The 1,153,433-nt window shown below is 36.8% G+C and overlaps 3 protein-coding genes, 3 non-coding genes and 6 pseudogenes across 7 annotated transcripts; 4 read left to right on the top strand and 8 right to left on the bottom strand.

Annotated features, from left to right (window-relative positions):
- Positions 1-15,043: 15,043 nt before the first annotated feature.
- LOC142440559 (large ribosomal subunit protein uL15-like) lies at positions 15,044-15,508 on the top strand (annotated as a pseudogene).
- A 44,272-nt stretch (positions 15,509-59,780) lies between these two features.
- Positions 59,781-59,944, bottom strand: LOC142441555 (U1 spliceosomal RNA). The gene has a single exon (XR_012782926.1). It is a non-coding gene; the product is annotated as a U1 spliceosomal RNA (small nuclear RNA).
- A 2,582-nt stretch (positions 59,945-62,526) lies between these two features.
- Positions 62,527-63,132, bottom strand: LOC142440558 (large ribosomal subunit protein uL6 pseudogene; annotated as a pseudogene).
- A 19,540-nt stretch (positions 63,133-82,672) lies between these two features.
- Positions 82,673-82,852, top strand: LOC142441769 (U1 spliceosomal RNA; annotated as a pseudogene).
- Positions 82,853-113,675: 30,823 nt separating this feature from the next.
- Positions 113,676-114,604, bottom strand: LOC142441401 (deoxyribonuclease TATDN1-like; annotated as a pseudogene).
- Positions 114,605-193,479: 78,875 nt separating this feature from the next.
- LOC142441400 (large ribosomal subunit protein uL11-like) lies at positions 193,480-194,010 on the bottom strand. Its single transcript, XM_075543407.1, has one exon. The coding sequence runs from the start codon at positions 193,975-193,977 to the stop codon at positions 193,480-193,482; it is 498 nt and encodes a 165-aa protein (XP_075399522.1). The 5' UTR covers positions 193,978-194,010.
- A 91,754-nt stretch (positions 194,011-285,764) lies between these two features.
- Positions 285,765-880,821, top strand: NCAM2 (neural cell adhesion molecule 2). 2 transcript variants are annotated; one of them, XM_075542416.1, is made up of 18 exons: positions 285,765-286,017; positions 605,334-605,408; positions 608,022-608,228; positions 610,280-610,423; positions 625,260-625,397; positions 667,820-667,937; positions 674,051-674,211; positions 675,859-676,004; positions 713,054-713,204; positions 741,615-741,802; positions 745,928-746,024; positions 755,315-755,488; positions 810,525-810,644; positions 812,215-812,336; positions 826,887-827,067; positions 856,251-856,455; positions 878,518-878,637; positions 879,827-880,821. In XM_075542416.1, the coding sequence occupies exons 1-18, from the start codon at positions 285,963-285,965 to the stop codon at positions 879,933-879,935; spliced, it is 2,511 nt and encodes an 836-aa protein (XP_075398531.1). In that variant the 5' UTR covers positions 285,765-285,962; the 3' UTR covers positions 879,936-880,821. The 2 variants fall into 2 exon arrangements, with proteins under 2 accessions (XP_075398531.1, XP_075398532.1); XM_075542417.1 differs by lacking the exons at positions 856,251-856,455; positions 878,518-878,637; positions 879,827-880,821 and adding an exon at positions 832,990-837,644.
- LOC142439803 (chromosome transmission fidelity protein 8 homolog pseudogene) lies at positions 593,087-593,672 on the top strand (annotated as a pseudogene).
- Positions 880,822-978,995: 98,174 nt separating the features above from the next.
- LOC142441399 (ATP synthase F(0) complex subunit C3, mitochondrial pseudogene) lies at positions 978,996-979,330 on the bottom strand (annotated as a pseudogene).
- A 41,729-nt stretch (positions 979,331-1,021,059) lies between these two features.
- LOC142442126 (U1 spliceosomal RNA) lies at positions 1,021,060-1,021,223 on the bottom strand. The gene has a single exon (XR_012783370.1). It is a non-coding gene; the product is annotated as a U1 spliceosomal RNA (small nuclear RNA).
- Positions 1,021,224-1,022,393: 1,170 nt separating this feature from the next.
- On the bottom strand, positions 1,022,394-1,022,513 carry LOC142441569 (small nucleolar RNA SNORA61). Its single transcript, XR_012782938.1, has one exon. It is a non-coding gene; the product is annotated as a small nucleolar RNA SNORA61 (small nucleolar RNA).
- Positions 1,022,514-1,058,703: 36,190 nt separating this feature from the next.
- Positions 1,058,704-1,058,998, bottom strand: LOC142441398 (small EDRK-rich factor 2-like). Its single transcript, XM_075543406.1, has one exon. It carries the CDS (start codon positions 1,058,996-1,058,998, stop codon positions 1,058,819-1,058,821), a length of 180 nt encoding a protein of 59 aa, XP_075399521.1. The 3' UTR covers positions 1,058,704-1,058,818.
- Positions 1,058,999-1,153,433: the final 94,435 nt, after the last annotated feature.

Below are 1,153,433 nucleotides of genomic sequence, written 5' to 3'. Positions count from 1 at the left end.
CTCATCCTGATGATTGATGTTTGCGCCTTCCTTTCCTTGGTTAGGTTTACCAGAGGTCTAATTCTGTTGACTGACAATTCTGTTGATCCTTTCAAAGAGCCATCTTTTTGCTCCATTAACCACTTGCATTGTTCTTTTTTTTAGGTATTCTGTTAGTCTCAGAAATATTCTTTTTATTCAACTTCATCTTCTTACTGATGTATAGCTAGACCTTCAAGAATCATATATCTAAAATGGAAAGAATACGTAGATCATGATCCTGAACAGAATAATTTATTGTTTTTTTGATGCATGTTGTGAGGTCCCCAAAAGAAAACCTTAACTGGAAAAACTTGAAATCAACCTATCATGAATATCTCCATCATATGACAGAAATTTAGACACTATTCATGTCAAAATATTCAGACAGTAATTGCTTCAGCCGTCATCTCCACAATTCTTTACTTCTTTCCTTCTCCTGACTTATTGGCAAACCTCCAAACTTCTCACAGTGACAAAATGTATCCTAATTTTCTACTTTCCTTAGCTCCTTTTTAATTCTCATCAAAAACAAACTTTCACTAATAAACTCTGTTGAGGTGGAGTTGATTACAGTGTATGGCCAACCCATAGTTTAAAGGCAAGCAGGGCGCCATAAGGGTTGAATGCCTTCTTAACTGAAATAAATGCCAAGGCAATTCCTCCAAGGTGCCTTTGAGTTGACTTAAACCTTCAAAGGTTTCGGTAGTAGACTAATGTGTTAAACATTTTCACCACCCATGGACTCCTATGGTTGTTGTGGTTGGTATCAGGTGTCATGCTCTCATCCAAACGCATGGCAGCACAACACACAACAAAGCAAATCACTCAGTTCTGCACTACCTTCACAATTGTTCCTGTGCTTTAGGCCATTGTTTCAACCACTGTGTCAATCCATGTCCTTGAGGCCTGCTTCTTTTTAACTGCCCCTCTACTTTACCAAACATGACCTCCTTCTCAGGACCTGGTCTCTCCTGAAAGTATGTATAAATATGTACAATGTACAATATATGAAGAAAGTGTCCAAAGTTTTGTTATCCATGACTCGAAGTAACCATCTGGCTTTACTTCTTCCAGGATAGACTTATTTTACCTCTTGGCAGTCCAAGGTATTTTCAGTATTCTTCACCACAATTCAAATACATTGATTCATCTCTCATCCTTATTCAATGTCCAAAATTGATATTCATATGAGGCAATTGTAAATACTATAGTTTGAATCAGGAACAGCTTATTTTCAATGACACATCTTTGCTTTCAGCACTCTAAATAGGCCTGGTGTAGCGGATTCACCCGATGGAATGCATCATGAGATCACTGAATGCTGCTTACATGAGCATTGGTTCTAGATCCAGACAAGGCAAAATCATTGACAATTCCAATATTTTCTTGATTTATCATGATGGTTAACTCAACATGCAGATTGAATAAATATGGTCAGAGGATACAACTCTGACACACACCTTTACTGATTTTAAACCCTGCTGTATTCCATTGTTCTATATGCGCCATTGTTTCTTAATCCATGTCCAAGTTCTGTGTGATCACAATGAAGCATTTTGGAATTTCCATTCTTCTCAAGTTTAATCATAGTTTGTTATGATCCACACAGTTAAATGCCTTGACATAGTGAATAAAGTATAAGTAAACATCTTTCTGGTGTTCTCTGCTCTCAGCAAATATTAATCTGATATCTTCAGAGATAGCCTCTGTTCCTCATTCTCTATCGTTGTGTCCTTATTCTGTGTTGCTTCCCTCATCTCCTGTATTACTCCAAGCCGCCTTCTGAAGATTTCTTTTTGTGGCAGATCCACATCTGATATCTCTATAAGTGTCCTTAATTCTGCTGTTGTGTTTTGCCTTTCCTGTTTTCTTATTGTAGGTGTCATGGCTTGTTGTTGTTTGCATGTCATTTGGGAAGAAGTGGAGTGTGTTTCTGAGAGACAAAGGAGCCCTGAGCTCTTTCTCTCGTGACTGGTAAGAGGGTTTTCCAGGGTTACCTGTAGCCTGCTGTGGTAGTGAGCTGGACTGCTATGTGAGCAGTGTCCCGTGGTAACTCAGTGATGACAGCGGTGGGGGGTTCTCAGAGAGTGGGGTGAGGCTGGTAACTGTTAGGTATGCCCCTGTGTCAAGTTGGGACAGACCTGCAGCTTGGCTAATGGTCTGGTCTGGGCAGTAAGGCCACAATTTCTAGCCTTTCTATTTTAAAGGCACCAAATAGAAGACAATGGTTGGAATGACCTTGCTGCTACAGGAGCATGTGCAGAGCAAGATGTGGGAACAGCCTCACTGCCTCTAGTGCAGGTGCCACAGGAAAGCCTCCATAGGGTGGGAGTCCTGGACACCAGTGGGACAGCTGCTGCTGCCAAGGGCAGGGCATGCCTTTGGGCTTGGGACAAACCACAGGAGTAGTTCAGCCCCTGATGCTGTAGGAGTGGGAAGGGTTGTCAGGCAAGTTTTTGGAGAGCTGCCACAGCCACAGGCGATTAAACTTAGTGCAGGTGGATTACAGACAGTGTTTTGCCACAGCTGCTGGGCTGCAGGTGAGTGGTAGGAGGGACCCGAGCCTGGCAGCTGCAGCTGGACGAGACACCACTTGGGGAGACGGGAGCCTCAGGAGAAGGGACCACATCACAGTGGAGAGTATCATGGGTGGACTGTCACCCTGTGGGGGTTCAGCTGCGGTTGTGGGGCATTCAATATAGCTGCTGGCTAGCTCCAGCTGTGGCGATAAGGCTATTGGTGGCCAGAGTGGGGTCTGAAGTCATGTGGCCAGTGTGGACCAGGGTGTTCCAGGGACCAAGTTGCTGAGCCCCGGGGTTACTGAGAGATGCTAGGTGTGGGGGAAGGTTGCCATCCCAAATTAGGATGTACTTTGGGTTGTCGCGGGAGTCTTTTCACTTACCCAAATTAGTACTTTCATCCTCATGGACACCAGTTACGCTGATCATTAAGGAGCTCCAAATGTGGGCTGCTTGCCTCAGTGCCATCTTGCTGGAAATTTAAATATGTCTTATGAACGTCTTATATGAATTCATCATTAATATGCCCCGCTAGGAATAGTCTTGCGAAGGTCATTCAGCAACAGTTGTAACAGTGTACTGGCAGGGGACGGCTGGAAAGTCAGGCCAATTCCGAAAAGGACATGGAATGAGGGCTATCATTACTGATGTCCGATGGTTCTCGGCTCCATGCGAAGGATATCTGAAAGAGACTTCCTTGTGCTTTATTGAACGGGCTAAGACATTCGACTGTGTGGACCATAACTGACTATGCATAGCCCTGAGAAAAATGGCAAGTCCAGAGCACATAATTGTGCTCATGTGGAACGTGTACATGGATTAAGAGGAAATTGTGTAATAGAAAAGGGAGGTAATGCAGTTTAAAATCAGGGAAGCTGTGTGTCAGAGTTGTATCTTCTCAACATACTTAATCTATTTGTATTCTCAGGATATGATCACAGAAGCTGGATTACATGAAAAAGAAGGTGACATCAGGACTGGAGGAAGGCTTACTAGTAATTGAGATATTCAGATGGTAAAACCTTGCTTGCTGAAATTGAGGAGGACTTGAGGCCTTTGCTGCTGCAGATGAAGGATTATGGCCTTCAGTATAGATTACAATTCAATGTAAAGAAAAGAAAATCCACACAATTGGACTAATAGGTAACATCATGATAAATAGAGAAAAGATGGAAGTTGTCAAGATTCTTTCTTGTTTGATCTGCATTCAATGCTCATAAAAGGAGAAATCCAGAGATCAAGGGATACATATCATTTGGTAAATTTGCTGCACAAGATGTATTAAAGTGTTGAAAAATAAGGACATAACTTGGAAGACTAACCTGTGCCTAACCCAAGCTAGGTTAATTTCAATCACCTCATATGCATGTGAAAGATGAATATGGAATAAGGAAGACCAAAGAAGAATTGATGAATTGATGTATTTGAATTATAGTGCTGGAAAAGATTTTTGAAAGTACTATAGACTGCCAAAATATTTTTTAAAATACAAATCTGTCTTGGAATAAGTACAGTCAGAATGCTCCTTAAAAAGAAGGATGATGAGCCTTAGTTCCACATATGTTGGACACATTATCAGGAGGGACCAGTCCCTCGAAAGAGACATCATGCTTAGAAAGTAGAGGGGCAGTAAAAAAGAGGGAGATGCGGTAACAGCAACATAAATTCAAACATAACAATTATGGGGATGACGCAGGACCGGGAGATGTTTTGTTCTATTGTACAAAAGGTAGCTATGATTCGGGACTAATTATCTGCCACCCAACACAACTTTAGCACAACATATGACTGTATGCCTTAATGTAGTCTTCAATTTCTGAGAGAAATTTAGGACAAATTGCCTTAAGCAAAGAAAATTCTGCTGCCATTGATATAGTCTGCCTGATCAACTAAGGCCAATATGAGAATTAACATGACAATGATGATGGCTGGTTTGGGAAAATGCTAATTTACTATCACCATGACTCTCAAACTTTATTAATTCTTGATATGAAAAGACTAATAAGAAGAAACAGAATAAAAGTGGCTGGAATGACCATATTCATACATAAATGATATCAATTATGCATATCATTTACATTAAATTATCATAGAACATCAAAGCTGATGAAATTTGAACTGTTACAATATAGTCTGGTGTCACTAGAACTATAGTGAATTGACCTCTTCAGCGAAGATATGTTACTAAACAGAATCAGTGCTTCCCTTCATTATATTCTTGACAATTAAAAAGTCATAAACAAAAAATCCCCAAACCCTGGCATTTACTTGATTCCTTTGGCCGAGAATCTATAGTGAAGTGAAGTTTCTTGATGTAGCTCTTCTATTCATAGGATTTGTAACTCCCACTCAGTGACTGGGTAAACCGAAACTCACCGCAATTGAATGGATGCCAACTCTGCCCCTGTGCGTTTCAGAGACTCTACCCATGGGAGTGAGAAGCTCTAATAGAGATCATTGGTCCTTTCCCCCATTTCGCTGGGTATAAAATGAGCTGTTTTAGAAGCAGGAAAAGAGAGTACCCCAACCAGCTAGAATGAAGCAGCGGCTTCCCTTCAAGAACGGCACACGTGGAGATCCCTGCGAGCAAAGGGGTGAGCGGCCCTGTCTCCGTGAGAAGGAGAGAGGAACAGCACTGAGGAGGGGAAGGAAAGCGACCTGGTTTCCGGCCAGTGGGAGGAGTAAAGCGGGGTCCTTTGGGGCAGCATGCTGGCTTGCAGAATGGGCTGTCTTTGGGCAGGTACGGCGTTAAAATAGCATTGTAACACTTGTCCAAGTGGGGCAGAGGACAAGGCACCACAATTGAAAGACCTCGAGAGATACATGCCTGACAGTATGGATGGGAAGAAGCCCTGTGAACAAAAGAGCTGTATCCTTAAAAGATGGTGACTTGTTAACTTCCAGATAAACTTAATAACCTGGATTATTGTCTGGCCATTTCAGTGAATTATAGACTTCAGCAAAGAAGCAGATTGTGGTGGGAGACACAGTGTCTGACTAGGGTAATGAGGGTTTGAGGATCGAGGCGTGACTGCACTCTGCCGCATAGGAGTCACCTTCAGGTAGGTCTGGAGTTAGAGTTTCCTCTTCCCTCTGTAGCTTCAGGACTTTCTAAAGGAGCCCTAGACCCTCTCCTCAGCAACTCTAGCGAATAGAGAAGAACTTCGCCATGGAGTTTCCAAGGTGGGCAATCTTTATCCACCCCCACAGTTTCGTTGGCATATGATTCACATATTATACAATGAATAGTTTAATCACATCAAAAAGAGTTGTATCATCAGCACTATAATCAGTTTTAGAACATGTTCTTCATTCGTGTCCTCATCGTTATTAGCAGCCCACTTCCTTCTTCGAGGAACCATCAATCTAGTTCCTGTCTATAGATTTACGTGGCCTGGATTTCATAGTTAGAAAACATTTCAGACACAACCAACAACAATAACGAAGCCAAACAGATGAAAACCTCAATCAAAAAGAAAGTAGTAAATATTTAAAAATTGGAGATATTTAAATGGATCATAAGGAAGATCAAATGATGGGGTGCTAAATTTTAACCTAACTGCATCTGCAACGATGCACTTCCCAATGCATTCTGCATGATAGCCAGGCTACTCACATCCCTGATTCGTGGTCTGCGGGGATTCACCAGGAGCTCAATCCACGTGCTGCTCTCCTTCACGTTTTTCATCTTTACAGAAGCAAAGGGGCACAACCTTCTCCAGTGCGCAAAGCAGGAGATAGATTTTAACCACCAAAATGTTACTCAGTGACCAAGCACTTTGACAAATATCCCACCAGCTTCCATTAACCAAAAGGTGTCTGTATCCTATTTTTAAAAGATAAATTAAACACTTGACAAAGTGTTTCTATTCCAACTCATTCTATGTGAACTTGACCTGCCAGTTTCCCAATCCAATGCTATCTTCTACAATGGTCATAAAATAGGCTTCCTTTTAAGATTTGTTTATTTTTTTCAGCTGCAGAAAATATTGTATTCTGGTGTTAATTCTGATTAGAAATGCATTTACTTTGTAAATATCTTGGACATGGGCAGAAGAGAATGAATCTTCAATGCTCTCATGGCTTTGTGATGTGTTTATTTGTGTACTGTAATCGAAGTGACATCTATAACCTCAGAGAAAATTAGAATATTAAATCATAACTTACTTTCAAGTAGACTAAAATATTGTATTAGCTACAATATGCCTCAGGATTCATAAATTTATTATTAGAGAATGACCCAATTTATTGCTCTTATATTGAGTGACAACAGGCATTTTAAACCCATGGTATGTTAATGCAACTTTCTTAAAAAAATCCTCATTAGATGATTTGTTCTAACAGAAAGAAAACAAAATCTCCCACAGAAAATAAGCAAAGAATAAGGGTAAAATACTAACAAATAAATCCCAAGGAAATTTAACGCTAACATAATCCAATAAGTAAAATATCTAATATTTGACTGGACAGTCTGACTCCAGTGTCCTAACTCTAAACCCTTATTCTCAGAAGACATGAAGGACAGCATAGCTGATTTTTAAAAACCTTACTTACCAGTAGGATAGAAATATCATCCATAGTTTTGGTGTATCAAAGATGTAGTTAAAGGTGACAGTTTAGCAAACTGACAACAGTAGGAGCAAAAATAATACTAGTTGTAATATTAATTTTTATTAATAGATGATATTCTTTGCACTGTTACTATGTGCTAAGCTCTGTTCTAAACATTTTACCAAAGATATTTTTAACATTTTGTCAATTCTCCCTAAAATCTGTGTGAGGTATACAAATGCTAAAATTGGGAAAATGGATGCACTTTGCCAAAAAATTAAATACATTAAAAAATACATATTCTACTTGGTATGTATATTTCAAGTTTTAATATAATATTGTCTTAATCTAAGAGAAATTAATATCTTAATCATTTTTTCCTTTATAAATTATTTAAAGATAAATATATTGGTGTCTATCTGAACACATGCACTGTGAAAGAATTTTTATAAAATATTATTCTTAATGAAATAAACAAGATTTAAAAGAGTGACTGAATTCTATTGAAACAAGCTATTGTTAAGAGTTTAAGGAACTCTTTCCTAACAATTTTACACACAAGAACACAAAAATATACAAACAAATGGTTTCACACATTTAAGATTTAATTTTTTCTACGCCTCCTACAAAATTATTTTTAATCTGTATCACTTAATATCATGGCGTATAATAAATATATCTGGTAAAGTTATATTAAATAACAGAAAAACAAGTTGGTTAGAACGAGAATATCCCCAGTCACCATATGGCAACCACAAAAACCAGCTATGAAGTTAATTCCGACTCATAACAACCTCATAGTCACCCGATAGTTTTTGTATTTGTGACACCAGTATTTACCCTTATAACCTGCACTGCCAACCAATTGAATCTGACACATAGAGACTCTATAAGACAAAACAGAACTGTTTCTGAAGCTGTAAATCTTTACAGGAGTAGGCAGGCTTGTCTCTCTCCCTTTGAGTGGCTGTTGGGTTTGAACCAGCAACCTTGAAGTTAACAGCCTATCACATTATTTTATATATATAAAAATATATATATACTTACCTCAGCAGAAGATTCATGTTATACTTGTCTTTTTGTGTAGGTTTACTTCACATAGCATAATTTCCCCAGTTCTTCCCATGCGGTGATATGCTTCATGAATTCATCACTGCTTTTTAGCGATGCACAGTACTCCATTGTATGTATGTACCAAGGTTTTTCAATCCATTCATCTGTTGGTAATTTGGGTTGTTTCTAACTCCTTGTGATTATGAACTGTACAATAATCAACACTGGAGCACAGATGTCTAGCCATGGTTTTTTTCTTGCCTCTTCTGGGTATATGCCCAGTAGGGTTATTGCTGGGTCTTATGGTAACTCAATTTCCATCTCTTTGAGAAACTGTCAAATCGATTTCCATAATGGCTTTACATACCTACAGGTCCACCATCAGTGGATGAGAGTTCCTATCTCACCACAGCCCCTCCAACACTTGATGCTTTCTGATTTTTTGAATTGGGCTAACTTTGAGGGAGTTAGGTGGTATCTCATAGTTTGTTTTGATTTGCATTTCTTTTATGGCTAATTACCAGGAACATATTCTCATATGTTTATTGGCCATTCGGATTTCAGATTCTGTGAAACTTCTATTCAGGTACTTTTCCCACCTCCTCAGTGGGTACTTAGTTTTTCTCTTATTGTAAGATTACAACAGACCCATAACAATGGAAGAAATAATTATTCTATTGACCAGTATTTTGTTAAGGATTTTTGCATCAATGTTCATTAGGGATATTGGTCTATAGGTCTCGATTCTTGTGGCATCTTTGCCTACTTTAGGTATTAAAGTTATACTAGCTTCATAGAAAGAGTTTGGGAGTTTTCTGTCTTTTTCTATGTTCTGGGAGATTTTGTGTAGGATTGGTGTCAGTTCTTCCCTAAATGCATGATAGAATTCGCCTGTGAAGCCATCTGGTCTTGGGGAATTTTTATTGGCAATCCCTCAACTACATTGTCTATTTCTTCCATTGTTATGGGTCTGTTGAGGTTGTTGACATCCATTTGGGATAGTCGAGGGAGGGATTGTGTTTCCAAATATTTGTCCATATCTTCCAAATTGTTGAATTCGTTAGAATATAGACCTTCATAGTACTGTGTAATTATCCTTTTCATCCCTCATCCTTGCAAATGTCATTTGTTCCTTCCTTTCTTTTGTTAGGTTTGCCAAAGGTCTATCAATTGGGTTAATTCCTTTAAATAACCAACTTTTAGCGGCATTAATTTTTCCCATACTTTTCTTTTTTCCCTCTCCTGTATCTCGGCTCTGATTTTTATTATATCTATCCTCTTGCTATTAGTGAGGTTATTCTGTTGACTCTGCTCTAATTGGTGTAAGCTTTGTGTCAGGATATCATCCACGAGTCTCTTTTCTTTTTTAATGTGTGCATTTATTGCTATCAGATCTCCTCTGATAAATGCCTTTGCTGTATCCCACAGGTTTTGGTACATCGTATTTTTGTTCTCATTGGTTTCTATGAACTTCCTGATTTTATCTCTGATCTGGGTCAATACCCACTCCTTTTGCAATAGCAAATTGTATATCCTCCAATTGTTTGCCCTTGTTTTCTTCACCGTCCTTCTGTTAATTTCAAACTTTATGGCACAATGATCAGAAAGAGATGTCTGTATAACCTCTATGTGCTTGAATTTACTCAAGTTCGACTTGTGTCTCAGCATGTGGTTTATTTTTGAATATATGCCATGTGGACTTGAAAAGAATGTGAATTTTTTTCCATGTGGGTGGAAAGCTCTAAAAGTATCTATCAAGTTAAGTCGTCAAATTGTGATATTTAGATCTGTAGCCTCCTTGTTGATTTTCTTTCCCAATGATTTGTCTTTTTCAGAGAGTGGTGTATTAAAGTCACTAACTATAATTGTTGAGCCTATGATCTCTTTTTTCATCTTTTGGAGTGTTTCATTTGCAATTATCGCAGGCTTCTCATTAGGTGCATATATGTTTATTATGCTCACTGGTTCTTGGCCTATTGTGCCCTTGAACATTATATAGTGCCCTGCCTTGTCTCTTGTTATGCCCTGTATCTTGAGGTCAATTTGGTCAGATATTAAGATCGCTACCCCTGCTTGTTTTGCATTACCATTTGTTTGGTATATTTCTCTCTAGCCTTTAATTCTCAACCTGTTTTTGTTTGTAAGCTTCAGATGAGTCTCTTGGAGGCAGCAGATGGATGGGTTATGTTTCCTGAGCCAGTCTGTTAGCCTCTGCCGTTTAATGCCTGAGGTGAGGCCATCGATATTCAGTTTTATTATATCCATTTGGGGACTCTGTGATGTCATCTTGTACCTTTTGTTTTGGATATTTGCCTGTCTACCTATCTTATCCGCTTGTTTTGTGTGTGCTTTATATTTGCCTTCCACCCACTATTGACCTGATGCTGTCCTGGGAGCTGTTTCCTCTTGTCCTCCTATGGGTGGAGTTGTTCTATGTGATGGTCTCTTATTTGCCCTCAGTGAGTATTGATTTGCCCATACTGAAACGGCAAGGCTCTCTTGTAGGGCTGGGTTTCTTTTTATGTATTTTTTTTTTAACAATTTATTGGGGCTGATACAATTCTTTTCACAGTTCATACATATACATACATCAATTGTATAAAGCACATCTGTACAGTCTTTGCCCTAATCATTTTTTTTCTCTTTTCTTCTTTTACATTTTATTAGGGACTCCAACAACTCTTACCACAATCCATACATATACATACATCAATTGTATAAAGCACATCCATACATTCCCTGCCCCAATCATTCTCAAGGCATTTGCTCTCCACTTAAGCCCCTTGCATCGGGTCCTCTTTTTTTCCCCCCCTCCCTCCCCTTTCCCCCCTCCCTCATATGCCCTTGGTAATTTATACCTCGTTATTTTGTCATATCTTGCCCTATTCGGAGTCTCCCTTCCCCCCTTCTCTGCTGTCCCTCTCCCAGGGAAGAGGTCACATGTGGCTCCTTGTAATCAGTTCCCCCTTTCCAACCCACTCACCCTCCACTCTCCCAGCATCGTCCCTCACGCCCTTGGTCCTGAAGGTATCATCCACCCTGGATTCCCTGTACCTCCAACCCTCATATGTACCAGTGTACAGCCTCTGTCCTATCCAGCCCTGCAAGGAAGAATTCGGATCATGGTAGTTGGGGGGAGGAAGCATCCAGGATCTGGGGGAAAGCTGTGTTCTTCATCGATACTACCTCACACCCTAATTAACCCATCTCCTCTCCTAAACCCCTCTATTCTTTGAGGTTGTCCCTGTCTGGGAAGACTCTTACTTCACCATGTATGTTAATAGATAATTTGGCAGGGTAAAATATTTTTGGGTTTGCATTGTTTTCCTTCAATTATTGGAATATGTTATTCCATTCCCTCCTCTCTTCATCAGTTTCGCTGATAGGTCTGAACATGCTTTTACTGGATTACCTTTATAAGTGACTGTCTACTTTTCCCTACATGCTTTTATGATCTCTTTTCCTCATAGTTGGATAATTTGACAATAATGTGTCTTGGTGACTTCTTGGGATTCAGTCAGGCTGATGTTCTTTCAGCCTCTTGAATGGTTGCCTGGTTTTCATTTATAAAGCTGGCGAAGGTTTCCTCTTAGAATTCCCTTGCTATTTTCGCTGTTGACTTCTATGTTGTGTCTTGTTCTGGTAGTCCAGTTATTCTAATATTGTTCCTTTTCATACCATCAGATATGGCTCTCAGGTTTTCTTCAGTTTCTTTGATTGTCTTATTTGACTGCTTTTCCTGTTTGCTGAGGTCTGCTTGATTATCCTCTGGGTCACTTGTGTGATTCTCTGCCTCCTCAAGTCTATTGGCAAGATCAGTCAATTTGTCATTGGATTTTGTTATTTCATCCCTTAAACCTGGTATTTCCCTTTGGTGCATTGCCCTTATCTCCTCTATCATTTCATCATTTTTTCTGCATTGCTTCCCTGATAACCTTTATGACTCCAAGCAGCATTTTGAAAATTTCTTTTTGTGGCAGGTCAATATCTGCTTCTTCTATGCCCATCAATAATTTCATGACTTCTTACCACATTGTCTTCTGTTTCTCCTGCTTTTTCATTGAAGCTTTTAGAACTGGTTGCTGTTTACATGTTGTTTTAGAGGAGCCTTGAGCGATATTCCTGAGTCGAAGAACCCTGAAATCTTTCTTGGGGGGTTCATATGAGTACTTCTATGAACTACCTGCCGGTAGCTGTACTGAGGTGTCAGGCTATCACTATATCTTCTTGTAGTTTCACTCTTATCCTAGTCATCCAGTATTCCATTACTTGGAATGTGTTTTTGGATATTCCTTTCATATGACACTGGTCAGGTTGTTTGGACCCACGAGGGCATCGCTTCCCTAGCACATCTCTGAGTAGGCTTAACAGTTCTTGGAGCACCTCACCTGGCCTGTGGTGTTTTTCTCTGGAACTGTAGTGCTGAAGAGGTCTTGCTGGGAATACCCTCCTTGGTGTAGAGCTCTGTAGTTGGCATGGGGATGTCCACAGACAGAGAGATCGCCTTGAAGGTTGGGTAGATGTTCCCGCAGTAGCATGGAGCCCCATAAGTGGTGGTCAGGTGTTTCCCCCGGTCACTTGTAAGGCCTCAGGATTTAGACTGGGGGTACCCCCCACTTTTTGTAGGGGAGAGAACCTCCTGCTGCTGACCAGTGTGAATTTTCCAGAGGCTTGCAAAGCCAATAAATTCCAGAGGCTTGCAAAGCCAATAAGTTGGGCCTTCAGAGTTTCCCTTGGCAGAGGGGCATGGCCTGGAGGCTGCTAGTGGCTTGTGACAGGAAAGAGAGTGAAAGGAGAGCAAAAAGAGAGAAAGAGGAAGACACAGACTGGAGCAGTAATGCCAAGTAAACTGACACCCACTCACACACACACACACACACACACACACAACTAAAATGTACAGAGTAAAAAAAGTGAAAACAGTAAAGAAAAAGAAAAGAAAACAGCTAAAAGGGAGAAATAAATTTTCTGAGGCTGTGGTAGGAAATTGAGAAGAGCTATAAGAAGGGAGGAGAAAAGTAGAAAATGTGAAAGAAGAACACAAAGAAAGGAAAATGAGAGAAGAGGAAAGGAAGGAGAGGGAATTTTAAAAATAGAAAAAGCGGAACCCATGCTGTGGTGTGTGTGGCGCTGACTTGTCGTGTGTGCAGCACTGTCTTAGGGGTCAGGCTGCCCACTGGGAGGACAGGGTTGCCCTAGGCAGAGTGTACGAGTCTGGGAACCAGCAGTGGCATGTGAAAGGAATGAGAGGGAGCAGAGAGAATCATATTAACAGAGAGAGAAGCAAAGAGAACAAAGACAGAAAGAGGAAAGAAAAAAGAGTATAAAGAGAAAGAAGGGGGGGAACCCCCAACTGTGTTCACTAATGTTGGCTGTGACGGTAAAGAGGGAGGAGAGAGAGAAGGAAGAAATAAAGAATGAAGAGATAGCTGATTCCTGGTTGCTTTAATGTGGGGCCAGAGGGGTTTAGACCCTGCCCCACAATGGCCGGTTGGTGTGACCTTTTAATGCCTGGACCTGGTGGTGCTGGGCAGATTTGCCCTAGTTGACAAGATCACCTTAGAAATCTGACAGTGGTTTCCTCAGCAGTGCAGCATGGTGTAGATCTTTGTCTCAGCTGCCTTGTGTGGTATAGCACTCCCAAAGATAGCAGGCTGGAGTTTCTCCTGCTATTTGGGTTGATTTGCCCTAAGCAGAGGGTAGTGACCTGGAAGCCAGTAGTGGCATGTGATAGGAGAGAGTGGGAGAGAAGAGGAGCAAGAGGGAAAAAGAAAAGAAAAAGAGGGAAAAAGAAGAAAGTGAGAAAAAAGCAACACGAACCTCAGCTCAATGAGACTGACTAAGGTGGGAAAGATAGAAGGCATATGAATAGATAGAGAGGGGATAGAGAAGTAGGTAAGGAGATAACTGAGACTTGATCACCTTTCCATGAGGCTGGAGGAATTCCAACTCTTCCTCAAGGTACTGGGGTGGTGTACCCGTTTGATGTATGGTTTCGCAGATGCTGTGTGGGATTACTTCAAAGGCAAGATCACACCCGTGGCCAGGCGTCAATTGAGTGCTCGAGTTCGCTGGTGTACCTACCTTCTACAATTTTTTTCCTTGCTAAAATCTTGGCAGACTAGCCGTTCTCAATATGATCTTTGCTCTTTCTTTCTGATGTTGGGAGAGAACCTAGACATTTATATTTTGAACTGTATCTTCCCAACTACTTAGAAAAGAAATGTATACCTTAAAAGAGAGTTATAACAACTTCACTTTTGTACTGTCTGTTCCATTGTTTTCTTGGATGCTGCTGATAGTCTCAAAGTGCAGACTTTGAAGCATTAAATTAGACCAGATTTCTCAGATGTGAAACTCTCTAACAAAAACAGGCTGAAGGGACACAGTGAAGTATCTTCAGCTAAAACTGTTAAATAATAATAGTTTTGCTTTTACTGAAATAGCTCTGCAAACATTGTTAGAAAATTACCTTCTAGATACCTAACAGTTTTCCTTTTATGTATGTATGTATGTATGTATGTATTTAAATTATAGAATTAATTGAGCAATTACTGTCTCTACTACCAGGTCATAATCATATAATAACTTTACATGCAAGCCTTATAATAACTGTGGGTAATCCACTGCTAAGGGAATCAATATTGACTCAAGCGACCCTGTAATATAGGGTAGAACAGACCCTGTGGATTTCTGAAACTGACTCTTCATGGGAGTAGAAAGTCTCATCTTTCTCCTGTGGAGTTGCTGGTAGTTTGGAACTGTCGGCCTTGAGGTGACCAGCCCAGCAGGTGACCACTATGCCACCTGGGCTCCCAATCATTGTATATATGTATAAAAGTATCCAGTAAGCATGTGCTGTAAGACTTAAGAATAGCTCTTTCCTCTCGGCTGCCGACATGCCCTCCAGACTGAGGAAGACCTGGAAACTTAGGGGCCACATGAGTCACGGCCATGGCCGCATCTTTAAGCACCAGAAACACCCAGGAGGCCGGGGTAATGCTAGTGGCATGCTTCATCACAGGATCAACTTTGACAAATACCATCCAGGTTACTCTGGAAAAGTCGGTGTGCGCCATTACCACTTGAAGAGAAACCAGAGCTTCTGCCCAGCTGTGAACCTCGATAAATTGTGGACCTTGGTCAGGGGCAGAGCAGGGTAAACGCTGCCAAAAATAAGCCTGGAGCTGCTCCCATCCTGGATGTGGTGCAGCGGGGCTGCTACAAAGTTCTGGGGAAGGTGAACTTCAAAGCAGCCTGCCATCGTGCAGGCCAAATCCTTCAGCAGAAGAGCTGAGGAGAAGATGAAGGGGCTTGGTGGTGGTGGTGGGGGGGCTGGGGGGGGCTGTGTCCTGGTGACATGAAGCTACATGGAGGTTTAATTAAAAGTCAAAAAGGGCAACAACAAAAAAAAAGACAAGGAGAGACATCTTGTTTTAAAGTGTATGCAAGTTTGTGCTGATATTAATAAAAAGATTAAGCCTAAAAGGTTAATACACAAGCTTATTTTAAATATTATGGTTATCTCCACATATTCCTTCCAAGGACATCACTTTTATTTTATATTAAAACAGAGCAAGTAGTGAAAGCTGTATTATAAAATGTGTTACCTCATGCCAGGTTCTTGATACCATACCCTCTTGCCACCTTTATAAAGTGAGAGAAGTGTTAATAGCAGCAGTCTAAGAAATGCTGATGCCAATTAAACTTCATTCTCAAATACGTTTCACGGTTCTTCCTGGTGACAAGTCTTTTCATATTTTATGTGCTTTGAGTACTGCCACACTGACCAAAATGGTAACACTTCATTTATATTTTGGAAAAATTCACAATTAAAGGACAAAATAAACAGTACCCAGAAATTTATGGGGGGAAAGGAGAAAGAACAACCACCACAAAAACACATTAAGAATTCAATAGGATAGATCTAATGTAGAGTTTCAATTTAGAAGCATTATTCACTTAAGAAATAATGTATTAAAGTGGTTCTTTACTTATTTTTTCTATCTGGAAAACATGAAAATAATTAAAAAAATAAGAAAATGCATTCCTATTTCACAAACAGATTTGAGGATCAGATTATTTATAAATTGACCTATTCTCTCTAGTCTCTGATTAAATATTCTTTATAAACTTAGCCAGTTCATGTTTAATACATGAGAATATCATAAAAATAACTTCAATATTTTTATTTATTAAATAGAATGCTTTTTAAGTTAGGGGGAAAATTTCTGTGGAGCCTATTCTGACACCTTTTGTAAGATGATCATGTACTGCATAGTATTTTCACTGGCTAAAATTTTAGAAGTAAATTTTCATGCCTTTCTTCCAAGGAATCGCTGAATGGACTCACACTTTAACCTTTTAATTAGTTGCCTAGAGTTTCACAAGTTTTCAACATGGACTCTTAATATTAGAAACTCGTGTTTTTTCAGAGTCAGTCACGTAGAGCACTCTGTATGAAATGTGTCTTGCATTTAAAAATCCAATATATTATTTATGTAAATGCCAAATTTTCAGGTACAAATGGCATGATAACAAATGTATCTAACGTTCTTTGCCATTCTCAGAACAATGAAAGAGTAGAGATATATCTTACTTAATGGGTATGTGTTGGGTGCTTCCTGCTGGGCTTCACACTTAGGATGAAGTGTAATTTATTTAAAGTTCTGCTATTGTTGCCTTTAAATGCTCAATGATTTTTGAATAAAGCATCTCACATTTACATTTTTGTCTGTGCCTTACAAATATAAATAGTTGATTCTGAGTATATGACTTTGAAAATGTAAAAAAAAAATTGAAATCTAAGCAGCTGAGAACCAAGAAAATTTATACTGCAAATCCCAAAGGGTTGAGGAGATACAGTGAAATGGTACCTCTATAAGTAGAGAAAAAGCAACTAGTGACTAGGGGATTCATGAAAATGATGAAGATTCATAGACACCTGTGACAGGATCAGTCACTCTCTTTCTATCATTCAATGTCGCAGCACTTCAGGAGAATTTCCTCTGTAGTCTTATGTGCTATAGTTTTATTTTGAGAGAATCGCTAAGGAGAAACTCAATGCAAAATCACTGCCATCAGGTCAACTCTGATCTACAGTGATTCCATCAGACAGTAGAGCTGCTGCATAGGGCTTCAGAGAGTTTACGGACATTTATAGAGAGAACCAGATTTGTTTCTCAGAGAAGATGGTGCATATGAACTGCTAGGCTTTTAGTTAACAACCCTTTGCTTAACTCACTGCACCAGCAGGGCTCTTGAACACTAAAGACAGTAGATGGCAATTGTATAGAAATTCAATAATGAGTCTGCTGGTTATCATTTCATTGTCAACTGAAAATGTACACTTATTTTTTAATCATTTTATTGAGAGTGCTTACGAGTAACATATTGTACAATTGCTACCACAGTCAGTGTCAAAACAATTTCTTTCTACTTTAACTCCTTACTATCGGCTCCCATTTATCTCCTCCCTCCCCTCCCTCAACCCCAAGAAACCTTATCCTTTTTAAAAATTTTATTTTTGTTGGTGCAACTTATACCATCCAATCTATCCATTTAGGTGCAATTCTGTTGTTTGCTCCTCTTGGTTGAGGTTATGCAGTCGTCAGTGCTATCAGGTTCCCTTCCCACCCCCTCTTTCCCTTTCCATCAGGGAAGACTTACTCCGCTTTCTGATTCTGAAGAGTTCATTACCTTGACATCCATGTATTGAATGGTTTTAATTATTCAAATAAACACATGCAGGTCTAACATGATTAATAAGGTAAGACAAAACCATATTAATAAGGAGGGGAAATATTAAAGAACCAGAGAATAGTTACGTGCTTCATTGGTGCTATATGTATGGTCCCTTCTGTGTGGCCCTTCTGATTACCTTGTAGGTGGGTTTGGGTCTACTTCACCCACCCCATCCCTACCTTCACATTGATTTGGTTGTTTGTTTTTCAACTTCTGAAACCTTTTCCCATTGACACCTCATGATCACATAGGCTACTATGTTTCTTCCATATGGGCTTTGTTGATTTTCTGCTAGATGGCCACTTGTTTGACCACAAGCCTTTAAGGCCCCAGACACTAATTTTTAAAATAGCTTTCTTTACCCACCATTAGCTTTCTTCACCCACATTTGCTTACGCACCCACTTGGTCTTCAGCAATCATGTCAGAGAGGTGCATATCATGCAATGCCACATTATTAGAACAAACCATTCTTGTACTGAGTCAAGACTTAAGTAGAGGATCAAAGTCCATCTGCTTCCTTATTGCATTTGCATTTACATACATATATAAAGAAATAAACCTATATTTAAATAAGTATGTGTTTATATATTTGCATATATATGTATAAATGTATGCCTATATTCATTTCTTACTTATTTTTTCATTTTCTTTTTCATTCCTCCTGCCCCACTATCATGTTTATCCATTGTTCACATCTCAGTAATTCCGCTCAGATACAATTCTATTGATCAGACACGACCAGAAAAGCTACATGTTGTTGCCTTCCATTTTAGAACCCTAACTATTCCCCTGTCCCTGTCATCATTGTCTCACCACTCTTCTCCATCCCTCCAGCGCCCCCCAGGAATGGTTGGTCTCGTAGTTGTCTCTGTAGGATTGCACATGTACCCTTAGTCAACTGTTATCTGAACACTTATCTTGCATCAGACACAAAGTTAGATGTTATCAATAAAGCACACTAGAGGGACAAATAAGAAAAAGGAACATTTTTGAGTTTTCTCTATTTGCTTCATTTTAATGTTTCCACACAACTGCCAGGAGCTCACAAGTTGATGTTCATCCCCAAATAACTTTCAATTACACCAACATAGGAGGATTTCTAGTAAATTTACCTCAGTGACCCCAGAGATTGACTTCCCTGCATCACTTCCCTGCACCCAGAGGGGTGTGTTGGCTAGCTTCTAAAAGTCTAAGATCTCTGCACACCTCCAGTCCAGCTTGTGATCAGCCCTCTGCCACCTGAACACTGTAGAAGTTACGTTGCTTGCTAGGATTGGTTATTGTCCAATATTTATGAGGCTCTAGCCACCTGTACACCAGAGAATTGTTTCTTCCAAATAAATGAAATTCCAGACAAACAGAGAAACTAAAAGAGAAAATATAATGTAAAAATATCAAAACAGAATAAAATACTCCCATAATAGAGAACTTTGTTTTAGATATTCAATTATAACCCCAAACATAAAATTCAGAACACTATATTCAAATATTTCTATAAACTTGGAGGGGAAGGAAAAAGTATCACATGTAAAAATTAATTGTCCTAATTATTTTAGAATCCTCAGTGGTGACACTGGAAGCAAAGAAGCAATGTCTTCATTTTTTTATTGCTAGAAGCAAAGGGGCAATGTCTTGATTTTTTTTATTGCTTTACATTTAGAATATTATTTACAATTAAACTCCTAGTAAAGTGTCAGGGAAGAATAAAAACATTTTATTTTTTATTCTGAAACATTTTCACCCTCATGTTTCCATTTTTTGAAGGTATGACAAATATTCCCATTCCACTATAACAAAGCAGAAAACAAGGACAAGGATGTTATGGGAGGCAGAAACAGGAGATTCAACAAAGGTGAGCAGCAACAGAAGCTGTCATATCAAGTAGTTAGAGGTGCTCAAAGAGGACAAATGTACAACTGACACAGACCACAACCAGTTCAGAAAAAGCAAGGAGATGCAAAGACTCCAAAGAGAAAGGTGAAACTGATGGACTACTTGATGGATCTGAATGTTTTAGTAGAAGAGTTGGACCGTTGGTGAAGATTTTACAGTTGAGTTTGTGAAAGAGAGAGTGTATGCAATGAAGCAAACTGTCATCGCTTTCTCTACCACCAACAAAAATACACTTGTAGAAGGCAGGACCCTGCTCCCAGGGTTTGTGTTCTTCTTCAGACCTCTATGCAACAAGGTCGAGAGCCTGACTGGCATCCAGGAAACACATGTGAGGTGTTGACAAAACCTTGGTTGGGTCCAGGTGCTCCTTAGTCCTCAAGGTAAGATCCTTGCTTCACCACACTTGAAACAGGTGTTGTGTAACAAGTCCTTTGATCTTGACTGCCCATCCCATGAAAACTGATTGTGGATGCAAGGCAGACAAACTCATCGACAACTTCAATCTTTTCTCTATTGCTTATGATGTTATCTATTGTTCCTGTTATGAAGATTTTGTTTTTATGTATAGTGAGAGGATACACCCCAGACACACACCTTACTACCAGGCAGTAGCCCCCTTTTCTGTTTTCACTGCTTATTGATCCGTGTACAAGCTCTGCATGAGCACAATGAAGGTTTCTGGCATTCTTCTTCTTGGGTCTAATCAGAAATTGTTATGATTCACGGAGACAAATTCTTTGCATTGTCAATAAAACACAAGTAAACCTTGTCCTGGTATTCTCCACTCCCACCCTAGATTCATATAACATCAGCAATGATGTCCCTTGTTCCATGTCCTCTTCTGAGCCCATTCCAAAACTCTAGTAACTCCCTGTCAATGTATTGTGGTAACCTTTGTTGGATAATCTTCAGCAAAATTTTACTTTCATGTGATATCAATGATATTGTTCTATAATTTGAGCATTAGGTGGGTCCCTTTTCTTTGGAATAGGTATATATCTATGGATCTCTCATTGATGAGTGAGTGCTTCCAGTGCTTCATCAGCTTGTTGCAACATTACAATTGGCATTCCATCAATTTCTGGAGCCTTGTTTTAGGATAATGCTTTCAGGGGAACTTGAAACTATGTGTATGCATAAATGCCATGAATATTACTTCTTAATGGAATCTTAATGTTATTATTAAAGGGTTAAATTTGAAGAGGGTTATTTTATTCAGCTCAACATTTTGCTTTCTTGTTCATAAATTATGTGGCAGTGGTTTGGAACAATGTACCATTGATTATGTTGGCATACTCATTTGAGATAGCAAATAAAATAATGAGAGACATGCATGTGTGGTATACATTTTTCTCTGTATTTATTGCTATTGTATTTCTTTATAATTTAAATAAAGTGTCCCAATCACTTAGTAAGAACAAGAGGCTCTATAAAATGTTACCAATATAGATTAAAAAATATTCCTCATTTTTCTCTAGAAACATATTCGTCTTTACTAGCTTTTCACTCTTTGGAATTAAAACTTTTATTATCAGTAAATTTACTTTGTTGATAAAATGCATGGTTTCTTCAGGGCATTCTTTTCAATTAAGAATTGCATTTCCTTACTTCTCTTGCTTGATTCAAATATTGAGGAAATTTCAAAAATTGCAAACATTAAAATTCCTTAAGAGGTGGACTTAATTTGTTTTCAAGGCCACTACATAAATCAGCAAGTAATAACTTTATGGAATACCAGTGACCATAGTGGTAATACCAGCATGCGCTGTGTGAAATCTCCTGAATCCAGTGACCTAGAATTTAATTTAAATTTGTTGATATCTCTAAGGCTATACGTGTTTACTATATTAAGTTGTTTTGCCGAAGATTTGTTGTTTACAGTTGTCTAGTTGATTATGATTCATCGTCTGGAGATATATATATATATATATATATATATATATATATATATATATATATATATATATATATATATATATATATAAATTTACCTAATCTCAAAGTTTATTTATTTTTTAAATGATTTTATTGGAGGCTCGTACAACTCTTATCATAATCCATACATACTCAGGATATTTTTTTCTGCCATGTTATCATACAGTGCTGTCTCTGATCCTCGGAATTTTAACTTAGCTTCTGCCCTGCTCAAGCAAATACCCATAGCACAAGCTACTACACTGTAAACTTCAACCTGAATGTACTCAATCCCAGCTCCATGAATCAGCAAATCTTGCTCCCCAGCATGCCCAACATAATCCCACTCTACAAACCAACCCCTTGTCCCGATTCACTCCCTCAACCCCACTCTACAAACCAACCTCCCGCCCCACTCACTCCCTCAGCTTTAATTGCTGTATGCGCTGATTAGTTAGCTACTCTATATCATGCTCTGGCTCCGGGTTCTGCTGTTGCTACTTCTCTGCCTATCTTCTGGTATCAAAGCTATCTCCTAGATAAAGTAGGTTAAATGTGTAGTGATCTTGGGGTCCAAAAAATGCCTCTCTTATTAGTTGCCTACTCTACAGGGCCCTTCTTCTTTGGAGATGGCTCATTTTACACCCAGTAGGATGGTAATCACAATGAACCCTGTTAAAGTCACTCACAGCTGAATCACGTCATCCAATAGTATCTTCTCTCACCTTCTTAACAGATCCACCAGAAACAGAAGGCTGTTTGGAAAGAGTATTTCGGACTGCGGATAGAAGAGACACATCGAATACTTCACTGCATTGTGGTGAGTTTTGTGGGATCAGCAGCCCTAATGCACTGGGCACAGTGTGGGGAAAAGAGGAGGCTTTCTGCTCCCATAAAGATGCACCCTTACGAACCCCAGAGGTGCAGTTATGTTGTGTCCTATAAGGACATTATGAGACAGAATGGACGTGATGGCAGTAAGTCGTTTTGCTTTAGGCGTCCTTAGTGCTGCATGTCAGGATGGGGCTGCTAACCTAAAGGTTGAGAGTGTAAACTCATCAGTGACTCTGAGGGAGAAAGATGAGTTTGTCTGTTTCCATAAAGATGGCAGTGGTCGGATTTAATGATTTAAATATATGTAATTTATTTAAACATGAAAATTTGAAACAATATCATGTTGTTATGCGAGGCGGTACCCCCACCCCCACCCCCAACCCCCCCAAATGGAAACAAGCTCCACTGGGTGGAGCTTTTATAGTGCACATGCTTCTCTCTAGGAGAGGATCGAGCAGCTCGCTCTGAGGTAGTGCACCCAGTGGTGTCATCTGGGAAGGTTTTCTCTGATTACTGTGATTTTTTTGTAAAAGAAGTTTCACTAGGAGCTTTTTTTTTTTTTTGTGATGGCCAATTTAAGAGAACAGCATGTGGCTGTGAAATTTTGTTTTCTGCTCAGAAAAAAAAGCCCCAGACTCTATTGTGATGTTGGACACAGTTTACAAGGGCAGTGCTACGGAAAATACTCAAGTGTACGAGTGGTTTTCTTGTTTCAAAAAGGGTGAAAAGTCAATTGATGACAATCTATTCTGGACTTATGTCACCATCTCTGATGGATGAAAATATTGGCTTGTAGTATATTTAGTTAGTGTAGTCCATTTAGGGTTAGTTCCACCAGGTCAGACTGTTAATCAAATTTTCTATTTAGAGTTTCTGAAAAGATAGCATAACAGTGTGCAACAAAAAGGTTTATTGCAAACAGGTTTATTGGAAACAGGTACTGGTTCTGCCACTAGGACCATGCACCTGCTCATGCTGTCATCTCTGTGCACCAGTTTTTGTCAAAAAAGAGCATACCTCTCTCGCCACTTGCACCTTACTCACCTGACTTTGCTCTGTGTGACTTCTTCTTGCTTCTGTGAATGCAGAGGGACATGAAAGGACAGTGATTTTACCATGGGGAAGAGGTGAAGAGAATAAACAAGGGAGGTGCTGTCGGGCATCTAAACAGATGAGTTTGAAAACTGTTTCCAAGAGTGGAATTGCAGATTTGACAAATGTACTAAATGTGATGGAAAGTATTTTGAAGATGATAAGATTGCTTTTAAACAATTAAAAACATAGCTTTTGAGAAAAATTCTAGTTGCTTTTGGATACCCCTGGCCTAAATGCTACACTTCTATAAGAATATTTTAACAGATTTATTAGCATATAATTTCCATACCATACAATTCAAAAATTCAATCATATTAAGAAATTTTACTATAATCACCATATTCAATTTTAGAACATTTTATTCATTCTTGTACTCATTGTTATTAACTCCTTACTTTTCCCCTACCATCCTTGCCATCTCTAAAGAAACTAATTCAATAACCCTCCTTATAGATTTACCCTCCTAGTTTCATATACAAGAAAACATAAGCAAAACAAAAAAAACCCTAAAAGTAACCTAATAAGAATAACAAACTAAAACAGAGAAGAACTTCAATCGAAAAGAAACAGAAAATATTGAAACTGATACAAATTTAAAATGAGTCAAAGAGGAAATCAAATGATAAGGTGTGTAATTATGACTTAACTCCATCTGGAATCATCTACTTTCCATTGCCCTCTGCATGCTCACAAGGCTCTTCCCCCCACCCCCAACACCTGGTCGATGGGTCGATGGTCAGAGAGTCTTCCTTGGGACTTCATCCAGGTGGAGATCCTGCAAATGAATTTTGGGCTGTTCTTCACAGCCTTCTGCAAACCAGGTGTTCATAATTTCAGCTCTGATCATTTTCCCACCTCCGAATTTGGAGTTTGCTATTTAAAATCCTTGGATCACATGGGCTGGTGTGGTTATAAAGGAATAGTTTACAGTCTATTGTCCTTTGCATTTCTTTCAGAAACAACGAAACCACATGAAATCCTGATCTAAATCTACATTTTTGATTGGTAAGCATTCATTATTTGAAATTTACATTTGAATATCTACTAAAATAAAAGGTATGAACTTTGTAATGTATGTATTTTGCTTGTTTGCTAGTTTGTTTCTTTTCCCTGTTGAGGAGCACTGGGGACAATTTTATTGCTTTCACTTTAACAAGTCACACTTAACCTAGCAAATAAATCAAAATAAGGATATTTATAGAAAAATTAGAAGGGTGGAATTGCCAGTTGTTCTCTTTAAGGTTCATCCTGTACTCAAGTGGAATTTTGTCTGTTCTGTGGAAATTTTTTTTCTATCCCAACATTGTATGCTTTGAAATCCATAGTGCAGTAAGTCCACTTGGTTATGGGAATTTTTCTATATTTTCTTATCTATCCAAAGAATGAGATTATTTAGCATCTACAATGTCAGTATAGTCAGTATAATGTAAACATTTTAATATCATTAATATATTTTTGTTGGGTACCATTGAGTGTGTTCCAATTCATAGCACAGCAAAAAGAAACACTACCCAGCCCTGAGCTATTGTCACAATTGTTATGTTTGAGCCCACTGTTAAGTCCACTGTGTCACACTTGTTAGGAGTCTACCAGCTTGGGGCTGACTTTCTACTTTCCCAAGCATGATGTCCTTTTCCAGGGACAGGATGCTCCTACTAGCTTGCACAAAATGCATGCCATCCTTCCTTCAAGGGAGCATATTAGCTGGACTTCTTTCAAGACAGATTTGTTTGCTCTTTTGACGATCTATGGTACTTTCAGTATTTTTCACCAACACCATATTCAAATGCATCACTTTTTCTGTGTATCCCTTATTCAGTATTCAGATTCCACAGGCTGGCAAGGCGATTGGAAATAGCAGAGTTTGGGTCAGGCATATATAACTTAATCTTCAGAGTAGCATCCTTGCTCTTCAACAAGAGCAGTTAATTTGCCTAATGCACTATATCCTTTGATTTCTTGCCTGTTGCTCCCATGCACATTGATTGTGAATTCAAATAAGATGAAATTCCTGGCAAGTAAGTTGAATCTTTTCTCCATGTAGAGTGATGGTGTCCATAGGGCTGGTTATCAAGGTTTTTGTTTTCCTTACATGGAATTGGATATTGAAGGCTGCAGTCTGATTTCCATCAGTAAGTGCCTCACGTTTTCCTTGTATTCAGTAATAAGCCTTGTGACCACTGCACATTCCAGGTTGATTGCCAGCTTTTTACAAAACCGGATGCGGTGCTTCTTGTATGGTTTCCTCAGCATATAGATTGAAAAAGTGTGGGGGAAGGATACAATAATAATGCACACATTTCCTGATTTAAAACCACGCATCAGCCCCATATTCTACAGGACTGAATTTCTCTTTGTCCACACACTTTTTGGATATTATAGGTTGTACAGGTTCTGCATAAGCACATTAAAATGTTATGGAATCTGACTTGAATTTCTGGCATTTCCCTATCAGTGTCCTGATAAAACCATTGTTGAGTAATCTTCAGCAAAATTTTACTTACGTAAAATATTAATGATATTGTTCCATATATTCATCATTCTGTTTGGGATTGGGAGTAAATATGGATCTTCTCCAGTCAGTTAGCCAAGTAGCCTCTTCCAATTTTTGTGGCACAGAAGAATGGAGTGTGTGTTTCTAATGCTTCATCACTTGATGAAACATTGCAATTGGTATTCTGTCAATTTCTGGATCCTTGTTTTTGGTTAATACTTTCAATGCACCTGTACTTCTTATTTTATTATCATAGATTCTTAATCAAAACCTCTTTAAAAAGTTGAATGTCAACTAGGTTTCTTTGATATAATTACCCTGTGTAATTTTACATCAATTTTAATCCTTTATCACTTGCTTTTCTAGTTAGTGCATAAATTTGTATGATAGTTTTGTTAACTGTACTTCCTGCAGTGAGATAGATATTATCCTATGACAGGTGGTATTGTACTTAAAGGTAGATCTTGAAATGTTCTTTTAACTATGAACGTAGTGCCATCTCTCTTGTATTTGTCATTCTAGCATAGCAAACCATACCCAATATAGAGAATACTAGTCCATTTCAGCGAATGCCTATGTCTTCAATCTTTATGCATTCTGTTTCATTTTTCATGTCTTGAAATCTGGATTCATAGTTCTTACATTTCAAATTCCTGTTATTATTAAATGCTTGTCCCTGTCCTCTTTCCTGAGTCATGCTCCATCACCCAGAAAGCTTTACTCCATCCACATCTGCTTTGAGGAGGTAGTTCCTCAGTTCATTTAAAAAATATTCTGTCTTGAGGGGCTCATATTTTGGCTCTCTGTCTGACAGTGTTCCAACGCTTGTCATTAGGGTTTCAGTTGCTAATCCCACAGAAATGGACAATGTGTTCTTTATTAATAGTCTGGAAACTCTTTTGAAGCAGGTTACATGAGTGAACTCACTGACATCTGAAATATCTTTGAGACAACTTTCAGCATCACTGCAACATGCAGACCGTCACAGTATGAGAAATGGACAATTGATGGAAAATGATGGCGCTGTGAGTGCTAAATGAAGGAAAGAATAACATATATACAGGAGTGTTCAAAGTCTGCCAGAAAAGGATGCATATCTGCTTCCAGGCAGTGTACATGTGCTCATATTCTCACTTTCACAGAAATCTGACCATATGTTCAAAAATATTTCCATAGGGCAGGGAAGTGAAGGTCAGTGTTCTAGTTTGCAGAATTTAAAGAACAACCACTATATTCTTGGCTTTAATGAAGTAAAGGACACTGAACTGTAAACTGGGACTTGGGAAACCAAATGCCAGAAACAACAGCAAGGTCCAGAGTAAACACTGATGCTTCTGTTCTTAATCAATCTGCTTTTCCTCACTAAAACTGGACTCATTATACAAAACTATCATTTTTTTCAGCAATTATACTTATCAGTCAATTTTTCAGGTGATATACACTACATATTTTAATATCCTTGAGTCTAAAGTCAGAATAAAGTACAGCAAATACTTACCAGTTTGCCTGACTTCTCTAAAGATTAGCTCCTTGATCTGTAAAATGATTTGAGAACAAATATCCTAGATTTATTAGCACAACGGAAAGGAATAGCATGAAATATCTGTGTGATGCTTTGAACAGATGTTCATTGAATTTGGAAATCATGATTATAAAAGACGATTCTTGAAGCAGGGTCGTGCTTGACATCGTGGTGCTTCTCACTCTGAGGGCCTGCTATTGTTCAGAGCATATGTGTGCTCCTAGTAATTTTCATCGCGGTGATCTTTCAGATTTATGGACCTTTCTTTCAACATACCTCTAAACACGCAAATCACAGACCTGTGAACTAGGAGAGCAGCCCTGAATGGTCATCACACCCACAGACTATATATACTGAAGTCACGTTTTTACAAATGGCCTAAAGTCCCTTCTGACTTATGGTGACCCATTTGTTACAGTGTAAAACTGATCGATAGGGCTTTCTTGCCTGTAATCTTTAAATATTGCAGGTTGACTGACAGGCCTGCAATTCGGACTGCTAACACTTAGTAAATTGTCAAGTGACGTATGATGTCACTCGGGATCCTCAGGATACACTGCTTCCAATGGGTGAACCGCAGGCATATCGTTAAAGAAGCAGATATTTAGAATTTTATCAGAAAGGAAAAATTAAGCCTAATGGACATTACTCTAAAGAAGTTGCAAATGAAATAAATAAAATGTTTCTAGAAATTGGAGTGTTTGAACAATTAAAGCAGTCTTAAACGTACCTGATTCCTTTTTCATTCGTTTTATGTAAGCAGTGTACGAATAGATTTTTACCTGTGATTTTGAAGAAGTAGTTCCTGCATTACACGGGGGACTCTATCACAGTCCCTCAAGCTCTGTTGAATTCCAGGCTTAGTTTGATTTTGAAGTCTGCTATAAATTATGGAAATTGTAAAAAATACCTATTTGTCCTATGGCATATATAGCCAATATGATACATTCAGGGAAACCAACAATTCTGGAATGTTACAATATGCATTGTAAACATGACATTGCTAATATATTACAATGTGATATATGTTTTGAGGCTTTGTATGTTCATAATATATTCTTAGATAAAAATTGAACTTTTACCTATGTCAAATTAATACTGTGAAACATATACAATAATTCAAAATTCTCAGACAATATTCATGAGCTTTATCCTGTATGAATTTTATATAAGTGTAAATTTTTCCTAATTTCAATTTTTATCACCAAACTTTCAACCCTACTATCTATATGAAGCATATTATAAAACATTTGTATTAAATTTGTCATTTCAAAAGCTTTTTAGATTAAAATGATTATTAAAAATTTAATAAACAATATTATTTTGCTTATTAAGAAAACATTGAGATAGTGTTTTATTGAATGAGTGACAATGTTTTTGAGATTTTGCTAAATAGAAAATCACGTTATTTTGATCCAAGTTCTTTATAGCTAAATATAAAGCAAGTGTCATCACTGATAAAAGAAAGTGAAAGGTAAAAACACATGAAAACTGAGATGAACCTTTTTGTTTGTATTGAGAAAAGAGCTTTATGGAACTTGAAAGTTTTTCTGAGGGAGCGGTAAGAACTTAATCATTATGAAAGTATATAAAAACAAAGTTTTCCACTTTTAAAGAAATATACAGCTAATTTTTAATTATTAGGACCTTGGATAGTGAAAATACAAAGCTAAAACATAGACTATTGCTTATTATTCATGGAATAAAACTTTTTATTTACTAGTTCTTACTATCATGACTGCTAATATGCTTACATACTCCGAAGATAGATATCATGACTTTGTAAGTTCAACATTCCATGGTCTATTTTTGTAAGGTGAATGAAGAATGTGAATTTTCCCAACATTTTGTGTTTAAGTTTTGTTTTGTTTGTTTGTTTGGGGGATTTAGTTGTTAGTTTTCCAAATCCCAAAAAGACCACTCCAATTTTTAGTATATATAGAAACTCTCTTTTGTAAATTTTTATCTCTATTCTTTTTCAACACTGCAGATCTTTTTGTTTTCTAAATTTCCTTCAGATTTTTTTCCTTCTTCATTTTCTTTTACATTTTCTCTACTCTTTCAGCCTTCTTATTGATCCCTAGTGGTTCTCAAAGGTAAATCATCAGACATCTAAACCTTCTTGGCAGCAGAGACAGCGTTTTTGAAATTTACAAGAGCAGCACTTTAAATTCTAGACGCTTCTCTCCTTTCTGAGCAACAGTAAATCTGGTTGACGTCACTTTTAAAAGTGTTCGTGTTATGTGACTTGGAAGACTGCATTCATTAGATCCTTTTGATGAGAATGGTGTTTTTAAAATCCATTTGCACAACGGATGACTTGCAAGCAGCAGAGAAATTAAGTATTATACTTTAGAAGAAAGAACATGTAAACATATTGGACTAAAACTGAAAAAAATGATGATGTATTTAAATATTAGGTTGAATAAAGAATATAGAGTTTAAATCTGGGAAAAATAATTCAAATTCTCTAAACTTTCATATTTAATATTTCTGTCTATGAAAGTCTTGAGACTTTGTAATCCTGAGACTGTAACTATTTATTGGAGTAGAAATCCCAGTTTTTCTCCCAGTGAGTGGCTCATGGTTTCAAAATGCTGATCTTGAGATTAGCAGCCCAACACATAACCACTCTGAATATTACTACTAATAAAATTTATTCTGCCTCACAACCACCAGCCCCCCTCCAAACCCCAAACAAAACAAGATGATGATGGCAAGTGTGATTGATCTTAACTCAAATGTATTATCCATCAAGGACAACTTGCACTGACCTGTTAATGGTGTTATTCGTGTCACTGATGATCCTAAACATATTAATATGAGTATGGACTCTGAAGCATGAGATGCCTTCCTGGAAAATTATATGTGCTATTTAATTTCCAAAGGTCAAAGATCTAAAGTTCCACTTGAGTCGCCTTTTCCTAAAGTCACTTTGTTGCTGTTTGTGGAAGTCAAATGGATCACAACTCAAGTTGGTCCAACACAAATGCAGAGGAGAAATCTCCAAAGGAGTCCATTTTCAGACATTTAAAAAGTGCTTTGGTGTTTTGGATGGATTTGCAAACATTTTGATTAGTAGTTTTACACTTTACTAAACCAATACTTAATCCAAATCATCCAAAAACTTTCTGAGAGGACTTCAAAAATTCATGGAAAATTCCATTATCTTTTAATTCCATTTGTCTAGTAAAACTTAAATCCTCATGATATAAAGATACAACTGTAAATTAAATGTATTCAAACAAAACATATTATACTTAAAAAGAAGGCAATGAAATGAGGGATTAAAACTGTTGGAAAAAGAGAATAATTAATAGCAAGAGTCCCCAGAGCAGATATTAGGATCAAGAGCCTTGCCTGCTAAATTACATTTTCAAAGGAGAAGTTATGAAAGACAGAATGGGTGAGAACAAAGGAGAGGAACTTCCAAAATGCTCATATTGATGTGAGCAACGGTGGCCAGTTAGTTAGAGCAGTGTTTTTACGTCTGTGAAACTGTCATGACAGTGAATTGAGTAATACTTCATAAAAGAAGAAAGCATTCCCATAAACATTTCATGTTTATCTTGAAAAATTCAAAATCCTTCTGATGGACATTGTTAAAATTAAGCCAATTAGTAGGAGCAGAAAATGCACATCACATTTCCATCTTCTGTTTGATTTTAAATTGAAAGATTTTTTAAAAAGTATATCTATTGGCAGAAGAGTCAGTTTTGTTTTCATGATTATACAAGAAAATGAAATAAAGTCTTCACCTTATTTGATAATTACCAGCAGTAGACATGCCATAGCTATTAAAATCAGAGAGGTTATGTAACAAATTTGAGATTCTTAAGTTCTTCTCTGTTCTACAGAAAATTTAAACGTACACTGTTTAATAATTTTTCAATTGGAAAATGAAGTATGTCTTAAAAGAACATAAAAGTAACAATGATTTTATTGAGCAAATTTGAATATATTTACCCTCCAGATGCCAAACCCGTTTATTCATTAGATCTGAACGCTGGTGTATAGTGTTACAAAAAGAGGAAGGATAAAATTGAACCGACTTAAAGTCTTTTGTGACATACAAGCTAGTTTCAAACAAACAAAAGAAAAATGAAATTATTGATCTACTCTATCAGCTGTGAGGTGTAGTACAGTAATATTCAGAAGAGAGAAGTGTTTTTCATCCTGAGTGCTTACTTATAGACAAAATGGTTTCATGCGGTTTTCACAACTGTTGAGTGGCTTTAAGAAGAGTTTTCTCATTATTCTGTATTTGTTTTTTTATTGTTACTTTGGTAACGATTTACAGAGAAAATTAGTTTTCCATTCATTATTCCAAACACATTTTATTTTGTCATATAAATTTGAAATCCCAAAATTGAACCACACTTTTTCTCCTTCCTCTCTGTTTTCCATCTTGAACTTTTATCCTATCCCTTCTAGTTTTCTGAGTTTTATCCATTGACAAATGTGTCTTTTTGATTCTTATGCTTGATTGCTCTAAGGAGACCTCCTTGATGTCATTGTCTGAATTGTAGGTCTGTCCAGTTTAGCTGAACTTTGAGCCAGAGGGGTGGTTCAGTCCCAGGCCTGAAGGCTGTCCTACAGTGATAGTTTCAATGTACCCTCACTGGGATTCTAATAGAGAGATCATTCTGCTGCGAGGAAGACCAGCTCACACTGCCAGAGGCACAATGAATTGTCCTAGAGGAAATGAACTAGTCAGAGGTGACAAGCTATGAGATGAGCGCCATTGGATCAGTTGTTAAAAGGAGGATATGGTAATCACATCCTAAACATAGCAATTGCAGTCTCTGAGTGACCAGGTGGTGCAAACAGCGGTGGTCAAACAGAGCAGACCTTCATCACCCGCCATGCACAGGAATGTCCGCTGTTGACTTGTTTGCGGCTGTGGACTGTAGTGACTGTGGTACTGAAATGATAGCTCAATGCTACTTCTCAGTCTCCTTGCGCTAAATCTAGTAATCTGTTGTGCTTTTTTTCTTTCGCCTTTCAACACTCACATTTGTGCTATTTCTGTGAGTAGTACTAAAAAACAGACACCGTGTGAGGTTACATATTCGTAGGTAATTTTGACATCAATATTAAGAAATAAGAACTATCAAAGTTCTCATTTTATAGATGAGACTACAGAGATGTATAAATAGATCAAGTAACCTACAATTATATAGCTAGAAAATGGTGGTTCCTGTACTTACAGACTCAGAATTCATACTGTTAAGCACACTGCCAGGCTGCCTCTACAGCGACAAAAGAAATGAAACCTCGGCTGATCCTATCTGACCCTTTATCCTGGACAGCGTGTCTCTGCAATCTTTCTGGGCGAGTCTGAAATGGACTATCTGAGAGTAGAGGCTTCATTACTGTATATGTCAGTGGTTGCCAGCAGCCTTGGTAACATAAATATCTCCCTGGATCCAATATTCTGTTTATACATATGCTGTGGAATGCATTCTGACTCATGGAAACACCGGCATTACAAAACTGAACTGCCTCAGATTTTTGTTGGCTGTAATCTTTTCAGGAATGTATTCACAGGCCTGTCTTCTACGTTGGAATGAGCCCTAGTGGTGTAATGGTTACTCTTTGGGCTGCATTCAGGAAAGTCTGCCCCATCAGCCTCTCTGACGGAAAGACAGGGCTTTCTACTCTCATAAAATTACCATGTCTGAAACTCACAGGGCTAATTCTTGCCTCTCCTATAGGCTCGCTATGAATTGGTTTGACCAGATGGCAATGACTGAGTCTTCTATGTTGCTGCTGGACTAATTAGAAGAAACAACCTTTAAGCCTATATTTGAGCATAAATCACCATTGCCAATCAGGGACTATAAATTATAATAATGATTTAAAAAGCCCGATATCACATAGACTCTTATGTGTCTCAATGACAAAAGAGATCAATATTTGTATCAAACTTTACATGCTCTCTGGAATTTATTTTATTGAGACTTTATTATGCATAAATTTTGTTGAAATTTTTATGAATATTTAAACTTTTTATCATAACAAACCTAACAGGAAACTATTATATTTGCTTTGTTTTAATTTTTAAACAGACCGCAGATTCTTTTGTCATCTAAGAGTTGAAGGTGACATACCATAAAGGTGGTAAAGCAAACTTTTGTAGTGTCCTTTTCCTTGTGAAAAGATAGGAAGGGAAGACATTATGGTTTTATATTCTCACATGTGTTACTTTATACTGATAACATGTAAAACCCCAGTGATGTCATTTTTAAAACAGATTTAAAAGTCTATTTTAAATAAATTATTCTTAGTTTATTATTTAAATGTGTTACTGAATAAATTGAATAAAATATTTAATAAGATACCGTTAAATAAATCATTAGACAAATATAATGTTGTTGAATGATAGTGTGTCAAGTACTATTCAAAGGAGCCCTTGTGAGTTAAAATGTTTGACTGCTAACTACAAGTTCAGCAGTTCAGATCTACCAGCTGCTCAGAAAGACAAAACTGTCTTTTCCCTTAAAGTTTTACAGTCCTGGAAACTCTATGGAGTAGTTCTAGTCAGCCCCATACGATTGATATGATTCAAAATCATCTTTAGGCTTTGGGCGAGCGGGTAATTACTATTCAAAACACTGAGAATACAACAAAACAGCCTTAGAAGCCCTTGCTTTCGGAAAGCTCATTTTATGGTGAAAGAGGAAAAGGTTTCCCCAGAACAGAATATGGAATTGACTCCGGTGGTAGTCACGTGGTTTTGTGTCCACTAGACACTCCTGGCTAGTGGTGATGTCAAACTGTCAATCAAGTCCCAGCCTGATGACTACTTGATGGTGTAAGAATGTGGGACACAGGACACTGCTCTCACTCCGCCACTTCACCTTCTTACTTGCTGGGACTCTGCCAGTGAGCTTGCGAACGGTGGGATCCCTGTCATGTTTCACCCATTTTGTGTGCACATGACTCTGCAGTGTAGGCCTGTGATCTTCCTGCATCATTGCATGCGGCTTCATGAGTCTGAAGAGGGACTTAGGGACTAGTATCAGACTTACGGACTTCACTTGGACTGGGCTGGAATGCTTTCTTTATACATACTTACCGCTTGTTATAAATATCTTTCTTATCCATATATATGAAATTTGCTGGATTTGTTTCTCTATTCAACTCAGCATACCACAACTGCACACCTGGAACATATGTAGAAAGCTTGTACTTCATGCAAGCTGGGCATTAGGCTTATTGATTCCATTTCCTCAAAGTTACAGTGATGTGGGCTATTTAAATAAAGTCCAGGTTACCAATATATTATGGATGAGGATCAGTAATTATAGTAGTTACCTAATCAGTTGTCAATTTGAGACTTATGAGTGAAAGGGAGGCATTTACTTGTCAATCAAGTTGCAGATTGATGACCTCAATTGGAGGTGCTAAGGAGATAAACAGCTTACAGGAGTCTGGGTACTCACTGACTCTCTGGGAGATATTGAAGCTGACAAGATCCATAGAAACAGGCTGATGGCAGCCAGAACCTTGGAGCTGGAGAAGCCATGTGGACAAACCTGCCAGCACTGGGATACTTACACCACCACTGGATCCACACGCTTTCCCACCCACTGGCCTGTGATCTTTCTGCATTCGGCATCATTGCAGGTGTTTCGTGAGTCCAAAGTAGACTTTTCAGATTGGTATCAGACATAATGGGTTAATATCATACTTATGGACTTGATAAGGAGTGTACTGGGATATTTTCTTAATGTAGAATTACTCTTTATATAAAGCTCTTTCTTATACACATATGAGTTTCTCTCTGCATCTGTTTCTCTAGTCTACCCGGGCTAACACGGAAATTACTAAGGGTTTAGTAATAGACACACAGCCATCAGGAATTATGACTGAAATTTAATGTCATTTGGCTCCTAAACTGAAGATCATTATTACCTTGCTGTACTATAGTCAGTCATAATGAGGACTACATTAGAAATTAAATTGACTTCCTCATTACATTGATTTACTCAATATGGCAAAGAATTCTGCTGGTGCAGTAGAGGTGCTCAGCTGCCACCCAAAACACTGGTAGTTCAACCCCACCAGTTGTAACCACAGGAGAGAGATGAAGCCATATCTGCAGCTGCATCAATGACAACAACCATCTCCCCATGGTACAATTCTATCCCGTCCTATTGGATGGCTGTGAATTAGGGTTCACTTAACACAAGGGAGTCAATTGTCCCCAGTATTATTTCAAACACCCAAAGGTTGTGTTTAAAGATACTTAGTGTATACAATTAGTAAGATATTGTTGGTAGATGGTGTCTCATTGTGTGTCCCACTTAAGTATTACTCATTTCCCCTCAGTTAGGTTTAGTCATCTAGTTTGTTCTTAAATAAATATATGAATAATGTAGAACAATAATTATAAAGTTATATATATATCATCTACAAAGTTTGGGGCCTTATTCTAAACATCATTTTTATATCAATTCTGATAGTAACTCTGAAAGGGAGTGATAGTGGGTCAATTTTTATATGGAACTCTTAAGTATTAATCTCTGCCCCCAAAAGATATGTTCAAGTCTTATGGCTTGATACTGGTGAGTAGAACCTCCCTTAGAAATGGCCTTACAGATTAATTATTCATTATGAGATTAATTAACATGTGACCACAATGGAATAGGACAGGTTCAAATCAAATATGACCGGTATCCTAATAAAATGAGAAGATTCAAACAAACAGAAAAGCCCACTATGTCACGATACAGGTATAGATTGTAAGGGAGATGGATGTTACACTATTAGGTGCTATCAAGTTGATTCTGCCTTGTAGTGATCTTATGTTCAACAGAGCTGAAAACACAGCTTAGCTCGGTGACACTCCCGCAATTGTTACGTTTGAGCCCTTCGTTGCAGCCACCGTGTCAATTCCTGTAACTCAGGGTTTTCCTCATTTTTTGTTACCCTTCCACTTGACCAACATTAATGTTCTTTTACAGGAACATGTCCATGACTCAACTGTTTTCAAAAGTCCATTTTTGGAACAAGGTAACTTTCTTTTTTATAAAATCTCTGTTTAAAACATTGAACATGAAAATATATCCCGTCTAAGTTGTTACAGTTGTTCTTGGGTACTTCTAAATAGAATCCCATTTATAGTTTCCCCGATTGCAACAGATGAAATTCTGTCCAGCGCTGAGTCATCTCCACCATTATTGTTACGCTTGAACGCAATCTTGAGGCCACTGCATCAATCCATTTCATGAGGTTGCTCCTCATTTTTACTGGCTTTCTATTATACCAAGCACAATGTCCTTCTGAAGAGCTGATTCTTTCTGATAACATGTCCAAAGCCGATAGGATTACGTGTCACTACCTTAAGTTCTAAGAATATTTGGTTACACTTCTCCCAGGATGGATTTGTGTCTGCTCCTGGCAATCGTGTTATATTTGGTATTCTTCCGGCAGTCCCATATTTTAAAGATTCCAGCTACTTTTATTCGTTCTTATTCATTGTCCAACCATCATATGCATACAGGAAATTGAAAATACCACACAGGCATTGGATTAGAAGACAAGATCATTTTCCAAAAGAGTTGTTAATGCAATATGTTTTTTTTTATTTCTTGGCCATTGCTTCACTGAGCATTAGCTGTTTATCCAAGTAAAATGAAATCTTTGATAACTTCAATATACTGTCTGTGTATCACGATGATCTCAATTGGTTTAGTTGTGAGTATTTTTTATTTTGTTGTGGTGTAGTCAATGCAGAAGACTGTAAAAATACTTTTTAATGATAAATAATTTTTATTATAAATAAATCATTTTAATGGGACTCTTACAACTCTTATAACAAGCCATACATCAATTGTATCAAGTACATTTGTACATATTGCCATCATCATTTTCTTTTCTTTATTAAAAATCATTTTATTAGGGCCTCATACACCTCCTAGCACAATCCATATATACATCAATTGTGTAAAGCACATTTGTACATTTGTTGCCCTCATCATTCTCAAAACATTTGCTCTCCACCCAAGACCCTGGTATCAGGTCTTCCTTTTTCCCTTCCCTCCCCACTACCTCCTCCCTCAGGAACCCCTGATAATTTATAAATACTTAAAAATACGTTTAACGTCTCTCTCTCTCTTATTCTAGGATCAGTGTTGTGCTTTATAGAGGACAGCTTCTCAGATTGCGCAAGCAGTGTCTTTGTTGTTAGATGCCATCATGTAGGTTGCAGACTATAGCGATCCCGTTCACAGCAGAATGAACCCTGAATGCTCCTACACCATTCTCACAATTGTTCCTACATTTGAGTTCATTGTTGCAGCCACCGTGTCAGTCGTTCTGGTTGAGGGCCTTCCTCCTTTTCACTATCCCTTTACCAGGCAGGATGTCCTTCACAGAGAGACCTTTCTTTACAACCTGCCCAAACCATGTGGGGCAAAATCTTGCCAACCTTGCCTTTATAGAGCACTCTGGCCTTACTTTGTCTATCACAGATGGGTTTGTCCTTTCAACAGTCCTCGGTACTTTCAACGTTCTTTGTCAGCACCGCAATTCAAATAACTCTCTTCCTCTACAATCTTCCTTATTCAATGTACAACTTTCCAATGCTTACAATAGGAGGACTTTCTTGTCTTGGATCAAGTACCTTTTAGTCCACATAGTAACATCCTTCTTAGATTATTTGCTCAACGTACAACTGAATAAGTATGATGACAGGATACACCCTGGTGCATATTCTTTCCTGATTTTAAATCACACAGTCCTCTGTTCAGTTAAAATAACTATGTTTTCATTCATGTGCAGATTTATTCTGCAGGAACAATGAATTGTTCTGGCATTCCTATTCTCCCAAGTGCTGTCCATAGTTTGTTATGATGCACACAGACATATGTCTTTGCATGGTCAGTAAAACACAAGTAAACCCGTGCAATAAAGAGGGGAAAAAAGGAAAGAGTCTTTCCCTAGAGCCTTCCCGAAAAAAAAAAAACATGCCTCTTTTGGTTCCAGACTGTGAGAATATAAGTATGTTGTTTTAGGCACCTGCTTAATAGCAGTTGTGTGGAAGTGGTTTTGGAATTGTTTGCTGGTTACAGGACAGAAAGAAAGTTTGAGCGCATGCTAGAAAAGTCAAACTTGTGTTAAAGAGACTAGTAGTTGAGACGTGAATTTTTGCTCCTAATATATGCTGGAATTCTAACCCTAACACCTATGAATACAAATCATAGTACCTGTAAATAAAACTCTGTTTGGCAATAGGTGTTTCTTTGTTATATTAACTATAAAAAAACCCAGACACTTTCTGTTCTTTCATTTAAAAAAAAATTTGGCAGCAGCTGCAATTTATCCTGTACAAAATGTTGCCACAGGCAAAAGCTATTAACAATCTCTGTAACTGCACATGGTACACCTGTTTGTGAGGAAGACCATTAAAAAGCAATTTGCTACATGTGGTTTGAATTACAAAACAAATAATATTTACAAATATGGGCAATTAAATTGAAAGCTGCTCACCTCAGATATAGCATTCTTCCATATGACATTAAATTTATAAACATTGCGATGCCTAACTTGCATTTAAAGTTTAACCACATTTTTAAGGTGAATGAGAAATTCCTAGAAATGCAATTGGGAACCAACATTTACCAGAAAGCAGGAAACAGAAAGGGGAAGAGAGACATGGAGAAACGACTCCTTATGAAACAAACAAACACTGCCGCCACCGAGGCAACTCTGATTCTTGCTGTTATTGGTAAGTACCGTCGAGTTGGTTCCAACCCGATGAACCAGAGGAAACGCTACCCGATCCTGCACCAGCCTCAACATTGTTGTTATTTGACCCTCTACGGGGTTTTCCAGTTTGCCCTAGCTTTCTCTTGTGGTGGCTTTCTACTATAGTCCTGTTGTTTGCAGTACAACGATTATCCAATAAGTTCACCTTTATTATTGATATTTCACAGTATGAATCTCAGTGAATTCCATATCATATCACTATAAATATGTACAGAAGTTGTTAGACGATATTTCAAATAGCAGCTTGTAAAGAGGAAACAATAAAACTTCAATAAAAGTTATAAGAAACTCTTAAATTGATCATTTTACTAGCATTCTTTGAAACTGAAAAATTCTCTTCAGATTCAAAAAAATGTCTTACTATACTTGTCATGATTTTGTAATATATGAAATAAACATAATATTTATTTGGGAGGCCAATAATTTTTATTGAAAAACTTAATTTCTTTCTTTTCACTCCTACTCCCTAACAAATTATTTATGTTAATGTGATTTTGTTTATTAATTTATGTAAATTTATTCTCTTTTGAAAGCTACTCACTTCAAGTATAGTCCTCTGACATATGATATTAAACCTATAAGCAGTGTAAAACCTAACTTTTATTTAAAGTACAATAAAATTTTATGGTGAAAGGGCAATGGCTGTTTTCATACTTACAAGCTAATTTGGAGATGGACACTCGATATATTGAAGAGTCATAATAAGTATGTGATTATGGAAATGGCCATGATCTTGTTCACTCACTACTTTCCAGTATATCACGCAACTTGTAACTCACAATTTGCCCTTATCTTTGTTCAGACTTGTTTTTCTTTTTTATATGCAAGCAATTCAAGACAACTTCAAATTTATCCACTTACAAATATCTTATATCTTCCACTTCCTCCCATACCCAACCTGGTGCAGTGCCTCTTACTTTAGATTTTCTAACACCCAATATGTATCCGCACCATGACAGTTACTCTACTTTGTTATAGATACTTGCTTATTTTCTGCATTAAAATTCCCCTAAGGCTAAAAACTCCCTGAAGACTGTTATTGTAGGTTTAGGTCCTATCATGTCAATTGCGACTCTATGTAAAACAGGGAAAACACTTCCAAGTCCTGCGTCATCCTCACATTTTTTTTTTATGTTTGAGCCCATACTTGCAGTCTGTCAGTCCACCTCTTGAGCATTTTCCTATTTTTTTCTTAGTGAGATATCAAAGTTTATTGGTGGTTAATAGGGTCAATATGCAAAGTGGGGGGTGGAGGGTAGGGGTGATGGAAAAACTACAAGGATCATGGAATGTTAGCTTGCAAACAGATTTTTATAATTGCTGTCAATAAGGCTTAAACCTGTAAATACTGAACAGGCAAAAGTTGTGAGATAGATACAAGGGGGCTTCAAAAAGTTTGTGGGAAACTTCCATTATTTTTAGATTTGTTTAGAGTCATCACTGGGGCTTTTTCTTGTGTCTGGTTTCTTTGTTGGTCTGCTTTTGCACCTGCATGACCAGGTCCAGGGCCTTCTTGAAAGCTTGCAGGTAATTGGGAAGCATGTCTACAGCGGGTTCTGCTTTGTTCTCAATTTTCTCCAGGTTATAGTTTGGCTGCTTGGCCATCTTAGGAGAGCTTAAGTCAGGTTGGCCCTTGCTGTGAGCGCCAGACTTTATAGGAGTCTCAGGGAGGAGGCACTGCTGTGCGCGCTGACTACACAGTGCTCAGGCTGCTGGTGCTCCTCTGGCACCACGCCCCAGGCACAGCAAGTAGGAACCATGGTATGACCCTCATTTCCAGCTAGGACACCGCTACTTCCCGCATTTTCCTATATTTCACTGATTTCTAAGCCAATCATGGTGTCCTTTTAACTGATCAGTCTCTCCTGATAACATGTCCAACGCTCATGAAAGAGTCTCACCATCCCTGCTTCTCAGAAAGAACCTGAACATTTTGCTCCACCCAAGTTACAAGGTCAATTCTATAGTTAGAAGGCAGTTCCTCCCCACTTTAATTTTGAGTGCTTTCAAACCTGAGCACCTAATCTTCTGGCAATATATCTGACAATGTCCTGCTGCTATTCATAAAGTTTTCAGTTGCTAATCCCTCAGTCCTTGAATCTTGTCTTCCAAGGGTGACCCACCTGCTTTTTAAAATACCAATGGCATAGTTTTCAGTATCAGAGCAACACACCAATCACTAAACTACAGTGAGGCAAACTGACAGACAAAGGGTGGCCTTGAAGATTAGAATTATTTATTTTAAAATCATAGCAACCAATCATAATAGTTGATTTTTTAATGTTGGAAATTTTAGAGTTAATGATTATTTATTGTATTACCATAATTGTTGTTGCATGGCCATGCAACAAAAAATAACATACAGGGAGACAATGCATGGCCCTGGTAGCATAGTCGAAATGCATTGCTCAGTTAACCACAAGGTCAGCAGTTTGAAACTACAAACCACTAACTATTTTACAAGTCAGATGAATGAACCTTTCTATTCCTGTAAAGAGCTACTCAGAAACCCACAGTGGCAGTTCTATCTACCCTGTCCCATAGGTCACTGTGAGTCAGAATTGACTAGGTGGCTATGAGTTTTGAGGTATCCACACATGCATAAACCCATCCACATAATTAAATGCATACTGATATATACACCTCCTATGTACATGCTTTTGTGTAAGCATATATATATATATAATTTACACATATAATAAACTCTCTTCTAATTCAGACTTTGTCATGCTTATTAATTCTTTTTGCTCATGTTAAATCAGAATCCCTAGAAAATTCTTGATTTTTGAATGGACTTCATATAATAAAAGATAGCAGATTATTTTTATAGTATTGAGTGGGATAAAAGAAACATTATGCACATAAAAATTGAATATTCACCTAAACGAGATTTTTGAATTAATATTTTTGTGCTAATGAACAAATTCATGCAGTAGAATGAAATATATTAGAAATTACCATTCACTGTAAAATTAATGAAACAGAAAAATTGTCTTATCACCATCTAATGTTTTTCTATCTCATCACAGATATTGGGATTCAAGTTTCTATTAAGTGAAGCTTGATCAAGTTTCAACATGCATGCAGCACTGTTATCTTCAGTTACCAAAGAGGATTTTATTGCCTATACTATTATCAGAAATTCCATTTGTACGTGATAATGGAGATAATGAATACGGGGATCAATACAGTACCTATGGAGAGTGTCAACTTTTTCATTATAAGAAGTTCTTTTTAAATTTCATGAAACTTAAATGATTTTCATAACATTATAATTTGATTTTTGGCCTCTAACATCTGGTAATAAGGAGGTCTGGTGGTGCTGATGGGTAAAATATCCACAAGGAGGGCGGTTCAAATCCACCAGTTATTTGCTGAGTGAAAAAATAAAGTGATAAGGTTGTCTACTGCAGTAATGATCTGTAGCCGCAGAAATCCTCTTTGGTGTCACTATACGTCAGAGTTGACTTCAAACCAGTGAACTTGTTTTTATAGTTAATCTTTTTTAAAAAGGTTAAGTGCTTCATAGCTAACACAAAGATTGGTTGTTTTAAATCTGTAGGTGACCTGAGAGAAAAATGTATGACAGTCTTTCTCACAGAGGTATAGAGAAGCTTGGGAATCCTACGGAGGTAGTTCTTCAGGGTCCCAGAGTACCTCTGAGTTGGAATCCATTAGATTTCATGGGTCTAATTTGGAAATAGGTTATTGATTGGAGCAGTTTATGTTCAACTATACAACTAAAGGTTGGTGGTTCAAATCCACCAGTGGCATTGCAAAAGAAGGGATGTGGAATCTTATTCTATAAAGATTACAGGCAAGAATGCCTATGGAACAGCTCTACCCTAAAACACCTGGGTCTGATTTCTTGATCTCTGCTTATATAAACATTGCTGTAGATCCAAGCAAGATGAAATGCTACACAACTTCTATCTTAGTTGGTTTTTATAGTTGGCTATCATTCACATAGTCATATGCTTTTAAAAATAAAACACAAGTAAACATTTTTTGAGTAAAATATATTCTTGATATGTGCTCAAAATTCAGGAGAGGTATATGCACGGACACATTTTTTGCCCTTGTGAACTTGTTTTACTTTTCTTTAACTTGCACTTCCGAATGAACAATTGATGTTCTATTTCACAGTCTGTCCCTGACCTCATTTTGGTTGCTGATATTGATCTTCATCATGGTCTCTTCCCACAGGTGTAGTTAATTTGATTTCTGCGTATTCCATCTGGAGAACTCCATGTGTATAGGCACTCTCTTTGTTGTTGGAAAGACATTTGCCATGAACAATTTGATGGTCTTTCAAAATGTTATCCTGTGATCCTCCAGCTTCGTTTCTGTCACCACACCATATTTTGAACTACTGTTCCTACCTCTTTGGTTTCACTTTTTCATTTCAACTACCAATAATTATCAATCATCTTGATTCCATGTTTGATCATTTTTAGAGTAAAGATGTTGGTAGAAGTCTTCAGTTTCTTCATCACTAGCTTTTGTGTTTGGTGCATACATTTGAATAATAGTTGTATTGATCAGATTTCTTTGTATTCAGATGGATATTATCCTGTGGCAGACAGCATTAATTTCAAAATAGATCTTGCAATTTCTTTTTGACAATGAATGTGACACCATTCCTCTTGAATCTGTCATTCTCAGCATAGTAAACCATATGATTTTTTTAAATTCACAATGGCAAGTGCCAGTGCATTTCTGCTCAGTGATGTCTGGGATGTTGATTTTTACACATCAGTATTTCCATTTCATTGTTGCTGGCTTCTAATTTTCCCAGATTTGTACCTCATGCTTTCCAATTTCCAACTGTTAAAAGAAGTCCACAGCTGTTTCCTCTCCTTTTGACTTATGGCCCATCAGCAAATGGAGATCCCCAAATCTGTCCTCCATCCACGTCACCATGGTTGACTCTACTTTGAGAAAACAGTTCTTCTGTCATATTTTGAGAGCCTTTTAATCAGAAGGACTTATCTTTTGGCACTAAATCTGACAAAGTTCCTCTGCCATTCATGAGAGCATTCATGTCTGACAATGGTCTCTTGCTCTCCATGAAACTTTGAGTGGCTAATTCCTCATAAGTGCAAAGCCTATTTCTTCTTAGTCTGTTCTCAGTCTGGAAGGTCTGCTAAAGCCAGCTCACTTTGGATGACCTTGTTGACATTTTAAATATCAGTGACATAGCTTCCATCACAGCATTACAGCAACATATAAGCTATTGTAGTATGGTAAACTGGAAGACAATTGGTAGACAATTGCTATGAAAGTATTCACAATAAAAATGTACCAATTCAGGAGTATCAGCAAGTAAAATTTAGTGATAATGATTACATTTCTCAAGTTATTCAACCACTCTTGCCTTCACTTTTTGAACTGTTATTTCCTCATTCAAATGAACTCATAGGCTCCCCACCCCAAACTTTCTACATCGGATGTTTTGACTAGTAAAGTACCCATTTCTCAGATGAATGAAAATTGTGACTTTATATCACGTCCTTGTGTGTGTGTGCAAGTGTGTTTCCCCACCGTTAATTTTTAGAATTAATAATTTGTGGGGGAAAAGGATTCTTAATATAGTCTTACATTAGGCTTATAATACAGTCAAAGCATGAAGACTGTAGCATGATATATTTACTATGTGCAAACATGCACTGAAATCTTAATATTTGCTAAGCTCATAAGTCAGGTATAGAGCAAGGCCACACAAGATGAATCTAGTGCCGCAATGCTGGCTTGATGTATACGCGTCCACATAGTTAATCAGAGATTTCAATGCCTTCCAACTTGCTAATTGGCTACCACATTCTACAACACTGTGGATGAGTCTAGCCATATTTTTATTCTACCCCATATCAAAAAAAGAGAGAAAATAAAGGATCTCACAAACTGTTTTTAAGTCAAAACCTGAAAGAACATACTGTTTCTTTTTAAACCTAACTCCCTGATCTGAACTCATCGATGAGACTGTTCATGACTACTACAAAGTTGTGACGTGCAATCTGTCCCTTGGTGGTTGTGTGACTGTGTGCTCACTTTAAATTTCTTTATTAAAAGAAAAAGTAGGGAATCGATGTCAAGGCATATCTATATTTATACAGTTGTTATTATGTGACATTAAGTCTGTATCTATGTACCTATACTTATATCGATATGTATATGAGGCTTCAAAAAGTTTGTGAAAAATATTATTATCTTATTTCCATTATTATGGGCTCTCATATATACACTAATGCAAATACATCTACACATGTAAGGATATGTGTCTACCACTTGACTTTCTGACAAAGGTTTTAGGTTCTTTTTTAAACCAGGGTGTATTCAAAATTACTTGAAAGAAAATTGAATTAAATACCATTAAATATAATGCAAAAGACTCTAATCTGATTTGCTATACTGAATAATATATTTTTATCTGTTTATTTTTGTGTGACTTAAAATGTGGAGACCAGTCACATCTACTCATCCATATAATTTTCCAAATTAAATTATTCATGCTTCTTAAATGATGTTATACATTTATTTGATATTATTATACTTGCTCTTAAACTTAGTTTATTAGCATTATCATTGCTTAATTGATAAAATGATATAATGGATATGCTGCATATAAGATAGATAGATGATAAAAAATATACTTATCTGTGAAGCTGAAGTGACATTGAATAAGGAGGACTGAAGAGGAATCCAATTTGAACTGTGGTGGTAAAAAAGAACAGTGACAGTACCACAGATTGCCAAAAGCACAAACAAATCTGTCTTGGAAGAAGTACAATCAGACTGCTCCTTACCGGCAAGTACAGCAAGACTTTGTCTCAGTCCTTTGAACATATTGTCAATCCCTGGAGACGAATATCATGTTTGGTAGAGGGGAACGGCATTGGATGAGATGGATTTACCCAGTGGCTGCACTGATGATCTCAAACATAAGGACAATTTGAACAATGACAAATGATGGGGCAGTTCAGAGCTTTCTTTCAGTGCCTTGTCCACAGAGACACTGTGAGTAGGGATCATCTCAAATGCAGCTAATAATGACTGCATTACCTGGAACGCCTGCGAGCTCGAAAAGAGGTTTATACCTGTGGGCTGTTCTGAAAACTAAGCTCTAGGACCTATAAAAGGCAGAGGAGAATAGGGACCAAAATTGTGCTACTGGAACCAAATCAATCAAAACCCCTTTATAAAGACAGTGGTTTTAAGACAGAGAAGGAGTTCTTCAATTAGTAATGAAAGCATATAATTTATTTTTCACACTTCTCCAAAGCAAATCCATATTACTCCAAAGCAAATCCAAAGCAAATCCATAAAGTGAAAGAAAGAAAACCCTTTGCAAACCAGCCTAAAGCATGATACTTTCATATATCTGGAAGTCCCAGTATTGGTGGTAGGATGATTTTTGGATTTGATTACTAACTGATTTCAGCATTTTCAACCTATTCCCCTAAAATTCTCACCACGCTCCTAATTTATTCTCAGTTGGTGGATAAATAATAAAGTTGGTTGCAATCTCCACATGGCAGAAGACATTATCCAAAAGAAGGATAATAAGTAATGACTTTTCTAAAGTTTCCAACAAATATGCTTACAAATTGGGTTACATGCTCTTTCCATCGGTACTCATGGTAAATGGAGACCACACATAATAGTAAATTGAAAAAGCCTCTTACTACAATTAAACAGGGACTATTTATACCCTTGAACTTGCCAAAATTTGGTGAATATAATACATTAATATTTTACCTAAAATGTATCTCACCAAGTTCTAAAACTTTAAGATCAGGTTTTGGTATTTTGGTGGAGTATATGACCAACATGAGGAGAGAAGATATAAATGAAACCAATGTTCTTTACACTGGAAACAAAAATGGAGATCTCTAAAAATCACCCATATCTTACAAGTTATTTTTAATGGTTCTATTTTCTCTTCTGCTAAGTGTATGAATTATATACTTAGTATAAAAGTCTTTAGTTCACATGCAACCCTGAGTGCTTTCAATTGTGAGTTTATGGAGCACATGGGCTTTTCAGTCTATATGTGCCTCTTTTTTCCATTCCATCTGCCTCTGCATATAGGCTTTCTTGGTCCTCTAATTATGGAGCTAAGTTCGATGCTCTTTGGAAGAAGAGACTAAACATCCAACTGCCATCGTCACCAGTCTTCTAAAATGCCATATGCTGTGTGTGTATTCTTGGGCATCTGTGAACCACTTCAGACTTCTCTTCTGCCCCACTTATGGATTTACTGATGTACAGTCGCTTGGATGGTCTCAACATAAATTCCATCTGGTTTATATAAAAAAAGAGGTAGAAACTTTTAAATATAAGATGAAAGAATATTGAGGCACGTTTAAAGAGGAAAGTTTGATCAGAATTGAAGTGAACTTCTTGGGCCACATTTGAGAGAAACATACATTTTAAAACAAATCTCAGCTTGTAAACTTTTAAATGCTTGTTAAAATGTACCAATTTCTACTCACTTTTCCCCTGCTCATCAAAAAATTTCTGTGATGATGTATAGTTGATTAAATAAGCAGAAAACACAATGTTATTTTTCCTTAGGGCTACCTTTGATTTGTTTTCCTTCTGGTTTATTATGAAAGTGTGTTTATCAAGATAGTAACTACCTAATCTGGGCATTGATCTTAAATTTAATATACAAATTCTGCAGGCTGTACGAGAGGATGAAAATATTCACACAATTTTGCCCAACTTTTGAATGAGTTGCTCATATTTTTGTTGTTGTTTAAGAGTTATATATAACCACAAAATCATCAACCCAGACACTGTCTTTGTAATTCCACTCATCCCAATTTCCCTTTTCATTGTAAGATATTTTATTTAGAGCTCAATTTTTAAAAAGGGTTATATAGCTCAAGGACATATTTCCTCCCATTGTGTAGGCTGTTCCTTCATGTTCTTGATAATGACTTTGATTCACAAAACTTTTGATCTTGATCAAGTGCAGTTTTTGTTGCTTTAGGTTTTAAAGTTGTATCTAGATGTCTGAAAACACTGGTAACAAATTGGTCATGCCTTGGGCTGTGATCCTCAAGATCCAAAGTTTGAATCCACCAATACTCACTGGAAAAAGGCCGGGCTTTCTGCTCTCCTAGACCATTACAGTCTCCAAAACTCAAAGGAGCTGTCTTCTCTGTGCTGTAAGATTTCTATGAATCATATTGACTGGATGGAAATGAGTTAATATTTAAAAGTTTGTGTCTAAAGTAAAATCTGGGCATCGTGTTCCTGTTTCCTTCTAAAAGTTCTATGAATTGGTTTTTGCATATAGGTCATAGATCCATTGTGAATTCTTTTGTGCCTGTGGTGTAAAGTATGGGTCTTGAGTCATTCTTTTCATGAGGAAATACCGTTGACATCCTAGCATTATTTTTAAGAGACTTTCCCCATCCTACATTTCTGTAACAAATCATATTTGTATCAGTCCTTTGAGTATCAAAATATATCATGATTCTATCTTGAAAAAGCCAGGGTACAATCTACAGCACAATTAAACTAATAAATATGACATAGACGTTGCTAAAGCCATCCATGTATAACTATTTATAGACATTATTATAGAGGGCTAGTTAACAGTATCTAAGAAATACATCAATGATGTCTTACTGGTGTACTGCTGCTATAACAGAAATGCAAGTACTGGCTTTAACAAACAGATTCAGTTTGCTACTGTTTGGGAGGATGAAAGTCTGAGTTCAGTGGCCCTTTAGGGAAAGCCTCTGGGATGTTCCTTTCTCTTCATCTTCTTTTCTAAGCTTCCTTGGTGACCAGGGTGGTGCTATCCAGCAAGTGTTGGACTGGGAACTGCAAGGTTAGTGGTTCAAAGGTACCATCCATTCCTATCACAGGAAAACAATGATTCTGTGCTCCCATACAGCCTTGCAGTCCCTATAGAGGGTTGATATGCGTGGGGAAAGACTTACTGGTAAAGCATCTGTGACCATGGGGAGTGTGTCATCTCCTCTATTTGTACTTCATGGCTTAATCACCTCTTTATTATATAAGAAGAGATTGATTTAAGATATACCACACCCATATATTACAATATTAACGAAATAAAACCCATTCCAAAATGAGACTATAATCAAAATTATTACCCAATAAGTAAGGTAGTATGGGTTTACTTGTATTTATGTTCTAATCTTAATAATTTAATATTTTTTCAACACATCAGAGATCTGTTTATAGTTATGACTGGTGAGTGTTCTCTTCCAATCCGACAGCAACTTCCTGTAGAGTCAAACTTTGTTTTGAAATTTACAATCCCTGAAAGGAGTAGAGTTCTCAGTAAGCAAAATACGCAATTTCTCAATTTACCTTACTTAATAAAAAGTGGTGAGTGGTTTAACATGTTTTTCATCATAGTATTGTGAAAGTCACGTGAAATTCTTCATTACAGAGTATTAAGTGTGTACAAGTCTCTATTTAACTTGCTTAGTGATAATCTTCTGCTATAACTTTAAAAACCTCCTTCTGTTACATTAATTCTGACTCATAGTGACCTTACAAAAGTCAAGCACAGTTTCCAAGACTGTCCATTTTCTGCATGCAGGCTGCTGCACCCTTCTCCTGAGAAGTAGCTGGCTGGTTTGAATAACCAAAATTTTGTATAGCAACTACTGCACCAACAAGGCTATTCTAACACAGGCATACATTTTAAAAATCCCACTGCCACTTACCTACATACGTGAGGAAAAGCTGAGTTTTCAGTACATTTTTATGTAGTTTTTGTGGTAAAATTAGGTGCTCTGGCTGATATTTGGGTCAGCTTATACTCTAGTGTATACATAATTGAAATTGAATATCTCTCACAACAATAACCCGGTAGAGAGTATAACAGCTCCGTAGAGTTTTAAAAATGAGACTCTGAACCATCATGAGAGTAGACACTCTCGTCTTTCTCCCATTAACGGATATTGAGTTTGAAGTGCCAACCTGTGGTTCATAGCCAAACACTGAACCCAGTGTGCCACCAGGCACCCCGTGCCACAGATGTAGGGGTTAGGACTTCAGTTCAAATTTTAGGGACCCAATGGATAACATTCCACACTTCAAACTCCAAAAGTCATGTTCCTCTTACATTCAAAACATATAGATACCATTACATCACCCTAAAAGTTTTGTGTCAACTACACATTCAAAATGCAATCTTCTGAGTTATTTAAGGAAAACACCGACGCGATTTCAGGTATATTCAACCTGAGGCAAAGCTCTTCATCTGGTACCTGAGAAATCTAGAATGCAAACTGTCTATTTCCAAAGTTTATTGACGTACAGGCGCATAATAGACGAGTGGTTCTCAACCTTCCTAATGCCACAACCCTTTAATACAGTTCCTCATGCTGTGGTGACCCCAACAATAAAATTATTTTTATTGCTACCTCATAACTGTAATTTTATTACTGGTATGAATCAGGTGACCCCTGTGAAAGGGTCATTCACCCCCCAAAGGGGTCGTGACCTGCACGTTGAGAACCACTGTGATAGACATATTTTATTGTATAAGGGAGAAGTTAGATAGACAGATGTATAATGGACATCAAGCAACTCTAACATCCAACAGAGCAAATTTCATCAGCTCTTATGGCCAATAAAAAATCTGTTCTTTAGAATTCTGGATTCTGGGTCACCACATTTGCTAGATTTGAGGTGAGACTCCTTGACCCTGTGCTTCAGCCCAGCCTTGGAGATTCTGATTTAGTTTTGGGTGGTCCCATACTCTTGGTCCACGTGAGCAGCAAGCTTACCCCCTCGACACTGGTAGGTTCTGTTCTCATGTGCCTTTCTTGGGAATGACATCTACAAGCCCCCATCTTTGAATGGTAATCCTACTACAAGCCCCCATCTTTGAATGCACTCTTGTTTCACTTTAGTGGCAGCCCCATGCTCCAGAACCAATGTGGTAAAAAGATCTGATTCTTTGAGAGATAAGCAATCAGGGCTTCAACCTTTGAGAGCTAGAAGATCATGGCTCCAGCCTTTGAAACTAGGGCCTCCTAGTCTGTGCCTGTTTTTTGTAATCACTTTGCTGATCTCTGAAATACCCCTAATGTTTTGCTTAATTTAAGAATACAGCAAATATTAGGAATCAAGTCATTCTGTTTTCTCATTTCTTGTCTATAACATTACAGGAACCAACCAGCATTAAGTGTAAAATTTTACAGCCAGGGAACCTGAAGGGGAAATTCTGCTCTGGCCCATAGGGCGTCTCTGTCAGAATGAACTCAAATGACAGTGGGTGAGGGTGGGTCTCTTTTCCTTCCAGTCTAAGCTGACAGGATATCTGTTTTCATGTGTGAAGAAATACACCATTCACAGGTTTAATCACTTTAACAAAACATTACCAAATCCTTAGTGTAGATTTTAAAAACACACACTTTGGTTTCTACAAAATAATTGTCTAAATTTTTAAGTTCTGGTTTCTTTAGGCATAGTTCAATTTTAAGTGCATCTCCTCCTCCCCAACATTCTTCTTTAAATGGTAGAACAAGCCATACTCCTTATTTAAGATCTTGCTTATAAATCTCCTCAACAAAATACTTAAAAGCATCATTTGCAAGTTATAATTTGCAATAAGCACTTGAGAAAAATTGGACAATCTCTTTGTTACTGCGTAAACATCATCATCTGCTCTTCAGTGTCCAACCACGTTTCCCAATTCCTTTCAATGTTTCATAATGAATACATATTTCTAGAAATTTTCTGTACATGACATTATAAAATATTGTGAGAACTTTCCATTCTTCCTGACCCCTTGTCAGCCTGGCCTTAGTTTAGTATCCATAATTCTAGAGTCTCTTCAAAGAGCCAGGTAGAGACAATAGGAACAAAGGGGTATTGTCTCCCCAACTGCTGCATACAGCCACAACAAGGGACTTCAGGGACACAGGCACCCATTAGACACCTATGGAAAAATCCAAACGGAGCATGCGCGGACCTGCCACAACCTAGGCATATGACTTCACACAGGGGTGCCTAAATTCAGCAAATAAGAGAAACCAATTCTCTCAACAACGCCTCCACGGCCAGTGGAGATAACACCATCCACAGGCGGGCCTCAGCCTTTCTTCTCTTTCCCGTGTGCCCTGAAAGTGGACGGTGGAACTGTCTCCCGCAAGCACAGCATAAGCTCCTGTGGGCCCTTTCGCCCACTTCTCTCTTGGCCTTTGGGGATTTCCTGGATCTGCACGAGTGGCTTCATGCTCCTGTATTCTTTCCACATGCTATTTTGTGTTCAGGCGGAACTCCTGCACAGTTCCCATGCAGCCTTGTACACTTGCTGGAAGCAGTGAGTATTCTTTGGAACCTGTCATACCTGAAACTTTCCTTTCCCTCAAAATGCCAATAACTTGGATTACACAATTGCTTCCACTGCATGAATTTTTTCGGTGGCACGAAGCAAAGACAGAGGTATCCCATTCCAAAAACCTCACAAAAGCTAACTAAGGCCTTATTATGAAGTACCTCGAAATTCCTCAGGCCCACTCCATATCCATTACGGTACTGAATAATTTCAGGGTCATTTGTTGTGGCTACATGCTCATACTGACTCCAAGTGAGAGCAGAACTTCCTTACAGAGGGTATTGCAAACTAGAATCTTACAGGAATACTTCAATAAGTCCTCCCCTCCCCCAGTGGAAATGCTGAGTGGATCCAAATCACAAACCCAGTGCTGTGATAACATAAACACTACAACAAGATGGCTTTAATAAATATAAGTCAGGTTTCCACAGGTTAAGTGACTAGAAGATAGAATTCAGGATACCAGTTCTTAAAGAAGGCTCTCGCTCTCTTCTCTCTGGTGGAAGATTTGTGTCTCTTTTCAGCTTCTCTCCCTAGATCCATTGGTGTTCTTGTGGCATCTACCTTTCCCTACCATGCTTGTTTAACCTGAATTTTTGTATCTCATAAGGCATTGGCATCAAGCACACCCACCCTCAACCTGCCACCCCAACACACCAAAGAAGACTCATTCTAAATGAGATTATAATCACAGGTATAGAGATTAGGATTCACAAAACACATTTTTGAATGACACTAATCAATCCATAACAAATGACTAAATAATCACTATTTTAAAAACACTTTTATTGAAATAATTTACATACCATACACTCAATGGTATTAATAGATTTAAAAGAACGGTGCATTATCATCATAATCAATTTTAGAAGACATCATCATTCCTGTACGTATCATAATTAACTCCCGATTACCCCCAAACACCCTGCCTCATAAGCCTAAAAAAAACGATTTATTTATAGTCTCTATAGATTTACCTATCCTTGATTTAATACAAAGAAACTCATACCCACTCTCTCACTCACTCTCTTACTCTTGCACTCTCTCACTCACTCTCTTACTCTCTCACTCACTCTCTCACTCACTCACTCACTCACTCACTCACTCACTCTCTCACATACTCACTATCCCACTCTCATTCACTCACTCTCTCACCTACTCTCTCGCTCTCCCTCTCTCACTCATTCATTCACTCACTCACTCATTCTCACTCTCTCACTAACTCAAGAAAGAAAAAAAAAGAAACTCATACCCTCCAAAATTCCAACAATGACACTAAAATGAAACAGAAAAATCTTAATCCAAGTGAAAGCAAAGTGTAATAGAATTAGAACAATTTTAAAATGGTCAAAAAGAACACTTGACAATATGTTAAATTTTAACCTACCTATATCTTCAGTGATCCACTTTCTAATCCATTCTGTTGGAGAGCAAGATTATTTCCATTTCTAGTCATGGTGAATTCAAAGGACTTCTAATGCACATGACTTTCACTGTCTTCCAGAGCCTTGTGCAAATGGATCCTCAGAATTTAAGCTTTACAATTGCCTCCTCTGATCTTAGATTTTATTATTTGTAATCTGTGGATGATATGGACGGATGTGCTCCTTCCATGTGGATTTACCTGACACCTCACTTAAATTACTGCTTGTTTTAATACAAGACTTGCCTTAATAAAGGCGTCAGAGTTAAAAATAGTATGGGGTAAATGTATTGAGATAGCTCATAAGCTTCAAAGCCAAAATCATAAGGAAAATACACAACCGATTGGGTTGTGTGTCTAAAAATATCATTCATTGGGTAAACATAATACATTCTTTAATGAAAAAATACAATGCTCTTTTTAGAAGAGAAGGGTTAGAAAGGGAAAGTAAATTAAATAGGAAATTTCCTTTTCAATGTCTCAAAGTAAGTCAACACTGAGTACAGGGACGGCGTCAGACAAAATAGAGTGTGCAACTTTAAATTGAATTATCAAAAGTGTAGACATTTATAAAAACATGCTACTTGCAGTTTGTAAGCCTTTATTACCTTTATTACCAGTAAATGAGAGAATAAACTACAGCAGCATTCAAATAACAGCAGGAGAATTAAAGATATGTCATATGCCCTATGATAAAGATTTTTCTGCCATGATCAACCATAAATGTTTTTGAAAACCAAAATTTGTGGCACTATAAATACTATAAATACTGTTATGCAACGGGCTATGAAGCACAAAGTCATTGAAAACTAGCAGCCCCTCCCAAGGGTGGAGATAGGCCTTCCCCTCTCATGATGACTTACAGTCTCAGAAACCCTCAAAGGCAATCTACTGTCTCCTATAGAGACGCAGTATGAGTAGAGATTAACTGGTAGTAGTATCTTTATGTCTAGGAAATAATGATAGCAACATATGTACAAATGCGCTTGATACAATTGATGTACAGAGTGTTACAAGAGCTGTAAGAGTCCTCAAAAATGTTTCAAAAACAAGCACATGTTCTATATATGTATATATTTATCTATATGAGAGTATGTTTACATATAGGATCTAAATAGAGAAATATAGCTAGTTTATATCAAAGTTGTTTGTGAACCTAATAAAATGTATTGGTTTATTCAATCATCATGTACAGGTCTTTTCTAAGTGAGCTACATTCTAATGTTTTGGATTTTACAAGATTCCAGGGTGGCACAAATCACTACTACCTTAAAGGCCATCTTGAATCCAACTAGCCACTCTAGAGACCAGGTTGATCTGCTTTTACAAATATTATAGTCAATAAAACTCTACTCTGTAATACCTGTTCTGTTTGCACTGCTACTTCTTAATCCATGTTCAGGTTCGCCATAAACTTAATGAAGTGTTCTGTAATTCCAATTTTTCTCGAGGTTATCCATAGTTTGGTATGATACAAAATCCAAGTTCTTTGAATAGTCAATCAGATGCAAGTCAACATCTTTCTGGTATTCTCTGCTTTCATCCAAGATCCATCTTTCTGGTATCCTCTGCTTTCATCCACATCATCAGCAATGATAGCCATTGTTCCATGTCCTCTTCTGCATCCAGCCTGAATATCTTGCAATTCCCAGTCAATTTAAGCTGCAGCCATGGGATAATCTTCAGCAAACTTTAACTTGCATATGATAGTGAAGATATTATTCTATAATTTGAGTATTCTATTAGTTCACCTTTCTTTGTTAATGAACACAAATATGGTTATAAGACACATACTTGTTTGGCCATGTGTCTGTCTTACAAGTTTCCTAGCATAAATGAACGAGTGCTTCCAGTGCTTGCTTTATAAGCTTAATCAAATATTTCTATTGGTATTCCATCCATTGCTGGAGCCTTGTTTTTGACTGATGCTTTCAGTGTAGCTTTCATTTCTGCCTTCAGTGCCATTGGTTCTAGCTCATAGGGCACCTCCTGGAATGATGGAATATCAGCTAGTTCTTGTTGCTACGTGGACTCTGTGCACCCTAACTTCTTTTAATGCTTCCTGCATCATTAAATATTTTGCTCCTAAAATATTTCAATATTACAAGTCAAGGCTTGATTTTTTTGAGTTATTTCAGTTTAATATATGCTGAGTATATTCTTTCTTTTGGGTTTTCTAACTCTAGATCTTGGCACATTTCATTATAATATTTGTCTTCCCAAGCTATTTGAAATTTTCTGTTCAGGTCCTTGACTTTATCTTTTCCTCCATTTGTCTTAGCTAATTTATTATTCAGAGCACATTTCAGAGTCTCTTCTGACATCCACTTTGATGTTTTATTTCTTTTCTGTCATTTTAATAACCTTTTGCTTTCATCATAAACGATGCTCTGGATGCCATCCCACTGGTCATTGAATCTTCTGTCTTTAGTGTTCAGTGGTTTAAATCTACTCTTGAGTAGCTCTCAAAAGTCCGATGAGGTGTCCTCAAGGTCAAACTTTCTCTCATAGATTTAATTTTCTTCAACTTCAGCTTGAACTTCCATATGAGCAATTGATATTCCATTTCTCAGTCAGATCCAGGTCTTGTTTGGGCTGCAGATTTTGAATGTCTCCATTGTCTCTTCCTATAGATGTAGTCATCAATTTGATATCTGTGTATTACATTCGCAAAAGTTCTGCGTGTCATCACCAATTTCTGTAGAAAATATGGTATTTGCTATGAAGAGGTCCTTGGAACGCCACAATTCTATCATGTGATCTCCAGCTTTGTTTTTGTTTTGTTATCCAGGCCGCATTTTCCAGCTAGTATTTTTTCTTCTTAGTTTCCATTTTCTGCATCCCAATCATTGCTAATTACCAAAGCACTTTGTTTGCATGTTTGATCAATCAGAATGAAGAATTGATAAAATTCTTCATTTCTTCATTCCAGGATTTAGTGGTTGATGCATAAATTTGAATTATGTTTGAATTGATTTGATTTCCTTGAATCATATAGCTACAATTCCATCACAGACAGTATTCTATTTCAACATAGATCTTAAAATGTCCTGTTTGATGATGAATGCAATGCTATTCCTCTTACTTGTGCCCTCTGCAATATAGAAATTGTACAATTTTCTGGTTCAATATGGCCAATATCTACCCATTTGTGCCCACTAATACCTGGAATATTATCTATCATATGCATTCCTTTCATTTTTCATGACTTTCATTTTTCCTAGATTTTTACTTTGTACACAAGTTCTGATTATTGTTAGAATTTTGCAGTTCTTTCTTCTCAAGTTGAGTTGTGCTGCATCATCAAATGAACGTCCTGAAGGCTTTGCTTCCAAAGCCTTTACTCTGTTCACATCATTATAGTCAACTTTCCTTTGAGAGGCACATCCAGTGGGCCTTCAGTGTCTGATAATATTCCCATGCTGTGCATAAGGTTGTCAGTGACTCTTTCTTCTGAATTTGGCAGGCTATTCCTTTTTTGTAGCCTGCTCATAGTCTCAAAGCTCAGCTGAAACCTGTTCACTTGAGTCTTCTTGCTGACATTCGAAATACCAATAATATAGCCTCTAGCATCATAGCAATGTACACTAAAACACTACATCATTCCCTGCAGTAAAACAAACATTGGATAAGGAAGACAAACTAAGAATTGCTGCATTTGAGTTATGGTGCTTGGAAAGAATATAAGTATGCCAGGGCTGCCAAAAAAAAAATCCATCTTCGAAGAAGTGCAGGCAGAATGCTCCCTAGATGCCCGGTTTGTGAGACTGCTCATGTTGTTTGGACATGCTGTATGGAGGAACCAGTCCCTGGAGAGCATCCTTATTGGTAGAGGGCAGTGATTGTAAAAGAGGAAGGCCCTGCACAAAATGGATTGATAACCATGACTACAACGATGGCCTCAAACACATGAAACATTGTGTGGATGCGGCAGGACTGGGCAGTGATTCATTCTGTTGTAAATAGAGCTGCAATGAGTTGTGAGGTAGTTAGTTTATTTTGCCAACCTGGCCAATAAACACAGGTGGGTTAATTGAAGGGCTGAGGGATAAATGGCTCAGTAAGCCTCACCTTTGTAGTTCTCAGGTCTCTTGCTTTCTCATGGTCAGACCAGGGTCCCTGCTTCAGCTGGCAAGGCTCACTTCCTGCAAGACATCCCTGATGAGAAGCCACATGGACTGACCCTGATGCAGCCCTGGGTGCTGGAACAGCCGTGTGGAGGCCCCTGCCAGCGCTGAGATGCTTACATGCTCACTGATTCATCTTTCCTCCTGTTGTTGGCATCATTGATTATTGAGATCTGCTTATCAAAGTTCACATTGTTGATCACTTGTTCGAATTTGACCACCATTCTTTGAACTTAATGAACAATGGCATTTTTGGCATTGGCAATGATGAAAACATTTTGTAACTGTCTCTCAGACGATACACATCGTACTGTGTGCTAGTGCTAGTTAAACAAGCGATGCCAACAAATCAGCTATTCAAATCATTTAGGTAAGTAATTTATTTATTTCATAAATACATAAATGTTCTTGAATTTCACAGACGGTACTTGGATTATTTATATTTCATAGTAGTGGCAAAAAGTCTAGCGCCAGCCTTGAAAGTGACACTTAACGACTTACGGCAAATTCAGAGAACACATAATACAAGTTAGTATTATTATTTAGAAAGAAATATAGGATTAAAATTAAAATAATTTTAAACTGCTGTTATGTTATAACAATCAAATTAATTTAATTTATAAACTGACAATAAAATATGTTCAGGTAATTTTATACCTACTTTCTGTGTTTTTAAGCAATATGTATATAATAATTTATAATATAATTTTAAATTATTTTTTTAGATTTTTAAAATAATGAGTAAGAAAAGAGGAAGAAAATTCATTAATGATCTAAGAAGTGAATTTCCTTTTAATAAAAAATTCAAAAGCGATTACATGGTAAAATGTGAGAAATTTAATGGTGAATTTTCTATTTCGCATGGTGGGAAGAATGATATTTCAAAGCACTTGGAGACACAGAAACATAAAAGATATTTAAATACTGCTGCATCTTCCTCCAAAATTCAAAAAATTTTTCAGAAAGCAACTTATGGAGATGAAGAAAAGAAATTAGCATTAGCAGAAGGGCTTACATCTTTTCATGCTATTAATCACAATCATTCCTTCAGATCTATGGACTGTACATCACAGGTTGTCAGAAAGTTAATCAACAAAAAATTGGGCTGTGCTAGAACAAAATCAGAGGCAATTGTGTGTAATGTTTTCTCCATATGCATTTTCAATATTAAACAAAATTCTAGAAAAATTAATTGTATATCCATATATTTTGACGAATTCTAATAATAAGGATATAAAGTTATTTCCAACCATTATTAGATACTTTGATTCAGAAACTGGAATAAAAATTAGAATTTTAGATTTTGTTTCTGTGCCTGGCGAAACTTCTGAGTTAATTTTCAGTTCCGTTATTAATATTTTGGATAAAAACAACTTAAAATATAAACTGATTATGTATTTTGTAGACAACATGAACGCAAATTTTGGAGGAAAAGTGAGAAGAGGTACAAATAATATTTTTTTTTTATTTTTAGGGGAGAGCATGAACGCAGTCCCCCACTACCACAAATTCTGCAGTCGAGTTTCCCACATTTGGGGAAATCGCAGGGGTCAGCACATCTAGAGTGCAATGGATAAGCCTCGCCCTGGGAAAACCACCTTCGTGATCATGGTATCTCCCCTGCCAGATAAGTGTACATAATACTTTTTATAAATTAAACAAAAACCTTAATCAAAACATTATTGGTGTTGGTTGTGCAGCGCACATAATACATAACGCCACTCAAACAAATGCTGATTTGTTGCCTGTAGATGTGGAAATATTGTTATTAAAAGATATTCTTATTTCTATATATACATTCTGTGCATTGAAATGCTTTAAAATTTTTGTTAAACTGCGTAAGTGGAATATCAGAAAATACTTGGATAAAGTAAAACGTGCTGGTTAGCTCTTTTGCCAGCTGTCAAAAGAATTTTAAAAATATATGATCCTTTGAAATCCTACTTTCTATCACAGGATAAATGTCCTAGAATTTTAGAAGAGTTTTTTGAAAAAGAATCTTCAAAAATTTGGCTAGAGTTTGTACACAATCAAGCAGCACTTTTCCAAAATGCTATAAAACTTAGTGAAGGTGACAAAATTTTAGTAATTCAAGTAGCAAATTAAGTTAATAATTTAAATTTTCAGTGTCAAGAGCGTTTAGAAAATAATTTTCTTCCCTTAACTATCCGTAATAGTATAAGCCAGCTAGAAGAAAAAGGTGCAATAAATCGTGCAGATATCATGAATCACGTTAAAAAGTTCTACAGTAACTACATAGATTATTTAGAAGAGTGGACGGTACATTACAATGATATTGAACATTTTCATTGGGTTGCATTAAAACAAGGACTTCATTGGAATGATGTGCTAAAATCATTTGATCAAATTACTCAAAATTTCCCATATAGTAATATTTCTGAAAATGATCTTTTTAATGAGATATCATTAAGTGGAGAGCAAATGCTTTGAAAATGATTAGGGTAAAGAATGTATGGATGTACTTTATACAATTAATGTATGTATATGTATGGAATGTGATAAGAGTTGTATGAGCCCCTAATAAATTGTTAAAAAAAAGTTTTGAGAATGATGAGGGCAATGAATGCACAGATGTGTTTTACACAAATGATGTATGTATGGATTTTGATAGGAGTTGTATGAGCCTCCAATAAAATGATTTATATATATATATATTGATAAGGAAAAGGTTAAATCTTGGGTATCAGCAAAAATCACAATAGAGAACAAATGGTTCAAAATATTTTATCATTTTGAAACAAACCATGTTCCATACAATAATGCACTAAAAATTGTGGAATACCCACTGTCCTTTGCAGGAACTAATGTTGCGACTGAACGCATTTTTCTACGTTAAATAAAGTGTGGACATCAGAAAAATCACAATTAAATGTTGAGACTTTGAAAGCCATTTTATGTGTGAAATAAAAAACAAATTTTTGTGAATATTTTCAAGACCTTTTAAACAACAGCAGCAATGTACTAAAAAATTCACTCAAATGAGAAATATGCCAAAGAATAAAATACTATACATAATTTTTAAAGTATTATATTTGTAAATTGTACTTATGTTGAAATTAAAAATATATATTGCAATACTATTTTTGAGTTCTATGAAAATTTTCATTGCTTCATATAGACCAAGTTTTTCATCAAGAAATCCCCCTCCCCCAGTCAATGGTGTCCTGCTTTACCAATGTTAAAATCTGGTCACCTTACACATGGACCTACCCTGATGCAGCCCTGGGTGCTGGAGCAGCCTTGTTGAGACCACTGTCAGTGCTGAGATGCTTACACACTCATGATTCAGCTTTCCTCCTGCAGTCGGCATCATAGTGTGTGTTTTGTGAGATGGAGGAGGATTTTTGGATTGGTATCAGACATAGAGGTTAATGTTGGACTTGTGGGCTTGGGCAACACTGGGTTGGGATGTTTTCTTGATGTGCACTTACCCTTTATATAAAACTCTCTCTTATACATGAGTTTCTGTGGATTTGTTTTTCTAAGGTAGCCAGACTAACACAAGTTGGCACTTGGATGGTTTGCAAAAACTCTATCACTTGTGTTGCCACCATGTGTAGAAACTACTTTATGGGGCCTTGCTTTATTTATTGTGTTTTGTATTTTGTTTCTGTTTCTGGTCTTTTTCCTTGACTTTTTTTTTTTTAACCGTGACATCACTTCCCTGACATCTTTAGGTAATTCAGAAAAAGTTCACCTTATGCTTTATAGTCATACTGTTCTCAAATTCTCCCTTATTATATACTTGTTTTTCACCCTCCTCCACCTTTCTGAAAGCTGTTGTAAGTCTCAATATTAACTTTAATCTTTAAGGGTTTCTCAATAATTTAGGGATGCAGAAAACATGTTTTTCATCTGCAAAGGCTGACTGCTTAGCCAACCTTTTAGCTAATTCTCCCCACAGTTATGCTTCTGTGTATCTGACTCACATATTTATTTAACCTTAAATTTAATATTCATATTTCTACTTTAAAGTCCTTTTCCTAAATTTATGGATTAATTAAAAAAATAAAACAAGAAATGCATGAAACTTAATTTATAACCATTAAAGATAAAATTGATGTGGGTAGAATAAAGGAAAGGAAAAGCAGCATGCTAAACACATTTTCTGGATAAGTTTATGCCAATCTTTTTTTTCATTACATAAACTTTATTGGATTCAATCAAAGCATCACAGACAAGTCTAAAGGAATCATCTAGACTGTTGCTGTACACCTCTTAGAGCTCTCATCAGCCTGCTGAACTGTTCCTTTTTCAGAAACATAGATACCATCCAAAAACTTTCGGATATCCTTGTTTTTAACTGTCGTGGCTTGCTGAATTAAAGCAGCTGAATTTGATACAAGCTCAATGTCGTTTCCTTCAAGAATTAACTCATCTTTCTGGGCTTGAGAAACAGAACAGGAAACACCTGTCCTCATGCGAACCCTCCGGATGTATTTTTCACCCAAGAAGTTACGGATTTCAACAAGAGACCCATTCTCCTGAATAACCACGTTGATGGGAAAGTGGGCATACACAGACCTCATCTTGTATCGGAAGCCCAGTGTCACGCCCTTGATCATGTTCTGTACATGACTACAGATCGTGCGGACTGTAGCCAGTTCCTTTCTATTTCCCCACCATTTGTCAACTCAAAGCCTCTTCTTCTTCTTCCCAAGGAGGCTGAGTTCTACGTTGATGTGATTGAAGTCCCTCCGCAGGCTTCCTCGGGGGCCCTTCACGATGACCGTGCGCCCCTTCAGGGAGATGACCACATTCTCCGGAATGTCGACAGTCTGGTTGCTAAGAATGGTCTTCATTCTCGCAGTAGATGCAGCAAAGAGCAAGTTTATGCCAATCTTATGTGTAAGCCCCTGCAAGAAAGTGGTAGGAAAGAGTGAAGAATACTTCTACATACTTAAAAAAAATAATAATTTTCAATATTAATTTTAATATTAAAGCTGCTTGATCATGTTGAAATTCAAGTACTATAAGATTAAAATAATTTCTAGATAAGCATATTTATGCATATCTTCAATTATCAACTTCTCCAAAATATTAACTAAAACACATTTCTAAGCAACCTGGAAAGGATTAAAATTATGGAATAATTTTACTATCTATTATTGTTCTGTGTGGTTTAACTTTAATATTAATAGTAATGCAAAATATATAGCTAGGAATTCTTCACCTGCATACAGCATTCCTGTGAAAATGTCAGAATATATTTTACAGGACTCAATACACTGCTAAATACATATGTTTGTAAAGTAATTTACCATTCCACATATAACGTTATACCCTGCAATATATTAGATGTTTCTCTGTATAGTTTTTTCAAGCTTTTAGATTGTTAGAATATTAGTAAGATTTCTATTCTACAGAACACATGCCATTGTTAGTAATGGTGTTATTGTTGTTAACCACCCTCCAGTTGGTTCCAACACATAGCAACCCTATGTACAACAGAACAAACCACCTTCCAGTCCTGCACCATCCTCACAAAAGTTTGGATGTTCGAACCCTGTTACAGCCACTATATCAATCAATTTGCTTTAGAATACTCATCTGTTCTTTTAACTGCCCGTCTACTTTACCAGGAATGGTGTTCTTCTCCAGGGGCTGGCATCTCCTGATAACATGTCCAAAACACATGAGACCCAGTCTTGCCATCCATACCTCTAAGGAGCAACATGGCTGTATTTCCTCTAAGATAGATTTGTTTACTCTTTTAGTAGTCCATGGAGCTTTCAATATTCATTACCAACACTATAGTTCAACGGCATCAGTTTTTCTTCGGTCTTCCTTACTCAATGTCCAATATGAGGCCATTTGAAAAACCATGGCTTGGGTTAAGTCTCCCTAGTCCTCCAAGTAACAACCTTTCTTTCAACACTTTAAAGAGGTCTATACCAGAATTTCCCAATGCAATGTGTCATTTGATCTATGGACTGCTGTTTCAATGAGCATTCATTGTCAAACCAAGCAAGCTGAAATCCTTGATAGCTTGAATCTTTTCTGTATGTTGTATTTTGGCTTTCTTTACATTGAGTTGCAATCCATGCTGAAGGCTTCAATCTCTGACCTTCATCAATAAGTAGTTAATGTCCTCATCATTTTCAGCAAGCAAGGCTGTGTTCGCTGCATATCCCGGGGTGTTACTCAGCATCCTTCCAATCCTGGTGCCTCCTTCTTCTTCATATTATACAGCTTCTTTGATTATTTTCTCAGCATATAGATTGGATACATGCACTGAGAGGACACAACCCTGATGCTCCCATTCCCAAGTTCCAGTAATTTTCAACTGTACAATATTTCCTTGTTCTCGTCTCACAACCGCCTCTTGATTTACAGATAGGATTCACAGGGACAGAAAAATGTGTTCTAGAATTCCACTAAATTAAATTAATTAATGCTCACGTCAGGGATTCATGTATTTCATCAGATTGTGGAAATGTTTTAATTGGAATTCGATCAATTCCTGGAGCCTTGTTTTTGGTTAATGCTTTCAGTACAGCTTGAACTCTTTCGGTGTTCTTGATCCTTGATCATATGCTACCTCTTGAAACTGCTGAATGTCAACTAGTTCTTGTTACTATAGTGACTGTGTGTAGTCTTTATATCTTTTTTTGGTACTTTCAGCATCATTCAATATTTTGACCATAGAAGAGTTCAATGTTTAAACTTGAGGCTTGAATGTTTTCTTGAGTTCTTCAAGTTGAAGTTATAATGAGCTTGTTCTTCCTTTGTTTTAAACTCTAGATCTTTGCACCTTTTATTATATTTTTTATTTTGTCTTCTCATATGCCATTTGTAATTTTTTATTAGTTCTTTGATTTCATAATTTCACACATTTGCTTACAATATTTTGTGATCAAGAACAAATTTCAGTCTATTCTGATATCCACTTTGATCTTTTCTTTTTCACCCGACTTTTCAATGATGTTTCCCTTATTTTTATGTATAATGCTTTCAATTTCATCTTCTTCTGTCATTAGTTTCAAAACATCAAAGCTCTTCGTGAGATAGTCTCAAAATGTAGGTGGTATAACTCAGAGCCTTATTTTGGACTTGTTTTCATATTCTTAAGCTTCAACCTGAATTTACATATGAGCAATTGATGGTAAGATCTATAGTCTTCCCAGGTATCATTGTAACTGCTGACATTGAACCTCTCCATTGTCTGTTCCTACGGAAGTAATCAAATTTATTCCTTTGTATTCCAATGGACATTCACACGAATAGTTGCCATGTGTGTTGCTGAAAGAAGATATTTGCTCTCAAGAGCTCATTGATCTTACAAGTTTTATCATGTGCTCTCCAGTTTAATTTCACCACCAAGGCCACACTTTCCAGCCACTGTTACTTTCTCTTGCATTCCAATCACAAAAAAACCCCAAACTATTAATGTATCCTGACTGCATGTTTGAGCAATTTCAGACTGAAGATATTGGTAGAATTTTTTAACTTCTTCATCACTAGCTTTGGTAGTTGGTGAATAATTTTGAATAATATCTTCATTGACTGGATCTTCTTGATTTGGAATAGATTTATCCTATCGCAGACATTGTTGTAATTTAAGATGGATCCTGGAATGTTCTTTTAAACAGTGAATGGGATTTCATTCCTCTTGAATACATCATTCCAGGCATAGCAAACTATATGATTTTCTGATTCAAAATGTACACTGCCAGTTTATTTCAGTTCATTAATGCATACATTATCAGTCTTATGGGTTCTGCTTCATTTTTAACAACTTCCAATTTTCATAGATTCATACTTCAGACCTTCCAAGTTCCAATAATTCATAGATGTTTGGTGATGTTTATTCTTATTTAAGCTGTGCCCCTCTCAGCAAATAAGGGTCCTGAAAATTTCATTCCATATGCTTTGCTTTGTCCAAGTCACTATGGTTGCCTTAATTGTGAGCAGCCAGCTCATAGCTTGAGTGCCTTCTGACATAAGATGCTCATATTATGGCACTGTCTCTGATAATATTCTGCTGCCTTCATTTTCTGAAAATACTGCAATGCCAGCCATACCACTTCAGTGGCTTATCTCTTTGAAGTGGGCAGCCTATTTTTTCTTTGTAATCTGTTTCTAGTCTATAAGTTCCACTGGAACGTTTTTCCACTTGAGTGACCCTGCTGGCATTAGAAATGCTAGTGACATAACATTCAGCATCACTGCATCACACCAGCTACCACGGTACAACAAACTGGAAGACACATGGTGCAATAACAATAATGTTCGCTATTATAAGTTACGTACATTTCTTTGTGTACTTTATTATGAAATATCTCTACCTGTCAAAGAAGATTTTTTTACAAACCGAGTTGAATAATCTCTATCAAGATACCAATGTTGAAAGTTCACCAATATGCAACTGAATATTCCAAGTTCAGGTGAAATCACGTAATATAAGGTAAATCCAGGACTTTCTTACGTCAAAAAGTCTATAATATATCTAGGGAACTGGATTGCAATCTAACCAAAAATATATGTAAAAATAAATGGCTTTTCTTTATAAACTATTTAAAATATTTTAGAGGCTTCTTAGTTCCTAGCTTTTACTCTTAATTGTATTCAGCAGCTTACATGAAATATGTATTGTTCATGTTGCGTAAATTGGAAAGAATAAACAAACTTCAATAAATTTGGTTCAATATCAAAATAATAAATGCTATCTAACTTTTAAGAAAACAAGAGCCTAGCATTCTAAGTTTATATGAACCATGCATGATAGGAAAAGAACAATCATTGGGAAGAATTATCTCTAAATAGTTACCCAGATTTACAGTGAGATAGTAATTTTTATTTCCAAGCTACATTGGTTTGAATTTTCTCTTAACAAATGTGATAATATAGAGTCTATGAAAACTAATGTTCCAATGAAAGTTCTTGTGATGATCTCCTCAAAAATATTTGTGTATTGAAATAAAGAATTACACATTAAGTTCTAAGTTAAAACTATTGTAGCTTTAATACAAAAATAGGGTGAAATTTATTTATTTATTTATTTTTAAAGCCTTTTTTCCTCACTGAAAGATGTTTAGAGAAGTTAATTTGTTTCAGATTGAGAACACAGTGAGATATATGTCTGAGGGGGGAAAATAAAATCATTTCAAGCAAAGAACTAAGAATGTTTCCTACTTAATTACCATTATCGATACAGGGCCATCCTTTTACTTTCTAATCATTATTTAATAAATGTTTTGATTAGACATTTCATTTCACTGGAACAATCATTTCATTATACTGAACCATCAGAGACTGATGACTTATTTTTTCTATCTCATAAAATATTATTTCTTATTTCTCCTTTTATTTCAGGAATATTCTGTGGAGCTAGGAAATGACTCAGAGCAATACTACCTCTGAAAACAACTTTTTTCATAGTCTTCATTATACCACTTCCAACTTGTAAAAAACTCTGTATTCATAGTTTCTATTTTCAGTTGATTCTTTGGCTGAGGGAAACAACCATAAAATAATGAATGCTCCATATTAGAGATACCAGGTCTACTTGAGCCTTCTTCCCACAGTGGTTACAACACTTGACTGCTAAACAAAGGCCAGGTGTTCAAAACCATTACCTACCACATAAAGGAAGTGATGGTGATCTGCTTCTGTAAAGTTTTACATCCATTTAGAATTTTAATCCTGCCCTATCCTAAGGTTTCTGGGAGTCTGACTTAATGGCAGTGTTAATGCACTCTAAAGAGATCATAGTGAGATGGTACATACTCAGGAGTGTTTCAAGCTAGAGAGATATAATCCTGTACCTTGCAGAGAGTTCGTACTTAGCTTATATGTAATAGGGTGGCTACACTCAATGATCAATGTCTATTTTGATAGATTTGTATGGCATATTAATTAGTTGGTACAAAATTGTTAAATATTAGGATGATATTGAGCAATCAGATCCTCTCGTTGCTCATTTTACAATTATGAAGCAAATATTGTGAACTACATCTCCAAAGACCATTTAACTATTACCCTCTTTCCTTGGGACTTAATTATACAAAATAACAATAGGGATTCATATACAGAATAAGAATAGCGGAGAGCAACATTTGGAATATTGCAAGTCAATCACTGAGTTGTGAAGATAAAGCATCAACAATTTAAACAGATATTGAGAGCAGACACTTTAGGATTATAAGGGAATGACTTTCTCAATTAATCAATCTGAGCCTATGTGTAGCTAGAAGTTACCATTGTGTTGAGACGCATATGTACTATTTTCAATATTTTATTGTGGTCATTATTCACATGAAACTTTGATTGCCATGCCCAACTCTACTAAATCACATTTAACACTTTATAATTTATTATTTTAGGGAGAAAACTGAAGCTTTATTCTCCTGTAATTAATTATAGTCTCCGAAATCCAAAGGAAGTGTTCTACCCTGTCGATACGGTCACATGAGGCAGAAGTAACTCAATGGAGTGAGAGGGTTTATTTTTTATTTTAATTTAATAGACAGGTTTCAGCAGAGCTACCAAATAATAACAGACTAAGAAGAATGACCTGTAGTTCATATTGAAAAATAAAAAGGGTAGGGCCTGTTAGAAACATTACAGATAGCGCCAGAGTATTGTCTTATGTGGTACCAGAGGAGGAGCCTTTCCAATTGTAAGGCACTGAAAATAGCCTGAGGAAGTGCTGCCCCATAAAAGCAGAGTCTACTTCAATGACATGGATGGTGGATCAGAACTTCTGGGACTTCAATTGTTCCTGGGGCATGACTGAAGATGATGAGACACAGCTATAAACATCCATTAATAAACCTAAAACTACGGCTTGAGCAAAGTAACAATAGGGGAAAATTGGAAGTTATCAAAAATTAAAAGGAATGAATAAAGACTAATATCCACAGCATTGCTTAGCTGAAATGGAATGACACTTGTCATTTTGGATTATACAAATATGTTGTCTTTTATGATATGAAAGATGAATCAAACAGAATGGTTTCATATTCATTGTCAAAAATAACATTTAAAGATCTAGCTTGAATGCTTGCATGCTTCCTGCTGTGGAATAATATCAATATGCATCAAAGGAAGACAAATTAATAAAACTATACTTCAAATTTATGCGCCAACAACTAAAGGCAATATACAGAAATTGAAGAATTCTAACAACTTAAGACAGAGATTGAGCACATATGCATTACAAATGCTTGAATGATGACTGAAATGCAAAAGACACAAACAGTAAGAATTATTAGTTGGAAAATGTGGCCTGGGTGTTAGAAAAAAGCTGTCAATGATGCATGATGGAATTTTGCAAGAGCAATGACTTCTTCACTGCAAACAACTTTTTCAAAGACATAAATGGTGACAACATGTGGAACACACAGGCATGAAATCGCCTACAGCTGCATATGGAAAAAACGAAGATGCTCAACATCACCATCTAAACTAAAGCAAAGGGCCAGCTGTGGAACAGACCATCAATTGCTCATATGAACATTTGGACTGAAGCCGAAGAAAATTAAAACAAGGCACAAGATCCCAAGTCTGACCGTGAATACATCATGCTGGAATTTAGAGGCCATTTCAAGAAGAGATTGGATGCTTTGATCATTGATGGTCGAAGTGCGGCGGTGTTGTATGATGGCTTCAAGAACATCATACGTGAAGAGAGCAAGCAGTCACCCCAAAGGAAAGAAACCTAGGCCAAAATGTATGCCAATGGAAGATCTAGACCTTGCCCTTAGATGTGAAGAATTAAAACAACCCGAAGAAATGAAGGTAAAAGAGCAGAAGAGAAATTCAAGAGGATATGAGAAATTCCAAAGATCCTGGCGACATAGTATTAAAATGAAACGTGCAAAGACCGACAGAGAGAAAATGTGAAGGACATGCTCAACATTTCTCCAGCTAAAAAAAGCTGAAGAAAAATTGAAATATTTCCCAACAATTTTATTGACACATAATTTTCATATCATGCAATTCAGTAATTCAATAGTTCAATGATATCAAGGTACCGTCACCGCGACATCAAGCTTAGAGCATCCCACACCCCCTTCCCCAATCTATTGATTGGATAAATTGCCTTTAATGTGAGTTGCATAATTACAATGAATTGTAGTTCTCCCTCCACTCTACTGTCTTCAGTAATTACTCCTGAAATCCCCCTTTCCTCCAATGGCTCTCCCCAACCCTGCATTCCCTAGAGCCCCTTGTGACAGTTATTCTCATTATATATTCACTCCTTGTGTATGTTATTATGTATCCACTCCTCCTGTGCATCACAGCATGGAAACCAAACAGAATATAACAAAAAGCAAAATGGTTTAAAGGTAGTGTATTAAGCTGGGTTGACAAGAGAAATAAATCCAGGGACATCCATATAGGAATAAGAAAATGCTTTATATCAAAGAGCAGTTGTATATTGAGAAAACATCCCTTCCCAGTCCAGATCAAGCCAACAATTCTGATATTAGCCCATATATCCGATAATAGTCCATAAATTCCTCTTTAGATTCATGCAACATGTGAAATGATGCCGAATACAGGAAGATCATAGGCTGATGGGTCGGAAGTCTTGTGGATCTGGTGGAAGCATCTCAACACTAGTGCACGTCTCCACGTGGCTCTTCCAGTTCTCTGAGTGTCTCAACAGCAGGAAAAGGAAGGCAGAGACAGTGGGTCCAGCTTCCAGTAAGCTATTAAACAATGGAGCGCACCCAGAGGAGGCCATCAAGCTGTGACCACATTACCAGGCTAAACTCCATCAATTCACTCTTAAAACCCTCAAATTGACAGGAGATTGTTTAATTACCACAGGTGGTGTGGCTAAAATCATAATAGTATAAAGGCAAAAATAGAAATAATGCATAAGAAGGGAAAAGTGCAGGGAGGAAATTCCTGTTATGGAATAAGTATAAGAGATAATTTCCCCCAGCACAAAAGCTGTAATAGTAAAGGATTCTCTGAGTAAAATATTGAATGATGCTATGAGATCAAAGAAGACGGAAGAAAGACATAGAGTCACTGCACACACGCACACACACACACGCGCGCGCACACACACACACACAAAGTTTTGAAAGTAGCGCATGCTCAAGAACTGGTGCTTAAAAAAACAACAACGGTCCAAGCTGCAATGAAGTCATTGAAGCAATGAAGCGAAAAGCAAGCCTCCAGGAATTAATGGAATATTCACTGAAATGAAAACAAACAAAACACTGAAGCAGTCCGGAAGGTGTCCACTTATCTTTCTCAAGAAACTTGGACAATAGGTGACTAGCAAACCAACAGAAACGTATTGGTATTTATGCATATTTGAAGGAAAGATGACAACCAGATGGGAAATTACTTGAACAATATCAGTAATGTGATAACATTCAAGTACAATTTTGCTATGACTCAAACACAGTTACCACATCACTTCTACAGGTAGATGACAGACATAAAAGCCAGATTCTGAAGAGGATGTGGCATGAAGGATGCCACTGGTGATGTCAGGGTTGATTTTTTGCTGAGAGGAGGAAATACAAAATATATATTAATTCTGTTTTATTAAATACATAAAATTATTGTGAATTATAATAAACGATTGACAATTCCCGAATATTGAATTGTGCTAATATGGATCTTATACGTAGATCAAGAGGCAGTCATTAGAACAGAAAAGGTGTTACTTATTAGCTTTAAATTATGAAATGTGTGTAGTAGGGTTGTATACATTTACCATACTTATTTGATCTGTATGCTGAGCAAATAATCAAAGAACATGCAATCAGGACTGAAGGAAGATTCATTCACAAACTTGATGATGGCACAACTTGACTTGCTCAAAGCTGAAAGAGCTGATGTTCTTCCTAGTGATAAGGAAATATTAGAGCCTTCAGTTTGGGTTACCCCATAATGGAAAGAAAAAAGTCCTTTCAAAAGAACCTATACATCATCCTGATAAAAAGAAGGAAAAAAGAGAATTGTTGAAGGGAGTCATTTTCCCTGAATCTACAACCAATACTTAGATCATCAGAGGTCATATGGCAGGGGGCAAATCTCCCACAAAAGAAGTCTTTAAAGTATTAAAGAATAAAGAGGTCACTCTCAGAACTAATGGTGCCCATTCCAAGCCATAGTGCATTCAATTATTTAATATGCATCTGAAAACAAGACTACAAATAGAAAATCAGGCAAAGAATCAGTACTTTAATATTATGGTATTGTTTAAAAATATTGACTATGGCATAAACTAACAAGAATGAACAAATCTATCATAGAAGAAATACATAAAATTGTTCCTTAGAAAGAAGTACGATGGCAAAATCAATTAATTATAAAAATAAGGGAGGAAGATTGGGCTTTGCCTTATATACTTCTTTTGCCGTGTCATCTAAAGGAAACTATCCCTGAATAAGGGCTGGGTAAAGTAGAAGGTCAGTGAAAAAGAGGGAGACCCTCACAATTAGATAGATAGATGGATAGATAGATAGATAGATGAGAGATAGAGAGATAGATAGAGTAGCAGCAACAGTGGATTCAAACATAGCAATAATTATGCAGATGGCCAAAGACCAAGCATCTGTTGTGCATGGGGTTCATGACAAATAACTGAATTTATAGCACTTAACACTAGTAGCAACACAGTTGAGAATGGCATGGAACAGAATTTCCTGATAGTGTTGTGTTGGCTATAATTATTATGGAAGCAGATTGACATGGAGCACTGGATAGGCTTGAATCACCACTTTATGGTTAGCAAACAAGTTCTTAAATATGTCATTGCATTATATACGCCTAAATATACATATATTTAGTTAATGATTATAATTAAACAAATACATACTTTCAATAAATATGTTTGAAAATGACTAACCTACACTCAATTTTAAAATTTAACTTTCATCATCATGTTCTCTTTGAATAATAATCTCTTTTTGAATAATTCTTTAGAAAACTATCTTTTTTATACATGTTTGGCTGCTAACCATTGGTCAGCAACTTGAAACCATCAGCCACTTCATAGGGGAAAGGTGGGGATTTCTACTCCTGTAGAGAGTTACAGCCTTAAAAACCCACAGAGGCAGTTCTAGCCAATCCTAATGGGTCACTGTAAGTAAAAATTGACTTGTTGACAGCGAGTTCTCATTTTTCTGCCAATATTTGAGCAGCATAGATCGTTGCCCTTCATTGAAGTAAGGATTTATCTAGTATGATTTATCCAGTATAGACAAGGTAAGATTAGCATAGATCTGTCTCCTAATTTGAAATTAGATATATACATATGATTTTTTAATTCAAAAACGATACATTTTTTAAAAATAAGTATGTTTCTTATGCTTTTAAATTGAGGGAAAACTAGTCTGGTAAAATCAAGGTTGAAATTTGATGAGGTAGAAGAATATATGATGCAATATATATAAGGCCAAATATTAAATTTTGTTACTTTTAATAAAGTTAAGACCCACACCCAAAATCGATATCTTCTCAACTATGCATTGTTGTCTGTTAACCAATTTTTGATTAAATTATATTAGTTTTTACTTTATACCAAATAGTGGATTCAGTTTAGTAATAGATTAATCCTCATTTATCCAAACTGACAATTCACTTTAATTACTTGGACAATGAACCTCACTTTTGTGCATTATCTACATTTTTTTGATATTGCTAGCTAAGTGTCCTTTTATTTTTTTCCACATCAACATACTAGGACGTAATCCAGACATTGTACCATTCAATTGTCTTATCAAGCAGTTTGTACAGTCACTACCACAATCATTTTCAACATATTTTCTTTCTCTTTGTACTCTTTGGTATCGACTCCCCATTCCCCTCCCCGCCCTCCACTATTGTAGCCACCAAGAATCCTTATTCTAGTTATTGTCTCTGTACATTCGTCCAACTTGTGCTTTATATCTGAAAAACATGCGAAGATACATAACAGAGGGTCAAGAGTGCAAGCAGCAATAATAAACTACAACAGAGATAAGCCCCACCCTGAGGGAAAAACAAACAAAACCAAACCTGAAAATATCAGAAACCAGGTTAAGCTCCGGATAAATCACAGCACTCTGTCTGATCACCAGGTTATTCCCCTCCCTCACTTCTGTTCAGAGAGGAATCATGGGATCTACCCAAGAAATAAGCTTCAGACTTTGTTTCAAGTACTTTGGGCATGAGATCAGGAAGGAACAACCTCTGGATAAGGACATCATGCTTTCGAATACAGAGGATTAGTGCGGAGATCATAAGATCTGCAAGGAACTGGACTGAAGACTCACAGGCAACAGCAAAAATTGGCTCAAACCTAAAAACAATTGTGAGGATGGTGAATGATAAATTTTTTTCTTTTTGTATGTAGGGTTACTATAGTAGTTGGGACCAACTCAGTACAATCAAAATACAACAATTTGCATATTCATTTAGAAATTGTTATTTACTTTTAATGGGGCAACTACTTATTAAAAGGCAATTATTGAAATATATAATGTGTTTTAAGTATGAAACAATAATGTGCCTGGTGATATGCAAAAAAGGAAGGAAATCCCAAGCCTACTGAGATATCAATGTTCTCATCCCAGCAATGAATTTTGTAGCATTATGATTCATAACTCTCTACTAAATACTAAGATTGGCTCATGGGAGTGAACTTTCAAAGATTAGGGCCAGCCATCTGACATCTAGTCGCTCTTCCCACTGGATGATAGGTGCTGTGACTTCTTTTGCTTTCTTTACTGTGTATTCAACCTGAATGGATAATGGTCACTGACTTTAATTTTCCTGCAGAAACCAAGAATAAATAAAAAAGAAACACGCGCCACTGTTCAGATAAAACATAAGAAAATGTCTCTCTTTTTTATTTATTCCTATCTCTTCATTTAAGATTGTGGGAAGCCATTAAAATAAATTCTAGCCTAAATTCAGTTATCTACTAATGTCTAAAGAATTAGGATGTACAGTTGGTATTTGATTTCTCTTCAAAATTACTATTATACTATTAACATCTTAGGCTGAGGTTTTTGGTTTGGGTTTTTTTTTTTTTGCTTGTTTGTTTCTTAAAAGAAACAGCCAGCAAAAACTTTAGTGTATTATTTTAAAAGTATTTTCAGTGTGGGTTTTTGAGTCTACTTTCTTTTTTAGTCTACCTACTTTCAATAGCTTTCCATTTATATGTGGTCTACTAAACTCTGGTAGTGTACTCATTTTGTGTTGGGCTGTGATTCCCATGGTTGATAGTTCAAAGCCACCAACAGAAACTCAGGAGAAAGATTGGGCTTTTGACTACCATTAATAGTCACTGTCTCAGAAACCCACACAGGGTCACGGTGAGTCAACGTTGACCCAATGTCAGTGAATTGAGTACTAAATTCATGAGTCACGTTGGTGGTGTTAGAGTATTTTTCTTAGCATTCCAGGTCATATATGCATCGTTTCATTCCAAGCAAACATTTTTAAACATGTCTGTGTAATCAATGGTTGTCTGAAGTTACATTTTATTACTAATGTAATTATATTAATAACATTAAGTTGCTTTCAGATCCAATGTAAAAAAATAAACAATTGTTTTTGTGTGGATCTCTTGGGTCATTTAACTTCTAGATAGATCACCTCAAATGTTCATTATGATTGTTTTTTTAAATTCTCAAGGGGAAATAAATGTAATCAAAGCATATAGAGGAATCAAATGATCTCATTAAGAGAACGATTATTTTTTTAAAACATTTTATTAGGGGCTCATACAACTCTTATCACAGTCCATACACATACATACATCAATTGTATAAAGCACATCTGTACATTCTTTGCCCTAATCATTTTCTTTTTTTTTCTCCTATTTTCTTTTTTTACATTTTATTAGGGACTCATACAACTCTTATCACAATCCATACATATACATACATCAATTGTATAAAGCACATCCGCACATTCCCTGCCCCAATCATTCTCAAAGCATTTGCTCTCCACTTAAGCCCTTTGCATCAGGTCCTCTTTTTTTTTCCCCTCTCTCCCCCCTCCCCCCTCCGTCATGTGCCCTTGGTAATTTATACATTGTTATTTTGTCATATCTTGCCCTATCCGGAGTCTCCCTTCCCCCCCTTCTCTGCCGTCCCTCACCCAGGGAGGAGGTCACATGTGGATCCTTGTAATCAGTTCCCCCTTTCCAACCCACTCACTCTCCATTCTCCCAGCATCGCCCCTCATACCCTTGGTCCTGAAGGTATCATCCACCCTGGAGTCCCTGTGCCTCCAGCCCTCATATGTACCAGTGTACAACCTCTACCCTATCCAGCCCTGCAAGGTAGAATTCGGATCATGGTAGTTGGGGGGAGGAAGCATCCAAGATCTGGGGGAAAGCTGTGTTCTTCATCGGTTACTACCTCGCACCCTGACTGACCCATCTCCTCTCCTAAACCCCTCTATGAGGGGATCTCCATTGGCCGACACTTGGGCCTTGGGTCTCTACTCTGCACTTCCTGTTTCATTCAATATGGTATATATGTATATATATATATATACACACACACACACATATATATACACACACACATACACACACACATATATATATACATACACACACATATATCTATTTTTTTTTTGCATGATGCCTTATACCTGGTCCCTTTGGCACCTCGTGATCGAACTGGCTGGTGTGCTTCTTCCATGTGGGCTTTTTTGCTTCTGAGCTAGATGGCTGCTTGTTCACCTTAGGAGAAAGATTATTAAGAAAATTAATTATTAAGCCTATTAAAAAAATGGAAAACCAAATCACTGACAAAGAGGAGGAAAGGTACACCTATGAATGTTTCCCATCATGAAAACGTACCTGCTCCTTCTTTGAGACTACCAAGGACAGGCGTGGGAGAGATTTGTAATGGAAACCTTATCCCATCCAACCTACATCCCTGCTCTTGCCCCTTCAAAGTTCCTTTATTCTCCAAACTTGAAGAACAGTGAAAATGAACTCAATTTTATTCCCTCAGTAATGCCTAATTGGCATTTGACTTTATTTAAAAAGAACCCAGGATTCTTTGGGGAAAAGGTTAGAGACAGGGAAAATTTTCCTTCAGGAATGTGTAGACCTACAAGGAGACTATGTGGCTAAACAATCTCTCTTTATTTTGATATTTTTATTTAATGAAAGTTTTTTATTATTTTATAGCAATAATTTTTACTTACTTGGTAAGTTAAAATTTAGGGTGAGAAACAATAGTTTTGAAGGTTTCAAATAATATATACAGAACTTATCTTTGAAGTTGTGTTGAACCCATCTGTAGGTAAGCAAATAGCAGATTTTCTCACCTTCCAATGCTTATACCACACCCTTAAATTTGTGAGGCTGATTTTCTGAAAGTTGGAAGCATGGAAATCTGCAACAGTACACACAGAAAAAGAAAGTCCACGTTCAACTCAACATACTGGATTCTTGACACTCCATTTGCTCATCCTCCAGGCATCTGCATTCTGGAAACTTCAGTTCATAAAATCCTCAGTCTAAGATAGTTGATACTCGGCATCTCAATTCACTGCCCCTTCCTAATTATCTACTTACCAAGATTTAATTGTATAGCAAAATACAGCTGCAAAGAAATAACAAACATCTACAAACAAAAGCATATAAACAAATAACCATCAATCCATTTAGGTAAAATAGCAACATTTAGAGTAATTATATTACTCTTTAGGTTATGGAAGTGAAATAAAAATCTGTTTGAGATTCTTTTTCATTTTTAACAGAGTTATTATTATATCATTTAAATTTAAGCATTTCAAAATTTGCCTACTGTTTTTTACTGAAAATGCCTTTTTATACACAATACCCTGCCAAATTATTAGAAAGAAAGGTGTTTCATTCAATATTGGAATTACCAAAATAACAGCATTCAAATGATCATAGTGAAATGTCCTTTATCTTCCATTTCCTTACTTTATATTCCATTGCTATTTTTTCAGTCTTCAGAAAGATGTTTGACATCCAATCTATGACTGTTATCTTTGCATATTGGTATTGCATGTAAACAATTAGATATAATAAAATACTTCTGCAAAACTATATATTTTTAAATAATTGAAATGTACTATTGTTTCTCTTATTAACATTCTCTTTCAAAATGAACATCAAAATTTAGTGAGGTGTTCTTATAAAATAAAGTCAACAAGTTTATAATTCTTATAATGTGTTCAATCTTTTTTTACACTTTCCTCCCTCTCTTTATATAACTCCTATCTACATTAATGTACTTAATGATCATGTATAATTGTTTCCTTTAATATTTCAAAAATAAGATTTCTACAAGGTGAAATTTACCTCCTCTTCTCATTTTTTAAAACATTTTATTAGGGGCTCATACAACTCTTATCACAATCCATACATATACCTACATCAATTGTATAAAGCACATCTGTACATTCTTTGCCCTAATCATTTTCTTTTTTTTTCTTTTCTTTTTTTACATTTTATTAGGGGCTCATACAACTCATCACAATCCATACATATACATACATCAATTGTATAAAGCACATCTGCACATTCCCTGCCCCAATCATTCTCAAAGCATTTGCTCTCCACTTAAGCCCTTTGCATCAGGTCCTCTTTTCTTTTCTCTCCCTTCCCGCTCCCCCCTCCCTATTGAGCCCTTGATACTTTATAGATTGTTATTTTGTCATATCTTGCCCTATCCGGAGTCTCCCCTCCCCCCCTTCTCTGCAGTCCCTCTCCCAGGGAGGAGGCTACATGTGGATCCTTGTAATCAGTTTCCCCCTTTCAAGCCCACTCACCCTCACTCTCCCAGCATCGCCCCTCACACCCCTGGTCCTGAGGTATCATCCACCCTGGATTCCCTGTGCCCCCAGCTCCCATATGCACCAGTGTGCAACCTCTACCCTATCCAGCCCTGCAAGGTAGAATTCAGATCATGGTAGTTGGGAGGAGGAAGCATCCAGGATCTGGGGGAAAGCTGTGTTCTTCATTGGTACTACATCGCACCCTGACTGATCCATCTCCTCTCCTAAACCCCTCTGTTAGTGGATCTCCAGTGGCCGACAAATGGGCTTTGGGTCTCCACTCTGCACTTACCCCTTCATTCAATATGGTATATATATATATATATATATATATATATATATATATATATATATATATATATATATTCTTTTTTGCATTATGCCTTATACCTGGTCCCCTTTGGCACCTCATTATCTGTTTCAATGGAACATTTTATAATTAGAAAATATTCCATATATTATTCAATATAGACGAGAATAATATAGTTTCTATTATTGCGGTACTTTAAATATATTTTAAAATTGTGCCAATTTCTTTTGCTTCATCCTCTCTTGACCAAAATTTAACCTATATTAGAGTTTGTGCATTTCCATACTTTGTTTATTACCATTAATATGATTTCTGTTGGTTTCAGCCTATATTTTCATGGTATTGACCAAATTGTAAATCTTGATTCTGATATCTATCATATTAAGTAGCGAAGTCAGATTTGCATTTTTCAGAAATTTGATTGAAATATATTTAACCTTAAGGACAATCACTTATCTGTTCGTTTGTCATACTGTGGTGGCTTGCAGCCACTGGAGGCTGTGCCATCCTTTTCCAAAGCCTGCGAGACCTCCCACCGAGATTCTAGACTAGGAAGAAAAGTCCAGTGATAGCCTCCAGTGAGAACCCTGTGAGTCACAACACATAGTCTCTGACATAGTGCTGGAACATGAGCCTCCTAGGTAAGATGTCACTAAAAACGCACAATTATAGCCACAACATTCTCGGATGTGCCAACGATTATGAATGTGGGAGAGGACTGAGTGAAATGTTGTTCTCTTGAACCTCGGGCTGCTGTGAGGCAGAGTTAACCTCACAGAACTAATCAAATCACAACAGTGCTTAAAAACACCAAACCAGGTCCGCAGGTCTAAACTGAATATAATCATCACTTAAATATTGTGATAATTTTGAACTGCCTCATTTATATTTGTCATCTCTTCACATGTATCAATATGTTGTTATTTATAACAATATAGAATATGTCATACATAACATGTATGCTATCTATATAAGATGGCTTTAAATGGTTTGTCAAAAAATTTATTATATTTCAATTCCTTTTTTCCATGAAACTTTGGGCTTTGATGTGTGCATGAGCAAATGTTTTATATATATATACATATATATAATCAAATGTTCTACATGCTAAATATACTTATTTATAATAGCCAAAGTAGTACAAAGTGAAAAGTTTGTTTACCAAAAGCATGTTTATCTCAAAAAGTCCATTTACTAGTGATTTCAGGACATAATACAAAAAATGCATTTCATCTGATTAACTTATTTTGAAGTCAATATATATGATTTCATTTTATCTGTAAGTTTTGATGTTTCTCCTCAATGGAAGAGAAAATTTCTAAATGGAATAAAATGTAATTCTTTATAATCAGAATGCTAGGATGCTGAAGTGATATAATGTCTAATAATATTTAATAGGTATAATAACCTCTAAGAGAAAGCATGAATTTTGTTAAAATAACTATATGGAGGTAAGATAATAGTTTATAATAGGTTAGAAGTGACTGTGACTGAGTCTCCTATTTTCAATTAAAATAATTGGAAAACATAATTTTAAATTTTTGTTTATACCAAAGTCAAATTATCAACAAACAACCACAAAAGAGGTCACCAATATTTGTATTTATCTCAATTAAAATAATAGAATAAAAGGTGCATATTGCACATACCTAATCTTCCTGCTTGTTGATACAATGGTAGAATAGGACAAAAGGGAAATAGTTAGGCCACCCAAATCTTTAAATACTTTGAATGGATTACTGTGTTAGGCCAGGTTGATGGAGAAACAAATTCAGTGACACTCATGTATGTGTAAGAAAGAGCTTTATATGAAGAAGCAATTATATATCAAGGAAACATCCTAGTCCAGTCCAACTCAAGTCCATAAATCTGATACTAGCCCACAAATCATTTTTCATATTCATGCAACCACTTACAAAGATGCAGAATATAGGATTCTAGGTGCAAAATCCCGTGGACCCAGAAGCAGTAGCACTGGCAGCAGTCGGGGTCAGCCAGCAGGAAGTTGGAGGAATAAAGGGGGGCGGGGATTCCCAGGACCCTCTTCATAGAAGTCCATGCCCACAAGGAGTCACCTTCAGGCTGTGACTTGATTAACAGGCTAAACTCCACCCCTCCTTTATATATCTTCAAGTTGACATGAAATTATGTATCTACCACAATCTCTGTTGGATTTTTGTTATAAAAATGATCATACTATGCATTGACAGTCTTTTCTAATAAAATGTTACTCTAAATTCCAATCATACTATAAGTCATTAAAATCATCGTGAATAGAGAAATGGGCTCCATTACCTTTGTTCAGAATACCTCCTTACTGACTACACACCAAGCCACTAACTTCCCCTGAGGATTCTTCTACTGTGTATACGAGAAAAGTCCTTTCCAAGTGTAGTTTTTGAATTATTTGGTTGGAATATGCATGAATTAATTATTAATACTTGGATATGATTTTTTAAAAGCTTAAGTTCTCTTTATGATAGAAAAATAATATTTCCTTTCAGGACTTTCAACATCTTATTATCTATGTCACACAGAGAAATCAGCTTGTGAATGATTGTATATCAGATGACCTTTTATCATAGTTGATCAGAGATAAACGTCTTATTTATGGGATGTGAAACAATACACAGAAAGAATGGAAGACTCTATAATAATTAATAAAAAGCAGAAATAAAACTCTATGAGATACATCAATATGTAAAGGGTAAACTAATTAAAAGTGCTTATAACAAAAAGAGAGAGCTCTGATGGCAATGTAGCTTACATGTAGGCTATTAAACACAAGGTCCACAGTTTGAAATCGTCAAATGCTTCTTGGGGAAAATTTCCCAAACACTCAATTAAGAGGCCTGCTGGTGTGGGGGATGTATGATAGTGCACTGTTAACCTAGGGTCAGCAATTCTAAATCAACAGAAGAGTGGTGTTGGAAAACCCCAGGATTGTCACTGTTCTTATCAGCTCTCTTAGAGTTGGAAATGACTCCATGGTAGTTGGTTTTTTAAACTCACAGGGGCTAACCCATTCAATCTTACAGAGTCACAGAGCCAGAATTCACTAGCTAACAGTGTGGATTTTGGTTTTATCACAAAGAGGATGTAGGATTTATAGGGATTATACATTACTTGCTATCTTATTTTAAACATCATATTTAAAATCAGAAGATACTATAAATATCATATGAAAAACATAAATAATGCTTTTGATAAAGTCAGTTTAAATAATAATTATAAAGTTATATTAGAGAAGCTGAAATAAACACAAAATAATACTTTAGCCTTAAGAATCTGAAGAGGTACTTACCTGGCAGGGGAGATACCATGATCCCGAAGGTGGCTTTCCCAGGATGAAGCTCACCCATTGCACTCCGGATGTGCTGACCCCTGCAATTTCCCCAAATGTGAGAAACTCGACTGCAGAATTTGTGATAGCGGGGGGAAAACAAAAAGAATGTGAAGAGGACTTGAAGCTCTTGCTGGCAAAGATCAAGGATTATACCCTTCAGAATGGCTTCAGTATGATTCAATGTCAAGAAGACCCAAATCCTCATAAGCGGACAAATAGGCGATGGCATGATAAATGGAGAAGAACTTGAGGTTGACAAGGAGTTTGCTTTGCTTGGGGCCACAATCACCTCTTGTGGAAGCAGCAGTCAAGAGATCAAAGGATGAGTTGCACTGCGTAGAGCTGCCACATGAGACCTCTTTAGACGACTGGAAAACAATATTTTGAGGATTAAGGTGTGGAGAGATTAGACTTTCTTTTCCAGAGAAGATTTAGTCTCAGAATCCTACAGGGGCAGTTTACCATTGCCTCATATGCATGTGGAAGTTGAATATTGGAAAAGGAAAACTGAAGAAGAATCAGTTCTTTTGAATTGTTAAAGAGAAGAATGTTGAAAGTACCTAAGACTGCTAAAATGAGAAACGTAGTATTTATCCTTCAAGAAATAGGGCCAGAATGCTCCTTAGAGACAAGGATGGCAAGACTTAACCTTACCTATTTTGGATATCTTGTAAGGAGTGACCATTCCCTGCAGAAGGGCATCTTGCTTGGCAAAATGGAGGAGCAGCAAAGAGGAGGAAGAGTTCAAAACGACAGGTTGACGCCATGGCAACAACAATGGGTCAGGCACAGGAACAATTATGAGGATGGTAGAGAACTGGGAAGTCTTTCATTCTCTCTATAGACTGGAACTAACTAGATGGCACCTAACAGCAACAACATGCCCTTAGCCTACCTCTGAGATGAACGTGGGAAGAGTGGACTTGAACTAGAAGTTCAAGTTCAAGGATACAGCAGCAGAACTTTCCAGCCACATCCATCCTAGATAACCTAAACTTTATCTGGAGTTTCATGAAAACTAGTGTTCTGAGCAGGAGCCCTGGCACCAGAGCTGGTTATTTGGTAGGCTGCTTATGGCAACACCAGCAATTTCAAGCCCCCGTCACTCTTCAGTGGAAAGATAGACTTTCTTTGCCAGAGAACATTTAGTCTCCGAATCCCACAGGGGCAGTTTACTCTCTTCCAATAAGTCTCGCAGAGTCCCAATTGACTTGATGGCAGTCAGAATAGACTTGGTGCCACTTGGTTATTGCATGTCTCCCTTGAGAGTAAACCAGCAAGCACAGAAAGAAAACTACATCCTGGCATGGTTAAATTATCTCTGGTTATTGCACGAAAAGAAAGTCACTGAAATACAAATGGACAAGAAAATGCACAATTATATTTGGGTTATTTATTGACATACTATGTTTATTAAAAAGCATAAATAATCATATTTGGATATAATAAAAACTGATAATAAATGACTCAGACTCTTGAAGATGAAATTCTGAGCTGCAAACCAGATGAGCCAACCAGATACGACTGAGTTTTGGAGAAGGATTATTTGTTGTCTCAGTGCAAAGCCAATCACTACGGATATGTTTCCCAAGAACTTCATTGATTTTGATTTTTATGTTCTAATCACCAGTAATAAAAATACAACCTAATTTTATGCTTGAACAATAGCAGGCTGTGATATTAGTAAAAAAAAGAAAAGTAATTTCTTCATCTTTAACAATAGTGGTTGGAACGTGACCTTTAATAAAAGTCATATATCTGGTCTCCCTTATAGGCAGAGGAATATTATCCATCACTGTAGTATTATTGTATTTCAGGATACACTAAGAGCTATTCTTTTCAGCAGAGAATCTAATCCCATAACTCTTGAATTTGTCACCACCATCATGTAGGCTACATGAGTTTTTGGTAAAAATGGTCCAATAGCCGATTTCGGCTTACTGATAGCTAAACACATTAATCTCTAAACATTCCATCTCATTTTTTACAACATCCAATTTTCCTTAATTCATATTTGAGACATATCACCTTTTAACTACTAATGCATGGGTGCAGCTGTTAATTTTCATTTGTGTCACAAATGCAAAGGAAGGTCTCAAAAGTTTATCTCCGTCTGCATCGTTAAGCGGACTTTATTCCTCCTCAATTGTATTTTGAGTGTCTTGCAATTGGAGGAATTAATTTTCCAGTGCATATTAGACCATGTTTTGTGGCTATCTATTATTTTTCCAGTAGTACTTTTTCTAACCCCTTGCCCCCCTGAAATAGAGCTCCAGGTTGTTCTTCCTAGTCTGTCTTAGTCTGGAAGCACACCTGAAACATGTCTCTCCTGGATGGCTTCCCAAATACCCGTGGCAAACTAATAGCACCACTATTGAGGGTTGCTGTTAAATTATTTTTTCACAATTGTCTGTTAAGTATTATGACCATAATATTTCCCCTGTATGTGCCTTCCATTAATGTCTCCCTGGCATGTTTTCCAATATGCCCTGTAGCTAGCCACCACAAAACATAAACACTCCCCGACATGAGAGATGCTTTGATTTTTAAGGGGCTTTATTTTGAATTATTTAAAGCATGATAACTATTTGGTTAGTACTTTTTATTTGTAGTTAGGAAACATAACTAACAAATTACATACTCAATCTAGATGTTTTTCCTAGTATTATAACCACAAGCAATGCTAGCAGATGTTTATGTTATGAGAACATTTTGAAAATACTCAACACAGAAAAACAACAATAAACACAATGTGCAGTTAACGTTATTCTCTTCCATCCACTAAAAGGCAATTATCCCAGACAAGACCTGTTTGTGTTACTCCTACATTCCTAGGGCAGTTGCTGATTGATTACCAGCATGACAAATTGCTTTTCGTTTGTTGTATTGAGTTCCTACATAGGACCAGTGTGTCACTGAACAACTTTCAGCTAATAAGCGGTTTGAAATTCTGTTCCTTTTGTTATTATCAATTATTTTCTGAAGAAAAAGAAAATATACTGTGCTTGATATTACAAATGCTATGAAATTTCCTGAGTTTAAAATTATGATTCTAAACAAACATCTAAAAGCATAGCCCCAAATAATATGAATTATATTGTACACTACAATTTTATTACAGAGTAATGTTTTGTCTTCAACAGTTAGATATGTCTAGTATAAACAATGAAAGTTTAAATTATTAATAGAAGACTTTGTGCCAAGAAATTATGTAAATAAAATGTTAAGCTTAAAAAATTGTCATTTTGAATGCAATATCTATTAAATTAAAATCCATGTGGAAATAAACATATGTGTACAGCAGGCCAACCAAGCGCCTCTGGACAAATACCCCTGTACCTCTCTCTTTAGGTTTATTACAAATTTGCTCAATGCTAAACCATTTATAGATTACAAATTTAATGCTATACACAATTATATTATAAGTCTATTCAATTATTCTTAGGATAAGTTTGTAGAATTAGAATTCAGAGTCAAAATAGGCATTTCAACATTTGATTTACACGGTGGAAACTGTTCATAAAGCTTATAAGAACCAGCATTCTTCACAAGGTTCCTCACTCACTGAAAATAACAGCAATGTTTAATATCATTATGTGCCATTCCTATGGTCATTTAAGAGGTAAACACATACTTTATATTTCTTTTAATTGTATTTTCTTTGGTAGTAATGATACCCATATATTTGTAATATGATTCTATGTATTTATATATGTATATATCTAATGAGTACTTACCATCCTTGAAATTTTCAAATAATGATTCTGATACTGTGTATATTGGAATATTCAATTTTTATATTAATTTAAATGATAATAACTGATGTGCGGATAGTCCAGGACTCAGCAACTTTACATTCTGCTGCTTATAGCTTTGTAGTGAATTACAGCCACCTTATGGCATCTGGAAACAACTTTTCAAAAATAATAATTTAAAGTAACTATACATTTTGATGATTAAATCTTTGCAAGTCATAAATGTTGTTAATTTTCTCATTTTAATTTTTTTAAATTTTCTCCATTATTATTACATCCACAAATTTAAATGTTTGTATGGTTGATCTTTTCCTTTATGGTTTCTGTGCATAGTGGTAAAGAGCAACTTTGAAGCAAGAGTTTTCATTTTCAATAAACTTTTATTGAGCACTTGTGCTAGCTAAGGGGCATAGGGAGTCAATTAAGCGCTTGTCCTGCAGAAAAATGCAATCTAGTTGTGGAGATAGAAAAATAAAATGTACATTCACACAACATTAAGAAATGTTGTACCAACAGCAATCTACAAATAAATGCAAATGGATACAGTGCAAATTGAGAACATATGTGCTAAGAATAAAGGAATGGGTAATTGAATGGAACTCCTCAAAGGAGGGAAATAGGAGATAATAAAATGCACAAGGCTTTCCAAAAGTATCTCTGAATTATTCCAATTTGAATCTATTGGACCTTGAAACAAGCTAGACCTTGCTGAACAAATTTTATATCCTTATTTTAGGACAAGAGGAGAAGATACAGGTAAGTTTAAGAATAAATGTTTATTTCCATGATTAAGTGAGAATGAAAATTTGATGTAGACAGGAAAGGAAAATAAAGTATTTCTCTTACCAGTTATGAACAGTTTCACACTTAGCTATGTCTTCCCACCCACCTGTCAAATACTACTATCGAATTTTATTTTCAGCAGTCAATGTACAATAAGCAAGGAAGTGGTAGAAGTGGTAATAGTATTATGAAATCATCGTAGGAATAAAAATCACAAGTTAAGAAAAGTGAACTGCTTGTTGTCACTTCCAAAAATATCTATAATAACCTGCTTGACAATTTCTGTGCCTGATGCTCCTTTGGAGTGGGGGAAAGCACTTCAAGTTTGTCAAAATATAAAGTCAGAATGTTATTCTATTGTCTTCAAATGGTTTCTTAGCAGGTTCCTCTGCTCTTTTCCCTACAGTAGATTCCACTCAACACTGGTGACAAATGAAACAGGAAGAGAGTATAACACTGCGTAAGCAATTTAAGTTCACTTCCTGTGATTCATATGAGAGCCCAGATTGCGAGCGGCTAATGCGCTTATCTGCTCACTAAAAGGATGGTGGTTTAAGCCCACCTGTAATTCCACAGAGGAAATATGTGTCAATCTGCTCTGTACATGTTTATGCACTTGGAAAATCCTTTACAATTTTTCCTATTTGGAGGGTCACTGTGAATAAGAACAGGCTGGACGATGGTAGTGTATTTTGTTGCTGTTGTTGGTTTTTGTTTATACTCGTATCTCACATGCTCGGTACTTTTGAATTTCCTATGATCGGGTTCTGAAAAATCCACTCAAATGCCATACTTTTAATTTCTGCCTTAAATACTTATCCTCTCTGGCACTCACCTGACCAGGACAGACAACCTGAGGGGAGAAAAAAAATAAAAGTCAGGGTAGTGTACACATGTAAGTTCTTTAATCCAATAATATAAAAGTGTATTTCTCCTTCTTAGAAGTTCTTCTCAGTACTCAACGGTAAAGAAAATCTTATCAAGTTAAAGCACTCTCTGAAATGAAAATAAGAATTCTCCTATGTACAGTCATATATATCTCAAAATCTATACAATTTTGTGGTATTTTACCTCTTGCAGAATGAGACTGAGCTAGATAAACAAGCGGCCATCTATCTGAGAAGCAACAAAGCCCACATGGAAGAAGCACACCGGCCTGTGGGACCACTAGGTGTCAATAGGATCAGGTATCAGGCATCAAAGAACAAACAATCAAATCATTGTGAATGAGGGGGAGTGTGGAGTGTAGACCCAAAGCATGTGAAGTAAAATCATGTCATGCTTGCCTTTAAAGAGTACTCTGGATATACTTCTTCCAAAACAGTTCTGTTTGTCATGGTATTTTTACACACACCATGGCAACTGGACATCCTCTTACAGAAGGGTCACGGGGAAGAGATGGCCAGTCAGGATGAAGTGTAGCTATGATGGAACATACAACTTTCCTCTAGATCAAGGGTCCTCAAACTTTTTAAACAGGGGGCCAGATCACTGTCCCTCCAACCTGTTGGAGGGCCAGACTAGAGTTTTCTTAAAAATCTGTGAACAAATTCCTATGCACACTTCACATATTATTTTGAAGAAAAAAAACAAAACAAAACAAAAAAACAACCACACGGGCAAAAACACCCAGCGGGCCAGATAAATGCCCTCGGTGGACCGTAGTTTGAGGATGCCTGGCTCTTTAAAGCTTCCTCCCCCCTACTATCCTGTTCCCAATCCTACCTTACTAACCTGGTTATACCAGATGATGTACACTTGTAGAGATAAGAGCTGGAAACACAGGGAATCCAGGAAAGATAAACCACTCAGGGTCAAAAATGAGAGTAGAGATATCAAAAGGGAAAGGAGAAGGTGGGGGAGAAAGGTGGAGCCGGTTACAATGGTCTATATGTAACCCCCTTCCAGAGGGATGGACAACAGAAAAGTGGGTGAAGGGAGACATCAGACAGTTCAAGACATGAAAAAATAATAATAATTTATAAATTATCAAGGGTTTGTGAGGGAGGGAGGAAGGGAGGGGAGAGAGGAGAGGGAGGTGGGAAAATGAGGAGGTGATCCTAAGGGCTCATGTAGAAAGAAAATGATTTGAAAATGATGATGGCAACGAATGTACAAATGTGCTTGACACAATGGATGGATGTACAGATTGTGTTGAGAGTTGTATGAACCCCAAATAAAATGATTTAAAAAAAAAACAGAATGAGACAGGGCTGAGAATGAATATGCATTATTCTATTTTGCCTTTAATAAGGGCTCTGGATATATACCAATAATTTCATATTTCAGTAAAGTTTAGATGTGTAGTCATTATATCATAGGTTCAGATTTTTATTTATTTTTGACATTTTATTTCTCTCTACATATAGCTATTTCATAAGAGTTATGTTTTCATTACTCTCATTTGACCATTATCTCGTAGATGAAAGGAATCTAACAATCAAAATACATCAGTAAGATAACAATTTATTTTCAAGAAGTACCACATCATAGAACACACCTCAATTGTCTAAAGTGTTTAATTAATCAAAATTTATCTTTATTAGTCACAGTACTCCAGGAAGCAGAACCAACGTTATGCATATATGTATTGAAGGGTTTCCTGAGCATCCTTGTTAAATTCTGTAATCTTTAAATTTCCTTTTCCAACAAACTTTTCCACAAAATGCCCTCTGCCATACATTTGATTCCAATTCATAGCAACATCTGTAAGGTTTCGGACTGTAAATCTCTGAAGGAGCACATGGCCTCTTGTTTTTGCCTACACAGCCACTGGGTGTTTGAACTCCTGACCTTGCAATTAGCAGCCCAAGGTATAGCACACAGTGAATTCCAGGTTCTAAATATGCGTAAGGGAGAGACAAGGCCCGGGGGAGAAGGGAAGAGGATGGAGGAGCGGGACGAAGGGGAGAGAGAAAGAGGGAGAAAAAACAGACAGAAAGAGAGACACAAAATCCATAGATCAGGCTGACAGGCCTGAAATTTCAAAAATAGTTGATTTCTCATCTTACATCCAAATAGTAGAGTAAAATAGTAGAGTGGAATGGTGGAAACTCAGACAGGATTTCTAAGTTAAAAGCTTGAAGAAGAATTAATTTTTCAACCAAAGACCTTTCATTCTTCTTGTTGTTAGGTGTCATCAAGTCAGTTCTGACCTATAGTGACCTATAGTATCTACAGAGACCTTTCTAATACCTATAGAGAGACCTGTAGTTCTGACTTATAATACAACAGAACTGAGCATTGCTTGGTGCTGCTCCATCCCCAAAGTTGTTCCCATGCCGGAGCCCATTGTTGCAGCCACTGTGTCCATCCATTTCTTGATGGCTGCCCCTCTGCTTTACCAAGCAAACATCCTTCCCCGGAAACTGGCCTCTCGACAACATGCCCAAAGCATGTAAGGTAAAATCGTGTCATGCTTGCCTCTAAAGAGTACTCTGGATATACTTCTTCCAAAACAGAGCTGTTTGTCATGGTATTTTTACACACACCATGGTATTTTCTATACCACAATTCAAATATTTCTATTCTTCTTCAGTCTTTCCTATTCAATGTTTTCCGTTGCATATTAGGTGATAGAAAACACCATGGTATGAGTCAGGCACACCTTAGTCTTCAAAGTAGCGTCCTTTTCAATAGTCTAAAGAGGTCTTTTGCAACAAATTAACCAACATGAAGTGTGTTTTGATCTCTTGACTGATGATTCTATTAGTATTGATTATCGATTCAAGCAAAACAAAATCCTTGTCAACTTCAATCTTTTCTCCTTTTATCGTAATGTTAACTATTGGTCCAGTTGTGAGGATTTGGGTCTTTTTCACATTGAGTTTTAAGCCATAATAAAAGTTGAAATCCTTGAACTTCAAGTGCTTCAGGTCCTTCTCACTTGCAGCAAGGAAGGTTGTGTCATCTGCACATAGCAGTTTATTATTAAGCCTTCTGATTCTGAAAAGCTCTCCTCTTCATATAAAGCAGCTTCTCTGATTATTTTCTTACCACACAATCCTGGTGCACACCTTTTCTGATTTAAAACCATGCGTATATCCTTTTTTGGTTCACACAAAATGTTGATAGATGTACAAATTTGTCATGAGTACAATGAATTTTTCTGGAATTCCCATTCTCCTCAAGGTTATGTGTATTAAAGAAGTAAGATTTATGCACTACTCAAACTTTTGTTTTTCTACTCTGAGGAAGCCGGTCCTAATCAGAAGAGTAAAAAAGGGGGAAAGTATTTAAGGCAGACATTACAAGTACCAATAAACAGGAATATATTATCAGGTAGATTCTCTCCTTGGGTTGTATATACGTATTATCAAAGTGGTTTTTCCCCCATTGGCAGGTGTCCCCACCAACAGAAATTCAATTGCTTTCTTCAAGACAGACATCACCCCTCCCCACCTGCCACTGTGTGCCTTGACTTGAATTTCCAGCACAGTTCTCTCATTACTCTTGGACAAGGATCTGCTGACTTCGGTGACCTTAGTGCAATTTTGTTATGCGACAATTGATTCATCTTCTTGTGCCCCTTCATTCTTGAGAAATTGAGGTGTAGCCCCCTCTATCTAGATGACTTTTAAGGTGTACACTTAAAGTGGTAATATATGTTTCTTGGACATAAGCAGACTAACTATCTCATTGCTTGGAAGACCATATTAGAAAGGAGAAGCCTGCATTTATCTTACTGTTTATCCTTATATTAGTAGATTCATACAATATTTGTGCCTTTGTATGAACTAAATTCACTAGCAAAATAGTTTCCAGGTCCATCCATTTCATAAGGTATTTCGTGGTTTCATCACTGTTTTTAGGTGTGCGTAGTAATCCATTGTGTGTGTGTATGTATCAGAGTTTCTTTCTTTTTTGTACTGGAGTTTCTTTATCCATCCTTCTACTCATGGAATTTGGGACATTTACAGCTTCTTGCTATTGTGACCTGTGCCATAATGCACATGGGAGGACTTAGTCTGTTCATGCTCTGTCTCCGAAGTCTTTGGGATATATGCCCAGCAGAGATAATGTCAGGTCACATCATCTTTCTTTCCCAGTTGTTTTAGGTAGTACCATATTGCTTTTCAAAATGGTTGTATATATTTGTTGAAGAGAATGCCCTTAACCCATTTAATGTTTTTTTGTCCTTTGTGGAAAATTGGTTTCCTGTGGATGAAAATTTTTATTTCTGGGGTTTCTTTTTATGTTTTATTAAACTGTGTCTCCGTCATTGTAACCACACCTGGGTTTTTGACTACGATCATTGAGTAACGGGTTTTGAAGTCAGGTTCTGTCAGGCATCCTACTTTGTTCTTCTTCGTTAAGTTGTCCTTTGCTTATCCTGGGTCTCTTCCCTCTCCATATGAAATTGGTCATTAGTTCCTTCCATTTCTTTAAAGAACAAAATTGGGATTTGGATTGGAGTTGTGTTGTATTGTGGATTGCTTTAGGTAATATTGTCATTTTCACATTATTAAGTCTCTTTGCATGAGCACAGGGTCTTATTCCATTTCTGTATATATCTTGCTTTCTTGTAACAACATTCTGAAGTATCTTTGTATAGGTCGTTTGTTTCTTTGTTTGGGGTTATTTCCAAGTATTATACTTTTTGTGTGACTATTCTAAGTGGAATTGATTTCTGCATGTCTTCTTCAGAGCTCTCTGTGCTGGTACAAAGGAATCCAATGGGTTTCTATTTGTTAATGTCGGATCCTGCTACTTCACCCAGTTCCTCACATTGTTTCTAAGAGTCATTTTCTGGAGTCCGTGATGTTTCTATATACAAAATCGTATCTTTTCGTTTCTTCTGTATCCCCTTATATTTCCTTGATTTTGGGGGGTTGTTTCATGATTGTGCCTAAGACTTCCAGAATAAGATTGAGAGCGAGTGGTGACAGTGGACACCCTTTTCTAGTCCCTGTTCCCGGGGACAGTGTAGCAGGTTCTCTCATTTCAGGGTGAGGCTGTTGGATCTTCAGATAGTCTGTATCATGTTGATACACTTCCATCTGATTCCTATTTTGCTACAGCTTTTGAGACGTAGGTGTTGGATATTCGCACATGCTTTTCAAATGTTAACTTAATTGGTAATTAATAATATTTCCGAATTTCTATCGTGTCGAGAAGTATTGTAAATTTGTTACCACAATCACTTTCAAAATACTTTTTTCTTCCTGAACTCGCTTGCATTGTCTCCCTTTTACTCCCCTACCACTACCATCACCACTGTAACCACCCCACCCCCATCCCCCCCAAAAAAAACCTACTCTACATGCTGTCCTTACGTGTTGACTAATCCTGGTTTCCTATACCGAAAGACATAAAGACATGTACCACAGCTTCAAGTGGGTGACCCCCCAATGACATAACTCCTGTGTTATAAACCCTAATATGAAGAAACATAATTTTTAAATAAAATTCAGAATATATTGAAAACCAGTTCTTGTGTAGCATGCATCAGAGAGGGAGGTCAATGACAAAGGTTTAACCATTCAGGACAGGCTTATCCCTTTTATCTTTTTGAAATCATTTTACTGGGGGCTCGTATACCTCTTATTCCCTTTCATTCTATGTACACTTCTCTCCAACACACTCTGTTTTGTAACCACTTTCCTCCGATCCCTCAGTGATGGGTAGAGGGAGATCAGAGGAGGCATTGTCTAATTTTTTCTCCACACTTTGCTCTAGTCCCTGTATCTTCTCTGTTCCCTTCCTGAGGGTGAGGATTGAACTGGACCACGTTAATTGTTCATAAATTAGAGCTAGGATTTAGTGCGAACCCAGAACCCATTCCTGGATTTATATATTTTTTCTTTGTTTCTTTTTTCTTTATTTGTTTATAATCTGCCTTAGACTCCCTTTCAAAACCTCCCTGTTAATTTCTGGTATATAGTCTTAACAATTACCCTCTTGGTACATAGATCTTCTGATGATTGTCTTTAATTAGCAACTAGTATGACTTTTTCAACACCCTACTGAGAGAGAACGATTGGGCAATGTAGGTAAATGCCATATAACAGCACCTGAATTATTCACTTGTATAGAACCATTCTTTCATGGCTGGCTGCTATTTACACAAGTAATGGGGGTTAAATGCTTTTTCTGCATCTCTTGATATGATGATGCAGTTCTTATGATTTATCTTGTTTGTGTGGTGGACCACACTGATAATTTTTTGAATGTTGAATCATTCTTGCATCTTTGGTTTATGTCACACTTGATCATGATGAATTATGTTTTCAATATGATATTGGATTCTATTGGTCAGAATTTTGTTGAGAATTTTTACATCTATGTTCATAAGGGATGTTTGTCTATAGTTTTCTCTCTTTGTGAATCCAGAAAACCTAAAGAAATTGAGAAGGTCACCAATAAATTCCCAACCAAGAAAACGCCAGGATGAGATGATTTCACAGGGAAATTGTACCAAGTATTCAGTGAAAACATGTCACCTATACTCCACAGACTAATTCAGAATACAGAAATGGACAGCAAACACACTCCCAAACCCATTCTCTGAGTTAGTCTTGATGGCCTTCTCAATTTCTTTGGTTTTTCTTGATTTTTGGGTGTGTGTTTATTGTGGTTGACTCTTGTTTCCTCAACAGCATGGTACAGCTATTAGTGGTGTTTAAGCTGCCAAATCACGTAGAGGTATTTGGTCCTTTTTAGTGATGTGGGAGAGTTCTAAAAGGAGTTGGAAATTATAAGATGGTGAAATGAAGAAAAAGAGAGAAAGAGATGGATAATTGGGAAAGGTCATAGGGAAGAACAAAAATAAAATTAATGTAATGATAGCAATAATACGTGATTGTCTTTATAGACACATAACTTTGTATCAATGATGGGGAAATGTATTTTGAGAAGGGTAATCACAATCAATAAGTTCCACTGAGATATTAAACTTGAGGAAAAAGCAGAAATAAATAATGAGTGAATGGGCAAAAAGGGACAAAAGAGACAAAACTTTCAGGTGTAGTCACCAATTTCTGTTGCTATGGCTGTGTGAGCATGGGTGTTTCAGTACACTCAAAGTGGGGAACAAGCCATTGCTTGAGTGGATGTGTCATATTTAAAGGACTTCTTGTTTTCCTGTGAATGAAGGGGCATTCTTGGAACTGCACCAAAAGGGAACACTGGAAGAGTAAGTGAGAGAGACTTCCAAAAATATATTGTAACAATAATACAAAAACTACAGAAATTAATATAAACTAGAAGATAAAAGCACTTTGTGGGTGGAGAGTGCCATTCTTAGTGTTATTTTTTTGAACAACATGTATTCTGTGTAGGGGAGCTGGGCTATTGGGCTGTGGGGGGGGGGTGCGGGCACAGAGGTCACCAAGACCAAAGCAGGAAAGAAGGAGGAAGGGAGAGAGGGAAAAAGGCAAAAAAAGTTACACTTAGGTAGTGATTACATCCGCACCAAGATGCCCACAAAGAGCTATCTCCCAGAAGCCAGCAAGGGAAGGGTTTGGGCTGGTTGGGTTGTTTTAGTGGCTGGGAAAATAGGGACTCAAAGAAGAAACGCATGCCACTGGTTGGCAGGCATTGCTGTTTTCCTGCGTTAGAACATTTTCTTTAGTCCTGTACTCATCTTTGATAACTGCTCGTTCTCTCCAGCCTGCCTTGCCACATGCCCAAGGAAAAATTAATTCAGTTATTGTCTTTATAGATTTATTTATTCTGGATTTCTTATATAGTGCAGAATGGACCAGTTATCAGACATCAAAGAGCTAAAAACCATATCAGTGGGTGTTCACCTCCCTGATACGATCAATGAAGACAAACGTGTGCATAAGCAAACATGGTGAAGAAAGCTGATGGTGCCCAGCTTTCAAAAGATATAGCATCTGGGGTCTTAAAGGCTTGAAGATAAACAAGGGGCCATATAGCTCAGAAGCAGCAAAGCCCACATGGAAGAAACACACCAACCTGTGTGACCATGAGCTGTCCAAGCGATCAGGTAACAAGCATCAAGGAACAAAAACTAATATCATTGAAAATGTGGGTGAGTGCAGAGTGGAGACTCAAAGTCCAATGGTAGCCAACCGTACACTCCTTGCTGAGGGGCTGTGGGGAGGAGATGAGCCAGGCAGGGTGCAGGGTAGCAATGATGAAACATATAACTTTCCTCTAGTTCTTAAATACTTCCCCCTTGCGCCACTATCACGATCCCAATTATACCTTGCAAATCTGGCTAGACCAGAGGATGTATATTGGTACAGATAGCAACTGGAAACACAGGGAATTCAGGACAGATGACTCCTCCAGAACCAGTGATGAGAGTGGCAATGCCTGGATGGTGGAGAGAATGTAGGGTAGAAATGGGGAACTGATTACAGGAATCTATATATAGCCTCCTCCCTGGGGGAGGGACAGCAGAGAAGAGGGCAGGGGGAGACATCAGACAGTGTAATATATGACAAAATAATAATAATATATGAATGATGAAAGGTTCTTGAGGTAGGGGGAGTGGGAAGGGAAGGGGAAAATGAGAAGCAGATATTAAGGGCTCAAGTAGCAGGCAAATATTTTGAGAATGATGATGACAACAAATGTATATATGTTCTTGACACAATGGATGTATGTATGGGTTGTGATAAGAATTGTAAGAGCCCCCAATAAAATGATTTTTTTTAAAAAAAGAAAGAAACAAAAAAGAAAACAATAATAACACAAGCAAAGTAAAAAGGATGAAAACTTCAATTGAAATAAAGCAGAAAAATTAAAATGGATTAAAACAAGAACAAATTTAAAATGGATTAAATACAGATAAAATGATATACTGTTAAATTTTAAATTAAGTGCATCTGCCATAATCTACTTTCTAATGGTCAGAGGGGATTCACCACCGGAAGGTTCTTGGTTGGCATTTTTTATTTTTCTTCTAGAATTATATATATATATATATATATATATTTCACTCCCCTGTCTCTCACCTGCATAGTTTCTACTTTGTCCAAGCTTATCCTTAACAGTTTTCTTTTATATTTGATGGCTAATTTTCCCCCTAGTTGTCTCAGAATTCTATCCTTTTTCTTAAAATTGGATGGTTTCACTATGATAGGTCAGAGTGTCTTCCATAAGACCTCTATTTTCTTTCACGATGATTCATACTATTTTTAGACTTTCTTTTTCTTGCTCCAGAATTCTGAGCAGGGGTAGCTTATTGTACGTGATAGTGTCCCACATGATTCTCAAGCTTTCTTTTCTTATATGAGATTCATTTTTTGTTGTTGTTGTTAATTGATTTCCTTGGTTGTAGTCACATTGATTATCTTCAAGTTCACTGATTTATGTTTTCTTTTCTTCCATTCTATTTCTCAGGTCTTCTACTTGTAATGAAGAATACGACACTGGTTCCCTGGAATCTGTCTTTCCCAGCATAGTAAACCCTAGGATTATCTATTTCAAAATGCTCCATTTCAACTCCCTAAACCTTAACTATTATCAACCTTTATGAGCTATATTTAACTTTTGAAACTTAATTTTCCTAGTTCATATGTCATACATTCCATATTCTGATTGGTAAGGGATGTTTGCAGTTTTTCCTCTCATTTTGATGTCTGTTCCATCAGCAAATAATGATCTTGAATGCTTTACTTTATTGATGTCCTGATGGTTGACAGTTTTGTTTAGTAACTGTGGTCATTCTTTTAGTAAGACTCCTTTACTTGCCCTTGTATCTGTATTTGTTTCTTTTTCTTATGGCAGTCATTGGCACACACGCAGAGTATCGAATTAGTTTGACAGCATAATACTTTTTTCCCCAACATTCTGACTTGCTATATTACAAATAGGATAAAATTGCAAACCCTTTATAATTTTATATTTAATGCTTTATGTCTACAGTATTCTCTCATGACATTGAATAAAACAATTGGCTGTTTTTGTCCCATGTTTTATTGTAAATGTTGATAAAGGAACCCAGTAATCAAGCTGAATCCATCTTATTAAGTGTTGTGATAGCAGATGCTAGATAAATTTCTAAACACAGTCGTTGAAATCTCTCACATTCATGCGAACTGTCTCAACAGTTCAAGCTGAAAAAACTGTGCCTATTGGCATGAGCAAATTGGAGGAGGGGTTCGTAAACCATGTCAATATTTGCTAAGCTCTAATTTACTTCATTATGTGACTTGATGAGAGTTTATTCTCCCAATTCAAACCCTGGAGGCAACCGAGAACTTTTGAGAAAGAAAAAGTAGATTTTACTATAACGAAAAAGCTTGGAGACTAATCTCAAACCAAGTTTCCCAAGTTTGGGGGATTTAGCATTATTATATGCATTATGCATGAGGCTTCTGTAAGTAAGTGGGCAATTGCTGGTACTAATTAGCATTTTAGTGAGTGTCATGAGAGTGTATTTTTTTCTGGTTTGACTCAAGAAGTTCATCTAAGGATAGCTTTTTGGTTTATTGCCCTTGTTTCAAGAGATGGAAAACATTGAAGTGATCTTGTACTGTCATACAGATCTTTATTAGGATGTCACAGATCCAGAATGTTATGCATAGAAGCAGAATAATGTAACCCTGCTAGTTAACCGTAGTTTAAGTTTTATCATTCCATCCTGGAACAAGATTGCTATTAAGGGAAAATTTTATGTGTTATTTTCTCTTCCTACATATATTAGAATATAAAAATCTGATTTCTGAGTGAATGAATGACAGAAATTTGGGAAAATACATTTTCAGATTTCACTATTTGTTCCTAAGAAACTAATCCATTATTTAGAATGGATGCACACACACTTATACATGCACAAGTATTTTATGATTTATAAATTAATTTTCTTCAGGAAAATGTTATCATAGAAGAGAATTAATAATTTGTAGACTTTACAAAACAGTTTAAATAGCCAAAATTATTAGTAGATTTTATTATGATTAATTCTATTTTTCACCTTAGCTAAGCTATAGTACTAATAAAATCTGTTACTGTGGAAATATTTTATAAATGTGGTTAAGGTCCACAAGCTACATTAAATAAAAGAGGACCCTCAAAAACACGCGTGAATGTCATCCAATTAGTTGGATGACTTAGAAACAAAATTGAAGTGTTACAGAAAATAAGTCATTCTACTTAAATCTCCATCAACTACTTCCTACGTTTCCAGCCAGTTTATGTGAATCAGTTCATGTGTATCTATTGAAATGTGTCCTGTCATGGACTGAAATGTGTCCTCCCAGATATGTAGCAATTTAGCTTAGTCATGATTTCCTCGTTGAGTCATTGTTCTCCATCATTTTCTTCAATTAATTGTCCTATGTGTTATAAACCCTAATCTGCCTGTAGTTAGTGATGCAAGCTTAGATTATGATCAGTACTGTTAGATTATGTTTCATTGTGAATGAGGTAAAACTGTGTCAACATGCAACCCCTTTACTCAGATCAAAGCCCTCATCTAATATAAAGGATGTTTTCTTGAGGTTTGGTCTATATCAATTGTTTTTCTTAAGATAAAAGGAGAGAGAATGGAAGAAAGATGAGACAGCTGACTGCCACTAAGGAAGGAGAGTATGGAGTGGGGAACATCTTTTAGATCTGAGCTCTTATAACTCAGGAAACTTTACTGAAAAGATGCAAGTAGATTTCAAAGTAACACTGGATCCACAGATGTTGAAAGAAGACAAAGACATTTCTCAGAGTTAAAAGAGAGAGAAAGAGAGAAAAAAAGCACTTTTCTATGCCAGTGCCCTGAATTTGAACTGATAGCATCTTCACTTTGTGGACTGAGGTGCACCTTACTGAAGCCATGGTGTTTTCAATCATTTCACATGCATGTGAAAGTTGCACATAAAATTAGGAAGACAGAAGATTAATTGATTCAGTTGAATTACAGTGCTGGTGAAGAATCTTGAAATTACCATAGACTGCCAAAAGAACAAACACATCTGTCTTGAAAGTAATACAGCAGAATGCTCCTGTGGTGGTCACCTAATCTGGTGTCAATTTAAGGATTAAGAGGGTAAGGGTGGAGTCTAGGCTCTCAATCTACAGATAGCCAATGATACTTCTGTGTGGGCATGGCCTTCTACGGAGAATTCTGGGAAATCTGGTACTTCCTCCTTGGAGGCAAGGGACACTTCTCTCTCTGTCACGCCCTGGGAGCCATTGCAGAAGACAAACCGCATTGACGCAACCAGACCTTTGAAGCCAGAGAAGCCACAGAGAGTCCCCTGCCAGCACTGAGATGCTTACAACCCCACTGGACCCAAAGACTTTCTACCCACTGGCTTGTGATCATCCTGTATTTATCTTCATTGCATGTGTCTCATGAGTCTAAAGTAGACTTTATAGATTGATATAAGACATATGGGCTAATATCAGACTTATGGCCTTGAACTGGACTTAGCTGGGAGGTTTTCTCAATGTTCAAGTCCTCTTGTATATAAATCTCTTTCTTATAAGACCCGTCCCGCCGGTCAACAGTGTGGGTACCTGAAAGAGGAACTGGGAATGAAGATGGGCAAGAGACGCAGAAAATGGAGACAAGACAGGTGTCTGATCTAGTCTCATTTATTGAGCTGAGAGCAGAGGCTTAAATAGCCAGTGAAGGGCGGGCACCATTACATCATATGGAAATAAGGTATAGCTGGGGTAGCCAATAGTCGTGCACCTACCAAATGGTGGGTGATTGTGCTCAAATAGGTCCGCATGCTAATGAGGCATACCGGGTGCCTGGCGGAAGTGCTGCCAGGTGTGTGTTGTCCAATGAGCATAGTGGCTGCTAGCAATTGAGCACCAATCCTAGTCAAGTAACTAATGACCACAGGGGGAACAAGGGCAGGAGGACCACTAGGCACAATTTATATGACAGAAAACTGAGAGTAAATACATGAAAGTTGTATATGGCTTTTGATCCAGCGCTGAGGGACATGCAGTTCCCTACACTTATACACATATGTGTGCCCATGGATTTGTTTCTCTAGTCTATCTGGACTAACACAGGTCTTTAGAAACGAGGATGACATATCAGGGGGGATCAGTCTCTGAAAAAGGGTACCATGCTTGGTAAAGTGATGGGTACCATGCTTGGTAAAGTGATGCCAATTTAGAAAGAGGGAGGCTCTTGACAAGATAGATTCACCCAGTAGATGCAACCACGGGCTCAAGTATAACAGCAATTGTGCGGATGGCACAGGCGCAGGAAGTGTTTCTGTTATGCTTAAGGTTGCTAGGAGTTGGAACTGAATGCAGGGCACCTAACAACAACAGCGTCCTAAACCATTAGAGCCACGGGTCTCAACCTGTGGGGCACGACCCCTTTGGGAGTCAAACGACCTTTTCACGGGGGTCACCAGATTCATACCCGTAACAAAATTACAGTGATGAAGTAGCAACGAAAATAATTTTATGGTTTTGGGGGTCACCAAAACCTAAGGAACAGTATTAAAGGGTGTGGCATGAGGAAGGTGAAGAACCGCTGCATTCGAGTACATGTGTGTTTAGAAAAGTCTCCACTTGGAGTATTAGTAGCACTAGAGCACACCCTTACCCCCCTCCCATAAAAAACATAAAATCCTACAAAAGTACTGACGTTCTGGTTGCTGTCCCTGTCAACATGGACCTATTTGAAAATTTGGCCTTTCTTTTGCTGTGCTAATCGGGTAATGGTAACATAGGTATATCCGAAACCCAATCACTCCTGCGTTATGGAAAGAAAAACACAGAAAAATAGATACACACCAGGAAGACAGACCCCGCGAAACACCGAAGATCACTACAGTTCTCTAAGCAGCATCTGTGGCTCTAAAGAAGGGCAGAGACTTCCAGATATTTGGTCCTCTAATTTGGAATTTTAGCCTTAAAATAAATATGAGACCATACATATCTGTTCCTTACAGCAACTTTTATAAATTAGTCTTGAGGTCACATCCTGTAATTTTCACATATCGTTGTGAAGAATGAGAATCTCAGAATATTTACTTATGCTCTTGAATAGCCTGCAGCAGCTGTTCCAGGAGAATACCCATGAAGCACTTGCTGAAAGAGAGTAAGGGGATGCTAAATGGCTTTTGTGTTGGTCCGGAAGGATTAGAGATACAATTCCAGGGAGACTCATATGTGTGTAAGAGAGAACTTTATATAAAAGTGTAATTGTATATTAAGAAAAAATCCTAGCCCAGTCCCAATCGAGTCTATAAGGTCAATATTAACTCTTATATCCTATATCAGTCTGTAATTTCCTCTTCAGCCTCATTCAACACATGCAATGACTCCAAATGCAGGAAGATCACAGGCCAGCGGGTAGAAAGTCTTGTGGATGCAGTGGCAGTGGAAGCACCTTAGCCAGGGCTCAGGGGTCTCCATGTGGCTTGTCAGTAGGAAGACAAGCAGAGAATCTGTTTGTATCTGGCCTCCAGTTAGCTCCTACACACCTCCAAATGATGTCATCAAGCTGTGACCTGATTGACAGACTAGACTCCACCCCTTAACAAACTGACAAGAGGTTGTGTAACTGCCACAGTTGTAGATCAGGAAAAGTACATATAAGGATTATGTACTTTCACCATAATTACTCAATCTGTATGATGAACAATTAATCCAAGAAGCTGCACTACATGAAGAAGAATGCTGCAAGAGGATTGGAGGAAAGCTCATTAATAACCAGCAATATGCAGATGACATATAAATGTGCTAGCTGAGATGAGAGTGTGCAGGCTTCAGTATGAATAAGAGCTCAGTGTAAAGAAAACAAAAATTCTCACAACTAAACCACTAGATACTATCATAATAAATGGGGAAAAGACTCAAATTGTTAAGGATTTCATTTTACTTGGATCTTCAATCAGTTATGGAAAAGGCAAAGCCTTGAAATCAAACGGTGCATTGCATTAGACAAATCTGCTTCATAACACCTCTTTATAGTGTCCAATAGCAACAATGGCACTTTGAGGACTAAGCTATGGAAGCTTTTTAGTTGCCTCTTATGCATGTGGAATCCTGAAAATAAAAATCAATACCTGAGAAGAATTGATGTATTTAAATTATACTATCAGCAAGAAATGTTCAAAATATCACAATTGTTAGCACAACAAGGAAGTACATCTGGATAAAATTACCACAAGAATGTCCCTTGAAGATGGTGAGAGTTTATGTCACTTGCTTTGAACATGTGACCGAAACCAGTCATTGGAAAAGGGCATCCTGCTTGGTATTCTAGGAGGTCAACCAAAAACAGGAAGATCTTCAATGAGATGTCTGCAATGATGGGCTCAAAATAGCCAATGCGACGATTCAAGACTGGACAGTCTGTTGTTCTGTTGTACGTAGTGTTTACATGTGCAAGAGCCAATTTTCAGCATATAGCAACAACAACCACATCTGTTGTAGCTGACAATTTGATTCCACATTTAAACATACTTTATCAGAGTCTTAACACTGACAGCAATGGAAAGTGAGGATCGTTAAAGGCAATAAGGAAATGGATCATCCACAGCAAATATGATTGTTTTAATTAAGGATGTGCCCTATTGGCAAAGAGGGTTTTGCCGGCTAACCACAGCATCAGCAAGTCAGCAAGTCAAGCCCTCTCCTCAGCTGTATACAGATGAGGATTTTTACCCCTGTAAAAAGTTTTTAAACATTTTTAAAGAGCACTGTCATGCAGTTGAGTCTGATTCATGGCATCACTGAAGGACAGGGTAGACCTTCCCCCAATGGGTTTCAGAGACTCTTAGGGGAGTAGAATCTCCATCTCCTTCTGGCACAGAACTTTTCAGGTTACAGCCCAGTTCATAACCACTATGCTACCAGTTCTCCGTAAAGCAGGGGTTCTCAACCTTCCTAATCCGTGACCCTTCAATACAGTTCCTTATGTTGTGGTGGCCCCCAGACTATGAAGATCATTTTAATTGTTACTTCATAACTGTAATTTTGTTACTGTTATGAATTGGTGGTCCCTGCGAATGACTCATTTGATCCCCAAAGGGGCTACAACCTACAGGTTAAGAACTGCTGCAAGAGGTACAGCCATGGAAACCACAGGGCTAGTTTTGCCTGTCCTATAGGGACTCTATGAGCTGGAATAAACTCAGCAGCAATGAGGTTTATTAACATGTAGCGTGATTAGACTAAGATTCTCAGTGGTATAAAAATCATGATGCAGCCAGGCCTCATGATGAGATATGATACGATGTAGTTGCCTCCAAGATGAGATCGGGCATGGCAGCCAATCAGTTGAAACTGACCTTCCTAGCAGTTGGGACCTGAATCAAATATACACGGACATTCAGGCAACTCTCTCTAGCCATGTGATCTCTCTGAATTCTGCATTCCCTCTCCAGATCTGACATCTAGCTGTTGTGACCTGAGTCCATAGCCTATCATATTGCTTGGTGATCCTGAAATGTGTTAGTCCCTGCAGACAGTGAGTCATCATACCTGTCAATCTTGGGTTCATTAGTTTCTTCAGCACATTAGCCAACCACCTGCCATCTGACCTACTTTGGTTTACCAGTGCCTGCAGCTGATGAGTCAGGAGAAGCCTCCACCTGGCATGATACCCAGATAGCTGGGACTTACCAACCTGAATACAACCTATATACAAGCATGTTACTCTCCAACCTATCGTGTTGCTGTGAGTCAGAATCTAAGGCAATGAGTTCCAATTTTAAAACGATGTGAGTGGTTTCCTTGAACTAAATCTCTCTCATATGCATGCACTGGATTCAGTAGATTTGTTGCTGTAGAGAATCTATGCGGACGTTTGTTACCAAGGATAGTTCTAGAGAAACAAAATTGTAAAATTAAATTGTCTAAATTGATTCTCAAATGTGACTAATCTATAAGACACTGAAGACCAGAAAGTAATACCTTTATAAGGAGCTTGTTTTCTACTGCAATGGCAGTCTTACAAGTCAGCATTACAAGAAATTTTGTTTCAGTTTCTAACAAGAAAGTTTGTCTTTTTTGCTTTGTATTCCTTAACTAGGGGGTTCCTGTAGAGACAAAATAAATAAATATTATAACCAATTCTTAATTTCATGTGACATTAATTTTCTTTTGGATGTAAAAAGGCTATTGTTACAGTAAGCTTGAACATATTTTGAAAGTGTTTTGCAAGTCCTAACATACTAGTGGTTTGTAAAATATATTCATTATCATATTTATCATCAGAAATATATTTTACCACCCAAAACCCCCAATGAAGTTAATATAGCCAACACATATATTAAATCAGTGATATATACCTGCTAGAGATTATGAGTATTAAGATATTCTATGACAAACTGACTGAAAACTAAACACTTCCATACAAATGATACATACTTATATCACTTATAGAATAGTGTTAATCTCTGGTAGATGTTTTCATTAAAGGTATCATAAACTCTAATCCGTGGGTGTGACATCAGTGACACTCACATTTTACTTACATTCTAATGTCAAAATAATCGATAGACTCTTATAAAACTTATTAAAAGTATAACTGAAATTACATTGCATAAGTTATATACGATATATTAGCATTTTTTAAAAAGAGAAGTCGAAGAAAGGGGATTTGAATAGAGAAACATTTGTTTTTATTAAGGCTCTGTGTCACCAATACCTGTCAGCCATTTTGTTCTTTTATCTACTGTAGGCACTTTTATTTTCACTGTTTTTACTATTATTGTTCTTACCCATTGAAAAGCAAATTAACTGTATAAGTACATTATGTATTTCATTTCTATCTTTTTGTCAAACTTCCTGAAACTTTGAGCTGTTGTTAATATTTTTAATTTATAATAACAATATTTCTCTAACTAGGTAATCCACATTTAAAATTGGTCACAAACCTGTGTCAGATATAATTCCTTTAGACATTTTCACATAAGGTGTTACGAATACATGTTTTGGAATATGTTTAAAGTTAACTGAGTGATTTAAATTTTACTGCAGCTAATAAATGCAGTTCTTAATTCTGGAATGAAAAAATATTTCAATATGCTTTAAAATAACAGAGTTGTTCTTAAGTTTTGTGTTAGTTTTTCTTCACTTGTATAAGGATCTGATTTGGGTCAATGATCTGTATAATTGCCAGTGTATATAGAAGAAATGTGTGACTTAAGTCTCTTAAAGCTATAATTTAATGTCGTTGAACTTAAAAATGCACATACTTTAAAATAAATGTGAATAGAGAATCAATTCAATATTTTTACTTTTCATGTTACATCCAATGTCTAATGCACTGTTTGTGACTATTAGGTATCTTTGGCACTGTAACATTCCAGGTTGTTCCTTCCCACTGAAAATCTGTTCTCACGTTATCATACCGAAACGGACCATGTTGCAGTTTTCAAAGTTTGTTCTTGATTTATTTTTTTTCATGGACTGCCTTTTTATAAAACTTTTGCATGATAAAAATCACTTAACAGTTTATTTTTATTCAAATACATAAGAAATCATAGTGCTTATCTTTTAGGTGATTAATTAAGGTGTAATAAGTATGTCAAGAAAATAATGACATTCCATTTCTGTGACTGAAAGTAACATGAAAATGCCATGTCTCTATTTTCATTGAAGAAAATATGTTTACCCTTTTTTTGAGAAAAATACATCATATGAAGTTTATATGATTCCCTACTTATTTATGAAATGCTGTTCCCAAAACTAATTTAACATTTAACTCCATGAACTTCCTTTTTAAATTCATTATGAGTCAAACTCATATCATTCAGAGGTTAAATTAGATAATGGGTCCAGCATTTAATGATATTAAGAACAATGATTATATTAAGGGTATACATACAAACATTACAATTGTGTAATTAAAAAACAAAAATACAGAAAAAATTGAATATTAAGGAAGGAATCTTATTTGCTCTAAATAATAGGTGTTTGTTTTGTTTTCAAATTGAGACAGACTCTAATCAAAAAGGAATACTGAAAATGAGATGGCGTGACCAGTGACTTCATCAACGGGCTCAGGCAAAGGAAGAATTGGGAAGACGGCACAGGACCAGGCAAGGTTTTCTTCTGCTGAGCATAGGCTCCCAATGGGTTGGATCAGACTCAATGACTCCTAACAGCAACAACATAAAATTTTAGTTTCAGAAAATAATGCCAAGTATTATTTTCCTCTGAACATTACCTTAGTAATAGCCAAATATGTTCTTCTCATTCAATTTTCAAATTCTAGATATTTGTACAGTTCATTAAGTTTTTCTGTATCTTTCCAAGCCACTTTTTGTTGCATTCTCTTTAGCTCTTTTGCTTTATCATGTTTCCTTTCGCTTTAGCTTGTCTATGTTTGAGATTAAGTTTCATAAAGCCTAATCTAAGAACAATTCATTCTTATGATGTGGCTTTACTTGATACTTGCCCTCAGGAGGTGATAACTGAGTATATGTATTCGAGAAACCAGATGGTGTAAGGCTATCAAGAAGAATAGTATCTGGGGTCTTGTCTTACTTACACAAGAGACGATCTAAATGAGGTGACAATTAAACTCACAAGGCAGAAGCTCCCCAGTATGCATGATCCAAAGACTTTCAGAGGAGGGAATGTGATTCGAGTGTAAATTCTTAGCACCAGGTTTTCAGAAGGCTAACGAAGACAATGAAAGATCAAAATCCATTTACAGAGTCCCCAAGTGGATTAAGTCTCCACTGAATTGCCTCAGATCATTGAACAAGATTGTGAACAATCTTGTTCACATATAAGGTGAATTGGAAAGTGAATCACTGCAGATAGAGCTTGTATCTGCATCTTACACTTTGCTTTCCTTTTAGAACCATTTTAAATTTGGACTAGTTTTTATGACTTTGTATCACTATATTTTGGAATGACATTTTCTTTCTGGGTCTTATTTCATTGCCATTGTTTTTCTTATTATTGTATGCCTTTTTAATTGAAACCTAGTATTAGTAGACCTGTAGAGAGAGCAACTGAATTAGTGGTTCAGTGAGGTTACTACAGAGGAAGTTGGATAGGATGGGGAAGATTAATGATAATGGATATAAGATAATGAAATTGTTTCAAGACTGATTGTGACAATGATTGAACCACTGACTTGTATGTATGTAAACCATTGAGTTATCTGATATGTGGATTATATGTCAATAAAATGTTGCTGCTGTTTTAAAGTAAGCTTCAGAATCTCTTCTGACATCCACTTCACTATTTTCTATCTTTCCTGTGTTTTTGATGATCTTTTGCTTTCTTTGTGTATGATGGTTTTGAAGTCATTTTACAGCTTTTCAGGTCTTCTGTCAGTGGTATTCAATGCATCAAATCTATTTTTAGATGTTATCCAAATTCTGGTAGACTATACTTAAGGTTTCATTTTTGGCTCTCTTGAACTGTTTTAATATTCTTTAGCTTTAACTTTAACTAGAAGTTAAGCAATTGATTGTCTGTTCCATGGTAGATTATTGGCCTTGTTTTGGCTACTATATTGAATTTGTCCATCTTCTTTTTACAGATGCAATCAATTTGCTTGATTCCTGTGTATTCCATCTGGTGAGGGTCCTGTATATAGCTGCAGTTTATGTTGTTGACAAAGGGTATTTTCAATAAATAAGTTCTTGATTTTTTGAAATTCTCTGATGTAACCCTTAGTGGAGGGTCTGACTGCGAGAGTCAGGGAGACATTATCTAGGGGTCGTAATCCTTTAGGGGCCCGGAGGTGGACAGTGTCCTAATTGGAAAAGAGAAGTACTTCAGTGGCCACTGGTCCGATGGAAGGGGATGCTTTAATTGTCTTGGTCATGTTGGCGATTACCCATGAAGATGGAATTGGAGGTACTATATATTTTCTTTGTCAGAGGGAAAGGCATAACTAACACTGTGTGGTGAGTACTGCTTTGCTAAGAAGTGGGTGGGTGGTATTAATTGGAGATGAAATCAGTGTTTGGGAGTCAGCTTGCTGTGCTCTTTTCCTGAGTCTGGCTAGGCCTTTGGGTTTGTATGGAGCCAGGGTTTAGACTATGAGTCCTTCGATGCCAGTGTAGCCTATTTATTTAATGGCTTCTTCATGTGCCAGACCTTCCCCTAAGCTTTTAAAGTCCACCACTGGACTGGTTCTATATGGACATTTTGTACCGTACGGGGGGGGGGGGCGGCGCTGGGGGGGAGAGGTAGTTCATAGAACCAACAAATATGATGACCAAGCATTGTAGGAAACATGATTGATTTTGTGCCTACCCATAATTCCATTATTTTGCCTGTCCTAAATTTGCTAATGCTTTCCCAGCACTTATAGAACTGTACAGGTTTTATCCATCCTTCAGGAAACACTTGCTGCTGTAAAAAAATCTGATTTTGTCCCAGGCATCCAAGGGATCTATGGCAATACTGTTGTCCACGTGCTAATGTAAATATAAGTGAACACCCAACCATTAAATAATGGTACAGTATACAATTGTAAGTAGGAATTTTGGACTTTGGCTCCATTCTTTTAGAGAAACAGCACCTAGACCAATGTCAAAGAAGAATCGAGTAAGAAGGACCCTCATGAGCCACACTATGTTAAAGAGGGTCTCCTGAGACCAGACTAGAGATAGGCTAGCACAGCAGAATCTCTAATGGTAGAATATATGGTGGGTCAATGTAGCAGACTAAAAGGAACGGAAAAAATTCAATTTCCTCAAAGAAAAATATCATAAAGATACTCTGTAACCAGAGGTCTTCATTCCACAGCAAGTTGGCTTCAGGGGTATTGTTGAGAGACGGAACCAAGTGGTATCCTCAAAAGCACACTCAAGGAAGATCAGATATAGGTGCTGCAGAGGTGTAAGCATCTGCCTCCTTGAGAATATGAATGAGTCTAAGAGATAATTTGATCTTTGTTGGTCCTAATACCTGGGAGGAGTAGGAATTGATTAATCTCCCTGTCAGATGGATTAGATGAGGAGGACTGAGGTTTGGGAGAGAGAGGCTGATCATTGAAAGGTGATACCAGGAGGGTTTTCCTGACAGATTTACTGTTTTGGAGGAGTTAGAAAGGCCATGTATAGCCCTTCCCTTTTTGGCCCTAGGGAACCGGATGGTCTTGATTTTAGTAATACTTGTACTGGGAAACTGGAAAACGTATCTCTCCAGAGGGATAAGATTAGGGTAGGTGCATATTTGCTTGTGTCCTGAGATGTTTGACAAGGTTTAGTCTTCTAACAGCGTGATGAGGAAGGGAAGTTCCCTAAAGGGAAGGGCATGCCATACATTAACTCGAAGGGGCTTGCAAGGTGTAGCTCTTAAATGCATAAGGGCAAGAGCTCGGTAAGCTTGAAACGGATAGTAAAGGAGGCATCCTTTAAATATAAAACTGTTTAATGAGAACCTTGGGAGTGGGGTGCTGGAGAAACAAATCATAAGATGGAGAGTAGATGTTTGTTTGACCTCTCCCTCATGGTAGTTTTTCTTCTTCATCTAGCCAGAGGTCAGATAAAGCCACATTGTTTACTCGGTTCTTTTCTGGAAAGAATATGGGGAGTTAAAGTTTTGATTATGTTTTTTGGTTGTAGTCTTTGGTTATTCCTGTTTAAAATGTGAAAATTCGTGTGATTAGTGCATATGTTGAGCTCAGTGGAAGAAATCACCATTTGAATTTCTCAGAAACCATGATGCTTAAAGAAAATGACTGATCAAAGGTCAAAATGCCTTACAGAAAGCCTGGATCTGGTTTAATGCTCTCAGAGACCTAACCCCATATTTTTGTATAAATAGCAATGTTTAGATAAGGATTTAGATAAACTAGATATGGATTGAACTTGACTATTTTAAGAATTTAGTTTCGTATAGGATTCTATTTTTGTTTATACTGATTTCTTCTGCTTATTATTGATATAATGGTTTATAGAAATATATAGTACACACATTCTTCTGGATAGTAAGACAGAGTTAGATATCTGAACTCCTTAATATAAATGTCTGGGTCAGAGCAATAAGGTCCCAGATGTGTTTTGAGAACTAACAAGTCAGAAAGAGAAAGAGGGATATGTACTCTAACAAGTCCCTCAGCCCCAGCCACCTCACAGAGAGGGAGAAGAGGGGCAGGCGCTGAGGTGGACTTTCCAGATATAGAAAAGAGATGTTTAAGCAGGAAAGGGCTGAAGGTGAATGGGTGTGCGGTGGAGAAAATGGCAGCAGAGAGAGGGGGGAGATGGCATAGAAGATGGCATTGGGAGGAGGGAAGATTGTGATGCAGAAGGTGGAGGAGGTAATGGAGGAGAAAATGGCGGATCATAAATTTGTGGGTAAGAGTAAGTGGAAGGAGCTGAAGGCACCAGCGATGAGAATGCAGGACGATTATAAGGAGGAAGAGTGGAGAGAGTTAGAGCAGACAGAGGCAGTGGCACAGGAGCAGGAGTGGGTGTGGGCAGAGAGGAATGATCGGATGGATCATAGGAAAATTAATTGTCTGGGAGTGGAGGCCTCTCCTGAGCCAGCAGGAGTTAAGAGGTGGGGCAGTTTGGCCACAGAGAAGGGTGGGAGTTGGAGGTGAAAAAAAAAACAGCACATAGGGAACTTCTAGGTACTTGCCATTACATTGACAAAAATTATCAAGGCTACAGAGGATGTTAGAATCGAAAGAGCTTTTTTTCTGGCCATTTCAAATCATTATCTACTTTGTATTGAGTCCAAACCTGTTCTCAAAAGCAAATTATGCATTTAGGCCTAATGTATAGTTAAAAAACTAAAGGTGTAAGGTTAGCAAGAAGGCTTTCCAGAGGTGAATTTCCAGGCAGCCTTTATTGGGTACTTCCCAAGGTTGGAGAGTGAGTGAAATTTGAGCTCCAAAGGAGAGGGATGGACACAAGGGGCGTCCCCATTAAGTTCCGCAGACTCAAGATTCCATGGAAGGAGTAATGAGAAGGTAGCAGGTCAGGAAGGCATCCCCATACTGAGTACAATCCAAGTGCCAGGGTCTAAGAGTCCAGTGAACCAGTACCAGGATTTTGAGACAGGGGCATTTCTGAAAGTCTGTAGAGAGAGACAGTGGAGACCTTGAGGATGGGAGCCCAAATATCCACTCACCCGGAATCAGCCAGTGTGTAAAAGCAGTGTCTGTAACAGCAAGTGCAGAAGGACCCCTGAAGATAACATGCTTCTGCAAGGCCAGAAGGGGAGGCCAGAGGCCAATTTATCCAAGAAGAGGTGGTTGTGGTGCTGGAGATGCATTCACCTGGATTTCAGCACCACGAGATAGAAAAATAAGGCCAAAATACTGGTTTTAAGGATCAGGCTTAATTGGGAAGTGAAATCTGCTGAGCTACTCCTAAAAGAATGGCAAGAGTAGCACGGAAACAACGAAGACACAAGGAAGACGCGTACAGATATACTCCCGGGGCGGAGACTGGTAGCTAGGGTTGGGAGAGCACCTTGTAGCCTCCTGATTGGCAAGTTTGAATGAGGTGGACTTGATGAGGCTTTTGTCAATGTGAGGGTGTGCAGGTGCAGAGAGTGAGCGAGAAGCACGGGAGAGAGCTGCGTGAAATGGCCAGACACATCTTGCCCTCTGCCAGACCGAGTACTCTTCCCTTGCAGCTTTCACATTCCAGTCATCAGTAATTATCAATGCAGCTTGATGGCATGTGGCATCGGTCACAGATGCAAGCTGGTGAACTCTTCCGTTTCTTCAGTTGATAGTGTGTATATTTGTGTATAGTGTGTATATTTGAATAAACAGTCTTATTTGAATTACGCTGTTCTACTTGTAAGTGCATAAATATTTACAGGGTTGCATTTCAAGGCAGTTCTTGAAATGTTCTTTTTGGTGATGGGTTTTATGTTATTTCCCTTTCATTTGTTTTTCTTGGTATAAAAGACCTTCACTTTGTGAGGTTGGTTTTTGATGGGTTCTCTTGGGAGTGCTCTGCTGGGTTTCTCTGCCTGCAGTTGTTATAGAAAGCTCTGCTTTCCCTTCATTCAGTCATTACAGATACCTGTTCCTTGGTTCTGTTCCCTGTAACATAGCCCATTGCCTCCTCTTCCTGGGTTTCTTTCAATCCAACGGTCAGGTTGGATTGCTTTTCTCCTTAAAACACTATCGACTGACTTTCCTGCGACAGTTACCACATGTAGTTATGAGTCACACTGTCAGAGGATAGTGCACTTGCTTTTGAGTTTTTGTCCCTTGCTGATGCTATTAGTCATTTTATGCTTTCCAAGCGAGTCCGACTAGTGACTTTTGCCCTTCCAATATTGTAAACCAAGATGTGGGCGTGACCTGTGAATTTTCTATGATGAGGCTTTAGGTTAATAAAGAAGCTGCATTCTCAAGGTCATTTATTTATGATGGAGAATGGGTTATAAGCCACAATAGGCCCCAATTTCTAACTGAGAATCTTTCCTTCAAATACTTTTCACAGTAAGTACAAGTAAAGGAACCTCTTTATCAGTAAGCAAATATATTTTTAAAATATATGCCCTTTATGGAAGCTTTCAGTAAGTTTTACCAAGAAATTTACACACATTATGGAAAAATGGAAAGCATGCTAATTACATATCAGTGAAAAAAATGTTAATGACATTATATCGAATATTGGCTAACTCCAGTGGGGGTCTTGTCTCTTATTACTGACTTGATGTCCAGTGAGTGAATTATAATGTAAGACTCCTTTCTGTCTTTCAAGCAGTGCTCCTTTTCCCACTTTTTTTTTGTGGGAAAGAACGTTTTTTATGTACTTTGATCCGACATATGTATTTTTGACACCCCATCAGGGTGCATCAGTCTCACCCATTAGTGTTTTCAATTGTTATTGACCTCAAAATTCCTAAATTGACCTCAGCTTTCAGCGAACGACCATTGAACCCTTTGTGATGATCCAAGTCAGCCAAAGCGATTGCACTTCCTTGCTACCAGGAAATGAATGCCCTGCGCAGTGATGCACAGAGACCGGTTTCTTTTCATGATGCCCAAACTCGGCATGTGAGTTTGGGCATTGAACAAACATCAGTAATTGGATTTGTTCAGCTAGTTCAAACTGTTTTTCTAAAGAGTTGAGTGGTGACTCTATGAGAGAAAACTGCAATCAGTCAAAATCAGGTCCACACACCCCCATGGCAACAACATTTCCCTTATTGCTTTCATCAGGATTCAGCAACTACTTTAGGTAAACATCAGGGTCATTCTCAAATTCATCACATCGGTTCAGATAGTATCCAACTGTACTGAGAAACGTATCTGAAGGAGTTCTCGGAAATGCTTCTTCCAAGTAACTTAGTTCACATTGCTTTGGGTAAAAGAAATATGAGGATGCCATTTGTCTGTGTCAAATGCAAGGCAGCTTTACTGTGTTTCAGGCTCCCACCAGTAATCATAAACCTTTTCGCCGCAATCTGGGTACCTCTCCCAACGATAACCTGGTATCAGGATGCTTTTCTCCTTCCTGGTGAATCCCTGTGAACATCAGATCTGCCAAATGGATGCCGATGTCTGTGGAGCACCTTGTCGGCTTGACTAGCTAGCCTTTGGGTTAGTAGCCCATTGCTTAATCTGCAGCACCACCAGGGCTACTCTCTTATGCATAGCTTGGGGTATTTGTACTTTTTTATGACAAACTCATGTTGATGGTAGCTACCAAATTTAAGTCTTTATATAAAGCAGCTTAAATTTAGAGAAACAGCAAATTCTGTACCAAATGTTGAGATATAGCAAATTGAGTTTACCATTCTGAATTTACATGTCAGGTATTGCCAAAGAATGAAATGGTGAACAAAAATAATTACAGACACTACCCATATAGAATTTATTATCTCAAACAAAAATTATACAAGATTTAAATAATAATAAATTATAAACCTGCACTAAAGTAAATACATGAAAAAGGAATACATGTTTTTGAGAGGCACATCCTAATAAGAGCTGTCTAAAGAAATTGGAGATATTTTCCTAGGTAAATGATTACTGCATTTAGGTATGAACTGAAGGATGAGTATAAATTAAATTGGAAAAATAAGAGTGGAGTTTGGAGAGAGAGAGAGAAAACACATTATAGTCCGAAAGAAAGTAGCGTGAAATAATTATGTGGCAAAGACAAAAACAAGAAGTGTGTGGTTGGTTTGAAGAAAGCAAGAGATATCACCATTCCCATTCCTGCGCCTGGGTTCCATGTGTTGTGAGTTCTTTCTCTTGCCTAGACCTATGTAAATGCTCCTGTCTAGTCCAGAGTGGGAAGCAACACTGGGGTCATGATAGTGGGGAGTGAGGAGACCTCAAGGAATCGGAGGTATATTGGTGCTCTCCTGTATCCAGATTGACTCATCCCCTCCCTGTGTCCCCATGTGCGGGGATGTTCCATTGGCCACAGGTGGGTTTTGAGTCTCTGCTTCAGTCACCAAACCTCCATTCTCACAAATTCTTTATTTTGCTTGGTTATTGTTTGTTGTGAATCCTCTGATGCCTGTTTTCCAGTCTCGATGACACCTCATGATCACACCAGTTGGTGTGCTTCTTCCATGTGGGCTTGTTGCTTCACTGTTGGATGGCCATTTGTCTAAATTCAAGCCTTTAAGACCCAAGACACTATATCTTTTAATAGTCGGGCACCATCCTCTGTCTCCACCACATCTGCTTATGCACCCATTTCGTCTTCAGCGATGACGTGGGGTGGTGGGGTGGTTGGTGAGCATTACAAAATGCCAATTTGTTAGAACAAAGTGTTCTGTATTGAGGGAAGGTATGAGCCAAGGCCCAAGGCATGTCTGCAGCCTCAGTGCATTACCTTATAGATATATGTACATAGGTTAATACTTTTATGGATTAATGTGTTTACATAAGTGCACACTTCTGTTAATATCACTATTTATATGATTGCTTCCTAGAAATTACCTGTTTCCTTTTGCCTCCTAAAAGGGTACGGAGAAGGAAGAGATCAATTGCAATGAATGGCACATAATCACTCACTCCCACCCAGGGGGAATAACAACAGAAACTAGAGGGGAAGGGAGACAGTAATCGATGTGAGATTTGAAACTAATCAACAATCTATAATCTATCAAGGTGCCATGAGGGTTGGGGTGGGGGGGAGGAAGAGGAGCTGATCCCAAGGGTTTAATGGAAAGTAAATGTCTAGAAAACAAAGATGGAATATATATACTAATATGTTGGATACACTTAATGCATGGATTGTAACAAGAGTTGTAGGAGTCCCCCAATAAAATGATCTAAAAAGAAAAGAAAAGAAAACAAGAGAATGCTGAAAATACAAGATTTTTCTCCACAGAGAAAAGATTTCCTGAGAACAAGATCCAGCAGGCAATATTAAGAATTTTCTTTTTTTCATTATATATTCATTGAAAATTCATTAAAAGAGTCTAACCTGAGAATTATAAAGGAGAATAAAACTAGTGATTTTAAAAGGCCATTTTAGATTCATAGTAAAAATAAGATATTTTAGGGTGAAGAGTGTAATGTAAATGAGAAAATAGCAATTAAAGAGGTGGCCATAATATTCCATTTGAGGTAAAAGATTCATTCTAATTAGTCAGAGACAGAAAGAGCCTTCAGTAATATGTGCTTCTTATCTCATTTTTCTATCTTTAGATTTTCGACCACCTGGTATCCTAGATGAAGTAGAGCAGATGCAATTTTGACAAAGTTAAGTAGCATATGTTTTAAAAAACCAAAAAGATAGGTCTTTAAATGCAGTCAACTATTGAAAGACTTGCTAATGGTCAATCTAGAAAGTTACACTGACTCTGTACATTTTAGATTGAATTATCACAATGCTTTACTTAATATTATTGCAATGTTGAAGGGAATCCATGTGAGATAAGTGAAAGTCAATTATATATGCTAACTATAACTTCATGTCTTCATTACTAAGTGCTGATCTGATAGATGTTAAGACTACAGAATGCATACAGTGTATTATTTGTGAATATCCATATATTTGTAATGAATTGGGGCAGATTTTGGTGCGCCCAATTAGTCTATGAAGGCAAGGGTCTCCATTACACAGTGTGCCATATTTGAATTAATTTTATGGCTCTTTATTGCCATAGATTTTGTAACTCTCACCCAATAACTAAGGGGGCCAATGCAAATAATGTTCTACCATGGCGATTAGTCAGCTCTTTGTAATTTTTCTCAAGAAAACGGGCAGGTTTTCTACTCCCATAAGTAGTTACAGTCTCAGAAACTCCATGCCTACGGAGTCACTCTGAGTCTGAACCAACTCAGTGGCTTAAATTTTGGATTTCTTTCAAGCCATTTTTCTGGAAATAAAGTGAGCTATCTCATGACCATCAAAAAAGAAGAACAGAGGACTGCGCGGACTCAAATGTCCCTTTGAAGCAACACTGGGACACGATGCGGAACTACACATGTGTTGGCTCTCTGCACTGGTGAAGTGGGTAGCTCCGCAGGAGGCTAGCTTACAGAATGATGTGCCCTTCAGACGTTTATTAATAAAAGGGATGTTTGTGAAACTGTGCCGAGAGGCCCAGGAACTGGGGGGAGTACTTGGGGGCACAGCTGAGAGGAGGCTTGCCTGACTAGAAAACTAACAGATCTTAAACATTTCTAATCCTGACTTGTGTCACCTATTAATGTACCTAAAAATACCCCACTATCATGAGAATTATACTGCTGGTTCGTTCTGTGCTATTGCATTGGACTTTTAAACTCGTCATGGAAGCAACATGTCAGGAGGCTGCTGGTTTCAGAATAGTGTACAGAGTGTTGGAGCGTGGAAGCATGTTTTTGACCTCTGCTTCAGGGGAATCAACCTTGGGGTCAATATTTTCTCTTCCTCCTGTGAAGTCAGAGGGAATCAGATGCTGCCTCCATGACATTCTTACACATGGAAACTTTCTGCCTTCAAAAAAAAAATCTTACCTTAGTCCCATCTCAAAGTTTATATTTCAACACTGCTAACTTTTTTTTTTAATACTCCCTGGACCTGCCCCGAAATTTCATGTCTCTAAAACGTTGCAAATCTCTTTTTCTAAAATTAGAACATGCTTGGTTTTATACCTTTCATTCTGTATTATCTAGCTCAAATGTCACCATGACCAGGAAGCCTTCCATATCCCTTGCCATGATACAAACTCCAGTCTTAAAGGGGGATTACGTGGCTACCTATTTTGTTTCTTGAACCTATTATCAATATGTTAGTTTTCTGTGTTGGGTTATACCTCGGTTCTTTGCTTGACATGCTGAAAGATTTCATGCCGAAGCACATTTTATAATACAAGTGAGCTTTTATAAGGAAAGTAAAAAAAGGTTTATGTTTTACGGTCTCAAAAGGGTACATGCTATTTCTAAAAAGCTTGTCGAGCCACGCGGAAGCTCCACGAGGGTTAACAACTGAGCACAAAAACCACGTGCAAAGGAGCGCCCACATGTGAGAAAGTAGAGAATCTCCGGAATCCAAAGGACTACATGCTCTTAGTCTTTGGCACATGCGCCAGCAAGTGGGAGAGAGACTGCTTCCCCTCGGCCTGCCACTGTACAGCAGGAGGAGAAGAGAAGCCTGAGAGGGAGCTCTGTGCCCCCAGAGCCTGGCAGAGCCATTGCACACCCCCCACCCCACACCCGACCCCATCCTACCACCTGCACCTGGGCAGAGTAAAAAAGGCCTGGCCTTTCTGCAGCAAAGGTGTTTAACACCTCTGGCTGGGGAGGCATGCTTGAAGGTATTGGTTGACCCCATTGGCTGATTAGACCCACCTGTGTGCTATCCCTATGGTGGGTGTGCCCCAAATATTGATTTCACCTGGGTCTGCGGTGTCCTAGTCTCTCCATGCTCAGTTCGGGATTTTCCCCGAGGCGTCCAATTGCTGCCTAATTTCTTTCGAGCCTCCTCTAAGGGGGCCTTTCCAGGCATTAGGAAACATCCCAACTTGTCTCTAATTCTAACTATCTTTCAATTGAACTTGTCACATATATTTAGAATTTTATTTTTATGTATCATTTTTTCTAGTACAAATATTTTTTATGGATTTGCTTTTAATTCACCCATAGTTGTCTAGAACATGATGCACTTTGCACCTGGTGAAATACTGAAAATATTTCTTGGAGAAAACCAAACATTCTCCAAAAATATTTATAAATACTTCTTTGAAAGATGTGATATATTCTATGTATGTTGCCCCTAAAATGTTTGTTAAATGCAATTATTATTTCAAGACCTATGTATGCACTTTGACTTGAGTAGTAATTTTATTAATTAGCATTAACTTCATTGGTCAATTAATGAGATTGCAGCAGCATATTTATGACAAAATAGTGAAAATCAGAAGAAGGATTTGAACTTAATTAAAAATTCCCTTTCATTTCTTTATCCCTAAATATACTAAATAAGGCAATTGAGTATTCACATTTTTCAAAATGAATTTTAGGAACAATTATGAGTGTGAAATTCTTAAATAATATATATTATCTTTTTTCTCTTTCTCAGACCTCAAAATGATCATTTACCATATTGAGCTTTTGGAAGGTAGAATTATAGAAATGAATAAAATATAAACTTTTTGCAATAATTTGTTCTTCAGTGAACAAAGTTCAAATCATCTTTTGATCCTGAAGTATTGATACAAATATAACATATTAATGTTATGAGGTCTGTTTTGAAAATAAATATCTTATGTCTGTATATATTTTAACAAATGAAAAGTAATTTCAGATATATTACTATTTAATTTAGAATTAAATTTCTAGCATTTTCCAAAATGCTGCATGTACTAGATATGAGATAGATTATTGATATGTTGTAAATACTGGTAGAGTTTCACTCCAATTGAGGAATGATATAATGAATGACTGGAATTTAGAAGAGTACATATTAGGAACTAGGAAAAGTGTGATTACATTGAGGGGTTTTCTTAAATAATAAAAAGTAGCAGAAACAGTACTGCTTTTAAAACTCACAGAAATTGAACATACTCTTATGATATAAGTAATAATTACCTTAATGTGCTTAGTATACCTAAAGAATTAAGGAGCTACTGAAAAGAGAATTAGCCAAAAGAGAAAAACAAAAAAAAAAAAAAAAAAGGAAAGGAAGAAAGGAACAAGGAGACCATAGAAGAAAATATAAGACAGTCTAATTGAATAGCTATCTAATGAATTGGGGAGCTGATATCAGGGGCTCAAGTGGGAAGAGAATGCTATGAAAATGATGATGGCGGCATATGTGCAAATGTGCTGACACACTGGATGAATGTATGGATTGTGATAAGAGATGTAAGAGCCCCCAATAAAAGTATTTTTTAAAGAAGGAATTTTAGCCATTTTTTAAAGAAGGAATTTTAAAGAAGGAATTTAAAGAAGGAATATTATCCTATGTATAGTGCTTAGGTATATTATATTTTTAAGATTTGTTAAGAAAATAAAGTCAACTAATTTCCAAGATTTCACCCCATATTTTAGACTATACTTGTCATTACACATTTTCCTTTATTTTTTATTTTTATTGCATGCTGAACAGGGAAACTTTAATTATGTGAGTCTATTATAGCTGCCTTAGGAAACATGGTTCTTTTTAGACCCATATTTCCACCTCTACTGAGTTCTACCCTTTTTCCATATAATTCTGATGCTACTATGCAACAGTGTTGTGAATGTATTTAGTGCAAGTATACCACTTGGCAACAGATCTGCCCCAATATTAAAAGATATAATGGAGTCAAACAGAACAACAATTGTGAGGATGGCACAGGACTGAATGTTGTTTCTTCTGTTGTACACAGGGTGGTTATAACTCAGAACTGACTTGTTGGCACCTGAAAACAACAACAATATTTGCATGCTTAATGACTGTAGTAAATTTGGCAAAACATGCGAGATTCTAGCAAAGATTAAAATATAGTTTTGGAAAGACTGCCTGAGTTCATTTCCTGAATCCATTGCCTTTTTGTTTTTCTGTTGTTATCTTGAGAATTCTAATTTTCTTATTTAATTGTTTTAATAAAATAAAAATAAGTGAGTTACTTACTGGACAAGACTATGGAAAGACAAATAGATTAGGATGTTAAAATGATCAAATATGGCAAATACTGATGCAATTTTACTTTGCCTAATGTTATCCTAATAGTCTCCAGACTAAAGTCACATAGTCTCTGTTGGCATATCAGTCAGAGTAGAGTTGGTGATAACAGTTACCACTTCAGTTAAGATAAGGACAATCAAGTTGAAGATAGACAAAAATAATGCCTGCATATCACTGGTTAACCCCAAACAGCATGTCCTACAATTGTGCTGTGACCTCAGAAAGAAAGAAAGAAACTTTGAGAACAGGTCCCCTGTGCTGTCATCATAAATCTAGAGAGTCAGTTGTAAAAGCTACAGGGGTCTTTTATTGTTGTTGCTGTTGTTTTTCTTGTTCATTAGGCTCAGTAATTACATACCAGTACTGTGCTTTTTTGACAGCTGTGGCTGTATAAGTTTAAAGTCAAGTAGTGAATCCTGTGGGATTCTCAACATATAAAATTATATCAACTGCAAATAGCAATAATACTACAGTTTTTTGCTCTAGTTATACAACATAGTCACTTATTCCCAGGAGACAGAGAACCACTGCTTCCATATTTGATTCTAGAACCACACCCTCTCAACTTGTCCATTAATTGTAAAGTGGATACTTTAAGGCCCAAAGTGATGTCACTTAATTTTTCAAATAAATTGGTTCCCAAATCCCATCTATTGAGATTGCATTTCATTAGCGGAACTTCAACCAAATCCAAAACCAAAGTTGCAAGAGAGTCTTGGTAATGAAATTCTGCTTCCTAAATTTCATAACACTAGAAAGGAGAAAAATAGTTCGCAAAAGGCTGTTGAGTACACAAATCATCTCTAATAGATGATATCGTTCTTTTACAAATCCTTCAGATTGAATACTCCAAAGTACCCTCCAAAAAGTAGCTGTAGATAAGCTGTTTTTCTCAAGTTCATAAAGAAACAAAACCTCTCACTTATATGAGTAGAGCAAAGAAAACATTTTAGGGTATCTCATAGAAGAAGCAAGACTTCTAACTGGAGAACCTCATGAAATATTTATATAATTGCAAACTAGTTCTATTTGTTACAATGGTCAATATTTGATGTTTTCAAGTCAATTCCCACTCATGTTTACTTGATGTGACATAGTAGTTATCTGTTGGGCTGTGAACTCAAGCTCAGCATTTCAAAATCAACTGCCACTCTGCCAGAAATATGCGAGGCTTTCTATCCCCATATAAAGTTATCGCCTCGAAAACCCACAGGGACAAGTTGACCCTGTCCTATAAGGTTGCTATAAGTCAGACTAAGTCAGTGGGATGAGTTTAAGTTTGACTCGGGATTGATTTTATATGGAATCAATGAACTAGATCTTGATTCCCTGGCGCCATTAACTGGGTTTGACCATCTTCCAGTTAGTCCGAAAATCCTTAACCATTGCATCACCGGGACTCCTTTTGTTACACCTAGAGAGCAGAAGGTGAGACTAATTAATCAGGACTAGAGAGTTAAAAATAAACAAGCATGAGTGAGCCTGTAATCACAGTAAGCATTTAAGTTTTACCTGTGGTTATTAGGAAGCTACTAGAATTACCTCAAGAAGAGAACAACATCATATTTTCATTTGTGGATGATCTCCACATTTATGTGAAATTGGGGTTAGGGTAAGTCTATGCATCAAGTGAGCAAGGAAAGGGCTGTGGGTATTTACAAGTAACTATAATTTATAAAGGAAGGGAATATGAGAAAAGCTATTATTAGTGGTAATGGGAAGATGAGGTTTTATATATTCTATATAGGGTCACTATGAGTCATACCTGATTGAATGGCAATGAGTTTGGTTTTTGATGTATTATAGGGTAGCTCAGACTCACTGTGGCAGTTACATAATCTCCTGTCAACTTGTGAATGGGTAGAATCTGGCCTGTCAATCAGGTCACAGCGTTATGACCACATTTGTAGGAAGTACAGAGATAAAATAGCTCACTGGAAACCAGATACACACTCTCTCTATGCTTTGTCTTCCTGTTGACAAGACTCATAATGCTATGTTGGTGGCAGCCAGAGCCTTGGAGCTGGAGGAGCCTCCTGGGAACCCATGCCTATGCTAATATGCTTCTACTGCCACTGGATCCACAAGAATTTCCACTCAATGGTTTGTGATTTTCCCACATTTGATGTCATTGCATGTGTTGTGTGAGTCTGAAGAGGAATTTATAGACTGATATCAGGCATATGGGCTAATATCAGACTTATGAATTTTATCTGGACTGAGTTGGGATGTTTTCTTAATATACAATTACTCTTTGAAACAAGCTCTCTCACATATATATAAGTGTCCTAGATTTGTTTCTCTAGTCAATCCAGACGAACCCACTTACCAACAGCTTCATGGGAGAGAAAAAAGAAACTTTCATCCCCTGTAAATATGGACAGTCCCATCTCAGAAAGGGATCCACTGTTTTCTGTCATACATGGTTCTATGAGTCAGAATTAACTTAATGAAAACTTGTTTGGTTTTGACTTATTATAGGGTCAAGGAGAGCTGCTGGCACTATTGGATAAGCATTGGACTGATAACATCAAAGTCAGAGGCACAAACCAATCATCCACTCTGTGGGAGAAATTTGTGGCTGTCTGATACCTGTAACGAATAACAAAAGCACAGAAAATTTGTCTAAGGTCAAAATGAGCAGGAATCTACTTGATGATCACAGGATAAACTCAGTAGTAGGGGCTGATCAGACCTCAGTGAACGTGGGTTACTTCAGAACTGTTCTTTCAAAAAACAGCATGTTTATACTCACACTCTTTATCCTGAACAGTCAGAATCAAGGCACGTGTCTTGTAATAACCCCTCTCAGTTCCAAATCTTCCATTAAATTTTCCTGAACCAAGCTCCAAGAGGGTCCAGGCAATTTCCCCATATCCTCAATGGTCTGTCATCGGTCCTCGAGCACAAGTACATGATTTTTTTCCCCTACAATTATATCAACTTTGGAATTGACAGGTATCCAGCATGAGGTTTGTTACCAATCAAAATTTCACCTTTTTTTAAATGAGAAAACCACTCACTCATACACTTGAGTTTTCCCCACAGCACTGTCCCTGTCCTTCTAAGCTGTGTCCAACATCACAACAGGTTTTGTGCTATTTTTTCAGGGCAGGAAATAAAAGTTCACAGTCATAAGCTGTTTTCTTAAATTGGCTATCACAAAAAAATGAGGTTTGAATAAAACTGTTCTTGCAAAAAATTCACTGTGACCATATAAAACCTTCCCAGGTGACACCAGCGGGTACACTTGGATAATCCCGTCATATGTACTTCTGAAAGTGTTTCCATCTCTGTAGACATTTTCTAAAGAATTCTTCACTAGTTTACACTATATCAATATAGCATTTCAGCACCTTGAAATCCATGCAATTGAATCAATTCTGACTCATAATGCTCCTTTAGGAGAAGGCAGACCTATCCCTTGGGGTTTCCATGCTTTGACTCTGTGAGAGTAGAAAGCCTCTGCTTTCTCCCGAGGGACAGTGGTGGTTTCAAATTGCTGGACTTTTCTGTAGCAGTTCAACACATGGCCATTCCACTACTGGGCTTCCTTTTGAATCATAAACCAAAATCATGTTATCTTTAAATATTCTTTGAATTTGGGTAAGTAAAAAAAAGTCTTAAAGGCAATATCAAAATTATATGAGTAAGATTTCTCATGAATGAGAAAGACTTTTCATTCATTAGAAAGTAATTCTAGGGAGGCAGTCATTGTTTTTGTTGTGCGGTGTCATCAGTTTTGACATGCAGCAACCTTTGCAGAATGAAGCCCTGCCTTGTCATGCATCATTTTCAAAATCATTCCTCTGTTTGAATCCACGTTTGCAGCCATGATGTCACTGTCTCCTGAAGGCCTTCCTCTTTATTGTTGTCCTTCTACTTTACCAAACATAATATACTCCTCTTGGTACTACTGGTTTCTCCTGACATGTCCAAAGTATGGAAGGGGGAATCTTGCCATCCTTGTGTCTAAGGAGCACTCTGGCAATACTTCAAACAAGACCGATGTGTTAGTGCTTTTGGAAATCCATAGTGTTTTCAATATTCTTCTCCAGCACCATAGTTCAAATGCATCACCTCTTCTTCAGTCTTCTTTATTCAATGTCCAACTTTCAAATGTCATCCTTGAAAAATGTATACATTCATTGTCACGGTAGGGGAGAAATAGAACACATTTCCTGGTCTTCTTGTTACCATGGCCATATTCATTTTTCTTAAACATTTTTTTCTAATAAGCCCATGTGACCATCTTATAGACTTAATGAACATCTGCAATAGTATAATTTTGGAATGCAAAGGGACAGTCTCCATGAATGTCTGAGCTGTCATCTTTGCTTGTAATTCACTTCTGTGTATTCCCAGAATCCTTAAAATGTTTAATCCTTCTAAAATCTGTTGTATGTGGGACAGCATTGTCAAAAATTGTTTCACAATTTCAGAGATTTTGAAAGATACCTACTAGCATTTATCATCTTTTTATGACCCAAACCTCAAAATTATTTTTTTCTTATAGCACAAATGGTATCATTTTAACACACGTAATATGTGTTATATATGTATTGCTGAGATACTTTATCTACAACTATCCAATAATCACAAAGTTATATTTGAATGCATTTTATTTAATAAATGTTGCAAATATGGATTGGAGACCTAGTATCAATATTTTTGACATAGCGTTGAAGTTATATTAATAGATCGGTGACGCAAATATCAAAGCACAGCCACAATTTGTCTTTCTAGAATAGTGATATTCTGCTATTGGACACTTAGCTTGGATGATCATAGGTCCCTGAAAATAAGCAAATATATGAATAAAATACTTAGAAGGAGAATAATTATTTTTTCATTAAAAAATGGACTCTGAAGGACAATAAACCTTTTAGAAGCATACAGGGAAGAGAGGAAGGCACAACTAAATGCTACAATTCAGAGAATTATGTTTTTATGGGCAACAGCAACCACTTTGTAGAGCAGAACATGGAATGCGAGTACGTTAAGGAGGTATGTGACTGTGGTATGAATTTCTTCTTTGGAAATTTTAAAAACATGTTGGGCTAAAAATTTAATTGTAGATAAAGCCATGCATGATAATGTTGTTTCCAAGTTGATTTCAGGTATAAAAATCTACTAGTTGGGAAAAGACAAAAATGGTTGAAGTTGAAGAAGTGGCTTTCATTTTATCTTCACACCACCAGTGAGTTGGATATCATGGTTACTAAACTAGAAATAAGAAAACAATGACTTGCATAGTTATGAAATAATCCATTTAAAATATAGATTTCAAGAATATGAATTCAAAGCAGGTGTCCCATTCCCCTCACGCACCCCTCTCCCCATTTCCCTGGTGATCTCCATGGCTGCCAGAAAGTACAGACCCATACTGAGTACCCTGTAGTTTCTGTATTCTCTTCTTTCTCCCCTTTCTATCTCATCCCTGGTTCTAATAATTTATTTCTCTAATTTTCTTATTCTTATTCTTCTTATTTCTATCATAGCCAACAGAAGACAGAGGGTGAGTGTCTAAGCGACTAAGAATAGGACATGCAATTATCAATTAATTACACATATAAAAATACCATCGCATCAGAGATAAAAGATCATTTCAGTTTACATTAAGAAGGGACAGTTGGATCAAACAGTGACAAGCCCAGAGCCAGATGACCTTTATGAAGAAAAAATTGCATTGAAACTACATGATAAGCAATTAAAAAGAATAAAATTTAGCTCTTTTGAGTAGATGAGAGAACAAGTCAGAAACCTACAAACAAAAATTGTAGAATACGTTTTGGAATTTACGGAAAAAACTATAAGAACAAATTGACAAATTAAATGAAATAATTTACAAAAACAGCAAAGATAAAGCCAGGAGTGTAATATAAGGCTTTCAGATATAGGTAATACGTTGAAAGAACAAAAGAATAGAAGTGAATCAAAGGAAGGCCAACTGCTATCTCAATACTAATTTGCTAGAGGATGCATTGAAATTAGAACAACAACAGCAAAATTTATTTTTAAAGGAATGTCCAGGACTATGATGGAATACTATCAAATGGAATAACTTAACCTTTAATCTCTAATTAGAATTCCAGAATGGGAATAGACCAAAAAATATTTAAAAACCTGAGAAATTTTGGGAAGAGTGCTTGCAAGAATCTTCCCTAATATCGTGAAAGAGAAGAAGATATGTATTCAAGAAACCAACGAACACCAAACATCACTAAGGTGACCAAATTTTAATATTGGTAAAGTGGGAGACCACTGACAGTGGGGGTGTTCTTGATTAAAAATTTGGTCTCTATGGAGCAACAAAAATGTTCATAGAACACAAAAATATTATTGTAATTTTTAAAAAAATGTCAACAGAAGTATGTTTATAAATATACATTAAAATATGTATACTATTTTATTCTTTGGCATATTTCTCATTTGAGTGACATTTTTTAGTAGTTTTATGTCTTTCTTTAAAAGGTCATGAAATTTGTCACAAGAATTTGTTAAATTTTATTTCACACATAAAATAGTTTTCAAAGTCTCAACACTTAATTGTGATTTATCTAATGTCCGCACTTTATTTACCATAGAAAAAACCCGTTCAGTCGCAGAATTAGTTCCTATTAAGGACAGCACATATTCCACGATTTTTAGTGCATTATTGTATGGAACATGGTTTGTTTCAAAATGATAAAATATTTCTAACCATTTGTTCTGTATTATGACTTTTGCTGATGCCCAAGATTTAACCTTTTCCTTATCAATATGTATTTTTAATGATGATACCTTATTAAAAAGATAATTTTGGAAATATTACTATATGGGAAATTTTGAGTAACATGATCGAATGATTTTTTGCATATCATCCCAATTGATTTCTTGTTTTAATGTAACCCAATGAAAATGTTCAATATCATTGTAATGTACCATCCACTCTTCTAAATAATCTATGTAGTTACTATAGAACATTTTAACGTGATTCATGATATCTGTACGATTTACTGCACCTTTTTCTTCTAGCTAGCTTATGATAATTAATGGAAGAAAATTATTTTCCAACTGCTCTTGACACTGAAATTTTAAATTAACTTCTTTTGCTAGTTCGATTACCGGAATTGTGTCACCTTCAATAAGTTTTATAGCATGTTGAAAAAGAGCTGCATGATTTTGGATCAACTCTACCCAAATTTTTGAAGATTCTTTTCAAAAAAATATTCTAAAATTCTAGGACATTTATCCTGTGAGAGAAAGTAGGATTTCAAAGGATCGTATATTTTCAAAATTCTTTTGCCAGCTGGCAAAAGAGCTAATCAGCGCATTTTACTATATCCAAATATTTTCTGACATTCGACTTCCGTAGTTTCACAAAATTCCTTAAGCATTTCAATGTGCACAGTGTATATATTGAAATAAAAATATATTTTAATAACAATATTTTCCACATCTATGGGCAACAAATCAGCAGCTGTTTGAATGGCGTTCTATGTTATGTATATTCCCTTCCCGTTCTCCCGCCATTCCCTAGATTTTCATGCATTCTTTCCAAAAATCGGGACTTTTTTAAAACACCACAGGATGGGGGACAAATTGTTAAAAATCGAGTTCCTACTTCACCACAGCCCCTCCAACACTTGTTGCTCTCTGATTTACTGATCTGGGCTAGCCTCAGGGGTGTTAGGTGGTATCTCATGGTTGTTTTGATTTGCATTTCTCTTATGGCAAGGGACTTCGAGCACTTTCTCATATATTTATTGGCCATATTGATCTCCTCTCTAGTGAAAGTTCTTCTCATTTCTTTTGCCCACTTCCTTAGGGGGTTAACTGTTTTCCTCTTTTTGCAGGTCACGATGGTGTTGTAGATTTTAGTAATGAGCCCTTTGTCTGACGTGTCATTACTAAAAATCTTCTCCCAGTCTGTGGGTTGCCTTGTCACCCTCTTGGCAAAGTCTTTCGAGGTGCACAGGTGTTTTATTCTTATTAGATCCCATTTGTCGATTTCCAGATCACCTGTGTGTGTCCCTTTCCCTGTTGCAGTGAGCCTATGTGCTCCCTGGGCCAGTCCTCTGAGATTAGTCCCGATTCCCTCCTTAATGGTCCTGATGGTTTGGGGTTTGACTTCTAGATCTGTGATCCACCTTGAGTGTATTCTTGTGCATGGGGTGAGGTAGACGTCTTGTTTCAACTTTCTACATGTGGATATCCATTGTTTCCAGTACCACTTATTAAAGAGGGCATCTGCTTCCCACTTGACGTTTTGGGGGCCCTTGTCGAAGATCAGTTGTCTATATGCTGATGATTTTACTCCTGGGCTTTCTATTCTTTTCCACTGGTCTGAGTGTCTATCATTGTGCCAGTACCATGCTGTTTTGACCACTGTAGCTGTGTAGTAGGCATTAAAATCAGGTAGGGTGAGTCCTCCAATTGTGTCCTTCTTCTTGAGGAGTTCTCTGCTAATTCTGGGTTTCTTCCCTCTCCATATGAAGTTGGTGGTCAGGTTTTCCAATTCTTTGAAGAAGGTTGATGATAATTGGATTGGTATAGCATTGAACTTGTAGTGTGCTTTAGGAAGAACTGTCATCTTTACTATGTTCAGCCTACCTAACCATGAGCAGGGGAGGGTCATCCATTTGTGAAGGTCACTTTTGGTTTCCTGTAATAGTGTTTTATAATTATACTTATAAAAGTCTTTAGTATTTTTTGTTAAATATATTCCTAGGTATTTCAGTTTGTTCTTGGCTACTGTGAAGGGTACTTCCCTCTTAATCGCCTCTTCCCTGGCCCTGTCCGATGTGTATAGAAACCCTACCAACTTCTGTTTATTGATCTTGTATCCTGCTACTCTTCCGTATTCCTCCATTGCTGTAAGTATTCCAACTGTGGAGTTTTGGGGGTCTTCAATGTATAGGATCATGTCATCTGCAAATAACGATAGTTTCACCTCCTCCTCTCCCAACTGGATCCCTTTGATGTCCTTCCGCTGTCTTATGTTGTTAGCCAGAACCTCCAAAACGATATTGAATAGAAGAGGGGACAGGGGGCATCCTTGTCTTGTACCCTTTTTCAGTGGGATTGTTCTTGTCTTTTCTCCATTGACTATGATGTTGGCTGTTGGTCTTTCATAGATAGCTTGTATGAGCTTGAGGAACTTACCTTCCAATCCTATCTTCATGAGTGTTTTGATTAGGAATGGGTGCTGGATGTTATCAAATGCTTTTTCTGCATCTATGGATATTATCATATGGTTTTTATCCTTTTTCTTCTCGATGTGGTGTATGATATTGATGGATTTTCGGATGTTAAACCATCCCTGCATCGCTGGGATGAATCCTACTTGGTCGTGGTGAATGATATGTTTGATGTTCCTTTGTATTCTATTGGCCAATATTTTGTTAAGGATTTTTGCATCTAAGGTAGATCAATTTCCATTTTCTTTAGGCGATACCTAAAGAAAATGGAAATTGATCTACCTTACGACCCAGCCATCACTCTACTGGGCATATACCCGGTTGAAGCAGCAAAGAAAACACGACCAGTCATATGCGCTCCAATGTTTATTGCGGAACAATCCACAATAGCAAAGACTTGGAAACAGCCTAAGTTTCCATCAATAGACGAGTGGATTAGCAAACTTTGGCACATACACACAATGGAGTATTATGCAGCACTGAAAAGCACCGATGAGCACATGAAACACGTTATTTCATGGGAAGAGCTGGAAGGAATTATGTTAAGCGAGGTAAGCCAGACCCAAAGGGACAGGTACAACATGAGTCCCCTGAGGTAAGTACAATCAGCATGACAGAAATAGAAGAATAAATATCCATCCCACAATAAACGGGTAGGAAGCATAGATAGTTGGAGGGAGGACAGGCCACACCTAGGGAGGTACATGAGAGCCCAGCATAAAGAAGGAGTAGTGGGGTAGGGAGAGGGAGAACCGGGAGGGGGAGAATCTGAATGGATGGTATGGGGGGGGCAGGGTACTAACCAACCCGGGGGAGCGTATCGGTTGTGTCCCCACAGATCTGGAACATGCATACGGACCCCAACTCGACACACCAAACAAGGAGGGCAACGCAAAGTACAGAGGTCTACACAAAGAGGCTGGACGACAAGCCGGCCCAAACCAGAATTAGGCCAACCCCCACACTCGAAGGGAATACCACAGAAAACAAAAATAGATCGTCTGGAGTGGGAAAGGAACTGACCCACCACACCACATCCAGAAGGAAGCTGAAACAAAAGAAGGAGAAAGGTCGTAGTGGAGTACACCTGGGTCCACCAAGCCCAAAGTCGATAGACCAGCTAGAAGGGCCCGTCATACAGAGAGGACCATTCAGCTGACCACACTACGAGATACGACATCCTACACCAACACATGGCCCTACATGGGACAGCACCTGATACACAATGGGGGATGGGTGACTGAGCTGACTCCGCCACACTGAGGCAAACACTGGGGGCGTGCAATGGAGCAGCGGAGGAAGCAGAGCAAAGGGAGCCCGAGGGAGTATAAAGGATGGTCTAAAGGCCAACGAAAGGACCTTGAACTACTAGCAATTTTTCTTTTAATATTTGCTATCTTTTTGCTTAGTCTTTTTTAATTTGTTTTGTTTTTTACCTTGTAAATTTTGTATGTTAGTGGCTTTTCTGCTTATCAGCGTGTCGATGTTGCTTCTGTCAAAGCCATATTCTTATGGGCCACTTGGGTGCAGTCAAAGTCATATCCATTTGTATGCACATATTACTATGTCAGCAGGTCCACCTAGACAAGATAGGCTGGACAAATAATGAGAGAAGAAAACAACAGGACCAACGGTCCTGGAGGGACATGAGAGCGTGGGAGGTAGGGGAAGGGAGGAGGTGTCGCCCAACACAGGAACAAGGGAACAGCGAATGGTCCAAAACCAGAGGAGGGAGGAGAGGGGAGGACTGGAAGGGAGTGACCAAGAGCAAGGTAACTGAGAGGAACTACTGAATCCAGAATGAAGGTCAAACATGGTAATGGGTCGGGAGGAAAGCGAAAGGAAATAGAGGAAAGGAGTAGGAGGCAAAGGGCATACAGAGAAGCCTAAATACAGACATGTACATATGTAAATATATTTATGATTATGGAGGCAATAGATTTATATGCATATATTTATAGGTTCAGTAGTAGGGTAGCAGATGGACATTGGGCCTCCTCATGCATAATCCCCCAATACAATAGCACCTTGCCCTGCTAAGCAGCCATTGCAGGATACCCATCTTCTCGACATGATCACTGAAGACAGCCGTGTGTGTAAGCAAATGGGGTGAAGAAAGCTGATGGTGCCCGGCTATCAAAAAAAGATATAGCGTCTGGGGTCTTAAAGGCTTGAAGGCAAATAAGCGGCCATCTAGCTCAGAAGCAACAAAGCCCACAGAGAAGAAGCACATGGCCTAAGCGAATACAAGGTGTTGAATGGACCATGTAGCAGATACAAAGGAACAAAAACAATCATTGTGTGATCACCTTCCTCACATAATTGCTGATGACGAAAGTTTGCATAAGCAAGTGTGGTGAAGAAGGCGGATGGTGCCCGGCTACTGAGAGATATAGCGTCTGGGGACTTAAAGGCTTGAAAGCAAACAAGCGGCCATCTAGCCCAGAAGCAACTGAGCCCACACGGAAGCAGCACACCAACATAGGTGACCATGAAGGACAGAGGAGACCAGGTCTCCAACAACAAAGGTGGGGTGGTGGTGAGAATCACATCACCGTGAAAGAGGGGGAGTGCATGATGGGGACCCAATGCCCACCTGCAGAGAGCTGAACACCCCTTCCAGAGGGGTAGTGAGGAGGAGATGGGTCACTCAGGGTTCAGTGTAACAACAATGAAACTCAAAACCTTCCTCTAGTTCCTGAACGCTTCCTCCCCTCCCAATCATCATGACCCCAATCCTACCTTGCCTTGCGGACCTGGTTGTACCAGAGGATGTACAGTGGTGCAGTGGGGATCTGGAGGCACAGGGAATCTAGGACAGACGAACCCCTCAACACCAGCGGTGGGAATGGCGACACCAGGAGGGAAGGGCATGTAGAAAGGGAGAACCGATCTCGGAGATCTATGTGTAACCTCCTCTCTGGGAGATTGGCAAGGGGGAGGCGGGTGAGGGGAGACGCTGGGGAGTGTAAGATAAGATATAATAATTACTTATAAACTATCAAGGGACCAGGGGTGGGATCGGGGAGGGAGGGGGATGGGGGGAAAAATGGAAACCGAGCTGATTCCAGGAACCCAAGTGGAAGGTGAATTATGAGAGTGATGAGTGCAACGAATGTATAAGGGTGCTTTGCTCATTTGATGTATGTACAGACTGTGATAAGAGCCTTATGAGCCCCAATAAAAAGATTTAAAAAAAAGAAAGAAAATGATTAGGGCAAAGAATGTACGGATGTGGTTTATACAATTGATGTATGTATACGTATGGATTGTGATAAGAGTTGTATGAGCCCCTAATAAAATGTAAAAAAAAAAATCGGGACTGTCCCGCCAAAAGTGGGACGTCTGGTCACCTTATCATGGACTCCGCAAAGAAAATCACCAAAAAATATAATAATCAAACTCAATAAAACCAACCGTAAGGAAAGAATCTTTGAGAAACTTGATATAAAAGTAACAGTGACCTATCAAGGGGAATCAATAATACTAAACTCTAATTTCTTAGGAACAACACAGTCAAGGAGGAATTGGAATGATATATAAAACCATGAAAAATGGAAAAATCACCAAAAAAACTATGCCCAGCAAAAGTGTCCCGCAAATATGACAGCAAAATTAAGATATTTCCAGATAAAGAGACAAGTAAAGGAAATGAGTAAACAAAACAAACACACCAAATAAAACAGTTCAACCTTATCAGAAACATGAGTTTTCTTTCAACAGATAATGAATAACAGTGAAACCTATCTAAATATAATATACATGGCAATGACAGAAGTCAACAATGATAGAAGTATCCAAGTTTAAAAGAAAGCACTCAAATTAAAATAGTGAACTAGAGAGATCAGTTTGTAATGAGGACAATTATAGCTTAAGAGAGAAAGAAAGAGTGTAGTTCAAGAACTTCCAAATTGGAGAGAAGACAAGGAGATTTCAAAAACTTTGATGAAAGGGAAGGAAGGCTGTATGAAGCAAAAGAGAGGATAGCTACGAATGACAGAGATGGGGGAGGACAGAGGGAGGACTGCAGAGTGAAAGGCTACAGGAGCACACACGATATAGACATAAAAGAGGCACAGCAGTAATCTACAAGTAGATGCTAAGTCTACGTGGACTAAGCAGATGTCAAAGAAGAAGTTGGAGTATACCTAGATCATTATGAAAAAGGATGTTTGTAAATGGCATTTATCTTTGCTGAAACTATATCCATTGATATGGTGGAACATATGTGGTACAAAGTTTTGAAAAGTCTTATATGTCTCAAGCACCTTGTGGTAATGAGTTACTGTGCCAGGGTCTTGGACTATAGTCTCAGTAGATATCAAGATCAAATGGCATAACATCGTCAACAAAGTCTACATCCTACTTTGATGAGGACCTAATGGAGGGTCTTAAAAGCTAACTAGCAGCTATGAGGTGTAATGGTTGGTCGCTCTTTCTGTGGGAAAAAAAGAGTGATGAAAATAAAATTTGAGAAAGAAAGTATGAGGTAGGCAGAAACAATTAGTCTAGTGGCCTAATGGTCTGCTTAAACATCAATTAGCATTCCCATGATGGCAATGAGTTCACCACTAGCAAGTTATCTGAAAGTGGTCAACACTGAAAGACCTATATAAGAGTGGGAGAAAGATATGAAACCAAACTCAAAATCATTCAGGATGTAGGGCTTCCTGGTAAGTAAGTCTTGAATCTCCTGAGATGAGGGTCCTTGATTACTCTTCAAATCTAAAAATTAAACTCATTCTTGTGGCTCAGTGTTCAACCAAGAAATTCATTAAGACTATGAGGGGAATAATAACACTATTGAGGTGTGTGCACCTTAAAATTATTGAGCATACAGAATCAAGGAAGAAGCATTTACCCAAGGATAAAAACTAGCATGAGTGGAAAAGCAGGAGAAATAGAGACAGAAGGTAGAATGGATGATGTCACATTTAGGAGAGTGTAATCAATGAGATGAAACAGAATGTGTATGAATCACTGAATGTAAAACTGAAGATTTTATCTGTAAACCTCACAAAATTCACAATGTTTTTAAAAAATAGAAAAAGAAAAGAACTTTTTCTAAGTTTGCATTTTCAATATAAAAAGACAGAGTTGACAGTATAAAGGTAAAAGTGAAATTGGATAAACCCATAATAGGATCAATATAAGAATTAAAAAAGCACAAGCATGTATATATCTAATTTATATGCACCTAAAGTATCTCTATGAATTGGCATTAATTCATTGGCAGTGAGTTAAGTTAAAGCACATCAGAACAAAACCTTTTACGGGCACTTATGAATAATTATTTTCTTAAAAAAGAATTCATGCATATTTATATAAACACATATATGGTCTTATTATGTTATGTTCTCCTGATATTTCAAGCATTAATTCTTTAAATAATTTCACATCTAGATTCATTTAGACGATTTAAAAAATACTTAACTCTATATTTAAATGAAGATATGTTGACCCAGAGCATCTGTTGCATGTAGCAAAGCAGGAAGTCTGAGTGAGGGAGAGTCAGGTCTCACAGCACTTGACTGGTACTGGAATGGACCAGTAAAAATTTTAGAGTAAAGACAAAATCTGGGAGCACTTGTGAGTACCTGAGTTTAGGCCTACTTATGCAATAGAAGCTAGAAAAACCGAGAGATCTGTTGTACAGAACTTAGAGTGACTGCATTCTTGGAGGTGCAGGTTTCAGCCACTGTCCAGAAGAAAGTATGCCCATTGAGAAGATACAGCTGTTGCTGAACAACCTACACAGAAGGTACACAGAGAAGCTCCATGTACAACCTGCCTTTGTCCTTTCTCTAGCCACACGAGCATTGCCCTCCATTGCAAAGCCGGAATCTGACTGAGACATTGGAAATGCAGCTTGCAGGCTTGTAAAGCAGAGCAAATGAAGACAGCAGGACAGTAGGTATTGCAACAACTCAAAATATGAGGTACAAGGTACTTCTGACTCCAACGTCCTTGCTCAACCAATAATTATGTTGACTCTCATAGTTAATAAGTATCGATACTTTTAAAGTTTGCTTAAGACACAGGCATTCTTTGTTACCTTTTTTCACCTTTTCAATAAAATATTAAACCTGGCCTATGGCACTGAGTGGAGTCGCATAGGGCACAAAAAAATAACTGCTAACCTACAAACAGAAAGTTTGTGGCTATACGGCGGATAACAGCAAACAAAGTGGTGACCGACTTACAAAAGAACACATCGTGTTTCTGTCGTTCTTGTTGTTTTGCTTGTCTGTTTTCATTGTTTTGCTCTCTTATTTTTGTACTTATTATTGTATCTGCAAAAAAGATAGGCCGGATAAACAGTCTGGATCTGATAACAATCAGACCAATGGTTCTGGGGTAACATGCGAGAGGGACAGGTGGGGGAAAGGAAGGAAGGTGACAACCAACCCAGAGACAAGGGACCAACAAGTGATCTAAAATCAATGGTAAGGAGGGCATAGGTTGCCTGACAGGACTGGATCAAGGGCAATGTAACACAGAGAATTCCTGAAACCCGAATGAAGGCCAAACATGATAGTGAGACAAGAGGAGAGCAAAGGTAACAAAGGAAAGAACTAAGAGGCAAAGGGCATTTGTAGAGGTCTAAATACATGGCATGTACATATATAAATATATATATATATATAGAACTATAGGGAAATAGTTCTATATACATATATTATATACATTATACATATTATATATACATAATATATATATATTGATATATAATATATATCATGTATATATATATACGTATATATATACATATACATATCATGTATATATATAATGTATATATAATATATGTATATAGAACTATTTCCCTATAATTCTATATACATATATTATATGTTAAGTATTAAGGTATCTAGCTGAGAAGCAATAAAGTTCACCTGGAAGAAGCACAGCAACCTGTGTCATCATGAGGTGCCAATGGGATCCCATTGGATGATGGGATCAGAAATCAGGCATCAGATCAGGTATCAGGCACACAACAAAATATCATATCAATGTGAATGAGAAAATTGCGGAGTGGAGTCCCAAACCTATCTGTAAACTATTGGACATCCCCTTACAGAAGGGTCACAAAGAAAAGAAGAGCCAGTCAGGATGCATAATAGCAACAATGAAACAGAACTCTCTTCTACGTCTTTAATGCTTCTTCCCTTCCAGAATTGATCCCAATTCTATCTTACAAATCCGGCTAGACCAGAGTATGTACATAGGTACAGATAAGAGCTAGAAACACAAGGAATCCAGGACAGATAAATGCCTCAGGATTAATATTGAGAATAGCGATACCCAGAGAGTAAGAGGAAGGTTGGGGGGAAGAAAAGGGAAACTTATCACAAAGATCAACATAGAACCCACTCCCAGGGGAATGGAAAACAGTAACGTGGGCAAAGGGAGATATTGTTCAGTGTAAGACAAGGAAAAAATTACAAAGTGTTCATGAGGGAGGGAGGGGGCAGAATTGAGGAGCTTATATCAAGGGTTCAATGGAGAGACACATATGAGAGAACTCCACAGAATCTAGACCAGGAGAGTTGCTTAGAAGGAAATTCAACACTGCTGGAACACAGGAGGAGCATCATAAAGATAAGTAGGTACCGACCCATGGGGTTTTAAGGGGATGGATGCTTTTGGCTTACCTCAGTGGAAGCCAGCTGGGACTTGGCTTTGGCCCTGCCACTGTGTCTGCCAGAGCTTGGACCATTTGGAGCCTGTAGGGTGCTTGGTCTCAACCCAGCCACAGCTTGTCCTTGCCTGCCTCAGGGCAGGGACAGGACCCTTGCGGCTCCACTGGCAGGGATTGGGGTTCAGCTACATTGTTGCTTCTGTTTACAACTCTGCTCTCTGTTCTCCCGCAGGCCTGGAAGGCTGTGCAGGGACTTTTTTCTCAGGTGTCCTCAGTGGATGTCAAGAATCTCAACAGACCCATAGCAATAGAAGAAATAGAAAAGTTTATTAAGGGATTACCAACAAAAAAAATCCTCTGGACCAGATGGCTTTACTGTAGAATTCTACCAAGCATTTATGGAATAAATAACACCAATCCTACATAAACTCTTCCAGAATATTGGAAAACTCCCGAACAGCTTCCATGAAGCTAGTAAAACTGTGATACTAAAACCGATCAAGTAACCCACAAGAATTGAGAACCACAAAACAATATCCCTAATTAACATCGATGCAGAAATCCTTAACAAAATACTAGCCAACAGAATGCAAAAGTATATAAAACAAATAATTCACCATGGCCAAGTGGGATTCATACCAGGGATGCAGGGATGGTTCAACATAAGAAAGACCATTAGTATTATTCATTACATTGACATGAAAAACTATAAGAACCACATGATAATATCGATAGATGCAGAAAAAGAATTCGACAACATCCAATACTAATTCCTCTTTAAGACATTTGATAAAATAGGAATGGAAGGAAAGTTCATCAAGACAATACAAGCTAAATATGAAAAAAACAAAAGCTAACGTGAAAGTCAATAGAGAAAAGACTAACACAATCTCACGGGAAAAAAAGGGACCAGACAACGATGTCCCTTGTCCCCAATCTTATTTAATATCATGCTGGAGGATTTAGCTAACAGTATAAGGCAAAGAAGAGACAGCAAAGGTATTCATCTGTGGAAGGAAGAAGTGAAACTCATTATTTGCAGACGATATGATTTTATACATGGAAAATCCCAAAATTTCCACAAGGGGAATACTGGAAGCAATAGAGGAGTTTGGCAGAGTGGTAGGATACAAGATCAACAACGAAAAGTCCATCGGACTGTTATACACATCGGTTAAGACCATAGAAGAAGAGATAAAAATGGTAGTAACCTTCACAATAGCCAAATACAAATTGAAATACCTAGGGATCTACTTGACTAAAAGAACAAAAGATCTATATGGGGAAAAATACAGAACACTATTACAAGAAACTAAGAGCGAACTCAACAAATGGAAGTACACCCCATACTCATGGATTGGAAGACTTACTATAGTAAAGATGTCAGTTCTGCCAAAGGCACTATATAAGTTTACAAGTTTAATGTAATCCCAATACAATTACCCTCATCTTTCTTCAAAGAAATGGAAAAACTGATTACCAACTTCATATGGAGAGAGAAGAAGCCCAGAATTTGAAGAGAACTCCTCAAAAAGAAGGACATAGTGGGAGGGCTTGCTTTACCTGACTTAGCACATACTATACAGCCACACTTGTCAAAACCGCCTGGTATTGGTACAATGACAGCTACTCAGACCAATGGAAAAGAACTGAAAACCCAGAAATAAAATGGTCAGCATACAGAAAACTGATCTTTGATAAAGGCCCCAAAAAATATCAAATGGAAAGCTGATACCTTTTTAACAAGTGGTGCTTGAAAAAAATGGATATTTATCTGCAAACAAATGAAACAAGACCCTTATCTCACTCCATGCACAAGAATAAACTCAAAGTGGATCACAGACCTTGAAGCTAAACCCCAAACTATTAGGATCATCAATGAGGGAATTGGGACCAACTTGAGAACTTTGGCGCAGGGAATACGTAGGCTATCAGAAATAGGGAAGGACACAAACACAGAGGAGGCACAAATTGACAGATGGGCTATACTGAAGGTAAAACACCTGTGTACATCAAAAGAATTCACCAAAAGAGTAATAAGAGAGTCCACAGACTGGGCAAACATCTTTAGCAATGACACATCAGACAAAGGCCTTAGTACTAAAATCCATAATACTCTGCTAACTTTCGAAAAGAAAAGAGCTAATTGCCCACTTGAGAGGTGGGCAAAGAACTTGAACAGAAGTTTCACAGGGGCAGAAATCCGAATGGCCAACAAACATATGAGAAAATGTTCCCGATCTTTAGCCATTAGAGAAATGCAAATTAAAACAATGTGGTACACCACCTAACACCCTCAAAGATAGCCCGATTCAAAAAATCAGAAAGCAACAAGTGTTGGAGGGGCTGTGGGGAGACAGGAACTCTCATCCACTGCTGGTGGACTTGTAAGTATGTAAGACCACTATAGAAATCGTGCTGGCGATATCTAAAACAGATGAAAATCGAGTTACCATACAACCCAGCAATCCCCTAATGGGCATGTACCCAGAAGAGGCAAGAAACAAACCAAGGCCAGACATCTGTGCTCCAATGTTCATTGAGGCACAGTTCAAAATTGCAAGGAGTTGAAGCAACCCAAATTTCCATCAACTGACGATTGGATTAAAAAACTGTGGTATATACATACAATGGGGTACTACGCCTCACTAAAAAGCAGTGATGAACGTATGAAGCACATCACTGCATGGGAAGAACTGGAGGAAATCATGCTAAGCGAAGTATGTCAGGCACAAACGGACAAGTACATGATTCCACTGAGATAAGCATTATAAAAAAATGCAAGAAGGGCATAGGAAAAAAGCTTCTATATACAAATATTCTTGGGATGAGGACCGTGTAGCATGGCAGGGACCATATCAAATGCAGGGATGCACATGGTAGACAACTGGGGAAGAGGTGGGAAATGGGAAAAAATGATGAAAAAAGGGAAGAAAAAGGTAGTGGGGTCATGGGGCACTAACCCACCCAAGGGGAGGGTATTGTTTATATCTCCACAGGGAACGTGGGACCAGACTTCAACCCAGTACCCCGAGGTGTGAATGCAACCTTCTGGCATGGAGTTGGGAACCAGTGGAGAGGTCTGGGGAGCTGGCCCCAATACCAAATACTAATTGGACATCTGCCCCTCCCCCCAGAAAAATTTATTTCAAAGAACGTCATTGAATCTGCAGCTCCAGGAGAGTGACATATCTGATTGGAGCTTATGGGAGCAGATGAAGGGGGAGTAGTATGGAGTGGAGCACATCCTGGCCCATCAGGCCTTGAGGATGATGACCCCAATTAGAGGCGCCAGTCTATAGAGAGGATCACATGGCCAAGCCCACTATGATACATGACACCCCTCTCTGATCCATCGCCCTGCGGGGGACAGCACCGGAGACACAGTGTGGGAATTGTGCCCGACCTGATCCCACCACACTGAGGCAAAGCACTGGAGGAGTGCAGGGGAACAGCAAGGGAATAGAGTGGCAAGGTCCCCAGGGAATGCTGAAGGAGGACTTTGGGGCCAGGGCATGGTACCCCAATAGACTGGACTGGAAAACACCCCTAAATGCCAACAAATGATCCTTGAACTAACTACAAGCTTTTCTTTCTTATGTTTTGTTTTATTGTCAGTGGTTTGTTGTTGTTGTTGCCTTGTTGAATATTGTTGCTTGGTTTTGCTCTGTCTTGTGTTTGTGTATGTTATTATCTCCGCAGGCCTGTCTAAATAAAATATTCTGGATGAACAATCTGGAGGAGAAACCAACAGGACCGACAGTTCTGAGGGAGACATGGGAGAGGGGAGTGGGGGGAAAAGAAGTGGTACTAACAAACCCAGAGACAAGGGAACAACAAGTGATGCAAATTGATGGTGAGGGAACAACAATCAATCCAAATTGATGGTGAGGTGGGGGTGGGAGGCCTGGTAGGGTATGATCAAGGGTAATGTAACTACGAGGAATTGCTAAAACCCAGGTGGTGACTGAGCATGATAGTGGTACAGGAGGAAAGTCAAGGGAAATAGAGGAGAAAGCTTGGAGGCAAAGGGCATTTATAGAGGTGCAGATAAAGATATGCACATATGCAAATACATTTATATCTGAGGATGGGGAAATAGATCTATGTGCCTATATTTATAGGTTTAGTATTAAGGTAGCAGAAGGACAATGGAGCTCCATTCAAGTACTCCCTCAATGCAAGAATACTTTCTTCTATTACATTGGCATTCTATGATGCTCACCTTCCCGACACAACCGCTGAAGACAAAGTAGGTGAATAAGGAAGTGTGGTTAAGAAAGCTGATGGTGCCTTGCTATCAAAAGATATAGCATCTGGGGTCTTAAAAGCTTGAAAATAAACAAGCAGCCATCTATCTCAGATGCAACAAAGTCTACATGGAAGAACACACCAGCCTGTGTGATCACGAGGTGTCAAAGTGATCAACTATCAGGCATCAAAGAACAAAAACTCATATAATTTGGTGAACACCTCCATGATATGATCACTGAGGACAAATTGGTGCATAAGCAAATGTGGCGAAGAAAGCTGATGGGGCCCGGCTATCAAGAGGTATAGCATCTGGGGTCTTAAAGGCTTGAAGGTAAACAAGCGGCCGTCTAGCCCAGAAGCAACAAAGCCCACATGGAAGAAGCACACCAGCCTGTGTGATCATGAGGTGTTGAAGGGATCAGGTATAAGATATCATCAGAACAAAAAATCTTACCATGTGCAGAGTGGAGACCCAAAGCCCATTTGTCGGCCACTGTAGATCCCTTGCAGAGGGGTCTAGGGGAGGAGATGAGCCAGTCAAGGTGTGATATAGCACCGATGAAAAATACAATTTTCCTCTACTTCCTAAATGCTTCCACTCCCCCCTCCCCCACTATCATGATCCCAATTCTACCTTGCAAGTCTGGCTAAACCAGAGAATATACACTGGTACAGAGAGCAGCAGGAAACACAGGGAATCCAGGGCAGATGATACCCTCAGGGCCAGCGGTGTTAGTGGTGATACTGGGAGGATAGAGGGAGAGTGGGTTGGAAAAAGGGAACTGATAACAAGGATCTACATGTGACCTCCTCCCTAGGGGACAGACAACAGAAAAGTGGGTGAAGGGAGACATCGGACAGCGCAAGATGTGACAAAATAATAATTTATAAATTATCAAGGGTTCATGAGGGAGGGAAGAACGGGGAGGGAGGGGAAAAATGAGGACTCAATGCCAATGGCTTTAGTGGAGAGCAAATGTTTTGAGAATGATAGGGCAATGAATGTACAGATGGGCTTTACACAATTGATGTATGTATGGATTGTGATAAGAGTTGTATTAGTCCCTAATTAAATGATTTTTTAAAAATCAGTAAGTATTGGAACCACTTCTTACCCTCAACTACCTATTTTTCCAGAATCACTCAGCTCTCCACTTTCTGTTATTTTGCAAAAAATAAATTGAGGTAATGACAAAGACACCTGATCATTTTAATGTTTTATTCATTTATCTATTTTTACTGCTATTTGTATGTGCTACATACAGTGTGTTGTCTACATGCAGCAGCCCACACCTGAAGCTTTTGATTTTATAGCTCTGATTGGATATTTCGGTATGTGTTTGTTTACACTTGCAGTTTTAACTGCATTATCAATTTTCCACCCACTCATAAAATACAGATTCTTAGACAAGAAAAAAGAAAAGGAAAGAATGAGCACAACACATGTACAAGTGTGCTTGACACGTGGATGGGTGGAGGAATTGGGATGAGAGCTGTATGAGTCCCCAATAAAATAACTTTAAAAAACCAAACTTTTGGACTACAGTTCTACTTTGAAATGCATGCAATCAAGATGTATTCATAATTATTGGCAGATAGAAAGAAAAATTACAAACAAACAGGAAGTAACAGTACTTGAAAAATATGGTCTTGTTGATACAAGTAAAACTGGATCTCATAGGATAGAATTTTGAAAAACCAATGACTTTTTCATAGCAAATGCCTTTTTTCCACAACACAAAGGTGGCTATACACATGGACTTCTCCAAATGGAATACACAGAAATTAAAGGGACTATCTCTGTGGGAAGAGAACAATAAAACACTGGAAAATCTGCAGCTAAAACCAGGCGAAGGGCTGACTGTGAAAAAGACCGTCAATTGCCAATATGTAATCTCGGGATAAGCATGAAGAAGATGAAAACAAGTTCGAGATAACCAAAATACTACCTGAATTGTGAGAATATCTAGAGAGAAGGGTCACTTATAGAACCCTAATAGCAGACGACCTAATAGCTGGACATCAAGAATATCATTCATGAAGAAATAGAAACGTAATTAAAAAGACAGGAAAGAAAGAAAAACTTAAAGTGGGCATCAGAAGAGACTATCAAATTTGTTGTGAATCATAGACTAGCTAAAGCAAATGGAAGAAATGATGCAAAGAGCGAACAGAAAATTTTAAAGGGAAGCTGGAGCAGACAATGCCAAATATTATAATAAAACATGTAAAGCCCTAGAATTAGAAAAACAGAAGGGAAGACCATGCTTAGCATATCTGGAACCAAAAGAACTCAAGAAAAAAGTCAAGCCTCCAGTTTAAATTTTGAAATTTTCTATGGGTAAAATATTGAATGATGCAGGAAGCATCAAAAGAAGGTGGAAAGAATACACAGTCACTGTACGAAACAGAGCCACTTGACATTCTGTCATTTCAGGAGGGAGCATATGAACAAGAACCAATGAACTGAAGGAAGAAGTTCAAACTACATTGAATGCATTTGCCAAAAATAAGGGTCCAGGAATTGAAGGAATATCTATTGAAATATTTCAGTAAGCTGATAAAGCACTGAAAGCACTCACTCATCCATGCCAGAAGATTTGGAAGACAATTATGTGGCCAACTGACAGGAAGAGATCCATATTTTGACACATTCCAGAGAAAGATGACCATAAAGAATGCTCAAATTATATAATAATATCACTGATATCATATGCAAGTAAAATTTTATTGACGATCATCCATCATATTTTCAGCAGTACATAGACATGGAGCTGCCAGTTTCAGGCATGAACCTGAACCTGAACCCAAACTTGAAGTGGTAGTGGGCAAGAGATATTATTACTGATGTCAGATGAATCTTGGCTGATAGCACAGAATATCAGAAAGATGTTTGCTTGTATTTCATTGTATATGTAAATGCATTAAACTGTGTGGCTAAAAGCAAACTATGGATAATTTCCAACATGAGAAGAATGGGATTTTCAAACACGTGATGTTTACAGAACTTGCATATGGATCAAGAGGCAGTTGTGCTAACAGACCAAGGGAATACAGAAAGGTTTAAAGTCAGAAAAGGTGTGTGGCAGGGTTGTATCCTCTTATCATACTTATTCAATTTGTATGCTGAAAATTAATCAGAGAAGGAGGAATATATAAAGAAGAAGGTGGCCTCAGGGTTGGAGGCAGGCTGAATAACACTCTGAAAACTGGAGATGACACAGCCTTGCTGGCTGAAAGTGAGGAGGACTTGAAGCACTTGCTGGTGAAGATAAGGATGGCAGCCTCAGTATGGATTATAATTTGGTGTAAAGAAACCAACATCACCACAGTTGAATCAATAGGTGACACCATGATAAATGGAGAAAAGGTTGAATTTGCCAAGGATTTTGGCTTGTTTGGATCTGCAATTGATGCTCATGGAAGCAGAAGGCAAGAGGTCAAAAGCCAAGTTGCATTTGGAGTACCTGCTCTACAAGACATCTTTAGAGTAATGGAAAACAAAGGTGTTACTTTGAGGACTAACATTCGCCTGCCCCAAGCCATGGAAATTCCAATGACCTCCTATGCGTGTAAATGTAGGGAAATGAATAGAGAAGACTGAAGAAAAACTGACGTGTTTGAATGGTAGTGCTGGAGAAGACAAGCTGATGTGTCTGAACGAAGTATGGCCAGAGTGTTCCTTAGAGGCAATGTTGTCAAGACTTAGTCTTACCTGCTTTGGACTGATTTTCAAGAAAGGCCTGTCACAGGAGAAGGACATCAAGTATGGTAAAGCAAGGAGCAGGAAAACAAATAGGACGGCCCTCAAAGAGACATATTGACACTGTGGCTGTCACAATGAGCTCAAGCATCAGATGGATTGTGAGGACAGAGCAGGACAGGGCAGTTCCATTCTTTTGTTCTTAGGGTCGCGATGGATGAGAGCAGTCTCAATAGCACCTGCAACAACCGCCAGAGGTGCTGTGGAAGAAAGTCTGACAGTGTCCTTCTGCAATGTCATTTTTTTTTTAACTCTGTGAAGTCGTCCCGTTTTGCACACATGGTGGAGCTGTGACTGAGAAGTAACTCAGCGGTTACTAACAATTTTCACTCTAATACAGAGTGATCAGATGAAGAAGGGACAAAAAAAACCCAGAATTTATTTCCAGACTCATTCTATTAATTTATTGACAAACATTTAAAATCGTATTGATAGCTAAAGTTATATTTGTTTATATCTACTATTTTTAAAGAGCTTTGCAAACAAAACAAAACAGCAACAATAAAACATCACCTGAGAGTCGGCTAACCCTATTGTATATCGTAGTGTTGCCTCATAAGGCTCTAAGCTACATATTTTTATAGAAACAGGGTACTATAACTATCTCTCACGAGCAGCCGGGGCATTTGAACTGCCAGTTTCAGTCATGAGTGAGTACTTGACCACTGAATCACCATGACACCTATATGTTATATAGTATGCACTGATTTAGTTGATGTAATGCTCATGATTTGGGGAAGAATTTCATAGTAGTCTATATAATAGATGATTAAATTTAGACATCAGAAGTGTTAGAGACAAGGTAGAGCGATTACGCTATTTCCATAAACATTTACGTTCTCATTAATCCTGAGGAGCAGTTTGACTCTCACCTCTACGGATGATATTAGTCAATGGATCAAAATTTAAGGGTGAAAACAATTTATATTTTAAATTGTGCCTTAAGGTATTTTATTATTATTATTTTTAAATTAATTTGGTTTTGCAGACACATCTGGCAGAAATCCATCTATAATTCTATGGCTAAAATATTATTAAGATATGAGAAACCATTTAAATTTTCATGGGAACCAGATTTCTTGGGTCCATAGAGGTTATGATAATCCACCCAGGTCATTGTCCTTAGATGTCCCTTCGAACTTTAAGGTGGAGAAAATAAGTTTTTTTAAAATCACCTTTTCACTATACAGGTTTGACTTTAGGTGTTTTTCTTTTTTGAGCCTATTCTTTGATCATTTCTATTAATTAATCAGCAACTTTTAATTATATATAAGTAGCAGTGTTATGGTGAATCATTTTTAATACTAACAATCATGAATAAAATCTTTTAATGACACATTTAAAAAACACACTGACATTAAACAGGTAAGTAAATAGAAATTCTTATGGAGGAATATTTTATGCATATGAATGGGAAGTTCTCAAAAAGCATGCACTAGCCAATGACATCTCTACTACAGCCAGGCTATTACTTCACAAATCGTGCATTTGAACAAATGAGTGGCCTACTAAATAAATAATTTTGATTACTTCATCAAAAATTTTCCCAAAGCATTTCTCTTCCATCAGCACATAATTTGCAATATATCCTTACTATCTTATTTCAATTTAAAACTTTCAGACTCTGAGGAATTCTGATAACTCTGTAATAACCTTGAAAGTAAAGCTCAAATGGTCTTTCATGTCTTAGAATCCTGAAGATGTATCACCTTTTTAATAAGATCTCTTGGTTGTTTTGCATAATTCATGGCTCACGTAAGACTTTAACAAGGGAAAATGCATAGTTTATATGGTGTTTTTCTGGCTTGCTGCATATTGATTGTCTATTATATTTTATGTCTTGATTGTAATATTTTTTCTGAAATAATTCATTTTTAAGTGATTGAACTAGAATACCAAGAGTGACTCAGAAATCTACATGTTAAGGCTTGTGTGTGTGTGTTTGCATATTTTCAGATTTCCAATTTGAGGTAATTCTAGGTGCTGTACAATTAGAAGCATTGAAGGAAACTATCTTTTGGAAAAGTCCCAAGATCTTTTCTCATTAATATTAGTAAACCATTGTTTTTACTATATTTTACCCAAGAACCTCCAAAGCATAAACATAATTTAAAAGCAGAACTCTGTTATAAGCAGTAAACTATTCTTACCTCAAAAATAAAACAAAATAATGTAACTACATTTGATACAAAATTGAGAATTAATGTTTTAAAGATATCTTAAGCCTGTTTCATTTTCTATTTTCATTATACAAAGGGAAAAAATAACCAACACAGCAACCAACCCAAAAACTGTAAGTAGAGTGACTTTACAAAAATGAATTCTTTCCGGGTGAACTTTATATTTTCATAATCCACTTTTATTAGTTGAGTAAATTAACTTATTAGTTGGAGGTTGAAGCATCTAGTCTTTCTTCATAGTTTTCTTAATTTCCATTAATTAACAATGGGTAGAACTAGTGTTCCTTCTATAAATATTCACCTTGTTCTATGCTATATTTTTCATTGTGAATTTATTTCATTTTTAGTTTTCTAAAATTGAATTTTCAAAATAAATTAATTTTTATTCAATTACAAAACAGGGAAGTGTTTAATAAATCTAAATAAAACAGATAATACTACTTATTGGTTACCAAACCTATATGTGTGGACAATTTAACCTTCACTGAAAATACATATAAGCAAATTTTCTCTGTCAACCAATTGAACTGAATCCATCCAAAGACCAGTTAATTCAGCCTTTCTCTTTTATTCAGGAGCAACTGTGGTTGCTTCACTCTTTTAACATAAAGATAACCAATAAATACAAACAATCAAGGAAATCTATACAAGCGAAGAGTAAAACATAATGAGTGGAAATAGTTATGCTTCATCCTGCAACCAGCCATTTTACTTTTTGACTTTGTTCAGAGGGTTGTGTTGTTAAGTAAAGACAGTCTAAGATGACTACATAGGTGACAAGAGCAAACTGACTTCATCTTTCTCTTCATCTTTCTCTAACATCTCATTATGTAGCAAGAGTACATCTTGACTTCAGTGCAATTTGATGTAATAGTAACAATAGAACAAATATTAGCACTAAACATGCCAGGGCTCAACTTCAAGCCACTTCCTTTTCAAAGTAACTCTAATGAAATGTAGTGTAATGAATACATATTCATAACAAGAGTACAATTTCTCATAATAACAATGAAAACAAATATCTACTTCATTGTCTAATTTGTGTTGGCAGTTTCTTTATAGATTCTTTCATGAAAGCTCATTGAACTCTCTTGGGAAATATAAAGGAAAATTCAAACAGCCAATCTCTCATGATTGTTTGGGACTTGTTTAAAGAAACAGTACTCAACTAGGGATTTTTCTGGTCCTCACCTTGGCCCCTGTGAAAACTATAAAATGTGTGATTGGCCTTTAGTGAGAAGTAACTATGATGCTGCTCAACATACTACAGTACACATGGGGCACCAACAAGTATCGCCACCAGGATTGCAGTTCATAAATACTGCTTTAATCAAAGCAAAAAAAATGTTTTTTACTTTTTTTTTTAATTTTCAAAATCAGTGTCTAGCTAAAAACAAGTTTTCAGTAATAACACTTGAAACTAAGTCTTGGCACTCTCCCTTCTTTAGTCTTCTATTTTGTTCCAATAACCTAATTAAGATTTTTAGTTTTGAGATTCTTTAGATTGTTAAAATTGCCTCTTTTAATGTGATGCAAAGAATTACTTAGGGAAAGGTTAGAGAAATGGAAATACCCTCTTCAGTTGTAATAGATGGACTTAGGGGATTTACTAAAAACAGTAAGTTAAAATTTTGATATTTTTGTTTAATAAAAGTTTAGATTTTAACAATACTTTTGACTTACCCTTATATGGAATACCTTTACTCTTCTTCCACAAATATTTAAGTCAAGATATCAACAAAACTGGGGTTGAGAATCCCTAAGTTCAGTGCTCTAAAATGAAGATACTGCCCACATTTTTAGGAATAAAATTGGGTATGTGGAAAGTGAAAACATATCTTCTCTCAGAGTCATTGTGGTCACTGTGCTCAGAGACATGGACACTTTCTAAATCAAAACCATATTTTCATCAAATATACATGGATCTCTACTAAGAAAATGCTTATATTACCTCTTGCTAGTTGACCATAGTATGATTTAGTAGTAAAGTTGACTGTACTGGCAGGGTTTTCTAGAGAAATGACTTCAGGGACACATATATGTTTTAAAAAGAACTTTAAATCAAGCGGTCATTTTATAGCAAGAAGGCATCCAGCTCAGTCTGACTCAAGTTCATAGATCTAATTCTAGCTGGACCCCTCTTCAGATGTAGGTAAGTGGAAAGCAGAGAGATCACGGGCAGTGAGTGCAGAGTCAGGTGGAGCAGGTAGGGCACTCCCAGCTCCAAGGTTTCCCTACATGGGGCCACCCCTGAAGGCAAACACAGAATACAAGGCAGGAAAAATTTCAAGGAAAAGAGCTAGAGAGATTCCCAGCGTCTCTCTTATAAAAAGACCACACACTCAAGGAGATATCATCAGGCTTTGAGATTTTTGATAGGTTTGAATTGAAACCTGTATTTTCATCCAGGTATTAGTTAATAAAAAAATTCAACCACCAACTTAACATTTCCTGAAATATGGCTGGTGGCTATAAGTGAAGAAAGTATAATTGTGATTATAATCTGATAGAAAAAGGAAGAGGAGAATATGAGCACACGCAAAAACATAGAATGAAATAGAACTGGGAAGTAAACTGATGTTTATATGCAGATGACAATGATAGAAAATATGCCAATATAAAATCATCTGCCTGGAAATATTCTGAAGATAGACTTAATAACCTTCATGCCCTGAATTTTACAAAGATTAGGATTGACTGAGCAACCTGAATATGATTTGTTATGTGAAATGGAATTACTTCTCGGTAGTAGTATTTTAAAGAACCACTTTGGGCATGGTGGGCTCCACTTTGGACTGCTTATCAGAAGGACAGAGGTGCAAATGCACCAACTGCTCTGAGATACAAGAAGCTTTCTGCTCTGGTAATGATGTACAGTCTCAGAAACTAACCAGGGTTATTATGAGTGGAATCAATTGACAACTGGCAGTGAGTTTGGACTTCTAAAATCAGAACTTTAACCACTTGTAACCACATGGTATTTTAACCAGTGCATACCTTGCCCAAAAGTGCTTGAAATTTGTTTGTGATGGCCTAAATTTGACCTTCAACTCTTTAGAAGTGTGCTCTTAGACTTCACCTCATCTACTTTGAGCATATTATTAGGATAGATCAATTCCTGGAGAAGGATATCAAGCTTTTCAAGTAGAAGGGCAGCAGACAAGAAGCCCCTCAGCAAGACAGATTTACACAGTGCTTCAATGATGGACTCAAACAGAACTACCATTATGAGTATGGCACTGGACCAGGCAGCATTTCTTTCTATTGTGCATAGGGTTGTTCTGAGTCAGAATAGAGCCAATGGCTGCTAACAACAACAACAACTTTGATGGACAGGTGGGGTAGTAAAATAAGTATACATTCATATATTACACATTTTAAAAATCATTTTATTGGGGGCTCATACAGCTCTTATCACAACCCACATATACAGTAATTTGTCAAACACATTTGTAGATATATTGCCATCATAGTTTTCAGAACATTTTCTTTCTACTTGAGCCCTTGATATCAGCTCATTTCCCCCCTCCTGTATCCTCCTTCCCTAGTGATCTTTTGATAATTCATAATTATTTTTTATGTCTTACACTGACTGATGTCCCCCTTCACTTACTGTCCTGTTGTCCATCCCACTGGGAGGATGTTGATCATTGTGATAGCTTACCCTTTTTCCCCCTAACTTCCCCTTCCCCTCCTGGCATCACTACTCTCATTATTGCTCCTGAGGGGTTTCTGTGTCCTGCATTCCCTGTATTGTGAGCACTTATCTATACCAGTGTACAGGCTCTGCTCTAGCTGGATTTGTGAAGTAGAATTTGGGTCACGTTATTTGGGGGTAGGAAGTATTAAAGAACGAGAATAAAGTTCTATGTTTCATTGGTGTTGTACTGCACCCTAACTGGCTCTTCTCTTCCTTGTGACCCTTCTGTAAGGAGATGTCCAATTTTTTACAGTTAGATTTTGGGTATCCCTGTCCACTCCCCCTCATTCACAGTGGTATGATTTTTTGTTCTGTGTCTTTGATACCTAAAACCTGATTCCATCGATACCTCATAATCACAAGGGTTGCTCTGCTTCTTCCATGTGAATTTTGTTGTTTCTCAGCTAGATGGCCAATTTTTTATCTTCAAGGTTTTAAGACCCAGACACTATCTCTTTTGATAGACAGGCACCATTCGCTTTCTTTACCATATTTGCTTATGAACCCTTTTTGTCTCCAGTGATCATGTTGGGAAGGTGAGCATCAGTGAATGCTGGGTTATTAGAACAAAGTGTTCTTGCATTGAGGGAGTTCTTGAGTAGATGTCCATTGTTTGCTACCTTAAATGTCCATTGTTTGTCTGCTACCTTAATACTTAACATATATATGTATATAGACCTATTTCCCTGTTGTTATATATATGTAGTGCTATATAAAAATGTATTACATATGTACATGCCTGTATTTAGACTTCTATAAATGACCTTTGCCTCCTAGTTCATTCCTCCATTTCATTTTACTTTCCTCTTTTTCCATTATTAGTTCAGACTACATTTGGATTTCATGAATTCCTCTCAGCTGTATTGCCCTTGATCAAGCCCCACCAGGCATCCTATATGCTCCTCACCATCGATTTTAGATCACTTGTTGTTCCCTTGTCGCTTGGTTAGTTGAAACCTCCCTTTCCTTTCTCCCCATCTCTCCCTCTCCCGTGCCCCCCTGCAACTGTCAGTCCCATTGTTTTTGCCTCCAGATTGTTTATCCCACCTATCTTATCTAGATAGACACACAAAGACAATAATAAGTACGAATCAAGACAAACAACAAAACAAAACAAATAAGCAAATGGCAAAAGATGAAAAGCCAATAAATAGTTCCAGGTCTATTTGTTGACCTTTAGGGTGTTTTCCAGTCCAGTCTGATGTCATGCTCTGGCCCCAAAGTCTATTTGTGGAATTCCCCAGGGACTTCATTACTTTGCTCCACTTGCTGCTCTGTTGCACACCTTTAGTATTTGACCCTGGTGTGGTAGGGTCACATCAGACACAATTCCCTCACTGTCTCCTGTGTTGTTTCCTGTAGCTCTCTGGGTCAGTAAGGGATGTTGTGTCTGGTGGTGGGGTTGGCCCTATGATCATCTCTGTGCATTGACTGCTCTGAGAAGGAATATTTTCCTTGGTGCTTAGTGGTCCCGGTTGTATTCCACTCTCTCTCTCTCCTTCCCTCTTTGTTTGCTTCTGTGTGCTCTGATCAGACACAACACTCTCCCTTAGTTGTAGTTTCAGTACTATCCCCTGAAGTGCATTCTTCTTGGGGAAGGGAGAGTTGTCCACATAGTTGAGATTAGAGCTGGCCTGCAGTCCTCTCTATTGGTTTCCTGTTTCATGCCAGTGTGTTGTATTCACATCTTGGCTGACCAGGTTGAAATCTGGTACCTCTATCCCTCTCCTGTAGAGATAATAGAAACAAGCCCTCTACTTGGGTGCGTTAGTGACCTGTTCTCGCACTACCCTTGTCTTTTTTATCCCTTCCCCCTCCTTTTTAGTTGGCTGCCATATGTATCCCTGAATTGGTTCTGGCTCCTGCCATAGTACCTGGAACTCACGCTAGGAATGTATGTATACAGTAGCTTTTCCCCTATGCTTCTTTTGCATTTTTAAGTTTACCACAAAAGGCTCATGTTATACTTGTTCTTTTATGCTTGGCTTAATTCGCTTAGCATAGTTTCCTCCAATTCGTCCCCTTTGGAGAAGTGCTTCTTACATTTATCACTGCTTTTTAGGGATGCATAGTACTCCATTGTATGTATGTACAAGTATTTTTTTAATTTAATCCATTCATCCATTGATGGAAATGTGGGTTGTTTTGAAATCCTTGCAATTGTGAATTGTACTGCAATGAAACTTAGAGCAAAGATGTCTGGCTGTGGTTTGTTTCTTGATTCTTTGGGGTATATGCCCATTAGGGGGATATATGGATATATGGCTGGGTTGTATGGTAACTCAATTTCCATCTGTTTTAGATATTGCCAAATCAATTGCCATAGTGGCTGTACATATCTACAGGTCCACCAGCAGTGGATGAGAGTTCCTGTCTCACCACAGCTCCTCTAACACTTGTTATTTTCTGATATTTTGCATTGGGTTATCTTTGAGGGAGTTTGGTGGTATCTCATAGTTGTTTAATTTTCATTTCTCTAACAGCTAAAGATGGGTAACATTTTCTCATATATTTAATGGCCATTTGGATTCATGCCCCTGTGAAACTCCTATTCAGGTCCTTTGCCCACCTCCTCAGTGAGCAATTCATTTTTTTCTTATTGTATGCTAGCAGAGTACAGTAGATTTTAGTAATAAGGACTTTGTCTGATGTGTCAATGCTGAGATGTTTTCCAAGTTGGTGAGCTCTCTTATACTTCCTTGCTGAATTCTTTCGATGTACAGAGGTATTTTATCTTCAGTATATCCCATTTGTAAATGCTTGCCTCCTCTTTGTTTGTGTCCTTCCTTATTTCTGATAGCCTACGTATTCCCTGCCCCAGAGTTCTCAGGTTTGTCCCAATTCCCTCATTGTTGACCCTGATAGTTTGGGGTTTTATCTTAAGATCTGTGATCCACCTTGAGTTTATTCTTGTGGATTGAGTGAGATAAGGGTCTTCCTTCGTTTTTCTGCAGGTAGATATCCAATTTTGTTCAAGCATGACTTATTGAAAAGGGCATCCCTTTCTAATTTGATAATTTTGGGGCACCTATCAAAGACCAGTTTTCTGTATCCTGATGATTTTATTTCTGGGTTTTCAGTTCTTTTCCATTGGTCTGATAGTATCTGCCATTATACCAATACCACATTGTTTTGACCCCTATGGCTGTATAATAGATGCTAAAGTCAGGTAAAGCAAGCCCTCCCACTTTGTCCTTCTTGAGAAATTCTCAAATCTGGGTTTCTTCTCTCTCCATATGAATTTGGTAATCTGTTTTTCCAGTTCTCCGAAGAAAGATTATGATGTTTGTATTGGGATAGCATTAAACTTATGTAGTGTCTTGTGCAGAACTGACATCGTTACTATACTGATTCTTCCAATCCATGAGCATGGGATATTCTTCCATTTTTTTAATCACTCTTGGTTTCCTATAATAGTGTTCTCTACTTTTCCTGGTACAAATCATTTGTTTCTTTAGTCAGGGATATAACTAGATATTTCTAATTGTGTTTATCTATAGTGAAGGGTAGTACCTTTGGACCCCTCTTATCTGGTCTTATCTGATGTGTATAGCAGTTTGATAGACTTCCGTTTGTTCATCTTGTATCCTGCCACTTTGCCATATTCCACTATCACTTCCAGTACTCCTCTTGTGGATCTTTTGAGATTTTCCATGTATAAAACCATATTACCTGCAAAGAACAGTAGTTTCACTCCTTATTTCCCCAGGCAAATACCTTTGATGCCTTGTCTTTGCTTTATGTTGTTGTTAGCTAGGACCTCCAGTATGATGTTAAATAAAAGTACAAGGGGCATCCTGGTTTGCTCCCCATTTTCAGAGGGATTATTTCAGTCTTTCCTCCACAGACTACTACATTGGCTGTTGGTTTTTCATATATAGCTTATATTATATTAAGAATTTTTCCTTCCATTCATATCTTCTTGAGTGTCTTAAACAGGAATTAGTGTTGGATATTGTTGAATGCTTTTTCTGGATCTATTGATAATTATCATGTGGTTCTTATAATTTTCATGTCAATGTGTTGAATAATGGTCCTTTGTATGTTGAACCAAGACTGCATTATTAGTATGAATCCCAATTGGTCATGGTGAATTATTTGTTTTATATTCTTTTGTATTTTATTGGCCAGTATTTTGTTAAGAATTTTTGTATCAATGTTCATTAGGAACATTGGTCTATAGTTCTTGATTCCTGTAGGATCCTTTCCTGGTTTAGGTATCAGAGTTATACTAGTTTCATAGAAAGCGTTTGGGAGTTTTCGAACTTTTTCTATGTTCTGGAAGAATTTGTGTAGGATTGGTGCCAGTGCTTCCCTGAATTATTGGTAGAAATCTCCTATGAAGGCAACAGGTCCAGACGATTTTTTTAATGGGTAATCCCTGAATAACCTTCTTCTGTTGTTATGGGTCTGTTGAGATTCTTATAGTCCATTTAGGATAGTCTACAGAGGAATTGTTTTTCCAAGTATTTTTCCATGACTTCCAAATTATTGAATTCATTGGAGTGCAGACATTCAAAGTACTATGTAATTATCCTTTTGATTTCATTAGGGTCCAATGTAATGTCCCCTGTTTCATCCCTCAACTTTGTTAGTGAAATTTGTCCCTTCCTTTCTTTGGTTAGGTTTGTTAATTGTCTGTTGATTCTGTTATTAGTTTTCAAAGAAACAACTTTTAGTTGCATTAATTTTTTCCAGTTTTCTTGTTTTCCCTCGCATGAATCTCAGCCCTGATTTTTATTATTTATTTTCTTTTGCTATTAGTAGGACTGCCCTGTTGACTCTGCTCTAATTGCTGTAAGTATTGTGCCAGCATATCAAACATAAATCTCCTTTCCTTTTTCATGTGTGCACATACTGCTATCAAAGTTCCTCTGATAACTGCTTTTGCTATAGTTTCATTATCATTAGTGCTAAAAACTATCTACTTTAATCTCTGATTTGGGCCAGTATCCACTCCTTTTGCAATGGACAGTTAGTCATCCTCTAATTGTTTGCTCTTGTTTACTTAATCATCCTTTTATCCATTTTCAGTCAGTGTTCACTGTTTCCTGGTTTACTGCTCCTTTGAGCATTATATTGTGCCCCTGTTATTTCATGTTATGGCTTGCAATTTGAAATTAATTTTGTCCAAGATTAGGATTGAAACCCCTGCTTCTTTTGAATTGCCATTTGGTTGGTACATTTTTAGGCAGCCTTTGATTCTCAGCCTATTTTTGCGTGCAATCTTGAGGCAGCAGATGAATGGGTTGCGTTTTCTAAACCAGTCAGCTACCCACTGTATTTTAATGCTTGAATTCAGTCCAGTAATGTTCAAGGTTATTATAACCATCTGTGAATTCTGTGATATCATCTTGTAGCTTCTATGTTGGGTGTTTTCATACCTGCCACTCTTATCAATGTTGTGTGTGTGTGTGTGTGTGTGTGTGTGTGTGTGTGTGTGTTTCACTCTTGCCTTCTTTCCACCCTTGAGCAAGTGCTATCCTGGGTTTTTTTTTCTCTTTGTTGTCCTCTTAGTGGATTTGTTCTATGTAGCAGTCTTATTTATACTTGGTGAGTGCTGTTCTTCTGCCCATATTGGGTCAGCAAGGATCTATTGTTGAGCTGGATTTCTTTTAATGTATTCTTTGAGTTTTGACTAGTCTGGGAACACTCTTACTTTTCCATCTATCTTGAAAGATAATTTGGTTGGGTATAGCATTCTTGGGTTTATGCTATTTTCCATAAGTTTTGAAATATGTTACTCTCCTCCTCTTCACAGTGTCCACTGATAGGTCTGAGCATACTCTTATTTGGGTGCCTTTATAGGTGACTGCTTGTTTTTCACTATCAGCTCTTATTATTTTCTTCTTTTCCTAAAAGTTGGATAGTTTACCTATCACATGCTTTGGTGACTTCTTCTTGGGATTTAGGCTAGCAGGTATTCTTTTGGACCCCTAAATAGTTGACTGGTTTTCACTCATTAATCTGGGGCAATTTTCTTCTAAGAATTCCCTCACTATTTTTGCAGTTGACTTCGTTGTTGTGTCTTATTCTGGTGGTTCAATTCTTCTAATATTGTTTCTTTTCACAGCATCAGACATGGCTCTGGTTTCCTTCAGCTTCTCTGATTATCTTATTTGACTACCTTTCCCATTTGATCAAGATTGCCTGGTTATCCTCTAAGTCACTGGTGTGATTCTCTGTTTCCTCAAATCTGTTTACAAAGTCCATGCATTTGCTACTGGCTTTTGTTATCTCATCAATGGGTCTTGTATTTCCCTTTGGTGCATCCACTCTATCTCCTCTATCCTTCGCTCTTATTATGTATTGCTTTCTTCATATCCTGTATGACTTCAAGAACGTTCTGAAGATTTATTTTTATGGCAGATCGACATCTGCTTCTATGCATGCCATTAGGTTCAGGAATTTTTTCCAACATTTCCTTTTGTTTCTCTTGTTTTTTCATTGAAGTTGTAGGGGCTGACAGATGTTTGCATTGTGTTGTTTTAGAAGAGTCCAGTGCTGTTTTCCAGAGCATTGAAGAGCACTGAGCTCTCTCTCTCTGGGAGACTCATGTAATCCTTCTTTGAATTCCAGCAGCTAACTGCATGTGGGTAATGGGTGAGGGTAGGGGGTGGGGGGACAGGCACCGCTTTATCCTCCTGTTCTTTTACTCTTTCCCTAGCCAACCAGTATTCTCTGATTTGGAGGGAAAGTTGGATGGTCCTCTCAGGGGACACTGGTTGGATGGTTATGGACCTGTGACTATGGCATTGCATGGGATGATCTCACAGGAAGCTGTGGTGGTGTGACCTAGAGTGGTTTAGATTGCCTCAGAGGGAATGCAGGAGTACCTGCTGCAAGAGGAGTGCAACAGAAGTTGGAAGGGGTGTGCCTATTTTGGTATACAGCACCGCAGATAGAGGGAGGAATTACCCTAGTCAGCAAGATTCCGGTGTAGACGCACAGGGTCCCATAGTAGCGTGGAATTGTGAGGATGGCTGTTTGAGCGGCCTTAAGCTACATTAAACTCCACAGCAGGAGGGAAGAATTTCCCTTAGCTATGTGGGACCACAGAGGTTGGTCAAATTCCAAGTCACTTGGAGCTCCATGGAAGGCAGGCAAAGGTTTCCCCATTGGAGGGGAACACAAGAAAGGAAAGGCTGGCATGAGTTCCCCAGTCAATTTAGGGCCTTGGAGTGTAGGTGGGAGTTCCCCGATGGTAGAATGTCGGTGGGATTTCCCCTGTCATGTGTATGTCCACAGAGGACGAGAATTCCCCTAGCTAGGAAGAGAGATGATATAGTTGCCCTAGGTAAAGGAGGTTGTCCTGGGAGGTGGCAGTGGTGTGTGAAAGAAAATAGAAGAGAAAAAAATGGAGGAAAACAAAACCTGAGCCCACTGAGACTTGGGGGGAAGTGAGAAGAGAGTGTAAAAAAATAAGTAGCTGGGCCATGATCACCTGACCTTGCAGCTAGAGGGGTTTAAACACTGCCAAAAGTGGTGGTAAGCTATGGTTGTGTTGAAGTCAATCCCTTGGTCCAATCAAAGGAGCCCGGCTCTGGCTGAAACTGTGGTGAGGCTAAGGGTAATCCTTAGCTAGCCTCCGCAGTGGTAAGCCAAAAGCCCATTTACCCTCAACATCTAGTGGATCTGTCAGTACTTATCTTTATGATGCTCTTCCTGTGACCTGGAGGAGTGGAATTTCCCTCTCAGGGGCTTTGCTGTGGTGATTTCTACAGAGACCCTCTGGTATGTGTCCCCTGGTCTCCATCTTGCTGGAAGTTCTATATTATGTATTTTTATATGATCCACATTATTCTAGATTTGCTTTTAAATTAAAAGTGGAAACAAATCTCATATTTAATGTTTTTTAGATTCCTCCTAAAAATATCTATTGAAGAGATTGTCATTTTTTAGTAGATATATTTTCTTTCTGAAGATGCACTGTGCGATTGAGTAAAATAATTGTTGTGCATACAGAGAAGCCTAAATACAGACATGTACATATGTAAATATATTTATGATTATGGGGGCAATAGATTTATATGCATATATTTATAGGTTCAGTAGTAGGGTAGCAGATGGACATTGGGCCTCCTTATGCATACTCCCTCAATTCAATGGCACCTCGCCCTGCTAAACAGTCATTGCAGGATACCCATCTTCCCGACATGATCACTGAAGACAGACATGTGTGTAAGCAAATGTGGTGAAGAAAGCTGATGGTGCCCGGCTATCAAAAAGATATAGCATCTGGGGTCTAAAAGGCTTGAAGGCAAATAAGTGGCCATCTAGCTCAGAAGCAACAAAGTCCACAGAGAAGAAGCACACGGCCTAAGTGAATACAAGGTGTTGAATGGACCATGTAGCAGATACAAAGGAACAAAATCAACCATTGTGTGATCACCTTCCTCACATAATTACTGAAGACGAAAGTGTGCATAAGCAAGTGTGGTGAAGAAGGTTGATGGAGCCCGGCTACTGAGAGATATAGCGTCTGGGGACTTAAAGGCTTGAAAGCAAACAAGCGACCATCTAGCCCAGAAGCAACCGAGCTCACACGGAAGCAGCACACCAACATAGGTGACCATGAAGGACAGAGGAGACCAGGTCTCCAACAACAAAGGTGGGGTGGTGGTGAGAATCACATCACCGTGAAAGAGGGGGAGTGCATGATGGGGACCCAATGCCCACCTGTAGACAGCTGGACACCCCTTCCAGAGGGGTAGTGAGGAGGAGATGGGCCACTCAGGGTTCAGTGTAGCAACAATGAAACTCAAAACCTTCCTCTAGTTCCTGAACGCTTCCTCCCCTCCCAATCATCATGACCCCAATTCTGCCTTGCCTTACGGACCTGGTTATACCAGAGGATATACAGCGGTGCAGTGGGGATCTGGAGGCACAAGGAATCTAGGACAGATGAACCCCTCAACACCAGCGGTGGGAGTGGCGACACCAGGAGGGAAGGGCGTGTAGAAAGGGAGAACCGATCTCGGAGATCTATGTGTAACCTCCTCTCTGGGAGATGAGCAATGGGGAGGCGGGTGAGGGGAGATGCCGGGGAGTGTAAGATAAGATATAATAATTATTTATAAACTATCAAGGGACCAGGGGTGGGATCGGGGAGGGAGGGGGATGGGGGGAAAAAAGGGAAACCGAGCTGATTCCAGGAACCCAAGTGGAAGGTGAATTATGAGAGTGACGCGTGCAACGAATGTATAAGGGTGCTTTGCTCAATTGATGTATGTACAGATTATGATAAGAGCCTTATGAGCCCCAATAAAAAGATTTAAAAAAAAATAAAAGAAAAACAAAAAGGAAAAGAAAAAAAAAGTATAACATAAGGAAGCCAATTTTCATGTTAATATATATTTCCTACAGGAGATAAAACTGACAATGGGTCTTGGAAGTAGGTGGATGTTTAATATATTCCAGTCAATGGAAGCCACAGACAATAATGTTACGATGTTTTCTCCAGTGGCCTATTTATAAAAATAAACGAAGTGGGCGTCAAAGATTCACCTAACTAAATTTAAGATTAAAAAAAAATTCAGAGTATGGAAGCAAATTTGTATATAATGCTCTGCATTTATATATATTTTAAATTTTAATTCTATATATATACATAGATTAAAATTTTTTAAATGATATATACATATAATTTTAAACTTTAGATGACATATATACATAGAATTTAAATGTATGTGTGTGCATATATACAGACATCAAAATGTTTATGGTAAAGTGAAATTGAAAGATAACAGAATATTTCTCAAAGCTTTCAAAGCACCTTCATATATATCTGGAACATTTGAAATCCCTTTTTAATATTTAGGATATATAAAAGCCAAACAAATATAAAGGCTTTTAATTTGTATATTTTATATAGTATATTATACATAAAACACATACTTGGAGACTTCAAAAAATTTCATGATTGGAAAAATGGTATTTAAAGATAATTATTTTTTCACACATTTTTTGAAGAACCCTCACAAATAAATACAGTCTTGGTTTTGTGTGTTTTTTTGGTAAGTGTCATTCATTGACCCAGTCCAACCCATAGCAACCAGAACAAAATTGACTAGTCCTTTGCAAACCTCATAATAATTGCCAAACTTGAGGACATTGTAGCCAGCTTTTCAAGATAACTTGTTGAGGACTTTGCTCTTCATGCTAACTACCTAATAATTAATGTACTTTTCCTGGCAACTGTTACTTCCTGATAACAAACTCAAAGTCTCACCGAGCTTGTTTCTATGGAGAACTCAGGGTTTACTTCTGACTATATTTTTCATTCATAATTATTTGTTCTTCTGAGATTTCATGGTATATTCAAGATTCTTCACCAACAGAATAGCTCAAAAGCCTCAATTCTTCTCAGGTATTCCTTATTCAATGTGTAGTTTTTGCATGCAAATGAAACAGTTGAGTACACCAATGACTTGGATTAGGTGTGCCTTAATCTTCAAAGTGGTATTTTTGCTTTCTAGCAATTTTAAGAGATGTTTTGCCTCAATTATTGTGAATTTACTAAGCTGCTTTTTTCTTGATACCTGCTTACTTGGGTGTTTAATATGAATGTAAGGAAAAATGAAATTCTTGACAGTGTCAATTATAACACTCCTTATTGGGCCAGTTGTGAGAATATTTGTTTTCTTTAAGTTCTTTAGTAGAGACTGAAAGCTATATCTTCAGTAAGTGCTTCAAATCCTCCTCATTTTTAACAGGCAGAGTTGTGCTATCTGCATACTGCAAATTGTTAATAAGCTTTCCTTCCACCCTAATGCTGTATCATTCATCATACAGTTCAGCTTATTGTTTGATCCATGTTCAAATTCACTAAGTAGGGTGAAAGGATACAGTCCGAACACACACTTTTTCTGATTTTAAAGCACACAGTATCAACCTTGCTTTTTTAAAGCAACTTCTTCAGATTTTGCGTGAACACAATGAATTGTTTCGGATTCTAATTCTCCTCTATGTGTTCCATTGCTGGTTGAACACAGTTCAATACTGTTGCTTAGTTATTAAAAAGTATGGTTAAACTACCTCTAGTATTCTTTGTTTTCAACCATCATCCATTTGATAGCAATAGTAGTATTCTTTGTCCCAGTTCTATTTTCATATGGCTCAAATCTCCTGCAGTTCCTTGTTGATACCTTACTGCTGCTACCATTTAAACAATTACATTCAGCAAAAATTACCTATGATCTTATTGCCATTACTTCATAATTTCCCTATTCTATTGAGTCCCTTTTCTTTTTTATGGGTAAAAATATTTATCTTTTCATGTCAGTCGAACATGTACCTCTTCTCCTATTTTTCTTTCAAGCATTTCCTGAATTACATCCAGTTATTGAAACTTCTCACTTCGTAGTCTACCAATGACTGCAGTGCATTTTGGGCTTCTCTCTTCAATACCATGGGTTCTTGATTAGCTGCTACTTCCAGAAATGAATAAATGTTGACCAATTATTTTTTGAACAATGACTGTATGCCTTCCATATTTTTTGGTGCTCTCTTTGTTGTTAATATATTGCCCATATAACCCTTCAGTATTTCAACTTGAGGCCTGAATTGTTTCCTCGGTTCTTTCTCTTTGAGAAATGGTAAGTGTGTGCTTCCCCTTTGGTTTTCTAATTTCTGGTCTTTGCTCATTTCATTATAACATTTTATATTGTCTCCTGGGGCTGTCCTTTGTAATCTTTTCCATTCTTCCCTTAGTCATTTATAAATTTTCTTTAGATTCTCTAACTTTAAGAGCAATTTTTTCAAATTCTCTTGACATCCATTTTAGAATTTTCTTTCTTTTTAGCGAATTTTTGCTTTCTTCATGTATCATTTCTTGATGGCACCTTATGGCCCTTAATTACTCATGTTCAATATTTCAAATCTATTTTCCACATGATCTCTAAATTCAAATAGGATTTATTTTGGCTCCTACAAACTTATTTTAATTTTCTTCTGTTCTAAATGGAACTTGCATTGAGCATTTGATCTGTGGTATAATTGTCCTAGCCTTTCCTTATGGATAATATTGAGCATTTCCACTGTTTACTTCCACAGATTTATTAGATTTGATTTCATCGCTGAGCTTCTATTGTATAGATATCACTCATATGGTTGAAAAAGAGGCTGGACTTCTACCAGCACATTTTTGTTCTCTGACAGGCTATGGTTCTTTCCGTATTCTTTGCCAACATCATAATTCAAAGGCAACAATTCACTTTGGCCTTCATTATTCATTATCCATCTTTCACATGCATATAAAGCAATTGCAAATACTTTTGCTTCACTCACAATTAAATGAATCCTCAACGTGGCATCTTTGCTTTTTAACCCTGTAAGGAAATTTGGGAGCAGATTTAATAAATGCAATATGTCACTTGCTTTCTTAATTGATTTTATGAAAATGTTTGATCCAAGTAAAATGAAATATTTGATGACTTCAAACTCCCCCGCCCCCAGTTATCATCATGTTGCTTGCTGGTCTAGTTCCATACCAAATATCTGTAAACTTTGGTTTTTGTAAGAAAATCAAGTTTTCTTTACTTCTAGCAAACAAAGTTTTTCATGTACATAGAGTAGATTTTTCATGAAACTTTTATCAATCATGATGATGAATTTTTCTTCATATTTTCTATCTTATATCTTGATGATCATACCAATTAAACAAGTGTGGTGAAATACATACTGTAGGTCTTTTGTTCATTTGTAATCATTTAAATTTTAAATAATTGAAATCATACCTAATTTTAAGCACTTTTCCTGATTTAAAACCACTAGTGTAACCTGGTTTGTTTGAAGGGCTACTTCTTTCCTATGTATAGGCTCCTCACAAGTATAATTAACATCTTATCTTCTTCACAATTTTGTCTATAGCTTGTTATAATCCACATAGTCAAATGCTTTTGTATAGACAATAAAACCCAAATAAATATGTTTCTGTGATTCTCAGATTTTGTCATAATCCATCTGAGATCCACAAGGATACCCCTCATTCCACTTTCTCTTCTGAATCCAGACTAAATTTTTAGTTGATCCAATCAATCATTGACTGCATCTGTTTTTTATTCACGTTATCAAAATTTTACTTGTAATATTAATGATGCTGTTTGATAAATCTATGTTTTGTTGGGTCAGCTTTCCTTGGAATAGGCACGAAGGATACATCTCTGTTAGTAGGTTGACTAGTTAGCTTGCATTCAAATTTCTCACTTTAGTGTGTGCTTTCCACACTTAAAAACATTGAGTCACTTTATTTAGAATTCTGTTAATTACTGAAAATTTCTAAACCAACATTTTCCTGCAGTGACGTTTGGATTTATTCCTTCAATACCATTGGTTCTTGAGCATATACTATTAAAATGGTCGAACAGTGACCATTTTTCCTGCTTCCTATAGTGACTCTATGTATGCTTCTCCCACTCATTTGACTCTTTCTGTATTGTTCAGAATTTCCACCATAGTATTCTATGACATCTCAACTTGAGGCTTGAATCTATTCTTCAGAAATGGTGAAGTTGTTCTTCCCTTTTGATTTTCTAACATCAGGACTTTTCACATTTCATTATAATACGTTGACTTCTTGAAATGCCTTTTGCAAATATCTGTGCATGTATTTTACATCATATTTTCTTCAAGTCACATTAGCATCCTTTTGCTCAAGAGCAAGTTAGTCAGAATGTTCAATGATTTAGTTGGTGTCCAAATACAGGTTTGATATGCTAAAGATTATATTTTGTTTTTTGTAGATTCTTTTTAATTTTCTTCAGCTTCATTCTGAACTTGCATATAAACAATTGATATTCTATCACATAGCTGACCTCTGGCTCTAGTTTGACTGATGATATTGAGGTGCTCCATCACTGCTTCCCACAGTTATAGTCAATTTGATTCATATTAATTATATCTGGTGGCTTTCATGTACATAAGGGCCATATATATTGTTGCCAAAGTTATTTGTGGTGAAGGCGTTGTGGTCTTCATTGCTATCATTGAAAGTGCTATCATTGGATAGCCAGGATCATTTCTATCATGCAGACCATATTTTCTAACTGTTTCTCCTTCCTTCTTGTTTCCAACTTTTTCATTTCATGCTTTACTAATTATCAATGCATCTTGATTATGTATTTGAATATTTTAATGGTAGATTTCTTCACCATTGGCTTTAGTGGTTAGTGAGTAATTTTGATGGATAGTGGTATTAGCTTCCTTGTATGGGTGTGTGGCTTAGAACGAACATGATGGCACCTCACAGCAACCACACATATGTGGCTCTTACGATATTATAAACAGCATTGCGCCTGAAGATTGATCTTTAAATGTTATTTTTGACAATCTACTCAATGCCATTCCTCTCGGGTTGGTCATCCCTGAAACAGTAAACCATATGATTGTTAGTCTTTAAATGGCCATTTTCAGTCTGTATCAACTTTATAATGCCCAGAATAATGATCTTTATGTGTTTGACTACTTCTAATTTTCCTAGTAGCAATAGTTAGATATTTGACTTTCCAATTACTAAGGAATATTTGAAAATGTTTTTTCTTATTTTGAATCATGCCACTTAAGAAAATTAAAATCTTGAAAGCTTTGCTGCTTTCATTGAGGTCATCGAGATCAACTCTACTTTGAGAGGCACCTTTTTCCAATCTTATTCTGAGTCTTTCTGCACAGAGGGCTCTTTTCCAGATTTGTATTACACAATGTTCCACTGCTATCATAAGGTTTTCAGGGTCTAATTTGCAGAAGTTGAATGCTTCTAACTTTTCCCCAGTAGGTTTTTGCCCTTATGTAGTTATAACTTAATCCACACCTAAGTCGCATACACACTGCATGGAGTCAACTCTGACTCATATTGATCATATAAAATAAAGTAGAAATGCCCCTTCAGCTTTCTGAGACTCTAACTCTGTATAACAGTAGAAAGTTTCCTCTTTCTCCCACATTGTAGACAGTGGCTTCAAATGGCTGATCTTGTGGTAGTAGCGTAATAGTTAAGTCCCAGTAAACCTGAAAAAATGAAGCATATATTGTGACCTAAGGAGAGGTACTTTACAGGTCAAAAGTATTGCTTACATTTTTAATTACAAATATTACCCTACTGAATAAGTGTAAGAAATGTCTAATAAGGATGTGGGTTGGTGGTACAAGAAACATAATGTGGGATTAATCTGAGTTTATTAATATGGACTCTTTAAGCACAGACTTTTCATTCAGTGTTTCATTCCGCTCAAAAGAGTAAGAAGGTGTTTTAATAGTTTATTTGGTTGGTTCACTGAAACATGCACCAAACGGTGTCCCACACAAAATCAAGTCGAAGCACCTTGATTTACTGTATTGTAAGCCCTACTTTGCTATATTGTGGAAGATGCTTCCAGAGATTTCTGAAATTTGGCATTTTAGAGGGGACATATAAGGTTAGACCTGTAAAACCACACATGGGGTGCCCCAAACACACACCTTTCACCATAACAGCCAGGAACAAATGTATGAATGGAGCCACAGAATTCGTGAAGACTTCTGTGATTGCTATTTCATTTCAGTGAGATTGGACAGTGGGCAATGCTTTGACTAAATTAAAACAGCAAATTAGAGTGGGGCTGATGGGGGTCTGTGCGTGTAGAGGTCATGTGGCAGCACTTAGTTGACAAAGACGTGGTGAGCGTGGTTATAGTAATGGTTAGCAAATTCAAAGCCGTAATCAGCATATTCTGATTTATATGCACTTAGGTTGCTGATTACTTAGACATGATGTCCCTGGGAGGGAAACAGATGAAAAATTTGGTAAATATTTACTTGATATGTATTAGCTTTCTCAGAGGATCCTAATTCTAGGGTTGACTCATGTACCATTTCCACCTTCCATTTCTCTGATAGATAATATTACCATTGAATGGTATTTTATCTGTGGTAGAAAAGTGCTATTGACTTTCCAAAATATCCTTTGTATAAAAAAGCATTTATCACTTCGGGAAATAAGTACAATTGCCTGCTTACACTGAGATGTGAAATTTAGCATTTTATAAAAAGGTTATAAAAATAAGTTATACCAGATACTTTCATTTACTTGTTTTCTGTAGTTTTTTTGGGAGAGGGTGGGGGAATGTCTGTATGCTTAAATGATGTGGAATGAATGTAAATTATTTTCCATTTAGATAATAATTGTTTGTATGTTGCTTAGGATTTGAAGCAGACTTTTTAACGACAAGCAAAAATATCTATCAGTATTTCATTTGTTTTTATGACAAATAAGATTTCTAACTGTATATTTATATCACATACACATACATGGTGAGTCCTATATGTACTCTAGAGTTAGCACTGCTCTGCTAATCTAAAAGTTGGTGGACTATATCCTCCAGAGACTGTCTATTCCCTTAAAGATTACTGCCTCTGAAATCCTAAAATCCTAACTAGCATTCTTAGTACTCGAAGTTCATTTGATGGAACTTAGTTTCATTTGGCATATATATGTGTGTGTGTGTGTGTGTGTGTGTGTGTATTTGATTTATGGACATGAGGGATGCCTATCTCCTTTGGCTTTTGTGCATATGAAACATGACTTGAGTTCACTAAGAAATCACTAGCTGCAGAGATCAAGACAAAGACAATGCCAATCATCTAAAGTGATAATTTGCATGTGCATTCTGGAATTTTCAATTCCACACTCTGTATACTTTGTAAGCCTGCTTCCTCCATTACACCCAGTGATCCTATTCCGATTTCTGCATCCTTCAAAGCAGTGCCCATTTGGGTTGAGGGTGCTTATTTCCAGGATGTTTTTCTACTGTCTTTATTGCTCTCCTCACCCTTCCTATTATTCCACATTGCTTAGGTCACAATTTATGAATGTCTTCGACAAGGTTGTGGTGCTGTGAATTCCTGTGTCATGATTTACAAGTAATGTGGATTATGAAGTTATCTCTTTGTCTTCTAGGTTTACTAAAATTGCAGCTCTTCTTCTGGTCTATTTCTTCATTTTGTTCCATATTTTTCAAGGAGGAACAGCAGAAGGACTGAAAAAGAATTATAATCAGATCTACACCTGAAGTTTCTTTCTCTCTCTTGTTAAAATGGGCCATAAATATTTCAAAGAATAATGAGTACATATCCATGATAAGAATAAAACTATCAAAGATTTGGATATGCTGACACAATATGTCAAAGTACAAATGCAATGAATTTAAATGTCATTGGGCCAGTTATTAAACTAGAAGACTAAAAAGGGTTTTATTATGCTAGGGGGAAAAGGTATTTTCTATATTATCTCTTCAATATTAATTAAAATAGATTTCTATTGTGTAAGAATTCTAAGTACCATGTGCTTTGTTTTGAATTTGACATATCATTTGAATTTGCTTCTCAAACATGTATTTCCAATTCTATGCAAAGTATCATTTTTGGTACATTGAATATCCATATATTGTGTAACCGTTTAAAATAAATTACTCATATGAGAATATATATAGAAAATATTTTGTGAATTATTTTTCACTGTACCTTTTCTCTGATATTTGAAAACAGGTGATAGATAATTTAAATTATTTAGAAGAAAAGGTTTATTGTTGGACTTCTTATCAAGCTATTGAAACATAATAAATAATTACCCATTTATATAATAAAATTATTGATTGGTTCTACTACATATTAATTAGAAAAATTATTGAATATTTGATTTGATTATTTTTTATCAATTTCACGGATGTGCACATTTATGAAAGAGTGGCACAAAGTAAGCATTAAATAAATTGTATAATTTCTAAGTTCTCTACTCAGAAACTTTCAGATAAATGTGTTGCAAAAATAGAATTTTCAATATTTTAGAAAGCACAAGTTATTTCAGAGAAGATATAATATTTAGCACTGCAAAATAAATGTCATAAAATGTAAACATTAATTGGAATTAAAATCAGCAAAAATATTTCTGAATTACTCCATGATCAGTTTAATCATATTTTTAAAATCAAATAAATTACATAAAACTGTTTACATAATGTATTAAATATATACATAATATAGAATATGTATATACAATGATAAAATAGTAGACCTGTGGATGGACACTGGTCTGCAATGTGTTAAATAGGTCAAAATACCTTCTAAAGACTACACGGGGCACCGTTGATGGAATTTAATTGTCGCCCACCCTTTGGGAGAGGTTGCTTAGTTATAGAAACTATTGATGGAAATGTCTTAATTCAATTTATGAGAGTCGGACTGGTTTTCTGATCATCAGTAGGAGGGAGGGTGAATGTTGTATCACTAGACCTTCTAAGCAATCAAAATGATGTATTCAGTAATGGTAAGATAGCTTCTTTATAATTTGCAATATATATAAAAGAAAGAAATATATATTTCAGGTGTCAAATGAGTAAAAGAATAACAAACTCCAGGACAGTTTAAAGATTTAGAGATAAAAATGGTACCAATACTTCCATTCTTCCCATTTTATTCATCACAGTCTCTATTTCCCCTAAAATAAATTTGAATCTAAAGGAGAAAGATATTTGGAAAGAGTAGTAGTTCTTGAAGTCTGTAGTGAAAGAAATATTTGCCTTTATAGTGATTGATATAAGGTTATGTGGGAGGGAATAGGTTTGCACACACATGCATGTGAGGAAGAAGTATAAAATACTGAAAAGAGCTCTTGTTTTATTCTAATGTTTAAAATACATACTGCATATACTCGTGTATAAGCCGAGTTTTTCAGCATGAAAAATGGGGGCTCAGCTTATACATGGGTTAGTGGTACCTCAGCGAGGTGTAACATCTCGCTGCCCTCCCCACCCCCCGAGATAACGGGATGAGTGCACATTATCTCGTGGGTGATTGCGGTTGCTCTGCTGTTCATTCAAAGTCCTGCTACACTGCAGGGATTTGAGTGCTTGTTTACTCACATCTAACTAATCAGAGACATCCTATGACGTGGGCGGCTCTAATTTGCAGAAGCACCCATAGTGATTCACTTACACCAGCAGCTGAAGAGGTAAGGATGTGTCTGTGGCTGCGTTCTGTCTCTCCCCTCTGGTCTCTGTGCTAATTCACATCCTGCATCCCCCGCCCACCCAGACCTCCCCCCCCCCCCCCCCGCGCTCCCACCTAACACGTTGTGTGTGTGGGGGAGGCATTACCATGAAAGTTCTTTTTCAAAGTCTTGCATTTTTATCCTATTAGAAATGGATGTTCTTTTTTTTTTAAGTTTTTATTTTTTTATTTTAACAATTTATTGGGGCTCATACAATTCTTTTCACAGTTCATATATATACATACATCAATTGTATAAAGCACATCTGTACAGTCTTTGCCCTAATCATTTTTTTCTCTTTTCTTCTTTTACATTTTATTAGGGACTCATACAACTCTTACCCCAATCCATACATACACATACATCAATTGTATAAAGCACATCCATACATTCCCTGCCCCAATCATTCTCAAGGCATTTGCTCTCCACTTAAGCCCCTTGCATCAGGTCCTCTTTTTTTTTCCCCTCCTCCCTCCCCCTTTCCCCCTCCCTCATATGCCCTTGGTAATTTATACATCGTTGTTTTGTCATATCTTGCCCTATCCCGAGTCTCCCTTCCCCCCTTTCTGCTGTCCCTCTCCCAGGGAAGAGGTCACATGTGGATCCTTGTAATCAGTTCCCCCTTTCCAACCCACTCACCCTCCACTCTCCCAGCATCGTCCCTCACACCCTTGGTCCTGAAGGTATCATCCACCCTGGATTCCCTGTACCTCCAACCCTCGTATGCACCAGTGTACAGCCTCTGTTCTATCCAGCCCTGCAAGGTAGAATTCGGATCATGGTAGTTGGGGGGAGGAAGCATCCAGGATCCGGGGGAAAGCTGTGTTCTTCATCGATACTACCTCACACCCTAATTAACCCATCTCCTCTCCTAAACCCCTCTATGAGGGGATCTCCATTGGTCGACGCTTGGGCCTTGGGTCTCCACTCTGCACTTCCCCCTTCATTTAATATGATATATATACATATATATACATACATATATACATATACACATATATACACATACATACACACACTTATATCTTTTTTTTTTGCATGATGCCTTATACCTGGTCCGAAATGGATGTTCTTGAACCAAATCAAAAACGCCAGTCATATGAGGCTGGTTTCAAAATGAAGGTTGTGTCAAGAGCAGAAGAAATCAATAACAGTATTGCAAATAGGGAATTCTGGGTTGACGAAAAGCAAGTGAGGGAGTGGTGGAAAATGAAGTTTGATTTGGAACAGAGTCCAAAAGCTAAACAAGCGTGTTGAGGTTCAACATCTTTTTATGGGGCTCTAGAGAGTGAATTGCATAAATGGGTTATGGAGTGTCATCAAATTGGTTACTATGTAACATGTATTGGAATCTGCATATGTGCTCTACAAATGGCTAAGGATGACAAATATAAAGCACTAGGCATTGAAAAATTTGCTGCGTCAGCAGGATGGTGTACCTGCTTCATGAATAGGTTTGGATTATGTTTGAGACAAAGAACAAAGATTTCCCAGAAATTGCCACAAGACCTTGAAGAAAATATCACCATATGTCATTCCAGTCATTTATTATACAACAAAGAAGGATTTATAATTATGACCTGGCAGATATTGGTAATATCGATGAAATTGCCATGACTGGGCAAGTTTAGGAGAAAAAAAAATATTTTTCTCAAAACCATAGGAAATGAAACAAAAACACTTTACAGCTGTTCTATCATGTTTGCCTAATGGAACTAAGTTGTGTCCTGTGATTATTTTTGAAAGAAAGATCTTACTGCCAACAAAGATCAATTTCTCACCAAGAATTACTGTGCGTGCACATGTTAAAGGCTGGATGGATGAAGACAGAACAAAAAATGGCTGGAAGAAATTTGGAACAGATGACCAGGAGCAACCTTAAAGAAAAAGCCATGTTACTTGTTTGGGATATGTTCAGAGCCCACCTATCAGATGACATAAAAAAACATGACAAAATTTAGTAAAGTTACTTTACCTGTTATTCCGGGTGGGCTTCCATCTGTATTGCAGCCTCTGGATATATCTTTGAATAAGCCTTTTAAAGACTGTGTGTGAAGGATGTGGCATGAATGGATGTCATCTGGTCAAGCCTGACTAACTAAAGGAGGAAATCTCATGAAGCCTGACATAGACTTATTAGCAAAGTGGGTTTGATATGCATGGGAAGACATTCCAGAAGGCATGGTGCAAGGTGTCTTCAGAAATGTAGTATTAGTAATGCTATGGATGGCAGTGAAGACTGCGCTTTGTATGAGAATGATAGCAGTGATGGTGATGACGGCAATCTCAGTGAGGACAGCGTCTATGATGACCTCACACCAGCTGAAGCTCTGCATTGGGATACGGATGATGATGAGGAGTCCAATTTGAAAAGATTTTAACTCTTTACATTTTAGCATGGTTGCTGATTGATCTCAGAGAATAGTACTCTTAAGGTATCATTTGTTGATACCTTATTGTTTTTGTTGAACCTATTTTCCACTTACTGTGATGGTTTACTAATGGTAAATGACTTGTCCTTTTTTTGTTTTTAATTTAAAGTAAATATTTAACTACATTAACCCACTGATGTCTCAATTTTTAGTAATTTTATTTTCATTTGTTTTGATTATTGAAACTCACCAATAGCTTCTTCATTTTCCACTCTAGGCTTATACTCGAGTCAATCAGTTTTTCTGGTTTCCAAGGTAATAATTAGGTACCTTGGCTTATACTCGGGTCAGCTTCTATTTGAGTATATATGGCATTCCTTCATATATTTCTTCATGAATCATTTAATTTCTTTGTACCAAGCATGTTCACAGGTATGCAATATAATTTGGAACCAAATTTGCTGGTAGATTTTGGAGTTGCCTACCTGCCTTTCAGATGAAATTACTTTCTATAGGAAATCACATTTGAAAGTATATCCAGAAAGACAAAAAAATCCAAGAAAAATGGATTTCCTTATGTCATAGTTATGATCTCCTATTATTTATTAACTCATATTTTCAAGTTTTGTATATACATTAATCTTGTGATTTCTAATTCTACACTCTTTCCCAAAAAAAGTTGAAAACATAACTTTTTGTTAATAGAATCTTCTTGCCAGCAACTTAAATGTTTACTGTCAAAAATGGCATCTGTTAACTTTCCAAAGAAATAGAGTTACAGATATCCATATGAATTTCTCTTGTACATTTCCATTGTGATATATTTGGAGTTTATTTGGTGTGTCATATTATAGTATATACATCTTATAAACAAATGCAGTCATTAAATAAAACTATTGATACAATTTTCTAGAATGTTCTATACCTTTGAGGCCATATATTAACAATAAGTGTAGGAGAGTCTGTGGAAGAGTGATGGTTTCACTAACCTAACGCACCTCAGAGAGTTTTACGTTCCTTGACTTACCACATTCAAATGGTAGTTTGGCTTTCTTTGAGTGCTTCAAATTAAGTTCCTTTGAAATGTTCTTCGAGTTCTCGGAATAAGAAATCTGAGGGGGAAGATTGGAACAATAGAGTAAATGAGGTACAATTTCCTAATGAAATTTTTATGACAGCCCTTGCTACAATTGACGAAAGGACAGGTGCATGATGGGTAAAATATCTAGCACAATCTTCTTGTCTTTTACCTCACCAACACTATTTAAATTTTCTTAAGGTTGCCTCATAATCTGCTCCTTCCTCTGTGATTCTTCTATGTCCTTAGCGAAAGTATATCAAAAGTACCCTTTGGGGCCTCCCAGTCATCCCAGCCTTCTGTGATGATCTCTAGTTCTTCAATTAAATAGCCTAAAAGATTTCCTCAGAAATCACTATCTCAGCTGAACCTTTAGGACAGCCTAATGAGAAAAGACAAGTGTGCTATTAAAACAAAAACAAAAAAAGAAAAAACAAACTAATCTCCAACTGTCTACAGATCACAGAACATGTTTGCACATGCTGTACTTGGAATAAAACTATGCATATCATGGTGCTATTATTATTATACTAATATTATAATATATGTATTATTATACTATAGTATATTAATTATCATATTTCATTACCAATATATATGGCCTGCTTATATTTATATTATTATTGTCATATAATAATTATATGTCATTATAATAATCATCCTTATAAGCAAATATGTCTGTATATTTTAGATATGATTTTTAATTTAAATTTATTATTTGAATTGAGACAGCATCTTGGAAATATGTATTATCTCACTACGCTTAGTGAGAATAATGATTTCACATCCTTCACCGTGTTGTTCGCTACCATGAACTTAGTTCCAACTGCCAGCAGCCGTATATCCAACAAAGGGAAGCTCTGCCCATTCCTGTGTGAGTGAAATCTCACTATCCTTGCTTTTAAGAAACAATCTGGCTGTACTTCCCCCAAGACAAATTTGTTTATTCTTTTGGCAATCCACCATGCTTTCAATATTCGTTGCACAAACCATAATGAAAATGCATTGATAATTGTTTTGATAATCCTTATTCAACTTTCACATGCACATGAATCAGTTGAAAATACATTCTTCCTCTTCAACTTTTAAAAAAGATCTTGTGCAGCAGATGTATCCAATATGATACCTTATTTGATTTCTTGATTCCAAGCTAAATGAAATCTTGGACAATTCCAAACTTTTCTATTTATCATGATGTTATCTCTTGGTCAAGTTGTGAAGAATTTGGTTTCCTTCACATTGAGATGGAATCTACATTTAGTTGCAATCTACTCTTAGTTTTCAGCAGGTAATGTTGTTTCACTGTACCTTGTAGACAGTCTTATTTGTCAGCTAGTAAACCTTTAGTGGTACAACAATTCTCCCTCTACATACCTCTCTAGATGTTTGTGTTTTAATGTAGCAAACAAATATTTTTGAACAAAACTTTTATGGGAGTCTTATTGCATTACTAATAAAAGTTTATGAACCCCTGCAGGTGTAGGGATACACAATGAGTTGCTAACAATGAGATCAGTGACTGAAACACACTAGTCATGTGTTCCTAGGGGGAAAGATGAAGCTGTCTGCTCCTCATCTTAAAGACATCCGACATGTTCACTATGAGAAGGAATCTGCTTGGTAACTATGAGGGGATGAGAGAGCAAATGTCTTACGTTTTAATGCTATGGTAACTAATGCTGTTTCAAACTGGGAGCTGAATTCTGGACCATATCCATTAATAAAATTTTGAAATATAACTGGAACACAGTAGGCATTTTATACGTAGTATAAAGAACCCTCCTTAACAGTGTAGAAGAATCACAAATAGATACTTTATGATATAGCAAAAGTACAACAATTAACATTCAAAAAGTATGGTGTAACCTAATCTGGAGAAAAAGGAAATCTTAAAAGTCTTTTATCACTGAAGGAAAAAGCAAATCATCAAGTCATTTATGTCAAGAACTAGAAAAAAAACAACAAAAATCAATAGTTGTCAGGAAGTAGATTGCATACATATAATAAAAATGTATAAATTAAGAAACAGATACCCAAAACATAAAGAATGTTAATATCGTTTATTCTTGAATGTTTCTGGGCATCAGAATTTGTGCCCTGTTCTGTATACGTTCCTGCGTGGAATCCTACATCTTCCCTATAAAACTGACATGGAAATAAGCAACGTGAGCTTGGAGAGAAGGAGTAAGTTTTCAAGGACAAATAGAAAGGAACTGATGGATATGCGCTTTTAACCAGGGATGTTTGCTTAATGATCATCACATTATGTTTGTCATGCATGTCTAACCGAAAGTCTTTTCTTTTAAAAACATTTTCTTGCGGTGGTTGAGGATATATGCAGGAAAACATATACTAATTTTACATGCACAATTGATTGGCATTAATTCCATTTCGAGTTGTGCAGCCATTCTGATCTCCCGTTTCAGGTTATTCCTCAGCCACTAACATAAACTCACTACCTCATAACATTCCTATCTAATGCTTCAAGTTAATGTTTTCATTCTGATTGCATTTTTTGTAGTTATTAAGAAAGCATAGTATTCAGGGATTTTTTCTTTCTTATTTTACTGTATAAACTATTGTGTAGTTTTAAGAAGACTTCGAGGGATGCTTTTGCCTTAAGGTTTCAGACTCTTTTAAGGGCAAGAGTTTCAGACTTTTAGTAGGTCAGTGAAATAGAATAATTTCTGGATATACATTATCTAGCAGTTTTGCTGCCTCTGGATACCAAACTCCTGGTATATGCATGACTTTCTCTTGCCTTTACAGTCATTTAATTATTTAGGGACTTCTATAGTATCAAAAAGGAGTAAACTATGACAAACTTCTAGAGGAGGGGAGGGTGGAATATAAAGCAATAAAATAGAGAGTTTGGGACTCCATGGATCTGAAAACTGAACATGGTGACAGTATTGTGCAGGAATGAAGAATTTAGATGCAGTTGATACCTCTTTGTGGGAGTTCTGCGGTCACTGGGGGGATAAAAGTTAGACTGCTAACACAAGGTGGGTGGTTCAACTCTCCAGTCACTCTCCTGAAGAAAGGTGATCCTGTATGCCCAATAAAGATTTATATCCTCAAAAACCATATATAAATTCACTGTAAGTCGGAATCTACTTGATGGCACGGTGATTTGTACTGAATGCCTCTTTACCACAGGAGACCTAGAGGTGTTTAGTGATTAAGCATTTAGCTGCTAACTACAAGGTCTGAAGTTTGAAACCAGCAGCCGCTTTGCAGGAGAAAGATTAGAGTTTCTACTCCAGACAAGAGTGACTATACTGAAAACCTACTGGGGTATTTCTTTCTACCCTGTCCTATTGTGTAGCTATAAGTCAGAACCCAATCAGTAGCAATGAGCTCTTTCTTTCATTCTTTTTTTTAACCTCAGCAGCTATGGAATTAAAGTGTTTGCCAACATTTCCAGCTGAGTTGATGAGTTGGAAAAGATATTGAAAATATCACTGATTACTGAGCCAATTACAACAGAAAGCTACATACAGATTATCCCACCAGCTTGTTTTGAACAATATGATCTATAAATTACTCCTCTCAGGGAAAATACAAAAACAACAACAGAAAATAGACAGTCTGCTCCTGTAAAGGTAAAATACAGTACCAAAAGCACCTACAATACAGTACCAAAAGCACATACAATACAGTACCAAAAGCACATACAATACAGTACCAAAAGCACCTACAATACAGTACCAAAAGCACATACAATACAGTACTAAAAGCACATACAATACAGTACCAAAAGCACATGCAATACAGTACCAAAAGCACATATGGTTCTCTCTCCTCTACCTCACTTTTCAAAATTCTTATCTTTAGTTTTTAAAATAAAAACAGTCAAGAATGGATTGGTTGGTTTATCAGGCTGAAATGACATGACAAAGCAAGATTTAAAGACTCAGAAACTCAAAGGAGCAGTGCTACTGTGTCCTGAGAGTCACTATTGTTACCAGAATTCAAGTCTTAGTAAGAGAAAGATTTACTTTTGAAAGGCATAGAATATCAAAATAGGATTTTATATTGAGATTTGTCAGGATGAAGAAACCCTTCCTGGTCATCATGTTTGGTTTCTGTACGTCTAGTCTCACCTGGGCAGTTTTCAGATTTTGAGCACTTTTGTGAGATTCTCCCAAACTCCTCCAATGTGGGGATTTCTGCCATGGGTAGAAATAGAGTCCCAAGATATTGTCACAGATTTTGTACATGTTCTTCCCCTTACCCTGTCAATTTTCCTGCTAAAATTTATATACATAATTCTTAATGGGATCAGTGATGGGGTTCTCCTTCTGTATCCACTCCCTGCCAATATGGGGCATAACATACCATCACTCTACCAATCTGAGTAGAAATCTCTCCTAATACATTTTGTATTAAGAGGAGAAAGATCATTGAGGTGGAAATGAGACTGGGGGCTGTGAGCCATTCCTAGGCATAGGCTTGTTCATGATTTGAAATGCAGTTTTCTTCAAGATCTACTGCTTTGATTTTTTCCCCAGAAAATTTGACCAATAGTCACACACACAGATTGTCCATGGTGAAATTCTTAATCAGAATTAGACAAAGGAAAAGAAGCTTGAGGACAGATGGACACCCATCAATGCCGTGTCTAAGATCAATACATGACTAAAAGCACATGCATTTCTTCCTCCTCTATGTCACTCTTAAGATTCTTAATGAAAGTTGAATTACGAAACCAGTAAAGGAGGTTCAGTTGACAGTACAGGCTGAAATGAAAGGATGAAGAACGATGACTTCCTTTTCTACCTGTTCCAGCTCCGAGGATACTTTTAGGCCGCACTTTCCAATATGTGTGTGTGTACCGAATGTGTGCTCATGCGTGTGTCTGGGTGCATCTCTCTGTTTCTCTAAGCACGCTATTTCGCCTTGCTTCTTCTAGGACATGTCCTATATACTTGTATATGTCAGTGCTTAGAAACATATGTTTAGAAACAGCACTCAGAAGGGCTTTTGGAGTGATTCGAGGGCTCTGTGTCCAGGCTGAGGTTTCTGTAGAGCAAGGACCGTTTGACTTGTAGGACTGACCTGTGTATGTGCCTGGATTCGAAGTTGAAGACAGCGCCTTGCTAACACACTGATGGCACACTTTAGCTGGGCTTCCAGTGGTGGTCGTAGGAGATTTCTTAAACTCGAGGCCGGTATTCCACTGGATACCTTCTTGTCTATTACCTGGCTATTACGCATTAAAAGAAGCCTTATATCGCTTACAAACTATGGCATTTTCCAAAAGAACTAAATATCAATCAACTTCAACCTAAAGTAACATTGGGTTTATTACAGTATTAATAGATGAATTCTAAAATTAATACAGAGAAAACAATAACAAAAACAGTATTAATAGCCCAAGAATGGATGAGTATAATTTTTTGATAAAAGTGGAAGTCCACTTTCTTTTTTATAAAAGGATTTCATAGATTTAACAAAAAAATCAACTCTGGAAAAATGCCATCAAATCAGCTCTGCTCCATAGCAACCTCTCACACAACAGAACAAAAACTTCCCAGTCCTGTGCCATCTTCACAATTGTGCCAACGCTTGTGCCCATTGTTGGAGCCACTGTGTAAATCTCCTTGAGGTCTTCCTCCTTTTCCCTGCCTCTCCACTTTAGCAAGCATGGTGTCCTTCTCCAGGACTAGTTCAAAATCTCACCCTCTTCACCTTGAAGAAAGTCTCATGTATCGCTACTCCCAATACTGTCCTGAGGGTGGTAGGGGAAGGTGGGGCAAGAAAGGAGAGAAAGAGGGAGAGGGGGAGCGCACAATTATCAAGGTATAAGCCTTGCTTCCCTTCTGAGGGATGAACAACAGAAATGTAGGTGAAGGGAGAGAGAAGATGGTGTAAGCTATAAAAATAATAACAGTTTACAATGTATCAAGGGTGCAGGTAGAGGGTGAGGGAGGGAGGGACAGAAGAGTAACTAATACCAAGGTCTCTAGCAGAAAGAAAATGTTTTTGAAATGATGATGACAACACATATACGAATCTGCTTAATACAATTGATGTATGCATTGGTATAAGAGCTGTAAGAGCCTCCAATAAAATGATTTATATATTAAAAATAAGAGTCTCGGGCCATACGCTTCCACAGCATATTTGATTGGCCTGTTGGCAGTCCATGGTAATTTCAATATTTTTCTCCAGCCCGGCAATTCAAATGAATCTCATCTTCATCAGTCTTCTGTATTTAATGTCTAACTTCCATGGGCATATGAGATAATTGAAAATAGCCTGGTTAGGGTCAAGCGCTCCTTAGTCCTCAAACTAACTCCCTGCTTTTCAGTCCTCTTAAGACGTCTTGGGTAACAGATTTACCCAATAAAATGGATCCTTTGATGTCTTTACTGCTGCTTTCTAAGATAAAACCTTTAACACTTCAACCTTTTTTCCATTTCTTATAACATTACCTATTCATCTTGTGAGGATTTTGGTCTTCTTCACATTGAATTGTAATCCATACTGAACACTGCAATCATTTGTCTTCATTAGAAAAGACTTTGTTTTCTCACTTTCAGCAAGCAAGCTGGGTCATCTACAATTCAAAAGTTGTTCATATAACTTCCTCCAATCCTGATGCCACATTCTTGTTCATATAATTCAGTGTTTCTGGTGAGTTGTTCAGCATGCAACTATAAAAAGTGATCAGATACAACCCTGAGGCACATTTTCCTGTTTATAAACCATGCAGTATCCCCTTGTTCTATTAGCACCACTCTCTGTTGATCAATGAACAGATTCCATATGAGCAGAATGAGGTGCTCTAGAATTCCTATTCTTCTCAAGGTTATCCATAGTGTGTTATGATCCACATAGTAGAATGCTTGTGCAAGGTTAATAAAACACATAAACATTTTTTTCTGGTATTCTCTACTTGGAGACAAGATCCATATGATGTCAGCAAGGGTGACCCTTGTTCTGCATACTCTTCTAAATCCAGCCTCAACCTGTGACAAACTTTGTTAGATTGTCTTCAGTAAAAGTTTACTTCCATAGCATAGTAATTTTGTGTCAAATGGAGAGCAAAATTTAAATGTGAGGATTGTGTTTATAATATAATATGATATGATATGACATGACATTACATGACATGATATGACATGATCTAATATAATATAATATACAAGACTTTCCTAAGTATCATAAAATTGTGCAGGTCTGTTTAAATAAGATAGGCTGGATGAACTATCTGGAGGGAAAACAACAGGATCAAGAATTCTGGGGGTGGGGGCCATGGGATAGGGAAGGTGGGTGGTAAGGAAGTGATGTTAACAAGCCCAGGGACAAAGGAACAGCAAGTGATCCTAATTGGTGGTGAGGTGGGTGTGGCTGGCCTGGTAGGGATTGATCAAGGGTAATGTAATAAAGAGGTATAGCTGAAACCCAGGTGGGGATGGAGCAAGATAGAACGACTGGAGGAAAGTCAAGAGAAATAGAGGAAAGAGCTAGGAGGCAAAGGGCATTTATAGAGGTCTAGACAAAGACATGTACATATGCAACTATATATATATATATATATATATATATATATAGAGAGAGAGAGAGAGAGAGAGAGAGATGAGAAAATAGATCTATGTGCCTATATTTATAGGTTTAGTATTAAGGTGGCAGAAGGACATTGGGCCTCTACTCAAGAACTCCCTCAATGCATGAATACTTTCTTCCATTAAATTGGCGTTCTATGATGCTCACCCTCCCAACACAACCGCTGAAGACAAAGCAGGTGAACAAGCAATGTGGTGAAAAAAGCTGATGTTGCCCAGCTATCAAAAGATATAGCGTCTGGTGTCTTAAAGGTTTGAAGATAAACAGGCGGCCATCTAACTCAGAAACAACAAAGCCCACATGGAAGGACACATCAGCCTGTGCAATCACGTGGTTCTAAAGGGATCAGTTATTAGGCATCAAAAAACAAACAAAAAATCATATCATTGGGTGCACACATCCATGATACAATCGCTGAGGACAAATGAGTGCATAAGTAAATGTGGCAAAGAAAGCTGATGGTGCCCGGCTATCAAAAGAGATAGCGTCTGGGGTCTTAAAGGCTTAAAGGAAACAAGCGGCCATCTAGCTCAGAAGCAACAAAGCCCACATGGAAGAAGCACACTAGCCTGAGCGATCACGAGGTGTCGAAGGGATCAGGTATAAGGCATCATCAGAAAAAAAAAGTCTTACCATAGTGAATGAAGGGGGAAGTGCAGAGTGGAGACCCAAAGCCCATTTGTTGGCCATTGGAGATCCCCTTTGCAGAGGGGTCAAGGGGAGGAGATGAGTCAGTCGGGCTGCGATGTAGCACTGATGAAGAATACAGCTTTCCTCCAATTCCTAAATGCTTTCTCTTTCCCTCCCCCTCCCCCCCCCCCAACTATCATGATCCGAATTCCACCTTGCAAGTCTGGATAAAGCAGATGATGTACTTTGGTGCAGATAGGAGCTGGAGACACAGGGAATCCAGGGCAGATGATACCTTCAGTACCAGGGGTGTGAGTGGCGATACTGGGTTGGAAAGAGGGAACCGATTACTACGATCTACATGTGACCTCCTCCCTGGGGGATGGACAACAGAAAAGAGGGTGAAGGAAGACGTGGGACAGGTCAAGGTATGACAAAATAATAATTTATAAATTATCAAGGACTCACGAGGGAGGAAGGAGTGGGGAGGGAGGGGGGGGAAGAGGACCTGATGCAAAGGGCTTAAGCGGAGAGCAAATGTTTTGAAATTGATGAGGGCACAGAATGTACAGATGTGATTTACACAATTGATATATGTATGGATTGTGATAACATTTGTATGAGCCTCTAATAAAATGTTTAAACAAACACACAAAAAGAGACATTTGCTTAGAAATCAATCACAAATTTTTTTCTACTTCATCAAAATAAAAAAATCCATGGGAAAATCACTACACAGAATGTCAATTTATTAAATAAGGAAAATATTTACAATACATATCTGGGACTCAGTTATAATGAGGAAGGCTTCTTAAAATTACTAAGCAGAAGAACAGAAGCTCAACAGAATGAACAATCAAAGAAATCAGCAGATGGTTTATAGAAAAGCAGCTACAATTGTCTTTTCAACATGAGAAGATTTATTGAATCCATAATAACAGATATATTAACAGTTAAATATTACTGAGATATTTTATATATCACATATTCAAGGATGTCAGTGTTGGTTATCATGGTATATCAGCAGTATATAGAGTAAGAAACAACCCTACGTATAGCTGGTCAGACTGCGAAGTGATACAAATACTGTATTTCACAATGACAATTCAAACTGGCTAATCTCCATAACTTTTAATACAGCAGAACCTCATTATCAGGAATATTACTTAAGGAAATTTACACATTTACAACGTGTATGAATAAAGCAACAAAATCAAAGTAGAGAGCTAGAGATTTAGAGATTAGCTACATACAAAACCACAAGAAAGAAAAGAGAGACTTGTAAGAAACGAGTACTAGAAATGCTAGGTTATTAGATTCCTTACCTCAGTTCTTGTTCTCTGAGCAGAAAGATTTCAATCAATTTAATTATGAAAATGAATGAAAGTAAGCGTTTATGAATTAAAGCAAAATTTATGAAAATATATGCTCACAGTCAAGATGGGCAGTCTCCAGAGAGGGAAGGTGGAAAAGAGACTGGGCGATGTACTCGTTCTCCAAAACTGGTTTCTCACACTTCCACCTGGTAGGTGTGGTTGTGTATTAGTGGACTTTCCTGTGTGCATGTGGCCTGTGGTATAATTACCTGGTATGGTAATTACCTGGTATGGCCAGTCTTTGAGTAGATGTGCTTACATGGGTGTGTGACATATAGTCTTGTGGGGCATACCTGACATTTTTTTTCTTTTTTTAAAACTAATAATTAAATCATTCTACTGTGGGCTTGTACAACTCTTCACAATCCACACATACATCCATTGTGTCAAGCACTTTTGTACATTTGTTTACCTCATCATTCCCAAAACATTTGCTTTCTACTTGAGCCCTTGGTATTAGCTCCTCATTTCCCCTTTCCTCCCTGTTCCCCTCTCCCCCATGAACCCTTAAAATTTATGTTATTATTATTTTATCATATCTTACACTGCCCAAAATCTCCCTTCACCCACTTTTCTGTTGTCTGTCTCCCAGGGAGGAGGTTTTATTGTAGATCCTTATAATCGGTTCCCCCTCTTTACCCCACCCTTTCTCCAACCTCTGGGTGTCCCCACTCTCACCACTGGCCCTGATGGATTCATCTGTCCTGGATTCCCTGTATTTCCAGTTCCCATCTGTACCAGTGTACATCCTCCTATCCAGCCAGATATGTAAGGTAGAATTGGGATCATGATAGTGGCAGGGACGAAGCCATACCTGACTGCTTAGGGATTTCTCTTTTCCTTATGGGCTTGGTTTGTTGTTCTTTGCTAATTGGTCGATCATTATAGGGAATAACTACTTTTTCTCTAGCTTCCTGACTGGAGGAATTTGGACACAACTAATCGGGGAAGGGTATCAGTCATCCTGGGCACTTCCTACAGAATGTGGGTGACAATGGGTGTTTGGGTGTACTCCTTCTTGTTCCTCTAGAAGGGGCTAGCTTAGAAGGGGCCCAAGGTAACTAGAGATTGACGTAGGATACAACTATTGATCTTATTGAGGGTAATAGTCTTGATTCAATACCATTTATAATATGAGATATTCAATTCTAGGAGAAAGAAGCATTTGAGAATTACTCAAGTAAGTGTGGGTCTAGAGTTAGAGGAATGATAAAGATAATTACGGGGATAACTAGAGGTAGTAATAGTGATAGTAACCAAAGGGGGAGTTCATATGAGGCTTTACCAGTAGTGTTGGTACTGTCTCTGGAATCTCAGTGATGTTGTCTTTAACTTGCCCTGACTTGTTGATATAAGAAACAGCATTGCACTTTAAGGTAAAGCTAGGGTTTCTTCAGTGATTTTTTTTAATTCCAGAGCTCATTAGTTTTATAACACAACCCTGACTAGGTACTCTAATTGTTCCTGAACTAAGGCTAGTGTTACTAGTCTTTAATAAAGCTCTTGCAGTTTTTCTCACAATGTTTTGTTATAATCTTAGGGAGTTTTCTCCTGCTGCTACACCAGCAGTGGCCAATACAGTGATGAAGGAACAGGAGTTCTGCTATCTTGACTAAGTGCATGCTAGATTGCATGGGAAAATGCAAACAGGTGTTATCACAAGTCATCTAGTATCAGGCAAGACAAAATTTAATGAACAGGTTTTGTCCTGGGGTTAAAACACAATAGGTTCAAGAAACACAACTCCAGTGTACTCTACTATGAAGCCTTTACCACAATTCTTGTTCTTTAAGGAGAAATAATTCACTTAGTATAAATATAAAAATGAGTCAGGTCCTAGCTGCACATCAGTAAGTTTTAGGGTAATTTCTTCCTGTGGAATGACTTCCATTTTGAATTTAAAGTATTGTTCCACACCACTCTGCTCCTTGGGCTGCAACCAGGAACACTAAGAATTGTTTGCTAAAGGTGAAATAATTGATGTATTTGGTACCAAGGGAACCCTGGTAGGAGTATCTGGTATCCCCCATATCAGTGATCACTGAGTTGCCCTTATTATATTCAGGCACCTAGAGGTCCCAGATATTTAGTCTGTGGGATGGGTATTTATTTCTCTAGATGGTCTTTCTTGGTAATAGGTCAAGGTTACTGATATGTTGAACTATGCCTTAGTTAGTTGGATAAATTTGGCTAAAATAATTTTTTTTGCATCAAATGGCACAGCTCATGCTATGAGCACACAAGGGAAATCCATACAGAGGTATTCTTTCTTCTTCTTTTTCTTCTTCCATCTTCTTCTTCAGTTTTCTTTATTCAATATTCAGCTTTCACATGCATATGAGGTTACTAAAAATATCATAGCTTGTGTCAGGCACATCCTAGTCTACTTAGTAACATCCTTGTATTTTAATATTATCAGAGATCATGTGCAGCAGGTTTACTCAAGGCAGCACATATTTTGATATTTCTCTTTTTTGTAATTAAATCATATTACTAGAGGCTTGTGCAACTCATCACAATTCCCACATACATCCATTGTGTCAAGCATTTTTATACAATTGTTTCCTTCATAATTCTCAAAACACTTGCTTTCTACTTGAGCCCTTGGTATCAGTTCTCATATTTGCCCTCCCTCCAAGTTCCCTCCTTCCCCATGAAACCTTGATATTTATAAATTATTATTATTTTTTCATATCTTACATTGTCCAACATCTCCCTTCACCCAATTATAAGCTGTGCATCCCCAAGGGAGGAGGTTATATGTAGATCCCTGTAATATGTTTCCCCTTTGTCCTTCACCTGCCCTCCACCCTCCCAGTATCACAACTCTCACCACTGGTCCTAAGGGGTACATCTATCATGGATTCCCTGTGTTTCCAGTTCCCATCTGTACCTGTGTACATCATCTGGTCCACCCAGATTTGTAAGGTAGAATTGGGATCATGATAGTTGGGGGGGAGGAAGCATTCAAGAACGAGAGGAAAATTGTATGTTTAATCATTGCTACACTGCACCCTGACTGGCTTGTCTCCTCCCTGTGACCCTTCTAGAAGAGGATGTCCAATTGCCCACAGATGGGCCCTGGGTCCCCACTTTACACTCCCCGTCTTTCACAATGCTATGCTTTTTTTTGCTCTTTGATGCCTGATACCTGATCCCTTCTATGCCTCGTGATCTCATAGGTTGGTGTGCCTCTTTTATATGGGCTTTGTTATTTCTCAGATGGCTGCTTGTTTATCTTCAAACCTGGAGGACCCCAGACTCTATATCTTTTGATAGCCAGGGACCATCAGCTTTCTTCACCACATTTGCTTACACACCCGTTTTGTCCTCAGCGATCAAGTCAAGACAGGCTGTTGTGTTCCTTCCATGTGGGTGTTGTTGTGTTTCATCTAGATGGCCTTTTTTTATCTTCAGGCCTTTAAGACCCCAGATGCCATATATTTTGATAGCTGGGCACCATCAGCTTTCTTCAGCATATTTGCTTGCACATCCATTGGCTTCAGTGATCATATTGGGAAGGTGTGCATCTCAGACTGCCAAACTGTTAAAACAAAGTTTTCTTGTGTGGAGGGAGTATTTGAGTAGGGGCCCACTACATATGTTTCCTTAATACTAAACCAATAAATATGTGTACATAGATTTATTTCCCCCTCATCATATAAAAATATATTTACATCTGTATATGCCTGCACTTAGATCTCTATAAATGCCCCTTGCCTTCTAGTTCTTTCCTCTATTTCTTTGTACTTTCATCTTGTCCCACTATCATGTTCAGCCTTCACTTGGGTTTCAGAAATTCCTCTCAGTTACATTGTTCTTGATCCAGCCCTGCCAGACCTCCTAAACCCTCCTTGCCACTGATTTTGGTTCACTTGTTGTTCCCTTGCCCCCGAGTTTGTTCACACTCACTTCCTTTCCCCGCCTCCCCTTCTCTCATTCCCCCTGAAATTGGCATCCTGTTGTTCCCTCTTCTGGCTTGTTTATCCTGCCTATCCCTTCCAAGTAGACGTGCAGTGACAGCAATATGCACCAATACAAGACCGAGTACAATGAAACAGCAATATAAAATAAAACAATAGCTACAATAACAACAAAATGGCAACAATAGCAACTTCAACAAAAAATTCTATAAATAGTTCAAGGTCACTTGTTGTCCATATGGTAGCCCAATAAAAAGGAGGGAGTCAAAAAAGAGATATGGGTAGCAAGGGTAACAGGGAACTAACCCACACAGGGGGAGGGTGTTGATTGTTCGCCACAGGGAAAGAGGGACCAGACTTCAACCCGGTACACCAAGACAAGAACGCAACACACAGACATGAAGCAGGGAACCTATAGAGAGGCCTGAGGGACCAGTCCCATTACCAAGTAAGTGGACAGCACCACCCTCCTCTCCAGAAGAATTCACTTCAGAGGGCAGCGCTGAAACTACAGCTCAAGGAGAGGGACTTGTCTGATCAGAGCACACAGGAGCCAAAGAGGGTGGAGGAAGGGAAAAAAAAAGAGTGAAGCACATCTTGGCTCACCAAGCCCTGAGGCCAATGTTTCTGCTGAGTGCAGCCAATGCACCGAGACAACTACAGGGCCAGCCCCACCATGGGACACAGTTCTACTCACTGGCCCATAGCACCACTGGGGACAACCCTAGAGACACACAGCAGGAATTGTGCCTCCCCTGAGCCCACTATGCCTAAGCCATCCACTGGGGGCATGCAGCAAAGCAACAGAGGGAGCAGAGCAATGAAGTCCCCAGGGAATGCCAGGGATAGATGTGGTTCCAGGGTATGGCACCCCATCAGAGGTATTCGTAATGAAAGGCTTTGCACTATAAACAGATATTGGCATTGAGAGGAAGGACATTACCTTATTTATCTCTTGCTCCGAAGTATTGTTTACTATGCAAAAGGATATTTTAAGTAGGACAAGTTGGGCCCAGTAGGGAGAGATAGGTCCCTCCGGGGGGAAAATATTGGTCAAAGGAAACTGTTGTCTAACATTTTTGAAGCCAAATTAATAGGAAACAGAACTTTAGTGCAAACTTTGTGGCCAGATTTCCCCAGTGGCCAGAACATAGGGGATGTTAAAATCTCTAACATCAGATGGATAGTGTGATAGGTAGGTTTATTGTTCCATGCTTGCCAATGAACTCATGCAGGATTGATTGAAGGGCGGAGATACAAATGCCTTGGTGAGCCTTGCCTTTTTGGTCTTTTGCTCTTTGATGATCGGACCAGTGTGCAGCTGCCTTAGCTTGTTCTCTGTCTCAACTTTTGAGCTACACTACCTGTGGGAGACCCAGCCCATGGATTGTGTCACTGTAGTTTGAGGTTTTTTTAAGACCTATTTTACCACACTACTAGAGTCTACATCACTTGAACTGGGGACTGTCAGACTCTGTCATCTGGCAGACGGCTGGTGACCTGCCTTGCAGTTTGCTGCCTGTGGCCGGATAGACTGAATTGCCCTACAGAGGACCACTATCTGCTTCTTTAACTTGTGCCTGGCGGTCCTCAAGACTTGAAGGACTTCCAGTATACTAGCTGTCTCATGGAAGTGAGTTGCACTGAGCCATCTGTACTGCTCTATAAACTAATTAGCTGTTTATTTCTTATGTTTATCTTTCTATCTATATAGCTAGCTGGCTAAAATTTTGTGTCCTGGTTTTGTTGATCTAGAGAACCCTGTCTAACCTACTTGGGCACAGCCAGCAGACCTGGTTTAAATGTTAAGTACTGAGCCATTATTATAGACTTAAGGGTCCTTGGAGATTGAGGTACAGTCCCTGGGGACCACTTCTCTTTATCAGAATGCCAACAAAATACCATCTAAGACAGTCCAAGGGTTTACCTGTGTATTCATCTTGATCTTTTTGTTCTGAGACTATAATGATAGTTTCCACAGCTATATTCAAGAATGGTGGATTCACATGCTTTATCATGGAACTCTGTCAGCAGTAGAGGTAGATAGTATTACTAGGAAAGGATGCTTCAAGACTGACTGGAACTAGGACTTTGAGGCCATTATTTCCAAAGTTTTTTTTATAAGAACTACATCTCCATTAAAACATAAAGGGTTAGTTTCTTTACTTCGTGGGTCTAGATCAGCCCATATTAACTGAATGACTCTTGGCTTTGAGCTACATATAGCATGTAACTACATTAAGGATACCTTGACATTTATACGCTGTTGTACTACAAGGAAGTGGTCCCCACATAAAACCCAATAACGCTCTGAGTTTCTTTTGTTAATTTCCTAAATGATCAGTTATCAATGTTGACTAATTTCCACAACGAAGCACTAGAAAACAATATACCCCACTCTCTAGAAGAATTTTAGTAAATCCAGGAGATAAAGGATGAAGGAGTGAAAGGCCTCATAGAGAGAAACTTACTAATAGTGATTAAGTGGCATAAGTCTGTGTCAGGTAATAAGTGGAAACAGAGGTCCATAACATAGGGGGCAAAGAGTACCATAAAGAAAAGGAAAGTGAAAGGGGGACTCGAGAACAGGTACAGGGCCTATCATAGCTGCACAGGTAACTTGCTTTCAATGGCATGTTAGACATGAAGGATCAAGGAGGTGCAGGTCGTGAAGGAAGTAGGGATTACATGGGACAGCAAAAAGGTTGGTGTATGTGGTGGGTGGGTGGGTAGATGGAGTATTGAGCTGTCATTTTCTCAGAGCACTGAGTGCCGATCTTTATATGTGTGTCTATGGAAAAGTAGTCTGCTGAGATGTACTAGGATTAGGTTCAGTGTTTTGAGTACCAGGCCATTTGCATTAGAAAACACATGCCACTAGAACTATTAGGAGACTGAAACAAACAAACAAATAAACAAAATGACCTTGGCTCTGTGGGATCTTGAACAAGCAATTTGGACCGAGGCTTAGATAACCTGGAATCACCAGGAAATTTTCTCTTGTAGGAATGGAAGCTAAAGGGGCCCTGTGAACAACGTGAATGCTCACTAGGTGACCATCTGGATTCACTTGTTGAGTAAAAGTAGGGGAAATCTAGCAATGGAGAGACAGGTAGAATCTGGCCACTGCTACTCGTGGACTTGGTTCAAAGAGCCTAGAGGGAAGATGATAATGGACTAGCTTGTCTGATGTTTAAAGTTACATAGAACTTTATACAATGGAATGACCTAATGATGGTTCTTCAGAATTTGTTAAGAAGCAAGAACTCTGAAGCAGGGGAAGTCATGTGGGGAACTCCTTAATTTGCTATGGTACTCGTTGACCTTGGTTGGAATGGCTAGGACTAGGTTGCCCAATCCTGACCAAATGAAGAAGAAAATGCTTCACCTCTTGAGCTGGTGAACATTGCTTTCTGGTTTGATGGAAGAATGGCCTGCGCTAGATTTGACTTTGCTTATGGAAGCACAGTCACAAGGTTCCAATGGGAATAAAGATTCAGAGCACTGGGTTTATAGGAAAGGGCAGTTAAGAAATTGAGTACCCAAAATGGGGAGAGCTAAAGGCATGGAGTGGCTGGCTAACAAACTGTCATGGGTGGTAAAAGATGTTGATAGGGTTAAGGTACAGGTGTTCACAAAACTAATTATTAGGCTGGGAATATTTTTATTTTGTTCACTTATAGAATCTAAGATTTAAATGGGGCTGGTGCATTTTCAGTTATACACATACACATGTTGATTTTATCATGCTAGGCAATTTTTTAAATTGTCTTTGGTAACAGATTATGTATGACTTAATTGTTTTGTACAGGATTCAATTTGACAAGAGGTGGTTGTATGAAAGCTAGATTTTATTTCAGTTTGACTGTGGGTGAATATATAAGGGTTGAGTCCCAATCTGTTAATCAGGTCACAGCCTGATGGTGCCCCCTTGAGGGTGTGACCTTTCATAGGAGAGAAACTGGGAACTTTTCTTTCTTGAGGACACTTCACCTTCTTTCTCACTGGTACTTCACTGGGACTCTGTGTCTGCCTTCAGGAATGCCCCATGTGGGCTATGTGACCTTGAGACTGTCAGTATCCTGCCATGTTTTCACCAACCTTGAATCCATGTGACTATACACACATCCGACTGGGATTTCCGTGCATCTCGCTTCACCTTTCTGCATCCCCTGCCTGCAGTTATGTGACTCTGAAGACTTATGAACTTGAGTTGGAAAGGACTGGGATGCTTTCTGAATCTAAGACTTCTTTTTGATAGACAGCCACTGGTTTTCTTTCTCTAGACCTCTCAGCCTAACACGGATACCACTATCTCTTTTCCTGGGGGCATGGTTTACTACAAGTCAGCCACACATCCAGCAAAGCCATGCTTGGTGTGTAAGAACTGTCTGGAACCCAGAGAGAAAGCTGAAGATCATTAAAAGAGTAAATCTAAATCTCTGTTGGAAGTGGCAGAGGCCACCAAGACCAGATGTACCAGGGACTGTGGCACCAAGGTTCAAAGGAACATTGATGAGACTATGGGTGTGGTAGTAACATAATTTCATGTCCACCTGATAAAAGAATGAAAGGTGGCATCTAGTCTGTCAGTCAGTTTACAGACTGAAAATATCTGGCTGTGGGAGTGGCTTCATCATGGGGATTCTGGGGATGTCCTCTCTTCCTCTTGGGAGGCGGGACAAACACTTTCTCTGCTTCACCTACCTGTTGATAAGCCAGATGGAACCACCCTGAGGCAGCTGGATCCATGGAGTTGCATCCACTGCCCTTGTTTCCACAGGACTTTCCACCCACCGGCCTGTGATCCTGCTGCATTTGGCAACTTTTCATGTGCTGCGTGACTCTGAAGAGAAATTCATTGTCTAATATTGGAATAATGGGCTAATATTGAACTTATGGAAGTGAACTGAAATTGGCTGGGATACTTTATTGATGCATCATTAGTTGTTGATATAAAGTTCTTTCTTACAGATATATGATTATCAATGAATTTGTATCTCTAGTCAATCCAGTCTAATACAATGGGTAACTTCTCTTCATCTGGCCTAAGATTAGGGAGCTGTGGGCTGACTTTCTGATTATTGCAGTTAATTATTGAACCCAGAATAGATGCAGAGAATTGGGTGGGGGGAGGGATGGTTCATGTCAGCATAGGCAAAGAAGGATGGGCCATGGAACCTTGTGTGACTCCCTGCCTGTGCTAATAGGGAAGTGAGAGGAGGGAAGGGAGAGCCACTTTGATTCCTCAAAAGGAGAATGAGTTCTGAAAAGAAAAAAAGTAAAGAGGGGGTGAGGCAGGGACTGGTGCCCAGCTCTAGAGACAGGAAAGCTTTTGTCCTAACTCTGGGAAGGTTACCCGGGAGCTATATCTGAGTTGTGAGGTATATCTGATTAAAGAGATATATCTGACTCACGGTGCCAAATAGATTAGATTACAAGATGTTTTCCTCAGTTTGTGCTTCTCAGTGTGGGGTGCAACAGTTTTTGCCTAATCTTCCTGCCTAGCAAATATATTATCAAGAGAAAAAGGTCAAGGTTAGATTATATGACATTTATTTATTTATTTATTTATGGGTTATTAAAGGAGTCTTTATTGTTTTCTTTTGTAGTTCTTAACTTGCTGGGCACTCCACTGCACTACTGTTGATGTCCTCTATGATGTCATGCGAGTGGTGCCCGGCAACATTGCAGCTCACAGACTGGGCAGTCCCCAGGATCTCTTTAATAGTTCCAGACAGTTCTCTGGCCAAAGACCCGTGCTGCCTCTGGTGCGCAATGCCGACAATCTCATCGAAAGTGACGTTCCCACTATGCTTAATGTTTTTCTGCTTCATTCTATCCCTGAGCAGTTCCTTGAGTGCTTTGATGATGAGGGCGGAAGCAGAAGGCACGACTTCAATCTGGGCTTGTCTGTTCTGAATGGTCAATTTCACAGTAATCCTTAAGCCCTTCCAGTCACCGGTTGCCTTGGCAATGTCATCACCAAACTTCTTTGGAGACAAGCCCAGGGGGCCGATCTTGGGGGCCAGCGTGGACATGGCACCGACTTGCCCACCGGTGCACCTTAAGTACACGACTTTGATCTCGTTGGGGTCGAACTTGGGCGGCATGGCAGAGGCAGCTGGTGTCTGATGAACCCAGATGCGGGACCATGATATTTATTTTAAAGACAAATTTAAAAGGCAAATATATTTCTGTTACATGTCTATTTTTCCTTAAACAAACATGAGATAGAGACAAACAGAGAAAAGACAATTATGTTAGTTGAAATGGGAAAATTAAGTGTCTGAGGATGAGACGTATAAGAAAAAGTTACGTAGATATATATAAACTCTTGAATATTAAGTGGGATCTCATGAAAGTATAAAAGATATATTTTTTAAATATTCAAAATTTTACCATTTTTCATTCCTGAATATATATGTATTGCTCAGTAGTAAGTGGTTACTTGTTTTAGGGGACACTTTAAAGGGTATGTTTTCTGCTTTCTACACCATATAGATTAATTTAAAATATTCCAATCTGCATTGTAATATGTTAGAACAATTTTATTTATCATTTACCTAAGATATATTTCAGAAACATGTCTGTGTGTAAGCCCAGTGTTTCTGTATACCAAGAAGCAAGTGTTAATTAACAAAAGAAACAGCTGTGAAACTATTTTCCTCCCATTATAAAATTCTCTGATTTAAAAACACAAATACAAAGGAAGTTGTATTAGACTGGATTGACTTGAAAAACACATTCAGTGACACTGGAATATGTGTAAGAAAGAGCAGACTCACAGTCACAAGCAACGATGCAGAAAGCAGGCATAGCACAGGTTGGTGGGTACAGAATCGTATGGCTCCAATGGCAGTGGCTCTGGAAGCAATCAGGATTCACCAGCTGGAAGGTGAAGGCAGGGAGAAGAGGAGGTTCCCTGGGCTCTCCTTATGAGAAGGCCACACCCACAAGGAGGTGCCAATATGCTGATACCCAATTGACAGGCCAGATGCCACCATTGCACTTTGTATGTATTCAAGCTGACATGAAATTATGTAACTACCACAGAAGTCAAAATCTCAATCAGATAACAATCAAGTGGAGCCAGGTGAATCTAAAAAGATATATATTTCATAACTATATTGCTTCAAGAACACAGTTATATGAAGCAAGAGCAATTGCAGTGAGATTTCCTCTCTGTTTCACAAATAAATTGAATTCTAAGACTCTCAGTCTATATATCATGTAATTTTCTCAGAAGATGGTATCTTGATATTAATATATGGATTCGTTTTATATTTAAACTCAATTGTCTAAAGTATTTTTTAAAAATAATTTTATTGGGGCTCATACAACTCATCACAATCCATAAAGTGTTTGTGAAGGCTTTATATCCATATGAGTACTTCAGTAGGGTCAAGGAACCCAGTCACTACCAGTGACATCCATTCGTTTACTCAGGTTTCTTTTGCTTGCTATAGATCCTTTGATTACGAAAACAAATGTTAGAAGGGCCATTGTGATGTCAAGGAAAAGTTTGAATTTAAGCCCATAAAATTGTGTAACTATGGAGTTTGACCTGTTTATCTCTTTATCTTCACATAGGTAAGTAAATGGATCAAACAATATTATGTAACAGCGGATTAATTTAAAATACCCAATGAGTAAATATTAAAATAGTATAATCTATATTTGTCTAATCAACAAATAATTATTGAATACCCATTATGTCATAAACTGTAACTATAATTTTCTTTGAAAAATGAATTTACAAATTAAATAAATCAGGTGTTTTAACAATCAATAAGTATTATTTATTTATTTAGTATGCTGACTAGCATTGCTGACCTAGAATTCAACCTGTTGGAATTACCTTATAAATTATTAAACAATGATATACCTACACATTTTTGAGTAAACATTTTATCATATATTTAAATAGTTGCAAACGGTACAATATCCAGCATATTGTAATTATTGTGATGTTAAAATTAAGCTGCAATAAAAGTATCTTAACTGTATCCAATGTAATCTAATTTCCATATCTAGGTAAATCACTTATTAAAGATAGTAACACACAGATTTTCTATTAGAACTTTTTGAGGATTCTTATAAATATCAGTGGTGAAAAAGCAAACTTATTAGGTTGTTTAAGTGGAATATAATGCATTAGATATTTAGATACAATTGCCCTGGAAATGGCAGAATGGAAGGGAAGAGGGAAGTGGAAGCAGGAAGTATGGAAGATGCAGATGAAGGACACGATGAGGCTCCCACTCACTGCCATTAAGTCTATGCAGACTCATAGTCACTCTGTAGGATGGGGCAGAACTGCCCCCAGTGAGTGTGCCTGTATTGGCATAGAGAGCCCTGTCTTTCCCTGTGGAGTCACTGGAGATTTTGAACTGTTGACCTTATGGCTAGCAGCCCAGCATATACTCACCACTTCACCAGTGATCCTCTAAATTTGCAGCTAGATTGAAATATTAAGTACCCATATGGAAAACAGTGTAGGAAGTAGTATATTTCTTCCTCTCCATAGACTAGCATGTATTAAGTGTCAAAGGAATTATTGAATTAGAAAGTCATCATTTGATAGTCACCATAGTAATAATTAATTCAAGCATCAATGAATGCTAACATTAGCAGGTAAAAATTAGAGGCATAATGGGATACTAACATAGTTCCAAAGTACTTCCCATAAAAATGTCTTAAAGATTAGAAAGGGAAATGAGTAAGATGACAATAGTGAAAGCTAATAACACAACCTTCAGCCAGTGATCAAAGTTAATATCTCCAGGAAGATGGTAGTTGGACATACAATGAAAACTCATTATCTTTCTGTTATATCCTAGTCTCCGGGACCGCAGATCCTTAACATGAAGCTACTCTCAAGGAAACACCACCAAACTAAAACTGAGGAAGGGGAGAAGCATGCAGGTTGTCAGATAGCACAGGAGGAGTCCCTCAGCAACTCCCAGAGAAGGCCCGCCATGGGGGAGAGGCTACCCTTCCTGGCAGCGAGAATCGCAACATCAAGCTAAGTAGACCCACGTTCCTTAAGTAAGAGAGCAGTACGGCATGGTTGAAACACTGCACGGTCTAAAATAAAGAGAGGAGGTGGCAGCGTTGTATCCTCTCACTATACTTATTCAATCAGTATGCTGTGTATGTAAAGAATCATAGATTTTAGAGCGCAGGAAGAAAATGTGGCATCAGGATTGGAGGAAGGCTTGCTAACAACTTGCGATATGCAGATGACATAATTTTACTTGGAGAAAGTGAGGAGGACTGAAAACACTTGCTGATGAACATCAATGATTTCAGCCTTCACTATGGAGTAAAATTTAATGTAAGGAAGGCAAACATCCTCACAACTGGACCAATAGGTAATACCATTATAAATGGAGAAATTTTGAAGTTGTCATGGGTTTTGCCTAGTTGCATAATAAATGATCATAGGAGTAATAGTCAAGAGAATAAATGGCAGGTTGCATTGAGAAAATCTGTTGCATCAGACTTTAGTCTCTAAAGTTTAGAGTGTTGAAAAGCAGGGAGGTTACTTGGAGGACTAAGGTGCGCCTAACCCAAGCTGCAACTGTTAAATGTTTGCGTACTAATGGAATGGTGTGGGTTTTGAACCTATCTAGTTACTCTACAAGGGAGCCCTGGTAGCATAGTGGTTATATGTTGGGCTGTGATTCTCATGGTTAACTGTTTGAAACCATTAGCAGTTCCATGGGCGGAAGGGCTTTCTACCCTCATAAACAGTTACAGCCTCAAAACCCCACAGAGGGTCACTAGAAATCCAGAGTGGCTAGCTGGAAGTGAGCAAGTAACTATGCAGCAGAACAACCTAGTTATTTGTTCCCCAAATAGTACAGCCTAGAATAGCATATTGACCACTGTACTGTGTAAAATAGAGTCATTATAAATTGAAATCAACTCAATGGTGCCCACCAGTATAGATGGGAATAGGATAGTCACTATAAGTTCTAAAATTCACTGACATTAAGTTAATTTCTATTTATAGTGAGCCTATATAGTATTGTATCACGTATCATATCATAATGTAATGTATTATAACATATCAGATTGTATAATGTAGTATACATTTAATAGATATTTCATTTTTAGCTAGATATAGGGAACCACTTTAGTTTCTTAGCACTCTATCTACTAGGTTATATTAGGTGGCAAATCTTGGACAATGGAATATGAGTGTAACAAATAAAATGTGCTTTCAGGTCAAGCCTTATTGGTAATTGATCAAGTGGTCATGAAGGGGAGGAAAGAGAGGATCTGATACCAACCAACGGCTCAATAGAAAGTAAACGTTTAGCAAATAATGATGGCAACATATATACAAATATGCTTGATACAATTGGTGTATGGATTGTTATAAGAGCTGCAAGAGCCCCCAATAAAGTGATCACAATGAAAAAAATACTATTGTTATGTTGCCAGAGACAAGAGGAAAAAGACTGCATGGGGAAGTCATGGATCAGGTGGTCCCGGAGTCTAGATTTACAAAGAATTGGGCTCCCTAATTCATTCCTTGGAAGGGAGCAATCCAGGTGAGCTCTGTGTCCATGAACGTTAACATTGGCTTTGTGGGAGTGAAAAATAAATTTTAATGACGCTAATCATTTGAAATTTGGAAAGGCTTATTTTAGGTGATATTTCATCTATGTGAATAATACTGAACCTATTAGAAACTTAAGTCTGTTAGGAAACAAGTGATATGTAAATATGACATGCCTGTTTATGTGAGTGTTTGCAATTGTCAATAGAAATAGGTATAGCTGCATATATGTTCCAATAGTTTTCAAACATAGACAAACTGTATTTTCCTCGCCACTTTTGTAGTTGGCTTAATAATTCATACATGCATTATAGACAGAAAAAAATCCTACTGTGATTTTTTTTTGGTAAATGGAACAAGAATCAATAAAGATTTTATCCAACTTTCTTGCCATTTTTATCTATCATAAGTACTATGTTATCAGTTGGAATTGGCTTGGCAGCACACTTAAATATGCAATCAGTTCTCATAGATGTTCATAATTTTTGCTTTAATACAGTAAACGATGCTGAATTGTTTTGCCAAAATTTTCACTTAAAGACAAGTTTTAAATAATGGACCAAGTGATTTTTAGATGTTAAAATGAAAATAAAATGTGGAAAACGTAATGTATAGGGGAAAGAGTTGTCAAATCCACCATGCCTTGCTAATCTAAGAACTTTCTAACGTCTCCTATACATTGAGCTCTCGTGGTGTAATGGTTATTGCACTGCTAACTTCAAGGCCAGAAGTTCAAAACCACCAGCCCAGCTACAAAGGAGAAAGACTGGGCTTTCTACTCCATAAACAGTTACAGAATCAGAAACTCAGAAGGGCAGTTCTATCCTGTCCTATAGGATACAGTGAGACAGAATCAACTAGATGGCAGTGAGTTTATTTGATATATTAATAAAACAAATATTTTACTTTCAGAGTACGTAAAAGTATAAAGATATATTGTTTAATAGAACTAATTTAGGAACTTAGAACTCTTTTATGAGGGAGGCTATTTTATTGATCACAAAAAAACCAGGAATTTCTGAGAGTGTCCTGGAAGGAGAAACTACTTTATTCTTCAATGTAGCCTCTATACTGTATCCAAACAAAATGAACCCCAAATCATTCCCATGTATTGATTCCAACCCATCACAATCCCTGATGTTACAAAATAGAACTGCTCCTTAGCTTTTTGTTTTGTTTTGATGGTTTGTTTGCGTTGGGTATAAATAATCTTCATGAAGGAGATTTCTCAGGCCCTTCTTCCATAGAAGAGGTAGGTGGATTTGAACCACTAGCCTCTAGGTTCTCAGCTAATCATGAATAGCTTTCATTGCTCAGGGTCAGGTAGTCACACTAGTGCGCTAAACAAGAAGCACCTTAACGGTATTCTTTGGAGAGGGGAGTGAGCAGTGTTGAAGGTTTTTCTACCTGTATGATTTTTCTGCTCTGGAAGTTCCCATGGAATTTTAACTATATGAATCTCTACGGCATCTTTGCACTTCCAATACAAGAGAACATCAAATATGCCCCGCAATTGGCTGGATGAGTAAATGGTTCTTTTAAATGGAAGAAACTTGACCATCATGAACTCTGATGAACTTGTTTTACACAGATTGGTGCAACCCTAATGTGACTGATAATCCCAAATTTCATTCTTTAATAGATATAATCAGTCTCTTCAATCCCAAGCCCAACACCATGAGACTATGGATTACATTCTAAGAGTAAATGGCTAAAGTAAGAAAATTAAAAGCTGACCTAAGCTTTCAGTTCCAAAAATCAATATTCACACCCACCAATCTCAAAATGCTGCCTCAGCCTGGCTAGAGAAATGGTGATCTCAGTAGAACATTCAAGATTAAAAGAACACTATACTGTCTAAGTTAATCAATAACTTTCTAAGAAAGAGTAAGTCATTCTGCTAGCAAATCTTGCAGCAGAATTTTGCTTTTTTATCAATGTTTTAAAAATGTGGTGTTAGGTTTATTTTTTAAGTTATCTTTTTAATGCAGAGTTCTAGGATTTCAGCATTTACTGGCGTCCTTTTCTGATCATTCGTGAGGGTGGTGGTAATAGGACATACTTCTTTGCCACATGTGAGAAACACAAAATTAGGGAACTGCAAAAATAGTTGTGGGAGTCAAAAGTTGCTATTAAATTAGAAATATTAATATGATCAGTATTTTAGGAATCATATTTTCTAGTTCAAGAATTAAATTTCTTTCCACATTAAAATGATCAATTTATGTTTAACTTTATTTTAAGGTTGATTTTATTCATTTAAAAAGTCAAAATAAATGAAGTGGTCTATAACCCAATTTATATCCAATTAATTTAATTAATTAATTAACTAGTAATTTATGGTGTCTTGTTTTTCATGCATCAAGGATCTAAATGTTAAAGTGCATGAAAAGGAATTTGAATTTTATTTAAAATATTTTTTATGTTAAGGTATGTTAAAGATGAATTATAGTTATTGTGATTTTAGGATTTTGAAAATTTTACCAAATTTAACTTTCATGATATTGCCTATAGTTCATTGATTATTGTCCCTCCAAAACTCATGTCCACCTGAAATTTCAAAATTTCATCAAACACAATGGGATTTTGTTTCAGCTACTCAGATATAATTCAGTTCTGATCTAAATCAAACAGCTGAATTTTTTTCAGAATTATTATTGTATTTTATTATCAGTATCTTTATAAATATGATATTTACTTCTCTTTGGAAATTGGAAATGTGACAAAAAGATTCACAGATATGATGACAGCAGCAAATTAAGTTTTGTGATATTATATGTAGTTCTATTACTTACATAAGAAAGCCCCAAAGTAAACCCACTTTCATGAAGCTGATTTTGACTCTATAGAATCTGATACAGGGTCCAAAGCTGTAAACCCTTCAGGGAAAGGACCACTTCATCTTTCTGTCGTGGAGTGGGTGGTGGGTGTGGGCACATGTCCTTTTCATGAAATAACTGAGAGATAGCACATCAGGATCTCCTGGCACAAAACCCAAACAAACAAAAACCTACCTCTAATGGACACAATTATGTGCAGTTCATCTTCAATGCAATATATTGTAAGTCAGGGACTAGCTTTTTTGTATATCAGTCCTTTCCAAATATAATTAGTTAAATTAATACGAGATCATACTGGATTAGCATCAACCCTAATAAATCATTATTGTTCTTCTACGAGAAAACAGAGACACAGAGAGAGGAAATGTTATGTGACAGGAGAGTCAATGATGGCAGTGATGTGTCCAGAGTCGAGGAATGTCAATGATTGAGAGAAGGGCATCTTCCATAGAGTTCAAAGAGCATGAAACCAATATAAATTAGTAAGCACTGATAATTATTTGAACTTCTTCTTAGCTCATCTTTTTTAGTATGCTAATATGGATCATACATCGGCATGTAGAAGTGAGGATGGTGAGATTTCCTCTCATGTACTTTGGATATGTTATCAGAAGGAACTATTCCCTGGAAAAGAATATTATGTTTGGTCAAGTAAAGGGCCAGTAAAAAAGAGGAAGAAACTCCAGGAGCTGGATTGACACTGTCTGCAGCAATCCTGACGATTGGACAGAACTGGAAAGTGTTTCCTTCTGTCGTACACAAGGTCACTGACAGAAGGAACTTTATAGTACCTAGCAGCAACAACATTAGCCATTATAACTATGCAAATTTACAACTGAGTTGTACTTGTATGCCGTGTGAACTGTGACCCAAACTCAACTTGGACTCACTTCCTCTCATTAAATGATATTTGGGAGGACAATCAGGCGTGTTCTTTATGCAAACGTCTGTAGATCCCATGGTTTTTCTGTTCTTTCATAGTAAGTCTATAATATGGTTCTTCGATGTTTTAATACATTTTTAAACTTATCTTTAAAAACTTTTTGTGAAGGTTTTTAGGGAAGTTCACAGCTTTACATTCAATAGTCACTTGCATTTTGTTGTCCCCTCATTTTATAATCAGGTATCATTTTGTCTGTACTTTCCTGTGACTAATGGGGCCCTGTCGATCATAAATGCTAGACTTCTCTAACACAGGGATGGGTTCAGCTGTAGATCTGAAGAGTCACTAAAGGTTGGAGATTTGTTATTGCTAGGTGCTATCAAACTACAACCCACAGCCACCTTAAGTATAACAGAAGGAAACACTATCATTATCCAGTCCTGCTCCATTTTCATAATAACTGGTACATTTGAATCCATTTTTACTACTATGTTCGGCCTATGATACCGCATACAGACTGACTAAGTGAAAGGTTACAACTTTGATGCCTACCCCTCTTGATTTTAAAGCACAGATCATTCCCTTTTGTAGTTCACACAACTGCCTATTGGTTCATCTAAAAATTCCACAGCAGCACAATTAAGTGTTCGTGAATTACCATTATCATCAAGACTTTCCATATTTTATTATGATCCACAAAGTCTAATGCCTTTGCATAGCTGATTGAACACATTTAAACATTGTTCCATTCCATAATTCACTGCCAAATATCAAAGAACCTATGGGCTGTTAAGGAAATGGCTGACATGGTTTTGCAGACTGGCAACTTCCAAATCTAATGTGCACTCCTCAGCCTAGAGCATTCTTCTCATTCCCATGGTGGCAAGGGATGACAAATCTGAATCTACAAGTCAGACAGATTTTTGAATCAGAAGGCTGCAGATATAGGGAATCGTGTCAGGAGACGAGGCGCACAGTAACTGGGTCTCACTAAACATGGCTACCGAGATGCAAACCAACTGAAAGGGGAAGAAGAAGCTCGTTCTTGGTTGGGCAAGCAACGGAACACACCAAGGGTTAGGTCAAAACGACGATGATCTCCATCAGGGTTCTTTCATGAGGAGCTTCCGGGTGACAGCTGGCATCTTTGTCAGGGGATTCAGTATATGAACTATCTTCTGCACATCCTCAAGGGAGAAGGAGGGTCATAAAATTGGCGGTTTCCCATTGTCCAGGGCCTTGATTGGGGTGAGTTTTCAGTTTTCTGTTAATCTAAAGGTCAGGGTGAGGACACATTGGTCATTATTAAGCAGCCAGATGGGCCAGATCAGGTCTCAGACAATTCTGTAACTCCACCCTCCTATTTTTATTAATTAAGCAGGAAGTTGGCAATTTGTCTAATATGGGAATAGCTAAAAACAGATTTTTTAAACAGATTTCAAACATGACAGCTAATTTGTAGACCACACCCCCAAGGAAATTAGTAACTCAGGGGCTCAAGATACATTTCTCTTTGACTATGTCTTATTAACATAACAGAACTCACTTCAGAATGGAAGCATACCCACAGCATCAGGCCAAGCACTGCCAATAAGTGGGTTCTGATCAGAGCAACACTGTGGTGCAGAGTAGAAATACTCTGTGGGTTTCCTGAGACTGTCAATCTTTATGAGATTAAAAAGTTACATCTTTCTCCTGCATAAAGATTGATGTCGTCAAAAGGCCGACTCATTATAAATGACTATCAGGCCTACTTAATGACAGGCACACTGCCTAGGGTTTACAATTCATCAAAAAATGGAAGACAGCACTACACCCTATTTTCACTGAAAATATATCTTTTTTTCTAGTGATTGCTCTTTTTGAACGACAAGCCAGTGACTTTTCCCATTTTCACTTCTAAGTACCCTGCTAGTTGTGTTTCTTCTATGATTGGTTTACTTGTTCTTCCATATTTGATATAATTTGCCAATCAATCATGATTACAATGTATCAACTCTTTTTCTAAGAAACGTGAAGGTCATATTTTTTGTGCATGTCCATATACTTTTCAATGATTGTGCACTCTTTAACAACTTAACTCACCCCCAAATTCTACATTTTTATCTAGATGGTTTATTTGTGATCCAGTGTTTAATAAATAGGGGACAGATAGTATTGAAGGACAGTAGAGATCTCATTTGAATGAAAAGCATTTTGAGCTGAATACGCACTTTCTGGATCTGGAAAATGTGTCTTTGGAAATCCTATTGCAGCTCCTTTGCCTACAAGTATTTTAATTTAGATGGATATGGCATCACTGCATATTTAATGGATTCTTGGTGTACACTCCTTTAGCTCTAGGGTCTTACACTAACCTCCATCTTCTTTTGTCTGAGAACACTGTGCCTGTGTTGGTAGACTTACTGTATAGCATAAATGGCTCATCAGAGCTTTCTCTTCTGCATGGTACACATTTTCATCATAGTAAAAGTAGACCCTTTATCCAAACATGTTTCAGAAAAACAAACTAGCCTCAGCGTACTATCACTCACGTGTTTGTGCCTTACAGAAGCTTGAGAATCCGAATGACTCCAAGTGCAGCAGGTATAGCTGCCTAAGCTAAACAGAGGCCTTCTACCCTTGCACCTTGAACTGGAGGAACCCTCTCACCTTATTCATTCTATAGGTGATCAGCTAGAACTCACAGCTTATACTTCTTCAAAATAATCTAAAAATACCCACCCATAAAATTTAAAAATTTTATGTAGAGTATCTTCAAGAGATATGAAATAAGTACTCAGAACTTGTCTTTGAAATTCTACATATGTTAATTTAGTCTTCAGTCTCTAGTCATTGCTATTGGCACCTCAGATAAAACTCAGGTTGGAATTAGAAGAATTGTATTTAAGAGTTCTGTTCAAGCACTTGTTTTGTCATTTTTCTTAATAGCATAGCTCACAACAAACGGGGTCATTAGTAAAAAAATAACCACCTGATTTGAAACCTTTCTTCATGTTAAGGTGAAAGAACATTCAGCACTGGATTTCAATTCTATATTTAAATATGAAAATAGGCTTGCATAGTGTATATCAGGAAAACAAACAGCATTCTTAGTATATTTAACAGGAGGAAATACAAGAAAGAGTGTTATACATTTAATAAGATCACTCAGGATACACTAAGAAAGCTCTGGCATACAGGAAAGCACAATTCCAAAATGCTTATTTTACATACACATGAACATAGCATTTAAGATTTTTTAAAATAATTTTATTGGAGGCTCATACAACTCTTATCACAATCCATACATATGTCAATTGTGTAAAGCACACTTACACATCCGTTGCCCTCATCATTCTCAAAACATTTGCTTTACGCTTGGGCTCTTGGAATCAGCTCCTCATCCCCCACTTCTTTACCCTCTCCCCCCTCCCTCATGAACCTTTGATAATTTATAACTTATTATTTTATCCTATCTTACACTGCCCAATGTCTCCCTTCATCTTCTGTTCTGTTGTCCATCCCGCATGGAGGAGCTTATATGTAGATCTTTGTAATCAGTTCCCCCTTTCTACCCCACCTTCCATCCTCCCTCCAGGTATTACCACTCTCTCCACTGGTCCTAAGGGATTCATCTGTCCTTGATTCCCTGTGTTTCCAGTTCCTATCTGTATCACTGTACATCCTCTGGTCTAGCCAGATTTGTAAGGGATCATTTAAGAATTTTAAAAATCTACATCATTGAACATTATTTTATGCTGAAAAGCAGAACAGTTTGTATTTTGTTATTTGTAATATTAAAACACAGAAAAGTATTGGCATATAACCTGCAATATACTGTTTATTGTGTTCTTTAGAATGGTGTAAGGGCTTATGTTTTATCTGAGATTCTAATTGTATCATAACTTGAAAGATTTGAAATGACCTCTAAAGTAAAAAATAATTTTTTCTTGGGCTACTGCTCTCCCTTTTTCTCTGCATACCAAATCTATGATGAAAAATAAATTGATGATGGCAAATTTTAAACATTTTCTTTGCCAAGAGCTATATTTTATAACAATATACTCATAGAATAGCAACTATTTTAAAAATTAAAATATTTATTCTGTGCAGCTGTACTTTAACTGAGTGGAATTTCAAAGTACAGAAAATTCAAATATATAATTACGTATATATTTTAGATATGTTGTTCTACCATCTTTCTAGTTGTTTCTGTTCGTTATCAGGTTCCATAATTTGCTTCCAGTCTGTCCTTTATTTCCATAATTTTCTCCAGTCTGTCATTTGTTAAAAGTGGAATTTATCTATGTTACCCATATAAATTTGCCTGAAAGAACGCTAGATACTAAATTCAAGTCATTGGGAAGACACTTCCAAACTGGCATTTCATGAAATGGTGTTTGTGAACTCAGAGTCCTTGTCCTCCTTTTGTCCGATTAATGGAAAGTGAGCATCATTCATGATGAAATCAAGTGCGATAATGTAATGCTCCATACATGTAAACTATGCAGTATAATGTGACTATAGAGATCCAAATCTTCAATCTGGGTGATGATAAATATTAATTCACAAAATCTGTCAGAAACGAATCTAGACTCTAAGACAAAAGTTAACATTCAGGGCCTCCTTAATTGGTAAACATTAGTGTTGTTCTTGTTAATTGCTTGTAATTTGACCCTTCTATGCAGAGTGGAGTTGTTCCACAGGGCTTTAAGTATGTGAACTTCTGGAATAATATGGCCAGAGCTTACAACGGAAGTACCTCCGGTGGGTTTGAATGACCAAACTTGTAGTAGTAGTATTGTGGAGCTTAAGTATCTGCAACTCCCAGTGAGTCCTAGTAAATACTTAGTGTACATTTTGCTTCACACCCAATGTTGTGATCTGTACAGAATGTGGCTGTTAAGGCATGCGCTTCAAGGGACTTAGAGTCTGCAACAAATTATCTTGAAGTAAATAAATTTAACTGAAGTGCCAAAGAGCACAATTACTATCATCGTATGTTGAGTGGGCAATTTTGAAAGGAACCCATTTGTTCATTATTTTGCCAAATTCTTTCTATAATAAAACCAGAGATTAGAGAAACCCAAGTTCAAACAGGCCTTTCTTTTATGTTGTGGGAGATGCTATAAATCGCATACCTTTTCTAGCCCTCTGAACTTGTACACTACACCTTTGTCCATAATATCAGGGTTACTTACTTCTAAGCACCGAGGGCCTTTCCTGCCACACATGCATCACCCACACTGACTGTGGAAGTCTGGTATCCATCATATTTCCATCTTGTGACTCACACCTATTTAACGACACCTGAGAACGGTTGGCTATGTGCTAAATCAGCACTTCCTGACAGGGAATAAATACATTCTGGGGTGGGAGCGCTCTGTCAGCTCCTAGGCATCTCCTCTTGCAACAGGAACTATGCGGTCCTTGTCAGCAATTTGTTTGACCTGACCTACTCAGACGTGACTGTCCTTCCGCAGCTTATATCCAGGAAGGGAACATTCGTACCAGGTAAGGTTATATTTATAGCCACAAATCAAATCACCAAATATTGCAATGGACTCAAGACTCCAAAAAGAGTCCTCCTGGAATAGTTCTATTGGTATGAAATGAAGAGCATGTCTGCTACAGGTGATGAGGCTGCAGGTGAGGAGGCACTTCATTATTTCATCAAAGAGGTGATGACAAGACTCTTTAGGCTGTCAAGGCTGAGAATAACCTTTGCTTCTGAAAAGTTCAGCAGAAAAGAGATGCCAAAAATGAGTTTCTTTTTGTTTTATTTTTTAGTAGGAACCTTTCCAACTAAAATCAGCATCTTCCTAAAATGATTTTAACTTACCCGCACAGCTGATTGAAGTGAGAAAAACAATGAACAATAATTATATATACTAATATAAAAGGCTAAGCTATAGCAAATGCTTAAATAATTCATATTGCAAGTTAGTGGGAGGCATGCAATATGTAAAGCCAACAGAGACAATATTATCTATACCTTCCTGCAATAGGTGTGATGTACAAATAAATATTTTTATAGACATGTAGGCTCAACAGTTGTGGGAGAATATATATATATATATATATATATATATATATGATGGGGAAATTTTATTCATTCATTTACCTTTTTATAAATGTTACGAAAATTGCTTAGATATAACCAGATACCTTGAGGGAATGGCTCCCTGGACCTGGAGGCTAAGGACCATAGTTTCAGAGCACACAGAGATTAATTGTAATAGCATGTTTCACAAAGACAATGTTATATATCCTATTTTGGTAACTAGCCACTGGGCAGCTATATATTAGTCTATTTTCAAAGTGCAGTGGTGATAATCAAAAGACCCATTAAAAATTAGTTCAATGGTAAAAATGGACCATCCAAATATCGGTCTCCACACCCAGATGCAAGATCTAGATGGTGCCTACCTACCACTACCAACTGTTCTGGAAAGGATCACATTGGAAGATCCTACTCAGAGTGGGAGGAAAATGCAGAAAAAACTCAAAAGTGACCAGTATTTGTTGGGTAGGGACAGCTGGGACCCCCTTGTCATCACACTTCATGTCTGCAACCAATACATCCCCAAATTAGATTAGAAAGGCGAATTCACCTACGTTCAGAGAGACGGGAAAGGAAGAACAGGACCGGGAAACACTGGGGAGACAAGGAAAAGGATGACACATTGAGGGCATTAAAACTGATGAGTGGAAGTAAAATGTGTAACATTGTTTAATGTAAAACTGATGACCTACTATGTAAAACTTCACCTAAATAAAATAATTAATTAATTTGTTTCTAGCTTAATTGTGTGTGTGTGTGTGTGTGTGTGTGGCATTGGGGCTGAAGATATTTATATAATACCTAATATCAAATATTACCAACAACAGTACCTGAGAATTTCTCTTATCTTTTAAATTTATAATTTATTTAATCTTACGTAAGTAGATTTCTTACATAATCTTACACTTCCTCCATAGTTGAATTTCCAAGATGATGGAACTGATTTTATGAACCTGAATTTTTTTTAAACGAAGCATGGCAGTTTAAAGTATCTTTCTAAAAAATCTGATTTAAAAATCCATATTTAATTCAGATTTGTCCAAATAAATTTTAGGGCTGTCCACCCTTTCCATTACTGTTTGAGAGATTTTATTCTGTTCTGTTCTGTTTGGGCTGACTTATTTAACCTGCTTCGTGAAGAAGTCTTCCGCGTGCTCATTTTGCAGTGACCCACAGCTGAACAATCATAAAGAAAGAAAAGGTCTATCTTTTGGTAAAAATCAGGGCCAGGAAAACAAAAGAAGACATATCAGTTTGTGATTCGGGTGTCTGAAATTGCATTTCTTTTAATTGCTAACATTCATAATACGAAGAGCTTTTTCTAGTGCTTTGTTCAATGAAAGGGGATCAAGCAGTGCCTCATACTGCAAACAAACCTGACTTTTAAAATATTAATATTATGTGCATCTATTTCATCTATTATATATATATATATATATATATATATATATATATATATATATATATATATATAGAGAGAGAGAGAGAGAGAGAGAGAGAGAGAGAGAGTCTAAGACAATCACTGGCCGTCCCCTACAACGTGAAACCGTGAGCAGTTGCAGGACCCCATTGAAGAATATCTTTTCTGAGGAAGCCAGAAGTCTCCACCGTACTATTCACACATATATAGAAACTCACTGTCATTGAGATGATTTTGAATGATAGAGACATTAAAACACTGACATATTTGTTTAAGGAATAGTTTCCAGGCAGGGTTATCTTCTAAAAGATTCTCAGATTCTTCTAATGTAGAGACAAGTTTGAGAATCATTTCCATAGGTTATTTCTTCAAATTTCGAATGTGCTCATGTTATCTAATCTTTTTGCTAAAATGCAGAATTTGCTTCTGTAGACCTTGGTTTGGTTTTGAAAGTACACATTTCTAATTAGTTACCTAGTGAAATCAGTGTTAGAATTTCTTTACCAAAGGTTAAATATCCAGAAGCCAGAAAATTATAGCGGCTGTAATTGCATGCTGTGTACAAGTTTATCGCCTCAAACCACTGCTATTTTATCCACTTAACATTTTAACGATAAAACACCGAAATTTCACCATATTCTATAGCAATTTTTTTAATCTTCTTTCCATGGAGATTCATGATGTTTCACCAAATTGGTCCATAAATGGATAGGCTCCCTCATTTTTAATAAAGTCTAGTTGGCAAAGAATATTGAAAGTACTATGTACTCCCAGAAAAACAAATAATTCTGTCTTGAAAGAAGAGCAAGACATGATCTCACATTTTTTTTTTTTTGCACAGGTTACCAGGAGAGACTGGACCCTAGAAAAAGACATCATACTTAGTGAAGGAAAGGTTTGCCAGCGAAAATGAAGAAGATCCTCAAGTAAAGGAGTTAATACGCTGGGTGCTGTACTGGCTTCAAGCACCACAATTGTGAGGGTTGGGCAGGCCTGGGAAGTGTTTCATTCTGTTGGGCACAGGGTAGCCAGGAGCAGAAACCAACTCAAGGGCAATGAACACCAACAAAGCTTGTGATCAAATATAGTTTTCAAGAATTGGTATACGGAATTTTATAAATTTTGGAACTATCATAAAGGCCAATATCCTTAAGATACTATTAAAGTGATAATATACTAAAAATAAGCGTCATTTCATAACAGAAGCACCATCTGGTAGGCCATTGCTGGGGTGTATATGTTCTCTGATGAAATAATTATATGAAACATCAAAAATAATACCAATAATGATGTAGTCTATCCTTTAGTGCTAGGATTTCCTAAAATATGTAACTAGTATTTATTTCTAACAAAAAATTGAAATAGTTAAGTCATTCCAAGAATGAATAAATTTGAGGCATTGTGCATTTTTTCTAGGATTTTCCTCATATTGATTGATCTGTAGTCATATTCTTTTGCATACATTAAAGCCTTCATTTGATTTCTTTCTGTGAGAATATATATTTAGAATAATTCAGGAAATCACAAATATCTTAGTTTTCCTAATCAATATTTTAACCTATTTTGTGCTTTTATAGGAACAAGACCAAGGTTCAAATCTGTTGCATTTTGTCAATTTCTTTTCATTACTTGCTTCTAACAAGATCTTTTCAGAGAAGTAATGAAGTTTCATGCGATGTGTGCGCGGTTCTTCGTTAGCAATGTGCGCAAAGCCATCTGTTGTTCTCTTAAGAACAACAGTGATGACTTGTGAGGGACAGTGAGCACTTGTCAGCGCTTAGAAGATGGTCCTCTGCGTCAAACATGATTCTGTATTTACGTCTCAAAAGCAGTGAACCCTTTTAGGTTGCATTTCTGACTGAGGTTGGCATTCACAGGGAGAGAGCATCAGAGTCACAGAGAATTGCTCATTAAATTACTCCCCTCACTTTTACCAAACAGCTACAAAACCAAACTGGTTAAAATATCTTAGTGGTTATTCACGGTATATGTTTGTGTACAGACACTCATTTAGGCAATACAGAGAGCCAGGGCTATGATGGTTGATAATTTTTCAACTTCTCATTTGAAAGTAGAAGGTACATGATTATGTAATGAGGCTACTTTGTCTTATTTTAATAAGGGGCTTCAGAAAGTTCAGGAAAAAATGGTATCTTTTTTATTATTATGATCTGAATGGGAAGTTTACATCTCAGACCATCTAATCCATACCCAACAGTTCAAACTACACATCAGCCTCACCCATCGCCTCTCCCCTGTGTCCCACCCCCTTTCTGATTTCTCTTCTCCCTGGGAGGGTCTGTCATCCTCTTTTCACCCACTTCAGCACCTGTCCATCTTCCAACCCATTGCTTCCTTTCCACCCCTTGGCCTCCCTCCTCTTGGTAACCTCCAAAGTCTTTGTTCTTGTTTTCCTCCTTACAGCAGGGGTTCATTCAAGGCCTACCCTTTACTCAGCACAATGATCTCCAGGTTCCTGCAGGTCATGAGGTGCTTGATGGTTTCTTTCTCACTTTCTCTCCTTTATTAATTTTTGAGGGGGTGAGACACAAAGTATTTCATTGAGTGGTGGGTTTCCTTATCCATTTTTCAACTACTGGGTATTTAGGCTACTTAGCTGTATCTTGCTCTTATGAATGTGCGTGCTTCTATGATCTTGGATGTGCATATTTTGATCTTGCCATAACTCTTGAATCAGTTTAGGTATATCCCTGACAGAAGGATTGCTGGGTCCTATGGGATGTTTATTACAAGTTGTTTAAGGTGGTGTCATATCGTTTTCCACAGTTGGTTCTCCATCATGGACAACCAAGTCACCATGAGGCCTGAACTACCTATCACGAACTGGGTACTGTCTGACCCACGGAATCATAAAGTTGGACGTGACCAGCAACACTCCGTTGTTAAATGGAAGTGGTATATACAAGATCGGGTCAAAGCAGGACCTTAAGGGACAAGTAAGTTGCATGGAGAAGTGGACCAAATGCCAACAGTCTCCACTCCTGTCACATTACCTCCTTTCTCCCAGTCTGCACCTATGGTCTCCTGGGGAGTTCCTTACCATACTTTAACAGAAGACCACAAAAAGTCATGCTTGGTTTATGGATGGCTCTGCACGATATGCAGGTGCCACTTGTAAGTGGACAGAAACAGCAATACACCCCCCTTTCTGGGATCTCCCTAAAGGACAGTGGTGAAGGGAAATCTTCCCAATGGGGAGAACTTAGAGCAGTGCACCTGGCCATTCAGTTTTCATATAAGGAAAATGGCCGGATGTGAGACTGTATACTGATTCATGGGCTGTATTTAATGGCTTGGCTGGATGGTCAGGGAATTGGAAGGACCATGATTGGAAAATTGGTGACAAGAAGGTGTGGGGAAACGGAATGTGGATACACCTCTCTGAATGGACCAAAAAAGTAAAGGTAATTGTATCCCATGACTGGTCCTCCTATTTTCTCTGCCACTCCTGTTATCACCCAATGGACACATGAACAAAGTGGACATGGTAGCAGGGATGGAGGTTATGCATGGGCTCAGCAACATGGACTTCCACTCACCAAGGCTGACTTGGCCACTGCCACTGCTGAATTCCCCATTTGTCAGCAGCAGAAACCAACATTAAGTCCAAGATATGGGACCATTGCTCGGGGAGATCAGCCAGCAACTTGGTGGCAGGTTGATTACATAGGACCACTTCCATTATGCAGGGGACAGCGTTTTGTTCTTACTGGAATAGACACCTACTCTGGATATGCATTTGCCTTCCCTGCACGTGATGCTTCTGCCAAAACTACTATTCGTGGACTTACAGAATGCCTCATCCACCGGCATGGCATCCCACATAGCATTGCTTCAGATCAAGGAGCTCACTTCACAGCAAACACAGTGCAGCAATGGGCCCATTCCCATGGAATCCACTGCTCATATCATGTTCTTCATCATCCTGAAGCTGCCGGCTTGATAGAATGATGGTATGGGCTCCTAGACACAATTACGGCGCCAAGGGGGCAACAACTTGCATGGCTGAGGCAATGTTCTCCAGGAAGCTGTGTACGCTCTAAACCAGCGGCCAATATATGGTGCTGTGCCTCCAATAGCCAGAATTCATGGGTCCAGGAACCAAGGGGTGGAAGCTGGAGTGGCATCACTCACTATTACTCCTAGTGATCCACTTGCAGGATTTTTGCTTCCTGTCCCAGAAGCCCTCTGTTCCTCAGGCCTGGAGGTCCTGGTCCTGAAGGAAGGAACTCTCCCACCTGGAAGGAAACACAGCACGGATTTCACTGAACTGGCAGCTGAGAATGCCCCCTGGCCACTTTGTACTTCTCATGCCTTTGGATCAACAGGTCAGGAAGGGTGTCACTGCACTGAGTGGTGTGATTGATCCTGATTACCAAGGAGAAATTGGACTTGTGCTACATAATGGAGGTAAAGAAGAATATGTCTGGAATCCAGGAGATCCCATAGACCAACTCTTAATGTTACCATGCCCTGTTATTATAGTAAATGGTAAATTACATTAACCCAATCTGGACAGGAGTTATAATGACCCATACCCCTCAGGAATGTCTGGGATACCCCACCAGGCAAGAAAACACAGCCAGCTGAGGTGCTTGCTGAGGGCAAAGGTAATACAGAATAGGTAATAGAAGAACGTAGGTCTACCTATCAATTGTGACCATGTGATCAATTGCTAAAGCGAAGTTTGTAATTGTCAGTGTATTTTCTTTTTATGTGCTTATTGCATATCTTTCCTTTGTTTATTTATGATATATCAGATACTGTAGAACTCAGTGTGTTTTCCTTGTTATGTATGATAATGATTGATGATAAGTATAAGTGTGATTTCATCAATGTCCAGAAATTGTAATTTTATAGGGCTAAAAAAATGTGTACATGTGCCAGGTTGGCAAGGGGTGAATTGAGATACTTAGTTTATTGTGCCAGCCTGGCTGATAAACACATGTGGGATTAATTGAAGGGCAGAGAGATAAATGGCTTGGCAAGCCTCGCTTTCTTGTCTTTTGCTCTATGATCATCAGACCAGTGTGCGGCTGCCTTGCTTGTTCTGTGCCTCAATTTGCAAGCTACACTACCTGTGGGACACCTAACCTGTGGACTGTGTCGCTGTAATTTAAGATTCTTTCAAGATCTGCCTTGCCAGAGAACTGGAACATATATCTCTGGAGTTGGGGACTGACTGTTGGTGACCTGGCTTGCTGTTTGCTGCCTGTGCTGGGATAGCCTAAATCTCTCTCTACCGAGGACTACCTGGCGTCCCTCAAGACCTGAAGGATGGCTAGTGTCGCACAACTCTCTCATGGGGGTGAGTTGCATTAAGCCATTTGTACTGCTTTACAATTTAACTGTTCATTTCTGGTATTATATATCTATCTGTATATAATTTAACAGTTCATTTCTTGTGTTATCTATCTATCTTTATAAACATAGATATAAAATTATCAGCAATTGTTTTTATCTCTCTAGAGAACCCTGTCTAACACATTTCTGTCTAACACATTGTGTATCCATGATCTTTTCATTCATTTTTTCCATGAATTTTTTAATCTAGTTTCTCATTAGGATATTGTGTTAGTCTGGGTAAACTAAGCAAACAAATCCACAGAAACTCATATGTATAAGAGATAATTTTCTATAAGGAGTAAGTAGACATTAAGAAATCCTCCCAACCCAGTGCTATTCAAGCCCACAGGTCCAACATTAGCCCATATGTCCCACATCAAGCTACAAAGTCCTCCTCCATCTTACAAAACACAAGCAATAATGCCAATTGCAGGAGGAAAGCTGAATCAATGAGCATGTAAGCATCTTCGCGCTGGCAGGGGTCTCCACGTGGCTGCTCCAGCACCCAGGGCTGCATCAGTGTAGGTTCATGTGGCTTCTTCTCAGGCATCTCTTTCAGGAAGTGAGCCTTACCAGCTGAAGCAGGGAACTGCCTAAGGCAGCTGCACCCTGGTCCAACCATCAGAGAACAAGAGGCCTGAGAACATAAAAGGTGAGTCTCACCAAGCCATGTATCTCTCCAGTGGTCAGTTAACCCCACATGGTGACCAGCCAGGTAGGTACAATAAACTTTAACTTTCTCAGATATGATGTCATTCTAAATTTTAAAGAAAATACAAAGGAAATAATCATTTTTCAGAATGCTTTGGTTTGTTTTGCTGGATTGTTACTTTTTCACAATATCTTAAGTACTATTTAAATCCAAACAACCATAGAGTAGTGTATTTATTCATGTAATAAGATTTTCAAATTCATAAATTCATAATATAATTTTAGTAGTACTCACTTTAATGAACCAATTAACTCAAAATATGTTTTATAAAGATGACAGCAGTAATATATTAACTGCCACATATATGCTTTTGAAATACTATGAGAAATCCTTTTGTGGGTACTGGGATTCATCATATATTCAGCCTGCTGATATGATAATATATGTCATGATGTAATCCTATTACTGGAAAGAGAAATCAATGTACAAAATTAGAGTGAATATTGTCCATTTTTCTGTTAAAATAATATTCCAGACATTTTCAAGATAGAGGACTGTGGTTAAGGAGTTATAAAACAGTCAATATATAAACCACAAAAGGCATACAGTCTTATTAAATATGTCTTAGTCTTTGAAACCTAAAATATTATATATTTAAAATATTGCTTGAAATTTCCATTTGTCAATAATGTTGTAGTAAGAAGACTGAATCACATCTTTTAAGATGTCACTTTCAAATTCAAGACCATGAAGAAATAGAAGGCATTTCCTTACTCTATATTTCAATTTTATATAAGCATATTCTCAACAATCGAACACTAGAGTTGACTCCATGAATTGAATCAATGCATCTGAAATGTGGTCCTGAAGAAGAATAGTGACACTACCATAGACTTTGAGACGGACAAACTGATATGTCATGGAAGAGCTATGGTCACAGTGCTCCTTAAGACACATACTTTGGACATATTGTCCTGAGAGATAACCTCCTAGAGAAGGACATCATCCTTCTTGGTAAAGTGGAGAGGCAGTGAAAAGAAAAGGAAGGCTGTCCCAGAGATGAATTGATACTGTGGTTGCAGCAATGAGCTCAAGTAGAGGAACAATTGTAAGAATGGCCAGGACGATGCAGTGTTTTGTTCTTTTGTGAATAGAGCTGCTAGAAATGAGTCAGCACCAACTCCATGGCTCCTATCAACAGCATCTTTACTTGTCCTATTCTTTTCTGATGACCTGGATATGTCCTCTCTAGCTAAGCAAAATATTTAGCAAATATCTGACAATCAGCAACAAATGAGGACCTTTGTCCTACCTCTTTAAGGAAGATTTCTGCCAACAACCTGGGTTTGGAAGTGGATGCTGGGTTTCAGAAAGTAATGCAGCCCATCTGACATCTTGCTTACAGCCTTTTGTGATCCCACAGATGGAATGATCTAAGCCATGGCTGGTCCTCTGACTCAGGAAAACTAAGATGATATGTGTATGTTGTTAAGTTTCCAAGATAATTAGAGATTGTCACATATCACTAGTGGATTAATCAAACATCCATATAATAATCACTTATAAAAGTTAGAACTGTAAGCTGTAGAAAAATTGTAGATCTGTGACTATGGAATAATATAGACCTCTAGAAAAATATCTAGCATTAGATATTGTTTGTGTAAAATATATTTTAATAATCTGTATGCATGCCCTTTGTACCTTTAGTAAGTTATGTTGAAGTTCTGATAGAAAATCTTTAAATGATATATAAATTCATATTACATAAGGCACTTATTTCTTATCCTGTTATAAAGTAAAAATGGTTCCCTATAATAACAAATTTTACAAAAGAATTGAAAACAGTTTTAACTATAGAAGAGATACAATTTGCTTACAACTGGCATTTATACATTTCATTATTTCTAGGATTCATGCTCCTAAATTAAAGGACAAAATTTCTGTAAAATTGATGCATACTTTGTCCATATTTTGACATGTGAAAACTCAGTTACTTTTCTTTTCAACTTAAATAGTTATCATATTTAAATTCTGCGAAAATTGATTTTCACAACCCATTGAAACTATAAGCATTAGTTTTTAGCATAGCATTTAAAGCTCATAGGATTTAATGAAAATTATATTTCATTCAAATATTTCAAGACAAATAACTTACTCCAAATTTTAAAATAACATTGATTAAGATTATAGTATGGTTTTTTAAAAAAGGAAATATGACTCTCCCTTTCAGTTTTCACCTCTTCCTACTTCACCTCATGACAGTGTAGGGTAAGCACTGATATTTCAAACACACCTGTCCTTCTGCAGGGTTAAGACGCTCTGCTCCATTAAACACTGACAGCCTCGGAAACCCTACCCAGAATTGCTTGCTACAAGTCAGAAGAGACTCTGGTGGAGACTAAGGATTTTTGTTTTTTATCATCTGAACATATGTAATCTAAAGAAAAGTAGGCAAATGTTAATACATTTCATTCTAAACAGACAAGAAAATTTGTTTCCTATAATGCTTGCAGAATAACTAAAATATCTAATTTAATTGTTTGTGTCCAGGAAAAAGGACTTCTGAAAACTCATTTGTTAGCAAACTGTTCACATCCAAGAATTTGGAGCAAATATTCTGTTACTATAAAGAAAATTCTATACTCATACTACTCAGTTTTGCCTTCAAGTTCCAAGTTCTGACCTAGAGCAATGAGATAGTTAAGGTTTACTTGCCAACCTGGCCGATAAACACATGTGGAGTTAATTGAAGGGCGGAGAGATAAATGGCTCGGTGTGCCTTTCCTTTCGAGTTCTTGGGTATCTTGCTTTGAGATTGTTGGACCAGGGTGCAGCTGCCTTAGTCTTTCCCTGCTTCAGCTTGCAAGGCTCGCTTCCTGCAAGACATCCCTGAGGAGAAGTCACATGGACTTACCCAGGTGCAGCCCTGGGTGCTGGAGCAGATAGATGTGTGGAACCCTCTGCCAGTGCTGACATGCTTATACATTCACTGACTTCGTTTTCCTCCTGCAGTAGGCATCATTGCGGGTGTTTTGTGAGATGGATGACTTTGTGGATTGGTGTTGGACATATGGGCTAATGTTGGATATGTATGTTTGGGCAGCACTGGGTGGGAATGGTTTCTTGATGTGCACTTACCCTTTATATAAAACTGTTTCTTATACCTATTGGTTTCTGTGAATTTGTATCTTCAAAGTAATCAGACGAACACAATCAATTGTCCCTATGTCTAACTTAGACCAATTAAACTGATTTCATCTTTATGTCATTTAACTTTAATCAGAAAAGAAAAATAAGTGGAAAAATAACAGGTGTCTCTTATAATGCATGCCTAATTTCCTCACTTTGAAAAATCTCTGATTGGAACTTCAAAAAAGCTATTGTATTCAATGAAATTATTTATTTTTTGTTACTTTAGAAAAAGAGGGTAAAGATATTCTCTAAACTTTTAAAACAATAAAAATATGAATTAACATCCTGTGACAGTTTGCTTTTATTCAAGTTTCTAGAGCCTTTTGAATTCATCACAAGGAAACATTTAATATACTTTAACTCTGTTTCACGTTAACAACTGCAGATGTACTGTATTCTTCTGTAGGTATATAGAAGCTTATTTTTTAGAATGTAAATTGTTTAACAAAACATATTCAATTTCTATTACAGTCTCATGTACATGTATCCTGCCAGAATAAGAAAGACAAGAATAAAGATTTTTCATACACTATTGAGAAAAATACAAATAAAAACAAAAAGACTATTGAATTACAAATTGTAGAATTTGTTTAATCATGATCCCATCGCTTTGCTTTCTTTCTTGATTGTTTTGCAAGTGAATAAACACAAGAAGAGGGGTAGGGAAGTGTAACTGCCTTTGGATTCATGAATCAGCTGCTGTTTTTCGTTTCAAGAATCTCAGTTCGTGTGTGACTTGAAGGACTAGCTCTCAGTTGCTCAAACCTGGGGTTATTTTTCATGTCTCATCATATTCTAAAGGAAATCAGCATAACAGAAATGGTTTTCTAAGATCATTCCTTGAGGGACTCAGTCACCTACTCAGTTAAAGACTTGAACTTACTTTTCTGATTGACAAAATAGATTCCAAAGAAATTTCTCTTTTGGTCTTTTTTTTTTCCCTCTCCTTTGTCTCAGTATGGTAGCAAAATTCTGAATGTTGTTAATTTCGGGAATGGAATGGGAGCTCACCTTGGGCACACAGAAGAATTAGGACCAGATGAGATGCAAAAATGGCAAAAGGAGTTTATTTTTCTAGCTCGAGCTAGGGCTTCCCTCCCTCCACTTCCCAGCCAGCGCAGCATGGACCCAGCGTCCAAAGGGGATCAGCCCCGAATTCTTTGTTCCCTGGGTTTTTATGGAGCCAGGGACCGGGGGCAGTCCACTGTAGTTCTTTAAACTTATTGGAGAAAACTTCTGGCATCAGCGTTGTCCAGTGGTGGGTGGTGAGTAGTTCGGCACATATTCTCTTGACTGGTCAATTGGGGGTGGTGGTCGCTGCTCCCTACTGGTCAGTGTGGGACAGGTGATGCCTTCTCTGACAGAATTTCCTCAGTGTCCAAGAATCTGAAAGTAGAGCTTAAGCCTGCCCCAGACTTTGGTTTTATACCGCCTGTCATGGTGCTGGTACAGCAGTTGTAAACCAGGACCCCACAATGTAAGTATATAGACTCTAAGAAGGCCTCATTTGAATTGTGCTTTTTCAAATTATTAGGCAAATGTCCTTGAACATGTTGTCATATATAAAATTGGAACGCAGAATTGACATTTAAGATGGTTGTGATGGGAGTGTGTCAGAAAGCATTAAATTTCTTGTATAATGCCTAAAAACAACAAATTAAGTTGTGTATTCATTCCTGACACATTATCTTTTATTGCAACCACCTATATTTGAAAATTATTTCTTACATATCATATATTATATGGTACAGAAATTATAATGAAGAGGTCTAACACATGGTGACAAAATGTTTTAGAAATTATAGACAATTATTTTATTTTAAAATTTCGCATTTATAAGCCTAGCCCTAGGATTATTCTGAAATAATTTACAAGCTTTTAATTTCCTTTGAGGAGACAGTAGCCAGAAGTTATTTAACACTTTAGAAAGTACCTTCAAATTAAATATCAATTGTTGCTACACTGTAATTTTCCAATTGTGTTGAAGACAAGGAGTAGTGACAAATATATAAGAAAAAGTCACTTTCTATTAGTTTATCTTGGCAGACTTTAGAGAGGATGCATAAAACTGGATGTACAAGTAAAAAAATAATAGAAATTATTTTTAAGAAAGCACGCATGTGCCAAAATAAAATGAAATGTTAAAATGAACCACAAAAGTTAGATACTAGAAAATTGTAAGCAAGCAATGTACTATAAAAAATTCAAACTATGAATTTTACAAATGGGCTTACTGATAGAGTTTAAAGTGCTTGCCCAGGTTAATAATAGTACCTACACATTCCCCCTCTATCCAAAGCCAGAGGAGCCCTGGCTGCAGAGTGATTATGGAGAAACATAAAGAATTACCTTCCTAAACCCAAATATTAGGTTCCTGGGGTGGGAAATACCTCGGTTCTTTGCTTAGCATGAGAAAGAGTTTACGTGGAAGATTGGATTGTGATCAAGTGGGTTTTCATAAAGGACAGAAGTTTCAGGGTTTACAGTCACTAAGCACGGGCACCCTTGTGGGACTGCACACGCACACGTGGTAGCCTGAGGCCAGCGAGACTGCAGCACGGTCAAGTGGAAGGGTGAAGAAGGAGAAAGTGGCTGGGAAGTGTCTTGGTACAGGTATTTGAGGTCTTTGGCCAGGAGACATGGTATTGGTTGACATTTGCTTGACATGGTATTGACATTGGTTGACATGGTATTGGTATTTGGCCAGGAGACATGGTATTGGTATTGGTATTGGTATTTGCTATTGTGTTAGTGTAGACTAGAGAAACAAATTCATAGAAACATATATGTGTATAATAGAGAGTTTTATATAAAGGGTAGTTGTACATTAAAAAAGCATCCCAGCCCTGTCCAGATCAAGTACATAAGTCTGATACTAGCTCATATGTCTAATACCAATTGCGATAGTTTATTGTGCCAGCCTGGCCGATAAACACAAGTAGGATTAATTGAAGGGCGGAGGGATAAATGGCTCGGTGAGCCTCACCTTGCTTGTTCTGTGCCTCAATTTAAAGGGGTACACTAGCTGTGGGATGCCTAGCCTGTGGACTGTGTCGCTGTAAGTTGAGGTCCCTCCAATCCCACAGGATTGCAATGTTCGTCTCTGGAGCTGGGGACCGACAGTTGGTGACAGTTAGTGACCTCCCTTGCTGTTTGCTGCCTGGGTATGTATAGCCCAGCTCTCTCCACAGAAAAGGGACTGGCAGCTCTCAAAACTTAAAGGACTGCTAGTGTCTCACTGATTTATAATTTAACTGTTAATTTCTTGTATCATCTATCTGTATATAATTTAATGGTTCATTTCTTGCATTATATATCTATCTTTATAAATCTATTTATATATAATTACTAGCAATCTGGTTTGTCTCTCTAGAGAACCCTGTCCAACACCCCAATCTATAAAGTCCTCTTCAGACTTATGAAACACATGCAATGACGCCGAATGCAGGATGTTCACAGGCCAGTGCGTTGAAAGTCTTTTGATCCAGTGGTGTTGTAAGCATCTCAGTGCTGGCATTGGTCCGGCATGGCTTCTCCAGCTAAGGGCACTAGCGTAGTTCCGTGTGTCTTGTCAGTAGAATGTCTTCCAGGGAGTGAATATATAGAGAGAATCATCTGCCACCTCCAAGGAAGAAGAAAAAAAGAACAACAGATTTCCCAGAATTCTTAGGGGAAAGCCAGGCCTACACAGAGACCTCATTGGCTATGATCCGATTGACAGCCTAGACTCCACACCTTGACTCTTAATCCTTTCAAGTCCCAAATAGACACCAGATTATGTATCTATCATAGCTGTCATAGTGGACTTGACTGTAGTACCTCTGACATCGCCACCGTCTGTCCTCGACATTTACGCTGCCTCTTAAACTCCCTGAAAAACAAACCTGAAAACTGAATACTAGTTTCAGTTTATGGTTTATTTCCACTTTTTTCTTTTTTAATGGAAATCTCTTATGATTTAATTCTGTTAAAGAAAAGAGGGCCTAATGCAGCACATTCAAACAACTCACATACAGCAAACAAGAGCTAAAGTTTTATAACTCAGTCACTTAATAACTTGTCCATTTTTCTTCGATCTCTTTGTAACACTAGCAGTAAAATTCACTAAGTCTTCCAGTCATTGTTTTTAGTGCAGACGTTTAGAAGACAACTCCAAACAGTATAAACTAAAATAATGCTTCATCAAACACATTTCAAATGTTTTCAAAGTATGACAGCAAGTTCTATTAAAAGCTTAACAGAAAACAACAGTAACAACAGTAAATAGCAACAGCATCTCTGGAATCTATAAAGTTTAGGAAACATACATGCTTTTCCTCACTGTATACATTTGAGTGTTCAGAAACCTAAAATATTTTGAAGTAAATAGAAATATTTCAATTGGGACTCCACACTCTCTCCCCCATAGGTCTGAAAATAAGCACATTTTTATTTCTATGCAAATATTGAAACAATGTTCCTCACTTTATCATGTTACAGCACATAGGGAAAATTAGCTTAACAATCCCCTATCATTTCTGAGAGTCAAACAAGGGTGCAATTTCAGAGACAGTTACCATTTCTTGGGTTTTTGGTCATAGAAGTGTTTTCCTTTATAGTTTGGGAAATTTTTCTTGAGCCTCTGAACTGAAAAATTAGAGCTGTAAATTGTTTAATTCAACTTGAAGAAACATTTTATTACAAATATCCATATTTCTTAGAAATTAAATATAGTGGCTATAAATCACTTACGGAGCTAACCTTACAGCGTATGCGTAATGATTTGTGTAGTATACTTAAAGGCAACTTCTCAAAACAGGTCTCTGAGGACCAATAAATGTGTAGAGTCTCCAGGGCAGTCCCTAAAGTTAATCTTTACATTTTTCAAAGGGTTATTTTCCACTTCAACCACCAATTTTTGCTGTTTATTCCCACATGATATATTTTATGTATATATTTTAAAGTGCCTTACAGATCGCTGTGTAATAATTCAACATCATTCAATCACAGGCCCTCTAGTACAGTGAAGTGGCATGACTTTTAACTGAACAATATAGTTTTGGTGCAAGATAATGAGATCTAGATTTAAAATGAGGACATGTGGATTCATGCCTTGCTTTGTCAATCACCAGGTAATGTCCTGAAGTCTTAGTTTTCTTATCAGTTAATGCTTTAAGTGACCCACTAATCTATGAACCCCTAATGAAGCTAAATATGTAAAATTTCTTTCTAACTTGCAAACTACTCATCAAAATTAATTGATATTCTCCTTGGGGTTGTAAGTGTGTATAACCTGTCTATGTTATGTAAGTTCTTTGAGATAAATTCTGAATTTTTAAAGTAACCTACATCCTATATTCTATTGCAAGAGAAACACTAAAAATACAAAATAATTATGAATTATAAATGAAATTTAAGAATGATTAAAGTACACTGCCCAATATATACACCTAGAAAAGAAATTTCACTTAATGATATTTGTTTTAAATAACCAAAACCAAGTATGAAGTATCATGGAATAAATGAAATGAAAAGTAATTGAATTTTTCTATGAACATTTGAAGTCCCCTTCATAAAATTTATTCGAAAAGACTCAATGAATTCTAGTTGAAATGAGGTCCAGAAGGAAACAGGACAAAAAGCCCTGGAAATAATGTAATATTGGAAATGTCAGCGATTTTGACTTTCACTTCTGTTATTCTGCACCATTTTTTTAATGTGCTGTGCACTTTTTATTTTATCACTCGGTCCAAGTCTAGTCAAAAGAGCTAGTGATTGTTTGAATGATTTTTGTTAACAAATTATTATCTCCCAGGTGCATTTTCATATAACAGTGTGTCCCTTAATAAATGTTTTGGCATATGTACACAACCATGAATGCATGACTGCGTTGATATGTGGGAAATGATATTGTGCTTGAGAAGACAAATCTGAAGGATCTGGGAATTTCTTGAGCACCATAAAAATACCAAGAGAGCTGTAATGTCATCTCCATGAGAGGAGCTTTATGAAAACACAAATCATAATATTATGGAGGGTGGGGGATGAAAGGGTTTGGATCAGCACTAAGTGATTAGTTAGATGCTAGTGAATGTGCTATTTATGTTGAACACTTAAGTACTAAAAATAGATAAGACATAGAAATCCATCCCCCAGTTTTACTTGTCACATTTCAAAGGCTCCGTTGCCTTTCTGGATCCTTACTGTGTGTCCCTGAGTCTGTTCCATCTAATGTTGGCCATGTGCACAGCATAATGAAATACGGCCATGTCCAGCTAATCCTCACATGTATGCTATGTTGAAACCCAATTATCGAAGTCAATGTGTCAATATAGCTTGTTAAGGATCTTTTTCATTTTTGTTCAACTTCTACTTTATAAAGCATCATGTTCTCCAGTGATTCGTCCCGCCTGATGCCGTGTTTAAAGTGCATGAGACATCCTGGTTTCTGAGTAGTATTCCAGCTGAATTTCTTCCAACACAGAATTTGTCTATTCTTCTGGAAAATATGCTGTCTTCTACACTCCCAGTCAGCAGCACAATTCCATATAGCTCCAACACAAATGATAAGAGCATTTCTGTCATTATAGATGGTCTTCTTGAAACTATTGGTTTAGTTGGGACAAAGGGAGATAAACATAGGAAATATATAATTTTCTTATTTAGAAATCAGGTGGAAAACATTCAATATCCAGATAGTCCCTTAGTTCCTTACACTGTAATAATTTACTTCTCTAACATTTATTAATATTATACAATATGAACTATTACTAGGAAAAAAGAAAATATGGACTTATACTTGTATTTTGCTTCATATTTGAGTGGATGAAATTATATATATATTTGAGGAGTTATTAATACATAGTTGTAACTCCATAAGAACTTTCTCTTCTTTAATTTTTAAAAATATTTTAATGAAAATTAACATTACATATATGGGAATTTCAGTATTCATTCTCAAGCGTATTCTCATTATATGCTTCTCTGTATTTTATTCCATTCATGCATAACTTTTACTCTTAAACATTTGAGCTAATTGAAAGGATTAGGTAATATTCTCCCTACAATTCATTGCTTGCCCAGACTCTTCCTCCTTATCAGTGAGAGATTTTTTTATTAGTTTTAGTGTTTATCTCCAAGCAGCTTCTGCTTGATTATAAAACTGCTTGAAGCAACCTCATCATCAGCTAACTGAAGACACTAATTTAGAGATTCTCTCTTTAAAATCCCAGACACTGAAGTAACTCAGCAGTTTCAAACTGATAGCTCATTTGCAAAGATTTATAAAGATTTTAACACTATTTCACAGCCCCTTGTAAAAAGTTCAGTAGGATTTTCAGTAGTTAGTCCAGATCCATTCAGAAGCCTAATAACTCTATTTTGAGATTCAAAATGGCATCAGGTTCTTAACTTTTGTGATTTAATTGAAAATTGAAGGCATCATGGATATTCTGTTTTGTATGTGGATGCACCAATGCCTGCACTACATCACAAAGACCTACTTATCTTCTATGATTTATATGATAACATCACTAGGAAAATTTTATTCTTTGTGGTCCATTATTTTCCCTGTCAGTAGCTTAATTATCCTGATGTTTAAGTCTGTTGTCTATGAAAGTCTTTATCAAAATGTCTTGCCAAATCTCTGACATGATGATGATCTTATCCTTGAATTAATTTCAGACTTCAGACTCAAAGTTTTCCTACGGAGACATTTGTTTATTTGCTGAGTGTTCTGCTGCCTTTCACTTCACCGTTGTCTAACTTTCTACACTTGGAAATAATGTGGGTCATTGAGCCATCACAGTCGTGCTTCTGTACAATCTGAAGTTTTTCTCTGTTGTTATCATTTGTCTTCATTTCTCAAGACAATTTTTTTTATCCAAGTAGCTGTCTTCCACATCACTCCATAATGGTTGACTTTACAGATTTAGGCATCGAGCTGGTCATTTAGGGAATGAGTTGAATTGTAGGAAAATAATGTACTCAATTTTCTCTGACAACTTCATCATTGTATCAAGGAAAATACTATCAGATCTGTCAGGTATGGTAGTCTTCATGTGATCCAATCTGGTTTTCTCTGGGTGCTCTGGTTTCTCAACTCTGATCAGCATTTACATTTATTTTCAATGTAACTGAAGTCACTCCAGCAGATTCCTTTAAATGATTGTTTTAATAACACAATCTTGTAAAACAATTGAGAATCGGCTGAATATTTTTACATACACTATAACATTTAAACTTACAGTTTTATATGGGTTACATGATAGTAGTAAAGTGTATCATCACATGCTATTTTTAAAATGCCATTTTTAGTAAAAGTAAAACAATTTTCAGAGAAATCTTTTTTAAAAATAAGCATACATTGGAAACGTAATTTAATAAATAGCCCAAACAGCTGTTATAATTGGTTCAAAGGAGAATACAAAAGCAGATACATTTATAGATTGCAAATATTCAAATGAACATGTGCATGTAGGAAAAATTCTTATATGTAAAATAGTGCAGAAAATTCAATGTAATCTATACTAGACAATGCAGCCTTACATTTTAAGAAATATATATTTTTCTGGAGTACAAAACTGTTGCTACCAATTTCTATAAATATCAATGTTTTTAAAGGATAGTAGTTATCATTTTCACAGAGATAAAAATTAAAAGTTTATAAAATATACTGAACAATATTTTATCCTACCACAAGTCATCTGTCAGTTTATTGAACAGTGATGGCTGGAACTTTACTGTGATTCTGAATCTTATCTCATGTGTATTTCAAGTAACAGTAGAATCACCTACGGTGAACATGTTTCAGCAAAGCTTCTAGACTAAGAACAAACCTGGAAGAAAGAAAAGATTTTCCACTACTGAGGGATTAGCCCCTGAAAATCTAATGAACAGCAGTAGAACATTGTATGATATTATGTGGAAGATAAGTTCCCAAGGTTAGATAACATTAAAAAAAAATGACTTAGAAAGTGCTGCCTTAAAGTACAGCTTACCTATTGACATGAGGAGAGCAAAACTTTGGGAACATTTATCGGTTTTATGAGGCACAACTCAAAATTAGAGGAAACAGCTACAAATATCCATTAATAATCAGAATATTGAATATCTGTCTAGGAAAATTGGAATTCATTAAAAAGAAAGGGAACACATAAAGATCTGTATCCAGACACGTGTGCAATGAAATAGACTGGTATTACTCATTTTGAATTGGGTAAGCATATGATTTACTGTGTTCTGGAAAAATAAAGTCCAAAGGAATGCCATCACATTATTATTTTTTATTGATCTTTTTATTAGGGGCTCTTACAGATATGATAACAACCCTCAAATCAATTACATCAAGTGAACTTGTACAGATGTTGCCATTATCATTTTCAAAACATTGTCTTTCTACTCGAGCCCCTTAGTAGCAGCTCCTCTTCATTCCCTCCCTCCCCAACCCAACCACCCTTGCGAGCCCTATCAGTTCTCCCTTCCCTCCTTGACCCCCTCCCTTCCTGTACCACACAAAATCATTACTCCGATTACTGTTTGAGGGGTTGACTTATCCTGGATTTCATGTGTCAAAAGTTCTTATCTGTGCCAATTTTCATACATAGCTCTCGCTGGATTTGTGAGGTCCAAGAGGGGATGAAGCTACACTGCACCCTGAATAAGTCCTCCCTTCCATGAATCCCTTCTGTGAGGGAGTTTCTGATTATCAACACATGGGCTTTGGGTGTCCATTGTGACCTCTCTCCTTCACAAAATAAGATCACGTCGACACATTGTGATCACACAGCTGGGGTGCTTCTTCCATGTGGACTTTGTTGCTTCCCTGCTTGATGTTTGCTTGTCTAACTTCAAGCCTGTAAGACCCCAGATACTATATCATTTATCAGCCGGGCACCATCGGCTTTCTTCACTGCACCCATTTTGTCTTCAGCGATCGTGTCAGGAAGGTGAGCATTACATTAGAACAAAGTGTTCTTGTGTTGAGGGAAGACTTTAGAGGCCCAAAGTCTGTCTGCTCCTTTACTTTAGTATTTTATCCTAAAAATATGTATACATAGCCCAGTACCCTTTTCTTTATATATTAATCTATTTACAATATACATGTCTATATAGCTTTTACCTTAGTGCTTTCCTTTATTTCCTGTAACTTTCCTCATGCCCCACCATCATGTTGGCTCTCAGTAATTCCTCTCGGCTACATTCCAATTGAAAAAACACCACCAGGCATCCTACAACCTCCTTGCAATCGAATTTAGATCCCTTGATGTTCCCCTGTCCCTGATTTTGTTTGCTCCCTGCTCCCTCCCACCTCCCCCAGCTTCTCCACTCCCATGGCCTGCCCCCAAACTATCTTCCTGATGTTTTCTCCACAAGATTGTTTATCCTGCCTAAAAATATTAAAAACACATATATATAGTACTATATATAGTACCATATATACCATATATAGCGTGTGTATATATACTATATAGTACATATACTATATACTATGTACTATATACATAGTATATATACTATATAGTATATATATACTATATACTATAGTGCTATATATATAGTACTATATGTGTGTGTATGTATGTATGTATATATGTGTGTGTGTATATATGTGTGTGTGTATATATATATATATATATATATATATAGTACTAGATCTATCTGCTGACCTTTGCAAATGTTCACGAACCAGGTCAGGTGAGGTATCCAGTATTTCCCACCAAGTCAGAAGTCTATTTTCAAGATTCCTCAGGGATTTCGTAATTTTGTTCCCATTGTTGATCTGTAGTGATCTCTTCGTGATTTGCCCTACTGTGGGTCAGTCAGACCAGATAAACTTCCAGCATTGTCTTTGGTGTTGTCCTCTGTAACGCTGTGAGAATGTGAGGGGATGACATGACTCAAGCTGGGGCTGATGCTATGCTCCTCTGTGTGCATTGGCTACTTGGTGCAGAAGCATCACCCTTGAGGCTTGGTGGGCCAGAATGAGGCCCACTCTCTCTTTCTCTTTTTCCCCCTTAGTTTGTTCAAATGTGGACAGGACAGGCTGGCTGCTCTCCTAATCTGTATCTTCAGTGCTGTCCTCTGTAACAGCTTCTTATTTGGGGTGTCAACCTCCTAGCTCTGATTGGGGCCAGCCCATAGTCCTCTCTGTTGGTCACCTACTCCACGATAGTATTTTGCCCTTAAGGCTTGATGCACCAGAATGAGGACTAGTCTCTCTTTCCCTATCCAGTGGAGAAACAAACAATACCCTCCTCATGATGGGTTCGAGCCCTGCTTCCCCAGGGCTATTCTCTCTCTCTCTCTCTCTCTCTCTCTCTCTCTTCCCTTCTTTTTAGTTGGATGATATATGCATCCCTGGATTTGTTTTGACCCCTGCCACAGTGCCTGGATCTTAACCCAGCAATTATGCATCAAGTTGCTTTTTCTCTGTGCCCATTGTGCTGTATAGACTTACCTCAGTAGTTTCATGTTGTACTTGTCCTTTTGTGCTTCACCAATTTTGCTTATCATGACTTCCTACAATTCTTGCCATGAGATGATATCCTTCATTTATCTGTCATTGTTTTTAGGGATGCATAATACTGCATTGTTTGTATTTTTCAGTGTTTTTTAATCCATTCATCAATTGATGGAAATTTAGACTGTTTTCAATTCTGTGATTGCAAACTGTGTTGCGATGACCATTGGAGTGAAGATGTTTGGTCATTGTTTGTTTCTTACTTCTAGGTATATTTCCAGTAGGGCATTGCTGGGTTGTATGGTAGCTCCATTTCCATTTGCTTAGGTATCGCCAAAAAACTTTCCTTAGTGGCTGTATTTAACTATAAGAACACCAGCTATAGATGAAATTTCCTATTTCACTGCACCCCCTCTAATATTTGATGCTTTCTGCTTTATTGAATCGGGATATCTTTGAGGGTATTAGGTGGTATCTCATAGTTATTTTAATTTTCATTTCGCTAATGGCCATTCATTGGGAACATTTTCTCATATGTTTATTGACCATTCGGGTATCCACTTTTATGAAACTTCTGTTCAGGTCTTTGAGCCACTTTCTCAATGGGCTGTTTGTCTTTCTCTTATTGTGGGCTGAGTATTGTAGATTTTAGTAATAAGTCCTTTGTCTGACATGTCATTGCTAAAACTATTTTCCCAGTCTATGTACTCTCTTAATAATCTCTTGGTGAAGTCTTTCAATGTACACAAATGTTTTATCTTTAGTATATCCCACTTGTCATGTTGTGCTTCCTCTGTGTATGTGTGTCCTTCCCTATTACTGGTAGTCTATGCAGTCTTTGTGTGAAGGTTCTTAGTTTGTCCAAATGCCCTCAATGATGGTCCTAATAGTTTGGGGTTTTACCTCAAGGCCTGTGATCCACCTTGAATTAGTTCATGTACATGGAGTGAGGTAATGGCTTTGCTTCATTTTTCTTCAGGTAGATACCTATTTTTTCCAGCACCACTTGTTAAAAAGGGAGTCTACTTCCTATTTGATATTGTTTGTGCCCTTATCAAAGATTAGTTACCATATCTATATGCTGATGATTTTATTTCTGGATTTTCTGTTTCCTTTCATTGGTCTGAGTCTGCTATTATACTAGTACCATGCAATTTTGACCACTGTGACTGTTTAATATGTGTTGAAATCAGGTAGAACAAGCCCTCTGACTTTGTCCTTCTTGAAGAGTTCTCTGCTAATTCTGGGCTTCTTCTATTTCCTTATGAAGTTGGTAGTTAGTTTTTCCAATTCTTTTTAAAAAGATCCTGGAATTTGTATAAAGATAGCGTTAAACTTATATAGTGTCTTGGGTAGGATTGTCGTTTTCACCGTATTGTGTTTTCTGATCCATAAGCATAAGACATTCCTCCACTTGTGGAGGTCACTTTTGGTTTTTCATAATAGTTTTCTGTAGTTTCCCTAGTACAGATTCTTTGGTTTTGTTTTGTAAGGTATACTCCTAGATAACTCAGTTTGTGCTTGGTTATTGTGAAGGATGCTACTTTCTTGATCTCCACTTCCATGATCTTATCCAAAGTATATAGCAATCCAATAGACTTCTGTTTGTTGATCTCGTATCCCGCCACTCTACCATATTCTTCGATTGCTTACAACACTCCTACTGTTTAGTTTTTGGGTTTCAATATAGAGAATCATGGCATCTGTAAATAATGATAGTTTCTCCTCTTATTTTGCCAGAATGTTCTTCCTTTGCCTATGTTGTTAGCTATGAATTCCAGTACGATGTTGAATTAAATTGGGGAAAAGAGACATCCTTGTCTGGTCCCCTTTTTCAGTGGGATTCTTTTCATTTTTTTCCATTGACTATAATGGCTGGCTGTTGGTTTTTCATATATAGCTCGTATTATATTGAGGATTTTTCCTTCTGTTCCTATCTTCTTGAGTGTCTAATTAAAAATGGGTGTTGGATGTTGTTAAATGTTTTTTCTGCATCTATTGATGTTATCATAGGTAAATATTGTTGATGGAATTTGGGGCATTGAATTATCTCTGCAGTACTGGAATGAATCCCACTTGGTCATGATGAACTGTTTGTTTTATATACTTTTTTTTTGTTTTCGATTGACTATTTTGTTAAGGATTTTTGCATCGACGTTCATTAGAGATTCTATTCGTGGTTCTCTTTTCTTGTGGCATCCTTGGCTCCCTTAGGTTTCGATGCTATGCTTGCTTAATAAAACAAGTTTGGGAGTTTGATGTCCTTTTTTGTCCTCTGGAAGTGTTTTTTTGTAGGAAAAGTGTCAGTTCTTCCCTGAATGCTTGGTATAATTTTCCTTTGAAACCATCTGGCCAGGTGTTATTTTAGTTGGTAATCACTTGATAACCTTATCTATTTTTTCTATTGCTATGGGTAACTTGATGTTCTATACATCTATCTCAGATAATGTATGGATAGAGTGTTTTCCAAGTATTTGTCCATATCTTCCAATATGTTGAATTCTTTGGAATTCAGATTTTCATAAAACTATGGTAATAGCTGTTTAATTTCATTAGGGGTCATTGGAATTTCCCTTTTTTCATCCTTCATCCTGGCTATAGATATTTGCTCCTTCCTTTCTTTGGTTAGGTTTGCCAATGCCCTGTCTAATCTGTTGATCCTTTCAAAGAACCAGCTTTCTACTGCATTAATTTATTCCATTGTTTTCATATTGTCCCACTCATTTATCTCTTCCCTGATTTTTATTATTTCATTTCTTATGCTATTAATGGGGTTATTCTTTTGACTCTGTTCTAAATGCTGGAGGTTTTGTGGCAGGGTATCAATAAAAAGTCTCTCTTTTTAATTTTCTCTTGTTTGCATTTGTTACTATAAAATTTCCTCTGAAAACGACTTTTGCTGTGTCCCAAAGGTTTGAGTACATTATGCTTTCATTGTAATTGGTTTCTAATTCCATCTCTAATCTGGGCAGATACCAACTCATTTACAGAATAATTATCCATCCTTCAATTGCCCCCCCCCTTGTTTAAATTGTACTGTTGTTGATTTCAAGTATTGAGGCCCAGTGGTCTGAGAGGAAAGTCTGAATGACCTCTATGCGTTTGAATTTGCTCAGGTCGACTTGTGTCGCAGCATATAGACTATTATCGAATATGTCCCTTGTATACTTGTAAAGAATGTGAACTCTTGTGCATTTAAATAATGAATTCTAAGAATATATATCAGTTCATGTTACCATATTATAGAGTTCAGTTCTGTAGGCTCCTTGCTTAGTTCTTTCTCAAAAGGAGTGTATTAAAGTCACCTACTATGATTGTTGAGTCTGTGATTTCTGTTTTCATCTTTCAGAGAATTTGATTGAAGAATTTTAAGAGTCTCCCAATAGGTACTGTTGTAGGTCTGAGTTGACTAGAAAAACACATTCATAGACACACAATGTGTATAAAAAAGAGATGTATATAAAAGAGCAATTGAGAAAACACCCCAGTTTTGCCCAGCTCAAATCCAGAAGTCCGATAATGAGCAATATGTTCAATATCAGTCTGTAATGTCCTCTTCAGACTCACGAAACACATACAACGAGGCCAAATGCAGGAAGATCCCAGGTAGTGGCCAGAAAGTCTTATGGTTACAGTGGCAATGGAGGCATCTCAGCACTGGCAGGGGACTCCACATGCCTCCTTCACCTCAAGGGCTCTATATCCATCCATATAGCCCCATGTGTCTTGTCAGCAGGGAGACAACGCAGAGAGAGTGTGGGTCTGGCCTCCAGTGAGCTATTTATCTCCATAGCACCTCCAAATGAGGTCATCAAGCTGTTACCTGATTGACAGGCCTTAATAGTCTCACGTTGAAACCAGATTATTTAACTACCACAGGCACATATATTTATTATGCTTACTGGTTCTTGGTCTACTGATCCTTTAAGAATTATATAGTTACCATCCTTAGCTCTTGTTATGGTTTGCACCTTGTGATCTATTTTGTCAGAGATTAGAATTGCAATACCTGCTTTTTTTAAGTTGCCATTTGCTTGATATATTCTTTGCTGACCTTTAATTCTGTCTATTTTTGTGTGTGAGCTTATGATGTGTCTCTTGCAGACAACAAATGATGGGTTATATTTTCTAAATCAGTCTGCTAGACTTTATTTTTAATAGGAGAGTTGAGACCATTGGTTATTCCTCTGTGTTATTACATCCATCTGTAGATTCTTTGTTATTGTATTATACCTTTTTTGCTGGGCGTTTCCCTCCTTCCCTTCATATCAGTGTGCTGTGTATGTGTGAGGGTCTTCATTCTTTGCTTCCTTTCACCATCGAGGGAATCTTATCTTGCGGTTTGTTTTTGTTGTTGTCACTTCTGGGTGGAGTTGCACTATGTGGGATCACCTATTTGTGCTCTGTAGTCAGCAAGATCAGGATTTCATTTGACATTTTCTCTGAGTTGATTCTTGTCTGGGAAGAGTCTTACTTCTCCATTATATTGAGAGAACGTTTGGTGGAATAGAGGACTCTCTGGATTGGCATTTTTCTCTTTGAACTTAAGAAATATGTTACTATACTCCTCTTCCTCATGGTATCTGTCGATAGATCTGACCATAATTACCTGGTACTCCTTTATGTGTGACTGCCTCTTCTTCCTCTAGCAACTTTTCTCCTTTTCTTTAAGGTTGGATAATTTAAATTTTAGAACCCCTGGTGAATTCTTCCTGGGGTTTAGACTAATTAGTGTCCTTTCTGCTTCCTGCATAATTGTTTGATTCTCCAATCCAGTTGGGGAAGTTTTCTACCAAGAATTTACTCACAACTATAGTTGTCAAATTATTCGAATATTTTTCTTCTTATAGCATCAGTCATTGTTCTAAAGCTTTTTTTCACTTCTTAGATGATCTTGCTTGACTTTCTATCCTGTTTGTTGTGCCTGGTTTCTGCCTGGTTGTCCTAGAGATTACTTATACACTTCTCATAGTCTGTTGGTGAGATAGGTTATCTTGTTCTTTGCTTCAGGTGCTTCATCCCTTGACTCTTGCAATTCCCTTTGCTGCATGGACTTTATTTGCTCTATCATTTCATCCCTGTTCTGTTTAGCTTGCCTCATAGCCTGTATGACTCAAAGAAACATTCTGAAGATTTCTTTTTGTGGCAGATCCACTTTTGCTTCTTTTTTGAATGCCGTTAGATTCAGGATTTCTTACGATATTGTATTCTGTTTCTCTGGTTTTCTTTTGGAGGGTGTTGAAGCAGGTTGCTTTTACATGTCATTTTGGAGAAGCCCAGCGGCATTTTCTCAGAGTTAAAGAGCCCTGAGCTTTCTCTCTGTGAGTCTAGTAAAAATGATTCTGGGCACTGCCTGTGGCCAACTGTGTTAAGGGTTCAGGATACTTCTTTATTTCACTGGGCTTTCCCACTCATCCTAGTCACCCAAGATTTCCTTTTTTGAAAGGAAATTTGAATACCCTTCTCTCACAACATGGGTCCAGTGAAGCTGGTGTTGTACACATCAATGAGGCAAGGTGCCACGGTGGCTTGGTGGGCAATGACAGTGAGAGATCTTGGAAGTGTGCTGAAGCTACCAGCTTTTGGCAGGACCCTTTGCCAGGGCAGGCTCGCAGTGTCCTTGTATGGTTGATCTAGTCTGGCAGTGGACATGTGGGTCTGGGTTGTGCAACAAAGAAGCCACAGAGCATGTACTGGATTTCTGAAGGGGTTACAGGTCCAGGTTACATTAGTAGGAGACCTTCAGGGAAGGGGCTAGCCAGTGTGGGAGCCCTGGAGCCAAGGTGGGGCTATGGGAGGTGCTATGGTCCAAGGGAGGGCCTGCAGGTGTGGCACAGTTAGGGGCCAGGCCAGTGTACAGGTCTGTGCAGCTGCAGTTGGTCACAGAAGGAACTGTAGATCCAGCATATGACATCTGAGGGTCACACAGAGATGTGGCTGACAGGAGGGCGTACTGCAGGTCAAGTGCTGGGAAGGTGGGGGCACTGTTTCTCAGGGTTTGACCAGTGGGAGAGCCCCTGGGCCAGGGATTATCTGATGCTGGGTTAGTCCTGTGGGGGACTCATGGACTGGGGCATACTGGAAAAGGGCATTATTAGACTGGGGAAGGTCCAGCTTGGGAACTGTGGGCCAGGGTGGTCCCGTAGTAGAACCACAAATCCAAATGGGGCACACTAGGGGAGTCATGGGGTCAGATAAATCATATGAGAGAGCTTCAGGACCTGGAAGTGCTCACAGAAGAACTGTGGGTGCAAGGACAGCCTTATGTTGGGAAGTTGGGTCTAAACCAACAAGAGGGCCGGGGGTCAGGTGTACCTGTGGAGGAAGCATGGGCAGTCTGGCAAGGGAACCCTGCAGTGGGGGTGGTGCTTCAAGTGAGCCATGGGGCTGGTGGCAGCTTGGCAGCAGGATTCATAGATGGATCGAGCTTGAGGTGTAACTGCAACACCAATGGCTACAATCTGATATTTTGGTAGTATCTGACCATGGCATTAAAAATCATGAACAACAACAACAAAAAAAAAAACCCGTCATGAACAGATGCTGAGTAAATTCTTGGAATCATCCATTCTTGGTTAATGAAGATGCGCCTAGATGGTTGGGCTGCTATCGGAAGGTAAGTGAATCACTGGGTAGGGACTCCTAAGCCACAGGGGCAGCAGACGGGGGTGGTCAAGTCGTGGCAGGTAAAACTGAAGGCTGACTCTGTTGAAGGGATTATTCACAACAAGACAGGAATTGTTCGAAGCAGGAATTGTTGCCAGTGTGCAGTGGGCAGGGACTAACCCCAGCTGTGGGCACATAGTGGTCATGATGTGGTCACAGCTGGGAAAACCCTAGGCGGACTGCAGGAAGGCGTGAGTGTAATAGGAAAAGCTGTGCACTGTCTGCAGGAGAGTGACAGGCATGGCTGGGAAAGCCATGAATGTATGCCAGTTGTGTGAGTGTCCAGTTGTGGCTGAAAGATCTGCAGTGGGGCAGCTGCCGGGCTTTGGATGTAGCAGTTGGACCATGGCATATGCCTGGTGGGTGTTGCCTTTGGTGGGTCCTATGGCACTGTATGGCACACATGCTGTGTAGCCCTGGGACCAGGTCGGAGATCTCTGAGACTCCAGAACTGGGTATAAATTGGGGGTAGGGGGTAGGGGATGTCATGCTGCAGGTGAAGGAAGAGCACTGGGTTTAATTATTTGACATGAATCCCCCTTCCTAAGCTCCTAATCCCAAAACTCCCTAATTACCACGCAGCTCCTAATGTGAGCTGTGTATAAGAGTATCATCTTGCTGGAAGTCTTCTTGCATCACATGATTTGTCAAAAGAACATTTAGACATCTATCATAATGGACTATGCTTTCTCTGATAGGATGTTTATGTGCTTACAAGAAAGACCAATTAACACAAATATTATTCAAAAGCATTCATCAACCACTAAATCTAGTGAAAGAAATTGAATAATTCTACGAGGTTCTACGTTGACAGCACATGCACTTAGAATATGTTGTCTAAATTAACAACACATGCAATTAGGATGAAATTATAATAACTAGTGATTGGAATGTGAATGTTGGACACAAAGAAGGAATTTGGTTGGAAAATATGGTCCTGATGATAGAAATGAAATTGGAGGTCACAGAATAAAATTTTGCAGCATCAATATTTTCATATTATATTTTTCCCAGGATCTAGCCAGATAGAGTACACATGAATCAAATAGACTGTATCTGTCAAAAATGCAAAATTCATTAGGCAAATCAAGACCTGGGCTGACTATGAAATAGGCCATCAATTGCTCATATGTGTGTTCAGTTTGAAACTAAAGAATATAAAGCAAGTACAGAAGAGCTAATATATGACTTTGAGTATATACCATCTATCTGAATTTAGAGATTACTGGAAGAACAGATTTGATACAGTAAGCATTAATGATGGAAAACAGATAACTTGTGGGATGACATCAGGAAGATCACACATGAATAAAATAAAAGGTCTTTGAAAAGAAGTGAAGTAAAGAAAAGACAAAAGTATATATCAAAAGAAATTTTGAAACATGCCCTTGAATGTAGAATAGATCAAACATATGGAATAAATGGTGAGGTAAGAGTTGAACAAAAGATTTCTGAAAGCAGTTTGAGAAGATAAAGTAAAGCTCTATAAGGGAGTATGCAAATACTTGTAACTATAAACCCCAAACTGAAGATCATGCTCGGCATAATCAAGCTGAAAGAACTGAGGAACAAATCCAAGAAGGAAAAATTCAACAGGCAAAAGACTGAATGATCCAGGAAGCATTAAAATATGAAATTAATGCCCAGCTAGTGTATCAAAAATGTGTTAACCATTAAACCATTTCAAGTGGTAGCATATGAGAAAAATGGAATAAATCCAAGTTTCCTTGAAGGAATTAGTGAAAACTAAGGCTCCAGTAACTGCTGGAATATTAAGTGAATTGTCTCATCAAGTTGATGCAACACTAGAAACATTCACTAGTCGATGTCAAGAAATCTGGAAGAGGGTTATATAGTCAGCCCCATGGAAAAGATTGATAGTTGTACTTAACAGAATGCAGAAACTATCAAACAATATCATTAATGTCACATGCTATTAAATCTATGCAGATGATAATTCCAAAACAAATGCAAGAGTATTTTTGTATGTAGGTTTGTTGACCCAACCTGGCCAATAGGAACACGTGGGATTAATAAGGTCGAAATCTGATTGGAGAGCAAGCCCCGCCTGTCTCTCTCTTGTTCTCTGGTGATCTGACCAGTATGCAGCTGTCTTAGCGAGTTCTCTTCCTCAACTTGCAGGCTACACTATCTGTGGGACACCCAATCAGTGGACTGTGGGGCACCTAATCAGTAGATTGTGTTGCTAGAGCATCATGTTCCACCAAGTCCTGTTGCACCATGCTGCTGGTATGTACATCACTTGAGCTTGGGAATGTTAGATTCTGTCATCTGACTGATGTTTGGTGACCTGCCCTGCTAGTTACTGCCTCTGCTGGACTGCCTGCATTGCTCTTTGGAAGTCTCAACTGTCTCAGCTGTCTGCTTCCTTGACTTTGAACTGAGCATCCTTTGTTAGTTGAAGGACTTTCAATATATTAACTGTTCCATGAAAGTGAGTTGAACTGAGCTCTCTGTACTTCTGTATGGACTAATTAGCTGTTATATTCCTTCGTGCTGTATCTATCTGTCTATCTATCTATCTATCTATCTATCTATCTATCTATCTATTTGATAGTTAGTTATCATCTATCTATCTAAAATCATAAGTGTCCTGGTTTTGTTTCTCTAGAGAACTCAACCTAACACAGTATATCAACAGGATTATTTGTTGTTAGATGCTGTCAAGTCAGTTCTATCTCATGGTGATCTAGTGTAGCAAGAATGGAACTCCACCTATTTCTGCACCCTCCACACAACTGTCATTATGTTTTAGCCCACTGGTGCAGCCAATGTGTCAATTCCTCTCATCATGACTCTTCCTCTTTTTAGCTGCTCTTCTAGTTTATCAAGCATGATGTCTTTTTGCCAGGGAATGATCTCTCCTAAGAACATGTCCAAAGTATGTGAAAGGACACATCTAATGAACCTTCTGGCTGTACTTCTTTCAAGACAGATTTGTTTGTTCTTTTGTCAATCCATATTACTGTAATTTTTTTCACCATCACCATAATTCAAATGCATTAATTCTTCTTTAGACTTCCTTAGAAAATACCCAACATTCCTATGCATATGAAACAATTGAAAATACTATGGTGTAGGTCAGGCACACACACAAAAATCCTGTGCTTAAGATTTATCCATTGCAATGTTTTCTTTGATTTCTGGACTGTTCCTCCATGAGCATTGATTGTGGATCAAAGCAAAATTAAAACTTTGACAACATCAGTATTTTCGTAATTTAGTTAAATATTACCTGTGTTAGTCTAGATAGAGTAGAGCAACAAATTCATAGACACTCATATATGTATAAGAAAGAGTTTTATATAAAAGAACAATTGTATGTTGAGAAAATATCCCAGCCTAGTCCAGATCAAATTCATAAGTCTGATATTAGCCCTTTCGTCCAATATCAGTTTATAAATTTCTCTTCAGACTCATGTAACACATTCAAAGACACTGAATACAAGAAGATCACAGGCCAGTGGGTGGAAATTCTTGTAGATCCAGAGGCTGTAGAAGCATCTCAGCACTGGTGTAGGTATCCCTCTGCTTGCTCTAGCTCCAGGGTCCTGCTCCATCGACATAGCTTAATGTGGCTTGTCAGCAGGTAGATGAAGCAGAGAGAGTGTGTGTCCTGCATCCAGGGAGTAAGACTGGAGTTTACAGAATCCTCATGAGAGGGCCATACCCCCACAGAGGCCTCATTGGCCATGAACTGATTTACAAACTGTATTTCACCCCTGTAACCTATTTAACATGTTGAGACGAAATTATGTAACTACTATGTTACATATTGGCACAGTTTTGAGGATTTTAGTCTTCTTTACATTGAGTTGTAGTCCATATTGAAGGCCGTGATACTTGATCTGCATTAGCAAGTACTTGAAGTCCTCTTCATTTTCAGCAAGTAGGGTTGTGTCATCTGTATATCGCAGGTTGTTATACTTCCTCCAATCTTAATGCCTGTTTCTTTTTTAGATATTCCAGCCTCTCAGATTATTTGCTTATTATACATATTGAGTATGTATGGTAAGAGGATACAGCTCTGATGCACACCTTCCTGATGCTGAGCCATGCAGTATTCTCTTGTGAAGTTCGCACAACTCCTTCTTGATCCATGCACATGTTCCTCATGAGCACAATTAAGTATCCTGGAGTTTCCATTCTTTTCGATGTTATATATAATTTGTTATGATCCGCATAGTCCAATTACTTTACATCATCAATGAAATGGAGGGAAACAATTTTCTGGTATTCTCTACTGTCAGTCAATATCCATCTCTTTTCAGCAATGATATCCCATGTGCAGGTCCTCTTTTGAATCTGGCGCTTGAATTTCTTTTTTGCTACTTGTTAATGTATTGTTGAATACATTATTAGTAGACCTTTATAGCTGTATTTTTTTCATTTTGCACCATGCCCCATCAAGAAATGGAGCTCCCCAAACTTTACACCTTATAAATCAGTATGATTGACCTTCCCTTGAGAAGGCAAGTAATCCCCAGGCATATTCAGAAAGCTTTGCAAACTGAAGTTTTATTCTAAATTGTATCTTTCACCATATTTATTCCATCTATGTGTTAAGCAAATGATTTGAGAAGGTGAAATATACTAAGTCAAGCAGGGCATCAAGATTGGAGAAAAGCTCATTAGCAGCCAGCAATATGCAAACAATGCAAACTTTTTTGCTGAAAGTCAAGAAATTGAAACACTTATTGTTAAAGTTCAAAAACTACAGCCTTCCATATAAATTACAATTCAATGTAAAGAAAACAAATAATCTTCACAATTAAAGCTCATAGAAACAGCAGTCAATAAACCAAAACTGTGCATAAGACCTCTTAAAAGCAAATATTACAATTTGAGGAATAAAGTGTACCTAACCCATTGCGTTCATGCAGAACCTATATATGGATAAAGAGGTAGCTGTGCGAACAGACCAAGGGAATACTTCATGGTTTAAAATCAGGAAGGGTGTGCATCAGGGTGGTGTCCTCTCACCATATTTACTCAATCTCAAAGCTTAGAAAATCAACAGGAACGCTGGATTATACGAAGAATGATGCAACAACAGAACTGAAGAATGGTTATGGAGAACCTAGGTGAGCAGGACTTGAAGTGTAGATCAAGAATTGTAGCCTTCAATGCCTCTCAATGTGGTAATTACCATTGAAAATCCTCACAACTGGACCAATAAAGAACATAACAATAAATGGAGACTTTGAAGTTGTCAAGGACTTTATCTTGCACGGATCCGCAATCAATTATCACCTGATCCCACCACACCGAGGCAAAACACTAATGGCATGGAACAGAACAGTAAGGGAAAAGAGCAAAGAAGTCCCCAGGGAATACCAAAAATAGAATTTGGGGCCAGGGCTTGGCACCCCATCAGACTCAACCAGAAAACACTCCTAAAGGCCTAAAAATAGTTCATGAACTAACTACAAGCTTTTCTGTCTTGTTGAGTTTTGGGTTTTTTTTTTTTGTCATTGGCTTGTTGTTGTTTTCTTTTCTTTTGTTACTTGGTTTTGCTCTTATTCTTGGGCATACCATTATCTCCACAGGTCTGTCTAAATAAGATAAGCTGGATAAACAATCTGGAGGAGAAAACAACAGGACAGACCGTTCTGGAAGGATATGGCAGAGGGAAAGGTTGGGGGGAAGGAAATGGTATTAACAAACTCAGGGACAAGGGAACAACAAGTGATCCAAATTGGTGGTGAGGAGGGTGGAGGAAGCCTCATAGAGTGTGACCAAGGGTGATGTAACTGAGAGGAATTACTGAAAACCAAATGAAGGCTGAACATGATAGTGAGACAAAAGGAAAGTAAAAGGAAATAGAGGAAAGAGCTAGGAGGCAAAGAGCATATATAGAGGTCTAAATAGGGCGTGTACATATGTAAATATATTTATATATGGATAAGGATATGGAAATAGATCTATGTGTATATATTCGTAGGTTTAGTGTTAAGATAGCAGATGGACATTGGGTCTCCGCTCAAGTACTCCCTCAATGCAAGAATACTTTGTTATTTTAAACTGGCATTCCATGAAGCTACTTTCCTGACACAACCGCTGAAGACAAAGAGAGTACATAAACAAAAGTGGTGAAGAAAGCTGATGGTTCCTGGCTATAAAAAGATATAGCATCTGGGGTCTTAAAAGCTTGGAGGTAAACAAGCATCCATTTAGCTCAGAAGCAACAAAGCCCACATGGAAGAAGCACACCAGACTGCATGATCACGAGGTGCTGAAGGGATCAATTATCAGGCATCAAAGAACAAAAATCATATCATTGCATGCTCACCTCCATGATACGGTTGCTGAAGACAAATGGATGCATAATCAAAGGAGGTGAAGAGAGCTGATGGTGCCTGGCTATCGAAAGATATAGCATCTGAAGTCTTAAAGGCTTGAAGGTAACCAAGTGGCCATCTAGCTCTGAAGCAACAAAGTCCACATGGAAGAAGTACATCAGCCTGTGCTTTCACGTGGTGTTGAAGGTATCAGGTATCATCAGAACAAAAAAATCATATCAGTGTGAATGAGGGGGAGTGTGGAAACCCAAAGCCCAAATGTAGGCAATTGGACATCCCCTTATGGAAGGGTCATTGGGAAGAGGCAAGCCAATTAGGGTGCAATGTAGCAATGATGAAACATATGACTTTCCTCTAGTTCCTAAATGCTCCCCCCCCCCATTATGATCCTAAATTTGGCTAGACCAGAGGATGTACACCGGTATAGATAGGAACTGGAAACACAGGAAATCCAGGGCAGATGATCCTTTCCGGACCAGGGGTGAAAGTGGCAATACCGGGAGAGTGGAGGGAAGGTGGGGTGAAAAGGAGGAACCGATTAAAAGAATCTACATATAACTTCCTCTCTTGATGATGGACAACAGAAAAGTGGGTGAAGGGAGACATTGTACAGGGTCAAAATAATAATTTATAAATTATCAAGGGTTCATGAGGGAGGGGGAAGGAGGAAGGGAGGGGCAAAAATGAGGAGCAGATGCCAGGGGCTTAAGTGGAGAGCAAATGTTTTGAGAATGATGAGGGCAATAAATATACAAATGTGCTTTCCACAGTTGATGTATGCATGCATTGTGATAAGAGTTGTATGAGCCCCTATTAAAATGAGTTATAAAAAACAACAATAATCAGAGATTGAAAGACACATTGCATTGGTAAACAAGCTGTACAAGATCTCTTTAAAGAGTTGGAAAGGAAGGATGTTACTTTGAGGACTACCCATGGTATTTTCAATGGCCTCATATGCATGTGAAATTTGGATACTGAATAAGGAAGTCTGAACAAAAATCAAGGCATTTGAATTATGGTGTCTTGAAGATAATTGTTAGTACTTAGGACTGCCAAAAGAACAAACAGATCTACCCTGGAGGAAGTAGAGAGAGAGTGCCTGTTGGAAGCAAGGATGGTGAAATTTTGTCTCAGGTCCTATGGACCACATGTCAGGAGAAACTAGCTTCTGGATAAAGATTTCATGTTTGGTAAAACAGCAGGGCACTGAAAAAGAAGTCCTTTGGGAAGATGGATAGACAGCTTCTGCATTGATGGACTCCAACGTCAGGACAATTGTGAGAATGGCACAGGACTGGTTGTGTTTCACTCTGTGGTACATAGAGTTGAAATTTGGGACCGACTGGAGGACAACTAACAATAACAACAGGTTCAGGAGTCAGGAGATGTCTCAGGTTTAGCATCTGACCCAGGCAGTTAAACTCCATTGTACATCTACAAATGTGTTAGTCATTTCATGATATAAATTCATTTCTATATAAATATACTTCTGTGCACCACTGATTTTACTTCTCTATAGAACTTAGCCTAACACACAGAGAAAGTAAAATGAAGAAAATAAAAAATATATACACTAACATTTATAAAAATGGACCAATAGATCACACAATCATCAGTCTCCATAATTCCAATACACAAAGTAGATGTTTCCTGTTACTACCAGCAAATGCTCTGACAGGGGCTATAGTAGACAATTCTGCATAGTGTAGGAGGAAAGTGTGAAACAAAATCCAAAATCACAAAAGTGACCAGGTTGTCTGATTGGAAAGAAACGGAAGGAAACCCTACAATTATGTCTCTGAATCACCCTTCTGGTCTCGAACTGAATGCAGCATTACAATTAGGATAACAATCAAGCATGAAAAGAAAAAAGGCAGCATTTAACCAAGGACCAAACACAAAGGTTTTGGAAAAGCAGAGTACTGGAGGTAGGAAATACAGAGAAGCAGTAGGCCAGGTGGGTGATAGTGTATTGAGAGGAATTCAATAGATGAGTTGAAATAAATTGTTTATGAACTGTTGAATATAGCAGTCCAGTACTTATCTGATAGTGCCACCAAGGCTGTGCTGTATAGATTGTTTTAAGAAAATACCATTTAAGTTCTCTATGTACTTCTATCAGCATATCTGACTTTTAAAAGACTGCAACATTAAATGTATTTGATAGTAAACCTGTTATTCTTTGATTAGTGTTTTAGGCACATCGGGCTCCCTTTCTATTGGCTTCCATTGCCCTTACAACAATGTGCATCTTAATCTGTAACTTTGTGTTTCTCAGATTTTTCCAGTACCCTTCATAATAATTTTCAATACCTGGATGTTGAATTAAAAATCTCAGATAAATCATTATTTATGCCTTGGGTTTAGGCTTGGGTTTATAATTCCATGGTGGGCAAACACATCAATAAGAAGACCATATTCAATTAATATTGACTCAACATGGTTAAGTGACCATGGAAAGGTGAATGCATTTTATTTATACATAATGTTTTACATTCCCATCAAAGTTACCAAATAAATGTATGTGTAACAAAAGAGACCTTTAATCAAAATTGCTCCTGGTTGTTCATTGTGTACCTGCATTAGCTTTTTAGCTTTGTTTATATACCTATGTTAGGCTTTCTTTTCTACTGAATTTAAGACGCAATCTTCTGAGGCAATGAAAGTATTTTATGTAAAATATTGAGTAAATGTGGTAGTTACATAATCTGTTGCCAATTTGTTACTTAAGAGTGAAGGGGTAGAATTTAGCCTGTCAATCAAGTTGCAGCTTGATGACCTCATTTGGAGCCTCTAAGGTATGAATAGCTCAGTGGACGCGGGACACAGGCTCACTCCCTGTGAGACATGCTTGCTGATGAGACACATGAATCCATGCTAGAGCCCTAGGACTGAAGACTCCTGCGAGGGCTCAGATGCCTCTTATTCCACTGGATCCACAAGACTTTCTACCCACTGGCCTGGGATCTTCCTGAATGTGGCAGCATCATTGCATGTGTTTTGTGAGTCTGAAGCGGACTTTATATATTGGTATCGGGCATGTGGGCTAATATTGGACTTAGGGACTTGATCTGAACTGGGCTGGGATACTTTCTTAATATATTTTTACTCTTTGTTAAAATTCTCTATTATACACATATGAATCTCCCTAGGTTTGTTTTTCTAATCTACCCAGACTAACACAGCGAGCTAAATGATTGAGGAAAGTTTTGACTATGTTCAGAATTATTGCAGGAAGATACAAGCAGTGTGTGTGTATTTGTGTGTGTGTGCAAAGTATAAAATGTTATAAAATTAGTAATATAAAAATTTAAATAATTATTAAAAATTATTTTAATAAGATATGAATAAATAAAAGGAAAAGTTTCTACAGATCAGACTCAATTTGGCCATCTATTTTGTATTAGATTTATTTTTCTGACTGCAACTGTGATGCTACATATATTTTAGAAATAAAGTACTAATATCATTCCTCACTTTGGATTACCCATATTCTGGCTACACTCCATTCTTTCAAAAAACATATTATTACTGAATTCTGAAATTTGGAGAAATCATTTGTCAATTGAGATCATTGAAGGGTAATGTAAATTATATTAGAGAGAACTGAATTATCTCTTAACAAACTATTTATTTAGGTATTTTGAGAATCATAATAAAACTCACTAGAAAAAGAAAGTGAGAAAATGAAAAACCACATTTAGTTTCTATGCGATGATTCTGGAGTGTTAATGTATCAGATAATTCAGTGTTAATGACAACTCCCAAATGAGCTTTTTTCACACTGAAACTGGCTAAACTTTGCTAAGGTGGGGGAAAATGAAGGAAATATTTTTAACGTAGACCTTCTCCATTTGTCCAGGTATACATATTTCCAGTATTATTTTTTCCTGAAAGTAAACTCAAAATCTCATGTCCTCATCCACCACAGGGGTTCATACAATGAGCAGTCACTAAATGGCCATGCTTCCTTTAAAGGTTCACTGCCCATGGCAGCCACCTGTTCTGTCTGGATGATGAAGAGCACAGCAGCAGGAAGAGACTTCCAAACACAACCTGTGCATGGGGAATTGTATCTACAGCTCCTTTTACTATAATTCAACGCCATGTCTCCACATCACTATGTACCAAAAGTACTACGTGAATGTAATGAGGATAGAGAAACTCCTCTTTACTAGGAATTCTGTTATACATTTGGAAAAGAGATTAGAATGTACAAATATAACTTTCTGTGGGATTTCAAAAATAGAGAATTATCAAAAATAATATGTAAAACAAAAAATATGAAGATATAGAGACATTACTCCCTGTAGGCACATCATAGTCTTGTGAGAATTCTTTACACATCATCTTGTGATAATTCTTCACACATTTCCATAAGAGGAGACTAATATATTTTGAAATTTATAGATATAATCCTGGGTGCATTTTTTGCATCTAAGTTAAAATGTAAAATGTATATGAATACAATGTATATTTTCAGTATGCTTTACTGCTACCAGTAATTCGTATTTATTTATTGTATAAAATGTACCTTTGTTAATAATATTATTTTTCAATTTATATTTAAGGATATGACACTGGTAGTTTGTGTTCTCAATTATTACTCTATTCTCAACTTTTTTTTTATTATAGGAGTTATAGTTATTCATTAGGTATATTAGCTAATCTAAAAAATGGACTGTCTTCAGAAATTAGAAATCTTCCTTGTCAGTTTCTAGACAGTGTTTTTGAGTATTAATTTAATATTTAAAAATACTAGCAATCCGTGGAAGAAAGGAGGCCTCGCCTACAGGGGTCAAAGCACTTAGATGATAACAAAAAGGTCAGCAGCTGAACCTCGCCAAGCACTTGGACGTGAGAAAGACGTGGCAGGCTGTCTCTGTAAGAAATTACAGCCTTGCATGGGGCAGGTCTACTCTGTCTGCTCTCTGAGTCAGAATCTACTTGAGAGTAGTTGATTTTTGCTTTCTATATTGAGAAGGTGCATTGTTCTGAAAAGGGAATTTTTAGGTGTTAACTTGTCTGTGTAGGACTTTCAGTTTCCACCTGCATTTGTGGATAAGGAATTAATGGTCTGATCCACTATGACACTCTATCATGATGTGGCTGATGATTTTGAGCTTCTTAATTTCTTGCATTTGGGTTCCATATGTACTGGAGTAGAAGTTGACCAAATATAGCAGAGGCACCTAATTTTACAACAAAAATAGCATAAAGCAAATGTTTGTGAATGATGATGGCAACAAATGTACAAATGTGCTTGACACAATGGATGTATGTATGGATTGCGATAAGAATTGTACAAGTATAATAAAATGACTTAAAAAAAGAAAAATATACTTTAGGACACATTCATAAATAATAAATTTCAATTTTCTAAAAAAAGTGCTGAAAAACACATCTTATTCACGTGTATGGATGGTATATTCCACCTGAATTTGGAGACCAATTGAAAAATAGATTTGACCCATAAACTGAAAAAGTTGTGGATTGATATCAAAGACACCATATAAAGCAAACAAACTGTCATTAAAAAGACACCAGAGGATGGGCCAGGATACCCTTCCCCACTTCTCCATCCCCTTTAGTTTCTACCGTGTGCTTTAATTTGACACACCCCTCTCCTCGAACTGTAGCCCCAGTGCTGTTCTCAGAAGTGCATTCTTTTTTTGGGGGGGGAGGTATCCACATAGTTGAGGTTGGGACTGGCCCGATAGACATCTTTATTGGCTCCCTGGTACATGTCAGTGTGTTGTATTCATGTCCTTGTGCATTTGGTTGAAGCCTGGTCTTTCCCTCTCTTATGGAGATATAAATAATACCTTCCCCTTGGATGGGTTAGTGCTCTGCTCCCCTACCAAGCCCTAAGGCTGATGTTCCTGCTCAGAAAAGACAATGTACAGGGAGGACTGTAGGGCTGGCCCCACCATGGGACACAGCATCCCTCACTGAACCATGACGGTGCGGGGACAGAATTGGGGACACAGGGTGGGGATAGTGCACGGTCTGGCCTCATCATGCTTTGGTAAGGACTGAGGGCATGCAGCAGAACAGCAGGAGGAGCAGAGGGATGAACCCCCAAGCCCTCACTCTCCCCAGGGAATACAAAAAATAGACTTTGGAGACAGTGTAGCATCCCATCAGACTCTGCTGGAAAACACTTGTAAAGGCCAACAAACAGACCTTGAAGTATTTGTAGGCTTTTCCATTTTTGTCAGTGGAGTTCTTTTTGTTATTGTTATTTTATTTTTGTTTTTCCCTGTTGTTATTGTTTTGCTAGTTTTGACTTCTTTTGCTGTTTTATTTGACTTTGCCTGTTTTTTGCACTTATTAATGTATCTGCGTGTCTATCTAAATAGGAGAGGTGGGATAAATAATTCTGAGATGAAAAGAATGGGACCAATGGTTCCAGGGGCTTATGGGAGAAGAGGAGGTTGGAGAAAGGAAGGGGAGGCAACCCAGGGACAAGTGAATAACAAGTGAACTAAAATCAATGGAAGAAGGTCATAGGATGCCTAGTGCGGCTTAATCAAGGGCAATGTAGCAGCAAGGAATTACTAAACCTGAATGAAGGATGAACATGATGGTGGGACAAGAGGAAAGTGAAAAGGAAATAGAGAACAGAACTGGGAGGCACAGGATATTTAGAGAGGCCTAAATACAGACATGTACACACACACACACAATTAGAGGGGAATAGAACTGTTTAGTCTTGTCTATATGTTAAGAATTAAGGTGGCAGTTGGTCATTGGTCTTGACTCAAGTAGTTCCTCAACACAAGAACAATTTGTTCTAAAAATCCGGCATTCTGTGATGCTCACCTTCCTGACACGATTGCTGAAGAAAAATGGGTGCATAAGCAAATGTGGTGAAGAAAGCTGACGGTGCTCAGCTATGAAAAGATATAGCACCTGGGGTCTTAAATGCTTGAAAATAAACAAGTGGCCATCTATCTGAGGAGCAACAAAGCCCACATGGAAGAAGCACACCAACCTGTGTGAGCATGAGATATCAATGGAATCAGGTATCAGGCATCTAAGACCCAGAATAAAACCATATCCAAGGTGAATGGGGGATTCATGGATTGGAGACCCAATGCCCATCTCCAGACAATTGGACATCCCCTCACAGAGGGGTCACAGGAAAGAGATGAGCAAGTCATGGTGCAGTATAGCACCGACAAAACTCACAACTTTCCTCTAGTTTTTTGGTGCTTCCTTCACCCCACTGTCATGACCTCAATTCGATATTACAAATTGGATTAGACCAGAGCACGCACACTGCTACAAGTAAGAGCTCTCAACACAGGGAATCCAGGACAGATAAGTCCCTCAGGGGCAAGAATGAGAGTAGAGATACCAGGAGGATTAGGAGAGAGTCAGGGGAGAAAGGGAGATTTGATCACAAGGATCAAACTAGAACCCATTCCCAGGGAGACAAATAATGGAAAAGTAGGTGACGGGCAGTGTAGGATGATGTAAGGTATGAGAAAAAAATCTATAAATTATCAAGGGTTCGTGAGGGCAGACGGGCAGGGGAGGGAGGGGGAAGAAATGGGGAGCTGATATCAGGGACTCAAGTAGGAAAATAATGCTTTGAAAATGATGATGACATGTGTGTAAATGTGCTTGACATACTGGATGAATTGTATGGACTGTGATCAGAGACATAAGAGCCCCTAATATAAGTATTAAAAACAAACGCACACCACAGGAAGAAAGCATAAGAAAGAAAATGTGGATCTCAGAAGAGATGCTGAAATTTTCTCCAGAATGTAGAGCAGCTAAGGGAAATGGAAGAAATGATCAAGTAAAAGAGAGAAATAGAATATTTCAAAAGACAATTTGAAAGGGCAAATAAAATATTATAATGAAGTATACAAAGGCTTGGAGTAAATCCAAAGGGAGTAAACTTGCCTGGTATATTTTAAGCTGAAAGGGCTGAATAAAAAATGAAGTATTAATGTGAAATATTAAAGAATCTGTGAGTTAAATATTGAATGACGCAAGAAGCCTCCAGAGAATATTAAATGGATATGTACAATCAGGGCACCAAAGAGAACTTGAAAGCATCAATCATTTCAAGAGGTAGCATATAATGAAGAACTGGTGCTAACGAAGGAAGAAGTCTATGCCGCACTGAAGGCATTCGTGAACAACAAGATCCCAGAACTGACAAAATGATAATTAAAGTGTTTCAACAAATCTATGTGGTGCTGGAAGCACTCACTAGTCTATGCCAAGAAATTTAGAAGAGAGGTGCTTGGCCAACCAACTAGAAGTGATTCATATTTATGTTCATTCCAAAGAAAGATGACCCAACAGCATGCAGGAATGATTGACACTGAGAAACATCGCTTATAGCATATGCAAATAAAAATTTGATGCGCTTATAGCATATGCAAATAAAAATTTGATGGCTGTAATTTTAAAATGGTTTTAGCAGTACATGTAAAGAGAGCTGCCAGAAATTCAAGCTGGATTCGAAGGCTGACATGGAATGTAGTATATTGCTAATGTCAGGTGGATCTTGTCTGAAGGAAAAAAAATACCAGAAAGTCTTTCACATGTGTTTTATTGACTATGAAAACATTTATCTGACTGAATTATAAGAAACTATGGGTAACTATTTAAATGTGCTCAGGTAATTTCTATGTCTAGAAGAAGAAACAATAGATCAAGCAGAGACAGAGGATCCTGATAGGTGTCAATCAGGAAAGGTGTGTATCAGGGCTGTTCTTTCATCAAACTTACTCTATGTATAGAGTAAATAATGTTAGGAACGGGACAATAAGAAGGAGGTGCATCAAGATGGCTAGATGGTCCATTCAATACTTGTGATATGCAGATGACACAATCTTGCTTGCTGAAAGTCAAGACGACTTGAAACAACAAAGCCCACAATGAAGAAGCACACCAGCCTGTGAGAGCAGGAAGCATCAAAGGGATCAGGTATCAGGCATCAAAGACCAAAAAATCATAGCATTGTGAAAGATGGGGAGTGCAGAGTGGGGCCCAAGGCCCATCTGTGGGTAATTGGACAACCCCCTGCAGAAGGGTCATGGGGAGGAGATAGCCAGTCAGGGTGCAATGTAGCAATAATGAAACATACAATTTTCCTCTAGTTCTTGAATGCTTCCTTCCCCCACTCTCAGGATCTCAATTCTACCTTACAAATCCGGCTGGACCGGAGGATTCACACTTTTCAGATAGGAACTGGAAACACAGGAAATTCAGGACAGATGAACCCCTAAGGACCAGTGGTGAGAGTGGCAATATCAGAGGGTGGGGGGAAGGTGAGGGAGAAAGGGGAAGAGATTACAAGAATCTACATATAACCTCCTCCTAGGGGGATGGACAGTGGAGAAGTTGGTGAAGGGAGATGTCGGACGGTGTAAGATATGACAAAATAATAATAATTTATAAATTATTGAGGGCTTATACAGTAGGGGGTAGAGGGGGGAGGGGAAAGTGAGGAGCTGATATTAAGGGATCAAGTAGAAAGCAAATGTCTTGAGAATGATGAGGGAAACAAATGTACAAAAGTGCTTGACACAATGGATGTAATATGTGGATTGTGATAAGAGTTGTACATCCCCCAATGAAATGATTTAATCATTTTTTTTAAAAAGATAAAAATTACAGTACTTAGGAGGGAGTAAAACTCAAATTTTTACAATCCTCATAACTGTTCCAATAGACAACAGCATAATAAGTGGAGGTAAGATTGATATTTTCAAGAATTTCATTTTACTTTGACCTACCTACCTACCATCTACCTATTACCTCTTCTGGTAAACGTTGAGTAAAATATGTTGGAAGATAAAAATTCATGACTAGCACAACCAGTATTCATGTGAAGAAAATGTTGGAGGTATCTTACATTTATTGAAGAAGCTGTTTTTGGTGCTGTGGGATATTTTGCTCCTAACCGTGAGGTTGGCAATTCAAGCCAACAGCTGTTCAGAGGGAGAAAGTGAGGCTGTCTGATCGCCTAAAGGTTTCCAGTTTCAAAACGTGTTTTAAGGCAATTGTGAGTTTGAATTGACTCAATGGCAGTGATTTTAATGTGCATTCAGTGATTTATTAAGAAATATATGCTGAATAGTATTTCTTATAAATTATCCATTGCATTCTGATAACTGTTTCATGAGAAGAATAATAGTTTTAGAATTTTAAAAATAAGAAAACTGAAAACAGGAAGATCTACAAAATATGATTAGGATCAACAGGTGTAATGCTTAATTTTATATGTCAGCATAATTAATATGAGACCCCGTTCATTGATCAAACACAAATATAAATATTATTATCAAGATATTTTTATAACTTTCATAGTATTTTCCCAGAAGACCACCAGGCATTCTCTAATAAAATTATAAGTATTTACATATTGTCCAACCCATTTGTTAACCCAAAAAAGAGAGGATATATGTTTAAATTTTAAAGTAAGGCTTGATTTTCAGAATGAGTATGCTATATATATATCAATCATATTTTATGAGGGAATATCAAATAATTAACTTAAAACATACTTCAATTTTTCCATGAGCTTTCTGACACCCACTTACATATTATTATCCATCTTATATACACAACATATTATGTGTATATATTAAAAGAAAGCCATCAATTTATTAGATGGATAAATAATTGAATACTGTGAAATTTCATGTAGAAAATCCACTAAGTTTGGCCACTTTTATTTTACTTAAGAAGCATTTTCAGACCCAAAAGAACTCTTTTTCCTGTTTGATGATTCTCAAACCATTTGCATAAAATATTTAGTTCAGGCAAAAATACAGAAATTAGAGTCAATTACTAGTTACTCAGGTCCGGAAGGAAGAGCCCCAGTGGTACTGTGGGATAAACACTGGATTGCTCCATGCAAGGTCAGTAGTTCAAACCTACCAGAAGCGCTACAGGAGAGAGATAATGCTATTTGCTCCTGTAAATATTTTCAGTCTCTAAAATCTCAAGGAGCTGTTTTGTTCTGTCCTACAGAGTGAGCTATGTGCCTGATGGCATTGAGTTTAGGACAAGGGAATGGAGAAAGAGGAAGGAATTATTTGGGGCACAGAGCTTTTGTTAAAGGAAGTGAGAAAAACTTAAAATTAATAGGTATGAACTTTGCAGTCCAAAACTTATCAAATAAGTAATGCTATTAAACTATACATACAAGAAGTGTTTGAATATATATATATATATATATATATATATATATATATATATATATATATATATATATATATATATATATATATATATATATATATATTCCCCACAATTGAAACCATGACCACTAGAAAATCAAATAAAACAAAACAACATTTCTTATATTGGACATGCAACATTTTAATTTGCTATTCAGTTCAGTTGAATAGCTGATGTTTAACCCTTTTGTTAAAAGTGGCTTGTGTTAGTCTGGGTATTTTAGAGAAACAAACAGAAACTCATGTATAAGAGAGATTTTTATATAAAGGTTAAATGCACATCAAGAAAACATTCAAACCCAGTGCTGCCCAAGCCCACAAGTCCAACATTAACCCATATGTCCAACACCAATCAAGAAAGTCCTCCTCCATCTCACAAAACAGACACAATGTTGCTGACTGCAGGAAGAAAGCCAAGTTAGTGAATGTGTAAGCATCTCAGCGCTGGCAGGGGTCTCCACATGACTGCTCCACCACCCAGGGCTGCATCAGGGTAGGTCCATGTGGCATCTCCTCAGGGATGTCTTGCAGGAAGTGAGCCTTGCCAGCTAAAGCAGGGAACTGGCTAAGGCAGATGCATCCTGGTCCAACCATCAGAAAGCAAGAGACCCAAGAACTCAAAACGCGAGGCTCACCAAGCCATTTATCTATCCATCCTTCAATTAGCCCCACATGTGTCTATCAGCGAGGTTGGCACAATAAACTTTAACTAACTCATGGCTTTCGGAGAAGAAAGAGCGGACAATTGATGCCTGAAATGGTAGAATCAGCAGAAAACTTAAAACACATCAGAGGAGATTGGTGGTAATAAAAGGAGGGTGTTGGTAACCATGATCAACATTATCAATGCGCAGAGTTACTAGATGCAACAATGGATTAATGGAATCAGGTAGAGATATGCTTTATATATAGGATAAATCTAATTTTTGAAAAGTGAATTAAATAATATTATATTAAATTAACAACATTATATTACATTAACAACCACTTGCGACATTGTTTCAAAATGAGAATTTAACTCTAATAATTAAAACCTATTCAGTATGTGTCTGAATAATGATTTCATAAAAGGTCCTGAGAGTCTCATACCTAGATGAGTAGTAAATTAGCCAGAGGTTTTCTTCCCCCACCACATCATTATGAAATACATTACTCATTTGTTAGAACAGAATATATAACAATATTTAGAAAGATAAGATTAAAAGAAGAGCATTAAATATTTATGTAAACTAGGTTCTTTCATATTTCTTTCAGATTCTGTAGCATTAGAAATATTGTAAAATATAAAACCAGCAAGCATCTTTGGGAAGTTTGAAAGATGATGTAGAAATTCTTTTTATTGATGAAAAGCTGAAGTCCATATATCTGAACTGCCGGCAACAAGTGTCAGCCAGCCCGAGTGCTCTCTGTCTGAATGTTGCACTTGTTTCAAAGAGAGCATCTGTCCTTCAACGTTCACTATGGTGAGATGTCAGGGGAAGCCAGCCCCTAACACATCATTACGGGTCCGGTAGGCGCAATTGTACAGCGATAATAAGTAAAGATCATAGTAAAGTCATAGAGAGCATGAGAGATAGAAGTGAAGTATTGAAGTAAATGGGAGTCAGTCACAATTCATGGTAGCATGCTCACCTCTGCCCCACTCGATGGTCCACGTGGAGGGAGAGAGAGGTTCTTTAATGTTAGCCCACGCTTTTTATATTCTCTAGGGACACGTAAGTCCCCTAATTACAGGTGAGTACATACGTCACAGGGAGGGGTTGTACCATAGGTAATACAGTAATGAGAAGAGGTGGTCTAGGGACATACATGAAACAATAAGAGGAGGAATTGGGGCTATACATTTGATAAGATGGGCATATAACTTAACTTTGGATGTCACAGTCAGTTTGGCCTGTTCCCTGACTCAGTTGATAGAGATCATTATTGGTAGGGTGAGAACGCTTGGCCACAGGCCTCAAGGAGGGATAGTTTATTGTCCGTAGTAGCAGGGAGTGAGGCCTGCCATATAGTCTGGTTGACTAACTGCCCTAGAGGCCTACTCTGTAGTCTGGTGACTAACTACCCTGGGGAGGATGTCTGTAAGCGTTTGACCTCTCCCCACAGTGGGACATGGGCAATTCCCATTCTCTTAACACTGAAGATCAGGTGTGAAACTGAACTGCCTTCGTTCTCCGTATTTTTTGTTTTAGGAACAAATTTTTTTTTAAATCCTGCATGATGGCAAGGGGGAAATATAAAGAACAGTTTTATCACCTTCAAATCAATACAGCAAAATGATGAACTGTTAAGGTCAGAAACCAATAAGGTTTTATGAAGTGGGGTATATAAAGATGAGGCAAATACCCGAGGACACTGAAGTTCAAATATTAAAGAGTTGCACATTATCTCTCACAGTCCTTTTTCTCAAGATTCTAAGTTGTTGCTGAAATTGATCAAACTGCATTCAATGAGAAGCATTTCAAGTAATTTGATTTAAAGAAAAGTAAAAAAATAAAACTTCAGTTTATTATCTACATGCATTAGTAGACTAATCTATACGCTGCTTTATTCCTATTTTAGGTATGTTGACATGACACTGAATATTAAATCGATGGCTTACAAATAGCATGTTTGATGGTGTCATTTTAGCTCCTGTGAAAAGGGTTAGGTAACTGGAGCTCCCTCTGGTGGCGGCCTTGTTTCTTTTGCAGTCGCTAAAAGACAGCAGGATGAAAAGAAGAAAGCCATTAAAAAAATGTCAACTTCTAAAATATGAAGTATTACAAAAGTAAAAAGACTACCTTACCTTTTTATATTGTGCTCCATAAGAAGGGAGCTGGACTTTTCCAAAATAGATATTTTTATAGCAGATCTTTAAAACACATTGCTTACTGGAATTGAGAATATAAGACAAATGGACTATTGGTACACTTTATTTCTAAATTCCGTTAAAAATGGCTGTCCATTGCTAAAGGAATGACTACTTAAAGTTGTCTTTAAATACATCAGCTCCTTAGTATAAGTATTAAATTTATTATAGCAGTACTATTTATTTAAATATCATACAATACTTAACCACCAATATTTGTACCTTACAAATATCTTTCGTTTAAGTACAGAGATAATTCCAGGAAATGGAGCTAAAATTCAAAGCTTTACAAACCTTCTAGTGAGCTCTTGTGTGAGGAAAGGGAGCTAACAAAGAGGAGAAGTGAGTTTATAATTGCATGGGAGAGACTCTATTTCCTGTCATTTTATCTTGCTTACTTCATAAAACTCAGTGACATGAATCAGCGCTTGTAAGACTACTTGACTTTTTTGTATTTATGTTGGGGAATTAGTTCTGAACATTCAACACACTTTGAGCTCTCAAGTCTTAGGTAGGATGAACATGTATTTTGCTCCATATTTGTTAGTGTTTATTGATTTTATAGTGCCTAGTCGTAGAAATGAAGTTTCCCTCCTTTCATTATTTCTATGAAATCCTAACCCTGTGAATTTATTTTGATTAACCATGTCATCAAATATACTGTATTAGGAGCCTCTGCACTTTTGTTCCCTGTATATACAGATCTTATACATGATTAACATTCAAAGAGAACTGTTTCAAAGTGTATGCAGAGAACAATACATACGTTTCTAGCTACACCTTGTGTAAATCAGGGCATAGTTCACCTGTGTATAAATACCATCCACAAATAGAAAGTCAACGTTTGAATGAAATCAGGAAAAGAAAGAAAAGATGTTAAAAGTCATGATGAAGCAATTAGGAAAATAAAGATGGAACATTTAACCCAGAAATAAAGAAATAACCAAGTTTAATAATGGTGCATGCATTCATATTAAAATATTCATAGAATTAGAATTATGTGAAAATGATTATTTTGAGCTGTTGAATGATTTTTTAATGTATCTACTTTGTCATATGGAGATAGAAAGGTGGGATGAAGATTTCATTTATTTTTGAGAAAAAAAGAATATATAAATAATTTGAAAAAAATGAAACACATTTGTTTGAGCAATAACTTTATCCAAGTGTGCATCTTGTCAGGTAAATACAAAGGGGGGGGGGCAGATCATTTAAGAACTCAATACTGCCAAATAGCCATCAGACAAAACTGAATTGCTAGGCAGCATATGAAATTCCACTAATCTGGAGGAGTCACTGTTTTCAATTCAGATATGTTACTTTTCTAAACATAGGTCAGAATTTAGAGGCAAGGAATCAGCCCCAAGAAAGACAGACTAGGATAATACAAAACCTGTTACTTGATGTGAAATAATACACATTCAGTCCATGAGACTGGAGCACAGGGTCAATGCTGGGAGAGCATTGAGTTATCTGTGGGCTAAACAATGACACTGTCTTGTCATGAGCTCATTATATTCCTCCAGCCTAAGTACAGAGGCTGATTTAGTGCAGGCTTAGAGTTAATGAAGACAAGGTGAAGCTAGACGGATTTGGAGGAATTGATATGACATTGTAAATATCAGGGTCTTTACTGTTAAGACTTCTCTTAAGATATGTTAAGATTTGATGAAGAATTTTTATCCATATAGCAATCATATTCATTTATGAACTGTTCTTATTTATCCATTTGAGACTGGAATATATATCTGGAAAGTTTAAGACAAATAATACACCGATCCAGAGGAATAAACGGAAATATTTCTTCAATACTTTCCTCATCTATTACTATTTCTATAAGTACAGGCAATAAAAGATCTCTCTGGGATTTTGATGTTCTCTCAGCTATCTAACCATGAGAAGGGACTATGTTCAGCAACTCTTGTGGCTTTTTTAGGAGCTTTTATGGCGCAACGGTTTAACCCTCTGCAGCTAACTACCAGCTTGAGGTTCAAACTTAAACCAGCAGCTCTGCAGGAGGAAAGACTTGGAGACAACTGCTCCCCCTGAAAGGTCACAGTGTAGGAATCCCTCTGGGATAGTTTTACACTCTCCTCTAGAAAAATAATATGTATGCCTCCTTGGAATACATTCCCATGTGTTCTAATCACACAACAACAAAAATGCTGATGAGTTGCCTTTATAAATCTATATATTTAGTAGTTCCATAGACAATTTTTCTTACATCTATTTCTAGATCTATATATCATCTTAACCACTCAGCACTCTAGATTTCCCTTTCTCTAGTGGTTTGCATGTTGCTATGGTGCTGGCAGTTATGTTCTGTTCTCAGTATTTCAAATCCCAGCATGGTCTCCCGTGGTAGTCAAGTTTTAGTCATGTTTACTATAAAGACTCAGGAGGAAGTAGAGGCTGGCCATCTACTTGGGAACTTTAGCCAATGAGAGCATTATAGTGTTTAATGTAGCGCTTAAAATGAGTCCTGTAGGTATAAAAGTTTTATTTCATACCCGTACTAATGGACATAAAGGTAGCAACGATCATGAAGATGGTGTTGGCCCAATTAAACTTACTGAACAGAACAGAATAGAATTCCTCCACATTTCTGAGGCTGCTTTGGTGGAAGCAGACTGCTTCCTGTTTCTCCTGCAGAGTGACTGGTAGTTTCAAGCTGTGAAACTTTCCGTTAGCAGCCAAACAATCATCCACTCCATGGGCTGAACACTTAAGCAATATGGTTATTAATAGTGATATGTTGTTATGTAATATGACTTTACTATGGTATTATGAATAAGCTTAATATCGAGCCTTGGGTGATATGAGAATGACTACATATATTTTAGCAAGGTATTACCAATAAACTCAACATTAAACATTTTTTGATAATGAAAATGACTACAGATGAATTTATCTTTGCTTGCAGGTGCTTGGGATCACATTTGAAAATCAATATTAATTATTTTGCTGTTTTTTAAAACCCTTATATTACTATTCATTATCTTTCTAATGGCGGTTTTTGTATATGCATATGTGTCATTGCCTATTTATATTTATAAAAACATTATAACATTTTCTTGAATTATAGGAACTTTATGCAATAAAGACTAATATCAGTCACTGGTTAGATAGAAGATTGTAAGGGAAATAAAAAGAAAAATACTTGATGCATTAAACAAATCTTCTGATATAAGTTGCATAGTTTTCTAGAATGATTTACTAGAAATTTCTATAACTGACTCATTCACAGACATATTGACATATTTTAGAAAAATAATTTTCTAGAATTGAGATATATATAATAAGTAGTATGTTTGGAGGACACATGGAATTTTAGAAAATACGGTCCCAGAGATTTGCAAAAAATCACTTACAGAACTACTCCATTTAGTTGTATTTTAATGTTGGCAAATAAAAAATACATTTCAAAATTGTACAAAGTGTATATACATATATTTCCCACCAACTTGCTTATAATTACCCTTTTTCCACAGAAACAAAATCTCTGATGGTAAAATTTTCAGGTAAACCACTTTGTTGATGCCTAGAAATTCAAATAAAAAATAAGTTTATTGATAAAATTCAATTAAAATATCTATTGCAATTTCTAGTAAGTAGATAAAATCCAAATGGTGCTCCATTCAATGAGATGTAATAAATAAAGGGGATGGATATAAGTTGTTGTGCTTAGTTGCTGGGCCCCAGACTCATGATGTTATGACTGATAGAATAAAAACTTTCTTGGTCCTACACCACCTCCATGATCATGACTACCTTAACATCCATTCTTATGAGTACTAAATAGTGCCTGATGGCCAGAGGACTCATCCTTAAGTAATTGATCAAATACTCTAAGATTGTCATGGGCTAAATTTGTGCAGTGCTTGCCAGTTCTTACTTTCTCCTGTGCCTTTCTATGGACCCCGCGCTATAACTTGACTGCTGTGAATGACCATGCTTGCATTAAAGGAAATCCTGGTGGCATAGCTTCCAGCACCATAAAATATATGTTACCACAGGATAGCAAAACCAAGTGGATGAATACTTAAGATAACACATAGTGAAGAAATAGATGCATATAAAGATATACATTTAATGGATATATTAAACATACATATATGCACACATGTAGATCTTTAAGTGGCATACCTTACATTAATATTTTATAATTATATCAAATTATGCAAGGTAATATATTTGATTGCCAAGTTAAAATAAGAAGAATTAAGCATTTGCAAAAATATACGATATAACAAACAAAATGTATAACTCCTATAGTTACGATTATGAAAAATACACAATTAAAACAAACAAAAGGAAACAAACAAAAAGCAAACTCTGAACTAATGTTAACTATCGTATCATTCACTTTGCCAGGACTGAAGTCTGAAGCTCCTGAGCAAAACCAGGCCATGTTTGTGGTTTATTGCTGCTTTTAAAGAACAAAGTTTACAGAAACAGAAGGGCTGTGTATTCTTCCTTTGAGTGAACAGTGCATTGTTTCTGAAGAAAAAAATACAAGTTTTGCTCAGCCAGATGAACTTGTTTCCTGTGCAAACTAGTAAGAAAAAATGATCTAATTGGAAGAGGAATCTAGAGTTGCATATCTACTTTTGTTTTTCTCTTCCGATGACCCCAGCACCCAGCTTTCTCTCTAGTTTTAACAGAGTATTTTGAGCATGATGTGGTGATTTTAATACCCAGCAGAAACTGAGAAATCCCAGATGACAAGAGGAAATTAGAGATGGTATAGGATAGCGAGGCTATACTATGAAATTTGAAGAAATTAATAACGCTCTTGGAAAGAGGTCCAGTTGGTGTTGACGTCTGTTAAAAGCCTAACTCTATAAACTTTACCTCTTTATCAATATTCTGAGTGCTAGATAGTACTAAAAATTTATATTCCCACATGTTACTCCACACAGTTACACTTTATCTTACATGATAATTAACAATTTCACAAAGAAGACTTACACTTGGACTAGATAAATTGTATAAAACATGAGATTTTCATGTGAGTAAAAGCAATTCTATTATTAAGACTAGATATGGTCATTTGTCCTTCACTGTAGGCTACTGGATCATCACAGTCCATTACAGCAAAGGAAAGACTAAAGTGGAAAAGAGCTAATGAATCTTACCTGAAAGTGTGAAACCCATGAATAACGAAACAGGTTCCCCTATCCTCAGTAAGATATCACTATTTAGGCAAAAATAAAGGGCTCTATTATGCTACATTCAGTTTATGTATTGATGTAAACCAGTCAATATGTAAACAGAACAAGAATATTAATTATGGATTTAAAACTTTTTTTGTTGTTGTAATTGTTTTTTAGGTATTTTCCACTACTATTAGTTTCCAAAACTTTTTTGTATCTCAAAAAGAGACTCTATCCATTAAGAAATAACTCCCCCTAGGGGGGGACAACACTGGAGACTCAGTGTCCGGATTGCCCTGATCTGACCCTGTGACACTGAGGCAAGACTCTAAAGGCACCCAGCAGAGCAAAGGTGGAGGAGCAGAGCAGGGAGCTCCTGAGGGAGTGCAAAGGATAGACTTTCGGGGCAGAGCGTGGCATCCCATCAGACTTGACTGGAGGACATGCCTAGAGTTCGAAAAATCAGACCTTGATCTATTTACAGGTTTATCTTTTTTTTTTAATTTTCTTTTTCAGTTTTTAAATAAATTTATTCTTTTTTGGGTCTTTGGTTTTCTTTTTGTTGTCATCCTTGTGTTCTCTTTTTTTGCTTTGTCTTGCTATGCCTTGTTTGTGGTGTATATTTTTATCTCTGCAGATCCATCTAGATAAGATAGGCTGGACTAATAGTCTAGAGGCGAAAACAATGGGACCGATGGTTCCATGGGGACATGGGAGAGGGGAAGGCGGGGGAAAGGTATTGACCAAACCAGGGACAAGGGAGCAACAAGTGACCCCAAATTAGTGGCAAGGATGTTGTGAGAGGACTGGTAGGTATTCAGTAAGGGCAATGCAGCTGAGAGAAATTAATGAAACCCCAATGAAGGCTGAGCATGATAGTGGGAAAAGAGGAAAATAAAAGGAAGTGGAGGAAAGAACTTTGAGGCAAAGGGTATTTATAGAGGCATGTACATATGTAATACAGGCATATACATTTGTAAATATATTTATATAAGATAGTGGGGAAATAGATCTACATGCATATATTTATAAGTTTACTATTAAGGCAGCAGATGGGCATTGAACCTCCACTCAAGTACTTCCTCAATGCAAGAACACTCTGCTCTATTAAATTGGCATTCCATGATGCCCACCTTCCCGACACGATAGCTGAAGAAAAATGTGTACATAAGCAAATGTGGTGAAGAAAGCTGAAGGTGCCCGGCTATAAAAAGATGTAGCATCCAGGGTCTTAAAGGTTTGCACATAAACAAGCAGCCATCTAGCTCAGAAACAACAAAGCCCACATGGAAGAAGCACATCAGCCTGTGTTACCACGAGGTGTCAAAGAGATCAGGTATCAGGCATCACAGAACAAAAAAATCATATCACTGTAAATAAGGGTCAGTGCAGAGTGGAGACCCAAAACCCATCTGTAGGCAACTGGACACCCCCTTATAGAAGACTTATGGGGAGCAGATGAGCCAGTCATGGTGCAGTGTAGCAATGATGAAACATACACTTTTCCTCTGGTTCTTAAATGCTTCCTCCCACCACTATCATGAACCCAATTCTACTTTACAAATCCGGCTAGACCGGAGGATGTTCACTGGTACATATAGGAACTGGAAACACAGACAATCCAGGACAGGTGATCCCTTCAGGACCAGTGGTGAGAGTGGCGATACCAGGAGGGTGGAAGGATGGTCATGTAGAAAGGGGTAACCAATTACAAAGATCTCCATATAACCCTTCCCTGGGGGACAGACAACGGAAAAGTGGATTAAGGGAGACATTGGAGAGTGTAAGACATGACAAAATGATAATAATTTTTAAATTATCAAGGGTTCATGAGGGAGGGGGAGCATGGAGGAAGAGGGAAAAATGAGGAGCTGATATCAAGGGCTCAAATAAAAAACAAATGTTTTGAGAATGATGAGGGCAACAAATATACAAATGTGCTTGACACAATAGATGTATGTATAGATTGTGATAAGAATTGCATGAATACCTAATAAAATGATTTTTTTAAAGGAAACAACGCCTTATTGCCACCTTGCACAATCCATAAGTGCTTATAAAACAATATTCAACTTTTTATCTTTATATACTTGCTTATCCAAATAGTCCACTTCAATCGAGTTATATAGTTTTTATCTATTTTGACTGACTATTTTCACTTAAGGTTTTGTTTTTTTAGATTTGTTCATAGTCTGAACCCCAAAGAATTGAAATTAGTTACTCAAACAGATAATGTTGATCAATGTTCATTGCAGTATTAGACATAACACCAAAAGGTACACATAGCTAAACATTCATGAAGAGAAGAGTGAATCAATCAATTGCAGGATAGGGTCACTATGATTCTGTATTGACACAGCGGCAGGGGGTTTGGGTTTTGATTTGAGTATATATAAGAAATGAACTTCCAAATTATGCTATTCATATTATTTTATCTCTGCATAATCTGATAACATAGACATATATTTCCACTTTACACTTTTGCATTTACTAATTCCAATTAAAGTAGAGAAGGGGTGGGCAAAAGAGAGGAGTGCGCTCCACAAGACAAATGCACACAGTGGGTGCAGCAATGCACTAAGACATGAGAAGAGTTGTGAGGATGCCAGAGGACCAGGCAGCGTTTTGTTCCATTGTACATGGGTCTCTATGAGCTAGAACCATGGTGGGATTCAACTAATTTAACACCTGGTTTACTTCCCTAATGACAATTTTAGATATATAAACAGTAATAAAATACTGAAAGGTAGTATATTATTTCATAGAGACAATATATAAATAAGAACAATAGAACAGGTACACAACTAGATTAGTTATAAGCGTTATAAGGTATGATGGAAAATATTTAATAACACCTACAAAACAAGAAAACTTATTTAGAATATTTCCATATTGCCCTTTGATTGGCATCCTCACTTGAAATATCCTTCATTTTAATCCAAGCATCATTGGCTGTGTGGTTTATCCTTAACCCTCTTTTCACTGTAGGAGCAGGATCCTTTAGGGGCGGGCCACTAAGACAATGGTCATTGTGTTTGATACATTAGAAACAGGCGGCCTCGTTCTCCTGAACATACAATGTGCATCTCTGAAAAATCCCATTTCTGCTGATGCTGAACTTACAGCAACTGTTCTGACAGTGCATTTAGCTCTTTGAACACTTTTAGGGTTTGCACCGTTCACTCATCTTATCTCTTAGGAATTTGGGGTGTAATACACCCTCTGATTTGGCACCTTTCCTCGTTATATTTGTTTACCGAAGTAAACAAATGCAAGGAATAAATATGTAGTATTTCATCAGAAGTGTAATGAGTTGTATGAAATGAATAAGTAAATAAATATTACAAGTTCAGACTAGTTTTTTTTACGCCGGTAAAGAGAAGGACATTACAACCAGTGATTAGTTACTGTTGTACAGATGAATGTTCAAAAACAGTAATTGATGCAATTTTGTGATTTCCGCCTTGGGTGGTTGCCTAGCACCAACCTTAGAGAAAACCCTGATAACAAGGGTCATTTTATCATTTTAACACGAGTCCACTGAACTCTAACAAAAAATTAGGTCTCTATGTTAGTCTGTGTACATTGGAGAAACAAATCCACAGAAAACCATATGTATAAGAGAGAGTTTTATATAAAGTTTCAGTGAACATCAAGAAAACATCCCAACCCAGTGCTGCCCAAGCCCACAAGTCCAACATTAGCCCATATGTCCAACACCAATCTACAAAGTCCTCCTCCATCTCACAAAACACACACAATGATGCCGACTGCAGGAGGAAAGCCAAATCAGTGAAGGTGTAAGCATCTCAGCACTGGCAGCGGTTTCCACACAGACCAAAGATTAACCCAACGCAGTACTATGGATCTGAAATACAGTATATATGTAGAAAATGAACACATATTTAATTACTGTAATTATTATTCTTTTAATTTCAGTGGAATGTAAAAAATTCAGCAAGTTGTGTAAATGCAAAGCAATGATAAATAATAATGAATGACTTAAGTCATTTCCCTTCTGCATGTAATTTAAAAGTGATGTTTATAATACAGTCCTAAACCACAGAATTTTGTTCATTTGGTCCAATAGGTACATATAATCTAACAATCAGTACAGGTTTCAGAAGACCTTTATACACATAGTACACAACACATAAGGATTAGTTTTTGGAATCTATTGTCACTAGACTTTTTATATGATATTATGATTTTCATCATGAGTTTATGAAGATTTCCACACTATCAATGAATGCATCAATGCATCGATCAAGCTACTCTGCGGTGAATTTATTTTCCAAAGTGGAGGTGTTGGAATGCTATCATTAATGAGTCCACTACTACCATGATTCTACTATTTCATATATTAATGTAATTATATTATATACTAATTATATATTATATAATATATATAATATAGTATATATTATATTATATACTATATATTATATTAATATAGTATATATTATATTATATACTATATTATATTAATATAGTATATATTATATTATATACTATAGTATATTAATATAGTATATTAATATAGTATACTATAGTATTAATATAGTATATATTATAGTATATATTATAGTATATATTATAGTATATATTATATTATATACTAATTATGAATCTTTGATGGGCAATGAAATCCCCACTGGGAAGAATTTAATGTAGAAATTGTTTCAAACAAGTATTGCCCAAAAGTAGAAAAGGAGAAAGACAAGTGCATGAAAGCCGCATGTGAATACTAGACATTATAACGTGCAGCTAAATGGTGACTGAAGACCAATGATATCATTACTTTAATTTCCACACATAACCATCATATGTGGCAATATCTGTTTAGTCCATCACTTACACTAACTAAATATGATTATAAACAGAGATCACAGTTCATTTTCCAGGAGTGGTGCATATCTATTTAAGCACAAAGCTTCCCCACTTATGCCAGCGGTTTCGGTAGACAGCACAGTGAAAGGGCACTAATGAGTATTACATGCATGACTTTGCTGCTAACTGCAGTCAGTGCTTTGAAATACTTAGCCCCTAGGGTACAAAGAAGGAGCTCTGGTGGCGCAGTGGTCGAACATTGGGCTGCTAAACTCAAGCTCAGCAGTTTGAAACCCCCTGTCCACTCCATTCTCCCCCCCCCCCCCCAGAGAAAGCAGAGCGAGGCTTCGTACTTCGGTATAGAATTAGCCTAGGAAACTTCCAGGAACAGTCCCACCCTGCCCGATAGAGGTCACCGTGTGTCAGAATCAATGAGATGGCAGTGTCTGTTTTTTGATGCTTTTGGAGTTTTTTGGTTTATTTTTTTTAGTGGTGCAAAGATGCAGCAGTCGGCTTCATAGAAGATTGCAGCCTTGAAAACCCACTGGGAACAGTTCTACCCCATCTCATTGGGTTAGTACGAGTTGACTGAATACACTAGGAGTGAGGCATGTCTCTTAATATTGCTGAGTCTCAGTTATGAATATACAGAGTTGGATCAGTTTGGCCAAAATGAATTTTAACCATAGGCTCCTATGATCCCAGGGTGTGCTATTTATGTACTCTCATTGGTTACCTGGTTTAGAAGCCAACATTAGGCACATGGGTTGACTTCAGGACTGCGTCTGCTTTGTGGACCTCCATGCCGGCCTTTTCAAACCCAAACAGGTGACATGCTGACCACCCGTTTTCCCGCTTTCATTTGAGCTTGCTTCACTTCAAACCCACTGCTTCGTTCTTGCCCAGTGCAGAAAGAAAATGTACCCAGGAGATGCAAGAATATTGTCCTCTAGGACAAGACTAAGTGTGGCCTGTTCTTTGTTAAACTTGTATATTTTCCAATAATTCCTAGATAAAAATAATAATCTCACAGCATCAAGATCTGTGTTGCTATGATTAAGTTGATTTCTGTAGATTATTATTCAACATTTAGTGAAAACCCAACTGTGCACCAGGTGCTGTTGGAACACAAAGTTAGTCACATTCCCTACCCAGTGGGCATAATTAAAATCCAAATTAGACAGGTAAATCAAACCAACACACACATGGACAGCTTTCACAAGCGCGGTGGTCATCCCCGAAGGTGCATGGAGTTTTAAGGCGATCTCCACTACAGCACTACAGGTTCTGTCACCACATTATCCCGCTAAATTTATCTCAAATACAACTGTTTTTTCAAGATATGAGAGCTAAAATTATACAAGGCCTGCATCCTGTGTCCACATTAAATTGAGTGTAAATATATGTGTGTGTGCACACCATAATGTCATACATGCTAGTGTAATTTATGTTATTGCCTCTTTAATTGTGTTTTCAGTATTCACTGGGAAGCATTCGGTTTGGATAATTACTCATCTTGGTGAAGATCAGTAATTTGGCTCATGAACACTTGAGAAAATTACTGAAAATGTTGCAAGAAAACAATTTCCTACAAACACTCAGACCTACAATGTACAAATAAGGGTTTCTTTCATGATCTTACCACCATAAGATTTAAGACACTTTTCTAAGCATTTTGATGCTTCTAAGTTATTCATAAGAATGCTTTTCTGGTAAAGAGAGAGAAAGTTACTTTCCCTTTTGTGTGTATAATTCATTATACTATGTGCTAAACATTATAGATATTATAGGCTTAGAAGAAATTAAACATATGCTAAGGTACTCATAGGTGATAAGTACAGCCAGCATGAATAATAAATAAAATCACTAAATGTCATATTTCTCTCTATATAAATATAGCATGCATTTAAATACTTGTTTAACCACACATTGGTGATTTTATTTATCATTAAGTGATTGCCTTTTTTTCTGACAGTGACTACCTATAAAATAATTGTGTCTATAGTTATGAATTATGCCAATTAAATGAAATTTGTTTGGGTCAGAGAAAAAGCTGAAATGAAGTTATATTTCTCCAAGAAAAGTGACCAGGGATGAATATATTGTATATGCTATCATTTATGGGTCTATATTTTTTGGTAACTATTAGAAACTTAAAAAAAAAGCAAAGCAAACAGTCTTTCTGTTTTACATAGGTTGACTGTCAGAAATAACTGTAATAGCACCTAGCAACAACATTAGAATGTAAGTCTGGTGTAAGTCTAATGTAAGTCTGGTGTACCTTTTCCATATTAGATTTTCTGCTTATTTTTGTTGATTTAATGATGAATCTTTTCTTTAGGATGTATAAATACATCAATACTAAGGTACACCTGACTCAAGCAATGGTATTTTCCATCGTCTCAAATGCATATGGAAATTGGACATTGAATAATAAGGAAGATGGAAGAAGAATTTATACATTTGAATTGTGGTGCTGGAGAAGTATATTGAAACTACCAAGGACTGCTATCTGTCTTGAAAGATGTACAGTCAAAATGCTCCTCAGAGGCAAGAATGGCAAGACTTTGTATTACACACCTTGAGCATGTTGTCCGGAAAAACCAGCCCCTGAAGAAGGCCAACATGCTTGGTAAAGTGGAGGGGAGTGCAAACGAGCGAGGTCCTCCATGAGATGGACTGACACCATGCGCCAACAAAGGGCTCGGGCACAGGGACAATTGTGAGGCTGGCACAGGACCAGACAGTACTCACTTCTGTTGTGCCTGTGGTCACTGTGGGTCAGAACTGACTCCATGGCACACAGCAACAATAACAACAACAACAACAACAACTAAATCAAAGTTGTAGCTTGTGGAGAATTGAATTGAAAAATATATTTTACTATGTAAAATATTGATATTTTCTTAAGATAGCTTGTTTAGTATTTTATCCATGAAGAATACAGCCAGGTAAACTCTATTGGGTCATTCTTCTCTGTCACGTGGGGCTCCTATTACTGAAAATCACCTGGATGGCACCTATCAACCAGAAATGCATGAAGCTTAAAATAGTTGCTGACTATTTGAAAGATATGCCTTGGGAGTCAGTGATGCCTTGATCCAAATCACAGCACTGATATTTTGTCCCTATAATATTTTTCAAGCTGCCGGAAATTTGTTTAGGCTTCTCAGGTATGATATGGATCCATACAGAGTTGCTGTGAGAAATAAATTGGATGCTATACAGAAAGGGCTTAACGTAGTATGGAATATGTTAGTTATTTTTAAAAATTGGTAATATTCTTTAGCTTTAGACATGGCAGATGCTTTTTCTATTATACAATATAAAACAAGAAACATTTTGAGATGTGTTTTCCTTATTGATTATTGTTTTAGCTTTCTAAGGCTGTCGTAAAAATAATACCATAAATGGTGATTTAAAGGAACAGACACTTATTTTTCTCACAGTTTTGGTGGCCAGACCTCCAAATCCATGCCTCTTTCCTAGTTTCTGGTGGCTTCCAGTAATCCTTGATGTTCCTTTGCTTACAGCAGGATCCTTGTTTGCAATGTGCTCTGTCCTTACTCCCAGGCACCCCTCCCCCAACTCTGCACCCCTACTGTGTGTAACTTTCTTTGTTTTTCTTCTGCTGTTCTTACAAATTTGCACTCACTAGTAATTGTATTGGAACCAATTTTAATGCTAACACAACAGTAACATACAAATTAAAAAAAGAAACCCTAATTTCAAATAGGGTTAAATTCATGAGTAGCGTTGCTTTGACTTAAAATCAATCTATAAGAAGTACATCTGATGCAAGTTCTCTTCCCTAGTAGAGCAATCTTCCAAGAAGCTCAGTCATTTTTCCTGTGGACAGGTACGTTTCAATTTGTCCTTTCAATAATGTGTAGTAAACATTTACTCTCAGTAGTCCCCTAGTGGCATAAAGGTTGCACTTGGACTCTTAATCACATGGTCAGCAGCTGGAAACCACGAGGAAGATCAAACTGTCTACTCTTGCAGAGATTTCCAGTCCTCTTCGGTGACTATGAGCTAGAATTGACTCGATGGTAGTGAGTTTGAGTTTTTATCAATATCACAATGCTTTATGTTACAAATGTAAAAGCAATCAGGATTTCTTATAAAGAACTGATGGTATATCTCTTTATGAATTACCTAATTGAGTTATACCCAATTCTGACTTCTCTTTTCTTCCTTTGCATACAGAAAAAAATAATTTAATTTGGCTAACTACCTATTATATATTGAGCCTTGGTTTTGTTGATCAAACAGTTACAGAAAAACAAAAATAAAATACAAACATAGGTTAGAATAGATATTTGGAATTTTTAGCCAAGAAAATATCAACCTATGAGGATTTGGCTCGGTTTCACACTTTCAAATCAGTTTCTGTCATGGGTAGCAATAGTCACTCTGGTAATTAGAGAAAAAATCTGAATTAAGAAAATACAAATGTAGTGATATCTAATAACGACATCTGAGTCACCAATAAATAAAGCTAGCCCACTAAAATCATGAGAATATAATTTAATTTTAAAAAACATCTAACAGGCGATATTCTCACACTTCATTTTGAAATAACTTATAGAAATATATTGTGTAGTGATTAGAAGATTGATCCTGTATTTTTCCATTTTGTAGCAGCAAAACTCATTAACCTGGATTTAAATCATCATTTTGCCTTTAAGCTCTATGAAATTGAGCAGGTCATTTAATTTTTGTGTGTCAATTTTTTTCATTTCTTAAATTAGAGTGTGAGACTTATATATCTACAATCTACTGTATGTGTGTACTTGATTATGGGACCTAAATGGTGCTGGAACAGAGGACAAAATGTTTACTTTATAACTATATAAAGGTCTGTAAGACTAATACAAGTCATGCATAAGAGCCTTATAAATAATAGCATGATTTTTGATTTTGATAAAGTACAATGTCTTGTTGCAAATCTATACAATCATTTATTGCAGTAAACTGAATCAGGACAGAAACATTGGACTATACTTTGACCTTTCTAATGGGGAATGAACCCCTTTTACTATACTTAGGATGTACTGTGATCCTTTCTTCAGACACCACCTATGATTTGAAGGAGATCTAATAAAAGGTCAAATTTTCTGAACATTGATTTTCCTTCCTGTATGAACAATGAATTTTGAAGTTATATTTTATGAGCACTCTTTAATATTGCCATTTGCTAGCTTCAAGGTGCATTAGGTATAATTGTTCTTTTAATAAGGGTATCGGTACAAAGTGTATTTGAGTAGCAGGCTTCACTAAAGTTGCCATATTCTTAGTTCCTCTCTACAGCATTCCCCACGCCCCTACCTTACAGCCAGTATTGACCTGACTTTTTGATTATTAGAAGGTTCTTCAAGATAGCTGCTCCATTTTAGCGGTTAGTTCAAGAAGAGAGACATGACACTTTTACCGAAATGCTGCTAAACTTCTAATAAATGTAATAACTATGATTTTTAAAACACATGTTCATTTACCTAAAAAAGGAGAGACGCCATAGGGAGACTAACCATAGGATGACTATTTGAGATCTAACAGGCTCTCCGTGGGAGAAAGAGGAGGGTGTGTGACCCCTTAAATATTTACAATCCGAGAAACTCTCCAGGCGAAGCTCTATTGTGTCATATAGGGTCACTGTGACTCAGAATCTACTTGATGGCAGCAGGTTTGGGTTATGATCCATTTAGTGTAAGCTCACCCCTTTAGTACAAGGGACACAGCCTGAATAGAAGCACTGCTGCATTCAGAGTTCTAGGCAAAAGCCTTCGACGGCTTCTTTTAGTGGCATCATAGCAAGCAAGGTTTGAGTCTAAAGCATCGAACGAGGCCAGGGAGGGATCTGCTACCAGAATAGCAGCACTCATGATGACTTCAGATGGTCAGTAACAATTGTGACACAAATCAAAGCTAGAACAAAGTAATATAAAAATGTTCTGTTAAAACAATATGCTAAAAGGGTTGTCATGTGCTAATTTCAAGTTGCATTAGGTATACTTATTTTTTAATCAAAATATAAAGCCAACAATGGTAGAAATGAAAGAAGGAAGGCAATGAGACATTAGGCAAATCTGGAGAAATTCCACTGATGTTACAGAGAAATGTATAAACGTCCCTGTACTAGTTTAATAATGGAAACATTTTTTAAGTAGGCAACTATATTACTGAAGTATACTTGGCTTGCTAAAGGACAATTTGAATGATATCAATGTAACTTATATTTAGCATGTAGCAGAAAAATAAGTTTGCTGAAAGGGGGCTCATATCACATAACAGAAAATATTTTGAATATTAATTTTCTACAAAAATAAATAAATTTTCTCCAAAATTTGATTAAAATGAAGAATTTTTCATTTTGGCTCAGCATAATTAACGTTATGTATCTCTTAGATTAATAGCTCCTCTTCAAAAAAATGAAGACAAAACAACAATAAGCAGAAAAATAAAGCAAAACAAAACATAAAAAATGAAGACAAAAATAAATGAACAATAGCTAATACAACAAAACAAAATAGATAAATAAAATACCAACAGCAAAAACTGAAAATCCCTCAAACACTTCCAGGTCTGTCCATTGACCTTTATGAGTGTGTTCCAGTAGAGTCCGCCGGGGTGCAATGCCCTGGACCCAAGTCCACCTTCAGCATTCCTCAGAGACTTCCTTGCTTTGTGCCCCTTACTGCTCGCTATGCACCCTTAGTGTTTCACCCAGGTGTGGTGGGGTTGGATTGGGCACATTCCCGCACCATGTCCCCAGTGCTGTCCCCCTTAGTGCTATGTGTCAGTGAGGGAGAGTTGTGGTGTCTCGAGATGGGGCGGGCCCTGGAATCCCCTCTGTGCCTTGGCTTCTCTGAGGCAGTATATTATCCTCAGGGCTTGGTGGGCCATGGTGTGTTCCACTCTCTCTCCTTCTCCCTTCATTTGCTCCTAATCACACATGCCCCACTTCCAGAGCTGTAGCTTCAAAGCTGTCCTCTGACGTACATTCCTCTGGGGTGGGGGTGGGGGCATACCCAGAGAGCTGGTATTGGGAACTGGCCCCACAGACCTCTTTATTGGTTCCCTGCTTCATAGCTGTATGTTGCATTCATGTCTTGGTGTGCCAAGTTGAGGTCTGGTCCCTCTCCTTATCAGGATGGGATAGGTGAGATGAACAATTTGGAGGAGAGAACAATGGGACCGAAGGTTCCAGTGTTTGTAGGGGGCATGTGAGACGGGGAGGTAGGGCAAAAGGAGGGGGTGGTGCTAAGAAACGCAGGGACAAGTGAAGAATAAGTTATCTCAAATTGATGGTGAGGAGGGCATACGATGTTTAGATGGGTTCAATCAAGGGCAATGTAGCCAAGAGGAATTACCAACACCCAAATAAAGGTTGAGCATGATAGTGGGACAAGATGAAAGTAAAAGGAAATAGAGAAAGAACTCAGAGGCAATGGATATTTATAGAGGTCTAAATACAGGCATGTATATATCTAAATACACTTATATGTATTGGGGAATAGATTTATGTACATATATTTATCTACAAAATAGCACGGCAGCAGATGGACATTGGGCCTCCACTCAAGTACTCCCTCAATGGAAGAACAATTTATTCTACTAACAAGGCACTCTGTGATATTCACCTTCCCTGACACTCGCTGAAGACAAAGAGGGTGCATAAGCAAAAGTGGTGAAGAAAGCTGATGGTGCCCAGCTATCAAAATATATAGCATTTGGGGTCTTAAATGGCTTAAAGATAAGCAAGCAGCCATCTAGCTGAGAAGAAACAAAGTCCACATGGAAAAAGCACAGCAGCCTGTGTGATCATGAGGTGTCAATGGGATTAGGTATTAGGCATCAAATACCCAAACTAAAACAAACAAACAAAATTCAGATCAATGGGGATGAGGGGGAGGGCCGAATGGAGACCCAAATCCTTCTAGTAGTCAAAAGGACACCCCTAGTCAGAAGGGCCACAGGAAGAGACAAGCCAGCCAGGATGCAATGCTGCACCAATGAAGCATACAACCTTTCACTAGTTCTTTAATGCTTCCTCACACCCCACCATGACCCCAACTCTATTTTACAAATCTGGCTAGATTAGAACATGTGTACTGATACAGATAAGAACTTGCAATACAGGGAATCCAGAAGAGATAAACCCCTCATGACCAATAAAGAGAGCCGCAATAATAAGAGGGTAAGGGCATGTGTGTGTGTATGTGTGTGTGTGGGGGGGATAATGCAGGACCAATCCCAATAATCTATGTATGGCCCCCCTCCCAGGAGATGGACAGCAGAAAAGTGGGTGAAAAGAGACAGTGGTCGGTGTAAGGCATGAATAAAAAGAGAATTTATAAATTATCAAGGGGACATGTGGGAAGTAGGGGAAAAATGAGGAGCTGATTCCAAGGGCTCGAGTAGGAAGAAAATATTTTGAAACAATGATGACAACATATGTACAGATTTGTTTGACACAATGGATATATGTATGGATGTAATAAGAGCTGTAAGAGCCTCCAATAAAATAAAAATTTAAAAAGTAGCCCCTCTTCATTGTTCGTGCTTTTACACATTCATTCTTTGAATATTTGCTGATTCCTTATTATGCTCTGGATGCTGTTCTAGGCACTGAAATACATCAGTGAACAAAATAAAAATAAAGTTTTTCTTCATATCCTTTTTGTTTCATATCAGCACACCCTCTGATAAGTCCTTTTGTACTCAAACTTTTTGGACCATAAAAATAAATATTTTCACTTCCAAAAGACCAGTTTGTTTTTTATAGTTTAATGACTGACTATAAACTTTTCCAGATTTAAAACAATTTTGTTTTTAAGGTCAGTCTTCCCATTCCTGCTTGTGTTAGTCTGGCTCAACTGGAGAAACAAATTCATAGACACTCATATGTGTATAAAGCGGCCATCTAGCTCAGAAGCAAAAAAGCCCACATGGGAGAAGCACACCGGCCAGTGCAATCACGAGGTGCCAAGGTACCAGGTATAAGGCATCATGCAAAAAAAAAAAAAGATATGTGTGTGTATGTATGTGTATACGTGTGTATATGTATATATGTATATGTATATATGTATATATATACAATATTAAATGAAGGGGGAAGTGCAGAGTGGAGACCCAAGGCCCAAGTGTCGGCCAATGGAGATCCCCTCATAGAGGGGTTTAGGAGAGGAGATGGGTTAATTAGGGTGCGAGGTAGTACCGATGAAGAACACAGCTTTCCGCCAGATCCTGGATGCGTCCTCCCCGCAACTACCATGATCCGAATTCTACCTTGCAGGGCTGGATAGGACAGAGGTTGTACACTGGTACATATGAGGGCTGGAGGTACAGGGAATCCAGGGTGGATGATACCTTCAGGACCAAGGGTGTGAGGGACGATGCTGGGAGAGTGGAGGGTGAGTGGGTTGGAAAGGGGGAACTGATTGCAAGGATCCACATGTGACCTCTTCCCTGGGAGAGGGAGAGCAGAGAAGGGGGGAAGGGAGACTCCAGATAGGGCAAGATATGACAAAATAACGATGTATAAATTACCAAGGGCACATGAGGGAGGGGGAAAATGGGAGGGAGGAGGAAAAAAAAAGAACCTGATGCAAGGGGCTTAAGTGGAGAGCAAATGCCTTGAGAATGATTGGGGCAGGGAATGTATGGATGTGCTTTATACAATTGATGTATGTATATGTATGGATTGTGATAAGAGTTGTATGAGTCCCTAATAAAATGTAAAAAAAGAAAAGAGGAGAAGAAAATTATTAGCGCAAAGAATGTACAGATGTGCTTTATACAATTGATGTATGTATATGTATGAACTGTGATAAGAATTGTATGAGCCCCAATAAATTGTTAAAAGAATGAAAAAAAATGTAAAAAACTAACAAGAGAAACCAATGTTGTGTGTGTTTGATAATATTAAAAAAAGTGAAAAATCAAAAAAAAAGAAAGAAAGAGTATTTGTACATACAGAACACATCTCAACCCAATCCAGATCAAGTCCATAAATCTGATATTATCCCATAAGTCTGGTGCTATTCTATAAAGTCTTCAGATTCACAAAACACACACAATGATGCCGAATGTAGGAAGATTACATGCCAGTGGGTGGGAAGTCTTGTGGATCCATTGGCTTGTAAGCATCTCAGTGCTGGCAGGGGTCTTTATGTGGCCCCTCAAGTTCAGGGCACTGGTGGTGTAGGTATAAAAGTCTTGTCACCTGAAGTGTCTCCCATGGAGTGAGCATGCGTCTCGCCCCCAGCGAGCTATTTATCTCCTTACCACCTGCAAATGTGGTCATCAACCTGAGACCTGATTGACAGGTAAATTCCACCCCTTCACTCTTAAAATCTCAAATGGACAACAGAATAGGTAGCTACCACACTGCTTCATAGCCCTGTTTTCCCAGTTTCTTTACAAGGAGATTGAGAGCCAGTTTCAGGTTAGTAAAGGGTACTGGAGTCTCAGTGGTTGAGTACTTGGCTGCTAAAGGGGCAGGCATTGAAATCCATACTTTGCTCCACAGAATAAAGACTAGGCATTAGCTTTCATAGAGATTACAACCTTGGAGATTCTATGGAGTCGTTATTCTCTGTCACAGTGTCAGTCTGAGTGCCAAGCCAACAGTACACACCACCACCATCAGGTTAGTAGACTGGGAAGACTTGATCCTTTTACAAGTTTTAATTTATACTTAAAGAAAGAAAAATATATTTTCATGTAAATAGCACCAACCTTCTTAGGGTTTCTCTACACAAAGCATTTTGCTGTTTTGCTCTCCCACATGCTTTCATTAAAACTGAGAAAATAAACATGGAAAACTAATTTTCCAGTATAACTATTGCCTTATTGGTGCCATGAAAGGTCATTCCATTCTCTATGTTGGGTCAACGCTTTCTCTGAAAGCACAGGACTCTGCTGCTAAAAATATCTTTGACATGAATAAAGGGCCGTTTTAGAGAAACAAATGAATCACTCTGTAAGGACCCAGGGATGTGTATTTAGATTTAGCACAAAGATCTTTAAGAGCAACCCGACCCTAGAAACTGGATTTGGCTTGCGGAAGAGGAGAGTCCCACGTTTTGAAGTTTGTGTGACAGCATCCTGGTCACTACTAACTGGATGGCAGTAGCACCGTCCTTCCAGCAGTGAGGATCATGGAATAGAAAAAAAATATTTCTGAGCAGGAAAAGAAGGAAAAAAAGGTCTTATTTGTGAAGCAATGACTGCTCATAACCCACACAATTGTCTCCGTTCCTGTGGGATATGAGACAAGCCCATGAAACGTGCTCTGTATGGGGAGTCGACACCCTAGTTGCATGGGGGTTGTGGAATCAGCTGTTAATCCAAAGGATGGAACTTTGAGCCTAACCCCTGGTCACAGAAGAGACATGTATCAGTCTGTTTCCATGAAGAGCACAGCCTGCGAAGCTCTGTGGGCAAGCTTCAATTTGTGCAAAGTGTCATTGTGAGTTCGTATGGATTCGACAGCAGGGGTTGGTATTTTGCTATCTGGAGGTGGTGCAAAAGTTTGAACAGAACAGCTGTTGACCCAAATACGAAGGCTTGAAGTTCCCCAGAGGTCCAAAGGAAAGGGCTGGTGAACCACCTCTGTAAACAAAAACAGCGATTCAAAACGATACGGAGCACAGCTCTCCTCAAATATTCCTACCACCACGAAGAATTGGAATCAACTCAATGGAAAAAAATTAATGGCAAATGAGAGCCATTATCGCTTATCAAATGCTGGATTCCCCTTTTTTGCTTTGTCTTTGTTGTCTCTAAACTTTCCTGAAGCTCACTGAACACTTTTTTTTTTTGAGCACTGATCAATGATGTTCAGGCTTCAAGTGGTATGATGCAGAAAGCAGTGCAGTCTTGGGAATGTAGTTACAGAAAGGCACCAAGGACCCTCGGTGCGGGACAGCTGGTGTAATACACGTGTCACCTTGTAGGCATTCTCAAACACCCTTAATAGCAAATGGGTTGGACTGTGTGGGCTGTTGTTAATTTATGTTACTGTGGAATACACATAAAAGGGAAGTTTGCCTCTGGTGAGATGGCGTGAACGGGGTCATTTTGTTATACATGCATATGGAGTTCTTAATATCTTATTCTAATATATAAAATGAAAAGACTAGATCCTGGCGATGAAAAATAAGGCTAAAAAAGGAATAGGTATTAAGAAATCGAAGTATTTCAAAACTGAAAAACCTTATAGTAGATTCCAAATCATAGTAACTCTGTAGAGGAATCCTATATAACAGAACTACCCTATTAATTCTAAGGCTGGAAATCTGTCTGGAGGCAGAGAGTCTCTCTTTTCCCTTCCACAGGTGCAGTTGGGCTTCCACCTGCTGAAATTTGGTTAGCAATGCATTGCACCACCAAGGCCCTTAGTTTTCTCGTATACCTTGTCTTGGCAGTTGTGAGACAGGAGTCACTGTGCAACAAACCTGCATGAAGCAGCAAACCAATAGAGATCTGTGGGGCTGACCCCAATGCCAAATACATGGCAAACTCCCCCTTCCCCCCACCCCCATCCTCCCCCCCTAACCCCAAGAATGCACTTCAGAGGACAGCACTGAAGCTACAGCTCCTGGGAGGATGTGTCTGATCAAAGCAAGTAGAAGCAGACAAAGAGGGAAGAAGAGAGTGGAATATATCTTGTCCTACCAAACCCTAGGATGGTATTCCTGCTCAGAGCAGCTAAGACACGGAAAGGACCATAGGGCCAGATATATGTATGTGTTGTCATAAGAGCCCGCAATGAAATGATTTTAAAAAAAAAGAAAGAAAGGAACCACTTTTGGTGAAGTAAGTTCGAACTCACCGGCCACTCTGTAAAAGATGAAGCAGCCTGCTCCCATCAGGGTCCTGACCTTGACAGCCTGTGGGGCAGTTCTATTTATGTTGTAGGATCCATGTGTCAAAATCTGCTAGATGACAGGGAGGCGGGGTTTAGGAGGCTGCCAAATTCAGTAATTGGTATTCAATGCATCTTTATTAAAAACAAAGTAACTGATAGCTAAGTTTAGCGGAAGAGGGATTTTATTTTGTTTTCAAAATTAGGAGCATCACATCAAGTTGTCAATTACAGGGTGTATTGCCTCAAAAATTTACTATGAGTTTAAAAAAATGTGTGTATTTAGACAATGCACCAATAATTGAATGGTAGTTAAAATATTTAACTGTTGTTTTTTTTTTTTTGCCTTTTCCCCCCACCCGTTTTTATGGAAACCTGGAGTAGAGTAGTGGTTACATTTTGGGCTGCCAACTCTAATGTGGGCAGTTTGAAACGACCAGCTGCTCATAAGAAAGACAGGGTTTCAACCCCCATAAAGACTGACAGTCTCTGACACCCACTAGGGCAGATATACACTATCCTATAGGGTCACCGTGAGTCAGCATTGACTTATGGCACTGTTTGAGTTGTCGACATTCCCTGCCATTTTTGGCCAATTAATGTAGAATTGTTTGTGTAATAATTTAATTAATAGGAGCAGTACCTATAACAATGTATCATTCATTAACTGAGCAATTCTATTGCTTGATTATTTTCACATTGAATTTTCAACATTCTCCTTCTGGGAAAATGCATCTGATCAACATTGTGCTTCCTCTCACATCTATACCTGTGTAGAATCACTGACCAGTGATGAAGGACTTGTTATCTAAGTAGTATTAACTGCTGGTTTGTGGAGATATTGCATTGGTAAATAACCACCCATGGCCAGAAATATAAGATTTGAATGATGTGATGAATTTTGGGGCAAACCGTACTTGGAATTATGATCCTTGTCATATAAAAAAGGTTCACTGATGGCCGCTACCTCATGCCTTTTCCCTGTCTTAGTTATTCCTGAAGTTGCACCAATCACTGTTTTCTCAATGTGTACAGGTTCCTTGTGGGTTCTGCTCTACCTAACATTATATTTGCCAGAGGTGTCTTCGTGGAGAAGAAATACCATATCCCCATAGAGTTAAGAAAATATTATTCTGGCAAGTGGCAAGTTATAGGCAGTTATTGCATAATTTCTGAGCGAAGTGAGCAGTTATTTGCCCAGAGGGAACATGAAGTAGTCATGAAGGAAAATGACCCCATGTATCTTGAAAGAAATTAAAAGTAAGACTCTGGGACAATTAGGGTGCCTTAGTAACATGAATCTGTCCCTTTGGGTATCTTAATTCCAAGTAGAATAGCTAAGAAAGAAAAAGCATTTACAAAAGGAGGTGTTAAACTCTGAAGTGTACCGGTACTGCCATAGGCTCACAAATCACACGGTAAAACATCTAAAAGTGTTGTTGACTCAAGAAAGTTGGAATTATTTTCAAAGACAGGGTCATTACAAAAAGTGGCATTAATGGAGAGAGGAGGACAGTAACAGGATCATCTATTTATAGAGGTTTCAGGCTATCTGTCTGTGTATAGTGGATATTTTTTTCTTCCTTTGTGGTAATAAAAAAAAAGTCAAAACAGGCAATTTTCCAGACAAGTAAATGAATAGGTGTAATGATTTGTGACATTTTAAAAATATAAATGAACCTACGAATGTCCCATTTCCTAATAGTATGATCTTAGTGCATACACATTCTGTCAGCCAAAAGACTAAACAAAAATAACATCAGAATTACACAAATAAAAATAATACTTAAATCCTGCTCACACTCACCATGCATGCCTCACACTCACCATGCATGCTGTGGGTAGAGATTTTACGGTGAATGTCAAGTGGATTCTAACTCACAATAACACAGCAGAACTGGCCCATAGGGTATCCAAGGCTGCATTCTTCTATGACAACCGGTTACCATCATATCTTTCTTCCAAGAAACAGCGAGCGAGTTTGAGCCAGTGACCTTTCAACGGAGCATTTAAACCATTGCTCTGTCAGAGTTCCTTGCGGAGAATATACAGGCATGTTCTTTGAAAGTAGAACAGATCGCTGATGTCAGAAACAGAATTTCTTTGAAAAGATATTTTCCACACATAATGCACCTTCTCGCTTTCTATCTCTCCACTTACTCTTCATGTTCATTTTATTGATTTCTTAAAAACAAATTTATCTACTTTCATTTAACCATGCATCAGGTTTGGTATATTTCCTACTCAGCTTCACCTGAGCTCTATTCAATTTTCTCTTATTTTTATAGATGAAATAACTGAAGTCCCAACACGGCCGCTGAAACACATCCTCAGGTAGATGGAGAGGATAATAGAACACCGTAAATGAAAATCATGAGTCACATTAGAAATGAGAATACATTTCTGGACCTTTCTGATCCTTCACAGTGCACATGACTTAGTCCTGTTCACAGATTTGGGACATTTGGTATGGTACCGAATCTCTGCATACCGAAAGAGAGGCTTTGGAATGGGGAGGGAGAGCGCAGTTTTCCAACACATTGGTCTCATATTGTCAGTCTCTTCAGAAGAGGACTCAACCACACGCCAGGCATTTCCTCCTCGGGATAACAGGTGGTGGAGGCAAGTGAAGGGAAGGTTTTCTTTAAATATGTGCTTTCTTGGCACTGATGCCTCATAGCAACGTAAATGGAGGCCAATCCGGGAGAAAACGCCTGAAAAGCATGGTTAATCTTCTTGTAGCCCTTACAATTCATGATCGGGTACCTAGCCCCCAAATGGACAGACATTCTAACTGTACTTAAGCATGCCTGTCTGGACTTACATGCAGAGGAGAACAAAAAATGTTGGTGCTGGTCAATTCACACGTCGAGACCCTATCTGCTGTGTTCAGAGTAAACCTCCATCAGGCTCTCGGTGGTTCACTCTTTCAGAAGTAAGGCACAGATGTTCCGTTCAAGGTTTCTCTGGTTCAATTTAAAATGCCCATTTTTGGTTTCTAACCTAGGATTATCTGTGCCACCCGGGGACCCACCGCATATACAGAGGGCGCCAGTGTTAGGCTTCATCGCATGACAATATGTACTAGTTTTGAACGAAGTTCGCTCTGCTTTCTGAACATACTTTGTAATTTCACACTCCCAGTCTTTCCTTAAGCCCTTTCTGCCCTGCCCACTTTCCCATTTCTCAAATTTCCCTCCTTTCTTTACAGCTCCCTAATAGGTTCTATAATCCCAGATTCAGAAAGGATCCCCCCTAGCATGCTACAGTGGCAGTGTGTTCTCACTTCTCCTAGGGCACTTTTACTACTTAGTTTGCGTGATCAGATTTCATGTTATGGTTGACCTTCTCAATGAGACTATAGGAAATTGAGGACAGGATCAATAGTTGCACCACCATTTTAAATTTCTGCATATCAGTGTTATCTACATTTGTCCTGTACACATATATCTACAAACTAGTTTGGGCATAGTCCTATGATACAAGACTTTAATCAGAATTTTCATTAAAGATGAATGGACCTTTGCTACCCTCTGTCCTCTCGGCCCCATCCCTGGAAGACTTAACAGCTAAATTAACTCACAGGGCACCAGTTAAATTCTCCTCTGGCTGAGACACAAGTAATTCAACTTGTAATAATGAAGAGGAAAATCTAAGTGTCAATATTTGCCTCATTACCAGGGATGTGTGTGTGTGTGTGTGTGTGTGTGTGTGTGTCTGTGTGGCATTTTCCCCTGAGAGAAAGAAAGAATTGGTGAAAATAAATCAGTCATTTGTCTTTCATTTCTATAAACGCGCTATTGTTTCCACTTCAATACAAAGAGCTGGCGATGCGTTTTAATTTTGGCTAGCGACCCTAGAGTTGATCTCTAATGCTTCTGCCACGTAAGATATGAACTCTATCACCCATGATCATCTAAGGCTTCATGACCCAGTTTCAGTAAACCCAGTACTCAGAACCAGTATCAGGTGTAAGAGCAGGGCAGCATAGGAAGTGTGTATGTAAATTAATGCTTATTTCAAGCTATGCGGCGTTGAGACCTCCATTGAGTTAAGTATGATGATAACACATGTTCAGAGAGGTCTTCTTCCCTCTCTGCTCTTTCCATACACCCTGTCCCAGAGTTCCGAGGATGTGAAAATTCTGTTATTTAGGGGGCACATAAGAGTCAAACAAATTCTCCGGTATCCATGTAAACTTGTGTCTCCTCTTACCTTTGCCCTCCCCAAAGGCAAGGAAACCCCCATTGCAAAGCCAAAACCCTAGGAAGGGGGGCTGGATTCTGAGTTCTACAATATGTACATCGCCTCCTAATTCCATCTTCACTGACAGAGAAAAGGGCATCGAAGGCCCAGCTTCTCTCGGAGTCCAGGGCTGAGGCATCCACTGTTGGTGCCAGGTGTTCTAAGCCTGGCCGACCTGGACCTGTAAGGGTCCCAGTGACTGTGCCTCCTGTCCACCCTGCTCTGCCTACTGACAAACCTTCCTTCACCCAGCCACAGAAATGGTGGCTAGTCTTCAGGTGAGAGTTGGTTTTGGGTGCTTGCCATGCTTTAGCTTCAATTTTCATGTTAGGGGATTGGGTAGGGGCGAGGGGTAATGAAATGAAGGGGTACACACATCTTCGCACATTTCAGGATGTCCCACGTCCCGCCATTATTGGGAACCTGGGCAGAATGCACACTTGGGACTGAGAGCAGGGCGACCTCACACTTCTCTAAGGTCCTGAGTAGGCGTCTCCTCAAAGGCAGTTGGTTTGGATGCTGATTAGGGCTAGGGGCTCAGTCCAGGGGTTCCTCTGGCAACAGAGTCTAAAGGAGTCTCTTCTGCATCTCGCCCTCTCCCAAGGCCCCCCAGTCCTTTAAGGTAACCGCTCTGCACAGCGTGGCTGGCGACTGAGAAGAACCGATGAGCACAGCTTTCCGCCTAGTCTCTGGGGTCCCGAGCGACCAACGGTGAAGATACTCGGGGACAATCGCTCCCCTCGGCCGCGTGGGAAGGGGCAACGCGGCTCGTGCCAACCTGCTGTGGGGTTGGGGGAGACAGAGGGTCTGCCTCGCACACACCCCCCTGGAGAGTCCACAGAGCGACCGAAGACCCCGGCCAGGCGCGCCCCGCGCTCCGGCAAGTCTCGGGCTGTGGGACGCGGGCGGCACATAGCCCCTCGCAGCAGCAGCAGCAGCAGCAGCAGCATGGGCTCCAGCTGCCCGCTTGCTTCCCTGACCAGGCTGGAGGCGGGGCGGGGGTCGGGCCGCTCTTTCCCCACCGCACCGCAGCCCAGAGCCGGGCCGGGGAGCCGTCGCCCGCGGGGACCCTCGTGCCAAAGGCAAGCCCCCCGCGAAGGCCCCTCCGACTGGAAGCCTCGGGGCCCGAACCTTGGACTCCGAGTTCGGCGGCGGACGAATCCTGGGGCTGCGCGCCTTTCGGGTGAGCGGTGGCCGCGCGCCGCGGAGGGATACGCCTTGGCAGCCCCGCCTCCCGCGCCCTCGCCCCCGCCCCCGCCTCCCTCCCGCCGGGTTCTGCTGCCGCCGCGGCGGCCGCTGCTGCTGGTGCCGCCGCCGCCGCCGCCGCCTGGATATAGTGCGGCAAGGAGCGGAGCTGGCAGTCACTTTGCGCGGAGGAGCGCGCGAGCGGCGGGCTGCGGGCTACTGGGGCTCCCCGGGAGCGGCGGCAGCTCTCGCAGAGACGCCGGGGCAGCGGAAGGTTGTCTCTCCCGGGCTGGACTGCATAACTTTGGGACTGTCCACCAGTGCCACGTCCTGAACATGAGCCTCCTCCTCTCCTTCTACCTGCTCGGGTTGCTTGTCAGTAGCGGGCAAGGTAGGAGTGCGGTGCTTTATTGCATTTACTTTCCCTCCCCTTCCCCCCAGCAAGAGGGGCAGGGAGGAAGGCGCAGGAAAATGAAGAGAAGACCGTTACAGGAAAGAACTAAAGTTACAGGGGTGCTTGCTGCTCTTGTTGTTGTTCTTCTTGTCAAGCTTTCTAGCTGCCCCTAAATATAATCTCGGTTTCTGTAAGAGCAGAGAGAGCACAGAACTGGAGGTGGGCTCCAGTGAGCAGGAAATCGAGGCAAACTGCTTTTTTTTTTTTTTGAAGTGGGGGTTCGTTGGTTTAATGATCTTGGCTCTCTCTGATTTTCCTGATCAAAAATCGGATAAGTATGTTGGTGTGCATTAGCAGTTCAATGTACGGGATTGCATGTAGCAGGGAGAGGCACGCTGATGTCTCAGGGAAGCGACAGAAACTATCAGCATGGCACTCATTTGTCAGAGAGCTCTGTTGTGCAAGAGATTCTTGGGGACTCTTTCCCACCCTGTCGCCAGACCTTCATTCCTGACCACGAAGTGATCTCGGATGGCTTATTTCTGGTGGAAACTAAGAGAAGGGCCGTGCATGTTATGTGGAAGAAAGCAGATGGATAGAACTAGGGATGTGTTGCAGTCATTCATTTTAAACCCTCCCCTCCCCTTGGTAATACAGCCAGGTTGAAGAATTTTAAAACATTGCATTGTAATTACACATCTTAAAAAAATGTTTAGGAAATCTGATGAGAGCTTGAAGCACTTAAAGAAAAAGCCATTAGAGAATAACCTGAGAAATTTGTGGAGGCTACTTCTGTTTATCTGTATAAAGACAGACATAAATGTATCTTGTTTTGTTTATATGGTACCGTACAGTCGCATTAAATATGTTTTATAACAAACGAAAGGCTTTGCGACTGTCCGGGCAAGTTTGGACATTTAATTGGGGACATGCAATGCTAAAACATGCATTAGAGGGAGCCTTTATAACGAGAGAAATGGCATTCAGTTTGTAGTGTATGATCATGGAAAAGAAGGTTATATTATTAGTACGGCATGAAGTTTTTTTTTCTTTTTTTGAGAAAGAATAAATTATAAGACAAGTTAAAATATCCCCCACTATATAAATTCTTAGCATTTTTGGTAGCTTGTGTGCTGCTCCTTGAGTCCAGCAGGGGGTGGAAGAGCTCCATTTTCATGACTGGAAATGGTGGTTCCTGCTCTTCCGCACTCACTAAGTCCTATCATTCTTCAGCAGGGCTTGACATTTTGGATGTGAAGCCTTCCTTTCTCTCTCCTGTCTCCTCCTCAAAGCTATATTGTTATTGGCTGATGAAACACGATTGGATGCAGATTTTATGTTTAGAAATGGAAAGGGAACCACTGGTATATTGCTATAGTTTATAAACTGTCTTGGTGAGGTGCTGCCGGTTTCCCTTGAACAGCATACAGTGTGAAATATTTCACTCTTAGCAAAATTGCAACTCTGCTCATCTGAAGCAAATGTTAGCCTCGTCTGTTAATTTAATTACTCTTATAGCAAAGCTCAGCCTGCACGGATGCACTACAGAAATGCTGCGTTCGTTTTGGGAGAGCTGCTGATTCCATTTAATTGTTCATTTATAAAATAGACAGGTCTTTCTGAATGTCAAGAAGCATCTCCTGAAAATTACAGTTACAAGAAACTAAAACTAAGAAAATGTAGGCAGTGTGGAGTACAATGGGGACCTAGGAGAGAGCAAGTTTATGTAGACTGATGGTTACATTGTGACTGGTTTGGATTACAAAAATGTCTCAATTGATGAGCCTGGAAATTTATCAGTATGGGAATCTGGCGATAAAAGAGAAATCTGAAAATGTTTAAATATTTAGGTTTCAAAAGACACAAAGACATATCATTTTTGTGTATGGATAAGCCTATATTTGAACCTGTGGTTCAGCTAATTTATCAAGAACTTAATGTAATTGGGAATTCTCGATGATTATAAAGAGGGGATCTGAGACTGGGGAAAAAAAAGCCTGATAAGGGAGCCCATGTTCACTGTCATAAACAGGAATGCCAGAGAGCTTCCTTCCAAGGAGGCTGTCTCTATCTAGTTCAATTCCCAATAACATGACACTGGGACAGTCAAAGACACAGATCACAGGGATGCATCTCACCTAGCTTTTGTGAAAAAGGTACAAAGGGATACTGCTGGGCCCTGTGTCCTAAAGAAGTCAGAGGTACCTGGGAGCAGCAGTACTGACCCCAGAGTCCAATTCCTGTATGCTAGTGTTTTGTTCTCTAATTAAGGATGCAGCAGCAAGTATCAGGCACACCGCTGGGAGCTGTTTAAAAAAATAGATCTAGTGTAACTCATAATTTTGTTTATTCTTTTGTAAATGGGCCCAAGGTAAAGCGTCCAGTCAATGATCCCTAGGCTTGCCTTAGAAATACTAAAATCCCAGGTTGCTGATTTATGTTTCCAACAATACACTTGCAGGGGATTTTATGAAGCATGATTGAAGCTATTGCTTTGGAAAGTGGTGTGCCGTTAGACTGGGGAAAGGCAACGATGATGTATTCCCTTTTAAGTAGTCAAAACGTTTTGAACTGCGGCAGTTGAATAGGAGAAAATGACAGAAGAGAAAACCTGACTAACTTAAGTGGATGCCAATATTATAATTAGCTAACAAGGCCTAATAGTCCTACTTTCAACTTTCTGCACGATGCTATTGTTCTACTATAGTGAAAGCCCTTTTTAAAAAAAAAAATAATTTATTGTAGCAAAAATGCTCTCCAAAAGGCTCTTCTTTCTACTTCAAGATTAATATGTAATGAAGTAAGGTTGGAGTTTGTCAAGTCTGACTTTATCAATATAAGGAAGGTGCTGTGATTCTGTAAATGTGCCCGGTTTTTCTTTTATATTCAGAACTTATTCACAGTCTCTGTCATCATAAATCTCAAGTGATAATTTGAGTCTCTGATTCACAGTGTATTTCATCTTTGGCTCTTTGTAACCCAAACAGCAGTACATATGGTTTACTCTCGGAAGCTTTCTGAGTTTTTGAAATAATTTTATTCTTTTGAAAGAGCATACCAGAAGATACTTCTTAAGACTCTGTGACTGAATGCCCTTGTATATGAAAGTCCCATTGCAATAAATATAAGGTGACAACACAGCTATACATCTCTTTTGGAATCCAGTTCAATTTACCATGGTTAGCGACTTAGCTAAGCCAGAATCAGGGAGAGGGCGAGGGTGACTGGCTCAGCTAATTAGTTAAACAGGGCATCTGCTTACAGTTATTCTTTCAGTTGAAGTGCTAGTAAGTCATTGTTCCTTAGGGCAGTGCACCTTCTAAAAATAGAGCACAGGTGTGTGGTGTCTACTAGTTTCAGATGGACAGGAGAGATCCCCACAAGCCCATCCTCTTTCTGCCTAAGCTGTTACATTGCTTCCACCTTTTGCACAATCTTTTTCTCTCTCACGCTTGCTTGTCTTCCTTAATGCCAGCTTTTATTTCTCCTCTCCAAGGTTTGCATTATATCAACTGCACATTCATTTGCACTTAGAGAAGGTAGACTACACCCATGTAAAGTGTTATTGTCAATGAACAACACAACAGGTTTTCATTGTTGCTATATGTCAAAGGAGTTAAGCAGACCAGTTTCACCCTTTAGAGCTCATAGGCCTAGAAGGGAAGCTGGTGTCAGATCCCTGGTGTCAGCTGAGTCTGTGCAATGGCACAGGGGCTCATGTTCTCCCAGAGGTAATGGCCTAGTGGAGAAGCAATTAATGGAACAAAGAAACCTCACTCAGTACAGGAAGAAAGTCAAATGTCATATGATTTTGTAAATAAAAAGCTCTCTTTTTAGGAAATAGAACTAGTATTTAATTGGATTGAGAAATGAACTACACAGAGTGATGTGAGTAACCAAGCCAAGAAGCATAATCTGTTTTTGCCTGTTTCCCAGTGAGGGGGCAATGTGAATAGAAAGAGGATTGACGACGTCCAGGCCCTTGAAGGAATCTCTGGCTTTTGACATTTGGGAAATGATTTTAATTTTTCAGTTTTCAGGGTCATCTCTCACAGCAATGAACTTTTAGAAGTGTGAAGCAAAGTGCTGAATAAATAGTAGAATGAATATGAATGGCTTTTTTTGTCGAACATGGAATTAATCCTCTGGGTGTTGGTGCATGCAAAATTCATTTAGAAATGTTTGTGCTCTGAAAAAAAATGAATATATTGCTTTTCAAATTTATTGACCTACTTTCTAAATTCCAAGTGTCCTTTATTGCATCCCATTTATTTTAAGGATAGTCCTATTTAAAAGATTATTAATTAGTTTTAATTTCAAGCTTGCCAGATATCAGAAACCTTTAAAATGCAACCAATGCTTTCTATGTAATGTAATGCAATGTTCCTGCACTTCATAGAGACAAGGTTTCCTTAATTCTTCATCAAATAAATGTGCTTTGGCATAGCACCTACTATCACTATTTTAATGATTTGTAATTATTTGCCACAGTTAAAATAATGAAACTAATCCAAAATTGCTACCAACATACTGGGTTTCACTTATTAACATCCCTACTAAACAATACAAGATGTTTTCAAAAGAGATGATGTAATGAAACAAATTTGTCTGGATTTAAAGAGGGAAAATGAGGAAGCATGAAAGTATTTACCAGCCTTATAATCAACAGATAAAAGTTTCAAAAATTTCAGGTCAAACTTCCAAACAAATTTTTGCTCTCTGCATTTTATTCATTTGAAATCGGAAGGAAAGAACATTAGATTTGGAATCAGAAAACCATGTTTGACTTCCGCCCTATGACTAATAGTCTGTTGACCTTGGCAAAAGCAACATAATCTCTAGAAACTGCTATTTCCATATTTGAAAAATATACAAATGTCTGACTGGTTGACCTTGCTATACTGCCTTGAAACACAATTGAAATAGATACACATAGACACCTTATAAAAGACGGACTGGTCTATGCTTGCCCCTTATCTTTACCATACAGAAATATCAGCCTAGCATTTATAGACTTCTCATTTAACCAACTAAAATACATAATTAGGATATATATAATATAATATATATATTTAGTTGGATAAAGAGCAATTTTTTACCCTAGGCAGATTTATCATACAACACACACACACACACACACACACATACACACACAAGCTGATTTGTATTAGAAAAACTATTGAAGGAACAGAATAATCAAATGCATTGATGAGGTTGACTCATTCACCATTTAATAATTAACCAAACATTGATTAATTGCCTGTGTGATGAACAACTCCCTGGCATCCCCGTTCATGGCCATAACGCTACTACATGTTTCAGTTTCAGCAGGTGGCACCTCAGAATCTTGAGGATGGGTGGCTATGGGCCAGTGCCAGATGGGTATTAGGTTCTGGGATGTTTACGATGGACATACAATGACCAAAGACCAAATAGAATGTTGTAGAGGTTAATGAGTAGAGCTTAGGTCTCCAGACTTTTAATCATGCTCTCCGAACACTAAGCTGCTACCTAGATTTTTAAAAATTACACTGATATGTCTTACACTTAAGGCAATACGTGTTTTCATTCCACCCCTTTTTGTCAATCATTTAACAGACATTTGTTAAGACCAAACAAGGATGACAATGCCAGCACTTTATAAGAGGGCAGAACACATATTCCAATTTCTTTTGTCTCCTAATTTAAGCCATGTTGATTTCAAGGGGGTATTATCCTGCTTTACAGATGAAGAAACTCTAGCTGAGGAAGTATCGGATTTGCCGAAATCAATTGAAGTTTAGAATTATCTGGAATTAGAACCCGTGTTTTCTTGCTTCTAGTTCTGTATACTTCTTAATGTATAAGGCAATTTGTTTGAAACTTCATGAATGTGTGTGTGTGTGTGTGTGTGTATGGACTAGTGGTTCTTAGAATTCAAGGCTTGTAGCTGAAAAGTCAAGCGATATAGATTTAAGAAGTCAAAGAGGCATAGGAGAGGTCAATACCTTCAACAAACTGTGCTGAAATTGACAAACAGTATGACATGATTGATTGAAATTAAACAGTCTAATAAGTTCATAAGAATTTGGTATTTAGAAGGGTGATGAAAATGGTAGAGTGCTCACCAGGTTTAATTATATGAGTTCATTTACTCCCAGAAAGGGAATAAATAATTTTCAAAGAGTTGCTTCTTAACCAGGACTGCAGCACTCAGCAAAGCAGAGGTCTTCAGTGTGCACAGCGTGACTGTGAACAGAACACATGGAAGCATGTTTTACAGTAGCAAATGGTTCAGATGGCAGTAGAACCAAGTTTGGTCAAGGGAACGCTTTGGAAAGTGAGTGCCTTGACTCAGCCGTGGAGACACCTTGCGGGACATGGACTTCTTCACCAGAGACTCGGGAAGATTGGGAGTCCCAGCAGAGTGTGGCGTCCCGAATCTCTCTGGAGCCACTGTTAACGCAGGCACGTGATTTGGGTGGCTGCCCATGTACAGTGTGGAACACACAGAAATGAAGCAAAACAGCAGTGACAGCACACATGACATGGAAATGGTCGTTAAACTTACTGAAAAGTACATTTTTGAGAACTGGGCTAAAAGGTGTTATTTAAACTTTTAAGCATACTTGATAAAGGAATGACTACCTCTTAACAGAAACAGCGAAATGATTACAGAAAACCATCTACTTTAGTTTTTTAATTCTTTTGTTTGAGATTTTCATTCATTGTTTTCTGTTTTAAATTATATATTAGTGCATTAAATTTTGGTCTCCGTGGGACATCTGGATAACATTGTCAAAAATAAATTTGATAATGTGAATTGTTGAAACTTGTTGTTTCTTCAAAATCTGTCTTAGCATTTAAAAAACAACCCCTCCAAAAATATGATGATAAATTTTGACTCTCTATTGCACACCCATCACCATTTGTCCTCTGACCATTATGCTTAGTACATGCCTAGAATTATGAGTAAAACCTCAAGCATGTAGGCAAGTTTTTCTTTAATTATCTTTTCAACTTACACATCCCTCTGAGTTATAATATTTGTTGTTGTTTCTTTCTCTTATCATTCCTGTGGTGGGGAAAACATCAAACCTGCAGCGCTAGGTTCACTCAGCACCCACTGCCGTCAAGGCAAGGCCAGCACATGGAGATCCTCGAGGGCAGAGTAGCCCTGTCCCTATGGTTTTCTGAAACTCATTCTTTACGGGAGTAGCAAGCTTGGGCTTACTCCCAAGTCATAACTGGTGGTTTCATACTACTCACCTTGCCTAGCTACTAAGCCAAACAAAAAGGAATTTTGGCACAGAAACTAAACAGTTGAAAATGTGTCTGCTAATGTAGACAGACAAGGAAGATTCCACTATTTTTGCTTCTATATCAAAGCAGCCCTGTTAACACAATGGTTGAAGAATTGGACTGCTAACAGAAATACGGTGGTTCCACACCACCAGCGGCTCAGTAGGAGAAAAAGTGACAGTGTTCTGTCATAACTAGTTTACACTGATTACTGTATTTAGTAGCCTTGCGCCCTGTGGGACAGCTATGAAACCTGTCCCATGAGGTGGCTGTGACTTGGGTACTCAACACAAGGCTTTGGCCTGGGTGCTTTCCTATCCATAGTATTTAGTCTGGATAAAATCACATTTGATTTATAGATTGATTTGCCTGAAGCTAATAAACATATTTTGTAGATGACAATTAAGTTAATGACCAAATAGCATCATATACATTTGATAGATTATTATTCAGTCTCTTCAAGTGCAGTTTGTGGGTTTTTAAAAAATGTCTGTCATAGTATAAACAATCGGTAAATATGACAATCATGTCCTATATAATATAAGGAATGTGTTGATCCTTACAGATTATTTCAGGCTATTAATTTTCAAATCATTAAGGGCAAGCTTTCCTAAAACTAAAGAAACACTTTCCAATATAGAAGGATCCCTACTAACGCTACTAGTAATTAGCACACTTGGCTGCCAACCCAAAGGCCGTGGTTCACACCCAGCAGCCCCTCCATAGAAGAAGGATGGCAGTCTTCTTCTGTAGAGTTTTAGAATCATAGAAACCCTACGAGGTTTAATTTAGTATATTGAAATATACTTTTCACCCTCTCTTAAGTGCTTTAGTTGATAAAAGACACAGTTGTCTGAAGCAAACATTTAGTTCTCACTATTATCTGGGGAAGTGGATATATTCCTACTTCAGAAGAGAAGAAAATAAAAATCAAAGACGTGAAATTAGTTAGCCAAGACTGTATTTGTACCAAATGGTAGTTCCAGGCTTGGATGCAGGTATTTTACTCTGTACACGATATATTCTTCTGCAATATTGTTGCTGGTTTTACCTAACTATACAACCAGGCCTTCCAAAAGTTCTTAGAAGGATCTTATTAATGTTTGATTCCATCTCCCCACAAACTTTTAAAAATCGTCTCATATTTTACTCATATCCATGAAGCAACTCTCAAGAAAAAGAATTCTTAATATAGTAGAAATGTTTAATCATGCGGCGTCTTCATATTTACTTTTGACTCTACCATCTTTGGAGTTAAGGCTCATTGCCCTTGAGTCAACCCTGAATCACAAGCAGATAAATGGGCACTCTACCTTTTCCTTGAATTCTTTGGGAACTCCTAGCTGGTAGCTGTTGACCTTTACAAACTTGTACAAATCTTATCTCACTTGTACAATTCTTCTCTCACAGCCATGTTGCTCATCTGTCTGCACAACTAACATTCTTACACCATTTATTTTACACATGTCTTACCTGCCTTTTTCATAAGGAATTCATATCTATTCATTTTTGGCTGCCATTAAAATATTATTAATTAGAAGTTAATACATATATCATATGATTTCATAGTTCATTCACCTCAAACAGAATCTTACAAATGCTACCACCATCAGTTTCCAAACATTCTTTTTCTTCCTGGTCTTCATGTCATATCTATTTCTTAAGCTCAAATATCCTATTACTAAAGCCATTTTTTGATTCTTCAGCCAATATATATCAATGCCTAGTACATGACAGTCACGAGAGAAGGCATCTGAGTTCAATGAAAAACAATGGTATCCCTGCATTGTGCTCATTCTCTGTTGTCCTTCCATGGGCATTGCATGAGAGAGCAAGGATACCTTCCCATGCTGACTTGGCTGGGTTCCACAAGAGAGCTCATGGTGCATCTGTATGTGTAGTCCAGAGGATGCGAAGCCCGTGTGGTAGCTGCTAACCTACACAGGTTGGCAGTTAAAACCCAACCGCCACTCTGTGGGAAAAAAAGATGTGGTAATTTGCTTCCATAAAGATGTGTAGCATTAGAAACCATATAGGACATTTTACTCATTAGAGAATTTCAATGGTCAGAATTAACTACACGGTAGTGGGGTGTGTGTGTGTGTGTGTGTGTCATTTTGTTTCTTTCTGAATTTGAATTAGGGTGCTGACAGAGTATTGAGCATACCATGGACTGCCCAGAGAATGAACAGCTAATTTTTACAAGAAATGTGACTAGAATGTTCTCTAGGAGCTCAGATGGCAAGACACTATTTAAGTATTTTAGGCACGTGATCAGAAGGAACCAGCATCCTGGGGAGGACCCCATGTTTGGTAATGGTCAATGGAAAACAGGAACACCCTGAGTGAGATAGAGTCGCTCAGTGGTTGCAGCAATGAGAGAATAGCTTAGGAAAAGCTTGTGTTGTTTTGCTCTATATACTTAGGAGTTGCTATGAATCAGATTGATTTAATGGTTGAAGAGTAAGACAAAAGGGTGGCCTACTTAAAGATACTCCTAGACTCGAATTTGAATAATTGTTGGGAACGTCCATGTATTTGTCCGGGCATTTGCCTCAAGCATTTTTTACATATCACTGTTGTGTACTTTATAGAATTTCAATACATCTATAAATCCTTCTGAAATCATAACACGCTTATTGAGGAGTCACAGCAAAGACTTGTTGTGTATGTAATCTTTTCACTCTAAAAATGCACTACTCTGGTAATAAAACAACTTTTAAATTCTATATTGAGATTTATCCTTTTAACTAGGAAATGAAAATGTATTGGGGTTTTTTAAAAGTCTACAGTTTATAGAAATAAATGAAGGGGTGAAAGACACTGATACTGATGTAATTAAACTGATTTGATATTGTCAATAGTATAGGTCTTATATGTGAATGGTGCAATTTTTAAATTCCTCAAGATCAAGATAATCCCCTGTGGTTAATTAAACATTGATTAGTCAATCCATGATCATTGGAAACCAATTATAGATTATCTATATAGAAAGACAAGGAACAGGAGTTATTGTAGTATCATCTATTTTCATGGCTGCTTGGGTTTTGTATCATTTTTTTGTGGGGGGTGGGGGAATTGCACAAATGTAATTTAACCTTTAAAATGCGCTCCTTGTTTTCTATGGTATTATGCTGTTTTGTTGGTTTAACTTTATCAGTGAGTTAAGTAAATGAGAAAGAAATATTTGTCATCTATTTTTTACCTGTCTAGCAGTTATTCATTAAGGTTATCAGTATTGTGTATGTGACTTTAATATGAAAGAGTTTGCAATTAAAGTTGCTCTGATTGCTTCGGATTCATTCATTTTCCCCTCCTTAAATATCACTTAGGCTTTCGTCACTTCAACTGGTTGCCTACGTGAGCCAGTTCATTGCAAAGCCCCTCACAAGGACCACTCTGATCTATTTTATCTGTGGGGCTTGTGTGTAAACTGCAACCCCAATGCAAAACGCAGGTTGCAAAATGACTCTAATACGATCCTTTATAGTTTGCTTAAAACCTTCACAGTGGATATTAAATGGATAGGAAATGTGTGTTTTTCATATTCTCAGGTTATTAAAAAGAATACCCTGTTAGTACCGAATTCAGAGTCATTCTAAAATGCTAATGTGTTTTTAAGTCCCCATTCCATTTCTAACTTAAGGAAATATTTTATTAAAAAACATATTTCTTCCTCTACTATGCATTCATATGGGAAATATTTGATGAGCAGCGTCTTTTCTAATTAGAATCTATCAATTCTGGCTATGAATATTTAAGAATTAAAAATGCATTAACAGGGGTTGGCACGGGGACCCATTTATTAGTTAATTTTCCCTGGAATCTTCCTCCAGCTCAGCTGCCTCTCACCTGCACCTCTGTTATCTCCTTTAAAAGTCTCCACAGTTCAGGTGACGCATGTGGATAAGAAGGTGCGATGACAGAAAGGAAGTTGTTGAAAGGAAGTGTAGTATCCATGGAGGCCGATTCTGCATCCAAACACACTGCAGGAGGGCTGCAGGCAGGAAGCTGAGGCTGGGTGAGAAAGCCAAGGAAATTCTCATTGCAAAGGTCAAACTTGAATCAATCCCTGGTTTCAAGGAAGGTAAAAGAGAAGGAGCAGGTGGGGGTGGGTGCCAGTAATTTGAAGCATATATAGTTAAAGTCTCACATGGTTATCTGCATACAATGAGAGTTGCCAACAAAGCACAGCATGGTTGCAGACAACCTTATTTCCTTACTGAGCTGTGCCTATTTAAAACTCCTCAGTGAATTAATGGAATGAGGGAAGCAAGCCTCTCTTGGATATGGGTTCACTCATTTGCATATTTGCAGCTAGATAGGAGTTGTGAACTATTATTTTACAGTTGAAGGAGCTGAATTTCATGAAAGTTAAGGAGAGTCTAATAAGTGAGGACATGAAATTCAAATGATCGAATATTTGGTTCTAAAACTCTACTCATTCTACTGACTAAAACATGACTCCTTGAAGTAGCAAGGGATTGCTGAAGGATGAAAGATCACACTAGGAGTAGCTCTAAAGTGTCAGGTCTTTTCACCCATTCTTTCTGCACCTTGCTTAGAATGGCCAATCTCCAGATGATTTATTCTCATTTAGTGACTAAGTAAATCTTTTATTCATCTAAAAGATTAATTTGCAAGGAGAACCATCAGAATTTAGAGAGAACTGGAATGGTGTTGGCAGTGATTTCAAGGCAGAGCAACTCGGTTGTACAGGTTCCTATAATTCATTAAGGGCTATAGAACATTAATATTTAAGTAAAAACTATTTTTAAATAGCCTCTTATTTTGAAAGACTATAAGCATTAATATTTTAGTACCTCATCAGTTTGTGGTTAAGTCATGGAGTACTTTCATAATGAAATTACATCAGGTTAGGAGGCTTTCAGTGGGCAGGAGCAGAAGAACAAAACAAAAATGACTAAAAATTACAAATCTAGTGTAGCATGTAGGCAGCCAACCGGAGGCGGATTTGGTTATTTCCCCAGCTGCCTTTCTCATCAAGAGTCAGACTCCTTGTCCCGTTTCTCCGCTTCTATGCTCAATCTGACTGCTTTCCCTTGACTTCGTAGGAGAAGGGCGCGTGGAACATTTCCTGGTATCAAATTCATGTGCAACAACCCGAAAACAAGGGAAGAAAAACAAATATGTATACACTCATGTATAAGCCGAGTTTTTCAGCACAAAAAAATATGCTGAAAAATTGGGGTTTGGCTTATACACGGGTCAGTGGTACCCCAGCGAGGTGTAACATCTTGCAGGTGATTACCGTTCCTCCGCTGTTCATTCAAAGCCCCGCGGACACTGAAGGGCTTTGAATGTTTGTTTACTCACATCTAACCAATCACAGCCGTCCTATGACGTGTGTCTTTGAATAAGCCTTTTAAAGACCTTGTGTGAAGGATGTGGCATGGATGGATGTCATCAGGTCAAGCCCCACTAACAAAAGGAGGACATCTCATGAAGGCTGACATAGAGTTAATAGCAAAGTGGGTTTGATATGCATGGGAAGACATTCCAGAAGACATGGTGCGACGTGCCTTCCAGAAATGTAGTATTAGTAATGCTAAGGATAACAGTGAAGACTGCGCTTTGTATGAAAATGACAGCAATGATGGTGATGACGGTGATCTCAGTGAGGACAGCATCTATGATGACCTCACACCAGCTGAGGCTTTGCATTGGGATACAGATGATGATGAGGAATCCAGTTTTGAAGGATTTTAACTCTTTACATTTTAGCTTGGTTACTGATTAAGCTCAGGGAATAGTGTTCTTAAGGTATCATTGTTGATACCTTATTGTTTTTGTTGAACCTATCTTCCACTTACTGTGCTGGTTTACTAATGTTAAATGAGTTTTTGTCCTTTAATTTATTTTTGTTATTTAAAATAAATATTTAAATACATTACCCTACGGATGTCTCAATTTTTAGTAATTTTATTTTCATTTGTTTTGATTATTGAAACTCACCAATAGCGTCTGCATTTCCCACCTTAGGCTTATACTGGAGTCAATCAGTTTTTCTGGTTTCCCAGGTAATAATTAGGTACCTCGACTTATGCTTGGGTCAGCTTATATTTGAGTATATACGGTATGTTTTTACTGGCTTTCTTTTAAACATAACGACAAAACCCCTCATATTTCATGGAGGAGACGTCCCTCTTTTGTTATCGGCTAGAATTGCTGTATGTGAACCACTCTCTACCAGTGATGGGTAGAATTTGATTTCCATGACTATCCTGATGCTGCAGAGGCCGAGGAAGTTGGCGTCATGCTGTAGGTTGAAGGCACAAAGTCAGCAGCTCAAAACCAGAAGCAGGAAAAAGACTAGGCTTTCTACTCCTATGAAGATTTGCCATCTCCGAAACTCACCATGACAGTTCTATCTTGTTCTATGGGGTTGCTCTGAGTCAGCATGTACTTGATGGTGGGGAGTTTGATTTGGAGAAAAAATTATACTGCCTATATACATTTTGTATCACTGGATGACATCAATGTCTATGTGCTCAGATAATAACTGAAAGGTTGTTGGTTCAGATCCACCCCGAACAGCCTCAGAAGAAAAGTCTACTTCTGAAAGTTGCCAGCTGTAGACAATCACGGAGCATAGCTGTCATCTGCAACACTGCGGTCTCCATGGGTTGGAACTCACTCACTGTTGATTTTCATTGTTCATTCTGAAGAAGGAGGAAAGGGGAGAGATGTTACATACTAGAGACAGGTATCTGCTGCAGGAATGCTGCAGAAGCCCATGTTGTCAAGGCACATAAACAGGACTGAAAGCGGAAGTCCAGTAAGTGCTCACAGTGTGCCACTTTCACATATTGTGCAGGTGTGTTCTCATCTCATCCTGCCTTGAGACTTTCGCTCCAGTTTATAGATGAGGGATGAATACATTATGAAGAGACTGAAACGAGCCAACAACACAAAACTGCTCAGTGCCAAAGTTCACAAAGGAGCCCTTGTTGCCTGGCTTCATACTTTGTATTCTACCTGCCACCAGCCCTTCATATGTTCATAGTTTATCGTGGCTCAGTTTAAGAATGGTAGGCCAAGGCACTGACCTTCCTCGCAAAATATGCTCCATGAATGTCCTATGGAAATGATAAAATTTGATCTTATTTAATACTGACATTTATCCAGGTAATTAATAGTCACTCCTTGAGAAATGAATGGCTGAGATGATTGAGTCATAATCCTGAGCCACATCTTATGAAATGGCTAAGTTGAGACTTGCATTCAGGGATGGTTTTCACTTCAAAGGCTTGCGTGGCTCTCACCACCTCACACTGAAGCCTTGTTATTAAAGTATGGCAGTGTTAGTGCAAAATATTTCCAATAAATCTAGTTTCATAAACCCAACCAGTCCCCCAGAGGCATATAATGAAGTTTTGTTTTTTAAAGAAAATTGCACTTAATTGGTTTCCTTTTATTTTTCAAACTACAAAGGAGAATAGCATTCTTAAGTTTTAGGAGACTGAGGCAAAAGATTCATTTAGTTGCTAGAAAAGGAAGAATTGGATAAAACATAACAAAAGAAAAATAGAAAAAGTCACAATAGAAAAAGAAAACAACAGAAAAAGAAGAGTATTGATTTGCAAGTGACTGCAGAAACAGGGTGAATGTTGGGTGTGGGTGATCACATAGGCTCACGAATCAGGATCTGAGTCTAAGGCATGCCCAGACCTCAAATATGAGTTGCATTAATCCTAAGCTTGGAGAAGATTTCTTCGGAGATCACATGGTGAAAGAAAAGACAGCAGGGTAGAAAAAAAATCAGGCATCGAAGCACAAAGAGTATAAAACTGTGTGTCTGCTTTTGATTACTGATTCTTAGCTAGCCATTTCCTAAGGGCTGCTTTTATACCTTTTTCAGGTATTCTGATCAAGGTTTGCAAGTGATAAAATATGCAAAGCATGTGTATGTATTCACATATATGTATAAAAACCTCGTGAAGCCCACCATCATTTCATGCTGTGTCAAAACACAATATATTTTTTTCATTATTTTCAATTGTAGTGAAATTCATGAATATTTTAAATGTTGTATTTGATGCTGCTTTTTGCCTCTAAGAAGAAAATATATCTCACAACAAATCACTGGTCTTATAATTCACACTTTGTATAACTGAAGACTAATTAGCCAGTCTTTAATTTCGCAAGAGTACAAAACAATATCTGTTGACTCTCCAGTGTACAAAATGAACAGCTGAACGCCTCTCCCACCTTATTATATTTTTTATAAATTCCTATCTCACAAACATTCATAATTGATGATGTTTTCCATCAAAACATTTTCCCTGAATATAGATAAAATCGACATTTGGGAGTTTGAGTGCCTCTGCTGTAGCTCAGGAGCTGTGATTGAATTGCATGCGCAGGCTTGAATTCTTCATTTTCATTTTCTCCCATTTGTAATTGAAGGGATGCAGGCTGCTAAGTTTCTTTTATACTGCACTGCACAACTGAATTTTAACGTCTCTGGTTTGAAAACTTCAGGATGAATTGTTTTAAGCATATTTGGAATACCTCGATAAGGAACAGTTCATAAAATCCCAGCTACACACTCTTCTCTGTCACGCTTTTTGAGTGTCGTATACCTTTTGAGGGTTAATCGGTAGGGAATCTCCCCTTTCCGATGACAGGCAGCATTCTAGTTTTTAGTAAAGAGCTTTTAGGGGATATGAAGTTTCTGTTTTTCATGTGAAGTATTTTCTATTTGCAGTTTCTATAGACAAGCGAGTTACTTCTTTGCAGTAAAATAAACAAGATCAAATTAGTTCTTATGAACTTTATCATTGGATGCCTCTTGGTTTTGTACAAATAAAAACATCTACAAGAAACTCTTCTTCCTCATGTAATTGGCATTGGAGGTCATGTTTTGAACATTTATTTGATTTTCCTGTTTTCTCCTTATTATTTGGTGTCACCAGTCAAAATTGTTTCTAAAGTGTTCAGAATGCACATCACGAGGCTGGCCGTTGAAGCCTTCTGGCTCAATGGTTGGATACTAAGTGGATTTGTGCCAGCTCATGGCAGTTCCAGGCATTTAGGCCGACGGCTGCTTAGTACAGCAATGAGACTCTTTCCCACCCACAAGTGAGTATTGGTTTCCTATGAATAAGTCTGGATCTTCTGTCTCAATATATATTTCTAGTGAACAATTCAATATCTGTGTTATATTTCAAACTTTCCCCATGCTCAGTGAAGCCTAACTTTCTATTTATAACAGATAACCAAATATATTTTCTCTTTCCTTCCCTTTGACATCAAATAATTTTCTTTTGATAAATACACTTACAAAGACTTTCATTTTTATTTGTGAATAACTAAGCTCTTTGACCCTTCTGAATATTACTCCACAGTAAAGGCTGTGCTGTGATTTAGAGCACACACTCTGGAAATCCACATGATTTACATTCAAGTCGTGCTCTTTCGCTTGCTTTATAAGAGCCAACGTGCCTGCACCCAAAAGCAACAACATACTTCACTTTTTGTTTTGTTCATTAAGGGGTATTAGAGAAAATATAACCTAAAACAGGAATGAAAAAAATAAACAAACAAAGACTCGGATATGGGATGGGTTGTATTTCAATAATGCAATGTAACCACTTCCTTATATAAATAATTTTGACTAAAAGAGCTCAGAACTGTTTAAATCTTGTATCCGGTGCAAAATTTAATCTCCCCATCCAGACAGTTCTCTTCTCCAGGAGATTTCCTTCCCTCTTTCCATATTTACCCTGGTCTCTGAGTTCAAGCAGCAGCTAGTGCCTGGATCTTTTCTCTCCTTTGCATTTTCTCAGCCATTCCTCTGTGTTCTGCTTGAACTTTGAACAGTGACTGTACTATGGGCTTACTTACAGTGTTTTTCTTTCTTTCTTTCTCTCTCTCTCTCTCTCTCTCTCTCTCTCTTTCTTTCTTTCTTTTTCTTTCATAGAAATCTCTACTTCAACTCTCACTAGTCTTCTCATGCTCAGGGCATATCACTCTCTTCTCATCCTCTAGATGCTGGGTTTCTCCCAGGCCCTGTCCACCCGGGTGCTGGTTTGTTTTCCTGTATTGAAGGTACCGTATTGAAGGTACCAAAGACCATTGGAAGAACCAACACATCTGTCTTGGAATAGATAAAGCCACCACGTTCCTTAGAAGTGAGACGGATGAGACTTTGTCTCATGTACTTTGGGTATCAGAAGAATGCCGGCCCTGGAAAAAGGACATCCTCCTTGACAAAGTATAGGGCCAGCAACGAGGAGAACACTCTCTCAAGGGGATGGATTGCCACAGCATCTGCCACAATGGCTTAAGTGAAAGCAACCATGTGAAATGGTGAAGGTCCGTGCAGTGCTTTGCTGTGGTGTGCAGAGTGTCACTGTAAAGTGGAACTGACTTGCTGCCCTCCCATAACAATCACTGCATTGTAGTAAAGGGATTTGAGGAAATGTTCAAGATGTCTTCCCCACAACAGGAAAGCCAGTGAAGACGACTGAGTGTGGTGGGCAGGGTATGACAGCCCTGTTGGAGCGTCTCCAGCAGGTCTCTTGTCAGAGTGGGTTGAGTGCGGCTTCTGACTGCAAAGTCAGCAATGTGAACACATCAGCCCTCTGTTGGAGAAGAGCAGGCTTTTGGCTCTATTGACGACTTCCAGTCCCAGAAGCCCGAGGGAGCCCAGAGAGTGCCCATGAGGTGGAATGAATGAATTAGCAGAAAGTAGCACGTAGTTCGGACAGGCCTTCAGACATCACTTCTTTGTACTCTACTAACATCAGTCATGTGGGTACTCATTCCAGGGTGGCACATGGAAAGCAATAACAAATTCAATTTTTCTATTGAATTATTTGCTAATGGCAAGTGAACATAGTGGTGGTAGGGATGGTGTAATAGGCCAAAGTGTTGCTTTCTTGCCCCATCAGGAGTTTCAACAAAAGAAATAAATGGTAACCCTCTAAGAGTAGAGGTTCTTAACCTGTGGGTCGCAACCCCTTTGGGATTAAAACGACCCTTTCACAGGGTTGCCCAATTCATAACAGTAGCAAAATTACTGTGATGAAGTAGCAACGAAAATAATGTTATGGTTGGGGAGTCACCATGACCTGAAGAAGTGTATTAAATGGTCGCGGGCTGAGGAAGGTTGAGAACCACTGCTAAGAGGCACTTGAAAATTTCCTCTTCTAATGCTTCATAATCACCGACATAGCTGTCTCTTTTTCAAGAAAAGAAAAACTGTTGCTCCTGCTGCTGCTTTTCTGGATCCGAGCACGAATCCTTCTACTCGCTCACTAGTTGCAACCATGTAAAAGTACGTGTTCACGCAAACAGAACACCCAACCCACTCTTGTTATCAAGTTGTCTGCATTTAGCCTTTCAATCAGCATCCATGGCAATTCCGTTTTGCAGGTTGAATGCCGCAGACGGATAATGACTTTTTGGCACTTCACTTTTATCTTCTGTTCCTGTCAAGCATTGGAGAGCCAAGTTTACTCAACGGAAAACTGAGAAAAGCAAAGAAGTAGAGAATTTATCTCTGTACATAGATTTAAAGACTTGATGTACAGGTCTTTAGTACAACATTGAGCACTTGAGAAAAGTCAAAAAATTAGTAATTAGTGATCATATGTTTTCCAAAAGTAAAATGATTGATTTGACCCCTCTCATAATCCTAAAATAATTTTTCAAGAGAGCGTTTAGACCCTTCACAAGCTTGCATTTTAAATTCACTTTATTTTAATTTATATTAAAAAGAAAATCCCAAGGCCTACTTGAGTATTAAAAACTTTAAGTTCTGAGCACATTTCTCTCTCTTATAAAAGACTAGAAGATAAATTAGTATTGCTATGTAACCTCAGTCATGGACTATTTTAAGTTATTTTTATGACTACTTGCTTTCTAAATCTGGTTCTAAGGTTCTTATAGGCATAGGTTTCATGATATACTATGAACATCACAGATGCTCAATAAATAGTTGTAAAAATGTTATAACATACCGGTTATCCGGAAGGAGCATTCACATGTACGTGTTGTGTGGGTCTTCACATTACCTAACATTTGATATCTCACTGGGTGATGTTTTCAATATTTGTCTTTGATCCCCTTTGAAACAAACAATAAAAGGCTATCACATAAAGGATTCTATTGGCATACATTGGTTGGTGTATATGTGCAACATATTTTTGTTGGTAGGTGCCTTTGAGTCAGTTCCAACTCAGTGCACCTTGGTACAACAGAATGAAATAATACCAGGTTCAGCGTTATTCTCAAAATTATTCTGATGTTTGTGCAATCAGTCTGTTCATTCAACTTGTCAACTGCCTTCCTTTAGTCGTTCCTTCCATACTCTGCCAAGACTAATATCTTCCCAGGCACCGTCTCTCCAGACAACCTGTCCAAAATCTGTGAGACTCAGTTCTCACCATCTTCTCTTCTAAGCACCATTTTCATTGTAATTCTTCCAACACAGGTTTGTTTGTTCTCTGGCAGTCCTTTAAAAATTCTTCACCTGCATAATAATCCAAATGCATTTTTCTTCGGTCTTCCTTATTCAATATCCACGTTTCACCTAGATGGGAGGCAACTGAAAATAGCATGGCTTGCGTGAGTTCCATCTTAGCCCTCAAAGTAACATTCTTGCTTTTCAAAACGTTAGGGGTTTGTGCAACAGAATTAGCCAGTGCAATGTGTCCTTTGACCTCCTGACCACTGCCTCCATGAAAATGGACTTGACTTCAGTCTTCTCTTCCTACAACTCGGAGTACTGAAATTGACTCGACTCACTTGTGGATGAAGATCAAGGATTGTGGGCTTTGGTGTGGATGACAACTCAGTGTCAAGAAAGCAAAAATGTGTTCCAGGGTACCTGAAAAAATAGAATTTTCCCACAAACTCTCTTGTATCCTCACTTCTATAGAATGTGTGTATTTATCACAAAAATCTGCATGTTGCTATTTATTATTTCTTATTTAATACATTTTAGCTATTCCAATGAAAATAGGCATATTTACTTGAAACCAAGATGCAACCAGTGAATTTAAGGAGGTGAACAATTTTAACAGTCTAAGAATATATCTTTGGAAAGAATGTTGGGCCCCACTTCCTCCACTCATTTCTGTCCCTGCTTTGTGCAGCTGTGGAAATCTATCCTTGGATTCTTTTCTTAAGAGATTTACCAATGAGCAGTAGCTCACTCCCAAAGCAATAAGACCAAGAGTATGTGCTATTTTCACATGTGTGACAAAATATGATATTGGCCTACGGATTCTATTTGATTATACGGTATGCATGAAGTGTTCAGAATTTGATTGAAAAAACACACTGAAAATAAGACTCTGACTCAGGAGGAACTTGAAAATCAACTTGTTTTGTCTGCCACCTACAGCGTATCAGGTTCTTTCTGATACTAGGATTGCTGGCAGCAATTTTTGCTTTTACACTTGGAATTTCATCTGAGAGCAGAGAAGACGGTTAGGTTAATATTTTCTGGGCATTCTTTTGAAATAAAAAAGTGAACATTTCCAATGCTTATCTGTAAAAGAATAACTTGAAAAAAAATTTAATCTACTATTCTAATTTTATAAGTGAAAGAAAAATCACTTAAATGAATAAAGGCCTCATCAAATATGTGATAAATAGAAAATGACAAGCCTTTGAATTATCTTCCAATTTAAGTTGAATGATTTTTGAAGCGGTTGATATTAGCAGAAAAACATTTTTTATAAGGGAAACTTTATAGTTTATTTTAAATGTGCCAAGGTCTTGCTTTTATTCTTTTATTCACTGTTAATTATATACTTTTATTACAAAGGAAATTTATTAAATAGTTAAATTATTATGTTACTAAAATTATTAGGTAATCAAATAATTAGATAGAACTGTTGTAAATTAAGATACGAATGATTTTAGAATGATATTCTATCTCCTGGCAATGGAAAGCATTCTGTATCATAAGAGGTAACACCAAGGTACAAGATGGCCTTTTGTTTCATTAATGCTTTGTGCATGATTAGAAGAATACAATTTGTCACTTTAATACTGAAATCACCATGTTAGTAAAAATTTAAAAAGTGGTACTGTATTTAAAGTGTGTTATTAGTACTTGAGCTCAAACAATTATATTTTATTTGGTTGGAAATTATTGTCATGTAAATAATCCATGTTTCACAAGAGGTGTGCATTTTAAGGTGAAGGAAAAGTGGAAATTCTACTGTTTCTGAGCAAGAGATACTGTGATTTTGCATCTAGTTAATGAACTTGGTTCACTAAAAGTATAAACTCTTGTGTATCAGAATGACTCAGTGAATCTGATTTGTCCTATATAAAGTTCAGAATGAAAGAACAATTTTTTTTTCTCTTTCTAAAATTCCTTTGAATTTCCAAAGGATAAAGAAAGCCTTTTCAGATGGATGTTTATAATACCTTTAGCTGCTGATAGGAAGATGGAGGTAAATTTCACTGTTGACATATTTTATTCAATTGTGTATGATGACAGGAGTCAGGTTGGAGAATAACAGAATGCATATTCTATCGAGAGTCACTCAAAATATTAAATAAAAGTGTTGAGAATTATCCTAGGAGATAAAAATCAAACACACTGCCATCGAGTGAATGCCAACTCATAGTGACGTGATAAAACAGAGGAGATGTACAGTTCTGCTGTACATGACTGGATGATGGGATGATATATGTATTAATTCAAAATTAATAATAATAATCAAAAAATAAAAATAAACCAAGATAGAATTCCCTGTGTGGGTTTCTGAGAATCTCTCTTTACAAGTGTAGAAAGCCCAGTCTCTCTACTGCTGAGTAGCTTGTGGTTTGGAACTGTTGAGGATCCTAGCATGAGGTGTAACCCCTGCCTCACAGTTGCTCGGCAGAAGACAATTTGGGCTTTCTGGTCCCCTATGGGGTTAGAGTCCCAGGAACTCTCGGGAGAAGTTCTCCTTGCCATATTGTGCCACTGAGAAGGTGAGGATGGAGCAAAGAAGTGACGTGACTGTTACAAGCATGTGGATACCAGGCAATTTGAAAAAGCTAGGGTTTCTTTGGGGGGAAGATGCAAGCCTATAGAAGGTGGGTTACATTTGAGAAATTCAGATGGAGGGCGCAGAATGGAATGCCTTCCTTCCTATATCCAAAGGAAGGCTTTCCATTCCGCACACTCCATCTCAATTTCTAATTTGAATTATTTGAATTTAATTATTCTAACTTAATTACTTGAACAGTTCCAGTGATATTAATTTTCTAGTCATTTAATAGATTTCAAATTCTTTGAAGCTTCCTAATCTAACACAATGTTCATTACTGTTCCCCTGGATTATCTCCTATGATATCCATTTATTAATTTTTGAAGAAGAAATTTATCTATTTTTTTAAATGATGACAATTTTGTTAGTTTTTCTCCTTACACAGTTTGAAACCATGTTCTTTTGTGATACTGTTTCCTTACTTCTAGTTTTTAAAATAATTTATTACAGGCAATCTTGGTATTTATTTACAGTTCTCTGAGTGGTACTGTGGGTATACAGAGGTCAGCCTTCACAACATACTAGCTGTGTCGCCAGCAAAGATGCCGCCATCTACTTCCACAGAAATCTGCAGCCATTTGAAGGCTGTGGGTCATTTCTACTCTGCTCTACAGTGTAGCTATGTATCAACTCAATGGCAGTGGCGCTATTGTTACAGAAAATGAATTCATTCATGTATTTATTTATTTTAGAATTTTTTGAGATGCAGCCCTTTGCCAATCATTACAACAAAACACTCTGATATAAAGTAGGTCCATGGAGATGAATAAAACATTGTTTTCCCCTCAAGGTACTTAAGTCTCCTTCGGAGACGCTATTTAAGCAGGTTGCTATAGTAAACATTTCTAATTATAGTCAAATTCTTATGTTCAGAAATCATTTGTAACATGAAAAAATACTGATGCATTATTTCATCCTATTTGTGAGTGATATTTTAGTTCTATTCTTTAACTTTTGAGATATAGGAAGAGGCTTGATTATAGTCTTATTTTATATCACAAGAAAATTATGAACAAAAATATGTTCACTGTTTTAAAACATGTAGCAAGTTCACAGTGTAGATATTTAGAATGCCTACAAAGTATGGACCCTCTATACTTTTGTAATGAATCAGCCAGCTGGTTTTGTCCCATATGCTGTGCTTTCTACATAGTCCAGTAATTATGAATCCGTCAAAATGAGTTCTCCCCATGAGGTCCGTAATTCCCTTACAACGTCCCTTGCTTAACTTGTACTCACTTGTGAAGCTTTAGGAGGAGACAAGCTCATCGATGAACTAGTCTTTTGCTCACTGATTTGCCTTGCAAGCACATTTCAATTGTGACACTTTTTACCATACGGAAGTGATAGGTTTGGTTCTCATTATAAATGATGATAATGTCTCCATTTCAATCATCATGATAATATGAAAAAATAACATTTTAATGAAAAAATTATGTTATATGGACTTACTTACTTGTCAGGTCAATTGCCTGCCCACTCCTTTAAGAGAAAACCAGACACAGTGATTCATATTTCACAATCCTTCAATCTAAAGAACTTTGGGTCATGATGGAGGTCATTTTGTTACCCTTGTGCCTCATCTTCCGGCACTTCATCATTATTGCCAGAAACTTTGGTGTCCAGCCTGCATGTATTCAAGGACAGACAACTGCAGCACAGACTACTTTCACTGAATTAAAATGAGATGCTGCAATGCAATCGTTCAAACTCTGCAAGATCAAAATATTCAATGTGTCTCAGTAATGTCACATTCTCACATAACCCAAGGAGAACAGTTCTCTACTGTACTGATGCTGTTACTTAACAATTAGTGTATTGTATCACATCTACCTGATGTCGCACAATACACTTAATTGGAGTGTAGGGGAACATAAAGTTTGCATCTGTTCGGGAAGTTGCGCTTACTTTTCTGGTAAATGTTGGAAATCATTTAAGCTAACGTGAACACATATACAACCAATGGTTTTTATTAGCATGCCATTGAAATGACTTTTAATATTATAGTTTGGTGTGCAAGAAACAAATTTCTGAGCTTTAATTTGAATAAGAAACACAGCTATTGTTTGGCTATCTTTAACCACAGTTAAAGCTACACTGAAATAAGTAAAATATTTTATTAAAGTTTCTTTAATAACCTATAAACATAGATTTACAATCTTTGTTTTAAAAAATACACTTGTCATCATGAACAAAGCTGTGATTTTACACAAAAAAATTAGAATTTACTTTTTTTCTCTTTGATATGACTTTTCATGTTGCCCCAGATTTAGTTGTTCCGTGACTCAGATAAAATCTGTGACACTGGTCAAGGTGTACTTGTACTTAATCACAAGCATTCAATGCTATCCAAGGAACAATAGATTCTTTCTGATTTAAAATTCCTGGTTGTCATGTTGCTAGTGCACTGTCTGTGACTAGACTGCAAAGTAGCTTTAATCCATACATCCTTTTTTCTGCGCTGGGATGGCTGCCAAATCTGTCTGCGATTAACTTCTGAGGTTGTCAGCTTGAAGCAAATGCAGAGCGGGAAAACATAGGACATTGATTTTGTATTTTATGCATATTTAACAATATAGTATATTTACAAATTACTAAAAAATAATTTTATAAAGTATATGTTTTCTTTGTAGTACAAAACTTTTGCTTGATTTTAATCTTGATCCTTAATAAATCTTGTGTAAAGTTGATAAAACTTTAAGGAAATTATATATCCAGAATTATATTTTAAATTTCTCATGCTATTTCATGACTTTTATAATTCACTGTCCTAAAGTTAGAGATGGGAACATTCACAAGTATTCATTACCTGGTTTTGTTAATAATTTTGTCAATTGGGATTTAATGAAAATAATTCTGGTTTGAGAACAAATTTCCTGAGTTCGCATCAATAATTTGCTACATTTCCTTTATTTTTAATACTTATGGATTTATTCTGCATCAGCATATTACAATTAATAGGCATGAGCAGGGCGAGCAGGTATGAAAAGGCACATTTACTTAGCACCACTAGCTGTACTACACACTTTGAATAAAATCCAGTAGCAAATCTATAAGTAGCTTTCAATTTAATTAACGTTATAGATAGATGAATTACATTTGCCAAGGTTGTCTACTTGATAAGTGATGGACCTAGAATTCAAAACCATGGCCATCTACTTTAAAAACTCTTGTTCTGTTGACCTCACACAGCCCTGCTACCTGATATTTGTGACCACAGCTTCCGTTTTCATCTCTACCACTTTCATGAGGAAGACAGGAAGTAGTGATGATGAAAATATGAGAAAAAATCAATGGAAATATAACGATATTCCTTGAGCTTTTGCTATGTGCCATACATTGCTAAGAATCAGTTGCGTATTGTGTCTCTTGAGACTCACGATCATCGTATAAGCGGTGTCCAATTCCTGGATGATTTTAGAGATGATGAAATAATATTTAAGACATCCATATTACATGTCAAGTTAGCCTTACTTTAAAGGCCATATTCTATAGTAGTGTATCAGAGCCCCATTGCTGCTGTAATGAATTACTACAAACTTAGTGACTAAATAATATAATTGGTTCTCTTAATTTCCACTATCCTATAGTCCAGGTGTTGCAAAGGCTCAGGTCCTTGTTGACTCTTTAAGAGGGAATCTGTGTCCGTGTTTTTTCAGCCTCTATGTAGAGCCTGCCTGTAATTCCTTAGCTCATGGCTTCTTTCCTTGTCTTCAAAGTCAACAGCATAGTAAATACCCAGGACCATAAGAACCTGTGACTGAACATCTCCCACGTTCTAAGACTGAGTTTAATGTGTCCTTTGGCTTCCAATCTTACTAACTATTTTTGTTTATTTTGTTATATGATACTCGACAATAAGTAGTCGTGTGGTATGATCAAATTCACCTTGATGTGGCATGAGACATTTTCACCCTTTAAAAGCTACACTGTTTCCTCATCTCACGGCAAGTAGAAATGAACATTGGATTTGTCCAGCAAACAAGAGCTTTAGCGGTTGTTCTGAAATCTGAATTTTCCCACAATTAATATGTCCATGAACTTGACACACACATTTAAGTAACAGCATGGTTTGCAGAGGGACCATGCAGGGGTGTTTCATGGTAAACTGTATAGCACATGTATAGTGTGTTTAAAATGATATTAAATGTTTGCTCATTTAATTGAACATTCTTAGCTCAACATTGATTTATATTCATTGAATTATTTCTATACAAATATATAGACACAAATTTCAAAGTACTTATTTGCTATTAGAACAGCAAAATGAGTCTACTGGAAACACACACATATATTTCTAAAAGTACAGACTTGTATTTTTCCCGAAATAAATTTTACTGAATGATTTCCAAATATATGGTCCAGGTGGTTTTCCCTCCTATTTGGCATTCCACGTGTGTAAAACTTAATACAGAGAAAGATTCACAGAGAGCAGAAAGATAAATATACTGGGATATATTTCTGTGTTGATAAATGCATTTTAAAGTTAGCAATGACTCTTGGTCATCATCTTTGACATGGTGTGGATGTAATAGGGAATATATTGCTTTAGAAAATCAACCTAGTGTTTGTTTTCTTTTAAACTGTTTATTTTAAGAATGATTTAATTCTAAGTGACACCCTAAAAACTATTTTCCTAAGAAGTGGTCTCCACCTGGTGGCAGTACATTATAGACCATGATTGTGGGAATGGAGAAGCTAAAACTTGTAGGATATTTTTATCGGTCATTAATATTTATTAAGGTATAATATGCCAAGTGGCTTAAGTTTTTTATTGTGCTGTAACATTTTCCTCGTCATAAAAGATAAGTCCCTATGATTCTTCTAGAAAAATGGATGACATTGTATGCAATTTACTGGGTGAGTAAGCATTAACACCAGTAAATGTTGTAATTGCCCAAACCGCCATCAGCAAAGTAAAACTAACATCTACATTAACTCAATTTGAAAAGAAAAATATGTGTTGACTACAGCAAATCAAAATAAACCTCTCTGTATTTCACAATGATATTTTCCATTTTACCTTAGCTCTAAAATACAGATTAGCTTTCTTAGTGAGGCTGCATAAGGAACATAATTATAGTGCATTAAAGTTGTAAGAAAATGTTATTTCATTGAAGTGCTCAAGTACTAATTTACTCAAACAATGGAATACTCAGAGACAAATTATTACCTTATTTCATGAAGAAAATTAACGGTTCTTGGTAGCAAGGAATAAACTCATCAATCCTGTGATCTGAATCTATTTCTCAGATTCAGAATATTTAGAAATTCATCCATACATGTTGGCAAAATTCTATTTTGTTTTATTTCTGGAAATAAGTCTGTCTTATGACAAACACAATCATTTATTATTCAGGATTCATAACGTACTTCACAGTGTTTCTAGGCATGTAGGAACCTATGTTGATAAAGGTACTTAGTAGGAAAGATACAATGATATTGGCTATGAAGTGAAATTTCATCAGGAGCCCTAGTGACTCAGTGCTGAAGTACTCAGCTTGGCGGCTGCCTGAAAAGTTGGGAGGTGGAATTCACTCAGCAGTTCTGTAGAAGGAGGATCTGGAGGCACACACTTGCGCAGGGTGAAGCCTAGAAGCCCGGTGAGATGGTTTCACCCTGTGATGTGGCGTCACAGAGGTTTGTCATGAGCCATGATTGCCTTGGCAGACAATGCCGGGGGTGGTTGTTTGTTTTCGGTCTCTTTTCTTTAATGTGAGATGCGGTCAGTCTACTGAATCAGATAGAGATTTCTAAGAAAGGTGTCGTTATATAGATAGCATTTCAAATTGAAAATGAGGAAGTGAGATTAAAGAGCTTATAAAGCAAGATTCGCTTAAATCTGTTTCTCTTTGAAAAAAGAATAAATTCCTTTATTGTATTTGTAAGCTCTGTACTAGACTACTTATTCAATAGGCAACAGCAAGTAAGCATCAATTTCCTAATTTTCCATTTAAACTAGTATTTAAGGCTTTACATTTCATAAACTAAAATGTATTAAAACACTAGGAAGTCATATGCCAGGAAGTGAATTCCTAAAATTCAGTCTGTAACTGTTTACTTTTCCAGGTTGGTACTCACACAAACAGTGATGCGAGTGGGGACAAATGCTCTTGGTTTAAGTAGCCCATTTCACCTTGCTGTGGGACTCTTCCCGGTACCCTATACTTTGAGTTGCTTTCATAGTTATTCAATTAAAATCAGAAATGAAAAGTACTTAGAATGACTCAATTTTATGATAAATATTTGATCACGTTGGAATGTTGATAGAATAATTACACAATTTTTATTTTTATCAAACAGAATGCCCATGCTAAAGACATATTAATGCAGAAAATACCACTTTTGCCCTGTGTTATGTTATTAAATTGATCATTCTCCTTTATCTGTACATGCGTTTGGAAACAAGGTGAGACTATTATGGATCATCCTTTTCACTTTTGAGATACGATTTGGAAATTATTTTCAGATGCTCTTGTTTAAAATTCTCTTGGAAATTTATCTTTTTAAATTCCATCAATACTCTTTATTCCCCAAAACCATTTTATTGGCAACTAATACAGATAGCATATCGTATAGTTCAAGCACGTCAAGCAGTGTTGTATAATTGTGACCATAATCCGCTTCCAAACATTCTTTTCCTTCCTGAGCTCCAGCTGCCAGGAACTGTTACTCTGCTTGGTACTGTAGGTTCACCAATTCTGGGTTTCATATATTGAAAAACAAACAATATAAAAAAGTCAAGTGGGTTACCTCTAATGACAAAATACAATCTACACTGGACATAAGCCTCTGGTGATTTCTCTGGAGCCATAATAGATGGATAAGAAGACACTGGTGACCAAACCGAGTGCATTGGAGAGATGACTATAGGAGACCAAAATGATAAACCCGACTTAAAGGGTTCAAACCATGTCAGTTGTTCCCCCTCTGATGCACACTGGACCTGACCTGTTTTTCAACATTTTTTGAGAATTTTTTTTTCATATTGATTATACTCAACAATCTTCTTAAAGAAAGCTTTTTCCTTCAGTTGTTTTTTTTTAAATCATTTTATTAGGGGCTCATACAACTCTTATCACAACCCATACATACATCAATTGTGTAAAGCATGTTTGTACATTCATTGCCCTCATCATTCTCAAAATATTTGCTCTCCACTTAAACCCTTGACATCAGATCCTCATTTTTCCCCTCCCTCCCCACTCCCCCCTCCCTCATGAGCCCTTGATAATTTATATATCATTATTTTGGCATATCTTGTCCTGTCTGATGTCTCCCTTCACCCACCCCTCCGTCCTTTTGCTGTTCTGCTGCACCCCCTTAGTGTTTTGCCTCGGTGTGGTGGGATCATATTGGGTGCAATTCCCACAATGTGTCTCCGGTGTTGTCCCCTGTAGGGCTTTGGGTCAGTGAGGGGTCATGTCTCATAGTGGGGCTGGCCATGTGTCCTCCCTGGACTGACTGCTCTAATTGGGATCATCATCCTCAAGGCCTGGTGCTTTTGTTGTTTCTTGTAGTTCCTGAGAAAAAAGTTAAGTAAGCAATTAAATTACTTTCTTGCTTCTATATTATTTTGAATTTGCTGAGGCTGATTTAAAAAAAACATTTCAGCATTAAGTAGATCCATTATCATGCTAAAAATTAAAATTTAATTATTCCCCAAAGGAAAAGGTTCATATCTACAAATATAATTGCAGCTTGAATTACATGTGTATATAAATATCCATAGTTGTCAGTGCTTTTAAAAGATATCATTATTGGAGAGATGTTTATAAATTACTCTTTGCTAAGAAAAATCAAATTATCAAAGTGTTATTGTGCTTGTGAAATATAACTTGTTTATTGAGTCCTATTTTGACAGTAGATGATGCATGACCAGCCAATCAATGTTCATGCTTATTAGGTTTTGATTCACAAAGGTTCACATAGGTCACACTTCGATGTGGAAATCGTATGTCCTTTCAGTCTATATCATCACAGAGTTAATCAAACAAGTTTCCTTTCTAACAATAAGGACACCATGAGGAACAAAACTTCTTGACCAGAAAACAAAGCCCCGTGGATATGATCCTTTAAGTCCATCAGCAATCTTCATAAAGAAAGCACTTTCCCTCACACTTTCCTTATAGTTTCTGCATCTACAGAGTTAATTAAGCAAGTAAACGAAACAGGTGCATTCATGTAAATTTGTGCCTTGACAATGATAGATTAATGAGCTAGCTCTTTTTTTATTTCTTTCAGAGGGAAGAGCAAACTGGTAGAAAAATAGTATACCTTCAGGGGGAAAAACAGCGTTATATTCATATGCATGCATATTTTAAATTAATATTTTATTAATGATTTTGATTTTTGATGTGTGATAATATTAAAAATTAAAATGAAAACATTTTCTAAGCAATCCCATAACTCTCTGCCTTTGACATATGCAAATCACTGATGTTGCCAGAGGGTCACTTTCCTGATTCTCTCTCAAGTCAAGCACTAAGTGTTAGGGTTGCTAGTTGGTACCTAATTCTTGGTTAACATCATAAATCAGCACTTGTCAGCTCAGGGAAGCATATTAACTGGAGTTATTATATTTCAAAACAGTTAGGAGTGTTTTTTATTCTGACAGCTTCCCTGAGCGAGGACTCTGAGATGAGTAGTTACAGATATTTCACACCAATGAGGAGGATACACTTTGCCAGTTATTACTGTTAAGGGTAACCTTTGCTAGCCTGTCGTAATTCTCGCTGTAGCCTTTCATTTTAATTCCTGTCACACTGCAGTGTTATTTATTCCCCTGGCCAAGCGAACAGCAGCCAGCCGTGTACCCTTGTATAGAGTTTTTAAAAGAGAGGGGAGCGCTATGGGGGAATTTCTGAGTCTTCATTTCCCACTTGAAGACACGGAGGACTTTTCGTTATGGAAGACTCAGTATGTGCCAATTCAGGGAAGGCACCCAGCCCACTCTCTGCTGACACTCTGCTGTCAGTTTCATGTTCCCAAATGTTATCGTGTGTGTGTGTGTCTTTCCTCCCTTTTTCTTTCCATTCCTTCCTTCTGCATCCTCTCCATATACATACCATTATTCAATAAATGTAATAACACTGCTCCTCCAATCTTATTGTATTGCTTGGCTCACAGCAATAAACCAGTGGGAATATTCTGTCTGGAAATGGTGCTACACTGTAAAGTGAGTATCTCACAGACTTAAGTATAATGTATCTTGATTGAATAGAAGCAAAGGAAGAGATAGTCATTGGGATAAGGTTATCTGGAAGACTGACTTGAACTTATACCTGGGTGTTATAAAAGCAGAGAACCAGAGGAAGACATTAAACTAGCCATTCTGCCCTAAGATTACTAGGACCCATTGTAGCTCAGAAGAATGTGAGGGTTTTGGAAAGGTTTGAAAAGGATAAAGAGTCTTTGGAGAAAGCATGGTGTACTGCAATGGCTGCTGTAACCCAACCCTGGTGTTGGTTTAAAATAAGCCAACCTTAGCATTAGCAATGACAGAGAACACGTGAATACAATATCTATTAATGTATAGGAAGATGATTTCCAGGGGAAAGTTACAAGGACCCTGAGTGTTGGTTTTGGTGAAGGTTCAGTAAGATGACAGCTACTTGTTCTATAGTTTTCTAGCTTCCCTATCCAAATGGATTATATCCCAGAGTCAAAGTTGATCTTGGGAAGGACCATTTTATTCTTCAATCTTTAAAATGCAGAGGGAGAATGAGGTTACATTAGTGGCGTGAGCCTTCTGAGTTTTCTACAAAGGCGAAGCAGGGAGATGCAGCAGACTATGGGTTTATGAACTTGACTTTGATTCTGGCAAGGGTACAGAACCCATAATCATTTCTAAGTGCCTCCGTGTCTCCCTTTGTGTGCATGTGCACTAACAGGAGAGCTAAAAGAGAAGGAAGAGGTTGTTTAGATCCTGCTTGACTTTGCTGTTAACCATCATTGTATTGTCAAGTTAAAGTTAGTAACAGGTCCCAAGGATATATCAGCTTTCATTAATTTTAAGCAGTGAACATTTTAAAACACATTCTTTTAAATTTTCTTTCATGCAACACCTATACAAGGGCAGCCATGCTGCTACTTTATACAGAATTAAGACTCTAAAATTTGAAGGAAGTCTAGAAATTCTTTGGTTCTACATAGATTGTTTTATGTGATAACTACATAGACTATCCCTTTCTTTCTGGAGTGAATAATTTATATTTAAATTTTATAGAGAAACAGGATCATCTTTCTGAATTTAGTGGTACATATTAATATGGAACTCTCTCAAAGAGTCCTCTATTTTTTATTTCAATTTTTACCATCTCTAAATGAGAACATTTACATTTAAAAATAAGATGTGAGTTACCATTTTCAGATCCTTCATTTACGATAGCAGGTATTATACCACAATTGGTGTTCAACACTTACAATTGACTCGGGATGTGGAAATAATGCAGAATTGGATTAAATAAAATTAAACTCTGTGCCACAGGGTGGGTTCCATTTCAAAGTGCCTGTAGGGCAGAATATAGCTGCATCTGCGTCTTTCCAAGACTATAACTCTTCACAGGTGTAGTAAAGCCTGTTTGCTTGTTTGTTTGTTTTGTTTTTATCCCCCCTGATGGGACACTGATGGTTTTGAACTGCTGATCTTGTGGCTATAAGCCCAATGCATAGCTAATCATGCGACCAGGGCTCCCATGTAATTGGATATGCTAGGGAAATGAAATATAACTTTTATTCAGATCTAGGATTTTGTGAAAGGCCTTGCTTGATCAATAGATTTCAATGACAACTTGTTTTTCATATAGAACACAGTACTGAGTTTTATCTCTCTGTGAGTTTTATATGAAACAGAAAAAAAGAATATCGTGCCTGACATCAAAATAAAAATGTTATTCAATTTTTTTCTAACACATTTTATGTTTTTTAATTCCTCTTAGACCAACAAAATTGGAAGCATTCATTTTTAAATAAATGTCAGATTGTAACCATTTTAAAACTCTATATCTAATTGAGATCAACATTTTACACATCATTGTAGTCATAGTGGACCTTAAGGGAATTGCTACTCCTTTCTTCACTACATGTCCTTTAGAAAGGTCTTCTTGTTAACGTCCAGGATAACATCACAACACAGTAATTGGATTTATATTGGAAATACAGCTCAGTTGCTAAGAGTTCCAGTTCAGAGGGTAGAATCCCTAGTGCATGATTTAGTCATGAGGAAAAGAATATGGTAAGAGTAATGTCCATCTCATAGGATTATTCTGAGAATAAAATCAAGTAATGGATACAAAGGAGACCTAGTGGTGCAGGAGGAGCCCGGATGACATAGTGGGTGACACATCATGCTGTGATGTTGAGGTAAGTAGTACAAACCACCCGCCTCCCCGAGGATGACAGATGAGGTTTTCTACTGGAGAAGTACTATTTCTGAACCCCACAGGGCCAGCTCCCCTCTGTCCTCTAGCTCAGGGAGTCAGTGGCAGCTCAAGGGCAATGCACTTTGGTTGGCGAGTACTCACTTTTATTTCAACCGTAATTCTCTCCTTAGGAGAAAGATAAGAACATCTCGTGTTGTTAATATGACAGCCATGAAAGTCCTGTGGGCAGTTTGCGCAGCCTTGCAGGGTTTCTCTGAGTGTGAGTGCGGCTAGAAGTTAGCGCAACAAGACTGATGTGTTCATAGGGAGCGATTGAAGTACAAGACAACATCATTTCATTGCACCTGCACAGAGAAGGTGTTTTTCTGTTTTGTTTCATTTTTATTTTACAAATTGATGTCTGTCATTTTTCTCCAATATAGCTATGCTCACTTTATGTCTGTGTTACATGTTGATAATTGCCACAATATCTCAAAACTTTTTCAAAATATTGTTACACACTTAACAAACTACAGCAGCGTTCAATCATGGCTTTTGTATAAAATGGGAAATCACAATTTTGGGGTGACTCTCTTTCTTAGCTGGATGAATGGCTGGAACTGATGCCTCAGTGTCTCCAAGCTGTGCCTGTTCTGCCTCCGGCGTCTAGCGAGTGCCTTTTGCTTTAAAATCACCAAATATTTATGAAGAAATATGATAGTATACCATGTTAGTTATTTGCCTTGTTATTTGATAGGGCTATCAAATTCTGTGGTAGTCTGAGTTATACTCAGTTAATATGGCTCTTCCGGCCACAACCCCCTAATTCTGAATGTGACTGGTTCCCAGTTTGGAGCAAATTATCTGCTAATAAACTCGAATGGGGTGAGACTACATTCTCACTCAGTAGACGTTTTAATTCGATCACATGGAAGTCTTAGTTACTATTACTTGCAATGGATGTAAGGAATACTACAGCTGAGAGGAGAAACTGTTTCTGGAGTGGCCTGGAAAATGTCTGGTTGATTAAGATTAATCGGAGGCCAATGCCTACTGGAAACATCCTGCCAGAAGCCTGCGGTCAAGTATGCATAAATAAAATATAGCCTAAGATTGGAGATTAGATTATTACATTTGGGTGAAAATTTGATTGCACCATGTAACTCCCACCAAATGACCTTTGTTTGCATGGTCTGGTAAGAAGGGGGGGAGATGTTGCTAGGATTTGCCTGAGAGTAATTGTAAACAAGATTGCCTGCAATGCCATCCTGCTGAGTAGAAAATGAGTCCTCTGAGAAGCGGGGTTGTGATCTCATTACCAGCAAGAGCCAGGCGGGCGCATGCATCCTTGGCCCCAGCATCTGGCATAGACAGGCCTGTGTGACCTTTGGGTTTTGGACTGAACTATATCCACTGAAGCATTTTTGTCAAACTTTCATGAGTTCTATGGGACACTCCGTGAAAATTCTCAGAATCAACGACACGAGGGAATACACTTGGGGGAAATGCACGGGGAATGAAGAAGAGTATCATCTGGGATGGGCTGGATGGGTGGAACATTTGGGACTTTTAGAATCTCAAGCTTCTGGGGACAAGTTTAGAGTTAATTTTATAAAGGAAATTATTAGCACTTAATCTACAAGCTAAAATCATTGCGACTAATAGTGAAAAAACTATAAAAAATTATGGGTTCTACAATACATTTTATTGTATTGTTTTTGAGAAGTACCAAATCATTTCTTATTCATAGTTAGCCAATGTACAACAGTACACAAGACTGCCCAGGCCTGCATCATCATAACAATCATTGCTATGTTTGAACCTATTATCGTAGTCTTTGTGTGAGTCCATCTCACTGAGCATTCCTCTTTCTTTCTCTCTCTCTCTCTTTCTTTCTTTCTTTCTTTCTTTCCTTCCTTCCTTCCTTCCTTCCTTCCTTCCTTCCTTCCTTCCTTCCTTCTTTCTTTCTTTCTTTCTTTCTTTCTTTCTTTCTTTCTTTCTTTCTTTCTTTCTCCCCCCCCCCTATTTTTATTGAGAGCTCTTAGAGATATAACGCTCTATAATTCAATTACATCAAGCATGATGGCACAAGTGGTACCACCATCATTTTGAAAACATCTTCTTTCTTCTTGAATTCTTTGATGTCAGCTCCCCTTTATCTCTGCCCTCCCCACCCAAGCCCCCAGAACACTTACTATTATATTAAACATTATTGTTATTAATATCTTACACCACCTAATATATCCTCTTTTTCACTGAACTTGTCCAAACTATGTGAGGAAAGTTTTGACACCCTTGCCTTATTTCCTTTTTTTTTTGTTTTTATTTTTTGTTTTAAACGTTTTATTAGGGGCTCATACAACTCTTATCACAGTCCATACATATACATACATCAATTGTATAAAGCACATCAGTACATTCTTTGCCCTAATCATTTTCTTTCCTTTCTTTCTTTTTTTTACATTTTATTAGGGACTCATACAACTCTTATCACAATCCATAAATATACATACATCAATTGTATAAAGCACATCCATACATTTCCCGCCCCAATCATTCTCAAAGCATTTGCTCTCCACTTAAGCCCTTTGCATCAGGTCCTCTTTTTTTTCCCCTCCCTCCCCGCTCCCCCCTCCCTCATGTGCCCTTTGTAATTTATACATCGTTATTTTGTCATATCTTGCTCTATCCGGAGTCTCCCTTCCCCCCCTTCTCTGCCGTCCCTCTCCCAGGGAGGAGATCACATGTGGATCCCTGTAATCAGTTCCCCCTCACCCTTGCTTTATTTCTAAGGAGCAGCTTAAGGGACCCATTTTTACGAGATCACTCTAAATCAAGTGTTTTGGACAACTGGTGTTTGGGTCGGTATAGCTGCTATTGTGTTGTCAATCGCTGTGCTGTGGATTCCTAATGACGGTGGCCACATGTGTGCAGAACAGACCCGAACTCACAGGAGTTTTGAAGCGGCCTTCCAAGAGATCTTTGGGTGGGTTTGAAGCTTCAACTTTTTAGCTAGTAAATGAGCACTCAACAATTTACATAATCCAAGAACCACATTTTAGCTCTAGAAAGAGTCTATTTTTGTCAAATATTTCATTTGAAGATGGTATACTTACATATTGTTAGGATCCACCTCTGGGTAATTGTAAATAGGACTTTGAATGAGCAAGAATGGGTGGCGGAGAGAGAAAGTTCTAGTGTATAAATTAATTGGTAAATAATTATTAAAATCATGTTAAATTTTATCTATATCATCTATCTATACTTACTAGTCTGTATTACTGAAGCATGCATTTTATTGCTACTATGTGGCTTGCAACGTGTTATAGTCTTAGAAACTCAAATGGAAAATTTTAGCATGTGCTATAGGATTGCGAAGAGTCAGAATCAACTCTATGGCAGCAAGTTTCAGTTTTGAGTGGTGCCCTTTAAAACTATGAGCAGGTGCTAGAAGGGGTTTGTCATTTGACAGCCTCCAGAAGATCCTGAAAAGCAATGGAAGGCTGATTAGTTTTCTCTGTTGACATATTGACATGGGCTTACATAAATATCTAAGGATGAACAAAGTAAGAAAAGTCAAGCTATTCCACAACCTTGTGAATTTCATTTCGATCGTCTGTAAAAAGTGCATGCTTGCCCAGCTAGAACCAGACAGGGATAATAGTTCAAACAGGCAGCATCTCCTTTTCTATGAAAAAGTATGTAGTGTTAGCTAATAGGATTATTCTTAGTATTGAATTACTGTAAATGAACAGTCACATGATAGGTGTAGCTCATAATAAGTAGAAACGAAATGGTAGTGGCAATGAATGAGTCAGGCTTTCTGTTATACACAATTTTTTTGATCAAAAATGGACATCAACTCTCAAACTCACACCATTGAGTTGATTCTGAGTCATAGAGACCCTACAAGACAGATAAGGACTATGACCTTTTAGGACTAGCAAGCCTCAACCCTATTCTGAGGAGTGTCTGGTGGTTTTGAACTGCTGGCCTTGAGGTTAGCAGCCCCACCTGGAGCTCCCAACACCACTCAGGTAGCTGGAACCACAAATATGTATAGTTAAAATAAAAGCCGATTTGAGCCTTCAATGTCAGTCAATTTATCACCATGAAATATATGATGTCTTCATGTAGGAACTTTGTTTCCTCAAAACACCACGTGAGTGATTCATCAGTTTGTCTTGTCTTTCAAGAACCCTTAAACTGTTTTGACTACGGCGTAAGTTCTGGATTTACTAACGTGGCTAGTTGCCATCCAGTCTTCACCAACCTTATGCTAGCATTATATAAAACTGAATAAAACATGCCTGGACCTGTGGCATCTTCATGACGTCGGATGTCATTGAGCCCATTGTTGTGACTACTATGTCAGTCCAATTCATTGAGGGTTTTTTTCATTTCATAGAACTTCTACCAGATTTATTGATACATCTCAAAAGTCCAATTTATCTCTATCTGTGCATTTGTCTCTAAAGCAGGAAAAAGAATGGGATTTCTACTCCTGTAAACAGTTACAGTCTCAGAGCCCACAGGACATTGCCATGAGTCAGTATTTAATCAATGACACAGAGTTTGTTTGTTTGGTTTTGGTTGGTTGATCTCTGTGTGTGTGCAATGCTTTCATTAGTCGTCTCTATTTTACTTGTCTATGAAGTCTCTAGAGTTCTAATATCCCCTACAATGGCCACAGAGCATTCACAGACAAAATGAAGGATTGAAAGATTTATTAAGGAAGTTAAGTTTTCAAGCCAGTGAAAATGCTCTCCGTTAAGTTATTCATCAGGACACGTTAGAAATTTCTGTCAGTATGATAATAAATGTTCAACGTGTCGTAGCATTGCTACAAACCTCAACCCAAAGGCATTTAGATCAAACACCTCTTTTTGAATTCAATACCCCGAGGTACCCCGCTCCAGTAAGCCTCATCTTGAAAGCACTCGGCTGCACTTCCGTAGGTCAGTTCAACTCCCCAATTAAGTGCCCATAGCTGTCCCACAACACAAACCAGCCTCCTGCCCAAAAAGACACAGCTGTACTTGATCCTGGGTTGAGACGTTCGTCCCTCTGTCCTATGCTCTGGCCCCAGGTTCTGTGAGTGCTCCTCTGATGCTATAGCTGATGCAGCTGTCATGTGGTTTAAGGAATTCCCAGCACTGGTGTCTCGGTCCACAGGATGTGTTCCATTCCTGGATCTTGGTTGTATTGCGATAGCTTCTGCTGTTTCGCAGAGAGCTCATTTTATACACAATTGCTTGCCACTCCTGGGAATACTATTGCAATTACTTAGAGGTGAATCTTATCAGCATCTTCCACCACCTTCTTTTCAGTCCCATGCAGGGGAAGGCCATTTGTGGGGAGTTAGAGACTAATTGAGTCCCATTATATAATTCACTGTTGTTTTGTTTTGTTTTGCATGTGTGTGGGGGGAGGGGGAGAGAGAGAGAGAGAGAGAGGTGTCTTACATTACAATATCATTCAGTATATTACTAGATTTCCAGTTTATAAATACACATTTTATACCACTGCATTCAAACATGTCTCCGCCATCAGTGGATGGCTGCAGAGAATTCCTATCCAGCATGCATTTGTCATGTTTTTGTTAGGACCCCTTGAAGACCCACAGATCCAAGGAATCTGCTGGGCGGTTATGTTTAAGGCAGAAAAGTCAGCTCACAGAGCTGTTGTAATTGTTTTTTGAACTACAATGGGGTGTTCTTGATAACTTTTTGAGAAGGACATAGAACAGTCCCAGTTAAAACCACATGGGTTAGACAAAGGCTAGGGAATTTGCATGGAGGAACTGTCCCTCCTCCCATTTAGGCCATGCTTAGATTTGGAGGGTAGCAAGAACTATCCATTGATATTTCATGAAGAAATACTAGTCAATCCACCCTGTAACGCTGATAGATCTCCTTCACATTTCTCTTTATACTTACTCAGGAACACTTCAAAGAAACACAAATTTAGTCCATAACAGATGCCAGAAATGCTGTTTCATGTGGTGTAAATTAAATAATCCAGACTCACTCAGTTAAGAGTTAACAAACTGAACCAAACCAAATTCACTGCTGTTGAGTTGATTTCAGATAGTAGCCACCATCTATGATGGATTGACTTGTGCAATGTATTTTCCGATGGCTCTAAATATTCCTGGAGGAAAACGGCCTCAACGTTTTTCATGGTGCCTCTCGTGAGATGGTAGTTACCAGCTCACCACTTAACCCGCTGTGCCACCTAGGCTCCTTAATGCAGCAATCTTTGTTTAGTCAATGCATTTGTGTACGAATGCATGTGTACTAGTGTACAAGCACAAACATCAATTCACTCATGCATATGCGGTGTTCATATACTTTTATTGTTTTCCTTTTCTATTGGAGAAATGTTTTCTCTGCTCAAGACCATTGTTTCCAATCAGATATAGTTTAGTGTTGATAACTGCTACTGCCACACTGCTTGGGTTCACATTTCGGTTTCACTCCTTAACAGCTGTATGGCTTTGGACAATGATGAGTGTGTGTGTGTGTGTGTGTGTGTATTATTCTTATTACCTTCAAGAAGAGGATAAGGTATATGGTTTTTGCTTGTACATACTGGGGTTTATCTCAGATGAGTTATATCATTGGGGGTGACCTTCAAGATAATTTTCTTAATTTTTTTTCCGTTTTTCAGTAATCCAAGGATAGGAGTAGTATTACCTAGTTTAAGGAAAATTCCTACATGGCCTTTAATACTGTATGGTTTTGTTTTTATTTTGAATGATCCACACAACTCCTGTTGATGACTTGTTTTTCTGTCACAATAACCTTCACTTGTGACACAGTGTTTTTAAATAATTGAAAAGTTATTGAGCCTTTTGTTGCACTTGAAGAAAGATAAGTAAATACTGCATGTATTTGTTCTTAAAGCCACAATTCAGAACAGCTCTTGTCCCAACTCTGAGGAATACCTGTGAACTAATACTTATTACCTGCGATGGGCATAGACTAACTCTAATGACATATTTAAAGCAGTCAGATGCTTGGTGTTATTTCCTCCCACCGAAAAGGCTACCAGGACACTCATTTGCCTTCTGTAGAAGATTGTGTTTTCCCTCATGATCAGGAAAAGGTTCATACCCATCTTTATTTAAAATCTATCTTAGAGTCAAGAAAATGGTAGAAGGGTAATAGGTTTTTTTGCTTAATTTTGAAAGAAGTTCCTGTTATTTAATTTTTTGGTAGCACCTTAAATTTGTGACCCAAATGACTAGTACTAAATTATCTTAAAAATGCTTCAGATAGTATGTTGATCAAACATCTCTCTAAATTCCCCTTTGTAACACCACACACACACACACACACACACACACACACACACACACACACACACACACATAAACACGAGAGCTTCAAATTGTATTAGGACAGATAGTATGTTGAAAAATTCCCCTTTATAAACACACACGCACGCACAAGAGAGGGCTTCAAAATGTGTATGGACAATTCTATTACTGGCCTATTGTTCCATAAGCTTGTGAAAACTCTTTTGTATTAAAATAAAAAAAAACTGCCTTCAAGTCAATGCTGACTTAGTAACACCGCCCCCCCCAACCCCCTGCTGTTGGTTCTCAACACTGCAATCCTTTGTGGAGTAGAAAGCCCAGGATTTCCCCCAAGGAGCTGCTGGTGCTTTCCAACTGCTGACTATGCAGTTCGCAGCCCAACTGCCAAACTTTACACCACCTTTTGTATACATACCAAGAAATAAAGGAGACAAGTCGTTATCATATCAATTAAGAATTTAAAGTAATCCAGGTATTTTTCAAAACCATTTTATTGGGGGTTAATAGAGATCTCATATCATTCCATAATTTAATAACATCAGGAAATATTGTACAATTGTTGTCACAATTAGTTTCAATTTTTTCCCCTTTCTAAGCTTCCTCATCTGAGCTCCCTTTTACAGCTCCATCCACTCCCACTGTACCACCCTCTTCTACGAATCCCACATTCTACTTGCTGTCCCTATAGCTTCACCAATCCTGGGTTTCATATGCTGAAAAAGAGAGAAAAAGAATTTAAGACAATTTTTGAGGGTAACTGCCCATGATATAACACAAATGAGATAACCCCCAGTGTGGACAAGCAAAAACTATGACTGTGTGTGTGTGTGTGTGTGTGTGTGTATACAACAAATATTCAAAAGCAGGTCAGGTTTAACATGCATCCGAGGGGGATCAACTGACAATGTTTTAACCCTTCAAGTCAAGTCTATCCTTTGGCTCTTTTATAGTCAACTTTCCAGTGCACTCTGTTTACTAACCACTTTCTATACATACCTCTATTATGGATAGAGGGGACTCACCAGTGGCTTATTTCTTATGTGGATTCCACAAATGAATCTTGGGCTCCCCCTGGCATGCATAGCCAATTTAGGCTCTGATACTATTTCCCTCGGTTTACTTCAGATTATATGATTTCTAATCCTTTGGTGGCTGATGGAGTGCTTCTTCCAGGTGGACCTACTTGACTTATCACTTACAAGGATGCTTGGAGACAAGCTTTTAAGGCCCCAGATGGTATTTTATCTGATAGATGGACACCATATAATTTCTTCACCACATTTTGCTCTAGCACCCTTATCTTCTGTGTTCCCTTTCTGAGGGTGAGCATCAGCAGGGCCATGATGTAAGAACTGTTTCTCCTTAAACTGGCTCTAGTGTGAAACCCAAACCTGCTCCTGGATCTGTGTCCTTTTGTTTGTTTGTTATATATCTGCCTTTGCCTCCTGTTCTAAACCTCATTGTTAATTTATGGCAGAGAGTCTTATCAATCACCTCCATGGGGCATAATAATCTTCCATTAATATTATCTTTGACTGGCCCCTGGTACTAATTTTTTAAAGATTTTTGATAGAGGGATATTGGACCAATGTAGACTAACTACATATCACTGTACCTGAATTATTCACTGGTACAGTATCAATATTTTTGTGGGTGGATGCTATTTATATGCTACACAATGAGGGTTAATTGTCAGGGAAATTTTAAGATGGTACTCATTGAGAATATAAGCCACTGGTTTTCCAGAATCATACATACCTTAATACAGCGTACAGGCCATCGATGTAACAAGACCATGTTTGTCCCTGCCTACCAGCAGTTCAACAATTTTGGCACAGCTGTCTCCTGCTTCCTCAAACACCCTGCGTTTTCCATCATACGTCCTCAGCTTATGGTGTGTCTGAGGCAGAGTCCAGGTCACCCAGTGGAGTTTCTGCATTGGCTCTCAGTGATGCAGCCTCTGGGGCATGCCATGTGCATTGATGATCTACCATTCAATGTCCCAGCATCTCATGGCACCCAGCCTTCGTCCCCAGGATGCCCCTAGAAGCCCGGGTCCATGCGGCCCATTTGGTGCCTACCACCAGGGAACCTGCCCCACAAGGGTGCTCCAAAACCTCTTCAGTCCTTCTTCCTCCCAGCTGGAGCTCGGCGCTCCTTCTTCTCTTACAACAAACCTACATTTGTGTTTCCCCTGCTGTGTTTGTGCCCCTTCCCTTCTCCTGACTTGATTTTCCTATCAGTATCCCTCATCCCTCTGATAGGGCTGTCTACCTGTCCGCGGGCATCTGAGTAGAAATGTATATGTAGTTTTGAAATATGTGATCAGAAGGAATCAGGCCATCAGAGCTTTTTTGGACGTAGCCCTGGCTGGATAAAAACCACTGACGTTTTCATTAATAATGCAGTGTTTAGTCATGTGTGCCACCCAGGAATTCCAAATACTCAATTCACAAACAGAAATACACATATATAGACACAGAGATAGATATGGCATATATAACTGTTATATATTATGCACATTGTTATATATAAATATAAGGAGGTTTGACAAAGCTGACAGGCCTATTCAAGTACATTTAATTCCATTTTCCATCAACACTGTAGCTCCCTCATATATTTTATATCTGTCTATACATGTCTATATCATTTTTTCTTTAAAATTATTTTATAAGTATCCCCTTTTTTTGGTCTTTCCATATAATTCTTGTGATATTACCCAAGTTGATATTGTAAATCATGTTATTCTTTCTAACCCTTTCTGTAACACCTCTTGCTTCAGGTCCTCTTGCTAACCTGAAGGAATCCTAGAGCTCATTGATCAACTGTATTAAACTTCATCCTTATTGATTTTTTAAAAATTTAGTAAGCAAGAATTCTATTAGGTCACAAATAAAAGTTAAGAAATTGATTTAACTTAAAAGTAATATGTAAACAATAGTAGCTGTTATTGAAATAAATGTAATCAATTAATATGCAGTGATGCTTAACAAAGAAGAAATAATACAAGAAACCTTAGGTTGGTAAAACTGGACAAAAATTTGATTACCATTTTCTCAATTAAGAAAATTTTGAGAAATGTTCCCCTAAATGTAATATTTTTCATTTTTAAAATTATGTATCTCCTTTTAATCAAATATATAAATCAATAAAACTATCATCTGTTGTTCAGATATATTACAACTTTTTAGAAAACATTTGAATTAACAGATTCTGCTTATATATATGTAGCCTCATTTTAATATAACTCCTTTTCAGACAGGGTGTGTGAAATCAGCTGGTTTGTATAAGTGAGAGAAGCTATGCAATTAATAATTAAATAGTTTCATTAAGGTTTACTTTTTTAATAATAGGGATTTCTGTTAAAGTGCCCCAAGGAATTTTTAATTTTTTACTGGGATCTTTAAGATAATACGTGTAATTCCTTTGATATAATTAAGTGTTTTTTTGGCTGAATACATATCTTTAATAGCAATTATTTAAAAAATAGAAAAACATGCATGGAAACAAAACTAGTTTTGCTAATGGGTTGCCATTTGGATTCTAAGTATTCATTAACCAGGAGGTGGCTAATGAGCAGATGTTTAATGAGGACAGAAATGAATAGACAAGGTTTTTCCTTTGTTTACTTCACACTGGAGGTATAGATGTGGTGGATAAAAACAAAGCAAAAGTATCAATTTGGTAAGACTTAAGGGAAAGTTATTTTAATAATTGAATGTAATGTAATATAGAAATTTTATTACATGTCAATATTTCAGAAATATTTGCCCAATTTGAGAGAAATTAAAAGTAATATTCAACAAAAATTGTTATTGAAATAAATATAATCAATTCTAATTCAGTGCTGCTTTATATCTTTTTTTATACTGATGGACATTTTACTGCTTATTTACTGAATTAGAAAATTCTGCACCTTTTTATATATTCTATTTCAATTTCAATATATCTGTGGGATTTCCATCTCGGTTTCAATTTTTCCAGTGTAATTTCACATACATTTATGTCTCACTTAAGACACTCAGAGAGCACTCTAAAAAGAAAAAGAAAAATTCATAGACATAGTCAATATTAAAACATTTGGAAAAAATACAAGTAGTGACTGAATTAACACCACCTTCTGGGAAAAATATTAAAGACATATCGTCCTGTAAAGCTTTTCTATTCTTTTTTGATCTCTTTGTGTTTCTTTTAAAATCCAGTAAGAGGGTCATACGATCTTTATTACCTACCTGGACTTTTATACACTGAACCTAGGCAGAAGCTGAGCCTGCATCTCATTCTCATCGCCATCTAGTCAATTCCATCTCAAAGCAACCCTGGGCTCGGATTTCCCTGTGCATCTCTGAGACTGTGACTGTTTACAGGAATGGAAAGCCTCCTCCCTCTCCTGTGAAACTACTGGTGGTTTTGAAAGGCTGACCTTGAGGTTACAGTTCAGTTCGTATTACTTTTTGTTTTTTTTTGAGGTTGTTGTTGAAAATTTAATAATAGGATCAAAGAACTAAATTTGGATATAAATGCTACTAAATATTTTGGGGGTGGTAGAACATAAATTGACTTATTTTTTTTATCAAGATAGAGTTGATTTACCACTTTTGAGGCCAAGTGTTTTTTGCTTGCAGTTGATTGCTGAAAGCTTGACAACATATTAAAAACCTGAGTTTGGCTATGGGAATTTAAAATTACTATTTTAGTGAAAGTATGAAAATACTGATTTTTATCCTTTTTTTTTTTTTTTTGCTTTACCATTCTCAAATCCAAACTCCCTGGGTCTGGGTTCACTCAGCATTTACTCAGTGCGATGGGTTGCGAATGGTTCTGTTGTAAAAGACATGCCTCCCATTCAAGAGGGCTGTCAGCAGCACCTGTCAGCGCTCCGTCCCCTCAGGAATTGATCCTGCTCTCAAGGCTCAGATTTTCCTCCTCCTTGGCTCTCTACCAGGGTCTTTCAGTTGAGATGTCTGAAGAATAACTCTAGGCCCAGAGCTCAGCACAGGGTCTCTGCAACTTCCTTTGGGACTTAATTTTCATGACTTCCTTCCTTGCCTGGTCATGCATCATTCCCACCCCTTTCATATGTGTTGGTCCCAAGAGTAGGCCTTCATAAACACTGCACATGTTAAACTCTACCTCTGAGACCATTTCCAGGAAACGCAGGCTGAGATATATAGTCTCTATAACATTAGACATAGTGAGCAATTAATAAATGATATCTAATTGCATTCAAATCAGTCTCTTTTGAAACTCCATATGTATAACCCAAATTATTTATAAACCACATTTCCTCAGCCTCATTGCATTAGGGATTGGATTCTAGTCGTAAAAGGAGTCTTGGCTGAAAAGATGGTTTCTCTTCCTAGCCCTGAGCCTGACAGTATAATATATTCTTGACAAACATTTTTATATGAAAGAGAGAGCCAAGTATTTCTGTAATTTTGGCCTCATTTGTAATTCACAACTTTTCCCCACTGCCAAATCTTCCAGTTTTACAATATTGTAGAATCAGTTACAGGTGACAATTACTAATTTTCCCTTTTGTTGTTCTCCATGGCCAGAGTTTCTGACAGAAAAGAAATGATCCTAGAAAACTACATCAAAAATCACTTAATCTTAATGTTATTGATGATACTAGATTTTTTTTGTCTTATTTTGTTTGAAAAAGATGGAGAACAAGAAAGCAACAACAATGAAATTTGTTTCCATGTAGTAGATTGAGAGTCCCAGTGACTGTATAGGACCCAGTGTAACTGGCCCATCAGGTTTACAAGGGTGCAAATCTTTATGGCAGTAGACTGCCCCAGCCTTTGCTTGCAGTGGTGCAAACAGTTCTGTTAACAGCCAAGCCCATAACCAAGGCACAATCAGAACTCCATGGAGGAGGGAGAAGATCCTGTTATGTGTTTTCAGGAAGTGCTACTTCTAGGGACTCCACCTGATGCCCCTTTCCTCAATGCCTTCTGGAGATCTAAACTCAGGTCCCATTGAGGCCTGACTTTATAGCATCTCTCTGAACAGTGTTGAGGAAAGGTTCTGAAGGGTCTATTTCGGACAACAAATCCGAGGGCTGTCCACATGACTGAACATTCAAACTCCCCCCCTTATCTCAGCGAGACTCCATCTAACCGAGGGAGAAATTCTTTCCCCAGAAGAATCATAGTGCCTTAGACAATAAACCTCCGCTAACCCACTCCATAATCCTGACAACCAGACAAGTTTAGACAAGTTAGGAAACCTGTAATGAACCCAATTTAGGCTCCAGCTGTGGCTCCTACTATAATTAGTAGATAAGGGATGATGTAGTGTCCTGCTTACCCTTTCCTCAAAACTAAAAAGAAAAGTTAATACTAGCCCCCTTTGAACAATAAAAAGAAGAAAAAAAACGACTTCTGAGGAGATGATGGAAAATTAGTGTAATGACTTTCTTCTTTATTTATCTTTTATTTTGCTTCCCTGTTGTGTTCACTTCTTTTAACTTTTTAGTTTTTTATTAAGGATGGATATATTATAAATTTCTCTTAAAATAAGTTGAAAAGGCTTTCAAAGAACAATAAGAAATATTTTTACCTCGTCAAGCATTAATTGCACAGCAGTCAGTTCTACTGTCACCTACCTTGAACTTAAAAATTTAAAACACATTTCCTGTAAGGGCAGACCCGTCCCTGTGGGTTTTCCAGACTGTCATTCTTCACAGGAATGGAAAGCCTTTTCTCTCTGCCTGCTGCCTGGCTGTTGATATCAGACTGTGGACCTTGCAGTTAGCTAGCAAACCAACATATAACTCTGTAACTATGGTACCTACAGGGCTCCTCCAAATTTAATATGCATAGTTTATAAGGATGATTTGAAATTTGGCTAGTATACTACAACAAAATCTAGAGAGAGATGTTTTAGTCATAGACTTGACAGTATCTCTAAGGATATATGGTCAATTGGTGATTCCCAACCAATCCAAACCTGCTGTGATTCATTCAATTCTGACTCTCAGTGATCCTGCTAAGACAGAATGGAGCTGCTCCCTAGACTTTTCTAGTCAGTGAACCTTTATAGTAGCAGAGAGCCTCCTCTTTGTCAGGAGAAGTGACTGGTGAGTTTTAACGACCAATCTGCAGGAACAGCCCAGCACTTCCCCCACTGTCAGCAGACATATTAGTTAGTCATTACCTAGGTGCTAACATTCACACACATATAGCAGAATTCACAAATATTAATAATTTTAAAGTCCACAGTTATTTTTAGACACTTGATCATTAGACATGTTATAGGTGTCATGGATGTGAGGAGAAATGCAGACACTAAAGCATCAAAATATGTGCAACAGCGATTTCCCCAACTAGGTTTCTAGCTCGTACGTTGGAAATTTGACTTAATGCCATTTTGTCAAAGGTCATTCAAGTTTCTCTGTTTAAGCTGGATTCAGAATATTTGCCTTGAATAAACTTGCGGTAACATCATGACAATCCCCGAATGGTGTACAATTTGAAATTAAACTTTAATTTTTAAAAAAGTGTTCCCTCCTAGCCCTATTGAGATGATCTACGATGTTATTTCTGTTTCATAAGTATCATAAACACTTACCATCTATTTTTAAAAATATTTATTGCTTCAAACTGTAACGTGGATTGATTTTCTTTTATTTTGAAATTCACAGGAAAGCATATAATACAAACACCTCAAGGATAAATACAACAATCAGCCATAGGAGATAAATATATCTAAAAGAATTTCCACACCTTTTAAAAACATATATCTTAATATTAGCAAGCTTTCTTCCATTTAATTGGCACAGACAATTAAGTACCAAGCTGCAAACTGTAACGGCAGGTTCAGACCTCCTCCGTGGCTCTCAGGGAGACAGACCTGGTCCTAAAAGATAACAGCTGAGAAAACACTATAGGTTTCTATCAGGTTTTTTTTTTTTTTCACATCAAGCACCATGGGTCTAACTACCAACAGTTAAGTGACATTGCTAGATTAAACTGGGAGAGGGTGTTAAAACAAATCATCTTTTATGGTCAGCTGAATTATGCACTATCTTTTTAAAAAAATCATTTTATTAGGGGCTCATACATCTCTTATCACAATCCATACATACATCAATTGTGTAAAGCACATTTGTACATTCATTGCCCTCATCATTCTTAAAACATTTGCTCTCCACTTAAGCCCCTGGAATCAGGTCCTCATTTTTCCCCCTCCCTCTCCCCTCCCCCCTCCCACATGAACCCTTGATAATTTATAAATTATTATTTTGTCATATCTTGCCCTGTCTGATGTCTCCCTTCACCCACTTTTCTCTTGTCCATCCCCCAGGGAGGAGGTCACATGTAGATCCCTGTAATCTGTCCCCCCTTTTTAATCCACCCTACCTCCACCCTCCCAGTATCTCCACTCACACCACTGGTCCTGAAGGATTCATTCTCCCTGGATTCCCTGTGTTTCTAGTGCCTATCTGTACCAGTGTACATACTCTGGTCTAGCCAGACTTGCAAGGTAGAATTTGGATCATGATAGTGGGGAAGGAGGAAGCAATTAGGAACTAGAGGAAAGTTGCATTTTTCATCGTTGCTACATTGCACCCTGACTGGCTCATCTCCTACCCAAGACCCTTCTGTAAGGGGATGTCCAGGTGCCTACAATTGGGCATTGGGTCTCCACTCTGCATGCCCCGCCCCATTCACTATGGTAAGATTTTTTGTTCTGATGTTGCCTGAAACCTGATCCCTTTGACACCTCGTGACCAACACCAGATGGTATGCTTCTTCCATGTGGGCTTTGTTGTCTCCGAGCTAGATGGCCACTTGTTTACCTTCAAGCCTTTAAGACCCCAGAAACTATATCTTTTGATAGCCAGGCACCATCAGCTTTCTTCACCACATTTGCTTATGCACCCGTTGTATGCAATATCTTTTATTGACTATGACAACCAATCCTTTGAAAGCATTCAAACATATTGGTATGTGTGTAATATGCACCCTGGGCACCTTTAGGAGGATGATTTTATAATAATTTTATCATTTCTCTTGACCCAATAAAGAACAACAAAAACATTGCTATCCATTTGCTTCCTGGAATGCACTGGGTTATATGCTGAGCTGCTAATGTAAAGTCAGAGGTTCAAAAACACCAGCTGCAACCACAAGGGAAATATAAGACTTCCTGCCCCCATAAAGATAAATTTGCTACAGCAAAGTGTGGTGAAGAAAGCAGATGGTGCCTAGCGACCACTTGGGATACTGTCAGGGGTCTTAAAGGTGTGCATTTAAATAAGTAACCATCCAAGTGGGGAGTCAACTAACCCCACACCTCAAATGCACCACAGCTTTTGTGATCCAAAGATGATAATTACAAAATTCAAAGATTGTGAGAAGAAAAGCATCAGAGGAAATATTTTGAATTCACATTTGTGAAGGGCTATGGGAGAAGGTGATAACCAAACCCATCTGCAGAGTAAGAATTTTGACTGAGCCACTGGTAAATGCACTCTAGCCACATGCCAGCATCTCCAACAGTATTACTGTCAAGCAGAGACCATTGTGATCTTGATTGTCCTGGACTGAACTTGAGACTTGGCCAGTTGGCCACCCTATAGATGAGACCCGAATCTGTTCTGGGTTCAAATATCTCTAACTGGTTCCATGGCAAAAATTTATTTTCTGGCTTTTTGAATGTTGTTGGGGGGGCTTTTCCTTCTTGTGCATTGTTTGTGTTTTTAGTCTGTTACTATGTAGATCATTGTCTTCTAAAAATCATGATAGCTTTAATGCATTATGAAAGATACTTTTTCTGATGGAAGTTGAACATGGGAAACCTGAACAATTTTGAGAGCAATTTTGGGACCAATGTTACTGTGTGTAGTCTATGTTCATATAGTTGGAGTGTATTGAATGTTCAGAAGGACGGAACCATTAACAATATATGTGTAAGTATGAAAACAAAACATAGGCATACAAGTTAGTAATTAGGAGAAGCCACAGGGCAGTGCACATGGATTTGCACTACTGACTCCACCACTTAGTGGCTGTTATTTACATGTTCTAAACCTTGATTTCCTCATTTATAAAATGATAATCATATGGAAACTAATTGTTGACTGTGATGTGAGTAGTTAAACTGAAAATCATGTAAATAAAATTCCTGGTATATTCCACGCTCAGTATTATTAGCTGTTATCACCATTATTAGTCCATTTACAGAGCACAGCTTGTATATTCTAAATTTTTATGAGACTAGAAATCCATTAGGCTAAATAAAAATATAAAAGTACACCTGTTTGTAAAGAATCACATTTTAGCAATAGCTCTATATCCATTAAACTGTTTCCTCTTGGGTTAGAAATTCTGGCTTATATGTTTTTGTTTGCAATAAATCAACTACTATTCATGTTCATGGTAAATAAATAATTGGAGAGCAACTGCTAGTGTATATTTATACATTAGAAATTCTACAAAGTGCTAACAGGTTTCATTTTAATTTCCAAACATGGACTCAGGAGACATTTACTCATGGTATTTTCTAATTAATCAGCAACATTTGTTGAGTATTGTTTGGAGGCAAAGTGATAGAAATTTGTTACAGTTTGAATTGCTAAAAATGAAGATTTTATTAGATTTTATTTTTTTGCTCTTTAGAAATTTCCTTTAATTTTACCTTCCTGTTACACACTGACCTGACTCCTTTATAATGTTACAAACATTCCTCCAGACTGACACTCAAGAAAATGGACACATCAGCAGGAGTCAGAGTCAGACTATTTATTTTATCACAAAATGAAACAAAACCTATTGAATCTTCTTGTAAAGGCTGACATGTGGCACGGCTCTATATAAAGATAAGGCTATGGTACAAAGGCTAAGGACAGCCCGCAGATTTATGAAAGATAACCTGTATAATTAGACTCCAAGTCATAACGTTAAAGAAACCAACTCTTCACTCATTATACCTTTTTACCTTCTCCATTTCTCTGGCATTATCTAACCAGATAACAATAGATTAAAATGAAACATTATGCTTTATAAAACATAATCCTACTCCTTATTTAAAAAAAAATAAAACTCTCTTATGGCGTGTTTCAGAGTGAATTTGTTATACTTTTATGTCCAAATAATCTGTACCATTATAGTACTGAAAGACAGATCCAAGGTCTCTAAAATCAAAGTTAGGGGCACAATTATAGGAGTTAATGTATTTCCTTTATAAAAACTTTAAACTTCACCTTTTAAATAGAGCTGCATATAGCATAAACAATCTCAAGAACAGTGACATATATATAATAGAGATTGTTGGCAGGAGAAATAATTTTTTAAAAAAGAAAAATGATATGGGAAACTATTATCTGTTAGTAGGAAAACTAGTTCCATTTCTTTTGTTATTTGTGCGCATTTAAGATTTGATTGGTGAACACATTGAGGGAATATCATTTGGACTCTCATTGCTATGGAGCACTGGTGTTCTTGTGGCGCCTGAACCTACGAGAATGCCCCAGTGCTGAATGGGATTTCCTCACAGACCTTTTGAAGCCCGCAGTTATAAGTGCCCTCCTGCCCCCCAGCCCCCCACCCCCAGAGTGCTTGCACAACCTACAGACCCTCATGATTGTCCTGCTTCTCTACTCTCAGCTGACACCCTACTAATGATCATCAAAAACTCTCATCAAAAACATTAAACATGATTACTTCCAGAAAACTCTCCTAAAACTTGGAGACACAATGAAATTACTCAATTGAACTAGGTAAATTTGATATCAGTTTTCCCTACTCCTGGCGAGCTTCAAATCTCATTTCGTCACTGGGGGGGTCCTTAAGAGCCTTTTCTCTCTCCACACACTGCATTCGCAACAGGAAGCCTCTGAAATGCTAACCTAATGTCTCCAGGACCACTGGTACCAACTCCTCTATCCTTTCTACTGAGTCAATGCAAAGAGAAAAGTATGATGTAATAATTATACATAGCATTTTTGGCTCTCATTTAGTATGACATTTATAAAATTAATCAGAGTGCTTAACAGCTCATCGTGGTTCTGTTCCATGGTCATTGACGCACAGCAACATTTGGGTGATTGATAACACGTGATTAAAACCAAAAATACCAAAACCTTTACCAAAGTGCTTCCTAGGTTTCTTTACACACAAACACACACTGTTGTTATGTGTCCTCAAGCAGATCTCAACTCCCTGTCGCTTTGCAGGTCAGAGCACGTCTGACGCAGAGAGCTTCCTGGCTATTATAGTCATAGGCGGAACTCACTCGACGTCTTCTCCCAGGGAGAGCCTTGTGGGTGTGAATTTCTAGCTTCAGCTACTAGTTGGAACCGAACCATTGGAGCCGCCAGGGCTTGATCTCTCCTCTTTCTCTCTCAGTGTTTATCTGCCTTTGTTCCTTTCTTTCCCTCTCGCTGTATACCGTCTATTTCTCTTCCACACTTAGAACCAACGATAAAAGGAAAGAAGAATCCTTTCGAAGACTAGATTGCCTTCACACTTTAAATGTTATACATTTTTATTTATTTACTGTGTGTGTGTGTGTGTGTGTGTGTGCGCGCGCGCGCGCACGTGTGTGGGTTTGCCGGTGTAAGTGTGGTGTTATTTCATGCATTCTTCGATACCTAAAAACATTCTTCTCATTTATTATTTTAGAATCATCTTTACGTATATAAATTCTATAAAAGGCAAACATTATTGTAACTTGTTAGTATTTTTTAAGGCTTCAACAAACAATTGTTTTCAACACATAAAGGAAAAACAAATATACAGCTATGGGATACAGAGTCAAAAGTCAGAAGAATGCTTACTGGAAGATAGAGTTTCCGCAGAGTGTGCTACATTTCTGTAACATCCGTTTGTGCTCACAGATTTTACTTTATTTCTACATTGATCATGTGTAAGGTGGCTTCAAACGTTTTTGAAAAAAAGCCCTTATATTTTAAAAATTCCGTTATCGTTTTGAAGACCCTTTGTATTTCCACATGCAGTGAAATCAAAAAGTTATATTCTTTTCTCTGTTAATTCAATGTTAGTATTTGAAGATGTTTTTCATTTTTAAAAAATAGTTTACCATAATTTACCAAATACAATTGCTCCATTTTAATGTATATCACACTGCTTCTAAACTGTCTGGTGTTCTACTTGAATGGCTTTCCAGGTCATCATTTTCGTTGGTTGCTTACAACAAGGCCTCCCTACTGTTTAATACCTCAAATGCTTCCTGACCATTCATAAGAAAATTGCTCATCTATATTTTGTTCTCTGGGCATTATTTATTTGAAATAAACTACTTTTCACTTGTTATCTTGCCTGCCTTGTGACTTAGTTTATTCATTTTAAATTTGAAGCCAACTGCCCTTTGTCTTGTAATGAGAAGCCTTAGAAACTTGAGAAGCTCTACATTAGAAATTTGAAAGTTGTGAGATCTGAACAGTTATTTTTAATGATGTGTTTGTTTATAGGGAAATGTCCAAATCTATAGATTCAGTGTAATAATGATTATTTATTTAGCTTGATTTCTATTCCATAATTTCCAGTTTAAAATATGAACATGTTTATGCACTTTCAATACCTCCTCACAGAAAAAGTATTGTAATATCAGACAAAATACCAATTCAAGTCACGGTAATAGCGTCACTTCATTCAATGATATATACATATTTTAAAAATATATAATATTATTACATATACATATATGAGTGATAATTTTCTTAATTAAAACTAAGTAAATTTTGTTGCATTTTAGAAGTATTATTTTAGCCTGATGTAAAATGAGTTATCCTATATGTGTTGCACTTAATCATTTGTTCTTCTAAATTTTGCATTCAATTAAAACATTTCTTAAGCCGACAATGTAATGGATCCAATCAAATCATGAACAGTAAGAGTTTGAAGACATATGGGAACATTAATAAAATAGTGCTGATTAAAATAATCTATATAATGAGATTTAAATCTATTAAACTTTATTAATTAAAAATAAAAAGTCAAAAATTGGGATACTCACCTATGTTACTTTTTAAATAACCTGATATTAGTAAATGATGGGCAGCGAAGCAGGCCATAGATTCGTCTTATTGGGAAGAGGAAATGGTGTTTTTGCTTCTTTGGTGGCATATTTTTAATGGAGAAACCTGGGTAGGAGAGCCAACAAAGTGGGAGAAGTGAGGGTGAGAGAGTAATGAGGAATTGGTCAATGGAAGATGCTCGTGAACAGAAAGTAAAGGTTCAGGTTACGTAATTATTTTGGGGCACTTGTATAAAGCTAAAACTCTAAGAGAGAGGGAAAGATGCCAATTTAGGATTAACCTCATGTTACGTTTGTGTATAAGGGAATTGCCCAATGCTATCTTTATTTTCTCTGTAAGGAATGTTTTTTCTGAAGTGCACACGGTGTAGGGATTGTATGAAGTTTGACGTGATGTGAAGATTCGTAACAGCTATTTAGAGCAATGGGAATAGGTGTGGACATTAGCCAATATTCTGAAGCATTCAGCTGAGTGACACTGGTCAATATACGCTGCACCTCCTATGTTATTTGTATTCTAAAGGAGAGTTAAAGGCCAGTTAGTATATCAAACTGTCCTCTTCAAATGTTTTTGAAATTACAGTATTAATGTGATTTCAAGTTACTGCTAAAATTCTCCTTGATTACTAGTTGTCTACCAATAACCACTGGGAGAGCTATTGAATACTTTTTTTTCTATGAAAAAAATGTTGCACTTTTCATTTGATACTTAAATATTAATAACCTCAATATTTAGACTCATCTGCACTTTGTGACATTAATTTTGTGAAGCATGGATGGACCCTTTTGTATCTAGAGTTACAAATAAAATAATTTTACTTCAACCATGAAACCCTTAAATAAAAAATCCAGATGGAAACATTTAATTGATACATTAGTTTTGATCTAGATCAGTGGTTCTCAACTTCTGGGTTGTGACCTCTTTGCGGGTCAAATCATCCTTTCACAGGGGTCACCTAAGACCATCAGAAAACATATTTCCAGTGATCTTAGGAACTGAGACATCGCTCCTCTATCCATCTCCAGGCAGCTCCGTCCACATGCAGATATGCCCTCATGTGAGTATCAGCGTGAAGACTGTTCCCTACGCTACACCATGCTTCAAAACAGAATTGCATTCACTTGTAATTAGAAATAAATACTTTATAATATATAATTACATATTATTGTTGTGTTTAATCATTATGCTTTAATTATATTTAATTTGTAACAATGATAATATATCCTACATATCAGATATATACATTACAATTCCTAACAGTAGCAACATTACATTTATGAAGGAGCAACAAAAATAATTTCATGGCTGGAATGGTATTAAAGAGTTGTAGTTACAGCATTAGGAAGCTTGAGAGCTACTGATCTAGATGTTAGACAACAGTAGTGATACTTATTCTTGAGTCACATGATCTATTTATTTTGAACCTGTTCTTTTCAAATGTGTATTAACTATGATAAAGTAATATAAATCAAATAGTGATTGGTATTGATTATAATGTTTAAAATATATAATTTGACTGTACCTTAAAACATACCTATTTTAAATTGTCTGGTTTCAGACTGCAATTTTTTAAAAATCATTTTATTGGGGGCTCATACTACTCTCATCATAATCCATCCATTTTGTCAAATACATCTGTACATTTGTTTCCATTATCATTCTCAGAACATTTGCTTTCTACCTGAGCTCCTCATTTTTACCCTCCTTCCCAGTTTCCCCCTCCCTTGATAATTTATAATTCATAAATTATTATTATTTTGTCATGTCTTACACTCTCCAACATTTCCCTTTACTCACTTTTCTGTTGTCTGTTCTCCAGGGAGGGGGTTATATGTGCATCTAATTATAGGTTTACTATTAAGGTAGCAGATGGACATTGGACCTCCACTCAAGTACTCCCTCAACACAAGAACACTTTGTTCTAATAAACTGGCATTCCGTGATGCTCACCTTCTCGGCATGATCACTGAATACAAAGCAGGTGCATAAGCAAATGTGATTAAAAAAAAAAGCTGATGGTGTCCAGCTATCAAAAGATATAGCATCTGGTGTCTTAAAGCTTTGAAGGTAAACAAGGGACCATCTAACTTAGAAGCAACAAAACCCACATGGAAGAAGCATACCAGTCTGTGTGTTCATGAGATGTCGGAGGGAACAGGTATCAGGCATCAAGAACAGAAAATTATATCATGTGAATGAGGGTGAGTGTAGAGTGGGGACCCTAATCCCATCTTTAGGCAACTGGACATCACCTTACAGAAGGATTGTGGGAAGCAGACAAGCTAGTAAGGGCGCATTGGAGCAATGATGAAGCATACAACTTCCCTCTAATTCTTAAATGCTTACTCCCTGCCACGATCATGATCCCAATTCTACCTTACGAATCCGGCTAGACCAGAAGATCTACACTGGTACAGATAGGAACTGGAAACACAGGGAAGCCAGGAAAGATGATCCCTTCAGGACCAGTGATGAGAGTTGTGATACTGGGAGGGTGGAGGGAAGGTGGGGTATAAAGGGGAAACTTATTACAAGGTTCTACAGACTGCAATTTTTGTTAATTCTGTTAGTCTGATGTTGAATACTCATTCTTTTTGCTGATTTTTTACCAATACATTATCAAGAGAATAATTCTATTATTTTGAGGTAATAATTTTATACCATGACATCTGTATGTTAGTTAGACATCATGTTTATAGAAAGAGTAGTCTAGACTCACCCTTATAAAATTCATACCATGTGACACTTTTAATCTAAAGATAACAGCTCTCTTCATTCAAAAAGTACAATGAATCGTTATGTAGTTTCTTGATCAAAGTAGAATGGATCAACTCTAAAAGTTATGGTTTTTGTTCTGGTGAGCTTTGTTTCCATTTTTAAAAATTCTAGAAAAACAAAGAAGTGGCTTTCTTTGTTTTTAATGATCAATATACGGATACATGTGAGTAAAGGAAGGTTATAATACTTGTATATGCATAAAATCGCCAACATCTTCCTAAAGATGCCTGATGACAGTGGATCAAAGTGTGATCTTTTTAAATCTAAGACTTAAAAAAAATCCATAAGCCACTACCCTTGAGTCCTTGCCACCTCATAGTCACCATAGAAGAGAGAATACAACGGCTCCCTGCAATTTCCAAGGTTGCGAACTTTTAAAGAAACAGACTTTTCACACCTCTCTCCTATGTTGTGGCTGGTGGGTTCAGCAATCCAACTTTTCTTTAGTGTTTCATCATCTAAAGCATACTTACATTTATTTTTTACTAACCTGTTTAGAGATAAAGATCTTCCATAGTTGTGTTTTTACCTAATTCATATAATACAATATTTTACCTCCAAAAACACCCCCCAAATATTTATATGTATCAAGAGGGACAAGTCACTGGTTAAGAACATTATTACGTTCTTCAGTGTGTCAGATTGACACCGTGGCTTCCACAGTAGGATGGAACACAGCTAGGATTGTTATAATGGTCCAGAACCAGGCAGTGTTTCAGCGTGTTGTACCGGATTTCATTAAGACTTGGGATAGAGTCAATGATATCCAACAACATCAACATTTTAAATTGTTCAGTTTCATACAGGTAGAAAGTTGGTCATTTCATATTTATGAAGTAACACACTTGCTAGTTTATGTCTTTCTAAAAAATGAAGCATTTATAGTCTCACCTCCTTCAATGTTCAAACAGACTCACTGCCCTGCAGTGAATGCTGACTCATAGAGACTCCATGTGGGTTTCTCACACTGTCTATTTTCAGGAGCCGAAAGCCCACTTTCGGAGTTGCTGGTGGTTTCCAGTTGCCAACCACGAGGATTGCAGCCCCACCCATAACCACTACCCCACCAGAGGTCCTCAGTAGTGTCACTCTCCATTCATCACAGTGAAAGTATACCAGGAATCACCCCCAAAAGGAAATATGGACATTAAAACCAAATGAAACTAAACAAAACAATTCTGTGCTTTTACTCTTAGACTTAAGCTCACTTATTTTTAATTTCTTTGTGTTGTTTGTTGCTTTATCTCCTGACAAAACCAACTTCTGCAGCATCAATAAGCAGATAAGAAACCTGTGTAAATCACAGTTAAACCAGTAAGTACACAAATATCTGAACAGTCTTAGTATCATAGAGATGATGAAATGTGTTTTTGGTAAATTATTTTAAAAACCTATAAATGTACATATCAGAAAAAAACAATTAAATACTGAGTTAATAGAATGTCTTACATTATGATACAAAGATATGCGATACTTTCGAAAAAAACAAATTAAACAAAAATGAAACAGAAAAACACTCACAAAACAAACAAGATCAAAGCAATAAGTGATCTAATAAGCAGCTTAAATGATTTATAGAATTTCCTACTATTATACTTGCCATATTAATATTTATTCATGATATTTATTAAAAGTTTATTATGTTTTAGGTATACTGATAAGTCTGAAGTATAAAAGTAAAGTGGTTTTTTTTTCAGTGTAATTTCTAATTTTCGTATGACACCTACAAAGAGAGACAAGTGAAAAGATATGAAATAACTAATTAGGGGATGGATTTGGGTTTTTAGGCCTTTAGGAGCTGAAGAGTGCCAGCAGATTTCCAGTAAAGCAGGGGCAAGCATGACTCTTCACAGGAGAAACAGATCATGGAGTTACCTTAGCTGGGAGTTCAGTACCCTGCAGAAATCAGAGAGCGCTAGAATGGCTTCCACAATGTCACCGGGGATGTGGAGATATTGCACAAGGCGCTGTAAACATATTCAGAACTGTGACTTTTATTCAGGTACAAGCCTTTACCAATCCAGAGGGTATAATCTGTTTAGAGGGTATGACAGGAAAATCTGTCTTAGCTGTCTTGCATGATGCAGATGGTTACTCTTTTATTATTTGTGTAGGCTGTTCTAGGATTTTAGGGAGTGCACATTGGGGGAAAGTAGGCATTTTCTCCTAAGAGTTATACAACCATATCACGTAATTTAAATTCTCACTTATCTTATTAATGTATTAATCACAGCTTCAACTCCACTACGATTCTTATGTATGTATTTTTTTTTCCATTTGACCATCCTGTTTTCCTCTTGCAAGTTTTCACCAGCCATACTAATCAATCATTCTAGGAATTGCTGTAGGACCCAGCATTGCTGTGCCCTTCACATTTCAGAATCCTCAAAGAATACAGAAGGTTGTTTTGTGTTTTTGTCCCTTGATTGCTGGTATTGATAGGAATTCACATGGACTCTTTCAGTTAATAGCATTATGTCTTGTTAAAAATCAAACTACAACTACACCAACAAAAACACATGAGAATTATTAATCCTAGGATCAAAAGTAGTCCTTATTTTAATTTTATGTAGTTGTGGAGTTGGTACTAATAGTTTTCTCCCTAGATATCCAATTAAATGACACTTGGACACAGGACTGTGTGATTACTCTGTCTTCCCTACGTTTTCAGGGTTAAAGGTCTCCATGCCACATAACAGAAAACTTGATATATGATAGCTCAATGATACTTAATTTTAAGCTATATATAATGAAAACACTTATTTCAGTATTCCAAGTATTATATCGCTATTTTTTCCTTTTAGATGAAACATAAATACAAGTTTTAAAATCCTAAAACTCTCCTGTTGTTATGGGGTGCCATCAAGTCAATTTTCAACTCATGAGGATTCTAGGTGACTGAATAGAAACACACTTACAGTGATCTAGTCTGTGATCATCGATTCTTTTTTTGCTGAATAACAGCTGGATTGGCTCAAAACGCAACCCACCTTGAGTTGAGCAAAATAACTGTTATGCCACCAGAAATCCTTATGACTTCTATTTACGTTATTTGTGCAAATCCCAAAGTAGCCTGCAGTAACCATAAACAAAGCAATAGGGAAACATTCCCACAGTTGGAACAACAGTAGTCACAATATAGCATTGTGTGAACTGATTTTAAGATTTCATTTCGATCAGGTGAATCTTCTTTATGATGTTTTCACCCCTATAATTATCCCTTATAATTAAATGTGGTAGCTTGATAGGTTATCCTACAATCAATATACAATGTGGTTTCCAGAGTCCCAATTTATAGCTTCTACAAGGCAATTTAATATTTATGCTTTAAAATATGTTGAGATCTATTTTATATTCAAGGTCACAGAAGTGGTTATTTTTTCGGGAGGAATTGTCTACTATGACAAATATATTTGTTTTAGCTATGTCCAAATGATTTATACATAAGACTTACCTGTCAATAAATTTGAACAAACCAGACAAAGGAGTGTTCTATTTCATTTGAAAGATAATTTTAATTCACTAACTCTTTGCTAGATTAATGCTCCTAATAAAAGTTAAACTCTCCCTAGTGCAAGGCATGTGTACTGAATGACCTCATTAAACAGGTGTATGGAGAACATATGCCACTATGACCCATCTCCAGATTTACTGAGCAGGGAGTGTCCTTGCTTCAGTGTCCCTCTGATCAGTGGGTGAATTTCAAATGAGGCACACAAGGGCAGTGTTTCCTCACAGGGCTTTGTCTACGACGCAGTTTGGCAGAGTTGGAAAAGTTCAAAATGTTTATGTATTTCTCGTGAATTTATTATATTCCTTACAGGTCTAGAAATGCTTTACTTAATAATCAGAGTTTATCCTTTGAGCATAATTTTCCATTAAGATATACTGCTCAGGCAATGAAATTCAATCGTTGATTTTCATGGTTTCATCTTTAAGTTCATTTTCAGAAGAATGAGTCCCCTTGAAAGTATAACTTGAGTTGAGCTTTTCTTAGATGACTATGGTATTTATGATTAATCAGTTTGCCAACACACACACACACACAAAAGTCACACACTTTTATGGTCCTAACTTGAAGCATTATTTTGTCTTTGTTGCTGATGTTCCTTTTACTATCACTGTTCATACAGAACATCATAGTAATGTAACATTTAAGCCCATCCTGACCATTTGTAGGCTGTGCATGGTGGCATAATAAGTAAAGCAAAATTCCATTTGATTATAAAATAAAATTGAAAAATCAGTTTTCCAATGAAGTATTTTAGGACTTCACTTCTTTCAGATGTTTTCAGTCTTTTATTTTAAAATCCATAGGGATTTAATGTGATTTTTATTCACAGTTACATTTTTTAAGTGTTATAATGCATTGCCCATAGACATTTTCAACATAAGTGCATGGAAGTTAGCCTAACAGGAGATAATAGAAGTTTTATGCACACAAAACATTATTACATAATTTAAATTCAGTTATTACAGTGTTTTCAAAGAAGTCCCAAAATAAAACGTTACTAACTGAAAATGTTTTCTTTATCTTAGCTATACGAATACACCACAATATGCCCCATTATAGCATTTTTCATAAATACCCAAATTATTGGGCATTCTACTTTAATGAGATATTTCAATAAACTTGCTTTTGTAGGTCTTTAAAAGAAAGTACACCCAGTTTAGTAGATTTATACCAACTTGAATAAAGAAAAACTACAGAGAAAAAAGATATCTATACAAACATTGTAAAGTTTGTGTCTGCACAGTTAGCACATGTTATCAGCTCAAGAAAATTATCTAAACATAATCAAACTTTACTTAATACTATATACAAATAAAAACTTACTCTCCAGTACATTTAATTGTAATCTTTATGGCTGGATAGTTTCCTGGGGTTCTGTGAGAGTCCCTGCTGACTCACCATGACCCCTTTGTGACAGAGTAGTATGACCACATATGGGCTGTAGGCATTTTCTCTATCATGCTATCATCTCTCTCTCTCTCTCTCTCTCTCTCTCTCTCTCTCTCTCTCTCTCTCTCTCTCTCTCTCTTTCTCTCTCTCTCTATCTCTATCTATTATCTTCCATCACCTTTCATCTATTACCTATCTCTTTAGGACCATCAACCTTTTCAGGTGAGCAACCAATTACTTAAACATTGTGCTCTCAAGGTTCCTTAGTGCTGGTGAAAGAGGAAAAATACCACTGAAACAATATACTGCCAAAAATACTCTCTTTTAGGAACATATATACTTATTTAAATATATTGTTAAACCATTTATGTGCAAACTAGATCTATGTGCCATGGTTATTATTTACCATTGCACTGGTTCTGCCTCGTAGCAACCATGTCTACAGCAGAATGAGACATTATCGTGCCCTGACTTTTTCAAACACTTAGCCCATTTCATAAGCTTAGCCGATTGTTGCAGCCACCATGTTAGTACATAAAATCAAGAACCTTCCTTTTTGCCATGCGCCCCTCTACTTCACCATGCATGACGTCTCTTCCAGGGACTGAATCTCCTGAAATGTGTCCATGGGATGTGAGATGAGATCTTGGCATCCTTGCCACTCAGGGACACTCAAACTGTACTTCCAAGATAGAGTTGTTTGTCCTCTGGCAGTCGGTGTCCTTGTGTCCTTTCAATATTCTTCACCAATGAAATAATTCAGATAAATCTGTTTATCTTTAGTCTTCCTTATATAAAACACAACGTTTCCATGCATATGAGGCAATTGAAAATAGCATGGCTTGGGTCAGGGGAACTTGGTGCTCAAAGGAAAATCCTTGTTTCCCAACACTGTAAAGCAGCGTTGTGCAGCAGATTTACGCTGTGCAACGTGTCTATTGCTCTCTGGACTGCTGCTTCAATGAGAATTGATGAGGATCCAAGCAAGATGACATGGCATCCTTGACAATTCAAACTTTTCACTACCCAACATGGCTTGCTGAAAGTGAGGAGGAATCAAACCTTTTGCTGATGAATTCAAGGATTTTAACCTTCAGTATGGAGTACAATTCAATAGGAAGAAAATACGAGTTTATAACATGGAATTTATCAAATGGAATATTCCCACAAATGTGCTTATAGCCCTACATATATATAGACTGTGTATGTATCTACAAAACATGAATATTTGTTTTTTTTATTATTTTTAGTTAATAAATTTCAGATATTTCAGTTATACTGGAATTTGGAGTGTAAAGCAAGATGTAACAAGATAATTTTAAATGTGAATATTTTAAAAGTTCACAAATATATCTTTGGAAATTATTTTGGGTTCCACTTCATCCACTTATGCCTATCCTTGCATTGTGCTGCCATGAAACCTGTAGTTCATGTTGTAAATATGTATGAGTCCTGGAGTATTTTCTTAAGAGGTTTATCATCAAACTTTAGAGGACTCTCAAAGCAATAATAGAAAGAGTATGTGATTTTTTTTACATAGGTGACAGAATGTGATATTGGCCTACAGATTCTATTTTATAGCACAAAATGTTCACTTCGTCCATCTAATTAACTAAAAATAGTCTATTCTGTAAGCGGTAGTACATCTCACAAGCATATGATAACATGATTAGTATAATAACGTTAAAAATATAAAAGTATTACAATAGCAATATGGTAGTATATTTAAGTTCTTTCATAAATAAACATCAGTGTCAAACTATTCCTGAGAGTGAAGATATGGGGAGAGGCAAAATCATTGTGTATGATGAAATGCACAGTGCCAAGACCAGATGCTGCTACGGTCACGTGTGCCTTTACATCCAAGATATCTATTTTAAAATTTGACATTACATGATTTATACATCCTGTATCTACTGTATTATATACAGGCAGTCCTGTATTATGAAAGAGTCCTATAACTACATTGTTTTAAAAGCAAAATTTGTAAGTCAAATAGTTATGTATAGCTTATCAACTAGTCAAATGTGTGTTTAAGTTTATATTAATGTATCCTTGAATACATTAAAAACATTAAAGAGACTTTCAGATTTACTAAAATTTAATTAACTTAATAATATACTATTAATAATATGTTCATTCATATTACAAAGTAATATTTATTATAAACTCTTGTATATATCTTACCTTCTACACACACACACACACACACTCACACACACACACTTTAACAATTTACCAGTGGTGGCATCATGGACAGAAATAGTCAGATGTTGCCCCGAGGAACATTATGAAGTGTATTGCTTGATTAACAAAACCTTTCAAGAATGATACTTCTAAATTGACGTATTGTAATCACAAAACGGATGGGATTTTATCTGGCTTTATAAAAATGACTTCACCTGATGATAGACCCTATAAATAAATTGCATATGATTAAAACGTACTTTTAATTATACGTGGTATGAAATATATTCAGAAACAGATTGAAACTCAGAAAACACTTTCAGGATTTCCATGGATTGCCTTTATATACAACATCCAAATACAACTGTTTAATTTATTCATATATGCCTAAAAAGGATTTTAGGTGATTTATTAATACTTAATCGACACTGATGTGTCTTTCATTATGTGCTTTATTGGGTCTCTCTCTTGAAGCACTGGAAATATAAATTATATATGAATGAAATACTTTTAACCTGAAAATTATACAGGATTCTTAAGTTTAAATGCTTTAGCTAACAACATTTTCTCCTTTGTAAATTAAGCATCTCTCAGAAAAAATGGTTCCAAACCAAAACGGAATTGCTATTAACTTTTTGTAGCAAAGCCTTTCTTAGGCTACCTTTCTCCATCTCATGTGCAATGGTATCAGTGAAATTTATTAACTGACGATAATAGTTTTGTCTGTCTACCTACCTAGCCATTTATCTATGTTCCTAGAAATGGAATGTGAGGGTCAAAATATTAAACTTGATAAATACTATTATGTATCCACTTTTGAAGTTGAATAAGGTATATTAAATAAGGAAGAAGCTATATAGGAATAGAAATGTTAAAAAATAAAAACCGAAAAGAAAATCCAGGTGAAACTTTCTCAGCAGTGAAAATTTTCCAGTCTTTAGAAGTTGTGCTTCCCTTTATGATCCATCTGGCCCGCCACCTCTGACATCCTGAGACGTAATCCACTATCTTCTCTTAGTGGGCAGTAGAACCATTCCTTTCCTTGGGGATCTTCAAGCATTTATCTTCACAGATACTAAGGACAATGCTATTGAACAGTGTGTCTGACAGAGTGTATGCATATTAAGGAATTGAACGATGTGTTTTTTACATTAGAAATCTCAATGACCCAGGCCAGGCAAATAAAATTCTCTATCTTCTGTTTCCCCACTGTCTTTGGCTTTTTCTCCTCGTCAGTATTCTGCTTCTGAAACACAAGATCCTGTAATTATCCTTTATACCAGTTTCATTAGTTCTCTCTCCTATTTTTCCTGTAGAGCAGCAGTTCTCAACCTGTGCTATCGTGAACCCTGTGGAATTGAATGACCCTTTTACAGGGGTCGCCTAAGACCAAACCAAGACACCTCGCTCCTCTATCAGTCTCCAGGAGGGCCTGACCACATGCAGACACTCCCACGTATGAGTACCTGGCATGATGACATCATTGCACCAACCCCGTCATATATACCCCGTACAAAAACAGGTATATGTGACAGGGTTGGCACCATAATGTACTTATGTGGACCAGTCACACATGTGTAGAGAGCAGCTACTGTGTAGAAAGCAGCTGCTGTGCTGAAAGCAACAGTATTGGACATAAAATGACACTTCATGAATTATACTCCCAGGGTAAATATAAAATCATGTACTGTAAAATCATCAACTACTACGTATATATACCTTAATAATTATAGCAGGAGTTGAGAAACTGCAGTGTGTTATTTGTTGTGAAGTTCTATCTGCCGAATCTATGAAGCAAAACAAACTAAAAACCCATTTTGTTAATAAGCATGCGAGATTTGCCGGCAAGGATACCAACTATTTTTTTTTAAACAATTTATTGGGGCTCACACAATTCTTATCACAGTTCATACTAATACATACATCAATTGTATAAAGCACATCTGTACAGTCTTTGCCCTAATCATTTTTTTCTCCTCTTTTCTTTTTTTACATTTTATTAGGGACTCATACAACTCTTATCACCATCCATACATATACATACATCAATTGTATAAAGCACATCCATACATTCCCTGCCCCAATCATTCTCAAGGCATTTGCTCTCCACTTAAGCCCCTTGCATCAGGTCCTCTTTTTTTTCCCCCCTCCCTCCCCTTTCACCCCTCCCTCATGTGCCCTTGGTAATTTATACATCGTTATTTTGTCATATCTTGCCCTATCCGGAGTCTCCCTTCCCCCCTTCTCTGCTGTCCCTCTCCCAGGGAAGAGGTCACATGTGGATCCCTGTAATCAGTTCCCCCTTTCCAACTCACTCACCCTCCACTCTCCCAGCATCGTCCCTCACACCCTTGGTCCTGAAGGTATCATCCACCCTGGATTCCCTGTACCTCCAGCCCTCATATGTACCAGTGTACAGCCTCTGTCCTATCCAGCCCTGCAAGGTAGAATTCGTATCATGGTAGTTGGGGGGAGGAAGCATCCAGGATCTGGGGGAAAGCTGTGTTCTTCATCGGTACTACCTCACACCCTAATTAACCCATCTCCTCGCCTAAACCCCTCTATGAGGGGATCTCCATTGGCCGACACTTGGTCCTTGGGTCTCCACTCTGCACTCCCCCCTTCATTTAATATGGTATATATACATATATACATATATACATGTACACATATATACACATACATACACACACTTATATCTTTTTTTTGCATGATGCCTTATACCTGGTCCCTTGGCACCTCGTGATCGCACTGGCTGGTGTGCTTCTTCCATGTGGGCTTTTTTGCTTCTGAGCTAGATGGCCGCTTGTTCACCTTCAAGCCTTTAAGACCCCAGACACTATCTCTTTTGATAGCCGGGCACCATCAGCTTTCTACACCACATTTACTTGTTCACCCACTTTGGCTCCAGCCGTTGTGTCGGGAGAGTGAGCATCATAGAGTTCCAATTTAATAAAAGAAGGTATTCATGCATTGAGGGAGTGTTTGAGTAGAGGCCCAAGGTCCTTCCACCACCTTAATACTTGACCTATAAATATAGACACATAGATATATTTCCCCATCCTCCTATATATATTTGCATGTACATGTATTTATCTAGACCTCCAAAAATGCCCTTTGACTCCTAGCTCTTTCCTCCATCTCCCTTGACTTTCCTCCTGCCCTACTACCATGCTTCGTCGCCACCTGGGCTAGAGTATACCTCTTCTCTAATAACCTTACCCTTGATCGTTTCCCACCAGGCCTGCCACTCCCCCTTCTCTACCATTTGGGGTCCCATGTTTTTCTCTTGTACACAGAAGAATAGATGACGGGTCTGCTGCTGTTCTTGATCAGGTAATCCAGTAAAGTAAATCTGCTCCACTTCCAATATTTAGCATCAAGCTTGATGAATCTACAGATGTTGCAAACTGTTCACAGTTACTGGTTTATTTGAGGTACATTAATGATGGAGACTTTAAAGATGAGTTTCTTTTTTGCAAACCTCTTGAAATGACAACTACTGCACATGATGTATTTGATACAGTGGTTCATTTCTGAAAGAGCATCAGATCTCTTGGGAAAAGGTTTGTGGATTTTGCACAGATGGTGCTCCAGTTATGCTAGGATGTAGATATGGATTCCAATGCTTGCTACTGAATGAGTCACCAAAAGTTATTGGAACTCACTGTATGATTCATCAGCAAATATTAGCAACAAAGATGCTGCCAAAAGAGTTACAAGAAGTAAGAAAAGCTTTATAAGTTTTGTGAATTTTGTAAAGGTCAGCACTTTAAACAGTTGACTGTTTTCACAAATGTGCAATGAGTTGGATGCACAGAATAATGCTCTGCTAGTTCACACTAAAGTGAGAGGATTGTCGAGAAGAAAAGTTTTAAATACGTGTTTTTGAGCTTCGTGGAGAACTCAAAATGTTTTTTAATCAGAAAGCAAGACCTAAATTCAAAGCACTTTTCAGCAACAAAAGTGAACTGCAGAAGAAAGCTTATTTGGTTTCTTGAATGAGTTTTTTTGCTTATTTGCATCTTGAATGAGTTAAATTTATCACTGCAAGAACCAAATGCAACATGTCTTGATTTTTCTGAAAATATCTGATCATTACAAATGAAACTTCAGCTTTGGCCAAAAAATAATCAGATGAAAATAAAATTTACATGTTGCGTACTTTATCTGCTTTCTTTGAGGAACATGACATTGAACCAGACAAAAGGATTATGAGGATAATGTGTGTGAAGGAACATTTGCACCTGCTGCAGACGAAATTTCATCATACTTTCCCAATCTACCTGGTACTCCATTTGCACTTGCAGAAGCCCATTCACAGTCAAAGTTGAAGATGTTCCTGAGACAGCTGTTAACGCAAAGCAGCGAGAACTGATTTCTCTACAATGCCAGTTACAAAATTCTGGATCAAGTGTTTGCAGTCTTGTCCTGTACTGGCTGAGACTGTGTTGCACCTTCTTCTTCCATTTCCAACAACGTATCTTTGTGAAACAGGGTTTTCTAGCTTGTGGTTATCAAGTCTAAGTACAGAAGTAGACTTGTGGAAGATGATCTTCATTGTGCTTTTGCAAAGACGGCCCTGAAAATTTCTGATTTGGTGAGAAAGAAGCTATTTCTGATCTGGCAAGCAAGAAGCATTGATGTTGGCTTTTTATGCATACACTTTCAAAATGTAGCATAGTATTTTACTGTTGTTATATTAAGATTGTTACCCATGATACACCATTCTTCAAGACAAAATTTCATTTATTTGTAATTAGAAATAAATATTTCACAATATGTAATTACATATTTTTGTGATTAATCACTATAGTTTGATTATGTTCAACTTGTAACAATGAAGATACATCCTGCATATCAGATATTTACATTTTGATTCATAACAGTAGAAAATTGCAGTTATGAAGTTGCAACAAAGTAATTTATGGTTTGGGGTCAGCACAACATGAGGAACTGTATTAAAGGGTTGCAGCATTAGGAAGGTTGAGAACCACTGCTGTAGAGGGTCTGGGTAATATATCTACCTAGTCTGATATCCTATCTGGGGTGTGATATTTCCAGATCACAGTTCTTGATGAGAAGAAATTATAGAGGTAGGAACAATTTGCACTGTGTGATATATTTAATTTAATTCTAGATCAGTGAAAAACAAAAGAAAGTGAAAAAAAAGCAAAAACATCAAGGATTTTTAAAATTAGATAATGTCATTGCTATTAGGTCCTGACTTGCACTCTTGGAAACTCACAGGGCCATTCAACCTTGTCCTAGAGGCGTACTGTGTCAGCACTGACTTAATGGCAATGAGTCTGACTTTTGAGGTCTCTACCTTCCCAAGTGTGACGTCCTTTTCCAGGGTTCGGTCTCTGATGATAGCATGTCCAAATCAGCTGAAAGAAAATCTAGCTGTCTTCACTTCAAGGAGCCTTAACCCTGAACTTCTGCCAAGCCCGATGCGTTTGTTTTGATTGGCAGCCCTTAGCAATTATATTCTTCTTCTTAATACCCATATTCCAATGCATCAATTCCTTTTCAATCTTATATAATCAATATCCAATTTCCACATGCATATGAGGCACCTGCGAATACCACCGTTTAGATCAGTTGTACTTTATTACTCAGAGTCCTGGCTGTTCAACACTTGAAAAAGGCCCTTGTGCCGCAGTGTGACCCAGTACATTATATCTTTTAATTTCCTGACTACCATTTCCAGGAGCATTTATTGTGAATCTAAACAAGATGAAATTTTTGACAACTTTATATTTTTCTCTGCTTATTATGATGCTATCTATTGGTCTAGTGGTGAGGATTTGGGTTTTCTTTTATTTGGCTTGAAATCCACACTAATAGGCACAATAATTGAGTTTGATCAGGAAGTGACCCAAGTCCACCTCACTTTCAACAAGCAACTTGTGGCAACTGCACAGGGAAGGTTTTTGATAAGCCTTCTTTTAATGTGGGCCCTGCTTTCTTTTTATACAGTACAGTCCTCAGAATATTTTCTACGCATACAGACTGAATAAATATGGTTAAAAAGACACAATCCGGATGAATGACTTTCCCAAGTTTTAACCATGCAATATCCCCTTGCTCCGTTCCAAAGACTACCTCTGGATCCATGTACAGGTTCCTCATGAGGACCACGCAGTGTCCTACAATTCTCACTCTTCGTGTTTTCTGTAGTTTTTAATCATCCACACAGTTGAATGAATTTGCATAATCACACTTTCTATGATTTGTGGTTTTCAGAAAAGCTCCATTTGATGTCAGAAATGATACCCCTTGTAACATGTCCTTTTTAAAATTAGGCCTTAATTCTGAGCATCTTCCTTTCAATGTCCGGCTGTGATTGCTGTTGAATGAACTTCACATTTTACCTAGAGCTGATAATTATTATATAATTAGGCAATTTCAATATACGATTGGGTCGCCTTCCTTTGGAAAGGGTAGACATAATGGATCGCTTCCGGGCAGTCGGCCAGCGAGCCGTCCGCTAAGTTTCTTTGTAGAGAGGAGTGTGTGTCTCCAGTGCTTCATCAGCAGGTCGACATATTTCATTTGCTATCATGTCCATCCCTGGAGGGCTTGTGTTTTTGGCTAATGCCTTGAGAGCAACTTCGAGTTCTTCTTTTAGTATCATTGCTTCCCGATCATGTACTATGTCTCGAAATGATTGAATGACTGCTTTTTCCCCTATACAGTGTCTCTGTGTACGCCCCTCATCTTCTCGAGGTTCCAGCATCATTCAGTATTTTGCCAACAGAACATTTTAATATTATAACGTGAGGCTTGACTTTTTTTCTTCAGTGATTTCAACTTGATATTTGTGGAGCATATCCTTTTATTTTGATTTTCTGACTCTAGGTCTTTGCATATTTCATTATAATACTTTGTTTTCTTGAGCTGCCCTTTCACTTCATCTGTTTAGCTCTTTTACTTCATCACTTCCCCCACCCACCCCCTTTAGTCTATGGTTAAGAACAATGTTTTTTTATCTTTTCTGATATTAATTTGAATCTTTTCTTTCTTTTCTGTTTTTGGTTTTGGTTTTAATGATCCTTTGCTCTCTCCGTGTGTGATATTCTTGATTTCATCCCAGGACTTGTTACGTCTTCTGTTATTAGTGGTCAGTGGATCAATTCTAGTCTTGAGATACTTTTGAAATTCAAGATTGTATTTTAACTTTCAGGGACTTGTTTTACTTTTCTTCATCTTTAGTTGGACTCCCTCTACTCTGTGTAACTGCCCACTGTCAAATTTTTTAGTATAGAGATTGTTCTCTACATCCCTAACTTACTTTTCTGAATGTAGAACATTGATTTTTTAATAATTCAAATATTATTGTATATTTATTTAGGGATTAACTATTTGATAAATTAAATATAGAAAGACTAAAGGGAGACTGATGGAAAATATGCCCTGTCTTCAGAGTCATATTTTAGCTAGCATTTCCATCGGAGGATAAATGGACAAGAGATTCATATTAGTAGAAGCTGTCATGTATACACCTAAGGATTTTAATTGCAGAGCAAGTTCACCACCTACTTATTGAAACTTCACAAAACATCCAAAGCAAATTCAATAACTTAATCGAGAGTGAAGAAGGTGGAGAGCACATATCACTGTCGTGCTTATTGGGAACTGGTTGTCATTTCTAAGATTGGTTGATGTTCATCGAACCGTGATTCTTTTTGCTGTGACAGACTTGATCCAGAGAAACTCCTAAAGAGTCAGCTTTATGTAAATACTGCTTCAGATTTGTTTAATTTTAGGGTTTTACACATGAAAACACCTCTTTTTAACATATGCCTGTAGATTATTTACTCGTTTTAATTATATAATACATTAGATCCAGTATTGGTGCTAGATGAATCATATACTGTGACAGACTTTAGTAAATATAAAATAAGTTCATTTTCACAAATTTTAGATGACACTATTGTTGGTGAAGATTATTAAATGTTCTGTCTTAGAATGAAAAAAAATCTTTCTTAGAAGGAAAGCTATCAAGACATTTGGACATAAAAAGGGAACTGACCCTGGAGCAGGACATCATGCTTGGTAAAGGGTCAACAGAAAAGAGGAAGACATACTAAGAAATGAATTTACACTGTGGGTCTAACAATGGGCTCAAGTAAGGCGATGTTTATTAGGATGATGTGGTCTTGGCAGTGTTTTATTCTGATATATATATATATATATATATATATATATATTCCCTATGAGTTGACACATACTTGAAGACATCTATTGACAAGGACTACATCCAGTTACAAATATGTGCAGGCGCACTGTAACTGACAGATGGAAAGCCGAGGGTGCCTATAGCAGATATGCAGACCTGAAGAAAATAAATGGGAGATCTGCTTCTGGATCATTTCTGTTAACTTATAATCATTGCTGAGTGTTTTGGTTTTGGAATTTCACATCATAGTCACTAAATATAATCAGTGATTTACTGATAAGACTGAGTTTTGTATATGGTACAGAGAAGTATACAATATGGAAGAGATTTACTATGTAACTTTGTAGTACATGCTTACATACATGACATAGCCATGAGTCTTCCTTGCACTGTCTACACTGTCTAAACACCATACTTAAAAAAATTGTCCATTCTTTAAATATAGTTGATTATTCTTTATTAGAGTCTTCAAACTTTAGGTATTATTGAAAGTTGATTTGATATAGCAAGATAAAAAATAAGAAAAACTAAGTATTAAAAAAACATACACACTTGTAATGAGAAATGTATATTTTAAAATGAAAATAGTTATTTTCCCATGGTGGTGTAGTTTAAAACATGCTCACAAAATCAACATTTTAAAGAAAAGTCCCATAGAAGTATAGTTTGTATTACAAGGGAAATTAACTGAAAATACTTTCCTGTAGTACTTTTACGGGATCTGTTTAAGCTGACTGTGCATTTAATGCAGCACATAATGGAACTTGGGCTCTTATAATTAACTAAAAAAATAAAATTAAACCAAAAGGATGTCTTTAGTTTCCATTCTAATCCCTTTGAATGCCTTGGCAAGTATTATTTCAGGCTTATAGTTACAAAATTTTGTGAGAAAATGAGGCATTTAATTTTACTTTGTTTATTTTCTTTTGTGCACATTTTGCTTTGTCTAGTTTTCTTTTAAAGATCTTTTATAGATTCTGTCAGTTAAATTTGAGAGATGCAGTTTTCTCTTACTTCCTTTGTTCTGTAAAAATCATTTGTTTTAAAACTGGATCAGTCTACTTTGATCTTATATTGTTAGCTTTAAGAAGATTATTGATTCCAAAATAAGAAGTTTCCCAACCCTCAATATTGAATATAAAATGCACAAAATTGAGCTAATTTTTTTACAAAATTAATAATATGAAGATGAAAAATTTTACCAGTTTCTAACTGACTACTAATCCCCCATACCCTGTGAAAAAAGATAATTCTGCTCAAACATATATTTTCCTCTCGATCAAATGGTAGACTTCCATTAGGCATTCAGGCGTACAACCTCTTTTTGAGTGTTCCTCCTTTGTCAGATGCGGGGAGGTCAGAGAATTGAAGATAGCCTCTCCACTGCAGAATACATACATTGGCCAAATTGTTGAGGCTGCTTTTGTTCCATTATCTGAAATAGTCTGTAAAAGGAATGGAGATGGTGTACCAGAGTAGCAAGGTCAGGGAAACGAGATTTCGAATCATTTTCTACCACCTATAATATATGTAATCTTCAGAAAGTTAATCAAAGTCATTTAGCCTTGAGTTTTTACTTGTGAAAAACAACTAACACCTGCCTTTAAAGTAGTCTTTATGGCAAAATACTTTAGATGAAGCACCTAGCATGAACTACTTTTTGTTAGTGATTTGTAGCTCACTATAATTTTTAGTTTGTAACTGAGTAACGATTATTTAATGAGGTTACATAGAAAATATTTTCAAAATTTATTTATTCTCAAAGTCAGCACATTATCTTATGTTTTACTAAAGAAGAAGATCTGGACCTAAAATTGACAGCATTTTACTCTATATTGTAAATTTTAGGTGTGGATGTTATTCTAATCATGCAGGATTTTCAACTGATTGAAAGATAGTTGAAGTGCTATTGTGGCAGAACAATCTAAATGTAGGATATATCTGCAGTCTATTTTTTCTTGCATAAACCCTTGCTTTGAAATCTGTTTCTAAATCTCAGGTAATTAACCCATGCCCATCTGTAGACAATTGGATACCCCCTGACAAGGGTCACGGGGAAGACATGAGCCAGTCAGGGTGCTGTATAGCACCAATGAAACACACAACTTTCCTCTAGTTCTTTGGTGCTTCCTTCACCCCACTTTCATAAAGTCAATTCTACCTTACAAATTGGATTTGACCAGAGCATGCATACTGCTACAGATAAGAGCCGCAACCCAGGGAATCCAGGATAGATAAACACCTCAGCACCAACACGGAAAGTAGAGATACCAGGAGGATTAGGGGAGGGAAGGGGGAGAAAGGGCGAATCTATCAATTAGATAAACTAGAACCTCCACCCAGGGGGACAGATTACAGAAAAAGGGGGTGAGGGGAAATGGAGAACAATGTAAGATATGGAGAAAATAATCTATAACTTATCAAGGGTTTGTGAGGGAGGGAAGGGGAAGTAATGGGGATCTAATATTAGGGGCTCAAGTTGGGAAGATAATGCTTTGAAAATGATGATGGAGGAATATGTACAAATGTGCTTGACACCTTGGAGGAATGTATAGATTGTGATAAGAGATATAAGAGCCTCCAATAAGAGTATTAAAAAAACTCGGGACTTTTTTAATATTTCTAAGTGATTAAGTCCATATCTAACCAACTTTATGTACTCCAAAAAGTAATCCAGCACATATACCTTTATTGATTAAGATGCAAGTTTTGTAAGTAAAAATTGAAGATAATATGGGAAAGACTTGTGGTTCTTCTGAAAACCAGTACCAGTTGCCCTTGTGCTAATTATAACTCATGGGGACTATATCATAGTAGTGATTTCTTCCATCACCTGACCAATACCTGATTCTTTGAATTTACATCAGCAGGCCTTTTTAAAGGTATCTTTTGTTGACTCCAATTTTCAGTCTTTGGATTAACAATCATACTGCATGCACCACCCAACAAAACAAAAGAGTTCAGACCCATAAAGGAGTAAATCAGGATTTTAAGACTAGTTTGAAAGAAATTTCACCAACTTTGATAACTTGTAAATTTAATACATTTATTATCTACTGACTAGATTCATTATTTTCTTTTTATTCTACCGGAAACAGATTTTATCACTAATACCTTTAGAATATTTTATATTTGGCATATTTAACCTAGAAATTACAATATTAAAATATTATATTTAACTAATACTTTTAAAATACTATATAAAACATATTTCCTGTGAAAGAAGAATATGAAATTACATTTTTGGCAACATTTGATCATTTATCCTTATTTGGACAACACCATTCATACTTGAATATTTGTTTAGACCTATCCCTTATATTTGTTTAGACCCAAGCATTGAAATTTAAATTATGGTTTTGGCAGAGAAGATTGAATGTGCTATGGACTGCCAAAAGAGCAAACAAATCTGTTGGGAGATGTACAGCTAGAGTATTCCTTCCTCAGAAGCCAGGATGATGAGATTTCATCTCATGTACTTTGGACGTGTTATCAAGACAGACTCATTCTTAGAAAAAGATATTGTGCTTGATAAAGTAGAGGGGCAGGAAAAAAGAAAGACCAACCCTAACCTTCCCTCCATCCTCCTGGAATTGCCACTCTCACCATTAGTACTGAGGGCTTCATCTGTCCTGGATTCCCTGTGTTTCCAGTTGCCCTCTGTAACAGTGTACATCCTCTGGTCCCGCCGGATTTGTAAGGTAGAATTGGGATCATGATTAGGGGAGGAGAGCATTTAAGAACTAGAAGAAAATTGTAAGTTTCATCATTGCTACACTGAACCCTGACTGGCTTAACTCCTCCCCATGGCCTTCTATAAGGGGATGTCCAATTTCCCACAGATGGGTCCTGGGGCCCCACTGCACACTCCCCCTCATTCACAATGCTATGATTTTTTTTTTGGCCTTTGAATCCTGATAACTGATCCTTTCCATGCCTGTAATCTCACAGGCTGGTGTGATTCTTCCATGTGTGCTTTGTTGTTTCTCAGTTAGATGGCCACTTGTTTATCTTCTAGCCTATAGGATCCCTGATTTTATTATCTTTTGACAGCCAGGTGCCATCAGCTCTCTTCACCCCATTTGCATGTGCACCCATTGTCTTCAGTGTTCATGCCAGGAAGGTGAGTATCACACACTGCCGAATTGTTAGAACAAAGTGCTCTTGTGTTGAGGGAGTACTTGAGTAGGGGCCCACTGTCCATCTGTTTCCTTAATACTAAACCTATAAATATATGTACAAAGATCTATTTCCCTTTTGATGTATATAAATATATTTACATCTGTATATGCCTGTATTTAGATCTCTATAACTGCCCTTTGCCTCCTAGTTCTTTCCTTTATCTCTTTGTACTTTCCTCTTGTCCCACTATTATGTTCAGCCTTCATTTGGGTTTCAGGAATTCGTCTGAGTTACATTGCCTTTGATGCAGCCATGCCAGACCTCTTCCACCCTCCTTGCCCCTGATTTTGGATCACTTATTGTTCCCTTGCCCTGGGTTGTTAACACCCACTTCAATTCCCCCACTTCCCCCTCTTCCATGTCCCCCTGCAACTGTCATCCCATTGTTCTCTCTTCCAACTTGTTTTTCCTGCCTATTCTTTCAGGTAGACATGCAGCAACAACAATATATACCATCACCAGACTGAGTACAATGATGCCACAAAGAAAGTAAAACAGTAGCTACAACAACAACCAAAATTCTATAAATAGTTCAGGTCTATTTGTTGTCCTTCATGAGTGTTTTCCAGTCGAGTCTGATAGGGTGCCATGCCCTGACCCCACATCTATCCCTGGGGAATTCATTGCTCAGCTCCCCCTGCTTCTCTGCTGCATGTCCCCATTGTCTGGCTTCAGTTTAGTGGACTCAGAGTGGTTACAATTCCCGCCATGAGTCTCTAGTATTGTCCCCATTGATGCTATGGGTCAATGAACGACACCGTGTCCCATCGTGAGGCCGGCCCTGTGAACATCCCTTTCCATTGCTGCTCTGAGCAGAACCATTGTCCTCAGGGACTGGTGATAGATTACAAATTTTGTAATATTGTGGTGGAGCAATTGAACATCCACAAGCAGGGTATTTTTATTAATATTGGACTTAAATCTTGATATTGTGCAACAATTACTGCAAAGAAGGTCATATATTTAATGTAAAACACTAAACATGAAATCTGACAAAATTATAGTTAATTGAATCTTCAGGATAGAACAATATGCAAAAGAATGTTTTGACCAGACACCCAAAAACAAATCCATAAAGGAAAAATCAAATTGACCACATCAAATTTCAAGGTATTATTTCATAAAATCCTAGGTTAAAAATAAAAGGCAAATTATAGACTATGAGAAAATATATATAAACCACACATCTGTACTCTTTTATAAAATATATTAAGAACTTTCAAAAGAGTAAAACAAAACAAATAATAGAAATAAAATATCTGGGGGCGAAAAAAAAAGAAAGAAAATATCTAATAAATTAGATCATGGACAACAAGCTTACCAACTTCTCTGTACATTTTTCCCTGTCCTCTTCATGCTTAGTACTTAATAACTATATATCTATCAACCATTTCAACATAATGTTTTATATATATATATATGGAAACAAAAAGCATACAAAGTTTTATTAATAATTTTGATTCAGCATAGTCTCTGAGATTGGTGCAAGTAGTTTCATGTTTCTCTATTTTTCCATTGTCACTGAATAAACAGTATTCTTTGGTATATATGTACAGTAGTTTCTTGTTTACTTGTTGAAAGACATATTGTATGATTTCTGTTCAGGGCTGTTACAAATAAAGCCTGCTATAAAATCTGTGTATGTTTCTGAATTAAATATGAGAGTAAATTGTAAACATTGCTGCAGATTCATAAAAAATTGTCAATGGAATATTTTAAGCAAAATTACAAAAAGGTGAAGATTGTTTCTTGACACGTCCTCTAACTAGGTCTATAAATTTTAAAGGCTATATATTTCCATTGTAAAGAGATCATTAAAAAATACTTTAAAATTTCTCGGTATTTTAATAATTGTGTATGCATGTATTAGAATATTAGTGGCAATGCTTTTTTTTAATGTATCCTTTTATATTTATGTTTACCTGAGACTTATAACAATGATTACAACTTTTGTGTCATATGGATCATTGAATGCTTAGTTTCATATGAACCTGCCAATATGATTTTCTATAGTGACTATGTAGTTTATTTCTAACAGCAAGGCATTTGGTGGTCATATATTATTATTTTAACCATCCGGTATGTATGTAAGGACATGGTGCTGCTATTGGGTAAGCATTGGACCGCTAACAGCCAGGTTGGCAACTCAAATCATCCAGTTGCTCTGTTGGAGAAAGATAAAGCTTCGGACTCCAATAAAGATTCAAAGGTGTGAAAACCCTAAAAAAAGTTGGAATCCACTCAATAGCAGTATTTTTGTAGTACATATATATATAAAATATTTCATTGCATTAATTTGCATTTCCCCAATGACTAATTAACTTGACCATATTTTCATGTATGTCTTGACTTCACATATCCATGTATGTTGTCCATGATCTAATTTATTAGATATTTTCTTTCTTTTTTTTTCGCCCCCAGATATTTTATTTCTATTATTTGTTTTGTTTTACTCTTTTGAAAGTTCTTAATATATTTTATAAAAGAGTACAGATGTGTGGTTTATATATATTTTCTCATAGTCTATAATTTGCCTTTTATTTTTAACCTAGGATTTTATGAAATAATACCTTGAAATTTGATATGGTCAATTTGATTTTTCCTTTATGGATTTGTTTTTGGGTGTCTGGTCAAAACATTCTTTTGCATATTGTTCTATCCTAAAGATTCAATTAACTATAATTTTGTCAGATTTCATGTTTAGTGTTTTACATTAAATATATGACCTTCTTTGCAGTAATTGTTGCACAATATCAAGATTTAAGTCCAATATTAATAAAAATACCCTGCTTGTGGATGTTCAATTGCTCCACCACAATATTACAAAATTTCCTTCATTCTATCCATTTTTAGCTTTTATAATATTTATTTGAAAATATTTGTGTGAGTTAATTACTCATCTTGCCAATCCTAGGTTTTCAAAAAAAAAATTTAGACTAGGCTTGTCTGTCTCTACACAAGCAATTTTGGAATTTTGATGGCAATTATATGAATCATTGATCAATATTAACATAATGCACTTATTTCCTATATGTAGTCATGCTATCTATGAATATTTCATCCCATTAATTTTCTTTGGCCTGATATTATATAGTATTCAAATTGGTTGAATCAGACCCATAAAGATGATCAGAGATCATTTTCTGCTTAGTACATTGATCATGGACCGTCATCATTACTACTAAAAGCCCTTGCAGCAACACCTACATTGTTATTGACTTGAACAGCTAGTGATAGTTGCCTAGTCAAGCTGATGTATCAAAAACACCAACACACTGGAAAACAAGGAATTGGTTCATTTCCTACCAATGATGGAATGACTAGGTTTAACTTTGATGATAGTATTCCCTTAGAATTATTTCCTTGCTAAAGAATCTGTTGTCATACTACTTTAGAATTTTGTCTTACTGTCATTTTGTCAGTCTTGATAGGGGTTATGAATTATACTGATATATATTTTTGGAATATCTGGGCTTGCTTCATTGTTCTTTCTCTGCTTTTCCTATTCAATGTCATTTATTGTTGCTCTTTGTTGTTTAAGTTTTCTACTTGCATTTGTGTATTTTTCTAATCTCTGAATATAGCTACATTCTTTTAAATGATATTTTTAATTTTATTCTGAAGAAAATTGGTATGGTCCTGGAATATAACAGAGCAATAAAATTGAATTGCAAACTAGATATTAATTCATAATAAAATTATTTGATAGACCAAGAAAAATATAAGGGCCACAGGGAAGGGATACTATGTCCAGGGGGCAATATAGCATTGATGAATCACATAACTATCCTCTGGCTATTTCCTTTCTTCACTATTATGGTTTTTATTTTACCTTATTAATCTTGTTACACATGAGTATATTAATTTGAAAAATTATAATAACTTTATATATGCAAACCAAGATAGATAACCCCTCAGAAAGAGTAACTGGAGTAATGATTCCCTGAGGGTACTGGAAGAAAGGGAGGTTAAAAATAAACAGTGTAGTTGATAGCAATGAAGACTGTATAATCCAACTCAAGGTGATCAAATGACAGAGTTGTAGGTAAACGGATAAGTTGGATTGTATAAGACAAGGAAAATAATAATAATAACAGCAATGATAAAGATAACAATATGGGTTCCTGGGAGGTTGGGTAGGGAGGGAGGGGATACAGGAGTTGAAGAAAGAAAATGTTCTAAAACTGATGATGGCAGCAATTGCACAATTATTCTTGAACTAATTGAATTATGAATTGTTTCAACATCTATAAGAGCTTCCAAAAAATGATTAAACACACACACACATGGAATGAGAACAGCATAAATGAAGTTATTTGTGAAATAATTTGTAAAGGTCACCATATTCTTAAATTACTTACATTTCTTGATCATATTGACAATAGAGCCATATGTTTTTTTAGCACTTTTTAATATCTATATTTATGTCTCATAAATATGCCAGTGAGGGTTATATCAATGAATATATCTATTTTTTCATTACTACTATATGTAATAAGGCATAAAATATTGCCATTTACTTTTAAGAATTCTTTTTGAAAATTATTTATTATATTTCCTATGAAAGTAAAATACTATTACTTTCTTGAATTTCATCAATTTTAGTATTTTGGTAATTAGCAAAGTAGCTATAACTATAGTATTGGAGAAAATAATGAATATATTGCCAGATACCAGAAGAAATATAAATAGGCCTCAGAATAAGTATAGCCAAAAGGCCACTTGGAAGTGAGGATGCCAGTGCTTCATCTCATATTCCTAGAACATTTTATAGGTGAGACCAGTCTCTGGAAATGCTTCATGCTTGGGAAATGAGAGCGTCAGCAGAAGAGAGGAAGAATATCATTATATCAGTGACGTGAGTCCACACAGTGGCTGCTCCAACATGCCTTCAGCATAGCAACGTGACGTGAGTCCACACAGTGGCTGCTCCAGCATGCCTTCAGCACAGCAACGACTGTAAGGATCACACAGGTTGAGCTTTGTTTTGTTCTGATGTATATAGGTTAGCTTTGCTTCTGAACCACCTTGATGATCCCTAAACACAACAAATAATAATAATGATAAGTCTGTCATATTTGAATTAGTCCTCTTCATCACATCATTGCATCAGCTATGCTAATTTTTCAAAGTACATCTTAGCCCTATTCTCTTTCATGGCACAAGGAATATAAGCATAGTGAATGCTTAAGAAATATTTGTTTAAATTAATTAATACATTAATTAAGATTAGTTAAAATTATGAATATTTATACTCTGACCTTGTAATTGGTAGAATACCTTTGTTTGTTTGATAATAATTGCTTGGGTAAATAAATTATTTTTACATTGTGTTGAAAGTTAGCAGCTGCCACTGTGACAAGGAGGCCCCATAGCATAATGGTTAAGTACTTTGTTGATAACACAAAGGTTGGTGGTTCCAACCCACCAGCCACTGTATCAGAAGAAAAGCTGTGGAGTTGCTTCTTTAATGACTACAGCTCTGGGAACCTGAGCGGGGAGTTCTATTCTGCTCAATACAATCTCTAACCTATGCTTATTAGGTAGTAAGGGGAAATGGTTGGGACCTGCTGCCATTTTACAGCACCCCTTCCATGACCTTTACTTCAATCATTAAATAACTGTCTTCAATTAATGGCTATTTTTTCTATTAACATTCAATTTTAAATATTTACTTTTATGAAACGCATAGTTTTAAGTTAAAGCCACTTATTATTAAATTTATTAACTGTTATATATGTTCTAAATAGAGAACTTTTATTACAAAGCTTAAAGGTGGCTATTTTCAATTAAAACGTTAAGGAAATTTATTGAAATGAAAAATGCATGTGGAGTCCTATGAAGAGGTAAAGTGCTTGTATCTGGGCATTTAAAAAAACAACAACTAGGAACTTTGTTATTTCCATGTTCTCTATTGTGGATTTTATTCTGTCTCACATTTGTTCTATTTATTTCTTCACTGTTTAGATTCCTCTGGTTACTTTAACTTCTCATATTTTCTGTTGTATCCCAGTATCTAGTTCATTTCTCTTTTGCTAACTCCTGCCAATTCTAGCCGGGCATATAAGCTACAGGCAGCTGGCTAACCACTGGGTGGTTCTCTTTTGTCATAAATGTCACTGCTGGCGGGCTGCCATAGATGGAGAAGCATGGATATGTGGGGCAACATGTGAGTGTGCTCCCTCTGCTAGAGCATCGGTAACAAACAATTTGGAGCTGTGCACACCTGAAAGCAGTTTTGAATAATACAAGTACAACAAATAGTAGTCCAGGCCCTATTAAGTACTACTATTCTAGAAATCATGTGTTCCCTTCTACTTTTACTTGAAGTCAACATTTTTACCTAGCCTAAACAGTGCATTAGAGAAAAATGTATATGAGGAATTTATACTATATTTTTTATATAATAAGAGGATTCCGATGTACCTTAATATGGTTAGAATTGTTTTAGGGCAATGGTAGTTCAGTGTTAGAATTCTCACTGTCATATCAGCCCCACACTCAATTCAAGGCCCATGAACCTCGTGACGACCTCCACCAGCCGTTCAGTAGAAGCTTGCGCTTTGCTGTGATGTTTAACAGATTTAGAGAAGTAGACCATGGTGATCAGAATGCAACAGATAGCTATCGACTTATTAAATCCACCGATGGAATCATGTGGATCGCAATGGTCCCATCTGCTACTGACTTTGGAAATATTGCAGGGCCAATGATTATTTTGATTTGAGCCCTAGTGGTGTAGTGATTATACATTGGGCTGAGATCCCTATGGTCCACAATTCGAAACCAGCAGCAACTCTGAGAGAGAAACACTGGGATTTATATTCCCTTGAACTGTTACCATCTCAGAAACCTACAGGGAGTCACTTTGAGTCAGCATTGACTTCATAGACATGATGCTGATTTGGCTTTTATATGCAATAATGAATGTTGTCTTAAAGGAAACTATTAGAATGCTTTACTATTTAATTTGAAAACAAATGGGAATACTTTGAACATTTTGTTTAATCATTTAGGTATAAAATATGAGGTCATATTCCTTAATTTATTTTAATCAATTGATAGTTATTCTGCAAGTGAAAATGTGAAAATAGGAATTTGAAATGACACATAGTATTATTGATGTTGAAATTCCATAGACTGCTCTACTTGGCAGCAGCAAATTATATAGATTAGTCATATTTTTCTGAATGTCTCACATCAGTGAAATTAGTATATAATACAATGTTTTATATGCCTAATGTTGATTTTGAGGTGCTATCTAATCTGAACCATCCAAGAGAAATTCAGGCTACTTCAGTGTAGCAAAATTTCACATCAGAAACTGAAATGAATCATTTTCAATATATTTCAATAACAGTTGTGTAACACTGGTAAGAGTGCTTATAAATAAAATGGATAATTACTTTTGCCAGAACTTGTGAAGAGAGCTGTCTTATTTGTGTTAAAACTTCATAATTTATGCTGCAAGGAGTTCCTGTTTTCCTTTGTCTGACACTTTTTATCTCACACTAACATATATATGTTTCCCTACTCTTCACTCTCGATAATTGTAGTCAGTGTACCTAGACCCTATTGAAAAACTACAAGCAAATCCTTTCTTTTGAAATTGAGATTTGCCATTATTCTTGACATAATTCAGCATTTAAATGTTTTTTATAGGATGCTCATATTAGTTCTAATATTTACACGATGGTTTCCATTTATCTCCTGATAAGCCAGGCTCAGGCAGTTTCCACATTCTGCTGAAGGATAACACTGGATATTTCTTCTTTTACCCTTTTCGTCCTCTCTCTACTTTTTGCATCCTCCTGTTTTCACAGAAAGTTGAAATTATTTTCAGGCAATTAGCGTGGACTGTGGAGGGACCAACTCAAAAGACTGCAGGATAGGAAAAAACTCGTTTGTCCTCAGTGATCATATCATGGAGGTATACACCCAATGATATGATTTTTTTGTTCTTTAATGCCTGATAACTGATCCCTTTGGAACCACGTGATCACACAGGCTGGTGTGTTCTTCCATGTGGGCTTTGTTGCTTCTGAGCTAGATGGCTGTTGTTTATCTTCAAGCCTTTAAGAGCCAAGATGCTATCTCTTTTGATAGCTGGGCATCATCAGTTTTCTTCACCATATTTACTTGTTCACCCGTTTTGGCCTCAGCGGTTGTGTTGGGAGGGTGAGCATCATAGAATGCCAATTTAATAGAAGAGAGTATTCATGCATTGAGGGAGTGCTTGAGTAGAGGCCCAAGGTCCTTCCGCCACCTTAATACTAAACCTATAAATATAGACAGATAGATCTATTTCCCCATCCTCATATATATATTTGCATGTACATGTCTTTGTTTAGACCTCTATAAATGCCCTTTTCCTCCTAGCTCTTTCCTCTATTTCCCTTGACTTTCCTCCTGCCCCACTACCATGCTCCGTCACCACCTGGGCTACAAATATACCTCTTCTTTATGTTACCTTACCCTTGATCATTCCCTACCAGGCCTGCCACTCCCCCCTCACCATCAATTTGGATCCCATGTTGTTCCCTTGTCCCTGGGTTAGTTAACACCACTTCCTCTCCCTCCACCTCCCCCTATCCCAAGTCCCCCCACAACTGTCGGTCCTGTTTTTTTTCCCTCCAGATAGTTCATCCAGCCTATCTTATTTAGACAGACCTGTGGAGATAATAACATGCACCAAAACAAGGCAGAGGAAAACAAAGCAACAGTGTACAACAAAACAACAAAAACAAGCCACTGACAAAGCACAAAACAAAACACATCAAGAAAGAAAAGCTTGTAGTTAGTTCAAGGATCGTTTGTTGGCCCTAAGGAGCGTTTTCCGGTCCAGTCTGTTGGGGCACCACGCCCAAGCCCCAAAGTCCACTTTCAGCATTCCCTGGGGACCTTGCCACTCCATTCCCTTGCTGTTCCGCTGCACTCCCCCAGTGCTTTGCCTCGGTGTGGTGGGACGAAGGAGCAGTGTTAATGTAGACTAATGACACTCTCTTTATTGTTTGCCAATTCCAATTTGTGGGAATCAACTAACTTCCCTAATAAGCCTCCTTAACTGTGAATTGCATCTGTGCGTTCGCTGTGCCCACTGCACGGGATTATCAAGGCCAACATAGCAACAGAGTGCTGTGGGAAGAACCAAAGGGGGTAAAGAAGGATGGCTCAACGAGGTGTGTCTGAATCCTGCCTCAGGGCAATAGGGAAGCCAAAGGGGGTCAGGTATGGCCCTCCATTCCTATTTACCATGATACTAAACTGTTCTGATTGAATATAAAATTTAACAACAGATTTAGGATAATAATCTGGGACTGCCAGTATTTTCCTTTAGAATTCCACTTTCTTTTCCCTTTGTTGGTTCCTTTGACCAAAGGGTAGTAACAACGAACTCTGGGTTCCTTTGTGGTGCCCTATACAGCACCCACCATTGTGTAATTGGTCCCTTGGTTAATGCACCACCTGCACCATTTGCGTTATCTTAATTAGTGTGCCATCCATTTCCTGTTGACATCCCGATAGTTACCCTGTCTGGGCAGGGTAGACAGGAATGGGAATTCATGGAGACAATCATGAGGTTATTGTACAAGGAGATAGCCAGTTCAGACCTACCTTTGATTTTGGCCCCCAGTGTGCAATTTGACGTTGTTTTTGGCCTTTGGAAGGATGGAACGCATTGGAGGCCTTCATTAGTGTCGTTTCTGGAGAAAGTGTGACACTCACTGTTTGGTCACATAAGGAATCATTGCAAGTAACATGAATAGACTGTCAGGAGTGAGTTACACTATAAATTTAACCTTAATCTCTGAGGGGCCCTGCCTTAGGCATTGGGTTCCGTATGGAATCACTGACAGTTTGGACATACCAGCTACTCTGCGGATAGAAACACTAGTAAGCTGTCCCACCTGGACCTGTAGGGTGGCTAGGTTCAGAATCAATTTTATGGCAATGAATTTGATTTTCTTTTTGTATTTAAATATCAAAAATATGGATGCTCTCTTTATTACTTTGAACAAATATCTCAGTATGTGTTTTTATGCATTGAAATTCTATGAAATGATGTGAATCTGAAATGGAATTAACAAGAGTACAGTGCAGTGTTGAATAATAACACATGCTTTTAGTTTGTGTGTAAAAATAATAGCTTTCCAACAGTCAAATATAATTGCAAATTAATAATCAATGCAAATACTAAGGGAGTACATTAGATAGATCAATTTTAAAGGAAAATTATGTTCTCTGCAAGTTAAGGAAGTGATCATACAATATTAAATGAGGCATCATTCTGATAGCGGATATTAGATTGTAATAATATGTGTGACATGTTGAATCATTCAATGCCAACATACATAACCTTATACAAAATACTTTCCTAGAACTGCATGTATGTACTTATTTGTAAATTATATTAAATTGGGCCTGTGAGCTATAAACTTTCAAGTAAAAATTCTTTGTAGTGATGGTTCTCATTTTGTGGCAATTAATTTAAAATGGTGTGTCAATTTTGCTACCTCTTATTTACATAAGGTGGGAATAACTTCAAATCACATATAAAATCTCCCATGATTTATCATGTTCTGTGTAGACACATTTCAAGGTAACTGGCACCCTGCAGTTATTTTTCAATTGCTATTTATTTTGCCTCTTGGGGTGGTGGTGGTGCAGATTTTACATATAGTCACTTGGTGTTTAACAAAACGTTTTATTGGCTCACATTCAATCACAACTGGAGGTGTATGTAGGGTATTGTTCTTTGTACTTTAATGATCATAGGTTTATATGTCATATGTTCAGCCATATTATGATAATATTTTCTGTGAGTTTGTGTTTCAGTCAACGAAAAGAAATTCTCTAAAATGTTTCCACTAAGTACAAAGATTTTAGGGGTAGATAATCTGTATTTAACAAGAAAACAGTTTTCTTCATGGAAAACATGATTAAATTTTATCGAAATGCAAATATTGGGAACATTTTATGTTGACAGGGAAGCCTACATTTTAAGGTGATTTGTTTTACTAAATTATTTTTCTTTATTCAAAGTAGTAATGCAATTTATAGTGTAACTGCTTATTTTGGTCTGAAAATGTCTATGGGCTTTTTATGCCCCCCATTGTATCTGCCTCATCTGCTGGCTGTTAGTGGCAATCAAAGTTTTAATAAAGAAGCACATTGAAAACCACTTTTCTTCTCTAAGCTTTCTGGGCTTCTCTCACTACAGATATTGATGCAATAACACTGTGTATTTCTCTGAACATCCATTTCCAACTTGAACTAAAATGCCTTCTCTGGAATCACTTGATATCTGAATCTGGGTTTGGAGCATGGAGCCCTATGACATACAAATCTACTGTGCTCATTATTTTTCTGTGTTCTCTGTTTATATTGCCAAGTGGTTGCTCACTCCCCAAACCCCATGGAGAGCTACCACTGCTTTTTCTTAGGGTATTTAAACTTTCCTGTTATGTGTTCCTGAAAAGTGACTCTATTGAGAATTACTTCCAGCCAATATACAAGAACGAATCCAACATTTTAAAACTATAATATATTTGAGTAATAAAAATAAGTTTATAAGTATTTCCCGTGTGAGCAGTTTTAAAACAAAAGTCCTAGTTTTAAAACAAAAGCAAAGAGGCAAATAACATGGCTCTTATATTTGCTTGGGAGAAAGATGAGGCTTCCTACTCCTGCCAAAGCGATACAATATCAAAACCCACAGGGGCAGTTTTACCCTGTTCTAAAGTATCTCTATGAGCCAAAAACAAATAGATGGCAGTGAATTTGTTTATTTTAAAATTTTTATTATTTACTTATTTTATCAAGATACTATATTCTGAATCAGAGGTTACAGATTTAAAAGTCAACCGGTATCAAGGAAGAAACAACAACAAATAGGTGAAGGTGGGTAGCCTACATGGGTTGGTAATTGTCCATTGATACTGTTCTAGCAGTTTTCTGTACACAGTTTTATCTGACACCTTGCAGCATCAGCAGCATCTGGAAGTTTTCAGAAAAAGGAAACACTCAGGTCAAATTCCAAACCTACTGAGTCAGAATCATATCTTTACTAGGTTGGTAGATAATGGGTATACACTTAAAATTTTGAGATACATTATTTTCTAGAATGTTTCCAGGAGGAAATATTTTCCTACCTTTTTTTTGATCTTTTGTTACTAGACAGATTATATATATGTATGTATGTGTATAATATTTATGTGTATATATTTTGGGGATTTTTTTATTTAAAACAAATGTTTGATTTGGGTTTTTATATTGTTTTTATTCAGTTTGATACATTACGAACCCAATAAAACCAACTGATGAGTGTATTAAACCTGAATGTACCCATTTGAATATTATGTTCGAAAATATTTTAAAGCATTCAAGGTAAAAAACTGAGCATAGGCATCCTCAAATTAAATTTTATCTGGAAGTAGTGATATAAGGATTTCAGAAAATATTCTGACAAACATGATGATCATTGCTTTAAGGAAACATCAAGGGTTTAGTTTTTTTAGATCTAGTTCAAGAACAGGTTGTTTACATACAATCCTGCCTGCCTTCACCACTAGCTGGACTCCAAAGGCAACGTATTGCAATGTGAACGTTTTATAACCTAGGAGAACTTCAGCGGCCCATCCAATGGCTTGTGTCTATTCCAGATGAAAGCTAGTGCCCTGTAAACTCTCTGTAAGCATTTTAATCCAGTATTTCCTTAGTTAATTGATTTCCAGCTAGCCTGGAATAATTAGTAGTTCTACAAACCTTTAAGAAATTCTTCTTAAATGTGCTCTCCCAAGATATGTGTATGGCTTCGAATACCACTCTTTAGTTCATTTCTCAGATATCATTTTATGTTGAGATTTTCTGTGAAGACCCTGCTGAAAATCTTAAATCATTTGCTTCAGTGTCCACTGCACCACACACCTCTTCATTGAAATACGGGCGACCTTTGTGCTATGTACAAATACATGTAGGCTGTAAAGTTTCCTTGAATCAAAATGTACTCTAAGCCAGTGAGTTTGGTTTTGGTTTCAGCTCTTAGCACGAAGTACCACCTAAATGGATAATATCCTTCAGAAAAAGCACAGGGAAATGTTTCCTTACGTTTGTTTACTGGGATATTAGTTCACTATTGAATGTGATTTTATTATGATATTATGTGCCCAGCCAATACTGATAGCAAGAATCTTGTTTATTCAATAGGTACGCAGGTATACTGTATAGGTAATTTAAGGAGCTTTAATGGCACAGTTGATCATTGGGCCGCTAACCAAAACATTGAGGAGTTCATATTCACTACCAACTTCTGGGAAGAAATGCATAACTGTCTGATCCCCTGAACATTTATAGTCACAGGAACCAAAAACTGTAATTCTATGCTGTTCTATAGGGTCACTCTGAGTCAGACTTAACTCGATAGCATTGAGTTTTGTTATTTTAGTAAATTTTTGCTTTACCACATCCCAGAAATAGTACATATGAAGTCAGAATTAAATCAATAGTAATGTTTTTAGTTGTCGTGCTTCCATTATCTTATGTTGTAATGTTTCTATTGCACAATATTTTTGCACAGATACACACAACATCTTTTGAATTGAGAATTCTATCCTTTCCTTACTAAATTAATAATTGATCTGCAATTTGTTACTAGATTTGGGCAAAATGAAATAAACAATTTGAAATCCACACAATTTTAAAATACTGCAATATTAAGAAAATACTTTTCTTCAGTCAGAATAACACTATAAATGATCTTATATAAAACAGCCTTTGAGACATTACACTGAGAGTAGATAGGATTTCAAGTGCTACTCATTCTATGAAGGAGATTTTAAATTTTGCACTACTCTCTTATAAAGTATACTGGGTAGGCTCATAATGATCTAACACTCAAATAAACCACTCAATAGAATATCTCAAAATATAGAATACAATATATTAATATAATTAGCCCTCACTATTTAAGAGAGTTACACAATAAAAGTTTCTCTATTTTATTTGTTTCTTAAGTTGTGTTGAATTTCAAAATAAATTTGTGCAAAACAAATATATTAATACTAATATTAATGAATTCAATCTATTCATTAGCAGGTTGGCTTTAGACTACTCTGTTTTTAATAATTAAAAGAGAGCCTAACAAAGTAGGAATTACCTTAATATTAGGTAATGGACGAATGGACTAATTAGGTAGTACATATGGTAGACATACTTATTTGTATACAAATGAGTCTATTTTTGCAATGAGTTTTAACTAATCGTTGAAGAAATTTCAGTCAATGATAAGAAAATTGTTAGTGTGTAAAAGAATAGCTTCTATCTGGTGTGCTTGCCTGTATTACGTAGGAGATATGTGCAATAGCATTTCTAGTAGTTGGTTTATGAGAGAGAAGCACAGAGAAACCAATCAGACACTAGAAACCATGGAAATGTCCATGGAAATAGATCAAGAGCATTGGAAGGGTGGAACAGACCGCATGCATTACTTGGATATCTATATAGCAGATATACAAAATGTTGTATAAATGCAGCTCATAGAAAAATATTTATACATCGATTTTAGTAATAAAAAAATCAAGACTAGGTAAAACTATGCAATTTGGTTCTTACAACATGTAAAACAGTGAAACATAACAAAGTTTAGGGGTATGATTAAAATTCATTTCATGATTTTGACTACTTCTAAGAATGTGTGAAGTGTGAACACTGGAAATATCTTCTCCTTTATGTTAAATTCATATAAGTATGAAGAGCATTTATGTACCATTCTCTATAATATGCATAAAGCTTGTAAATGGTCAATAACATATGTTATAAGTCAATATAAAATGTATAGGATATCAATTAAAATATGTTAGGATATTTTAACAAATTTCTTCAAGTAAAAATAATGTATAACTTATCAAGGGTTCTTAAGGGAAAGTGGGTGGGGGAGGGAGGGAGACAAGATGGGGAGCTGATATCAGGGGCTCAAGTGGGAAGAGAATGCTTTGAAAATGGTGATGGCGGCATATGTGCAAATGTGCTTGATACATTGGAGCAATGTATGCATTGTGATAAGAGATGTAATAGCCCCCCATAGAAGCATTTTTTTAAAAGGATGTAATGATTTATAGTAATCAAAATCATCTATTTTCCCCCAAAGTTTCTGTGGAACAGGAACCCAGACCTGATCCTGCTGGACAAGGTGTCTATTCCACGCTTCAGAATTTTAGTGTGAGGAGTAGAATCTTTGAAATCTTGCTCAGCCACATGTTTGGCCTTGATGTCAGGGCACTTCAAAGAGCTAGTTTTGAAATAGGACTCTCCCACTTCTACGTGGCATTTGTGGCCTCCTTCTTCAGAACTTGAAGTATGGACTTGACACAACCCAATCTAATATTTTATGCAGCATCTAGCTGCATGTGTAAGAGCTGTTCTTCATGTAACCATTAATTATTCGGGATTCTGGCTAAGAATTAAATAAACCTATTTTCAGTATAAAGAAAGTACTGGTTCATGATGAGTAATTTAAAGGGGAAGCTCAAGATTGATGGGAAAGAGACTTGCATGATGGCATGTCAAGATTTTCATCTGTCCTTTCATAGGTGCCTGTGAGGGTCAACTTCCTGTATCCATTAAGAGGCTTTGAGGATCATATCCTAATATCCAATTTTCCAAAGAGCAACAAATTTATGTAATCACTGCCATGAATTATCTTGAATAATTATATAGCATAACCTTTTTTTCTAGAATTTTCACAGTGTCCATGATATCTGCCCCTAGGATATCTAAAATGACTTTGGAGAGGGGCCATTTTCTTTAAAACAGAGATATGCCACCACTAGGAGAAGGGAGTGAAGAGACAAACTAGTACACATCCACCACATGGCAGTTTATAGAATCTAAGTTTTTGTTCTACAATATATACTCTATGATTGTTGTTCTGTTCAACCTTTATAAACCCTCATAATAATCATGAACCCTTTAGATTGATTTTCTACAACACTACCATTTATGTTTTTGAATCCTTCTATGATGTCTAGATTTTCTAATGTATTTGGATTCAACAAAAATTATAAAAGTGACAGGTGAACAAAGCTGAGGGTTCCCAGCTATCATATGTTATAGCATCAGGATTCTTAAAGGCTTGAAGACAATCAGGCAGTGATCTAACTAAGAAACAACAAAGCCCGCAAGGAAAAAGCACACCAGCCTACCCCGATGTGAACACTGAAGACAAAGCGGGTGTATGGGCAAGTGCGGTGAAGAAAGCTGATGGTGCCCAGTTGTCGAAATATATAGAATCTGGGGTTCCATATGCTGAAAGATAAACAAGGGGCCTTCTAACTGAAAAACAACAAAGCCCACATGGAAATTCACACCAGCCTGTGAGAAGACAAGGCATCAAAGGCATGAGGTATCAGGCATCAAAGACAAAAAACAATCATAGCAGTATGAATGAGGGTGAGTGCAGAGTGGAGACCCAGGACCATCTGGGGGAAATTGGACATCCCCTTGCAGAAGGGATGTGGGGAGGTGACGAACAAGTCAGAGTGTAGTGTAGCAACAATGAAACATACAATTTTCCTCTAGTTCTTGAATGCTTCTTCCCCCCATCATGATCCCAATTCTACCTTACAAAACTGGCTGGACCGGGAGATGTACACTGACATGGATAGGAACTGGAAATAGGGGACTCCAGGACAGATGAGGCCCTCAGGAACAGTGGTGAGAGTGGCGATATCAGAAAGGTGGAGGGAAGGTGAGGGAGAAAGGGTAAACAGATGACAAGGTCTACATGCAACTTCCTCCCTGGAGGGCAGACAGCGGAGACCTGGATGAGGAAGACGTTGGATGGTGTAAGATATGATAAAATAATAATTATTTATAAATTATCAAGGGTTCAGGGGGAGGAGGAAGCAGGGAGGGAGGGGAAAATGACCTGATACCAAGGGCTCAAGTAGAAAGGTGTTTTGAGAATGATGATGGCAATATATGTACGAATGTGCTGGACACAAATGATGCATGTACAGTTTGTAAAAAGAATTGTATGAGCCCCTAATAAAATGATTAAATTGAGTAAATAAATAAAATAATTGAATTCCACTCATTTTAAAATTATGTGAATATTTTATAAGTCACTTATTTTTACTTTAATATTTTATAAAAATGTCACTAAATTATCCTTTAAAAAGTAATCAAAATACAAAGGTAATTATAAAGGAATATGAACACAATATTTTTATACTATTTACTAGTCAAGTTGTACATCAGTTTGATATATTTGAAGCATGACTACACTGCATAATTAACACATTTGGTGATTCTTTTAACAAAGATGCCTAGGTGAGAGTCAAGGGAATCTAAATCTTATCCCAGTTGCCCCAATTTACTTAGCTTTCTTTCCTTTATTGTGTTTTGATTTTAAGGTAGAAAAAAAATATAAATGTTCTTATGTAATTGTTAGAAATTATGTTATGTTGTAATTCAAGTTATAATCTGATAATTGTATTAACTTGTGCACAGCTATCTGTACATATATAATATGTGTATAATTTACTGTTTTAGACATAAGAATTTTTCATTTTAAATATTTTATAGTATAAATTCTATAATATAAAATTTAAAATATACAAAAGGTGTACATGTATTTTGACAAGTTATAGAAAGAATATATTTCAGTTTGTATATTTGTTAGTGCATATAGCATAACTAACTGCTACAAATTTAGTCTACTTTTTATGATAGTCTACAATATAGATATGTGATTGCTATTAAAGAAGTAAATTTCAGTGTATGTTTTCCAAATTATACACCAAAGTAACCTAGTCATGATTTTCAATTAGCAGTGCACCATATAATATCTTACATAACAATGCACAATACTTCTCACATAGCATGCAGAATACTAGAAGTTAATTCACAGTTTTTTTCAGGAGATCATCCTAAAATCTTTCCATGCATGTCAATTATTTATTACTTGTTTATTTTGTGTGTGTTTTGTTCGTAAAGCTGGCCTTTAGGACTGTTGTTTACAGAAAAGCAAGTACTGTAAAAACTTCATGTTTCAATCTTATTGCAAGGTTAAAATATCAGAATTGTTCAATAGTTGTATGTGTCCAATTACTACTTGTAGTTATAAATATAAAATAGTGTTGTAGCTGAAACTCACCTGTAGAAAACATATAAAGTAGTTGGCCTGGCTGTGTGCCATTAAAATTGTATATGGATACTGATAATTTAAATTTATATGAATTTCATATGTCACAAAATATTCTTCTTTCTATTCTGTCTAAATACTTTGAAGTATAAAAAAATTTATCTTGCAAGCTTTGGTCCAAGACTCGAGTCATATGCATCTCTTTTGGTACTTACATGGGCTTTTGAAGTAAAGTCAACAATGTTAAAGCATATTACTCAGATAATGGTGATGTCATTTCTTTGTTAAAATATGTGTATGGCTCTCAAATAATTTTTAAATTATTGCGAGGGACAGCATTGGTTCTTTTGTCTTAAATGTTTGCTGACCCATTGTAGGGAAGAACAAATTCACTTCTACTTTAAATAAAGGTTTAAAAAAATTAACCTCCAAAAAATAGTATCATGTTTTCTTCTCATTTAAGTGCATAGCTTTGTTATACAAATAAATATAAGTGTTTATATTAATTTGGCCTCAGTATACCATTAAAACTATATATCCAGAGAACTTGATATACTTAGTCCTCTATGACCCTCTATGCTCTAAATGTATATATTATAGGTAATAAATATATATTACAGGTAATCAAATATGATGTATACCATGGTATACTTTTTAAATGAAAGCCACATCAATCAATATCATATTCCACATATAATTTTTTCATCATATGTTACTGGTATTATTCAATGGAGAGTTCGTGTCTATTCTCCTTTCCTTTCAGCCCAAATCAAAGTTTCTAACTATCTTGGCCAACAGAATGTGGCAAAGCAATGTTATATATCTTCCTCTGAGACTAGATCATAAAATATTAGATTATGGCATAAAATAGCATATTTATATGGTTATCTTTCTATCTGTGAGTTCACTTCAAAAATTACATTTAGAAGTAAAATTAAAAGATGGAATTTTTACATGAACTTTATGAAATCCCCTCATCTTTATCTGCTTGCCTGTTTGCCTGTCTCCTAGTCTGCTTGCCTAAAATCTATCCACCCACCTATCACCACTTATCCATCCATCCATCCATCCATCCAAGTGCACATTTTGGGAGGCTCCAATGAACTTCACATGGGCAATCTGCTATGTTGGAAGAGTAGAGCCAACAGACTTAAAAGTCTTCATAATGAAAGACTGTAAGAAGATGCCACGTAAATATTTTAGGTCTCAAAGTATCCAAGTGGGTCTTGGTTATCCTTGGTGGGGGGGTCTTATCTTTTAATCATAATTCTGGAAGTGACTATTTAAAATTCAATATCAAGATGGGTCTCCTCCCTCCAGCTACTCAGTTAAACATTTTCTATATAATTTGATAATACTTGGCATTATTCCAGGCTTCATTTATTTAACCAGGCTTCATTTATTTAACCATCTGTGGTTTGTAGTCTTGCATATGAGGCCACATGTAGTAGTAATTGAAAAATAGGGAGGTGGGAGGAAGTGAATTAAAAGCAAGTGTATTGTACTTCATATATCTCTTTATTGGGTCATTCAAGATCATAAGCACATTCTAGTGACTAACTCTTATACAAATTTGAAAATATACCCTTGCCTACTTAGTGGGAGTTATCTCCTTTATCACGACACCTTTATTAGTTAGCCTAATAATGGGGTTCTCATAAGATATCATAGATAGGACTTATAATGTTTTTTCAGGGCATTTGATCGATAGACTCTTCTGAAAAGTTGAAGAGCAATGCTATGAAGAGAAGAAATATATAAATATATAAACAAGAGCCATATTAATCCTTGCCCTTCCTTAAGACACAGGTTTCCAAAGATACTCTAGCCCTTGTGTGGCTTGCATAACAGGAGACTTTAGATCATTTCGATAAACAGCCAATAATGGAGGAGGCCTCCCCTGGTGCAAGGCAAAGTGAAAATCTTCTCTGTCCTTACGGGTTAATCTTTGGCTCAACTTGTCTCTATCAATTGGCTTCAATCATGGTTGTTAATCTTGTGCCTCTGTATCAGAAGGTATAATTCTCTCAAGCCCAGACTTTCAATCTTCTAATATTTTAGGACTGTGAATAGCATCTCCCATTCTTTGTTGTCCAAAAAGATTTCCTGGGTTTAGCCTGGATATCTCCCATTCTTTTTTCCACTCCCTCCCACCGAATGAGCAAATCATGAAGATTTGACCCAATATGTAAAACATGCCTTTTACTAGCATCCACTTCTCTCCATCTCCACCACTCTTATAGCCTCATATGCGTCTACGCACCTTCGAGTCCATGTTCAGAAAACAACAACAACCAAACGAATAAATGAATAAACAAGAATATTATTTTAGAAATGAGATGTATTTATACCACTTGGAAACAAATTAATTAGTTTGCAATAATCTAGGCCTGGAGAACAATATTCATAATACAATGCTGCTGTCCTTCATTGCCCCATCTCTGCCTTCCCACTTAGAGACCTCTTTCCCATGAACACTGCCATTCTCTAAACCGAGAGAATGTGCCATTCACATTTCTATATTTACTTCAGTCCGTGTACTTCCATTATTGGATTTCCTGTGTCTTGATTCTTCTTACTTTTATCTTTCCTTTCACAATTCATGCAAAATGTACATTACTAAGGGAAGGGTTTCCTGCAAATGTTTCCTCTTCACATCCTGCAGATTTCGTTTATCAGAGTTTCACATGTGCATTTTCCTTTTTAGCAAAGTTTGATCAAATGGTCTACAATCAGTAAAGGTGTGTCATGGTTATAATTAGACATGTTACTTAATTTGTATACTGATTAAAAAATCCAGGAATCTGGACTGTAGAAAGATGAATACTACATCAGATTTGGAGGAAGTCTTATTATCAACCTGCTATATGCAGATACCAATCTTGCTAGCTTCATTTACAGTGAAGTTCAAAGAAAATAGCCCTTAGTATGGAGTGAAACTCAATTTTAAAAATGCAAAAATATTCACAACTGGATCAATAACCAAATAATGATCAACAGAGAAAAGGTAGAAGATGCATTTTTTTCTAGATCCACAATAAATGCTTTTGGAAGCAGCCGTAAGGAAATCAAATGCCATATCGATTGGGAAAATATGCTGCGCAAGCCCTATTTAAAGAGTCAAATAGTCAGATGTCGCTTTGAAGATTAAGGCAGGGTTGGTTCTAGCCTGGTATTTTCAGTCTCCTCACCTGAATATGAAAACTAATAACTGAATAAGGGAAACAGAAGAGGAACTGATGTATTTGAATTACTGTATTGGTAAATAATATAGAAATTATGATGGGCAAAGTATGATAAAATCCTACAACTTAGAAGAAAACCTGCAACACATTGGAAGAAATACAACCCAAAACAAGAAACAAAAATGGCAAGACTTCATTGAATGTCCTTGGACATATTACTCGGAGGGACCAGTCCGTTGAAGACAACATTCTTGGTAGACATCAGAGGAAAACAAGAAAACACTAGACATGATCGATTGACACAGGTAATACAACTATGGGCTGAGACAGCAGTTATCGTGCGGGGCCCACAGGATGATGAGATGTTTTGTAGTCTTCCATAAAAGGAAACCTTCTTTAGGACGCTTAACAAAAACAGGCAGAATAAATTAGGATTATTTTCCCCACCACGTGGGAAGAGATACGGTGTCACATTTGTTTTAGGATTATATTTTTGACCCCTGGTATGGATAGTAGTCACATATATTGAATATAAAAATAGTGATAATCCCAAAGTGAAAATTGAAATTTGCTTATGGATAAAAATGAAATTCGAACATGTAATTTCAAATCTGTATACATATTCACATTTGAGTTAAGTTATATATAAAGTTATTTACGCTGCATCCAAACTACAAAGACAATAACTTCTTAAGCAAAGAGTTAAGAATAGTATACACACAACAGAAAAAAATTAGAGCAAAACTAGAAACACCATCATATAAAATAACCGTGGAAAAATTATTATAAGGGACATTTCAATCCAAGGATTTTCTATTATTGTTACCTGCAAAATGGCCAATAACATCAGACCTCAGTCATAACTTTGCTAGATAAACTATTTAGAATCTCAGATGCAGCTGAAGACATTAAGATTTGAATAAATTAAAAAGTACTTATGTTTTTTTTTTAATTTATTTCACTATTTCGAGGTATCTTCGCGTGTTTTCAGAACGATTGGGTATAACATTTTTTTGGACTATAAATTCATACGTGCACAGGGTCCTTTTCTATAAAGATGTTTCATATGATATTATCTGGAGGCTCTTCACAAATATGTGAGTCCTGTTTAAATGCCAGCCTGAAATCCCAGATTAACTATAAATATTTAAGAAAATTCAAACTAAACACTTCTAATTGGCAAAATCTCCACAGGGACATTAATCACAATCATTGAATAATGAAAGTATTAGTATATATTCAAGACATAATTGTTCATATGTAAAATAGTTTTTGGTTTCTTTGAACACTGATATTTGCTATTAAAATGGATTAGTTCATTAGCTTTCTCCATATAGACTGATTAATTACTAGCTGACTAGTTAGCTGAATTTTGCCAGCTCTTGAAAATTTTATCAGTTCAGATAGTTTGTTTTATCCTTTAAATATTAAAGTGCTTTCTAGCCCTGGTTACAGGGAGATTTCAGATTGATTGTGGAAAAATCCAATTCAGTAAATTAATTTCTTCCAATCGTGAGTGTATGAATTTAATCATTTTATTTGGGGACAATGGAAAACTTTATTTTTGGGCAAAATTTTTTTTCAAGGAAAAAAATGAACACGCACATACTCTTATAAGAATGATGTTAATTAAATTTTAGTAGCCATATAACTGATCTGATTTTTTTTTTATAAATGCTTACCAAAACTGCATAGAAAAGAAGCAGCTTGGTCTATATATTTAAAGACACATATAATGCAAACTTTAATAATAAAATATAAGAAAATAAAACCATTAAAATAATAGACAGGAAATGCCTATCTCAAAAGTATGATATGCTAAATATGTATTTTAGTTGAAAGGCTGATAAGAAACATGTGTAATATACCTATATGAACATACTGAAGAGCTCATACATATTAATTCAAATAATGTAACATGAGTATTATAAGGAAAGATATCAACAAGTCAGAAAATACAAAATATTTGAATATAATTTATTTTTGGCAAACCAGTAAGTTAATAACTGCTTTTGTTTCAGATTTTCTCATAAGGAACAGCTTCCTCATAGTGTCTTTCAGAGAGTTACAAATATCTTTTTTCTTTACATTGCTAATAACTTCTGCACTAACACTGGAGATCCAGTAGACCTCATTAAGGGGTGCCTGTTGAACTGGTGATCAAGTAGAACTCATTAAGAAATGTCTGTTGAATATGAATCTTTCTCATTAGAAATTCACAGATGTGGTGTTTAAAGTGAATTGGAAGTGAGAGACAGGAGAGACTAATGAGGCACATACACAACAAAGGGAACAGGAGCAGAGCATCTGTTTATGCGAACCAGAAAAAACACTTAATTACTAATGGGCGTATCCTTGCAGTAATTCACATTCTCCCTGCAGTTTGTCTTTATCTTACAGAAAACTTCTTACCAAGTATTGTCAATTTCAGGGAATTCCTTAGATAATCATGACAGTTCTTATCAGCCTGGATGTTTCCAGATTGTGCCAATTTTCCTTCACCCCAAACAATGGATAACACGTTGGCTTTAAATGTTTAGTGTATTCCTTTCAAAATGTCAGGTGGTGATTACGAACTTTTAAATATTTTCTCTGGATCCCATATAATCATCTTTTAAAACATATAAGACAGCCCTTACTTGAGTTGCTCGTGCAAACTGTAAATCCATATTGCATGTTGCAGATGCCTGAACACCTCATTTGAAGAATGAATAGTAGAATTTTGATTGTCCTGTTACATTTTGTAGTTGTGTAGCTTTGAATCTTCCCTTACACACTTACCCTTCCTTAGAGGAACATAAAGATCTAAACTAAGACATTAAAATCCACGTCTAAGTCACGCACTGTGGTGTGAAATAAGATATATTAAGAATTAAAGTATGTTTCTTTGTGAAATAGTTACCTGGTGAAATTTGTAAAGTGATTATTTCTTATCATATTATTATAACTAGTTTCATAAGCAAGTATCTTTTATGCCTTCTTGAATTCCACTATTTGCATCTAGGTTTGGTCAACTTCCAACACTATCGTTTCCTCATTTCCTCTTTTCAGGCCAAGATATATCTTTGAAGGGTTATTTATTATTTTTTAATATAAATTCTTTGTGTGTGTGTGTGTGTTTTTTTCCTCTTGTCTTGTTTCTGCTGACAGCATTTCCTTTGGGGCAGCCTCAGCTTTTCATCAGACCAATTTTCCTCATTTATTTTTATAAATGTGCTGATGATATTAACTAAATTTCCTTCTCTGCCTACTTCTGTTGAGAAAAACTCAATGTTAATGTTTGCAATATGAGCTATTTCTTTTAAAAATCTATTTACTTATAATTTTCTTTTTAAGTTCAAACTGACCACATTTAGTTAATTTTCTTAATGTTCACTTTTATTGGCCACTTCTTTCAATAAGTTTTTTTTTAACTTTAAAGATATTCCTTGGGTGTATCACTGGGTAAACAAAGAGACGGCATACCTGCACACTCTGCTTTTTGAGTCGGAACTGCGCAGATGCTCACCTAAATTCAACAACAAATCCCATGATTGGAAATTGATCTAAATGTGCACCTGCTATTTATTGTTGTAGATTATATATTGAATATCTAGAAATGAATCTTGTGGTTTATGCAATTACTCACAATTAATTGTGATAAATGAAAATTGAACTTTGTAGTTAGAAGACTAAGGGATGCCTGACCCAGGTCCTGGTGTGCATTTGAAGCCTGGAACAAGGGAGGAGTATAGGAGACTGCGATATAATTGATATATTTGAACTATGGTGTTTGTTGGGGATATTGAAAGTACCCTAAAATACCTGGAGAACTGCCAAGTCTGCCTTGAAAGAACACCAGCCAGAATGTCCTGAGCATCAAGAATGGTGAGACTCCATTCCATGAACTTGGACCTGAGAAATGTACTTTGTCAAGATAAATATCTCCCTCGAAAAGTACGTTATGCTTGGTAAAGTGGAGAGGACATCACACCTGGTAAAGCCGAGGGTCATTGAAAAAGAGGAAGACCATGAAAGAGATGGATTGACACAGTGGCTACAATTGGCTTAAACGAATGCTTGAAAGGATGGCATAGGAGTATGAGTGGCAATGTTTCATTCTGTTATTCAGGTGTCACTGGGAATTGGAAACAACGATGTCATTCAACAATAACAATCAAAGCAATAGGAAAGTAGATGTTAAGACAAGTACACATTTTGAATTGACAATTAGAAATAAAATCATGTATTGCATAACACTTGGCATAGTAGGTTTATAATCCATTTCTTACAAGATAAAAACACTAACTTTACTTTTGATTGCACATCTTGTAAAATTAGCCCAACAGCAGCAATTACAGGACTCTTATTCAACGGCTTGCTAACCACCAGGTCAGTCGATCTTACCATGAGCCACTCACTCCATGAGAGAAAGATGATGCTTTCTACTCCCATAAGGAGTGAGAGTCTTGGAAACCAACCGGGGGAGTTCTATCCTTTCCTATAGGGTAGTCATGCGATAGAATTGACTTGGTGGCAGTGAGTTTGCTTTTTGGTTATTAACAATAAAGGAGCTCTTGTGGTGTACTGTTAAAACTTTAGGCTCCCAACTACAAGGATAATGGTTCAAAGCAACCAGGTGCTCTGTAGGTATAAGATGAGGCTGCTTCCTCCGGGAAAATGTGCAATGTCAAATATTTTAGGGAGCAATGGGCCCTACCAGGTCTCTGTAAATTGGGATTTACTCAGGGTTTTTGGTTATAAACAAGTTTTGGAGACTAACAAAATAGAAAATACACATTGCCATGATTAGAATCTCATAGGAAACAAGGTTTAATACTTAAAAGTGCATATTCAGAGCAGAATAGTTCATTATGTTAGTCACTGGATACACATGAACAGTGAGCACTTGGAATAAGGCTCATTCCCATTCAGTTGTATTGATTGAAAATATACGCTTTATTTGGAAGACTGCTATGTACAATAAGATAAATATCTTACCAATATGTTCCATTGATAACATGATTAATTTTATTTGAAGATTTCTTTAAAAAAATATATTTTGTTTAATTAAGTGAATTAGTAAAATAGCGCTTCAACTGTTCCTTTTCAATTTTTCAATGTGGCAACTAAAAATTTACAATTTTCAGTTCATACTGTTCACTGTCCTCTAGTCATAATGCATTGGGACAAATCCAAAATTTATTTACCATGTGACTTTGAGCCAAGTAATTAAACTCTGTTTTATCAATTTACTTATCTCTTAAATGTGTAAAAGTACACTTTATAAGATATTAGGGTATTATTACATCTAAATTAGATAATAATAAGTATTAAGCAGATAGAAAATATATTTGTCTGGCATTTAGTTGAATGTTGTGTTAGTGATAAGTATTATGGCATCTTGATTAGTGTAGAATATGAACTCAACAAGTACTGTTCTTTAATTGTGTTGAAATTTTGTTTTCTTAAAAAAACCCTAATTTACATACTCTAGGCATATTTCTATATAATTACATAATGTTACATTTGCTTTACATCAGCCAGTAAGGCATGTTTTTTTTTCTAGTAATACACATAGGACAGTTGACAGGGATTAAAAATCAGTCCAATTTCATCATTTATGTGTTCATATGTTTTAAGCAATGTGTTTATACAATATATGTTTGTTTCCTTTAATTTTATAAATGTCTGTTCTTATTAACTGTGCAAGTGTGTGTGTGTTTTAATTAATATATTATTTGTCAAAGTTGCTTTTCCCCAACATTATTACAGAATTATAGATCTCTCTGTGGCAACTAAGGAATGATTAAAGTATTTAATTAAGTACCATCAGAGTCATGTATAATTTAAAGTTAATATATTAAATTATGATATGAATATGAGATATTTATATTTAATAATATTGGCTTCATGTAGAAATGGGATTTTCTTTCTATTGGAGATCTTTCATGAATTATTGTAGTTTGGTGGATTTAATTTATATACATTATATAATTTTACATATTTAAAATAAGTTTGCAGTGTAGTTGGGTTTACTACATTTTATTTGTAAAACAGGATATACATTGAATCATTTATCTGCATATGCTAATAATTTGCTGTCTTTTATAGATCTTGGGAAATACATTTAAAGTTAATCTTATGTATGTATAATATAATTTTGTATTTTCTCAGAATAAGTGATGGGCTATCTATCAATATTTCTTCTTTGTGTTTGTGTGAAATCCTTTTACAATTGGAAAAGTAGTAATCCTAAAGAATTCTATCAAACAATTTTAGAAAAATTTCCAAATACTGGACCCTAGTAAACTATCTTTATTCTTATATTGTCAGTTATAACACTTATTGAATCACAGTTTTGCCCATCTTTCATTATGGTTAGTGAAAATACACAGATTGTAGCTGAATTAGGATGCATTTTTGTTTAGAAATCTCTCCATCCTGAAAGGCTATTATTACCTAATTGCTATAGATCCTCTCTAGTCCTGATTCATTTTAATTCCCATTATAGAGGCATTTGAGGTATTTATTAATATTAAAAGATAAAAACATGCACAGTTGTTGTGAAGTCTAGCTATACTTTGTCTAGCTATACTCTGAATGTATTATGGCAGTACTAACTTCAAAGACTTGCAATGGGTTCGTTGAGCATGACCTTCTCTGACTGAAATCACGCTGGCCGTAATTAATCAAATTGTGCTCTAACAGGTGTGCGTTTGCTATGTTCCCTAAATGCACATCCATGAGACTTAATTCTAGAGAAAATGTTATCCTTTCTCACCTTGATTCATTCTCTACTGTTTTAAAGCACTGCTTTAAAGTACACAAGCACATTCTGCAATTTAAGTATCCATTTAATGAGCTAGTACCCATTTAATGAGCTAATATTCCATTAAATAATAGTGGAATTGATTATGTGTTCCAGCTGATGTTATATTTAGTTCCACCAAAGAAGCTGCACTAAATGACATGGAGGATCATATCTGACCACCTCTGACTTCTCTCTTGGCAAGATTTCAGGGTTCAGCCATGCCTGCAACCTTTATTTCTTACTATTGTCCGGCACTAACCATTCTTCTAAGGCAATCATTTTATGATTATTAATTAGGATTACAATATATGTCAAATAATGTTCAATAATGTCCAGCACAATTGTACAATTGCTATCGGTTTCCATTCATTTGCCAAATGAGACCTTTGACGTCATCACCCACCCCTTCACCCACAACCACTTCTGTGTCTACCTCCACCCAAAACCTTTATTCCACTTGCTGACTCTGTAGGCTCATCAGTCCTGGTTTTTATACAACAAAAACATGTACTGAAATTTAAAGAGAGTGACCCCCAGTGACAGAATTCCTGAAATACGCCCTGTATGGACAATCAAAAACCAAAAAAAATAAATAAATAAAACCACAAAATACATATGATTTTGGAAACCAGACCAGGTGACCAGATTTTAACATTGGTAAAGTGGGACACCATTGATAAACCTCATAACTTGGTGAAATAGTCACATGGCAGCTGAAAACTGTGTACCCTAGCTTGTTGTGCATTCTTTCCAAAAATTGGGACTTTATAAAATGCCTCGGGGCACGGGAAAAATTGCTCAAAATTGGGACTGTCCCGCCAACAGCGGGTTTGAGAATTCATTTCCGTGGCCACACAGAACTCACAGACACTGTTCACAGTTACACTCAAAATTTGGGGGGTATTAGGGAAACTGAGGAGCCCTGGTGGGCTAGTGGGTATAGTGTGGGCTGCTACCTTTAAGGTTAGCAGTTTGGAATTGCCAGTCTCTCCGCAGGAAAAATAAGAGGCTTTTTACTCCCATAAAGAGTTACTCTATTGAAAACCCACAGGGGCAGTTAGTTCTACCATGCTCTAGAGCAGCGGTTGCCACCTATGGGTCATGACCCCTTTGGGGGGTTTTGAACGAACCTTTCACAGGGGTCGTCCGATTCATAGGAGTAGCAAATTTACAGTAGCAATGAAAGTAATGTTATAGTTGGGGGTCACCACAGCAGGAGGAACTGTGTTAAAGCGTCACGGCATTAGGAAGGTTGAAAACCACTGCCCTGTAGGGTTGCTATGAGTTGGAATTGAGTTCTTTTTTGTTTTGTTTTGTTTTTGTTTTTCGGCATTAATTAAGTTAATAGGTTTCTCCACCTCAATAAACAGGACATAGTTATTCATTGACAGTAGTGCCTCTACTCAGTTCACATCAAAGTGTGTCTCTGGTTCTAAGGCTCTCTGCTAAGTGGTCTCTTGGCCATTGCTCCATGGACCAGGGAGCTTGCCTGTCATTCTACCTCACAGTTCCCTAGTTGTCATTCTGCCTCGTAGTTTCATTACCTTGGCCCCCATCTCAGCATGTCACCTTTGCTCTGCCCCATTATCTCTGGGCCAGTCTCTGCCCGAGGAGATCTCAGACATGCCCTTCTTTCAATCATCCTGGGAATTTCCCTGTCTGAAATAACTCTTATGCACAGAGGAATGGTTTTGAAGTATGACATTTGTTTTATAGTAGAACATTGTTGTGTGGTGTCATTGAGTTGGTTTCCCCCCATAGTGACCAGGTACACAGCAGAACAAAACACTGCTTGGTCCTGCGCCATCCTCACAATTGTTCCTGGGCCTGAGCCACTGTGGTAGACACTGTGCGAATCTCTCTCTTTGAGAGGCTGCCCCACATCTTTTTCTTTCTTTGTGATGCTCCTCTATTTTACTGAACATGGCACCCTTCCCAAGGACTGGTTACTCCTGACACCATGTCCAAAGTATGTAAGAGGTTTGCCTGCCATCCATGACCCTCGGAAGAACTCTGGGGCTTCCTCCCAAACAGGTGCTTGTCCTTTTAGCAGCCCGTGGTAGTTTCAATATTCTTTGCAAGCACCGCAAGGCAAGCACATAGATTCTTCTGTGGTCTTCTTTATTCAAATCACCGCTCCAACAAAATCAAGGGTGTGACTTGATTCACCCCTATACCGAATTTGAGACTTAATCCCACATCAGTCCTCTGCATTAGCATAGCAGATACCTCCTTCCTACAGAGGATTATAGCTGCAGGGATGCAATTATCAATACTCCATACCTTCTGGGCTGCTCCTACTCACAATGACCCTCTCTGACAATCCTCACAATTGTTTATTTATGTTAAAGCTTACTTTAGTAGCCACTAGGTCAGTCCCCAGGCCGTCCAATCTTCTGATGCCCCTCTACTTCACCAAGCATGATGTCCTTCTCCAGGGACTGGTTTTACCTGATAACATGTCCCAAGTACATGACAGTGTCTCCACTTCCTTGCCTTTAAGTAGAATGCTGGCTATACTTTTTTCAAGACAGATTTTTTTTTTGCACTCTGTGGGAATTTAATATTCTTTACCAACAATACTTCAAATGCAACAAATTTTCTTCAGTCTTCCTTTTTTAGTGATCAACTTTCACATGCATAGAGGGAGATTGAAAATACTATGGCTTGAGTCAGACACACTCTCGTCCTCAAAATCATATCCTGGCTCTTCAATATGTTGAAGAGGTCTTGAGCAGCAGTTTTATCCAATTCATTGCCTCCTTTCATCTCTTGGCTGCTGCCTCCATGACCAATGGGAGATAACCGAACAAGACAAAATCCTTAACAACCTCAATTGTTTCTCCATTTATAAAGAGGATTCTGACTGATGTTGCGGTGAAGATTCTGATTTTTTTAATCGCATTATGGTCTACACTGAAGGCGGCTAGCCTTGATTATCATAGGTATACTGAAGTGCTTCTAGTCCTCCTCACTTGAAAAAACAGGATTTGTTTTATCTGCAGTGGAATTTGTTAATGCGCCGTCCTCCCATCCCGATGCTTCCTATTTATTCATATAATCCAGCTTCTTCAGTTATTTGCTCAGCACAGAGAGAGAATAGCTATGGTGACAGGATACAACCCTGGCGCACAGTTTCCTTGATTTTAAACCCTGCAGCATGCCGTTGTTCTGTGTGCACAACTGCCTCTTGATCCGTGTAATGTTCTGTTTGGGCACAGGAATAGGGCAACAATTATAATACATCACATACGGAATTCTGGCATGAAGGACCATATTAATTGACTATACATCAGGATCTAAAATAACTTAATCCTAATGAGATCTTAAAAATATAGATTCTTATACTCATCTAAATTGTGGCACATAATTATTTTAAGATGTTTTTTCCAAGTTTGAATCACAATATTCCTGGTTATTTTCTTTTAAAAATCATTTGGACAAAGGAAAGGAGAGTCTATTTTGTAATATTAGTTCAAACAAATTGGAAATGCAGCATGTGCAAAAAGCAATATTTACTTCTTGAGTTCTACATTGGGACCTGCACTTATGAGAGATTATTATAGTGCTAGTAATTCTTTAAAAAGGTGCTTAAAATAAAGTGAAGAAAGGACTGTTTTACAATTATCATTTGCTATCAAGACGGTACTAAGATATGCAGTTTATCGTTACTGTTGCTGAAGTCTATTGCTATTTGAATTTGCTGAATTGAGACAGTTAAAAGCACAGGAAAATTTCCCTGTTATCCGTAATTGTATTTTAAACGTAAAATGTGAGAATTTTGTTTTAAAATAAAAAGAAATTATTTTATTTTAAAACTATTTTTATTTGTTTCTCCTATATGCAAATGATAGAATTAACAAACCAAAAGTGAATCTTTGTGAACTATAAAAAATAAATGTTCCTTTATAACTCCAACCATACTTACATTTGAATTCTCATGATTTATCATGTTTGCAGGATGAAATAAGTACTTTATTAACTCTAGTTTCTGTAAGAAGTAAATAATGTCAGTTTTCTGTGGAAAGCAGCTACCTACCATGTAGTTCACAGTTCAGCACATACCCAACTGTGCCATCAAACCTCTGAGTAAGTAGTATATAGTCCTCTTAAATGGAATTATAAATGTATTTTTATTTCCATATATCAAATGTAGATCTTTTGATCTATAATATTTCACAAACACACATTGTGTAAATATTCATAGAGTATAAACTTATATTGTGTTCTGTGAATATTTGTATATATGTTGAATACATATTGGAAGCATGTTACATTTAAATCAGAAGAAATGAGAAAAAGTGATTCAATAATGATTGTCACTGTAGAGTTCTTTCTTCCCACTTGATCTTAGCCAAAAGGTCGAGAAGCCATGTAGGGTTCTTTCTTATGTTGTAAAATGCATTCAAGTATTGAATTCAAATAGCCTAGAATCTCTTTTAGAAGATGGAAATTTCAGTGCTTTATGGGCAAAGAAAATATGATATGTCAAAAAGTATTCTTATAAAACTATTAAAACTACTGAAGGCCATACTTCCATGTCACAAATGAAAAAAAAATCCAAACCTCCAGTTGAAATATTGAAGGATTCCAATGAAAAAATATTGAATGATGCAAGCCTCATCAACAGTTGATGGAAGGGGTATGCAGAATACACTTGCTCTCGCAGACCCTGCACATGGAGAAAGAGATGGTCATTCAAAGAGAACAAGGGACTGATGCAGGGCTTAAAATCGTGCAAGTGACATGTCAAGGCTGTATCTTTCTACCATAACAATTCAATTTGTACGCTGAGTAAATAATTAGAAAAGCTACATTATTGGAAGAATGCAGCATAAATTTTGGAAGAAGGTTTGTAAACAACCTTTGATAGGCTGGTGACATAATCTGGTTTGCTGAAAGGGAGGAGGACTTGAAGCACTTGCCTATGAAGATCAGCCTGCAGAATAGATTACAATACAATGTGAGGGAAATCAGAGTCCTCCCAACAGGCCCAAGAAGCAACATCATGATCAATGGCGAATATAATAATATTGTTAAGGATGTCCTTTTACTTATACCCACAGTCAACTTTCAGTTAGTCAAGAAATTAAAAGTTGTTTTGGAAAACTTTGCAGGTATCTATCATCATAATATAAATGGACATTTATAAATATTACTTGTTAATAAGTTCTAAATATTCACTTGAAGTGACAAAAGGCCAAATGTAATAATTAATGAGCAAGCAAAAATTCATGCAGCATTAATGCATTTATGAAAGTTGTAACCTTATAAAAATATCTATGTTTTCAATTAAACAAGTCAACTAGAAAGGTTTTTACTGGAGATAAAAAGCTATTCAAGTGTTAAGTAATGCTGCCCTATGGCTCCTGTTCATACTTACATAGGTTTATTTCAAACAAAATGTGTGTAAAAATGTTAATTTATTAACACAATTAGCATTTTAAGGGCATATAATATCATGATTAAATAATTATATTATTATAATTTCCAAATATAACAGATTACTAGGTGGTTATCTACTTCTGTATCCATAATAAATCTAATTTGTATGTTGTATCTTATGTGTATTTTTAGTTTCTGTTTCATTATTCTTAACTATACTTGATATTATACTGAAAATACCTGGCTAGAACACAACAGGAAGGGACATGAGTCGTTTTAATGATATGAATGTATGTCAGATACGGTCGTAGACATTCGCCACATGTAAGCATTCTTAGTGCTGATGTTGACTTTGTAAGTCAAGTGTTATAATCACCACGTTCCAGAAGAGCAAACTGAGGTTTATTGGATTTTTCTTTGAAATAATTCTACTTGATTTCAAAGCTGAAATGTTTTCTATGATAGATATTAAATATGAAATGGTTTTCCTAATTTTATCTGAATTTCTATTAGTTTTACTTGGTTGGAATGAAGATCTTTTCTGAAAATAAGTGCATTTCCAAGACCACATCACTATTGGAACATGGTTTTTTGTTTGTTGGTTATTTCCGACTGATTTAATTTGTTGTTCTGTTCAGTTTACAGAGTAGTAAGAACTCATCCAGAATATTACTTAGGCAAATCAGGTGCAGGAAGATTTAGGTAATGAGTTTTGTGACAGTACCTAGACAGACTTGGAGGAAATAAAGCAAAGAAATATGAACATGCTTGAATGGATTTGTTCACTTTACTATCCAAAGGACATAGTAAGTAAGACACAGAGAAACATTCAAACAATGTGAATGAGTAAGGAAATCAATAAAGCAAGAATCAGTAAGCTGACCAGATTTGAGAGAGCACAAAAACTTACCCTAGATAATTCTAGTGTACAGTGATGAAATATCTACCTTTGCCCTGTGATGATCAGTTTTCAGATCACCTCGCTTAGTCAAGCTGTATTTAAACTACAAGATATGAGATTTTAAAAAGTAAATATCGAAAAGTGTATCATGATTTTAAAATACAAACAATGAGTTTAGCAGAGTGCTCTCTTTCTCTTCTTCAGAAAATCGAAAATTTGTAATAGCTGGTGGGAATCAATTGAATGGCAGTGTGTACTCTATCCTTTCCCATCAAGTCTTCCTGAATTTGTAATAATTTGCTTTGACTTTGCATTGCTTGACTTTTTATATTAATAACTCATTTTGTAAGGGGCTCTTATATATATCATAAAAATCCATTAGATCAAACGAATGTGTACAGATGTTGCCACCAGCAATTTCAAAACACTTCCTTTCTTCTTAGCCCTTTAATTTTATCTCCTCTTTATTTCCTCACTCACCGCCCTACCACCCTTGTGAACCCGGAATAAAAAATATATTATTATTATTATTATTTTACAGGTCTTATAGCATCCGATATATCCCTTCACCTACAATTCTGATATCCATACACCTCGAAGGGGTTATGCTACCGTCATTGACATTTTTAAATGTACTTTTCGCTATTGTTTCTAGATATACTTCTCATTGAATTATATAATTGCAATTTTTAGATCACAGCTGTTGGTGTGTTTTTCACATGTGAGCTTAGTCGATGTATCACTAAGATGGCTGTGTTTTTTAAAACAAACCTTTAAGATGCCAGACACTAGTTTTTCTCATAGTTTGGCACCATCTGATTGCTTAACCAGATCTTGCTATAGCGTCCATATCTTCTATTATTTTTTCATGAGGATGAGTATCCAGAAGATCTATGTCATAAGATGTAATCATTTTTATATTGGACCTAGAATTAAGTGCAGACTCAACATCCATTCCTGAGTCTCTGTTTTGTGTTTTCTTTTTGTGTATCTGCCTCTTATTCACCTTAGATACATCCTCGTTATTTTATGGCGCAGGCTCTTACCAATCATCTCCCTGGAGCTTGCGGACCTTGTGATTCTAGTGTCATTGATTAGGCCTTGGGCAATAATTTGAAAACACTCTTGAGAAAGGGAGATTGAACGAGTGTAGACTAAATTGCAAATGGCAATACATGGACTGTTGACTTGTACAGAATACATTCTTATGCGACTGAATGACATTTACACAAAAAAGTGGGAGTTGGTTGTCAGGCACACCTTACAAAAAAATTCACTGATAATGTCCAACACAGGTCTGCCAGAATAATAGATATTTTAATGCAGTAAGTAGGGCATGGAAGTAGTATATAAATGTTACTCTGCCTGCTGACAGTTCAATTCTCTTCATATAGCTGTCTTCTTTCCCTTAACCCACCATAGCCTGCGCCTTAAGTTCTTTGGTTACAGGTATGTTTCTGTTTCTACATGGCATCCCTGTGGTATATCCTTGGAGCATGCTGTGTGCCTTGACAAGCTCTTGAAGCATTCTATGGCACTTAGTCTGGGTCCCCAAGGGGGTAAACAAAACGTTAGATCAGAGAGACCTATTAGAAACATTCTACCCTCTTAGGGTCCTTGAAAGTATTGTTAGTCATATACCTCCCCCCCCAATCTTCCACCTAATTAGGATGTTGAAACTCTCCCCTTTTATACCAATAAACTTTCATTTGGCTTCTCCAAGACATGTATGCTCCACTCCATAGGGTTTCTAGTTGTTATGATATTTCAGTAGATCCCTCAGTCGTGCTTTTTTCTTTTATTTCTTTAACTAAGCATTTATTTTTGGGGGGCACTCTTACAAATCTTTTAACAGTCCATCATTCAATTGTATTATGTTGCCATCATCATTTCCAAAACTACTTATGTTGCCATCATCATTTCCAAAACGATTTATGTTGCCATCATCATTTCCAAAACAATTTAACAATTTCTTTCTACTTGACCTTTGGTATCAGCTCCTCTTTTTCCCATCCTTCCCCTAGGCTCCTACCCTTGTGAATCCTTGATCAAGTAAATATTATTATTATTTTGTATCTTAAACCATTCATTGTCTCCCTTCACTCACATTTCTGTTATTAATATCCCTTGGGGTGGAGGGGTTATTTATCTAACCTTCTGATTGGTTCCCCTATTTCTCCCCCTTCCCCCCACCTTCACATACCCACCTGTTATAGCTACTCCCAATACTGTTCCTGCGGGGTTTATCTGTCTTGGAATCCATGTGTGGAGAGCTCTTCTCTGTACCACTGTGTGTACTCCAGTCTAGTCGGATTTGTAAGGTAGAACTTAGGCATGATAGTGAGGAGGGAGGAAGCATTCAGGAACTGGAGGGATGCTGTGTGTTTCCTTTCTGCTATACAGGTTGAATTGTCACTTCCTTAGTACCCTTTTATAAGGGATGTTCAATTTTCTACACATGGACACTGGGTTTGCACTCTAAGCCCCCTCATTCACATTGATATAATTGTTTGTTTTTGAACTTTTGATACTTAATACTTAATCCTGTCAATACCTCATAATCATATAGGCTGATATGCTTCTTCGATGTGACGTCTGCTTGTTTAACTTCAAGCATTTAAGACCAGACACTATATCATTCAACAGCCAGCCATCATCCACTTTCTTCACGACATTTGCTTATGCATCCATTGTGTTTTTAGCCATCGTGTCAGGAAGGTGAGTATGTTCATCTGGGTAGACTCGCAAAACAAATTCAGAAAAACACTCATGTTTATAAGAAAGAGTTTTACATACAAGAGCAATTGAATATTGAGAAAATATACCAGCTCAGCCCAGATCAAGTCCATAATCCAGTATTAGGCCCTATGTCTGAAGCCAATTATAAAGTCCTCTTCAGACTCATAAAACATATGCAATGATGCCTAATGCAGGAAGGCCATAGGCCAGTGGGTGGGAAGTCTTGTGTATCCAGTGGTGTTAAAAGGATCTCAGCATGTGCAGGGATCTCCATGTGACTCCTCCATCTCAGGGCACTAGCGTTGATCCATGTGTCTTGTCAGCTGCAATATCTCCCAGGGAATCAGTCTGTGTCTTGCCTCCAACAAGGTATTTATCTCCTTAGCACCACCATAGGAGGTCAACAAGATGCAACCTAACAGACTGAACTCCACCCCTTCACTCTTAATCCTCTCAAATTGACAACAGGTTATGTAAATACCACAGTGAGTATCAAAGTACTAGGCCATGCTTCTCAAGCACTGCTGGGTGGAATCAAAGTGCTTAGCCTTTGATTAACACACAAACTCTTAAACATTTCACCAACCAAGACTGCCCTTTATTTTATTTATTTCTTAGCCTGAGACTTCTCGGAGTGAGTGTGCTTTTGTGCTCTTTCCGCATGAGCAGATTTTGTACATACACTTACATGTCTGTTTTGTTAGGAGTGCACTTCTTTCAGGAAGCTCTGTGCAAGTTCCATTTGTCTTAATATAGGTGATAGATATGCTTCCCCAGTATCCAATTTGTTAGTCCCTTAGATCTAATGAATTTCATTAGTTTCATTGACTTACTGACTGTTCCTAAATATCCTCAAGAACATCACCGAACAAAATCTGAACAATATGGTGGCACTTGAGGACACATTGGGTTTGCAGTAGATCTTGCTTCATCTTTTTGGGAAATGACAATAAGAATAATAAGGATTTAATAGGTCATGCTTCATCTTTTTGGGAAATGACAGTACATGACAATAAGGATATCTACTTTCATTTGTAATATTATAAGCTATAAAAGGTGCATTACTTTATTTTAACCTTGGAATTATACAAATAAATAGTTCCTAAGTTTGGCTTGAAATACCCTATGAGGGGTAAAACATACCCCTACATTTCTCTTAAAATAGAGGTATAGTGATTAAAATAGTTATGTTGGTATAGACATATATGAAATCACAAATAAATAGATTAATGTAGTTATCTTGTGATTTTCACTTTATAATGATGATTCTCTTTAGACACCACTTTTTGTTTTGGGAAGTGGATCAGAAAATCAGCAGTGAAACTTCACACTTTCCAGAAGAAAGATTAATATTTCTACTCTCCAAAAGGTTCACAGTCTCAGAAATGCCTTCACCTCCCTTTAATGAGCCATAACTGACTCCATAGCACTGAGTTTGTTATTGTTTTTTTCATCAGTGCATGGTACCTTTACATGAAAACATGTGATTTCTGAGACGACTCACCATAGAATCACTTCACTTTACCTAACTAGTTTTCTTCTTTTGGAAACAGAATGTTAAGGGATGAGTGTGGGGAAATTACAATATATTAGCTATTTTTCTCTGAACAAGGCACTGGATCCTTCCGTGCGTTAGTGTCCTCGAACTGTACAGCAATGAAAACCACATCTCTCATGTGCACAAGATGCTCTGAGGATTCAAAGCACTAAAATATGTGAAACGTGTCAATGAATTCTTTGTGTCTAAGAAACATTCAAAATGGTTAGTTTTTTATTGCTATTCTTGTGAGAAATACTAATTTTGACTGTTAAGTTTTTCTTTTGTTTCAATGTTATTATTATTTTTTAGCAGAAAAGAAAACATGAGTCATTTTCTGGACCTAATCATTTAAAATTTGAAAAGGGGTTTCGGATTTTTTTTTACTTTTTTCTGAGTTTGATATAACTCGAAGAAGAATAACACAAGCAACAAGGAATGAAGAGTGTATTTAGATTCATGCATAGGAAATTAGATTAATAAACAAGAATAATTTAAAACCAGTAGCTCTTGCATTCTTATTTATGAATATTTATTTTAGTGAAGACTGATCCTCAAGATCATGGTTTTCATAATTGCTAATGGTATTTAGGTATTTTCAAACATCCCAAGCTACAACCTTTTTGAGATATGTGCTACACTTGTATTTGCCTGACTTGGAAGTCAGGCATGGTTTATGTCAAGCTTTGACCAATGAACTGTGAGCAGGAGTGCCACTTCTGAAGTTCTTTGCAGCACTGATGACTATGAAAACACCCCTCCAGCAGACAGCTTGCTTATTTGGGTGCCTGGATGCCTTTACGGAAAGTAAGAGCAGATATATAAATTAAGCATACCATTGGTGTGTTAAAACAAAACACTTAGAGATAGTTAATTATAACATAATTGAAACTTCTTGGCTGACAGTGTTTCAGACAATCATTTTCTGTGATTTTTCTCTGTTTTAAGCACTTTGGTGGTCCAGCGGGTTAAGCATTGGTATACACACCAAAACGTTGCCTTTCTGACCCACCATTCTACATGAGAAGGAGGAGACCAGCAGGTTCCATAGAGACTTCAAGCCTCAGAAAGCCAAGAGAAAGATTTTTCTCTGGCCTATGCTGTTGCCATGAGTAAGAATTAACTGGATATAAGTGGTAGTTATAGTAATATAACTTTTACCTGCCATTCTCAATTTAGAATTTGTGATTATTATAAATTTAAGTAGTCTTTCATTTCTCTCCAAAAGTTAATGCTTATTGGACTGTGCTTTACATATTGCAGAGACTTTAATTAAGATTCTTGTATATTAAAGAGAGCTTAAACCAGCAGTATGTTTGTGGGAGATAGACTGGACACTTAATATGTACCTTTGCCACTTAACTATTTAACTGTCAGATATAAACAACAAACAAAACACCGCAAACAATTATAAAGTATTGGTATTTTTTAAAGAAACATGAGTTAAGGACTGATGATGATTTTCTAACTTAATAATGCTAATTAAAATTCACTGTTGCACAAATTCCCATAGAAAATACCATTGCAATCTTATGAAGCTATTTGAAAAGGTCTTTCTATGAATCAGTCATACTTTGTTATTTAATTCATTACAAACAAAAAGAAAGGAGAAGAGATATGAAGACAGAAAAGGAGAGAGATACAGTGGAAAAGAAGGGTGGGAAGGAGGGAAAGAGGGAGAAAGAGATGAAGAGATGGGGAGATGGAAGCTTAGGGAGATGTAAAACAAGAGGACAAAAGGAACAGTGGCTAGCAGGGATCATTGAGGAGAGATAGAAATCCCCATTATCTGATTGTGGTTATTTTACTGACGTCTTTGACTCTGACAGTTAAAACCAATATTGTAATTATGTGATATATCCTGCATTTTATATTTTAATGATTTTATTGATCTATGAAAAATAAGTCAGGAAGCGTTTTAGGTGCCATCGGTGTATGACCAGCATTCTTAGCTAGCCTCTTTATCAAAGGCTTCATTCTTGTCCAGTAACAAGGCATCGACCCAAACTAAGGAGAGCTTTCATCATTTTTTATTTTTGTTTTTTGTTTTTATGTAATGCTGGCTTACTGTTCCCTAGGATACTCAAAGATTCAGCAGCTGCAGGAAGTCTAAGTTTTACAAAAGAGCCATTATCAGGAAATAAAATCTTTCAAGGGTTTTCCTCTGGAAGATTTCACCTTATTTTTAATTTTATTTGAAAAATATATAAAGAGCATTTATGTCTAGCCATTTGTTCAGAGAAGAAAAAAATTTAGAAAATCTTAATTTGGGCACATTTTATTTCTTAATTTATGTGGAACTGCAATTAAGTTAGGGACTTTAACAAAGGAATAATTATTTGAAGAGAATGGCCACATGACAAACACTTAAAAAATACAAATCCTGTAATCCTAAAAAGAATAAGAAGGAAATAGCAATTAATTAGGAGAAATGTACACACATGCCAGAGAAATGTGTATTTTGAAATACAAAGTGTAAAAATTAACAATACATGAAATAGTTTCTATCCATGAAATTAAAAGATTAAACTAAATGAGTTCTAAAATTGCTATCAAGAGAAAAATTCTATGATGCTTCTAAACTGTATAAATGGCTAACATACTCAGTTTGTTAACTTTGTGCATTTCCAGAGGGAAAGCTCAGTAGAAAGAAGCAAGAGTTTTGAGAATGATGAGGGCAACGAATGTATAAGTGTGCTTTACACAAATGATGTATGTATGTGTGGATTGTGATGAGTTGTATGAACCCCAGTAAAATGATTAAAAAAAGAAAGAAAGAAAGAAACATACAAATTTCCTCTAGTTCCTAAATGCTTCCTCCTCCCCCACTATCATGATCCCAATTCTACCTTGCAAGTCTGGCTAGACCAGAGGATGTGCACTGGTACAGATAGGAACCAGAAACACAGGGAATCCAGGGCGGCTGATCCCTTCAGTACCAGTGGTGAGAGTGGCGATACTGAGAGGGTAGAGAAAGGGTATATTGCAAAGGGGGAACCAATTACAAGGATCTACATGTGACCTCCGCCCTGGGGGACAGACAACAGAAAATCAGGTAGAAGGGAGACATCGGACACGGCAAGATATGACAAAATAATAATTCATAAATTATCAAGGGTTCATGAGGGAGAGGTTAGCGAGGGGTGAGGGGAAAATGAGGAGCTGATGCCAGGGGCTTACGTGGAGAGCAAGTGTTTTGAGAATGATGAGGGCAATGAATGTACAAATGTGCTTTATACAATTGATGTATATATGGATTGTGATAAGAGTTGTATGAACCCCTAATAAAATGACTACCAAAAAAAAAAGAAAGCGTGCTATTAAAATCAGGATCTCTGTTTCACCCTGTCACACTTCTGTGGAACATGGGTCTACATTTTGCTGTCATTAGGGAAATTGAGTTTTTTTAATGCGATGAATGCTATGTAAACTTAGTCATTTTATTGTGTTCTGATATTCCTATATTAATAATGAATCTTGCTCAGAAACAAGATAGTTAAGGATGAAAGTGAGAATTTATTAGAATTATTGCTCAAACATGGAAACTAAAACAGGAAATCACCACGATTTTGAAATTTCTAGCATGTTCAGTCATACATGTCACTGTGGATTAGAACAAAGACCAAGGCATTTGAAGTCCATTTAGAGAGATTTTGCTGTTTTATTATTAGTTCTGTGACTTTCTGAACTTTTATTACCCTGTCTGAACCTCCGTTTTCTCACGAGTAGTATTACATGAGATAACTATAATTGTCTCTGAAAGGTTCAAGGAAATTCTATGGAGTCCTGGTGCTGCTGATAAACTTTAGACTGTTAATTACATGGTTTCAACTTCAACTTGACCACGTCAGTCTTTCTACTTATCCTTATAGTTACCTCTTGATCCAGTTATAAGGATTTTGGTTTTCTTTACATTGAGTTGCAATGCATATAAAACAATGCACTCATTGGTCTTTATCAGTAAGTGTTATAAATTCTTCTCATTTTTAACAAGCAAAGTTGTGTCATTTGAAGATTCAAAGATATTGATAAGTTTCTTCCAATTTGGGGCCCAATTGTTATTTAAATAATCCAATTTTTAGGGGTTCTTTTATCAGTGCATGGATTGAGTAAGTGTGGTAAAATGATACAGTCCGGATGCACATCTTTCCTGATTTTTAAACCATGCAGTACTGCATTGTGCTGTGTGAATGACTATCTTGTGGACTATGTACAGGTTTCCATAGGAGCACAGTGAACTGTTCTGGAATTCTCATTTTTCTAGATGATGCTTTAATGTGCTATAAGCCACACAATTGAGTGCCTTTTTTAAAGGAGGGGTTTGCGGGTTTTTTTAATTAAACATTTTATTAGGGGCTCATACAACTCTTATCACAATCCATACATATACATACATCAATTGTATAAAGCACATCCGCACATTCCCTGCCCCAATCATTCTCAAAGCATTTGCTCTCCACTTAAGCCCCTTGCATCAGGTCCTCTTTTTTTTCCCCCCTCCCTCCCCTTTCCCCCCTCCCTCATGTGCCCTTGGGAATTTATACATTGCTATTTTGTCACATCTTGCCCTATCCGGAGTTTCCCTCCACCCCCCCCTTCTCTGCTGTCCATCTCCCAGGGAGGAGGTCACATGTGGATCCTTGTAATCAGTTCCCCATTTCCAACCCACTCCCCCTCCACTCTCCCAGCATCTCCCCTCACACCCTTGGTCCTGAAGGTATCATCCACCCTAGATTCCCTGTGCCTCCAGCCTTCATATGCACCAGTGTACAACTTCTGCTCTATCCTGTCCTGCAAGGTAGAATTCGGATCATGGTAGTTGTGAGGAGGAAGCATCCAGGATCTGGGGGAAAGCTGTGTTCTTCATTGGTACTACCTCGCTCCCTGACTGACCCATCTCCTCTCCTAAACCCCTCTATGAGCCTTGGGTCTCCTCTCTGCTCTTCCCTCTTCATTCAATATGGTATACACACACACACACACACACACATATATATGTATATATATATTTTTTGGCATGATGCCTTATACCTGGTCAATAAAGCACAAGTAATTCTATTTCTGGGATTATTTATTTTCAAATAAAATCCATCTGAAGTCACCAATAATATCTCTTCTGCCATGTCTGTTTTTAATCCCACTTGAGTTTCTGGTAACTCAATGCTTATATTCAGTAAAATTTACTTGTATGTTATATTAATGATATTGTTTGATGATATCCACATTCTCTTGGGTCACTTTTCTTTGGAATAAGTATAACTCTTTAGTTAGTTGACCAGGTAATTATCTTCCAGATATCTTGGCATGGATGAGTGCTGCCTCAGCTTGTTTGAACCTTTGTATTGACTTTTAATATTTAATGTTTGTATTTTGTCTATTGCTGGAGCCTTGATTTTTGCTATGCCTTCCGTGCATTTAGACTTTGCCTTCAGTGTCAAAGATTCTAAACAATTCAAGTTGATTCTGACTCATGGCACACTTTATTTGAAAGTAGAACTTTAAAGGACTTTCAATGGATGTGACCTTTTGGGAAAGTGACAGAAGGCTTCTATTCCCCCCAAGAAGCTTCTGAATAAACATTTTCAATGTTCCTGTTACTAACTGAGCCTTTATCATTGTGCAATTCCATGTACTACTTAGATAGGAAAATAGGATTTCTTAAGTGTGGTTTCTAAACCTGGCAAAGCATGAGCCCGCAATTCTTGGAATCTCACAGAATGTATTTTCTACTGTAGAAAAGAATGATACATATTTTTCATTTTCAAGGAAATCATATTTATTGGACTTAAAGGTGAGTAATATAATGGAGTCAGCCAAAGAGACCTCTATTGCAGAGTTCCTGAGAAAATTAAGTAGGAGTGTAGAAGGAATCAAAAGAAGTTCTGCTGTAGAAGTCAGCAATGTGACGTCTGGTCACCAAGAGAAGCCTGGATAATCCATGCATTGCTCTCACACTGGGCCATGGTTACTATGAGTTGACCGACAATATGTGCCACAGTCGATGACAGTTTTTTTTTATTTCTTTTTATCTCACAGTAATTTAAAATACACTATACCATTAATTTGGTCATTGTCTTTCATTTTGATCATTTAGAGAAATTTGTTGGTTGCAGCCTGCTGGCGGGGCTCACTGGGCACTAAACTGAAGGTCCCCTGTTCACCACTTGGCCAAGAACCACAAGGCAGAAGTTCAAGCAAGTCCACCTACCCCAATCATGTCTTCAGACATTGCAGCCCCCGGGGAAGAATGTTTGAAGACAGCTTCGAGAGGCACTGAGTGAGAACAGCTCTCACAATCTACTCCCAGATTCCCACTCCTCAGATAAACAAACACAGGCATGAAACTTCTCAGATAATTTTTATGAGACAGTAGATAATGGATACATGAGAGGAGAGTGGTTGTTAAGGAGGTAATATAATGCAGGGCTTTCAAGGCCATGATAGGATTTGAAAAGTTTATTAGAGAGTGGGAATACTTTGAAGTCATGAATCATTACACATCATGTGATTTAGTAGTTTAAAAATAAAACTCATTTTGCTCTTGAGTACAGACTGGTTTGGAGGAAGCTCAGAATCAGGATGTCCAGTTAGTTGGAGGAGTGCAGGAGTGAGTGAGACATTGATTAAGGCCAGAAGGAATAGATACGCACAGATATGTCCAAACACGATTCCAGAGGAGGTGGACTGCAGATGATGGAGATCCTTTTAATATATTCAAATGCTGAAAGCCAATTAGAAACAGAAAAGGCAAAGAGCTTATGTAGTTTCATGAGGTGAGGTAAAATACATCCCTACAGGTGATCAATCTCATTATCTGCCGAAACATCAGAGACAATGGCTTAATTTTTATCTGATAATTGACAAAACTAATAAAAGACTTGCAATAATTGGCAAGACTGAGCAGCATTGTATACTTTTTATCTTATATATGTGTGTGTGAATTTATAGAATATCTATGATGCTTGTATGAAAATGTTTATTGTATCCTAGGAATAACACTTAGGAATAAGTATAATGAAATATTTGCATTTCATATGCACCAGCATTGTTTATTGCAAAATTATTTATAATGGTGGCAATTTGGAAGCAGGATATAAGTTCATTATGCTATATACCGTGGATCATGACAACAGAATAATACTTAATTGAATAAAATGTTCAAGGTAATATATTTATTATGATATTCAAACCATATACATATAGGTATATTCACATGAGTGACTGCATGTGTCTATTGATATATGCAAAGATGAATGTTTTGAAGAATGTGTAACAAATAGGATTATTTCTTGGTAGTAAAATTGAAGCTAATATTTTCTTTCTGTTCTTAGATTTTTCTCTGATGAGAAGCTGTTATTCCTGAAGTGTCATATTTACAAATATGAGCAATAAATTATTCACAAATAGGTCAACATATTTCATTTGACAAAGTCTTACTAAACTTTATAACAAATAGCTATAGAACATGATGATCACACTAGTAATTTTCTTTTGTTCAGATATATGTTTATGATCATTGTTAATTTTTCTAGTTTAGTTACTCATAGATATTTAGGAATCTATTTTAATTTGTTGATTTTAATCAGGTGAAGAAAGGATAATAAAAAAAAGAAAAAAGAAAAAGCATGAGGGCTTGTGGTAAAAAAGGAAATAAGATAAATGATAATTGTTTTTTTTAATGTTGCTAAATATTTCATTGAATGATATATTCATTTTATATTAATGACAGAAAGTGTTTAGATGGAGCACATGAGAATTCTGTAGGCTGTGACTATTTTGTGAGTTTATTGAATCTATACACTATATAATTAGAAAAGTTGTATAAAATGTTAAAATAAATCCTTATGTTAATATAGAATTATCTATTTTTTATTTGGCTCCCTCCTTTCCACTCTCTGTTTCTCTCTCTCTACACACACACACACAGATTGTTATAAGTTGATAATTTATGTGAATATCATCTCATTTTACAGATAAATTTGACAAAGTAGTTATATGATATAATTTTATATGTGCAAAGCAATAATACTTTTTACTTAAGGTAAGCTTGTGGCAAATATATCAAATAATTCAAGTCTAGTTGTTAGCTGACATACACAAATAACATAGTTACTATTTCATTGATCATGAGATTTGGCTTGGCTTCCGTATTTTTATTACCTTTGAATATCAAGACTTATATTTTTATTTATTTTTAATATTTACAGGCTTAAAAGTATTATAAATAATTTATCTTATGATTAGTTATCAAGTAATGAATACATTCTCTATTTAAAATATTGAACATTTTAACTATATATATATATATATATATATATATATATATATATATATATATATATATATATATATATATATATATTAAAGGTACAATACTAAAATATGGCCTATTTGGAGAAGTTTTGATGGAGCCCAGGTACAAGAAAGGGGGGATTCTTATCACCATAAATAAGGAAAAGCCAGGTCCGTTGGACCTTGTAATTCCAGAGTGCTGAATTTTCTCAACCCAGAGGATCAGCAGAGCAGCTTTAGCCAGAACACAAAACCAAGCAGGTGGTTTCTGGGCCCCAGGACCAAGTACAGCTGGTTGCTCACGTGAAGAGCGGGTTACCTCCAGGTACTTAATTAGGCAAACTAGTTTCATTGATCTATGGGTCTAGAGCTGAGCCTTTGGATATTGAAACATTTGGTAGGGTTCGATTTTGTTGTTTGGGGGGGTACTATCAACTGGAACTGAATTGATGCCACTTAACGAAAATATTTTTTTCTTCAAAAATAATTGTACACAGTACACTTCCTGTAACTGTTGTTATGTGTCATGAAGTCAACTTGAACTCAGAGGGACCCTGTGCACAGCAGAAGGGAGCACGGCTGGATCTTGTAGCAGCCTCACAATAGCTGTGGGAAGCCATCATTATAGCCGCGGTGTCAATATATCTGGGGAATGGTTTTCCGCTTTTATTTATTTTTCATAGTTTTATTGAGGTCTCATAAAACTCTTATTATGATCCATCCATCCATCCATTGGGTCAAGCACATTTGTACATTTGTTGCTGTCTTTCTCAAAGCATTTGCTTTCTACTTGAGCCCTTGGTATCAGTTCTTCATTTGCCCCTCCCTCATGAACCCTGGATGATTTATAAATTATTATTATTTTGTCATGTCTTACACTGTCCAATGTCTCCCTTCATCCACTTTTCTGTTGTCCGTCCCCCAGGGAGGGGGTTATATGTGGATCCTTGTGATTGGTTCCCCCTTTCCATCCCATCTTCCTTCCACCCTCCCAGTATCACCACTCCCAGCGCTGGTCCTGAAGGGATCATCTCTCCTCGATTCCTTTTGTTTCCACTTCCTATCTGTACCCATTTACATCCTTTTATCTAGCCAGATTTGTAAGGTAGAATAGGTATCATGATAGTGGGGGAAGGAAGCATTTAAGAACTAGGAGAGAGTTGTATGTTTCATCATTGCTGCACTGCACCTTGACTGGCTCAACTCCTCCCTGTGACCCTTCTGTAAGGGGATGTCCAGTTGCCTTCAGTTGGGCTTTGGGTCTCCACTCTGAACTCCCCCTCATTCACAATGATGAGATTTTTTTGTTCTTTGATGCCTTATACCTGATCGCATCGACACCTCATCATCAGACAGGCTGGTGTGCTTCTTCCATGTGGGCTTTGCTGCCTCTGAGCTAGATGGCTGCTTGTTTATCTTCAAGCTTTTAGAACCCCAGACTATATATTTTCTGATAACTGAGCACATTCAGCTTTCTTCACCACATTTTCTTATGCACCCATTTGCCTTCAGTGATTGTGTTGGGAAGGTGAGCATCATGCAATGCCAGTTTAGTAGAACAATGTGTTCTTGCATTGAGGGAGTGCTGGAGTGCAGGCCCAATGTCCATCTGCTACCTCAATACTAAACCTATACATATATGCACATAGATCTATTTCCCCCTCATTATATATATATACATACATATGTACATGCTTGTATTTAGACCTCTATAAATGCCCTTTGCATCCTAGTTCTTTCCTCTTTGCCCTTCTACTTTCCTCTTATCCACTATCATGCTCAGCCTTCATTTGGGTTTCAGTAATTCCTCTGTTACATTGTCCTTAATCAAACCCTACCAGGCCTCTTACACCCTCCTCAGCACTGATTTTGGATGACTTGTTGTTCCCTTGTCCCCAGATTTGTTAACACCACCTCCTTTCCCCCAAGCCCCTCTTTCCCATGCCCCCCCCCCCGGAATCATCGGCCCCATGTTGTTTTCTCCTCCAGATTGTTTCTCCAGTCTATCTTATCTAGATAGACCTGCAGAGGTAATAATAGGGTCTTCCTACCATATGCTGCGCTTCTCTTTTACTTTGGCTCCCTCGAGGTTTAGTAGGTTACTCTGCTAACTGCAAGTTCATCGCTTCAAAACTATTAACTGGTCTTCCATAGAAAATGAAGTCTTGTATTTCCATAAAGAGTTACAGTCTTTAAAACCTTCAGTGTCTCTTCTATTCTATCCTGTAGAATAGAGATGAGTTGGACTCGAGATGACAGGGAATTAGCCAGTTCTACTTTACCAAGCACAATGTTTTGTTTTTTTCTTCAAGATTTTTTTTCTAGGGACTGATCTCTCCTGATAACATGTCCAAAGTATAGCTGTGCTTCTTCCTGACAGGGTTATTTGTTCTTCTGATGATCCATGGTATTTTCCGTATTCTTCTACAGCACCATAATGCAAATTTACCAATACTTTGTAGGTCCACCCTTTCATTGTCCAACTTGCACCAGCTTGTAAGGTCATCGAACATAACAAGGCTTGAGTCAAGTGCCTAGTCCTCAAAGTAATATTCTTATTCTTTAACACTTCAAATTTGTGCAGCAGATTTACCCAGTGCAATGAGTCATTTGATCACTTCACTACTGCTTCCATCAGCATCGATTGTGTATAGAATTGAGATAAAATCCTTACCAGATTCAACCTTTCTCCCTTTATCATGATGTTCACTATTCATCCAGTCATGAGGATTTGGTTGTATTTAAATTGAGTCATAATCCATACTGAATGTTGCCATCCTTGACTTTCATCAGCAAATGTGTCAAGTTTTCTTTGCTTTCAGCAAGCAAGGTTATGTTATCTGCACAGAGCAGGATCTTAATAAGCCTTCTTTCCTGATATGATATTCTTCCTCATGTAGTCTTTTATGACCCTGTATAGAAGGAAAACATTATATTATAGACTCAGTGATGATTATACACATATAAATGGAACTAGCTTAATTTGTAAATTAGTAACTTCATATATTTATTAAATTAAATCACTTAATCGGGGTCTTGTACAACTCTTATCATAATCCATGCATAGATTCATTGTGTCAAGCATTTTGTATATTTGTTTCCCGCATCCTTCTCCAAATATTTGCTTTCGACTTGAGTCCCTGGTATTTGTTCCTCATTTTTCCCTCCTTCCCTCCTTCCCCCTCCACCATGAACCCTTGATAATTTATAAATTATTATTTTGTCAAATCTTACATTGTCTGACATCTGCCTTCACCCACTTCTCCATTTCCCATACCCCAGAAAGGAGGTTATATGTAGATCCTTGTAATCTGATCCCCCATTCTCCCTCACTTTCCTTCCATCCTCCCAGTATTGCCACTCTCACCAATGGTCCTGAAGAGATCATCTGTCCTAGATTCCCTGTGTTTCAAGTTGCTATCTGTACCAGTGTACATCCTGTGGTCTAGCTGCATTTGTAAGGTAGAATAGGGGTCATGATAGTGGAGGGGAGGAAGCATTTAAACCCTAGAGGAAAATTGTATTTTTCATCATTGCTATACTGCACCTTGACTGGCTCATCCCCTCCCCGTGACCCTTCTGCAAGGGGATGTCCTTTTTCCAACAGATGGGGCCTGGGCCCCCACTCTGCACTGGCTCTCTTTCACAATGATTTGATATTTTTGGACTTTGATGCCTGATACCTGATCTCTTTGACACCTTGTGATATCATAGGCTGGTGTGCTTCTTCCATGTCCACATATAACAACAACAAAGTAGCTTCATCTCTTAGGCTATTAAGCGGCTTCATCTCAAACACATTGGACATGTTATCAAGAGAGATTCCCTGGAGAGGATATGATGCTTCTTCAAATAGAAGGCAGTGGAAACTAGGCAGATTCTGAAGGGGAGATTGACATAGTGACTCCAGCATTGCCTTCACCCATAACAACAATGGTGAGGATGGCACAAGATCAGGAAGTGTTTTCTTTTATTTTGAATAGAGTAGCAATGAGTTAGAAGCCACTTGATGGCATCTAACCTCAACAACAAAAACAATAACAAGGGTAAATGGGAGGGAAAAATCTTTCAGATGGAACTTTAGCTATGTCTGGGCAGATTTTCCCCAAAACAATGGTTTGCTTGTAAATATTTAATACTCTGTAGTGAAGGGTCTTACATATTTTCTCACTGCATCTATGGTAATACAATTTGGGAGACATTGTACCATTTTGAGATCCCAAAACTTAGAGAGGCTTGCTCCAAAAGCAGAAAGTTATTACACTAGGGAATGAACTTAGTCTGTTGTGTGTCTGCCAAGGAGGAGGTTTTATGTAGATCATTGTGATCAGTACCCTCCCACCCCCACCACACACACCTTCACCTTATCCTCCTGGTATAGCTACTCTCAATATTGGTCCTGAGGGATTTATCTGTCCTGGACTCCCTGTGTTTCCAGCTCTTATCTGTACCTGTGTACAAGCTCTGGTCTAGCTTGTAAGGTAGAATTGAAGTCATTAAAATGGAGGAGAGGAAGCATTAAAGAACTAGAGAAGAGTTATATGTCTCATTGGTGCTGTACTGCACTCTGACTGATTTGTTTCTTCCTAGTGACCCTTGTGTAAGGGATGTCCAATTGTCTACAGATGGGATTTGGGTCTCTACTCCACAGTCCCCCTCATTCACCATGGTATGATTTTTTGTTCTGGGTCTTTGATGCCTGATACCTGATCCTATTGACACTTTTTGATCACACATGCTGATGTGCTTCTTCCATGTAGACTTTGTTGCTTTTCAGCTCAATGGCTGCTTGTTTATCTTTAGGCCTTTAAGATCCCAGATACTATATCTTTTGATAGCTGGGCACCATCAGCTTTCTTCACTACATTTCCTTATTCACCCATTTTTGTCTTCAGTAATTGTGTTGGGAAGGTGAACATCATGGAATGCCAGGTTCTTAGAACAAAGTGCTCTTGCATAAAGGATATTTTAAAATTAACTTTAAAAATGAACTGTTTGAAGGAAACAATAAACTGACTACTAGACAATTTTTGCAGCTCAGTCTGATCCTTGCTAAGGGCTCACAGTTTTGCCCCGTTTGCTTTTTACCACCACTGCAAATATCAGCACATTAATAACAGAATATACATCACTATTATTTTTAAATCATTTTACTTACAGCTTTCTGCAAGTTTCTGGATCATAGCAAACAGATTTGGAATAAAGCTTCTTTTGGAGAACTAGTATTGAATTATATTATTTTCAGTAGGGCTCATTTCACCATACCTATACTGACTCATGGCAGAAGTTTCAGATTCAAAACAAAACAAAAGTAATGTGGAGACAAGCAACACACTAAATATACTGAATTCTTTGTAAACCCTATGATGCTAACACTAGATGTAAGGAGTTTAAAGATGCCTTCTTCTACTAATACCTACTATTGAATCAGGAGTTTAGAGATGGAATCTGTGCAACTTGATCAGCTGTGCTGCTGGCCAATCTCCTATAAAAATCCCCTTCGGGACATTCTTTATGATTTGCACTAGTTTTTTTTGATTGACCACTTGTGTGTGGGTGATAAGACATGATGGTGACGAACTGATGCAATTTTCTCTATTTACATTTATTAAATGGGGTTATTAAGATGAATAACATCTGGCATGCCAATCGAGCGAGGTGCCACCAAATAACTGCCTGGAAGCAATGACTGCAGCCCTTGAAATCTGAGAAGGAACTGAGATATTTCACTGCATTTTGAGGTGTATGTAAGGTACATTGAGGGTGTCTGATATGGTCTACTTTACTTCAAATAGGATATCGACACTGTTGGTAGAAATTGTAACAGAAGCTGCTAAAAAAGAGAGAGAGAACAGGTCTTTATTTTGTTTCTTTGTTTTTCCCTAGCTGCTTACATATTCTCCATAGATAAAAATCATCATTTAAATGAATATACAATTCATAATTCAGAGATGGCTGTGGTAAAAAACACAATATAGTTGAAGAAACAAAAAGAGAAAAGTGGGACAATAAGCAAAACAGAGAGACTCACACAGCAATCATATATGCAAAATAAAAACAAAGCAACTCCATTAACTCAACAACACAAGAACAAACAACTCACTAAAAAAAAAAAGGATGCGAACAGACAGTTCACCAAAGATGACATTTTGATGTCAGCAAATTCATGAGAAGTTGCTTGTGATCATTAGTATAAACAAAGAAACAAACAAAAATATCTCAGTTCAAATTAATTTAATTCCTACTAAGAAAGAGCGGGCAGCTAGAACTGGCCCCCAGAGTGTCAATGAACTTGAAATATTAGTTTCACTCTGCTCTCAAAAGCCAGGTGAGAGTCCAAAACTGGCATTTTATGGATAACTAAGTCATATTACCAGTTTATAGTGTCCTACCTTTAAGTGTCTCCAACCTGGTAATTAAACATTTTAAGAAAAATATCACTTAAAATTGTGTTTCCTTATTACCTGTATTATAGATGTCTATGTCCTCCTTTTAGTGCCTTCCTGCATTAGGAAATCAAGCATCTAAAAGCCTCTTTTAAATAGTCATGTTATGTTTTTGGATAAAGTTAATTATAATTTCAGAGAGAGAAATACTATGTGTTTTTGTGTTTGGGAGCCTTGGTGGCAGTGTTATACACTGGGCTGCTAACTGCAAGGTCATCAGTTTGAAACCACCAGCTATTCTGTAGGAGGCAAAGGAGGCTTTTACTGTGATATTAACTTAATGCCATTATTTTTTTGTTTTTTTAGTTTTATAATCCAGTAAAGGCTTACAGCCTTTGAAACTCATAGGGGCCATTCTACTCTGTCCTATATTGTCACTTTGAGTAAGCATGGGCTGGATGGCAGAATGCCATTGTGTAACTGACAATGTCCCCTATAGAAAGGAAGAGAATCATCCATTAAAATACTTTCAAATATATTGAAATATGATTGTCAGTGTAGCAAGAAGTTTTTAGGTACAGCTTAGGTCAATGTTACTGCTCCAATTCTTTAAGATCTTTTTTGAAATTTTCCATGGTTTTACAGATTGGATTTGCCTCCCCCTCAAAATATGTTAAATCCCAATCACCATACTCATGAAAGTGACCATTGCTTGCAGATAGGGTTTTTGTTATGTTATTGAGATTATATTAAAATATGGTTGGATTTAAATCTTATTCTGAATATATATATATATATATATATATATATATATATATATATATATACACACACACACACATTGGGGTCTCACGAGTTATTTGGGACTCATGACAATCACAGGTGTAGAGTAGAATAGTGTTCCAAGTAAATATATATGTATTTAAATATATATAAATTGCCAGACCTTTCTACCAAAGTACCTCTGGATGGACTTGAATCTTTAATTATTAAATTAGTAGTTTAACTCATTACTAATTTACACCACTACTAAATCCTGTCTCAATGTTGGCTTTTTACAAAAACAGAACAGGTACAGAGACACATACCCTCATACAATGTCATGTGACCAGGAGCGGATTACACAGTAAGCACGGTGAGAATGGGCATACTTGTGCTTGCTTTCTAAGTTATAGAGTACAGATTAATAGATGTTTCAACACCTGAAGTTTTCCTCTATACATCAGTGAGTCAGCACAAGAAACCATGTGTTTACTTAAATTAGGTGGCATTTTGTCCCTGTCAGAGGTTGTCAAATTGAAGAGTGGCTTTTATTTTGTAGAAGGGTATGGTTGGGTTGCCAGAGAAACAGACACCAGCTATATCTAGAAGCAGAAGCTTCATGAGTTCAAAATGTAAGCACAAGTAAATGCATGCTTACTTTGCTTAGCTAATTTGGCAGATGCATCAACCAACCAACCCCCAAATGCCAGAGATTACCAACAACCACCAAAGGTTTAAGGAAATAGTCAGTGGTCTTCCCCTGCTTTCCATGGCTCTGTTTTAGACTTTCTGAACTATGAGAAAATAAATTTGTGTTCTTTAAAAAGTTTTACCTATTTTGTTTGTGTTTTCTTCTGGCAGCACTAGGAGTATGAGACAGAAATTGCCTTTTAAAAAATTTCAATATCAAGTTAGTAGTTTCAATTACTATACCCAAGTAAAATGATGTCTAGAGGGACAGAAAAGTCTGTTTTTTCTTGAATTTCCTAATTATCTAATTATTTCCCAGATGTTCCCAATAGACATCTCAATGGTCAAAGTGCCCAGCTGAAACTGATTTAGATGTTTTGGGTAAAGCATCTATGGGGGAAAGAGTTGTTTTCTATAACATTATAGGTTGTTTATGAAAGGATAAAAATTAAATATAAGGAAAAATATCTATGCTTATTACTTTAGAGCTTACTGAGTAATGCACGTCTCAGAGTACTGAGCCGCTTGAGATCAAAAGGGAAGAATTTATGAATGGACCAAGTTCAGAACTTTCAGAAAGTTCAGAATTGAAAGATTAGGCAAGGGAAACAAGAAGGATAGGAAAGATAATATGATAAATGCTGATACATTTTAGGGATTACCATCAATGACATGAAACAAATTGCGCATGATTTGCTGAATGGAAAACTAATTCACTATGTATACATTTCCCCTGGAGCCTATGTCCAATGGACTTTTAATTTTGTAAACTGAGAGAAAATAAATTTCTATTGTTAAAATCATCACCCATTTAGCACCGACAAAATATAGAAAACTTCTCTAGTTCTTTAATCCTCCTCCCCCAATAATATGATCCCAGTCCAGCCTCACAATTTCTGCTAGACCAGTGTACAGGGAGAGAGACAGATGAGAGCTTTCAATATACAGCAATAAGGAAAGACATGATTCCAGGAGGATTGGGGAAGGGAAGGAGCAAGAAGGAAGGGAAGGGAGGAATGAATAGCAATGAAGGCAGAATAACCCCTCTCAGGGAAAGAAAACTAGGAGAGTAGGTGAAAGAATAGAATGGGAAGTGTAAGGTATGTATAAGTATAGCATGCATGTAATGATACATGCTATATTGAGGGCTTATGGGGGCAGGGTGGGAGGGGGGGGAGAAAAGGAGGTGATATCACAGGGCTCAAGAATAAAGATAATGTTTAGAAATTGTTGATGTGAATAATTATACGTCTGGATAGCAGATGTATAGTCTGTTATATGTAAGAGCCCACAATAAAATGATTTGTGTAATTAAAATTTAAGTTAATAAATTCAATTAACTGAATTCATATGAAATATTTGTAATTTCTGAATTTTATGGTTCTTTTCAATGTATGAGATACATACACTTTGATACTACAATCAGGGAGATTCCTTCATTTTTTATTGGTGCACTTAATTTGGTCACAAATTTTATTTTCACCAACTGATTTTTTTTTCACCAACTGATTTATCTTGTGAAGTTTTGCTTAGGATCAATGAACCTTTCTTTGAAAATATTAGTAACTATTTTGGATTTTACATTTATGATTATGTTCTTTACTCTGTGGTGGTCTCCTCACGGGGCTTCAACTTTCATGAAGACCAAGCCTTTACCTCTGTTGATTTATAACTTATAGAGGGCATTACTAAGTATAAAAATGATAAGAAAACTAAGATAAATATGTTTAATAATAAAAATAATGAAAGGATAGATGAAAATAAGCTTTCTTTGTTCCATAACATGAAACAATATACTAATAAACAGCTGCTAAGAAGTAATGGGATGAGCATTTCAAATTATAATATAAATATCTTGACAAAATACTAAGTTTGAGAAAATACTAAATACTAAACAGATTACAATTCTTTAATTGTTCCTGTATTAAAGCAAATAAATAAGTAAAGCTTACTTGTGAAAATGTGCATCAGAAGACACATTTTGTGATGAAGACATATGAAACCTTTGCATATTTTTTCAAAATCTTAATTCATCACATTCTGTTATTTTCCTCACCCTCATGATTGGTGGAATGCAGGCCTCCATCTACTGGAAGGTAGAAGTTGCAGTCATGCTCTCACAGGCCCAAGTATATGTTGTAACTAATTACCTATTGCAAACATGCGCCAAGCCATAAAGAGCAACACTGATTAAATTCCAAATGAGTTAATGAAAAAATGCCTTGACAATTCAATTTGGTAGATGTCAACTTGGCTTCTAGCAAAAGTTCTGGAAGTAGGGTGATCTGAACTAGACCTGAAATGTTATGCAATAAAGCCAAACCAAGGGGCGCCATAGTGGGAGTAATACAGCAATTGGATGTAAAATCAATAGGGATTTTACAAAATCAAAATCCATGTTCAATTTCCAGGTAGAATTCATTTACAACTTGACAGCAGGTAACACCACCATCACTACCAATCCTAATTCGGGCGACCTTGAAACAAAGATGCTCCCCTTGTCCCCGTCTCTTCTTTCACCACCCTCCAGCTTGTCTTACATGCTCCTCTTCTCTTTCTCTTCTTCCCGCCATTCTTCATTGCTTGCACGTTCACTTATGGATATTTCCTGCCATACCCAGATCCCCAACCTGAACACATGTGTATATTTATTAACATTACAATGAATATGAAATTTAGGACATCTTAATAACTCAGTCGAACTCTTCCACAGTCCCTTTTATCTGATATAAAACATGAATCTTCTCCCTCGCCCCCCTGTGTTACAGCATAACTGCTTTGCTAAGGACAAACTATTGTTATACATAAATTCTACATAGATTTATGACATAGATATATAGTGACCACTCATATGAGTGGCACAACTTTATCCTTCATTTTCTTTCTATGCTTTCTCTATTTATTGATTTGCTGCTTTGTTTCTTAGTTTTCCACTGTTTTGAACATACTATGGGTTCTTTCACCAAAGTTCAAATTTATTTGTTCATTTGGGCGATTGTGAATTTAACTTCATTGACAATCAACTCATCAGGCTTCCTCTTTCAGTTCTAATTTCCATTTTATGACTACTATGCAGTAATATTATATTTCTCAAGGCATAACGACTACTCAAAGTATAATGCCTACTATGCAGTAATATTATAGTTCCTTTCTTACTTTAATTAATGGCACATCTCAATTCTAAGTGCTCATTTTTATTCGTAGTTTACTAATGTCATATCTTGTTTCTTAAACTAGCTGCCGAATCTCAGCTGACTGGCAGTTATTAGGGCGATGTAGCTATACTATGTTCTCACAAATAAGAAGTATTTTAGTGAAGGATATTTTTTGCGTTTTTGTTAAATATTTGATTTTAAAAGTATTGTAGCATTGTTTCATGGTGTTGAGATACAGAGTAAGCAATCTATTAAAGCATCTGGACCCAATAAATATCTGTTATTGCTATAATCACACAAAGGTTATAAATGGCAGAAAAATAGGCAAGCTAGTTGGATGCTGCTTAAAATAACTTTTGTTTTATCACCACCCTATTTAATCAGCAAATATACAAGTTTGTCTGGAGCTTAAGGACGTATATTCATGGATGTCCTTGTTTCCTTTTAACAGATATCTAGAATAATGAAAGGAAATATGTAGGTCCACATGTAACTTTTCTTGTACTACATGTAAGCTTTTAGAAATAAAAGTCCAGATGTGGATTACAAATAAAGAAATATTTGTTATATTAAGTTAGTGAAAAATTTCAATCTCAGAACATAAAATGTTAAATTAAAATATTAAAACAAAACAAAAAAATTGTTTGTGTTTAAGGATTCCCTTCTACCATAGTTTAAATTTTTTTTTGCAGAATCCCATGGTAACCTTAACCTTCATTGGTCCCAAAGCATGGATTCTGCTCTCTGACCTCTGTGCTTGACTTGAAGCCCCATTAGTGATGACAATGACACTGCAGAACCATCAATTATTTTGGTAATTGCTTTCATCTGCTTGTTTAAAGAGAGCATTTTCCCTGCCTTACTTCTTCTTACATGTTTCAGAAAATACAAATAATGAAATATGGAATTCCCAACATTTTAATTTAAATTAAAACTTGGAAAAATTAATGGTTTAAAATAATTCTCACTTGATTATTGACAGTCATAATAACATGAGTAAAAATAAGTATCTGCCAATAAAGGAGAAAATAACATTGATTTGGGTATAGAAAACACCTCTCTTTAGTGCATTGTTTTTTAACCTTCCCAATGCCACAACCCTTTAATACAGTTCCTCATGTTGTGGTGACCCCCCCCCACCATAAACTTATTTTCCGTGCTACTTCATCACACTAATTTTACTACTGTTATGAATTGGGGTCCCCTGTGAAAGGGTCATTCAACCCCTAAGGGGTCACTACTCACAGGTTGTGACCTCCGCTTTAGTGTGTTTGTGTGTACCTCAGGATAGTTTTATGACTGGGCTGAAGTTAGGTAGAAAGGAACAGGTGAGTGATACAGGTAGTGGAAGCTCCTTATAGAGAGACCCTGCAATATTAAAAGGAGTTCATATTTCTCTGAACATAGTAAAACCCAGCTGAGTTGGGGCAGGAAAATAGTTAGGTCATATATATATATAAATATATATAAGCATATATATAGAGAAAAAGGACTTTACTGCATTTATCTATGATCATTATATATGAATTTTTAATGTTGTAAATATTTCTGTCTAATATCACAGAAGTGTCCATTTAATTGTGTAAATGATGCCACTTTAGCAGTGCTTATCAATTTCAGCACCACAAAATAGATAATGAAACTCACATATCCTTTCATTTGTCCTTCCCTATTTATATCTGTTTAATTAACTTATATTCTAAGTTTTATTTAACATAATTCTAAAAACTGAATATAATGATCATACATACTAACGAGATAGTAGATAAAATCCACTTTGCATATTATATATTCAGTTTAAACAGCATATTATGGAAGACTTATTTTGCATGTCATAAGCTTCATTAACTATTTAGATGACTTTGAACTGGACTCCAAGCGTGAAGGGTAAACTTAAAAAAGTTCATTTATATTTGGTATGTTTATTAAGCTATTAATAGTGTTTTAGACATGATTTAATGTAGAAAGTGACCTTAGTCCTTCTTTTCAGTTAAAAATTCATAATTGAAAGTCAGAGAATTCATTCTATTGTGTTCATTTGAAGCCAATTTATCATGGATTATAGTTTGCTCACTGAAGTGTTTGGAAGGCTGGTGTCAAAGACTATATATACACTAGGTCTTCAGAACAACCTGCCAGACTCATGCTGCTCAGGAGGCCGCCGATGGTCTGCTGTCACCACCGTGGTCAGGCACACGATCAGTCAGAAAGCTGATGCCACAGCTGTGGGCCCCAGATCTGCATGGCCCAGGGACGGATGGAAGTAAAAACGATAACTCACTGAGCCAAAGCAAAGGAGTTATTCTAGCTGCTTCCAAGAGCAACTTCAAAATGGGACGGTATGAATTTTAGAGACAAGATGAGCAGGGAATTTAATGAGTTTGTCTTGCTTTGTTTTAGAAAAGCTAAAATCAATTAATGGGACTAATAGGAGTGTGGTACTGCTTAGAGTCTATGAACTAAGATTCAGAAGTAGTAAAAACTTTAAATTAGGGAACTAAACTAAACCTGTCCTTTGGCATAAGATTCCAAATAAAGTTATGTGGTTAGTCATGCATAATTAAATAAGAACTTAATAGCTTATGCATGAGATTGAATTATCTTATCCATTCATTTAGTTACTTAACATAATTTAGTAAGGTTGTCACATGGAATAACATAATTCAGTACGACAAAAGAAAGAGAAAACAGACAGGTGAGCTTTCTATAAGTAGTTCCCAGTGCATGTCCTATTCAACTTATGGTGACAACACTTAAAGTTATCTGTCACCTGTTTTTGTTTTGCATCTTATTGTTAGTAACATGGGCAATTAGGAATGCTGTAGTGCATAATTTGCTGATGTGATTGCAGATGTTCACTCACAGATGTTCAAAGATTGAATTTGTAAACTACTGATGACGAAAGGCAATTTTAAAAGGAAGGCTTTGTCCTGTATCAGAACTGGATTATACCACTGTCATGGATGGGACCCTATCAGAGACGAGGACACACTGTACTGTGCTGGCTAGCTCTAGCTTTATCATGCCCATGTGCTGAGCTCTTCCATATAGTCAGCAGAAGAGAGGGCAATGATTTGTATTACATTTTCCATGTAATGGAACTATGGACCATATGATCCATTTCTCCTCCTTATAACCTTAACTTTCTACACCAAGGCAATACAAAAAGATATCCTAACAATTAAGTACACAAAAAAGCAGCTATTTATTTATCTCCCATGATTCTATGTGTTAACTGGGTACTCCTTAGGATCTGAGCCAGTATCTGCTATTTTTAACCGAGCTTCCCTGTATCTTACTGAAGGTAGCCCTGTGTTTTCATATGAGAGAAAGTAGTCGAAATTTTCTGAATGGCTATATTATGAACCTTGATATATTTTTGTATCTCAGTCAGGGCACTACATGGGTCAGATAATTTAGGACATAAACTATAACCTTTAATGATTCCACTGCAAACCATTTAACACATTCTTTTGCTTATTGTGAAAAAGTAAACCAATCAAATAATTGTCCTGCAAGGATCTTCCTTAACTAAATAATTCCTCTCTGTGTTATTCTGGGTTTACTAGAGAAACATATCTATGGAGTCTCATATGTGTATAAGAAAAAAGCTTTATATAAGGAGTATTTGTACATTAAGAAAACTTCCTAGTCCAGTCCATATCCAGGCCTTAAGTCCAATATTAGCCCATATGTCTGATACTAAACTATAAAATCCTCTTCAGACTCATGAAACCATGCAATGACGCCAAATACAGGAAGCTCACAGGTCGGTGGGCTGGAGGTCTTGTGGATTTAGTGGTGTTGTAAGCATCTCAGCAAGGGCAGAGGTCTCCATGTGGTTCCTCCAGCTCAGGGCACTAGCATAGTTCCATGTGTCTTGTCAGCTTAAAATCGCCAGCCTGTGGTCTGCCTCCAGGGAACTATTTATCTCCTTAGCACCTCCAAATGAGGACATCAAGGTGGGACCTGATTGACAGGCTAAACTCCACCCCTTCACTCTTAATGCGTTCAAATTATTAACAGATTGTATAAATACCATAACTCTATGAAGCAAAAATGAAGTTTCAATTTGCTCTTGGGACTAATTGTTTTCACTAAAATCCCACAACTATCATTGTCCTTAGAAATATTTCTTGAGCCCTGCTCCCTAGGAAACACTGCTGTAAACCTTCATATGATCAGAAGCCTCATCTTTCTCCCATGGACCTGCTTGTGGATGCAACAGAGCTCCTTAAATGATGTAACCCATTCACGTGATTGCATTGATTCTGACTCATAACCTTCCTGGGAGAGTAGTGGGGAAAGCAGGGAGCTGGTAGCCTCAATCAAGGTCAGCCATGGGAAACCATCAGCCACTCTTAGAAAGGTTAGACATTCTACTTCCATAAGGATTTACAGGCTTGGAAAGCCATCGTGGCAGTTTTATCTGTCATGTAGCATGGCCATGATGATATAATGCTTCATGAATAACACCATGTTTACCTTTAAAAATAGTTTGAAAAATATGTGGGAAGAATTGTGTTGTAGACTGTATCAACTTGTAAGACCAGATTTTCAAGTTTACAGGAATTTGTTTTCATATTAGTTGGTGATTAAGTGTGGTACTAATTTCTTTTAGAAGTATCAATACTAAACTAGTCCCAAGAATAAGAGATTGAAAAAGTCCATCTCTTGCAAGATGGTAGCTTGCTACATTTCACATAACCCCTCCCTTTAAAATATTCCCTCACATCTCTGGGTTCTGAGGAAGTGTCTCATTAGGAGGCGGGTGCAGTGCTACCCGGGACCCAAAAGTTAGGTCATAGGTCAGACTCTATTCCTAGTTATTGCTTGTGATGAGATTATGCTCCCTGCATCCCAGTGGGCTCATTTTCTGCTCAGCAGGATGGAATTGTGGGAAACATGCCCACAATTACTCACAGACAAATTCTATCAGTATCTTCTCTTACATTGTTACCAGACCCATGCAGAGAAAGGCCATTTCATTTACATGGTGCAACTACATGTGGTACACTCAAATTTCAGCAAATTTTAATAATGTATTCCCCATTCCTGACTGTATTTTCTTTATGTATGTTTATACATATGTTTATCTGTCCTGGGACCTCTAGCAAGATAACTCCTACAGGCACTGGCCTATGACTAATCTTAATCAACCATGCTTTTTCCCAGGCCTCTCCAAAACAGGTTTTTGTTTGTTTGTTTTTTCTCTTCTCAGCTGTATTCAAAAATTCCTTAGATTGCCCTATGCGAGTAGAAACACCTTCCTTTCCACTGTGAACTAGCTGGTGGTTTCGTACTGCTGACCTTGCAATTAGAAGCCCAACTCATAACACTATGCCTCCAGGACACCAAATAATATCTAATTCTGCATGATTGTACCACTTTTTCCAATACCATTCAGTAATTTCAATATCTAACTAGTTTTATAAGACTTACCATGAATTTCTTTCCAAAAATGTGATTCTGGTTTTCCTTTCTATGGGATATAATTAATATAACAGTTTAATGGAAGCCTGTTTAAAATTGTCTTCTTATAGATATTAATATTAATTCATAAAGATATTAGTATGTGAAACATATATTCTATAAGCCAATATAGAAACTATTTTCTTCTCAAACCACATTGAATTCAAGCAAAGTTAGTTTTCATTAATGTTGAACTGTAATTAAATCAACTCCATGGAATTGCCTCTAAACTGAACTTGAATGAACTTCTTATTCTCTTTGAGATTTGGTGACAATAAATAATATGGAATGAGGCATAGGTAAATGCCCCTCCCCTTTCTTCAGCTGAGTAAAAAGTTCAATGAACAGAAGATCACAGAAAGCCATTCATTTAATAGCTTTTTTGTTTAAACCAGACAATCTGAAGTCCTATTCTGATGCTATAATATTTATCTAATATGCTTCAGAACAGTGGCTACATCTGATTATATTTTCTGGTAAGGAAGTTGTGTTACTTTTACCCATGAGGTTTGTTTTTCTTCACAAAACAAAATTAAGTCATTCCTTGTAGCAGTGTTTATGAAGAACTATTAGATGATGACAGAGGGGCAATTAAATTTTCATTCCCCATACTATTAATGACCATGAAAAACAAAGCTAATGGAGACAAATTTTTGCTTGAACTAATATGACCTTTTGAAAATATAATTGTGATTAGTATGGCAAAATTTTCAGATTATAATGAAACACTGTAAAAACTGTCCAAGTAGTTTTACTTATTTTATAATTGAAAATACAAAAACATACATATGGATGTTGTATATACATGGACATATACATGTAGAATAGAATATTAAAAAAAAGATTTTAGTCTCTAATTTACAAGTTTATATTGTTGTCATCATTGCTGTCATTAGCTACTCTTTGGTTCAGTGGCATTGGCCGCCAATTCCTGGTGACCCAGTATGCTACAGGAAGAAATATTGACCATGATTGGTTACAGATCATACAGTTATGAGCTCTATGTTGTTTTTAATTAAATTAATGTAGTTAGTTAAATTTAATTACTACTTTATTATAATACTATTACATATTTTACTATCCTTCTTCATATGCATTCTAATGTATGTTGTGTCAGTGTATATTGGATCATTTTCAGAAAATTTCACGTGTGGTGTATTTTTAATAGTACCTATCACAATCTTATTGTGAAAGTCACAATTTTTTGGCAGCTTCTCTGAATAATATCTAATCTTAGCAAAAAGAAATATATAGTTCTGTTCTTTTCTAAATTAATATTATACAAATATTAAACTAATAATAATATTATTTCTCTCGACAAGTTCAAAACTGCCAACCACTCTGCAGGACAAGGATGAGGCTATTTGTCCCCATAAAGATTCACAGCTTCAGGAAACCTATGTAGAGTTGCTGAGAGATAGAATTGCCTAGATGGCAGGATTGTATTTCATTGTTTCAATTTGTTTTATTCCGAAAGAGAAAACAAACAGCTTGAATGTGCAATTGTGAAGTGGGCACGCCTACTTTTTTTTTTACTAAATAGTTTTATTGGGGATTCATAGAAATCCCATCATTTCATTGTGCATCCATCCATCCATTGTGTCAAACACACGTGTACATTTGTGTTGCCATCATCATCCTCAAAACATCTTCCCTACACTAAAGCTCTTGCTATCAGCTCCCCTGATGCTTCCTCCCACTTCTACCCTCCCTCCCTCATGAGTACTCAATGATTTATAAATTATCATTATTTTTTCATGTCTTACACTGACCGATGTCACCCTTCACTTACTTCTCTGTTGTCTACCCCTTGGGAAGGGGTTATAGGTAGATCATTGTGATTGGTTCCCCCTTTCTCGCCCCACCTTTCCTTCCCCCTCCTGGTATGGCAACTAAATTGTATCTAACATGTGAACTTCAAACAAGGAAGATTCAAAGCACACTTGGAGAGTGGTAAACAGGTTAATATTGGTCTTAATTTTTAATGTCTGTTGCTTCGTTGAATACACAGTGAACCAGATTTATACAGATTTTACTTTTATTTCAAAAACAGTGATACTAAGTAAGATAAAATCTATTTGAAAAAAAAACACAAAAATGGGTGTTTTACTGCCTGTAATAGAGGAAGGAACCCTGAGAATAAAATCTTTGTGTACTGGGCAACAAACTTCCAGGTCAGCTATTAGAAGCCACCAGCCTCGTAGAGAAAGAAGATGTGGCCCGAAGTCTAGTCTTGGAAATGTCATGAGGCAGCTCTCTCTTGTCCTATCGATTGGATCATTATAATTCCAAATCTGTGATGGCAGTGAAGTTGTAGTATTGTGTGATGGTGATTAGTAGAAAAGAGGAATATGCAAGATCGTATACGACAATATTTCCCTAAGAGGGAGATACCATCATGAATCTGATGGGTTACCAAAAAGTACATATATTGTCATGGATTATGGGCTATAGTGTAAAAGCTTTTAATTGCACTGAAGGTTTTTTCTTCTTTATTTTCTTCTTTTATTCCTAATAAAGGGGGCAGTAGGTCAAATCAGTTTTAGACTCTGATACTGGCCAAAAACAAAAGAATATCTGATACTGATTGGTCGATCCTAAAGAAAATCTGAATGAAAATTTGGAATGAAATATAAATGGTTTGTACTTTATAATAATGCTGTGGTAGTAATTGAATTGTTAAGCTATGTGACACAATTTTTAAATGATTTGACATAATAAAAATAATGTAACCTAAACTTGATGGATAGATAACTCTAACATTGAAACGGACCATCACTTGTATGTCACTGTGTCATACTGTAGAGTGTTGACAGTTGCTGACAAGCTGGAAATTTTGTTACTGGTGTTTCATATACCAGCAGATTAGGAAGAGACTATGAATATGTTGCCCACTTATGAGGATTTAGTAATTGAAAACCTAAAAATTACCGCTGGGGCACTGTAAGATACTAAAGACATCATGAAGAGCGGGGAAACATTTCCAGATATAGTGTCAGAAGATGAGTCAACAAGGTACTCAAAATATGATTGAGGAAGAGTTAACTTCTCAAAGTAGAGGCAAATATAATAATGGACTAAAGGCTTCAGGGCCTTAGTTTGCTGATGTGATATGACACAAAATGATAAGAAACAAGAGGACATGGTTTTTAGTGACTGGAATTGGAATGTAGGAAGTATGAATCTAGGATCATTGGAAGCCATCACAATCAATGAATGGTTGCCCAAGGGCATGGCAGGGACATTGGCGGGAAATGGGGGACTGACAACAATGAATATGAGAAGAAATTAGTATGGAATTTATTGTGCTGATGATTAATTCACAACTATTCTTAATGTGATCGAATGATTAAATTGCATTATATTTCAATTATATGGAAATAAAACTATTAAAAATGAAATGGAAGCCAAAAAAGATGTATATAATAGGTATTAGTGATTGGGATTGGTCATTTTGTAAAATAGGGTTTACTATGCCAGCGATGACAAATTCAAGAAGAATGTCAGCACATTGTCAAAAGGATAGTTCAAGATCTCTCTTGTAAATACACTTCTGTCTGTGATAGGATAATATCTATATAATGCATACAAAGAAATTCTGTCATTAGAACTGTTATTTAAATTAACACGGCAGCCATTAAAGCTAACTAGTAGAATTTGAAGGAATTAAATAATTTGAAATTGATTAACCATGCAATCCATATGCATAGATTATTATTGACAATTAGAATGTGAAAGTGAGAAATAAAGAGGATAAAATAAAGCGGGAAAATATGGCCTTCATGATAAAAAGGATGCTAGATAATGCATGAAAGAATTTGTCAGGAAAAAAGACTTGTTCATAGCAATTTTTTCCAACAACTACAAATGTGAATTTCTCTAGATGAATACTTAGAAATCAAATTTACTCTTATCTGTGAGAAAGTACTATGGAGAAGCTCGATATCACCAGCCAAACTGAGGTGAGTTGCTGACTGAGGAACTAACCATCAGTTGCTCATATGTAAGTCAAGTTAAAGTTGAAGACAATTAAAATTGGCCTGTTGTGGTCTGGTATAATTGAGTTTATTCTAAACCATAGTGACCCAATCCACAATAGGACGAAACAGTGCTTGGTCCTGCACATTCATCATTCATCCCTATGCCTGAGGATGCAGTTGGCCCATGCCTCAGTTCATTGTTGCATCCACTATGTCAATCCAGCTCCATGAGGGTTTTCCTTTTTTTTTTTCTGCCATTCCACTTTACCAAATATGTTGTCCTTCTCAAGGGAGTTGTATCTCCTGACAAAATGTCCAAAATATGTTAGCCAAAGTCTTGCTATCCTAGACTATAAGATCACTCTGGCTGTACTTCTTCCAAGACAGATTTGTTTTCCCTTTTAACCCTACATGGTACTTTCAATATCCTTTGCAAGCACCACGATTCAAATACATTGATTCATCTTTGTCATTCCATATTCAAGTTTATGAGAGCCAAAATAGGACATTAGGAAACCTTATGTGAATTTCAAGAACATCTCAAATAGACTTGAGTGGTTAAACGTTGGGGACAAAAAGACATGAGGAGCTGGGGAATAACATCAACAACGTCATACATGAAGAAAGCCAAATATCATTAAAATTACTGGAAATATAGAAAAGATCAAAGTGCATGTCAAAAGAAACACTGCAATTTTCTCTTGAACATAGATTAGGTATCGTCTCCATGTACCATTTCAAAGGACATTTTGAGAATAATAAGTTTTACAATGAAATGTAAAAACACTTTGAATCATAAAGGAAAAACATACTCAGCATATCTTAAGTTGGAAGAACTGAAGAAAGAGTAGAATCTTGATTTTTAATATTCTAAGATACTGTGGTCAAAGTATTGAACTATTCAGGAAACATCAAGGAAGATGAACAAATTACATGGCTTTCATGTAGCAAAACGGCAGCAGATGATCAAGAACGGATGAAAGAAGCCCACACTACCCTGAAGACATTAACTGAAAGTAAGGATACAGGAAATGAAGGAATACAAGTTGAAATGTTTCAACAAACAGGTGAAGGAAGCACTCATTCACCCACACCAGGAAAACACCTACCCGATAATTGATTTGTACCCATTCTAAAGAAATGTGATCCAATAGAACGCAGAAACGATGAAACCATTTAATAATATCACATGCAATTAATTTTTTCTGGATATTAAAGAACAATGGTTTCAGCAGTTTAGTGAAGGGAACTCAGAGAAATTCAAATTGGATTCAGAAGAAGATGTGGATTGAGGGGTATCCTTGATGACATCAGATGGATGTCAATTCGAAAACAAAGAATATGTAGGGGAAAGGGGCTAATGTGTGCTTTTCTATGCAAAGAATAATGGGATCTGTGCATGATAATAATCTCTGGATAGACTTGACACAGAAAGGAATTTCCAGAACCCTTAATTATGCTCAGGCAGACTTGTTCATGGATTGAGAGGCGATTGTGAGAACAGAATAAGGGCACACTGCATGGTTCCAATCAGGAGAGGTGTGTGTCAGGGCTGTGTCCTCTCACCATTCTTATTTAATCTGTATGCTGAGAAAGTTATCAGAGAAACTTGGTTATATGGAAAATAATGTGGCACCAAAATTGGAGGAACACATCATTAGCCTTCAAAATGCAGAATGACACAACCTTGTGTGCTGAAAGTAAAGAGGACTTGAAATAGTTGCTAATAACTTCAGCCTTCGCTGTGATTTACAATTCAATATAAAGAAAACCCAAATTCTCACAACTGGACCAATTGGCAACATCATGATAAGTGGAGAGAAGATTCAAGTTGTCATGCATTTTTATCTGGCTTAGATTCACAATCAATGCTCATGGAAGCAGCAGTCAAGAGATCAAAGACACATTGTGGTGGATAAATCAACTGCTCAGGACCTCTTGTTGAAACCAAGGATCTTAAAGGATTTAATTTGATCACTAAGAGGTACTTTCCCAAAGCCATGATATTTTAAATGGCCTTATATGAATGTAAAAGTTAGAAATGTGGACAAGGAAGAACAAAGAAAAATAATTGCGTTTTAATTTTGGTGCTGGACAAGAATCTTGAAAATATCATGCACTGCCTGAAGAACAAACACATCTGTAAACAACACAGACATTAAAATGTTCACAGGAGGAACAATACGAAATATAATAAAGAAAAACTGCAGTAGTGACCAAGGATTTTGCTTTACTTCGAACCACACACCACGTACATCAGAAAAGAAGGCCTGCTCTCCCTGCTGTGGGGTCAGTTCTGACTTATGCGATCCTAGAAGACAGTAGTGCTGCCTCCTTAAGCCTCTCTGACGACAGGCTCATCTTTCTCCTGTAGAGTGATGGTGGGTTCTAACTACGACCTTACAGTTATTAGTTCAAAAACGAGCCCAATCCACTCCCTGGGCTCCTTCCCCACAGTGCCTGGGCCAGTAAGAGGCTTGCTCTTGTTCCTCCAGAGACAATGCGTCTGCACTCGTGCTGTCCGTTCTGTCCAAGCAGCAGTCAGCAAATGGAAAGACATATTGCAGAAAGTTTTAGCAAGCAAATAAATCACTGTGAAGACTAAGATGGACCAATCCAACCCAGGATATTTTCCTTTCCTTTTATGTTTGCAGAAACTGGACCACAAATTAAGAACAACAAAGAAAAGTGGAAGTCTTTGAATTAGGTCGCTAGTGAAGCAGATTTAATACAGCCTGAATGGCCATAAGAGCAAACAAATCCTTCTCGGAAGGACAGCCAAATACTCCTGAAACATAAGACTCTTAGATTTCATCTTTAAGTAGTTTGGACCTGTTATCACAGAGAACTGTCCCCAGAGAACTATTGATAAAGCAGTTATTGAAAGAAGACAGTCTACTGAGACAGATGGATACCGTGGCTGCAAAACTGTTACAGGTGGTGCAGAATGGGGTAGGTCTTGTTTTGTTGTATGTAGAATTGCTGTGAGTGAGGACCTACTTGCTGCACCTGACAATAGCAACAACAGTACATTTAAGCATGTCTGACCTATGTGAGACTTGATACTCCTGTGGGGTAAGGGCTTGACTACTAGCCATAACCCACCAATTTCTGCATGAGAGAAAGGTGAAGTTTTCTACTCATATAACGATGGATAATATCTGAAATCTCATGGAGAGTCACTGCGAATCAAAATGATTCAATCGCAGCGGGTTTGGGTTTATATTTCTGCCATAATCTTACAGTCTTTACAATGTGTAACAGTCATTGAAAAGACGCAATGCCCCGGACCTAAGTAGCCACTTACTACACGGACTGTTTCTTTTAGCCATCCACTCAGTATCGTTGGAGCAAATGAAAGCAGGTGGGAATAAAATGCATTTAGTCATTCCGCTCCTTAAAGTGCTTATAAATTATGAAGACCATGAAAAATTCAATAAGGCTCAAGATCTTAAGCAGAAGAAAAATAATTGTATGAAAAATTTGCAATTATTTTTTCAAAAAACATGTTAAAGTTTCTTGTCTTAGTAATAGGGGAATTTTAAACTGATTTTTGTTTAGAAAAGTCATTTAAAAAGAATAAGTGTTCTTTCCCTGTATTGATACTTAATAAAACAGCATTTAATTTAAATAGGAACAAGGAAGGAATATTATTTGAAGAATCAATACATTCACAGTTATAGACCTATTTTTTCCCTTAATTTTCTTTAAAACTTGCATTGTGAGATATAACGTAGACTTGTAAAAATTTAAAATAAAGGATTATCAGAAAATAAATAAATAGAAATCAGTATGTCATAGGGAGATAATCTAGTATGAAAAGTTTGAAATTTTCATTGTATTATTTTCCTCATGGATAGTAATATCTTTATAATTTTCTATCTTCTAGCACTTTGAAAACCAAAACAAAACAATAATATTGTTGAAATGGAGATCACACAATATTTTACTGTTTATGAAAGATAAATACATATTTTAAGCAGGATTGTTAAGCAGATTTACTTATAATAAAATAATTTGTTGAAGACATTTAAAAAAGGGTTTAAGCAGGGTGCATTAGTTAGGGCTTGGCTGCTGACTGAAAGGTTGGTAGTTCAAACCCCCAGCAGCTACACTGGAGACAGATGTGACAGCCTGATTCAGGAAGGAAAGCCTGGGGAACCTAGCGTAGCCCTGCTCCTCCCTGTAGTGTCTCTGGAAGTCATCATCAGCTTGTCAGCTATGGCTTTGCTTTTGTTGTAAATTATGCACCACCTTATGTGAACCAGGGTTTGAAACCCTAATTTGACTGTGAAATCAAGCTTCTTAGAACATCTGTTACATTCCAAAAACTTCAAAAGTGTAGTAAAAGTATGTACAATTACAGCTCACTCCAATTGGTTCTTGATGATATGTCAGGGGATAATCAATATAGATGTGTAATTATCACTATATTTACCTCATTTGAATTTTTAATACAATGCTATGTTGCATAACATCCAAATGAGGGAATGTTTACATTTAATTTTGTTACTATGTGTTTTTACATATGCCTCTATATAAAGTATAATCTTATTATGGTATTTTTAAAAAATAAATCATTTTATTGGGGCTCATACAACTCTTATCACAATCCATACATACACCAATTGAGTAAAGCACCCTTATACATTCGTTGCCCTCTTCATTCTCTCAATAGCCGGGCGCCATCAGCCCTCTTCACCACACTTACTTATGCACAGATTAGTCTTCAGCGTTTTTGTGGGGAAGGTGATTACACAATGATGGTTTTTGTTCCTTGGTGTCTCCTACCTGGTCCATTCAATACTTTGTATTCACTTAGGCTTGTGTGCTTCTTCTCTGTGGGCTTTGTTGCTTCCGAGCTAGATGGCCGCTTGTTTGCCTTCAAGCCTTTAAGACCCCCAGACGCTATATATTATAGTATTTATAAAAGTAATTTATTTAATTAAACTATTGAAAATTGTAGAGTAGTGGAAAATTAAGAATGGTAAGGCATGTGCCCTAAAACTATCTGTGGAATTTATTTATATCAGGAGGCTTCAACATGTTCATGAAAAATATTCCACTATCTCTTAATGACAATTTTTCCTATGGACTTTCATAAGGCTCCTCTTAGTTTAGTTCTTATTTATACAAACTTCCCATGTACACATAATAATGCAATATAGTTATTTAAAATATAAAGGAATTACAATATAGACATGATTTCAGTGTGAAATTTCATAGTTTTGCTTGTTCCACAGATAAATATTAAAAGTATTAATTATATCACAAAATTTTAAACATACTTTAAATTAATGTTTGAACTTCTCAATAAAATTGTATTAATAACTCTCAAAATAGTAATTAATGGAACACCATCTGATAGACCCTTGGAAAAATTGCAAGAATAATGAGAAAAACAGTGGTTTTGCTATTTTATAGCTATGTCTGGAAGCAATATAAGATTAGTAAGTTGTTTTTTAATAATTCATGCCTTCAAATTAGTCTTTATGCTTTATATTTTTAAATGGTGCATGAATGTATTATTTATGTAGAAACATTCAAGTTATTTTTTATATATGGAAATCAGTAATTTTTTCTAATTCCTTTGTAGCTAGGTAAAGGACACTCCAAAACTAAACTAACACAGTAGATATGCACAATTTAATGTTTAATTCAAAACATTTTTGCTTGAAATAATACAAGTAATAAAATGCACAACTAAAATATAATTGCTGGATACTTTAAAGAACTAGTCTTTCTGATAGTTATCTTACATATTTTTCTCTCTGATAGCCAAGATACCCAGACCATATTTTCTCATTCATTCATTCCTTTTAATATATATATGTATATATATCCTCATTATCCAATGTATAGAAGCTATTGTAATCATAATAATATAAAGTATGTTTGTATATATATAATCTGTTTCTATTGATGTTGTTTCAAATGATCACAAAGGTAATGAGTTAACATAAATTGATCATTTTACCATTCTTAAAATCACAAGTTCAACGTGAACTTTATGGGGTGAAAGTCATGGTATCAGTATGTATTTTTTCTACAGATTATAATGGAGAATGGAGAATCTCTCTCTTTTCCAGTTACTTAAACACTACATTTCTTGGTTCCTGACTTTTCTGTCTCCAAAGTTGGCTCTGTTGTTTCTTTAAATCCCCTTCTCTTTTCCTTTCTCTCCCACCTTTGATTATTTTACATATTCCTCTGTGCTTCCTCTGCCTCATTGTTTTCTTTATAAGAAGACGGAACAAGTATAATAGGCTCAAGAAGTATTATAAGGTAATTCTTCTATCTCATCTATATAATCTCTGTTGCCATAAAAAACAATATATTTGGAATTTTTTTATAATATGGATTTATTTGGATGGCCATTATCACTTCTGCCAGACTAGATGTACCAACATTTTCTAACAATTTCTATTTATTAATATATGTATATATATTAGAGAAAAAAGATTTGATATATTAGTTCCAGATGATAGCAAATTAAAATAACTTGTTACTAACTTCCATATGCATTCACCAACTAATATAAAGTATGTTTCTTCATAATTTACTTTACTCATATCTACATTAGAAAATCTCAGTTCACATTTGCAAAAGAAATCCATTTAATTAGGGATATAAAAATAGCAAACACATAAAACCTAATTTTTGCACGTGATGAATATTTAATACTTCACCACACACAGGGAAGAAGAGAACACTGCCAGCACCCTTGAAAACTTTTCGTGTCAGCCGAAGATTCAACATGTTAGAAATAACCACTACCTTAACTTCTGGTAGTCATTTTCTCCTGAGACCTATAGCATCTATGCATATACCATTATGCATAATTATGCATATACCATTGCATAATACATTCACATCTGCTTTGGAATCATGCTCTACACATTTTGCAGTGCAATCTTGGAATTGTTTTCATCATTCTAAGCATTGACCGAGCAAGAGCTTCAAAGCTCCATGAGAGAAAGAAGAGATTCTCTGCTCTCAAAAACATTTCCAATATCAGAAACCCTGTAGCAGGTCATTATGAATTGGAATCAAGTCAATTATAATTCATTTTCATAGTACTGCTATTTAATTTCTAATAACATAAATGGTAATAACAGATTTTAAGTACAAACTGACATACTTAAATGAAGCAATAAAATAACACAATCAAGATTGATGATGCTATGGTAATAATTAAAATCCCTTGGCTTAAGGGTGATACAGGCTTATTTTTAATAACATATGGATCCATCAAAGTCAGTGGAGGTTCATTGATAGAAATTTCACATTTTATGCAAGAGACTTGGGTTTAATTCCCAGCAAGACACCTAAGCACAGTCACAACTTGTGTGTACCTGGAAGCTTGTGTGATGTTATGACGATGGATGAATTTCAATGGAATATAAATACCTGACTGAATAGCCTGAAGATTAAATTTCTGTAAATTTCTGGACAAAGGGAGAGGGAGACAGAAAGGAAGGGAGGCAGAAAGAGAGGGAGGGAAGGAGGGAGGGAGGGAGGGAGAGAGAGAGAGAGAGAGAGAGAGAGAGAGAGAGAGAGAGAGAGAGAGAGAGAAGGAAGAATCCATTGTTTAATCCCTTGGGAATGAGTTGAGTGTTGCCTTGGTGACTGCTAACAGCATACATACGTCATAGATCTACTCAGCCACTCATGAATTACATAGCAGTTTAACCAGTGTTAGTCAGCAGTAGTACTCATATCTGCTTTTATGGAAATTTCCATGGGAATGTAATAGATATGGTTTGACTTGTGCTCTGATCCCAAAGCTACTGCCCACAGCAAACGCAGTTCATATCATTTTCTAATTCATTTACCAACGTAAGCCACATGCATACTCCTGATTTCAACAGAAGAAGAAAGTAAAATCACCGATTTTATCGGTAAGGACTTAGAGGTATGTGTTGAATTGTTTATCATTCAATCAACTGCAGTATTCATGAGTTAATGGATATTTACCCTATTTTCTACCTATAAAAATTTCCACCTTCCTAAAAATAGCATCATAATGTAAGTACAAGATGGCAGGATCAAAGACAATATTTTTATCATCAGTATATACTATCTAGGAATTGGTATAGTTACTTCTCTCCCTTATTGGTATACTTCAGAAATTAAAACGATGTTATTTGCCCTGCACCTTTTATACAGAATGCATTGTTACTGAAGGAGCATGATAATCATAGGGATATTTCTTACCTAGAAAGAGAATTTTTTTGTATGTAAAGAAATTTTATTTTGAAATAGCATCAGTCAGATAATATGAGCATTACCCACATTAATGACCAAGACTGTTCCTTGACTTGGCCTTATTTCTATTCTTTATTGTTTCCCATCATTCTTTGTATCTCTTAATTTTACTGTCTGCATAGTCTTTCCTTTTCCACATTCTTCATATTTACATGTGAAGAAAATTCTGGGGAATATATGAGCAATAGTTTACATGGATTATATGTCTGATTCTTTTGTCTGAAGGTGGTAGAGACTCTAAATGTCAACTGCACCTTCGGTAGTCAGGGACACTGTGTCCTAAATAATGGTTTCTTTAATAGTTAAAGTATCCTAAAACTTAGTCAATTTTGTCATTTGTTTATTCAGCTTTTATCATATTATAAATAATATTACAGAATAATAAGAAATGTTGCCTCGTGTATATATATATATATATATATATATATACACACACACACACACTCACACACTTAATATATATACACACACTCTCATATGTAATATGGTGAGAGAGCAGAATGTTTTGTGTGTCTCTTATCTGAGATGTGCCATCCATTAGGAGGGACTTATTGGCTGCCAACTATTGATTTGGACCTGGTTTAAGAAATTCTCAGTTAATTGGATAGTTTAATAGTACATGTGTAGAAAACACAATTTATTCTATCCTTGCTGAAAGTCTCATTTAGAAAAATCAAAAATTAGAGGTTCTCCTTCAGTTGACTTCATAGCACTACTTTGTTATTTTTAGCTATCCTCTTATTTACAAAAGTGAGTCTTTCTTTTTCAGCATCACTGATTCCATTTGAAATAACAACTACCTTGAAGCTAGTGGTCTAACAAAAGCGGTTAAGTCTCACTGGTTGTAAAGGAAGAGTGGCTGCAATCCTATCAAGTGTCCCAAAGAAGGAAGAATCCAGTAGAATTGGTGAAAAACAACTTTATATCAAGCACAGTGCTATTAAGTCACTCCTGAATCATCGCAACTCTGTATAGAATGGTACATATGTTCAGAGGCAGATAAACTGGTCTTTCTCCGACAAAGCAACTGGTAGTTTTGGACAAACAACCTTGAGCTTAGCTGTCCAAAGCCTACCACCAGGGCTCCTGGTGTGCAGCAAAGCACAGAGCACGTGGCATTGTTGTTCCCGTTGTTGGATCCCAGTGAGTTTAACAGTTCACAGTAATCCCATGTGGGACATAAAAACATTGCTTGGGTTTGTGTCATTCTCAAAGTCATCAAGATATTCAGTCATCACTGGATTTATCTAATTCACTGAGGCCCTCTACCTGAACTTCACCAAATATAATGATCTCCTCTAGGAATTTACCCCTTCTGATGAGTCATTTACACAAAACAAATTAGTCAGTGTTCTATTGTGATTCACAGAGTTTTCATTGATTACCTTTTACTTTTAATAAATAATTTTATTGGGGGCTCTTACAGCTCTTATAGCAATCCATACATCAATGGTATTTAACATATTCGTACATATGTTGCCATCATCATTTTCAAATCATTTTCTTTCTACTTCAGTCCTTGAGATAAGCTCCTCTTCTTTCCCTTCCTTCCCCAGTCTCCCACCCTCATCAACCCTTAATAAATTATTATTATCTTTTTTCCTATCTTACACCATCGACTGTTTCCCTTCACCCACATTTCTGATGTTTTTCCCCCAGGGGAGTGGGCCTTATATGTCTACCCTTACCATTGGTTCCCCATTTCTCCCCTTTCTCCCCATACTTTTTCCCTACCTTCATGGTATCATTACTCCCATTACTGCTCCTGAGGGGTTTACCTGTCCTGGTTCCATGTGCCGAGACCTGTTATCTGTACGAGTGCTCATGCTGCAGTCTAGCTACATTTGTAAGGTAAAAGTGAGGTCATCATAGTGGGGGCAGGGGTCATTAAAGACCTAGAGGAATGTTGTGTGTTTCAGCAGTTCTTACTCTGCACCCTGGCTGACTGTCTCCTTTAGAGTGGCCCTTATGATAAGCTTTGAAAAGCAAAATTTCATGCCTTTCTTTTCAGCCTCTTTTAGTCTGGAAACTCTTGTTAAATGTGTTCACAATGGGTGACACTGCTGGTATTTGATATATTGAAACCATAGCTTTAAGCATCGTAGCATCTGCAAGCTACACCCATATGGATAAAATAATAATAAAGCATATTTACATTCAAGTGGATTTTGTACATTTTATCGCTTTATCATTTTATCCATTCCTTTTCCACATAAGCATACTTGAAATGAAATCCTTCCTTGTCTTATAGATAGCAATGGAAAACCAAGGAAGAAAGTAAACAGGATTGTCCAAACAAACTTTGAGTGAATACTAAAAAGAATTGATTTTGACTTTGATTCATGATGATATCAAATGTGTAGAACAGAATTTTCAGTGGTGAATATTTCAGATACTGATAACTAGAAACTTTTGCTCAAGACCTTCTGGTGGACTTAAAGTGTCAACTTTTCTTTAGTGCCCAGAGTATTTAACTTTCATGCCTCATGCAGTGACTGTGGATGCTCAGAAGTACAAGGTGAGGGGTGTCACGGAGCTCAAAGTTAGTGATCCAAACTGCCCAGCCCCTCGGTGGGAGAGAATGAGGTTGACTGTGCCCACTAAGGTGTAGTAGAAACCAAACAGAGCAGTTTTGCTCTGTCCTATGTGGTCACAACGGGTCAGAATCGACACCACAACACTGTATTTTGTCACTGCAATTACTTTTCTTCTTAAAGCAAAAGTGGAAATTAAATTAAAATGTAATTTTCAGAATCAGTGTTGCAACCAAGAATGGATGATGAACATTTTCGCGTCGTGAAAATGTGTATTTATCGTCTGGCTGCGCCATCCTGATGGTCTTTTGTGTTCACATTAGTTTTACTCGCTCGCATTGTTTCTGACTGCTATATGCGATTCATCGGTAGCCTCTGTTTGGTTCAACTTGTGATTAATTATTTTCCCCAGACTCTGAATTAGACATTTAATCTCTCCTAGAAAATTAATTTTGTTCTTAAAATTCCCTATCTGTAATGGCCGTGGTATAGCCGCAGGATATAACTACCGGTAAACTGTCACGTGCAGCAGATCCTTGTAATTCATGCATTCGGACAATTTTGAATAAATTGCCTTGTGTTTTGAGAGACCAAACACCCCCATCAGAGTCATTCCGCAGGTCGGTTTGAGCGCTCCTTTGCATTTTCACATGGTTCTTTATGTCGGTGTGTAGTCATACAGAAGACTGTGGTCTTCCGTCCTCACCAGTAAGTGCTTCAAGTCCATTCCCTGTCAGCAAAGTGGTACTTTCGGAATATAGTGGATTATAATCTGTCGTCCTCTGATTCTGTTGTTTTATTCATCACCATATAATCCTCTTTCTCAAGTTATTTACTCAGCATACAAAACATATATTGATGTGGGTAGGATGTAGTCATGACACACTAATTTTTTCATTTTAAACAGCATTGTAAATATTTTCTTGTTCTATTCAAAGGATTATTTCTTGACATGACATCTGTCCTCCCCAGTCTATGTCCAGTCCTTGTCTAATATGTTCTTTTTATAACTCAGGCACGAATACTCACTGCTATCAAGTCGATGCAGACACGTAGTGACCCTAAAGGACAGGGTGGAAATGGCCCTGCAAGTTTGCAAGCTGGCAACTCTAGATAGGAGTAGAAATCCCTCTCTTTCTCTCAGAGAGAGGTTAGTAGTTTCAAACTGCTGACCTTGAGAATCGAGGCCTAACTCATAATCACCACACCCCCAGGGCTCCTTCAGAGATGAACAGCTGTAGAGAATTTCTTACATTTGTTAAAGCTTAATTAATGCACTGAAGAAATCTATTTTCAAGCACTAGAAGCTCTGGGGGAATAGCTAGTTAAGCGATTAGCTACACACAGCAAGATCAGCTGACCAAATCCATCAGTCAATCTGGGGGAGGAAATGAGGCTTTTGGCTCCCATAAAGATGTGCAGCTTATAAGCCCACAGTGGCACTTCTCCTCCCTCCTATACCCACTGTGAATTTTAATTGACTTGATAGCAGTGTTTGGTGTTTGTTCTATGTTAATATGGTCATGGTAGAGTAGAGCTCATCTTAAACTTAAGCACTTTGAAGGAACGTCCAATAAAATGAGAAAAATGCAGTGATATGCACACAGCGAGCCGAGTGCTAACACGTGAAGACACCAGAAAGAAGAAAGAGTTCCTAGAAAGCATCAACACAAGGAAGAATGTGATTTGGACTTTTAGTCTCTAGAATTAAGGAACAGCTAATGTCTATCCTGTTAAGCCAAGCACCTGTGATATCTTCTTCCTGTTGGAGATCATGACAATTTAACAAGAGTTCATACCAGAATGGGTTAGGTCAAAATCGCTTGAGTGGCATTTAATTTAGAAAATTAATAGACACTGAAAACACAGGGTTTATATATCATATGGTGGTCCAGTTTTGAATCAAGGAAGCCCCGGATTGCCAGGACGCCCTAAAGAGCCGTGGGACACTTGGTCTATCAGATCCTCCCAAGGAATCAAGAATGCCCCTGATCTGATTAGCACTTAACATCCTTAATGGTGAGGCAACAAATTTCAGACCTTATAAGCAACATAATTTGTGACGTTTGTTGCAGCAACCTTAGGAAGCTATGATGGATATATTTGAATTTTCCTTTTCCATTATTTTAATTATCTTTAAATCAACAATGATGATAATAATAATTATTGTCCCAAATTAAGATATGTCTTAAGTTTGATATGGTTAGGTATTTTATTAAATAGGAATAGGTTAAAGGAATCTGATTTTATTTGTGAATGGCTATATTCCACATCCGAATTTTCATCTCTCTTTGAAAAAAAACCTGCATATTTATCATAATTCCCACCCCAAAATACAGTATTCGGTAATATTATAAATGAAAAGTAACATTTAGGTATAGCACTTTTAGTCTATCATATGTAGTTGAAGCCTCCTTGTCTTGTAGAATTCTGAGTTGTGACCCCTCAAAAGTACATCCATTTCAAGAATATAAACTTGTGAATGTTATAACCTCTGAGGGAAATCAAAAATAAAAAGGAGGTCTTTGACGTAAGTAAGTTCAGGATCTACAAAGGAATACAGTAGGCCGTCCTGAGTTATCTATGTGTGCTTAAAAGTCAATGACAAGTGTCCTTGTAGGCAGAGTGAGATTAAGATCTGACATTGATGAAAGAAGAGGAAGCAATGTGAACATGGACCAGCGATAAGAGTGATGCTGCCCCAAGGCAGACACAGGTAAAGTGCTGGCAATCACCGAGAGAGGGATTCTCCCTTGTATCCACAGAGGCAAACCTGCCAGATTGTCATTTTAACGCTTAGTGGTGAGATAAGTCATTCTTGATATTTTATGCCATCGCACTCAGTAAAAAGAAAATCTGTTTTGTTACATGCTATCTCTTGGGTTCTTATAGATTTCTCGCGAGTTTTCTGAAATACTTTCAACCAATTTTATTGTCTTTGTATAATATCAAGAGAATTGAATACAAGCTACAAAAAAGCAGAACAAAACGTTAAAATAACAAAACCAAACCAAAGATGAGTTTCAGTGAAGTTCATTCCAAATCATGTTGCCCTTAGGTGTGTCATAGCAGAATTGTTCCGAATGCTCTTTGAGAAGTAGATGGCTGGCCTTTGTTCTCAGGCGCCCATGGTGGGTATGGACCACAGTCTTTGGCTTAGTAGCCAAGTTGTAAAGCATTTGTGCCACCCAGGGACGCTTAATATGCAAGTTATAAGCTTTACAATTTTACCATGTTTTATATGCTAATAGCATGCACCTTCTATCTTTGTTTGCTAACCATTTCCAATCCCCAGGAGCTATCTTCCTACATGAACTATGCTAAATTTTATTACCGCAATATTTTACAAAAATGAGTATGGTGGTATTTCTGAAAATACCTGGAGGTGGGTATGGGAAAAGTGGAGGTGGTTGACAAACAAATATTTAAATAATTCATTGTTTATGTAAAACTACAGCTAATTCCAACAATAAATACATGTTTTCTGTCTATGAAATAAAGGATTCAGGTATTTTTTTCCAATTCTTATTGTAAAATTTCCAGATGCTAGGGAATTAACGTAAAAAGATTGTCAATAATACATATAGGCCTGCATATCTGTATCAAAATTCAAATTCATTAATTCTTTCCTTTAATGTATTTTAAAATGCTCTTGATTAAGCTCAAATTGCTGACATCCTCAACAATTAAAATTCACTCATCAAGTATAAATAAATCTAACACTTTCAAGTTAATATGTTATACAATTTTGCTATATTGGAAATATATAGGTTACTTCGGTGATAAGACAGCGTTCACTAGAAGTCATACAGTAATGGTACTTTCTAAGGTTTGTCTATAGCTTCTGTTTAGAGTATTACCCCTATGGATAAAATATTCTGTTAAGTTACCATTTAGAAATTGATAAAAATAATATAATTCATATTTAAATATAATTATGAACAATACAATGTTATGACTTTAATTTCAGAGGTCATAGCATAATTAATCAGAAAAAATCATGTCCTGAAAAGTAAATTGTACTGAATTTTGATACTCAATATTTTGAAATATAGACAGATTTTTGAATACTCTAAGTCACTGAAACTAATTAGTTTCACTAATATTGGACAGAGCATTCAGATCTCTTAAAAATGACTACATCCAGAAAGAGAAAATATTCTCTCAATAAATGTTTCTTTATAAGAAAAATTATTAACATCAATATGATCACCATCTGATTGTTATAGAAATGTCAGGTTCTTGCTTTCTCAAAATAAGGATTTACTTTGATAGGCACAGACTGAGTTTCCATATAGGATTTTCTTTAGCATCTATTGGGAGGAAGAAAAGCCCCTCACAAGGCAGGACAGCTGGTTCTGGCATTTCAATCTGCAACTGCTGTGAAACAGGCTTTCTAAAGAACAAGAGCCTTGGTAGATTAGTGGTTACCCAGTGTACTGAGACCACGAGGTCGGAAGTTTGAAACCACAAGTTGCTGACGCAGAAAGGTTTAGGATTTATACTCTCATAAAGAGTTAGAGTCTTGGGTAGCCACAGGGGCAGTTCTACTTTCTCCTCTGGGCTCCCAATGAATGGGCATCTAGTCAATGACAATGAATATAGTTTCTGCCTTTGGAGGACATGAGATTTTTAGGAAATTTTTGCAAATTATGGAAAACTTTCAATAGGGCAAGCAAAGGTTTCTAGGAAATGTAGTCTCAAGATTTTGTCTGGACTCTGAAAAGGCTCTGTCCAAATATCACTTTCACTGCCATGCTGTGCCACATCACCATCAGGGATATTTCCCTTTGGAGGCCAATAAATGATGTTACTGATACGAATCAAAAACTTGGTTCTTAATTTTGATAATATAAAATAATCACTTGAGTTTGGAAGACATTCTTTCCTCTAAATCTCTCTCTCTCTCTCTCTCTCTCTCTCTCTCTCTCTCTCTCTGTCTGTCTTTCACTGTCTCTCTCATTTACTCTTTCACTCAACCTCTCTACCTTTCCTTTCTTTTCTTTACTTTGTTTTTTTTTTCATTCTTCCTGAGTTTAGATTATTATTTAATACAGTAGGGGTTTAATCAAAAAGAAAACTCTTTTTGACTCAAAAGAAAACTCAAAAAGAAATCTCTTCTGATTCTTCTTTTTCTACTTTGTACTCAGCTGAGGAGGCAGCAGCTCCTCCTCCTGATACAGCACTGGCTGCTCAGGTAGGGCTGCTAGCCCTGAATCTGCAGGCAATTCTCTTGATGATGATATTGGGCAGGTCCTTTGTTAACTAGCCATGCCTGAGAGGTTTAACATTCTTCCTAGATGCGTTCGTGACAACATTGGTCTTGTTCTTCTGTGATGACCACCTCATTGTGTGTCTGGATGATCGCCAAATAGATGCAAGGAAGCATGGTAATGGAGTCCATGATGAGGGAGCGCTGAACTGGCAGGTGCCGAGCATGGTAGTGGTAGCTGAATAAAGTGAGGTCTCATCCCAATGCACCTTAATTTCCTGAAAAGGGCATCAGGGTACAGAAATTTGTGCATAATTCCCTAGTTGTTTCAAGAATTAGGGTCTAGTCTTTACCAAGAGAAATGTTTAATCTAACCAAACATAAAAGGAATTTTGGAGACTTTTATTAGAGGCTCCTAGGAGGGAGGACACTGCATCCTACTGCTACCTTCAATTTACTTCACCCAATCTCTAAACTGCTGTTTAGAGAATCATCTGCTGTTCCCACTAGATGACTTTAGAGGGAAGGGATTTGAACAATGTAGACCCTTCTTTAAATTGTAACCCCCAAATAATTGGATCCCACTAGGTGAAGGCGAGTAGAGAAGAGTTCTCATGAATATAGTCCTAGGGTAAGTGCAGTGCACATTCGGTTTCATTAAGGGAGAAGGCCTATACAAAGGAACCATTGTCCTGCCCCTGCTCAGGTCCAGGACCCTACCTGTGCTCCACTGTCATGTCTCAGGGTTTGCAAAGAGCACTAGACTGGGGGCACCGTGGATTATCCATGGGCTGCTTACCACTCGGTCAGTTGTCTGAAACCACGAGCCCTCTGCAAAATGAAAACAGACCTTGCCCCAGTAAATGCTGACAGTATCAGAAACCCACAGAAGCAGTTAAGCAATGGGCTATAGAGTCTCTATGAGTTATAATTGACTCAATGTACTGAGATTTGATTGTTATTCTTTGTACTTTTTTTAATTTCTTACTTTTATTTAGAATACCACCATCTAAGCTCTGAAAATTTTCAACTGTTTATTTATATACTCTTAAATGCTTTGTGTTAATTCTTTAAACAAATCTTTGCATCTGGCTATGAGGTTAGAATTCTATTTGAAAAGTTTATAGTAAGCAGAAATAATAGAAACTATTTTCCTAATTTTAATTATATTTCCTAATTATATTAAATATATATGTGTGTCAGTGTATGTGTGTGTACTATTTTAAAGGATCAATTCATATCTACATTAAGGAAGGGGTAATATTTGGACAATGATTATGCTTTCATCTTTGCATGTTAACATTTGATAATTTCAAGTTCTGTGAAAAATACTTGTCATATTTTGAGTTGCGACTAGAGATATATAAACATGATGTAGATTAACAAACACCTCTTTTAAAAACAGTAATATTCTATCAGGAGATATGTCATACCCGGCATCTTCTATAATGGTGTTCCAGATGTTTATTATCTTTGCCTTCATCTATTTATTCCTGAGCATTTAAAAACGGCCTTTTAATTTACTCATTCTTCACTTGCTTACTCACACATACTTCCATTAAAAAACTGATTCACTAGTAGTTATTAGTGGTACCAGGAACACACAACAATTTACTTAATATTTTTTCAAAGTAAAATTTTGCTTTCCTGTCACTTTCATCAATGAACAAGTCATTGTCATTGCCATTGAATTAATATAAATTTAGAGTGACCCTATAGGCAGAATAGAGTTACCCCTGTGGGTTTGCAAGACTATTTTTGTATGGAAGTTGAAAGCTTCACCTTTTCCTACAGAATGGCTGGTGGTTATGAACCACTGACTTTGAACTTATATGCCCAATGCATAACCCACTATGCCACCAGGTCTCCTAATGAACAAGAAGTTGTTTTCAAATTTAATTATTAAATCTTAGACATAAACACGTTTATGTGTTCCAACTTATTCATGTTATTTTCCTTAATGATGCTTAAATTATCTTTGACTACTGGGATCCTTGAATTGAGCTAATTCTATCTCAGTCACCCTGCTTCTACAAAATCTGGTATAATATTAATGAGTTCCACACTTAACTGTCTCCTGTACGTGACCAACAGACACTTCTCCAAAGCGAGTGTCTTATTTATGCAACAAGTGGTAAATGGATAGAAATAGGTCACAGGATGGGCTTCTTACTAGTGGATAAATTCATGTTTTATGCACTATAAATGGTAGAACTGTAAAATCATAGGAATATGAAAAATAGCTCAGTAGATAAGTCAAATACATTAAATGTTTATGCCTACCATTCCAAATAAATTCCGCACTTGAGGGGCTTTAAGTAATATCTTCACTGTCAAATGTTTATCTCCTTTCACTTGCTTTTCCAGAAAAATGGAGACAATTGATTTAAATTTGTAAAAATATTTGCTTTACCCTACAAGGCACATAAAAAAATCTAACAGCAATGTCAAGCAACAAAAGGTACTATTAAAACTGTGTATAAAACTTATTTCATAGTTATTTCTGCCCTTGGAGTATTTCTTGGTATAATACACAATCAATTTAGTATTTTAAAATATAATTTAATATACTTATACTGTATATAACAACTACAGATATTTAAATGAGCCTTTTTCATTTTTCTTTTTTGACTTGCTCTTGCATATTTCCATAGTGAAATATAAAATAAGATATATTCAAGTAATTGTAACTCATTTTCTGTTTTCTGTAAGGTATTTCTTGCCTTTTAAGGAGAGGCACCATTTTCTTTGATTTTTTGTTTTTGTTATTCAATTTAGGGTTTGTCATGCCTACACACATAGACATAACTATAGTTTACATGTTTTCTCTAATTTTCTTTTTTAAAACTTACAATATGTAAGGATATAATTTTATTAATTCACAGAACTATTCTTCATTCCTTTCTAAAAGTTGTGATTGTATAGTAATACAGTTATATTATTCAACGAAACCTCTGGTGGTGCTGTGGTTTAGTCTTTGGCTGCTAGCTGCCAAAGTTGGTGGTTGGTGATTGAAAACCACAAGAGAAATATGAAGCTTTCTCCTTACAAGAAGATTTAGTTTCTGAAACCATGTGTTGGTTCTCTTATCAGTTAGAATCTACTCAATAGCAATGGGTTGGTTTAGTTTGTTGTTTGTGTGTTTGTTTTTTACGTAGTTTGCAAGTATACAACTTTGGATATATTCATAGAAATCAAATTGTTCAATCAAGAATTAAATAATTAATTGATTTGGGCACATATTGTCAATTGATCTACACAGTGATTTCTTAGTCCTGTCACCAGGAATGAGACCTAATGGCTGCAATCACAGGCTTAAACATGACACGTGTAAGGATAGTGCACACTAAACAATGTTTTGTTTTATTTTCAAAAGGTCATTTTGAGTCAGATGGCACCTAACAACAATTAGCCCATGAATAAAGGTTCAGATAAACCCAAGATTTAGCCACTAGAATTTAAACATCTGGCTTTTTGCCCGTGAACTATTTGAGAAAATGGCAACTCCGTTTATGGATCACTTTTAATTTTTGCTTGTCTGTGTGAGATGTGTGTTGTTTTCTACTTTCATTGTCATTTGTAATTATCTCTATTTTTATATGCTTCTAAGGTAACTACGGGTTGGGTATTAGGATACTGCCTGAAAATTCAATAGTTCAAATCCACCAGGTACTAGTCAGGGAAAAGATGAATTCATCTAGTCCTGTGAAGATTTACACTCTTGGAGTCAGAATGGAGTAGATGTAATTGGGTTTGCCTTTGATTTCTTTTAAAAATAATTATAGATATTAACGTTTAAGGTTTAAATTTTCAAATATATTTAATTCTTCCTTTTTTGAAATTTTATGCTTTATAGTTTGTGTATCTTTTGTCGTACATTTATCAATTTTAATGTATCCAATTTCACATTCTGGGAACAGCTCTCTGCTTTTCCATCTAACACTACATATTTAAAGTTCACCATTCCATTATAGTTTTAATATTCCGTTTTTCTATTTTAATTCATTTCCAGTTATGCATGTACTAAAGGTATGTTTTTATTTAGGTCGTTTAAAATATATTTGGTGTCTTGTAGGCTATATTTCCTCCTGTAGCATATTTAAAAAATAATTCTGACACTATTAGCTACTAGATCTTTTTTTTGTGTGGAAATTCACATTGTAGTCATTTTTTCAGCATTCCAGAAGGAAAAATATCATTTTATTGGGATTGTGATAACTTGCAGAGAACTCATACTGTATAATATTTTTCTATGCAATGATATATATTTCCTCATATTCAAATCTATTTTTATGTCTTCTATGATATTTTTTCAATACACTAAAGATAATTGTTGTATTATATGTGGTCATTCCAAAAGTGGAATTCAAAAAATTTAAAACCATTAAAATATTACAAAGAGAAAAATGTTAACAAAAGTTAGAAAATGTATATGGAAACCAGTGAAATTCTCTGAGGAAAATGAAATAAGGCCCACATACATTTAGATGCATAGAATTTCCTTGAATTGGAAGGCTCATCAATGACGAACTTTTAATTCACTTATCCATATATATTCCACTCAATCCTCATATATCTGATCTTTGTTGTTTAAAATATCTGTTCATGCCACATCGAGAATTCATTGTAACATAATCAACAAAGGGGGAAATCTCTCTAGCACCTATCAAATAGCCCTGTTTGCACGTAACTTCCATCTTTCCTTCTGTACTCTCGTAGCCATAGACTCTGCCACAGAACAAGCAGGTCTAATAATTCTAAGAGGCCTTGATTGATGAAATGTTAAATAAATCAACAGAATATAAAGAAATATAGGTAGAGAAAACAACAGACCCACTGTCATGGAGCTGATTCCAATTCATAGCAGCCAGATAGGAAAGGACAGAATTGCCCTTGTGGGTTTCTGGGACTGCCTTCCTTACCGGAAAAGAAAGTCTTATCTTTCTTCCATGAAGCTCCTGGTGGTTTTGAACCGGTGATCCTGTTGTTACCAGCCCAATGTGTACCCACTATGCCACTGGTATTTTTGGGATTAGTCAATGATAGATCAAGATTCAGCATACCTATGAAAAGCAAAGCATTGAATAATAAGTTGAAAGAAGTCTCTTCATTGAAGATTAAAACATATTATTTCTACAAACATGAATATCCTTCAAACAATATTAGGCCTCAAGAGTTAGTTACTTTTAGGATTTAAACTGATTAACCAACTCAATTTGATACATTGAAATAATTTTATATTATGATTATGCTACCAACCATTTTTCTTTATTATTTTTAGGTTCGCTTAAGTCGGTTTCTTACTAATGGAAAACACAAACTAAAATATGTCCAGCTTATGGCAACTCATATTCTATAGGATAGGGTATATTTGACCCTGTGAGTTTCTGGAACTCTTACTCTTTACTGAAGTAAAATGCCTAATATTTCTCCCGCTGAGTGACTGATGGTTTTGAACTCCTGGCCTTGTGGCTCACAGTCCAATATGTATCCATCAGTATACCACCAGGACTTCTGATGGAATATAAAGAAAACTCTTTCTAATTTGATGTTAAAGCAAAAGCAGAAGGCTTTGAAACTTATACAGATATGAACTGCTTATTATTTTTGCAATTGTTTTTCATCAATAAATAAGAAATGTGACAATAGACATTTGGCTTACAATGTTTCCTGTTTTGGAGATTTTGTAATATTTTCCATTAAATGACACACTTAAGAATTTATTTTCTACAAACTTAAATCAATTAATTGGACGTTTTTAAAAATTGAATTCTAGATTAAAAGTGAATATAACTTAGCAGAAACTTACTGAAATATATGGATAGTTACAAAGACCATGAGATTTTTTTGCTTCCCTCTTTTTTTTGGGGGGGGGCTGTTGTTTTAACTCACATATGTAATTTTTAAACTCATCTGCTTATGGAATTAAATGTGAATGAAACCCTTACAGACTCATGTCAGAAAAATATATATACTACTTTTGGTAAATAAAATATATCTTAGCCTTTTATTCTTCAAATTGTTAAGTTAGTTTATAAAGACTGTGGCACCAACAAGATGAAACCATAAGAGTCATGATTAAAAAGATTACTGCTAAATGGGAATATTCATAGCAAAATATATCCAACACAAGAGGATCTATAAAGTATATTTTTCTCCAGAATATGTTTCTAATATCCAATGTGCAGTGAATCCTTCAAGATATTGAGTATAACATAGTAAGTAAGTAAGATATTTTATAACTCCGGGACTTTACAGTTACAGTGGAAAAGCTAGGCAATGATTCTAGTGATGTACTGCGTATTTATCAGAAGCAGTGTATCTAAGGGGCTTTGTGAAACGGTGAAGGGTGCAATTAACTTTGCCTGAGAGAAGCAGAAATGGTCAGTAAGGCTTCACGGAAGAGCTGGTATGTGGGCACCGGTGATGGTAGTGTCGTTAAATGGCCCTTCAAACTGAGACTTTGCAGCAGAAAAGCACAGTTTACTGTAAGCTTTTAATTATTCATGGTAAAGTTAGAGTATGAATTGAGTATTATCTGTCTCAGTGGGCTATTATAAAGTCATTACAATCTTGAGTTATTAGAATATATTATTATCTAAAATACTGTCAAGTATTTCAATGTGTAATATTTAGTATCAATACATTTTAGAAAGATGATCTATTTCTATAGGTATTAACACAAGATTACTTTGTCTTAAGATTACTTTCTTTTTTACTGTCTCTTCATCTATTTTTAACACATATTATAAAATGGGGTGCAGTGTGTCAAGTTGGACCGTTAACCCAAGTGTTGGCAGTTTAAATCCAGCAACCACTCCTCCGGAGAAATAAAAAGCAATCTGCTTTCTTAAAGACAGACACTTTGAGTTTAGGCGACAGTTATACTCTATCTTATAGGCTTACTCTTTGTCAGAATTGATTAGTTGGAAATGATGTTACAAAAGGAAAATTATTTTCTTGACATATATCATGCATTGATTCATCTGAATAGATGTTTAAATTTTCTTTTTTCTTTTTTGGAACATAAATATCCCATAAAGGCTTAAAGGGTTTGTTCTTAAATAAACCCAAATCAAACTCACTGCTATCAAATTGACATATAGCGAGCCTCGAGGGCAGAATAGAAAAGCCCTGGTGCAGCTCCATGGCTGTAACTCTTCACAGGAATAGAGAGCTTCATCTTTCTGTGGCAGAGGGACTGGAGTTTCAAACTGCTGACTTTTCAGTTAGCCATCCAACGTATGACCAGCTAGGATCACAGAAATAAGGCAGTGTCTCTACAGTGTAGAATCACCAGAGTTGCACATCACAGTTTGACAAGAAAAGCAGATTACTAAAGAGTTGTTATTAAGGGATATCATACAGTTAATACCACATTTTTGAGTCGCCTTTTAATCAGATAGCCTTTCTGGAAAATTCATTTATCCTTTAAAGAGGAAAAATGGAAATTTTAAGATAGACCTAAAAAGAAGGAAATTTTAAGAGTGACTTAAGGAAAATTTAAATAAATTAATAACAAGCACCACGAGAAATCCCAATGATAGGCTTTTATTTTCTTTTATTATTCTTATAAGTAACAGATAATATTTTAAGTGGGGTTTTCTTTGTAAGAAGCTTTTCAACAGCAGTAAGAAGTATTCACAAGTGCTTAAATTGTCCTGGTTATTAATAGTTCTGAGAACTTCCTTAGACTTCCCAGTATACTCAATTTATGTTACTATCCTTACAGAAAAGTTAGAGTATATGTATTAATCTGTGAATAACCCTTGAAGTAGAAATAAAAAAATGTCATGGTTACTCAATATTTACTGTTTTTTCTTTTGCAAAAACTGCTGACTATGCTACATTTGTTTTCCCTAAAAATAAATGTACTCGCCCATATTTTTTGAGGGCTTACCTTTCCAGATTAAAATCTTTATGAAAGAAAGACAATACCTAAAACATATATAGAGGAATTTATAAAATTTCATGCAAGAATGAAGTTAAAATTAGAAAAAATCCCAATCACATTTTGAAGCCGCGTGTGCATACTTTAGGAATTGATTGTAGTTTATCTTTATTTCAACTCCATACTCTCTTGCTTGCTCTGTTTGTAGGTGCTCTTAAGTGAGTTCTGAATCATAGCCCCCCTCCCTACAACACAAGGAAACACTCCTCAACCCTGTGCTGTAATTTTTTCTGTCCATGAGACCGTTATTTCAGTCACTGTGTACATCATGTCTGAATGCCTACCTCTTTTTCACTTAAGCCTTCATTTCCAAGCACAATGTCCTAATCCAGGGACTGGAACATCCAGATGACAGGCTCGAAGTTCCGGAGCTGGAATCTCACCATTGACTTCTAAGGAGGAGCTTGGCAATACTTTTCCCAACACATGTTTGTTCACTCTCCTACAAGTCATAGTTTAGTCAATATTCCTTGTATGCAACATACTTCATATGCATTAATTCTTCTCTTGTCTTCATGAGAATTCTTTATTTATTACCCAGTATTTGCATACATTTGAGATGATTGGAAATACTATGTCTTCATTTAGGCACACTTCATTTTTACAGTGACTCCTGTGTAACACTTTTAGGATATTGTAGATTATTTTCCTAGAGGAATTTACCATGTGAGTTCCTACTGCTGCTTCCAAGGACATTGGTTGTGGATCTAAATGAATGAAATCGTTGGCAACTTCAATTCTTCTCTTTATTTGTTGTGATGTTGTTTTGGTGTCCAAATGTGAGGATTTTTGCTTTATTTATGTTGATGTGTAATCCACACTGAAGACTGTGATCTTTGATCTTCACCAGTAAGTGCTGCAAATCCTTTTCTCTGCCAGCAACATGTATCATCTAAATGTGGAATATTATGAATGAATCTTCTAATTGTGAAGTCTTGTTTTTCTTCATATAGTTCATTTTCTCAGATTATTTGCTCAGCATACACAAAAATTATATATATTGAAAGGTTAAAAGTTTGAAATGCAATTTTCCTGATTGTAAATCACATTGTGGATAATTCCTTATTCTGTTCAAATGAGTAGCTCTTAGACTATGTAGAGGCACTACATAAGCACGACTCAGTATTAGAACTCACACTCTTTGCCCTTCTGTGCATGATTCGTTATGGCTCAAACAGTCAAATGCCTTCGTGTGGTCAATAAAACAAGAAAACATCTTTCTGGTGTCTTCTGCTTTTATATGTGATTCATGTGATGTCAACAGTAACATTCCTAATTCTATGCCCTCTTCTGAATACAGTCTGAATTTCTGACTGTTCCAATTCAATATACTTCTACAGCAATTTAAAAATTATTCATAACAAACCTTTCCCTACTGAAATAGGAGCTGTGGTCCTGTAGCGGGAACTTGTTGGGCCTTTGTCCCGGGAGCTGTGGCGGTTTCCAACTGTGGACAAAGGCTGGACTTTCTATTCCTGCAAAGAGTTACAGTGTCAGACACCCACAGGGGGTCGCTACAAGTCAAACTGATGTGATGGCAGTGACTCGAGTTGTTTGTGGCATTGATTATATTTTTTTTTAGCCCTTCCAGTTTGAGAAAGATCAAGTGTGTTACTCTCTTGGTTTTCTCATTCTACGTTTTCACATTATTAATTATATTTTATTCTTTCCTTCAGAAACTACACTTTGAAATCTTCTGTTCAGCTCTTTCACTTCATAATTTCTTCCTTTTGATTTAGCTAGCTCATGTTCTAGAACAAGTTTCAGAGTCTCTGCTGTCATATAGTTTGGTGTTTCTTAATTCTCTTTTTAATCATCTTTTGATTTATTTATATATGATGTACTACATGTCATCAGATAACTCATCCAGAATTTGGCCACTAGTGGTCAATTTATCAAATGCATTCTTTCTATTATCTCTAAATTTGAATGGGACGAATGAAAGGCCATATTCTGGTTCTGCTGCACTTGTCTAATTTTTTACAGATTCAAGTAGAACAGATATTTGGGCACTAGATAGATGGTTCTATAGTTGACCCCTGGCTTTGTTCTGAGGTATAATATTTTTCTTTTCCATAATCTCTTTCCACAGAGGTATTCTATTTGATTCTTCTAAATTGTATCCTACCAGGTGCATGTGTATAGTTCCCATTTATAAAATGTATTTGAATCATGAAATGAATTTGCAGTGACCGATAAATCATTTGTCGTTCAAAATTATATCATATGTTTTCCAGTATGGTATCAATCACTAAAGCGTAGTTTTCAAATACTGAGAATTCTTCTTTCATTAAAACAGTTTTATTAGCACTAGGTCCATATATCATACAATTCAACAGTTCAACCATATCAAAAGTGTTGTAGAGTATTTATCACAATCAATTTTAGAACATTTTCATTTTCCTAATACTCATTGTTATTCATAGTTTCTTTTTCTGTTTGGCAACAATATACAAAACAAACCATTCACCAAGTCAACAACTTTCTGCACAATTCTGTAAATTCAGTGCCATTGATTATACTCTACATGTTGTACAATCATTATTATGATCCTTCTCCATATTGTTCCCCACAGTTAAAATGAACTCAGTGCCCCCTAAGCTAAAACTCTTCCTCCTTCACCCAGGGTCACCATAGGTAATGTGTGGGTTTCTATTTTTTAAAACTAATTTGATACAACGTTCACATATCATGCACTTCCAGAGTTCAACTGCTTCTCAAAAGTGTTGTATATATATCATCACAGGCAGCTCTAATGCTCCTCCCACTTCCTGCATCCACCAATCTAGTCCCAATTCCCATCCCCACATCATTACCGGCTCTTCCCAATAAGCCGTGGAATCCGCTCTATGGACGCACTCTGCTCTATGCATCCACCCCGTCTGCGCTTCCTAAACTGGGAGATCAAACCGAAACAATCAAAATCAATAAGAGCATGAAGTAGGAAGAAGGGAATGATAATAAATAAAGATAAATAATGAAAATAAAGAGTAAGACAGAAAAGCCAATAACAATATGTCTTTCTTGGAACAAGCAAGAAATATTGGAGCACCGAGCAAATTCAGGTTGGGTGGAAAGAGAGGTCAACTGACCAAGAATCATATTATACCATGATTCTATTAAGCATAATCAAGTTTACAACAATCTTCGTCTGATAGTAAGGCTATCTGAGTCTCTCAACCGTGACGAAAGGGGATCTTCCAGAAGCCTAATCCAATCAGACACTTAACAGATGGATTCTGGATTCCTGCCATCCTCCATAACTCACTACAAAAGAGCTGTAGGTAATTTAAGGTCTGACGCTTTTCCCTCTATCGTATACGGCGTTTCCTATGGTCTTCTTCAGACCACACAGGCTAGCGCTCTTCTTCCGAGTGGACTTAGTTTCTGCCTCACCTAAATAACTGCTTGTTTGAATACAAGCTTTTAGATCCAAGGCACTATTCCAACAGAGAGCCCGGCGCCATCCACTTCCTTCAGCACTCTTGGCTGTAGCACCCTTATCTGCAGTGATCTTTTCCTGAAGGCCAGTATTGAGCATGACCATTTCTAGCCTAATCCAAGGAACTGTTCTTGGATTAGGGCCAGAAATATGTGAGAGCCCCAAATCATCTGTTTGTCCCCCGGGTATGCATGACTCTGGTTTACTTTGGTGGTCCTATTATGACCAAACACGCACATACAAAAACAGACAAAATCAGAACCAAAAGATCAACAACAATAAAAACAAAAGCAAGAAAACAACAACAAAAAAATCAAAAGTAAAACATTGTCAATCATCCCCTTAGATCAGGGGTGTCAAACTTGCGGCCTTGGGCCGCATGCAGCCCTGAGGTAATTTTTTGTGGCCCGCGATGCTCTGAAATAAAATGAAAATAGAAAAAAAATGTTATGAAGAAAATAGTGCTTAGGGGAGATTGAGGCAATACCATACACACAATTCCCTTGTTAACCCTTTAACTACTGAAGACGAGTTCCAGTACCTTTCCTGGGGGCCTGTGGACGTGACTGACTCAGTTCCAGCGACGTTTGGGAGCGATACGGCTGCCACTCTCAGTGCCACGTAATGTAATCAGATCCCAATAGCGAGAAGTTAGAAAGAACGTTCTGGGTGCTGGGATGAATCTTACCGAGCGGCAGCGCTAGTTCACATTTTTTGAGGGAAGCCATTGCTATTGTGCATCACGTTTGTCAGCGGTCCAACATTTTGTGTTTTTTATGAGTTACTTTGTTATGTTTTCCGGTCACAACATAAGAGGAAAGTGAAAACTAGTAGGAGGAAAGCACTGGCAAGTTTCGGGTGAAAAAGAATAATTTTAGTTTTATAAATACATTAAATAAAGCAAATGTTTAAATAAAAGCAATTATATTGTGTTTTAAATATCCTATCCATATTCCTGAATCCTCACTTCAAAATGTAAATTTGACAAAATTTGTAAATGTGATGTGGCCCGCGTGCGTCTTGCCTGTTGCACCCAGTGGCCTGTGTTTTGATTGAGTTTGACAGCTCTGCCGTAGAGTATAAGGTGCTTGCATTGAAAACATCTACATTTTATCCATTGTCATAGAATTTAAGGTACTGAGATAGGAGGACTTTATACTAATACAGTCCTACTGAATGCTCCCATCCATGAGACGTTACCTCGTATAGATTGATTTCTTAATTGACTGAGCTCTGTGTATATTGAACATGGAGATTGGCGCTTGGAGAAGTTTTCAGGCATCATCTCTTACAAGAGCTGACCCTTGCCTCCCAGACTAAAACCTGTCATAGTCATTGAAGAGGAGTATTGGGGCACAAAATATATGGTGGTTCTGGATCTCATTTTATTGGACTCCCACTAATCCAGGGGTCCCACCCAAGGTCCAATGACTGTCATTTCCAAAGTCTGGGGTGGTCATCCCTTGTATCCTCTCCCATCAGGTTATTTCAGTCCAAAGTCCAAGGGTATAAGAAATATGTGGTACAGCCAAGCTTGTCAGTCAAGCTTCTATGCTGTCCTTCTGGGGTGGCCCTGGGGATGGCCACAGTCTAACATCACCCAGTCCATGAATTAGCATTCTTCTTCAATGTCATTTCCACGACAGCAGATAATATGATAGTTTGGTTCAATATGCCTATACCAGTCCATTTTGGCTCACTGATACCTAGGACATCAATTTTTATGCATATCATTTCATTTTGAGGGCTTCAAAATTGCAGAGGTCCACAATTTATACATGACCCCTCTTAATTATTAATAGTTGTTTATAGGGTTTATTCTTTTTATTTTTTGAGCCATGCTGTATTTTGGCTCTGCTGAGAATTTGTAATTTGAGAACTGCATAACTTGATGGGCTCATCTTATGGTAGTATAACAGACTTTATTCCTCTAATGTTCATAAACTTTCAGTGGATAATCTTTCATACGGATTATCTCATCTTTTTTCTCAGCTTAGTTGGCCATCTCTGTTGAAACCTCTCTACTATGGGTGACCATGCTGGTATTCCATATGCCTGTGAAATAGCTGTTAGCATCACAACAACATGCAAACCATCACCATACAACAAAATGACAGATTATTATATAGTGCAATTATTATAGATTTATATAAATATTTGAAATCATCTAATGTAAAATATTTTTTACAAAAATAATTGAGTACTCTAGGTGTTTTTATATGGTCTTCATACTAATTTTTAAATTTTCTTAAGAAAGGCTTAGGTTATTTGTATTTAATTGAACCTGTAGATAAAGAAGAGAGAATTGATGTATTAGCTATATTTTTCTTTCCATTCCAGATTTTAAAATGATTCATTTTAAAAAATTCTTTTTTTCTCACAAATTCATTGCCAAATTAAAGTGCACCTGTATTGCACACATTTTGTTAATATTATCTCTATATATTTAATATTTGTTCAATATTCCTAAACCATTTTGTTTGTATAGCAGATATATTGACATTTTATGACATATAGGTATATAATTTGCATTTATATGATAGTAAATAAAAAAGTATTTCTACAACATCATAGAAACTTTCTTAAACAAAATTATAAACATATGAAACTACAGTTTCTCAGCATCATCTTCATTTATTTCTATACATTATTGCAGGTGTTATTTACACCTCTTAATTTCCCCTCAATAAATTCTATGCCCTATGATTTATACTATATTAAATTGGCAATTTTGACATCTCCAGTGGATTCAAATCATGTGCCTTTTAAAATTTCTTTGACTTTGGGAGACAAAAAAAATCCTGAAATGACAAAATCAGTGATCAATGATGGATGGGTTAATGGTTCCCAACAAAAGTCTCATAGGTCAGCCCTAGATAATCCTAATGAATTGCCATTTATTTCTGATCTTTTTATTATTAATTCAGAGCCCCATTTTATAAACACTTCTTCATAATAAGCTCCAGCAATTATTCTGTATTCTTAAGGAAGATCTGCCAAGATTATATCTTTGGAAATTAAAATTTTGCTTAGCATTCTGAGCTGACTTCTCTGCCTTAACTAACTATCTGACAACTTCTAGGAAACCACGGTTTTAATTGAGGTTTTTTGAAGGCATATTGATGAAATTAAAATAAATATATTACTGGAATAACTTGTCTGAAGACATCACAGAGACATGTTTAAACAGGCATTGTTTCATATAAATCCATACATATTGAAATACTTATTGAATTATTCTTATATATTGACCTATATTCTGAAGCATATTTCCTTTAAAATTCTACTTTTGTGTGTGTATTTTTGTAAATTTATCTCCATATAATCATCTGTGAATAAAGATTAATTGCCTCTATTCTATTTACATTTTATTTCATCAATTTCTTGCATATTCCACCCGGAACTCCAAAAATCAAATGATGCAACAAGCATCCTTGTTCTGTTACATTAGTGAGCGAACATTCACTTTGACACTGATAGTTTGTCAAATGCTTATCTTGAATCTGTAGAATGTGCTGTCTTCCAACTTCCAGGTCCCTGTCCTACTTTATTATCCAATTGAAATAAAACAAGCATGCATGTCAAGCAAGAGAAGCAGAAAGGGATTTTATTGTCTGCTCACAGTGGGGAAGCAGTGTCTCCTGAAAATACTAAAAGCTCTCCAGATTAAGAGCATTTGGGTTTTTATTTCTTAAGCTTCCAGGATTCTGGCTTCTCACTTTTCCTCAACCCCAAGCCCTGATTCACCTTTGTCCATAAACAGAGGTCAAACCTGTGAATCATGTCCCTTACATGGTGGTCCAAATGAAGAGTCAGGTTTCTTCTCTCGTGGACAACTTGCTTAAGAAATAGGCTCAGGACGATCAATGGGTCAAATAATGACTAACAAATACACTAGATGGATGTTATTTAATCAGGATTTGAACAAACCAAATATAAAATTTATTTGGAGGCATTCTAGAAAACAGTACTAGTGGCATAATATATGTAGGAAATAATGAAATATTTTAAGTTGATAAGCAATGAGGATTTCTATTAAAATAAGTATGTATTATAAGAAATTCACAATGAACTTTTAGATTAAATGGCATAATTCTGAAATCTTTAAAGAAATGTAGCAAAAATATCAAGGGAATATATAAAACTAAATGAATAAAATATTAATCATTATTGAAGCATGATGATATAGAGACATGCGTTATGCTACACTTTCTGCCTTTTTGCCTGCTTGAGAATTTTCATGATATTTAAATATTAAAATAATAACGCCAAGTAAAGAGAAAGCCCTAGCCCTAGACGTATGCATTTAAAATAGATAAATGTTTATGTATATATATATATATATATATATATATATATATATATATATATATGAATATGAAACTTTCAAGAAGACTGTGTAATACTGTAGGAGAAGCTTAGGGCTGCTAATCACAAGTTTGGGGGTTCAACTTCACCAACCATTCCTTGCAAGAAAGATGAGTCCATAGAAGATTTGCAGTGTAGGAAGTTATGTAAGGTCATTATTACTGGAAATTTACTGGATGGCAGTGGGTTTGATTTTGGGGTGTCATACTTTGAGATTTAAAATATCTAAGGTTTCTATAAAATGCAGTATAAAAGTAAAAGGCTAGAAGCAGACTTATTGGAGTTATGAAAAGTTAAACTATTTGTCAAAAGCTTATATGTAGACTAAAGTTTATATACAGCTGGAACATGACTAGTGGGAAGGTGACACTGTGGTGAAATATTTTGAATATGAATATTTGTGGTAATGAATATTTTTAATGAAGAAAGAAAAATGTAAACAATGTCCATTGTTTGGGTAAAATTGACAAAGTTGACAAAAGGTTCTTCAAATTTGGCATAGGATGGGAAGTTAATTGAGCTTTGAAAATTAGGTTTATATGTCAATCACTGACAGAAGGGACGGTGATGCCACCAACCTGACAGTAGCCAGAAAGAAGTGTACCTGAAGGAGAGGAGATGATGACTGACCTAGGTGTCAGATAGCAACAAACGGAAATAGATCATCAGGAACCATGTGCTGTTGGGGCTCACGAAGTTGAATGGCATCGCATTATCTATTCATATACTTTGTCTTTTGAGTTCGACTGATAACACTTGAAATATTTTGGCTGGTGTGTGTTTACAAAGTGCAGTGATTTAAATGTTCACCCTTTAATAGCCGATCCATTAAAATGTTAAAATGATACATCTTATTTATTTTTTTAAAAAATACTTTTATTGGGGTTCTTACATTTCTTATCACAATCCATATATCTCTCCAGTGTGTCAAGCACATTTGCTCATATGCCACTATCATCATTTTCAAAGCATTCTCTTCCCACATGAGCCCCTAATATCTGCTCCCTATTTCTTCCTTCTCCCTCATTAACCCTTGGTAAGTTATAGATCATTTTTCCTTTTGGTTAACTTTTATATCCTTATCTTAAAATTTAGCATACATGACAGCTTGGTCTTATATTATTTACCACATTACCATAGCTTTCATATTATCCTGTACACCTCTTTAGCCTCAACTCATTATTAAAATAAACTATTAGTGATATGATCTAATATGGGAGTTTACAGTGACCCACTGTATGATATTGGCCCCATTTTAGAAATAATATCTTTATAATAAAATCATAATGAAACTATTGTATATGCAAATATCGCAAGCAATGTTAGATAATTTGACATGAACCTGATAATTGCAAAATAATTTTGCTTCTCATTAATAAATATGATAATTATATTTTTAAATTTTACAGATTCTTTCCTGTGCAAACATGAGACCTTTTAGTTTTTAATTTCCAAACACTACACCCAAGTCCTTTGCAGACACGTCCTAAAATGTGTTTTTAAAATTCAATAGTTATCCCAGTTTAAATATTTGGTATGTGGACCCTTTATTGCAATGCCTTATTTTCCATCCATAATGGACTTTGTTGATTTAGTTAAGTTTTCACTCATGACCTTCAAGTAAACAAATTTTCTAATTCCTGCCTTTGAATTAATTGCTGAAAAATGTTTCAAGACCAGCCTAACCTATATTCCAATGTAATCATGGTTTACATTAGAATGTGGAAAAATGCATGCTATATTGGAATTCTCGGTGTGTAGGATTTCTCACTATAAATAATGAAGCAATCTTTCTGAAAATATAGCAAACTGAAAAAAACTGAATCCAATGATTAATATCAGATTCTTAACATACTCAAGCACCACTGAATTAGGAGATACATATTCAGCAAAAACAATATTTTTGCCATTAAAATATTTCCCCTAAATATGTTCTGCATATTTAGTGATGCATATATACTTTAGAAACTATGATAAAGAGAGGTAAATAGATATAAAATAGTAATAGATATGGTCCATATTTTGTAGATTGTATGTTTATATTGTTATTTCCTAGAAATAATGAAATCATCAGTTGTTAGAGAATGAACTTATATGCAGGAATGGGGATTTGCTCCAGAATAGTAATGCACAACTTATTCAATGGTATGGATATGTTAACTTTAGAATTTTCCACCCAACGGTTGCTGGAGGGAGCCTAATCTATTGTTGTTTAAGATCACAGCTCCTCTAATATGTTCCTTAATTGTCTGAGCTTCACTTTCCTGTTCTCCCACAATGCCCTCTTATGTTTCCTTTGTGTTAAAAAATATGAAAAATTCTGAGTTCACTTCAGGTAAGTAACTATATTCTATATATTTCCCTTCTTTTCAATTATGAACTCTATCACACTTGCCAGGTGCTTTAAAACATTTATTTCTATGAAACAGTTTCTCCATTCATTGGTAGGATCATGGGTATATATCTCAAATTAATTTGCCATTTAACTATAAGACAAGATGTCCATCCACAATGGGAAAAAATATATATGAACACCTGTTATATCCTATTGAAGGCCATTGAATACTTCCCTTAGCTACCATCTTTTGGGTCTTAATCTTAAGTAAGTCTTACTTATAATGTTTAAGATTATAGTAAGTCTATGAATTGGTTTAAAAATATACTTTTATTGTGTCAGACATACATTTTTATGTAAGAGACTTTGTAAGATTTAACAGCCGCAGAAGTTTGTGTACCTATTTAAAATTTTAGAAAGTATTCATACATAACCATATTTGTGGTTGTTCAAGTAAATGAAAAAAGAATCATGTGTGTTATACTATATAATGTATTTCATTATAAACTAACCAAAGTGAGAAGGTCCTTTATATGGTGTCATCTGCATTTTTCAAAAGCATCTTCATAAAAGCAAGCTATGAGCAGCTGCCTGTACTTGCAGCTGCAAGACAGAAATATTCGTGGACCCAGTTTCTGTTTGTACCAAGGCAGGTGAATTTATAACATGCTCTTGGCAAAACGTTCATGAAAGTCTTTGACGTCTTGTTGTTGTTGTTTTTCTTTTTTCTAGTCAGAATGCAAATTTCTTTTTAAAACTTCCTTCTTCATATGAAGAAATCTATAACTGTACTGTGCAGCTCCTCTATCTCTGTGCTATAGGTATCTTTACTTAAGAGAGTCATTTAGGTTAAATTCATTGGACTCTGAAGTCAATTCTTACCAAACTAATGTCACCCTAGTATTTTATTACATATCTAATAATTAGAAAATAATTGTTGAAAAGGGGCATACGTATAAAATGTTGACTTCCTTGCTGGACTCTAAAATAAATCAGGATACTGAATAGAATATATAGAAAATAGAGTATAACAAATATGATTTCAAGTTTCTTATCTTGTATCTTTATTAACTATTAATTGAATTTTAATCTCTTTCATGTTGCTTTCTATGCACACAACTCTACACACTTATCCACATATACACATTTATACCTGTGAGTGTGTATATGTGTGTGTGTGTGTGTGCAGAGAGAGAGTCAAAGAGAGAAACAACTGACTGCCTACTGTCTCTTTTGACCTAGAAAATTTTAAGTTAAAATGACTGTCATTATTATAATGGATGTTGACATTGACCATGCACATAAAGCACAATGACAAGTCTCTACTATAATTCTTTTTGTAGTCTTGATTTACAATAACACCTACTTTAATTGTGACTGGTTACTCTGGACATGTGTTACATTTGTTTGGAAATTGAACAAGGAAAATGCTAGAGCGATTTTAGTTTAGGTTATTAAGAACAAAGATTTTAGCCACAATTTCATAAGATGATTTTATGCTGTTATGAAGAACCCCCTGAAATATTTTAGAACACTTTACTATTGACCTATATAAATATGGACTGTTATTATTGCTTTTATATTGTATAGCGATCCTACAGTACAGGAACATAAATTTTTCCCTGAAATAATATAGACAGAGACTGTAACATGAAAAACAAAATTACTACACATGAATCTGATTTTCAACTTATTAGACAATTAAAATACCAAGAATGTTAATACAAAAAAGTAATAAACTACTCATATGGCATTTGTTTCATTTCATTTATTTATATTTTTATTGTTTCAACAAATTAAATTAGTAAATATATGCTCAATGTAGATGAACATTTTGAGATTAAGAATTGTCTTTATTATATTATGAAGTTGATAACATAGTTCACATTGGAAATAGACAATTAAAAATATGATTGTTTCAAATCAGTTATGCAGGATATATGATGATCTCATAGCTGAAAAGGATAAATGATTAAAGTTTTCTATTAAATGATAGTAAGTGGGACCAAAGCATGCAAAATATATCATGACCCACTGTTTACAGAAATAGCAAAGACTAATATAAAGAACTAGGTTTTCACATGGAAATAACTGCTATCCTCAGGCTAAGAGAAGGCCTACTGCATGCAATATGGCAGTAGTGGCCGGTGAGCACAATTCCAAATCACCAGAGCAGATACAGGGAATGCATTTGTTCCAGTAGTGTACTAATTAGAATAGTTTTGTATTTTTAACAATATTTTAAAATTTGTAGCATTTTATGCTTATTTAACATCTATTTTAATTGTTTTCACCAAATTTGGAAACTCTAGGCACACTTGAAAATAGGTTTCATTTTTAGGTAGTATGTATATTTATTCATTTTAAAACTTTTAAAATTTATTTTATGAAATATTTAGAATATATAACATTATATTATTTGCAATCATTCTGCATATTTCAACTCAAAGCTCTATAAAGACTTCAAGTATGTGCTATGTATGGCTTAAAAGGAATGAACAATTTGGTTCACAAGATGTGATGTATTTAAAGGAATACATTTTTAAATTTCTCACTTGTGTTTCATTCATTCTCTGCATTTTATTTCTCAAAAATAATGGACATGTTGGTAGGAAGGCTTGATATTTAAATACAAAATTCACCTTTTCTTATTTAAATGCAACAAATACCACTTCAAAAAATTATCTCATAAAATGCCATAGAAATAGAATCAGTGAATGATTTATTTAATACAAAATTTCATCTGTGATATATAGCTAATATAACTATACTTTCACACTCAAAAAACCCTATGATGTAATTTCAGAACAGTTTCATAGAATGATGACAGTTCTATATGTACAAAAATTACCCTTCCTATGAAAAATAAAATAACATTGGTCAAACATCTGAAAAATGTGCCTAAATCATAAAAGTGAATATTTGGTGATCTGCGAGAGAGAAAAATTCCATGCATGATTTTATGCTTAAATATTTCTTTGAATAAACATTATAATTTACAAAGACTATTAACAGTCAGAGGCTGCCTGCCTCTGTAAAAATTCACAGCATTGGGAACCTACCTTGTGTGTCCATCGAGTCAGAATTTCACTTGATGTCAATGGGTTCGGGTTGGTTGGCTCAGATTGTCAAGAGAAGTGGAGTATAGTTAGATCAGAAATGTGTATGTGAAAGAAAGTCCTCTCAAGGCCACACACTTAGTGAAATAAATCTGAAAATTGCATTATATTCAATATCCTAGTCTTCCTCTTGACATGTGTATAAAATAGGGAACTGGCATGAAGAAGAAAGTTCTTAAAATCACTGGCATGTACCTAGGTACAGACAAAGTCCTGTAAAAGACATTCTGTCAGATTATCTAAAGCCCCAGGTGGAAGTATTCCTTGTTATTAAATGTTACCAATATCATCAATGATCTGAAATGTATTTTTTATTGGTGAGAAACCAGGCTGACATTTAATCTTTCAGAAAATATCATGGATAGAGTTGAGGTTTGTCACTTGGAGTAAATTTGGCAGTTCCTGTGAGGAAATTAAACTGCCTTTTTAAAGAGAGTAAAAAGGGAAGTCCCAGTTGCTTACTCAGTTCTTGTGCTTAAAATAAAGAAGTCTCTAATTAGCATGTTCTTTCATCGTCTTTCCAAAATAGTAATGTTGAAGCAAAGAGAGAAATCCGAATAATCATATATTTCTGTCCTTGATGTGTGACATTGCCTTACTGATGTCAGGGACACAGACTAAGAAATAAACTCAGCAATTCTCCTGAAGAAGCATCACCGCTCAGGTAAAAATAAAGATAAATGCATTGCTTTCAGTAGTGACAGCAGAACAGAGGTCAGTGATTACCTGCAGGAGAGAGCTGATTGGAGTACTTCAAAGGCAGTCAACTACGGGAGGGAAGGCTCCCGAGAGGTGTAGGAAGGTATAAAAGAAAATAAGAACTCCATCATTTTACGGAGAGAAATCTGCCTTACTCTCCCTTTTTGTTATGCAAAACATTTTGGTTAATCAGCAGTCTTTTTTGAATTTTTTTTTACCTTTGAATAGTGACATTTTAAAGAACTTGATCCCTTTGTTACACACACAATCGTCAAAAATATGATGGATTATATACATACATAATATGTATACATACATCCACATACCCATGCACCTACATGGCACACATGCATGGCATAGTGGGCTATGGCTTGGACAGCTCCCTTCAAGATGAGGAGTTTGAAACCATCAGCAGCTCTGAGGGAGCAGGGCGAGGCTTCGTGCTCCTGCGACATTTACAGCTTGAGAAAGCCACACTGAGAGGCTTGAGAAAGCCTCTGGAGGAGGATGTCATCTTTCATAAAGTCGAAGCTCAGTCAGACGGATGGCACAGAGCTAGGACAAGTTTCTATCCTGTTTTACATATGGTCACTATGGGTCAGAATGTACCAGAAGTCATTTAACAAAAATTTATTAAAATATAATTGAATTATTCCACAAGTGTATTAAAGCTCTCTCTTATATATGCACATACATACACATGTGTGTATATATATATGTGTGTGCATAGGTAAATATATGTGTATGTAATTCAAAACTATTATATCTAGTGTTTTTCTTCATACAAACAAACATGTTTACACAAGTCTCTGCAATCACTGAATAGGTTAAGCACCAATTGTCTTAATCTCTTTAGAGTCCTTTTTTAAAAATCATTTTATTTGTGGCTCGTACTATTCTTATCACAAACCATATATACATCCATTGTGTCAAGCACATTTGTCCATTTGTTGCCATCATTATTCTCAAAACATCTTGTTTCTACTTGAGTACTTGGTATCAGCTCCTCTATTTCCCCTCCAACCCCCACCCTCCCACTTGATAAAAAATTTTTAAACACTGCTTTTGGGAGCTTTCACATGTCCCATCACAATCCACACATTCCTCCAATGTGTCAAGCACACTTGCACACAGGCCACCACACCACTTCCAAAGCATTCCCTTCCCACCTGAGCCCCTGATATCAGCCCCCCACTTCCTCCTCCACCCTCTCCCACTTGTCTTTCCCCATTAACCCTTGTTACATTATAGATTATTATTTTCCATATCCTGCATCATCCTCCATTGCCCCTCACCCACATTTCCACTATTCATACACCTGGAAGGGCAATCTGTGATGTTCACCTTCCCGACATGCTTGCTGAAGACAAAATGATGCATAAGTAAATGTGGTGAAGAAAGCTGAAGGTGACCTGCTATCAATAGATACAGTGTCTGGGATCTTAAAGGCTTAAAGATAAATAGCGGCCTTCTAGCCCAGAGGCAGCAAAGCCCACATGGAAGACACACACCAACCTGTGTGATCATGAGGTGTAGATGGAATCAGGTATCAGACATCTAAGACCCAGAATAAAACCATACCCATGGTGAATGGTGTGGGGGATGGAGTAGACACCCAGTGCCCATCTGTAGACAATTGGACATCCCCTCTCAGAGGGCTCACAGGGAAGAGATGAGCCAGTCATGGTGCAGTATAGCATCGATGAGACACACAACTTTCCTCCTTTGTTACTTCCTTCACCCCACTATCATGCCCTCAGTTCTACCTGACACATTGGATTAGACCAGAGCATGCATGCTGCTACAGATAAGAGACCACAATATGGGGAGTCCAGGATATGAGGACCCCTCAAGGCCAACAAGGAGAGTGGAGATGCAGGGAGGATTGGGGGAGGGTGGGAGAGGTGGGGCATTGATCACAAAGATCAACCTAGAGTCCCTTTTAAAAAACAATATTTTTATGCTTTGCAAAAAAATTGAGGCTAAGGCTAGTATTAAGTTTTGAACAAACGCCAAGTGGATATCTTTCTAAATAACTGAAGCTTTGCAAGAAAACTGAAATATTGATGATGTGATTTAAGGAACGTAAGGAAGACCCCAAAGATGACCCAAGCTTGGGAAGATTGTCACCCTTAGCAAATGAAGGTATTGTGGCAGAAGTCCAGAAACCCATGGAAGAACACATGAAAGTTAGTGCTGATACAATTGCTGTTCTAATTGGGAACTCACATGGTTTGATGTGTTGAATTTTAAAAGAACATCTTGTCATCTGTATGTTTTCTGCTTTGTGGGTGGCAAGTGTTATATAAAGAGCAAACAGCTCAAAGAGATCATTTTTAATCAATGTTTTAAGCAAGATCTGAGCTAAAGAAGATTATTCGCTAGAATAGATCCCAACTCAGATTGAGTCAAAGATTTGACAAAATGATTAAAAAAGTAAGATCCAATCCCAACAGTGACTCCTAAGGAATCTGCTTAACTAGTAAAGTTCAAGGCAGATATATCAACTCATAAGTTTATGGCAATTGTTTTGGAGTATTTCAAAGAACTCATCTTGAGAGATTTTTTTGAAGGGCAACAGTACTGTTATGGAGGCTGATTTTGTAGGAATTCTTTTTTGCTTTCCCTGTATATTTAAAAATTCACAAACCCAGGTCTTTGGAATATTTTCAGTTTTATCATTTTTTTCTTTTTTAGTATATTATCTTTATTATGTTCAAAGTATTATTTAATCTCCATTATTCATTGTTATACCTGCATAGAAAGATGCCACTTAGATATATTAGATGTTAACATAGTCAAACATTTTTATTTATTTTTTATGGTTTTAGTTTCATTTAATCCCTAATGTGAGATAATAATTATAGCTAACTTTTTGTGTTTACATATTTGCTTGCTAAGTTTAGGGAACATCTCTAAGCATTTATGGATTTATCTCTTTAGTCATTACAGAAATGATGAGGATAAGTCGCTGTTATTACACACACCCTTTCTTTCATTGTGCTTTGCTTTATCATGTTGTACAGTTACTGCTTTTATTTTTTCCATGTTTGTGGCTACCCTCCTCCACCCAAGTCAGCCAGTGCCACGTACACAGGATACAATCACAGAAGTCCATCAGTGCTGTGCATAGCAGGGTACACCCACACAAGTCAGTCAGTGCTGTGTACAGCAGGATACACTCTCCCAAGTCAGCCAGTGCCGTGTACACAGGATACACTCACACAAGTCCATCATTGCTGTGAATAGCAGGGTACACCCACACAAGTCAGTCAGCACCATGTCTAGCAGGGTACACTCACACAAGTCAGTTAGTACTGTGTCTAGCAGGGTACACTCACTTTCTCATGGCCACCTTGGACTGTAGTCACAGTATCTACTGGAGACAATTTCACAGATCAAAGAAAAGTTGAGCATACAACTTTAGATTAATATAGAGGTTTGTTGTTATTATTAGATGCCATTGAATTGTGATCTTGTACACACAGAATGGAATACTGCCTCTTCTTGTGTCATCCTCACAACTGTTCCTAGGCTGGAGTCAATCTCCTGAAGTGCTTTCCATTTTGTCATTGCCCCTCTACTTTATAAAGATTTATCATATAGTAAATGGTTGGGCTGAAAGATGAGCCTGGACTTCTGATCCAGAGTACTGCATTGTATATCTAAATACTGCACCATGACAAGATTAGATATCACCAGTTCCTGCCAGTTGGTCAATGAAATGAATGAAACCTAATAGTGGGATTCCTGGAATCTAGGGAATTTCAGTAGATTCTCTAGGACCCATAAAAGTCCCTGTTTTAGAGTGGACAAATGCCAGCAGGTGGTTCCAGATAAAATCAGAAATAGATGTATTTTTCCAGCATTTCTCACAACCCCTGTCTAGCTGACTCTTTATTGTTAATTTTACAATACTGTAGCTTACCAAAATCAAGTCACTGCCACTGAGTCAATTTTGACTCATAGTGACCCGATAGCAAAAATAGAAAGAATTACGTCTGTAGATTTTTGAGACTATAACTTTGTACAGGAGTAGAAGGCTCATTTTTCGCCTGTGGAGCAGCTGATGGTTTCTAACCAAAGTTAGCAGCCCTACATGTGACTCGCCATCACACGGGGACTGAAACTATGCTTACACTATGCATATCTCACTGTGATGGAATTTGATGCATTTTGATTTGAAATTGAAAAGATACTAGAAAAGAATATTAAAATTTCAGAAAACATTACACAGACTGTTGATACAAAATCTAAATATTCAAGGGTATTTTAAACTAATTTATTCTAATCAGAGAATTATTGCATCCAGTTTTCACTCTCTTTACATCTTTGATCAGATGACAGGTAAGAATTGACTGGTTAGTTTGGATTGAAATCTGTATTTTCATAATGTACTTATTTTTCAGAATTAATGCAAGAGCCATGAAGCATGATAACGCAAAGTACAATTAAATAAAGTATGTATGTCATAGTGATTTATCCATATGGTTTCTGCAATGACTAAAAATAAAAGTGATGTACCAGATGATTTCTGCAATGACTACTGAGAAACAGCATGTGAGGCCTTTAAAGGATCCAAGTGCACCTTCTCTTTGTGCAAAACCTAGGAGCCTGGATGCAGGGTGTAACTGAGGAGGGGACCTTTCCACTTCAAGCTCTAGTTTCCAGACTTATCCTTAGAGTTCCGGATCTTATGGAATCCTTGGCCTTCCTCGAGCCTATTGTTACTTATATTTCAGAAAGGATTAGATTGCTGACATACCTTCATCACCATGCCTTATTCACACACCACACAAAATTCTGTTCCAAATAGGACTATATCCACAAGAAGGAGAGTAAGTATCCCAATGCATATGTTGGGTAACTCAGCTTAATCTATTCCAGATGAGTTTGGTGACTTAGCCTAGTTCTGGTCTCAGATCCCACGCAAAGCCTAATGAAATACTCGTAACCTATCTTTATGTAGTCAAAGAAACCTATTACGATAATCTTTCAGAGCTGTTCGCAAGGCCAAATTAGCACAACCCCTGTGTTTTCATTCATTTTTATAAGTATGAATTCATTCGTTGATAAATAGGGATTATTCCTCGCACTGTGCAAGGTATTAAATATAAAACAGTACCCACAAAACTGTTCCCTTTATGGATTTTACATCCTCACGGCAGAAGAAGACAATCCACAGGCAAACTAATACCGTGGTCAGAGTTTGTGTTAAATTCTCTGGGGGAAACAGAGACTGGGGACACAAAGGGTGATTCAGTTGTTCAGATCCTTTCCTATACTTGCGTCTGTTTACCACCATTCAGGGAGTGTTTCCTTTGCTTCTCATAATGTCCTTGTAAGGCAGTGTGTTGGGAGGAAATCCCAAGCTACTTTCAGGCTTAAAGATGCATTGGAAGGACTCACAGGACTCAGCAAACAGATGTAGTGATTTTTCATCACATTGGAAGGGTCTAGATAAAAAGCACAGAAAATAATAGTGCATTATGTAAACTCCAAGAGGAATCGTACTGGATGTTTCTCCTTCAAGTAAAAGCATGCAATAATGTTCCCATACATGATAAGTGACCATGTGCACATGTTTGTTCTTTCCAGTCAGGAGACTCACACTAACCTTTGTTAGGGATTCACTGTGGGACACTCACCCTGACTTGTACAAGACTCTCAAATAATTTTAAGTTCTCTGACTCCAGATCCTACCTTCCCAGAATACAAATAGTCACCCGATTAGCCAAATGTATCTGTGGTCAAAGGTCTCAGGCATTATACGGATGATCACCATAATATATATGATCACCATAAGAACTTGATACCTTCAGAAATGCTTTAAATGCACAATATCGTAAGAACTCATGGTTTATCTCCCACAGTCTGCATACGACTGGTCAAAAATACAAATGTTTCTTTATAATTTTCAAGGTTTACAACATTCAGGCCTACTGAGTTAGCAATTGACCCACAGAGCTAGACTCTCCTTTAGTGACATAAAAATAGATTAGTTATGAGCATCTTCAATATGCTTAATGTTATTTTTATTTTAAAACAAATTTGTATTAGAAAAGTTTCTGTGATTTTCAACAGAATTGGGCCTGTGCATGAAGCATATATTATTATGAAAAGGCAAATTTAAAATGACCACATTCAGTTATTTCTGAGTTCCAAGTCTGTGGAAGATATAGCCAGTTTCTTTTTGTTGTTGTTGTTCACATACTTCTACCAAATTACTGGTAGACACACCTGTAAATCGTTTAGTTTGAATAAATTATAAGACACACTCTTTTCTTCCATTGCGTCTGCTGTTCTCTAGGGGAATTTAGGGCATCATTTCATAGTGCTTGTGTTAGTCTAGGTACTTTAGAGTAACAAATCCCCAGAAACTCATTCATGAGAGAGCTTTATGTGAAGGTTAAGTGCACATCAAGAAAATATCCCAACCCAGTGCTGCCCAAGCCCACAAGTCCAACATTGATCCATATGCCCAACACCAATACAGAAAGTCCTCCTCCATCTCACAAAACAGACACAATGATGCCAACCGCAGGAGGAAATCCGAGTCCATGAATGTGTAAGCATCTCAGTGCTGGCAGGGGTCTCCACACAGCTTCTCCAGCACCCAGGGCTGCATTGGGGTAGGTCCTTGTGGTTTCTCCTTTGGGATAGCTTTCGGGAAGTGAGCCTTTCTAAGTGAAGCAGGGAACTGCTAAGGCAGTTGCACCCGGGTGTGTCCATCACAAAGCAAGCAACCGGAGAACTAGAAAGGTGAGGCTCTCTGAGCCATTTATTCTTCCACCCTTAAATCAATCCCGCATTTGTTTACTGGCCAGGTTGGCACAGCAAACTAACTCAATCCACCCCTTGCCAACTTGGCACCTGTACATAATTCTTTAGCTTTACAATTGCAATTAAGTAACACCTACACCTAAGCCCTGTAATTCTCTGAATTTTCCCTCCACTTATGAAAGTGTGTAAGCCAACCACTTCATGCCTTTATCCCCCCAGTTATCAACAATAACCAATTTATATACTACCCACTTACATCAACCTAGTTCTCTGAGAAGAGTATCATATTTTTTGACATGAAGAGTCTTCATTTCATTTGGAACCTTTTAAAGTCTGCATCCATAAGCAAAGTTATATCTGGGCAGGCCATCCATAAAGTCAGCAAAAAAAATGCACAGGCTCAAAATCTCCAGCTGGTCATGTTCTGGTCAACTCAATGTGGACTGCCTCACTCAGTCACCCCAGGATGCCATTGGTCACCTTGCCTTTAGACTATGGGCTCTTACCAACACTCAACAAGCCTAGCCCCCTTGTGCTAGGTCGTGAACTTAAGACCAGTCAACACGCTCTCATCTCCTTTTTTTTTTTTCCCTGTAAACCAAGTCCACAGATGTCAGTAGCCAAATTCAACCCATCTCTTTACTACTGCATTTCTCCCACTTCCACTCCACAAGTATATCCCGGTGGTCACCTAGCAAGCATTTCAGCCTGCTCACAGGCTCCCTTTAACATTCAGTCCCAGAGAGGAGCTGTTTTCATGGTTCCAGATTTTTTCCAGCTTCTGACAAAGACTACTGGTTCCTGAGTACTCCAAAGCTTTTTTATAGGCATGGCCTAAACCCATCTAAAGATAAAATTGTAATGGCTGAAGCAAGTGGGCTTACAAACTTTCTATTTTAATACTTCCCTTATTTTCCCAGAAAATAATGAGTAAACAATGTGGTTTGATCTGACCTCTGGCTAGGCAATGAAGAAAAACTTCCATGAGGGAGAGGTTAAATAAACACATATTCTCCATCTTATGATTTGTTTCTGTAGTACCACACTCCCAAGGTACCATAATATGTTAGTCTGGGTACTTTAGAGAAACAAATCCACAGAAACGCATGTATAAGAGAGAGTTTTATGTGAAGGTTAAGTGTGCATCAAGAAAATATCCCAATACAGTGCTGCCCAAGCCCACAAGTCCAACATTAACCCATATGTCCAAACCAATCCACAAAGTCCTCCTCCATCTCACAAAACAGACACAATGATGCCGACTGCAGGAGGAAAACCGAGTCAGTGAATGTGTAAACATCTCAGCGCTAGCAGGGGCCTCCACACGGCTGCTCCAGCACCCAGGGCTGCATCAGGGTAAGTCCATGTGACTTCTCCTTGGTGATGCCTTGCAGGAAGTCAGCCTTGCAAACTAAAGCAGGGAACTACTAAGGCAGCTGCACCCAGGTGTAACCATCACAAAGCAAGAGACCCGAGAACTAGAAAGGTGAGACTCAATGAGCCATTTATCCCTCCGCCCTTCAATTTATCCCACATGTGTTTATTGTTCAGGTTGGCACACTAAACTAACTAACTCAGTGCTTTATTCCTATCAGAAACTCTTTTTATTGTTTACTAGTTTATCAACCACAAAAACAAAGCAATATCTACTCATGAGTAGCATACAGTATAATATACAAGGGGGGTACCAATGCACCCCCCACCAAAATAACAAAAGACAATGGAATTATGCTGGACAGAGCAGAGCTCTCATAGGACACAGTTTTCCCATGAGGAGAGCATCTAGAAACCCAATCTGAGTCATCGACTCAGACACATCTCCAGGAAACCTCTCTGGCCACGCTGACTGGTTGCACTGGAACCTCGGTGAGTGTGATGGCCAATTTAAGAGAACAGCGTGCAGTTGTGCAATTTTGTTTCCTGCTCAGGAAAAATGCCACAGAAACTGTGTGATGTTGAACCGAGCTTACAAGGAAAGCACTGTGGGAGAAACTCAAGTGTATGAGTGGTGTTCTCCTTTCAAAAAATGTGAATGTTGAATGGTGACAAACTTCATTTTGGACATCTGTGAACTTCTAGATGGATGAAAATGTCAACTAGTAGTGCGTTTTGAGTTCTTTCCACTGGGTCAGACTGTTGACCAAACTTTCTATTTCGGGTTTCTGAAGAAATTGTGTGACAGTATGTGACAAAAAGGTCTTATTTGTGGCAGACCTGGGACTGTTTTTGCCACCACAACAATGGTCATGCAGCCACTTCAGCATGACAGTTTATGGCAAAAAAAAACAGCATTCCTCGTTTTACTCAAAAAAGTACTCACTTGACCTCATTCAGTATGACTTGTTTTTGTTTCTGCAAATAAAGAGAGATGAAAGGACAGCAATTTGATGATGTAGAAGAGCTGAAGAAGGAAAAAACAAGGGACCTGCTGTCAGTGATCTAAACAGTTGAGTTTGAAAACCCGAAATCAGTGGCAAGGAGAGTGTAAGAGGCCTGGTGGGGCTTGATCCAGGGCAATGTAATTGAGAAGTAGAGCTGAAACCCAAATGAAGGTTGAGCATGATAGTGGGTCAAGAAGAAAGTGAAAGGAAATAGAGGAAAACTCTGGGAGGCAAAGGGCAATTATAGAGGTCTAAATACAAGCATATAATATGTTTGTGATAATATATATGTGATAATATTATATATATAATATATATGTGATGATGGGGAAGTAGATCTATGTACATATATTTATAGATTTACTATTAAGGTAGCAGATTGACATTGGGCCAACCCTGAAGTACTCCCTCCATGCAAGAATACTTTGTTCTTTTAAACTGTCATTCCGTAATGCTCACCTTCTCAACATGACCACTGAAGACAAAGTGGGTGCATTAGCAAATGTGGTAAAGAAATTGGATGGTGCCCAGTTATCAAAATGTAAAGCATCTGGGTCTTAAAGGCTTGAAGATAAACACGTGGCCATTTAGCTCAGAGGCAGCAAACCCACATGGAAGAAGCACACCAGCCTGTGTGATGACGAGGTGTCACTGGGATCAGGTTCCAGATATCAAAAAAAAAATCAGTTTATTATGATTGAGGGCTAGTGCAGAGTGGGAACCCGAATCCCATCTGTAGGCAATAGGACACCCCTTACAGAAGGGTTGCGGGGAGGAGACAAGCCAGTCAGGGTTCAGTGTAGCAACGATGAAACATACAAATTTCCTCTAGTTCTTTCCCACATAGTATCATGATCCCAATTCTACCTTACAATTCTGGCTAGACCAGAGGATGGACACGGGTACAGATAGGAACTGGAAACACAAGGAATCCAGGGTAGATGATCCCTTCAGGACCAGTGATGAGAGTGGCGATAATGGGAGGGTGGAGGGAAGATGGGGTGGAAAGGGGAAACTGATTACAATGATCTGCATAAAACTCCCTCCTTGGGGGATGACAACAAAAAAAGTGGGTAAAAGGAGACAATGGAGAGTGTAAGACATGACAAAATAATAATAATTTAAAAATTATCAAGGGTTCATGAGGAAGGGGAGTGGGGAGGGAAGGAAAAATGAGGAGCTTATACCAAGCACTCAAATAGAAAACTAATCTTTTGAGAATGATGATGGAAACAAAAGTACAAATGTGTATGGATTGTGATAATAGTTGTATGAGCCACAATAAAATGATTAAAAAGAAAAATGTTTCCAAGAATATAACTGGAGATTTGATGTAAATATCAAGTGTAATGGAGAGTACTTTAAAGGTGGTAAGGTTGTTTTGTAAAAAAAATTAAAATTAAACACCTAACTTTGGAAAGAAATTCTTAGTTTTGTTTGGGTATCCCCTTGTTGTGTGACAGCAGCTAGATGTAGTTCCGTTTGGCCACGGACCCCATGCTGTGGAGTCTGCACAGTGCTAGCTGGGATGGGAGTCATTCTTGGAAATTTCTTCTCAAATTATATCATTTCTAATAGATATAGCCTGAAAAACAAGAGTCAAAATAGAAAAAATACCATTCCTGGAATGTACAGAACTTGAGCTCACTTGCATTAAGCTTGTGGTCTGAAAGTTTCTACTGGGCTATTTATGTCCTTAATTAAGTAAAGACTTGGGTATCGCCTGAGGAACCTCTATTAGAAGCGTGCATCCACGGAGGCTTCTGTAGAACAGTGACATTTAAACTGAAGCCTTAATAATGAGAAGGAGCAAATCATTGACAATGAAGGAGCTAGTGGGACGTTCCTGAGACCAACAGATAGAGTGTAGGTAAGCGAAGATATAATATTTGCAAGGTGATTAAGAAGAACATGGTGCGACAGGAAACTGAAGAGATGGAAATAGTAATGCACAGCTTTATAAGCCATATAAAATGATAAAATGTCATAATCATATCTATATATTTAAAAATAACCACATGTGTTAGTCTGAGTACCTTAAAGAAACAAATTCACAGAAACTTATGTATACGTGAGAGTTTTATATAAAGGTTAAGTGCACATCAAGAAAACATCCCAACCCAGTACTGTGCAAGCCACAAGTCCAACATTAACCTTTGTGTCTGACACCAATCCACAAAGTCCTCCTCCATCTCACAAAACAGATGCAATGACGCTGAGTGCAGGAGGAAAGTCAAATCAGTGAATGTGTAAGCATTTCAGCGCTGGCAGAGGTCTCCACAGGGCTCCTCTGTCACCCGGGGCTGCATTGGGGAAAGTCCATGTGGCTTCTCCTTGGTGATGTCTTGTCGGAGTGAGCTTTGCCAGCTGAAGCAGGGAACTGACTAGGGCAGCTAGCCATCAACCATCACAAAGCAAGAGATCCGAAACTAGAAAGGCGAGGCTCACTGAGCCATTTATCCCTTTGCCATTCAATTAACCCCACATGTGTTTATCAGCCAGGTTGGCACAATCAATTAACTACCTCATCACTATTTTAGTAGAGGTCATTTCTCACCTATTAATAACTTATCACATTAATAACTGCCATCCTCATCTACAAAACTACAACTTACTTCCAAGTATCTTATGGTGGAGGCAGGAGGAAAAATTCATGGAAGCAGGCTGTAGTATTGCAAGTGAGAAATTACACTTTTGTACAGAGTGGATATTTTAAAATATATAAATATCAGTATGTAATTTTAATACTGACTTATAAAGTTGGACACAATCCTTTCCATCCCTCCCATATATGAAGCTTAAGTCTTCTGGAATTAAAAACAGCCATTCTGATCTCTGAAAGAACCGTCGTGGTGCAGTGGTTATTTGCTGGTCTGTGATTCTCAAGGTCAGTAGTTTGAACTCATCAGCAGCTCCGAGTGAGCTAGACGGGGATTTCGGTAAATAGGTTCAGTCTCAGCAACTCATAGGGCCAGTTCTTTCCTGATCTTTAGGGTAAGTCAGTATTGACTCAATGGCAGTGGGTTTGGTTTTGCTTTAAACTCAATTCTATAAAGAACTTTCAAGCATTGCTTTCTTCCATGATTAGAGGCATGAAGGATGGCTGTAGTTTTGTAGGTGAGGATGGCAGTTATCAATGCGAGAAGATGAGATATGCTTGTTTTGGAACGTGGAAATGTGTTGGATTAAGGTTGCTTAGAATACGTCAGTGAAACACAGAGCTCACATTCTGTTAGAGAAAGATAGGCAATAGATTTAACAAACAACATATATGTTATGGTTAAAGGAGTTAGAAAGCAACATGGGGAAATTGTCTACCTCCTTAACCAGCATGGTTAGCATGGGTCTCCTTGAAATGATAGTCTTTGAACAAAGACGTATTATTGCTCCAAATACTTCCTTTTCTATAATTTTCCATCTTCTCGCTCTTGAGAAGAGGGCTGCCAGGAACAAGGGTGTGTATTTCTCTGCTCATCTTGTGCTCCTATTGTCTACGCTGAGTAGAGGGATTGCTGGGTCGTATGTTTTGCCTAGGCTGCATTGTTTGAGGACTTTACATGCTCTCCACGGTACTCTTGCCATATTGCAGGTTCATCAGCAGAGTACGAGGATTCCAATCTCTCCCTACCTTCTATAGCACTTGAAATGTTCTATTCTTTAATACAGTGTTTGGTGTAAGATATGAAAATAATAATAATTTATAATTTTCAAGGGGCCATGGGGTTGGGGGAGAGGGCAGGGAAAGAGGAGCTGACATCAAGGGCTCAATAGAAAATAAATATCTAGAAATCGATGATGGCATCATTTGTACAAATGTGTTTGATACAATTGATGTATGGATTGTAACAAGAACTGTAAGAGCCCTCAGTAAAATGTTAAAATAAGAAACTTTTCTATAAATGCCCATGTGAGGCACCATCACATTTTTGCTTAGCTTGCGTCTCTCCCATGATGAGCAGTCAAGACCATTTCTTCATATACTTGTTGAGTGTCTGGATGTTTTCTTCACTGAACTATCTGATCATTTCCTTTGCCTACTTTTTAAAAAAGCATTGTATTGGGGCTCATGCAACTCTTATCACAATCCATACATACATCAATTGTGTAAAGCACACTTATACATTTGTTGTCTTCATCATTCTCAAAATTCACTTTCCACTTGGGTTCCTAGAGTCAGCTCCGCATTTTCCTTTTTTGCCTCCCCCTCCCTCCCAACTCCCTCCTCCCTCATGAACCCTTAATAATTTATAAATTATTATTTTATCTTATCTTACACAGCCCGGTATCTCCCTTCACCCTCTTTTCTGTTGCCCATCCCCCAAAGGGGAGGTTATATGTAGATCCTTGTGATCAGTTCCCACTTTCTAGCCCCCTTCCCACCCAGTATCTCCACTCTCACCATTGGTCCTGAGGGGTTCATCTGTCCTAGATTCCCTGTGTTTCCAGTTCCCATCTGTACCGCTGTGCATCCTCTGGTCTAAACAGGTTTGCAAGGTAGAATTGGGATCATGATAGTTAGAGGGAGGAAGGGTTTAAGAACTAGAGGAAGGTTGTGAGTTTCATTGTTGCTACACTGAACCCTGAGTGACTCATCTCCTCCCCACTACCCCTCTGCAAGGGATGGCCAGTTGTCTACAGATGGGCATTGGGTACCCATCACGGGCTCCCCTCATTCACTATATGATCACCACCACCACCCCTGCCTTTGGTTCTTGAAACCTGGTCCCCTTGGTTCTTCATACATGTTGGTCCGCTGCTTCCATGTGGACTTTGTTGCTTCTGGGCTAGATGGCCACTTGTTTTCTTTCAAGACTTTAAGACGCCAGATGCTATATCTCTCAATAGCCGGGCAGCATCAGGCTTCTTAACCACACTTACTTATGCACACATTCATCTCCAGCGTTTATGTGGGGAAGGTGATCACACAATGATGATTTTTGTTCTTTGGTGTCTGCTACCTTATCCCTTCAACACCTTGTGTTCACACAAGCTTGTGTGCTTCTTCTCTGTGGGCTTTGTTGCTTCTGAGCTAGATGGCTGCTTGTTTGCCTTCAATTCTTTAAGACCCCAGATGCTATATCTTTTGATAGCCGGCACCATCGGCTTTTTTCACCACATTTGCTTATGCACACGTCTGTCTTCAGCAATCATTTTGGGAAGGCGGGTATCATGAAATGACCATTTAGCTGAGCAAGGTGCTCTTGTATTAAGGGAATGCTCACGAGGAGACCCAATGTCCACCTGCTACCCTACTACTAAACCTATAAATATATGCACACAAGTCTATTTCCCCCATAATCATAAGTATGGTTACATATGAACATGTCTGTATTTAGGCTTCTCTGTATGCCCTTTGCCTCCTACTCCTTTCCTCTATTTCCTTAAGCTTTCCTCCTGTCCCACTACCACGTTCAGCCTTCATTCGCTTTTCAGTAATTCCTCTCAGTTACTTTTCCCTTGGTAACTCCCTACCAGTCCTCCTATTCTCTCCCTGGCACTGGTTTTGAACCACTCCTGGTTGACCTTGGGTTGGCCAACACCTCCTCTCTGCCCCTAACTCCCACACTCTCATGTCCCTCTGGGACCGTTGGTCCCATTATTTTCTTCTCATATCATTTGTCCAGCCTGTCTTATCTAGGTAGACCTGCAGATATATTAATATGTGCATAAAATTGAGGATGGCTTTCATAGCACCAGAGTGGCACATAAGAACATGGCATCGATGGCAGCAACACCAACAAGCTAACAAACAAAAGAGCCACTGACATACACAATTTAAAAGAAGAGAAAAAAAAAGACAGAAAAAAAATCCTGTTAGTAGTTCAAGGTCTGTTTGTTGACCTTTAGGAGTGTTTTCCAGATGAGTCTGATGGGGTGCCATGTCCTGGCCCCAGCGTCCATCTTTTATATTCCTTAGGACCTCCTTGCTCTCCTTCCCCTGCCACCCCATTGCACACACCCAGTGATTTGCCTCAGTGTGGTGGGGTCAGCTCAGTTGCACATCCACCACTGTGTCTCAGGTGTTGTCCCTTGTAGGGCCATGGGTCAGTGCAGGATGTTGCATCTCGCCGTGGGGCCAGCTATATGGTCCTCTCTGTACATTGGGCACTCCAAGCCAGGCTATTATCCTCTGAGCTTGGTGGGCACAGGTGTGCTCCGCTCTGATTTATTTGTTTTTGTTTTTCCTGTAGAAGTGTTGCAATTTTCTTTAGATATTAAAGGTTAGTCCCTTGTCTGCTATATCATTACCAAAATTATTTTCAAGTATATGAGTTTCCTTTTAAACTTTTGATGAAGTCTTTTGATGAGCAAAAGTATCTTATTTTTAGGAAGTCTAAGTTATTTAGTTTCTTTTCTGTTGTGTATGTAAAGGGATTTTCTTATGTTACCTATAACTTGCCTTGTTTTGAATTGTTTTTAAAAATACCAGAAAATTCAACTTGTTATGTATTTTTAAAGAACCAAAACTTCTATGATAAGATTCTACCTATAATAATCCATTTAACATATACAATTATATGTTGTTATGGTCTACATCATTGTTTGAACATGCTTAATAATATTTCTCATCATTGCATCATTGATACCCATATGGTTATCCATCCTTTACAATATTTACCTGACAGATTGGTTTGGTAATTCATAATATTCTGAACCTAACTCCCATTTCATCAGTTTGCATTGCTCTGAATAAAAAAGGGTATGTTACTTTATTTCCAAATAAGGTCTTTATCCTTTCTTTCTTTCTTTCTTTCTTTCTTTCTTTCTTTCTTTCTTTCTTTCTTTCTTTCTTCCTGTCTTTCTGTCTTTCTGTCTTTCTGTCTTTCTTTCTGTCTTTCTCTAGTTCTTATATGAGTAGTCTCCATGGAAATGATTTTCAAGTTTTTTCTCTTTTTTTCTTTTTGCCCAGATGGGTGTAAGGTGGAGGTTTTCATAAGTGGGTGAAAGTTCCCTATAAATGAAATATTATGTTTTACTATCTCTAGTATTCTAGCAATGCTACTTAAATTAACAATGACATTGTGCTCTTCAGATATGTTATGCCTTATAAATATTTCGCCAAATAATTTCATTAATAATATGAAAAGGTGAATAGAATAATTCAAAGGAGAAAAGGTGTAATTCCTCATGACTAATGGCCTGTATTTTCTAGTTTGATGACTTAAAAGAACCTTATAATATTTATAATATTTAATGCTTAAAAATCTTATTAGATGACCTGTAAGTGTATATCAGTATGTCATTATATATGCATATTTATATGCTGTATAATTTAGAGATATAATATACATGTATGTATCGATATATGTCTTTAGAGAATAATGGAGAAATTGAACTAATTCCCTATGGTACAAAAGTAGAGAACATTTGTTTATAAGTATTTTTTCCAAAGCCAAATCTTCCAAGAAAATAAATTAATTTTCCGTCCTCACTTGCCACATACACCTAATACATTATAATAGAGTGCATTGGTTGTAGCTTTTCCATAATATGATTTTTCCTAAAATCTGACGAATAATAGATGATTTGTTTTCTTCCCCGTGCAGTGCCCTGTTTAAATATTTAGCAAGCTTGCATTGTTTCCAATTGTTTTCTGACAGAATAGTGATGAAGTCATCTGAGAATAATTAGTAGAAACTCACAAACTTCCATTATGGGCAGATTCATGCTAAAGTCAATAAATAGAATTATATAAAATAAAATTCAACATAAAAACACCACCTTTACGACAGACTCATGACAGTAATATTTGACAACCTCTTGTTAATCATCATTTATTGTTATTTTAGACACAATATATCATTTTATGAAATCTAACATTAAATCCCAAGAGTTTTAAAAAAATGCTTAATTTTAGGGTTTTTTAAAAATATCTATTTATATGCTATTTTTGCACCTGGGAAATTCCCTTGTAAAGAAACACCTTAAAAGTATTCCTTACTTTTATTTAGATTACATATGCATTGCATATAGCACAGTTTTAGTCATGTATATGTATATAATCACTTGGGTGCCATGTATTAAATTTTACATACATATATAGAATGAAATTTATCACTAAAAGTATTCAAATATTTAAATGTAAAAAATGTTTGCTTTCACTAAATGATATTATATAGTTCATCTAGTGCTGAAAACAATTTATCAATACAGAAAATGAAATTTATAATATATAGTTAATTGAAAATTGAAGGCTTTTAAGTTATTTAAACCATAGTATTGACAGTTTCTTAAAACTTACTGAGGTTTGAATGATCTTTTGTTATATATCTCACAACTTAAATTATTTTCAAATAAGTATTTTGTTAAAGATAAAGAAACAGTACAATTGAATTATTCCTGTGCCATTCATTCAATTATGCGACTTTATCCAATTATTCTTTTAAATTTTTATTGTAATATTATTTATGAGACTCGATAACAGTATATTTGGCTAATTATTAAAGAATAAAATAAGTCTTCTCTTCATTTTCTTGCAATAAGATTTGAGCGTCCCAGATCCTAGAAATAATTCTTGTAACAAAGTGTCTGAAACATAGATATCCAGGTTTTGAACAATTATATTATTAAAATCATGACTTTTTCTTTTATTTAGTAATATGCAAGAAAATATGCTTATTAAGCTAAAGATACGCCTCATAATGGAACTATTCATATTCAAAATTCTTAGATTATTTATTGGAAATAAAAGATAGTTCAATGGAATTAAATCTGACAAATAATGTAATGAAGAAATATAAATGAAAGTACCTGGAAAATTAATGGACAGATGGAATTAGAAGATAATGGCATTTTCCACAAATGCTTTGTAGTCCCCTATAATATTGTTTTCCATAGTCAATATATATAAAAGAAGCAAAAACATTCTTAGAGACATAATAACATAAGATTTTTCAACTTGTAATTTATTTGTCCTAATTAGTAAGTAAGGCATTCTGTTCATAGAGGTACCATAGAAGTGAGGTTAGAAATAGTGCATTGTGAATACCGTCACTTAGAGAACATAGAGGATGGAACAACACATGAATGTAATAGTGGATTCTGAATACATGGTGCTAACTTGGGGTACTTCAAGTGTTTTCTTAAATTCCTTTAGAATAATTAAAGACTACAACTCTAAAAATCAATGTCATTTAGAAAGTCTACACAATCTGTAGCTAATAAAACAATCTCGCAGGACTCTTTCCCAAATCATTGGAATAATAATTATCATGCATGGAAAAATCAATTAGCCAGTTATGCTTCACATTATCTCTAGCTATGCCATTTTTCATCAGCTAGATATCAGATCAATATTGAAAAATACTCTATTCAAAGTTATGTTTATTAGAAAACCCAGAGAAAAAGAATCCTAAGTGGTTGTTAAATGGCATATCTAAAATCCTTAAAAATCACCAGATTTAGGACTGGTATACAGTTTTGAAAATTAAAGTCTATAAAACAGATTTTATATGAAATGTCAACTGTAATCCTGTCTACATAGAGTATATATGGTTGTTTGATGTAATAAATATATAAGATAGTTAATTAAATTAGAAATTTAGTAAACAATAAATAATTTATTAGTATACATATATGCTATGCATTAATTAAAACATATACTATTTTTTATAAAGAAAGAAAGGATTTTATCTGAAAATCAAATTTAAGTACATGCCCTGTAATTAATTTGTCTGGCAATCTTCACACACTTTCAGGGTAAGACCAGCAAGTGCAAAATTTCACACCAGCCTAGTATAGCCTGAAGTATAATGAAATGTCCAACAGACTCCACTTTTCCTGAGATAAATGAACATTCATGTTATTTTCAATTCAATATAATAAAAATATGTGTCCTGAAGGTCTGCCTTATGCGCAACATTATGCTAGGCACCATAGAGTTCAATGGCACTAAATTCGACAGTTACAGCAACAGAGTTCTATTCATACATAAGCACCCAAAAGTTTATGAAAAAATGTCATAAGCAGTTAATGGAATTTCCCCAAAAATGTGTTTTGAGGTTTCCTTATATAGTATTGTGTTCAGAGTAGTTATTTATAAAAGAAACCAAAATTCTTAAAGACATGATAATAGAACATCTAAAAATATTTATAAGGTTAACAATAGCAGAGTAGGGCTTGGCCAGTTGAAAAAATATCCAAGATCATTTCTTTCAGGGTCAGAACAGTTTAGATGAAAGATAGATTAATTATCAGATTAATTGTAAATGGACAAAAATATGAAACAAAAGAAAGAAAAATATTATTAAACACCAAATAACAACAAAACACTGCCATCTAGTCTATTCAAAATCTTAGTGACTTGATAGAACAAAACTATAGGTAGAATTGTAGAGAGAACTGCTCCTTTGGGTGTTCTAGGTTCTAAATCCTGAGTGTGAACAATTGACCTGGTGATGGCATCGCACTGCCCAACCCCAGCGCCACAGGCTTCTCTAAATCAGGGAAATGTAGCTGAGAGGATTTAGTTTGAGCTGAAGCATGAAGATTAATAATGAGTGGAGATAGCTTTGGTAGAACTTGAGACAAATCCAGGGAGTGGAGATCTATAAATTAAAATGCCTGGAGTCAGTAGTGTGAAGTAAAATATTTTTCCAGAATATAATAGTACACACACAGGGACACACACACACAGCTTCAATCAGCCTGTACCCTTTTCTTTCCATGTTGGACATTTGTTTCTTCAACATCATTACTCTGCTAGTCAGTTATGTTCAATTTATAAAGTTTTCTTTTGTTGGTGTATGAAAATAGAAAGAGAGAGAGAACTAACAAACTATCGGGAGTTAACCAGCGTAAAGCTTGGCATTAAAATAGTTTCAGCATTTTAATCCCTTACAACCATTGAGGATCTCTTTAAACGCTACCTATATTCAACATAAATGCTTATTTAATCATGCATTGTGCTGGTTCAATCTTACATATTTTGGAAAGACAATGCCAAGACATATTTTTAAACAGGAAGAGAGGAGGGAGATAGGAGAAAATATATCACAAGGGCTATTATGACTTTTATGTTACAATAATTTTCCTTCCTTTTTAAAAATGCATCTTTGGATATACGCAAAACAGATGAAGATCATACAAACGTTGAGTTTATAGATTCTTTTTCGTAATATGTTGTCTTGAGATATGTCGCTGTGAAGTCTCACTATCTCTTTATATTTCTCTAATTACTCTTAAATATCACTTATATATTATGGTTTTAACTATCATATTTCCTTCCTCAAATATCTGTATTTATTCGGTATATTTCTAAGTGACTTCATACAAAGTCTAGAAGTGACCTATGATACCTTTCATAGAAGTGCCTAGATTATTTTTAGAATACTTCTTAAATAGCATTACATAACATTCATGAAGTGCTTACCATTTTGCATAAGCAACATCAAAAATAAATTAATTATAGTTTATATTATATTATTATTTTATTTTAATATTTCCTCATCAAAATATCATATGTATTGCACACTTGTCTAAAGTCAGTATAGTGAAAGAAAATATAAACTAATTTAATTGCTATAAAAAGTTATTTTTTTGAAGCGGTGATACTGATAATACAATGTTAACATGTGTCCATCTCTCTCTCTCTTTCTCTCTCTCTCTCTCTCTCTCTCTCTCTCTCTCTCTCTCTCTCTCTCTCTCTCTCTCTCTCCCACTCCCCTTCTCTCTGTCCCTCTTATCCTTTACTACCTCCCTCCATTTCTCTATATTTCTTTCATATCAAAATGACCGCATCAATTTTCCATCGATGAAATTAATTGCACTCCATCATCTTGTCATGCTGATCATCATTGCTATTTCCATGGGATAACATTACCAATAGGTAAGTGTATAATATTTAAAAAGCAATGTTTGCTTGTTAATATCTAACATATAAGTTGAAGCATTTTATTGTGCTGTCTTAAATAGAAGTAATCTTGTGCAGTTTACGTTGATGTATTCGTCATTCTTTTGAAATGTATGCTAAGTACAATCGACAACCAAATAACATAGTGTTTTTATAGGCTGTGTGACAGAGTGCTCAAAGTGTACACCTGAAAGCACTACAGAATCATGTCGGAGCATAGCAGACAGGGCTGAGTTTCTAACTTAAATTTTTTCTCCTTCTCTTACCACAATCACTGAATATTTTTTTCTAGAAAAACACCATTCAAAAAGTCCAGTGAGTTCTAAAGTGACATTCTTCCAACATGATCCTAGTAATAGCTAAATTAAAACCATCTGCTGTGTTCCTTTATTTGTGACTTTTGTTTAAATGCCATGCATGGGATTTCCATTTGTTACTGTACATTGAACTGTTATATTAAGAAGAATACATTTACTGTATTATATATTTTACTTTATTATAGTATTTACCTTTACATAGAATAATTATATCTGGCTGGTTATGCAATTTTCCTGAGGGGTATTCCATTGCGTTTTCAGATAGGTTTGCATGAGCAGATGTAGGACATTACAGTTATTCCAATGGACGTGTAATTGCTAGATGTGTCTGCAGTAAGCAGCACAGGATCTGGACCAGGGGAATGGTTCCTTCAGTTTTCTAATGAACGGTAGCAATAAAGCCCAAAACGTAATAGCCTAAGTGCAAATCATTGCATTATTTTTCACCATTATCTTGGCTGATGGGAAGTTCTCTCATTGTCAGCTGGAAAACGAAGATGCCTGGCAGACATAGAATGGACTCATTTATCTGACTCGCGGTTAATCTCAGGGCTGTTGATCAAAGTTTCCCTGTCTGTCACAGTTACTTCTCCTCTGGAATCTTTGGGAGTGCAGAAGAAGGGCTGGGACCTAAAGGGAAGATTTGAGTGGGTAATAGCAGAAGCTCTGGCATGTGCAAGACCCAGACCAAGAAGTGACTCAATGCTAACTCTGCGCTGCTCAGTTTGTCAAGAGGGTGTGAGATAAGTTCATTATCAAAAGGAGATAGCACTGTACAATCAATTTAATTATTTAAATAATTTCATAAAATAGCCTCTTAAACCTCCAAACAATAGTGAAGCTGGGAAAATTGAGAGAATAAATTCTCTTATTATAAAATTTCCAAGGTGAAACTTTCAAAAGTGTGCATGTTTTAAAATAGTGTTGTATGATTCCGTAATCTTGTATGCATGTGAAAGTAGCATTTATTCATCCTGAAATACTCTGTGGATCAGTACTCTACCTTCAGGTTTACTGACAGCCAACTATTTTTGTATCATTTGTGTCCTATATGGAAAAATTTATAATGTAGTCAAGTTGTATAATTTCAAAAAAATACTTATAAAAGAAGGCTTTAATACTATTTACTGAATATAATACTCAAAGATTTGTTTTCCATTATTTCAAATTTAATTTCTATTACATTATATATGTTTTGTAAAAAGAACTCTGTTTTAATGATCCATTCACTAGATGATTATTGCTTTTGTAGAAAATAACATTTGCGTTAATTTTACTGAAAAAGTATGATTTCACCCACTACAGGCAAAACAGAAGTGATATAAATAAATATCCATGTTAATTTGAGAAATTTTACAAGAAACAATCTTTTGCTAGTCTATTTGAGTATATATTTTAAATGTTTAAAATGAATGTATGTATATATCAAATATAAACATATACTCCATCTATACATACATATATATTATTTAGAGCATAGAATCACTACATATTAGACTGATCAACATATCAAAATATATACCACAATAAATCCATTGACATAAAGTGTTTTATGATCATAAACATTTTACAAACAAAAAATGGGGATGCACCAAACGGATTAAAGTAAGATCAAGATAATCCTTACCAAATATAATAAACTAATATGTATGAGTCAGCTTTGCATCTCCCTGTGTTACAGATGAGGAACGTCCCGCAGGGGTTTCACTGAAAAACTCTCTTTCCACACGGTCCCTCCCACAGGACTGTGATCAAAAAGGAAGTAGATCCCACGCTTCCTCTTCCGGGGAGTGCTCTGACGGCTTACTAGCATAGTTTCAATCAGGAATACTAGACAGTCTAATATACTTACTGGAGACACATACATGCAAAATATTGCTTCAGAGAGTCAACACTCAAAAGATAGTTTGGGAACAATTTCTATAGAAAAGGTGTCTTCAAATAAGCACATTCTTGACCAAGAACAGTTGTTGTATAGTTTATAATTCAACAAGGAGTACTATATATTCAGGTTTTAAAAAAATAACATGAGACTAGAAGTTATAACTTACTATTAGGATTTGCATTGATATTGCAATTTTAATCAAACTCAAATGCATTTTCCTTAAAAGGATAATAATTTAACAACATTGAGTTAATAGTGATATTTATTCAGAATTTTTAAGGCTATTACAATATATTGCAGTTTATATTGTTGAGTTAAGTGGATTTCTAATTTCAACTAATTTATTAAGAAAGCAAAATAAAACCAGAAATGGTTGTTAAAATTTATTGCAAAATATATAGAAGGTAATATTAAAATATAAAAAATAAGTATAAAACACATAGGTCTAATACATCTAGTGTTTGATATTTGATTTATTATAACTAACAAGAAATATAATCTAATTAGAGGTGACATAAGGAAGCTCAAAATTAAATACTTAAGTAATCGTAAAGTGATTTTATATACCCTTTGAATAACTATGCATCTTGTCTAAATATACCTTACAACTTGGACCAGATGAAGATGATCATATCTGACCCTTACAATTAGCAAATTTTAATTATTTGAGCCCATTTCCAAATATATTCAGCACATGTGTATCCAGGAATCAGCTCACAAGTCACCACTATTACAAGAAGGTGAATCTAACAGCAGTTGTTTCTATTGCCTTTAACTCTTACAAAACTCACAGTGTCTTCACCAGCTTCCTCATTGTTCTGTAATCTCCCTCATATATATTTCTTCCCTCTTCATCTAAGTCAATACTTTTCTGCCCTCCAGCCTTGATTTAAATGAGTAGACATAGAAATAAAGCTCTATCTCTATATAAAAGTTGATCATATATAATATTCAATGCAATATTTCAAGTGTAGATCTCCAAATAAATTTTAGATACATTCCACTGAAAAGATATGTTTCTAATTAAGTTTTTATCTATGGTTAAAGAAAAACATACATACACTTGAAGAAATCCTATTCCTATCACTGTAAAGATTTTAAATAATGCACAGATCACTTATAATGTTAGAAAACAGGAATTGTATTTATTAAGTCTTGCTCAAAGAAGTACAGATAATCTTGCTCAAAGATCGAAAAGTAGGTACTAGACTGGATTATAGATGGTGGGGTAGTTCTCAAATAAATAGATGAAAGAACATATGCTTTTAGCATGTCTTAACTTATGACATTTAGAACATGTTATTTCAATGATTAATTTCATGCAAAACAAGGCAGATTCTTTTAAAGGTCTATTATTTGAAAAAAAGGAAAAGAACCTTAAAAGACACAGGTGCAGTCTGAACATGAGGAGGCTTATTATAGAGTGAAAGGCCTGCTAAACTGGTAACTGCCCACCTTCTCCTCCCTCCTCTTCTTGAGGACAGAGAAAGAACCTGTCTCAGCCTCCAGTGCTACAGGGGAGGCCTTGTGGCAGAGGCCCAGCCAGGGGGTGGGTGGTGGGGACATGAGGGGTGTGTGAAGGGGACATGCAAGTATGTTCCTTATGAGTTAAATTACTGAACTGTCCCCAGTACAGTCCTCTACCTTTTTCTCTTTCTTCTTCCTCTAAGGATTCGCTCTGAAAGGGAATCTGATAGTGCGGTGGACCACTAGCTACAGGGTCCGTGGTATTCTCCTGCCGGCTGCTGCAGAGGAGAAAGATGAGGTTGCCTTCTCATGTAAAGATTTTTATTTGGGGGACACCAAGGGACCAATTCTACTCCGTCCTCTAGGGCCACAGTGAGACGGATGGAAAACATGACAGTGGCTAGTGCGTCTCCCGTGAAGCCAATGGTTGAAGGCTGCAGGTTCGCTGTGGATGGTGCCACCCTCATCCCCCCTTGTTAGTCCCATCACTCGGTCATGGCCTTTGCGTTTTCAGCTACTGCGGTTGTAATGATTTTCTAAACATAATTGGGAGAATTGGCTAGTTCATCCCTCTCACAGCTCTTTACTGAAATGGCACTCTTAGTCCCTCAATATTTCTTACCTCTTTTCTGGCTTTTTCGTCCTTGCCATTTTGTATTGCCATCACATGAACTATCTGCCGTATTAATCTATCAGTCTGCTTTCTGTCTCCTACCCTTAAGTGTAAATGCACATTAGTTTGTGACTGATATTTAGTGGCCACTTAATAATATTGTTGAAGTAATTAATGAAATACAATTGAAGTCAAGAAAATAAAGTTAATTATATGGGAGTTTAAAAAAAAGCTTTAAAAGTACACTTTCATATAATTTGAATTAAGTAATATAAAACCTACTACTCATTAAAACAATGTTAATTGTGCTTGCATTTCAACAAAGGATTCACTGAGTGGCACAAATCATTCAACTCCATAATATTAGCTGTAAAGTGACAACTCAAATCCGGTCACTGGTCCAACCAAGCTTGTTTAAGATACTCCCTTTTATGACCTTCTACTTTACCAAGCATGATAACCATTGTCAGAGATTGGTTATTCTGATGACTTATCCAACGAATAGATGATTAAATCTTGCCATTATTGATTCCAAGGACCCACCCAGTGTTGGTAAAAATGATGTAATAATATGTAGCAGTTGTTGAGAAGTTGCTATATTTTAGACAGTGTGCTAAGTGCTTTATATAAATTACTGTATGCATTCTGTACCACAACCTTAAGAGACAAGCATTAATTTATCACTTCAATTTTTTAAAAGATGAAACTCAGAGACAGCAAGGTTAAACCATTTCTCCGGGTCATACAACTGATAAATTATGAAGCAGGATTTAAATGATTGTGGTTTGACATCAGCAGCCCTTCGCTAATTTGCAATGTTCTATTGTCTTCCCCCAACTAAGTAACCAATTTACAAGTGGTGTCTCTGAGAACAAAACAAGTCACCAGCACTGCAGCTGAGTCCATTCTCATTCACAGTGACCTGATGGAACAAGGAAAACTCCCCAGTGGGGTTTTCAGGCTGTAAATCCTTAAGGAGGAAATAAATAAATAGATCCATCTTTATTGTTCAATTCAGTAAACTCCATAGTAATAGTAAATGAAGGCTGTCCTGGAAACAAGCACATTCCAGGATGAGCTAAACCAACTTTCAGAGAGGAATCAAGAAACTTGGAGGGAACAGAGACTGCAGTTGGCATGTCATTTTTGTATTCCTCATTTGGACATAATTACACTTGTCACCAGAAGGCATTGAATAGCTAATGTTGAGTGAGAGATTAATATTTAATAGAGAGGTATGACACCTAAGTAAAATTATGTTGTTGTTGATGTTGTTAGCTAGCTGTCCTTAAATCAGTTCCTGACTCATGATGTCCTCAAACACAATACAATGACTCTTGGATCGATAGCATTTTCCTTCATTATTTTTCTCAAGCAGATCATCCAGCCTTTCTTTCCACTTCCACTTAGTGTAGAAGCTTCAGAAAAACCTATTAATCATCATAGCAAACTGTAAGCCTCCAAGAACAGGTGGTGACTGTGCAAAAGAGCACTGGCTAAGAATTCAACCCAGGTCTCCAACATGGAGTGGAAGAATTCTATCACCGAATAGCTCCATAGGATATAAAAAACAGATAAAAATGTGAAATTCAGAAATTTTGTTTTATATTTGGATTCACTCTTTTGAATTTAATGCATGTTATATTTTAATTTAGTATCTCTAAAATAATACACTAACCTTTACTTGTTAAGAAGACATGCATCAATATTTGCTTTTTAAAGACAGTATTTTTCTTTTTTTTTCTTTTTTTTCTTTTTTACATTTTATTAGGGGCTCATACAACTCTTATCACAATCCATACATATACATATACATACATCAATTGTATAAAGCACATCCGTACATTCTTTGCCCTAATCATTTTCTTTCTTTCTTTTTTTTTAAATCTTTTTATTGGGGCTCATAAGGCTCTTATCACAATCTGTGCATACATCAAATGAGCAAAGCACCCTTATACATTCGTTGCATTCGTCACTCTCATAATTCACCTTCCACTTGGGTTCCTGGAATCAGCTCGGTTTCCCTTTTTTTTCCCCCCATCCCCCTCCCTCCCCGATCCCACCCCTGGTCCCTTGATAGTTTATAAATAATTATTATATCTTATCTTACACTCCCCGACATCTCCCCTCACCCGCCTCCCCCTTGAGAGTCTCCCAGAGAGGAGGTTACACATAGATCTCCGAGATCGGTTCTCCCTTTCTACATGCCCTTCCCTCCTGGTGTCGCCTCTCCCACCGCTGGTGTTGAAGGGTTCATCTGTCCTAGATTCCCTGTGCCTCCAGATCCCCACTGCACCGCTGTACATCCTCTGGTACAACCAGGTCCGCAAGGCAAGGTAGGATTGGGGTCATGATGATTGGGAGGGGAGGAAGCGTTCAGGAACTAGAGGAAGGTTTTGAGTTTCATTGTTAAAACACTGAACCCTGTGTGGCCCATCTCCTCCTCACTACCCCTCTGGAAGGGGTGTTCAGCTCTCTACAGGTGGGCATTGTGTCCCCATCATGCACTCCCCCTCTTTCACGGTGATGTGATTCTCACCACCACCCCACCTTTGATGTTGGAGACCTGGTCTCCTCTCTCCTTCATGGTCACCTATGTTGGTGTGCTGCTTCCGTGTGGGCTCGGTTGCTTCTGGGCTAGATGACCGCTTGTTTGCTTTCAAGCCTTTAAGTCCCCAGACGCTATATCTCTCAGTAGCCGGGCACCATCCGCCTTCTTCACCACACTTGCTTATGCACACTTTCATCTTCAGCCATTATGTCAGGAAGGTGATCACACAATGATTGTTTTTGTTCCTTTGTATCTGCTACATGGTCCATTCAACACCTTGTGTTCGCTTAGGCCGTGTGCTTCTTCTCTGTGGGCTTTGTTGCTTCTGAGCTAGATGGCCGCTTATTTGCCTTCAAGCCTTTAAGACCCCAGACGCTATATCTTTTTTTGATAGCCGGGCACCATCAGCTTTCTTCACCACATTTGCTTACACACACGGCTGTCTTCAGTGATCATGTCGGGAAGATGGGTATCCTGCAATGGCTGCTTAGCAGGGCGAGGTGCTATTGTATTGGGGGATTATGCATGAGGAGGCCCAATGTCCATCTGCTACCCTATTACTGAACCTATAAATATATGCATATAAATCTATTGCCCCCATAAACATAAATATATTTACATATGTACATGTCTGTATTTAGGCTTCTCTGTATGCACTCTGCCTCCTACTCCTTTCCTCTATTTCCTTTCGCTTTCCTCCTGACCCATTACCATGTTTGGCCTTCATTCTGGATTCAGTAGATCCTCTCAGTTACCTTGCTCTTGGTCACTCCCTTCCAGTCCTCCCCTCCCTCCTCTGGTTTAGAACCATTCGCTGTTCCCTTGTTTCTGTGTTGGGCGACACCTCCTCCCTTCCCCTACCTCCCACACTCTCATGTCCCTCCAGGACCGTTGGTCCTGTTGATTTCTTCTCTCATTATTTGTCCAGCCTATCTTGTCTAGGTGGACCTGCTGACATAGTAATATGTGCATACAAATGGATATGACTTTGACTGTACCCAAGTGGCCCATAAGAACATGGCTTTGACAGAAGCAACATCCACACGCTGATAAGCAGAAAAGCCACTAACATACAAAATTTACAAGGTAAAAAACAAAACAAATTAAAAAAGAATAAGCAAAAAGATAGCAAATATTAAAAGAAAAATTGCTAGTAGTTCAAGGTCCTTTCATTGGCCTGTAGACCATCCTTTATACTCCCTCGGGCTCCCTCTGCTCTGCTTCCTCCGCTGCTCCATTGCACGCCCCCAGTGTTTGCTTCAGTGTGGCGGGGTCAGCTCAGTCGCCCATCCCCCATTGTGTCTCAGGTGCTGTCCCATGTAGGGCCATGTGTTGGTGTAGGATGTCGTATCTCATAGTGTGGTCAGCTGAATGGTCCACTCTGTATGACGGGCCCTTCTAGCTGGTCTATCGACTTTGGGCTTGGTGGACCCAGGTGTACTCCACTACGTCCTTTCTCCTTCTTTTGTTTCAACTTCCTTCTGGATGTGGTGTGGTGGGTCAGTTCCTTTCCCACTCCAGACGATCTATTTTTGTTTTCTGTGGTATTCCCTTCGAGTGTGGGGGTCGGCCTAATTCTGGTTTGGGCCAGCTTGTCGTCCAGCCTCTTTGTGTAGACCTCTGTACTTTGCGTTGCCCTCCTTGTTTGGTGTGTCGTGTTGGGGTCCGTATGCATGTTCCAGATCTGTGGGGACACAACCGATACTCTCCCCCGGGTGGGTTAGTACCCTGCCGCCCCCCCTACCATCCATTCAGATTCTCCCCCTCCCGGTTCTCCCTCTCTCTACCCCACTACTCATTCTTTATGCTGGGCTCTCATGTACCTCCCTAGGTGTGGCCTGTCCTCCCTCCAACTATCTATGCTTCCTCCCGTTTATTGTGGGATGGATGTTTATTCTTCTATTTCTGTCATGCTGATTGTACTTACCTCAGGGGACTCATGTTGTACCTGTCCCTTTGGGTCTGGCTTACCTCGCTTAACATAATTCCTTCCAGCTCTTCCCATGAAATAACGTGTTTCATGTGCTCATCGGTGCTTTTCAGCGCTGCATAATACTCCATTGTGTGTATGTGCCAAAGTTTGCTAATCCACTCAAGACAGTATTTTTCTAAACAATGAAAATTAAACATAAGTATTAGAAAAACACACCAACTCAATGGACCCACATTTCACTTTAATCATGTGGTAGATGGTAGGCATAAGGATGTGAACGTGAATGCTGAACACTTTTGTTTCATTTATTGGTGATCATAACGGGCACTTCTTAGAGTGTTCATGTGCATTAATATGAGATAGGAGAAAATCACTAACTATTCAAGGCACATACACCCACAAAAATGTTACAAGTGAAATATGTGTGCACATCTTTAATAGTAAGGAATGGTGTTACTACTATTATAAATTTCTAGTTTATTGAGGTCATACTGCTGCCAAAATAGTGACAGTTAAGATGGGGGAATTTGTTGACAAAAGAAGGGAAATAAGGATTCAATTTCTGGAAAAACATAGGATATGCTCATGACTCCATATGCCATGGGAACTCTGCTTTAAAGTGTTGCTTTTTTAAAAACAAAAAAGTTATATCTTCATTTCAAAGTGTACTTGAACTCCTTTCTTCTTTAACTGACGTACCTATTTGATACTTTAATGGCTGATGGTCGTTGGCAACCACGCTCCAAAGGGGTTGCTTCTTTGAATCACTGTGAGGGCGCTTACAACTACTGTCTTCTTCAGAGCTCACTTCACAGGGAAAGATTTGATTGCCTCTACATGTAGAGTTAGTCTTTTTGTACGCATTTTAAAGCTTCCCTGGTGATTCCAACGTAAAATTATTTTTTAGAATAACCAAATTAGTGCTATAAACCAAATTGAATGTTTAGCGATTGCGTTTGTTAGGGAGAATTACTATTAAAGTAGCACTGTCCCTATGCTCCAATATCTTGCCAAGTTTTAATTCTAGCAAATACCCAGCGTGTTAATATTTAAATGAAATGTTCCTAGTCCTAAGGAACGTTTAAGGAAATATATCAACATTAAAAAGCATAGGCTGTTTCTAGAAAGAGAAAATGAAGACTGTTTTCTTGGAAACTATTCAAAAAATATTGTCACTTTAACATTTCTGAAGCTGATTTCTAAAAAAGCAATTTATAATTTGAGTTGGAAAGGATAACAATAAATATCCTACCTTTGTGGGTACATTGGGTAGAGGTGGTAAAGCTGCCAACACTGATTTAGTCAAGATGTACAAATGATACCATTTTCTTGGGTGAAGATTTTTGTGCCTGGGTAAATAGAAGTTCATTTTCCACAAATCTGATAGTATCAGAGAAATTTGCGATCAAAGCTTCCTTCCCTACCATTAAGCCATCTCTGTAATGTAAGATATCCACAATTATAGATATATTTTCTGTTTATTTTCTTAATATGCTAATTTAATATATTCTAGATAAGGTGTGAAAAACAAGTTCAGAACCACTGAGTCAACTCTAACTTACAGTTATCATATAGAAGCGCATAGAACTGTTCTTTTTGCGTTTCAGAGGCTGTAAATCTTTACAGAAGCAGAAAAATGTAAATTTCTCTCCAGGAATGGCGGTGGACTGTAACTGTTCACCCTTTGGCTGGAAGCCTGTCTGGTTACCAATGAAGACACCATGCTTCTGACCCCAGCCATGGCATTTCTATTGCCTCACAGTCATGTGAAAGTTGAACACTGACTAAGGAAGATCACAGAATAATTAATTCAATTCAATTATGTGTTGGTAGAGACTATTAAAATAATTCATTTAAATTATGTGTTGGTAAAGAATATTCACACTGCTTTTGTCTGCCAGAAGAACAGACCGATCTTTCTTGGAAGACTATTCCTTAGAAGCCAGAATGAGGAGATAAATCTCATACGCATTGGACATGCTATCAGAGACATCAATCCCTGGAATAGGATCTCATGCTTTGTAAAGTGGAGGTGTCAGAAAACAAAAAAGGAAATAGTCAAGGAGATGTGTAACAGAGTGACTACACAATGGGCTCAGACATAATCCTTGTGCGGATGGTGCAGGAGCAGAAAGTGTCTTGCTCTGCTGTGCACTAGTTCCTGTGAGCTGGAACCTACTTCCTGGCCCCTAACAACAGCACCACAACAGACACGGTTTAATGCAGTGGGTTATTTGAGAGAGCTCTGTTACCCATAGTCTTTGTAACCGCCCCTCCAAAAAAAACACAACCCTGGGTAGGATAATGCAGACTGTATCCCCCATTTCCTCATGGGTCTGGGTAAGATAAGGTGGGGGACGACTCATCAACTTATATGACTCAGTGGTAAGTGATTGATCACAGGGTTAATGGTCATTGGAGCAATCTGGAAATCTAGCATGGAATTATTTAATATCACCATCCTGCTGGGTATAAAATGAGCCATTACAGAGGCAGGGAGTGGAAAAGCTCACTGCCAGCGGGAAAGATAGATAGGGGTGAAGTGCTTCCTTAGGATGCTGGGCCCCTGAACACTGAATCCCGGTGATGCAGGATCCAGAGAGCTGTGTCACCAGAGTGGCCAGTGCTGCTAGAAGAGTAGAGGAATATTGGAGGGGCATAAATAGTAGGACACAGTAGATTGTCCTTTTGACATTAAGGCACACTGAAATGACATTTGTAAGCAGAGCTAAATAAGGTCTGTATTATTGCTCAAGTTGGACAGTGAATAAAGGACCATGTGGCAAAGAGATCACAGATCAAAAAGAGGCTCTTCTGCCCAAATAAATGCACCTTGAACAATTTTGGGGTCCAGTTTGGTAACCTGCTAAATTCATTAAAATCCACCAATTGTGAATATGGTTTATGAGATTTGTGAGGATATTGCAATGAGCTATTGAAACAATCAGAGATGGGAGTGCTTTGAGAGGTAATTTTAATGTCAGATTTGGTAAAGACAGGAACTGGGGCAGGTCTGAACTCCACCTTATAGGAATTGACCTTAGACTGTTGCGTTTTGTTATCTTTCCTTGTCACCTCAAAGAGATTAGATGTCACCTCCTTTCCATTTTTACATATAGTTTTTCTTCTCTTTAACTTTCTAATATGGGAAGATAAAAAAAAATAGTCTTCACTATGTGTTACATTTCAACTTAAAGAAAACAATAATCCTCACAAATAGGCCTGTAGGCTACACAATGATAAATAGGAAAAAAAAACTTGTTATAATAGGTTTCCTTTTACTGGAAATCACAAGAAAGCAGCATCTAAGGTATCAAATGGAACATGTCATTGAGCAAACCCACTAGAAAATATGGCTTTAAATGTTAAAAACAAACGTGAATTTTGGAATTAACTGGCACCTGGCCCAAGCCATCATATTTTCAGTTATCTCATATGCATGCGAGAAGGAAGCAATGAATAGGGAACACAGGCAAAGAATTAATTAATGTATTTGGATTATGAAAATACCAGACTTCCAGAACAAACAGGCAGAATGCTCCTTTAAAGCAGGAATAGAAATACTTCTCATGTACATATGTTATCAGGAAAGATAAATCTCCGGAGAAGAATTTTATGCTAAGAAATAGAGAATGACCCAAAAATAGTCTTCTCCTCAATGAAATAGACTGACTTTTTGCCTGCAAAATTTGGATTAAACACAGTAATGACTGTGAATCTGGTGCACAACTGAACAGTTTTTTACTCTGTTGTACACAACATTGGGATGTACTGGAAATGATGGGTTACCATCTAGCAATATCAATATCAGGTGTGAGATTACCGACCTCCTAGAATTCTTCATACTCATGTATCATGTAGTTGTGAGCTCTTTTCCATCCTGATGTCATGCCAGTCATCTCTAATTTCCTCATCACTGTGGCATTTGAATATCCTTAATCAAACACAACCCTTTTGACCTTAGACTTGTGTTCCTTCTTCTGCAGATTTCTGTCTGATTGGGGAGCATATGTTCTCCTTTCCTGTACTGAGCCCTTTATGGAAAAAACATATCAGTTTTTCTCATTTGCTCTGACCCTTAAAATTTTGCCAGGAGGATTCTTTTGAAATATCATGTCACCATACATACTAACACTTTATTTGTACCATTCTATTACATAGCATCTTACTATTAAATATTAACAATAGAAAATGAATACTCACTGTTTCACTATTTAAATTAACCCCCAATTATAAACGTGTATCAATTCATATCAAAAGGGACAAGTAAGGGTACCCAAGAAATAGTTGTACAACAATGAAAATGAAAAAAAATCTCGAATTAAATGCATATTATGGGTGTATCTGACATATAAAGTAGACTCAAAATCTTTGTGGAAAATTGTCATATGCTTTCATTCTATTCTCAATGAATGTTTTCAAGTCTCTGTGTACGTAACATTAATGAAAAGTAATGACCCACCATGCCAAAAGTGATACATGCTATGTGATTTACTAATAGGCAGTAAAATTACAACCAAAAGTTAGAATCTAAGAAAGTAAATGAAACATAAGAATAATTACACTAAAGTAATTTCTCAAAAGTAAGTTTATTCAAAAAGTTGGAATTTTAATTGATTGCTAAGTCCTATACCTATTTCTTGATTTCTTAGAACATGAACATTTTTAAGCTAAAAATCAGCCGCTGCTTTGTTTTTTATTTATGCTAATTGAACTGTTAGTCATATCACTGAGTGAATTGTGAATCAGTGCAGACAATAGGACTGAACACACCTGTCAAATAATACTTCTGAGGCTTAAATTTGTGTGGAAACAAATCACTACTTCCTTTTCCATTGGAGTGGCTTGGTTTGAACGTTTGACCTAAGTATTCTACTGTGCCGCCATGACTTTGTTAGATGATAAACTCCCCATCTTTCTCCCAGTGCAGATTTTGATTAGTGATCCTAAAGATCTGGGTAGCCATATCCCTGTGTATATCCAAGAGTGGTCATTTCAACTGGAAGGCCTTGTGATTAGCAGCCCCACCTGTCACCTACTATCCACCAGGACTCCTTCCTCACAGGATAGCCATCGGGATTTCTAGTCATTTTTAGTTCTTTCCACAGTTCTCTGTGCCAAGACATGTGGAAGATGTCGACGACCAAGTGACTGGAAATGATCCATATTTGTACCCAACCCAAATAAAAACACAACAGAATATACAGATTGTAGGACAATATCATTAATATTACATGAAAGTACAATTTTGTGGCTGAAGATCATCCAGCCACAGTTGCAGTAGTCCATTGGCAGGGAGCTACCAGAAGCTCAGGCCAAATTAAGAGGACGATGTGAAACATGAGAAATTATTGCTGATATTAGACAGTCTTGGCTGAAAGCAAATAGCCTAGAAAGATGTATTTTTGTGTTTTATTGGCTAAGCAACAGCATTTGAGTGAGTGGAATAAAACAAACCGTAGACAGTCCTGGGGAGAATGGGAATCCAGAACACTTCATTGTACTCATGTAGACCTTGTGCACAGAGCAAGAGCCCTTGTGAAGTGGAACAAAGGAATACTGCATGGCTTAAAATCAGGAAAGGTTGTATCCTCTCACCATATTTATTTCATCTATATGTTGAGCCAGTAATCAGAGAAACAGGATTACACGAAGAAGAATGTGGCATCACAATCATAGTGAGGCTTCTTTTAACAGCCGGTGGTATGCAGATGACACAGCCTTGCCAGCTGAAAATGTGGAGGACGTCAGCATTTTCTCATGGCGATCAAAGATTGCAGTCTGCTGTAGGGATTACAACCCAATGTAATGCAGTGATGCAACAAAGAAAATCCAGTCCTGACAACTGACACAATATGCAACATCACGCAAAAGGAGAAAAGATTGACGTCGTCAAGGATTTTTGTCTTACTTGGATTCACAATAAATGCTCGTGAAAGCAGCAAGTCGGAGGTAAAAGGATATGTTGCATAGATAAATCTGCCTCGCGTTACATTAACGACGACGGTACACCTGAACTAAGCCACGGCATAATCGATCACCTCATATGTATGTAAAAGTTGACCATTAAATAAGGAAGATGAAGAAAAGCAGGTGCATTTGACCTACTGTGTCGGCAAAGAATATTAAAGTACCAAGGACTTCAGATGAGCAAACAGTCTTGAAAAAATTCCTCCCAGAGTGCTCCCAACCGGCCAGGATTGTGAGATCGGTTTGTTTCACGTACTTTGGATGTTATCAGGAGAGACCAGTCCCTGGAGAAGGCATCATGCTTGGTAAAGTGAAAACTACAAGGGCCTGGATGGGATGGATTGATATGGTGATGCAACCATAACCCAAAGCCTGTGGAGATGGCACAGGATCTGAAGGTGCTTTGTCTGCAGTACCCAGGGCTTTGTCTCCTGTACCCAGCATTGCCTTGCATTGGAATAGAGCATCGGCACCTATCCACGACAGCAATATGCAGAGAGGTATTCCAGATCTGCCATTATCCTACCTTCACCAGCTAGATCGTTTCTTTGACTTTGAAATGTATTTGTTTTATGGACATATTAAACCCAAACAACACTCATTACCGATGAGTCAACTCTATTCAAAGTAACCTTGGAGGGCAGCATAGAACTGCCCACTAGGATTGCCAAGGTCGCCAATCTCGGTGGCGGCGCCCTGCTCTAACTTTCTCCCATGGAGTAACTAACTGGTGAGTTTCTGCCATCATTCTCTTAAGCAACAGACGACCACACTAGCAAGGTTCCTTGTCTGTATGAAATGAGGTTTCATCTAACCACCAGGAGGAGAGATTGTGTGTGTGTGTGTGTGTGTGTGTCTGTCTGTGTTAGAAAGAATGTGGGTTATTGTTAAATAGTAAACATGAATGATTCTTTTGGAAATATTTTGAATCATGGAAAGCACAATTTCTTTGAAAACATTTTAAAATGTTATTACAATTTTACTGTCTAGGTGTATGCTAATTTAGATATACTTTATATTTTAAGACAAAGAGATGATAAAAATCAGTAAATATATGTGATTATATTAATTTTTAGATGTCAAATGTTTTAACTTTGTTTCAAGAAAATGAGACAAATTTATTCTCAAGATTTATAAATGTAGTCTTTTAGATGTGTCCTCAAAAGTATAAATGATGCTAATTGATTCAAGTAGTGAATCATTTCTTGTTTTTCAATTATCACATATTTTTATTTGTACATCTTATCTTCAGTATTACATGAAATTAAGCCAATCCTAACAAATTATATTGTGGTTTTGAGGAGACATGTGACAACCTTATAAAAACATGGTGCTATTTGAAAGTAACTTTTTTGTGAACTAAAAAATCTCAAGAGATTGTTAGGTTAGATTACATGTATATAAATAATGTTATGATTAGAAACATGTAATTTAAAGAATCTCTTCACATATCAACTGTTTCTCTTAGTTCAAAAACACAGTGTTCCTGTAAATAAAGTAATAAATTATATATATATACCTTTTTAGGATTTAAGAATGTATTATTTTGAAGAAGTGTGTATGTGTATGTGTGTGTGTGTGTGTGTGTGTGTGTGTAAAAGAGAAAAACAGAACAGTGCTATTAACTTAATGATATGTACAAATGTGCTTTAAACAATTGATGTATCTATGGATTGTGATAAAAGTTATATGAGCCCCTAATAAAAATGATTTAAAATAATAAAAGTAAATTACAGATGTTTTAAAATTTCTATATTCAAGATATACCAGTGGACTTGAATGTTATGAGTATTTTTTGTGATTGTGTTTCAAGTTATAATATTGAAAAAGTAATTGGGCTTAATTATTAGTCTCAAAAGATCTTTACCCTATTGTATTTCTCATGCATGTTCTTTATTTTTAGATAATCTTTTGAATACATTACCTTTTGTATTATACCCAGGGAAAATTGATGAGATTTGCTCTAGTTCTAATGGTCAAAGACTGCCTTCAATGCCAGTCCATTTTAGAAGATCTCAGGATGACATAGAATTTTTCAGGCATTCATGGTTTTAAATACACTGGTGACATTGTTTCCATAGCCAAGTTGGAGTAACAATACTTGAATTATATATTCTCAAAATAAACTGCCATTTTCTCTGAATTAAATGTGGTTTAACAAATAGATATAAAGAAAATAGAGTGAGAAGAATTTAGTTTGGATTTAACTAAAAATAAATATTGCTATCAGACATGTTTTAATTGCATCATATTGTGCATCTATTTGTGTGAATAATATATATACTTTTAAGTGATAAAATATTTTCAAAATCTGAAAATATTTTTATCATTAAGGCAAAAATTTTAAAGAGCAAGTAATGGATTTACTAATTTATAGTTAGTTGGTATTGTCTTCACTTTTCTCTAGTCTTACCATCAGATGTATTGTTTTCGGAGCTGCTTTAAGGAGCAGACAAAACAAACTATTATTAGACTCATTATAAGCAGCAATAACATAAGACTCTGAGAGATTAAATGACTTTCTAGAGGCCACAAGGGTAATAGTTGTTTGAGCAAGAACAACTGGGTCTACATGTATATCTACGTATCTCCTACAGTAATTGGTTCAAAAGTCATGTCCAAATTTGGCCAGAAATTTGAGGGGAAAGGGTGGTGCTAAAGCATTTCAAATTTATGCTTACCATTAACCTGATCTCACTAAATAAGAGGGAGTATAGCTATAGTTTCTTCCATCCATGGTGTGTGCAGTTTCTGGAACACTTTCACCTTTAAAGAGAGTAAATTATATATAAACAATCATATGGAAGACTGCTAAGTTATAAGTGATTGTTCTTTAAATACAATAAATCATGGTTGTCTATTTTTATATGTACACAACAGTAAAACTTGCAAACTTCAAATGTTTTACTGAAATAATTTCGAATGTAGCTTGATCTATAATGGAAGCATGTGATATTAAATAGAATCTATTTGGAATATATCTTGATTCATCTGAATATTTGCTGTGCAAATATTTTCCACTTAAAACATCTGCAAACATGTAACGATACATATCCAGAGCACTTAGTCATGGCTCACAACAAATGCATAAACCCATAGACAGATAGATGGTAGGTAGATAGATATGCATACATACACAGACACAGAAATAAACTCATTCCCATCAACTCCTAGTGATCCACAGCGAAGTGTAGACTGCCCTTGAGGGTTTTCAGAGACGGTACCTCTTTACCGGAGTAGAAAGCCTCATATTTCTCTCAGGGAACAACAGGTTGTTTTGAACTGCTGGCCTCTTAGTTAACAGGAGCCACTTCACCCCCGCCACATGCATACCAGAAACAACGTGTGACATCCTCAATCCTAAGCAGAATTTTGGCTGTGCATCCTGAAAAGAATTTAAGATGTACATCTTTCCAAACATATCTGTTTGTTGTTCTGAAAGCCTGTTAAATGACAATCTTATTCACAAACGTCACAATTTGACTGCAGCAATTCTTCTTAGGTTTTCCTTATTTGTATTCCCATTCCGCATGCATGTGAAGCAATTGTAAACAACAGGGTTTAGTCAGGGGCACCTTAGTCTTCAAAGTTCCATCCCTGTGCGTGAGCACTTTAAAGAGCGCTTCTGCAGCTGAATTACCCAATGCAGTATGTCTTTTTATGTTTTGACATGGTGTTCCATGAGCAGCAATTGAGGATCCAAGCCAAATAAAACGCTTGCTCTCAGTTGTTCCAATTCTGAGATTTGTTGTTCTTCTTTACATTGAGTTGTAATCAAGGTTTCAGTGCTTGAATGTCATCAGGAAGTGCTTCAAGTTGTTTTTGTTTCAGCAAGCAAGGTTATCACCTGCATATTGCAGATTTATAGTACACCTTGCACCAATTCTGATATCATGCTCTTATAGTTCAGCTTCTTGGATTATTTGCTCAATACACAGATTGAATAAACATGATAATAGAATGCAGATCTGATACACCCTATACATAGAATGCTGGATAGTTAACTAAATATCGATATAAGCATATTCTGCATCTAGATATAGATATAATTATAGATCCATGAGTATGGGTTAGAAACATGAATCATGATGTGGTCTGTCCTCTAAATTGAGCTTTCTTGAGAAAAACAAACACACAAACAGAAATATAGTTTTCTTGAAATGCCTACCCAGAAACACAATGCATGTTACTTAGATGGATGATGTGCAAGTTACTTAATTGGAAAATAAAGCCATGAAATCAAAATATCAAAACTGTGCATATGTTTTATTTATTTAAAATATTTTAATTGCTTGATTATTGTACATATATAAACTTTTGGACCTGTACAGATTAAAAGGAAATACACATTTCACTTTACCAGATTTGAAAATATTTTCAAATTATGCTTATCATTCAAAAACCATTCATGTGAATTTGTTTATTTTACCCTAGCCTCAGTAATATACAAGCTGTGGTGCTTGAAGGACTTTAAAGAGGAAAAATCATATCACCCTTTCCTTTTCTTTACTTATGAGATATTATTTATAAGAGTAAATTAAATTGTTTCAATAATATATTACTATTGTGTAACATAAACTGAGTAAATAGAAGGTTATAACACAAATAATTGTAGATCTCGAAAAGTTATCCCTTCAATGGATTGCACCATATTCATTTGTATAATTGCTGTGTCTTGGGTATTCATTAAATTTGCCTCGGTAGTGAATAAGCACATTATCGAGATAACGCATTTGATTCTATTGAGACTTGAAACTTTCAGACTAAATTATGCCAACAGAGGTCAGATGGATATTAGCTATGAAGTTAAAGATAGCAAAATTTATACTGATGCATGTTTAGTGTATTTCATTACAATGAAAAAATAAATATATGTGATATATGTAGTGTTTCCTTTTGAGAATAAATAAAATTTGAATAATAGAAGATAGTCATTTAACTGGTTTGGGAGCTTAGAGTGTTAGGAAAGAAACATGAACATCAAACCATATGGCCATCACTGATTTAGGTATCTTCCCCCTCTCTCTCTCTGTCTCTCGCTCTTATTTTTTTTTACCGATTTTTCCCATCTGATGCTTGAGTTGATACAACAGGTTTCCCCCAAGAAAATACAAGAAAAGAAATGGAAAATATACTCAATGGAAAATGTAAAATAAAAACTAACAAAATATTAAGGAGGAATTTCAAATATAGACTAATATATCTATTAATAAGAAATAAATGAATAGAATTGAATACATACTAACAAGTATAAAGTGAACTGCTATATTATTCATTAGACCTGTTTATTAGACCCCATTTTTTATATTTATTTTTTCATGTGAGGGGTTGAAAAATGTCTAACAAAGTGTGTGTGTGTGTGTGTGTGTGTTTCTGTGTTTGTGTACGTGTGTGTTCTAAGGGGTATTTTCACTTCAGTTTGCATGTCACCACAGGAAGCTTTGATAAAGGCATGACATCATTGCATCGGAGTTGACCATAATTAACAGTGATCCCAGAACAGGGGAAAGCTGTAAAGCTTTAGAGAGGCAGATTGCTTCACCATTCTCCTATTGAACAGTTAGTGAGTGCAAGTTGCTTACCTTTATGTTAACACAAAGTGTCATCAGGATTCCGCAGTTAATGATAAAGGAAGAAAGAAGAAGAGTCCTTATGACACAACAGCTAAGCCCTTCAGTTGGCCATTTTAAGCCTTCCGGTTGCTCAGTGGGAGACATGTCTCATTATCTGCTCTGGTATCTGGATATTATTGTGATTATATAAGGATACTACTGTTCACAGGTGATATTGACAGGACTTGTGAATGATTATGTGCATTTAAAACAAGATAGATAAAAAGTGGTGCCTTCTCAGGGTTTTGAACACTTGGTTAACTTATTAATTAATTGCAGAACCTTTCTTCAAGAACAATTTTATGTGAACTCCATTGCACTCAAAGCATAAAAATGAGACTTATTAAAATGGGGCAGGTGTCCTGGAAAGCAGCCCAGAAACTTTTGAAAATTCTCCGGGGATCCCTAGAGTTCAGGAGAACACATGTTGATTTGAGATTATACCTTGTTAGAACAACAGCAGTAAAAATAATACAACTATTATCTAGTCAGATTCCCATTTGTTAAATGAGAGATATCAAAGTTCACTAAAGACATGGGGTTAGCTCTTGATTCCACCGAGAATATTCAGAAATCATGTCTTAGAAACTCAATTAAGATTTTTTTTCAAATTACTAATTCTTAATAGTTTGTTTGGCATAAATCCCATTTAGTATCAATTACAAGTTTTAAACAAAGAATTCTAAGTATATGACAAAATATAATAATATGATTGACTTGTTTTAATAAAGAGTTGCCTTAGAGTTAATAATCACTAATATATACAATAATTTTACTTTTAGACAAAGGAGTCTTGGTAGCATTTTTGGATAAGTGTTGGATTACCGATGACAAGATCGGGGGTTCCAGTCCAATAGCATCTCCAAAGGAAAAGTTGAAGCTATCTAGTCCTGTAAAGATGTATTGCCTTAGAAACTGTATAGAGGGTAAGAGTCAGAATTGATTCAAAGGCAATGGATATTTTTTATTTGGTTTACATTTAACCATCATTTTAAAATCTAGTGATTGAAAGCATCAAAACTATGTGATTCCATGTTAATAGGGCAAGATTTGACTGAAGTTCCAATATTTTTAAAAGTATACATCATACGTTGTCTGGAAGGTAATTCAAGGTGCAAGAATGGTTAGCTTACAGTGGCCACTTAGACCAGTCCTTTGAGAAGGAGACCCCTGTGGTAAAGTAGAGGGTCAGCAATGAGGTGGAGCAGACTTCAACAGTGTTTAACAACATCATAATCCCTAGTTGAGCAAAATTCATAATTTCAAAAAGTTATTCCAAGGTTAGTTACTCATGTATTACTCTTGAATCCTTACCCACTATGAGGGTATATAAGCAAAACATTGTTGGAAATTGTGTTAGTAGGGAATTTATTAGGTGAATGTCTTTGGAGGAAACTCTGACCCCAAAGCAAGGTGTGGATTGATAATCCTGTTTCCGCTGGTAATTCATCATTATGACTACTTAAAATTATTTCAAAATGGGTACACTGTAGTTAGAAAGAAAGAATAAAGCTGGGCATCCTTAATCCTTCATATACCTTTCAGTAAAGAGAAAAACTAATTGTAACCGTGAGGAAAACAGGAGTGTGGCTATTAAAATGTAATCAGTTGTTTTTAATTTAAGAATGCATTTGTGTTCATACTATTCTTGGATTATTAAAGAAACAGAACATGGTCAAAGAGAGAGAGATGATTTAAACTCCACATTTGAGTGATGAAATTGATCAAACAGAACCTGGGGAGAGATCATTCAATTCCTTATTGTTTTAAAGAAGTAGTGGCTAGATATGTTACCTCATGTCATGTCAAGCCAGGCAGGGTTAGAGGCAGGATGAAGCAATAGGCTAGAGAGAAGACAGGTATTAACATGGTTGAAGGGGAAGATTTTAATATAGAAGAGAGAGACGTGAAATTAAAAGATTAGGTCCTAGGTAAAATATAGGGGAGATATTAATAAATAGTTTAAACAGATGTATATAAAATTGATTATCTAACATTCAAAACCACCATTTAATTCATGCACTAAAAATTAAAAAGCTGAAAGGCGTGCTAATAAAAAATGGGTTACTTTTCAGCATCATGCAGTTTCCCTAAGCGGAGTCATATCAGAGCTTTATCATTCAATTGACAAGATTTTAATTAGTTTGTCATTCTCTACCTCTATCTCAAGTACCAATATTTTATAGAAGCAATGGTAAAGACTTCACATATTAAACAAATTTGCGTGTGTTAATGGGAGGAAAATAATTAATTTTTTATCAGACTTTGATTTTTTTGCAATCTGTTGAATATGTGCATATTAGAAAAAAAGATACAAAATGGTATGATTTCAATGGTGAGCATCATGAAATGATGTGAAGATTTAGGACAGAGTTGCAAAAATATTTCTGAAAGCAATTCAAAAGAGATGATTTCAGAGTGTTTCTGTTATTTTTCTAAGTTATAAGAGCAAATGCATATGGTTAAGTATATATGGAAGAGATTCTGCTGCATAGTTAATAATTATCACTATAAACCTGTAAGATTGAATTTCCATTAAAAAAATTATTAGCATATGTGTAATATCACAGTTCTTCTGTACCTATTTTAAAAACATACTTATGTAGTTTAAATTGTGTTTTAAATTAATGGAATTATATTAAATATAATGTACCTCTTATTAATACCGCTTATAAATTATTATCTTGGAAATATTTATAACTCAGTAAGCTTAGAGACCCACTGCATTAAAAGATTGCTCCATATTATTCCACAATGTGGTTATAGAATACTTCATCTACTAACCTTGCACTTGTTGAAAACTACAGATTGATTCCATTCATAGCCAGGGTGTTGTATGTGTGCATTTTGGGATAGTGTCATGCTGGGATTAAGGTGGGATTAAGATTAAAAACAAAAAGGATAAGACTACCTACAATTTAATTTGAGACAAGCTACAAGTTCTAGGTAAACTGAATAGAAACAAAAACGTAGTCTAGTCTTGAAAAAGTAGACACTGAAAATCTCCTGAGTAACAAGTGAACATTGACTGCTATTTTGCCAGTCACTGAGAACATGACTGGAAAGCAGCCGCCTACTCAAAATAGACTCAGCCTTTATGATGTGCATGAAGCAGCCTTACCAAGACTTAATCGCTGATGTTATTCCTAAAAATGAGAAGAAATTGTTACAAACAGCCATTAGTCATTGGAAGGTGTATTGGACAAAGTATGTATCTCAAAAAAGTTTTAAATTGAGATAAAATACATAAAGATCAATAGTTTAGGCTTAAATGAGCTGAGATGGCCTGATACAGGCCACTTTGTATCAGACATGGCCTGGGATAATAATGTCCATTAATGGTGCTTATGTAAACCTTGTAAATAGGACAAAACACAGTCATAAAACAGGGAGGTTGGATGCAGGGGTGGCATGCTATGTTGTTTGGGGATAGCCCTGTGTCAGTCTTGACCATTCTCCAAACTTTCTTTATATTTTTTGATGTGCACATGAATCCAGAAAGTAGACTATATAAAGAATAAAGTAACATCCTGTTTGGAGGATTTAAAAACCTACATTATAAAGATAATATAACCTGGACTACCTAAATCGCAGAGGGCTTGGAAGATCACAGATATATCTTTAAGAATGAAGAGTTTCTCAACGTAAAGAAAATAGAAATATTCACACTGGAACAATAAGCAGCATCATGAAACATGTGGAAAATTTTGATACTGTTAAGGATTTAATTTTAATTTGTTCTACTATCAATACCTATGGATACAAGCAGCGAGGAAATCAAATGGTACCTTTCCTTGGGCAAACCAGGTACCAAAAAACTCTATAAAGAGTTAAAATGCAAAGATGTCACTTTTAAGACTAGGGTTCACCTGACACAAACCATTGCATTTTAATTTCCTTATATACATGCAAAACTCAGGCAGTGAAAGATGAAGATTGAGGAAGAATTGATCAGTTTTCATTATAACACTGTCAAATATTAAGTATGTTATGTATTGCTAAGAGCATGAACAAACCGTGTTGGAAGAAGTATAGCTAGAATGTCCCTAGAAGTAAGGATGTTACAACTGTGTCTCACATGGTTTGGTCATGTCATCCAGAGGGACAAGTCCTTGGGGTAAGACATCATACTTATTAAATTACAAGAACAATAAAGCAGAAGACGACACTCCTGGTGATGGGTTGACACACTGATTTCAGCAAGGGGCTCAATTATAGTAATCATTTGTGAGTCGGGTAGGACTGGTCAGTGTTATATTCTCTTGTACATATACAAGCTGTGTCAGAACAAACTTAATGGCATCTAACAATATCAACTACTGTATGGTGTCATGTGGTTTATCAATCTTATCAGTTTATCTGTAAATTGATTATGAGCCCACTATCTAAATGATAGGACTGCTTAATGATGGACATTCTCAACACAAAATAGCCCTATCAATTATATATTTTAATCTTTTTGTCAAAAATAGGAGTTTGGTAAATTGATATTTTATTACTGACTGCATTAGACAGGGTTCTCTAGAGAAAAAAAACAGACAAAACAAAACCAGAACACTAATAATATATATTATTTTATAATATATATTATATATAGTGTATAATATATATTATTTTATACATGACACAATTTTATATATTTATACAGAAAGATCGATGTATAACATAAGAAATAAACAGTTAATTAAAATATAAAGCAGTAAATTGACTCAGTGCAACTCACTCCCATGAGACAGTTGTGAGTAAAGTCTTGAGGACTGCTGGATAGCCCTCTATAAAGCAATTCAGGCTATCCAGACACAGGCAGCAAACCGCAAGGCAGGTCACCAACAGTCAGCCAGATAACAGGATCCCAAAGTCCCAGGCCAAGAGATGTAAATTCCAATGATGTCACGAAGCCGGTCTTAAAGGAGCCTCAAATTGACAGCAACACAGTCCACAGGTTAGGTGTCCCATGGGTAGTGTCGCTTGTAAATCAAGGCACAGAACAAGTAAGGCAGCTGCACACTGGTCCAATAATGAGAGAGCAAGAGACAAGAAAGGGGAGGCTCACTGAGCCATTTATCTCTCCGCCCTTCAATTAATCCCACATGTGTTCATTGGCCATGTTGGCACAAGAAACGAATTACCTCACTGACAATTTCTAATTAAAAGTATTACATGTTTGCATATTTATTTGATATTGTCAAACTCCCCTCAACAGCTTTTTCCAAGTAATTCTAACTCTAGGTTTAAAAATAAACACTAAACAAAAGAGACTACTCAAAAATGGAGGCCATTTGAAGAGAAATAACAGGAGTACCTTTATAGTGTCAGCTGTTTCCAAAGTTATTTATAGAGTCAGCTGTTTCCAAAGTTATTTGGGAGAAATAAACAGAACAGGTGGACTGTTTGACCTGTTTGCCCTGTGGAAATTGGTATTTGAAATGACCTAATTCTCAACCTGAGAATTCTCAAAGTGACAAATTATGCTCATTTGGCTTGTAATGATATTCTGATTATAGGCTGTAAGGCCCGTGATGGATTTCCTTGACTTCTTTTCTTAATGTCCTCAAGTCCCTCTTGTGACCCTTTCTATATTCAGACATATGGTCATGTTTGGGGTTTTTTAACAGAAATATCTAGAAGTTTCTTAACTTGATTATATATTCATATGTATTTATATTTCATTATCTATAACAATAAACTAATATGCTTTATTTTGGATCAATTCTCCTATGAGAAGATAAATAAAAAATATTGCTATTAGGGTTGCAATTCATACATCCACAGGTTTCCTCCTGATAAAATATGTTAAAACATGGCTCTGCAATGAATGAATGACTAAAGACAAATTCTCTCAGTAAATAAACTTGTCTGAATCTCATTAGGAAACTACAAACAACAATCTAATTAAAACAGTGGCTTCTTTGTGGATCTGTTGACCAGTGAAATTTGAGGAAACGAGGTCAGCACAGAAGCTTGTGGCAACTGCTCTTGAGACTCTCGTGAAATTCCAGCAAGGATTTTTTCCGCCCCCAACCATCACGATATACCTACTTCAAGGGTAGTGACAGCTATATTATGAAATTTTCATTCAGAAGTATTATCCAATTTACTCTACAGCACCGGCCTTCCCCTTTGACTTCTTCTCCAAATACTGAAAACATTATAAATGAACACAATGTGGGCCATTCATATATGTCAGAACGAGCATTATGACATGATCTAAAGGGAAGAGGCCATCATTCCTTGTAGCAGACTTAAAGAGCTGGGAACCTTTCTTTTAAAAGTCCATAGCCCTAGATGGAGGATATGTTGAAGAACAATTGATTCATATTTTGATAGTCTTGTTTACTGTTTTCTCTTACTTTGTAGCAATACTTTTCGACTCACACTTTTATATACCTAAATTCTTACCATATGCTTTCAATTTACTTCCTTAAATACAGTGTAAAAAAGCCATTTTAAGTGCTAATTTGTTCTCCAAAGTAAACAAAGTGCTATTTTGTTCTACATGTTCACTAAATGTAGATACAAATGGAAACAAGGTAGACCTATCGCTATCTTCATGATATTTATAATATAATGTATGGACAGGTAATAACCTTGAGTTTATCATTTCATAGCATTTTGAAAACGAGGATTTGATCACCTGTAGGCAATTGGGAATAACTTCTATATTCTATGTTTAAATATAAGAAGGAAAGGACAGTTAGACAGGTGCAATTGAAGTTTGGTGGAAATGAGAATCCTTTAAAAGCAAGAGCAGAGAAGACTTGCAAAATGGACTTGGTGATGATTCTTTAAAAGACCACTGGTAGCTCATGTACAATGTGCAAATATGGGTGTGCTTGGGAACTTTGACAAGAATCTATATATTGCAGTGGTGTAACTTGAAAATTAGGACTTTTGTAGTGAATAAGAAAAAAAAAGGTCAAAATACCATGTGTGAACATTGTGGTTGTCTGGGGTACTTTAGAGAAACAAATACACAGGAACTAATGTGTAAGAGAGAGGTTTACATAAAGGGTAAGTGCACATCAAGAAAACATCCCAATCCAGTGCTGCCCAAGCCCACAAGTCCAACATTAGCCCATATGTCTGACACCAATCCACAAAGTCCTCCTCCATCTGACAAAACACACGCTATAACACCGACTGCAGGAGGAAAGCCAAATCAGTGAACGTGTGAGCATCTCAACACTGACAGGGGTTTCCACACAGCTGCTCCAGCACCCAGAGCTGCATCGGGGTAGGTACAGGCGGCTTCTCCTCAGGACTGTCTTGCAGGAAGTGAGCCTTGCCAGCTGAAGCCGAGAACTGGCTAAGGGAGCTGCTCCATGGTCTGACCATCACAAAGTAAGAGACCAGACAACTCAAAAGGTGAGATTCACCCAGCCATTTATCCCTCCACCCTTCAAGTAACCCTGTGTTTATCTGCCAGGTTGGCACAATAAACTTTAACTATTTCAAATATCTTTCACAAATTATAGGTAGAGAGATTTAGAGAATTTCTATGTTTATTGAAGATGGATGTGGTGTAAAGTAAAGATATGGTGTAAATGATAAACCCTGATGTGATCAAGAAATTGTATTAGACCATGGGATATGCTCTTAAAGAAATAAGGTTGAAATTGATGATGCTTTTTTGAAAGGCATTACAAAGATATTATAAATAATATCTCATAATGAGCACCAGCTTCAAGGTTTCATCATTGTTTATGTTAATACTGTGCGATTTGTGTCATATAATGAGATAATGAAAAATATACAGTCTTAAGATATTTCACACATACACACAAAGTATTTCACACACTTAACATGATATGACCAAATTTTTTGGAGGAGATTTTTTTTTAATGATTAGCTTTCAAATAAATATAATAATCTTAAATGAAAGCTCATTTTCTTCGGTATGAAAGTTAACTAAAATGTTAAGATCCTCCACATCTTGGTTTTCCATCTAAGTCCATCCTTCTAGATGCATTGTTCTATCTTTCATGTGCAAGACAGGATAATTCCCTAGGGGATATTCCACTTTCAGATGAATAGATTTCAGACAAATAATGCTGACATTTCATTAGTTTTTTTTTTTCATTGCATTTCTGCAAAGTCTATCTTGAGCCATGCTAAGAGGATCAAAACCCATCGCCGTTGAGTCTCTTCTGCTTCCTGGTGGGATTGTAAACCTTTCTGGGTGCCAATACCCTCATCGTTCTTCCATGTAATGGCCCCTGAGTCTACTAACTAACCTAAACTTCATAAAGTTTAAAGGAAACCTTAGTTAAATGAACATTTTAAAATTCCATAAACTTTTAAAAGCCCCCTTGAAAATTTACTTCCAGAAGCGGGTGGTGGCTGAGTAGGATTAAGAAGAGCTGTGTCTGAATAAACTGCGGCTATGACTCTCTCCCCATGAAAAAACAGTCACACCAAAAAGTCAAAGGATGGTGAAACACAAGTAGAAAAGATGTGTTTCTGTATCCATACTTTATTAAAATATATTCAGTAGTTCTAAATATATGAGAAGTCATGAGTGATTTGTAATTCACTTGGAAATATAAATAATATAATTTAACATTGGTGTTGAACATAAAACATATTTTATTTATTTTGTAGTGGTTGTATACTGCACTGTATGTTAAATGTGTTTTATATATCAATTTCAAATGATAAGACCACAGTTTTCAAAATAAAGCAGAGAGAAATAAAAAGGGTATGAAGGTTCCTAAAACAACTTTTATTTATTTAGCCTTTCAAACCACCAACCACTGTACAGTAGAAATATAAGGCTTTCTACTCCCTTAAGGATTTAAAGTCTCAGAAAAGTACAGGAGAAATTCTGCCTTGTACTATCAAGTCACTGTGGTCACAATCAACCCAAGGGCAATGAGGATTCGGCTTTTACTATCCAGCAAGGTTGGACTTAATCTTCTGAGCTTATTTATTCTTCATCATTGGTAAATACATTGTGCTCTTGGAAAATGGGAAAACTGATACAAAGAGACATATAACTTAATTAGGTTCTCCTGAAATTATTTAGGTTGCAGAGGGCAGACCTAACATACCCTCACCACTTTATTTTATACTCCTAGAGGCTAAAATTCTGCAAGCCAAAATCCTTCCAGAAAGCCTATTTTTGTTGAGTCCGTTCTGACTCACCGTAACCGTATTAGAGTAGAACCAGCCTACAGCATCTCCAAGATGCGGTTTTTACAGAAGCAACCTACCATATCTTTCTCCCGAAGAGGACAACTTGTGAGTTCTAACCCCAGCTTTTTGCTTAGCAGCCAAATGGCTAAACACTCCACCACCTGGACTTCTTAAAGAGATAAGGAGCAGTTGTTAAGGAACTAGTGACCAGGTTAGGAACATTTACAATATTTAATTGAAATACCAGATTTTATTAAATATATCTTAATATTTAAGAATAAAAATACTTAATGGAGCTGACATCTGCTTTGAAAATAAGGAAACTAAGGTTCATAATATACATAATTAATAATAGCGTTCAATTTGGTGTCCTGTAACTACAACATAAAACTATGATGTCAAACAGAGGTTAAAGCTGTATGGAAATACACTCCGCATTAATGCCTTTCAGTAAAATCACTGTACAAAAAAAGAGTCATTTATTGTATTCTAAAAGGTATAAACAAAAGTAAACTTCTATGAATATAAAATATTCAGTTAAATATTTAATAGACAGAAAAATAAAAAACCCAAAAGGAAGAGCAGAATTAGGTAACTGCATATTTTCATTTCAAAGTCACTGTAATTCTGCTTCTGTTATGACATATGATTCTCTCTTTGATAGATTATCCCAAGGGTATGAAAACTAAAAATTGACATTAATATTTAAATAAAGCTAGAATCTAGAGAGGTTTTCAACTCATATAACATGGTAAAAACTTATATTGACAAAAATTCTGATTTGTGCTTTGATCAACTAAGCCTTTAACATGTATTATGACAAAAATTCTGATTTGTGCTTTGATCAACTAAGCCTTTAACATGTATTATGACAGCATGTATAGTGTTATAGACATTGGAAAGTATGAAGATGAAATGTTAGACTAGTAATATGCCTCAAATTTATACCCTCAAAAATTCCAGACTCAGAAAATAACTGATAATGAACTCAAAATTGACTTTGTATGCATAGTGTAGTCATCATCTCACTGCAAGTTTGTATATAGGTTAAAGGTTAGATCAATAGCATTGAGAACACCATCAAGGCTATCCATTGTGCATGAGTTTCAACAGAGTTTACAGACTAAAACCTACCAGGAAGAAATGTCTGGTGATACCACTGAAAATCAGTGATTTGGAATCTCTGACTCACAATCTAGCATTGACATAGAGCTGTCGATGAGCCCCTCGCTTAGCAGGCATGACACCAGGGCGGCAGCAATAGACTCAGAAAGACCAACAAACATGAAGATGGTGTTTAGCTACGTCCTACGTAGGGTTGCCATGAGTCAAAACAAACTAACCATAACCTGTATGTATTACAGAGTTGGACAGATTGCTTTAGTATTATAATAGTCGACTTAATATTTGGATTAGTATGTGAGTCATTCTCAGTAATTTTAATTTCCAGAAGGTCATGATGTTTTATTGAACTAGGTGACATAAAAGTATTACCAAAACACCAATTGAGATCGGTCAGATGCTATGGCTGGTGGACCTGGTCCTGCAAGGAAGACTTGATACTCTGGTTTCTGTCAGTTCTGTCTGGGAAAACAAGAACCAACAAAACCATCCGTCCTTTATGGCATCACTGTGCTCCAGGGAATGCTCCTCGGTCGTCCTCCTCCAGTGGCTTATTTACTTATGATTGAGGAGACTGGAACATTTCGATTCAACTAAGAAAACCTGGGGCTGCTTCAGTTCCTCTGAAAACTGTGACAGGGGCCAGGCATTGTTCTTCTGCCCTTTAGTCCACATCCCACCTAAACGCTGCCTTCTGCCCAATCCTATTCTTCTCCAGCTGCCCCTGCTTTCATAGTTGACTCCTGTGAAATAAATGCTTTCTTGAAATTTCATTCTCGGGGAATCCAAATAGTCATACCTTGTAATACGGATGCCATTTATGATAAAATTCCCATACTGGCCCTTAAGTCACAATGTCAAAAATAGACAATCAGGTAACTTGTTGAGTGATTTACTCCATAAAACAATAATGACCATGGCAGTAATATGGTGGTAACCACTAACTGGAGAGGAATCACGTTAAAATGAAATTCTGTGAGCCAATCAAAACGTGTTTTCAGGATAATGGGGCCTCTTCTCTATGATTAAATCTCTGAAGCATAAAGATAAAGCTTAGGAGTATCCTCACTTTAATTCTGTTTATCAGCTCATGTTTCGTAATTAAAATATGTCACTCCACAAGATCTAATGCAAACTGTGTCTTCTCTGTTTCTTTTTTTGTTTTATTTTGTTTTGCATAGAGGATGGGGTTTGCCAAATTCCTCCCAGCTCCCACTGACAATATGTTGTCCTCAGTTGACAATATGGAGGTTATTAAGTCATAGCAATCTCCCAGGAGAGTTTGAGAGGAAAATGCTTACTGGGGGGAAAATAAATGTTAACATAGAACTGAAATATGAGTAAGACATGGTGAATTGTGAAGCTTACATTTGCTAAAAATAGATTAGGCCTGAATATTGGCTCTTACTAATTATAAGTAAGAACATAATGTGTACTATCCGTGTTTTGATTTTATCTCATATCATTGTAGTATTAAAAGTATCTACTTCACATGATCCATTGATGTATTATGCAAGTTATTGTATTTTTAAACATTGTCAGTCATATGCCTACTCCAATTATTAATCTAAATGTTCAGTGCCTGAAGACCGATTAGGTTTTTTGCTTTGTCATCAGTTTTTTAAAATGTACTATTAATACTCTCAAAAGTACTATTAGGGTGGCATGGTCAGATTTTTAAAATTATCTTTGAAGAATAAAACACTAGCTTGAAATGATTACTTAAAGAGCATTTTCAAATTAAATCAATAAATTCTTATTCTGTTTCAAAAGAGGATAATATCCATCACATTGGAAATACTTTTAAAATAATGTACCTGTGTGTTTTTAAAAGAAATGAATTTGACATGCCTTGGTTGGTAAGGTAGGTTAATAATTTCCTTCTGTTTATATTTTGTCTGTGATAATGATAGATAAATGAAAGATAGGTAGGTAGGTAGATAGATGGAAAATAGGCAGTGAGGTAGATGGTAAGACAGACAGACAGTTGTTTCAAGTTATTCGTAATAGGTGCGATAATACATTTTGTTCCTTTTAATATACATTTACCAGTGGAAATTTTGGTTCTTATATTTTAATATAGTTGACTATATTCTACCTATTTGCATTGCTATACAATTAAAATTATAAGTTTATTTTTTCCACTTAGTTTGATTTAGATTTGCCACACAGAATTCAATGGGAAAAAAAGATTATATTCTTTCAGTTTGGCTTGCATCTATTTTACTGGAAAGAGATTTATATTAAAAAGGAACTGAATTAGCACTTTTAATCTCAATTATAGAATGGTCATTTAAATAAATGAATCAAAATGTTTTGGAAATTGTAAGGCAACCTACTGTTTCACTTAATAAAATCAAATCTTGGTCTCCAAGGTTAGTATTAGAGGAAATGTTTTGTCACTCTGACTCTTGTCCTTAAGATTCATTTTATGCTCAAAGTATGTATAAAAATTTTTTCTAAGAATGATGAAATTAAATAGCAACATTGGATATATTTTGGAGCTCCATCTTTAAGTGTCTATATGCTTGCTAGAGTGCAATATATATTCTATACAAGGCAGTGCAAACTCACATCACGGAGCTCAAATAGAGCAGGCTGTACAAAATTTCATAGATAATATAAAGATATGCAATCAGAATTGAATACTTTCTACCTTCTCCTTGAGGAAACCTGAGGGGCGTGGGGGAGACAGGAAATGCACTCCCTAGCACATCTCTGAGAAATATAGAAAATTAATTGCCAGGTCTCTGGAGATAGGATTCCATATTATATCATTTGCTAGAATAGTTCCATGTAGGTGTGTTGTGCAGGTATATATTAGAGAGCCCCTCTTAAATGCCAGCAAAGCTGGGTGTGATTGATTATCTGGAAATACTAAAGAGTATGTGAAGAGACTCGAAGACTTCTACGTGACCAACTGCCTAGAAGAGTCCCAAGTTTGTGTGTCGTCCAAACAAGTGGAACAAACAAAATGCTGTCAATATGGAATAGTATTATTAGTATCGTGTGCATGTAAAACTTTACTGAAGATAATTTTACAATGGTTATAATAGAATATAAAGAGAGCTAACAACAATGCAAGTCTAATTAGAAAAGAACCTGAAAGGAGGGATATCATTGTTGATATCAAACAGTTCTAGGCTCAAAGAACGTAATACCATAACGCTGTTAACTATGTTTTACTGACTATCCAAAGAGATTAAACTCTGTGGAGTATAAAGAGTGGATGATATTGCAAGGAATGAGAATCATAACACTTACACTTCCTCATTCCTAAACTGTATGTAGACAAAGTGTTTAAACAGAAAAAGGAAACGCTACATGGATTGAAATCAGGAAAGGTGGGAATCACTGTTGTGTTCCTTTATCAATTTATTCAATATGTCTACTGAGCAATGAAATATGAGAAATGGACTATATTAAGAAGAATGGTGCCTCAGAATTGCAAGAAGGCTCATTAACAGTTTGCAATATACAGATGACACCACTTTACTTGAAGAGGACTTGAGGCCCTGGTAGATGAAGTTCGATGACTTCATCATTATGGAATACAACTCAATGTAAAGAAGACACACATCTTCACAATGGGACCAATAAGAAACATCATGAAAAACATAGAAAAGATTGAAGTTGTCAGGAATTTTACTTTATTGGATCTGAAGGCATTTCTCATGGCAGGCACACCAAATCAAACTACATATCGTATTGGGCTAACGTGCAGTGAAATACCTGCTCAAAGTGTTAGCGTGTGCCGCATCACAGTCGTGGCATTTCCAAACCCTCGCATGCATGTAAAATCTGAAAAATAAATATGGCAAACCATGGAAAATTATGTGCTTGAATTGTTGTGTAGGAGAGGAATATTGGACTTGCCATACCTTGCCAGTAGAACAAACACATTTCTATTGGAAGAAGTGCAACTTGAGTAAACCTTAGATGCAAGGATGGGGAGACTATTGACGTATTATTAGAAGACATCAATTCCTGGGAAAAGATACGCTTGATAGAAAAGAAGGTTAGTAAAGAAATGAAGACCCTGGGGTTGACTAAGTAGCTGCAACAATCAAGTCACACTGACAATTTTGAGAATGGCACAGGACGGGCAGTGTTTCCTTCACTGGACGTTACTTCAAGACGGACCACAACAGTAATCCTTCTGTAAAGGGTATATGCTATCACTCCTTATGTATTATGACGCTAGGGAGAGAGCATCCTTTCTCTAGTACCAAAAAGTAATCAAATATTTATAGAGATTTCTTCCATAGCCAAGAGAGCCAGGTATTTAGAGATTTACAGGTTATCATCTGCACCTGTCAAGCCCTGACTCCAATTCCATGGGAAATGAGTGAGAATAGTGACATGTTTTAGAAATTTAGCCTACTCTACTGAGTGTCCTTAGTATCCTTCAGGGGAGAACAAGAAAATAAGATATAAAATGAACATCCTTGAAAAATCCATATTAATACTGCAGAGTAATTTAATAGTGATTTGCAGTATAATACAATGAAATAACTTTAAAAAGCTTTACTATAGAAGCCTTGGTGTCATTCTACGTTATTGACTGAAATTCCTATGAAGTTTTATGCATGTGGATTTTAAAAGTTATGTTGTTTGTCTTCTGTTAGGAAGAAAATAATTTCTCATAGTTAAAATGGAATTCTCTTTAAATATTTTACATAGATGCCTATGGAAAAAGAGGATGAACGTCTAGGAAAATTTGATTATTCACACTTTATAGATATATACATGTACACAACAGGTTGCTTTACATTTACATCAAAACAGCACCCAGAGTTGGATAGATTCCATGGGATTTAAATATATAGAGAGAGAAGTAAACCTAAAAATAAAGTTAAATGAGTAGGAAACAATGGCAATATTAAGTTTGAGTCCATTCAACCCACAAATCCAATAAATACACCAAGGAAATAGTCGTTTGACACCTAATAGAAATGTCATTGAAGCAAAAATAGAAAATACCCTTAGAAAAGGATGGCGTACATGGAAGACGCAGAGAAAATGCTGTGCTGCGAGGCTTTTCATGCCAGGAGAGGCTGTTTGGCGGTTCACAGAAGTCTCAGGACTCACGTAACAGATAAACCCCAAGAAGGGATTCTGAGAATTCTAAATTAGAGAACAGAACCAGTAAGAGCATTGAAATAGCCATTGTCCTGCATTAGTACAATTTATAGCCTATTATCTAACTATGCACTTAATTATTTTACATCCTAAGAGATCAAGAATACAAAAATTAACAGGTGGGTGGCGAAATAAGACATCATTTCAAAACATTGCAACATCACACCAGACACACTGGGACCATATTAAACAATGCATTTGCTATTAAGTAATCCATAATTTTTCAAGTAGTAATTTGTTTATATTCGTGACACAATTTAAAATGTGATTGTTCTAAGAAATCTAGTCAATATGATAATTCAATATCTGAGTCTCAAATCTTCTACCAACATTTTGATTGATTCTCTGAAGTATAAAAGTAAGCTTACACTAGAAAACTATTCACACACCTCAGTTTTTCTCATAGAACTGTCCTTGTAAGCTGTGTTCAACATCACAATAGTTTCTGTGGCATTTTTCCAAAACAAGGAGCAACATTTTTCAGCCACATGGTGTTCTCTTAAATCAGCCATAACAAATAAAGGAGGTTCAAGTAAACTGCCTTTACAAAAAAAAAAAAAAAAATTCACTGTGACCAGAGAGAACCTTCCCACGCAATTCCACTGGGGCACGAACAGACTCAGAGCAAGTTGCTCACTGCTCACCTACTGGGAAAAATGCACACTATGAAAGCTCAGTCCAGGGCAATTGGGTTTTTTGGGGGATTACCCTATCATATATCTGCTGCATAAGTGTCAGAAATAAAAGATGTAACTCTAGGGACTCTCCAAAGACTGAACAAATCAGACTTCACAGAAGTAAAGCCGCAATACTCCTTAAAAGTGAGGTGGGCCAGAGTTTGTCTTACATATTTGGACATGCGGTTGGATGAATCAGTTCTTGGGGAAGAACATCATTCTTGGGAAAGTAGAGAAATTTGGTGAAAAAGAGGAAGAGGCGCTTCAGTCAGTTGAATTCACATAGGGCTCGCACACAGCGATGGTTACAAGAATGGCACCTGAGCAGAGCAGGATCCACTCTGCGGCACACAGTGTCACTGTGAGTAAGAAGTTACCCTCGACTATTATAATCATACCTTTTAAACTGTGAAATAATGAAACACATTACCAAAAAAATGCAAATGACCAATGGTTGTTTTGTTATTCCCATACAGATTCTAACCTATTTAGTCATTGGTTTCAGAAACAACATAAGGACAAACCCAAATTTTAATTATTTGTATGCGGTGGCATGATAAAAATGAATATTTTGTCGATGTTATTGCCATCAAATCCATTCCGACTCATAGCAACCCTTTGAACAATGCAATAGAACCCTGGAATGAATGGCTTGGAAAAGGCAAAGTGAGCATTTTCAGGATCCCTAAACAGGGGATTGGGTTATTCTTAGGACTGTTGGAACCCCACCCACATTGAGAGTTGCCATTGTTCAGCCAGACTCTGTTATTGTAAATGCTGCCTACGCAGTGCATACACTGCCTCTGTCTTTTAAGAAGGGACACCATGATTTTTCCCATTCTGGTTTCCATCCCACATCATCATGCAATGACTTATCAGAATGATTAAGTTACGCTTAAGCAACCGGTGTGAACCAGAAATAACTATTTTAAAGCCTTACCCAAGGTCCACGGTGTCATTCACCTAGTAGTTGTTGTTTAATATACACTGTTTTGATCTTCTTTAGTGCATCCCTTACTTTTTTAAGGCTCCCATAGCAAAGTGCCATATCTTAATGACACGGCATTAAATAACAGAAATGAGGAATTTCAATCATTTTGAAGACTAGGAGCCTGAATTCCTGGCATCAGTAGGGCCATGTGCTCTCTGAAGACTCCAGAGGATGGTCATTTCTTGTCCATCTCTACTTCTGGTTGTCCAGGAATTATTGCGGCTCTTCAACTGGCCTCTCTGTATGCCTGCCTGCATCTGTCTTTGTGGAGCTCATTCTTATGGACATCAGTCATTTATGATGTCCAATATAATCTTGTGTTAACTAATCAGATAATATATTCAAAAACTCCAACACCAGGAAACACATTTTAGTTCATAATGTGTAATAAAATAAACAGTTTTAAACAATGGTTCTTAACCTTGTCTACACATTAGAATTCTTCATGAATATTTTGCATATAGTAATAACACTTGAAGCCCAGATTCTCCATAAGCAGATACCTGTCAGAGAAGGAAGATGAAAATATTTCCCACTAAAGCTAGTGAGAGAAAGTAGTAAACTTGCAAGACCTAAAACAGCAATGCTTATTTATTTTGTGCATTTTCCCTACCCTTTGGCCAAGTGAGGAGCAGTGAAATAACTGAGGGAGGTGCAATTAATATAAATGCTTGATCGATGACAAAATTTTGCCATTATGAATATACTCAGAAATGCCTTGGAGCGAAAGCCTGGGAATCTACTTCCAAAAATAAATTTTGGCAAATTCCTATGGAGATAGTTCTATATGCCACACCTGAGTTTATCATCAATCCAGATGATTTGACAGCAACTAATTATATGGGTTCATAGCCAAGATCTGGCCTTTCTAGCCTGATTGTCTGGGTGGAAATTCATGCTTGCCCACTGACTATTTTGTATCTTCTATTGACTTTCTTATTCACTTTGTGCTTCAATTTACGGGTGTATAAATCTGGTGATGCAAAACGGCTACATAGGCTTCATAGTGTGGTTGTGATTATTAAATCAATTGAAGAATCTCGAACTTATATCATAATAGCTGGGACATAGTAAAGGCTCAATAAATGTTAGCCATGGAGGCAAAGTGGGTTATGCATTGCACCGCTAACTGAAAGATCAGTAATTCAAACCCACCATCTGCTGCTAGGGTGAGAGAAGTTAGCTTTCTCTTCACGTAAAAATTGACAGGCTCCATACATCAATTATGTCAAGCATCTTTGTGAGAGCCCCAGTAAAATGATTTAAGAAAATCACAGGCTCAGAAGTCCAAAGATGCAGTTTTCCTCTGTCTTACAGTGTTAGGAGCTGGGATTAGCTTGCTGACAGATAATGTTCATAAATTATAATGCTACCCAATAAAGGGTATTTTTACATCAAGGCAATATTTTTATTTAATTGCATTGACTTGAGATGCAAAACTCTTTAGTCTGCACTACATTATCCAAGTTATTGTATCCGAATACATTGAAAATAATGTAATGTTGCTTCCCTGATCATCATTGTGAATTGCAGTTGGCTGCCATCGCGTATGAAGGCCAGAAAGTGAGCAAATTTATCCTGAGTCCCGAGAATACAAAGGATCCCATGCATTGAGCTTTGTTTAAATATAACTGTATTTCTTGGAATTATATTTATTTTGTTAACAAATTTGAAATTATTCCTCTGAGACAGAATTATCAGATTGTCAAATGATTCTATAACATAAAAAATGTCAAACTTAATGTAATAAGAAAAAAATGATTTATCCCCTATGGGAAGCCTTTGCCTTTTAAATTAATTGACTCTTTGTAGGAATATGAGGGGGAATACCCACCAAAGCAGAAGAAAGCTATGTTGGGCGGAGCTTTATTGGTATGCGTTTTATCCTGCTGGGCCAGCATCAAGGAACTCACTCTGAGTTCCTGCTCCCAGTGTCCTGGCTTGGGAAGGTTCTCTCTGATCACAGTGAATTTTTTCTTTAGAGCAGTTTCACTTAAACCTACTATTTTGTGCTGGCCGATTTAAGAGAACAGCATGCAGCTGTGAAATTTTGTTTCCTGCTCTGGAAAAATGCCAAAGAAACTATTGTGATGTTGAACACAACTTACAAGGACAGCTGTATGGAAAAACTCAAAAAGAATCAGTAGTTTTCTCGTTTGCAAAAAGGTGAAATGCTGATTGAAGATAAACCTCATTCTGGACTTACATCAACTTCCCAAAGATATAAAAATATTAACAAAATGCGTGCAATTGTGCTCAAAGACCAGCGATGGACCATTGCAGAGATGGGGAAGCTATCTGGATTCTCTTGGAGCTCAGCGCAGTGAATTGTAACAGAAGAGTAGGCAATGAGAAGGGTTGCAGTGGAGTTTGTGCCGCTGGTTCTGCTGGGGCAGCAGAGAGCATCCAGTGGAAACTGGCTGTGCTTTGAAAAGAGACCTCTGAAGAGACGCAAACTTTTTCCCCCAAGGCCATTACTGGTGACAAGCCATTGCTCTATTCATATGATCCCTAAAGCAAACATTGATTGATCGAGCCAGTGGAAGATTCCATCATCACCTCACCTCCCAAAAGCTCATCAAATGAAATAAAATTTCAAGACAATGCTTATTTGTTCTTTTGATGTGGGCGGGATAGTGCATTTGGCTTTTGGTCCACTGGGTCAAACTGTTAATCAAGTTTTCTGTTTAGAGGTTCTGAAAAGATTGTGTAACAGTGTGCCACAAAAAAAGGTCTCCTTTTTGGTAGACAAGGGATTGGTTTATCCATCTCCTATATTTTGGCAAAACATAACATGCCTCTCCTACCCCAGGTGCTTTACTCACCTAACCATCCTCCTGTGCAATTTCTTTTTGTCTCCCGGAATAAAGAGGGATATGTAGAGGGACAGTGATTTGACGATGAGGTTAAAAATAAAACACGGGAAGTGCTGTAGCCAATCGAGCAGATGAGTTTGAAAAATGTTTCCAATATGGCATCACAGATTTCACAAATGTATTAAGTGTAATGGGGAGTACTTTGAAGGGGATACGGTTGTTTTAAAAAAATTAAATATGTAGTATTCGAAAAATAATCTGGTGTTTTTGGATATACCCTTGTATATTTTAGTACATTTATTGTCTTCATAGTTCTCTGTTTACAAACCAGCTCTAGGTGTGCCTTAAATTTATGTTCAGCCTCTTTCCAGTGTTGTAAGTTAGGTACATTTCTTATTCCTTTGGTGCTGTGCTTTGCTTAGACTGGATGTATTCTGCCTATGAAATCTGGAAAACTAATTTCTACACTAAAAAAAAAGCCTTTACATGAGTTAAGTGTTGACTTCTAACCTCAGTGTAGTGCTTCAAACCTTCCAGCAGCTCTGACAGGAAAAAAAATACTGCTGCTGTCAGATTTACTGTCTCACCAACTGTACGGGCATTTCTAATCGGTTCTACAGGGTCCCGATGTGTCAGAATCAATGTGACCCGGGAGCATACACTCTGGGAAATGATACTCCAACGCTGAGAGTTCATAGGGACAACAGATCAAGCTTCTCACACATGGTTCTGGTCGCATTCCTGTCTGTTAGACTGTTCAACTTTATTTTGAGGTACCATTTCATAGAAATATAGAATAATTATCTCTGGGTGAGTTTAGTATTTTTCTTAAAATCCCACAATAGTCCTCTTTCATTGGTGAGCACACATTTTAGATTATTTTTTCTTGAAACTCCAAAGTCCTAACATATGATAGATAACTGATCAATATTTATTGAAGGAAAGAATACTAAACTTTAGCAAATGCAGTTTTTTGACAAAAGCCCTTGAATAGGTGAGTCCTTGGGTGTCGCTGTAGATTGTTGCTTGGAATCCCTCATAGTATTTGTAACACATGAAAGGGTTCTCTGTGTTACTTTTGAATATGTACATGTATTGACTTTATTTTCTCTTAGTGTCCTTCTGAATTATTTAAGTTTTTATCCAAATAAAATAAAATGAACTCACTTCCAATTAGTTGATTCCAATATTTATTTATTTATTTATTCATTCATTCATTCATTCATTCATTTATTTATTTATTTATTGGCGGAGGTTGATCGGCGTCACGCAAAGTTCTCTCTCCAATACTTCTTTAGCAATGAAGTTAACTAGATATTTATTTTATATGTGATTTCTTCCTTTAGAATATGTCACTCTGAAATCAGTTAACTCACTATACCTATTAGTTTTATGTTTGTGTTTCTTCTTATGATTAAAGATCACAATTTTGTGGAAAAATATGTTATCTTTTATATCAGAAAATATTTATTAATAAATAAATATCAGAAGTATAAACAGATATTGTCTGTTATATATCCTTTTTTCTCTTTTTATATTTGTTTAATGTATAATTTTGACATTTGTATACATACTGTCAGAATTTTCATCTAAAAGATATTCCATTGTCTTCACAGAATTTTACAATTTTAACTTATGTCTGTGACACTTATATCTAGTACTGCCAATGTATAGGCACGCCAGCCCTTCATATCAAGTTATGCCTATGTAATGAAAGTAAAAAGGGAATCGTTACATGGTCAAAAAGTCATTGCTAAAATTGCATCTAATGATTCTGTGTTCTCTTTGATATTTCCAGTAGTTTGCTACTAAATGTTTCATGATTTATATAAATCATTCAGGATGAAGAGATTTCCTTGAGAGCATATTTTGCTCATTTTTCTTTTTCAAAAATAACATTTTGTAGTTGACTTAGAAAGAAGGCAACCTAAAAATCAGGTCGTGGTTCTAAAACCATGGCACTCAAGTTATACGACCCCTTAGGCTGTGCCATGAATATTTGCGTAGACCTAAATAAAATTTCCCCCGCTCCTTTTTTTAATAACCCATTTTTCAAAATGATACTTCTCCTTGTCAAACATGTATTGAAATATTTTATAGCACTTTGGTAGTTGCCAATTTATTCACAGTATTGCCTATAACCATCTGGCAGCGTTTCTTAATTGCTTTCTGAGTGATGTGCACAGGAAGTTGTGTAGCTTTTCTGACTGCGACTCGTACACTGTTGTGAATCCTCCCCAATGAGAGTAGTGACTTCCCCATTCCACCCTTTCAACTATTGTATTTAGGTTCTTACCTTTGTATAGGTGCAGAATAACAAATATTCAAGATAAGTATTTGGTGGAACTTTCTACATTTATGCACACAGACCCATAAATACTAATATTACATATAATATAATCCTATGCCGTTTGAATATTGAAATCAGATGTATTACCCTTGATAAATTATGACCATACACACCAGTCCTTAGGAACTCTAGTTCCAAATAACTGTTTTTTCCCCCTTAAATGCACATGATCAATGTTGTTATATGACTATGCAATTTAAAATTGTATTCTTAATAATTTTCTAACATCAATTCAGAATCTTGAAAACTTACATATGCATTTTATTCAGCACATAAAATGAATATATTGTAACTAATTTTGTCAAGTTTAATACATAAAAGTTTGATTCATTCAGTGAGAATGCAATGAACTAATGATAAAATTTGATAAGGATAATTATTTGTGAATAATTACTTTGCATATGTATGCAGAAACAAACAATATTCCCCTCTTAAGAATTTAAAATTACTTCTTAATATATAAGACAATGAGTTCCAAATATTGCTACAAAATTGTATAAAACTTTTTGAAAGTATCATATATGGACCTATTTTCCCACGTATTCCCTATAGGCCAAGATCACTTGTGTAGCAGTGTTTGCATCTCCAACCTTCCCTTCAAGCATCTGCACTCTACTTAGGCCGTCTCCAACAGCGGTCTGACTTTCTCAAAGAGCTCAGGTGTCGGTGTTTTTCAATGTATTTTGAGCTTTCAGAGCAACAACAATACTTTTAAAGGGTGAGATCAGGAGGTAAAGTGTATGAGGTAAGGTTTCCCAAGACAATTTTGGTGAACAACACTTTCTGTCCTTGAAGACTGAACAGATGCATTGTTATGGAGAAGACTTTCCTTAGAACATTTTCTTCACCTTTTTCTCACCCATGCAGTTTTATTTTCTTCAAACTTCTTCATGAGAATGAGTCCCTTTGACCATTCTGTATCCCATGGCAAAATCTATCATCTTCACCACTTTTGAATCCACATGGGTCACTACAACCTTCTAAGCTAACTTCTCACCCTTGAATTGAAATGGCCCAGCAAATTCCCACAAGAGCATTGTTTTTATTGTACCTTGCTTCTGGGGGACCTGTCAGTCTCACTTGCAATTTGTTCCAAACAACCATTTTTATTCCTCTCAGCCTCAGTTAAAAGACTCGTAGGAAGGTCAGCTCTGTGCAGCTGTGGCTCTTTGAGCAATGCCTTTAACACTCACTGAACCAAAAGCCTGTGGAGGTCAAGATTCTCACTTCAAATTGAAAGTGTCAACCACGTGAGCTTCCAAATTCAGTAGCGGTGACACCGATGGAAATTGCAGCGTCTTCTATTCATCCAGCCAGAATTTCTTCCTTGGTTGAGGTTGATATTCTTCTTTCTTAGCTCCTCGTTGAGGCCTTCCTGCCTTCCTGATAGTGCTTGATTCACCTAAAGTTGTTTTGTATGGGACACTATCCCCATACATTGGTAGTAGAGCTTCAATGATTTAGGTGTTGCTAAAATTTATATTAGCCATAACCTCAAAAAAATTAAGCCAAAATGGAGCCTTTTTAAAAGGCACCCTAAGGAGCTCTGGTATTGTAGGGGTTACTAGGGAGGCAGCAATCAACAGTTCAAAACCACCCACACAGCCACTCTGCAGCAGCAGGAAGCCTGGGGGCTTTGCTGTCTACTCCCCTAAAGAGATACAGCCTCTGAAACGCACAGGGGTAGCTCGGCTCCGCTCCATAGGGTCGCTACGATGCTGCATCGCCAAGCTGGCAGGGAGTTTGGTCTTGTTTGGAAGGAAACTAAAGGAACTTGTCTGCCTGCCACTGATCGCAAGGACCGAGTAAATGTGTTTCGTTTTCAATAAACGCGCACATATATAAACTGAAACCTTAGTAGCAATACCATTTGACTTAAGCTTGTCAACAAACCAGCGTCCTGATCATGTTTTTCAGAATTTTCACATTGTGGTTAGAAAATCAAACTGCAAAAGTGAAAATATATCTATCTAGATATAATCCCCTGGTCCTGAAGGGATCATCCACCCTGGATTCCCTATGTTTCAGTTCCTATTTGTACCAGTGCACATTCTCTGGTCTAGCAAGACTTGCAAAGTAGAATTGGGATCATGATAGTGGGGGGTCAGGAAAGCATTTAGGAACCAGAGGAAAGTTGCATTTTTCGTCATTGCTACATAACACCCTCACTGGCTCTTCTGTCTGAGACCCTTCTGTAAAAGGATATCCAGTGGCATACACATGGGCTTTGGGTCTCCACTCTGCACTCCCCTCCTCATTAATTATGGTAAGATTTTTTGTTCTGATGATGACTGATACCTGATCCCTTTGACACCTTGTGATCGCACATATATACGCACATGTAAGAGGGATTCAAAACATTCATGGAAAAATGGAATCAAAAGGTAATGGAACTTTTCCAAAAATTATTGATGTTCCTTTGTGTTGTGCTTATTTTTATATATTAAAGTCAAATATGGGAAGCAGACAAAATATCTCATAGCACCATTGTTTAAATGCAAATAGCGGATATTATTTTGTTGTTGTTAGTGTCATTGAATTGGTGCCTACACAGAGGCACCTGACGTACAGCAGAACAGAACACTGCTTGGTCGTGTGACTTCCCTGCCGTTTCAACGTTGCAATGCTTCTCCTAGCCTACGCTGTGTGCTAGATCCCCTTGTGATATAGCACGATTGTCGTTTTAAGCATACATTGCCCTATTAATGAATGATTTGTAAAGTAGATTTCAGTTTAAATTGAATGAGGAAGAATGTGAATTTGTGTGGCTTTGATCATAGAGAGTGTTGTCCATTCCAGATATTGTCTCTTTCATTGCTTCTCGGCCTTTTGGCTTAAACCAAATGTACATAGTATCTATTCGTACCTTTCACTGACCATTGAGGCAAGAGGTGAGAGATGGAAGTATATTGCTTGAAGAAAATTAAAGGCATCCTGTTGAATCTCTCATGTCAAGCAGAGAATCTATACTAAAAGTCTGCCACAAAGGAGCACCGTATGCCCACTAATTGGAACAAGAGGGTAATGTGGAATTTACCCACAGGGAACTCAGGAAGAAACTTGCTTATTAGCAGCTGGCAATACATTTTTATCCTCTGCAAACATGAATTTGTCCTGTGGATTCTATAGGCCTATGCCAATAGATATTTCATATCCCATTTCCAGAATCAAGATGGGCCATAGATTGGTCAGCAGCTCTCCTCCATCTCACAGCCATGGAGTTAATTCTAATTCTTAGTGACCCTGTATATAGAGCAGGGTAGAACTGCACCTGTGTGTTTCTGGGACAGAAATACTTTACATAGCAGCAAACCCCTTCTATCTCCTGAGATGCTGCTGTTCTGTTTTGTTTTTGAACTGCTGACCCTGAGCTTCACAGCCTAATGCACAGCCACTACCCCTGAGAGATCTGGAGTCAGCAGATGGGTGTTTGAGAGCATGGAAGATCAGTCATCTGGGCCAACGAGTGTGTGAAGACCCTCCCACACCAGGCCACACGAGACTGCTAATGTTCACAGACACTAATGGGCTACTCAACCACTAGAGTGGAAGAAATTAATAATTTAACTCTCTCCTTTTTATATGTCTGATCAAAAATAATTAAACAAAAATGATTAAAACCCCATCTTAGCAGTGTTATTTAATATTAGTTCCTTAAGAAAGACATTTCTGTCAATTTGTCCATGTTAAATATATTAAACAAAACTACCCTTATGAATTATGAAATAACTTTCCTTAATACATTATTAATTGTGTGACTATGAACTTGAATCACAAAATGAACAGAAATGCTGTGCTAGATAATTAGTTATTTTGAAATTAATTACAATTAGTTTCTAAGTGGAATCTTACAGGTGTATTGAAAATAGACTAAACTATAAATATATCCACATATATAAATTAAAGTAGATGTTTAAAGTGCAAAATATAATACTGGACAATCATATATGACCTTGAATCAACTTACAGTGAATTAAATAGAATATTTTACAAGAACATTTTAATTATCACTTCAAACCATGTAAATGGCTTCAGACTAATAAAATGCAATCTGCGCTAGGCAGCAGGGGAGGGTGGAATGGATGTCTCTGTTGTAATATTAATACCAATTAGAAGACTTTGTGATATTAAGAGTCCGGGTGGGCAGGCATATACTGAATACCATAATTTGATTCCTAGTCCATTTTTTAAATGTTAGGACGACCTTGGGTGAAATACTTAACACCATTTCATTTTACTTCTTTATGGTAAGGTGCATACGATTATAAGTTTCAGTTCTCTATTTAATGGATGTATTTAATGATAGATCAGTGTCTGATTATAAAATAATTTGAACAATTTAAGAAATGGTACTACCTAGATGAAGATTATTGTAGAATAGGCCCTAAGAAAAGAAAAGTCCTTGAATATTCTATCTAGGTACCTGCTTGGTGTGTGTGCTTTTACACACGCACACACCCACACACACGCAGATGGTCTGTTCTTAAACTTTTCAATATTGTGTTCTCATTGCATCATCTTGTGCTTGGTAAATTTTTCTATTCAAGGTAAAATTTTCTAGATAACATGTAATGATTTCCTGTGTTTCTGTTTAGTGAACAAATTGGTGGATATTGGACTGTGGTGAGTTATGCCCTGGATTAGAGGGCCCTGGAGCGTATCTTTGTGTTTAATCTATGTTAGCCCAATTTAGGCTGGTACTTGGATTCTCCATCTATATTGGAGTTTGATATGAACATGATTATAAGTGTGGAAATACTCTTTATTGACACTTTATACTTACAGTAACCTATTGAGAGATAGCTTGGAGCACATAAAAGAAGAGAGCCAGGGAATCTAGTGCTGGGTGAGGGGGCGGATTCCTGTTTCAGACTGGGAGAGTGTGTTTGGCTTGAACTTTAAAGCATGATGATCCACCTGGGGATAGGGGGACTTCATTCTGGCCATGTAAAGATGGGTGCAATAGACCAAGGGGCTTTCACCTGTATATGGAAGTGATCCATAGACAAGTACCTGGGTCACTGCTAAGGTTGTTTGTATTTCTGCCTTATTGTAGTGTACTACCATAAAAGCTTGGGCCCTCTGCTCTGGTTTGAAAGGTTAACGATTTTTATAATTTAGTCCTGAAATGAAATAAAGGACTGACAATGAAGAAGAGGGAGCAAAGAGTGCAGATATTAGCCAAGGAAAGCTGTGCTCTGAAAATCCGTACTTATTATTTTATTACACCTATACCAAAATTTTACTGTGACAGAAAAGTAAACTTAGATGACCCTGATAATAATATCCAGAGTACTGCCTTCTGCATTGTCGGCGGTATCGGAGAGCCCTGCTGGCATAATGGGTAAGTACTGGACTACTGAATAAGAAGTGGCAGTTTGAACCCGTAAAGGTCTTAACAAAATTGGCCTTCTCTAATCAACTCTCATAAATATTGTTGCAAGGATTGCAGGGCTTGTAATATTAAGCAATATCTACCCTGTATTACAGTGCAGAGTTACCTAAAGACTGTGTTTTGTTGTTTGAGATATTTAAGGTTGATTGTGCCAACCTGGCCAATAAACACATGTGGGGTTAATTGAAGGCTGGAGAGATAAATGGCTCAGTGAGCCTCGCCTTTCCTGTTCTCAGGTCTCTTGCTTTCTGATGGTTGGACCAGGGTGCAGCTGCTTTATCCAGTTCCCTGCTTCAGCTAGTAAGGTTCACTTCCTGCAAGACATCCCTGAGGAGAAGCCTCATGAACTTACCTTGATGCAGCCTTGGGGGCTGGAGCAGCCGTGTGGAGACCCCTGACAGCGCTGAGATGCTTACACATTCACTGAGTCGGCTTTCCTCTAGCAGTTGGCATTATTGCATGTGTTTTGTGAGATGCAGGAGGCCTTTGTAGATTGGTGTCGGATATATGGGCTAATGTTGGATTTATGGGCTTGGGCAGCACTGGCTTGGATACTTTCTTAATGTACACTTACCCTTTATATAAAAATCTCTCTTACACATATGAATTTCTGTGGATTTGTTTCTCTAATGTACCCAGACCAACACATTAAATTCTTGTTGTTATGTGCCAGGGAGTGTGTTCCAACACATAGTACCCTATGTACAACAGCGTGTACCATCGCCACACTATTGCTGTGTTGGAGCACCTTGTTCCAGCCACTGTGCCAATCTGTTCCTCTCTGTAACGAACCCTCTACTTTCCCAAGCATGATGTTCTGCTCCATGATCCCTGCCCCAAAGTACTTGAGACAAAGTCAGACTGCCATGGCTTCTAAGGATTATTCTGGATTCATGGTTTCAAAGAAATAATTGTTCATGCTTTGCCAACATCTTAATTCAGAGACATCATATATTGGAAAGATTATAAATTTTAAAAACTCATAAGGCTGTTCTACTCCGTTAAGGCTGGCTACTGTGAGTGGAAATTTACCCAACAGTACCACCACCACCTGCACAGCGTTGTTATGTTGGAAGTGCCGACCAGTTTTGTTTCAAAAGTCAAGAGTTCATGTTAATAATACATCTCAGATGTTGATATAGAAAATAAATAATACCACTTTCTGCCATTAAATAGTGCAAATGCTATTGCAGGTCATATTTATGCAGGGGATTTATTACTCCCTTATTTCCACCAACGTTCATTTTAATTTGATACATTGATATTTAATAAAGTAGGCTAATTTGACAGAAAGTATATTGGTTGTTGATCATTGCCTTGTTTGTCTTTATGGAATAATAGTTGTCAATATTTTAAAAGATAAAATGCCTTTATCACCTAAATTATACAAAGCTGGGAATTAATTTCTTAAGCACTTTGAAAATAGTGAAAGATTTAAGAGCACTAGGCTATTCCATAACTGATTTATTCCAAGAATCTATCATGAAGTACACATATTTAAAAGTTAATAAATAAAAGACTGAAAGAAGAGGTTTCTTCAGGGGTCTTTGTGGTATAGTGGTCCAGAGTTAAGCTGCAATCTGCATGGCCAGCAGTTCTAAACCAGCAGCAGCTCAGAGGGAGAAAGACTGCGCTTCCTCCTCCTATTAACCGTCTCAGAAATCCACTGCGATGAGTCAACATTGACTAGTTGGCTGTGAGTTTGGTTTGGTTTCCTGAATGGTGAGTTTAAATGTGTGATATCAAGTTTACTTAAATTGATTTTATAAGCATCATCTGTTATCTGACTAGTAGTAGAATGGAGCCATGATACAGGTATGAGCCTTTGTTAATCATCTCACTCCATCGCCTATGTATGAGTGTATAGACATACATATCACACGCCATGGGGGCTTCAAAAGGTTTATCAAAGGATTCTATTCTACTTAAACTTCATTGTCCTGAGTACTTTCTGAAGTCCCGTTTACATAGAGTGGGTAGGTGATGTCTTTGATTACAGGTCTTTTCCTTCCTCCTGTCGGGGTGTTGTTACTGCCATCCAGTTGGTCACAGACTGAACCCGGCTACTCACAGTGTCCTTGCAAGGGTCCCTGCGTTTGAGCTGCTGTTCCAGACACTATGTTAATCCATCCTCCCGCAGAACTTCCTCTTCCTCACCGCCTCTCCACTTTACCAATGATGAGGTTTTTCTCCAGGGACAGGTCGAGCCTGATAACATGTGAGAAGTATGAGATCAAGTTTCTCCACCCTCACTTGTAAGGAACATTCTGGTTATACTGCTTCCAAGACAGATTTCCTTGCTCTCCTGACAGTCCACTGTAGTTGCAATCTTCTTCACCAACATCAGGATTCAGATGCATCATTTTTTTTTCTGCTCTCTAGTCTTCCTATCTCATTGCCAAGTTTTACTATCCATATGAGGCCACTGAAAATAGCAAGCCTTTAGTCAGTTACCTCTTAATCCTCAAAATGACATCTTTGCTCTCTAAGAAATTATAAAGGTTTGCAGCAGATTTTCCCAATGCTGTTGGGTTTTGATTTCTTGATGATTGCTTCTGTCTTAAAGTACTAAATAGATCTTTGTCTTAATATCTGTAATCAGTATATCTCAAATACTATGTGCTTTTAAATATCAAATATTAAGTAGTTTATAAAATAAGTTTGGTTTTGGTCCAGTGATGAGGGTGACACCATCTGTTCTTCGTATAAATACTTAGCACTTAATAAGAATTGGCACAAATTAAATTATCATTTACTTAATCACAAATGATGTATCATAAGGTATTTTAATAAGTAGAAACATTCTGGTAAAATTTTAGGAACAAACATAATAATCTTCACAACTACCACAGGTAGCTACCTAGATACTTTAAAAGCCATAATTTTAATCCAATTCAAATTTGTTTGAGATCATAATGGTGCCACCTGTAGCTTCTTTAAGGTGCCACACTGGCTCCAAAACTCGCCAGCAGAGTGTGTAACCTAAGAATAAAACACTTGATGGAAAGGATGAATACTACCCTGGTGTGTTAGTCTGGGTTGATTACAGAAACAAATTCATTGAGACTCATAGATGTGTAAGAGAGTTTTATATCAAAGATTAATGTATTTTAAGAAAACAAGTTTACTTCAGAATCAGTAGCCACTTGAAATGATACAGAATGCAGAAAGATCACAGATCAGTGAGTGAAGTCTTCTGGATCTAATGGCGGTGGAAGCATCTCCAGGGTTTTGGCTGTCTTCAGTGTGGCCCGTAGTGGCTTGACAGCAGGAATGTGAATCAGAGAAAGAGGCTCTCTACATGGCTTGTCAACAGGAAGATGAAGGCACCGAGAGAAAGGAAGTTCCCAGAATCCTCCTGAGAAGGCCAAGCCCACAAGAAAACATCATCAGGCTGTGACCTGATTGACAAGCTAGACTCCACTCCTTCACTCTTAATATGCTCTAGTTGACACGAGATTATATAACTACCACATTCCGAGAGAGATTTGTGTACTGGAAACAAGGAAAGGTGTCTGTAAGCCAAAAAAGTTTAGAACTATGATTTGCACTAACAACACATTTGCTGAAATTGAATGTATTACATTAGTAATATGTTATTTTATATGGCTTTCTCTCTATTTTTAATGTTTCCCTTATAAATCAATACACTGTCCTGAGGCACAGGGAATCCAGGGTGCATGATACCTTCAGGACCAGGGGTGTGAGGGGCAATACTGGGAGAGTAGAGGGAGAGTGGGTTGGAAAGGGAGAACCGATTACAAGGATCTACATGTGACCTCCTCCCTAGCGGACGAACAACAGAAAAGGGGGTGAAGGGAGACTCTTGATAGGGCAAGATATGACAAAATAATAATTTATAAATTATCAAGGACTCATAAGGGAGGGGGAAGGGGGGAGCGGAGAGGGAGGGGAAGAAAGGGGACCTGATGCAAAGGGCTTAAGTGGAGAGCAAATGCTTTGAAAATGATGAGGGCAAAGAATGTACATATGTGCTTTATATAATTGATGTATGTATGTATATGTATGGATTGTGATAAGAATTGTATGTGCCCCTAAAAAAATGTTTAAAAAATTCAAAAAGTCAGGAAAAAATTGGAGTATAGAGATATGTCCAAAGTTATATAGCTAGGAAGTGACAGATCTTGCAGTAACGCTGTGCTAGTGTGTCTTTGGAGAATTTTTTTGATCGATATCATATTCATTCTGCAATTTTTGTTCGTAATGTTTGTGAATATATTTCCTAATTAGTTTCACAAATATTTAGTGAATACAGTCTTCTATTTGAATTTTTGGAATGACTGGAAAATAAATCATAAGAAATTTCCATGCTTCAAAGAGTAAATGGGCTATCTTCGACATTTTGTAAGCCCAGATTTAAGCTTATATAAATATTCACTGTTTGTTTTGAAGAATTGTATTCAGTCCTGTAAAATAAAATATAAAATAGTATTCCTAACAATTGGAGCACATATTATATACCCGTGATGCACTTTTTCTAAGATTCAGGTTACAGGACTGTATTAATAGTCTTCAAATGTAAATATTCTATAAACATATTGTTTTCCCTTTATTTAATCAGTTAATAAAATTTAAATATTCATAAAAGTATAGCCTATGGATTTTATACTTATGTAATTTTTTCCAATTGTCTATTTGAAGGCATGCAAATTGACGAACCTGTCGGTGCCCATATTAATTTTTTATAAGTTATTTTCTTGGGCCATGAATTCTAAATGTGAGACCTGAAAGTGTTAAAACATGCCTTTCTTATCACAATGTATTTTGAATCCAGAAATACAACTATTATTCTGTAACATTTCTCCTTTTTCTTTATTTGTTTCCCCTCATCCCATACAAGGATGAGCATTTTGCCTGATTCATCATTTCAAATGGTTTTGCTGCTGGCATTTAAGCACCCCTTTGCCCAACCAACACTCACACACGCACACTCTCAGGCTGCTATTAAGTAAATTTTGAGTCATAGGAAACCTCGAGAGAAGTACTTTCCCATAAGGTATCCTTTCTTGTATATCTCTCCCAAGGCAGATAGGGCCACCTTTCTCCCAAAGAGCAACTGATGTGTTGGAAACTCCAAGCTTTTGATTAGGTGCCAATGCTTAACTCCATACACCATCAAGACTCCCTTGGAAGCTATAATCTAGTTTTAAGAATTTTGAAAAATTGAATTCTGTTGGCCTCCAAACTTTTTCCAGCTTGACAGGAAATTGAAACATCTCAAATTCCATTAATGTTTTAGGATTTTTAACTTAAGTATATTATGATTGAACACAATCTGTTTAGCGATCAGTTCAGTATATCACTTCTGATAATAACAGTGAAGTTAAGACCATACAAAAATGCACTTTCTCAAACTTGTACTTAAGAGTTTTAGGTGATAAAATGGAATATCTCTACACAGGAAATGAAATAAAGTTTAATGTTTATGCAATTATACAATATTTTTGAAGTAACTACTACAGTATAGCCTACCAGCTAAAGAGTGACATCTTTACCAATTCATCAAGCAATGGTGGATGATGATGAGTAGATTGTAAAGATGATGTTGAAAACCTAGAAGTTCCATATTAGTAAACAGTAAGAAAAGAATTAAAATGTAACGACAAAAGTAACTTCTTCCCTAACTTTGCAGCTATAGATGTGAGGGTAGTAAACTTAACAACAACAAAAGTATATGCATGAAATACCCAAAGTAGTGTCCAATGAAATAACTACTATAGGATTTATATGACAGTTCTCTCCTGAATAATTTAATTGGCCAAACTTCTGACACACACAAAATACGTACAACAACAGATGTATCATTATCATGTGCTTCTGGGGAAAACTGTATGACGTGCAAGTTTGTATCAAGTGGCAGACTGGGAAATACAAGTACCAAAACAATCAGCCTGTTTTAACTATACAACAATACTGTAGATTCAATGCACAACACTATGAACTAATTTAGTAATTGGACCTGATTTGTGCCATTTTCCTGGTAGTTTTTTATGACTAAATCATCTTTATGAGTATTTCAGGGGCAGTACTTTGTCCTCTGTTGCTTGGCGTTGCTATGAGTGGAAACAAACTTAATGGCAGAGCCTAACAACAACAAGGAAAACAATTTCTAAGTGTATTTTACACAAGATTTCCTGAATAAGATGTGTTCATTTAAATAGGCACAATTAGAATAATTTGGTAGTGGATGGACAATCATATCCTACTATTATTTATGGTTATTATACAATTAATATGATTTCCCTACCACAGAGAATTATATGTTTATAGCAATGTACTACTTTTCGATATACCTCGGTAAACAATTGAACATACCTAATGCCTGTCTCTTTAAGTTATAAATCCTACTTGGTTGCTATGTAATGAACATTGTAGATGCATATTTTAAGTGCCTTTATATACTTCCCCTGTGTAATCAGAGTGAACAGTATAAAAAGATTCCCTTGCTGTTCCTTTTTTTAATATTAATCAGTTGCATTCTCTTTGTGTTTGATTCTTCCTTCACCATTAGATTCAGGATGTTAGCATGTCTTCCCTAAATTTGCACCTTGTTCTTAACATAGATATATATTTAAAGGTAATTTAAATCCTGCACTGCTATATACCTTGAAATACAGTGTAAACTCAAACAACTTTTGATATGTAGCTTCATAAGGATCATACATATTTTCATGTACTTGTTTTTGTATCAAAATAATATTGGCAATATTTAACTGTAAACCTGCATATTTAAATTTTTATTAGATCCAAATTATCTAATGTTAAAACATAATTTCTATAAATAAAATATATAGAGACATATATGAATGTATTATACCATTCAGTAATTCTCAGAAGCCGTTGGATGCCTTGTGATCCTGTATGACAGAGTATAATTGAATCATAGCATTTCTTTGGTTAAAATCTTCACCAGAGCTTGTTGCTAGTTATTTCTGCTGTGGTTCAAACTGACCTTTCAGTCAGCAGGCAAGTACTAAACCATTCAGCTGCCAGGGATTCTTATGGTGACAATCCTAATTATGTAATCTCTGAACGAAGTACTTTTATTCCTTGTCAAAAGATTTAGTAATTAATAGTCCTGTGTAGAAATACCTTCACTTGTCACTTGATGGCAGTCCTGTGTTAAAATGCAAAGTACAGACTGTTTCCCTTCTGAATGGGGTTTAGAAATTAAAGAAATACTAAATATTAAACTTGTTTGAGAAAAACAGTATACTGTAACCAGAATTTTACTACATATTAAAAAACTTCAGTGGATTTTTTGTTTGTTTTAATGAAGCATAAGCATTTAAAGGAAATACATTTTAAAAGCAGATTTTAACTTTAAAAGTATTTCTCAGGGTAATTCCCAAATTGCTGCAGCTTTTCCAGACCTTTCCTAACACAGTCACACTAATCTTTAGGTCGGTTCTCTCTTTTGCTATATTTTATCGAGATTTATAATCAATCCTATGTCCTTACCAATCTTTGATGATCAAATGGTTTGGTACATGTCACTTCTAACTTACAGAATAAAAACCTCACTATTAATAGGAGTACTGGAATTTCTGAAAAGAAATTTATATTTGTTTTACATAATATCTTCATAGAACATATTTAAGTACTCATCTAAAAATAATAACATATTTTCCTTATTTGGAACTGTCTTTTTCTGATGTCAGTAAATTTCAGAATGTGGTTGATTTTTTTCCTCAGACTGCCTTCTCGACTAAATTTTTATTTTCTACATCTTGACAGAAAAGAAAGCATCCATAAAGACTTGCTTCCTCCCACCACTACCACACCTCTCTGTTCTATCTCATCATTAAAGTAATCCCCTGGACACATTCCTCACAGCCAGGATGAAAGCAGACTCTAGTTACCATGGAAACATTCCAGCCAACCCATTAACAAAGGTTTCCCCACCATTCTTCCACTTTCCCAAAAGATCTGATTTTGCAGTCTTGCTCAATTTCATCTCATTCAAACTTGCATTTCTTTAGTGATTACCTTTCCCATAAAGTGATTTTAATATTTATATATCAATACCCAACTACATTTTAAAAGTCGTTTTAATGAATAAAAAGGATCTTAATTAAAAAAACAAAAAACCCTCCATCCATGTTTAATGTCAGGAGACAACGTGTACCAGAACATCCACACTTCTTGAGATACCTGACAGTGAATGAGTAAGACAGACTATTATTCTCACCAAACTTACTTTCTAAAAGGGGTTGGGGTTGGGGTAAATTAGGTGCAATTATAGGGATAAAACAGAACATAAAAGTATCAAATTCATTTTAGAAGTGTAATCATTAAAAAAGCGCTACATAAAAAATAACCCAGAACTCAAACTTGCTGTCATCAAGTCTATTGCACATAGGACAGAGGAGGATGGCTATAAATCTTACTAGGAGTAGAAGTCCTCACCCTTCCACCACAAATTTACTGGAAGAAGTTATATGTCATATGCCTTTCTGTACAATTTTAACAGGTCTATGCGTTTGAGATCAATTTAAGTTATCATTTGAGTAAACTATTTTTCCTAGAGAGTTTGAAGCAGTGATTCATTCTCAAAGAAAACACCTCAGTTTTGAAATTATGTGTGAAGGTGCTGATTCTTAATTTTGTAATAACTTCCTTTATTGATGACATTTCTCACTTACAAATTACCCATCGTGCAAACTGGATGAGCACTTTTATTTCACAGCATTAATGTTCTCTTAGCCCAAGCATTCCATGCGAGTGAGTGAGTGAAGGTCTGGAATGGGAAGAACTTTTAAGCAGAGTCCAGCACTCTGGATCCATGTAATCACCATCTTCCAGGAAATGCCTGACCAATGAACGGGTCATGATTGGTGTTCTTGTGTTGAGAAGATAAATAAATGGCAAATAAATTCCTCAGTGGATTGTTTTCTAATTCAAACAGACATTTAGTTCAAGTAAATTTCAGATACTGGTATTTGATTCCAACTTTTACTTTTACAATGCCCACTTTTCGATGTGGTAATATCCTAATATATGCCAATTTTAATAGTAAAACTTTATAGCAGCAGTATTTTCAAGTGATCTTTACATACCCATCTGTCCAGTCAAATTAGGCCATTGAGATTAAGTATTTTTTTAAAAACCATCAATCTTATGTAATCATGTAACAGATATAGAGGGGGGATGGGAATATACAACAGGGAGTATATTGTTAACATCCTATGTTTAGAAACTAATTTTAATGAATAAAAACTATTCTCATTTCCTGTTACTATTTTATTAATCATTTTATTGGGAGCTCCTACAGATATCATATCAATCCTAATTCAGTTAGATCAAGTATAATTTTACAATTGCTACCACCATCAATTTTAAAACATTTTCTTTTAATCTTGAACTCTTTGATATCAGTTTCCCTTGATCCCCATCGTCACCAACCCTACCCACCTCAGAATCCTTATTATATTATTATTATTATTATTATTATTATTATTATTATCATTATTTAGTTTTCCACCTGTGACATCTAATATATCAGTTCACCTGCCACTCTGTTATACATTTCCCTCGAGGTGGGTTGTATAGTCATCGTTGCTATCTGCTCCCCTCACCCCTCGCCCCCTGTCTCTTCCCCTTGTCTCGACGAACCATGGTTCCTGTTACAGTTTCCGAAGGGTTATCGATCTTGGCTTTCATGCATGGAACCCTCTTAATTATGCAGATGAACGTATGAAGATCTAACTAGCTTAATGAGGTAAAACAAAGACCATAACAGTAAGGGGAGGTAATGTAAAAGAACTAGAGGATAGTTATCTATTTCTCAGTGCTATACCACTCCCTGGATTTATCATCCCTTGCACGTGGCCCTTCTGTAAGGGACTGCCCAATTATCTTACAGGTGGGCTTGGGGACTCCACTTTATCCATGGTCCTTCACATTAATTTGATTACTTGTTTTTGAACTTCTGCTACCTATTCCCATGGACACCTCATGGTCAGACAGGTTGGTGTGTTTCTTCAATGTGGGCTTTGTTGCTTCCCTGCTAGAGGGCCATTTGTTTTACCTCAAGCCTTTAAGGACCCAGACACTATGTTTTAAAAATAAGTTTTAATAAAAACATAATTAAAATATATTTTAAAGTTTTACATTTTCATGTTTGCCAAGTAAGACATAGTTTGGATAAGTCCATTTTTTCTACCCTTTTCCAGGAAATTAAATATAGTTTTATTTATTTCCTTTCTTTTAAAAAAATATTTATTTTTTTAATTCCCTTTCTAATTGCTAATAGTATCAAATTTATTTTATATGTAAACCCATTCCATTTGTATTTAAAACCCAAGCAACTTAGTTCTTGTACCTAATTTATTTTATTATTTGTATTAATTTTAAGTTAAGATTACTAGTTATGATCCTTTTTAAAATATCCAAGATTATAAACTAAATATAGTGTGAGTGCAGATGGCAAATTCTAAAACAAACAAACAAGCTGACTGACTTCAAGGCCATTCCTACTCCTATGGAATTCTGACCTTGTAAGGCAGGGTAGATCTGCCACTGTGGTAAGAGCCTCATCTCTCTCCACCAGAGTTACTGATTCTTTCCAAATGCTTGTCTTGTGTCTTACAACTCTGTTGGTGGCCTACTATGCCACCATGGATCCATCAAATCGTTTAAAACACTTATGAATATAAAGAAAATACAAATAAGACTAATCTGCCTAAAGAAAGGAATGAATTGACTGGTTTATAAAAGCTTAGCCATTTAGCTGGCTGTAGATAAAGTCAGATGGAACAGCTGGCTCAGTGGAAGTCACCTGTCATCTGTTCCCTTCTATTTGTTTAACAATTCTCTTCTCTACTTTATGATTACCTTACAGACCTTCCATGTGGTAGTTACATAATTTCATGTCAACTTGATAAATAGGTATACAGGTGGAGTCTAGCCTGTCAATCAGGTCACAGCCTGATGATGTCTCCTTGTGTATGTGACTTCTCATAAGGATTCTGAGATCTTTCCTCTCTTTTGACCTGGAGGTGAGTCACACTCTCTGTTTCTCTTTCCTTCCGTTGAGACACTTAGGGAGCTGGAGGAGTCACATGGAGACCCGCTCCAGGGCTAGGATGCTTCCACCGACAATGGATCCATAAGGCTTTGGACCCACTGTCTGTGATCTTCCTACATACAGCATCATTGCATGAGCTGTGTGAATCTGAAGAGGAATTTACGGACAAGTATGGGACTTATGGGCTAACATCAGACTTGTGGACTTGTTCTGGACTGGGCTATGATGTTATAAAGCTTTCTTATTTATATGAATATCTCTGGATTTGTTTCTCTAGTCAACCTGGACTAACATCTGTCCTTAACCCTTATTTTTACTGGAATAATTGTTATGACTGTTATTTTTTAGTTGCCTTAGTAATATTATTATTCATTTAAATTGCATTAATGAGTGATTGAATTATATTACCTACCTAGCCCCATTCATAAAATATATAAATATCATCAATGCAAATACCTTGAATGGGTTTTCTTTTGAACGTTGTTCAGTCTGTACTGTCATTTTGTCTCTCTCTTTTGAAATTCTACCTTCCTGGAACTTTCTTTGGCCATCAAACAAAAAATAAAATCCAAAAATTCACTCTGAATTTGATACCCCATGAAACATTATCATAATCTTTCTATTAGTCAGGCATCCCACTTAGTAGTTGTTAATCCTGCAGAGAACCCTGAGGGATCAACGCCTGTTTCACTGTGGTTATCAAAATTTTCACTTTTTATGTCATTGCATCTCGGAGGCAAAGTTTTACCTAACTACTTCCTCTTATAAGCTGTGATCATAAGTACTTTGAATTCTAAAACTCTCTGCACACCAAAACCAAATCCACTGCCATTCAACTAATTTTGACTAACAAAAATCCTATAAAACAGAGTATAATTTTCCCAAAAGGTTTCCAAGCCTGTAAGCTTTATGGAAGCATAATGCCACATATTTCTTTCAAAGAGATGTGATGAGATAAAACTGAAATTCTTTTAGTTTTCAGTCAAACTCTTTACTACTACATCACCAAAGTTCCTCCAAAAAACCAATGCACATTTACGTATTTCAGAGCAAAGGATTGTTTATTTATAAATATTACTATGAATTTCTTTTTGTAACATCTCAAGATAAAGCAACCATTTCAAATTTCAGTATTAAAGAAAACCTTAATTTTCTGCAGACTGATATGTCTCTATTTAAATGATCATTTCCTTACTTTGTAGCCAAAGCTGAATTTTAAATAGAGAATGTCATTCTCAAATTAAAATATAAATTAAATCCAAAAAGTCAAGGGCTTCCTTTTTTAATTTCTTCAGTCTGTTAACAGCCCCCTAGGCAAGTCACTCTTCAAATACAAATATCCTGAACACTGAAAGCACTGGGTGGGGCTTATATTTTCAGTGCCTTTCTTGAAAGTATATCCTGCACCCATTTAAAGATCTAATTTAATGGCTGAAGTCAAGTAGCCTTATAAACTTTCTATTTTTACTTCCCAATAATCATTTCTATCACACATTGTATCAAGAACAATAAGTAGAAGAAATCACTATATACCTTGTACAGCCAGATCCTAAACTGAATCCTTAAAAACAGTCAAGTTCAGTATTTATATATCTTACCTTAATCCTCATCTAAACTATTCTATTAAAATAAAATATGGCCTTAGGTCTCTAAACTGCATCAAGTCAGGCCTGGGCTTTCTGTCAGCCATTTTCAACTAGGCAACATTGTCTCAGAGAAAAGTTCATGGGGTGTTTTGACCCCTTAGATCAATATTTTCTTTTATCATATTCATTTATGCTATTTTAAACAGGAATAGCCAAAGACAATAACCAAAAGAAAGCATCAAAAATTTAAATTACCATTTCCTTTACAGCAAACAATCCAGTAAATTGCATGGCCATATCCGGCCTCTGGCTAGCCTAAAAAGAAAACCACGTGTCGCAGTGGTCAGAGCCTCCACACCCTCTCTTCGTGATTTGCATCTCTAGTACCCCCCTCTCACAACCGTAATGTTTTAGGTTGGGTTGACTGGAGAAACAAATCCAGGAACACCCATATGTGTGTAAGAGAGAGCTTTATATCAAAGAGCAATTGTAAAGTGAGAAAATATCCCAACCATAATTCAGATATGTCCCATTCTAGTCCATAAATTCCTCTTCAGACTCGCATAGTCCCATGCTGTGATACAGAAGGCAGGAAGATCACAGGCTGGTGGATTTAAAGTTTGTGGATCCAATGGCAGTGGAAGCATCTCAGCGTGACTGTGGTTCTCCACAGGGCTTCTCCAGGTCTCTGAGTGTGATTCCTCAACAGGAGGGCGAAGCAGATGGAGAAGGTGACCCACCTCTAGGGAGAAAGAGAGGAAGTCCCAAGAATCCTCATGAGTAGGACCCACTCAGAAGGAGCAACAACAGGCTGTGACCCGACTGAGAGGCGAGACTCCACCCATACATTTATTTAGCAAATTGATGTGAAATTATGTAACTAAGACATTATGTTTTGATATAGCTATGATAACAGTGTTAAACTAAAAATGTTACAGTACTGATAGGATGCAAAATAATTGAACTTAATGTGGAGTTACTAAAATGATACTAATATTCAGTGTGGGACATTTTATATAAACATTTCTAATGATAAATTACCAATTAAAAATATAGAGAGTTTTTGAATGATCTTCCATTCTTTTAAAATAGTTTATCCAATGCATCACAGCCTTTTATATAGTGTTTACCAAAGTGGATGATACCGCCACCTTAGGGTGCCGGAATGAGCCGAGGTCTAGAAAAGCAGACAAGTATCCTTTATTCTGTGCTGTGGATAAAGGAGACTTATTATATTTTGTATTAAATATTGTATTTTCTACTAAAGTACAAACATTTAGAATGATCAGGAGGGCAAAAAGGGGGTGCTAGGCCGTGTAAGTTATAGAACCTATGCAATATCACATCACACTGAAAAGATTAAGATATCTATAATTTAACTCCATTTACTATAGAATTTTGCCCTAAAAATTTATGACAATATAATATAAGAAAAGTATCTGGAGTTAGTCTATTTATTTCTCTTAAAAGGCATTGAACAATTTTCCCTTGAGCTATGTAGTATTTATCTAATACTATCTACAGTATATTTTGTAACTGCAATCTTGAACTTTTTGTTATGGAATAGAATATCATTTTGAAGACAAAGATGGAAGGAAATTTCCCAAAGTCATATAGGGAAAGAAGAAAACATTTATAATTTTGCAGTCTTCACTTTTGAGATGTAAACTTGTTTTATAAACTAAGTTTGTGTTCCTAATTTTAAAAGTTGAATATATATATGCATATATATATGGAATGTATATATTTCTCACATATATTAGGAATATATACATATTTCCCCATACATATTAGGAATACATATTCTAATGTATAGTAGAAATGTATATATACACATTATCAGGTGTATTAGGATATATATGTATTTAATATTATTCTTCTTCATTTGTTAGCTCAGGCTTATATCAAAGCACTGTGCAAAATGTAAAACTCAAATCTTTAGGCATTTTATAAGAAATATTAGGGTGATATTATTTCTTGTACTGGCTTGCAGGCAGATGGCCATTTTCCCTCAGTGTAGCTGAACTGCAAGCTCATAGGACTGTTTACCTCCATTTCCCGGGGTTGCACAGTGGTGTCTCCTCAGACATTAGTATAACACTGATAAAGGCCTCAATGGCATAGCATATTCTCCTTTGAGCAATCCCCTAGGTGGGTCATTACAGTAGATAATGGAAGCATTTATAATCTCTGGATACAATGGGACTCAATGAAATTAGATCCCCAATTTCCTTCCTATGAGGCTATTTCATAATGTCAGCATTTATGGAGCAGTAAACAGGGAGTTGACATTGTACAAAAAAGAGGCACATGGAGTCCCCTCATCATTTGAAGCACCGCCTCTACGGTGCTTATGCTTTGAAGGAAACACGTATACAAACTCTGCAATGAGATGATTGGTGAGTCCAAGGCTAAAAGGGGTTGGCTAGGAATTTTTCCCTGAGGCCCTTGCAACACATATATGGTTTTGGGGGGCAAAGGAAAGAGCTTATGCCCCCACAATCATCTTTAGGCGATGCTTGTCCAAGGAGACATCTGTAACATAAATTTAAAAAAATTGTACAGTGAAGAAATGTGTTTGATGGCGAGAATAGTAGACAGGCAGTCTGTCACACGAAATCTGTATACAGGAGATGAATACTTGCGACCAGCAATGTTCACAAGCCTTTCTCCCTTTGAGGGCATTACTACAGTTTTGATATTTGGGTGTTTCAGTGGTATTAAATAAAAGGTAAAGCTTTCTCTTTTTAAGGATTGTATTTAAAGTGATCTCATTGACCATCTAAAGATCATATGATTTTTCTAACTTTTAAGTGCTATGTTTATGATCACACAATTAGTGGAAATCAAGCATACATTTAGACACTGATTTCAATACAGTAGTTTTGTTGTTCTTTTGTTTGTAATGTTTCTACTTAGCAAGTCTTTTTAGTGCCAATAAGAAAAAGAGCAAGATACTATTCAGTTCATATTAAACTACTCAATATATACAATGTATACATTTTTAAAGCATTTTAATTTATTTTATTTTAAAATATTATATTTAGACACTTTGACATGCATATATATGTACACACACACAATTGCATTTGTTGTTGTATGCGAGGATCCCAGGGGCACTGTTGAATAAGCATTGGAGTGCTAGCCACTAGTTCTTAAATTCAGCAGCTTCAAAGGAAAACTATGAAGTTACAACCTCCCATTATGGTTTGAAGTATCAGAAACCATATACAGGGTCACTGTGACTTGTAATTGACTTCGTGGTAATGTTTGTGTTGTATATATGGCACTATTTAAAAATTTTCTTGAAAATTGAATTTAAATATAATGGGATATTTCTATATTTTGAAACAAGTATGCCTATACATATATACATATACTACATATTCATTGGTAATTATGTGAGCATTAAATTTTAAAAAGTCTAGAACTAGGGTTAATTGGAAATCATCCTGCATGGGTTTGTTTTGTTAGGTACCATTAAGTCTGTATGCATTCACAGTGACCACATGGACAATCGGGAAATACCCCTGGGCTGTCCTCACACTTGTTGTGTTTGAGGCCCTTGTCATAGCCATTGTGTCAATCCACCTCCTAGAGGCATTGCCCCTTATTTGCTAATCCTCATTTAATCAAGCAAGATGTCCCTGAGGGATGAGTGTCTCTTGCTACCATAGAACAACTACCCTCCTCTCTCCTAAGAGACCAGTGTTTGGCTTCCTCCAAGACATGCCTATTACTGCTTCTGGAAGTCTAGGGCAGTCCATGGTGCTTTCAATATTCATTCTATCATTCGTATGATTTTCTCAAAATCATAACTCAAATTTAACCTATGTTCCTTATTTATTGTCCAGTTTTCACCTGAATATGTGGCAATTAAAAATAACATGACTTGGGGTAGGTTCACCTTATTATTTGAAGTGACAATTTTGGTTTTTGAGATTTTAAATGTGTCTTGTGCAGCAGATTTTAACAGTGCAATATGCCTTTTGCTTTCTTGATTGCTGATTTCCTGAACATGTATTGTGGATCCATACAAGTAAAACCTGTTGCAAATCCCTGACAATGTTAATATTTGTTTCCATTGATCCCAATGTTGTCCATTGGTCCAGGTCTGAGGATTATGGTTTTCGTTATGTTAAGTTGAAATTTGTACCGAAGGCTGTAATCATTGATTATCATCAATCAGGGCTTCAAATTTTATACCATTTCAACAAGCAAAGATGTATTGTTGTGTATCTCAGGCTGTTCATTTAGTCCAGTCTCTAGGTTTATTTGTTTGGCATAGAGAGTAGGTAACTATGATGTAAGGAAACAAACCTGACCCACGCATATATCAATTTCAGACCATAAAGCATCCCTTTCTTCTTTTTAAATGACTGCACATAGATCTATGTACAGGTTTGCATTCATTTGTTTTAAACAAAATATATGTTTGAACATGTCTCTGTGATAAGTGGTGTGTGAATTTCCTTCAGTAATATATTTATTATATTCTATTTATCATTTGGGGGGATAATCAAAACATTGGCTTCTGAGGAGATCTGCTACCCATTAACCCACTGTCATCTACTCCATTCCAACTAATGGTGACTCTACATAGGGTTTTTAAAATGATAACAATTTCATAGCAGCCTACAGCCTGATCTTTCTTCTGCAGAGTGTCTAGAAGATTTTAAACACCATCCTTGATATAAGCAACTATATTAAGTAGAATCTCTTTTTCTCTATATTCTAATATACCTTGCAATGTGTATGCAGAACTGACAATATTTATGATTAAAAGATTTATTAAGAAATTTGACAGGTTACAATGCAAGAGAGAAATGCTCAGAGTCAACTTTTTCATTAGGACATGTTACAAAGTGTATACAGGTCTGCTAATAGCTGCCAAAAGGGGCATACCACTCTGGCATTCAACCTGAAGGTATTCAGCTCAAAGCCCCTGGGTCAGCAAACCCAGCTCCCTGAATTAAGTGCCACAACTCCTCACTCCAGTAAGCCTCTGTCCAATGCACTCAGCTTCACCGATGAGCTAGTCCTGCTTCTCCAGTTAAGTGCCCAGAGGCACCCCACTCCACAAGCCAGCCTCTTGCCCCTTAGCACCGAGTTTTTCCTGTTCCATGGGTTGGGAACGCTACCACTCGGTTTCATGCTCAGATCCTGGTACTGCTGCTGCGGCTCCGCTTTTATTATAACAATCTTCTGGATGCAGGGGTTCACTGTACATTAATCTCCAGTGCAGAGGATGAAGTCCTCTCCAGGCGCTTGCTGGTAATAAGATCCCTCCCCCTGCTTCTTAGGAGGCTGATTCTAAATCAGCAGGAGGTACTCTCCAGAATTCTGTTCACAACTATTCACAGGTGAATCCTATCAATATATCCCCCAACTTTCTTATCAAACCCATGTAGGAAAAGGTATTTTGGTAGGAGTAAGAGGCTTTGACTGGAAGAGTCATGTAAATGTAATTCACCATCCTGTAACAAACCACAATTAAATTGGTAGATTAGTCAGCAGACAACTATAATCACTGTATTTTGTTTATTTACTTATTTTTGGAGGGATGGGATACAAAGGATTAATTGGAATTTTGTTTGCTGATTAAAAATTGGAAATAAGATTATGAAAAAATTAAAAAGAAGTAGATTAAAGAAAATTGAAAATAGCATTGGTGAGATAAAAGGCAGGATTTTGCACCAAGGAAATATTTTTCCTTTGGTTTTCCAAGATAGCGAGGATTTTGCTAGGGAAACATTGTTGGGAAACATATCCATTTTACAGTCCTAACAATTACCCTCAGAAGAATTCTCTTCTTTTCCCTAAAATTCAAAGAATGTTTGAAAGGAACACAAATGGAGGCTCACCTCCAAGTATAAACAATCTGCTGTGTTTATGTAAAGAAAGATTGAGGAGCATTATAATATCTTAAAAACAGTTATTTCTTTGATTTTGTAGCTTTTTTAATACTTCATGCTAGCTAATTTCAAGTCCTCCCCACCTGCAAAAAATGGAATTAAGAAATGTTTAGCTAATACACTTTTTCAACGTGCTTTTCCTTCTAATTACCCTTCTACGATTTTCACTTCTCTGGCTAGTACATCAACCTGAAAAAGGACACCAGGCTTTACAAATGATTTCAAAGTTTGCATTCTGTTGTTTTTGGAAATTGTGATTAAGCTAAAGATATGTTATGGGTTCTAAAATTTCTCTACACAAGTATTTTACAATCAGAATTAAACTTAAAACTTTTTAAAGACAGTGTTTCATGTGTCTCAAGAGCATATAGGAAAATGGTCACAATATTTGAATCATAACTACACCCATTTTTGTGGTATATATATTAAAGCTTTACCTAAGCTTAAGTGATTTCTATAAAAAATTTTGGAACTTTTAACTATTCAATAATATTTGTATACAACATTATATCTGAATAAAATGATGAAATACTAAAATCACAAAAAAACTGCAAACTTGCAAAAATTCATCTCTAAAAGAAAATGTATTATTATGCAAAAGAAAGACAGTTCAACATGTGATGTTTTTCTCACAGAAACTAGTGTGGTGGAAACATTTAACCTCGATTGAGGCACTGTTTGTTACAATGACCCAGATTGCCTTTAGAGGAATCTCTCTACTTTGCGTAGCAATTTATTATCAGATGTCCTCACAGTCCCCGCACTCATAGAGAACCACAGCAATGACAGTGACCCAGCAAGCATACCCGTTTGGGAAACAATTTATTCTGGACTTTAAATCAAAGATAGATTATGGAAAATTTTTTCTGTCAGATAATACCTTGTATTACTTCCAAGGTTTATAGAGTTAGCTTCTGTTTTAAATAAAGTTCTGAGAGTTTCCTCTGTGAAGTACATTGCATGTAGCTGCCATTTTCCATGCTTTCTAAATTATGGAATAAAAATTTAGATATGATAATTAATTTGGCCAGACTCACTTGAAGCATGTGATGGAGTTCAAGCTGTAACCCAGATTTATTCAGCCCAAATTGCATGTGCTTTTACCCTGCTGGAGTAGGGCAGATGGTGCAGAACCGTCTAATGACAAGCTGTCTTGAATATCTTGCCAATTCCCTTCAGATACATAATTTTCCAAAATTTACAGAGGTTTTTCCAGGTAATTTTGAGAAGTGAAAAAGAAGTTTTGTTTCATTTATTTTTAAACATAAACAATACATTCATAAAAAGTTGTGTATACTTCTAAGCACCTTGTTGAACAGTGTCTGTATTGAGATGATGTGATTATGGTCAATGTATTTTTTTTCTGGGGGTTAAATTAATGTTTCCTGATTGGCTTCATTTCTACAATAATTGCTGTTATAAGAAGAAGAAAATATACTGCTATGGTAAATGCTAGAAACCTAGGTTGAGGATTTACAGGTTAATGTGAACATATAAAGATTCAAGAATTCTGAAATTGACATTTCTGTAAAAGATTGGAGAGGTTGTGCCATTTAGTCAGTCAGTCTCATACTATGCTGTAACTGTGGCACACTCACTAGATTCCTGGAGCTGACCTGGTTAGGCATACATGTATGATATGCAGGTATTGTGCATGATTCACTCTTCACACTTCATACAACTTTAACTTAAATCACTCCTGATGTAAGTTGAAAATCTTCTTTTAAAAAAGTAGTATCTTCATAACTCAGTTTTTTCATTAGCTATTAGAAACATCAGCAATTCATGTCCTTTATTATTGTATATGAATAAATTGCATAGAAGGATAAACAAAAGCAACAACGACAACAACAAAAATGGCATAAGTAAGGTTCAATGGAACTTTAAGGCGTCATAGAAGGGGACTGCCTGTATAGACAAGTAGAGCTTTCAGTAGCTATGATCTTTAAGAAATGCATGAGCCGGTGTTTCTTCTGAGCTGCCTCTGAGTAGATTCTAACAGCCAGCTTCTTGATTGACAATGAAGTGCTTAAGGAGTTGTGCCACCAAGGATGAAATAAATGCTAAAAAGAGCCACTGAGTGAATTCTGACTGAGAGCCCACTTGTTTTAAAGAGCATAACCTCTTCATAAGATTTTCTTGCCTGTAATATACCCAACTCTCACTTATCAACATGGTTAGTTTCCAAAGACTAAACATTATTAGATCATGAAATACTGACTACCTACACCATTCTCAACTGTCTAATTACATCATTATACATCTATCAAGTCACTGAGAAACATGGCTCAACTGACTTTTCTCCTACTTTAACCATCCCAACCCCATTACTCTCATCTCTCTGGTTAGCATTTTTTATTCTCAAAATACATCAGTAATGCACAGAAGAGTCAGTATTAGATTTGTTTCCATTTTTGTAAACGTGAAAAGTCAGATCATGAGATGTGTGGTAAGTTATCGGTAGATAGGTTTAAAGAAACTGATCACCAGGTCTTTCTACTATAGCACTGATTGATAGTTTGAAACAAACGACCTTTAACAATGAAGCTCCCCTCACCCCCCATATTTTATGCCATCCTGGAAGCTAGACAAAGGATTATTATTTATTTATCCTTAATATTCAGTAAGAAGTGAAACTATTGAGTGAGATCATTATGCTGGGAAAGATCCATGTGAATTGAGTGAGGCATGGCCAAGACAAAACCACTGAAGACAAGTTTAGAGTAAATAATTGGACTGTGTTATTTTGTGCCGTTAGTCAAGTCTGACTTATGGTTATCGTAGTCGACCAGGCATTTTTCAATTTGCCATCCTTGAGGGTCAGTGATACGTGTCTCTGTGAAGCTAGAAGAGCTGTCATTTGTATTGAAAATACCAACAGGGTCAACCATAATGACAAATTCTAGTGTCACTTTGACAGATTAGGAAAGAGGCAAGGCTTCAGAGTATTTGGAGAGGCACTTTCAGAAAAAAAAAGAAGAGAAAGAAAGGAAAGAAGGAAGGAAGGAAGGAAGGAAGGAAGGAAGGAAGGAAGGAAGGAAGGAAGCAACAATCATGAAATGCAGCAGAATACTGGCGGATGTAGTGCCAGAAGATGTGCAACCACAAGTAGAAGTCGTGCAAAATCTGACTAGAGAAGAAGTACTGCCTAAAACTGCAGCAGACTTTCACTGTGTGCATGCAGCAGAGGGTTAGGCCATTCATGTGCTAAAGCGGAGTGACTAAAATGAGAAGAAATCATTGCAAACATTCACTGATAATCAGAATGTGGAATACACAAATATGGATACAGATATATTGGACTATTTAGAAATGAACTGGAGCACATAAAATCAATAGGTTAGGCTTTAATTAGCTGAGATGAACTCATTTAAATATTTTGAATAGACAGCGATTTTGTCTATTTTGTCAGACTTGCCCCAATTTCAGAATTGAACAGGTTTGGTAGTATGCTTATTATGTTTAAAAAAAATCAAGATCTATCCTGAAGTGCTATGCTGTCAGTAATAGAATGATATTCATGCAACCAAAAAAGATATCACTATAGTAGTATTCAAATTTGTGCCCAACTACTAATGCCAAAGATGAAAAACTTGAAGATTTTTAACAACTGCAGAAGTCTGAAATTGTTCAGACTTGTAATCACAATACATAAATATTTATTGGTGATAGGAATGTGAAAGTTGGAAGAAGGAACAATTAGTTGTTGGAAAGTGTAGCTTTGGTGATAGAAATGATGCATTTTTTAGTGTAAAGCTGAAGTTCCAATCTGCAAACCCAATTCACAATAAAAATTGGTGGGGGTGGTGGTGGCGGCAATGTAATTGATGGAAGAATTGAAATGTGTAGTGAAGGTGTTCATGAAAAACAAGGTGAAACGAACTGACAGATTACTTGAATATTTCAAATTGTACAAAAACAAATGCAGCACTTGGACTTTCCAACAGTCCATGCCACGAAATTTGAGGATAGATACCTGGGCCACCAATGAGAGGATATTTGCATTTGTTCTGAATCCATGTAAAATTTATCCAACATAATACCGAAATGATTGAACAATATGGTTAATACATGCAAGTAAATATTGATAAATATTATTAAAATGTGGTTTCAGTAGTGGTATGAAAAAGTCAAGGCAAAGAATGTAAAGGTATTTTCAAAACATGTGGAATTAGGAATATAATTTTTGACATCATATAGATATTGTCTGTAAACAGAGAATAATATAAAAACATATAACTGTGCATTACTGTCTATACAAACACATTATATAGACTGCATCTGAAATTCCAGAACACTTAATTTAGCACATGCAGAACATGCAAACAGATTAAGAGGCAGTCAATAAACCAAGAGTGATTTCAAATCAGAAAAAATATGCATTATATTTGTATCACTTCACTAAATTATCCAATGAATATAGTGGAAAATAACACCAGAAACTGGGTTATATAAAGAATGCAACATCAGGATTGAAAGAAAACTTATTAATATCCTGCAATATAGAGATGACAAAACCTTGCCTACTGAAAGTTTAGAGGGCATGATGTACTTACTAGTCAATATCAAAGGCATCAGCTTTTTATATGGGTACAATTCAACATATTAATTTTTAAAAATCCTCATAGTTGCACCAATATATGACATTATGGTAAGCAGGGAAGAGATTGAAATTGTCAAGGATTTCATTTTACTTAAATCCAAAGTAAATGTTCATGGAATCACTGATAGGAAATAAAAGGGCATATTGCATTGAATAAGTCTGCTACAAAAGTGCTCGTTAAAGTGTTAAAAAGCATATATTTCATTTTGAATACTAAGGTGTACTTGACCCAAGCACTGGACCCAAGCCAGGGTAATTCTAATGACATAATATTTATGTGAAAATTAGACAATGAATAATGAATACCAAATAAGAATGGACGTCTTTGTATATAATGCTTGTAAAGAATATTGAATACACCATGAATTTTGAGAAGAATTAACAAATCTGTCTTGGAAGAAGTATAGCATGGATGTTCCTACCATGTGAGGATACTAAACTCCAACTCATGTCTCTAGTCTTATTATGAGTAAGGACCAGTCCTTGAAAGAAGACAAGTTAGGTCAAGAAGAGGGTCATTGGAATAGTGGAAGACCTCAGAAAGAGTTGGAAATAGCTGCCAGAGGCAATGGGTTTAACATAGGAATGATTGTGAAGATGATGTGCAGCAAAACAGTGATTTGTTCTTTCTTACAGACAGTTGCTATGAACAAGAAATTACTCTAGGGCAGTTAATAACACATTAGGCAGATTAGAACATTATCAGGGTTTCGAGACAATAATTCTTATGGAAACAAATTGGCTTGATTTTCCCCAACAGAGCGGTTGATGAGTTCAAACCATTGACCTTTCTGTTAGCAGGTGAGGGCTTTAACCACTGTGTCTCCTGGGATTTTGGGGTTATTTGTTACAAATACATAAACTTAAGCACTTAAATTAATACTACATGTATGAGATTAATCAAATGATAAATCAGAGCTTCTTAAAAGAGATACAGACTTAATCAGAAAATTCAGAGATTCAAGAACTACATACATGTATCTCATGTTCCTCAGAGTTCATTAGTACATCAATTATTAGAGAGAAAAGAATCAGAAATAAAATAACTTATTTAAAATTCAAATATATTTCAACCCATCAGAGATAGATAATTATAGCTTGAAAACAATAATAAAATATGATTAAAATTTTGTATGGGGCATATTATAGCCCATAAACATTAGCAAAGATTGAATTATAGCTGTTTGAAATATTTTGGTGCTATATTAGTCTGTTTTGAGGTTCTCAAAAACATGCAGATATTTGGTCTAAGCAGGTGATGATGCATTTTATTGCTAAGTATGTTGAGAGATATGCCTTCAGACATGCACAATGTACTTAGTTGGCTAGCATTGATTTTAGTAGTAACACTTGGTTTTGACATTGGAACCACAAGGTATCTCTACATAATACTGCCATAGAAAAGCAAAGCCCAAACTCACTGTCAACATATTTATTCTTACTTTTAACAACTCAATAGGACAGAGTAGAACTGCCCTTGTGGGTTGCTTAGCCTGTGACTCTTTGTTGTAGTTGTTAGGTGCAATCAAGTCCGTTCTGATTCACCGGGACCCTATGTAAAACAGAATGCAACACAAATCCATTGTTACAGACACTTTATCATTCTATCTTGTTGAGAGAGACTTTCTGTTTTTCTTCATGGCAATACTTTATTAGGTACAATGTCCTTCATGATCTGGTCTATCTTAACATATTCAAAGATTGTAAGACAATATCTCGCATTTAAGGGTCATTCTGCTGTACTTCTTCCAAGAGATAATCATTTGTTCTTTTGGCAGCCATGAAGCTTTCAAGAGTCTTTGCCAACAAAATAATTCAAATGTGTCCATTATTCTTGGATCTTCCTTATTAAATGTTTGAATTTCACATGTATATAAGGTGATTGAAAACATCATGGTCTGTGACCTGTGGCAGGTGCACCTTAGTAGTCTGTGTTAGATTGATTGACTAGAGAAAGAAATTCATTGCCACTCATATATGTGTAAGAGAGAACTTTATATCAAGAAGTAATTATCCATCAATAAAACATCCCAGCCCAGTCCATGTCAAGACCATACGTTTGATATAAGCCCATACATCTGATATTTTCCTATTAATTCCTCTTCAGACTCATGCAACACGTGCAATGATGCCAAATGCAGGAAGGTCACAAGCCAGTAGGTGAAAAGTCCTGTGGATCCTATGGCAGTGGACACATATCCAGGAAGCGGGCTGCCATTAGGATGGGTCCATGTGACTTGTCAACAGGAATGTGAAGCAGGGACAGAGAGGGGGTGGCCTGTCTCTTCTGATTGCAGAATCAAGAAAGAAAATGTTCCCAGAATCCTCATGAGAAAGTTATGTCCACAAGGAGGGATCATGGGGCTGTGACCGGATGGGCAAGCTAGATTCCACCCTTTCATTATTTTATAACGTTCACATGAAATAGTGTAACTACCACATGATCGAAGCAACCTAATTACTTTTCAACACTTTAAAGAAGACTCGTGGAACCGACTTATTAATCCCCTGCGATTGAGCCTTTGATCTGTGGACTGTTGCTTTCATGAGCCTTGGTTGTTAATCCAAGCAAGATGAAATCCTTGACAACTTCAATCTAATCTTTGTCTATAATCATGTTACCCCATGATTCCTTGGGAAGATTTTGGGTTTCTTTATATTGAGCTGCAAGGCTACAATCCTTGGTCTTCATGAGCAAAAGCTACTAATCCTCCTCATTTTCAGCAAGCAAGGTTCTGATATCCGCATATTGCAGGTGGTTAATAAGAGTTCTTCAAATCCGGATGCTATATTCTTCTTCATATAATCCAACTTCTCTGGTGATTTACTCAACATATAAATTTAATTCATTTTCTGAGGGAACACAACCCTTAAGCACACCTTTCCTGGTCTCAAACCATGAGGTAGTCTCTTATTCTGTTCACATAGCTGCCTCTTGATCCACATATGGGTTCCACAGGAGCATAATGAAGTATTCAAAAGTTCTTCTTCTCAAGGCTATCAATAATTTGTTTTGATGCACCCAGTCTAATGCCTTTTCATAGTTGATAAAACACATGTAAAAATGTTCTGGTGTTCTCAACTTTCACACAAGATCCATCTGACATCTGGAATGATGCCCCTTATCTCTCTGCCTTCTTCTGAATCTCGCTTCAACTGCTGACTCCTCCTCCTCCATGGACTGTTGTCACCTCCGTTGTATGATCTTCTACAAATGTTCCTGGATGCAATTTTAATAATACAATTCTATAATCTGAGCATTCTGTTGGGTCATCTTTCTTTGAAATGTATAGAAATATGGATTTTTTTCCAGTCAGTTATCCAAATAGCCATTGTGTTGATCTGGGTAAACTAAGGAAACAAATCCACAGAAACTCATGTGTATAAAAGAGAGTTTTATATAAAGGGTAAGTATACATTCAGAAAACATCCTAACCTAGTGATGTGGAAACCCTTAAGTCTGACATGAACCCATATGTCTGACACCAATCTACAAAGTCCTCCTCAGTCTCACAAAACACATGCAATGACACCGACTGCAGGAGAAAAGCCGAATCAGTGAGCATGTAAGCATCACAGCGCTGGCAGGGGTCTCTACGCAGCTGCTCCAGCACCCAGGGCTGCATCAGAGTAGGTCTATGTGGCTTCTCCTTGGGGATGTCTTGCAGGAAGTGAGCCTAGCCAGCTGAAGCAGGGTACTGGCTAAGGCAGCTGCACCCTGATCTGACCATCAGAAAGCAAGAGACCCAAGAACTAGAGGCTCACGAAGCCATTTATCTCTCCAACCTTCAATTAACCCCACTTATGTTTCACTGCCAGGTTGGCACAATAAACCTTAACTACCTCAGTAATCTTCCAATTTTCCTGGTCTTCACAAGTGAGAGTATCCAGTGTTTCATCAATTTATTGAAACATTTCACCTGATATTCCAGACCTGACCATTTCTGATGACCCTTTTGGTTTTTGAAATACCAGTGACATACCTTCAAGCATCACAGCAATACAAAAACCATGACAGTGTGACAAATGGCAGACAAGTGGTGGTATAATTCTTTATGGGACCAGAAAGCCTAGTGCTTCTCCCATGGAGTATGTTGACTTTTAGGTTATCAGCCCAAATGTGGAGTCCTCTACACCACTGAGGTTCCTCGTTAGTGACAAATAAGTGTACACATATAGTAGAAGTTATGTAACAGAAATAATTGAGAATAGAATTGGAATCCTATTCAAGAAATATAGAGATACATTCAATCTTGAACTCAAACAATACAATGTGTAAATACAGAGAGAGTGAATGCAAATTATAAATGCATTTAAGGCTTGCCTGGAGAATGCTTTGTAATGCTTATGGACGTTTCCCCACCTCCCATAATTCTGCCCAACTTCCCATAATAATGTCCTATCTATGATGGGACATACACATTGAAATATTATAAAGGCTTCGGACAGGGCCTGCTGTACACTGGAATTGAGAATTTACAGTATCATTTTGAAAGTATGTGTGCTTGCCTGTGTACCTAGACAAAATTGAGACTAGAGTTGTTAGTAAAGAACTGTAAAAGGGGTGCAGATTTTCATATTTCCTTCATCTATTAAGAGTGTCATCCCATTCACCATGATAAAGTCTCTTCAGTATGCAAGAAATCATTTTTATTTCTTCAAAGAATAAAAATAGATAAACACATAAAATACATGGAAGGAATTCAGAAAGCAAATTCAACAATTGTGATTGAATTGACTCTTTACAGCACTGTAGGGCAGAGTAGAACTGTCCCTCTGGGTTTTTGAGACTTGAAATCTCTAGGAGATTAGAAAGCTCCATCTTTCTCACACAGAGCAGCTGGTGGTTTTGAACTGCTGACCTTGCAGTTATTAACCTGGTTCCTTGTGGAAAGAATAAAAACATTATAACCTTCGTGGTGGAAAAGGTTTTGTTAGTTTAGATTTGACAAATATATGAACTACACTGTTTCCTCACTGTAAACTTTCAAATATATTGCTGTTTATTCTTCTTAGAAGAACTTGACATTTTATTATGAAATATGACATTTATGCAAGAAATAATAATAACCTTTGCTATTTTAATGTTGAATTAAAGTTATCAGATACTGTCATAGTAAATGCAAATGTTACACATGAAAAACAAGGACATGCTTGATCACTTGATTTAATAGAATTCTTCTCATGATCTGTCTAGTATTGAATCCACGGCAAATAATATGTCTCTTTAATAACAAAGAGGAATCAGGAAGACAATTTTTTTTCAAGTCACTACTTTGAAACAGGTTGAGAATGGCCAGTATCCAGCCAGATGCCTTCTTTAAGAGAACTCACAAAGAGAGGGAAAGCAGGTACAGAGGCACTCGGACACATCTCTTACAGGTATCTCCCCTTCTCCGGTGCTCTGCGTGAGCCGGAAACACCAGCTCCTTCCTTGCACATTCAACCTTCCAGTTAAGATGTTCTCTGTCTAGGTGCCCTTGCTCCTGCATCACTCCTTCTTCAATCCGAGTGACAATGTTATAAACTCTGTGAACTCTTTCTGTTTCCTAAACTCACCGCTCCCATGCTCTAAATAAGTGATGGATTGTACGCACTTTTACAAGCATATCGGAGAGGAGTTTTGTATCTTCGTGATTATAAAAGTGCAGAGATGCACATACACGTTATTTTTATTGTGTTTAGATTTTTGTGAGTGTTTAAGAATACAATCATGCCTTCAAAATTATTTTCATATTTTAATTTATCTATCACAATGTCTGACACATGATATGTTAGAATCTAAAATTAAAACCAAGCAAACAAAAACTAAAAATAAAACAAAATGAAAGAGACTCGGTGGAATAATGCCAAGGAAAAGCTTCTCACTGATTTACTTCATGCTGTGAGGATGACAACTTTTATCTCAATTTGTTGAAGTGATTTGATTAAATCAGATTACATAAAGTATGTATATATATATACATATATAGTAAAATATTGAACCAAACAGTGTTGTCAGATAGAATTTGTCCCAAACGTTTCCATGTTCAAGAAGTAACATCTTTGACATCTTTAATACTACAACATACACACACAATCAGGTTTCAAGAAGTTCACAGAAAATATAATTTAAAGATAATGGAAGTTTTCGGCAGATTTTTGAAACCCTTCTGTATATATTCGCTAAATCTTTCCCTTCAGTAAATGCTTACCATGTATATAATACTCACCAAGTTTAAGTCAACCTCATTCAAAATAACTCTAAATCCATTTGCTATTTTAAAAGTATAATAATTGGATTGAAGAAGACAATGTTCTAGACAAAATTACATTGTCCTCCCTTTAAATTTTTTCTATGTATTTTATGACTATTGTATAAAAATGTGAGTCTCCTAGGACAGGGATTCAGTGAAGAATGAGAGAAAAAAGAGACTTAGATAATGATATTCTGTCAAATTAGATTGTTGCACAATTCAGGTAGCTTCTCCAGAGAATTGTGAGCTATTAATATAATGGCTAGCCAAGAAAAAGAAATCCTTTTGAATGTAATGGTAAATTCTTACCCTAGAAGTCAGAATGTGTTGCTTTATATATTTTTATAATAAATTCAAATGTCTTATTATATATAAATAACATTGTTGAGGAAAAATGATCTCTGCTCTTCATGGCAGTGATTTTGTTTTGGGAGTATTCTCTTTCCATTTTTCTTTATTCTACTCTTACTGACCTGTGAGATCCTGATTCATAGGGATGGTTAAATGCTTTCTTGTGAAACAATTAGCTTAGAAAGTATTTATATTGAATTACTTTAACCAATTTTTATATAGATTGAGAATATTGTTCTTACTATTCCATGATAATTCTCCTGACCCCCTCATGGAAGGGTAACATATTCATTTAACATGTGATGAAAAATGCATAGAAAAAAATTAAAATCTAACGGACTTTCCCAGTGAAATGTTGAAGCCCCTCATACTTATATCTACTTATACCATCTCCATACCCATACCCATACCACATCTATACCAATACACATACCTATACATACCTATACACCTGCCTATACAAATACATACCCCATACCTATCTATACCTATACAAATACCTTTACCTATATTATTGAAGGCACATAGATTTGGATTGAGAATAAGTGTTAGAAAGAAGTTAGTTTTCTAAATTGGAAATTGAAACTGGTATAATTGTCCTCCTAGGGGAAGCAAGAATAATATGTGTGCTTTCCTCTATGATTCTTTAGAACCTAATCTGGCCAGATTCTAATACAGGACATAGTGAAGCAATTACTTTTTAAACCAAGACCTCACCACTCTGACTGCATTTTAGAAGTTCCTGGAGAATGTTTTGCCTGTGGGGTGCATATGTCGAGGCCTGAGCTTTGCACAAATCTTTTAAATCACAGTTTTTAGGTGGTGGTTACAATCTAGGTATTTTAACCCGCCAACGCCAGTTGGTTCTGATGGAAAACCTAATGCCGACCTATGTTTTGGTGTGGTGATATTTCCTCTTGAATTGGCATTCAATTTCAAAAGCTAGAACATTAGTCCTGTAAGTTTTGTGAAGTGATGTCAATCAGAAAGAAGACCTTCTTTACTTAACAAACAAGTCACAATGGCAGTACATGAATATCCACAATTAAAAAAAATGGTGAAGCTGCAATTCAGAATAATTGCTTCTTCAGTTTTCTTTTTTTATATTTAAAAATAAAGAAATAAACTACCTGCTGTCAACTCGATTCTAACTTGTAGAGACACTCGCAGCACAGTAGCAGCTCAGCGGAATTCTTGGACTGCTGACCACAGTTGACAGACTCATCTTTCACTAATGGAGCATCTGGAGGTTTGACATACCGACCATGCTGCCTGTACTCCTTCTGTTGACATAAGCTTCAGGCACCACTGGTTCTTGGGTTTACTTGAGAAATTGCTTCATCATCCAGATATGTGATACATCCAACTCCAGTGGCCAAGTGTCTCATCTCCTCAATGAGGTTATCAAGGCCAGACATGAAAATTATCGGAATGAGGACATCTCATTTTTTTGACTCAGAAGATCAGTGGTCACTAAATGCATGCTTAAATATTCGTATGCCTCCTTAACTCCAATCATGTTGAAAACATCAGAACTTATTGATTATTTCCTTATTTTACACTGCTTTGTCTCATAAAACCCTCTCTATAATCCTCAGTTACAAATAAATTCTCTTTTGGAAAATTAGGTAGATGCTACATGAGTAATTTCATTAGGAAGACACATAGATAGTAGATGACATGGGAAAAGTATACATTTTAAGCAGATAGATGGTAAGTGAATAGGTAGCGCTGTGCAGTACAGGTTGGGATTCTCACGGTAGGGTCAGCAGTTTGAAACCCCAGCTGCTTCTAAAGAGACACATGAAGCTTTCTGCTCCCACAAAGATTTGCCATTTTGGAAATTCACTGTGCAGTTGTCCTCTGTCCTATTGGTTCTCAATGGACCAGAACCCACTAGTGTGGTGGTTTTTATATGTTCACCAAACTTTTGCTAGCTCTTCTTTCATGTGATAGGTCTTTGTTCTCTCTCTTTGTGTGTGGATGTACACAGTGGGTCATTTCTGGCAAATAGAATAAAGCAGAAATTAAAATGCACTAATTTGGAGACTAGGGAAAAACATACTAGGCTTTCATCCTCACTTGATCTCTTAGATCCGATGCTTTGAGAGCACTTATCGGCATGACATAACACTCAGACAGTGGAGAGGTTCATGTACCAAGGGATTAAGGTTTTCTGCCAAAAACCACATGAGTGGGCTCTGTTGGAAGAGAATATTTCACCTGACATATGACTGCTATTAAATTACATATCCTGGCTGGAAAACCCCCAGCTAAACTGTTGGACAAGTGTTTGTCGTTTTTAAGCTACTATGTTTGGAGTAATTCAATGTTGAGCAATAGATAATGTGATAGCTGAATGATACAGAATGCAAGAGATGTGTGTGTGTAATTAATTAAAGGAATAAAGATATCAATATATTACCCAACATATGTAGAGATGAGTTTATAACTGTTCTTATTACATAATTATAAAATTATTTTTTCCACAATACTTTTTTGAAATAACCAAATTGATATAAGTCAGCAAGATTTTTTATTCCCACATATTTCATTTTATTACATTTATTTTTGGACTTTCGTCAATAGAAACATTGAATGTAAATAAAAAACGAAAAGTCATTATTCCAAGGCAGTTTCTTACTCTCAATATTTGATCCAACTTTTATATTAAAAACATATTTTAAAACTTGTAATAGATGATTGATATTGACTGATATTCCAAGCAGCGAATTTGACATCGTTTACAAGCCAATTCTGACTCAAAGCGCTCCTGGTGAGTTTGAACCCTGATGTTTTATTTAGCAGCAGAGGACTGTAACCACTTTCACCAGGACTTGTCTTGCAGCATGTTTAGTAAACATTTACATTTAGTGGCACATTATTATCATCTAAGTTAAGCCAATTCAGTTTTTTAATGTTAGCATTTCTGAGATTAAACTGTGATTCCCTCTTTCATTTTTTCCACCCTCCATTCTAACTTGCTATAAATATTATTTACTTGCTGTAAATATTATTTACTAGAACACCGGTATGATGAAAATGGTTAATGCTGGCTTATGAACCAAGAGGTTGCTTGTTCAAATGCACCAAGTGGAGCTTCAGAAGATAAACCTGGGGAACGAATACTGAAAGGTCACTGTTGTGAAAACCCTTAGGAGTGCATTCTATCCCTCAGCTCAAGGTGTTGGCAAGACGCAGAATTTAAGTGAGCTGCTAATCACAAAAGATGAGGCTGTCCAGTCCTGCAAAGACTTGGCCTTGGAGGCCCACAGGGGCAGTTCTACTCCGGGCTGTTGGGTAGCTATGAGTTGGCAATGACTTGATGATAGTGAGACTCCGAGTCTTTACATTTGACAATGCCTGTAGAAAGCTAGATGTCATAAGTTCAGTCCAACATGTTTAAGTTTACCGATGCAATTTATTTTTGTTTTCTATGTATAGGCAACTGTACAGTCTAATTCCATCTAATTCAGATGGGTAACACTGTTTTTATAGAACAGTTTATTATGTTAAACTGATGTTACTGGAATGTTTTGGTTGTTTATACAGAAGTTTTGTTGTAATCTATTAAAGACAGGTATTACAATTTAATTTAAAAGTTGAAAATCCATTTTATTCTGGAACATTTTCATTTCACTCCATGCTTTGGGTAAATACAAATCTTTCTAAGTATTCCTAAAAATAATTACAGTGAAAGTGAAATATAACTACCCTATAATTTATAATGAATTACTTTTATTCCCTGAGGAACTGTGTGCTGAATGTAATGAGTCACCATATAATCATATTGTTTATTTTAACCAATGCTTACATATGCAATATGCAATTACATATTTCCATGTAATTATAGTATTAAAGTATAAAAGTATGAAAAATGCACAACTATTCTCATACAGGTGCTTTTCTTCCACTATTCTAGTTTGTACTCCTTATGATTACATCATAGAACATTGGTTGCATCAAGATGAGAAGTTTCTCCTACTGCTCAAAACACCCTCGTGTCCTTTACTCCCCCCTTTCCTTCTCTTCCCTCCCTCCCACTGTTGTGTGTGCACTTCTGTATCTACATATATCTGGGTACTCGTGTATGTACTTATGCATATATAAAATAAAAGTATAAACATCCTACATTTTATGGGCAGGAATATAAGAGTTGTGGGAAAATGGGGAAGAGGTAAAATTGTGTGTATTTCTTTAAGAATTGTAGTTTACATCCCTTAGGCAAGTTCCTGCGTCTGAATTCCAGATATATCAAATTGATATATTTCTGACTAATAGTTACCCTATAGGACAGGATAGAACTGCCCCGGTGATTTCCAAGAGTGCAGCTCTTTAGGAAAGTAGAAAGCCTCAACTTTCTTCAACGAAGCAGATGGTGGTTTTGACCTGCTGAGCTTGAGGATCACAATGGAATAAGTAAACACCATGCCATTAGGGCACAGTTGTTGGGTGCCATCAAGTTGGCTGAAATACATAGTGACCTTGAGTGCCTCAAAACAAAGCAGTGCTTCATTCTGGATGCTCGATGGAGCAGTGGTAATGCATTGGAATGGATCCACAGGTCTAGATGAAACTGCCAACCGCTCCATGGAAGAAAGACATGCTTTTCTATTTCATAGAGATACACGCTGGGAACTCACAGGGGCAGTTTTATCTTGTCCTTAGAGGGTCATTGTGAGTTGGTAATGTCTTGATGGCACTGAGTTTGGTTTTGGTTTTGTGTTTATATAATAGTATGCACATAAAACATATATACAAATAAGGTATGCATATATACAGTATTGAAATGTATTTTTCTCCACATATATAAGAGGTGGTCTTATGTGAAAGAGAGTATTACCTCTGTTGTTTATGAGTATAAATATTTAGGAAGAAAAAGACTGAATGACTAGTTATGCTTATTCTCTGATTTTTAAATTCACTTACATTTTATAAAACAACAATCTTCCTTTAGACCCTGTGATTATGTAATAATGCCCTGAATGATGATGACTAAGCCACTTTTCCTATCCCTCTGTCCAGTCAGTGAGGTTGTTGTTCATATTCTTCCAAGATTAAAGATTTTCATTCTGCATATTTTCTGTTTAAGCAGTTAATAATAATAATGTGGATCAACTAGTGTTATCTAGAAGTTAAAGTAAAATAATGTAGTTCCCCCTTCATGTAGGACCAGTCGAGCCTTTCCTTCATCCATATAATTGAGCATTTGGAACTGGGCTTTCACAGAAAAATTAACTTGTATAGAAAAGAGGTTGAGTAATTATTTTCGCAATTCTCTTAAGGGGGTGGTGTAGCTAATACAATTTTTTAATCATAGGAAATAAGATAATACGCTGCACAGAATACTTTAGGAATATGCCTCTTAATTGCCTGCATCAAAGACTCAGTAACCTCCCGCTGACCAAAACAAAGCAAGTTATCTTTCTCTCATCTACCAAATTAATGAAATGCCCTTCGATCAGATTGATTCATCATACAAGTGTGTAGAACTGCCTCACAAGTATGGGAGACTGTAAATCTTAAGGTAGCAGTTAGATAGGTCTTTCTCCAGGGAAGCAGCTGACAGATGGGAGATTCTAGTTACATAGTAGTGGTAACACGTTGGGCTGCTGACTTCCTGGTCAGCAGTTGGAATTTACTCGCTGCTCAAGGAGAGAAAGATGGGACTATTTAGTCCCAGAAAGAGTAAATCTGGTGCAGCAGAGCTCTGCGAAGTATTGAAAAGGGAGGGTGTTTCTCTGAGGACTGAGATACAACTGACCAAAGTCATGGTATTTTCAATAGCTTCATATGCATGTGAGAGTTGGATAGTGGATAACAAAGAAGGAAGAAAAATGGAAGCATTTGAACTACAGTTTTGTTAAAGAATATTGAAAATAGCAGGACTGCTACTAAGCATAAACTGCTCTCTCTTGGAAAAAGTGTAGCCAGGACATTCTCTAGAGCCAAATGTAGAGAAACGTTGTCACATGCTTTGGACATGCTATTAGGAGAGACCAGTCCCTGGAGAAAGACGTGCTGCTTCGTAGAGTGGAGGGGCAGCAAGCACGAAGGCCTTTGGTGAGATGCCTGGACCAATGGGCTCAGAGGTGGCAACAATTGCGAGGATAGAATAGGTCTCAGCAGTGTTTCCTTCTGTTGCACATGGGGTCACTATGAGTCGGAAGCCCCTGGATGGCACCTAACAGCCACAACAAAGTCTGACAGTCTTAGAACCCCAGCGAGGCAGTGGTTTTCTGTAAGTTGTTCGCCTGTAAGTTCTGTCCGAGGAAGTTCCTATGTGTTGGAATGAGCTTGATGACCAGGAGTTTGGTTTGGTGTGACCTATGCCCAATGCTTACGTTTTCCTACTTCCCACGTAGAGACAAATTAGTGTCGCTTGGTGTTTCTGCCGAGTAAGCTTTGGATTGCTGACGGAACGTCTATAACTCAAGCACCCCAGCTACAACCTGGGAGAGATACGAGGCTCTCTGCCCGGCAGACATACACAGTTGGAAGTGACATGTGGCACTGGGCACCTGTGTTGGTGTTGTTTGTTTTTGGTGTTCATTACTATCAGCTACCTTCCATTCTTAGCATATTGTTTTCAGATTTCTGAAATCTAAGTTGTCTCATTGCTAAAAGCGTGCATTCAGTAAATTAGTAGCTTTTTGTTTGTTTCCTGATAAATTAAAGAAAAATGTGTTCCTTGTACTAGCAACACATCAGAGAACAATCTCATAAAGATATTCATCTATTTCTACAAATTGTCATGTTTTTAAAGGATACCCTCCAGTGTCCTTATAGGACCACAAATTTTATTAAGATGAAAATTTAAAACATTTGTCAAAATTTTTAATTATTGAAATGTATGTAATTAAAAATGTCATCTCTTAAATAATTTAAATCTGTTATTTTCCCTAGTGAGTTAAACTATAATTTAGAATTGCAACTGGTTTGAAACCAGGCATATTTTTATTGGTTTTAGAATTATGGTACAATATTAGATGGCGTTCCACCAAGAGCATTATGACGCTCCACGTCTGATACTTGAATGATTTTGGGAACTCCTGCCCTGTGGCTCTCTTTTGTGCTGACTGATAATGTGCAATAATAGGTTCAGATAGACTAATTTATGCCTAAGTGATACCTAATATATCTTCCTTCCAGGTAGTATTTAACTTGATTAAAATGGACAAGTCAACACATGGCATTTTCAAGTGGGAATTTCAAGCACCATTGAAAGCTAATTGGGCAAGACAAAGCTTACAAAGGGAAAAAGAGTGCAATTGGAGTCACCAAAATTATAAATGCATGATAGGGAGGGAAAAGATGACATTGTCATCACCTTTGATGTAGTTACTTTGGTCTTGAAAATGTGTACTCTTCAGGAACATGATTGCCCAATAATCAATGTAAGCATGTACTTAAGACATCTTTTCTACTCAAGAACTGGAAAAGTAGTAAACACAGTAGAAATTAAAATGGGTAAGCCATAAAAAGTTTTCACCTAGAACTATGAGGTCTCTCACATAAAGTGAAGTTATGGGGCCCCATTCCTTAAGCACGTTGATCGGTATTAGTTTCCGTAAGGTCTTTGATTGAGTAATTGAACTTTTTTTCAGCAGGTCTCTGGGGAGTACACTCTTTCTTCTAACTAACAGGAAGTGGGGTTCAGTGGCTGAGACTCCTGTTGCATTCACCTAATATGAACCTGCATCCACTATGAGTAGTTGTTGGGTAGCACAGATGATAGTAATAGTTAGCAGTTCTAATCCACTTTAAGAAAATCATCTTGTATGGTGACTCCTGCTCATCCAACAACTTCAGCCAGGACCAGCAGTGCTCTTGCCATGACACAAAAAAGAGAATACATTCTGGCTCACATCTTGGTTAAAAAAAAGATTCTGGTCCCAGATGATATGTAAAAGCAGGGGAATAATTCAATCATTATAAAGAATAAAATATACTGTAGTCACTTTATAACTGTATTGCATTTGCATACAGAGTGCTATCCTAAGTTTTGTAAGCAATAATATTTATACCTTTATAAAATGTTTGACATATGCATGGATACAATCATGCATACATTTAATATAATACAAACATGGATATTAATTCAACATGATACTAACATAGCAAACATCCAACAATACCGGAAATATTAATATTTATCTAATATAAACGTTTTAATTTATATAACAAATTAATTTTTCACTTTTTAATTTGTGTATTTTGAAGGAGAGAGTGCTTGACATGTTGCTTTATATATGTTAACAAATTAGGTATTAAGTACATTAAGAGGACATAAAATGAATTATTTATTAGGCAAAATATATTTCTGTTTACAACAATGAGTGTGTTTCTAAATTTGTCTTCTAAGAAAGCAGCAAAGAGTGTATATTGGAGGATTGCATTTATATTTTATCAGAATATTTGCATATCTCCATGTAAGGAAACTGAATGGTTTCTCAGGGAAATAAAGTGGATATTTAGATTAAAAAGTATACAAATATATTTTATTTTCCATTTATTTTCAGACTGACTTTTAAAAAAAATCACTTGATAGTATTATGACCCATAAAATAAACTTGTAAGTTAAGAACTGGGGTTATTGTTCTATCAATTATGTGAAATTTTCCAAAGTAAGAGTTAAGCAATTCCACAAAGAAATACAATTTACATTTTATAAATCTTGTACATGACTGCAGTTATGTTTTCCTTTCAAATGCATATAATCTCACATAGTTTTCTCATCAACCACATAAAATACATAAGCAGCACTATACTCATAAGATTTGGGACATAGCTGGTTTTGTCTTTCACAGAGTTATCAAAGCATAACTTGTATCTGCATCGTGCTCTGGGCAATCCCTTGTACTCCCTTCCAGTAATAGCAGGAGTCCAATGAACTGTAAGGACACAGCATGGAAGGATGAACATTGACTGTGCATGTTTTTTAAGTATTTCAAGATTAAAAACACTCATTTTGTCTATAAGGTACAGCCAAAACACTGTACAAAAATCAATACATGAAATTCTTTCTGATTGTCTTGTAATGCCTATTCCTTTCGATTTTCTCATACCTCCAAACCAAAGTTATATTCGCCATTTTTTTTAGTTACTGTAATAGTAAAGGTTTTGTGTGAAGTTGGCTTGATGGGGAATCTCAGGGATTTGGTAGTTAAGACCAAGTCATCCTCTGTAACCTGATCGAGCACATTGTAAACAATTATAGCTCATTGTCTCAGTCAACCAGTAAATTCCAGTCTTGATTATCTTCATAGCGATCAGACAAGGATTATTTTTTAATTATGTATCTCTAGCATTCATGGGCACATTTGCTACACAAGACCTCTTTAAGGTGCTGAAGGCAAAGATGTCACTTGGAGGATTAAATATGTCTGACCTAAGTTATGGTTCTTTCGGTGGTCTCATATGCATATGAAAGTTGGACAATGGATGAGGAAAACTAAAGAATCAATTCATTTTATTATGCATTGGCAGCCAATATTGAATAGCTCATGCATCACCAAAAGAACAAACACACCTGTCTTGAAAGTATACCCAAAATTCTCTTAAGAAATAAGGATGGCTAGATTGTGTCCCATATTTTGGACATGTTTACATCAGAGACATTTCCTGAAAAAACACATCAAGTTAGTAAATTTGAGGGTCTTCAAAAAGAGGCAGACGTTCTAAGAAATGCATTGGCACACTGGGTATGACCATGAGCTCCAAAATAAGAATTGCTAAAATGCCACCGAAACAGGAAGTGAGTTGATTTTTTATATGTACTATGACTCACTGTGAGTTAGAATCAACTCTTTGGCAGTGGGTTTGGTTTTCGTTGTTGTTTTCTTTTGTTTTATCTCCAAACTGATAGAAAATCAGTTGAGTAGTTTATCACATTTTCTTGCTAGAAAAGTCATACTGGTAAAGAAATTGTAAATTAAGCAATTCACTATGTGTGTTTTCAAACTGATTTTTCTAAGTGCAGAAATCAGTTGTCTGGCAATGCTAACAATATGTCAGAGCATAAAAAGGCATGGAACAGAAAATGTAGAACGAATATGTCATTTCATAACCTCTTCTGAATAGTCAATCTTGAGGACTAGACACCATTTAAGTGGCTGGGTGTTTTTTTTTTTTTTTCCTTTACTATTCAGTTACTCCACACTTTTTTTTTTTACCACTTCTACGCATCAATGGACATTTCTTAAAACATATTTCAACAGAAATAAAGTATCACACTGTATTTATAATACCGCCAGGAAATATATCTTAGAGCAATGAGTAAACTCCTGAAATCACATAGATTCTAGACACCATGCAGATCTTTCTGAAGACTGCATCGGTGAAGTTAACAGCAAAAGAGATGCTGAACAATAGCCTCCAATATGAAAACACTGAAGTATGTATTTAAGCTGATTGTACAGAAACGCTCAAGCATCGCCAGAGTACTGAGATAACTTAAGAGGAGATTTTGAAGCTCTTGGAAACATAACACAGCAAACACTACCAAATATGGATCACAAAGGAACCCATGGTTGCAGAGTCAATAGAGAGATACAGGTAAATGATGGAAATGCCCCCAGAGATGTTGAGGTAAATTTCACATCCGCACATAAGACACCATCATGACACACTTGAATTTTCTCTGAAGAGAACACAAAAGCATATGAAGTGATTTCACATAGATATCCTTCCTTAACAATAGGTATGTAGCTGATAAACAGTGTATAAAAACATCTAATAAGAAATTAGTTTAGGCTTTTTCCATTATTTAAATGCAAGCTTTTCTGTTGGAATAATACAATGTTATTCTTGTATGAAAATTTAGCTTATGAGTTCAGGAAAGACACATTTTATGCTTGTGTTGCTGAATTAGAATCAAGTCTATGGCAGGAAGCTGTGGTTAATTCTGAAAGCAAATATGGTTGCAATGTTGAAATTGCTTTACAAATATGCATATGCTTAATGAACAAAACTGTACCACATAACACATACCATCTTCCTTAAATGATTCAGAAATCCTCTGTGTACATCATTATTCATGAAAGAGCTGATTCATTATCCTTGTTATATGGAACTAGATATTGTTCATCAGTTTAAATGTGATGGATCACTGAAGAATTTATACACATATGGAAGAGATATGAATGATTTTATTGTAGTAATTTAAAGATGAAAAACCAATATAGAGTTAAAATGTGGTAATTTATTGTGATTTTTATTTTGTGATCATTGAATTTTCTTTTATGGCATCTTTCATTTGTTAATTTGTGGATACAGCATTTATTATGGAATAAGCATAAAAAAAAGATAAGATCTATTTCATACAAATTAGTAAATGCTGATTTTTCTTTGTGTGAAAGCAACTGAATTTCATATTGATGAAATGACTAACTTAACCAACTCCTGTTCTTTGTTATAGATTATTTGGAATATTAATTTTGTGGAAAATGTATTATATAGTAAACATCAAAGTACCCCAGAGTCGATAAAAATTTATAATTCAGTTCATCTCATTCTTTTAAATTGGCAATGTCATTTTTTATTCAAGCATGAATTTTACAGTCACATTAAAAGAGTTACATCATGAACAGTTAACACACAAGCCAAATATCCATTCAAATATCCATTCAAATGCACCGGTCCTTATTTTGTTTACTTTACTTTTTAGTACCATTCCCATTACTCATGAACACATTTGAAAATTTTTGCACTTGCCACTGATTCAATCTTATTGAAAGTCTTCTTTTCTCAGATCCTCTACTTTATCAAACATGATGCATTATCTAGTATTAGTCCATCATGATAATGTCTCATAATTCTCCATAGTTATCATAGTATACTTTATTTGTTAATTTATGCCATTTCATTGACTGCTCCTCATAATGACCCTGAACAATAAAGTACCGCTGTCCTATACAGTTTTGTGTGGGTGTGGGTGCTGTAGTCTTCATTAAATCAATTCTCTTGATCTTTCCTACAGTTGAACTCCTGGGTGGGGCAGCATATTGACATTGCTAAGCAGTCGAGTTCTTAGTGTTATGCCACCAGCGTTCTCTATTATGCTATAATATGATTAAAATCAATGTCCTATACCAGTATAATACCAGATTAAAATAAGTGCTTGGTTAATTTTAGCAACTGACTCATATATTCTCTTATTGGGAAATGATTGAATAGAACGCATTTTTTTAAATTACGTGATATTTGGAAAAGCTTAATGTTCTCTTTTAAAAAATTGTATATTTAAAAGCATTTTCTTAATAAGATACCTTTTCTACAACTAAATGTGAATAACTATATAAGCTTTCAAATATGTTTTCTTAAAACTACAAAAAAGACTAAAACATAAAAGAGTTCAATAAGGAAAAGTTTTAAAATAAAAACAAAACAATATTGTCCTACACAGATGTGGTGAATCTTTTGAGGTATCATACAATTTCATATCAAGCAATTGACAAATGAAACTATTTCCTCACACAAACACGTGTACAAAATCCGTAAATTCTAGAGAAATGACACTTTTTTCCAGCAATGGCTAGAATTAATTTTTAAAAATTGAAATAATCTTTAGATAACTACCAATGGTTTTCTTTTTTTGTTGTCCCTTCCCTGTATTGTCCTCTTCCTTTCCTCCACACCCCACTTTCTTCTCTTAATCTGAAGGTACACCATTGTCTTATGACTCAATCATGCCCGAGCTTTCGATCTCATCTCTCACATATATATTGATGTACAACCTATTTTTCATTGCATTAGAAAAATTGCCAAAACTAACATTACTAAAAATACTGAAAGCTGTATTGTTGTTTTGTGTTTTCTTAATTATAGTACTTCAAGATTCAGGTGTTTGTTCCCCTTCCTTCTAATCCTGACTGATCACTGTTAAGGAAACCTTTGCCTCAGCTATTTCTCCCACAACTCTGTTCCAGCACTCTTTTCACAGCCTTTGCACTTTTGTTACATATTATATATTTCTCATATATTCCTTGATTTCAATATGCTTGAGTATATCTCTTCATCTGTAGTAAATTAGTTCAAATAGCTTTGAACTGAAGCTGGCTAATTTATGTAAACATACAAAATCTGAGAACAATCCGTCCTTTATATATTAGGCCATCAATAAATGTTGTTTACCTGAAATACCCTAACATTGTTATACATAAAAGTGCTTGGACATGTGGGATTGTAAATATCAGGTATACAGGGTCCGTCGTAAACGTGGGCATTCCGGGCACTAGTATAAAGTTAGATATCTCATTTGATAATATATATGCTGAAAAGAGTTCATCTAACCAAGTATTCCCCGCCAAGGCTCTGTAAACCAAGATAGGGCAAATATTTATTTATCTTATTTATTCGCTCCCGTTTGTATTATTTACTTGTTAAATTCATTAATTATAGACCATTAGAGAGTACCACTCTTTGTTCTGCACTATGTTGTTATTATTTTTAATTCTTATAAAGGCACTGTGATAAATGTGCCTAATCTTCCACTCTGGAAACTAAAAATATGGAACCATGAAGAATCAAAGCACCTAATTCGCACAACTCGCAGAGAGAAAAATCCAGATATCTCATTCAACTCTGATGCCTAAACCAGAACTCATCATCATTACTAATCCAGCCTCAAAAATTTCAGCCAGTGACCTCTAAGAGAAGCTGATAGTTGTGGCTTAGATTTTTATCTTATAGTTAAATCAGAGTTTTGAATGATCAAAAAATGTCATACTGAAAAATACCCATACCCTTGCCTTCAGGTTACATTTTCTGCAGCAGTCTACTGAGGTGAGTCTGGTTGTGAAGACTGGATCATAGACAGTTCTCTGGGTCATAGCGTTCTTGCTCTACTAATCTATTAAGTCAGTCCCATTGTGCAATATGTTTCACATCTTCAATTATCCGGTTCAGATGTGGAACAAAGTATTATCATACAAGGAAGAAACTTATGATACTGGATAAATGTGCATGAAGTGTTTGTAGAAGTTTTAGGTTCTGAGTACCACTGAGGTGAGTGCATAGGTCTCCATGTGGTAGGTTTCCCATTCATGTTTTCCCCTATGTTGTAACCTGGTAATAGTTAGCTTGTATATTTTAATAGTATTTTTCATGAATATTCTACATTAAAACCGGTTTTATTGCAAATGAAGTCTTGGATAAAATTAGTGCTGCACAATCAGAGTGATATTGTCATTGTGGAAAGCATTTAGTTGAAGTGTTAATGTCCTATGAACATTTGCAAGTTTTAGTCATGTTAGCCCTCCAAGCCTTCTTAGACTCGCCTTGATCTTAATCCTAGTATCAGAGGTTTATTCCCTAGAGCACACCATGGTAACTGTGTAGCATTCAGACATCCTTGTGAGGTGTGCTTTTCAAGAGGGGGTTTCAAAAAGATAGTGGAACATAGTATTAAAAACAACAAAAGAATTTTCTATAACCTCTTTGAAGACCCCTCATATACTGAACAGAGTATAATTTGCTTCTAGATAACTGAAATTCTTTCCCAGGATATAAGACTTGACGCTTGAAGAAATGGGTATTTCCTGATACTATATAACCTTTGAGCTCTCTCTCATTTACTTCTGCATCTCTGGTAACGTGACCAGGAGGATATAACTGCTGCTTCCATTAAATAGCACCTCTAAATTGATGGTATAATAGTTCATGTGACAGGAAGTATTCCGGAAGAATTTGACTATAAATATCCCAAAATATTTGAATAATATACTGTTTCTTCATTTATTTCCCATAGTACTAACAATTTTGAATATATTATTTTAACTGTCTTTAAGTTGACCTGCTATAATACGAATGTCAGTGTGTTTAACCTAACTGCTTAGAATAGTAACTGTCACATAGGAATTCCCTCAGCTATGTTTACTGAATAAATGTGCAGTTTACTTGGTATATAATTGAGCTGTGCCTTCCCTTACCCAGGCTGTGGTGATTAGGCCCTAAGTTTCAAGGTAGAAGTGAACTCCAGAAGAAGCCTCATTCCCCAAAAATCAAATTTCATCTCCCAAACAATGTCACTGGGTGAGACCAGCAGAGTAAACAAAATCCAAAGGCATTTTTCCCTTAATTAGTGTGCAGTCTCACACAGAATGATAATATCTGATCATCTGAGTTAGGAAAATCTGATATTGAGCCAATAATATAATTGCTTTAGTAAAATACCTTATGTATCATTAGTAACCTGTTAAGTATCTTTATTTTCATGTAGAGATCAGTTCATGATAAAGGACTATGCAGTGCTGAGTGATAGTTCTCATTCACCGTCATTGAAAAGTCTTCCCCGCGAAGTAGTGATAACAGCGCCCTCACTTGTTTATGACCTAGCGTCTCACTACTCCACCACTGTTTGTGAATTTATTGGTGATTCCCGAAAACCCAGATTGCAGGTCCCCAGAGGCTTATCCAGAATACAATCGAAGTAGCAATGCACAGTATAGTTCAAAGATAAAATATGCACATCGTCTGAAGCTTTAATAGTATCTTGTTCATGGAACTCTATGAACTTTGTGGATGAAAACCACTTGGAGCCCTCCTCCTCAGTACCCAGTACCGAAATGTTAGTGACCTGAAATGTATGCACTCCGCTGCACTTGCCCAGGAAGAGTACCCTCATATTACGAAGACCATTCGGATAGCGTCCAGAAGACTATTGTGAGCTCCCTCCTTTGACTCTCCTGAATGGAACCCGCAGGCATGAATCTTGTTAATCAAGCTGCTGGAGTAAAATTAAACTTCAGAGACTGAGGGTGATCAACACGAAGAATCATTATCCCAGCCTCTCATTATACAGCGAACTCCACACTGCTCCAACTTGACAGATCCAGGTGTCATAAAAGAAGAAATCACTTCTCAGGCATAGCCATTCAACTGTAAGCTCTGCGACTTGTAACAGGAAGTGATGAACTGAGCTGGAATTCTCTCAAATTTCCTCCAGGTTAAGAACAACGGCTCCAAAAATCACAGGAACTGAGAGCCAGACCTTCCCTTTGTGCTTTACTCAGTGAAGTGGAAAGTGTTCACATACCTTCCCACCCAATTCTGGATGGAAAGCAGAAACTACAGGAAACATAGATCTCTCTCTCTCTCTCTCTCTCTCTCTCTCTCTCTCTCTCTCTCTCTCTCTCTCTCTCTCTCTCTCTCTCTCACACACACACACACACACACACACACACACACACTCACACACACACACACACACACGGCCTCAGCAGTAGAACAGGTCCTTCCACATGAGTATGATGAGCCCAAGAACTTGAAAAAAAACAAAAAACCAACCACTTGGCATAGTGTTTGCGGATTGGGATTGGAATGCTAATTGCAAGGTCAGCATTTCAAAACCACCAGCCTCTGAGCGGGAGAAAAGTGGGGATTTTTGCTCCCATGAGGAGTTACAGTCTCAGAAACTCACAAGGGCAGCTCTGCCCTGCCCGATTGGGTCACTGTGAGTTGGCATCAACTTGATGGCAGTGAGTATTTTTTGTTAGGTGCCATGAAAGCAGTTCTGGCTCAAGTGAGCCCGTGTATACCAGACGGAAACGTTGTTCTCATTATTGTCACCATCCTCATAATTGCTGCGTTTAAGCCCATTTCTTGCAGCCATTGTGTCAGTCCACCCTGCCCAAGGTCTTCCTCTTGTCCACTGCTCCGTAGCATTTCACCAAGCATTTCACCAAAATCACCTGTCGTTCTCCAGGGACTGGTCTCTCTAGATAACCTGTCAAAAGTCAGTAAAAAGTCTTGCCATCTTTGCCTTTGAGGAGCATTCTGTCTGTACTTCTCCTAAGACGGATTTATCTGTTTTTGTCACAGTCCATAGTATTTTCAATCTTTTGTCACAGCATCACATTTCAAATGTCTCAATTCTCCTTCAGTCTTCCTTATTCAACGTCCAATGTTCATATACATAGCAGGTGATTGAAAACAGCGTGGCTTGGGCCAGGCACACTATAATTCTCAAAGTAACATCTTGCTTTTAAACACTTTATAAAGGTGTTGTGTAGCAGATTTACACAGCTTATTATGTCATTTGATCTCTTGACTACAATCTCCATGAGCATTCACTGTGGAATCTAGCAACAGGAAATACTTAACAACATGAATTTTTTCTACATTTATTATTTAGTAGAGGGAATTTTATTTGGAAATTTGATTTAAATATATGGGTTATTTAAATGAATGTACTAATGTATTCCATCACTATTTAAGGAGAGTATTCATGAATATTAAAATTAATAAAATTTAAAAGCACAGTTTAAAGGGCTTATGCCTAGGTTTAATAACCTCAATAAGCAAGTTGAATAGATAAACTGGAATGTTGCTTATAGATTACAGAACTTGTACTTATTAGAGTAGGGTTATAGTATTATTTGTTTATATTTGTTATGCCCTAGTTATAGTGTATTTTATTTAGGAACTAAATTAAAGTATGAAACATTCAAGTACAAGTGATTTTTACTCTCTATAAAACTAATTTCATAAGATATAGTAGGTTTTGATAAAAAGAATTAATGAACATATGAGGGTACTACTTTGGCTTTGAAATCCATTTTGCTCCAACTCTCTAATAGAGTGATAAACATCTTCCTTTGCAATCAATATATCAATCAAATTGTAAATAATCACATTTCTTCATTTCCCTATTACCTGATGCTTAAATATAATTGTCTATCCCTAGAACCTCTCTCAAAAAAATAGAATTATGATTTCTAACTCCCTTTCCTTATGATGTCAGTAGATTGTGAATTTGTGTTTGGGAAGTTTTATTTTGGAAATTTAGATGTAACTATATTTATGTTTTAAAATAAATTCACTTCATTATATAAGAATTGCAATAGATGCCTCTCTGCTCTAGGCCCTGAGCAACATTCCAGGGATTAGTAAGAGTTCTGGTAGTTATTAAAGGGTACAGACTCAGAAACCCACTGAAGCAATTCTTCCCTATCCTTTAGGGCCACTGTATTTGGGAACTGACTCTATGGCAATGAAGTTGGTTTGGGGGATGAAATAGGATAAATTATACAATATGATATATATCAAGAACACAAAAGCACAAACAGATAATGCACCAGTTCATGCCAATTTATGCACATCTGGCTTATCAGCATGAAGTTGAACAAGAGATTGTGTTTGCCCTCCAGTGAGCTATTTCTCCCCTTTCTGCCTCCAGATAAAGTCATCAAGCTGTGAGCTGATTGACAACATAGACTCAACCCCTTCACAAGTTGATAAGAGATTATGTGGCTACCACAGACCACCCCTTGTCAATTTGACACCTACAAAGCTCTTTAGCTATCTATGATTTATACACAAAAGAGTTGTAAAATCATATCTGTAGCTAACAGGAAAAAAAATAAGTGCACAAAATTCAACATGGGCCAAAGCCTTATTTAAGCATAATATTCTATAAGTAAAGAACACATCAATATTTGATGACTTGCAGATGCAAATAAGTAACACCTAAAACTTAATCCTATAATCCAATGAATATATTCCCCCACCTAAGGTTTGTAAGCCAACCACCTCATACCTGTATGCCCCCAATTTGGGTATCCAATTTCTATACTGCCCACTTATATCAATCCAGTGCTCTGAGGAGACAATCATATTCATTAATAAGAAGAATCTTCATTCCGGTTGGAACCAGTAAGTCTTCGTCCAGAGTAAAGTCCAATCACGAGAGGCCATCCATAAAGTCAGGAGCAATATTCTCCTGTTCACCGGCTCAAAAGTCTCCTCTTCATCTGGTCGTGTTTTGGTCAACTCAATGTGGGCTGCCTCACTTAGCCCCACCAGGGTGCCCCTTGGCTGCCTCACCTTTTGACTACGTGCCCCATCACAAATTCTCAGCAGCCCTAGCCCCCTCGTGCTAGGACATGAACCTCAGACCAGTAAAACCCACTCTCATTTTCTCCCCTAGTCACTGTGAACAAGGTCCACTTGTGTCAGTGGCAAGACTTAACCCCTCTATTGCTGCATTTCTCCAACTTGCACTCAACAAATGGATCCAGGTAGTCACCTAGCAGGCATGTCAGCTTGCCCAAAGGCTCCCTTTAATGTTCATTCATAGAGAGGAGATTTTCTTCAAGTTTTCATATTTTTTCCAGCTTCTAACACAAACTACTAATTCAAAATTCAAAAATCCAGAGGGTTACTTTTTTTCCCTTCAATCTGTCAACAGCCCTCCAGGCAAGCTTCTTCACTTCTAATGTCCAGAGTAGCATGACTCTCGGTGGATCTTATCTCTTCAGAGCCTTCTGTGCAGGCAGTATCCTAAACCCATTTAAAGATTCAATTTTAACGGTTAAGAGCAAGCCGTCTTGCAAACTTTCTATTTTTACTCCCCAATATTCATTTCTGACAATCATATCAATAACAATAGGCAGAAGAAAACAGGATAAAGCTAGTAGAGCCAGATCCTAAATTCAATTATGAAAACAATAGAGTTCAATCCTTATCTATCATTTAAATCATTTTATTAGGAGCTCATACAACTCATCATAATCCATACATACATCATTGTGTATACATACATTGTGGAAAGCACATTTGCACATTCATTGCATTCCGCATTCTCAAAACATTTGTTCTCCCCCTAAGCCCCTGCCATCAGCTCCTCATTTTCCCCTCCTTCCCCACTCTCTCTCCCTCATGATCCCTTGATAATTTATAAATTATTATTTTGTCATATCATGCCCTGTCCAACGTCTCCCTTCACCCACTTTTCTGTTGTCTGTCCCCCAGGGAGGAGGTCACATGTAGATCCTTGTAATTGGTTCCCCCTTTCCAACCTACCCTCCATCTACCTTCCCAGTATCGCCATTCACACCACTGATCCTGAAGAGATCATCTGCCCTGGATTCCTTGTGTTTCCAGTTCCTATCTGTACCAGTATACAGATAGCCATATTTGTAAGGTAGAATTGGGATCATGATAGTGGTGTAGGAGGAAGAATTTAGGAACTAGGGGAAAGTTGTATATTTCATCATTGCTACATCGCACTCTGACTGGCCGAGATCCTTCTGTAAGGGGATGTCCAGTGGCCTACAAATGGGCTTTGGGTCTCCTCTCTGCACCCCCCCCCCATTCACTATGATAATTTCTTTTTGTTTTGTTTTATTGATGCCTGATACCTGATCCCTTCAACACCTCTTGATCACACAGGCTGGTGTGCTTCTTTCATGTGTGCCTTGTTGCTTGTGAGCTAGATGCCCACTTGTTTACCTTCAAGCCTTTAAGACGCTATGTCTTTTACTAGCTGGGCACCATCCACTTTCTTAGCCACATTTGCTCATGTACCAATATGTCTTCAGCGATTGTATCAGGGAGGTAAGCACACAATGATCTGATTTTTTGTTCTTTGATGCCTGATAACTGATCCCTTCGGCACCTAATGATCACACAGGCTGGTGTGTTTCTTCCATGTAGGCTTTGTTGCTTCTGAACTAGATGGCTGCTTGTTTACTTTCAAGCCTTTAAGACCCCAGATGCTATATCTTTTGATAGCTGGGCACCATCAGCTTTCCAATCCTTATATATTTTATCTTAATCATTAGCTAAACTATTCCATTGATACACAATATGACCTTAGGCTTCTGATTCAAGCTAGGATCAGATGTCCTGTCAGCCATTTTGACTTGTGTCAGCCGTTTTCACTAAGCAGCATGGTCTTTGAGAAATTCAAGGGGCAATTTCTATCCTGACCTCAAAATATACATTAATCATATTAATTTTCATCATTTCAAACAATTTGGAATTACCAAAGATAACAACCAAACTAACTTCCCATATTCTTTCCAGAAACAACCTAATAAACTACATGGACATAATGGACATATCTGACCTCTGGCTGGCCATAGAAAAAAAACCTAAAAACTAGCATGAAACATATCAAACGAGCATCCACTCTCGAACAATATGATTTGGTTCTATAGTATCACAATATTTTTGTCTGGGTTGACTAAAGAAATAATCCAGAGACAATCATGTAATAGTTAGGGTAGACTAGAGAAACACATTCATAGACATGTGTGCATGAGAAAAAGGTTTATATACAAGAGCAATTGGATATTGAGAAAACATCCCAGTTCAGTCCAGATCAAGCCAATTTGTCCAATATTAACCCATACGTCTGATACCAATCTGTAAATTCCTCTTTAGACTCATGAAACACATGCAATGATGCCAAATGCAGGATGATCACAAGTGTGTGAATGAAACATCTTGTAGATCCAGTGGTGGTGTAAGCATCTCATTGTTGACAGGGGTCGCCACGTGGTTTCTCCAGCTCTGAGGCTCTGGCTGTCATCAGCCTGTCTCCACATGGCTTGTCAACAGAGTCTGTTAGAGAGTCAGCCTGTGTCCCATCTCCAGCATGCAATTTATCTCTTTAGCGTCTCCAAATGAGGTCATGAAGCTGGAACCTGAATGTCAGGCTAAACTCCACTCCTTCACTCTTAATACTCAAAATTACAACAGATTATGTAACTACCAAACATCATAGATGTGTAAGGGAGAACTTTATATCACAGAGCAATCATACATTAAGAAAACATCCCAGCCCATTTCAGGTCAAGTCCACATCTCCAATGTCAGCCCATATGTCCATTAACAATCTGTAAGTTATTCTTCAGACTCATGCACTACATGCAATGATCATGAATGCAGGATGAAAGATCACAGGCCAGTGGGTGGAAAATCTTGTGGATCCAGTGGTGATGGAAGTATCTCAGTGCTGGTGTGGGTCTCCATGTGGCTCCTCCAGGCCCAGGGCCCTGGCTCCATCAGCGTAGCACATCTGGCTTGTCAGGAGGATGACAAAGCAGAGTGTGTGTCTGTCCTCCAGTGAGCTATTTCTCTTCATTTTGCCTCCAAATAAGTTCATCAAGCTGTGAGCTGATTGTCAGGCTAGACTCCACCCCTTTGAAAGTTGACAGGAGATTATGTAACTACTGCACCTAGTACAAACACTCTTTTTTGTGTATTACCATATAGCATTAGCAGTTATTTAAAAATGTATACAATGTTCTGTTCTGGCTTTTTCAAGGCAGGTAAAACTTATATGTCTAAACAATGTCTTTTGAAATAAACTTGGATTGGATATAGAACTTGGGTCTGGCTGTCTCTTCATGATACTTCAGTTTAATTAAATGTCACATTCAAAATAAGTGATGAGTAAGCAGCAATGGTTTCAAAATGGATTTAGGGACCAGCTTCTTTGTTAATGGACTGCTTCACGAGGCACATGGACAATGTTCCCAGGCTGATAGACTTAAGGAGGCTCCAAACTTCGCTTCTTCATATTCAACTTTTAAATGTCATTAAGATTTAAAATATACAGAAAGATCCATTGTCTCAATTGATTTATTCAAAAATATTTTGGTATACAAATGTTTTCCAGACCCTGTTTTGGACAGCAAAGCTAAAATAAATAAAATATGTTAACTATTTTCCAGGAGTATAAATGTATCCTTTTGGAGAAAAAATACATAAATAAACTGACCATTGGATAATTGCTACTAGGGAATTGTATGGAAAGTAGGAACAAAGACATGAGTTGAGCATACCACTTCCGTTAGTTTTAGAGTACTTATAAACCATTTTTACTGATGTTGGATATATTGGAGTCCATCCTGCTTCCTTGGGAAGTGGGTCCACGAGATGGAGCAGAACTGCCCTGTTAGATTCCCTACGCTGAAAAGTTTATGAGTTATAATCACCCAGAAAACAATGGGAAGCTATAAGCTTTAGAACTAGATGAAAGGCTTCCTCCTGCTATGATCCTTGGAATATTTCAAGATAATTAGCATCTACTAAAATCAAAGCAATCTCAGATTATGAAATATTTTACATATGACATTTAAAGGAATTCAGGTATTATTTAATACCTCTTGTGAATAAAATAAATTATTGTTTACAAAAAGAAGCATATAAGTAAAAATGAAGTATGAGATATAGCCAAAAAGACTACAAAGAGAATCATTAGAAAATTGAATAGAGAATGAAGATGTCAGGGTCAATGATTGGGATTTTTAAAGAACAAAATTGTCAGCAGTATCTAAGGGTTCCCCAAATCATATGACAATTAACAATTAATAATAATGAATTTCAAAATCAAAAGTAACTTTTTACTGTAGGAACATCAAAAAAATTAATAGAAAGAAAACATAGACATTAATTATCATTAACTTTTAAAATCTTGGTAGTCTGGAGAGTTCAAGTTTTGTAAATATTTTGTTTATTGGGGTTGTGATGGAGCAATATAAAGAATAAGTATTGAGTATGCTATAGTAATTTGAAGAACAATATTATGTTACATTAATAAACACTTTTTGCTTAAGTATTTTTATTTATTTGAAGATGGGAAAGATCAGATAGCAGAATAAGAAAAGGACAAAAGAAAGAGGACCTTTAAGAGATAGATTGTTTCTCTTGATAGGACCTTTGTGACTTTAAAATTGATTAACATATAGAACATACTTGGAAATGTTGGCTCAACACTAGCAGAGACATGACTTTCCTCATCTAGAAGGAGCATGGTTGTCCTGTGGGATGTGGCAGACTGCAAACCACAAAATTGGCAGATCGATCTCACCAGTCCACTGTGTGAAGGAAAGTTAAGCTAACTGATCTCAGAAATATTTATGGTCTTATCTGATCACTGCGAATCAGAATTGACTCAATAGCAGTAGGTTTTTATTGTTGCTATTGTTATTTAAAGAATCACGAGTCTCAAAAGTTTTTAGTGCAAACAGGCAGCTAACTGGAGGTAGAGGGAACCTCTACTAAAAAGTTATTCTGGAAATATAATTACCGTGTATACTCAAATATAAGCCGACCTGAGTATAAGCCGGGGCACCTAATTATTACCTGGGAAACCAGAAAAACTGATTGACTTGGGTATAAGCCTAGGGTGGGAAATTCAGGATGTGAATTAACACAGGCCAGAGGGGAGAGACAGAGCACAACCACACACACATCCTTACCAGTTCAGCTGCTGGCGTAAGTGAATCACTACGGGTGCTACTGCGAATTGGAGCGTCCACGTCATAGGACGGCTCTGATTGGTTAGATGTGAGTAAGTAAACATTCATAGACGAACAGCAATCACCCACGAGATGTTACACATCGCTGGGGTACCACTGACCCGTGCATAAGCCGAACTCCAGTTGTCCAGCACATTTTTTGTTCTAAAAATCTTGGCTTTTACAGGAATATATATGGTATTTCACTTAATATAAATATACTTATTTCACTCATTTTTATATATAATTATATACATAATTATTTCACTATTTTCAAGAAATGAAATGGCTGTATACATGCAGCCATTTCATTTCCTGAAAAAGAAAAAAGTAGTGGTTGGAATTTTTCTCACTAAATTTAACCCAATATTTTTTAATCCTTTTTGAAATTGTTCTAGATCTGGTTACCCATTTCAAAATCTAGGAACACATTTTGACTATTCTAGCACATTGAGATTTAAAAGGTATAATTTAAAAATAGTCAAATAATAAAATAAATATGTACATTTTACCTGTGTGGAGATAACCATTGAGATATGATTTCATTAAAAATGATAAAGCCATACCAGTTTTATATAATCAAACATTTTGTACCAAACATTTATAAGACTTGTGGACAGTCACAATATTTACCAAATATGTGGTTTTCTTTTCTGCTTTCCTTGAGGTGAAAACCTGCTGGGAATAGGGTGGTGGTGTGTGGGCACGCAGAGTGTTTGCTTGAAATATGTTAGAAGTCATTGTACTACTGATACCAAATAGTTCAAACAGAAAATATTTTGAAAATAATGTGGGCAGCAACAATCACACTTGATCTAATTGGACTATTGATTTTTATAATATCTGTAAGAGCACCTAATAAAATGATTTTTTAAAATGTCCTTGTACTGAGGTAAGATCAGTTTCTTAAGATAATTCTACCTATCTCATGGAATTCTATGGGAAATCACTTCTGTTTTGTGTCAGCCAGGTGTCTGCCTGATGAAATAGGTTTTAAATCTCTACAGGTGATAAACTGGCCTTTTAAAATGGCTGTTAAACTTATCAAATTATAAAGGGTATTGGTCCCTGGATGGAGCTTAGAAATGTCAATGACTTCATCATATTTATATTCCTCTCTATTAAGAAATCTCTTTTTAATACTGCTATTTGATCTCCATGCCTTCTTAAATTGTAAATAATAATTCCTGCTTTTGTGTGATGGTATTTGTCTTTGTTGTAATACTGCCTGTGTTACATTTTTAGGAATTATTTTTCTAAAAATTACAGCTCCAAATTTTGCCCTTCATTAGCTCTTTTACTAAAATTGTTCTCAAGTTGTGGGTTTTTGTGTGACAGGAGTAGAAAATATTATCATCTCTCAGTTTTTCTTTGTATGTTATGCTTTAATTGATAGTAAATGTAATTCTTATTTCAATATTTTTGTTACATAAATTTCTCCCCTTTTTTGCCATCAGCCAATCCATTAGTCACACAATCCTTAAAATGTCCTTATTAATTTAATTTAATCTTATCCTTCAACTAATTTTTACTAAATGCCAATTTTGTTTCTCTTTATAATGAATAAATTGATAAGCATTTAAATCCAGTTATTTTACCATTGCTTTAAAATCTTTTGAATTATTTTCTCAATATGTCCTTTAATGATATTTTACCAAAAGACATGCCTAGATTGTACAAGGTTTAAATGGTCTATTATTGAAAGATGGAGTGCTCGCGGCGGCCGCGGCAGCGGCGGGAGGTTCGGTTGTCGCCCGTTGGCCGCGCGGCGCCGCGCTGGGCGGCCGCCATTGCAGTTTGTGGCCAGTTGCTTTTTAAAGACAGAAAGCTCATGGTACAAATTGTTGTTTCCAGTGCTGGGGCTGGAGACCTGGCAGAATGGGTGCTGATGGAGCTACAGGGGGAGATCGAGGCTCGCTACAGCACCGGATTAGCTGGAAACCTCCTGGGAGACCTACATTACACCACTGAGGGAGTCCCTGTGCTGATCGTGGGGCATCACATCCTGTATGGGAAAATCATCCACCTGGAGAAACCTTTTGCCGTCCTTATCAAACACACACCTGGAGAGCAGGACTGCGTTGAGTTTGGCTGTGAGACTGGCACCCGGTACCTGGTGACAGCACTCATAAAAAACAAGATCCTTTTCAAAACCCGTCCCAAGCCCATTATCACCAGCGTCCCCAAGAAAGTATGAAAGAACCCCGGATTTTCCCCAGAGAGCGGCCAACTCCTTGGACCCGTGCTCCGCTGCCAACCCGAGGACGGCTGGACGGTTCTCTGAGACCACAGGGGGGTCCTGTTCTGAGCACAGGACACCCACTGAGTGGGAACTCAGATCCCTTTCTCATGGCTGGTTCACTTGGTGGGAATCTGGGCCCATTTCCAAGAAACCCCTCTTCTTTTCCAACTCCATCAGCCTCATTGGCTTCAAATCCAGCACCCTTCCCTGCCAGTGCTCGTGACTCAAGTATGGCCTCCTTTCCAAGAGGGATGAATCCCACTGGTACAGGCGCAGTTGCTTTCCCACGGCCCGGTGGCCTCTTGGGTCCAGGCCCGGGCCCAGGGCCACTGTCTAATTCAAGGTTAGGAGGGCTCCCAGGCCAAGGCCCTATGCCCAACACAAGGACAAGTGGTCTCCTAGGAGCGGGTCCTGACTCCAGAAGTGGCGGCCCCATGGGCTCTGGACCTGGGCACAACTTGAGAACAGGTGTCCTTTTGTCCTCTGGGAATGGTCCTCCCAATCCTAGGCAGGTTGGCCATGGCCATGGCCCAGGACCAAGTCCCAACTTGAAATCAGGCTTCTTGGGTTCAAATCCTGCTCCCAGGTCAGGTATGTTTCAAGGCCCAGGTCTTGGACCCAACCCTAGGGCCAGTGGCCTGGGTCCAGGCCTTGGGCCCAACCCAAGGGCAGGTGGCCTGGGTCCAGGCCTTGGGCCCAACCCAAGGGCAGGTAGCCTGGGTCCAGGCCTTGGGCCCAACCCACGAGCAAGTAGCCTAGGTCAGGGCCCTAATCTGGACACCAGGGCAGGTGGTGGCCTCTTGGGCACAGGATCTGGTCTTAACTTAAGAATGACTGGACCTCAAGGTCTTGATCTTGCTCCCATTCTAAGAGCAGCAGGTCTTTTGGGAGCACATTCAGCTGCTTTCTCACAAGCTTCTGGAAACATGGGCACAAACCCTTCCTCCATGGCAAGAGTCCCTGGCCCCATTGGCCCAAATGCTGGTCCTGGCTCTCGAGGAATTGGCTTTCCAGGACCAAATCCATCTCCCATGTCAAGGGCACCTGGCCCCATGGGCCCTAATTCAGCTCATTTCTCAAGGCCCTCTGGCCCCATGGGAATAAATGCCAACCCCTTCCCGAGGGGGACAGGTCCAGGGGGACTGAACCCAACTGCCTTCACTCAGTCTTCGGGCTCATTGGCTTCAAATCCTACTACCTTTCAGAGGTCTGTTAGCCTCCAGGGCTCAAGTCCAACAATTTTCCCAAGAGCTTCTGGGCCATTAGGCCCCAACCCATCTAATTTCTCAAGGGCCACTGGCCTGCAGGGTCCAAGTTTAGCTACCTTTCCAAGGTCTACTGGCCCATTAGGCCCTGGGCAAGTGAGTTTTTCCAGATCAGCTGCTGGGTCCCTGGGCTCTTCCGCTGGCCCTGTGGGTCTCAACCCAGCCCCCTTTGCAAGGCCAACTGGGACGATGGGTCTAAACCCAGCTTCCTTTTCAAGGATGAATGGGCCTGTAACCAAGACTTTGGTCCCATTTCCTAGAGTGGGAGGCCTCCCTGGCACACACCCAGCTGCTTTCCCAAGGCCAGGGGGTCCAATGGCTACGATGTATCCAAATGGGATGTTACCACCATAAATAGCATTTTTGCCCAGCACCACCTGGGTGCCTGGGCACATTGTTCTGGGCAGAGCTGCCCTTTAGGTAAAAGGGTAGGTATGGAGCTCTGATCACATGAACATAACTGAGGCTCAAGTTCTTAGGAGCCATATTTTTCGAACTCTGCTTCATTCTTGAGTAAAGGTGAAACGCTCTTGTGGGACATGGACTTTGGCTGGTGGAACGCTCCTGGCTTTGAGAGAGAAGCTCTCCAGCCTTGCAGAAGTCTGCTGTGTTTGTCCCGCAGCTTTCTGCCCCTCGTTTCTTAACTAGTTTCTTGAATCCTTCTTGTGGACTTTTCCTCAGGGATACATTGGCCTGCAGGTCCCAATTTATATGTATTCCCCTGCTCACCACTGGAGAATCGGCTCACTGCTCTTTAGAAACCTTGCAATGGTGAATGGACCGTGCTTCAATAGCTGTGCCCCGGGCAGCTTGGACCTGGTCATCCTCTACTGCCATACTTTCCCCTGGGGGCTTGAACACAGAAACAGGGACGGTGGGCCACCGCTTCAGAGACCCACCAACTAACACTTCCTGCCACCTGAGGCTCCCTCCGCCGGGGACTTTGAGGCGGCCAGAATTCAGGCCTACTGCTCATCCAGCTTCCTCTCCACTGGTACTCCCAATCAAAGAACCTCAAAATCTAAACTGACAGGGATGGAATGTTGAAACGGGTGGGGGTGGGACAGAGGGAGAAAAATCACTGTGCTTTTGTTCAGCCTGGTGTGAAAGGACAGTTGGCGTCTTTCCTGCATTGTATCTTTTCTTACTGTTTCTTTAATAAAAGGGATGAGAGGGCAAAAAAAAAAGAAAGAAAGATGAAAAGTCATAAGGCCTTGCAATTCACAACTGAAAGAGCTAGGTCTTTAAATCTCAGTGGAGTTTTTCTGATTTGCATATATGGGTTTGCCAGTGGTCATAGTCTACCTGACAATAATTAAAAACAACATCTTAGCAGAATCATAGATGAACTCAAACTCTTCTATTTGATCTACAAATTATACCTAACTAGACCTAGAACATTTTCTTCTGTCCTGACCTAGAATTTTTTATTACAATTATAATAGTACAAAGGGCTACTAACCAATTTATTTTAGTATTTATCTTCTTACATGTTTTAGCCTGACATATTGTAATTTATTTGAAGTTAGGTATGAAGTCTTCTTAATTGATTCATATTTTGTTAGACTTGGCTGATTAGTGAAATAAATCCAGGGGCTTATATATTTAAGATATCAGTTTATATCAAAGAGAAATGGTATATGAAGAGAACACCGCAGCCAAGTCCAGGTCAAGTCCATAAGTCTTATAATAATCCTCAAGTCTGATATTAGTCCATAAATTGTGCTTCAGACTGATGCAGCATATGCAATGATGCAAAATGCAGGAAGATCACAGAGCAGTGAGTGCAAAGTCGTGTGGATCCAACTGCAGTGGCAGCATCTCCAGGGCTCTTGCAGGTCTCAGTGCTGCTCCAGGTGGCTTGTCAATAGGAAGGTGAATTAATGTGAGAGGAAATTTTCAGAATCCTCATGAGAAGACCACACCCACACGGAGGCATCATTAGTCTGTGACCAGATTGACAGGCTACCCTCCATCCTTCCACTTATTTATCAAGTTCACATCAAATTACGTAACTGTCTGACATGTGAAAGCATCAAGTGGAGTGTTTTAAAAAATGATCATAAAAACCTCAAACCTACTCCCATGCACATGATACCTACTCATAACGACTATTTAGGACAAGGTACACCTGTCCCTTTGACTTTCTAAGGCTAATTGTTTACAGGAGTAAAAAGCCATTTATGCCGCAGTGCCAGCTGGTAGTTTCAAACTGATAACATTTGGGTAAGAAGCCTAACTCATACCACTCCCAAAACAAGAAACTGTTGACATCAGGTCAAGGCTGACCCATAGCAGCCCTGGCCCACTGTGGGTTTCTGAAAATGTAGCTGTTTGCAGGAGTGGAAAACCCAGTGTTTTCTCCCACAGAGCTACTAGTGGTTTTCCACCAAACCACTGCACCAGGACTCCAGAGTTGGCAAAGTTCTTAAACAGATTTAATTTATGCAATTCTACCTTTAATATGTATGTTACATGTTTTTTTCTTTTAAAATAATTTTAGAAGACTTAGATATTACTGTGCTTCCCTTTTGAGTCGGACTGGAAAACCTTTTCTGAACTTATATATGTAGGCCTTGTGAAAGAAGCTGTCACAGATTCATGGTTGCTGGCAGATCAATGCATCACAGTTGCAGGTTACCAGATCGGGAACAGGACCATGATATGGACACCTGCATTATGTTACATAGAAAAGCTTACAAGATCGATTTAACTGCCCTACACTATCTGCAATATGGTTATCTGAATCAAGAACATAGGGAGGCAAGTCCTTAGCCCTTCCCTATGTTGGCTGGATTAGGGTGAAGGTAATCTACTTTCTAAAGCACTCTGCCTAGAGGCAATGCTATCTATTTGCTTGGTTAATGAGCAAGAGGAACGTTCAATGGAAGCTTGATGTATGTGGGGCGCTGTAGGTAATAGCGTTTTCACTGCTGCCCATGGCCTTCTGCAAATGGGGTGATCAGAATTGAAGACCTCATACACAACTTTTCTCGAATTTTTAAAAATAGGATTGATTGATTGATTTAAAAGAAAGATGGTTATTTACTGTAATCATTGATATTCTCTATATTTAATTAACATATGTAACTTTATACCTATCAAAATTTTCCAAAGGTATTATATTGTTTGTAAATACATAAACATTCTAAAATACCAAAATATGACTGAATGAAAGCCACTTTTGCAAAGTCCAATTCTAAATACATATTTCCATGAGAAACTGTCAATTTTAATATTTGTAGGTAAAACAAAAGCCAAGCCAACATCCAGTTTCATTTTTTGAGGCTAAGTAAAAAACTTAAGATGAAGAATAGAATAACTGCACATCTAGTAAACGTGTTATACTTTTTCTGTCCTTTCCAAACTCACCACTGTGTCATTAGAAAACTTTTTCCCCCCTGACATTTAAATGCAAAATGAGAGAGTTATTTGTTGCTGCAGACCTAGACTGATCACAAGAAACCTTGAATGTTAAATTACGGTAGCAGAGGCTAGGCATGACCTTATGTTAGCACTCCAGGCTTTTCAAAATATGTACATGTTTCAATATGTCTGTTGACATCAATTTGAATTTGTCTGACATTTTGTAAAAAGATTAAAATAAAGAATTATATGTACTGTACATATTTTAAAATTTTATAATTTATAAATTTTATTTGATAACAAAATATGTTTTGGGTTAATTAGTGAATTGTTTATTTTGAAAGTAAAGTTGGTGATATTTATATAAATTTACAAATCAATTTCATGCATGATTTATAATAATGAATAGACAATATTTACTATACCAATCAGTCAAGCTATATAAAAATGTCCCCAAATATATTTGACTAATAAAGTTCTTAAAATTTTCTAGTCTTTTAACATAAACTTTTCTTTTAAAAGGCAGTTCATCTCATGAGGTTTGTTTAAACAATAATTTACATACTCAAGTAGTTTGATAATACAAATTCAATTTAAGTAATAGAGTCATGTGAAATGTATATTCTAGTAATTCTTTCATTTTCTGAACCATGGACCCAATAACCTTTGTTTTCATTCTGCTATCTCCATTATCAGGTTTAAAAAAATAGAATTGTAAAGTTACTGTGGAACTTTATTCATTGGAACTTGTATTTTAAGGGCGATAATTGAATATAGTGATCAGAAAGGTAAATTGCATTTGAGACAGACCCAGTAGTGCAAATGTATACACAGTTGGCTAAGTTAATGGAAGGCTTGAAGTTAGATCTGCACCAGAGATGCCTTGGAAGGAAGGCCTGGTGACTTGTTTACCTGCTAACATTATACATGGAGCAAGCCTATTTTTTTAAACATTTTATTACTCCGATTTGACTTTGAAAATAGTATGTAAACACTCACAGGTCGATGGGGTCAGAGGAAACATTTGCTGCAAATGCACAGGTGGAAAGTGCTTAAATAGGAGATAATTAGGAATCCCGGTGTCTCTAAATGCAGAAGAATTGAAGCATCTGAAAATAAAGTTCAAATGCATGTTTTCTTGTAATTTGAGTCTTATGTGAATCTAGTTTGAAGAAATTTGAGTTGGAGGTGATTAAACATAATTTTAATGACCTTGGTTGCATAGTGCTTATGTATTATACTGCTACCCACATAATCAGTAGTTCAAAACCATCCTCTACTCCTCAGGAGACCAACAAGGCTTTCTACTCACTTAAAGAGTTACAATCTTAAAATCCTCAAAGGCACTTCTGTCCTGTCATACAGGGTCTCTATGTGTTGCACACTATTCAATGGCAATGAGAAAGATAATTTTAAGACAAGATGTTAGGGTTCTTAAAATAACTTTAGAGTCAAGGGATGTGAAAGAGAAAAGACTCAAGCCTCAAGTTGCCATAATAAAAGAGTCTGTGTTCAAATTACTGAATGATGCAGGAAGCATCAAAAAAGATGGAAAGAATGCAGGGTCCCTATGTAAGAAGAGACAGTCATCATTCAGCTGTTTCAAGTGATAATATATGATCCAGGATCAATGGTTATGAAAAAAAATTCAAGCTACGCTGAAGGACGAGACTTTAGGAATTGATAGAATTGATAGACTTGAAATGGTTCAAGTTGATGAAGCATTGAATGACAAGGAATTGGAAGACTGCTGCTTGGGCAAACAACTTAAATAAACCCATAGTGTCAATTTCAAAGAAAGGTGACCAAAAGAATGTGGAAATTATAGAAAAATAGCATTACTAGCCCGTGCAAGTAACATTTTGTTGAAGATTCTTCAGAATCAACTGCACCAATATATTGACAAGGAACTGCTGGAAATTCAGAAGAGGGTGTGAAACAAGGGATATCATTGTTGGTTTCAGATAGATGTCAGCATAAATCTGAGAATGACAGAAAGATATTTACATTACACTGTATTGATCATAACAAACTATGGGTAACGTTGAGAAGAATGGAAATTCCCGAACACGTCATTATGCTCATTGGAACCTGTACATGAATCAAATAAAACAAGAGAATACTACATTATTTAAAATCAGGAAAGGTGTGACTCAGACTTGTAGCCTCTTACCATACTTAATCAAAATGTATGCTGAACAAATAATCTGAGAAGCTGGACAATATGAAGAAAAGCATGGCATCTGAGGAAGGGCCAAAAACAACTCGCTGACTGCGAGTGAGGGAAACTTGAAGCACTTGCTAATGAAGATCAACAATGCAATTTTGAATATGTATTCCAAATCAATGTAAAAACACCAAATCCTCACTACTGGGCTATTAGGCGACAACCCTTAAGTAGGGAGAAAATATATGTTGTTAAAAATTTTATTTTGCTTTGTCCCATAATCCATCCTCATGGAAACAGCTCTCAAGAAATCCAATAATGCATTGTATTGGACAATTTTACTACACAAAACTTCTCTAATTTATTGATAAGCAAAAATTTTACTTGGGCAACAAAAATGGGCCTATCATTGTAGATAAGGGGGAGTGCAGAGTAGAGACCCAAAGCCCATCTGTAGGAAATTGAACATCCCCTTATGGAAGGGTCTCCAGGAGGAGATGAGCCAGTCAGGGTTCAGTGTAATAAAGATGGAACATACAATGTTCCTCTAGTTCCTAAGTGCTTCTTTTCGCCCCACCCCCCATTGTGATCCCAATTCTACCTTACAAATCTGGCTAGACCAGATAATGTACACTGGTACTGATAGGAACTGGAAATACAGGGAATACAGGACGGGTGATCCTTTCAGGACCAGTGGTGAGAGTGGTCATACAGGGCGGGTGGAGGGAGGGTGGATTGGAAAGGGAAAACCAATTACAAGGATGCACATAAAACCTCCTCCCTGGGGGATGGACAACAGAAAAGTGGGTGAAGGGATACATCGGACAGGGCAAGATATGACAAAATAATAATTTATTAATTATCAAGGGTTCATGAGGGAGAGGGAAGTGGGGAAGAAGAGGGAAAAATGAGGAGTTGATGCCAGGGGCTTAAGTGGAGAGCAAATGTTTTGAGAATGGTGAGGCAATGAATGTGCAAATGTGCTTTACACAATTGATGTATGTATGGATTTTGATAAGAATTTTGTAAGCCCCTAATAAAATGATTTTTTTTAAATGCATCTAACTGAACCGGAATATTTTCAATCCCCTTAACTACAAATGGAAGCTGGGTCTTGGATAAGGGATCTGGCAGAAGAATCAATGCATTTGAATTGCTGTGGTGCTGGCAAAGAATCCTGAAAGTAGCACAGAGTGCCAAAAGAACGAATAAGTATATGTTTGGACTAGTACAATTAGAATGCTTCTTAGAATCAAGGATGACAAGATTTCCTCTCATGTTCTTTGTGCGTGTTATCAGGAAAGACCTATCTTTGTAAAAAGACATCATGCTTGCAAATGAAGGTCTTAAACAAGATAGATTGACAACAATAAGTTCAGCCTCAACAATCATTGTGAGAATGGTGCAGTGTGCAACAGTGTTTTTGTTTGTTTGTGCTATAAAGAGGGTTTCCACAAGGCTGAGTCAACATGAGGCAAATAACTGCAGTAACAAAGGCAGGAGTGAAAATCCAATGCAAAAGGGATGGAACAGGATGGGGAGGAAAGAAAAGAGACTGTAGAAGAAACTATTTCTGTTTTCTTTCAAGCTTACAATTTCTTTTCTGCTTTTTTCATATATAAGACACATTCAAACATTATTCCTTTAAAAAAATCAACAACTCTACACCCACAGCCAAAATTGTGTGACGGAATACGAGCTGTATTTTTTAAGACTGAAGCTTACAAAAGAAGGCTCAAATATCTAGTGTTCTAATTCCTAAGCTTTGTAGCTAGCCTTCTGTTTACCTGATTTCACCTAAATTATGGTTTTAGAAGGAATTTACTTCTTTTATGATGTAAAATTAACACGTGAATTTTTTCATTGTAATTGGCGATATTTATAGTTTGTAGCTCAGTCCCAGTCCTGTGGTTTTTGCAGATAACTTCCTATTTATTTTTACTTCCTGTGTTTTCCTTTATCTGTTTTTATCTGAAAGGCTAAATTTACTTCACTTATTCAAGTCTTACAATGTGTTTAGGATTCTCTGGGATTAGAGAAGGAAAAAGACAACACAGGACTGAGAAGAAACAAGAAAATCATATAGACAGAGTCCTGTGGAGACATTGCCGTGAGATAGGAAGAAATCTGAGGAAAATCATTAAATTTGGGGAGTATAAAGACACATATATTAAATGATTAAACAACCAACCCATTTTAGAAGTATTTCTTAATAATGAATGTTGTTCCTTTTTACATTTTTGAGTCAACTTTTTTATTGCTTTGTAAACATTTTCAACATAATTAATCTATACACTTCATCTAACATTTCCATTATTCCATGTGGGCTTTGTTGCTTCTGAGTTAGATGGTTTCTTGTTTGTCTTCAAGCCATTAAAACCCCAGATGCTACAGCTGTCTTCACACATTTGCTTATGCACCTGCTTTGTCTTCAGCGATCTTGTTGGGAAGGTTAGAATCATGAAATTTCAGTTTAATAGAACAAAGTGTTCTTGCATTGAGAAAGTACTTAAATAGAGACCCAATGTCCATCTGCCACCTATGAATATATGTACATAGATCTATTTCCCCATTGTCATATATATTTACATATTTGCATGACTGTATTTAGACCCCTATAAATGCCGTTTGTCTCCAGATCTTTCCTCTATTTCCTTTTACTTTCTTCTTGTCCCACTATCATGCTCAGCCTTCATTTGGGTTTCAGTAATTCCTCTCCATTACATTGCCTTTCATCAAGCCCTCCCAGACCTCATACACCCTCCTTGCCATCAATTTTGGATCATTTGTTTTTCCCTTGTCTCTGGGTTTAACACCCACTTCCTTTCCGCACCTCCCCTTCTCCAATGTCCCCCACCCCCCGCAACAATTGGCCCCATTGTTTTCTCCCCCACATTGTTTATCCCACCTACCTTATCTATATAGACTTGCAGAGATAATACTGAGAGGGAGTGCGGAGTGGAGACCCAAAACCCATCTGTAGGCAACTGGACATCCCCTTACAGAATGGTCACGGGGATGAGATGAGCCAGTCAGGGTGCAGGGTAGCAATGATGAAACATACTACTTTCCTCTAGTCCTTTAATGCTTCCTTCCCCCACTATCATGATCCCAATTCTAACTTACAAATCCAGTTACACCAAAGGATGTACACAGGTACAGATAAAAACTGAAGACACAGGGAATCCAGGACAGATAAATCCCTCAGGATCAATAAGAGTAGTGATACCAGTAGGGTAAGTGTAAGGTGAGGTAGAAAGGGAAAACAGATCACAAGGATCTACATATAACCCCATCCTTGGGGGATGGGCAACATAAAAATGGGTGAAAAAATAATAATAATTAATAAATTATCAAGGGTTAATAAAGGAAGGGAGTGGCAGGGGAGGGGAAAAATGAGGAGCTGATACCAAGGACTCAAGTAGAAAGAAATTGTTTTAAGAATGATGATGGCCAAAAATGTACAAATGTGCTTGACACAGTGGATGGATGTATGGATTGTGATGAGTTCTACAGCCCCCAGTGAAAATGATTTTAAGAAGAATAAAATTTCCATTATTTGAAATTCCATGAGTTCATTTCACCTCTGTGGTTCATATTTTCTTTGACTCTTGTTCCACATAATTGATTGTATGTGTATATTAAAATGGCAGGTGTGAATTTAGGTTAAACAATATCTTTTAAAATGTGGGCAGTTTATTCTGATGATGAAGTTCTTAAGAGGATTTGTACCTGTCTCTGTCACTTAGCTGAGGATTCTCTTTTTATTTTATCTTCTTAATCTGAGCATCTTCAAACCTAGGAGAGGCAGAAACTGTGGTCCATATATGTATCTAAGGGGAAACAGGGTTTCTATATCTAGATTTTAAAAAGACAAATTCTCTTTTCATATTCCTTTGACAGATAGTTGATCATTCTGTATCCTTCTTATACTAAAAGGTATTCTTTCTCAAGAAACAATTTTATCTATTGTTCTAAAGAAAGTCTTTCTACTAGATATTTGATTCTCGTTATGTGTAGTCTGCACATATCTAAGTAATCTTTTTGCTCACTCTGGTGAGACCAGTTCTTAATGTTTTTTGTTGTTGTTTATATACAGTTTACAATTTTTTTCTTTGTTTAATCCTTGAAAGCTTTATTGAAAGGTTTTATATATATATATATATATATATATATATATATATATATATATATATATATATATATATATATATACCTGTGTCTGGGAGAAAGGGATAAAAAACAAAGGATTCAGGAAGTCATCAACCTATCCTGCCCATCATATGATTATAAATATAAGTTGTAAATTTTTATTAAAACATAATTTAATTATGCTTTATATTGTCATATTTGCAACCATTTCAATTTTTTATAATAGTTACCCAATATGTTGAGTGCCTCGTTATTTGGTTATTATATCCTTCCCTTGAAATATATGAATACCCATTCACTTTCTCCATACTATGTTGCTTCTCTTTACTGTTTCCCTGCCTCCTTTCTTGAAATATTTTAGTATGTCAAGATATAGTTCTTATATGCTTATTATTACAATGGTATATGTGTTTTAATCTTTCACACAAATTTTCAGCTTAAGGGTAAAAATTTCTTTGACTACTTCCAATGGAACACATGAAAACCTTTATCTCTTTTTTCATTTGCATGACTACCAGGATAGACATATTAGCTTGAATAAATGATAGATTTGGTCTGATTGGGAAATTTATAATAATTTAACAGACATAATATGGTTGAATAGTATTGTATTATTCCCTGTACAAAAGTGTTCTGCTTTATTTGTAGGCAACTAAAAACACAAAGGAAAACATAGTTGTGATTTAGACAATGTTGTTTAAACCTTAGATAGTGCACTCTTGGAATTCATATTTGAACTACAATTAACTTTTACTTGCATTTTTTTCTAGCTCTTCTTCAAGTGACAATTTCACTTAGCAAAGTAGAGCTGAGTGTGGGTGAATCCAAATTCTTCACGTGTTCAGGTAAGGATTGCAGTTTATTATCTTTCATTCATGAAAGCCTTTATATTTAGAGTTTTAAAAATAAGTGCTTGTCCAATGACAAAATTGCTTGTGGTACTATTTAGAAATTGTTTATATTATTGACAATATTAAATCATTTCAAAACTTTGGCTTAAAATGATCACTAATGACATAAAATTATTCAAATTATTTTGAGAATTACTTTAATTATTTATATTACTAAAATTAATATAAGCAGAAAGATAGTCATAATAGTATAAGTCATTACTAGAATATATAGGTAAAATATATGCTTATATGCTTTAAAATAAATAACATTATTGTATAGATTATGTTTCTTCTTAAATGTCTGAATTGACGGTTATGTTTATATTTTTGTTTATTGACAAATTGAAAAGCAGAAAGTAGGAAGGAGACTGGTTCAATGAACTTTATCATGTCACGCTGTTCTGTCAAGACTATGGCTCACTTGTTAATATTTCTAAGTTTCCTTATCCAAATTTTTTTACACAGAGACATGCACTTCAATTTCATCACAAAACCGTACAATAATAAAATAATTTTAAAATAAATTTTGAAAGTACACTTATTTTATTTGCATCTATTTACATATTATTAAGATAACAGAAGTCTTAATGGTACTTAGAAATAAGTGTTGGACTGCTATCTGCAAGATCGGTAGTTCAAAACTACCATGCAGCCTAAGAGAGATGGAGCTATCTGCTCCCATAGAGATTCACAGTCTCCAAGACACGGTAAAGGGTTTCTATGAGGTGGAGGTGAATTGATGGCTGCAGGAGTATTATAAATCACATATTGTAAAACTCTGAATGTTACCTAGAATCACATGAAGACATCATTCAAAAGTAGGGAGCATAAATATATATCATCAAACTTATTTCAAATTGGTCTTATGTATAATAAATAAATATTATAGTAAAATAACCACCTAACAATAAAGATATGTGGAACCAATGTGGATCAGAATGTTTGCAAGTAGTTTCTCTCATAACAACATAATAAAAATATCAAATTGTCACTCTAGCATTTCCAGACATATAAATAATATACATTTAAACCCTGGTGAAATAGTACATCTTAAAATTAAAGTATAATGTAGCTATACAATCAGAGAGATAAATAAAAGTGTGTTATATTTAGCAAATGTGTTTTTATATCTAATCTTCATGAAATAAATTGTTTAACAGTATAGAATAATCTGTTCAATAATCTAGATTTTAAAAATGTGAAAAATTTTATTGAAAGTTGTCATTTGAGTTACAAGAGAAAGTTTACAGTTGTTTAATGAAAATCCAGATTCAACAATATGGATTAAAGAACTTTCCATTATAATTTAATATAGTAAATAAGAAGGAAATAAGAAGGAAAATGCCAAAAGTTGCCGATTAAATGCTATCTGCATTGTTTAAATGTAAAATTATGCACCTGTAATTTGAAAATTCTTTTATATGGAGAGGAAAATAAACACAAAAATTTTCTCTTAAATCATCATAAAATAAGATGCTGCCTTCTAAACACTTTTCTTTCAAAAAAAAGATGCTAAATAACAAACATCTTTAAACAATGTATCTAAATTTTTATGCTTTTTTTCTCAAGCGTGTCTTAGTTGTTATGAGAAAAAAATTTCTAAAAGCATATATTTGGGGGTAGAGTATAAAATGAGAAAAAATATTTTAAAATTTCCTATATATGCTGATTAATATTATGCAATTTCCTGAGTTATTTTTATCTTGGTAGCATATCCTTCTTCCACAAATTATCTCACTTAATAGGTGAAATACATCTTTGGATGACTCAGCAAGCAGCAGATGTTCCAGCTTTTACAAAGTGGAAAATAACCCAGATACTGAGTGAAAAACTTAAATAAGTGTTTACCCAGCAATGATTTGGCTGTAATTGCCTTGCTATATAGGAATTCTTTCAATGCATTATAATTAACATATTATTAAATAGTTAACAGTTTTACAATCAAAAGCATGAACCTATTTCAGTTTGGAAAAAGAGAATATAAGCACTCTATTAAAATGCATATTGGCCTTATATGTATACACTTAATACATTGGCAAATTAACTCAAAGTTTACCATGATCAAAGACAAAGTGTGTTTTGCAATGTATTTCCATTTTTGTGTTTTATCAGGGAGAAACATGTTACCTCCTGACCCTAGAAATGCATTTTAGCTTGTGAAATCATCTTAGGAATGGCATTCTTCTTCAAATGTATCTATCCTGTTAAGATTTTTCATCTTGTTCATGGACCCAGCCTTTTTATTATTTTAGTATGGCAATAACCCATGGATTACTAAAGTACTATTTAAAATATTATAAGGTAAATATCATAGGGAGGATTTCTAATGGACTTGAATTTTGCTTACTCAAGTATAATTAAAGCTCAAAGTAGACATAAAAAGGAACATGTGTGCTAACATTTGTGTTTACTGCCAATTTTGTAAGAGTGTCAGATTCATTGTCTTCCTTCTATGAACATTTTGTTCTAAATTGCTAAAGATTGTTGCATAACAGTAAATGTCCATGTCAACATAAACACTTGTAACATATTTTTGAGATTCTTCTTTACTATGGTTCTTCGCAGCAATTGGCGAACCTGAAATTATAGATTGGTTTAATCCACAAGGAGAGAAGATCATTTCTACACAGAGAGTCGCTGTGCAAAAAGATGGTGTTAGGTCAAGATTAACAATATACAACGCCAATATAGAAGATGCAGGGATCTATCGTTGCCAGGCAACAGATGCCACAGGACACACCCAGGAAGCTACAGTTGTTCTGGAAATTTACCGTAAGTCGTGCATTTGTGACTTAGTCAAAAAAACATGTTGTCTCTCATTTTAAATTTAAGCCAAATAAAGTATATTTAGTTATACAAAGCTAACACGCACTGAGAATTAAAACATGTGTCAGAGTTGAATTGTCCCTCAGGGTTTTGCTATGCTGCAACCTTTAGAGGCCCATGTCACCAGCACTCGCTTCTCTGGAGGCACTCAGTCTCTTCCACTTCCCAACTGTTGGTTAGCAACAGGTGACTGCGCCACCAGGACGCCTCATAATTTACTATGGATTAAGCGAATCGTTAAAAAGGGGTAGGTATGCGGTAAAAGGTGATGGCAAACACATAGATAAACCATAGGAGCTTGGGATCAATTCTATTTTAAATAATATAAATTAAAATATTTTGATATTCTCATCTAAGAAAAGGTTATCAAAGCAATTTATTTTGATGGAGGAAATTTAGTAAGACTACATTTTCCATCAAAATAGATAAAATTATAAAAAATTACATCACATGTGATAGCATTAGCCACACTGAAATGAGAATTGATGGACTGTCAGAGAAGAGGAATAGAGATGGCGCTGAAAACTCATTTAGTACAGAATTATTACTCCGCTGCAAACTTCATGACATTGTCATTAGCAAGGTTTACCAGACTTTCTTGTAATGTTATGACTTGAGATTGATTGTTTTCTGTATAATTTTGATTATCCTTCCCTGATTTGAAATCATTATCCGGTACAGGAAGAACGTGGGGCAAGCTGTCGATGGCTTTATAACCAAGCTTTGCTACTTACCTTTGTGTCCTCCAGTAAATTCTTTACCCTTTAGTCTATGTTTTCTCATCTTCAAAATCAATAAAATAATAGCATCACAAATATTGGTGATTTTGAAGATTAAATAGCATTTATATAAAATATTAAAAATAATAGTTTACAATATAGATGGGATAGTATAATAAACAATATATATATATATATATATATATATATAATTCATGGAATACTTACTTTTCCTTGATTATAGAAACTGGAGATTGAGTAAGGGGTAAGGATGTAAAGTAGGGATTCTTGTTTGGTTATGATGATAATTTCTTGATACATGCTGACCTCATTTTTTCAAATTGTTTTTTCACTTATACCAGATTTTAAGATCTTGGAGAAAAGGTATATAATTAAATTTATATGACTGCCACAGCATCTATTTCACATATTACGGAAAGTTAAATTGGAATCATCTTTTGGAAGGTTCATATTTGGAAAGGTTTCACATTATATTGATGCCAAAGGAAGCTTTCTAGTATCATTATCATTTTTTATTTTCAAAGACATGGAAAAGATGTTCTTTTTCTTTGGCCAAGAATGAATTACTTTAGTGAAAAGTTCTTATCCAGAAAAAATTCACATGTTCATTATTACATTCAACAATGTTTCTATTTACGGAATACCTGGAAGCCACTGATTAGAGGTACTCCAATCCTGAGTAACAGAAATCTCCCTTGGCCATGTGATGTATACGTTTTAGTGGCAGAGACACACAAACAATACATAAACCTCAATGGAAAAAATATGTATATATAATGTTACGTGTAATATATCGTTATTTGAAGAAGAAGATAAATGGGAAAAGGAAATAAAGAAATAGGAACTATTAGAAAGAATATAAGGAATTTAGGGGAGCATGAGCGGTATCAGAATGATGGGATTGAGTCTGCTCTACTTAGGGTTTTGTGGCACAGTCTCGTATAGGTTTACATGGTCTAGAAAACCCTGTCTAGGGTGACTAGGAGTCAAAATCAACTCGATGACCGTGTTTTGTTTGTTTGTTTGATTTTTTTGTGTTTGTACGAGTGCGCATGTGTGGATTTTAAGGGTTTGAGATATTATTTTCAGTGATATGGAAAATTAATAGTTAGTGGAATGATTATATGTTTTAAATATCTAAAGGATTTTGGCTCACCTAATTATTTTATTATATACTAAAGCACATCAATTCTGGGATGTATTATTTGGGTACACAAAAAGGAATAATATTTTGATGTTTTTCTTTTGTCCAAACAGAAAAACTCACGTTCAGAGAAGTGGTATCTCCTCAGGAATTCAAACAAGGTGAAGACGCGGAGGTGGTGTGCAGAGTGAGCAGTTCACCGGCACCTGCCGTCAGCTGGCTGTACCATAATGAGGAAGTCACCACTATTTCCGACAGTTAGTATTTTGGTAACTCTCTAAGTTATATGTTCTAATAACCCGTTAATTTTAGAATAAAAACACCAATATTCCTGACTAAGTATAGAAAGTGCACTCTTTGCTCTTAAAAACTACAAAACTATTTTGGGAACCAACTTTCTAGACCAAAGGTGGGGAATCCTTTTTATTCTGCCAAGTGTTATTTGAAGATGTTAACCTCATTCTTGGGCCATGCAAAATTATTAGATTAAAAAATCATCCTGCTATATTTGGTCAAACATTTAACTAACTTGATCCTAATGTGAGGACTGTCTGCACCGTCTGTTATGTTTCCTTTTGCCTAAATGGCCTTCAGGCAGATGTCCCCTCCTCTGCTCTAAAATGTGGCCAGAGTACCAAATCCAGCCAGCCTGCTTTTGTGAGACATTGTATGACTAACTGAGGGGACCCCTGGTTGCACAGTCTTTAGGCATTCTGTTGTGATTCACAAAGTAGAAAGTTCAAAATCACCAGTTACTCTGCAAGACAAAGACTCCCACAGACTCCTGTAAACAGTGTTCTACTTTGTTCTGTCTACAGGGTCCTTATGAGTCTGCATCAACATGATGACAAGGGTTATGAGGGGGATTCTCTTTTGTTTGTCTTTTGTTTATTTTTTAATGACTAACTGGTATGGATCTACTATTGCTGTTTTTACAGAGTTAAATCTCAGTGACATAGGTTATCCCTTCTAAAAGCAAAAATATTTACTATGTGATTCTGTAAAGAAAACGTTTGCCACCCTTGCATTCTGATCAAGCAAAGACTAATACACATTCCAACTAGTAAAAAAGATACTAAAGAAATGACGGCATCAGTCTTGATATATTCAGATTATTATTTTATATATGATACTCCAAACATGATCTCACAGTTTTCAATAGTTAAACTTAAAATAACAGTTATATGAATGATGTTTATTATGCTAGGACATACTTTCAAGGACACCTACATATTCTAAATATTGTGGTGAAATGCATATGGATAATAGATATAAAATATATTCATTCAAATTGTCTTCATGATTTTGATTCAGTCTGAACTAAAATTCGAAAATAATATGACATCTGAAATTGAAAGCACAATTTGTCAGCATTATGTTACTTTATCATTTTTACCATTGTGCATTGGGAGCACTTTCAATTTAGAACATTTTTCAATACACCTGCTTAGCAAAGAAGTACAAAATAATTGAATCCTTTTTAAAACTTCCCATCTTAGTTGATTCGGTTTTGTGTTTCTAGGAGATGGAACTTCTATACTGTAAAGGAGAATAAAGTAGAGATTTAGAATCTATTTTAAAATATGTATCATCATCATGCACAACAATCATCATTTTTTAATTTTGAAAGAATTTTTATAGAATCAGTACATTCAATACTAGTCTGTTATTATCATCACTTTTAACCTTTAAACTAATTGTTGAAAAAGTATACTATTTTCTTTCATATTTTAGAATATAAGCTTTAGAATCTATTAAACTGTAACATGTTTTTGTAACATGTTTTCTGTTTTTTTCAACAATAATTAAAGACAGCCAATTTATAGTATTTAAATTACAATATATGAGAGCTCCGGCACTCTTAGCGGCAGCGGCGATTTTGCAATCCGGATTCTTTTGCCGCGGCCTCAGGCTCGTGCCTCTCTCGCCCTTCCTGTCTTCCTTCATGGAGAGCAGTGAGGCGCAGGCCAGGAGCCCAGAGGCTGGTGGACAGGCAGGTAGGCCAGTGGCCGCTTCCTGGTCCCCACCCCGGAGGCTGTGCAGGGAGCTGGGCCCTGGCAGCAGAGGGCAGTCCTGGGAGAGCAGGGACTGAGCTCACAGGGAACACCACCATGGCTCCTGGCCCCAGGCCCTGTGGTCTCAGCTGAGGGCGGCCTCGGGCATGGCCCCTCACAGGGCCTTTGCTCTCAGGGACCCCCCGGGTTCTGCTTCCACGGAAGCTCTCCTTGCCCGGAACCTCACTGGGTCACCGGGGCCCCTCGGAGGGCAATGGCCCCAACGCCGCAGGTGCGCGCTTTCCCAGCAGCCTGCTGGCCTGAGGTGGTCGCCCAGGTGGAAGCCATTGGGAGGACCCTGGTGGATGCATGTGGGGGAGGGGAGCCCTGCCTCATTACTGCTCACTCATGCTCGCCCCACAAACCTCGGACCTTTGCCTCTGGCACGTGCTACATGCTTCCTGGGTCTAATCTGGCCCGAAAGCTTCGGAAACCTGGCTGCAGTTACTCCCACCCTGCGCGATTGTTGCTGGGCACATCCCGGCTTTCTTATCGCTCAAGGACTCGGATGTGAGCTTACCCTCTCTGACTCTTCCTGGGCCTGCCTCTGCTGGCCCTCCAAGCAGGGCATCCATCGCCTGTGGCATTCGATTCTAGAATAATTCTCCCGCCCCTGCACCGCTTCTGTGCTCCGCTTCTGACCGAGTTCTGGCGGTGCTGTGTCTTAGGCTGCTGACCCTCAGATCAGTGGTTCACACCCATCGGCCACTTTGCTAGAGAAAGAGATTAGGCTGTCTGCTCCCTGGAAGAGTTATAGCTTCGGAAACTCTACACAGGATTGTGTGTGTGTGTGTAGGCTTGCACTATGTCTCGTCCCCTGAGCCCACTCCAGCAATGTTGGTGAATTCATGTCACTCTCTCAGGCCTCCCTGGCTGACCTGCCTGGAGCCAGGTCTCCATTTGCCTGCTGAGCCCTATGCCTCCTGCGGTGCAACCCTGTCTACCCCTGCACCCACTCACCTGGCTTCAGCCTCCCACTCCCCCTTCAGTTGAACCCAACTGAACTGGCCCCTACCCAGATAGTGGAGACAGACTTCCTAATCCCCAGCCCCATCCTAGCATCCCGCAGCCCACTCCCACTCTGCCCCGACCACCCTCCACTCTGGGCCAGCTTCCTCCCTTGCCGGCATGTGACCTGTCCTGATGAAGACAGCTGACTCAGAAAAGTTCAGTTGACCCTGATGCAGAGCAGAGCTGTTGATTCAGGAGCGGGGGAGGTCACCAGGTCTTTCTTTGGGGTGTCTCTCGGTGGGCTCAAGTCTCTAACCTTCTGCTTCTCAGTCTCGCCAAGACTCCTCCCTCCCTGGGACCCACCCCTTCCTAGTTCTCCCTGGACCTCCGGAACCATGTCTCCTGGTGCTGGTGCAGCCTCAGGATACAAGCCAGAGCTTCCCCTCTCTGCTCCCCCTCTTGGAAGGAGAGGCTGGTGGCAGTTTTCCTGCCTCGCTCCTGGCCAGGCGAAAGGCGGACCTGGGTACCTACAGCCCACAGTCCCCACCACATCTGCCCTGTGGATTTGCATCTTCCTGCTTCTAGAGAGCCCAGACAGCTGCAGGGGCCTCGGGCTTCCTACCTCCCCTCACCACCACCCCCAAACACGCATGCATGCCACCACAGTGGTCTTCTAAACTCAGGCAGATGGCGTTGCCTCACCCCCTCCACAGGCGACTGCCTCATGGAAGCCCAGGGCCACGGCCCCACATGCCTGGGTTGCTGCCTGTGAACTGAGCTCCTCGTAGGCTGCCTCTCACTTCCTCTGCTGCAGCTACACTGGGGCTGCTGGCTCACACTACAGCCCACACCAGTCTCTTCTGCACCCAGGACCAAAATGCCACACGGGCCAGCCTCCTGCCCTGTTCTGGGCCTATTTGTGACCAGGCCCCCTTTCTCCTGAACAGGCATAGGAATGCGGTGGGCTGACAGCAAGATAAGGTGTTATGTCCCCTGAGGGCCACACAATGGCCGGGGAGCCTTTCTAGAATTCACTGGGTCTGACCCAATGTAAAAAAATAAATTAAAAAATTACAATATATGAATGTTTTCAGCTTGCTTAGTTTTGGCTTTCTAGTGTGAATCCATTTTAAATAACTCATAATTTCAAGATAAATTTTAAAATATATATATTTTTAAATCACATAAAACATAAACTTCAAATCAAAGAGTGGTGGTGAATTGTAGTAGCGAGGGAATAGTAATCACTTAGTCCTTCAGCTTTCACACTTTGTTCCCAGAAATGCAGGCTGCTGTGATAGGGATCAGGACATTCTGTACTCCTTCTATTCCTCTCCTAAGGCTTAGTCTTTCAACAACTATTTAAAATGCCTTAAATGGAAATGATTAATATTTTACCCAAAAATAATTACCCATTTATATATATAAAACAATTAGATTTTAATAAGACCTTGAGTATAAAATAAATATTTCTTTGCTGAATGAAAAACATTTGGTAATATGATCAGTTGACAATAATTGAAATTCATTGTTTCATTGATTCTTATTGAGCTTTTTACATCCAGGGTGTCAGAGATATATATATATATTCATTCAAATTAGCAATAGCAAAATCAGCAAAGTAAAAATGACTAAAAATAAACAGCACAACAAACATGAAAGTGATATCACGGTTTTGTTTGATTTTTAAATTTTTGTTCTATTTTTTTTATTTATAGTGTATAAAAGTGTACCCAGGGCATTATGACAAAGGACAGAGTTTTCTAATATTAAGAAGTTAGAGAAACTTGTCACACAGTTCATCATCAAGCACTATGTGTATTTTTTTTTAATTAAGCCCTGGAAAGGCCTATTCAAAAAATCACTCTACAAGCAAAAGTATATATTAGTAGTGGACTTTTAAGAAGTAATATTCTTAACATGATTAACATGTGCTTCATTGATTATGCCAAGGCATTTAACTGTGTGGACAATGAAAAGCTCTGTATAACTTTGTGGATACTTCATTGTGCTCATGAAGAACTTATGCACAGGTCAAGAAGTAGTTGTGTGAACAGAGAAAGGCCATACTGTATGATTTAAAATCAGGAATGGTGTGTGTTTGGGTTGTATGTTCTCCGAATATTTGTTTAACCTGACTGTTGATCAAATAATCAGAAAAGCTGGTTTATATGAAGAAGAATTTAGCATCAGGATTGAGGAAGGCTTGTTAATAACCTATAATATGCAGATGACGTAACCTTGCTTGCTGAAATTAAGGAGGAATTGAAGCACTTCTTGTTGAAAATCAAGGAGTATAGCCTTCAGTATGGATTGCAATTCACTGTAAGGGAAATCAATATCCTCACAACTGAATCAATAGGTAACATTCATGATAAATGGAAAAAATTTTGAAGAAGTCAAGAATTTGGTCTTGCCTGGCTCCACAAGCAATGATTATGGAACCACCAGGCAAGAGATCCAAAAACATATTACATTGGGTAATTCTGCTGCACAAGACCCCTTAGAGTATCAAAAAGCAAGGCTATGACTTTAAGGAGAAAAATGCACCTGAACCGAGCCATAGTGTTCTTTATTGCATCATATCCATGTGAAAGTTTAACCTTGAAAAACGAAGATCATAGAAGAACTGATACATTTATCTTCGGTGCCAGAGGTGTACATTGAAAGTACTATGGACTGCTAAAAGAACAAACTAATTTGTGTTGGAAGAAGTAAGGCCAGAGTCCTCCTTAGAGGTAAGAATTATAAAACATTGTCTTACATACTTTGAACATTGTCAAGAGAGACCAATCCCTGGAGATGGACATTATGCTTAGTAAAGTGGAAGGGCAGAAAAAAAAGGAAGGCCCTCATCCAGATGGATCAAAATCAACATGATGAGCCCGTGGCTTCATCTGTGGGCTCAGGCAGAAGAACAATGCAGAGGATGAAACAGGACTGTTCAGGGTGTCATTCTTTTTTATGTAAGTTTGCTATGGATCAGAGCTGACTAGATAACACTTAACAACAACAATACACTCCTGCGAAGCTTTCTTACAATTCCATCAAGGCTGTGACCTTGGCTATTCACAGATTTGATTGTGATGTTAGATCCCATCATGGAATTAATTGAATTGTGTGAAATCATATGTATAAGGGATTTCCAATAAGAACCCTGAGCCCATCCAAATTGACCCCAGACCTAACTATCAAAGTAAAAAATTAGTTTATTCTAAAAGTTGAATATATACATGATGGGTAGATTGATTGACTGATAGACAATAGACAGTTTTTATGATGAGGGATGTGCTATTTGCAGTTGCCAGCTTAGTCTTGACAGTAGCTCTTAAACTTCCTAAATTTCTACAATTGATACTGCACTGAATCAAAACCCATGGATACAATCATATTGTCTTACCACAGTGTAATGCAATATAGTTCTGGTATAAAAGAGATATTCAGCATGTATTGAATTTTCAGTAAATGCTAACTAGTGTACTAATATACTAACCTCATAAAGAGCAACAAACACTGTGCGATATAGTGCCAGAAGATGAGACTCTCTTGGTGGAAGATACTAAGCATATGACTGAGGAAGGGTTGGCTTCTCAAATTAGACTCAACCATAATAGCACAGATGGAGTAAAGCCTGGAGAGAAATGCCTTTGGGATCTTCATTTGTTGATGGAACACACAAAAAGTGAGAAGAAAGAGCGGTATACATCAGCTAATAATTTTAAATTAGAATACAAAGAATAAATCTAGGAAAATTGTAAATTTTCTTTTTAAATTATTTGAAACGTTCAAAGACCAATAATCAATGCATTGATGGACTGGTGATGGCTATTCTGAAGGAAAAAATCATAAGGTGGACCTTGGCAGGAATGATAGGTTCAAAAAGAATGTCACTGTAGTCAGCATCAAACAGGATGCTTCAACATCTGTCTTGAAGTACAATGTTTTCTGTGAGAGGATAATATTTACATACATGAAAATCCAGTCAATAAAACCATTATTGAAATTTATAGACCAACCATTGAAACTACTGATGAAGAAATGAGAGTTCCACGAACATCTGCAGTATGAAATTAATCAAGATGAATTGATAATTATGGATATTGGAATGCAAAAGTTGGGAACAAGGCAGAATGAGTAGTATTTGGAAAATATGGTCTTGGTGATAGAAACATAGCTGGATATTGTATGAATGAACTTTGCAAACCAATGATTTCTTCATTGCAAATAGCCTTTTTGCACAAGATAAATGGCATCTATATACATTAACTGCTCCAGATAGAATGCATAGAAGTCAAAATGACTACATCTGTGAAAAGAGAAACTGAGAAGTTCAATATCAGGAGCTACTACCAGGCCAAGAGGCAACTATGGAACAGATCACCAAATGCCCATATGTAAGTTCCGGTTGAACTTGAAGTAAAATAAAAGAAGCCCAGGAGAGCCAGCATAGGACTGTGAGTACCTTCCACTTGTATTTTGTACCATCTGAAGAACACACCTGATGACAGAAGATCTGATGAGCTGTGGGAGGACATGAAGAATATAATAGATAAAGAAAGTGAAAAGATATAAAAATGACAGGAGAGTAAAAAAAGGTCAAAATAGCCATCAGAAGAGTCTTAAACTTCCTCCTCATTGCAGAATAGCTAAGACAAAAGGAAGGAATTATAAAGTCAAAGAGCTGACTGAAATTTTAAGGAGAAACTTCAGAAGACAATGTAAAATATAATGAAATATGCAAAAACCTAGAGTTAGAAAAAAACAATTAGAAAGAACAAGTTTAGCAAATCTTAAGTAAAAGAACTAAAGAAAAACAAGCCCGGAGTTGTAATACTGAAAGATTCCGTGAGCGAATATGGAATAATTAAGAAAGCATCAAAAGAAAAGAAAGAACACCCAGAATCCCGATCGCAAAAGAAGGAGTCAACATCTCACCATTGCAAAAGGTACCACACGATAGTTAGTCCATGTATGAAGGAAAATTTGCACTGCATTTAAAGCATTAGCCAAAAATGAAGCTCCAAGAATTGATGGAATAACAATTCAAATGTTTCAGCAAGCTGAATAATTAATAGAAGTACTCACTGTTTTATGCCAAGAAATTTAGCACACAGCTTCTTGGCCAACTGACTGGAAGAGATCCATTTTATACCTATTCCAAAGAGAGGTGGCCCAACACAATGCATTAATTATGGAGCATTATAATAACATCACATGCAAGTGAGATTTTGCTTAAGATTATCCTACAATCATTGGATCAGTTCATTGACAGGAAGCTGCGATGGTCCAGGCAAAATTCAAAAGATGCAGAAAAAGGAATATCATGGCTGATATCAAATAGAGCATGGCTGGAAGCACAGAATATCAGAAAAATGTTTATTTCTGGATCTTAATAAAGGGTAAGTAGTTTTGAGAAGAAAGGGAATTCCAGAACACTTCATTGTGATCCTGTACACTTGTTCATGGATCAAGAAGTAGTTGTGGAACAGAACAAGGGAATGCAGTATGCATTACAACCATGAGAGGTGGTCATGATGGTCGTACCTTTTCATCACACTTATGCTACCTGCTGCTTGAACAAATAATCTGAGTAATTAGTTATTATGATGAAGAACGTGGCATCAGGATGGGTGGAAGGCTTATTAACAACCTGCAAGATGCAGATGACACAAATGTGCCTGCTGAGCATGAGGAGTTCTTGAAGTACTTGCTGAGTAAGATCAAGGATGTTAGGCTTCAATATGAATTTCAACTCAATGTAAAGAAAACCAAAAAAGTCCTTTCAAGTGAACCAAGGGATAGCATCATGAAAATGGATAAAAGACTGAATTTGTCAAGGATTTCATCTTCTAGGATTCATAATTAATGCTCATGGAATCAGAAGTCAAGAGAACAGAGGACACAGTACATTCATTGTATAAAATGCTGCAGAAGAACTGTCAAAAAGCAGAATGTGACTTTGATGACTAAGGTGAGTCTGACCTAAGAGATAATATTTTGATTGCCTTATATGCATAGTAAAATATTGAATAAGGAATACTAAAGCATCAATATATTAGTTATTTTGCTGATGAAGCACCTTGCAAGTACCATGAATTGCCAAAAACAACAACAAAAAAATTCTTGCTTAAAAGGAGTTCATCAGGAATGTTCTTTAGAGACAAGGAAGGGGAGACTTCATTCTCATATATTTTTACATGTTGTCAGTCCTGGAAAGGAAATAATGCTTGGTACAGCGGAAGCCAGAATGAGGAAGTCCCTCAAGGAGGTTAATTGACACAGTGGCTTTAACAAAGGGCTCCTACATAGGAACTGTTGTGAGATGGCACTTCCTGGGCTGTATTTACTTCTGTCGGACACAGAGTAGTTGTGAGACACTTAACCAGAATTTGCTGGTACTTTCCAGAACAACAAGCATCCTATGGATTTGTATTTAAGACATCAACACAGTGATTAAATTCACTGCATTGCAATTAACAAAAAAAGGTCCTTGTTTGGGGGACACCACGTCAGGTGGATTTATGAAAATTATATAGACCTGTTTTATAACAAATGTAACAAAAGAGAGGATAAAGATTACATTCAATACAGGAGATGGTGTGGGCAATGTGTGAGAATTGCTTTTCTGAAGGAGGACTTAATCAGGTAAAAAATATGAGAAGATAGTAAACAGGCAAAACTTGTTATTGCTTTTTGTTTGTTATTTTTCAACAAGTCATAATTCCATTAGGAGTGAAACAAGTGGTGAATGATCACCCTGAGGGAAGATGACAAATCAAGAATAATTTTAAAATAAATAGAACATATGACTATGTAAACCCTTCAAATGTATATTAATAAGTAAATGTAACTATAATTACTATTAAGGCATAAAATTACTTTGGAAAGGAGGACTACCCAATTCAACATGGCTTTGAAACATCTGCTAAGAACTTTGTGGGTTTTATCCACAGGAGAGACTCAGAAATGGCTGTCATCAAAGGATTGATGTGATTTCATGTATTCTGGAATAGTATTATTTCCTGTCTTAGGATGTATTCTCTAGAACAGTGGTTCTCAAACTTCCTCACACCACAGCCCTTTCATAAAGTTCCTCGTATTGTGGTGACCCCCAACCATAACATTATTTTCATTGCCACTTCATCACTGTAATTTTGCTACTGTTAAGAATCGGGCAACCCCTTTGAAAGGGTTGTTCAACCCCCTAAGGGGTTGTGACCCACAGGTTCAGAACCGCTGCTCTAAAAAGGCAAAACCAATGGTGCATGTATGTGTATGTAAATAGAAGATTTATGTCAAGAAATGGTTTATGTAGTTCTAGAATTAGATATGTTCTAAAAGTAGTAAGTACAGTTCAGGTCAAGTCCATAGGTCAGATGTATGTGGGAAGTTTCACCTGACTAGTGTAGCTACAGGAGCTGGTGAGCAGGAAGCAAGGAGATGAAGCAGGAGAGCCATAGGCTGGTGGAGGCAGGGCTAAATAATTCCGAGGTTGATGGTCTGCTGACAGCTCCTGGGATGGGCAGGCAACACAACAGGCTATCAATGAACCGAACAGATCTTGGTCCAGCACAAGGCAAAGGAGCAAGAGAGAGCTAGGTTATCTTCAGGGTCGCTCTTACACAGAAGGCCACAGTCCCAAGGTGGTGTCATCAGTGTGTGATCTGACTTAAGGGGTTATCTCCATACCTACTTTCACCCAGATATGTTAAAAATAAACACACCCCTAAAAACAACAACAAAAAGCAAGACATCACATTGACTTATGAGAAAAATGAATTGGAAGGTAGTCAAGACGAGATTCTCTGGTCAGGAGAAGAAAGAATATCTCATACCCACGAGGGCTCCAAGTGAAGGCATTCACAAAACTTGTGTATATCAATGACCAAGTTTCAGGGAGATTAGTCACCTAGGAGCTTTGGTGTCACAGGTAGCTGCTACCTAGAAGGCCAGCTGTTCAAATTCACCAGCTGCTCCTCAGGAGAAAGATGAGTCTTTCTGATCTTATAAAGATTTATTCCCTGGGAAACCCACATGGACTGTACTAATCTGTGTCACGTTGTAAGTTAAATCAACTGGATCATAGTGCATTTGAATGAGCATGTTTCTGTGGTCGGCAGTTGTTCTTCCCCATAGCAACCCTGTGCGCACACACACACAACCCCATTAGCCTCTCTGCTGGAGAAAGACCTGACCTTTGGCCTTGCATAAAAATCACACATTTGGAAACCATGTGGGGAAGTTTTAGTCTATCCTATTATGAGTCAGAATTGCTTCACTGATAATTTTATTTATTTTTGGTGGAAGCAGTTAGTTGAGTGGGAGAGATGAGGGTACAAACAAGTAGCTTGACATATTTTGTGGAATTTCTTAAGAGTGCTATCTTTGGTTTCATTGTGAGAGAGATAGGCTTTATACCCCCCTAAGGAGTTTAGTCTCAGAAACTCAGAGGGGCATTTGTACCGTGCCGTATATGGCCACTATTGTTGTTGTTGTCAGGTGCCATTGAGTTCATTCTGACTCATAACAACTCTATGCACAACAGAATGAAACGCCACACAGTCACTCGTGTGCCATCCTCAAAAGTATCCCCATGTCTGTGATCACTGGTGCCATAACAGTGTCAGTCCATTTCCTTGAGTGCCCTCCTCTTTGTTTGCTACCCCTTCGCTTTCCCAATTGCTATGTCCTACTCCAGGGAATGGTCTCTCCTGATCATATGGCCAAATTATGTAAGATGGAGTTTACCATCCTTGCTTCTAAGGAGCACTCTGGCCTTAATTCTTCCAAGAGACATTTGTTTGTCCCTTTTACAGACCATGACACTCTCAATATTCTTCTCCTGAACCACAATTCAAATGTCTGTTCTTCTTCTTCAGTCTTTTTATTTATTGCCCAACTTTCACATGTGTAAGTAGTGATGGAGAATACCATGGCAGGGATCAGGCACACCTTAGTCCTCAAAGCAGCATCCTTGCTTTTTAATAACCTAAAAGCTCCTATGCAGCAAATGTACCTAATATAAACTATCTTTTGATCTTTTGGCTCATGCTTGTATGAGCATTGCAAGTAAAGCAATAATCACTTTGCCTCAAGTTCTCCTCCCTTTCGACAAGCAATGTTGTGCATCCACACATCACAGGCCATTAATTAGCCTTCCTCCAATCCTGATGCCATATTCATTTTCCTGTAAGCCAGCTTCTCCGATTATATACTCAGCATCCAGATCGAATGAGCATGGTGAGAGAAAATAGCAGAGACACACACACCCCTCTGGATTTTGACCCGCATGCCCTTGTTCTATTCCCACAACTGCCTCTGATCCATGTCAACTTTGTGTGTGAGCACAAAGAAGTGTTCCGGAATTTATATTCTGATCAAGGCTATCCATCGTTTATAAAGTTCATATTATTAGTTGACATTAATTCAATGGCAGTGAGATTTATTGTTTATTTGTTTGGTTGGGTTCATAGTTTCTGACATAAATTCATTTACTTTATAAACAAACAGCATTTGAAATTAATTTTTCATATTTTACTATGTTTTGAAAATCTGATTTAAATAAACATATGTAATGTTATTTATATGTAGATTTAGCTGATAACTGTGTTACAGAGATTAAAAATAAGAAAATATAATTTAAGTTGAAACTTTTACATTTTGGAGACTAATATATTCTTATAAAATGTGAATTTGTGGAATCCAATTATTTCACTTTTATATAAAATAATATATCCCTAAAAGAATGGCTATCTCTGCTATTTTTCTTAACTCACATAAATTAAAAGTAATAAGTAAAAATTGGTATGCGTTTTAATAAGTTAAAATGTGATATTATAATAATAAATATTATTGGCATATCGTTAATTTAAAATATGTATTTAATAATGCTTCTCACTCTAATTGACCATTATATAAAAATTTACATTGAATTTGAATAAATACGTAGCTTTAAGAGTTCTGAGTAACTCCACACTATTTTGTGAATTGTAATTATGGTTTTATTGCAGATTGCCTTTCTTTATTCCATTTGTTTCCTTGTAATTCTGTATTTCTTCTTTAATTCCCTAAGTGAAAAGCTCTGCTTACACACTTGGTTTGGGTCAACCAGCAGGACTTGCAATCCTTCTGAACAAATTTGAACTCCTGGGCTGAAATTCATACAGCTGTCACTTTATAATCAACCTTTTCACCTTTTCACCTTTTAGGTAACCTCTGAATGTGGTATATTTACCATCCTAGTTGACATTTAGCTACCAGACAACCAGTAACAACCTACTGGTCTCTTTAATGGTAGCCTGTCGTCCAGCGTCTCATGGATAAATGCTTGGCAGCAAACCAAAGCGCTGTGGCTTCTCGGGAGAACAGCTCTGGTCGTATATGCTTATAGAAATGATCATCTAGGAAGCCCTCTGCGTCATCCGGCGTATACAGTTACATAGAGTTACATATAGCAATGAGTATGAATTAATTCAATGTCACACATCTACTCCATCATAATATGATGATTGCTCTACTCCTATATCAGGTCCAAACCTCCCCGTTAGCATTACGGTCTTGCTAAGGACTCCTGGTGGTGTGAGGAGTGAATCATTGAGCAGCGAACCACAATATCTGTACTTTGAACTGCCTGCTGCTCCTCCAGAGAAAGTTTACATTGTCTCCCAAACCCTATTGAACAGTTCTACTCTGTCTTGGAAAGTTGCAATGACTCAGCATTGGTTCTATGACAGTGACTTTAGTTGTCTTGAGCGCAGGTAAACCAGCTGAGGTGTTTGATGGCGGAGTGGTTTACTTCTCACTCAGGCATATTCCAATTGGCAACCAAGGCAGATATTTACATTATGCATCTACTCTCTGGTCCAGAAAGAAGTTGTTGTTATTAGACTCCATTGAGTCAATTCTGACTCATAACAACCCTTTTGACGATAGAATGAAACACTGCCTGCCATCCTCACAATTATTCTTACACACATATAGGGGATTCCATTATTAGACGCTGGCTTCCATGATTGCTCTGGTAAGCAGATATGTGAAGACAAGTAAACCCCCAACTTCCCCAGGCGGGAGCTGTAGGATTTAGGTACGTTGGAATCACAGGCCAATATAATGGCATAATGAAGCTAACAATAATGACAGGAACACCTTGCCCAAAAGTGCCATGATTGTGGAGTGTATATATTCTTTATTAAACAATTTATCCCAAATTCTTTTTAAAAATATCTAGCAATAGCTGTTTTCAATGATATATATGGATATATGTAACTTAAGGGCATTGCGTGTACATCTTTCTAAGCAGTACTAGATGCATGAACATCCTTAACTCGATACGAGGGAGGAACTTCATAATCCAACAATACTGAGCTATAGAAAATATTGCATCTATATTGTGGAAAATAATATCAGAATGGGCCACTACCTTGGATAGTGAGCTAGTATAAACAATCAATGAATTAATGTCATATTCCTTCTCATTTGTATATGTATGTATGTGTATACACTCACACAAAATGGACTCTTGAAATAAATCTAATGAAGTCTAATGTAACTAAATTGCATTAAGTTAAAGAAACCCTCCTCTATAAAGTTGATATATTTTCATTCAGTGTTTTTTCTCATATGACTTGAATATTATTGAATAATTTAACTCTTACTTAGGATATGCAAAATTATTATTTAGTTATTTAATGAGGAAGATTTTTCAATACAATTTATAATCCTTTTGCCTTGCCAAGTCTATATATTTATATTCAAAACATTTTCATAGCTGTAATGTCTAATCTTCCAATATTTTTCTTGTGTGTATCATTTCTGCATTCAAAGTACCAAGGGCAAAATAATAGCCTAACCATTTTTGTGTAAATAAAATCTAGAATATGTTTTAAAGAGAAAAGATATAACAAGTCAGTGTGGAGTAGAAAAAGTGAAGTCATGAAATTACATTTTACTTTCAAATTTGAATTTGTTTGTTGATGAAAACATTGATCGTATTAGACAAGTGCTATACTTTAACTCTTAGCAATTTAGAGCACACTGCATTCTACCTATAATTACATATAGCACTCTCACCCCTTTGTTTACTTTTCAGATCGCTTCGCTATGTTAGCCAACAATAATCTGCAGATTCTCAACATCAATAAGAGCGATGAAGGAATATACAGATGTGAAGGCAGAGTGGAAGCTCGGGGAGAAATTGACTTCCGTGATATCATTGTGATCGTTAATGGTAAGTAATGAATAACTTATATATATTTTATTGTTTTATCAGTGTGCTTTTATAAAGAACAACTGTTTAAACTTCCAACACTCAAGATTTCCCTAATAAACTGTGACCCCAAGCAGAAGAATTCTCCCCTCTACAAGAAGGGCTTGTGTTTCATTGTATTGGCTTCAGGACAAGATGTCTGACTTATTTAACATTTGCATCCTTAGAACAATCTCTAAGAGGCTAAGGACTACTTTCCTTTTGCTCAGGTTTTCTTCCTGAAGAAAGCAGAAAATCATCACAGTAACCTTTTCAGTTCTTTTTTGGTTGTTTTATTATCAAATGTCACAAGTAACAAAAGTTAGTTTCTTAAGTTTTTACAAATATTAATAATTAAGTTTATGATATAAGGGCATCTCTCTGCTCAAAAAAATTTCTCCAATACTTCTTTCTATACTTAATGTCTTGTTTTTCATACTATACTTCTTGCCGATGGTAACAGGACAGTTAATGAAGTCAGAAGTAACTATAAATGTAGACCCAATGCCACTTTTGGGGTCATTGACTACATTACAAAGACATGCCTGTGATACTTCTTTGACATTTCATGAATACGTTCCCATTGTGTCATCCACCATATCTTGCGTGAAAATGTCTCCCTCCCTTGGAGCTGTTTTCATTTTGCTTTCTTTGATTGTTACAGCATCAGGTTGTTATGCTCCAGATTTCAAGTTCCCTTCACCAATTTTCCCCTCCACCAAATCTTTCAATGCTTAAAATTCTTCAAATGTCTCAATTTCCTTAGGAAAATGTCTACAAACTCTTTTCATCTTAAAAGGAATTCTGTTTTGACTCAGCCCCTTTTCTAACCACTTGGCATCCTAAAACTCAAACCAAACTTTCCTCTCCGATCAACATTACATGGGATTTCGGAGTCTGGATACTTTACAGGAGGAGTTCTAGCCTCCTCTGTGCGGTGCAGAGCATCTGGTGGGTTACACTTGTTGACTCTGTGCTGGGCAGTCCAATAGCCGGGGTTACTATGGCTCACCCCTCTGGATAAAATAGTGGAGTCCTATGTAAATGTAATTTTATTAATTCACCTCCTGCTTCATCAAGGGTTCAGGAGGGAGTGGGGAGAGAGGAGGAAGGGAGAGGGGAAAAGGAAAATGAGGTGATTCCAGGAACTGAAGCAGAAAGTGAGTTTTGAGAATGGTGAGGACAACGAATGTATGTGTGCTTTACACAATTGATGCCTGTGTTGATTGTGATAAGATTTGTATGAGCCCCAATAAAATGATTAAAAATAAATAACAATGGTAAAGATACACGTCTGCAGTCAGAAGATTTTGTTCTTTTTTCAATAGATATATTTTGATTTAGGAGTTAAACAAGAATTCCCCATGAACAAGGGAAGAAAAAGAGATTATCGCCTGTTTCATATAGTGATCCTAATGTTTTATTTTAAATTTTTATTTATTTCTACTTATTTTTACCCAGAACTAACCCTACTCGCTACTCTATATATAATCTTCAATTTAAAAAAAGAAAATTGGAAATATAGTATAAGCCTAAAATACTTATATCTTCTCCTGTAACAAGGGTAGTTTAACTATAAACACCATTTTAAGATTGAAAGAAGAGTATAAACCATTGGTTATGTCTTTTTACCTAATTTCCTTGGTGAGTATGATGAAGTTTTCTTTGAGTGTATAATGAAGCTCATTTGTGGATAATATAATAAAATGAATGAGGTACGATATGGACCTATCATGGGCAAGGCTGTGTAGATCTTGCAGGTTTATGAGATAAACCTACATTCAAGGCCCTCAGAGGATCACGGCTCTTCTGATGCATGTCAAAAGTGCAGAGTTCAGTATTTTCTAAAGTGACACATTCAGCAGAATATGTGATCATTAATGCAGAAGGAATCCTTCAATGATACATCAAATTTTTGTTATCCGTATCACTTTATCCTATTGGTATCTATCACTCTTTCATTCTGCTCATTTACATATAATAAAGGAAACACATGGTAACAGTTTACAGTAACAGTTACTGACTGAGATATCCTCCATACTTTTTTTGTTTTCTAAATGGCATTTAAGTTATAAAATTACATTTAGTCATGAGAAAATATTTTAACTTCATAAGTGCTTATGAAAATTTGATTATAAATATAAATTAAATTACTAATACTGGTTTTAAATGTAGTTTATAGGAATCCACATATAAATGTTTATCACTATCTATATTTTTATGCATTTGCACCTGTATAGATATATTTTAATAAAAACTAGCAATTCTGATGTTAGAAAGGAAATGCTATCTGAGAGATACTTTTTTTAAAAAATCACTTCATTGGGAGCTCTTATAGCTCTTGCAGCTCTTATTACATACATCATTGTATCAAGCATATTTGTACATTTGTTGCCATCATCATTTTCAATACATTTTTTACTTGAACCTTTGGTATAAGTTCCTCTTTTTACCTCCCTCCCCCATCCTCCCACCCTCCTTTACCCACATTTCTGTTATTCTTCCACTTCAGGGGTGGGTGGGGGCTATCTACCCAACCTTGAGATGGGTTCCCCTGGTCTCCCCGTCCCCCTTCCAACTACTACCCTATTATCATGCTATCGCTACTCCTACTACTGTTCCTGTGGGGTTTATCTGTCCTAAACTCCCTGTGTCAAGAGCTTTTAATGGATGTGTGTTCTCTGGTCTAGCCAGAATTGGGTCACGGTAAAGGTGTATGGGGAGAGGAAGCATTCAGGGACTAGAGGAATGATGGGTGTTTCATTGGTGCTATACTGCACCCAGGTTTAACCATCCTTTCTTTTTTAACTCTTCTGTGTGGGGTGTGGGATTGGGAGGGGGCATCCAATAGTCTACAGATGAGCTTTGGTCTCCACTCCAAACCCCCTCATTCACACCAACATGGTTGTTTGTTCTTGATCTTTATATACCTGATACCTGATCCCGTCAACACCTCATGATCACACAGGCTGGTGTGCTTCTTCCATGTGGGCTTATTTGTTTCCCTGTCAGATGGCTGCTTGTTTAATTTCAAGTCTTTAAGACCCCAGATTCTGTATCTGTTGATAGCTGTCCACCATCCAATTTCTTTACCACATTTACTCATGCACCCATTTTGTTTCAGTGATCATGTGGGTAAGGTGAGTGTCAGAGTACCATGTTATTAGAACAGTGTTCGTGTGTTGAGGGAGGCTGTGAATAGAGGCCCAAAGTCTGTCCGCTATCTTAATACTTCACACATAAATATATGTACAGCTCTATCCCTTTCATTATACATTAGTATATTTACATATATACATGCCAACAGCTCTATCTCTATAAATAGCTTTTGCCTCATATTTTCTTTCCTTGATTTCCTTTCACCTTCTTCCTATTCCACTATCATGCGTACCTTCCATTTGAGTCTCAGTAATTCCTCTCAGAATACATTGCACTTGATTAAACCCCAATGGGCATTATGTGCCTCCCTTGCCATCAATTTTAGATATCTTGTTGTTCCCTTATCCCTACGTTTGTTGGCTCCCCACTCCCCGCCCCCACGTCCTCCTCTCCCATGTCCCCCAGGAAATGACTGTCCCATTGTTTCCTCCTCATTATTGTTTGTCTTGCTTATGTCATATAGATAGACATAGGGCAAAACTAAAAGAAAAGCAAACAAACAAGCAAAAACAAAACAAGGAAAAACTCAACAGATAGTTCCAGATCTGTCTGCTGATCCTTATGTATGTTTTCAGATCAAGTCTGATGAGGTAACAGGCTCTGTCCCCCAAGTCAGAAGTCTATTTTCAGGATTCCTCGGGGACTTGGTTACTTTGCTCCCCATTGCTACCCTGTTGCACTCCCTTTGCATTTCACTCCACTGAGCGTGTCACAGGCCTGGCACACTATCCGCACAGTAGCTCCAGTGATGTCCCCATAGTGCTAGAGTTCAGTGAGGGAATTTCGTGTCTCCTGTTGGGGTGGGCCCTAAGGATCTCTCTGTGCAGGGGCTGCTCTGAGCAGCGATGTCATCCCTGCGACCTGGAGGGCCATGGTGAGTTCCACTCTCTGAGAGATAATTTAATGCATATATAGCATGTTTGGATATGTGTCCACACTAGATGATTGTGAATATTTGCATTTGATTGCATTCATTATGAGGGAGGGATCATGTGACGATGAGGTGCTGTCCAGGTAACAAAGTTGGAGTCTTTTAATCTGTTGTCTGCATTCTAATTTAGCAGTCTTGGTAGCACAGTAGTAAAGGATGGTACTGCTGATTAAAAGACTATTCCCTTGAGCCCATCAAGTGCTCCACAGGAGAAAGGAGGGGCTATCAGTTTCCACAAAGAGCACAGCCTGGGCAAAGGGACAGTAGAGTTCAAGTCTGTGCCATGGGGGCATGGTAAACACAAAGGGACTCCACAATCCCGGGGATCCTTTTTTTTCATACTTACCTATTTCAAGGTTACACAGAGATAATCAGTAGACTGTGTTCATTTGTACTCATTAAAGAATCCAAAGACAGAAGAAAGAATGAAAGAAATGAACGGAATCATACATGCAATGACCTGTTCTGTCTACCCTCCAAAGAGCAAAGCGTCCTCTACCCGGAATTCCATTTTCCTCTAAGGGAATCAAGCACAAATTCCAGTTTGACTACCTTTGAGTAAACATTGCTTCATCTCCAATTCCAGCCACTTTTGTCTTTTGTAAGTCATGAGCTCTTATCTTCAATATTTCCTGGAACCTGTCTTACTGAAAATGAGTGTATTCTTAAAATCAACCATTGGCATTTTCTCTTCATATATGATGCAGTTGGATCCTGTCAAGGGAATTCTTTGACTAATGTCATCAGAAATCTATGCTTTCCTCTCCCATTTTATCTTGACTTCAGCAAGAAAAAGCATTCTTTACCATCCTTATTGATCCCTGTCCTGTTACTGTCTCCATCTAAATCTTGAATTTTGTTCAAGTATTTCCTCATTATTGCTTTCGTATAAAAACTTTTTTGAAAATATTTCAATAAACAGTGTGGGACTGAATAAAAATAAAAGAAGACTTAAAATGTCTGTTCTATTTGGTTACAAAATGTGAGTCTCATTCTACTTTTACCATCCATTTATATTTTTTTCTTTTAATTTTTGCTAATAATTTTTACCTTCATGATTTTTGCCTTTTAGCCCACACTCCATTCCTGTCTCTTTCTCCAAAACACCAACAAATAAACCAAAACAAGGAAATAGAAACCAAGTGATCCCGTTAACTATTTGTAAACATTGTTTGCTCCAATTTCAAATATCTTCTCTATAAGAAGCACTGCTACTTCTAATTTTGCTGGCCTTTAGCAAACCTGCCCCTCACATTCTGCCCTTTGATTTCACCTCTGTTCTGACTAGTGGTTGAAAGACAAGGCTCCTTTGCTCCTTGGTAGTACTGCCAGCAAAGCCACACGATAGGAACGTATCCTTCTTGATATTACTGCACATTGAATTAGATGATAGATGGCTGATTTATCAATAAAACAGTATTTTTTCTAAATCTAGTCTTTTGAGGTCCTTGTACAATGTTCTTACTATAGTTCTCAATCCTCTGTAATATTTTGTGAACATGGTAAATAATTTATTGGTTATGTGATGTGTGATGATTTAAAGGGAAAGAATATGGATTTATACCCTATTGATTATATGATTTTCTCTGGTCAATATTATAGAAGCAAACATAATATATACCACATCTGCAAAAATATCAGCCACCACTGCAAATATCCAATATTTTTCATGTCCTTATCTTCTACCCTTGAAATTACCATGAACCTAATAGAGTTCTGCTTCATTCTGGAAACCATGGTGAAGACACATAGAACAGAGATTGAGCTAATCTGTACCTACAAACACATAACATGAGTAAGAGATGACACATAGTTTTAAAGCACTGGTATTTTACATGTGTTTGTAATTACAAAAGTCTTGACAAACACAATGCTGGTAGCTTTTTGACTCCTTCCCCTATCAAGGATTTTTTCACGGTCTGTCCTCGAGCTACTACTTGTAATAACTTCCATGTGTGTCCCTCTGACATCTTTGAGGCCTGCTTTTCATGGTGGTGACAATTTTTCGTGTACTTTTTATCACATCATCAAAAATGTTCAATTTCAGTGAAGAGTCTAAGTTTCTTTTATAACATTGATATGCTTATTCAAAACATATGATAGAAAACTTATTAACTAACCTAAAACATAATTTCCCATAAGATAGCTAACACTTTTATCTTAAAGACCAAGGTAATAAACTTTGCCACACGTTTTTTGTGTGACTAATTGCTTATAGAATAAACATATATATTATCATCTAATAAATAAGAGTTTGATAGATATGCAAAACCTAGCTTATTAAAAATGGGCATCAAGTGTAGCCTCAGAGGGATGACTACCAATCTACATTTGACACATCCAATGCTGAAAATGGTAATATAATAAAACAGAGAGGGAGTAAATATATTCTAGACAAGTAAAATCCATCTTCGGAAATAACCAAAACATGGGCTATGTAAAACATTTAAATACTGAATTATTACAGAAAAAATATATATATTAGAATATGATGGTGGTGCTATTTGGTTGGTTAAAGATGAAGCTGGGAATCAGATGTTGGCAGTTCATAAAGTGCTGTGAATTTACTATTTAAAAAAAAACAACAGGATTTTCAGATATGGAACCAGAATGAGAAGAGTTGAAGAGAAGGGTCATAAAAATTTAAGATAACAGAAAATGGAAACAATGAGATCGAATGACTTCAAACAAACACAACACTCACTGCCATCGAGTTGATGTCAATTCTTGACAGCAGCGAACAAACCTGCCTTTCTTTCCTATAGCCTCTGGTGGTTTCAACTGCTGGTCTGATTGATAGTTAGCAGGCCAGCACCTATAACATAGATGTACACACACAGATATCTATGTCTGTCTATCTATCTATCTATCTATCTATCTATCTATCTATCTATCTATCTATCTATCTAACTCTTCCCTTATGCTTTCCATACTCTATTTCTAATCACATGGCTGTCAGGTCTACTCAAAAAGTGAATATGATAAAAAGCCGATAGATAATTTTTAAATGTAAATAGAAGGGAAAGTCGAAAAGCATTGTAATGAGAATGGCTCAGGAATTATGGTAACTGTATTTTTTATCTTTTTGCAGGGGTGAGGGGGATGTGGGACACAAAGGAATAATCCTAATAAATTTTATTGAAAGAAACAGAGTGATCATAGACTTGTTTTGAAGAAAATTTTTAAAAATTAAAAACTGCATGGCTAAAACAAGAAAACAAAACCAGGAATATTGTGCCTTGTAATTTGTACCCCATCATAATGATGCACCCGCTTATTCTTTGAGGCTAAGGGCTGTTCTCTGAGGATTTTGTTGGGAAATCTTATCCTATTCCCTGTAGAGTCTAGATCTTGCTCATGCAGTCTTTTAGGACGCCAAAACTACGGTTTTGACATATTGCAGATTGAAGCAGACATATATTCTGCCTTCAGAAATGTATAGAGCAAAAGGGACATGTCAAAAAGTTACAGTCTGTAAGGGAGTAGATCACTGTGGAGCTGTGTCCCCAAGCCTCCTTATAGGAAGTAGAGGTTTAAAAATAAAATGTTATTTTAAAGTACAATGATTCATTATTTTCTAAGGCTGTGTGAATTTGTGAATAATGCATTGCTAACTGCTGCTGTAAATGTGGTGTAATGTAAGCAGGAACAATTGACTTTGAATGAAAAACACCTAGTAGTATCGTTTTAAAGCAATTTAACTTAATTTTTCCTCGAACATTAAATTTAGCAGTAGATTATAATGCCCAGAGAAATTTTGCAAGTGGTAGTTGTTCACTGTGCTGTGGCAGTGATCCTCAGGAGTGATTTTATATTTCTAACTACCATATTTCTAGCCTTTTCCTAAAGTCAAGTAAATGAGGAAAAAATCTAATTTATGATATAACTGAAATATTAATTTAGACTTGATTCCTTAATTTTTATATAATTGTATACCATAATAAAATGCATCAGTACATCAACAGTAATGAACTGATCCTTTGTTTACCAATAAAGTAATTGAAACAACTTTAAGGATGGATACTTTAAGTCAAATTATAATTGAAAATCACTTGGGAATTTGTCATATGGATCCAATCCAATCATATGGAACATATATTTTAAAGATATGTAAAGACATAAATATGGATAAAATTCCAATGTGTTCAGATTTTATTTCAGAAAGACACTGTGAGTTCCAATCTTTAAAATGTGCTACCTTAAAGACTACTTTAGGAAACTGTTTCAGGCTTTTATTCACTCTCCAATCTATGTTTTTATTCACTCTCCAATCTATGTATGCTTCTTATGTCTTGCACTGGGTTTAGTTGCAATATAATCTATGGCTTTTAATAAAAATCTAGGAACTCAGACAATGCATTTTTTAATAGAGAACTTAGATAAGATTCCAATATGTTAGACACAAATTAATTCCATTCAATTGTAAGTAAAACTAGTTTTCTGCACTAGATCATTTTAAGTAGTTTCTTTTTCCCATCTGTAACATTTTCTCCATTTATGTGTGAAATTATCTCACACACTAAATCTTTAATGTTTCAAGAACCAGTGTATGTTTCATAACCCCAAGGGGTATCTTGGACCTTTGCATATTAAAATGGTCAATAACTTTTGGAATTACTTCTTGTTTTTAATCATTGTTCACAAATTTTGATAACCTCACTCACACTGGTAATATATTTGATCCATTATAAATAAAAATAATCCAATATAAATTTAAAAATGATATTTTCCTCTCTACTAATTCAGTAATCTTCTGTGTGTGTATAAAATGATACGGTGGTTTTACGTTTGTCTGCTTATCTACTCACGGCCATTGAATCATGCTGACTTGTAGAAACCCTACAGGACAGCATAGAACTTCCCCTGTGATTTTCTGACACTAACTGTTTGCAGGAGTAGAAAGACTCATCTTTCTCCTGAGGAGCAGATCTTGGTTTCGAACTGGCCAACTTGTGATTCACAGGCCAATGCATAACCACTATGCAATCAGGCCTCATGTTTACTTAATCAATGCTACATGTAAATGTGACATTGTCTTTATACATAGAATTTGATATACACACAGTTAATACACAAGAATTACCCCAAAAATGTTCCTACTAGGATATCATTTCACACATGCATAGGTTTATTTCAAGCAAATGTTTTTAAGCATGTGTTCAGTGAATGGTGTCAGACAAGTTCTCTTATTGGAATGGCATCTTTTCAATTGAAGAATTTCTCTGTTTTGTTTTGTCATTGTTGTTGGATTGTATGTTTGTTTCTTGTTTTAGATTTTTATGATTTTCTGTTTATGAAATTCAGAGTAGATAAAGCTATAGTCAAAATAATTGGATTAATAAATGACTAGGGGCAAGGCAGGGGGGTTGAGGGAAATGAGTATCTCACAAAATAAGCATGAGAAAGAAGAAAATGTTCTGAAATGGATCATTGTGATGATTTTACAGATTTTCTTAATATAAGTGAGCTATTAGATTGTTTTGTGTGAATGATTTGTATAGAAAATGATTTAAATAAATATATTTTTACACTTTTTAATGTCCAATTAAAACAGTGACTATTAAGGGTATCTGACGGGACATTTAAATTCAAAGCATAGATATCAGCTAAGAAAGTTATAATAACTGGTCTTTGGAATTCCAAAGGAATACTCCTGATAAGTTTTCTTAAAGGAAATGTACAAATTGTAGAGGCATATTAGAAGGTTTTCAGAAGATCGGTCTGCATCGATGAGAAAAAATGAGAACATTTATGTCTCGGATTTTTTTTTTCTCATGGTAATAAAGCCCCTGTTCATTTGTTGAGGCTAGCGAGGCCATCCTGCAAGATTTGGTTGAGCAACCTAAGCCCATCCATCTTAAAGCAGGCGTCCTCCTTATAATGTCTGTGCAAGGCCAAGATTACTACCTTGTTGGTAGCTTTGCAATCTAACCCCTTTCAAACTGTCCCCTGGAGTCCCTCCCCTTACCACTGCCAGGGCTCTTGAAAGAATGGGAGAAAAAACAATCAGGCCTATTCCTCTTGTAACAAGGGCAGGATTTTTTAAAATATAACAATAAATTCTCTTAAAGAGAGAACTGACTGACAACAGCAAAGTGAGAACTGGTGTCCGTGTTGGGAACAATCTGTCTGAGAAGGTTACATTGACTGGAGCTCAGCATGGCCACAAAATAGCACAAACCTAAAGAAGCAGATTGAAGAACAAAGAAATACCTAAAATCTCCTTACCTTTTACCCTAGTATTTAGCCCTAATCCTATTCTTCTTCCCCCACCCATCAGGGAGGCATATCTGTGGAGACTACACACAATCCTACCTGCCTCCTCATTAGGTATGCATTAAACCTTGCGAATCCAATCACATTCCTGTCTAAAAACAATTGGTATGTGAAGTGTCAGTCACTCTGTTTTGTGGTAATACCCCTTCCAACATCTCTTTTTTTATTTAAAAGAAACACAATTTAGCTCCTTGAGAATACCAGAACTACCTTTTGATACTCAAACCACTTTTGCAGAAGGGTTTGAGAGGTGGAAACATCATCTTCAGAAATGTATAGACCTAGAACAAGAACATGTAAAGGAACAGTAGTTTTGTAATTTTGTCTTGAAAATTCTGTTTAATAAAACATTCTGTGACTTTATAGTAATATATATTTTAAGTCCTTGTCTTAATTTAATGACACTTGTCATTTTAATAATTTTAAGTGTACAATCATTTAACCTTCAGTACATTCATAATGTTGTTTAACCATCCCATGACCAGAATTTACAAAATACATCCCCTTACACAGGAACTCTTGGCTTTTAAGTAATAATGCTGCATTTCAATATTATGCCACCCTCTGGCAACATCTGCTCTTCTTCATGTTTCTCTAAATTTGCCTATTCTAGGAAAATTTCTGCAAGGGAAATCAAGCAATATATTTTATTTTCTCCTTGCTTATTTCACTTAGCATGTTTTTCTTTTCACTTAGTATAAAGTGTTCAAGGTTGTGTCATTTTATAACATTTATCTTAAATTTGAGGAGCCTGGTAGCATAGTGCTTTTGAATTGGCCATGTGATCTTCAAAATGAGTAGTTCAAAACCACCATTGTTCCTTGGGAAAAAGATAAGACTTTCTTTTCCTATAATGAGTTACAGTCTGGGAAAACAAGAGAGGAAGTTCAACCTTACCCTGTAGGATTGCCATGAGTTAGAATTGACTCAATGGAAACACGTTTTATTTTGTCTTTTAAACTCATTTACATTAAAAATCCGGCCCCCCCTTAACTGTATGATGTAGAAATCCTAACTCCTGTGCTTGTCATTAGACTACTCGGGAATGGGTTTTCTATGTCATGTTAATAAGGCAAGGTTAGGGTATAGTTTACTCAAATTATTTGTAGATATAAACTGAGCTGAGGAGATACTGAAATGCAAAAAGGCAGAGGTAAGCGAATGGGGACAGATGTCAAATCATGGTAAGATCACCAGGGAAACAAGCACAGAGGTCACAGATTAGAAATAATAGAAAGTAAATTCATTATCCTATGGCGTAGTCCTCCATTGGAACGTGTATCCTCCTGTTCTTGTTGGGGGCCTGTAGGGAGGAATAATTCTGTTTGTTAAAGCTGCCTACTTGTGCTATTTCTATTATATCAGCACTAGATGAGCCCTGATGGTGTAGTGGTTATGCGTTGTGCTGCCAGCCACATGGTGGGAAGTTTGAAGTCACCCGAGGAAGACTGGGCTTTCTACGTCCCTTCACAGTTACAGTCTTGGAAACGGGAATCTCTATGAGTCATCATTGACTTGATAGCAGTGAGTGGGATCGCTAAGGCAACGTGAAAGCGTGATGCATATTAATCTATCCATATATTGATAGACTGATGAGTTGTTTCCACATTGTAGTAGGTAGGTATAATGAATCCGAGCGTATGGTGAATAGGGGTTTGTTTGTATAGGTCTAGAGAACGCTGAGGGCAGAGTGAGTCGAGCTGCTGACTGCAAGGCTGGCTTCCTACTTCTGTCAAGAGTCACAGTCTGAAAGCCACGGGGGCTAGTTCTACCCTGGCCTCTAAGGTCAACTGTGAATCAGAATCAACTACAAGACAATGATATTTTGTTTTGTTTGGGCTTTGAGTTTATATATATTGGTACGAGTCACTGTTTCAATAATGTTGAGTTAATGTACATTTAAGACCAGAATTTTTGGTGTTTTTTGTTACAATAATCATTTCAATTGTCAAATTATAATCTGTGTTTTTTATATCATTTCCACCAGCAATGTATAAGGTCTCTGATTTCTCCACATCTTTCCAACACTTGATATTTTCTTTACTTTCTGTATATATCTATATCTGTATCTATCTAGATATATAGATATAGATATGTCTTTATCAATAATGACAATTCTCACAGATGTGAAATGGCATTTTGCTGTGGTGAGTCACATATCATAGTGACTAATACTAATTTTAAACATCATATTTTTGTAACTATTGACAATTTGTAACTTTTTTGTACCATTTGTAACTTTTATATTTTTTATATATTTTGAGAAAATATTTGTTTTAATTCTTTACCAAATTTTTATTGTATTGGTTGAATTAATTAATATATATAAATTCATGTACAGATGTGATGCTACATAATACCAATACATGATTTATTTTCAAATATTTTCTCCCAGTTATAAATTCTATTTTCACTTAGTTAATAATGCTCCTTTTACCTAAATGTCTCTATGCATAAGGAAGCTCCTCTTTATTTTATTGTTCTTTGTTTCTCATATTTTTGTGTAATAAATATCCATTAACAAGGAAAACAAAATATATTGAGAATTTATGCTAGTTTTCCTCTTAGGGTTCTATTGACTTACCATATTTAGATTACTAATTGTGAGTTAATTTTTATATATGGATAAGGTAGGAGCCAAACTTCATTTATTTATTTTTTTTGGAATTATGGAAATCAAATTGTCCTTGTCCAATTTAGTGGAGATTTTTTTCTTTGGCTGTTCAATGTACTTGCAAACTCTCAGAGGTTGATTGGCTACAGACAGATAGGCTCTTCTCTGTTCTTGCCACAGTTTTCCAGAGGTCTATAATCTATGTTTTATGACAGAATATACTACTTTGATTATTTTTATTATGTAGTGAACTTTCAAATGAGCAAATGTGAATCGTCTACCTTTGTTCCTTTTTTTAGATATTTTTAGCTGTTTGGGGCCCTGTGTAACTCTACACGGGTTGGAAAATTAGGGTTTTTTTGTTTGTTTTATTTTTTCAGCAGACATTGATGTTGTTGGGTACCATCCAATCAGTTCCAAGCCATAGTGACCTTACATACCACAGAATGAGACACTCCCTCGTCCTGTGCCATCCTCACAATTGTTCCTGGGCCTGAGCAGATTGCTCCAGCTCTGGTGTCAGTCCTTCTCCTTGAGCGCCTTCCTCTCCTTCACTGCCCCTCTATCCTACCTAACATGATGTCCTTCTCCAGGGAATGGTCTTACTTACCAGCATGAGCAAAGTATTTAACAAGAAGTCTCACCATCATTGATCGAAGGACCACTGGCCGAACTTCTAAGACAGATCAGTTTGTCCTGTCAGCATTCCATACTCCTTCAATACACTACTCCAGCACCACGATTCAAATGCATCCATTTTTCTTTGGTTTTCTTGATTCAAAATCCAACATTCACATTTATATGAGGCATTGAATAGAAAATTTCAAAGGGAAGCTCAACAAAACAAGGCAAATGCTTTAATTAAATGTGTAGTCACATAGTATTTGAAAACAAATGGAAGAAAATGCTCAGCATACCTTAAACAACAAAAAAAACAAATTCAAGTCTGGATTGCAATGTTAAAAGATCCGTTGGGCAAAATATGGACTGATGCAGGCAGCATGCAGAGAAGATGGAAAGAATACACAGAGTCGCTGTGCAAAAAGAACCAGCTGACATGCCGCCATTCCCGGGAGTAGCATAGGAGGGAGAACCAATAGTGCTGAAGGAAGAAAGTAAAGGTGCACTGGAAGCATTAGCCAAAATCAAGGCTCCAGGAATTGACAGAATACCAACTGTAATGTTTTAACAAGCTGATGACGCACTGCACATCTATGCCAGAAAGTTGGGAAGGCAGCTACCTGGCCAATTGACTGGAATTGATCCATACGTGTACTCATTTTAAAGAACGGTGACCCAACAGAATGCTCAAATTATAGAATAATGTAAGAGATTGCTTCAGACAGGACTGTTGAATGTGGTGCAGTAGTTAGGTACCAGACAGTTTATGATGCTGTACTCTGAGACCTTCTAGGGCAATTCTTCTCTTGTCTCATAGGATTGCTATGACATAGAATTGACTGAAAAGACATCTACTTATTGATTTATTGACATAGAATGTATAGATAGCTTTGAATGAGATTTTACAATATTAGGTTTTCTAATCTATGGTGGTGGGATATTTTAATTCTTTTTTAATTCTTTTTAAAATTTAGTCCACCAATATTTTGTACTTTTCAGTACACAAGCATTTTACCACCTTGGCTAAATGTGTTTCTAAGATATTTTTTTACTGATTCTATTATATATGAAATTGATTATTTAATTTCTGTTCTGATTTTTCATGCTGTATATAGAAATAAAAAATGTCTGCATGCAGATACTACACACTGTAATTATGATAACATTTTTCATTAGATGTGGTTGCTCTCTTGAGGCTTTTTTTTTTTCAATATACCATCATGTACCTTGGAAATTAACATAGTTTACCTTCTTCCATTCTGATTTATGCACTTATTATTTATTGTAGTTTCTAACAGTCTTTGGTTTTCTGAGAATTTTTATGATGAAAAGATGTTGAATTTTGCTAAATATCTTTTCTACATCAGTTGTAATAACTATTTAAGGTCTGTTATTTTAATGTAGTATATATCAGACATTCTAAATTTTAAATTTATTTTTATATCTTGAGGATAAATCTATTTTGGTCATGGTATACAAACTTTGTATGTATTCTTTTATATTTAATTTACTAATATTTTAGAAGATTTTTGTATCAGTATTTATAAGAACTACTATTTTATTATCTACTGATTTCTTTTTCTTATTTGATATCAATGTGATGTTGCCACATAGACAGAAGTGGGAGTGTTCCTGCCTCTGTAATTTAGTAGAGGAGTTTGAGAACAATTGATGTAATTTCTTGGTTAAATGTTGGAGAGAATTAATCAATAAAGCTGTGTGAATCTTGGCCTTTTATTTCTTGATAGATTAGAATAACTAATTGAATCTTATTTATTCTATAAGTGATTGAATTTTCTATTTTACTTGTCAGTGTAAGCACTGTATTTAGTCCTCTGAACTTGTCTCCTTCATCTGTTATTAAATTGTAGTGTATTATTTTTCATAGTATTCTGGAAGACTGATAACAATGTCTCTATTACCTTTTATTTTTATTAATTGTCTCATTTTTCTTTATCGGTCTAGCCAAAGGTTTGTCAATTGTGTTAATCTTTTCAGAGAAAACTATTCCTATTATTGACTTTCTATATAGTCGTAATATTATCTATTTTGTTTATCTTCACTCTTTCTTATTATGCCTTTCCTCTGCATTTAATTTGCTCTTCTTTTCTAAAAGGTAAGTTATAAAATTAGGTTACTGCTTTGAGATCATTCACTGTCTTAAGGTAAAGACCCAGTTATTCACTTCCTTCGCACTTCTGCTTTCAGTGCCACCATACATTTTTTGGCTCAGGCAGTTCCTTTTTCCTTTGCATCTATGTGTTTTCTTATATCCCTTGAGATTTCTTCTTTGATTAATTTGTGTTTATATTAATCATGTTACATACGTTTCTTTCTTTCTCTATTATGGATATCTATCTTCATTACATTTTGACCAGAGAAGATACTCTGGATGATTTCATTATGTTAAAATGTACTAAAACATGATTGTGACTGGGATCCTTGATGGTACATTAGTGAAAATGCTTGACTGCCAACCAAAAGGCCAGAAGTTCAAATCTACCAGCTACTCTGCAGAAGACAGATATGGCCGCCTGTTTTGTAACTTTTTATAGCTCTGGACTTCCTAAGGGGTGGTTCTCCTCTGTCCTATAGAGTCAGTTTGAGTTGATATCCAGTGAACAATTGTTGGTTTGGATTTTTGATAATTGTTTTGTGGTCTGCCATATTTTTGAATTCAAGAATGACTTGCTTGAAATTAAGAAGAATGTGAGATTTTCCATTTTTATAGCATATTCACTGTCTGTCTGTTAGGTTTGGTTGGTTTATAGTGTTTTCCAAGTCCTACATTTCATACTGTTCTTGTGTTCCATGTTCCATTCATTATTGAAAGTAATACATTGAAGGGCTCAAACCTGCTTCTTCATTTCATTATGATAAAACTCTTCTATTTATTTTGACACTCTGTTATCTAGCTCATATATGTTTGTAGTACCTATATTTTGTTATTAATTGACAAGTATATATTTTGATTCTCTTCTCAGTTTCTTTTCTGCATATGTATATGTGTACATTTGTATATATTTATTTGGGGCTATCTAAGGGCGATGTTTGACATCCTAAATTTACTATAGTTTATTATAGACTATATTCTAAATTCAATAACAAGAAATTCTACTTTTATACAGCTTCATTTTAATTTTTTCTTGATTTATTCACAACAAATATATCCAAAATGTTCATTAAAAAGGTTGAATCAAAAGAGATAGGCATTTTTTACAAACTTTATGAAGTACTTTCAAATATATTGTGCCCACTAACATATATTTATAAGAAATATTAAGAATGTCTTTTAATTATTTAGGAAATTAAAATATAACAGAAACAACAGCAATAATACTATCTTTATATTTGCTTAAGTAACTACCTCTACTTGGAAACTTTATTACATAATATGACTTCAGATTACTGCTTATTGTCTTTTATTTCATTTAGGACAACCTTGAGCATTTGTTCTGGGTGGTCTCTGAAAATAATAAACTCTATTTTTTGTTTATATGGAGTTTTCTTAATTTATCCCTTATATGTGAAGGAAAATTTTGTTGTATATAGATTAATTGGCCTCAGATTAATTAATTTTATTTTTATCTTATTTTCAGCACTTTAAATTCACTTACAAAATAACTTATTGTGTCAATCCAGGTTGACTAGAGAAACAAATTCAGTGGCACTCATATGGGCGCTTTATATAAAGGAGCAATTGTATATTGAGAGACTACTCCAGCCCAGTCCAGATCAAGTTGATAATTCCAATATTAAATCATATGCCCAATATAGTCCATAAATCTCCCTTCATACTCACATAGCACATGTTATGATGTCAAATACAGGACAATCTCCAGGCAGTTGGTAAAAAGTCTTGTGGATCCAGTATGGTGGAAGTATCTCAGCAGCAAGAGTATCTATGTGGCTCTTCCAGCTCTCTGAGTGTCTCAACAGCAGGAAAGGGAAATCAGAGAGAGAGTGTATCCAGCCTCCAGTGAGCTATTTATCTCCACCATGCCTCTAAATGGGATCATCAAGCTATGACCTGATTGGCAGGTTAAACTCTACCCCTTCTTTCTCACTAGCCTCAAGTTGGCAGGAGATTACGTAACTAACACTACCACCCCTTGTCAACTTGACACTTATATACAACTCTTTTGCCATACATAATTTAATAAAAAATGAACATAAATAAACTCATATCTGCGCCTAATAGGATAAAACTAAAATGCATACAATTCAAAATGTGCTGGCCAAATTTAAACATAATATCCTATGAATGAGCAAAAGAAAAATAATCAAAACATACAGCATAATCCTATAGTTCTATAATCATATTCCCCCACTATGAAAGTTTGTAAGCCAGCAACTTTATACCTTTATACTTCCCATTTTGGATATCCACTTTCTATACTGCCCACTTATATCAACCCAGTGCTCTGAGAGACAAGCATTTTCCTAGATGTGGAGAATCTTCATTCAAGTTGGAATCTTGTGAGTATGTATCCATAAGCTAAATATAATCAGGACAGGCCATCCAGAAAGTCAGTAGGAATATGTACTAGTTCACAAGTTCAAAAATTTTCTCTGGTCAGCTCAGCATGGGCCACCTTTCTAAGCCTCATCACCAAAATGCCCATGGCTGCCTCATTTTCTACCATGAGCCCCATCACAAATTCTCAACCACTCTAGTCCCCTTGTACTAGATCATGAACTTCAGACCATCCAACCTGCTTTTGTATTCTCTGGTCTTTGTTAAAGAGGTCCTTGGGTGCCAGTGGCCAGACCCAACCTCTCAATTTCTGTGTTTCTCCCACTTCTACTCAACCAGTCACCTAGCAAGCATTTCATGCAGCCAGCAGCTCCCGCCAACCCCCTAACATTCAGTCTTAGAGAAGAGAGTTTCTTCAGGGCTCCAGATTATTCCAGCTTCAGGCACAAACCACTAGTTCAAAATTCAAAAGCCAAAGGGTTCATTTTTTTTCTCTCTCCACCCTTCAATTAACCCCATATGTGTTTATTGGCCAGGTTTGCACAATAAACTTTAGCTATCTCACCTAGGAAAGCCATATCCTAAACTCAATCCTTAAAACAGTCAAGTTCAATTCTCATGTATCTTTATCCTTATCTAAATTATTTCATTGATATAAAATATGGCCTTAGGCCTCCACCTGCATCAAGCCAGGACTGGCCCTTCTGTCAGCCATTTTCACTAAGTAGCATGGGCTTAGAAAAAGTCAAGTGGTCATTTTGCCCTCTTAGCTTATAATATACATTTATCACATTAATTCTAACCATTTCAGACAGGATTAACCAAAGGCAACTTCTATGAATCAAATTTTCAATTTCCATGCCTTTTCCAAAAAGCAATGGAGTAAACAGCATGGGCCTATTTGACCTTTAGCTAGCTAAAGAAGAAAAGTTACCATTAGACAGAAGTCAGACAAGCATCCAATCTTCCTCTTCACGTTTTGTTTCTCTAGTACCACATTCCTGGTACCGTGATATATTAGATCAAGTTGACTAGAGAAACAAATTCCAGGGACATAACTCTGTATAACAGAGAGCTTTATAACAAAGAGCAATTGTCCATTGAGAAAACGTCCCAGTCCAGTCCAGATCAAGTTTCACACAGTTTGAAAATTGGATAGTCCCACAACTATGGGGTCTGTGACACATTGGAAGACTCTCCTCATACACATAATTATACAGACTGAGAAACCCAAATTACAAATTCAGATGAGAAGGTGCTTGCTCGCAATTATGGGCAAGCTGGCACTAAAATGAGATAAAAGGTTCAAGTTTAATTAGATGATGAAAATCTAGTTGCAAGATCCAAAGCAAAAGAAAGACCTTCCTAGAACATTCTTATATATTGGATACAGACAATACTCAATGGAAACTGAGAGTTAATTTATGTCATGTCATCTGGTAAGGTTATGATTCAGAGTATATCTCATCTTAATCATGCTGATTAACCTGACAGATTTGAAAATTGTATCGGAACTGTAAGCATGAAAACTAGGATTCACAATTTATCACAAAATGGAGAACTATGGCTAGAAAGTCTGTGTAAAGAAATTAACTGTACCACAATGGTATTCTCTACCCTGTCCAATGTCCAAATTATATCACCTATTCTCTCTCTAAATCCATCAAGAGTCTCTGGAATTTTTCTTTCAAGTGCACTATGTCAACCATTTTACAATTATCTTCAAGACAATTTACTTGCCTATGAAATTAATGTTATTCTTTCCATATTGTGCTGGATCACCTTTCTTTCATATGAGCACAATCAAGGCCCTTTTCAAATCAGTTTTTCAGGTAACCATCTGCCAGATTTTTCGGTATAGCTTCAGTTTTTCTGGTCTTCCTTTTATTTGTTGACTTATCAATTAATGTGTGTGTGTGTGTGTGTACTTCTGAAACTTTATTATTTGCCCATCCCTTCCGTGAAGCTTAGCTTCCCTTTAATACCATCAGTTCTCAGTCATATGCTACGCCTTAAATTGGTGTACCAACACTTGTCCCTCAGTTTGTTGTACTGCAGTGGCTTATGTGTTGCTTTGATGCCTGTAGCCATGGCACTGGCATTTGGAATCCCAGCGGGGTCACTGAGAGTGAGCAGGCTTGAGGAGCTTCCAGACTAAGAACAGATAAATGAAGAAAAATTGGGCTTCCCTCTTTGGAGGAAGGAGCTGCTGAAAACCTTATGTGGATCTTCAAACATTGTCAGAAACTGAAACCCTAATGAATGGAAGCAGAAAATTGTAAGAAATGGTGGCAGAGGATGAGCCCCGTGTTCAGGGGCACTCAAAAATATGAGTCAGACGGAGCTAATTTCTGGGAGTGGAGTCAACTATGATGATATGAGTTTGATACACATGTGGGAGTGGAGCCTTCATAATTCTCATTTACACATTGGGTTCAACGCAAAGTAAGAATACATAGCTGCAAAAATCTTCTGTTGATTATAATTTGAATGTGTGAAGTATGAAGCTAAAAAATTGGAAATGGTCAGAGATGGCATAGAACAAGTAAAGAATTATGTCATAGGAATGAGGGAGCTGAAATAGACTGGTATTGGCCATTTTGAATCCAAATATTATGTAATTTACTATATTCTGAATGACAGAATCAAGAGGAATGACTTGATATTCATTATCAAAAAGACATTGTAGAATCAATCATGAGGTACAATGTTGTCTATGATAGAATTCTATCAATCTGCCTTTAAGGAAATCCAATTTATATGACTAGTATTCAACTTGTATTAATAAAACTTTATTTACCAATCCACAAAAAGTAGTGATGCAGAAAGTTAATAATTCCACCAACAATTTTGAAAAATCAATGACTTCTTCATAGCAAATACCTTTTTTCAACCTCGCAAAACACACACATATCCTTTTCCAGATGGAATACAGGAAAATCAAATGGGCTATACCCCTGGGGGTATTGGTGGCATAGTGGTTATGCATTGGGCTGAAATCTGCAAGGTCCATATTTCAATACCACCAGTTCCTCCCCAGGAGAAAGGCAGGGCTGTCAACTTCTGTAAGTTGGTAAATCATGGGGGCAGGTCTGTCCTGTCTTTAGGGTCAATGAATCAGCACTGAACTTTCTTTTTTTTGGGGGGGGGGAGGAGGTTGGAGGGAAGAGACTACAAAAAAGCTCAAGATTAGCAGCTAAATCCAAGCCATGGGGTGACTGTGGATCAAACTATCAATTGCTCAGATGGAAGTTAAGGATAAATATGAAGAAAATTAAAACAAGTCCACGAGAACCAAAATACAACATTGAGTCTATCCCACCTGAATTTCAAGAACATGTTAAGAACAGATTTGATGCACATAACAAGAAATAATAAATAAAAGAATTCTCAGAATACACTGGAAATATCACAGCAATGTGAAAAACAGAGAAGTATGCTGGACTACAGTAGAAAAAGACACTCAAGGAATATAAAGCAAGGCACCTTTAGAAAGGATGCTTTGTTTTTAATGTGTTCATGCTTTAATCAAGAACTGATTCTTAGAAGAAATGTAGATGATTTTAGAACATCAGCATACTGAATCTGGTGAATAATTAATGTCTATATTAATATAAACCCACAGAATGAAATACATTTTAATTGGTAAAATTCTTATTTTAAATTAACCTATAATAACATCTATGTAATGTCAGACTGCTAATTGTAAGGTCAGAGGTTCAAACCTTGGGAGAAAGAGGAGACTATCTGCTCCGAGAAAATTCTATTGCCCAAATCACTTTCATTGGATCAGTTCAATGAAAGGTTTCCCCCCAGTTTGTTTTTAAAAAATTAATTTTAATATATGCAGAGATATATGGAACATAAAAATTAAATATACTGTAAGTATTGTATGAAATTTAAGTTTCATTTAAGATAATTCAAATATGCCTACAATTGTAGTACATTAACAGGGAGTGGTCAAAAATTCAAGCCAGATTTAGAAGAGGACCGACAATAAGTGATATCATTGTCAGATAGACCTTGATTGAAAGATGTTTGCTTGTATTTTATTTACAATACAAAGACATTTGAATGTGTGGACCATACAACAAGTTGCTGATACCATTGCAAATTATTTGGATTCCAGGACTACAATTGTGTTAACACAAAATTTATACCTAAAGATGCTTTCATTTAAAATCAGAACAGGTATGTATTAGGGCTGTATCTTTCCACCATACTTAATCATTCAAGGAACAAATCCACAGAAGCTCATATGTATATAAGAGAGAGTTTTATATAAAACATAAGTGTACATTAAGAAAACATCCCAACCCAATCCAGTCCAACCCCATAAGTCTGACATAAGCCCATATGTCCAACACTGATCTCCAAAGTCATCCTCAATCTCACAAAAACACACACATTAAGGCCAATTGCAGGAGGAAAGCCAAATCAGTGAGTGTGTAAGCATCTCAGCACTGGCAGGGGTCTCCACGCAGCTGCTCCAGCACCTAGGGCTGCATCATGGTAGGTTCACGTGGCTTCTCAGGGATATCTCATAGAAAGTGAGCCTTGCAAGATGAGGCAAAGAACTGGCTAAAGCAGCTGCATCCTAGTCTGACCATCAGAGAATAAGAGACCAAAAAACAAGAAAGGTAAGGTTCACCAAGCCATTTATCTCTCCGCCCTTCAATTAATGCCACATGTGTTTATTGGCCAGCTGGTCACAATAAACCTTAACTATCACAAACAGTGATGATGGTGCAGGACCAGGTGGTGCTTCATTCTGTGGTATATATAAGGTGGATATAAGTTGGAGCTGACTAGACAGTACCTAACAACAACTACAATAACCACGGAAAGATGTGCTTGACTCAAGCCATGAACTTTTCATGAAAAAGCTGGAGAGACTAAAGTAGGCCTGAAGAAGAGTTGCCACATTTTAAATATGAAGTTGACAAAAATAGAGAAACACTAATATATAATAGTCTGTCAAAAGAGTGAGTAACTCTGTGTGGGATGAAGTACAGCCACAATTCGCCTTAGAAATAAGGATGACCAGACTTTGTGTGTCTTAATTTGGATAAGGCTGTATTCAGGAGGGAAAGTACAACAGGCATGGGACAATAGAGGAAAAATGAAAATGACTGACATTTGTGCTGTAGAATGAACTCAACACAATAATATAATAGGTCAACATTTCATACGGTGAGATAGTTGATTGCTATTGGTTGGAAATGCCTCAAGAACAACATCAAAGCACAGAAATATCACCACAATCTCTGTCCTAACGTGTGCCAATTGCCCCAAACACTTTCTGTGCTATCCCTTTGTAATGTTGTGTATCTCTGTGTGACTTCCTTAACCTATTCTCCTTGACAGCCTGTTTCCTTTGACTGTAACTGATATTCTCAAGAATATCATAAGTATCATATGCAACCTAGTTTGACTTTATGTAAATCATTTGATTCAATGCCTTGTTTATGTCCAAGGTGTTCTAAGTTTCTATTTTTTTCAAGTATGACTCAAAACTACAGTAGACAACTTTTCAGAGAATTGTATGGATGTAAGTTTTGTGTATCTGCAGTTACTATTGTTGTTATATAATATGGAATCAGTTTTGACTCACAGTGACCTTGTATACATGACAAGAAATCACTGCTCTGTCCTGCACCATCCTTACAGTGGTTCTTATGTGGAGCACCTAGTTGCGGCCTCTGTCTCAATCTATCTTGTGGAATGTCTTCTTCTTTTTCATGTATCTCTTTTGTCAAACTTGGGGTCATTTCCAGGGACTGTTCTCTCCTGATAATATGTATAAAGTTGTGTTTCTCTGCCCTTGCTTCCAAGGAACATTCTGGCTATTCTTGTTAAAGAACATATGTTTTTTTCTTTTATCAGTCCTTGAAAGTCTCAATATTTTTCAGCAGTGCATAATGCAAATATATTGATTCTTATTTGTTCTTCTTTTTTTAATACCCAACTTTCACATGCACGTGAGTTGATTAAAAATTCCATGGTTTGGGATAGGTACACTTCAGTCCTCTAGCTGACGTCCTTGCTTTCAACACTTTACAGAGGTCTTGTGCAGCCGATTTATCTAATGCAATGTGTCTTTTGATATTTTGACTGCTGCTTCAATGAACATTAATTGTGGATCCAAACAAGATGAAATCTTTTTTTTAAAACATTTTATTAGGGGCTCATACAACTCTTATCACAATCCATACATATACATACATCCATTGTATAAAGCACATCTGTGCATTCTTTGCCCTAATCATTTTCTTTCTTTTTTTTTTCTTTTCTTTTTGTACATTTTATTAGGGGCTCATACAACTCTTATAACAATCCATACATATACATACATCAATTGTATAAAGCACATCCATACATTCTTTGCCCTAATCACTCTCAAACAACTTCAATCTGTTCTCTATTTATCATGATGCTATCTATTAGTCCAGGTGTGAGGATTTGGGGATTCTTCCCACTGAGTTGTAATCCATGTTGAGGGCTTCAGTCCTGGATTTTGGCGAATGTCTTCAGCTCAAATGGGACTTCTTCCCTCAGTATCATTCATCCTTGATTATATGAATGTGACTGAAGTTAATATTCTTAAATGGTTGAATGCCAACTAATTCTTTTGATACAGTGATTCTGTATATTGTTACATCATCTTTTGATGTTTTCTGCATTACTCAATTTTTTTCTTGCAAATATGTTTTCTTTATTTTTTGTTTTTTAGTGAAAATAACTAAATATATCATTCCAAATTTCAATCAAATCAAACTGTATAGTATAAGTGCTACCACAATCAGTTTCCAAATATTTTTTTCCTTCCTGAACTCCTTGAAATTGGCTCTCTTTTACACCACCACCACCTCTAGCCCACCCCCACCCCCAAAATCCGTATTCTATTTGCTGTCCACATAAGTTCATCAATCCTGGGTTTAATATACTGAAAAACAGAACACAAACTACACAAATTCAGGAGGGTGAGCCCAATGACATAACACATCTGTGATAAACCCCAATATGAACAAATAAAATTTTTAAAATGAAAAATGTTGGAAACTAGATAAGGCCTAACTTGCATCAACTGACAAGTTATTAACCCTTAAGTTAGGTTTATCCTTTTGATTATAGTCATTAATCAAATGCACTCTTTTTTAGTAATCACTTCCCCCCATCCCACTATTATGGACAGAAGGAATACTCCGGAGACTTATTTCCTGGGTAGTTCCCACAAACGTATCTTAGGTCCCCACTGTCATCTATAGCCCTCTGCAAATCAGATTCTCACAATGTAGGTTCTGATACTATTCCCTCCTTCAACTTCATATTATATTGTTTACAATTGTTTGGTGACTGATGTTGGTCAGCTTCTTCCATGTAGACTTAGTTGACATCTCACTTAGATGGCCATTTGCTTGGAGACAAGCCTTTAAAACACCAGAAACCATTTTATTTAATAACTGGGCAGCATCTAATTTCTTCACCACATTTTGCTATATCTTCTGTGTTCCCTTCTTGAAGGTGAGTCTTAAGCAGAGACATGACGTAAGAAATAATTGTTCTGAAATTGCAACTAGGACTTAGGATGAGCCCCAAAACCACTCCTGGTTCCATGTTTTTGTTCTGTTTTGTTTTACCTGCCTTTGGCTCCTGTTCAAAACTTCCTTGTCAATTGATGGTAGAGAGTCTCATTGGTCATCCTCCTGGGGCATCACCATCTCTTGTTCATATTGTCTTTGATTAGCCTCTGGTACTATTTTTTAAACCCCATTGAGAGGTGGATATTGGGCCATTCCTGAATGATTCACTTGTACAGAAACAATCCTTTTGTGGCTGAACGCTATTTATACAAACAACGTGGGTTATTGGGGAAATTTTACACTAATTGTCACCTAGAATGTCAGCTATAGGTTTGCTGGAGTAATATCTATACTAAAACAGCATATAGAGCATTGATGTACAAGACCATGCTAGTCTGCCTACCAACAACTCCACAGTCTTGGTCCAGCTGTCTTCTGCTTCATCAGACACCATGCATTTCTGATTTAAATACTCAGGTTACAAGTGAGTCTGAGGCATTTAATATTTTGCCTACGTTAGGTGCATAGAGCTGTTTTGACCCATAGAACCTTATGCACAACAGAACAAAGCACTGTCAGGTCATGTGTCACAATTGTTCCTTGCCAGAACACATGGTTACAGCCACCGTGTCAATTCATGTCATTGACAGCATTATTCATTCTTCCTGAGCCTTGTTTTGGGCTAGTTCTTTCAGTGCAGCTTGAACTTCTTCCTTCAGCTCCATTAGTTTCAACTCATATGCTACTTCTGGAAACGGTGGCAGTCAACTGTTTGTTTTGTGCATGTGTGTGCGTGCGTGTGTGTTTTTAAGCTTCTGACATAATTCAATATTTTGCCCATACAAAATTTCAATCGTGTAAATCTAGGTTTGAATTTTACTCTAAGGTTTGTGTTCAGTTTAAGGTATTATAAGCTCATTCTTATGACTGGTTTTCTAACTCCAGTTCTTTGTCTGTCTCATTATAGTATTTGGCTTTGTTTTTTCAAGTTGGCCTTCGCATTTTTCTATTCAGCTACTTGACGGCATCATTTCTTCCCTTTACTTGCGAGCTAGTTGCAAAGTTTCTTCTGAATCCACACTGATATGCCATTTGTTTCCTGTCCTTTGCTTTCTTCATGAGCGATGTTTTTCATGCCCGTTTGCAGCTCATCAAAACTTCTGTCATCAGTGTTAAAAATATCAAATTTATTATTGAGTTGTTCTCTAAATTCAGGTGGGAAATAGTCAAGGTTGTGTTTTGATTCTTGTGGATTTATTTTAATTTTTTTCAACTATAAACTGAACTTATATGTGAGCAATTGATGGTCTGTTCCACAGTCAGTCCCAGGGCTAGTTTTACTTGCTTACCTTGAGCTTCTCTGCTGTCTCTTCCCATAGATGTAATCAGTTTGACTTGTGTGTATTCGAGCTGGAGCAGTCCATGTGTTAAGATGCTTTTTGTGTTGTTGAATAAAGATATTTGCTTTGAACAAGTTTTTGTTCTTTCAAGATTCTATCGTGTGATCTCCAGTTCCATTTCTCTCTCCAAGTCTGTAGTTCTCAATAATGTTCTTTCCAATTGGTTTCTATATTTGCATCTCAATACCCCCAAATTTTCAATTAATCTTGATTGCATATTTGATCACTTTCAAACTGATTATCTTTGGTAGAACTCTTAAGTAGCATTTGTGGTAGGTGCATAAATTTGAATAATAATTATATTCATAGACTTTCCTTTTAGAAATATAGATATATTGTGTAGACAGTATTGTACTTCAAGATTTATCTTGAAATGTCCATTTTGATGAATGAATGACACTCAATTCTTTTTTCATTTCTCATTTCCAGGATAGTAAACCATAAGAGGATATGATTTAAAAAGGCTAATACCAGTCCATTTCAGTACACTAATGCCTAAGATATCAATCTTTATTCATCAGTTCATTTTATCACTTCCAAATTTCCTACATTCATACATCATACAATCCAAGTTCCAATTATTGAGAGAGGTTTGCAGTTTTTGTCTGTTTGTTTTCTCATTTTGAGTAGTGCTCCATCAGCAAATGAGAGGCGGGTATGTGGACCAGGGTAAATACAGTAAATGTCTAGTAATGGCAGTCCAAGTTGTTGTACAATTATAATTATACTTATATATAAGTATATTTTAGCTTTATGTTACTGCCAAGACATTTTCTGCAGTGACCACAATGTATTGATTATTCATCACTAAAATATGGGTTCAAGTTATACTTCATTTTCTGTAACATTTGGTATCACTTATATCCGTGTTTTTACGCATTTAGCAGAAACTCATTCTGATTTTAATTTTAATGACACCAAAGCAAACCGTAGGGAACATCATTTTCTTGTTTTATTCCCCAACCCTCACAGTTACTTTAAGTAATATGTCCGTTTAATTCACAAGCTGTGTTCTTCATGAATTGCTTGTTCAGTTTTTATTGAATTTAGAACAATTCGTATATATTTTGGATCCATGTTCTGCCTGAGGTATATATTTTACAAATATAATTTTCATCATACATTCCTTTTCTGTTCATTCTAAATAATTTCATCAGTCTGTATTCAATATTTTATTCATGTATTAGCATGACTCATTGATTCAGCATCATTTTGTGAAAACTATTTTTTTAAATGTGATTGCCTTTGTACATTGGAAAAAATCCAATTGACAATATTGTGCATATGAATTTGTGGAATCCCCATTATGTTCAATTGTTCTGTATGTTTATCCTTTCCCATTATCACCCTCTTGCAATTACTATAGCTTTATAATAAATCTTAATATCTATTATATGAGTCAATTAATTTTCTTCTATGGAATTTTAAAAAATCTAGCTCTGTTGTCTCCTCCTTAAATTTAGAATCAATCTAGATACAGAAAAAAATATCCTGCAGAAATTTATTTGGATTGTGTAAAATCTCTATATCAATGACAAACAAATGAACAATTTTTATTCTTGTTGCGTCTACCATACAGTGTTTCTTCCCATATATTAAGATCTACTTTGATATCTTTCACAGCTCTTCATAGTTTTCAAAATACAAATATTATATGTACTACCTTTGATTAATACTTAGCTATTGCATTTGTTGAGTTTTTATAAATGTATTTTTTAGATTTTCAGTTTGCAATATATATGTGTATGTTTGTATGTAAACATGTACATATATTTGCCTATGTATACATTTATATATACATTCCTGAGTCACTTCAAAACATTTTTTTAATCTTTTGATTTGAACCATCCCCTTGATGTGCATGTATGGCATAGATATACGATTATGGTAGATTATGTCTCATATTTTTTTTAATAAATCATTTTATTGGGGGTTCATACAACTCTTATCACAATCCATACATACATCCCTTATGTCAAGTCCATTTGTATATTTGTTGCCATCATCATTGTCAAACATTTTCTTTACACTTGAGCCCTTGGTATCAGCTTCTCATTTTATCACCTTCCTCACCCGCTGTCCCACCCTCATGAACCCTTGATAATTTATAGTTTACTAATATTTTTTCATGTATTACACTGACTGATGTTTCCCTTCACCCACCTTTCTATTGTCAATCCCCCTGTGAGGGGGCTAAAGGTAGATCATTGTAATGGGTTCCCCCTATCTTCCCCACCTTACCCTTACCCTTCTGATATGACTACTCTCACTATTGGTCTTGAGGAGTTATCTGTCCTGGATTGCCTGTGTTTCCATCTCTTGTCTGTACCCATGTACATGCTCTGATTTAGCCAGATTTGTCAGGTAGAATTGGGGTCATGAGAGTGGAGGTGGAGGAAGCATTAAAGAACTAGAAGAAAGTTGTATGTTTCATCTGTGCTATACTGCACCCTGACTGGCTTGTCTCCTCCTTGTGCCCCTTATGTAAATATATTTACATATTAACATGCCTGTATTTAACACTATAAATGCCCTTTGCATCCTAATTCTTTCCTCTATTTCCTTTTACTTTCCTCTTGTCCCACTATCATGTTCAGTCTTCATTTGGGTTTCAGTAATCCCTCTCTGTTACATACATTGCCCTCAGTTAAACACTACCAGGCCTCCTAAACCGTCCTCGCCTTTGATTTTTAGATCACTTATTGTTCCCTTGTGCCTGGGTTGGTTAACACCCACTTTCTTTCCCTGGCTCCCCATCTCTGATGTCTCCCCAGAACTGTGGGGCCTGCTATTTTCTCCTCCAGATTATTTATTCCACCTATCTTATCTAGATACTCATGCATAGATAATAATATGCACAAAAACAAGACAGAGCGAAACAAAGCAAAAAGAGAAAACAAAACAACAACCAAAAAAAAAACCTTACAAAAAAGAGAAAAACATATAAATCAGTGGTGCTCAACCTTCCTAATGCCACGGCCCTTTAATACGGTCCCTCATGTTATGGTGAACCCAACCATAAAATTATTTTTTTGATATTTCATAACTGTAATTTTGCTACTGTTATGAATTGGATGACCCCTCTAAAAGGGTCGTTTGACCCCCACAGGGGTTGTGACCCACAGACTGAGAACTGCTGGTATAAATAGTTCAAGGTCTGTTTGTTGACCTTTGGGAGTCTTTTCCTGTTAAATCCAAGGGGTTCCACGCCCTGGCCCAAAGTCTAGTTTGGTATTCCCTTGGAATTGCATTGTTCTGCTCTTCTTGCTGTTCAATGCATACCTGTAGTGTGTTGCCTGGGTGTGGTGGGGTCAGACCAGGCACAATTCCCACACTGTGTCTCCAGTGTTGTCCCCACAGTGCTATGGGTCAGTGAGGGAAGTAGTGTCTCAAGTAGGGCCAGCCCTAATGACCTCTGTGTGCTTTGGCTGATCTTAGCAGGAACATTGTCCTCAGGGTTTGGTGGACCTGGATGTGCTCCACTCTCTCTTCCTCCCCCTTCATTTTCTCCTTTGTGGTTGGATGAGACACATCCCACTCCCTGAGCTGTAGCTTCAGTGCTGTCCTCTGAAGTAAATTCTTCAGGGATAAGGTATGGTGGGGTGGGGGGTTACCCGTGTAGTTGTGATTGGGGCCAGCCCCTCAGACTTCTCTATTAATTCCCTGCTTCATGCCAGTATGTTGTATTCACATCTTGGACCACTGAGTTGAAGTCTGGACTTTCTTTCCCTGTGGAGATATAAACAACACCCTACTCTTGAGTAGGTTAGTTCCCTGTACCCCCACTACCTGTTAGCGAGCAAGACCCACACCCAGAGAACTCACTGAAACAGAGATGGAAACAGTAAAGCTTTATTCAAACAGATTCAAATCTGGACTCACACCCGCAACTGAGGCAGGCTCGGTCTGTAAGGCGAGAGCCCTGAAAAACAGCAAAACAGAGGGTATTATACTCCGTGTGGGGCGTCTTGCCTAGCAAGGGGAGGAGGAAGGCAAGTTCTTGTGTGAAACTGGTAAAGCATTCTCAGGAAAGTGAAACAAAACAGTATTTAAGTCTAACAAAACAAGTTCTACATTTAAGGTCAGTTTGTCCCCAGTGGTCTGCCAATCGATAACTGTAGTTAAGCTAGACTGCTTCTTGGAGTGTAAATATCCTGGGCTGGGCTACCCCTGCCCCAGGCTGCAATTTAAAATTTTTTCCATTTCTGACCAGGGGGTGACCTGCCTGTTACTGTTACAGGGCACCCATTCCTGACCGGGCAGTGGCCTGCCTGTTACTGTTACAGGGCACAGTGTCTCACTACCCATGTCTTTTTTGTTTTTATTCCCCCCCTTTTTAGTTGGCTTCCATATGTATCCTGGATTTGGCCTGGCCCCTGTCAAACTATCTGGACCTCACCCAAGGAATGTATATGCATCGTATTTTTTCCCCCTATACCCCTTCTGGGTTTTTAAACTTACCTAAGCAGACTCAAGTTGTACTTGTCTATTTGTTCTTGGCTCACTTCACATAACATAAAGTCCTCTAGTTCTTCGCATGCAGCAATGTGCTTCATGCATTCATCACTGCTTTTTAGCGATGCGTAGTACTCCGTTACATGAATGTGCAACAGTTTTTAATCCATTCATCTGTTGATGGATATTTGTGTTGTTTCCAACTCTTTGCAATTGTTAACTGTGCCATAATGAACATTGGAGCACAGATGTTTGGCCGTGGTTTTTTTCTTGCCTCTTCTGTGTATATGCCCAGTAGGGGGATTGCTGGGTCATATGGTAGTTCAATTTCCATCTGTTTTAGATAACTCCAAATTGATTTCCATAGTGGCTGTACATACATACAGCTCCACCAGCAGTGGACGAGAGTTCCTATCTCACCACAGACCCTCCAACCCTTGTTGCTTTCTGATTTTTTGAATTGGGCTATCTTTGAGGGTGTTAGGTGGTATCTCATAGTTGTTTTGATTTTCATTTCTCTTATAGCTAATGATTAGGAACATTTTCTCATAGGTTTATTGGCCATTCAGATTTGTACCTTATGAAACTTCTGTTCAGGTCCTTTACCCACCTCTTCAGTGGGCTATTAGTTTAGTTTTTTTTTTTCTTTTTGGAAGCTAGCAGAGTATTGTAGATTTTAGTAATAAGTCCTTTGTCTGATGTGTCATAGCTAAAGATGATTTCCCAGTCTTTGGGCTCCCTTATTACTCTCTTGGTGAATTCTTCCGATGTACATAGGTGTTTAATCTTTAGTATAACCCACTTTTAAATGTGCAATTCATCTGTATTTGTGGCCTTCCCTATTTCTGATAGCATCAGGTTTGTCCTAATTACCTCGTTGGTGTCCCTAATAGTTTGGGGTTTCTCTTCGAGGTCTGTGATCAACCTTGATTTTATTCTGAGCATGGAGTGCGATAAGGGTCTCGCTTCATTTCTCTGCTTGTAGATATCCATTTTTTTTCAATACCACTTGTTGAAGAGTGTATATGCTTCCCATTTGATATTTTTAGGGCCCTTGTCAAAGATCAGTTGTCTGTATGTTGCTGATTTCATTTCTGGGTTTTTAGTTTCTTTCCATTGGTCTGAATATCTGCCATTATACCAAGACCATGCTTTTTTTTTTTTTTTTTTACCACTGTGGCTGTATAATATGTACTAAAGTCAGGTAAAGGAAGCCCTCCCACTTAGTCCTTCTTCTTGAGGAATTCCCTGCTAATTCTGGGCTTCTTCCCGCTCTATATGAAGTTGGCAATCAGTTTTTCCAATTCTTTGAAGAAATATGATGGTAATTGCATCAGGATTGCATTAAACATATATTACCTTGGGCAGAACTGCTATTTTTACTATATTGAGTATTCCAGTCCATGAGCATGGCATATTCCTCCATTTGTTGAGGTAACTCTTGGTTCTTGTAATAGTGTTCTATAGTTTTCCTCATACAAATCTTGTTATTTTAGTCAGGTATATCCCTAGACATGTCAATTTATGATTGGCTATCATGAAATGTACTGCCCTTTTTATCCCTTCTTCTGTGGTCTCTTCTGATGTGTATAGCCATCTGGAAACTTCTGTTTGTTGATCTTATATCATGCCACTCTGCCATAATCCTCTATTGCTTCCAGTATTCTCCTTTTGGAGCTTTTGGGATATTCCAAATATAAAGTCATATCATCCATGAATAACATAAATTTCACATCCTCCTTCCCCAGCTAAATACATTCCATGTCTTTTCTTTGCCTTATGCTGTTAGCTGTAACCTCCAGTATGATTTTAAATAAGAGTGGGGACAAGGGCCATTCTTCTCTGGTTCTCTGTTTCAGTGGGATTGGTTCCATCTCTTCTCCACTGACTACCATGTTGGGTGTTGGTTTTTCATATATAGCTTGTGATATGTCGAGGAATTTTCCTTCCATTCCTATCTCCTTGAGTGTCTTAAACATGCTTCTATCAATACTATCATATCAATGTGGTGAATGATACTAATGATTTTTTGTAGGCTGAACCATCCCTGCATCCCTGGTATGAATCCCACTTGGTCATGGTGCTTTTTTTTTTAAATTTATAATTCTGTATTCTATTGGCTAGTATTTTGTTAAATATTTTTGCATTGATGTTCATTAGGGATATTGGTGGATAGTTCTTGATTCCTGTGGGATCATTGCCTGGTTTCAGTATCAGAATTATACTATCTTCATAGAAAGTGTTTGGGAGTTTGCCGCCTTTTTCATTGTTCTGGAAGTTTTGGGTAGAATTGGTGCTAATTCTTCCCTGAATGCTTGGGAGAATTCTCCTGTGAAACCACCTGGTCCAGGGAATTTTTAAATTGGTAATTCCTTGATAACCTTGTTATTTCTTTAATTGCTATGGGTCTGTTGAAATTCTTACTGTTTATGAGGGATAGTCTAGGGAGGGATTGTTTTACCAAGAATTTGTCCATCTCTTCCAAGTTGTTGAATTCATTGGCATGCAGTCCTTTATAGTACTATGTAATTATACGTTTGATGTCATTAGGGTCCCCTCTTTCACCTCTCATCCTTGCAATTGAAATTTGTTCTTTCCTTTCTTTGGTTAGGTTTGCCAGTAGTCTGTCAATTATGTTTATCCTTTCAAAGAACCAAGCAGCATTAATTTTTTCCCATAGTTTTCTTATTTCCCTCTCCTGAATTTCAGCCCTGATTTTTATTGTTTCTTTTCTTTTGCTATTAGTAGGATTGTCTTGTTGACTCAGCTTTGGGTGCTATAAATTGTGTGTCAGCATATCAATCATGTCTCTTTTCCTTTATCATGTGTGCATGTATTGCTATGAAACTTTCTCTGATAACTGCCTTTGCTGTGTCACATATGTTTGGTAGGTCGTGTTCTCATACTTGATGGTTTCTAGGAATTTCCTAATTTCATCTCTGATCTGAGTCAGTACATACTCCTTTTGTAATAAAGAGATATTCATCCTTCAATTGCTTGCCCTTGTTTTCTTCGTCTTGCATTTGTTGATTACCAGCCTTATGGCACAGTGGTCAGAGGAAGATATCAATGTGTTTAAATTCATGCAGATTTGACTTACACTCTGGCATGTGGCTGGCCTACTACAAATATGTGCCATGTTGGCTTGAGAAAATGTGAATTTTTTGCATTTAGGTGGAGTTCTCTTGAAATATATTTCAGTTCAAATCATTAAATTGTAGTGTTTAGATCTGTGCCTTTATGGTTGAGTTTCTTTCCCAGCGATATATCTTTCTCAGAGATTGGTGTCTTGAAATCACCTATTATAGTTTTTGAGTCTGTAATTCCTTTGGAAAAGTTTGATTGATATATTCAGCAGATTTCCTGTTCAGCGAGTATATGTTTAGAATGCTTCATTGTTCTTGGTCTAAGGTTCCCTTGCACTTTATATATGTCCCTCTTTATCTCTTTTCATGGTTTGCACTTTGAGACCAATTTTATCAGCGATTAGGATGCAACCCTGTTTTTTTTAATTGCTACTTGCTTGGTTTGTTTTTCTTCAGCCTTTGATTCTCAGCCAATTTTTGTCTGTAATCTTGAGATGTGTCTCCTGTAGGCAACAGATGGAGAGAGTGTGTTTTCTAAGCCAGTCTGTTAGTCTCTGTGTTATAAGGCCTGAGTTCTTTCCATTGATGTTCAACATTGTTACATCTATCTATGTACTGTGTGATGCCATTTTATGCCTCGTGTGTTGGGCGTTTTCCTACCTCCATTTCTTTTCCATGGGTTGTGCATGAGTGTGCATGGTTCAATCTTGCCTTCTTTTCATCTTTGACCCAACGTTATCCTTGGGGCTTTTTTCCCCTTTAATGGTCTCTGGGTAGAGTTGTTCTGTTTGGTAGTCTCTTATTTGTGTTTGTTGAGTTTTGTTCTTCTGCCCATACTGGGTTGGCAAAGATCTTTTGTAGTGCTGGGTTTCTTTTATCATGCTCTTTGAGTTTTTCCTAGTCCGGGAAGACTCTCACTTTTACATCAACCTTGATAGATAATTTTACTGGGTAGAGTATTCTTGAGTTTGCGTTATTTCCTTCCAAATTTAGGAATATGTTGCTCTACTCTCTCTTCTTCTTCATAGTGCCCACTGATGGTTCTGAGCATATTCTTATCTACTTGCCTTTATAGGACTGCCTGTTTTTTCCTAGCTGCTTTCATGGTTTTCTCCATTTCTTCAAAGTTGGATAGTTTAACAATTATATGTCTTTGTGAGTTTAACAATTATATGTCTTTGTGAGTTCTTGGGATTCAGTCTAATTGGTGTTCTTCAGCCATTTGGCGATTGCCTGGTTTTCATTCATTAAACTAGGGAAGTTTTTCTCTAAGAATTCCATCATTAGTTTTTCTGCTGATTTATTTGATATGTTATCCCCCGGTAATCCAATTATTCTGATGCTGTTCCTTCTCATAACTTCAGACATAACTCATAATACCAGACATAACATCAGACATAACTCAGATGAACTTGTTTATCTTTTCTCATGTTTATTCCTTTCTGCTTGGGAATCCTCGAAGTCACTGGTGTGGTCTCTGCCTCTTCCATTCGCTAGGCAAATTCTGTGATTTTGTTACTAGTTTCTGTTATTTCACCCTTTAGCTATTGTATTTCCCTTTGGTGTGTGTCCTTTATCTCCTCTATCATTTTTTTGGTCCTTTTCCTGTAATCCTTCCCTCATGTCCTGTATGACTCTAAGGAGCATTCTGAAGATTTCTTTCTGTGGGTGGTACACGTTGCCTTTTCTATGACTGCCATTAGATCCAGGTAATCCTCTGACATTGGATTTTGTTTCTCTTTCCTTGTTGAAGCTATAGAAGCAGTTTGCTGCATTTTTGAAGTTACAGATTCCGAGGCTCTCTCTTTGAGAGGGTGGTGTTGGTATTTCTTTAGGCTGCCTAACCCCAACTCCCTTGAGAGGTTGTATTTCAACTTTGTCCCACTGGGGTTTCCCTCTCCCCTTGGCCTATGCTTTGTGCTCCGGCCTCTCTCAGGCCTCCATAGGGGCTGTTTGCAGCTGTGCAGGCTATGGTCTGAAGGAAAGTGTTGACTGTTGTGTGGGGTTGCATAGTTCAAGGATGGAGATGGGGTAGGGTTGGGTGGCTCTTCCTGGCTAGGGCACTTCAGTCAGAAAGGTGGGTGGGTAGGGGGTCCCTGCTACTTCTGTTAGCATGCAGGTACACAGCTTGGAGCACTGAAGTCAGGTGGAATAAGAGGGAAAGGTAGAAAGGAAGAAGACAGAATTCAGTGTGAGAGCTGTAGTTGCACAAGTTTCTGCCAGATTTTGGTGGGAGCTTGGCAGGCCTGGAGCATCAGGGAGGGATGGGAACCTCCACGGGGAGTGAGGGTGTCCTAGCAGGTCCATGAGGAGCACTGCGGTGGGTCAGGTACCTCTCTGTGTGTGTTGGGGGGGGAGGGGTTGCTGGATGGTCTGTGTGGAGTGCCAAGGCTAGGCAGAAGCCTCTGCCACTTGTGATGCTGGTTGAGGCACGGTGGACACTTTGTCATTTCCTTATATCTGTGGCTTTGTCACTGTAATTAGTAAGTTTTTTAAATGTCTTTATAGGTACCTATTGATTTAAAAATATTGTAGTTAAAGCTAAATAAATAAAGGAAGTAAGAAAATACTAGCCTTAGGTTTACGTTGTAATTAGCTTACAGTCCTATGTCACTTTTACTATTTTGGATATGGCTTTGTTTGATTTTTAAAAAATAATTTTTGTATTGTAACTTAGTGAGGGGTTTACAGTTCAGATTTCAACACTGCATCAACTATTTAGACCACTCATTAACACCCATGAAATGTTTGATATGTAGGGGTGTGGACAGTCTTCATGATTTGCCTGTGTTCGAATATAGTATCGAAAAGTTTGGTATTGATCCATTATGATCCAGTATAGCCTTCACAAATACCAATGTTCTGTGAAATGGTAAAATTGAAAAGGAGAACACTAAAATTTATCAGTGAGTAGAAGAGTCCCCCACAGAAACACCAAGGTCAGAGTCTGAGTTCTATGGATTGTTTGCTTTTCTTTTTCTCTCACATATTATCAGATTGGAGAATCATTTGTGTTCTTGCTCTGTCATTAGATTATAAACTGACCAAGAACACAAACCTGCTTGGCTTACCAATGAGATTATAGAAACTGGCAAAGACTTTAAGTGATATAAATTTTCCATTTTTACTGAATAAATGTTTTCTAATTTAAAAATGTAACCAGTTTTATTTCTTATATTTTAATATATAAGTTGCATTTCTTTTTCTTGCCGAGCATCTTATTGACTGATCATTATGATTGATATTAGATAAGAGAATTGAGGGGAATCATCTTGCTTCTTCAAGTCTTAGATCTCAGAGACAAAAAATGATTTACTTTACAGTTTTGCTAATACAAACTATAATTTTGGGGAGATGATTTTTTATCAGTATACTGAAGATTCCTCTTATTTCTGATTGGTGAAAGTAATTTAATCTTCAGGTTTTAATGGCAATGTACTTAGTATTCTAGTTTGTTACAAGGGCTAGGCAGTATTATCTTAAAGACTTACTTGATTGAGAATTACTATGAATTTTATTTTTATTTTTAATCATAATTACATAGTACAATAATTATAGCCATGTATTTAACTTTGATATATATTTTGAAATCATAAAATATTTTAGAGAAATATAAGATTACAAGCTAAGGAGACTGATATTGACACATTATGTAAATTATTTTAAAGTGATATTAAGAAATTCCTTTTTATCATTTAAATTATATTATTAGTGAATATCTGATATTTGGGCAAGTAATCTTGTCTTTAATGATGAGAACAACATAAAGTCACAAAGAGAAGCTTGCAAATTCTTTAGCTTAATTATTATAATTTTCCTTAAATAAATAAAAGAGCAATGCATTTTGCAATGCACCATAGTTAGAATTTTTCATATCGTTAATTGTCTATAATATTATATAGTAAAAATAATCAATATTTTAATATTATGAAGGGTCTTCACAAAAATTCCTAATTGTGGAATCATCAAATTCTCAGCTGGTTTCTGAAAGGTTAATAGTCCATATTCAATTAGTAGTTTTATGGTAGGAAGATCTGGTAATCTGCTTCTGCTAAAATTGAAATGAATAAAATATTTTTAATAATTCTACTTTTCCCGTAAGTTGTACCCAGGAAACACAGTATAACAGGCTCTCATTAAGCAATATGTTGTATAATGTGCGAAAAATGCATTCTCATCATAGTTTAATGATTGTAATGCTACTTTTAATATCAGGTATGGACATGTTTTTGTTTTAATATTTTGCTTTTTGCTACTGATTCAAAAATTATTATATAATCTATTCCCACAATTTTTTTAATCTCAGTATTTTATTAGTATTATATTTATTTTCATATCTTTCATTTCATATTTATGGATTTGCTTAACTTAAAGTGATATTTAGTAGCTGTGAGAAATTTATGGAACACATAAAAATACAAATTAAATGTTGATACAAAAAAATTTTGAAAATAACAAATGCTGGTAGGGTACGGAGAGACTGGATCCCTTATATACTTCTGCTGGGCCTGTAACTGTGTACAACTGTGGAAAATGATATGTTGTCTCCTAAGCTATTAGAACCAGAAATACAATATGCTTCATCAATCCTGATACTTAATCTATATCTGATAGAGCTGTCTTATGAATGAATATTTGCACATCTCTATCCAATGAAGTTCTATTCACAATAGCAAAAAAATGTAAACAACCTCAATCCCATCATAAACCCCTCAGGATCAACAATAAGAGTAGAGATACCAGAAGGATTATGGGAGGGTGGGGGAGAAAGAGGGAATCCATCACAGGGATCAAAGTACACATCCCTCCCAGGGGGACGAACAAAGGAAAAGTGGGTGTGGGGCGATGGGGATGATGTAAGATATGGAAATAATAATTTTAACTTATCAAAGGTTCATGAGAGATGGTGGGTAGTGGGGGGCAGGGGGAAAATGGGTTCTAATAACAGGGTATCGAGAGGGAAGAGAATGCTTTGAAAATTATGTGATGATGGCTTATGTGCAAAGTGCTTGACACACTGGATGAGTGTATGCATTGTGATAAGAGATGTAAGAGCCTCCAATAATAGTTTTTTTTAAAAGACCTCTCCATACTACACAACGCTTCATGACAAAATTTCATTTATTTGTAATGAGAAATAAATATTTCACAATATATATAAAATGAAGCTTTTAAACACTTCATAACATAAAAGAACCTGAGGAATTTGTGCTGAATAAAATAAGCCAATCACCAAAGGGTAAAAATTGTATGGAACCACTATTAGAAATTGTAATAGGAAGACTTTCAAACTTAAGTAAGCATTCTTTATTAATAAAATTGGAGTGCCAAGGAGAAAACAAAAGTAAAAAGCAAATTCAGCAAATAAACAATGTAGAACACTGTCATCAAATTAATTCCAACTCACGGTTGCCCTACAGGAGGACAGAGTAGAATTATCCTTTTCCAGTTTTCAATGCTGTAAACATTTACTGCTTTTGGTGAATTTACACCGCTGACCTCCTGTGTGGAAGCTCAATTTGCATTCCACTCTGCCAAAAGTGCTTGTTGGTGTGGAAGGTTGTTGTTGTTATCGCCCATTGAGTTAATTCTGAATCCTAGCAACACAGCAGAGGACAGAAGGAAACACTGCCTGATTCTGTGTCCTTCTCACAGTTGTTATTGTGCTTGAGGCCAGGGGGCAACCACTGTGGCAATTCATGTCTTGAGGGCCTTCCACTTTTCCATTTCCCTCCCACTTTAGCAAACATGGTGTCCTTCTCCAGGGACAGTCCATCTGATAAATGAGGTTAATATATATGACAAGAAGTCTCACCATCCCTCTCTCTTAGGAGCATTCTAGCTGAACATCTTCCTAGATGTTTGTTATTTTGGCAGTCAAAAGTATTCTACTTTAAAATTATTTTATCTGATTCCATAGGAAATTCAGAACTACTGAAGTACTATTACTTTTAATTACTTTTAATATATCAGTGGTTAAGAAAATCACTGAGCAAACTTCCATTTTGATTAATGAAAATTCCTCAAGTTTTGGTGCTATTTATCCTCAGTGAAACCTTGGAATTACTCTGTAAAGCATTAACGAAGCATACAATATTAATATTTCTGCTAACTTATAATGTAAGTGAGATATTTAATTATCAGAATCAACATAGAATAGAATACACATATGAAGATTAAGTCAAGCTTAGGGATCATATTGCATTGATAGTCCACTTTATAGACAAGAAAATTAAAACAAGATAAAATAATCTTCTATTGTTAATACCAGTAATAAAACAAGAACCAGAAAAATGTCTTTTCTGCTTAGACTTGTTTCTACTACTCATAATTTTAAGCTACAGAGACCTGTGTGTCAAAAAATAACTTTCATCATAATTCTCTAATGGACTAAAAATCATAATTCTTATAACAAATATAGTAATAGTGTTCCTGAAGCCCCATTTAAAAATAATTAAAAACAAAACTCACGTTGATTATAATATTATTTCCCACTATTACAAGATACGAAAAGAAGAATACAGGAAGTCAAATGAAAGTTCATGTAAAATGCAGAGTTAATCTTTTGAAAGAAAGTGTCTAGTCCATTCCATTATAATATCAGTCATTATTATGTTATGTTACAGACAGCATGTCATGCTTCATAAATCTAAATTAATACAGTGAGTTGGTTTATTTATTTTATTTAATTATAAAGAAATATATTATTTTGCCTTCTCATAATCAATGAGGACAATTCATCAGCAATGTTTACCTGAATGCTATTGTAGAGATATTATTTTATCTTAATAATTCTAAATGTATGGTTATTTTGTTTAGGACATGTAATTATAAATATGTTAATACAATTAACTTTAAAATAATATTTTACAAAGTTCTACTTAAAATCTTGACACTTCATTAAATACAAATATATGCATGACTTTTTTAACATAGTATGGATATTATTGATTTGTTAATTGCAAACAGTGGATTTAAGAAACACTCTCAGCATTTTCAAAATGTGCATGAAATATAGTTTTGCAATGTAATTAGTTAGAAATTGAGAAAGTGTAATTCAAAAATTGAATTGTTCATAAACATCTATTTTCATACTCTCTGGCTTAAGCAGTTTCTCTTCATAAAATTTTCTATAGCTGCTTGAAGAAATTAAGTACAGTTAATCCTAAAGAACATTGTGTTTTGACCCTTAACTTGAAAGCCATGTCTTGAAATAGTGAATGAATGCTCATAGAGTTACACATACTAGTGAAAATCTAAGTAGGAAGTGTATTTATGCCCAAATATATTTCTGTATTGATATAAGCCAAAGCAGTACTGTCCAAATTATTGTGAGAAGAAGTTCGTGAAAGTGTATAGCTCGATAGTTAGATAGTAGACAGATAGATAATAGATGGAGGACTGGATGATGAATGGAGAGATAAGTAAAGAAATCAAGGTAGGTTTTATATATGTGTGTGTAGATCGATAGATAGAGATGGGTGCGTGGTGAATGGGTAGAAAGGCAGTTACATAAATAGATGATAGTTCAGGAAGCTTCAAAATCATGGTGGAAAAATTCTGCTGTCTTTCAGTTTCATTTATCAACAAACTTTTGGATGTCCATTCATATTCATAAAATATTTGGTTCAATGTTTATGTAGGTTCACTTTATTCAAAACTAAATCTGTTACATTGATATAATGCAGAAGCTAAGAACAATATTTAAAACTCAGCATAAAACAATCTTAGAGGGAATATTCCAGTAGTGATAAGGAAGATACATTTCATGTCTATTTGCTCTATGATTCTCTGTTCTTCAGTGCCACCAGCAATCACAATGCCACAGAATTCCTTCAATGCCACGGCAGAGAGAGGAGAGGAGATGACACTGTCCTGCAGGGCCTCTGGCTCCCCTGAACCCACCATCAGTTGGTATAGGTAAGTTATCCACCATGGGGTTTTCAAAATCATTTTATTGGGAGCTTGTACAGATGTGATAGCAGCCCCTAATCCAATTAGATAAATACAATTGTATAATTACTGCAACCATCATTTTCAAAACATTTTCTTTCTTCTTGAACTCTTTGATGTCAATTCCCCTTTATCCCCTGCCTCTCTAACCCTAACCCCAGGAACGCTAATTATAATACATAGTTACTTTTTAAGATGATATCCTACACCATCCACTGTATCTGTTTCCCTACAATTCTGCTTTTCTTTCCCTTCGAGTGGGAGGTTGTACAGTCATGTTTGCTATTGATTCCCCGTTCTCCACACTCTCTTCTTGTACCCTCGGGGGATCATTTGGTTTACTTCACAAGATTCAGGGAATCATACACTGGGATCTTATAATTTTTGCACAAAACAACACATTAATCTTGAATTTCAGTAAAAAAAGATTTTTTTTACTTCAAGTGAAACAAATTTGATTAAGTTCCTAAAAAAGTTCATTAGATGATTTCACCATAACTGTCTTAGTTAAAGGAAACCTTCATAGTTCTAATTATTCCATCCACTAGGGCATCTTTCAGGCCTAGAAAAAGTCCAGATCCCTGTGATTGATTAAGTCATTTTACTAGTATTACTACAAGGAATCGGGAAGAATGGGCTTTAGAATTGATGGCAACACTACCTTCTGTACAATGGCACAGATTACTAACCATATAGGCATAACTCAGATTTGTTGCAGGCTCAGGTTCAGATCATTGCAATAAAGTGAATATCACAAAGAAGAAATGCACACAAATGTTTTGGTTTCCTAGGATATATATAAGTCGTGTTTATATTATACTGTATTCTATTAACTATGTAATAGACTTAATGAAAAGTTTGAGTTACTATGAGAATTGCAAAAATGTGACACATAGAAAAGTAGTGAGCAGAAACAGTAAAAATGACATTGATAGATATGTTTTACACAGAATTGTCACAGACTTTCACTTTGGAGAACCACATTGCACATTATCTGTTGAGCATTATAAGGAAAAGCACAATAAAATGAGATATGCTAATAGTATATACGCAAAGAGCCCTGGTGACTCCATTACTTTTGTGCTGCTAACCTGCAAGGTCATCAGTTCAAACACACCATTTGATCACCAGGAGAAAAATGAGGTCATTCATTCCATAAAGATTTGCAAAGACTCAAAAACTCTATGTAGGACCTCTATGAATAAACATTAAATCAATAGCAGTGAGTGCTGGGGTAGTATAAAATAAGTAATTAGATACATAGATATTAATTTAATGTACTTTTAAAAACCATCGTATGAAATGAATAAAGTGTTAAAAATTTGTTGGTATCATTTTAGGTATGTTTTAGAATTTTAAATACTTTATTCAACTTCAATTAAAGTTAAGCTGCTATAAAAATATCCCTTGTAGTATGCAAATGCACTAATTGCTCAAGAATGCCTAATTTTGTAAATGTTTACTGCTTATTAATGCACTTTTCTACACAAGTTTTGATAAATATGTATTAAAATCACCTTTAATATTGAAAGCCATACAATGGAAGAGTAATCAAAATAAAAAATAGTAAAATATGTCAAGTGGGAAAACTATTCACAATACAGATTTAACTAGACATTATTGTTAATAGTTTTAGGAAAAAATTGAAACTCAAAACTCATGTCGACATTAATATCTGATATTTTTAAGTTATCTTCAAGTTACAAATTTTTTTATCCATGTAATATAACAGAAAGCAACAAAAAGGAAATTTTCCAGACAAGTTTTTAAAAATTTTCTTATCAAATTTACTTGTGGAACCTTCTTACTGTTTTGTAAGAAATTTACCCATCAAGCATTAAGATATTCTCCCAGATAGTGTATCTCTTAGATATTTCTAGTTTACTGGTTTAGATCCTCATCAATCAATATATTCTTGTCAGTCAGTTTTAGATGTAGTTGAACCATGGAAAAGCACTTGGCTCATTCATTAAAAGTAAGAATTTTCTAGGATCTTACTTTAACAATTTTATCTTGACAAAGAAACTACCTTGCAGCTCAATTTTTAACACAAATTTTATTATATCAAAATATTCTTTGTATATAAGTTGAAATACAGTAACTATAATTATAGTGTAGACATGAAGGAAGAAGTTTCAGAGACCTGCATAATGACAATTTTGAATACTTTTTCATCCCATATCTACATATGACATTAGTTACATCAGTTGCATGGGGTTAATGATTATTTACTAAAATTTAACTTATACTAGTTTCTGGGTATAAAATACATATTGGAGAATCAGAGTATATTGTAGTGACATTTATCAAGATAAAACTAATACTACATGGAAGTTTTAGTTTTAATATATACATTTGTGCACAATGTATCTGTTATGTGTCATCTTTCATTACTTCCTTGTGATGCTGGAAACTATGTCACCACTATTTCCAGTACCAGCAGCATCCCTCACAGTAAACAGTTTCTAGTAGAACTTCCTGACTGAGATCAGGCTACATAGAGGACAGAGGTCATCCAGTTTGGAGGGATTAGCCACTGATACTTTATGAATAGCAGCAGGATATTGTCATACACGGGGCCAGATGATGAGCCCCTTGGGATTGAAGGCATTCAAAACATAACTGAGGAAGACCAGCATTCTCCAAGTACAATCAGTGATAATGGAGTTGGTGGAATAAATCCTTGCTGATGTAGCAGAACTCAAAAGTAGGATTAGCTTTTCATAATTGAAATGTGAAATGTACAAAGTATGAATTTAGGAAAAAATTTTCTTGTTTGAGGTGCCATCTAATCAGCTCCTAACCATAGCAACCCAGTGCGTGACAGAATGAAACACTGCACCACTCTGCACCACCCTCAATATTGTTCCTGTGCCTGAGTTCATTGTTGCAGTCTCAGTGTCAATCCATCTCTTATGAACTTCCTCTCCTTCTCCACCCTCTGCCTTACCTAATATGATGTCCTTCGACAAGCACTGATCTCTCAAGACCACATGTCCAAATTATGTAAGACAGTCTCACCATCCTTGCCTCTAAGGAGCACTCTACACATATTTCTTCCAAGACAAATCAGTCTGTCCTTTCAGCAATTCATGGTACTTTCAATATTATTTTCCGTACCACAATTCAAATGTATCAACTCTTTTTCCATCTTCTTCTTTCAAATGTCCACCCTTCACATGTACATGAAGCAATGGAAAATACCATGGCTGGGGTCAGGTGCACCTTAGTCCTCAAAGTAATACCCTTGCTTTTCAGTACTCTAAAGTAGGCTTGTACAGAGTAGACTTACCTAATGCAACATATCTTTAGACTTCTTGACTGCTGCTTCCATAAGCATCGATTCTGTATCCAAGCAAGACAAAATCCTTGTCAACTTCAACCTTTTTCTCCATTTTTCATGAGGTTACCCATCGGTCCAGTTGTGAGGATTGCTGGTCTTCTTTGTATTGAGTTGTGCTCCATAACAAAGGCTGCAATCCCTGATCTTGATCAGCAAGGGCTTCAAGCCCTCCTTACTTTCAGCAAGCTGGGTTGTTACATTTGCATTTCACAGCCTGTTATAGGCTTCTCATAATTCTGATGCAACATTCTTCTTCATATATCCAGCTTCTCTGATTATTTGTTCATCATATAAATTGCATAGGGATTGTGAGAGGTTAGGTATAACCTGTGTGTATAACCATTATGAACAGTACGACCCTGTCATAAACCTTTTCAGATATTAAATAATGCAATATTTCCTTGTCTATTCTCACAACTGAATTTTGACCCATGTACAAGTTCCACATGAGCCCAAAAAGTATTATAACTTTCCAATTCTTCTTAAGGTTGTTCAGAGTTTCTTTGGATCTACTATGCCTCAATGAGTTCAACTAGCCTTGGTCATTTTGAATCAGTGTGCTAGGAATGACAAATTAATGAAGAATGGTCAAAAAATCTGTCTTGAAATACAGTGCTAGGATAGCATATCTTCATATGTAAAAGGAAATAAGTGACTGTAATTATTAGTCACATTTGCACACCAATCGTTAAATCTAAAGATAAAGAAATTGAATAATTCTACCAGTCTTCTATTTATTAGTCCTTTAATATTGGACAGTGTTTACATACTATGCATCAGGCTGCCAGTGGCCGCAGCCCTTCTAGGACATGTTATCATGCTCAGATGCACAGTCCGTGCTCATGAGAGCAGCAGCCAAGAGATCAAAAGACAGATTGCATTGGGGAAGCTTGCTGTACAAGTTCTCTTTAGATTGGTGAAAAACAATAGAGAGGCATGGACATGTTGTCAGGAGAGACTAGTCCCTGAAAAAGGACATCTGCTTGGTAAAATAAAGGGGCAGCACAAAAGAGGAGGGCCCTTACAAGATGAGTTGACACATTGGCTGTAACAATGGGCTCAAGCCTAAGAGAAATTGTGTGAGGGGCCACAGGACAAGGCAGTGTTTTATTCTGTTGTACAGTGGGTCACTATGGATCGGAACTGCCTTACTGGCACCTAACAACCAGCAAGCTAACACCAAATTCTTTAGTCTGAAATTGATAAAAAAAAATTTCTATAGATGCATTGATGTTCATTGACAGTTGGTATGTAAAAGTTGGAAACCAAGAGAATGGCACTAAATATTTTAGAATGTTGAATTTGATAGAAAACTGTATAATGTGTCATTTTTTGATATTTGAAGTCACCATAAGCCAGAGCCAATTTCAAAGCAACTAACAAATATTAACAAAGCTGAATTATTTATTCAAGTTATTATTGAATTTAAGTTATCATATTTAGCATTATCAATTCCAATCAATTGGATTTTCACACAAACATATAACATTCTTTTGTTGATAATACTTATGTATAATAAGTTTAATTTGTATTTATATTGTATTTTAAGTTTTTTAGGGTATTTTCAGAGACACTCTCTTTTTTTCATTTTTAGATCATTTTATTGGGGGCTCTTACAGCTTTTTTTGTTTTCATTTATTTTTTTCACATTTTTTAGGGGCTCATATCAATCTCATCACAATCCATACATATACATACATCAATTGTATAAAGCACAACCGTACATTCTTTGCCCTAATCATTTTCAAAGCACTTGCTCTCCACTTAAGCCCTTTGCATCAGGTCCTCTTTTTTTCCCCTCCCTCCCCACAGAGACACTCTCTTAAAGATGGCCTCAGAACCTAATAAATATATGTGATATAGTGCATATTGACTCATCAATATTTACAACGTACTAGCATTAAATTTTGCAGAGGGTATATAGTTTTGTTAACAATACAAAATGAAACCAACGGACTGTTTTTGTCCTGCAGGGAACTGCATATCCCTCAGCCCTGGATCAAAAGCCATATACAACCTTCATGTATTTACTCTCGGTTTTCTGTCATATAAATTGTGCCTAGTGGTCTTCCTGCCCTTGTTCACCCTGCGGTCATTAGTTACTTGACCTTTGCTAGGATTGATGCTCAATTGCTAGCAGCAACCGCTATGCTCATTGGTCAACACACACCTGGTGGCACTTCGGCCAGGAGCCCGGTATGCCTCATTAGCATGCGAACCGGTTTGAGCACAATCGCCTGCCATTTATTCCTTATTTGGTAGGTGCGTGACTATTGGCTACCCCAGGTATACCTAATTTCCATGCGACGTAATTGTGCCCGCCCTTCGCTGGCTATTTAAGCCTCTGCTGTCAGCTCAATAAACGAGACTTGATCAGACTCCTGTCTTGTCTCCATTCTCCGTGTCTCTTGCCCATCTTCATTCCCAGTCCCTCTTTCAGGTCCCCACACTGCTGATGACCCGCGGGACGGGTCATTGTCCAAGGTTAGTGTTAGATTACTATGTAGCTCCTTTTGGTTTCTCTCTAGTCAAACTAAATTTCATATATAATAATAATAATATCTGTGTTAAGGTTTCCCTGAGCTAATAAAAATAGATTTTTGATGATTGAAATATAATCTTGGTTACAAATCACAGTAGACATGAAGTGATTCATACCTGTAAACCAGTAAGTTGAGTATTATCATCTCAGTCATGAAGTCAGATATATGAAGATCAACCTTTTTTCCTTCCTTAGGAATGGAAAGCTTCTTGAAGAAAATGAAAAATATCTATTGAAAGGAAGTAATACAGAACTTACGGTCAAAAAAATAATGGACAGTGACGGAGGCCCTTATGTCTGCAGGGCCACAAATAAGGCAGGAGAGGATGAAAAGCAGGCATTCCTCCAGGTTTTTGGTAAGTATTACAGCAGAGTGGTTAAAAATATGAAGTCTACAGGGATACCCGAGTCAACTGTTACTCTACCCATTTTACAAACTGTTTTGACATTTCATTATTAAACCTCAGATTTTTCTATTTAAATACATACTTAAAATATAATTTACCTGATAGACTTATTTTGAAAATTACATGAAGCTAAACATGTAAAGTTAAAAAAATATTTTGTGATACATAATGCAGGCTGGAAGAAATTTCTTTTAAAATATACACAGTCGATTGTTATATTTTTATTCTATATATGGAGGTTGGTACTCTCATATTTAAATTTTGAATGTTGGGATAAATTTTCCTTTCAAATAACCTAGGCATACACTTATAATTAGGAAATCCTGACCAGTGACTCTAATTGAAGCACATTTTTTTTCATTTATTGAAAGGAAATGCAATATAAATATCTTCTATCTTTACCAAGAACCATAATTTTCTTCTCTGAGAAAATTACAGGAAGTAGAGAACCAGAAAATATATAATTATCAATTTAGCTTCCATTGTGTTTGCAGCAAATCACTTGTGCTTTATAATATTGTTCTCTTTGGCAAGTATAGCACAATATACACTTACTAAAAACATTTACTATCTTTCCTCCATTTACTTATTACCAAAATATATTTTCCTTTTTTCCTTTATCTTATCATTCCATAGTTCAACCAGATCCAGTAGTATTGTACAATTGCCACCACAATCATTTTCAGAACATTTTTCTCCTTCCAGGACTCGTTGACATCATTTCCCTTTTAAACACCCCTTCCACCCAATCCAACCACCACGGTACCCACATCCCACCAAAACCCTTATTCTACCTGCTTTCCATATGGGTTCATCTATCTTGTACCAGAAAACAGAAAAACATAAAGCACAAATTCAAGAGGGTGTACCCCAATGTCATAGTGCATCTAAGATAAGCCTTCATAAGTAAAACCAAAACAAAACAAAATACAGAAAACATTGAAAACCGGATCAGATCCAATGTGCATCAAACGGAGAGTGGGGGTGGGGTAATCAACTAACAAGGGGTGAACCGTTTGAGTGAGCCAGGTTTCTCACTTTGTAAAAAGTGTGAGGAAATGGTTTCATGACAAAGGAGAGGGAAAGCAATATGAGGGCTGTGGAGAACCATTGTTGATGGTTCACAGTGCAGAGGTCCCACTTATGCGGACCATAAGATGAATGGCAACACCGGCATGGACTCTCACTCTGGTGATAGATTCATAGCTACTGTATTGAAGGCATTTCCTAAATGAAAAAATATATCCATAGAGCTTATATTTCTGACATTTCAGAAACAGAATATAAATGGCCATATCAAATATCTTAAAAACAAAAATAATGGAGTTTTGTAAGTTAAAACATAGGACAGCAATTAAAATTATGATTTCTCCAGGTAGATCTGAGAAAGAAATGCAACTGAATGAATGTCAACTAGGATGGGACAAAAGGAAAGGTTGCTATTTATAATAGCATCGGATTGAAACATTTTTTAGAAGGAGGATGCTAAGATGATGTTTCAAAGAAATCAAGAACTCATATTTAGGAATCTGGAGACAGAGTAATAATGCATTTTTTTCTCCAATGCAGACTCAGTAATAGATATATTTTTTACAGTACAGCCTCACATAATACAGCTTAAAAATGAAACTATATATGAAAATGGTCAAGTCACACTCATCTGTGAAGCAGAGGGGGAGCCACTTCCAGAAATCACTTGGAAAAGAGCAGTGGATGGAATTACCTTTTCTGAAGGAGCGCAGGTAAGAGTATCTATTAATTATCATAGACTCTTCATTATTTTTAATAATACTACATTTTACCCTGGAATCCAACCTATTAAGCAATTATAGAACTGAAATAAATCACTTGGTTTTTAAAATGTAGTTCCACTGAAGGGTTGACTGAAAATATCTCCCACAGAGGTAAATTTTAAAAGTTGTTTTCATTTGGTCATATGCAGTCTTAGATCGTTGATATTATTGTTGACTCTGCTTTCTTGGACTTTTGGTATAAAATGGACTTTCTATGTATAAAATATATAATTTCAATATTTAAGCACACAGCTGTGAAGTTCAAACAAATTGTAATTTAGAAATCTGACTGTTATCACTGCATTTTTTCTTTTAAGAAATATATTTGTGCATCAGCAGAAATTTCTTCATATGACATAATCTAAGAAAGATTAATAAATACAAGCAAAATACAATGTTTTGGCAAATATCACTCCTATGTAATTTGGTGAAATTTCACCAAAATGCATTTAAGTTACTCAGAAATTAATTAAATACTACCGTATGTTTCATGTCGCACTAGGGATTGTCATTTTTGCTAAATCAAGGTAAACTGGGAATATGTGTCATAAATATTGCTAATCATATAACACTAAGTGTGTGGATTAAATTGGGAAATCAAAAGGAACAAAGTAGTACATTAGTTACAATTCGAAATTTGAGTTACAATTTTAAATTCACATTTAAAGACTATAAGATTAAGCCTTTCTATTGTTTTCATTTACTTAATATTAAATAACATCTATCTTCAAACTTCTTCATTAATTTAAATCTGGTTTCTTGAGGTCTAGCACACTTTCAAAGATTATCAAAGAACCTTTGATTTACCAATATTGGTTGATGAAAAATAATTTATCTAAAATCTACTTTCTTCCACAACTTCCCATGTTATATGCAAAACATCAAATTAATTTCATGGATTATAAATATAAAGTAATCACTCTGCTAATTTAAAATTTATCGATTGAAAGAATGTGTTCATATATATATATAGCACTTTTTTTCACACCAAATTCTTCTAAATGTTGGCATTTTAAAGAAAGCATATTTATATTAATAATAGTTGTTGGACTTTAACAATATGTACTTCATATATTCAAATTAAATATCAAGTTAATAAAATTTTAATAATAAGTGTAATCTCTTTATTCAGAATAATTTGTATTGCAATTTCTTTGCAGAACATCATAATGGATTTGATATTATATAATTACCATTGAACAAGTTCAATATCTGTAAATTTTTTTCAAAAAGAAAAGAAAAATTTAGATAAATTTTCAAGGGATAGTTTTCATATTTCGATTTGATGCTTTTCTTTAATTACTTAATTAGTTCCATGCCCTTAAGCCTTTATTATACCTTAGTATTCCTAACTTTGTATTTCCTAATTATTTTCCCATTTACTTTAAAATTCTTCAAAGGCATTTTCTGCAACATAGCTTTTACCTTTCCTTTAAATTGACATTCCCTAACACATATGTCCAGAATAAAAATAAGATTTAAATATAAAGTTATCAGTAATGAGTCATTGTGTAACCAAAATGCTCGTGCTGCCCGATAACACATAAAGACATGATTTACCTAGTAAGTGTGAAAAATGCTCATCTAGTTCTACTTCGGTAATAGAGATTATTTCTTCTTACAGAACACAGTGTTTTATATTAGGATTTGTTTTATCTGTTTAAAAATTTATTTAACCAAATTTACTTAACTAAACATAATTCATTGTTTATCATGACAGTTCCCTCAAATATTTTGACAGGTTCCTCAAATATTTTTTAATGACAAAAACAATGTGATGTGGATTCTGCTACTTTCTTCAAGAACCAAAATTTTAGCAATTTTATGAAGGAAATTACTTGACCATGAAGCAAGACAATCTACATTTAAATATTAGCTTAAGTTTTACTATATTATTTGCATTTGTTTAATAACATTTTATTCATTTTAAAACTTAAATACTCATATTCATTTCACTTATGGATATAGGAACATTGAGGAATATGTTCTATTAAATATATTTCAAACTGATTAGATATTGCAAACATCCAATTGAGTTATTTTAATCGTTTGTCACATGGCAATTTTTAAGTGAAATGTATCTTAATTTTCTTATTCTAAGTAAATTATGATGCCAACAGATTCCATAAAACATTACACATGGCATGAAGGAAAACAATCTAGGGTACCTTGTGTCCTCACCTTTGTGATTGAAGAAAGTAGCATGATAATAGATTTGCTTTGAGAATAGCTTAAAATGCAAAATCTAGCTTCAATTCCATAAAAGTCCATCAATTATGCCCACAGAAGGTCTTAAATGACTATCCTCAACTCAATGTAAATGTTAACAACTATATGTTGGGTTTGGTACACTGATTAGTTGGTTTGAGAGAGCATTTTGAGCCATTATTTGGAAAATAAGTCTCAAAATATAAATCAAGATGAAAATGTGAAAATAATTATTTCAATAGATAAATATTTTTAAGAGTTTGCCTGACATATGACCCCCAAAACCAAACTCTGCCATCGAGTCAATCCAGCTCATTATGATCCTACAGGACAAGAGTTTAAGACTTCATTGGAGAGGAGAAAAGAAAGATATTAGAAACATTAAAAAGATCTTACTGAAATAAAATTCCCAATGTGTATGTACCTTTCAAATTAATTTTTAAAATTTAGCATTTTAAAAACTGTATATATGTCCTAAAACCTTACAGTTCTTCAATCTTTACAAACGCAGTTCAGTGACACTAATGGTGATAATCACGTTACGCAGCCACTGCAATTGCCGATTTCCCATCCATTTCACTAGTGTTTTAATTTTTTAAATTTAAATGTTTATTTTCATCACATAAAAAGAAAAAAACTGTGGTTCACTTGATTCTGACTTATAGCAATCTATAGTGTTTGCACGGCTCTAATCCTTTTTTTTAACCCAAAATAATTTGTCTCTATTTAATCTTTTTTTTTTGGTGGAGGTGGGGAGGAGCTGATATCAAAGAGTTCAAGAAGGAAAAGGGTTTAAAATTGATGATTGCAGCAATTGTGCAACTATTCTTGATCTAACTGAATTGTGGGTGTTACAATACATGTAAGCGCTCCCAATAAAATTACTAATAAAAAATTTACAATTTTTAAAATTGTTTAATAGAGCCTCACTGATATTGAGTCAATTTAAACTCATTGAGGTTAGTACCCCCTAAAAAATGAGTCTCCTTTCCCTTGTATCCCATCCATGCTGAGTAACTACTATGTAAATATGGTTGTATACAATTTCCTGGCTTAGATATTTCACCTAATCATAATCAAACACTATTTTCTTTAGGGACAAATTATCTCAATCAATGTGTTTCAAGGTCCATCTGTATTATAGCATACATCAGGACTTTAGTCATATTTTTGATAATTATAATATTTTGATGAAATTGAATTATAGGTAGAAAGCAATGAAATGCTGTCCATGTCATATTGTTCAACCTCATAATTCATCTAATTATAAGATCATTCTCTAGGGAGCATTTCATTACTGTTGAAAATTTGAAGAAGCCTCTTTCAAGAAATAGTATCATACTTCCTTGTCTCAAATCTGAGTCCCAAATAATTCAAAACAAATTAAAGGGAACAAGACATTCTATGATTAAATCTACAGGCAAAAACCAGGTGTTAAACTTAAACCTTATCCAGCCTCGGGCCTCAGGCTCATAAGCAGGTTGAGGCCATCCATCCTTCATGGGGGAAAAGGAAGAGACAGCACTCCTGAGACTGCCATCACTTCTGAGGAGGAAAAACAAAACAACAGAAGGAAAATCCAATGTCTACGGGGAAGTTCTTCCATAAAAGAAGAAGGAAGAGTTGTAAAAAGAGGATATAGTCCGATGGGTTCAAATAATTGACTGTGGTTATGAACTCAACATGCAACCCACTTCACTACCAGTGCCCTTTAGTATGTAGTATGTCCCAGTGGTCCCTTTATAAAGTATATAGTATGTAGTATATAGAATATATTACATAGTATATACTGGTGGTCCCTTTAGTCTATAGTATATAGTATACACTAGTGGTCCCTTTAGTATATAGTACACACTAGTGGTCCACTCAGTATATAGTATACACTAGTGGTCCCTTTAGTATATAGTACACATAGTGGTCCATTCAGTATATAGTATATGCTGGTGGTCTCTTTAGTTTATAGTTTACACTAGTGGTCCCTTTAGTATATAGTATATGCTGGTGGTCCATTTAGTATATAGTATATGCTGATGGTCTTTTTAGTATATCGTATACACTAGTGGTTATGCATTATGCTGCCACCAGCTAGCTCAGCAGTTTGAAAGCACTAGTTACTCCTCAAGAGAAAGAGATTTTCTACCCTGGAAAGAATTGCCATCCTGAAAACCCACAAGCACAATTGTACTCTGCCCTATGTTTTTTTGGACACTTTTTTTACTCAGCAAGTATTTCTGCTATCTAGGAACATTTGAACTTGTATTCAAACCAAGCTTATGTAAAGAGTATGACTTATCTCTGTTATTGACCACTCATTGCTAGTGTGTCATTACTAAAACAGAAAACCAACCAGCTACCATCTTACCATTTGGTCAGTTCCAACTCATAGCAGCTGCACAGAGGATTTTGAGATGGTACACCTTTATAGTAGCAGACAGCTCCATCATTCTTCCACAGAGCAGATGAGGGATTTGAACCACTGACCTTGCAGTTCACATTCCAGTGCTTACCAGTGCTCCTGTATGGTAACAAACAGAAAAAAACTACTACCATTGAGTTGATTCCGACTCAGAGTTACCCTATAAGACTGAAGAGAACTGTCCTTCTGGGTTTGTAAGCTTGTAAATGTTTCAGGGAGTAAGAAACCTCCCCTTTCTCCTGTAGAAGCTAGTGGTTTAAAATGCTGATCTTATACTTTGTAGCACAAGACAGTATCCATTCTATCAACAAGACTCCTGTGTGGTCAGTGGGATTAGTAAACTATTATGGGGAGTCATAGAAAGAGTCACACAAATTAAAATGCACCGCTCAATATTTTGGAAAGATCCTGAGAGACAAGATGGTAAGACTTAATCCCACATACTTTGGACATATAACATGGCATAACATAATATATATCCAACACCATAATTCAAATCAACTAGCTCTTCTGAAGTCCCCCTTAGTCATTATCCAACTTTCACATGCACTTTAGGCAATCAAAGATACCATGGTTTGGGATATATTAGACCTAAAAGTGACATTATGTTTGTTTGTTTTTTAATTTAACCCTTTAAGTAGGCCTTGTGCAGTTGCTTAATTCCATTTAAAGACAGATAATCTGAAAATTGACCCAGAGGGGTGAATTCAGTTTTATAGCTGAAGGGTGACTAGGAGCCAGTCTCTAGGGTTATAGCAATTTTTATCTGAGCAGTAAGCTTGGTTCTTTTTGGGTCTTGAATTTTATTTAACATTTTTAACTCACTTTATCCAGAGACTTCTGATGAGATCCTTTTCAGAGTAGCTGGGTATGGTAGTAGAACATCATGTTATTCTTTGGACTCCATGTTAGAGGCACTGATGGCCACCTGATTAATTAGTCCATTGGAATAATTATTTACATGTTGTCTTTAATTTTTATCACTCTACTTTCTTCCAGATAGGAGAGAACAATAGTTATTTCTTTTTTAATATTTTATTTTACAGTTCAATTATTTTTTTTTCATTGAGAGCACAAGATAGGCAGGATAAGTAATCCCAAGGGGGAAATGAAAAGATTGATAGTTCGGGGGCCTGGGAAGCAGGGGGAGGTGCGTGGTGAGCCATTTATGAAAAGAACAGGGGAATTGTAAGGGTTCTAAAATAGCGAGGAGAGCGTAGCACATCTGGTCATGTTTGATCAATCAAAATGTAGCTGAGAGAAATTAGTGAGAAGTAAATAATAAGGTAAGCATGAGAGTTGGACAGGCAGAAATAAAAAAGAAAAAGAGGAAAGAAGAAATAAAAATGAATTTATATGTATATATGTATGAATATACATAAATATTTAAATATAGGTGTACTTATTTATATATGGATGTGTATGTATGTGTGTGTATATAAATATAAATACAGCAAGGAAGCAGATGGACTCTGGGCCTCTTCTAACATCTTACTACAGTCCAAGGATAATCTGGTCCAGCAACGTGGCATCAAAGAATACTCGCCTTTCCATCATGATCGTTGAAGGCAAAATGGCCCGTTAGCAAACGTGGTGAAGAAAGGTGATGGTGTCTGACTATTGAAATATATGGTGTCTGGAGTCTTAGAGGCTTGAAATTAAACAAGCGGCCACCTAGCAGGGAAGCTACAAAGCCCACAGAGCCAAAACCCACCAGCCTGTGTGATAATGAGTTGTTGGTGGGAACAGGTATCAGAACGTCAATAGTTATATCTTATGGTTGCTTGGGATCTTTCAAGATTCACATAGCTACTTACTTAGTAGGATATAGAACATTGTCTTTTGGGGCTATTTTATACTAATTGACCTTGATGTACTCTGAGATTATGTTTCTAAATATGCAGACCTAGCCACTCATTCTCTCAGGATATTTTTATATATATACAAAATTTACATAATTCTCATTCCTATATGCTCCAGCTCTATCACTTTCATAAATATATTTGTAGCAAAAGGAAATATCCATGGAGAAATATATTCTGACAAAATTTTATGTATGTCTGGTTATATGCCTACTCTTATTTCCACACTTGTTCATTCTATATGTCTATGCAGGAATCTACTTGTAGATCACTACTATTATGAGATTGTGTGTATAGTACTATATGTCTATATAGACTTGAATCTTACACACACACCAAAGTCATCTTCTGCCTACATAATTTTTCTCCCATCCTTCTACTTCTTGTATATTGCCTTCACGTTCACCCAGGTTAGCATGTTTCTATCATGTAGCCACAAATTTACTCCATGCCCTAACCATAAACAAATGTTTCTTTTAGTGTTAAAACAACATTTCACAGTATCCTTTTGTCATGGAATTGATTAATCTATGTTGTGAAGGTTTATTTTGTTTTGTTTTGCTATTCATCAATGTGTACTATTCCATTGGGTGTATGTACCGAATTTTTTCATCAATTCTTCAATGAATGTATTTTTACTTTGTTTCTATTTTGTGGTATTGTGAATTGTGCTGCAATTTACATGGGTGTTCATATATCTATTGATGTCATGACTGATTTAGTCTTCTGATATTTCTATTCTCATCTTTTTGAGGCAGTAGTCACATAATTTTACACAGTGGTTGCATTATATTACATTTTGATATTTTATAATAGTGTAACTAATTATGACAATTTATATAAATTACTGAGAACTGGTGCCTTCATGGTTACATTGGGCTGCTAACCACAAAGTCAGCAGTTCAAAACCAACAGACACTCTTTGAAAGAAAGATGGAGCTCTCAGCTTCTGGTCAAGATTTATAGTCTCAGAAACTCACAGAGGCAGTTCTACTTTGTCCTATAAGGTCCCTATGAGGGGCAATTAAGTCAATGGCAGTGAGCTTGGCTTTTTATCCAGTTTAACTACTGCTTCTACAAAAGAGGCCATATACATAATTTTGTGTGCCTGCTTATCTGTATATTATGAAAGAAGATTGTTCACAAGAAGTACACACTGTCACGTTACTAGTTGTTATAATTTGTATTGCCTTGATATAGGTGTGTAACATATTCATATAAAATGTTACTGCTTTTAGTTGCAATAGAGGAAGTCTTTGATTCAGAGGTGTCCCCATGCAGAATGGAACAAAGCACTGCCCATTCCTGCAACACCCCTTAGTCATTACCAGGCAGCTAGTGTGAGCCACAGGTCTTTGTTGATCGATTTCCAGAAGCAAATGACCATGCCTTTCTCCCCAGCATGTCTTAGTCTGGAAACAGTCTGAAATATGCTCATCAGCCCTGTAGCATACAGATCTTCAGTGGCAGTCAAGCAGTGGCTACACATGAGGGACAGTGGCCCAGAATTTGGACCCAGGTTTCCTACATGGAAGTGGACAGTTCTATCATTGAATCACTGCTTTCTCTGGCAAAATAGTATTTCACAAATTAATCCAATTGTTTATATATAAATTTGGTTAGAAACATTGAATGTAACATCTTGATATTGTAATTTGTACAACTTTTTAAAATTGCAAATATTGGGAATCTTTGCATCCTAGTTTCATATTAACCATATATTGGTCCGTAGTCGCTAATCCTGTTTGGAAGTACAATTCGGGGTCTTCCTATCCTAATTAAGATTAGATTCATAGACTGCTCTTAAGTGATGGCTATTTTCATTTCTTATGAGAAACAAAAGCAGAACTATGAATATTAGTTTCTCCTCTTCCCTCCTGCCTTTCCTGTTCGTCCTCCTCCCGCTCCTGCTCTTAGTCCTGCAGTCTCTCTGAAGCATATCTCCCCCTCTCCAATTTCCCCTCAAAGAAACGACTCACTCTGTGCTTCGTTTTGGGTTATATCACACTCACCACATTATGTAACAATAAATATTAATTTGCAATGGGGTCTTCCACATTCCAAGAAATAATTATACCAAACACTAAGGTCAAAAAAAGAGAGCATTCTGTGTTTCAGAAATATATTTTCTAAAAATATTCATTCTTCCTAAAATTTTCAAAATGTTAATTGATACTCATATGGCAGTGATGATTGCTTTAAAAAATTTTTCTAGAAATGTTGTAGTACTCGTCATTAGTGGCTTTAGGTAAAATGGTCTTGAGAGGGGGTGAATTTTCCCTCTTGAATTCTTATAAGATGTTAAGAATAACAGTAAGAAGTTCCATATATATGAATAGAATGGTTTACATAACAATTATACATTACCTGAATATTATATAGTAGATGATAGCACACATATTGTGAATCTACTTTTCTTACCAAAGTTATGCTTTTCTTATCTTTGTTTTACATCCCCGATTTAGTAATCCATGGCGCTAACTCCACCAAAAATTAGTCTCTTTTTTACCGCAAATAGAACTATTTTAAACATACAAGAATTTGTTATATATACCTCATAGTCACATTTCTCAAACATCTGTCAACTGACAAGCGCTTTATAGAAACTGACCAAAACCTCAATGCATTTCCCACATGCAAGAGTTGTCTGCTATGTTAATAACTTAATTATTTATTAAACTGCTATATCAGGATATAATTCAGACATCATAAAGTTCAGGTATATTAAGAAATCTTGTACAATCTTTACCATATCACTTTCAAAACATTCTCTTCCTTCTTGCATTCCTTGATATTAGCTCTTCATCCCCCTCTTCCTCACCCTTATCCCCAGGAATGTTAATCTAGTTATTGACCCTATAGATCCACCCATCCTGGGTTTCATATACTGAAAAACCTATTTCCATGTTATAATTTCTCAAAGCATATAAATATGTTTTTCATATAGAAAATTATATAACAGAGATATACCATAAAACTATATGTTTAAAATATATTAAAATATATAAATATATTAAAGAATATATTTAAAAGCCGATCAAACTCGACATGTGTCAAACGGGAGATTACATGATAAGGTTTTAACTATTCAAGTCATATTATTATTATAGCTAGCTTACAATTTGATTAATCTCCTTTTCTAAAGTGTGTTTTAAATACATTACCATGGGCTAAATCAATGACACCATAAGCAGAAGGACCTTATACTACAGGGAGGTGACCCATATGGATCTGTAGCATAAAATAACGAAAATATTTCTAATTGAACCAGAGGCCTATGGAGAACATAGCTTTAGATGTGGATTGGGGCTTGCACTAAATCCTGGTTTCAATCTAGCAACAATTTGTCCTGATGGCATTACCCTGCTCCACACTCACCTGCCTGAAGGAGACACTGAAGATATGAGTGCAGTAGCAAAGTGCAGTGAAAAAGAAGCTTGATGGTGGCAGACGTCTCAAAGACTTGCTTTAAAACAAGCAGCCATCTAAGTGAGGTGTTACCTAGGCCCACATTGAGGAAGCACGCCACCATGCATGATCCAATAATCATAACTAATAGAATCAAAATCTGAAGGATTAAATTGTGGAATTCTGGCATTTCGAGGCTATGGATGAGAGTGGAAGCCCAAAGTACACATGCAGGATCCACACATAGAATCAGCCTGCGGCGCTTTCCCTCTGACCATGATCCAGGACTAGGAACATCCTGATGCTCAGACAGAGAGAGTGCTGTAGACACTCAATTCTTTTTAATGTAATTATTTTTCTGAACATAATTAGCCCTCGTTTTGCAGTATTTATGCTTGGACAGCTCACTGGAAGCTCAGCAGTTCAAAATCTCTAGCCGCTCCTTGATAGAAAGATAAGACTTTCTGCACCTGTACTTGGTTCCAATGTCAGAAACCATCGCACAGCAGTTCTATCCTGTCTGATAGGGTTGCTGTTATTGAAATTAGCTCGATGGCAGTGAGTTTTTAGAATAAAAATATCAGTGCCATAAAAATTTTGATGATAATGCACATTAATATAGATACAAGGCAAACAGAATTTCTTGTGAACAAATAGTTAAAGTTATTGTATACAGCTGCAATGATACCATGAACACACATTTAGAAACACTGCTTTTGTTTGATCATATTTCGAATGCATAAGTCACCAAATGTAGTTATGAGTTTATGAAGAGAAGATATGAGCAGAGGGTGAGGAACAAGGAAAAACAAAGAGATGGAAATCTCTGACATTTATGGCTCTAAGAGGAACATATTTAAAGATATTTAATTAGCATAAAACTCATTCTCCTTCAACCTATTTGCGGGGTCAACCATGAAGTTTCAGTAAATTAGCACTCTACTGTATTATCAGTGTGCGCTGGAAGGATTGCTAACAAGAGAGTCAGTAGTTCAAACTCGCCAGCTACTGTGAAGGGGGATGATGAGGTTATTTGCCCCTCTAGAGATTTACAGCATTCTAATCACAGTGCCGGTTATAATCGGTCCGATAGGCTGCTGGAAGTTGAAATCAACTCTATGGTTGTGAGTTCAGGAGAATGCATGAAAATAAAGCATTTATATACTTATTAATGGAAACATTTAACTTTACCTCCTGGTTTATGGTTTTCCATAGGATGCCAAGGCCTTGAATAAATATAGTCTATTTCTCAGTTCTTCCAAACACTTTTTTAAAATACTAAAGAATAATATAAAATATTGATTTCATGCACTTATAATTTCAACTATATTGTTTTATATACATTTTATACATTCCTCAGTGTCACAGAAACAAACAATAAAATTCAGGTTTACCTTCAGTGTTTAAGTCCTTTTCAGGTGGTTTATGGTGTTAGGTGGTATCAGATTCAGTCTGACATGAAGCAACCTGAAGTACAACAAAAAAACACTGCCCAGTCCATCATTAGCATAACTATTCCTATTTTTGAGACCATTGTTTCAGTCACTGTGTCAATACAAGTTACTTAAATTAAATTTTTATACAAAAACTGAAATTTGGGATTAGAAAATTCCAAGTTGAAATATTTTCTCGATGATTAATCTTGCATTTGCTTAGAGAAGTCAGGGTCCTGCTAATGCAATCTGTTCTGTTTTCATAGAGAATAGAAAGCAGGCATTTTTCTGCATGCATACAGGCACTGTGTTCTGAAGAATATCATCTTGAAATGTTTGTGCCGACTACAGTGTGATTCCCAAAGTAGGGAAGCCATAATAAAGTTTGACAATTCCTTAGTTAGATAGCTGCCCTCAGTCAACTTTAACTCATAGCAGCCTCATGTACAAGAGAATCAAAGACTGTTGTTAACACTGTGAGCCTTTTTAAGTTCGTCTTGGAATTATCGTGCCTATCTACCGATGTGCTCCTCTGCCCTCTCTGGTCCTAGAACTCCCCAAACCAAATGTCCTCATCCATTTTTCCCTCCTGATGACATGACCAAAGCAAGTGATTTGGACAGTGTTGTGATCCATAAGTGTTTATTGACTACCACTTATAAGTGAATTGCCTTCTTTTATTCCTAGTCTGTCATTATAAGGAAGCATGCTAAAGCCTGTCCACCCTGGGTGATATACACAGATTGTATGAAATTTGTGCTGTCACCAAGTCACCACAGTATAACAAACTGAAAAATGGGTGATGGAGTTTCTTACATGCAACTGCTTGAGCTAAACACTATGTTTTAAATCCTATAAATTAATTGCATCAGCAAACACATGCCTACCTATTATAGTATTTTATACTCAATAGAGTGCTTTATTCTCTGTAAGCAAATAGAACGTTATATTTCAATAGTGTTGTGAAATGGATTCCGACTCTGGCTACAGGGAAACATCATATTTTGAAAATTGTCTATTTCAATGAAAAATAGATGACAGAGTATATCTATGTTTACATGGCATGAAAATCCCTACTGAAAATGCCTACGCACCCTAGTACATATGAAGTTCATGTAAGGCCTTTTTGTAGCATTTCAAAAATATTGAAGAGAATAAAGCTCACTGCCATTGAGTCTATGACAACTCGTGGTGAGCCGGGAGCCAGCTGAACTTGCCCCGTTGGATTTCCACTGCTGTAAATCTTCAGGGACGCAGAAAGCCTTCTCTCATATCCAGAGAATGACTGATGATTTCGAGTTGCTGACCTGGGATAGCAGCCCACTGCTTATTTAACTCCCTATGCCCTCAGGTTTCCTCTGACGAAAAGATGACTCCTTAAATGAAACATGTCATACAATACAAGCAACCAAAGAATCTGTTAAGTGATTGAAAGATAAATGAGTAATATTTCTCTCATCACTTGCCTACACTCATCTATTTACTTTCCATACATGTCATTGGATCTTTTCTATTCTCAGCAACTCTATCTCAAGGGGTGCAATAGTTAGGAACAAAATTACAAGTTAATCCTTTTTGGTGATTATAAATTAATAAGGGAGGTGAGTTCAGACCCTTCAAATAAACATGTTTAATATTAGCAAATTTTTTATCTATGATTTGCAATTTTAAAGTATGTGGGCATTTAAATAGATTTTTACAAGCCACAAATGTTGCTTTGGCAGATCTCTCCAGTAACATAGAAAAAGCTCAACTTTTGTGCAGGCAGGCCCCTAGATATTTTGAAAATTATGTCAACACTCACCAGAATATCTTCTTTCAATTTGCTCTAGGCCAAAGAAAATTGCTTAGGTTCTAGATTTTAATGTAGATATAATTAGTAAGTATGCAACTGGTAATGCTTTGCATTGCAAAAATAAAAATTTAAACTTCTCTTTTCTCCTTTAATAGAAATTACCAAAATGTTATCTGGGAGGAAAAATGGACAATTATTGACTTGTAAGAAGGAATCAGTAGAGTTTCTCAGTATATACTTTCACAAGTTCGATTGAAACAAAAAACTAAAATACATTGGCTTATTTTAGCATTGTCTGAGTAAAGGACAGCATAATTTTGTTTTGTTTATGTTGGTTCTTATCTTTGGAAGTAGTAATACTTCTGAATAAAATTTTAAAGTTGTGTTTTTATGGCTTCTATTAAGAGTTTATTTCTATTTATTTGCTTGTTCCCCTGGGTGATATATGCAGATTGTATGAAATACTGGTGCTTTGCCAAACCTGCTGTTTCATTTCGAATTATAATTATGGGCAGTTCTTATATTGAATCCAGGACTGATTGTTTTAAAAGATAGCAATGAATTGCCAGAGTTCAATTAGAAAACCAAAATAGAGGTAGGTGGAAGAAATGAAGTGTTTTAGAAAATAAAGCTTTACTTATAACGTTTTAAAGAGTAATATGTATACTTGAATTAGGCATACCATTATTGGTATCATGACAAGGATGTTATATAAATCCATGCGTTTTTAGGAAGATGATAGACAATGGAAAATACAAAACTCATAAGTCTTATTCATTGTCATTTGTGTAGTATAATCTAGAAAATCCTTAGTTTTAAGAGAAATGTCTTACATTTGATGGGATGTTGCAGTATTGCTTCTACTGACAGTGGCTGCCTGGTCAACTCAGCTTCATGGAGACCGTGTGTGCTTCAGGGAAGAACTGTGCTCAGTAACCCAAAGCCAATCACTGCCATCCACTTGAGGTTTCCAAGATCGGAACTGTGTATTGGAGTAGAAAGCCCAGTCTTTCTCCCACAAAACCGATGGTGGTTTCAAGCTGCTGAGCATGTGGGTCACAGCCCAATGCATAATTACTACACCCCCAGGGATCCTTTAGGGTGTGTGTGTAATGGTTTTATGAAGATATAATATCATAATTCAGTCATATCAAGAAGAGCTGTACATTCATTACCACAATCAATTTTAGAACAATTTCTTTTTACTGGTACCCGTTGTTATTAGCTCCCCATTCCCGGTACCAGCTTCCCTTGCCATACACCTGGAGCCTTTAATCCAGTTACTGTCTCAATAGATTCACCTATCCAGGTTTTCATTATGCAGAATGAATTGGAAAATGGATTATGAAATCCATAACTGGGTAAAAATCTAGCATCTTTTAATTTGATCTTCTACCTGACTCATTTTAATGTTGTTCTGGTTTTAATATTTGTTTCCTTTTCAACTGTGGGTTTCCTCTATTTTATTTTGCTATTGTTGTCAGCTGTTTAGACTCTTTCTTTGTTGTTTTGTATGTTTTTCAAGAGAGATTTTATGGTTGTAATACTTCAGAAACAGATCACCTACCAGACATTTATTTCAAGTGACTCTGGATGCTTTTAAATTCCAAATTCAGTTAGTAGTCAAGTATTTAATTGTTTGTGCCACCCAGTGACTCAATAATGTTGTATTAGATTAATGATATGTTATATGGTAATTGTGGCACTGATTGATTTTTTTTTTTTTTTGGTCCTGAACTTGCCATTTATCTGCCATGCTATTTTGGGTCAATCACTGTATTTACTAAACTACAAAATTACTGTTTATAAAAGAAGGTCCTTCTGAAATTTGAGGTTGCCTCATTTCTCAAAAGTATGTAGTAGCAATATTATGCTTAAAATACTATTATGATTCTAAGTACTTAAAAATTCAGATATTTAATACATTTTCAGTTCATGGTTTTCAAATAGTTTAGAAACCCTGGTGATCCTTATATCTAATTTATTTCCAATATCCGTTCTCTGCTTAATTTATTTCATTATATATAAACCTTTTTGTTAAAAAATCAGATTACAGTGGTAATAACTTTAAGATAGCGAAAAATGTTAGTTCCAATTATATGGAAGGATGCTTCAGAGCACTCTGCCCCCTGTGGCTTTTAATGCCGATGCTTTTTTTTTTTTTACTTCCCAGAGATGATATTATTTTCTGAAGGGCTTTTGTATTCGAATGACATTTTTAAGGTATACTTAATGCATTTTTCCTTCTATCACTCTGTGAGAAATATTATAGTCCCTGCTAGGAAATAGGCAAAATGGATGCTTCTATTCCCAATGCAACATAGGTGGTAGAATACAATTAGGCATAGTAGAAATCTCCCTGATGCCTCTGAGCTTGCAGAGAGGGGGTTTTAACATTCATTTACAACTTCCTGGTATCTTTTCTAATAAAAAAAGAATCTCTCAAATGTGTTTTTATATATGTATGTCAATTTTTCTACCCTTCTTTGAGATGATCTGAGCAATAAAAATAAAATATCACTTTTAAAAACACCATTTATTAATGAGCTATTGCTTGTAAAATAGTTTATAGTTTTATTAAAACTATTTTTCTAAAAAGGTTACCATTTATGCATTTAGATCAATTTTAGTGTGGATTTTTCAGAAACTTGCTTTTGCTTATCTTTTAAAAATATATCATGTACTTTATACATAATCTACTTTGTAATTATGTCTGATAAATTAATCAACTGTTTTCACTGAAATGGAAAAAACTTTTGTAGCTGTAAAGAAATATAGACAGATTAGTGAATTTGGATAGATTGTGGAATACTGTTTTCTAGTAAATGTAAGTTTGAAATGTGTATGTGATATCATAGTGAGTAACATTAACTAAATCCAAGTGACAAAATGAATCAATCTTAAATGAATGCATATCATTCATGTAGTATTGTGAACTACCCTCTTTTCTACTTAAAATCCTCGAAGTCCAGATTTTATATGAAATATATATCTCACACTTAAAATATCCAGTCTAATTTTAACTCATTTCTATTTGCTTTTACTCCATCATCCCAAAATTATTAAATGCTGAAGTGCTTCTTTCCACCTACATAGCCTATACATTTTAGGAAAATTTTTGACCCTTGACTATTTCACCCACATTCTGATATTTCACCAAATCATTTTGGTGTTCATTATATATAAAGGCATCACTACGTTGTTTCTCCCTGTTCTACTCTTACTTCTTGATTCAAATCCGCTTCGTGGTCTAGGGTTTTGCATTAATTTCTTAAGAAGACTCCATGCCATCAACCGTGTCCCCATTTTCCTCATTAAAATCAAAGGTCTTTTTGACACAGATCAGACTACCTCACTCTTCCATGCCAAACTCTCCAATAATGTCTCCCACCATTTCAACACTAACTCAAGAGCTATTGACGCATGAGAAGCACTTATTTACCTGTGCAGGGAATGTGGAAGATAATACTTGGCCAGCTTTCTGGAAGAGATCTATATTCTTATTCCAAAGATAGTTGGCCCAACAGGATGTTCAAAATTTAAGGTGATATCATTGTTATCACATGCAAGTAACTTTTTGCTGAAGATTCTCCAACAATGGTTGCAGAAGTCCATTAACAGGAAGCAGGCAAGATTCAGAAGTGGATGTGGAGCAAAGGCTATCATGACTGCTGTCAGATGAATCTTGGCGGAAAGCAAATAATACCAGAAAGATGTTTATTTGTGTTTTATTAACTGTACCAAGGCATTGGACCGTATGGTTTATAACAAACTATGGATAAACTTGAGAAGAATGGGAATTTCAGAACACTTCATTGTACTCAGGCAGAATTTGTACACAAATAAAGAGGCAGTAGTTTAAACAGAACAAGAGAAAGAATGGCATCAGGGTCAGAGGAAGGCTTATTAACAACTTGTAATATGCTGATGATAAAACCTTGCTTGCTGACACTGAGGAGGCCTTGAAATGCTTGCTGGTAATGATCAAGGATTTCAGCCTCCAATATGTTTTATAACTCAATATAAAGATGACCACAATCCTCACAACTGATGATAAATGAAGAAAAGTTTGAAGTTGGCAAGGATTTTTGCCTTCCTATGCACACAATCAATACTCATGGAAGCAGCAGTAAAGAGAGCAACAGACATGTTGCATTAGGTAAATATACTACACAAAACCTCCTTAGAGTATTGAAAATCAAGGATCTTATTTTGAAGATTAAGTGAATGAATGCCAACTTGCACTGACTCTGTGAGTCAGGAAGCACTCTGCCTGTGAGTTTTAAGACTACCACTCTTTCTGGGACTAGGAAGCCCTGCCTTCCTCCTGCTAAGCAGCTGGTGGGTTCAAGTTGCTTACCTTGAATTAGCAATCATCTAACATATTGAATAGTATGCCAAGGTAAGCACAGTGGAAACTGAGAGTGTGCCAATGATGTGAGCTCTATGATTTCTTAGGCCGTGTGCCTAGAGAAGACTATCTTTATGGCGATTCACAGATGAAAACTGGTACTATGGGTACAGAGGGTGAAGCAATTGGCATGATTGTTTGACACAGAACAAAAGTTTTCATAAAATTGATGATTGGTATATATGTAAAGGAAAACTGCCCAACCAAGAAAAGAAGCATGAGACGAGTGAGAAGGTCTGCGTTAGTAATCTGACAAATTCAGACCAAGCCAAAGGTTTCTCTGGAATCAACTATAAAACCTTGACAGCAATTTTCAAAACACACTCTTTCGCTAGTAACTTACCAGTGTTTCAGAAAAACTACTAAGAAATACTTAAAATAATCATAATAAAACAATATATAGAGTTCTAATATCTGGCTTTCAAAAAAATTAACATACCAACAAAGGTGTAGGAAAAATGGTTCATAGTATAAAGAAGAAAAAAGACTAGCAACTAAACAAAAAATATATAGAAACAGGTACACAGGTGATGTTTACATAAGTAGGGTTTATTACATTTCTGAATAAGCACTGAAGCCTACAAATAGCAAGGAGAGTAGAGAGCAAGTAGATAAAGTGTTTAAAAGAACAAATTAAAATTGTAGTGATTAGAGGTAAAAAAGTAAAAGGTAAAAAAATATTGGATCAGATTAATAGCTGATTAAACCATAAAGAGAAAGTAAGACTAAAGAAGAAAAGATCAGTGAAATAAAAGATAAAACAGAACCTATTCAAATGAAACACAGACAAAAAGAGAGCAAATTGTCGTATGAGTACCCCATGTCATTCCCAAGCTCAGATTGGATCTCTGTAGTCCATTCTACAGAGCAGTGAAGAAAGGCTCTCAAATTATGTTGAAGTTTTTAAAATGTTACATTCTTCCATTACAGAATATTTCATGAGGCCATAAAAATGACTAAAGAAAAAGGTAAATAACTACAGTTAACATTTATTGAACATTTACCATATGGCAGGCATTTTTGTAATGATTTTATCACTTTGTAACCTTCCAGGAAGAAATTGTGTTTTCAACTTAAAAAAATTCATATCATATCTAATTAGTAGTACATTTTTTCCCTGGTTAGGAAATATGTGAAATAATATAAAAACATTTGTTATATATCTAGTACTCATCCTGAATGAATTCATTTACCTCTCACTAAATATGTGTAAATACAATATATACGATTTTGGTGTATTACTCAAGTTGTACTCTAATAACATTGAAAAATTTGTAACATGAAAATCTCAGTGAATTTCAATACTAAAATTTATTGTAATTGAAGTGCAGAAGCATGCTTAAGGTTTTAATTTGTGTTCCTATCTCTCCCACATGTTCTGTAAATTTAAGAAACAAGCTAAAGGAACAGCATTTATCTGGCGTATATTATTTGCAAACTGTATGAAGAAAAGCAAAAACTAATTCTAAAATAAATGCAAGACTGGATAATAAAATAATGAAACCTGATGTATCTATCATCGAACTTCAACAGTTAACACTATTTTGCATTCTAACATTAACATTTTCCATAGTCTAGTTCCAAAAATACTTGTTTATGCTTTATCTTAGAGAGTAAAATGTTATTAAAATATTGAACCAGTTTACCTATGGCTTTCATAAGGTTTTAAAACAACATAATCAGTACTTATTAGTGACTACAAGCATTATTTCAAGAGCTGTGTGGTTTAATTACCTGATATCAGCGTTCGCAAGGTGAGTTCAATTATGCAGTGCAAATCATTACAATACATTTAACCATAAAAATAAATATTGAATAACAAGTATTTTGCAGCATGATTGGCCTCATTTTTCATATCTCTCTTCTGTGTTTCAATTGTGTATGAAGTGAAATTAAATTTTATCTCAAAATTACTGTAGCTGTGTCCTATTGATTAAGATCGAGCCTGTGGAGAAGAACTTGTCATAGGGTTTGTTGGCTGTAATCTTTATTGGAGCAGATTGCCAAATCGTCCTCTAAGAAGCTACAGCTTTAATTTTAATAGCCATCTTTTCAGATCAGCAGCTGAATGCTGGGGTAGTTATATAATCTGTTGCCACTTTGATAGGTAACAGGGGAGGGGTGGGAATAGCCTGTCAATCAGATCTTAGCTCAATGACCTCATTTGAAGGTACTAAAGAGATAAATAACTCACTGGAGGCAGGACAGAGGCTAACTTCCTGGGAGACATTCCAGCTGAGAAGACACATGGAGTTACCCTAGTTCCCTGAGCTGGAGGAGCCAAGTAGAGACCCCTGACAGCATTGATATGATTACACTGCCACTGGATCCACAAGATGTTCCACCCACTGGTCTGTGATCTTCCTACATTCAGCATCATTTCTTGTGCTTCATGATTCTGAGGAGAACTTTATAGATTAGCATAGGACATATGGGCTAATATTGGATTTATGATCTTGATCTGGACTGGAATGAGAAGCTTTCTTAATATTAAATTGCTCTTAGATCTAAAGCTCTTTCTTAAACCTATATGAGTATCTCTGAATTTGTTTCTCTAGTCTATGTGGACTAACACATTATGTTACCTTGGGGGTAAGGTACTAGAGAAACAAATCATGAAGATAGAGAATGGATGTTTGTTTGACCTCTCCCTCATGGTAGGTGTTCTTCTTTGGCTACCCAGAGGTCAGATATGTGCACGCAGTTCACTGGGTTGTTTTCTGGGAAGAATATGGGAAGTGAAGGTTTTTATAATTTTGATTGATTTTAGTTGGTTATTTTCTTTGGCTATTCCTGTTTGAGATGATGAAAATTAATGTTGTTAATGTATATTTTGAGCTCAGGCATAGAAATCACCATTTGAATTTTTCAGAGCTCAGGGGTGAAAATGGCTGACAGAAAGCCTGGCTCTAGCTTGATACTGTCAGAAGACTAATCCCATATTTTGTATCAGTAGAGTAGTTTAGATAGGGATTTAGATAAGCTAAATAAGGAATGATCTTGACTGTTTTAAGAATTGGGTTTAGTATCTGCTTCTACTTCATTTATACTGATTTCTTCTGCTTATTATTGTTGATATAATTGATAGAAATGATTATTGGGAAGAATTAAATTAGAGAGCTTATAAACCCACTTGCTTTGAGACATTAAAATTCAATCTTCAAATGGGTTCAGGACATGCCAAAAAAGAAGTCTCTGAAAAGATAAACCTCACCCAGTGCTTTGGCATACTAAGGATATTTGCATTCCATGAGACCTGCTTAGAGGATTGTTGACAGATGAAGAAAAAAGGAACTCTGGATTTTTTATTTTGCTCTAGTGGTTTTTGTCACAAGCTGGAAAAAATCTGGAACCATGAAGAAAATTCCTCTCTAGGACTGAACATTAAAGGGAGCCTGTGGTAGCCTGAAATGCTTGGTGGTGACCACCTGTATCCACTTGTTGATTGAGAAATGCAACAATAGAGAGACGGGTTGCGGCTGACACTGTGGATCTGGTTATAGAAACTAGAGGAGAAGACGAGAGTGGGTTGATGGGTCTGAAGTATATGACGTAGCCCAAAGGTGCTGGGGTTGTTGAAAATCTGTGATGGGGCCATGGTCTACAGGAAAGTTGACCAATGGACACTGTGGTGAGGCTAAGTGACGTAGCCCTCATTCCGTTGACCAGAAACCAACCAGATGAAGAGAAAAAAATTTCAGCCTGTGAACTCTTGCATATTACTGCAAATTTTATGATTGGATTGTCCTAATTTGACTTTGCTTAGCGATGCCGATTCCACAAGGTTCCAACTGGAATGAAGATTCTTCACATCAATGTATATGATTGCCTCCTCAGAGCACTGGTTTGATGTAAGTGGGCAGTATAGAAATTGGATGCCCAAAATGGGGTGGATAAAGGAATGAAGTCACTGGGTTACAAACTTTCATAGGTGGGGGAACATATTCATAGGAATAAAGGATTAAGGTGTGGGTGTTACTTAACTGCAACTGTTAGGAATAGATAATTGTTATGTTGTTCATTTAGAGAATATTGTTTAAATGAGACTTGGGCACATATTAAATTATATGCATTTTAGTTTTAACCTATTAGGTACAGATATGATTAAAATTGTTCTTTGAAAATTCTATATTGCTAAAGAGTTGTATGAAAGCGTCAAAATGAAAAGGGGTGGACTGTGGTAGTTATATAAACTGTTGTCAATTTGAGAGGACTAGTTTGTCAATCAAATCCTTGCTTGTTGACCTCATTTGGAGGCCCTAAGGATATAAAGAGCTCACTGGAGGCAGAATGCAGGCTGACTCCCTAGGACATATTCCAGCTGAGAAGACACATGGAGTTACCCTTAGTTCCCTGAGCTGGAAGAGCCAAGTAGAGACCCCTGACAGCGCAGAAAAGCTTACACTGCCACTGGATCCATAAGATTTTCCACCCACTGTCCTGTGATCTTCCAGAATTTGGCATCATTTCATGTGTTTCATGAATCTGAAGAAGACTTTATAGGTTGGTATTGGACATATGGGCTAGTATAAGACTTATGGACTTGATCTGGACTGGGATGTTTTCTCAATCTCCAATTGCCCTTATATATAAAGATCTTTCTTATGCACATATGGATGTCTCTCTGGATTTGTTTCTCTTGTCAAATCAGATAACACAAATTGCTAAACTTAATGTTTAGATCTGAGCATTTTGAAAAATAAATGCTTCTTTTTACTTTTCCTCTTTTCTATTATAGAGGGTGTAAAGAAATATTACCAATACAAAAATGGCAGCAAACTTTCTATTATCCCAGGTTGTTAAGCATTGAGAAGAAAAGCTATATTTTACATGAATTGATAGCCCAAATCAATGAGATTTTGATAAGCCCAGGCTTTCTGATTTAGTCCCACACTTTTGGCCAGAATTTATATCTAATATGATTACTTATAATCTTAAACTAAAGTTTTCATTGTATTATCTTATAATTTAATTAAAATTTCACACACACACGAATATCTTATAGGACAGAATAGCCAATACTAATGTCAAAATAATAATCAAACTTCAATAATTTTCCTTTTATTCTAATTCATTCCTTACAGTTATGGTCACAATAAAAATTAAGGAAGAGTATTAAAATAGTATAATCACTAGGTTTCTTGTGCTAACCTGGCAAATAGCAGCATGTGGGATAAACGCTGGTCACAGTTTGATTGGAGGGCAAAGGCTCTGCAAGGCCTGATCGGACCAGTATGCTGCTGATTTAGTAAATTCTCTGCCTCAACCTCTGAGCTACACTACCTGTGGATGAAGCCAATTCATGCATTGGGTCACTAGAACTTGACGTTCCTTTGAGACCTGCTTCACAACACTGCTGGTGCATACATAACTTGAGCTTGAGGCTGGTGGATCCTATCACCTTGTATTGCTTGAGTTCTATATCCCATCCGGGCCTGCTTCACTAAGCTCCTGAGCTACTCAATGTTGCTGACCTGCTCTGCTGTTTTCTGCCTGTGGGCAGAATTTGTCGGCTTTGCCCAAGGGAGGACTCTGCTGTCTGCTTCCTTTCCCGTGGACTCAGCAGTCCACATGAGTTAAAGAACTTCCAGTATATGAACTGTTCCATGAATGTGAGTTGAACTGAGCCCTCTGTACTGCTGTGTGGACTAATTAGCTGTTATATTCTTCTTGTTGTATAAATCTATTAATATTTATATATAAAATCATAAATTTCCTGGTTTTGTTTCTCTAGAGAAGCCTTCATAACACATATAGTAATGGAATAAAGAGTAATAAAATATAGACATGTGGTCACTTTATATGAGTTTGACATACATATGTGATATATAAAGCATACTTACAACAATTCTAAAAAATTAAAAACTTTGAGTTGTTTCACACACACATATATAAAAAGTACAAATGTGCTTTATACAACTGATTTATGTATGGATTGTGATAAGAGTTATATGAGCCCCCAACTAAATGATTAAAAATAAAAAGTCACTGACTAGACTTTGACACTAAAATCTTTGAATTTAATCAGGAAAAGTAATTAAGGCCAACTTCAAGGTGAACGAGACTTCAACTATTTACAAATTTCATAATTTAGTAAATATCTAGGTTTTATTATCATTATGGAAAAATAAATGTAACTTATGATTTAGTAATGATCCATTCATATTTCAAATGTTTTAACATGTATTACCAGTCATTTTGCTTTCCTGTTACAGAGTTTTTGTTTGGTTTCTATTTGTATGTCCTGATTATAGTTTTCTACCCTACTATGTACCATTTACACACACATATCATGAACAAGAGTTATTATACATAAGTGGTATGCAATCCATGTGGGGAAAAACATTTAGTAACAAAAAGGTATATTGTTAACTGAGGATTTGATGTGAAGATTATTTCTTCTTGATTTAGGATATATGAAGAATACCCATGGAAGCTGAAATGTATTATTACATAAAACCCATTTTTATCATTTAATCTAGATAGAAGGATTGGTTTTTGCCAATTCATGTTTTAAGTCCATATGTGATTCTTTTTAATATGAACTCATTTTACCTACCTTGCAATGCTATGAAATCTATATTTCTATTATATCCATTATTTCACTGCCCACTGTCATCAGGTCAATTTTGATATATTGCAACTCACTATACAGGGTAGCACATCCCCTGTGGGTTTCTAAGGCTGATCTTTACATGAGCATTTTCTTATCCAAAGATGTTGGTGAGTTTGAACTGCTGACACTGTGGTGAGCCGTCCAATGCATAACTCATTATGCCACCAGGGAAACTGAGTTTGATTAAGTATCTCCCAAAGTCACAGAGCTGGTAATCAGCACAACCTGGATGTAAACCAGTCGAGGGCATAGTTCTGCAGTGTTTAGTTTCCACTACTACATTATATTTTGTTTTGTTTTATTCTTAAAGCAGTCAGCATACCTAGGCAACATAAAATATTCATAGCACATTCTAAACACCAGCATTTTGTCTATTGTCATTTGGAATACACATAGTTAAATACTTTATATAAAATTTTCTAGAAAAAAATCAGTTCTACTTTTAATTTTATACAACTCTAAATCCTTTTCCAAATACTAATGTAATATCTGTTTTTATAGATTTACCTATTAGGTAAATTCTCTACAAATGGAATAATTATATATGTAGTTTTGTAACTCACATCTTTAAGCATGTTTCCAAGGTGCATCCTGTTACAGCAGATGTCAGTCATTCTGTTTCCTTTTCTTCCTTCCTTCCCCATTTCTCTCATTGCCAAATTGCACTCATTTTGTATATACCAATTACTGTATAATTCTGACTTTCAACAACCCTGTATTCAGTTGCCATGGTTGTAAATCTTTAAGGCTACATACAGTCTTGCCTCTGTCCTGCAAAGTTACTAGTGCGCTTGAACTTTTTTTTTTACCATGTATTTAACTATGGGTACTGTACTTGATTTATTCAGCAATCAGTTGATAGATTATGGATTGTTTCTACTCTGTGTTTATTTGTTCTAATAACATCTGTGTAAAAGTTGTTTGTGCACATGCATTTTCATTTCTGTTGGGAAAGGTCAAGAAGTGAAATTACTGACTTACGTGATAACTTGTGCTGAACCTTCAAATTCACTCTTTTTCAAAATCACGTCATCATTATCCCACCATCAATGCTGGAGAATTTTGATTTTTCCAGTACTTGTTATGTGACCTTTGTCCATTTTTTTAGGGGATGTGAATTGGTATTCCGTTGGCATGTCCCTGATCACTGATGATGTTGAGCACTTTTTCATGAGTTTATTAACAGACCCAAGAGAATGCAGAAATCATCAAACAATTTAATAATATCATATGCAATTAAACTTTTGCTGAGTAGTAAAGAACAATGATCTGTGCAGTCAAGAGGGGCCATATGCCTAGAATGGTTTTAAGCTTGCTTTTCTGTGCTCCTCTCATCTTGTAATTCTTCAGAACTTCTCAGTTGGGGCTCTCACTTGTGTTTAGCATTGCATGTGGCATATTAGGCAGACAGTACTATGTGTGGTTTATTATAAGGACGAATCCTTCCTATTTCAGTTTTAGAGCCTTGGGGGACTACCATCTGCATGGTGTGCAGTTGGAAGCCACCAGGAGCTCAACAGGAAGGAAACTGGGCTTTCTACTCCCTTTAACAGATACCGCCTCAGAAACCTGCAGGGGCTCACTGAGGCAACATTGAGTCAATGGCAGTGAAGCACAATTCAGTTTATAAATAAATACCTATAGTTGATAATCCTTATTTTTGTACATTGTAGTGGACTTCCTCCCTAGATTTTATCTATCATATATATTCCAGTAGAGTCTTGGTTTAGTATGTTACATCAAGTTGGAATCAACACCATGATAGTGAGGTTTTAGTATGTACTACATATTATAAATATTCATTTCTTCCCTACCCCATAATGCATGAAAGACTAAGGACCGTTTCCTTTCTTATAACTCCAAGACTCAGTATAATGTGTAATAGATAGCCAGGTTACTAGATGTAATCAAAACTCATGATTTAGGTCTATGTGTTGAACCTTATCAGAGAGAAGTGCACGGCATTAGCTACCTGCACAAGCATCAACTATCATCTATAAACTGCCAGTCTTGGACCACTTATTCAGTGTGTCTTTCAGCTTTTCTATATCTCAATCTGCACTTGGAATGTACAACTTCTCCTGACTACTGATCAGTCCTAATTCACTCACACCAAAAATGACACTGGTATTACTGCATAGTAGGATTCAGAGTATGTTTATACAGTTAAAAATAATATTAGTCTCAGGCACTAAATGTTAATGTTCATACACATAGAAAATAGTTTTGCCTTTTGTTTGTTTGGTGTTTGCTTAGCACCATATTCCCTGTGCCTGGTTGCTTGTTAAAAAAGTAGCCGATGTCCCAAGTTTTTTCTTCAAAACCATTTTATTGTGAGTTGATGCAGATATTATATCATTCCATACTTCAGTCACATCAAACAATATTGTACAATTATTATCTTGATCAACTTAAAACATTCTTTTCCTTTTTGAGTTTCTTGACATCAGCTCCCTTTTACTAGCCCATCTCCCAACCTGCCGCCACCACCACTATCCCTCTCAATGACCGCTTAATGACATAGCACATCTGAGATAATCCCCAATATGAGCAAACCAAAAATAAGAAACATTGAAAACCACGTCAGGCCTAACATGCTTCAGATAGGGCAATGCACTGACAAGGTGTAGCCATTCCAGTCAGGTTTCTTATTTTGATCTATAGTCATCGATCCAATGAATTGTATTTGGTAACCACTTTGCTCCCATCCCTCTCTTATGCATAGAAGAAATCACCAGAAGCTTCGTTCTTATGTTGATCCCACAATTGTATCTTTGGTTCTCACTGTCATCCATAGCCTTCTGCAAACCAGATGATCACAATTTAGCCTCGCATTCTATTCCCTCCTTTGACTTTGAATGATATAATTTACAATCCTCAGCAATTGCTCATGCTTCTTCCATGTGTACTTAGTTCAATATCTCAATTTTTAAAATAGTGATGATAGCACTTCTAACTTCATGATGTAATTTGTGAAGATTAAATAAATTAATAAACACTAAGAAGTTTGATATCTGCCAGTGCTATTTATTATCTATTATATTCAATTATTACTATATTTAATTCCTACTTCTTCAATAAACAATCAACTAGATCTATTATTAAAAATCAATTAGACCCAGTGAAGAGGCTACCTAAATTAAGAAGTTTCATTACACATAATATATTTTATTATATCCATTTGCTCTGCTAAGAGGAAGGACAATCATAGAAAAGTTCAATTCATGAAATAAAAATAGGAAGAAAACAAGGAAACTGGTGTAAAGCCCTGAGGAAAGCAAATCAATGGTAGAGAAAACAGACAAGAAAGAAAGGGAATATTTCTGTTTAAACTTCAAATTCTGCAATGGAAGAAAATGGCCACAGTGATGTAATAATAACCTAATTTTGCGAGGTTAGTTTGGATACAGTGCCCTAGGTGGCACACCCATTTGCAACTGGTAGTTGTTTTAGGCACCTCAAACCAGCTTCTGAACGCGCTCACTGCAAGCACAGGAGCATACGCCTGGTGATCTGTTTCCATGAAGAGTACCGCCAGTCAACGAAAGCAATTTTCATGGTGTGACCGTGAGTTTGGAATATATAAACAAGGATCTCTAGAGCTTTTCTCTCGTTTTTCTTACCTATTTAACGCTTATGATATGCCTCTAACCCTAAGTGTCTGAGCTATAATTTACATTTGAAAGAGATATGATGTCATTAAGAATAATACACATTTACAAAAGGAGTGAAAAAGTATGCACAGATATTTACATGTTTGCATTTGGTTAGAGTCCTGAATGAGTTCTCTACTTCCTTCTTCAATATCAGGAGCGTCGCTGTGCTTTTCAAAGGTGTCCAGGTAATGCCATGCCTTACATGTTTCAAACCCACCATCTGCTTTACTGGAAGAAAGGTGGGGCTTTCTGTTCTCATACGTGGAAAAACACAAGGACAGACCTACTCTGTCCTACTGGCTCGACAGGAGTCTTAATTGACTTGATGACTGTGGCTTTGGGTTAATGGGTTGCTGTGCTTTCCACTCTTCAACACACTTGCCATCACTTCTCTCTGCTCTTTCATATGCCTATTAGGCCCTTTGCCTGGAATTCTCCCCCAAGATATCATCCCTCTTTCAGCATTATACTTCTGGAGTTTTCACAAAACTTCTCTGTGATCTCCCCCCCTTTTAAAATATGTTTGAAATTAACTTGAATGCCTTTAAAGAATTCAAGTCCACGTCAGTTTCTACTTTTCTTCTTCTTTTATCCGCTCAGTCCAGTATTTAGATCTGAGGATAGGGAATCTGAAGGGTTTATTATTGTTGGAACAATAATAATTTAATTTATTTATACATTTTATGTGTTCTCTCCCCAGCCTCACTTGCCCATTTTCCCCCTCGCTCTTTTCCTGCTCCAGTACCTGGCTTCTTAGCCATCAGTCTTGTCTATGGGTGTATAAACCTTATTTCTTTGTTTTCCTTATACCGATGGTGATAGTAAATGTTTATACTTGTAAAATTGACTGAGTTTGCTTATCAAAATGCTCTCCAGTGTTTTCTGTCTTGTGGGGTTTTAAAAAGTTACCATTGTTTTTTATTGATGCATAAAATTCCATGGTATGATTGCACCAGAGCTCATTTATCCATTCCTCTAAAGTTGGGGTTTTTGGTGGTTTCCATATTTTTGCTATCAAGAAAACTGCTACAATAAATACAGGTGTATACAAATCTGTTCATGACATATTCTCTGTCATCTTTTGTTAGCCCCGCATCCCCATTTGCTCATTTTCAGAAAGAAATGGTGATATGCTCACATGATACATTTATAGTATATTTGTATAATATTTTGAAATTAAATTGGTGAGCTTTCTTAAATATCAATTGCTATAATAATATAAAGTAATCTACTTTAGCTCTGTAGTATTTTGCTGTTTATTATAACATAAGTGGAAAGTAAATAATTGGGTGATGAAGTGACATCACCTCCAATTCTTCTCCAAAGGGAAAAGTGGCCCATGATTAAAACTATCAGGGCCACTAGTCCAAAGATGAAGTAACAAAGATTATGCTGGTCACCTCAGAGGAACTGTACGCTACATTTAGAGCTTAAATGTGGCAGTAATGTTTCAACAGATAAAATCACATTAAAATATGTCACCATGATTGTTTTGAGTGTTAATGTTTCAAAAAATAAAATTTCCAACAAAATTGTATAATGAAGCCATATATTTATTACATGGATATTTTAATAAAGTGTTCTAAAATTAGTAAAGATATTTTCCTCCAAATAATCATGTTTTGAAGCTATGTACATAGGGGTCAAATGAGAAGTTTTAAAACCGACCTTCTAGATAGGTAAATTATATAACACCAAATCAAATTTCAGAGAGTACATTTTTATAGAGGATCAGAATAATGAAGTACAGACCCTTTTCTTTCTAATCATCTTATTTAATGCATTGGTAGAACCTGGAAACTTAAGGCAGGCAGCTAATATGCCCATTAACCTGCCTCAATCAAATATCAAGTGTTTGAAATGAATCTTCAGTAGGTGTTGAATCAAAGCCAAGATATCAATGACTTTCCTTTCAGACATGTGTAAGGTCTTTTGTAACAAAAAGAGAGAGCTGTCCTTTAGAAAGTCAGACTTTGGAAGGACCCGCTGGCATGATCAGCAGAGGAGCCAAAGCTGACCGTCTCTGACATCCCTATTGCCATGAGGCAGGGGCCATACCTGCTTTCATCATCCTTTACCTGTGCTGATACCAGCCTTTTCTCACACACCTCTCTACATCTACGCTGGGTTCCATAATTCATTAATGTGGCCACACAGGACTCCTAGAGAAAGCATACGGGTAAGATGGTTAACAAGTCATCACTAGTCAAAATCAGTACATAGTAAAAATAGAATGATTGATCTGTGGTCTTCAGTGTCTCGGCAGCATGTTAGGACAGTGATTGCTCCACAGGAACATTTCTCCTCAGCCAGCAGCCAAGTACTTTTTCAAGTGGTCCTTTGGTTTCTTGCTCTCTGAAGCAGAGGTCAATCTACTTCTTGCTCCGTCTCATTGCCCCATAATCGATGGCCAGTTGAGAAGAAGATACCCATAGCCAGTCTCTGCATTGCTTCTTTGAGTCTCTGTGCCACAGTCTTACAGTCTTTGGTGCAGCTGGTCTCTGCAGCCTCTGCCGCCTCTGCCACTGTAGACCGATATCTGTGACATGTGCTTTGAATAGTCTGTGGACTTCTCTCTGTGTCCCAGAGAGCTCTGTACACAGAGGAGGCTTAGATGGAGATGGCGTGTTTGTATTTTAGTTGGCTATACTCCCCATGGAAAATGAAGGTGACTCTTTGAGGTCTACCCTCTAGTGAAGTAATCTTAAAGATATCCCATGGAAACAAAGGATATGTCATCCCCGATTAATGTCAACACTAAATTCACCTTAATTCTATAACAGAGAACTCACTCCTAAATGGGACCATAGCCACAAGAATAAAATCTAGAATGACCTAAGGTCTTATGCATGGAAGGCCCTTATTAATTGACTATATCTCACCACTTTTATATTATAGTGTCTTTCAGTTGAATGTATATTTTACATATTTACAAAGCATATGAAAAGATTTAAAATTTTCAGTTGGATCACTAACTTCCAAAAGTTTCAGTTCTTTCCAAATTGTCTATTATAATTTCAAATATGTTGCAAGTACTTTTTAAAGTACTAATATTATGCTAATTTTATATAACCAACTGTTTTCTAACAGTCAAACTATATAACAGTTTACAATACATAATAAAAAAGAATCTGCTACAATCAAGAGAAGACAATCATGATCTTATAGTTTACTCTGCAATATTGTAAAATAACAACAAGTTTCCTTATGATAGCATCAGTGTATGAATTCTTAATCAGACATCTTGTTGTCTCCCTCTAATGATGCAAGATGGGATACTAGGGTGATGTCCACTGTTTGCTCTGGAGTTCTAGTTGAATGGTTGGTGGTTCTGACCTGCTTAGTAGTGCCTTGGAAGAAAATTTGGTTATAAGTATATACAAAGATTACAGCCAATGAAACATCATGTAAACACTGTGCAATAAAACGCTATGTAAATACTCTGCAAAGCATGAAGTTGCCATGATTCCGAATGAACTAAACACCACTAAAATTAATAGATGAATAATGACATTTCCTTACACAACTCACACAACTTTAATGTAACATATTGTTGTTGTTAGAAGTAACCAACTCAATTCCAACATAGAGCAAACCTATGCAGCCCAGAAAGGAACACCACCGGTCCTTTGCCACCTCACGTGTGTCGTTAGGTCTGAGCCCATTGTGCAGTCGCTGTGTCAGTCCATCTACTGGAGGGCTTTCCTCTTTTGAGCTGCCCACCGCTTGACCAAGCATGATGGCTTTCTCTATGGTGTGGTTTCTCCTGACAACATACCCGAAGCATGTAAGACACAGTATTGCTATCTTTCTCTCTAAGGTACACTCTGGCCTTACTTCTTCCAAGACTGATATGTTTGTCCTTTTGTTAGCCCACAGAGCTTTAAATCTTCTTCTCCAGCACCGCACTCCAAATGCAGTGATTATTCTTTGGTCTTCCTTATTCACTGTCCAACTTTCACATGCAGATGAGGCGATAGAAAATACCATGGAGTGAGTCAGGCACACCATCCTGAAGGTGACACCCTTGCATCTCATTGTTGTAAAGAAGCCTTGTGCAGCAGATTTACTTATTGCGATGCATATGCTGATCTCTGGACTGTTGCTTCCATGGATATTGATGGTGCATGCAAGGAATGCAAAATTGTTGAGTGCTTCACACTTTTCTCCATTTATCATGCTGTTATCTACTGATCCAGTTGTAATGATTCTGGTCTTCTTCACATTGAGTTGAAAGTCAAACTGAAGGCTACAGTACTTTTTATTTAGTTATATTATTTTTTAAAATGTGTATAACATGTCATTCCACAGTTTAATCTTGTCAAGTAGGATTGTACAACTGTATCCACAAACAGTTTCCAAACATTCATTTTCTATGTGGACTACTTGACGTTGTCTTCCCTTCAACCCATCTCCAACAATGTATCCCCTCCCCAAATACCTTTAATTGCTGTATCTCTAAGTTCATTAATCCTGGGTTTCATATATCAAAAAATGGAAAAACATCTAAGACAACTTAAAGAGGGTGACCTCCAAAGACATTATACCTCTGAGATGTACCCTCATTTGGACAAACAAGAAAATACAGAAAAATTTGGAAACCATATCAGGAGGCTACAAATGATCTTCAATAGCACATGCTTCAAGGCCTCCTCACTTTCAGCAAGCAAGGTTAAATCTTCTGCATATTACTGGTTCTCAGAAACTCTTCCTCCAATCTTGATGTCATGTTCTTCTTCATATAATCTAGCAGCTCTGAGTATTGTGTCAGGTTGTATGAGGTTGAAGACACTGACCATATAGCCCTGACACCAACTTTCCTTCTTTAAAAATATGCAGCATGCACTTGTCTGTTCACACACTGCCTCTTGTCTCTTGCACAAGATCAGCATGAGTCCAGTGAGGGGTTCTTGGACTCTCATTTGTCTCAAGGTTCTCCATGGTTTGCTTTTTTTAATGATTGATACCGTCATATGCCTTTGTATAGTCAATGAAACACAAGTATATTTATTTCTGGTATGCTATTCTTTCATCCAAGGGCTATCTGCCATCAACAATGATATTCCTTGTTCCATATTCTCTTTTGAATTTCTGGCAGCTCCAAGTCAATGAACTGCTACAATCATTGATGGATGATCTTTAGCAAAATTTCATTTGCATGTGACATTAATGACATTGTTTCAGAATTTGAGTATTTTGTTGGATCAGCTTTCTTTGGAATTTCTATAAATATGGATATCTTCCAGTCAGTTAGTCAAGTACCTGTCTTCCAATTTTCCTGACTTAAATGAGTAAGTTCTCCCAGTGTTTTATCGTCTTATTGAAACATTTCCAATGGCATGTCATAAATTCTTGGGGCCCTGGTGTTTTGGTTAATACCTTTAGTATAACTAAAACTTCTTACTTCATGACCATTGGATTCTCTTGATATAATACCTCCAAAAAGAGTGGAATTCTTTTTGGTACAGTGACTCTGTGTTTTATTTCTACAGTCTTCTTATGCTGCTTGCATCAATTTGATATAGTGCCCATAGAATCATTTAATATTGAAACTCATGTCTTGCGTTTCTCTTTAGTTATTTTAGTTTAAGATATTCTGAGCATGCTTACTTGGTTGTCTAATTCTAAGTATGTACAGATTTCATTCTACTATTTGACTTTGTCTTCTCAAGCAGCCCTTTGAAGTTTTCTATTTAGCTCCTTGACTTCATCCTATCTTCCATTTACTTTAGCTACTCTAGATCCAGAGCAACTTTCAGAGTCTTTTCTTAAATCCACTTGGATTTCTTTCTTTCCTAGATTTTTAATGATTATTTGCTTTCTTCATGAATGATGGCCTTGTCCTCCCATAGCTCAGGTTTTATCTCATTAGCATTCAATGCATAAAATATATTTGTTCTCAAAATTCAGTTGGGATAGACTCAAAGTTATATTTTGGCTTTTGTGAGCTTGTTTTATTTTTTTCAGCTTGAAATTTAACCTAAGTATGAGAAACTAATTGTCCCACAGACCCTTGTCTGGGTTTAGCTGCTGATATTGACCTTCTCCATTGTCATTCAATTTCAAGATGCTGCCTGTGATTGAATTAAGCTATACTCCTTCAGGAAAACACAATCAATACAACTATTGTTCAAATGTATGCTTCAACTTGTGCAAGTCTGGGTACTTTAGAGAAACAAATACACAGAAACGCATAAGTATAAGAGATAGTTTTATAGAAAGAGTAAGTGCACATCAAGAAAACATCCCAACCCAGTGCTGTCCAAGCCCACAAGCCCATCATTAGCCCAAATGTCCGACACCAATCCACAAAGACCTCCTACATCTCACAAAACACACGCAATGACGTCGACTGCAGGAGGAAAGCCGAATCAGTGAATGTATAAGCATCTCAGCACTGGCAGGGGTCTCCACATGGCTTCTCCATCACTTAGGGTTGCATCAGAGTAGGTCCATGCGGCTTCTCCTCAGGGATGTCTTGCAGGAAGTGAACATTGCCAGCTGAAGGAGAGAACTGGCTAAGGCAGCTGCACCCTGGTCTAATCATCAGAAAGCAAGAGACCTGAGAACTAGAAAGGCGAGGCTCACCGGGCCATTTATCTCTCAGACCTTCAATTAATCCCACATGTGTTATTGCCCAGGTGGGCACAATAAATATTAACTGTCTCAAACCACTGAAGCTAGTGATGAAGAAATTGAAGAAATCTACTAGTAATGTCTTTAGACTTAATGCATTGAACACTAATGACATAAAACCTAGCTGTGTAGGACATCAAGACTATAATCCGTGAAGAAACAAAATGATCATTTAAAAGACAAGAGGTACCATAGTTTCATGAAATTGTTAGGACAACTAAACATGTGCTTTTAGAACAAAAATCTTTTAGCTTTCCCAGAAATAATATTTGCCGCTGCAGTAATTTTTACTAAACCACCATAAATATATACATTTAATAACATTTGTATTAAAGTATTATAGATGTCTCTTTCTTTTTGTAGCCATAGTCAGCCTAGATGTGGAAATGTTCCCTCTCAGACACAGAGCAGCCTGTCAATAGCCTTTACACTTAGCAGCACACACTGAGACGGTGCATAGGAGAGGCATTCAGCAGATAGTTCTGCAGAAACATTTGCTTAAAACGAAAATAATAATAATAATAATAATAATATTAAACAAGATGATAGACTGAGAATCTTCAGCATTCTAAAAGTAAAGGAAGCAAAGAGACAGAAGGAAGGAAGGGGGATCTCTTCACAAGCAGAATAAACAAGGAAAGAGAGAGCAGGAGAGGAGAATGGAAGAAAGGTTGTTACACAAACTGATCAATGCAGAGCACATGGTGTATCATGGTCAAGGAAAATAATTGGTATTATTCATTCAGAGAGAAAACACTAGGAAAGAACAGATTAAGTTTTGTGCTAGGGTTGTGTGTATCTTGTAACTATGTCCTAGAAGTCAATTATTCGGTTATGAACCTCCAGGGGAAAAAAAGCGTGATTAAAAATCACCAACTTCAATGTGGCTGGGTATGATGCTGTCCACGTGGAGTATATTGACTGAAAACAGAACAGTGTCAAATTGAGGTCCTTAGGGGAGTAATAAGGGACACTACAGACAGAGAATCTGTGAGAGAGGCTAAGATCCCCAGGAGGGTAAAGATGGAAGGAAAACCAGGAGAGTTGAACTATCAGGGAAGCCAAGGGAAATCAGTACAAAAAAGAAGGAATGAAATTAAAAAGTGGCAAATTCTTATAAAGATGTATTGAGGTTCCTAAAATTAGCAGTCCTCATACAATGTATTGGATACCTTGCTTGTTCCCTCTGATTTTCACTTCTGTGAATCATTCTTTTTTAATTTATTTTCTCTTAATCAATGGAATGTGTCTAGTAATTGAACATACAGAATTTTGGCAGAAGATATTTTCCATCCCCTTGGAAATGTTTCCTAAATATCATTTTAGTAATCCTTGGGTGTTAGTGTAGTCTGATTTCAGCATAGAAATTATTATCTATGATACAATAATGCATTTCTAGTGAATTATTGTTAAATTTTAAAGTAAACATTTTCTTATAATAGATCACTTAAATGTCTAGGTGAAATTGTATAGCAACTACATTGCTTATGTGAATCTTTAAAAAATATCAAAAGGGTAATCCTACTGTGTTCTAATCCACATTATGTATGGGAAAAAAGTTGAAAATTTTTGCATAAATTTAAGGAAAACAATTAGATAATTAAAAAGGAAAACTGAGTTTTATTATGTTTTTAATATGAATAAACATTTAAATGACTATGAAGTTCAGTTATATAAATTTAACAATTTTGTTTTTCTGTAATAACAGGTTTTATAAATGTTTGACATCAAATATTTTAGCAAGCACTGAAACCGACTATGCTTGCATGTTTCAATATCCACTCAATGAAGGAATTTGTGTGATTTTAAACGCCACAAGTCCAGGCGTACTAATTATATTGCATATGAGATTTCCACTAGTAGTCTGTTTTACGTTATTGGTTTATGTGCAATTTCTTGATTTATGTTAATATGTTTGGAGTGAGTAATTAATCAATCCCACATTATTCCTGAAAATGACTTAATTTGTTCTAAAGATATAATTAATGATAAACACAGTATGCTTAAAATGCAAATCATGCTTACAAGCAATACTGGTGAATTCATTAGAAAATGAAGATCTTAAAAGTCTCTTAAAGTCTTTATTTTACATCTTGGTGCTATTTATTTTTTCTAGATGTTGAATAATGAATCTAAATTGCAGGAGTAGTCCTATCATTGATAGCCTTTAATTAATGTTGAGCAAGAATTGCTGTTGTGTTCTTATGTCTGTAAGTCACCTAACTGGAAGCCAACAAGATTTGTCAAAGAAGAGCATGCAAGTTTTTCATGAAGGAAATAGTCTACTAAATAAAATGGTGAACTAAAAATGTTTTAAAGTTTTTCTACATGTCAGTTTTATTGTAAGTCTCATATAATACTAATCAGGATATAAAGTTAATAACAAAAATAGTGTTTCAGAAATATGGAAACGCTACTTTTGAGTATTTACTTTTGATTTTTAATGCAGGTAAGAGTTTATTTCATTTACTGAACATTTGAGAAGGATGATGTGTTTGGTCATGTTTTTTCACAAATCAAGTATGAAATCTTTCTTTTTCCTGAATCGATGTAACAGAGCCCTGATGGGCGTATTGAAGTCAAAGGCCAGCATGGAAGCTCATCATTGCACATCAGAGATGTGAAGTTGTCAGATTCGGGGAGATATGACTGTGAAGCGGCAAGCAGAATTGGAGGGCACCAAAAAAGCATGTACCTTGACATTGAATGTAAGTTATTTTCATTTTATATGTTGACCAAAATAGTTTATTTTCTGCTTTGAACAATATGAATTTATGTAGGATAATCAAAATATATATAAAATTCATGTTTCAATATTTAATGCATAACCTTAAAACTTTCAAATCCATTAGAGACACCTAGTGGATAGTAAGGGATATGTACGGCGCTACAAGCTGTTATTGCTTATTATAAAAATTGTTATTTTTTTCTTTAGCAATATTTACCTAAAATACATCTTCTTCTGAACTACATTAATTATCAATAATTACTCAATGCCTTTTTAGGTTTTACCCTGGTGTTATTCTCATGTTTATTACTATGCCCAACAAAAGTAATATGTCTTATTTCTAATTGTCTGGCTAATTACTTTAACCTTTTAAGGTAAGAAATCTGAAGTAATATTTTCAACATATTAAACTATAGCAGCATATGCATTACTTTAATAGTGTTTATTGTCTGGAAGCAGGATCTATAAGGATAGTTGTTAAAATTAATAAAATTGTTCAAATAACTATGAAATTTAGGAAATGTGAGGACTAATATAAATAAAGTTCTTATTAGGTAACTTAGGACATTTTTAAAAATTAAAGAACCATTTATTATATAAAATATAAAAATATAAACTATTTAACTTATATTTTAATAAATATTCATGAATCAAAAATGTGTTAGGCTGTTTTAGAGAGCTAAGGCATAATAGACTTACTGTGACTGTAAATTTGTTCTTATTGATAAAATGATTCTACTAGAGAACTTTCAGTACACCTTACTCAGGGCAGTACAACCTTGTCATATACGGTTGGTGTGAGTCACAATCGACTCCATAGCAGTGAGTTTGGTGGTTGTTTTCGGTATATTGGTATAAAATTTGGTGGTGACCCTAAGTCAAATGCATTTTTCTTTTTGAGAATATATTTAGAATATATTTTCTTAGAAATTACATAGATGCCCGTGACAAAGACAGATGATACAACAGTTTGGTGATGTGAAACTGCTTGAATATGATTCATCAATCGTGTGTGTGTACCTCTCAACAAAACTGGATCTCACAAATAGGTGTGTGAAATATTAATAAAAGGAATTGGTCAGTTTTACCATTCCTTTGGGTAGAATAGACCAATCCCCAAAGCAGAAACATCAGTTCCCATGGCCATCAAGAGAAAGATTTATGGAGCATACATGAAGCCTCTACCTGCAATTACAGATGCTGCAGAGCAGCCAGGCTGTGACAGAGCAGTGACCAAACAGGTGACAACATAAGCCAATAAATCAGGGCCCTGAAAATCTCATAGGCCTTTTCTGTTCTATCTGTAGTTTCTCGATGACTCAGAATAGGTTTGATAGCATTGTAGTGTTTTTGTTTATGATCAGCAGTAATTAATTGTGTGTATTTCATCCAAGCTTTAACATACTATTTGTTTCATTAAGATTCAGATTCTTTAAAATTGCAGAATATTATTATTTACAAGATTAATAAAGCAAAGTGTCTGCTTTATAGGATTGTTGAGTTACCAGATTTAAATAATACTTTTTAATTCAAATTTAAAGAAATAAAAGAATAAAGTGCCAAAGATTATGCAATATCCACATATATTTTTATTTTAAATTTTAGTTCTCTATTTCAACTAGATAGAAATAAAAATAAAGGATTGGATATTGCACTATTAATGAATATTTCAATTTCTTAGTAATTTGAATGCTTTAACATACTGAAAAATAAGCCATAGTAAAAACTTCTTCACACACTGATTATTTTATTAACAGACTCACTGCTTCTTTCACTTTATAGGCTTATAAGCTGGTTTATTCAGTGTGTTTAATTTTCTGGGATATGTTTAGACTAACTATCAACAGAAAATTATAGAGTATCTCTTAATTAGACAGGCTAAAAAGATCTTGTTCTTCAAAGAATGTTTCAAGGATTCTATGTAAAAGCTCTGATATTGGTGTTGTTCCAAAATTTATTATAGACTTGTTATATGAACAATCTGGAAAATAAAAAAATGGAATTTTCAAATATTAAACTACTTAAAAATAACCTTTTTACTAATTTTTTAATATTTTCAAAAATATTATAGAAACTGAACTTGATTGCTTTTATAATACTCAATCATATTTGCTTAATTTTAATAAAATATCTAAATGTGTTTTACTAAAAAGGAAAAAAATAAATATCCTCTATTTTCATAGCTTTTGTGTAATAGATTTCAATACAGTAAATTATATTTACATTTATGTTATTTGTCTAATTTCTATAGCTATTATTTAATTTATACTTTCAAAAGATCCATACTCATGAAATTTTACTTTATTTTAATTTTGCTGATCTCTTTCAGTCACCATAATTTGATTATATGGACATGACAGTTTTTCAACATTGAGCATTTCAATGGTTTTCAGTTTTTTGATATTTTGTAAAATTTTTCACATTGCAATAACATATTTCTCTTTTTTATTTGGAGTCTATTAAGGCATATATTTTATTAGATATTTTGTTTTTAGATTATATATTTTAAATTTTAGATGGAACTATTTTTATTTTCTGGAGTCTAATGTGTTATTTCTGATTTCCTTTTCACATTTCATTATATTTGCATTTTGCTAAATAAATCATTACCTGTCTTAGGCTATAAAGGACTTTGTTTTGTTTTCTTCTTTTTTCTTTGTTTCTCCTTTCTTTTAACTCTTTTGGTTTTATTCATACAAATACACAGTTGATACATCGGTACTCATTGAAAAATCTTCCATTTTCTAAATTAAAATATATATTGTGCTATTTTAATCATTAATTTTTGTCATTGTTAATCCTATTTCCTATCATCACTCTATTTTTTATTTTGTGGGTTTCCGCTGTACACCCATTCTTTCCATTGTTATATTTATCTTCCCCATTTGTCCATGTGTTGTACTGTGGTGTCTTGTGGGTTTCTCTGATCTGGAAAGCTATACTTCGATCATTTCAACCAGCAGAGATTCCAGATTAAGACTAGACGAGAAAGCAGGAATAGGCATCCCATAACCGAAGGACTGGTTATGGAGTAGCAGCCCAACATTGCTTGAGCTAATGTCAAAAGAGGACCTCTCAGCTTGGAAGGCACTCAAAATATCAGGAAAAGCTGCCTGCGCAGAGTAGAGTTTAACCGGATGACTTGGAGAAGCAACACTTCCAGGCCCCACACTTCCTGTTTAGACGTGTCTCAAAAGAAGGAAAGAGTTGAAACGTCCATTAATAATCTGAAAGTGCGATGCATGTAGTATGCGTTGGAAATCAGGAGTAATTAAAAATGAAATGGGACACATGAAGATTGTTACCCTCGGCCACAGTGAGATTAAAATAGACTGGCACTGGGCACTTTGACTCAAATCATTAAATGGCTCAGTGTGTCAGGAATGGCACACTCAATAAGAGTGATGTAGTATTCATTCCTAAAAAAATTATGTTTAGTTGTATCTTGAAGTATAATGCTGTATGTGATAAGCTAATATCTATATATTTCCCAAGAGATTCATACAACTATTATTCAAATCTGAAAGATAATCACAAAAGAAGACGATGAAAAATTAAAGAATTCCGAATCTGAAGGAGGGAATAGTATCAGAATTAAAATTGTGAATAATCAGTCTCCGGAAGGCTTTGGGTGACAGTGGGTGACCAAAATTAATTCACAGCGTCTACACATAGATTAAGGCTCCGGTAAATCCCTGCTGACCACAGACCAGGGATGTGCATAGGCTTTCTGGCATGCAGAGTACAGAATTTTTGTTGTTTTTGTGCTTTTCTGTAGATGAAATCCAAGATGAGTAAGAGGCAGTGATGGTTTCTTGAGTGTATGATGGGGAACGTTGTGGGAAGCTGAGGAGAATGGGTACCACAAGGAAGTGAATGATCTGAGGTTGGTTGTGGAGATGATTATACAGCTCCTATTAATATGATTGAACTATTGAAAAATATATGGTATGTGAAATATATCCCAATAAAACCCTTTAAAAAGAAGAGAAGAAATTTAAGAACTCCATGAACTGTTTTTGAGTCTAAAATTGATTAATCGTGCAATTAAAATGCAATCTTGGTTACTTTTGAATGAAATGAAAAAGTGGAAATGAACAGAAGCTAGGAGTAATTTGAAGATATGCCCTCGGTAATAAATATATACCAGAAGATAACATGATGGAATTTTGCAAGATCAGCAAGTTGAAAATACCATGTTTCAAAAATATTAATCGCCACCACAGGTATGGATCTCAGTCAATGGAACATGTTCTTGTTGGTTGTGAGTGCCATGAAGTCAGTTCTGACTCGTAATGACCCTGTGTATAAAAGGAAGGAAACACTTCCAGGTCCTACGTTATCCTCACAATTTGTCTTATGTTGAGCTCATTGTTGCAGCCACTGTGTCAATCTATCACATTGAGGACCTTGTTCTTTTTTGCTGATACAGGTATCACATTAATGAGAAGAGATATTGGAGATGACCTATACCATCAGTCAAGGCCAGGGGCCAACTGTGAAACAGATAGTCAATTACTCATGTGCCGATTTAATTAATGTTCTTATTTTACTTCTTTACTTGATCTCTCAGTTCTAAAGGCTAGCAATGGATATGCAGAACTCACCCATATAATGTATAATTAAAGGGTTTAATAAGGAAGTTAATGCGTTGTAATGCCCATGAGAAATGCTCAGCGCTGAATAGTGTATCAGGCCATGTTACAAAAGTCTGTCAAGTCTGTTAATAAATACCCAAAGGGAATACCACTTTGTTATAAACATCAACCTAAAGGAATTCAATTTAAGCTCCATGGATCAGCAAGTTCAGCTCCCTTACTTGTGCCGAAAGACACCCCACTCCAGTAAGCCTCAGCCCAAAAGCACTCAACTCCACTTCCATGGGTCAGCAAGTCCAACTGAAGCAGAGCTGAGAGCACTCACTAACTAGTCTTTGCCACAAAATTTAAGTGATGAATGCCTACCAAACTGATTGGAAGAGATCCTTATCTGTGCCCATTGCAAAGATAGATGACCCAAGAGAATGTGGAAATGATATTAAATAACAGTAATATAAGCTACACGTGAAATTTGGCTAGAGATAATTAAGAAACCATTGCCGTAGCACACTGACCAAGAGCAGCTAAAAATTCAAATCAGTATAAGGAGAGGATACGTGATAAAGCATATGCCTGTTAATGTCATATGGATCTTGGCTAATCACAGAGTTTATCAGAAAAATATTTACTTTAAAAAATGTACTATGGAAATGCATTACACGCCATGATTTTTTAACACACTATGGATAACATTGCAAAGAATGGGAATTCCAGACCACTTAATTGTACTCATCAAAATGCATACATAGACCAAGAGCTAGGCATTTAAGCACCACAGAGGGATATTAAAAGATGCGTGTGGAAACATCAGGTAAGGTGTGCAACAAGGTTGCATTTTTCTTCCAGACTTATTTCATTTGTATGCCGAGGGAGTTATTTGAAAAGCTTGACTATGCAAAGAGTGTGTCTTAAAGACTGAGTCACAGAGATGCCGCAAACTTCCATGTGGATTGCAACTCAATGCAAAAAAAAAAAATCCTCACCACGGACCAATAAACGCCATCATGAATAAAGAAAACACTTCAATTTTTCAAAGATTTCATTTTATTTGAATCCACAATGAATTCTCTTAGTAGCAACAATCAAGAAATCAAACAATATCTTGCGTTGGCAAATCTGCTGCCGACCTCTTCAAAATGTGAAAATGAAAATATGTCACTTTGAGGACTGTGGTGCACCTGACCCAAGCCATGGTATTTTCATGTGCTTTGTAGGCATGTGAATGGTGGAGAACAGATAAGGGAGACTGGAGCCCAAGGCCTCCGTTTGGATCATGGTACTGGTAAAAACCATTTAAAGGAGCACAGAGTGACAAAGAATAGCACATCTGACTTGGGGGAAGTTCAACCCCAATGTCCCTTCATGAGAGGAGGGAAATGCTAGCTATCAGGAGAGTCCCTTCCCTTGCAAAGAGCAATGCACTTGATAAAGTGCATGGTCAGTTGAAAGAGGAAGACCCTCAATAAGATGGGTTTACTTTTTCTCTGCAACATAATAATTGTGAGGATTTTTGTAAGACTGGGCTGTGTATCTTTCTGTTGTACATAGGTTATGTCTGAGTCAGAGATGTTTTGATGGAGTCTATGATCAACATTGACCTGGATCTTCTGTTTCTAGAATCCAGGGTGAAATTAGTAATTAATTTTAGGTGTTTTCATTGTAATAAAAAACTATAAGAAGTCTACTGTCCAATTGCACCTTTTGATTTCACATACTAAATATTTTTGTGGTTGTTAGCTGTTGTCAAGATGATTCTGACTCATAGCGACTCTATGCACAAGGAAAAACAACACTACCTAGGGCCGTGCCATCCTCAAAATTGTTGTCTTTGTGCCTATTATCACAGTCACCGTGTCCATCCATTTTGTCAAGGTTTTCTCCTCCTTTGCTGCCCCTCTACTTCATGAAGCATGTTGTCCTTTTCCAGTGACTGGTGTCTCTGGATAACATGTTCAAAGGACACGAGACCAAGTCTTATCTTGCTTACTTCACTGAGCATTTTGGCTTTACTTCTCCCAAGACAAATGTGTTCGGCTTTTTGACAGCCAATAGTACTTTCAATATTTTTTACAAACATGGATTCTTCTTCCACCTTCCTCACTCAATATCCAAGTTTACATGCATATGAGATAATTGAAAATACCATAACTTGGGTCAGGCACATCTTATTTCTCTAAGTAATGTCTTCACCTTTAAAAAATGTTGTGCTCTTGTTCAACAGATGTATCTACTGCAATGTATCACTGGATTTTTTTACTGCTATTTCCATGAGCATTGATTGTGGAACCAAGCAGAATGAAATACTTGACATCAGTCATTTCTTTCTTTATCTTCACATTACAATCGGTCAAGTTGCAAAGACTTTATTATTATTATATTGTTAATGGCATTATCATATTATTGATTAATTGTATAATATAATTATTATATTATTATCATTACATTGAGCTGTAATCCATACTACAGGATGCACCCCTGCTCTTCATCAGCAAGTGCTTTAAGTCCTCCTCACTTTCAGCCTCCAAAGGCTGATGGTTCAAATGCACCCAGCTACTTGAAAGCACTCAGCAGATCTGTGTGACAAAAGGCTCTAACTTAGGAACCACTACGGGTTAGTTCTCCTTTGTTATACAGGATCTTTGTGTGTCAGAATTGACTTGATGGCACATAACAACGATATCATACTTACACTTTCTCCATGCATTCCTTTGGCATATTTCTTTTGTTGCATTTTTTAATGTCTAATCAATGAGAGCTCTTCTCTCAATAAAATGGGCATATAATACTATATTAAATTTGTCTCCTATGCATTCCATACAATTTACTTGTAAATCTCTAGCAATATAGTTTCTTTTTTTAATTAATCCAACTTATTGTTTGTAACTTTGGCATGTTTGTTTTATATTATTCCCCTAGTAGTGTGGGTGTTACACATTACACAGCTACTCCTCTGGAGAAAGGTGGGACTTTCTATTCCTGTAATGAGTTACAGGCTCTGAAATCACAGGGACAGTTCCTCCCTGACCTAAAGAGTCACGGTGTTTGACATCAACTCGATGGCAGTGCGTTTAGTTTTGGTTTTTAACTCTCTGTTTTAATCATTAAATCTATTTATAACTAGTGTGTACCTAGTGTGTTAAAAATGTCCTAAAAATGTCCTACTTTTGTAGGACTGCCATAAAAATACTGATAATTATAAAGAGTAGAAATGTATTTTTATGGCTCTAAAGGTTAATAGTCCAAATTACTGCCAATGTTGTTTCCTTCAGATAATTTTAAGAAGAACCTACCGCCTTGTGACTGTGAACAATATTCCACTGTTCTTGTTTGTGAATGCATTTTCACATGGCGCCTTCCCCTCGTTTGTATGAACTGCTCACCGGTACACAGCCCTTCCCTCCTTACACCTAGGACACCGTTTATAGGGATTAGCACAAGCACGTCTCCTCTTATGTATGACTTAATTAAGACTATATCTTTTGTTATTATTATCCTAATTTTTTTCTACATTTTTGCTTACCCTCTTTTCTGTCATAAATATGAGATTTTTGTAAATTTTAAATGTCTACTGTAATAAGTGGAATAGGAAATCATGTAAATGATATTTAAAGTTGATTAATAGTGGAAATATCACCTCTACCAAATTATGTATATGCCTCTAAAATATTTTTAGTAGTTCAAAAATATGGCTTAAAAACATAGAGACCTATAGAGAACAATAATATTATAACAGAAGCTATTGTTTCCTGATATACCCTTCATATAAATCTATGCACTTCTGAATTTGATCTATCTGTCTAATCTTCCCCACAAAGAATTCTGCACGTTTTTATGTAAAGCACACCAAAATTGTGGTTGGCATCTTTCAGGAACCCAAATCAAGTAGCTTTTAAATATTATTTAGTTTTTAGGAATATGAAGAAATTTTCTGGTGAAATTCTCATAAGACATACCTGCTACCTTAACAATATAAGCAATTGCATTCTTTTGTGTACTGAGAGAAAATAAAATTCCTCCAAAAGGGCCTGACTTTTTCCTCCACTGATGCAGTTTTCCATTTTCTGAAAATTTCTTCAAATTAAGCCTCCATGACCATCCTAATCCTTCAACAAAATCTATCAGGATTATCACTTTGCATTCTGAAAACAAAGCCTCTCTGCTCAGAATTTAACTGGTCCAGCAGATCACAACTATAATTTCAATTGGGGCATTTTTTGGGTAAACTTTTAGCAGTCTCAATTCTTTGAAACATGACTACTTGAACTTTTTAAAAATTTGATATTAAAATTGATGTCTAAATGTCTACCAGTACCCCAAAGTTCCTTTTTTATAAGGACACATTAGTCAGCCAAAAGAAAACATTTAAGACAGTTTTATCGGACATGCATATTTGAACTGAATTCTTAGTAGTAAATTTTTATCTTATCCTCATAAACTTAAGTAAAAAAAAATTTATTTATTACATTTTTAATCGATTTTTAAAGCACATATTTTATTCATGTAGAACTAGAGAAAATGGAATGAGGTCATTATTTCTCTAAACTTAATATTTTTATGCCTAGTGTGAATAATAATTTTGGATATGTAATTATGATCATACTTTAAATTTTAGGAGATATTTTTCAGTTAAATTCCTTATAAAATACTATGATTAAATTATAATATTATATCATGTTTTAAAATTTATAATATATATGTTATAAAGTTTGACAAATTTGTCAAATATTATTTATAAAACTTCTCATTTGAGCATTACAAGCAAGTTTGTTTTTGAAGCCTAATATTAAGTACTTTATTTATCTAACAAGCATTTTTATTTGTTAATTGAAGTCTGGGTTATTATAAAATTGGTAATTTGGTTAGCTCCAATGTCATTTTAGTAATAAAATTATCATTTTGTACACTGATTATTTGTTGATGCCAGTACATACACTCTATAAATCCATGTAAAGCTCATGTTTTAAACAATTTTTACATTTTGGAAATGTGTAGACTACCCTGCATTGTTGCTCTCAAGAGCACTGTAACTGCAAAAGTTACATACTATGTAAAAAAAAAAAAGAAAGACTTTGCAAATGAAACTTTACCACCTGAACCAAAGACCTACGGGATACTATCATTAAGGATAAGTGAAATAAAATCAAACTATTTGTAGTTGAAAGTACCCTAATTATGACTAATATCACTAAGTTTAAAGTGTATTGGGGGGATTAAGCCTTTTTGTTGTTCAAAAACGCTTGTGTTTCAAATTTAGCTTAAGTAGATTCTTTGGCATCCTGCCAGTTCATTTTCTATATTTCAAAGGCATTATCTTTACTAAAAAGCACAAGTTGAACTAAAGCTCCAATTTATAAACCAAAGGCGATAACAGGAATGTGATATGTGATTTAATGCTATAAGCACCAATTGCATAGCACTTTTGATTGCAATTAGAACATCATTAAATTTTGTGACTAGGTAGCCATTACATATTACCTATTAATTAGACTTAATTATTGTATGTGATAATTTTAATTTAGCAGTTATATGATAACAATGCATTTTAACATATAGCAGTTTTTTCCCATTAATCTTTTTTTCACTTTGAGTTATGTTTTATCTGCTTTTTTCCTTATTGGTGATAATAACAATATTATAAATGCAATTTATCAAGTGGGATCAAAGAAACATCCTAGGGAATATCAGGTACATTCTAAGCTACCTGATGTAACCCAGATTCATATTACTATCCTAATTGCATATTCCATAGAATAAATATGTTTATGTTATTAGCAGAATTACTTATTTGATGTATATTCTCACAATAGAGCAATGATGTTTGTGACATATATAGAATATGTCAAATAAGATATAAAATCAATTAACAATAAATATTTTATCAGTTAACATTTTTTAAAACTACTCATTCTCAGGCAGGAACAAATTTCACATCAATAATTTTTTTAATGTGTCTATGACTCTAAATTTCGTGGTCATTGTGGTACATTTAAGCTTTTGAAACTCTCAAGAAGATAGCTCATTTGCAGGAATGAATTGGTTCTAATGCCAGCAACTATTTAGATTTTATATCCGCTATGGTAATTTCAAGGGCAGCCTTTGAGAGAAATTCAAAGCATAGCTCTTCATCCAGAACATAAGAAGAACAGAATAATAAAAGAGAATGTTCAAAAAGGCTTTTATTATATGGCTGTATTTTAAAAAATTCTAACTTGAGATGAATTCCTAAGGAAAAAATTGAAATATGGCATTCTTTACGCATAGTGATACTGTCACTTATTCAAGTTGCGTGCTTTTTAAAAATTCTGTTTTCTGCAGATTTTTGAGCTAGAAAAAATTTCATATGATAAATATACTTATACTTATGAAATTTTAATGTTGACATGTAATTGTAATAATTTAGGAAATGTCCAGCAATTGACAGGATAAATAAATATGAAGCAAATGAATAAACAATCATTTTGGTAACAACTGTATTTATCATTGCCTCCAGCTCAAGTCAACTCATTTGCTCGGGTCAATGATGACTCGTAGCCACTCTTTAGAACAGGGTTGAACTGCCTCTGTGGGTTTCCAAGAATATACCTCTTTATGGAAGTAGAAAACCCTATCTTTATCACACAGAGTAGCTGGTGGTTTTGGATTACTAACCTTGTGGGAAGCAGTTTAACATGTAATCACTGCATGGCCATGGCTCCTGGTTTAACTGTATTGACCATAAATTATGAATCTGTGCCGTTGAGTCATTTCAACTCATTGTGGCTACATATGCTGGTCCAGTGGGTTTTCTAGGTTGGATCTTTGCAGGAACAGATTACCAGCTCTTTCTCCTCAAAAGCGATGAGGTGGTTTCCAACATCCAACTTTTCAGTTAGCTGCAAGTCCTTAACTATGTACTACCAGAGCTTATTTTGTTTAACTCTCCACCAGTTATCATCTTGTGGGTTATGACTCATAGCAATGCTATAAGACAGAGTTTAACTGCCTTCTAAGGTTTCCAAAGCTATAACTCTTGATGGAAGTCAACAACTACAACTGGCTTCTGTGGAATGACTAGTTGAACTGCTTACCTTTTACTTTAACCACTACACAACCAGTGCTTTGGAGTTTAACTCTACAACTCCCCTACCCTCCCACCCCAAATCCCCCCAATAAACTCACCATGATCAAGTTCATTCTGACTCATAGCAACACTACAGGCCAAGGAAGAAGTGCCCTGTGGGTTTATTACAAATCTGTAACTCTTTACAGGAGCAGAGCTTCCTCCTGAGCCTTCACTGATATCAGAGGTAACCATTAAGCAACAGGAAGTTACACTGCGATCTTTCAGCATTCTGCTTACTGCCTATCTTACTGCATGCTCCAGCCATTCCTCCTCTGATGTGAAGTCGGTAGTTTGACCACAGATCTACTCCCAGTCAGGGACACATTAATATAGAGAAACATGGCCACCAAAAGGTGTATTTGATTTTTTTAAAATCAGTTTTGGTGTGTGAGACAGCTCTTATCACAATGCATACATGCATCCAGTGTGTCAAGCACTTTTGTACATTTGTTGCCATCATCATTTTAAAAACATTTTCTTTCTACTTGAACCCTTGGTAACAGCTCCTCCTTTTTTCCCTCCTCCACCCCCCCTCATGAACCTTTGTTAATTTATACATTATTATTTTCTCATGTCTGACACTGACCGATGTCTCCCTTCACCCACTTTTCTGTTGTCTGGACCCCTGAGAAGGGGTCATTTATAGATCATTGTGATCAGCTCCCACTTTCTCCTGCCACTTTTCCCTTACATACCTGGTATTGCTATTATCATTATTGGTCCTGAGGAGTTTATCTGTCTTGGATTCCCTGTGTTTCCAGTTCTTATCTGTACCCATGTACATGCTATTCTCTAGTCAGATTTCTAAGATAGAATTGGGATCATGATTGTTGGGGGGAGGAAGCATCAAAAAACTAGAGGGAAGTTGTTATATTGCACCCTGACTGGCTTATCTCTTCCTTGTGACCCTTCTGTGAGAGGATGTCCAATTGTCCACAGATAGGCTTTGGTGCTCCATTCTGCACTCCTCCTCATTCACATTGATATGACATTTTTTTTCTGAGTCTTTGATGCCTGATACCTAATCCTGTGCATACTCATGATCAAACAGGCTGGCGGCCTTCTGCCATGTGGACTTTGTTGCTACTCTGCTATATGGCCATTTGTTTGTCTTCAAGCCTTTAAGACTCCAGACGCTTTATCTTTTGATAGCCGGGCACCACCAGCTCTCTTCACTACATTTGCTTTGCCCCCATTTTGTCTTCAGCAATTGTGTTGGGAAGATGAGCACTATGGAATGCCAGGTTATTAAAACAAAGTGTTCTTGTGTTGAGGGAGTACCTGAGTAGAGACCCAATGTCCATCTGCTACCTTGATACTCAACATATAAATATATGTACATAGATCTATTTCCCTATGTTTATATATTTATTTATTTATGTACTTGTCTGTATTTAGAGCTCTATAAATGCCGTTTGCCCCTCTTGAGGAACACCAGTCCATATACTAAATATCAGTGCAATTAGTGAGAATAATGGTAATCCTAAGAATTTCATTATATAATTGAAATGAGGCAGAGATAATGGGAGAATTTTCTCATAACAATATCGATCTATTTTTTGTACTATTTACTGATTTAGAAAGCTTGGTGGAATAATGGTTAAGTGTGGCCTGCTAACACAAAGTTTGGTAGATATAACCCAGGGAAAACATTCAAACGTTAGTGGGATAAAGATGTGGCAGTCTACTTCCATAAAGATTTACAACCTTGGAGATCTTATGGGGAAGTTTTCCTCTGATATTTAGGGTTACTATGTGAGAAAATCTCCTGGAAGGTCCTGGGTTTTATTGTTTGCTTTGGTTTGATTTCATTAATTGACTTAATCTCTTGGCTTAGCTCTGTCCAACTATGAACAAATGGCAAGAGTGAAGCATCTAACCTCCTCTGATTTCACACAGAGGCTACAGAAGGTAATTCAGCATCAGCCCATGTACAATTCCCATGAGAATACACATGTCTCCACACTCCTACCTTCTTTTTCAACTCTGACATCCATTATCTCCCCCATGATGGTAGAGGCTTCACTCTACCATAAGTCTCAGCTCTGAGGTGCTCGGTGGGTTGGCAAACCAAACAACTTTGACTCAGTGCATAGAGACACACCACTCTGTAATTAAGCATCCTACTGGAGCATTCAGTTTTGATCTGTGCCTGGACTGAGCACCTCACTATGTACAGTACATTCCAGCTTTAATTCGGCTGCAGCCCTGCCTTGGTCACTCCTCTGATAAACCTTTGTTGTCACAGCAGCTCCCTCCTGGATCCAGGGAGTGAGTAGGTAAGGAGCTTTTGGTCCAAAGGACGCACTTCATTACTAGCTCTTCCTCATCGAAAGCAGTGTTTTCCTCATTCCTTGTTCTGAGATGGCTGATTTTCAATCTAGCTAAAAAACTGGCCAATCCTCTCATTATATTTTGTATCTTGATCAACTAGCTGAGCATCTGCTTCATGTAGTCCCAGGGTAGAATTCCTATCATCAAATCTCTCAAAATTCAGGTGTATGAGGATCCCTGGGGGTTAGAGGTTGGGCTGCTAAGCACAAGGTCAGCAGCTAAAACCCCCAGAAGCTCGTGGGAGAAACTACCAGGGACAATTTTACCCTGGCCTGGAGGGTGGCTGTGAGTTGGCATAGATTGGATGGCAGTGCGCTGGGTTGGGTTTGAATTGGGGAGAATAAAATGAGCTTGGTTATGCCTTTTAATATTAACAGACCCGTAGAAATTATACCTAATTTGTATGGTTCACCCAGTCATTTAGTAGGAGATTAAAGACTGTGGTTATATTAGCCAAGCTGAGTAATTCACTGTACTGTGAACACACAAAATAGCATCAACAGTAGAACTTTGTTTTATTATGGTCTTGGATGGTAGAAGTCAAAAGTCTTTACATTAGCTGGGTTTTATTTTTTCTGTACGTTATATGCAATGGCCTCTCCTGGTCTCTTTCCATTTCTACTTCTCTGTTGACTAAAGCTGAGTAACCAGGAGAGAAACAACTACAGAGGAAGCCCGGGATTTAGAAAATAGACAGTGGATAGAATTCTGCTGTGTGATATTGTATTGATTTGTCCCATATAGTTTTAATGTACTTGAATTTCACTAGTGCAATTGAAGAACTGAGCATTTAACTTTCTTTCATTTCATTTGATCTCAGCTTAAAACTTGACACTTGATTTGATTGTCATAAACCTTAGTTATTTCGGGGTAAACTTCAATATAGTCATCTATTTTATGATCTAGTTACAGATGAGATTTTCAAAATTAAAATCTAACCTAGGATTTGAAATATGGCTTAAGTATACAGTACATTGTTTCTCCTTTTGATGGAGGTCATGGATTGACCAGTGTTTAAATTCTATAGATAATTGTTTTCAGTACATTTGGTTTCTTTAAATGGTTCATGTGCATCAGAGTTTCAAATATGACACAGGGTCATCTTCAGTGTACAATGCTTTGTTACAGAAACTGATTTTGTAACATATAAATAAACAATAATCGTTATTCTATGCTAATGCTGTTTGTTTAGTCAATATCTAACAGTAGCCCTACCACAATTCACATCCCTGTACCTTAAGGCTTGTCAAATCCTCTTGTAGGATTAGAGTGATCAATATGCTCAGTTCCATGACATGAAAGGTCTTTGTCATACTATGGTATTTTCTAGATTCCTCTGTATCGTAATGGTTAAGCCCTAGAATCATAACCCAAATGTTGGGAGTTTAAATACAAATATGCCTCATAAGTAATATTTACCTGTCTGCTTCCAAATGTTACAGCCTTGAAAACCACAGGGTGGTTCCACTCTGCCACATGCATTTGCCATGAGTCGGGATCAGCTTGACACAAATAACAGTGATGGTCTGTTCTGTGATTTTTGCCACTGACTCATAATCTCCCCTTCTACATAGCTTACCTTAGCTTCTAAACTATTTCTTACATTTCCTTCTCTACTACTGCTTATTTTATCTAGTTTTGATAAAATTTTCTTTCCTTAATTTTCTGTATGAGTATTGGTTAAGTATATACCCAGGTTTATTTGTAATAAACCATAATAATTTTATTTTAATATATCCATAGTTATTTTAAACATACTTATCTAATATTTAAAAATGTTTTGAACAATTAATGAACTCTTCCTTTATAAAACCTTTGTTGCATATGAGTTTTCTGTTACGATGATGTTTTTTTAATTTGTTCTTGCTTGTACATAATTTTCATTAAATTTCACCAATTTTATCAATTAACATAATAAGCTTATCAATTATATGTATTATACAAAGCTATGCAATAACAAATGCTTTAATTAATTGCCCTAATAATTTTCTCCAGTGATATTTACTAAATATTTACTATATGTTGTATAAGGAATTATGTTAGTGATGTAGGTGATCATTGAACTGTGAAGTTAATGACAGGTGTTTCCAACTAACTAGGCAAAAACAGTGAGACACTATGGTTCAGAAAAGATGACAGCCTTGAAATTCATGTAGCGTAATTCTGCTTTGTCATAGAGGTGTGCTAGAATTCAGAATCGACATGAAATACCCGACAGCAATATGTGTTTGAGTATGCAACCCTGGTGGTGTAGTGGTTATGTGTTGGGCTGCATTGTGCATGGTCAATAGTTCAAAACCACCAGTAGGTCTGTGAGAGAAAGACATAGCTTTCTGTCTCAGAAATCCATAGGGGATCACTATGAGTCAGCATTGAAACATTGTCAGTGAGTTTTTTGTTTGGGATACATTCATACAAGGAAAACAAAACAAAAGGAACCATGTGCTAGTAAAAAATTGTTTTATAAAAGGGATGGCACATATTAAGACATTATTATTATAGTAAAATCTAGGCATAACTTTGATTTACTATAATACAATGTTTTATAACTGCATCACATATGATTAATTTCTTTTTATTAAAAGATCATTTTATTGGGGACTCTTACAACTTTTATAACAACCCATACATCAGTTGAATCAGAAATATTTGCACATATATTGCCATCATTCTTTTTTAGACATTTACTTTCTTTTTTTAAAAATCATTTTATTAGGGGCTCATACAACTCTTATCACAATCCATACATACACCAATTGTGTAAAGCACATCTGTACATTAATTGCCCTCATCATTCTCAAAACATTTTCTCTCCACCTAAGGCCCTGGCATGAGGTCCTTGTTTTTCCCCTCCTTCCCCACACCTCCTTCCCTCCTGAGCCCTTGATAATTTATAAATTATTATTTTGTCGTATCTTGCTCTGTCTGATGTTTCCCTTCACCCACTTTTCTGTTGTCCATCCCCCAGGGAGGAGGTCGCATGTAGATCCTTGTAATCAGTTCCCACTTTCCTACCCACTCTCCCTCTACCCTCCCAGTATCGCCACTCGCACTGCTGGTATCATCTGCCCTGAATTCCCTGTGTTTCCAGATCCTATCTGTACCAGTGTCCATCCTCTGGTCTAGCCAGACTTGCAAGGTAGAATTCAGATCATGATAGTGGGAGGGGGATGAGGGAAGCATTTTGGAACTAGAGGAAAGTTCTATTGAGCTCTTAAGATCAGCTCCACTTTTCTTCCCTCCCTGCCCCCACACTGATGCCATCTTGATAGATTATAGATTGTAATTATTTTCATATCTCATACTGAACCGCTGGCTCTCTTCCCCTCTGGTGTCTGTTGTTCTTCCCCCTGGAGGGGGGCGTGTGGTTATATACCATTCATTGTGATCCGTTCCCTCTTCCTTCTCTCCTCACCCTCCCTTCCCCTTACCATTTTGATATCATATTCCTATTCCTGTTCCTATATTCTGTGTGTCATGAGTTGTATCTCTTGTCTATACCTATGCACATGTCCATATCCAGTCCTGAGTGGGAAACAGCACTGGGGTCATGAGGGTGGGGTGGTGGTGGTGGTGGTGGTGGTGGTGAGGAAGCCACAAGGAACCAGAAGAGTATTGTGTGATCCATTGGTTCTCTACTTCACCTGATTGATTCATCCCTTTCTATGACCCCTCTGTGAGAGGATGTTCTATTGTCTACAGTTGGTTTTTGGGTCTCTGCTCTGACCACCCTCATTATCAACGTGTTTTTGTTTGTCATTTGTTTGTTTGTTATGAATCTTCTGATGCCTGTTACCCGTTACCAATGACAACTCGTGATCACACCAGTTGGAGTGCCTTTTCTCCCATGCGGACTTGTTGCTTCACTGTTGGATGTCTGCTTGTTTAACTTCAAGTCGTTGAGATCCCATAAACTATATCTTAATAGCCTGGCACCATTTGCTTTCTTCACCACATTCAGTTATGCACCAATTTGGTTTTCAGCGATCCTGTGAACATCACAAAATGAACATCACAAAATGCTAGTTTGTTAGAACAAAGTGTTCTTGTATTGAGGTAGGGTATGAGCTGAAGTCCAAGGCCCATGTGTAGCCCATATGATTAATTTCTAATCAAAACCTAAGTATCCCTTTTAACTACTTGTTTTAATTATTTTGTTGTATTATGTAAAATATAATTCATTTTAATGTTACTTTATCACCTGTTTAGTTACTATAAATGCTTTTAAACAAACAGATTAAAACATAAAATAAATATCAATATAAACACTAGTAAAGAAAGGATATTTTTAATCTATTACCAGATAAATACATCTTTGGTTGTTTGGGAGCAATAAATATGGGACAATTGGATAATAATAATTTTCTTTCAAGAGCTTTAAGGGAATCAGGAAAGTTTGACTTAATTACTTATACTTTAATCTTTCAATCAAAGTTTTATATTTTTATCCTTAGAGGATTTGTGAGATGATACTTGAAACTCTTTGATATAGAACAACAGAACTCTAAGATTATATAATTATCAGATTTAGCTGCTTAGAATTTCTTTGTGGTTCTGACATTTATAAATTTCACTTCGGCAAAAGATTGGGTTTCAAAGACAATTGTGATATATTTTAAAAGTTGTCTAAATTTGAAGGAATTCTTAAATATCATGAAACTGCACTGTAGAAACAATAGTGCCTGGGGAATTCCATAGCTCGACACAAATGTATTCGCTTGGTACCATATCCAAATTATATAAATATCATCTAAAAAATCACCCTCACTGCCAACAAGTTGATTCCAAATCATCCCAGCCCTATCTCGGACATTTTCATGGCTGTGAATCTTTATAGGATGGGATAGGCTCACCCTCCTCAGATGGTGAGTTTGAACTACTGATCTTGCATCGGACTGCATTTAGCAGTCCAGGCAAGCATGGCAATTCAAGCTGTCCAGACTTATTTGACTGTACCAGTAGAGCACGAGGGAACATATCTATGTGAGGGAGTACTCCCCAAATAAAACGGAATTTGGTTTTCAAAAGTGTGTATTTACTTTTTTTTTTTTTTTTTACAAAAATCCCTTATCACCTTCATAGTACTCTCATAACACTGACTACATTTGTCAAATTGGCGATTCTATTTTCGGAAACATTTTTCAAATTCACCTGTTTGGGTGGCTGCCAGCACCTCTCTCCTTTTTCTGTTCACCTCTTCTGCATCATCAAACTGCTCTCCTTTCACGTCCCTTTTCATTCAGGGAAACACAAAGAGGTCACATGGAGCAAGGTGAGTCAGGTGTGTGGAGCAAGAGAAGCGTGCTGTTTTTTGTGTGTTATTTTTGCCAGAAATTCGCACAATGTGATGACTGCGTTGAGCAGGTGCATTCTTGTGGTGGCAAAATCCTCGTCTGCCACAAATCTGGCCTTTTTTGCTTGCACACTGTTATGCAATCTTTTCAGAATGTCTAGAGAGAGAGTTTGATTAACAGTCTGACCTGGTGGAACAACCTCCAAATGCACAATGAGTGAACATTTTCATCAGTGAGGGAAGTTGATGGACATCCAGAATGAGGTTTGTCATCAATCATCCTTTCACCTTTTTTGAAATGAAAAAAACTGCTGATACACTTGAGCTTTCCCCATAGTGCTGTCCTTGTAAGCTGTGTTCAACATCACAACAGTTTCTGGGGCATTTTTCTTGAGTAGGAAACAAAATTTCACAGCCGTATGCTATTTTCTTAAATCAGCAATCACAGAAACCCAGATTTGAGCAAAACTGCTCAAAATACAAAAATATCAATGTGACCAGAGAGAACCTTCCCAAGTGACACTACTGAATGCACTAATTCAGAATGAACTGTTTGACGCTTGCCTAGTAGAAAAAATGGGTACTACAAAAGCTCCACTATATATACCAATTTTATTTTCCTTTGGGTATGTGTGATTAAAGTCATTATCTGCCCATAGTTCCCCAATTTGAAAAGCAGGAAAGTATATGAAGATAATAAATACTTACCTAATATAATATTGCTTAAATTTGTTAACTATATAACAAGCCTAGAATACGAATTGACACACCATAAGCACTGTATAAGTATAATCTGTCATATCATGATCATGATCATGATCGACTATGACTATCATGCCTTTGTTTTTAATAATTTGATGTTGTTACTGTTGATGATGGTGTCAAAAATCATACTGAAAGTTTTGATTGTTTTTTATGTTGTCATTGTGATAAAAAAAAACATTCCATTTTGCATATAAAAAGGAATTTTCTAAAATGCACTAAAATGCACATTACGGAATCAAGAAGGAAGTGTTTGAATTTTCCTTTTTATATACTATGATGTCATTTGAATTAAATGAACCTGGGAAGTTAGCAAATACATAAAATATTTGGAACTATTTTACCATGCATAAATTAATGGGCTATACATTAAGTCATTAAGAAATTGAAAATAAAACAAGTGAATAATTTCATTTGGTAAAAATTTATTTGAAAATTTTAATAGTAATGACTAACTTTAAAATTATATGAGATCAATATATTAATTATTTAAAATAGAGAGTATCCTATTCTTAAATCAGTCTGAGCAAACCATTACTTTTATTAATAAACAATGTGAACACTCATATAACTACATGACAAGTCATTTCTTCCTTTTTAGTAACTTTGAATTTTTTAATGAAAGAGATTAATTTAAGTTTTGTTTCTTAAACGTATCTTAAATTATGTGTAGTAAATATAGTCTTCTAAAATAGTTTATAGAGAATTTAACTATATTCAATGATGGTAGGGGACAATACAGTCGCAAAATGACTACTTTTAAGTTTTTAATATTTTCATGTATCATCTGAGTTGAACTATTTTAACAAAATAGGGACTGATTATAGTAGACAGAGAAATAATTTACCATATTTATAATCAAACTTCTTATATGATCAGTAATAATGAAATCATTAGTAATAGTCCAATTATAGACAATTCATTGTGTACTAAGTAGTCCCAAAGAATCACACACTAGCATACATAACTCTTATGATTTCAAGGTCACAAAATAAACTGAGATTTCTGAATAACCTAGTGTTTCAAATTTAGTACAAAAATACATATGCAATGCTCAAGTTAATTAGCAATAAGCATACACATAATGTCTTATCCCATAAAAGCAGTAGAATTCACAGAGCACCTGGGCTAAACCCATCAGACTGACACAAGTGATCTAGCATATTATTGCACATACTGTAAAACTACACCTATGACACTGTTCACTAATTGTCCTGTAGATGCACCAAAGGATTTATTTTATTCCATTGGTAGTTTTCCTCAGCATAAATCAAATAGGAAAAATCAAATGCTTGGAGTGGGGCAGTGAGGGCAAGTCAGGGTATTAAAAATTAGTAATCTATGTTCATTTAAATCTTAGTTGATGAAGGGGACTCATTCCTTTAAAAATAAAGGAGAGTAGTTTATCAAGATAAGGTATTAAAACATAAATACAAAGCTCTGCGACAATAGGGAAGCCATGCTCACACACGCAAATATGTTTGTCTTTGAGTAAATGCTGGTATTTTTGCTCACCTTAATACATGTAAATATTGACTTTTAATGAGTTAATGTGACCCTTTTAACCATAATTCCTTACATGACACACTTTGATTCTGTGGCTCTAATTTCATTTTGGAGTCCATTCTCTATGATAGAGTTGGACAGATTTGCCATTAGTGGAAGGTGTGAATCAGGCGCACCCTTTTCTTTCCTTGAGGGCACCTTTCAGAATACTTTATTAGAGGATGTCATGTGAGAAGCGATCCTTTGTTTTTCTTGGATGGGGCATAAATCAGGAACCCTGGTTATGTTCGGGCTGCGATCTACAAGGTCTGTTGGAATTACCAGTGACTCTGCAGGAGAGAGACAAAGCTCTCTACTCTTAGGAAGTGTGACAACCTCCGAAGTTTTCAGGGGCAATTATGCCCTGTCCCACAGGGTCACTATGCGTCATTATGGACTCAGTGGCAGTGAGTTTGCTTTGCTTTGGGGATAAATGCTCATTTCTCTATATAGTTTCTATCACCTGAAAAGCCCTACTTCTGTTTTCCGACTGAACTTTGGCAGAAGCAAGAAGTACTATTGCGCCTTTTGGATATTTTTGGCTTCTGGCTCTGGTTCTTCGGCTCACCTTTGTCTGACCTTCGGATTTGGGACTGAACAGCACCCACTGCCAAGTCACACATTTCTTTAAGGTTTCATGAATTTCAGTGAGATAAAGCAGTGAACCCCTGGATCCATGAAGGAATATACTAAAAGAAGGAGCGGGCAGAAAATGGAGAAGATTAGCATTTTAGGACAGTTGGATATTTAATGCATCTTTACTCTCAGCTTCTTAGAAATAGTCTAATATTCAAAAACAAGCTCACTGCCACCAAGTTGCAGCTGACTAATGGTGACTCTATAAGACAGAGTAGAAGTGTTCCTTTGAGTTTCTGAGACTTTAACTATTCATGGGAGTAGATTTCTCCATCTTTCTCACTCAGAGTGACTGTGATTTCCAACTGCCAAACTCGTGTTTACCAACCCAGGTGGTAAGAAATTATCACCACAGTTATAAGATAGTTGTTGTTTTTTCAATTCATGTATTTTCCAACTACATTAAGAGTGTCTACTGAATTTCTAACATTAATCCTGACTCGGGTAGTCCCGTCAAGGAAGAATATGAGCTTATCAATCATTTATGCTAATTATGGAGATACAGCATACATTACTATATAAAAATCAGGAAAACTAGGAATAAAAAAAAGACAATTAAGCGTGAGACTAATTGACTCCATGCATCGCTGCTCACCCTGCCATAAGACTAGAAGAACTGAATGGTGTCACACAACCAGTACTGATCATTTTGAGGACAAATTCTATGGAAGAATCTATACATACAAGAATTTTGGGTTTTCATGGAGTCTAGGTTTTTCAGGGTCATGAATAAATGCCTGAAACATTTTTCCTCAGAAAACCTTTGATCTTTAAATGAAATGCATCCCATGAAGTATTCTCAAAAGCAAAAATAATATAGTTAACCTAATAAAGTATGTTTGCCTTAGCATTGAACTCTTTTAATGTCTATATGTATCTGTCTATCAAATTGAAAACAGCAACTTGATAGTTTAAAATAAAACTTTGGGCACAGTGGGCTCATGTTAATGAGGGGAGATAGAAGGATAAGAAATGTCAGACCACTCAAAAATATAATCAGTGTTCCTGAATAGTATTTGTAAAAACTGTTGGAATAGTCTATTTTCAGCTATGTATACTCTCTGTCTCTCTTTATCTATCTATCTATGCATTATGATAAATTGTGCAACTTCAGTGGAGACAATATAGAGCTATTCTTAGGCCAGTTAATGTAGAACTTTGTAATTTACCATTAACATTTAGATTTAAAGAATATGATGTGGAGTCTCCATAAAAATTTAAATAGGGAAGAAATATCATCTTAAAATAGAAGCTAGAGTTCCAGGAAGGAGCTTCGTAAGTAGTCCATGTTAAAAATGAAGGTGGCCTGGGTGACAGAGGATAATAGTGAGAGAGACAGGTTAATATTTTTCTTTTTGGGAAATGAGGAGGGTGAGGAGACTGAAGGAGCAATACATATTTTTAAAAATATTTTTCTTTTTAATATTTTCTCATTGGTGAGAAATGAATGGCAAAGTACTATTACCTATTAAAATTTGTTATTATTACTTAGTTTTTAAATTTTCATCTAATCTTATGACAAATCATTTTTGATAACTGAAACCCTCCAGTATGAGGATAAGGAGAGAGAATTGCTGTATGTAAGTGATTGTTGAGTATGGAAGGCCATTTATTAAAGGCCTCTTAGTCTTGGTTCTCTAGGGAAGCAAAGGCAGTGAAACTTTTGTGATGATATGTATACAGAGAAATATATTTCAAGGGAATGGTGTACACACTTATGGCCCTGGCAAACCCCAAATTCATGGTCAATAGACAGGCTGAAGAATTCTGGTGGCTGATGTGATGGCAGGGGCTAAAGAACCCAAAATGTGTAGGTCAATCAGGCAATTAACTATAGCCAACTAGGACTCATAGAGTTTCGGGAATTGTCAAATAAAAAAATTTCAGGTCAGGTAGTAGGCCAGGGATATGTTCAGCTTTATGCAAGAGCTCAAAAGAAATCATTAAAAATATAATTAAAAATAATACAATTGTTTCCATGAATTATTTGAAGCCTCCTCATTTGTCCCAAGAAACAACGTTCAGTCATTAAGAGTACAAGGTCAAAAGTGAAATTGAACTTTGCCAGAGCATCCATTTATTTATGGAATCATGCCACTACCCAAGGAACACTCCACTTTCAATTGATTGTGAATATAAGATCACAAAAGGGAAGGAGAACCACCTAGCGTCTGTGAAACAATTGAGAACTATACTTTTGCCACTTGACACACAGAACGTTGATTAACCATCAACAGTCCCAGCAGACTTTAACTAGGAAAATACATATGCTATCAATACTACTTTTACAACATGACATCATTTTCAAAGTCTCTAAATTTTAGGTATACAAGCAACTGGTCAATTATAATGGCTATCGGATTGGGGGTGCCTTTAAGAGTTTGTAGATCAGGAGCATGGAGTGCGTATGGGTCTAACTTTAGCAGGAACAGGTTTGAAGACTTCACAAGTAATTTAATGATTGTAATAAAACTATTGTGAGGAGGGATTCTTTCAAGTGTTCCAAAATTAAATCAAATTTCCCTAACATTAAATTGAGGCTTTGAAACAGCTCTGCCCCTCTCAAATATGGCAACATCGCACTCAAAGATGGCAACAAATGCAGTGCTTTGAGCAAGTGCCCCTTTCCACAGTCCCACCGACAATCCAGGCATAAGCATGGCATCCAGGAAGGAGCTCACTCTGTCTCCCCTGAGAGTCCCATCCCAGAGCTGCAGCCCCTCATTCCCCTTATTCCTTACCTCACCAAATGACACAAATATAAACATTCAGGTTTATTCCTGTATCATGTTTTTGGCTATGTCAGAACCTGTTTGAAGTCTTGCATCAAACAGCCAGTGGTAGCTGTTGGTTAATCAGATATTTTCAACCTGGGGACTGTTCAGGTATTCCGAGAAATTATACTATACAGCGAGTGTGTGCAATCAGTTGCCTGATTCTGTTATTCATGAACTTGGTAACAGTGGAAATTCAGCTCAAAGAGAACTTCAAATGTAATTCCCAGAGCCTGAGTTGTGTCTAGTCATTAGCTTCAACACGTAAAATTTAGGAACCCATGTCAACCCTCAGCAAGAGGTCTGATGATACTCACATATAGGAATCAACAGCAAATCAACCATTTCAGAATTTAAAAACAAGCAAACAAACAAAAAAGACCTTAAGAGACAAATGTCAACATGAAATTAAAATAAAATATTAATCTAAAAAAGGTGGAGGCTTCTGTAATGACAGTAATGTAGTCATGAGCATTGGTGACAAGTTCAGTTCTAAACCTCACCAGCAAGGGGAAACAATGAGTGGGGATATTTATCAAAACAGACTTAATGCTGTATGCTTTGACACCTCTGAGGATCTAGACAAAACCTTTTCTGAACATAATCGAGGAAATGAAAGATTGAGAGTCCTGGCACATTTCGTCTTCTTCTTTTACTAGAAAGTTTCTATCATGAGCATAAACCTGTTGAGGTGTTCTAGCCCAGAGTGCTACCTGTCCAGCTGTCATAGAATGAAGTCTAAGTCATTCCTCTTGATGAATAGTGTTCATTTGATTATTAGCTAAGAAGACATAGGTATTTTACTCGTAGTGTGTATTCATTCTGTACATATTTACTTATCTCTTAAAATGTAAGTTTACTTAATATGAAACTTGACAGGATCATTTAAATTATTTTTGTAATTTTCTGATATAAAGTGAAATTTATAAACATTAAAATTATTAAATAACAATATTTTCTAAATTTTATGCTCTACATCTATGTACTTACCAGGGTGATCAGACAGTACATTATGGACAAAGTTTGATCATGACTCACTTCTGGTTGTTCACTGGTTTTCATGACTTTCAGACTGGGCTCAATTTACATGTAAATCTTACTCCATGAACCTTTTTCCAATTTAGTATCATACAAAAGAGATTGCACTTCATATAAATCAAGCAGTACTAATCAAGTAATAATTTTTCATTGAGTTTTGAATTTAGAGTACAGAATCAGTCAGTGTCTATGGGTGGGAGGAGCCATGAAGTTGACTTCTCTCTCAATTTTATACCTAATTATATATACATTCTTAGATTTTTTTCATTTAACCTTTGTTAGCATTGAAAATTGTTTTATTTTTCCTTCAAAATGTTTTATATTCAAGCTTCATGTTCAATACCCAGACATTTCAGTATACGGTTTTTGAGAACTAAAGATTTATTCTGAAATCTATGAAAAAGGAATATTACCATGACCAAAATGCATCTTAATACACAAGGTATAGATTTTTGGGCAGAGAAACAATCAAACAACTAGATTTCCCAATGCATTATAGTAGTTGCTATGGTCAACAACAAATGGAGAACAAAATGGGTAGTCAAAGTAATTTCAAAGCAGGTGTGTGAACTCTGTGTGTTTCTGAGCAAAACAAGGGCATACAGCATGGTTTAGAATCAGGCAAGTTATACCAGGGTTGCGTCCTTTCACTGTACATGCTCAATTTGTATGCTAAGCAAACAATATGATAAGCTGGACTATATGAAGAAGAAGGTGGCATCAGATTTGGAGGAAGGCTTATTAACATAAATGTGATACACAGATAGCAAATTAGTTTGCTGAAAGCAAGGAAGTCCTGAAGTACTTGCAAAAGAAAATCAATGAATGCAGCTGTCAGTATGGTTTGCAAGTCGAAATAACGAAAACCAAAATGCTCACAACTGGACAGATATCTAGCATCATGATAAACAGAGAATAGATTGAGTTTTTTAACTATGGTATTTTCAATCATCTCTTATGCTAATGAAATCTGGAAAACAGAATAAGAATAATCACTGGATTCATGCATTTGAATTTTGGTGTTGGAAAAGAATATTCAATATATTATTGATTTCTATAAGAATAAATAAATCTGTGTTGAAAAAGTGTCAGAATTCTCCATAGAAGCTAGAATAACCACCTCTCATCTTACACACTATGGACATGTCATCAGAAAGGATTAGCCACTGGAAAATATGTCATGCTTGGTAAAGATGAGTGAAGCATGGAAAGATAGTCAAGAGATGGCTTGAGCCATTGGCTGCAGCACTGCACCGCAACAGCAGTGTCACTGATCGGTAGGCAAGCACTGGACTGTGCAGTCTTTAGTCCAATTGTACAGGAAATGACTCAATGGATCCTAACCAACAAAACAGTGACACGTATTGTGCAAGCACTCTCCACAGATTATATAGCTTCATGACATTTTCATTAACATATGATAATGAAAAATAGATTGCATTTCGTATAAACCAAGCAATACTAAACTACTGACTCTTGACTGACATTTAAATTTAGAGGAGTCTTTCTGTTTGGGAATCAAGAATAGGCAAGAGGCACAGCTTTTCCTTGAATTGTACTCCTAAATAACTAATTGATTAATGGCTATATCTGTGTTTATTGATGAAAAATTGTGCAGTCCTTTCAAATAGTCAGGATATTTATAAATTTAGGTTATGTTATTGGATCCAGACATATATGTATATTAAAAATCAGTAAACCGCATATCTGTGCATCTTCACAAGTTTATTTTTTCAATAAAATGGTATCTTTGTTAGAGGTCTGGTGTAGAGACCTCACATTTTACAATGTAATTTGAATTTAGTGATTTAATATCATTTATTAGGGAATGTCTGATTTTCTATAAAATCAGAAATGTGGATATTTTAAGGAAAAATGTGTATTGTGGTGATCTTGCTGTTTTAAGCCACACTTCATAACTGCTTTTCTAAATATTTTGGAATGAATTATTATGGCTAAAACAAATTTTAAAACATGAAACAAAAGCTATTGATTTATCCTCATATTTCACAATGCAAATTTTTATAGATATTCTACATATATTTGCAGTATTTAATGTACTCAGGGAATATTTGCCATATTATTAAAAATAAAAATTATTCTAAATGTTAATGATTCATATTTTAGCCAAACTGCATTTTCATATTGATAATATTTAAAGGATTTTCTTATTGTCACATTTATATGCAAATATATAATCAGAATTGCTATGGTTTCTTTCATCAAGTGAAACTACTAATATGCATACTTATGCTAAATATTTATCTCAAAGAAAAACTTATACATGTTTTATGATATTGTTTCACAGATGCTCCCAAGTTTATATCAAATCAAACTATTTATTACTCTTGGGAAGGAAATCCAATCAATATAAGCTGTGATGTGAAATCCAATCCACCAGCATCAATCCACTGGAGAAGAGAAAGATTAGTATTACCAGCTAAGAACACTACTAATTTAAAGACTTACAGTGCAGGAAGAAAGGTGATATTGGAGGTAAGTCATAATACATATCAGTGGCTATAGTTATTTTAGCAGTTATCCACTATTTTAGAAAATATTCAAATATCTTTATTTATAAATCTAATTTGAAATTCTGTTGTATATATTTCTGTCACTCACTCACTCACTGCTATCCAGTAGATAGCAGCTCATCATGACCTATATGGGGGACAGGGTAGAACTGCCCTGTGAGTGTTGGAGACTGTAACTCTACCAGAGTGAAAGCCATCTTTCTCCATAAGGGCCACTGATGGCTTCCCACTGCACAGCTTGCAGTTGGGAGCCTAACAAGAAACCACTACATCCACAGAGCTCCATATTCTCTGTGGATTTATGTAAATTTTATGCATTTTAATCATGGTCCATTGGTGAGGAATACCTCATTATTTATTTACACAGATCATGGATATGTAGGAAAGGCCATTATTTTCAAGAACTTGATTTTAGAAGGAAAAGCAGTAAAAACAGTAAAGAGAAAAGGAATAATTTCATAGTGACCGAGGTTTAAAACTTTAATTTTAATCTTGATGTTAGTCATCCAAACTTTTGTTAGCCCTTTCAGTCTCCTAATTATGACATATATAAATTCTGCCTATATTTATGAGTCTTCTGTAATTTCCAAAATAAGCCAAATTTACTTGTCAGTTCCTCATTTCTACGTTTTTAATAAGCTTTTAGATAACTGCTTCTCTTCTTCCAAGTGTCTGTACTTAAAATGGTGCTTGAGTAGAACACCTTTCATTTAGTACAGTTTGTATGTGTGTGTTTTTGTGTATGTGTGACCTGTCGATGTTTACACAAGACTTTGGCAATGGTCACCAGTCCATCACCTTATAATGACTTCAAATGACTACAAATCTCCTTCACAGAGCCTTCTTTAACAATCAAGCTTTTATGCTTTCAAATTATTTCAGTTTAAATAAATTTAAAGAAATGTATTTTTATTAATGGCTGATATTTTATTAATATTCGATAGCTATACTGTATCCACTTAAGGTATTACTTTGACATCGTGTGATTAACAACTCATTGTATTTTGTGAAATGTTGTGAAATACTTGAGTAAAAGAAGGATTTCATATTCCATGTCTTCAAATATTTGAATAATTGATTGAATTAGACTAGATTGAATTATAAAACTATATTAGATGAGCTAGCTATTGGTTGATTAACATAGAGATCAATTGCACATGGATATTTAGGTGGATTTAACTTAAAGTATATATTAACCTCAGTTTAATGGAATTGGATTAATTCCAAGTGTAAAGAAAACACAAGTGAGTTATTTCTGCTTTACTTTCTCTGGTTAGTTTCAAGTTTGGGGGACAGTTAATAATTCATCATAATAATAGTCAAATTACATTCTAAAGATCCAGCATTTAAGTATTTCATTAATATTTGACGTTCATGTTATCTAACCCTCTACCTAAATGGCAATAAAAAAGTTCATGTGTATACAATAATCAACTTCCAGGAGTTTTTAATTGCTTTACTATGATATCCCATAATGGGTTGTCTTTATCATTGTTAATATCCAAATAAGGATGCTGATAAACTTAAAATCATCACTTCATTAAAAAACAGTTATCAGGTTTTTTAGTATTTAAGATAACCTATAACCTTCATTATGACCATTGCAATTTCAGCTTATATTTTGATATTAGAAGTTGTATTTGCTGGTTTATTATATTTTCTTGAAGTGTATATTTTAAGTAAATTTGTATCATTTTAACTGCATATTACCATTGGAACAAATGCTCTCATGAGTAGATTTTTTAGTGCTTTCAATTATTTGCATTTTTAAACATTTTATCATTTTTAAATTAATGTTTACAATTGACTTCTGTGTTAGAATAATTTATATTTCAATAAAAGTATCCAACATTTCATTGTGCTGAAATTGGGTATAAAACTACTACTGGATTGATTTCCATATCACTTTCTTAGAATACACAAAACATGATTCAGAATACGAAAAATATAAATTACCAAGTTATGCACAAAGCTGTCCTTTTAAAATCAGTGCCTCAGAGCCATGGGCAGTGGGGATGTCATTCTATATCTTGATCAGGTGGATGTGGCAGCCACCTGAAATGGTGGCAAGTGCTGGCCGGCCCACTGCTGGCGGCACTGTTTCCCCACGGATGTAAAGCTCCGTGCTTGGGTCTTGTGCCCCATCCATCCTTGTTTACAAATATGGGTGAGAGATGTCCTGTCCAGCCTATGTCTCCTGGAGATTACTGTATACCAAGCTTCAGCAAACCCCACACAGCCATCCAAATCCTGACCCAGAGACTCCAGGCCATTTCTTTAATCAAATGCCCTCTTACATTCTTGGCTATTCATGTACAAGTTTTATTCACTAGTTCATATTCTTCCTGGCATTGAGTTCTTCCACCATCTCACCCCCCATCCCTCACTCCACTGCTGTGGACTAAGAATCTCTAACTTATTTGTCTGGCTTTACATAGTTTCTGTCCATTTGTTTTCAGTTGGTCTGGTTTTTTCACATGCTTTGTCATTGAAATTAATAAATCATTCTTCTATAAAACAATGGCACACCAGAAAAAAATAAGTGAAACATAATCTGTGTAATGCTTGAGCATTTTTGGTATTTCCTAACCACACATGTGGAAAAATGAATTATTTATTTCAGTTAAATTTCAAAGTTTTTATCTATTCAAGCTGGAATTTCTAAGTAAAATAAGAATGGATTGAGCCTTTTCAAAGATTGGCCCAAAGAAAATGTCAATATTTAAATTAGTTTAATAATTTTTAGGAACTGGGGAGTAGTTACAATTTGTTGCTAAGCTTTTATATTCTGCTTTGTATTGATTTAGTAAATGCATTTTCCCTCTGGAATATGGAAATATCATTCTCAAATGTCTGTAGAGTAAGAAAATTAATTTTTTGAAAGCTACTTTTCACTAGTAAAATTATTTTAAAGATAAATCAGCTTGATTTATTAAAACCAACATGTAAGAAAAATGATTGTTTAAACCACTTAAGAATACTTATCGAAGAACTGTTAAAACTTTTAATCCTTAAATCTATTATCTGTGTCTAGATAGACAGATGACTAGAAATTGAATGACACAGCTTTTTGTACAACTCAGAATTACCATCTTCAATGGACCTCAAAATTGCACTACTAGATAATAGTCTCCCATTACCACAAAATCATTTTTCCCATTTGGGAAAGTTGAAATTAACAGTAACTCTTGTTGTAAGCATATTCTTTCTTAATAATAGTTACTGGGTTTGAAAATTATATCTATTACTATCATCAAAGCTCTTCTCTGAATTGATTCTCCAGGATTTTAGTACATTAGAACTACAGGGTTGGTCCTGGTGTTCAGTAATAAAATCCCCAAAGGTTAACTTAATTATGGATTTCAAATGTTTAAGAGTTGAGGTCAGCTCTTTTCCACCTAAAACAAAAGGAACTGAGCAGATATCTAGGCTAGGTACTTTTAATGGATATGAAGAAAAAGTACCTGTCTGCAGAATTTGTAATATAAGAGCAACATTTTCTTGAAAAATATGTTTCTGAAAATGTTTTTTATTAGTATTAAAGTATTTTACATGTAATTGATGCATAAGAGAATGAGCTAGCTGACATTTTTAAGCATTTCCAGTCCATGTTATTCAAGTGTGCTTGTCTATGACAAGCATTTCTTGTCAATATGATCTAAAGGTAAAACATACAATTTTAAGAATTAGCAATGCCTTGGGAAAATTCCATTTTCAGGTTCAAGTCTGTGGTAATTGCCTACTGTTGTCCTTGGATGGAGCTAATGAAAAGGCTGTATACTGTTAACTGGCATTTGCACATATGATTGTCAGTTGATTTTGCCATTTCAATATATAGAACAACATGGTAACATTTATTCACACAGTAAATTAACATATTAACTATGAATCACCTAATCCTATGGGTAGCATGATTCCATGGTTTATGTTTTAAAAGAATTTAAAGCATATATAATATTTAATGGATACAGAAAAAGAAGGAGTTACTGGCAAAGAGTGAATGAATATGATAGGCCTACTTTTTAATTTTAAAACTGTGTGATGTTGTTTCATTATTGCAATGCCTCTATTAATGTTCGTTCTTTAGATTGCACCTACATCTGACAATGATTTTGGACGGTATAACTGCACAGCCACGAACCCTATAGGAACAAGATTTCAAGAGTATATTCTTGCTTTGGCTGGTAAGTGTAGCATGATAATATTTCTGATATTAAAATTATTTTTCTAAGAAAAGTTTGTTTTATATTAATCAAATATTATTATATTATAGATTCCTGGTGGTGTAAATGGTTATGCTTTGGGCTGCATGGTCATCAGTTAGAAACCACCACCAGCAACTCTGTCAAAGAAACACTGGCCTTTCTACTCTCTTAAGCAGTTCCAGTCTTAGAAACATACAGGGGGTCACTATGCATAAGCATTGATGTAAAGGCAGCAGCAATGGAGTTTTTCTTTTGTTTCTTGTTTAATAGTCTCATGTTAAGCTATATATTTTGAAAAAAGGTAGCTTTTACCTTTTAATATATTATCATATGTTGTTATAGAATGAATGAACCAGTACTTACATAGTTTAGAATAAACATTGTGTATGATATAAAACATACACTTAGGCTGCCAAGCAAAATATTAGAGTATTGAGTTCACTAAAAGATGCCTTGGGAGACAATGACTAGTCGTCTACTTCCATAAATCAATCCACGGAAAACCCTATGGAGTTCAGTCTCACCCAGACACACACGGGAGTTCCACTTACCAGAGAAATGTGCAGTGTTTTGTTTGGTGGGTTTAAATTTCCAAGTTGTTGATTAGCAAATGAGCACATACTATTTAATGCGTCAAGTGACTTCTTTTTAGTAACTATGCTTCACATTTATGTAGCTCCTACTATGTAGGGAGAATCAAAAGACGGTGGAGCAAATACACTGACTCAATAGACCAAAATGTTAGGCATGTCCATATATATCATATGGTTAAGAATCAATGGTCTTAAAGGAAGAAATCCAAGATGTACTGAAAACACTGACAATAAACAAGGCTCCAATAAATGACAAAATATCTATTGAAATGTTTCAATAAGCCGAGGCAGAGCTGAGAGCACTCATAATCTATGCCAAGAAATTTGGAAGACAGCTACCTGGCCAACTGACTGGAAGAGATCCATACTTGTGCCCATTCCAAATAAAGGTGGCCCAACAAAATGTGTAAATTATCGAGCAATGTCAAAGGAAATTAAAATTGTCTGAAGATCATTAAACAATTTTATCAAGGCACCAAAAGGTAGCTGCCAGAATTTAAGCTGTGTTCACGTGGACTTGGAATGAAGGATATCATTGCTAATGTCAGATAGATTTTGGCTGAAAGCAACAAATAAATACCAGACAGATATTTACTTGTATTTTATAGATATTTTGAAGACATTTGACTATGTGAAACATTAAAAATACTGTGGATAACATCAGGAAGAATAGAAATTCCAGAACACTTAATTGTGTTCATTTTGAAAATTTATGGAGACCAATTAGCAGTTATTTTAAAAGTAAGGGGAAACAAAATGGTTTAAAATAAGGATGGTTTATGCCCTGGTGTTTTTCTCTGTGTCTCAGCTGGCTCTTATACACAGAGTGATGTCTTTGAGGTCTGACTTTTGTATTTCAGTAGACCTTACCTCCAAAGAAACAAAGAATATGACTGGGTTCACACCCTCTACTATAATTAGTACTTAATTTCATCTTAATTCTGTCCATGAGTATTGCAAGAACTTCCATGAAAATGTGATTATAGTCACAAGCATATTGCCCAGAATTATAATACCTCACATACATAATTACACCGTTTAATTTTTGAGGACTTCTGGTTTTCAAAGATTCATATGTTTGCACATCCAAAGTCCAATCATTCGCAGATTGTTGCCCCCGTTCCTTCTTACCTTGAGTCATGTCCTATCTGCAAGTGAAGACCTGGAAGAATTCAGTCCCACAGGCTTTATCCAAGTCACAACACCATGGTCAAGTCCACTCAGAGAGCAGCTCCACATCAAGGTTTCTTAAACTGAAATAACTGAAGAAATCTGATATATGCTCAGAATATCTCAAATTTAAATCGAAAGAACGTAAGAAAACAATTAAGCCTTGAGTTGCAATATTCAGAAATTCTGTGGGCAGAATATCGGATGATGCAAGAAACGTCAGAAGATGAGAAGAATGAGTCCACGTTCCGCCATTTCAGGAGGCAGCATATGAGCAGGCCCCGATGGTGCTGGAAGAAGAAATTCAAGCGGCACTGAATGCGTTAGCCGTAGGCTTCAGGGATTGACGGCTATCTATGGAAATGTTTTAACAAGCTGATGGAGCACAGGAAGCATTATTTGTCAGGAAATATGGAAAACAGCTTCTTGTACAACTAACTGGAAGAGGTACGTGTTTGGACTCATTAAAAAGAAAGATTACCCAACAGAAGGCTTATACTATAGAGCTATAGAACACCATCGCTGAGGTCACATGGCAGGGAAGTTTTGCTGAAGATATCCAACAGCAGTTGAAGCTATACATTGACAAACATCCTGGTTGCAACCCAAAGTGAACATGGGACAAGTGATAGAATTACTAGTATCAGGTGGATCTTGGCTAAAAGCAGAGAATACCAGAAAGATTGTTAGTTGTGTTTTATTACCAAGACATTCTACTATGTGCATTGTAACAAACTATTGGTAAACTTGAGAAAAATGAGAAGTTCAGAATGCTTCGTTATGGTCATCCGGAGTTGTACATGGGTCAAAAGGCAGTTGGGTGAACAGAACAAGGAACTACTGTCTGGTTTAAAATCAGGAAAGGTGTATATCAGGGATGTGTCATCTCATCATATTCCATTGGTATGCTGACAAAATCACCAGAGAAGCTGGCTTATATGAAGAAAATATGACACCAGATTTGGAGGAAGGCTTTTTAATAACCTGTGATAGGTGGATGGCACAATCTTGTTTGCTGAAAGCGAGGAGGACTTCAAACAGTTGATAATGGTCAATATTACAGCCTTCAGCATGACTTATGACTCAGTGTAAATAAGACCAGAACTCTTACACCATGACCAATAGGTAACATCATGATAAATGGAGAAACAATTGAAGTTCTCAAGGATTTTGCCTTGCTAGAATTCCCAATCAATGCTCCCGGAAGTAGCATTCATAAAAAGCTGCGTTGCATTACATAAGTCTGCAGAGTATTAAAAAGCAAGATGTTACTTTGAGAACTAAGACAAACTGTGTTATCGTCAGTCATCTCCTATGCATACGTAAGTTGGACATTGAATAAGACAGACTGAATAAGAATGGGTGCATTTGATTTGTGATGATGGGAAGTATATTGAAACTATCATGGTCTGCTAAAAGGACAAACCGATCTATCCTGGAAGAAATACAACCAGAGTGCCCCTTAGAGGCAAGGATTGGTAGGTTTCATCTTCAATATTTGGGCATGGTGTCGGAGGAGCTGTCCGAGGAGAAGGACATCATGCTTGGTAAAGTGAAGGGGCAGCAAAAATAGGAAGACTCTCAGTGAGATAGATTGATAAATGACACCACGACTGGACTGCAGTCATGAAAACAATTGGGAGGATGGCCCAGGCCCAGGACAGTTTCTTTCTCTTGTGCTTAGGCGCTACAGCTCTGCACCAACTTCATGGCACCCAACAACAGCAAGACACTTCGCAGTTCAGGGAAACACATAATGTGAGAGAGCTTCAAAAACTTAACGTAAAATTAAAGTCAAAGAGAATATTAATACTATATGTTAAATTATAAGTATTTATATTCATATTATTAAAGAGAAGAAATCAGGAAACTAAATTTATAAGTACATTTATTCGGAGCACTCTGTAACTATAAATAGTATAAATTTTCATTACATTATGACCTTTTTTTCCCATCTACTGGCTTGTTTCCACATTTTCCAAGACAAGCTTTAATGTAAGGTCTTCCAAACTATCCTTCGCAATTGATTCATTTAACCTCAGTTCAGACTCTGCACTTGCCACTACTAAACCGCATCTTGTTACTTTGGGCTCCTCCTTTTAACCTGCTGAGACCCTGTCAAAGCCAATGTTTTATCTCTATGCCCAATATTGACTTAATTCACAAATGTCTTGAAGTAGCCTTCTCTATTTTTACCCAAGTCAAGGATAATCTGCCTTTTTAAAGAACAGAGGCATGCTTACAGGGTAAGCTGAACTATTTTAACAGAATTCTCATATAAAATTATATTTAACCTACTTTGTTTTACATCAAGATTGTGTTTTATCCATATCCCTGTTTAATAAATTTTGAGAACAGATAAAATTAGACTCAATTTAAAATATAAGGGTTTTTTCTCCATAATGAATATAAAGCCAAGTTTCTTCTTAATTTTTGCTTTCATGATATCTCTTGATAAGGTCTACATCTTGCTCATTTTCAAAGTCATGAGACCAATTTGGTGAGCTTTAGTAGTATCAGAAGTTATTTATGGCATCTGTTTGCTTTTCTAAGTCACATACTCTAACACATAGGAAATTAGAATGCTTGAACATAACTTATTTTCAAGAAACTCATGCCTGCATTTTTTCTTCATCATTTGTTGACTCCCTCACTGAAGAGGCTCAGATCATGAGCCTATAGTAGGTGTCAGGCACTGCTTTATAGCTTGGCACATGTAACAGGTAGTACTTTAGAAATCAGCGTGCAAATGATAAAGGCTGCAATAGAATTCTGAGTGAATTTATATAATGCTTTAGGATCACAAACTAGAATTCTTACTCAAATTCTTCAGAGAGGTTTCAAAAAGAGGACAGCCTTTGAGATGAGTCCTAAAGGGTGCATTAAAACAAGCTTAGTGAGTAAGAAAGGGGAAGTGGAAGATGGGGACAAGAGGCAGGGAAAGGCATGGCAATGGAAAAGGTATCAGCTACAGAAATGAGAAAATATTTTATTGGAAGTCAGACCGGTTTATTGAGAAATCAAAGCATGTACTTCCCTGAAAACATGCCTGGTGTCTGCATTCTATAGAAAATATGGAACATAAAATTCACTGCCATTAAGCTGATGCTGACTCACATTGACCCTGTCGGACATGGTAAAACTGTGACTTTCTGACTAGTTCTTTCTGGGATTAGAAAGCCTTCTTTTCAAGGAAGTGGGGTGTTTTAGTCATCAAGGTACAGCAATTTACTTGTTTTATTTGGAAAAACTAGCTAACAACAAAGGAGATCTCGATTTCAACATAATATAGGGGATGGAACATTTGCCTCGGTCCATCTCCAAATAATTCAAAATATAAATGAAAACATCTGAAAATAAGATTCATCCTTCTGGAAAGTATGCATGATTGTTTATTTATGTCTGATGTGTACTTGTCGGGCACATAATAGTTTATTTTTATTGGTGGAAGTCAATGTAAAAAGCCAAAGCCCACATTTCCCCCACATGAGGAAATGAAAACAAATATGTATGAGCTCCATGTCACAGGGAATCTCTCATCATTAACTGTTTTCCAGCCAGCTTTCCATGAGAATGCCAAGTCAGATATAGATCAATGATGAAGACATTCATGCTAAGAGCCTTCCACATGGCGGTGCAATCAGCCTGAGTGAAAAAGGCCATGTTCCAGAAGATGTCTTCAGCTTTAATAGGCAGGACCTGGGAAAATGTAACATGAAACGATAGAGTTGAGGAAGTCAGACCGCACTTCATTTCTAACCAAGATGACTGCAGCTAGTAAGACCACAGACTAACAGTCAAAGAGTAGCAATAGGTTCAAGTTAATTTCTGAATGTATGCTACCACGTTCTCGTTTTACCATACACTCCCATGATTATTTATGTCATTCCTATAACGTGTCATTGTCACCAATTTTATCTCTTCAAGAATTTCAGTTCCATACATACATCAGGAAGTACCTACTTCTACCTTTCAAGCTAACAATATTTAAACGCGTCATTATTATCAGTCCTCAACTCCGTGATACCAGGATGTATCCTAAACTCTCTTAATCCTATGATGTATTCATGTATCCTTGCTCTCATCCCAGCTTTAGTACAGTGATTCATCAAAGTAATCACATTTTTGCCCCATTTTCTCTCTCTATTAATTTTCCAGAAAGACCACATCCTCCATTAAATCTAATTTGGACAACCCCATGCCTGCTTCACACAACTAAAATTCTTAAAGGAAGCACAAAAATAATACCTGCTGGTCCAAATTTATATTTATTATGATTACCTTCAACTTGACCTTGGCAATCCTATTTCAATTGCACACTCCATTCCTTGTCCTCCTTGACTCTTTCCCACCTTTAACGCTCTTACATCTTAACTACTTCCCAATTCTCAACTGATAATTTGCATCTTATTTCTATGAGAACATGAACAACTGTCATAATATTAAGATGTCTATACTATCACATATCATCATTTTTATGAGGAAAATGATACTCAATAAATTTTATTTGCACAGGGTCATGCGGTGACCCTTGTGTATCACTTTCGGAGAGCATTCAATCATCTATTTTCTGGCATAAATTTCTATGTTGAACTTGGATGCTCTAGCCATCACCTAGGATTGAACACAGTCTTGATATCAACGTTTATAAAAATTTACAGTTATTCCAAATTTTCTACGTGATTTAATCCTCACAGAACTCTTGATGGGTAAGATTGTAGACCCAATTGTAGTGAAAATAACATGGACATTTGATAAGACTAAAGGACTTGAGGAGGAAGATGGTTAACAAAGTGGTAAGGCCAGATCTTAGACTCTTTGAAGGTGATATTTGAGACTATTTATCTAAATATTAATACTAGTAAAGAAGTCAGAAAACTTTAAGTAAACAAACATGTGTTTGCATGCTTATTGTGCGATCTTTTCATGCCATTATTCCTCCATTGATGGTGGCCATCATTTACTATTGGGATTAAGGAAGAGCTATGACTCTGTTTAAAGACATGCACTTTTATGTATAAGTGTTGAGAAGATCGCCTATGTTTAATAGTTGTCTTTTTACAACATGAGCTTACATTTGCATATTATCAGTGATTATAGATAATCCACAATCTTGAAAATCTGGCTGAAACATCTGGACTTGACTTTGTAAACAATCCAGAAATCCTGAGGGGTCTGTAGAAAAATGATGTCATTAGAATGGTTCCTTAGAAAGACTGGTTTGCATTTGCAGGCCCAATTTACAGAAATTCGATGAGATAACCAACAAGACAAGAAGCTAAAAATCAACCATGGCACTGCAGGCAGAGTCAGATAGTACTTAGGTTTGAGAGTATTAGTAGAAAAAGGACGGAAGAGATGGATACCGGAACATGATTTGGTGACTAATTTTGATATATGGAGGAAAGCATTAATTATGAATTTTATCAGAAAATAGTTTTGAGAGTAGCGAGAATTTAGATATGTTGATTTGGGGCATATTTGACAGTACTCACATTGTAATACTTGCTGGGTATTTATGTTATCATTTTAATTACTGAGATATTAAATGAACATATAATATGAAAGCATTTCCTAGTCATTTTTGCTTAATGTTATATGTATAAATGTATTTGTATCTAAAATATTTTGCACATGTTCTCAAGAAATTTATAATTTATTAACTAGCACATGATTGGAAATATAAAAATCAGAATGTAGAATGATATATGTTTATAAATGTACTATATCTTCAAGTCACACACACATAATTTCACTTGTAATCAAGTAGTTGAAAGAAGTAAGTCATCAGCAACAAGAACAAGTGTAAAGGAAGAAAGACGAGTCAGCAGGCCTGAAACTAGCCCCAAGAGATAGAAAAAGATGCCTCCTGGCCCCTGCTTCAGGAGGACACCTTTCAGTCAGGAAAAAGGGCCCTGGGTTCTCGGCAGGTGTATCATGGCAGGGCCTTGAGCTCAGGGACTAGGACACAAGTCATCAGTAGCTTAAAGTTTGAGTAAGAGAAAAAGTTTGCACATGTGCAGCCTGAAATGGTATCCCAAGGCCCAGCATCTCTCACTTTTCTCTGAGCCCTTCCCCTTTGAAAGGGGCATAAAGAGACCTGAAAATTATGATAATATATATGTATAACATTGAAAACTGATTTTTTTTGATAAACCTTTGCTGTTGCTGTTGTTTCCAGATATGATTATAATGGTATTATGAGTTTTGGATGAATCAATATTCTGCACATACCTCGTGGGACCTCTAAATAATTTATTTTTCCTCATTAGAGCTGAAATACACACTGCTGTATTTCTACAAGATTCACTTGCAAAGGCCATAAGCCTGCCCTGTTGGCTCTTCCCCAGTACCATTAGTAAGGCATAATTTATGCGATCTACAGTACTCTCTCTTTTATGCATTTTTTTAGCTCTAGCAAATGAGGCACACTTTTCCTTTTAACAAACATTGAAAATGCTTACATAAGTATTTGATATCAGAACAAAAATTGCATTCATGTCATCTAGTTCATAAAGTGTGATTTTTGTAAAGTTTACATATGTACATGTGACTATATATACATATATGCTATTCAGTGTTTTTTAATTACTTCTCTGAAAATATTCATATAGCTTAGTTTATGAAAGATCTAGTTATTTTAAATATAATATTAAAAAGAGAATGAAAGTGGGATACAGAAATTTCTTCTAATGATTAACTTTTCTCTAAATCTTGACATTTAAAGTGGAAATTCATGAAGTTTTTCTCTATTTTTTCTAGTTCTACCTTTTGAAATAAAAATTAAATGATTTTTTATTTTATAGTAAAGTCTAACGTATACTATTTTATTATGTGTGACCATAGTAATATATTGATAAAATCACCTACAGAGAAAGATTTTATGTAAATATTATGTATAGGAATTAAGATAGTATTTTATCTAAAAGTAGATTTTATTGAAAAAAATAAATAAATGAACTTAAAATTAATAGTTTGCAGTGATATTTATTTTTTAAAAACAATTATTATAAAACATTCATCTCCAATTATCAATACAATTTAAGTAAACAGAAAGTAAATTTCACATTGTTACAAGAGATTACTATTATGCTAATGATTCAGTAAAAACTCACTTTATTATCATATTTCAGTTATATTTCTATTCTCTCTATTTTTACCTTTCTCTCCTACACATACCTATATACATGCACCTACACATGTGAACCTTTTTCCCGTGAACCCTTAAAATACAAACATTATTTTGTACAGCAAAGATCAGAAATGGAACTATTCCTTCAATGAATTATAATTAAAGTTGAATAGCTTGCTGTGAGTAGGTAGTGTGATAAAAAAATTAACCTGTATATACTTTATTCAACTGTTTATGAAAATCTGGTGATGTAATATATATTAAACAACAGAGTTAATGTTTTCATTTATTCCTAATTCTCAGAACATCATAATTCTTAATGATAATTATCCATATAGCCTGCATTATATTCAACTGTGTTTGTCCCTTCATAGATGTGCCATCTAGTCCTTATGGAGTGAAAATTATAGAACTCTCACAGACCATGGCCAAGGTTTCCTTTCACAAACCGGACTCCCACGGAGGTGTGCCTATTCACCACTATCAAGTCGATGTCAAAGACGTGGCGTCGGAAACCTGGAAAATAGTACGCTCCCATGGAGTTCAAAGTGAGTCAGCAATTTCAAAATGTGTTCATTTTAAACATTTCTGTATGATTGCCATTTTCTTTTCCTTCAACATTATTTTTCTTAGATGACTTAGAAAGGCATTTCCACTGTTCTTACTTAAGTGACTAGAATAAAGGTGCTTTTTAAGAATGACATTAATAAAGAGTAGTAAAATTTCCATCTTTAATACATATTAAAAATTACAAAAGAGTCACCAAAGTTAAATTCAGAAAAGAACTTATACTTATTTTTATAATTAATAGCTCTATGTATTAAACATGTTTTCCATTTATGTCATGGCACTTTTATAAATGCATGGCTTTACATATATATTTATACCTCTATCTATAAAATTACTACACTAAAACTTATTTAAAAAAATAGATTTTAGAAACCTAAATTTTTAATATCTATTAAGTCATTTTGAATAATAGGCATGGCCTACTATTTAAATTATTATTTATATTATTATTAGACAAGGAACTAATTTAAAAACTCTTCTTCACATATTTCAGAATTTTTTACAATGTAGTGTGGTTTTTCATTATAAGAACAAATTAAAACAGGAAATAATTCTTAAATCTTAACAGAGTAACAGAACTACAGTTAGTGATTATGTAAGGGTTCTCTAGAGAAACAAAACCAGGACACTTATGATTTTATATTTACTTATATCGATAGATAGATAATATAAGAAATAAACAGGTAATTATAGAGCAATACAAATGGCTCAGTGCAACGCACTTCGGTGAGTCAGCTAATACACTGGCAGTCCTTCAAGTCTTGAGGAAGCAGACAACTGGAGTCCTCTGTAGACCAATTCAGGTTATCTGGTCACAGGCAGCAAACAGGAAAACAGGTCACCAACAGTCAGCCAGATTACAGGGTCCGATGGTCCCCAGTTCAAGCACTAGCATGGCAATGCAGGTCTTGAAGGAACCTCAAAGTACAGCAACACAGTCCACAGGTTAGGTTTCCCACATGTAGTGTAGTTTGCAAACTGAGGCAGAGAACAAGCTAAGGCAGCCACGCACTGCTCAGATCATCAAAGGGCAAGAGACAAGAAAGCCATTTATCTTTCCGCCCTTCAATTAATCCCACATGTGTTCATTGGCAAATAAAACTATCACAGTGATCCAAAGAGTGACATAATTAGTAAAGGAATTCTTATAATAGAGTCTTCCCAAACGCTGGCCTTACTAATACATATAGTATAAATGAATCTTGTAAAGAAGGGAATCCACCCTAGAGAACAATGTAACAAAGACAGCATCATTCTTTCACCCTGTGTTGGTATCTGATAGAAGTGTCAGAAACATTGCTCAGGCAGTATCAATTGTTTAGTACCAATGTTCTATAATACTAGGACAGTGGACCTACTACTATTTATTTTTAAGGCAGTCATTTGTGGAAACACAAACACAAAATTGTTCGTAAGAAAAGTTTTCTAGAAGTAATACTTAAACTTATTGAGTAAGAAGAGTATAAGACTAATAAGGAAAGGCAGTATCATTTTAAATGCAGTATCTTTTATGAGAGAAAACAAAAGAGGGAAGGTTGAAAAATGGATTTTTTAATGAAAATGGAGAAGAGTTTAAGTGAGGATTATAACACAACCATGAAAACTGTCAGTGTTCACTCTGGACACAATAAAATGGCAATGTGGCAGCAAACATGATCACTCTATAACAAAGGTTATAGGAATTCTCTGAAGATTTCTTACAAAGTTGACCACATTGAGGATTTATTTATGATCAGTTGATCTGGGCATGTTTGTCAATTTCAAGAGTTGAACTTTTGCCTATCTCTCAGAAACACCTCATTAATGGTGTTTATAATACATATACATAGGGCAAATTTGTTAATTTAAAATGAGGAATCCAAAATTATGAAATCCAGATTGCTCTAAAGGTGCCTTAACCCATAATTCTCAGCAATTCGGCAGTTATAATGCAGCCACCCTCCATGGTAAGACCTAATATAATATAATCATCCATATGATGAAACTGCTATGAACAAATAATCATTTGAAAAGGGATTTCCTCAAGGTTGTGGCTTACTTCTAAAACCTGGGATATTCTGTAAAAATCTACTTTTTACTGGAACTGAATGACATTAAGGTTAGACATTAATTAATGGCATCTGCTATTACCTGTTGATCCTGGAATTCCCTACCTTTGGCTGCCCGTGAGTCAGTAGCCTTCCCTTGTACCTCCTGAACTTATATTCAGTCACCTTCCTTTTAATATTAGATAAATTGGTTAGTGCAGCTGTGTAAGTCAGAAGTCTCTAACCTGCCATCTGACTAGGAACCTGTCAACCTCTTCAGTTCTGTGAGCCATTAACTTGAGATGTCTATCTTTATATAGACATATTTAAATTTCACTGCTTTTGCTTTTCTAGAGAACTCACCCTAAGGCATTTGGTACCATGGGGGGGTGGTAGGGATACAACATTTTAATAGAAATTGAATATAAAGCCTGAGTAATCATAAAGGTACTGATAATTCTGCTTCTATTATTAAAAAAAGATAATGATAGCCCATTATCTATGCCCACTGTCCTAGTATTATAGAATATTGGTACTAAACAATATTAATATGCTAAATGTCACTACCAGTAAATCAAAATATTGGTGAGAAGTGAAGCACTGTGTGATTTCATGTTTGAGGCGCATATGTAATTTTTTTGTCAGAATGAAAAATATAGGGAAGCTCAAACCTACTTGGAAAAATAAAATGGTGAAAGAAAGATATAAGGTAAGAGATTTGCAATCACAGCTCAAGAGCCACATATAAGATTTCAATGAGAGAATATTAATAGAGCTGATACTGCTAAAAACCAAACCCAGAGTCTTATTATAAGAGTGGCACAATTACAATATCACTTGATTTCCCATTTCAAGTCATATATTTAGTTTAAGTGAGGAAACTGACCAGAACAGAAAGAGATACTAAGTATTTAATACGTCGTTATTGATTAGGCCAATGCCCTTTTCTCAATTTCTGTTTCAAAAGATCACCAGAAACAATTTGTTTTCAGTTGGCGAGGGTTAGAACATACCTTTACTATCCTACCACATGTGCATATCAATTCTCCAGCGCAAGTCAAAACTAAGTTTATGGGGATCCTGATCACCATTTCCGGTCACCACACTGGCTTCATTGCATTAATGATATTATGCTGTTGAACTTAGTAAGAAAGATCTCTCAATTTCTCTAGATAATTGGTAAGCTATTTATATGCTAGAGGATGGGAAATTAACCTAACAAAGATTCAATTACCTCCACTTCAGTAAAATTTCTGAGTTGAGCTGTAGAGCACGTTGAAATATTTCTCCCAAAGTGAAGGATAAGGTCTTGTATCTGACTTTCCAGTGACTAAAATTGAGCACAAAGCCTTTTTGATTTCTTTGAATTTTGGAATATCCATCTCATTTGGATATGATACTTAAGCCTAGGGGAAAGAAGTTATTTAAAATGCTGTCAATTTTCATTGGGGCCAAGAGCAAAGAAAGGCTGTGCAGCAGGTTCACAGGCAGCTTTGCAAACCATCAGTGCCACTGACCTGGCATATTCAGTGGTGCTTAACATCTCAGTGACAGAGAGAGATGTTGTGTGTAGTCATTGACAATCAATCATTGAGAATCAAAGTAAAGACGCATTTTACTGTTGTCATGTCCTACAGATGGTTTTTTGCCCTTTTGAGAAATAGCTCTTAGTTTTTAATGGGCCTTAGTAGATATTAAAAACTTAATTATTAGCAATCAAATCACTATACATCCTTAGCTGCTCACCATCCACTAGGTGTTATATGATCCTCAGAGTCATAAATTTGCATGTTCTCAGCAGTACCCAATGGTTAAATAGAAATGGCACATATGAGATCATGCCCCACTACGACTAGAAGATAAAAGTAAGTAACATGAGAAAGTGACCTAAATGTCCATGATCTCAACTTCTGTAACATCACTTTCCATCTCTGTTTCTGCAATTATGGCCTCCTGGGAAGTTCCTTATTATCATTTGACTAAGAGTGAGTCCACATCTAATTGTTATATATGAAATGCAGGCATTACTCACAATTGGCCAACAGCAGCGCTGTATCCCCTTTTTTGTGGCCTTTACTGAAGGATAGTTGTGAAGAGAAATCCAGTGATCAGGCTTGTGCATGGGATGAGATATAGCCATATGTATGTTTGTATGCTATCATTGTCTGTAGTCAATGGTTAAGCTAAATGATCAGTGATGGGGCCTCTACTCAAGTACTCCCTCAATGCAAGAACACTTTGTTCTATTTACCTGGAATTTCATGATACTCGCCTTCTGAACACAATTGCTGAAGACAAAGCAAGTGCATAAGCAAATGTGGTAAATAAAGCTGATGGTGCCGGGCTATCAAATGATATAGTGCCTGGCTCAGAAGCAACAAAAACCACATAGAAAAAGCACACCAGACTGTGTGATCATGAAGTGTCGATAGGATCAGGTATCAGGAATCAAGAACCCAGAACAAAAAATCATATCATTGTGAATGGGGGGGGGGGTGGGAGGTGGGTGCAGAGTGGAAACCCAAAGTCAATCTGTAGGCAATTGAACATATGCTTACAGAAGATTTTCAGGGAGACAATGAGCCAATATGGGGTACATCATAGAACTGATGAAACATACAACTTTCCATCACGACCTCAATTCTACTTTACAAATCTGGCTAGATCAAAGCATGTACATGGGTATAGAGAAGAACTGGAAACACAGGGAATCCAAGACAGATAAACCCCTCAGAACCAATATTGAGAGGAGCCATACTGGGAGGGTAAGGGGAAGGTGGGTGGAGAAAAGGGGAACCAATCACATTGATCTATCTATAACCCCCTCCCATGGAGATGGACAACAGAGAAATGGGTGAAGGGAGACACTGGTTAGTGTAAGACATGGAGAAATAATAATAATCCATAAATTATGAAGAATTCCTGAGGGAGGGAAACTGGGGGAGGGAGGGGGAAAATGAGAGGCTGGTACCAAGGGCTCAAATAGAAAGAAAATGTTTTGAAAATGATGATGGCAACAAATGTATGAATGTGCTTGACACAATGGATGGATGCATGGATTCTGATAAGACTTGTACAAGTCCCCAATTAAAAACAGAAGAAAGAAAAGAAATTTGTTTATAAGGAGGTATAGTGAATAGGTATATGAATAATCCCCTCTAAATATGCCACAGAAGTGAATATCTTTATATTTCATATGAATGCTACTAAAAGAGTACCTCAAGATTTAAGCAATCAAGTGAATAGCATGTTAAGCCACATGGAAACTAGTCATCCTCTCTGTCAACCACTCTGCTGTTGCTCAGTAGACTCAAGAACAATGTAGCCATAACCATAGGAAAAGAGACTATGCTTGGACTCAGCACCATGGACTTCTATTTACAAAGGCTGGCTTGGCTGCAGTGACAGGTAAGTGCCAAATCTGACATCAGTAGAGACCAGCACTGAGTCTGCACTATAGAATCATTCATTAGGGAGATCAGCTGTCAACCTATGAAAGATTGTGCATTGGAACACTTGCAGCGTGGAAAGGGCATTGTTATACTCATACTGGAATAGACACATCTGGATATGGATTTTTGCCAGAATAACCATCCATGGATTACAGAGTGTGTGTTCCATTGTCAAAATATAACTGACTGTATCATTTAAGATCAAAGGACTCACTGCTAAATGACATGTGGAAATGGGCTTATTCCCATGAAAATCTCTTGGTCTAACATGTTGCCCCCAAATTCTGAAGCAGCTGTTTAGATAAAACATTGGAATAGCTCGTTGGAAATGCATTGTGTATATGGAGCAATGTTCTCCGGACAACTATATGTGCAATATATGACGCTATCCCTCCAATAGCCAGAATCCATGAGAAGTCATGCTCAGAAATAAAAGTAGCTTTCCTCCCTATTATCTATAATAAATAGTTACAAAATATGTGCATCTTGCTCCTGTCTTCTATGGCTTTGGGGCTCAAAATGTCTTGCATCAATTTCTCCGAAGGTAGTTGAGGAGGGGTGGAATGATCCGGTGGGACTGAAAAATGATATGTACTCATGTGCACTTGGCCGACAGGAGCCCTGGTGTCACAGCGGGTTTCATGATGGACTGCTAGCCATAAGGTCAGCATTCTGAAACCAACACCACTCCATGGGAGAGGGATTAGACTTTCTACTCTCAAAAAAGAATTACAATTTCAGGAAGCTGCCTGGGCTAGCCTATTCTGTCCCAGAGGGTCCCGATGGGTCAGAATCAACTGAATGGCAATGAGTTCAAATTTTTTAGTGCTGACACTTTATCCTGGATTATAGGTAGTAGAATAAAATAATTCCATTGTCTTTTATTTTTTTCCTGAAAGGTCCAAATGAATATAGGAACCTCTGCCCTATACTCAAAGCATAGAATATGTCCACCTAGAGCCGCTACACTCATTTGATGGACCTCGTGTTAACAATGCTTCCCTCAAACTTCCATCTCACCCCTCTGAATTAGAGGGCAAATAAGTGACTTGTATTAGCAGGTATGATTAGTTCTAAAGCTCAATAGGAAATATAATTGATTCTACATACTTAAAATAAATAAAAATATGTCAATCAAAGTATGACCGATGAATAGTTGCCTTCTCAAAGTAAAGTTGACCATAACGTCATGAGTACAGTAAAATCTATGGGGATAAAGCCTTCAGGATTTTCATTTGCTAATGGGACATGCCACGAAATGATAGGAAATAGCTGCAAACATCAATTAATAATCAGAATTTATAATGAATGAAGTAAGAATTGAGGAATATTGGAAGTCATAAAAAATGAAATGGAATGCACAGAGATCAATATCCCGAGTGTTGGTGAGCTACAATGGATGTGAATTAGGCATTTTGAATCAGAAAATCATATGATTTACTATTCTTGGATTGACATAATCAAAACGAATAGCATTGCATTCATTCTATAAAAGGTCAATTTAAGAGCTACCCTGAAATACAGTGCTGCCTGTCATAGTTTTACATTTATCCACATTCAAGGTAATCTTAACCAACTATTATGCAAGTTTATACACCAAGCATTAAAGCTAGTGATAAAGAAATTGAAGTTTTCTTCTTATGTATTCAATTGGAAATTGATCAAACATTAATTCAAGGTGCATTGATAATTACTGGCAATTGAAATGCAAAAGTAGGGAGTAAAGAGAAAAGAAGCATAGTTGTAAAATATGATCTTGATAGAAATGGAGCTGGAGAGAATTTTGCAAGACCAACAACTTGTTTCATCACAAATATCGTTTTGTTAACAACACGATTGGTGAGTATGCAGATGGAGTTCTCCAGATGGCACACACTGAAACCAAACTGACTACATCTGTGGGAAGAAATCATGCAGGTTGAATACCAACAGGTCAAACCAGGCCAGAGGCTGACTGTGGAAGAGAATTCAATTGCTCAAATGCAGGTTCAGGTTGAGGCTGAAGAAAATGAAAATGAATTGACAAGAGCCAAAATATGACCTTGAATATAACCCCTGTAAATTGTGAGAGCACCTCAAGAACAGATTTGTTGCACTCACTGAACACTGAAGACAGAAGATCTGATGAGCGCTTGGATGTCATCAAACACATAATTCACGAAGAAAGCTGAAAGTCGTTAAAAAGAAGGGAAACAAAGTATGTATTAAACTGAAATAACTCGAGAAAAAAATCAAGCCGCGAGCTGCAACACTGAAGGCCAAGGATTGCATCCTTCAGTGTGAATTACAACTCCCTGTGAAGAGTGCAATGCTCAGAACTAGACTCACAGGTTACCTCATGGTAAAAGGAGGAAATATTGAGATTGTCAAGGGTTTCATCTTGGGCAAATCTACAGTCAATGTTCACTTAAGAAGCAATAATGAGATTAAATGAAGCATGACTTTGGGTAGATCTGCTGCACAAAACTTCTTTAAAGTGAAGGAAGTAGAGGTTTGAGGACTAAGGTGCACCCAGCCCAAGCCATGGTACTTTCCGCTGCCTCCTTTGTATGTGAAAATTGAACATTGATAAGGAGGATCAAAGAAGAATCAATGCTTTGAATTATGGTGCTGATGAGGAATCCTAAAAATCCCCATGGATTGCCCCCCAAAAAATACCAGTCTTGAAAAAATACAAACAAAATGCTCCTTCGTGGCAATGATGTAGAGCCTACATCTTAGGTATTGCACCTGTTGTCAGGAGAGGCCAGTCCTTGGAGAAGGCCATCATGCTCTGTCAAGTAGAAGGGCAGTGCAAAAGAGGAGGACCCTGGACAAGACGGATTCACACAGTGCTGCCACAGTGGCTCAAATCTAGGACAAGTGTGAGAATGGGACGGGGCTATGCAGTGTGTTGTACACATTATCTCTATGAGTAGGAAACACCGCTATGACACCTAACATTGACAGCATAGTTAATATCACATGCAAGGAACGTTTTGCTGATGACAATCCAACAAAAGATGCATCAGCACATTGACAGGGAGTTGCCAGACTGGATTCAGGAGAGGAAACTGATCAAGGGATATCATTGCTGATATTAGATGTATAAAGGCTAAAAGCAGAGCACACAAGAAAAAAGTGTACGCTTATTTTTCTTTGACTACACAACGCCATACTGTGGGTTCTGAAAACACAGTCTAGAGAAGAATGGGAATTACAAAATCTGTAGATGGGTTAAGATGGAGTTGTGGTAGCACAAGGGCATACTGCGTGGACAGATGTGTGTCAGAGTTTTACCCACTCACCGTATTTATTCGTCGTTGTTGTTGTTGTCGTTGGGTGCCATGGAGTGGGCTCTGGCACAAAGACCCTATGCGGAACAGACTCCAGCTCTGCGCAGTCTGGTGCGGTCCTCTATTCTTCCTGTGCCTGAGCCCATCGATGCCATCATCGTGAAATCCATTTCTCCGAGAGCCTTCCTCTTTCTCACTACCTTCCGCTTTACCAAACATGAGGTCCTTCTTAAGGGACTGGTCTCTTCTGACAACAGATGTAAGATGAAATCTTGCCATCCCTCCCCCTAAAGAGCACCCTCGCCGGACCTGTTCCAGTACAGATTGGCTTGTCCTTCAACTCAAAAGCATGGATTCTTCTTCTCTCACCCTCTCCCCATTCAATGTCCAACTTTCTCATTCATACGATGCAGTGGAGAACACCAGGTCTGGTCAGGTACACTTCAGCTCTCAAAGTAACATCCGTGCCCGTTAGGACGCTAGGAGGTCTTGTGAAGCAGATTTACTCCATGCGCGACCTCTTTGGTCTCTTCACTGCTGCTTTCGTGACCACTGATTGTGGATCCAATAAGACAAAATTCTTGATTATTCAACCTTTCCTCCACTTACCATGGGGTTGCCTGTTGCTCCAGTGGTGAGGATTTGGGTCTTTACATTGAGCTCTAATCCACACTGAAGCCTACAATCCTTGATCTTCATCAGCAAGGGCTTCAAGTCTTACTTTTAGCAAGCAAGCTTATGTCATCTACATATCACCAATTCTTAACAAACCTTTCTCCACTCCTGATGCCACGTTTTCTTCATACTATGCAGCTTCTCTGATATAGGCCTTATGCCTAGCTTTGAAGCATTGTCAAATTCTCTCCGTATGCTGAGCAAATCATTAGAGAACAGGTAATATCACAATAAATAGAGAAAAGATTACATTTGACAAGGTTTTCATCACGCTTTTATCCACAATGTTCTTGGAAGCAGAAGTTATGAAATCAAATGAAGCATGTCATTGGTAACTGTGCTGTTAAAGACCTCTTCAAAATATTGTAAAGCAAGGAGGATTATTTGAGGACTAAGATGGACCTAACCCAAACCATCATGTTTTCAGTTGCCTCTTATGCATGTGATAATTGGACATTAAATAAGCACGACCAAAGAAGTTTCAATGCACTTAAGTAATGTGAAAGTACTACGGACTGCCAAAAGAAGAAACAAATATGTCTTGCAAGAAATGCAGCCAGAATGCTCGTTGGAGACAAGGGTAGTGAGACTTCATCTAAAGTACTTTGGGCAGTTGTAAAGAGAGACGAGTCACTGTAAAGGACATCATGCTTGGTAAAGTAAAGGAGCAACAACAAAGAGAATCCCCCTTGAAGAGACGGACTGGCATGATGCCTGTAGCAATGGGCTCAGGCAGAGGAGCAATTGTGAAAATGCCACAGGACAGTGCACTCTCTTGTTTGGTTGTGCATAGGATCACTGTGGATCAAATTTACTAAATGTCACCTAATATTACTAAACCAGACCGTTCTGGAAAAACCACTTATGTAATTGTACTTGGCTGAGGGCCAATAAACAGAGTAAGTAGTAAAAGATGGTAGTTTTAAATACCAACTATGACCAGGTGACCAGTTACAGAAATGAGGACTGCATTTATTATGAGTGTTTCTTCTTTGTACGCATCAAAATTATTTGCTCTTCATTGTACTAGGCAGTGTTCTCTAGAAAAGCAAATCAGGGACACTTATGATTTTATATATATAATTTAATTAAAATTATTTTTATTATATATTATATGGATAAATTATATAGTCAAAGGAATGTACAGCAACTTAGTCTACACAGTAATATAGAGGGTTCAACCTGACTCACTTTCGTGGATCAGTTAATATACTGAAGATTTTACCAACCCACCTGGCCACTAACCCAAGACCAAGAAAGCAGACAGTAAGAAGAGGTGTGATAATGTAGCACAGCCCTATATCTAGCACAGCATGGCAAAACAGGTCATGGTGGAGCTTCATGGGGTAGCAATACAAGACTGCTGGCTGGAGGTGCGGTGACTGGAGTGGTGGCTAGACAGGCAGCAGACATGGCAAGATGGATTAGTGCCTTGGCATGGGACAGCACAGTACAGAAATATGGTCTATGCTTGGCTCACCAAGGTAGCACAGAGTGCTGCATGGTTCTCAGGTAACACGGATTTGGCAGAGCAGCTCAGTTAAGAAGCTTACTGATCCAACCACCAAGAAGAGAGAGAGTGAACGAAATTGGCCTCTAGAGAGCCATATATCTCAGGTTGCACCTCCATGTGAAGTCATCAGGCTGCAACCTCACTGAAGGATAAACACCACCAATATCCTCTTAAAGGTGTAATATTGGCACACACACACATACACACACACACACACACAAACCCTACTATCACAGTCTACCCCTTGTTAGCTTGGAACTTGTACACCAGCCATTTACCAATACATAATCTCCAGACAAAAAAAGTACAAAAATCATATTTACACATAACAGAACAAAACTAAAATGTATAAAACTGAAAATGTTCCAGCCCCATTTAGACTTAATATTTTATGTGTGAACTTATAATATTGTATAACTGAGCAATGTAAAAATATTCTATGACTAACATTTGCAGTTATGTGAATTCCTACACCTTAATCCTATATTCGTACCCACATCCTCCCCCACCCATGAGAATTTGTAAGTGATCCACATTATACCTTTATCCCCTCCGTTTTTGGTATCCAAATTCTGTACTGCCCTTTCTATCAGCCCAGTGTTATCAAGGGACAAGCATGTTCTTTTTCTTTTAAAAGTCTTCATTCTAGTTGGGACCATGTGGGTCTATATCCATAAGCAAACCCAAATAAGGACAGGCTTCCATAAACTCAGCAGCAATGTGAACCAATTCAAAGGTTCAAAAATATTAACTATATCTGGTCAGAATCTAATCAACTCAGAATGGGCCGCATTGCTTAGCCTCACCAGGGTGCCCATTGGTCATCTCATCTTTTGACCAAGGGCCCTGTCACAAATTCTCAACAACCCTAGGCCCCTTGGGCTAGGTCATTGCATAAGCTCAGGTTCAGCTCAACTCTTTAAACTTCAGATAAGTCAACTTTCTCTCATCTCTTCTATAAGCCAGATCCATGAGTGGCAGTACAGACCCAATCTATCTCTTTATTGCTGTGTTTCTCACACTTCCACTCAATAAGTGGATCCAGGTAGTAAGCTAGCCAGCATTTCGGGTTGCCTGCAGGCTCCCTTTTACATTTAGTCCTAGAGAGGAGAGTTCCTCCAGGACTCCAAATTTTTCTGACTTCATGATCAGACTTCTAGTTCAAATTTCAAAAAGGCCAAATGACTCCTTTTTAACTTTAGTCTGCCAACATCTCTCCCTGCAAGTCATTTCAGATGCAAATGTCCTGAGCACTCAAGGCACTGGGAGAGGCTTATATTTTCTAAGCTTACTATGTAAGAATTTCCTTAACACAAAAATAGAAATTACACATTGAACTCTAATGACCAAAACCAAAGCTAGTTGTGGGTTGGTAACAAGATAATCATATGAGATGTAATTAAAAGGTCATTCAAAAGATTCCAAAAGAGAATTTAAAATTTATGCTTGGATCTAGATAATCCAAAGCTACTGTAATATATTGTGAAATAAGTAGCTAAACAAAAAATGTCAAAGTGCAGCTTTAGAAGACAATGAAATTTGTCTTGTGGACTTTGAGTAGCAATAAAGAACATAGTAGTCATTTATCATGCTTAAAGAGCTGAAGGAACTGTATGATTTTAGTTGCAATATTTAATGATTTTGTGTGTGCAAAATATTGAATAATTTTGGAAGCATCCAAGAAAGATAAAAGTAGTTCACCAAGACACTGTATCAAAAAGAAATTGTTCAATCATTTCAACCAGAAGCACTTGATCAAGAACCAATGGTATTGAAGAAAAAACCCAACCAAATCTTTTCAAATGCAAATGCCCTGAGTACTCAAGGCACTGTGAGGGGCTTATATTTTCTAAGCTACTTTGCTGGAATTTCCTCCTAACCCAGTGGTTCTCAACCTTCCTAATGTGGCAATCCTTTAACACAGTTTGTTGCTACTTCATAACTGTAATTTGGCTCCAGTTATGAATTGGGTGACCCCTTTGAAAGGGTCATTGGACACAAAGGGGTCATGACCCACAGGCTAAGAACCACTGTCCTAACCCATCCTGGTAGTGACTTGAGAGGATTAAGAGTGAAGGGGTAATCTTGTATGTCAATCTATGTGAGCACCACATTCTCCTGAGAATTCTGGGAATTCCTGTTTTTCTACTTAGGAGATGGGAGATCCTCTCTCTTTCTCTCTCTCTCTCCTTATTCCCTGAGAGATGGTCTACTGACAAGACACATGGCACTACACTGATAGACCCTGTGACCTGGGAACTGGCAGAGCCACATGGAGACCCCTGAGATGCTTCTACTACCACTTCCCACCCATTTGCCTGTGATCTTCCTGCATTTGGCATCATTACATGTATTCCAAGATTCAGAAGAGGACTTTATAGATCATTGTTGGACATATAGGCTAATATCAGACTTATGGACTTAATCTGGACTGGGCTGATATGTTTTCTTAATATTCAAATATTCATGTATATAAACCTCTTTCTTATATACCTCCAAGTCTCTCTGAATTTGTTTCTCTAGTCTACCCAAACTAACATTATAGAAAAAAACAACCAAATAGATATATGCAGCACAAGGAATATAAAAACTAATTAGTCCACACAGCAGTACAGAGGGCTGAGTTCAATTTGCTTCCATGGAACAGTTAATATACTGGAAGTCCTTCAACTCATGAGGGTCGCTGGGTCCAAGGTCAAGGGAACAGACAGCCGAGTCTTTCACAGGACAATGTAGGCAATCCTGCCATAGGCAGAACATAGCAGGGCAGGTCACCAACAGTAAGCAATACGACAATATCTGACAGCCCTAAGCACAAACAATATATACACCAGTAGCATGGTGGAGCAGGTCTAGAAGGAACCTCAAGCTCTAGCGACATGATGCATAGGTTGACAGTCCCCCATGTAGTTTAGTTCATGAGCTAAGGCAGAGAACTAACAGCTGCATGCTGGTCTGATCACCAGAGAGCAAGAGAGAGACGGACTGGGCTTGCCGAATTATTTATCTCTTTGTCCTCCAATCAAGCTGCAACCTAATTAATCCCACATGTTCCTATTGGCCAGGTTGGCAAATTAAATCAGCCTAACTCATCATTTAATCAATGCAATTTAATGTCTCAAGGCAGTGGGATTACAAATTATTTTAATTATACTTCCCAATAATCATTTCTATCACATATTATATTGATAATAAAAGATAGAAGAAATCAGCATCATTCTAGGACAGCCTAAACACATTCTTACAACAATCAAGTTCAATTCTCTCTTATCTAACATACCCCATTCATAAGCAATGGGCCTTAGGCTTCTGGCTAGATCAAGCCAAGGTCTGACTTTCTATCAGCCATTTTGACTAATCATGGCCTCCAAGAAGTTCAAGAGATTCATCACATTAAATTTCACCATTTCAGTTATGAATAACCAAAGACAACTTCTAGGAATCAAAACCTGAATTTCCCATGACCTTTCCCCAAAACTACCAAGTAAAAGTTCAGCCTTATCAGACCTCTCGCTAGATAAAGAAGAAAAAACTACTGTAAAACAGAGGAGAGACAAGCATACAAAATCCACCTTAACCATTTGTTCCCCTAATACTTCCTCTCTAGTACTACAATGTGTTAGGCCGGTTGACGAGAGAAATAAATCTACTGACACTCATACATGTGTAAGAAAGAGCTTTATATCAAGCAGTAATTATAAATCAAGAAAGCATCCCATCCCAATTCAGCTCAAGTCCATAAGTCAGAGACTAGACCATAAGTCCCTCTCCAGATTCACACAGTCACAAGCAATGATGCCGAATGCAGAACTATCACAGGTTTCTGGGTGCAAAGTCAGGTGAATCCAATAGCAGTGGTTACGTCTTTTCACATTCTGCACTTCTTAGAATTGTTACTTACTCAAATCCCCCTCCCCGTTAGAAATATTACAAGGTATAGTCTTTGCTACAATATGGTATATTGCTTTCTTATCTTATCCATCTCTGTTCTCCAAGTGTCAGAGGAATATCAGATTGGGAGGCATGTTAAAATTTAGTATAGTTAAGAAGATGAAAAGGATTGTTTTATGTTGTTTTGCTTGGGTGCTATTGATTCTTACTCATAATGATTCTGTCAGAGTGGAGATTTACTACCTGGAGAGAAAAAGAATTTACTTACTATCTCTTTTTAGTGAAATTACTATAAAAATTCATTGACTCCAATATATATTATATATTGATGGTCGTCCAAAATTACTCTATGCTCCCTTATCGAGGCAAATATCTGTAAACAGGAAATTTTAATATTAATAAAGTTAGTTCTTATTCTCTAAATCAATATTCTATTTCAGTTACTGTGTTAACATATAAAATACATTTAACTTTGTTCACAAACTGAAGAGTTAAAAGTGTATCATAATGGAATGATATTGACAAACAAATAAATCTATTTTCTTACAGTTTGGGGAGCAGGAAGTGCAAAGTTAGTGTGCTGTTACTATGGGCTTTCTTTTTCTGTGAGTTTTGGGTAAGAACCTTGTCTCCTTTCAATATCCTTGAGTGTAACTCTTTCAATATCCGTGAGTGTAGCATTCCTTAGAGGGCCCCATATGTTGTGGCATCCACTTCTCCTAGGTCTGGACATTATTAACTGAGTTCCAAAGCCATCCTCCATTTCTGGCTATTTTTTGTTATGATAATAGGTCTTTTTTCTCTTCTTGTTTCTCTAACCTTTGTTTCCTATAAGATAAAAGGTGATTCAGACCACACCTCAAGGAAACTCTCTGCATCAAATCACAGCTGTAGCCTAAGTAAGTGTATAATACCTCACCTTAATTCCTTTACAACTAATAACATCAGACTACATTCTGGAGTGTGATCATAGCATGATTACATATTTTGCAAACTACTGGGAAATCATGAACCAGCCATATAGAGACATATTTTGGGGCAGGGAGAGCACAATTCAATACATGACTGTTAATCTCATGATCATCTATTTTACAGCGGGGAGAACTAAAGCCAACTGATAAAAAGAGGAAGCTCACTGCAAATTTTAATACTTTCTTCCAGAATAATATGGACATATAGTAAAGCCAAAGTCCAATCTCAAGGAAGAAGCCTGATTATAAAGTCTGTGATAATGACTATTATGGGATTTCCACTTGCCATTCAATAGTGAATTAAAAGAATAGCACAGAGATTTGTGCTCCGTGCAATTTAGTATAAGTGTATATGTGTACACATATGTATGTTTGCATTTCTGTAGCAATATGGCCTAAGTAGCTCATGGGAGGTAATTGTGTCAAAAGCATTTGTAGTTTAACTAACTGATTCAAATATGAATTAAACTTGAACCATCATAATAGTATGAGAGTTCTCTTATAATGGAAGAAGAAAGGAAAGGCTGTCAGGGGGATGGGAAGTAAAGAAGGAAGTGAAGGCTGGAGAGGAAGGGAGAGAAGACAAAAAATTCAGTAAAATTTTATGTAACTTTAAAAATACACTATTTATAATACAAAAGAGTAAATAAGGAATGTACAGAATATAAAAAAGCATAGGGTTGTAGGTTTCCAAAATATAATAATGAACTGTTATTTTTAAATCTGTTTACCATCCTCATTGTGAATGGATACCTGTAAGTCTGTGAGACAAATGACAAAAATGTTTATATGTCTATTGAATTTGTGACAATTCTAAGTTTTCACTAGGTCATAGTATTTGGCAGGAAAAGTATTACATGTCCGTTTCTTTCCATTTTACTTCTATGCAAAAAAAAAAGTATAAGAATCAGAATGATTATAAAAAATCATTATCTATAGAAGATGGGTATATCTACAGAGGATGGATATCATATGTATGTAAACTTTGCTGAAGAACATTCAACAATGGTGCAGCAGTATATTGACATGGAACTGCCACAAATTCAGGCTGGATTTAGAAGTGTGTATGGAACAAGGAATATCTTTCTGATATCAGATGAATCTTGGCTGAAAGGAGTATACCAGATGTCTATTTACTTCTCTTTTATTGACTAAAGAAAAGTATTTGATTCTGTGGATTATAACAAACTATACATGGCTTTGAGATCCGTGGGAATTCAAGAACCCTTCATTGTGCTCACGTTGGACTTGCACGTGGATCAAGAGGTAGTTGTGAGAACAGAAGAAGGATATTCTGCATGGCTTAATATCAGGAAAGGTATGCATGAGAATTATATCCTTCACCATACTTATTCAATATATATGATGAACAGATAATCAGAGAAGCTGGCTTATATAAAGAATATGACAGCAGATTGGAGGAAGTCTTATTAACAACCTGCAACAGGCAGCTAACACAACCTTATTTACTGAAAAATAGCAAAACTCACTACCATTGGAATCAATGCTAACTCATAGTGATCCCCGTGTGGGTTTCTGAGACTGTTTTCAGGAGTAGAAAGTCCAGTGTTTTTACTGGAGAGCAGCTGGTGGTTTTGAACTGCCAACCATACAGAACGCAGCCCAATTTGCAACCAAAACACTGCCAGGGCTCCACTTGTTTGCTGAAACTGAAAGAACTGAAGCACTTGCTGATGAAGAATAGGGGTTGCAGCCTTTGGTATGGATTACAATGTAACATAAGAAAGAACAAAATCCTCAAAGCTGGAGAAACAAGTCACATCATGATAGAGAAAAATGTTGAAGTTGTCCAGGATTTCATCATGATTGGCTCCAAAATCAATGCTTCTGGAAACAGCAGTAGAGAGATCAACAGAGGAGCGGCATCAGATAAATCTGCTGGACAAGACCTGTGTAGAGTCTCTTGAACACAAGCTTATTACCTTCAGGACTAAAATATTATTGACCCCAGCCAGTATGCATGTAAAGGTTAGTCATTGAATAAAGAAGACCCAAAGAGAATGTATGCTGTGAAGAATATTGAAAGTACCATGGACTGCTAAAAGGACAAACCATTCTGTTTTGGAAGAAGTACATCCTGAGTACTCCTTAGTGACAAAAATGGCAAAAAATCTTAAATACTTTGGACATGTTTTGGGGAGAGGTCAGTCCCTGGACACGGACATCATGTTTGGAAAAGTAGAGGAGAAACCCCATATAGAGATTGGTTGACACTGTGGCTGCAACAATGGGCTGGGTATAGGAACAATTGTGAGAGTGACATGGAGCCAGGTAATATTTCCTTCTATTGTGCACAAGGTTGCTATGGATGGGAACAGACTTTATGGCAACTAACAACAACAATGACATCAGAGGGTGCCCCTAGTACTGTACTTATTTATCATATGTTACTTGATTCACAAGCAAAATCTAGGTTATCTGGAACAGACAGGCTTCAAGGAATATAAATCTCTAACATTGCATGCAATGTTGTTTGTATTTGTACACAAATATTGTAGTTGAAATGTCCACAGCTTTCCTTATAAATTCTCTAAGAATTTGTTGTTAAATATAGTTTTGTCCACATTGTTTTCAAATTGTAGTTTAATTGAGACTGAATTCAAATCAGTTCTATTTAATTTGAATTAACTAGAATTATCTAATTATATTTAAATATTTCTAATTATTTAAGAATTAAATAATTGTATTTAATTATTTTAAATAAAATAATCTAATTATATAGCTGGTGCAATGCACCATCTAATTTCTTCACCACACTTTCCTATAGCACCTGTATCTTCTGTGTTCCTTGCTGACAGGGAGTATCAAGCAGGGCCTGGATGTAAGAACTAATCATCCTTAAATTAGAGCTAGGATTTAGTTTGAGTCCAAAGCTCATTCCTGAATCTATGGGGTTTTTGTTGTTGCTGTTTGTTTTATCTGCCTTTGGCTCCCTTTCAGGACCTCGTATCAATTTATGATACTCAGTTTTATTGATCATTTACCTGGGCATAAATATTTTCCATTAATATTGTCTTTGGTTAGCTCCTGGGACTAATATTTTAAAGCCCTGTTAAGGGAGGGATATTGGACCAATGTAGTCTAACTATATATTACAGTAGCTGAATTATTCAGTTATGCAGAATCAGTCCTTTCATGGCTGGACATTATTTATACAAAAGCAATGAATTGATTGTCAGGGAAAATTTACAATAATATTCATTGAGAATGTCAGTCAAAGGTATACAGGAATAGTACATATCTTTATACAGCTCATAGGGAATTGAGGAAGGAAGAACATGGTTGTCTGCTGAGCAACATTTCAACAGTCTTGGCCCAGCTGTCTTCAGCTTCCTCAGACAGCCTGAATTTTCATTTTTAAGTTTTCAGATTACAAGCATGTCTGAGGTAGGGGCCAGTTCACCCACTAGATTTTCCGCATAATCTCACTGAAGCAACCTCAGGAGCATGCCATATACCCTGAAGATATAGGGTTCAATGCCCTAGCAGTCCATGGCCTGATGCCTGGATCCCCAGGATGTACCCAGAAACCTAGGTCAATGTGGCCTATTTGAGCTTACTACTAGGGACACTCCTATGTTGGGCCCCCAAAATATTTTAAGTTGTTCTTTCCCCCATTCTGGAGGTTGCTCCTCCCACTTTTCTTACCAACAGTCATACATTTGGGCTCCCCAAGGTATCTTTTCTTTGTTTCCCCTCTCCTGACTTGACTTTGCCATCAGTATCACTTGTCCATCTGATAGGGCTGTCTTCCTGTCCAGGGGAAGCTTGTCAAAGTTTTGCATGAAAACCACTCAATAGACAACATCCCCATCCTCTGCCTTAACTAGCGACCTTCAAGATGCATGCCTAGAGAGGATGATGTGTGTTTCATTGGCACCAGTTAGGCTCTCTTCCAGACTGTCTGGACACCCAGCCCAGGAGACTGGATGCCCTGCATTCCTGAGCGTGTGCCCATCTGCTTCTTGTGCCTACAGCAGTGGACTCAGACAGTGTTGGTTCTTTTATGATTGACTAACTTCTTTCAGCATAATGTCTTCCAGATCACTCTATATCATGAGGTGTTTCATAGTTTCATCGCTGTTTTTTAGGGATGAATATTCCCATTGTGGATATATACCAGAGATTTTTTTATCCAATCATCTATTGGTGGAAATTTAGACTGTTCCCAGCTTCTTACTATTGTGAATTGTGCTGCAATGCACATGGGGGAGCATATGTCTGTCCATAGTCTGATTCTTTTTTCTTTGGGGTACATGTCCTTTAATGATACTGCTGGATCATATGGTATTTCGATTGCCATCTGTTTTTTTTAAATCACCATATTGCTTTTAAAAGTGACTGCATGTAGTTAGTTATAAGTCCACCAGCAGTGAATAAGAGTTCCATTCTCACTGTACCCTGTCGAGAATGTGTTGTTTTCAGTTTTAATTTTTTTCAGTGAGTTTGAGATTTGTCTCTTGAAAGCAGCAGGCTGAATCCAATCTGTTACTCCTTTCCTTTTATTGTTGCATTTAGTCCATTGACGGTATAATTAAATCTAAATATAGATTAGTCGCTGTCATCTCATATTATTTGTGCTTGATATTATCCTTCCTCCCCCTTTTCTTGAGTGGTGCATGTGTGTGAAGAGTATGTCTTTGTTTCCTCACTATGTCTGTAATTTTTGGTACTGTCTTCAGTGTGTTGGTTCTGTGATGGTGTTTCACCCTGTGATGGTCTCATGTTTGAGTGCTGCATTTGTTTTCCTGGCCATAAGGAACTGGATAGTATTATTTGTAATGCTGGTTTTCATATTTGGAATTCTCTAAATATTTCCTCACTTGAGAAAACTTTTATTTCTCCTTCAAATTTGCTGGATAATGTTGCTGAATAAAGGATTCTTGGATTGCAATTATTTTCTTTCAACTGTCAGAATATGCTGCTCCAATTTCTTCTTTCCTGCATGATCTCTGCAGAGAAATCTGAACTTATTATTATTGTTGTTGTTTACCTATATATGTGACTTTTTCTCATTCTCTCTCTTTAGCTGCTCTCAGGATCCTCTCTTAATCCTTGTAATTGTATACTTTGACTACAATATGCCTTGATGTGATTTTTTGTGGGGAGGGGGGATTAAGATATCTGTTGTTTTCTGTGCTTCATGGATGGTTATTATCTCCATCTTTGTAATATTGGGGAAATTTTCTTCCAAGAATTATCTTACTGTTTTATCTGTAATTTATTTGTTTTTCTGCAGTTTAGACACCCAAATAATTTGAAGATTATTTTGCTTCATAGTATCCCACATCATCTTCTGCCTTTCTTCAGATTCTTTGTTGTTGTTGTTGTTGCACTTTTTCATGGTTGTTTCAAGTTCACTAGTTTGATTTTCCTTTTGTTCAATTTTACTGCTCAGATCTTGTCCATGGATTTTATTTCTGCTAAGTCATTGCATAATTTCAAAATTTCCTTTGAGTTTGAGGTTTTTAGTAATGCCATTTCTTCTTTGGTTTTCTGGATTGATACCCTTATCTCTTGTAGAGCCAAACACCTTTCTCTTGTATTCCTTACTTGCATTTCAAAGGCTTTTTTTAACGTGTATTCCAATGGTATTGGGTAATCTTCAATTGTTGACGTTTGTTTCTCTGGATTTTTTGTGGTATCTTCTGATGGCTGTTGCTTGCACTGCATAGTGGTCCAGCAGTAGATGATGTTTAGGCTTTTGTAGCTATCTGGGCCATTAAAGGCAAGTAAGTTCTAAGCAGGTGACTCTATCTTGGCCCCATCTTCCTAGGTCTCCTCTTCTTTATCTGATTTTAGGTTATCTTCAGAGGCTTACGATTGTGTATAATTACTGTGTATAATTATATGTGTAATTAAATATACTCAATTAAATATATACAATTGTATCTTCTATGAATATTTAAAATTTTTATTTGTGTATACTTATCAGCCCTGGTGGTATATTATTTACATGTTGTGCTGGTATCTACACGGTCATCAGTTAAAATCACCAGAAAAAAGATGAGGCTTTCTATTCCCATAAGTATTTAGTCATAGAAAACCTCAGGGCAATTTTACCATCCGTTATAAAGTCTCCATGAGTCAAAATTGACTCTATGGCATTGAGTTTTTTAATTGTATGTATATTTATATTATGGACAATAATTTAATTCTATAAGTGGCCTACTTGAAATTCATTATGATTTCTGATTCCTAAGAACTCTTTCATTAATTCAGAATATTCCTTTTTTTAATGTACATTATCTTTCTCTTCTACTATTTTTTTCTAATATGTGCTAAAATGGACAGCCAAAAACATATTATCATGTCTTTTAAGACGTTTCTATTTCATCTCAATCTTTTATATATTTTAGTAAATTTTTAGTATTAATACATTCTATTTACTAGTTATAAGTTTTCTGTACATATATTTAAACTGCTAACCTTTCTTTTAACTTTTAAGTTTAGTAATTACATGTTTAATTGATAGAAATCCTATTTAGCATATTTCTAGTACCCTTGGCATTTAAAAATTTTTTCATGTCTTTAGATATTGTGTAAGTAGTTTAATAATTTAAGCATGTTTATTGTATATTTAAATTTTGAATATTCATACTTCTGAAGTAATTAGTTGTCAGATTCTGATTATTTAACAATTTATAATTTTAAATTTTGAATTCACATTTTGTTTTTCTACTTTTCAGCCCAAACCCCGAATGAAAGATACTCTTTTCCTTTCTGTAGTTTCTTAGAGCATAGTAATGCTAGGGGCACCATAAGTTTATTTTACACTTTGGACTTCTCTGTCATATCCATTCTATGTACTTGAGGTAAAGTCTATGCTTAGTAATTTTCAAAGAAGAATTAGTCTTATAACTTTCCAAACTAGAGATTGCTTCAAGGTTAAGCAAGAAAGTTTTATTTGCAAGCGGTCTCAAGCTGCGTGTGCCGGTGACTGATCTGCCATTATATATCCTTCATAGGACCTTGAGGGCCTAGCTCCATGAAAGAGTCCCAGCTTTGACTTCTCATCTTGCATCTTATTTCCCCTCTGAAGCCATGCCAACTCCATTTACTACATCAGAGATCTAGACTATACAAAGATGCTGAGCTTTCCAAATTCCAGTGAAGATTGTGATAATTTATAGTAAATAAATGCATGGGAGCATCTCTAGTTTTAGATATACTCATCTATTTCATATTTCATACTTCATGATTTGTCTTATTTTCTGTGAGTAAATATGTATGTTCATAAGAGTTTGAAAATGTGTTTAATTTCTAGGTTTTCTGTTTGTTCTACAGCCTATTTTGGTGACTATATTGCTTAACATTTGATGTCAGTTTTTTAAATTAAGATATAATTTTAGTAACAAACAATGCTTCCTTTGCTTCTCTGCTTTATTAGTTTTAATTGGAATTAATCATTGTTTTAAAATAAAACAGTTCTTGTAATCACATTAGCACTCATTGCTTTTTAGGAGTTTTTGGAAGATTAATCTTAAATTCATTTACAAAAAAAACAGGTGCTTATGTTAGTAAACATTTAAGTAACTACTTTTTTGTCTTTAAGATAGCGTTACTTATTTAATTAATCACATTCATATTTTAGTTGTCCTTTAGTTACTTTTGGTTGTTCTCAAACTTTTAGAAATAATTACATATTATTCACTTATCTACTTCTAATTGGTGATATCTAAACCCAGAAATAAATAACAAATTTTCATTATTGCAATGCCTTTTACCATTGTACAATTTCATTTTTTTGTATTGCTAGATTCTAATTCAATACAAATAGGTGCTCAATTTCTTATAAACCTTATCTGGTTATTTGGCATTTGTTTCTAAGTTTAAGGTTTACTTGAAACCTTTTTATTAAAGTCTTCTTCAATTTTCAGCTGTGCCTACAGGTCCTCTCAACCACCGGTGTGGCACCAAATTAATTTTCATAATAGGATGAATTGTGAGCAATTCTGATTTTAACAGCTTGAACTACCCTAATATAGAATGTGAGTCATTCTGACATTTAATTTTGTGTGAGAAACATGTACCTCATGTGTAGCAAGAATGTTCCTTTAGGGGAAAGGCTCTACATGACATACCCATTGCTGTACTGTGTAACAGCTTGACACCGCTTTATACATTAGGCACTTAATTTTAAGGAAAAAAATCTTGAAAATTAAAGACTTAAAAATAAAAAAGAAATATTAGTTTTAAGGTATTTTCTTAAATACATAAAACAATTATGAATAAGAATATTTGTGCTTTTGTTTTAAGAAACTTTTATTTTCATGACACATATAGAGTCTTTAAATTTTGGCAGAAGTGTTTATGTGTTCTGGTTTATTTTGGGCTAAGCTTAAACTAGAACCTCTCTTTCTTTAATAGAATAACTTAGACATATTTTTTCATGGAAAATATCACTATTTTCACATTTGGAGCCTGCATTGTAAAATTTTATTCAATTTCTTACCATTTTCACTAATCAAAGGATGTAAAGACTTTCTTCAGGTTGGAAATAAATACACAGTTGGGTTTTTCTTTCTTGCATGTATAGTTCCACAGAGCCTCAATGTAGCTTTGCGTGAAATAATTGCAGAACTTATATTTTAAACTAAATATAGTATCTTTATTTTTGTCATATTTATTTTTTAATTCTGTAAATAGGTCTATGGAAATTATTTTTTAATTCCAAACACATTTTCAGGTGGTAGTTCTTATAACGCTCTTATATTAATTAAAATTTGAAGATAAAAAGTCAATATATATGACAGAAGAAATTATTTTTATAGAGAAAAATAATTATAGAGAAAGTGTTTTCACTTTCAACAAAGCCATTTTAACAGAGGCTTAAATTAGAATAGAGCATAGATTTGGAATTTATATCATGAGGTTTTAACTTCAAATATGTAGAAATATGTTCAAAAATACCATCCATGTACCCAGTAAATATTCCTGGAAATGAATTTCCCCAATTTCCTTATTTTCAGAACCGTTTATTTTTACATAATGTATTTCCATAGATTTGGAGTTTTTCAATTCCAAAGGCATGGACTACATGAGTTAATTTGTGACTATCTTGAGAAATACAATATTGATATACTGTTAGAAAACTAAGCAGGTCAAAATATCTTGCTGAATGATAAATATATAAATTGGTAAATGTTCTGCTTTATTGCTTGGATTTGGGGGAATAATTTTCCTATTTATTTTAGACCAGTTCCAGAAATCACTTTCAATTTCAAAATTAAACACTGTTTGTTTTTTTCAGTAAGACCCAGAATAACATAGAATGCCATGTATATGTACTGCTTAAGGTTATACATCCAATATAATTATACTACAGCAGGTTCCTGTGAAGTCACTTTGAGCTCATGTGGGTCAGAACAGAAATGTGGTCTTTGGGGTTTTCATTGGCTTAATTTTCAGATGTGGATCACCACTCCATTTTTCTGAGGGGGTTTCTGAGTAGATTTCAAAGCCCAAACTTTTAAATATTAGTTGAGCATTTAACCAATTACCCCACCCAGTTAATCCAATATAGAACATCATAAAAAGTTATTTACATAAATTAATATGTGAACATTAACCACTAAAGTTGTATAATTTGGCAGCTCTGCCAACTAATGGATTTCATAAGAAAATTTGATGTGGCCAAGTCTTTGTTGTGAGCATGCTCAAAAACCCAGTATGAAGTAATCAGTGTTCTGTATCAACAGTCCTTGTCTGCTACACTGGCAATCAAAGAACACCCAAACACATTCATACTCACACAGCTATGTGAATAAGCTGTATATGAAACCATACTTGTGTAAGTTTATTTCTGTTAAAATGTCAAACTTTACTTATGAAAAACATATGATTGGAAACCTTGTAAATCTAAATTAGTTACCTCTAAAAGTAAAAGAAATTTATTTGAATGAAAGTATTTTATTGGTTATTACCTTTTCTTCTATCATTTTCAAACATGAAATATTTTTCATTACAATGAAAAATGTTATTTTAAATATATAGTAAGACTAATAAAAATGAGTATCACCACTCAACTAAAGTGAAACTAAGCACATTAGAGTATTTCTTTAAAGAAGTTTTGCCATATAGTTACATGTCACTTATGTTGTGACTTTTTAAAATATGTGGGGCATTACTTGCATTCTGTTATGACCCCATTAAAGAAAATGGAAAGACTCAATGAAAACATGTTACTTAAAGACTTCTCAGTGGATGAAGCACATGACCTGGGACATTGCCTTGTACCATCCAGTCGGTTCAAACCCATAGCAACCTTATTGCATAACAGAAGGAAACACTGCCCATCCTTGCTCCATCCTCATAATTATTCCTGTGCCTGAACCCATTGTTGTAGCCACAGTGCCAACCTATCTCTCTGAAGGCCTTCTTCTTCCCTGCCCCTCTGTTTGACCTAACACGATGCCCTTCTCTGGGGGGACTGGTTCCTTCTGACAATGTGTCTGAAGTATGTAAGAGGAAATCTCGCCATCCTTGCCTCTAAATACCACTCTGGCCATTCTTATTTCAAGACATTATCTTACATCAGTATATTCTCATTGTTCCTATTTCCTTTCAACACACACACACACACACACGTGCTCACACACACACACAGAGTCATCTTGTGAACCATAAGCATGGGTTTCCTTGACTTTGTTCTTTTCCCATCGTGTTCCTGTTTTGGTTCTTTAAAAAGACATTGCTATATTTTCTTTTTAACAGCTGTTGAATTGCATATGGACTCATGTCAAAACCAGTCCTAACACTGCCCTGTCATGCCCCATGACCGCGGTCATCAGCGAGTTGAACAACTGTGATCCACAGAGTTTTAGCTGGCTGAGTTTAGGGAGCAGATTGCAAGACATAGCTTCATAGTTTGTCTTTCTCTAGAAGCTCCAGTGAAACATGTTCAGCACAGATGGGTGGTGGTTACAAATGAAGGGGATAGAAATCAAACCTGGATCTCCTACACAGAAAGGAAGAATTTTATGACTAGACAACCACTCCCCATCCCTTTAATATATATATCATATACTTCCTCATGTTTTAAGTAATTTTACCCACTAAGTCACTTAACACAAAGTCATATGGACCCTATAAAAGGCTTCTTCCTCAGTTTGGCTGATGGATTTGAACTTTCAACCTTGTGGTTAGCAGCCCAACATCTTATTCACAATGCCACCAGAGTTCATTCATGTTATATTAATACACATATGTTAATAAGTGATAACTGGAGTATTTGTGTGTTCTAACGACATGACCTATTAAAACAAGTATGAAATAGCATAACTATTGTGAATGCAACTAGTGTAGTATGATATAGTTAATAACCATATGACTGTATTAAAGATTCATTTGTATAAATTTATTTCGATTTACACAAAACATAAATATACAAATGAAGAAATTGAGCAATTGTACAACGTGTTGCAGTCTAAGGAAATATGAACTCACGAGATACGTTGCGTGCCCTAACCGGAGTGCAGAAGTTGAGGGTCAATAGAAGGAAGAGCCGGTCATTGGGGAATGTGGTGTTGGTCATATGTCACTGGAGATGGCGTCGCAGAACTCTGTAAGACCAAGGATTTGTTGACTTTTGATTTTTTTTTCAAAAATAGAATTAGTGACTACAATTTGGCTCTCACCAGGTGAGCTACACAGGAATCAAATTTACTATGGAGAAAAAGGAGAATCACTTCAGCATCAGCATGACAAAGCCAGGAGCGAACTGGCTAACACTCGAGGGACCATAAATGACTGACAGGCATTTTCAAATTGAAGCTAAAGAAAAACCAAAGTGTTTCTAAAAAGTCAAAATATATTTGACTGACTTTAGAGATTTCAAGAATCTCTTGTAATGAAGTTCACTTGCAATGAGTTGAACACTACAGACTGAAAACAAGTTGTAGATGCTGTGTTAAGGTTTTGGATTTCTCCTCTGTTTTCATGTGTTCATTGATTACTAGAAACTTACCTGTGGTCACTGTTTTATATGTTTCCAAAAATTTTAGGATGATGTGTTGCCACTCTCAATTGTTTCAGGGAATTTAAATTAAATTAAATTTAAATTTAATTTAAATAGTTTTTTTTAGTTTCCATATTTTTGTCTTCATGTTCATGTACTCTCTGTAAATTGTCTTCCAGTTTTATAGCATTGTGATTTGTGAAGTTGTAGTACAGGATTTCAATGTTTTGAGGCATTTGAGGCTTCTTTTGTGCCCACATATGGCCTATTCTAGAGTAGGCAGTGGAGGCAACCAGGCAGAATGGACTCGGTTCCTTTGATGGGTGGAGTGTTCTCTATATGTCTTGGAATTCCAGCTGGTTGATTGTGTGTAGCGATTTTGTTTCTTTATTCAATTTCTTTCATGATGATCTTTTTCTTTCAGGGTTGTAGATTAAATTCTCCTACTATTATTTCATTTTTCCAAGCTATTGATTTCTGTTTTCAACCCTGTGAGAATTTGGTTGGAATATTTTGAGGGTTTTTTTTTTATGGGTAGATATATGTTTCTTAAGTATATGTTCCTGTTGTATTGTTCCTGTAATCATTATGTAGTATCTGTTCTTATCTCTCATTAAGTGATTTATCTTGAAGACTATTTTATCAGTGATTAAAATTACCATACTTCCTTTTAATGGTTCTCATAGGGTTAGTATATATTTTTTGCCATCCTTTGATTTCTTCGTCTATTTTTGAGGTTAAGGTATGTCTCCTGTAGGAAGTATACACATAAGTGACATTTTCTAATCCAATCTGCTATCACTGTCTTTTGTTTGATGCCTTGAATCCATTGACATTTATTGACCTTTTACATATATGTAGGTTTGTCGCTGTCATGTTGTTTTATTTCTTTTTGGTGTCTTTATTAATCCCCGATCTCTGTGTTGTTTGGAGTGCTGCTATAGTTATATGAGGTTCTAGGTCAGTGGTTCTCAACCTTACTAATGCTGCGACCCTTTAATACAGTTCCTCATGGTGTGGTGACCCACTACAATAAAATTATTTTTGTTGCTACTTCATAACTGTAATTTTGCTACTGTTATGAATCAGAATGCAAACATGTGACAGGCAGGATGTATTTTCATTGTTACACATTGAACATAATTAAATATAATTAAACCTTAGTAAAAGAAGCATACCAGCCTATGAGATCACAACACAAGGCATCCAAGGGATCACGTGTCAGGCACCAAAGGAAAAAAAAAACATAACATTGTGAATGATGGGGAGTGAGGAGTGGGGACCCAGAACCCATCAGTGGGAAAGTGGACATCCCCTTGCAGAAGGGTCATGGGGAGGAGATGAGTCAGTCAGGGTGCAGTGTAGCAATGATGAAACATACAATTTTTCTCGACTTCTTTGGTGCTTCCTTCTCCCCACTATCGTGATCCCAATTCTACCTTACAAATCTGGCTAGACCAGAGGATGTACACTGGTACAGATAGGGACTGGAAGCACAGGGAATCCAGGAGAGATGATTCCTTCAGGACCAGTGATGAGAGTGGCGATACCGGGAGGGTGGAGGGAAGGTAAGGGAGAAAGTGGGAACAGATTGCAAGGATCTACATATAACCTCCTCACTGGGTGATGGACAGCAGAGAAGTGGGTGAAAGGAGACATTGGATGGTGTAAGAAAGGACAAAATAATAATTTATAAATTATCGAGGGTTCATGGGGGAGGGAGAGCGGGAAGGGAAGGCAAAAATGAGGAGCTTACACCAAGGGCTCAAATAGAAAGCAAATATTTTGAGACTGATGATGGCAACATATGTACAAGGACACAATGAATGGATCTATGGATTGTGATAAGAGTTGGATACACAAGCCCATAATAAAATGGTTTTAAAAATATGTAATTATATATTGTGAAATGTTTATGTGTTTTGTAGTGGTCTTAAGTGACCCCTATGAAAAGGTCATTCAGCCCCCAAACGGGTCACGGCTCACAGGTTGAGAACCACTCTTCAAGTGGTGTTTTGTGTGATACGCTCAGGTTATCTACTGTGGTTTCTTCTCTGTCCATAATGATGCTGTAAATATTTTTTTCTAATACTGGTTTTCTCTCTATGATTTCCTATATACTTTTTTCTTCTTCATATTGTTGACAGTTATTTCTTTCAGACTTTGCTTATAGCACTCTATTATCCTCTTGCCGTGTGGTTCTTGCTGAGAAATTCTCAACTATCCGTACATTCTGCTTCTTATAACCACACTAAACCCAAACCAAACCCATGGCTACTCAGTCAATTTCCACTCATATCCACTCTTTAGAGTGTTTTTGAGGCTGTAAATTCTACAGGAACAGAATAGCTCATGTGGACCTAACAGAAGGGCTGGTGGGCTCAAGCTGCCAAACTCGAGGTGAGCAGAGCAATCCTTACTAGCCCCGTTGTGCTCCTTTTTAGAGCCAGAGTTGAGTTTGTGTTTTTCTCCCCCTGCTCTGACCTTTCTCCACACCATTGAAGGCTCCTTATAAGTGTAAACTTCTAGGTGATGATTTTCGTGATACATTTCGTTTGTATCCTAGATGTTGTTATTATTTTAATAGAAGTCATCTAACCTTCTCTTGAAGCTCTTTAAGAAATAATATTTATGCCAGTGTTTTTCCAGCTACTCTGCTCCTATAGGACATGTCTGCACTGTGGCTGCATAACTGAGATCTGTTCGCTGTCACATGCACCGCTCTTGATCTTCTCCAGTGCCCGAGGAAAGGGATTGTTACCTGATGACAAGATCTGCTTATATTCAAATGAGCTGATACAGTTAATAATTGTATACGAAGTATATCCTGTCTCCTGAAGGAAATAAAGTAAACAAGCTATGTAGGCTCTTTTATTTCCCTTTTGGAACTTTTAGAGATAGATTTTGCAAAATTTGCTGATAACATAAATGTTGTACTCTCACTGTCCTGCAGGAACTAATTCTGTTGAACATGAGTACATTTTCATTTGCCCTACCCTCATAATTGAAAACTCTGAGGATGTTTTCTGCTTTTTCCAGCCTAAGTTATATTTTAATAACAGAAGTGTGAGTGAAGTGAATATGGAAACTGAAAGATCGCCTTTGGGTTTGGGGCAAGCCTATGGAGTTCTCACAACATGGGTAAGCTAGCAAACACAGGGAAAATCACATTAGAGAACAATAAGTGTGAAATGTGTTGTTGCTTAAACCTCGAGGGTTCCCACCCCACCACCAGGTATTATTGTGATCCAGGAGCTCATATTCAATATTTTACATTCAGGTCTCAAGGCTTACTACTGTCTGCCCAGGCTGCAATGTTATACCCTTCCTATCTGTCAGTGGACCACTTAGCTCACGCTCTTCTTGTCCTAAACTCCCTATCTTGACTCATGATTCTCAGCTTAACCTGGCAACAGTGGCTCTCATGCTTTTCTTTCTTGGCATGCACCTTAAAATAATTGTTGCTGTAAGACGATTTCTGTTTTTGTTGTTAAATTGGGAATTGTCTCCGATGTATTTTTCATTGTAATTAATCCTTTTGCATTTTTGTTATGTGTTTTCTGGGTCTTCAGTATATGAAATACAGGATTGATGGGCGTATTTAGACAGCAAGTAGAATAAAGTTTCCAGGGGTGGCGGGGTGTCAGCGGAGTGGGATCAAGGACAGCCCATGTCAAGGCGTTTGAGAAGGAAAAGAATGATTTGATATCGATTCTAGTAGCATAATTCAGATTGAAGCGATTGGACTATGGAACTATAGGATATCTGTGTTCGCTCCCAATAAAATTGTTGGGGAACAAAAATAGTTTCAGAGAATCATTCTTGTCTTTCATCTTTGGAGATAGTTTAGTAGTGCGTTTGTTTCAATGACTGTGTGATTTTTTTGCCAGATTATATATACCAGCTCTCAGAAGTTAGTGGAAATATTCTATTCTATTTCAATTATATTGTCCCATGAACTTTATATGTATATATATATATATATCAAAAGAGAGAGAGATAATAGTAACATTTATATTTCATCACCAGGATCAGTTTTCAAACACATTTTTTCATTCTTGCATTCACTATTCGTAGCTGTCCATATCCACCCAATGTCCCTGCCATAACCATTAGACACTCTAATTAGTGAATATCTTAATAGGTTTACCTATCCTAGATTCCATACAAAGAAAAACATATAAACATCAGCAATTACAAGACATAGAAAATCTCAGTCCAAAGAAAACAAAAACTGATAAAAATTAGAGTACATTTAAAATTGATCAAAGAGAGAACTAATAACAAGGTGTTAAATTTTAACCCAACTATATCAATATTAATCTATGCTATAAAGCACTTTATCTGTTTAATTTTCAGAGATTCTCCAGAGGCCTAATCTATGTGGAAACTCTGAAAATAGATTTTAGCCTTCTGCATACTGGGGGATCAGAATTTAGGCTTTAATAGTTTCCTGTCTTGGACACTATTATTTATAATCTTTGGTTTATAAAGGCTGGTGTTCTTCTTCCATGTAGATTGATCTGACATCTCACTTAGATTGACTATTGTTTTAAGACAAGTCTTTAAGAACCCAGGTATCATATTTGATAGTTGAGGACCATCTGATTTATCCATAACACTTTGCTATAGCATGAAAATCTTCAGTTACTTCTTTATGAGGGCAAGTTTGTTAGGCTGGATTTACTAGAGAAACAAATCCAGGGACACTAATATATGTATAAGAAATAGCATTATATCAAAGAGTAATTATATATGAAGAAAATAACCCAGCCCAGTCCAGATCAAGTCCATATCTGATATTAGCCCATAATTCTGATACTAGTCCATAAACTACTCTTTAGACTCACATAGCCACATGCAGTGATGCAGAATGCAGGGAGATCACAGTTCAGTGGGTGGAAAGTCTTGTGGATCCAACGGAGGTGGCATCATCATAGGGTTGGTGCAGGTCTCTGCCACCTGGCTCACTGCAGTCTCAGCATCGCTCCACATGACTTGTGTAAAGGAAGACAAAAGCAGAGAGAGTGGGTGGTCCACTTCCAAGAGGAAAGAGAGGAAGGTCCCAGAATCCCCATGAGACAGCCATGCCCACTAGGAAGCATATCAGGCTGTGACCCGATTGTGACCCTCACCTCGACTCCTACACTGATTTATGAAATTGAGATTACATTATGTAACTACAACAGCAAGTACTCAGAAAGGCAATGTCATAAACTAGAATTATTCTTAGGTAAGCATTTACCATTAAAATCTATTTATATATCTATGGATTAGATATGTTCCTGTTCCATTCCATATACACCATTATCATTGTATTGGGAAATATTAGAAATCACCCCCATGGGGCATATGGTAGTTCTATTAATAGTATCATTAATTTAGCAAATGATATAGAATTTAAGGTAATGTCGAGAAAATGAAAGTATACATGTACAGGACAGCTCCTCAGACTAACACAAATGGATTGCTACTTTGTACAGATTAAAAACTCCATAGATTGAACATTGTTTACTCAAACAAGGGGTATTGGAACTAGGACTAAACTTTCAGTAATGCTCACGCACAAAGGTAGAACTATGCCTGCTGAACTCAGACATGTCAGAATAAAGCTGTGTATGAAAATAGAAAACACATAGTAGTCATAAATTGTTAATTATTGGAAACCCTCTTAGCAAGATATTTGAACCAAAGTTCAATGGCTTCCAGACGCAAAACTTTTTGATAAAAATCATCTACTTCTTTTCATCTTCGGGTGTTTCAGGCTTAAGTCCAAGGAAGCAAGTTAGTCTCCTCAATATGCTACACGCGTATTCACAGCAAAGTCGTTTGCTCAGGGGGCTTCCAAATTGGATCCTTCTGTGTGGTTTATGAAGGACACTGTGCACCTCAAAAGCACAAAATCAACAACAAGAGGCCTAGGAGGGCATAGAATGGCTGGTGGGGTTCCATCAAGTGCAATGTAGCCCAGAGGAAGTACAGAGAGCTGCATGAAGGCCGGACATGAGAGTGGAGCAGGGGAAACTAAAAGGAAACAGAAGTGGTTCTCAACCTTCCTAATGCCTTGACCCTTTAACGTAGTTCCTTATGTGTGGTGACCCCCCCAATCATAAAATTATTTTAATTGTTACTTCATAACTGTAATTTTTTTAATGTTATGAATTGGGTGGCCCATGTGAAAAGGTCATTCGACCCCTAAAGGGGTCACCATCCACAGGTTGAGAACCATTTAAATATAGGAAAGAACTAGTATGCAAAATACATTTATAGTGTTATAAACGTATGTAAATATATTAATATACAATGATAGGGATATAGATATATGCACATATATTTATTGGTTAAGTATTAAGGTAGCAGATGAACATTGGGTCACTAGTCAAGTACTCTCTCAATGAAAGAACACTTTGTTCTAATAATCTGGTATTCTGTGTTGCTCACCTTCCCGACACGATCACTGAAGACAAAATGGGTGCATAAGCAAATGTGGTGAAGAAAGCTGATGGTGCCCAACTATTACAAAATATAGCATTTGAGGTCTTAAAGGCTTGAAGTTAAACTAGCAGCCATCTAGCTGAGAAGCAAACAAAGCCCACATGGATGAAGCACACAAGCATACCAACCCATGTGATCACAAGGTGTCAATGGGATCAGGTATCAGGCATCATAAGACCCAAAGCAAACAATAATTTTGATACAAACAAGGGGCTTCAGAGTGAAGACCCAAAGCCCATGTGTAGACAATTGGACATCCCCTCACAGAATGGTCACAAGGAAAGGGCAAGCCAGTCAGGATGCAGTGTAGCACCAATGAAACAAATAACATTCCTCCAATTCTTTAATGCTTCCTCCCCTTCCCTCCCCTCTAAAATCATGACCCCTGTTCTACCTTACAAATTTTGCTAGACCTGCATGTTCACTGCTACAGATAAGAGCTCTCAACACAGAGAATCCAGGACAGATAAACCCCTCAGGACCAATATTGAGAGTAGCGATACCATGAGGCTCGGGGGAAGGTGGGGAGAGAAGGGGGAGAAAGAGAGAACCGATTGCAATGATTGACAAACAACAACAATACTCCTCCCAGGGGGATGAACAACAGAAATATGGGTGAAGGGAGACAGCAGATGGTGTAAAATATGAAAATAAAAATAATTTATAAATTTTAGCAAGGTTTCAGAGAAGCTGATAACAAGGGCTCAAGTAGAAAGAAAAATGTTTTTGGAAATGCTGATGGCAACATATATACAAATATGCTTGATACAATTGATGTATGGCTTGTTATAAGAGCTGTAAGAGCCCCCAATAAAATGATTTATTTAAAACAAACAAATATTAAATTTTAAAAAAATATAAAATCCTGGTTGTTTATAACATGCAATCTGGGACACAAAGTGCTGTATAGTGTCTGCTTGGGAACCTAATACAGCAACTGCTCTTTCATTGGGTAATTATATATGTAATGTTAAGCATTTTCCACAGTGACGGGTTGACTCCTTTTTTTTATCCAACAAAATTCATACCTCCCTCTCTGAGATAGAGATTCACTCCCCCGCCCACTCCTACCCTCCCCCCCTCCCCCGCTCCAGGATTGGACTTGTCTTGGACTGAGCACCATTGTCCCAGAGACTATAGATGTGGGGTGACTAGAACAATGCTATACCCCAGGAGCGGATTTGGTCTTCTCTCTTCCTACAGCATGAGAAACTTCCCAGCTGGGGTGAGGCCTCCTCTGGTGAAGTGGTTTTTAAAATGCACAAGCAGAGTGATCATATACGAACAATGAGCAACGGACAGGCAAACCACTTTGTTGCTCCAGAGACTGGATCAGAACATTACATGAACTGAGAACATAAACCCGGCATTGTGTTGGTATTTATCCTTATAGTAGTGGGCTCATAAAACAATTGCCCTTTTATTATGGTGAACTTCAACAAGCAGAATGATTTCCAGGTGCATCCCTAAAATGAGGTACTTCCTGGTTTCATTGCTGCTTGTTAGATATGCATAGTATTCCTTTGTGCACATGTACCAGTTTCTTTATTTGTTAGTCTATTGATGGGAGTTTGAGATGTTTCAAGCTTATTATTGTGAACTATACTGAGATGAATGTGAAAAGCATATTTCTTCATGTTATGACTCTTACTTCTTCAGAGTATATATCCAGCTGAAGTATTCCTGGGTTGTAAGGAATTTCTATTCACAATTGTTAAGTAATACCTTATAATTTTCCATCATGATTATACGTGTTTATAAATCTACTCGCTGTATATGACTTCCAATCTCTCCGCATCATCCCCAGAAATTTTTGTTTTTTTGAATTGGGCTATTAGTTTTCAGTTTTGATTTTCATGTCCACATGGCTGGTGATTGTAAGCATTTTGTTTAATATGTGGAATTATGTTGTATTTGTAGATTGCTTTAGGTAGTATTGACATTTTCAAAATAGTAAGTCTTCCTATCTAGGAAGACAGAATATTTTTTCATTTGTGTAGATCTTTTGTGGTTCTTTTAATAATGTTTTTGTTTTTTTTTGTGTGCAGATCTTTTGTTTCTTGAGATAGGTTGATACTTAGGTATTTCATCTGGTTTTACTTTAAAAATCATTTTATTAGGGGCTCATACAACTCTTAACACAATCCATACATCAATTGTGTAAAGCACATCTGTACATTCATTGCCCTCATCATTCTCAAAACATTTGCTCTCCACTTAAGTGCCTGGAATCAGGGCCTCATTTTTCCCCTTCCTCCCTGCTACCCCCTCCCTCATAAACCCTTGATAATTTATAAATTATTATTTTGTCATATCTTTCACTGTCTGATGACTCCCTTCACCCACTTTTCTGTTTTCCATCCCCCAGGGAGGAGGTTATATGTAGATCCTTGTAATCGATTCCCCCTTTATAACACACCCTCCCTCTATGTTCCCAGTATTGCCAGTCACACCACTGGTCCTGAAGGGATCATCCTCCCTGGATTCCCTGTGTTTCCAGTTCCTATCTGTACCAGTGTACATCCTCTGGTCTAGCCAGACTTGCAAGGTAGAACTGGTATCATGATAGTGGGGGGGGGGGACAGGAAGGAAGCATTTAGGAACTGGAGGAAAGCTGTATTCCTCATCGTTGCTACATCACACCCTGTCTGGCTTGTCTCTTCCCTGAGCCCTCTCTGCAAGGGGATCTCCAGTGGTCTACAAATGGGCTTTGTGTCTCCACTCCGCACTCCCCCACTTATTCACTATTGTGAATTTTTGTTCTGATAATGCCTGACAAGGTATTTCATCTTTTGGGAGGCTATTGTGAATGGTATTGTTTTCTTCATGTCTTCTATCAGAGCTCTGTTTGCAGGTATACAGGAATACAATTTATTTATGTTTGTTATCCAATATTCTGCTACTATATCAAATCCCTCAATTGTTTCTAACAATATTTTGTGGTCTTTGGGGTTTTCTACATAGAAAATTGTATCATCCGAAAGTAGTTAGAGGTTCACTTATACTTCACCTCAGTGAATTCCCTTGAGTTCTTTTTCTGTCTAATGTTTCTGTCTAAGAATTCCAGCATGATGTTAAATAAAAGTGATGGTACAAACGCCCAAATGTAGTTCCTCTTTTGAGGGGAAATATTTCAATTTCTCTCTCTTGAGCATATTAACTGTTAGTTTTTTTAATGCATGGTTATTACTAAGTTGAGGAATTTCACTTTATTTTTATTTTGTTAAATGTTTGTGTGTTTTTTTCTTGTTTCGGGATCCCATTGGGATATAGGTTGTTTCTCTAGATAGTGTCCCACAACTTTTTCGGCTTCCTTTTGATTCCTTTACTTTTGTTGTTGCTCATTGTTTGTCTTGTCCATTGTAGTGAATAATTACTTTTGTTCTGTTTCTTTACTTCCCTCTATTACGTAGGAATAGTCTCATGTTGTCTAATTCTAGTTTTCATTTTTTGGTATTCCTTTTGGCTTATAAGTTTTTCAATCCCTTCCATTGTTTTCATGAGCATTTTCAATCTATTTTATTTTGTCAATCCTTTTAAAGACATAATCTGAGCATCATACCATTCATTTTTCACTTATACTATGAAATGTTTTATAATCACTAACACAATCAGCTCCAAAAATTTTTCTTCCTTCTTGTACTCCTTGACATTATCTATCCATAACCCCTATCCTCCATTTTCCCTGACAGACCCCACAGGAACCCTTAATCTAGTGGTTGTATTTATAGTCATCTCTCCTGGCTGTCATAGACCCCCAAATTACAAAAATACATAACAGAGAGTCAGTAAGACTACCAACAATAAACAATACAACATATATAAACCCCAGTTTGGAAAAAACAAAAAGGAGGCAGAAAATATTAAAGATCAGAACAAGCTCAAAGTGTGGCAAAGGGTGATAAATGATAAGGTTTAACCATTCAAGTCAGATTTTTCATTTGAATTCACTATAATCGTCTCTAGAATACTCTATGTCTGTTCACCTGACTCCCATCCCTCAATAAGGGTCAGAAGGAAACCACCAGAGGCTTGTTTTATGTGTAGATCCTGCAAATGTATTTCAAGGTTCCCCTTTAACCTTCAGCAAACCAAAATTTCAAAGTTTCAATTCTGATACTATGCCCTCCTTCAGATTTTGATTATATGATTTATAATCCATGGAATCAACATTGGATTGCTTCTTGGCATGCTTCTTCCATGTGGGGTTAGTTGATGTCTCTTAGATGGCTTCTTGTTTGAAAGCAAACCTTTATGATCCCCACATCTCTTGAAGGAACCTGAGTAGGCTTCTTTTGATTTCGATTTCTGGTAATTTTGTGGCCTCTTTGTCAAATTTATCTAATGAGGTTTGGTTATTTTTGGCTGCTTGTGTTATTTTTCCCAGATTTTTTGGATGTGCTGCGGTGGGCGACAGCGTCTGCCATATTGTCGTGCCATTGTTAGTTGTGTTGGTGCTATTGGCTTTAGTAGAGGGAGTTGACCTTGGCGAGGAAAATGGAAGAGGACCAATAGGAGCTGGCAAACTTATGGTGGGGAAATGGAGAAAATGGGAGAGAGGTGATTAAATTGGGAAAGTGGAGAAGAAAAGAGAGGCAAATAAAGCCCTCGCTCCGGTGGGTGTGCCAAGTAATGTGTTGGTGTTTATTAGTGTGTGTGCTCTTGTTCAACTTGGCTCACTTTTTTGCAGGAGTTGTGGCTGCACAGGAGGAGGAGGACGAGTGTGTCTGTGTCCCCTTCAGAGTAATGCGCAAGAATCCACAGGGAGCAGGCCACGTGGGAAGGGGACAAAGGAAAAAAATAATCTAAAAGACAAAACAAAACAAAATACCCATAGTTTGGGTTGGGATTTCTGATTCCTTGATAGTGTTGTCTGCTATGCAGGAACAGTGAGGGATCGCCAGAGATGGAGAAAGTTAGGTTTTTAAAAAGGGCATTTGGTGGTAGTGGTGAGTGTTCCTTTGATGGACCACCCACAGCAGGTAGTTAAGATATCTGCACCAGCCTGCCCTCCTTGTCTGCTCTCCATGAAGGGACTCCAAAAGCTAGAGAGTGAAGAAGTACGGCTGGGTGTGCGGGAGCAGGGGCATGAGAGATCACATCGTGCAGTAGAACATGTAGAGAAATGTGTTCATTCATGGGAAATAGTTATGGAAAATCAATGAGTCAGCAGATGTTATTGATCTCAAATTTTGAGAAACTTTGGTGTATTAGCGTTATGTTATTGTCTGGCTCCCTGGGAGTACTGGACTTCCCTCTGGTGGGATTCCTCTGGTAGTTGTCGAGATCTTCCTGTGGTTGGTACCTGGCAGTCCTGTTCCATATCCGCCATTCATCTATCCTGTATGAGTTCTCCTTTCTGTCTGCCTCCAGGTGGAACATAGCAACTATCTGTCTTCACCTAATCTGTCTTCATTCATCTGATGCAACAAACATTTTGAAAGTATGTACAAAGTGCTAGATGTTTCTTTAAGCACTAGAGATACCACTGTGAGTAAATAAGAACATCTTTTCCTTCAAAGTGTTAACATTATATTGGGAGAAGCATAAATCTATTAGAAATATGGGAGTCAGACGCAGTATGAAGGAAAATATAAAGCAGATGGAATGTAACTACAGTGAAAGTAGGGCGTGAGGTCAGTTTTAGAGGAGTTGCTCAGATAAAGCCACTGCGGAGATTGGAGAGGAGCCCTGAATGAAGTAAGAGAGGGATAGCTGAACATGTGGAAGCCGAGTCCAGGCAGAAGACAGCGCACTCCAAAAGCCATGATCGAATATAAGGTGTAAGGCACTTAGGCTAGAAAATTAGTCAGCTTCCAGATCCATGAGGAATAGTTTTCATTTTATTTTTTATATGTGGGAAGCTCTTGGAGATCTCATAAATAATCTATACAAAGAAAAACTGGTCACAGGTGCCCTGTCGGCATTATTTGGTAAGCATTGGTCTACCACCTGTAATGTCACAGGTTCAAACCCGCCAACTGCTCCACAGGGGAAAGACAATGCTTTCTCCTCTCGTAAAGAGTTACAGCTACAGAAACCCTATTGTGGATCGCTGTGGGTTGGAATCACGCAGATAAGCGTGGGTTGGCTTGGGTTGGGTAGCTCGGTTTACAGGGCCCTGTGACTAGAGAAGAGACATTCTCAGGTCTCCTTTATCACCAGAAACATAAACCTCTGATACTAAAGGAGTATGTAATCATTTTCTTAAGTTTTTGTCTTATTTTTTAAGATGGATAACACAAGGCTTTATTTATTGAGGTTAGTTCTGCTTTCTATTTTTCCAAACTGAATACTACTGTGCTGTTTTAATATCAACATTTTTTAATGATTCTTAAAAGATTTCCATTTGTTTTTCTTCTATGCATCTTATAAAATTAAATTTTCAAATAAAAAACGATGCTTTTTGTTAATATAGATATATTAATTTTGCAGAATGTGGCATCAATTTCTGCAATATGAAGATATATAGTGACAGAGATGTCGTAGTACTCAGCATTCTTTTTGTTTTATTATTTATTTATTTATATTTTAAAATTGATTTATTGGGAGCTCTTATACCTCTTATAGCAATCCATGCATCCATTGTGTCAAGCACATTTGTACATACGTTGCCATCATTTTTTGCAAACCATTTTCTTTCTACTTGAGCCCTTGATATCAACTCCTCATATTTTTCCTCCATCCTCCACCCTCCCTCCCTCATGAACCCTTGATAATTTATAAATTATTATTATTTTCATATAGTACACTGACCAATGTCTCCCTTTACCCAAATTTCTTTTGTCCATCCCCCCTTGGCGGGGGTGATGGTGGGGATATATCAATCATTGGGATCAGTTTCCCCTTTCTCCTTCTTTCAGATGTTCTTTCTAAAAATATTAAGGGTATGATGATTTTAGTTGCAATTCTTTATGCCTGGAATCCCTGTCAATATATTGTTGTGATTCATTGATCTGACTTTATGAAAATTGAACAATCTACTCTTATCTGAAATTAAACACATAGATACACATATAGAAACTTAACTTATTTTGTTAATCACAATACTGTAGATTAACATTAAATACTCATTCCTTAAGCAAATACCATATCTTCAAGGTGCCAGGCAATATTCAAAGAAGTCAGGGTACCAAAATAAAAGATAATACTTATTTCATATTTCATGATAAACTTTGTGTGTGCGCATCCTGCATCCCCGAGTCCCAATACCCTGACCTCAGCTCTCAAACATTTTCCTCCTTTTCCTAGACCTGTAATTCTTCTTGATGGGTGTGAGATGTGGTTTCACAATTCAAAGTGTCATTGCCGTCATCTTCTGTATGTGTGCAAGGAGCCCTAGCAGTACTGGCGAGTAAGGGTTTGACTCCTCGTTCAAGGTCAGAGAGGAAGGTCAGGAGAAAGATGAGGCTCCCATCAAAGTTTAGAAAGTCTCAGACACACCATATAGGGTTGCAGGGAATTAGATTCAACTCAGTGACAGTGTGTTTCATAAATATATGGGCCCATCTAATAAGTTGAACCTCATCTGTCATGTAACCCTTCTATGAAAGAACCTAAGTAGTCTTTATGACTTGTCTTGTAGAACCTGTCCCTGTTTCAAAAGATGACAATCTCACTAAAAGGAAACACTTTTGACCCTAGATTAAAATAAAATACTCAAGAAAACCTTGAAAAAAAATGGTATATAAAGATAACAATTACTGCAAGTACTGGCCTATTCAATGATCTGAGACCTAGTAACTTAAAAAACAAGAAAAATAAACAAAAAACACTTAAAGACTCTATGGAGAAAACACCTGCTCTGTGGTTTTTGGCAGATAACAAGTGTTCGTATTTCTTAATAAAAAAACTTAATAACAAAAACATGTTGCACTTTTCGTTGACATTAAGCAGGTGGTTAGTAAAACGATTTGCATTTTCATAGACCTAATACACATTTCCCTTCTCTAAATGCATGGAGAAATTATCACAAATTGTCCTAGGGAGAGCAATTAAGATTAGTAATTTATTCTCCTTTGCATTTTATTAAACTTTAGTGAACATAAATAAATCTCAGAAGACAGGATAATATTTTTTTACTTCTTACATTATAAATTCATGCAACAAATTAGATCACATGACATTTCCTTAGATTTCGATATAGGATTTCACGCAATCAGTTGTTATTTTTTCGAAAGTATATTGGACAGTAAAAGAAAATAACCAAATCTTCCTTTTAAATTTATATTCCTATTTGGTGGCTCAAATAACCGAGGTTTTTAAATGGTATTATTATTATTTTTTACTTCCCACCTATGATTTGCATTACTCAATAAAAATTTAATTTGCAGATAAATGTTCTTTAAGTAAAAACATTCAAGTTTAGAAGATTGCTTTTTAATGTTAAGAAGGATTCCAGTTAAAATGTTCCATTGAATGCCCCCCCCCCCCCCCGTATGATGTCTTCAGGAGAGTACGATCAATTACACAACAGATATTTAGGTATCATTATTTTCCTCATTATTTGATTATATAAGATGACTTATTTTTAAATAATGTCAAGTTCGTTATTATCTTTTGTGGCTAAACACAAAAAGCATATATCAATTAATTCTAACTAATGGATATACTGCCCAGTTCACTCCAGTTCCTGGCGACCACATGCATGCAGAGTAGAATGCCTTCAAAGGTTTTCAGAGCTATAACTTTTCAGAATTAGATTGTTGGCCATGTCTTTTGAGGTATCTGAAAATATTTTGTCTAATATTTGGGATCTAATTATTTGAATTGCAACAAGGACTTAAATAGTTGTACTAAATATAATGCCATCTTTCCATTAAATAGTAATTTATTTTTATGTATTTTTTGTTAAATGTGTTCAGGTTTGTGTAAACCTGGTCATAAACTAAAGTTAGACCTGGTGGCTAAGTAGGTATATGTTTGACTGTTGTCTGCCATGAACCTGCAGCTGCAAGGTCTGCAGCTCAAAACTATCAGCCACTCCCCTGGAGAAAGGAAAAACTTTCTAGTCCTGTAGAAAAAGTTATAGTCTTGGAAACCCACAGGGCAAGTCTACCCTGTCCTATAGGGTCACTAGTAGTTGGAATAGCTATGATAGCCAATCGTCTGTTTGATTGTTTGTTCTTATCATAGATTCATGCAAATGTAGGAGAGCTACTTAAAATTGAACTATTAAAAATGAATATTTTAGTATTAAGGACCCCTGGTGGTGTGGTATAGTGGTTATGCATTGCACTGTGATCTGCATGGTTGGCAATTTGAAACCACCAGCAGCTCCCTGGAAGAAAGAATTGACTTTCTGCAGTCTCAGAATGACTGCAAACAATTACAGTCTCAGATACCCGCCAGGGGGGTCACTGTGAGTCAGCACCCACTGGATGGCAGTGAGTTCGGTTTGGTTGGGGAAGTTAGTTTTCAACATAAAAATAAAGAATAAACAGAAATATTAAAGTTCCAAATATCTTTAGGGTATTTTCTTTAGTTTTCTGTATTTTGTTGGGACATAGCAAATAGTTTATTGGAACCAATGGAGGAACCACTGAGCCACTCCATATGATACAGATGAAACACTTTATTCTTGGAAAGGTTAGAGTCTTATGAACCTTCTGTAGGAACGTTGGGAGTTGTTAGGAGTGGAGCTTGTTTTTTAATGAAAATACCAAGATTAGTTAGGAAATGAATGAGCTATCTCAGAGAGATTTTCAATTACATTATAATTCCAAAGAAATAGAAATAGAACTTCCTTGAGAAAAAATTAAAATGTTTACTAAAGCAAAACCTTAGCCATTGTTTCACTTAGGGCATTTCTCTGTAAAACGTTTTTCTGAAGCTCCACTGTATCTTTGGGCTGTCTCTGTGGTCTGGTGTGTTACATAGTAGTAAACAATGAAAGGACTGGACAAGACCATTATTATTTGGAAATTGAATTCCCTTACATATACTGTTTGCTTTAGGATTAGAATTGTACAACAAAATAATAATATAGTTTCAGCACATGTGCAGCACATGTGAAAACGATGTGGCCCTTTTCTACAATGGAAGGCCTCAGAATCATAATCACAGTCCTCATTAATCACATTATCTGATCTGAATTTCTTCCAAATCCCTCATCATTGCGTTTTTATCCAGATCAGAATGTTTCCATGAGCAACACCGAAAAAATACCCATTGATATCCATCTTAGAGTGCTGGAAATCTAGAAAGGTTGTCAGCATGAACTTATATGGCTTAGTTTAAGTATATAAATACATAATTAAGTTAAATAACCAGAAAATAAGATTATATCTTTTAATTGAAAACAATACACACATGGTTTGAAATATTTGAAAACTCAACTGCTTTATGAATGAAGAATAAGTCGTTCTCTATTTTAATCACGATATACCATAATTTAAAAATTCATGCTTTTTTATTTCCCTACTACAGGCCTACAGTTTAGACTTTAGAAAATTTGTTTGGAAATGATTATTTTATTATTATTTCCATATACACTGATTGACTCCTAAGACTAAGATACGTAAATTGAACTAATTTTACATTAATATCTTATGTGAACATAGGTATCACTTTTTGTGAGTTTGAAGAATTGTGGTGACTGGTGTGTTGCTCTGATATTGGAAGCCATGTCACTGGTATTTCTAAAACCAGCAGTGTCACCCAAACTAAGTGCATACTCTGGAAGAGGATTGGACTATTTACTTCAGAGGTATTAAACATGGAAAATCTAATGGTAAACAGGGAAGCATTGTCAGATACTTAAAGAGTCATGAATAAAAGCAAAGCATTGTCAGAGATCCTGACAGATGAACCCCTTAGGTCAGAAGCAACTCAAAATATTGGCAGGGGTCTTCACAAAATAGAGTTGACCATAATAACATGAATGGAGTAAAGCTTGTCGGACCTTCATTTGCTGGTTGGCCTGAATCAAAGTGAGAAGAGGCAGCTGGAAGTATCTATTAGTAATTGAAATTTGGAATTCACCAAAAAAGATTCTAGGAATATTGGAGGTGGTCAAAAATGAAAAGGAATGCATAATATATTTAAATTACCTGAAATGACATAGAATTGTCACATTTAATGAGGAAATCATATAGTTTACTGTAACAGAAATGACAGATTCAAGAGGAATGGTATTGCATTCATCATCAAAAAGAACCTATCCAGATACATATCGTGAAGTCCAGTGCTTTCTCGGATAGGATAAAGTAAACCAGTCAATACAAATCCAGTCATCACTTAAATTAACCACTAAAGGTAGTCTGAAGAAATGAAAAAATTTACCAAAAGTTTCCATCGGAAATTGATAATACAATTCTGATGCATTGATAAATTGATATGGATGTAGTATATTTTTCTGGTTGTTAGGAGTTCGTTCTGGCTCACAAAATACCTGTGTACAGAAAAAGGAAACCCAGGCTTGCTCTGTGCCAGCCTCCAAATGGTTTCTGTCAGAGCCACTGGGGCAGATGCTCCAGGACAGGTTATTTATGCCCAAAGCCAGGATTTCACGTTGAGAACTAGGACGTGACTGACACATGCCATGTTATTTCCGAATCACTTCGTATCCAGGCTAAATTTAGACTTTAAAGAGGGAAGCCTGCAGGAAGAGGAATGGACGCATTCAAATGGTGGTGTGGCCAAGAAGTTTGAAGTCACGAGGACTGCCAGAGGAACAAACCCATTTGTCTTGGAAGAAGCGCAAACAGAGTTCCTCTGGGCAGTGAGGATGGTGACGCTCCTTCTCAGAGAGTTAGGATATGCTATTGGGAGAGACCAGTCCCTGGATGCAGGGGGTGGCGAGGGGGACAAAATCTTCGTGACTGGGGAATCAGAAGCTCAGCGAGGAAGGCTTTTAAGGAGTTAGTGACACGATGGCTAAACAATGGGCTCAAATATAACAGCGTTGGTGAGAATGACTCCAAACAGGGCAGCGTTTCATTCTTTTGTGGACAGGGACACTGTGACTCAGGATGGATGGTGGCACCTAACAGCAGCAGGGACCATATGATACAGGTTTCCAGAAGAAAGCCGAGGCTGCTGCTCCCCCAAGGAGTTAGCCTCAGAAGCCCAGAGGCAGTTTCAGGCCATCCAACAGGATCGCTATGGGTTGGCACCGACTCCATGGCAGTGAGTTTGGTTCAGGTTTTATACAGGTTTTATGCTTTGACTCATCCTCTCTCTACTTTGTAAAAAAGGCGATTTATTCTCCATTGCAACGAATGTAAATTGGGAACGCATTGTAAATTGCAAAAATATTTTTTAAATGAAGTGCATGTGATCTGAGATGATTACATACAAAAGCTTTTTCAGAAAACATAAAGACACTTTGTTGTAGTAAGTGTCCTTGAAGCCATATGTGTGCAGAGTAACTGAAGTATTAAGCAATTTTACAGTATGAATAGAATGAATAAAAATCACTTAATATTAATCAAGTCTATTGCAAACTGCTACAAAAGGGAGCTTGAATATTTTCTTGCATAAAAAATATTTGTTCTTGCTTTAATATTTGTTAGAGAGCAAAGACTGCATTTTACATCATAACTTTATGAACTTCATTGTTTTATTTCAGATTTGTTTGAGGAGACTGACCACAATGTAAAAGGGAATAGTCACTGTTGCTTACCTAACCACGCTGTTTCATTTCCCTTGGCTGGCTGATATTCCTTGCAGTTCCTGATAATGAGCCAGTGCCACTTTATATAGCAGATATCTGTCAAAGAATTCCTTCTCTATTCCAATGAAATACAGGAAAATCTCGTAGAGAGATTTAGAGTATATGATATTAAAGAGAGGATGGTTACATTCAATCTCATATTAGAATTTTTCTCAGACTAATTAGTTAGCAAATATACAATGTATTTTTCCCTAAGGATTGTAAATATTCTGTTGCCTCTACTTTTCTTGGCAGCCCAGGAGAAAAGATTTGCCATACTTATCCGATGAAACAAAAACATTTTCTTCAGCTTCCCTTAATAATGTCTAATTGCCTTCTTATAAATTAATGCATTTTCAAGTTTTCCTCTTTAATATTATTCCACCACTTATAATACAACCGAAATATTTTCAGGTCAATGAACAGTTTAAATATAATTATTTGAATACATCTCAAGATGTTTCTATGATTTTCCATTATTAGTCATGTAATCAAAGGATCATTTATGAAAGTCAATTATATGCATATCATATAAAAACATTAAATTAGTGAGATAAACCAGATTACTTATAGGACATATTCTATACACTGTCCTATGAAGAAAAGCATTCATGATTGTTTATAACTTTCCAAATAATTTTATATGTTTATTTCCAAATCATGCTGACTGAAGACAGCCAGATATAAAGTACTTGCATTTATGCCATTTGTCCTTAGAGAACTTTTAGTACTTTCTAATCCAGATCTGCATTCACCTAATCTTTACATTTGAATTTCGATTTAATTACAGAGGAAGAAGCCATCCCACACCTCGGTTTGTGGTGCGCTTACTCTATTGTGTGAACACATCACGGGAAAGAAAATCTGGCATTAGCTGACTTCATAGTGTACAGTAGCGGTCGATTATAAAGTGACTACACAGTCATTTGTTTTTCAAGTGGTGATTTGCTTTCAGGCCCCTCTTCGGGTGTTCAAAAACCCTGTGTTTGGTAATGTGCCAGTAAATTATGTAGGATATCCTCTCACTTCAGAAAGGCAAGTCAAATTGCAGATCCTGGCTCTGCCTCCCTGCTTCTCTATTGCTTCCCCTCTCTTTAATTGTGTCCCATTGTACGACGTCCTTTCTATTCCCCTCAATAATGTTTAGGTTCATGGAATGTTAATAAGCCTCACAATGAGGGTTATTATACAAATCCTTTATACTCAGACTCAAAAACGGAACTTAAAAACAGACTGACTGCTTGTATATAAACTTTATGAAACTTGCATCAATAGGTTTATTTTCACACCTTTCTCCTATAATTTTAAATGTCAGCTATAAGGTCTCCCTTTATCCACTTCAGCTCTCAGCTTAGCATTGTGGTGATCCTCAGACTGTGGTTTTTACCTTGCTATTCTGACGCCACAGAGTGCTCGGAGTTAAAAGGCAACACATGGGAGAGGGTTGACACTCAGAAAAGAAAGATGGGGAAACGTGAGGTAAATGCATTTTAAAGTGACCACAGGGTCATCACTTGTGTTAAAGGAGCCTGAGGTAAGTGTTTGACTGTAGCCCATTGTGGGGAATGAAAGCCGCCAGCCAGGACAAGGCAGAAAGGTGAGACCCCCTGCTCTGAAGATTGATAGTCTCCTACACCTTCCTGAGCACTTCTGATCTGCGGTCACTGTGAGTCTGAATTGACTCCATGGCCTTGGCTTTCACTGGGTTTGGGAAGAAACAATGGGACACGCAGAGTTTATGATAGTGTCATTGAAATGTTCGAAGGAAATGGTCCAACGGATCCAAGTTAGACGAAGAATTCCATGATATACTTGGCTATTTCATATAAAATGTGGATTTGCATTTTGTTGGTATTGTAATTGATAGTAGTATTAAATCTAAATTATAACTGTCCTTTTACTATTTGCTTTAGGAATATTTGCTGAATCTTTGGTAGCTGTATAGTTATCTACTTTGAACCAAGCATGATAAAGAATAGAGTAATGAAATTGTATCTAAAATGTGCCTTTTCCTATATCTGAGTTGAATTTAATATGTGGGTGTATATCAATTAACATACTTGCTTTAAATTGGAATATGTGTCTTCAGCTTCTTCAAAACAAAACATTGGGTGTAGATATTACTAGTGACTGTAACATTCATATTAACTTATGGCATGCCTCACACTCTTCAAATAATGTTGCAAACACTTATCCATATCAAAGAATTATGGAGCGTTCTGTCACAAACAAAACTAGCTTGCATAAATAGAAAGTTCTAGAGTAATATCTCAAATGTTATGATGTAGCACACTAACCATATGGATTACCAGTGTAAATCATAACTGCCCTTTAGAAGTAAATACAGTAGAACCCTGGAGCTCGATGCGGATCCATTCTAGAAGGAGCATCCAGATGCAGTGCAATTGAGTTCCGAATCATTTTTTCCCATAAGAAATACCTGCGAATGGATGAATCCATTCTTGACCACCAAGTTTTTACCCTAACCTTGCCTTTTTATACAAAACGTTACACAGAAATTTCAAATTAAATAAGTTCAGAGTTAAATAATATAATTTCAAGAAGAAACAACATTTAAATAGTTTTTTAACAGCAGTATGGCCCATACCTTGAGATTGATGAGGATCTGGATCTGTGGACACCCATGTGGAGAGGAGGGATGGAGAGCGAGCCATCTTTTGGAAGGTGAATCCCCTTCCATAAAATCAACTGACATCTGCATTTCAGGAGTTTTCCCCCTCATTTGCCTTTTTTCACCTGGCTGGCTTTTTCTAAAAATAATCTCTCTAATGTGGTCTGCTGCTCGCTTTTCCTTAACGGTTTCTAAAAGGGTTTAGAAAATTCTCATCCACACATCAATAAAATGGTTAACCAGTTCTTTATCATGATGATTCTTCTCGAACAACTCTTTCTTAGGAACCATGTTTTTTTTTATCTGAAAACAGTACAAAAAGTCACAAAAACTAAGAAAATTATAGCAAGACACTAGGAACACAGCCACAAAAGGTTTAAACAACATGTAGTAATAACGCCAACTAATGCAGAGTGACCGAGACACAAACTGCTTTTGTTTAAGAAAATCACGTGCATTCGGTCAGATTCCAATGTTTTGTTCAAGCTCTGATGCGAAATTTTCTTGAAATTTCATGTCAAAATCCAATTATGTCAAGTACTGATGTGGTCGCATACCAGGGTTCTACTGTATACCTCAAATATAGAATATCGCCCCTACAGTATTATAGATGATTCGTCTTTGAGCTATGCCTTATATGTATCATTTCACAGCCTATCCATAATTAGAAAAATAAAGACGGAGCCCTGGTGGCAGAGTGTAGGGTTGCGAGCCCTAAAATCAGCAATTTGAACCCACCGCCTGCTCTTCGGGTAATAGAACACGTTCTGATGCTGTAAAGATGTATCGCTCTGGAAACACAAGGAGCTGTTACTTGTAGTAGAACTACAAGGAGTAGGTTGCTACTGGCTGGAATTGATTTAGGGGCAGTGAGGTGTTTGGGGCTTGTTTGTTTTTTTGTATTCATAACTAAACATTGCCTAGATAGTTGATGCATACGATATCATTTTACAGATCACATTTTAATCTCTTTATTTCTTTTATATTTTTATTCCTGTGGCATTTAAATTCAGTGTCATTATTTACAATGTGAGAGACATAATCAGTATAGAAACTACTGGATCCTGAACACTGATGAAAAGAGAGCAAGGACCACATGCTTTTGTCAAGTCTAAAGTAACCCCCTTCCTATAAGTTCTTGCAGCTTGACAATATCTTGCAAGTGTTTTCTTTTATGTTCTCATTTCACATCAGGTGTGTACTACCTGACAAATTATTAATAATATAAGAACATTATGGTCTATAACGGTATTGTAGGGCTGTCATGAAAAGAACACCACAAACCGGATAATGTATAAGAACAGAATTTATCGCTGTAGATGCTGGAGACAAGGATTCTGAGGGAAGTTTCAACCCTTTGATTCCTTATGAAGCTTTGGGAGAGCATCTCTTTCCATTGCTTTCTTGTGGGTCCTAGTAGCTCCAGGAGCCTGTGAAGCATCAATAATTGTTATTGTTCTTTTTTCATTCTTTCTTTGCATGTCTTCCCTCTTATAAGGCTAACTGTCATATTGCATTAGGACCTGCCCTACTCCAGTGTAACATAACTGACAACACCTTCAATGACTCTATTTTGAAACAGGATTACACACATTCGGACATGGGTCCAGGCAGTGTTGGGATTAAAACAATTCATCAATGAGTTCACAGTTCTAATAACCATTTTAAGTTTTAAAAAACAATATATTGAAAGGTAGTCTATTATTTCATAGTTAATACTTAAATACTAATGATAAAAGTGGTACACAGCACTATGCTACGTTATGAGTTTTACAATATTAATGAAATATATTAAATATTAACGGACAAAACAATAAAACTGTTGTTGAAATATTTTCATGATTCTTCTTGATTGGCATTGTCACTAGCAATATCCTGCACTTTTATCTGACCATCATTGGATGTGTGACCTATCCTTAACCATCTTTCCACTGTAGGAATAGGGTCCTATTCCCGTAGACCAATTAGACAATAGTTATTGTGCTTGATAAATTAAAAACAGGTGACTTCTCTTCTATGACCCTACGATGTTCACCTTTGAAAGAGCCCATTTCCACTTTTGGTGAATTTACTGCAATTGTTCTAATAATATTTTTACCGCTTTGAACACTATTAGGAATTGCCTAATTCTGGGAATTTTGTAGAATGGTTTCCATGAAATCTTGATCATCGTAAATATTAATTTGGCAATTAAAATCATTAACTGTGAGCAATTGTTCTTCAATTGATTTTCATAGAAAACATACTTCTTCTATTTTTCATTAATATGGCTCCAAAATCTTCAGAAAATTAATTTATTCGTATCTATGGTCTACAACTTGCTTTTGAATGTCAACAATCCTTTAGTTTTTTCAAACTCATTACAACGTTCTCTCAAAGTTTTGCGGAGGAAGTCTGACAAATTGATTGTTTTCCACAAATTTTATATTGTTGAAGGCTTCTAAAATAATTAATCCATCGACATTTTTTCATATGGCTCCTTATGTTTCTATTGGTTCCCTGTGTCCCACCGTCTATTGGTTTTACTGATGAGGAATACCAGTGCATGCATAATATTGCAAGGGAATCGGGGCATATCCCAAAGCGTAAACAAATGACAGCGCATCATCTTTTGGCTGGTTGGCAAATTTTCTTACTTTATATGTTTCTTTACAGAATTAATAATTGCAATGGAATAAAAATATAGTAGTTCATAAAAAGTATAACAATTTTAAGAAATGAACAAATAGTACAAGCCTAATTCCATCTACTTTTTATACCTATGGATGGAATGAACATTAAGGTGTCTAGAATACACTGTTGTGCAGATGAATATTAATAATGAGCAAATAATGTAAACTTGTGATTTCCACACTGGGTAGCTGTTCACCTGCTCACTTTAGAGAAAACTCTGATTACAAGTTCCATTTTACCAACCAGTTTGCTGAACTCACAAAAAACTAATTATCGGTTTGCTGAACTGGTGCAAACTGGTTAAATCCCACCAATGGATTCAACATCAATATATAATTTTGAGTGAAACAATTCAAACTAACAGGAGCCCTAGAGAATCAACACACGCTAATTAAGTTTTAATATCTGCAGACTATTTGGCCTGTTTTACTTTATTTTTGTAATTTAGGAGTTGAATCAACTAATTAAATTGATACATCATGATGAAACTTCAGTAGAACTTACTGTGCAGTGTACAGAAGTTTATTTCTTATTTTCCCCAGAATTTTAAGACTTTATTTTCCTTTTCCAAATAAGATTACTCATTCAGTGACATTGAATTGATTCTAACAGAACTATGATAGTCTAGATCAATTTCCTTTGTAGGATTAACAGTCTCAAGAATCTTCCACTCTACTTCTTTATACTTCTCTAGATGTTTGGTGTTTTAAAAAATGCATAGCGTATCAATTAGGAGTCAGTTTGGCTGTACCAAGAGAGAAGTTTCTTTCTCTCCCACACTAAAGAAGGCGCCGTCGGCAGTGGCCATGCCCCCTTGCCTGGGCAGCAGCAGCAGCACTAGTCCCGGGATTGGAATGACATCCGCACTCAGAGGAGCCAGTAAGCTTTGTCCGACCTCATCTGGCACCAGGCTCACTTAACTGTGTGGTTTGCAGAGCAAGAGATGGAGTCTGGTAGCACAGGGAAAATATTTACAACTTCTTTGTATGTTAACTGATAAACGTAGCATGATTTCGTGCCTTCCATAGAGAACCCGAGGAGCACGTTGTTCCTTCCATTGTACTCGTTTTCCAAGGCTGACATTAGGACAGTAAACATGCATCTGCTCCTGGTCAGAAGCTGGGTCTGGGTTATCTGAAAGTGCTCCAGTGTTGCTAGCTTGATGGAAATCGGTTAATGAAAGGTTCAGTTTTCCCCTTTATCCTCCAAGGCTCCAGCTGGAAGACAATCGGTCTTTTCCCACTTGACTCCCCTTAGCGCTGACATCATGTTTTACATTATGACATTTTCACAAAGCGATACACAGTGTTAAAAGCTGGGTTGCTTATAATGTAGAAAAACTGTAGTTAAAATCTAAATGAGAACGTTTTCAGTTGGAATTACATTTTTTTCAATGCTTTTTGGAATGTCTAAGTGCCATCTTGATGATATTTGGACTATGTATTTTTATTATATAACTTATCAGCTGTTAGCTCTTTCATCTATTTTCAAAATTCTGTAATTTAGACTAGAAAAACTTGATGTTGCATTTGGGAACTTTCTTTTCTTTTATAGAGTTTAACTTGTAGTCTCTTGAAACTTTAAGATTATAATATAAAAGATAAATAAAGGAGATGATGAGAAATATGGGGACAATAATGGAACAAATAGAAGTTTAAATATCAATGTATTAATTATATTTATATTGTGAAACTTAAGATATTATCTATTTTTATCTTTTATAAAGTTCAGAAATAAAATATGAAAAATTATATTGAAATTACACTTAATAGATACCTTCTTCAATTATGACTCATGTAAAACCAAATACAAATCCTCTTATTTATCTATGTCCTTTGATTGGGAATTGAATAGTTGACTTCAATTTATAATGAAAATTATGCATACCTTCCAATATTTCCCACAAGAGACTTTGATGTTCACATTTATTGCTTTTTTGTTTAACTGTGTGTGTGTGTGTGCGTGTGTGTGTGTAGGAAAAAGGAGTAATGAAAAAGCAACTATTGTACATTTTTAACATTAACAGAGGAATTTCTGAATATTTGAAATGTATAGTTACATCTGAAATTCTCAGGGAAACCTCAGAGGTTAACCTGACCCAGAGGCTGCTGATGACTCCCCCTCCCTGTCCTTCTCAGGCTGTGTTCTTTTGAATGTGTCCGTTTAAATCTGAGTCTTGTACAGAAAGTAATTTAAATGAAAATTTTAGGGAAAGAAATGCCAAACTTTAAGCTATCATTAAAAATAATTTGATGATTGCATTTGGGATTACAGAATAAATTGTGTACTTCTGCTTCATATTCAAGTTGGGAAACTTTGATACACCCATTGGAAGCCAGTGGTTTATAAATATCTAATCCCATCGTTCCTTTTAATAAACATAAAAGAACAAAATAAATCCATTTATAGTTCTGAAAGAGTGCTCTGGAAAATATTCCATGCATATTTTCTTACTTAATACTTACTAAAAAGATGAGAATGAATATTTTGCTTTCTCCCATAGGATTATAAATCTAATAAAGGAAGCTATCACTTCCCTTTTTTGAAAGTTACCACCTAGGATTAAAAACTGGAATTCTGGTGAAGAAGACTATTCTCCAATCCTTCTCTTCTTAAATCGACTTCCCTTTTTTCACAGGCATTTATTTCATGAAAAGCTTGACAATGAAATTATTCACTCAGCATTACAATGTCTTGATCTGTTTTTCTTATTAAAATGCATTGTAACACCCCCCCACACACACACACATATGTAATATTTCCTTTTTCTTCTAGCAATGGTTGTTTTGAACAACCTGGAACCAAATACCACCTATGAAATCAGAGTCGCTGCGGTAAACGGAAAAGGGCAAGGCGATTATAGTAAAATAGAAATCTTCCAAACGCTTCCAGTTCGTAAGTAGTCTTTTCTATTGTGCTCTTTGTTGACATTCTCTTTACTTCAAATTTAAAAAGAATTTCAAAACGCAAGGGAAAGTGTCAACACTTGGGAAAGTGAATTATGTCTTCATTGAAATAGCTTCTGAAGTTGGCAGCATCTCAGATTAAGAGAATATTTTAACTCCAGACAAGGAAAAGAGAATACATGCTCTGAAATTCTGACAGTAGAACTTGCTTCAGGAATATGTCCCAGCCCAGAGGCACCCTAGTTATGCAGAGTTTGATCAAGATGATTGTCGAGCTTAGATTCTGTTCTGTGGAGCAATGGGCAAAGGTCTATGTGATATGCCAAATACACTGTGATTTTGCTGGGACGTTACGATCTTCTTTTCCTAAAATGAAAAATAAAGTCTCTAATAATAGAAAAGTAGAAGTAATAAATTAATCCATTACAACACTTTCTGAAGGAAAATAACATCTTATTTTTTGTGATCATTTTGCATTGGGTACTGTATAGTCAGTTGACGTACTGTGCTGCAGTTAAGATTAATTTTAAAAGCCTTATTTCTTCCTTCTGTTGTATGAATTATGATGAATGAGAAAATACTTCTTTTTTGGGCCATTATATGTATAGGCCAGGACAATAAAAGGGACAACAATAAACTGAAACACTTTTGATATGTTGCCAATTTTCTTTGTCCTCATCAAATCTGTGAAATGTTCTCTTTTCTCCACCCTCAAAGCTTTTGTGGGCCCTTGTTATTTTATCATTAAGTAAATATTGACTCATAATCCTACTTTCTGAGTATTTTTTCCTAACCCAACTTCCAAATGGATGAAGAAATAATTATAAAGTAAATCAGAAGGCTGTGCACAGCAACACCATGTCAGTGCCACACAGCCAGTAGCTCTTATTCCAAATTTCCAAACCCGGATGGTGCCCTTCCCATCCACATTTCTGTACACACCTATTGCATTTAAAATATTGAAAGCACCTTTTAAATTAAATCACCTCTATGTCTGTGAAAACACCAAAGGCAAGTAATTTCAGTAGCAAGAAGAAAAATAATCAAAGCATTGTTTGATAGTGTTGGAACTTACAAAATTTGTATTCAAATAGATTGTCACATAAATGCTTATAATTGTTATGCAGTTATCTTCCCAAGTTGTTATATAACCTAGATAATTAATTTTAGTGTGTTTACATTCATGGGGATAATATAATAATAATACAAATATACTTTTAGAGTACCAAAATAAAAACAGTGTTTTTTTTGTGTGTGTGTTTTTTTATTGACTTGGACAGCTGAACAGTAGTAAGAGCATTTGATCCTCATATAAAATCTTCTGGCCTGTGATGTTACAATTTGGGGATGATACTTCAACTTTTTTTATTGTAACTGTTTTTTAGATGAGAAAGAGGAAAGTCCTAGATTATATCACATCAAAATGTCATAAGAAATAATAAATCAAGAGAGAGCTTCATGCCTTTTGACTACATGACACTGTTCTTTTTATAAAAATCTAGTTTCTGTAGACATCTACATTGTATGCAACTAAGAAAAACGTTGTATTGAATATTTAGGTGAACCAAGTCCGCCATCCATCCACGGACAGCCAAGCAGTGGGAAGAGCTTTAAACTCAGCATTACCAAACAAGATGATGGGGGCGCCCCTATTCTGGAATATATTGTAAAATATCGAAGTGTAAGTACCCCACTTATTTTCATATGGCAGCCAGTGTTTTAAAATCTATTGAAGACATATGGTGAGTTCTGTGACACATAGACATATTTCAATGTCTATAGTTAACCTGAAAGTGAACTATAAATCTTCACATTCCCTTTCTAAAGAACTACATGAGATATAACACAAATCCTCTAGTCATGTCTAATGTAATTGTTCACTTCATTAAATGACAGCAATTGCATTTTATCTGTCTCTTTTCATATCTTACAATTTATGGGTTTTGCTAATAAATCATTAACAAAATAATGATAAATCGATCATTAATCCCTAATAAATCATTAACAAGTGATTTATTTTAAATATATCTCTAATATTGTAGTCAAAAAATAGCCCAAATGGCTAAAGACTTTGTCTTCAAACTGCACTGTTACGGGTTTTTATTGCATAGACACCTCTGGAAAGAAAGATGTGGAGAACTACTTACCCCAAACCAGCCAGTGATGTACCTAGTGTGGACCGTTCTACTCTGGAACACATGGGGTCATCATAAGTCAATATCAATACCACTATCAGTAGGAAGCTTAATAAGACTAGTAAAATTGTATAGCCTTTATATACTGGTCATGATTAAAATGTAATTTTGCATACACCTAATATGATAAATTCCAAAAGGTAGGTAAACTCCATTTTAGACAAAAATTGAAGCACAAACTTTATCTACTGTTAATCTCCTTCTTTCATTAGACTTTTAAATAAAAACTTCAACAGCCTTTAGGTACCTCCTATTCACCAATAACTGTATTTTCCCTCACAGTAAGATAACTTTATAGGTCCTTCTCAATTCCTTCACAACCTTGCCTTCTCTTATCCCTGCCAAATCCAACCAAGCATTCAAAAAGTATACTAAACACTTACCAGAAAAAAGTATTTTTAATATCAAAATAGAAGTAATTCATGGAGTGAACTCACACATGTTATAATTGACTGAACTTCAGTTACTGCGTGATGCTTCTTAAAACAACCATATCTTAGCAGGGAATACTGGTTCAATAATGGAATTTTAGGCACGCGGGGAAAACGATCCCTGGTGACACTTTCCTGCTGATTGAAAGGTTGCCCAGTCAGCCTAACTGTTTCGTGTTGCTTTGGGGTTTTTTGGTGTGTGTGTGTGTGTGTGTGTGTGTGTGTGTGTGAGAGAGAGAGAGAGAGAGAGAGAGAGAGAGAGAGAGAGAGAGAGAGAGAGAGAGAGAGAGAGAACGTTGTCATCTGTTATACTGAACACGTCAGTCTAGAAAGTCTCATAGATGCAGTTGGAGTCTTGCTGTGAATCCAAATCAACTAAGTGGCACCGGGCCCCCTGACTAGACCAGTATTTGCAAAGTAACTCATCATTTCCATTTACTACAGTGTACAGAAGGAAAGATGAAAGATGATGCTTTGGCTCATACACTTTAAAAATTTACAATTCATCAAACAAAGGGATCTTTTTCTTCGTTTGTGGGAACTAAGGAAGCCTTAAAGAGTAGGGTTGATTTGATCAAAGGTAAGGATGTAAGAATGTAAACAGTTTTGCAGCAGTTGGGGCTGAATCAGAGTCTGGCTGTTGAGATTATACCAACCCATCAAAGAACTCTCCCAGCTCAGGCATCTCAAATTATTCCCACTTATGTGCATGTTTTAATGCCACACATTAAAATAGTGTGGTGTCTCCTTAGTTCCTAACTAGTCGATTCAAATTTTGAGGACCCCGTGTGTTAAACACTACTACATCCCCCTATATTCTTCTTGATTGTCATGATAAGGAAAGTAGATTTCCAGGTTTACCAATTTCAATATTGCTGGGTGATTTCAAACCCTTTATACTACTGTAGCCCAATCGTAGCTGATCTCAAAATGGATTCTTTTTCTTCACATTTTTCTCAAGAAATTATATTCCATGACAGAAGTACCCAACATCTGTGATCCAAAGATTGCAAATTATATCAACAAACTCAAAAGAAGGAATAGTGTCCGAGCTTACGCTGTGATATTCTGGAAAGCAGAAGGCTGTGGGGGACAGTGGAAGCCCAAAGATGTGTGCGGTATCTGTACATGCACTAAGCCGCCAGTGGTTTCTCTCTGACCATAATGGAGGATGGGAATTACCGGGGTGTCTGACGGAGAGTATTTTAGAAATGGCCATAGTAGATTAAAATGACAATTCTGACTTGAATAGTTAAAACCTTGCTGTCTCCTTTTTGATTCACTTTGTGCTCAATCTAGTTTTTTAATATTTGCTGTGTTTTTATCATTTAGGTGTTTATCTTTGTTGTATTTTATCATTGCTGGTAACTTTCTTGATTCTCTGTTACGCATCTTTCTATGTTTTTCAGTATATAAAGCACAAGATGGAGGAATCTATAGAGACAATAACTAGATTAAGGATTTCTGGGGGTATGGAAAGGGAGTGGGGGGTGGTGGTCTGGGGAGCTGAGATCAAGGAGAACAAGAAGACATGGTTTTATATTTATTGTGGTAATGATTGGAAAACCCTGCTTGATATAATGAAACTGTGGCATGGTATGATGTCTGGATTAGATCCTAATAAAATTATTTGAAAGAAATATTAGCGGAAAAAGGGGGGAAATTATATATTTCATATTAACAAATTTATATATGCAAAATATTTTGTATAACATAATTATAACATGGTTTTCCTTAATATTCTGATGCAATATTAACTATTTCAAAAGTGTTGAGCATCTTCTTTATATATTATTATAAACTACTTAATACATTGATGTCTAAAATTAAATAACTTGAAACCTAATTTAGGCGTATGCACTACATTTTTACAGTCTCTAATTAATGACATTTATGGTACATTCAGTTTTTTGGTACAGCATGACCAAAGTGAGAAGAAACCACTGACAATACCCATTAAAGTTTGGAGCACTGAATGTGTATAGTATGAATACAGGAACATTTCATAGAAGCAAAACTTAAAAGGACTGCATAAAATTGATATATCAGTGTCAATAATCTGAAATGGACTGGCATTGGACATTTTAAATTGGACAGTCATAGTCTAATATACCACAAATAAATTACAAATTGGAGAGCAGTGGTATACATTCATCATCAATGTGAACATTTTAAGATATTTAAAAGCACAATGCTTTCAATGATAGGATAACATCCATACAGTTATAAGGAATATCAGATTCAAATTTACCCAGCAGCCACGAAAGCCAAATATGAAAATAATAACCAATTCTATTAACTTCTGTGGCCTGAAGTTGATAAAATTTACAAACAATATACTTCTCTGTGATTGGAATATGAATGTTGGAATGAAAAATGATCAACATTTGGAAGATATAGTCTTGGCGATAGAAAGAAGCCTGCAGATCGCATGAGAGAATTTTGCAACATCAACCATTTATTCACTGAAAATATATACATTTTAATAATATAATATAAACAGCAACTACACGTGTGGACTTCACTAGAAAAAATGCAGTGATTGACTAGTTATATCTGGGAAGAGACTATGGCAAAATTCATTATAATTAGCCAAAAAGAACCAGGATCTGACTATGTATGAAATAGACATATTATAGACTATATATTAGGAATAGACATATTATAGTCTATAGCCATATAGACTATGTATGGAATATTGCTTACACACAAATTCAACTGAAGCTGAAGAATTGAAAATAAGTCCATGAGAGTCAAAATGCCTTGAGTATGTCCTATCTGAGGTAACAAATTGTCTCAAGAACAAATTCAGTGCATTCAATATTAATGACTGAAGATCATTGGATTTGTGGGATGATATCAAGAATATTAAACACGATGAAAGGAAAATATCATTAGAAAGGAAAGAAATAAAAGACCAAACTGGATTGAGAAACAATTAAGAAATTTGCCCCTGGACTCAGGGAACCTAACATGACTAGAAAAAACAGCAAAGATGAGGTGAAAGAGTTGAATGGAAAAATTCAACGGGTAGCATGAGAAGACAAAGTAACGTCTGGATAATGAAATACTCAAAGACCTGGAGTTAGACAGTCCAGAGAACACACTCAGAGTACCTCAAGCTGAAAGAATTGAAGAACAAATTCAAGTCTTCAGTTTCAATATTGAGGGTTTCTATGGGTAAGGTATTAGGTGATACAAAAAGTGTCAAAAGAATATAGAAAAATATGGAGAATAAAAACAAAATTTAAAAGGCACACACCAAGGATCAGTGTATTAAAAAGAATTGGGTACTATAAACTATAGTATGAGTTAGCATATAATCAAAAATGGATGGAATTGAAGGCATAAATCCAGACTGCACCAAAGGCGCTGTTGAACAATAAAGCTTCAGAAATTCCCAGACTACCGGTTGCAATGTTTCAGTAAAACCAGTTGCAAAGGTTCAGTGGAGCAGTCAGTGTTCCTTCATCTATTTGTAGAGAGTTGGGACATAGATACTTGGCTGACTAATGAGAAAAAAATCCATAATTGTCTATTCCAATAAATGGTGATTCAACAGAATGTAGACATTATCTAACAATATTACAGTATTACTGAATATCAATAATATTCAGTCAAATTTTGCTGAAGACCATTTTTGAATCATTGCAACAGGGAGATGCCAGAAATCCAAACTGGAATCTGAAGAGGATATAACATTAGAGACATCATTGCTAATGTGAGATAGATCTTTTATGGAAGCATAGAATACCTGAATGATGTGCGCTTGTTTTAATGAATATGAAAAGACATTCGACATCATGAATATCATAAAAAAATGGACAGCATTCAAAGAACAGGACTCCCAATACACGTAAATATGCTAATGGAGAAGCAGTCATTCTACCAGAAAGAGAAAATGCTGTGCAGGTTAAACAGGGAGGTACTGTGTGTTAGCGTTGTATCCTTTGACCATATTTATTGTGGTGGTCAAATGATTTTATGTCAGTTAGACACTTCTAGCTAGGGTTGTCTGGAGTCAGGCCTGTCAATCAGGTCCGTCTGATACCTTCACCTTGGGCAAGTGGCCTGCTGGAATGAGGGCCTGGGGAACCTTCCCCTCTCTCTGCCCTGACCCAGAAGCTGTCGGAGCCCTGCCCTGTTCCCACTGGCTTTGCATCCACAGGAATTTCCAGCCACTAGTTGATCTTCCTACAATCGGGGTCAGTGCATGTGGAGACGTGAGTTTGAGAAGTGATTTATGGACTAGTGTCGGACTTAAGGACTTGAGTGCCTGGTCTGCGGTGATCTGTTGTTATATACTTGCTTCCTTGCTCTAGAGCTCACTCTTGTGCATATATGTGAGTGTCACTGAAGTTGTTTCTCTAGTCATCCCGCCTCAACACCGTTATCCAGTTCCTGTGCTGAGCAAATCATCTGAGAAGCTGGCCTACGCGAGGAAGAGTGCAGCATCAGGATTGGAGGAGGCTCTAATTCATGCGTGTATACCTGAAAGTAGTAAAATATACACCACAAACAGACCTATGTATACCTAGGCTCATTGCAGCAATTTCCCCTGTGGCAAAATATTCGAAACAACCAAAAATCCCAACTACAGAGAAATGGATAAACAAGCTCTGGTGTATTCCTACTAGGAAATTTTATGCATCAATGAAAAACAACGAAAATTCTCTAAAACACTGCAAGACATGGACAAAACTAGAGAACATTATGCTTAGCAAATTCAGCCAGTCATACAGAGATAAATATTTATTATCTCCATTGTTATAAATAAAAACAAAGAAGAAATGTGATCTATATATTAATAGACAAGTCCTTGATGGTTATGTGGAAGCCAGGGACAGCAGCAGAAATTGAGACAGTGGGGGGATGTTGTGGATTAAAAATGGAGAGTTTAACAACATATTAATTTCATTTCTTAGAGATGGGTGATATATGTATATGTATATAACCCCTTTTCTACCCCACCCCAAATCCTAAAGGTACCTTGTCCCTTAAACCTAAATAGTGATAGGGGTATGACTGTTAAACAATTTTTTTGAGGAAGACTCCAATCTTTATGGACCTTTGATATGCAGATGATACAACTACCATGCTTACTGCAAGCCAAGACTAGGAAGTACTTACTGATGAAAATCGAAAACTACACAATCCAATATGCATTCCACTTCCAATGTAAAGAAATGAACAGCCTCGCTACTAGAACAGAAAGCCTAATATTAAAAAAGTAAAAAGCAGATTGAGGTTGCCAAGGCTTTCCTTTGCCTTGGATGCACGATCAATGTCCAGGGAAGCAGCAATGGAAACACCACCTAGGGGACTGTGCATTGGATGACTATGTTCGGGAAGGGTATTGGACTGCCGAAGGAAGAGCACATCTCTGTGGAAGACGTATAGCTAGAATATTCCTTACAAGTGAAATTGGACCTGATATTTAGGAGGTCTAGGCCTTGACGAATGACACCAAAATAGATACAAGTACAATTTTGGGAAACCCACACATATTTGAATATAGGGGAAGACTTTCTCTTTATTTGGGGTTTACTGGGAAATCCTAGTCTCATGAATTTTGGCATCTCTCATCTCCCATTTTTGCCGATTTCCTTCTTGGTTAACATGTTACGGTTATATCTAAGAATAAATATTTGAATACAAAACCTATAATAATATGGTATCTTTAATGTAACCAAGAAAGTACTTTCCCAAATGAGATCATGTATAGAACTGGGATTTTTATTACATATCACACAATTCTATCTATCCAAGAAACATTAAACATTTTCACTTGATTGCTTCTTTGGCCCCATATTTTTATGCACAGGGCTATGTGGTCTACATTCCAGGAACAATGTAATTGAGGAATATATTCCTCTTTGGTTCCTACCAGACATGAAATCTTACTTTCTGAGGTTCAGTGAAGAAAGGACAAGACCAGTTACATCATAATAGAGAGAAGATAAAATTTATGATGTAAAATGCACTAGTACTGACAAATTATTGTGTTTTCCTGAAATAAAGCACATGATTTAATTCACTCACCCATTACAAAGACAAAATTTATTATAGCACAGCAGGAGTAATAGAGAATTGTTTGTCTCTACAGAATTTTCATGAAAATTAACTTCTCTAGCAAGAATTTTTGTAAGACTAAACTATATATAAGGAGAATGAAAACCAAAATATTATGTTTATGTTATGTATGAAAAATATAAAATCTTATTTTAAATGCAGAATAGTGTATGTACAATACTATATTTAGTATGCACAGTATCAATATAATTCTATATAAATAAAATAGTTTTTACATGATTATTTTTCCTATTGTCAGTCTAATTTAATACTAGCTATGGCATCATAGCTATATCTTATTGCTTGCACACATTTCTGTGAGCTAAGAAGAGTTTTTTTTTAATGGTACCAATTTATAAATAAATTGTGAGGAAAATAATTTAGGGAATATTATCAGTGCTTATTACATCAGTGTCTAAGTATTAATGGTCCTTTATAAGTTATTTGGTATCTGCAAAATTGTATATCTCAATGATCATAGAAAAAGGAAAGTTAATTATGAAAATAATATAAAGTAATGAATAAATTGTTGTGACTATTGAGTGTATATGCATTCTTGTTAATTATGTATCAGTGCATAGATTGGAATCTAACTAAAATCTTTAGTATATGTTTTGAAGTAACTTGAAACAATTTTAAAACTATAAATATTAAGAAAATTTTAATTTTAAAGAACTTGAAGTACTTACTGAGGCAGAATGAGTGATAGGGAGGGAACGTGGACATGGGAGTACATAATTCAGACTGGAGCGGGAGGGACCACTAGAAATGATTGTGGTCGCAGGACTCAGTTTAAAGGTGATTTAACCATGGGGGTGAGGGTGGGATGCTCTAAGATTGATTGTACAATTCCCTTTGATATTATTGAACTAATCAGTTTTATGATATGTAAATTATGTGCCAATAAAACTGTTGGGAAAAAAAGACTACAGTCTTCAGTATGGGCTGCATTTTAAGATTTATCCTTGGGTCCTAAGAGCACTAACAAATCTCATTTTCAAAATTTCTTTTTCATATATATGTCCATTAATCTAAATCCACTTCTATTTTCAGCGTAGAAAACTGAGATTGCAAAATTCTGTGCTTTCTATAAGTGTCTGGATGCAGTTAATAACTAGATGGAGCAGGATCTCAAAGCATCCTTATATTGGGACATGACATCTTAAATCATGGAGCATGAGAGTCCCAAGAACCTCAACCTTCCTTTCATCAGTGCAGCTTGGTTACTTTCTTCTCCTCTCAGTTACCAAATTCTGCTTTCCGTACATATCATCACAACAAGAACATAAAGTACTCTGAGAATCAAAGCAGTGAAGAGGCCACCTACAAGGAAAGCAAACTAGCTCCCTCCATTTTCTCCTTCCCCCCCCCATTCATAAAATAAAAAATATTTTCCTCTATGCTGATAAGAAAATTTTATGCTCACTATTAAGAAGGGCCTTTAATACTCAAGTGACATTTCTATCTATAGTCTGACAAAAAGAATTGCTTAGGAAAAACTATACCAAAGCAAACTGCCATTATTCCTCAGTCATTGCCCTTCAACATTTAATTGGCTTATTAATAATGTCCCTATTCAGCAAATCATCTCATTAAGTTACCTAGGGGAACATTTTGTAACTAGATTATCTTAAATTGCTCCCTAGGAAGTTAAATTTTGTAAATTAGACACTCTCTAAATGCATAATTGAGATTTTGATGCCTAAGGGAAGATTTGGGTAACACCCACTTTAATTTTTTCTATTCCCAAGTAATAACAATTAGGGTATTAGAAAGCCTCTTTGTCTAATGTTAAGGGGAAAATAAAAACGATTTCTGGAGAAAATATCCGAATTGGGCTTTTTCTTTATGGCATCAGTTTAGCTGCATAAAATGATAGGGAGACTTTTAAATTACTAGGTTTAGTGTTTTAAATATTAGGAATGAAAGCTTGTTAATGCTTAAGAGATTATCTACTTGTCTTGTGCTGTCAGGAAATTTCACCTCAAACACCCAATACTTATTAAAGCTCATTTTCCAGAAATAACATTTTTGAAGATTACTTCAAGGATTTAAGTTTATATATCCCTCAGTAGACAAAAGTGTATCTCAGAATAATCCAGAACACAGCTTTCAGTTTAATCATTGATCTTGGCATCAATATTTTGAGTTAGGACCAAAGCAATTTGTAAATGATGTCAACTCATTTACAAATAGCAACACAAGGAGAGGACTTCAAGGATCCAGAGAATGTACCAGACACCTGGCCTCCTGGGGAGAGCCACGGTTGCATCAAGCTTTGTGCTGCTTGTTTTCCCTTCTAGTTGTGTCTATCAGATTCTGCCACTCTTTGTTTTCTGCACATGTGCACGCACAATATATGAAACAAATATTATATATTCAGAATATCTTAAACTGAAAGAAATAAAGAAAAAAACGTCTTGGGTTACAACATTGAATGATTCTGCAGGAAGAATATTTAACACTTGAGGGAAATGGAAAGAATACAGAGTTACTATACCAAAAACAACTAGTCCAACAGCTAACTGTTTCATGAGATAGTATATGTGTTAGTCTGGGAAAACTAGAGAAACAAATTCAAGGACACTCATACGTGTCTAAGAAAGAGCTTTATATACAAGAGCAATTGAAGATTGAGAAAACATCCCATCCCTGTCTAGATCAAATCCATAAGTCTGATATCAGTCCATATGTCCAATACCAATCTATAAAGTCCTCTTCTGACTCATGCAACACATGCAATGAAGCTGAATGCAGGAGGATCACAGGCCAGGGGGTGGGAGGTCTTGTGGATCCAGTGGCTTTGTAAGCATCTCAGTGCTGTCAGGGGTTTCCATGTGGCTCCTTCCATTCAGGGCACTAGTGTAGCATCATGTGTCTTGTCAGCAAACATGCCTCACAGAGAGTGAGTCTGTGTCCTGCCTCCAGCAAGCTCTGTGTGTCCTCAGTGCCTCCAAATGAGGTCATCAAGGTACAACCTGATTGACAGGCTAAGCTCGACCCTTTCCCTCATAATCCTCTCAAATTGATAACAGATTAGATAATTACCACATTATGTGGTCAAGAACCAATGATACAGAAGGAAGAAGTCCAAGCTGCATTGAAACCATTAGCCAAAAAATATGGTTTCAGGTATTGATTGAATAACTACTGAAATGTTTTCCTCTAGTTGATGAAGCATTTAGTAGTCTATGCCAAGAAGTTTGGAAGACAGTTACTTGGACAACTGGCTGGTAGAGATCCATATCTAGACTCACTCTAAAGACAGATGACCCAACCAGTTTCCCAAATTCTAGAGTCATATCCATGATATCACGTGCAAGCAAAATTCTGCTGAGCATCATCCTATGCAGATATCACATACTATTACAGTAGTACATTGATAGGGAGGTGTAGGAGGTTCCTGCCAGATACAGAGGAGGACTTGGGGCAAGAAATAGCATCGTTGATGGCAGGTAGATCTTGTCTGGAAGCAGAGAATACTAGAAAGATGTTCACTGAAGTTTCTTTTGTAAGGGATCTCATCTTCCTTTTAATCATACCAATGCTCATGGAAGCAGCAGGTCTGCATTCAAATGAAGCATGGCATTGGGTAAATGTTCTGCACAAGGTTCTTCAATGGATGAAAAAGAAACGAGGTTATTGTGAGGTCTGAGATGCTTTGAACCCAAACAATCGTACTTTAAAACACATTTAATAAGGAAGAGCAAACAAAATTGATGCGTTTGAACTATGAAGTTGGCAAAGAATATTGAAAGTACCATGAAGTAAATGAGCAAAGAGATCTGTCTTGGAATCAGGAGAGCTAGAGCACTCCCTAGAGCAGGCATCCTTAAACTATGGCCCGTGGGCCACATGCAACCCACCGAGGGCATTTATCCAGCCTGCCGGGTGTTTTTGCCCCATTTTTTAACCTCAAAATAAGATATGTGCACTGTGCATAGGCGTTTTTTCATTGTTTTTTTTTTAACTATAGTCCAGCCCTCCAGCAGGTCTGAGGGACAGTGAACTGACACCCTGTTTAAAAAGTTTGAGGACCCCTGCCCCAGAGAGTGCTTTGGACATATTAGCAGGAGAGATCAGTGTTGGAGAAGGCCATTGGGCATCATAAAGTGGAAGAACAGCTAAAGGAGGAGGGCCTTGATGGGATGGATTTATGCAGTGGCTGCAACAATGGACTCAAAAATAAGAACAGCAGTGAGGATGGCACAGGGCCAGGGAGTGTTTTGATTTGTTATACATAGGATCACTGTGCGTCGTAACCAGTGTGACAGCACCTAACAACTACATTTTGTTTTATTGTGCATATATATCTTATTGGAGAAAGAAGGGACTTCCTCTCTCAAACAGTTAGTCTTGGAAAATCACAGGGGCGAGTTCTACCCTGTCTTATATGAGTCAATGCCGACTCAAGGGTACTGAGTTTGGTATCTACTATATTGTCTAAAATTTCATTTAGAAAAAAATATTTCCTCAAATTTTATTATTATCATTAATACCAATTCAATACCATATTTCAAAATTTTATTGAAACTGTCTGAATGTATGTCTTCCAGTATTTGTGCATCTCTCTGAAGCTATAAGTAATTGTGTTTATCTTTTTGGCTTAATTTCTATAAAGCATACCATTTAGAGAATTGAATGTGTTATAACACATTAATTGAATTGAATGTATTATAACACATTAAAAACCACAGTAATATTATACTAGAGTCTACTATTTCCATTGTGGGTAACAAGAATGAACTATTTCCAATGAGTGTTTTGGGTACTGTGACACTCAGAGGGCGTGTGGTAGCAGTTTCTGTGGATAGCTGGCTCTCCAGAGAATGAAGACCTTCCACTGGAGCTTGTTTTGAAATGGCAAGATGAGAAGGCTGCCAGGATCTTCATCACTGTTTGGGACAGGTTTCCAAGAACAACCACAACACCCAACAAAAGCTAAATCAATATTCGATACATCTGTAAATAAAGAATACGGTAGGAAAACACTGTCTGTCTGGAATGACTATCTATGGCATTGTAAAAGCATGCCTAGTTTTATTTCTTAACTCTCATGTGTGTAGTGTTGAACAAGTTAGAATCCCTCTGGTGAACAGAATTATGGTTTCTGAGGACATGTGCATTACACCTTGAAGAGTACTAAGCAATCAGCAGTTTGAAAAAAATGTCACTGCTTACATATAAGACAAACAAGGTCAATGCCTCCTGTTTAAATACAACCTTAGGAGTTTGTAAAAAAAATAGCATCATTAGAGGCTCTGATATTTAGAGCTGTGGATGACATAAAACAGTTGTGTGGATTTGTTTTGTTAGAAAATAATTCTAAAAAAGTAAAATAAAAGAATTCTATGGTAGCAGAAAACCTCAAATAAGGAAAAAATAAATAAAAAGAATGTTATATAATGTGCAATGCCTTTCTATATCTTTGTGAGGAAAAGTGTTTATCATTCCATCTATTTCATGTGAACATGGATTTAGGTAGAACAGTCTGATTTCAGAGAATTAGCATTCAGTTATCAACTAGAGCTCTAAAAACACTATTTTTCTTTAAACTAACAGAGTCATAAATTCTTATACAATGTAATAATGATGAGATGAGTTCTATGATTAAAAATAATAAGTAAAACTATCATTTCTGTCATATTTTCCTACATGCATCCATCCATCTAGGTGAACATAGCCAGGATCATATTCCAAGATCATATGCTACAATTTACTTGTAAATCAACTTTGAGGAAATGACATTTTAATTACAATGACCGTGGGCATTGTTAGCTAATAGCACTGTTAGTTGTCTACAATGCCACAGGATCTAGAAAGGAAATTTACTCTTTTTGTATGGTGCAGTTGTATTACTTGGTATGAATCTTCTATCCATAATCTTTGCAACTTCCAACAAATGACTCTGTGGGAGCCTGAAGAGAGGGTGTGTGAAGTTCAAGCATGGACATTGGTCAGTTTTGCAGATCTATTGGATATAAAGGGAGCTATCCCAGGAACAAGAACAGAGAAGCTCAAGACAATCCAGAAAGGAAGGCATGTGCAGAGGATCCAGCATCTCTGAGAAGAGGAGCAGTGGTGGCAGTGACAGTAGGAACACAGAGACCAGGAGATAGAACGATGGACTTTTCAGTCAAGTTGCAAATAATGCTGAGCGCCCTCCTGGAGGCTCTCTGGTAAAATTGAGTGACCTGGAACACCCATCAGTGCTGAAGGAGCTTTTCACCTTTTGCAGGAGCAGGGCAGAAGTCGAGGGCAGGTGTCTGAGAGGCCAAGGACCACAGAGGTTACAGGCCTGGTGCAAACAAAAGAACTACTGTATATAGTCGTGTATATGCTGAGATTTTCAGCACATTTTAATACAGTTTTTGTGGTAAAATTAGGTGCCTCGACTGATATTCGGCCAGCTTGTACTTGAGTATATACGCTATGCTCTGATCAGAACATTTCTGATCCTGAAACATTGTAATCTTTTAGCTTCCTTAGTAAACTCCATAATCATGTCTATTGTGTGGTCTGTGAGTTTGGTGTGGCCATGGCACTGGACTGTCAAGCCCAGCAGAGAATTAGGATGCTGTGCGAGGAAGGCTAGGGTCAGAATTAGGTAAAGAAGGTTGAAAGGTGTGTCACCTTTGTCTTCTAAGAATAAGCCTTTTGCTAGTGATTCTCTATTTTCTTCCTTGTGTAGAAAATCAAATGTAGTTCCCACGCCATTTATTGTTTTTCCTCAGAGTTTTCCCATGGAAAACTCATCTGCCACCAAGTCTATTAGAGAGAGTAGAGAAAGGAGGTAGAGGAGCTAAGGGATTTTTACATACTTGCTTGGTTAGTTATGACACACCTGGTGACTGGTATATAAGTGACTGGTGGTTTACTCCAGAATATTACATCAATATATTTCCAGTGTCAGTCGCAGTAAGCAAAACTTTTTTTCCTTTCAAACAATAGGTTATTCCAAGATCATATGCTAACCCTATTCATTTTAGTAAAACATGTCAAATAGGATTTATACATAGAATTTGTGAGGCTCGGTAATATTCCTCTATTTTTCTATGCTACTGATCTGTTTACTTGTATGTTTGCTTATTTATGAATCATAATATTCCATAACACCCAAACAAATAATAATAAAAGTAATATCTAAGACCGCTATCTCTTTTTTTTCTACCCAATGATCCATCACAGTATTCAAAACACATTTGAACCATGCAATCTAGTCCAACTCCCAGTGACCTTCTGCAGTAATCTCTGACAATTATTTGAATGGAAAATTTGTGAAAATATCTGTCCATATAGAATCTTTCTTCTTCAGATAACTATTAATAACCAACAAGACCAGGAAACAAAATGATGTAGGTAAAAATTCTGGTAGAAAGAATAGTGATTTTGTTTATATAACAACGTTATTAATCCCTCTACATAAGAAAATTACTTTTTTAAATGGATAAAGCCATGTGTTCAATTTCAAGATAAAATTTCCAAATATTTTAGTGTTTAAGTATTTAAAATATATATTTCATTGTCTTACAGAAAGATAAGGAAGACCAGTGGCTAGAGAAAAAAGTACAAGGAAATAAAGATCACATTATTTTGGAGCACCTGCAGTGGACAATGGGATACGAAGTACAAATTACAGCTGCCAATAGATTGGGATATTCTGAGCCAACCATCTATGAGTTCAACATGCCGCCCAAACCGAATATAATTAAAGGTAAGCAGAACTGGTCTCCATGTGCTTGTTAAGTCTGGAAAATATGGTACCATCTCTCCTATAAGCCTTATGTTTTCTTCACATTGAGAAAAAATAGACTGAAATGAAATTTCTGTTCTAAACATCGTTATGATGACATTTTGTATTAAAGATCCATGAATCTGTCTTGCTATGCTATATCCCTTAATTCGTAAAACACAATCTGGCAATTGTTTTTGTTGCGGAGGTGGAAAGAGGATGAACTAAGGGAGAGATGGACCGTAAAAGTGACTGATGAAACGCAATGTGGAAATGTTCTTTTGAGACCAAAGAAACATTTTCAAAGACACTAACTGTGCCATTCATTAAGACCCTTGACTCTGGGACGATGTGAGCAAAGATAACAATGAGCTAACCCAGGCCTAACCGAGCAAGTTGCTTTTGGATAGAGACCATCAATCACACAGGAAAGCAGAAGCTCCTACCAAAGGGATCCATAGAGAGAGCTATTGCTAACGTTTCAATGAGGCTCCCAACCTGGCAAGACACACTCAGTGGGCATCTGTAACTAACGGCTACAATGCTTCTGCATTTGGTGGCCTTTAATGGGTCTGAGTGTTAATCATATTATCAAGATTCACAGAAGTATGCTAAGTATATTTTCAGAGAACTACAATGTAGGCAAAATTTTTAAATGTTATTTATTCCTGTGAGTGAATTGGTATCTTAATTTTTTGGTGGGTATAATTCTTTAATATTCCCTGAAAGTGTAAGTTGGTATTTACATTTAATATATGCATTCTTATCTTATTATAATACAACTTAATATTGAACATACTATATTTAAGAGTGGAAAAGGGTTACACTTTGTAATTTCAGTTGTGGCAGTTAATGCTCTGGTAATTCCAAATTGATATTCATCCCATTATTTTGATTTTAACATATTGCATATCCGTTGTTTATTTTTAAGTAGTTTTATAGGGTGGATCTTTTGAATTAAAAGTACTGATATAAAATTTAATATTTTAGAATAGTTAATATTACAGTCTACACTACTCATATGCTCTCAATTGCAATTCTAAATTAGGAGGATGGGGTGTTTATAAATGATATGGATATTTCATCTTGTATGCAAAATAGCATCTTTATTCCTTAGCATTTCTGCATGAATTAGCTCATCTTATTATTACATCTCTAATTAAACAGGGATAGTTATTATTCTCATTTTGCAGATGGGACTTCAATAGGTAAAATGTTCTAATCAATATCAGAACTACTTAAATCCTGTGATTCCAAAAAGGGCAGACAGGTTAACTAGACACTTTGTGTTTGAAGCTAGCCCATTTGTGTACATGGATCGACATTTACAAGTTTTTATGTATACAGTAATTATTCTCTACACACATGTAAGGAGCATGTTGGAAATATAATTCTCAAGCAGCATACAATCTCTTTGCAGCAGTCAATATGCAGCAGTGTACTCCAGTCCCCTAAATCTCAAAATTATTTCATAATTTTGCAGAAAATAATGTATTTAATTAATAAGATAATGTATGTACTATATACAATAATACATCATTTGAAGAATATTTCTGGATAAAGCACACACATACACACACAAAGGAAATATTTAAAAAGGTTGCTCAATGTTATAATAGTTCCTTTTATTTTATTCATTTATATTTTTAATTATTTCTTGGGGCCTCATAAAACTTTATCACAATCCATAAATGTGTCAGGCACTTTTATATATTTGTTTCCCTCATCCTCAAAACATTTGCTTTCTACTTGAGCCCTTGGTATCAGCTCCTCATTTTTCCCCTCCTTCCCAGCTCTCCCCTCCCTCATGAACCCTTGATAATTTATAAATTATTATTATGTCATAGCTTACACCATCTGACATCTTCCTTCACCCACTTTTCTATTGTCCATCCCCCTAGGAGGAGGTTTCATGCAAATCTTTGTAATAGGTCCCTATTATTTTTATGCAATTTTGTATAATAAAAAAAACCAATACATAAAGATAAAACATAAAGTATATATATTAAACTTAAAGGCACAATAATACCCAAGACCTGTATGAACATTTACTTCCAAAGAGTTTTGTTTTGTTTCTATTATTTGATAGTCAAATGTGAACAAGACCTTGGACGAAGGGAAACAAAATTCTGTTTTCTATTTCCAGCTCTGCTCTTGTCACAAAACTTCTCTTTAAAGCTGAGTCCTTCTCTGTAGGAGTACTTTCCTCTGGCTCTGTAATATTATGGACCATTCACTCCTCTCTTCCATGGCTATTTCTCGAGTCCTACTACAGAGCAAACAGTGAGATGAGTACAATGGCTTCCACTGTTACAAAGACAGAGCTGCCCTTGTTCTCAAAGCCTGGAAATCTAGTAGGAGGCAGATATTAAACAAGGCTTATAGTAGCCGTTCAATACTTACAACCCAGAGTGTATGTTATCATGAAGGTGAATTCTGAAAGGATCTCACAAGGACATGAGTTGAAGGCTTACTTTCAGTAATAAGCTCTGAAACCAAAACCAAGCCAAACCCAAACAATGGGATCTGCTTAGGAAAGAAAGCAGAGCGGTGAGGGGAGTATCACGGAGTATACCTGGAAGAAAGCTAGAGAGTGAGCTCAGACCTAGACATGTCAAAGGTGTATTAAGGTCTTGGCAAAATAATTGGTAAGATGTCCTTAAAATATAATTTTGAGTAGGGGAGTTATACGAATAGCTAGGCATTTTTTGATGTAGGAGCCTTGATGTTATGTGGTAAGAGATGGGAAATACGAAAAATTTGAAGAAATATTTAAGTAGTATAAAAAGATAAGAATGAATAGATCCCAAATATGTAATGGCTCTTGACTAATATTGCCTCATAAATTTATCACTTTTGATATATATTGATGACTTTACATTTCTTTCCTGTGCAACTAGGATATTTTGGTGTTAATTCTCAAGATGATGAGTCTTGCAGGAGGAACAGGATTTGGAATATGGGGAATCAATTAAATATTGAACATTTTAAATATTGAAAGTTAAATATTTATAAGACTTGAAATGCCAAGTGTTTAGTTCGATTATGGGGATGTCACAGAGATGTGTGTACATCATGCAACTGTCAACCCTAACAGATTAGTAGTATGTGAAGCTTGGGTCAGGATAGAACCAGAACCAGTGAGAGCTTAAATTTTATGAAAAGCAGTGTCTCTATTGCTCATAGCTGCTGCTTCTACATTTAAAAGGATAACTGCTATAGAATACACAGTCCAGGTATTCTTTAATGGTTGAAGGGTGGAGGGTTCAAAAATGGAGGCCCAAAGAATGGCAATATTATACAGAAAGAGAAAAGCACATCACAAAAGTTAATCAGCCTGAGGCATTGTAGAGTAACTAAGGAAACAAACAAACCCACACAGAAGTTTCTTAGTTCATATATCTAAAAGTGATATTTCAAGAAGAAATGGAGAGTGAAGCACTGATAAGATGCCAACTGAACTGAACTAACTCAAAAGGATAGGAAGTGCCCTTGTCTCATGTGGTTTGGGTCAAATGTTTGGTAGAGAAATTCTATGAAGAATGCGCTGAAGGTTTCCTAGAGGGTGAGGAGGTTGTTTCCTTGGGAACGTTAGCAGAGCCATCGGTAGAAGGATTAAACAGCACAGGCTATCCTGGGCATCAGGGACGGCAGAGTAGGTCCTGGCACGGAGGGACCCAGTGGGCAGCGGCGCACCGCCCACTCCTGTGACGTCCTCATCACTGCTGTAATGATAGAGGCCACTTTTGCAGCCAAGATGTGAATTGAAGTTGCAAGAATGCTTTATCCCTTGGAAACATAAAAAGCCACGGAAAAGTTTGATATGTACATAAAAAGACAAGACTACCCATCCTTTGAACTTTCCATGGTCCCCAACAAAAATCCAAAGAAAATAGGAATTATATAGTCCATAAAAATACCCAAAATTGATGCTTCTTTTGCCGTGACAGAACCAGCAGTTGACCAGACCGCATGAACAGCCATAACAAAGAAATTATGTATTAATCTGTTTGATTCCTTTATAATTTAATTAATAGTTTGATTTATATCTACAGGGTTTTTAACTTTTTCTAGTCAATAGGAATATACAACTTTGTTGAACCCAAGCAGTATTTTAAAGTATCTACTGTATTCAAATTCACATACAATATGTTACTTTTGTAATATTAATTATCTTAATTCAAATCTTAATGTGTATTATATTTCTGCATAGATTATTATTATTATAAGCAAAGATATTGGGGGACAATTTTGGATTATTTTCTTATTGTTCCCTTGTAAGTATCTGAATTACATAGAAATGTCATGTTCACAATCACCATCACATTGCTATCTGGGGTAGTTATAAAGAATAATTTCAAGTCATTTAATTTTATAAATGGGAATATTGGGTTATTATGGAGATGTGAGTCTTATAAAAATGGTATATAACACAGCTATCAATGGTACCAGAAGAGTTGATGAATTTCTATGTTTTCAATGATTTTATAGTTTCAGTAATCAAAATTAACTGATCATTGAATGGGATATATTATCATGTTTTTAAAAATGTAAAGCTATAATTCATAGATATAAATGAATGTGTTTTGAAAATACATTCCTCACACCTTCTTTCAGCCTGAATTATGTTTGTTGTTGTTGTTTATATATAAACAAAGACTTTAAGTTTTTGTTATATCTTCTTTATGTTTCCATAGTTACTATGGGTTAAAGACTGTGCGTTTAGCATTTTAATCATTTTAATTTGATAAAAATTTCATTCTCATTTTTTTAAACATTTGTTGGTAAAATAATTCCATTTTCTGTAATCAAATATGTAAGAAATTATTGTTTTTTTCAAATTTATTCAGCTAATATAGAAATCATATAATCATTAAATATTGTATTACTGAGAAATAAATTAATTTGCACTTCTGCATATTTTTAATTCAATCTATAGCTATTTTCATGACATTCGGTCTACTTGAAACCAAGATAGAATAGTAAACCTTTTTATCTCTGTGCAATTCAACATGAAGAGAAAACAAAATATTCTATGGAGCACAAAGCAAATATTAAAGTGTTTTCTTCAAACCAAGTTTTGGGCCTTTTAGGAATAGATTAGAGTAATTAGAAGGAGTGCTGAAATAGAAGTTAAATGAGGAGAGCGTCACCTTAAGATATGGAATTCTAAGCCAAACCTAAACATTGATCCTCTACTCACAGCATTGTTAGTTTACACTTAGCAAATATCGAGAGACCGTGACTATGAAATGTTTTCATGATCATTTGTTGTTTTCTCAGTACTACGTCTAGGCGATGCTGATTAACCATTTTGGTTAATGTCGAAGAATTGACTGAGATTGCAAATTTTGTTTTGTGATATGCAATTTTGGTTCATATTAGACTATATAACCATTTCTTTAAAGTGTGTTTCGTGTAATTTTGATAGCAAAACATCATTATCAAATCTTGTAGAAAATGTTGAGTTCACAATGTGAAGTAGCACAGTGAATGGACTGGCAGCACATTGGAATGACCAGTGTTTTTCCCTCTCATAAATTTTGTGCTTATTTTTAAATATTAATAATATATTTACATTTATGTAAAGATTGACAAAATTAATATCAGAGTATACATTAACAATGTATACCCGCATATTTTCATATGTAACAACATTTAGGATTGTTGTCGGTAGACACAATTATAGCTAGTTGTTTTATACACAATTTTAGCTATCTTTTAATTCAAAATAAATTTAGGTGATTGTTAATGTCTTTGTGTAAACCTTGCATTAATTATTTTCTCTTTTTTTCTTTCCTACTGCTACTTTTTTCTTTTTCTTTCATCTCATGTCTGTGATTTTTACTATTTTTCCTTAATTATTTTTTTATTCTACTTTCAAAATAAAATTCCATCATGCAGAAAATTGCTGTGAAGCGAATAAAGGCGGACATGGGAGCCAGTACTGGCAGCTGAACGCTGCTGGGTTTTCTTTCATTGTACTCATCAGTTTGTCTTGCATGTTTTAATGTTACTGTTACATCATATGGAATTTCTTTTATGCCCTGTCAATTTAAATACTTTAGTAACACTAAGGTTTACTTAAAATTAACCAAATATTTCCCTAGTTCAGATTAATTATGTATCTTCTTTCATGAACATTTACCCTTTTTTCACATCCCAAATTGTCAACCTTTTCCAATGGAAAGTGTCAGTAAATCAATGAAGGAATTTGAATTAGGATTATTTCTTAACAATTATCAATGTATTACATAAACTGCCCCATTCAAAACTTCCATTCATTTCTAAATTTGACTTCATTAGATAACAAAAATGAAATGTTTTTACTAGGAGCTTAAGAATATCCCGATTTAAGTGTCTTTCACTTGAGAAATTTGCAAATGTAACTCAACCTACATGGCTATTATATGTTGTGTACTCATTTAAATCTGTTGTGGGTTATTTTCTTTCAAACGGTTAATCTTTAAATGTAGTGTTGATTTATGAATACTAGTTATACATTATAGTATTTATCATTTATATAAGACATAAAATATCTCTTGTATTAGATGTGTATCCCTATTATGCTACATATTTTTCATTTAAGTTACAATATCATAATAAATAGGTTTAATAATAATAATTTGGCAAATATATATCTTTAATTACCCAAGCATAAGTTATGAATTATTGTAGAATCTAGTTACAACGTTGCTTCTCAATCATTGGATTTAGATTGTGTTCTATGTGGTGACACTCTAAAGTTTTTTCTCTAAACAACATGCATATTTATTTCATTTTGTTCAATACCATAGAGTCAGCTCATTTGTAAAGCTCAAACCGTGAAATAATATCTTAATTACTTTTAAGAAGATGAAATTGAGGAAAGAGAAAGAACTTACTTGAGTCCCCGCCCCCTTTTTTTAAATTCCCAAACCAAATAGTGGGATTTGACGGAGTGGCATAAAGAACAACTTTCATTTTTGTAATTTGGAGTGAAAAAAACTACGTTTTCCCCCATTAACAGTTACTCTTACCGACTGATCATTGTTACTTACTTCGAGCTATTTTGACCGCCAGCTTTGAACATATGTATAAAATGACCCTAACTTAGTGGATTAAAAATTTAATGGATATTTGAACATGGGATTAATTCACCAAAAGCAGTTTTGGGTTTTTAGCAAAATAATCTCACTCATTTTCTTTTTTTACATAATCCTTTCATGCACGCCATATGCCACTTATTAGAAGAAAATACTCTGGATCATTTTTCTCATTCTTTTGCTGGTTACTGCTATATTTTCTTTCTCTTGATCTAATAGCATGTAGCACAATCGATTGCTACTGAGTGAATACACAGGAAATATTTTGTATTTTAAATCATCTATCCAATAATTCCTTTTACTAAAAAATAGAATTTAATGCTATATTCCTTGAAATTATTTTCTTAATTTTTGAGCAGATGCAGTGATGACTAGTATGATTAGTCATTACACTCTGACTCTATTTTTCAAATAAATTATAAATATCATCAGGTAAAAGTAGTGTCTAAGTCATAATGAGATAGTATACATTCACAACAATTTTTTGGAAACTAAACCTTTAGCCAGACAATTGACTTATTTTATTGGTTTTCATTAAGGAACTCACGATTCCTAACACGAGTGATACAAAGAGTGTCCAAAAAAACGGATTACATGGTACATGGGGTTTAAGTTTGGGATGTCAAAAGACAATCTAATATTAAAATAGCATTCTCCTAACAGAATTCGTTACATATGAGGAGTTATTTAGACTATTGTAACAATTAAATATATGACAAGTTTTTTATCTTGATTTTAATAATAAAAAATTTCATTTGTTCAAATTTTTACTTTTAACTAAATGTTGCAGTTTAGAGCTAGAAACTAATTTTTAGGGACATCAGAATAATCCACATTATATTTTGCCTGTTTCTATAATAAATTAGAAAAAAGTAGTAATCATTGCAGCTATTGCATCAATAATTGTGACCTCAGAAATTGTAAATTACTTCTTTGGATATTCATAAATTGTTGCAATATTAAAATGAGTGGTTTCTTTTTTCCTGTTGCATAACTTTCACTAGTGTCATATGCAACCATCCACTTGACACTGACTTTACCTGATTCTTGGTCTAATTAGTATCAGTCTATTAATATTAGGTAAAAAATTTTGTGATTATTGACAAATAAGACATAAAATTGATATTTACACTATTTCCCTTATATCATCTAATCATAAAATAGGAATTGCTTACGTAGGCGTCTGTATGTGAAGATGTGTAAATGTGGCCTGTGTGTAAGGTGAGTTCCATGATAATAGTCACGTATAATCTGAAACTTAGAAACTTGTCTCTGTCTAGAGAAGTGTATATCATATTCCCAGCAGCTAGGACTTTTCAAGTTAGCTTTAACTATTATAATACTAAGTATAATGTTAAATCAATCTACTTAGGTAAGATTACCTTTCTCAGCCTTTGTAATATTAAGATTTCTATGTAGACTTTAATAGTTCCTGTATTCCCTACCATCTGCTTTCTTCCTTATCTCTTTTAGTCTTAACTATATATGTAATTAAATCAAAGGCTGAACAGATTACTACAGAGGCCTTCATTCCATGGTTCAGATATACAATATGCATAGGAAATAGCAATATATGCTTTTCTTTCTATGAATTTTCTTCTTACATAGAAGAGGCTTGTAAATTATCATTTTGTTAATTTCAACCTTGTAACTGTCTTCAGAACTGAATATAGATCTGTATAGTCTACACTGTTATTTTATAAATAATATTAGGCAATATACTTATTTTCATTTATAACTAGAAGATAAAGAAATATTGAAATATGTATAATTTTATTACATCTCTTATTTTTTCTCAGAATCATGCATCTCAAATGATAAAATCTTTTAAGCTAGACATGTATTAGAAATTAGATTAATATTTTGTTTAACTAATTTTAATTACACAAAATATGAATATAAAAATTTTATTAAAAATAATTTGTTTCTCTTTGGCTCATTTAAAACATCAGTAACTCTTACTTATAAGAATGCAAAATGATGCATATGATACTATAGTTGGGGAATTGAGAACCCATTAAAATTTAATTTAGTTTATTTTTAATATAATAATGCTTGTTTATCATATTTAATTGAATGTGAATCTGAAATACGGTAAATTCCAAAATATTGTCAAGTATGTACAATGCGGGGATTAACATTTAAATTCAATAAATTACATCATACAAAAATAATTAAGTATATACTTTTAGATCTAGGTAATCTCATTAAAACAAACAGCATTTTAATTATAATATTGTATAACTGCACTGAGGCAAGAATTAACTATAGAGGTTCCACATGACTTTGACAATTCAATGTGAATATTCATATCACCAGTATAAAAATTAAGATAACTTGGGGCAAACTTTTAAAAATAATAACTAAAATTATAGTTAATATTTTCAATTTGCTATAATTAAGAACTATCTAGTCATATAAATTATCTTAAAATGTCCACATTTGTTTCTGGTTACAATATTAGCAATATTGTTTTTAAAAATCTATTTGGATTCATTATGAATTTCTTATGGTCATGTATTATACTACATAGTCCCTATATGTTATTATTCTATTCCATAATTTAATCTGATGAAATTAATATCTAACTGTACTTTAAAGTGATGTAATATTCTGAGAATATTTGGATATATCCAAATTAGGTAGGTTTTCCTTTTTTCGTTTCCTTATTTCTTCATTTCATTGCTTACTTAATTTTTCTTCCTTTCCTTTCCATTCTTCTTCATTTTAAAAATAATTCCTTCCCTTTCTCTCTCCTCACTGTCCTCACCCCTCCTCTCCCTGTCACTAACTGTACACCTTTCAATAAATTAAAGTTGCATTTCTTCATTTCTGATTGTGTTAACCATTTGTTAAAATGTTAAATGATAGTATTTGTTATATGAGAACATTTCATGGAGCCTTTGCCAAAACTGACATGTTGGATGGGTACCTCGAGTGTGAATAAGTTGAATGTTAAGTTCATCTAAGTATATTTAATTATTTTTAAGTGAGACCCAACTTAATATTAAGTCGAATTTTATTGTCAATTTTCTGAAGTAAAAAGTTAAATTTACTATTTCTTAACCATTACATTTTACATGATAAATAAAATGTTATGCATGGCAAAAATAACTAGAGACATTCTAATCACACACTGACAATGTAATGCCACCTTTTCTCCATAAAACAATTAAATTTATGGTTATAAATAATTCAGTAACACTTAGTTCATTAAAGTTTCCAAGAAAAATTTTATCTCACATATTAATTTTAAGCATAATAATTGTGTCTTAAAGTGTCTGTGTTTGATCATTTAAATTGCATTTGTTTCCATTATAGCTTATTTTGTTGAAAAAAATATGTGTACATATTGTAAGTGTATTTTCCTCAGTATCATCTATTATTTAAAACCCAAACATAATATTCAACACTCTCTGTAACCCTATGCATGTGTACCATAGTATATTGATGTCATTTTAGTTTCTGTACTCTCTTTGTCTCCATTGTTGTAATAAAGAAAACTGAGGAAAAACTTTGCTATTTGTGTTTTCTTTATTACTGGTACAATTTTATGTTTTTGTGAGTTTCAATTTTTAAATTGATCAAATTAAGAATCAGAAAGCATTTAATGAGTAATGAACACATGTTCACCTAATTATTTCTATCTGGGAATAAGTAATATGTATTAAAATACATACAAATCATGGCATTAAATAATTGTAAAACAATGCAAAATTATTACTTTCATTATTTAATTATTTACCAAAGATTTTATAATGCTAAATATTTTCACTTTTATATTTTGTATAGGGAACTTTGGCTATTTTGGGGAGGCCAAATTCATCAAATGATATTTTAATAAAATACATAAGTACATTAACAATTACAGTAAAGTAAGGAAAATTGAGTATCTCCATTGTATTCAAAGCACATATAATCAGACATAAATAGTCAGAGTGATTTTTCTTCTAATATTTTTATTCATGCACCATATTATCTCAGTCTGGGCACAGTAACAATAAAGTTGTAGAAACAAATTCGTGTTCTGTATAAATCCATTTTTTAAACATGAGGAAAGAAATAATGGCCTTGATAGCTTACTACTGAAAATTACAGAAACAAAAGCATCTAATTTTTTAGCATAATGCTATCTGATGTACATATTATTTCATTCATTCTAAAATTTACCCAAAGTGTTATTTTTCTCATATTTTAACTTAGAAATAAAAGGCCTAAGAGAGTTGAATCACATAAAAGAGAGTCACAATTTGAACCTGTCATTGCTTATAGCAATTTTGTACACATGTATGCTAGTGTTGGTCTGTGTTTTATATTTTAAATCTAAATGTGTATCTCAATTAAATTATATATATATGATTAAAATGAATTTTTAAAGGTGACCTTTGTGGTTCATAGATGAGTAATAGCCTAATATATTTCATATGTACAAAAAGAGATCTTTCTGATACAACTGAAATAGTGTGGTTGTAATAAAATGGAAAATGTTCATTTATGCAATGAAAATTATTTTAGAACACAAGAAATATCCAAGATGGTTGTATATAGGTGTATCCAAACCTCTTATACCATTTTTCAAAGAATATTGACTTCTAAAATAAAAAAGTTAATATAATATCTGTATTTGTTTAAATGATACTCAGGCCTGAAAAATGATATACTCCTGAGGCGAAATGTCCCCTAGAGAGAGACGTAGAACGGGCTTTTCTTCGGGGTTGTTCTTCCTGAGCTCCTTGTCCTACTGAGGATTTGAGTTGTAACCTTGAGCATTTTCACAGAAGCATACTAAGTTTATAATTTAAAATATTCACTGATTTTAAAATAGGATGGATGCTAAAATCTTAAGGTAGACTTATGTAGAAAATAGCTGGGTGAAATGTGAAATACTTGATACATCATTCCACTCTAGATTACAGGGAGAGGGAGGTGGAAGGGAGTGAGTGGGAGGGGGAATAGAAAGGAAGTGGGAAAGAGTGGGAGGGAGGGAGGGAGGGAGGAAGGGAGCCAGTACTCTGAGTTTTGTGAGTGAAGTGGTGGGTTCCTAATCTCCAGGCCAGCAGTTGGAACTCACCAGCTCATCTTTGGGAGAAAGATGAAGCTGTTTGCTGCCTTAGAGTTATGGCCTCAGAAACTTTATTTAATATCAATATGAGTGGGAATTAATTCAATTGTCAATGAGTTTGGGTATGAGTTTTAGATATATTAAAAGTATGCTAATATCCTATCTTATTCAGGACTAATTCTTAAAATATAATAAAGGGCATTGCAAACCATTATTCAACATGCAGTGATTAAGAGGTCCAGTCTGAATTTTCCTTCATCTCTTTCACCTAAATACCTAAGGAGTAGGCATAATCGTTGCTTAAGTGGAAGAGGGCTTTGGATGTGGAATTAGCGAGAAGGAAGTCTGGACACAAGTTCATGGCCATTGCCAAAGTCCAGGCTTCCACTCATTCTTTGCTGCTTTTACAGCAATCTCCTCACCATCTTTTGGGGAAATGGTACATGTTGGTTTGGTCATTAGTGTTGATTATCTACTTTGCATTTTTAATTTGTAAGCTTGTTGATTTCCTTGCCAGTCCCATCCTCTTTAATATCTATTATCTCTAGTATCTATGAAGCGCCCATTTCAAAACATAACATATATATTCTCATTATTCCATTTTTTCTCACCACATGATCTGCGAGAAATGCATTCCTGTTTTCAAATGGAAAGTTTCTTTTTAGTCTCCAACATTTTCACAAATGATATCTTGACTAAGACGCCCACTTCACAGCTATCTACAAACTTACCAACATTTCCCTAAAATATCTTAAAAGTCCCATGGTTTGTTCCCATCAGGAAGGCATTAAAATTTCTACATTTTACAATTTACTCACCCTTCCCAATATAGCAGGTCTTTGCTGTGAGATGCCATCAAGTTGGGTATGGCTCATCAGGTCAGTGACTCTGTGTACAAAAGGCCACACACTGCCCGGTACTGCGCTGTCCCTGCAACTTGTTCTCTTGTGTTCCAGCACGTTGTTGCAGCCCCTGTACCAAGCCATCTGGTGAGGGATCGTCCCCTTTGGGGTTACACCTCTACTTTCCAAGCATGATGTCCTTCTCCAGGAGCTGAGCCCTTTGATACCATGTCCAAAATCCATGAGACCAAGTGTCCCTATGTTTACCTCAAAGCAGTCTTCTGTGTGCATTTCTTTCAAGACCAATTTGTTCCTTCTTTTTGTTTTTTGATTTTTTGGGGCCATCTATGGTACTTTCAATAATCTTCACCAGCACTGTAATTCAAATGTAATTCAAATGGTTCTTCTTCAGTCTTCCTTATTCAATGTCCAACTTCCCCATGCATGTGAGACAATTAAAAATACAAGGGCTTACTTTTAGAATTTTAAAGAGGCCTTGCTCAGCATACAAATTAAATAACTATGATGAGAGGATATAACTCTGAACACATTTCCTGTTTTTAATCCATGCACTGCTCCCCAAAACTGCCTCTTTATACTTGGACAAGTTCTTTATGAGCAGAATGAAGTATTCTGAGACGGCCTAATCTCAAGACTATCCATAGGTTGTTATAATCTACGCAATTTAACGCAATTGCGTAGTCAACATATTTCTTGTATTCTCTGTTTTGAGTCAACATCCATCTGACTCTAACAATGATACACTTTCTGCCAGGTACTTTTATAATCAGCCTTGACCTCGGGCAATTTCCTGAGGCAGCACTTGGATGATCTTCAGCAGCATTTTACTTTCATGTGTTATTAATAATATTGTTCTATAACCAGCATTCTGTTGGGTCAAATTTACTTCGAATGGGTATAAACATGGATCTCTTTCAGTCAATTGGCCAAGTAGCTGTCTTCCAAATTTTCTGGAATAGATAAATGAGTATTTCCAGTGCTTTATCAGTTTGTTATAATATTTCAGTAGCTATTCCATCAATTGATTTTCCTTTCTTTTGTCTTTCTAAATGCAGGCATTTGCATATTTCATTATAATATTTTACAGTACAATATGAGAATAAGATAACCACCTTCCCTAGTTACCCTTTAGAATTATCTGATCAGTTCTTTGACTCCATCCCTTCTTCTATTTGCCTCAGCTACTCTGGGATTAACAGCAAGTTTCAAAGTCTTCTCTGACATCTATTTTTATCTGTTTTTTCTTTCATGTCTTTCTAATGACCTACTACTTTCCTCATGCATGATGGTCTTGAGGTCATCCCATAGCTCATAAGATCTTCTGTCATTAATATTCAATGGGTCAAATCTTTTCCACAGATGTCCTCAGAATTCAGGTGGGATAGACTTGAAGTCATATGTTAGCTCTCCTGGATTTGTTCTAATTATCTTCCATTCCACTTTAATTTACATATGAGTGATTGGTAGTCATCTCCACATTTTTTAATTCTTAATATTGAGCCTCTCCACAGTCTCTACACACGGATGTAGTCAATTTAATTTGTTTGCATTCCATCTGGAGAAGTTCACATGATAGCTGCCAATTGTATTATTGAAAAAAGATATTTGTTATGAACAAGTTATTGGCCTTGATAAATTATATCATGCTATCTTTATATTGATTTCTATCACCATACCCATATTTCCAACTACTGTTCCTTCTTCTCTGTTTCCAAAATTTTGCATTTCACTAGCTAATAATTATTATCCATACATTCTGATTGCATATTTGACCAAATGCAGGCTGAAGAGGTTGATAGAATTATTCAACTTCTCATCACTAGCTTTAGTGATTGGTCATATATTTAAACAATAGCTTTATTGATTGGAATTACTGATGATGGATAGATATAATCCTGTCGCAGATAGCACTGTACTTCACAATAGATTTTGAAGTGAATTTTTGGCAATGAATACCAGGCTATTCTTGATGGTATCACCCCAGCATAGTAAGTCATATGATTTTCTGATTTCAAATGACAAAAACCAGTCCATTTCAGCTCACCAACACCTAGATTATCAATGTTTATGGGTTTCAATTCAATTTTGACCATTTCAAATTGTCATGGATTCATGCTACATACATTCTCGTTCACTATTAGTAGTAGATTTCTGCAGCTGTTTAGTCTCATTTGGAATAGTTCCCACCAGCAAATGAATGTCATGAAGGGATTAGTCCCACAAGCTTTTCTCAATTCACAGTATTATTGTCGATTTTACCTTATGAAGGCTGCTTTTTCTCAGCCATAGTCATTAAGCCGTTAGTGTCTGAGAGTGTTTTGATGTTATACATAGATATTCAGTGGCTAATTCCCCCAAAGTGGACAGCTGGTCCCTTCTTCATATTCTGTTCTTAGGCTGAAAGCCCCACTGACACCTGTTCCCTCTGCGTGACCTGCTGGCATTGGAAATACCAGTGACATACTCTCTAGCATCACAGTGACCACAAACCAACAGAGTACCACAAAAGTGACAGAAAGGTGGAATACAGCCTGACAACTAGTCTTTGTCTTATTTTATTATCACAACTATTTAAAATTTCTTTTTTTTACATTGTGATGAGTTCAATGATTATTACATATTTTAAACGTACATCCCAAAGTAGAATCACATCATTATAGCACAACAGTGCTAGAAAATACTATGAGAAAACTTTTAGTTTATCAATTAACTTTTTGCATGTAGGAAAGAAAATAATTTTACAAGTATAAAATCAATCTGTCTAAAATGCATGCTTAACCTTATTTTGCCATTATCCAATCAAATATCTTATATCTACGTGTGTGTGTGTCACATAAGATTGTTATTAAAAGCACAATATTGCCACATCTACCTCCTACCAGGCCTCCACCTAAAGAGTATGTTTTCAAAATTCTCACAGTATTGAAAGATAATTTATGGGAAATTTTCTGATTGCCATTGAGTTATCTATATATTAAGTAATTTTTATTCATTAACAATTTAGAAAATATTTTGATAGAACAATCAGAGTGACTAGAGCAAGAGGATAAAACAGCAATGAAGCAAATGTGCAGAATAAATAATATAATTGCATTCAAAACAACGTTAGTAATAACACCGATGGTATTTTACATTAATCTTGTTGAATGGAGGAAACATAACATGAGACATGTAAAAGTTGTAACTACATTATTATAAAATCACTGGGGTGGGGAGAATAGATTTACAAAGCAAAACCCATTGTCACCAACGTACTTTTACTTATAACAACCTCACGTGTTAAAGAATAGAGCTTCTCCATTGCTTTAAATAACTGTAATCTTTCTGAAAATGAAAACAAACGAAACAAATATAGTGCACTATCACTTTCTTTGAGGCCCAGAAGTGTTGGTTCAAACTACCAAACTGTAGAGGGGGTAGTCAAATGTATATTTCTTACACCACATTGAACCTGTTAGCAGTGAGTCAATTCCAACTTGTGAGATTGAACTGCCAACCTTTTGCTTACTAGCCCACCACCTAATGTACTGCTTATACCACCCGAGGAATATATAAATAACAACGGAAGTTTTACTCACATAATGGCATAACACTAAGGTATATTGGTCAATTCAACTTATAATGATTAAAATTCAAAGTTTCCAAATTCTCAAAATAATATTTGAATACATAAAATATTGTTATCAAGGAATGGGTGTACTAAATAGTCATATAACATTATTTTGTGCACTAGTACAAATCGCTAGCATAAAATTTAAATATATTATTTCTTTACATACATAAGTTCAAATATTTTCAATACTTGTGCATAACACAGACAAAATTACTTTGCATAATTCTGAAATGTAAAATCCTTCAAATACGCAAGTAACCATACATGTATTAACTTTTATAATATCACAAATGTTAATTACTTTTTTCAGTCTGATTCAATATTTATTTGAATATATTTGAAGGTTTGGGTTTAATATGCGCAGATTCATTTTCCAGAATGCAATCATGTGCAGAAGAGTCCTTGCTGCAGTTTTCTCTTCACCGATAGCAGTGCCCTGCTCTGCTCCCAGACGCTGCAGGTTTTACCAGCATTACGCACTCACTTCCTGTAAAGGGTTCCTGGAAAGATGCATGGGATTTAACATTGTATCCACACACTTTCCATTGGGTTACTTCAGGGAACGGGTTTCTATTGGAACAGCATAAACTTGAGTGAACTTAGAAAGTTGCCAATTAAGTACATTTTGTCACGAAGTTGAAAGATGTGTTTTGTGAGTCTTCTTATCTCATGAATACTAGGAGGTTTCAAAAAGATAATCAGTACCTGACAGAGTAAAAGTTTAGGACACAAAAGAAGTACAGTCTTTATTTTAGGGAGGTAATTTTGATTCATTTTATAATATCTTTTGAAAATTCCATCTTATTTCTTCCATCAGATGACTATGTCTAAAGTGACTATCAAAATAACACACTAAGTATAGCAGTAGTAACAACACACTGAGAAGAAAATGAATGCGAAATAAGTTAGAGAAAGAGGTCAATAAATAGTGTAATTTTATTCAAAGACAGGAAAGTTTCAAGTGAGTGACAATAGGCATTTCAATAATGATCTTGCTTTCTTACACTGTAACATTACAGGCATGAAAAAATTAAAGATGACTTTAAAATGGACACTTATACTTCAGGGAGTGACTACATAAAATGTGAATAAATAGAAATGAATCTCCACTATATGACATTGTAGGACAGGTAGAACTTTTGAGCCAACGAAAGAAGTCAGTGGCGGCCTGTGATCCAGGGGAGAAGGAAAGAGAAACAGCTGCTAGCAGGGACAGAGCATTTTTAAGGCAATGAGATCTTATCATGAATATTGTAATTCATCATTATGCATTTGCCTAAACCAATAGGGCTGCTCAGGACAAAGAGTAGATCCAAATGTAAATTGCGGATTTTAGTGAGTAATATGCCAATGTGGGTTCATCAATTGTAGCAAAAACATCACAGAAATTAAAGATGCTCATTGTAAATGCAAGGTTCACTGGTAGAAGTCTATGGAAACTCTCCTTTTGCACAGGGTTTTCTGTTAGTTGGAAATTGATGCAAAAATAAGACTCCAAAAAAAAGCAAAGAAAAAAAACCAATGAGATTAAAAACAAATGACTTGATTGAGTTCTGATCACAATGATTTAAAACTAAATTTATACAAAAGATCATAAATGTCCTATCTTAATGAAGCTCCTTTATCGATAATAGTAACATTAAAATTCACTTTGCACAATAGTTCAAGAATGTAACAAATGTTTGTAACAAGTAACTAAAATCTATGAAGGATTGAAGAGGCCTGGTGATGTAGTAGGTTCTACATGGGCCGGCTAACCACCTCATCTCTTGGGGAGAAAGAGTTACATTCTTATAAGCCCAAAAGGGTAGTTCAACCATGTCCATAAGTTCTCTTTGAGTCAGAGATCAAGTGATTGCAATGAGTAATTTGGGAGAAAATATTGTTAGTTAAAATTGGAGAAGATCTATTTCTAACAGAAGTTTCATGAAATAAGTAATCAAAAGTTATCTTGAGCTGTGATACATTTACCTCCTCTGGATTTGGATTTTATTATTTATGATCCTTGGATCGATCACCAAGGCTGGTGTGCTTCTTACATGTGGACATAGTTGACACATCACTTAGATGGTTGCGTGTTTGAAGACAAGTTTTTTTGACTCCTAGACTATTCTTTCTGGTGACCAGGCACCATGTGATTACTTCACCACACTTTGCTATAGCTTAACTTTCAGACACTTGTTTCACAGAAGGCTATGAAGACAGAACAGGTGCCCTGGTGGTGTAGTGCTTATGTGTTGGGCTGTGATCTACATGGTCAGCTGTTCAAAACCACCAGCAGCTCTGAGGGAGAAAGACTGGACTTTCTACCCCCATAAGCAGTTACAGTCTCAGAAACCCACAAGGGTTTGCTATGAGTCAGCATTGTTCTGAATGGCATTGTGTTTCTTGTGTTGGTTTTTGTTTCGATGAAGAGAGTGGAAGACCAAACTCCAGTCACAGAGGCTCCACTTTGATCAAGCCTGCACTGAATCTGCTCGGACCCTAGTCCAGAAATGTAAACAGGCTTGCCATCAGCCCGAAACCATTGTGTATTAAGTAAAGACTGTTGCACCTGAGCATTTGATCTCCTTTTTAGCCCATTTTCAAGTTGTTTTCCTTCTTAATACTTGCTTCTTCTTTTTAATTGTAGTTGTGCCTTTCCGTTTTGGTCATTCTTGCTGGCTTTTAGTTAGATTCTTTCTTGTTTTTGTTGGCATATTTGCTGTCTACGAAATACAGGAATGGTGTATCTACAGTGAAGGCAACTCCATTATTAATTATGTATTGGCATGTCCAGAAGGTTGTGGGGGTCATTAGGAGTGAATAATAATGAGTCTGAGAGAAAAGAAACGTTCTAAAATTGATTGTGGTGATAATTGTACTCTTCCTAATATGACAGAAATTTTAACTTGGGTGATATATGAATGATATCCCCCAAAATTCTAAAACATGACCATTGAGTAATATGTATAATAAATAAAATAATTATATATTTATATAGGGTCTTGAATTTCTTTTATATATGATTCTCAAAAGTTATTTTAGATAGGATAAATATATATCATTATCTCTGTTTCATCAATAATGAAACAGAATAAAAGAGAATAGATACATTTTTATATATTTCCCATTGTGTTGTGGAATACAAGATAGTGAAAAATGTAATCCACTACGGTGATAAAAATATAATTTCTGTTATTTAATTTGTCTTATTTATATAAATATAAACAATACAAATATCTATATAATGATAAATATTATTTATAGTTATTATTTATGACTTTCACTTTATCATGTGTACTATATGTACCAATATATAAATAAATATTGCAGCATTGCTTGTTTACTATTTTAAAATATGCACTTATTTTAGGAAAATATACTCAGTTGTTGCCTAAGTATATGCTCACGCAATAAAAATTTAAAAAGTGGCTTAAAAGAGAGCTGATTCCAGGAACCCAAGTGGAAGGTGAATTATGAGAACGACGAGTGCAACGAATGTATAAGGGTGCTTTGCTCAATTGATGTATGTACAGATTGTGATAAGAGCTTTATGAGCCCCAATAAAAAGATTTTTTTTAAAGTGGCTTAAATGAGAAGAAAAATGTAAATATCCAATATTGGGTGTAAGTTGAGTTTGCTACTTGATTAAGAAAAGAAAGATTTCAACAAACAGAAAATGGGATTTTGAATAACTTTCATTGTAAGGTGCAATGCTTTCCTCCCTTTTAATTAAACAGTTACAGGGGTATTGCAAACCTCAAAAATTCAATTATTTGATTGTCAATAGTAAAAATTAAATATGAAAAAAATCAAACAGATCCATCCATTTGGGGAGGAAGCCAAAACAGCATCATGTAGTACTGTCATAATACAGGAGCTAAGTGCTCTAAAGAGAAGGACGTCGTGTTACCTTGTCTCCATTTCATATTGAACAGTGAATGTTTTAACTTGCGTGAATCAAACCCAAACTAAACTTTTTCCCCTTCTATTTGTGATAATGGTAGAAGGATGAAGCTTTCTTTTTCTATAAAGATTTACAGTTTCAGACACTCACAGGGGCGGGGGCGGGTGGGCATGGGGTGGTGACAGTTCTCCCCTGTCCTTTTGGTCACTATGATTCAGAACTAACTAGATGACAACACATTTTTTGTTTTTTGTTTTTTATTTGTGATCATACCATCTATAAATGTGATCTATTGGGTTATTTCCAGGTTATAAAATATACATTGTCGAATTCACTGGCTTTTATATATGGATTTCTAATACATCTTCTTACTTTAGCTGAGAGGAGACTATAAAGGCCATAGACAGAGTTAAATAATTTAAACTATTTAGGAAGTGACATACTGATTAATAGATGCAGTCTTCCACTTTTATCCAAAAACAAGTTTGTAGAATACTACTTTCTTCCCCAGAAAGCTCCTAAAATTGTGGGTTCTGTGGAGAAATGTGGCGAATGAAGTTTGGCTTGGTCAAGCAAAATAACAGCAATAAGCAAAGAATGTACAGATGTGCTTTATACATTTGATGTATGTATATGTATGGGCAGTGATAAGAGCTGTATGAGTCCCTAATAAAATGTTTTTTTTTAAGTAAATGATAATAAAAAAATAATAATAACCAGTGGCCTTAGAGTTGATTCTGGGTTCTGATGAGAAATTTGGAGACTGCAGTGTTTATTGAACAAAAGCAACATGAACCAATGGTCATTGAGTCAATCACAGGATGTGGGTGAGCTCACATGTGCATAGTGGAATTACATACACTCCAAAGGGTTTTCTAGGCCTTTCTGAAGAAAGCAGCCAGGCACATCAGAATAGTTTCAAAACACCTTACTTTTAGTTAATAGTTATTAGTGGCACTCAGGGACTCCACCTGTTTTGGTCTACATTGTGGGATTCTTGTGATTGCATTTTCTGCTTCCTGGTCATTTATGACAATTATTCAAACACTTCGACTCCTTCTTAAACAGTGGTATTTTGTTGCTGGTCGCATATAGTAATACTTGCAAATATGCAACCCTGCATTGGTTGATGGAAAGCATATAACCCTGAGACAAACGCACTTTTGTTTGGCAGTAGCTCTTCCTGCTACATCTTTTTATCTAGCTATTTATTTAGATGAATCCTAGGAAAAGCAGGGTACATATTTAACTTATGAGTTTAATATCAATTCCAAGTCTGTAATTGACAGATGATCTTGAAAAAACTGCTTTTCTAATGTAGTATGAGAGAAATGCTCAGGGACAGTATGTTTTTAAATTTGTGAAATTAATTTTTCTTCCAAAGTATGTGTTGCCTTACAGCATCCCTTCTGGAATACAGCAGATTACTATAATACTGAGGAAAGATCTTTCTATTAGCAGTCCATCAGTGTTCATGTGGAAACCTTATCCCTTTGTGCTCTTGTATGTTTTATGTAATCCAGTGAATTATCATACATTTTGGAAATGTACACTTTACAAGTAAATATAGATAAAGCTAGATGCATTAAAAGCCTTAAGGTTTATATTGACTTTTATTAATTTTATTTTAGGAATATCCAAGAACCCTATAATACTGTAATTTAGTTGACACTCAATGAATATTTGTGAAACAGGTGGATTAATGGTCCTCATTAACCATGTACCAACAAAAATGCTTCGGTAATCCAAATGTCCATTTCCAAAGTTTGCCATCCATGTGAACATAGATGGAGTCCAGCTACAGAAGGCTGCTTCTTCTACTATGCTGCACACCTTAGAGATAAAACAGGGACAGAATTAATTGATTAGGCTACTGCAATATGTTATAAATTGTATTTTACTTTTGAATGCACAAAGTTCAAATATAACAACACATAAAGCTTTATAACATTGTTTTATGAAGCTGAGAAAAGTCTAAATCAGTGCTATTCTAATGAACACCATAAGTTAAAATAGAAAATAAATTTCCTAAACATTGAAACATGGGAGAAACTAGGCAATCACCAAAATTTTAACAAGGAATATCTCCACTGAAGGACATATGGCTCCAGCGCTGTAATATTTTATAAGGGAGATATTTTGCCCAATAAATCATACATTATTAGTGTGTTTTAAGTATATGCAGAGCCCTCATATAAGTATTTCTCCATATTGTCTTTATCTGATGTTGTTGAATGTGATTGGACATTGGCCTCTCAAAATGCTAACTTTTGTTTGTTTGAGAATTCATATTTTTTTCTTAAACTGTTTTCCACAACTCCCAATAACAGTTATCATTTCTTAATGCTTTCTCCAGAATTAAACTTAAATAATTCAAAGCTTAACTCTTTCATCTAAATTACTAAAATTCTAAAAAAAATTTACATTTTATAAAGAGAATTCTTAATAATCCAAATTTAAATAAACTTTATAAGATTGTTCAAGCATATTTACTGAGTAAAAGAATCAATTATTTTTGTATTAATGTATCTATAAAGCAAACCTAAAATATCCTGTGATATTATATCAAGAGGGGAGTTCTCAATAATTTGGAGGTTCTCATCAATTTTCTCTCTCTACCTTTCCTCATATTGTTTTTAATAAATATATTTGATTCAGCAGTCTCTGACTGATACTGATGCCTTCTTTAAGATGATTAGATAAGCGTTTTCATTGCCTGATTTTTCAGACGTAGATCACTGGTCCATGCTTTCCCATCTCGGTGTGGAAGCTCTGCTAATCGTATTCAGTATCATGAAAACATGCAGCTCTTCAGTGACAGAGCACATAGACTAGCTCTCCAGAAAGCAAGGCAAACAGTCTGTACTAGGTCAACACTAATCCCACACACATCTCTCATATGTAGATTTAGACTTAGGTTATTTTGCTTTTACTTTTTACATAGGTCAATCAATATTTTCAAGTGTGTTACTCTAGGTTGGATAAAAGAAAACCACATAACTACAAGATAATAGACTTAGGGCTATAGTTTGAAAATATATCATGCAGTGTTGGCATGACAAACAACAAACTATTTTTTTAATTTTGCATTTGTTTTCCCCCCAAAGTCTCTGGTTGCCTTGGATTCATACCAACTTCCTTATTTGTTACAAGTAAAATTATCCCTTCAGAGTAAAGCATCCAATATTCTAGAGGCAGTAAGCAATCTTCATCACAGGACCCTTTAAAATTTTTCTTCTCAATATCTTTATCAAAGGTTTATGAGTTCTGAAAACAATTCTACAAATATTTGGAGATTACATTTACATAGAAAAAGTCAGTTAATATTGATTCAAGAAATAAAAAACAGCTCCAGTGTATGATTTTGCTAAGATACTAGTTGTTGTTTTTCCCTAAACAGGTAAAATTAAATTTTCAAAGGAAACCTAATCAGGAATTCATTTTCACGACTGAAGCATGAAAAGTTATAAAAAGAATTTTAATAGAATTTGTATTTATTTGAATACATTGCTGAAATGTATTAATGATATTCAAATATAATTACAAAAAAGTCATAGGAAATATATCAATTTTGTTACCTAATTCCTAAATTTCATGAGTGGTGTGGTATAGCTATGGGTTGGAAGTTGTTGAAATTAGTCTAAATGAAATTCATTTGAATGTTCTACCATTCTAAAAAATGTACCAACAGGTAAAAGTTTTAATATTTTGATGCTTTATTTTGCTTATTTTTATCCAAATTTAATAAAAAACCATCAAAATATAAATAAGTGGAAAATAATCACAAATAAGAAACTTAATGTATGAATGTAAATGAATTATTTAGAGTAGTATACCTTATTTAAACAGTCCTTTGCAGAGAAAATGGAGCTCTCTACTGCTGTGGAGTCACAGTGTCAGAAACCACAAGGGCAGTTCTACAATGCGAATGCAATAGGGTGCCTGGAAGTCAGTATCCACTCTGTGAAAGTGTTTGGTTTAGTTTGGAAAGTTTCACTCAAATAGGCATTTTTTTACCTGAGAGAACTTTATTTATTACAATTCATTTATTATATTTTAGTTCTCTCTCTTGATTGTTTGCTGAATTTCCAATATAAAATTTTGAGGGTAATAAAAGTATTAAAAATAATATCTGAAGTTAAACAATGCTTCAAATGTGCAGATCTAATTTCAAGGATGAATTGCTGTCCTGGTTCCTAAGACTTAGTTCACTAAATTCTCTGGACATAAGTTGCATCTTCTAAAAGAACATCCGATTATAGTATGTTCCTGAGTAATAGATTTCTTATCCAGTTAACATCATAATGCAAATGTTGAAGCATTCTGTAAATTTTTGTAAAGATTAATTTGAAATGATTTGAATGATCATTCATCCTCAGCTCCAATTTAAAATAATAAGCAAAACATTAACTTATTTTTTTTAATGTTAAGAAATTGGGTAATTTCTATCCAAAAAATCCCTGTGAGGTGATTGCTAACCTCAGGAAATTACGAATGTTGTTATTGTGGTTATCTGTCTTCAAGTCAAGGTGCCCTGGTTGTGCTGCCAGGTAAGCCTTGGACTGCTTAACACAGGTCCTAGTTCAAGCCACCAGCAATTTTAAGAGAGAACAATTAGCTCCTGTATAGATGTACCGCTTCAGAAACCTTCTAATGAGTCGTTAACCGTCTACATTAACTCCATTACAATAATTGACCATGATTCCAGAAGACCTTATGTAAACTTGTATGAAATGTTGCTCAGACCTGATTCATCTTCCCAATGAATATCATGCTCAGATCCTTCCTCGGCCTATTTATCTCACCTGGGTTTCACATGAACTCCATGATCCTCTGTTTTATCACACATTGTGCTCTCGGGATTGACTCCTCCCGGTAACAGTCCAAAACAATCAAGCCAGAAAATGCATTTGGTGATCAAAAGGTTTTCGTTGTTTGTTTTTCAGAAGGATGTCATTAGGCATCTCTCATCTTGTTTTAGTTGGGAACGCAGCTGAAACCTGCCCACCTCACAGAGCGCGGCTGACATTTCAGCGATGTGGGGAATAATTCCCCACATCATCACAACACATACATAGCAACACGAGAAACACTGCTGCATAACGAAATGACAAATGGCTGCTGGTTTCATAAAAGTTCTTCATTTTGTTGTTGCTAGATGTCATCCCGTCAGGCCAGTGCCATCCTCACCATTGTTACGCTGCGCCTGCAGTTGCAGTCCCACTGTCAAGTCATCCCACTGAGAGTCTTCTTGAATGATGACCTCTATTTCCCAGTCATGATTTACTTCTCCAGCACTGGTCTCTCCTACCCATATGTTCAAAGTACATTCAAAGAAGTTTCATCACCCTAACTTCTTAGGAGTAGTCTGGTTGGACTTCTCTCAAAATAGTCTTCTTTGTTCTTCTGTAATTCCATGGTACTTTTTCTATAAAACTTATATTTTGAATATGGTCCTAAAATAAAATTTTAAAATGAGGAGCTGTAACTTTCAAAAAGACAACTTAATTTAAGATTTATAATTAAACCTTATTTGAGTTTGAATTATACTTATGCTCTGTAATGATAAAAATCTTTCTTTTTTAATAAATAAATTTCAATTATCTGAAATTTTAAATGCTAGAAAATGGTGAAATATTGCTTTTCCTGAAAACAAGTAGCAGCTATTTATTATCAATATAATTTATACTGATTGTTCTTTATACTTTGTACTTTATATTTTACAAATAAGATTTTTTTAAGAGCTTTGTCGAAAGCATGAAAATTATGTAGATCAACACACTGATAATACTTAAAATGTCACAGATAAAACACTTCACATTTAGAAACTAACTAGCGAAACCTAAGTCATTAAAACATCAAAGACTACATTCTCCGTAGATTAAGCAGCGGTTAGTAAGAGATACTTTTCTTGATTAAATTGATGATGGTAAAAGATTAAAAGCTAGTTTATTTTTTGATAGTCCTTGGGTTTTTATTGACCAAGTTTTCATCTCTATGGAGTTCAATATTAATAGGAAAAATCATCAAAGTAGCAACTATGATAATAACGGCCAATATTTGCTAAATTAATATTACAGGCTGAGTTATATGTGTTATTAGTGTTACTTATATAATCACATTTAAAATTCACAACAATCCCATATATGCATATCAGGAGAACCCAAGGAAGTTAAAATAAACTGGGTAATCCAATAATTAAATGTACAAGAACAAAAGTCTAGTATGTATAGGATTGTTTTTTATTTGTCTTCTTTGAGCTCTGATTATAGAGTTTGTGAAGCATATCACAAATAATTGCCTTAAACATTTGAAGAAAAATATTAACATTATTTATTCTCAAAGATGATTCACAGGTAAATTGCCTTAAATATATTGAAATTATTTATTCACTGAAATTTATTAGCATTTTAGAAAGGATCATGGAAGATTTTTTTAAATTGCTAATATACATTCTAGCTTTGGGTATATGATTTTATGACACAGAATACTACTTTGTTTTTTTAATCGGGTATGCCTCTTTAAAAATTGGTAGATTTTATTTGAAATCTGATTCTTCATTTGTCGATTGAGATTGTGAGGAAAAAATACTAATTTTATATGACTGAAAACTATTAAAAATATGCCCTTTTCTGTAATCTTTCCTTGAAGCAGTTCATGTGATAGGAAAACTGGGCATCAGAAACCAGTAATTTCTCTCTTTATTGATTAAATATTGGATACCTGGTGGAGTACTGGTTATGCATTGGGCTGGATTTCTCAATCTCACAGTTTAATCCCATCAGCTCTGACAGAGACAGAGGAGGCTCCCTGCTCTAATTACTCTGGAATTAGTCGGGCAAACCAGGTGCTCGTTTGACCTGTCTTATAGGGTCGCTTTGAATCAGATCAACTTTATGACAGTTAATTGAGTTGAGTTATTGCCTAAATAATTTTCCTAAATGGTCATCATCTAATAAGCATATTAAAATTTTATATGGAAAAATAAATTGTGAAGGTGCATTGAAATGATTTCCCTCCAACCCTGTGTGTTTATTATCTACTTATTTCTATTGAATACAGCAAACTAAAAACAAAATTATACTTCGCTATGTGAATTACAAGTTTGTTCTTTACTTAAGGAACTCTCAATAGCACAATTAAGGAGACACTGCAAAATGTTCCAGAAAATTTGGTCACAAATTTGTCTGTAAAACAGAGAGGCCACCATGTTCAAATATAATTTTTGTACTCCATGTTTCTAGACTCATGACTTGTATTTCCTGATTTCTATTTCATAACTCCTCTATTTCCTGGAATATCCAAAAATCAAATTTAGACATGAAGCCCAGTCATTGTAAGAAATAATTATATAAGTGGCTTCATTTAGGAATTATATAGTCAAGAACAACCTGTCAATGATAAATTTAAGATGAGAACAGTTTTTTGGCTTCGTAGATGGACATTTATTTTGATTATTATACAAATTTATGAATGTGTTTATTACATTATGAGAAAAACATACATTTTTGTTGTATTGATATATGCATCTACTAGTGCTTTGTGTCAACCATGAATATGCTGAACAATAAAATATTTTATTAAAAGAAATTATAATTTAAAATGTTTTAGAGCTAACTTTTAATACAAGAAAATAGTGTAGAACCATATTAGTGCAAAAACATGCAAATATAATTATATTCTAGAAGTTTGAGGGTTTTGTTTTTATTTCATTTCCCACAATATGGCCAGTTTAATCTAGTTTCTTTATCATGCTTATGTTCCAAAGTGTATTTCTATGGTTAGGTAATTCACCTTTGTATTCATTTACACACATATAGCATTTGATATTGATCTCTTGTTCCTCTTGACATCTGCAGTCAGCATACTTTATCTTATTCCCTATCACCCCTTTTCTGCATATTTGTTATTTGTTTCTTTATCAACATCTCCTACAATACTGGACTAAATGCCCAGCAAAAGTGATGCCCATCCTTCCCCACATTCTTATGACCAAACCTGTGAAAAAGCTTTAAGACCAAGACTGGAAAATTGCATCTGTTCTCGAATAAGATTTGTGAAACTATTTCTCTGGAAAAATAAAAGTAAACCATTTATTCTGAAATGATCATTTGAAAAACATTTATAGGCAAGTATTTTAAAATGCATTTCCTGTCAAAGCAAAGAGTTTGCATAAATCCATTTGCAAGTTAAAGTCTTGAAACTAAAATAATTTCTTATAGCACAGTTATTTAACACCTCTCTTAAGGGATTTTTGAATGAATGTTACTTTTAATTGTGTGATGATATATTAATGGTGTGACTTTCTGATAGAGTAAAGTTAGAAATAAGATAATACTTTACTACCTTTCCCAAAGGGAATCAAGCAAATATTTGAAAGACGAAAAACTTGGGCTTTTTTTTAAAAGAAGTTTGTAAAAAGTATTTTAAATCATTGTTAACATGTCAGTTTCTTAAGATACTGTTTGAAAACACCCAGAAAAAGACCCAAAATCATAGAATTGAAGCCTTTCAGTGACGCATTTTCTTCTACCTCTTTAGCTGATTTTTTTCTTGTATAAAATTTAATTTTAAAAATAATTTTCTAATGCAATATAACTTCTCATTGGATGTTAATTGATTTAATAAAGTTGTTCTCTTTTATATTTTTAAGATACACTTTTTAACGGCCTTGGGCTTGGAGCAGTCATTGGCCTGGGCGTTGCGGCACTATTGCTAATCCTTGTGGTAACAGATGTCAGCTGCTTCTTCATTCGACAATGTGGGTTACTGATGTGCATCACCAGGAGAATGTGTGGGAAGAAAAGTGGTTCCAGTGGCAAAAGTAAAGAACTCGAAGAGGGAAAGGCTGCATACCTGTGAGTACCGGGAATCGGTGTCACAACACGGGGAAACAGTGCCAGAGACAAGATTCAGTGCTTTGTGTCCAGAGAGGGTAGCATTTCCTTACGTGACTACTGGACAAACTGTTCTCAAAGTCAGTTTGACATTTGAAGTGTTTAATTGAGCACCTACTAGTATCTGTCTTTGAATTGAAGCGTGGATTTGCTGAAAAGAACAATATGCCCATCTTCACTTTCTTAAGACACTGCTGCATTTTTATCAAAGTAATTATATCAAATGTAACCTCTTCTACCAGAACTCCAGAATGTGAGTTGAGCCAGACAGATGATCGGTAACACTTACTAATGTTCACACATTATTGTGACTAATCTGGTGAATGTGTAGTGAAATCCACTGAGATTTGAGGTAATGTGTGCCTGTGAACTGATAAAGTTGAGCAGTTATTCTGATTTTCATCATGTGATTATACTGTGTTACTGGAGTCACTTTCCACATAGTCTATCCATTTTACTACTACCTTTCTGAACCGTATTGCTCTACACTCTCCCCTGAAATGGTAATGTCACCAGCAAAATGAACATTTACAATGCAACTGAGGTAGAAAAGTCCAGACTCTGTTTTATTTTTCATTTAATGTTATTAATATTGCATGTAGGAAATTGGACAATTGTCCTTTTTTCACTATACAATAACCATTTTTATCACTTATCACATTGTGTGTGTAAGTGGTCCTGCTTCTGTGCTCATGATGCCATTGATTTTTGTACATTTCATTATAATATTTTACCTCATTTTTATGGAGGTACCCTTGGAAATTTCCCCTTAAGCTCTTTGACTTCATCATTTCAACCATTTTCCTTAGCTACTGTATGATGAAGAACAAGTTTCAGGGTCTCTTCTGACATCCACTTCGACCTGTGTTTCTATTGACCTTTTTCTTTCTTCATGTATGATATTTTTGATGTTACCACACAGCACATCATATCTGTCATTAATATCTAATATATCAAATATGTTCTTGATATTCAGGTAGAATATACTCAAGGTCATATTTTGGTATTCATGGTCTCTTCAAAATTTTCTTCACCTTCAATCTGAACTCAGGTCTGAGTTTTTGAAGGCCAGTTCCACAGTCAGACCCTGGTCTGATTTTAGTGCCAATGTTATCTTCTCCATGGTCTCTTCTCATCGATCTACTCAATTTGACATCTTTATATTCTTTACGGAGATGTCCACGTACACAGTTGGATTTTGGGTTGTTGAAAAAATGTACTTGTGATGAAGAAATTCTTAGTCTTGAAAAATTCTATCACGGGATAAATTTTTATATTTCATAATTTTTAAAATGTCATTCAACGCATTTATGTAAAATGGACATAGGCAAATGACATCGTGGGGTTGAGATATACTTGAAAATACAATTAGGAAGGTCATTTTGCAGTCTCCTATGCATAATTCTAGAAAGCAACCATTATTCAATAAAAGGCTTTGCAGGGTTTTGTGGTAATTACACATCACGAGTCAACTTGATATTAAGAGCGAAGGGGTGGTGTCTAGCCTGTTGAATCAGGTCACAGCCTGATGATGCCTCCTTGTGAGCGTGACCTTCTCTTGAGGATTCTGGGAATTTCTTCTCTCTTCTTCCCTGGTGGTCAAACCAGCATGCTGCTGCTTGAGCTAGTTTTTTGCCTCAACCATGCGCTGCACTACCTGTGGGCTGAGGCAACCTGTGGATCATGTAGCTAGAGTTTGAGACTTCTTTGAAACCTGCTTCACTCTGCTCCTGGTGCGTGCATCACTTGAGTTGCAGATCCTATCTGACCAGCTTCACTAAGATCCCAGGGAAACCAACTCTGCCCCACTCTGCTGTGTGCTGCCTGCAGGGCTGACTCTGCCTGTCTTGCCTGAGGGAAGACTCCTCTTTCTGCTTCCTTGACCTTGGACCAGCAGCCTGTGTGCGTTGAAGGACCTTCAGTATATTAACTTTTCCAGGAAAATGAGTTTAATTCAGCCCTCAGTAACTGCTGTGTGAACAATTTAGCCATTATATTCCTTCTCGCTGTATAAACCTATCATCTTATATATGTATAATTATGTGTCCTGCTTTTATTTTTCTAGAGAATCCTGCCTAACACAGGTTTCTTTTATAAACATTGGATATGCATTTCCTTGTTTATTCTCATAACATATGTTTTGGGGCTGGGTTGACAAAAGAACCATATCAGTGACACTTTATGTATAAAAGAGAGCATCATATCAAGAAGTAATTGTATATCAAGAGCACAACCCAGTGTGACCCAACTCAAGTCCATAAATCTGATAATATTCCAGAAGTCCCTCCTCAGACTCACACAGTCACACGCAACGATGCCGAAAATAGGAATATCACAGTGGATCCCAAGTGTGTGGAAACATGGCAGGATTCCCGTAGGTCTCAGGTGTCAAGCAAGCAGGAAAGTGGAAACAAACGAGAGGGGGCGGTCCCCTGGGTCTTCCGTATGAGAAGGGCGTCCCCACCAGGAGGCACCATCAGGCAGTGACCTGCTTGATAAGTTGATTCCCATCTCTACATTTTCGTGTATCTCCCATTTGCCAGGAAATCATGTAACTACCAAAATACACATTAGGAATGCTTACACTCCTTTCCAGAGGAAGACTATAAGATTTGCCCAAGGATAATAGAAGGATTTCTGGTGGTGTAACGGCTTTTGCATCCGGCTGCTACCAACAGGAAAGCAGTGCCGCTCCACCAGCTACCGGAGGAAAAAGATGAGCGAGTGTCGGTCAGATGCGGAGATGGATCTCCTTCAAATCAGGAAGTCATCTTCCAGCGAGGTTTACGTTTTTCAGAAACCAACAGGGCCAGTTCTACTCTGTTGGAAAGGGTCGTTTCTAACACCAAGATCATATCCTCCTGTTACTGCTGTCTTCTGTTTTTTCCAACTCTGCATTGCAGTAAGAAATAATATCACTGCATGGTGATTGCATCGTCGATCAATTTCAGACTGAAATGTTGGTGGAATTCTTCGATTTCTGCATCACTAGCTTTAGTTTTGATGTACAAATTTGATTCATACTTGTAGTGATTAGATCTCATTTTTGTATAGAAACATTACCTATGTATAATTCTCCTATACATAATATCATAAACAGCATTGTACTTCAAGATAGATATTGACATGTCCTTTTTGGTGATGAATAAAATATCATTTCCCTTGATTTTTGATTCCCAACATAGTAAATCACATGACTTTCTGATTCTAAAAGGCCAATACCAGTCTACTTCATCTATCTAATGCCTAGAATATTAAACTTCTGCATTCCACTAGTTTTAATGACCTCTAAATTTCCAGATTCGTATTTTGTACATGCCAATTTCCAGTTAATAGTTGATGGTTGCAGCTTTTTCTTCTCAGTTTGAGTTGTGTCTATCAGCAAAAGAAATTCCAGAAGGCTTTGCCACCTTAGGCTTTACACCATCCATGCCATAGGGTGAACTCTGCTTTGAGAAAGCTCTTCTTCCTTTGTCCTATTTTGAATGCCTTCTGTCCTGAGGGACTCATGGCATAATCCTTGATAATGTTGTTTCTAGTCATTAGATTTTCAGTAACTAACAGTATTTTCATCCTGCTTTAGGCTGGTTTTAATAGAGAAATAAATCCAGTGACACTCATATATATGCAAGAAAGAGTTTATCTTAAGAAGTAATCATATATCACAAAAATATCCCAGCTCACTCCAATTCAAATCCATAAATCTGACGCTATACCCTAAGTCCCTCTTTAGACTCATGCAGTCACAAGCAATGGTGCAGCATGCAGGAACAGCACAGGTTGCGGGTAACGGGGATGAAATGGAGGGGGTAGCACCACAAGGCTCTGGAAGAAATGAGGTGAACCAGCAGGAAGGTGAAGGCAGAGTGAAGAGGAGGTTTCCAGGGCTCCCTTATGGGAAGGTCCAGGCCACAAGGAGGCAGCATCAGGCTGTCACCTGATTGTCAGGTTAAATACCACACCTACTCTTTTACATATCTTCAAGTTGACATAAAATTATGCAATAACCATATTATCCATAGGATTTTCCTATGAAGTGGATGGCTTATTTTGTGTCCTAAGTTTGGAAGTTCTGCTGAAAATGGTTCATTTTCGGTGACCCTGCCGGTGTTTGAAATATCACTGTCATAGCGTCCAGTATCACAGCAATACACGTCACCACACAGGACAAAGTGACACACAGGTGTGACAATATATATGAGTATAAAATTAATGTTTAGATTTGAGCCTCACCGTCCTCCAGGGCTTTAGCTGTATTTTCAAAATGCCTGATAATTTTCAAATCCTAAGGAAACTGTCAGTAGCTAAAATTTGAGATGTCTAATATTCAGGTTAGAATTATTTAAATATATGTTATTGTCCATCTCCATTCATGAAAAAATCATATTTAAAATTACACTGCAAGCCTAGGTAAATTCTCTAGCTTCCTACAGCACCAACTTAACTAAAATCTTGATTTTCTCTGTGCTTTCATTTTATCTAATATATTATGTTCTATATTCTTTACAAGTCTCAATTATTTAATGTGATATATGAATTAAAATAAACCATTACATTAAACTACATTATTTTATTTCCATAAAATAATCAACCGTACTAAATTCAACATCGGCCTCCTTTATTTCAAATTAATGCTCATGAATGACTGATCATTTTCTCTCATATGATAATGTCTTTATTTTCCCTTCTCCCTGGTGTCTGTTATGCAAACAAGCAGAGGGTGGCAAAACCCAGTATTCTTATGGTGCTGTTTTCCAAAAATTAGCTCAAGCACTTTGGGCGTTTTTCCTTAAAAAGGTACTGATTTCCCCTATATTGTAAAAGAGAATTATATTCCATCTTTTTTCTGGTGGCTGTTGAAATACTTAAAGACACTGAGGAAAAACAGATGCGTTTGAATCTAAAGGCTCAGCACCCTTACTCCCCTCTGCTGTGGAGTTAATTAAAGCTCAGAGTGTCCCTATGGGATGGAACAGAACTGCCCCCTCTGGATTTCCAAAACCTTACGTCTTTATGAAAGAAAATTGCTGGTGGAGTTTAACTACTGACTTTATGGTAGCAGCCTGATATCTAATCCAATATGCCAGTAGGCATCCTTAGCCTAATCTTACTTCTTCATCTGTAAAATAATATAAGTATCTCTAATGCATGTATTGTGAGTTTAAATAGGGAAATGTGGGCACTTTTTCCAAAAGAAATTACACTTTTTTTTTTGTTGAATAAGTGTTGCTTACGGGAATTATTTATAAGAGACCTGGGATAACCTTACTGATTTTATTGTCAAGCCTATCCCAACATCACCATTCCATTTGTCTCTGTCTATTTCTCATAGATACTCTGTATATTTTAAAATTTATTATGTATTAAATTAGCACTGATCTTCAATTTTAAAAAATGAAATCCAATTTTTCTTAATCATTGTCACCTGTGCATTTTGGAGTACAAAACATGATAAAGAAGAAATAGGAATTTAATATTATTTGAAAGAGATTTTAATGAAAATATGATAGAGCGGGATCAATTCTCTATGTAATACCGGAAGATTCTTCAGAAAATCATATTCTATTCATCAAAACCTATTGTTCATTATCTTTATCATTATTTTATTTTTATTATCTTAATCATTATTTTATTTTTATGTGTTTTTTATCATTTTATAGGAGCTATAAAACTCTTATCACAATTCATACATACATTGATTGTGTCAAGCACACTTGTATATTTGTTGCCCTCATCATTCTCAAAATTTTTGCTCTACAATTAAACACTTGGTATCAACTCCTCATTTCCCCCCTCCCTCCCTGCTGCCCCCTCCCTCATGAACCCTTGATAATTTATAAATGATTATTATTTTGTCATATCTTACACTGTTCGATATCTCCCTTTAACCACTTTTCTGTTGTCCATCCCCCAGGGGGAGATTATATGTAGATGCTTGTAATCGCTCCCCCCTTTCTACCGCACCTTCCCTCCACCCTCCAGTATCACAATTCTCACCAATGGTCCTGAAGCGATCATCTGTCCTGGATTCCCTGTGTTTCCAGTTCCTATCTGTACCAGTGTAGGTCCTCTAGTCTAGCCAGATTTGTAAGGTAGAATTGGGATCATGATAGTAGGGTGCGTGGGTGAAGCATTTAGGAACTAGAGGAAAGTTGTATGTTTCATTGTTGCTACAATGCACCCTGACTGGCTGATCTTCTCCCTGTGACCCTTCTGTAAGGGGATGTCCAGTTGCGTACAGATGGGCTTTGGGTCTCCACTCTGCACTACTCCTCATTTACAATGATGTGATTTTTTTGTTCTTTGATGCCTGATACTTGATCCCTTTAACACTTCGTGGTCACACAGGCTGGTGTGGTTCTTCCATGTGGACTTTGTTACTTCTGAGCTAGATGGCCACGGGTTTACCTGCAAGCTTTTAAGACCCCAGAAGCTATATCTTTTGATAGCTGGGCACTATCATCCTTCTTCACCACATTTGCTTATGCACACATTTATCTTCAGTGATTGTATCAGGAAAGTGTGCATTGTGGAATGCCAATTTAATAGAGCAAAATACTGTTGCATTAAGCAAGTACTTGAGTGGAGGCCCAATGTTCATCTGCTGCCTTGATACTAAACCTATAAATATATGCACATAGATTTATTTCCCCATCATCATATATAAATGTATTTACATATATACATGCCTATATTTAGACCTCTATAAATGCCCTTTACCTCCTAGTTCTTTCCTCTATTTCCTTTAACTTTCCTCTTGTGCCACTATTATGCTCACCCTTCATTTGGGTTTCAGTACTTTCTCTTGGTTACATTGCCATTGACAAATCCCTTCCAGGCCTCTCACACCCTCTTTGCCAATAATTTTGGATCACTCATCATTCCCCTGTCCCTGGGTTAGTCAACACCACCTCCTTTCGCCCACCTCGCCCTCTCCCATGTCCCCCTGAAACCATTGGTCCCATTATTTTCCCCTCCAGACTGTTCATCCAGCCTATCTTATCTAGATAGATCTGCGGAGATAATAATATGCACGCACAAACCAAAACAAGGGTTAGCATGGCAAGGTGACAAAAGAGAACACAAGGATGCTAGAGGTCAACAAACAGACCTTGAACTATTTACAGGTTCTTTTTTTAAAAATCATTATTTTTAAAATAAATTTTTTAAATCACAATATTTATTTTTTTTAGATTAGTAGTTTTCTTATTAGTATTATTTTAAGATAGAGACTCATTGTGAAGTATGTTTAGGAAGAAACAGTATAAAATTGAATTGGTAATAGTATAAATGAACAGTAGTAGAGAGAAATAGGTATAAATATCAGGTGGTTGCTATAGCAAGTTATATAAGTATTAAATGTTCATGGGAGCAAGTAAAAACTTTAATTTTATTTGAAATAGTTACTGGAAGATTTTTTAACAAATCTCTTTAGTTATTTTGTGATAAAATGGCTTATTAGAAGGTTGGTTAGGAATAAAGGAAAGATTTGATATTAGAGAGGCAAGGTAAGAATCTTGAAATATCTATGTAATAAATGATAAATGTTTGACATTTGGACCACAGCAATAGTATTAAAGATATATTAAAGTGAATAGACTCTAGCAGGCAATGAAGGATAGTCAACTTATTATTAATTGCTTGACCTTTGGAATGATACATAGAAATCAAGTAAGACTTTCAGGTTTCTCTCTTGAGTCATGGGCAGGATGCAGATGCCATATACAGAAGAACCAGGTGTAAAGAAGTTATGATCTAAGTTCTTTTTTTTTAAGCTCTATTATTTTTTAGGTTATAGTCAGACACTTCTGTTTACAAATGTTTCTCAGTTTAATTAAACTTAATGACCTGGAAAGACAAAAATGCATGATTAAAGCCATATTTATTAATCACATTCAATTCATTCCACAGTTTCTTTCATCTAATGAAAAGAGTTTTCAGTATTTTTACAAAAACATTTTTCATGTATGTATACATATTCATATATCTACACATTCCTATATTTAAAGATATACATATACATATTCAAAGCCTGAGTTATAATATTGAAATATCATATAGGAAAAAATAGAATGGCACAGAAAATATCAAGAAAAGATAGAATTTAACACCCCCACCGCCGCCACCACCTTTCCAAATAAATGCTGATGTTCTACCATTTCAGAAGATAACATTAGACCAAGAGCCTATGACGGTGCAGGAAAACTATTTGCACTGAAGGGATTGTGGAAAAACAGTCACCAAGAATTGACAGAGCTCTGACTGTGACACTTCACTTCACAAAAGCAACACTAGAAATGCTTACTTTTCTATGCCCAAATATTTGGAAGAGAGTTACCTGGTGAACACACTGGAAGAAATGCACATTTCTTCATGTCCATTTTAAAGCATGTGATCCAACATAATGCATAGTTATCAAATAATTAATTGATATATAATTCAAGTAAGATCTAGCTGAATAAAAGTGTTAAGCCGTTGCAGCACTGCTGTCTCTGTGTAGCTGCCGGAATGCAAGCCGGACCCAGAAGGATATGCAACAAGTGATCCCATGGTGGTGGCAGCTAGATCTGGGATGGAAAGAGAATCGCAGAAAGGTGCTTCCTTGTGTTTTCTTGACTTCCCAAAGGCACTTGACTCTGTATACTGTAATAAATTAGGGCAACTTTTGTCAGGTACCATTGAGTCTGTTCCAGCTCTTAACAACTATGCACAACAGACAAACACTGCCCACTCTTGCGCTGTACTCACAATTGTTCTGACTTGACCCCATTAGTGCAGCCATGTTGTTGATCCATCTTGTTGAGGACTTCCTTTTAACCCATTATGCTTCCAGGGATCCTCGGATCCTGAACAATGGCAATTCCAGAACACTTAAATGTGTTCATGCAGAATCTGTATATAGAACAAGTCAGAGTCATTCCCTTCTCCAAGGGAGTATGCTGTGATTTTTGAAATTTCAAATGAGAAAGGTGTATGTCAGAACTGATCAAAGAGCAACTATATGAAGAAGTTGGCACAGGGATCAGAGGAGGCCAACTTACACCCTGTGACAGCATAACAACCTTGTAGACAGCATAACCTTGCTTGCTGAAAGGGAAGAGCAACTGAAGCACTTACTAATGAGGATCAAAGATGGTTCGTTTTAGTCTGGATTACACTTCTACCTAAAGAAAGCAAAAATCCTCACAACTGAATCAGTGCACCATGTAGTGGTCAGATTTTATGTCAGTGGATGAATGTGTAGAGGTCCAGTCCAACGTATCATCAAGACACACCCTAATGACGCCTCTTCGGGAGTGTGGTTCTTTATAAGAGAAAAATTAAGAACCTTTGTCCCTCTCCAGCCCTTGGCATTCCTCCTTGATTAGATTATATATTTGCCTCCAGGTGTGACCCCATGGGGTCCACAAATCTGGTGGGTGCCTTATTCCCACCAACCTTAATCCATGCAACCCTTCCCTCAGCAGCCTGTGATTCCTCTTCTCTCTCCACCATTCTGGAGTTACCAATTTGCATGTACTTGAATCTGAAGAGGGCTCCAGCTAGCATTGGATCCATGGACTTATTTGGATTGGGTTGGGACATCTTCCTGATGCAAAATTCTTTCTTATTCATATATGACTGTCACTGGTTTTGCTTCTCTAGACACCAGCCTAATACAAGCCACATATGAAATGAAAAAGCATTCAAGTTTTCAAGGATTTCATTTTACTTAGATATACAATAAACACCCATGGAATTGGCACTCAAAAAGTCAAGCAATGTACAATATTTAGTTGGGCAAACACGATGCAATAAACTTTTTAAAACAAGGCCATCACATCAAGAACTCCTATATGCTTCACTCAAGGCCTGTGGTTTTCCAGAACCCTAGTCCCGGTGGCCAACATGTGTCTCCTCAGTTTGTCACACTGTGGTGGCCTCCGTGTGGCTGTGATGCTGGAAGCTAGACCACTGGTATTTCAAATGCCAGCAAAGTCACCCAAAGCAAATAAGTTTTAATGGAGCTTCCAGACTAAGACTAGACTATAAAAAGGGATTACTTGCCAATTTGGGAGAATATAGTTGCTGAAAGCCTTATGCATAAATTTAAACATTGTCAGATACTGAAGGTCTAATGGAAAGAAGCAGGCTGTTGTCAGAGATGGTGTCAGAAATTGGGCCCCTTGGATGAGAAAGCACTTGAAATGTGACTGAATAGGAGCTGTTTTCTCAAGTAGAGTCACCAAGGTGAGGTGAATAGAGTAAAGCCCATGTAAGTAGAATCTTCAGGACCATCATTTACTGATGGGGCACAACTCATGGTAAAAAGAAAACACTGCAAACATCTACTAATAATCAGAACTGGTAAAGCATGAAGTACGAATCTAGGAAAATTGGAACTTCTAAAAAATAAAATAGAATGCATAAAGATCAATATCTTAGATATTATTGAACTGTAATGGACTGTTGTTTAGATTAAAATTTTGAATCATTTTGAATCAGAAAATCATATGGCTTACTATGCCAAGAAACACTGACATTACACTCATTGTCAAAAAGGACATTTCAAGAAATATCTTGATATACAATCCTTTCTATGATAGGATTATAGTTATCCACCTTCAAGGAAATCCAATCAATACAACTATTATTCAAATTTATGCACTAACCACAATAGTTAGTGCTGAAGAAATTGAAGAATTCTACCAATATATTCAGTCTGAAATTGATTAAAGATGTAATAAAAATTCATTGATAATTATTGGCAATTGGTATGCAAAAGTTAGAAACAAAAGGAAGAACAATAGTTGGAAAATATTATATTGGTGATAGAAATGAAGCTGGTGATCACATGATAAAATTTACAAGAATAAAATTTTGTTCCTAGTAAATATATTTTCTCAAAAACACAAAAAGATACTATGTATGGACTATATGTATGGACATCTCCAGACACAGAAATCAAATTGACTACATCGTGGGAAGAGAACCTGGAGAAGTTCCATTTCAGCAGCTAAAATCAGGCCAAGGTCTGACTGTGGAACATACTATGAATTGCTCATATGTAAATTCAGATTGAAGTTGAAGAAAAATAAAACACATCCGCAAGATACAAAATATGACCTTGAGTCTATACCACCTGAATTTTGAGAACATTTCAAGGACAAACTTGACATCCTGCAAACTAGTAACACCAGACCTCTTGAGCTATTGGAGGGCACCAAGAAGAGCATTCGTGTATAAAACCAAAGGTCAGTAAAAATACAGGAAAAAATCAAAGTGAAAGTGAGGAGAGACTCTCAAATCTGATCTTATTCATAGAGTAGCTAGCAAACAGAAGAAATGAAGTCAAATAGTTGAATATAACATTTTTAAAGGCAGCTTGACAAGACAAAGTAAAATATAATAATGAAATGTCAAAGGCCTACAACTAGAAAAACAAAAAGGAAGAACACTCATCGTAATGAAAGAACTCAAGAAAGAAATCAAGACTTCAGTCGAGTTATTGAAAGATCCTATGGACAGAATTCTGAATGATGCAGGAAGGATAAAAAATGGAGAGTATACATAGAGTCACTGTACTAAAAATACTTAGTTGACATTCCTTCCTTTGAAGAGGTAGCATATGAGCAAGAACCATAGTGCTGAAGGTAAAAGTTCAAGGGGCACTGAAGACTTTAGCCCAAAACAAGGCTCTAAGAATTGATGGAATACCAATTGAAATGTTTCAAAAAGTTGAAGAAGCACTCACTCATTCATGCAAGGGAATTTGGAAGACAACTACTTGGACAACTGACTGGAAGAGATGTATATCTGTACTTATTCCAAAGAAAGGTAGACCAGCAAAATGCTCAAATTTTGGAGCAATATCATTAATATAGAAAGCAAGTATAATTTTGCTGAAGATCACTCAACAATGGTGACAGTTGTCCTTGGACAGGGAATGGTCAGAGGTTCAGGCCAGATTGAGAAGAGGAAGTGATGTAACTTCTGATATTAGATGAAACTTGGCTCCTATCTGCGAACCTCAGAAAGATGTTTATTTGAGTCTTATTGACTATACCAAAGTATCAGACTATGTGAATTTAACAAACTATGGATAACCTTGAGAAGAAGGGGAAGACAAGAACACTTGATTGTGCTCATGCAGAATTTTGGATGAATCACGAGGCAGTTGTGGGAACAGAACAAGAGAATATTGCTTGGTTTAATATCAAGATGGGTATACTTCTGGTTTGTGTGACATTTCCATACCTATGCCATCTGTGTACTGAGCAAATCATCAGAGAAACTGAATTATATGAAGAAGAATGTGACATCAGGATTAAGGAAAGTTTTATTAACAATCTGCAATATGCAGAAGACACAGCCTTGTTTGCTGAAAGTCATGAGGACTTGAAGCATTTGCTGATTAAGAAAAAGGATGACAGCCTTCAGTATGGATTTCAACTCAGTGTAAATAAAATCAAACTCCTTACACCTGGATGAGTAGGTAACATCATGATAAATGGAGAAAAACGTGTAGTTGTCAAAGATGTTTTTCTTTGTTTGTTTTGGGTCTTTTTATGCCTGTTACCTGATCCCATTTACACCTCATGATCACAGAGGCTGGTGTGCTTCTTCCATGTAGGCTTTGTTGGTTCTCTTCTAGAGAATGAACTGGTGTAACGTCAAGCCTCTAAGACTCCAGACGCTATTCTTTTGATAGCTGGGCACCATCAGCTTTCGTCACCACATTTACTTGTGCCTCCATTTGTCTTCAACTATTGTGTTAGAGGGTGAGCATCACAGAATCCCAGGTTGTTAGAACAAAGTGTTCTTGTGTTGAGGGAGGGCTTGAGCAGAGGCTCAAAGTTCATTCAGTACCTCATGTATTGTCATATAAACATATGTACATCAGCTAAAACCTCTATTTTTGTGAATTAATATAACATTTATACTCACCCATGTTTATAACTCTGTCCATAGCTTTGCTTCCTAGATCTTTCCTCTGTTTCCTTTTCCTTCCTCCTGTCCCACCATCATGCTCTCTCTTCTGCCCCTTGGTAAATCCTCTCGGCTAAATTGCCATTGCTCCAACATACCCATCATCTCTACATCCTCCTTGTTATTGATTTTAATTCCCTAGATGTCCCCCTGTCTACGGTGTTGTTTGATCACCACTCCCTTCCCTGTACATCTTCTTCCCCTCTAGTCCCCCCAGAATAATTGGTCCCATTGCTTTCTCATCGGGCTTGCTTCCTATGCCTCTCATATAGGTAGCAAACCAACAATAGTGGAGACAAACAAAAGATTGAATGAAAAAGAAAAAAAAACCTGAAAAAACATACATAATTCCAGGTCTTTCCAATCACATTTATTACTATCTCCCCACCTCTTGTGGGGGTTCTGGGAATTGCCTCTCATAGCCTGAAGTCTATTATGGGGACTCCTCTAGTGCTTTGGGGCTCTGCTTTTTTCCCATTCCTGATCTCTTAGGTTCCCTTCTTGGTTCGCTCAGACTAGACTCACTCCCCACCATGTGCTCCCGGTAATGTCCTCTGTCAGGTTATGCTCCATTGAGGGGACATCATGTCTTAAGCTGTTGTTGGCCCCACAGTCCTCTCTGTACTTTAGCAGCTCCATGGAAGGATGTCCTCCTCAGGGCTTGGTGTGCCGATAAGGGGTCTAGGCCATCACTCTTTCTTTTTCCTTCATGGTTTCCTTCTGTGTGGGCATGGGATGCTGGCCCCTTTCCCCAACCTGTAAGTTTAGTGTCATCCTCTGTAACACACACTTCTAAGGTAGGGGTTAGTTTGACTCTGATTGGGGTCATTCCTGTAACTCCATGTGTCCTCAAGATTTGGCCAACCATGGTTGTCTGCATGTACATTCCCATTTTTATGGAGATATAAACAATACGCTCCCCTAAAAATAATGATGGGGTGGGGGTGGGGCTGAGCATAGGCCCAAAACCCAATGGTAGACCATGGGATATCCCCTCACATCAGGATCACAAGGAAGAGATGAGTCAACCAGGGCACAGTATAACATCCATGAAACACACAATCTGGCTCATTGATGTGTCCTCTCCCCACACTACCATGACCTCAGTCTGGCCTTTCACTTTGGACTAGACCAGAACAAATAAGAGCTCACGACACAAGTTATCCAGGCAGACAAACCTCTCGGGGAAAGAAAAGGGAGTACATATACTAAGAGGGTAGGGGGAAGAAAGTGAGGAAAGGGGAAGAAGGGGGAACTACTACCCCTCCCCCTCATGAGGGGGATGGACAAAAGAAACGTGGGTGAAAGTAGACAGAGCTCTGTGTAAGATGTGAAGTTAATAGTCATGAGGATGAGAGGGGCAGGAGGGAGAGAAGCTGATACCAAGGACTCAAATAGAAAGTAAATATTTTGAAAATAATGATGGAAACATATGTACAAATATGTTTGATACAATTGATGTATGGATTATTACAAGAGCTGTAAGAGTTCCCAATAAAATGATTTTTAAAATAAACAAAATATTTTTTTCTTGCTTAGAGATACAATCAATGCTCATGGAAGTAACAGTCAAGAGAGTATAAGATGAGGAGCTGATACCAAGGGCTCAAGCAGAAAGCAAATGTTTTGAGAATGATTGTGGCAACAAATGTACAAATGTGCTTGACATAGTAGATGTATGTATAGATTGCGATAAACATTGTTTGAGCTCCCAATAAAATGATTTAATTTATATATATGTATATATACCAATAGTCCAACCAGATAAAAATAAAGTATGGGAAAAGTCAGGTTGTTACTAAGACAATGCCTGTCATTGGTAGACTGGTACAGGGGCAGTGGATGATTGAATATGGCTCTTCTAGTCTAAGTCCCACCTCTCGGGAAATAACCTTTCCTTGCATGGATCCGGTAAGAAGTCAGGGAAGATGCTGATAGGATTCACCAATGAGTCATTGTAGACATGATTCTGAGGAGTCACATCCTGCTGTATACAGCATGAACTCTCTCAGAAGCAGGAGGAGGGATCTTATTACCACCTGAGCCAGGAGTGGAGCACATCCTCTGGACTCAAGATTTCTGTAGCGTGAACCTCTTGGGTCCAGATGATACCTGTACTCTTAGAGGAGCAACAACATAGCTGGGAGCCAGAACATGGAACAGTGCGATGGACTTCACAAACCACAGATCAAGTTCAGATGAGCGCTATTGTGCAGGAGGTTGGATCACATTTGCTGACCCATGGAACGGAATGCTTCCTGGGCGAGACTTATAGCAAAGTGGAATGCTGCTATGGGCATTTATTGTCAGACCTCAGACTTTGTAACATCCTGACAAACAACTGCCCTGAGCATTTATCATTGGCATGACATGTTAACTTCCTTAGTAAAACTTTAATCATGGGGGGAAAGAGATTATTAGATGCATTGAATTTGGTAGATCTGCTGCACAAGACCTCTTTAGAGTACTGAAAATAATTCTTTGAAGAATAAGGTGCACCTGACCTTAGTCACGTGTAAATTGACCATTGAATAAGGAAGACCGAAGAAGAATCTATGCGTTCTAATTGTGGTCTTGGATCTGCTAACAGGACAAATACATCTGTCTTGAAAGAAGTAAGGCCAGAGTACTCCTTAGATAAAAAGATGGAAGACGTCTTTCCAAGTTTATATGTGTTATAAGGAGAAGCCAGTCCCTGGAGAAGACATGCTTGCTAAAGTGGAGGGGCAGCAAAAAAGAGAAAGGCTCTCATTGAGATGGATTGACACAGTGGCTGCAGCATAGGGTTACAGGACATAAAACTGCTTTGATGGTGCACAGCACGCAGTGTTTTGCTGTGCCGTACTTAGGGTTGCTGTGGGACAAAGTCAACTCAACTCAACAGTAGTTTAGTGGCTTTGCATTGTTCTAGTAACCTCAAGGTTTGCAGTTCAAAGCCCCCATTCACCTCTAGGAAGAAAGACCATGCCTTCTACTCCATGTGGGAAACCCACCTGGGCTGCTCTGCACTGACCTGTAGAGTTACTGGGATTGGAATCCATTTGGTGGCAGTGAGATTTTTGATGCCTATGAAAAGTTCCTAAGAAATACAGAAGAATTGACCAATTTGTATTATGGTGTACAAGAATGTCTACAATGGACCACCAGAAGAAGAAATAAATCTAATAATTCTTATACCCCAAATACTCATTAAAATCAATAATGGCAATATTTCATCTCACTTTGGATATTATATCAAGAGTGACCAATTCCTGAAGAAGGATCGCATGCTTGGTGTTAGAAAGTCGGCCAAAAAAAAAAACAACAACAACAAAAAGGTGTCAGGGGGAATCTTTAACAAGAAGGGTTGACACAATAGGCAAAAAATTAACTAAACTATATCAAATCTATCTATGCAAAGTTTTATTCTATTGTATGTACAGTTGCTATGAGCTGGAACTGATTTGAAACCTCTTAAAAACAACAAAATACATGTATGCATGTTTCATGAGTAATTAACATTTAAAAATGGGATTAATATAGCATAAACTTCTAAATAGGTTCAAAAATCTCATGTAAGTACAAACTTTATATTATAACAGTTTGTTATATTATGCTAACTTCTTACCAAACACATTTGCTACACATGAGGAGCGTTTCTAGGAAACCATATTGGCTGTGAGCTCAGTTTTCTACGGAATTAATTCAATAGTCAGTCCGAAAATATCTCATTGTTACTTAGAATGTATCAAGATAAAATTATTTTTTTCTGATTGTCTCACATTAAAATATAAAAGTGAAAATGTACAATTATTTTTCTTTTATGTATCCATTTATTTATTTAAAACAGTAAATATGTTTTCAAATGTTTATGTTCCAATGTTAATTTTCAAGCACTATCATCTGGATATATAATTGTGAACAAAAGTAGAATCAGTTTTTGCAATGAACATTTAGTCTGTGAAACATATTTTAGTAAAAAAACAAAATCCCACATATAAAAAAATCACTATGTGATAATTGCTACATACTATGTAATAATATAAATAATTTGCCTACTAATATTTTTATTTGAGAAATCGATGATAAAGAATGAGTGCAACCAAGGGGCTGTTGTGAGTTATGTGTATGTTGGGAGTAGTATGGAAAGTGACATTCCAGCTGAAGGAATAGAATGTGAAAAGACTGTCATAAAAGGAAATATGAATTTATCCAATAATTGAGCAATTATGATTAAACATCAGGTCAGTCATTGCTGAATTACACTGAGAGAAAAGATGGATTGCTTTGATTTTATTCTTCACAATCTTTACAAACTATTGTGAGTTGGATGAAGATTTACAGAGTGGCTTATCAGTTTGGTATTTCATTTTCATAATTCAGCATTTTATATATTTTGTTTTAAATCACCCATTAAAGTCCCTTTTATGTATTACCACTCATCCCACTGTCTTCTTGTGTTTACAGTTTCCGTTTTTCCTTCTTTCTCAATCCTTTTAACCTTGTCCTTATGTAAAAGCTATCTTAGGTGGTTAGATTATATCAGACCAGCAGAGTCAGCACGGGCCATAATCTTGGGGGGTTCCTTTGTCCCTATCCAACAAATAAAGCTGTTCTCTTTTTGATTTTTTAAGTTATTTTTCACATTGTATCCCACTCTACTCATGATCTTCTGCTGAGAGCCTTTTTGGAGTGATTGATGTCAGTAGTTGGCACCATCATTTTTTGTTTTTCCAACAGGACTGTGGTCTCAGGGACTTATTTTCTTGATGACACAATAAGTGTAACTACAATTATAATTCTATGAACAGGCTTCAGAAAGTTCATGAAATGGAATTCAAAATGATGAAAATTGGCACAAATGTTATGAAGTCCTCTAACACATGGGCCATCATTTTTGAATAAATGACTTAATATGTGAAGAAGGTTATAAAATAAAAAAGCGTGCAAACAAAGAATGTCAGTAAATCAGGGTGTGTCTAGTGGAAATAGGGATATCAGCACATACAGCCATTTTGCTTCAGCGAAAACCACATAATGGGTATTTGACAAAATGGAGTCTATGAGTCGGAATTGACTCGATGGCAATGAGTGAGTTAATTGTATTAGATTATTAGTCGAAACATTCAGTAGTTAAAGATACATCTCAGGACTTTAGTAAATTATCATAAATCCTAAAGCACACAAGGCACATAGAATGGTACAAATAATACAGAAGAACCTATAATTCAAATATAATTAGGTAATGAGAGTAATCTAATTGGAATGAATCACATTTGATTCATTCTTTCAGCTCTTCTATAAATTATGAAAATTAAATCTCATATCTGAATTATAACAACACAAGGTTAATGGGGTATTAGTGGATGATAGCTCAATTCCCATTTCTTTCAAAAGCTTTACTGAACATTTGGCGGTAGTGTTCAGCAGCTGTTTTAATTCAAATATTACAATAATATATGATTTTTAGTTTTACTTATATAGAGTGGTCTAAACTTCAATCTCAGAAATCATAAAACACTAATTTAAAGAGAACAGGAAATTATTTTACTTACTTCCAATCAAAGGAAATATATGGAGCGTAGTATTTTTAAGATTTAAATCTTTTGTTTTATATTTGCCCGGGAGCTTTTATTTCCTCCATTCTCTTTTAATCAAAAACTCTTAAACATCTCATTAACAATCTATTTTAGTCAAAACGCCTTCTACATCTTATTATGCTTTATGAGATAAAGTAAAGTTAACATATAAGTTGCTCTTTAAAGACATATGTCTTTATACTTTAAGATCCCTAATGGTATATGGGTTTATTTGTATATATTTAGGGCTGATAATAACCAGATAATGACTTATTTGCTCAAAACCAATATATACTGGTAGTATATGTTTACTTGTTATATAATATTATAACTAGCAATGATCATGATACACCTGATGATGTCTGAAAAGGACAGAGCGCAGTTAGACATTTATAATCTTTGAGGTGTTAACTCTCTGTAATTACAGCTTACTAGTTATTGCTATTTCTTTTGGGACATAGGTACAAAAAGTATAACCCCATGTATATTCTGAGCTCTGGTAGTGTAATGATGATGGGTTGGGCTGCAATCTCAATGGTCAGCAGTTCAAAACCATCAGCCACTCCATGTGAGAAAGAAAGGGATTTCTACTCCCTTAAAGAGTTATAGCCTCTGAAACTCACAGGCGGTGGTTCTACCACATTCTGCAGTGCCTTTGCGAGCCGGCATCAACTCAATGACAGTGAGTTTGGTTTTGTTTAATGTGCATGCATATACTATATTGATTTTAAAAACCCAGATTACTAAAGAATATAGAAAGCAGAAATCATCTTTCTTATTCCTGATGGCATTTACCTTCACATGGATAAATGCTATTAACATGCTGCTCTCCATGTTTCCAAATATTTTTTAAATTTAGTTCATAATTTAAAAAGGAATGAGATCCTATTGCTGATATATACTCACATCCAATATATGCATTATTGTTAGGCCCTACTGAATATCTTCTGACTCAGAGACACAGTATACGACAGACCACAGCAGAGGCACATCCGCACAGTTGTTCTGCTTGAGTCCTTTGTGATGGTTATTGTGTCAATCTAGAACATTGAGTCCTTTTCTTTTTGGCTGGTCCCTCCTCCCCCTTGACCAAGTATGCTGTCCTTATCTCGGCACTAGTGTCTCATGATAACCTGCCCCAGTACGCGAGATGAGGTCTTACCAGCCGCATTTGTAAGTAGCGTTCTGACTATACTTTTTTCAAAACAGATTTAAATTGTGTTCCTGGCCTTTTGTGGTACTTTAAAATATTCTTTGCCAACACAGTAAGTTTTCCTTCATCATGTCCCAGTTTTCAAGTGTATGTGAAAACACCAGGCCTTGGGTTACACGCTTCTTACTTCTCTATGTGACGTCTTTGAGAGTTCACACGTCAAAGCGGTCTTTTGCAGTAGACTTGCCCAATGCAATACATCATTTGCTATTTTGACTGCTGCTTCCATAACACTTGTGTATATATATCCACACAAAATGAAATCCTTGATACTGTCAGTGTCAGAATTCCCTTTATTTATTCTCTATTGGTTCAGTTAGGTGGATTTTTGTTTTCTTTACATTGAATTTTAATCTATAGATGAGACTATTATTTGACCATCATCAACAAGGGATTCCAGAGTTCTTCACGTTCATCGAGCACGCTTGTGTTATCTGTATATCTCAGCTTGTTCATCACTTTTTTTCCAATACTGATATGGCATTTTTCCTTATATAGTCCAGAGTCATGAATTATTTGTCCAGCATACAGATAGAATAAGTATGGTTAAAGATACTAATGCAGTTCAACCAAATCCTTTTATCATTCAGGTTAGTTTTATTGTTCATTCATGTCTCAGCATTTCTAGGGTCTATTAAATATATGGGCCACTGGTTTTTTGTTTGTTTTCTTCACACTCCTGGTTTACATACTTTTTAAGAACTCATTTCAAGGATGAGCAACTTTAATAAAACATTGTTTTGGTGCTTTTGCATTGACATATTTTTCCTTTTATGAATAAATATTTATATATCACAACCTCCCGATACTCTTGAACCATGTTCTCTTTGATGACACAAGAAATACAGTATTAATTTGTAGCATCCTTTGTCATAAATGTCATCTTAGTATATCTATATTTATTAGAAATGTACCAAGATAGCATAGTATTTTACACCAAGGAAACATCACTCCAATATATTTTCTTTTGGATTAGAAGCAATTTGTTGTTGTTTTCATCATTCCCTTTAATACCAAAAATAATCCATTTGTTGGATATGCTGGGGTAGAAGAAAGATTTTACCTGATTTCCCCTAACGATTTCATTCACCATTAGGAGAAAAAAAATCCCAACTACTAGAACCTTTTCTACAAATATTTTATTACTAGAATATTTTGACTTCAATATTATAAATCATTTTTATTATATTAAGTTCAAAAATAAGTCCAGGGTAAAACTTAATATAAGCATTTCTTTATTCCTCTTTTGCCTCTGAAGATGGAAAGGTGAATCAAAATCAGGCAAGATGTACTCTAGTGCTGTAGAAAAGATCTACAAGACCCCTGAGTAGTTGAAGATTACTGTCCCTATCTTCTTCCCCTCCCCACCTCAATTTCTAAACAACATGAGGAATGTATCATTCTCATCTGCTCAATTTCACTTTACCTTTCATCATCACCAAATGCTTTCTAGTATACTCACATGGACAAGCTTATAGATTTTTAACAGAAATATATGCTTCCTTCATATGAAACCTCTTCTTTATGTTGGATTTTAAAATTTTCCTTACCAAAAAAACCCAATAACGAACAGGTGTTCCCCTTTTTTCAAGTATAAGACTGCAATAATCATGCTACTCTTGTTCTGACATATGTGACCTTATTAAAAATAAATGTAATATAGCAATCATGCCTTAATACATTTGTATATTAATTTATAAATTAAAATGTCATGCATATATGTTAAAATGTGTTTTATAGAAATTGTTTTTATCAAAAACTGTTAATATGTTCATGTAAATTACCAAAGTATAGCTAAAGCATTTTATATACATTTATATAGATATTTTAATACATGTGCATATTATAATACAGTAGCATATTATATATAATATAATGTTTCATAATTATAATGTACACAACATTGTATCTTTTCAAATGAAGTATTTACTTATATTTTTAAAATATATGGTACTTTAAAATATTTTGTTTATTTTTCTAAAAAATTAGTTTATGTATCTATTCCAAAGGGAACTGAAAATAAAATTTTATATGCTAGCTTCTTGATTAAAAAAGGAAGATCATTTGAATATGGAAAACATATATATACAAAGTTTAATTTTATACATATATTTTTTGCATTATTGTCTGTTGCATTTAAATAAAAATAATTTCTGATGTATTCTAATCCCTTGCTAATTTTCTTGAGGTGGAGTAGAGATGAAATGGGACTTTTATTCCATATTCTATAATGTATTCAATTTTACAATATAAAAGCAAGATTGGTTTTGTCTTTTTTTCTAGGAAAGATGGCTCAAAAGAACCCATAGTTGAGATGAGAACAGAGGATGAAAGGATCACTAGCCATGAAGATGGGAGCCCAGTAAATGAGCCAAATGAAACTACACCACTAACAGAGCCTGAGTATGTAGCTTGGCATGACCTTTGGGTATTATCAAAGCTGCCGACCCATTATACTTTGTAAATATAGTTATTTTTAATGAAATGTATAATATTTAAAACCCAGTTTCCTTTGAGACATCTAACACGAGAAAAATTGGATCAAGGTAACATAAAAATCCAGTGTGAAAAGATATGCATGTAACTTTATTCATAACTATCAAGAAGATAGAAATAGGTTACAGAAATAAGTGCTCCTCAAAAATTTTAAAGAATATGATGCTCTTAAACAGTGATTAAAAAGACAAGAAAGAAAGAAAAGATTAGGGTAGATGTTATAAAAGATTCAGAAACTTGCTCTTGAAAGTAGAGTAGCAACTAGAACCCCCTCCCAGGAAGACGAATAACGGAAAATTGGATGAGGTGCAATGGAGGACGATGTAAGATATTGAAATAATAATCTTTAACTTATCAAGGGTTCGTGAGGGGGGCTGGGGGGGAAGGGGAAAGAATCCCCACATGGCTTAAACCTCAATAAATCACCTCTGAACATAGTCCACGGATGTGAGGAGCCTTACTATTAACCAAAGAGCACTGTAAAGTTAATTATTGCAGATGTAGTTAAATTAAAAGCTAATCATTTATCATTTGATCTCCCTTTGGACCCCATTTAATATTTCAATTATTACTTTTTTCTGTTTTTAAATTTTTTCTTATTGTTGTCTTTTATTTTCTTCCCTTTTGTGTTGTTTTGTATGCTTTTCTGTGTATGAAATCTAAGACACATAGATGTATAGAGATAGCAAACTGGATTAATAATTAACTTGCGTCATGGCAGGAGAGGTGTGCGGGAGGGGAAGCTGGATTGGGAGCTCATAACAGTGAATACAAGAAGAAAATGTTCACCAAGTGATTTTAAATTTGTCATCTGGTAATGAAAGATTTAGCATTATTAAATATAAAAATATATTATTCTATTTGTCATTCTGAATTCTCAATCTTTTATAATTAATAGTTTTAAACTATTTTCTTTTCTTTTAAAAACTTTTTCAAATCAATTTGATATTGCTTTAGCCAAATTTGTTTTCTGTAATTTTATTAACTCTAAATGCCCAAGACATATAGTATATGTCTTTCTACAAAACAATGATTTAAACATTAGAAGATTTGCTGAACAAATTAAGTATAATATTAATTTCTCCTTTCTTTCTAGAAAATTGCCTTTAAAAGAAGAAAATGGGAAAGAGGTATTGAATCCAGAAACTATAGAAATCAAAGTTTCCAATGATATACAATCAAAAGAAGATGACAGCAAAGCCTAACTAAGTACAGATCGCAGCAGCTGGAACATCCCTACAAAGCGTGTATGGATTACAGTGACCCTATGACAAAACTATTCCATTGACCTTAATTTCTTGGGAAACTTTTAGCTTGGAATAGCTTGTACACATATACATATAATCAAATAATCCTGTCCATGATTCTTTTCCTGTTGTTGTTGTTGTTGTTGTTTATTTTATTAAGAATTTTAATACAGATATCTGACTGGCACCAACACTTGGGTATCAATTTGATGTAGTGATAGAAGTACTTCGATTTATTATATGATTAAGTGCTTTACTTCTTAAGACCTATATTCATACCACAGCCACTTTAGCACACAGAGGGATAGCGTAACAAAACAACAGTAAGCAAGCTTTGTGAGATAAATGGATGGGAAAGCTCTGCATGTTGTTGCATCTTATTTTAGGCAATGAGAACACTAAAATGACTTTTTGGTTTAAGATGAAGCACTTAATAAATGTAATACTTTTATCAACACATGTGAAGGAAACCCAGGGTTTCAGAGGGGCCAGATTTCCATGATTATAGTGTTATTTCCATGTTGATTTTTGATAGTGTGAAGTGCCAGATCAAAGTTGTTACCCATTTAAGTGAATATTAGTTGTGTGTGATACTGGATTAGAATGGCCCCTAAAATTCTGTGTCTTTATATATGCCATATTCATTCCAAAAGGATTACGCAAATATTAAATATATTGCGAATGAAAATAATATTGATTTCTGCCCTCAGCTTCAAATAAATAAATTGAAATGGGAACAATATCAATATGTTGTCTTATATATTTATAAGTATGTGATTACATTTTCTTTTTCAACTATCTTACCAAACAAGTCTCTACTGTTCAAACACTTAAAATCATAACCTTATATACATTTTTAATCCTATAGTTTAGTCAATATTTGTTTAAAACTCATATTTCCGATGGTTTAAATCAACCATCAAATTTAATTGGCTAAAATTAAATAAAACTCTTTAATGTTTATACATGTTTAAAATGTCAATAACAAACAATTGACTTCCCACTATATATGTTTATTCTGGATGTTGTAGTTGGAGTCATTTTTAAAATTTTGATGATTTTGGTTAAAGAAATTCTGTATTTATTCAATGTAAACTTTCTAATGTCACTTGTCGGAAACTAATCCAGAGTAAAGTACATATTAACTTCCAAGCTATGCAAGCTCCCTGAGGCAAAAGACTGAGATGTGATTTTGATTTATATGTAAGTTAAAATATGTATTTCTGATTATAAATATACATGCTAATTGGGAGCAAGTTTTAGATTATTTTCTCCTCGGAGAATCAAAATCCGGTCATCCCTTTAGCATTGATAACCTTTAGTGTTTCAGATGGGATTCACTCAAATATTCACTGGTAAGAGGATTTGTTCCAATAGAATATTGGAGAAATGTTTAGCAGTGCAGAACTAGCTGCTTTGGGTATCTCTCTATAGAGATAAAATGATAACTATTAAGTCTAATATTAATGCCACTCATAACCACTTTTATTTACAAAGTGCTTGAACTGTCAGCCAAGGAAAGACAGTTAATTATACATCATTCTTTACTTTTTTTGGCTGTCAGCAAGACACTCTATGAACATCTGCATGTTCAGGCACTAAATCACCCATGCCCTTGCCACAAGTAAGGCATTTTAATGAAGGAATCACTCATGCTACCCTTTCTGATGTATTCTCAAGAAAAAGACAAGAATTGCTGTGCCTACCTAGCAGTTTGAGTGGAGTCGAAACAAATGCACCAGTTCAATCACTGACGAGGTTGACTAACTGGTTCTGTCAGTACTTGAGTGTTGTTATTTAGGGTATGTGTGATCATCTGTTTTGCTTTACTTTGCTTGTTCACTTTCTTTGGCTAAAACTAGGCAAAACATTTGAATTCATACAAAGTGCAAATGGGTTTAGTGTCTATGAAGTAACAGCAATTGACATTATGTTCTTATTGACATAATGTTAACATTAAGAAGAGATTGTTCGGAAGTAATGATGAAGAAAGAATTAGAAAAGCTGGGAAAGAGATTTGGGATGTTTCCTATTGTCATATTTGTTATATTTGAGAACAGAATTAAATAATAAAACAAAATATGGTCGTGTTTTTCCTGTTTGAATACTTCTGTTTTCCTCATTTCGTTAGACTGTCCATGTAGACCAAATCATTTGATTAAATTTCTTGCCATGCATGTGAGGTAATTATGTGAGATAAAGAGCTAATTACAGTTCGTGTTTCAAGTGCACTGTTTCTATTGTCCAAATGATACTTCACTTCTTGTCCTTGGAATCTATGCCATTTTAGGCAATACTGTGATTTTTTTAACATTTCAGTGGAATGCTCCAAATGACTCTGTAACAGTCCCTAAGAGATGGGTGTTGTCAACTGTACAATAGGAGTACAACTGAAGTCGTCAATTTCTTACTTTCATTTTTATTCTAGATTAAACAGCTCCATCAAACTGTATAACTATTAATTTTATTGTTTCAGAATTTTCTTAAATGTTAGTATAAAATATCAAAAGAGCTGACTGTCCAAATAAGCTTAAACCTACACTAATTTCAACCAACAAGCCAATATGTTACTGAAAATGTAGGTATTTCATGAGAGGTTTAGTGGAATTAGGCAATGACAATCTATATTAAATAACATATAAAGGGAAAAGGAATATAAACATTTTAAGGAAAATATTCTTTTTAAAAAAACTGACACAAATTTTAATTTGTTACCCTTTTGCTACCATTTACAAAGCAATTTAATGAAATATTGTTTTTTTAAGATGTATTTATTATTATTATTGAATAAGACATCTGTTATCCAATTGTGATTGTCTAACATTAATGTAATATTGATTAATTTTATTTTATTTTTAATATTAACAACTCTAGAGACCTTCTTTTAAAAGGCTATTTAATCTAGGCAACTTTAACTGAATTTTTGAGCTAAATATTTATATAAATAGAAGGGTATATTAATCAAATTATTTATTTGAGTGAGAAAATTAATTGTAAATTTATAATTATAATTTTATTTTATGCTTCTTATTTTAATTAAGATGCATTTGTGCCTTTGAATTAGCATGGCACTGCTTTGTTAAATAAAATAAGGCAAAACATACATAAACCATTATCTTTAGGTTGCTCATATTTGTGACATTTTAAGGATACAGTTTATTTTCTTTCAGTGAATAAACTAAATTTGTTACATTGCCATATATTTAAATCTAAATATGGCAAGTTATACTGTGTAATTTATTTTCACTTGTGACAAAATCTTTCAATGGATACTCACATGAGATTCACTTAATTTGTTTTATATTGTTGTTTTAGACAATAAATGCATTGTAGATATTGCTGAATTTGAATTTTCCCAGTTGTAAGGCAGCAGATGAGTTTTTAAAAGGGGTAAGTTACGATGGTGTTATTTTAGTCTACATTGCTCCTACTGAGGTAAATTTCATGTGGGCTCAAAAATTATGCTTTATTATTGATGATTAAATATTTGCAACTGTTTAAGATATTTTCAATAGAGTGTTAGGAATAATAATCCTCCTCTCTTAACTTCTGAAATACTAGAATACAATATTTTAATTTTTATAAAATGTTCAATGTTCTTTTAAATAGACAATAATGAAAATACTGAATTTGAATACCATATAAAGTTGTATCCATAGTGAATAACCATTATGGTTAGGTAAACAGTTATTTTTGAAAAATGAAATCATTAACATTATTTTTCTTTAGGAAGTAGTGTTGCATATTTTATTAACCCTATAAAGCATTTTTACATGGACTCACATTAATATGTCATAGGCATACACTGACTTCAACTAAAATTGAAATATGAAATGTCATATAAATTAAATTCACAAATATAATAAAGTAATTCAAGACATTCTACTCATGGGTCTTAGGGACATACAGAGATGGAACAAGTTTATAAATGAATGGTATAAAAAAGACCTCAAATAGTAATTGCTGAATAGATATCATTCAATAAGAATTTCTTTCTGTTTTCAAAAATTGAATTTACCATGTAGATGCAGGTATTCAACAATATAAAATAATGATAATAAATCAATTCACATCTCTTATATAAATGTCAAAGACAAAGATTGTGCTGAAGTATGTATTTAAAGTACATTTAAACTTTTTAGAGAAATACTTACTTATTCTGTGTAGTACTTTTCAAATACATTAAATATATTAGTCGAAATCACGGCTTTTTAGAGTGTTTGCTATAGTTCTTTGGACTTTGACCACTCAGCCTTCAGAATGTTTGGTGGAAAGACTATTTTTATTAGTATAAATATTGCTGCTTCAATTTATTTTCCTGAAATTGAAATGAATCTTTCAGCATCTGGTTTTGGTCTTTTTGGAAATGAATAGTGAAAACAATGAATATTGGAGCATTTCAAATCATAACCAGACAATAGAGATGCAAAGAACTAAAGAATCTTGAACTCGAATCTTATCATTGGAGTTAATAAGAGCTGGATGTGATTGGTACTGGGTAAGAGATTAGGAACTTTGTTAAGAAAAAATTAAGAACAACAACATTGATAAAATTTAGTGAAACCAAGAAGAATAGTTAACAGTAATAGAACTTTTGATTCAATTCTTCAACTAGGATTTATTTAGAGCACAGCATTGAAAATATACGACAAATTATATTATAAAGAACAAATTTGTTTGATTCAAGCCATTAAAGGAATGTTCATGGCCTAGTGTTTGTCTCTAAATTCTGGTAGGGTTATATGAACTACTTAAAAATAAAGACTCATTTTGGGGCAGGATGTGAATTTTATGCTGTGTTCAGAATGCATTAAAACACACTATTTTCTGTTTTCTTTAACTTATATACACCACTCTAATTCTATGTTCCTAAGTTAGCTACCACACGTTTCTTATTGTTTCAATATAGTATGTCCCTATGAAATGCTGTATATATATATATGTCTAAACTGTAAAAATTATACTGCAAATGTTGAAGTTTTGTATTTATGAGAGATATGGAAAGTATGGCTTACAGTATATCAAAATTGTCACTCTTCACCATTTGTATATTAATAGTAAAGATACTTTTACTTTAATAAAGTGTTGCACTTTATGTTTATTTCAATTGCTATCTCTGCATTGAATATGCTGTGCCTTTAGAAACTTTAGTTTTCTTTCCTTTGTTAAACTTTAAACATATATCTACATATTCAAATGAAGAATATATTTTCTGACATCTGATTTCATCCTGAGTCACAATCTTTTGACGTGTACACTTTTCCAAAGTCAGAGTTTAAAGAGTTAACTGGTAGTTGGAACACTGGTTCCACAGACCATCAGCATCAGCATCACCTGAGAACTTGTTAGAAATGTAAGTGCATCAGTCTACCAAGGGTCTGCTGAATCAGAAGGGTGTGGAAGAGTACCTGCAGTCTGTATTTTAATGAACCTTTTCAGTGATCATGTTTTAATTAACCTTCTCGGTCCCCAAATTTCAGTGTGCATAATAAACACTGAAATTTGAGAACCACTGGATTGGAAAAATCATTTTCAGTAATCTTTAAGAATTTCATGTCGTATTTTTCCCTCTTTATTACAAGAAACTTTAAAAATATAGCGAAAAAAAGGTAGCTAAATGGAATCAAATGGAAAAAGGGAATTAAAACACAATGCAATTTTTTCACAAATTATGTGAAACCTCCTCAAAAGTCTTATTAATTTTTTGGATCTCAAAATTGTAAAGGGAAGAAGTAAACCATTCTTTGTATTCTTTTTAAAAGACCACCTTTTTTATGTGACTCATTCTTAAAATATAACAAAATTATTAAATGCCAAGTCCTCCAAGGGATCTATTTTCAATGTAAGCTTTACCATGTCCACAAAGTACTTGCACGTCTAGAAGACAAAGAACATGTCTTTGCTGGTTAGCTTCAAGAGGGACCAGAAAGGCATTCACATACCGTGCTTGGTCTTTCCACAGCCTATAGTTCATTGGCTGGACAGTTCTAGTGAGCTATGGAATATTTGATGAAAAAGAAACCAAAACCAAGTCTTCGCTATATAAGGAAACTTAATATTTTAGAAAATTGTTTCCATCTTATTTTTAAACCAATCCATTATCTCACACAATGTCTCCTATTTACAATATACCTAATGAACATGTCTTCTAGGATTCATGCTACATATAACATCAGCATTTAAATTTTCTGAATGATATTTCATGCCATACTAGAATATTTTTTAAATATAAATAATATTTTCAGTTTTATGGAAATAATCTTGATACACATTTATCCTGGGCAAAACTATTCTTCAGAGTAAAATACGCATATTTGTGCATTTTAACTTTCCTGGGTAATTTAATTCTTCTATATATAAAATTTCTGGGTATGAAGGTTAAGGGCGTGAATCAAGAATTATGGGAAATTCTTCCAAAATTTAACTTACTCTGACTTTTTATGAATCTAGGAAATTACAAAAGTAAATATTCCTAATATCTAGATATTTCAGAAAATTACCTGGATGTTTTAGTTCTTATCACTTATTCCTCATCCACCTCAAATTTTCACACTCCCCACGGGATCAAATCTATTTTCTTTTTACCCTTCACAGTCACAATAAAAGTCAAAAGTCAACCTTTGAAAGATGAAATCAATAGAAGAAAATTGGATTACCTAAACATGTCTAAATTAAGTAGTTTGTATACTACAGCAATTGAAACAGAATTTCTCTTTAGAAGAGCCATTTTATAAAGAGGATGTGGGAGGCATTCCCAGGAGAAGGAAATATGTATTGATTTGTAAACAAGAACCCAACAGTTATGAGCTGGGTGTGAGAGGATACATGCTACAGATCTTTCATGGTTAGTAGAAACAAGTGAAGTCACCACCATTTTGTTGACTGTGAAGCATCGTGACCCTGCTGGACAAAGTTGAACTGCTCCGTAGGGGTGCCAAGCCTGTCCATTTTTATAGAAGTAGCAAGCATTGTTTTTTTCCCCCTGGAAACAGCCTGTGGTTTCTAACTGCTGACAGTGGGTTGCTGGCAAGGTACAACCCACTTTGCCACCCTAGCTTCTTTCATAGTAGGTTGGGGAATTTTATTACAAGATTTGAATCCTTTTAAGACTTCTGATTCTATTGGAAACACAGAAAGAATAAATGGCATTTTCACACACTAAGAAACCAAATTCGCACTTACGCGCCTGTATAAAAGATGAGGGGGATTTCCAAATTCGAATAGAGTTTACATCCTTGAAATAATATTGGGAAATAGCTACAACAAGAGATACAATACATTTGAATTAGAATAGAACAGTGCTTACAAGTTAATTCTCCCACCTATCACAGAGTCGGTTCGTGAGTGACATGTCTATTTTATGCTCAGTTCCCCTCATTGGAAAAATATCCATTCTATTCAAGAAATTGTTGAAATAATGTTTATGAAGTTTTTCATACAATTCATATTATACAGCAAGTATCAACAAATGGTAGCCATGAGAGTCTTCATGTTAGCCATTTTCAAGACCTTCCAATGCAATTGATTTGTGTTAGACAGCTGGGTTATATTCTTTATCAATATGCTCCAGGCTCATCATGTTTTTATCAACTGCTGGATGTCAAACCAAAGCAAAAGGTAATGATTTAACAACATCAATATATATATTTCATGATAATGTGCATTAATTTAATTCAACGTTACAATTAATTTGGTGAATGTAAGTTCCTTTATGTGGACACTAACTTCTAAGAGGAAGGCTTCATATGGAGAAATCCTAATATATGAATGATTAATAATCCTAAATTTGATTCACATGTGTACATTCTCTTTCATCAAATCAAGTTATATGAGTAAAATTATAGTTTGTATATGGGTGTTTTCATGGGAGCCAAGATTTAATATGGCTAATTGAACAACACCAGTGTTACATGTAGGACAGTCCTCCTTATTGTCCGTAACGTTTTATGTCTTTTTTCACATTCAAAACTCACTCGCACTCTTAATTAATGTCAGTATTTATTCCACTAAGTCAGTTCCAGAGCAGTTGACACCCTCTGAATATTATTATACCTGGGGTTCAGTTCCTTAGTACAGAAGTCTAGGCACCAAATAATAATAAAATAAATAGGCCAATCACTCTATGAAAACTATAATCTTAGTGAACAGAGACAAGAGCTAACAATGGACACTGCCATTGGAAAGAAAAAATGAATACAAAGGAACAAAATGGAAAACACCTAGAAGTCAGTCTTTCTCACTGCTATTGAGTCAATTCTAATTCATAGGGACTATATAGGACACAGCATAGCTGTTTCTGTGGGTCTCTGAGACTGTCAACCTTATAGGAATGGTGCTATGTCATGTAAGGTTATGTACCATATGTACTCTTGTATAAGTTGGGTTTTTCAGCACATTTTTTATGGTTTTTGTGATAAAATTAGGTACCTCAGCTGATATTCAATTCAGCTTATACTTGGGTATATAAGTATATGATGTGTTGTGTTGTCTTGTCACATCATGTTATGTGGCACTGAGTCAGGTTCAACTCATAGCAACACGTTTTATCGCCCAACCCAAAACTGCCCTGTCCCATGCGATCCACACACTTGTTTTCGTGTTTGAGTTTATCAATGCAGCCACTGTGTCAATCCACCTTGTCAAAGATCATCCTCGCTTATACGCCCCTCTAATTTACCCCTCTAATGTCATTCTCCAGGGTCTCGCCTCTCTAGTTAACATGTCCAAAGTATGAAAGCTGAAGTTTTAAGATCCTTCCCTTGAAGGAGCATTCTGGATGTACTTCTTCCAAAACAAATCAGTCTGTTCTTTGGCAGTTCATGGTACTTTCAATATTCTTCACCAGCCCCATAATTCAGACAAATTGATTCTTCTTAGGTCTTCCTTATTCAATGTCCAACTTTCACATGCATGTAAGATTGAAAATACCATGACTTTCCCTCCTCTTACTCCTGCAGAGCAGTTGGTGGTTTCAAACTGCTGACCTTGCAGTTGTTGTTAGGTGCCATTGAGTTGGGTCTGACACATAGAGACCTATGTCCATCTGAATCTCCCTAGTTGTTCCTATGCCTGAGCCCATTCATGTCAATCCTCTTTTACACTGTCCTTCCAATTTACCAAACATGATGTTCTTCTTTGATCGCTCCTGTAAATATGTCCAAAACATATAAAATCAAGTATTATTATCCTTGCATATAAGAAGTGGTAACCATACCGTTTGGTTTTCCTTTTTAGCAGTCCATAGTACTGACAATATCCTTAAACATTTTCCTATTTATCATGATCTTACCTAGTTGTGAGGATTTTTTCTTGCTTACATTGAGTTGAAATCCATACTGAAGACTGCACTCCATCATCTACATCAGCAAGGGCTTCAAGTTCTCCTTGCTTTCTACAAGCACATTTGTATTATCTGCATGCCGCCAGTTGTTAAGGAGCCTTCCTCCAATCCTGATGCTATACACGTCTCCATATATTCCAGCTTTTGGAATGAGTTGCTTAGCCTATAGATTGAACAAGTATGGTGAGATGATACAACCATGACACGCCTTTCCTGATTCAAACCACACAATAGCCTCTTGTTTGGTTTGTATACTCCTCCTGATCTATGTATAAGTTCCAAATGAGCATTATAAAGTATTCCAGAATTCCCATTTTTCTCAAGTTTTTCCAGAGTTTTCAGAGTCAATGAAACATAAGTAAAAATGTTTCTGGTATTCTTCGCTTTGAGGTAAGATCCATCTGATATTAGCTATACGATAACCCTTGTCCTCTTCTGATTCTGAGCTGAACTTTTGGCAGTTCCCTGTCAATGTGTTCCTATAACCCTTGTTGTATGATCTTAAGTAAAATTTTACTTGTGTTCAATATCAATGATACTTGTCTATAGGTTGAAAATTCCGTTGGATCACCTTTCTTCCTAATGCACACAAATATGGATCACTTCATGTCAGTTGGGCAAGTAACTATCTTCCAATGCTCCTGGCATAGAGGAGTGAGTGCTTCCAGTACTTCTTCAGCTTTCTGAAACATGTTGATAGGTATTCAGTCAATTCCTGAAGCCTTGTTTTGGGCTAATTCATTCAGTTCAGCTTGAATTTCTTTGTTCAGCACCATTGGCTCTTACTCAAATGCTACCTCCTGACATGGTAGACTGTCAACTAGTTGTTGCTGGTACGATGACTCTTTGTAGTTTGTTTTTTTATCTTCTCTTGATGTTTCCTGCATCATTCAATGTGTAGTACATAGAATCTTTCAAATTGCAATTTTTGAAAGATTCTGTAAACCTTAAAGTTATATTCTATAAACCTAGAAGCCCCATTCTTTAATACACAACCAGAGCTTGAAAGGCCCCAGTCTTCAGTAAGGTTTACATCAAGGCAGGCAAAGTTAACAATAACAATGCCGACATCAGCTGGATCTTATCTCAAAGCACACAATACCAGAAAGGTGGCTACTTGTGTTTTATCCACTATGCAAAGGCACTCGACTATGTGGATCACAAGAAACTGGGGCTAGCCTCAAGAAGAACGTGAATTCCAGAATACTTCATTGTGCTCATGAAGAACTTTTACGTGGATTGAGAGGCAGTTGCGCAAACAGAACAGGAATACTGGATGGCTTAAAATGAAAAAAGATGTTAAATAAGGTTGTATCCTCTCATTATACTTTTTCAACCAGTATCAGGGAAGCTGCATTATATAAGAAGAATGTGACAACAGGACTGGAGGAAGGCGTACTGAAAACCTGCAATAAGCAGATGACACATCATAATTGCTGAAAACGTGGGAGACTTAAAGCACTTGCAGATGAAGATCAAGGATGGCAGCTTTCAGTATCAATAACAACTCATTGTCAAGAAGACCAATAAATGTGATAAATGGACAAAAGATTAAAGTTGTCAAGGATTTTGTTCATGGAAGCAGCAGTCAAGAAATCAAAAAGAAGCATTGTGTTATGTAAATCTGCTGCACAAGATCTCTTTAGAATATTGAAAAGTAAGGATGTTACTCACAAGATTAAGATGAGCCTTACTCAAGCTGTGGTGAAAATTGGATACTGAATAAGGAAGATAGAAGGAAAATAAAAACATTTATATTGGAGTGCTAGTGAAGAATATTGAAAGTGCCATGGACTGCTCAAAGGACAACGCAATCTGTCTTGGAAGAAGTCCAGACAGAGTGCTGTTGAGAGGCAAGGATGGCCAGACTTCGTTTTACTTATTTGGACATGTCATCAATAGAGACCAGCCCTTGTATAAGAACATCATACTTGGTAAAGGGGAAGATTGGTGAAAGAGAGGCAGGCTCTCCAGAGATGGATTGGGTTCCAGCATAGGAACAATGGTGAGGATGCTGCCGAGCTGGACCATTGTTTACTCTGTGGTGTATAGATTCACTGTGTATCAGAACTGGCTCAATGGCAGCTAAAACAATAAAAGGGTAAAGGAAATTTCCATCCAATTTGGCACAACTTCTCTTATATATTGATGTACATTAAATTACGTATCAATCTATCTAATTACATCTAATTATAATTTAGATGTTCACCTGCTAACAGAAATGTTTTCATTGTAATTTCACCCAGTAGCTCCGTGCGAGAATGTTCTAGTAATCTATTTCCATAAAGATTATAGCCCCAGACCCTATGGGTCAGTTCTACTCTGTCACAAGGTGTCACTATGAATTGAAATAGATTTAACAAGACCTGTTGAAAACAGCAACATTAGACAAAAAAACAGTCTTACAAACATTACCAAGAGAGTCCTTTCTCTGAAATGGGTCTGAATATAGAGAGCTATTGGAACATGCCCAGCAAGCTTATCTGCCTAGTTCAAAGCATGAAGAATTTCCTTAAAATTTTATGTGGTTTTCATCATTGTGTGATCACCTTCCTCACATAAACGCTGAAGATGAAAGTGTGCATAAGCAAGTGTGGTGAAGAAAGCTGATGGTGCCCAGCTATTGAGAGGTATAGAGTCTGGGGACTTAAAGGCTTGAAAGTAAACAAGCAGCTATCTAGCCCAGAAGCAACAAAGCCCACATGGAAGCAGCACACCAACATGTGTGATCATGAAAGGCCAAGGGGAACAGGTTTCAAACAACAAAGGCAGGGTGGGGGGAGGGACCCAATGCCCATCTGTAAACAGTTGGACATCCTTGCAGAGGGGTAGTCGGGAGGAGATGAGTCACTCAGGGTTCAGTGTAGAAACAATGAAACTCAAAACCTTCCTCTAGTTCTTAAATGCTTCCTCCCCCCCTCCCCGCAATTATCATCATACCAATTCCGCCTTGTGGACCTGGTTAGACCCGAGGATGCACAGCGACACAGTAGGGATCTAGAAACACAGGGAATCTAGGACGGATAAACCCCTCAGGACCAGCGGTGAGAGTGGCGACACCAGGAAGGAAGGGGGTGTAGAAAGGGAGAACCGATCTTGGGGATTTACGTGTAACCTCCTCTCTGGGGATGGGCAACGGGAAGGTGGATGAGGGGAGACGCCAGGCAGCATAAGATAAGATAAAATAATAATTTATAAACTATTAAGGGTTCATGGGGGAGGGAGGGGGCGGGGAATAAAGGAAAATGAGCTGATTCCAGGAACCCAAGTGGAAGGCGAATTTTGAGAATGACAAGGGTAATGAATGTATAAGGGTGCTTTACTCAATTGATGTATGTATGGATTGTGATGAGTGTTGTATGAGCCCCAATAGAATGATTTATTTTAAAATTTAGGTGGTTTTAACAAAGTACATCCTTGATTTCATTTTTAACCTTAAGATTATAATTTACTAGGTTTTACTTTACTGTGCTATTTTATGTTATGCCATTCTTGCTTTGAGAAACTTTTGACATAAAAAAAGCATAGTAATGAGAGATTAAATTCTAAGTAGGAAATATTCTTTCTTAATTCAGCTTGAAAATTAATCATGTAGCTAATGCTCCTTTTGCACATATATTTCCCATATCGTATTATATTTAAACAGGAAAAGGGAGATTTTTTCTGTCATCCAATTTATCATGGGAAATAATTACATTATTTTTCTGACAAGTTTGTACACTAATTGTCTGTACAACACATAGTTCCCTTTGTTTTTAGCCTTCAAAAGTGACTTCCTCACTGTTCTACTAGTTTCCTCTCAGTCTTCTTACTCCCATCAGGCCTCTATACTTCATAAAGTTTCAGCACTAATTATAAAAGTCTTTGTTTTTGTAAATAGCCACAGACATGCAGTTATTAATTCCTATTTCCCTAATGTATTAGTTTCCTACTGTTGCTGTAATAATAATTTAGTCTGAAATGTTCCTGATGATTCCCTCCTGTGGAGTCCTGGGGCATCTGAGCCAACCTTGATAATTCAGGTAAGTTCTACTAAACTTATCTCAAGATATTTACCTAATCATATTAACAAAATTCATTTTGCTACATAATGTAAAATATTCACAAATTGCAGGGATTGGGGTAAGGACATGGTGGGGAGAACATTATTATATCCAAATCTGCTTTCTGATATGTATTATTTAAAATCCTATGTGCTAAATACATTCAATATAACCTACATCTCCAGAAGTTTCAACCAATGTTCAACATTTCATCAAATTATTATCATCTTAAGACTTTCAAATCCCATCATTGAATTTACCTATTTTACATACATTTAAGTTTCTGATTTGAATTGACCATGAGGCAAAATTCCTCCTCTTCTGTCCATCTCTGAAACCAGAACACTGGTTTTCTGATCCCAAGATATAAAGGTGAAGCAGGCATAGAAAATTAGTTATCTATATTCATATGTATAAAGAGAGCAAATTAAAGAAAATGTGTATAATGGTGTCAAGCAATGTCAAAATTCATTTAGGGGGAAAAACATAGGCTAGAAAGCTTTAAAATAATATTCTAAGTTTTACAATTTTCCTTCTAGGCCTGTAATTCTTCCTGCAGGACTTAAAACTCTAACCCATGGATTCAAATTTTACCCTGGGAGTCATCATTCCTGTCTTTTCAAGGATAGCACATGTTTGCTAAATGTAGAATTTGGGGTTTAATAGTTTCTTTTTATCATCCTTTCTCTGACACTTTCAATCCAAGTTGGCAGTGTTTCTACTATATATTTTCAGTAACCTTGGGGTGGGAATTTCTAGTATACATTACAGAAATCCAGTCATCTGTAGACTAGAATCCCGTAAAAAGAAATTCTATTCTATCCTAGATGTCACTCTGAGTCAGAAGAGATTCAATGGCAGTGGACTTGCACTGCTCCAGTCCAAGGAGCACATGAAAACAACAGTGTAGTTTTGTTTTTTTTCAACACAAGTTACTGGGGGTTGTAAATAGTCCTTTAGATTACTGCTTCGCAAACTTGGATGAAGAAAGATGGACCTTGGATATTACTCCCAAAATTCTGATGTAATTGTGGTGGCTTATGGCTCTATACATATTTTTAAAACCTGAGGCAATCCCGCATAAAACTAGGTTTGAAAATTATTGTGCCATTTAGTAAAAAAAAATGCATAAGATTTCTAAGTATCTTAACTGAGTTGGACATTTTGAACAGGTTAATTAACCTCACCAGTGAACTCTTGTATTTTTTGTGAGACCTTAAGTTTCATACGCTTCTTAGTTATGTATAGATGTTTGTTTAATTGTTTTGTGATCCTTTTGCTAAGATCAAGTGTAGATGTTTATTTAGGCAAATTTAAAATTTTTGATCTATTATTTCCACAAATACTGTTTCTTTTTTCCTTCTTGTGCTCTGAGTGTGTACGTGAGTTTTCTCAGGTCACTGTTCTATGCAGGGCTGAGCATAAGCCACAATCTCAGTTGAAGACACACACTGGAACTATAACAGGAATTAAATATACACCATATTTTCTACCACATGTTCTAACAATCAAGAAACCACTAGCAGTTGTTGTGCTATAAAATGAAATAAATCAGAGAAAAGTGATGGGGAAAAAGTGATGGAAAGAAAACAAATGTGATGACTTAATTTAAGACTCCAAAAAAGACAGTGCAAAAACCTATGTGATTTTAGATATAGAAGTAATACTTTCCTTTTTCTAAAATCAAAGTGTGTAAGCTTTTACATCACTTATTTTTTTAAGATTTCTAAAAAATGTTACAGATATATTGCTCTTTCATGCTGATTTAGCTCATTATCTTTAATTTTTAACTATAGTTTCACTTTTGGATCAAAGTTTCAAAAGCCACGTACAATTGAACTGCACAGGTTTCTCTACTGGTTGTTGCCATTTGATAATATCTCTCCAGTTATAACCAGGAACTGTTGTTATATTCTAACCCACAGTGACCACCCCCCCTTTTGAAAGCCATGACAGTGTGCGTCTACAGAGGTGTACAGTCTCGGAGACTCTGTGGGGCAGTGCTTGTCTGTCACATTAGGGTACCATGAGTTAAAGTTGACTGGGTATTCCAGTAGTTTTGTTGTTGTTGTTCTCAAATCAATAGAACTCTTCCCATCAGGTGCTTACTTACAGATAGGCTATCAAAAGATAACTTTTGAAAGAAACCATCACTCCAGTAAAATATGAGAAGAAAATTAAGTCATCTGTCATGTTCCTGATTGGACATATTAAATACAAAGCCCCATCATGGCTTTAATGTTCTGATAATAACAAAAATGGTGAATGGCCTATGCTATGATGTCTAGGAATGATTATGAAGACAAATGAGTCATTAAGGTATTGCTGCTTCAAACTTTATTCTAAATAAAGGACAGCCTGTGGTGGCTATGATTTTGAGGGAGAATATACTTGTTTTGTGAACCATAAAACAAATCTACACCACATAGTTCACATTAAACTCAAAGCATTTTGCAGATCAGTGTACTGTTTAAATTCTTAGACACCAGATTTGCAATTCTAAAGTAATGAAAATATATTTTAAAACAATGATATTTTTATTCTCTATTTATTGTTGCATAATTTATAAAGGAAAATGCTCATAGATTGTTAGATAGGTCAACTAAATTCCTGGTGCATTTCTGAACTTGAATACATTTCTATACAGTTACCCAAGAACAATGTCAAACCAAATGACAAGCTGCTTTCCCCCCAGGGACCAACTAAGTGACCACACTCATATTTCCCTTAGTGCTTATCCTGCAGATGTGCTCAATAGCAAGCTAAGTACATTATCCCTGTTGCCAGCAGTGAGCTCACTTGGAAAAGAGTCAATTCCACTGAAAGGGTAATAACCTTCTTTGTTCAGCTTGTTCATTTCAGTTCTGTTCTGTGGTAACCTACATGATCATTTCCCACATTCTGATGCATAAAAAATTGCTTACAAATTAATCTTCCAACCTCATCTCAATACATTGTCTCAAATCTGTATGTGAATACACAATCACATTGCCTTCAAGATAGGCCCTCTCATGACTGCTCCTGAGAAGGTCCTTCAGGCCAAAATATTCTTAAACTCTTCTCTGACTTTAAAGTGATTTCCTATTATTTATGTCCCTATTCATATTTTAGCTTCTGTACACTTTACTTCATTCCTCACTAACTCTCTCTTGTCTATTCACCCAGCAACACATTCTAGAAACTCAGCAATTTCATCTAGTTTTGATTCTTTACTACATATTACATAAAGGAAAATGCTCATAGATTGTTAGATAGGTCAACTAAATTTGAATGGATGTTTACCTCTTCCACCAGATTGTCAACAATGTGTTCATTTTGTTGCTGGTGTTGTGTGCTGTGGGGCTATGTGCTCATTTTAGTACCAGGATATGCCCCTTAAGGAACCCTGGTGATAGGTGGTAAATGCTCAGCTCCTAAGCCAACAAGCCAACATGCACCCCTCATAAGAAAGATGTGGCAATCTGTTTCATAAAGATCACAGTCTTAGAAATCATGCAAGGCACTTTCCTCTGCCTTTTGAGTTATGGTCACTATGAATTTGAATTATCAACAGCAACAGATTTTCAAACACTAACCATTTACGAAGGACCAAGAAGTCATTATTAGAAAAACACATGAGCATATTCAGGGCTTAAAAACCAGGAACAGCGTGCATCAGGATTGTATCTTCTCACCATATTTGTTCAATTGGTATGTCAGCAAATCATCAACGAAGTTGGATTATATGAAGAATAATGTGGTCTCAGAATTGGAGAAAGGCTGATTAACCACCTGAGATATGCAGATGACACAAACTTGCTCCCTGAATGTGAGCGGGACTTGAATCACTTGCTGATGACGATGAAGAACTGCAGCCTTCAGTGTGGATTACAACTCAATCCACAGAAAGCTCCTCACATTTAGACCAATAGAGAAATTATGATCAACTGAAAACAGGTTGAAGTCGTCAAGAATCTCACCTTGTTTGGATTCGTAATCAATATTCGTGGAAGCAGCAGTCAAGGGGTCAAACAGTGCGCTGCGTTAGGCAAATATGCTGCAAAAGATCTCTTTTGAATGTTGGTAAGCAAAGGTTTTACTTTGAGGACTAGGGTGGGCCTGAGCCAAGTCTTTTCAATTGCCCCATGTGCACGTAAAAGTTGGACATTGAATAAGGAAGACTAAAAGATTTTTGACACATTTGAACTATGGTATTGGCAAAGAATAAGAAAAGTACCATGGGTTTCCTAAAAACAAGCAGATCTGTCTTGGAAAGAGTACAGCCAGCATGCTCTTTAGAAGCAAATGTGGCTAGATTTGTCTTACGTATTTTGGACAAGTTATCAGAAAACACTAGTCTCTGGAGAAGGACATTATGCTGGTTAAAGTGGAGGGGCAGAGAAAAGGGAGAAGGCATTCCACAAAATGACATTGACACGGTGGCTGCAACAATGGGCTTAAATATTAAGAACAATTGTGAGGATGGTCCAGGACCTGGTCATATTTCCTTCTGTTGCTCCTAGTACTGTTATAAGCGCAAAACAACTCAACAACATCCAACGATATCTAACAGAATCTAGCACATTATCATATGATCCAAGGATGTGGTTTGCTCTCTCCCTCTCTCTTTGCCTCTCATATCTTCCATTCTTTTATATGCCTGTCACATATAATTTTGTCTTATCAAGCCGTCTTGCCCTATCCTGCCTCTCTGTCCTCCCTCAGGCTTGCAAATGTCTTTTCTCTCCCACTGAATTTTTTCTTTCTTCTCATCAGTGTGTGTCTGTACCAAGTTCTGAGCAATGGAAAACCATGAGCCATTGAATTGAGCAGACCTGTGACACACGACCTCTGGAAAGTATCAAAGAGCAACTTGGGAGATTTGGGTGTTCCTGACCAAAGGCATGCTATTTTCAACCAACTTATGTGCATGTTAACTTTGGACATTGAATAAAGAACTTTGAAGAAGAAACGGTGCATTTGAATGATGGTGCTAGTGAGGAGTAAAATTCCATAGACCACAAAAGAAAAACAACCAATCTGTCTTGGAAGAAGTGCAGCGACAATGCACCTAGGAAGCTGGGACTTCCAAGATTTTTGGAATGTTATAGGAGAAACTAGTCCCTGGAAAAGGATATCACTCTAGGTAAAGTGAAAGGGCAGCAGAAAAAGAAGGCTATGAAGGTGATGGATGTGCACAGTGCCAGCAACAATGGGCTTAAGAGTAACAGTAATCATGATGATGCATCTGTTAAGTCATTGTTTTGTTCTGCTATACACAGGAGTGCTATAAGTTGGAAATGATGCTATGACACTTAACTACAATAAAAACAGCATTTCAAACTTCCCCTAACTTCCTTTGCAACAAGAGTATAAAGCAAACATGCCTTACTGTTATGCCATCCCATATCATTTTCATCTCTACTCACTCACAGGGTAAAGTTAGAGTTGCATATATTTTTTAGTCTTCATAATAGGGAAATACGCTTCCTATTATTTGTTTGTTTGATTGCACTCCAGATTTTTTCTTTTCCACTGGAAATCTTTGACATTAAAATACTCTCTCTATCACAGAACTCTTAGTTGAGGAATCATTACTAAAAGAGGGGGATGAATTTTACCCAGATAGTCAAAAATTAGCAGGAATGAACACATAAAATCCTTGCACTACATAGTTTTTGTAGCTTTTCAGTATTCCAAAGATTACTTATAATATTATGTGATTGATTAAATTATGGATTTTTTTTGTATGTTGAAAACTTGTATATTAATAGTGTCTATATAATATTATTTACATAGGCTGGAAATAAGCTGAATATAACTTCTTAGTTTTAAGGTTTTAATCCATTTATAAAATCAAACAAATGCATTAATTAAATTCAACAAATATTACAATGTTCATAGCATGTAAATTAAGTTATAATATTAATATGGTGAATGCTAGTTTTTATTAACATGATAGTATTTATGTTAGATTTGAAGTTAAAATGTAGGCCTTGCATTTCGTTATTTTTATTGATACTTGATATTTAACACATAAAGTGTCTTCTTTGGGATGTCTTTCGTATTGTTATGAATGCTTTAATATGCATTTTTAATATATCTACTTTTATACTTTTTAATTGCTTTTCATTAGAACCACGTGTCTGTTGATAACCATGGAATGTCCTGTGAAATAGAATGTGATCTTAACATTGTGCAAGCATCATATAGTAAAAGGTGTGTTCCCATTTTGCATTCTGCATCTCAAATAAGCTCTTGTCTTATTCGTGCTTTTCAGTGTGTTAAAATGTGTCCTCAAGCCGTGTCATGAACACTTTCCCATATCTGATCAAGGTGCTTTCTGTGTTTTTGTTAGTTTTGCTGCGTACATTGGAGACAATTAATTAATAGCTGGGATTATTTTCCCACTTAGTTCTTGAAAATTTTTGTGATTATCAATTGTGGCAACCCCAATTTGTGAACAATTGCTTTAAGTGATCAATGCTGAATGGGCATTATGCTGAACGGGTATTATGTGATGGTATATGATTGTATTTTCAAAGATAAAATTCAATTATGCACCCATCATAGTCAATAATTCTGTATTAATTACAAGTTGTAGAGAACAGTTAGAAGTCTGTGATTAGGATAAAGTTGGGCTATAGTCCATTTAAAATGTAAATAATTCGTCACCTATTTTCTTATTCAGTTTTACTTCCTTTGCTATCATTAAATACAAATATACTAATTTGTTTTTTATAATTACTTAAATTTCCTAATCCATGCATTTTTTTCTAAATATAAGCTGCAGTTTGAGATAATTATCAACTAAATTTAAACTACTTACCCTATGTCATATTTGAATCTATGTTCTACCACAGGCACATTATTTCTATTTAGGAGTGCCATTGAGTCAAATCGAACTCAGAGTAACCATACATAGACAACTCCAACCCACCCCCACCTCACAAACACCTGCTCAAAAGTATTTTTGCTGATAATCATTAAAGAAGGAAATCACTAGATCTTTGTGCCACTGAGTGAGTTCCACCCAGCAACATTTAGCTACATAGTCTGGTATAAAAAGTTTGAGTTCTCCAGGCCTTCACAAATGTGTAGCAGCAACTGCAAAAATCACATGGACAAGTTTATAAAGTGTACTTTTAGTAGAGTCAAAGTATAGTGACTTTTAAAAATACATCACACAATTTTCTAGAGATTGGAGACCACGTAACTGCTTTAGGAACCTGTAGGAAGAACTAAGGCATTCCACGGTGGAGCACAAAGATATATTCTTCTCCTCAAATAATAGGATGGTGGTCTGAAAACACCTAGAGACTCCTTGGAAGACAGAAAAGACACTATGGTTCAGGAAGCGCACAACCTTGAGACCCTATGAAGCAAATTCTACTGCATAAATGGCATTTCTGTAAGTTGGAAACTATCAAGAATCACTTTGAGTACATTTATAGGTTAAACCTTCAATAGAAACCTATGAGACATGCTTAAGAATTGCATGGAGCTCACATCTGACATTCTCTGGCATCACTTGGGGAAAGGAGAATCCAACTTCACTCTATTTAAGGGTGATGTTTTATGAGGGTGATTTCATATATGTTACTGTTTGAACATTTTTCACATTTCCTAACAGAAACCATCCCTCCCAGATACCTCTGCTAAGTGGGCAAACAGAACTCAAAAATATATATTTATAATTAAAAGAGTGTATTATAGAAGCTAACAGTATACAAGTCAGAAAAAATAAAAATAGAGTTCTTTTCCCCCCAGGAACTCTCTCTGGTCCTTGGCATCAGCCACTTTGTCTTTTGGTTTCTGCCTTGTTCAGACAATTGTTATGAAGTTTCTTTATCATTGATTAATGACTCATGTGTTAGACAGGGTTCTTTAGAGAGACAAAACCAGATTGCTATTAATTATATACATATTTATATAGATAGATAACACAAGAAATAAACAGTTAAATTATAAAGCTGTACAAATAGCTCAGTGCAACTCACTCCCCTGAGACAGTTGTGAGACACTGGCAGTCCTTCAAGTCTTGAGGGCCACCAGTTAGTCCTCTGTAGAGCAATTCAGGCTATGTGGGCACAGGTTGCAAACAGCAAGGCAGGTCACCAACAATCAGCCAGATGACAGGGTCTGACAGTCCCCAGCACAAGAGATGTGAATTCCTAATGTGTGGTGAAGCAGATCTTGAAGGAACCTCAAATTACAACAACACAGTCCATGGGCTCGGTGTCCCACAGGTAGTGTAGCTTGCAAATTGAGGCAGAGAATAAGCAAGGAAGCCGCACACTGGTTCGATGATCAAAGAGCAAGAGACAAGAAAGGTGAGACTCACAGAGCTATTTATCTCTCTGCCCTTCAATTAATCCCACATGTGATTATCACCAGGCTGGCACAATAAACTAACTAATGCACCCCTTGCCAACGTACACAATTCTTTAGTCATATATAATTATATCATTTCTGGACATTGATGAAATCACACTTATACTTATCATCAATCATTATCATACATATAAATGAAAACACATTGAGTCCTATTGTATCTGATATATTATACATGAACAAAGGAAAGACATGCAATAAAGACATGAAAAGAAAATACGCTGACAATTACAATCCTCACTTTTGAAATTGATCATGTGGTCATAACTGTTAGGTAGAACTACCTTCTTCTACTACCCATTCTGTATTACCCTTGCCCTCAGCAAGCACCTCAGCTGGCTGTGGTTTTTTTTGCCTGATGGGGTGACCCAGACCTTCATTCCTGAGAGGTCTGGGTCATTATAAGTCCTGTCAGGATTGGGTTGCTGTAATTTACCATTTACTTTAATCACAGGATATGGTAACACTAAGAGTCGGCCTATCAGATCTCCTGGATTCCAGATATATTCTTCTTTACCTCCATTATGTAGCACAAGTCCAATTTCCCCTTGGTAATCAGGATCAATCACACCACTTAGGGCAGTGACACCCTTCCTGATCTGTTGATCCAAAGGCACCCAAGTGAGGGATATGTTGCCTCTAAAATCCAAAGAGGCCCACTAGGCATTGTGCCTCCTTTTTAGTCATTGGGGGTGCCAAATGAAATAGTTTACCTTCACTTTAGTAGGAATATCCCGACATGCCCCACACCACTGGATCCGTAGAAATTTTTACTGTGATGGAGGGTGCCTGAATCTTCATTGGGTTGCTTTCCAAACCTCTTATATGCAGATATTGTACCAATGTATTTAGAGTCTTTGATACATCATCCTTAGTGGGTTCAATCAGCATAATGTCATCAATAAAATGGATCAGTGTGATATTTTGTGGAATAGACAGGTGTTTAAGTTCCCTTCAGACTAAAGTATGGCCCAGGGAAGAAGAGTTAATATACCCCTGGAAGAGAGTTGTGAAAGTATATTGTTGCTCCTGCCAGCTGAAGGCAAACTGCTTCTCGTGGCCCTTTGAGACTGGTATTGAGAAGAAGGCATTAGCCAGATCAATAGCTGTACACCAAGACCAGGAGAAATATTAATTTGCTCAAACAATGAAATCACATCTGGAATGGCAGCTGCAGTTGGAGCCACCACCTGGTTAAGTTTATTATGATCCACTGTCATTCTCCAGGATCCATCAGTCTTCTTCACAGGCCAAATAGGTGAGTTAAATGGGGATGTAGTAGGAATCACCACCCCTGCATCTTTCAAGTCTTTGATGGTGGCACTGATCTCTGCAATCCCTCCAGGAATGCGGTACTGCTTTTGGTTTACTATTTTCTTAGGTAATGGCAGTTCTAATGGTGTCCACTTGGCTTTTCCTACCATGACAGCCCTTATTCCACATTTCAGGGATCCAATACGAGGGTTCTGCCAGTTACTAAGTATGTCTATTCCAATGATGCATTCTGGAACTGGGAAAATAACCTCAGGTTCGGCCGGGGTCCACTGAACTCACAGTGAGGCGTACCTGAGCTAAAACTCCATTGATAACTTGACCTCCATAAGCCCCCACTCTGACTGGTGGGTCTTTGAAACACTTTGGGTCTCCTGGAACTAGTGTCAGTTCTGAGCCAGTTTCCAGTAATTCCCAAAATGTTTGATTATTTCCTTTTCCCCATTGAACAGTGACTCTTGTGAAAGGACGGAGGTCCCTTTGGGGAAGGCTAGAAGAAAGACTAACAGTATAGACCTTGGTGATGTAACAGGGTCCTCCTTCAAAGGGACACAGCCTCCCCTTCATTCAAGGGGTTGTGGGTCTGTAAACTGGCTCAGGTCTGGGAATTGATTGAGCAATCATGACTGTCTATTCTGCTGTTCACCTGATCTACCATTCTTTCGCCTGTACAGATCACATAAATATTTAGTAGGCTTCCAATCTATTTCATTTCTAGGGACACTGTGGCTAAGTAGCTAATGCCATAATTCCACATGAAACAGGTTGCTTTGATCACTACTAAAATCTTGTTGTCTATTATAACCACGCCCATCCTGTCTCTGTTGATTCAGTACTGACACCTGCCCTCTATCATCACGGGGACGAATCAGCCCCATTGTGGGCAAATGTCAGAGTTCACTTAGGGCAGTGCCCACTGTTAATCCTGGTGCACATAAAATAGCAATTACAGGAGTCTTAAGAGATGCTGGGGCCCACTTCACAAACTTGTTCCCTATGGTTGTGGTAAAGGGCTTATCCTGAGGACACCCTCTTTATGGGTCTATGGGAATATCCTAATAGATCCATTCCAACATACCAATTTATCTAAGCTTTTGCATGCCTTCCTCTATAGTGCACCAAGGTAGTTCAGGTACTTCAAGTTGGTCTAATCGTGGCCATCTGGCAATCCATGCTTCAGAAAACCAATCAAATAAATAATTAGATCCTCTCTTAACTTCTCTCACAGAAGCATTGAAAGAAGAGTTTGTACTTACGGGTCCCATATCCAGAAACTCAGACGGGTCTTATATTACATTTTGTGCACCAGTATCCCACACCCTTAGTAACCATTCCCAGGGATATTTCCCAGGTTTCTGCTTGTACAGATCTGAAAACTCGGATGGAACTTTATGATTATAGCATGCTTTTCCTTGGGTAATCATCTCAACCTCACCTTTAGGAGCTTTCTGAAACTTAATTTTAGTGACAGGTCTAGTGGAAATAAAGGGTGTTAAGGGTGTTTCCTGGGTGCTCTCAGCAACATCTTGTAAGGCATCTCCCTCAGGGAATGCTACTGATGATGCCCCACCTGGCATAGCAACTTGACTAGTTTGGCTAATCTGCTCAGGTGTAGATTGTGAATTAATACTTTCAGCTGGGAGAGTGGATCTATTGACTGGGGTAGCTCAATTGTTTCTAAGGGCTCAATATCTTCTTCTTCTTCTGTATCATCAGCCCATATGTTCCAATTCCACATTTCAGGGTCCCAACTTTTCCCAATCAGTGCCCTCACTTTGGTATCAGACACTGCTCTAGATCTGTAATTCAGCTGCCTTTGTAATTCAGGCACTCACATAATGAGACTCTAGACCTGGTTCTCAGCAATGTCAGCTCTATTACTAGAGGAGAGAAGGCTCTCCTTTGTAGCAGAGATGGAAGCTTTCAGATCTGTTAGTCTGCACCTGAAGCACGATTCTGAGGCTCTAAGACCATCTCTCTCCTTAATCACACTTTCCATTGTAAGAAGGACCAGCCAACCAGCTTCCCTATACTTGTCATCCTTACAAAACTCCTGGAAAATATCAAGCATATGATCACTCAGAGCCCATCCTTTAACCAGCACCTCATCTACTGTAAGTATTAGCTTTGCTATTTCACACAATGGATTAATAAGGGTATCAAAGCTTTGGGGTGTTGAAGTAGCATTATTAGTGCTGTTAAGACTAATCAGGCTGGAGAACCAATTTAAGAAGCCCATATTTGTGATTTTATTTCTCTAGAAGCACTCCTGGTATCAAATCAGGTGAGACAGAGTTCTCTAGAGACACAAAACCAGATTGCTAATAAAAATATATACATTTATACAGATATATATATATATACATAACACAGAAGTAAACAGTTAAATTATAAAGCAGTACAAGTGGCTTAGTGCAACTCACTCCCCTGAGACAGCTGTGAGACACTGGCAGTCCTTCAAGTCTTGAGGGCCACCAGTTAGTCCTCTGTAGAGCAATTCAGGTTATCTGGGCACAGGTAGCAAACAGCAAGGCAGGTCACCAACAGTCAGCCAGATGACAGGGTCTTATCATCCCCAGCACAAGAGATGTGAATTCCAATTGTGTGATGAAGCAGGTCTTAAAGGAACCTCAAATCACAGCCACACAATCCATGGGGTAGGTGTCCCATAGGTAGTGTAGCTTGCAAATTGAGGCACAGAACAAGCAAGGCAGCTGCACACTGGTCCGGTGATCAAAAGCAAGAGCCAAGAAAGGCGAGGTTCGCTGAGCCTTTTATCTCTCTGCCCTTCAATTAATCCCACATGTGTTTATCGCCAGGTTGGCACAATAAGCTAACTACATCAACCCAAAAGAAGACCTGTATAAAAGAGAGTCTCTTTCCTGAAGACATTTAGTCTTAGTAATGTTGTATTAGACTGAGGAACCCACCGTTCTGTCTCATGGCTTGGTGCTATGTTCTCTGGTGCTTCTGCTATGTCTGCTACCACTTCTTCACATTGGATCTTGGACGCACTCAGTTGGTTCCCCTTCTGATGGTCCTGACATTCTCTCCTCCTGTCTCTTTGATGATTCATTATATATCCCATGGAATGGCAAAAAGACCAGTCACTTCATTAGAATTATCTGTACTTTATTGGTTGATGGGGCACAAATCTAAATGACAAGAAAAAAATCTACTAATATTTGAAATGTGGAATATATGAAGTATGTATCTAGGAAACTTAGAAATATTCCAAAATTAATGCAATGCATAAATATTGAAATGTTGGCATTAGTGTGCTGAAATGCACTGGTACTGGGTATTCTAAACCCAACAAACATGTGGTTTATTATGCTGGGAATGAAAAATTCAAAATGAATTGCATCAAATTTATTTTCCAAATATATTTCAAGTTATATCCAGAAGCAATGTTGTATGTGATAGGAGAATAACTAAGCTTTAAAGGAAGTCTAGTAAATAGAAGTATTATCCAAATAGTCACACCAACCACTAGAACTAGTGGTTAAAAAATGGAAAGAATTTGCCAACATTCAGACAGGTTCTAGAGGTAGCACTTGATTAAGAAACAATGATATTGAAAGTAGAAGTCTAACTGAAATGAAGGCATTTGCGGGGGGGGTCTAAGATATTATAGAATATCATTTGAAATATATGAAGAAGCTGATGATGAGCCCTGGAGTCCCTCACTAGCCCATGTTAAGAAAATCAGAAAACAGCTACCTGTCCAACCTATTGCAGGAGATTCACAATTGTGGCCATTCAAAAAAAGATGGCCTAATAAAAGGTAGAAATTATTGAACAATATCATCAATATCACATGCAAGAAAAATTTTCTAACAAAAATCCAATAAGAGGATCAGCAGTATGTCAATAAAGGGGCTGCTAGGAATCCAAGTCAGTTGAGAAGAAGATGTCAAACAAGGAATATCATTGCTAAAGCCAGATGGATTTCAGCTGAAAACAAAGAGTGCCACATGAATGTGGATTTGTATTTTATTGACTACGCAAAGACATTAGACTTGTGGACCCAGACTACGGATCGCCGTGAGAAGAATGGAAATTACTGAATACCTGCTTGTGCACATGCAGAGTCTCCAACCAGAGGCAGTTGTTCTAACACAACTAGTGAATAGTGCATGAGATAAAATCATGAAAGATGTGTATCACATGTGTGATATTTCACCATACTTATTCCATTCTTTAACTGAGAAAATCACCAGAGAAACTGGGTTATATGTAAAAGAATGAAGTGTTGGGATTGGAATAATACTTATTAACAATCTTTGATATGAAGATTACACAAATGTTCTTGCTAAAAGCAAGGAAGACTACAAGCACTTGCTGCTGAAAATCAGACTGTCCTTCAGTATGGATGACAACCAGAAGAAAACCAAAGTCTCACAACATCTTGATATATAGAGAAAATACTGGATTTGTCAAGGATTTAATTTTGCTTCAGATCCCAATCAGTGTTCATGGAGACAGCAGTTCAGAAATGCAATGGCATTTGGCATTGGGGAGGTCCGCTGCAAAAGTCCTCTTTAATGCAGTGACTAGTACAGATTCCACTTGGATAACTCAAATGCACCTGATCCAAGAGATGGCATTTTCAATGGCCTGATACAAAGTTGAAAGTTGGAGATTGAATAAAGAAGTCTTTAAAAGAATGATGCATTTAAATTTTGGTGTTGGAAAAAAATATTGAAAGTATAACTGTCCTGGAAGGACTTCTACCAGAATGCTTCGTAAAAGCAAGAATGACAAGACTTAGTATCATAGACTTTGGACATGTTGTCAGGAGAGATGAATTCCTAGTAGAAGGTGAGCAAACTAGAGGACCACTTGGTAAAGTGGAAGCTCAGTGGTAGCGATTGAAGCAGTGATTGCAAAAGAGTGCTCAGATACAGCAGCAATGAGGAAGACGGTACAGCATGGGCCGTGTTTCTTTCTGTCAACTGCTTCCATTGTCCTTACTTCTTTTGCCCGAGTGTGATACCAAATGCTTTTTCCAAGACTCAACTTTTCTTTTGAGTTCAATATTCACAAGTAAAGAATGGAGATCCCCTCACAGAGGGGTTCAGGAGAGGAGATGAGTCAATGAGGGTGCGAGGTAGTACCGATGAAGAACACAGCTTTCCCCCAGATCCTGGATGCTTCCTCCCCACAACTACCATGATCCGAGTGCTACCTTGCAGGGCTGGATGGGGCAGAGGTTGTACACTGGTGCATGTGGGGGCTGGAGGCACAGGGAGTCCAGGGTGGATGATACCTTCGGGACCAGGGGTGTGTGGGGCAATGCTGGGAGAGCTGAGGGCGGGTGGGTTGGAAAGGGGGAACTGATTACAGGGGTCCACGTGTGACCTCCTCACTGGGAGAGGGACGGCGGAGAAGTGGGGGGAGGGAGACTCCGGATAGGGCAAAATATGACAAAATAACGATGTATAAATTACCGGGGGCACATTGGGAGGGGGGAGCGGGGAGGGAGGGAAAAAAAAAGAGGACCTGATGCAAAGGGCTTAAATGGAGAGCAGATTCTTTGAGAATGATTGGGGCGGGGAACGTATGGATGTGCTTTATACAATGGATGTATGTATATGTATGGATTGTGATAAGAGTTGTGTGAGTCCCTAATAAAATGTAAAAAAAGAAAAAAAAAAGGAAGAATGATGAGGGCAACAAATGTATAAGGGAGCTTTGCTCAATTGATGTATGTAGGGATTGTGATAAGAGTTGTATGAGCCCCAATAAAAATATTTATTAATTTAAAAAAAGAAAGAACTTTAAAATAAAAAACTAAATAAATAGATAGATAAATAAATAAAGTGAATGCAAGGGGAGTTAATAAACCAGCGTCAGAAAGTATGAAGGTTATAGTCACTGGTTCATAGCAACCCCTCTTCTCAGCCAGAAGTTAAGCGATGACCCTCCCTTTACCTCTCAGCCACCGTGGCCCCCGTGTTCTACCTCAGTAAGCCAGAAACACCATCTGCTGCTTTGCCCCACAGTCTCATAAGCTTGGTGCCAGTTATTCTTTTTGGTCTCATGATCTCCGTGCCTTTGCCTCTGTTCTGTTTCCATTGTTGTGTTTTATGGTCTCAGTGTTGCAACCTTCAGAAGAGGGGGTCCTCAAACTTTTTAAACAGGGGGCCAGTCACTGTCCCTCAGGCTTGTTGGAGGGCCGGACTATAGTTAAACAAACAAACAAAAATGGAGCAAAAGTCCAGCCCACGGGCCTTAGTGTGAGGACACCTACTCTAGAGGCTCTGGTCTCAGCCCCTGCCACTTCAGACAGAGATCTAGAACATGCTCCACTGGCTGCTCTTCGTCCTTGATTGTCCCAGCAACCCTCTGTGCTCTTGCTGCTGAGATGGCTCATGCTTATAGTCAGGGAAGTACAATAAAACAAATCAATACATTTCATTGTCCCATAGAATCATTGTGTGGGACTTGCAGAGATATGGATTAGAGAAATTTCATTTTATTGCACATATCAATGACTGTTGCTTATTCCTTACTAATTTCCCTTCCCTGTGGCTAAAACTGGCCTTGATGCTTTATATATTTTGAAAAAAATCAACGTGATATTGTTGGAGGTATTGTCTTTCAGCCAATGAATTTATTGATCTGTCATCTGATATCTATCCATCTCTAAATATTTACAGAAAGTTTCTGTATGTATAGCTTGGCTTGATTGGGGACAAATGGTGAATATGCAATGGGAAGGGTGTGATAAAGGCAAGAGAAGACTTACACTATACTTGCTCACAATGGCAGTCTAACTGATATTTGGTATTTTAAGGAAGAATAATTGAGCATTTATCTCCGACCTCTTCACTTTAAAGTGAATTACTATTATATATTTCCTTCATTTGGTTTCCTTCTAATCTATTTGTTCTCCTAAAAAAATAAATGACTTTGAGTAAAATTCCATCTTTTCTCATTCCCAACACTTATTCTGTTTAAATGTGAATTTTGCTTATTCAATTTTTCCCATATCCACCTATTTTTCAAGCAGAGTGTTTGTAAATAGCTTCAGGGTAAATTTCATGGTTTCAAATATTTTAGTTTAGGTTTGCTTTTATTTCATCCTCAGCCTGTTGTGAGCGGTTTCTTTTGTACGTAGAAAACCCATTCCTTTAAGGTTAATTGGCAGTGACTCATAAAATAGTTTATCTTTACCTTTGATAGTACTTTTATACCAACTATGCCACAAAGAATATAACAGAAAATTCAAAGTGATAGATAAAATGACAAAGAAAATATTAAATAAACAGGGTAAATGAAAATATGAGTCTATTAAAATGGGAAATGGTTACTGTAAAATATCTAATTGAGGAAAATAGAAGCTTATTTTATTTTCATTTGAACAGTTTTATTGGCACTTTATCCACATATCACGCAATTGAATAGTTCAATTCTGTCAAGAAGAGCTGTATACTCTTTACCACAATCAATTTTAGAACATTTTATTCTTCTTTGTATTTAGTATTTGTGTATTTTGTTCAAATTTGGTAAAAATATACCGAACAAAACATTCTCTAATTCAACATCTTCTACAAGTATAATTAAGTGCCATTGATTATTTCTTTGTGTTGTACAACAGGTTTTGATATCCGTCTCCAAACTGCTACATCACCATTAAAATAAACTCAATGCCCCCTCAGCAAAAACTCTTCCTCCTTCATCCATGGAAACAATACGTCAAGTTTGTTGGTTTCTTTTTTTTCTCAGTAGTTTCCTTGATATAGTATTCACATCCCATGCACTTCCATGAATCACTTTTTAGAAGAACCGTGTATGCATCATCACGGTCAGTCCTCATGCCCCCTAGCCGCCCCTGATCCGCACATCAGCCTCCCCTGATCTGCACTCATTGATCGCTCCCAGCTCTGCTTCCTTTCCTCGTCCTCCCACAACCGGTTCCTGAGAAGACATTGCAGCAGTTACTGTCTCTATCGTCCACCCCTCTGTGCTCCATAAACTGCGAAACCGAGCAGAAACAATAAAAAAACTGAAACAGGAAGAAGAAAATACTACTAAAATAATATAAAGATTAAGAAAGAGAAGACCACCAACAATATTTACAAAACCAGAGAGAAGTTTCTGTAGTGGAACAATCGAGAAATATTTGAACCTAGAGCAAAATCAGGTTTGGTCAAGAAAGAGGTCAACTGGCCAAGTGTCATATTATACCGTGATTGATCCACCATGATCAACTTTACAATAATCTCTGTATGATGGTGAAGCTGTCCTGGTCCTTTAGCTGTGAATGAAGGGGTCTGCCACGTGCTTTCTCTGACTAGACACTCATGCAGATGGAGTTTGAGTCCCCATCATCCTCCATAACCTTCTAAAAATTCGGTGTTCACTAAGCTCTGGTACTTTTCCCTTCATCATATTTGGATTTTGTTATTGGCATCTTTGGATCACACAGGCTGGTGTACTTCTATCATGTGCCCTTAATTAATGCCTCACTTCTCTGGCTGAATTTGGAAGACAGCCTTTATGACCGCAGACACTCTTCCAGCTGATAGCTAGGAACCCTCTGCTTTCTTCACCACACTTTGCCATAGTGCCATTATCTTCAGTGAGCGCTTCATGAAGGCGAGGTCGGAACAGGCCATGTAATAATAACGAACTGTGCCTGGAATAGGGCCAGACTTAACTGGGAGGCCAGCACCCATCTGCTTGGCCTCTGGTTGTGAAGAGCTGTGACTCACTTTGGCAGTCAGTCACTTTATGACAAAACCAAAACCCAAAGCAAAAGCAACAAGTACAACAACTCAAACAAAAACAGACCAATGAATGAAGAAATGCACACACATGCACACACACACACCGCCAAAAAAACAAAGAAAAAAATTAAAACATTGTCATGCACCCACCTGGGTTATAACGCAATTGCAAGTTAAGGTCCTATTGATATGAGGAGTCTAGGCTACTATAGTCTAACTGAGAGCTGCGATCCATGAGACGCTGGCTTGTACAGTTGGATTTCTGAATTGGTTGCTCTCTGTTAGCCTTGAGCATGGCAGTTGATGTTAGGGGAAATGTTCCTGTATATTTTCTTACAAGGAAAAACCCTTGCCGTTCACATTAGAACTTGTCGTATTAATGCAAGGGAGCATTGAAATAATGACTATTTGATGGTTCCAGGTCTCCTTGAATTGGACACCACTTTGGAAGCTTAATGAAAGCTTTCTTTAATGGAAGAAAGCCGCTCTACTTCCACAGAGGCAAAGGTTCCTGCAGGAAGAGTAACTATACGAGCCCCTTCCCACTATTGATCAGACACAGGTCAAGAGACATGACACTAGCAGGCCCATGTGACTGATTTCGAAGAACACTAAGATAGTAGTCTTTTAGTGAGAATTATTTCCTGTGTGCAGAAAAGTAGAAGATAAAATTTCCAACGAAGTACAAAAAAACAGCAGCAAATATATCCTTTAAGATTTTTTTTTAATTAAAAAGAGCTACTTATGTTTATTTAATAAGGCGGTTGTTGTTGTTAGGTGGTGTTGAGTCGGTTCCAATGCATTGTGCCCTAAGGACAATGGAAGGAAATGCTGCCCAGTCCTGTGCCAGTCTCACACTTGCTCTTAGGTTTGACCCTATGGTTGCAGTCAGATTGTCAACCCTGCGCCTGAAGGCCGGCCTCTTTTTTCTCTTTTTTGCTGGCCCACTACATTACCAAATCCGACCAGTCCTTCCTCAGTGACAGCTGCCCTCTCCTGACAACACGCTCCAATTTCTCTGAGGAGCACCCTGGCCATACTCTTTCCAACACAGACTAGTTTTGGCAGTTTAGAGTACTTTCAGCATGCTTTTCCAGCACCACATTTAAAATGCATTGATTCTTCTTCAGTCCTCCTTATTCAATGTTCAAATTTCACATGCATGAAGCGTTGAAAATATCATGGGTTTAATCAGGCCTACTTTAGCCTTCAGGTAACATCCTTGTTTTCAATACTCTAAAGGTGTCTTGGGTAGCAGATTTACCTAATATAACATATTATTTGACTTTTTCACTCCTGATTCCATAAGGATTTTTTAAATTGTTTTACTAGGGTCTCATACAACTCTTATCACAATCTGTACATACATCAATTCTGTAAAGCGCATTTGTACATTATTGCTCTCATCATTCTCAAAACATTTGCTCTCCACTTAAGCTCCTGGCATCAGGTGCTCATTTCCCCCCTCCCTCTTTACCAGTCCTCCCTCTTTCATGCACCCTTGATAATTTATGCATTTTTATTTTGTCATTTCTTTTCCTGTCCGAAGTCTCCCTTCACCCACTTTTCTCTTGTCCTTCCCCCAGGAAGGAGGTCACATGTAGATCCTAATAATCGGTTCCCCCTTTCCAACCCACTCTCCCTCTGTGCTCCCAGTATCATCACTCACACCTCTGGTCCTGAAGGGATCATCCGCCCTACATTTCCTGTGTTTCCAGTTCCTAGCTGTACCAGTGTACATCCTCTGGTCTAGACAGACTTGCAAGGTAGAATTCGGATCATGATAGTTGGGGGAGGGGGGAGGAAGCATTTAGGAACTAGAGGAACTTTATATTTTTCATCGTTGCTACATTGCACCCTGACTGGCTCATCTCCTCCCTGAGACCCCTCTGTAAGGGGATCTCCAGTGGACTACAAATGGGCTTTGGGTCTCCACTGTGCACTCCCCACCTCATTCACTATGGTAAGATTTTTTGTTCTGATGATGTCTTATACCTGATCCCTTCAACACCTCGTGATTGCACAGGCTGGTGTGCTTCTTCCAAGTGGACTTTGTTGCTTCTGAGCTAGATGGCCACTTGTTTACCTTCAAGCTTTTAAGGTCCCAGAATCTATATATTTTGATAGCTGAGCACCTTCACCTTTCTTCACCACTTTTGCTTATTCACCTGCTTTGTCTTCAGCGGTTGTGTCAGGAAGGTGAGCATCATAGAATGCCAATTTAATAGAAGAACATATTCTTTATTGAGGGAGTACTTGAGTGGAGCCCAATGTCCTTCTGCTACCTTAATACTAAACCTATAAATATATGCACATAGATCTTTTTCCCCATCCTCATATATAAATATATGTGCATATGTACATGTCTTTATCTAGACATCTGTAAATGCCCTTTGCCTCCCAGCTTTTTTCTCTATTTCCTATGACTTTCCTCCCGTCCCGCTATCATGCTCAGTGCCCACCAGGGTTTCAGCAATTCCTCTTAGTTACATTACCCTTGATCATGTCCTACCAGACCTCCCACACCCTCCGCACCACCTATTTCAATCACTTTTTGTTCCCTTGTCCCTGGGTTTGTTAACACCACTACCTTTCCCCCAACATCTCCCTCTCCCATGTCCCCCCAGGACTGTTGGTCCCATTGTTTTCTCCTCCAGGTTGTTCATCCAGCCTATCTTATTTAGACAGACCTGAAGAGATAAGACCTTGCACAAAAACAAGACAGAGCAAAACCAAGCAAAAATACACAACAAAACAATAACAACAAATCAATGACAACAAAACAAATCAAAACACAAGAAAGAAAAGCTTATAGTTAGTTTAAGGATTGTTTGTTGACCTTTAGGAGTGTTTTCCAGTCCAGTATGTTGGGGAACCACTCCCTTGCCCCAAAGTCCACCTTCAGCATTCCCTGGGGACCTCACTGCTCCATTCCCTTGCTGTTCTACTGTACCCCCTTAGTGTTTGACTCGGAGTGGTGGGATCAGATAGGGTGCAATTCTCACACTGTGTCTCCAGTGTTGTCCCCTGTAGGGCTATGGGTCAGTGAGGGGCGTCATGTCTCATAGTGGGACCAGTCATGTGTTCCTCTCTGTGGACTGGCTGCTCTAATTGGAAACATTGTCCTCATGGTTTGGTGAGGCCAGGATATGCTCCACTCTCTCCTCCTCCCCCTTCATCTGCACCCATGTGCTTTTAAGAAATTTTCTTCAGCTTTAACATGAATTTCCATTTCATCAATTGATGATCTGTTCCACAGTCAGAATTTGGCTTGCTTTATGCTATCAATATTGAGCTTCTCCATTGTCTCTTCCCACAAATGTAGTCAATTTGATTTCTTTTTAAAATCATTTTATTGGGGGCTCTTACAGCTCTTAAAACATTCCATACATCAATTGTATCAAGCATTTTTGTACATATGTTGCCATCATCATTTCGGAAACATTTTCTATTGAGTCCTGGGTATAAGGTCCGCCCCCCGCCCCACCTTCGCACCCCCATAGATCCTTGATCAATTATATATAGTTATTGTTATTTCATATTCCACACTGTTCTTTGTCTCCCTTCATCCACATGTCTGTTATCTACCCTTTCAGAGGGGAGAGTTGCTCTATATCCACCCTTCTGCTGGGTTCCCTCTTTATCGCCCTCCCCTCCTGACCATCCCCTGCCCGCATGATATCACTACTCCCACTACTGCTCCTGAGGGCTTTATTTGTCCTGAATTCCATGTGTCGAGCACTTCTCTGTACCAATGTGTGTTCTCTGGTCTAGTCAGCAAGGTAGAACCGGGTCATGGTAGGTCAGGTGGGGTGGGGTGGGGTGAAGCATTCAGGAAATAGAGGAATGATGTGCATTTCATGGGTCCTATACTGCACCTTGGTTGAATTATCCCTTCCTTATAACCCTTCTGTGGGGGGATATCCAACTGTCTACAGATGGGCTTTGGGTATCTACTTCAAACCCCCTTATTCACATCAATATAGTTGTTTGTTTTGGATCTTTTGATACCTGTCGACACTTTATGATCACACAGACTGATGTGATTTTTCCATGTGGGCTTATTTTCTTCCCTGCTAGATAACTGCTTGTTTAACTTCAAGCCTTTAAGACCCTACATCTTTTAATAGCCAGGTACCATCTGCTCTCTTCACATTTGCTTATGCACCCATTTTATCTTCAGCAATCAAGTTAGGAAGGTGGGTCTCAAAGAGTGCTAGGTTATTAGAACAAAGTGTTCTTGTGTTAAGGAAGGCCTTGAGTAGAGGTCCAAAGTCCGTCTTCTGTCTTAATACTTAACATAAATATATGTACATAGATTAGTATATTTACATATATACTTCCATATAACTATAGCTCTATAAATAGCTTTATCCTCCTATTTCTTTCCTCTATTGCCTTTCACCATCCTCATATCCCACTATCATGCTCAGCCTCTATTTGGCTCTCAGTAATTTCTCTTGGATACATTACACTTGATTAAACCCCACAAGGCATTATACACCCTCCTTACTATCAGTTTTAGATATCTTGTTGTTCCTTTATCCCTGAGTTTGTTGGCTCCTCACTCCCCCTCCCTGCACCCTCCTCTCTCATGTACCCCTGGAACTGCTGGTCCCATTATTTTCTCCTCGGTATTGTTCATCCTGCCTATCGTATATAGATAGACATAGGATAAAACAAAAACAAACAACAACAACAAAGAAACAAAACCAATAGATAATTCCAGATCTGTCTGCTGATCCTTTTTGTACATTTTCCTATCAAATCTGATGAGATGCCAAGTCCTGTCCCCCAAGTTAGAAGTCAATTTTCAGGATTCTTGGTTGCTTTGTTCCCCTTGCTGCCCTGTTGCACTCCCTTTGTGTTTCACCCCACTCTGCATGGGGAAGACTGGGTACACTTTCCATACAGTGTCTTAAGTGCTGACCCCATAGTGCTATGGGTCAGTGAGGGAATGTCTTGTCTCGTGGTGTGGTCAGCCCTATGGTCTTCTCTGTGCGTTGGCTACTCTGAACAGGGATGTAATCTCTGGGCCTTGGTGGACCCTGATGAGGTTCTTTCTCTCTCTTTCCATCTTAGTTTGCTCCTGTGTGGTCCGGAGAGACCCACATTTCTTCCCAGGCTATATCTTCAGTGCTGTTCCCTGTATTGCCTTCTTCTGGGGAGGAGGTCCACATAGCTTGGCTTGGACCTGTCCCCATCATTCTCCCTATTTCTTCATTTTCCATCTTGAGAACTATACTTGTATAGTCACCTTTGGTGTTGTTGGAAAAGTTATTTGTTATGAGCAAGTTGTTGCTAGTGCAAAAATCTAGCAGATGATCTCCACCTTCACTTCTATCACTTAGACAAGGGGTTGCTGAACTGCAACTCACAAGCCATATGTAGCTCTTTGGGGACATATATGTGGTTCTGAAATAAAATCAAAATTTTATAAAAGTCAGATAATGGTGATTTCATTTGTTTTTGAAAATACATTTATGGCTCTGAAATAATTTTTAAATTGTTGTGAAGGCCAGGACTGACTCGTCCCAAAATTTTCTGACCCCTGAACTAGATCATGTATTCCAACTATTGCTCCTTCTTTTTTGTATCCAACTTTTGCATTCCAATTGCCAATCACTTTCCACACATCTTGATTCATATCTGATCAAGATCCAACAGAAGATGCTTATAGAATCCTTCATCACCAGCTTTTATGGTGGGTGCATAACTTTGAATAAAGGTTGTATTGATTTAATTTCCTTGAAAGTGGATAGATATAATCCTACTCCTATCACAGACAGTTTTGTGCTTCAAGATTGATTTTCAAGTGTCCTTTAATGAAATGCTTTTCCTCTGGATTGTGTCTTCTAAATATAGCAAATCATATGATTTTAAAGGGCCAATACCAGTGTATTTCAATCAACTAATGCACGGAGTATTTATTTTTATACATTCCATTTTATTTTTGACCATTTCAAATTTCATTAGATTCATACTTTGCCCCTTCTGTGTTCAGATTATTTGATTTTTTTCTACTGTTCCTTCTTACCTTGTGTCCTGCACATGAAGACTCTGAAGGTTCTGTTAGGCAGCTTAGCCTAGGGAATTGGGAAGTCCATTTACGCATGCCCAGGAGAGCCAGCAAAGGACAAAGCTGGATCTTTCCGCCAGTGGGCGCGGATGGGCATTACACCTGGAGCAGCCCACCTGGGCCAGGTGATTGCAATTCAGCCAATGGGATTGACCTGGGGTCATTCACCATGCCTCCCCCGGGAACCCTTGAAAGGCAGGGACCAGAAGGGAGAGGGGTGGTCTGGTCGTCTTCATGGGAGGAGAGATCCTTGCGTGTCCCGGAGCAGTCTCTGCCAGGCCGCATGGTCAAAGGAATCCTATGGGTGCCGTGTAAAACCTGAAACTTCTTTTAACTCTCATTAAATTCACTTGGATCACGAGCCCGGCTTCGGCGTGAAATCTTTCTCGCACGGAGCCAAGGGCCGAGGCTGAAATCTAGCCAGGAGAGAGAGACCTTACAGTTCCACTCACAGAGGCATTGCTCCACTCACGCCGCCATGGCTGATGCCACTACAAGAAAGCAGCTGCTCCTGAGTCACCTTCCGAGTGAGAGCTGACTCGAGGGCACCCCCCTCCAGCACTGTCTCTGACAGTGTTCTGTTTTCATCAGGCTGTCAGTATCTGCACAGCTGTCATACTACACATGATGTCTTTAGTAACTCCCTCCTCTGAAGTGGACAGCTGATTATCTCTTCGTCGTCTGTCCTTAGTCTGGAAGCTCCATTGCAGTCTATCCACTTTGCGTGACTCTGCTGGCATTGGAAGGACCAGTCACATAGCTTTCAGGAGCAGAGCAACATACAAGCCACCTGAGCGTTACACACTGGCAGACAGGCGGTGGTGATAAAGGAGGGCCAGTGGAATGAGGTAGACCCTCAGTGAAATGGACCGACAGTGACTCCACGGGTGGGCTCCAACGTGACGACTATTGGGAGGAAGGGTTAGGAAAAGGCCGGGTTCACTTTGCTGTGCACAGGGTCACTCGGATTTAGATCCCTGGTTAGAATATTTTCTTCCTAAATATTGAAAAGTGATTTTTTTTCTTATAGCCTGTCTCAGTTTCCCAGGGTTCCCATAACAAAATCCCACAAAACTGGTGTTACAAAGGGCAAAGGAAATGGCTATACCCGACATCATGTGCCTTTCACATTGCCAGCAGTCAAACATCAAACAGAACTCCATTCTCCATTCTTCATTACGTATTCTGATAAAAACCATTCCTTCTAAATTGCCCTATATCTGTGAGAGGGTAACCCCCCAAATCAGAACCCCAACAAAAAAGCAAAAGTCACCCCCAAGCTATGTATTTAATTTTTTAAAAAACAAAACACCTTATCACCTTCGAAGTACTCTCTGTTACACTGAATTTATTTCTTAAATCTTCGATTCTATCCTTGGAAACATTTTTCAAACATCTGTTTGGATGGCTGAGAGGACCTCCCTCGTTTTTTCTTCACCTCTTCTACATCATCAAATCACTGTCCTTTCATGGCCCTCTGTATTGGCAGAAACAAAAATAAGTCACGCAAAGTGACGTCTGGTGGGTATTGTGTGTGGGACAAGAGAGGCATGCTCCTTTTTGCCAGCTGGCACACTGAAATAGAAAAGAAAGCTTGATGAACAGTCTGGCCTGGTGGAGCAAACTTCACATGTACTCCGAGTGGACACTTCTGTCTGTTCAGGAAGTTGATGGACATCCAGAATGAGGTTTGTTATCAACCAGCATTTCACCTTTTATGAAATGAGAAAACCACTCATATACTTGATTTTTTTCCCTTTGTGCTGTCCTTGTAAACCGTATTCAATATCACAGCCATTTCTGCACCATTTTTCCCCTGAGCAGGAAACAAAATTTCACTTCTGAACTCTGTTCTCTTAAATTGGACATCAAAAAAAATAAAGTTTGAACAAAAGAGCTTTTATGAAAAAATGCAGTGACCAGAAGGAGCCCTCCCAGGTAACTTTCACTGGATGCACTAATCAGACAGGTTTGCTTGATGTTTGCCTAGAGGGGAAAAATGCACACTAGGAAAGCTCCAGCCCAGTGTAATTCTTTTTGGGGGAGAAACATCCCCAAAATATTATGTTTCATAATTCATTGTGATGGCCATACAGAACCCATAAGCAATACTTACAATTGATGTGGTTTATTGGGGAAATCAATAGGATACCATAAGTTAGGTTCAGTGAGCAATAGCAATACGTTATTGAACTCCTCAGACACATGACACCCACATTTCTCATCCATGCTCAGTCTCTCAGTCACACTTTTGCTTCCACTGGCCATGAAGGCATCCTGCCTTTCACTTGGTCTTGGTTCTCTATTGTATGGGCCAGATGAAGAGCTGGTACTTAGTGTCTCCTTTCTGCTCCTTTGAGTTTCCATGTTTAAATCTCTGATTCACCTGGGCTCAGTGGCCTCCACTACTTCAGACAGATCTTAAATGTGCTCTTCTAAGGTCGTGTGAGTTTCGCTCCCTGCTACTGCACCAAGGCTGGCTCATCCTATTTGCAATGTGTGATAAAGAACATTGACCAATACCTCCTAACATTTTTTTTCTTTTAAGGCCCCTTTATTGGATGGATGGGCACCATCTACATTATTCACCACGTTTTGCTACAGCACCAATATTTTCTGTGTTTCCGTCCTGAGGGCGAGTATTGAGTAGGGACATGATGCAAGAACTAAATGTTCTTAAGTTCCTCCTAACATTTTTACACATGCCATATTTGCACAGTCTTGGTGAAAGTGCTAGAGACTTGAGTAGATGAGCCATATTGAGAAATTTCACTACAATGCAATGAATAGTTTTAAAGAGAATTGAGGTAGTTAATTTATTGAGCAACCTGGCCGATAGACACTTGTGGGGTTAATGGACGGGTGGAAAGATAAAATGGCTCAGTGAGCTTCACCTTTCTAGTTCTCGAGTCTCTTGCTCTCTGGTGCTCGGATCAGGGTGCAGCTGCCTTAGTCAGTTCCCTGCTTTAGCTGGCAAGGCTCACTTCCTGCAAGACACCCCTGAGGAGAAGCCATGTGGACCTACCCTGATGCAGCCCTGGGTGCTGGAGCACCCGTGTGGAGACCCCTGCCAGGGTTGAGATATTTACACATTCATTGATTCGGCTTTCCTCCTGCAGTCAGCATCATTGTGTCTGTTTTGTGAGATGGAGGAGGACTTTGTGGATTGGTGTTGTACATAAGGGTTAATGGGTTAATGTTGGACTTGTGGGTTTGGGCAGCACTGGGTTGGGATGTTTCCTTGATGCACAGTTAAATTTATATTAAACTCTCTCTTACACATGAGTTTCTGTGGATTTGTTTCTCTAAAGTACCCACACTAATACAAGCATAGATTTTTTTTTTGCCTGAGTCCTTGACCCTAGAAGTCTATTCAGAAAATTCCATCTTTGTGCCTTCCAGCTTCTGATAGTCTCTGTCATCTCGTGGTGTGCTTTAACTTAAAGATTCATCTTTCCAAGGCATTTCATTGTCTCCTAATGTTTGTTTGTAGAAGAAACTTAGAAGCCCATCTAGCTGAGAAGAAATAAATCCCATATGGAAGGAGTACACCAACCTGTGTGATCATGAGGTGTCGATAGGAGCAGGTATCAGGCATCAAAGAACAAAAAATCATATCATTGTGAATGAGGGGGAGTACAAAGTGGAAAATCAAAGCCTATCTGTAGGCAACTGGACATCCCTCACATAAGGGGAGTGGGGAGGAGATGAGCCAGTCACGGTGCAGTGTAGCAACAATAAAACATACAACTTTCCTCTAGTTCTATAAAGCTTCCTCTCCCCCACCCCACCCCCACTATCATGACCCCAGTTCTACCTTAAAAATATGGATAGAACAGAAGATGTACACTGGTACAGATAAAAGCTGGAAACACAGTGAATCCAGGAAAGATAAACCCCTCAGGACCAATAATGAGAATAGTGATACCAGGAGGATAAGGGAAAGGTAGGGGGAGAATGCGGGAACTGATCACAATGATCTACATATAACACCCCCCCTGGGACATGCACAGCAGAAAAGTGGGTAAAGGGGGACATCTTACATCGTTAGACATGGAAAAATAATAATTAAAAAAGGAAAAATAATAATTTATAAATTGTCAAGGGTACATGGGGGGGGGGCGGAATGAGGAGCTGATACCAAGGACTCAAGTAGAAAGAAAATGCTTTGAAAACTATGACGGCAGCATATGTACAAAAGTTCTTGATGGAATGGATGGATGGATGGATGGATTGTGATAAGAGTTGTATGAGCCCCCAATACAATGATTAAAGAAAAGAAACGTAGAAGGCCTAACCTGCTTCAGTATGATGTCTTATGCTTATTAGTCATATCAGTGAACAACCTTTTACCATAACAATGTCACATTTACCTGTACAGGAGTTAAGACTTAGATAATTTGGGATGGGGGTGGGGCGGGTGCAGGGGATTACAACTCAATGTATAGCAGATCAATATAGACATATTAGTGGAGTGTGTACATTTTTGTAAATGTTTGGATGAACAATAACTAATATTATTTTACATTATTTTGGAGACTTGCTAAATTCTAATGTTTCCAAGAATAGTTGATAGATAGCATATATAATATTACATACACATATATATACTGAATATTTTATATATAAAAAAGACAAAGAACGTATTGAAGAGAGAACCCTGGGCCTTATCTTTCTTACAAATTCAGGACTAGAATCACAACCAATACCTGTAATTCATAGAATAAGGAGAATTTCTGCCATGATAACATTCAGTATCAGAGATGACCAATAACATTATATATAATATTAGAAATATTCTGTGCTTCCCAATGGTATCCTGTGTTACTAGTGAACACTGGAAAGTTATTAATATATCTCAGAACTAAGATATTAATGTTTCCATTTAAATTTAATGCCCTTGAAGTTGTCATTATTCTATCACTGCTGCTTTCTTCAGTGCTGTACATGATGTGGTGTGTACAAATATCTCTCTTAAATGTTCTTTCCCCATGAAAATTTATGAATACCAGGGAAATTTCAACTTTCCATTGCACAATTGCACAATTTTAGACCAGAAACACTAGCCTTTTTAATTGACCAACATACTCTGGCTCGACTGTCTGTTTTTATGGTGTCAGCGGACACAGCAGCAGTTAAAGGCTTGATGGAGAGAGCGCACATGGGCTCCTGGCAGAAGCGCTGCCCCATTCATGTCACAGTCACTCTCCAGGCCAGTGAATGGACCCCAGAGAACATCTAGGAACGCTAGAGAATGCCAAGAAACAAAGGAGAGCCGATTCCATGAGAAACATAATCAGTGCTTCTCTATATGTTAGCCAGCTGATTATAAATACGTCATCAGACTTTCCACGTTGTAGTCTCTTTTCCCTTAAAATAGATATATAAAACCTGAATGTGCAAAGTTATTGTGAAGATTCTATAAGACAATCTTATTTAAATTACTAACAAAGAATCTGGAGCATAATAAATGTTTAGCAAAAGTTAGTTCTGTCTGCTCTTTAAGTCCTTGTTTACTTTTGTTGCTATTTTCTACTTTCAAGACAAACAAAAACATTCACTGCCATTGAGTTATCATTGCCATTGCCACTGTCATTGACAGGATAATTCTGACTCATAGCTGCACTATAGAACAGAATAGAATTGCTTCTATGGGTTTCGAAGATAGTAAAATATTTACAAGAGTAGAAAGTCTCATATTTCTCCAGAGGATCAGCTAGAGGTTTTGAACTGCTGACTTTGTGAATAGCAGGTCTTTGTTGAACCTACTATGCCACTAGGACTCCTTTTTTTTTTTTAGCTCTGGTAAAATGCATGTACAAGACTATAGATTACGGTCAAAATAACCTAGCTGTATGTTTGCAGTTTTTTTCTAATATGAAAGTAATAATATTAATTGTGTCTAAATAAATAATTTAAAATATGATAAATTTCATATTATCTGCTAAAATAAACCATTTGTAAAATGTTATATATATACCCTCTTGGTAATTGAATTTATATAGAAACTCATGTGAAGATTTTAAAATTGTGAAACCTTAATCTATTAGTAAGAATTTATTTTTACTCACCATCTTTAAGTAGTAAAATTTCCAATAAATCTAGGACACTGCAAAAGTCAGCATTTTCAAGCATTGTGTAGGCCATTTTGGGGTGATTTTAATGGGGATTGACCATGTATAATGAATGCTCAAGTAAATATTAGAATGAAGCATGTTTATACAGCCAGAGGGCAAGTTCCACCTGCTCCCAGGCAAATTTAAATTATTCAGGCTTATTTTGGAGAACGTGTGACCTTTCTATTTGCATTATTTTGGAAATAGCTCCTTTTCACAACTTTGATTAAAAAATATGATGTGTGTGTACTTATTGCTAATGAATTGTTTGTGGATGAATTTTGAGAAAATCAACATCTTTATAATATTGCTTTATATTAAAACTCAGAATTTATTAATTTATTTAGATGCCCTTTATTTTTTTAATTAAATTTATAAAGTGGTACACATGGCTAATGCTTTCAAAGAGAATTGCTGGAAGTAATTTCCTATCTCATTTGGCTACAAAGAGGTGAAGGCATAACTCTTGGTCTGCCCAAGGGTGATTCCTATGAGACAGAGGTTGACGTGCCTCCACCCATCAACCTTCTTTACCTTTTCTGACAACTGTCCTTCCTATAGAAATCTACTCTACTAAGTCCCATAACCCATTGCAGTGGTCAGGTAGTACTCAAAGACCACAATCTTGATTTAGGGATTTATTAACAAAGTTAGAAAGTTACAAAATGTTAAGGATACAGTTGTTTTGTCTGCAGAAACTCTCGTCAGCAACCCTGGCAGGCATCGCTCTCTCTGGCGCATGGCCTCTCCTCTACATGATCTCTTGCTCTGTGCCCTGGTCAGACAAGTGTGATGAAGTTCCTAAAGACTGATAGATGCCTAGAGGACACCTCACATTATAAGGGAGCCTCCTGCCTAAAGGCACTCAGCTTTCATTGTTTCATGGGCCAGAAAGCTTGTTACTCTGCCTCCCAGTATCTGTTCTGATCCTCCGCTCTTTTTGATGCTCTTAGCTCCTAGGTTTTCTCTGTATGTAGACGTCTTGGAAGTGTTTTACTCTTCCCTGTTTTTTCTTAGTGGCCATGAGATTATGCATTCTGAAATGGTTTAGGTTATATTCAGTGAAACAGCAAAAGTAACCAATCCCTTCTTTTAATTTCACACACCCTATTTGAATGGACACACCTAATAATTTCGTGGGCGATAATCACACAATGGCTAGAAGAGCTATTATATATGACATAAAGATATAGATTATATGTTATATATGTGTGTATGTATTCTATATAACTTTCTGTGGTACTCTGCCTCCATCCTTAAGGGAGCACAGGATGAACAAGTTGGTATGAGTTAAATATTTATTCCATGTGTCTATACCAAATACTTGAATTTATATCTTCATACGTGACAATGAGCCCAAGTATATATATTTAGTTCAAACTAAGATAAAGGTTCCTGCTGGCCATACTTCCCTGCAAATCCATGGACATTTCAACCTCTTCAATAATAACTATCTCAGTTGCAATCACTAGTGATCTACGAGAATTAGTAACTATACTTGACATTTCTTTCCACACAACAAATTGTTTACCCAGTTCTTCTGTTTTATCAATGGAAATATTCAATTTGTATTGCTTTCTGTTCCTACGTCTTTTTTCCCTATATCTCCGAAGTAGCTTCCACTTCCTCCTGTTCTCTGCTTTACTCTTTCCTGTCTCAGAGGCATTTGCCACATAGCCAACACAGAGATGATCTATAGATCAAATCCAAACGTGCCATAAACTCTTCAAAGTATACTCTCTCCTTAGAATACATGGACTAAATTCAATTATATGAGAATTATCTTAAATTAACTACATTCTATGTCACCTTTATTTACTTCCTCCTGTGTATTTTAACTCTCCACTAAGCCATTTAACTTGCTTGATCCTGCATATACTCACGTGACAACGTGCTTCTGTTATTTATGTATTGCTTGCTCTGCCCTTCTCACAACCTATAGCTCAGGATTCCAACTTGCTCCAAAGCACCATCTGTAATGCATTCTTCCTTATGCTCGGTTATGTGCACTTCATAAATATATACATAAAATGAATACATAGTTCTCATGTCATATCCCGTTTACCTTAGAATAATCTTTTTCGTGGGTCTATGTTCTAATGAGAGTTCTAGATGTGGGGGTCTGTATCTGGGTTCTCTTAATTATTATGATTTTAGCACATCAAATGAACATTTGTCTAATTAATTAGTTAATGAATAATCCTTTGTTGTGGTTCCCAGTGGCTATAACATACCCTGTTATATAGCAATAAAGATGTTTTTAAACTGTCCACACTTTTAAGTACAAAAATTTTCTTTATATCATAGATAAGTATATTCCAATTGAATCATTTCCTAACATTTGAAAATGTTAACTGCTATATTTAATACAGAAGAAGATAAACACAAAATTCCTTCCCCTCCTTGTGGGATGCTTTAGTCCTAGGGAAGTTATTTCTTTGAGCAGGTGCCTCCAGGTGTCAGTCTGCAGGAAATCATTTAAATTTGGGCTGCACTGGGATAGTTTCCATGGAAGCAGAAATTAACCCTGAGGAACCCCATATGGCTTAAGACCCATCAGGAGCACATCTGGCATAGCTTCCATCAGAGACAATTGAGGCAGATTCCTATTGCAAAAGAAAAGTAGAAAAAGACAGCACCCTTAATAACCATCGTCTGTACTACAGTAAGGGAGAAACCGGGGTATCTAGTTCCATAACCAGTTACAGTCTCAGAAACACACTGGGGCGCGCTTTACCAACCCTATAGGATTGCTATGGATTGGCAGTGACTCAGTGAAAGTGAGATTGTTTGTTGGGTTTGGTACTGCTCCAAATCGTTCTGTGACTTTATATATGTTTTTAAGGAATATTGTCGATGAATTAAATGGTCTGAATTTTATTTACTATTTCCAAAATCATGATTTATCTGGATGTTGAACTATTATTTAAACTTAGCCTTAGGAATTTAATGCTGATAATATTTATTTGGTTGGTATTTATCAACATTAAATTCCTATGGCTGTGTAAGTAATAGTTTTTAATAAAATAGTAAAATATATATACCAATTTATTTTTATATATTTAAAACATTCATTCATTCATTATGTACACATCCTTGCAAAATAGAACGCATTGTCATTTCCCTCCTTCACAGAGAACAAAATTATGACATAGAGTTTAAGAAATTTTCCCAGAGACATTGTTCTCCAAGAAACTACATTTATGGGAAATTAATGCCCACTATAAGGCACCTGTTTTCCAATAGCCAGATAAACAGGTATGGAAACAAAACAAACAAAAAATTGAAATCTACCTAGTGAACCGCAGACAAACGTTTGCTTCCTTTCTCCATTAGCTGATGATCTTTTATGTCTAGATGTTCCAAATGTTCCAAAATGGACCACTCCCCTCCGGAGACACAACTCTGATACCACTGAGTAAACAGAGAAGGGCATTACTCTATTGGCTGTCCTGACTTAACTTGATTATTACGAAAGATCAGATTTTTATCACATTAGAAAGGTAAAGAATATATGTCTGGGAATACAGGAGATTACTTAGGACACTTTGTAGTAATATCAGGCCCTGTGATTCAAGTCAAAGAACAATGACAGCATCCTATGCAGACATGACTAGTAATGACACAGGTCCTTCAGGAATAATAATGTGGGTCTTGCTTGTTGCAATGTGCACTGACGGAGAAAGGAGTAAGGATTGAGTAGTCGAAGGAAGTAACTCCAAATACTAATTACAGCTATTTGGCCAGTAGCCAAAGCAAGGACTATAATTGAATTCTTAGTATTTTCCTCATTTTGTTTTACATATATAGTTGTGTGTATGTATATACACATATACAGACATGAGTGTCACAAGAAAGTACTACCAGTAGTGATCCATTTCATGCATATATGATTTTTCTTTTTTAAAAGCATTTAATATGTCTGTGATCAGTGGATGGCTGGCTAAAGATCTCTCAGTAATATCATTGTCTTACTATCATTACGATGATTTCAAAATAAGGTCTAATAAAAAATAGGTCTAATCAAGATAATAGTTTTTGAGAGGATTTGTTGGGTCGGTTAAATTTAAGACAGAGTGATCCACTTAGAAAGTTACAGTGACTATGTTACATATTTGCAACCACTTTTAAAATATATATTATCTTATCTAAAATTAACATATTTCGTATATTTAGGAATAAAGATGTACTTTTCTCTTTGAACTCATTTTTTTAACAAGGTGGGTAGTGAGTAGGCCCATCTTACCCTTGCTATTCATATATTGTGTGAAATAGTGGTGGCTTAGTTATGACATGTTGGGCTGCTAGCACCAAGGACAGCAGTTCTAAACCACTAGCCACTCTCTGTGAGAAAGATGAGGTTCTATTTCAGAAAGAGTTACAGTGCTGAAAACCTGCAGGGGCAGTTCTGTCTTGTGCTATCGGGCCATTATTTGTTTTAATGAAATTTATGGCAGTGAGTCCGGTTACTTAATATGGGGATTCACATATACAAGAGAAACCCATAGTGGCGGTGTCTTAAGAAATGGTATGAAGTTGTCTCCTTGGTTCTGGTCAACTAATGTCCATGTTGTTTCTTCCTGAATGGAATGGCACAATAAGTAAATAACTGAGTATGTGCCTTCCTTGAATGATATCATAGTTACTGAATGCTGCCACAATTAAAACAGGGCAAGTGAACGGCATTCAAAATTTGATTGAGATTTTTGTCTTACTTTGTCACCATTGAGTTTTCTATTTAAATTTGTTTCTATTTCGTATGTTATTCTAAATATGAAATCCAGGAGAAGTAAAACTATAGAGACAGTAACTGGATGTGTAGTTTCCTAGAGACACAGCAGGAATGGTGCTGTGGGGAAATGGGGAGCTAACCACAATGAGCACAAGAAGGAAGAAAATCATTACATAACTCTTTTAAAATATGCTCGAACTATTGAAGTGCACATTACATGAATTATATGACAATAAACTGCTAAAAATGTTCTTCCAAAAAAAAAAAAAAAGAATTGTCTGACAGTCCTGGAGGCTAGAAGTCAAAATTCAGGGTAAGGCTCTCAGTGTCCCAAGGACCACCATTAAGTCAGTCAGTTGTCTCATTCAACTGAAGTCACAGACAGGTAGATCCCAGTCAAGTTCAGGGAATCCAATGATGAAGGCCACTAGCTAGATATCCCACAAACTTGAGAGCTACACAAATGCTTGCTGTGGTAAGCCAATAAATGGTGGAGGAGTTACATGGCAAACAAGTCCACCGATCCTAATTCCCTAAGGCACCTTTTTCCAGCCTGCCATGCCAGCTCACATTATATTACCTGATTTCCATATATCCCATAGGGCTAGTGACCAATTCTTGCTCATCTTTGTAATCTTATACATACGTTAAATGTTGACACATGAAAAGTACTTAATAAACACTATTAGATATTAAATTTGGTCAATAACCTCAGGCTACTCTGCATTTAAGCATGATTCAGAATTCCTGTTTCCTTAGCTTTTTCAATAGTCCCACAATGATTTGCCTTTGTGTTTGCTCCTAGCTGAAAAGACTTGGCAAATCCTAAGAGATTCAGTGACATTTGCTATTCAAACATTTTTGTTCCAATTAATGGTGGTGCTTCTCAAGGGGAGTGCAGCACAAATGACTGGTTTCAAAGACATATTCTCCCTAAGCAAACTGAGGTGGAAAATCAAAATATGCCATGGCTTTAATAAAAAAGTGTCTGAATAACTCTCAATACAAGTGGGAAAGTGGGAATTATATTGTGAAATAGAGCATGTCAAATAGAATGTGGCCATTGCTCTCAGAGACTATCTCTGGACTACTTCAACAGCAAAATCAAGGAACTGACCTATTTAGCTCTACAGCAAACCTGTAAGGACTACATTATTATACAAATTTATTCTTTTAAAAATCAAAAGGTATACATTCTTCATTTATGTATCCTACTTCTTAGCCACGAAAACAAACACAGTGTAAGTGCTTTGTAGATTACATTTCTAAAAATGACATTCAGAATCTAACCATGTTGACATTGAAATAATTTTCATGTTTTGATGCCTTTTAAAGTGTGTAATATGCCATTTTTTAATAGTATTAGCAATATTATGGGTTATTTGTAGCAGTAACTGTAATTTCATTTAATGCTAAGGTTATTAGAATATTTTAAATATATTAAAGTTCATCAACTATTTCAGTGTATGAATTTGAGAAAATTTCTATTTCAATCTTAATAAATGGAAAATAGTCTTACTTCAAAAAAGAGAGATAAAGTTAATGTCTATTCTTAGCAAGATATTTTTAATGAAACTGATTTTTTAAATAAAAACCTTTATATTACCCTCTCCTATTTTTCTTCTACAATTGCAACCCCAAAATAATATTCCACGGCTATTGAGTGCAATCAGACTCATTGTGACACTATATAATGTTGGTCAGTTTGTAAATTTAATTTTTATTTTAATAAAGCCTTATATTGGGGGCTCTTACAGCTCTCATCACAACCCATACATCAATTGTATCAAGCACATTTATACATACGGTGCCATCATCAATTTAAAATATTTTCTTTCTGTTTAAGCCGTTGGTATCAGCTCCTCTTTTTCCCCTCCCTCCCCTTGTCATGGACCCCTGATAAATTATAGATAATTATTATTTTTATCTCTTACACTGCACGCATTCTTCCTTCATCCATGTTACTAATATTTGTCCCCCTGGGAGTGGGAGGGAGTTGTATGTCATTGTAGTTGGTTCTCCCTTTCTCCCCTTTCCCCATATTTTCCCCCTACCTCATGGCATCATGACACACATTGCTGTTCCTGAGGAGTTTATCTGTTCTGGATTCCATGTGTTAGGAGCTGTTATCTCTACCCAAGTACATGATCCAGTCTAGCCAGATTGTTAAGACAGAATGGGGTCATGATGGTGGGGGGGAGGGGGAGAGGACGGGGGGAAGCATTAAAGAACTAGAGGAATGTTGTTGTGTGTTCCATTGGTGTTTTACTGCACCCTAGCTGTCTCATTCTTTATTTGTGACCCTTCTATAAGGGAATGTCCAACTGTCTACAGATGGACTTTGGGCCTCCTCTTCTGCCCCTGTCATTTGCATCGATACATTTGTTTGTTTGGGGTCTTCTGATTCTTGATACCTATCCCATCGACACCTTGTGATTACACAGGCTGGTGTGGTTCTTCCATGTGGGCTTGGTTGCTCCCCTGCTAGGTGGCTGCTTATTTACCTTCAAGCTTTTAATATCCCAGAAGCTATATCTTTTATTAGTTGAGCACCATCAGTTTACCTCACATTTACTTATGTACCCATTTTGACTTCAGCTATCCTATTGTGAAGGTGAGCATGCTATCCTATTGTGAAGGTGAGCATCATAGAATGCCAACTTATCGGGACAAAGTGCTCTTGCATTGAGGGAACACTCGAATAGAGACCCAATGCCTATCTGCTACCTTAATGCTTAAAATTTAAATATATGTACATAAACCTATATCCCTATCTTTTATGTTAACGTATTTACATATATGCATGCCTACATTTATATCTCTATAAATGTGTTTTGCCTCCTAGTTCTTTCCACTATTTCTTTTTCCTTTCATCCTGTCCCACTATCATGTTCAACCTTCATTCGACTCTCAGGACTTTCCCTAGGCTATATTGCACTTGATCCGACTTCATCAAACATTCCACACCCTCCTTGTTGTTCCCTTGCACTTGGGTTTGTTATCTCTTCCATCTTTTTCCTACCACCTCCTCTTAGTGTTCCTTTGGACCTGGGTGTATTAGCTCCCCTCTTCCTTCCTCTCACCTCCTCCTTGTCCCCCCAGAGCCTGTGGTCCCATTGTTTTCTCCTCGGGGTCAGTTAACCTACCTATGCTGTATGAACATACTTAAGAAAAAGGAAATACAAAAGAGAAAGAAACACAAACACACACACACACACACACACACACACACACTAACTCTATAAATAGTTCCATGTCTGTCTACTGACCCTTCAATGTTTTCCAGTCTTGGTTTGGTGAACTGCCATTTACTGCCCACCAATTCTGAGGTCTATTTTTGGGATTCCTTGGGCATATCATTGTTTTTCTCCCCTGGTATTTCTGCTACACTCCCTTTGTGTTTTGCACCAGTGAGGGTGAGGGGTGTATGTGTCAGACTGGGCACAATTGCCATGCTGTGTCTTCAGTGCTATCCCCTGTAGCCCTGTATGTCTGTGTGTGTGTGGGGGGGGGGGGTGTTGTGTCTCATGGTGGGGCCAGCCCTGCAGTCCTCCCTGTGCATTGGCAGCACGGAGCAGGAATGTTATCCTAGAGTCTCTTCTGGGCATGGGCTCAATGTAATGTAGCTAGGACTCGGCCCAATCCCGCAGCCCTTTCTGTTAGTTCACTGCTTCATGCTGGTATGTTACCATTGAGGCTTGGCGCCCTGGTTGAAATGGGGTCCCTTTCTTGCTTTTCCTGTGGAGACATGAACAATACCTTCCCCGTGTGTGGATTAGTGCCCTGTTTCCCCACTTTCCACACCCCCCCTGCATTATCCCCCTTCTTCCCCTACTAACTAATTCATCCCTTGGTTGGCTCCGACCTCTGCTAGGGTGCCTGGACCTCGCCCCAGGAATGTATGCCCTTGGTGGCGCTTACCCCTTTCCCCTTTTTAAACTTAACTCAGTGGACTCATGTAGCTGTCCTTTTGTGTTTGATTTACTCCCCTTAGCATAATTGCCTCCATGTCTTCCCATGTGTCAGTGTGCTTCATGCATTCCTCACTGTTTTAGGGATGCATACTACGCCATGGTAAGTACATACCTGAGTTTTTTATTCCATGCATTGGATGATAGAAATTTAGACTGTTTCCAGTTATTTGTGAGTATGACCTGTGCTGCTATGAATATTGGAACACAGATGTATAGGGCTGGTCTGTTTCTTAGCTCTTCTGGGTATAGGCCCAGACAGGGGATTGCTGGATCATTTGGTAGCTCAATTTCCATTTGTTTTAGTTATCGCCATATCAATTTCCATAATGGCTTCAAGAACCACAGGACCACCAGCAGTGGATGAGAGTTCCTGTTTCACCATATGCCCTCCAACACTTGTTGCTTTCTGTTTGTTGAGGTGGTCTGTTTTTGAAGGTGTTAGGTGGTATCTCATAGTTGTTTTAATTTGAATTTCCCCTATGGCTAGTGATTGGGAACCTTTTCTAATGTGTTTATTGGACATTGGATTTCTGCCTTTGTGAAACTTCTGTTCAGGTCTTTTGGCCATCTCCTCAATAGGTCCTTTTTTGTTTTCCTTATTGTGGGCTAGCAGGGTATTTTAGATTTTGGTAATAAGGCCTTTGTCTGATGTGTCATTGCTAAAGATATTTTCCCAGTGTGTGAATTCTCTTGGTGAATTCTTTCGATGTACAGAGGTGTTTTATCTTCAGTATATCCTATTTGTCAACGTGCGCTTCCTCTGTGTTGTATCCTTCCCTATTTCCAGTAGTCCGTGTAGTCCCTGTTCCAAAGTTGTGAGGTTTATCCCAATCCCCATATTGATGGTCCTTCTGGTTTGGTTTTTACCTTGAGGTCTGTGATCCACCTCGAATTTATTCAGGTATGGAGTGAGTTATGGGCCTAGCTTCAATTTTCTGTGGGTAGCTATCCATTTTGGCCAGCACCACTTGTGGAAAGCATCTGCTTCCCATTTGATTTTGGTGGGGTCCTTTATCAAAGATCAGTTGTGTGTATGCAGCTGATTTCATTTCTGGGTGTGATTTCATTTCATTTTCAGTTGTGTTTCACTAGTCAGAATATCTGTCATTAAACCAATACCACACTGCTTTGATCATTGTGGCTGTGTAGTCAGGTAAAGGAAGCTCTCCAATGTTTTCCTTCTTCTTGAATAATTTTTCCTTCTCCATATGAAATTGATGGTCAGTTTTTCCAATTCTTTGATGAAGAACAATAGTATTTGTATCAAGATGTCATTAAACTTGTATAGTACCTTGGGCAGGACTGACATCTTAACTCTATTGTCTTCCAATCTATGAGCATGGGATATCCTTCCCTTTATGGAGGTCACTCTTGGTTTCTTCTATAGTGTTCTGTAGTTCTCTTACAAATCTTTTATTTCATAATTTGGAGTTAGGCATATCCCTAAATATTTCTATTTGTGCTTGGCTGTTGAGAAGGATGCTCCCTTTTTGATCTTCTCTTTCATGGACTCATCTGAGGTATGCAACAATCCAGTAGACTTCTGTTTGTTGATCTCAGATCCTGCCACTGCCCTATTCCTCTAGTACTTCCAGCACTCCTCTTGTGGAGTCTTGGGATTTTCCATACATAAAATCATAGCATCTGTGAATAATGATAATTTCACCTCTGCTTCCCCCAGATGAAAACATTTGATGTCTTTCTTTTGCCTTCTGTTTTTAGCTAAGACCTCCAGGACAATGTCAACTAGAAGTGAGGTCAAGGGGCATCCTTTACTTGTCCCCTTTTTCAGTGGGATTTTATTCATCTATCCCCCATTGACTACAACATTGGCTGTTGGCTTTTTTTATATAGCTTGTATTATATTGAGGAATTTTCCTTCCATTTCTATCTTTTTTAGTGTCTTAAACAGGAATGAGTGTTGGGTGTTGCTGATTGCTTTTTCTGCATTTATTGATATCATTGTGTAGTATTTAGCCTTTTTCTTATCAATGTGCTGGAAAATGCTGATGGGCTTTCAGAAGTTAAAGCATCCCTGGATCCCTGGAATGAATCCCACTTGGTCATGGTGAATTACTTGTTTTACAAGCCTTTGTATTGTATTTCCCAGTATTTTGTTAAAATTTTGGCATCAATGTTCATTGGAGATATAGATCTGTAGTTCTCAATTCTTGTGGGACCCTTGACCACTTTAGGTATCAGTGTTATATTAGCTTCATAAAAAGAGTTTGTGAGTTTGCCTTCTCTCTCTATGCTCTGAAAGAGTCTGTGTAGGATTGGTGACAGATCTTCCCTGAGTGCTTCATAGAATTCCCCTGTGAAGCTCTCTGGTCTGGGGTTTTTTTTAGTTGGTATTTCCTTGATAACCTTATCTATTTCCTCTATTGCTTTAGGTCTGTTGAGTTGCTTGACATCCATCTGGGATAATGTAGACAGGGATTGTTTTTCCAACTATTTGTCTATGTCTTTCAAGTTGCTGAATTCATAGAAGTACAAGCCTCTTCATAGTACTGTGTAATTAGCCTTTTAATCTCATTAGGATCTGTTGTAATTTCTCATTTCATCCCTCATTCTGACAACTGTTTGTTCTTTTCTTTCTTTGGTTAGGTTGGCAGTGGTTTATTCTGTCCATCCTTTCAAAGAACCACCTTTTTTTTATTTTTGGTGCATTGATTACTTGCATTGTATTCTTGTTTCCCACTTGTTTTTTCTATGCTAATTTTTGTTATTTCTTTTCTTTTTCTGATCATAGGATTGTCTTATTGACTCCACTCTAATTGCTGCAGGTTTTGTGTCAGCATATCAATCACAACTCTTTCCTCCTTTTTCATGTGTGCATCTATCATTATCAAACTTCTTCTGATAACTGCCTTTGTTATATCCCAAAGGTTTTGGCACATTGTGTTCTCATTCTCAATGGATTTTAGAAACTTCCTGATTTCATCTTTGATTTGGGTCAAAGCTACCTCATTTTTCAGTAAAGAGTTTTTCATCCTCCAATGGTTTGCCTTTATTTTCTTAATCCTCTTTTTGTTGATTTCCAGCTTTATGGTGCAGTGATATGAGAGGGTAGTCTGGGTAACCTCTGTGTGCTTGGATTTACATAGTCCCTACTTATGTCCCAGCATGTGGTCTATCTTCCAATATGTGCCATTTGGGCTTGAAAAGAAAGTGAACTTTTTGCATTGGTGTGGTGTACTCTGAAAATGTCTATCAAGTCAAGTTGATTAATTGTAGAGTTTAGTTCTGTAGTTTCCTTATTAAGCTACTTTGCCTGAGATTTAACTTTCTCAGAGAGCAGTGCACTAAAGTCACTTTCTATGATTGCTGAGCCTGTGGTTCCTTTGTTGATCTTTTGTAGCATTTGATTAGTTATGAATTCAAATAAATGACAGCCACAAAAATGTCTTGAAATTTAGAAGAGCCCAACTAGCTGGGCTACTGAGAAACCAAAGACATCTTCCCTCATAGCCTCCCAGAGTGGACTTCTCAGCGCATCTTTAAGGCCAAAAACACATTTATCATCTGTCTAGGGTTCAAGCAAGCAAGAACAGAAGCAGAAAGTAAAATTAATGGATTAATTATAACTTCAAGAAGAGTAAGCATGCATTACAAAGTACATTCCTTATTATAAAAGAAACTATACTAATGTTATTATAACATCCTCATTACTATAACAAGCTTATCATAAAAGAAACAATACAAAAATTGATTGTAACATCCTGGTTATCATGACAATATTAACTACAATATTCAGATTACAACACCTATGGGGGAAATATTGAAGAATAATCAAAACAAGCAATATATTATACATAACGCGAAGAAGATTTTTCCAGACAACAAAATGGTATATATTTTTCAGTAAGTATAAACTATTTAAGCTACCTTCCTGATGCACTCGGTAAGTGCTGGATTTGAACACTCCAAATGACCTGTGGGAAATATAAGAGACAGTTTGCGTCTGTGAATATTACAACGTTGGAAATTTTCTAAAGCAGTTTTACTCTGTCCTGTATGGACACTCTTTGCATCAGAACAAAACCCAATATAACTCACCGAAGATGGCTAAGGTAACCTGATGGCATTAGCCTAAAATAATGCTCCAGGAATTAGCATAAAACCAATTAAAATGTTTCAACAAATGGTCAAAGCACTGGAAGTATTCCCTCATCTATGCAAATAAGTTTTCATGGCCAAAACTTGGCCAAGTAACTTATTGGAAAATATTTGTATTTGTGCCCATTCTAAAGAAAGATGATCCAACAGAATGCAAAAATTATAAGAAAATACCATAAATATTACACAAATGGAAAAGTTTGCTGTAGACCATCTGACAATAGTACATTGACAGAGAGTTGCCAGAAGTCCAAACTGGATTTAGAAGAGGGGGTTGAACTAGAGATGTCATATCTGTCACCAAATGGATCTTGTTTCAAAGTACCAAATTCTGGAAAGATGATACTTGTGTTGCATTGAGTATGCAAAATAATTACACTATGTGGATTATGACAAATTATAGATATGCTTGAATGTGAATTCCAGAACATTCCATGATGCTCATGAAGAACCTGTACATATGTCGAGTCAGTTGTCTGAATAAGACAAGGAGCATTGCATGATTTAACAACAGGAAAGTTGCGCTTCAGTGTCATATTCTATAATCATATTCATTTAATTTGTGTGCTGAACAAATACTCAGAGAAAAATCCAGCTTCACAATTTTAGAAAATCTTATTGCCAATGAGCAATATGCAAAAGGTACAATCTTACTTACTAAAAATGCCGAGAACTTACAGTACTTTCTGATGAAGATCAAGGATTGCAGTCTTTAGTATGGATTATAACTGATTGTAAAGAAAATCAAAAACTTCGCAACTTGACATCATGATTAACAAAATATTGAAATTGTCATGGATTTCATTTTGCTTGGCTCAACAATTAATGCTATGAAGTAGCAGTGGAGAGATCAAATTACACATCGAGCTGAGTAAATGTGTTGTAGATGATCTCTTTGCAGTGTTGAAAACTAGGGATGCTACTCTGAGGACAAAGGTGCTCCTGAGCCAAGCCATGCTATTTTCCATTACCCAGTACACGTGTGAAAGCTGGACATTGAATAAGGATGACTGAAGAAGAATTCGTGTATTGGAATTGCTATGCTGTCAAAAGAGCAAGCAAATCTACTTGAGAAGTATATCCGGAATGGTCCAGAGAGGCTTGGAGGCAAAACCTCATCTCACATGCTTTAGACATGTTGTTAGGAGACACTAGTCCCTGGAAAAGGACACCCCGCTTGGTAAAATAGAGGATCAGAAGAAAAGATGACTACCCATGACGAGACAGATTGACACAGTAGCTGTAACACTGGGCTCAAACTTAGCAAAGATTGTTCTTTGGATTGGGGTGTTTTGAATTGGGAGGACCACGTGGTGTTTTGTTCTGTTGTATATAGGGTCATGACGACTAGAGACAGGTCCCAAGATGGCACCTAACCAAAACAGAGGGTCACTGCCACTACAGAAGTAATTCAACAACAGTAGGATCACTTCTTGTTTGGGATAAGAGGTTTTATTTTTTTTTATTTTTGTCAAATATGAGATAATAATTATGCTTTGATTTCATAAAATAAGATTAATCTTTAATCTATATATTCAATATTTACAATTTTTCTACCATTTCCTGGTTCCTTGCCAATAAATTCTATTTTTTTTTAACAGGAACAATAAAGTTTATTGAACCGTAGCTTAGTACAGGCGCTGGGGTTTCCCCATGGTGCGCTTAATGTACAAAGCACGGACATTCTGCCAATTCTTCTTCAGCAGCGAAACCAAAAAGTTGACAGCCAAGTGGATGTTGTACACGAGTTCATCATCTGTCATCTTCACATGGCCAACTGCCACTGCCAGACACAGCACCTTCTTCATCTGGAACTTGATGGTGGACTTCACCTCGTCGACCTTGGCCACCATGTTCTCATTGTGCGTCAGCAGGGAAGGGAATTTCCCGGCCTTGTTCAGGCCTGGGCCCAGAATTCGAGGAATCTGCTTGATCAGGGACTCCGAGGCCAAAAAGGCATCATACTTCTTGGCCAGCTTTTTGACCAGCTTCTTATTCTTGTTGAGCTTCTTGAGCGCTTCGCTGTCCATGTGAGGGATCTCCACGGCCTTCGCTTCGTCGCAGTGCTGCTGGTCCCCAAGGACACACACTGAGAACTTGGGGCGTGGGGTGGACTTAAGCCTGACGGTGCCCGAGAAGCGTTTGTCCTTCTGAGGGTCGTAGTTCTTCAGGCTGAACTGCAGCTCCACCGTCTCCAAAAACTTCCGGCGCTTGCGCTGGTTCCCGTGCAGCACTTCCCGCACCGCCTCGTAGAGGGTGTCGCGAGAGACTTTGGTGCTCATGGTTCCTAGCGCTGCGGCAACCGGAAAAGAGCCAATAAATTCTATTTGATGGAAAAATAAACTATCATGGTGCCTAGTCTCAGAGTTTGCCCTCCAAAGGAGGCATATAATTTTAACAAATGAACAAAGCATCACATTTGAAATTGCAGTATATACCTTGAGACAAAAGAATCAAGTACTTTTGAAAAAAACAAAGAGGAAATGTATTTAGACAGAGTGGGAAGAGAAGCATGGGGAATACTAAATGACAAATCTACAACATACCTAGGACAGGGAGAGGTTGCTGGAGATTAGGAGGTTCATCCTCCAGGGATAGAAACGAATTCAGTGAAGGATAGAGGAACTCAATCATGATTTTATAGTTTAAAGAGTTCAGTTTTATTCCAAAACAATGCACTCTTAGTACAAATTGATGTTAATTAGCTAGATATTAAGTGAAGCTTTAAAAAATGTTATTTAGATAGCAAGTAAATATAAAATCTAAAATGAGTAGTTGATATCAAGGGCTCAAGTAGAAAGAAAACGTTTTGAGAATAATGATGGGAATAAATGTACAAATGTGCTTGACACAATGGATGTTGGTATGGATTGTGATAAGAATTGCACCAGCTTCCAATAAAATGATTTTTTTAATGTTTTCAGGGCTGTGATTTATTGCAAAATGGTACACTATCCATACATGAACAGATCCTTTATAACAAAGGCATAAGACTAGATGAAGCAGATACAGAACTCTCAGCTTTGGGGGGAAATCAATTGAGAGTTGAAACTAACTGGGAGGAAAAAAAATGAACAAAATCAAGCAGAGATGAAGCCGCCATCTGAATAGTCTGTTGACCTACGACAGGGTGGACATAATAAACGCCACTTCCTCAGGAGCATTACAAGCACACAGAGCAGTCCTTGATGATGAGAATGTTTTTAGTTATTAAATTATTTTGCTTTATCAATTTGCTATACACACTTCCTGTGTTTGATTTATTTTTTAATAATTTTCTTTTTGCGCATAGTCTAGTTATGGCTGTCCTTCCTGCAGCCAACCTCATAGATGAGGGCCAACATTCTGCTACCAACTGCTCCTCACGGCCTAGCTGAAGTTACCAGCAAAACTTCTAACCGTGAGTTATGACCAACAGAGAGCTGTGCATGCACTCACATTGCCTATTTACCTACCAGACAACAGGTGTGAGTGCTTCATGCCACGTCAAAATTATGCCTCATCAATCATTGTCAATTATAAAGCATAAATAAAGGTCTTATAAATCATTAATTAAATTCAAATACAATACCGCAATGTCTCATACACATTTCAGTTCACACACAAAAATAAGACATAGTGGGTCAAACTAGTGACCTATATAATGGAATGGGAAGAATTCTTTTTAGGAAAAATGACATTGGAACTACATTATAATGAATCTTAAAAACAAACAAAAAAAAAGATATTTAAGGTTATTTCAATGAATTAAGAGAAAACCCAAGAAAGATATAGACCCCCAAAAAGGAAAACAAAGAAAACAGTCTTGAAAAATATAGGAAAGGCTACAAGGACAAACTGACAAAACAAATGAAAAATGAGAAACCATACAAAACTACCAAATAGAAATCCATAGAATTAATACTGAAAACCCTAAATAAATAATGCAGTTCAAATCAGAACAGTAGAATTAAGAGGGGGAAAAGCCAAATTAGTGAGCTTGAAGAAAAAATCTCAAAAATAATCTGATAGGAGAACATTAAAAAAAAATCTCCAAACAAAAACAGTCTGCCCAGGAAAACTGTTCCTCCGATATGATGCTAAATTAGCACATTTCCATATGAATAGCCATTATTATTATTCATTATTATTTGCATGTGAAACATAAACCCATCTTACAAAAAATACTAAGGGGAAGTATTTAGCCAGAAACCATCAGCTGTAGACAACCATCTGAGGTTGGCAATCGTGACACCAGTCAGAAGTCAAGCCAATTATGAAAGTACCCATGGAGAAGAAAACCACAAGACAACAAATAGAAAACCAGTGATATCTGCGTTTGGGAGGAGGTACTTCCCCCCCCCCCCGCCCCCACCACCAATCACAGGTTCGATAGGCACAACTGTACGTTGAGATATATAAATATTGCATTAAAGTTCTAGAGAGCATGAGATATAGAAGAGAGATTGAAATAATGGAGTCAGACACATTTCATGGTCCTATGCTTACCTCAGTTCCACTTGCTGGCCCACGTGGAGAGAGGGGCAAGGGAATGAGGACAAGGGGAAAGGGAACAGGGGAGCGAGGACAGGAGAGGAGATGGGGAGCGGACAAGAGGTCCAGGGAGGAGCTGAGAGAGAGATCTTTATTGCTAACCCAGGCCTATATATCAATTACAGGTAAAGACATACATCACAGGAAGGGGTTGTACTACGGGTTATGTACGGCAATGAGGGGAGACAATCAATAAGCAATAGGAAGAGGAGGGATTGGGGTATACATGTGACAAGATGAGCAGATCCTAGATTCAGGATGGCAGCCTAACTTTGGATGTCATGGAGCCTATTTGATCTGTTCTCTGGATCTCCATAAGAACCATTATCAAAAAAAAAAGAGGACCTGATGCAAGGGGCTTAAGTGGAGAGCAAATGCCTTGAGAATGATTGGGGCAGGGAATGTATGGATGTGCTTTATACAATTGATGTATGTATATGTATGGATTGTGGTAAGAGTTGTATGAATCCCTAATAAAATGTAAAAGAAGAAAAGAGAAAAAAATGATTAGGGCAAAGACTGTACAGATGTGCTTTATACAATTGATGTATGTATATATATGAACTGTGAAAAGAATTGTATGAGCCCCAATAAATTGTTAAAATTAAAAAAAAAAAAAAGAACCATTATCAGTAGGGTGTGAACTCCACCTACAGGAACCAAGCTAATGGTCCCAAGCCTTCAGGGTGTAGCCCATTGTCTTTAACAGCAGGGAGCAGGCCCACCCTTGGTGTGAGGAGACAGCAGTCTGGCAGCTAATAGCTTCAAGGGAAGTAACTTTTACCATTAGCTGCAAGTCTAACATATTTGGGGGAGGAGACTTGGGAGAAATCTTTCTGTTTCCCACAGATATCAATTTGTAATCTAAGAAAAAAAAAGAAGTGATCATACACTTACAGAACTTTCAAATGGAGATAAATTCAAATGGATTTCAAATTAGAAAAGACTGTTGTAAACTGGAAGACATTAGTAAATTATAAGATACCTTATGAGAAAGACCAGGCTTTCTATTTCTGTTAAGTCTTTAATATCAGAAACCCAGAGGACTAGTTCTACCCTGTCCTATATGGTTTATGTGCATTGGAATCAACTCGATGGAAAAACATTTTTGTTTCTTTTTTTTTAATTAGGAGAAAATGAAAAAAAATCTCATTAAGATAAACTGGTAGCACTAATATAGATGAGTAAACACTATAATAACACAAATTTTCACAAAACGTCAAGAAAACCCACGGACAAAACGAATTCAGCAAGAAAATTATGTGAACTCAAGAAAGCAGCAGCACACCGAAAGCACACACTTTGTGACTGCAATATGTCCACACATACCAACAATTACCCTGAACGTAAGCGCATCCATCGCACCAGTGGAGAAACAGAGAGAAGCACAGTGGGTAAGAAAACAAACCCATCAATGTGTCATCTGGACACAAGGAAAATAGACAAAAAAACCAAGGATGGAAAAATCATCGCATGCTATTTACCAATCGCCACATATGGACGTGAAAGCTAGCCATTGGATAAGGAAGACTGAAAAACATTGATGCATTTGAATTATGGTGCTGGTAAAGAATATTGAAAGTGTTAGGCAGATAGGCAGGGATGGGATGGCCATTGACACACGCCCAAGAGAGCCAAGCACAAGAACAAAGGGCGGCGCACTGCACATGCTCAAAGGCCTAGGTTTTCCACAGTGGGCATGGGTGGGCGTTAAACCTGGATTGGCCCACCTGGGCCAGGTGATTGCAATTCAGTCAATGGGGTCTATCTGAGGTCATTCACCACACCTCTCCCTGGAATCTTTGAAAAGGCAGGAGCCCAGAGGGAGAGAGGTCTTTTTTTTTTTTTTTTTTTGAGGAGAACTTGGAAGAGAGATATTTGCGTGACGGAGCAGTCTCTGCCAGGCTGCGTGGTCGGGAGGAATCCTATGGGTGCCACGTAAAACCTGAAACTTCTTTTAACTCTCATTAAACTCACTTGGATCACGAACCAGGCTTCAGCATGAATTCTTTCTCATGTGGAGCCAAGGACCGAGGTGTAACTCTAGCCCAGAGAGAGATCTTACAAAAGTACCATGGATTGCCAAAATGACAAAGCTGTGTTGCAAGAACTAAGGCCACGATGCTTCTTGAAAGCAAGGGGAGTTAGACTTCATTTCACATACTTTGGCCATGTGATCAGGAGAGACCAGTCTGTTGAGAAAAAGTACCCGGGTGCTAAAGTACAGAGGCAGCAACAAGGAGGTATACTTTCAACAAGTACATTGACACAGTGGATAGAAAGATACTTATCATAACTGCAAGAGTGATGATGGTGCAGGACTGGGAAGTGTTTTGTTCTGTTGTGCACAGACCAATGTGAGTGAGAACTGACTCAAGGACACCTAACAACGCAATGGCACTCAAAGAAAAGCAGACATAGCAAAGTTAATGTATGATGAAGTAGACTTTATAGCAATATCTGGCATAATAGAGAATAGCATTATATTATAATCGGTGAGTCAATTGAAGAAGAAGAAATAACTATAATAAAGATGTACCCAGTGAAAGAGCCTCAAAACAAAATGACCAAACTCTTACCGACTCGAAGGTCAAAATGGACAACTTTACAATAGGAGGAGGCTTTCTGAGATCATTTTGATGAGAGATTGAGTAACTAGAAAGAAACTCAACAATGATAGAAAATAACTCCATAAAATAATCAATCAAATTTTGATGTTATAGACATAAAGAACACCCCACTCAACAAGAATACACTATTTATTCTTTTCCAAAGTACATACTGGAAAAGCAAGACTCAATACATTTAAGACCCAATGACATAAAGCAAGACTCAACATATTATAAACCATCTTCTGAGGTAACAGTGCTATAAAATTAGATATCAACAATAGGAAAATCAAGGGGAAAAAAACAAATATGTGGAAATTGACTACATAAAAATTACTGGTTAATAGAAGAAAAAATAAATGAAATAGAAGGGATTCAGTGAAGGTTGGATGCACTCTTCAAGTGGGTTTTGAGCTTCCACTGGCTCTGGTCGCCTTCTAGAAACCAGGGGCTCAGACTTTAAACTCCAATACAGGAGGCAGAGATGCCTGGCTGAGGTTCTCCAGCAGGCTCGGCCAAACCGTCTCCGCTTGCTGAGTGTCCTGAGCAGCTCCAAGCAACCCATGTCTTCCTTTTGCTCACGGAGACTGGCGACACCAGCAATGGCTCCTACTGACCTACCGATCTCCAGGCACTACCATGTCCTCTACTGTGGATTTGGAGAAGATCAAGTTACCTGGCATGGGGAGACTTACTGCCTGGTAGGAGGCTACCGATGCTTTGGGGACCCTCCTCTGGCCCCCCCAGCAAACATGAGAGCAGGGGAGCCAACCCCCAGTCAGGCTCCTGATCAGCTGCCAGACTTCCAACGGACATCTATGTGCAACGGAATCGAACAAAGAATTTGGCTGCTCCAGCCCCAATATCCAGCACTGTAGGCTCCAGACAGGAAGCTCATCTCGCCGATTAGGTTCAACTGCTCTCTGAAGAATTCACCCCAGAATTGTTCTCCTAGGACGTGAACTTGAGCCATTAGGCCTGAGCCTTCCGCCTGCAAGCGTCATTGGCAGTAGGCACCAGTACAAACCAGGCGGCTCTGAGCTTCCTGAAACGGAAGACCACTGGGAGGAAGCAATCTCTAACACCCCAAGGAATATCCCATGGGGTCTCTGAAGGTCCGGGGAGAAAGGCAATCTGGAACCTGGCCAGCTGGAGAGGGAGAGCTGAGCAGCCCCTTTCTGATATGCACCTGCCCCTGGATCACAGCCCTTACCTGCTTCTGTGAGGGGAACAACGGAAAAATAAAATGATTTTCTGTCCTAAAAAAATAAATAAATAAAAATAAATTTAAAAATAAATGAAAATTTAAAATTCCTTGAATCCACCCCCCAAAAAAACTAAAATAAAAATTACCAAAACCTCTAAACACAGAAAAGTTATACTCAGAAAAAATGTACATCAATAAAGCCATAGCAAAAGAAGAATCAAAATCAATATATTTAACATCTCCAAGAATTACAAACGAGCCATAAAATAAGTTCACCGCTACTGGAAGAAAATAAATAACAATTATTCATGAAGAAATAAATGAAACAAATATAGAAAAAAATAATAGAAATAATCTACACGCAAGAATTTGGCCATTTGGTAGGAATTACAAAATAGACAAACCACTGGCAAATCTAACAAAAAAAAATGAGAGAGAATATACAAATAACTGAAAAGAATTGAAACGGGATCTGTCTCAATAGTAGCAACAGAAATTGTGAAAAGGACAATAAGAGCTAAATCCCACGTGTGAAGGCTGGACAATGGAAAAGAAAGACCCCAAGAACTGCAGCGTTTCAACGACAGTTCTGTCAAAGACCCTTGAAGGCAGCATGTGGCACCGAAAGAGCAAACAAATCTGTCTTGGAAGCACAGGTAGGACACTTCTTGGGGAGGTTTGTGGAACTTCAGCTCCCATAGTTGGACATAATCTCAGGTGAGAACAATCCATGAAAAATGACATCATACTAGGTAAAGTAATAAAGCAGCAGAAACTACAATAAAATAGTAAAATGAAATCCCCAAATTAGCAAAAATAATAATAATAGCATATTTGATAAGGAGCTGATATCTAAAAACTGGAGAAAACTTCTATGCCTCACCAAGAAAAGGCAATCAAATTTTACAATGGGCAGAAGACATGAACAGATCATGAAGGAAGGCATCAGAGAGCCAACAAATAGATGAAGAAATGCTATGATAATTAGCCATTCAAGAGATACAAATCAAAACATCAGTGAAATATCACATCAAGCCAAACTTAGCAGCAAAGTTTAAAACAAACAAACAAAAAGCAAAATAAAAAATCCAGAAAACAACTAATGCTGGTGAGAGTGTGGAGAGATTTGAATCCTCAGACTGCTGGTGAGCTGTGAAACTAGACAGCCTTCTGCAAAGAGGCAAGACACTGTCTCAGAAGTTGGGAGTGAAATACCATATGACTCAGCAATCTCTCTACTTATGTGTCTGAGAGGTCTGAGTCACAAGAGAAAAGACATGCTCACCCGTTTATATATTTTTTGCACACCCGTTTATAAACGTACTAGTCAATAACGGAAAGATGGAAACTATTTAAATGTCCATCACCGGAAGAACCGAAAAATGAGCTTTTGTACACACAAACAAATATTACAGAAACTTAGAGACTAAAAATGAATCTGCAAATGATCTCATAATGAGGATGGCCCTGGACAACATTATTTTGGGCATTTGCTGTTTACAGCCAAGAACCATCTAGCATAGCTGGATCTGGCCTGAATTTCTAGCAACTCCCTGTCAATGTACTGCCAAGCTGCTGTGGAGTGATCTTCATTATGTTTTACTTGCATGTGATATCATTGATTTGTGCATTCTCTTAGGTCACCTTTCTTTGAAAAGGGCACAAATTTATATCTCATGAATTGGCCAGGTAGCTATCCTCAAAATTTCTTGGCAAAAGGAGTGAGTGAAACCAAAGTGTCGGTTTTACCCTATCAAGTCCTGGACATTACTTTTAGTTAATACATTCAGTACAGACCTTCCTTCAATACTATTTGTTCAGATGCTTCCTCTAGAAATGGTTGAATGTCGACTAGTTATTTTTGTACAGTGACTTTGTGTATTATTTCTATATGCTTTAGCTGCTATGTGCATTGCCCATTATTTTACCTACAAATGTTGCAATTTGAAGCTTGAAATTTTCTGGGGTTCTTTCCATTTAAGATATGCTGAGCATGTTCTTCCTTTCAGATTTTAAACATCTAGATTTGTTACAAATGAATATTACATTTCATTATAACATTTGACTTTGTATTCTTGAGCTTCCCTTTGAAAAATTCTGTTCAGTTCTTTGAATTCATCATTTCTTCCATTTGCTTTAGGTCCTCTATGATTAAGAGCAAGTTTAATAATCCCTTCCAACATTCAATTTTGTCTTTTCTTTCTTTCCTGTCTGTTTAAAAGTCTTTTAATGACCTTTTAATGATGAATTGGTGTACTATAATTCACAAAGACGGCATTCTCCACCCTATTCAATGAGTAGTGACTTAAATCTTAAAACATTTATGAACAGCAATTTGTGATGTTCTTGATGTCAACCACAGCTCATCAGATCCTATATCACTAATGTTCAAAGTATTATTCTTGAGATAGTCTCAAAATTCAGGTGGGGCATAATTAAGATTGCATTTTGGTTCTCCTGGATTTTTAAAAGCTTCTTCACCTTCAACCTGAAATTATGTTTGAGCAAACACTGATCTGCCCACGCTTGGCCCCTGTACTCATTTTGGCCATTGACTTGGTATTTCTTCAATGGTCTTTCTTGACTGTGAACATGATGCCATTACTCTTGAATCTCTCATTCCCAGCAAAGAAAACCATGTAACTTCCTGATCCAAAATGGTCCAAACCTGCCCATTACAGCTCACTCATTCCTAGTATACTGATACATTCCACTTCATTTTTTATGACTTCTAATTTTCCTAGTTTCATACCTAGTACATTCCAAATTCAAATTATTAATTGATGTTTGCATTTTGAGTCACTTTATTTGAATCATCAGCAAATAAAGTAGCTATGTTTTTACACCATGAGTCTGAGTCCACATCATTTTGATGAAATCTACTTTGAAAAGCCAGCTCTTCCTCCGTCATATTTTTAGTGCTTTCCCATCACTGGGGCTCATCTTCTGGCACAATCTCTGACAATATCTGCTGCTGTTCACAAGGTTTTCAGTGGTCATTTCCACCGAAGTGGGCAGCTTGTTCCTTCTGCATAATGTGTTCTTTGTCTGGAAGCTCTGCTGAAATCCTCCACTTTGGGTGACCCTACTGGTGTTTGAAATACCAGTGACATAGTTTTCAATATCACAGTAACACATAGCCACAACATTATGACAAACTGACAGATAAGTAGTGATCCATTGGTGTGATATAATCCACAAAGTGGCCTAAATCTTAAAAATTCTTGAGAAGTAAGGTACAACTATTGGTCTTTCCCTGGACAGATGAAAGAAGTATAAGAAAATAATAAAGCAAAAGATATGTGGGAATAATTAATCCAATAGAATAATGGACCATACACGCATCAGTGTGCACAACCCTAAAAGAAGAACTAGATAGTGCCTGGCTACCAATTTTTCTGAATAGAATAATTCAGAAAGTCCTTGGTAAAGTGGAAGAAAAGTGTGGAAACAAATTCAAAATCAGAAAAGAGACAAGGCTTACTGGTCAGATAGATATTGATATGATGCCCACGTCTTTGTTATCCTTTACATCTGGAAATGAGCACACCTTTATATTAGAACGATGAAACCATTTAAATCAAAATGGCAGCATATCAAAGGAAATTCAAAGACTTAAGAAAGAAATATGAATAGAAATGTAAATACAAGTAGAGTAATGTGATAAATGATAGTACATTGAGGGGACTAGATTGGATGAGTTCAAATAAAAGATGTGTTTTATTTATGTAAAACTTTAATCTGTTCTATAAACCTTCTTATTTGCAATACAGAGTTACAAAAGATATTTAAGAAGTTAAAAAAGATGCAAACTATTTTGGGGGATGATTTGGGAAAGCGAAATGAGGAAGCATTTAGAAAGTTATTGTAATAGTTCACTGAAAAATTTATAACTGTAGTTTTGCATATTGTTAACCAGTGAAGTTGAAGCAAAGTTTATTTTTGAGGTCAAATGATGTAAAGTGATTGATTGCTTATGGAAGTTCAAAAACTATATGCCATCCAGGACTTAAAGAATTCTATCTTGAAAATAACCATGTCTTTTATTTAAGTACTTACAGAATTGATATGAAAAGTGAGAGAGAACGCAATTACAAGAATTGGCTGAGCAATAGATTATGAAGCTCGCTCCACGGTGAGTTCATGACAACTGGCATGAGTACTGGGAAATATAATATATATCAATTTATTCCATAGTGTAAGGATATGTGTGAACTAAAATATAACTTGGGAAACTGTGTTTAGTTGTTGTCATACATTTTCAATTTTATTCAGAAATGCTTTGAGAATGTTTTGTATGCTGTGTGTGTCAGCTTTGGGCATTTTCTTGTCATTGTTCAGATCTGGTATCCACTTCTCCTCATTTTAAATAACTTTCACCTGACTTTCATTTCCATACCAATAAGTTCATTCTAGCAATAAAATTTTATTGTCAGTCTTTCCAAGTTTTTATTTTCACCTTTTTATGAATACTATCAAGAGATAAGAAAGAGTTTTACCCTTATATACCAAGGTGCCACTCAAGTTTATTTCCTAAAGTTAATCAAAAAGTTTTGGGAGATTTATTTTCTCCTATGATTATCCAAATGTGTCAATTCAATAACATATAGGTGTTCTAAAATTTTAGCACCATCAAGACTGCATCGTAATTAATGACCTGAATGGAACCCGAACTTCTTCAGAGGAAAAGGATTCCCTTCCTCCTCCTAACTAACTGCCTGCCTTAAGCCAGGCACAAAGTCAGCAGCACATGGTAAATGCTGAAAATAGTGGACTAACTGTGCTGGTTAGATTTTATATCCACAAGATGATATCCCTGTGGAGGTAAGTGTGGATCTAGTAACTCAATCAGGTGACTGGAGGATGCCTGGCGATGCCTCTTGGAGCGTGGTCTTTTTATCGGAGAGACATTGAGAACCTTTCTCTTGTGCCTCTTCCTGCTTTCTGGGATTCTGTGTCTGCCTTCAGGGGTAGCTGATGTGGCCTGCTGTGTCTGGGAGCTACTGGTATCTTGCCATTTTGCTGGTGGTACTATAGTTACCAGCCAGTGATCTCCTAGATTCCTGATGGTTGGCATCTGACCCATGGATTGGAGTAGGAATGAACTGGGCTGCTTTGTAAAAAAATATTTTTCTTGATATAAAGTTATTTCTTGCACATATATGAGTGCTTTATTTTTCTACAAAACTTATCCCAGCACTATTAGAGTGGATATTTTCCTTATATCCATCATCCTTTCATGAGCTTTTTGAATCTGGCTAAATTACTATCTTATGTAAAATAGAGGAAAAACCATTCAAATTCCCAGTAGTCCTTATAGCCAAAGTGTAGGCATTTGATGAAAATTTCCTCAATCAGATTCACTTTGTGAGATTTTAATTTGAAAGTTAGCAACATAGAATATAGGCACTGCATTAAGCCAACCTATTTTTTACTCTGTTAAATTTTATTCATGTATCTGCTATATTTATAAATCTATCTCCCTGGATCAGCAGTTCTTAACCTCTGGGTCGTGACCCCGTTGGGAGTCAAACAGCCTTTTTATAGCGGTGGCCCCATTCATAATAGTAGCAAAATTACAGTTATGAAGTAGACATAATTTTAGGGTTGGGGGGTCTGGGGGGGGTCACCACACCATGAGAAACTGTATTAAAGGGTAGCAGCATTGGGGAGGTTGAGAACACTGCCCTAGATTAACACTTTTTTTTCTCTTCCTGGAAAATGTGATGACAGTGATTATGATGTAGAAGGCCATCAGTGCTTATAAATCCAACCTCTTGATTTCATCCAACCTGTTGGTGTTCACGTGGAGGAGGGGAGGAGCAGCTGCGCTCCAGCCAGTGCCTTTGCATCACATGGTTGCTGGAAGTAATAATGACATGGTGGTTGGTATCAGTACATCATTTGGGGGAAAGAGGCATTCATTCTTTCATGTTTTTTCCTATAGGCAGAGCTAAAATATTGTTAGTCTATAAACTATTGAATACACTTTTAATTAGTAGTTTCAACTTTGATTAGTAAAAATTTATTTTTTGTTTGGAACAAAGAACCTAGCTGATAAAATTGAAAAATTATTCATTCATTGAGTCATTTAGTATTAGTGGTTTCCTTGTTCATTAATTCATGCATTCATTAACTTAATTTATCCAGATGTTTATTTAGTTTCCACTGTCTCCCAATAACTGAATTGTATTCATAGTAACTGAAGAGCAATAATATTCAACCTTTGCTATTAAAATCTAGTTTATTTAAATCTAGTTAAGGGGCCTGAGAAGCCAATGCACAGCAATTAAAAAGCACGGTGAGAATTTTAAAGAAACGCTCAGAAAGAGTTTTGTGAATATGCTAGAAAGATCATAGAAGGCTATCCAGAAAAGAAAAAGAATAAAATCAGCTGTGGTTTTCAAAATTTGAATAATAGATCACATGATCACTTGCTGATGTTTGAACATACAAAACCTATCTTTAGCCCAGAATAAACTTTGGGCAAGAGAAGAGAATTGATGTGGGAAGTTGTCTATTCTATGTTCTAAATGTAATTAGGAAGAGCTGAATGTTTGGCATCTAAAAGCCAAATGAGTCAGAGAAACAAATGCTTTAAGGATCTTTAGATTAGTATATTTTCACACTTTATCTAAAATGCTAAGATTTGGAGTCAAAGAGATCTTTATTGTTTCCCTCCACTAACTACACTGGCCATTTTAAAGCTATAATTTCTCCATATTCACTTAAAAATCACAGTGATACTGGACTCCCTGGGAGATGGTGATGATTAAATAACTCATTGTACAAATGCACTGACTCTGAAAGTCAGGAGAAGATAGTGATGACTAAATTAAACTTGTTGCATTAATGTATTAAATGTGTTGCGTAAATGTTAATTTTTTAATCATATGTCATTTCATATAAAACGTTGTTTTATGTGTCTTTTGCAGGTTATTGTTCTTGAATTGTTAAAAATTAGATACAAATAGAGTATATCTACTAAGTCTCTTTATGGAGTGCACAGAAGGGCAATATATGAATCAAGGTTTAATAAAGACTTTAAATAATAATTATAAAATTAGTTCCTATGTTCTTTTCATGATCAATATTATTGAGCATACATTACCCATTATTAAATAAACATAGTCTTTTGAACAGCACAGGGAGAGGGATTTCTATGTTATATGAATATTGACTTTGACCTAGGGTGCAGAAAATAGCAAATGAGATGAAAGTATATTTAGCCCAATACCAAAGAAAATACTTTAAGATATATACGAAACATCTAAGCAGATGTTTTCCAATGTTTTGTATTGGTTGCACTCAAGTTTTACTTGAGAACACTATTTTTGTTCAGATCTAAATTACATTGTTCCTAAGATAATTAAAAAAACTATATCCACTTGTCTTATTACTGTCCTTTTCTTCTTCATTTGAATAAAAGAGAAAGAACTGGAACAATTATGCTCAAAATCAGTCTCTGTTTATGCTTTCCACTTGAGTATTTCATGCTGTCCTTGTTTTCTTGATTTCCCATGAAATCAGAAATTATTTTCTAATTATGGCAGCACAGTAACAGCTGAGCTACAGCAGGATTTTCCTATCACAGAATTTGATAAACAAGGTACTCATGATTTCAGCAGATGTCTTTGATTTCTGCAGAGGTCTTTGTCTGAGATTCTTTAGCTCTTTCTAAACAGGAATGATCAGTTCATGGACATATGACTGGCTTAACAAATCAATTTGCTAACCATGTGTGCAACACCTCTTATTTTAATCCTTACTACTTGTAATCTGCTCATCAAATGCACCAACAGCATATTTTATTTATTTACTGCTAATTCTCTCTCAATGGTTTTTAATGGTGGTTATTCGCCAACAAATTGTCTCCAGGTTAGTGCTATCAACTTGATTTTGACTAGCAATGGCTATAAGGACAGAGTATAACTGCCCATTTGATTTTCCAATACTATAAATCTTGGAAGCATGTGAAGCAGAAGAAAACGTTGTCAGATCCTGTACCATCTTCATGTCCCTTGCTATGATCAAAGCACTACTTGGCAGTCACTGTATATGCAGGGTGCCTTCCAGTCTAGGGAGCACGTCATCTAGCATTATAGTAGACAATATTTTGTTGTGATTTATAGTATTTTCAATAGCTAATTTCTGGGAATAGAACATCAGAATTTTCTTCCTAGTAGTCTGTCATGTTCTGGAAATTCCACTGAAAGCTGCCCACTCTGGGTGGCCTTGCTGGCATTTTTAATACCTGTGGCATAATTTCCAAAATGATAACAATCTACAAGTCACTTCAGTATGGTAAATTGAATCACAGGTGATGGCTATATACTACAATTAAAGGGACTTCAAAGTGTTTATGGAAAAAAGTGTAATTAAATATATGAAAATTCTTTCTGCATTTTTGCTCCCCCTTGAATGCATACATGAATCCCATGTTTTGTCTAAGTAGTTCCTTTCCATCACATACCTGTACTTTCCTAGCTTTGTGCCATTGCTTACTTGGTTTTCTCCCGAAAGATACCTTTTGCCTAAAAGACCCATAATTTGAACCTCAAGGCTCTTGTAAATAGTATCCTCCATTGACAGACATTTAGAAGAGCACTAATATTTTGCTCTAACAAAGAACTGCAGTGGGGAAACACTTCTATGTTATGTATGTCTGTTCACAGCATCATGGAGAACATATATGCCACTACATGATCACCATCAAGTGGATTTGGACTCTTAGTGACAGTAAAGGACAGAGTCATACTGCCCTTTGGGATTCTGAGACCATGCATCTTTGCAGGACACACTACTTCAATTAGCTCTCACAAAGAGCCTGCAGTTTTGAACTGCAAATCTTGCTGTCTAATGCAGAACCCACTGCCACTGCACTACCAGAGCACCTTAACCATACCACACGAATATTTACACACACAGGACTAAGGTTTATACTGCATTTGCTATATAAATCTATAATTTTAAAAGTTATGTCAATTTTGGGTCTACGTAATTTTAACAACTTATATTTCCAACCAACAGTCCTTAAGAGCCAATATCTAAATTCCAATGTTGCGAGTTTTATTTTTCATTAAATGTTTAACTATCTAAATAGCTTTTAAAAATTTTCACAAAATGTGGTATGAGCATATGACTTTAATTTACATATTCCTCAACATTAATGACATTGCCTTTATATCCACAGTCACAAAAAAGATACACTTTATACACATAAAGATAAAATAAAGTCTAATTAAATATTAAAAATAAAATGTTGATTTAAAGTATTTGGTTAAATATGATCATAAATACACACACACCCAACACAAAATAATCGTATTGTGGTTTATGGATTTATGTTTAAATAGCATGGGCAGTTATTTTTGGGAAGCGTGGAAAATTTACTGCCATTGAATCAATCCCAATTTATAGTGATTATAGGACAGAGTAGAACTGCCCCTATGCAGTTCTGAGGCTAGGAATCTTTAAACGAGCATCATCTTTCTCCCAAAGAGTGGCTGTTGGTTTCGAACTATTGATCTTTTGGTTACCAACCCAAACCCACTGTACCACCATTGAAGGGTGAAAAGTGACTGTTAGGTGACACAGGATTTCATTTGGTCTTATAATTTTTCTCAAATGTGTGTTCACAGATGTTTTATTATTTTTTAAGACTTATTACATAAGAAGTATTTTATGATTAAAAGCAAAATAGGGATTTTATGTAGCTGATTAACATTTTGCTTTCTCTCTCTCTCTCTCTTTTTTTTTTTTTTTTGTCTTCCAAGAAACTGAAAAAAGAAAGTGCCTTGGAAACGCTGGAACTAACTAACCTCAATTCCAAGATATCCAGATGGTCTAAAGCACGACTACTGTGGCCATGATCCATATTATTGCAATTGCCTCCTAAATCAATCCCCACTTTTACCTTCCCTTGTACATTCGACTTATTTTGAAATTTGTCATCTTTGAAAATATTTCTGCCAGATGTTACTTTTCTGCTTGAAATCTGACAATCAATTCCTATTTTAATCAGAGTAAAAATAAATAAACTTCACATGATAGCCATAGATGCCCTATAAAGATTGAACTATGTTTTATGTATCTCTAAATGAAATAAAGTACCTTGAGGCAGTTCTGTTACAGATATGCAGTCAGCATGCAATACTATTTCCAAAAACATGTGCTTATTTAATTTCTTCACCTCCTTCAAGTATGCTAAGTTGATTTTCTCAACAGGTGGTCTCAATCCATCTTTTCAACCACCGCATTTAAAGATATGGCTTTCTCTGCCACCAAGTTCCTATACTGCTTATATGTGGATAAAACTTTTAAAATGAAAAAACAAAATGAAACAACAATAAACATCTAAATGAAAAACCTAAAACAAAGGATTAGGAGTAATAAGCATCAAAAGAGGATGGAAAAACACACAGAGTCACTATGTGTGGTAGCAGATCATCGTTTGTCAATTTGAGGATTAAGAACATAGGGGTGGAGTCTAGCTCGTCGATCAAATCATAGCCAATGAGGCCTCTGTTTGGGCACGGCCTTCTGAGAATTCTGGGAAATCTGGTACTTCCTACTTGGAGGCCGGAGACACTTCTCTCTCGTATACACATATGTGTGTCCATGAATTTCTTTCTCTAGTCCACCCAGACTGACACAGCAAGGCTATCCATATCGCTGTTCTATTGTTAGAGGCAGATTCACTTGAAACCCAGTGGACCCTGCAAATGGACGTGGGCTTTCACTAACATCCATAACCTTCGGCAAACTGGGTTCTCAGAACTGAAGCTCTAATACTGTTCCCTCCTCTGGATTTAAATTTTATTATTTATAACTCTTTAAACACAGAGACTAGTGTATTTCTTCTGTATTGACTTAGCTGACACCTCACCTAGATTGCTGCTTGTTTTAAGAAAAAACATAAGCCTTTTCTAGACTTTACACTTTCTGATAGCAGGTTACTCTCTGATTTATGCCCACACTTTGCCATACCACCTATATGACCTCTTCATGAGGGCAAGTATTAAGTAATTCCATGTCACAAGAATTTATTTTTCTTAGATTAGGGCTACAATTATTTGTGAGTTGAAATCCATGCATATATTTATACATACAGTTTATATATGCTCCTGGTTAACTTTAGTGACTACATTATATTTTTATTTGGAGACAGTATAAATTCTCCTTATAGGGCATATGTAATTCTATTGATAGTATCATTAATTTAGTCAAGGTTGTATAAAAATCATTGTTGAGAAAAGGGAAGTACATATGTATAGGACAACTTTTTAGACCACAATGCATGGGTGGTTGACTAGTAATGATTACAATCTTAAATGACTGGATACTACACAAACAATATGAGATGGAAATAGGACAGCTGCTTAATTCACAAAGGTAGGCTATGTCTGCTAGATGGAAACATGTTATAAAAATCAAAGGGAGCATGGAAATATCATATATGTGGTAGTCCTGACCCACCATTCACTGGGCACCCTCAAAGCAAGAGAGCCAAACAAAAGTCCAATGACCTCCAAATCCATAATGTTGGGATAGTAGATATCTGCTTATTCTCACACGAGGGATTTTCAGTCTAAATTTAAGTGAGTATTTCAGCTCCTACAGGTGAGTTTAATGTAAATTCCAATTTACCTTGTGGGGTTTCCACATCGAATCCTTCTGATGTAGCCTGTGCAGGGTATTCTGCACGTTCCTTTCTGGGACAGACTGTAAAGGCCTGTGTTTTTTTTTTATAACAACTCAAGAACTGGATATAAATGAGGTTAAAAGTATTGAATTAGCAAAAAATACCAGGTATATCGCCCACCCCGTGGGTATATATAAACAACATTAAATGTTTTTGGGTTTTTTTTTGTGTAGTAGCAGGTTGCCCCAATGGATTTACTCATCAACAGAGGCAAAAATCACCTTCTCTAAGACAGATATACCCCTCCCTCCCCACACTCCACGTCTTGACCTGAGTTTCCATTAAGGTTCACTAAGCACAGTTGAAGAAATGTCTGTGGATTTGGGGTGACCATAGAATACTATTATATGGCATTACCTGATTGGTCTTCTCTCTCGCCCCTAAACTTGAGAAACTGATTTCAGCTGAGGAAGCGTGAAAGTGGTTTGAAAGATAAACGAATAAGGGGGTGATGTATGATTCATGGTCACAAGGCACACTGCCTCATTACTTGGAAGATTAGATTTGAAGATGATGTGACATGAGAACAGACACTTGCCTTCGCCTCATTATAATAGTAGCCTCATACAATATTTGTTCTTTTGTGATTGAATAGCTTCTCAGCATAATGGTTTTCAGGTGCATCCATATCATGAGGTTTTCATGGTTTTATTATTGTTGCTATAAGATGCATCGTGTTCCATTGCGTGTATGTACCAGAGGGTCTTTATCTATTGTTCTGCTGATGGCCATTTGGGCAGTTTTCAGCTTCTTGCTATTGTTAACTGTGCCTCAATAGGAGTGCATACATCTGAGCATGTTCTGTCTTTTATTTCTTTGGGTTTTATACCCAGCAGAGATATAATGTGTTGTGTGAGATTTCTATTCTCATTTGTTTCAGGTAGTGCCATATCATTTATGGTTTCCACAATGGTTGCATATGTATATAAAGCCACCAGCAGGAGATGAGTTCTAATTTCTCCACACCCTCTCCAGAATTTGTTTTTTGTATTTTAAAATTGGTTTATATGATGGGTATAAAGTGGTATAATGTAGGTAAAAGATAATATCTCATCTTTTTTTTAAATGTCTAGGAGAGCTAGTGATTGGGATAATTTTTTTTCCTGCTTGTTAGGTATTTGAATGTCATTTTTGGTGAACTGTCTGTTCCTATCCTTTGCCCACTTTTTAATAGGATTGTGTCAGTTATTAAGTATTATAGAATTCCATAGATTTTAGCAATTAGATTTAAAGATTAAATTTAGCATTTAGATTTAAAGAGACAGTTTGTAGGCTTTTGTTTTACTTTTTTTTCTTACTTTTATTGGGATCTTACATCTCTTATCACAATCCATACATTCATCCAGTATGTCAGGCACATTTGCACATATGCCGTCATCATCTTTTGATGCATATACCATATTTACTCAAGTATAAACTGACCGGAATATAAGCTGAGACACCTAATTTTACCACAAAAACTGCACTAAAAATGTGCTGAGAAAACTCGGCTTATAAATGAGTATATATGGCATGTCTTTATTTTTTTTAAATAATTATTTTATCGGGGGCTCATACAACTCTTATAAATACAACTCCATAAATACATCCATTGTATGTCAAGCACATTTGTACTCTGGTTGCCCTTGCCATTCTCAGAGCACTTGCTTTCTACTTGAAACCTTTGTTTCAGCTCCTCATTTTCCCCCCTTCCTCCCCACTCCCCACTCCCCTCTCCCTCATGTACTCTTGATAACTTATAAATTATTATTTTGTCATATCTTACACTGTCCAATGTCTCCCTTTCCCCAATGTTGTCCATCCCCCAGGAAGGAGGTTATATGCAGATCCCTATAATCAGCTCCCCCTTTCCACCCCACCCTCCCGGTATCACCACTTTCACCAATTGTCCTGAAGGGATCATCTGTCCTAGATTCCCTGTTTCCAGTTCCTATCTGCACCAGTGTACATCCTCTGGTCTAGCCAGATTTGTAAGGTAGAATTGGGATCGTGATAGTGGGGGAGGGGAGGAGGAAAGAAGCATTTAAGAACTAGAGGAAAGTTGTGTGTTTCATAGTTGCTACAATGCACCCTGACTGGCTCGTCTCCTCCCTACGACCCTTTTGCAAGGGTATGTCCATTTGCCTACAGATGGGCTTTGGGTCTCCAAATTGCATTCCCTCTACTTCACAATGCTATGATTTTTTTATTCTTTGATGCCTGGTTCCTGATTCCTTCATACCTCATGATCTCGCAACCTGGTGTTCTACTTCCATGTTGGCTTTGTTGCCTCTGAGCTAGATGGTTGCTTGTTTACATTCAAGCTTTTAAGAGCCAAGATGCTATATCTTTTGATAGCCGGGCACCATCAGCTTTCTTCACCACATTTGTACACATTTGTCTTCAGTGATTGTGTTGGGAAAGTAAGCATTGTGCAGTGACAATTTAATAGAACAAAGTGTTCTTGCATTGATGGAGCACTTGAGTGGAGGCCCAATGTCCATCTGCTACCTTAATACTAAACCTATAAATATACATACATAGATCTATTTGCCCATTATCATATATAAATGTATTTACATATGTACATGCTTGTATTTGGACCTCTGTAAATGCCCTTAGCCTTCTATTCTTTCCTCTATTTCCTTTTATTTTCCTCTTGTCCAGTTATCATGCTCATCTATTTTGTTTATTATACTTTTAGTCTGCAATAGGGTCCTGAAGTTTGTCCTGATTTTATCATTGATGATCCTTATTGCTCTGAATTTACATTTAGGTCTATAATTCATTTTGAGTTTATATTTGTGCATGGGTTGTGGTAGGGATCCTGTTTCATTCTTCTGAAAATGTAGATCCAACTTTCCTCTCCATATAAAGCTGGTAATTAGTTTTTCCATTTCTTTAAAGAATTAAGTTGGAATTGTGTTAGTAAACATGATATTTTCACAATATTAGGTCTTCCTATCTATTAAAAAGGGATAGTCTTCCATTTGTGTAAGTCTCTTTTGGTATCTTGAAGTAGAATTCTGTAGTTTTCTTGTATAGGTAATTTATTTCTTGGTTAGATTGATTTCCAAGTATTCCATCCATTGCTTGGCTATTGAGAATTGTATTGTTTTCTTGATGTCTTTTTTTGGCATTCTCTTTACTGATATAAAAGGATCCAAATCATTTATGCTTGGTAATCTTGTAACCTGTTACTTTGACAAATTCCTTAGTTGTTTGAAACATTTTTTTTCATTAGTGATCTGAAAATAGCAACTATTTCACCTCTTCTTTGTCCAATTTAATTACTTTGATTTTCTTCTTGTTGTCTAATGATTCTGGCTAAGACTTCCAGCAAGGTGTTGGATAAAAGGTAAAACTCTGGACACGTTCCTGTTCTCCAGAGGGATGTTTTCCGTTTTTTCCCCACTGAGTGTGATGTTGACCAGTTGTTTTGTTTTGCTTTGTTTTACTCTATAGCCTATATTATGTTGAAAACAAATCTCGTATATTCCTTTTCTATTGAGTTCATAGATTGGTTTTGATATTGCTAAATGCCTTTTCTGCATCTATTGATATGGCCATGTAGATGCATCTTTTCTTTCTTTTATTTTGCTAAGTTTGGCAGTGATTTTTAAATTTTGCTAATCCATTTTTTAGAAAAACAAACTTCTTTTCCTTTTCCTGTTGATTTTCCATCCTTTTTCTGTTTTTGCAGTTCATTAATTTCTGCTCCAATCTTTTATTTCCTCTTGTTCAAGATTTTATGTTCTTGTTCTAGTTGCTTGATTTGTGTTTTAATGTATTAACACATTGTGGTTTTCTCTTCCTTCTTCATGTGGCTTAGTAAATTTTTTTCAATCTTTTGATTTTTAGCCTATTTTTATCTCTGAGTTTATGGTGTGTCTCATATAGGCATTATATAGAAGGATCTTGCTTTTTATTCCAGTTTGCCACTGAGTTAGTCTAAGTAGACTAGAGAAAAAAAAAATCCACGGAAACTCGTATATGTATAAGACACTTTTATATAAGGGGTAAGTGTACATTAAGGAAGTATCTAAACCCAGTGCTGTCCGAGCTCATAAGTCTGTCCTTAGTCCATATGTCTGACACCAATCTACAAAGTTCTCCACGTAGTCAAAAAACACACACAATGACCCTGAATACAGGAGGAAAACAGAATCTGTAAACATGTAAGCATTTCAGCGCTGCCAGGGGTCTCCACATGGCTGCTCCAGCACCCAGGGCTGCATCAGGGTAGGTACATGTGGCTTATCCTCAGGGATGTCTCGCAGGAAGTGAGCCTTGCCAGCTGAGGCAGAGAACTAACTAAGGCAGCCACATACTGATCCGACCATCAGAGAACAAGGGACAAGAATGGCGAGGTTCACCGAGCCATTTATCTCTCCACCCTTCAATTTATCACACTTCTGTTCATTGGCCATGGCACAATAAACCTTAACTGTCACAGCCACTCTCTGTCTCTCTCCTAAAGGCTGCATTTCATTCATTGAAATTAAATGTACTAATAGATGTAGGCAAGTTTTTGCTGTGCTAGTGGTTTTTGGTGTGTGTGTGTGTGTGTGTTTACTGGTGTCATTTTTCACCCTCTAATTCTGTGTTATTTAGAATATTGCTTTCATTGGTTTAGTTTCTGGGTTGTATTATTCTCTGTGATGTTCTCAGGTTCATCTACTATTGCTAATTCTAAGTCCATAGTGATCCTGTTAATTTTTTTTTTTTGCAATGTTGGTCTTGTTTGTACAAATTCCTTTAATTTTTCCTTGTCTGGAAATACCCTAATTTCTCCCTCAATTTTTAGGGATACTTTAATTGAATATAAGTTTCTTGGTTTGGTAGTTATTTTCATTCAGGATTTGGTATGCCACCCAACTGTCTGCTCTCCTGCATAGTTTCTGCTGAGAAGGTTCAAGCTTTTCTTCATTAATTTACTTTGTAGATGACTGTTCTTTTTTCTCTTGGCTTCCACCAAGACTCTGTCCTGTTCCTTGGAATTGGAGAGTTTGACTATAATATGTGGTTTTTATTTTTTTTTTTTGGGGGGTGACTTTACTGCTGGATATTCTCTTGGTTATTTTTATCTTCTTTGTGATTGTGATGGCTAGGTATTATGTCTACAATACACCCATCCTAAAGGATAATGGTAGAATCCAACATATCAATTGAGTTGTAGTCTAATGACACCTCCTTTGTGTCATTAGCCTCTTGTATATAGAGAGAGATTGAGCAGAGTCCAATCCTTTGTGGCCCATTGCCTTCTGCGGGAGCTGGATCTTGCTTCTGGTTTCTCAATCTCCTGTTGCCTCACCTACTTATCGTAGGAGCTCTCCATAGACTACCAATAGTGGATTCATTTTGCTACCTTTAAACCTCTATAACCACCAACCTGTGTCCCCTGCTGTCTCTGCTTCATTATATTGCTTCCTATTCATCAGCTTCTCCAAGCCAGGAGAAGTCTGACTTGAACTAGACTAGACTTACCTATTTCTACAACTGTGAAAGCCACTTCTTGATATAAATCTCTCTCTCTATGTGCAACACATACAAATGTCACTGATTTTGCTTCCCTAGAGAACTAAACCTAACATATTTGGTACCATAAGTGGTTCCAGAGAAACAAGATCCTAAAGATGAGCTTTCTAAATTTGTTCTTAGGGCTAATTAGACTTAAAAGCATTGAAAACTCTGCCTCTGAAAGAATGGATAAACCTGTCACAGATGACACAGTTAATCCGTGGTGTGAATTCACAAAGTTAATACTGCCAATAGCAGTCTGTAGATGAAGTGTTGGTGAGAAATGAGGCTATGTAAAACTGTGTGTCTAATATTTTTCTATTATTTTCTTAGGGAAGGGAAACATAAAAATAAAAACCATAGCACTGATAAAAAGAGACCATCAGTATAGGTCAAAAAGTTTGTTTAAAAAATGAGGAAAGTTATTTTAATAGCAATAATTAGACTTAATAAGTATTGTGGAATTTTATTTCACAAGACACCAAAACAAACACAACGATCACATATATAGAAAATAATAATAAATATCAATGGATAAAATGCAGCAACCAAGAGACAGAGAATGCAGACACCCATAAATGCAAAGACAAAGATAGACTAAAAATGATATAAAGTTAAAACATAGCATGTTTACTAAAGGTGATAGAATCTTTTCATAGTCTCTTCAATGAAATAATGTATATCCCAAAACAAAAAAATAATATACAGAAACTCACCCATGTTTCCCTCTCATACTGAAGTAACTTAAATATCACTTCCACATACCAGTTTGTTCAGGATGACTGTAATCGTTGTTAGGTGCTCCAGAGCGGTTATGACTCATAACGACATTATGTAAACCTGAGTGAAACACTGGGCAGTTATGCACCATTCACACAATTGTTCTTATGTTTGAATTAATTGATTTTGTCAATTCATCTCGTTGAGGGTCATCTTATTTTCTCTGCCCCTCCACTTTACCAAGCACGATGTCCTACTCCAGGGACTGGACAATCCTGGAAACTTGCCCAAAGTATATGAAACGAAGTCTTGTCATCATGGCCTCTAAGGATCATTCTGACTGTACTACTTTCCAAGAAAGATGTGCTGGTCCTTTTGAGTCCATGGTACTTTCAATCGTCTTCAGTAGCACCACAAGTCAAATATGATTCTTCTTGTCTTCCCTATTCAATGGTCAACTTTCACATGCCTATGAGGTGACTGAAAATAAATAGCATGGCTTAAATCAGGTGTACCTTCTCAAAGTAACATCCTCGCTTTTCAAAATTTAAAGAGAAGTTGGGCAGCAGATTTATCCTCACTTTTGTTTTGTTAGAATGACTGTGTCTTTTTTATTGTACGGTGTCTGCATGAGAACAATTAGCTGTTCTGAAGTTCTTTATCTTCATTCTTTTACCCATGGTTTGTTTTGATCAATGCAGTCAAATGCCTTTGCATAATCAACAAAATACAAATAAATATCTTTATTCTATATCCTGTTTTAACCCAAATTTGCCTGACATCAGCAATGATGCTTTTCTTTATATGACTTATCTGAATCTGGCTTAAATTTCTAATAACTCTCTATTCATATACTGCTGTTTTTGAAATATCTTCAGAAAAATCTGATTTTCATGTCATTTTAATTTTATTGCTAGATAATTTCCATATTTTATTATGTAACCTTTCTATGTAATGGGCATACATATGGATCTCTTCTAATTGTCCAGAGAATTGTTTCCTCAATTAATTGGCATACATAAGTGAGTACCTCCATTTATACAATTGTTTGGCAGAGCATTTAATTGGGATAATGATGGAGCAAAAAGCAAATTAGGAAATCTCAAAGGACAGTTCAAGAAAACAAAGTAAAAATAATGATATGTGTGATGACCTGGAGAGAAAAAGTAAAAAAGGAAGAATATATTCCACGTGTTTGAAGCTGAAAGAACTAATTTTAAAAATAAAGGGTTGGTTTTGAACTATTGGGGGATTTGATGGGCAAAATATTTAATCAAGCAAGAGGCACCAAAAGAAGATGGATGGAATACAGGGAGTCACTGTAAAAAACAACAGCAGCAAAAGTGTTGACATTCAAACAGTTCAAGAAGTAGCGTATGAACTAGAACCTGTGGTCTTGATGATTATTCCAAGCTTCAGTGAAGACATTAATGAGAAGAAAGGAATCAGGAGTTGATACAACAATAACTCAACTATTTCCACATGCTGAGAAACACTTTTTGCACTCACTTATTAATGCTAAATAATCTGGAAGACCGTTATCTAGCCAACTGATTGGAACATATCCATTACTTAGCCCAATTCAAAGAAAAGTGACCCCACGAAATGCAGACATTGTAGAACAACATCTTTAGTACATATGCAAGTAAAATGTCACTGAATGTAATTCAGCAATTAGCTGCAGGTATTCTGACAGAGAGTTACCTAAAACCCAAGAAGGAGTCAAACCAGAACTTGGTACAAGGATATCATTACAGCTGTCTCGTCTCATTTTGAGTCATGCTACATCAGGAAAGGTAGGCCCTCAAAGCTTTGCTTCATCCACCTCAAGGCCAACTCTATTTTGGGTGGCTTCCACACTGTATCAGTGCTTTACTATTGTTCCCCAGGTTTTCAGCGCCTAATATGTCCCCAGGTTTTCAGCGCCTAAGTTGTCAGTCTCTTTTTTCCTCCTAGCTTGCCTTAATCTAGAAGCTTGCTGAAACCTATCCACCATTGATGAACCTGTTGGTATTTGAAATACCAGTTACATAGCTTCCAACATCACAGGAACTTTCAAAATAAACTTAGAGACAGTCAATGGACAATATCACTAAGGAATTAAAAAAATACATAATAAAAGTTTCAGATGACTTCTGGAAGTTCTTAATTGTTTTACATCATAACTATTTTTGTTAAAAGTGGAAGTGGGGGAGGGAGAGAAAATCACCAGAAAGGCTTATTCCTTGATTTTTCTCTGAAAAGAAGGTACAAACAAGGAACTGATAGTCATGATTCACTGTAATTACCCATTCAGGAGAACCATCATTTCTAACTATCCTAAAATTCTTTTATAAGTTAAACAAATTTTCTTAAGATGTCCTTTGTGAATATTGCTTTAATCATTCTGTCTTTATTGAAAAAATGACTAATTGAAGTGTCCTAAATGGTAAGAGTATCATGATACTATTGCTTAAGTAGATTTTAAAATTTTACCTACACTTCTGCATCATCAAGTTAAACTTCTGATGCCTCTTTGAATGGATTCTTTACATAAAAAATCAGAAGTGTCAATTTTCTTATAGAAAACAAGCCATTTTCCCCTTCTAGATAGTTTAAAAATCGAGATAAAAATGCATCTTTTATTTCCTTGCATAATCCCAAACATTTGAATATATTCCAGAAATTCAAGTTGGTGTGGTGAGCTAGATCAAAATTATATCTACATGATTAGGAAACTTTGCAGACACCCTGTATTCAAATGGTATTTTGTTAATTATATTACCACTATATAAATATGTGGAAAGCTAAATTTCATAAATATAAAAATACTTATGCATTCTTACTCAATTCAACCAAACTTTGTTGAATTTGAAACAATGATGATACATTAATTTCATCCAATACATCTGTAGGTTTAAGGAAAATTCTTCATATGATAGAACATCTTGAGCTCATTAACATCAGTATGGCTCCTAGTCACCAGAGTGCTCATGAAACTATATAGCTCTAGGTCCCAAACTAATGTTTCAGGGAAGCACGAAGAGCGAGATTAATTTTGAAACCTTGTGAATTGAAATGGACCTGTCAAAGCAGCATGGAGGCCGTATTTGACCTCTTGAGGCTTTCCTAGTGCAGGCATCAGATGAAGCTTCCTCCTCCAGCCTTCTCTACCTTGTCTTAATGCCAGCTTTTCCCTTCACGGCACTCTACTTCTTTGCTAGATTTGATCATTTATTTCAATGCTACAAAGAACTCACAAACAATTCCATGATTAAATAGGGTTATTAGCAAAGTTGATAAATAAGCTGCACAAAACTGTTTTAGAGTATTAAAAGCAAAGATATTACTTTGAGGAAAATGGGCCCAACTCGGGCTGTGGCAACTTCATTTGCGTCATATGCATTTGAAAATTGGACATTGCTTAAGAAGGACTGAAGAAGACTTGGTGCATTTTAATCATAGTGGAGAATATAAAAAGTCCGTTGGACTGCCAAAAGGACAGGCTGAGCTGTGTTGGAATAAGAATGGCCTGAGTGATCCGGGAGGGAGAACGTACTGCGCCAAGCAGAACTGCAAAGCGTAATCAGTTTCTGGTCTTCCAGCTTCTCCGGATCAAATCTTTCCCTATTGAACAGGAAATGTCCGAGCGGGAAATTCCTGGGTATGGAGCTGGTAAATTCCATCTAGAAAACACAAAACAAGGAAGGCTATTGAGAGCTTGAGGCCTCGAGGTCCATAACCGCAGCCTCAGCATGCACCTCCGGAGGGCTGTGAATCTGACGCCTCAGGCAGGTGCCCCGCCCAAGGGAGGGGTCGAAGACCAGTCACTGCAGCCGGCATTTTGGGCCGATCATTTTCTAGACCACAAGCTAGGAGGGCCACTGCAGGGTGTGGCCCCACGACCTTCAGAGACGCTTGCTGGCAGGAACAGACTCAAATTTCTGAAGGGAAGGGACATCTATCCGGCAGCTGGGGAACCTTTAAAGAATCGGAATTTCTGGCTGGAACATCCTGGCGGCGGACGGAGCTGTAGAAAGAGCTGTCCCACACAGTCCTGGAGGCAGCATCACTGGAAGCTGAAAGTTAACAGTTACTCGGGCTCGGCTTCCGTATGCTTTGGCCTAGTCCTGGGCAACGGAAGACCAGCCGGTAGCAAGGAGCAAACCCGCACTGGTAGACACCGAAGCAGCTTGCTTGGAAAGCCGAGAGAAAACTAAAGGGAATGGAGGGAAAAGGGAAACATTCCACTCCTGGGACTAGAACCGGGGCTAGCTACCCAGGCACCGGCCCTGCACATGGTTGGCGCCATCTTGGCAGAGTCACGTGCTCCGTTGCCCCGTAGCCAAAATGGCGGATACCAGGTGACGCCATGCTGCCCGGGTGTGGACACTCACGTAGTACGGAAAATGGCGGCCACAGCTTGGGCCTAGAGGAAAACCTGCCTGGAGCCAGCCACCGGGGCCAGAGTCCTGCAGGATCCAACAGAGTTTACCCAGCGCACCCAGCCATCTAGCTGGCCAGAGCATAAAACAGGCAATTGAGATGCAAAGAGGTTTTGAGAAAGGCAATTCTCTGAGCCTGCAGCCCACAGCATCCATGCAAGCTTTCCGGAAGGCAAGGACAGAAAGGCAGACATAAAATCCCGAAGACCAAAAGAATGGGGCTGCAGCGTAATATTACGAGTGTCCCCATGAGTGACTTTGGGGAGCCATCCACCTCCCAGATGTTGCCTTCCGGAGCAGTTCAGCCTGGCTTCCTTTCCAGCTACGCGCCATCTCCCAAGGGTGGTGAGGTGAAAAGAGCCCAGAAGGTGCCTGAAACCAGTGAGACCAGCATGGGAGGGTTGGCGCCGGGTTACCTTATAGTCACGGCACCACTTACGTTAGATCTCTCTGGAGCTAGAGCTATACCTCAGTCCTTGGCCCCACACAAGAAAGAATTCACGCCAAAGCCTGGTTCGTGATCCAAGGGAGTTTTATGAGATTTAGAAGTGTCAGGTTTACACGACACCCATAGGACTCCTCCCGACCATGCAGCCTGGCGGAAGCTGCTCAGCGTCATGTAGACAATGTCTGTCTCAACTCTGGGCTCCTGCCTTTTCAAGGATTCCACGGGGAGGTGGATGACACCAGATCGACCCCATTGACTGAATTGAAGTCACCTAGCCTAGGTGGGCCAATCCAGGTGGCCTAGATGGACCAAACCAGGTTCAGTGCCCACCCATGCCTACCAGCGGGAAACCTGAACCTCTGAGCATGTGCAGTGCACCACTCCTTTGTTTCTGGTGGCTTAGCTCTCTGGGCATGCGTTAATGGACATTCCCCAGCTCTATGCTAGCCTACCTAACAAGACTTACACATTGGGATAACTATAAGTTTAGCAGTTCAAAACCACCAGCTGTTCCTGGGGAAAAAGACTAGATTTTCTACTCTAATAAAGAGTTGCTCTTGGAACCCCAAAGGGGAAGTTCTACCCAGTCTTAGAGGGTCACTATGAGTCACCATCACCTTGATGGCAGTGAGTTTTAAGCTTTTAACAATAATAGAGATATTGGTCAGTTTAATTTACCAGCCCCCTAACCATAAGGATGAACTATCATGAAAGGAAAGGGAGAGAAATCCCAGGACACTTGGATGAAGAGCATGTTTGAGATCTTTGTCTGAAGTGGTGGAAGCTGTGACCCGAGACACCACAGACTATAGCACAGAGTCCATGGGAGTGCATGTGAGCGAGGCTGAGACGAAGGCCCAAAACCATGAAATAGAGCAGAGCGGCAGCCCTGAGGCTATGGGACTGTGAGGCACAGAGTCAGGCCAGCTTCCTGGCCCTTGGAGTCAGAGGCCAAGGGGTCATGTGGCTGAGAGACTGAAAACTAGAGTAAGATTTGACTACCGGCAGCAGACAGGTGAGGCTATGGAACACTGGGTGCTTACAGTTTACTGATCCTGACTTGTTGGTAAGCTGTTAACTTCCCTAAAGAACGATCTAAAATACAAGTATAGTCTGTTGAGCACTGTGTAGCTATTGCAATGATATAGTGAACACAGCAAAGAAGCAGAGTGCTGTGGAAGGCATGGGGGTGTGAGACTGGGGTAAAGGAGGACACAGCGTGGACACATTTCTGGCTCCTGCACAGTGGCACTAAGGAATACTCAGGAGGTTGCTATATTCCACTCTCCCTCTCCACCCCACCACCGTGGCGTTCCTCAAAACAAAGCCCTTGTGTCTGGAAATGTGTTGCAATCCTACTATACTATCTGGGTGAGAGACAGAAGCACCTGATTTTGACTTGCTTGGTCAATCTCTTTCATGACTTTTAAAATAGCTAAATATGATTATTTTATTACAAGATTAGCAGAAAAATTAGTAGCCAAGAGTTTCTATATGATACACATATTTATATAACGTACTGCAGTTGTACAACTGTTTTTAACAAAGTAATGCAGTTGGAGTCTATCCTTTGCCCTGTAAGATACTTTTTTCCTCCAACTTATTTATAGATTTACTTTTTATACTCTTTGTTGACATATCATACACATTTCAATATATCCATTCACAGGCAATTCTATTGTTCAATCCCATTGGATGGGGGGTCATTCAATCCTCAATGCTATCAACTCCCCTATCCTGACTCCCCACTGCCCTCGCTCATGTTCCTTCAGGGAACCATTACTGCTGTCACTGCTTCTGAGGGCTCATCTATCTTGATTTCCATGTACTGAGGGATCTTAAATACACAAATGAACATACGCAACTCTAACATGATAATGGGGTGAAACACAGAAAGCCCTTAATAACGTTAGGAAACTTTAAACAACCAGAGAATGGATGTGTGGTTCATCAGTTCCACACTGCACACTGACTTTCTCTTCCACTCTCTGCAGCCCTTCGGAGAGGGACTGTCCAATTATTTTGCAGGTGGAGTTTGGGTCTCTATTGCATCCATGCCCCTTCACATCTATTTGGTTTTTTGTTTTTGAATTTTGGATACCTCTTCCTGTAGACACCTCATGGTCATGCAGGCAGATGTGCTTCTTCCATGTGGATTTTGTTGCTTCCCTCCTAGATAGCTGCTTATTCAATTGCAAGCCTTTAAGACCTCAGACACTAAATTATTTGATATCTGGGCACCATCAGCTTTCTTTATCACATTTGCTTATGCATTCATTTTGTCTTCAGCGATCATATCAGGAAGTCATGATAATATTCATTAGCATAATGATGTCTAATCTTGTCCAGGAAGGTGTCATCCTCATCCAGCCTGCCATGGTGTCAATCCCCCTCCTTTTATTCATATGCATAACTGTCTCTAATTCTGTCTTATTAACATCATAGGGGTTAGAACACATTATTAAAAACAAACAATGGTTCTTGTATTGAAGCAAGATATAAGTAGAGGCCCAAAGTCCATCTACTTCCTTGTTACATATGCATTATATACATACATAGACACATATATATCTATTTATATATAACACCATCCTCACCCTCAATTTTAGAACTCTGACTATTCTCCTTTACCCATTATTATTGGCTTCCCCTTCCCATCTCTCTCCCCTCTCACCTCCGATGCCCCCAGGAATCATCAGTTCAGGCACTCTCTCCTTAAGGTTTCCTCTCCTGGATATTTTATAGAGATAAACACTAAAAATACATACACATAGACACAAGCCTAACAGAAATCGTGATAGAGAGCAGATGGATGCCTCTAACAAAACATAGACCCTTTTAGTCTCCAGCCATCTTTTCTGAAAGACGAGTATCCTATCATACCACATTACTATTCCTGCAGTCAGGGATGGAGTGGTCTAGTGCCCCCCTCCCAAAGTCTCAGTGTGGCCCCTTTATGAATAATCCCCAATCAGTTCAGATGAGGCTCCAGGTGCTGCTCCAAGTCAGAAGTCTACGTCTTGGCTTCTTCGTGGACTCCGTGGCTTTGTTCCCATCCCTGGTCTCTTGCGCTGCCCTTGGTTTGTCCCCAGGCGGTTTGGTCAGCCTGGCCGCTCTCCCGGAACTGTATCTTCAAGGCTGTTCTCTGCAGGACTGTCATCTAGGGAGGGAACATTCTGCTTCAAGCTGAGGCCCACCCTGGAGTCATCCCCAGGATGGGGCTGCTCCAAGAAGGAGCATCGTGCTCAAGGATTCACACACAGGAATTATGTCTCCTCTTGCTCCCCCTTTCCTGTGGAGATATAAAGACCCTCCCCTTAGGTAGGTTAGCACCCTGGATTGCATAAAGATATAACCTGATCTTGTAGAGTGTATCCCACCTCATTAACACACTGCTGTTAGGTGCCATTGAATCAGTTCTGCCCCCTAGTGACCTTCTGCACAACAGAAGGAAACACCACCTTTGTTTTATGCTTCAGCTCATTGTTGCAGCCATGGTGTCAATCCATTGCCTTTAATTCATCAACATAATTGTTTCGAATGCTGTCTCATTAACACCATAGGGGTTAATGGGTACAATGCATAGGAGAATTGTGTCATATCACAAAAAAATGCAAATTACATGACATTAAGACACATGCTTTAAATAATTTGACATCTATTTTTATTGAAAACAATCCAATTCATAACAGATCCTTTGTGGACCATATCTTATTTTTTTCATATTAAGTATTGATATTAAGTATTAGATTTCATGTATGATGTATTTTGTAGCACTCTTCAGTATATTCCAGAGAAGAGTTTGTGGTAAATATAATAATCGGAAGCCTAAGAATTAATCATATTAATAATAATAAGTAAAGATTAAAGAAGTGATGTCAATATAGACTAAGTTTAGAAATGACACCACCTTTTCTGAAAGCAGTTAGATTATGTCCATCCCTTCCTTGTCACTCCCCTCCCAAATCACTGCCTATTCTGACTTAAAACAACACTTAGCGTCTCGAGGCTGAGGATCTCTATAGGAGCAGACATCTTCCAGTTTCTTCCATGGAACTGCTTGAACCCCTGACCTGTGGTTAGCAATCCAATGTTAGTGGACAGTGAGAATGACAGGTTCCTTATTGTCCTTCCTAGGAATAGGAATTTACCAGGTCTCACATATATACCGTGAAATCGTACTATTGCTATTTTAATTAAATCAACAAGATACTCTGCTATCTTTTCTCTATACATACTAGAACAGGTTTGTGGAGACTGAGCACAATATAATGCTGAGGAGAGAGGGCAGTGTGAAGGGCTGTCCTCAATTTGTGTGGCTATGGTTCCCAAGTGGCTTTTCAGTGTTTTAAAGTAGTCTCCAGTTCGTAAGAGACACAAAAGTGTCATTATCTCTAGAAAGGCAACTAGAGCTTGCAAAGAATATAGACCTCTGTAGAAATCACAGGAAAAAATGAAAACTTCGGCTATGGGACTTTTAAAGAATCTCATAATTTAATAGCATGCTTAATTTGCATCTTCACTTGCAATTTTTATACAAACATAAAAATACATCTATCATGTTGCTTATATCCTCTAAAATAATATCCACATGATTAAAAACATCAGAATTTCATAGACCTCTTTTGGAATAGTGTTAAATTGCATAGTACCTTTTGTAAGAAATATTAAAATGGCACAGTGGTCACTGGGGTAAATAAATGTATGTGGGAGATTATGAGTTTATAGCTATTCACACACTGGTTTCAAAATTATAGGATTGTTGCATACAGTGTATGAAAAATTTGAATTACCTACTAATATTGAATAGAAGTTACAGGTTGGCACAGACGATTGCAACTAACCTAATATTGGCAGTTTAAAAGCACCAAACGTGCCTCACCAGAAAGGCTGAGTGATTTATTTCTGAAAGCCCATAATTACTAACGCTCTCCATAGGGATATACTCCAAAGCATGGGGTTCATATGAGCAAATGCCAAGTCACTTGATGTGAATTTTTTATTTTTAAATTATGGACATTTTTTCCAATGTTTTTATCTTATGATTTTTGGTTTGTTTTTCTAAACAAAACTGTGTCTGTCAATTTGTGGTACTTTAGTAGCTTACATGTTGCTTTGATTTTGGAAGTCATGCCAGTGTTATTTCAAATAGCAGTAGGCTCACAAAATAAAGGACAGGTTTCTGTAAAAATTCCAGACTAAGAAAAGACTAATAACAAAAAAGCAATAGTCAATTTTAAAAGTAGCCACTTTATTAATAGCAACGAAATATCATCTGGTGAAGTACAAAAAGATGAGCCTTCATGTTACAAGGGACTCACAATGCCAGGGGCATAACCTGCCTCCTCAAAGCAGAGCTGACGATGCCTCCTCAAAGCAGAGCTGACGATGCCTCCTCAAAGCAGAGCTGACGATGCCTCCTCAAAGCAGAGCTGACGATAAGGGTGTGGATGAAACAAAACTTTCGGGGTGTTCATCTGCTAATGGGCCACGATGCAAAGTGAGAGGAAACAGCTGCAAACATCCATCAATCATCATAATGAGGTAAATGCAAGCTATGAATCTAAGATAATTAGAAGCCATCAAAATTTAAATGCTGTCTATAAGGATTAATATCGTAAGCATTAGTGAACTAAAATGAAAACATGGATGTGAAAGAGGGGGAGGGTGGAGTGGAGACGCAAAGCCCATCTTTAGACAACTGGACATCCCCTTAGACAAGGGTCACAAGGAAGAGGTGAGCAAGTCAGGGTACATTATAGCATGGAGGAAACATACAACTTTCTTCCTGTTCTTTAATCCTTCCTCTCCTCAACTATCATGACCCCAACACTACCTTACAAATTTGGCTGGACCAGATAAGAGCTCGTAACAAAGGGAATTTGGGACAGATAAATCCCTCAGGACCAATGATGAGAGTAGCAATACCAGAAGGGTTGGGGGATGGTAGGGAGAGAAAGGGGGATCTCCCCCAGGCGCACAAACAACGAAGAAAGTGGGTGAAGGTTGACCGCTGATGATGTCACATATGAAAACAATAATAATTTATAATTTATCAAGGGTTTATTAAGGAGGAAGAGTGAGGGAGGGAAGGAAAAAATGAGGAGCTGGTACCAGGGGCTCAAGTAGAAAGAAAATATTTTGAAAATGATGATGGCAGCATATGTATGAAAGTGCTTGACACAATGGATGGATTGCGATAAGATCTGTAAGGGCCCCTGATAAAAAATTTTTTAAAAGCAACATTAAATTGTTTATTGGAAATTTTGAACTGGTCTAATGCTTTACTATTTTTAAGAGATTTAGGAGGAGGAGCAAAATTTCATCCTCACAAAAAAGGGCAAACTTTCAAAATACATCTTAAAGTATAATAGTATAATATTAACACACTTGCAAGGAAGGCGAGTTAAAATAATGATATAATCCAATTATGCACCAGCCATTAAAGCCAATAATGGGGAATTTAAGTAATCCTATCAACCTTTTCAGTCTGAAATTGAACAAACATAGAATCAAAATTCATTGATAATTACTGGTGATTAGAATGTAAAAGTGGGGAACAAAGAGAAAGGGTGAGTATTTTGTATCAATATTCAAATGATGAGTCACAATAGGTTCAAATACAACCATTGTGAGAGTGATCAGTACCGGACAGGGTTTTGTTCTCTTGCTCACAACATCACTATACATGGGAGCTAATCCAATGAAGTTCACAGAGGCACTGTGCCCAAACAGATATTCAAACATTTCAAGGGGTAGTGTATATCAATAACCTACAGTAATAAAGGAATAATTCCAAAAAACACACCAATTATAATTTAAAAATCAAAGCTCCAGCAATTTATGAAATACCTAAACACAAACGTATCTATGTCAAGTGATTAGTTAGTTTATTGTGCCAACCAGGCCGATAAACACATGTGGCATTAATTGGAGGGCAGCGGGAATAAAGGCTCAGTGAGCCTTGCCTTTTGAGTTCTTGGGTCTCTTACTTTCTGATTATTGGACCAGGGTGCAGCTGCCTTAGCCAGTTCCTGCTTTAGATGTTAAGGCTCACTTCCTGCAAGACATCTCAAGGAGAAACCACATGGACCTACCCCGATGAAGCCCTGGGTTCCGGAGCAGCGGCGTGGAGACTCCTGCCAGCGCTGAGATGTTTACATATTCACTGACTTGGCTTTCGGCCTGCAGTCGGCATCATTATGTCTGTTTTGTGAGATGGAGGAGGACTTTGTGAACTGGTGTTGGACATGTTAATGGGTTAATGTTAATGTTTGGGAAGCACTGAATTGGGATGTTTTCTTGATGTGCACGTAACCTTTATATAAAACTCTCTCTTATACATGAGTTTCTGTGGATTTGTTTCTCTAAAGTATACAGACTAGCACAACAAGAGATATGGAAGACTGCCATCTGGCCAAATGATTGGAAGAAATATAAATTTCTTCCAAATAGGTATTGTACGAATAAATTGTTCCAAGTATGAACAGATATTACAAACAAAGGTGATCCTACAGAATATGGAAGTCATAAAACAGTATCAGTGATATCACATGCAAATAAAATTTTACCCATGATAATTAGAAAACATTTTGCACCAGTATATCGCAGCAATTTGCTAGAAATTCAAGCCAGAGTCAGAGAAAGTATAATGAGGAATATCGTCTCTAATCAGTCAGATGGATCTCAACTGAAAGCAGGGAATATCACAAGATATTTATTGATATTTAGCACTTTGACCAACATATTTGGTGTAAAAATATTTAGAGTTTTGACAAATTCATTTGACTGTGCCTATCATAACAAAAAACGGGTAGCCTTGAAAAGAATGGGAATTGTAGCTCCCTGCTCATTGAGCTCATGTAGTGAACGGTCCATAGACATGGAAGCATATATTTAAACAAATCCCAGGGGTAATGATTGAATTAAACTTAAGAAATGTATCGTTTCACCACACTTATTCAAACTCTAAATTGAACAAATAATCCAAGAAACTAGACCACATGAGGAATGCATTATCAGGATTAAAGGAAGATCTGATTAACAACCTGCTATAGACAGATCATATAACCTTGCTTGCTGAATGTATTGAGAATTTGAAGCAATTGCTGATAAAGATCAAAGACTACAGTCTTCAATATGGGTTCCAATCCAGTGTAAAGAGAAAAAAATCATCACAACAGGACCAATGGACAATAATAATAGACATGATAAATGGAGAAAATGATTGTAATTTTCTTGGACTTTTTAGCAATGTTCATACAAGCAGCAGTCCAGAAATCAAGTGACATGTTGAATTACACAAATCTGCTTCACAAGACCTCTTTAAAGTGTTGAAGAGCCAAGATGTCACCTGGACAATTGAGGTGTGCCTTACCATCGTATTTCTGGTTACCTTATGTGTATGTGAAAAGTGGATAAATAGTAAGGAAAACTAAAGAATTTATGCATCTGTATTGTCATGTTGGTTAAGCATATTGAAAGTACCATGGACTGCCATGGAAAAAACCCCAAAATTTTCTTGGAGGAAATAAAGCTTTAATGTGTCTTAGAAGCAAGGATTGCAAGCTTTCTTCTCACTTACTTTAGCATGTTATCATGAGACCAGTCCCTGGAAAGAACACTATGCTTGGTATAACAGAGGGACATTGAAAAAGCAGAAGACACTTGACAAGGTGGATAGACACAGTGGCTGCAACAATGGGCTCAAATATAAGTATTGTGAGGTTGGTACAGCACTGTGCAGCATTTTGTTGTGTTGTATGAATGGGATTTGTTTGAATCAATAAAACAGAGCTATAACACATCTAAGTCCATGCAATCCTTTCTAATTTATTTAACTTGAATTTATTTTATAATATTTTAGTCAAAATAATAAATGGAATGATTTTGATGTCATTGTTTGTTAGATTGTAAGATTTCCAGATAGTTCAATGTTAAACATCATAGTTTATATATATTTCTGTTTTTTATCAGAAACATATTTTTTATTTCTATGCTTCTTAGGATTAAATATATTAAAATATTTCATTCCTGTACATACATTTTTCAAGAATTTGAATACATTGTATTACAAATAAAATGTCTTTTTCAGGTATAAGCATCACACATTAAAATACTCAAAGCACATTCTGCATTAAAATGTGAACATTTCATATTGTCTTTAATAAGACCTAAATTCTCTTCCATATTACCATATTTTCCCACAAATATTAATAAATGAGAAAGCTCTCTGGTATTTTTTTCTTGTTATAGCTTGAGAATAGCATTTAATTTCACTTAAAATAAGAAGACATTTAATCAGCCATCTTTATGTTATTTAAGAAAGATAAATATATTTTATTAGTCTATAAAAAGTAATCTAAGTCAAAGAACCAAGAACATAACAAAAGATGTTTTATTGCTGTGCATTAAAATGTTATACCAAATTAGATGATGGTTGGAGAAGAATTATTGGATACCCACTCAATCAAGATTTGAAGTGCTGAATATAAATTATTGTAATGTTTAAAATACAAAGACAGATACTCAGAATAGATATAAAATAATAAAGTAAATAACTTATAAATGGGAACAAAATATAGATTAAGCTGCTGAAGTTTCCTTAGGAAAAAAAATATGGACAAAATAAACATTTATTATTGACATCGAAGACAATAATCTGAACAAGGAGTATTATATGAAGAAGAATCCTAATTTGAGGAAAAGTCTTCAACAATTTAAGACCTGCAGATGAAACAACCTTGGTTACTGGAAATAATGAAGACTTGAAGCACTTAACAATGAATATCAAAGACCAGAGACTTCAATATAAAAAACAAAATCCCAGTACTTGACCAATATTAAACATCATGATAAATGGAAAAAATATTGAAGTTGTTAAGAATTTTATTTTATTTATTTTATTTTTCTTTATTCTGTTAAGGACCTACTATCAACATTAAGAGAATCAACAGTCAAAGAAATCAAAGAACATATTTCATAGGTCAATCATATGCTGTAGAGGATGATGAATAAATAAGGAAGACCAGAGAATGATTGATGTATTTGAAATATGGTTTGGTGTATGATTTTAATGTACAATAGGCTTCTAGGAGAACACACAAATCTGTCTAGAAAGAAGTACCACCAAAAAACTCTTAGAAGCAAGAAGGGTGATAGTTTGTCTCATATACTCTGAATATGCTATGAGGAGGGATAAGTCCCATGCTGACAAAGCATCAGGTCAGCATAAAAGAAACCCTACGACAATATGAAATGATGTAGCAACTTTAACAATGTAACAAATATAGCAGTGATTTCAAGGATGGTGCAGGACTAGGCAATGTTTAATTCTGTTATACATAAGGCTGTAAGGAGTCTAAATCAACCTAACAAGAAAGATAACCATAGTTTTTAAAAACTATATGTGTATTATTAAAATGTGTGAATTATTAAAAAGAAATTTTGGACTTTTACGGATGATGGCAATTTCTTTAAAGGTGTACACAGGATGAGATCGTTAAGGTTTATTGTGGCAACCTAGCTGTTAAACACATGTGGGGTTAATTGAAGGGCAGGGAGATAAATGGCTCGGTGAGCCTCACTTTTCTGGTTTTCTCGGATTTCTTGCTTTCTGATGGTTGGACCAGGGCGCAGCTGCCTTAGCCAGTTCCCTGCTTCAGCTGGTAAGACTCACTTCCTGCAAGACATCCCCAAGGAGAAGGTGCATGGACCTACCCCAATGCAGCCCTGGGTACTGGAGCAGCTGCATGGAGACCCCTGCCAGCGCTGAGATGCTTACATGCTCACTGATTTGGCTTTCCTTCTGCAGTCAGTGTCATTGCATGTGTTTTTGTGAGATGGAGGACTTTTTAGATTGGTTTAGGCCATATGAGCTAATGTTGGACTTAGGGGCTTGGACAGTACTGGGTTGGGCTGCTTTTTAAATATACACTTACCCTTTATATAAAACTCTTTTTTTTAAAGTTCTCATCTTTAATGAAATGACTTTGGGAAGAACATGCATCTCTATGACACCAACACTACAGTTCTCAGAGTCAGTTAGATAGACAGAATTATATCCATTCCGTAATTAACAGGAATGCCAACATCTCTAGCCATTCATTTTCGTTACATGGCAAACAAAATCAAGAAAGCAACCATCAAACAGAAGAGACCCATAGCTTCAGACAAGGCAAATCCCAGGATAGGGTATGAGAACAGCTGCTGCTTCAGCGAAGGGTTTCTGGCATAACCAATGATGAGGCTGCCAAAGACAGTTCCAATACCAGCACCAGAACCAGCCACTCCTACTGTGGCAGCACCTCTCCAGTTCTTGCCTCTGGTCGATATAACACTGATGCAGAAATTGGTCTGTATGCTACTCTGGATCCAGCTAGGATCAGAGCGGGGGTGCAGGCGAGCTTGGCGCAGGCGAACATCTTGGAGTCTTTAGGGAGGCGCAGCTGGAGGACTTGGCTGACAGACGGTGTGGGCTCCTCTCCCGCTTCCTTGCTTTCCCTGCGGCGGCTCCGGCGGCAGAGGTCAAAAGAGTGGGGCCTATATAAAACTCTTAAAAAAAAACCCCAAACTTCTCTCTTGTAATAATACTTATGAGTTTCTGTGGCTTTGTTTCTCTTGTCTACCCAGACTAACACACAGGAAAATTGTAATTGAAAGCAAAACTTACCAAATGCCCAAAGTGGATTTTTAAATTTTGTTATGCATAATTATAAGTAGCTGAAGCTCAAAAATGACCATTCAAGAATAATGAAATGATTTTAGGAGACTAGATCCTTAGCCGATTAATGGAAGGCTTCTTCTTGAGCAATGAACAATGGGAGGAGCAGAGAACTCAACTGGATTCCTCACTTTCTTCTAACTTAAAACTAGTTGCAGTCTAATGGATTTCAAGTCATAGTGACTCTATGTGTTTCAGAGCACAACTGAGCTCCATCCTGGTTTCCAGACGTGCATTTATGGAGCAGATCCCTAGGATTCAATTGCAGGATGTTCCTGAGTGGATCTGGATGGCTAGCAGTCAATTACTTCACCATTTGAACCATTCAGAAGTTCCATTCTGAGGCTCAACCTAACTTACTGCCAAGGGGTTAATTCTGATTTATAAATACCCGATAGGATAGGGTAACCTGCCCTTTTGGGTTTCTGAGGTTATAAATCTTGTCTGGAACAGAAAGCCTCATCATTCTCCTGAAACGCTGCTTGTGAGTCCAAACTGCTGACCTTGTGGCTAGATGCCTAGAATATCATTAAAGCTGGTGAAGGAAGAATTAGGAAAAGCTTTCTGTGATTTGTTTAGGACTTACTAGTACTGTTCAATTATGTTTAAACAAAAAGTGCAGGTCTCATACAAGTGAAAACAAATACGTGAATAGGTGTCAAAACTATGTGTGTCAAAACAAATATATATAGATACACAAAATGATGACTAGAATTGCTAGAAAATAAAAGTATAAATTTCATACAGTACGATGAGAGGTTCTATTCCTGTGCTGAATCACGCTGTTGGAAATCCGCAGTGGGAGTTCGACCCTGTCCAATAGGGCAGCTCTGAGTCCGAATTCCCATGTTGGCAGAGTGAGAAGCACACATTAAGCTAATACACATTGTTTGGCCCAAGATGCTTTTGATAAATATTTTGGAATATTGACATGAATGCTGGAAGAATAAATATTAAGAGAAAAGGAGAAATGGGGTGAGGCAGAGGAGGGAAGGAGTAAGGAGAAAAGAGCTAATCCTGGAAATGAGTAACTGAAAATGACACAGCAAATGTATGCATTAGCCCTGAGATCATAATCTCGGGTATTTTTGAAAATGAAGTGAAAGAAAAGAGATTTGCAGTCAGGACCCTTTAGGTCATAAGTTTAGTCTCTAACAATCATCAACTATAGCTATGTTGTACCTAAGCTTATATTTTCAAACAATGCAATGTAAACCATTTATTTTCTGTTGTAACTTCTGTGAAGCTGATTTCAAATATGTTTAGTCTCCATATTGTTTTCCCCCACTCCCATGCTTCAGAGCAGATAATCTTATAGTTTTATAATCTTATAGGATTTTTCAATAGAAAGAAGTTCTGAGTTATGAAATAATTCAACTCCAACCACCCATAGCTGCTAAAATATTTATCCTCCTCTGCGTCGTTAATCTCTAAGAGAATGTGTGGACACCAAATTCTTAGAAAACAATTTGGCAGAAGGCAACATGATTACAACAATAAGGCTGACAAAATGGAGTTTTCTGAATCCAGGTGAGTTCTTGTAATGGCATTTTATAATCAAGAGAACCTATGCATGTACTTAAATGTTAATCATCCATTTAAGTCATTCTTCAGATACATTAAAATCATCCATTTAAGTCATTCTTCTGATGCATTTTCACTTCAATTTAAAAAAATCTATGCAGTTAATTATGTCTATTGTATGTTATGGTTATGTTTTTGTAACATCTTAAATACTCCTTTCAGTTTTAGGTGATTTTTCCACAATTAAGTTCATTGAAAAGAATATTCTTAATCTTCAGACTTGTTCAAATGAAATCTGAACAAGCCCACAGTAATGAAAAATTTAGGAATACTATACTATTTGTTCATACTATTATTTTCCACGGTATGTCAGCATGTTGCTCAACATTACTATTTGACCATGGCTTTACTCTTAAAATCGCATTAAGTTTATTTGAACATTTTTTAATTAACATAATTTTCTTGTTATTGATATAACTATTATCTTATCTATATTAAGAATTACATTTTAATCATGAATAATATATCTCAAAAGTTTGGAAAATAGCAAGAGCTGAAATATACTCAATGTTTTATATAAAATAATATCACAAAATTAAGGTCATTATAAGAACTAAGGCCTTATAATTAACATTTAATGAATGAATATTAGTTTATGTAATCAAAAGGTAACATTTTAATAATTTTTTTACATTCTCTCAAGAACATTAAAAACAAAACTCATGTTTATACTCTCCCACCTGTTTTTTTCCCCCCGGTATAGTATAATGGATGGACACAGTGGGTTTACAGTGATTGATGGATTTTATTTCTAGTTATTAATAGGCTATAATAATAAACTATGCTATTCTGTGAGGAATCACTAATACATAAAAGGGCAAGTGTTCAAGGGACACTTTTCATAAGTGTCATCTCAATCATGTGTTTTGGGTAGCTGAAAATGAAAAGTCTGTGACGTTGTTATATGGAAAAAATACTTTATTGCAGTTTACAGTGATTTTGGCAATAAATCACGTGCTCAGAGGACATTTATATGGACTTAACAGGCTGTTCATATTCCAGCAAAATCTGTTTACTGAAATAATGCCACTCATTTTGGTTTACTAAAACTGTTAAGCTAGGCAAGGAAATAGTACTATGCATCAACAACCCTTCTGTAAGGGTATTTAAACTTGCCTATAAAAATCCACATACTCATTAATTGTGAACTAAATTCTTGAGGTAGCACTAGAATTATTTTTGCCTAAACATTTTACAGCATACTTCTGTAATTAGATTACCCTATTTGAATTTGCATGATCAAACTTTTTAATAGAACATATTCAGTTATCTCATATTCATCTGCCATAATCGAGGGTTATATCCATTTATTATGTAATCTTCCTAACTTTTCTGGACTCATAGTAAGGTTAATGAATATGGATATTGATAACCAATGTAAAATTAGTTCTGGATGCCTAGATTTATACAACATTAAGGACTATGTATTTCCTCTATTCCTTCCTTAATTCTATTGAGCAATCATCACATCTCAGGTGTAGACTTGAACCTGCACCACAGTTAGTTGGAATCAGTGGGTTAGGGTAAGGAGGGTAAGGGATGGGGGCAGGAGCCATGGGGGCACAGTGGTTACCCATTGGGCTGCCAACTCCAAGGTCAGCAGTTCAAAGCCACCAATTGCTCCAAAAGAGAAAGACCAGGCGTTCTACTCCTGGAAGGAGTTACAGTCTCAGAAACTCATAGGGACAGTAGAGTCACCATGAATTGGAGTTTACTCAATGGCAGTGAGTTGAGTTGACAGATGGGGCAGGAAGCTATTGTTGAGGTTGTTAGTTGCTGTAAAGTTGGAGCCTTTCTCACAGTGAATGGATGAATAACAGAACAAAGTCTCGTGTTGTTCCCATCACTGTAATTCCCCAAACTGTAATCAGTTTTAGATTACCCAATTCTGATCCAATAGAGTTTCAATTGGCTGTCCTGGAGAGGCAAATGACCAGTATTTCTCCGTAGAGCATCTTATTCCAGAATAGACATAAAATATCTCCTGTGACCCAAGACAGACCATTATAAGATAAACCATCAAAGATAAGTGTTGCCTGCGAATGAGGGCTGTACTCTTGGGATCTCCTCAAAAACAAGCAAACGAAATCTCAGCTCATTACCATGGAGTTGCTTCCAATCCATGGGGACATGATAAGGTAGGGTGGACGGGCCGTGTGGGTTTCTGAGACTGTAATTCTTTATGAGGGTAAAACGCCTCCTCTTTCTCCTGCAGACGGTTGGTGGTTCCAAACTGCTGACCTTGAGGTTTGCAGGCCAATGGGGAATCCTCTAGCTATTAGGCTCCATCTGAGTTTCTTACAGAAAGTAAGAAATCACTACTGCCTCCTAGAAAAGATAAAGAAAAATCCAGTAAACAAGCTTGACCCATTTTATCCTATCTCCCCTCCCCACCCAACATGTAAGACCTTAATGTAAAAATGGCCTAGTTTTGATTTCTAGTTTGTTCAGTTGGCGTTCAATCATAGATCTTATATCAGTTTAGTTCGCTGGAATTTTCCATATTCTCAGTTTATCTGATACACTTGAGCTCTGGAAAGTCCTGTACTTTTGTTTCTCCTTAATCCTTTTATTTAATCATACATAAGATAAATTATGATACTTTTCACAAACCAGACTTTGTTGATGTTCTATAGGTCTGTCTCTGCAGTCCTCTCATCAATCCTACAGTTTCAAACATGATCTTCATGCAGAAGTCACTCTTCAGATTTCAAACTGCAGTTACTCTTTCATTAATTTTATAAACTCATCTGAAAAGTATTCACTGAGTGTGATATTCAATCGTGCTGGACTTTGCACCTCAGTATTTACAATAAATTTAAATTTTAAGCGTCCCATTTTCTGGATGGAAGTATTTGCTTAAAGGTGGGTTAATAAATGGTGAAGATTTTTTTAGCTTATTTTCAACACAAGGTTTTCAAAGAAGGAGCAGACTTGGCTTCAGAGCCTTTTAGGAGTTCCTCCCAACAGAGCTTTCCCCTGTGCTTCCTGACTTTAAGGATTTGGATCATTTTTTACACCATTGGGATAAAATGGAGGCAGTTTGTTACAGTTCATTGGTTATCCCACCTCAGACGCAGAGTTTTGATATCCTGCAACGTGCCATCGGTAAGCGTTTGGTTGGGCTAACTGGGATGTCTGACAGCGCAGCTGGCGTGCTTCTAGGGGTGCTCTGGGAGCGCCTGGATCAGTCGTGCTGCCCTTTATGGCTTCTTGTTGCTACAGTCTTCTCTGATGACTGTAGAGGAGGAGGTAGCAGAATATCTAAGAAAGATGGGGACCCTGGTGATCCCGCCTGGAGTTCTCAGGCTGATACTGCAGAGTCTGCAGGTGAAAGAGCGGGACCCAAAGGGCTGCCTGTCAAGGGCCAGCTGCTTCGCCTGCTGCTACAGAACGCATCCTTAATCTTTGTTCCCTCCATCTCCCTATACTTTCCGTCCCAAGCCTGGTTATTTCCATGTGTCTTTCCATTTTCTTTACCCTTCTCTCCTTCACACAGGGAGAGACCAATCATTGCATACTAACTTTTACATCTCTCGCCACTACTCAGCTCTTCAACGATGTAGGAAACAGAGCAACGGGCTTTGAAAACTACTCTATGCTGATTGAATTGGAGGTCCTCTGAGACTATGAACCTGAATCCCCTCACGCCCAGTGATTCATTTCGTAAGTGTTTGGTTACATTCAAGAGGTTTTCATAATTTTATCTCTTGTATATTCTGCCACATGGGCAAAATGTGTATTTTGCAGCAAAGGCGAGTACACAAATATGCTTTGTTAAGTATATATATGGAGTAGTATGCGTATGCCCGCTGTCCCTCCCGCACATGTTCAGGTTGCCTGTCTATCTAAGCAGCTACTTAAAGATCACAATAATTACAGGATTGTATACATAGCAGTACGTCTGTTGCCTTTAACTCTGCAGATCTCCTGGTATGTCTCCTGGCCTCCATCATGCTTCGTCAACTCCCCTCTACTGTATGAAGGAAGCCTTTCTCTTCACCGAAGTTAACACTTGTCTAAGTCTCTAAATGGTGACTTGCCCTTCCTGTCCTCCCACTCTGGGAACCATCAAAGCTGTTTATTTTAGCGTGTTAATCTTTTGTTGATTTTTTACAACAGTGGTCTTGATGTGCCCTAAGGCTCATTTTAAGGTAACCTGCGGACTCCTCCACGTTTTCCCATTGCTTAAGCTTGCTACTTCTGCACTAGTTTTCCTGCCCAAGCCACCAGATTCAAAAATTAGGTGGGCTGTTGCCCACACCCATAACGGATACCGGTGGGATTTCCCTAGTTGTTCATTCCCCTAGTCAGCACGTCGAGTTGGGACTGGACACGAAATATCCTTCCGCCCACGTGTGTTTTGTTGCTTTGTAAACCGAGTGTGAAGAGCTCTCTGGACTGAGAGCCCTTGGCCATAGCTGGCTCCCAGTTGCAGCTCCAAATACAGCTTCTTCTTGGACTAGTTTGCTGCGGTCCTGATTGACTGGGACACCAGGCACGACACTGGGAGGTTTCACCGAGATGGCTCAGCACCTCCCCTCACCACCCATCCGAGAGGCAGTCTCCCTGTGGGTCTGCCAGGTGTCCCTCTCCACCAGGGGAGGCACCTTCAGCGTGGCGTGGCAGCAGAGCCCCATGGCAGCTGCCTGGCGGATGATGTCACCGAGACGGCGCCTGTCCCCCTCCCTCTGTCTTGGTGAGCTGGGAACCGTCTCTCCTTTAGTCTTACTCCCCTGGGGGGTTGTTTCTTTTTCTGGGTGGAGCCGTTTAGACTCTGTGTGAAAAGAAGCATGAAACTGCACGTGTAATTGGTTCCCGCCCATCATCTGACAGGTGTCGGCCCACGGGAGGGACTAAATAAGTATATCATCCAGGCCCTTTGAGGATTTTCATCATCTCAACTCCAGTGACCTTACGTGGTACCCTCATTGTCTGGTAGATTTGGCTAGCGAAAGAAAAGAAAAGAAGAGAAGAGAAGAGAAAAGAAAGAAAGAAGGAAGGAAGGAAAGAAAGAGAAAAAGAAAGAAAGAAAAAAAGAAGGCAAAGGGAGAAACCCGTTTCAAAAGTTTATTCCAGAGCTCCCAGACAATCCACGGGTCCCTAATTGCGGCGGGCGAAGTGGCACTGCCTGGGAGGAAGGGGAATACAAAGGACAGGTGCGGCCTGCGCTCCAGGGTGAGGTTCATGGATCCCCAGCTGGGGGCCGCAAAGTCGCGCTGTCGGGCAAGAGGTGGAGTGTTTATAAGACCCTGAGGTATCAGTGTGGTGTGGGATGATTATTTGGTACTTACCGAAATTTGTGCCCTGCATAAAGCAATGATTTCATTCCACAAAATAAGTCAAGGGATTGTAGTACCCTAAGGCTCATTTGCTAACCTGTTGCCTCTCGCGTTTGTGTTTTTCTATTGCTTAAGCTTGCTACTTCCGCACTAGTTTTCCCACCCAAAGCAACCAGATTCAAAATTTTGGTGGGCTGCTGCCCACACCCATACAGATACCAGTTGGATGTTCCCTAGGTGTTCGTCCCCCTAGTCTGCCTGTGGAGTTGTGGTTGGGTGCAAAAGGTCACCCCACCACTCGTGGTTTGTTGCTTCATAAAGGGGAGTTTGAGTAGCGCTCAGACCGAGAGACATTGAGCGATAGCGTTTCGGCTCCAACGAAAGCTTCTCAGTAGACGGGTTCGGTGTGATAGACTTGGACATGGAGGACAAGTCTCATATAATATTTGTCTTTTAAAATTGATTAGTTTCCCTCAGTAGAATGACTCTAGGTTTCTCCGTGTTATGAGGCAGTTCACAAATTCATCGTCATTCTTTAACATTTTGCTCCATTGTCTGTTTGCACCAAATTGTATTTTTTTCTTCTATTGATGGGCAGTGTCTGTAACCTCACCAGCATTTGCTAACTTATATCTTATTTTATTTTGATTTACATCTCTCTATTAACGTATGATGATGAGCATACCTAAATATCTTTGTTGGTGCTCTGAATGCCGTCTTTTGTGAAGTGTTTTCTCATGGCACTTGCCCATTTATAATTCGAGTTGTCTTTTCCTTGTTGCGGTGTTACAGTGTTGGAAACAATTCGTAGCTGATTCTTCCCAAGGTCCTATTATATTGCTTTAAAATGGAAGTGGAGAGTGAGAATTGAAATAATTGGTATTAGAAAGATAAAAGCAGTTATAAAACTATATAACTGACAAAGAATGAATTTTAAAGTGCTTTAAATAACTTGATTAACGAGCAATTGAAAAATTCATTGTACCTAATACCTCGTTGTTAAATAACCTTTGCTCCTTGGGCATCAGATAAAGAATGGTTCAGGTTTAAGCAATGCAAATTGAATTTGCAATTCATGAAACCCTAAAGCCATCTATTGTATGGACTTATGAATATTTTTTGTCCTATATATTTTATATCTTCTCATACTGACTGAATAATGTAGTCACCGTGAGAAACTAGGAAAGGAGTGTCAGAAGGACTATTGCAAGAAACCATAAGTGCCTGTATGAAAACTGGCTGAGGCCTAGAAACTGTACATTTTACATACATGTTAAATCTTATCTGTACCAATTGTCTATCTTAGAATTTGCTTACCTTTTTCTAACTCTTCATTCTATGTAACCACCAATATCTAAAACATAAATCACAAATGAAATGAAACCTACCTAATTATTCAATTTATTATTAATTCATTACTTCACAATAGGGTCATTTAAAACACTTTAAAATGTGTTTACATGTATCAATATTAATGTGCATTATAATTGTTTACATACAACAATTTAATACTTGTATATTCATTAAAACAGCCTTCCTTAATCCAATATAATAAGAGCTCCTTGATGATAAGGGATCATAACTTCAGCAGTTTTCCACTACCTTAAAAATAGTAAAATGCCTACAGCATAGCAATTGTTGAAAAATGTTGCTAAGTTGAAGGTAGTGTTAAACTATACTAATTTACTGATCAGAAAAAGAGGCCTGAATATAAATTCCAAAATTTCCATTATTTAAAAGTAGCTTAATTATAGCAGCACTGTGATTTTAGATAATACAGACTTTTTTTCCAACCACATATAAAAATAATTCTAAAGAGACTACCGTATTTAAGTATACTAGATACTTTTAAACAATCTAAAGTCATGTATCTATACACATATATTGTTATTTTTAGCTTCAGTCAAATACAAATGCGGGAGATCCTATACACATTGAAAAAAAAGCACTGCTCCTGCCAAGGACTAGTGGAAGATTGTATTGTTTGGACTTACTGGGTTTTTCTTATTTTTTTTTAAATCATTTTATTAGGGGCTCATACAACTCATCACAATTCATACATACATCCATTGTGCCAACACATTTGTACATTTGTTGCCATCATCATTCTGAAAAATGTACTTTCTACTTGCGCCCTTGGTATCAGCTCCTCATTTTCCTACTGGGTAGATTATATTTGAGCTATAATGCTGGAAAGGATTATTGAAAGTACCATGAGCTTCCAAAAGGAAAAGAAAACAAAAGTCTGTCTAAACCAGTATGCTCCTTAGAGGCAAGAATGGCTAGACTTCATGTCATGTACTTTGGACATGCAATCAGGGGAGACCATTCTCAAGTGGAGGGACAGTGAAAGAGAGGAAGACCACAGATGAGATGGATTTACACAGTGGTGGCAATCAAGGGCTCAAACATAAGAGAAATCATGAGGGTTGTAAAGATGGTGAAGGACCTCACAGAGCTTCCTTCTGTTGACATAGCATAGCCATGAGTCAGAACCAACAACAACACATCCCTGAGCTTCTTCCATGCATGCAGACATGTCGTTAGGTTCTGTCAAGTCGATTTTTACTCATACCAACCCACATGACAGAATAGATCCATTCCATGGGATGTGCTAGGGTGAAATCTGTATAACACCAGATCACCAGGTTTTATTCCTATGGATGTGTGCAAACTGACAACCTTCAGTTATACAATGAGGGATTTTTATATATGCATTTAGAATATTTAATTTATTATGAATGACTTGTATATTAATTAAGATACAGAAGAAAATAAACATATGTAAACTACAAATGCAGAAATGAAAACAAAATATCACATCTTTGTGCTGCAGACTTCTTTTTCTTGATATTTCTTGATATTCACAATCTTCTTGTGCTTAACCTCTCTCCAGCTAAACATCTACTGGAGCAGAAATACTGTTTGTTTAATTAAAGTCCCTATTGACAAAATTGCCTTCAATATAGACAGTGTTCTAGTTTTATTTAAGGTTGAGGATTCTATTCCTGGTAAGGCTATCTACTGGTCACTCTATTTTTGACAAAGATATCACCTCCAGGAGGCCACAATTCTCTTTTACAGATCCAGAGATTGGAAACATGGATATTTATTGCAGTGAAAGAACTAAGAAGTTTAAGGAGGCAATTTGCCAAAGCTGGCTGACACATGACCTCATTCTCCTTCAAGTTTATTGTCAACATAGTGCTTTGCTGGCACACTAAGATGTATGATGTGGTCCATACCTTTCTGCATGGGCTTCCAGGGCAAAGCTTTCAATAAAGAATTGGCTCAAATGCCCGGTTTTGTGTACTACACACTGCTTCTATTACCATTTATCCAAAGAGAAAAGACTCCATTAAACATTCTCAAATAATTGTAATTTAGAATACCGTTACCTGTATTTTCTTCGAGTAGTTGGGTGGGCTTCATGGATTTTCAATATATATAATAGCATACATTCCTACACTAAGAATGGAGCACATGGTTTTAAGCTCTATTTCCCTGTCATGAAAATACAAAAAAAATCTTAATATTTTTGAAGAAGATGTCTGCGTTTTCATTGTGTACTCTTTGTGGTTCCATGGTTTTATTTACAATGGCTCAAGCCTGGCTACAGAATGATAGATGTAAACCAATTGCATTTCTGTAGCTGAATTCCCTGAATTAGCCACTTATATACTGCAACCTAAGTACTATACTATACATATTTCAGACTAGTTTGGCAGAAGAATCCTATCGCCCCCTATCCCCACCCCCATTACTCCCTAATAAAACATTAGAATTCACTGAATGAAGCAATTGGATAACTCATGCACCAGGAGAGGTAAGCATAAAATTGGAGGTAGGAATACACTTAGAGAAACTTAGGAAGAAATATTAGTGATTCACTGAGCTTCCATGAATGGCACTATGTGTGAGTCATTTCTAATTCCAATGAAATGAAACAGGTTTATAATCAGAATATAAATAAGCTATTGAAATTTACATGGAGCTCAATTCTACAATGACTCACATGTGGTCACTATGAGTCAGAGTGAATTGGATGGCAACTGGTAAATGAAATGATATGCAAAAGCCACTGCAGCCATGAACCGTGGAGCTGATCCAGTTTGTGTGTGTCAGAGTGGGAGACAAGGACACTTCCCCTAGGTATAGAGACGAGTACCATGCCTAGAGTATAGTAAGATAATGATCATGCTGTGAGATGTCGTGGGGGTCAGCTCAGATCCAATACTACCTTCTATGTACCAGAAAAGAAAAAACAATTACCCAATCCTACACCATCTTCTGATTATTGGTGTGTTTAAGGCCATTGTGGTAGGTACGGTGTTACTCCATTTGTTAAAAGTTTTCTTCATTTGCATTGTCCCTCTAGTCAACATGATGAATTTTTCCGGGAACACTAGGCAAAATACCTTATAAAAATCACCAAAAATAGCCAAAGCTGTCTCTATAATTGCAAGTCATTTCAAGCTTATTTATATTTAGGACCAAAGCATTTTATCTTAAAGACTAAAATATGTATATTGATTGAAAACACTTAAACTGCATTAATTTTGGCACTTGATTAAAATGATAAATAGCATACAACAGGTTTACCAGAAGCATACAATCTAATGGTTGTTAGAATGTACATGTATCTTTACATCTGAAATACAGAGTCGATTTTAAAGTCAGAATTATGTGATATGCTGACTCTAAAACAGTGTTATGTTAGTTTGAATTCTTGAGGAAGTGGGGTACATTAGGTCATTGTTATAAGATTGTATATAAAACCAGACTCACTGCCATCAAGTCAATGCTGACTGATGGCGGTGCCCTGATGGTTTCTGAGACTGCCATTATTTATAGGAGTAGAGAGCCGTCATCCTCCCCTAGAGTTGCTGGTGGTTGTGGATTGTCAACCATTCCAATCTCAGCCCAACGTGTATCCACCACACCACTAGGGCTCCCATAAGTGTGTTAACTTGTTTGACTACAGTTGGAAGTGTAATACACATATAAACTTGTTTCACATTATTGAAATTAGAAATGATTTAGGCACAATAAGCTCAATGAACTATTTTCTCATGAATAATCTTAGAATATTGTCAAATGTCTCTTACATCCGAATTGAGTTATAGACCCACTATCTCATTATATCTGTTCAAGGCATGATTTTAATTTTTGGAAGCATGTCAAGCACTATTACATTGACTAGAATATAGTGAGAAATAACACAGAGCTCTTCAAAATGTTCATTATTTCCTTCCGGCAGGAAGCTAGACGTATACAGTTTCAATAGAAAGAGGGAAATTTTTATCCTGCCAACTGATACATATTCAAAATTCACTTTTTTAGGAAAACACAGATCAAAATTATCTTATTGCAATATCCGTATCAGCTTAGATATCAAAGTCATATTTCAAAATTGTCTGTCCTCATCACATTTGCACTTGATATAAATGTTTGAATATGCATTTTTATGTGAAAAAATAAAACATCTTCAAAAGAATCTAAAGTAGATTCAAGGACACACTTCACAGTTGATGATTTACTAAGTAGAGATATGACATTTTGCCGATCCCTCACATTTGTTTCCCAGGGGACCCATTGCCCTTTAAAAGTGGTGTTGTGTTCCAGGGCTCCGGGCACACCTGGGCCTACAGGCAGGGATTTCTGAAAATAGAGTAAATGGATGACACCCACATCCTTAAAAGTCGACTTCAGGAACTTTGAAATCCCTTGCATCTTTGGCTGTAGGAACAACTACAGACCAGTTAGATAATGCTTTCCACACAAAGAACGTATTTAGAAGTATATTTTCTACTTTTTAATTTTTTAATAAACTATAACTCAATTCTGCTTTTGTAAAGCTGTAGTGTGACTGTCTTTGAAATGTATATATTTAAATCTCCTTTTATATGTGATATTTTCTGTTTACTGACTCTTGTTTTCAGAATGCATACATGAATCTTATTTTCAGAAATATGTACTTAGCCTTGTTTACAATGAATTCTTCTCTTTTCAAAATACATAGTTGAAGTACTCTTCAAGTGTAACTGAAAACATTTAAATCTCTGTTCACTTTTAACTGAAATAATTCCTGACTTGTACGCATTTGTGTGGGAGAGAGACTGGAATGCGTTCTCCTGTGGAGCGAATGTGAGAACCTGCAAGAACTGAGATGAGACTACCACCACACGCAATTGCTGGGTACCTCTCTTGGAAGTCTTCTTGCATGGTTTTCTCGAGTGTATGACAAAGTCATGATCCCACATTTGCACGTCAATGCCATTTTCCACATTACTTTACAGTCAACATGGGTCCTTTGTACTAATATTTCCAATCTGTAGGCCTTTTGCAGAGAAAGTCAAGTCAAATTATTTCCACATAAAATGACACAATTAAAAAATATTGTTCTAATATAAATCTTTAGTTACCAAAATGAAAGATTATTAAATTAACCAAAATACTTGAAAAAATCATGTATGTGAAAATGTATTTTTTGGGAAAAGACAATATTTATCAATGAAGAATTGCACCCTAGGTATCGTCATTTATTGATGGGGTACAACTCAAGGTAAAATATACTCTGATCATTCACTCTGTGTTTAGTACATATTTCCCCCTATTTAATTCTTATAAGAATCCTATAAGTAACATTTCGTTCATTAGAGAGGAGACATTGGTATAGTAAAAGTTAAACAGTCTAGCCTACTGACATAATGCCTCATCAGGACTTCAGTAGACAATTTAAAAAATTGCAAAGATTTGTATCAGCATGAAGCCTATGCTCTCTCCTTGAAGGAAACTGAAATACGATCATTCCCAGGATTCTAATTCACAATATGTAATGGTTAGGGAAGATAATGATTAACGATATTGTGGCTAAAAGTACACTAAGAAATAACTGAATAATCACTCTCTTTATGAAATGAAAAGAACAAGCATATTTATAGACTGTGTAAAGTAAATAATGGAAACCTGGTGCTAGGATGAGTAGAAGCAGATCCAGGGTGATAGCTAAGGATTTGGAATATATTTCTGGATAGATTGAAATGCTCTAAAACTTGTGGTGATGGTTGGAAACTCTGCGATTATACTAAATATACTTAAAGCCATTAAATTATATATTTTAAATAAATGGATGTATAGCATGTAGTTTATAGCTTAATAAACCCCCACACATGGTAGTCACAGTAAAAAAAAAACACAAGTATTCAGTAGTTTTTTTTTGTTTAAACATATGAAAATATCAGATATTTGAAGAACAAAGGGACTATTTAAGTCTCTGATCTTCAGGAAATCATTGATGTCTATAACTCAAGACAAATCACTATGAGTTTTTCTAGTACAATTAAGCAAAGAGAAGCAAAACTTTGGGTTAAGGGAAGGTTTTTTGTTTTTTTTACAGTGACCCAAAAAAGGAGAAATAAACAAGCAAGCTGAAAGTATGAAGTATCAAGTGTTCAAGACAGTGTTTATAATATGATAATGGCTATTTTTTATTTAAAGATAGTGACAAAATTAAGGGCATGTCCAATTGTGAGGAAAAATGGAGAATTACAAAAAATGTAGAAGTGAGAGGTAAGCAGTATTGGCAGAAATATTGCACATATTGAAAATATTCCGAATTTAGATATACTATTTCTCGAAGAGACTAGGGGAATGTAAAGAGAGAACTGTGAAAAAAGGAGAGGGATGACTTAATTTTCATATACATATCTATATATATATAGATATATATATGAAGTGAAACTAGAGCACATACCGTACTCCAGCCTCAGTGGTTTGAGGGTTTGGAAAATAAATCTTTTTTTTTTGAGAAAATTATAGAAGAATTTTGTTTTCTGAGAAGAGGCATGCTTCAGATATAGTAAGATAATGAAGAAATATATAATGGGATACTTTGTGGGTAGTTGGAAAATGTCATATATTTACATGGTAAACAGAACTAGCATGGTGTTCAACGTACCATGAAAGATGAATGGTAGTCTGAAAGACTGAGGCTTCTATAACACAAGTATATGACCATGGATAATAAACTCAATTCTTACATTTCCCAGTAGGTAGAGGCACTGTACTTGAGAGAAAAGAGGACAAATAGAGTGGGTAGATTCAATAGAATCAATTGGATTTGTGTTTGTTAGGAAGTCATGCAAGAGGCACATTGTTTTGCACAATCATGTAATCCTGCTGGTTGAGAAATGGAGTGCTAATCTCACACTGAATATATAAGGAACTATATAAAATGAATAGAGTGCAGAGACCATTTAAGTGAGCTTGAACTAGCCTATTGGATGATGACAGTCACAGGACCGACCACACTACTGTATTGGTTAGAATTATATTGAGCCAGCTGCCAAGTTCATCATTAACTGACAACAAATTTTTATTTTCTTTATTAATGTCCTCTATTTTTTTCCCTTTAGATTCTTATATACACTGAGTGGCTGTAGAGAACTCATAAAGAATATTCATAATTAAAGGGTTTATTAAGGAATTTAACAAGTTGTAATGCCAGTGAGAACGACTCAAGATTGAGTTGTCTGTCAGACAGGCTACAAAGCTCTTTCCAGCCCCCTAATAAATGCCCAAAGGGGCACACCACTCTGCTATAAGCCTCAACCCAGTGGTATTCAGCTCAAGCTCCATGAGTTTGGGAATCTAGCTCTCAGAATTAAGTACTCAGGGCACCCCACCCCTCAGGTAAACCTCAGCCCCAAGTTCCAGTGCCAAAAGGCACCCCACTGTGCAAGCCAGCTTCCTGCAAAAACATTCAGCTTTCCTTGCTCTGTGGATTGGGAAGTCAAGCATTTTGTCCATGTTCTGATTCCTGGTTCTGCTGTTCTTTGGATTGTAAAGCTCTCTTCTGCACTCAGGAGGCTACCCGCACAGGGATCTGGGCCCTAGATGACTTGCTACACTCTTGACTATGGCAAATAATGAGATCCCTTATCCTGCCTCTTCATTTATACACAGCAGGACTGCACTGCAAGGAGTCCTATTGCAAATACTCATGGAAGAATCTTACCAGTATCTTCCCCCAACTTCTTACCAGACCCATGCAGGGGAAAGTTCTTTGGTGGGAGTTAGAGGCTTTGGCTCAAAGAGTCACATTGAATAATCCATTGCCCGTGCCAATATATGAACAAGCCTGGAAGAGATTAGTTTTGCCAAGCCAAGATAAGACCACAAGCTAATTAAACCAATGATGTTTTAAATCACTATGTTCTGGAGCAGGGAGTTCTGTTGGCATTTTGGATTTTCAGTTGGGCTGCTAACCACAAAGTCAGCAGTTCAAAACCATAACCTATCTACATGACTGGATTTCTACCCTCATAAAGATTTAGTCTCAGAAATTCAGCAGGGCAGTTCTAAGCTTCTACTCTGTCTTACCGGGTCACTAAGGGTCAGAGCTGAAAACAGGCCCATGTGTTTGAGGTGAGATATCCTAGATAAGGGTTTTTTATGCTACAAAAGCTTACAAATACATAGCTCTTCTCTTTGCATCAAAATAACCAAAGAAGGCTGTAAGTATAGATTCTGATGGATAAATTCAGAGCAAATTCTACTAAAATTATACTATGCTTATTTAATTCTGAAATACATGAAAATATAAACACAGCTAATTTCAGTTTATATCTTTTAAAAAAATTTATAGTACTAGGGTCAGATAAAGTTTCCTTGATAAATGCGTTAATAGTTTAAAATGTGATATACAATTTGATTTTATTGACTTTTTTTTGCATTTTTGGTCAAATTAGACCACCAACATTTTACATATATTCTAAAGTCTATAACTGGAAAACTAAATATAGATATAATTAAAAGTTAATTTCTACAATCCTACATAGTCAAGAAAATAATAATTGGATGTTTGTAAAATTAATAGACTGATTAAAATAAAAATCATTCACAAAATAAGTAATCGGCTGTGGCAAATAACCATTTACAGGCACAGATTTTCATAAGTCACTAATTTTTAAAGAGAAGTTCATTATTCTTAAGTAAATGTGTGTTTTCTGATTTTCATATGGTCACTGATATTTCTATGCTTCAAAAGATAAAAATGTTGAGAGATGTTTTTCATAAATCAACATTGTTTTCATTGCCATCAACTTTTAAAAAATAATTTTATTAGGGGCTCAGACAACTCTTATTGCAATCCATACACACATCAATTGTATAAAGCACATTTGTACATTCATTGCCCTCATCATTCTCAAAACATTTGCTCTCCACTTAAGCCCCTGGCATCAGCTCCTCATTTTCCCCTCCCTTCCTGCTCCCCCCTCCCTCATGAACCTTTGATAATTTACAAATTATTATTTTGTCATATCTTACACTGTCTGATGTCTCCCTTCTCCCATTTTTCTGTTGTCCATCCCCCAGGGAGGAGGTTATATGTGGATCCTTGTTATCACTTCCCACTTTCCACCCCACCCTCCCTCCATCCTCCAGGTATCACAACTCTCGCCACTGGTTCTGAAGGTATCATCCACCCTAGATTCCCTGTTTCCAGTTCCAGTCTGTACCAGTATACATCCTCTGCTCTACCCAGATTTGTAAGATAGAATTGGGATCATGATAGTTGGTGGAGGGGGGAAGGAGCATTTAGGAACTTGAGGAAAGTTAGATGTTTCATCGTTGCTATACTACACCCTGACTGGCTCATCTCTTTCCCACGACCCTTCTGTAAGGGGATGTCCAATTGCCTACAGATGGGCTTTGGGTCTCCACTCCATACCCACCCTCATTCACAATGATATGATTTTTTTGTTCTGATGATGCCTGATCCCTTGGGCACCTAGTGATTGCACAGGCTGGTGTGCTTCTTCCATGTGGGCTTTGTTGCTTCTGAACTTGATGGCCACTTGTTTACCTTCAAGCATTTAAGACCCCAGATGCTATCTCTTTTGATAGCCTGGCACCATCAGATTTCTTCACCAGATTTGCTTATTCACCCGTTTGTCTTCAGCATTTGTGTCTGGAAGGTGAGTTTCATGGAATGCCATTTTAATAGAATAAAGTATTCTTTCATTGAAGGAGTACTTGCGTGGAGGCCCAAAGTCCATCTGCTACCTTAATATTTAACCTATAAATAAATGCACATAGATCTATTTCCACATCCTCATATATAAATATATTTACATATGTGCATGCCTTTATTTGTACCTCTATATATGCCCTTTGCCTCCTAGCTCTTTTCTCTATTTCCTTTTACTCTCCTCTTGTCCCACTATCATGTCCAGCCTTCATTTGGGTTTCAGTAATTCCTCATGGTTACGTTACCCTTGGTAACACCCTACCAGGCCTCCTACACTCTTCTCACCACTGATTTAGATCACTTGTTGTACCCTTGTCCCTGGGTGTGTTAACACAATTTTCTTCCCCCCTGCCACCTCCCCAACTCCCATGCCCCCCCCGGAACTGTTGATCCCATTGTTTTCTCCTCCAGATTGTTCATCCAGCCTATTTTATTTAGACAGACCTGCGGAGATAATAGCATGCACAAAACCAAGACAGAGCAAAACCAAGCAACAGCAACAACAACAAGCCAATGATAAGAAACAAAACAAAACACAACAAGAAAGAAAAGCTTGTAGTTCATTCAAGGATTTTTTTTTTTTTTTACCTGTAGGAGTGTTTTATAGTCGAGTCTGATGGGTTGCCAAGCCCTGGCCCAAAGTCTATTTTTGGCATTTCCTGGGGACTTCATTTTTCTGTTCCCCTTGCTGTTCTGTTGCACGCCCTTAGTGTTTTGCCTCAGGGTGATGGGATCAGATCGGGCGGAATTCCCACACAGTGTCTCCAGTATTGTCCCTGGTAGGGTTATGTGTCAGTGAGGGATGTTGTGTTTTATTGTAGGGCCTGCCATATGGTTCTCTCTGTGGATTGGCTGGTCTGAGCGGGAATCTCGTCAAGGCTTGGTGAACCAGGATGTGCTCCACTCTTTCTTCCTCCCCCTTCATTTGCTCTTGGGTGCTCTGATCAGACATGCCCCCCTTCCTGAGCTGCAGATTCAGTGTTGTTCTCTTAAATAAATTCTTCTGGTGGGAGGGGCAGGTGTCCATATAGCTGAGATTGGGGCCGGGCCCTTAGACCTCTCCACTGGTTCCCTATTCCATGTTGGTATGTTGCATTCAAATCTTCAAGCACCCTGATGAAATCTGATCCCTTTTTCCCTGTGGAGATATAAACAATACCCTCCCCTTTGGTGGGTTAGTGCTCTGTGCCCCCTCTACCCATTTCTTTTCTTTTCTTTTCCTTTCCACCCCTCCTTTTAAGTTGGCTACCATATGTATCCCTGGATTTTGTCTGACCCCTGCCATACTACTTGGTCCTCACCCCAGGAATGTTTGCATACAGTAGCTTATTCCTTGTGCCCCCTTTGCATTTTTTTTTAAAGATTACATCAGTGGACTCATGTTGTACTTATCCTTTTGTGCTTGGCTTACTTTGCTTAGCATGATTTCCTCCAGTTCTTCCCATGCAGCGATGTGCTTCATACATACATCATTGCTTTTTAGCAATGCATCACAGTTTTTAATCCACTCATCTGTTGACGGAAATTCGAGTGGTTTCCAACTCCTTGCGATTGTGAACTGTGCCTCAAGGAATATTGGAGCACCGACGTCTGGCCATGGTTTGTTTCTTGCGTCGTCAGGGTATATGCCCAGTAGAGAGATTGCTGGGTTGTATAGTAACTTGATTTCCATCCATTTTAGATACAACCAAATTGATTTCCATAGTGGCTGTACATACTTACAGGCCCACCAGCAGTGGATGAGAGTCCCTGTCTCCCCACAGCCCCTCCAACACTTGTTGCTTTCTGATTATTTGAATGGGCTACTTTGAGGGTGTTAGGTGGTACCTCAGTGTTGCTTTAATTTGCATTTCTCTTATGGCTACAGTTCGGGAACATTTCCTCATATGTTTCTCAGCCAATTGGATTTCTACCAGTGTGAAACTTCTATTCAGGTACTTTTCCCACCTCTTCAGTGGTCAATTAGTTGTTTGTTTTTTTTCTTTTTGGAAGCTAGTAGAGGATTGTAGATTTTAGTAATAAGACCTTTGTCTGATGTGTCATTGCTACAGATGTTTTCCCAGTCCATGGACTCTTTTATTACTCTCTTGGTGAATTCTTTTGATGTACACAGGTGTTTTATCTTCAGTATATCACATTTGTCAATTTGTGCCTCCTCTATGTTTGTGTCCTTCCCTGTTTCTGATAGTCTATTTATTCCCTGTGCAAAGTTCTCAAGTTGATCCCAATTCCCTCATTGATGGCCCTAATAGTTTGGGGTTTAACTTCAAGGTCTGTGATCCACTTTGAGCTTATTCTTGTTAATGGAATGAGATAAGGGTCTTGCTTCATTTTTCTGAAAGTAGCTATCCATTTTTTCCCACACCACTTGCTAAAGAGGGCATCTGCTTCCCATTGGATTTTTTGGGGGCCCTTATCAATGATCAGTTGTCTGTAAGCTGATGATTTTATTTCTGGTACTTCAGTTCTTTTCCATTGTTCTGAGTATCTGTCATTGTACCAATACCCTGCAGTTTTGACAACTGTGGCTGTATAATATGTGCTAAAGTAGGGTAAGGCAAACCCTCCCACTGTGTTCTTCTTCTTAAGGAGTTCTCTGCTTATCCTGAGCTTCTTCCCACTCCATATGAAGTTGGTAATCAGTTTTTCCATTTCTTTGAAGAAAAATGAGGGCAATTTTATCGGGATTGCATTCAATTTATAAAGTGCCTTAGGCAAAACTGTCATCTTTACTATATTGAGTCTTCCAATCCATGAGCATGGGATAGTCTTCCATTTGTTGAGGTCACTCTTGGTTTCTTGTTATAGTGTTCTGTAGTTTTCGTCATATAGATCTTTTGTTCTTTTAGTCAGGTATATCCCTAGATATATCAATTTGTGCTTGGCTATTGTGAAAGGTACCACCTTTTTTATTTCCTCTTCTGTGGTCTTAGCCAATGTGTATAGCATTCTGATGGACTTGTGTTTTTTTATCTTGTATCCTGGCACTCTGCCAAATTCCTCTATTGCTTTTAGTACCCACCTTGTGGAGCTTTTGGGATTTTCCATATATAAAAGAATATCATGCGCAAATAATGATAGTTTCACCTCTTCCTTCACCAGATGAATACATTTGATGTCTTTTCTTTGCCTTATGCTGTTAGCTAAAAGCTCCAGTACAATATTAAATAAGAGTGGGGGCAAGGGGCAGCCTTTTCTGGTACCCTTTTTCAGTGGGATTGTGTTAGTCTTTTCTCCATTGACTACCATGTTGGATGTTGTTTTTTCATATATAGCTTGTATTGTCTTGAGGAATTTTCCTTCCATTCCTATCTTCTCAAGGTTCTTAAACAGGAATTGGTGTTGGATGTTGTCGAATCCTTTTTCTGCATCTATTGATATCATGTGGTTCTTGCAGTTTTTCATGACAATGTGGCGAATGATACTAATGGTCTTTCGTATGTTGAACCATCCCTGCATCCTTGGCATGAATCCCACTTGGTCATGGTGATTTATTTGTTTTATATATTTTGGCCAGTATTTTGTTGAGGATTTTTGCATCGATGTTCATTAGGGACATTGGTCTGTAGTTCTCAATTCTTGTGGGATCCTTTCCCGGTTTTGGTATCAGAGTTATACTAGCTTCATTGAAGGAGTTTGCTGTCTTTTTCTATGTTCTGGAAGAGTTTGTGAAGAATTGGTGTTAGTTTTCCATAAATAGTTGGTAGAAGTCTCCTGTGAAACCAACTGGTCCAGGGCATTTTTTGTTGGTAATCACTTGATTACCTTGTCTATTTCTTCTATTGCAATGGGTCTGTTGAGATTCTTAACGTCCTTTGGGGATAGTCTAGGGAGGGAATTTTTTCCCCCCAAGAATTTGTCCATGTCTTCCAAGTTGTTGAATTCATTGGAGTACAATCCTTCGTAGTACTGTGTACTTTTCATTTCATTAGGGTCTGTTGCAATGTCCCATCTTTCATCCCTCATTCTTGTTACTGAAATTTGCTCTTTCCTTTCTTTGGTTAGGTTTGCCAGCAGTCTGTCAATTCGTTTTATCCTTTCAAAGAACCAACTTTTAGTAGCATTTATTTTTTTCCCCGTATTTCTTATTTATCCTCTCCTGAATCTCAGCCCTGATTTTTTAATTTTTCTATTGTTATTAATGGGATTGTCCTGCTGACTCTGCTCTAGTTGTAAATTTTGTGCCAGCATATCAATCATAAGTCTATCTTCCTTTTTCAGTTGTGCATATATCGCTATCAAACTTCCTCTGGCAACTGCCTTTGCTGTGGCCCATGCGTTTTGGTATGTCGTGTTCTTATTCTCATTGGTTTCTAGAAATTTCCTAATTTTTTCTCTGAACTGTGCCAGTATGCACTCTTTTGCAATAGTTATTAGTCCTCCAATTGTTTGCTTTTTTTCTTCTCCTTCTTTTGTTGACTTCCTGTCTATGGCACAGTGGTCAGTGAGAGAAGTCTATATGATATCAATGTGTTTAAATTTATGTAGACTTGCCTTATGCACCTGCATGTGGTCTATCTTTGAATATGTGGCATTAGGGCTTGAAAAGAAAGTGACTTTTTTTTGTATTTGGATGAAAAGCTCTGTAAATATCTATCAGGTCAAATTGTCTAATTGTATATTTAGATTTCTAGCCTTCTTGTTGAGTTTCTTTTCCTGGGATCTATCGTTATTGGAGAGCGGAGTATTGAGGTCACCCACTATAATTGTTGAGGCTGTGATTTCTTTGTTCATCTTTTGGAGTGTTTGTTTGTGTTTGTTAAAATCTGTTTGCCTGACCTGCAAGTCATTGGTGCAGTTCTCTGCTTACTCCAGTGGATTCTCGAGGTCTGTGTGTCTGCTACTGGTTTTTGTGTTTCCCTTTGGTGTATGGACATGATCTCCTCTATTATTTCATCCTTTTTTGGTATTGTTTTCCTCATATTCTGTATGACTCCAAGCAGCATTCTGAAAATTTCTTTCTGTGGTAGCTCAATATCTGCTTCTTCTATGCATGTTGTTAGGTTCAGGACATCTTCTGCCATTGCCTTTTGTTTCTCCTGTTTGTTTTTGTTTTTTTCATTTAGGTCATTGGGCTGATAGCTGTTTGTGTTGTGTTGATTTAGTGGGGCCAGGTGGCATTTTCCAGGGAGTCAGAGAGCACTGGCTCTCTCTGGGAGACTTGTAGGGATGCTTCTTTGAACTGCCTATAGCTAATTTCACCATGGAATTAACCTACCACTTTATCTTACTGTGGTTTCCCTCTCAGGAGAGTGCCCAGAAGGCTGGTGGGCTGCCTTCTTTGGTGTTGCGGAGGTTGAGCAGAAGTTCCTGCAGCAGCTTGGAACATTGACAAGTGTTGGCCAAACTGTCTTAGGTCCCCAGGAACACAGACTGGTGGGTTGCCTGCTTTGGTGTAGAACACCACAAATGGTGAACAGAATTTCCCTTGCCAGATAGATCACTGTGTAGGTTGGGCAGAGGTTCCTGTAGTAGCTTTTAACCTTGGCGAGTGTTAAATAAGCTGCCTTAGTCCATGTGAGGCACTAAGGTAGGTGGGAAGAAGTTCCCTCAGTCACATGGGACTACAGAGGACAATTAGGAGCTCCCCTAGCCCCACAGGCAGGAATTCCCTGGTAAGAATTTTGGCAGAGTATCCCCTGGTAGAGGACAGCTGGGTTTTTGCCAAGTCTTGAGATATGCTGCACAGGGTGGAGCTCACCTAACTGGGTTGGGGGCAGATGTGAATACCATAGGCTAATGGGAGGGTCTAGAGATGGGCAGTGGATTGTCAGAGAACAGGGAAGAGACAAAGAGGAAAAAAACCTAAGCCCGCTGAGACTGTGGGGGGATAGAGAGAAGAGAGGGAAACAAAAGTAACAATATAGCTGAGCCCTGACCCCTGCCTGTGGGCTGCAAGGGTTTAATCCCTGCTCTGTGGTTGCAGCAGGCTGTGGCTATGTTGAGATAAGGCCGCCCCTGGGTCAGCTCCAAATGGCCCAGGCTCCTGCCGAGACAGTGGTGGGGCCAAGGTCAAACCCTAGCCAGCCTCCACTGTGGTAAACCAAAAGGCCCCAGCCCCTCAAGATCTTTTGGATCTGTGCCTACTTATCTTTATGATGCTCCTCCTGCAATCCGGCAGTGTTGAATTTCCCTCTTAGTAACTCTCCTAGGCTAATTTCTGCAGAGTTCCTCTGTTATGTGTTACTCAGTCTCCATCTTCCCAGAAGTCCCATCAACTTTTCTGAGACTTGAACAATCACAATTAAAATTTTCATAAAACAATAACATGTGACTATATTGATCTGCTCATTTTTAGCTAGAGAATGTTACTAGTATATGCAAAAAAATACAGTGTTGCCAAACAGTAATTAAATGTGATTCATTTCCTCCAACAAGTGACAAACTGCTCTATGCATTTTGTCCTTTGTTGTTATTATTGTTGGGGGTTGTCCAGTTGGTTCTATCTCATGGTGATTCTACTACGTATAAAAGAATGAAACATTGCCCATTGCTGCATCATCCTCAAAACTTTTCTTTAAGTTTGAGCTCATTGTTGGGCCCACTGGATAAATTGATCTCATAAAGAGCCTTTTTCACTGCCACTCCACTTTAGCAAGCATGATGTCCTTCTCCAGGGATTGGTCCTTCCTGATAACATGTCCAAAATACCTGACACAATCACACCACACTTGCCTCTTAGAAGCATTCTGGATGTACTTTTTCTAAGACAGATCTGTTTGCTCTTTTGGCAGTTCTTATTTATAATATTACAGTATTTTCAATATTTTCACCAAACCATATTTCAAATGCATCAAATCTTCTCTTTTCTTATTCAATATTCAACTTTCACATGCATATGAGGCAATTAAAAATAGCATGGATTGGGTCAGATATTTTCCTCAAATTAACATGCTCAAAGGAGCATCCATTCTTTGTAAACCTTTAAAGAGGTCTTGTGCAGCTTATGTGTCCAATTCAATGCAACATTTGAAATCTTGACTGCTGTTTCCATGAGCATTAATTGTGGATCCAAGCAAGATGAAATCCTCATCAGCTTCAATATTCTATCATTTTCAGTAGTAGTCAAGTTATGATGATTTTCTTTTCATCATATTGAGTTGTAATCCATACTGTCAGCAAGTTCATTTGTGACATATACATAATGAAGGGTGTAAATAAGCCTTCAATTCCAGATGCCATATTCTTCTTCATATAATCAATTTTCTCTATTTTCTCAGCATACAGATTAAATAAGTATGGTCAGAGGATACAGCCCTGAGACATACCTTTCCTCCTTTTAACCAGGCAGTTTTCCTTGTTATGTCCACACGTTTGCCCCTTGATCTATGTACACACTTTCTGAAGAGCACAATTAAGTGTTCTAGAACTGCCATTATTCTCTAGGCCATCCATAGTTTGTTATGAGCCAAATAATTGAAGGCCTTTGCATAGTCAATGAAACACAAGTAAACATCCTTGTGGTATCCTCTTTTAATTTCTGTTCTACACTCCTCTCACTTGTTATTAGTATCCATCCATAAAATCTGATCAAAATGGTCAGTAATAGTAACCAGTCATTATCCAGTTCATTTGGACTCTTGACAAAGCAATGCTATTACACACGGGCATACATTCCTTTAGTATTCAAATTAATGATGTAATCATGCCACTTGGTCTCTGAAAATGCCTCTGTACACTTATGAGACAGTGAAAATAAAAATGGCAGATGACACCTTGGTCTTATTGTGAAATATGGTAGTTTCACCACTCGGATATACGGAAATAGTCCAAGACTATCCTTGTCGCTGTGCTCTGTGACATCACTGTCTTCTTGTCCATTAGCAGTTGCTTTTGTACACTGGCCACTTGGGATAGCTTTTGAGACTCTGTACACTACATGCTCTTTGATTCGTCTCTTGCAAGTATATCCCACTTCAGATTGCAATAGGCGAGAAAAGACATTGCAAAATAAGAGATTTTTTTTGCTCATATCAAATTCATATACAGCAAAGCCAGCATGGAAAGCAGCTCAGTCTTCAGTGTGTCAGAGGACCCTGAGCTGTGAGCAGACTTTAGACACCAGAGAGGTGGCCCAGGTCAAGCTGGAGAAAGAAATGACTGCTTAGCTATGACCCCGTGAGTAGAGGTCATACGCAGGTTACAGAATTGAGCTGGGCCAGGAAGCATAAGAGCCAGCTGAGAACCATCCAGACAGCTCATGAATAATCAACAATGTGGAGAAACCGTGGTTGGCTACTTAATGCAGTTTATTTAATATAATATCCTTTGTTTTAGAACATCATAAATGTTGATGAAGTGCCCTTTCATTTCACATTTAAGCTATAAAATGTCACCATCGTTTCCAGTTTATTAGGTGATGTGTTTCCTTAAAAGTTTGGTTTTACAAATACCACACTCGGTGACGGTATAAGGTCAGGATTATGTTCTACCTGGTTATATGTAGCTTGACAAAGAAAATCAATTTTTGACTTTAGGAGAATGCAGCCTTCGCTAGTAGGTGAAACATTCCTGTATAGAACTCTTCTTCAAAATACCTCCTCAAACAGAATAATGTAATATTTATTCAGTTTTAGTCTAAGCTACCAAATAATTTTTTGTGAATATAGTTGAAGTAATATATGTGAATTACTAGTAAGCTTTCTCTATGCTTGTCTATTATTTAAAAATATTTCTACAATTACTATTATTGACAGATCAGTGGCCTGGCTGCTGAGCAAAAATAAATAACTATAAAATGTAGCCTCTTATGGTACATGTAGCTCATATGCATTTATAAACACAAATGGTCAGAAATGGTTTTGCTATTGTGGTATAAAAGTGTTAATTTAGAGAAGAAACATGGAATCCCAGTCAATAAAGTGAATTATGTTTGCCTTTGGACAAATCTACAAAGGACCAATTTAAAGTATAAAAAGAAAAGATGTCATCTTGTGGGTTAAGGCTTATCTGCACCAAGAATTCAAACTATATGCCGAGAAACTAATCAGAGAGCTGAATTATATGAAGAAGAATGTTGAAACGAGTTTGGATGAAGGCTTATTAACAACCTTCAATATGCAGATTACCCAACCTTGCTTGCTGAACATGAGGAAGACTTAAAGCACTTGCTGATGAAGATAAAGATTGCATTATTCAGTATGGATTGCAACTCAATGTAAAGAAAACCAAAGTCCTCCTCATTGGACCAGTAGGTGACATCAAGATAATTGGAGAAAAGGTTGAACTTGTCAAGTATTTTGTCTTGCTTGGATCCACAATCAATGATCAAGAAGATCAAAAGATGTTACCACTTTAGGTAAATCTGCTTCACAAGATGTCTTTAGAGTATTGAAAAGCAATGATGCTACTTTGAGGACTAAGGTGCGCCGGACTCAAGCCATGGTATTTTCAATGGTCTCATATGCATGTGAAAGTTGGGCATTGAATTAGGAAGACTGAAGGAGAATGAATGGATTTTCATTGTGGTGCTGGAGATGAATACTGAAAGTACCCTGGGGTGTTAAAAGAATACATTCACCTGTCTTCAGAGAAATATGGCCAGAGTGCTCTTTAGAGGAAAGAAAGGCAAAACTTCATCTTTACATACTTTGGACAAGTTGTCAGTAGAGAAGCATCCCTGGAGAAGAATATCATGTTTGGTAAAGTAGAGAGACAGTGAAATAAAGGAAGTTCCTCCAGGAGATAGATTGACACCATGTCAGCAACAATGGGCTCAAGCAGAGAAACTATGAGAATGGTATAGGCCTGAGGCAGTGTTAACCTCTGTTGTGTGTAACATCACTGTGGGTCAGAACCGACTCCATGGCCCCTAATGACAGCAGCCAGTCCTGGTATTTTGATTGCTTCACAAGCAAACAAGTAGCTCGGGCGTTGTCAAGGGTTATGGTCTATGCTGCTCAATACAAAGTCCGTGCTCCAAATGGACCAGCTGTTTTTCAGGAGAAGATAAGGTCATCGGCTTCCATAAAGTTTTACATTTCAGAAACCCTAACGGGTAATTCCACTGTATTCAGGATCACTATGACTTATAAACCTTTTGATAATCATGGGTGTGATTTGGTTATTTTTGCACACAAAACCTGGACAAAGAATAAGAAAATCTGAAGAAATAATGATTCATTTTAATTGTGGTGTTGTTTGAACATACCATGAACTTCCAGCAGAATGAACATATCATTTTGGGAAGAAGTACAACTAGAATGATCCTTAGAAGCAACTGTAGCTTGATTGCTCACATGCTGTGGACATATGATCAGGAGAGACTAGTCCCTGGAGAAGGGCATCAGGGTAGGGCACCTGGAGGGTCAGGGGAAAGGAAGACGATCGTCACTGGGAGGGATTGACACAGTGACTCCAAAAATGAGCTTTAAATCGGAATGATTGTGAGGCCGGAGTGGGACCAGGCAGGCGTTTGCCTGTTATCTAAGGGGTTGTTCTGAGTCAGAATCAACTGGATGACCACTAACAATGATAAACAATAAAATTCTGGTTTTTCAGCTTACTTTCTCCTTGAGAATGTACTCCTCTTCACTTTATACAATTCAATGCAAATTTATTCAATACAAGTCAATACAAAGTAAAATGTATACTCAAGTCAAAAAGTGTATATTTAACTTCTGCCCAACTACCAACAAATTATTACAGTTACCCACATAGATTAATTTTCAATGAAGGGGAAACATGGGATCACTTTCTGTGCTGACTGTAGATTTGTAGGTACAGGGTAGTGAATTATTTAATGTGAATCTTTTTGTCATAACCTTTATTATTCCCAACAAGTAACTTCGGTTGTCCTCTTAGGTCCGGATAAAAAGGTGGGATGATACTTATTGGATCAAATAATCTAATTAGTAATGAATGTTCTGTTTTCTTTGTCCCTCTTCCCCCTTTCCTAGCCATTGCTTCTGATCTTCAACACTCAAATAATAATAATTTCAAATATTTCCTCAGCTTTTCATATCCCCACATATTTCTAAATATATTTACGTTGTTCAATCTTAAATTTATTCTTTCCCTTTTTGTTAAATTAGTTGAGAATAGTTCCTTAGCCCTTACTTCCAATACCCTCAAATAGGAATGCATTTTCATATTTAGTCAAGCTGTGAGGAATAATTGCTAAAAATACAAAACACCAAACCAAAATAACCAAACTCACTGCCATTGAGTCCATTTTGACTCAAAATGACATTGCAGGACAGCAAAGAAGTGCCTTTGTAGATTTATGAGAATGTAACTCTGCAAGAGTAGGAGGCTTCACTCTTCTCTTCACCACTCTCCTGGTGGTTTCAAACTGCTGACCTTAAGGATAGCAGACCAATGCATTATCCAGTAAAATATGTTATTATCCACTCCGGAACTACCGAGTATTATGTTTAAAATTCTGGTTTTAATTAAATTTGTTTCAGTAAGCTCCATCAATTCTGAGAAACAATTTTTTTTTAAATAAAATTTTCCAAATGCTCTCCCTGATAAGTTTCAATTGTATTCTTCTTTTAAAGGTTCCTTTTGGAGCTCTCCGCCCTCTGTTTTTAATCATGACCTCAAGTTCCCTATCTTCCACCTTGTTTTCAAGTTACCTGATGCCCTCAAGATGAGTCATTCTGTGATTTGATGGGGTCACTTCACTCTCAGATGGTTGTCCTTTCTATGTGTTTGTGAGGTCAGCTGCATATCTCTATCTACTGACTTCTAAAATAGGTTGCTATCTCCTTAGGGTTTGTATATAATAGTGACAAAATTTTAGCTTTGATTTCTACCTTTTAGTTTTAAATAGAGAGGAAATACCACACATGACAAAAGTTCTTTATTGGAAATTTTGCTATACACTTCCATCTTTCTTGCTTCTCCCACAATCTTTCCAAAGTTTATATTTCATATCCCCTTTCTTAAATTATTTTTTAGCTTTAGTATTTTGCCTAAATAGAATGATTTCCACCCCTCAAATTGAAAATGTATGTGTCTACCACAGGCCTGGATTGCCTATATTTTTATTAAGCATTATAAATAACTCAGAAGTGAATTTCTGGTCCACAAGCTCCTCTTAACAAGTATCAGTGATATATCTGACTTACTTTATTGTCACATATAAAGGTACATCAATCACTCTGGGACTGATTTTAAAATGATGCATATACATTAAGAATCTCCTTAAAATCAGTGGAGTGCAAATATCCACACATCTATTCATAAGTTAATCATCTTTGCTCTTAAGCATCCACCCTGGAAGTCTGTGGAACACTGTAACTTTAGGTGTTGGCAGTTTCAAGCATGAACCTTGGGGAATGATAGGTTCCATTGAAGCACTGGCAGACTCCCTAATGCCAGCTCTGTCAAGCCCAGTCATTCAACTTAACATGTGAGCTCAGATCTGCTATTATATACACTGATTTCCCCCACAGAAGCTTTAGGTGTAGGGATGCAACGATTAGATATAGTTTTCTATGTGTTTCTCCCCAACTCACTTTCAAATAATCACTCTTTCACACTCTAGAAACCCAAACCAAAATCCAAGCCTAACTTAATTGTCATCTAAAGAAGTGTTACATATAAGTATTTTACTTGCTAATAATGGAATTGCATGCTTGTGTTTGTTTGTTTTGAAGCTTAGTATGGAAGAGACCCATATGGCCAATAAGCATATGAGAAATTGTTCCAGGTCATTAGCTAGAAGAGAAATGGAAATTAAAACAACCATGAGATACCACTAACAACCCTGAGGCTAGCCCAAATGAGAAAATCAGAGAGCAATAAGTGTTGGCGGGGCGGTGGAGAAGTAGGAACCCTCCACCACTGCTGGTGGTCGTGTAGATTTGTACAGCCACTGTGGAAAGCAATCTGGCAATACTTAAAGAAAATGGAAATTGATCTACCTTATGACCCAGCCATCCCTATACTGGGCATATACCCGGTGGAAGCAGCAAATAAAACATGACCAGTCATATGCACTCCAGTGTTTATTGCAGCACAATTCACAATTGCAAAGACTTGGAAACAGCCTAAATTTCCATCAATTGATGAGTGGATTAGTAAACTTTGGCACATGCACACAATGGTGTACTATGCAGCACTGAAAAGCACGGACGATCACATGAAACACGTTTCCTGGGAAGAGCTGGAAGGAATTATGTTGAGCGAGGTAAGTCAAACTCAAAAGGACAGGTATAATATAAGTCCCCTGAGGTAAGTACAATAAGCATGCCAGGAATATAAGAATAAACATCTATCTTGCAGTAAATGTGTGGAAGCATAGATAGTTGGAGGGAGGGCAGGCCACACCTAAGAAGGTACAAGAGAGTCCAGCATAAAGAAGGGGAAGTGGGGCAGGTGGAGGGAGAAGTGGGGTGGGGAGAAACCAAGTGGATGGCATGGGGTAACAGGGCACTAACCCACCTGGGGTAGAGTACTGGTTGTGTCCCCACAGAACTGGAACATGCATATGGACCCAACCATGACACGCCAAACCAGGAGGGCAACATAAAGTGCGGAGGAATACACAGACTGGACAATCTGCCGGCCCCAACCAGAATTAGGCCGACCCCCACCATCGAAGGGAGTACCACAGAAAATGAAAATACATTTTCTGGTGTGGGAAAGGAATTGACCTCCCACACCACACCCAGAAGGAAGCTGAAGCAAAGGAAGGAGGAAGAATAGAGCAGAGCACACCTGGACCCACCAAGTTCAGAGGACAATAGCCCGGCTCAGAGGGCCCAATGTACAGAGAGGACCATATAGCCGGCCCCACGGCGAGATGCGACATCCTGCATTGACCCATGGCCCTACACGGGACAGCACCTGAGATACAGTGGGGGATGCGCGACTGAGCTGACTCACCACACTGAGGCAAAACACTGGGGTCGTGAAATGAAGTGGAAGGGGAAGCAGAGCAAGGAGGTCCTGAGGGAGTATAGAGGATGGACTTTGGAGCCAGGATGCGGCACCCCATCAGACTTGTCCAGAAAACACTCCTAAAGGTCAACAAACAGACCTCGAACTACTAACACATTTTTTTGCTATCTTTTTTTCTCTTCTTTTAAATTTTGTATGTCAGTGGCTTTTTTGTTTTTTAGCATGTTGGTGTTGCTGCTATTGAACCATCTGCATTTTTATGCACATATTACTATATTTTCAGGTGCACCTAGATAAGATAGGCTGGACAAACAATGTGAAAAGAAAATAACGGAATCAACAGTCCCAGAGGGACATGAGAGTGTGGGAGGTAGGGGAAGGGAAGAGGTGTTGGCTAACACAGGGACAAGGGAACAACCAATGGTTCAAAACCAGTGGAGGGAGGGGATACGAGGACTGGTAGGGAGTGATCAAGGGCAAGGTAACTGAGAGGAATTACTGAAACCAGAGTGAAGGCTGAACATGGTAGTGGGACAGGAGGAAAGCCTAAGGAAATAGAGGAAAGGAGTACGAGGGAAAGGGCTAACATAGAAGCCTAAATACAGACATGTACATATGTAAATATATTTATGATTATTGGGGAAATAGAACTATGCGCATATATTTATAGGTTCAGTAGTAGGGTAGCAGGTGGACATTGGGCCTCCTCACGTGTATTCCCTAAATTCAAGAGCACCTTGCTCAAATAAACTGTTATTCAATGATACCCACCTTCCTGACATGATCGCTGAAGACAGATGTGTGCATAAGCAAACGTAATGAAGAAAGCTGATGGTGCCCGGCTATCAAAAAGATATAACGTCTAGAGTCTTAAAGGCTTGAAGGCAAACAAGCGGCCATCTAGTTCGGAAGCAACAAAGCACACAGAGGAGAAGCACACAAGCCTAAGTGAACACGAGGTGTTGAATGGATCAGGTAGCAGACACCATAGAACAAAAACCATCATTGTATGACCACCTTCCCCACATAAACGCTGAAGATGAATGTGTGCATAAGTAAGTGTGGTGAACAAGGCTGATGGTGCTGGCTATTGGGAGATACAGCGTCTGGGATTTAATGGCTTGCAAGTAAACAAGCAGCCATCTAGCCCAGAAACAACAAAGCCCACATGGAGGCAGCACACCAACATGTGTGAACATGAAGGGCCGAGGGACCAGATTTCAAGCAACAAAGGCGGGGGTAAAAAATCATATCATCGTGAATGAGAGGAGTGCATGATGGGGACCCAATGGCCATCTGTAGACAACTGGACATCCCTTGCAGAAGGATAATGGGGAGAACATGAGTTACTCAGGGTTCAGTGTAGCAATAATGAAACTCACAACCTTCCTCTAGTTCTTAAACACCTCTCCCCCCCGCCCCCATCCCAACTATCATGATCCGTATTTCTACCTTGCAAACCTGGTTAGACCAGAGGATGCACAGCGATACAGTTGGGATCTGGAAACACAGGGAATCTAGGACAGATGAACCCCCTCAGGACCAATGGTGAGAGTGGCAGTACTGGGAGGAAAAGTGGGGGTAGAAAGGGAGAACCGATCTCTGGGATCTACATATAACCTCTTCTCTGGGGGATGGGCAATAGGAAAGTGGGTGAAGGGAGATGCCAGGCAGTTTAAGATAAGATAAAATAATAATTATAAATTATTAAGGGTTCATGAGGGAGGGGGCATTGGGGAGGGAAAGGGACGGAATAAAGGAAAATGAGTTGATTCCAGGAACCCAAACGGAAGGCAAATTTTGAGAATGATGAGGGCAATGAATGTATAAGTGTGTTTTGCACAATTGATGTATGTATGAATTGTGATAAGAGTTGTATTAGCCCTAATAAATGATTAATAAAAAAAGAAGGGGGTTTGGAGCCTAGACTCAAAACCCATCTATAGACAATGGGACATCACCTTACAGAGGGGTCACAGGAAGGGATGAGTCAACCAGAGCACAATATAGAACCGATTAAACACATAACATTCTTCTGGTTCCTTGATGGTTTCTCACCCCTCATTATCATGACCCCAGTCCTGCCTTTCACTGCAGGCTAGACCAGAGTATGTGCACTGATACAGATAAGAGATAAGAGTTCACAACACACTGAATCTAAGAACAGGAATGGAAATGGCGATACCAGAAGGGTAGGGGGAAGGTAGGAAGAGAAGGAGAGGAAGCGAGAACCAATCGCAATGATTGACATATAATTACACTCCCTGCTTCCAGGGAGAGGAACAACAGAAACCAGGGGCGGAAGGGGGACAGTGGTCGGTGTAAGATATGAAAATAATAATAATTAGTAATTTATCAAGGGTTCATAAGGGTTGGGGGATGAGGGAAGAGCTGATACCAAGGGCTCAATAGAAAGTAAATATCTAGATATGAATGATGGCAACATATGTACACATATGCTTGATACATTTGATGTATGCATTGTTATGAGTTATAAGAGCCTCCAATAAAATCATCTTTTAATAAAAAATAATAAAAAGAAAAGGAAAATTTAAAAAAAACATCAAAGAAGTACAATTAAAACAAACTAAAATTTTATAATCTATTAATTGTTAAGCTGAAGACAGAAAATGATACATACATAGACTTTTCCCCTATCCTCTGCATTGTTAACATTTCTGGTATTCCAGAACCTTAAAGTCTGTGGGGATGGCTGTCATCTTCTCATCACACAGCAGGATTAGTGATTAATTTAAGTAATATAAATTATTCATTCAGTACAGTAATTTGTATTCTGATATAAATGTAAAATATATTTCATTAGAAATATTACATTTCAATGCCATAACTATTTCTTTATTCCAATCATCTTTTGAAAGTTCTTAAGAGAAATTTAAGTGAATAAGGAAAAAAATCACAAAAGAAGACATTTATAAATTATTTGGCATATGTAGTTCCAATACTTACTTACTCTAAATCACTTTTCCATAATGTTCTTACTGACTAAAGACATATAATCTTTGGGGATAATGTGAGAATATTTTCATCTTCCTTTTATTTAGAAAAATAGACATTTCTGTCTACCGAGGTACAAAATAATTGTGCACACATTTTATATTGAACATAGCTTTTTGTAAACATGTAGGGACATTACTGCAGCATAATAGTTCATCTCTATGAAAAAAGTTCTGTAATAAAGTATTATAAAATTATTTGTAGTAAGTTAAATATATAAACTAATTTCATACTTTCATAAACCATTTAACCTATGAAAACAGCTTTATTGAAAGCATTTCCTTGTAAGCCAGGTAGGACTGAATTGGTTTATTTATATAAGACCCAATACGATGAATGAATTACTGTCAGAATGAGTCAGAGTTTACCATAAATTCTATTACTATTCTTTTTGTTCATCTTCCTAGTCATTAAAATATTCTTCTCACATCAATATTTAGATGGATATTAGTACTCTAGTAATATATGCATTGAGCTCTTTGGACAAATTTGAAATAAATAACAACTTCATCTACTAATACTTTGTTTGTAAGTCTTTACATAATTTTTAGCTGATCAATAAAATATGTTCTATTTCAATTTTGTTAGAAATAGAAGACTGTAAAACATTAGGTTTCCAGATTTATGTCATATTCCATCATTGAAATGATTGATTTGTTAAAATTAATAGCAATGTTTTGATTATTCTCCCTTGCATGACAGTAAGTCTTGTTACATGGTAGGAAAAATCACCCTTTATCAGTTTACTAATTTGTAAAAGATATTTTAACATGGAATGTTAGAAAAGTTTACTTGGAGGGTGGTAGGGAATCAGATCCTGAAGTTCTGCACTCTCTCAGGGAGATATACTCAATATATATATTTGAATTGGAAATACCTTCCTTACCACATCTTTGCTCTCATATTCTTAACTGGCTCCATGCACAGGTAATGCTGGTGACAGACCACTCGGGAACAGCACTGCACTGGCTAGGAAAGCGATCACAACAGGTTGATTGGCCATCCTTTCCAGACTCCCCTTCCTGACTCATTCTAATTAGAGATTCCATAGATTCAACAGAAAGTGGGAAAGAAAATTAAAAAAAGAGAAGCCTTTAAAAGCAGCTGGCACATAATTTATAAAAAAAACTCATCTGTAACTTGCTAAGGCAGTTTTATTTATTTATTTATTTTTATCAATGCTAGATATTCTCCTGGGGCATGGTGTCTTTGTGTACGGAACTGTTCCTGTTTCTTATTTTAATTTCCTACATAATTTAAAGCTTGATGAATTGATTTCATTAGCACATTAAATCTGCATAGCACTTACATTGCCCATTTCTCTTAACACAAACTAAAGGAAAAAAAATATCCTCTGTTGTTGTTTGAGATTTCGTCTGGGTAGATTGGGTTCTGACTGATTGCCTGCTCTTCATTACCTCATCAGAAGTTGCGTTGATTAAGATGAAAGATGCTACACTTCTTACGTCTTCTGAACATTTTATTTAAAACTCATTTCAAGCTTCGATTCATTTTAGAAATTGTGTATTATGTATACCTGCGAATCACTTCTAAGAATTCTCCCAGCCTCAAATGTATTCACTAGCTCTTGATTTTCAACTCAGCCCTCATGGCTGCCTTACATCGAGGGCAATGTGTGTGTCACCTATAAACTTTACTATCAGGTCATGTTTGTATATAATTGATAAAAACAAAGATCTATAGGCCATCTCTTAATGAAAGTCACTTCATTCAATTTCAAAAATCTTCTCTGTATACTGAACCAATTAAGTCTCTGTTCAATTGTGTATCCTTCACAAAAATTATAAATAGCAACTGAATCATGAGAGAACCAAGATGTATCTAGAAAATGATAGAAACTAATCCTGTATTGACAGAGGGAGTATATTCTTCTGGTTTTAAGTAGATAGAGTTAAATATCTCAACCAGATAACCCTCAGAATGTTTTAAATGTTGTTATTATTGAAAATAAAAGAAACAAAATACCAAGAAATCAAATATAGTTCTTAAAATACTTTGATGTTATATTTATTCAGAAATTGTCAAGACACTTGTACAGGGTTGGTCTGAGCTGCAACCAACTCAACAACACCCAAAGGCAACTGCAGCAAATAACACTGAGAAGCTCTGATAGCACAGTGGGTTTAGTTTTTGACAATTAACTGAAAGCTTCACAGTTAGAACCCAAAATCACCTCCAGAGTGGAACAGCAAGGCATCTGCTTCTGTGTTAACAGCCTTTGGGACTACCCAGAGCAGTCTCCTTGGCTCTGCCAGGCCCCCGGGGCATCAGGATGAACATGATGGCAGCGAGATTTACTGGATTAGGTAATATCAAATAACCTATACCAGTGAAAATCTGAATAAATAAGGTTTTTATTTCTTTTGTATGCTGGAATAACAATTATCAACAAATAGGATTTACATAGGATCACACTATATTGTACTTAGGCTGAACTAGTACATGCGTCGAGAGGCAGTATGTGAACAGAACATAGGAACACTGCATGTTTTAAAATTAGGAAAGGTGCATCAGGGTTGTGTTCCTCACCATATTTAATCATACTGTATGCTGACCCAATAATAAAAGAAACTGGATTATATGAATGTGGCATTATGAAGAAGAATGTGGCATTATGATTGGAGGAAGTTTTATTAACAACAAGAAATATGTAGATGACACAGCCTTGCTTGTTGAAAGTGAGAAATATTTTTGTTGATGAAATCAAAGATTGCATCCTTCAGTATGGATTACAACTCAGTGCAAAGAAGACCAACACCTCACCACTGGACCAGTAAGTAACATCATGATCAAATGAAAAAAGATGGATGTCAATGATTTCATCTAACTGGGATCCACAATGAATGATCTTGGAAACAGTAGTCAAGAGGTCAAATGTTGTATTCCTTTAGGCAAATCTGCCACACAACACTTCTTGAAAGTGTTGATAACTAAAGATATTACTTTGAGGACTAAAGTACAACTGACCCAAGGCAAGGTATTTTCAGTTGCCTCAGATGCAGATGAAAGTTGGACATTGTATAAGGAAGACTGAAGAATAATTTATGCATTGGGGTTGGGGCACTTTTAAAGTGCAGTGAAAGTACCATGGACTTCTAAAAGGAGAAACCAATCTGTCTTGAAAGAAGTAAGACCAGAGTGTTCCTTAGAGGCTAGGACGGTGCGACGTCTATCTTTGTACACATGTTCAGCAGAGACCACTCTCTGGAGAAAGACATCATTTTGGTGAAACAGAGGGACGTAGAAAAAGAGGAAGGCCTCTAAGGAAATTGCCACAGTGGGCTCGAGCTTAGCAACAATTGTGAGGATGGCACAGAACTGGGCAGTGTGTCCTCCCTCTGTGCACAAGGTCACTATGAGTCAGAATGGACTTAATGGCACCTAACACCAATGCCACAGAGCATATGTGGTGTATCTGACTCTGGGCTATGAATTCTTTTACATTAGCATTATTTAATCAAAATATACTTATGGTATGTGTACTACTAATTTATTATTATTATTAGTTGGGATTTAATACATAGAGCATTTCATTCCATATTTCAATCACATCAAATAGAAGTGTACAATTGCCAGCACAGTTTCTAAACACTCTTTTTCATCATGGGTTCCTAGACATCATATGCCTTTTACATGCCCACCCCTACCCTCAGCACCACTGCATCCTGTTCCCCTAAACCCTTTATTCTACATGCTGTCCCTATAGATCCATCAATCCTAGGTTTCATGTACTGAAGAACAGGGATGCACATAACACAGCTTCACAAGGTGACCTCTATTGACTTAACACCCTTAGATACACTCTACTAAGAATGAACAAAAAACAAACAAAACAATGCAAACCAAAAGTACGGAACACTTGGAAACCACATCCAGTCCAGCCTGCATCACAGGGAGGATCTGCTGACAAAGTTTTAACTGTTTGGATCATATTTATACCTTTGAACTTCTCTACTCCTCTCTCCCATGCACTCTCTGTCACGGCCACCTTCCTCCCATTCTTTAACTTTAGATGGAGGGAGTTCTCTGGGTGCGTATTTCCCATGTAGTTCCACAATGAATCTTGGGTTCACACTCATTCATTGCCTTCTGAGCCCCACAGTCTCACAATTTAGCCTCTGATACTGATCCCTCCATGGACCATTATATGCATTCCAATCCTTCAGTAACGGATGATGGTGTGCTTCTTCCATGCGGACTTAGTTGACATCTCACTTGGATGGCTGCTTGTTGGGAGACAAGCCTTTAAGACCCCAGATGCTATTTGATCTGATAAACAGGCATTGTCTACATTCCTCGCCACATTTTGCTCTAGCACGCGCATCTTCTGTGTTCCCTCCCTGAGGGTGAGTATAGAGCAGGGCCGTGATGTAAGAATTCATTGCTCTTAAATTGATTTAGGATTTAGTTCAAGCCCTAAAACCATGCCTAGATCTATGTTTTTTTTTCCTTTTAATTTGCTGTTACTTGGTAGTTAATACATAGCATTCCATCATTACATACTGTCATACCATAGCTCAATCAAGTCAAACAGAATTGCACATTTGCTTTCATAATCAGTCTCCAAACATACTTCTCCTTCCTGGACACTTCGCCCCTCCCCCTCCCCTGAAACCCTTGTTCGACTTGCTTTCCCTATAGGCTCAGAGTCCATAGGTTTCATTGACTGAAAAACAGAGAAACAAATACCACAATGTCAAGGTGATCCCTAATGGCTATGCACCTCTGAGATGCACCCTAATATGAACAAGCATAAGCAACACATAACAGGATGACCTCAGGATTGTCAGAATAATACATATATTAATACAGCATGTTGGAAATTGATGTAGCAATGCTTTGTTTGTCTGCCAACCAATCACTCTTGGTACAGCTGTGCTTTGCTTCCTTGGACACCATACATTTTCTGGCTTAAGTCGTCAGGTTCCAAGTGTCTGAGGTGGGGTTCCGGTCACCGATTGGCGTTTCAGTGTGGGGTCTCACTGTGGTATGCTCTGGAGGATTCTGTGCACCCTGAAGATCCAATATGCTGTGTCCCAACATTCCACAGCACCCAGCTTGGGTTCCTGGGACAACCACGGATGTCCTCATTGAATTTTGCCCACCCTCTGCATTCCACTCAAGACCCTCCCCACTCAATGTTCCCGGAAGCATCCTCACTCACTCTAATAGGTTTTTGACAAAGCTTAGAAAGTGAATTTTGGATGTGATAAATAAATCCAAGCTTGAAACCTTGACTGACATGATCTTAAAATAAATGAAGAAAAAAATTAACTTTGTTTCTAAAAAGAAGATTTTGTTTCTGTAGACTGGTATTCACATGGGAGAGAAAAAGGTAATAAGTACCATGACAGAAGTAGTTACAGTAAGCATGTTCATATATCTTGTAATTTATTGTTAGCTTGTTTGCATTTTTAAGAGCAACAGTTTTTGTTTGTTTTCCTCTTTTAAACTCTTGGTTACTTGTTTTCTTCTAGTTGTGGAGATACAGAGACCAAGGCAAATTTTTATCACAAATTCAATATTGTGATGATTCAACAAGATGTTCCTTATTTTGAAATGTATATCTGCTCTTATGAAAGGGGGGGGAGGGAGGAATGGGTTTCTTGGAAAACACAAATATCCACAGAAAGTACACGATGACTCTTTTCCGTGAAAATCACTCTTTCGCTCATTGATTTTCTGATTTATAGATAGTGTCAAACATTTTAGATATATTTCTGAAGGTATTATAACTTTATCCAAATAACTAGGTTTGGATTTGGGTTAGCTTCTCGTATAGCCAAACAGCCTTATTCTTACTCACTGGCCTGAAGTTAGTGGGATCCTGATGGCTGCAAGGTGAGGACTCTCTATCAGGGGAAAGAGGTTTAGTTACAGAAAATAGGCTTTTACGAGATTTTACTTGGTATAATGAGTGTGATAAAAAGACTAACAGAGACAGGCAATGTGAAATTGCATTAACACTGAAAATGTAATCAGTCAGACAGTCTACCAGTTCCCCTTCTTCATCAAAAGCTTTCTCTCCATTTAGCCCTTGAACAAGGGCAGATAATTACATAAAGAACATTTTCTGACAACTGTGGAAGAAAAGATAGTATAAAACCCCTACACTTTTAAACCCGTAATTGAGGTAGACTATTTACAATCTTAATATGCACAATTATTTCATTGTCCTTCAAAACAGTCTATATTTTAATAATGCATACACATAAACGAAGCATTTCTATTGAAACAGTATCAAAGTTTCCAAAGTAAATAGCTCCTAGTTCACTATCTCATTTCAAATGTTCTGGTCATAAAATATTAACAGCTATTTCATTAGGAGATTATGATGCAAATGGTCAAGTTATAGTAATGTTGAAGTAGTGGCCAGATATCATATGATTTACTAGTTGCAAAGATTAGATTAGGTTCACATTTAATGTGGGCATTCCCTTAGTATGGGACGCTGGTGTCTAGTATCACTGGCATCATGTAATTTTGTTTGTTTGAGATGAACTTGTCACTAAAGAGTGCAACTTTTTTAAAATTTTACTTTTTCTACCTCTTTTTCAAAAAGACACTGAAACAACTATTTAGGCTTGAGGGATAAGGAATGTATAAGGTTTTTTTTTTTCTTTAATAAATTTTTTTTCTTACCAGGGGAGAGCGCGAATGCAGTCCCCCACTACCACAAATTACGCAGTTGAGTTTCCCACATTTGGGGAAATCGCAGGGGTCAGCACATCCAGAGTGCAATGGATAAGCCTCGCCCTGGGAAAACCACCTTCGTGATCGTGGTATCTCCCCTGCCAAGTAAGTATATTGTTTTGTTTTTTTAAAGAAGCATGCTTTATATATTTACACAGCCTGTCTCAAAAAATGGAATCAATACCTACATCCCATTAAATTTACTATTAAACCAGATAGCCATATATTAGGTTGGGGTTTTTTTGTCCTCCACACCCCTCCCAGCCATCCCTTTTCTCTGTCTTTACCCACCCCCATCTCTGGCCTGCTCATTGTTCATAAAGTTTATCTGTTGGTATATAAGCCCAGTTTCTTATTATTGTTTTTCTTAATAACTATGGTGATATAAAATATTTATCTTTGAGAAAATAACTGAGTTTGCTAAGCAGGATGTTCTCTAGGTTTGTCCAAGTCTTGCAGTGTTTAAAAGTGTTGTCATTGCTTTTTATGCATGAAATTCCACAGTGTGACTGCACCACAGTTGTGTAAGTGTTCCTCTATAGTTTGGATTTTGGTTCTTTCTATTGATTTGCAACTGTGGAATTTGCTGCAATAAACATAGGTGTGTATATATTTGTTCATGTTGTATTCTTGATCTTCTTTAGCGTGCATACCCAGTAGAAAGATGACTGGATCATAGGTACCTATAACTGTCTTTGTTTAAGGAAGTGGCACATTGACTTCCATAGTAGTTGTGCCAGTCTACAGTCCCAGCAGCAATGGAAAAGTGTTCCAGTCTCTCCACAACCTCTCAAGTATGCATTATTTTGTGTTTTGTTTAATTTTGCCAAAAGTGTCAATATTATGTGACATATAGCATTGTTGTTTAATCTGTTTTCTCTTATTGCTAATGATCTCAGATATTTCTTCATATAGTGGTTTTCCTGGATACCATATTTGATAAATTATGTAGTTATGTATTATACCCATTTGGGAGGAAGTGATTTGATTTTTCTTCTTGAGATGTTAGAGTTTTCGATAGTTTTGGACATTAGTTATACATCCAATTTACTATTATTGAATATAATTTTTCAATTGGAAGGATCTCTTGACTCTTTTGATGAAGTCTTTTCATATATATAAATGTCATATTTTAGTAGGTCACAGTTCTTTATTTCATCTTCTATAGTATGGATATTATTCATTATAATAAACACTCCAGTGGTGTGTTTCTGTCTTGTATTATGGTCTAAAAGTTTGACCCTCTTCCCCATTGATTGCCTTTATAACTGTGATTTTTTTCCTCCTGTTTGAAACTAGCCTGAGCTCCAAGAGCACTGAGGGGCAGCTTCAACGTTTCTTTTCCTCCTTTTACGACCACCCAGACCAGTGTTGTGATCCGATGGGAAAGGGAACTGGAGGGTAACTGTGTGATTTATACCTAGGTGTTTGGTCCATCTTGAGGTTGGTTTTGTACATGATGTGAGTTATGAGTCTTGCTTCATTCTTTTGCATTTGAAGATCCCGATTTTTCAGCACTATTTTTTGAAAACGTTATCTCTTTCCACTTACTTTGTTTCAGTTTTTTATCAAAAACTAGGTGTCTGAAGGTGCTTGGCTGTGTTTCGGAATTTTCCATTGTGATGCACCAGTCTGCCGATCCACTGCACCCGCGTTGTGCTGTTTGGTTGTCACAGTTCTAGTACCTGTTAAGGTCTGGGCGTGAAAGGCCTTCTACTTTGTTTTTATTTTTTAATTATGTTTTATCTATCTTAAATTTATTTCGTTTACATATAAAGTTGGTGATTAGATTTTCCATATCTCTGAAGAATTGCTGTGCGATTTGGATTGGAATGACATAGAATTTGAAAAGAACTGTGGGGGATATTAACATTTTCACAATGTTTCATGTACCTGTCCAGGTACATAGTAACTTGTTTCAGAATGTAAGTTTCTTTAGCTTTTTTGAAGAAGTATTTTTTAGCTTTCCTTTTATGCATCTTTCATTTCTATGGTAATATTTGTTCCTGAATATTTCATGGTTTGTGTAGCTATTGTAAATGGTGTTGTTCTTTTGATATATATTTGCATCAATATCCTTAGTATAGAAGAATCCAACTGATTACTGTATGTTGATTTTATAACCTGCTACATTGCCTACTTTTTCAATTAGTTCCAGCAATAGTTTAATGTAATCTTTGGAGTTTTTTATACATAGGACTATGTTGTCTGGAAATACAGAGATTTTTATTTCTTCTGTGCTAATGTGGTTACCTGTATTATCACTCTTATATCTTATAACTCTAACTGCCAGTACTATGTTACATAAAGGTAGTGATAAAGGATAACCTTGTTAAATAAAAGTGAGATGCAGGCTATTGGTTTTGTCTTTTTTGGCTTTTATTATATTGGCATATGTACTTTGTGTACTTATTTTATTGAGTTTTTTTAAAAATCAGGAATGGATTTCAATTTTATCGAATGCCTTTTCTGCATCTACTGATATGATCATATGGTTCTTTTGTTTTTCTGATTAATTACATTGATTGCTTTTTATAATATTGAACCATTATTGAGTATTTGCTGCAAATCCCACTTAATAGTGATGCATTCATTTTTGATGCAGAGTTGGATTATATTGGCTAAGAATTTATTAAATATCTTGGCATCTATATTCATTAGAGATAATGGTGTATATTTTCAATTTGGGTGATGTCTTTGTCTGATTTAGGTATCAGAATTACAGTTGCTTTATGAGTTTGGTACTAGATTGCCCATTTGCATGTTGTGGAAAACTTTATATAAAATTGGTATTATATTCCCTAAATATTTGAAAGAATACCCCAGTGAAGTCATCTTGAATCAAACTTTTTTCATATTGGGATTTTTTAATGACTGTATATATTTCTTCTCATGTTATAGGCTTGAGGAGATTTTCAACATAATTCTGTGAGAACTCAGGTAAATAATGCATTTCTGGAAATTTATCCATTTCTTCTAGATTTTAAAATTTGTTGCAGTACAATATTTTATAATATGGTGTGAGTATATATTTTTATCTCATTTGGTTCTGGTGTAATATCCCCCATTTCATTTCTTAATCATAGAACTTATTCTCATTTTTTCCTTTGTTAGAATTCCCAGGGGTTTATGAATTTTGTTAAATTTTTTCAGAGCCAGCCCAAGAACCTATGTCCCTCACTGAACCATAGCGCTGCGAGGGATAACACTGGAGACACAGTCCGGGACTAGTGCACCATCTGACCCCATCACGCTGGGACAAGGCACTAACAGCTTGCAACAGAACAGCAAGGAGAGCAAAGTGATGAACCCCCTGGGGACACCAAAAATAGACTTTGGAGCCAGAGTGCTGCACTCCATCAGACTCCAATGGAAAACACTCATAAAGGTCAACAAACAGATCTTGGACTATTTACAGGCTTTTCCATTTTTGTCAGTGGCTTTCTTTTTGTTACTCTTATTTTGTTTTGTTTGTTGGTTGTTATTGTTTTGTTGGTTTTGACATCCTTTATTTTTTTATTTGGCTTTGCCTGGATTTTGCACTTATTGTTGTACCTGCATGTCTATCCAGATAAGATAGGCAGGATAAATAATTCAGATATGAGAAGAACAGAACCAATGGCTCTGGGGGGATATGGGAGAAGGGGAGGTGGGAGAAAGGAATGGGGTTGGGGAACCAACCAAGGGACAAGGGAATGACAAGAGAACTGAAATCAATGGAAAGAAGGCCATAGGATGCCTAGTGGGGCTCAATCAAGGGCAATGTAGCAGCGAGGAAATATTAAACCTGAGTGAAGGTCAAACATGATGGTGGGACAAGAGGAATGTGAAAGGAAATAGAGGAAAGAACCAGGAGGCAAAGGGCATTTGTAGCCGGCATGTACATATGTGAATATATGTATATATAAAATATATATATATGGAGAGAGACAGAGAGAGAGGAATAAAACTATGTACTCATATGTTAATAATTAAGGTTGCAAATGGACATTGGGTCTCAACTCATGTACTCAACACAAGAACACTTTGTTCTAAGAATCCAGCATTTTGTGGTACTCACCTTCCCTACACAATTGCTGAAAACAAAATGTGTGCATAAGCAAATGTGGTGATGAAAGCTGATGGTGCCAGACTATCAAAAGATATAGCCTCTGGGGTCTTAAAGGCTTGAGGATAAACAAGAAGTCATCTAGGTCAGAAGCAACAAAGCTCACATGAAAGAAGCACCCAAGCCTGCGTGATCATGAGGTGTCAATGGATCACGTATCAGGCATCTAATACCTAGAACAAAATCATACTCAATATGACTGGGGTGGGGCAAGGGTGGGGGTAAGGGAATGGAGTGGTGACTCTAATGCCCTTCTGTAGGTCACAGGGAAGCGATGAGCCCGTGAGGGTGCAGTAGAGAGTCGATGAAACATACAACTTTCCTCTAGTTCTTTGGTGCTTCCTTCCCCCCATTATCATGACCTCAATTCTGCCTTACAAATAGGATTAGACCCAAGCATGCACACTGCTACAGATAAGAGCCTGCAGCCCAGGGAATCCAGACTAGATAAACCCTCAGGACCAGAAATAAGAGCAGAGATGTCAGAAGGATTAGGGGAGAGTACGGGAAAAGGGGAAATCGATCACAATTATCAACCTATAACACCCTTCCATGTGGATGAATAATTGGAAAGTGGGTGAGGAGCAATAGAGGATGATATAAGTTATGAAAATAACAATCTATAACTTATCAAGGGTTCATGAGGGGAGGAGGAGGATGGAGATGGAAGAAATGGGAAGTTGATATCAGGGACTTAAGTGGGAAGAGAATGTTTTGGAAATGATGATGGCAGCATACATGGAAATGTGCTTGACACACTGGATGAATGTGTGGATTGTGATAAGAGATGTAAGAGCCCCCAATAAAAGTAAGGGAAAAAATTAATTTTCAGAGCCAAATTATTGTCTTATTGATTTTTCTAAATATTAAGTTTTTCATTTTATGTTTTTATGTCTGAGGCCATTGTTAGAGACACTGGGTCAACCCCTATCTGGGGAACTTCTACTCTTTCCTGACCGCCTATTTACCAAGCATAATATATTTCTTGAGAAACTGGTCTTCTGTGACATATCTAAAACACTTGAGCTGATATCTGACCATCCTTGTTTCTAAAGATAATTCTGGCTTTACTTTCTCCAGGATAGATTTATTTGTTCTTCTGACAGTCAAGGGTTCTTTCAATATTTTTCATCAACACTGTGGTTAAAGGTAATCAATTATTCTGTGGGCTTCCCTATGTTTTTGCAATGATTTTACATATCTATGAGGCATTTGAAAATACAATGGAATGTGTGTGGTACAACTCAGTTCCCAAAGTGACATCCTTAGTCTTCAATTTTTAAAGCAGATCGTGTGTACCAGATTGACCTAATGGAATGCATCATTTGATTTCCGGACTGCTGGCTTCATGAGCATTGGTTCTGAATCCCAGCAAGATGAAACCCTTGACAATTTCAATATTTTCTGTTTATCATGATATTATCTATTGGTCCAGTTGCAAGAATTTTGCTTTATTTTACACTGAATTTTATTCCATGCTTGAGGTTACAATTCTTGATATTCAGCAGCAAATGCTTCATCATGTCCTACTCACTTTTAGCAAGTAAGGTTGTGTCATATGCATATCACAAGTTGTTAATGAGCTTCTCCAATCCTTATGCCATATTCTTCAGATAATCCATTTTCTCTGATTATTTGCTCAACCTACAGATTGGATAAGTATCAGGAAAAGATACAACCCTAGCGCACACCTTTCCTGATTTAAAATCATGCACTATTACCTTGTTCTGTTTAATATGCCTCCTGGCCCATGTACAGGCTCCCCGTGAGCCCAAAAAAAGTGTTCTAGAATTTCCATTCTTCTCAATTCTATCTAAAGCTTGCTATGATCCTCACAATTGAATGCTGTAGGATAATACATAAAACACAAGTAAACCTTTTGTCTGGTATTCTTTTGTTACAGCCAAGATCCATCTAATGTCAGCAGTGGTAACCCTGGTGCACAACCTCTTCTGAATCCAGCTTAATTTTTCAGCAACCCCCTGGTGATATACTGCTGCAGTTTATTTTAAAGTATCTTCAACAAAATTTTACTTGCTTGTCATAGGAAAGACAGTGTTTTAAAATTTCTGGATTCTGTTGGGTCATTTTCTTTGGAATGGGTACAGCTATGAGTTTATCCAATAAGCTAGTAATGTTACTGCCTTCCAAAATTGTTGGCATAAACGTGAGGGCTACTAGCAGTGTTTGCATTGTTTTTTGTTTTTGAACATTTCACTTGATATTGTATCAATTCCTAGAATCTTGTTTTTCTCGAATGGCTTCAAATGAGCTTGGACATATTCTTCCAATATCATCAGTTCTTCATCATAATTTACCTCTAAAACTGCTTGAATTGTCACCAGTTCTTTTTAGTACAGTGAGGTAGTTAGTTGATTTTGTCAGCCTGGCCGGTAAATACATGTGGGGTTAATTGAAAGGCGGGGGTATAAATGGCTTGGTGAGCCTTGCCTTTCTAGATCTCGGGTCACTTGCTTTCTGATTGTCATACCAGGGTGCAGCTACTTACCAGTTCCCTACTTTAGCTGGCAAGACTCACTTCCTGCAATACATCCCTGTGGAGAAGCCACATGGACCTACCCCGATGCAGCCCTGGATGCTGGAGCAGCCCTGTGGAGACCCCTGCCAGTGCTGAGATGCTTATACATTCACTGACCCGGCTTTCCTCCTGCAGTCAGTATCATTGCGTCTGTTTGTGAGATGGAGGAGGACTTTGTGGATTTGTGGATATGGGTTAATGGGTTAATGGGATATGGGTTAATGGGTTAATGTTGGTCTTGTGGGCTTGAGTAACACTGGATTGGGGTGTTTTCTTGATGTGCACTTACCCTTTATATAAAACTCTCTCTTATACATACGTTTCTGTGGATTTGTTTCTTTAAATTGCCCAGACTAATACATACAGTGACTCTGAGTATTCCTTCCATTTTCCGTTGTTGCATTCATCATCATTCACAATTTTGCTAGCAGAATCCTTCAATACTGCACGTTTGAAATTGAAGTTTCTTTTCTTTTTCAGCTTGTGATAAGCTGAGTACATTTTTCGCTTTTAGTCTTACATACAATTTAAAACTAGATTTTCAGCAGAACTCCCATTTTAATTCTCAGCAGACTGTATTTTAATGAATTATTACCTCCTTGCTCTATTGTATTAACAGCAGAATCCCAGTGTATAGTGAGTTATGCATTAGGTTTGCAGCTGAAAGGTAGCCGTCTGAAAGAATCAGTAGGAGACAAATGAAGCTTTCCACTCCCATATTTAAAGTCTCAAAACCAAAGGGTAACAGTTCAACTCTGTCCCATAGGTTCACTAGGCGTTGGAATGAACTCAATGGCAGTGAGATGAATTGTTTTTAAATGAAAATTTTCAGTCAAAACTTGATTGTAGCAAGAAAGCATCATAAACTATGTAGAGAAGAGGCATGTGATAAATAGCAGCTCCACTTTTCACAATTAAGTTAATAGATTCCTAAGAGGGTACAGAAAATGTGCTGTAATGACAAATCCAGGAATCACTCTCAGCTGTATTTATTTCCAAATGAAAACCCTAAAAATTACTGTCATAATTATGAATCTCTGATAGAGAAATGTGGGAGATTTATAATATTTCTTTACTTTTCTATATATTGATAATCATGTGAACATATGTATTTTACCAGCTTCCTCTGCAAATAGTTTCATTAAGTAATGGTGATAGTTCCTCTCATATACTTTGGACATGTTATCAGGAGAGAGAAGTTCCCAGACATGGACAACATGCTTAGACAGGTATCAAAAAGAGGGAGCGGGGAGACACTTGACAAAATGGGTTGATACTATGGCTATAACAATAATTCTGGGAATGATGTAGAACCAGGCAGTGCTTAATTCTGTAGTACATAAGTTGTTGATGAAGTGAAACCATCGATGGCACCTAGCAACAGTGACAGTCATATATCTCAACTTTCAAGTCTAGGAATATGTCAATATGTTATGAAAGGAAAAAATATGTTATTATTATTCAACTTGTTACATTAGCAAAGAGCATCATATCCAAAGCAATCCTTTCTTTTTCTTTCTGTACAACTTTATCTCATGTCCTTATTTTGAGAACCCTTTTTAGTTGAAGGGCATCTCATGTATTTGAGTAGGATGGCTCTATGGTGAATTTCAAAATTAAGATGATTATTAATTTGAACACATATTTTCATATTATATTTCTAGACCACATCTAAAGTGATACCACAGTACTTATAAGGTTGAGGTTCACCTAAAGCCCTAAATTGATCACATGCATGCTCAATTACTAGATGCAAAAATACACTTTGACAGAATAATGAATTAGATATAACACTTCCAAAAGGTATTGCACATCAAATAAACTTCTAAAACTATGTCAGGAACCTTGAACTCGACAATTTAAAGCAGTTTCCTAGTAATTCCAGCTAAAATAATTTAACATATTGTATCTTAGATTTACTTATACAATGCAAGTCCATTACTTCATTGTCTCTGATTATATAGACTGACTTCTGAGGTCATTTATTTATGAGAAAAAAATGTACTGAAAAGATATTTGATCTAAAAACTATATCGTTGAAACCCACTGCTAAAATAAAATCAAATTATAATAAATCTTTGATGTGATTAATCCAAAACAATGATATTGTACTACCACTATTCTTAATAAACAAAATCAAACATATTCCTATCAGGTTAATTTTCACTCATGACAATGATATGGCACGAGTAAAATTGTACATAGGATTTCCAGAGTTGTTATGCTTATGGAATCAGACTGCCACATCTTTCTCCTTCAGAGCAACTGATGAGTTAGAACCTCCAACTTGTAGTTAATAGCTGAATATTTAAACCGTGGACTCTAACATTCTTATTAAAATCTGAATCTTTCTGTTTATGAGTTATTTCATCTAAAATTTGTAATAATCTGAAAATTAAGGATGTGTTTCATAGTCTATAAACCAAATAGAATATTTCAGTTGTTCTTCAAAACTTGAAGTCAGAAGCTGATTTTGTAAAATAGTGGTGTGAAGAAATTAAACATGTCCTGAAACAGGAGAGAGCCATGTTCTAAAGATAAGAATAATCCCTCTGCTGAACCAATATTGCTGCTAATGATTCAAAGGAGAAAAGTTAGAGAGCATGGTTCATATTATCAGGAAAGAATTACTGTGAATTTATGATTGCATTTGAACAGATTTAGCTTGCCCCTTTCCTGGTTTTAATATTTATATATTTAAATATTCATATAATGGATATTAAGGGTATTGTGATGCTTTCCTTGGGAAATAATTTATCGTACATATATTATAAAGTATTTACTATCTGTCTACAAAATATGTGTATAATCTTAGTAATTATTTTTAAATATGAGGTTTGCTGTAATTTTTAAAACATTTATAAAATTGCCATGCTTATCCAATTATTGTAGTTGCTGATGTAATAAGCATAGCAAAGTTGAGAAAAGGAATGAAATGAAGCATAGGAGCTAGCATATTTTGTTAAATATGTAATAGTCAAGAAAATCATAAAAATAAAGTAATATAGGGAGTTTGTGAATAAACTGAAATTTAAATACTGGTAATTCCTTTTTTAATGTATTGTTTTAATCATATTGCCTACTTGTTAAACAATTTTAATACCTTTCTGAGGAAATTTGAAGTGCCCACTAACTGGTATTTGTTGGATCTTCCCTCTCATTTTAATTGACACGAGTATTCGGGTTTTTTTTTTTATCAAATGCTTTCTCTGATTTGCTTCAACTTCCCCCTCTTTACCCAGCGTGAGAACAGAAATAGGACCATGTAGGACAGCATTCTTTATTTAGTTCCAAATAATTTATTAACAATCACATATAAATCTTAGGCTAAATGATTAAAAACTTTCCCCTTCTTTTCTGACTTCAACGTCAAAATCCTGAGTTTTTCTACTAATCATATGTAATTTTTAAAACATTTTTACTTGAAAAAAACAATTCCTAAATTTAATTTCACACTGAGAAATATACTCTCATATTGTACAAATACTCTTACTTTAGGGTATATACCCAGCAGAGGAGGACAGGCTCAGATGGAATTTGTATTCCCAGTGTTCTGAGGTAGCATAGCTTACAGTCATAATAAGATGGAAACAGCCCCAACTTCCTATCAGTACAATAATGGATAAAGCAATGATGGTACAGATATACAATGGAATACTGTGCATCACTGCGACACCTTGATGAAACCATGAAGCCCTTCCTGGCATGGATTACCCTGGAGAATGGTATGCTGAGTGAAATAAGCACAGGATTACATGGATGCAACTGAAAATATAATATGATAAGTGAAGTTATTCCACCACAGAAGCACACATATTATCTCAGAGCACTATTATAAGTCAAACAATCATAGACTTTTAACAAAGGGAACAGACCTTTAACAAAGGTTATCAAAGTATAGAGGGGGAGAGTAAGGAAGGAAAGAAGAAAATTAGGCTAAAGTGCTGGGAGATATTAACATAAAATGGAAGATCTTAATCCACTAGAGGGAGGAGAAAAGATCAATATAGTGTAAGCTAAGGGGTGAATGGCATGGATGATAAATAGTTTAAGCTATTGGATATAAATTTGATTATCAGAAAAGTAAAACCTTCATCTAATTCACAATAATAATTGTTTAAAAATAAATACATGTCAGTTTTAAATTCTAAGCTATTTTATCAAAAATGATTTTCTTTAGTCACCATCAAAATAGAGAATGACCACTAGTGGTTAGTGGTCATTCTTTAAGTAAATGTGCTTATTTTCATTCTCCTGAGATTGTCAACTGAAGAGCCCGTCCAATAGTTTATGCAACTTGGTGGGTAGCAGTGAATATTAAATTCTAAATTGGTTAGCTTCTTCGCATAGAATTATGCCCTCATACACACATGTCCTAATTGCCAGGATCTGTGAGCACATTGCTTTTGCATGGCAAGATAGACGCTGCAGTTGTTGCGTGTCTAGTCCTTTCATACCGTTTAACCCACTTCTGTTTTGTCCTTTCCGTTTTTCCTTTACTCCATGTTTCATTATCCTTTTTCTTCTTTTTATACTTTTGCTATTGTATATGTGTGTCATAATTTGTATTTCACAGAACAGGCTAATATGACAAAACCAGAATTCACTGAATTCTATATATGCCAGTCTAATATAGTTGGATTGTAATACTAAGGTATTGACAACCAGGCCAAATGTTTTCCATAGATGAATGTGTTGTTAGACAAGAATGGAGAACCTAGATATGTGAACTTTAGTGTTTTTAATTAGGAGACTGAAATGAAAAACCTACTATTTTAGGAAACTACTGTTACAGGTTTGCTGTCACACATAAATACTGAACCCTAGCATTAGATGAGGTTGCTCCAAAGAATATTTACAATCTCAGAAACCCTATTTATATTTGCGATGAGTAAGATTGTATTTGAGATGAAGATGGGTTCGCTTTCCTGTTTGGGTATTTTAATATCCCAATCATCTGCCATGGATTCTACAGATTGAAAATTCAGGTAGTCCTAATTTATGGATACTGCTCATGTGTGGTGCCCCTACCTAGAGTAGCAGCCATGTTCTAGCGTGAGCCAGGACAATACACTCACACATGTTACTGATTTGGAGGGGAGAATGAACATAAAAATTTATAATTAACAAAATGTTACTTTTAAAATTTCTTAATCAGATAAGAATGTATTTTATGATTATAAAATTCTTGCCTCTTAGATACATGATTGGCTACTTGAAAAATATAGAATAACTAACAAAAAGTATGTGAACATGCATTTTATAGAGCGAGAACAATTTTCATTTTTTTGCAATTCACCACTGTCCATTTTAAAAAAATCATTTTATTAGGGGCTTATACAATTCTTATCACAATCCATACATACATCAATTGTGTCAAGCACATTTCTACATATGTTGCCAGCATCATTCTCAAAACACCTGGTTTCTACTTGAGTCCTTGGTATCAGCTCCTCATTTTCCCCTCCCTCCCCGCTCCCCCATGAACTCTTGACAATTTATAACTTATTATTTTTTCATATCTTACACCATCTGAAGTCTCCCCTCACCCACTTCTCCACTCTCCCTCTCCCATGGAGGAGGTTAAATGTAGACCTGTAATCTGTTCCCCCTTTCTCCCTCACCTTCCCTCCACCCTCCCAGTATCACCACTCTCACCACTGGTCCTGAGGGGTTCATCTGTCCTGGATTCCCCATATTTCCAATTCCTATATGTTCCAGTGTACATCCTCCGGTCCAGCCGTATATGTAAGGTAGAATTGGGATCATGATAGTAGGGGAGAAGAAGCATTCAAGAACTAGAGGAAAATTGTATATTTCATCATTGCTACACTGCTCCATGACTGGCTCGTCTCCTCCCCACAGCCCTTCCACAGCCCTTCTGCAAGGGGTTATCCAATTTCCCACAGATTGACCCTGGGTCCCCTACCCTTCATTCACAATGCCATGATTATTTTTTGGGGGGTCTTTATGCCTGGTGCCTGACCCCTTATATGCCTTATGATCTCACAGGCTGGTGTGCTTCTTCCATGTGAGCTTTGATGTTTTTCAGTTAGATGACCCCTTGTTTATCCTGCAGCCTATAGGACCCCAGATTCTATATAATTTGACAGCTGGAAACCATCAGATTTCATCGCATTTGCTTATGCACCCACTTTGTCTTCAGCGATCATGTGGGGGTAGGTTGGTGTGCTTCTTCCATGTGGGCTTTGTTTGTTTCTTAGCTAGATGGCTGCCTGTTTAATCTTCAAGCCTTTAAGACCCTAGGTGCTATATCTTTTGATAGCTGGGGACCATCAGCTTTCTTCACCACATTTGCTTATGCACCCACTTTGTCCTCAGCGATCCAGCTGGGACAGGCTGGTGTGCTTATTCCATGTAGGTTTTGTTGTTTCTCAGCTAGATGGCTGCTTGTTTATCTTCAGGCCTTTAAGACTTCAGATGCTATATCTTTTGGTAGTAGGGAACCATCAGCTTTCTTTACCACATTTGATTGTGCATTCATTGAGACAGAACATTTTAAATGTGCTTGACCCGGCAATCCTGTGAGCCAATTACTTGACATAAAGACAAATATATCATCATATACAAAGTATACATATATATTTATGAAATAAAAAAGAAGTAGAACATTAGAAAAATAGCATTCAAACCTTAGTTAAGGTGGTCACATAATTAGGTCTAATATCATGACCTTCCCACACAAGTATTTTAAAAAGCAACTAAAAGTCTACACTAGACTCTATACAAGTTTTAAAAAAATTAGGCAAAGGAATTCAATAGTAAGCTACATCTAAACCAAGGTGGAAAATCCAAACCAAATAGTCTGGGCTTTCTACTCCTGTAAACAGTTACAGTCTAGGAAACCCACTGGAGGTCGCTGTGATTAAGCATTGCCTCCATGGCAGTGAGTTTTTTTTTTTTTTTGGAATGTGACAACAAGGAGCCCTTGTGGTGCAGTCGGTTCTGTGTTGAGCTTCTTACTGCAAAGACAGCCATTCAAAAATACTGGCTGTTCCATGGGGAAAGGTTGAGGTTTCTACTCCTGCAGATATTTACCGCAGCCAAGAAACTGATAGAGATTCTTAGTGGAACATTTTGCTGACTCTCAATTGTTCCCCATTTGAGCTCTGAAGTAGATAAAAAATCGTTCCTTAGGACATTTGAGGGAAAGGGAGAGCTAGCAACAATGAATAAAATAAAAGTAGAAAATGTTCTAAAATTGATTTGTGGTGATGATTGTACAACTCTTTTTGATATTTTTGATCTATTACATTTTATTATACTTTAATTAAATTCCAATTAAAGTGTTGGGAAGAGGGAAGTATGGCAGACCAGAGTTTTAGTATGTCTTCTCTGATCTGTCTGGGAGCTGCCTGAATGATTGAAACCCTAGTGTGCCTGCCTCAGTATTGTCACAATCCAGGAGTAAGAGCAAAGAGCAAAGACTGGTTGGTAGTTTACTGTAGGAATTAGTACTCTTGAAAACACTGTGTTTATGGAGATTGAGAAATTTAACATATGAGTAGCTTATGGTTCATTCAAGATGAAGGATGAGAAACTTTATGAAAGTCCAGCTCATGGACAGATTAGGAGACTTTAAAACAGTACTATTAAGCATTTCCAATGAACTAATATAAAACATAAACAAAAAATAAAGGAAGTCAGAGGCAGAACGCATGAGCAACTCATTAACATAAACATTGACTATAAATAGTATGAGAGAAGCCTTAAGAAATCTGGGCCTGTAAGACGTAGTTAAGTAGAATGAAAAAAATAATAATTAAAACTACCGAGAAGGAATCAACAGAATATTTCAGTTGGCTTAAGAATAAAAAAACCAAAAAACTCAGTGAATCACAGTCACAAATATTGAAACTTAAAGCATAAAATAAAGGCAAAGAAATAGAAAAAGCTAACAAATACTTGACTTATAGCAATAAGTACACTGAAGAAGAAAATGTTCTATAATTGAAAGCGGTGATAATTATACAACTCTTATTGATATGACTGAATTATTGAATTACATGACATGTGGATGAAGTGTTAAAATTGTTAAAATAACAATATTTGGAAGGAGAAAGAAGATTAATAAGAGTAGAGAATTTGAACAGTATTTTGGGAGGGATCATAACATTACTATTTATTTTAAACGAAGTTCATTACCTTTCACTTATACTTTTCCATAAACTTTTTGAAGCCCTCTCATATGGAATAGTCCAAAGAGCAATGTGCCAATACATTCTTCTCTGGTATCCATAATTTCCAGAATACATCATATGCTTAGTCACAAAAATAATTTCAAAAAAGTAAAAATCACTGAATAAAACTGAAGTATCTTCATTTATATTTATGGTCTGAATGAAAGAAAAAATGAATAACAGAAGAAAAATTTCCCAATACACACATATGTGGAAATGAAACCTAAAAATATTAAGCAACTACTGCATCAATGGAAAACCAAGAAAGAAAATTTAAAAACCGAGCTGAATGGAAATGCATATATAATAGACCAAAATTTATGAGATGCATAGAAAACAGTACTTACATGAAAACTGACAGTGTATAATGCTTTTGTATTTTGACAAGGAAAACATCAACAAATCCTTAGCCATCTTCTATTACAGTTCTTCAAAGGAATTCAGGATCTTGATTCTACAAGTTTGAGGTTTCTATTAAAATTGTAGTTATTCTTGTCTGCAGTTGATCTGGGATCAATAACTATTCTAGACTGGTTCTCTAAAAAGAAAAATAATTTTAGAGAGAAATTTATATAAAGAAAATGACTAAAAGAGTAATAATACACTACACTCACACACATATAGTATATATAATATGTATATATGAGGCTGTTAGCTTCCACAAAGATTTAAATTCAGGAAAACCCAAAAAGGCAATTCTACTGTGTTCTCTAAGTTCACTATGCGTTGTTACCAACATGATGGCAATGTTCGATTTAGTTTTTATCTTTTGCAGCCGAGTCTCTAAGGTACAAGGAGATTAATTAAACTGTAAATTTATACAACACTAAAGAGTTTTACTTGAATTTGAGACAGGTGTACTGCTATCAGAGGCCATATACATTCCACACATTTCACCAGAGGTCAAACATCTTTAGCAACAATTGCTGGGCAATAAATCAAATCAAATATGACCTTTAGTCAAAATGGGTATAAATATATATGATATTTATAGACGTGTAAACTGAAGCACAGAAAGGAAGAACAATGTTATTTTTGATTAAGAAGCAAAACAATGATGGGCATGAAATATCACTCACTAAAAATTAACTTCCAATCTCAAAGCAGGTCTACTTCTCTTCCATATTTCCAACTCTGAATATGGTGTCATTGTACTAGGTGTTAAATTATTTCAACAATAAAAAAATTAGAGATAAGTGTGCATTCTTATTATCAGGGTTGGCTCAAAACTGGGGGGAAATAAACAAGATGTCAATTTCCATAGCAAGCAGAAAAATCAAAGAAGCTCTCTACTTTTACTTATACATCAAGTAGACAGATGTCTGATATCAATCTATAAAGTCCTCTTCAGATTCACGAAACACATGAAATGACACACAATGCGGGAAGATCACAGGCCAGTAGGTGTAAAGTCATGTGGATCCTGTGGTGGTGTAAGAATCTCAATGCTGGCAGGAATCTCTACATGGGTCCTCCAGCTCAGGGAACTGTCCTTTCTCCCTGTGTCTTCTCAGCTGGAATGCCTTCAAGGGAGTCCGCCTGCGTCCTGCATCCAGCAAATGATAGATCTCTTTAGCGCCTCCAAATGAGGTCATCGAGCTGTGCCCTGACTGACAGGCTAAACTCCACCCCTTCAGTCATAAGTTGTAAATTGACAGCAGATTATGTAACTGTCACACATATGAAAGTCAGAACTCAGTGGAAATGCCTTACTCTTCCAGATCTCCCAAGTTGTCTGCCCTGAACAGGGTGCAGTTTAAACATTTTGTGGATTATTTATTTTTGAGGAAAATATTGTATATTTCTTTCTCTGACCCTCTTATAATTGTTCTGGCTTTCCCAAATTTTACTGAAGTTCTGTACCACAGCACCAAAAGGATATATATTTTTTTAATTTTCTAAGATTGGATAAGTTTTAACTAAGCTCTATGGGAACTTTCCATTAACATTTAAATGTCAGGATTTCTATTTCATTTCAACAAAGAAAATGACTACCTCTATATTTTTAATGTAAGTACTATAGAAAGAAATTCACATCTTGCTTTGACTGTTTCTGTTGTGCTGAAAGTACTTTAAATCTCTATAAATCAGCTTTTACATGCAGTTTGTCTTCCTTGAAGCACTTTGTCAGAACTTCACAACACAGATACGAAATTGTTCAGTATTTACTTACAGCATGACTCTATTGAGATGAATACTTAAGGGACAGGTACCAAATGATACATATTTATTATCATACTAAAGCACTATGAAATATGTATCTGCAATGAAAATTTAAAACTTGTGATCTTTTAAAAATAAAAATAATAACCAATATGAGGAGGAAATAAGTTTTTGTCACCTGTTATGCAATCTACCAATTTGCATGATTTAAAATAATAATATAAACAGTTTATATTTGTCTGGATATTTTTGGTGTTATAGAAATTTGCTCTGAATTTGGAGTAGATAGTTCATTATTACTAAATGCTATCTATACACTTTACATAGGGAAGGTTTTAAAAAAACTATTGATAATCAAAATGTCAGTGGGGAGATAAAATTTCAGGTCCAGCATGGTAGGTACATAATCTGAAAAGATAAGCCCTACCCAGTGTCTTAAGTGATCAGGACCACAAAGTCACAAAGTTAGATGTGCGCAGCAACACTCCATTGTTACATGGAAGTGGTATTTGTGAGTTCGGGCTAGAGAAGGAACAGAAGGGACAAGTAAGCTGCATGAAGAAGTGGCCCAAATGCCCACATTCTCCATTCCCGTCACAAACCTTCCTTCTCCCAGGCTGCACCTATGACCTCCTGTGGAGTTCCTTATGATAAGCTGACCGTGGAACACAAAATCATGCTTGGTTTACTGATGGCTTTCCCTGCTATGCAGGTGAAACTTGTGATTGGACAGCAGTAGCACTAAGCCCCATTGTGGGATCTACATGAAGTACCGTGGTGAAGGGAAGTTCTCCTAGTGAACAGAACTTTAAGCAGTGCACCTGGCTATTTGGTTTGCCTGGTAGTAGAAACGGCCAAATATGAGATTGTATACTGATTCATAGACTGTAGCTAATGGTTTGGCTGGATGGTTAGGAGATTGGAAGGAAAATGATTGGAAAATTGGTGACAAGGAGGTGTGGGGAAGAGTTATGCAAATAAACTTCTCTGAATGGGCCAACAAAGTAAAGATAGTCATGTCTTATGTGAATGCTGACCAAGGGGTTACCTCTGAAGAGGAGGACTTTTTAACAATCAAGTGGATAAGATAACACACTCTTTGGAGACTAGTTCTCTTTTCTCCACCACTCCTGTCCTTGGCCAATAGGCATCTGAAAAAAGTGGACATTGTGGCAGGGATGGAGGTTATGGAGGGGCACAGCAACATGGACTTTCACTCACCAAGGATAATTTGGCAACTGACACTGATGAGTGCACCATCTACCAGCAGCAGAAGTCAACATTGAGTCCAAGATATGGGACCATTTCTCGGGGAGATCAACCAGCAACTTGGTAGCAGGTTGATTACACGGGGACACTTCTGTCAAGGAGGGGGCAGTATTTTGTCATTACAGGAATAGACACCTACTCTGTGTATGGATTTGCCTTCCCTGCATGCAATGTTATTGCCCAAACTACCATTCATGAATTTTCAGAATGCCTCATCCACCAGCATGTCATCCCACATAGCATTGCTTCAGATCAAGGAACTCACTTCACAGCAAATGCAGTGCACTATGGGTCCATGCCCATGGAATCCGCTGGTTGGATCATGTTCCTCATCATCCTGAAGCAGCTGGCTTGATAGAACGATGGGATGACCTTCTAAAGACACAATTACTGCTCCAGCTAAGTGTTAACATCTTGCAGGACTGGGGCAATGTTCTCAAGGGGGCTGTATATGCTCTAACCAGAGGTCCTCAAACATTTTAAATAGGGGGCTAGTTTACTGTCCCTCAGACCCGTTGGAGGGCTGGACTATAGTTAAAAAAAACTGAACAAACTCCTATGCACATGCACATATCTTATTTTGAAGTAAAAAAGGGGGACAAAAACACCTGGCAGGCTGGATAAATGTTCTCAGCGGGTCCGCGGGCCATAGTTTGAGGATGCCTGGAAGTAAACCAATGGTCAGTTAATGTGCTGTCTCCAACAGCCAGGATTCACAGGTCCAGGAACCACGGGGTCGAAGCTAGAGTGGCACCATCCACTATTAATCCTAGAAATCTACTTGCAGCATTTTTGCTTTCTGTCCCAGTATCTGTATGCTCTTAAGGTCTGGGCATCTTAATTCCCATGTAAGGCACACTCACACCTGTAAACACAGCACAGATATCACTGAACTTGCTGCTAAGACTTCCCCCTGCCACTTTGGGCTCCCCGTGTCTCTGGGTCAACAGGTAAAGAAGGATATCACTGAATGGTGTGACTGGTCCTGATTATCAATGAGAAATTGGACTGTTGCTACATAATGGAGGTAAGGAAGAATATGTCTGGAATCCAGAAGCTCCCCTAGGTCATCTCTTAGTACTACCATGCTCTGAGACTAAGGTAAATGGGAAATTACAGCAACCAAATGGTGACAGATATCTAATAATCCAGACACCTCAAGGCTGAAAGTCTGGGCCACACCACCATGCAAAGAACTACGGTCAGCTTCGGTGCTGGCCAGGGGCAAAGAATGAGTAGTAGAAGAAGGTAGTTCTAACCTATCAGTTACGACAATGTGGTCAATTGCAAAATTGATGTTTGTGATTGTCAGTATTTCTTCTTTATATGTGCTTCTGAATATCTTTTCTTTGTTAATGCATAATATACCAGATACAAATGTATTCAATTTGTTTTCATTTATATGTATGATACATATATGATGTTAGATGTAAATGTGATCTCATTAATGTCTGGAAATTATATATGGCTAAAGAATTGTGTACATGTGCCAAGTTGTCAAGAGGTGGACTGTAATAGTTAGGGTTTATTGTGCCAACTAGGCCAATAGGAACATGTGGGCAGGATTTAATCAGGTCACAGTTTGATTGGAGGACGACCAAAATAAATAATGACAGCTGGCATACCATCACCCCCTTGCTCCCTGATGATTGGACTAGCGTGCTGCTGCTTTAGCTAGTTCTTTGTCTCACCCTGTGTGCTATATTAATTGTGGGACAAGTCACCTGTAGATCATGTTGATGGAGCTTGAGGCTCCTTTGAGAACTGCTTGAATTTGCAGTTGGTGTGTACCTTGCTTGAGCTTGAGACTGGTGGATCCGGTGGGCGTGCTTGAGTTTAAGATCCCATCAGGGCCTGCTTTGCTGAGCTCCAGAGCTACTGACTATTTCTCACCCACCCAGCTGTCTGTTGCTGGTGGGCAGACTATGCCTTCCTTGCCTGAGGGAAGACTTAGCTGTCTGCTTCCTTTTCCTTGGATCCAGCAGCCCGTGTGAGTTGAAGGACTTCCAGTATATTAACTGTCCCACGAAGGTGAGTTGAACTCAGTCCTTTGTACTGCTGTATGTACTAACTAGTGGTTATATTCCTTCTTGCTTCATAAATCAATCAATCAATTTATCTGTCTGTCTGTCTATCTATCCATCAATATACAGCTATTTAATCTTAAGTGTCCTGGTTTTGTTTCTCTAGAGAACCCTGCCTAACAAAATAGTGTTGTTGTTGTTGTTCCATAGCTTACACGATCCAATATGTCCATTCTTATACAATTCTATTGTTTGATTTCCCTCAAGTGAGGTTATACAACCAACAAGGCTATCAGCTCCTTAGCCCCCAGCCCCAATGCTGGTCTTCCTCACCTCTTCCCATAACCTTAGGGAACCATTACTCCTGTTATGGAAGGGTTATCTATCTTGGCTTTCATGTAGTGAATGATCTTAAATGTAATGCTGGACATATGCAAATCTAGCACTATTAATGAGGTAAAAGAAATAAAAACCATGATAATAAGGGGAAGAAATATTAAAGAATTAGAGGATAGTTACGTGGTTCATCAGTGCTATACCCACCCTGGATATTTCATCACTACCATGTAGCCCTTCTGAGAGGGATGGTCCAATTATATTACAGGTGGGTTTGGGGTCTCCACTACATCCACACCCTTTCACATAGATTTGGTTGCTTGTTTTTCAACTTCTGACACCTATTCCCGTTGATCCCTCATGATCACACAAACTGGTGTGCTTCTTCTATGTGGACATTTTTGCTTCCCTGCTAGATGGATGCTTATTTAACTTCAAACTTTAAGACCCCAGATAGCCAGGCAGCATCAGCTTTCTTCACCACATTTGTCTATGCACCCTTTTGTCTTTAGTGATCCTGTAAGGAGGGTGAATATCATATAATGCTGCATTTTTAGGATAACCCATTCGTGAACTGAGGTAAAATTTATGTAGAAGTGCAAAGTCCACCTGCTTCCTTGTTGCATTTTCATTAATTTTTTACAAAACAACTTTATCACCTTCAAAGTATTCTCTATTATATTTAATATATTTGTCAATCTGTGATTCCATTCTTTATTTTATATTTTCTTTTTTTTGTATTTTATTTTATTAAAAAACATTTTATTAGGGGCTCATACAACTCTTATCACAATCCATACATATACATACATCAATTGTATAAAACACATCTGTACATTCTTTGCCCTAATCATTTTCTTTTTTTTTAAAATTTTTTTTTAATTTTAACAATTTATTAGGGGCTCATACAATTCTTATCACAGTTCATACATATACATACATCAATTGTATAAAGCACATCTGTACAGTCCCTGCCCTAATCATTTTTTTCTCCTCTTTTCTTTTTTTACATTTTATTAGGGACTCATACAACTCTTATCACCATCCATACATATACATACATCAATTGTATAAAGCACATCCATACATTCCCTGCCCCAATCATTCTCAAAGCATTTGCTCTCCACTTAAGCCCCTTGCATCAGGTCCTCTTTTTTTTTTCCCCTTCCTCCCCTTTCCCCCCTCCGTCATGTGCCCTTGGTAATTTATACCTCGTTATTTTGTCATATCTTGCCCTATCCGGAGTCTCCCTTCCCCCCTTCTCTGCTGTCCCTCTCCCAGGGAAGAGGTCACATGTGGATCCTTGTAATCAGTTCCCCCCTTCCAACCCACTCACCCTCCACTCTCCCAGCATCGCCCCTCACACCCTTGGTCCTGAAAGTATCATCCACCCTGGATTCCCTGTACCTCCAGCCCTCATATGTACCAGTGTACAGCCTCTGCCCTATCCAGTCCTGCAAGGTAGAATTCGGATCATGGTAGTTGGGGGGAGGAAGCATCCAGGATCTGGGGGAAAGCTGTGTTCTTCATCGGTACTACCTCGCACCCTAATTAACCCATCTCCTCTCCTAAACCCCTCTATGAGGGGATCTCCATTGGCCGACACTTGGGCCTTGGGTCTCCACTCTGCACTTCCCCCTTCATTTAATATTGTATATATATATAATACATATACACATATATACACACACTTATATCGTTGTTGTTTTTTTTGCATGATGCCTTATACCTGGTCCCTTGGCACCTCGTGATCGCACTGGCCGGTGTGCTTCTTCCATGTGGGCTTTTTTGCTTCTGAGCTAGATGGCCGCTTGTTCACCTTCAAGCCTTTAAGACCCCAGACACTATCTCTTTTGATAGCCGGCACCATCAGCTTTCTTCACCACATTTGCTTATGCACCCATTTGTCTTCAGTGATCCTATCATGGAGGTGTGCAGTCAATGATATGATTTTTTGTTCTTTGATGCCTGGTAACTGATCTCTTTGGGACCACCCGATCACATAGGCTGGTGTGTTCTTCCATGTGGACTTTGTTGCTTCTGAGCTAGATGGCTGCTTGTTTATCTTCAAGCCTTTAAGACCCCAGTCACTATCTCTTTTGATAGCCGGGCACCATCAGCTTTCTTCACCATATTTACTTGTTCACCCACTTTGGCTCCAGCCGTTGTGTCGGGAGAGTGAGCATCATAGAGTTCCAATTTAATAAAAGAAGGTATTCATGCATTGAGGGAGTGTTTGAGTAGAGGCCCAAGGTCCTTCTGCCACCTTAATACTTGACCTATAAATATAGACACATAGATCTATTTCCCCATCCTCCTATATATATTTGCATGTACATGTCCTTGTCTAGACCTCCATGAATGCCCTTTGACTCCTAGCTCTTTCCTCCATCTCCCTTGACTTTCCTCCTGCCCTACTACCATGCTTCATTGCCACCTGGGCTAGAGTATACCTCTTCTCTAAGCAACCTTACCCTTCATCATTTCCCACCATGCCTGCCACTCCCCCTTCTCTACCATTTGGGGTCCCATGCTTTTCCCTTGTCCCTGGGTTTGTTAACACCACTTCCTTACCCCCCCTACCCCCCCACCCCAAGTCCCCCCAGAACTGTCGGTCCAGTTGTTTTTCCTCCAGATAGTTCATCCAGCCTGTCCTATTCAGACAGACCTGTGGAGTCACTAACATGCACTAAAACAAGACAGAGGAAAACAAAGCAACAGTATACAACCAGACAACAAAACAACAAAAACAAACCACTGACAAAGAACAGAACAAAACAGTTCACAAGAGAAAAGCTTGTAGTTAGTTCAGGGATCGTTTGCTGGCCCTTAGGAGCGTTTTCCAGTCCAGTCTGTTGGGGCACCACGCCCTGGCCCCAAAGTCCACTTTCAGCATTCCCTGGGGACCTTGCCACTCCATTCCCTTGCTGTTCCGCTGCACTCCCCCAGTGATTTGCCTCGGTGTGGTGGGATCAGGTCAGGTGCAATTCCCACACTGTGTCTCCGGTGCTGTCCCCTGTGTCGCCCTTAGTCACTGAGGGGCATCATGTCTCATAGTACGGCCAGCCATGTTGTTCTCTCTGTGGACTGGCTGCTCTACTCAGGAACATCATCATCACGGCCTGGTGGGCCAGGCTGTGCTCCACTCTCTCCTCCTGCCCCTTCATCTGCTCCCGTGTGCTCTGATCAGATATGTCCATCTCCCGGAGCTGCAGATTCAATGTCGTCCTTTGGAACACATTCTTTTCGGGGAAGGGCAGGAATCCACTTAATTTATGGTGCTGGGGCCAGCCTCCCAGACCTCTCCACTGGTTCCCTCCTCCACGCCGGGATATTGCATTCACACCTTGCAACACTGGGTTGAAGTCTGGTCCCACTTTCCCTGTGGAGATATAAACAATACCCTCCCATTGGGTGGATTAATGCCCCATGACCCCACTACCCTTTTCTTCCTTGTATTCATCCTTTTGTTTTCCTTTCCCCACCTCCTCCACCATTGTCTACCATGTACATCCCTGGTTTTGGTCTGGTCTCTTCCATACTACACCGTCTTCACCCCTAAAATGTTTGTATACAGTAGCTTTTTTCCCTATGCCACTTTTGCTTTTTAAAAAATTTTTTTAAAAATTCTTACCTCAGCGGACTCATGTTGTACTTGTCCTTTTGTGCCTGACTTACTTCGCTTAGCATGATTTCCTCCAGTTCTTCCCATGCCGCTATGTGCCTCATACGTTCATCACTGCTTTTTAGTGATGCGTAGTATTCCATTGTATGTATATACCACAGTTTTTTAATTCAATCGTCAGTTGATGGAAATTTGGGTTGTTTCCAACTCCTTGCAATTGTGAACTGTGCCGCAATGAACATTGGAGCACAGATGTCTGGTCTTGGTTTGTTTCTTGCCTCTTCTGGGTATATGCCCAGTAGGGGGATTGCTGGGTCATATGGTAACTCTATTTCCATCTGTTTTAGGTATCGCCAGATTGATTTCCATAGTGGCTGTACGTACTTACAGTCCCACCAGCAGTGGATGAGAGTTCCTGTCTCCCCAGAACCCCTCCAACACTTGTTGCTTTCTGATTTTTTGAATTGGGCTACCTTTGAGGGTGTCAGGTGGTACCTCACTGTTGTTTTAATTTGCATTTCTCTTTTGGCTAAAGATCGGGAACATTTTCTCATATGTTTGTTGGCCATTCGGATTTCTGCCCCTGTGAAACTTCTGTTCAAGTCCTTTGCCCACCTTTCAAGTGGGCTATTGGTTTTTTTCTTTTTGGAAGCTAGCAGAGTACTGTAGATTTTAGTAATAAGGCCTTTGTCTGATGTGTCATTGCTAAAGATGTTTTCCCAGTCTGTGGACTCTCTTATTACTCTCTTGGTGAATTCTTTAGATGTACACAAGTGTTTTATCTTCAGTATATCCCATTTGTCGATTTGTGCCTCCTCTGTGTTTGTGTCCTTCCCTATTTCTGATAGCCTGTGTATTCCCTGCGCCAAAGTTCTCAAGTTGGTCCCAATTCCCTCATTGATGGCCCTAATAGTTTGGGGTTTAACTTCAAGGTCTGTGATCCACCTTGAGTTTATTCTTGTGCATGGAGTGAGATAAGGGTCTTGCTTCATTTTTCTGCATGTTGATATCCATTTTTTCCAGCACCACTTGTTAAAGAGGGCATCTGCTTCCCATTTGATATTTTTGGGGCCCTTGTCAAAGATCAGCTGTGTGTATGCTGATGCTTTTATTTCTGGGTTTTTTAATTCTTTTCCATTGGTCTGAGTATCTGTCATTGTACCAATACCATGCAGTTTTGAGAACTGTGGCTGCATAGTATGTGCCAAAGTCAGGTAAAGCAAGCCCTCCCACGGTGTCCTTCTACTTGAGGAGTTCTCTGCTAATTCTGGGCTTCTTCCCTCTCCATATGAAGTTGGTAATCAGTTTTTCCATTTCTTTGAAGAAAGATGATGGTAATTGTATCGGGATAGCATTAAACTTATATAGTGCCTTTGGCAGAACTGACATCTTAACTATATTAAGTCTCCCAATTCAAGAGCATGGAATATTCTTCCATTTGTTGAGGTCGCTCTTTGTTTCTTGTAATAGTGTTCTATAGTTTTCCCTATATAGATCTTTTGTTTTTTCAGTCAAGTGTATCCCTAGATATTTCAGTTTGTGTTTGGCTATTGTGAAGGGTACCACCTTTTTGATCTCTTATTCTGTGGTCTTATCTGATGTGTATAACAGTCCGATGGACTTCTGTTTGTTGATCTTGTATCCTGCCACTCTGCCAAACTCCTCTATTGCTTCCAGTACTCCCCTTGTGGAACTTTTGGGATTTTCCATATATAAAATCATATCATCTGCAAATAACGATAGTTTCACCTCTTCCTTCCCTAGACGAACACCTTTGATGTCACTTCTTTGCCTTATGCTGTTAGCTAAAACCTCCAGCACGATATTAAATAGGAGTGGAGACAAGGGGCATCCTTGTCTGGTTCCCTTTTTCAGTGGGATTGTGTTAGTCTTTTCTCCATTGACTATGACTTTGGCTGTTGGTTTTTCATATATAGCTTGTATTGTCTTGAGGAACTTTCCTTCCATTCCTATCTTCGCTAGTGTCTTAAACAGGAATTGGTGTTGGATGTTGTCAAATGCTTTTTCTGCGTCTATTGATATTATCATGTGATTCTTATACTTTTTCATGTCAATGTGACGAATAATACTAATGGTCTTTCGTATGTTGAACCATCCCTGCATCCCTGGTATGAATCCCACTTGGTCATGGTGGATTATTTGTTTTATATACTTTTGTATTCTGTTGGCTAGTATTTTGTTAAGGATTTTTGCATCAATGTTCATTAGGGATATCGGTCTGTAGTTCTCGATTCTTGTGGGATCCTTGCCCGGTTTGGGTATCAGAGTTATACTAGCTTCATAGAAGGAGTTTGGGAGTTTGCAATCTTTTTCTATGTTCTGGAAAAGTTTGTGTAGGATTGGTATTAGTTCTTCCCTGAATGCTTGATAGAATTCTCCAGTGTATCCATCTGGTCCAGGGGATTTTTTTGTTGGTAATCCCTTGATAACCTTTTCTATTTCTTCTATTGCGATGGGTCTGTTGAGATTCTTGATGTCCACCGAGGATAGTCTAGGGAGGGATTGTTTTTCCAGGAATTTGTCCATGTCTTCCAAATTGTTGAATTCATTGGAGTACAATCCTTCATAGTATTGTGTAACTATCCTTTTGATTTCATTAGGGTCTGTTGTAATGACCCCTCTTTCATCCCTTATTCTTGCTATTGAGATTTGTTCCCTCCTTTCTTTGGTTAGGTTTGCCAATGGTCTATCGATCCTGTTTATCTATTCTAAGAACCAACTTTTAGCGATATTAATTTTTTCCATAGTTTTTTTATTTTCCCTCTCCTGAATCTCAGCCCTGATTTTTATAATTTCTTTTCTTTTGCTATTAGTAGGGTTGTCCTGCTGACTCAGCTCTAGTTTTTGTAAATTTTGTGTCAGCGTATCTGTCATGAGTCTCTCTTCCTTTCTCAGGTGTGCTTGTATTGCTATGAACCTTCCTCTGATGACTGCCTTTGCTGTGTCCCATAAGTTTTGGTACGTCGTGTGCTCATTTTTGTTGGTTTCGAGAAATTTCCTGATTTCGTCTCAGATCTGCACCAGTATGCACTCCTTTTGCAGTAGGAGTTATTCATCCTCCAATTATTTGCTCTTATTTTCTTTGTCTTCCTTTTGTTGATTTCCAGTCTTATGGCACAGTGGTCAGAGAGAGAGGTCTGTATTATTTCAATGTGCTTAAATTTATGTAGATTTGCCTTATGCCCCAGTATGTGGTCTATCTTGGAATATGTGCCATGGGTACTTGAAAAGAATGTGAAATTTTTTGTATTTGGATGAAAAGCTCTGTAAATATCTATTAGGTCAAATTGTGTAATTGTGGAGTTTAGCTCTCTAGTCTCCTTGTTGAGTTTCTTTCCCTGTGATCTATCTTTCTCAGTGAGTGGTGTGTTGAAGTCACCCACTATAATTGTCGAGTCTGTGGTTTCTTTCTTAATCTTTTGGAGTGTTTGGTTCACGTATTGAGCTGGTCTCTCATTCGGGGAATATATGTTTACAATGCTTAGTGGTTCCTTGTCTATCATTCCCTTGAGCATTATATAGTGTCACTCCTTATCTCTTTTTATGATTTGCACTTTGAGGTCAATTTTATCCGAGATAAGGATTGCAACCCCTGCTTTTTTTGTATTGCTGTTTGCTTGGTAGGTCCTTCTCCAGCCTTTGATTCTCAGCCTATTTTTGTCTGTAGCCTTGAGATGTGTCTCCTGTAGGCAGCAAATTGATGGGTTGTGTTTTCTAAGCCATTCTGCTAGTCTCAGTCTTTTAATGCCTGAGTTCAGGCCATTGATATTCAGGGTTATTATCTCCATGTGCGGACTCTGTGATGCCATTTTATACTTTTTGTGTTGGGAGTTTTCCTACTTTCCTTTCTCATTAGTGTGTGTTTTGTGTGTGTATCATTCTTGACTTCTTTCCATCCTTAAGCCATTGCTATCTTGGGGTCTGTTTTCTCTTTGTTGTGCTCTGGGTGAGGTTGTTCTATGTACTGGTCTCTTATTTGTGCTTGGTGAGTGTTGTTCTTCTGCCATACTGAGTCGGCGAGGATCTTTTGTAAGGCTGGGTTTGTTGTAACGAATTTTTTGAGTTTTTCCTTGTCTGGGAAGACTTTTACTTCTCCATCGATCTTGATCGATAATTTGGCTGGGTAGAGTATTCTTGGATTTGCGTTGTTTTCTTTCAATTTTTGGAATATGTTACTCCACTCTCTCCTTTTTTTCATAGTTTCTGCTGATAGTCCTGAGCATATCCTTATGTGGGAACCTTTATATGTGATTGCTTGCTTTTCCCTAGTTGCTCTCATGATTTTCTCCTTTTCCTCAAAGTTTGAAAGTTTAACTATTATGTGCCTTGGTGACTTCTTGGGGTCCCGTCGTGCTGGTGTTCTTTCAGCCTCCTGGATGGTTGCTTGGTTTTCATTCATTAAGCTGGGGAAGTTTTCCTCCAAGAATTCTCTCGCTATTGTTGCAGATGACTTCTTTGTTGTGTCTTCCTCCGGTAGGCCAATAATTCTAATGTTGTTCCGCTTCATAGCATCAGACATAGCTCTTAGGTTTTCTTCGGCTTCTCTGATGCTCTTATTAGATTTTTGTCCACGTTTATTAAAGTCTGCTTGGCTGTCCTCCACGACACTGATGCGGTTCTCTGATTCCTCGAATCGATTCTCAAGGAACATGATTCTGCTATTGTTTTTCGTTACCTGCTCCTCAAGCTCCTGTATTTTCCTTTGGTATGTGTCTTTTATCTCCTCTATCATTTCATCCTTTTTCTGTAGTGTTTCCCTCATATTCTGCATCGCTCCAAGCACCATTCTGTGAGCTTCTTTGTATGGCATCTCAATGTCTGCTTCTTCTATGTATGTTGTTATGTTCAGGACATCTTCTTCCTTTGCCTTTTATTTCTCCTGTTTTTTCGTTGATGTCGTTGGGGGTGATGGCTGTTTGCGTTGAGTTGTTTTTGAGGGACCAGGTGCCATTTTCTAGTCTCTCTCTGGAAGACTTATAGGAATTCTTCTTCGATCTGCCTACAGCTGATTTTGCTATGGGATTAACCTACCACTTTATCTTCCTGTGGCTTCCCTATCAGGGGAGTGCCCCAGATGGCAGATCGACTGCCTGCACCAGTGTTGCAGAGGCTGGGCTGAAGTTCCCTCTATTGATTTGAATATTGATAAGTGTTGGCTGAGCTGCCTTATGTCCCCAGGTACACAGGCAGGAACTCCCTGGTGAGAAGTCTGAGGAGTAGCCCCTGGAGAGCAAGCAGGCCTTACCCTAGCCTTGGGCTATCTATGCAGGGTGGAGCTCACCTAGCTGGGTGTGACCCAGGCGCAAATGCCCTAGGGCAATGGGAGTGCCCTGTAAGTCTGCAATGGAGTGTGAGAGAGCAAGGCACGAACAAGGGGGGTGAGAGAAATCAAAAAGTGAGACTAGACTGTGCAGGGGTACAGGGAAGTGAGGGAAGCAAAAGAAACTATGTAGCTGAGTCCCACTCCTGCCTGTGGATCTACAAGGGCTTACTCCCTGCCCCAAGCCCCAGCGGTAGGTCGCAGCTGAGCCCCAAGAAGGGTCGCAAGGAAACTGCTGAGCCGCCCCCAGAGAAATGGGGGGACAGAGAGCAGAGATGTTAACAGACACCGCTGTGTAGCTGAAGCTTGATCCCTGCCTATGGAGCTGTGGGGGTTTGGGTTTATTCCCTGCTCAGACCACGTGGAGCGGCTGCGGCTGCGGCTGCGGCTGTGCCTTAAAAAAGCCCCTGCACAGCCCTCCAAGGCTGTGTGGGAATATAAAGCAGAGACGCAAACAGAAGCAACAATGTAGATAAGCAACAATGTAGATGAACCCCGATCCCTGCCAGTGGAGCCGCAAGAGTCCTGTTCCTGCCCTGAGGCAGATAGGGAAAAACTGTGGCTGTGCTGAGACCAAGCCCTGCTACAGGCTCCAAATGGTCCCGGCTTGGGCAGATCCGGCAACTGGACTAGGGTCGAGCCCCAGCCGGCTTCCACTGAGGTAAGCCAAAAGCCCCCAGCCCCTCAAAACCCCGTGGATCTGTGCCTACTTATCTTTATGATGCACCTCCTGCGATCCAGTGGCGTTGAATTTCACTCTGAGCAACTCTCCTGGGCTGGATTCTGCGGACTCCCTCTGGTGTGTGTCACTCCGTCGCCATCTTCCCGGAAGTCCCTCTGTGATTCCATTCTTGAAAATATTTTTCAGACTCATCTATTTGGATGGCTCACAGCACCACTTCCCTTGTTTTTTCTTCCCTTCTTCTATGTCATCAAATTGCTGTCCTTTCATGTCCCTCTTCATTTGCAGAAACCAAAAGAAGTTGCAGGGAGCAAGATGACTTGATTAAGGTATATGGGGCAAGAAAGTCATGATGATTTTTGCCCAAATCAGTGCATTGAGATGGCTGTGTGATCAGGTGTATTGTCCTGGTGGCATAATACCGTCCCCTGTCTGCTACAAATCAGACCTTTTTTCCCCGTTGTTATGCTATTTTTTCAGAATCTCTAAATAAAAGCCCGATTAACACTCTGATCTCAAGGAACAAGCTACAAATGCACTAATAGTCAATATTTTTTCAATTCAGGAAGTTGACAAATGAATAGAATCAGCTTTGTCATTAACTGACATTTCACCTTTTACAAAACAAGAAAACCACTCATATGCTTGAGGTTTTCCCATGGCAGTGTGCTTGTAAACTGTGTTCAACATCCGTACAGTTTCTGTGGCATTTTTTCTCAAGCAGGAAGAAGCCACACTCTGTTCTCTTCAATTGTTTATCACACAAAAAATGAAGTTAGGGGAAAACTGCTTTTATGAAGAAACCTTCCAATGTGAAGGCCACTGGGTGCACTAACTCAGAGTGAGTTGCTAGATGCTCACCTCGTGGGAAAAGGACGTGTTACAAAAGCTCCTCTCTGACTAATGCAATTCTGGGTTTTGTTGGGGGGGGGGTGTACCCCTCATAAACAAAGCAAAGTAAAACATGAAAATAAGCTCTGTAAGGACTTACACTCTTATGGTTTTTCTGTTTATCAATGAAAATTGCTGAGTAAAAACACCAATTGTCCAGATGCATTTACTATAGCATCACATCTCTGCTTTCATTTTTTTAATATGTTTGTTAACTTGTCCTTCCTTTACCCTTTCCCACTCATCAGAGAGTTTTAACACCAGCAAAATATTTGGATCCCAAATCAACCATCATTAAGTATTTTGGTGCAAATTTGGTGTAAAATACAACATTTATTTGACAATTGAAATAAGCATTCTCTGCACTTACCCACTCAGTGGCCAGTACAATCCTCTCTGCACGTCCATAGCCTTCCAGGATCTGGCACTTATGTGGAAGAGCACTGACTTTCTTAAAAGAGCCCTAGTATGTGCAGTGCTGGCTTCTAGTCACACCTGGGTCGTCAAAACTGATTCCATACCCAGCACCTAAGGAACCCTGGTGGTGTTGGAGGTTACATGCTGGGGGGCCAACAGCAAGGTCAACAGTTCGAAAGTACCAGACCCCCTGCGGAAGAAAGTTGATGATTTCTACAACCCCGAAGCTTTACACTCCTGCCACTCCAAAGGGGGCAGTTCTCCTCTGTCCTATAGGGTCACTATGAGTTTGAATTGAGACAATGGCAACGAGACCCATCCCCTGACCCCCAGTGTTCTCTGAACCTAAAAGAGTTACTTCTCAGCAAGTCACCATATGATCTGTAATTGGATGAGGTATCCAGCTAGACAATTAGAAACTTCATCTAGAGCCAGACGTCCCATTCTTTTAAGTCCATACCCAGATATCATCTGGCTGGTAGAGGGCTGTGTCCCACTCACCATAGAGTTCTCCTCCATGGATCCTACTGCACTGTAGCTTTTGTTTCATTTTCTTTTTACTCTTCACCGCCCCCTTCTCTAGTTATTTTAAACTTTATCAGCTTTCATTTTCCTTTCTTTCTCTCTCTTTTTCATATTCTCTGTCCTTTTAATTTTTCTCTTCTGGTTCTCTTGTCCTCTTTTTAGCTTTGTTTAGCAATTTTTTTCTCTATTTTCTTTTCTTTATTGTTTTTCTTTTTTGTTATTGAATTCCCTTTCCTGCTGTGTATGCCTGTTTTCTTCCATTGTTCCCCTCCTTTATATTTTATTTTTGTTGTGGGTTGCTTTCATCGCTCTCCCCCCCCCCCTGCAAAACCTCGGCCTCATTTTTTTCTGTGTCACCCAAAACGAGATCTCTTTCCCTCTTTTTCTCCCTTATTTTGTTTCCTACTATCCAGCAAGCAACAGTGAGTATACTCACTTCCTGAAGCCTTGAAAATTAGAAAAGTATATTATCCAATACTGTCCCACTCACTCATGACAGACAGAAGCCAGTATTAGTCAAACTTGCCTCCAATTACACTAAATAACAATGGAAAATGAAACGTTACACACTTGCATTCACTATCACACCCACCAGAACACAAGTAGTGAATTCCTGAAAACACACCAATATATAATCAGCATAGAACAACCCGCTGACTTACATAGAGTGGGAAATTTCAGTCCATATGAAGAAACAAGAGGGAGTGGAATAAATAAGTGAAAAAAATACAAAACAAAGAGTGAAGACTCACAGATGTATGAGTTATTGGGTAAGCAGGGCCTGGGGTAGGCAGCCCAGTAAGAAAGGGGCACTGGACTAATGATTTGTAACGTGTCCTCTCTATTTAAGAGACATAGTAATCTGTACTATGTTGGGATTCCCTGTTAGTTTTGTGACTATGTATGTTTATTTATTTATTTATTGTGTTTCTCTATAAAAGAGAGGCAGGATAGGCAATCTTACAGAGATAGCCACTGGTCCTACAGTTCCTGGGGGGCATGGTAGGGGAGGAGGTGGGAGGTGAGCGGGGAGCCCACAGTGATGACAGAGGAACAGTAAGTGTTCCAACCTTGATGGCGTGGAGTGTGTAGCTTTTTGGGTCGGTCATGTTTAATAAAATGAATTACATCTGAGAGGAACTACTGAGAGGTGAACGACAGGTAAAAATAATAATGGGGAGGAAGAAAGATAAATATATGTGTGTTTGTTTATGTATGTCTATATGATGGGAGGCACAAAACAAAAGGAAAATAAACACATGACTAAACTGCAACCAACTTATTCCATATCAATTGATTTACAAGTGAACCTAATTTTGTTTTGTTTGCTTGTGCATGTAATTTTTATTGCTATTGTAACTGATTATAAACAAATACAGTGACTTAAAACTATCCAGGTTACATGAGCAGTTTTTGCTGACTTGCTAGCGGAAAGAATGGCAGCATAATCCTGCCCAGTGGTACATAGGGGTGGGGAGATCTGGCAATCTGCATCCTTTACAATTACAGCCAACGAAATCCTATGAACCAATACTCTCTGGATGAAACTTCCTTCCATTTGCATTAGGGTGATACTTTGATTAAAGGGTAACCCTCTACCTAATCTTCCCACAACTGTTTTGTTGCCCACAGCTGCTCTTATCATGGAGGTGATTACATTGCATTAGATTACATCTTGGGGGACTTTTCCACTGACAAATTCTGACCAAGCAAACTTGACCCCAAATCTAACTATGTCAATATCTAATCTCCACCAATGAGAGGAAACATCATAACCTAACCTTTAACTGTAGCCTGCATCTAGTAAGTTCTTTCCAAAGTGTTAAGGGGAACAAAAGAGTGACTTTATAATGGAAAACTGTACCTCACTTCAGCCACATTTTCGAAAGAAATATCCTATCACTAACTTATTTAGATGCGACACTGATGGAAATGTGTCTCCATAGTCTTCCTCCACAGAATAAGTTACTCTAGCTTAATTATGAGGAAACAATTACAGAAAAATATATTAAGTGTCAATCTACAAATATCTAACTAGTTATATAAAATACTGCCAGTGTTATTAACCATGAAGTATAACAAATGGTTACAGGAAAAGGATGCATAGAGAGACACAAGTTAAATGTATTCTGGTTAGGGCGTTGGTTTATAGAAAGCATATTAGATAACCACTAAGTAAATATGGTTCAATATGAGCCATGCTAATTATGTGACTTTGTGAATAGTAATAATGTATCAAAAATGCATTGAGCATTGTAATATGTTCCTAAGGTTAAGATTTAACAAGTCACTTTGAGTGTTAGGTTTATTAGAACTCTTTGTGCGTTCTTCAAAATTATTTTTCTGTGAATATAAAACAAATATAAGATAAAACTTTATTAATCAAAGCAACCCAAATGGAAAATAAACAAAACAAAGATTAACTTCTTGTTTAAAGACAAAGGCAGTCAAAGTGAAATGAAAGCAAATACTTGAGATGGTAAATGTAACTTGTACACTGCTATTGCCTCCAGAACTGGAAGGGGCAAATAGACAATTCATATAATTTGGAGACTCTTAAAGTAAAAATGTCCATTTAATCTCACCTGGAGCTTAGAGGTGGATGAAAAATAATTTGTTTCAGAGAATTTAAGATATGACTAGTTTTAAATGAGTTTAGATGAAAAAGTATTCCAGATATCCAATATTTCCAAAATGCTATGACACTTTATGATCCCTGGTATCAACCACCAGTCCTTCTTTCCGTGCATTTCCTCATGTCCAGGGTTCTAAAATTCATTGCAATGTAACACAGAACTCTTCAGTCTCTTAAGGAAATGACACAGTCTTTTAAGGAAATGGTTGCGGATGCTGGTGAACTCCAAATCGGAAGTTTAGGTGCCATCCTGGAGAATCCTCATCCAGAAGGCTACAGAAATTGAGGAAATCAGGCAGCTGGAAGTCAAGTTTCAGGAACCTGAGATCAGGCAGAGGGAAGCCAGATGCAGAGTCCAGAGCCATAATCCAAAAAATGCCCCAAAGTCACAATAGGTCTCTGCTTCTGCGCATGATTGATTAGGAAGGAGATTTCACACATATAGTTTTGGTGGGGCCTGTGATTTTGGCCTTATGGAGAACGCATGCACAAGGGAGAAAAAGGGGATGACTTGAGCCATATCCTCAAGGTGGAGACTCAAAAATACATCCCACCTGAATCATTTCTCATTTGCAAAACAGATAACTCTCTCTAAAATGGTATTAAAACTACTAGCATAGAGACTAGAGTTTGCAATCCACCACAAAAGAGATGATTATATTAGAAGGGTCATATTAAGTTAATAACTACATTTCAGTGGGAGTCTATCATAAATATCCAATAGAATTAGGGTTGTTCATGACTGCCTACCCAAGGCCAGGGGCTTGAAGAATCAGAAACAGTTATATTGAACTTCACAGTATTCCAAATAATGCAGGAAAATATCGTAAAGCTAGTAGGGATGAGAGACCTGAATTGGCATGCACACAATAAGTGTGAGGGCAAGAAAAGTGAAATTTGCATGAATTATATAACAATAATGTTGTGACTAACAATGACTCAGTAGATTTCCAATAGAAAAGAATTAGGCATTCTGGTCATAGTGGATGTCATAGTGGATGTCAACATAACAGTGAGAGATAGTATAAGACAGGTATTTCATAGTACTACTAATTATTATTATTTTACTAGCTCATGCTCATGAAATTATTTTTATGGATCTCACACTTCTAAATACTCTGACTGTATTAATGGATTATGGCATGCAAACTATTAAATAATATATATATTCCATAATTGATTTATAGAGTTGAATTAATACCATTGATGTAACAGAGCCAATATGTATAGTTCAAACTTTTCACATGACTGCAAATCCGGTGCTCTTAAACACTACTATCTATTGTTGTGGAAACAGCTGTGCACCACATTTCCGACAGCAATCTCCACACCCTTCCTATCGGCTGTGAGGTATGCCCAGGGATTACCAAAGTAACAGATAATCCTGGTTTTATTTAGGAAATATGAAAATGGATATTATGTAGCCGACATTATCAAAAGTATTTTTTCTGTATGTGGTAGAAATGGTGGTTCCCAGACAAATTAAAATCTGTCAATGGAAAAGTCTTATTTTAATGAGATCTTTTGAGCAACTGAGAAAATGGAAATTTATCTGCATCTATAGCATAAAATCACCTTTGTAAGCATTAGTTGAATAGTTTTTCTGAAATTATTACCCATTTTGCTATGGTGGAAGATCAATAAGCACTTTCATGTTTTTCTCCAGGAAATACTTGCACAACATTTTTTTTAATAATCCAAGACTTAGCTTTCTTGGGCAAGTAAGAATAGATTGCTAACCTTGGCCCACAGCTTGCTTTATTAAGCAAAGACTTATTTATTAAGGGCCCTATCTTGATATGTGCACTCAACTTAAATTATTGTATAAAATTCTTAGCTAAAACCTATCTTTTTTTCTTTCAAAGATCTGAAGTAATTAGCATGAGCTCTGTTCCCCAAACCCTCGAAATATCCTCTCATAACACCCCCCTTTTGAGACAGTGTGGAATTCTGTCACGAGTTTCTTTTGCGATAAGAGCAATAAAAGAGTCTCTTTTGCAATCTTTTGCAATAAGAGCAATATAACTTTAATAGACTGAGAGATTTTTTTTTGCTGATCTTGTGAAAGTGTTAACGCTCAACACTTGCTGACAATTTTCACTTATTTTAAGCATCATTATTGTATGTCATAAGTGGTTTCTGCCACATCAGGAAGGGAAAAGAGATAGAGCAGGATCTTATCCATGTCTTAGCTCAAATATTTCAAACCTGTTAAGTCTTCTAACTCTGTGATGTCATATATATATATATATATAAAACACCATTTACATGGAATAGAATAATTCATCTTTAACTTTAATGCTCACCATTTTCTAAGCTCCATAGTTTCCCGCTTTGTCAACTGCCTGAAGAACCTTTACATGTGTATGCACTTATATCATCTGACAGTATTTAACAGAGATTAGTTGAACAAATGGAGTCCTGGTTGTGTAGTGGTTATCCGTTGGGCTATGACGAGCATGACTGTCAGTTTGAAACCATCAGCAGCTCCATGGGAGAACAGCTGGGCTATCTACTCCCAGTCTCAGAAACCCATCATTGGTCATTATGTGTAAGCATTGACTCAATAGTGGTGAAGTTTGGCTTGGGTTTATTTGAACTAAACATGTTTATGCCAAAAAAATAAGTGTAGTAAAATTTGACAATTGTTAAAAAATAGTATGTACATATTTCATTTTTTTTAAACAAAGCTACGTTTAATACTTTGGGGTGAGCCCCACAGGAATAAAAAACACTGGGAAGGGGTAACCTCCTCACCCCCCAGGTGTGGCCCAGGGGGCGAGGGGCTACCTGAGGGGAAGGGAGCACAACAAGGACCCGCTGCAGACTCCGGGCAAAGGGAATGCCATCGGTGCTGGGACCTGTGAGCACTACAGGAGGAACGCGAGCGTGGTAGGACTGGCTCCAGGCACACAGGCGGAGGGCAAGAGGGTTGGAAACGAAGCCACAGAGCTACTTGGGTTCCCCCTTCTTCTCGTTTGCCTTTTTCTGCTTCTGCTGCATGATCTCCGAGTCCCTCTGCTTGCGGGCAGCAGAAGAAAGCCCGTCATCTCGGCGCTTTCCCTTAACCGAGTCGCTCTGCTTTTTCGTATTCTTCTGGGTGGCAAGCTCGTGTTGGTTATCGCGGGACATGGCGACGGCAGCGGCTCCCGCCTTAAATATATTTCTTGCCTTCTCCATTAACACTTTAAATGTCTCGAGGAAAAGCATCGCCAGTGATTGACACATATCGATCAATATTCTCCTTCCACTCTGCTAAATGCAAAGTAGTACATGAGACAGAATGAAAGGGAGAATAGGGAAGATATCTAAATTGAGCACTGACAAATGACTGAACTGCAAGTCATTTTCATTACCACATTAAATTAGGTTCAGTGTGACGTTTAGCACCACAAGTTCAATTTGATTCAATGCTCTTGACCTAGTATCTTGGCGACTGCTCTAGAAAAAACCTAGGGATAAATATAAATGATAATTACATACCCGGAACCCAAAGCAAGCTGATCTGGTGGTTTTTTTGTACAACAATGTGATGTAAATGACCTAAAAATGCATGGATAACTCTGAAACCATCAAAACAACTCCCCAGACCCTCCTTCAATACAAGGCATATTAGGTACAAGTAGTCCTTTTAGCAAAAATGATAATAAAAGGTAATGAGTCAAGAAAGCCCAGGATCAAATGTGATGTGACCAAAGGATAAGAGGGAAAATTTTGGCTCACAACCCTCATATGTATATTTTCTAAATCCTGCTAAACATAAATGTGCTCCAATTTTGTCCCCAGTTAAACCGGCAAACACGACCAATCTTTCTCACCTTGTGATCATTAGTGGATCTGTGGAACTATCAGTCTTCTATTCTGTACCCTTTTGGTCATGGGTCTCTAATCATCTCCAAATAATTGATTAGGCCACAGTTTGTTAAAGGTTAGGTAAATTTACTTTATGAATAACCAGTTGCAATGGATTGGACCTTTATCATCGATCTTTACTGTGATTGGCTGTTCCTCTACCACCATTGTGAACTTTACCTGATTGCTTGGAAACCTTAGCTGGTAACTGATACAAACCTTAACAGACTGAAGCTCAATTGGACATCCTCATCATGGAGATACAGGAGGGAAGTGAGTCCTTTGGACTGAGAAACTCCTGTTGCTCTTAGGTGCTTTCTTTCTAGACAGTTTTAATTCAGAGCAAACCCTATGTGCAAAAGTGTGAAATGCGGCCTTACTCTGTGCTGTCCTTACGATTGTTGTTATGCTTAAGCCCATTGTTTCAGCCATGGTATACATAATTTCTTTGACAATCTTTCTCTTTTTAGCTCCCCTTCTGCTATAACAAGCATAATGTCCTTTGCTAGGGACTGCATTTATTTCAAGACAGAACTCTTTGTTCTGTTGATAGTCCAGAGTGCCCTTAACAAAGTCGTCATTTTTCCATGTGGTCTTCTTTATTTCATGTCCAGCCTTCACATGCATGTGAGGCAATTAAAAATGCCGTGGTATGAATTAGTGCAGCATAGTTCTCAGAAAGACATCCTTTCTCTTTAATACTTTAGAGAGCCCTTGTGTAGAATATGTATCTAATGCAGTGTTGTTTGGTTTCTTGAATTCTGCTTCCATAAGCATTGATTGCACATCTACACAAGATTAAAACTTGACAACTTCAATATTTTTTCAGTTTATCATATGTTAATCCTTGGTCCAGTTGGGAGGATGTAGGTTTGCTTCGCATCGAGCTGTGGAGACACTCCACATGGAAGGCAGCAATCCTTGACTTTCATTATCAAGTAATTCAAAGCATCTTCATTTTCCGCAAGCCCATGAATCAAGTCCTTCTGACTTCTTCATTTGAGGATTCCTGCAGAGAGCTTCCTAGAGCAACTATAATACAAGTAAATTACCGTAACACTAAGCTAGCAACACTCACTGAACTGAATGGCAGCAAACACAGCAGCGTTTAGTGACAGAAATGGCTGCAATGAAGTGAGCAGCAGGAGCCTTGAGCCATGTGCACAGATTTTGGTGAGTGCTAAACCAAGCAGTACTACAGGTGATGGCCAATAGAATAGAGGCTTTGACATACACTGTATAAGGAGAGTTCATGAAAGGGCTTGTCTAGGCTAACGGGCGTACTGGGCCAGGGATGCAAAGTGCTATTTGTTGAGAACTGGACCAGCAAGGGAACAGGGTCAGACTGAGAGAAGAAGAGTGGTGAGCAAGAGAAGACACACAAGCCCAGGCTAGTCCAGGGACATATCTGCTAAGAGAAAGAGGCAGGGACCGAGAGAGGAAGACAGAGTGACTTGCTGATCCTTGCTCCATATTGTTCCAGCCCAGTGACAATGAAGTTGACTGGAGTCATTTGGGAAAGGTGGCTGTGAAAACAAAGGTGGGATTTTCCACGAAGATGCGAAATGAGATATTTGTAGAAACAGCATTTCAGTTCACCTCCGTATATCACTGGCTAAGTATATCATTGTGTGTGTATGTGTGTGTGTGTGTGTGTGTGTTTTTTGGGAGGGCAGAGTACTACAACCCTAGGCAGAGCAAAACATATCTCTAGTATCCTCCAAGTTTTGTGGGGAAGAATAGAAAATAGGCAAGCGTCTGTTTACTTATCAGCAGAAACTGGCACTAAGGCAGCACACAGTCTATTAGGTGAGGGATGATAGGCAAACGAGTTAGATACTATGTTATCTTCCATTGTCACCATGAATGGATGCTGACAACATAGAAACAGGAAACAAAAACCTCATTTCTCATCTTTGACACTTGCCTCTAAACAAATGTAGGAAGGTGAAACTGTATGCTCCCTTAAAGTTTTACACTCTGAAATCCTTGGGGTCATCTTATTCTATTCTACAAAGTGAAGCTGACTTGATGGCAGTGAATTTGGTTTGGTGTGGCAGGTTGAAAACCAATCCTATAGATAATTGACGTGGATAAGGCAAATAGGAATTATAACAACAATATAAAATACATATACACACCTATATTAGATGTATTCTGACATAGAAAAATTACATTTTTGCAGACAAAACAGAAGATTTACATTCATATACACTGCACACATTTGAAAATTAAATATCTACCATGTAACGTGGAACAAATGTCTATAACATTCCGAATAACGTTGCCATTTTCAGTGTTGTAAATTCAATTAACATTTGATGTTTCCATAGTTAGAGAAGACAACGTTCCTCTTAGAAGTAGCAGAGTATGATTAATGCCAATTTCCCCAGTACAGGCCTGATGTTCATTTCCCAGTGATGTGAATACTGAATATTTTTATAAAAGTTCAGTGTGTTATTTGCAAATGTCCAATTTTTCATGCACTAATTTGGTTTGCATTATACTTAGATTTTCCCCAAAAAGATAAAAATCACTCGCTCTTCTGTACAATTTCAAGTTTTAATAAGGACTAGACAAAGTAATTTAGATTGGGTTTAATGGCACTGGGGTTGTGTGTATGAACTTATAAATAATCTGTTGTCCTTGTTCTTAGGTATCTTCAAGTCTGTACAAAGTGAACCTATGCACAAGATAGTAAAAACTTTCCTGAGTCCCTTCTGGGTCTTTTCTTCAGTTCTTTTAGCTGGATACATTCAGAAAGCACTCTTCCTTTTTGGTTCACTAATCCAAAATCTTTGCACATTTCATTATAACTATCTTCTTAGTCTACCGTTTGAGATCCTCTCTTCGCTCTTCTATTTCATTTTGTTTATTCAGCTTAATTACTGTGGTTTAAGATCAATTTTCACAATATCTTTTGACCCCCATTTTCATCTTTCCTGCCTTTTTAATGAACTTTTGCTTTCTTCATGTATGGTGTCCTTGATGTGATCCCACAGCTCATCTAATCATAGGTTTCCAGGGTTTAACGTATCAAATCTACTTTTCAGATGGTCTCCAAATTCAGATGCTGTATATTCTAGCTCATACGTTAGCTCTTGTGGACATTAATTTTCCTCTGTCAACGTTTACTTGTATATGAACAATTGCTGGGCTGTTTCTCAGTCAACCCCCGTGTTTGCTCTAGTTGTTGGTGCTCTCTTGTTACTTCCCATAGATTTCTGCATATCTCACCAAGCAAGGTTAACGTTTATAGGCTTCATATATGTTGTTGAATAACTGCTTTTGTATTGCATAAATTGCTAGCCATTATTTCAAAATTCTAGCGATGTTATCTACTGTTGCTTCAATCACCCATGTTTTATTTCTGTTTTCTAATTTCCTGCAATCAGAGAGATTGAAGATCTGTACTTCCGGGGACTTTGTGCCTGTTAGATATTTGGCTTAATTTATTTGTATATCTGGCCCAGTTCACATGGAACATAGGACAGCCATTTATAAAATATCTGGGTGGGATTACCGTTATCGTCTTAAGCCACAATGCAGTAAAGGTTAAGTAATATATACATGGATTAGAATTATGACGTTAGTTGGAGCAGTTTTTAATATAATTTACTAAATTACCATTTTTATTCCTATTTAAAATGTACAGTCACCTTTGTACTTCAGCAGGAGTATGACCTCAAAAGATAATTCACATTGCTTAATGTATACTAATTAAATAAGTACAAAATTATAAATGTGAAAAAGGCTTATGTCAAGAGCTTGACTTACGAGTGGTAGAATTAGCACACTTGCATGCTAACCAGCATGATGGTGACTCAGTATATCATTAGGTGCCTATCAAGAAATAATAGCTATTGCAACCCCTATGGAGCATGACTTTACCCTGACACTCAATGAGGCATCGTGCTCCCGATGGACTCACTAGCAACATTGGTTTTATGTTTACTAAATGACAACTTGCACCATGGGGCCTAAGGAACCTACGTTTGCAAATCTTCTGTCACTTGAGTCCTGTCCACATAGATTTGTGTTCCTTCAAATGATCGGTCTGTTTGAGAACCTCAGGAAGTTCAGTGGAAATATGTGACCGAATGTGGAAATATTGAGATTGATATCAGCACCTCAGTCCTAAAATCCCAGGAAGAAATGAATGATAAGGAACTTCTCTTAATATGCTAAGCAGTATATTGAAATGTAAGATCTTTCTCACCCACCTTCCTCTTCACTCAACCCAAATCCCTACAGAGGAAAGAATTCATGTGAACTGGGATAAAGATTGGTTTGGAAAGCTGATGGAGAATTTTCAATGAAATGGTGGGCAATGTTTCTTTAAAAATGTTTTGATCAGGCTTTCAAATAAGTTTTAGCACATTGTTTAGGGTAAGAAAAATGACAAAATAAGGATATGAATAAAATAAATATTTTCAAAATTTACAGGTATTATGAAAACTGACAATAGCAAAGGTTTCCAGTTTTTATAGACTTTCCTATTTTTAAAGAACTTTATGTTGACTGCTAGTTTGTTTAAATGATATGTTGCCATAATTATAGCTACTCACTCACAGGACATAGTAAAAGCTTTTTAAAAGGTAAATGTAAATTTAAAATATAAAATGCATTTTAATTTAAGCGTTGATTGCCGAACAGGATCAAGTCTAGTGTTGTTCATCTATTATTGTCTATACTCAGACATAATTATACACATATGAGTGATGTATAATAAAGATTGGTAAGAATATAAATTCAAATATAGCTACAAGTAAATGAAAGTTATTAAAATGTAACAAGTTTGAAGCCAAAAATTAATATACAACCTGTACTTCAATGTGCACATATAGGCATTTATATATAAATGACATAAAGTATAGCTTGAAATAGAATTAAAGCTAAAATAAAAGTCCTTGAAATATATAATAATTAAAATAAATAAATTATTCTTTGATCACTACACTGGAGACAAAACTAATTAGAAACAAAATATTTTCTGACAATCTTGACCAATAATGTATAATTTGCTTTTATTTCTTAATATCCATGTAGATAAAGCATAAGTATGTGTATATATGATTGTGTGTATAAAATGATTTCCTTCACCCTGGACTGGTTCTTCTTGATAACATAGACAATGTGCTTAAAATAGAATCTGAGCATCCTCACTGCCAATGAGAATTTTGGGTTTACTTCTTCCAAAATAGTTTCTTTGCTAATACCATAATTCAAAGGCATCATGCTTTCTTTATTTTTCCTTATTAATTGTCCATATTTCATAAACATATGAGACAATTAATTGAAAAGTCCAAGACTAAAAAAAAAAAAAAGACCAAGACTTGGGTCAATTGTATCTCAATCTTGAGATGACAACATTGCGTTAGCACTTTAAAGAAGGATATTTGATAGATCTTTGATCTCTTGAATATATTGATTCAATTAGAATTTATTGTAGTTGCAAGTGAAATGAAATTCTTGACAACCTGCAACTTTTTTCCATTTATCATGTTGTGGTTTATTGGCCAATTTGCGAGGAGATTGTTTTCCTTCATATTGGGGTATAAGTAATACTGAAGGCTGTAGCTTTAATATTCATTAATATGTGTTTCAAGACCTGTTTGAAGTCAGGGTTGTATAACTGGCCATTTCAGACAGCTTATTAGCTTTCCTACAATGTTGTGAAACCAACCATTACTCATATGTAAGTTCAGGTAGAAGTTGAAGAAAATTAAGACATGTCAACAAGAGCCAAAATACAAACAAGTATATCCACTTGAATTTTGAGAAGATCTTAGACCAGATTTGATGAACAATAACGGCAGAAGAGTTATGAGTTCTGGGATGACATCAAGAACATAATACATGAACAAAGCAAAAGGTAATTAAAAAGACGGGAAAGAAAGAAAAGATCAAAATAAATGTTAGATGAGATGGAAAATGTATCCTGATCATAGAGTAGCTAGGGCTGATGAAGTCCAAGAGGTGAACAGATCTTATCAAAGGGAAGCGTGAGAAGTTAATGTAGTTTCCTGTACAAAAGCTACAAAGATTTGCAATGGGAAGGCCAGAATCTGAGTGAACATACTCAGCATATCATAAGCTGAAAGAACTGAAGAAAGATGTTGGGCTTGAGTTGCAAAATAAAAGATTCTATAGGAAAAACATTGAATGACATAGGCGCATCCAAAATTATGGAAGGAATTCACCGAGTGATTGTACCCAAAAAACTGATTGTCATTCGAACATTTCAGGATATAGTTTAAGAGCCAATGAAATTGAAGGGAGAAATTCAACCTGCGCTGAACTAATCATTGGAAAAACAAGGCTCCAGGAATAGATGAAATACCAATTGAAATGTTTCAACAATGTGATAAAGTAAAAAAAGTATTCACTCAAATATGTCAAGAAATTTGAACGGCAGCTACATGATCAACCCACTTGAAGGGATCCAAATTTGTGTCTGGGAATGTCCAGATAATATCATTAATATCAAAAACATTTACAATTTGCTGAAGATAGTTCAATAACAGTTGTAAAAAACTTCAACAGGGGATAGCCAGAAATTCAAATCAGACTCAGAAGAGGACTTGGTGTGTCCTAGATCATTGCTGACATCAGCTGGATCTTGGGTGAAATCAGAGGACACCAGAAATATGTTTACTTGGTCTTTATTGACTAAGCAGAGCCATTTAACTCTGTAGCTCATATCAAACTATGGACAGCATTGTGAAAAAATGGTGTTCCAGAACACTTTATTGTTTTTATTTTGTATGTTGATCTGGAAAAAGAAGCAGTTGTTGGAATAGAACAAGGAATCGTTGCCTGGTTAAAACCCAAAAAGGTATGTTTGTAATTGGTTTTAAATGTTTAAAATATGTGTGTCCACCCTCCATGTTCAATCTTTATTCCGAGCAAATATTCAAAGAAGTTAGGCTATATGAAGAAAAGGATGGTATTAAAACTGGAGGAAGGCTTATTAACAATCTGAAAAAAGCAGATGTCACAACCTTGTTGGCTGAAATTGAGGAGGACTTGAAGTACTTGCTGATGAAGATCAAGGATTGCAGCCTTCAGTAAGGATTACAGCAAAATACAGAGGAAATGAGAATCTTCAAACTGGACCAATAGACAATATCATCATAATAAATATAGGACATGATTCATTTTGCTTGACTCCACAATCAATGCTAATGGAAGCAAAAGTCTATAAGTCAAATGACCTATTACCTTAGGCAAATGTGTTATACAAGACCTGTTTAAATTATTGAAGAATAACATTTTTGCTTTGCAGACATAGGTGCACCTGTCCCAAACCCTGGCATTTTCATTAGCCTCAGGTGCACGAGAAATTTGGACAATAAAAAAGAAAAACCTCAAAAGAATTGACATATTTAAATTATGGTGTTGGCGAAACATACTGAAAAATAAATATCTGTCTTGGAAGAAGTAATATCTAAGGAAATATCTATTCCTTAGAAGCAAGAATGGTAAGACTGCTGATTTACTTTGTGCAAGTTATCAGAAGAGACTGGTCACTGGAGAAGAACAACATGCTTGGTAAAGAAGAGGGTCAGTAAAAAACAAGAAAGATAGTCCGGGACATGGACTCACACGGGGGCCCCACTAATGGGCTCAAACGGACCAATGATGATCTGGATAGCAGTGCTTCCCCCTGTTGTTCATAGGAAAGCGTGAGTCAGAACCTTGTGCTCTATGTGATAACAATTACATGTGATGGACTTCTCATTCTTTGCAGTGTTATCCATACTTTATGATTATTTATGGGATTAAAATCCAATACATGGTCAATAAAACACAAGTACACAATGGTCTGGTATTGCTTATTTTTGCCAATATCCAATTGACATCAGAAATTATACTGCACATCACATGCTTTCCTCTGGATCCAGTTAAAATGACCTATTGATACACTACTGTGACCATTTTTTAAGTACCTTGAGCACTATTTTACTTGTATGTGATATTAATGATGTTGTTAATAATGACCACATTCAGTTAGATTACCTTTCTTTGGAAAGGATATTAATGTGGAACCCTTCTGATTAGTTGACCATACATTTCTTGGCATAGATTAGTGAACATCTCCAGAGTTGTATTCATTGAAACATTTTAAATGGAATCCCAGCAATTTTTAGGCCACTTCAGTTTCACTTGTAATTCTTTTTCCTTCTATATAATATTTTACCTCCTAAAATGTCTGAACACTTAACAATTCTTTTTGTTACAGCTACTTTGTGTATTCCATCTCCTTTTTAAAAACATTTTATTAGGGGCTCATACAACTCTTATAACAATCCATACATATACATACATCAATTGTATAAAGCACATCTGTACATTCTTGGCCCTAATCATTTTCAAAGTATTTGCTCTCCACTTAAGCCTTTTGCATCAAGTCCTCTTTCCCCCCTCCCTCCCCGCTCCCCCCTCCCTCATGAGCCCTTATTTTAAAATATTTTATAGTTATGAATTATGTGGTGGGTTACATTCAGATAATCTGTTTTTCATTACACAAATTAAGCTACTTACCAACTTCACCCCCAATATCTGGTTCTACACTGCAACCCCCCCCCCACACCTTTGATTTCTCGTCTCCCTCTTGTGGAATACTCCCTCAAGCCAATACTTGTCTGCCCTCTAGTCCATTGCCTCCTTTTTCCATTCTTGCTCTTCCCTCTTGGCTAACCATCAAAGTTGGTTTATTTTGGTATTAAAACCTTTGTCTTTCTTTTTTTCCTTTATAACAGCAATCTCACACAATGTGTGTCCTTTTGTGGTTGACTAATTTCTGCCAGTAATAATCTTCTCCAAGACTACTCATATCATGAAAAACTTCAGGATATCATCATTAGTTTTTAGTGATGCAAAATATTCCATTGTGTGCATGTACTAGTTTCTTTATCCATTCTTCTACAGATGGATGTTCAGTTTGTTTCTATCTTCCTATTGTTTAAAACCATGCTAGCAAATATGGGTATGCATAAATCTGTTCACATATGGCTCTCAATTGTTTAGTATATATATATATATATATATGTATGTATATACATGTACATGTAGATATGTGCACGCGCACGCACACACACACACACACACACACACACATAGCTCCTTCTAAGGGATTGACCACGATACATGGCAGGTTGTAATCACACTTGTTTGAAGGAGTGCCATATCACTTTTCAGAGCGGTCGCACAGTTTTACAGTCGCACGAACATTATGTGAGCATTTCAATCTCTCTGAAGCATCTCTAGCATTTATTTTCTGATCTTTGAACTTTGCTCTGAATGCCACTGTAAGGAGATATTGCATCATTGTTTGGCTTTACATCCCTAGGATGGCTAGTGATAATGATCATTTCTTCATATATTTGTTGATCCTCTGGTTGTCTTCTTTGGTAAAGACCATCCGAATGTCTGTTCAGGTACTTTGTCCACTTTTTAAAGATTCTAATAAATCTTTCTATTGGGAGCTCTTACAACTCTTATAACAACCCATACATCAATTGTTGTAAGCACATTTGCAAATATGTTGCCATCATCATTTCCCAAAATTTTCTTTCTACTTGAGCCCTTGGTATCAGCTCTTTCCCCCACCACCATTCTCATGAACCCTTGATAATTTAAAAATACTTTAATTTTAATACTTCACACCATTCGCTCTCTCCCTTCACCCACGTTTCTGTTGTTCATCCCCTGAGGGGAGCAGGGCAGGTTGTACATCGATCATTGCAATCAGTTCCCCCTTTCACCCCCTAAGCCCCCTCCCCGCCTTCTCCCTACCCTAATGGTATCACTACTCTCATCATTGGTCCTGAGGGATTTATCTGTCTTGGATTCTGTGTGTTGAGAGTTCTTATCAGTACCAGAGCATACTCTTCTCTACGTAGATTTGTAAGGTAGAACTGGGGTCATAATAGTGGGGAGGGGTATAGGTGGAATCATTAAAGAACGAGAGGAATATTATGTGTTTAGTCAGTGCTATACTGCATGCTGGCTGGCTCCTCCTGTCCTTGTGACCCTTCTTTGAGAGGATGTCAAATTGTCTACAGTGAAACACCTTATCTTTTTCTTGTTGAAGTGTTGCAGTATTCTATAGATTAGTCCTTGCCATATATAATTTCCCACTCTATGGGTTCTTTTTTTATTATTTCATGAAATCTATTGATGCACACGGAGGCATATTTTTTGTTGGTCCCAGTCATCTATCTTGTCTTCTACAGGGTATGTTTTCCCATTATGTTTCATAATATTTTATGTCCTGTATTAAGGTGCTTAAATTTTACATGATATTCATAGTCATAATTTGATAGCTCTTGGATTTGCCTTTAGATCCTGAATTCATCTTCACTTTGTTTTTTTATATGTAGTGAGTTACATTTCTTTTTTAACAAAGATCAGTTTTCGGTTGCTGGATGGGTTCATTTCAGGTCCTTGATTCTGTTCCACTGGTCTATGTATCTGCTATTTGTGCTAGTACCAAGTTGTTCTAATTACTGTGGGGAAGTAGTGGGCTTTCAGGCCCAGAATGGAGGGGTTTCCTACTTTGTTGTTCTTAAGTGTTATTGTTATTGTTGGCACTGTCAAGTTGGATCCAACTCATAGTTACTCTGTGTACCAAGGAAGGAAACACTGCCAGCACTGAACCATCCGCACAACTGTTGCTGTGCTTGAGTCCATTGCCGCAGCCCCTGTGCCACTTTCTTAAGGCTTTCCTCTTTTCTTCTGCGCCTCTATTTCACCAAGCCTGATGTCTTTATCCACAGACCAGGGACTAGTCTATACTGACAACATGTCCAAAGAAGTCTCATTCCTTCCTTTCGGGAGCAAGCTAGCTGTATTTGTTCCAAAAGAGATTTGTTTATTCCTCTAGTGATCACTGGTACTTTCAATATTCTTCACCAACACCATAATTGAAATGAATCAATCTTTCTTTGTTTTTCCTTACTCAATATTTCATATGCAATTTAGGAAAGTAAATATACCATGGCTTGGGTCAGGCATGCCTTTGTCCTCAAAGTAATGCCCTGACTTTTCAACAATGCAATGAGTTCTTCTGCAGCAGATCTACCCAATGCAATGAATCCTTTGATCTGACTGCCGTTACCATGAATATTGATTGTAGATCCAAACTATACAAAATCTTGACAACTTTTAACTTCTTTCCATTTATCGTATGTTACCTATTTTTCCAGGGCTGAAGATTCTGGTCTTCTTTACCGTGAGTCATAATTCATACTGAAGGCTGAAATTCTTGATCTTCATCGGCAAGTGCTTCAAGTCTTCCTCACTCTCAGCAAGCAAGGTTCTGTCAGTTGCAGAAGTGTGGGCCAATGGACGGCGGAGGAAGGACACAGGCCAGGGACAAAGTGGCTGGAGTATGATCCAGTGTTATGCAGGTGGGACTACTGCGGGGTGCGGGGCACTGGGAAGACACTGAGTGCTGGAGTGTTGGAAGAGTGTTGAGGTCACATGGGACCAAAGGAGAGTACTGGGGGGGGGGGAGGAGAACTCTGGGAAAGAGAAGGCAGAAAGAATCAGTAAGTGCTGTGTTTGGTTTTTAGCCCTGCAAGTTCAGCAGTCTGTATTTCCAATCCACCTGTGAGCACATGGGCCTGTAACTACTCCAAGGACTTGAGACCTCTGGAGATAAAGGGTTGACCAAATTTTTTACTACATAGGGATGGAAAATCTACATTTCTCCCCTTCGTTGGCCAAGACCCATAGTCTATAGGTTGTGGACGCTTCGGTTAACTTAGACTTAATCTCGTCTGCTAAGATTTCAAGTACCTTGATTTTCTTTTGTAGTTTCTTTTGTTTTGTTTCTGTTTGTTATAGAAGGATTTTTCTTGAGTGTGTGTGTGTATGTGTGTGTGTGTGTGTCTAAGGGTCAACTTGGGCATGATTTTCCATCTTCTCCATTCTGATTCTGGTGTCATTCGATAGTTTGCTCATAGAGTCTTTAAGTGTTACTCCAGGTTTTAATTTTTTCTTCAGTCATTTCAGCTCAAGATATACTTGACATGTTCTTCCCTTGTGGTTTGCTAATTCTAATCTCAGTTTTCATTATAGTCTTCACTTTGTCTTCTCATTTGTGCTTCAAAGGCTTGTGTTGAGTTCTTTTATGTCATCATGCTTTCATTTTCTCTAGCACCTCTACATTCTAGAATGAGGTTCAAAACCTCTTTTGGCATCCAGTTTAGTTTCTGTGTCTTTTATTTGTCTATTCCAAACCATTTGATTGAATTGCTACAGCATTCCCTAGTTCAGTCACGTCAAGCAATATTGTAAAATTGCTACCCAAATCACTTTCAAAACATCGCTTCCTTCTTGAACTCATCAATATCATCTCACTTTAACCTCTTCCCGCTGTACCTCCAGGTACCCTTATTCTATTTTTTGTCTTTATAGGTTCATAGATCCTGGGTTCCATATATTGAAAGTCAAGACAAAACAGAAAAAAATAACAAAAATTCAAAAAAGCTACTCACAATGCAAAATACATCAGGCATAAATTTCAGTATGAGAAAGGAAACACACACACACAGAGAAAATGTTGAAAACCAGATGAGGCCCAAGGTACATCAGAGGGAGAATCAAGTGGCAAGGTTTTAATCATTTCAGTCAGGTTTTTCATATAGATCTCCTTTAGTCATCTCTGCAGTGCACTCTGGTAACGGGTCTATTCCCATCCCTCCTTTGGAATAGAGGGACATTACTAGAGACTTAGTAGATTTCCAGTGTAGATCTTACAAATGTATCTTGGGATTCAAGTGTCATCCATAGCATAGATTACATAATTTACAATCCTTTGGTAAAAAATGTTGGTGTGCTTCTTCCCTGTGGACTTAGTTGGCATCTCAGATTGGTGTTTGTTTGAAAACAAGCCTTTAAGACCCCAGATGCTATTTTATCTGATATCCAGGCACGATAATATTTCTTTACCACACTTTGCCATAGCGGCTGTATCTTCTGACTTCCCTTTCTAAGGGTGCCTATCAAGAGGGCCATGATGGAAGAACTAATTGGTAGAAATTGGTGTTAGGGTTTTTTGGGAGACCCAGATCTATTCCTGGATCTATGTTTTTGTTGTTGTTTTTTAATCGGCCTTTGGCTCCCCTTAGACACTTCCTTGTTCATTTATGGTAGATAGTCATCAATCATCTCCATGAAGCATAAAGAGCTTCCGTTAATATTGTCATTGACTTGACTCTGGTATTAATTTCTTAAAAACACTGTAGAGAGAGGAATATTGGACTAGTGTAGGCTAACTATGTATCACAGTCCTGAATTATTCACTTGTACAAAACAAATCCTTACCAAGCTGGTTCTATTTACATATACAATGGGAGTTGTTTGTCATGCAAAATTTACAATAATAGTAACTGAGAATATCAGTAACAGGTTTGCTGTAATAAGATATATCTCTGACATAATATATATCTTTATACGGCAAATAAGGCACTGATGTACTAAGTAAATGCTTGTCTTCTTACCAATTCAATACTCTCGGTATAGCTGTCTGCTGCTGCTTCAAACACCATGAATTTACAGTCTTAAGTCCTCAGGTTATAGGTGATTTTGAGGTAAAATCCAATGCACCTTGTGGCGTTTCTGGATCAGATCCCTCTTGTGTGGCCTTTGGAGCATGTGGTGGACCTTGAGGATTCAGGATTTAATGCTCTGTGTTCTTTGGCATTTGACCTGGGTTTCTAGGATGCAGGCCAATGGGGCTAAGTCGGTGCATATTCCCAGGGATATATATTCCTCCCTTAGGGTCCTTAAAACCACTGTGAGTCATTTCCCCCCGCTCTTGGAGTTTGGTATTGCCCCTTTTTCTGGAAGAGACATGCACTTGTCTTATCTCAGACATGTCTGCTCCTTTCCCCCTCTCCTAGGATGTCTACCTGTTTGGAGGACCTCCTAACGTTACATGGCAACCACTAAGCCACCAGAATCCCTACCCCCTCCCTTGACAATTTCATCCTGGCTGACATGAAGAGCCCTTCACCAAAGTGACCTTCAAGATATACACCTAGAGAGGATGGTGCTTGGTTCATCAGCACCCATCGGGCTCTTCACCAGGCTCTCTGGCTTCCCTGGCCAGCAGAGTAGATGGATGCTCTGCAAGCCTGAGCTTGTGCCTGTCCTGTTGCTTGTCCCCTCAGCAGTGGACTCATGCAGTATTTCTCCCGTTATGATTGACTAACTTCACTCAGCATAATGTCTCCCAGATCCTTCCATGTTATGAGGTGTTTGCTTTCTGCCCTTTTAATGACCCTTTGGAGTCTTCTTGCATGATGCCTTTGAGGTCATCCCCAGACTCACCTGGTCTTGTATTCTTGAGATAATCTCTAAAGTCAGGTGGCACCTGATCTAGGTTGCATTTTGGCTGTCGTGGACTTCACACACACACCCGTCCCCTTTCCGTTCACTTCAGTTTGAATTTGTACATGAACCATTGGTGTCCCTTCATTGTTGCTTCCAGCCTTTCCCTGATTGTTAATATGGTCCTTTTCCATTGTCTCTATCACAAAAGCAGTGGATCTGATTCCTGGTTTTCTATGTAGGACTGCATGCATAGACCCTCTGTATGTTTTTGAAAGGTTTCTAAAATTCTTAGATTCATGCTTTAGATGAATTTCAATGATTGTTAGTCATTTATTTTGCTAAATTAAATCATTTGGTATTTAGCATTGTGTCTCCCACGAAAGCCATATCTTACAACTAGTGAGCCTTCTTCAAAGAAGCCTGGTAGCATGGAAGGTTACACCTGGGACAGCTAACCACAAGGTGTGGCATGGTGGAACTATAAGGCTTTCTACTCCCATAAAGATTTATAGTCTCAAATACCCAAATGAACAGTTAACTCTGTCCTAAAGGTTAATATGAAATTGAAGTGACTGAAATTGGTAGTGAGTTTGGGCTTATTTTTGGAACCTATTGTGTTATTGACTGCTAAATTCCAATCAACAGTAAGTTCAATGTATCTTAATTGCAAATGTGATTGATTTCAGAATGCAGAAATTAAGAAAAATCATATGGTTATTTTCTTTGTCATTTGTAGTTCATGCATAAATGTGGGTAATAGTTATTTTAACTGATAACATTTCAAGAGATAAGAATATTATCCTGTCACTAACATCTTTGTACCTCAGCATAGTTCTTGAAGTGTTCCTTTTGACTGTGAATTTAACATTGCTTCTCTTAACCTGCCATTCTCTGAGTAGTGTAATAGTATAAATGGCCAACCCTCACTCTCTATCAAAATCGTCAACCCTCACGCTCTGGCAGCTTACTGGTGGCTAAGATATTGACATTTAATTATTCCATTTTATTTCTGAAAACTTCGAAAATCTTGAGGTTCATACATTGCCCATGCCATGTTCTGATGTTTAATTGTGAGTGGTGCTACATCAGCAACCTAAGGCTCAAAATTGCATTCAATACCGTCCATCATGTTTGACTCTCATTAGAGTAGGCAGCTCTTCCTAAATCATCTTTTGAGGGCATTCCATGCTGAAGGGCTCATCAGGTTGGAACTTTTCTGTCCCTATATGAGATAATGTTTTAGTGCTATTTAAAACATTCCAAATGATCATTTTTTCCCCGAAATAAATTCATCTTTCTTCTTGTCATTGTTCTTAATCTGGATTCTCTGTTGAATCCTGTCCACCAAGGTTAACCATGCCATTACTTGAAATACATAGCTTTCACCATCACAACCAGCAGGTAAGCACTGTAGTACATTGACAGAGAACAGAGGATAACAGATATTAGGCAGCTAAAGTCTCAGAATAAAGGGATGTAAAATGTGGATTTATGTCTAAATTTTTAAAATAAATAGTCTAGTGTGAATATAATTGCCACTTAAAATGAGTAGGAAATGAAATTTATAGGCAATAAAAATCAATCAAATTTGGATTTTTCTACTAAACTTGAACTTCTATTATTACCTCTAAAGGCAGTGAATTATAACTCTTCAGGATATGAACCAATGTACCTGATAATACAGAATTCAGAAAAGTTTTGAGTACAACAGAACTCATGGATTATTCATCATAAATATTGATTATGCTCATTTTTCACAAACTAATAGTAAGCACATGGGCAAAGAGCACATTTCTTGATAAAATCTTATTTTACATTGCCAACACAACAGAGGCAATCAGTAAGCTCATGATTGTTTTGTTTAGTCTGAATAATCAATTAAAAAGCTCTGGTCGCATATTGGATTGCTCACCATAAAAGCAATGGTTCAAGTCTACCACCTTCTCTATGGGAGAAAAAAAATGACACTTTTGCTCATGTCGAAAGCTGCAGCCTTGGAAATCTCTATGGGAAGTTGTACTATTTATGAGGTCACTGAGTAAGAATTTATTTGATGGCAGTGATAACTAATCACTTGTGGTTAATTTAACCTAAGATGTATATACATTTTGTCCCTCTGGTTTTTCAGAATGGTTGATTAAAGAATTTAAAATTTATTGAGCACCTATTTGGTGCTTAGAATACACATATCATTAACAAAATCTAAAGATATTTCTAAGCTTATAAGCAAGCTTATCACAGATGTTTTTACGAGATAATTACTACACAAAAAGAGGAAAACATAACATTTAGATTAATCAGAGCATAGAATGTGTATCCAGGCTTATAGTTATAAAGATATTGATCAAAATCAGCATAAGCCTCATTAAGAAGATTATATTTGGCATTCTATGATGCTCACCTTCCTGACACAACTGCTGAAGACAAAGCAGGTGAATAAGCAAATGTGGTGAAGAAAGCTGATGGTGCCCGGCTATCAAAAGATATAGCATCTGGAGTCTTAAAGGATTGAAGGTAAACAAGCAACCCTCTAGCTTAGAAGCAACAAAACCCACACAGAAGAAGCACACAAGCCTATGCAATCACGAGGTGTCAAAAGGATCAGGTATAAGGCATCATCAGAACAAAAAAGTTTACTATAATGAATGAGGAGGGCAGTGAGGAGTGGAGACCCAAAGCCCATTTGTAGGCCACTGGAGATCCCCTGGCAGAGGGGTCTCGGGGAGGAGACGAACCAATCAGGGTGTGATGTAGCAAGAATGAAAAATACAACTTTCTTTTAGTTCCTAAATGCTTCCTCTCCCACACCCGTCCACTATCATGATCGAATTCTACCTTGTAAGTCTGGCTACAGCAGAGGTTGTACACTGGTACAGATAGGAGCTGTAACACAGGGAATCCAGGCTGGATGATCCCTTCATGGCCAGTGGTGTGAGTGGTGATACTGGGAGGGTAGAGGGTGGGTGGGTTGGAAAGGGTGAGTCAATATCAAGGTTCTACATGTGACCTCTTCCCTGGGGGCAGAGGACCGAAAAGTGGGTGAAGAGAGATGTCGGACAGGGCAAGATATGACAAAATAATAATTTATAAATTATCAAGGATCCATAAGAGAGGGGGCAGCAGGGAGGGAGGGGAAATGAGGAGCTGATGCCAGGAGCTTAAATGGAGAGCAAATGTTTTGAGAATGATGAGGGCAATGAATGTACAAATATACTCTATACAATTGATGTGTGTATGGATTGTGATAAGAGTTGTATGAGCCCCTAATAAAACAATTTAAAAAAAGACTCAGACAATAAAAAAGGAAGATATTTGGCCATAGAGAGACATGAGTAGCCTTTTTATCTTACAGAAAGCATTGTAAAGTTGAGTATCATAGACACAGCTAGGTAAAATGAATATCATTTGCTCTCCCTTTTGGCCCATTTTACTTTTGTTCTAGTTATTAATTTTTTGCTTTCTTTTTGATTGAGGTTTCTCCCTTGTTTACTTTGCTATTGTTTGACTTGGGTGTTTGGGTGTATTTTTGTACATAAAATGTATTATTTTGCATATAAAATTTTTGTATATACAATCTACAGAGACAGTAACAAGATTGATGGTTTCTTGGGGCTACAGCAGGGAAGCTTGGCAGGGAAACAGGAAGCTAGCAACAGTGAGTATAAGAAAGAAGCAAATGGTTTAAAGTTGACCATGTGATGATTATACAAGCTCTCTTGATGTTATTGAACTAAGAAACAATATGTAAATTGCATACCTTAAACTGATAATATAAGAGGCACTATAGTTGAGGCAGTAATCCTCATAGATAATTTCGAAGTTATGAGTCAGAGTGTCTCTTTGAGGATCATCAAGGAGGTCAGCAAGGCTGAAACGGTATAAGTAAGTGGAATGTTGTTGGTGGAGAGAGGATGGCTCAGGTACATATTTTGAAGTGACTTGTGGGCATTGTCAGTACTTTGTTTTTGATAAATAAATTTAGAATCATTGTTACATATTGGGATTATATAATTGGATCATTCTTGACACTGTCTGGACTTTAAGCTTATCAGACAGCAATCAGAGAAACTAGTAGTCAGAAGAGGCTTTATTGTGCCTTAAGTATTATAGTCTCAGAAACTCACATGTAAAATTCTATGTAATCCTATCAGGTCACTATGAATCAAATTTGTGGGTTTGGTTTTATGGGATTGATTCCAATTAAAAGTGGCCCTCTAGGACAGAGTAGAATCGAGTCTTTTGGTTTCTGAGACTAAACCTTTCCAAGAGCCGACAGCCTGATCTTTATCTCATAGTGCATCTGGTGGGTTTAAACTGTTGATCTTGTCCTTACCTGCCCAAATTGGAACAAGCTACACTACCAAGGATTTCTGTATGAATAGCTTGTTGCTCTTCATGCTATCCTGTTGGTTCTGACTCATAATGACCCTGCATACAATAGAATGAAATACTGCTGGGCCTGTTCTATCCTCACAATTGCTATTATGCTTCAGCCTATTGTTGCAGCACTGTGTCACTCCATCTCATTAAGAATCTCTCTTTTTTGTCACCTTTCCACTTTAACAAGAATGATGTTCTTTTCCAGGGACTGGTCTCTCCTGATAGCATGTCTGAAGTACCTGAGATGAAGTCTCTCCACTATTTTCTTCTAAGTAGTATGCTGACTACTTTTTCCAAGACCAAACCAAAAAAATAAACTCACTGTCATTGAATACATGTTGACTCATAGAGAATTTATGAACTGCCCCTGTGGGTGTGTGAGACTAACTATTTATGGGAGTAGAAAGCTTGGCCTTTCTCCCATGGAGCCACTGGTGGTTTCAAACAGCTGACCCTGCATACTGCAACCTAACACATAACCACTATGCCATGAGGGCAGATTTGTTTATTCTTTTGACAGTTCTTGGTACTCACCATTTTTCACTAGCATCATTACTCAAATGCATGAGTTCTTCTCTGTTCTTCCTTGTTCACCATCCAACTGTCACTTGCATGAGAGGCAATTGAGAAGGCCATGGTTTGGGTTATTCTCACCAAAGTGACTGTCTTACTCTTCAATGTTTTAAAGAGGTATTGTGCAAGAGGTGCAATCCATATTGAAGGCTGCAGTTCTTGATCTTCCTTAGCAAGTTCTTTACAACCTTCTCACTTGCAACAAGCAAGGTCGTGTCACCTGCATACCACAGGCTGTTAATAGGCCTTCCTCCAACCCTTATGCCTCATTTTTCTTCATATAGTCCAGTTTCTGGGATTATTTTCTCAGCATACAGATTGGATAAATATTTTGAGAGAGTATAACTCTGACAAACACCTTTATTGATTTAATACCTGAAGTATTCCTTCATTCTGTTCAACAACTGCCTCCTTGCCCATGTGCAGATTCCATATGGTATGTAGTGTTCTTAAATACCCATTCTTCTCAATGCTATCCATAGTTTGTGTTGAAGCAAAGTCAAATGACATTGAATAATCTTTAAATTAAAATAAACATTTTTCTGGTATCTTCCCCTTTCAGCAAAGATTTATCGGACACCAGTCATGATATCCTTTATTCCCAGACCTCTTCTGAATCTGCCTGAACCTCTGGCAACACTCTGTCCATGTACTGCTAAAATTATTGTTGAATGAGCTTTAGCAACATTTAACTGGTCTGTGATGATAGTGTTTAACAATTTCGACATTCTCTTCCATCACCTTTCTTTGAAGTTATTATGAATATGGCTCTCTCTGTGAACTTGGCATGTAGCTGCCTTTCAAATTACTTGGCAAGGGTTAATGCATGATTTCAGCACTTCATCAGCTTGTTGAAACATTTGATTGGTATTATGTCAACTCCTGTACCAATTTCTGATTTGTGCTAATGTCTTCAGTGCAGCTTGGACTTCTTTATTGTCATAAGTTCTTGATTATGTCATAAGTTCTTGATCATATCCTGCCTCTTTAAATAGCTGAATTCTGACTAGTTCTTTTTGGTATAGTAACTCTTTGTCTTCTTTCCAGATTCTTTTAAAACAAATTTATTGGAATATAATTAACATACTATATAATTCAATAGTGAGACTTTATTAAATGAGTTATGCAATCATCATCACAAACGAATTGGAATATTTTGTTCATCGTTGTACTCATTGATATTAGGTCCCCATTTCCTCCGACCTCACTTGTCATAATCCTAAGAAACTATGAACCTAGTTATTGTCTGTATAGGTTCCCTTATCCTGGATTTCACATAAAGAAAAGCATTCTAAAACTAGAACCCAACAACAATAACAAAATAAAACACAGAAACATTGCAATTCCCAAAGAAAGCAAAACATAATAAATAATGGAACAAATTACAAATGGTTCAAAAGGGGGGATGACATGCTAAAATTTTACCTAATTAGATCTGCATTAATTCACTTTCAGTTGCATTCTGTCTGAAGGAAGGCTAGTCCCATTGGTCAGTGGGCCTAAGGAACTCAATGGAGGTTTAATCCCAATGGTGGGTGGGGCTCTTATGTTCATCCATAGCCCTCTGAAAATTGGGTGCTCAGAATTTAAGGTCTAATACAACTCCCTCTTCTGAACTTGGGTTTATGATTTGCAATTCTTGGATCACACAAACTGATATCTTTCTTCTGCGTGGTTTTAGCTGACTCCTCAGTTAGATGGCAACTTGCGTTAAGATTGGATTTACAGAAATATATATTTATACACACATATAATTTATAAATATAAATTTTATTTGGGCTCTTAAAGCCTTATAACACATTTGTACATGTTGCCATCATTTTCAAAACATTTTCATTCTACTTGAGCCCTTGATATCAACTCCTCTCTTTTCCCTCTATCTCCCACCCTCTTACCCTTGTGAACACTTGATAAATTTTAAATTATTCTTATTTTCATATCTTACGCTGTCCACTGTCTCCCATTACCCACATTTCTGTTGTTCACGCCCCCCCCCCAGCCCAGTGTGTGATATGTTGATCATTGTGATTAGTTCCCCTTATCTTTCCCTTTTCCCCCCACCTTTCCCCTACCCTCATGGTATCACTACTCACATTATTGTTCCTGAGGGTTTTGTGTGTCCTGGATTCTGTGTGCCAAGAGCTCTTACCTGCACCAGTGTACATGCTCTGGTCTAGCCAGATTTGTAAGGTATAACTGGAGGTCATGATAGAGGGGGTCGGGGGAAGCATTAAAGATCTAGAGGAATGTTGTGTGTTTCATCAGTGGTATACTACACTCTGCCTGACTCGTCCCTTCCTTGTGACTTTTCTGTGAGGGACGGTTAAGACAGGATTTTAAGACCCACGATGATATTCTTTGTGATAGGTAGGTAGGGTCCATGCTGTAGAACCTGTATTTTAGTGATCCCTTCATAAGAGTAAGCATTGAGCAGGGCTACTGCATAATAACTGAATGTTCTTAGGTCAGGGCTTATAGTTAAGGCGGAGCTCAAAATCCATTCACATATACAAGTCTATATATTTCCCTGGTTCCCTTCAGTGGCAACATTACCACCTTTTTGAGAGATAATATAAGAATTTCATTCAGAACTTTAGTAATCCTAATAATAGTATCATTAAACTAGCCAATGATCCAGGATTTTAAGTACTATTCATATATAGAAAAGCTTTTTTTTTTTTTACACTAAACTATATGGGATGTTCACTTTTACATATTTATAAATCTAAGTGACTGAGTAGTGCTTCAGAAAACAGTGAGGATTAGACACAGGGCACAAAGTTCCATAAACTCTCATTCATTAGAGCAGAAAAATGTCTGCAGAGCTCAGACAGTTCTTTACAAGCTAAGGTAACATAAAAGTGGCAAATATATAATAGTTTTATGTTGCCTATTATTGGGAAATCTCAAAAGCACGAGGCTTTAATCAAAATTCAATGACTTTCAAATCTCTGACATTGAGGAAGAAGTTCTCTTCTTTCACTAGGGAATTTCAGCTTTAACTCTAAAGGAGTATATCCGTTTATTTAATCTACAGCAGGTATGTTTAATGTAAAGACTGCTCTACATAGTGGGTTGTCTGCCTCAGACCCTTCCAATGTGGCCTATATAGTAGGCTATACATCTTGGTAAAACAAATTCTAAAGTCAATGTGGCCTATAGTATGAGGCCTTGGTCACTAGGGCCGAGAATAAACTTGCTTAAAAATGCATATCTAGCCATATAGTCCAGGGTATAGTCTCCCTTCTGGGGATCCATAAAAGACATGACAAGTGTTTTCCTCAAGGGCAAGCCATCCTCCCTGAACCCTCCCGGCACCCACCCAGCAGCATCTGTGAAATAAGCTTCTTTGAAAATTATCGCCACTCCCTCTCATGGTCATGACTCTCTACCTAAATATATGAAACATCATTATACGAATTTCCACGCAATAAGGGTGGCCATAAGGTTTGGATGAAAGGCACAGACTATTTGGTCCTCTCCCACTGCCCTCCTAATGGTAACTGTGAGTCTTTATGGCTTCCATCTTTGGGTGCTTTCTGCATCATTCAGTATTTTGCTCAAAGATTCTTTCAGTATTGCATCTCAGGACTTGGAATATTTCTTCAGTTTTATTGAGCTTAAGATACTGTGGGTGTTTTCTTCATTTTTTGGTTTTCTAAATATATGTGTTTGCATGTTTCATCATTATACTTGGTCTTCTGGAGCTACCTTTGAAATTCTCTGTTCCGTTCGCTTTCTTTATCATTTTTTCATTTGCTTTAGCTATTCTAAGGCCAAGAGCAAGTTTCAGAGCCTTTTCTGACATCTACCTCGATTTTTTTCTCTTATTTTTAATAACATATTTCATGCTTCATGTGTGGTATTCTTGATGTTATCTCACAGCTCATCAGGCTGTCATTATTATAGACCATTGTGTTAAATATCACCATATGAGGCCAACAGTTGGAGAATGGAGGAATTAAGAAGTTGCTAGACTGTGTATGTAGTTGCTAGGTAAATGCCACAGGATTTTCCTGATGAATTAGATTTATGGTGTAAAAAAACACACCCCCACACAAGAAAAATTCAAGTAAACAACTTGTTTGGACTTTATTCAAGGGTACTGACCAAATGGAAATATGGTATATTATGAGAGGGGAGAAAATCTAGAGTTAAGTTTTGGTTAGGTTTAAAACTTACTTCCATTATAAAGGTTTCATTCATTAAAATATAGTTTTGTTTGTTTTGAATAAGCCAACTTTAATGATTTATTTAAAATAATTTTCTTAAATAATTATAGTATTGACTTAGTTTCTACCGCAGCACTTTGTGCTTTTGTTGTTAGTTGTAATGGAGTAGATTCAAAATTCATTTCAAACCTGTGAGTATAGTTTAGCGTTAGATACGAAATCAACAATTCCAGTTTCTGGCCTGCTACAAAATAGCAGTGTAACTTTAAGTAGGACATTGAAACTAAGTTTACCTTAGTTTTTACTTTATTCAATGAGGAAAACAATCCCCTAGATTCTATGCTATCCCATGATTATTCTGGTCTTTTAATGACATATCCTATTCATACATTCATTAAAAACAAATTTCTAGCCTGTATTAAATATAATGATGTTCCTTATGCTAAACATGTGGATTATCTTAGTTTAAGCACATGAAAATTTTATTTTTTCTCTAGAGTTGACTATCTTTTATTTTCTGGTACTAAAATCAAACTATAGGTATATAAACAATCAAATAAATAGATACTTCTCAGGTATAATTGGGGGAAAGGATAAAATATTCTGAAGCATTTATCATCAATAATCACTGCTATCCAAGCAATCCCTCCTCTCATGGACACTGTAGGACAGAGTAAACCTGGGTATCCGAGGCTGAAAATCCTTGTACCATCAGATTCTATCTTTCTCCAGTGAACAGCTAGGGAGAATGGACTGCTAAGCTTTTGATTATCAGCCCAGTAATTGATCTACTGCATCAACAGGGCTTCGTATCATCAATAAAACAAAAACCAAGCCCACTGCTATGGAGTCAATTCCAACTGAAAATAGCCTTCTGTGGGGTTTCTAACCCTATAAACCTTCACAAAACAAATGTTTCCCCAATAGAGTGACTGGTGGGGCTGGACTGCCAATGCTGAGGTAGCCCATTGCCTACCTCAAAACACCATTTATTCCGCTTTTGAACTTAGATTGGGCCTTTTGACATTCTTTGGCTTTCTAGATATAAGTAAAGTCTTGGAAAACTACTTACCCAATGGAACTTGCCCTATTTTTTTCTTCTGGAAACATTTCTGTCATGCGATGAACATGTCCAGGCTAATCTCTTTAAAGCAGGAGAGAGATAGCATCGAGTGGCTTACCTTCACAGAGGCCCAAAACATGAAAAGAGGTTCCTTCAGGCCACTCAGCTGAGACCAGATAAATCAGGCGGCTAAACAACGTGATCCAGGGGAAAATATCACTTAGCTACTGTTTTTCAGGGTGGGATCTTATTTTACATAGCAAAGTATATCTGATATACATTTTAAATAGGTTATTTAGTCACTAATATTGATAATATAGTGGATAGTTATGAATATTGTTTAAGTTAGAAGAAAACAGTGTTTTAGAACTAGTGCAACTTGACTTTAAATCTTGACCTTATTGCTTGCTGCATGCCAGTTTGCTCATAAGTAAAAGAAGGATTTAACGTGGCACAATTTTGAGGATGATTCATCTTGATTAATAATATATATACTTAGTGAAAATTGGTATTCATCAAACAACTGTTTTACTGTTACTATATATCATTAAAAAAGCTATTGCTTTCCCCTGTTACTTATCCAGAGGAACTCTTGGTGTTATAGTGGTTACTTGTTTGGCTCTGGTGGACATGGTCTGCAGTTTGCAACCACCAGCACTTCCACAGGAGAAACACATGGCTTTTGTGCCAATCAACAGTTACAATCTTGGAAACCCACAGGGGGTCACTACAATCAATGGCAATATGTTTGGGTTTTATTGGTTTATTATCTCTACTTAGGTTTAATGTAACTTGCTTATACTTTTCTTATATTTTATATTGTATTTTCATTTTAATATCTGATTTAAAACTTGTCAAAATTTTAGGGTTTGCCTTCAATTTCTTCAGCTATGAATAACTTTAAACTGGAGCATTTTAATTAAAATTTCATTAAATTAAAATCAGAATTTCAACTTTCTTTAAAAATATATTCTTGCCACTCTCCTTAATGTTTCTCCATTATTGGTATATTTTTATCTCGACCACCTTGGATGATTGCGTTGTATTTGAAAGTACTCATGACACCCTCTGTTAGAGATTTACATCACTTAGTTTGTCAGAGATTTGTCCTTAGCATTAAAGAGAAGTAGCGTATCTTTAGACGTCAGTCTCATGCTTAGTTACATTCAAAATATCTTGCAAAATTAGTTTCAAAGTCAGCATACTAATGCCTGTGTCAGCTTTTTGAAAAGAATGGCAATGATATACAACCACCTAACTTTGACTGGAGACTATAAAATAGATGGAGTGGCCAGGTTTAGTCCTAAGTAACCTTTCGTCCAATGACAGTAATTACTTATTTGAACCTTTAATTCATTTAAATTTGCTTGAACTTTCAAGTGACTACCCACATATTTTCCATTTTGACAGATCAAATTTAATGACTAATATGTAGAACAACCTCCCCAATGCTCTGGTATGATTGACAGGGGAAATATCATAAAGTAGTTTTACTTTGCCAAATTTCAATAGCTGAGACTTTAATAAGATGAATTTTTAGTTGTTATATCATTATACTATTTTTAGAAAAATTTAAAAGTAAAATTTTAGGCCCCATGAATGAGATTTCAAGATACTGGAAATCATGTGCCAATTCCAGTGTATACGCACTTTGCTTAGGAGCCCTGCTATGGTATTGGCTGACACAGTAGGCTGCTAGCTGGGAGGTCAGCAGTTTACATCACAAGCCACTTCATGGGGCAAAGAAGAGGCTTTCTACTCCTGCACAGTGTTATAGTCTCAGATGCCCACAAAGGCAATTCTACCCAGTCCAATAGGATTGCCATGAGTAAGGATGGACTCAATAAAAATGAATTTGGTTTGAATTTAGGCATTTTGTTTTATTTCAACATTTCCATCAGTTTTCAAGCATGTAGCCTCAACAAAGTTATGGTGGCAACTTCATATGACATTGAAAACAAATAACAAACTGATCCTCTAAAATAATATATATTGTCGACAAATTACCTTATTCAAACACAGAAACTGGGGAACAGGTATTGGTAGGTTCCTCTGAGTGTACAGAAACTTTGCTAAAGATCTCTGAACAATATCAAATATTTACAAGAAAAAATTTAAAGACATAATGTGGAGACTGGTAATCATAAAATTACCAAACCCTCTGGACTAAGACAAGTATGGCAACCAAAAGTCATTAAAATGTATTTTGTACAAATAATTTACCTTTATATTTGTTTATATAAACGAGGGACATGGAAACACCTAAAATCTTGTTACGAGTGGATTTCAAAAGAGAATCATAATTTTAATCATGTTGAAACCAGCTAAGATTTAATTATAAACTGTTCCCTCCTATTCTTCTTTAGAGCATTAATATTACTAGTATAAGTTACACCTCCATAAAAAATAAACAAAAACCCTCATAACTGTGCTAATAAAGTATATCCTAATAAATAGCTAATAATCCCCCATCATCACCACTTGTCTTCCAGTCTGTCACACTGTGGTACAGTGTGTGTTCCTGTGATGCTGCTATTGAGTCAGTGTTGGTATTGAGCCAACCTTGGATTACTTCCCCTCTGCACACAAAACTTTGACCCACTAACCTTGGTTTCATTTTGCAAAGCAACCACAAGCCTGTTTGTTGTTGAAATTTGATTCATCAACCCCCCCATTGCTACTTGAGTCTAACACAATTGACCCATTGACTTTGAACTTTCCTTCTTCTACAACTCTGAACAATATTTTAATATAAATTTATATATGTAGTAAACACATATAAGCATGTATATATATATAAATAATATGTATAAACACATGTATGCATAGAATATAAATATGTACATATACATATTTATCTAGTGAAGGGATATTGCTTGGGTTTTATTTTTATTTTATTCACACGCTATTTTCAAAACTCACTTTTCTCTCTTAAAAATGTTGGCTGGTTTCAAACGACATGGAGTCCTTTGAAAATGTTTACTGTAAGTGAGTTTTTGATCAAAAATGTAACTTCTAAGTTTTGTATTTGTACATATGCAATTTTTACATGAGGGGATAAAAAGCCATCAGTTTATCTGGGCTTCCTTTAGAGAATTTTTGGAATAAAACTTTTATCTTTGAACACTTTCTCATGAATTATAGTGGGTCAGAAAATTTCCCCTCAAAATTAATACCCAGAAATTCAATGGACTTGTACTGTCTTCTGGAACTTTCAGGCTAATTTCTATGTGAAGAATTATAATGATCCCAATTTCCTTATGGTTTTGTTGATTGAATTACTTGAATAGACTATCCTTACACCTATTCTGCCATTGATGTAATACTATTTTTAGAGTATAGCTCTACATTCTCCAAGAAGTCTCTCATAAATTTACTGTAGTACATTTGTGTTATACTCTTTCTAAGTGTATTTATTCAAATTATTTATGACTTGGAATCCATAGCCACCCAGATACAGAATATGTATGACTGGCAAATTGCATGAGTGAGTGAATATATGAATGAATACATAAGTAAAAATGAAAGAAAACAAGCCTGCAATCATTCTCTGCTACTATTGTCTTTTCTCTAATTCATGGTAATCTCACGTGTTCAAAATTCAAACCCGCTGTCATTGAGTTGACTCTAACTCAGAGCCATCCTCCCTAAAGGACAGAGTTGAACTGCCTCTTTGGGTTCTCCAGGTGGTAAGTCTTTACAGGAGCAGAAAGTCCCATCATTCACCTGAAGAGATAGTAGTGGGGTTGCACTGCTGGTCCTACAGGACAGTGCTTTACCCACAACATCCCCAGGGCTCTATTATCCCACATAGCATCACTGAAATAGCATGAGTCATTTCATGTAATTGAAGTTCATCAAGATTAACCTCAAGTTGATAATCCAATAGCCCCTGAGTGAACATCAGGGATCTTTATGTCTAATAAACTTCTAATGATTCTATTTGTGGATTTTAAAAATCCTAGTTTGTAAAAACCTCCCTGAGGATTTAAGTTGTGGGTTTCACCTTAGAGATTTCTCTTTACTCTACTCTTTACTGAATTACAATGATCAGGCTAAATCCAGTAACCCTTGTCAAAACATATCATTTTTATTGAGGGGGTCATGGCATCACTTAATTAGGTTCACATTTAAGGATTTGGAAAAGCAAACTTTATCATAGGAATAAAATAATGGCATACTTTATTACCTTAAAATATTTACTTTAATATTCAAAATTTGATGAGTGACCATTCTGTCATCAAAATATTTTGACACTCTACCCACTCTCTGTGTTTGTTGCTAATTCAAGTTTTGAACTTTGTGTAATCAGAAGATATAAACTAGAAAAAACATAGATAATGATTTAAATCAATATCTTATTTTACAGATGAGGAGTCTGAGTCTGGAAAAAATAGATGTCTTTTTACTTGAACTTGAACTTTATTTGAGTTTATTAAAGTTCTTTAATTAAAAACAAATTTGCAGAGCTCTGGTATTAGAGCTAAATCTGCCAATATATAGTATTAGTTTTGAAACATTTTTTTCTGATTTTCCTGCTAACTAAGATCTTTGCTTCATTATATTTAACTTATTTCTTAATTATGAGTATTATATGCTCTTTGTAAAAACACTAACAATGTGACTACTCTAAAACACAGAGAAAACAAAAAGTGAAATACTTTTTCTCATATTTCAAACGTTAATATTAGCATTGCTCAACATCTACTATGTTTTTTGTGGTTAGGTACCCTCCATTGTCTTTGGACTCCAAATGTCCTTATGTGCAACAAATGGAACACTACCCAGTTCTGGGACTCTTACCCAATTTTTGGTGCAGCCCATTTTCATAGCCGCTAGGTCAATTTTTCTCATTGAGTTGACTCTGTCTCTGACCCTCCACTTTATCAAGCATAATTTCCTCTTGACTGATCCTTTCTGGTAACATGTTCAATATATGAGAGATAAACTCTAACCATGATCCCTTCCAAGCAGAAATTTCTATGTAGATTTTCCAAATTGGATGGATTCATTCTTCTAGTAGTTCATAGTAGATTCAATATTTTTGGACAACACCGTGTCAGTGCATCAGTTATTTAGTCTTCTATAATCATTTCCAGTATGAATATGCAAATGACATGATTGAAAATATCATAGATTGGGTTAGGCACACCTTAGTCCTTAATATGACATTTAAATACTATATTAAAGTTTTGTACAGATTTACCAAATCTAATATGTTGTTTGATTTCCAGACTGATTTTCCAATGAGTGCTAATTATGGATCCGGTTTCAATGAAATCTTTAACAATTTGAATTTTGCTCTGTTTACCAATAAACAAGTTCAGCTGTGAAAATGTTTGTTCTATATACTTTGAAGGTAAACCATACTGAAGGCTCTAGTCTTTGAACTTCATCAGTTAGTTCTTTGAGCCCTCGTCCCTTCCACCTGCAGTTCAAATCTGTCAGCCCTTTCCTTAAGGATTCCTGAGTTCGGTAAGATGGTTCAAGAATTGAAGAACACTGGAGCATGAGGAACTCTACAAAGGGGAGGAGTGGTGGTTGATTTCCTGGGTAAGGCAGTGGGATAGCATGTGGGGTATCTTTAATCTCCATCTCATTCTGGATAGTAACCTAGTACATTAACTGTTTACTTGTGGGTTTGCAGAAGGAAAAAGTCATAACTTGACTGCAGCCAATTTTTATGATCTCCCCTTCCTGGCTGAGCGCGCAGAGAAATAAGGAGACCTCCTTTGACTTTCAGACACTATCATGCTTGCTTGGGATGCTGCATTTTGCTTGTGTCTGTCTGACTTCTAGTTCTTGGAATTTGAGATGTGGCCATTAACCTGACTTGATTCCACAAGCTTCCTCAGTCTTGTGAATGAGGAAGATCTTCTAGACAGACTTGTAAACTACATATGCACAGGAAACAGTTAATGTATTGCTGCATTTCTATCCAGAAGTATGGAAGTTCAAAGCTACTAGAAGAGCCGGGGGGGACTGTACTGGTGGTTACCACTGGGGGGCACATTAAAAACCCTATGAGGTTTATATTCTGATACACATGGAGTAAATATGAGTTGTAATCATCAGGGCATCAAATAGTGGTATATCAAGAACCTATTAAATATATAGACTAGATAAATATGTGATTAAAACATGCTTAAGCCAATATTACTATTATTAGAATATTTAAGAACATCTATTTTATTAATAAAATACTATTTTATTCTAATATGGCCTTTGCTAATTGTGTGATGTTAGACAGCATTAAACAGTTAAGGTGTTTGCAGCAAAATTCATATTACAAAATGATGTAAGACTTGGGCTTAAGCTTGCAATGTTATTGATACACTCGTAATCCCAAAAGTCTTATCTCAGTGTGTTTGCACTTCGTTCAGATATTTCTGAGACTCAGGAGCATCCTTGCCTCACCCTCCTACCCCAGAAACTTCCCCAGTCCTTGTCAGTCAGTTTCTTATGTGCTGGTCACGTAAAATGTCTGTCCATTGCCAGAGGCAAAAACAGTCACATTTTAATATTGATCTTTATGCTGGTAATAATTGACGCCCCCATCTTTTCACCTATGATCTTTTGCTTGGTGGCTTGATAGAACATACTAAACCTCTTTACATCTTAATGTTCCCGTGTTGAAAAGTGTGGAAAATAATAACTCGGATAAGTGAAAATGCCCGTAGACACACAGAATGATTATCAGGACTGAGATTTTAGCATGCTTACATTTTTACTCATTGTTTCAGGAAATTTTTATTCTTGTAAACAAGGGTGTAAACCAGTAAATAGTTTTATTGTTTCTTAAGGACCATCCCACTCACTTTTGAAACAACTGTTAATTATTCACACCACTTTCAACACGTTGCGTTACCTCTCCGTTGTGAACAATTGCCTCACAATTCCATAATAGGGGAGCCTTTCATTTCTCTGATTTCACACATACACAAATTCATAAAATATTAATAGCTGTTCTTGACTACACCCTTCTCATGCACTCTGGAAAGGCTGCCGTACTGGCACATTACAACAGTGGGTTGTAAACTCAGCTTTACCTTAGTAACAGGTTGCTCTGCTGATCCTTTGCACATCTATGTTTCACATTTCTGGAACACCCCCTAAGAGCCATCTGAGACACCCCACCCATAGTGAGGTTAAATACTGCCATCTCAGAACGGACTTGTTAATATGAAGTTACTTGAAATTCCCACACCTTGATCCCTCTAAATATGTTGCTACTGTTCAAATGGGTACAAACTAGAGTAACCTACAGGACATGGTGAACTCATTGCATACGTTTTCCTATGCTGTAATCTTTACAGACCAGGCCAGCAGGCCTTTTCACCCACAGAGTCGTTGGTGGGTTTGGGACACTGATATTTCAGTTAATATTAGAGCACTTAACTGTTGTGCCCCCAGAGCTCACCACAAAGCGTAGTGCAAATGGAGTTGCTAAACCTTCTGTTAATAGTTTGACATATGGATATATTTTAAAGACACATTTCTTTTTAAGCATAAAATTAATCCTCTGTTGGTTGATTAATGTCTAAATCTAGTGGTCAGGCTCTAAGAAGACCAGAATTCTCTGTGCTTTCTGATGCTCACACTCTTGTGTACTTCCTTCTAACTAACACAATGAAACAATATTGAAGAAATTCCACTTCCATTATTGTTGTTATTAAATGCCATTGAGTTGGTTCTAGCTCATAGCTAGAAATTGCAAAACATGGCCTAGTCCTGTGCCATGCTCACAATTGTTCCTGTGCTTTATTCAATTATTGCAATGATTTTATAGATTGATCTCTATGAGGGTCTCCTTTTTGGTGACTCTCAACTTAACCAATTTTGATATCCTTCTTTAGGGACTGGTCTTTGCTGATTGCATTTCCAAAATAGGAGAGACATTTTGTAAAAAGACAAATTAATAAATGAGAGTTTTAATTCATACATATAAATATTTATTCCGAACAAAGCATGTGTAACCACAACTTTGAGATCAGAGGATGGCTTTAGGTAAGCGCTTTTAGTAATAAGCATGTTTTAATTTTGTCAGGATGTTTTCAAAGAGGATAATTTAGGTTATGGAAAAGAAGTTACTCGAGGACAGGTAGAAGATAACTTTTTAAAACAAATTAAAAGTGGAAATTTTTCCAAATTACTGAGCTTTGTAACAAGTTTACAGAAATTATGCTTTCATAATAAATCAAGTTTAAGGTGCATCACACATTCTAAAGAAGGCTCAGAAGACCTCAAATAGTGACCGAAAGAGGAAGGTCATCATCCACAAATGAAGGGACGGCATTTGAGATCCAGAAAACTGAGAATGAGGATTATAGATTTCCCATTAGTAGGATAGCTACTGAAGTTAGGATCTCACATAGACATTTTCAATTTTAAGTAAACAACTTGGCTTGATAGGTGTTAAAAGGATTGTGTGAAGATAAGCTAACTAAAACTGCCAATTTTCCACCAGTCTTTTAGGCAACTTCAAAGGTAATGAAGATTATTTTATTGTATAAATCTTAACTGGGGATGAATCTTGTGTTTACCAATGTGATCTATGGAGCAACAGCGAAAATAGTGCCTTCCAAAGAGATCTACCCAGTCAGCTAAATTCAAATCAATTCAAGTCAGCTCAGTTGGTTGTGTTGTTTTGGTTTTAGAAATTTCAAATCCAGAATATATTACATATTTTCTTAAAGAAAACAGAATGGTCTCAGGGAATTACCCTGAAGAAATTTTAAGAAAATTGAAAAATACACCGATGAGAAGAAACTTGCATAAATGAACTTTATTACCCATCAGAATAATATACCTGCTTCTCCTTTCTTATTTTGTTTTTTAAAAACGGTAAGAGCTGTGCTAAGAAAATTTTGTTGACAAAGCTCCCCCATCTTTATATAGCCCTTATCATGCCCCTTCAGATTTCATTAAAAAAAAACTAAAATAAAGGTTAAAAACATTATAAAAGAACACCATTTGCATGCCTCCAGGATGCCAAAAGTGCCATTTGGACACTGTGCAGTTTAAAAAGCAAAGAACTCGTTGGGTAAGGATTCAAAAAAGGGAAACACAAAATACAAAATGGTATCACTCACTTACTGGAAGTGAGTTGAGTCTGACTCCTGTAGGACGGGAACACTGCCCCTGTGCTTTTCCAAGATTGTAGTTCTCAATGGAAGTAGAAAGCCTTGTTTTTCCCCAAGAAGCAGCTGGTTGTCTCAGATTGCTGACCTTGCAGTTAACAGTCCTATACATAACCACTATAAAACAGAAGCAAAACTGGTGATCTTTATAATGTAGATTTATGGAGATACATTTTTATTAAGAAAATCACTCACATGGTTGTAGAAATGGCAACTCATTTCTGGCAAATTTCAAGCCTGTGGGTCAGATGGATGGCTGCATTTTCTCCTGATTCTCATTAGGCTAAGTGCATGCTGATGAACCTAAGACCTACAGGAAGACCATAAGCTGGTGGTGAATGAATCCAAGGTGGCAGATCAGCCAACAGCCCATTATCAACAGGCAGTTGATAAATCCCAGTATCAACAGGCAACACGACATTGTAGAAACAATTCCTTTTAAGCAAATTAGCATATGACTAGTCCCAATAACTTGGAAGACAAATTTAAATCCCACTTTACCAAACTGCTGAACCACTCTACCATCTCTGGCATCAACTACTACCTGGCCAGTGTATGCTCCCTGAGGTCCCGGGTTTATGGAATGGGCTGCAATGGCCACACAGAACTCACAAGGTATGAGACAATGGTTTCCATATGTGGGCTTTAATAAGTCCAGTTTCAAGATGCTGGCAATTATCTGGACGGTCCTTATCATCCCGAGGCTGAGGAAGCTGCTGAAATCAGATTACAATGAAGCCTGTTAACAAGAACTTAAAACTGAATCTTATATTTTATTTTTTATCTTTAAAAAATATTTTATCGTTCCCAATCTTCTCTTTTCCAGATATATCAGAAAGAGGTTTTTGGTGGGAGTTAGATGAGTAAGAAATAATTCACTACAGTAGAACAACCATTTGCTTAAGTGCAAACTGTTGATGGTGATGAGTCAGATGTAGGATCATGACCCAGCAAAAATCAGAGAAGTTTTCCATAATAACCTCTTACATGGAAATCACCATTCCTCTATAATATCATCCCATGAAGGAGGCTTATAAAAAATTTTCTGTGATTAAATTGTGTGATATCGGGTTCTGGAGGATTACGAGGTGTTAACTGACAAATCACTGGAAATCCTGGCCTAGCCACATTGACAAAAATCACGACTATCACCAATGGCTTTTCTGATTTAGTAGAAATACTTTAGACTTACCTTGAAACATGAAATGAAGTCTGATCATTCTTGCATCTAAGGAACAATCTGGCTGTCTGGCTTCCGAGCCTGATTTGCTTGCTCTTCTGACAGTCCATAGTACATCTAACATTCTTTCATAAAACCATAATTTAAAAGCATCAGGTCCTCTGCTGCTTTCTTCTTGTCTGTTTTCACATTGGACAAAGTAATTTGAAATACTATGGCAGTCATACCCTGTCCTGTAAGGTCACGAAGATTCCAGTTTGGGTTAATTGTTTATTTGTTTGGTTTTGGTTTTTGGAGTCTAGTGAAATAGACAAATATGGGAGGCTTAGACAGAGCTTGTTACTCTGATTTACACCAGTACTGCATTGGGTTTACTTCAAAGGGAGTTATGTATTGCCAGAAGGAACCAGCTTTTGTTTTTAGCCTATGGAGAATATGGAGCTTAGGTGGGAACTGTTCACTCAGAAACTTCAGTATCAGGACAATTCCATTTGAAAAGACGTGCCCAGAACTTCTATAACAGATTTACTTTTGAATGAAAGATCTTGTGTTAGTCTGGGTCGATTAAAGAAGCAAATTCATAGAGACTCATATGTTTATAGGAAAGAGCTTTATATATACAAGAGCAACTAAATATTGAGGAAGCATCCCAGTCCAGTCCAGATCAACATCTTAAATCTGATAAGACCATATATCTGATACCAATCTATAAAGTCTTCTTCAGACTCTCAAAACACATGCAATGTTGCTGAATGCAGGAAGATCACAGGCCAGTGGATGGGAAGTCTTGTGGATCCAGTGACATTGTAAGCATCTCAGCGCTGGCAGGGGTCTCTACATGGTTTCTCCAGGTCCATGGCTCTGGCTTGCATCAGGATAAGTTCATGTGGCTTCTCCTCAGGGATGTCTCCCAGGTAGTCAGTCTTGTCAGTAAACAGTTTTCAAGGGAGTGAGCCAAGAGAAAGAGTGTGTCTTCTGCCTCCAAGGAGGAAATGCAGGAATTCCCAGATCCTCAGGGGAAGGCCACGCCCACACAGAGGCCTCATTGGCTTTATCCTGACTGACAGGCCATATTTCACCTTTGTACTCTTAATTCTCAAATTGACACCATATTATGTAACTACCACAGACCTGTAAAGAGAAACACACACACACACACACACACACACACACACACAAACACGAGGGGTGCCCCCCCAAAATGGAATTTTTTCAAAGTTATATATTTAATTTTTATTACAGAACAACCTTATCATCTTCAAACAACTCTCCATTACTCTTAGTACATTTATCAAATCTGTGATTCCATTCTTGGAAACATTTTTCAAACTCATCTGTTTGGATGGCTGACAGGACCTCTCTCGTTTTTTAATTCCCCTCTTCTACATCATCAAATCACTGTCTTGTCAAGTCCCTCTGCATTTGCAAAAGCAATAAGAGGTCGCCCAGAGTGAGATCAAGTGAGTAAGGTGCACAGGGCTAGGGAGGCACGCTGTTTCTTGCCCCAAACTGGCACACTGAGAGGGCTGCGTGAGCAGGTGCACTGTCATGGTGGCAAAACCAGTCCCGTGTGCCACAAATGAGGCCTTTTCTGTCACACACTGTTATGCTTCCTTTTCAGAACCCTTATATAGGAAGTTTGATTAATAGTGGGACCTCGTGGAATGAACTCCAAATGCACTATGAGTTGAGATTGTCATCTGCTTGGGAAGTTGATGGGCGTCCTGAAAGAGGTTTGTCATCAATAGACATTTCACCTTTCTTGAAACAAGGAAACCACTCCTTCATACACATGACTTTCCCATAGCGCTGTCCTTGCGTGCTGTGTTCAGCATCACAACAGTCTCTGCAGCATTTTCCTTGAGCAGGAAACAGGATTTTGCAGCCTCACAATGTTCTCTTAAATCAGCCATCCCCAAAATCAAGGTTTGAACAAAACTGCTTTCAAGAAAAATTCACGGTGACCAGAGGGAAACTTCCCAGGTGATGCGACTGGGTGCACTAACTCAGCGTGAGTGGCTCTGAAGCTTGCTAGTCGGGGGAAATCCATACTGTGCCTTGCCTAGCTCAATTCTGGGTTTGGGTATGTATATATATACGCACATTACTTGTCATTTTGTGACTATGCTAAGGCATTCCACTATGTGGCTCATAACAAACGAAGATGGTCTTGAGAGGAATGGAAATTCCAGGACACTCCTTATGCTCCTGGGGACTTGCATATGGATCAAGAAAGTAGTTGTGCAAACAGAACAAGATATTCTTGTGTGGTTTTAAATCAAGAATGGTATTCATCAGGGTTGTGTCCTTTCACCATACTTAATCAATCTGCATGCTGAGAAAATAGTCAGATAAACTGGATTGTGTGAAGAATAATGAACCTCAGGATTGGAAGAAAGCTTAATAACAACCTACACTACTCAAATGACCCAACCCTGATGCTAACAGTGAACAGGACTTGAAACAGTTGCTGATGAAGATGGTGGATTTCAGCTTTCAATATAAATTATAACTCAATGTTGTTGTTTTTTTAACATACTTTGTGATACCTTAATAACTTCTTTAATAAGCCCTCATTGTGCTCAGTATTGTTGTGTGTCATTTCAAAGTATTATCAAACTCAGCAGAGATGTAGAGTGCCTTTGGAGGATTGGTTAGTATCAGAATATGCTTAAAAGGGATGGAAGGGAGAGGCATTCCTGACCTCTGTCTTGTGGCAATCAGACTGGGTTCATGTGGAGATGAATTTTTCTAATCATTTGAATAGCCAAGGGAGGACTGATATAGCCCTGCTCCTGCCATTTTCTCATGTAAAAAGCTTATGGATGAATGTATGGTTTGTGATGGGAGATGTAAGAGCCCCCAATAAAATTATTTATTAAAAAAAAGAAAATGTAGAATCTTCTAGGATTGCCAGTTAAAGGGAATTGCTAAGCAGCATATTCTGGTAGTTTTGGTAACTACCTCAGTCCAGTTGTTGAATGGAAGTGCAGAAAATAGAGCAATGAAGCTATAGGTTGAGTTTGGATCTGTTCTACTGGTACTTGTTAACTTTGTCTACAGACAGTAGAGATGAGGAGCAGGGGGAAGAGCTGGCTTGCCTCAATTTCCAGAGCGATGGAACCTCACCCTATAGACACAACCTATTCCAAGGTGGCTATGGCTGATGAGAGCGTGTTAAGAGGCTAGCTATTCTGAAGTGCTGTTGATTTTCATTTGATGTGGTTTGGAAGACTAGACATAAGTTGACAAGAAGCCGAATGAATGAAGAAAGAAAGCAGTTTGGGCACCATGAGTTAGTGTAAATTTCTGCGGTCTTTATGTCTACTGTAGACAGTGTTTTGTTTATTGATACAGATACTCAAAGTTCCAAATAGAAATGAAGTTTTTTGCTTTGTTTTTACATTACAAAACATGTTTTCATCCTCAGAGTACTGGGCTGATAGAGATGGGCAATTTAGAAGTTTTATATCTAAAGTGGGGGCAATAAAGTCATGAAGTGGCTGGTGTAAAAGCTATCGTGGGTGTATTTGGTCTCAAAATGAGTTGGACAAGGGAGTGTCCCCAAAAATGATTTCCTTTTTTCCTGAACGGATCATGGGAACAGAGGGTGGGTGGTGATGTTGATAGAATTAAGTGATTCAGTTGTGAGTAAGCATTCACAGATGTTATTGCAAAAACGAATTGAATGTGTGATTTTGGAAGTTGATTCTTTATATATGAAAGGGAGAGTGACTAGAAAGCCAGAATAAGACCTGCAGTATGGTAAGATATCTTGTATGACACTTCTAGCCATAGTCTTTGTAACTCTCACCAAGTGAATGATAGCAAGCATGCAGATGTAACAAACCCTAATTAAAGGACTTATCAATATTTCCATTTTAGTGATTATCACAGTTACTCATCAGAAGCAGGAACAGAATCCCAAACCATCCAGAAAGAAGAGGCACCAGCAGACTATATGCAATGCTGCTGCATAAAAGTTCCAGAGACAAGAGCCATGGCACAGAGCAAAGGATTCTTACCAACCAAGACCATTAAGCAAGTAGAGAAGCAGTGCCTATCCTTGATGGGAAATATTGCCTGGTTGATCTGGCCCACAGGATGACACCGAAACCAAGGGGCCGCTTGGCTGAGAAGCCAAGGACCAGGGTGAAGAGTCTGCTGACGAAGGTGGGAAGAGGAGTTGCTGACATAAAGAACAGGCTCCTTAGCATTTGTAACCTCTATCTATCCCAGCAAAACTTAGAATCATGTGGCCATTGGAATAAATGATCAAATCTAGCAGAGCATTAGAGTACTACGGAAGGAATGCACCCCTTATTGTCAGAATTGGGTAAACAGGAGTGGAGAACGGAGGTGTGTCTGGCATCTGCTTTGACCTGATGTGAAGTTGGATTCCCCTCTTCCTGAAGGAAACCAGAAGAGGTCAAACAGGGCCTGCACACCATGTTCTGAATTCATTAATTATTTAGAAGATAAACAGGAATATAATGTTGAAGAAGGAAAAAGATGAACCATACGCAGTACTTTAGTTTCAATTGTAAATTCTGTTTATTTTGAAGCTTTTTCTTAATACTGGCCAATCAGAAAGCACTGCAGTCATTAATTACATAACTTCCTATATTTTATCACAGAATATCTTCCTCTCTTTCCAATACATTTATCTATATTTCTCTTCTAGTTCCAAGTATCAATGTGGTTAAACTTAACCCACTGTCCTTGATATCTAGTGATTATCCAACACAGATATCACAAGTGGGTGGCTGTAACAAAATACATTTAATTTGTTGCAGTCTCCTGGGCTAGAAGCTTGAATCTGGGGCAGCATCAGGAGGCAAAGGCTTTCCCTTGCTACTGACTGCAGGAGATCGTTATCTCTTTCGCTTCTACTGTTTGCCTTATTAGTGGTTGTCAAATGGCATGGCAACTAATTTCCTTCATTTCGGTATTCTTCTCTATGTCTAATCTGCTCTTTTCAGACCTCAAAATGCATCATGCGCAGATATAAGCTTTTAACATGACAGAGAAAACCCATTCTCAAATGGGAGGCTAGTCATAAGGATAAAGGTGAGGATTTGCAATACATACTTTTTGTGGGAAACAATTCATCTCCATGGGAACACTATAATATAATTTCCTAACTCCTTATCTGATTTTATAAAAACTATTTTGAGCAAAAAAATTGGAGTCATTAATTCCTATAGTGCCCTTGCTTGCCAAAATATGAAGCCAAACATTACAGATGAGTCATTGTCCTCTATGGGGAAATATGAGATGTACTTGGTATTTGCCACAGAATTTACAGACTAATTCAAGCCAATCCATAAAATAGTAATATCAGAATAATTTCAACTAGAGAATCTACTGCACGGAAAATTAGTATTAAGAAAATTTGAATATACTACATTTTAAGGCATTGATTAGCATACTATTAACATTGAAGAATAAATTTTTTAAATTAATTCTTAAAATAGGTTCAAAGAAGAGAGATCAGTATTTAAATCGCTTGGTATGCATAATAAATTATATATCTGTAGTTTGCATTAATTTTCTCTTTTAAATAAATAATACAATTTGTATAAAACAGACTTTTCTGAAATTTTGGCTGTAATTACTTTTTACATTTCTGTTACCATTGTAGCATTATTATATATGTGTGTAATTTATGAAGATAAAGTGTATAAAAGGACATTTCCTGTTTCATGTGCTGTCTTTAGAATGCAAAGATTTATCATTAGTTCAATTAGAGTTCACCCTTATAAAGTATGGCAAAATACAATTTAAAATACTTCACCATTATATGTTTTAAAATTACTTTCTTTTTAAAGATGAAAATAATATCCCAATCAATTTATTTCCATATTCATTCAAGATGTCTACCTGTAAACCTATGTCAGTAGTCAATTTCCCAAGTAGACAACTACCAAAATAATCATAGTACATTAATTATTAAAGTAAGGGGCGCTATTACATCTGCAGGGTCTTGGTAGCATATTATGAGGAGATCTATTCAGGATCTGTGATATCGTCGTTTAAGAATAATGTTCAGATTGATTGAAGAGTTTTCAAGTTAGCTTTGAAGAGTACAAAAAGTTGAATTTTGAATATAACCGATTTCATTAGAGGTGCTGTTGTTGAGGATATACACAACAGAAGATGTACCATTCAACAATCTCTGCATGGGTGTATAAAGCTTAGTAATACTGATTACATCCTTCAACTTGTGCAAACATTCTCACCTTCCTTTTCTTAATAAACTCATCAACCCCCTGAGTTTCCAATCTAATCTTTCAAAATATGGTTTGAATCCATCCCCACTAGGTAGTTCTTTAAAAGCACAATGCTAAATACAGCCATTATTTTCTAATTAAACAATGTTTTGTTTGAAAGGATAATATTTGGGCTTACGTTTTAGATATTTTCTCAGGGCAATCATATGAGGGGTTCATCCTGTTTAGTTTTTAAAATATCTCTACAAATCTGAATTCCATGAGAATTTGAAATTCCATTTTGTATTTCTTATGTTTTGATTGGAATTTTTCTGTTTTGATTGAAAATCTCTGATGAATATCTTCAGTAATACTAGGTGGGCACCATCCAATCCTTCTGGTTTCAGAGTTAAAAAGACAGTTGTTTCTGGAGGCAATCTGGCAAGCATTTCTTCTTCTATTTCAGATTTTCCTTCTTCCTTGTTCCCTGAACAAGTAGAGGACAACTGTTGGACTGTAGGTGGCTACTTGCAAACTTTTAAGGTCATGGGCTATTACTCCAGAATCTGGAAGTTAGAATAGGGGCACTATGCACATTATTAAAACAAATAGCTAGGCGATCCCATCAAACCATGTTAGAAAACCTCCACACCAAGGGAAAGAGGTGCTTAGTTACACATAAGTGCATGTGCAGCTTCAGACGCCAGTGCATTTTGTTTTTATTTTATTTTTGTTTTGTAATTCTTATAAATTTATCTATACCAGACTCAAAAAATTGCAATTTTACTTTTTATATCTGTACAATTTATTGTCCTGAGAAGAGGACTTTTACTCTGACTGGTGTCAGCAGAAGAGAGGTAGAGGAGAAATGGCAGAACTAGGGGGGGAAATGATGGACTGTCCAGCCCAAGAAACAAGTGAATGTGAGAATCTTTGGTCAAGCAGCTGGCTTGTGAATTGGGAGACCAACAGACATTTACCTTGGGGAGCTAGGTTTGCTGAGCACAAGATAAAGCTGAATTCCTTTGGGATGATTCTTATGGTAGAATGGCATGCCATTGATAATTATTTTGCAGTTTTAAAACAGTTTTGTAACTTTGCATAAGCCAATGGGATATGTGGCAGTGATCCCACACACCAGAGAGAGATCTGCCGGAGGGCACGGTTGGGAAGATAGTCTCTTGTGTGAATTACTGAAGTTGAGCACTTGTAACCTGCTAAACTTCTCTAATGAACCCCATTAATTATAAGTATTGTCTGAATTCTGTGTGACCATCACAATGAAATAATGGATCCCTCTGGAAAGTAGAATGGTATGGGAAGGTACAGGGGTGTCAGAATTTGTAGGAAGGTTTGGAGGGTTGGGGGTATAATAGTGTTATAGAAATTGTTGTAAGGTAATGCTGATATCAAATTTGACTCTTCCACTGCCTCACTGCGGTGTAGAATGGCAGGCAACATCTCCCCTCGCCATTTTCTTATGTACACGTTCCTCTCCCTCTCTGTCTTCTAACATCATTGATGCTATAATAGAGTGTGTCCACTGGCCTCAGTACATGTTTGCCAGTCACATGGTGAATTTTCAAAAGAAAATAGTACTAAAATAATCTAATATTTGGACATAAGGCACAATTTGATATTTTAAAATGACATAATGTGTTGGTTTAATACGCTTTTTGAACTATATAGTGGTTATGTAATAAAAACATTGAAGGTTGGAGGCTACAGAAATATTTGAAGCCTAATACACGAGAACTGCAAATATGTACAACCACAAATAACTTGGGACAGAAATTTCGTATTGGCCAGAAACTCCTCTGCTGGGTTGATATCCTTGTTAAAAATAGTAAGAAGATAGAAGCCACCTAAATGTTCATCAGTAGAAGGAAGGATAAAGAATCTTTGGTACATTCAAACAATGGAGCAATATATATAGCTACAAAATGATAACGAAACCACAGAGCACCTCCTGCATAGATTGACACCAAGGAAAAATATTATGAGGCCACTGACATGGTATAAAATAATCAAGGTAAGACATTTGTACTACAAGGAATAGATTTTGGAGTTTACAAAAGGGGGGTGGGGCAAAAGAAGTGAAAGTGGATAAAGAAATAACCTAGATGATTACAGTGTGTTGGCCTGAGTGTAGTAGACAATGATGATGACCTACAGGAGGGAGAAGGGAAATCCAGGAGCCCAGGTAGGGTAAGCTTTGTGGTGTTTCATTAGCAGCTGGGGCTATCAAATGGAAAATTGACAATCTGAAAAGTAAACACTATCCCTCAGGTTACAGTACACCAAAAATGTTTATTTAATAAGCCAATATTGTAATGAAAGATGTTTATACTTTGATATTTATAATTGGGAAAGCTATTAACATATTAAGTAAAATAAAACCCACGGCATTCAAATTGATTCTAAACTTATATATGGTCCTTGAGGCTATAAATCTCAATGGGCTCAGAGAGCTTCATTTTTCTCCCAAAGAGAAACTCTGAGGTTTTCCCTGGCTACTTTTCAGTTAGAAGTCCAGTGTCTTACACACAGAGACACCTGGGACCTTACTAAGTTAAAGTTACTAATATATTGTACTGCATAGAATTTACATATTTTTAAAAGTATAATGTACCTAAACTATATTTCTTAAAAATGTCAAGTTAATGGGTTCCTTCGATGCTGGCAGCTATGTCAGAGATATTTCAGACACCGGTAGGGTCAGGCAAAGTGAGCAGGTTTCCTAGAATTTCCAGACTAAGAAGAAATAATCTATCCACTTCAGAGCAATGAGCAACTGAAAACCTTATAGATAAAACATAAACATTGACAGACACTTAAAATGAATGAATGGTAGCAGAAACTCTTTCAGAGACAGTACCAGAAGATGGGTCTCATGGTTGGAATGAACTCAGAAAGTACTGAGGCCGAGCTGTCTTCCCAGCTCTTCCCCAGAGAGGCCCATAATGGCAAGAAAGGACCAATGTCTACAGGAATCTAGTTTAAGGACCTTCACCTGCTGATTTGGCATGACTCAAAATGAAAAGAATTAGTTTCAAATATCAATTAATAAGTGGAACTTGAAATGTACAAGGAGTTACTCCCTCAATAAAAGGAAGAAAAAAAACTTTTCTGGGCAAAGTTTTTGTAGTATTCAGTTTTCCTAATGGTTGAATATCAAGCAACTCACTCTTAGTGCACTAAGTGGCATTGCCTGGGAAGGTTTTCTGTAGTCACATAGAATATTTCCTTAAAAGAAGTTTTGTTTGATCTGTGTTTTTTTGTGATGGCCACCTTCAGCTGTGAAATTTTGTTTCCTGCTCAGGAAAAATGACACAGAACGATTGTGATGTTGAACACAACCCACAAGTACTGCACGATGGGAAAAACACAAGTGTTTGAGTGGTTTTCTTGTTCCAAAAAAGGTGAAATGTAGATTGATGACAAACCCGGTTCTGGACATCCATCAACTTCACAAAACGACAAAAATCTCAACTCATAGTGCTTTTGGGTCTCATTCTTCCAGGTCAGTTTGTTAATCAATTTGTTAAGTTTTTTGTTTAGAGGTTCTTGAAAGATAGCATAACAGGCGCAACCAGAAAGGCCTGATTTGTGGTAGACTGGGGACTGATTTCCCTGCCACATTAATGCACCTATTCACACAACCATCTCAAGTGCTCTACTTTGGAGCAAAACACAGCATGGCTTTCTTGCCCCATGCTCCTTACTCACTAGACTTCACCCAGTGTGACTTCATTTGTTTTTGAGAATTAATAGGGCATGAAAGGACAGAAATTTGATGACATAGAAGAGGCGAAGAAGTAAAATAGAGGGAGGTGCAGTTAATGATCCAAACAAATAAGGTTGAAAAATGTTTCCAAGAATGGAGCTGCCAATTTGACAAATATATTAAATGTAATACAAATATATTAAATGTAATGGAGAGTACTTTGAAGATAATAAGGTTGTTTTGTAAAAAAAACAACAAATAAATAAATACATAACTTTGAGGGGGAAACATGACTTTTGGGGGGTACCCCTCACATAAAGTATGAATGTATAAAAATTTGAAGTCATTGAATATAAAAGGAAACGCATGAAGATTGATAGCCTAGGCATTAGTGAGCTGAAATTGGCCAGTTAATTCAAATAGTCCGATGGTTAGGGTGATTGGAAAGGCAGATTCTAGAGGATTGGCATTGCATTTATCTTCAGAAAAGATAGGCCAAGGTTTATCTTACAGTACCTGATAGGATAGTATTTATCTACATACAAGGAAATCCAGTCAATAAAACTTTTATTCAAATTTAAATGCCAAACTATAAAGCTAATAAGGAAGAAATTGGCAATGCAAAAATTGGAAACAAAGAGAAAGGAATAGCTGTTGCAAATTATACCCTTGTGGTAGGAAGAAAGATGGAGATCACATGATACAACTTTGCTGGACCAATAACTTCATCACAAATGTCCTTTTCTACTACACGAAAGGAGCCGACACATACGGATTTCTCCAGATGGACTACAAAGAAACCAACTTTACTAGACTTGTGAAAAGAGATGCTGTAGAAAGTCAAAATCAGCAGCTAAAAGGAGGCATGGGCCATCTTTAGAATGGGTCATCAATCGCTCATATGATAATTCAGGAAAAGCTAAAGAATATTAAAATAAATTTAATTATTTAAAATTCTCTCACCCCCCCAAAAAGTACCATTTCCATCGAGTCATTATTGATTCAGCAACCCTCTGTGGGTTTCTGAGACTGTAACTGTTTATGGGAATAGAACGATGTCTTGCTACTGCAGACCTAGTGGTGGTTTCAAAATGCTGATCACACAGGTTGCAACCCAATACCTAACCATTACACCACCAGGGATCCTCAAAATATATCCATGAGAAGCAAAATATAATTTTGAAGTATTCCACTTGAATTTTAAGATGATCTCAAGAAAAGATTTGACACTAATAAAAGGAGACCTGACATCAAGAACAACATAAAGGAAGGAGGCAAAAGGTCATTTAAAATACAGGAAAGAGAGAAAAGTTCAGGTATGTTGTCATAAGAGACTCTGACTCTTGCTCTTAATAACAGAGTAGCTAAGACATATGGAAAAAATGCTGAAGTCAAAGCGTAGAACCATAAATTTCAAAGGGCAGCTCTAGAAGACATAAGTATGATAATGGAATGTGCAAAGTTCTAGAGTAACACTCTATTTTCTAAGAATACACAGAGTCACTGTACCAAAATAACTGGTTGAAATCCAACTATTTCAAGAGGTGGCTTATGAGCAAGAACCAATGATGTTGAAGGAAGAAGTTCAAGTTAACTGAAAGCATTAGCTTTCAGGAATTTATGGAATACCAATTGAAATGTTTCAACAAGGTGATGAAATAATGGAATCAGTCACTTGTTTGTGTCAGGAAATTTGGAAGGCAACTACTTGGGAAACTGATCGGAAGAGATCCATATTAGTACCCATTACAAAGAAAGGTGACCAAACAGAATACTCAAACTACGGAACAATATCATGAATATCACATACAAGTAAAATTTTATTGAAGATCCTCCAACAATTGTAGCAGTTTATTTACAGGATACTGCCAGAGGTTCCAGCTAGATTCAGCAGAGGATGTGAAACAAGGAATATCATTGCTGATGCTAGATGAATCTTGGTTGAAAGTAGAAAACACAAAGAAGATATTTACTTGTGTTTTATTGATTATACAAAGGCCTTTAGTTGTATGGAACATATCAAACTATGAGTAACCTTGAAAAGGATGGAAATTTCAGAACACTTAAATGTGCTCATGTAGAACCTGTACATGGGTTAGGAGGCAGTTGTATAAATAGAACACAGGAAGAGTGCATGCTTTAAAATCAGGAAAGGTGAATATCCGGATTTTATCATTTCACCATACTTACTCAAACTTTATGTGCACCTAATAATTAGAGAAGCTGGATTTCATGAAGAACAATGAAGCATCAAGATGTACTGAAAGCATTAGCAAAAAACAAGAACAGAGGCATTTTGAGAATTGAAATGTTTAAGCCAGCTATAGATAATGCTGGGGTTGCTTAATAGTCTATGCCACAAAATTTGCAAGACAGCTATATGGTCAACAGACATAAAGAGTTCTATACTTGGCCTTCTTTCCAAGAAGCAGAATATATACAATAGAATGCAGAAAGTATCAAGCAATATCAATATTATATGAAAGTGCAATTTTACTGAAGACATTCAGAAGTTTTAGTGGCAGTGTATAGAGAGGGAGGTAGCAGATGTTCAAAGAAGATTAATAAGAGGATGTAGAGTTTAATATAACACTGTTGACACCAGATTAATCTTTCCTGAAATATTACAAACATGATTATTTGTGGACAGACTTGGAACCACCCTGAATTTGAACACACTCAATTCTACAACTATCAAGAAAGTTCCCAGAAAAAAAGGCGGCTAAGCATGGCCTGACAGATCAGGTCAAAGCAGCCCAGGGGCATACATACAGGCTCCAGCCCTTCTCTAGTCACTGAAACTCCTCACCACTGTTGGTCAGAGAGCCACCGAGGAACTCTGTCTATACAGCAGTCTGACTCACCTCTATAGAAGGTCACAGGCAGCCCCCTGAAACATCCTTATCAGTAACACACAGAAAGATGCCAGGCCCCCTGGTCTCCCATAAACATTGGACCTACTTCCACAAAGGGGTCAAGGAAGCATCAACAGACCACAACACTCTCAACAAAAAAATAAATAGAGAGGCAAAACACAGTAGCAGAATCAATGACGCTCATAGATGATGCAGACTCAGATCCACCACAAAAAGAAATCTTCAGAAGGCTGCTTGAAGTAATATAGGAGTTGAGGGAAACAACGCAGAGTAAGGATGCAATAATAGAGGAGTTGAAGTCTACAATAGAGGGAATGAAGTCCACAATAGAAGGAATGAAGCCCAAGAACCAAAGGCAAACGCAAGTGATAACAGATGAGGTAGCAGAGACAACACATAAGTTTACAGACGTTATGAGTAGACTTGAGGAGGCAGAGAACTGTATCAGTGATACAGTTTGAAGATGCAATGTTTGAAGACACTCAAACAGACATCAGCAAGCTCGAAAGACAGTCAGATAGGAAAATTAAAGAAGCGGAAGATAACCTGAGATCAATGACAGATGCTATGAAGAGGAATAATATCTGAATAATTGGTCTACTAGAGAAGAACACACCATACAAGTCAACAGCCAAGATAGCGAAGGAACACCTTAATGAGAATCAGGCACTCATACAGGAAACAGAGAGGACATCAACTAGACTAACCCCCAAGAAGAACTCACCAAGACATATAATAGTAAAAATATCCAACTTTGAAGAAAAAGAAAATTTTAAGAGCAGCAAGAGAAAGGAAGACAGTCACGCACAAGTGAGCTCAGGTAAGAATATGCTCAGACCTATCAGCAGAAACCATGAAGAGGAGGACAGAGTGGAGCAGCATCTTCCAAAAGCTGAAAGAAAAAAACGCGTCCCCAAGAATCCTGCCAAATTATACATGAAGAATCCTTTTCCCTGCCAAATTATACATGAAGATAGATGGGGACGGAAGAGTCTTCCAGGATAAGGAAAGACTCAACGAATATGCTGCAAGATACCTGACCCTGAGGAAGATACTGGCCGACCCGCCATGGCCAGAGGATCAACCTCCACCAAGCACAAGAGATCACTATATAGGTCAACTCTACCCAGTAGTCAATGTGCCAACAACAATGACCAAGATAACAGGGCCTCAGAGTGAAAAGAATGCAAGAAGCACCCCCTCCCAAAAACAGCACACTGATATGAAGGGAGATCGAAAAACATGCAAAACACAAGACATGATATGACAGCAATGAATCCACAGATCATGATAATAACTCTGAATCCAATGGCCTCAATTAATACATTAAAAGAAAAAGGCTTGAGGGCTGGCTCAAAAAAACATAATCCAACAATTTGTTGCCTACAAGAGACACATTGTAAGTGCACTAAGAATAAAGACTGGTGGAAAGCATACCAGGCAAATGGCAACTTAAAAAAATCAGGGGTGGCAATCCTAATCTCTGACAAAATTGACCTCAAGTTACAAGCCATAAAAAATAGGAAAGCAGGGGCACTATATTATGCTCAAAGGATCAGTAAACTAGGAAACAGCATATTGAAAATTTATTCACCTAACAATGGAGTGACACATTTTGTCAAAAAATTATTGTAAATATGAAAAAAAATCACAGATTCAGTGATGATAGTAGGTGACTTTAATACTCTGCTAGCAGAGAAAGATAGATCACTAGAAAAAGAGGTCAGCAAAGAGACTATATATCTGATCTAAACAATACAATTAGGCAACTGCACCTGATAAACAGTTATAGAGTTTTCCATCCATACTCAAATTAATTCACATTCTTCTCAAGCACACAAGGCTCATTTTCAAGGATAGACCACATGCCAGGACATAAGTCGAGCCTGAGTAAATTCAAACACTTAACACTTATTCAGACCTCTTTCTCAAATAGCCACATCATAAAGCTGGAGAGTAATAAAAGGATGACCAGGAAACAAGGACATACAATTGGAGGATAAACAACGGTTTTCTGTAACATGAATGGGTTCAGGTCCAGAGTAGAGAGGAGGTTAGGAAGTTTCTAGAAACTAATGAGAATGAGGATAAAATGAATAAAAACATATGGGATACTGAGAGGCAAATATCAGAGTTAGCTTGATATCAATAAATGCATATATGAAAAAAGAAGAAAGGCTTATGACTAATGTTATCACAAAACCTCCAGCAACAGAACACCTCCAATAGCAAAAGAAAAGAAATAATAAAATCAGGGCATAGTTAAGCCAGTGGGAAGGCAAAAGAATTATGTAAAATATTAATGTAGCTAAAAGTTGGTTCTATGAAAGGATCAACAGAATTGACAGACCACTGACAAACCTAGCCAAAGGAAAAGGAAAGCGCAAACAAACATCAATTGCCAGGATGAGGGATTAAACAGGGGAAATTTCAACAGACCCCAATGAGATTAAAAGCATAACCACAAAGCAATATGAAGGACTGTATTCTAATGAATTGAAAAACGAGGAAGACATGGATAAATATTAGAAAAAAGAGTCCCACTCTAGATTAAACCCAAGCAGAGGTCAAAAATCTTAATAAATCAATAGTGAAAGAAGAAATAGATAGGGTTATCCAGAAGCTACCAAGAACAACAACAAGCCCCCGGACCAGTTGGATTTACAGGGGAATTCTACCAAGCATTCAGGGGAGAGTTGGCACAGATCCTCCACAAAACATTCCATAGCAAAGAAATGAATGGCCAATTCCCAAACTCCTTCTATGAAGCCAGCATAACTTTGATATTCAAACAGTGCAAAAACCCCTCTTGGATAGAGAACTACAGACTGATATCTCTACTGAAGACACATACAGTAATCATTAACACAATATTGGCTAATATCATCCAACACAACCAGGTAGGATTCATCCCAGGGATGCAGGGATGGTTTAACATCTGAAATACCATCAATATTATACATCACATTGATAAGAAAAAAGTATAATAACCACATAATAACATTGATAGGTGAAGAAAAAGCATTTGACAACACCCAACACCCAGTCCTAATTAAGGCACTCATGAAGATAGGACTGGAAGGAAAATTCCTCACGCTAATATAAGCTATCTACAAAAAGCAAGCAGCCAACATTTTGGTCAATGGAGAAAAGACAAAATCAATCCCACTGAAAAAGGGGACCTGACAAGGATGACTCTTGTCCCCTCTTCTATTTAATACTGCACTGAAGGTCCTAGCTAATAACGTAAGACAGTGGAAGAACATTAAAGGTATCCCAATGGGAGAGGAAGAGGTGAAACTATCACTATTTGCAGAGCACATGATTCTGTACATTGCAAATCCAACAAGCTCCACAACAGGAGTACTTACAGCGATAGAGGAATATGGAAGAATGGTAGGATCCGAAATCCAGAAACAGAAGTGATAGGTTTGCTATATACATAGGACAGGACCATGGAAGAGGATATCAAGAAGTCAGTGCCCTTCACATATTCAAGAACAAATTGAAATACCTAGGAATAGATTTAAAAAACAAAACAACCCTAAAGTCTTATACCAGGAAAACTACAAAACCATACTACAGGAAATCAAAAGCAACCTCTGCAAATGGAAGAACATCCCATGCTTGTGCATTAGAAGGCTCAACAAAGTAAACCAGAGATAGGCAGATGACACCAGCACGTTAGCTGAAAATGAGGAGGCCTTGAGACACTTGGTGATGAAGTTCAAAGTCTTCAGTATGAGTTACAATCCATATAAAGAAAGAAAAAAAATCTCTAAAACAGCTCAAATAGAAAACATCAAAATAAATGCATAAAATTTTGAAATAATCAAATATTTAATTTTACTTGAATCTACAATTTAAGCTCATGGAAGGAGCATTAAAGAATAAAGTGGCATATTTCATTGGGAAAAAATGCTGAAGAAGACATCTTTAAAGTATTAAAGAGCAAAGATAAATTGAGGATGACGTGTTCCTGAACCAGACCATGATACTTTCAATTGCCTCAGATGCATGCAAAAGTTGTACACTAAATCTGAAAGTCTGGAGAACAATTGCTGTATTTGAATTATGCTCTTGGCAAAGAATATGGAAAATGCTGTGGTTTGTTAGAAGAAGAAACAAATCAGTCTTAGAAGAAATAAAGATATAGTGCTCCTGAGAAATGAGGATGAGGACACTCATATTCTGTAGTTCGGATATGCTATCAAGAGAGATCAGCCTCTGTTAAAGGACTCTATGTTTGATCATGTAGGTCACAGAAAAAGAGTAAAGCCCTCAACAAGGTAGATTGCTAAAATGGTCGCAACAAGGGCCTTAAATATAACACTATGAAGACAATTGAGGACCAGGAGAATTTTGTCACGTTATACATAGATTTTGTTATGTTGTTTGAGGAATTGCCTTCATGACATCCACCAAAAGCAACAACATGTTTTACTCCGCCTGTCTATCAGTGTGCTGTAGTGGATTGATTCTGCTTGCATGTGACTATGATGCAGAAAGCTAGACTATTGACATTGCAAATATCAGTAGAATCAGCCACGATGGACCGATTTCAGCAGAGCTCCTAGATTAAGGTAGACTAGAAAGAAAAAAACATCAACATCTATAAATAACCAATGGAAACCCCATGTAATACAAAAGAATATTTCTTATACAAGGTCAAAAGTTAGACATCCCAGGTTGAAATGTAACGGTGCAGTGAACTCAAGAATAGTAATTTACCACTCCTCTTCATAACTTTTAATGCTTAATTTTTTCAATCTTTAAAAATAATGTCTGTCTTTTCTATACTAACAAAAAATCAAAACAGGAAAAAAGAACACCTGTTTAAGTAATATATATAATGATGTATTATATATCATATAATATATATTTCATATGTGATATATATATACTACTTTAAATTATATAGGCCCTTAAGGAAGAGTTAAAGAATTTCTGGGCTTAGGTAGTACTTTTTGGGGTTTTATTTGCCTTTGCTTTTCTGAAAGCTACAGCGTTTAAGATCCTATAGACAGTGTGGGTTCTGTCACCAAGGGAGTCAATGTGTCTGTATGTTTCTAGGTTGACTATAGTTGACCAAATTAAGGGCTGACAGTATAGAAAACACGATGTTCTCATGCTCCTTGGATGAGACCTAGCAAAATTACCCATGACATATGTGAAATCTTGCTAAGAAAGAAGGTTAAGGCACATTCAAAAATGTGGAATAATATTTTAGATTAACTAACACTGACTTTAAAGCCTCAGAATAACAGTCCATCAGTTCAGAAACGAATCATCCATATTTAAAAAAACAAATTTGTATTTTAAAAGGGATTCTGAAACATCCTGAGTTTGGGGGACAAATTAAAAGTCTCTCTCCCTCATTTATATGTAGGACTTCCAGATAATAGAATGCAACACCTTTAAATGGTAAATTTAGATGAAAGTTTCATCTTTTATGAGCTAAATCTTTTATCGCAAAATGAAAATGTTGCATCTCTTAATATAATGTGGTTTTTCTCTATTTAGAATTCAATATCTGCAAGAGATGAATGAAAATGATCTTAACTGCCAGAAGGGCAATGTGCTGGATGGAGAATGGAAAGGAATAAGATACTTGGCTCATGCATTTTTCCTCAATTTCAATGGATTTCTTTGTCATAATTATCTTTAAGCCTTACAGCATAATTTCTTCTATATCATAAAATCTTTAATTAATAATTTGTTGGTCCTAAAAATGAAATGAATTAGATACTTCTATAAACTATCCAAGTTAATAGAAGAAAATAGTCATATATGGTTTAAAATATAATGTAAAGGACATAGGTAAATATATTTTTTTGCAATATAGTGGGAGCTAATGATTCTGCCTGACATCCAATTCCCTTCTTTGGGCAAAGTATTTCAGTTAATCATGGCTTTGCTCTTGTACATGGCTTCTAAGTAGGTTATCCCTTATTAGTTGGATTCCCCAAAATACAAACAATTATATATATAATATAATATATATATAAATATATATATATATAACACCTCCTCATATTGTAATGTTTTGGCACATCTCAAAAGCAATATAAGCTCAGGGAAATTAAAGTAACCATTCACGAACCATGATTTATCATTATACTAAATGAAGGGTGTCTCTGTAACTGGATGATATACCACTCACTAGCAATCAATATTAGCTCTACTTAAAGGTAAACTGTATTATTTATACTCTAGAGCTTTTTGTCAGAATTATTTCTTCTTCCTTTACTTACTCCTGTTCAGAAGCACCATCCCAAGCTTCAATTTTTTAAATTAAATACTTTTATTGGGCGTTCTTACATCTCTTATCACAATCCATACAATCATCCACTGTGTCAAACACATTTGTACATATGCTGCCATCATCATTTTCAAAGCATTTTCTTTCTACTTGAGCCCTTTAAATCAGCTCCTCATTCCCCACCTCCCTCCCCCGCCCACCCTCCCGCATGTACCCTTGAAAAGATATAGATGATTATTTTTGTATCTTAAATCATGCTCTGTCACCCTTCACCCACTGTTCTGTTGTTCATCTCCCTGGGAGGGTGTTATGCGTTGATCCTTGAGATCAATTATCCTCCTGGTATCTCTGTTCTCATTGTTGGCCCTGAGGGGCTTAGCTAAGTGGGTACATTAGCAAATGTGGTGAAGAAAGCTGATGGTGCCTGGCATCTTGGGTCTTAAAAGCATGAACATAAACAAGCAGTCATCTAGCTCAGAAGCAACAAAGCCCACATGGAAGAAACATACCAGCCTTTGTTATCATTAGGTGTCAGTGGGATCAGGTACCAGGAATCTAAGACCAGAACAAAATTATACTTAATGTGAATGGGGGAGAGGTGACATGGAGTAGAGACCCAAAGCCCATCTGTAAACAATTGGGCATCCCCTCACAGAAAGGTCACAAGGAAGAGAAGAGCCATTAGGGTGTATTATAGCACCAATGAAACACTAGTTCCTCAATGCTTCCTTCCCCCCACTACCATGACCTCAATTCAACCTTACAAGTTGGATTAGACCAGTACATGCACACTGCTACAGAGCAGAACCTGTAACACAGGGAATCCAGAATCTGAAGTTCAATTTTAAGTGATAAGTTATTTTGTCACATGCCTAAATACTAAAATATGAAATGAAGAAATATAAAATTGAGGGAAGATTGATTTCCTAGATATTTCTTTGAAATTATTCTATGCAGCAAGTTACTTGTAGTTTTAATCATCTATGTTGCATAGGTGCCAGAAATCAATCTACTACTGAAGCTCTCATGAGTTATAGAAATTCTAGGTATAGTTTTAAAAGAAAGTTCTTTCCTCTTTTTTAAATTAAACACGCTAAAAATTTCCAAATGTGCATTCAGGGAAATGCAACAATCATGATTCCTTCTAAATTAGTTCCCAGGCATGTCACAGACATAAACTTTCACAGAAGAGGATTAGTAGAAGCACCTGACAAAAATCTTCTGATTGGAGTAAATCACTCACTACCTCAGCCATCAGCATCTTTTCTCTTTTCTAAATTTAGAAGGGAAGACAAATGTAACACATTTAAAGCTAGTTCTTTGGTAATTAGCCACAATTGGCATATTTCAAAACCATAATTTCACTGCACTTCTGAATTGGTTTCATTGCTTAAAGCAAAATGCTCACACTCAGATTTATCATCACTAAATGAGATATATTAATAAATACTGATATGAAATGCATTGCTTCATTGAATAGTAGAGACTTATAGAACACCTCAGGAGTACCTTACTCAAGGACTTTTTTTATGCCTACTGGGGAAGGTGTTTTCTCAAATTCAGAGAGCGAAAAAGAGGCTTTTTATAAGTATGACTTAAATTTTCAAAATGAGAAAATACAATGATCTCATTTCCTCCAAATTCAGAACGAAAACCAAATATGGCACATCTACATACCTTATCCCTCCAAACACAGGCTTAAAGTTTGTTTCAAGTCCCAAAATGTATTTCAGTAAGTAACTGCACAGATATAGAAGACAATATTATGATCCATTCATATGGAGATAATAAAGTGCTTTAAAATATTTTATATATACCTTCTCAGTGAATTCAGGGATCTAGCCATCAATTATCAAAATCTACTAAACTATAAAAGAATCAACAACCAGATGATAGGTTGATGTAAAGTGTTGATTGTTGAGTACTGATTTCCTGATTGAAAAAAAAAAGCACAACTGCAACTGTAATATTCTGTTGTCAAAAAATGAACAATCTCACTTCAAACTTATCTAATGATGGATAGAGAATGAAGATTTTACGATGTACATGAAAATATGCTTCAAGGTTTAATGATAATAATGACAAAGAAATCCATGATAATTGAGGAAAAATACATGAGCCAAGTGTCTTATTCCTTTCCATTCTCCATCCAGCACATTGCCCTTCTGGCAGTTAAGCTCATTTTCATTCATCTCTTGCAGATATGGGATTCTAAATATTGAAGAAACCGCATTTTATCAAGAGATGCATGATCTACTAATAATCATAACATAGAATGTGTGAAGTGTGAATTGAGGAAAATTGGGAGTTGTCAAAATGAAGTGGAATACCAAAAGTTGACAGAGTTTGAATTAGTGAGATGAATGGACTGGTATTGGCTGTTTTGAATCAGAAAATTATATCCTTTACTTAGCCGCAAATCACACAATTAAAAGAATGATATTGTGTTAATAGCTAAAAAGAACATTTCAAGGTCTGTCTTTAAGTAGGTGCTGGTAGTGATTGGATTTTGTCCATCCACTTTCAAAGAAATTCAATCAATATAAATATTATTCAAATTTATACACCAATGACAAAAGCTAGTGTTAAAATTAAGAATGCTACCAAATCTTCATATGGAAATTAATGCATCTTCAATTAAGATACATTAATAATTATTGATGACTGGAATGTAACAGTTGGAAAATCAGAGGAAAGAACAGTAGTTAGAAAATATGGTCTTGGTGATAAAAATGAAGCTACAGATCACATGACAGGATTTTGCAAGGTCAACAACTTTTCTATGCTAAATACCTTTTTCAACAATACAAAAGGTATACGTGTGAGTTTCTCCTAAATGATTATACAAAAGTAAAATTGACTACATCTTTGGGAAGAGAAAATGGAGAAATTCATATAAGTATATCAAACCAAGCCAAGACAGACTGTGGAAGAGAACATCAGATGCTCAGATGTAAGTTTAGGCTGAAGATCAAGAAAATTAAGAGAAGTCCAAGAGAGCACAAATATGACCTCGACCCTATATTACCTGAATTTCCAGAATATCTGGAGAACAAATTTGCTGCATTGAACCCTAATTACAGAGGACATGATGAGATATGGGAAGACAACAAGTGCATCATTCATGAAGGAAGTAAAAAGTCATTAAAAAGACAAGAGAGTAAGAAAAGATCAAAGTCAGAAAAGGTCTGAAAATTGTTATTAATTGTAGAGTTGTTTTAGGTACCAAGTTGTTTCCACCCATAGCAATTTTATGCACCACAAAATGAAACACTGCATCATCCTAAAGCATCATTGCAATAGTTCCTATGCCTGAACCCATTGTTACAGTAATGGGTTCCATCTCATTGAAGTCCTTCCTCTTTTAAGCTTCTTTTCCACTTTACCAAGCATGATGTTCTTATCCAGAAACTGGTTACTCCTGACAATATGTCCAAAGTACGTAAAACAAAGTCTTACAATCTTTACTTCTGAAGAGCACTCTGGCCAAGCCTCTTCTAAGACAGATCAATTTTTCCTTTTAGAAATTCATGCTATTTGTAATATTATTCTTCAATACAATAATTCAAATGCACTTATTCTTCTTGTACTAACCAAAAATAAGGCTCTAAGAATTGATAGAATATTGGAAGCATTCACTCATCCATACTAAAACATTTGGAAGGCAGCTTCCTGGCCAACTGACTGGAAGAGATCCATATTTGTGCTGATTACAAAGTAGGTGATCCAAAAGAATGATCAACCAATGAAACAATATCACTGATATCACAGGAAAATAAAAATTCGCTGAAGATTATCCAACAAGTATTACAGAAACATATCGACAGGAAACATATTGTTAGAAGTCTGGGCTGAATTTAGAAGGGGATGTGGAACAAGGGATATCATTGCTGATGTCAGATGAATCATGGCTCAAAAGCAAAGAACACCAGAAAGGTGTTTACTTGTGTTATATTGACTAAGCAAAGACATTCAGCTGTGTGAACCATAATGAACTATGGATAACCATGAAAAAACAAAAGCAATCCCCGAACTTTCATTGTGCTCATGAAGAATTTGTACATGGGTCAATAAGTAGTTGTAAGAATAGAGCAAGAGCATACTGTCATTTAAATCAAGAAAGTTATGTCAGGGTTGTATCCTCTCATCATAGTTATTCAATTCACATGCCAAGCAAATCATCAGAACAGCTGGATTATATGAAGAAAAATTTGGCATCATGCAATAGGCATGGCATATGACATTACCTTGTTTGCAGAAAGTGAGGAAGAAATGAAACATTTTCTGATGTTGACCAAGGATGGTAGCCTTCACTATGGGTTATAATTCAATGTAAGGAAGGTCAAAGTCCTCACAACTGAACCAGAAGGGTGTCCTCATGAGAAATGGACAAATATTTGAAGTTGTCAAGGATTTCTCTTACTTGGATCCACAATCAATGCTCCTGGAAGCAGCAGTGATGAGATCAAACGACATCTTGTGTGAGTAGATTTGCTGCATAAGACCTCTTTAGAGTATTGCAGAGCAAGGATGTTACTTTGATGATGATGGTGCACCTGATCCCAGTCCAAGATATCCTCCATTGCCTCCTATGCATGTGAAAGTTGGACATTGCCGAAGGAAGACCGAAGATATTCAATGCATTTGAATTGCGATCCTGGACAAATCTATTGCAAGTTTCATAGACTAATGAAAAGGCAAACCAATCTCTGTTAGAAGAAGGCCAGAATGTTCCTTAGAGGTAAGGATGGAAAGACTACATTTTACATACTTTGGACTTATTTTCAGGGAAGATTAGTCCCTGAAGACAGACATCATGTTTGGTAAAGTTGAAGGACAATGAAAAAGAAGAGCCTCAGCAAGATGGTTCGAACGAATGGCTGCCTCAATGGACTCAGACATAAGGACCATTTTGAGGATGAACAAGACCCTTCAGTGCTTCCTTCTGTTGTGCATGGAGTTGCTATAGATTGGAGCTGACTCGATGGCACTGAACAACAACAGCATTGTTCTTCTGTCTTCATTAATCAATGTCTTCCTTTCTCAGGCATTTGATGCACTTGGCAATACTGTAGCCTGGTCAGGTCCTGCTTAGTCAAATATTCCATCTTGTTTGGATCCAAAATCCATGCTCATGGAAGCAGCACTCAAGCGATCAACAGTGCATTGCTGTAGTATTGAAAATACTATAGTATTGAAAATCAAAGATGTTACTTGGAGGACTATTTTCTTTTAATACAGAATAATCCATTCATTTGCACTGTGATGCTAGAGAATAATATTGAAAGTCCCTTGGACTGCCAAAAGGACAAATAAATCTGACTTGGAAGAGATGATGGCAAGAGTGATCCATCGAGACAAGGATGGAGAGCTTCATCATACATACTTTGAACATGTTGCCAGGAGAGACCTGCTCCTGGAAAAGGACATCTGTTTGCTAAAGTAGAGGAGCAGTGGAAAAGAGGAAGGTCTTCACTGAGATGGATTGAGAGAGTGGCAGACACAATCAGCTCTAGTACAGGGACAGGTGTGAGGAAGGTGGAGTGTTTGCTAGTGTTTTGTTCTGTTGCCTATAAGGTCACTAGAGGTCAAACTGATTTGATGGTGTCAACAACAACAATCTGTTAAGCAACTATCACACTTGCAGACGCTCGAATTTTCCTTAACATATGATAACTTTTACTTCTAAAATTTGAGTTTCAACGAGAGACAAAGGCTACTTATAGAAAGTCTGGATATGCAGCAGTTCTACTAGCATCTCAACTGTGTTTAAATTACCTTCTTTGGTGAAGAACAGAAGAGAGCAGGATCCTCCCATAACATCAGCAAGTCCAAGTCTGTGTCTGTAGAGTGAGATGGAGGATAATTGCTAATGGTAGTTGAGACTAACCAGAGCCTGAGATCCTCTAGTAATATTCCACATCTAAGAGGGAAAATTCACTCCTCAGTCAGAAGCTGGAGTGCCGCCAGAGAATGCACTCTGAGATTCAGTAGAAGACCCTGAATGTTAACCAGTGTGCTGTCCATTTTGAAAAGGAGCGTCACCAGTATCATGCATACCAATCTATTCCTAAAGCTACTTTAGTAATACATAAAGGAATGGCATGTGAGGTGAGGGCTTTAGTGCAAGGCAAATAATATTAATTTCTTGTTTTCTCTCGACTATTGTTAAGTAGAGTCCCATAGTGACACTGTGGGACAGAGAGGTTTTGCTGCCCCATTGAGTTTACAAGGCTGTAATTCTTTAAATATTATACCTGACTGTCATATCTTTTTTGCATAGTTGTAGCTGAGGTACTTTATTTTGTCAACCTGGCCGATAAACACATGTGGGGTTAACTGAAGGGCAGAGGGAGGAGGACTTTATGGATTGGTGTTGGACATATGGGTTAATGTTGGACTTGTGGGCTTGGGCAGCACTGGATTGGGATGTTTATATAAAATTATCTCTTATACATGAGTTTCTGTGGATTTGTTTCTCTAAACTACTGAGACTAACATAGTAGCCATGAACTTTAACCAGCGAGCTACCAAATCTCTTGGAGGACAGACAGGAGTATGGTAATCACATTATAATTATACCTCAGAAATGTATTTAATGGACAAATGTCACATAATGTGTGATAAATATATAGACATTTGGGAAAGAAATAAGAAACTATAATTGTGACATTATTTAATTTCTTAAATATTTGAATAAAATAAATTTGAATATCTGTAGGGCTAATATAAAATGCAAAGGATAAATGTGACTAGGTTTACTCAAAAGACAAATTGCATCTCTTTTATTCTATTTTATTATTGCTTGGATTCAATGTCACTACTCATGGAATGACTAAACTAGTGAGTTCTGAGTAGACTGAAGGAGCGAACAGAAAAATGGGGAATAACAACTTTTTTGTCTGGCAAGGTGTAGCCAACTACTCTACAAACTTGAACTGAATATTGTCTTTTTATATTATTTAAGTGGCTATGTTAAAAAATTTCAATTAAATATTTAATTCTGCACATTACTGAAGAACATAGGGAATATATTCATGATTAATTAAATTTCAATTCATCTTTATAAATGAATTCAAGAATAAATTAATGCTATAATTTTTTATATTTCCTCAGGAAAATACCTTCCCTAAGAAGAAGTACAATTAGAACGTATATTTCAACTTCATTTATACAAACTTCTCACATCCTTCCGCTTTGACACCAGCAGTGTAAACTTTTCTCCTGCTATTTCTATTTCCATTGGTGTATTAAAAAAACAAAACAAACTAGCACTGCCTTTCTGGCAGCAGCAACAGAAACAAAACAAATCAGTACTTAAAATTTATTTTCTTGGCAGTTGTAACTGCGACTCAGTTTAGAAGATGTGGTGAAAATATGTGTGACATATGACAAATTTACTGCTTAAGACCAATCATATCATGTATTTAATACTTAAAATTGCAACAAAAATGTTTTTTTTAAAGTACTCAGATTAAATAATTTTGTGTTCTGTCTGGATAGTTTCCCTAATATCTGATAAAGTCTTCAGGTATAATCCTAAGGAACACAACACAATTTTAATAAAAAGCAAATATGAAGAAATTATATTTGGGGGAAATATTGCAAAGGAGAAAAGGAGCAATGATAGTGCTTTCTGGTAAATGGTGAATTGCTAACTTCAAGGTCAGCAGTTCATTCTCATCAATCTCTGAAAAAGAAGATGTGGCTATCTGTTCCTATGAATACTTACAGACTCAGAAACTCTCTTTAAGGTTGCTATGAGCTGGAATCAACTTGATGGCAACAAATTTGTTTGAGTTTGGGAATTAGAAAGGAGATCTTGTTTGCTATTTAGAAAATCAGTACTATTTTATTGATTTTAAAAATTGTCTACATCAACTTGAGTAGGAATGAAGAAAAGCGTCAGTGCCAAATCAGACAATGGAGAAGCACATATCTTTCCAAGAATAGCACTCAGGAATTAGTGTTAATCCTTTGAGAAAATTTCCATGAAACACATTGTTGTTGGGTGCTATCAAGTAGGTTCTCACCCATAGTGACCCTATGCACAAGAGAAGGAAACACTGCATGGTTCATGTGTTAGACAGGGTTCTCTAGAGAAACAAAACCAGGACACTGAGGTGTATATCTCTATATATGGATATATATCTATCTCTATCTATCTATATATCTCTATAGCTATATATAACATGGAGAAATATAAGAGCTAATTAGTGCACCCAGCAGAAAAGAGGACACAGTTCAACTCACTTCCATGGAATAGTTAATATACTGGAAGTCCTTCAACTCATGAGGTTCGCTGATTCCAAGATCACAGGAGCAGACAGCTGAGTCTTCTGTAGAGCAATAGAGGCAGTCTGACCATAAGCAGTAAATGGCAGGGCAGATCACCACCAGTTAGCCAGATGACAGGATTCGACAGTTCCAAGCTCAAGCGATAAATACACCAGCAAAGCAGGTCTCGAAGAAACCTTAAGCTCTAGTGTCAAGATGCACGTGTTGGGTATTTCACAGGTAGTGTAGCTTGCAATTTAAGGCATAAATTGGGTAAAGCAACCTCACACTGCTCCATTCACCAGAGAGCAAAAGGGAGAGAAGCAGGACTTGCCAAGCCATTTATCTCTTTGCCCTCCAATCAAACAGTGACATTATTAATCCCACACGTTCCTATTGGCCAGTTTGGCACAATAAACCTATCTAGTACTTTCCTGCACCATCTTCCCAACTGTTCCTATGCCTGAACCCATTGTTGCAGCCAGTATGTCAATCCATCTCATTGAAGACCTTCCTGTATTATGCCACACCTCCAATTTACAAAACATGATGCCCTTCTCCAAGGACTGGTTTCTCCTCACAATATGTCCCAAATACATAAGATATAGTCTTCTCATCCTTGCCTCTAAGGAGCACTGTGGCCTTACTTCTTCTGATACATATCAGTTTGGCCTTTGAGCAGTCTCTGCTACTTTTAATATTCTTGCCTACCATGACCATTCAAATGTCTAGATTCTTCCTCAGTCTTCTTTACTAAATGTCCAAATTTCACAAATTTATGGCACAATAGAAAATACCTTGGTCTGGGTCGGTCTCCTATTAGTCCTCAAAGTAACATCCTTGCTCTACAATACTCTAAAAAGGTCTAGTGAAGTCAAGAGATCAAAGATGCATTGCATTAAGTATAGCTGGTGCAGCAGATTTACCTAATGCAATACACATTTTAATCTCTAGACTGCACCAGACTTCTCTTGAGTATTGAAGTTCCAAGTTTGTACTATAAAGTGTTCCAGAATCCCCATTCTTCTCAAGGTTATCCAGAGTAAGGACTACACAGTCAAATGCTTTCTGTAGTCAATGAAACATGAGGAAACATCTTTCTAATATTCTATGTTTTGATCCATTATCCAACTGACATCAGCAATGATAGCCCTTCTTCGTGTCCTTTTCTGAATCTGGCCTGAACTTCTGCCAATCCCCTGTCAATCTACTGCTGTAACCATTGTTGGAGGATCTTCAGCAACGTTTGACTGTGTGCATTATTAATGGTATTGTTCTGTAGTTTGAGAATTCTCTTGGGTCACCTTTCTATGGAATGGGCTCAAAGATGGACGCTCCTATCAGTTGGCTAGGTTGCTGTCTTCCAAGTCTTCTGGCATAAAAGAGTGAATGCTTCCAGTGCTTCTGTAGCTTTCTGGAACATTTTAAATGGCACCTTGTCAATTCCTGGAGTCTTGTTTTTAGCGAATGCATTTAGTGCAGTTTGAACTTCTTTCTTCAGCACCACTGTTCCCTGTGTATATGCTAGCTTCTGAAATGGTGGTCTCTCGAGAAGTTATATCTGTTACAGCGACTCTGTGAATACTTTTGATCTTCTCTTGGTTTCCCGCATCATTGAGTATTTTGTCTATAGAAGCCTACAAAATTTTGGTTTGAGGCTTGAGTTTGTTCTTGAATTCGTTTGAGTTCAGATGTTCTTTCCCTTTGATTTTCTAATTCCTGGCACATTTCATTATAATACTTAACTTATAAAGTATATTTTATAAAATATCTGTAAAATATAGACCACAACATAGAGTACACATTATTTTCTAGTTATCTTTTTTGTGTACTGAATGACCCCACGTTTAGTGGTTTAAATAAACAATGTACTATTCATGGATCTAGCTATCAATTAATTAATGAGCCTCTGCGTTGCTTTTGTTCATCTGGGTGGTTTTCTTGGTGTGCTTGCAGTTTCCAGGGAGAGAGTTGTCTGAGATCCTGTGAATCCCAGCCATTTAGATGGCTTTCTTACTTAGATGCTTTTGTTTTCCTGTACACATATATCTGGATCATACTCCCCATGGTCTCTTAAAATGCCCTTGACTTCTCCAAGCATGATGGTCTGAGAGTGTTTTACTTATGTGGAATTGACTTCAAAGAGGAAGAAACCAGAAGTTGTATTCAATTAAGAACTAAAACTGGAAGTGATAAAAAGTCATTGATTAAAAATTGAAACTGGAATTGACGCAAAGTCATGACAGCTGTTGTTGTCTGGCATCCCCACACTGACTGGCTGGCCTGCAGTGCCCACTCTGCTGCTTGTTCCTGCCACAGCCGGGTCATACAGTGTTTTCCCTTCGTGCTTGAATAGCTTCACTCAGCCTGATGTCTTCCAGATCCCTCCATAAGTTGAGCTGTTTCATGGATTCATCTCTTTTTTAGGGATGCAGAGTTTTCCACTGTATGTACCAGAGTTTCTTTATCCACTGTTCTATTGATGGGAAGTTAGGGTGTTTCCAGCTTCTTGCTTTGTGAACTGTGCTGTGATGAGCATGACGGAACAAACAACTGTCCGTGCTCTGTTTCTTATTTCTTTGGGATATGTGGCCAGTAATGGTAATGCTGTGTCATAAGTTAGTTCAATTTCCATGTTTTACGAATTGCTGTATCTCCTTCTATAGGTCTGTACCTAACTACAAGCCCACCAGCAGTGAATTAGAGTTCCTATATCACCACCCACTTTCTAGCATTTGTTTTTATCAGTTATTTTAAATTGGTCTACAGTACTGGGCATTAGGTGGTACCTCATTGTTGTCTTGATTTACATTTCCCATGTTGTTAATGACTTGGAACACTTCCTCATGTGTTTCTTAGCCATTCGGGTGTTATCCTTTGTGAATCGTTTGTTCAGGTCTTTGCCCACCTTCTCAAAGGGCTATTAGTTTGAGGAGGGGGGAAATAAAAAAAAGGGCTATTAGTTTTCCGTGTTGTAAGCTTGTAATATACTATAGATCTTAGCAATTAGTCCTTTTCCGGTTACATCATTACTAAATACATTATCCAAAAATCTATTTTTCTCTTAATAAAGTCTTCCAATGTACATAAGTGCTTCATTTTTAATGGGTCCAATTCATCTATTCTATCTTCCATGGAATGTGTTAATTCTGCTAGCCCTTGTATTCCTGCTTAGACTACGACTCCTACCTTTGTCCCTATTTTCTCATTGATCCTGATAGCCGTAGGATTTACCTCTAGGTCTTTAAGCCACCTTGAGTTTGTGTTTGGGCATGAGGTGAGATATGGGTTTTGTTTCATCCTTCTGCACATGGACATCCAGATTTTCCAACACCATTTATTAAAGAGGGCATCTGCTTAATGTTTTGGGGTCCTTGTCAAATATCAATTGTCTGTACACAGATATTTTTATTTATGGGTTGATCCATTGGTGTTAGTATCTATCATTATACCAGTACCAGGCTGCTTTGACAACTGTGGCTATATAGACAGTTTTGAGGTCAGGACCTGAAAAGTCACCTACTGTCTTCTTCTTGTGGACCTCTTTGCCTGTCGGGTTTGGTTTCTTCACTCTCCGTATGAAGTTGGTAATGCTTTTCTTTTTCTTTGAAGGATGATGCTGGGATTTTTATTGGGATTGCATTTCATTTGTAGATTGTTTTAGGTGGCATGGACATTTTCACTATATTGAGTCTTCCAAACCACAAACAAGGAGTATTATTCCATTTGTGTATCTCACTTTTGGTCTCTTCTACTAATGTTCTGTAGTTTTCTTTGAACGAGCCTTTTGGTGTTTTGGCAACTGCAGGTGTGTGCTGTTGCCTATGTGACATCTTGGGTGAGCTGATGATTAAGCCTTATCTCCTGGGCTGTACAGGTGGGCGGGGGCACTGGATATGTAAGTTGGGGGTGGATCTGATAGGTGCTGGAAAACATAGTGTGTATAGATGAGGAGGTATTTCATTGGATGAAATAGATAATTAGAGTTAAGATGCTCTTGAGTATGTTTTAAGTGTTTGTATTAATCATGGGAAGCCTTACCTTAGGTATAGTAATTTTTTCAGTTAAAAAAATCATTTTATTGGGGGCTCCTACAACTCTTATCACAATCCCTAAATCAACGGAATCAGATATGTTTGTACATATGTTGCCCTCATTCTTTTCTAGACATTCACTTCCTATTGAGCTCTTGGTATCAGGTCTTCTTCTCACCTGCCACCCTCAAACCCCCTGATAGATTGGAAGGTACAGTGCTTTTTAATGAGTTAGAGAAGAGGGTTATGGAAGATGTGATTTTATTTGGTTAGTTAAAGGAGGTTGTGTGCTGCTGAAGTGGAGGGAACAGGCTCCAGAGGTTATATAGTTGTTGGGGTAAGGGAGGGGTATCGTGACTCTTGTTGACATTCTGTATTATCTGGTGACAATTTTGGGTGGTATGTTGTTTTACTACCTTGTGATCTTGTAAGGTGTCAGAGTGGGTGAGAGATTAAGGCTAGGGGGATCATTTGTGTCTGGAATGGCTCTGAGAGCTATATTCTTGTGATTTGATTTAATTATCTTGAGACAATATACCTCTAGTGAATGTGAGGGGATGGAAGTGGCCAAGTGGGGTTGGAGGATGGGGTCTATTCCTGTGACCTACCTAGGTCGCCTCGGGGGGTAGGGTACTGCAATGTCCTACTCAGCAGTCCGGTGTCTTATATGGAGTACTTGTCTTACTGACTTGCTATTATGTGATCTTTGAACAGTCTCTGTGCCCCTAAACCTCTTTGTCAAGCTCAACTTAGTAAAACTTGTTTTTAGCAAAGGCTGTTGCTTTTTAAAAACTAGTGGTTTTTACCTGCTTTGTTATGTGAAAGCTTTGTTAATGAACCAGGTGTGTAATGGCTGTGCTCCTGGAAGTTAAGGTAGCAAAGACAGCCCCAGAGTGATGGCATTTTCATTAAAGGGTTTTTAATGGCTTCTAGGGTGCCCTGGCATGGGGGCTTTGCCACACTGTCCCCTAGGAAAGGGGAGTTAGATTGGGCGAGTCAGTTTGGAGCACACTGGGTCGGCGTTCTCCACTACATCTCCTCTTAGCTGCCCTGTTGACTCACTCTTGTGCATCATGATAGGCTGTGCTCCTCTGTTCTGTGAGCTGCAGGTGGGGGTGGGGTGGGGTAGGGGGTTAACGCAGGGGCTTCTAAGAGGCAGACGATGCTGCTCTCTGATTGTAGTAAAATTGTGTCTAATTATCTTTCATTATACCACAATGAGAGTCTGTGTGCTGAGCTGAGGTGAAGGGAAAAAAGGTTGGCTGATGCGGTCCCCCTTGTCCTGGCAGAGGAGGGAAGGTGGCAAAGCCAGTGGAAAGCAGAAGGGAGCGCTGGGGTGAACTCTAGTGGCTGGTTTTTGTAGGCTCTCCATTGGCTGGGATTCTGACCCACACTTAGTGAGCAGTCTATCTGAGGAAATTAAAGCACTCTCGTGGGTCTCGGATCTAGGGTGAAGGAACGGGTGGCAAACGCAATCCCACTGGTCGTGGAGAGGGATGTGGAAAGCCCACAGGCAGACTGGGTAAAGTTCTCCCATTGTTCAGTGCGCAAAGATAGGAAGGGGGGCTCTGAACCATGAGCACTAGGATGCTGGGATTGCATTTCTAGCACCAGGTTTCTCCTTACCTCTTTATTTTCCATGCAACAATAGGAGCACACAGCGGGTGAGTCTACATGGGTACCATCTTCGCATTTTCTTTTCTTTCCAGGATCTGGTCTCTCCTGATAAAACACCCAAAATACATGAAGTCTTCTCATTTATAAGGAATATTCTAGTTATATTTGTTCCAAGACAGATTTATTTGTTCTTCTGGAATTCCATAGTAGTTTGAATATACTTAACCAACACTAATTCAAACGCATCAATTACTTTGTCTAGTTTATTCATTTTTAGGCTCTCACATAAATTTAAGGATATTAAAACATAATTGCTTGGGTTGGGCATACCTTAGTTTTCAAAGTGTCACTTTGAAGTGATGTTTTTAAAAACACTTTTAAGAGTTATTATGCAGCAGATTATCCCAATAACTTATGTTCTTTTATTTATTGATTTCTACTTCTCTGACCTTGATTATGATTCAAAGCAAATTAAATCCTGGAAAACATCAATATTTCTTTTTTTAAGATGTTATTTTATTTCTCCAGTCGTGAGAGATTTTGTTCTCCTTTATTGAGCTGTAAGCACACACTGAACACCACAATCTTTGATTTCCATCAGCAAATACTTCAAGTCTTTTTGGCTTTCAATAGCATGTTTGTGTCATATGTATTTCACATGATGTTTAGAATAAGCATCTCTTTTATTCTGATCCCATATTCTTCTTCATATAGTCCAGGTTCTCAGATTTTTTCTCAACATACTTCAACATGTTGAATGAATATGGTGAAAAGAGACACCGCTGGTGCACACATTTCCTGATTTTAAACCAAGTAGTATAGTTTTGTTCTATTCACACAACTATGTCTTATAACTTAAGGTTGTATTTTATTGATGAATACAGTCACTGTGCCAGAAACGAAAAGGTTGATCATGAGTCATCATCGCCAAAGGTTATCTTTTCTAATGAAATACAGAATAACTGGAGATAACTGTAGTGTCTGTCTTTGAAAACTATAAGCTGTCATCGATTCAAATTTTCAAATTTCTGAATGTCACCATTGATTTCTCCTTCATCATGGTTCCCTCAAATGCTCTTACTTCTTACTTTAGGGATAAAACTGAATTCACAATTTGGTTTCAAGTTTACATCAAGAGTATGTACAGCTGTAATCATCTCTTGTTCTTCCCTTCCTAACATAGTGGGTCAATGGTCACTACTAGCAAAAGCTTAAATCCTTTTGACCAGCAGCTGGGTCTCTTACCACGGAGTTGTTTACAGGGTACAACCTGAATCTGGGAACCTCGAATAACCCACTCATTTAGTCAAGTCCAACTTGCAGGGGTCTGTAGGGCAGAATAAAACTTCCCCCTATTCTGGTGAACTTGTAAACTTTTATGGTAGCATATATCCTCTTCGTGATGAATCAACTCAAACTGCTGACCTACAGGTTAGCAGTCCAATGAATAACTCACGACCATTTAGAAAATAGTACCAGCATGGCTTTTGTTTTGTTTTAAGTGAGGAGTTGGTGTATTATTAAAATTTAATAGTGAGACCTAGTTTATGAACTTAAAAAAAAGCTCTAATCACACTTCCGTGGGTAATGTACACAAACATATGCTGTATTTTTCCTTTCTTGTATAATTAGCCCAAATTTTAATTATGCTAAATTACACAGGCTTGTATCAACTATTTGAATTAAAGCTTTGTTGCAATTCCAAAAAGTGGAAATTGGGGTCAAAAATAAAATTTGTACATTTTGTACTTGAAAATATAATTATTATCAGAAATTTTATGGTATTTAGATAATTCTATGAAATTCCAAAAGAAAAAAAAGAGAGCTAAAAATAGCTAGTTATTTGAAAATATTAAAAAGACATTTAGAACACTCATTCTAATTCAGAATTCTGAATAATCTCTGGTCATAATTGAACAACATAAAAGTTGTTCAAAGAATGCTTATTGGACCTCAGTTTTGTGAAGTACTAATATTGGTCCCATCATGACTTATTCAAGGAAAACTGCTGATATAAGTAATCACTCAAAATACTTTTGTCGCATCATGTCTTTCGGATATAAAACAATGGTACCAAAAGGAATAAGTAAAATAATTTTATTAAAAACATTCACTGATTATATACTTTCATTATTTTCAGTTAGCATATTTTAGTTCATTTTCTTTGTGAACTTTGACATACATCCTGGTCTGTTCATATTATGGTGTTCTGGGATACCTATGCATACAGAAAGAGTATGCATATTTAAAGAAACTCCAGAGTTGAGTGGAATAAAAGTCGCATTGTAGCAGACATTATGAATGGGTTCAATGGAAGAAAATTTATAAACTAAAAGGAGGATGATGTCAAATAATAAATATTCATTTATATGCAATGTACTATAATATACCATGTATACTCGTGTACAAGCCGAGTTTTTCAGCACATTTTAATGCAGTTTCTTGGGAAAAATAGGTGCCTTGGCTGATATTTGAGTCAGCTTCTACTCAAGTATATATGGTAACATAATAAGCATTCATAAAATAAATGGTATATACTAAGAAAGAATCTCATATACTTTAAATATCTATATGGTTTTGGGAAACATTAGGTCTTTTAAATATTTAAAAGATGTTAAAATAATTTACCTAATATACTTTTGACAGTTTTGAAACACCTCTCTACCTCTCAAGTTGTGAACTAAGAAGAGCCTGCTCAAGTCATAGTATTTTCATTTGTTTCATATGCATTTGAAAGCTGACAGTGAAGAAGGAAGCCAAAAGAAAATTAGTTGCCTTTAGATTAGGATATTGGAGAAAAAGACTGAATTGTACTCTGACCAAAACAACTTGGAAGAAGAACAAGCAAATGTTCTTTAGTCATGAGCATGATGACTTCATCTTACACAGTGGGGACATATTATCAAGAAGGATCGTCCTGTAGAAGAACATCCATCATACTAAATAGACGGTCAACAAAAATAAGAAGACTCAGTGAGAAGGAATTTCTCAGTGGCTGTAACTGTGGGCTTAAACATGCCAACAGTTATGAAGACAGCACTGACCAAGAAGGACATTATTTAATTGTACACATTGTCTTTATAAATGAGAACCTAAAAACTATATATGGGTATAAATATATACATGTGCACACATGCGTGCACACACATACACACAATATCTGTTGTTATTTTGAAGTAAAAAAGTGGTGAATTTCTTATTAACATCATATATATATATTACACCCATAGAAGTATACAAAACAAAATATTATACCACTATTAAAAATAAAAGTCATATTGTTATAGTGTATTGTCAAGAGCCATATAAACTATCTTTGGATAAAGAGTAAAGTGCAGGAAAAATTTGCATTATAATATCAAGTCCAGCCTCTCCCATGATAGATACATATTTAGTTGCTGCAATAACCCAGAGCATCAGATTTTGAAATCAGACCTATGCGAGTCAGTGATCATATCGAGACTGTTTCGCTAATAATTATAAGGCTATAAGGAAGTATGAGCGAAAGAATCACAGGAAGAGCCATCCGGGCTAAAAGCACGTTTGAAGGTGCTTTTTAAACTAGCAGCGAGTGTGCTCCGTCTGTGATAAATATGAGATGATTCTGGATACTGTTCATGGACACATAAATATAACCCTTCAGGGAAAAAAAGAAAAGTTTTAGTCATGAACTAGCACCATAATATAGGGTTACAAAGTTTGCATATTTCTTGGGCAGTGGTTCTCAACCTTCCTAATGCTATGTCCCTTTAATACAGTTCCTCATGTGGTGACCACACACCCCCAGCCATAAAATTATTTTCATTGCTACTTCATCACTGTAATTTTGCTACTTTTATGAATTGGACGACCCCAGTGAAAAGGTCTTTCAAACCCAAAGGGGTCGCGACCCACAGATTGAGATCCGCTGTTTTAGGGAGTCATGCCTTCTGTACCAGTATTTCATAATTCAAAGTATGTTTAATCACCAGAAATCCTAGACAATCCAAAAATACCTGTCAAAGGCTTCCAGAGACAGTCTCTGATTATAAAATGTGTTCCAAATTCTACCTTGCAGGGCTGAATAGGGCAGAGGTTGTACACTGGTACATATGGGGGCTGGAGGCACAGGGAATCCAGGGTGGATGATACCTTCAGGACCAAGGATGTGAGGGGCGAGGCTGGGAGAGTGGAGGGTGAGTGGGTTGGAAAGGGGGAACTGATTGCAAGGATCCACATGTGACCTCCTCCCTGGGAGATGGACGACAGAGAAGGGGGGGAAGGGAGACTCCGCATAGGGAAAGATATGACAAAATAACAATGTATAAATTACCAAGGGCACATAAGGGAAGGGAGAGCAGGGAGGGAGGGAAAAAAGAAAAGAGGAGCTGATGCAATAGGCTTAAGTGGAGAGCAAATGCTTTGAGAATGATTGGGGCAGGAAATGTGCAGCTGTGCTTTATACAATTGATGTATGTATATGTATGGATTGTGATAAGAGCTGTATAAGCCCCTAATAAAATGTAAAAAAAGAAAAGAGGAGAAAAAAAAGAAAATGATTAGGGCAAAGAATGTACAGATGTGCTTTATACAATTGATGTATGTATATGTATGGATTGTGATAAGAGTTGTATGAGCCCCTAATAAAATGTTTTAAAAAATGTGTTCGACTTGTTTCCTGTGAAGTCAATCCAGATGTTTGTAACAACATATCAGGTTACGTTCTTCCTTGTTTGCTGGATAAAGTCACGCCATTCAAGGAAAGAATATAGGTGGTGAGTCTTCCACTTTTGACATTTACTTTCCATTTGTTAATATAGTTGGTTATATGGTATTTGGGGACAGGAACAAGCAAATAAATGCTTTATGAAAAAATAATGCATCTTTATGTAATATTGCTCTATTGGATTGTATGCACATTTTTAAAACATTTTATTAGGGGCTCATACAACTCTTATCACAGTCCATACATATACATACATCAATTGTATAAAGCACATCTGTACATTCTTTGCCCTAATCATTTTCTTTTCTTTCTTTCTTTTTTTTTTTCCCTTTTCTTTTTTTACATTTTATTAGGGACTCATACAACTCTTATCACAATCCATACATATACATACATCAATTGTATAAAGCACAGCTGCACATTTCCTGCCCCAATCATTCTCAAAGCATTTGCTCTCCACTTAAGCCCTTTGCATCAGGTCCTCTTTTTTCCCCTCTCTCCCCGCTCCCCCCTCCCTCATGTGCCCTTTGTAATTTATACATCGTTATTTTGTCATATCTTGCTCTATTGTATGCACATTTTAAAATCTCCCATTGTAGCATTTGCTATTGTAGCTTTTACCTTATAGGTACTCAATAAATATTTATTGAAGGAATCCTTAAGTTTTAATAACATCAATTTAATTAAACACTCATCTTCTGTTATATACAACAAGTTAGCATTATTGAAAAATGAAATGTCCCACTCCTATGACAGTAACTCTGTTGAGGAAAAAAATGGAACGAATTTAAATGAGAAAATCTATGCTAATTAAAAGATTTTGGGGGAACTGATACCTCCATTAACATTGACAGGAAGCTAAAAGCCAAAATTCTCAATCCTTACACTGTAAGTTGCCTAAGAAAGACCTCTGCCTATGAAAATCTGCTTATTTCTCCTACTGTAAGCTCAAATCCCATAATTGATTCACATTATGAACATTCATTACTTCCAACCTGATTTTCTCAAAACATAAAATTCTAAAGGTTCACACTTATGACTAAAAATGCTATAAGTGAATAAGAACACCCAAATGCGATATTAACATCTGATGCTAAAATTGCATTTTGAATCAAAGGTAGGCTCTGTCTCAGAGGTCTAGCCTACCATTCAGGTAGCACTGTAGGATGCCTTGCAAAAATTTTTTCATGAATAATTTCAGAGAACAATGCAATTTTGTTTACTTAAGAGTTTTGCTTGCTGATTAGGTATTTAGGTTCAAACCTCTCTCAAAACAAATGCTTCCTCAAAAGAAACTTTAAAATTAAACATTCCTTCCATGAAGTGATACAAGTAAGGACGTGTGAGTGTTTCAAGGTCAGATGGACCCAATTATGATTACTTTATAACAAGTCAATGTATAAATGTGAAATTTTTGTGATCGCCCACCAATCAGAAGTACCCTTATATAGTTCTGTTACCTTTGCTTAAATTTTGGTGATTCACTGAATTGTTACTGATGTTTCTAGGGTTTTACCTAATTATATAAACTCTCTTAACTTTCTCCAACTTAGGCTACTTAGTTCAGAATACTGTGTACTTTGATATTCCCAATTTGCAAATTATCTTGCCATACCAAAAACCCTCTTTACATTTCACGTCAACCAAAGTTTTCCTTTTTGCTCTGCAACATAAGAAAGTTATTTTTCTACTATTTGTTATAAATCTATGTAAATAATTTTAAGTATTTAGGAGATTATGATTATGTTAAAATTAATAGTTTAAGAAAAAATTCCAAAGTTGGTGAGAAAAAATAAATAAAATGATATCAAATGTTATCTTTGATTTCCTTATAATGATCATCATTTATTTTACAGCTTTACTAATTTTGTATTATTAGGAGAAACATTCTATAAAACTTGAAAGCAAACAAAACAAAGATAGTAATACCTTTCATTTGTTTCATAATTATGTATGCAAGAAATTTTGTTTATATAGTTTTAAGATAGCATACCTTCTTTATCCATGATAAGCAACACAGTGAATTTACCTAATTATATTAACTAAATAAAAGTGATATGAAAATGTTTAATGAAAAGTTCTTGGCTGCATGTTTTTAATCAAAGTCATTTCCTGTAATCCAACCCTGCATTGTAAGAGTAGTGAAGGAAATGTGTTCAGTGAACAAGTCATTCTTATTAAAGCTTTTTGAAAAATGTAAAAGGTGCCCCAGAACAGAATTAAATTTACAAATGCAATTACTTCGATTTTTAATTCACAGTGTCAGTTCTGATTCACAGCTACCCCATTTACAACGGAAGGAAATGCTATCTGGTCCTGTGCCATCCTCCCAATATCATGGTGTTTGGGGCCACACTGCAGCCCCTCACTTCTTCCTCTTTGTTGACTCTACCTAACAACTCTCAACTTCCACAGTAGGGCCTCTTCTTAGAACCTGACCAAAGAACATGAGGGGGAATCTATCCATCCACTCTCCTAAAGAATATTCTGGCTATAGCTTCTAAGCCAAATCTGTTTGTTCTTCTGAAATCCATGATATTATCAACTTTATTAACCGATACCATAAACCAAAGGCATCACATTCTCTACTTTCTCCTGATTTTATTGTCTACATTTTACATGTATATGAGGCAATTGAAAATACCACAGTGTGGGTCACACACACCTTAATCCTCAAGGTAAAATCCCTGCTCCTCAATACTTCAAAGAAGTTTTGTGAAACAGATTTGCACAATTCAATATGGGATTAATGACTTTAAAACATCATTTTATTGGGAGCTCGTACAACTCTTATCACAATTCACCCATCCATCCAGTGTGTCAAGCACCTTTGTACATTTCTTTCTCTCATCATTCTCAAAACATTTGCTTTCTACTTGACCCCTTGTATCAGCTCCCCATTTTTCCCTCCCTCCCCACTCTCCCCTCCCCCATGAACCCTTCATAATTTATAAATTATTATTTTGTCTTATCTTACACCATCCAATGTCTCCCTTTACCCACTTCATTGTCCATCCCCCAGGGAGGAGGTTATATGTAGATCCTTGTAATCTATTCCCCCTTTCTCCATCACTTTCCCTTCACCCTTGTGGTATCACCACTCTCAACACTGGTCCTGAGGGGTTCATCTGTCCTGGATTTCCTGTTTCCAGTTCCTATCTGTACCAGTGTACATCTTCCAGTCCAGCTGGATTTGTAAGGTAGAATTGAGATCATGACAGTTGGGGGAGGAAGCATTCAAGAACTAGAAAAAAGTTGTGTTTCATCATTGCTACATTGCACCCTGATTAGCTCGTCTCCTCCCTGCGGCCCTTCTGCAAGGGGATGTCCAATTTTCCCACAGATGAGCCCTCGCTCCTCACTCTGCATTCCCCCTCATTCACAGTGCTATGCTTTTTTTTGTTGTTGTTGTTATTTGATGCCTGGTACCTGATCCCTTCAATGCCTTGTGATCCCACAGGCTGTTGTGCTTCCATGTGGGCTTTGTTGTATATCAGTTAGATGGCGACTTGTTTATCTTCCAGCCTATAGGACTCCAGATTCTAAATCTTTTGATAGCCAGGTACCATCAACTTTTTTCACCGCATTTGATTATGCACCCACTTTGTCTTCAGCGATTTTGTCGGGCTAGGCTGGTGTACTTCTTCCATGTGGGTTTTGTTGTTTCTCACCTATATGACCGCCTATTTATCTTTAAGCCTATAGGACCCCAGGCACTATATCTTTTGATAGCAAAGCTCTATCATCTTTCTTTACCACATTTGCTGTGTACCTGTTGTCTTCAGCAATCGAACCAGTGAGCATATCAGACCGCCGAATTGTTAGAACAAAGTGTTCTTGTGTTGAGGGAGTACTTGACAGAGTGAACCTACCTCTCCTGTCTCCCCTTCCATCTCTGACTCTTTTCTTTGGCATGCCTGTGAAAAAGAACCACCTCCCTCAACTCTCTACCTTCTGTCTCTCGAAATGAGATGATTCATCTTGTAAAGAGATGAGTTAAAAAAAGCATTGTAAATTAAGTCATTATCTGATCACAAACTCAAATGGACAGAATTGTGAAGTAATGTAGAAATGAAGATCATTTGTAGGGGTAGAATAGCTCAGAGACATAAATGTTGCATATTGTTTGTGCATAAACTATGATATTGAATGCTACAATAGTATCTAAATTGAGAAGTCAGTTGATTTTTTTAATTAGAAAAGCAAAAGTTTGAAATTTTAGTATATTTGTCTAATGATATATTTTGTTTGAAAAATACTTAAGCTTAAACTCCATGCCCCTGACTAATACCATCCAAGCATTATCCTGGAGCAAAGAAAAAGGGAAATATTTTTTCAGAATGCAAGAACATATGGCTTCTCTATCATATTATATCTTGAGAGGATGTGGACATATTTTAATGGGAACTTAGGTTACATCATAAGATAAACAGGCAAAAACAAACAAGTGAGATTCAAGTAGAACACAAATGCACCTCTGGTTGACTTCAAGTCACAAAGACTCTCTATTTATGTTAGTAGTTAAGTGATAGATCATTTTCACCCCCGAGACAGATATTCTTGTGCAGCTCACTTCTTAATTTAAATTCTCTTCTCAGGTTTTCCCTGCTAATTTCTGAAACTTTCGGCTGGTTCAACTTTTTAAAGTCTTGAAAACCTGGTGCTGACAAAAAAAATATTGAAAGTTCCAGGAACTGCCAAAAGAACCAACTAATGTGTCTTGGAAGAAGTTAAGCTGGAATGTTCCTTAGGAGCAAGGATGGCAAAACTTAAGTGTCACATACTTTAGACATGTTATCAGGGGAGACCAGTCTCTGTAACAAGACATAATGCTTGGTAAAGTAGAAGGGCTTTTCAAAAAGGAGGAAGATTCTTCAAGAGATAAATTGACATAGTAGCTGCAGCAGTGAGCTCAAATATGACAATTTTTAGGGCGGTGCAGGACCATGCAGTGTTTTCTTCTACTATGCATATGGGTCACCACAACGTTGATGGCCCCTAATGACAGAACCGGGCCACCTTTCCTCTACTTATTGTTGTACCCTCTATTTGTTTCTACTCTTCTGATAGGATTTACAGTTATGAATTACAACTGGATCTGACTTGTTTCAGACTTTATATCAAATTTCCACTGCATTTGAATTGCTTTAGTCTGCCTTTGTTTTTCCCTCCTTCTTTGCACCTTGAATAGGTTAAAGTACTATCTTAAAATGATTTTATCTGTTCTGGTTCCTAAGGATTGTGCTTCTTCCTGGTATGCTCAGATTTATTAGAAAAAACTTGACATGTCTTATATTACTAATTTTAGGAAATCAAAAGCCTTGACATTTTCCTCCAAATTTTTCTCTTTGCATCATATTGTTTCAATGAGTATATTTAATATATTTAATGTAATACTTGTCTTTAGCTAGGTTATAAATATTAATATTAACAAAAAATGAATTCTGGTTTAAGACATTTCTGATTATAATGCTTTGACAAGTCCAATTAATTTTGTATGTATATATCAATATATCTAAATAGCCATTGCCTAAAGTTTCAAGGTTATTATGAATTGTTGCCCTGTGAAATTCAATTATTTTTCAGCTTGATTGTGAAAGTACAAATTAATGTACCACTAGGTCATTTTTGATTTGCAGATAGGGACTGCGGCATTTTGAGAAATATAGCACATGGACTAATTGTTGGCAATATTTCTTCTTAGTCTACTATCTTGCTTTCATCAGAACAAGATTGCAAGTGCTCAGGTCATTTTTTATTTTCTGAAGGTCATTATCCGTTTCTAACTACAGACACATTTTCTAGATTACCAAGAGTAAGAAACAATTTCACAGGCATGGCACACTTCCATACGGGTCCTTTCCACAGTCCCTCAAGGTTTATTGCTCATTACAATTAGTAGAACGTGAACCTTGGATGGCTTGTGTATTATTGCTGTCCTGCATTTTGTGTTCATAGTACAAGAAGCTGTCGACCGTTTTCTAATCTCTCTTTAGCCCCAGAATTATATTCTAAAACATCATCATAATTCTAACACATGGATGCTTAAAATAATAAACTTAATTTCTTCATCCATTTATCCATTTACTTTTTCAACAGTTCTTTCTTTGATGCCTGCTATAGTCAGTGCATTGCTTGCATTTCTAAGTTGCTGGCATGGCAATTTCGCTACTCCCTTATTTTCTGTGGGGACACCATTAATGCTCATATCATGAGAAATAATAATTAAAAGCCAAGGAGAAGTTGACAAGCTGAAATTTTTCTTTTTTATTATTTTGTTCTTGTAACAAATGATGTCACTGAAATACATACTAAGTAACTTGTCTATAGATGGCATACACAGTTATTAATAGGAAAAGGAAATGAACTTGGATCTTCAATTTTTCAGCAACATAAGAAAAAAATTTCATAATAAACTTATACTTTATAAATGTGTAACTGTATTAAGCCGGCACAAATATTGTTTAAATCATTCATTTATTCATGCTATAAATATTTAGTTCATGCATAATATTTGACATAAATTATCACATTGAGTTGGCATAGAAAATTAAGACGCTTTATTATTGTTGTTACTCTTACATATCAAGTCATTTCATGACTCCCAGTGAGCCCATTGCTAATGAGCTGAAAGGATGCCCAGTCCTGCACCACCCACAGGGTAATGCAAATCAGACTGCAATGATCCGTTCAGTTTTGACTGGCTTATTTATAGAAGGAAATGACCGGGTCTTTCTTCCTAGTTCATGTTGTTTTAGAAGCTCCACTGACGTGTTCAGAATCACAGTAACATACAAGCCTATATTGACAGAAGGGTTGTAGCTTGGTAGGAGGTATATTGCCTGAGAATCAAACTGGATTTCTACAAGGAAGTGGAAATTCTACCATGGAACCACCAATTCCTCATTACTTATTTTACCTATTAAATATGCGTAGTCACCTGGAAATGAATGCACCCCCAGCGATTCAATTTTCAACCAAACAACAGGTCTTTAATTAGAACAATGACAATAACGAGGTATGAAAATGTAAGAATAATCAAATATTTGACATCTAAAGGGCCTGCTCACTTAAAGTTTAAGGACAAAAGTACAGAAGAGAAAGAGAAATGAGAAAGAAGTGAGTACGTGGGGATTACTATTCATGATATGAAATCAAGTCTAAGTTAAGTGTTGAATAGAAAGATGATTTGATCTGCAAACCACTGAGATCACAATTGTTTTTAAATTCAAATAAAACAAAATAATGTATTTCTATTAGAATCATAGTCTCAGAGGCCAGAGTAGTCAATTAGTCATAGTTACTAAAGATAATGTTCTAAATCGAGTTTGATAAGCAGCATCTGTGATCTTGCTCATGGTTACCTAAGATACAAATATGGATATCTACATCTATGGAGCAAAAGAGAATGAAGGCAGTATTTCTATCTTTCTATCCCCAGCTGATTTTTGTGCTCAAAGCATGTTTCTTTTTAGTTTTCTTTGAGTTGGGGAACCAAATTAAATCTCAAGGGAACAATCGTGGCTGTGTGCTTGATGGGGTAACGTTTCCAGAGAATGGCTGGTATGTAGCCTTTGCAATCCTCAGAGAATGAGCAGGTGCGTTGAGGTATGTAGGGTGGGGGGAATCCAAGATTCGTGGACTTTTAATCATTAATGCAGCTTTAGATTTTTTAAAAATCCTTTTCAAAATGAGTCCCTATGATAATTCTATGTTTTTGAAGAACATCCCTCATTGCTACCCCCTTTGGGATCACTGTAATTTGGGAAATTTTCTATGCTGACCTCTCCACCTTGAGTTTAACTGTCTCAGCAGATCCCCTGGAAAGTCACTAATTGATTGGACCTCTAAGAAACTATTTGATAACCGTATTATTAAAAAGAACATTTCTGTAGCCAGACAGCGATCACAAAGATATGTTTAAACATTTTTAAATTTGGAATAAACCTATGTATTAATATTGTGTGTGTGTTTTTTTAACTTATCCTTGTGTGTGTGTGCATATGCATGCACACCTTTGGATAGAAAGACTTCAGAAAGTTCAGGGAAGCATTCCATTGCCTTTTGATCCCATTTTTAGCTAATTTGTAATCCCACATGAACACACCTATAGTAACATTCCCAGTAGAGTCTGTAGCCAAGCACCACTTATATATATGACAAGTTGTATGAATGCATACCCTAAGTGAAAAGAAACCAACAAACCATAAATAACCTTATATATATTTAGTCATTAAATGAATTCAGAACTGGAAATAATTTATTGCTCATTGCATTATGAAAATATTTTCAGATATTAGAGATTTTTGGATTTTGGAATTGCAGATAGATTAATTATCTGAATTTTATCACATACTTTATCTCAATTACTGCAAATAAGTAGTTTGACAACAATTTATTAAAAGAATACAAATATACATGAGAATGTTTAAGTCACATCAATTTATTGAAAACATTTTTCCCCCTTTGGTTGCTTTTCATGAAGACCCTAGAGTTTGTTCTAGCCAGCCACAGAATAAAACATGAGCTTGATTCGTGGGTTACATCTTCCACTCCTATCTGAATATCCTATTAATTTTTAAAAAGCATTTTATTGGGGACTCTTGCAGCTCTTATAACATTCCATATATCAACTGTATCAAGCATATAGTATTGAAGTTTACCGTACTCTTAAAAGGGTTTCTCGCATTTTGGGGAAATCTTGTTCTTCTTCTTCTTTTTTTTCTGAAATACTATGTTTTCTGTGTCTGCTTTGGTGGACTTTTATTCATCAAGTATAGTCTTAATATGATCTCTTTGCAAATAATCCTCATCAATAAAATTGATCACTTAATTTTCTGTACTGTGTCCCTCCGACTCTTGGATTGTCATTATGCAGGACCTGTCACTTGAGTTTGTCTGACTGCGTGGCATGCTGGTAGCCCTGAAAGAGGAAGCTGTGCCATGGGTCTTCTGAAGACTAGGCTTCTGTGGACTCCGATTCTAAGATGAACTAGGAGGAAAGACCCGACAATCTAATGATGAACATTCCAAACACTTGGACTCACAGAGGCAAAAGATAACTGCTTCATAGCATGTTCAAGGCTGTAATTCTTTACAGAATAAACTGTCACAAAATTCTCTCATAGACATCCTGGTGGGTTTGAGTTGCTGACGTTTTTATTAGCAGTGTAATGATTAACCTGTGGGTCAGCAAGGCAAAAACATCCAATGGATTATGAAAGAATATTGTCCGATGCAGCGCAAAGAAATTAGTCTTATAGGTTGAAAGGGATTCAACCTTTGATCAGTGGTCACGGTAGGGAACTCTGGTGTATTAAGACTGAAAACAGCAGAGAACAGAACCACACTTCCTTCTGTCATACATGCGGTCACTATGACAAGGCGGGAGTTAATAACAACATTGTGATTATTTGTGCCCATGTTTTTTCTTTCTCACCTGTGGGCTCTAGAAAGCAGGAATCCTGTCTCAATCCCCCCGTAGTTATTTACCTCCATGCCCGATCCTTATGGCTGACACCTAAAGAATTAGCAATAAATGATTGTTAAATTGACTAAATAGAGTTATGTTAATGTTGTCACTGCAGGCTGTTGGAAGATGAAGTATGAGAAGGATAATCTAAGAGATAAAACAAACCCAGCCACTCTCGTCAGTAAACCAAAATTAGCTTCCGTTTCCCTTGGAGCAAATCTCGCTGCCAACTGGTAAATGTCCTGTCCTATTTCTCACTTACAGAGCTTGCTTTAGTGTTGAATGATTCCCGTATTCAAAAGATGCACTGAACGATTAGAAAGCAATTTCAAGTTTCTTAGAATAGAAATACATTGAGGAGACTGAACATTTAGTTTGCAGAGTCTTAAATGGGACTAACAAGATACACAGCTTAAGCTCAAATTTTTATCTGGTCTGAATTTTAATATTGACAGAGTTAGGAAAAAGATATTTGACTACCCCTAATTTGCATCTGTGCATCTGTTGAATAATGAAATGTTTATAAAATATAAGACGTGCTTAATTGAATCTTGTTCACACTTTGGTAGTTTATAGAAGGATATATTTCTGACCAAATAGGACACATAAAATATATACTAGACACTTTGATATATATTTCATTGATGTCCATAGGGTTTTTCACAATGTATTTTATGTTTCCAGAGTTTTATGGTGACATTTGTTTTCCATCACATTGTTTCTGATGTATTGTTTCCAAAGCCTCTGAAATAGAGAAGCTTCCAATGCTTCTGCTAAAAAATCATTCATTGCCATTAGCTTCATTGTGGGAAAGAAGCAGCCTGTTAGATGTGTTCAAGTTTACTTTTTCTTAAGATCAGAGATTCATTACTTTTCAATTTAAATACGTATTTGAAAGAGAGCTCTGTAAAATGTGGTATAATAAAATTTTTATCCTGTGAATGCTTTATACTAGTTTAATTTGACCAATACTAATATATAATTCAATTGTATATACTTTTCAAATACAGCATTTAAATTAATTTATTATGAACAGTGAAAATATTTTTAACAGAGTGCTATTTTCTTTATATATCTTAATTTTAAACGAAAAAGAAAAAAGATAGCATTTGCTCACACATCAGGAATTAGTAACAATTCTCTTTTCTTCCTATTTGTTAGATTTAAAGCTATTTTCCAAAGTTTTTTAGGAAAGAAATGGCTATGATTCAATCATGTTCAAAACTCTCCAGATATTTCTTAAATTCCTAGAAAGAAGAGAAGATGGAAATCTCTAGCCAATATATATACGTGTATATCACAATTTACATTCTCTTTATGCATTTGTATCTAGCTCACTGTGTTTATGAATTTTTTTTCTTAGTCTTCTAATAGACGTCAGAGGAAAATGCAATATTGTTTGCCTCACCTCTTGATTGTAATTGTGTCTCGTAAATGTTACCTACAATTTAACATCATATTTTTCACTCTTTTTAAACTTAAAATTTTTTCTTTTAGCTAAACTTTTGCCTTCTCCATTGAAATTTGTCATAGAACAGCTTATGGATGAACATCAAGAACATTTTTTATATGGGTCCTGCCAACTTTGTTTTGCAGTTTGGCAGTTAGTTATATATTTCATATTGAAAAGTGCTTGGAAAAAGCTGATACATCATTTCTTCAAGATGATGCTAAAAGTCCCATCTAATTTAATGGATGGAACTTCTTTACATGTTATGTCGTAAACATCTTCATTAACATTGATGGAGAGTGTTTCACAAATGGCCAAAGAAATAATAATAAAGTGTCCATAGAAGCTTATTTAGACTCAACGGCTCAAACAATGCAATGTCAGAGTTCAAGACCTCATGGACATGTAATTACATGTTATATCGGATACACTTTCAAAAACGGGATTTGCTGCAAATATGATTTCTTTCTTTAAAAATGTTGTGGCTTTTAAATACAAAAGAGATGTTCACTTTGGGAGCGACTTTTATGTTGTGGTCTCCAATTTGCATAGGCTAAATGACTTATATGATACTAAGATTATCTTTCTTAGTGTGCTATTTAAACACTTTTTACACTGTCATCTTACTTCCAAGATTTTTATTTCTATAATATCTCCTGTTAACTAGAGAATATTCTTATAATCCCTCTCACTAAAATATTATTTTCAGATTTTGAACTTTTGACAACATAATATGGTTTTAGTTTTTAAAATGGATTTACCTTAAAAGAGTTTTAATCTTATCTATATGATCCTTATTGAATACATGTGATAGATTTTATTCCAGTTAAGTTGTATAATAATTTTTACACCTGTTGAAGAAAATTACAAACATTTCATTGTTTTATATTAAAAACTTTGGTATAGAGTATGTTTATGAAGTGTTTTCTAATGCTTGTACCAGAAGAATATCTTGTATTTGAACTGTGTGCGATATTAATGGTAAGTTTTCTTTTCAAATATAACGTTCAGAAAATATTAAAGAGAGAAACCGTAAAATTTAAACATTGCTAAATAATTGGAACCACAAATTTTAACTAGAAAATTATAGAGGGTATAATTTCTTTAGAAAGCCTTCTTTAAATCGGTTCAATTAATGAAGTCAGTGTCCTCTTGGCCACTTTCTATTTCTCATGTCAACACAATGATGAGACAATGCCGGCCCAGGTATCACATCACGACAGAAAATCGTTTTCTTCAGGAAATATATTACACACCAGGGATCACAGAGGTCAACTCTAACAGAGTAGTGTAAAGTGTTTCTCAATACACTTATCTCTTGTCCAGTGAAATCTTTCTCTCTGTAGTAATCTCCACATTTTGTCACCAATGTCTTCTCATCCTTTGGGTTCTTTCCTTTGCCTTCCTTTTTTCTCTCTTCTTTTTTTCCCTTTTAATCAAAGGAATAGGTTTTGCTTTTGTTTTCTTAACTTTACTGTATCTGAAAATAAATACCTCAAAATGGTAATCAAATACTTACATTGTTAAACAAAAGATTTACAAAATCTCTAAATCTTTATGGCTAAAAAAATAAATAATAATAATTACATTGTGGAGCATTAAAATTCTAAAGGTTTTAGTTCAATGCACAGGTTTTATAGTGTAATAATCAATTCTTGTAAAATATTTCTGTATAAATTTTTTTAGCTCAGAATATTATAAGAATTTAGAAAATCTAGGTGTAAGTTAAATTCTTCTCAAATTAGGACACTCACATTCCCTCACACAAAGCCATAGGTGCATGAATGGATATTAAGACTGACAATAAAGGAAAGAAACCTGAAAAATAAAATGGTTTGACAGTCGGTCTGAGAAGACATTCTACAGGACACTGTTCTGCTCTGTACATTTTCTTTAAAGTGGGGGTTATCATACTGAATGCTGGAATCTTTCATCTTTATCAGTATTTCAAGGTTTATTCTCCCAACAAGTGAAACCGCATCATCTGCATATCATAGGTTGCTAATGCATCTTCAGAGCTCTGCTGGCATAGTGGGTCATGAATTGGGCTGTTAACTGCAAAGACAGCAGTTTGAAACCACTGGCTGCTCCACGGGAGAAAGATGAGAGGCTTCCTAGTGCTGGGAAGACTTATAGTCTCAGAAATCCACAGGGCAAGTTCTATTCTCTCCAATATGATGCATATGAGTTGAAATAAACTCAAAGTCAGTAAAATGAATTTTCATCCAATCCTGATGCTATGGTCGTAATATAGTCCAGCTTCCAGAACTGCTCGATCAACATTCAGGTGGAATGAGTATGAATATGGTCAAAGAATACAACCCTGTTGCACACCTTTGATTTCAAGCTCTATAGTGTCTCCTTGTTCTATTCATACTTGTTCATACTAGTGCATCCTGTCTGTATAATGGGTTCTGCATAAGTGCAATGACATGTTCTGGAATTCCCATTCCTCTCAATGAAATCAATGTTTTTTGCTGTGACCCACATTAATGGTATGCCTTTACATAGTTAAAAGAATATAGATAGACATCTGTGGTAATTACATAATCTGGTGTCCATTTGGGACTTGCGAGAATTAAGAGTGAAGGGGTGGAGTCTAGTCTGTCAGTTGGGTCATAGCCAATGAGGCCTCTGTGTGGGCATGGCTTTCTTCTGAGAATTCTGGGAACTCCTGTATTCCCTCCTTGGGGGCTGGAGGCACTCTCTCTCTCTCTGCTCACCCCTGGGAGATGCTCTACTGACAACACACATGGCACTGTGCTGATAGAGCCCATGTCCTGGGAGCTGAAAGAACAATGTGGAGACCCTGCCAGTACTGAGATGCTTACAATGCTATTGGATCCACAAGACGTTGCACACACTGGCCTATAATCTTCCTGCATCCAGTGTCATTGCATGTGTTTCATGAGTCTTAAGAGGACTTTGTATATTGATATCAGGCATATGAGATAATACCGGACTTAAATACTTGATCTGGACTGGCCTGGGATGTTTTCTCAATATACAATTACTCTTGTATATAACGCTCTTTCTCAGACATACACATATGTGTGTTTATGTATTTTTTTCTCTAGTTTACCCAAACTAACACAACATCTTTCTAGTATTATCTGATACCACCCCTGCCATCATCCAACATTAGCAATGCCCTCTTCAAAATCTAGCTTGGATTTTTGTCACTTCCTAGTCTATGTACACTATCACAACTGCTTTTGAATGATCTTAATCAAAATTTTATTTTTTGTAATTAATGATGTTCAAAAATTCCTGTATTCTGTTGAACCACCTTTCTTTTCTTTAAAAAAAAATCAGCTTATTGGAGGCTTTTACCTCACTTCATACATCTATCCATTGTGTCAAGCACTTTTGTACATATGTTGCCATCTTCATTTTCAAAACATCTTTCTATTTGAGCTCTTGATATATATGTCTTACCCTGACTGCTTTCTCCCTTCACCCACTTTTCTGTTGTGGATCACCTTTTTTTTAAATGGGCAAAAAGGTGGCTCTCTTCTTGTTTATTGTTCAGTTAGCTGCCTCTAACTATCTTGGCATAGATAGGTGAGCTTGCCTGGTGTTGCACGCGTTTCCATTTCAAGTGGAATTGTACTTGGAGTTGGTTTTCCTACAATGTTTTCATTGTGTGATACACTTCTTCCTTCATTACTACTGGTTCTAGATCAGACATTGCTTCCAGAAATAGTTGAATATCAAGCAAAAATTTTGGTACAGTATCTCTCTATTCTTTCCATCTTAATGTTTCTTGTAGTGTTCAGTATTTTCCTTCAATATTGCAACTTGAAATGTGAGAGTTTTCTTCAGATTCGTTTTTTTTCTGCTTGAAATAAACTAACTGTACACCTCCCTTTAAATTTGCTCACTCCGGGTCTTCATATATTGCCTTATAATATTTTACTGTGTCTTCTAAAGTTGCTTCTTGACATTTTCTTTACAGCTATTTTACTCCATCACTTATTTTGTCCATGTTAACTACTCTGTGATCAACAAGTTTCAAAGCTCTTCTGATCTCAGTTTTAGACTGTCTTTCTTGTTGTTTTAATTACCTTTTGCTTTTTCATGTATGATGTCCCTTGTTGACATTCCCCAAATCATTTGGTCTCTTGTCATTAATGTTCAATGTGTCAAATTTATTCTTGAGATAGTTTCTAGATTCAGGGAGATATACTCATTCTCTGGATTTTTATCAACTTGGATTAATTTTCTTCAGCTTCAATTTGAACTTTCATGAGAACAATTTATAGTCTATATAAAATATATGTATCTAACACAACTAAAATAATAACCTAAAATTAAAATAATAAGAAATATGTGTTATTTATAGCATAGATCTATTTTATTTCCCATTTTATCTTATTTATCAAAACAACAACATTTATGATTAAAGATATTCTTTGGACAAATATGTGGTAGTCAGTTACTATATGCTTACATGAACGACATAGAGATAAAATAAAGATTAATCTCAACTCCTCTGTTTTCTGAGTTATTATGGGTATACATTGATACTTAGAATGATTGATGGCTAAGAATGTACATTATGATTTCAGAAAAACATAGAATTGTATACATTTTCCAGCCCTCTGGGCACATTGCTCAATATTGCTAAACCTTTGGTTTCTCATTGAAAAGTGAATCTGCTAATAATTTGTATTCATAGTCCCTGAGAGAATCGAATGCGACCAAGCACTAAATTAAAGTAGAGTGGTAGTGAACAATAGGAAACACCCCAGTGAGATGGATTTACACCGTGGCGGCTGTAATGGACTCAAGAAGAGAAGCTATTTTAAGAATGGTGCGGAACCAGGAAATAGTTTGTTTTCTTGCGTATAGGGTTGCTATGGGATAAAACTAATTCAATGACACCCAAGAACAGGCACTAAATGGGAAAAGCACAGTTCTTGTAAGACTTTCTTTTTGAGTGCTTTTGGTTTAATTTCAACTCAAAAGACTCCAGTGTGGCTGAGTAGAACAGCTCTAACTGCAGACTTGAAACCCAAATCCACTACCATCAAATTGATTCAGACTCATATAGGATTCCCAAAGTTGTAAATCTTTATGGGAGCTGATAGCTTCATCACTTTCCTGCAGATGCTAAATTTGAACAACCAAACTGTGGTTAGCAGCAGTCTATCTTAAGTTGGGTTCACTAGAGAAGCAAAACCAGTGACACATATGTATGTCTATATAAAAAGAAATTTATATCAAGAGGATGGGTCACATAATTGCACAACTAATCCAGTTTGGGACAAGTTCCAAGTCTATAGGTCAGCTATTAAGCTGGAAGCTTCTCCTCAGTTGACAAGTTTTGGAACCGAATGGACTTAAGTTCAGCAGAGGGAGATGAAACCAAGGTTAGCAAGGTAAACTTGTGACAGTAGAAGTGAAAGAACCCAACATCAACAGGTCAGATAGCAGATCAATGATGGTTCTTGGGATTAGCAGGCAATCACATCCAAAGAAACACAGACTGACGAGCCAGACCCAGCAGATAGCAAGTAGCCTTTCAATTTGTCTAGGGAGTTGATCACATCCTTGAGGAAATTTAATTTCAATTGCATCAGTACAGTGGCCTGAAAAAGAGGGTTGTATTTGACTCTAATCCCTTACATGTGTTTGAAAGCTCAGAGTAGATGCCATTAAGGGGTTGATTATATTGTGTTAGGTTATATAATTGGGTATTACTAGGCCTTAATTGCTAAACCACTGAGAATCCTGTTGACATAAAATGTAACTAGCATAGAATTCAATAATTATCAGATAGTACAACAAGGGATCTTTTCCTATATTTATAGTTACACCTTCATTATATTAATATGAACAAAGGGACATGTAAGGTGTGGTCTGATAAATTTTCCAACTTAGAGTCAGGAATATATCCTTGTCCGGTTAATTATCAGTAAAGGGAAACTCAATGCAAAGTCATATATATGGCTGTTATCAATATGATTGAGATGTAGTCAATTAATATTGCCATGAAAGCCATCATTTTTTATGTAAACCTTTAGGCTGGGTTCTCTAGAGAAGCACAACCATTAACACTGATATATGTGTATATATAGAAATAAATTTACATCGATAAAATTATTTTTATGGTTGTAGAACCAGTATTAAAACTCTGGACACTATGTCTGTGGCCATAATGTCATGTTTAGAGGGAGTTCTCTGTGACAGGATTAAGGCAAGCATAAGTCTTCATTCTTTTCCTGCTTCATAGTCTGTTCTTAGATTATAAAATGCAAACATTGAAAACAAGGTTGCTACTTTGAGGGCTAAGATACACCTGACCTAAGTCAGAGTATTATCATTCACCTCATATGCATGTAAAATATGGACACTGAATAATGAAGACCATAAGAATCAATGCAATTGAATCATACTGCAAGTGAGGAAGCTCGGAAGTACCATGGACTGCCAAAAGAACAAACACATCTGTCTTGGAAGAAGTACAGGCAGGCTGTTCTTTAGAGCATGGACATGTTGTCAGGAGACAACTGGAGAAAGATATGCTTGGTTGAGGACAGAGAAAATAAAGAAGGCCGTGGAGAAGATGGAATGACAAAGTAAAATGCAACAATGGCCTTACATGTAAGAAAATTTGTGAGGAAGGTGTAAGACTGGGCTGTGTTTTACTCTGGGTCTCAGAATCAGAAAGTATTCAATGGACTTAAAACATCATCATTACATATGTGTGGTATGCATATGATATAACTTTTTTGTTAATATTAAAGAAGACTTGAAACATTTACTGATGAAAATCAAAGAGTGGGTGATAACGAATTGTCAAGAAAGTGAAAAAAAAATCCTCGAGATGGTATCAATAAAAAACATTTTGACAAACTGGAAAACTGTACTGTTATTCATGCGGGAACTGGACAAAGATTAAAGGAGACCTGAGAATAATTTGTGACTTTGAATAATGATGTTGGCTAAGAATACTTAGCATACCATTGGCTGCCAGCATAAAGAAAAAAATTGTCTTTTAGGAAATACAGTCAGTATACTCCTTAGAATTGAGCACAGTGGGAATTTTTCTAATGCCCTTGCACATGTTATCAGAAGGCACCAGTCCCATTTGAAAAGCATCAAACTCGCTAAAGAAGAGGGTCAGCTACAAAGATGAAGACCCTCAATCCGATGGACAGTCACAGTGCTTGAGCAATTGGCTCAAAGGCAGGAAAGATGATGATCTTTTTGTCCTTAGGGTTGTTCTGAGTGAGAACGAAATAAATTGCATCTAACAACAAGCTAATAGAAAATATGGACCAGAACACTAGAGGCTCTGTGTTTTTTTAAAATTGTAAGATAAAACCTTTGTTATGCTGTAGATAATATTTTATTTCTATCTAGGGTTTATAAAGGACACCAATGACTGTTATTACTCAAGAATTCAGCTTGAAAATGGCATATTTGTGTTTACTCCTTCATATTCTCAGAGGCAAACTACAGGGAATGTGTTGAATCCTGTGTCAGTTCTTAAAGCTTCGGCAAGCCTGGTTCAAGTCAGGCTTCTCCTGACTCTTGGAAGCTGATGAACAGGAAGCAGGATGTTGAAGCAGAACAGCAGGGCACAAGCTGGTGGAAGCAGAGGTGATAGGAACTTGAAGTCGGTCAAATGAATCCCCTGCTGATGGCTCCTGGGATCAGTAGGAGATGCAATAGATCCAGGAACCAGATGCAAGATTTAGTTCCAGCAAAAGACAAGGGGCCAGAGAGAAAGAAGAGAGGTACCCCATAAAAGGCCAAACTTCAAAGGAGATATCATCATGCTGTGACTTCATTGATAGGTTGGCTTCAGCCCTAGACTTTCATACAAATTCAAGTTGACAGGAACTCTAAATACCATAGATAAATTGAAATAGTTGGAAGCAGACATTTATATAGATTTTGACATAGTAACATTTATGAAACGGCGCCTTTCGGATTATCCATTGTAAACTCTAGGGAGAAGAAATGGGGTTGAACAGAGAAAAATAGTTGTTAATAAGTCTGATTATGGACACTCATTAGGAAAGTCAGCAGGTTACCAAAAGTCAGGATCAGAGAATGTTATAAAGATACACATAATTATCTTGTCCACAGTAACATTTCTTCTCAGCTGTGACAGAAACACATCTCTTTCTGGCTCTCAGAGCCTTAGCCATCTGGTCTCTGGTTTCTGCCTATCTGGGGCAAGTGTTAATTTATATGAACCCGCCCTATACCTCAACAGACACAACCACAAAACTCACACTTCATAGAGGTATCTATGAAGATAAGTCAAAGAGTATTACTAGCAGAGTTCTAGTTCACACATGCACAATTTTATTCCAAACAAAAATATTTAAATATATCTCTAATATCAGTGTATGACTGCAAACAACCACAAAGTTGGTGGTCTTCTAAAATATATTCATACATATGATTGTTATATGAATATTAATATATGCATATTTAGAAGATGATGCATTAAAGCAGAGAAGAGACAGATAAAGAAAAAAGAGAGAATGAAAAGTGAGCACGCAAGGAGTACCATGGAAGAAAAAGAAGATGTCTGTATATGCAGATATAAAAGGAGAAAAAGACAAAACACAAACCGAGAAAATGCCCAGGGCTTGGCTTGTGTGGACAATGGAGTTCTGTTATGGCCTTATGAATGTGCACAGGTCCATTTCCTCTGGGGCCCGAAAGAGTAATCTCACTTAATCAAAAGAACAGGTCTGGATTGAGGGTCTGTGGTTAGGGACTCCACAGAAGAGGCATATAGATTAGAATAAATGAAAAGGAAAACAAAATCTAAGGAGTACAGAAGAATCAATATGCTGTTTGGTTGGTAAGTCTTGCTCCTTTGGCAGGACTTTCATATGCCCACATCCACTGTGAGTGGGAGAGAGAAAAATGTCGGGGTAGGGACACTGAGAAATACAGAATTAGTGTGTAAAAATTAATGACAAAAGCTGTTGCTTGGGTAGTGAAGATGCCTGCGCCAAGGGGTGCATACGGTCTTCTATCTACACGGGACTCCCGGGACCAGTCAGGTGAGCGGCTTGGGTAGGTGAATGATCCAGGAATGGAACCAAGAACCCATTGGCTCGTGCTAGGACAGAGGGAATGCTCTGAAGCAGCTCTTGCTGCAGGGCAATGGTAAAGGACCAGGGACAGAAACAGTTGACCATCGTTGCTGAAATTGGCAGAACAAAACAGGTGGGGGAGGAGCGGGAGTTTGGATTACTTATCTTTTATGGTGTTTCTCTGGGTTTCAGGGAGCTGGATGTTGCCTCCTCTTGGGACTTCCACAGTATTAATTGAGGATATAGTCCCATGTTTGTTATCTGGTCTCCATATTCCCAAAAGCACACAAAGTCAGTTGTTCGAAAGCTCCGATTGTTCAGTGCAAGGACGATGAGGTGCTCGACTCTTGTTAAAATTTACAGTTTCAGAATCCCACAGGAGCAATTCTAGTCTGTCCTATATGGCTGCTGTGAGTTGGCAGTGATTTGATGGCAGGGAAAGGGTGTGACCGTTAACCTAAGATACTTAACCCCTATAGGGAGTATCACTGAAACATTTTATCACATGGAAGAAAGTTATTTGAAAGTCGGAATTAACATATTTTAACAAAGTTCACATGGGCACCTTCCCAAGTCATTAAAGTTTTTCAACAAGTTTACAGAAATACTGCCCCATGAAAAACAATTGAAGGCTGAAACATCTTAAGAAAGGTCAGGAAGATCTTATGAAAGATCCAAAAGAGAAAAGTTGTCAAACATGAACGAAGAATCTGTAGATGAAATCCAGAGTTTCAGCTGAAGATAGTCGAATTACTATTGCTGCCACAACTACTGAAGTTGGAATAATTCATGGTTTGGTATTTTTAAGTGAATTCCATGGTCTTAGCACATTTTTGGTTTGATGGATGCCCAAAGCTTATCATAAACATCAACTAATTAAATAGCTCCCCATTCCATCAGTCTTTAAAGCAAGATAAAATCTATTGAAAATTATTTTAAGGGATGAATCATAATGAGTGATTTGCCAAAATAATCAAGATCAGAGACCAAGGGTCAAAATAAGTAATGGTTTTAAAGAGATCTAGTGGATCAGTTAAAATTAATGAGGAATGGTATGGTACAATTGAATTACTTCCATTAAATGAATAAGCGGAAACATGTAAATAGCATCTGTGAGACTATTGTGGAGATGGATTAGTTTTTACATTCTACTGG

The sequence above is a fragment of the Tenrec ecaudatus genome, chromosome 2 (assembly GCF_050624435.1).
Source record: "Tenrec ecaudatus isolate mTenEca1 chromosome 2, mTenEca1.hap1, whole genome shotgun sequence".
Taxonomy (NCBI): Eukaryota; Metazoa; Chordata; class Mammalia; order Afrosoricida; family Tenrecidae; genus Tenrec; species Tenrec ecaudatus.
This window is presented reverse-complemented; position numbering and strand designations above follow the sequence as displayed.

What these genes read in the sequence shown, in the direction of transcription:
- LOC142441400 (XM_075543407.1), bottom strand. Translation starts at nt 193,977, where the DNA reads ATGCCGCCCAAGTTCGACCCCAACGAGATCAAAGTCGTGTACTTAAGG.
- NCAM2 (XM_075542416.1), top strand. Translation starts at nt 285,963, where the DNA reads ATGAGCCTCCTCCTCTCCTTCTACCTGCTCGGGTTGCTTGTCAGTAGC. An exon ending in CCCACCATCAGTTGGTATAG is followed by an intron (nt 667,938 to 674,050) that starts GTAAGTTATCCA and finishes TTCCTTCCTTAG; the next exon opens with GAATGGAAAGCTTCTTGAAG. An exon ending in GAGGGAAAGGCTGCATACCT is followed by an intron (nt 856,456 to 878,517) that starts GTGAGTACCGGG and finishes CTTTTTTTCTAG; the next exon opens with GAAAGATGGCTCAAAAGAAC.
- LOC142441398 (XM_075543406.1), bottom strand. Translation starts at nt 1,058,998, where the DNA reads ATGTCCCGCGATAACCAACACGAGCTTGCCACCCAGAAGAATACGAAA.